The sequence below is a fragment of the Macaca fascicularis genome, chromosome 16 (assembly GCF_037993035.2).
Source record: "Macaca fascicularis isolate 582-1 chromosome 16, T2T-MFA8v1.1".
In the NCBI taxonomy this organism is placed as follows: domain Eukaryota; kingdom Metazoa; phylum Chordata; class Mammalia; order Primates; family Cercopithecidae; genus Macaca; species Macaca fascicularis.
This window is the reverse complement of record NC_088390.1, coordinates 63,012,931-64,072,500: the sequence shown is the minus strand read 5'-3', so window position 1 is coordinate 64,072,500 and position 1,059,570 is coordinate 63,012,931. Positions and strand designations below refer to the sequence as shown.

At 49.0% G+C, this 1,059,570-nt stretch overlaps 44 protein-coding genes, 9 long non-coding RNA genes, 2 other non-coding genes and 4 pseudogenes across 332 annotated transcripts in view; 26 read left to right on the top strand and 33 right to left on the bottom strand.

Annotated features, from left to right (window-relative positions):
- IFI35 (interferon induced protein 35) overlaps positions 1–768 on the bottom strand; it is a 10,365-nt gene extending 9,597 nt beyond the window's left edge. For all 3 annotated transcript variants that reach the window (XM_005584326.4, XM_074019745.1, XM_074019744.1), the window contains exon 1: positions 563–768. In XM_005584326.4, the coding sequence (XP_005584383.2) occupies positions 563–583 (21 nt within the window). In that variant the 5' untranslated portion in view covers positions 584–768. The remainder of the gene's footprint in view (positions 1–562) is intronic.
- Positions 769–4,125: 3,357 nt separating this feature from the next.
- RPL27 (ribosomal protein L27) lies at positions 4,126–9,214 on the bottom strand. Its single transcript, XM_045375939.1, has 5 exons — positions 9,182–9,214; positions 8,822–8,904; positions 7,244–7,413; positions 4,303–4,413; positions 4,126–4,214 (listed from the first exon to the last, which is right to left on the bottom strand). Exons 2-5 carry the CDS (start codon positions 8,900–8,902, stop codon positions 4,166–4,168), a joined length of 411 nt encoding a protein of 136 aa, XP_045231874.1. The 5' UTR covers positions 8,903–8,904; positions 9,182–9,214; the 3' UTR covers positions 4,126–4,165.
- On the bottom strand, positions 4,994–6,079 carry LOC141408825 (uncharacterized). Its single transcript, XR_012425900.1, has 2 exons — positions 5,818–6,079; positions 4,994–5,524 (listed from the first exon to the last, which is right to left on the bottom strand). It is a non-coding gene; the product is annotated as an uncharacterized lncRNA (long non-coding RNA).
- Positions 9,215–15,713: 6,499 nt separating the features above from the next.
- On the bottom strand, positions 15,714–30,003 carry RUNDC1 (RUN domain containing 1). Of its 2 annotated transcripts, none has more exons than XM_005584318.5 (5): positions 29,493–30,003; positions 22,298–22,456; positions 19,550–19,748; positions 18,352–18,471; positions 15,714–17,940 (listed from the first exon to the last, which is right to left on the bottom strand). In XM_005584318.5, exons 1-5 carry the CDS (start codon positions 29,988–29,990, stop codon positions 17,072–17,074), a joined length of 1,845 nt encoding a protein of 614 aa, XP_005584375.2. In that variant the 5' UTR covers positions 29,991–30,003; the 3' UTR covers positions 15,714–17,071. The 2 variants fall into 2 exon arrangements, with proteins under 2 accessions (XP_005584375.2, XP_005584377.2); XM_005584320.5 differs by having other exon boundaries at positions 15,714–17,937.
- A 60-nt stretch (positions 30,004–30,063) lies between these two features.
- PTGES3L (prostaglandin E synthase 3 like) lies at positions 30,064–39,340 on the top strand. The gene is made up of 7 exons (XM_005584322.4): positions 30,064–30,520; positions 30,915–31,028; positions 31,135–31,201; positions 31,311–31,409; positions 36,269–36,358; positions 37,696–37,749; positions 38,878–39,340. Exons 1-7 carry the CDS (start codon positions 30,384–30,386, stop codon positions 38,911–38,913), a joined length of 597 nt encoding a protein of 198 aa, XP_005584379.3. The 5' UTR covers positions 30,064–30,383; the 3' UTR covers positions 38,914–39,340.
- Positions 39,341–44,171: 4,831 nt separating this feature from the next.
- On the top strand, positions 44,172–59,173 carry AARSD1 (alanyl-tRNA synthetase domain containing 1). Of its 10 annotated transcripts, XM_074019739.1 has the most exons (13): positions 44,172–44,260; positions 44,406–44,534; positions 47,367–47,464; positions 48,623–48,782; positions 52,181–52,238; positions 52,505–52,661; positions 52,756–52,872; positions 53,106–53,236; positions 53,540–53,606; positions 53,797–53,888; positions 55,616–55,670; positions 57,486–57,580; positions 58,971–59,173. In XM_074019739.1, exons 4-13 carry the CDS (start codon positions 48,767–48,769, stop codon positions 59,104–59,106), a joined length of 924 nt encoding a protein of 307 aa, XP_073875840.1. In that variant the 5' UTR covers positions 44,172–44,260; positions 44,406–44,534; positions 47,367–47,464; positions 48,623–48,766; the 3' UTR covers positions 59,107–59,173. The 10 variants fall into 10 exon arrangements, 5 of the variants coding, with proteins under 5 accessions (XP_073875840.1, XP_005584373.3, XP_065388507.1 ...); XM_005584316.4 differs by lacking the exon at positions 47,367–47,464; XR_012425891.1 differs by lacking the exons at positions 47,367–47,464; positions 53,106–53,236.
- A 10,894-nt stretch (positions 59,174–70,067) lies between these two features.
- On the top strand, positions 70,068–70,195 carry LOC123569630 (small nucleolar RNA SNORA40). The gene has a single exon (XR_006693445.1). It is a non-coding gene; the product is annotated as a small nucleolar RNA SNORA40 (small nucleolar RNA).
- Positions 70,196–88,653: 18,458 nt separating this feature from the next.
- Positions 88,654–115,587, bottom strand: G6PC1 (glucose-6-phosphatase catalytic subunit 1). 3 transcript variants are annotated; one of them, XM_074019702.1, is made up of 5 exons: positions 115,290–115,587; positions 112,148–112,257; positions 108,914–109,019; positions 107,088–107,203; positions 88,654–89,086 (listed from the first exon to the last, which is right to left on the bottom strand). In XM_074019702.1, exons 1-5 carry the CDS (start codon positions 115,517–115,519, stop codon positions 88,974–88,976), a joined length of 675 nt encoding a protein of 224 aa, XP_073875803.1. In that variant the 5' UTR covers positions 115,520–115,587; the 3' UTR covers positions 88,654–88,973. The 3 variants fall into 3 exon arrangements, with proteins under 3 accessions (XP_073875803.1, XP_073875802.1, XP_005584372.3); XM_074019701.1 differs by lacking the exon at positions 88,654–89,086 and adding an exon at positions 103,467–105,893 and having other exon boundaries at positions 115,104–115,587; XM_005584315.4 differs by lacking the exon at positions 88,654–89,086 and adding an exon at positions 103,467–105,893.
- Positions 115,588–125,465: 9,878 nt separating this feature from the next.
- LOC123569577 (U6 spliceosomal RNA) lies at positions 125,466–125,572 on the top strand. Its single transcript, XR_006693399.1, has one exon. It is a non-coding gene; the product is annotated as a U6 spliceosomal RNA (small nuclear RNA).
- Positions 125,573–142,251: 16,679 nt separating this feature from the next.
- LOC135964338 (amine oxidase [copper-containing] 3-like) lies at positions 142,252–150,888 on the bottom strand. Of its 4 annotated transcripts, XM_005584300.5 has the most exons (6): positions 150,602–150,888; positions 150,192–150,322; positions 148,136–149,595; positions 144,324–144,609; positions 143,477–143,666; positions 142,252–142,897 (listed from the first exon to the last, which is right to left on the bottom strand). In XM_005584300.5, the coding sequence occupies exons 2-6, from the start codon at positions 150,287–150,289 to the stop codon at positions 142,622–142,624; spliced, it is 2,310 nt and encodes a 769-aa protein (XP_005584357.3). In that variant the 5' UTR covers positions 150,290–150,322; positions 150,602–150,888; the 3' UTR covers positions 142,252–142,621. The 4 variants fall into 4 exon arrangements, 3 of the variants coding, with proteins under 3 accessions (XP_005584357.3, XP_015294013.3, XP_065387693.1); XM_015438527.4 differs by lacking the exons at positions 150,192–150,322; positions 150,602–150,888 and having other exon boundaries at positions 148,136–149,869; XM_065531621.2 differs by lacking the exons at positions 150,192–150,322; positions 150,602–150,888 and having other exon boundaries at positions 143,477–143,606; positions 148,136–149,869.
- A 6,734-nt stretch (positions 150,889–157,622) lies between these two features.
- AOC3 (amine oxidase copper containing 3) lies at positions 157,623–164,537 on the bottom strand. 12 transcript variants are annotated; one of them, XM_074019699.1, is made up of 6 exons: positions 162,371–162,508; positions 161,607–161,746; positions 161,456–161,483; positions 161,026–161,311; positions 160,169–160,298; positions 157,623–159,470 (listed from the first exon to the last, which is right to left on the bottom strand). In XM_074019699.1, the coding sequence occupies exons 4-6, from the start codon at positions 161,280–161,282 to the stop codon at positions 159,195–159,197; spliced, it is 663 nt and encodes a 220-aa protein (XP_073875800.1). In that variant the 5' UTR covers positions 161,283–161,311; positions 161,456–161,483; positions 161,607–161,746; positions 162,371–162,508; the 3' UTR covers positions 157,623–159,194. The 12 variants fall into 12 exon arrangements, 6 of the variants coding, with proteins under 6 accessions (XP_073875800.1, XP_005584361.3, XP_073875799.1 ...); XR_012425883.1 differs by lacking the exons at positions 161,607–161,746; positions 162,371–162,508 and adding an exon at positions 162,806–164,537 and having other exon boundaries at positions 160,169–160,443; XR_012425882.1 differs by lacking the exons at positions 161,607–161,746; positions 162,371–162,508 and adding an exon at positions 162,806–164,537 and having other exon boundaries at positions 160,169–160,348.
- Positions 164,430–171,193, bottom strand: AOC2 (amine oxidase copper containing 2). 5 transcript variants are annotated; one of them, XM_065531618.1, is made up of 5 exons: positions 169,559–171,193; positions 166,368–166,653; positions 166,018–166,147; positions 164,641–164,715; positions 164,430–164,549 (listed from the first exon to the last, which is right to left on the bottom strand). In XM_065531618.1, exons 1-4 carry the CDS (start codon positions 171,144–171,146, stop codon positions 164,671–164,673), a joined length of 2,049 nt encoding a protein of 682 aa, XP_065387690.1. In that variant the 5' UTR covers positions 171,147–171,193; the 3' UTR covers positions 164,430–164,549; positions 164,641–164,670. The 5 variants fall into 5 exon arrangements, with proteins under 5 accessions (XP_065387690.1, XP_065387689.1, XP_005584363.1 ...); XM_065531617.2 differs by lacking the exon at positions 164,430–164,549 and having other exon boundaries at positions 164,550–164,715; XM_005584306.4 differs by lacking the exons at positions 164,430–164,549; positions 164,641–164,715 and adding an exon at positions 165,042–165,667.
- A 1,336-nt stretch (positions 171,194–172,529) lies between these two features.
- PSME3 (proteasome activator subunit 3) lies at positions 172,530–182,324 on the bottom strand. Of its 4 annotated transcripts, none has more exons than XM_045374783.3 (11): positions 182,069–182,324; positions 181,366–181,398; positions 181,179–181,241; positions 180,880–180,984; positions 178,366–178,414; positions 177,863–177,975; positions 177,264–177,332; positions 177,051–177,118; positions 176,897–176,951; positions 176,683–176,769; positions 172,530–174,274 (listed from the first exon to the last, which is right to left on the bottom strand). In XM_045374783.3, exons 1-11 carry the CDS (start codon positions 182,108–182,110, stop codon positions 174,194–174,196), a joined length of 765 nt encoding a protein of 254 aa, XP_045230718.1. In that variant the 5' UTR covers positions 182,111–182,324; the 3' UTR covers positions 172,530–174,193. The 4 variants fall into 4 exon arrangements, with proteins under 4 accessions (XP_045230718.1, XP_065387691.1, XP_045230719.1 ...); XM_065531619.2 differs by lacking the exon at positions 182,069–182,324 and adding an exon at positions 181,487–181,645; XM_045374784.3 differs by lacking the exon at positions 177,264–177,332.
- An 8,829-nt stretch (positions 182,325–191,153) lies between these two features.
- BECN1 (beclin 1) lies at positions 191,154–204,605 on the top strand. 4 transcript variants are annotated; one of them, XM_005584284.4, is made up of 12 exons: positions 191,154–191,313; positions 191,569–191,700; positions 194,912–194,979; positions 195,783–195,844; positions 196,515–196,605; positions 196,712–196,848; positions 196,977–197,171; positions 199,012–199,158; positions 200,394–200,543; positions 201,057–201,117; positions 202,955–203,097; positions 203,822–204,605. In XM_005584284.4, the coding sequence occupies exons 2-12, from the start codon at positions 191,571–191,573 to the stop codon at positions 203,988–203,990; spliced, it is 1,353 nt and encodes a 450-aa protein (XP_005584341.1). In that variant the 5' UTR covers positions 191,154–191,313; positions 191,569–191,570; the 3' UTR covers positions 203,991–204,605. The 4 variants fall into 4 exon arrangements, with proteins under 4 accessions (XP_005584341.1, XP_073875795.1, XP_073875796.1 ...); XM_074019694.1 differs by lacking the exons at positions 191,154–191,313; positions 191,569–191,700; positions 194,912–194,979; positions 195,783–195,844 and adding an exon at positions 199,294–199,395 and having other exon boundaries at positions 196,498–196,848; XM_074019695.1 differs by lacking the exons at positions 191,154–191,313; positions 191,569–191,700; positions 194,912–194,979; positions 195,783–195,844; positions 202,955–203,097 and adding an exon at positions 199,294–199,395 and having other exon boundaries at positions 196,498–196,848.
- Positions 204,606–205,148: 543 nt separating this feature from the next.
- CNTD1 (cyclin N-terminal domain containing 1) lies at positions 205,149–216,708 on the bottom strand. Of its 2 annotated transcripts, XM_005584286.5 has the most exons (7): positions 216,258–216,456; positions 211,335–211,410; positions 210,627–210,795; positions 209,177–209,339; positions 208,240–208,384; positions 207,192–207,288; positions 205,149–205,363 (listed from the first exon to the last, which is right to left on the bottom strand). In XM_005584286.5, the coding sequence occupies exons 1-7, from the start codon at positions 216,424–216,426 to the stop codon at positions 205,193–205,195; spliced, it is 990 nt and encodes a 329-aa protein (XP_005584343.1). In that variant the 5' UTR covers positions 216,427–216,456; the 3' UTR covers positions 205,149–205,192. The 2 variants fall into 2 exon arrangements, with proteins under 2 accessions (XP_005584343.1, XP_065387687.1); XM_065531615.2 differs by lacking the exons at positions 211,335–211,410; positions 216,258–216,456 and adding an exon at positions 216,663–216,708.
- An 80-nt stretch (positions 216,709–216,788) lies between these two features.
- Positions 216,789–217,848, top strand: COA3 (cytochrome c oxidase assembly factor 3). The gene is made up of 2 exons (XM_005584288.5): positions 216,789–217,025; positions 217,320–217,848. The coding sequence occupies exons 1-2, from the start codon at positions 216,812–216,814 to the stop codon at positions 217,424–217,426; spliced, it is 321 nt and encodes a 106-aa protein (XP_005584345.1). The 5' UTR covers positions 216,789–216,811; the 3' UTR covers positions 217,427–217,848.
- Positions 217,849–218,420: 572 nt separating this feature from the next.
- Positions 218,421–234,360, bottom strand: WNK4 (WNK lysine deficient protein kinase 4). 33 transcript variants are annotated; one of them, XM_045374787.2, is made up of 19 exons: positions 233,662–234,360; positions 232,055–232,227; positions 230,838–231,058; positions 230,415–230,572; positions 229,826–229,914; positions 229,528–229,744; positions 227,484–227,748; positions 227,133–227,254; positions 226,844–226,902; positions 226,625–226,742; positions 226,252–226,368; positions 221,445–221,582; positions 220,822–220,876; positions 220,112–220,719; positions 219,973–220,033; positions 219,461–219,869; positions 219,172–219,371; positions 218,916–219,041; positions 218,421–218,800 (listed from the first exon to the last, which is right to left on the bottom strand). In XM_045374787.2, the coding sequence occupies exons 1-19, from the start codon at positions 234,277–234,279 to the stop codon at positions 218,682–218,684; spliced, it is 3,873 nt and encodes a 1,290-aa protein (XP_045230722.2). In that variant the 5' UTR covers positions 234,280–234,360; the 3' UTR covers positions 218,421–218,681. The 33 variants fall into 33 exon arrangements, 23 of the variants coding, with proteins under 23 accessions (XP_045230722.2, XP_045230723.2, XP_005584354.3 ...); XM_045374788.2 differs by having other exon boundaries at positions 218,958–219,041; XM_005584297.4 differs by having other exon boundaries at positions 218,916–219,013.
- A 1,017-nt stretch (positions 234,361–235,377) lies between these two features.
- Positions 235,378–241,501, bottom strand: VPS25 (vacuolar protein sorting 25 homolog). The gene is made up of 6 exons (XM_005584270.3): positions 241,429–241,501; positions 241,079–241,224; positions 240,264–240,317; positions 239,522–239,610; positions 238,687–238,762; positions 235,378–236,018 (listed from the first exon to the last, which is right to left on the bottom strand). The coding sequence occupies exons 1-6, from the start codon at positions 241,479–241,481 to the stop codon at positions 235,906–235,908; spliced, it is 531 nt and encodes a 176-aa protein (XP_005584327.1). The 5' UTR covers positions 241,482–241,501; the 3' UTR covers positions 235,378–235,905.
- A 9,806-nt stretch (positions 241,502–251,307) lies between these two features.
- RAMP2 (receptor activity modifying protein 2) lies at positions 251,308–253,555 on the bottom strand. Of its 2 annotated transcripts, none has more exons than XM_045374800.3 (4): positions 253,334–253,555; positions 252,455–252,520; positions 251,884–251,992; positions 251,308–251,750 (listed from the first exon to the last, which is right to left on the bottom strand). In XM_045374800.3, exons 1-4 carry the CDS (start codon positions 253,551–253,553, stop codon positions 251,495–251,497), a joined length of 651 nt encoding a protein of 216 aa, XP_045230735.1. In that variant the 5' UTR covers positions 253,554–253,555; the 3' UTR covers positions 251,308–251,494. The 2 variants fall into 2 exon arrangements, with proteins under 2 accessions (XP_045230735.1, XP_045230736.1); XM_045374801.2 differs by lacking the exon at positions 253,334–253,555 and adding an exon at positions 252,988–253,119.
- On the top strand, positions 253,031–254,602 carry LOC135967712 (uncharacterized). Its single transcript, XR_010581890.2, has 3 exons — positions 253,031–253,466; positions 253,635–253,711; positions 254,465–254,602. It is a non-coding gene; the product is annotated as an uncharacterized lncRNA (long non-coding RNA).
- A 5,726-nt stretch (positions 254,603–260,328) lies between these two features.
- On the top strand, positions 260,329–261,565 carry LOC123569388 (non-histone chromosomal protein HMG-17 pseudogene; annotated as a pseudogene).
- Positions 261,566–269,272: 7,707 nt separating this feature from the next.
- On the top strand, positions 269,273–314,656 carry EZH1 (enhancer of zeste 1 polycomb repressive complex 2 subunit). Of its 5 annotated transcripts, none has more exons than XM_065531613.1 (21): positions 269,273–269,303; positions 283,006–283,096; positions 284,648–284,775; positions 285,860–285,961; positions 289,465–289,584; positions 290,983–291,103; positions 293,881–294,057; positions 295,135–295,237; positions 295,723–295,886; positions 296,273–296,364; positions 300,918–301,098; positions 301,834–302,030; positions 304,626–304,717; positions 305,667–305,707; positions 306,536–306,661; positions 308,770–308,948; positions 309,771–309,866; positions 310,267–310,348; positions 311,132–311,212; positions 311,970–312,054; positions 312,336–314,656. In XM_065531613.1, exons 3-21 carry the CDS (start codon positions 284,659–284,661, stop codon positions 312,394–312,396), a joined length of 2,217 nt encoding a protein of 738 aa, XP_065387685.1. In that variant the 5' UTR covers positions 269,273–269,303; positions 283,006–283,096; positions 284,648–284,658; the 3' UTR covers positions 312,397–314,656. The 5 variants fall into 5 exon arrangements, with proteins under 5 accessions (XP_065387685.1, XP_005584330.1, XP_005584331.1 ...); XM_005584273.4 differs by having other exon boundaries at positions 285,860–285,988; XM_005584274.4 differs by lacking the exon at positions 289,465–289,584 and having other exon boundaries at positions 285,860–285,988.
- Positions 314,657–314,933: 277 nt separating this feature from the next.
- CNTNAP1 (contactin associated protein 1) lies at positions 314,934–331,914 on the bottom strand. 2 transcript variants are annotated; one of them, XM_005584275.5, is made up of 24 exons: positions 331,538–331,914; positions 330,506–330,607; positions 330,199–330,392; positions 329,293–329,440; positions 328,999–329,202; positions 328,263–328,447; positions 327,356–327,499; positions 326,426–326,687; positions 325,800–325,949; positions 325,364–325,535; positions 324,785–324,891; positions 324,205–324,324; positions 323,472–323,675; positions 323,117–323,273; positions 322,899–323,026; positions 322,422–322,607; positions 321,688–321,909; positions 321,191–321,430; positions 319,096–319,449; positions 318,819–318,946; positions 317,597–317,690; positions 317,163–317,408; positions 317,011–317,058; positions 314,934–316,299 (listed from the first exon to the last, which is right to left on the bottom strand). In XM_005584275.5, the coding sequence occupies exons 1-24, from the start codon at positions 331,602–331,604 to the stop codon at positions 316,007–316,009; spliced, it is 4,155 nt and encodes a 1,384-aa protein (XP_005584332.2). In that variant the 5' UTR covers positions 331,605–331,914; the 3' UTR covers positions 314,934–316,006. The 2 variants fall into 2 exon arrangements, with proteins under 2 accessions (XP_005584332.2, XP_073875769.1); XM_074019668.1 differs by lacking the exons at positions 325,364–325,535; positions 328,263–328,447; positions 328,999–329,202; ... (2 more) ...; positions 330,506–330,607; positions 331,538–331,914 and having other exon boundaries at positions 327,356–327,412.
- Positions 331,915–332,286: 372 nt separating this feature from the next.
- Positions 332,287–334,805, bottom strand: LOC141408821 (uncharacterized). 2 transcript variants are annotated; one of them, XR_012425867.1, is made up of 2 exons: positions 334,094–334,805; positions 332,287–332,465 (listed from the first exon to the last, which is right to left on the bottom strand). It is a non-coding gene; the product is annotated as an uncharacterized lncRNA (long non-coding RNA). The 2 variants fall into 2 exon arrangements; XR_012425866.1 differs by having other exon boundaries at positions 334,028–334,164.
- CCR10 (C-C motif chemokine receptor 10) lies at positions 332,615–335,061 on the top strand. The gene is made up of 2 exons (XM_005584278.5): positions 332,615–332,658; positions 333,854–335,061. The coding sequence occupies exons 1-2, from the start codon at positions 332,635–332,637 to the stop codon at positions 334,916–334,918; spliced, it is 1,089 nt and encodes a 362-aa protein (XP_005584335.1). The 5' UTR covers positions 332,615–332,634; the 3' UTR covers positions 334,919–335,061.
- Positions 335,062–337,462: 2,401 nt separating this feature from the next.
- On the top strand, positions 337,463–346,202 carry PLEKHH3 (pleckstrin homology, MyTH4 and FERM domain containing H3). 14 transcript variants are annotated; one of them, XR_010581888.2, is made up of 13 exons: positions 337,463–338,055; positions 340,032–340,087; positions 340,428–340,507; positions 340,607–340,798; positions 340,885–341,042; positions 341,151–341,271; positions 342,053–342,359; positions 342,883–343,090; positions 343,318–343,445; positions 343,742–343,874; positions 344,041–344,474; positions 344,791–344,982; positions 345,811–346,202. XR_010581888.2 is itself a non-coding variant. In XM_045374805.3 (13 exons), exons 1-13 carry the CDS (start codon positions 337,894–337,896, stop codon positions 345,985–345,987), a joined length of 2,373 nt encoding a protein of 790 aa, XP_045230740.1. In that variant the 5' UTR covers positions 337,463–337,893; the 3' UTR covers positions 345,988–346,202. The 14 variants fall into 14 exon arrangements, 9 of the variants coding, with proteins under 9 accessions (XP_045230740.1, XP_045230738.1, XP_073875770.1 ...); XR_010581887.2 differs by having other exon boundaries at positions 343,318–343,454; XR_012425863.1 differs by having other exon boundaries at positions 342,883–343,172; positions 343,599–343,874.
- Positions 346,203–347,104: 902 nt separating this feature from the next.
- Positions 347,105–354,406, bottom strand: LOC101866203 (tubulin gamma-2 chain). 4 transcript variants are annotated; one of them, XM_005584265.4, is made up of 12 exons: positions 354,136–354,406; positions 353,742–353,854; positions 353,372–353,539; positions 352,990–353,058; positions 352,474–352,500; positions 350,676–350,755; positions 350,225–350,351; positions 348,544–348,630; positions 348,279–348,428; positions 347,865–348,017; positions 347,620–347,781; positions 347,105–347,500 (listed from the first exon to the last, which is right to left on the bottom strand). In XM_005584265.4, exons 1-12 carry the CDS (start codon positions 354,182–354,184, stop codon positions 347,303–347,305), a joined length of 1,383 nt encoding a protein of 460 aa, XP_005584322.1. In that variant the 5' UTR covers positions 354,185–354,406; the 3' UTR covers positions 347,105–347,302. The 4 variants fall into 4 exon arrangements, with proteins under 4 accessions (XP_005584322.1, XP_045230744.1, XP_073875779.1 ...); XM_045374809.2 differs by lacking the exon at positions 352,474–352,500; XM_074019678.1 differs by lacking the exons at positions 350,676–350,755; positions 352,474–352,500.
- A 10,863-nt stretch (positions 354,407–365,269) lies between these two features.
- On the bottom strand, positions 365,270–369,412 carry LOC102127193 (high mobility group protein B3 pseudogene; annotated as a pseudogene).
- A 28,957-nt stretch (positions 369,413–398,369) lies between these two features.
- TUBG1 (tubulin gamma 1) lies at positions 398,370–403,902 on the bottom strand. The gene is made up of 11 exons (XM_005584259.4): positions 403,799–403,902; positions 403,364–403,476; positions 402,994–403,161; positions 401,458–401,526; positions 401,095–401,174; positions 400,532–400,658; positions 399,877–399,963; positions 399,612–399,761; positions 399,198–399,350; positions 398,953–399,114; positions 398,370–398,764 (listed from the first exon to the last, which is right to left on the bottom strand). The coding sequence occupies exons 1-11, from the start codon at positions 403,845–403,847 to the stop codon at positions 398,567–398,569; spliced, it is 1,356 nt and encodes a 451-aa protein (XP_005584316.1). The 5' UTR covers positions 403,848–403,902; the 3' UTR covers positions 398,370–398,566.
- Positions 403,903–404,227: 325 nt separating this feature from the next.
- Positions 404,228–434,750, top strand: RETREG3 (reticulophagy regulator family member 3). Of its 5 annotated transcripts, XM_074019663.1 has the most exons (10): positions 404,228–404,506; positions 418,757–418,872; positions 421,123–421,229; positions 426,137–426,167; positions 427,109–427,235; positions 427,861–427,945; positions 429,058–429,195; positions 430,749–430,831; positions 431,463–431,595; positions 432,006–434,750. In XM_074019663.1, the coding sequence occupies exons 3-10, from the start codon at positions 421,175–421,177 to the stop codon at positions 432,461–432,463; spliced, it is 1,110 nt and encodes a 369-aa protein (XP_073875764.1). In that variant the 5' UTR covers positions 404,228–404,506; positions 418,757–418,872; positions 421,123–421,174; the 3' UTR covers positions 432,464–434,750. The 5 variants fall into 5 exon arrangements, with proteins under 5 accessions (XP_073875764.1, XP_045230745.1, XP_073875765.1 ...); XM_045374810.2 differs by lacking the exon at positions 418,757–418,872; XM_074019664.1 differs by lacking the exons at positions 418,757–418,872; positions 426,137–426,167.
- A 1,806-nt stretch (positions 434,751–436,556) lies between these two features.
- PSMC3IP (PSMC3 interacting protein) lies at positions 436,557–443,297 on the top strand. 2 transcript variants are annotated; one of them, XM_005584250.5, is made up of 8 exons: positions 436,557–436,612; positions 436,700–436,800; positions 436,959–437,048; positions 440,069–440,180; positions 440,666–440,811; positions 440,921–440,974; positions 441,120–441,179; positions 441,261–443,297. In XM_005584250.5, the coding sequence occupies exons 1-8, from the start codon at positions 436,579–436,581 to the stop codon at positions 441,315–441,317; spliced, it is 654 nt and encodes a 217-aa protein (XP_005584307.1). In that variant the 5' UTR covers positions 436,557–436,578; the 3' UTR covers positions 441,318–443,297. The 2 variants fall into 2 exon arrangements, with proteins under 2 accessions (XP_005584307.1, XP_015293994.1); XM_015438508.4 differs by lacking the exon at positions 440,069–440,180.
- Positions 441,570–447,045, bottom strand: MLX (MAX dimerization protein MLX). 4 transcript variants are annotated; one of them, XM_005584252.3, is made up of 8 exons: positions 446,819–447,045; positions 446,492–446,528; positions 445,925–446,014; positions 445,543–445,649; positions 445,184–445,283; positions 444,882–444,981; positions 444,301–444,502; positions 441,570–442,705 (listed from the first exon to the last, which is right to left on the bottom strand). In XM_005584252.3, exons 1-8 carry the CDS (start codon positions 447,020–447,022, stop codon positions 442,649–442,651), a joined length of 897 nt encoding a protein of 298 aa, XP_005584309.1. In that variant the 5' UTR covers positions 447,023–447,045; the 3' UTR covers positions 441,570–442,648. The 4 variants fall into 4 exon arrangements, with proteins under 4 accessions (XP_005584309.1, XP_005584310.1, XP_015293989.1 ...); XM_005584253.4 differs by having other exon boundaries at positions 446,981–447,045; XM_015438503.3 differs by lacking the exon at positions 445,925–446,014.
- An 814-nt stretch (positions 447,046–447,859) lies between these two features.
- On the bottom strand, positions 447,860–451,981 carry COASY (Coenzyme A synthase). 8 transcript variants are annotated; one of them, XM_074019659.1, is made up of 10 exons: positions 451,910–451,981; positions 450,812–451,775; positions 449,955–450,169; positions 449,568–449,699; positions 449,245–449,434; positions 449,096–449,160; positions 448,835–448,919; positions 448,569–448,666; positions 448,332–448,478; positions 447,860–448,231 (listed from the first exon to the last, which is right to left on the bottom strand). In XM_074019659.1, exons 2-10 carry the CDS (start codon positions 451,509–451,511, stop codon positions 448,169–448,171), a joined length of 1,695 nt encoding a protein of 564 aa, XP_073875760.1. In that variant the 5' UTR covers positions 451,512–451,775; positions 451,910–451,981; the 3' UTR covers positions 447,860–448,168. The 8 variants fall into 8 exon arrangements, 6 of the variants coding, with proteins under 6 accessions (XP_073875760.1, XP_065387679.1, XP_065387680.1 ...); XM_065531607.1 differs by having other exon boundaries at positions 450,812–451,522; XM_065531608.2 differs by lacking the exon at positions 451,910–451,981 and having other exon boundaries at positions 450,812–451,524; positions 451,646–451,857.
- A 4,921-nt stretch (positions 451,982–456,902) lies between these two features.
- Positions 456,903–461,793, bottom strand: HSD17B1 (hydroxysteroid 17-beta dehydrogenase 1). Of its 3 annotated transcripts, XM_045374814.3 has the most exons (7): positions 461,361–461,793; positions 458,899–459,002; positions 458,638–458,805; positions 458,313–458,492; positions 458,038–458,131; positions 457,514–457,691; positions 456,903–457,427 (listed from the first exon to the last, which is right to left on the bottom strand). In XM_045374814.3, exons 2-7 carry the CDS (start codon positions 458,993–458,995, stop codon positions 457,182–457,184), a joined length of 963 nt encoding a protein of 320 aa, XP_045230749.2. In that variant the 5' UTR covers positions 458,996–459,002; positions 461,361–461,793; the 3' UTR covers positions 456,903–457,181. The 3 variants fall into 3 exon arrangements, with proteins under 3 accessions (XP_045230749.2, XP_045230748.2, XP_015293988.2); XM_045374813.2 differs by lacking the exon at positions 461,361–461,793 and having other exon boundaries at positions 458,899–459,006; XM_015438502.3 differs by lacking the exons at positions 458,313–458,492; positions 461,361–461,793 and having other exon boundaries at positions 458,899–459,006.
- Positions 461,156–470,998, bottom strand: NAGLU (N-acetyl-alpha-glucosaminidase). 5 transcript variants are annotated; one of them, XM_074019657.1, is made up of 6 exons: positions 470,583–470,998; positions 469,698–469,845; positions 468,656–468,802; positions 468,423–468,508; positions 466,215–466,471; positions 461,156–462,145 (listed from the first exon to the last, which is right to left on the bottom strand). In XM_074019657.1, the coding sequence occupies exons 1-6, from the start codon at positions 470,969–470,971 to the stop codon at positions 461,967–461,969; spliced, it is 1,206 nt and encodes a 401-aa protein (XP_073875758.1). In that variant the 5' UTR covers positions 470,972–470,998; the 3' UTR covers positions 461,156–461,966. The 5 variants fall into 5 exon arrangements, with proteins under 5 accessions (XP_073875758.1, XP_005584302.3, XP_073875756.1 ...); XM_005584245.4 differs by lacking the exon at positions 461,156–462,145 and adding an exon at positions 462,313–463,739; XM_074019655.1 differs by lacking the exon at positions 461,156–462,145 and adding an exon at positions 462,313–463,739 and having other exon boundaries at positions 466,215–466,458.
- Positions 470,999–472,619: 1,621 nt separating this feature from the next.
- On the bottom strand, positions 472,620–473,461 carry LOC135967709 (protein tyrosine phosphatase type IVA 2 pseudogene; annotated as a pseudogene).
- Positions 473,462–478,599: 5,138 nt separating this feature from the next.
- On the bottom strand, positions 478,600–480,982 carry LOC141408820 (uncharacterized). The gene is made up of 2 exons (XR_012425861.1): positions 480,858–480,982; positions 478,600–480,149 (listed from the first exon to the last, which is right to left on the bottom strand). It is a non-coding gene; the product is annotated as an uncharacterized lncRNA (long non-coding RNA).
- A 3,448-nt stretch (positions 480,983–484,430) lies between these two features.
- Positions 484,431–548,173, bottom strand: ATP6V0A1 (ATPase H+ transporting V0 subunit a1). 20 transcript variants are annotated; one of them, XR_006693014.3, is made up of 24 exons: positions 548,113–548,173; positions 546,071–546,234; positions 540,298–540,376; positions 538,674–538,771; positions 535,866–535,994; positions 528,335–528,438; positions 527,942–528,068; positions 525,794–525,876; positions 523,085–523,178; positions 518,899–519,111; positions 516,602–516,752; positions 512,642–512,781; positions 511,932–512,086; positions 511,409–511,499; positions 507,703–507,821; positions 505,847–506,063; positions 505,466–505,573; positions 503,918–503,992; positions 498,954–499,061; positions 497,991–498,008; positions 493,057–493,174; positions 492,578–492,749; positions 486,164–486,257; positions 484,431–485,987 (listed from the first exon to the last, which is right to left on the bottom strand). XR_006693014.3 is itself a non-coding variant. In XM_045374815.3 (23 exons), the coding sequence occupies exons 2-23, from the start codon at positions 546,185–546,187 to the stop codon at positions 485,894–485,896; spliced, it is 2,610 nt and encodes an 869-aa protein (XP_045230750.2). In that variant the 5' UTR covers positions 546,188–546,234; positions 548,113–548,173; the 3' UTR covers positions 484,431–485,893. The 20 variants fall into 20 exon arrangements, 14 of the variants coding, with proteins under 14 accessions (XP_045230750.2, XP_045230752.2, XP_045230758.2 ...); XR_012425853.1 differs by lacking the exon at positions 497,991–498,008; XR_012425854.1 differs by lacking the exon at positions 503,918–503,992.
- Positions 548,174–548,267: 94 nt separating this feature from the next.
- LOC135967710 (uncharacterized) lies at positions 548,268–587,849 on the bottom strand. The gene is made up of 3 exons (XR_010581885.2): positions 586,379–587,849; positions 584,764–584,919; positions 548,268–548,389 (listed from the first exon to the last, which is right to left on the bottom strand). It is a non-coding gene; the product is annotated as an uncharacterized lncRNA (long non-coding RNA).
- On the top strand, positions 566,828–566,881 carry LOC123569601 (U7 small nuclear RNA; annotated as a pseudogene).
- On the top strand, positions 586,395–607,699 carry CAVIN1 (caveolae associated protein 1). Of its 2 annotated transcripts, none has more exons than XM_005584244.5 (2): positions 586,395–587,024; positions 604,842–607,699. In XM_005584244.5, the coding sequence occupies exons 1-2, from the start codon at positions 586,554–586,556 to the stop codon at positions 605,544–605,546; spliced, it is 1,176 nt and encodes a 391-aa protein (XP_005584301.4). In that variant the 5' UTR covers positions 586,395–586,553; the 3' UTR covers positions 605,547–607,699. The 2 variants fall into 2 exon arrangements, with proteins under 2 accessions (XP_005584301.4, XP_073875767.1); XM_074019666.1 differs by lacking the exon at positions 604,842–607,699 and adding an exon at positions 596,968–599,631.
- Positions 607,700–622,291: 14,592 nt separating this feature from the next.
- STAT3 (signal transducer and activator of transcription 3) lies at positions 622,292–709,850 on the top strand. Of its 16 annotated transcripts, none has more exons than XM_065531598.2 (24): positions 622,405–622,600; positions 672,365–672,493; positions 674,482–674,626; positions 675,843–675,941; positions 682,759–682,854; positions 683,357–683,438; positions 683,629–683,723; positions 683,900–684,051; positions 687,715–687,873; positions 687,999–688,091; positions 690,545–690,604; positions 691,962–691,991; positions 692,091–692,184; positions 692,281–692,328; positions 695,601–695,684; positions 696,757–696,855; positions 696,972–697,107; positions 698,824–698,876; positions 699,095–699,189; positions 699,306–699,445; positions 699,959–700,168; positions 705,647–705,689; positions 706,019–706,081; positions 707,384–709,850. In XM_065531598.2, exons 2-23 carry the CDS (start codon positions 672,366–672,368, stop codon positions 706,041–706,043), a joined length of 2,166 nt encoding a protein of 721 aa, XP_065387670.1. In that variant the 5' UTR covers positions 622,405–622,600; position 672,365; the 3' UTR covers positions 706,044–706,081; positions 707,384–709,850. The 16 variants fall into 16 exon arrangements, with proteins under 16 accessions (XP_073875747.1, XP_073875744.1, XP_073875745.1 ...); XM_005584238.5 differs by having other exon boundaries at positions 705,969–706,081; XM_065531597.2 differs by having other exon boundaries at positions 699,959–700,171.
- Positions 677,061–677,471, top strand: LOC141408819 (uncharacterized). Its single transcript, XR_012425852.1, has 2 exons — positions 677,061–677,187; positions 677,325–677,471. It is a non-coding gene; the product is annotated as an uncharacterized lncRNA (long non-coding RNA).
- Positions 709,851–711,226: 1,376 nt separating the features above from the next.
- Positions 711,227–736,204, bottom strand: LOC102120556 (signal transducer and activator of transcription 5A). Of its 2 annotated transcripts, XM_005584243.4 has the most exons (19): positions 736,102–736,204; positions 735,182–735,319; positions 734,699–734,855; positions 732,670–732,759; positions 728,547–728,721; positions 723,867–723,997; positions 723,486–723,637; positions 722,896–723,051; positions 722,311–722,490; positions 719,332–719,419; positions 719,109–719,231; positions 718,050–718,142; positions 717,356–717,562; positions 715,701–715,795; positions 715,484–715,614; positions 714,873–715,028; positions 714,109–714,160; positions 713,689–713,796; positions 711,227–712,663 (listed from the first exon to the last, which is right to left on the bottom strand). In XM_005584243.4, exons 2-19 carry the CDS (start codon positions 735,307–735,309, stop codon positions 712,501–712,503), a joined length of 2,385 nt encoding a protein of 794 aa, XP_005584300.3. In that variant the 5' UTR covers positions 735,310–735,319; positions 736,102–736,204; the 3' UTR covers positions 711,227–712,500. The 2 variants fall into 2 exon arrangements, with proteins under 2 accessions (XP_005584300.3, XP_073875749.1); XM_074019648.1 differs by lacking the exons at positions 711,227–712,663; positions 713,689–713,796; positions 714,109–714,160; ... (1 more) ...; positions 715,484–715,614; positions 715,701–715,795 and adding an exon at positions 716,840–717,068.
- Positions 735,954–827,434, top strand: STAT5B (signal transducer and activator of transcription 5B). 8 transcript variants are annotated; one of them, XM_074019650.1, is made up of 19 exons: positions 735,954–736,240; positions 794,013–794,150; positions 798,793–798,921; positions 801,578–801,667; positions 802,909–803,083; positions 806,488–806,618; positions 806,867–807,018; positions 807,453–807,608; positions 808,014–808,193; positions 808,878–808,965; positions 809,060–809,182; positions 810,567–810,659; positions 814,797–815,003; positions 816,456–816,550; positions 816,652–816,782; positions 819,110–819,280; positions 823,845–823,896; positions 824,202–824,309; positions 824,783–827,434. In XM_074019650.1, exons 4-19 carry the CDS (start codon positions 801,599–801,601, stop codon positions 824,907–824,909), a joined length of 2,058 nt encoding a protein of 685 aa, XP_073875751.1. In that variant the 5' UTR covers positions 735,954–736,240; positions 794,013–794,150; positions 798,793–798,921; positions 801,578–801,598; the 3' UTR covers positions 824,910–827,434. The 8 variants fall into 8 exon arrangements, with proteins under 8 accessions (XP_073875751.1, XP_045230772.1, XP_045230771.1 ...); XM_045374837.2 differs by having other exon boundaries at positions 798,765–798,921; XM_045374836.2 differs by lacking the exon at positions 735,954–736,240 and adding an exon at positions 736,349–736,914 and having other exon boundaries at positions 798,765–798,921.
- A 4,637-nt stretch (positions 827,435–832,071) lies between these two features.
- Positions 832,072–837,518, top strand: GHDC (GH3 domain containing). 6 transcript variants are annotated; one of them, XR_012425850.1, is made up of 10 exons: positions 832,072–832,192; positions 832,766–832,849; positions 833,023–833,294; positions 833,584–833,705; positions 833,850–834,351; positions 835,394–835,586; positions 835,701–835,772; positions 835,847–836,066; positions 836,179–836,424; positions 836,687–837,518. XR_012425850.1 is itself a non-coding variant. In XM_005584232.4 (10 exons), the coding sequence occupies exons 3-10, from the start codon at positions 833,036–833,038 to the stop codon at positions 836,903–836,905; spliced, it is 1,587 nt and encodes a 528-aa protein (XP_005584289.2). In that variant the 5' UTR covers positions 832,072–832,192; positions 832,766–832,849; positions 833,023–833,035; the 3' UTR covers positions 836,906–837,518. The 6 variants fall into 6 exon arrangements, 4 of the variants coding, with proteins under 4 accessions (XP_005584289.2, XP_015293985.2, XP_073875742.1 ...); XR_012425851.1 differs by having other exon boundaries at positions 832,072–832,544; XM_005584232.4 differs by having other exon boundaries at positions 835,847–835,980; positions 836,339–836,424.
- A 3,274-nt stretch (positions 837,519–840,792) lies between these two features.
- On the top strand, positions 840,793–842,187 carry HCRT (hypocretin neuropeptide precursor). The gene is made up of 2 exons (XM_005584231.5): positions 840,793–840,897; positions 841,721–842,187. Exons 1-2 carry the CDS (start codon positions 840,877–840,879, stop codon positions 842,093–842,095), a joined length of 396 nt encoding a protein of 131 aa, XP_005584288.1. The 5' UTR covers positions 840,793–840,876; the 3' UTR covers positions 842,096–842,187.
- A 2,754-nt stretch (positions 842,188–844,941) lies between these two features.
- KCNH4 (potassium voltage-gated channel subfamily H member 4) lies at positions 844,942–869,657 on the top strand. 25 transcript variants are annotated; one of them, XR_012425824.1, is made up of 17 exons: positions 844,942–845,334; positions 847,167–847,400; positions 847,714–847,860; positions 847,964–848,091; positions 849,879–850,122; positions 850,485–850,604; positions 854,210–854,417; positions 855,902–856,096; positions 856,525–856,724; positions 860,366–860,615; positions 861,218–861,462; positions 862,437–862,475; positions 862,646–862,998; positions 863,260–863,366; positions 864,276–864,349; positions 866,085–866,789; positions 869,432–869,657. XR_012425824.1 is itself a non-coding variant. In XM_074019581.1 (16 exons), exons 5-16 carry the CDS (start codon positions 850,054–850,056, stop codon positions 866,478–866,480), a joined length of 2,256 nt encoding a protein of 751 aa, XP_073875682.1. In that variant the 5' UTR covers positions 844,942–845,334; positions 847,167–847,400; positions 847,714–847,860; positions 847,964–848,091; positions 849,879–850,053; the 3' UTR covers positions 866,481–867,323. The 25 variants fall into 25 exon arrangements, 14 of the variants coding, with proteins under 14 accessions (XP_073875682.1, XP_073875679.1, XP_065388451.1 ...); XR_012425819.1 differs by having other exon boundaries at positions 850,447–850,604; XR_012425822.1 differs by having other exon boundaries at positions 850,447–850,604; positions 855,902–856,190; positions 860,385–860,615; positions 862,646–862,795.
- LOC102115955 (uncharacterized) lies at positions 869,627–872,069 on the bottom strand. The gene is made up of 3 exons (XR_010582145.2): positions 871,865–872,069; positions 871,460–871,571; positions 869,627–870,386 (listed from the first exon to the last, which is right to left on the bottom strand). It is a non-coding gene; the product is annotated as an uncharacterized lncRNA (long non-coding RNA).
- Positions 871,581–902,189, top strand: RAB5C (RAB5C, member RAS oncogene family). 3 transcript variants are annotated; one of them, XM_045374846.1, is made up of 7 exons: positions 871,581–871,677; positions 895,979–896,052; positions 896,930–897,183; positions 898,715–898,866; positions 899,132–899,254; positions 900,642–900,735; positions 901,270–902,189. In XM_045374846.1, the coding sequence occupies exons 3-7, from the start codon at positions 897,018–897,020 to the stop codon at positions 901,383–901,385; spliced, it is 651 nt and encodes a 216-aa protein (XP_045230781.1). In that variant the 5' UTR covers positions 871,581–871,677; positions 895,979–896,052; positions 896,930–897,017; the 3' UTR covers positions 901,386–902,189. The 3 variants fall into 3 exon arrangements, with proteins under 3 accessions (XP_045230781.1, XP_045230782.1, XP_005584285.1); XM_045374847.2 differs by lacking the exon at positions 895,979–896,052 and adding an exon at positions 893,915–894,082; XM_005584228.2 differs by lacking the exon at positions 895,979–896,052.
- LOC141408818 (uncharacterized) lies at positions 889,677–890,975 on the bottom strand. The gene is made up of 2 exons (XR_012425849.1): positions 890,868–890,975; positions 889,677–889,722 (listed from the first exon to the last, which is right to left on the bottom strand). It is a non-coding gene; the product is annotated as an uncharacterized lncRNA (long non-coding RNA).
- Positions 902,190–904,112: 1,923 nt separating the features above from the next.
- Positions 904,113–904,725, bottom strand: HSPB9 (heat shock protein family B (small) member 9). The gene is given in 2 exon segments (XM_005596051.5): positions 904,113–904,444; positions 904,446–904,725. Coding segments are annotated over 2 exon segments (462 nt in total). The 5' UTR covers positions 904,599–904,725; the 3' UTR covers positions 904,113–904,135.
- A 1,344-nt stretch (positions 904,726–906,069) lies between these two features.
- On the top strand, positions 906,070–915,230 carry KAT2A (lysine acetyltransferase 2A). 2 transcript variants are annotated; one of them, XM_005584227.4, is made up of 18 exons: positions 906,070–906,471; positions 906,608–906,731; positions 907,057–907,202; positions 907,307–907,396; positions 907,704–907,885; positions 907,986–908,177; positions 909,019–909,125; positions 909,331–909,441; positions 909,535–909,671; positions 909,753–909,961; positions 910,188–910,314; positions 911,479–911,589; positions 913,316–913,459; positions 913,748–913,862; positions 913,958–913,994; positions 914,075–914,138; positions 914,273–914,357; positions 914,515–915,230. In XM_005584227.4, the coding sequence occupies exons 1-18, from the start codon at positions 906,133–906,135 to the stop codon at positions 914,706–914,708; spliced, it is 2,514 nt and encodes an 837-aa protein (XP_005584284.2). In that variant the 5' UTR covers positions 906,070–906,132; the 3' UTR covers positions 914,709–915,230. The 2 variants fall into 2 exon arrangements, with proteins under 2 accessions (XP_005584284.2, XP_073875688.1); XM_074019587.1 differs by having other exon boundaries at positions 907,986–908,368.
- A 429-nt stretch (positions 915,231–915,659) lies between these two features.
- On the top strand, positions 915,660–927,080 carry DHX58 (DExH-box helicase 58). Of its 7 annotated transcripts, none has more exons than XR_012425845.1 (14): positions 915,660–915,748; positions 916,476–916,644; positions 916,874–917,075; positions 917,455–917,645; positions 919,025–919,141; positions 920,315–920,441; positions 920,614–920,805; positions 922,363–922,616; positions 923,198–923,347; positions 923,486–923,601; positions 924,564–924,754; positions 924,932–925,279; positions 926,087–926,183; positions 926,447–927,080. XR_012425845.1 is itself a non-coding variant. In XM_065532406.1 (13 exons), the coding sequence occupies exons 2-13, from the start codon at positions 916,477–916,479 to the stop codon at positions 926,630–926,632; spliced, it is 2,037 nt and encodes a 678-aa protein (XP_065388478.1). In that variant the 5' UTR covers positions 915,660–915,748; position 916,476; the 3' UTR covers positions 926,633–927,080. The 7 variants fall into 7 exon arrangements, 3 of the variants coding, with proteins under 3 accessions (XP_065388478.1, XP_073875733.1, XP_065388479.1); XR_012425842.1 differs by having other exon boundaries at positions 923,440–923,601; XR_012425843.1 differs by lacking the exon at positions 924,932–925,279.
- A 3,791-nt stretch (positions 927,081–930,871) lies between these two features.
- On the top strand, positions 930,872–998,589 carry LOC101866167 (uncharacterized protein C17orf113). Of its 31 annotated transcripts, none has more exons than XR_012425832.1 (10): positions 972,619–972,663; positions 979,256–979,987; positions 981,627–982,931; positions 984,916–985,064; positions 989,268–989,378; positions 992,085–992,250; positions 994,831–995,127; positions 995,663–995,859; positions 996,174–996,269; positions 996,766–998,589. XR_012425832.1 is itself a non-coding variant. In XM_074019598.1 (9 exons), the coding sequence occupies exons 2-9, from the start codon at positions 961,930–961,932 to the stop codon at positions 997,000–997,002; spliced, it is 1,500 nt and encodes a 499-aa protein (XP_073875699.1). In that variant the 5' UTR covers positions 930,872–930,936; positions 961,928–961,929; the 3' UTR covers positions 997,003–998,589. The 31 variants fall into 31 exon arrangements, 26 of the variants coding, with proteins under 26 accessions (XP_073875699.1, XP_065388459.1, XP_005584278.3 ...); XR_012425831.1 differs by having other exon boundaries at positions 996,174–996,284; XM_074019598.1 differs by lacking the exons at positions 972,619–972,663; positions 979,256–979,987; positions 981,627–982,931 and adding exons at positions 930,872–930,936; positions 961,928–962,179 and having other exon boundaries at positions 984,919–985,064.
- Positions 940,212–940,923, bottom strand: LOC135967847 (uncharacterized). Its single transcript, XR_010582147.2, has 2 exons — positions 940,859–940,923; positions 940,212–940,517 (listed from the first exon to the last, which is right to left on the bottom strand). It is a non-coding gene; the product is annotated as an uncharacterized lncRNA (long non-coding RNA).
- Positions 998,526–1,003,984, bottom strand: NKIRAS2 (NFKB inhibitor interacting Ras like 2). 6 transcript variants are annotated; one of them, XM_074019640.1, is made up of 4 exons: positions 1,003,716–1,003,984; positions 1,002,414–1,002,540; positions 1,001,446–1,001,687; positions 998,526–1,000,516 (listed from the first exon to the last, which is right to left on the bottom strand). In XM_074019640.1, the coding sequence occupies exons 2-4, from the start codon at positions 1,002,505–1,002,507 to the stop codon at positions 1,000,277–1,000,279; spliced, it is 576 nt and encodes a 191-aa protein (XP_073875741.1). In that variant the 5' UTR covers positions 1,002,508–1,002,540; positions 1,003,716–1,003,984; the 3' UTR covers positions 998,526–1,000,276. The 6 variants fall into 6 exon arrangements, with proteins under 6 accessions (XP_073875741.1, XP_073875740.1, XP_065388480.1 ...); XM_074019639.1 differs by having other exon boundaries at positions 1,002,414–1,002,521; XM_065532408.1 differs by having other exon boundaries at positions 1,003,811–1,003,984.
- Positions 1,003,985–1,004,081: 97 nt separating this feature from the next.
- Positions 1,004,082–1,048,646, top strand: DNAJC7 (DnaJ heat shock protein family (Hsp40) member C7). 46 transcript variants are annotated; one of them, XR_012425837.1, is made up of 16 exons: positions 1,006,651–1,006,746; positions 1,024,888–1,024,976; positions 1,028,211–1,028,335; positions 1,029,038–1,029,151; positions 1,030,508–1,030,582; positions 1,030,940–1,031,029; positions 1,035,378–1,035,496; positions 1,036,208–1,036,361; positions 1,036,864–1,037,028; positions 1,037,847–1,037,938; positions 1,038,063–1,038,162; positions 1,042,034–1,042,107; positions 1,043,139–1,043,285; positions 1,043,533–1,043,685; positions 1,047,794–1,047,856; positions 1,048,311–1,048,646. XR_012425837.1 is itself a non-coding variant. In XM_074019623.1 (15 exons), exons 3-15 carry the CDS (start codon positions 1,028,213–1,028,215, stop codon positions 1,048,346–1,048,348), a joined length of 1,407 nt encoding a protein of 468 aa, XP_073875724.1. In that variant the 5' UTR covers positions 1,004,082–1,004,224; positions 1,024,888–1,024,976; positions 1,028,211–1,028,212; the 3' UTR covers positions 1,048,349–1,048,646. The 46 variants fall into 46 exon arrangements, 38 of the variants coding, with proteins under 38 accessions (XP_073875724.1, XP_073875729.1, XP_065388476.1 ...); XR_012425839.1 differs by lacking the exon at positions 1,030,940–1,031,029 and adding an exon at positions 1,008,409–1,008,532; XR_012425835.1 differs by having other exon boundaries at positions 1,006,651–1,007,042.
- On the bottom strand, positions 1,047,377–1,058,793 carry CNP (2'',3''-cyclic nucleotide 3'' phosphodiesterase). 2 transcript variants are annotated; one of them, XM_005584219.5, is made up of 4 exons: positions 1,058,279–1,058,793; positions 1,056,967–1,057,639; positions 1,053,010–1,053,149; positions 1,047,377–1,051,586 (listed from the first exon to the last, which is right to left on the bottom strand). In XM_005584219.5, exons 2-4 carry the CDS (start codon positions 1,057,580–1,057,582, stop codon positions 1,051,137–1,051,139), a joined length of 1,206 nt encoding a protein of 401 aa, XP_005584276.2. In that variant the 5' UTR covers positions 1,057,583–1,057,639; positions 1,058,279–1,058,793; the 3' UTR covers positions 1,047,377–1,051,136. The 2 variants fall into 2 exon arrangements, with proteins under 2 accessions (XP_005584276.2, XP_005584275.2); XM_005584218.5 differs by having other exon boundaries at positions 1,058,704–1,058,793.
- Positions 1,058,794–1,059,570: the final 777 nt, after the last annotated feature.

Genomic DNA, 1,059,570 nt, shown 5'->3' with positions numbered 1-1,059,570 from the left:
AGTAGCTGGGACTACAGGCGCCCGCCACCGCGCCCGGCTAGTTTTTTGTATTTTTTAGTAGAGACGGGGTTTCACCGTGTTAGCCAGGATGGTCTCGATCTCCTGACCTCGTGATCCGCCCGTCTCGGCCTCCCAAAGTGCTGGGATTACAGGCTTGAGCCACCGCGCCCGGCCAATTTTTTGTATTTTAGTAGAGACGGAGTTTCACTGTATTGCCCAGGCCTCCCAAAGGGCTAGGATGACAGGCATGAGACACCACTCCTGGCCTAGAACAATTGTTATTTGGGTCACAGAACCCTTTGAGTATCTGATGGAAACTACGGATTCTCTCTCCAGAGAAGTGCACACACACAGGATTTAATGAGCTCCTCCTGTCTGAGGCAATAGGTTAGGGAACCGACTCCACAAGGCAGAGGCAATCCCAGCCCTGTGTTTCTCCCCAGCCCTTCAGCAGGCCTGAGATGGGCAGGGAGAGGCTTGGCTGCCAGGCCGATATCTGTGGGTTCCTAGACAAAGGATTGTTCCTGTTTCCCCAATTCCCAACTCCCTCCTCCTCACTTACGGCATTCAGCGGGGCTGACATGGGTCTCGGGTCTGTTTGGCAAGAGCTGAGGCCTCAGAGCTGGGCACACTGGCAGAATCCACCACAACTGAACTCTTGTTTGTACCCGTCCCCTCCAAGGGCTTTGGTCTCTCGCAGCCCCAGCAGGACCCGAACACCTCAGGAGGTTCTGCTCGCAGGCTGTTTGCTTCCACTTTCATTTCCGTGAAATCCCTGCCCTCTGGCGCTCACATGCTGCCCCCTGCCGAGGCCTCCCCATCCCTGGGAGGAGCCTTCTTGATCATCAAAGTCGACTTCACTCAGCCATGGTGCCTCAAGGAAAGCCACCTCACAGCAACTGCAAACTGGCCCCAGTCAACCATTCCCAGCAATCTCGGACAAGCGCATTGGTACACCCTGCTTTGTCAATGGATTATTTCCCTAGAGCCTAGAATAATGCTGGGCACATCAACATTGATAAAATAATTGTTGAATGAGCTGGGCGCGGTGGCTTACACCTGTAATCCCAGCACTCTGGGAGGCTCAGGCAGGCAGATCACCTGAGGTCAGGAGACCAGCCTGGCCAACATGGTGAAACCCCATCTTTACTAAAAAAATACAAAAATTAGCCGGGCATGGTGGTGCAGTCCTATAATCCCAGCTACTTGTGAGGCCGAGGCAGAATAGCTGGAACCCGGGAGGCAGAGGTTGCATTGAGCCGAGATAGTGCTGTTGCACTCCAACCTGGGTGACAAGAGTGAAACTCCACCTCAAAAAATAAAGTAATAATTGCTGAATGAACGAGAAACACAATCAGGACAGATAAAGCCCATAGTTCAAGTTCACAAAACTGCCAGGTGCAGTGGCTCACGCTTGTAATCCCAGCACTTTGGGAGGTCGAGGCGGGTGGATCATGAGACCACCCTGGCCACCATGGTGAAACCCCGTCTCTACTAAAATACAAAAAATTAGCCAGTCCAGATCACGCCATTGCACTCCAGCCTGGGCAACAGAGCGAGATTCCGACTAAAAAAAAAAAGTGCCAATCCCAGCAGCTGGGCCCACACGTGCCTATAGTTCTAGCAGGTTGAGGCAGGAGTTCAAGGCTTGAGCCCGGGAGTTCGAGGCCAGCCTGGGCAACCCAGTGAACCTTGTCTCTTAAAAAAAAAGAAGCCTGGGTGCGGTGGCTCATGCCTGTAATCCCAGCACTTTGGGAAGCTGAGGCGGGCGGATCACTTGAGGTCAGGAGTTGGAGACCAGCCTGACCAACACGGTGAAACGCTGTCTCTACTAAAAATACAAAAATTAGCTGGGCATGGTGGCACAGACCTGTAATCCCAGCTACTCGGGAGGCTGAAATGGGGGAATCGCTTGAACCTGGGAGGTGGAGGTTGCAGTGAGCTGAGATTGTGCCACTGTACTCCAGCTTGGTGACAGGGCAAGACTCTTGTCTCAAAAAAAAAAAAAAAAAAAAAAAAAATTCAGAAAACTGTTAAGAGTGCCCAGCACCGCCGGGCGCAGTGGCTTACTCCTGTAATTCCAGCACTTTGGAAGGCCGAGGTGGGCGGATCACGAGGTCAGGAGATCAAGACCATCCTGGCTAACACGGTGAAACGTCTCTACTAAAAAATAAAAATAAATAAAAAATAAAAAAAATTAGCCGGGCACAGTCGCAGGTGCCTGTAGTCCCAGCTACTCGGGAGGCTGAGGCAGGAGAATGGCGCGAACCCGGGAGGCGGAGCTTGCAGTGAGCTGAGATCGCGCCACTAAACTCCAGCCTAGGCCGCAGAGCCAGACTCCGTCTCAAAAAAAAAAAAAAAGACTGCCCAGCACCGAGAGCTATTATGTGGCCAACACCCTTGTGCTCTACGTGAATTAACTCTTCAAATCAATGCCATGAAGTTGGTTCTATTTTCTTGACTTTACAGATTGAGAAAATTGAGGCACAGAGCATTAGAAACATGCCCAAAGTCACAGGGCTAGGAATCGGAGAAGCATGGATCCAAACCTGGTAGGAACAGTATTTAAACTTTGGGTTTGACCCTGAGTAGGCAAGCTACTTAATAGGAGTCTGTCTCAACAGAGATGCCTTAATACTTAAGTGTGAGAAGATTCAAGTTAAAAAGCTTCCTGGCTGGATGTGGTGGCTCACACCTGTAATCCCAGCACTTTGGGAGGCTGAGGCGGGCAGATCATGAGATCAGGGAGTTCAATATCATTCTGGCCAACATAGTGAAACCCTGTCTCTTCTAAAAATTCAAAAATTAGCTGGGTGTGGTGGCACACTCCTGTAGTCCCAGTTACTTGGGAGGCTGAGGCAGGAGAATTGCTTGAACCCAGGGTGGGCAGAGGTTGCAGTAAGCCAAGATGGTGACCACCTCACCCCAGACTGGGTGGGTCAAAGAGCAAAACTCCCTCTCAAAAAAGTTTCCTAATAACCTAGCCCAAGGTTTATTCCAGTTACTCACCAATCCTACTTTGAGCCCCTTCCCGCCCCCCCGCCCCCTCCGGTTCCCAAGTGCAAGTGTGGTACCTAGCAGACTTGGCAAACTGGCCTGTTTGAATCTTGGTTCCCTCTAGTGACAGAACCAGTTCAGATGGAACACCTATTTCATCCATGCAACATGGCTAGCTGCAGTCCATTGTGAGGTAAAATGCCAGATCCTAAGAGCCACAGGTCTCCTGCACACACACAGTAGTGCACAGTAGCGGCACAGCCCAACGCCCAAGCCCCTTCCGTCACTTTCTTCAAGTCTCCGCCAGCCAGGCCATTTGAGGAGCGCTCCCTCGTCCTATTAAACAGCAGCTCTAGGCTTAGGGTTTCACCACTGGCATCCATCGTTACCACCAGGAGCGGTCCCCACCTCATCTGCACCAGTACCAGCGTCATCTGAAAACTTCCTAAAACTCAGACCTCCTGGATGGGTCTGAGGGCAGGATTTCAGCAATCTGTGGCTTAACAAACCATCCAGGTGATCTCTATCTGTGCTAAGGTTTGAGAATTTCAGGTTAGCAGTTCTCAATCAAAAATATGTGATCCCCACCACTCAGGGGCTTTTGGTTGTCACAAGGAGGGGCAGAGTGTAGCAGAGGTTCTCCTGGCACGTAATGGGTAGAAGCCAGGGAGGCTACACAATTCTTCACAGGGATTATCAAGCTAAGGACAGAGGCAGTGTAAACCTCACTAAGGCAGATTTAACATTTTCCCAGCCCCTCATCCATCACCCAGTGTCTTTTTTTGAGATGGAGTCTCGATGTCGCCAGACTGGAGTGTAGTGGTGCTATCTTGGCTCACGGCAACCTCCGCCTCCCAGGTTCAAGTGATTCTCCTGCCTCAGCCTCCCAAGTAGCTGGGACTACAGACCTGCACCACCACACCCAGCTGATTCTTGTATTTTTAGTAGGGATGGGGTTTCACCATGTTGGCCAGGATGGTCTCAAATCTCTTGACCTCCTGATCCGCCTGCCTCGGCCTCACACTGGGATTACAGGTGTGAGCCACCGTGCCCAGCCCATCCAGTGTTTCCTATTCAATAATGTTCTCCTTTTCAGTCTGGTAATACAAACAACATGCAGACACAGGCTTTCTTTCCTTTTTAATTTTTAATGACCAAAACAAAGCATCTAAAACCGCAGCTTCTGGAAGAACCACTTGTTCTTGCCTGTCTTGTATCTAGAAGGGAAAAAAAGAGAACATCAATGAGGAGAGGAATGGAAATAGTGAAACCATACTCCACCATTCACTACCAAAGCCTACTTACCTCTCTTCAAACTTGACCTTGGCCTCTCGTCGGGCCTTGCGTTTAAGAGCAGGATCTCTGAAGACATCTTTATTGACAACAGTTTTGTCCAAGGGGATATCCACAGAGTACCTGGGGACAAAGGTGGAGAGGCAAGATTAGCCCACATACTGCCAGAAGCCCCCACACAGCCCAAATCTTTGTGGGACACTAGGGAATCAGGGTCTGACTCCTTAGAAGCAACCATCAAAAGTCATATCCTGATGGCATTACCTGGAAATCCACACTTTTAACATTTATTGGATTCAAGCCAATAAAATGTAAAATGTAACGTTTCATTCTCAATTTCCCACTACTACTTTACTTTTATAGCTAAGAATCATCAAATTAGGCCTTATTGTTTTATTTTTTTTTTTGAGACGGAGTCTCACTGTTGCCCAGGCTGGAGTGCAGTGGTGCAATCTCAGCTCACTGCAAGCTCCACCTCCCGGGTTCACGCCATTCTCCTGCCTCAGCCTCCCAAGTAGCTGGGACTACAGGCGCACGACACCACGCCCGGCTAATTTTTTTATTTTTAGTAGAGACGAGGGTGTCACTGTGTTAGCCAGGACAGTCTTGATCTCCTACCTCGTGATCCGCCCGCCTCGGCCTCCCAAAGTGCTGGGATTACAGGCGTGAGCCACCGCGCCCGGCCAAATTAGGCCTTCTTGACTTTCATCATGACAGTCGGCTGACTTTCTATTTGAAACCATTCCTTATCGTTCAAGTTCTGCCAATGCAGTCACTCTCATGACAGCACAAAAACTAGCTGCCTCAACCCCACCACATCCCAGAACCCGAGAAACAGCTCTCTCTGCCCTTTTATTTTTTTGAGATGGAGCGAGCTCTGTCACCCAGGCTGGAGTGCAGTGGTGCAATCTTGGCTCATTGTAGCCTCCACCTCCCAAGCTCGAGTGATTCTCCCACCTCAGCCTCCGGAATAGCTGGGATTCCAGATGCCAGCCAGCATGCCCAGCTAATTGTTGTGTTTTTTAGTAGAGACGAGATTTCGTCATGTTGGCCAGGCTGGTCTCGAACTCCTGACCTCAAGTGATCCACCTGCCTCGGCCTCCGAAAGTGCTGGGACTACAGGCATGAGCCACGGTGCCAACCAAGAGTAAATGTGCAGTACCAGCAGCAAACTTTAAGGTGCATGCTGCTAGGTTCTGGCAATTACTGTTCGGGACTTTCTCAATTCTTGCACCTTTTTTTTTTTTTTTTTGAGACGGAGTCTCGCTCTGTCGCCCAGGCTGGAGTGCAGTGGCGCGATCTCGGCTCACTGCAAGCTCCGCCTCCCGGGTTCACGCCATTCTCCTGCCTCAGCCTCCCGAGTAGCTGGGACTACAGGCGCCCACAACCGCGCCTGGCTAATTTTTTGTATTTTTAGTAGAGACGGGGTTTCACCGTGGTCTCGATCTCCTGACCTTGTGATCCGCCCGCCTCGGCCTCCCAAAGTGCTGGGATTACAGGCGTGAGCCACCGCGCCCGGCCTTGCACCTCTTTTTGAAACGGACTTTTGCTCTGTCACCCAGGTTGGAGTGCAGTGGCATGATCTCGGCTCACTGCAAGCTCCACCTCCTGGGTTCACGTGTTAGCCAGCACAGTCTCTATCTCCTGACCTTGTGATCCACTCGCCTCGGCCTCACACCTCTTTTTGAGAGGGAGCTTCGCTCTCATTGCCCAGGCTGGAGTGCAATGGTGTGATCTTCGCTTACTGCAACCTCCGCCTCCCGGGTTCAAGCGATTCTCTAGCCTCAGCCTCCCCAGTAGCTGGGATTACAGGTATGTGCCACCACGGCCGGCTAATTTTGTATTTTTAGTAGAGACGGGGTTTCACCATGTTGTTCAGGCTGGTCTCAAACTCCTGATCTCAGATGATCCATCTGCCCCGGTCTCCCAAAGTGGTGGGATTATAGCTGTCAGCCATTGTGCCCGGCCTCTCATACTTCTTTTTTTTTGAGACGGAGTCTTGCTGAGTCGCCCAGGCTGGAGTGCAGTGGCCGGATCTCAGCTCACTGCAAGCTCCGCCTCCCAGGTTTACGCCATTCTCCTGACTCCGCCTCCCAAGTAGCTGGGACTACAGGCGCCCGCCACCTCGCCTGGCTAGTTTTTTGTATTTTTTAGTACAGACAGGGTTTCATCATGTTAGCCAGTATGGTCTTGATCTCCCGACCTCGTGGTCTGCCCGTCTCGGCCTCCTGAAGTGCTGGGATTACAGGCTGGAGCCACTGCGCCCAGCCATCGTACTTCTTAAAAAACACTTGTACTAGGCCAGGCGCGGTGGCTCACGCCTGTAATCCCAGCACTTTGGGAGGCCGAGGCGAGCGGATCATGAGGTCAGATCGGGATCATCCTGGCTAACACAGTGAAACCCCGTCTCTACTAAAAATACAAAAAATTAGCCGGGCGTGGTGGTGGGCGCCTGTAGTCCCAGCTACTCGGGAGGCTGAGGCAGGAGAATGGTGTGAACCTCGGAGGCGGAGCTTGCAGTCAGCCAAGATCGCACCATTGTACTCCAGCCTGGGCGACAGAGCGAGACTCCCTCTCAAAAAAACACTTGCACTAAGATAGTGTATGTCCCCAGACTAAAGGGCCCAACAGGTAAATAAAATTAACTGAGGGAGGCTTGCTTTCGCACATTCACAGACTTTTTGAAACCTATAGTATTTATCCTTGAGGGTGGAACAGTGGAAGACGGCAGATCAGACCTCATGGCTGTGTTTACTGTGGATGGAAAACAATCTTTACCTAACACTTAAAAGATGGATCAAAGGTAAAACTGGAAACCATGCCCACTTTATGAGTTGAAGAACAATTTGGAAACGATACTCCTTGCTGGTGCTGGAACGGCTGCAAGGTTTGTCTCCTTATTCAACAGAGCGGGGAGAAGAAATTTTAAAATTCTAGTTCTTGAAATGCTCACCTTGTGGGCATTAGGTGATTGTAGTTATAAACTTTCACAAAAGACTTGATCTTTGACCTCTTGGCGATCTTCTTCTTGCCCATGGCAGCTGTCACTTTGCGGGGGTAGCGGTCAATTCCAGCCACCAGAGCATGGCTGTAGGGGCGATCTGAGGTGCCATCATCAATGTTCTAAATGAATAAGAATTACATTTGTTATTCACTGAGGGCCTATTTAGGCCCTGTGTTAGAGGTAGGGCAGTGTCAAAAAAATATTTCCTCCCTCAGGTCTCCAAGACCCACCATTATAAAGAGAAAAATCACAGAAAGTTACGCGAAATGACCAAAGAGAAACAGAACAGTGTTTATTTCCACTAGGAAGCATCTGGAACGGCTTATTAGAGGTAAGAGATTTAAAAGTAGCAATAGTTAACATTTAAGTACTTGCTATATGCCAAGCACTGCTCACAAGACTTGGTAACTATTCACTTGCTCCACTGCTAGTAAAGCGTACAGCCAAGGCTAAGACACCAGAGCCTCATTCCAGAGCCCAGTCTCAGGAGATGGGAGAGGGGAATCCAGGGGTACTCCAGTGTCCCCACAACAGCAAAACGCAGTGGCGTATGTGGCCAGAGCCTAGGGAAATTTCTCAAGAAGCTACAAAAACATGGGTAGGAGGAAAACAGTGAGGGGCTACGTGACCTTTTTTTTTTTTTTTTTTTTTTTTTTTCTGAGACGGAGTCTCGCTCTGTCGCCCAGGCTGGAGTGCAGTGGCCAGATCTCAGCTCACTACAAGCTCCACCTCCCGGGTTCACGCCATTCTCCTGCCTCAGCCTCCCGAGTAGCTGGGACTACAGGCGCCCGCCACCTCGCCCGGCTAGTTTTTTGTATTTTTTAGTAGAGACGGGGTTTCACCGTGTTAGCCAGGATGGTCTCGATCTCCTGACCTCGTGATCCGCCCGTCTCGGCCTCCCAAAGTGCTGGGATTACAGGCTTGAGCCACCGCGCCCGGCCTACGTGACCTTTCTAAAAGCGATTTCCTCCTCTACTTACAGATTCCCTGCTGCAGCACTTCAGGTAAATAACAGAACACCTCTAAACCTTAGCAACAGGAGGGAACCCCCTATAGCTGGGGATGATGGCGCGCACCTGTAATCCCAGCTATTTGGAAGGCTGAGATGGGAGAATCGCTTGAGCCCAGGAAGTCGAGGCTGCAGTGATCGCGCCACTGCACTCCAACCTGGACAGAGATCCCGTCTCAAAAAAAAAGAAAAGGAATCCCCTATGATTACTTCAAGGACTGCACATGACAATACCTGAAAGGCAGTGGGAGCGCATAGCAAGTGTGCAATAAATGTCAGCCATTATTGCTATATATTTAAAGCCTCTGGTGGAGAAGGCATTATGCGTTAGGAGCCCAATTCAGCTCACATTTGCTTCTACTGTGCCTCTTCCTCTCTCAAAAGCTTTCCCACATTCACCCCGACCGTGCTCACTGGCTACTGCCCGAGAAGCGGGCCTTGAATTCCAAGCCTGCCTGCTCCACCGGAGCCAGCCTGGTCCCGGGATGCAAGGACGCAGAGTCCCGCGAGGCTGATACCTTCACGATGACGGCTTTGCGTCCAGAGTAGCGTCCAGCCAGGACAAGCACCACCTTCCCAGGTTTCATGAACTTGCCCATTTCTGCAGAAAGCAAGGAGAAAGGGCCACTTAAAAATCCATAAAGCCAAAGACGCCCAGAGCCGACTCCTGCCAGCAAGCCCAGGTCTTGGGCCGGAACTTCAGACTGTGTTCACTGTCGCCTTGGTCCAGGCCGCCCGCGGGCCCTGCTCGCAGGACAGGATCGGATACGTAGCCGCCAGAGACCTAAGGAAGGAACGCACCCGGCGGCCCCCGGACCCTCGACCCCCAAGCCGCGGATGGCGGCGGATTGAAAGAGTCAACCCAACCTTCCACTCACCGGCAGCAACCACTCAGGCCTACAGCAAAAAGGAAAGAAGAACACTTCCGCTAACCTTTCACCCCGGGGAGGAATGACCTCACTTCCTGTCCCTCGCTTCAGGCTTTGACACGCTACTTGTGTGGTGCTGAGTCTCGAGTTGCGGGCGGAAGAAGCTCATAAGGGGAACGCAGGGCCCGGCAGCTCATGTATTTGAATCAAGCTTTATTAGCAGCTCCAGCAGTAGACAAGAACAAAGGAGAGTCGTCCAGGCGGACTGAAGAGCTGGGAGAGCGTGTGCGCTTTGCGTTCTCTGGACTCAGCAGCTAGGCTTTGTTGTAGTTCCTTTCTCTGGCACTAGGAGGGGGACACAATCTGAAATTTACTTTTTCTCTTGGGAGACACAGGGAAAAAAATAGGGCATTTATTGGTGCCTGTCGGGGGCACGGTTAGCTAAAGAGGGAGGGACAAATATCAGACAAGGGTGGCTGGTCCGATGGTAGTGTGTTATCAGAACTTATCAACGTTAGGGTCACTAAAGTTGGTATACAACCCTCCACTGCTAAATTTGGTTTAAAAAAAAACAAGAAGGATATAAACCCCCAACAGTTACAGTCTAGTGGTGTCACTGACATTACCAACTAGAATAAGCATGAGGGAGGTAGAGGAGGAGGATGGCAGCTGCTTACCCTGTGCCAGGCCAGGTTAATCTATTTATGCACATCATCCGATTGGGTCATCATAACACTAAGAGATAGGTACTATTATTATCTCCATTCTAGAGTCGAGGAAACTGGCTTAGAGAGATTTGCCCAGTCTATAGTGGGTAAGCAGTGGAGCTGGGGCTCAGCCTCAAGCAATTCAACTCCTGAGCCCATACTGTTTACCATGTCACCCCTGAGCACCGATTCTCTCTCAGGCAAGATGTGAGCACTTTATATAAGCCAGCAGCCTGTTTAATCTGCACAACTCTGCATCTTAGGCATTCTCCTCCCATTTAGACATGAGGAAATTGCAATTCAGAGAGGATAAATTGCCTGTCTGAGGTTAATCCTATTCAGTGGCATAGACAGGATTCAAATCTAGGTCTGAATCTAGGTCTAGTTGGCTCTCAAACTGAATTATACTTCCCATCACTCACCAGAAGAGTGTTTTCAGATGGTACCTTATGTGCTTTCCGAGTTTAAGGGAAAGGGAAAGAGAAACTATCTCACAGTTTTTGCTTATCTGAACCTATAGGATTTGTCTTGGGCAAGACGTGGGAACAATCAGGATTTCATCAGTTCTCTTCTGAAGCTCTCCAGTGATACAATTTTCCCTGTATCCCTCAGGATCCCATTGCAATGGCTTTTGTTTTGTTTTGATTTTTTGAGAGACTGGGTCTCGCTCTGTCCTCCAGGCTGAAGTGTGTAGCACAATCATGGCTCACTGCAGCCTCAACTCCTGGGCTCATGATCCTCCCACCTCAGCCTCCTGAGTAGCTAGGACTTCAGGTGTGGGCCACCATGACCATGTAATTTAAAAAACCAATAACAAAGAACTTTTTCTTGTTTTGGTAGAGATGGGGACTCACTATATTGCCCAGGCTGGTCTCAAAAACTTGTGGGATCAAGTGATCCTCCTACCTGAGCCTCCCAAAGTGTTGGGATCACAGGCAAAGGCACTGTGCCCGGCCCCATTCCAATTTTTTTTTTTTTTTCAGACGGAGTCTCACTTTGTCACCCAGGCTGGAGTGCAGTGGCACGATCTCAGCTCACTGCAACCTCCACCTCCCAGGTTCAAGCGATTCTCCTGCCTCAGCCTCCTAAGTAGCTGGAACTATAGGCTCCCACCACCACACCCAGCTAATTTTTATATTTTTTGTAGAGATGGGGTTTCACCATGTTGGCCAGGCTGGTCTTGAACTCCTGGCCTCAAGTGATCCGCTTGCGTCAAACTCCCAAAGTGCTGGGATTACAGGCATGAACCACCACGCCTGGCCTCCAGTAGTTTTTAAAATGTCTTTTTCTTATATATTTCATTTTTTAAAGAGATGAGGTCTTGCTATGTTGCCGGGCTTGAATGCAGTGGCTATTGACAGGTGTGATGTAGCTTCAAACTCCTAGCCTCAAGCGATCCTCCCATTTCAGCTTGCCAAGTAGCTGGGACTAAGCCACCTTACCCTCCAAATCAAATTAGTAACTAAATCCTCTGAATTTTGTCTTGTCTTTTATTTTTGAGATGGAGTCTCACTTTGTCGCCCAGGCTGGAGTGCAGTGGCATGATCTTGGCTCACTGCAACATCAGCCTCCTGAGCTCCAGCAATTCTCCTGCCTCAACCTCCCAAGTAACTGGGACTACAGGGCACATGCCACCATGCCCAGCAATTTTGTATCGGCTAATTTTGCATCTTTAGTAGAGATGGGGTTTCACCATGTTGGCCAGGCTGGTCTCGAACTCCTGACTACCCACCTTGGCCTCCCAAAGTGCTGGGATTACAGGTGTGAGCCACCGTGCCCAGTCAGGATGCTTATTATTATATTACTATTATTATTATTTTTGAGACAGAGTCTCCCGCTTGTTCCCAGGCTGGAGTGCAGTGGCGCGATCTCGGCTCACTGCAACTTCGCCTCCCAGGTTCACACCATTCTCCTGCCTCAGCTTCCCAAGTAGCTGGGACTATAGGCGCCTGCCACCACGCCCGAGTAATTTTTTGTATTTTTTAGTAGAGACAGGGTTTCATGGTGTTAGCCAGGATGGTCTCCATCTGCTGACCTCATGATCCGCCCACCTCGACCTCCCAAAGTGTTGGGATTACAGGCGTAAGCCACCGTGCCCGGCCCCCAGGATGCTTATTAAGTGTCTCCAACCTTAGAGATGGTAATTCTGGTCTGGAGTGGAGCCATATGATCTATAGATCTTTTTTTTTTTTTTTTTTTGAGACGGAGTCTCGCTTTGTGGTCCAGGCTGGAGTGCAGTGGCCGGATCTCAGCTCACTGTAAGCTCCGCCTCCCGGGTTTACGCCATTCTCCTGCCTCAGCCTCCCGAGTAGCTGGGACTACAGGCACCCGCCACCTCGCCCGGCTAGTTTTTTGTATTTTTTAGTAGAGACGGGGTTTCACCGTGTTAGCCAGGATGGTCTCGATCTCCTGACCTCGTGATCCGCCCGTCTCGGCCTCCCAAAGTGCTGGGATTACAGGCTTGAGCCACCGCGCCCGGCCTGATCTATAGATCTTATTTTGAGCAACAGCTTTAAATAACTTTTTCTTGAGAAGTCCTTCACTTTTCTTGAAATCCATTGTTGGCTTATTCAATAGTGTGAACTTTCACTCCTTTCCTTCCTTGCCACCTTTCCTGCAGCATAAATTCCTGACTCCCCCACCCTTCATACCCCCTGGGCTGTTCCTTGTGTCTTTTTCTTCCTCTCCAAGTAGCCAGGCAAAATCCTATTCAAATTCTATCCATCCTTCAAGGTTATTCCAGAATTCTCCCAGGCAGAATTAATCTCTCCTTTCTCTGGGCTCTCTCAGCAATCCAATCTGTACTTACCTTTATTACAGAACATAATCTTAGTTTGGATATGAGTGGTTCTCATCTCAGTGTGCTTCCCAGAGCAGCAGCATCACCATTACCTAGGAACTTGTTAGAAACCAAATTCTCACGCCCCACCCCAAAACAACTGAATAAAAAACTCTGGGGATGGGACCCAGCAATTTATATATATATATATATATATATATATTTTGAGATGGAGTCTCACTCTCACCCAGGCTGGAGCGCAGTGGCACAATCTCGGCTCACTGCAAGCTCCGCCTCCCGGGTTTACGCCATTCTCCTGCCTCAGCCTCCCGAGTAGCTGGGACCACAGGCGCCCGCCACCATGCCCGGCTAATTTTTTGCATTTTTAGTAGAGATGGGGTTTCACTGTGTTAGCCAGGATGGTCTCGATCTCCTGACCTCGTGATCCGCCCACCTCGGCCTCCCAAAGTGCTGGGATTACAGGCGTGAGCCACCGCGCCCGGCCTAGCAATTTATTTATTTATTTATTTATTTATTTATTTATTTATTTATTTTTCTGAGACGGAGTCTCGCTCTGTCCCCGGGCTGGAGTGCAGTGGCCGGATCTCAGCTCACTGCAAGCTCCGCCTCACGGGTTTACGCCGTTCTCCTGCCTCAGCCTCCCGAGTAGCTGGGACTACAGGCGCTCGCCACGTCGCCCGGCTAGCTTTTTGTATTTTTTAGTAGAGACGGGGTTTCACCCTGTTAGCCAGGATGGTCTCGATCTCCTGACCTCGTGATCCGCCTGTCTCGGCCTCCCAAAGTGCTGGGATTACAGGCTTGAGCCACCGCGCCCGGCCAGCAATTTATATTTTAACAATTTTTCCAAATCTCCAATTGGTATGGTATCTCCTTTGCTCGACTGTGTTTGTTGAGGGCAGGGGGTAGATTTACTTACCTGTTTCTTTAGCATCTAGCCTGGGCAGGCAGTTGCTAAGTGATCAATAGTGAATGAATGATTGGAGAGCACCTTAAACAGCTTTAACAATACTTCGCAGATCATACTTGTACAACACACCCTACACTTCCCCTGCATACACATCCATGGCTCTTTACCCTTCCATTCTTGCGTATCCTTGGATATGGGTGGACTGGCCTGTCTCTCCTCCCTTGTCCTGTCTCACCCTAAACCAAGGACAGAGCTCTGTTCCCAGTAATGACAGATGATATCAGAACTTAGCAGATATCTGACTGCAGGGATGCTGATGGAATTGTTCGAATTGTCTCAGTTGATACACACATTTAGGTTTCAAGAACTTGGACATCAAAGTCATGGCTGCCTGCCTGTCTCCCTGCAGTATAGTCCTTTCGGAGCTGAAATTTCTGGCAATTGTGTGGAAAATACCTTCTCCTGCCCATAGTGAGGGTAGGAATGAAGGTGGCGGATAAAGGAGAAAGAGGAACCAAAATCTAGAAACATGATACAATGAAGTAACAAGATAGACTATGGGCTTTGGATTCAGGAAACTTGACTCCAAATCTCAGGAATTCCATCATCATGTAAATGGGGACAGAATATTTAACCTCTCTGCAGTTCAGTTTCCTCAGCTGTAAAGTGAGGATAATACTGTCCCACCTTGTAAGTAGTGAGAATTAAATTAGAATGAGACAAATGAAAATGCTTCCTGTAGGCCGGGCGCGGTGGCTCACGCCTGTAATCCCAGCACTTTGGGAGGCCGAGGTGGGCGGATCACAAGGTCAGGAGATCGAGACCACGGTGAAACCACGTCTCTACTAAAAATACAAAAAATTAGCCGGGCGCGGTGGCGGGCGCCTGTGGTCCCAGCTACTCAGGAGGCTGAGGCAGGAGAATGGCGTAAACCCAGGAGGCGGAGCTTGCAGTGAGCCGAGATCGCGCCACTGCACTCCAGCCTGGGCGACAGAGCGAGACTCCGTCTCGAAAAACAAAAAAAAAAAAAAAAAAAAAAAAAAAAAAAAGAAAATGCTTCCTGTAATGCTAGCATAAGGCCTTAATACAAGTTTTGTTTTTGTATTTGAAAAAGGCAATACTGGGGTGATCGCTGGGCTATGCCATATGGCTATACCAGTTACCACCCACCCTAACTGATATCCAGACAAGTGGATTTAAAAGTGCCAATCCTGGCCAGGTGCGGTGGCTCACACCTATAATCCCAGCACTTTGGGAGGCCAAGGTAGGTGGATCACCTGAGATCAGGAGTTCAAGACCAGACTGACAAATGTGGTGAAACCCCATCTCTATTAAAAATACAAAAGTTTGGGCCAGGCACAGTGGCTCATGCCTGTAATCCCAGTACTTTGGGAAGCTGAGGCGGGTGGATCATGAGGTCAGGGGTTCAAGACCAGCCTGACCAACATGGTGAAACCCCATCTCTACTAAAAATACAAAAATTAGCTGGGCGTGGTGGCGGGTGCCTGCAATCCCAGCTACTCAGGAGGCTGAGGCAGGAGAATTGCTTGAACCCGGGAGGCGGAGGTTGCAGTGAGCTGAGACTGCGCCATCGCACTCCAGCCTGGGGGACGGTGTGAGACTCCGTCTCAAAAAAACAAAACAAAAAACAAAAAACAAAAATTAGTCGGGCATGGTGGTGTGCGCCTGTAATCCCAGCTACTCAGAAGGCTGAGGGAGGAGAATTGCTTGAACTCAGGAGGCAGAGGTTGCAGTAAGCTGAGATCGCGCCATTGCACTCCAGCCTGGACAAGAGAGCGAGGCTCTGTCTCAAAACAAAAACAAAAACAAAAACAAAAACAGTGCCAATTCCAAAAGCAGCATGTGTGACATCTGTTGTGGGGAGGGACTATGGGCGTGGGCAGGAGGGGATGGTCATGCCAAGGGGACTTTTTAGTGAACTTTTTCAGGCAAAAAACCCCTACTACCACCACCAAAGGTGAGATGATCCATCGCAGAGGATAGAGGATATAGGCAGCTTTAAAAAAAATATTGATCTGGATCAGATGGGCTGATAAGGCCCAAACACTTACAAACCAAAGCTGCGGGTCTCTAAGGTCTTCAGAGAAGCTACAGGAAATACTACGATTTCATTAGCATCCACATAGGTATCATTTTCCACAACATTTTACAATTCTCTTGTTTCACAGGGAAGGTGTACTAATTATAATGAAGTATCAATAATGTATCTTAAATAAGTAACATGTTGCTGGAAAAAATTTAAGTTAAAATGCACTACATAATAGTGCAGAAACAAAGTGCAGGTGGCAATTTTAAGACATGAAAACAATGCTGAATTAGTAGTGTCTGGAGTGATCCATTTTGCCCATCTTTGGCCAGTCCTAGAGCAGCACTCACCACAAGCTGCATGACAAATGTGAACTAATGAGGCTAAAATACTGAAGACCAAATAGAACCACTCTACAGTCTATTTCACAATGAGATACTCCTCCCCCTGTTCTGGAAACAGTGATCTGCTGTAGTTCCTATCCTCCTGTGGCACCTATCTCCGCTGCAGTACCTATAACCAGATGTCCTCCATCATCCAGCCTCCAGGACAAGTGGTGCCCAGTGAGTCACAACCTGAGGAACAGCTGCTGGTTACCGATTTGTATTCCTGTACATACTCGACTTGGGTAGCCAGGATTTTCTCGTTTGTCTTGAATATATTTACTTCTAAAGACTGTGTTAGTCTTGTTGGGAGGTGAGCAGAGGAATGTTTACTTGCTAAAGAACATAATAACGAACACGGTTCTCACCCCTCATAAACAGAAAGCCCATTGTCTGTGCCGTGAGGACTACCTTGTCAGGAAGATTTTACTTCTTACCTCTACAAGAAAAAAGGCTCGTATTAAAATCAACCTGTGGTCACCACCCTTAGAAATGTTGTTTCAGATATTCCTATTCCTAGTCTTAGAGGCAGAAATGGAATATACAGTCTCCTCTGACCTTGGGGTCAGGAAGAAAAGGAAATCTATTCATAAAAGGAACTTAAATTCTGGCCTTGGCCTCTCAAACCTGCTTCAAGTGAAAGAAGATAGCTCAACTAACAGGAGCCTCAAGTTGAATGTCTTCTTTTTTTTGAGATGGAGTCTCCCTGTGTTGCCCAGACAGAGTGCAGTGGCATAATCTCGGCTCACTGCAACCCCCACCTCCTGGGCTCAAGCGACTCTCCGGTCTTAGCCTCCTGAGTAGCTGGGATTACAGGCGTGAGCCACCGCGCCCGGTCTGGTAGAACCTTCTTACCAAGAGGGTCTCTCCAGCACATCTTTCCGAGATGCTAAGTTGGTGGGGAAAACAGACTTTGCACTCATTTGGCCAACTGCCTGAGCAGGGTCTGGCAAAAAAGCCTTTAACCCCACCTTTGATTCCTTGCTCCTATGCTGGAAGACTAACACATCTATCTCTACTGAGCAAGGAGCTTGTCTGGGGTTAGGGCACTCTTATCAAAAGGCATCTTTGATGTTTTTGAGCTGGCGCACAGCCAGATCTACAGGGAGGCTAAACTTGAGGCTGCTGAGGCGACTGAGCAGGTTGAGGGCGCTCTCAAAGCCTGTGTGTGCCATGTAGCTCCAGGGCTGGTAGTGAGGCTCGATGAGTGACCCAGACTTGCAGATGAGGTTCACCCAGGACACCAGACGCTGCTCATTCAGTGCCATGCACACCAAGGCCTTCAATTCTGAGTCTGCACTGCGCTTAAAAGGGTCGTGCTCTGTCAGCACCATGTGGATCGCTGTCAGCAGGCTCTGTTTGGGGGTCACAACAGTGCCTCCCGTAACAGGAAGGGCAAAGGACTGGGAGAGCTTCCGGGCTGGGGATTCCACATAAGCACGGCCGTTCTTAGCATGGTAGTACTTTACAAAGAGCTCCCAGGGGTGCATGGCCTCAGGGGCCGAGGAGAAGGCTGGCAGCAAACAAGCAATAGGAGCCATAACAAGACTCATCCCTGGGGAGGAGGCATACAGTCCATGGGCCAGCAGGTCCCTTACAGCCACCGTCAGCTCCTTCCGCACAGCCATAGTCAGCTCATCCTTGCCTCCCAGAGAGAGGTCCTGGAGGTTGGCAGAGGTGATGACATGGTCGTGTGGCTGCTGCCTCAAGGCTAGCTGCTTCACTCTGTCCACTGACACCTCCAGCCTCTTTAGCAAGGGAGAGTAGTCTCGGTCAGCCTGGCCCCTCTGCCACAGGGTTGGAGGGATCTGGCCTGTGGCACAACCAAATTGGCTAACAGCAAAGATCTGGAGCACTGCCAGCGCTCGCCTCATCAGGTGCAGCCCTGTCTCCCGGACTTTCTTCACATCCTCCGCCTTTGCTGCTTAGAAAAGACAATGGTTCATTAGTGAGAGGCCATGACGGCACGGAGCTACACTCAACAAATCTCAGGCTGAGATCAGTCTGAGCCACATGCTGGGTCTCACATGAAGGCAAGAGCCACCCAGGATGTAGCTGGGCCTCCTTTTTTTGGTTAATAATAACTGTATTGAGATATAATTTACATACCATATGATTCACCCATTTAAGGTGTTTAATTCAGTGGTTTTTAGTATATTCAGAATTGTATAACTGTCACTGCAATCGATTTTAGAATATTTCATCCTCCCCAAAAGCAATTCCATACCATCAGCATTTCTCATTTCCCTCTTCTCCTCAGCATACCCAAGCCCTAGGCAACCACTCATCTACTTTCTGTCTCTAGAGATTTGCCAGTTCTGGAAATTACACTTACTTCTGCTGTCTCCTGGAGGCGGTCTGCTGCTGCCTGTTCTGCTGCAGCCATTTCCTGTCTTCCCACGGGCCTTGCACTCACAGTGTCCACTACCTGTCTGCAAGGGGCTTCCCACTTCATCTGGAATCAGAAATTATAGGAGAGACACTTATTTAGCTCTTTATGGCAGATCTTTATTTTATTTTATTTTTTTTTTTGAGACGGAGTCTCGCTCTGCCGCCCAGGCTGGAGTGCATGGCCAGATCTCAGCTCACTGCAAGCTCCGCCTCCCGGGTTCACGCCATTCTCCTGCCTCAGCCTCCCGAGTAGTTGGGACTACAGGCGCCCGCCACCGCGCCTGGCTAGTTTTTGTATTTTTTTTTAGTAGAGACGGGGTTTCACCGTGTTAGCCAGGATGGTCTCGATCTCCTGACCTCGTGATCCGCCCGTCTCGGCCTCCCAAAGTGCTGGGATTACAGGCTTGAGCCACCGCGCCCGGCCTATGGCAGATCTTTAAAGGAAAAATAATACTTAACGGTGCCTATTACAAACAAGAATTTCACAAAATCTTGTCCTATTTAATTGTGTAAAATGAGGACTGGCATACAGTAGTTGGCTCAATAAATATTTGCTAAGTGAATGAACCATGAATCATTTTATGGATGAGAAGAGTAAGACTAAAGAGGTTAGTAACATGCTCAACGACATAAAACCAATGAGTAGGAGAGTGGAGCTTTTAACTATCTGATTCTGAAACCCATGCTCTTTCTACGCTGCCAATGCTGTTTCCCCTACTAAGCCATCAAGCCTCTTAAACAGTACATCAAGAATTGGCACCTTTTGGCCGGGCGTGGTGGCTCATGCCTGTAGTCCCGGTACTTTGGGAGGCTGAGGTGGGCGGATCACTTGAGGTCGGGAGTACGAGACCAGCCTGGCCAACAGTCTCTACTCTCTTTAGTAGAGACTGAAACCCCGTCTCTACTAAGAATACAAAAATTAGCCAGGCGTGGTGGCGGGAGCCTGTAATCCAAGCTACTCGGGAGACTGAAGCGGGAGAATCGCTTGAATCTGGGAGGCGGAGGTTGCTGTGAGCCAAGATTGCGCCACTGCACTCCAGCCAGGGGAACAGAGCGAAACGTTGTCTCCAAAAAAAAAAAAAAAAACCCAGAATTGGCACCTTTTTACTAGTACTCAGAATATAATTATTATGACATCTAACCTTGGATGAAGTTGATGAACATCTCGAGGTCTCGGATCTGAGTTTTTAGTTGCTCAACCAACTGTTCTTTGACTCGGGCTGGGTTGACGATCTGAGCCACTGCTGCATCTACACGCTGACGAAGCTCTTCAGTGGACAGGGAACTGATGTCCTCATTCAGATTCATGTCCAGTTTCTTTATTAACTCATCTATGATCACCTATCAAGATCACAGGCAATGAGCACACCCTTTGGAAATTTTTAGGGAGAGGGTTAGGGAGGAGAATCTAAATATGTCTTCTGTCCTTAAATGGAAGTAAAAAAACAGACCTCTAAATTTGTGAAAGAAAATGACTTAACTACTGATTGATCAAGGTGAGGACACAGACTCTCTACTTTTAAAGTAAAAAGAACCCTTAGTTCTCTGATAAAAATGGATCCTCCCACTCACAGTAAATTTCTACCAGGCTAGTCAGATTTCACTCAGAAGAACAACAGTATGAAAAATCCAAAGTGGCTGATGATCCAACAAGCCTTATACTTAGTTGCTCTAAAGGCTTCATTCAAGGAGAATATACACTGATTTTTAAGAGACAGGGTCTTGCTCAGTCACCCACGCTAGGGTCCAGTAATGTGATCATAGCTCATTGTAACCTCAAACTCCTGCGCTCAAGCAATCCTTCTGCCTTGGTCTCCCCCATAGGTGGGACTATAGACACACGCTACCACCTGGTTAATCTTTCAATTTTTCGTAGAGACGGGGTCTTGTTATGTTGCCCAGGCTGGCCTCAAATTTCTGGCCTCAAGAGATCCTCCCACCTCAGCCTCCCAAAGTGCTGGGATTATAGGCATGAGCCACCACACCCAGCCGATTTTTCTTACTTTTATTCATTTATTTATTTTGAGATGGAGTCTCGCTCTGTCACCCAGGCTACAGTGCAGTGGTGCAATCTCGGCTCACTGCCAGCTCCACATCCCGGGTTCACGCCATTCTCCTGCCTCAGCCTCCCGAGTAGCTGGGACTATAGGCGCCCGCCACTACTCCCAGCTAATTTTTTGTATTTTAAGTAGAGACGGGGATTCACCATGTTGGCCAGGATGGTCTTGATGTCCTGACCTTGTGATATGCCCGCCTCGGCCTCCCAAAGTGCTGGGATTACAGGTGTAAGCTACTGTGCCTGGCCAATTTTTCTTAATTTCTAATCCTTCTTATCCCTTCTTGCTCTACTGTAGGCAACTAAAGAAAAATCTCTATAAAATATCAAGGTGCAAAATACCCTAGTGACATTATTAGGAACAATTTAAAATTCTGATAATAGGTTGGGTGCAGTGGCTCACATCTGTAATCCCAGCACTTTGGGAGGCCAAAGCGGGTGGATCATTTGAGGTCAGGAGCTCAAGACCATCCTGGCCAACATGGTGAAATCCCATCTCTACTAAAAATACAAAAGTTAGCCGGAAAGGGTGGCAGGCGCCTATAATCTCAGCTACTCGGGAGGCTGAGGCAGGAGAATCGTTTGAACCCTGGAGGCGGAGGTTGCAGTAAGCCAAGATCATGCCACTATACTACATCCTAGGTGACAAACTGAGACTTTGTCTCAAAAAAAAAAAAAAAATCTGACAACATAAACTCCGGACCAGCCAGAAAAACAGCCACAGCATAGGGGTAGAGAAACATGCAGGGGAGGTTGTAACTGTATCTCCACCAGCAGATTTACCTGTCTACCCAGGTCTTACATAAATAAATACAGTATTAAAACCAGTCTGGATTCCTGGCATGTTTATCAAAAGGTGGTCAGTAGTAGGAGAAAGCTAGATTACGGCCAGGCACGGTGGCTCATGCCTGTAATCCCAGCACTTTGGGAGGCCAAGGCGGGCGGATCACCTGAGGTTGGGAGTTCGAGACCATCCTGACCAACATGGAGAAATCCCGTCTCTACTAAAATTACAAAATTAGCCCAGCATGGTGGCGCATGCCTATAATCCCAGCTACTTGGGAGGCTGAGGCAGGAGAATTGCTTGAACCTGGGAGGCGGAGGTTGTGGTGAGCTGAGATGGCGCCATTGCAATCCAGCCTGGGCAACAAGAGCGAAACTCCATCTCAAAAACAAAAACAAAAACAAAAAAACCACAAAACAAAAAAGCTAGATTACATTGTATAATGGGCCCAAGTAGAATTTTTTAAGTGATCAAATGAAATTATTGTCATATTCTTATTTCTTTTTTTGAGACAGAGTCTTGCTCTGTCGCCCGGGCTGGAATGCAGTGGCCGGATCTCAGCTCACTGCAAGCTCCGCCTCCCGGGTTTACACCATTCTCCTGCCTCAGCCTCCGGAGTAGCTGGGACTACAGGCGCCCACCACCTCGCCCGGCTAGTTTTTTGTATTTTTAGTAGAGATGGGGTTTCACCGTGTTAGCCAGGATGGTCTCGATCTCCTGACCTCGTGATCCACCCGTCTCGGCCTCCCACAGTGCTGGGATTACAGGCTTGAGCCACCGCGCCCGGCCATATTCTTACTTCTATTATTAATTACAACCACCAAAAAGAAAGAGCTCAATTATTACATTACAAAACTTTGGAACCTGTGTTTTCCATGTATGAGCAAAGAATGGTTCCTTATAGTAGTAAAATTTCCCTTTGATTTGGGCCAGCAGAGGGATTCTCAGTAAGGCCAAAAGAGAACTGAGCTGAGAGATGATGCCCTGTGAATGCCGGAAGGGACAAGTTAACCTTGGGCAGTGGTGGAGGTGCCTCTGGGGTCTGCTCACCCGCTGTCTTTCCAACACCACAGACTGTGGCAGCGAGTCGTAACTGCCCTCTTGATAGGCAAACGTTTCCAGGTCATCTAGCTGGGTCTTGAGCTGCAGTATCAGTTCTTTCTGCTTCTCCCTTTGGGTTTCCAGACGCTCTTGTTTTTCCTGCTCACTCTAAGGCAAGAAAACAATTGGGTCTATTATGCAGGAAAAGGAAAACTCAGGGCACATTAACAATCTGCTCGAGCCAGTCATAACCAATAAAATATAAGATGTTTCCAATAACCCAAATGAAATACACAATTCATATGATAGATTCAAAAGTAAGAATAATTATTTCATCCTAGGCAATTTGTTAAATGGGTGTTTTCTTTAAGAAACTATCTGTCCCTCATTGGAAACAGGATGTGAATACAATGAGGCTTTTTGTTAAGACTGCCTTTTTTCCCTCCAAAGGTCTAGTTAGGGTAGAGACAACCTATCTCAGCTAAGATACCCTTCTAGGAATTAAGACATGCCATGCTCCACAGCCAGTTACCATAACACAACTCCTGATTACTCTGTGCAGCCAAATTTTGCAAAAGAATCTGGGGTAAGGGTGTGGAGAGAGGCTTTAAAACTCATAACCAGCTTTCCTAAGGTTCACCAAAGTCCCTTTGATGTACGATAGACCACTTCTGCAAAATCAAAAGAATCAAATGCACCAGGAGTGGTGTCTCACGCCTGTAATCGCAGCACTTTGGGAGGCCAAGGCAAAAGGATCACTTGAGCCCAGGAGTTCAAGACCACCCTGGGCAACATAGTGAGACTTCATCTCCACAAAAAAAATTTTAAAAATTAGCTGGGCATGGTGGTGCATGCCAATAGTCCCAGCTACTTAAGTGACTGAGGTGGGAGGATTGTTTAAGCCCAAGAGGTCAAGGCTTTGCAAGACCCTGTCTCGAAGAAAAAAAAAATTAGCCAGGCGTGGTGGCATGGTGGTCCCAGTCACACAAGAGGCTGGGACAAGATGATCGCTTGAGTCTAGGAGGTTGAGGCTGCAGTGAGCTTTGTTTTCACCACTACACTCCAGCCTGGGCAATAGGGTGAGACTCTGTCTCAAAAAAACAAAAACAAAAACAAAAGAGTAAAAGGCAAGTGCCTAAGGCAATGAAAGGCCGGCGCGGTGGCTCAAGCCTGTAATCCCAGCACTTTGGGAGGCCAAGACGGGCGGATCACGAGGTCAGGAGTTCGAGACCATCCTGGCTAACACGGTGAAACCCCGTCTCTACTAAAAAATACGAAAAACTAGCCGGGCGAGGTGGCGGGCGCCTGTAGTCCCGGCTACTCGGGAGGCTGAGGCAGGAGAATGGCGTAAAAACCCGGGAGGCGGAGCTTGCAGTGAGCTGAGATCCGGCCACTGCACTCCAGCCTGGGCGACACAGCGAGACTCCGTCTCAAAAAAAAAAAAAAAAAAAAAAAAAAAATCCAAAAGCCACATAATGGGGATGGGAAGGTAACAATGTTGTTTAAAAAAAGTATCTGTAAGTTTCGCTGACTAGTGACTCCTTATTTTAACTGTTGGCCACCAGTAGTTTCTGTATTTCAATTAATAAAAATGCTTCAGGCCGGGCGCGGTGGCTCAAGCCTGTCATCCCAGCACTTTGGGAGGCCGAGACGGGCAGATCACAAGGTCAGGAGATCGAGACCATCCTGGCTAACCCGGTGAAACCCCGTCTCTACTAAAAAATACAAAAAACTAGCCGGTCGAGGTGGTGGGCGCCTGTAGTCCCAGCTACTCCGGAGGCTGAGGCAGGAGAATGGCGTGAACCCGGGAGGCGGAGCTTGCAGTGAGCTGAAATCCGGCCACTGCACTCCAGCCTGGGTGACAGAGCGAGACTCCGTCTCAAAAAAAAAAAAAAAAAAAATGCTTCAGGGTAGTAAAGTCTTGTCAACTTATTCTCAAACACTGATTCTTCCTTGTCTTTCTTGAGTCTCAAAAACAAAAAGCAAAACTAGCAAATCATTTATAGGGGTAAGGCTGAGTCTTAAATTAGAAGTCTACAGGGTATTACATTTAACCTTAAAATGGTACTTACCAAGCCCTCAAGAAGTAAGTAATGAGAGAGAAGAAATGAAAAAAAAAAAAAAAGAAAAAGAAAACACCAAATTAACTTTTTAAGTATTTAAAATGCAATCCTCTTGCTTTAGCTTCGCTCAACATGAAAGCAAGCCTTTTCTCAGGACAGTCTCTGTGATCCTTTCAGAGTACAGTTGCATATTGTTAGAACCCTGTCCCCCTTCCCCATTTGGTGAAGGCCTAGTTCTCCTTTAAGAGGTTTCCCGATTTCCCCAGGCGTAACTAAACGTTTCCTCTAGAGTTTGTACACACTTCTAGTCTAGCTCATATCATATTATTTGTTTAGGATTCCGTCTCTTCTAGTCTATGAACTCCTCAAGGACAAAAGTTTTGACTTTGAACCACAAATGCCAGGCACAGTGTCTGGCACAAGATAAGCTTTCAACATGCATTTGTTGTATGTCACCGAATTGAATTAAGGAAAGTATGGCCGAACGCAGTGGCTCATGCCTGTAATCCCAGCACTTTGGGAGGCCAAAGCAGGCAGATCACCTGAGGTCAGGAGTTCGAGACCAGCCTGGCCAACATGGTGAAATCCCGTCTCTACAAAAACTAGCCCAGTGTGGTGGCACGTGCCTGTAATCCCAGCTATTTGGGAGGCTGAGGCAGGAGAATGGCTTGAACCTGGGGGGCGGAGGTTGGAAGGAGCCGAGACCATGCCATTGCACTTCAGCCTGGGTGTCACAGCAAGACTCTGCGTCCAAAAAAAAAAAAAAAAGTTAAAGAAAAGAATGACAAATTCCAAATAACGACCTCTGAGTGGAGAAAGTTGTCTAACCAGCCCAAGGAGAAAGAACTAGGGAAAAGTCTTTGTTTTTGTTCTCACTGTTTCCCAACTTTATGATGTCAGGGAAGAAAGAAATCAGCCATAAATTCTAATTACATTTTCTTTTTTTTTTTTTTTTTTTTTTTTTGAGACGGAGTCTCGCTCTGCCGCCCAGGCTGGAGTGCAGTGGCCGGATCTCAGCTCACTGCACGCTCCGCCTCCCGGGTTCACGCCATTCTCCTGCCTCAGCCTCCCGAGTAGTTGGGACTACAGGCGCCCGCCACCGCGCCCGGCTAGTTTTTTGTATTTTTTTAGTAGAGACGGGGTTTCACCGTGTTAGTCAGGATGGTCTCGATCTCCTGACCTCGTGATCCGCCCGTCTCGGCCTCCCAAAGTGCTGGGATTACAGGCTTGAGCCACCGCGCCCGGCTTCTAATTACATTTTCATGACCAAGTCTGTTGAACTCTGTCACTTGCCATGGTAGCTACAGTATGCTATTTGCTGGAGTGTGGGCAAACAAGAGAGAACAATGAGCTCTGGTGCAAGGCAGGAAATAACATACATCATTTCCAGTATGAAGTAAGATAAGAGAAAATATTGGTTTAAAATATCTGGGGTCAAGGTGGGTGGATCACTTGAGGTCAGGAGTTCGAGACCAGCCTGGCCAACATGGCAAAACCCTGTCTCTACACAAAATACAAAATTTTGCTAGGGATAGTGGCACATGCCTGCAGTCCCAGCTACTAGGGAGGCTGAGGCAGGAGAATAGCTTGAACCTACAAGGTAGAGGTTGTAGTGAACTGAGATGTGCTGCTGTACTCCAGCCTGGGTGACAGAGTCAGACTCTGTCTTAAAAAAAAAAAAAAAATTGGGGGGCCAGGTGTAGTGGCCAGCCTGGGCAACATAGGGAGATCCCCATCTCTACAAAAAAAAATTTTTTTTTTAATTAGCCAGTCATGGTAGTGTGCGCCTGTGGTCCCAGCTATTTGGGAGGCTGAGCTGGGAGGATGGATTGAGCCCAGGAGGTGGAGGATGCAGTGAGCTGTGATCATGCTGCTGCATACCAGCCTGGGCAAAAGAGTGGAAAATAAAAATCTAGGGCCAGGCGCAGCAGCTCATGCCTGTAATCCCAGCACTTCGGGAGGCCAAGTCAGACAGATTATGAGGTCAGGAGTTCGAGGCCAGGAGTTCGAGACCAGCCTGGCCAACATGGCAAAACCCTGTCTCTACTAAAAATACAAAAATTAACCAGGCGTGGTGATGGGTGCCTGTAGTCCCAGCTACTTGGGAGGCTGAGGCAGGAGAATCACTTGAACCCAGGAGGTGGAGGTTGCAGTGAGCCAAGATGGTGCCACTGCACTCCAGCCTGGGTGACAGAGTAAGACTCTGTCTCAAGGAAAAAAAAAATTTGGCTGGGTACAGTGGCTCATGCCTGTAATCCAGCACTTTGGGTGGCCAAGGTGGGTGGCTTGCTTGAGCCCAGGAGTTCAAGACCAGCCTGGGCAATATGGCAAAACCCCATCTCTACAAAAAAGTATAAAAAACTAGCGGAGCATGGTGGTGCTCACCTGTGGTCCCAGTTACTCGAGAGGCTGAGGTGGGATGATCTATTGAGCCTGGGAGTCAAGGCTGCAGTGAGCCCTGATCATGCCAGTGCACTCTAGCCTGGGCAACAGAGTGAGACCCTGTCTCAAAAAAAAAAAAAAAAAAAAGAGAGAAAAAAAGGTAAGTGGTAAGAAGTAAATCATTCAGTTCAATGATATCTCCTACTCTGGTCCTACCTGTTCACCTGTCAATGTAAACATACAAGATTACAACTTGTAGGTGAATTAAACACTACTTTTTTTTTTTTTTAAGGTGGTACAATGTTTGTTTTTCTTTTTGAGACACAGTCTTGCTCTGTCACTTAGGCTGGAGCATAGTGGTATGATCATAGCTCACAGCAGCCTCCAACTCCTGGGCTCAAGTGATCCTCCTCCAGCCTTTGCCTCCCCAAGTGTTGGGATTACAGTCATGAGCCACTGCACACGGTCTACCTTTTATTTTTTATTTTATTTTATTTTTTTTTGAGACAAGAGTTTCACTCTTGTTGCCCAGGCTGGAGTGCGATGGCGCAATCTTGGCTCATGGCAACCTCCGCCTCACAGGTTCAAGCCATTCTCCTGCCTCTGCCTCCCCAGTAGCTGGGATTACAGAAATGCACCATCACATCTGGCTAATCTTTTTTTTTTTTTTTTTGTATTTTTAGTAGAGACGGAGTTTCATCATGTTGGTCAGGCTGGTCTCGAACTCCTGACCTAAGGTGATCTGCCCGCCTCAGCCTCCCAAAGTGCTGGGATTACAGGCGTGAGCCACCACACCCAGCTAGTTTTTAATTTTTATGAGTATATAATATGTGTATATATTTATGGGGTACATGAGATATTGCTACAGGCATGCAATGTGTCATAATCACATCATGGAAAATGGGGGTGGCCTACTGTTCCTGAAGGTGAAAATGAACAGAGTTTCTTATCACGTAGAACCTTTGGTGCTGTCCACTCCTTTCTAGCCCTTAAATCTGGCAGTTTGAGGTGGGTGCTTCTTGCGTAAGGAACTGTAGGTACCTGGTCTCCGACACACATACTCACCAACCAAGAAGGGTGGAACAGTAAACACAGGATTGCACTGGAAACAGTTCAGATTAAAATAAACAGATCATTATCTGCTCGATAAATCTGCTTGGCTAAAACCAATGTAAGTAGGAAGAAAGCCACAAGTAGATTGTAGTTTGAAGAATAAAAAGGTGAAAAGGGACGGGGCATGGTGGCACACGTCTATAATCCCAGCACTTTGGTAGGCCAAGGAAGGCAGATCGTTTGAGCTCAGGAGTTCAAGACCAGCCTGGGCAACGTGGTGAAACCCTGTCTTAACAAAAAATAAAATTAACTGGGTGTGGTGGCACACACCTGTAGTACCAGATACTGGGCGGGCTGAGGCAGAAGGATTGCTTGAGCCCAGGCGGCAGAGGTTGCAGTAAGCCGAAATTGCGCCACTGCACTCTGGCCTAGGTGACAGAGTGAGATCCTGTCTCAAAAATAAACAAACAAATAAATAAAGTGAAAAGGCAGTGTACTTCAATACTTCCAATAAAGTCAGCACTTTGTGCACTTCCAGAGATGCAAAGCTTGTAAGGAAACGTTTACCTGGTGTCTTTTTTTTTTTTTTTTTTTTGAGACGGAGTCTCGCTCTGTCGCCCAGGCTGGAGTGCAGTGGCCGGATCTCAGCTCACTGCAAGCTCCGCCTCCCGGGTTTACGCCATTCTCCTGCCTCAGTCTCCCAAGTAGCTGGGACTACAGGCGCTCGCCAACTCACCTGGCTAGTTTTTTGTATTTTTTAGTAGAGACAGGGTTTCACCGTGTTAGCCAGGATGGTCTCGATCTCCTGACCTCGTGATCCACCCGTCTCAGCCTCCCAAAGTGCTGGGATTACAGGCTTGAGCCACCGCGCCCGGCCTACCTGGTGTCTTATACATAGTTTCACTACTTCTGGGGTAGGCACACTGAATCGATCTTGTCAGTTACCAGAGAACCTCATTCAGAATACCTAATGATTCAGCAGGATGGAGGAAGAGTTTAAACATTTCAACATTATAGCCTGCACGGTAACGCACGCCTGTAGTCCTGAGACTGAGGTGGGAGGATGGCTTGAGACCAGGAGTTCGAGACCAGCCTGGGCAACATACCAAGACTCCCCCCATGTCTTAAAAATTCCAACATAAGGAAATTTATATAATCAAGAGTTGTGTTTATTTCAGTTACTAAGAGACCCTGCTGTTAACCCAAACTCCCACCCAGAGAAGTGTAAAGACTGCCTAGATTTCAGGAAAGCAGGGACAGGGAGTTAAACCTAAATTTCCATGGATTCCAACTCACTGTCCTTTCCTTTGCCAATTTTCCCAATCCCCAGAGTCGGGGTCCTCTAGCAGTATAAGTGTTCAAGACTTAGATATGTGAGGTAAAGGTGAGTGGGCGCAGCACTGCTCTTGGCTGCTCTGCTACCCTCTCAACGACTCACTTCGCTCACCGCTCCTCTACCTCTCACGTCATCACGCACCGGCATCTCTCCACATCTTTCGTGCACACCGCTCACCCTCAGTTTCCCAGGCCTCTGTCCTCTTGCCCTTCAGCCGGCCCCGCACTCCAGTCTCCTGGTCTCCGACACACGTACTCACCAACCGAGTCGGGGAGGCTTCTCCCCTCATGCACCATAATCCGGGTCTGGATTGCCACCCACACGACGCCCCTATTCCCATATCCCTCGCGGCCCGGCTCCGACCACTCACCTGGTCCTCGCCCCGCAACCGTGGCCGGTCTCCTGGCAGCCCATCGCCCTCATCGCTGGCGGGGTCGCCAGGCCCTTCGTAACCTAGGACGTGAGGGCAGCCGCGGAAGGCGAAGTCTTCGAGCTCACGCAGAAGGCGCTGCTGCTCCGCCGGCGCCCCGCGCACCACCTGTCGCAGGCGGAACTGCACCTGCGCGAAGTGTGAGGACAGCGCCAGCAGTGCCGAGTCCAGCCGCCGCCGCTCTGCCCTCAGCCGCCGCAGCGTCCGGCCCGGCGAATCCGGCGGGGAGCCCGGGACCGCGCCAGGCTCCTCGGCCGCCGTCTCTTCGAAAAACGCAGTTGCTCCAGGCCCGGCCTCCGCCACCGCCCCCACCGGGGCCCAGCGCACCGCCTCGCACGGTGGCAGCGGCTCCTCTTCCTCCTCCTCTTCGTTTTTCGCTTTTGGCCCAACAGCCGCCACCACCGTTACCGGCTCTGCAGCCGCTTCGACAGCCGCCATCTTCCCGGAAACCCCGCAGCACGTCAGCCGCGCCCCCCCGCTGCTATGGCAACGGCGTGTTGGCCTGAACCCCAGAGGAGTGGTGGGCGGAGCCTGAAGTTCCGAAGTCCCCGAGGGTGCCCTTTCCCAGGGGATTTAATTCAGGACAATAATGTTTTATTGAGCACCTATTGTGAATCAGACACTGAGCACACAGCTTTGGAGAAACAGGTGAATGATACCGGGGAAAAGTCATTCCCTGCGTGTAGCGTCTAGGGCAGCCTTTGCCCTGGTTCCAGCAGATGGATTGTCTATTCCTAGTCTGTGCGTTTCTGAAGACCCCAGGGTGAAGGGCTGCAAGGATTAAGCTCTCCCAGAGTATCTCCAGAGTGCAGATCCCTTGGCTGCCAGGTCATGTTCTCTGTTCCTCTCAACTGTTTTCCCGACCATATAAGGGAAGGCAGCTGCTGGGGGCGTCCCCAGGATCTAAAGATAGCGGCCCCTGCCTGGAACTCTAAATGCCACCCTGGAGCGGGAACCGCAATGGCACGGTGAGTGTTTCCGGCTCCGGTGCTCCCCCTGGCCCTTTTCCCTGGAGATTCCCTGCTCCAGGTCTTCTGGGCGCTCCAGGTTCTGTGAGGCCCCATGGAAGCCCCAGACCCCTGGTCTCTGTAACTGTGGGGTGAAGGAAGGTGTGACCTGAATGTTCTCCCTGACCTCCTACTTTCCTAGTCTGGCACGTTCTATTCTTCCCAGGTTCACACTCACCACACCCACCCACTCCTGTCATTCCCTTCCCTTTCACCCCTTCTGTCTCATTTAGCTCCACTTTGAAAAAACTGTGGCATCAAACATCCCTGGGTAGTCTCCTGCTTCCATCTTTCGCAAATGCCCTCAGTCTTCCCTCTCCCACCCCTATGAAGCCCCAACTCAACTTCTCTTTAGGCAGCACGCCCGGACCCTGTGGTATGACAGGCCCAAGTATGTGTTCATGGAGTTTTGTGTTGAGGACAGCACCGATGTCCACGTGCTTATTGAGGATCACCGCATTGTGTTCAGGTAGTGGCCCTCCCCTCTGAGGGCCTGGCTTCCCGGGAACCTCCCTCTTCTCCTAATGTCCCCACACAGAGTATTCAGCATCTCCTCAGCTTCATTGTCTCCTCAGCTGCAAGAATGACGATGGAGTGGAGTTATACAATGAGATTGAGTTCTATGCCAAAGTGAACTCCAAGGTAAGGGTGAGATGGGACAGTAAGGTCTGGATGGAAACCGGGCTGCCCAGGGAAACTGGAGATTAATTCTAAACCCCAGACCCTAAGAATGAGGCTCTCTATCTGGCAGGACTCCCAGGATAAGCGCTCTTCCCGCTCTATTACTTGCTTTGTGAGGAAATGGAAGGAAAAGGTGGCCTGGCCCCGGCTTACCAAGGAGGATATCAAGGTAGGTGTATGGAAAGTGGCCTGCTCCTTCTCTCCATGCACCCAGGTTAGAGCTGGGATCGTCCTTGCCTCCTTTCCAGCCAACATTCAATCACTCACCAAGTCCTGCCTAATCTTTTTTTTCCCAACTGTATTAGTCTCTCTCATTTATTTTTATTTTATTTTTTTATTTTTGAGACAGAGTTTCACTCTTGTTGCCCAGGCTAGAGTGCAATGGCATGATCTCGGCTCACTACACTTCCACCTCCCAGGTTCAAGAGATTCTCCTGCCTCAGTCTCCCGAGTAGTTGTGATTACAGGCATGCGCCACCACACCCGGCTAATTTTCTATTTTTAGTAGAGACGGGGTTTCAACATGTTGGCCAGGCTGGTCTCAAACTCCTGACCAGTTGATCCGCCTGCCTCGGCCTCCCAAAGTGCTGGGATTACAGCCATGAGCCATGGCACCCGGCCTCGGCCAATTCTTGTTTTTTTATATTCCAGTCCCAGAAGTAGTTTCCACTGTAGAAATTAATTGATCAGCCGGGCGTGGTGGCTCAAGCCTGTAATCCCAGCACTTTGGGAGGCCGAGACAGGCGGATCATGAGGTCAGGAGATCGAGACCATCCTGGCGAACATGGTGAAACCCCGTCTCTACTAAAAAATACAAAAAAACTAGCCGGGCGAGGTGGCGGGCGCCTGTAGTCCCAGCTACTCCGGAGGCTGAGGCAGGAGAATGGTGTAAACCCGGGAGGCGGAGCTTGCAGTGAGCTGAGATCCGGCCACTGCACTCCAGCCTGGGCGACAGAGCCAGACTCCATCTCAAAAAAAAAAAAAAAAAAAAAAAAAAAAAGAAATTAATTGATCAGTGTTATTCTTTCTTTCTTTCTTTTTTTTTTTTTTTGAGATGGAGTTTTTCTCTTGTTGCCCAGGCTGGAATGCAATGGCACCATCTCAGCTCACTGCAACCTGCACTTCCCGGATTCAAGCAATTCTCCTTCCTCAACCTCCTGAGTAGCTGGGATTACAGGCGTGCGCCACCACATCCAGCTAATTTTTCGTATTTTTTTGAGGCAGAGTCTCCCTCTGTCACCCAGGCTAGAGTGCAGTGGCATGAACTCGGCTCACTGCAACCTCTGTCTCCTGGGTTCAAGTGATTCTCCTGCCTCAGCCTCCTGAGTAGCTAGGATTACAGGTGCCCGCCACCATGCCCAGCTAATTTTTGTAGTTTTAGTAGAGACAGGGTTTTGTCATGTTGGCCAGGCTGGTCTTGAACTCCTGACGTCAGGTGATCCGCCCGCCTCAGCCTCCCAAAGTGCTGGGATTACAAGCCTGAGCCACCGTGCCTGGCCATTTTTGTATTTTTAGTAGAGATGAGGTTTCGCCATGTTGACTAGGCTGGTCTGAAACTTCAGACCTCAGGTGATCCGCCTGCCTCAGCCTCCCATGGTGCTGGGATTACAGGCATGAGCCACCATACCTGCCCCTGATTAATCTTATTATTGCTATTAGTGGCTTATAACCAGGCTTTACTGACTCCTAAATATTAATGAATTCACTACTTAATTTCTTCCTAGTTCAAGCCTCATCCAACATACAGTGAGAAGTTTGTCGGGTATTTTCAGTCTCATTTTCAGTCCATCCTCTGCATTGCCCCCAGCATGGTCTGTCTAAAACACACATTTGACCCTGACACTCTCCCACTTAAGGCCCTCCAATGTATCCTCTTTAAAGGTTGAAAACTGACTGCCTGATAGCTGGATCTGGCTCTCAGATTTGTTTTAATCTTTTTTTTTTTTTTTTTTTTTTGAGATGGAGTCTCGCTCTGTCGCTCAGGCTGGAGTGCAGTGGCGTGATCTCGGCTCACTGCAAACTCTGCCTCCCAGGTTCACGCCATTCTCCTGCCTCAGCCTCCTGAGTAGCTGGGACTACGGGTGCCTGCCACCATGCCCAGCTAATTTTTTTGTATTTTTAGTAGAGATGGGTTTCACCGTGTTAGCCAGGATGATCTTGATCTCCTGACCTCGTGATCCACCCACCTCGGCCTCCCAAAGTGGTGGGATTACAGGCATGAGCCACCCTGCCTAGCCTGTTTTAATCTTTACATTGTCAAAAATTATTTTAAGGCTAGGTGTGGTAGCTTACACCTGTAATCCCAGCACTTTGGGAGGCGGAGGCAGGTGGATTGCTAGAGGTCAGGAGTTCGAGACCAGCCCAGACAACACAGTGAAACCCCATCTCTACTAAAAATACAAAAAATTAGCTGGGCATAGTGGTACACACCTGTAGTCCTAGCTATTCAGGAGGCTGAGGTAGGAGAATCACTTGAACCTGGGAAGTGGAGGTTGCAGTGAGCTGAGATCATGCCACTGCACTCCAGCCAGGGTGACAGAGCGAGACTTCATCTCAAAAAAAAAAAACTGGCCAGGCGTGGTGGCTCATGCCTATAATTCCAGCACTTTGGGAGGCCGAGGCGGATAGATCACGAGGTCAGGAGTTCAAGAGCAGCCTGGCCAACGTGGTGAAACCCCATCTCTACTAAAAATACAAAAATTAGCCGGGCATGATGGCGCGTGCCTGTAATCCCAGCTACTTGGGAGGCTGAGGCAGGAGAATCGCTTGAACCCAGGAGGCGGAGGTTGCAGTGAGCTGAGACTGCACTACTGCACTCCAGCCTGGCAACAGAGCAAGACTCCATCTCAAAAAAAAAAAAAAGAAAATATTTTGACTCATTACTGACGTTAAAAATTTTTTATTAGTTGCTAACATTTAAAAATGTGCATCTTGTAAAAATCCAGACTATAAGCTTCTGTTGAAAAATGGGAGACTGGGAGAGGTGGCTCACAATCCCAGCACTTTGGGAGGCTGAGGTGAGTGGATTGCTTTAGGTCAGGAGTTCAAGACCAGCCTGGCCAACATGGCGAAACCCCATCTTTACTAAAAATACAAAAAATTAGCCGGACGTGGTGGTGCAAGCCTGTAGTCCCAGCTACTCGAGAGGCTGAGGCGGGATAATTGCTTGAACCCAGGAGGCATAGGTTGCAGTGAACTGAGATCTCACCACCGCACTCCAGCCTGGGCAATAGAGTGAGACTCCGTTTCAAAAAAAAGGAAAAAAAAAAGGCGGGGGCCAGGTTCGGTGTCTCACGCCTGTAATCCCAGCACTTTGGAAGACCAAGGCGGGCAGATCACGAGGTCAGGAATTTGACACCAGCCTGGCCAACGTGGTGAAATCCCGTCTCTACTAAAAATACAAAAGTTAGCCAAGCATGGTAGCGCGTGCCTGTAATCCCAGCTACTCTGGAGGCTAATGCAGGAGAATTACTGGAACCCGGAAGGTGGAGGTTGCAGTGAATCGAGATCATGCCACTGCACTCCAACCTGGGGTTTCACCGTGTTGGCCAGGATAGTCTCAAACTCCTGATGTCAAGTGATCCACCTGCCTCGGCCTCCCAAAATGCTGGGATTACAGGTGTTAGTCACTGCACCTGACCAATAAATATCTTTTGAATGAAGAAGTGAATAACTTCTTCCCTGTATAAATGTGGAAACTTTGGAAAATGGACCTTGAAGGGTTGTCTCTGACTCCATGGAATGTAGCTTGTCTTTTTTCTTTTTTTTCATGACAGAGTTTTACTCTTGTTGCCCAGGCTGGAGTGCAGTGGTACGATCTCAGCTCACTGCAGCTTCCACCTGCTAGGTTCAAGTGATTCTCCTGCCTCAGCCTCCCAAGTAGCTGGCATTACAGGCATGTGCCACCATGCCCAACTAATTTTGTATTTTTAGTAGAGATGGGGTTTTACCATGTTGGCCAGGCTGGTCTTGAACTCCTGACCTCAGGTGATCCACCCACCCTGGCCCTGCAAAGTGCTGGGATTACAGGTGTGAACCACTGCGCCCGGCTGCAGCATGTCTGTCTTGTTGGTTGACTCCTATGTTGCTTTATGATACAATTATCTTTCTAGATGTATTGTCTCTTGAGTCAATTGGCTCCTGGAGGGTAGGAGTTCTTCTCCTTCTTTTTTTTTTTTTTTTTTAAAGACGGAGTCTTGCTCTGTCACCCAGACTGGAGTGCTATGGCGCGATCTCAGCTCACTACAACCTCCACCTCCCGGGTTCCAGCAATTCTCCTGCCTCAGCCTCCCGAGTAGCTGGGATTACAGGCACCCACTACCACACCCGGCTAATTTTTGCATTTTTAATAGGGAGATGGGGTTTCACCATGTTGGCCAGGCTGGTCTTGAACTCTTGACCTCATGATCCACCTGTCTCGGCCTCTCAGAGTGCTGGGATTACAGGCGTGAGCCACCATGCCCAGCCTTCTTCTTCTTTTTTTTTTTTGAGATGGAGTCTTGCTCTGTCACCCAGGCTGGAGTGCGGTGGCACGATCTTGGCTCACTGCAACCTCTGCTTCCCGGGTTCAAGTGATTCTCCTGCCTCAGCCTCCCAAGTAGCTGGGACTACAGACGCCCATCACTACGCCCGGCTAATTTTTGTACTTTTAGTAGAGACGGGGTTTCACTATATTGGCCAGGCTGGTATCGAACTCCTGACCTTGTGATCCTCCTGCCTTGGCCTTCCAAAGTGCTGAGATTATAGGCATGAGCCACCATGCCTGGCTGGAGGGTAGGACTTCTGAGATTTTCAGACCCTATCATGCCTAGCTTTGTGTGTAGATTAGCAGGTTCATGGTAAATCTTTGTGAATGATGATGATGACATGGGAACCTGAAGGGGGCTGGTCAAAGGGGTGCAGTTGGGAAGACTATGGACCTACCAACCCTCTTTTCCCCAAGTGTGCTCCCATGCATATGCTCACACTCTCCCACACACTCCTGCTCCTGCCCTCCGGGCCTGTGACTCTTGGCGCTTCTTCTTGCAGCCAGTGTGGCTGTCTGTGGACTTTGATAACTGGAGAGACTGGGAAGGGGATGAAGAGGTGGAGCTGGCTCAGGTGGAACATTATGCAGAGGTAAGAGAGAGTACCTGCTGTGTTCTGCTCACTTGATCATTCTTTGTGTTTCTCTGCACACACGTCTCTGGAGGATTGTCACTGGGGCCATGCAGAGATATGCAAGCTCTCTAGGCAGGTTACGCATTGATGCTGATGTTCTTTACCTATTTTGTACAATGTTTATTTAATAGGGATGAGAGGAAAGAATATTATTGAAATTATATACACATTGATTCACTTATTCAGTGTGGAGCCTGTATTCTGAAGAAGTTTGACAAAAGCTTTTTCCACTTTTCTGTAATTCTTGTTCTCCTATTTTCTCTCTCTGTGTGTGTGTGTGTGTGTGTGTGTGTGTGTGTGTGTGTGTGTGTGGTTTTCTGTCGCCCAGGCTGGAGTGCAATGGCACGATCTCAGCTCATTGCAACCTCTGCCTCTGGGTTCAAGCAATTTTGCCTCAGCCTCCTGAGTAGCTGGGATTACAGGTGCCCACCACCATGTCTGGCTAATTTTTGTGTTTTTTAAGTAGAGACCGAGTTTCACCGTGTTGGCCAGGCTGGTCTCGAACTCCTGACCTCAGGTGATCCACCTGCCTCAACCTCCCAAGTGATGGGATTACAGGCGAGAGCCACTGTGCCTGTCCTGTGTGTGTGGTTTTCTTTTCGAGACGGAGTCTTGCTCTGTCTCCCACGCAGGAGTGCAGTAGCTCTCTGCAACCTCCACTTCCCAGGTTCAAGCGATTCTTGTGCCTCGGCCACCTGAGTGGCTGGGATTACAGGCATGCGCCACCACCCCTGGCTAATTTTTTTTGTATTTTTGGTAGAGATGGGGTTTCGTCATGTTGGCCAGCCTGGTCTGGAACTCCTAGCCTCAGCCTCCTCTGTCTCAGCCTCCCAAAGTACTGAGATTACAAATGTGAGCCACCAAACCTGGCCTGTGCGCGCGCGCGCGCGCGTGCGTGTGTGTGTGTGTGTGTGTGTGTGTGTGTTCTTGAGCCAGACAACTTCGTGCGAAGTTAAAACTAGCAGTATAAAAATTCACATCATAAATCATTGGCTCCCAATAAATCACACACTGTATCGTTATATTATTTGGTTTCAGTTATAAAAACACTAGCCGATTCCAATCTTGTAAGGAGGATGGATTTGTAAGGAGGATGCTGTGTGTGTGTCTTTGTGTTTAAATTTTTTTAAGAAGGGGATCAATTTACTTTTCTCAAATTCATTCCAGTGATGTTTTAAAGATGGGAGCAGTTGCCTGACCGGTCTGGCTGCAGCCATTCTTCTATGGCCCATCAGTGTGCAGATTGTTCTTCCCTCACTCCCTCCTCCCTTATGGTTATTTTTTCTTCCCACTAGCTTTTGCAGAAGGTCAGCACCAAGAGACCTCCACCTGCCATGGATGATTTGGACGTAAGTAAAGCCTTCCCCTCAACCCTTCAGTTTCTTTGTAGCCTTTAAAATTAACCCACCAGAGAGCTCCTATCCCAGTTCCTAGCACACAGTAGTTCTCAGTGCCTGTTAACCAAATTTGAATTTGACTCAAGAGGGCTAATATTCTTTTTGGGGGGGCGTGGGGGAGGAGTTTCGCTCTGTTGCCCAGGCTGAAGTGCAGTGGCCTGATCTCAGCTCACTGCAACCTCTGCCTCTTGGGTTCAAGCGATTCTCCTGCCTCAGACTCCTGAGTAGCTGGGAATATAGGCGCCCGCCACCACGCCTGGCTAATTTTTGTATTTTTAGTAGAGACAGGGTTTTGCCATGTTGGCCAGACTGGTCTTGAACTCCTGACCTCAGGTGATCCACCCTCCTTGGCCTCCCAAAGTGCTGGTGTGAGCCACCGTGCCTGGCCCAAGAAGGCTAATATTCTTCTCCAGACTTTAGAAAACCCTAGCAAGACCCTCCTGCTTTCCATCTCCCCCGCTGTTTCTCCATCCTAGAGAAGACCTGGCCCTGCCGAGCATCTTTACAGCTGTAAGGAGCAATAGCATTAATTAAAATTCTGAAACTAGGGTGGGTGTGGTGGCTCACGCCTGTAATCCCAGCACTTTGGGAGGCCAAGGCAGGTGGATTGATTGTGCTCAGCAGTTTGAGACCAGCCTAGGCAATCGGGCAAAACCCTGTCTCTACCAAAAATACAAAAATTAGCCAGGCATGGTAGCGTATAACCCCAGCTACTCAAGAGGCTGAGGTGGGAGGATCACTTGAGACTGTGGGGTAGAGGTTGCAGTGAGCTGAGATCACACCACTGCACTGCAGCCTGGGTGATGAAGCAAGACCCTGTCTCAAAAAAAAAAAAAAAAAAAAAAAAAAAAAAAAAAAAAAATTCTGGAAACTATTGATGTAAGACAAAGTAGCATTGGTTTACTTAATATCCAAAGTAAGTTAAAACCTTCATATTAGCCTCCTAGGTTGGGTGGTTTAGGAAATCACAAAAAGAAACTTGGAGAGCAGGAGGGAGGGAGCAGTTTATTTGTTAACACAAATGTTCCTGCTTTGCAGGGTCTACAGGTGCTTTGTCTTTTTTTTTTTTTTTTCCTCTAGGATGATTCTGACAGTGTGGACGCAACAAGTAATTAACTTTCTACTACAGCAAAGCTGGGAAGGGAAGGCGGCTGTGGCTATTTTCCAGTTGTTCTGGAAAGCTAGCGCCTAGGCCTTTGTCAGCGCTTTGGCTGTGCACCAAGTTCCTCTGACACCTCTGAACTTTCCTAGAAGCTCTTTATTAAGGGTCGTCCTTCAAGCTTGTCTTCCTTCTAGGCACTTGACTATGGCCTCACATCAGATGCAGGGTCAGGGAGGGGTAGACTGGTAGGGCTTCGGATTTCTTACTGATTGGTTTATAATCTCTGTGTTTAGGCCACTTGATTATTTGAGTATGTGTGTGTATGTGGCAAAACAAAAGCCGAAGAAGAATGGAGATTATAGAAATCTCTATTATGTGCGCATATGGGGAAAGCAAAAAGCCAAAGAAGAAACAGATTATAATAAATCTCTAGGAACTGTTCTCTGTCTGTTTCCTTATTGTACTTACTCCTCCTGGTGGCAAGCCTCTTCTCCCTCTAGTAACCAAGCTAGGGTGGTTCCTCTTGCCCAAATTTGTGCTCTGATTTCTTACAGCTAATTCTGTCATCTCTAGAACCAGCCACTTCAGCTTCCTGCACACTCTAGAAATCTCTTTATACTTTTTTTTTTTCCCCCAAGATGGAGTCTTGCTCTGTTGCCCAGGCTGGAGTGCAGCGGCATGATCTCAGCTCACTGCAACCTCTGCCTTCCGGATTCAAGCAATTCTCCTGCCTCAGCCTCCCAAGTAGCTGGGACTACAGACGTGCACCACCAGACTCAGCTAATTTTTGTATTTTTCACCCGAGATGGGGTTTCACCATGTTGGCCAGGCTGGTCTTGAACTGCTAACCTCAAGTGATCCACCCACCTCAGCCTCCCAAAGTGCTAGGATTACATGTGTGAGCCACCACACCCGGCCCTCTTTATACTTTTAAAACTGATTGTTACTCTAGTTAATGTCTATGTTTATTTGTCCATTCAACAGCTATTCCATTTGTCCATAAATATTTTTTGAGTGCCTAATATGTACAACTGACTATAACTTAAACAAAATAAATGCATTGCCTACAGACTTTGCTCTTGAACTCATGGTAAACTATTAGGATTTACTTTAAAAGTAAACTTTATTTATTTATGTTTGAGATAAAGTCTTGCTTTCTTGCCCAGGCTGGAATACAGTGGTACATTCATTATTCACTGGAGCCTTGACATCCTGGGCTCAAGTAATCCTCCTGCCTCAGCCTCCTGGGTAGCTAGGACTACACCGCACCTGACTAAGTTAAAAAATATTTTTGTAGGCTGGGCACAGTGGCTCACGCTTGTAATCCCAGCACTTTGGGAGGCTGAGGTGGGTGGATCACCTGAGGTTGGGAGTTTGAGACCAGCCTGACCAACATGGAGAAACCCTGTCTCTACTAAAAATACAAAATTAGCCAGGCATGGTGGCTCATGCCTGTAATCCCAGCTGCTCCAGAGGCTGAGGCAGGAGAATGGCTTGAACCCGGGAGGCGGAGGTTGCTGTGAGCCGAGATCACGCCATTGCACTCCAGCCAGGGCAACAAGAGCGAAACTCCATCTCAAAAAAAAACCCCATATATATATTATATGTTTTATATATATAATATATGTTATATTATATATGTGTTATATATTATATAATATATATAACATAATATATAAAAACATGTTATATATTATATATAATATACAAAAAACATGTTATATATGATATATGTATATTTTTTGTAAAGATATAATCTTGCTATGTTGGCCAGGCTGCTCTCGAACTCCTGGCCTTAAGCCTCCTGCCTCAGTCTCCCAAAATGCTGGGATTATAGGCCTGAGCTACTATCCCTGACCCCATACTGCATTACAAATACTATAATACCTATAATTTATTTTATACTACATAGTTCTAAGGTATAACTATATAATATACAAAACAATATATAACATGGAACATAAACATATATAGTATGTATTATTTATATGCAGTATATTATTAAAACTTAATCATAATTAGCAAATGTGATGTGTGTGTCTGTGTGTGTACACAACTGGAATCATACCATCCGTATCTTGCACTGTGCCCTTTTTCATTTAATATATATGGGAGATCTTTACAACTCAGAACATATAGATCTAACTCATTTTTTTTTCATGGCTACATGGTATTCCATTGAATGTATTTTTCATAATTTCACAGGTTCCTTATTGAGGGACATGTAGGTTGTTAGTCTTTTACCATTTTAGGTCGTTAGTCTTTTACCATTTTCTTTCTTTTTCTTTTTTTTTTGAGACAAAGTCTCACTCTTGTCCCCCGCAGGCTGGAGTGCGATGGCGCGATCTTGGCTCACTGCAACCTCCGCATCCCGGGTTCAAACGATTCTCCTGTCTTGGTCCCCCTAGTAGCTGAGATTACAGGCGCCTGCCACCACGCCCGGCTAATTTTTGTATTTTTAGTAGAGACGGGGTTTTACCATGTTGGCCAGGCTGGTCTAGAACTCCTGATCCACCTGCCTTGGCCTCCCAAAGTGCTGGGATCACAGGCATGAGCCACCACGACCAACTTGAGGAACGGTCTTTTACCGTATTCAAACAATGTTGCCATCAACATTTAAAAATGTGGATCTTCAGGTATTTTTGCTAGCATATCTGTAGGGTACATTTCTAGAAGTAGAATTGCTAAGTCAAAGAGTAGATAAAATACATTTAAACATTTTGATAGCTGTTACCAAGTTGCTCTTTGATGAAATTGTACCAATTCTCACCCCTTGAACATTGAGTGTTCCATTCTCTAAAAGGTTTCAGATATTTGACAAGATACAAATTAGTACCTGGTTTAATTTGCTTTTTTTTTTTTTTTTTTGAGATGTAGTCTCCCTCTGTCAGCCAAGCTGGAGTGCAGTATGGTGATCTCAGCCAACAGCAACCTCTGCCTCCCAGGTTCAAGCGATTCTCCAGCTTCAGCCTCCTAAGTAGCTGGGATTACAGGCGCCCGCCACCACACTGAGCTAATTTTTGTATTTTTAGTAGATACAGGGTTTTGCCAAGTTGGCCAGGCTGCTATCGAACTTCTGGCCTCATCTGATCCAGGCACCTTGGCCTCCCAAACTGCCGGGATTACAGATGTGAGCCACTGTGTCCTGCCCAAACTATTTTTTTTTTAAATTAAATTAATTTTTTTTGAGACGGAGTCTCGCTGAATTCGCCAGGCTGGAGTGCAGTGGCGCGATTTTGGCTCACTGCAATCTCCCCCCTCTCGGGTTAAAGTGATTCTCTCGCCTCAGCCTCTCAAGTAGCTGGGATTATATAGGCACGTGCCACCACGCCTGGCTAATGTTTTTGTATTTTTAGTAGAGACGGTGTTTCACCATGTTGGCCAGGCTGGCCAAATTGTTTACTTTTTTTTTTTTTTTTTTGAGACGGAGTCTCGCTCTGTCACCCAGGCTGGAGTGCAGTGGCTCGATCTCCACTCAATGCAAGCTCCACCTCCCAGGTTCACGCCATGCTCCTGCCTCAGCCTCCCCAGTAGCTGGGACTACAGGCGCCCGCCACCATGCCCGCTATTTTTTTTGTATTTTTAGTAGAGACGGGATTTCACCATGTTAGCCAGGATGGTCTCAATCTCCTGACCTCGTGATCTGCCTGCCTCGGCCTCCCAAAGTGCTGAGATTACAGGCGTGAGCCACCGTGACCGGCCTTACTTTTTTTTTTTTTTTTTTAATTGAGACAGAGTCTTGCTCTGTCGCTCAGGCTGGAATGCAGTGGTGCAATCTCTGCTCACTGCAACCCCGCCTCCCGGTTCCAGCGATTCTCCCGCGTCAGCCTCGCGAGTATCTGGGATTACATGTGCCCGCCACCACGCCCGGCTAATTTTTGTATTTTTAGTAGAGACAGGGTTTTTTTTTTTTTTTTTTTTTTTTGAGACGGAGTCTCGCTCTGCTGCCCAGGCTGTAATGGAGTGGCACGATCTCAGCTCCCTGCAAGCTCCACCTCCCAGGTTCCCGCCATTCTCCTGCCTCAGCCTCCGGAGTAGCTGGGACTACAGGCACCCGCCACCACGCCTGGCTAATTTTTTGTATTTTTAGTAAAGACGGGGTTTCACCATGTTATTCAGGATAGTCTCGATCTCCTGGCCTCGTGATCCGCCTGCCTCGGCCTCCCAAAATGCTGGGATTACAGGCGTGAGCCAACGTTCCCAGCCAAGGGTTTCTTTTTTTTTTTTTTTTTTTTTTGAGACAGAGTTTTGCTCTTGTTGTCCAGGCTGGAGTGCAATGGCGTGATCTCGGCTCAACGTCACCTCTGCCTCCTGGGTTCAAGTGATTCTCCTGTCTTGGCTTCCCAAGTAGCTGGGATTACAGGCATGCACCACCACACCCGGCTAATTTTGTATTTTTAGTAGAGACAGGGTTTCTCCATGTTGGTCAGGCCGGTCTCGAACTCCCAACGTCAGGTGGCAGCCTTGGCCTCCCAAAGTGCTGGGATTACAGGCGTGAGCCACCATGCCCGGCCGAGAGGCAGGGTTTCGCTATGTTGGCCAGTCTAGTTTCGAACTCCAGGCCTGAGGTGATCCACCCGCCTCGACCTCCCAAAATGCAGGGATTACAGGCGTGAGCCACCTCCTCCAGCCCCTTGCTTTCTATTTCTACTGGGCAGCGCTGCTCAGTAACCATGCCAGTCCCGTACCCGCCTCTATGCAGCTGGGAATACTTACATCCCTGGGGCCCAAAGTGGCTCGCTAAACCACGTGCCTTGTCCGGGCCGCGTTTATTTTGTTTGTTTGTTTGTTTTTCTCCTCCTGGTCTTGTCCTTTGTAAAGCCTTAGAACAGTCGTTAAGCAACCCAGCAAATATGCAATTCGCGTTTTCAGTAAATTTATCCAAACCGCATTCCATTCTTTTTTTTTTTTTTTTTTGAGACGGAGTCTCGCTCTGTCGCCCAGGCTGGAGTGCAGTGGCCGGGTCTCAGCTCACTGCAAGCTCCGCCTCCCGGGTTCACGCCATTCTCCTGCCTCAGCCTCCGGAGTAGCTGGGACTACAGGCGCCCGCCACCTCGCCCGGCTAGTTTTTTGTATTTTTAGTAGAGACGGGGTTTCACCATGTTAGCCAGGATGGTCTCGATCTCCTGACCTTGTGATCCGCCCGTCTCGGCCTCCCAAAGTGCTGGGATTACAGGCTTGAGCCACTGCGCCCGGCCCGCATTCCATTCTTTACCCTCCTGCTTCTGCGCAGACACGCTCCCTTAATGACGTTTGTCCCACGTCGCTCTCCGTTCGCTCCCAGGCTTCCCTGCGCGTGCACCTCTCTCCGCGCCTGCAGGTATGGCGTTCCGGTGTCAGCGTGACAGCTATGCTCGAGAGGTACGGCGTCACGGGCGAGGCACTTAAGACTGCCCGGCCGGCAAGGCGGTTTGGGGAAGAGGGTGCCACGTGGAGGGATTCAGTCCCGGTGTGGAGAGTGCTGGGGCTGGGGGCGGGGCTTATTCTCTCATTCCTTTCCCTTCAGTTCACCACCACCGTGGTCTCCTGCCGTCCCGCGGAGCTGCAGACTGAAGGGAGCAACGGCAAGAAAGTGCTGAGCGGTTTCCACGTGGTGCTGGAAGACACACTGCTTTTCCCTGAGGGCGGGGGACAGGTACCAAGCCAATCTCTTCTCAGGAAGCCCCAAATTTCTTTGTGCTCAGGCAGGAAATGCTCTCCTGCCCCTTTTTTCTCAGCCATAATGAATTCAGATGAGCCTTAGCTTAATTCATTTTGTTATTCATTCAATAAGTATTTATCAGCAAATGCTTATCTAGACTTAACCTGTGCTAGATATTATTCCAGGCTGTAAGGATAACCGGTAAACAACACGGTGCCGTTATATACGTGGAATGTTGATTGAAGACAACTGTGTGTGCTAAGTATAAGTAATAAATAAAAACCAAGTAAAGGGAAAGAGAGTGATGGGTTACTTGTCTAGATGAAGGGTAATTTACTTCAGTAGAGGCCTAAACGAAGTGAGGGGGTGAGTCTTTGCAATTATCTAGTGGTGCTGGGGGAAGGGGGCGTATTCAGGCAGATAGGATAGCGGGTACAAAGGCCCCAAGGAAGGAATTAGCTTCGGGTGTTTGTTAGGGACTGAAAAAGATGTTCCTGAAGGAGTTCAGGTGAGATAGACGGGTTCCAGTAGTACAGCAGAGAGCATACTTATCAGTGCTGTGATGAGGACTAGGTACAGCATGAGCGCAAGTGGGGTACATTGTGAACATGGAAGAGGAGGATAATAACAACAAAGGTGGGCATTATGAGAAAGGCTTTTCTTTCTTTCTTTCTTTCTTTCTTTCTTTCTTTCTTTCTTTCTTTCTTTCTTTTTTTTTTGAGACAGAATCTCAAGCTGGAGCACAGTGGCATGATCTCGGCTCACTGCAGCCTCTGCCTCCTGGGTTCAAGTGATTCTCCTGCCTCAGCCTCCCGAGTAGCCTGACCAACATGATGAAACCTTGTCTGTACTAAAAATTAACCAGGCATACTGGCAGGTGCCTGTAGTCCCAGCTACTCGGGAGGCCGAGGCATGAGAATCACTTGAATAGGGAGACTGATGTTGCAGTGAGCTAAGATTGTGCCACTGCACTTCAGCGTGGGGGACAGAGCAAGACTGCGTCTCAAAAGAAAAAAAAAAAAAAGGTGTATTAAGGTGTGTGGGTTTCATTCAGGAAACTACAGTGTACCATGCAGGTTATTTTCTTTCTTTTTTATTTATTTATTTATTTATTTATTTATTTATTTTTTTTTTTTGAGACGGAGTCTGGCTCTGTCGCCCAGGCTGGAGTGCAGTGGCGCGATCTCGGCTCACTGCAAGCTCCGCCTCCCGGGTTCACGCCATTCTCCTGCCTCAGCCTTCCGAGTAGCTGGGACTACAGGCGCTCGCCACCTCGCCCGGCTAGTTTTTTGTATTTTTTTTTTTTAGTAGAGACGGGGTTTCACCGTGTTAGCCAGGATGGTCTCGATCTCCTGACCTCGTGATCCGCCCGTCTCGGCCTCCCAAAGTGCTGGGATTACAGGCTTGAGCCACCGCGCCCGGCCTTCTTTTTTATTTTTAAGAGACAGGATCTTACTATATCACCCAGGCTGGAGTGCAGTGGCCTGATCCTAGCTCGCTGCTGCCTGGAACTCCCAGACTCAAGCAATCCTCTTGTTTTAGCCTCTCCAGTAGTGGGGACTACAGGCGCACAACCAACATGCTTGGCTGATTTTTTGTAGATATGAGGTCTCGCTTTATTGCCCAGGCTTATCTTGAACTCCTGGCCTCAAACTGTCCTCCCACCTTGGCCTCCCAAAGTGCTGGGCCTACAGGTATGAGCCACTGCCCTAGCCTCCATGCAGGTTCTTTTTTTTTTTTTTTTTTTTTGAGACGGAGTCTCGCTGTGTTGCCCAGGCTGGAGTGCGGTGGCGCGATCTCGGCTCACTACAAACTCCACCTCCCGGGTTCACGCCATTCTCCCGCCTCAGCCTCTGAGTAGCTGGGACTACAGGCGCCTGCCACCATGCCTGGGTAGTTTTTTGTATTTTTAGTAGAGACGGGGTTTCACCATGTTAGCCAGGATGGTCTCGATCTCCTGACCTCGTGATCCACCCGCCTCGGCCTCCCAAAGTGCTGGGATTACAGGCTTTAGCCACCGCGCCCGGCCTACATGCAGGTTCTTAAGCAAATAAGTGACATGAGAGAACATGTTGAGCAGACTTGGTACTGAGAAAGTTCTAATTTCATGTCAGTCATTATTATGGTGATTTTCCCAATGTGAAGAGTTCCCTGATCTGCTGAAGGAAAACCTGTGACCTCAAGTATCCATAGAAGGTCTCATTTTAGGCAGCATTTCTTTCAGGAAGTCTTTTTTGATTCCCCAAGACGGTTAGGTCTCTTTCCTTTGAGGTTCTCTAACATCATATACTTTTTCATGTTATGGCATGTTATAGGTCATATTGCAAGTGTCTGTTTTCCAGCCTCTGTTCTCTAGACTCTTAAGTTCCATGAGGCACCATATCTTGTTTACATTGTATTCTGTGGCTGGCACAGTCTTTTATAAGCAGTTGGCACTTGAAACTGTTTTATTTATTTTTATTTATTTATTTTTTTTTGAGACGGAGTCTCGCTCTTGCCCAGGCTGGAGTGCAGTGGCCGAATATCAGCTCACTGCAAGCTCCACCTCCTGGGTTTACGCCATTCTCCTGCCTCAGCCTCCCGAGTAGCTGGGACTATAGGCGCCTGCCACCTCGCCCGGCTATTTTTTTGTATTTTTTAGTAGAGACGGGGTTTCATCGTGTTAGCCAGGATGGTCTCGATCTCCTGACCTCGTGATCCTCCCGTCTCGGCCTCCCAAAGTGCTGGGATTACAGGCTTGAGCCACCGCGCCCGGCCGAAACTGTTTTAAATGAACTTTTTTTTTTTTTTTTTTTTTTTTAAGACAGTGTCTTGCTCTGTTGCCAGGCTGGAGTGCAGCAGCGTGATTTCGGCTCACTGCAATCTCCGTCTGCCAGGTTCAAGCGATTCCCCTGCCTCAGTCTCCCAAGTAACTGGGACTACAGGTGCGCACCACCATGCCCGGTTAATTTTTTGTATTTTAGTAGAGATGGGGTTTCACCATGTTGGCCAGGATGGTCTGAATCTCCTGACCTTGTGACCTGCCTGCCTTGACCTTTCAAAGTACTGGGATTACAGGTGTGAGCCACTGCACTCGGCCCTTTTTTTTTTTTCTTTTAATGAGACAGTATCTCACTCTGTCACCCAGGCTGGAGTGCAGTGGCGCAATCATAGCACACCACAGCCTCAACCTTTTGGGCTCAAGTGATTCTCCCACCTCAGCCTCCCAAGTAGCAGGTAGTATCATGGCCAGCTCATTTTTTATTTTTCATAGAGGTGGGGTCTCACTATGTTGTCCAGTCTGATCTTAAGCGATACTCCTGCCTTGGCCTCACAAAGTGGTGGGATTACAGGAATAAGCCACCATGCCCAGACTAAATGAACATTTTTGAATCTAATTCTAGTAGCACTGCAAGAGGATGGAGTGGAGGGAGGGAGAAAAAATCAGGTCATTTTTTATTTTTTTATTTTTTAGTTTTTTGAGACGGAGTCTCGCTCTGTCGCCCAGGCTGGAGTGCAGTGGCACGTTCTTGGCTCACTGCAAGCTCCGCCTCCCAGGTTCACGCCATTCTCCTGCCTCAGCCTCCTGAGTAGCTGGGACTACAGGCGCCCGCCACCACGCCCAGCTAATTTTTTTGTATTTTTAGTAGAGACGGGGATTCACCGTGTAAGGCAGGATGGTCTCGATCTCCTGACCTCGTGATCTGCCCGCCTTGGCCTCCCAAAGTGCTGGGATTACAGGCGTGAGCCACCGCGCCTGGCCCAAATCGGATCATTTTAGAGACTACTAAAGAATCTAGACTAAGGCAATGAGAGTTGAGGATTAAGGTTCTTTGAGTTTTGCTAAAATTTTTGTTGCTATAGTTACAGTCTCTTTTTTAAATTCTGTTATTCTGAAGATCACAACACGTAGGTGTTTAGAATGAAAAGGACTGAGAATCCTCTCATGGAACAAAGTGGACTCATCTCATTTGGCATTGCTTTCTCCATCTCTCTTAGGGAGCCCAAATTCTGGGTCTGTCTCTCACCCTAGAGAGTCTTTGTACCTAGGAGTTAGGGTGAGCCCTGACTTGCCATTGATTATGTTTACTTATTTCCATCAGCCTGATGACCGTGGTACAATCAATGACATCTCTGTGCTGAGAGTGACTCGCCGCAGGGAGCAGGCTGATCATTTCACACAGACACCCCTGGATCCAGGAAGCCAGGTTCTGGTTCGGGTAGACTGGGAGCGGAGGTTTGACCACATGCAGCAGCATTCAGGTAAAGGCTGGGATGGGGGACATAACACCAGGGCAGTTGCCATGTATGGGGATGCCATGATGACTGAGATGTAGTTTGGGTTCTCTAGGAGTTAACCTTTTGGAAGAGACAGACTATTCGGAATCAGCTGTAATTCAGGAAGGATATGCTAAATATTATAACAGCAACATGAACAATTGAAGTAAAAAAAAGTATTAGAATAATTGCTGGATTTAGGTATTATCAGCTTCCCACTTGATATCTCCATCTGGGTGTCTCACAACCTTTCAAACTCAACATGTCCGAAATGAAACAAAAAGCCTTCCCCTCCCTCCCGGTCTTTCATTAGCATCCTGTGTGTTCATTGCCCTCCGTCCCGGTCTTTCATTAGCATCCTGTGTGTTCATTGCAGGGCATCAGGATACACCTAGTCACTCAAGTTCTGGAAGTCGTTCCAGATACCTCTTCAGGCGTAGACAGCCAGCCAGTCACTGAGTCCTGTTGGTTTCTTTTCTTTTTTTTTTTTTTGACAGAGTTTCACTCTGTCGCCCAGGCTGGAGTGCAGTGGCACAATCTCGGCTCACTGCAACCTTTGCCTCCTGGGTTCAAGCGATTCTCCTGCCTCAGCCTCCTGAGTAGCTGGGATTATAGGCACCCACCACCATGCCTGACTAATTTTGTATTTTTAGTAGAGATGGTGTTTCACCGTGTTGGTCGGGCTGGTCTTGAGCTCTTGACCTCAGATGATCCGCCTACCTCAGCCTCCCAAAGTGCTGGGATTACAGTTATGAGCTACCCTGCCCGGCCTGTTGGTTTGTTTTCTAAGTCTGTCCACTTCTTTCCATGGTCACTGTCATCCTAGTCCCAGTGCCTAACTGTCTTCACCCTGAACCTCTCTAACAGTTTCCTAATTGATTGCCTCACATTCACTCTGTCTCCACCCAAGTTCCGGCTACTTGGGAGGCTGAGGCAGGATAATTGCTTGAACCCTGGAGCCAGAGGTGGCAGTGAGCTGAGATGGCACCACTGCATGCCAGCCTGGGCAACAGAGCAAGACTCCATCTCAAAATAATAAATAAAATAATAATTTTTTTTTTTGAGACACAGTCTCGCTCTGTTGCCTAGGCTGGCGAGCAGTGGCACAGTCTTGGATCACTGCAATCTTCTTCTCCTGAGTTCAAGTGATTCTCCTGCCTCAGCCCCCTGAGTAGCTGGGATTATAGGTATGCACCACCACGTCTGGCTAATTTTTGTATTTTTAGTAGAGATGGGGGTTCACCATGTTGGCCAGGCTGGTCTTGAACTCCTGACCTTGTGATCTGCTCGCCTCGGCTTCCCAGAGTGCTGGGATTACAGGCATAAGCCACCGCACCCGTCATAAATAAATATAACTTGAAGTGGAAATGTAAACAAGAGAAATAAAAACAGGCTGAGCGCGGTAGCTCATGCCTGTAATCCCAGCACTTTGGGAGGCTGAGGTGGGCGGATCACCTGAGGTCAGGAGTTTGAGACCAACCTGACCAACATGGTGAAACCCCGACTCTACTAAAAATACAAAAATTAGCCAGGTGTGGTGGCGGGTGCCTGTAATCCCACCTACTTGGGAGGCTGAGGCAGGGGAATCGCTTGAACCCTGGAGGCAAAGTTTGCAGTGAGCCGAGATTACATCACTGCACTCCAGCCTGGGTGACAGAGTGAGACTCTCTAAAAAAAAAATAAATAAATAAAATAAATGAATAAAACCAAAAATAAATAAAAATGAATATGTAAAATGAAATAAATTTTATTTTATCTTATTTATTTGTTTGTTTATTTATTTTTTTGAGATGGAGTCTCACTTTGTTGCCCAGACTGGAATGCAGTGGCCCGATCTCGGCTCACTGCAAGCTCCGCCTCTGGGGTTCATGCCATTCTTCTGCCTCAGCCTCCCGAGTAACTGGGACTACAGGCGCCTGCCACCATGCCCGGCTAATTTTTTGTATTTTTGGTAGAGGCAGGGTTTTACCATGTTAGCCAGGATGGTCTGGATCTCCTGACGTTGTGATGCGCCTGCCTCGGCCTCCCAAAGTTCTGGGATTACAGGCGTGAGCCACCATGCCTGGCCTTTATTTTTTATTTTTATTTGTTTTTTTTGAGACAGTCTCACTTTGTTGCCCAGGCTGGAGTGCCATGGTGCAATCTCGGCTCACTGCAACCTCCACCCCTGGGATTCATGCCATTCTCCTGCCTCAGCCTCCTGAGTCGCTGGGATTACAGGTTCGTGCCACCACACCTGGCTAATTTTTGTATTTTTGGTAGAGATGGGATTTTACCATGTTGTTTCAGGCTGGTCTCAAACTTTTGACCTCGTGATCCACCTGCCTCGGCCTCCTAAAGTGCTGGGATTGCAGGAGTGAGCGACCGCGCCCAGCTGAAATAAATTTTAAAAAGTGAAAATATTATGTCACTCCTCTGCTTCAAGCTCTTCAGAGGCTTCCTGTAGGTCTTCATGTAAAGCCAAACTTTTTACCATGGCATACAAGCTGTATCTGGGTGGCTCTTGTCTACTGCTGTAGCCTCATCTGGTGCCCCTTCACCTCTTGCTGGCTACATCCTGGCTGTGCTTGTCATCTCTGGATTCCTTTGACATACCCTACTTCTTTCTTCCTGAAGGCCTTTAGCTGTCTTGTTCCCTCTTCCTTGATAGTCAGTTCCTCCTCTTTCTCCTTTTCTTCCTCCTCTTCCTCTTCTTTCTTCTCATCGTCACTCTTGTCAATCAGGGATGCTGCTGTATCTCTTATGTCAAGCCCTGTGCCTTGCATGTGGTAGGTACTTGTTGAATGGATGAATGCTGCATATTGGAACTTAAGTTCACTGGACACGGTGGCTCACACCTGTAATCCCAGCACTGTGGGAGGCCAAGGCGGGTGGATCACTTGAGGTCAAGAGTTCAAGACCAGCCTGGCCAACATGGTGAAACCCCGTCTCTACTAAAAGTAGAAAAATTAGCTGGGTGCGGTGATGCACATGTGTAATACCAGCTACTCAGGAGGCTGAGGCACGAGAATCGCTTGATCCTGGGAGGTGGAGGCTGCAGTGAGCCCCTGCACTCCAGCCTGGGCAACAAAATGGAACTGTCTGAAAAAAAAAAAAAAAAAAAAGAACTTAAGTTCACGTCCAGCCCCTTATAAGTTACATTGCCATGGCAAGTTATTTGATCTCTCTAGGCTTCAGTTTCCTCATCTGTGAAATGGTATCACAAGGCCTCTTGCAGAATTCTCATTGTGATTTTCAATAAAGTATCTAAAGTGTATTACCAAGTGCTTAGAAGGTTTTCAACAAGGATAATTTCTGTGCTTTTATCATTGTGGCTCTATTTTATCATTGTGAGAGTATGTGGACTTCTCACTTTTCTCCTGTTTCTTGCTCTCTTTGCTTAGGGCAGCATCTCATCACGGCAGTTGCTGACCATCTATTTAAGCTGAAGACAACATCATGGTGAGTGGCAGGCGTAAGACTAACTGTAGGCAGGCCCATCCCAGCACTGGGAGGGAGGCGGAGGTGGGAGAATTGCTTGAGCCAGGGAGATTAAGGCTGTGGTGAGCTGTGATTGCCACTAAATGGCAGCATGGGTGACAGAGCAAGCCTGTCTCAAAAAAAAAAAAGTGGTGATAGGGTATGCTTGTTCCAGTTTTTAGAGGAAAAGCTTTCAGCTTTTCTTGTTCGGTAAGATGTGTTATCTGTGGCCACTCTACTTCTGATAGGGAGTTAGGGAGATTTTGGAGTGCGATTGAGCTGGACACCCCCTCTATGACTACAGAGCAAGTAGCTGCCATTGAGCAGAGCGTCAATGAAAAAATCAGAGATCGGCTGCCTGTGAATGTCCGAGAATTGAGCCTGGACGATCCTGAGGTGGAGCAGGTAAGGGTAGAGCCAGAGGGGTGGCTTCTGCACAATGGTTCTCCAGGCGTTCCTCATCAGATTCAGACAGTCCCTCCGCTCTCCTTGAGTCCAGGTGAGAGGCCGGGGTTTGCCGGATGATCATGCTGGGCCCGTTCGTGTTGTTAGCATTAAGGGCGTTGATTCCAACATGTGCTGTGGGACCCATGTGAGCAATCTCAGTGACCTTCAGGTAAGTGAGGAAGGGCTGTGGAGTGGCTGAGAAGAGGGATTGGGGAGGGGGGATCACATGGGGCTGGAAGTGGGAGAGGGGGATAATTGAGGAGTCCTAAGTGAAATCTCCCCTTCACTGTTTCAGAGCTGAGGAAAAGCTAGGTTTCTCCTGCCTTAGGTTCTAGGATCTGCTGTGGTTTACGCACACGCCCGTGTGTGTGTGTGTGTGTGTTACCCCCTTGCCTCATGTAGGTCATTAAGATTCTGGGCACTGAGAAGGGGAAAAAGAACAAAACCAACCTGATATTTCTGGCTGGGAACCGGGTGCTGAAGTGGATGGAGAGAAGTCATGGAACTGAAAAAGCACTGACTGCTCTGCTTAAGTATGCGTCTTTCAGTACCTTCAGTTGCCTCCCATTGCTGAGATTTTGGACATAATCTCTTACCTCTGGGAGATAAGATGCAATCGTAAATGATAAAGTGCTTTGGATAGTCAATCAGAACCACGAAAAACAGTTAATTCCTTCGTGTATTTTCTCCCAGTTGCCTAAGAGACCTCCTCAGAATATCTCCTGGTCCCTGACTGCAGGGAGGCACCATAGCAAGAAGGAAGTTACTGATTTATGTCCCCAACATCAGAAACAACTGGGAAGCTGCGCAGGTTTCCACTGACCTTTCTCTTGCAGGTGTGGAGCAGAGGATCATGTGGAAGCAGTGAAAAAGCTCCAGAACTCCACCAAGATCCTGCAGAAGGTGATGTATTCCCTGGCGGGTAGAGAGGGCATGGGCCCTGCCTAGAATAGGCTCTGCAGACTTGGTCTTCTGCCGAAGCAAATGTGTAGTTTGTCAAAGTAGGAGTGAGGGAAGAATGAGGTGGAGGGAAGCTGATACTCTCTATTGTTATCCTTTCCATTTATCTACTGAGTTACCATATCCATTTCAGAATAACCTGAATCTGCTCAGAGACCTGGCTGTGCACATTGCCCATAGCCTCAGGAACAGCCCAGACTGGGGAGGTGTGGTCGTGTTACACAGGTGAGAAATTAGGAGCTGGAGACAAGGAATGGGGGCTGTGCTGGGCTTAGGGCTCAGTGTCTGCTCTATATGCAGTGTACGGTGGGAGGTGAATTGCTCACTGGTATTCTCTTTTTTTTTTTTTTTTTTTTTTTTTTGAGACGGAGTCTCACGCTGTTGCCCAGGCTGGAGTGCAGTGGCGCGATCTCGGCTCACTGCAAGCTCCGCCTGCCGGGTTCCCGCCATTCTCCTGCCTCAGCCTCCTGAGTAGCTGGGACTACAGGCGCCCGCCACCGCGCCCGGCCAATTTTTTGTATTTTTAGTAGAGACGGGGTTTCACTGTGGTCTCGATCTCCTGACCTTGTGATCCGCCCGCCTCGGCCTCCCAAAGTGCTGGGATTACAGGCTTGAGCCACCGCGCCCGGCATGCTCACTGGTATTCTCAAGGTTGGGTAGATCCTAAGAAATATGTTACTGGCCGGGCGCGGTGGCTCATGCCTGTAATCGCAGCACTTGGGAGGCTGAGGCGGGTGGATTACAAGGTCAGGAGTTTGAAACCAGTCTGGCCAGCATGGTGAAACCCCTTCTCTACTAAAAGTACAAAAATTAGCCAGGCATGGTGGTACATGCCTGTAGTCCCAGCTACTTGGGAGGCTGAGGCAGGAGAATCACTTGAACCCGGGAGGCAGAGGTTGTGGTGAGCGGAGATCACGCCACAGTACTCCAGCCTGGACCGACAGAGTGAGACTCCATCTCAAAAAAATAAAAAAAAAGAAATACGTTACCTACCAGGCCTCCTGGGTTTGATGTTAACATCTTTGCTGTAACTCTGTATCTTTTTTTTTTTTTTTAATTTTTTTTTTTGAGACAGTCTTGCTCTGTCACCCAGGCTGGAATGCAGTGGCCGGATCTCAGCTCACTGCAAGCTCCGCCTCCCAGGTTCACGCCATTCTCCTGCCTCAGCCTCCCGAGTAGCTGGGACTACAGGCGCCCACCACCTCGCCTGGCTAGTTTTTTTGTATTTTTTAGTAGAGACAGGGTTTCACCATGCTAGGCAGGATGGTCTCGATCTCCTGACCTCGTGATCCGCCTGCCTCAGCCTCCCAAAGTGCTGGGATTACAGGCTTGAGCCACTGCGCCCGGCCTGTTTTTTTGTTTTGTTTTGTTTTGTTTTTTGAGATGGAGTCTTACTGTGTCTGGAGTGCAGTGGCATGATCTCGGCTCACTGTACCCTGTGCCTCCCGGGTTCAAGCAGTTCTCGTGCTTCAGCCTTCTGAGTAGCTGGGATCACAGGCATGTGCCACCACACCAGGCTAACTTTTGTATTTTTAGTAGAGATGGGGTTTCCCCATGTTGGCCAGGTTGGTTCTGAACTCCTGACCTCAAGTGATCTGCCCACCTCGGCCTCCCAAAGTGCTGGCATTATAGGTGTGAGCCATTGCGTCCAGCCTGTATCTTTCTTTAGGACTGTCCCCTACTTACTTTACTCTCTAACAGATTTCTGCTTATCCTAGTGAATCCTATTTAAGGGAGATAGAGACAAACCTGGAGGTTGAATCCAAACTGCAGAGGCTGAGAAGGACAGCTTGCTGGCTCTCAGCCAGTACTGTCTCTTGGCTAAGGGATGTGGGACTTTATGTGTACAAATAGGCAGCAGCAAGGCCAGCTTCAGAAGGAGGGGCCAGGCTTCCTGCAGTTTCACAGCCACCACTCCAACCTGGGTCTCATGTCTGTGTCCTTTGTTTTAGGAAGGAGGGTGATTCAGAGTTCATGAATATCATTGCCAATGAGATTGGGTCAGAGGTAAGAGGAGCATGAGATTCTCTACCCCGGCCTGGATAGAGACCTAGGGAGACATAAGTGAGGGGCGCTAGTTTAGCTGAAGTCCCTCCACATGAATACATGAGGAGTAGGAAATAGCCATTCATTCAATACTGTTTTCTTAGCACTAGCTATGTGCCAAGCTCTGTTTTAGGTGTTGACCTAGATCTATGTTACTGCTCTTTCTAGGGCTGTATGTTTATCAGCTTCTGAGCTCCTTTCATCAGAGTTCTAGCTCCTCAGAGCCATTCAGGTTTATGTGTCCTGAGGATCCAATATTAGAAATACAGGAGTGGGCTGGTCATGGTGACTCATGCATGTAATCCCAGCACTTTGGGAGGTCAAGGTGGGTGGATCGCTTGAGGCCAGGAGACCAGCCTAGCCAATATGGTGAAACCCCATCTCTACTAAAAATATAAAAATCAGGCCAGGCATGGTGGTTCACGCCTGTAATCCCAGCACTTTGGGAGGCCAAGGTGGGTGGATTGAGCTCAGGAGTTTGAGGCCACCCTGGGCAACATGGTGAAACCCTATTTCTACTAAAATATAAAAATTTAGCCAGGTGTGGTGGCGTGCGCCTGTAATCCCAGCTACTCAGGAGGCTGAGGTACGAGAATCTCTTGAGCCCGGTAGGTGGAGGTTGCAGTGAGCTGAGATTGTGCCACAGCACTCTAGCTTGGGCTACAGCATGAGATTCTGTCTCAAAACAAAACAAAAATTTGCTGGGTGTGGTGGTGGGTGCCTGTAGACCCAGCTACTTGGGAGGTTGGGGCAGGAGAATTGCTTGAACCCAGGAGGCTGAGGTTGCAGTGAGCTGAGATTGCGCCACTGCACTCCAGCCTGGACAACACAGAATGTCTCAAAAAAAAAAAAAAAAAAAAAGTGAATACAGGAGTGGGCAAGCCCCTTTGAAAGCCATCCCCATCCATTTTCCTCTTCCTCTGGCTTATTCTTCCCACTCCTGATGGTCTCTAGCCTAGAGATTTCCAGGTCTGTCTTTTTATTCGTTTGTTTGTTTGTTTCAGAGACAGAGTCTTGCTCTGTCACCCAGGCTGGAGTGCAGTGGTGTGATTATGGCTCACTGCAGTCTTGAACTCCTGGGCTCAAGCAATCCTCCCACTTTAGCCTCCTGAGTAGTTGGGACTGCAAGCATGAGCCACCATGCTCCACTCTCTCTTTTGTATTTACTCCAAAACCCTTCTTTGGAATGCCTACTGTGGGTAAAGCATTGTGTATCTCTCTTTTCATAATTCTTCTGTATAGACAGAACTGATTCTCAAGGAGCTCATGTTCTAGTCTGGAGGACAAATGTGTGTGTTGACATTTATAATTTAGAATGATAGAGTGATGAATGCTAGAGGTGAAGGAGTATATTACCTGAAGGATAGGGAGGTTTCAGGGAAGGGGGCCTTGAAGACTGCTTAGAGGTCATCAGACAGACAAGGGGCAGACGCAGCCAGGCAGAGGGAAACCTGGTGGTTTAGGCAGCGGCAGGGAAAGGACGTATGGTAGGGAAAAGTTTGCGAGAGTGAAACCATGAAAGGCATTTTATGCTTAACCAGGAACAGCAGTCTTCTGCTGCCTTCTTAATGTTTCACCTAAGTTCCCGTAGTTGCTCTCAAAAAGTTTCTTGGCCCTGGTGGGCCAGTGTGGAGGGGGATTATCATTCATCAGGAGCGTCACTTGGTGGTTTAGGGGGAAATAATCTGTTCTTAAGATTGAAGAGGGTGCAGGGTTTAGGGGGGTTAACTCTACATCCTTAAGTATCAGGGCTTATCTCCTTGTCTTACCTCCTAGGAGACCCTCCTATTCTTAACTGTGGGCGATGAGAAAGGTGCTGGACTCTTCTTACTGGCAGGGCCACCTGCGTCTGTGGAGACCCTGGGGCCCAGGTAATCCTAGGTGGACTCTCGCACATGTAGTAGAGCCTGTATCCTACAGATACATTCCTTTACTGACTCAAAGGACCATCACATCTGCGATCTCATTTAATTACATCATGGGCATGTGAGGTGGGCTGAGCAGAGATAATTGTTACTACCGTCATTTCCAGTTTGACAGATGAGGGTCTTTTAGCTCCACATCTCACATGTATGTTTTTGTTTTTGTTTTTATGAAATGTGTTTGTTCTTGTTTTTTGAGATGGAGTCTCACTCTGTCACCCAGGCTGGAGTGCAGTGGCACGATCTCAGCTCACTGCAGCTACCACCTCCTGGGTTTAGGCAATTCTCCTGCCTCAGCCACTCAAGTAACTGGGATTACAGGTGCACACCACCACACCCGGCCAATTTTTTTGTATTTTTAGTACAGATAGAGTTTTACCATGTTGGCCAGTCTGGTCTCGAGCTCCTGACCTCAAGTGATCCTCCCGCCTTGGCCTTCCAAAGTGCTGGGATTACAGGTGCTCACCCTGCTCCCTAGAGATTAACATAATTTATCTAGCCCAATTCATAGACACTGATGTTGTTTTTAGTTATTCAGCCTTATGTGATCATGGTATATATATCTTCGTGCACATGTGCAAGTGTTTTTTTGAGACGAAGTTTCACTCTTGTTGCCTAGGCTGGAGTGCAATGGCACGATCTTGGCTCACTGCAACCTCTGCCTCCCGAGTTTAAGCAATTCTCCTGTCTCAGCTTCCCGAGTAGTTGGGATTACGGCGCATACCACCACACCCGGCTAATTTTTGTATTTTTGGTAAAGACGGGGTTTCATCCTATTGGTCAGGCTGGTCTTGAAGTCCTGACCTCAGGTAGTCCACCCGCCTTGGCCTCCCAAAGTGCTGGGATTACAGGTGTGAGCCACCGCCCCCAGCCTATGTGCAAGTGGTTTTTTTTTTTTTTTTTTTTTTTGGAGACGGAGTCTCGCTCTGTCGCCCCAGCTGGAGTGCAGTGGCCGGATCTCAGCTCACTGCAAGCTCCGCCTCCCGGGTTCACGCCATTCTCCTGCCTCAGTCTCCCGAGTAGCTGGGACTACAGGCGCCCACCACCTCGCCCGGCTAGTTTTTTGTATTTTTTAGTAGGGACGGGGTTTCACCGGATTAGCCAGGATGGTCTCAATCTCCTGACCCTGTGATCCGCCCATCTCGGCCTCCCAAAGTGCTGGGATTACAGGCTTGAGCCACCGCGCCCGGCCATGTGCAAGTGTTTTTAAGAAACATTCCTAGAAGTCATCTACTCTTCTTATCCCTCCCCCAGTCCCTGGAAAAAGATTCAGAGCTGCCCTTTTTTGTGTGTGTGACTTTTCCCTCAAAGTCTCCCTGACTATACCTCTGTTCCCCAGGGTGGCTGAGGTCCTGGAAGGCAAAGGAGCAGGGAAGAAAGGCCGTTTTCAGGGCAAGGCCACCAAGATGAGCCGGCGGACAGAGGTGCAGGCACTTCTCCAGGACTACATCACCACGCGGAGTACTAAGGAGTGAGGGCTTAGGGTACTCACCTCCTGTTTCCACAGGCATCTTTTGGTCAATAAAATAGTTTGACTCAGAATGGTTGTGATACCACTTGTATTTATGACTAATTCATGCCGTATACTCCAGTGTGCTTTCCTGGTTACTTTCTGTTTGTAAATAGATAATTTTCTAATTTAGTTCCTGCACTGTAATGTCTGGAAGGTGGTGGAATAATTTATACCAAACCTTGTGCTTTTGCACTCAGTTGGATAAGAAATGAACATCTGATCAGCTAAGTCCACTGCTTCCATATTTTTGTTATAATCCACAAAGATACATGGCTTTTTCCCGCCCCCACCGCCCCGCCCCGCCCCCTGAGAAGGACTCTTGCTCTGTTGCCCAAGCTGAATATAGTGGTGTGATCTCAGCTCACTGCAACCTCTGCCTCCCGGGTTCAAGGGATTCTCCTGCCTCAGCCTCCAGAGTAGCCAGGATTACAGGTATGTGCCATCATGCCTGGCTAATTTTTTTTTGGTTTCGTTTTTGTTTTTGTTTTTGTTTGAGATGGAATCTTGCTCTGTCACCAGTCTGGAGTGCGGTGGCGTGATCTCGGCTTACTGCAACCTCCACCTCCCGGGTTCAAGCGATTCTCCTGCCTCAGCCTCCCGAGTAGCTGGGGCTACAGGCTCGCACCACCATGCCCAACTAATTTTTGTATTTTTAGTAGAGATGGGGTTTCACTGTGTTGGCCAGGATGGTCTCCACCTCTTGACCTCGTGATCCGCCCACTTCGGCCTCCCAAAGTGCTGGGATTACAGGCATGAGCCACTGTGCCCGGCTGGCTTCGTAGCTTTCTTTCCATTTCTGTTGTCTACTTCAATCACAGTATCATTGTGGAATGTTGACAGCATTGTCACCTTCTTGGGGTCAGTGCTACAGCTGCAAGTGACACTGGCGAGTATTCTCAGGGCAAACAGGAAAAGGGTTAAAGTAAGAGATTTAGAGGGACGTGTAATGATGAAAAATATAACAGTTCTAAATTTGTATGCATCTAATAACAGTCTCAAAATACATAAAGCAGACATTGACAGATCTCAAAGAAATAGACAAATCTGTAATCAGGCCGGGGCGCGGTGGCTCAAGCCTGTAATCCCAGCACTTTGGGAGGCCGAGACGGGCGGATCACAAGGTCAGGAGATCGAGACCATCCTGGCTAACACGGTGAAACCCCGTCTCTACTAAAAAATACAAAAAAACTAGCCGGGCGAGGTGGCGGGCGCCTGTAGTCCCAGCTACTCGGGAGGCTGAGGCAGGAGAATGACGTGAACCCGGGAGGCGGAGCTTGCAGTGAGCTGAGATCCCGCCACTGCACTCCAGCCTGGGCGACAGAGCGAGACTTCGTCTCAAAAAAAAAAAAAAAAAAAAAAATCTGTAATCAATGGAAGACTTAAGCTCATCTTTCATCAGCAGTAGAGCAAATGGAAACATAGTATGTTTAGGAGCACAGGCTTTGAAGTTTCACAGACCTGGGTAGAAATACTGGATTTGCACATCTAGGAAAGGTGATAAAACAAAGATCCAGTTACAAATTTAGCTAGAACAAAGATGGTTAAGGCCTAGACAGGATGAAATAACAGAGGAGAAATACAAAAAATGACACCCAGGGGAGATAACCTGTGGCTCTGGCTGTGTTCAGCTATTTATTCTTCCAACTCTGAAAGGAACTTTTTTTTTTTTTTTGAGACAGTCTTGTTCTGTCACCTAGGCTGGAGTGCAGTGGCATGATTTTGGCTCACTGCAACCTCTGCTTCTTGGGTTCAAGCAATTCTTGTGCCTCAGCCACCCAAGTAGTTGGGATTACAGGTGTGTACCACCAAAAGTTTCCTTCAGTCCTGCCATTGAGTTACCCAATTTCTTTCTCCAGAATCAATCACTTAATTTTTTTTTTTTTTTTTTTTTTAGACACAGTTTCGCTCTTGTTGCCCAGGCTGGAGTGCAATGGTGTGGTCTTGACTCACCACAACCTCCACCTCCCGAGTTCAAGTGATTCTCCTGCCTCAGCCTCCTGAGTAGCTGGGATTACAGGCATGCGCCACCACGCGCAGCTAATTTTTGTATTTTTAGTAGAGACGGGGTTTCAGCATGATGGCCAGGCTGGTCTTGAACTCCTGACCTCAGGTGATCTGCCAGCCTCAGCCTCCCAAAGTGCTGTGATTACAGGCATGAGCCACGGTGCCTGGCCTTTTTTTTTTTTTTTTTTTGAGGCATAGTCTTACTCTTGCCCAGGCTGGAGTGCAGTGGCACAATCATGGCTCACTGCAGTCTCAACTTCCCCGGGAACAGGTGATCCTCCCATCTCAGCCCTCTGAGTAGCTGGGACTAGAGTTGCACACCACCACACCTGGCTAATTTTTTGTATTTTTTTTCTAGAGACAGTGCTTTGCCATGTTGCCCACACTAGTCTTGAACTCCTGGGTTCTAGCAATTTGTCCACCTTGGCCTCCCACTGTTGGGATTACAGGTGTGAGCCACAATGCCCAGCCTGTTATCAATTTCTCGTATATCCCTCTGGTAGTATTTTAAAAAATAAATGTATATAAATCTTCCCTCTTTTGAAACATAAATGGTAGCACACTGTGTACTCTTCTGCATCATGCTTTTCTCAGAGTGCCATGTTTTAGATAAAACTATAGTGTAAGACTCATGCTATACAAAATGGGTCCATTAGTGGGAGAAAGGGAAATATTTGCTTCACAGATGCTTCCTTACTTTTGTAGGACTCAGGCAGGATTCTCTTGAACAGAGACCCATGTGAATTTGTCTGTGTGTGTGAGATCTCTGTCCCTTTCTGTGTTTGTTTCTTTAGGGTGTGCCTTAGTCTGATCTGACTGCTATAATAAAATAACAAAATCTAGGTAGCTTATAAACAGCAACAATGTATTTCTCACAGTTGTGGAGGCTGGGAAGCTGGCAAATTCGGTGTCTGGTGTGAAGGTTCAAATACTGGTTCAGGGATAACCATCTTTTTGCTGTGTCCTCACATGGTACAAAGGGTAAGGGGTCTTTCTTGGACCTTTTTTTCTTTTTTTGAGACAGAGATGGAGTTTTACTCTTGTTGTCCAGGCTGGAGTGCAATGGCACAATCTCGGCTCACTGCAACCTCTGCCTCCCAGGTTCAAGTGATCCTCCTGCCTCAGCCTCCCGAGTAGCTGGGATTATGGGTGCCTGCCACCCCACCCAGCTAATTTTTTGTATTTTTAGTAGAGATGGGGTTTCACCATGTTGGCCAGGCTGGTCTCGAACTCCTGACCTCAGGTGATCCGCCCGCCTCAGCCTCCCAAAATGCTGGGATTACAGGCATGAGCCACTGCGCCCAGCCCTCTTGGGCCTCTTTTATAATGCACTAATTTCATTCATGAAGGCTCTGTTCCTGTGACCTAATCACCTCCCAAAGGGCCCACCTCCTAATGTCACTTAGGGGGTTAGGATTTCAACATGAATTTTTAGGCGTACACAAACATTCAGAACACAGCAGGTGCAACAAAAAGAACAATGACCTGGGAGGCCACTCTTACTCACCACCACTTAGGTGGGTTCTAGTCACTTAGACCTAGAACGACCATATAATTTTAATATCCAAAGTTAGGCAAACCTCATGCCAGAACAACAGTCATAAACTCAGACCGTGTTAAGGTAGCCTGGATGTCTGGTCTCCCTGCTGAGACTCCCTGAGCTTCAGTTTCTTGACCTGAAAATGGGGACATGAACCGGGTGTCCTAAGAAGGAAGAAACCTTGTGAAATAAGAAAAGGCATAAACACTTGAGCAAATTATGTGAAAATGGTAATTGGTTGTATAAAGAAAATAAAGCAGCAGTTTTTGAACTGGTGATGCCATTCTTTCCTGTCACTGGGGCCCTAATCCAATGCCCCAGGGAGAAGGGGAGAAGAACAGAGTATGTTCAGGGGAAGGGGTGGATTGTCTTTTATGAGGTTCATCAGGAAAAAAAATGAGTTCATTTATTGGAGTAATCGAGTTTTAGGCACACACACAGAGATTATATATTCTGGAATATTGCTATAACCCATTTTATGCACAGAAATAGTAAGGGGGACTCCTGGGCTTCTAAGGAAATTTTTTTAAGCACATACCCATAAATTGCTGAAGACAGCTGCTGTAGCTTCCACCAGTGTGACACATGTAGGTACCGGAACAGATGTTAGTATGAAAGATGAAAGGTATCAGGTGAAAGAAACCCAGAGCAGTAGACAGACTGAATTCAGGGCCAGGCACAGTGGCTCACGCCTGTAATCCCAGCATTTTGGGAGGCTGAGTCCAGTGGATCACCTGAAGTTGGGAGTTTGAGACCAGCCTGACCAACATGGAGAAACTCGCCTCTATTAAAAATATAAAAGGCGAAGGCCGGGCGCAGTGGCTCAAGCCTGTAATCCCAGCACTTTGGGAGGCCGAGATGGGCGGATCACGAGGTCAGGAGATCGAGACCATCCTGGCTAACACGGTGAAACCCCGTCTCTACTAAAAAATACAAAAAACTAGCCGGGCGCAGTGGCGGGCGCCTGTAGTCCCAGCTACTCAGGAGGCTGAGGCAGGAGAATGGCGTGAACCCGGGAGGCGGAGCTTGCAGTGAGCTGAGATCCGGCCACTGCACTCCAGCCTGGGCGGCAGAGCGAGACTCCGTCTAAAAAAAAAAAAAAAAAAAAAAAAAAAAAAAAAAAATATATATATATATATATATATATATATATATATATATATATATATAAAAGGCGAAATCCCAGCTACTCTGGAGGCTGAGGCAGGAGAATTGCTTGAACCCGGGAGGCAGAGGTTGCAGTGAGCCAAGATCACACCATTGCACTCCATCCAGCCTAGGCAACAAGAGCGAAGCTCCGTCTCAAAAAAAAAAAAAGAAGCCAAAAACCAACAACAACAACAACAACAAAAACACAGACTGAATTCAGGAAGGCATTGTGCCAGTGTCCTGTGCTCCACCCTGCCTTGGAGTCCTGAGTGGAAACCAGTGAGTTGGCCAAGCTATGCTAGAACGCCAGGTCTTTCCCTGAATGAGAACTTAAATAAACTCCAGGGCCCCACCTGGTACCAACGGGAAAACAGACAGTGTTTGCCCTAATGAAAAAAATCTTTTTCAGAAAGCGTCTGTGTCTCCCATTCCTTTCCTGAATTTGATCCAAACTATGACTAAAGTGTTCTCAACAGAGGGCAAGCAGGGATGTTTGGGAACGAGTGATGGAGGAATTTCCTTCTTTCTCTAGAAAGGTCTGTATCTTCTGTGCAAAATACTACAGGCAGAGTGCCAGGCTCCAAACTAAGGAACAAGCAGGACTTAGTTAACTGACCTGGAGTTGTGTCTGGAGCAGAAGAGGCTCTCACAGGGACAGCTTTCTCTCTCGCTGAGCGATAAACTCCCTGCAGAAGTGACCTGTGGCAGAGGCCTGTTAGTAAATATCCCTGTTTATTTTAAAACACCAACCTCAAAGCCAAAAGTTTGGAAGAGAGAGAGGGGTTGAGGAGTTGTTGGTCAAAGGATACACACTATTAGGAGGAATACGTTTTTTGATTTTTTTTTTTTTTTGTCTGCTTATGGGCTTGTTTGCTTTTTTTTGAGACAAGGTCTTACTCTGTTTCCTGGGCTGGAGTGTAGTGGAAATCTTATTTCATTGCAGCCTTGACTTTCCTGGGCTCAAGCGATCCTCCCACTTCAGCCTCCTGAGTAACTGGGACTACAGGTGCACACCACCACACCTGGCTACTTTTTTTCTACTTTTATGGAGAAAGGGTCTTGCCATGTTGCCCAGGCTGCTCTTGAATTCTTGAGCTCAAGTGATCTTCCTGCCTTGGCCTCCTGAAGTTCTCGGATTACAGGCCTGAGCCACCTTGGTTGGCCAAGATAGGAGAAATAAATTTAAGATAACTGTAGTACTACACAATGACTATAGGTGTTTAATAACAATATATTAGGCCAGGCGTGGTGGCTCATGCCTGTAATCCCAGCACTTTGAGAGGCTGAGGCGGGCGGATCACTTGAGGTCAGGAGTTCACGACCAACCTAGTCAACATGGTGAAACCCCATCTCTACTAAAAATACAAAAGTTAGCTGAGTGTGGTGGCACACACCTGTAGTCCCAGCTACTCGGGAGGCTGAGGCAGGAGAATCACTTGAACCCAGGAAGCAGAGGTTGTTGAGCCGAGATTGCGCCACTGCCCTCTAGCCTGGGCGACAGAGCAAGACTCAATCTCAAAAAAACAAAACCATCAAAAACTAATGTATTGCATTCTTGAAAACTGCAAAGACAGTAGTGTTTTCTTTCTTCGTTGTTGTTTTTTTTTTTTTTTGAGATGGAGTTTTGCTCTTGTCGCCCAGGCTGGGGTGCAGTGGTGTGATCTCAGCTCTTGGCAACTTCTCCTGGGTTCAAGCAATTCTCCTGCCTCAGCCTCCCAAGTAGTTGGGATCACAGTCACCCACCACCACGCCCAGCTAATTTTTGTATTTTTAGTAAAGACAGGGTTTCACCATGTTCACCAGACTGGTCTCGAACTCCCGACTTCAGGTGATCCACCCGCCTCAGCCTCCCAAAGTGTTGGGATTACATGCGTGAGCCACCACTCCCGCCCTAAGAGAGTAGATTTTAAGTGTTCTCACCACAATAAATGATAGGCATGTGAGGTAATGCATATGTTAATTAGCTAGATTGAGCCATCCCACAATATATACATATTTCAGAACTTCATGTACATGATAAATATATACAATTTTTTTTTTGTTTTGAGACATAGTCTCACTCTGTTGCCCAGGCTGGAGTGCAGTGGTGTGATCTCGGCTCACTGCAGCCTCCGCATCCCTTCAAGCGATTCTCCTGCCTCAGCCTATTGAGTAGATGGGATTACAGGCGCCCGCCACCACGCCCAGCTAATTTTTGTATTTTTAGTAGAGACGGGGTTTCAGCATGATGGCCAGGTTGGTCTTGAACTCCTGACCTCAGGTGATCCGCCCACCTTGGCCTCCCAAAGTGCTGGGATTACAGGCATGAGCCATCGTGCCTGGCCTACAATTTTATATGTATCAATTAAAATTAATTAATTATTTAAAAGGCCAAGTGTTTAAGAAAAGAAGGGAGGAATCAACATTTTCTTCTGTGAAAATTCAAGTTCTCCCTTTCATAATACATAACTTGTGTTGACTTGTGCATATGATACATAATCACAATTCATTTGTTTATATGACAGATGTTTATTGAGAGTGTAGTGTGTGCCAAGCATTGTACCCAGCACTGGGGCCACAATGGTGAGTAATCCGGCCGTGGTCCCTGTTACGGCATTTACAGCTGTGGAGAAGGAAGATAAGAAAGAAACAATCAAATACATGTAAAATTATAAATTCTGTTGAATCTGAGAGGAAGAGAGCAGGTAAACTAATAGAGAATAATGGGAGGAAGAGGGTAGGAGAGGGTAGTGGTGGTGTCAAAGGAAGCTGGGGGAGGATTTAAGTTTTCTCACAATTTCCAGCATCCAGGCCATCTGAAATAAAGCCAACATAGTTTAATAGACAACACAGTTTTTGTTTTTGTTTTTTGAGATGGAGTCTCGCTCTTTCACCCAACCTGGAGTGAAGCGGCACAATCTCAGCTCACTGCAACCTCTGCCTCCCGGGTTCAGTGATTCTCCTGGCTCAGCCTCCCAAGTAGCTAGGACTACAGGTGCATGCCACCACACCCAGCTGATTTTTTTGTATTTTTAGTAGAGACAGGGTTTCACTGTGTTAGCCAGGATGGTCTCAGTCTCCTGACCTCGGGATCCACCTGCCTCGGCCTCCCAAAGTGCTGGGATTACAGGCATGAGCCACTGCACTGGGCCGACAACACAGTTTTTAGACAAGTGTGAGACAAAGTAGCAAACGTAAGCCACCTTGGCCCATTTCTGCTTGCCAGCATAATTTTCCAAAGCTTCTAACTCTGTGGAGACCTGCAGCTCTCCAGAAAGATGCTTTGAAGACAACAAAACAGAACACACAGCCCCCACGTCTCTTGTCCTCTTGCCTGAGTCACTGCATTCCTTAAAAGATGAATGACCCCCAGCCTGGGCAACATGGTGAAACCTTGTCCCTACAAAAAAAATACAACAATTAGCTGGGTGTGATGGTGTGCACCTGTAGTCTCAGTCTCAGTTATTCGGAAGGCTGAGGTGAGAGGATCACCTGAACCTGGGAGGTTGAGGCTGCAGTGAGCCATGATTGTGCTACTGCATGCCAGCCTGGGTGATGGAGTGAGACCCTGTCTCAAAAAAAAAAAAAAAAAAAAAAAAAAAAAAAGGAATGGCCTTAATCCTTGACTTCTCCTACACATAAAATGACATCTGACGGGGTTAGTGATGATACCTCTGTGATCCAGGACCAGATGTACTCTGACACACAAACCTTGCTGTGATTCTGCTTTCATGTAATTCTGAGCAAGTCTGATGGGATTTTGCATATACAGAACCTCCACCCCTGTATATAAGCAGGGGTCTGAAACACTGGGCCAGAGCCTGCTCCTAGGCTAGAGGCCTCAATCTATAGTCCTTAGTAAGACATCTAAATAAAGTTAACTTTAATTCTTTAAAACCTTGATATTTTTCTTTACTTGACAAAAGTCTGCTGGTTTCCCTTCCAATCACATGGCCATGCCTAAGCATCCCTCTTTTTTTTTTTGAGACAGGGTATCCCTGTGTCACCCAGGCTGGAGTACAGTGTACAGTGGTGTGATCGTGGCTCACTGCAGCCTTGACCTCCTGGGCTCAAGCAATTCTCCCGCCTCAGCTGCCTGAGTAGTTGGGACTACAGGCATATGCCACCATATTTCCCTAATTTTTAAAATTTTTGTAGAGACAGGGGTCTCACTATGTTGCCCAAGCTGGTCTAGAACTGTGTTCAAGTAATCCTCCTGCTTCAGTCTCCCAAAGTGCTGAGATTATGGCCGGGTGTAGTGGTTCACACCTGTAATCCCAGCACTTTGGAAGGCTGAGGCAGGAGGATCGCTTGAGGTCAGGAGTTCAAGACCAGCCTGGCCAACATAGTGAAACCCCGTTTCTACTAAAAATACAAAAATTAGCTGGGCAAGGTGGTGTGCACCTGTAGTCCCAGCTACTCGAGAGGATGAGGCAGGAGAATCGTTTGAACCTGGGAGGTGGAGGTTGCAGTGAGCCAAGATAATGCCATTGCACTCCAGCCTGGGTGACAGAGTGAGACTCCATCTCAAACAAACAAACCCAAAGTGCTGAGATTACAGGCATGAGCCACTGCACCCGGCCTTCAGCCTTTTCTCTTTTTTTTTTTTTTTTTTTTGAGACAGAGTCTTGCTCTGTTGCCTAGGCTGGAGTGCAGTGATGCCATCTCGGCTCACAACTTCTGCCTCCCCGGTTCAAGCAATTCTCCTGCCTCAGCCTCCTGAGTAGTTGGGACTACAGGTGTGCACCACCATGCCCGGCTAACTTTTGTATTTTTAGTAGAGATGGGGTTTCACTATGTTGGCCAGGCTGGAATCGAACTCCTGACCTCGTGATCTGCCTGCCTTGGCCTCCCAAAGTGCTGAGATTGCAGGCGTGAGTCACTGCGCCCATCCTAGCCTTTTCTTTATAGAAATTCTAGAGCTGTGAATTGTCTGCCAGTCACAGAAGATGACGATTGTCTTGGGGTTACTGGATTCATCAATGAACGATACATATGTTGGGCACCTTTTATGTGGCAGTTACAAGGAAGCAAAGAATAAGACTGACATGAAACTTGCTTGTGTCACTTTACACTCCAGGAGCCTCTTCCACCACTGCTAAACCATTTATTCTGACCCCATGAGGCCAACTTTTCTTCCCCTTAGCAGAAAGTAAACCCTTTGTTAGACCTCAGCAGAAGATGGTGACCAAGGCATAACAGCCTGAAAGAGACCTCATGAAGACAAACAAGAAGATATTATTGATAAAATCTCTGTCAAGGCCAGGCGCAGTGGCTCATGCCTGTAAGATCCCCTGAGGTCAGGAGTTCAAGACTAGCCTGGTAAACATGGCGAAACCTCGTCTCTACTAAAAATACAAAATTTAGCTGGTGTGGTGTCGGGCGCCTATAATCTCAGCTACCTGGGAGGCTGAGGCTGAAGAATCGCTTGAACCCAGGAGTCGGAGGTTGCAGTGAGCCAAGATCATGCCACTGCACTCCTACTCTTGGGCAACAAGAGCGAAGCTCCATCTTGAAACGAAATGAAACAAAACAAAATAAAACAAAACACCTCTGTCAGTTGCAATTCTAAATAGTGAAAAGCCAACTTCAAACCACTGTATAATTTTTATTATTGTTCAGCATAATTTAATTATTGGTTGGCATTAAACCAACACTTATATAGTTCTCCCAGGCGTTGTTGTGAGCACATTACAAAAATTAACTCATTTAATCGTCATAACAACCCCCATGAAATAGGTCTTTTTTTATTTTTATGTTTATTTTTATTTTTTGAGACAGAGTCTCACTCTGTCGCCCAGGCTGGAGTGCTGTGGTGCGATCTCGGCTCACTGCAAGCTCCACCTCCCAGGTTCATGTCATTCTCCTGCCTCAGCCTCCCAAGTAGCTGGGACTACAGGCGCTCGCCACCATACCCGGCTAATTTTTTGTTTTTTAGTAGAGACAGGGTTTCACCGTGTTAGCCAGGATGGTCTCGATCTCCTGACCTCATGATCCACCCTCCTCAGCCTCCCAAAGAGATGAGATTACAGGCGTGAGCCACTGCACCCGGCCGAAATAGGTCTTAATGTCATCCCCATTTCACAACTGAGGATACTGAGACACCAAGAGGAGGAGTTTGCCTAAAGTCACTCAGTAAATGGAAGGGCACATCTTTGAACTAGGAACCTGGCTCCCGGGTCCACTCACCTAACCCCTGTGCACCATGGCCTCTCAGTAGTATGTCTAACGTACTTAAAAAGAGCACACACTGCACTTACATATATTTTTGTTTAACTTGTGGACAAAGACTTATGGATAGGTGCAAAAAATAAATCCTCTTTTGCAACCTAGAACTCATTGTTCAGTATGAGTTTTGATATATATAAGAAGGGATATTTTGATACCTGAGACAGTTAATTTATGGGAGTATTGATAGCCATAAAGTTTGGTTCCAGGCCAGGCACAGTGGCTCATGCCTGCAATCCCCACACTAGGTGTGAGTGTTGCTTTAAGCCAGGCGTTCAAGACCAGCCTGGGCAAGAAAGTAACACCTCATCTCCATAAAAATTTGAAAATTAGCTGGGTATCATGGCCTGTGCCTGTGGTTGCAGCTACTCAGGAAGCGGAGGCTAGGGGAAGAGGATTGAGCCCAGGAGTTGGAGGGTGCACTGACCTTTGATGGCACCACTGTACTCCAGCCTGGGTAACAAAGACAGAACCTGTCTCTTAATAATAATAATAATAAAGGTTGATTCTAGGACTGTAGAATAGATAAACAGCATGGGATATGAGCGAAATCCTCAGCTGTATTAATTTTGTATTCCAATTGCATGTTGACTTGATACATAAAATGGCTTTTTGTTTGAAAGGCTTTTATCTTGAGAACATGATGTCTGGAGTTAAAGGTATTGGCATATTCCACACATCTGTACTATTCTTGAGTGCGATCGCTTAGGAATGAATATGATTTGAACTCATTCATGTTTAGAGAGGGTGTCAAACTGAGAACCAGGCAGATCCACCTACACTAAAAATGACCTTAAATTGGTTGAAGAAATTAGATCCTGTGGCCAGGCACGGTGGCTCACGCCTGTAATCCCAGCACTTTGGGAGGCCAAGGTAGGCGGATCATGAAGTCAAGAGATCAAGACCATCCTGGCCAACATGTTGAAACCCCTTCTCTACTAAAAACACAAAAATTAGCTGGGTGTGGTGGGGCACGCCTGTAATCCCAGCTACTCGGGAAGCTGAGGCAGGAGAATCATTTGAACCCGGGAGGGGGAGGTTGCAATGAGCCAAGATCATGCCACTGCACTCCACCCTAGCAATAGAGCGAGACTCCATTAAAAAAAAAGAAATTAGATCCCAAAGATTCTTGGTGAATTTTGAAGTCTTCTTCAGTATATCCATATGAAAAGGAGATGACAGAAGCAAAATAAAAGAATTATGGGCTGACAGGACAACTGGATTAAAATAAGCATCCGTTTCACTAAAAAGGGCTAACTTGAAGATAAATATTTTGACTCCAGTTCTTTAGAGGATCTAAAGTGACCTTGATGGACAGTGGAAGAAATCACAACACAAATGGAATTCCCTGAATAAAAATTGATTGACTTAAAAAAAAGAGCGCACAAATAATTCATGACTGATAGCTGTTCTATTTTACAACGGCTAGATCTCTCAGGGTTAAATAAGTAATTTTAGGACTTGGGGCATTTAAGGATATTGAGGCTGTCTTGTGCTTTTGGTAAGGAAAAATAACCAAATAAGCAAGTTATAAATAGAAGTAAAAACTTCTATTGTAATGTTACCATGTAGTCTCTAATTTTACCTCTGTTCAGGCAGGTAGGCGTATTAAAATGCTGGAACTGAAAAGCTGGAGGTTTATTCTTTATGGGGTCTGAAAGCTATGCCCCAGTCCCCTATATATAATGCTAAGCCTGTTCGTCTCCCCCATTTTGTTACTCAGGGCTCGATCTCAATGGAGACAGTGTTACATGAGTTTCACTAACACTGCTAGAAAGTGTGTTTTTCCTGTTTTTGGAATCTCGGTGGGGGTGAACTGGGCATTTCCACTTGGCTTGGAAAAGGCTGAAAATCTGCCTTGGTGAAAAAGTTTAGCTGCATAATTTTTCTTTGTTTTATCATTGCCTCCTGTCACCAGCAAAATTAACCCATCCTGAAGTTTTGCATGAAAACAATTTTTAAATAATCAATTAAGAACATTAAACATTTCTTTTTTGACATGAGGTTTTGCTCTGTTACCCAGGCTAGAGTGCAGTGGCACAACATAGGTCACTGTAACCTTGAACTCCCATGCTCAATCTATCCTCCTGCCTCAGCCCCCCGGAGTAGCTGAAATTATAGGCTCACATCACTATGTCCAGCTAATTTAAAAAGTTTTTTTGTGGGATGAGGTCTCTCTCTGTTGCCCAGGCTGGCCTCAAACTCCTGGGTTCAAGTGATCCTCTCACCTCAGTTTCTCGAGTAGCCAGGACTGTAACTGGGCACCACCACACCTGGCTCTTTATTTACTTATTTAGAGGTAATAAAACAATTTTGAATTTCTTCTGCTCATGTAATTTTCTTCCTGCCCCAGACCAGAATCCTTTAGCAGTCTCAGTCTCAAAACCCAGGCACCATCCTTTGCAATTTAACAGCAGAGGGTGCTGTGAGCCTGTGGCTGCCAAGGCCTCTGCCAGAAGAAAAAGATGAAAGAGGCCCTCATTCAGCCAGCCTGGAAGTAGGCTTCTGGTTGTTCTGTTCCCATGTGGCTTCGGATGACTTGCCCATGCAATGTGGAGTATGGCGTTTCCCAAAACACAAGCAGGAAATCAAGGGACAAGCTGTGGCCTTCTGGAAATTATCATCTCTATTTTTGACGAGTTTCAGTTCTTCTCCAATTAAATTGATGCTTGATATTTTGTGCATTTAACTCCATCATTCTAGCCAAACTGGAGATTTATCTTTCTTTTTTTTTTTTTCTGAGACAGTCTTGCTCTGTTGCCTAGCCTGGAGTGCAGTGGCGCGATCTCGGTTCACTGCAACCTCTGCCTCGTGGGTTCAAGCGATTCTCAGCCTCCTGAGTAGATGGGATTACAGGCGTCCACCACCATGCCTGGCTAATTTTTGTATTTTTAGTAGAGACGGGGTTTCGCCATGTTGGCCAGGCTGGTCTCGAGCTCCTGACCTCAAGTGATCCAACTGCCTCTGCCCCCCAAAGTGCTGGGATTATAGGTATGAGGCACCATGCCTGGCTTTTTTTTTTTTTTGAGACAGGATCTTGCTCTGTCACCTAGGCTGGAGTGCAGTGGCATGATCTTGGCTCACTGTAACCTCTGCCTCCTGGGCTCATGTGATCCTCCATCAGCCTCCAGAGTAGCTGGGACCTCAGGGGCAAACCACCACGCCTGGCTAATTTTTTTTTTTTTTTTTTTTTTGAGACGGAGTCTCGCTCTTTCGCCCAGGCTGGAGTGCAGTGGTGCAATCTCAGCTCACCACAACCTCTGCCTCCCAGGTTCAAGTGATTCTCCTGCCTCAGCCTCCTGAGTAGCTGGGACTACAGGCACGCATCACCACGCCCGTGTAATTTTTTAATTTTTTGTATTTTTAGTAGAGATGAGGTTTCACCATATTGGCCAGGCTGGTCTGGAACTGCTGACCTTGTGACCTAGCTGCCTCAGACTCCCGAAGTGCTGAGATTACAGGCATGAGCCACTGCACCCGGCCTCAGTTTTCTTTTTTAAGCTGAGGTTTGAATGTTAAATCCAGGTTCTCTCTCAACTTTTCTCCATTTTTCCTGAAATTCCAGATCCTTAACTCATTCTCCCCCTCCCCCCAGCTAGTTGTCTTCCTACAGCCATTTCACCTCTTGATGGTTGACAGAAAGCAACAATGATGCTCTACATTTCTGGCTAGTTCAGTTATACTTTGCTCTAAGCAGATTTGCTTTATAAGAATCTAGATGTTCCCCCTGCCACCCAGGCTGGTTTCTGTGTGGTTTCTTAGCCACTGTAAGAGAGGCGTATAGGGATGCAGAGTGAGCTTGGGCAACATATGAGCAAAACTGGGCTGCAAAGTCTGGCTTCTGTTGGCATCAACAGTCGCCCGGGCTATAAACATTGACAAGATTTTTGACATGAATGAAACAGAGATACTGGTAGACACACGACAAACAAACAACATTTGATTTGATTCGATTTGTTGCATGAATTCCAGGAAAATAAGAGAACAATTCAAGAAAGAGGAACATATAGGATATAGGAAAGAGTGAAACTGACCGAGGACTGCAGATAAAGACATTGCAACATAACAGCTGCTTTATGTGATGATGAATGTTGAAGTCCTCAGTGCGCTGCAGGCATTAAAGTCTTGTCTTCTGGCCAGGCACAGCGGCTTACGCCTATAATCCCAGCACTTTGGGAGGCCGAGGCAGGTGGATCACGAGGTCAGGAGATCGAGACCATCCTGGCTAACACGGTGAAACCCTGTCTCTACTAAAAATACAAAAAATTAGCTGGGCGTGGTGGCTGGTGCCTGTAGTCCCAGCTACTTGGGAAGCTGAGGCAGGAGAATGGCGTGAACCCGGGAGGCGGAGACTGTAGTGAGCCGAGATCACGCCACTGCACTCCAGCCTGGGCTGGACTGAGACTCCATCTCAAAAAAAAAAAAAAAGAAAAGTCTTGTCTTCTAATGAAAAAATGGAAAGATGATTAGAAACCGCTAAAAAAAAGAAAAAAGAAAAAGATGCACTGTTCAAGAAAGTCATGATTGGATAATAAAGCAATCTATGATTTTTTTTTTTTTTTGGAGACACAATCTCCAATCTCCCTCCGTCGCTTAGGCTGGAGTACAATGGTGTGATCTCGGCTCACAGCAACCTCCACCTCCCGGGTTCAAGCGACTCTCCAGCCTCAGCCTCCCTAGTAGCTGAGATTACAGAGACCTGCAACCACGTCCAACTAATTTTTGTATTTTTAGTAGAGACGGGGTTTCACCATGTTGCTCAGGCCGGTCTCGAACTCCTGACCTCAGTGATCCACCCACCTCAGCTCCCAAAGTGTTGGGATTACAGGCATGAGCCACCGCACCCAGCCAGCAATCTATGATTTTGAAATGAATTTGAGAATTAATGAAGCAGGAGCAGTGCACTTCCTAAACCAACAAAGGCAAGCTGCCTGCAGTCAGGTAAGGCAAGGTTGGCAGGAGCAGTGGGATGGACAGATACTCTGATTTTATGTAAAATCTTTTTTTTTTGAGATGGAGTTTCACTCTTGTCGCCTAGACTGGAGTTTCACTCTTGTCGCCTAGACTGGTATGATCTTGGCTTACTGCAACCTATGCCTTCCGGGTTCAAGTGATTCTTCTGCCTCAGCCTCCCAAGTAGCTGGGATTATAGGTGCCCACCACCACGCCTGGCTAACTTTTGTATTTTTAGTAGGGATGGGGTTTCACCATGTTGGCCAGGCTGGTCTCGAACTCCTGACCTCAGGTGATCCACCCACCTTGGCCTCCCAGAGTGCTGGGATTACAGCCATGAGCCACTGTGCCTGGCCTGTACAATCATTTTGAATATAAAGAGGATCGTTGCTAACCACAATCATTTCTCCATGATGTGGTTCATTGTTTCTTTTTCCTTTGACTATCTTTTATAGGATACTTTTATGGGATATTTTCAGGCAATATATTCAAATTATTTACCAATTGCTGTGGCATGAGTATTGACTAATTTCAACAAATATATATCGAGTGCCTACCATGTGCCAGCAGATACATTAGTGAACAAAACAATTCCCTTCCTAGTAGAGCTTATGTTCTAGTGATGCAGACACTCAGAATAAAAACAGTAAACATAACAAGTGATACATTTTTTTTTTTTTTTTTTTGAAAGGGAGGCTCCCTCTATCACCCAGGCTGGATTACAGTGGTGCGATCTTGGCTCACTACAACCCCCGCCTCCCAGGTTCAAGTGATTCTGGTGCCTCAGCCCCGAGTAACTGGGATTATAGGCGTGTGTCACCACACCCAACTAATTTCCGTATTTTTAATACAAGGCAGGGGTTTCACCATGTTGGCCACACTGGTCTGGAACTCCTGACCTCAGGTAATCCGCCCACCTAGGCTTCCCAAAGTGCTGGGATTACAGGTGTGAGCCACCTTGCCCCACCATGATACATTATGTTAAAAAGTGATAAGTGCTAAGGGGGACGTAAAAGGAAACGTAGAAGCGAAGGGAAGGAGAATTGGGAATCCAGGAGGTAGGAGTGTGGAGAGGAGGGTAATAGGGTGGGTTGAAATTTTAAATAGGGTGGTCCTGGAAGATCTCATTAAGAAATAGAAATAGGCTGGGGTCAGTGGCTCATGCCTGTAATCCTAGCACTTTGGGAGGCTGAAGCTGATTGCTTGAGCCCAGAAGTTTGAGACCAGCCTGGGCAACACAGCGAAATCTCATCTCTAAAAAAAAATACAAAAAAAATTAGCCGGGTGTGGTGATGTGCACCTATAGTCCCAGGTACTCTGCAGGCTGAGATGGGAGGATCACTTGAGTCTAGCCTGCTGTGAACCGTGATTGCACCACTGCACTCTAGCCTGAGCAACAGTGAGACCCCAAAAAAATGGGTGAAATTCAAAACAAAAAAAAACTGCCAGGTGCAGTGGCTCACGCCTGTAATCTCAGCACTTTTGGGAGGTGGAGGTGGGCAGATCACCTGAGGTCAGGAGTTCAAGACCAGCCTGGCCAGCATGATGAAACTCCATCTCTACTAAAAATACAAAAAAATTAGCTGGGCTTGGTGGCGGGCACCTGTAATTCCAGTTACTCGGGAGGCTGAGGCAGGAGAATCGCTTGAACCTGGGAGGTGGAGGTTGCAGTGAACCAAGATTGTGCCATTACACTGCAGCCTGGGCAACAAGAGTGAAAACTCCATTGAAAGAAAGAGAAAGAAAGAGAGAAAGAAGAAAGAGAAAGAAAGAGAGAAAGAAGAGAAAGAAAGAAGGAAGGGAGGGAGTGAGGGAAGGAGGGAGGGAGGGAGGAGGAGGGGAGGGGAAGGGGAGAGGAGGGAAGGAGAAGGGGAAGGGAACTGAGAAATGAGCAGAGACTTGCCAGAGATGAGGGCATCACGCAAGCAGGTATCTGGGGGTAGAGCATTAGAGGGGTGGGCAGTGCCAAGGTCCTATGCCTGGAGTGTGCTTGGTCTGCACCAGGGACTGCAGGGGCTGGAGGGGCTGAGTGGGGGGGCTGCAGGGAAGAGTGGGAGGAGATGAAGTTAGACAGAAAGGGGTCTTGTGGGCCCCTGTAAGGTTACAACTCTTACTCTGAGTGAGATCCCACCCCATGAAGGGTTTTAAGCACAGGGCCAGTGTCTGACTTTTCTTTTTTTTTTTTGAGACAGAGTTTCGCTCTTGTTGCCCAGGCTGGAGTGCAATGGGGCAATCTCAGCTCACCACAACCTCCATTTCCCTGGTTCAAGCGATTCTCGTGCCTCAGCCTCCCGAGTGGCTGGGATTACAGACATGCACCACCACAGCCAGCTAATTTTGTATTTTTAGTAGAGATGGGGTTTCTCCATGTTGCTTAGATTGGTCTCGAACTCCCGATCTCAGGTGATCCACCTGCCTCGGCCTCCCAAAGTGCTGGGATTACAGGTGTTAGCCACCGCGCCAGGCCTCATTTTCAAGTAATCAGCATAGCTGTTGTGTTGAGAGACTGTACGGGGAGGTACAGGAGAGAGTAGAGGAGGTGTCTGTTTGGAGGCTGACACTGTAATTCTGGTGAGAGGAGATGGAGACTCAGATCTGGGGGAGGAGTGGGTTTTGGACATACTTTATGATCCGATGGAGGAGGGAGGGAAAGAGAGGAGTGAAGGATGCTCTGCTGGGGCTGGAACAGGTTGTGGGGGTACCTTGCTGGGCCCTTCATTGCTGTGGCAGCATTGGGGGGATGGGGAGGCTATAAGCAGACAGGAAGGGTCTCCAGGGATTATAAGGGTTTAGTCAACTTGAGCAATCAGCCTGTTCTACAGCCTCCTGCCCTGCAACCTGTTTTCCACTGAACCCTATGTGGAATGTGGTCCTCTTGTTTGTTGGAACCAGCTCCTGACAGACCCCAACTCACAGAGGAACCAGAGTGAACTTTCCTCACGACAGTGCTAGAGTCTGCACCCCAGCAGGAGTAACGGTTTCATTACCATCACATGTAACCTATGGGCTGGCATGATGCCTCACTGCATCTGGACAATTGGGACCCCTCCTCTATAAGTGGTCATGCACCCTCTCCCATTTCTATCACCCTGGAAAACCTTCCTGTCACTTTCCCTCAGGGAGACACTGCTTTCAAGAACACGCCCAGTGTCCTTCTTACTTGTGCTAAGTAAAACTCCTACTGATCAAAACCTGCGTTCTCCAAGCAGGCGCGGTGGCTCATGCCTGTAATCCTAGTATTGGGAAGCTGAAGCAGGTGGATCACCTGAGGTCAGGAGTTCAAGACCAGCCTGGGCAACATGGCAAAACCCCATCTCTATTAAAAATACAAAAATTAGCTGGGCATAGTGGTGGGCACCTGTAATCCCAGCTACTTGGGAGGCTGAGGCAGGAAAATCGCTTGAACCTGGGAGGCTGAGGTTGCAGTGAGCCGAGATCACGCCACTACACTCCAGCTTGGGCAACAGAGTGAGACTCTGTCTCAAAAAAAACCCCCACAACAAACAAAAAAACCCAAAAAACCCTGTGTTCTCATGGCAAGTCGTTTGTTACTTGCCAGGTGAACCAACCTCATTTTTTTCTGGTAACAGTGGCGGCAGCAGGGGCACTTGAGGCGCTCAGGCTGCCCGTGTGTGTGTTCTGGTGCTTCGGGACTGAGTGCAGCCCTGGATGTTGTGATTATAGCTCAGACTTTGCTTACTCATTTCTCTTAGAGGATGAGCCTAAAAATAGGCTTGAATCTTAAACCTTTTTTTTTTCTAATTAAAAAACTGGTTTTTTGACTGTTTAATTAGGCAGCAGAGGAGTCTTCTGATTTTTATGGGATGGTTGACTAAGTTTAACCACCCAGAAAGAAGTGTTCCTCATTAAGAAATATTCGGCTGGTCCGATGGTAGTGGGTCATCAGAACTTATTAACATTAGTGTCACTAAAGTTGGTATACAACCCCCCACTGCTCAATTTCACTGGATTAAGAAAAAAGAAACATTAGTTAAGAATAAAACAAAACATAGTTACCTACCAATTTTTTTTTTTTTTTTTTGCAATGGAGTCTTGCTCTGTCACCCAGGCTGGAGCGCAGTGGCACCATCTTGGTTCACTGCAACCTCCACCCCCCGGGTTCAAGTGATTTTCCTGCCTCAGCCTCCCGAGCAGCTGGGACTACAGGTGCATCCCACCACGCCTGGCTAATTTTTTTGTATTTTTAGTAGAAACGGGGTTTCACTGTGTTAGCCAGGATAGTCTCAATCGCATGACCTTGTGATCCACCCACCTCGGCCTCCCAAAGTGCTGGGATTACAGGCGTGAGCCACTGTGTCCAGCCAAAAATGTTTTTTTGTTTTTAAAGAAATGAAATTAGGGAAAGCATGAACTTTGGAGCCCACAGTTTTTACCGTGCCATTTTGATTGTAAGGGTGTTTTAACTCAGGTGACAAGGTGATATTTTCTCATAAATACATTTAAATCAGCATTCTACCAACACTGATGACTTTTACAACTGACCTTTTTTTTTTTTTTTTTTTTTTTTTTTTTGAGACGGAGTCTCACTCTGTGCAGTGGCCGGATCTCAGCTCACTGCAAGCTCCGCCTCCTGGGTTAACGCCATTCTCCTGCCTCAGCCTCCCGAGTAGCTGGGACTACAGGCGCCGCCACCTCGCCTGGCTATTTTTTGTATTTTTTAGTAGAGACGGGGTTTCACCGTGTTAACCAGGATGGTCTCGATCTCCTGACCTCGTGATCCGCCCATCTCGGCCTCCCAAAGTGCTGGGATTACAGGCTTGAGCCACCGTGCCCGGCCAACTTTTTTTTTTTTTTTTTTTTTGAGACAGAGCCTTGTTGTCCTGTGGCCCAGGCTGGAGTGCAGTAGTGCAATCAGAACTTATTGTAACCTCTAACTTCTGGGCTCAAGGAATTCTTCTGCCTCAGCCTCCCAAGTAGCTGGGATTATAGGTGCAAGCCACCACACCAGGCAATTGACTCTTAATATTTCTCACATTTTTTTTAGCCTTTAGAGAAATCTCTGATGTATCTGATGAAATTTTTGTCTGCAGTTCAGTAGCTCTTTCAGTTTCATATTGATTTTTGATACTCTCTTCAAGAGGCATTGATGGATCTAGAAAAAAAAAGGTTTTTCATACTCTCAGTACTTTTTTTTTTTTTTTTGAGATGGAATTTCACTCTTGTTGCCCAGGCTGGAGTGCAATGGTGTGATCTTGGCTCACTGCAACCTCTGCCTCCCAGGTTCAAGCGATTCTCCTGTCTCAACCTCCCGAGTAGCTGGGATTACAGGCGAGTGCCACCACGCCCGGCTAATTTTTGTATTTGTAGTAGAGACGGGGTTTCATCACATCAGTCAGGCTGGTCTTGAACTCCTGACCTCAGGTGATCCGCCCACCTCGGCCTCCCAAAGTGTTGGGATTACAGGCGTGAGCCACCACGCCCGGCCTACTTCTTTTTTCAAAACGTTAGCTTCAGTTATTTGTTTCTTTTGTATTTTTGTAGAGATGGAGTCTCTCTCTATTGCCCAGGCAGGTCTTGAACTCCTGGGCTCCAGTGATCCTCCTGCCTCAGCCTCCCAAAGTGCTGGGATTACACACGTGAGCCACTGCACCTTGACCCTCAGTTATTTCTGGATGATGAGATTGGCGTGATTTTTAGTTTCATCTTTATACTTTTCAGTAGTTTTCAACATTTCTGAATGAAATGGTCTTCTTTGTAATTCCTTTGTGTGATACTTTTCTAATGACAAAAAGCAAGATAAACAGCCAGGTATGGTGATGTGCACCTATGTAATCCCAGCTGCTCAGGAGGCTGTGGCAGGATTGCTCAAGCCCAGGAGTTCGAGAGCAGCCTGAGCATCACAGCAAGACTCTTGTCTCAATAAAAAAAAAAAGCTAAGTTAAAATACTCTCTCAGAGCCGGTGGCTCAAGCCTGTAATCCCAGCACTTTGGGAGGCCGAGACGGGCGGATCACAAGGTCAGGAGATCGAGACCATCCTGGCTAACACGGTGAAACCCCGTCTCTACTAAAAAATACAAAAAAAAAACTAGCCGGGCGAGGTGGCGGGCGCCTGTGGTCCCAGCTACTCCGGAGGCTGAGGCAGGAGAATGGCGTAAACCCGGGAGGCGGAGCTTGCAGTGAGCTGAGATCCGGCCACTGCACTCCAGCCTGGGCGACAGAGCCAGACGCAGTCTCAAAAAAAAAAAAAAAAAAAAACTCTCTCAGAGCAATAAAGACCTTAAACTTTCCAAATGTCAACCCAGTAAAACAACAACAAAGTTCCCTGAAACTCTCTCAGTTAGTTTTACTCCCGAAGCAGTCACTGTCTTGGAAGGATGACTGGCTCTCAGGAGGCTGCCTCAAATGATGCACGTGAAATTCATGTGGGCTTCCAATGTGTGTGTATCTGTGTTTGGGGGGTGTGTTTCCTGCTGTTTGTAACAGGAGGATAGTCTGGTCAACCAGAACAAGGAGACCAAGCCAACAGACATCACCATCAGCAAAGTGACGGTATAATGGCTGATGGCAAGGCAAATGAGGGCTAGGAAGGGAAATACAATTACAGTGAGGGTGAAGATTAAATCTCTATGCAGGAATATTGCAGATAAAATAAATGAAAACAATTATATCTTTTTTTTTCTTTTATAGAGATGGGGTTGCGATACATTACCCCGGCTGGTCTCGAACTCTGGGTCTCAAGCACTTCTCCCATCTTGCCTCCTAGTGTTGGGATTACAAGCATGAGCCACCAGGTCTGGCCTGAAAATATTTTATATTGAAAAAAAATTACAACGTAGAGTTCAATTGGAAACATTATTGTGAACCCAAAACCTTTAAGAGAAATATAATTTCCTGGCTCTCACCCTAAAATACAGTTCATTAACAGCCTTTTTTTTTTTTTTTTTGGAAATGGAGTCTCGCTCTGTTGCCAGGCTGGAGTGCAGTAGCTCAATCTTGGCTCACTGAACCTTCGCTTCCCAGGTTCAAGCGGTTCTACTCCCTCAGCCTCCTAAGTAGCTGCAATTATAGGCATCTGCCACCACACCTGGCTAATTTTTGTATTTTTAGTAGAGATGGGGTTTCACCATAATGGCCAAGCTGGTCTCGAACTCCTGACCTTATGATCCATCTGCCTCGGCCTCCCAAAAGTACCGGGATTACAGGCGTGAGCCACCGTGCCCCGGCCACATAATTTCTTTTCTTTTTGAGATGGAGTCTCTCTCTGTTGCCCAGGCTGGAGTGCAGTGGCACGATCTCAGCTCACTGCAACCTCCGCCTCCCGGGTTCAAGCAATTCTCCGGCCTCAGCCTCCTAAGTAGCTGGGATTACAGGCACACACCACCACACCCAGCTAATTTTTTGTATTTTTAGTAGATATGGGGTTTCACCATGTTGGCCAGGCTGGTCATGAACTCCTGACCTTAGGTGATCCACCTGCCTCAGCCTTCCAAAGTGTTGGGATTACAGGCTAAGCCACTGCACCTAGCCCATTAACAGCATTTCTTCCGCCAACCTCCCACTTTCATGCACCCATCAAAAGGAAATGAGACTTCTTAGGGGGTGGCTGATTCTGTGTCTTGGAACAAGGACAATTTAGAATGGGCCTAGAACACAAGGATTTTAGGCCAGCAATGGTAGAAGGATAAGGAAGCCACTGTCCAAATTGCAACAATTTGACATCAAAAAAGGAACATAGTAATTAACGTTTATTTACAACTGACAATTATGATTAAAATAAGTTCAGTGCGTGAAAGACCTCAAAACAAAAAAGTTGATATATGATTTTCTGATATATATGATTTTTCTCTGCTTTTATGATACCTGAAACATCATAAAAGGGATGGGGAGCTGGAGTGTCACAGGGGCTGAAGCAATGTATTGGTTAAGCCACCAATAGGGTGTGCGATCACCAACAAAAAGAAAAAGTCCTACACTGAAAGCCCATGGGGTTGAAGCAGGATTTGGTTCACCCTAGAACTTCTGAGAGTCAATCTGTATCTTGATAAACAGCAACAGGGCTTAGTCGTGAGTTCCCAGTAATTGGCTGCTCGGAGAGTTTGCTCCCCACCTCCTGGGGAGAACTTTCCTGGGAAGAGGCCAATGTTTCTATCTAAGCCTGTTCCGTCCTCTGAGTTTCCAACCTTCTAATTTCAAGTTGGGAGTGCCTACGAACATGTTTTTGTTGAGTCATTTGTGGAGCTCTAGAATTGTTGAACCTATCATTTGTTTTCCAAGTTAGGGGCAAACAGCAATACAGTGCTCATTTATTATTTAACCAAGATATCTGGAGGCCTCGTCATGTGTTAGGCCAGGGCTAGGCACAGGGGTTAAGTGCAAGGGTGAGCAGAGCAGGCATGGAGCTGCCCTCATGGGGCCTAGTTCAGTGGGGAAGATGGACATGATTCAAATAATCACAAAGTGACGTTTGGTAGAGAGCAAAGTAAAAGGGGTGCTTTGGCAGGCCCAGAAGAGGAACTTGATCATGACTCAGGGTGGGTGGGCAGGGAGGCTTCCTTGAGAAAGTGATATCAATGTGGAGGAGTGAATTATGTGAAGAGGCAGAAGAGTGCTCTAAGAAGGGGGATGTGTAAAAGCCCAAGCTCGGAGGAGGGCTGGAGTGTGCTGCATTGGCGGAACCAAGAGAACATTGGCTGTGCTTTGTGGAATGAGGTGAAGGTTGACCAGGTAAGGTGTGGTAGACAAGGTCCAGTTGAAGTAAGCTTTCAGAGGCTATATGAGCATTATTGAGATACAATTCACACAGCACAAAATTCATCCATTTAAAATGCACAATTTGGTAGCTGGTTGAGGTAGCTCATGCCTGTAATCCCAGCACTTTGGGAGGCAGAGACAGGTGGATCATTTGAGGTCAGGAGTTCAAGACCGCCTGGCCAACATGCTGAAACCCTGTCTCTACTAAAAATACAAACAATTAGCTGGGTATGGTGGCACACGCCTGTAATCCCAGCTACTCGGGAGGCTGAGGCAGGAGAGTCGCTTGAATCCAGGACGTGGAGGTTGCAGTGAGCTGAGACTGCACCACTGCACTCCAGCCTGGGTGACAGAGTGAGACTCCATCTCAAAAAAATAAAAATGAAAATAAAAGGCAGAGTGCAGTGACTCATGCCTGTAATCCCAGCACTTTGGGAGGCCAAGATGGGTAGATCACTTGAAGTCAGGAGTTTGAGACCAGCCTGGCCAACATTGTGAAACCCTGTCTCCACTAAAAACATAAAAATTAGCTGGGCGTGGTGGTGGGTGCATGTAATTCCAGCTACTCAGGAGGCTGAGGCAGGAGAATCGCTAGACCCTGGGATGCGGAGGCTGCAGTGAGCTGAGATCACGCCACTGCATTCCAGCCTGGGCAACAGAGTGAGACTCTGTCTCAAAAAAAAAAAAAATTGTATATATTTATCACGTACAACATGATGTTCTGAAATATGTATATATTGTGGGATGGCTCAATCTAGCTAATTAACATAACCTGGGAGGTGAAGTTGCAGTGAGCCAAGATCACACCATTGCACTCCAGCCTGGGGGACAAGAGCAAAACTACGTCCAAATGAACTGAACTGAACTGAAATGAAATGACGTATAATTCAGCTGGCCACGGTGGCTCATGTGTATAATCCCAGCACTTTGGGAAGCCAAGGTGGGAAGATTGCTTGAGGCCAGGAGTTTGAGATCAGCCTGGGCAACATAGTGCAACTTCATCTCTACGAAAAATTAAAAAGTTACCCAGGCATGGTGGTATGTACCTGTATTCTCAATACTGTGGAAGCTAGGTTGGGAGGATCTCTTGAGCCCAGGAGGTTGAGGCTGCAGTAAGCTATGACCATGCCACTGTGCTCCAGCCTGGGAGACACAGCGAGACTCCGTCTCAAAAAAAAAAAAAAAAAAAAAAAAAAAAGATCAAAAAAAAGAAAAAAATACAATTCATTGGTTTTTAGTATGTTCACAAAGTTGTACAATAACCACAGTCAATTTTAGAACATTTTCATCACCCTAAAAAAAACCCTGCAGCCTTCAGCAGTCACTCTCCATTTCCCCCAAACATCCAGCCTTAGGCAACCAATAATCTACTTTCTGTCTCTGGATTTGCCTACTCTGGACATTTCTATAAATGGAATTATATGGTATGCGATCTTTGTGCCTTGCTTCTTTCACTTAGTATAATGTTTCCAAGGTTCATCCACACTCTAGCATGTATTCGTACTTCATTACTTCCATGGCCAAATAATACTGCACTGTATGGCTAGGCTATATTTTGTTTATCATTAGTTGATGGACATTCAAGTTATTTCCGCTTTTTAACTATTATGAATAATCCTGCTCTGAATATTTGTGTACAATTTTTTTTTCCTTTTTAAAATATATACATTAATTAAAAAATGGAGATGGGTAGAAAATAAAAGACTAAAAAAAAAAAAAAAAAAAGGACAAAGATGCAAAAAGAAATGAGGCCGGACGTGGTGGCTCACTCCTATAATCCTAGTACTTTGGGAGGCCGAGGCAGATGGATTACTTGAGGTCAGTAGTTCAAGACCAGCCTGACCAACATGGTGAAACCCCTGTCTCTATTAAAAATATAAAAATTAGCCAAGTGTGGTGGTGTGTGCCTGTAATCCCAGCTACTCGGGAGGCTGAGGTAGAAGAATTGCTTGAACCTGGGAGGTGGAAGTTGCAGTGAGCCAAGATTGAGCCACTGCATTCTAGCCTGGGCAACAGAGCAAGACTCTGTCTTAAACAAAACAAAACAAAACAAAACAAAAAACAAATGAAAAAACACACAAAAAAGAAAAAAAATAAAGACAGGGTCTCACTACGTTGCTCAGGCTGGTCTTAAATTTCTGGATTCAAGCAATCCTATCTCTTCAGCCTCCCAAAGTGCTAGAATTACAGGTATGAGCCACAGCACCCAGCCAAGTTTTTCATAATAAAGATTTATATCCTAAGAACAGTGATAATCCATTAAAAAGTTTCAAGCAAGAATGTGGTATCAGAGTTTGGGTTTAAAACGATCACTCCCATCAGTGTTCTGGTGAATGGATATGAAAAAGGTGAGAGTGAATGCAGGGAGCAGTTATGAAAGCCATTGAGGCCAGGCGGGTGGCTCATGCCTATAATCCTAGCACTTTGGGAGGCCAAGGTGCGTGGATCACCTGTGGTCAGGAGTTCAAGACCAGCCTGGCCAACATGGTGAAATCCCATCTCTACTAAAAATATAAAAATTAGCTGGGCATGGTGGAACGGGCTGCCTGTAATCCCAGCTACTTGGGAGGCTGAGGCAGGAGAATCACTTGAATTTGGGAGGCGGAGGTTGCAGTGAGCCAACATCAGCCTGGGCGACAAGAGCAAAACTCTGTCTCAAAAACAAAAAAGAAGGCCATTGCAGGCCATTGCCATGGATGGTGGTGACTTTGATCTGGGATAGGCAGCAGTAGAAATGGCCAGAAATGGGAAATTTTAGAGATATTTAAGGGGTAAAATTAAGAGAATTTGATGGTAGAGGATGGATGAGAAGGAAGATAGCATGTGGGATGGATGGACTTAACCATTCATGAGGACACAGAATTCTAGAAATGACCCGGTTTGGGGTAAAATATTAAGAATCTAAACTGGGTGTGGTGGCTCACACCTGTAATCCTAGCAATTTGAGAGGCTGAGGCAAGAGGATCATTTGAATCCAGGTGTTCGAGACCAGCCTGGGCAACATAGAGAGACCTCGTCTTCACAAAAACATTTTCTTTTTTAAGAGGAGTTTCACCCTTGTTACCCAGGCTGGAGTGCAGTGCCACGATCTCAGCTCATTACAACCTTCGCCTCCCAGGTTCAAGCAATTCTCCTGCCTCAGCCTCCCAAATAGCTGAGATTACAGGTGCCTGCCAACGTGCCCCGCTAATTTTTTGTATTTTCAATACAAACAGGGTTTCACAATGTTGGCCAGGCTGGTTCTCAGACTCCTGACCTCAGGTGATCCACCCGTTTCGGTCTCCCAAAGTGCTGGGATTACAGGTGTAAACCACTGTTCCTGGCCTCTACAAAAAAATATTTTTTAATTAGCTTGGTGCGGTGGTGTGTGCCTGTGGTCCCAACTACTCAGGAGGCTGAGGTGGGAGAATCTCTTGAGCCTGGAAGGTCAAAGCTGCAGTGAACCATGATCATACCACTGCACTCCAGCCCTGGCAACAGTGTGAGACCCTGTCTGAAAACAAAAAACCCCAGGTAACAAAACCCAGGTGTGCATGTTTTGAGTTTGAGGCACCTGTGTGAAATTCAAGTCAAGAGGCTGAATGCGTAGTTGAATGTACAGCTCTAGAAAATGGTGATTGGTCTGGACAGGGAATATTACAAAAGGAAACACAACAAAGGCTGCAGTACCCTGGGGCCAGCATACTGGGAGCTACTACTACAATAGGCCTGAAGGATTACTGGAAGCCAGAGAGAGAGGACTCTGTGGAGAGGGTGTTCTAACAGGAGCTGTGGACTTCAGTAAGGAACACCACCAACGCTCAGTGACCCCTCAAGAATAAACTCCCTGCCTCACTCTGGTCTCTTGCTTGTGCCTCCCACTGGCAAAACCCATGTGGAAACCGAGGGAGAGCGAGCCTGCTGCAGTTCTCCAGGGCAGCCTGCAGGACACAGAGAGGGAGGCAGAACGGAGGGCAAACGGGAGATGCCCAGCGCACAGGAGATTTTTTTTCAAAACTGAAAAACAGATTCAGTATTTTCTCCCGCAGCCCCCCAGTGTAACCCCCAGGGACCCTCGTCCAGGTGCAGGGCACACCCTTGGTCACCCCAAATTCCCAGAGCTCCCAGGGTCCTCCTTCTCGGGGTCTCCACCTGGATGGTGGGGGTGGACGTCAGAGAAGGTCAGGGTGATGAGTGGAGAACGGCAAGTCTGGTGAGGGACTATTCCCTTGTGGGGAGTGGAAGCCGGGCTCCCGGTGAAGAGGAGCGGGACTTGGGGTGAAGCCGAGCGACAGCCCGGGAGGAGTGAGGATGGCAGGTGTGCTGGACATTCAGGGCTCGGCTGGACACTCACTCAGGCCCTCAGACTCCCAGCAGTGCGGGCCTCGGTGTGAGCCGCCCCTCTCCCTCTCGGAGGTAGAGCCCAGCGTGAGAGAGCTGGGGGTGCCCTCGCTAGGCCGGGCTGTGGGTGGGCAGCCATCAGCCCAGGATGGTTTGTGAAGTCTGAGGGCAGCGCTGGGTTGGCTGCAGCCTCCAGAGCAGCCAGTGTTGTCCCTGGGAACTTCGGACTCAGCTGCTTCTGGGCTGTCCCGAGCGACCCCAGGAGTGGGGCGTAGGTGACGCGGTGTCTAGTAAGCTTGAGCTGGATAGGCCACACTGCACGGCCTCAGAAGACAGACGACCGGCGGCGCCCTTGGCCCCCAGCGGCATTCCTGTGTTACCTGGCTTTCAGAATGGGGTAGCAGAGGGAAGCCGTGTCAGAAATGAGGCGCAGGAAAAACAGGTAATTCTTCCAAACTTACCGATGAAACTGCGTCTGGAGTTGGTGGGTTCATGGTCTCGCTGACTTCAAGAATGAAGCGCAGACACCTTCATGGTGAATGTCACAGCTCTTAAAGACGGACCCAAAGAGTGAGCAGTAGCAAGGTTTAACGTGATAGGAAGAGCAAAACAAAGCTTCCATAGCGTGGAGAGGTTACCCAACACAGTTACCTCCGCTGGTTGGTGGGAGGGCAGGTGGGCAGCTTTTATTCCCTTATTTGTCCCCGCCCATGTTCCATTTCTGTCCTATCAGAGTGCCCTTTTTTCAATCCTCCCCACAATTGGCTACTTTTAGGCTCCTGCTGATTGGTGCATTTTACAGAGTGCTGATTGGTACATTTTACAGAGTGCTGATTGGTGCATTTTACAATCCTCTTGCTAGCTACAGAGCACTGATTGGTGTGTTTTACAATCCTCTTGTAAGACAGAAAAGTTCTCCAAGGCTCCACTTGACCCAGGAAGTTCAGCTGGCTTCACCTCTGAAAACGGGAACTGGAGTGCACACGCGTGGAACCTGTAGGCCTGCCGCAGGAAGATCTTGTAGATGTTGGTGCACACCGTCTGGAGGCTGTTCACCTGCAAATCCAGAAAAAGGCTGTGACACTTCAGCCGCAAGACCCCAAAGAGTTCACAAGCGACACATGTTCCCCCCGGCCTTGAAGCCTTGGTTGAAGGTGAGACTGGCTCTGATGGAGGTCCGGGCATAGCTAGAGTAGTCGCTCGGCACTTCCAGGGTCGGGTGTCCAGCAGCAGGACGCACCAGGGGAACAGGCCGTGGGCCGGCAGCTAGACAAAGGCCACGCCACCCAGGGCCTCGTCTTCCACAGGGAAGTTTACCACCGTCTTCCACAATTTCACCACGCAGCCGTACTCAGGGACACCTAGGACCAGGGTCCTGAGGAAGTTTTTTGCGTGGGGGAGGTGAGGTGTCACCAACAAGAAGTCATCCACCAAACGTAGGAGCAGCCCGTCCCGCCGTATCCCGGCAAACAGCTTGTTCTCCATGTCACTGTAACACAGGCTGCAGAGCAGCGTGGACAGGATGGAGCCCTGCGGGATCCAGAGGGGATTTTTTTTTTTCCTTTTTTTTGAGACGGAGTTTCGCTGTTATTGCCCAGGCTGGAGTGCAATGGGCGATCTCAGCTCACTGCAATCTCTGCCTCCCAGGTTCAAGTGATTCTCCTGCCTCAGTCTCCCAAGTAGCTGGGATTACAGGCATGCGCCCCATACTTGGCTACTTTTTTGTACTTAGTAGAGACGGGGTTTCGCCATGTTGGTCAGGTTGGTTTCAAACCTCGTGACCTCAGGTGATCCAGCCTCCTCAGCCTCCCAAAGTGCTGGGATTACAGGCGTGAACCACCGTACCTGGCCTTTGTTTTTTTTTTTTTTTTTGAGACAGGGTCTCACTCTGATTGCCCAGACAGGGTTCAGATAATTCTCCTGCCACAGCCTCCTGAGTAGCTGGGACTACAGGCACGCACCACCATGCCTGGCTAATTTTTAGTATTTTTAGTAGAGACGGCGGTTTCACGTGTTGGCCAGGCTGGTCTCGAACTTCTGGACTCAAGCAATTTGCCCACCTCAGACTCCTAGAGTGCTGGGATTACAGGTGTGAACCATCGTGCCTGGCCACAGAGGGAAATTTAAATCTCAGATAGGACGTGAGGAAAAAAGGACCCGCACAGAGCCTTGAGGTCCTGGGACATGGAAAACCAGGGTGAAGGTTGTTGAAGGAGACAGAGGAGGCATGACCAGAGGGAAGAGAACACTGAGAATGTCCTAGAAGCCAAGTTAAGGTTGACTGCATTGTCAATTTTTCAGAAACAATTACACACACACACAGGTGCCATTTTCTTGCTGCTATCTATTTTATCTGCTAGAGCACAGAAGCTGGGAAAATGGAATTGCCTTTTGGGGGAGTCCTTCCTTCAAAAACAACCAGCCCCACCTAAGGCAAGAGTCCCCTCTATCTCAGCAATGTGGGTGCTCTTGGTGGCCCCACAAAAGAGCTTCCCCTAAGGCTCTCCCAGCAGTGTTACCTGGTGCCTGTGAACACAGGTTCCAGATGGAGGCAGATTGCCTGGGTGTTGGGCAAGTTACTTAACTTCTTAGTTTATGCACCTGGAAAATTGGAATAGAAATCATTGTGAGGATTAACCTAGGTGTCCCAGTGCCTGGGACATAGTAGTTGTTCAAATGTACTAGCTATTTTATGTATGTATGTATGTATGTATGTATGTATGTATTTGTTTATTTATTGAGACAGAGTCTCGCTCTGTTGTCCAGGCTAGAGAGCAGTGGCGCAATGTTGGCTCACTGCACCTCTGCCTCCTGAGTTCAAGTGATTCTCCTGCCTCAGGCTCCCAAGTAGCTGGGACCACAAGCACATGCCACCACGCCAGGCTAATTTTTGTATTTTTAGGAGAGACAAGGTTTAACCATGTTGGCTAGGTGGGTCTTGAACTCCTGACCTCAGGTGATCCATCTGCCTTGGCCTCCCAAAGTGCTGAGATTACAGGCGTGAGCCACCGCGCTCAGCCTGTACTAACTATTTAAATTCCAGAAATGCCTGGAATATGGTAGATACTTGATAAATACTTGTGAAATGAATGAATTGCTCCAGTTGAAAAATTATTAAATTAAAAGATGGACCCTGCTTACATAAGTGGTAATCATAAGGGATTTTATGAACAAATAATTTGAAACATTTAGAGTTTAAAGTTTCTTATTACAGTAATAAAATAAAGATGTTAACTTTGACAGTAATCTAAGTGTTCTGTTAATTGAATGATCAACTTGTTGGCTTTCAGAGAAGGAAGGAAATGTGTAGATTGGCACTAAGACATTCGAAGCCCCAGCAGGAATCTGAGGCTCAGCAGAGCCAAGGAGTCAAGGGTCTTCCGGAATGTTCCCCAGCAGGGATGGGCCACAGCTCCGGGGTGTGGACGAGTGGCAAGCAGGGCAGCTGAGCTTCAGTGAGCAAGGAGGTCTTTGAACCCACGGTGCAAGGTATTGAAACAGAAAATATTTAATTTGCCTCAGTTTATTGTTAATTTTTTGTTTTTCTTAAACTGAGGTTCATTTATAAAAGAACACATGTTATTGTGGCTATGTAAGAAAATGTCCTTGCTTTTGGGAGATACATGAAGTTATTTAGAAGTAAAGGCCATGATGACTGTAAATTTTGCTGAAATGAATGATCAAAAACCAAGAATATGTACATATATCTAGCGAGACAGTGATAGAGCAATGTGGCAACATGTGAATACTGTAGTTGGTGATTTACAAGAAGAATATACAGAAATTCATTGCTTTTTTTTTTTTTTTTTTTGAGACGGTGTCTCACTCTGTTGTCCAGACTGGAGTGCAGTGGGATGATCTTGGCTCACTGCAATCTCTGCCTCCCTGGTTCAAATGATTCTCCTGCCTCAGTCCCCCGAGTAGCTGGGATTACAGGTGTGTACCAGCACGCCTGGCTACTTTTTTGTATTTTAAGTAGAGATGGGTTTTACTGTGTTGCCCAGGCTGATTGCGAACCATTGCATTTTTTTAATTTGCTGTTTTTCAAAATAAAGAGTAGAAGGCTAGGTGTGGTGGCTCTTGCCTGTAATCCCAGCACTTTGGGAGGCCAAGGCGGGCAGATCATTTGAGGCCTGGAGTTCAAGACCAGCCTGGCCAACATGGTGAAACCCCATCTCTACTAAATATACAAAAATTAGCCAGGTGTGGTGGCAGGCGCCTGTAATTCCAGCTACTTGGGAGGCTGAAGCAGGAGGATCACTTGAACTCAGGAGGCAGAGGTTGCAGTGAGCCAAGATCCCACCACTGCACTCCACCCTGGGCAACAGAGCGAGACTCTGTCTCAAAAAAAAAAAAAAAAAGCCCAGTATGGTTGCACGTGCATGTGGTCCTAGCTACTTGGGAGGTTAAGGTGGCAGGATCCTTTGAGCCCAGGAGGTGGAGGCTGCAGTGAACCGTGATTGCGCCACTGCACTCCAGCCTGGGTGACACAATGAGATGCTGTTTCAATAAAATAAAAACCAAAAACAAAACCAAAAAATCTTTCAGTTCTGAAGCCGAGGATATCAAGGTCTGCAAGCATTCACAATCCTTAGAAGTCACCTAAAGATAATGGATAACCTGAATCTGAAAGGCACGGAAAGTTTATTTTTCTCTCTGCTGGGGACATTACTCTAAAGGTAGCTGAGCAAAGAGAATGCAACCTTTTTTATTATTTTTTGCCTCCCTATCTACTCTTCTTAACAAGTTTTCCTGATTGCTTGCCACTAGTAGGGTTTAAATTCTCCCGAAAACTATCTCAGTCTCAGATCCTCATCAGCTGACATTACAATCAAGCTAGCCTAAAAGGGCTCATCTCTGGCTACAGAAATAGTGCTTTTTCATCTTTATTTTTATTTTGTTTTGAAATTTTGCAATTCCTTCCCTCATGAAGGTTATGGAAGAATCAGAAAAAAAAGATGATGGTTAATATTATTTTATATCGTGGGAAACCTACTTAAACATTTGAAATGCTCAAACATGCTGCAATCTGCCTGGAGAACATTCTGGCAGTGGGTAACAAGAGCTATGAAACTTTTCAAACCTTTGACCCAGCAATACCAGTTTTGGGAATATACCCCAAGGAAATAACCCAAAAGGGAAAAAATGCAACTTGTTCAAAGATGTTGCTTTGCCGCTATTTATAAGAGTGAAGAATTGGAAATAATCCAAATACCAAATAAGGAAATGGCTCAGCAAATTATGGTATAGTGACATAAGGAAAACACCAGCAAATGATTTTAAATGACAGGAATGTAGCCTCTGCTGGCTCTGGGGAATGTGTAGATTAGATTAAGTGACAAACCCCAAAACAAAACACCAAATGGAAAGGTTACAACTATGAAAAATGTGTGTTGTGAAAAAAAGTTTAGAAGTGACTCTTGAGGAAAGGCAAACATAGTTTAGAGTCGGGTTTGGGTGCTTCTTCTGTAAAATTGCTTGTGAATTGCAGTATCTACTGCAGTATATGCCAGACCTGACCATTTCGATCCTAAACACAGCTATTTGAGTATATAAAGTAGACAGCAGTTACAAGGTAGATCAGACAGTGCATTTTCATTTTGCAGCAAAAAGTCTTCGTAGTTTTTTCCCTGTGCACAGGAAAATGTAAATGCTAGCATCAGAGTTTGGAGACTCTGAAGATTGCAGAACTGCAAAGACAGGCCGGGTACTAAAACCTTCCTGGAATCGATCCACTGTCTGCTGGAAGATCAATCTCTAGACATTGCTCAGGGCTCACCACAATGAACCAAGTGGAAGGGACCTACTTTTTCAAAGGAGAAAGAGGAAGAAATTAGATTTCAGAAGTCAAATAAATCAGAGATGCCAAAGAAACATTTACAGAAAAGTAACACTGACTCTTCAATTACTATTACAGAATCAGGCTGTAATGTAGACCTCATTTCTACAGAAGAAGACTCACACTTTTTTTTTCTTTTTTTTAAACATGAAACACAAGAATTCAGAATACGAAACTGAACAGTCAGAGAAACTAACAGGACATTGAATCAAGGAACTGTAAGAAATAGGAGGTGGATAGATATTTGCAGTAAGCTTTAGGGGCTATATAGTATTTTAAAAATAATACATCATGGGTATGAATTAGTATTTACCAACCGGGAAGCAAGGAAACACACAGTGGAATGAACTATTATTAAAGTTTACACATGATTTAAAGTTCACTTTGCTAATAAATTCTTACCTTAACATCCTCATTAGAGACGGGGCACGGTGGCTCACGCCTGTAATCCCAGCAATTTGGGAGGCCAAGGTGGGTGGATCACCTGAGGTTAGGAGTTCGAGATGAGCCTGGGCAACATGGTAAAACCCTCTCTCTACTAAAAATACAAAAATTAGCTGGGCAGGGTGGTGGGCACCTGTAATCCCAGCTACTTGGGAGGCTGAGGCAAGAGAATCGCTTCAACCCGGGAGGCAGAGGTTGCAGTGAACCAAGATGGTGCCATTGCACTCCAACCTGGGCAACAGAGTGAGACTCGGCTCAAAAAAACAAAACAAAACAAAAACAAAACAACCTCATCAGAAGGCTATTTGGCCTGGGATTTTTTTTTTTTCTTTCTCAACCTTAACTTGGACAGTAAGAAACAATTAAATTAGGATATTTTTCTTTTCTTTTTTTTTTTTTTTTTGAGACGGAGTCTCGCTCTGTCGCCCAGGCTGGAGTGCAGTGGCCAGATCTCAGCTCACTGCAAGCTCTGCCTCCCGGGTTTACGCCATTATCCTGCCTCAGCCTCCCGAGTAGCTGGGACTACAGGTGCCCGCCACCTCGCCCGGCTAGTTTTTTGTATTTTTTAGTAGAGACAGGGTTTCACCGGGTTACCCAGGATGGTCTCGATCTCCTGACCTCGTGATCCGCCCGTCGCGGCCTCCCAAAGTGCTGGGATTACAGGCTTGAGCCACTGTGCCCGGCTAGGATATTATTCATTAATAACAAACAAATTAAAATGGGAGTGTGTGCCAACAGTATTGGACATGAGTTTTACAGCAATGAGACAACAGAGAAGTATGTCATCTCTTCCACCTTCTCTGAAGAAGTCCAATCCAAGCTGAGAATCACTCAGCACCAGTGTTAGGCAGAGTTTGTCTTAACTATGTTCTTTGTTTGTTCATCTGAGAATGTGTTTTGTTTTACTCTTTCTTCTCCCTGGTGATTTAACAACAATATGAAGTACACCAGAGCCTTTTTTGGGGAGAGCAGTTTACCAAATTTACAATAGGTGGCTCTTTGCCAGCCCTGCCTATTTCCCCCTCACTCTTTGGCTAAGACTCTCAGTCTGACTCCACATTTTATCCTGTATTTAATGATGTGCACATCTGTGGGTACCTAGTAACATAGTCAGCTCAAGGTCTCTACAAGAGGCCTGGAGCCAAGAGTCATTTTACTTATGTGAACTCAGATGGGACAACTCCAGTTTTAAAGAGTAGACCTGATGGGAGGGAAAGATTTTGGAATTTAGAGTGACAAATCTACTTAAGACAGACCTGAGCCAGGTGCAGTAGCTCATGCCTGTAATCCCAGCAGTTTGGGAGGCTGAGGTGGGAGGATTGCTTGAGCCCAGGAGTTCAAGACCAGCTTGGACAACATAAGGAGACCTCATTTCTACAAATAAACACCAAAAACCTCCAAAATTAGCCGGGCATGGTGGCATGCACCTGTAGTCCCAGATACTCGGGAGGCTGAGGTGGGAGGATCACTTGAGCCTGGGAGGTTGAGGCTGCAGCGAGCCATGATCGGGCCACTGCACTCCAGCCTGGGTGAGAGTGAGACCGTGTCTCAACCAACAACAACAACAAAGTGGGTTGAGTTCAGCTATCTCCTAACTGGAGGATAAATTAACTCACCAGTTGATGAAGTCTTTACTTTTGGGATCATTTACCCTTTGGAAGTTCCTAGAAGCTGTGCAGAGTATCTTATCGCTGTGCAGAGCACAGGTGAAAAATGAGAAAGGGCATAGTTCTGGAGATAACAGTTGGCGGCCGCTGTAGCTAGTGAGCCTGCTGACAAAGCTCAGAGAGCCAGATCAAAGACCAAGGCTGCTGTGTCAGCTTCTCCCTGATGGACGCTAATACCCATCAGGAGTCAGGGCCTCACCTAAGGCTTCTCCACTGAGGAGCCCTTTGGAGGCTTTGGTGCAGGGGTGTCCATAGTGGTTTCACAGCAGTCTGTAAGGAGAGATGACGCCCCTGTCATTCCACTGCAGTCACTGTGTAGGGAACAAATCGACTGGCAGGAAAGACCTTGGCAGTTTAAAGATCTAAGTAAAGAAACAGATTTATGCCATCCCGCTTTTTTTTTTTTTTTTTTTTTTTGAGACGGAGTCTCACTCTATCGCCCAGGCTGGAGTACAGTGGTGCGATCTTGGCTCACTGCAAGCTCCGCCTCCCGGGTTTTATGCCATTCTCCTGCCTCAGCCTCCCGAGTAGCTGGGACTACAGTGCCTGCCACCACCATGCCTGGTTAATTTTTTCTATTTTTAGTAGAGATGGGGTTTCACCTTGTTAGCCAGGATGGTCTCGATCTCTTGACCTCATGATCCGCCTGCCTCGGCCTCCCAAAGTGCTGGGATTACAGGCGTGAGCCACTGCGCCCAGCTGCCACCCAGCTTATTAAATCAATTAAGCCAAATTACATCTCTCAAAAGGCTCATTTGAGTTAATGGCCAGGGTGGATCAAGCAGGGATCAGCGGCAGCATTGCCAATCAGCCGGGGTAGAAGATTAGAATGAAAGATGGAGTAGAAAAGATGACATTCGTGCCCTCAAAGGTGGCATGCCTCTGTCAAGAATCTCAAAACAGTTCACAATGGAGGGAAAGAAATTTGACTTTCATCCTTTTTTCCCACAAATTTATTTTTTCTTTTCTTTTCTTTCTTTCCTTTTTTTTTTTTTTTTTGCCACCCAGGCTGGAGTACAGTGCTGCAATCTCAGCTCACTGCAACCTGTGCCTCCTGGGCTGGAATACAGTGATACATTCTCAGCTCATTGCAGCCTGCGCCTCCCAGGTTCCAGTGATTCTCCTACCTCAGCCTCTCGAGTAGCTGGGATTACAAGCATGTGCTACCATGCCTGGCTAATTTTTGTATTTTTAGTAGAGGCTGGGTTTTGCCATGTTGGCCAGGCTGGTCTCGAATTCCTGACCTCAAGTGATCCACCCGCCTCGGCCTCCCAAAGTGTTGAGATTACAGGTGTGAACCACTGCGCCCAGCCCCAGTTTTCATTCTTTTTGCCTCTGGAGAGAGAGAAAGGAGCACAGAATAATAAAGGATTAGAATCCCCAGTTCTGTGATGGAGCAGCATGAGGCCATTCTAGTGTTGAAGCTGAGTTGAACTGTTCTGAGGGCAGTAACTATGGAATGAGAAGAGCAGAAGAAAGTGAGGAGGTGGCAGAAAGGAAAGTATTGAAAATTTGCTGGCTGGAAAACTAGCTTCTTGCTAAAAAAAACCCAAACTCCACAAACACACCCAGCTGTTCTGGTTGTAGTTAGTTATTACCCTTGTGTCCTGGGGAGACTTACAAAAGTAAAAGAAGAGAGAAACCCATAACATAATTAGGAGAAGGCCACTTCAAACACAATTATTCTAGCTTTGCCTTTAATTTGGTTAATAAGGCCTCAGTCTGGCTCAAATAATCTGACTGTACTGTTTACATATGTCTTTTACTTCTGTTTCAACAGCTGCACGTTGACACCGCAGCCCAAACATACGCAGGAGACTGGCAGAGAGGAGACTGCTCTTTGCTGAGAATAAAGAGACCTGTGAACATGTGAGTTATGTGACTTAGACGCACCACTTCACCTCTCTTGGCCTTCATTTCTATATTCATGAAATGAAAAAAATTTTTGGGTAGAATTTATAGTGAGCAACTTTCTTTTTTGAAATAGAGGCCAACTCAGGACAAATAAAAAATATTTATAGACTTCTTTCTTTTATTGAGAAGAGCAGCCCAGATGCAGCTTTATTTTTCTGTATTTATCTTTTTAGAGGCAGGGTGTTGCTCTGTCACCAGGCTGGAGTACAGTGGCACAATCATGGCTCACTGCAGCTTCACCCTCCCAGGCTCAAGCAGTCTTCCCACCTCTGCCTCCCGAGTAGCTAGGACTACAGGAGCACACCATAATGCCCGGTTAATTTTTTTTTTCTTTTCTTTTTTGAGACAGAGTCTCACTCTGTCATCAGGTTGGAGTGCAATGGCAAGATCTCAGCTCACTGCAACCTCCGCATCTCGAGTTCGAGCGATTCTTCTGCCTCAGCCTCCTGAGTAGCTGGGACTACAGGCGCGGGCCACCATGCCCAGCTAATTTTTATATTTTTAGTAGAGACAGGGTTTCACCATGTTGGCCAGGATGGTCTCGAACTCCTGACCTCAAGTGATCCTCCTGCCTCGTCCCCCAAAGTGCTGGAATTACAGGCATGAGCCACTGCACCCGGCCTAATTTTTATTAAAAAAAAATTTTTTTTGTAGAGATAGGGTCTTGTCATGTTGCACTCCTGGTCTTGAACTCCTGGCTTCAAGGAATCCTCCTGCCTGGGCCTCTTTCCAAAGTCCTAGGATTACAGGTATGAGCCACTACGTCCAGTCCAGATGTAGCTTTGTATTTTATTTATTTATTTATTTATTTGTTTGTTTGTTTTTGAGACAAACAAACAAGAGTCTCACTCTGTTGCCCAGGCTGGAGTGCAGTGGCGCATTCTCAGCTCACGGCAACCTCCCAGGTTCAAGCGATTCTCCTGCCTCATCGTCCCCAGTAGCTGGGACTACAGGCATGTGCCACTGTGCCTGGCTACTTTTTGTATTTTTAGTAGAGACGGGGTTTGACCATGTTGGCTAGGCTGGTCTCAAACTCCTGGCCTCAGGTGATCCACCCACCTCGGCCTCCCAAAGTGCTGGGATTACAGCTTTGAGCCACCACGCCCGGTTGGATGCAGCTTTTTAACCTTTCTCCCTGAAATTAGACTTTGAGCTTCGAATTGTCCATCACTGGATTAGAAAATCACTAGTTTTCCCTCTGATTAACGAAGGTCTTGGTTCCCTGATGGAAGTGATTTTTGTTGCCTGCTTCTTCATGCCACTTCTAGTCAATTATTTCCTTAACCACATAACCAGAAGGCTATCTAGCCAGAGTGTTTTCTATTATCGAGAAGACACTTGAAAAACTTTTGCATACAAATGGTATAGTCCTATCGTATTCACACAAACAGGCCTTACAGCCTAGTTCAGCAGTTACTGCAGAGTGAAGTCAATGAATATTAGTAATTCAGCAGCTAAAGTCATGATTTTCAGAAAACAAGTCAGCAAATTTTGACAAGTCGCAAACAATGAGTCAATTAATTACAGCTGGAATTTCAGATATGCAGACATGTCTGCAAATGAAATGTTCCTGGAACGCCTGTTGGACAAACAAAGACATTGGCAATGCAAATGGAGGAGTGCACTGAAAGTTCCTCACATAAAATCTGACCACCTGGCTGGGTGAGGTGGCTCACACCTGTAATCCCTGCACTTTGGGAGGCTAAGGCAAGAGGATTGCTTGAGCCCAGGAGTTGGAGACCAGCCTGGGCAACATAGTGAGACCTTGTCTCTACAAAAAAAAACAAAAACAAAAAACAACCAGATGTGGTGGTGCGTGCCTGTGGTTGCCAAACAGTGGAAACAAGCCAGTTACCCATCAACTAATTAACAAATATTTATTTATTTATCATTCATTCATTCATTCATTCAATCATTATTTGGAGACAGGCTTTTGCTCTGTTGCCTAGGTTGGAGTGCAGTGGCTTACTGCAGCCTCCATCTCCACCTCAAGCCATCCTTCCACCTCAGCCTCCTGAGTAGCTGAGACTACAGGCATGTGCCACCATGCCCAGCTAATCTTTTAGTATTTGTAGACACAGGTCTCCCTGTGTTGCCCAGGCTGGTTTTGAACTCCTAGGCTCAAGTAATCCTCCTGCCTCAGCCTCCCACAGTGCTGAGATTACAGATGTGAGCCACCATGCCTGGCCTGATAAACAGATAAATGTGGTATATTCATACAATGTGATATATTCATACAATGGAATATTACTTGTCCATAAAAAGAAATGGAGTACCAATACATGTTACAACACAGATAAACCTTGAAAACAGCTAAGTGAAAGAGGCTAGACACAAAAGGCCACATATTGTAGGAGTCTATTTATATGAAATGCCCCAAATAGGCAAATCTATGAGACAGAAAGTAGATTAGTGGTTGCCTAGGCTTGAGTGGGTTGGAGTAGAATGAAAACCACTGAATTATACACTTTAAATGAGTGAATTGTATGGTATTGTGAATTATATCTCAAGCTGTCATACAATTTTTTTTTTTTTTTTTTTTTTTTTTTGAGATGGAGTTTCACTCTTGTTGCCCAGGTTGGAGTGCAATGGTGCAATCTGGGCTCACCACAACCTCTGCCTCCCAGGTCCAAGCGATTCTCCTGCCTCAGCCTCCTGAGTAGCTGGGATTACAGGCATGTGTCACCCCGCCTGGCTAATTTTTTGTATTTTTAGTAGAGACGGGGTTTCACCATGTTGGCCAGGCTGGTCTTGAACTCCTGACCTCAGGTGATCCGCCTGCCTTGGCCTCCCAAAGTGCTGGGATTACAGGCATGAGCCACCGTGCCTGGCCTTGTTATACATTTTTTTAAAGGTGTTTTTTAAAGGTGTTACAATTTTGTTAAAAATCAAAAACATGGCTGGGTGCAGTGGCTCATGCCTGTTATCCCAGCACTTTGGGAGGCTAAGGCAGGAGGATGCTTGAGACCCCGTTTCTACAAAAAATAAACAAATTAGCCAGGCATGGTGGTATGCATCTGTAGTCCCAGCTATTCGGGAGGCTGAGACTGGAGGATCGTTTGAGCCCCACGAGTTGGAGGTTGCAGTGAGTTGAGATTGTGCCATTGTGCCCCCACGTGGGTGACAGAGTGAGACTCCATCTAGAATAGAATGACACTCCATCTAGAATGGAATGGAATGGAATGGAATGGAATGGAATGGAATGGAATAGAAATAGAATAGGAAGAGACTCCAGAACCACAAAAACCTAAGCCTTTGGTCTATGTGTGCTATGGCAGCACTGGTCCAGGCAGCAGAAGTTGGACTTCCTTAATGGGTCTATTTTCCTTGGGCATTAATAGAATTGCATTGTGTGTGTGTGTGTGTGTGTGTGTGTGTGTGTGTGTGTGTGTGTGTGTTTATATCATCCTCAAGCCTACCACCTGAAAACTGATACACTGCTAGAACATTCTACCAAATTATGCCATAACATGACATGGACCTTGCTTTAAAACTGTCATCAGTCACTTAAATTTGCCTCACAAACCATTTCTAAAGTGGACATAAATCTATAACTTGGGGAATAGATGAGTGATCAAATTGTTCTGTCTAATAAGCCAGCTATAGGCCGGGCACGGTGGCTCACGCCTGTATTTCCAGCACTTTGGGAGGCTGAGAGGGGTGGATCACGAGGTCAGGAGGTCGAGACCATCCTGGCTAACACGGTGAAACCCGTCTCTACTAAAAATACAAAAAACTAGCCGGGCATGGTGGTGGACGCCTGTAGTCCCAGCTACTCGGGAGGCTGAGGCAGGAGAATGGCGTGAACCTGGGAGGCAGAGCTTGCAGTGAGCTGAGATCGCGCCACTGCATTCCAGCCTGGGAGACGAGCGAGACTCCATCTCAAAATAAATAAATAAATAAATAAATAAAATAAGCCGGCTATATTACAAAATGATTATTTTGTATCTGGGATTACAGGCTTGAGCCACAGCACCCCGCCCAGACTGCCTGCTGCTGCTGCTTCTTTTTTTTTTTTTTCTGAGACAGGGTCTCACTCTGTCACCCAGGCTGGAGTGCAGTGGCATAATCTCGGCTCACTACAACCTTTGCCTCCTGAGCTCAGTGGATCCTCCCACCTCAGCCACCTGAGTAGTTGGGACCACAGGCATGCATCACCACGCTTGGCTAATGTTTTGTGTTTTTGGTAGAGATGGGGTCTCACCATGTTGCCCAGACTAGTCTCGAACTCCTGACCTCAGGCGATCTGCCACCTCAGCCTCCCAAAGTGCTGGGATTGCAGGTGTGAGCCACCATGCTCAGCCCAGACTGCCTGATCCTTAACCTATTTCCACCATTCTGGACAAGATGCCTAACCCCTCCAGACCTATTTGTAATATGAGGATAAATGACAGTAGCCAAATCACAGAGATGCTGGGAGAACCAAGCGAGTTAATTGTATAAACAAAGTACATAGAACAGAGTCTGGCATAAAGTTAGCACTCAATAAACTTTATCTGTTATGTTTCCTTATCAACCTCATAAACTTCAGGGAGTGGGGGCAGTATTTACTTTCTGGCAGACCTCTCTTATAAGGATCTTGGACTTGGTCCTTGGGAGCAAATAGATTATCAAGGATGGGGCTGTGCCTCAGCAGTAGGGTTCAGTTCAGACAGATCAAAACCATTTCTGGCCAAGTGCAGTGGCTCACGCTGGAATCCCAGCACTTTGGGAGGCTGAGGCAGGAGGATCACTTGAACCCAGGAGTTCAAGACCAGCCTGGGCAACATAGTGAGACCCACCATCTCTATTAAAAAAAAAAAAAAAAGACTATTTCTTTCTCCCTGGATGGGACCGTTTGATTCTGTGAGGGGCCTAGTTCCCACAATGCCCTCTAAGAGCCCAAATCCAGTAGGAGAATGCAATCTTCCCTGAATATACAGACTCCAGAGTTCTGATGTGAAATAGCAGATCTCACCCTCAGGAAATCCAGGGATACGGTGATGATTTGAGGTCTTTGGAGGTAGAACCCTGCACCCAGGATGAAATAATCTTAGCAGAGAAACCTGCAATAGCTCCCTTGAGCATTCCTTGGTGTTGTGACTGACTCTGTTTAGACTTTCTTGAACTATAACCCAAAATCTTGCTGACAGTGAGTTACTGGATGCCAGAGCTGGCCTAGTCTTGTGTTACTGCAACTTGTGTGCCCTGATTGCTTAGTTTGATAGTGACCCTGCCCATCTACTCTCAAGTTGCAATTTGATGCCATAGAGCAACTCATGCTGACTTGTGCTCTGGTAGCCAATGTTCAGTCTTGGCCAACTCTGAATCTTTCTGGTTCTTTGCTGATTTTGGGCCTTCGTTTATGTGCTCGACTCTGCCTTTGCCCCTGTAGATGCTTTATAAGTCTCCCTATCCCTAATGGGACTCTTGGTCAACTCAAGATAGAGCACTTTTCTTCTCCAAAGGGAAAATGCAGGCACAGAGAAACCAAATTATTCGTTTAGGGAAACAGAGCTAGAAATTTAGTTGGGCCAGAATTAGAAACTTCAGATCACATTGCATCTAAAATATAGTAATTAACAAGACTTCATTCTTAAATAAAATGTTGCTTTAATAAAATACTGCACATATATATTTTTCTTTTCAAAGATGTTATAAGCAGGATGGTTGTTTTGAATGATAATGTATTGTATACTATATAATTAGTAGCAAAAACAAGGACTTTCAAATAAATAGGCTTCAGCTTTTTTTTTTGGTGGGGGGCGGTGTGGGGAAGAAATACTCTGCAAATCAGCTGAGACTGAAAAACAGGCAAGGAGGGCCAGGCGCAGTGGCTCATGCCTGTAATCATAGCACCTTGGGAGGCCAAGGCAGATGGATCACTTGAGGTCAGGAGTTTGAGACCAGCCTGGCCAACATGATGAAATCTCATCTCTTCTAAAAATATAAAAATTAGCCTGGCATGGTGGTGCGCGCCGGTAGTCCTAGCTACTGAGGAGGCTGAGACATGAGAATTGCTTGAACCAGGAGGAAGAGGTTGCAGTGAGCCAAGATCGTGCCCCTGCACTCCAGCCTGGGTGATAGAGTAAGACTCCGTCTCAAAAGAAAAGAAAAGAAAAACAGGCAAGGATGGCTAGCTGGACATAGTGGCTTGCACCTGTAGTCCCAGCTATGCAGGAGGCTGTGGTATGGTGGGAGGATTGCTTGAGCCCAGGAATTCAAGAGCAGCCTGGGCAATGTAGTGAGACCCTGTCTCAAAAAAAAAAAAAAAAAAAAAAAGAGAAAGCGTTGACTTTTCCTTTAAGAATGTGCTCTTGGTGGGCTTGGGATAGAGAAAGGAGTCATATTTACCCTCTGGGAATCAAAAGAAACACTGGAGTGACCTCTGAGAGAGAAATCCTGGCCCTACCCTTGTCATTCTGCCCAAGATTTCAGAGCCTAATTGAAACATACAAAAGCACCACCAGAGTTGCCCTCTAGCCATCTGAAGATCCAGTGGGGTGGATGTGGAGCCAGTGGAAAAATCTGGAAAAAGCAGAGCTGGGGGTTATAAGGAGGATGATGTAATGTGATAGAGGAGATGTCAGCTATACCTGAATGTTCGGACCTAGTGCAATATCTGGGTCACTGCAGCCATTCAGAAATCCAAGGAAATACAAAGACCGTGTATGCACGGTAAAAAAATACTAGAAGCAGAATTACCCCACTAACCACCTATTAATTATACTCACGCTGGTCCCCCATTACTGAGAGTGCATTATTATATAATTAAAGCCATTTAGACATGGCTTGGCATAGCACTTGCATGATACGCTACATACTAAAAACTCCTCCTTATGTAGCCTTTTTTTCTTATCAGATTCAGAGCTCCTTTCTCCTTTTCTTGGTAAGGATGAACACAGGTAGAAAATTCTCAGTTAGGATCTCCAGCCTGGGCTTGTGATCTGACCCTACCTGGAAGTCTTACTTTTGTATATCTGACAGAAGAACAAGTAAGTCAGTCTTCAGGGGAAAATCCAGAACAACCCAACTTCTAGCATCAGGTCTTTCTCAATAGCTTTTCATTAGCTTTTCAAAAACGTCACCCAATATGATTAGGATTGTAAAAGAGGACCACCTGAGCCGACAGCACCTCCGGCCTCAAAATGGGCTGGCAGAAGACCATTCAAAGATAAAATGGGCTGTTCCAGTGGGAGTGAGCTCCCTACCTGTGAGAGTATTCAAGTAGAGAGAGGAGGACCTCCTAGCAGGAAACTTGCTTATGCTGGGAGGGTGTATGTGATATGGCACCTCCATCTGAGAGAGTCTACGCTGAGGGCAGGCTGGAGTCACACATAGGAATAAGCCAGGCGACCCTCCAATCTGCCATCTGTGATTTAATTTCACAATGGCAGAATGGATGGCATGTCACTTGCTCCAAATACCAGCACCCATTGCTTCAAATACTAGTCCCCCTCAATCCCTGGCACAGTTGTTGACTTGAAATACTGAAGACTCCACATCCCTTACAATGACTTCTTGTGTGGCTGGCCCAGGATCTGGGCGAGGCAGTAGGGGATGACACTGACGGATGCCAGGGGCACTACCGCACTCTTGCAGAAGGACAAGACGTAGAAGACCAGCTCGACTTGGGACGGGGGTTTCAAGGAGTCAAAGAGGTGCAGGAGGACGAGGGAGGCTACAATAGAGCTGAGGCGGAATGGGAGCCACTTGCCGAGTTTCCCCTTGCAGCTTTCCCTGTACATGCTGGAGTTGAGAGCCAGCCCCAGGCCAAAGAGGGTGCCCAGGTTCTTGAGGAGGCTGGCAAAGGGCGTGGTGTCAATGTGGACCCATTCTGGCCGCTCGCACCACCTCTGGGCTTTCTCCAGAGTCCATAGGAGGTCTACACCCAGTCCCTTGAGCAGCAGATAAAATCCGATGGCGAAGCTGAACAGGAAGAAGGTAATGAGAAAATATTTCTTGAGACTGGCATTATAGATGCTGTGGATGTGGCTGAAAGTTTCTGCAACAGCAATGCCTGAGTGGAAGAAAGAATTACTGTGAGAGATAGGAAGGATCTGGGACCTTTGCTAGAGGTGGGTTTGGAGCAGTGGGTGACATGCCATCCGTTCTGTGACTGTGGAATTAAATCACAGATGGCAGATTGGAGGGTCGCCTGGCTTATTCGCATGTGTGACTCCAGTCTGCCCTCAACATAGACTCTTTCAGATGGAGGTGCCATATCACGTACATTCTCCCCCCATACGCAAATTTCCTACCAGGAGGTCCTCCTATCTCTACTTGAGTACCCTTAGAGGTAGGGAGCTCACCCCCACTAGAACAGTCCATTTTATATTTGAATGGAATTGATTGCTGAATAGTTCTTCCTTGTCTGTGTGAAACTGGTCCCCCTCTAATACTGTCTATTTTCTCAGTTCTTTCTGCAGGAGTTAGTAAATGATGGATCTAGTCCCTCTGTCACACATTTGGACAGTTATTCTCTCTAACCTAAACATTCCCAGGTTTTTCATGTGATATGGCTTCCAGGTTCTTCCTCAAACATAGAACCCACTACTAAATGCTGTGTTACTTTTGTGATTACCATGAAACCATCATCTCCCTTGTTCTCAACATTCTTCTTTGAATGCTGCTGTGTTCTGTTCTTACAAATCTCCAGGGGAGAAATTCCACAGTTTTGTTAAGGTCTTATATGGTAGTGCCTCCCACAAAATCTTTCTTATGTTTAACCTAAATCTTGTCTTACCCTTGTTAACTGGATCTAAGAAAACACAGATATTCAAAACTCTGAACCTATAAAAGAGATCAACTGCAGTTATCTATTAGGTTTGCAAATGAATGTATTTAAATAAAGAGCTTTCCTAGGACACCGTGTTAATTTGTTAAATTTGGCAGATTCCCTGAAAAGTAAATTAGGGCCTGTTGAAGATCAGTAAGAAATAAAGATTGTAAAAAGCTCCGAGATTTCAAGCTAATTCAATTTGGTTAGTTAATTTGATGCATGGTAACTTCTACACAATTCATTCTATGGATCTGGGCACTCCTACAGAAATTAATCATTTCAACTTGCTCATTCTTGACTTTGAACCCACAGAAATGCTCACAGTACCGATTACACACAGGATGTGGCTGGAATGCTGGGATTTTGTCCTCGTTAGGGGGAGAAATGGAATGGGGTTGCGGGGAGGAGGAAGGGAGTCCGATCAGCCCATACCTGACAGGACTCCGGCAACAACTTGATGAGGAAAATGAGCAGCAAGGTAGATTCGTGACAGACAGACGTTCAGCTGCACAGCCCAGAATCCCAACCACAAAATGACATTCAAGCACCTGCAACGGAAGAGGCAACCGTAACAGAACACAGGTGCAGATCCTTCAGAAGAGAAAACAGCCCCGGCAGGAATGTTGGAGCCTAGCAAACTTAGGTGCTCTCAGTGGAATTTTTGTAAATTAAAGCCGGTACTCAAAAGCCCAAAGATGCCTGTTGGGGGCTGGGTGCAGTGGCTCTTACCTGTAATCCCAATACTTTGGGAGGCCAAGGTGAGAGGATCACTTGAGGCCAGGAGTTCAAGACCAGTTTAGGCAACATAGCAAGACCCCTGTATCTTTAAAAAAAAAATCAAAATTGACCAGGCACGGTGGCTCACGCTTGTAATCCCAGCACTTTGGGAGGCCGAGGTGGGTGGATCACTTGAGGTCAGGAGTTTGAGACCAGCCTGATCAACAGGTGAAACCCCTTCTCTACTTAAAAAAAAAAAAAAAAAAAAAAAAAAATTACAAAATTAGCCGGGTGTGGTGGTGCATGCCTATAATCCCAGCTACTTGAGAGGCTGAGGCAGGAGAATTGCTTGAACCCAGGAGGTGGAGGTTGCAGTGAACCGAGATCGCACCATTGCACTCTAGCCTGGGCAACAAGAGCGAAACTCCATCTCAAAAATAATAATAATAATAATAATAAGTAAGCCGGGCCTGGTGGCTCACGCCTGTAATCCTAACACTTTGGGAGGCTGAGGCGGGCGGATCACTAGGTCAGGAGTTTGAGACCAGCCTGGTCAATATGGTGAAACCCCATCTCTACTAAAAATACAAAAATTAGCCGGGTGTGGTGGCACGAGCCTGTAGTCCCAGCTACTCGAGAGGCTGAGGCAGAAGAATAGCTTGAACCCAGGAAGCAGAAGTTGCAGTGGGGCGAGATTGCGCCACTGCACTCCAGCCTAGGCGACAGAGCGAGACTCCGTCTCAAAAAAAAAAAAAAAAAAGAAAGATGCCTGTGGCAAGTGGTGAACCCTTGCATATATGAATTTTAACCTCCCTGTTTTATCTATTTGATAATTAAGGATTTGCATGGGCTGGCACCATGGCTCACGCCTGTAATCCCAATATTTTAGGAGGCTGAGGCAAGCCAATTGCTTGAGATCAAGACCAGCCTGAGCCTGGGCAATATTGCAGAACCCTGTCTCTACAAAAAGATATGAGAAATTAGCTGGGTGTGGTGTGTGGCCTGTGGTCCCAGCTACTCAGACGGCTGAGGTGGGAGGATCGCTTGAGCCTGGGAGGTAGAGGTTGCAGCGAGCCGTTACCGTTTCACTGCACTTCAGCCTGGATGACAGACGAGACCCCGTTTCAAAAACAAAAATAAAAAGGATTTGCACTGTGGCTGCACACCCGGAATTCTCTGTAATAAGAATATCTTCTGTTTCTCTGGTTAACCTGAGTGGGCGACTCTGTGGTTGGTACAGACATGGGTTTTTATTTAAGCCCTACTGCTACCTCACTACCTGATTTTTATAAGTCCCTTCGTGGTGTTGGGCCTTGTTTCCTTATCTGTAAAACAAGGGATTGCACTACTGGATCCCTTTCAGCCCAAACATTCCGTGACTCTGAGTTTCACCCTTATCCAAACTGCCACAACTCTTAATCAGTGCCTGCCCAGGTGTGGGAGTGGGCTAGGGGTATGTGAGGAAGAGCACGTGGTGTGTCAGCTACAGAGAGAGCCGCCTCCTGCCCTCCACCACCTACACCCCAGTGGTGACTTCTTACCGAAATCTGTAGGTCGGCTTTTTCTTTCCCCGAAAGATGGAAAGAGTAGATGTGACCATCACGTAGTATACACCTGCTGTACCCATGGCATGGCCAGAGGGGCTCCCTAAAGGGCAGGAAAGAGAATGAGTACAGGTGAAAAAGTCCTCATCTGGGAGACAGTGCATCATCTACCCAGCCATCCCCCTATCCACCCGTCTACCCATTCATACATCTGTTTACCCCCCATCCATCCACCCATCTTCCCATCTATTCGTTATCCATAAGTCATTTATTTAACAAATTTCCATCTACTATGCACCAAGCATTGTGCAAGGCTCTGGGAATACAATGGTGAGCAAAACCAGAGAGGATCCCTGCTCTTGCAGTTAAATGCAGTCTGGAGATTACACAAAGAATCAGTATACTGGGCGTACAATTACAAACTGATCTGCCCTCCACATCTTCTGTTCCTTCTCACCTTGCACACTCTTCTGGCTACACTGGCCTCATTGCTTTCCTTTAAACACACCAAGCACGTTCCCACCTCAGGGCTTTTGCATGGCTATCCTCTCTGGCCAGACAGCCCTTCATAGCTCTTCTGCCAGAAACTTACTCCCTCACATCCTTTAAGACTTGACTGAGATCTCACATTCTCAGTGAGTCCTACTCTGACCACGCTATCTAACCCCGCCTGCAACCGGTTCCGTTTTTTGTTTGTTTGTTTGTTTTTTAGAGATGGGGTCTTGCTCTGTCTCCTAGGCTGCAGTGCAGTGCCATGATCATAGCTCACTGCAGCCTTGACCTCCTGGACTCAAGCAATCCTCCTGCTTCAGCCCCTTGAGTAGTTGGGACCACAGGTGCACACCACCACACCCAGCAAATTTTTAAAATGTGTTTTGTTTGTTTGTTTGTTTGTTTGTTTGCCCAGGCTGGTTTTGAACACCTGGGCTCAAGCAATCCTCCCACCCTTGGCCTCCCAAAGTGTTGGGATTATAGGTGTGAACCACCATGCCCAGTCTGGTTCCCATCCCATTCTTAATTCCTCTACCCTGAGAGACAGAGGGTCCTGAGATGTGCCGCCCAGACCTCCCTCCTGAACTGCAGGACTTATTTCGTAGCTGTTGAGAGTGTGATGGCAGATGGCTCTCTGCTCTCAGCCTTCTCCGGGCATTGCCCTGGGCTAAACAGAGTCGCCTTGGTCAAGGTTACGCTCTCCCCGGGATCTGATTCCCTTGACCCAACTGGGGCCAACTCTGAGGAGCCATCCCCAGCTTCAGAGCTCCCTGTGGAGTTGGATGAGGCAGAATCACAACTGGACCTCTCCTTCTGCCCTGTTCTTGTTCCTTCCCTTCTACAAATATATTTCCTCAGAGTATCTAAACTCCTACATGTGAACCTCCATTTCAGCCTGCTTTCCAGGGAACCCCATAGATAAATAAAGGCTTTCTTTCCTCCCTCCCTCCCTCCCTTCCTCCATTCCTCCCTTCCTTTCTGCCTCTCTTCCTTCCTCCCTTCTTCTTCCCTGTAACTAATTATATACCTTGGATAATTCATTTGAACTTTTTTTTTTTTTTTTTTTTTGAGACAGAATCTTTCTCTGTTGCCCAGGCTGGAGTGCGGTGGCACGATTTTGGCTCACTGCAACCTCTGCCTCCCGGGTTGAAGTGATTCTCCTGCCACAGCCTCCTGAGTAGCTGGGATTACAGGTGCCTGCCACCACGCCCGGCTAAGTTTTTGTATTTTTTTTTTATTAGTGACGAGGTTTCACCATATTGGCCAGGCTGGTCTTGAACTCCTCACCTCAGGTGATCCACCGGCCTCAGCCTCCCAAAGTGCAAGGAATACAGGTGTGAGCCACCGTGCCTGGCCTATCCTACATATTAATAGTTTACTTTTTTCTTGAGATAGAGTCTCCTTCTGTACTCAGGCTGGAGGGCAGTGGCCCGATCTTGGTTCACTGCAACCTCTGCCTCCCAGGTTCAAGCAATTATCCTGCCTCAGCCTCCCAGGTAGCTGAGACTATAGGCATGTGCCATCACGCCCGATCAATTTTTTTTTTTTTTTTTTTTGAGACGGAGTCTCACTCTGTCGCCCAGGCTGGAGTGCAGTGGCGTGATCTCGGCTCACTGCAAGCTCCGCCTCCTGGGTTTACGCCATTCTCCTGCCTCAGCCCCCCGAGTAGCTGGGACTACAGGCGCCCGCCACCTCGCCTGGCTAGGTTTTTGTATTTTTTAGTAGAGACGAGTTTCACCGTGTTAGCCAGGATGGTCTCGATCTCCTGACCTCGTGATCCGCCCATCTCGGCCTCCCAAAGTGCTGGGATTACAGGCTTGAGCCACCGCGCCCGGCCCAATTTTTGCATTTTTAGTAGAGACAGGATTTTACAATGTTGGCCAGGCTGGTCTTGAACTCTCGACCTCAGGTGATCTACCCACCTTGGCCTCCGAAAGTGCTGGGATTACAGGCATGAACCACCACGCCTGGCCTAGTTTACTTATTTATTACAATTTTTGTATATTTCACCTCCTCTATTCAGATTTCAGCTCCACAAGGGCAGGGATCTTTGTGTCTGTGAGGTATCCCTAGCACATAGAACAGCGTAGAGCTCCCAGTAGGTGCTTGGTAAGTAACAGCTGAATGAGTGAATGCTCTGAGGTGAATGAATGGTCTGTGAGAGCGAATAACTAAGGGACCTTCCCTAGTTTTGGGGTCAGGAAAGGGTCTCTGAGGAAGGGATGCTAGTACCTTAGAGGGTACTAGTCTCAGAGGGCAGCTGAGACTTTAGGGCGAGGGAGGGGGCTTCCTATTACATACTGAAAATAAAATCTATCATTTGATTTGACAGTACCCATCTGGCTGTAACTAATAAAATGTAGGTACGCGAGGGATTGGACGGTCAGCTCAGGAGGGCACATCCAGTGGGCCGGGCCATTGGGGAGGACCCCCAGGAGCTCAGGCTTCTGCCCCCTCCTTTCTCAGGACACAGCGCTGCAGGGCAGTGACTCTCATGAGCCTTTGCCCGTGGGTGCCCATACCTCTCTGGACTCCACCCAGGTTCTGTAACAGGCAGATTTCCAATACTACTGTGCTATTCAGGAAAGCATTGCTGAAGTGAATTAATTTGTGCCAATTGAAGAGCATGACAAAAGTACAAAGGAATGGCTTTCCTCATGTGCCCTCAAGGTCAGTTTCATCCATAACAGATGAACGAGGTCCACCAGCTTCTATCTCTACAGGGGCTGGGATGCTTACCTGGTCCAGTCTCACAGGTGACAGGGAACTGCTTTATCAGGGGCACAGAAGTGTTGCCGTAGTAGTTGGTGTCCAAAACCCACCAGTATGGACGCTGTCCAAAGAGAATCCTATGGAGAAACAGAACGAGTTTCTGGGGTTACTGAATGAACGCTTTTGCCCAAAGCCCACACCTTCAAGAAGATTGTAGCTTGAGAAGGATTTCACATGTTGCCTCTAGAAGGGAGAACTGGGTGGCTGGGGAGAAGTGTGAGAGGGAGATGTTTCATGACACATCCTTATGTATGTAACTTCATTTTGAACTGTTCGTTTGAATGTATTTCCTTCCTTCCTTCCTTCCTTCCTTCCTTCCTTCCTTCCTTCCTTTCCTCTCTCTCTTTTTTTCTTTCTTTCTTTCCTTCCTTCCTTCCTTCTTTTTTTTTTTTTTTTGAGACAGGATCTGGCTCAGTAACCCAGTCTGGAGTGCAGTGGCGCAATCTCAGCTCATTGCAACCTCTACCTCCTGGGCTCCTCCCACCTCAGCCTCCTGAATAGCTGGGACTACAGGTGTGTGCCATCACACCTAGCTAGTTTTTGTATTTTTAGTAGAGATGGGGTTTCACCATGTTGCCCAGGCTGGTCTCCATCTCCTGAACTCAGGCAGTGCTCCCACCTTGGCCTCCCAAAGTACTGGGATTACAGGCATGAGCCACTGCGCCTGACTGTATGATCTATTTAAACACAAATAATGAAGCCCAAGATTCTGAACTCCGGGCAGGTGTGGTGGCTCACATCTGTAATCCCAGCACTTTGGGAGGCCGAGGAGGGCGGATCGCATGAGGTCAGGAGCTTCAGACCAGCCTGGCCAACATGGTGAAACACTGTTTCTACCAAAAAATATAAAGAATTAGCCAGGTGTGGTGGTGCGTGACTTTAATCCCAGCTACTCAGGAGGCTAAGGCAGGAGAATCACTTGAACCTGGGAGGCGGAGGTTGCAGTAAACCAAGATTATGCCACTGCACTACAGGCTGGGCGACAGAGCGAGACTCCATGTCAAAAAAAAAAAAAAAAAAAAAAAAAAAAAGATCCTGAAATCCATATAATGGCAGCTATGTGACTTTTTTTTTTTTTTTTTTTTTTAACCTCAAGCAGTATGTATCCTGGAAGAATGCATATGGAACTAGAGTTTGAAACTTGGACTTGCATGTACCATGGGTTCCCTCAGGCCTCAAGGAATCTTGCATTTCCTCTGACATCAGAGAATGTACTCCAGCCCCTAGGACGAGCTCCCCCAGGAAACATGGCCTGCATTTCCATCAGAATTGCTCTCTGTAAGGATGTATATAGCTTCGGAATCCTCTCTGCTTTGAAACAGAGTGTCTCAGACAAACCACTTCCCCTTTAAAAGCACTAGATGTATCTTTCACTGTGGAAATAGGTGTCAACTGTCAGTCAGGATGCCTTTTATCCCTTGTGACGGTGGAATAGTGATTTCTCACAGAAATCGGGGAGAGCCACTAACTCTGACCTCTACCAACCCAGAGAGATTGCATGGTTCTTCAATGGAGATCAGATGTTTGGAATAACACTTCATCTTCTTATTTTTTAGAATGATGTGGCTGGGTGTGGTGGCTCACGCCTGTAATCCTAGCACTTGGGGAGGCCAAGGCAGGCGAATCATGAGGTCAGGAGTTTGAGACCAGCCTGGTCAATATCGTGAAACCCTGTCTCTACTAAAAATACAAAAAAATTAGCCGGGCATGGTGGCGGGCGCCTGTAATCCCAGCTACTCAGGAGGCTGAGGCAGGAGACTCACTTGAACCCGAATGGCAGAGGTTGCAGTGAGCTGAGATCACGCCATTGCACTCCAGCCGGGTGATACTGCAAGACTCCGTCTCAAACAAATGAAAGAGAGAGAGAGAGAGGGAGGGAGGGAGGGAGAGAGAGAGAGAGAAAGGCAGAAAGAGAGAGAGAGAGAGAGAAAGACAGAGAGAGAGAAAGAAAAGAGAAGAGAAAAGAAAAGAAAAGAAAGAAAGAAGCCATAATGGGAGTGTTTATGTGGTAGAAAACTGGCAAATGCTAAACTCAGGGCTTTTTCCCCCCCACAAAGAGTCAGTTTATCAGCACTGGATGTAACATAGTTCTTAAGAGCATTGCTGCGGAAGCCAGCCTGCCTGCCTGGGCTTCCGTCCTGGCTCAGCATGTACTAACCTCGTTGGCCTAATCATTTAACTCAGCACCTTGGTCTCTGCATCTACTATTTCTGTAAATAGCAGTAACGACCTCACAGAAAAGCACATAGCACATGGCCTGGCATGTACTGTTTAGTAAATGTTAACCCTGATTATTATTAAGCTGCCAGAGATAACCTATTTGTAGATTATAAAACAGAAACTCAGATAATTGATATGACTTGCCAAGGACATGTAGTTGGTGGGTGGTAGAACGAGGGCTGGAGCCCGGTTCCCAGGGTGACTTTTCATTACCCCACAAAACAGGCTGTTGAATCATCTGTTTCCTTTTTTCATACAGCATACATCATCTTTTTTTTTTTTTGAGACAGGGTCTTACTCTGTTGCCCAGGCTGGAATGCAGTGGCACGATCTCAACTCACTGCAACCTCCTCCGCCTCTCACCTCAGCCGCCTGAGTAGCTGGGACTACAGGTGCACGCCACCACGCCCAGCTAATTTTCGTAATGTTTTTGTAGAGATGGAGTATCCTTGTGTTGCCCAGGCTGGTCTTGAACTCCTGAGTTCGCCCAGGAGCGATTCGCCCACCTCGGCATCCCAAAGTGCTGGGATTACAGGTGTGAGCCACCATGCCTGGCCCCATACATCTTTCTTTATGTTACCTCTTCTGCTTCACACTAAGAAAACTCTTTGCTCAAAGCCTATATAATTCAGACTTTTCACGAAATTCAACTGTCCTACCCTTTAACCCATATGAAATAGGCTTTCCTGTATTTTCAACTCACTGGTAGGATTTTTTTCTGTCTTCCCCCTTTATGTAGATGATCCAAAGTCAGAGAGAAGGGTTGGGAGGATGAGTAGCCCGTGGCTTCCTGAATAGCCTGGGGGAAAGCAACTTCTGATGGACAGATATTTCCAGAGCGAATGCCAGCCTCTTTTTCTTGCCGATCTCCTCTCTATATGGTTCTTACCACTTAAAGACGAGGTTGAGCCAGTCTCCAATCACCGCTACCCAGAGGAGTTTAATGCCCACAGCTTCCTGAAGATGGAACCAGATGGGGAAGAGGACGTAGAAGGCATTCCTGAGGTCTGCAATCACGGACACCAAGATGAACCAGTCCTGGGAGTCTTGGTAATTCACCTGGAGGTAGTGTGTTGACTGGATCCCAAAGTCATGGAGAACATTCATTCCTTCCTCCATCCTCGTTTCCCTTGGCACCTCAGCAGAGCCCTTGCAGTTATTCCAGGCTTGGTGGTGATTGCTCTGCTATCAGTCTGTGCCTTGCCCCTGTTTTATATGCCCTGTATCCAGTATTCAGGTCAACCCAGCCCTGATCTTTGGACTCAAAAACCACTTTTGTCTAAAATGTATTGATCAAAGGTGCATCACCAGTAGGTTGATGCGAACATGTTCAGGGTGATTTACGTAAAATAGAAAAACAGGCACACAAAAACAGCCTGATCGGCCATGTACTCAGCAGGGCCAATGATTAACTTTGGCATGCTTCTTGGCAGTGCAAGGGGCTGCCCTCCTGGTCCCCGAAACCAGGCCAGAGACACAGGACAGAGTCTACATCCACGATGATTCTTGCAAAGATGTCAGATTTTCTATGCCTGCAACTGTACTTATTTGGGGACAAAGAAAAATCTTGGTGCTCTAGCTGCTCAAGTTTTAAGTTCTTAATTTTAAAATTAGTAAGTTCTAGCTGGTTGTGGTGGCTCACATCTGTAATCTCAGCAATTTGGGAGGCTGAGGTGGGAGGATCCCTTGAAGCCAGGAGTTGGAGACCAGCCTGGGCAACAAAGCAAGACCCCCATCTCTACACAAACATTTAAAAAATTGTTTTGGTGTGTGTGGTGGTGTACTCTTGTAGTCCCAGCTATTCAGGAGGCTGAGGCAGGAGGATTGCTTGAGCCCAGGAACTGGAGGCTGCAGTGAGCTATTGTCCCACCACTGCACTCCAGCCTGGGCAATCGAGCAAGACCCCAATCTCTAAAAAAACAAAAGAAAAACAACAAATAAAATACAGTAACTTCTATTGTACTGGGGACTGTCATCTTGCTGGCCTTTCCTTAACTGTGTTAGAGTCTAGGGTCTGCCTCTGGTTTGGGAAATCAACCCCCTTCCTGGTATTGGCCTCATATCTCTTAGGATCATAAAGTAATCATTTTTTAATGCAGTGATTAGTTCATTTAACGATCTTAAAGTTACAGCCCTTGGTGGTGTTTTCTTTTTTAAAATTTCTCTCTTTTTTTTTTTTTGAGACAGGTTCTCACTCTGTCTCCCAGGCTGGAGTGCAGTGGCATAATCACGGCTCACTGCAGCCTCAACCTCTTGGGCTCATGTGATCCTCCTGCCTCAGCCTCCTGAATAGCTGGGACCACAGGCACACGCCATCATGCCTGGCTAATTTTTCTATCTTTTGTAGAGATGAGGTTTTTCCATGTTGCCCAGGCTGGTCTTCAATTCCTGAGCTCAAGCGATCTGCCAGTCTTGGCCTCCCAAAGCTCTGGGATTACAGGTGTGAACCACCATGCCTGGCCAAGTGTTTTAACTCATACGTTTAAGTAAAAGAATGAATGTATAGTCTTCCTGTGCAACAATATGATGACCATATGGTTCTAAATAAGAATACCAGCAAATTGGTAACTGGAGACTTAAAGACTTTGTTTGAAACTTTCAGTTATTTTTGAAAAAGGGCTTCTATGTTTTGAGCTTTCTTATATATATGTGTGTGTGTGTAGATACACAAAAGAAAGCTCAAGATACACTGTGTGTGTGTGTGTGTGTGTGTGTACTGTATATCAGCCTACAAATAGTAGAGAGACCAAAACCCTCCCACTGAGGTCACAGAGGACTATGAGAGGAACCAGGGAATGAATCAGGTAACGAATTCATGCATTTTTAAAAAATACAGCTATTTAATCATGCTTCATATCAATATTATTATTTAATTATTTATTTATTTTTGTAGAAACAGGGTCTCACTATGCTGCCCAGGCTGGTCTCAAATTCCTGGCTTCAAGTGATCTTCCCACCTCACCCTCGCAAAGTGTTGGCATTACAGGCATGAGCCACTGCCTCCAAATTCATGCATTTTTGAGGATAAGAGCCGGGGGAATAAAATGTTTAAAAACTTGCCTTAGGCCGGGCGCGGTGGCTCACGCCTGTAATCCCAGCACTTTGGGAGGCCGAGGCGGGCGGATCACAAGGTCAGGAGATCGAGACCACGGTGAAACCCCGTCTCTACTAAAAATACAAAAAATTAGCCGGGCGCGGTTGTGGGCGCCTGTAGTCCCAGCTACTCGGGAGGCTGAGGCAGGAGAATGGCATGAACCCGGGAGGCGGAGCTTGCAGTGAGCCGAGATCGCGCCACTGCACTCCAGCCTGGGCGACAGAGCGAGACTCCGTCTCAAAAAAAAAAAAAAAAAAAAAAAAACTTGCCTGAATTTCCCATCATTAAGTCCATATTGACATGTAAGGGGTAGCTGGGGACAGAGAAAAGAAACTCAGAGCTAATGAATCTGTGGCAAAGGTTGACAGCATTCCATGCTGGAAATGATTAAAACATCCTCCAGGAGGTATGACCTGGAGTCTCCTCCCCACCCCACCAAGGGCTCCCACCCAGCCCATGCTGACTCCAATTGCCCTTGACTGCATAGTTTCTGCTGGTCCAAGCAACCTTCTCCTGCCACGCCTAACCTTGGAGAGCAGGTAATGTGGTGGTAACTGTGGGTGGGTACAAAGTAAGCCCATGCGTGGTAGGCAGTGCTGGGGCATGGGGTATATGTGATCTGCACTGTCAGGGCTGCTGGGCCATAGGTAGGGAGCCTCCCTCTACCCAGATAAGCCTCTGTTGTGGAGTAATTATTGCAGTGACCTCTGGGATGAGAGTTTCTATGGTCTGAGGTGAGTCAAGGTGAGTCTAAAAAAATATACAAAGGCCACCGTCTGGGTCATGGCAGGGCAGCTAGGAGCCAGGGTCTCTGAGTCGGGAGGGGTTCTATCATCATGTGCTCAGCACATGGGGAGCAAATGGAGGGCCCTATTTTCTGAGAAGCCTCAGGGAGAATGCCCCTATAGATGAGGAGTTGATAAGTGATGGAGCTGACATCCCACTCTGGGCATCCAGGGGCAGTGGGAGTCTTCCTGGCCGTTGGCCACCAGGCAGGGGGACCCTCTAGATCAGAGCAACCTCATAGTCTTGACATGATGAGTTAGTCCTCACCTTTCCACCTGCCAGCCCCTTTCTGCTTCCTCCAGCATGTTTTTATCTGTGGGAAAACAGGCGAAGCCCCAGCTTGTTAGAAAACTGACTGCATCAAGACACTGTGGATTCTCAAAGGTCTTGTGGATATATGAGGTGAGTGGCTAGAAGTTTTGCTGAGAATCCACTTGTTTATCTGTTTATTTATTTGAGATGGGGTCTCACTCTGTTGCCCAGGCTGTAGTGCGGTGGCACCATCACAGCTCACTGCAGCCGCAATCTCCTGGGCTTAAGGTATCCTCTTGCCTCAGCCTCTGGGAAGCTGGGACTATAGGCCCACACCACCAAACCTGGCTAAGTTTTTATTTGTTGTGGAGATGGGGGGGTGGTCTCTGTATGTTGCCCAGACTGGTCTCGAACTCCTGGCCTCAGGTGATCCTCCTGCTTTGGCCTCCCAAAATGCTGGGATTACAGGTATGAGCAACAGCGCCCTGCAGAATCCACTCATTTAAAGAACCATCTCCAGAGAGGGGTTCCCGCCATCTCCCTCTAACTCCTGTTCTTTCCCCTTTTCAAGAAGTGCTCTAGTTTAATTCAACCAACGCTTCCTGAGCAAAGCACCGTGCCTGGCTCTCTGAGGAATTAAAAGTTAAAAGCCAGGCCGGGCATAGTGGCTCACACCTGTAATCCCAGCACTTTGGGAGGCCGAGGTGGGCAGATCACCTGAGGTCAGGAGTTCAAGACCAGCCTGGCCAATACGGTAAAACCCCATCTCTACTAAAAATACAAAAATTAGCTGGGTATGGTGGGGGGCACCTGTAGTCCTAGCTACTCGGGAGGCTGAAGCAGGAGAATCACTTAAACCCGGGAGGTGGAGGTGGCAGTGAGTGGAGATCCTGCCACTGCACTCCAGCCTCAGTGACAGAGCGAGACTGTCTCAAGAAAAAAAAAAAAAAGTTGCCGGGCGCGGTGGCTCAAGCCTGTAATCCCAGCACTTTGGGAGGCCGAGACGGGTGGATCACGAGGTCAGGAGATCGAGACCATCCTGGCTAACACAGTGAAACCCCATCTCTACTAAAAAATACAAAAAAAAAAAAAACTAGCCGGGCGAGGTGGCCGGCGCCTGTAGTCCCAGCTACTCAAGAGGCTGAGGCAGGAGAATGGTGTGAACCCAGGAGGCGGAGCTGGCAGTGAGCCAAGATCCAGCCACTGCTCTCCAGTCTGGGCGACAGAGCGAGACTCCATCTCAAAAAAAAAAAAAAAAAGTTAAATCCTAGCTCTCTTCCAGGACTTTGGTGGTCTAGTGGGACAGGGTGGCCTGACATTTACAAAACTATGTAAACTGGAGGATCCTTATGTAAGTGACAAGCTACAAGTCCGCCAAAAGTCACTGACATAAGGCAGATTGATTAATAGGAGAAAAGGAATGCAAATGTATGTAACATGTATACATGGGAGGCTTAAGAATGAAGCTCCAACTTCCCAGTGAGGTATGGAAGCTCATCCACCATCTTGAAGTTACAGAAAGAATGGGTGGCTTGGATTCTGTTAAAAACAGGTCATGGGAAGGGGGAGAAGAGGAATTCTATCGAAGGGCAGAGGGAGAATGATTGGATCGAGGAACAAAAATTAACTTGTAAATAGTTCTCCCTGGATTTTAAATGGTCCTCAGAGACAGTCATTATCTTGAAAAAGGGTCATGTTGAGACTCTTTTTATGGCTACATTTTTGGTCTTCTTTCCTGTAATGGATAATGGGATAAAGGAAAGAGGAGAAGAACAATTGTTCTTGTAAGTCAGTCCTATTTTCTTTTTTTTGAGACAGAGTATCACACTTGTTGCCCATACTGGAGTGCAATGGGATGATCTCAGCTCACTGCAACCTCCACCTCCTGGGTTCCACCGGTTCTTGTGCCTCATCCCCCCAAGTAGCTGGAATTATAGGCGTGTGTCACCAGGCTCAGCTAATTTTTGTATTTTTAGTAGAGATGGGGTTTTGCCATGTTGGCCAGGCTGGTTTTGAACTCCTGACCTCAGGTGATTAACCTGCCTTGGCCTCCCAAAGTGCTGGGATTACAAGTATGAGTCACCATGCCTGGCCAGTGCTATCTTTATAGGCAAAAGATAGGGGGGAAAAATCTCTTCCAGGCTCCCAGGGGTAAAAAAAACCTCTCAAGGGTTTTTTATTTAATATAGTCATGGCCTGGTGCGATGGCTCGCACCTATAAGCCCAGCACTTTGAGAGGCTGAGGTTGGCGGATCACTTGAGCTTAGGAATTTGAGACCAGCCTGGCCAACATGGTGAAACCCCATCTCTATAAAAAATACAATAATTGGCCAGGTGTAGTGGCTCACGCCTGTAATCCAAGCACTTTGGGAGGCTGAGGCGGTTGGATCACCTGAGGTCGAGTGTTCGAGACCAGCCTGACCAACATGGTGAAACTCCATCTCTACTAAAAATACAAAAATTAGCCGGGCGTGGTGGCACATGCCTGTAATCCCAGCTACTCAAGAGGCTGAGGCAGGAGAATCGCTTGAACCCAGGAGGTGGAAGTTGCAGTGAGCTGAGATCATATCACTGCACCCTAGCCTGGGCAACAGAACGAGACTCTGTCCCCCCACCCCAAAAAAAAAAATTAGCCCAGCGAGGTGGTGGGCACCTGTAATCCCGGTACTCGGGAGGCTGAGGTGGGAGGATCACTTGAACCTGGGAGGTACAGTGAGTCGTGATCATGCCACTGCACTCCTGCTGGGCAACAGAGCAAGACCCTGTCTCAAACAAACGAACAAAAAAAGTACTTATTATATTGGGAGTCATAGTTTGGGGTGACATATTTTGATTTCCTTTGTAGAAATATCAGTGAGTTCCCTATTATTTTGTCCTCAGTAGAGAAGGTTCGTTAATACCCTCTAGGGACATGGCCAGCCAAGTTGGGGAAGGAATGAGGATGGAAAGTCATTCGGACTCCTCTTTGGTAGGAACCCAAGCAAGCCGCTCCTTAGGCGTTTTCCCGACAGCTAGAAATCCAGAGGCTTTGGATCTTGAGAAGAACATGAAGGAAGGATGCCAGGAAGTACAGTCTGGTCGGCTGATAAATAAGTGCAGCTGGGCCCAGGGCCCTGGCAGCTTCTCCCAGGGCAAGGTTGACTCATTCACTCGAACAACTTTATTTGCAGACGAGAAAGCAAAGAGGGAAGAGGAGCTGTAACTTACCACACACCTCATCCAAAAATTGCATTTACTACCAAAAAGAAAGTCTGATTTTACCTGAAGCCGAATCTTCTATTCTAGGTGGGGGCTCTGGATTGTGTTGAGAGAGGAGCCACCTTTTCTTTACTCAGTTATCATCCTACGATGGGTCTTTTTTTTTTTTTTTTTTTTTGAGACAGGGTCTCACTCTGTTGCCCAGGCTGGAATGCAGTCGTCCCATCAATGCTCACTGCAGCCACTTGAGAACCTCCTGGGTCTCAAGTGATCCTCCGAGCTCAGTTTCCCCAGTACCTGGGACTATAGGCCCGTGCCACCACGCCCGGGGAATTTTTTGTATTTTTTGTAGAAACAGGGTCTGGCTTTGTTGCCTAGGCTGGTCTGTAACTCCTAGGCTCAAGTGTGCTCCTGTGTCAGCCTCCCAAAGTGTTGGGATTATAGGCATGAGCCCCTGGCCTAGAATGGGTGTTGTCTGCATTACTGTAGATGGGATTCAAAACCTAGCTCCGGTTCACAGTTTTGTCCGAGCAGCAGGGCTACAGCCCAAACTGCAAAATGTACAGTTTTATTTTTGTTTTTAATTACTTTTCTTTTGTATGCTTTTTTTTTTTTCCCCCTACCAAGTGATCAATGGAGGAAGTGTTTCACAGTAGACATGGGAAACTGGCCAGATCAACTGCTGTCACCATCTAAGTGAGTGACCCAGTTTATGTTTTAGAAAAACATGTTGAGAAAAACAGCTGGAGGGAGAGGTGGGTTAATCATTGTTCGCCAGTGCAAAGGGCTGGCTTCTCTCTGGCACAGTGAGAAAGTTCAGCTTCAGGACCTTGAACTGTGCATCTGTTGACCAGGTAGGGGAAGCATGGAGCGTGTCTCAGGATGGGTTGCACATTTTGTCCACAGAAGAAAACCTGAAGGCGTTTGCTGCATTGTAAACAGTTCAGAACTCCCCACTAGACACCTTCCTCCTGCCATCCCATGGCCTGCCTTCTTCCAAAATCAAATGAGTCACCAGAACCTTCATGGGAAGCACGAACTGCCCTTCCTCTTCTTCACCTCCCTCTTCCTTAGCCCCCTTCCCCAAAAGAAGCTGTTGTTCCCTCCAGGAAGTAACCTGTTTCCACGAACATTTAACTAGTTCCCTCACAAACAGATGGCAGACTTTTCTGTTTTGTTGTTGTTGTTTGTTTGTTTGAGACAGAGTCTTGCTCTGTTGCCCAGGCTGGAGTGCAGTGGCGTGATCTCAGCTCAATGCAACCTCCACCTCCCAGGCTCAAGAAATTCTCCTGCCTCAGCCTCCCAAGTAACTGAAATTACAGGCGCATGTCATCACGCCCGGCTGATTTTTTGGGTTTTTAGTAAAGACGGGGTTTCACCATGTTGGCCAGGCTGGTCTCAAACTTCTGACCTCAAGTGATCCACCTGCCTCAGCCTCCCAAAGTGCTGGGATTACAGGCTTGAGCCACCACGCCCAACCTCTTCTCCCATTCTTCATCAACCCTTTGCAGTGCCAAACCACCTTTGCAGTTAGAAAACATTTTTGCTGTCAAATTTCATCCATCCTGCCAGGAGTTAAACTTTGTTGATGGCGCACTACAGAGGCAGAGGCAAGGGAAGCAAACCTGCAAAAGTGTGGTCAGGACTATTTTTAAAAGGCTCCCCTTGGTCCTGGTCTGTATGCCAGAGGCAAAGAAGGGCTATTGAGGAGAGAAGGAAAGTGTGACTTGAGCTAAGCCCAAACCGCTGTCCCTCCTTGCTTCAATTCAAGGATTCTTTGGAAGAACTGAGACCGACTAAAGAAGGAGGGAAAGAAACCAAGTCATCAATTGCCCAGCTGTTGCTCAGCCTGGTTGTGGACGGGAGAGAGGTGGGGGTTGGTGGGTAGGAGGTGGGCAGGGGGCAGAAGGTGCTTCTTCCTTCTCCTTGGGAGACTCTCAGAAACACTCCCAAGCCTCCAGCAGGCAGCCCAGGAAACCGTAACCCCGCCATGGGCATCACTGGGTTTTAAAAATAAAATAAATAAAATTAAAGAGCTGTGCAACCTTGGCCAAGTCACTGGAGTCTCTGGGTTTTGCTTTTGTCAACTGTAAAATGAGACCCAGGGACCCTCACCCTCCTTTCAGCTTTGATATTCTAAGCAGTGGCAGTCCTTTGAACATAACTCCAACGAAGTGGTGCCTGGCTTTGAATTATCTAACAGAAGTAAATGATTAATGATTGTCAGAAGAAAAAGATAAACGTGGTCTATTTTAAAAATTATTATTTTTTTTTTGAGAGAGGGTCTCACTCTATTGCCCAGGCTTGAGTGCCATGGTGCGATCTCCTCTTGCTGCAACTTCCGACTCCTGGGTTCAAGCAACTCTCCTGCTTCAGCCTCCCGAGTAGTTAGGATTACAGGCACATGCCACCATGCCCGGCTAACTTTTTGCATTTTTAGTAGAGATGGGGTTTCACCACGTTGCCTGGCTTGTTCTCGAACTCCTGAGCTCAGATGATCCATCCACCTTGGCCTCCCAAAGTGCTGGGATTACAGGTGTGAGTCACCATGCCTGGCCTTTTTCTTTTTTGTTTTTTGAGATAGGGTCTCACTCTGTTGCCCAGGCTGGAGTGCAGGGGCACGATCTTGGCTCACTGGAACCTCCTCCTTCTGGGTTCAAGCGATTCTTGTGCCTCAGCCACTTGAGAGCTGGGACTACAGGCACATGCCACCATAGCCCGACTAATTTTTGCTTTTTTTTTTTTTAGTAAGGATGGGGTTTCACCATATTGGCCAGGCTGGTCTCGAACTCCCGACCTCAGGTGATCTACCTGCCTCGGCCCCCCAAAGTTCTGGGATTATAGGAGTGAGCCTAAAATATTTTCAAAAGTAATACACACTCACATTATTAAAAAGATTCAGAGTTCAAAAGAGTATTCCGTGAAGGTAGTCTTCCCCCTACTCCTGAATACCTTCTAAACACCAGGGCAGCCAGAACCCAGCCTGACCTGAGGGGCACCATGAGTCAGAGAAGCCCCCACAATTCTCTATGAAAGCTCCCCACACAGAACCTGTCGCAGTCCAGATTGGAGTCATCCCTTCTACCCGCTTTCATTCCCACGTTTTCTTGCCCCTGGCTCTGGCCATGCAGTCCTTTAATCAACTCTTTCTTTAAAAGCAGAGGAAATTCCATCCCAACCAAAATGCCAGTGTTGTACAGTCAGTTATTAGTTCTTCCCTCTTGCAGAACCAGCTGGGAAAGATAATTAGGAAATTAGTAGTCTTGGACCCTTTAACCCACACCTTACCCCCTCTGAGAGTTCTCAAATAAGGACCTTGACTCAGAGAAGGGAAGAGGTGAGGCCCAGAATTGTCATGAAAATAAACAGTGAGGCTCCTAGGTCCCCAGGCCTGGGGGTGGCTATAGAGCTATTCTGAGCTGTGAAAACACAGCAGTGCTCTACTAGCAAGTAAACAGCCGCCTGTCCCGCCAGCGCCTGTCTGCCTGGCAGTGCCTGATCTTTAGCCAGCAGGCCAGAGAGACAGGGAGAGCAGCAGGGAGAGTCTAGCGTGCCTCTCTTCTTTAGGGTGGAAAGGAACAGCAGTGTTTATTTTTAACATTTCATTCACTCCAGTGGTTGTGAAGTGGAGAGAGAGGCTAGCACCAGGGTCATGTAAGTCCAGGGGTTCTCTCCAACCTTGAATCCCAGAGAGCAGGATGCTTGTTGCTCCCTCCTCAATGCCTGGGGACTTCAGTGATCGCTGCAGCAGCACATATACTAAAATTGCAATGGTACAGGGAAGATTAGCGTGGGCCCTACACAAGGATGACATGGAAATTCGTGAAGCATTCCATACAGAAAAAATTAAATTAAAAATAAATATGAAAAATAAAGCTTGGACCAGCCTGGGTTACATGGCAAAACCCCATCTCTACAAAAAAAAAATAAACCCACAAAAATTAAACCCACAAAAAAACACCCACAAAAATTACCTGGGTGTAGTGGTATGTGCCTGTAGTCCCGGCTACTTGAGAGGCTGAGGCGGGAGCACCACGTGAGGCAGGAGGCGGAGGTTGCAATGAGCTGAGATCCCACCACTGCACTCCAGCCTGAGTGACAGAGTGAGACAAACAAACAAAAATAAAGCCTGGGGGCCAGGCGTGGTGGCTCGCGCCTCTAATCCTAGCAGTTTAGGGGGAGGCTGAGGAGGGGGAATCATGAGGTCAGGAGATGGGGACCATCCTGGCCAACATGGTGAAATCCCGTCTCTACTAAAAATACAAAAATTAGCTGGGAGTGGTGGCATGAACCTGTAGTCCCAGCTACTCGGGAGGCTGAGGCAGGATAATACCTTGAACCCAGGAGGTGGAGGTTGCAGTGAGCTGAGATCACACCACTGCACTCTAGCATGGGGACAGAGAGAGACTCTGTCTCAAATAAATAAATAAATAAATGATAGATAGATAGATAGATAGATAGATAGATAGATAGATAGATAGATAAAACCTGGGCACTTCGGGAGGCCGAGGCGGGCAGATCACGAGGTCAGGAGATTGAGACCATCTGGCTAACATGGTGAAACCTCGTCTCTACTAAAAATATAAAAATATTAGCCGGGTGTGGTGGTGGGTGCCTATAGTCGCAGCTACTTGGGAGGCGGAGGCAGGAGAATGGCGTGAACCCGGGAGGCAGAGCTTGCAGTGAGACGAGATCGTGCCACTGCACTCCAGCCTGGGCGACAGAGCAAGACTCTGTCTCAAAAAAAAAAAAAAAAAAGAAAAAAAAAAAGAAAAAAGAAAGCCTGGAGACTTCAGCCTCCTGTGCTCTCCTAGGAAGTCACCTGTGACCTCCTTATTGTCAAGTCAGCTGGTTGGCCTCTACTCATCTTTCTTCTTCCTTAATCATTTGGCCATGTCTGATACTTGACTGTCAACCACCTTGAAACCCTGTGTTCAGTGTTGCTCTGACAAAGTCTCCTCTCCTTTCTCTTCTTCCTCCTTCCTTAGCATGATGTTGGATCTTGGTTGGACACCACCCGGATGTCCCATACAGTCCTCACATCCTTAGGTTCCTTTCACACCTGTTCTTGCTCAGACTCCCCTGCTTTGCAAGTGAATCTCCTCCTCTCTGTCATCCTCTGGGCAGTGAGCCTGGCAACTTCAGAACCAACCTTGACAGCTCTTCATGCCCCATTTGCAGTCACTCATCAGGATCTGTCCAGATACTTTGTACTCGTGCTGCCCCTGGCCAACCCCATTGCCTAGACGTCCCCTAGTCCCTTCATTACCTGTGATCACCTCTCCTCTTCTTGCTTCCCACCCCAAGCCATCCTATAGAATACAGGCCAAGGAGTCTTCTTACAATACGGTTCTTCTCACTTGTCACCTGAGAACTATTCAGTGGCTCCCCATTGCCTACAGAATGAAGTTCAAACACAAGCTCACCCACATTGGACACCAGCTTATCTTTCTAGTTTTATGCCCTGCAGTCCCCCTTGATGGCCACACACCAGATATATTAGATAAGTTTGGATTTCCCAAACATGCCTTGGTTTTTCCAACTTTGCTTTTTCCTCTACCTGGAATATCATTTTCCCCATCTCTGTATGAACAGATTCTAACTACACCTCAAGGTCAAGCAAATAAAGCCTTCTCAACCCATTGACCTCCACCCCTCATTAGCTGCAAAAGATCTGTCTGATTTGAACTCCTATGTTGGGGCACTTACTGCATTCAGACCTTGCATTATAATGGTTTTGCTTGCATCTTAACCTGCTATCCTGAGCCCTGAGCGCCAAGAAAGCATTCCTTCCAGCCTCCAGAACTGAGCTCTGCTTACATGTCTGGTGCCCAGTATAGCAGATTGTTCACACGGCTGTGAAAATGCTCCCCTCCCTGACGTGTGCTCTTTTGCATTGTGACTTTTTTTTTTTTTTTTTTTTTTTGAGACGGAGTCTCGCTCTGCCGCCCAGGCTGGAGTGCAGTGGCCGGATCTCAGCTCACTGCAAGCTCCGCCTCCCGGGTTTACGCCATTCTCCCGCCTCAGCCTCCCGAGTAGCTGGGACTACAGGCGCCCACCACCTCGCCCGGCTAGTTTTTTGTAATTTTTAGTAGAGAATTAACATGGGGTTTCACCATGTTAGCCAGGATGGTCTCGATCTTCTGACCTCGTGATCCACCCGTCTCAGCCTCCCAAAGTGCTGGGATTACAGGCTTGAGCCACCGCACCCGGCCTGCATTGTGACTTTGCCTCTCTTCCCATCAAGATATAAAGTTTATGTCTTCATCCTTTGAATCTGGGCTTGATCTTGTGACTTGCCTTGGCTAATGGGACATTAACAAATGTGATATAAGTAGGCCAGGTGTAGTGGCCCACACCCATAATCCCAGCACTTTGGGAGGCTGAGGTGGGTGGATCACTTGAGGTCAGGAGTTCGAGACCAGCCTGGCCAACGTGGTGAAACCCCGTCTCTACTAAAAATATGAAAATTAGTCAGGCACAGTGGCGGGGACCTGCAGTCCCAGCTACTCAAGAGGCTGAGGGAGGAGAATTGCTTGAACCTGGGAGGTGGAGATTGCTGTGGGCTGAGATCGCACCACTGTACTCCAGCCTGGGTGACAGAGTGAGACTGTCTCAGAAAAACAAACAAACATCAAAAAGCAAATGTGTTCTAAGTAAAAGCTTGAAAAGCATTTGCTTGCTAGGGCTTACCCTCTTTGGGCTATGATTAGAACCCCAACTCACAAAGGGGAGAAGTCCGGGCAGCCTCCTGGAGACAGGTTACTACAACATGGGGCCTGCCAGCCACCCCCAGTCACCAGAGCTGAGAGTGAGGTCTTAGACCACCCAGCCCCAGTCCACATGGGTGATCCATGAAGCGATCCCAGGAGAATCTGGCAGAACTGCCCAACAGAGCCTGGGCCAGATTGCTGACCTACAGAATTGTGAGCAAGGTATTGGTTTGCTGTTTTAAGCCACTATGTTTTCGGGTGGTTTCTTTTTTTTTTGAGATAGAGTCTCGCTCTGTCGCCCAGGCTGGAGTGCAGTGGCACGATCTCGGCTCACTGCAAGCTCTGCCTCCCGGGTTCACACCATTCTCCCACCTCAGCCTCCCGAGTAGCTGGGACTACTGGTGCCCGCCACCATGCCCAGCTAATTTTTTTGTATTTTTAGGTAGAGACGGGGTTTCACCATGTTAGCCAGGAAGGTCTTGATCTCCTGACCTCGTGATCAGCCTGTCTCGGCCTCCCAAAGTGCTGGGATTACAGGCATGAGCCACCATGCCCGGATCCTTCTATTTTTTTTTTTTTTTTTTTTTGGAGACAGTGTTTTGCTCTGCTGCCCAGGCCAGAGTGCAGTGGTGCAATCTGTCATACCTCACTGCAGCCCTGAATTCCTGGGCTCAAGAGATCATCCTGCCTCAGCCTCCCAAGTAGCTAGGACTACAAGTGCTTGCTACCACACCTGGCTAACTTAACAACATTTTTTTTGGTAGAAACAGGGTCTCACTGTAGTGTCCAGGCTGATCTTGAACTCCTGGGCTCAAGGGATCCTCCTGCATCGGCCTCCCAAAGTATGACGATTACAGATGTGAGCCACTGTGATTTCCTTACACAGTCACAGAAACACCTTGTAGATGCTACTTAATAAAATATTAAATAATAGCTCACATTCACTGAGCATTTACTATAAGCCAGGGACTCGTTCTGAAAAATTACATGGATTTACTAATTTAATTTTCATAAAAATCCTGAGGTAGATTTTATTACTGTTCCCCTTTTACAAGTGAGGAAAGTGAAGTCTAGAGAAGTTAAATAACTTGTTCAAGGTCACATGTGTCACATGTGCTGGATCCAAACCCCAGGAACCTAGTTCCAGAAGCCACACTGTAAACCACTATACCGCATTGCCTCTGCTTACGCAGATTGAGGAGAACATTATTGATTTGCAGCCCCCAAAACACCCCTCTCCACCAACATGTCAAATTCTATATTATTTAGTGGTCCAATTTCTAGTCCATGATTTTTTTTTTTTTTTTTTTTTTGAGACGGAGTCTTGCTCGTCACCCAGGCTGGAGTGCAGTGGTGCAATCTCAGCTCACTGCAAACTCTGCCTCCCAGGTTCAAGCCATTCTCCTGCCTCAGCATCCCGAGTAGCTGGGACTAAAGGCGCCCGCCACCACGCCCAGCTCATTTTTTGTATTTTTAGTAGAGACAGGGTTTCACCATGTTAGCCAGGATGATCCCTTTTTTTTTTTGAGATGGCATTTTGCTCTTGTTGCCCAGGCTGGAGTGCAATGCCGCGACCTTGGCTCACTGCAACCTCCGCCTCGCGGGTTCAAGTGATTCTGCTGTCTCAGCCTCCCGAGTAGCTGGGATTACAGGCATGTGCCACCACGCCCGGTTAATTTTTTGTGTGTGTTTTTAGCAGAGATGGGGTTTCACCATGTTGTCCAGGCTGGTCTTGGCCTCCTGACCTCAGGTGATCCACCCGCCTCGGCCTCCCAAAGTGCTGGGATTATGGGTATGATCCACTGTGCCTGGCCTAGCCTGTGCTTCTAATCTTCCCACATCTTGCCCTCTCAGGTCTACCTCCAGGCTCTGGGCTACTCCCGGGCTGTTTCAGTGACAGCCCATTGTGGGGAATGGATTTATAGATCTGCCAGCAACCACCTGCCCAGAAACCCTTTGGCTCCATCTCCCCCTTCCTGCTACCTCTGCTGCGTTGCTGGTCCAGGCAGTGCAGGTCTCATCTGGAAAGCAAACGCCTGGGCTCAGCGCGCCACTGCTGCCCTTTAGCCCTGTGTCCTGTGATTTTTCACTTAGGATCTTTGGATGTCCTTAGATCTTCTCCTCTGAAGTAGTCCAATGAGAAAATGGATATGATGTGGCTTTTAAAGGGAAAAAACGACTCATATATAATAATGTTTACTGTTTATTCAAATTTCAAAGATGTATTTAAGCATCCACACATGGACACGACACCAAGCGGGGCACCAGGCCACCAAAGCCAGGTTCAGTGAGGGGAGTGAGGGGAGGACACACGTGGTCAAGGAACTAGAGTTCAGTGTGCGAACCTCCGTGGCAGAGTTCTGTCCAAAGTACTACGGGAGCAGAAAGAACAAAGTAAATAATATTCAGGGAAAGGTAGAGAGTGGGATTAGAGCTGGGTTTTAGAGGGTGAGTAAGCTGTCACTAGATGAAGAAGGAAGAGGAAAGAGGAAGGAAGCAGAGGAAGGAAGGGAGGGAGGAGTCAGAACACATGGGCAGAGGCTTAGTGGGTGGGAATGGGTTGTTCAAAGGAGGACGCACGTCTGGGGTGTAAGCATCAGGATGACTGCAGTGTAGGGCCTGAACCCAGGTATGTGAATGACCTAATATTCCCTGCAGAGAGTGAGAAGCTCTGCAGAGGGATATTGGCCAGGGAAAAACTATAGAGGGGGCCAGCCACAGTGACTCACACCTATAATCCCAGTGCTTTGGGAGGCCAAGGCAGGAAGATCCATTGAGCTCAAGGTTCAAGACCAGCCTGGGCAACATAAGGAGACTCTGTCTACACAAAATATTTAAAAATTAGCTGGGTATGGTGGTGCACACTTGTAATCCCAGCGACTCAGGAGGCTGAGGCAGGAGGATTGCTTGGGCCTGGGAAGTCGAGGCTGCAGTGAGCTGAGATCCGACCACAGCACTCCAGCCTGGGCGATAGAGCGAGACTCCGTCTCAAAAAAACAAAACAAAACAAAACAAAACAAAAAGCCAAAACTATATGAGAGGAGGGAAGGAGGTGAGGAATTTGCTGACATGGAGTCTCTGCTCTGAAAGTTAAACATAAAGTCCGTGGCTAGGCTGGTTGCATCAGAAGAGGCTGGTTGACATCTCCCAGGATACCTCAAGATGGTTTCTTGGTGAATTCACCCCAGTCCAAGGGATAAGCCTGAATCAGAAACCAGATTCCTCAGCTGACCAACAGGAATTGTCTTTCAGGGAGGTCTGTATTTACCAAAATTACACCTGAAGGTCAATCTGTTGATTTACTGTAACTGTCAAAGCAAAAGTAATTCTTATTAGAATGTCAATTAGTTCATTTACAAAAAGAGATGTAAGTGATGTGTCCATTTTCTTCCCATCACCATGATGTGGTGGGAAGCTGGCCTGTCGAGCTGGGCATCAGAACCAGCAGTTGGTCACAAGATAGCTTCAATAGGGCCTGGTGCCTCCATGTGCATGGCTAAAGTGCCTCTAGGATGGGAGGTGTACTGGCCCTGGCCGGGTCCTCTGCTCCAGATGTGGCTGATTGTCACTATCAGGGCAGGCTCTGTGATGCTCCCTTTCTGAGGGAGACAGGGTCTTCTCACTCTGTCACCCAGGCTGGAGTGCAGTGGCATGATCTTGGCTAACTGCAGCCTCTGCCTCCCTGGCTCAAATGATCCTCCCACCTCAGCTTTCCTAGTAACTGGGACCACAGGTGCATGTCACCATCCTGGCTAATTTTTTTTTTTTTGTATTTTTGTAGAGACAGGGTTTTGCTATGTTGCCAGGCTGGTCTCGAACTCCTGGATTCAAGTGATCTGCCTGCCTCAGCCTCCCAAAGTGCTGGAATTATAGGTGTGAGCCACTGTGCCCGGCCCCTTTCTGCACCTTCTGATGGACACATTCTTTATATCTTAGACTCTCCAGTAAGCTTCCTCCTGGGAGGCTTGAAACTGAACTACCGTCTCCAGAGTTCTCCCAATCTTGGCTATAGAGTAGAATCACCTGGGGAAATGTAAAAACCAGTCATGTCTGCGCTTTGCCCCCAGAGGCTCTGATCATATTAGGCTGAGGCGCAGTCCGGGTATGTTGAGTTTTACAAGCTTCCCAGGTGATTTCAATGCGCAGTCAAGGTCGAGAACCTTTGTGAAAAGCAGCTGTGCATATTTCTCCCCTTGTCGTTTGAGTGTTGACTTTGCTCTGAGAGGGTCACTTAATATGGATCCGGTGCCAAAGATTTCTCAAGCATCACCTTGTTTCATTCCTTTTTTATTTTTCTTACAGTATTCAGACCAGTCTGATACCTTGTTTAATTCTTCAAACAGGCCTTCCAGGCAGTGAAAAAGAGCCATGGCCCAGGGAGGGCCATGAGGTATAATTCTGCAAAGATCTGAATTCATTCCCAGCCCTACCTTTTACCAGCCAGGTGACTGTGGGCATGTTTCCTAATCTCTCTGAATTATAGTTTCTGCATCTGTGAAATGGGTATAATTAACATCTGCCTTTCAAGGTTGTTATGAGGATTAAGTGAAGCAAAGATGGAAATCATCTGGCCCAGAGTAGTCTGTCCTATACTGGCTTTTCCTTCTCAAGAGGAGAATTGGGAGTGACAGACATCACATTCCTTGGAGGTCCTCAAGAAAGGGAAAGTTCCCCATCATATTCTGACCCAGAGATGTAAAGTTAAGAGGCATAAGGGGCCGGGCACTGTGGCTCATGCCTGTATTCCTAGCACTTTGGGAGACCAAGGCAGATGGAATGCCTGAGCTCAGGAGTTTGAGACCAGCCTGGGCAACATGGCAAAACTCCGTCTCTACTAAAAGTACAAAAATTAACTGGGGATGGTGGTGTATGCCTGTAGTCCCAGCCACTTGGGAGGCTGAGGCTCGAGAATCTCTTAAGCCTGGGAAGCAGAGGTTGCAGTGAGCTGAGATTGTGGCACTGCACTCCAGCCTAGGGAACAGAGCAAGACTCTGTCTTAAAAAAAAAAAAAAAAAAAAAAAGCATATGAGACATGCAGTAGGGAGGTGTTTGAGACCTGGGCCCTACTGAGAATGCTACAACCTCTTTCCCTTCATATGATGAGGTCTCTGTAGCTATGAGGTCTCTGTAGCTGGGGCCAGATAGTCTGAGTGAAAAAGCAGCAGCCACTGCGAGGGAGATAAGCGGCAGATAGAGGGCCTGGGGCCAGCTCCCACTTCCAAGAACCATCAGGGAGGTTTTCTTGTTCCAGCAGCATCTCCCCTGGGCCAAGCCAGTCAGTGGGCCATGTCTGTCTGTCTGGGACCTGCTGTCTCCCCAGCTTTTTTTTTTTTTGAGATGGAATTTCATTCTTGTTGCCCAGGCTGGTGTACAATGGTGCAATCTTGGCTCACTGCATCCTCTGCCTCCTGGGTTCAAGTAATTCTCCTGCCTCAGCCTCCCAAGTAGCTGGGATTACAGGCGCCCACCACCATGCCCGGCTAATTTTTTTGTATTGTTAGTAGAGACAGGGTTTCATCATGTTGGCCAGGCTGGTCTCAAACTCCTGAGCTCAGGTGATCCACCCACGTCAGCCTCCCAAAGTGCTGGGATTACAGGTGTGAGCCACCATGCCTGGCCCCTAGTGGACAAATTCTACCACTGATGTCAAAGAAAATTAAACTGCAGCCTCGGCACTGCTGCAGGCAGCCCCGAATGTTTCCTCTTGAGCCTCCAGAGTTCATCTGCCCCAGACACTCTTTTGCCATCTGTCCAAGGAAGGCAAGAGGGTGATGGGGACACTTTTCTAGGCCAGAATATGGGGAGAGCCCGTGGACCTCAAAGTCTTATGTCTTTTTTTTTTTTTTTTTTTTTTTTTTTTTTTTTTTTTGAGACAAGGCCTCACTCTGTCACCCAGGCTGGGGTGCAGTGGTACAATAATAGCTCACTGCAGCCTCGAATTCCTGAGCTCGTCACTTGATCCTCCTACCTCAAGCTTCCCAAGTAGCTAGAACTATAAGTATGTGCCACCATGGTCGGCTAATTTTAAAAATTTTTTGTAGAGACAGAATCTCACTCTGTTGCTCAGGCTGACCTTGAACTCCTGGCCTCAAGCGATCCTCCTGCCCCAGCCTCCCAAAGTGTTGGGATTACAGGCATGAGTCACCCTGCCTGGCCAGGACCCCAGTGTCTTCAAGTAGTTCCTTTGATGCATAACAGATAGGCTGTGGATGGACTTTCAGTGTCAGAGAAATCTACCAAGGCCTAAAAATCTTTTGAGTGATTTAAATACATTATCATTTTCCAGATGAAGAAATGGGTTCAGATGCTTACTCATGGCCACAGAAACCGTAAGGATGAACCCAGATGACTCCCTGAGTCCCTTTTAGCTCTGAGCCGGTGAGTTGGCCATGTAAAAGCCATTGTCCAAAGCCAAGATCCAATTGAGTCATTCTTCCACTTGATAGCAAATTGGAACCAACCCAATTGCCCAACAGGGAATGATTTGTTTACTATCGACTTGATAGAGTACCTCTTATCCTTTAAAAACCATCCATTAACCAGGAGCAGTGGCTCATGCCTGTAATCCCAGCACTTTGAGAGGCTTAGGCGGGTGGATTACCCGAGGTCAGGAGGTCGAAACCAGCCTGGCCAACATGACGAAACCATGTCTCTACTAAAAATACAAAAATTAGCTGGGCATGATGGCGGGTGCCTGTAATCCTAGCTACTCAGGGAGGCTGAGGCAGGAGAATCGCTTGAACCCAGGAGGCGGAGTTTGCAGTGAGCCGAGATCACGCCACTGCACTCCAGCCTGGGCAACAGAGCAAGACTTCATCTCAAATTAAAAAAAAAAAAATCCATTTGAGTATTACATGACAACCTATAAAGATGCTTATGACTAATATTAAATGGAAAAAGTAGAATACAAAAGGGTATTTAGATTGTACTTACCTAACCAGGTAAACACATGAGTGCATAGAGAAAAGAACTGCAGTTTCACTTAGATGAATGACAACGGGATGTTGGAGGGGGATTTGGGTGTTTTTAAATTATTGTCACATTGTTTTTCACACAGCTTAAAGGTCTGGATCATCGCTGCTTACAGATAAAGTACACACTGCCTTGCATGGCCTCCAAGGCTCTGCTCACCCCAACCCCAATCAGCCTTTGCCATTCTGCCACCCTGACCCCATGCTCCAGCCATTGGGTATTCACAGAACCACGAGCCTTCATGCCTCTGTCACTGCCAGCACACTGTGTTCCACAGTCCACTGCTTGACTAAATTCAACTCGTTCACCACTTCAAATGTCACTCCCTGACTCCCAGTGAAAAAGATACAGAAGAAACTCACCGTATTACTTGACTTCAGGGAGGGACTAGAATCAGATGTGGGATGGAGACACAAACTCTTTTCTGAAATACAATTTTATTGGGCTATAAGTCACATACTGTATCATTCGCCCATTTAAAGTACATAATTCAGGCCAGGCGCAGTGGCTCACGACTGTAATCGCAGAACTTTGGGAGGTCGAGGCGGGTGGATCACCAGGTAAGGAGATTGAGAACATCCTGGCTAACATGGTGAAACCCCGTCTCTACTCAAAATACAAAAAATTAGCCGGGCGTGGTGGCGGGCGCCTGTAGTCCCAGTTACTCAGGAGGCCGAGGCAGGAGAATGGCGTGAACCCAGGAAGCAGAGCTTGCAGTGAGCCAAGATCGCGCCACTGCACTCCAGCCTGGGTGACAGAGCAAGACTCTGTCTCAAAATAAATAAATAAATAAATTAAATAAAGTATATAATTCAATGGTTTCCATGGTTTTCGGTACATTCACAGAATTGTGCAACCATCACCAGACACAAGTTCTTTTGTGTCTTTAGGATTTTGAGCATATTACTAACTGAAATAAATAAATGAATCCAATTAAACACACATAACTATCACCTCTTCTCTGAAGTCCTCCCAGACTCCCACTAGGAATAGATGGCTCCTCATTCTATGCTCCACTAGTCTGTCATAGCTCTTTTTTTTTTTTTAGACAGAGTTTCACTCTTGTTGCCCAGGCTGGAGTGCAATGGTACGATCTTGGCTCGTCACAACCTCCAACTCCTGGATTCAAGTGATTCTCTTGCCTCAGCCTCCCGAGTAGCTGGGATTACAGGCGTGCACCACCACGCCCAGCTAATTTTGTATTTTTAGTAGAGATGGGGTTTCTCCACATTGGTCAGGCTGGTCTTGCACTCCTGACCTCAGGTGATCTTCCCACCTCGGCCTCCCAAAGTGCTGGGATTACAGGCATGAGCCACTGCACCAAGCTCATAGCTCTTATCTCAGTATTTTTGTTTATTTTTTGTTTGTTTGTTTTTAGAGTCTCGCTCTGCCGCCCAGGCTGGAGTGCAGTGGTGTGATCTCAGCTCACTGCAACCTCTGCCTCCCAGGTTCAAGTGATTCTCCTGCCTCACCCTCCAAGTAGCTGAGACTACAGGCACGTGTCACCAATCCTGGATAATTTTTGTATTTTTAGTAGAGACAGAGTTTCACCATGTTGGCCAGGCTGGTCTCAAACTCCTGACCTCATGTGATCCACCAGCCTCGGCCTCCCAAAGCACCGAAATTATAGGCGTGAGCCAGTGCGCCCAGCCAGTGTTTTTGTTTATATAAAGACCTCTCCGCAGCCCAGACTCTGAGCTCTTTAAAGGCAAGAGCTTTTATGAAGAGAGTCATTTTTCTGTACCAATGCACATCTGGCATTCAGGAAGAGTCCCAGAAACGTCCGATGAGTGAATGAAGTTTCCTTTGCATTGTGTAGAGGGGGCTTGGTAGGAGAGGCCAGAGGATGATCCAGCCCTCCTCACTTTCATCTTCATCTCCACTCCAACTCCACCTTCCCCCTTCCTCATCTTGTTCCTTATCCTCTCCCCTCCCCATCACCAACCTCCCCCCTATTCCCTCTCCACCCCTCTCTCACTTCCATCCTACTCCATCCCCACCCCTAAATCCATTCCCATTTTGACCTCCATCCATCTTTATTTCTTGAATAGACCCAGTTTTCTGAAACGCAAAGACATATTGCTGGATTCTTAGAAATAGCAGTGGGAGCTCTGTGGGCTCAGAGACAGCCTCTTCCTCTGAGCATTCCTCCCTCCACCATGACATCACTATGAAGGCAATTTTATTTATCACAACAAATACTACTATAGAATTAACAGGAGCCCGACACATGGCAGGGGCTGGAAAATACTTGCTGAAATGAGTAAAGGACTTGTGAGTCTCTGGGGCAGCTGAATGAGACTGTTTCCGTCGCAGGACCCAGATGGTGAGGAGAAATGCCAGAGAAGCTGCAGACCCCCCGGCCACAGAGCCTGAGTGGAGCAGAGGTGGCCCACTGTCAGCCACAGGTCAAGTGTCAGGGTGGGGACAGGGCAGGCTCCACCAGGAGGCAGGGCCAGACCACAGGGCAAGGTGGAGATGAGTCTGTGGCATCCCTAGGAAGCTCACCAGACTCGCCCCAGAGCTTCTGACCCTTTGGATCTCTCTGGGCTGCATTCTTCAGGGTCACATTGCTTCTTTCTTGAAGGTGGAAGGAAATGTTCCCATCAGAGTTTTCCAACAGGCCATCTCGGGGACTTCTCCTGAGAACTCCTTGTGCACATACCCCTTCAGGGTGGCTTGGGTTGTGCCCTCAGACCCCAGTGGGGGGCCATATCTCATCCTCCTTGGTCAGCAGGTGAGCCACAGCAGCAGGCCCCCCACAGACCTCAGCCTTGGGCCACAGGTACCTTCTCCCAATTTCTGCATCTGGAGAAGCAACCTGCGGAGCAGCCAAAAGTGGCAGACCTGGCTCCCTGCAGCATTCATTTTCCAGGCAAGACAGAGCATTTCCACTATTATGACTCCCTTTTTATGCTTTGTTTTTGTTTTTCTTTTAAACGTGGTCTCACTCTGTTGCCCAGGCTGGAGTGCAGTGGTGCAATCATGGCTCACAGCAGCCTCGACCTTCTGGGGTCAAGTGATCCTCCCAATCCAGCCTCCAAATTTCTTTAAAGAAAAAAATGCAAGAAAGGCAAAACAAGATATTTGTCTGGGCTGAGAGGGTAAAGAGAAGCTCAATCTTTGAGCTGAGACACAAAATGGAAAGAAGAGGCAGCAGCAGCAGCAGTAGCAGTTCTGCCTTTCCAAACCTTCCCCATCTAAGCGCTTTCAAGATACGCTGAAAGTCACAAATCAAAGTGTGGTTCCCACGGCTTTGGTCCTTGTATGAAGGTCCCTTTGCCAGAACTTACTTCCTTTCCAGCCCACATGGTTAACCTGGGGGTCCAGGCAGTTCTCAAGGGAACCATAGGATTCCATGAGATGTGGGATCCCAGTTTATGATCTCTCTTCTGGTCACAAGCTGAATTGGACCCAAATCTGCGCCCTGAACTTCCCTCTTGCCAGATCCTGCCTAGTCAGTGCCCTCCCCTCGGGCTGGGTGGGCAGCCTGGGCTTCCTGCTGGGACAGGACCCCTTCTCTTCTTGATCTCACTCCCAGAAAAGACACTGACGGAGCAGAGGTGTGGACGCCACATACTGTGTAAGTTTCTCTTGCCTTGACACACCTGAGAAAGCTTGGTGTTTGAGCCCTACCTCCTCCCCACTTTACTCCCACCCCCAAATCCCCTCCTGGAAATAGTCCCGGTTCTTATTTATGCCTATCCAAAGTCCAAAGTCCACAGCCCATGAGGGGCAGCCCTGGTCAGGCTGGTCTTGAACTCCCAACCTCGTGATCTGCCCACTTTGGCCTCCCAAAGTGCTGGGATTACAGGTATGAGCCACTGTATCCGGCCACTCCTGGGGCTTTTTAGTGCCTACCCTCAGTGACATTCTGGTCACCTACGCTGGCTGCTGCAGAGTAACAGAGGCTACTGTCACCAGGGCCCTGGGACCAGATGACCCTTCACCTTTTTTATCCTTCCACCCACAAACCCCCGGGACTGCTGCTGACACTTGACCATCCTTCCCCCTCACAAACGCGTACTCCACATGGCCTGTGTAAATGGCAGGAACTTGTAACATCTGTCAGTGTAGGCAGATGACAAGATGACAGGAGGAACATTTTCTGATGACAATGAAAGGCAGAGAGACAAGATGAAGAAAACTGTTCAGAGACATAGGCCCCCGCAAGGAGATAACCAAGCATTGTCCTTCTTCAAACAAGACAGTCCCTGGCAGATCCAAGGCTAACCCAGCCCAGGGGCAGAAGAGGACACCAGAAGTAAGGAATGGAGGAAGGAACTACAAGACCTGAGGCAGCAGGGACGCTTGCACGGGACCTCTGCTAGAAACAGAGGGAATAGACTAGGCACAGCAGCTCACACCTGTAATCCCAGCACTTTGGGAGGCCGAGGCTGGAGGATCACTTGAGGTCAGGAGTTTGAGACCAGCCTGGCCAAATGGTGAAACCCTGTCTGTACCAAAAAATACAAAAATTAGCCCAGCATGGTGGCACACGCCTGTAGTCCCAGCTACTCGGGAGGCTGAGGCTGGAGAATTGCTTGAACCCGGGAGGTTGAAGTTGCAGTGAGCCGAGATCACGCCACTGAACTTCAGCCTGAGCGACAGAGAGAGACTCCATCTCAAACAAAAGCCAAAAAACAAAAACCGATAGGGAATAGAAGCTGAAGTAGCAGGAAGACCGGGAGGAGGAGGACTTTGTCAGCATGAGAGGGAACAGACAGAGAGAAGGACCTGCTGTCCAAGGCCCCAAACTGAGATGCACATCTACTGGGGAAAATGCTCTGGGGCTTTGGGAGAACAGTCTGGTCTCTAGAGGCTCCCTACTCACCTTTAAGACCCAGGGCAGGCCAGGCATGGTGGCTCACGCCTGTAATCCCAGCACTTTGGGAGGCCGAGGAGGGTGGATGACCTGAGGTCAGGAGTTCAAGACCAGCCTGGCCAACATGGAGAAACCCCATCTCTACTAAAAATACAAAAAAATTAGCCAAGCGTGGTGGCGGGCACCTCTAATCCCAGCTACTTGGGAGGTTGAGGCAGGAGAATCGCCTGAACCCAGGAGGCAGAGGTTGCAGTGAACTGAGGTTGTGCCATTCACTCCAGCCTGGGTGACAAGAGTGAGAATCTATCTAAAAAAAAAAAAAACAAAAACCAGGGCAGAGGAGCACTAAGGAGGCCCAAAAGAGCTTCCGAATGTCACCAAACTCTCACTTAAAAATGTTTAAAGTGGCAATTTTTTTTTTTTTTTTTTTTTTTGAGACTGAGTTTTGCTATTTTTGCCCAGGCTGGAGTGCAATGGCGCAATCTGGGCTCACTGCAACCTCTGCCTCTTGGGTTCAAGTGATTCTCCTGCCTTAGCCTCCCGAGTAGCTGGGATTACAGGCGCATGCCACCACACCCAGCTAATTTTGTATTTTTAGTAGAGATGGGGTTTCACCATATTGGCCAGGCTGGTCTCGATCTCCCAACCTCAGTTGATCTGCCTGCCTCAGCCTCTCAAAGTGCTGAGATTACAGGCGTGGGCCACTGTGCCTGGCCAAGGTGGCAAATTTTATGTTACATATATTTTATACAATTTTAAAAGAAGGAAAAAAGTAAGTCACTTTGGAGAACAATCTGGCAGTTTCCCAAAAGGTTAAACATAGAATTACCACATAACCTGGAAATTCTACTCCTAGGTACATACCCAAGAGAAGTGAAAACACACGTCCACACGAAAACTTGTGCATGAACGTTTATAGCAGCATTATCTATAATAACCAAAAAAGTGGAAACAACTCCAATATCCACCAATGGATGAATGGATAATCACAATGAGATACATTGATACAATGGGATATCATTTAGCCATAAAGAAGTGAGGCACTGACATACACTACAACATGGACGTATCTCACAAACATTACACTAAGTAAAAGAAGCCAATCACAGAAGACCACGTATTGTCTGAATCTTTTTTTTTTTTTTTTTTTTTTTGAGACGGAGTCTCGCTCTGTCACCCAGGCTGGAGTGCAGTGGCCGGATCTCAGCTCACTGCAAGCTCGGCCTCCCGGGTTTACGCCATTCTCCTGCCTCAGCCTCTCGAGTAGCTGGGACTACAGGCGCCTGCCACCTCGCCCGGCTAAGTTTTTGTATTTTTAGTAGAGACGGGGTTTCACTGTGTTAGCCAGGATGGTCTCGATCTCCTGACCTCGTGATCCGCCCATCTCGGCCTCCCAAAGTGCTGGGATTACAGGCTTGAGCCACCGCGCCGGGCCTTGTCTGAATCTTTTCATGCAAATGACCAGAATATAGGCAAACCCAGTGGGACAGACAGTAGGGAAGTGGTTATCTAGAGATGGAGAGGGACTGTGGGGAAATAGAAAGTGACTGCTAACACGTACAGGATTTCCTTCTGGGGTGATAAAAATGTTCTGGAATTAGTAGCAATGGTTGCAAAACTTTGTGGATATACTAAAACACATGAAACTGTGCTGGGCACAGTGGGTCATGCCTGTAATCCCAGCACTTTGGGAGGCTGAGGCAGGTGGATCACCTGAGGTCAGGAGTTTGAGACCAGCCTGGTCAACGTGGTGAAATCCCTTCTCTACTAAAAATACAAAAAAAAAAAAAAAATTAGCCAGGCATAGTGATGGGAGCCTCTAATCTCAGCTACTCAGGAGGCTGAGGCAGGAGAATCACTTGATCATTTGAACCAAGGAGGCGGAGGTTGCAGTGAGCCGAGAACGCGCCATTGCACTCCAGCCTGGGCAACAAGAGTGAAACTCTGTCTCAAAAGAAGAAAAAAAAACAAAAAACAAACAAACAAAACAAAACCAAAACTCATGAAATTGTATACTTTAAAGGGATGAATTTTATGGTATGTAAATTATGTCTCATTAAAAAAAACACACTGTTAAGAAAACCAGGAGTGGTCTAGGGAAATGCCCAGCCACGGCTCTAAGCTCCAGGAGGGGCCATGCCTCACCTCTCTGGTTGGGAACTCAGCACAGCTGGCATCAAAAGGCTGAGTGTCCCCTGTGTCAGGCATCACAGGGTCAGGAGGCTCCTGGCATAGAGGGGATTCGAGGCAGGGCAGTGGAAGAAAGAAGGTCCTGGCGCAGGGAAGAGGGGACCAGGCTGCCGGCCCAGTGCCCAGCTGCTCCCCGTCCCTCACACCCTGGCCCTGGAGCCCTTGGCCACATGCCCCATCCCAGGGACCGCCTAGTTGTGAGAGAAGCCCCCGTGGGAGAAGGCAGGGAGGTCGGGGGCACAGGCAGCAGCCTGGGGCAGGCAAGCCAGGGGGTTGACCTCACAGGCCTCAGCATCCTGGTCCCCTCGGAAGTGGATGGAGTCGGCAGAGTAGAAGGAGGGGTCTTCGTCAAAGTAGTTGTAGGGTCGGAGGAAGAAGCCCACGCCGTTCCCCACAGTCACCGTGTTAGGAATGTCCTCTGCATGTGGGATGTGCAGAAAACCAGCTGTCACCCAGGCCACCAAGTCCTAGCAGGGGAGAAGAAAGAGGGTCACGAGGTCTGGCTTTGCTGAGAATGTGCCCTGCCTCCCGCAGTGACCTTGCAGATAGGGAGTCAGCTCACCCACCTATATGTTCTTAGTTCCTCAGGAAAAATGTGAAGTCATAAAGTTTCTTTTCTTCTTCTTTTTTTGTTTTTGTTGAGACAGAGTCTCGCTCTGTTACCCAGGCTGGAGTGCAGTGGTGTGATCTCGACTCACTGCAATCACCACCTCCTGGGTTCAAGCCTTAGGCACCCGAATAGCTGGAATTACAGGCACGCGCCACCACACTCTGATCATTTTTGTATTTTTAGTAGAGATGGGGTTTCACCATGTTGACCAGGCTGGTCTCGAATTCCTGACCTCAAGAGACCCACCTGCTTCGGCCTCCTAAAGTGCTGGGTGGGATTATAGGCATGAGCCACTGCACCCGGCCGAAGTTTCATTCTTAGTGGGTTCTGAAGGTCCCTAAGGAATCTGGCTCCTGAGGCAGTGAAGTGGCTCATCTTGTCCCCCTGACTCCTCCCCTCTTCCCCAGCTGCCTGCTCACCACTCCATGCAACTGACCTGCCCTGCAATGGTCTCATTGTTGATGAAGTCAGTGAAGTCCACAGTGGGTGTCCAAGGGTCATTCAAATTGTAGATGCTGGTGCTACTGGGCTCCTCCTCCTTCCGCTGGGTTACCGCCAGCTGGTACCTACAGGAGTTTTTGATTAGACCGACAAGTTCATCAACCGTTCCACTGCCTGAGGCTGCACTGAAGAGTGAACAAACACAAGGGGGAAATGAGCCCCGAAGCCTTAGAGTATTGAGCCTCTATATCATCTCTGTCCAGTTCTCCTTGCCTCTGTCTCTCTCTCTCTCTCATCTGTAGACTTCCCGACTTGTCCGCTGTCCTGTACCTTAAACATCACTGGCCCAGCAGACTTCAGGTAGGATGTTGCTCATCCATCCATCTGGATCAGAGCATGATGTTGAGCCTGGGCCTTGGAATCACATATGGACATGGCCTCTTTCCCATCCTAGGTCAAGTTCAGTATCCCAAATACCTAGATTTTAGGGAATCCTCCCTCCGATCTGTGCTCCTATCTCACTGTTCTTTTCCTCCAACCTTTAATGTGAACATTTTAAACATACAGAAAAATTGGAAGAATTGTATGTGAACATCCACATACTCAAGTCTAGCGTCTACCACTAATATTTTCCTAGATTTGCTTCAATGCCTCATATCTCAGCATTCCTCCACCCACCCATTAGGCTTTGTTTTGAGTGGCTACAGATTGTGGCCACAGGAATGTATGTGTGTGTGTGTGTGTGTGTGTGTGTGTGTGTGTGTACCTGTGGGAGGTGGAACAGTGTGGAGCCCTTCATCCATTCTACCTGCCCCACTCCCTCCTGACCGCCAACCACTCACCTCCCCCAGCTGAAGCTTCTCTCCATGGAGCTGTTCTGGGGTAGCGGCTCCCCAGAAAAGCTGCGCACCTGGATGCGGTAGCCCCGGGGGTGACCCCACTTGTTGCTGTGGTTGCTGGCCAGGTACAGGTAGCGAGGGGTTGCACCTCCCATGGGGAAGGTGGCCTGCTCCTCCGTCTCCAGCAGCTTCCGGGTCACCTCCATCCTCTGCATCTGGTGCTCAGGGCTCCACGGCACAGCCATGGGGACAAAGGCCATATCCTCGGCCCAGACCCAGTTCTCTAGTCCTGCTCAGGGTGGGATGGGGGAGGGCCTGTCATGCAATTGCCTTGGCCCCTCTGGACTCTGCCTCCACCTGGCTTCAGAGTGGGGGCAAAAGAGCAGCCCAGAACTGAGTGTGCCCCTGCTTCTCTTCCCTCTCTACAAGATAACCCCAGTCCAGGGATTTGGAGGAGGTCTTTCTCTCTACTCTCTTCTCTGGTAATAATCCCAGATGCCTTGTGACTGGGCCTCCACCAATTGCCTCCCTCTGAAGGGCTGCATGGGAGGGTGTTTACCTGAGGTTGGAACAACCTTGTGGGCAATAGGCAGGGTGGCACTCCCTCTGACCTGAAGACTTCCCCTCACATGTGAAGCCCTGTGGCATTGCCAGGACTGCCTTATCATGAAAATAAGCCGCACATTGACTGAACCTGAAGGAGCTGTGTAGGCAGCATGCTGAGTGCCTTCTGTGTATTCATGCTTTCACTTTTCCAACAATCTCAAAAAGGAGGAACTATCATTGTCTCCATTTTACAGATGGGACAACTGAGGTTTAGAGCATTCAATAATGTACCTTGGTTGGTCAGCAAGGACACACGGTTAATATCATGGCAGTGCTGGGGACCTGGGTCTTAGTCTGGCCTTACACTGCCCACACATCAGCACATAGAGGAAGACAGCATAGAGAGACACCACAACACAAGAACAGCAGACGTGGGGACCAAGGGGAAGGAAAACCAACGCTGGGCCCGATGCTGCTGGGGCTTGGAGGTACCTTTCATGTTTGAAACTTGGCAGGGAGCAGGGAGCAGGGGTTAAGACACAATCTGTTTCCTGAACTTTTGGAGTCTGAATGATTTTATTTGAGTCCAACTAGGTCCCACATTAGGAGTCAAGTTAAGTGATCTGAGACAAGGAGCAATAAATCAAAACATGCTGGTAGTTCCCTCTGCACCTTCCAAAGACCAGGAGAGAGGAGAGACTGATTCAGCAAACCCTTAGTTTCCTTTTGTAGATTCACTGCCCCTAATCCATATCCCAGTGTTTCCACCCTTAGCTGACAATTGCAAACTAAGAGGTTTTTTTTTTTTTTCTTTTTTCTTTTTTTTTTTTTTGGACAGAGTTTTGCTCTTGTTGCCCAGGATGGAGTACAGTGGCATGATCTGGGCTCACTGCAACCTCTACCTCCCAGGTTCAAGTGATTCTCTTGCCTCAGCCTCCAGAATAGCTGGGATTACAGGCACACAACAGCATGCCCAGCTAATTTTTGTATTTTTAGTAGAGACGGGGTTTCTCCATGTTGGCTGGGCTGGTCTCAATCTCCTGACCTCAGGTGATCCACCCACCTCAGCCTCCCAAAGTGCTGGGATTACAGGCGTGAGCCACTGCGCCCAGCCACAGACTAAGAGTTCTTTATGGTCCACACACACAAGTAGGCTCCTGTGGCTAATCACAATAATACCTAGTATTTCTCAAGGGCCCGCTATGTGTCAGGCACTATTCCAAGTGTTTTAAAAGTTGTCCTCATTTAATACAGAGATAAAGATAGATGTGTGTGTATGGGTTGGTTGGAATATATGCTTGAATTTTCTAGCTAAGTCTACTGAGAGGGCCTAAAAGCAATGACATCCCAGTAATGATGAGCACACTTGGTGCCCAGATATTGGTTTCTAAATACCATTCTCCAATAAAGTGAACCTGATCTCCTTGCAGACAAGGTTGATTCCAGGGTAGGAGCAGGGGAAATGCCAGATGAAACATTTTTGGGTGCCAGAAAGTAAGGAAGGGCTCAAAAAAGCGTGGAGGTATGTGAAAAGGACATAGGAACTAATCTGAAGGACCTCCCAATGGCCAGAGTTGGAAAAATGTAAGGAACAAAGTAAATGATAGTACTCCGTTATAACCCTTAAAGTACAATAAAAAACCATGAGTCTATACAATTTGAATAAATAATTGAAAACAGAAATAAAAAGGAAGGACAACTCTTCTTTATGGAAAATTCCAATTAATAAATGTATAAGGAATAAGGAAAACTTTTAAGGATTAAGAAAATGTGGTATATCTACATGATGAAAAACTATTCAGCCTTAAAAGAAGAAAATCTCATTGCAACAACATGGATGAACCTAGGGGACATTATGTTAATTAAATAAGTCAGACACAGAAGGACAACACTATATGATCTCGCTTATATGTGGAATCTAAAAAAAGTTGAACTCATAGCAGTAGGAAGTAGAATGGTGGTTACCAGTGCCTTAAGGAGGCTGGAGTTGGGGAGATGTAGCTCAATGAATAAAAAATTTCAGAAGTTCAAGAGATCTATTGGACATGGTGGCTCATGCCTGTAATCCCAGCACTTTGGGAGGCTGAGGAGGGAGGATTGCTTGAGCCCAGAAGTTCAAGACCAGCCTTGGCAACATAGTGAGATCCCCATCTCTATTAAAAAAAACCAAAAAACAAAAAAACTTAAATTAGCTGAGCGTGGTGGCGTGTGCCCACAGTCCCAGATACTCAGGAGGCTGAATTGGGAGGATTGCTTGAGCTCAGTAAGTTGAGGCTGCAGTGAGCTATACCATTGCACTCCAGCCTGGTTGACAGAGTAAGACCCTGTTTCAAACAACAGCAGAAATCCCAAAGAGATCTATTGTACAACACGGTGACTATAGTTAATAACAATGTATTATATATTCTGGAAAATTGCTAAGAGTAGAGTTTAAGTGTTCTCACCACCAAAAAAATGATAAGGGCTGAGTATGGTGGTTTACACTTGTAATCCCAGCATTTTGGGAGATCGAAGTGAGAGGATCACATGAGCCCAGTTAGTTGGAGGTTGTAGTGAGCTATGATCACACTACCTCATTCCAGCCTGGGTGATAGAGACCCTGTCTCAAAAAAGAAAAAAGAAAAGAGATGAAAAAAAGAATGTAAACCACCTGAGAGCAACACTGTTGTTTCTTTTGTTAAACTGCATAGTGGGGTGCTTGGCACAAGTGTGCATTCATACATTTTTGTTGCTTGCTTGAAAAATGTTGTTATGTGAAAAAACAGAAGTTACAAAACATAGGTACATTATGATAACATTTGAGTATATAAATCTAAATACTTCGATCAGTATATCATATTTATACATAGTATACAATATAATAGATTCTATAATCACAGAGGTAATTTTTTTAACTATGGAAGACTTTTTTTTTGAGACAAAGTCTGGTTGTCATGCAGGATGGAGCGCAGTGGCTCGATCTCAGCTCACTGCAACCTCTTGACTCCCAGATTCAAGTGATTCTCTTGCCTCAGCCTCCTGAGTAGCTAGGATTACAGGTGTACCCATGCCCAGCTAATTTTTGTACTTTTGGTACACACAGGATTTCGCCATGTTGGCCAGGCTGGTTTTGAACTCCTGACCTCAAGTGATCTGCCCACCTCAGACTTCCAAAGTGCGGGGCTTATAGGTGTAAGCCACCATACCCAGCCCAAAGAAAACTTTTAAAGCTAGGCATGGAGACTTCAGCTCACCCCTCCGGCACCTTTGCCTCTGCCAGGATGCCTTACCTGCTACATCCAGGTCCACCTTGAAGTGGGCGCTGTGGGTGTGGGCCGTGCCCAGGGTGTGCTCTGAAACTTTGTTCCCATACCTCTGGGCAGCACCAAAGGGGAATGCTGAGCTGATGTAGCCGGTGGTGTGGAGTCTGACTTCTATGGCCCCATTAGGGTGGAAGACTGTATCCCACACATAGTCATAGTTGAGCATAGTAGACACAGATCTGACAACCAGCACCGTTTCTGCAAGGCCCCCAAAGTAGTGGGAGTAGAGATCTGAGTGGTGTCGCCGCAGGGGGAGGCCCTGGTTGTGTTCAAATACACAAAAGGCATCACGTATTGTCTTGGCGGCCTGGGACTCGAAAAGGAAGTGCCAGTCCACATAAGTGGCCAGGTAGGGGCAGTCCACCCCACGGGTCAGGGGCGTGGAGAAGTGGCCCAAGCCAAAGCTGCTATCTATGTACCGGCTTCGTAGAGCAGAAGGAGAATTGCCTCCATAGATGGCCAAGGCCTCCTGGACACTGACTTCATAGGCCACCCTCTCCCCTTGGAAGCGAACGTCAAAGATCCTTGGGCCGCTGAATGCTCCGAGGCCAAAGGAGAAAGTCCACAGTGAGGAAGCCACTCGCCTTCCCTGGACACTGAAGCGGGGGCCCTGGGGATGGAACTGCAGAGGGGGAGCTGGACCCGGGGGCACAGGGGACTTCAGGAACCAGGACCCACCTGTGCCATTGTCTGGGATCAGCACCACGTTCACAAGGCCGGCCTCAAACTGGGCCTCCAGCTGGGCCAGGCTGTCGTAGTAGCGGCCTTGATAGAACACCTTCTGGATGGTCCAGCGGGCAGGGTCCAGGGCCTTGTGGTTCACTAGCAGCTCCAAGCCCACGGGGTGCAGGAAGAACCCAGCCCCTGAGATGTTGTAGTAGAGGCCAAACCAAGTGGCCCGGTCCCCTGATTGCAGACCACGGGGAGCCGTGTTCATTGTCACCAGGTTCCGTTCCTGGTGCTTGTAGAAGCAACAGTGGTGGAGAAGCCCAGAAGCCTGGGGCAGCTCTCTGTCGAAGATCATCTGGTCTATGTCCAGGTACTCTCGGAATAGCACGGGGCGTCGGTGATAGGGCAGGGGGCCTCCATGACGCTCCACGGTCACGTCCCGCATATAGGAAGGGTGAGGCAGTGGCCCCACCACCAGCTCACTCACGTTGGGCTGGGGTTGCCTGCCAAAGAAGACGATGGCCAGTGCCTCCCGGGCAGGTGGGGGGCTCCCCCTGTCCAGGTGAGCCAGGGCTGCAGCCTTGGGAGGCAGCTGTAGCTCCACTGAGAAGACACAGTTGTCCGAGGGCTGGGCCTGGGCCGCATCCACCAGCCCTGGCCCCAGTCGCTGGGTCAGAAAGTGCATCACAGCTGTCAGCTCCTCTCGGCTCAGGTCTGCAAACAGCTGGCTCTGGCCAGGGTGTGTCCAAGGCTGGGCACTGGGAGATATGGAGGCGCAATGGGGAAGCTGGTTCAGCTTACATTCCCTCTCACCTCCTTTCTCACTCCCAGCCCCGCCTTCACCTATGCCTGTCACCAGAACACTAAACAGGGACAAAATAATGAAGACAGCCATAGCTGAAGCTCCTGGGTCGTCTTCAGGCTCTTGGTTCTGAATGCAGAATGCAAAATAGACAACGATAAACAGCCAGAGAGGACCTGGGTGCAGGATGTTTCTCTCCGCCTCTGAAGGTGCTGCCGGTCAAGAGGAATGATGGATATTGTGAAAAACCCCAAGGGCAGAGGGGTCGAGGGTGGAGCTAGAGGGAACTAGGAATCAGGCCGTGTTCAGGAGGTGGGGCAGAGTTAGGAACTTTGACTTTAAATGACCCACGTAAGCCTCTGTCCTCCTGTTCCAAATCAAACAACACACTCAGGGTCAGGGTCAACGAACCGAGTAGGCTCAGAGGTGCGTTTTGGAGATAAGAACTAGCAAGGCGCAAGAGGAAGTGGGGGTGACTGTCCTGTGGCTCTCCTTTCTCTTCCCTCCAGGTGGAACTTTTCTCCTGGCTGCAAGGCTGCAAGGGAAACTCACCTGGCCACGCCTCCACAGCCAGATTCCCTCCTTCCCTCCTCTAATTTTTGATGTCCTCCAGGTTCTGCCTCCCACCACTCTCTCCTGCCTCCATCCATCAGCCAGAATCCTAGCAGCAGCCTGAGGGAAGCCTGAGAGTAATGATGAGAAGGCAGTATTTAGTAGGGAGCTGGAGGGGCTGAAGGGCTGAGCCAGGTCAGCTGTGTGGAGGCCCCAAGCACCCTAAGTCACTGCAGGGGAGCGTGCAGGGTGCAGAACAAGCTAGAAGCTGCCTGGTTCATTGGGGTGGGGGTGAGGGTGGGGGCAGGAACCAGAGTATAACCAAGACCTTCAGGCCTCCCCTTGTACTGGACTGAGGGATAGGCCAGGGCAGAGGTCAGATGGGGCTGGCAAACTGGCTGTGGACTTACCTCACGCCTGAAAATCCTTTTCCAAAATGGTGCCGACACGGAGAGTGAAGCCGCCTCTGTCCTTCAGAGCCAATGGCTGAGCAGCTTCTTTTCCAGGTGACAAACATGTGGAAAGCCACTGTCATTTGGGCAGCCAGGTCCTGAGGGGAACTAGAAGAGACTGAGGGTTCCAGAAGGGGTTGTGCTTCCCTTGTGTACCTGGGGAAGAATCTTCTCCAACCTTCACACATCTAGGAAGACTTCTCAGGAAGAGATGTTCGAGCCAGCCTTGGAGATGATGCATTCACCTGGCAGAGAAGAAGAAGGATATTCCAGCACAGAAACCCGAAACAGCTCAGCACAAGCAGGGAACAGTCAAGGATCAGCCTATTTGGTGGGAGTTGGGGAGGAGGGGAGTAGGCAGAGGAGGTAAGATCATGAAGCCTTGTGTGGCACATGCTTTCAGCAAGGTAGTCATTGCAGGAGACAGTGAGACAGACATCTGGAAACCTAGAAGAGTTTAAGCAGATAAATCAACATCAGAAGGGTCAGGCTATCCAGAAATGTTTATGCCATCGGTTGTATTTTGATAAGGAAACTTGCCTGGTTTTCCTGCCTCTTGTTCTTTTATTTTACTTTATTTTTTTTTAAACAGTCTTGCTCCATTGCCCAGGCTGGAGTGCAATGGTACAATCTCTGTCTCCCGGGTTCAAGCAATTTTCCTGCCTCAGCCTGCAGAGTAACTGGGATTACAGGTGCATGCCACCACACCCGGCTAATTTTTGTATCTTCATTTCATTTCATTTCATTTATTTCATTTCATTTCATTTATTTCATTTCATTTCATTTCATTTTGAGATGGAGTCTTGCTCTGTCGCCCAGGCTGGAGTGCAGTGGCACAATCTCAGCTCACTGCAACCTCCACCTCCTGGGTTCAAGCGATTCTCCTGCCTCAGCCTCCCAAGTAGCTGGGATTACAGATGCACGTCACCATACCTGACTAATTTTTGTATTTTTAGTAGAGATGGAGTTTCACTATGTTGGCCAGGCTGGTCTTAAACTCCTGACCCCAAGTGATCCACCTGCCTCGGCCTCCCAAAGTGCTGGGATTACAGGCGTGAGCCACCGTGTCTGGCCTCTTGTTATTTAAAGCTGTAGAAGTAGTAGGGCTCATTTCAAGGCTGTAAGAAAAGTAGGGTTCCCCTTTCCTGCAGGATGGAATTTCAACATAATAACTCCCCCCTCTAGGCATGTGAGCCCTTCTTGTCCTCAGGGAAACCAAGAACCACATTTTCTCTTGCTGAGCTGGTTTTGATGCTCTGCAGAAGCTCTTCATGAAAAAACTGTTTTTAAAAAAAAGTTGGGTTTTTTGTTTTTCTGTTTCGTTTTGTTTAGTTTTTGAGACACGGTCTCGCTCTGTCTCCCAGGCTAGAGTGCATGGAGTGCAGTGGTGTCATCATATAGCTCACAGCAGCCTCAAATTCCTGGACTCAAGCAGTGTTCCCGCTGCAGCCTCCCTAAGCCCTTGGATTACTGATGACAGCTCCCTGGATCAACTCGGGAAGGAGAAAGGTTTTCTGAGAGATCCCCTACAGAGTGAGGGCAGGTCTTAGGGGAATTTTGTGGGATTCACAAGTAGGGAGTGTGTGTGTGTGTTAAGAGAAAGAATGGCTAGAGCCGACTCTCCCGCCCAGCAAGGCCTTAGGGAAGTGATAGCCTTAGAGGGGAACTCATGCCCAGGCCCCTCCTCTGTCTCCACCTTGGCAAGACTTGGCGAGGCAGTGGAAAGTGAGTTTAACAGCAGTGACTGTCCACTGAAGACTAGCTGACAGTCCCTGAAAGTCCCAGATTCCAGAGTCTTACCTAACCCTAAAGATGAGCACTCTCAACAAACATGCCTGGAGTTTAATTTCCTGCCAGCCGGGTAGCTGAGGGCACAGAGCTGGTTATCTAACATAAAAAAATAAGGCCAGGCATGGTGGCTCATGCTTGTAATCCCAGCACTTTGGGAGGCTGAGGCGGGTGGATCACCTGAGGTCGGGAGTTCAAGACCAGCCTGGCCAACATGGTGAAACTCCGTCTCTACTAAAAATACAAAAATTAACTGGGCGTGGTGGCCCACGTCTGTAATCCCAGCTACTTGGGAGGCTGAGGCACAAGAATTGCTTGAACCTGGGAGGCGGAGTTCGCAGTGAGGCAACATTGTGCCACTACACTCCAGCCTGGGTGACAGAGCTAGACTCTATCTCAGAAAAAAGGAGGAAAGAAAGAGAGAAAGGAGGGAAGGAAAGAAGGAAAGAAGGAAGGAAGGAAGGAAGGAAGGAAGGAAGGAAGGAAGGAAGGAAGGAAGGAAGGAAAAGGGAAGGAAAGGAAAGGAATGGAAAGGAAAGGAAAGGAGGGAAGAAAGGAGAGAGAGGGAGGGAGGAAAGGAAGGAAGAAAGAAGGAAGGAAGGAGGGAAGCAAGGAAGAAGGAAGGAAGGAAGGAGAAGGGCAGGGAAGGAAGGAAGAAAGAGAAAGAGAAAGAAAAGAAAGAAATAAAGAGAGAGGAAAGAAGAAAGAAAGGAAGGAAGGAAGGAAAGAAAGAAAAGAAAAAGAAAAGAAAGAAAGAAAAGAAAGGAGGGAGGGAGGGAGGAAGGAAGGAAAGAAAGAAAGAAGAAAGAAAGATGAAAGAAAAGAGAAAAGAAAGAAAGGAAGGTAAACGGGCATGGTGGCTCACGTCTGTAATCCCAGCACTTTGGGAGGGTGAGGTGGGAGGATTGCTTGAGCCCAGAAGTTCAGGATCAGCCTGGGCAACATTTTGTAGAGACCCACATCTGTATAAAAAAGTTAAAAAAAAAAAAAAAAAAAGAATTAGCTGCTGTAAGGCATGATCATGATGCCATTACACTTCAGCTTGGGCAACAGAGCAGGATGCTATCTCAGAAAAATAAACAAAAAGAAAAGTGACATTTAATAATTACGCCCAAATGTTGGGGAGTAAAACTCACACCCAATATTCCCATCAATGAGCAGTAACATGGAGATGAGGAACTAGAAAGCTTCTTGAAGTCAAGACAATGGAATTACTGTAACTAAGGCAGGAAAGGGTCATTGGAAACAGATTGTGAAGCAGAAATTTAAAGAAAATAAATACTGCATGTACTCACTGCAAGAAAAGTAAAGGTTAAGTGAAAAACAGAAGTTTTCTTCTACTGCAGGCAAGGCTATAGACAGGTCATGGTGACCTAGCCTGCAGAAATAGGCTCCAGACACCCCCGAACAAAGTTAAAAGAAGAAAAACAAATTTCTTTGCTGTCTTCCCTTTTTCTAACCCATTAATTATGACTATGTTTGCCAATACTTTTATTCAGTAAAATTTGTAAGTTTCTGTTTTACAAGTTATACCAAGTCAACAGTTATGCTATAGGTTACGTGACTTGTCACTGTATAGTTTACTGTCTTTGTCCTGTTTCTGTGTACTAGCCTATGTAAGCTAAACTCTGTCTTTGTTCAATGCTCAGCTTTTTAGATGTGAGTCCACTGAGCCAGTGCGCACCTAATAAACATCCTCCTGTATTCACCCATGCTAGTCTCTCTAGTCCTCTGTGTCCTGCAACAGTTGTGTGACCTTTAGGATAAAGGAAATAAAATCTAATGTCAAGGCCTAGCCACAAGGCAATCCATCCCAGCCAGGGAACTTGTGTCTGGGCCCTTTGGTAAGTTACAGTCAATAGTGAGGAAGGTACCTCCAGCTCTCGGCTAAGAACATGCCATTAAGATAACTAATGCTGGAGCTGAGCACAGTGGCTCACGCCTGTAATCCTAGCACTTTGGGAGGCCAAGATGGGCAGATCACTTGAGATCAAAAGTTCGAGAACAGCCTGGCCAACATGGTGAAACCCTGTCTCTACTAAAAATACAAAAATTAACTGGGCATGGTGGTGGGCACCTGTAATCGCAGCTACTCAGGAGGCTGAGGCAGGAGAATTGCTTGAACCTGGGAGGTGGAGATTGCAATGAGCCGAGATCACACCACTGCACTCCAGCCTGGGTAACAGAGCAAGACTGTCTCAAAAAAAAAAAAAAAAAAAAAAAAGGATGACTAAGGTTGACCAGGTGCAGCAGCTCACACCTGTAATCCCTTCATTTTGGGATGCCAAGACTTGAGGATCACATGAGCCCAGGAGTTCAAGACCAGCTTGGGCAATATAGAGAGACCTCATCTCTACAAAAAATTTTAAAAGAAAATTAGCCAGGCACATCCTAGCTACTTGGTAGGCTGAGGCAGAAGGATTGCTTGAGCCCAGGAGTTCAAGGCTGCAGTAAGCTATGGTTGTGCCACTGCACTCCAGCCTAAGGGACAGAGCAAGACCTTGTCACTAAAAAAAGAAAAAAACAGAGAAAAGATTTATTTTGGTTGAGCGTGGTACCTCATGCCTGTAATTCCAGCACTTTGTGAGGAAGAGACAGGAGAATGGCTTGAGCCCAGGAGTCCAAGACCACCCTGGGCAACATAGCCAGTCCTTATCTCTACAATAACTTTAAAAAATAAATATATATAGGCTGGTGTGGCGGTTCATACCTATAATCATAGCACTTTGAAAGGCCAAGGTGGGCAGATTCCTTAAGCTCAGGAGTTCAAGACCAGCCTGGGTAACATGGCAAAACCCTGTCTACCAAAAATATAAAAAATTAGCCGGATATAGTGGTGTATGCCTGTAGTCCCAGCTACTTGGGAGGCTGAGGTGGGAGGATCACTTGAGCCTACAGGGTGGAGGTTGCAGTGAGCCAAGATCGTACCTCTACACTCTAGCCTGGGCAACACAGTGAGAACCTGTCTCAAAAACAAAACAAAACACCAAAAACATATATGTAGAGAGAGATATTTGGCCAATGACAAATATTGACAGTTAAAGTAAGAAAGGCTGGCTGGGCATAGTGGCTTACACCTGTAATCCCATCACTTTGGGAGGCCAAGGTGAGAGGATCACTTGAGCCCAGGAGTTTGAGAGCAGGCAACATAGTGAGACATGGTCTCTACAAAAAAAAAAATTTTTTTTTGTAGACAAAGTTTCACTCTTGTTGCCTAGGCTGGAGTGCAGTGGTGCAATCTCGGCTCACTGCAACTTTCACCTCCCAGGTTCAACCGATTCTCCTGCCTCAGCCTCCAGAGTAGCTGGGATTACAGATGCCTGTCATCACACCCAGCTAATTTTTTGTATTTTTAGTAGAGATGGGGTTTCATCATATTGGACAGGCTACTCTTGAACTCCTGACCTCAGGTTATCCACCTGCCTTGGCCTCCCAAAGTGCTGGAATTATAGGCGTGAGCCACTGTGCCTGGCCTACAAAAAATTTTTAGAATTAGCCAGGCATAGTGGCACACGCCTGTAGTTCCAGCTACTCAGGAGGCTGAGGTAGGGGGATCGCTTGAGTCTGGGAGGTTGAGGCTGCAGTGAGCCATGGTGGTACCACTGCACTCCAGCCTGGGTGACAGAGCAACACCTTGTCTTAAGAGGAAAAAAAAGAAAAGAAGAAAGAGAAAGAAAGAGAGAGAGAGAGAGAGAAAGAAAAGAAAGAAAGAAAGAAAGAAAGAAAGAAAGAAAGAAAGAAAGAAAGAAAGAAAGAAAGAAAGAAAGAAAGAGAGAAGGGAAGGAAGGAAGGAAGGAAGGAAAGAAGGAAGGAAGGGAGGGAGGGCTGAGATCACCCAGGGAGGACTTCCAGAGAGAGGAGAAAGGAGGACCAAGGACAGAGCCCTAGAAAACGCAAGAGCTTGGGGATCCATGAGTAGATGAGGGGAGCAGAGGTCAAGGAGCCTGAGAAGACTGAGAAGAAACAAATATGGATGAAAAGGGGACAATGTTAGGGAGTCAAGATGGGAGAGAGTTCTGAGAAGAGACGACAGCTGGTGTTGTCAAATGCCACTGAGAGGTCCAGAAAGTAGGCGGCCAGGAGCTCCTATTGATTTTGTGTTTAGGAAGTAACTGGGGGCCAGGCGCTGTGGCTCACACCTGTAATCCCAGCACTTTGGGACGCCAAGGCGGGCGGATAACTTGAGGTCAGGAGATTGAGACCAGCCTGACCAACATGGAGAAACCTTGTCTCTACCAAGAATACAAAATTGGCTGGGCGTGGTGGCAGGTGCCTGTAATCCCAGCTACTCAGGAGGCTGAGACAGGAGAATTGCTTGAACCCAGGAGGTGGAAGTTGCAGTGAACCAAAAGTGCACCATTGCACTCCAGCCTAGGTGACAAATGTGAAACTCCATCTCAAAAAAATAAAAAAATAAAAAAATAAAAATAAAAGAAAGGAGAAGTTCAGGTCCTCAAGTTAAAGGGATTATGAAGCCTGCATCCACGCCTCATCAGGCCATAGCATCCACCTTTCTCCTGCATCTGTCCTGAGTCTGCCCTTCTCTCCGTCTCTCCCCGTCCTCCTTCACTCCTGCCTCTGCTCCTGGCCATATTATGAATTAATACGCCATTGCAGGCCCCCTGCTCCTTACTGAAGGCTTTCTCCCTGTTCTTTAGAGCCTCATTTCTCTCCAGCTCACTGACTCCTCCCCATCCACTGTTCCACTGACCTATGGCAGAACTTGGGCTTGGGGCAGAACAGACAGAAGGTAACAGAAGCTTCCATGATGCTGGAGCTCCTAGAACATATTCTGGTCTTTTTCTGGTCAGAAGCTGAGTGGCATCCAGAATGTGTTTCCTGCACTTTACCTCCTGCCCTGGCCTGGGCTTCTGGCAAGCATAAGTCCCCCCTCCAAGTCCCCCCTCCTCACTGCTTCTCAGTGCCCCTCACTGAGAGAGAAAGAGAAGGAGAGGGAAAGGGCCGGCATGGGGTGTGTGTCAGGGAATTAACCGAGGTTTAACATTTCCTCAAAAATGTACAAGCATGAGAAGGTAAAAGAAGTTACTAGAGGCCACACTTGCTTCTCTGGGTCTCAAGAAGTGGAGAAAATTTCATCCCTGGTCCTATTCCTTAACCCACTTTACCCTACCCCCAACCTGTTCTCCACCAAAAAAAAAAAAGTATCTGTAAAAAAAAAAGTCAGTTCCTGTTTGGGCCCATTTATTGTTTATTTTGAATAGGTAATACAGTCACATGGTTCCAAATTCAAAATGTACAAAAGGGTATAAGTGTTAAGACCCTTCCCTCCCCTGTCCTCAACCTCCTGGTTCCCCTCCCAAAAGTAATCAGCGTTATCCATTTATTCTGAATAGGTATACATAAGCAAATATGTATTTATATTCTCCTCCTTTCTGAAACACAAATGGGAAGTGCACTATACATATTTCCGTGGCTTGCCTTTTTCACTTGAAGATTATTACATATTAGTATATAAAGGCATACAATTATTTTTCAGCTGCATACTATTGTATTGTAAGGCTGTATCAGAACTGATTTAACCAATCCTTTAGGGAAAAAAGTTTCTGTTGTTTCTCATCTCTTGCTATTTCTTTGTCCTCATCCCCAATCCAGACCTCAGGAGGGACAGCAGTGACGGGTACGGAGCCCAAGCCTGGACCAGGCCAGGCCCCGCCCCACCCACACCAGGCCCCTCCCCCTTAGGCCAGACCCCCACCTCACCCAGGGCCCAGCTCATTTGCAATCCTGAATGTGATTGGACAGTCCCTCCTGGCTGGGTGGCCAGAGTTCTAGGGGCTTTGGCTCCTCATCTTTGATGCCCACGCTTGGTTTCCACTCCAGCCTCCCAAGCAGGTTGTTGCAGAATATAGAGCCCTGGTACAAAATACCCATTCTTCATTATCACTGCACCCACAAAATCGCTTGAAATGCTAACTTGAGCTGCTGCTGTCACGATGACCATCCTCCTCTAGAGAGCATGAGGCAGGCAGACACAAATGCACAGAGGCAGCTGTCCTGAAACACACCCAGCCCCAGGACAGGGGTAGGAGCAACTCCTACTCCCAATAAGCAACAGACGCAAGGGAACGACACACAGGGATTGGCCTCCAATTAGGGGTCCCATTGCATCTTTGAGACTTCCACAGGGCTGGAGAGGAGACTGAAGTTGATTGAGAAGTGCGGGCTGGGGGAGCACCAGGGGCTGGGGCACAGGGATATCCCCTCAGGATTCGGGAGAAATTGCAGGATAGAAGAGAAGGCAGGAACAGGACGAGGAGGAAGTAGGCGAGAGGAAGGAAGACAAGAAGGAAGAGACCTGGATGAGAGGGAACGTGAGCAGAAGCGTCCTTTCCAGCTCAGCTACGGACTTGCAGGACTGGCAACCCCACCCTGGGGTCTCCAGGGAATAACCCCCTTTTAGAGTCCTTAGAGATGGCCTGAAAAGATTTGGGAAAGCCAGAGAGCAAAAAAGGGAGCCGTCTAGGGAAGCCCTCAGCCATGGTTCCAGGCTGGGCCATGCCCTGGCCTCACTGGATGGGAACTCAGCACAGCTGGCATCAACAAAGCTGACTGTCCCCTGTGTCAGGCATCACAGGGTCAGGAGGCTCCTGGCATAGAGGGGATTCGAGGCAGGGCAGTGGAAGAAAGAAGGTCCTGGCGCAGGGAAGAGGGGACCAGGCTGCCGGCCCAGTGCCCAGCTGCTCCCCGTCCCTCACACCCTGGCCCTGGAGCCCTTGGCCACATGCCCCATCCCAGGGACCGCCTAGTTGTGAGAGAAGCCCCCGTGGGAGAAGGCAGGGAGGTCGGGGGCACAGGCAGCAGCCTGGGGCAGGCAAGCCAGGGGGTTGACCTCACAGGCCTCAGCATCCTGGTCCCCTCGGAAGTGGATGGAGTCGGCAGAGTAGAAGGAGGGGTCTTCGTCAAAGTAGTTGTAGGGTCGGAGGAAGAAGCCCACGCCGTTCCCCACAGTCACCGTGTTAGGAATGTCCTCTGCATGTGGGATGTGCAGAAAACCAGCTGTCACCCAGGCCACCAAGTCCTAGCAGGGGAGAAGAAAGAGGGTCACGAGGTCTGGCTTTGCTGAGGACATGCCCTGGTAGGGATTCAGCTCACCAGCCCAAGCATCATGAGTCTTTAAACATTTTTTCCTACTGGATAGAAGTCAAAGCATAAGTAGTCCATTTCATATTAGGAACGCCTGCCTCCCTGTCCCTGGCTTGCAGCCTCCATCTCCGACATTTCCCATCGTATCGCCCACTGCCTACCTACCCCCAGAGGGTGATACCCACAGGCTACTTCAGCTCCTCTTCTCCTAACTCTCCAAGAGTTCCCCACAACTGAGGGAAGAAGGGTGGAGGAGTGAGAACCAGCGCTTGGGAGGCAGAACTAGGCCAACACTGTGAAATTCAAGTCAGGAATGGGAGAAGCTTCAGATATAGGAGATGTCATTTTCGTTGGTAACTTCCATCCCTCCTGAGTCCTGGAGCCTAGAAAGGACTCAGTCCATGAAACTGGAACTAAGAGGGCTCTAAGATCTCAAGGACAGGCCCAGGGTCTCACTCAGCGTCTGAATACGGACACCCAGCTCAGAAAGGTTCCCTCAAAGGATAGTGATCAGACCTACTGAAGTGCAGAAGGCAGGAATCAGCACCACCCCTGAGAAGTGCAGGTGGTTTTCAGGGACCCTCCCAAGAGAAAGTAAGGCTCATCCTGTGCCCTCTGTCCCAGCCAGCTGACCTTTCCAGCAATGGTCTCATTGTTGATGAAGTCACTGAAATCCACAGTGGGGGCCCAAGGGTCATTCTGATTGAAAACGCTGCTGCTACTGGGCTCCTCCTCCTTCCGCTGGGTCACGGCCAGCTGGTACCTAGGGAGGCACTGGTCAGGCCTCCATGGCCATTGACCCCATCCTGCTGCCTGATTGTGACGAAAGGGAACTGAGTGCTCAGAGCTCAGCTTCCCCAACTGCATTGACACAACTGACTCGGCGCTACAGAATCCCCGACGACACCCTAAAGGGGGTCAAGTCCTCCTGTTTATCCCCAGCCATTTCACAGCACAACCCCTCTCCCATCCAAAACAAAAGAGAGTTCTCACTCCTGGGCTTTAGCCTCCAAGGGGAAAATGTGCCCATCATGGTTTCTTCGGATAACTAGAAAAACCTCTGGCCAGGCGTGGTGGCTCATGCCTGCAATCACAACACTTTGGGAGGCCAAGGCGGGTGGATCACGAGGTTAGGAGTTCGAGACCAGCCTGGCCAACATGGTGAAACCCTGTCTCTACTAAAAACACAAAAATTAGCCAGGTGTGGTGGCGTATGCCTATAATCCCAGCTACTGGGGAGGCTGAGGCAGGAGAATCGCTTGAAACTGGGAGGTGGAAGATGCAGTGAGATGGCGCCACTGCACTCCAGCCTGGGGGACAGAGCAAGACTCCATCTCAAAAAAAAAAAAAAAAGAAAAGAAAAGAAAAGAAAAGAAAAGAAAAATCTTCCTGAGAGATCTCTCCCCTCACATACAGGGTGAGCTGAGTGTCCGCCAACACTCCTTTCCCACTCTCACTGCCCCCCTCCTCTCTGACTGCCCACCACTCACCTCTCCCAGCTGAAGCCTCTCGCCATGGAGCTGTTTTGGGGCAGCGGCTCCCCAGCAAAGCTGAGCATCTGGATGCGGTAGCCCCGCGGGTGGCCCCACTTGTTGCTGTGGTTGCTGGCCAGGTACACGTAGCGAGGGGTGGTGCCTCCCACGAGGAAGGCGGCCTGCTCCTCTGTCTCCAGCAGCTTCCGGGTCACCTGCAGCCTCTGCAGCTGGTGCTCAGGGCTCCAGGGCACAGCCATGGGGACAAAGACCATATCCTCGGCCCAGACCCAGTTCTCCAGTCCTGCTCAGGGTGGGATGGGGGAGGGCCTGTCATGCAACCACCCTGGCCCCTCTGGACTCTGCCTCCACCTGGCTTCAGACTGGGGGCCAAAGAGCAGCCCAGAACTGAGTGTGCCCCTGCTTTTCTTCCCTCTCCCCAAGATACCTCCAATCCTTCAGCCAAAGCTGTGGACCTATAAATTAAAATATTTCATCAGGGATTTCATTCCATTTCACTCATTCATTCTTTCAACATTCATTAGCAGAGAGGACTGTGCTTGCCCCTGGGGATAGAGAGGAATGAACATCATCCTTACCCTCTCGCTTTCCACGCAGACAGGCAAACCACTGACTGGCCTGTCCTGTGGGAGGAGCATGGCCTAGGCAGCTTCCGGGCCACAGGAATACACTTGCAGGCAGGAAAAGGGGGCCCTTCCGGGCAACTTTTCAGCCTGGCCTTAAAGGATATTACCAGAAGAGATGACATGGAAGGACATTCTAAGCAGAGACAAAACATAAGCAAACAAGAGGATGCCTGACTATAACGTGTGAAGTGCGTGTCCACGGACATGGAGTATGTGGGTATAGTTGTGCAGAGCACGGCAAGGCAGGTTGGAGCTGCACTGTGAAAGAAAGAGTTTGGAGGGGCTTCTGCGGACAGGATCCCACAGGTGATGAGGAATGTGAGAGCTGAGTAAAAGGCAGGCTGGTGTGGATGGGAGGCCCTCTGGGTGCAGAATGGCTCTTGGATCTGAGAGCAACAAGAGCGGAAACAGCAGAAAGAGGGCTGGCACCTGCAGGGCATGGCAGTGTGACCCAGCGAGATACTGCAGGTGCAGAATAGAAAGAAAAAAAAAAAAAAAACACCTGGTGACTGACTCAATGTGGGGAAGGACAGTGAAAAGACAAAGATGAAGACTTCAAGCCATCATGTAGCCTTGGCTCTCTGTGACCAGACTCCAGGATCTATCCAGAATGCTCTACAGGCTCCATGTGACCCTCACATGGATTGTGAATTGTGACCAGAGAAAGAAGGAAAATCAGGGAGGAGGAGGGTCCACCTCCAAAGGAAATGTACAACCTGGAATGACGGACCTGCACACGCCAGGGACTTGGTAGAATGCAAAGAGATCCTCCAACACACCAGCACCACAGGCCAGGCACAGAAATGAGCTGACAAACAGAAGGCTGCTCCCAGCAGCGGAGCCCATATAAGTACAAGCGAGGGAAGAGGGCAATGGGAACCCTGTTAGCCCAGATCCTGCCTCCTCCCTGAGCTTGGCCATTTCCCAAGATCTTCTGATGAGGTCACGTGGAGGAAGGCTGCAGCTTTGCACCCAGCCAGTGAGCTAAGATCCAAATAAAACTCAGCTGCCAACTCTCTCCCATCTAGCAAAAAGGGAAGCACAAAAATCCACATCTTCCTTTATGGGATAATCTACACAAAACCCAAAGCAAATGGAAACAACTTTTCAGCCCTTCTTCCAGAAGCCTTCTCCCCACCAAAATGTTTTACCTCCTACATCCAGATCCACCTTGAAGTGGGCGCTGTGGGTATGGACCGTGCCCAGGGTGTGCTCTGCAACTTGGTTCCCGTACTTCCCGGTAGCACCAAAGAGGAATGCTGAGCTGATGTAGCCCGTGGCATAGAATCGGGTTTCTATGGCCCCACTGGGGTGGAAGACCATATCCCACACATAGTCATAGTTGAGCAAGGTGGACACAGATCTGACGACCAGCACCATTTCTGCAAGGCCCCCAAAGTAGTGGGAGTAGAGATCTGAGTGGTGCCGCCGCAGGGGGAGGCCCTGGTTGTGTTCAAATACACAAAAGGCATCACGTATTGTCTTGGGGGCCTGGGACTCCAAAAGGAAGTGCCAGTCCACGTAGGTGGCCAGGTAGGGGCAGTCCACCCCACGGGTCAGGGGCGTGGTGTACTTGCCCATGCCAAAGCCTCCATCCACATAGCGGGTCATCATTGCTGCTGGGGAATTTCCACCATAGACGGCCAAGGCTTCTTGGAGGCTGATCTCATAAACTAGTCTTTCTCCCTGGAAGCGAACGTCAAAGATCCTTGGGCCGCTGAATGCTCCGAGGCCAAAGGAGAAAGTCCACAGTGAGGAAGCCACTCGCCTTCCCTGGACACTGAAGCGGGGGCCCTGGGGATGGAATTGCAGAGGGGGAGCTGGACCCGGGGGCACAGGGGACTTCAGGGACCAGGACCCACCTGTGCCATTGTCTGGGATCAGCACCACATTCACAAGGCCGGCCTCAAACTGGGCCTCCAGCTGGGCCAGGCTGTCGTAGTAGCGGCCTTGATAGAACACCTTCTGGATGGTCCAACGGGCAGGGTCCAGGGCCTTGTGGTTCACTAGCAGCTCCAAGCCCACGGGGTGCAGGAAGAACCCAGCCCCTGAGATGTTGTAGTAGAGGCCAAACCAGGTGGCCCGGTCCCCTGATTGCAGACCACGGGGAGCCGTGGTCATTGTCACCAGGTTCCGTCCCCGGCGCTTGTAGAAGCAACAGTGGTGGAGAAGCCCAGAAGCCTGGGGCAGCTCTCTGTCGAAGATCATCTGGTCTATGTCCAGGTACTCTCGGAATAGCACGGGGCGTCGGTGATAGGGCAGGGGGCCTCCATGACGCTCCACGGTCACGTCCCGCATATAGGAAGGGTGAGGCAGTGGCCCCACCACCAGCTCACTCACGTTGGGCTGGGGTTGCCTGCCAAAGAAGACAATGGCCAGTGCCTCCCGGGCAGGTGGGGGGCTCCCCCTGTCCAGGTGAGCCAGGGCTGCAGCCTTGGGAGGCAGCTGTAGCTCCACTGAGAAGACACAGTTGTCCGAGGGCCGGGCCTGGGCTGCATCCACTAGCCCTGGCCCCAGTCGCTGGGTCAGAAAGTGCATCACAGCTGTCAGCTCCTCTCGGCTCAGGTCTGCAAACAGCTGGCTTTGGCCAGGGTGTGTCCAAGGCTGGGCACTGGGAGATATGGAGGCGCAATGGGGAAGCTGGCTGGGTTCACCCCCATCTCCACCCCTGCCCACCAGCAGGACACAAACCAAGGCAAAGATGGTGATGACAGCCAGAGTGAGGAGCACCAGGATGGTTTTCTGGTTCATTTTCCCATGAAGCGGGGCAGTGGATCCAACCAAAGGAGAGCAATGTATTCTCACGCCAGCACGACGGGGGCTCTGTTGGCTCCTGGACTGGGGGGGGGGGCTCCCGGACTCTGGCTGAGGTTCCCGGTAGTCAGATGCCTGGGACTAAGGGTGGGAAGGACACAGGAAGGCTGGGGCAAGGGGGCGGGGTGGCTGGGGTTGGAGGCGGGTCTGAGCAGCTGTGATTTCCACAGACCTTACATGGTTTTGTCTTCCAGGCTCCAAATCAGACTCCTTTCTGGGTCAGGGTTGGAGTTGGGGAGAGTTGGGGCTAGGGGGAAGGGGAAGGAAGATTTCAAGATAATGCAGCACCGGGAAGGAGTAGGATCTGCGCAGAGCAGCGTCTCTTCCCCTCAGCCCAGCTTCTTCCCCAACCCTGCACTTAGTCAGGGCCAGATGTTTTCCTGTAACTTCAAACTATTGTTCTCCTTTCAAAGACCCCCACCCCTGCCCCTTCAGCTTTCCAAACAAAATTCCTTGGCCAGGTCTATCTCCCTTGCCCTCTGTCCCCCACTGCTAATTTCCCTGGCCAGAGTCCTTAGTATGCTCCAGGGGACTCTAGCTACTTAAAAGGTCAAATAATAAATTCAAGTAAAATTCCTCTAATACTTTTTATTATAAATTACATATAACATCTGTTTTACAAAATTCTATCTACTCTTCCTTTTGAATGCACATGCATAAAAAGATGTCTGGTGTAATGTGAACACTACTTTTTTCTGAGTAGTAGGATTTGTGGTATTTTTGTTTGAATATTTTTAAATCATTTTTATAATTTAACATTTTAGAGATGAACAGGAAGTAAAAATTAACCAAAGGGACTAATGGGGTTTTCATGTGAGAGAAACATTGAAGGGTGGGGAATCTGGGGAGCAGGTGTGAAAAACACCAGGAACAGAAGTAGAAACAGGGAAAGGTACATGTGCCTAACCATCCCCCCCGCCACACCCTCAGGACTAGAAGCCTTGGTAAGAGAAAGGGGGTAAGTCCGGGACACAGGCTGCCAGGTCGGGGAGGCAGGCCACAGGATTGACGCTGCAGAGCCCAGCATCCTGGCCCTTCTCAAAGTAGACACTGCCAGGGGAGAAGATGGAGGGGTCCTCATCAAAGAAGTTATAGGGTCGGAGCAAGAAGCCAACTCTGTTCCCCAGAGTCACTGTGTTGGGGACGTCCTCGGCATGGGGAATGTGCAGGAAGCTGGCTGTGACCCAAGCCACCAGATCCTGCAGGAAGAGGGAGGAGCTGGAGGACTATGGAAGGAAGACCCAAAGAACCACCATTCAGCCACAATCCCAGCCTGCAGTCTCAGCCTGGCTTCCACTCTGCCTAGTCTCATGCCCATACAACACATGGCACAATCTATGTAAGCAGCTATGCGGGGAGAGGGGGAGCCAGTGTCCCAGAGCTAATCTCACTCCAGGAGGGATGACAAGTGTTGGTCATCAGAAAACTCCATGGCCTCTGAATCTGTGAACTGGAAATCGGCCATTCCCTCTAACCTCTGGCCAGAGGCTGGGCAGCCAATACACCATGCCCACAGGTGTCCCTTTCCTATGTCCCTAGGGCAACCAACCTCTCCTAAGAGGGTTTCATTGTTGATGAAGTCAGCAAAGGTGACTGTGGGAGTCCAGATGTCATTCTGGTGATAGATGCTACTGCTCTGTGATTCCTCCTCCTTTCTCTGGGTCACCACAAGCTGGTATCTGACCAGGAATCGTAAGAAGGTGGTGTTGGAAGATGTCAGGTGCCTTTCCTGGCCCAGAAGTCCCTTAGATCCGATTCTGTGTGAGACCATTTCCCACCATGTATCTAACTTGGGTTTGAGGGGAGGTACAGGTAGCCATGGGCAGGGAGTTTGTCTCCAAGGGCTGGGGTAGGTGAGGGGCAGTCCTTTCCTTCCACCCAGGCCAGGGCCCTCCTCACCTCCCCCAGCTGAGGGCCCTCTCCATGTCACTCTCCAGGGGTAAGTGTATGCCAAGGGGGCTGTGGATCTGGATTCGGTACCCGCGCTGGTGACCCCAGGCATTAGTCTGGTTGCTAGCCAGGTAGAGGTAACGGGGTAAGGGGCTTCCCAAGGAAAAAGCTGTCAGGTCCTCCTTTCCCAGGACCTGCCGAGTCAGCTGTGGGCGCTGTAGCCAGTGCTCCGGGTTCCAGGGGGCGGCCACAGGTTTAAACACCACGTCTTCAGCTACCACCCAGTTTTTCAGCCCTGCCAGGGGGAGGGAAGGGAGATGAGTTCCACACCAGGTAAGGTCTCTGGGCCAGGTCCCTGTCTTCCACATGATGTCCACTGCACTGGCGTGACAAAAGGCAGAGAGAGCATCAGAGCACACTGTGCTGGGAGCCAGGTTTGGGCAAGCGCAAGTTCCTGTGTTCTTCCAACTTGCCTTGTCCAATAGGGTAACCACTAGCCACACGTGGCTATGAAAATTAAAATTCAGGGCCAGCTGAGGTGGCTCACAGTTGCAATCCCAGCACTTTGGGAGGCTGAGGCGGGTGGATCACGTGAGCCCAGGAGTTTGAGACCAGCCTGTGCAACGTGGTGAAACCCTGACTCTATAAACAATAAAAAAATCAGCCAGGCATGGTGGCACATGCCTGTGGTCCCAGCTACTTGGGAAGCTGGGGTGGGAGGACTGCTTGAGCCCAGGAGGTTGTGGTTGCAGTGAGCTGAGGTCACACCACTGCACTCCAGCCTGGGCAACAGAGCAAGACCCTGTCTCAAAAAAAAAAAGAAAAAAAAATCAGTTCCTCAGTCACACTAGCCACATTTAAAGTGCCCAGTTACCATACATGGCTAGTGGCTACTGTTTAGAGCCACAACACAAGCACAGAACATTTCTATCACTGCAGAAAGTTCTATTAGCACTGGACTACCAAACAGTCCCTGGACCAATTTGCTTCTCTGATTCACTTTCTGAATCCCTACACTGGGCATGATTAAAGCTGTTCTATGGCTGTGCCCAGTAAACAGAAAAGCACATGCAGCTGACTGATGACATTCGTTTAACTATGAAAGGGATAATGATACTTGTCGTGGAGAAGCAAGTTGAAAAACTGACTCCGGAGCCAGGTGTGGCAGCTTGCAACTTGGGAGGCTGGTGGCAGGGTGGTGCAGATCCCTTGAGCCCAGGTGCTGGAGACCAGCTAGGGTAACAGAATGAAACACTGCCTTTTTAAAAAATAAAAAAAAATTTTTTTAAACTTAAAAAAACAAACAAATGCCAGGCATGGTAGCTCACAGCACTTTGGGAGGCCAAGGCGAGCGGCTCACTTGAGACTGGAGTTCAAGACGAGCCTGGCCAACATGGTGAATCCCCATCTCTACTTAAAAAGAAAAAAAAAAAAAAAAAACAGGTGTGGTGGTGTGCGCGTGTAATCCCCGCTACTCTGGAGGCCAAGACACAAGAATCACTTGAACTGAGACACAAGAATCGCTTGAACCTGGGAGGTGGAGGTTGCAATGAGCTGAGATTGCACCACTGCACTCCAGCCTGGGCAACAGAGTGAGACTCTGTCTCAAAAAAAAATAAAAAATTGGGTGTGGTAGTGTGTGCCTGTCATCCCAGCTACTCAGGAGGCTGAGGCAGGAGGATTGCTTGAGACCAGGAGGTTGGGGCTGCAGTAACCTGTGATTGCACTACTGCACTCCAGCCTGGGTGAGAGTGAGACTCTGCCTCCAAAAAAGAAAACCCAATCCCTTCCCATGGTCCCCTGCATACTCCTCCCAGCTCTGAGGCTTCACTTTCGATCTCAGCAAGGTGGGCAGTACTGTCAGTCTTTTTCAGAAGCGAGCACATTCATACCTTTGTCTGGGAGCTCCTTGGAATTCTACAGCATCCATAACCTGCATCGCCTAACTCAGCATTTGGTCATACACTTTCTGCAGGTCTGGACTGTTAGTTCCTTTCAACGAGACCTATATGAAGGCGCCTGGCACAGGAGGGACTGCACTGAAACTGGTGCCTCTGCAGCCATCCTGTGCGCTGGTGCCTGACACAGCCTCTCTGGCCCACAGCAGCAGCCCATGCTGCACATGCTAGGAGTCCAATAAATGTTACTTCCCAAAACAAGGCTCTTTAATGCCAAAGATGCTGAAAAAAACTTCCAATCAGAAGACAAGTCAAAATCCAAGTGTGTCAAAGAGTAATCTAGTTAAAAAATGATCATTTCAATCATGCTATTAGTCCTCCCTACCCTCCACGCCACTGCGAACACAAGTGCAAGGGCATGCACACAGACACACGCAGGCATGCACGTGCCATGTCTTTAGACTTGAGGATAAGAAAACATTTCACAAGAAATACTAGTTTATGTTGCATTATACCTGGGCAGTCATTTCCTATCCCATCTCCCGCCACCCTCTTTAGTTTCCCTTAAAATGGGGAGGGTCTGGTGAGTTTCTAATTTTCTTTGTGGATCTAAAAGTCTGTGAGTCTGTAAGTTCCTTTCTGTCCTTGACAAAGTCCGTCAGGAACAGCAAGTCCTCTGTGTGCTTTGAGCCCTTTGTGCTTGAGAAATCTCTTTCCATACTTGCAGCAAGCTGTGTGCCTGCCATGAGTCAACAGTGATGACAGGAATGGGATGACCCTCCTGACAAGGAGTGGCCCTATCATGGGGAGCAACCCCAGCTTTGGTACCCTCCCCTTCCCAAGCCCCAGGTCCACCCCGACCCTGAAGACTCTGAACAGACTGCTTCTGACCTCGGCTCAGGACCCTGCCCTCCCCACCCTCACTGACCCTCAGAATTAGCAAGAAGCAAAGTGTTCCAACTCCAGCCCCATTGGGCCAGTTCACCCACCCAGTGTCACTTGAGGCTCAGGCAATCATGCCCAGCCATTACATTTAAACTGATTTCACAATCACAGGAAGTCAGAGGGGCTAGGCAGGGGAACCCTTTTCACCTTTTGCCAGATACCCAGTAGCCCAGTACCAGACTGACTGCACTGAATATGCTTAAACAGTCCCTGTCCTGTTGCCACTAGAGCTGTGGTGCTGGAACACCCCGCTCTTGCCACTTATCTGAGCTTGACCTGGGAGATTCCCTTCCCTTCCCTTCCCTTCCCTCCACCCCACCTGACCCCACCCCCAAGCCCTCATCCCTTAGCACTCACCTGCCACATCCAGGTCCAGCTTGAAGTGGAAGGCATGTGTGTGCACCGTTCCCAGCACTCGTTCCCCCACACGGTTCCCAAAGAGGAGGCCCTCCTCTCCCCCTTTCAGGAAAGCTGTGTTGATATAACCCGTGGCATGGACCCGCCCTTCAAGTGCCCCGTTTGGGTACAACACAAAGTCCCAAATGTAGTCATAGTTGCCCACAGATGACACAGACCTGACCACAAGGGCTGAGCTGGCCAAACCACCATAGAAATGATTTTCAAGGTAATTGTGGTGCCTTCGGAGGGGCAGTCCCTGGGCTTCCTCAAATATACACACAGCCCCCGGAAGCAGCTGGACTGCCCCTTTGCCCACTAATATATGGATGTCCACCATCGTGGCTTGATAGGGGCAGTCCACTCCCCGCACCAAGCCTCGGCTGTTACGGCCAAGTCCAAAGCTGCTATCCAAATAGCGAGTCAGCATCGTCTTGGGTGAATCGGCACCATAGATAGACATACACTCCTGGACACTGACTTCATAGGCTACTCGCTCACCCTGGAACCGAACATCAAAAATCCTCAGGCCGCTGAATACCCCATGGCCAAAGGTAAATGACCAGAGGGAGGATACCACCAGGTTTCCCTGCACACTGTACTGGGAACCTTGGGGTGAGAACTGAAGAGGCGGAAGAGGACCTGGAGAGTTCCGAGACCTCAGGGATGAAGCTCCATTTGGTGGAGGTAGAGGAACTCTAACCACTTCCAACCGGCCAGACTTAAACTCCCGTTCCAACTGGCCCAAGTCTGCATAGTAGTGCCCAAGGTAGAAGACCCGCTGGACAGTCCAGTGGGCAGGGTCCAGGGCCCTGTGGTCCAGTAGTAGCTCCAGCCCCACGGGGTGAAGGAAAAGACCAACACCTGAGATGTTATGGTGGAGGGCCATCCAGGTAGCTCGGTCCCCCGAGCGCAAGCCCCGAGGGGTGGCATGCACAGCTGCCAAGGTAGAGCCATTGTAGTTGAAGGTGGAAGCCAGGAAGATGGGTGCCTTGGGTAGCTCCACCTCTTTCAGATGCCTCCACATCTGCGTAAACTCAGCTCTCAGCACCGGGCGACGGTGATAGGGCAGGGGCCCGCCGTGACGCTCCACAGTCACGTCCCGCATGTAGGAGGGGTGAGGCAGCGGCCCCACCACCAGCTCACTCACATTGGGCTGGGGTTGTCCACCAAAGAGGACGATGGCCAGTGCCTCTCGGGCAGGTGGGGGGCTCCCCCTGTCCAGGTGGGCCAGGGCTGCAGCCTTGGGGGGCAGCTGCAGCTCCACTGAGAAGATGCAGTTGTCGGAGGGCTGAGCCTGGGCTGCATCCACTAGCCCGGGCCCCAGCCGCTGGGTCAGAAAGCGCATCACAGCTGTTAGCTCCTCTCGGCTCAGGTCTGCAAATAGCTGGCTCTGGCCAGGGTGTGGCCAGGGCTGGGCCCTATGGGATACAGAGGGGCAGTGGGGAGGCTGGCTGGAACCACCTGGGCTGGTCAGCAAAACATAGGCCAGGGCAAAGATGGTAATGAGGGACAGTGCCAGGAACGCCAGGACTATCTTGAGATGCATAGTGGATGCTGAGAGCTGAAATCAGAGTTCTAACAGCCGCTCCTTCCAGTTACTGACATCAAGTCGGGGTTTATATTCACTAGGATGGAGAGGAATGGAGAAAACTCCACCCCATGGGTTGGGCAGGAAATTTCTGACCTTGATTTATGTAATTCTGTTCCAATTTTCTGTCCTGTGGTTTGGCCCAAGGCACTGCTTCCACATGCATAGCCTCTTCATTGCCCCTGAACTCCCACTGGTAGCAGTCAGTACCAACTACTGATTTTCACCATTTAGACCAGATGAAAGGGAATCTGGGTTAACAATGCTAACCTCCAGTTTCCACCCGGAATGGGTCTCAGGAAGAGTACAAACCTCAGATGCCCAATTAAGTTCTGCAGCCTGCATGCAAGCACTGAGCTGTCCATTTTCCTACCTCCTGGCAGGAACTGCATCCCAACAACTCCAGGATTCACTGCCATGTTCAGCAGTAAGCACTGAATTCTACCTGTTGCCTAATGCCAAGCCCTTGATTTGTAGTCAGGCCTTTTCCATCCAGTGGAGTGGCTGAGAGCCTGGGCTTAGTAATCAGGTTTGTCCACCAATCCCAGTTCCCTCAGCTGTGTAACCTTAGCAGAAATACTTATCCTGAGTCTCAGTGTCCTCATCTGTAACAAATAGATACAACTACCCTACAGATTCCTAAAGATTAAATGTGATCATGCACATTAGGTACTTAAGAGCCTGGCACAGGGGAGGCACTCACAAACCACTAGCTTTTGGTAGTCATCTCTGAAACAGAACAGAGCAGCTGCTCCTCCATTGTTCAAGACCTTAAACTCTTTTCACAGAGACAACGAGGGGATCATTGGAAATCAGAAGGCTACTTGCAAGGTGCAAGTTGAGGAAACTTTTATTTCAGAGGGAGATCGATTCCTAGGCAGCCCTCCAAGTAATCTGAAAACCAAAACTATGAGTCTCCTCAAGAAACTGAAGACATTATTCAGGGAGAATTAGTATAAGGTAAAGAAAATGATTGGGCAGGACATGCCTTGAACCAGGTCATTCCTTACACATGGAGCGATAGCAGCCTCTACTGGCAGCTCACGGTATCACTCAGGAAGAAGGAACTAGGATCTTCTGAAAGTAGGGAAAGAAGGCAGCTTAGGTCTGGGAAGAGCTAACTTTCCCATAATTCAGACTGAACACAAATAAAGCACCCACCCTAGCTCAGTAGGCAGAAGCCTCAGTCTTTCCACTATACTGGGGAAAAGATTCAGCTCAACTGGCATAAGGACACACAACAGGGTGGCCAGGTGTCCATGGAGGTGGGTGTCCGAGTGTGCACAAATGCAAGCATGAGTACGTCCCTAGCCACCAGAGCATTGCACCAGGGTCTGCGGCTTTAGAAAGAGGTCAAAGTACCTGTATTTTTAATAATTTCTTGACATGGTAAAAGAATTTTACATTACGATCCAAGGGTGGTAGGGTGAGGAGGAGGGGCAGTGGAACAATCCAACAAACAGAACGGGGAACTGAGAAACACATGGAGGGAAGGGGGAAGGGTTTTAGCTGGAAGGGATCTGGAGGGTGGGTGGGAGCACTGCCCAACTAAAATGCAGTTGGTTTGTTACTGAGTACTATTCGTGGGAAGACAGCATCCTGACTCCTTCTCTACAGAGTATCGGGAGTACAAATGATGCATCCCAGGTGGAAATATTATTGGGGGTTGGAAGACAGAGACAGGAAGAATAAGTCAGAAACAGACACTAAGAGTTACTGGCAGGCTGACTGCAGGTATCAACTCTCCAGCCATGGTAGAATAAAAGAGCTGGGGGCTGACGGGGATTAACACAAAAGTTGTTAACAGTTAAGTGGTATCTCTGGAAGATTCGAGAGACAGGAGGCAACTCTTCTACAGTTTTGACTTGCCCAGTGCATTTCCACATACACAAACGTGTATATGTATGTGTGTGCGTGCACATACACATACACACCAATGACTGCTTTCCCCAGAAGCCCAACACTATAAATAAGAGAAATATTTCCCAAAAGGAAAGCCCAACATGAGCAGCAGCGTCCAGACCTCATACTTGCAGACATCTTCACCCCAACTGACAACTGGCTGGGAAAAGGCAACCAGGAGTCAAGCTTTTGCAATAATGCCAAAAAGGGCTGAGTCAGAGAGGAATAGGCCTTCCCCAAGCCCTCTGCTTCTCATCTCTCTGTTCTCCACCAACTCACCCTGGGTACCAAGAGGCTACAGTATCAGGAGGAAGGACGGGCCCAGGACGTTTGTTTGGGTAGATGACAACTAAGACAACCATCACCTCCTGAAAGGTACATGACAGGGATTGTGGAGAGGGAGGGTATGTTAGCTAATGGAGTAGGAGTGTGTGTGTGCATGTCTGTATGGGTGTATACGTACATACACATACGTGCATGTGAAAACGCCCATTATAAAAACATCGGAAGGAGCTTGGGAATTGACTGAAGGCCTAACGTGTTTCTTGTCATGATCAAGATTCAAGGTGGGATGTACACAGATGCAAAGCCCGAAGTCATCACCAGGGCAACTGTGGAAGGATCCAATGCCCCACAGAGGAAAGAAACAGTAACCTCATGTGAGGAAGAGAAGTTCATCCCCCCACCACCCTAGTTCCTAAAAAACACCTAGCACTTTCCTTCCGGTTCCCTTCAGCTTTTAACCAACTAATTATCAAAAGGAAGAAAACATACAGCGCAAGACACAGGAGGGAGAGAGGAGGAGAGTGAAAACACAAGTATTTTTGTGCCAACATCCTGCACACACAAACCTGGAGTTCTCCAGAAATTACGACAGGTTGGGTGTGGGGTATTAGGGAAGGAAATAGAAGAGTTCCTGAGGCCTGAAAAAAGAGGTAAACACATCACAGAACTAGATGAGAGTTTCATTAGACTCTAACTAAAAACAGAGAGGTGTGATTACTATTTCCAGCCAGTTTCCCCATCACGATAGTCATGTAACAAACCAAGGCAATGTCGGTCTTGAGCCAGACTCACAGAGTCCCCTGGCCCTGGCCCTGGCCTCAGTACAGAGTCTCTGCATTGCTGCTCCGGGGCCGTTTGATCTTCTCGATATTTTTCAGGATCATGTCATGTAGAGTGACCTGGGAGAAGAAGGATCAGGGAAATCACATATCTGTACAACCCTTACCTCACCAAGAAAGTGACAGACCCCTCTACAAATCCCCAAGCAATCATCTGCATACAGTAAGCCCTTAATGTCACCAATAGGTTCTTAGTAACTGCGACTTTAAGCAGATGAGCAAATCAAGTACAGAAGGTCCTCAAATAACCTGGATTTAAATAACATCATTTTGTTACAATGTTAATTAAAAAAACTTGGTTTTGATATACATCATTTTTAAAGTCACAGTTTGTAAAAATCTATGGACAACATTAGGTGAGGACTTACTGTAATTTTTTTTTTTTTTTTTTTTTGAGACAGAGTCTTGCTCTGTCACCCAGGCTGGAGTGCAGCGGCACGATCTCGGTTCACTTCAAGCTTTGCCTCCCAGGTTCACTCCATTCTCCTGACTCAGCCTCCGAAGTAGCTGGGACTATAGGTGCCCGCCACCACGCCCAGCTAATTTTTTGTATTTTTAGTAGAGACGGGGTTTCACCGTGTTAGCCAGGATGGTCTCGATCTCCTGACCTCGTGAAATGCCCACCTCAGCCTCCCAAAGTGCTGGGATTACAGATGTGAGCTACTGTGCTCGGCCGACTTACTGTAATTTTAATCTCACTTGAGCCTGCATTCAGGGTGGCAGCACCACCTCTCTTATACTTCAACTGGGTGTAAATGGGTATTTCTGAGGCCCCAAGTGTCTAGTAGCAACTAACAGGTATTGTGCACTTAACATAGTAAGAATTGTACCAGGTTCTTCAATGTGTTATCTCACTTATTTTAAAATTGAATGAATTTTGTGAGTAGGTACTCTTCAGTTCTTTTCTTTTTTTTTTTTTTGAGACGGAGTTTCGCTCCTGTTGCCCAGGCTGGAGTGCAGTGGCACAATCCTGGCTCATTGCAACCTCCGCCTCTTAGATTCAAGCGATTCTCCTGCCTCAGCCTCCCAATTAGGTGGGATTACAGGGGTCCACCAACCATGCCCAGCTAATTTTTTGTATTTTCAGTAGAGATGGGGTTTCACCATGTTGGCCAGGCTGGTCTCAAACTCCTGACCTCATGTGATCTACCTGCCTCAGCCTCCCACAGTGCTGGCATTACAGGTGTGATCCACCACACCCGGCCTCTTCAGTCCCATTTTATTTTTTTAATTTTAATTTTTATTTGAGGCTGAGTTTCGTTCTTATTGCCCAGGCTGGAGTCCAGAGGCACAATCTCGGCTCACTGCAACCTCCGCCTCCCGGGTTCAAGCAATTCTCCTGCCTCAGCATCCCAAGTAGCTAGGATTACAGGCATGCGCCAATTTTTTTTTGTATTTTTAGTAAAGACAGGGTTTTTCCATGTTGGTCAGGCTGGTCTCGAACTCCTGACCTGAAGTGATATGTCCGCCTCGGCCTCCCAAAGTGCTGATATTACAGGCGTGAGCCACCACACCAGGCCTATTTTTATTTTTATTTTTTTTGAGACGGAGTTTCACTCTTGTTGCCCAGGCTGGAGTGCAATGGCACGCTCTTGGCTCACCGTAAACTCCACTTCCTGGGTTCAAGTGATTCTCCTGCCTCAGCCTCCCAAGTAGCTGGGATTACAGCCATGTGCCACCACGCCCAGCTAATTTTGTATTTTTAGTAGAGACAAGGTTTCACCATGTTGGTCAGGCTGGTCTCAAACTCCTGACCTCAGGTGATCCACCTGGCTTGGCCTCCTGAAGTGCTGGGATTACAGACATGAGCGACTGCACCCAGCCCAGTCCCATTTTATTTTTTTTTTTTATTTTATTTTTTTTTTTGAGACGGAGTCTCACGCTGTTGCCCAGGCTGGAGTGCAGTGGCGTGATCTCGGCTCACTGCAAGCTCCGCCTCCCGGGTTCCCGCCATTCTCCTGCCTCAGCCTCCTGAGTAGCTGGGACTACAGGCGCCCGCCACCGCGCCCGGCTAATTTTTTGTATTTTTAGTAGAGATGGGGTTTCACTGTGGTCTCGATCTCCTGACCTTGTGATCCGCCCGCCTCGGCCTCCCAAAGTGCTGGGATTACAGGCTTGAGCCACCGCGCCCGGCCCCAGTCCCATTTTAAAGAAGAAATTGAAGTTTGAGCTTAAACAATTTGCTCGAGATCACACAATACAGGTAGAGCCTGGTTGCAAACCTAAGTCTGTCTGACTCTAACACCGATATCTTAACCATACTGTACGGCACACCCCTCCTCTCAGGCAGAAAGAAGAGAGAAACCCCGCTAGAGGACTTCATGGTTCTCAACACTCAGTTGATGAACAGAATTTAGTCTACTAATTTTACCTCAGACCTTCATCTCAGCCCTTCAGAGAATTTCAAGAATACTCTCGACAGAACTAAGTGAAGCCACAGCAACTATACAAGGACTGAGGTTACTCACATATTGATTCCTCAGCTCTGATATGATGAGCCGAAGGCTGATATATTCTTTCTCATCAATCTCTGTCACGGTGCGGCGATAGTCCTCCTGCAAGGAGGGTAGAGGAAAAAGCTAGTCCCCAAGGCCCAACTGTTCCCAGATAGCTCCTTCCCAGTAACAGTCACTGTTCACTATCCTGCCACCTCCACCCTCAGGCCACAAACCACTTACTTACCACATGGGGATATTTAGCTATTTTAGAAACCAATTTGGCTCTTGTAATATAATATCTGAAAGGAGAGAGAAGAGGAGGAAGCTGCAGGAGACCCTTGATGGTGCCCACCACCTCATCAGCCCCCAATGCCTCGGCCAAGCCCAAGCAGCCCTACCTAGAAATCTGGTCCAGATAAGATGCAGCTTCACTCTCAACAGTTCTTAGCTCTGCAACTGTTTCCTCCTAAAACAAACAAACAACAGGTGCATCAAAAGCCACTTCCATGACATCCACAGCAGCCCCAAGGAGAAAGGAAAAAAAGCTAACGCAGGGGAGATGAGAGTATCTCCCAAGCCGCTCTTCCCAGTTCGTAATTCAAGTACATTACCTGAATGGACACCCCAAAGTTGTTTCCATCTTCTATCCTGGGAATCAGGAGCTGTACCCACATTTTGACCTGGAGGTCAAAACATATATGAGGACCTTTGCCTGAAGGCTGAAGCCATTAAGTACACAATTCAGACGGCTGGGGCCAGATGCCAGGAACACAGAAGCCAAAATACCTAGTCTGGCCAGGCACAGTGGCTCACACCGGTAATCCCAGCAATTTGGGAGCCTGAAGCGAGTGGATCACCTGAGGTCAGGAGTTCGAGACCAGCCTGGCTAGCCATGGCCAAAATGGTGAAACCCCATCTCTACTAAAAACACAACAAGTAGCCGGGTGTGTTAGCAGGCACCTGTAAACCCAGCTACTCAGGAGGCTGAGGCAGGAGAATCGCTTGAACCCAGGAGGCAGAGGTTGCAGTGAGCCGAGATGGCGCCACTGCACTCCAACCTGGGTGACGGAGCAAGACCCCATCTCAAAAAAAAAAAAAACCACAAAAAAATCTAGTCTGCCAATTCCCATACCACCCGTACATCCACTGTTTCTTGCACTTCACGGGGGGTACTTGGGGCCGGCCCATAGGTCACTAGCCTGTGCCTCACCGTGTTACATTTCTCAATCAACAGCCGGATCTCAGGTTTCACTTTCTCAATAATGTCCACCAGCTGCTGGTTGCTTTTCAGCATCCCATTGGGCATCACAAACACCTTGGTTCCTGGCAGAGATATGAAGGTCAAATGATCAGGGAAGAGGGAAGGACACAGCATCCCGTCTCTCTCTCATTTTTCCTATACCTATCAGATGCTATGACCTCTGCCTTTGTCACAATCCTACCAAGACACCACTATTAGAATCAACGAGAATGTGTGGAACAAAAGAACAACAGATGAGCATCTGAAACATGACAAAAGTCTTAAACCCTCTGTTTATTGGAAAACCAGGTTAAGAGCACTAAATAACAAGCATGTTTGGAGGAGCTGGGAATGCTACCTCTGGGAAGTGAGATCAGATCTTGCCTCCTGGTCGGGAGAACTAGATCCACCTGCTTCTCAGGGTTGCAAGTCAGGGGTGGGGTGAGGAGAGGTAAGGTAAGGGTGCCTCTTACCTTGGAAGGCTTCTTCACACTCATCCAACCTTCGCTTCTTATAAGTGGGCTAAGGATACAAAGAGGCAGGGATGAGCCTTCTTTTGACACCCACATGTCCATCACAAGATACCCTCCAAGCAAGTTTAATCCCTTCCTCAGCCTCATAGTTTGTGTTATTAATTTCTGCACAATTTCCTAAGTACACATAAAGCTTTAAGAAAAGGTTCTTGGGGCTGGGCGCGGTGGCTCAAGCCTGTAATCCCAGCACTTTGGGAGGCCGAGATGGGTGGATCACGAGGTCAGGAGATCGAGACCATCCTGGCTAACACGGTGAAACCCCGTCTCTACTACAAAATACAAAAAACTATCCGGGTGAGGTGGCGGGCGCCTGTAGTCTCAGCTACCCGGGAGGCTGAGGCAGGAGAATGGCGTAAACCCAGGAGGCGGAGCTTGCAGTGAGCTGAGATCCGGCTACTGCGCTCCAGCCTGGGCGACAGAGCGAGACTGTCTCAAAAAAACAAACAAACAAAAAAAAAAGGTTCTTGGGAGGCGAGGCGCGGTGGCTCATGCCTGTAATCCCAGCACTTTGGGAGGCCAAGGCACGTAGATTGCTTGAGCCCAGGAGCTCGAGACCAGCCTGGGCAACACAGGGAAACCCTGTCCCCACAAACAAATACAAAAACTAGCTGGACGTGATGGCACATGTGCCTGTAGTCCCAGCTACCTGGGAGGACGAGGTAGGAGGATCGCTTGAGTCGAGGAGTTTGAGGTTGCAGTGACCTGAGATTGTGCCACTGCACTCCAACCTGGGTGACAGAGTGAGACTCTGTCCCCCCTCAGAAAAAGAAAGAAAAGGTTCTTGCCACAAAGCAAATTATGCTGTAGTTGGGAAGACCAATCTTTCCAGAAATACAACATATTAAGTATTACAAGGAATAGGAAAAAAGAACCTATCAAAGCAGGGAAGATAATTAAGGGAATACGTACAAATCTTCTGGTTCCACAAAGGAACACATTATTCAGTCAACAACCATGCATTCAGCAATTGCTATGGACCAGGATCAACACTAGGTGCTGGGAATACAAAGATTAAGATAGTTCCTGCCGACCGACTACGGTGGCTCACGCCTGTAATCCCAGCACTTTGGGAGGCTGAGGCGGGTGGATCACCTGAGGTCAGGAGTTCGAGATCAGTCTGGACAACATGGTGAAACCCTGTCTCCACTAAAAATTTAAAAATTGGCTGGGCTTGGTGGCGCGCATCTGTAATCTCAGCTACATGGAGGCTGAGGTGGGAGAATCACTTGAAACCGGGAGGGGGAGGTTGCAGGAAGCTGAGATCGCGCAACTGCACCCCAGCCTAGGAAACAGAGTGAGACTGTCTCAAAAAAAAAAAAAAAAAAAAAAAAAGGTAGTTCTTGCCTTCCAGACGTACAAGTTCTGTCAATGAGGCGGTACTACAGACAACAATTCAGTATCATCAGTGTTATAGCAGCATGCGGACACATGACTGATAAGGACTAGCTGTTAAAGATGTACAGCAAAACAGCGATTGCAGTTACACAGCAAGAACTTCATATCCCATAACACTTATCAAGACACAGAAACAAAGTTAAGTCTTGTTCAGAACCATGGGAAAAACCAGGTAACCTGATGAAGCTAGTTCTCTCCTTTTTTTTTTTTTGAGACAGAGTCTCGCTCTGTTGCCCAGGCTGGAGTGCAGTGTCATTATCTCGGCTCACTATAAGCTCCGCCTCCTGGGTTCATGCCACTCTCCTGCCTCAGCCTCCCGAGTAGCTGGGACTACAGGCGCCCACAACCACGCCCAGCTAATTTTTTGTATTTTTAGTAGAGATGGGGTTTCACCATGTTAGCAAGGATGGTCTCCATCTCCTGACCTCGTGATCCAACCACCTGAGTCTCCCAAAGTGCTGGGATTACAGGTGTGAGCCACCGCGCCTGGCCAAAGCTAGTTCTCTTTTATTTGAAACTCACTCTAACACTGAGAGTAGCATTAGCACATTCACTTCACATCGTAAATGAAACTCAGGGTCTAAAAGGAATATACCGGAGGCCTCGTGCAGTGACTCATGCCTGTAATCCCAGCATTTTGGGAGGCTGAGGCGGGTGGATTACTTGAGCTCAGTGGTTTGAGACCAGCCTCGGCAACATGGTGAAACCCTGTCTCTACAAAAAATACAAAAATCAGCTGGGCATGGTGGCACACTCCTGTAGTATCAGCTACTTGGCGGGCTGAGGAGGGAGGGTCACTTAAGTTTGGGAGGTCCAGGCTGCAGTGAGCAGTGCTCACGCCACTACACTCCAGCTTGGGCAAAAAAAAGTGACGCCCTTTCTCAAAAATAAATAAATAAATAAGAAATAAAACAACTATACTAGAGTCATCATGTCTGTAACAGTCCTAGTTCCCAGATCCAAATCCCACTGTTGCCTCTGTACATCTTAAACTGACAAGGAAACAGAGGACAGAGGACCTACTGCTCAAGAACACAAAGATAAATATAGGACACTTACACCATCCAGTCCATCATGGCTATTGGTGAGAAGAATGGGGTCAGGGACTGGGAGATTCATGTCAGAGTGGATCTGAGTTAGGTCATGGATGTTTAAGATTGGTTCCTGAAAGACACCCACCCCAAAACATTAATCTTTTCAAGCTGAACAAAGAAGTATTTGATTGAAGAGCAAGAAATGAAAGCGCTTTTACAGTTTAAAAAAATAAAAAGAAGAATCAACACACAATTAGTTCCAGTTGACAGTAATACCAGGGCCAAAAAAATAGGGGAATTTGAGGAAAGAAAAGGGTCTCTCACCTTCAGAAAACTATCAAGTTCTAACAACTTCTTTGGGAAAAAATTTGCCACCAAGTCTTCTGCCTAAGGAGGAGGGAAAATACAGCTGAATTAATATCTGTGGGAAGGTCTCTCTCTCTCTCTCTACAGATATCTCCTCTTTGGGAAACTCTCAACCAACACTCATTTTTCTATTTATTTCACTCACCTCACTTGTGATGCGTTCCCTGAAAGAATCAACCTAAAATTAACAAAGAGAGCAATTCAGTACCTGGGGACAGAGGTAAGAGCAGGATAGAGAATCCCAAATCCAACTGTCTTTCCCTCACCTTGTAACTGTAATAAGAAGCTGAGAGGCCCCCAGACTGCAAATACTTTATTTTTTTGAGGATCCATTTTTCCATCTCAGGAGAAGAAAGCAGGGCTTTGAGGGCAGCACCTGCCTGTCTCCTCTCTCCTCTCCCCTCCCTCCCTCCTGTGTCTGAAGCTGTCTGAATTTGATAAGCAGACAAAAGACAGGTAGTTAGGAAAGATGTGAGCTCACAAACGTGCCAACCCCCACCCAGACCTGGCCTATGATACCAGGCAGGCCAGCCACCAAGGGCAGGGGCAGTGTCCAGGGACGTTGTTGGGCTGGGGGATTTCCAGCTGTCACTGGCCTAAAGCCCTGAGTCCAACACGTGTCCGCGGAGGTGTCCCCGGGACTCTCCATCATCAGACGCGGTACAGAAAGCCATCCTATATTTTCCCCTCCCGCGAAGCCGACCCCGGGAGTTGGGGGCTGGGCTGAGTTGAGCGGAAGCTCAGAGCTGGTATCCCCAGGGAGACAAAGACGACATGGGGAGTAGGAAGCCAGTCAGACTGCTGGGGGATCAAAGCGAGGGGCAAAAAGGCCGGACCGGTGCCGCTACCTTGAGCTTCACTTCCTGATCCACCTTCAGCAACGAGGCCATGGCCGGGCCGGGCCGTGTCCGATCCGCTGGACACCGGAGGCGCTGTGGACTCCAGGGAGGGGGCCGGAGGGACCTGAGAAATCTCGGCTGACCTCGGGACCCGGCCGCCCTCGCTGGCTCACTCACTGCTCGCTTGCTCCCTCCCTCCGTGCCGTCCGCCCGCCCGCCGGCAGCCTGCTGCCTGGTCGCTCTCTCGCTCGCCCTCCCGGCTTTCGCCGCTCACGCCGGAAACTGCGTCACAGCCAATCGCCGAGACTCCTGCGAGGCTGTGCACGTGCGCTGCGCAGCCGCGATGAGACTCGGGTTTGGATGCTCCTCCCGTTGGGTAGGGGTGAAGTAAAAAGGAGAGCTGTGGGGAATGGTGCGCTGAAAACTGAGCCTCCGAAAGACTCGGAAACGGTGCGACCCTCTCTGTTGGCCCGGAACTCGCCTTCACCGAAGGGACCTCAGTCGCTGCAGTCCCGGGGACAGCGCCGTCGCGCCCCAGTGACGTAGGCTCGGGGAAGTCGGGGACCCGGGTACTGGGTTCGGGGTGTAGTCCCTGATTCCCGCTGCCTCTGCCCGTTTGCCAGGCTCAAGTGTTTAGGCTAGAGCGAAAAACACAAGTGCGGTTGTACCAAGCTTTCCTGGTACATTTCCCTGCCAACTGACTGTCGTAAGCTTCCGGACCTCAAAGATCAACTACCTAATGGGCAAATTGATGCCCAGAGTAGGGCAAGACTTGTCCAAGGCGTTTCCAGTACATCCTGAGCCAGGACCCAGATCTCCTAACTTCTATGGCAGTGCTGTATCTATTTGCCTAATGGAAGCTTAAGACTATACCTCTTCATACACCCATTCATTCGATCTCTCTCTCGACATTGGATATTTCATTCAATAAAATGGGCCAGGGCACTGTCTCAGATTCTAGAAATATGTGAGTTACATATGTAGGTTGAAATCTTCTAGTAGCCACAATTAAAAAGTAAAAGAAACAAGTGAAAATTTTAGTCATATATTTAACCCAATTTATCCAAGTCCTTCAACATGTAATCAACATTAAAAAATCGAGATCTTATGCATTCTTTTCTCATACCAAGTCTTCAAAATCCAGTGCATATTTTACACTTAACTGCACATCTCAATAAGAAAATAACACATTTACAGTACAGTGCTCAGTAGCCACATGTGGCTGCTGGCTTCTGTATTGAACAGCACAGCTCTGGGAAATCAAAGGCAAACAAGATTCAAGGTTGCTGGTCCCATGGGGCATAATATTGGAAAAACACCAGAAAGTAAACTGACAAAGTAACTGCAAAATTTGATAAATATTAGGAAACAAGTGGATGACATAGAAAATACCAGAGATCTATTTTAGATCGAATGGCCAAGGAAGGCCTCTGAACAAGAGACAAGCTGCGATCTAAAGGACATAAAGGGGTTAGCATGGAAAGAGTGAGAAGAGCCTTGAGACGTATAAGTGCAGCAAATGCTCTAGGGAAGGAAAGAGACTGTCTTGAAGACAAAGACTGGTGAGCTGGGGGTGAGGAGGGTTGTTAGTAAACAATCTAGATTAAGTGCAAAAAGAGGTCATCAGATTTATATTTTGGGGTCGCTCTTGCTGTTGAACATTTATCCTAGACTGGCCTCTCTACTAAGTGCTAGGAGAATGAAGGGAATACACAATTAAATGGAGTAAAGCACAAAAGACTGACTATGGCCTTTGGAATCAGACCTGTGCCTCAAATCCCACCTCAGCTCCTTACTAACTGGAATCTTGGGCAAATTATTGAAATCCTGAGTCAATTCCCTCATCTGTAAAATGGAATTTTAATAATTAGTAATAAATAATAGTATGTAATATTGTAGTGTTGTGAATATTGGAAATAATATATGTAAAACAATTAGCACAGTGCTTAGATACAAAATAAATAGTAGCCACTGTCAGATAAGTAACTGATCTGTTAACGCTTAGCATGAAGAGGTTAGTCCTTAAATTACAGTAATTATTTTCATTCCTGCTTTCAAGCTCAAAGTACTTTTCAGCTTATAGAAGGCCACATATAACATAGCTCATACTATCCATCTTGCTCATAAACATCTAACAGTTTTCCCCCTTTCACCTCTGTTTTCTGTTAACACATTTCCCCGGGAACTGTTGAGATCCGATTTGAAACTTCAGGAATTATTTCCCACATTAACTCCATCCTATTTTAAGTATGCCACTATTCTGTATTTCTTTCAGAATTTATAACATAAACTGGAAAACTTAATATGTTTGTGTCTGTTAAAATATGCTTTGTTCTCAAATAATTATGTTTTGTCTCCTTCAAGTAGGTTATAAGACAGATACACATTCTCTTTATTTCCCTTCCTCCTCCCCATCCAAGTGTTTTATATAATACTCTATTCATTCATTTGTTTATTCAGTGAACAACTGGAGGGTACCACTACATTTAACAATAACTATTCATTTCTGGGTGCTTACAAGTCACATGTGATCACTGATGACTGGTCTAATTTTAAATTCATGTCCCGAAATCTCATATGAGTGCACAACACTGCCTGAGCTCCTACTACATGCTCCTGACGAGTTTGCTCTCCCCCTCCCAATGACTGTCATACTTTCTCATCTCCCTGAACCTCCAGTATTCCTTCTCTCCCACCTCCAACTTAGGTCTGGGCTCATTCTTTATTGAGAAAACAGAAGCAAATGAGAACTTCCTCATCATCTCACCACCAAATCTGCCAATCTGCAAAATACTTTCTGCCTTTCCTCTTTCATTGAAGGAAACATACCTGTTCCCATCTCTTCCTTTTGTTCCTTGGATTCCATCCCCTTTCACTTTCTCAATGTCTGTGCCCATGATTAGCCCCTCGTTTTCCTACATCACATTTCTCCTCTGCTGGGTCATTTCCAGACATGACCAATATCCCCTATCTTGAGTAAACTCCCCCCGCCAAATCCAGGTTCCTCTGTAGCTATTACTCCCTTTCTGTGCTCTCTTTCCTGGCAAGACTTCTTGAATTATTTATTGTCTCTTACTCTACTTCCTCATGCCCCCTTTACTCCAGTCCACTCTAATCAGACTTCTCAACCCCACTTTCTCAATGATACAATTTTTGTTAGGTTACCAGTGACTTCCATGTTGACAGTACCAGTGGTCGGTCACCTCTCATCTTATTTGAACCTCTCAGTAGTACTCAACATCTTAGCCACTCCCCTTCTTAAAATACACACAGCAACCTGTTCTGATCTTTCTCCAGCCTCAACAGTGATTCCCCATTTCCTTTGCTGGCTCTTCCTCCTCTGCTCCACTTCTTAATGGTGGCATGCTTCAGGAGACTTATGTCGTTTATTCTCTACTTACACTTTCTCCCTAAGAGGATCGATGCATGTTCATAGCTTTAAGTATCATCTGTATGCGGCTGGGCACAGTGGCTCATGCCTGTAATCCCAGCACTTTGGGAGGCCAAGGCAGGCAGATCACCTGAGGTCGGGAGTTCGAGACTAGCCTGAACATGGAGAAACCCCGTTTCTACTAAAAATACAAAATTAGCCGGCACGATGGCACATGCCTTGTAATCCCAGCTACTCGGGAGGCTGAGGCAGGAGAATCACTTGAACCTGGAAGGTGGAGGTTGTAGTAAGCAAAGATCGCGCCATGCACTCCAGCCTGGGCAACAAGAGCGAAACTCTGTCTCAAAAAAACAAAAAAAATCATCTGTATGCTGATTTGAGGGCCCCAGGTTCGTATCTCCCATCTGACATCTTCACTGAGTTCCAACCATCTATTTGATGTTTCTACTTGGAAACCTAATGAGCATATCAAACTTAACATGGCCAAACCAGAATTTTTGATTCTCCCACACACCTGTTATTTTCCTATTCTTCTCCATCTCAGTAATTGACATAACTGTTCACCCAGTTGTTCAAACCAAAAACCTAACAGTCAATCTTGATTCCTCTCTTTCCCTCATGTTTCCACATTCAATCCATCAGCAGGTCCTGTCAGCTTTCCCTGTATAATGCATCCTGTATGAGTGTGCTTTCCTCCATCTCTTGTTAGCCTGGCCAAAGCCACTGTCATCCTTTGCTAGGACTATTACAATAGGCTCCTATCTGGTCTCTCCATTTCCACTCTTGCCACCCCCTACCAACTGTCACATTCTATTCTTCACTCAGCACCAAAATTTATCATTGATTGATTGATTGACTGAGACAGGATCTTGCTATGTTGCCCAAGGTGGTCTCGAACTCTTGGGCTCAAGGGATCCTCCCGCCTCAGCCTCCTGAGGAGCTGGGATTACAGGTGCACACTAGGCCAGCTCAAAATAATTTTTTAATATATCAACCACAGACATGGTAGCATCTACTCAAGCTGAATATCTATACCTAGGGAAGACAGGGAGAGAGAGAGAGAGATCCCAGAAACCTCAATTCTAGGGACCCACCCAAGAGAAATGCATAAATATATTCACCAAAAGACATGAACAAGAATGTTCACAGCGACGCTATTGACAATAGACCCAACTGGAAACTACCCGGATGCCTCTTAACAGCAAGACAGATATCTGTATTTTAATATAGTCACACAATGGAATACTACAAAGTATTGAGAATGTATGAACTACAACTACACAAGGTGGGTGAATCTCATGATAAGCAAAATAAAACAGAAACAAAAGAGTATGTCATGTATGATTCCATTTACATGAAATTCAAAAAACAGTCAAAACTCAATCTAGGGTGTCAGAATTGATGATATTGTTTGTCCTTAGGGTGGGCATCAACTAGAAGGAGGCATGGGAGAGGGAGTTGGGTGTTAGTTACATTGACGTGTTCATTTTGTAAAAATTCATTGAAAATACACATACGATTTATGTCCTTTCCCCTATATATTCTATCCCCCAGTAAATAGTTTCTTTTTAAGTCACCCAGTCATGTCTCTTCCCTACTTATCACCCTCAGTGGTTTCCAGATAACACAGGCCTTCCTGAATCCCCCAGTTGAAGTAGCTCCTCCCACCCTGCCCCCACTTACTCTCTATCACATCACCCTTTCACCTACTGTATTAGCTTTCCAGGGCTGCTGTAGCAAAGTACCACAAAGTGGATGGCTTAGAACCAGAAAAAATATATTGTCTCAGAGTTCTGGATGCTAGAAGTCCAAAATTAAGGTATCAGCGGGACCATGTTCCTTCTAAGGGAGCCAGAGAAGAATCCGTTCCAGACCTCTTTCCTGGCTTCTGGCAGCCTCAGGTCTTCCTTGGCTTAGAGGTCACCCTGTGTCTCTTTACATCATCTTCCTTCAGACACAGTACGTGTCTGTCTCTGTGTCCAGATTGCCCCTATTTATAAGGACGCAGTCATATTGGTCTAGGGCTAACATTAATGACCTCATCTGCAACGATCCTATTTCCAAAAAAGGTCACATTCCCATGTGTTAGTCCCAGATGTTAGGACTTCAACATCTTCTGGGGCCACCACTCAACCCATAGCATGTGCCATTATTTGAAATTATCTTATTAACTTGGTTACATGTTTATTGTCAAATTCTCCCCTCTAGAATATAAACTATCAGAGCAGTTCACCAGTATATCCTCTCAGACCTAGAATAGGGACTGGCACATAATAGATCCTCAATAAACATCTGTTGAATCGATGACTGAGGATATGTTGTGGATTATTCACTAATCCCTCAAGCACTACATACACTGACTACATATACTTCCCAAGTGGGAGGGCACACAGAGCATTCACTATGTAACAGTCATTGCCCTGTGTTCCACTTGTATCAGCTCATTTATCACACTACCCTTTATGATATTTACTATTGTATACTATTATTCTCATTTTGTAAATAAGAAAACAAAGCACAGAACAGTTAAATGAATTGCACAAGGTCACATGGCTAGTGGATGGTAAAGAACCAGGTGGTCTCAACTTCCAAATCTTCAGTTGTGACACTATACGCCCTACCTCTCTAGAAGCCCGTTACTTCTCTATGCTTTTCTGAGAAGGTGTTAGGGACAGCCAAGCAGGAAGAAACGCAGGATGATGAAGCAGCCATACCAGGACTAGGGGAGAATTCTTTGGGGATGATTCCAGTCACCTCTCCTAAAGGGGCTTTCATGCTGAAAGAGCCAAGAAGAAGAAGGATTGTAAACACTATCCCTAGTCACAAAACCAGGAGAAAAATCAATCTAGTTCCACATATCACATCCAATACCAACTATAAGAAGACCACATACATTTAAAAGAAAAGAAAGACACTTCTGGAAGTGGGAATAACTTTCTAAGCAATATAAGTCATCAAGAAAAATAAGCAGATTTGACTTGAAAATTTATAACTTTCTGAACATCGGGAAAATACGTTAAAGCATTTCATGAAAAATTGCTACAAATACTGAGAAAAATACTAAGAATTCAATACCTAAATAATGAAAGAATGCAAACATAATTCATAAAAAAGTAACTACTGCTTGAGCCTGGGAAGCAGAGGTTCCAGTGAGCTGAGATTGCACCACTGCACTCCAGCCTGGGTGACAGAGTGAGACGGTGTCTCTTTAAAAAAAAAAAAAAAGGCATGGTGGCTCACGCCTGTAATCCCAGCACTTTGGGAGGCCGAGGCGGGCAGATCATGAGGTCAGGAGATGGAGACCATCCTGGCTAACACGGTGAAACCATCTCCACTAAAAATACAAAAAATTAGCCGGGCGTAGTGGCGGGTGCCTGTAATCCAGCTACTCGGGAGGCTGAGGCAGGAGAATGGCGTGAACCCGGGAGGCAGAGGTTGCAGTGAGCCGAGATTGCACCACTGCACTCCAGCCTGGGGGACAGAGCGAGACTCCATCTCAAAAAAAAAAAAAAGGTAACTACAATAAGCAAATACATAGCAAAAAGTTCAGCCTTATCACCAATGAATGATGCTAATTAAAATAACAAGGAAGTGCCATTTTTTGCTTTTGTTCCCCAAATATATGATACCCAATACTGGCCAAGGCAATATGAAAACAGGCTTCCTCATACATTATTGGAGGCAGAATATAATTATGTACAAGCACTTTGGAAAATGATTCCCAATGTTAAAGAAGAGACATTAAATAGCCGACAGAGTCTTAATTCTGTAATCCCAGTTATGAGTCTCTATCATAAGTAAGTAGTCAGCTCTTCATTGCAGCATTATTGTAATCACCCAAAGGGGAAGTAGAATTTCCAGCAGTAAAAAAAAAAAATACACTAAGGTAGTACATTTAGTGTAGTGTAATGTAGCCATGATAACTACAATAACTGTGTAGCAATATAGAAAAATGTTAAATTTAAAAAGCAGAAACCTGGGCAACAAAGTGAGATCCTATCTCCTTTTTTTTTTTTTTTTGAGATGGAGTCTCACTCTGTCACCCAGGCCGGAGTGCAGTGTGAGACCCCATCTCTACAAAAAATTTAAAAATTAGCTGGGCGTGGTAGCGATCACCTGTGGTCCCTGCTACGCCAGAGGTTGAAGCAAGAGGATTGCTTGAGCCAGGAAGTCAAATCTGCAGTGAACCATGTTTGTTCATTCCGCTTCACTCCAGCCTGGGTAACAGAGTAAGACACTGTCTCAAAATAAAAATAAAATAGACAATACTACATACAATTTTGGGTTAAGCAGTGGTTTCTCTTACACCAAAAGCATAAGCCTTGGACTTTATTGAAATGAAAAACTTTTGGCCAGGCACATTGGCTCACACCTGTAATCTCAGCACTTTGGGAGGTCACAGTGGCGGGGTTGCAAGGGGAGACAGGAAATGTTCTAAAATTGGATTATGGTGATAGTTGTGCAACTCTGTAAATGTACTAAAAATCATTGAACTGTACATTTAAAAAGTGTGAGTCTTACGGTATGTAAATTATACCCCATAAAGTTGTTTTTAAAAATGAAGTAAGTCCCTCTGCTCAAGACCCAGCCATCTCATCTCATTCAAAGTGAGAGCCAGAGCTTTATATTCCCTGTAAAAGCCTAGGTGGTAGACAGCTCAACACCCTTACCTCTCTCACCCCCTTACCTCCCTCACCCCATTTTCTGTATCTCTTTTCCTTGCCCATCTTCTAGCCACACCAGTCTCTGCTAATCCCTGAACAGGCACCCTCTGTGCTCTTGCTGTTCCCTTGGCCTAGAATGCTCTTCCTTTAGATGTAGGCAAGAATTCGTTCCTCACCTTCTTCAAGTCTTTATTTGAATAACACTTTCTTTTTTTGTGATTTTATTTTATTTTATTTTATTTTGCGTGTGTGTGGTTGTTTTGAGATGGAGTCTCCTTCTGTCACCCAGGCTGGAGTGCAGTGGCGTGATCTTGACTCACTACAACCTCCACCTCCAGGGGTCAAGCAATTCTCCTACCTCAGCCTCCTGAGTAGCTGGGATTACAGGAGCACGCCACCATGCTCAGCTAATTTTTGTATTTTTAGTACAGACAGGATTTCACCATATTGGCCAGGCTGGTCTCGAATTCCTGACCTTGTGATCCACCCACCTTGGCCTCCCAAAGTGCTGGAATTACAGGCGTGAGCCACCATGCCCAGCCTTTTGTTGTTGTTGTTGTTTTGAGATGGAGCCTTGCCCTGTGGCCCAGGCTTTAGTGCAGTGGCCCAATCTCGGCTCACCGCAACCTCTACCTCCAAGGTGCAAACGATTCTCCTGCCTCAGCCTCCCGAGTAGCTGGGATTATAGGCGCGCACCACCACGCCCGGGGAATTTTTGTATTTTTAGTAGAGATGGGGTTTCACTGTGTTGGCCAGGTTGGTCTCGAACTCCTGACCTCACGTGATCCGCCCTCCTCGGCCTCCCAAAGAGCTGGGATTACAGGCGTGAGCCACCGCGCCCGCCTCTCCCTGAATTTAGAGAATAGCGGAGCCTCCCCATTCTCTGCGTAATTGGCGCCTACGCTTCCCGTGGTAACCTTGGTCGTCCGCTGAAGCCCGCTGCTTTTCCCAGCCTGGCCTCTGGGGGTCGCTGCCGGGCCCGTGAGCCTGTGGACCAGGAGCTCGTGCTGCCGTCGTGGCGTCACGTCCGGTCTCGGGCGGAAGTTTTCCGCCGGCGGACCGGGAAGTCGCTGAAGACAGAGCGATGGCAGTTCTGGAGGCCTCGCTCTGGGACCGACCCGAGGCCACAGTGCCCCCGCGGTAGACCGGACTTGGGTGACGGGCTCCGGGCTCCCGAGGTGAAGAGCATCGGGGCTGAGGTGGGACCTTAGAAGGGAGTTTGAGAACCCTCACGGCTCTTATTGGAGTCCCTTCCCTGACCCTGGGTTCTGAACTATCCTTGCTCAGGCTGCCCCGGAAGCAGGTCCGCCCCGTTATCATACCATTCCTAGAGGGAACGGCGCAGACTGGGAGTTCCCTCCTTTTACTGTCGTCACCAAGGCATGTAGTAACCCCGGGCCGGAGGTTCAAGGGCGTCGCTTCTCCATAATATTGCCTCTTTTCCACCGCCGCAGGGATGGAAGGGTCTAAGACGTCCAACAACAGCACCATGCAGGTGAGCTTCGTGTGCCAGCGCTGCAGCCAGCCCCTGAAACTGGACACGAGTTTCAAGATCCTGGACCGTGTCACCATCCAGGAACTCACAGGTCAGCGAGACCCTTGGAAAGAGGGTGGTCAAGAATGTGGAAGGTGGGCAGCTTTGGTGATATAATTCTTATGGTGGCTGTGTAGTCTGCCATAAACTCATCGTGTGAACCTAGGAAAGTCACTTCATCTCTCTGGCTCCCTGTTTTCTCCTCGGGAACATAAAGCATTCTGACACTGTGGGCTTCTGAGAGCATTCTGACCGACCAGGAGCGATGGCTCACGCCTGTAATCCCAGCATTTTGGGAGACCGAGGTGGGCAGATCACCTGAGGTCAGGAGTTCGAGACCAGCCTGGCTAACATGGCGAAACCCCGTCTCTCCTAAAAATACAAAAATTAGCCGGGCGTGGTGGCACGCGCCTGTAGTCCCAGCTACTCGGGATGTTGAGGCAGGAGAATCGCTTGGACCCGGGAAGTGGAGGTTGCAGTGAGCTGAGATCGCACCACTGCACTCCAGCCTGGGCAACAGAGCGAGGCTCTGTCTCAAAAAAAGAGCTTTCCGTAGCAAAAGAAGGGTCCTTATTTTCTCCTCCTGCTGTTTCAGAGAAAAGGAATATGTATGTATAATAATAAATGATGTTTGTTGAGGACTTACTATATAGTATTACCAAGTGCATTACACATGTTACTTCATTTAGTCCCTGTAACAACCCCTATGGGGTACACCATCATTACATCATTTTTCAGATGAAGAATTGAGGCACAGTGAGATTAAGTGACTCACCTGAGGTCCAACAGCTGGTAAATGGAGTAGAGTCTTAAAGTCTGAAGAATTTGCTGGACATGATGGCTCATGCCTGTAATTTCAGTGCTTTGGGAGGCTGAGGTGGGAGGATCGCTTGAGCTCAGGAGTTCTAAGACCAATCTGAGCAACCTAGCAGAGATCTTGTCTCTACTAAAAAAAAAAAAAAAAAAAGCTGAGTGTGATGAGTGGTAGAGGCTGAGGCAGGAGGATCACTTGAGCCCAGGAGGTCAAAGCTGCAGTGAGCTATGATCATGCCACTGCACTGCAGCTTGGGCAACAGAGCAAGACCCTGTGTCAATAAATAAATAAATAAATAAATAAATAAGGCCAGGAGTGGTGGTTCACACTTGTACTCCCAGCACTATGGGAGGCTGAGGCAGGTGGATCACTTGAGCAGGAATTCGAGACTAGCCTGGGCAACACAGTAAGACCCTGTCTCTATAATTAAAAAAATAAAAAACCTCAAAACCCCGCAAAGTCGGAAGAATTCAGATTAAGTCAGACAGTAAAAGAGAAGACTGAATAGGCAGCTTAGATAAACTTATGGGCCTGGAGTCAGCCTGCTTGGGTTTAAATCCTGGCTGTCATTTACTAGCTGAACGACTTTTTGCATGTTACTTCTTTTCTCCAAGCCTTGGTTTCTGATTTGTCTGTAAAATGTTGAACTGCCTCATAACGAATTTGTAAAGTTCAAATATGACAAACCACAGAAACACTTAGGAATATGCTGGGCAAATAGCATTCAATAAATGTTAGCTGCTATTATTACCTGGTTTCTTTTTTTTTTTGAGGGGAAATTAGCTCTTTTTTTTTTTTTTTTTTTTTTTTTTAAGATGGAGTCTTGCTCTGTTGCCAGGCTGGAGTGCAGTGGCACAATCTCAGCTCACTGCAACCTCTGTCAGCCTCCCGAGTAGCTGGGACTACAGGCACACACCACCACGCCCAGCTAATTTTTGTATTTTTAGTAGAGACAGGGTTTCACTGTGTTGGCCAGGATGGTCTCGATCTCTTGACCTTGTGATCTGCCCGCCTCAGCCTCCCAAAGTGCTGGGATTACAGGCGTGAGCCACCGCGCCCGGCCGAAATTAACTCGTTTAATAACAGTTTTTGACTTTTTATTATGGAAAATTTCAGACCTATATAGTCAAGAGAATAGCATAGCCTGCCTTGTATTCATCACCCAGCTTCAACAATCAGCCATATTCTCACATTCTTATGTTATCTACACCTCCACTCACCTCCCATCCCCTGCTCAATTATTATGTTTTTCACATCTTTTTAGAAAGGTAAATTGTCGTGCCTTGAAATATATGAATCTTAGCTATGCATTTTTGACAAATGGATACACTCATGTAATCTGGATCACTGCAATTTAGCAATGTTTCATCTTCCCAGAAAGTTTCCTTATGTTCCCTCCTTGCTATTCTGGGGGAAACAGATGTTTACTTTTGTGATGGAAAATTTCAGAGTATATCATGAACCCCTGTGTACCCATCACCTAGTTGCAACAATTATCAACACATATTTCATCAAGCTTTATCCACAACCCCATCCATTCCTTTCCACCCTGAATTGTTTTGAAGCAAATCCCAAGCATAAATACTGTAAATATTTCTGTATTTTTGACAGGTAAGGATTCTTAAATGATACTGGCCGGGCACAGTGGCTCAGCCTGTAATCCCAGCACTTTGGATAGCCAAGACGGGTGGATCATGAGGTCAGGAGATCAAAACCTGGCTAACATGGTGAAACCTTGTCTCTACTAAAATACAGAAAATTAGCTGGGTGTGGTGGTGCGTGCCTGTAGTCCCAGCTACTCGGGAGACTGAGACAGAGGAATCACTCGAACCCGGGAGGCAGAGATTGCAGTGAGCCGAGATCGCGCCACTGCACTCCAGCCTGGTGACAGAGCGAGACTCCATCTCAAAATAATAATAATAATCATGACACCCTTATGCCTTAAAAAAGTGAACATTTCCTTCATCTGATTTAATGGGGGTGAGGAGGACCACAGATTCTTTCTGGTATAAATGGTACTTTAAGAAAAATTAGGCCGGGCGCGGTGGCTCAAGCCTGTAATCCCAGCACTTTGGGAGGCCGAGACGGGCGGATCACGAGGTCGGGAGATCGAGACCATCCTGGCTAACATGGTGAAACCCCATCTCTACTAAAAAATACAAAAAACTAGCCGGGCGAGGTGGCGGGCGCCTGTAGTCCCAGCTACTGGGGAGGCTGAGGCAGGAGAATGGCGTAAACCCGGGAGGCGGAGCTTGCAGTGAGCTGAGATCCGGCCACTGCACTTCAGCCTGGGCGGCAGAGCGAGACTCTGTCTCAAAAAAAAAAAAAAAAAAAGAAAAATTGGAGGTGAGGGTGGTGATGAGAATATTTCAGACTCTTTTCCCATACTTTCAGATGCCCTCCTGCTTTGATAAGACTGTGTCTGACCCAATATTTTCCTTGCCCTTAGCTCCATTACTTACCACAGCCCAGGCGAAACCAGGAGAGACCCAGGAGGAAGAGACTAACTCAGGAGAGGTAATAGAAGTGCCGTCTCCCCTATCTTCCTCACGTAGCAAACATTCCAAATGGGAGATATGATATGAAAACACAGGAATGCAGGCTTGGTTTCTGCAGGCTACTTGGCACTTCTAGAGCCCCCAGACTTTTGGGGTCTCTGGGTAAGGAGACATTCTACATGGTCAGGCTGTTGTGCACTATTGGAGGTACAGATCTGCACCTGAGGTCACAGGGTTACTGAGTGAGCCATTTTAAAATGTTAGAAAGGGCTCTTTACTTGAAGCAGAATTACAAATTATTGTCAGTTGGAGATGGGATGGTCTGTGTGTCCAGGTCGTTCCAGAGCGTTGATTTGCATCTGTTGTTCTAGCTAGTTGTTAATATCTGCTCGTCTGCATTCTCAAAAGCATCCTGGTTAGGACAGCGAATTGTATGATTACCCTGGACAGAAAGAATTGTCAGTGTTAGAGAACATGTCATTTTAAGTTGTGATAATATCAGTGATCCTGTGGAGCATCTGTGGAGCAACATCCTGTGAGATAGTGTTGAATACACACCTGAGATTTCTTCTCAAGTAGCAAGGGAGCTGGAGTATTTATTTACCCGCTGCTGCCAGTCACTGGGAGAGTGCTGATGTCAGGTTTAGTGGAGGTCATTAATACCTCCACTGCTTTGATAATACCCATTTTTTAAGTCTCTGTGGTTTATCAAGTCTTGTGGTTATCAATGAAGACTAAAGCCATATAGTTCTGAGGGTGTTTGGGAGACGAACTCTACCTCTAAGCTGCCAGAATTCTAATGCCCTCTTATTTCTTTCCCAGGAGCCATTTATCGAAACTCCTCGCCAGGATGGTGTCTCTCGCAGATTCATCCCCCCAGCCAGGTGCCTACTACTTCTCAGCCCCCATTCCTTGCCAAAGACTAGTAGAATTTTAATTAAATCCAGGAATTGAGACCTGGAGCCAGGTGATGGAGATGCATCATCACCTAGCCTTTTGGCCCTTTCAGCAAAGATGTATTCCCCTATACCTGGCCCGTCACCTTCCAGTATGGATTTTTTCCTGTAGCCATTCACACAGTGGGAAAGGGTAGTAGCTTTAATGATGAAGTATTGAAAAAAATTGAGGGAGTGATTGACTAATCACCAAGAGATGGGCTCTTGAGAAGTTTCAGAATAGCAAATGTCGTTAGATGTTTGGGTCTTTAGTTCTCATTGCTGCAGGTAAAGAGGTTGCTGGCAAGGGGTGTAATGTTTTTTTAAATGGCCTTTCCTGGTTCTCCGTTCTTTTCCACTGTAGACATATCAATTTTTTATGCTCCCTTTCCCTCCTTAGTCCATCAAGGCCAACCTTCGTGCTGAGTGTCTCTGTGGAAGACCAGCATGGCCTTCCTTTGGGAGAGAGGTACCCTTGGGAGGTCAGTTGGGCTAGGAGTGGGTATGTGCCCTGAGGCCCCTCAGCTGGTGCTTGAGAGTCTCTGCCACTGGCATTGCAGTAGGTGGAGGAAGCCTCTCTGTTCCCTCATGTGGCCCGTGGGCGGGGGGCTGTCTGCAGGATGATGTCCACAGAAAGTGCCAACAGCTTCACTCTGATTGGGGAGGCATCTGATGGCGGCACCATGGAGAACCTCAGCCGAAGACTGAAGGCAAGTCGGCCCCATTCCAGTGGCAAGCAGTAGGTCTGGCTGGGAGAGTGGGTAATTGAGCAGGAAGCATGGGGGAGGCTCTACCCTGACTCTCCCACACTTCCAGGTCACTGGAGACCTTTTTGACATCATGTCGGGCCAGACAGATGTGGATCACCCACTCTGTGAGGAATGCACAGATACTCTTTTAGACCAGCTGGACACTCAGCTCAACGTCACTGAAAATGAGTGTCAGAACTACAAGTGAGTGTCTCCAGAGCCACGGCTCAGAGCTGTTACTGCTCTGAGACTACTTGGTGCTTACCCAAGAGCCCTACTCCTCTCAGGCAAATGGAGCTCTAGTAAGTATAGTCTTCCTGTGTCTTTGGCAGACGCTGTTTGGAGATCTTAGAGCAAATGAATGAGGATGACAGTGAACAGCTACAGATGGAGCTAAAGGAGCTAGCACTAGAGGAGGAGAGGCTGATCCAGGAGCTGGAAGACGTGGAAAAGAACCGCAAGATAGTGGCAGAAAATCTCGAGAAGGTCCAGGCTGAGGCTGAGAGACTGGATCAGGAGGAAGCTCAGTGAGTGCTCACCCTGTTCTATCTTCTCACACTCGAGGCTCCAGGAGAGGAAATGACTTCCAGCTGAATGTGTCTAATTAGTCTGTAAACTCTAGTCAGCTGTCAGTCATCAGCATGCCTGCCCCAGATCCTGCATATTGCTTCCATGCCCTGTTTCTAGAGGTTTGCTGGGAGAGTTACCTATGAAGAGTCGGCATGATTAATGAAAAAAGGACGTTGGTTAAATAGAGAGTGCAGAAACCAGAGCTCCAGTCTTGGCTCTGTCCTGTAGGGAATGGGCTTATTTGAATGAATCAGCCACTTTCTAGCCATCCTTGTCTGAAAAGATGAGCTAATTAGTCTACGTTTTTCCCTCCAAGCTTAAAAATTTCACGGAGGCCAGGTGTGGTGGCTCACATCTGTAATTCCAGCACTTTGGGAAGCCAAGGCAGGAGGATCACTTAAGGCCAGGATTTAAGACCGTCTGGGGCAACATAGTGAGACCCCATGTCTACAGAAATAAAAATTTTTTAAAAAACTAGGCTGCTGTGGTAAACCTGTAGTCCTAGCAACTACTCAGGAGGCTGGAGTGAAGAATAACTTGAGCCCAGGAGTTCGAGGTTACAGTGTGCTGTGATCACACCACTGCACTCCAGCTTGGGCAACAGAATTGAGACCCTGTCTCAAAAAATAAAAACATTATGGATGTCCTTGACCTGAGAGAACCTTCTGTCTAGTGGAGGAGACACAGTGTCCATACTAACTAAAGTTGTGAAAATGAAGGACAGAGAAAAGTCCAGTTTTTTCACACAGTATAACAAGTTTCACTGGAAGTGGGGTATAGTAACTATTTAAAGGACAGTAAGTGTATAGAAGTGAAACTTTAGAAAGCAAATTATGGCCAGTTCACGGAAGAAGCCACTATTTTGTTTGTTTTGTTTTGTTTTGTTTTGTTTTTAGAAACAGCCTTACTCTATCATCCAGGCTGGAGTGCTGTGGTGCAGTCATGACTCACTGCAGCCTCGACTTCCTACACTCAAGCAATCCTCCCACCTCAGCCTCCCAAGTAGCTGGAACTACGGGCGTGCAACACCATACCTGGCTAATTTTTAAATTTTTTATAGAGATGGGGTTTCCCCATGTTGCCCAGGCTGGTCTTGAACTCTTGAGCTCAAGTGATCCACCTGCCTCAGCCTCCCAAAGTGCTGGGATTACAGGCATGAGCCACCATGCCCAGCGGGAAAAAGCCACTTTTTTTTTTTTTTTTTCTTTTTGACAGAGTCTCACTCTGTTGCCTAGGCTGGAGTGCAGTGGTGTGATCTCAGCTGTCTGCAACCTCCGCCTCCTGGGTTGAAGCAATTCTCCCACCTCAGCCTCCCAGGTAGCTGGGACTACAGGCATGCGCCACCATGACTGGCTAATTTTTGTATTTTTAGTACAGACGGGGTTTCACCACGTTGGCCAGGCTGCTCTCGAACTCCTGACCTCAAGTGATCCACCCTTCTTGGCCTCCCACAGCGCTGGGATTATAGGTGTGAGCCACCGTACCCGGCCCCAAGAAGCCACTCCTAACCCATTCACCTCACTTCTGAAAAAGATCAGAAATAAAGAGATTTTTTGCCCTGGTTTGGGAGAATTCTTTTTTCCTCCACCTTTTTGCATATGGGCAGAAGGAATATTTCTGTTCCTTCCAGGCAAAACAGCTAGGACATACATGTTCCTCAGAATGGGATCTATGCCAAATATAAAAGATGCTAGAGCTAGAAGTAACTATGATCACTAAAGAATCGTTCATAGTGTGGTGAGAGAGAAACTAGCCCCCAAACTAACAGCCTTCAATGTCCCCCTTGGCTGCTCACAGGTATCAGAGAGAATACAGCGAATTTAAACGGCAACAGCTGGAGCTGGATGATGAGCTGAAGAGTGTGGAAAACCAGATGCGTTATGCACAGATTCAGCTGGATAAGCTGAAGAAAACCAATGTCTTTAATGCAACCTTCCACATCTGGTAATGAGAGCTGGGGGATGAGGAGCACCACACATACCTGGACCTTAGCTGTTGACCACTAAGCCTGGGTGCCCACTTCCCACAAAAGAGGGACTGTAGTTGATCTTCACTCAGCTAGGTTTCTTTCATTCGTAGTGATGGGATAGGCACAGTAGGGATTGGAATGCTAGAGCTTGGTGACATCCACCCTTCTAAAGAAAGGAAAAGGCCTGAGCTCTTCAGCCACTTAAAAACCTGGTAAGCTGCCTGGTGCTGATTTCTTATCCCCCGGATGTTTGATGTTTCATCAATTTAATAACTGTTGAGCATCTACTCTGCAATAGGCACTGTGCTGAGTGCTAAGAAGGCAACAGCAAAACAGTGTGCAGTCAACCTTCTAGTTGCATATCATCTGGTGGAAGGGATGGATAAATAACAAGCAGTTGTAATACAGTGTGATGATGGTAAACCCAGAGTGCTGTGGGGAACACATAAGGGCACTTGATCCAGTTTGGGGAGGCCACATGGAGAGTTTCCCCATAGGAGACTTATGTTTAAACTGAGAGGTAAAGTAGAAGCCTACAGAGAGGGCGTTGTTCCTAGCAGAGAGAACATCATGTGCAAAGCAATGGGAAAGAGGGAGTGGTGAATTCAGAGAACAGAAAGGAGCTTATTGTGACTGAAGATTGAGTGTAAAGGGGAGAGTGACCGGATATGAAACTGGAGAGTTACCAGTTCCTGAAGGATCTCGTAGGCCTCATGAAGAGGTTTGGACTTGATCCAAAAGGCAGAGAAGACACTGAAGCATTTTGGCTAGGGAAGTGACATAATTACACTCGTATTTGTGAACGATGGCTTTACCTGCACCATGGGGAATGACGTGGGGTAAAGGGGTGGAATCGTTGGAAAGGATACTTGTCAGTAGGAATCTAAAGGAAAAGAGTAGTAGCATTGGATTTGGAGAAAAGTGGACAGATAAGAGAGTTAGCAGGTAGAATCAGGAGAGGTTGGCAGTTTTGTGGGGAAGGAGCTGAGGAGCATTCAGAGATAGCACCCAGGTTTCTGCTTTGGCATCTGAGCAACAGGGAAAAAGTTGATGACTCAAGTTTTGGACATGTATTTAAAGTGCCAAGTAGTACAGCTCGCATATATGGACTTGAAGATAGATTGAAGCTAGGTTTGGGGTGAGAGTGGGAAATCTCAAAAGTTTTAAGTAATCCCTGTATTTCCCTCACCCTTTCTGCCTTCCTCTGTAGGCACAGTGGACAGTTTGGCACAATCAATAACTTCAGGCTGGGCCGCCTGCCCAGTGTTCCCGTAGAATGGAATGAGATTAATGCTGCTTGGGGCCAGACTGTGTTGCTGCTCCATGCTCTGGCCAATAAGATGGGTCTGAAATTTCAGAGGTAGGAAGTGTAGCCCTTTCTTGGGGAGTGGTGTGTCTTTGATATAATTTGTATCTCTAACCTGGTACTGCTCTCCACCATGCCAGGAGCCCTTGCTGCCCACAGACTGGGAGTTTTCTGTGGCTGGAAAGCCGTCAGTGCCTTGTTTTCCCCTCACCACAGGGCTCTCTCCGCTGATCACAGTCACTGAGTGCATGACCATAGCGTAGTTCCCAGCCTACAGTCCCCAGAGCCTTAGCGTTCCTCAGGATATTTTCAGTTTGTGTTTCTTAAATTTAAACTACAATGTAACATTTGTTCATGGAAGGCCCCCTGGCAATTATATAATAAATGTAGTTTGTTTATTAAACAAAATATTTTAAACGTGGATCCAGTGGGGAGGTGGGAGAGGTAGTTGAGCATAATAAAAGAAGCCCTTGGCTAGAATGAAGAGTGAAATCTTTGGGTTATAACTTCCCAATAATCACTTTAGGAGGAGTCCTATATCCATCTCTGTTTGTATCTCTGTTTTAGATATCGACTTGTTCCTTACGGAAACCATTCATATCTGGAGTCTCTGACAGACAAATCTAAGGTACTCTGTGAAGCTCCATTTTCACTGAAATACAGAGTTCTTATATCTCTTAACAAAATGGACGGTTTGCTTTGATATTGGCATTCAATTTATTTTTTAGACCTAGATATCATTGAAGAGCCAGTGTATTGTTCAATATCTTGTCTAGTTCAGGTTTAGTTTTGGGGGGCTTGTAGATGAAAATTAGGTTTTGACAGTCTGTTGAGAAGGGATATGGGCAGGTCAGAGGAGGATGTGTGCACTAGGATAGGAAAAGAATCACCATGACATAGATGTTTATAGCTTGGCTATCACCAGAAGTGGTTTAGATTTTGGATTTTTTTTCAGATTTTGGGATATTTGCATATAGATACTAAGATATCTTGGGAATGGGACCCAAGTCTAAACACAAAATTCATTTATGTTTCTTTTTTTGAGACGTAGTCTTGCTCTGTTGCCCAGGCTGGAGTGCAGTGGCATGATTTTGGCTCACTGCCTTCCAGGTTCAAGTTACTCTCCTGCCTCAGCCTCCCGAGTAGCTGGGATTATAGGCGCCCACCACCACACCCAGCTGATTTTTGTATTTTAGTAGAGGCGGGGTTTCACCATGTTGGACCAGGCTGGTCTCGAGCTCCTGACCTCAGGTGGTATACCCGCCTCGGCCTCCCAAAGTTCTAGGATTACAGGCGTGAGCCACCGCGCCTGGCCTCTATGTTTTATATATACCTGATACATGTAGTCTGAAGGTAATTTCATACAATATTGTAAATAATTTTGTGCATGAAACAAAGCTTGTATACATTGAATCATCAGAAAGCAAAGGTGTCAGGTATGGAATTTCCACTTGTGGCATCATATCAATGGTCAAAAAGTTTCAGGTTTTGTAGCATTTTTTATTATTTTTATTTATTTTTTATTTTACTTTTTTTTTTTTTTTGAGACAAAATCTCGCTCTGTCACGCAGGCTGGAGTGCAATGGCGTGATCTCGGCTCACTGCAAGCTCTGCCTCGCAGGTTCACTCCATTCTCCTGCCTCAGCCTCCTCTCCTCCTGAGTAGCTGGGATTACAGGCACCCACCACAATGCCTGGCTAATTTTTTGTATTTTTAGTAGAGACGGGGTTTCACAATGGATGCTCTCGATCTCCTGACCTCGGCCTCCCAAAGTGCTGGGATTACAGGTGTGAGCCACCGCGCCCAACCTATTTTTATTTATTTTTCTTTTTGTGGTTTTTTTTGTTTGTTTGTTTTTGGTTTTTTGTTTTTGTTTTTGAGATGGAGTTTTGCTCTTGTTGCCCAGGCTGAAGTGCAATGACATGATCTCGGCTCACTGCAACCTCCGCCTCCTGGGTTCAAGTGATTCCCCTGCCTCAGTCTCCTGAGTAGCTGGGATTACAGGCATGCACCACCACACCCGGCTAATTAGGTATTTTTAGTAGAGACGGGGTTTCTCCATGTTGGTCAGGCTAATCTCAAACTTCCAACCTCAGGTGATCCACCTGCCTTGGCCTCCCAAAGTGCTGGGATTACAGGCGTGAGCCACCACGCCTGGTCTATTTATTTATTTTTCTTTTCCCATCTACTCTTCCTGGAAAGGTTTTGTAGCATTTTGGATTTTTGGATTCAGGAAGCTCAACCTATGGTACATTTTCATTGATGGTGAAACAGTTCTAAGTGCATTGTTATTTGCCCAAGGTTATTGTAGTTGTTCAAATCTATGGAAGATAGAGTCCAGCTACAATACAAGTTTCCAGTGGGATACAGAGAGAACATGACTTGAGAGATTGATAGGATTGGGAACAATCTCTAGAAGCCTGTCTTGGTGCCAGACCCATAGCCAGTTTTCTCTTCTTGGGCAGGAGCTGCCGTTATACTGTTCTGGGGGGTTGCGGTTTTTCTGGGACAACAAGTTTGACCATGCAATGGTGGCTTTCCTGGACTGTGTGCAGCAGTTCAAAGAAGAGGTTGAGAAAGGCGAGACACGTTTTTGTCTTCCCTACAGGTCAGTATAGCGCAATGCTGAGTCAACCTGTATAGGACCAAATTGAACAGAATTGAAGCAGCAGTAAGAATGGAGGCAAAACAGTATAAATGGTGGGAAAGCAAAAATATGGCACAGAATCACATGACATTGATGGGCAGAGACTGACCCAGTACTGCAAGCAGGACAGAATGTGACCACCTAGTCCTTGGAGTAGAAGAATGTGGCCTTAGATGGTTTAGGGGGTTTTATTGGCATAGAGCTCAAGCCTCCTCTCCAGTTTCAAGAAGGTGTTTCCCTGAAGTCCTTGGAAATACACAGGAATGCTAGTTTTGATTTTTTTAGGATCCCAGTGATGGATGGAAACTCTAGGTTTTACCTAGAGTACGGCTGCTTCTATCACCCCAAAAAAGCTTTTTTTTCTACTGCCTCCTTTCTCCCCTGCCAAGTTCAGGGATGCCTAGGAAAACAGCAAGAAGTACCGTAACCCTCACTCACCTCTACTCCAGGCTTCTCTTCTCTTTAAGTGTGTGTCCTGTCCCTTTACTCTGCAATGACAATGAGGCTCTTGTGACAGTCTTCTTGATTTTTTGGCTTTCAAGCAAATCCAAAATACACTACCGTTCCTTACCAAGTGTTCTTTAATAGATAAAATGACGTGAATGGTCCCATGATCAAGTCCCTGCCCTGAACTGACTTAACTCAGATCTCAGTTACTAATGAGTTCTGCTGTGTCCATCTGCAGGATGGATGTGGAGAAAGGCAAGATTGAAGACACAGGAGGCAGCGGCGGCTCCTATTCCATCAAAACCCAGTTTAACTCTGAGGAGCAGTGGACAAAAGCTCTCAAGTTCATGCTGACGAATCTTAAGTGGGGTCTTGCGTGGGTATCCTCACAATTTTATAACAAATGACTTTTTTCCTTAGGGGGAGGTTTGCCTTAAAGGCTTTTAATTTTGTTTTGTTTGCAAACATGTTTTAAATTAAATTCGGGTAATATTAAACAGTACATGTTTACAATACCAAAAAGAAAAAATCCACAAAAGCCACTTTATTTTAAAATATCATATGACAGATAGTTTCCAGAGCTACAACATGCCAGGTATAGCTGCCAACCATTGTCACAGTTTTGACTCTTAACCCCATGAACTCCTTTCCCTTTCTTCTCTGAAAAAAACTAATTTAAATTTGCTTTTTTTTTTAACTGAGTTGAATTGAGATTAATGTGTTTTCACTGGATTTGTATCTCTCTCAACTTCCCGCACTTAACAGTATGAAATAGAAACTCGTCTTTACTGAGACGAGGATATGTTTGAGATGCACAGTTGGATAATGTGGGAAAATGACATCTAAGCTTTACCTGGTCACCATGTGATGTGCAGATGCTTGAAATGTAACACTTCTCACTCGGTTCTCATACTGAATGCCGACTGCTCTGTGTTAGAGATATGAAATGGTGTTTGATACTGTTTGAGACATTATGGAGAGATTTAATTATTTGTAATAAAAGATTTGCTGCAGTCTGAAAACTGCCCAGGGGCGCACTGTTGGGTTTTTCTTTAAAATAGAGTACTTTGTATTCTGGAAGAATTGAATTCTAATGCAGATATGTGGAAATTCTGTTGAAACATGTTCAGAGTTAGTTTTAGTTTTAAAAAAAGACTCTAGTAAAAATAGATAACTGTTGAGGAAGCCCTGTTTGTGTAGATCTGAATAACAGAACAGAGATGTTAAACTAATTTTAAGGGGAAATAAAGGCTACCTCCTTGATGCTTAGTCAAAGTCACCCAGATAGTCTGTATTTGAGCCCCTGATTAATACTGATCTCCATGCCTGATGTTCCTCTTAATGAAATTAAAAGTATAAATATCTTGTTAAACAAAAATGAAACAACTGTCTCCACTTAGCTTTTTAACATTTTCAGGCTGATATAACAAAAAGGGCATGCTCGTCCACCTTAACTCTCTCTGATAAAGAAAAAATAAGCATGAAATTGGCATACAAAATACAGTTCAAAAGAGACTTGGAACTTCTGTACCCTTAGTATGAAAGTAAACAGAGGGAGGCATGAGTGCAGTGACGGAAGGCTGTTTATATTTGGTGGATTCAGCCTCCCTCATGTGTTAGAGGAAGCAACAGTCTTCAGAGCTCTGGCTGCCAGGTGGGGAGGAATAGACTGCTGTCTCCCCGGAGTGTTGGCTCCCACGCTGTGAGTCAGGATTGCATAAGAGAACTCAGCAATGCTTGCCAAGGCAATACCAGTGATGCTCTGCAAATGCCCCACAACCTTCAGAAATAGAGACAGATTTCTTATTACTAAAAAATCTCAACATGTTTTAGTGCACAAACACACACATTACTTGGGATGTTCTCTCAAGGCAATTGTAAATTCAAATTTCTGAAATCCAGATTCCAGTGTTTGCCAATGGCCAAATTATATTAGGATACCTTTTCCCTGATAATGTTAGCATGGAAACTTTCTGCTAGACATTTCCCTCTGCTGGAGATAAGTTTTGTGAAATATAAGAATGATATTTGGGCCTTGACATTTTCATTAATTGAGAAGATATAATTGTTGGACTTTGTTTTGTTTTGAAACAGGGTCTCACTCTGTTGCCCAGGCTGCCAGGCTGCAATGCAGTGGTGTGATTTTAGGCTCATTGCAACCTCCACCTCCTGGACTTAAGTGATCCTCCCACTTCAGCCTCCGGAGTAGCTGGGACTACAGGCGCAAGCCACCATGTCCAGCTACTTTTGTTTATTTTTGTAGAGATGAGGTCTCACGGTGTTGCCCAGGCTGGTCTCCAGCTTGTGGGCTCAAACAGTCCTGCCTTGGCCTCCCAAAATGTTGGAGTTACAGGCGTAAGCCACCCTCTTTTTTTTTTTTTTCCTGTTTTTTTTTTGTTGTTTTGTTTTGTTTGTTTGTTTGAGACAGGGTTTCACTGTCGCCCAGGCTAGAGTACAGTGGCACAATCATGGCTCACTGCAGCCTACAACTCCTGGGCTCAAGTGATCCTCCCATCTCAGCCAAGTAGTCCACGTAGTTGGGACTACAGACATGTACCACCACGCCCAGCTAATTTCTTTCTTTTTTTTTTTTTTTTTTGTCCCGAGATGGAGTCTCACTCTATCTCCCAGGCTGGAGTGCAGTGGCACAATCTTGGCTCACTGCAACCTCTACCTTCCAGGCTCAAGCGATCCTTCTACCTTGGCCTCCTGAGTAGCTGGGACCACAGGTGTGTGCCACCATACCCAGCTAATTTTTTTTTTTAATTTTTGGTAGAGACAGGGTTTCGCCATGTTGCCCAGGCTGGTCTCCAACTCCTGAGCTCAGGTGATCCACCTGCCTCGGCCTCCCAAAGTGCTGGGATTACAGGTGTGAGCCACTGCACCCAGCTATGACTAATTTTTAATTTTTGTAGAGACAAGGTCTTTCTATGTTGACCAGGCTGGTCTTGAACTCCTGGGCTCAAACAGTCCTCCCGCCTTGGCCTTCCAAAATCTTGGGATTACAGGCGTGAGCCACCATGCCCAGCCTGGACTTTTTTTTTTTTTTTTTTTTTGAGACGGAGTCTGGCTCTGTCGCCCAGGCTAGAGTGCAGTGGCCGGATCTCAGCTCACTGCAAGCTCCGCCTCCTGGGTTCACGCCATTCTCCTGCCTCAGCCTCCCGAGTAGCTGGGACTACAGGCGCCCGCCACCTCGCCCAGCTAATTTTTTGTATTTTTTTAGTAGAGACGGGGTTTCACTGTGTTAGCCAGGATGGTCTCGATCTCCTGACCTCGTGATCCGCCCATCTCGGCCTCCCAAAGTGCTGGAATTACAGGCTTGAGCCACTGCGCCCGGCCCAGCCTGGACTTTTAACATAATAGCAGGTTATCATTATAGAGAGAAATGAACAAGCTGAACTTGGGCCTCCATTTCCAGATTTATAAAAGGAAAACAAGGAAACATTTCAGCCCTATCCTAGATTTTTCCCTCTCAAATCTTGCACACTAATCCTAATCCTGGGTCTTGGCACTTCTGTAGGTTGTCTTCTGTTTTCCTTTAACTGATGGGTGAAATGCTTCCTGTTAAATGAATTCTCACCATGCTGGTCCTGCTCAGTGGTGCATACCTGGCTCCAACACTCATGGTTTTGGATGAAAGCACTTGCTGCAATGATTCCTACTGCCAACAGCATGAAGTCTTCCTTCACTGAAATAAACTTTTCCCTGAGTGATTAAAACCACATTAATTTTAAAGCTAGAATGGAACTTGATCTTCCAAATCATAGAGTCATGGAACTTTATGAATTATTTGTGTCAATCATCTTGGATTTTTTAGACATGGAAGGAAATGGTCAAGTAATAGCTCATTTACCTGCTCTCCCATTCTCCCCCAACTTAACTGGGATTAACATGAGCCTTATGTCTGAATGGTTTATAGGCCTTTTGTAGTTCTATTTGTCTCCCTAATGGTTGGTTGTAACTGTGAGGCTTTTAAACAGCCTGTTTTTACAGTGATCAAACACTTTTGTCCAAGTTGCAACCCTGTTACTGTTTTTTCTTTTTTTTTTTTCTTTTTTTTTTAGATGGAGTCTTGCTCTGTCACCCAGGCTGGAGTGCAGTGGCGCGATCTCGGCTCACTGCAAGCTCCGCCTCCCAGGTTCACACCATTCTCCTGCCTCAACCTCCCGAGTATCTGGGACTACAGGCGCCCACCATGCCCGGCTAATTTTTGGTATTTTTAGTGGAGACAGGTTTCACTGTGTTAGCCAGGATGGTCTCAATCTCCTGACCTTGTGATCCGCCCGCCTTGGCCTCCCAAAGTGCTGGGATTATAGGCATGAGCCACTGTGCCGGCGACTTTTTTTTTCTAAGTGACTGACCAAAGCAGTCCAGTAACCTTGAGTTATGTGCAGCTATAAAGAAAAAACTAGGAAAGAAAATATGTTAATTACTTAAAGTAATTTAAATTTAAAAGTAAAAGCCTTTAGGGTTTTCCTGACCGTGCTCAGTCCTCTGCATCCAAACAACATATTGGAAGCTAATGAGAACCAGGTAGCCTGAGTAGGTTATCCAGGACTGGATGCCATGCTAGGCTAATTCCATTCCCCAAGTTCTTATGGTCTGTCTCCCCTTCCCTGTTCCTGGAAGGAGCCTACCTTATAGGAGTTGTCTTACCCTTGCAGCTGACTGGGAGTGGAGTTCTCAATTGAAGCCCTCAACAGGCTCTCATATATGGGTTCATGCAGAAGATAGACCAAGTCGAGCAGTGTCAGACAGGTTCCATGCAGCCTCATGGCTGGAACCAAACAGCCATTGTATCCTAGATGGAGTATGGGAATGATAGGGATAATTTATAATCCTGTCTTCTCTGATCATAACCACAGTTGTGACATAAAGCTGTTGAGGTGCTAATGTGCTTCCTGGTTGCTATGTTCTGCAAGAAACCTGTTTAGCTGGAGATCAGTTTTGAAGGACAAAAGTAAAGGTAGAGAAACCTCCATCTGTAGTATATGTACAATTAGCATGTAGTTGTCCCTCTCTTACCTTATGCTTCTCTATAAAGTCAACTCTTTGATCCTGCAATAAGAGTGCCTAGTAAGTCCAAACAGAAACCAGTTGCTAAGACACTCTGAGCTTCTTTCCCTGACAAGTGCCAGAGGGAACACCTTTTTCAGTCATCCAGAGACACCATCAAGCTTCCTACTGTTCCTCATTGGCAGGTTCTGCCCACTGCTCCCAAATTCCTGTGCACAATTTTTTTTTTTTGAAAAGGAATCCTCTCTGTCACTCAGGCTGGAGTGCAGTGGCACGATCTTGGCTCACTGCAACCTATACTTCCCAGGTTCAAGCAATTCTTGTGCCTCAGCCTCCCAATTAGCTGAGATTACAGGTGCCCATCACCACACCCAGCTAATTTTTGTATTTTTAGTAGAGATGGGGTCTCACTATGTTGGCCAGGCTGGTCTTGAACTCCTGGCTTCAAGTGATCCACCTGCCTCAGCCTCCCAAAGTGCTAGGATTATAGGCATGAGCCATGCCCGCCTCCCCTTGCACATTTTGTATTGTTTTCTATGGAAGTCTCCAACCCATATTCCCTAACACAGTAAGATACCTAAAACCTCTAGGAGCATCTCCACATATGCCAGGGGAGTGGGCAGATTAATTTGGAAGTTCAGGGACTTCAAAACATCAAGCTCTGACTCCAGCAGTTCTTCTTTAGTGTGTAGATAGCCTAGAGCCTGGAGGAAATTCAAGACTGTAATGTTGCTGATTATCTGAGCAAAGAAAAGAGAAGGAAAGAAGAATGTTAGGATAAAGGCCATACATCTTGGCAGAGTGCACAAAGCCCTTCATAATCCAGCCCATTCCTTCATCTCAGTCTTGTCTCATGGTAATTCCCCCTCATATTCTGCTTGTCATTCAGAATTACTTGCAGTTTCCAAAGCCACCATGCTGTCCCTCTCCAAGCCACTACACAGGCTGTTTTCTATACCTGGATCTCCCTTCTTTTCCTCCCTAATTCCTCTCCCTCTTCTCTTGGGATCCTCCCATTTCCCATCCACCCCATTTCAAGAAGTCATTCAAGGCTGATGAGGTACATTTATAGCCCTCTATTTATATTAATCGGAGCTTTTTTTTCACACTATTTGTATGTGTCTTTTCCCATTACATAATAGATTCCTTGTTAGCACAGACAATATTGTTTACTGTTGTAGCCATGGCACCTAGTGCAGCATCTGGCCATAGAAGGAACTCAGTATTTGTTGAATGAATGATATTTTACTGTGTAGGCATTGGGTAGTGATGTGGAAACATTTTTTTCCCCTTGTAAATGTAATAGTTTGCCTTTACTGCTGATAGGTATGCTGGCAATTCAGGCACCTTATGTAAACTGCCCTTGAGTCCAAGGGGAGGAAAGGTGACCAGTATGAATGATGGCATCTGTCCTAATTATACTTTGGGAACAGAACTTCAGGCTATTTAATACCTGCCTCTGTGTGAGTGAGAGGGGGAGAAAGAGTGAGCATGTGTGTGTGTGTGTGTAGGAGGTATGCTTAGGAAGCATAATTACACTCTGGAATTTCCACGAGTTGTATCACCTAACCTAGGAGTAGGTTTCTCACAGCTACCTAGTTTTTTTTGTTGTTGGTTTTTTTGAGACAGTCGTTCTGTTGCCCAGGCTGGAGTACAATGGCACGACCTCAGCTCACTGCAACCTCTGCCTCCCGACTTCAAGCAATTCTCCTGCCTCAGCCTCCTGAGGAGCTGGAATTACAGGTGTACACCACCACACCTGGCTAAGTTTTGTATTTTAGTAGAGATGGGGTTTCACTGTGTTGGCCAGGCTGGTCTTGAACTCCTGCTCTCAGGTGATCCACCTGCCTCAGCCTCCCAAAGTGCTGGGATTACAGGCATGAGCCACTGTGCCTGGCCGTTGTTTTTACTTTGTAATTTATTTATTTTCTTCTTGTCACTGAGTTGAAGCTCATCACAGCCCCCTTTGTATAAAAGCCGGTTTCTTCCTTACACTCAGGTGCCCATGAGCAACTCCAGCTCCTTACTTTGTTTTGGAAGGAAAGTTTGCTGGCCAACTGAACACATGACACAAGACGGAGAGTAAACTTGTTGACAAGCTGCTGTTTCAGAGCCCTCCAATTCTGAGACTCTCTCTTATCTCTTGGCTGGATTGTGGCTTGCCTGCAGATGTTCTCTGCCTGTTTTACCATAAACCTATAAGGAAGGGAAGGAGAGTAAACAATCCACACTGAAACTAAAGGGAGTTTAATTTGCTGGCTAAGAAATTTACATTTGAGGCTGAGCATGGTGGCTCGCACCTGTAATCCCAGCACTTCGGGAGGCCGAGGCAGGCGGATCACTTGAGCCCAGGAGTTCAAGACCACCCTGGGCAACATGGCAAAAACCCGTCTCTACCAAAAATAAATAAATAAATAAATTAGCCAAGTGCCAAGTGTGGAGGCACATGCCTGTAGTCCCAGCTACTCAGTAAGCTGAGGTGGGAGGACCACTTGAGCCCAGGAGGTCAAGGCTGTAATGAGCCGAGATCCCACCATTGCACTCCAGCCTGGGTAACAGAGCAAGACCCTGTCTCAAAACAACAATAACAACAAAGAAATTTATATTTGCAAGTTAGAGAGGGTGTAAAACCAGGTCTCAGGGTAAGGGGCAACTACTTGTACTTTCTTAAAGATGTAGGTACATTAGCCACTCTGAGAGGTGCCGCTCACAAAGGCGTTACAGCAGGGCTTTACCTTTCTAGGATTTCTACAGCCTGGTAGCTCACAGATTTCTCCAGACACCATTGTTCAGACAGGAGAAAAACAAACTCTGCCAAAACAGGAAAAAAGAGCCTAATTCACAAGATGCAACCAAAACCACTCTGTGAACTCTTGGCGTTGTGTAAAAGCCATGATGGGGCCAAGGGAAGAGGGTCAGGAGGTGAGAAAGATGACACTAAAACAACCAAAGCTGAGCTTAGTTTCCTTTGCTGCCAATAGGCAGATCAGAGGCATGAAAAGGAGGCTGACTGAGTGCCAAAGACAAGGGTTTACCAAGCCCCCTCAGTGACCCTTGAGCCTTCCTGTGGGTTTCAGCTGATAAAAGGCTTGGCCGGTTACACACAAACATACCAGCTGGTCTAGGTGACCTCTACACCATGCTGGGAACCTCCAGCTTCAAGGAAGATTCTTGGATGGATAAAAACCCTAACTGCTATATTCTGTTTTCTGTGGAATGTTGGCAGGAACAGAAAGATCCCTCCTGGAGCTTCGATATTCTTTATGACACTGTTTGTTTAGTAACCACCCTCTGGAGAACTCCCATTGCTTTACAAACACAAGTCACGTTACAGCTGGACACCATCTCTCCACCACCAGTTTGTTGGGTAAATCTGGTGGCTGAGCCTCTCCCCAGGAGCAAGTGTGTTACTGTGAAGTGGCTTGTTTTTGAAGAAACATCCCCTAAATTGGGGAACATAGCCCAATTTAGGGGGAGGGAGTCATTGGGAAGGTGGGAAGGGTGAGATACCTTGGCAAGATTTTAGCCTGCCTCTGTTTCTCTTTGCAAGAACAGCTCCAGATAGAATTATATTTATCTTGCAACATCATTAGAGGGTGGAAACAAAGGTAAATATCAGTTCTCAACAAAGAAAGCTCCTACAGACCGAAGACCTTTTAGCATTGATCAGTAGAGAATTACACATTTAGGGCCGGGCGCGGTGGCTCAAGCCTGTAATCCCAGCACTTTGGGAGGCCGAGACAGGCGGATCACGAGGTCAGGAGATCGAGACCATCCTGGCTAACACGGTGAAACCCCGTCTCTACTAAAAAATACAAAAAACTAGCCGGGCGAGGTGGCGGGCGCCTGTAGTCCCAGCTACTCGGGAGGCTGAGGCAGGAGAATGGTGTAAACCTGGGAGGCGGAGCTTGCAGTGAGCTGAGATCCGGCCACTGCACTCCAGCGTGGGTGACAGAGCGAGACTCCGTCTCAAAAAACAAAAAACAAACAAACAAAAAAAGAGAATTACACATTTAGTCAAATAATCATATGTCTTCAGAGAAAATTTAACTTTCTTAGAAAATGAAGTCAAGCTTACACAAGACAGTTTAACAATCTACTCAGCACACATTACACACAGACGTACAAAACCTCATCGTTACAGAGGCTACGGTTTGGCTAGCAATGTCTAATGCAGAGCAGAATTAGTTTAAGCAATTCAGCAAAATACCCTAGAACATGTAATTGTGTCTCTTATTAGTCATTTTATTTGCTTGACTTTAGGCTTTATTTCTTAGTTTTGTTCTTTGTGTGTGTGTGCAGTTGTTGAGTTTTGGTTTGGTTTTGCTCTGAATTATCTAGGCATTTGTTTCTGTTTTCCATTTTAATTTGCCAAGGAAACTGAGCTTGGATTAGGTGGAATGGATGAGGGTTACACCTTTCCCTTGCTATTGGCCCCACCTCCTCAATAACAAGCATAGTCAGATCTGCTATTAACTAAAAGACCCTCCCCTTTTAACCTCTTAGGGTAGGGCTCCACCTCTCTCTTTTCCATCACTGTTGAATTTTTTTAAACAAATAAATAAATAATAAATAGACGGGATATTGCTACATTGCCCAGGCTGGTCTCAAACTCCTGGGCTCAAGCAGTCCTCCTGTCTCAGCCTCACTGTTGAATTACTTGAAAGCCTGGCTTACACACCTACTGCTTCCACTTCATCATTCACTCCCTAATTTTCTATATGTTGGCTTCTACCTTTCCTAACTTGCTGAAATGATTCTCAGAGGACAGTAAATATGTCCAAATTGTTAAATATCATGGCTTTTTGCAATCTTTAGTTCTGTTGATATCCCTAAAGCATCTGAAACTTCTGACCATCATCCTTTTCAGTCTCCTCTTGACTTCCAAAAGTCCCTTGGTTCTATTCCTATCTCCTCCTTTTATTTCCTTCACAAGTCTTCTTACTCCAATTCCCTGAACAAAAAGTGTTTTCCCAAGGAACTGTCCTTGACCTGCTTTTCTTTTCTCCTTCTAGGAGCTCATCCTCTGCCACAGTTTCAACAGTATCATTGTGAAGGTAACTTGAAAACCTTGATCTCCATTTCTGACCTCTCTTCTAACATATATATATGTGTGTGTGTGTGTGTGTATGTGTGTGTGTGTATATATATATATATATATATATTTTTTTTTTTTTTTTGAGACAAGGTCTCACTCTATTACCCAGGCTGGAGTGCAATGGCATAATCTCAGCTCACTGCAACCTCTGCCTCCCATGTTCCAGCCATTCCCCTCTGCCTCAGCCTCCTGAGTAGCTGGGATTACAGTTGCCTGCTACCACGCTAGGCTAATTTTTGCATTTTTAGTAGAGATGGGGTTTCACCATGTTGGCCAGGCTTCAAAGCTATTATTATCTTTCCCAAACAAAAGTCACTTTTCCTCCTGCTTTATTTGTGTAGTGTGTCTGTGTGTTTCTTTTTTTTTTTTTTTTTGAGACAGAGTCTTGCTCTGTCACCTAGGCTGGAGTGCAGTGGCACAATCTTGGCTCACTGCAACCTCCGCCTTCCAGGTTCAAGCAATTCCCCTGCCTCAGCCTCCCGAGTAGCTGGGACTACAGGCACCTGCCACCACACCCAGCTAATTTTTGTATTTTTAATAGAGACGGGGTTTCCCTATGTTGGCCAGGCTGGTCTCGAACTCCTGACCTTGTGATCCACCCACCTCGGCCTCTCAAAGTGTTGGGAATACAGGCGTGAGCCACCGTGCCCGGCTGTGTCTGTGTGTTTCTTTTAGTGACCACTATACTTCTAGTCTTCTAGGCTCAACCGTTTAGCATAGTCACCTTTTTCTCCTTCACTTCCTAAATGTATCCACAGCAGAACCCTAGACTTTGCCTCTGGAATGTTTTTAATACACCCTCCCTTGTTATTCCCTCTACCCTATCACCTAACCTGGTGACATTGACTCTACCTGTCTGCCTACCTCCCATCTCCCTCTGGTTTAATCCATCCTTTACCTCCCTTACATCACTGCCAAAATAATGCTTACTAAGGGAGGGTTACCGTCATATCCCTTATTTAAAAACCTTCAATGTGTTCTTGGTTTTCTACTAAACCAAGGATAAACTCTTCCCCTTGGCATTCAAACTTCCACATGGAATGTCTCCAAACTACCTTTCCGGTCTTAATTTCAACTCTCTTCCACATGCACTGGCTGACATGGACTGCACTGTACCCACATGCACCCTAAGCACCCCATTTCCATAGCGTTACTCATGCTACCTCTTTTTGGTAGAAATGCTGTCTCCTTCCTCCCCCTTCACCAAACCAATGTCCTCCTTCCTTCAAGGTCTGCCTGAATGTCCCGATGCCTGGGCCATCCCCTGAATTCTTCCTATTACCATATCGCTCCTCTCAACCCCCATAAACGCTTGTTTTATCTCTCTCTGACATCACTTATCTAATCATAGTACCTAGTCATTGCATATTTGTTCTAATATCTCCCCCAACGTGCACATGGTTTGAAGGCAAGACCTCTATCTCTATTTCTTTTTTTTTTTTTTTTTTTTTTGAGACGGAGTCTCGCTCTGTCGCCCGGGCTGGAGTGCAGTGGCTGGATCTCGGCTCACTGCAAGCTCCGCCTCCCAGGTTCCCGCCATTCTCCTGCCTCAGCCTCCCGAGTAGCTGGGACGACAGGCGCCCGCCACCTCGCCCGGCTAGTTTTTTGTATTTTTTAGTAGAGACTGGGTTTCACCGTGTTAGCCAGGATGGTCTCGATCTCCTGACCTAGTGATCCGCCTTTCTCGGCCTCCCAAAGTGCTGGGATTACAGGCTTGAGCTACCGCGCCCAGCCTTTTTTTTCTTTTGAGACGGAGTCTCGCTCTGTCGCCCAGGCTGGAGTGCAGTGGCACTCTAAGCTCACTGCAAGCTCCGCCTCCTGGGTTCACACCATTCTTCTGCCTCAGCCTCCCTAGTAGCTGGGACTACAGGTGCCCGCCACCACACCCAGCTAATTTTTTTGTACTTTTAGTAGAGATGGGGTTTCACCGTGTTAGCCACGATGGTCTCGATCTCCTGACCTTGTGATCCACGCGTCTCAGCCTCCCAAAGTGCTGGAATTACAGGCGTGAGCCACCACGCCCGGCCTTTTTTTTTTTTTTTTTTTGAGACGGAGTGTTGCTCTTGTCGCCTAGGCTGGAGTGCAATGGCACGATTTCAGCTCACTGCAACTTCCGCCTTCTGGGTTCAAACGATTCTCCTGTCTCAGCCTCCCAGGTAGCTGGGATTACAGGTGTGCGCCTGTAATCCCACCTGGCTAATTTTTGTATTTTTAGTAGAGACGGGATTTCACTATGTCAGGCTGGTCTCGAACTCCTGACCTCAGGTGATCCTCCCACCTCAGCCTCCCAAAGTGCTGGGATTACAAGTGTAAGCCACCATGCCTGGCCCTCTATTTCCTTTCTAGCCAAGCGGTCCCACTCATAAGTACTCCATACATGTCAAAGAAATCAAGGGGAGGGCACTGGTGAGTCTTGTCCATCAGTATACCCCCAGCACCCCACAGAGAAGGTTAGCAAACATTCGCTGAATGAATAAAATCAACGGAATCTCAAGGTCGTGCCTGAAAGATAAAAGCCCCAGTCTCCCAAGAACCCAGCTCCCCGGCCCTGCAGCCGCACCCACGATCCGGGGCTCCCTGAAGCTGCCCAACCGCCCCGAAGCCTCCTGCACTGCTTGCTCATTCTGCTGGGCCAAGTGAAGCAGGGTGTCTTCGATCGTCTCTGTGGCGACAACTCCAAACTGAAAGTCAACGAGGGAGGCCGATCTTGGCCTCATGGGTCCGTCCATATTCACGAGCCTCTTGGGGCACCTGGACGGGCTCACTGGATCCACATACCGACCCCCTTAGCTCCTCTCTAGTCTTCTGCCACACCCTGGATTCCTCGCCCCTTCCAATGAGTGTGTCGTCGCCTCAAGTCTGAGGGAAACCCAATTACCACCACAGCCTGGAACCCTCCACAGCTTTTTCCCACCCCAACGGCCGCGGACTCCTCAGCCAATCAGAAAGCACGTCCGCTTCTCACCTCCCGCATCCATCCCGTGTGCCCGGGAACCGCGGTTCAGCCTAGCAAAGGGCACGCGGACTACATCTCCCAGAGTCCACTGCAGTGGCCCAGGACTACTGTTCCCAGCGAGCCCCGCGCGGTGGCAACGCGAAGAGAGGAGCGGCAACATGGCGGCTTCGGGAGCTGGTGACCCTCTGGATGCTAAGCGTGGAGAGGCCCCTTTCGCTCAGCGTATCGACCCGACGCGGGAGAAGCTGACATCCGAGCAACTGTATTCCATGCGGCGGGCGCAGCTTGCCCAGTGGCAGAAGGTCCTACCGCAGCGGCGGACCCGGAACATCGTGACCGGCCTAGGCATCGGGGCCCTGGTGTTAGCTATTTGTATCCGTCCTTGTTGTAGACTCAAGGGGACCGCATATAGGGGAAGGGGAACAGAATGTGCAAGAGGGCTGAACCACCCGTTTAATTTTGGGGTAAAATGGGGTTAGTACTTTGTTATTCGTAAGGTACTCTTTTATTTTGATTTATTAATAACGGAGTTGGGGTTCAGGGCTTAGAAACAGCAGCGGTGGGAAGCCGGAATCACTGATTTGGGAAGGTAACAAGCGTGGTAGAGCAAATCTAGGAAAGGGGAATGTGCATAGTCCGTGTGGTTTCCTGAACCTACCTCCCCAGATGGTTACACTATCTACTCGATCTCCCAGGAGCGTTTCCTAGATGAGCTAGAAGACGAGGCCAAAGCTGCCCGAGCTCGAGCTCTGGCGAGGGCATCAGGATCCTAATCTGGATGGGTATTGATCATGTCCAACCTGCTGGAGCCCCTTCACATGGTGGATGATGCCCCATGACCCTGTAGAAATTGAATCCTGCTCACAACATTGTTGGCCTTCTTACTAACCTTGGGCCATGATTGATCCCAAGAAACCAGGGACTTAAGCATTTGGCTACTGTCAAAAGAACAGAACTTTGCCTACTGCACACTTGCTGTGTACAATGACTGAGCCCTTTCTTGTAGTTTGTTTCCTTGAGAGATGTGCGTGCGACTGTGGCTTTTCCCAATGTTTCTGACTTTGTGGTTTACCCCCTTCACCTTCCAGGGATGCGATTGTTATGAGGTTAGGCGTGGCAGCTCTGTACAGTGTTTGAGCCTAAAGTGGTATAGATAGGGTCAAATTGAGATAATAAACTGAGTCATTCTCCTGGAGTCAAGTGAGTATGGAGGCTGAGAGGCAGTATATGGCACTTCATGCTGGAAAGCTTCACAAGCAGTAGCTGCAGTGGTGGCATTGCCCCAGGGAGCTGTAAATGTTTAACTAGAATTACTTTTTCCATGAGATCTTTCCACCTGATTTAAGGGAGAGATCACTGGGTGGTTTGAGACTGAACCCACGTCTTAGGGGAAGGAAGGTCACTCTTCTGTCCTCTACCCACAAGAACATACTGTAACTCTACTGCTTTTCCCATCCCCAGAGGGAGAGGGAGAGAGAGAGAGGTGGATGAAGGGTGAAAGACAAGCAGTCTTCATTCTTTTAACTTTCCCTTGTACCTGCCTGTACAGGTCTAGGGTGGGGTCTAGAGGGGATCCTAACTTAGTCAAGTGGATCACTGACCTTGCAGTTTCCTCATTAACTGATGGTAGGAAGCCAGAGGGCTGGGGAGCTTCCACTGCTGCCTCCCACTGCGAAAAGAAAAGTCCCTTTAAAATCCTCCCCTACCTCACCCCACAAGGCTTTGCTCCCCAATTCCTAAGGCATGGCATATGGATTCACGGCATCCTTGTTTCCAGCATTTTTATTGGTTGCTGCTAATGTGGTGTGAGCATATCACCTACACTCTCCCAGCTGGGAGTGGGCCCCTCTAGAAGCATCTGGGCTTGGGCGGGATTGCTTAGTGGTTGACTCTTGGCAGGGGAGAGGGGCTAGAGATGAAGATGGTAGGCTGCAGGACTAACACCTCCACACAGCAAACAGTTCACATATGTTTGGCTCTTCACTATAATGGAGCTGCACTCTCCATGCCCTCCGGCCTTCTACCCCTTCAGTGCTGGGATCTTCCTTGCTCAGTTGTGTTGGTCAGAAAAGCATCAGATTCTGAGAACACAAGCTCCATGGTGGGCCCTGGTGTGGGGGAGATACATGGCTTCTGTTCTGAATTCACTGGAGGGAAAAGAAAAAGTGATGAAGAAACCTCCAAGGTGGGAGGATGGCGAAGCTGCAGCCAGGTACCATTCCCTGATTCCCTGGGCTCCCCCTCCCTTGGGCCCGCCCTCACCATCCTGCCAACATCCCCGGCGAATGTCACCCCCTTGCTTGCCCGCTGCTCCTGGGAGCCGGTGCTGCTGCCACTCAGGGAGTTCCTTCGCATGATGCCTGGGAGCAGGATGGGGGAGGGAGAGCACTAAGTGAGGAAAGGGGAGGTGGGGAGAGGGGGTCTATTCCCCTGGGGCAGACCCCCAGGACCTGGAAAAAAACAGTAGACAGGAAGGGGTCTCAGGGAAAAGATGAAAGCTGGGTGACTGCAGTCTCACCAGGGCCTGGGGGCTCAGAGCGCTGTAGGCTGTTGCGGCGGGAGGTGGGGAAGCTGCCCTTGGAGAGGCGGCGCTGGCGGCTGGACAGCATAGCAGCTGGGGCCACAATACCCGGTGGGGGCTGCTTCCCCAGCCGGCTGTACAAATCTTCAATTTCTTTTTTCTGTAGTGTCTGTAGTGTTTCCACCTCTGACAAGTGCCTGAGGATGCACGGAGGGCATGAAAGGGCTAGCCACACACCATGCTCTCCCAGGTTCACCTCTCGCTCCTCCATCCTCCCTAGACTCACTTCTGCCGAAGACTCTGCAGCTCAGCCCAGAACTCCTCATCTTCCCCACTGCTTTCTGACTCCTCGCTGCTCAGACACAGGCTGTTGTAGGAGTAGTTCATCCACACTGGGCTGGGATGGCTCAGGGGTGGGGGGCTGCCCCCAACTGGGGGTTCCTTCCCATCATCTCCTTCCTCCTCAACTCCAGCCCCCAGACCCTCAGCTGCACGGTCGCTCTCAGCCAGAGCTTCCCTGGTCTCTGGCCCGGCTCCAGCACTGTCCTCTGTGTCTGAGCTCTCTGAAGTAAGCTGAGGGGTTGAAGGTTTCGGAGAACCGGAGAGAGTGGGGGATGTTGGCTGCAGGGGAAGAGGCTCAGCTGGTTCCTTGGATGAAGTCACTTGGAAACGCCCAACAAGCTGCGGCTTTCCCTCTGTAGGGCGACGAGGAAGAAGGCATGAGGAAAGGAGAGCAGTGACAGGAGAGACAATGAGTAGGGATAACGGCAGGGGAAGGTCAGTGGTCAGAGGCCTCACCTTCAGAGATGGGCGCCAGCCTGGCTTCCCCTGGGAGAGGCCGAGCAGGAGGTGGCGAGGCCTAGAAAGTGTGGGGCCATGAGAAGGGAAGAGTGCAGAGTGGAGTCTCCCTAATCATCCCTCTTGGTTTTCTACTCACCTCATTCTCCACCTCAGCTGTGTGGGGTGAAGGACTCTCCTGGCCACCAGGAGCAAGGGGAGGGGGAAGCGGCAGGCTAGGGAGGGGACTAGGAGGGGCTGGAGGAGATTGGGAAAGGAGCCCGGGCGAGGGGGACAGCAGGGACTGGGCCACAGTCATCACAGCCAGTGAGAATGCACTAGCCAGAGAGAGGAGAGGGGCTGCTGTGGTGGAGGGGAGGGAAGGAGTGGAGGGGCATGGAGGAAAGAAAGGGGGACTAAGAGTGACCTGAGAACAAGTGGGAGAGAATGTAGGTGGAGAAGTCATGGGGAGAGAACTCCGGGGAAACTGAGAGAGTGGGACTGGAAACTCAGGTGTGCTGGAGGAGAATGGAAGTGGAGAGCTGGTGGGGTGTGGAGAGGGATTTGAGGAGACCTGGGAAGAAATGGGGGAGAATGGGGAAGGGCTAGGATGACATGGGGGAGAAGCGATGGGGAAGATGGGACCTGGGAAAATGGGGGTTCCAGGGGAAAATGGGTTTCCAGGAGACAAAGGAGTTCCAGGAGAAGATGAGGTGGAGAAGGCTGCCCAGCTCCTGTGCTCCAGGGAGTTGCTGCTCTGGAGCTCTGCTAGGAAGGAGGGTATGTTGAGACCACGGTCCCACATGCCCTGTGCCCTTCCCAGGAGCAACCCCAAGGGTTGGGATGAGCAAGGACAGAATCAGTACATACCATTGGATGGGTCTGGGAGAGGGATGGGCAGGGCAGGTAATGGTGCTGGCTCCTCCTGAGGCAGAGAAAGGAGTCCACCGTCACAGTGGGGAAGAGCAGTCTGAGATGGAAGGTGTCAGACTGGGGTTCCTAAGCTAGGACCCATAAACCTCTAGGAGTCTACATGAGTTTCAAGGGATTCAGAAGCATATGTGCTGAAATGTATAGAGGTAAAAGGGCATGATGTCTGCAACTCACTGTCAAGTGGTTCCGAAAAATATAGTATGTATGCACACATACAGAGGGGAGAGGAAGAGAGATGATGATGCTAAGGTGGCAAAACACTAACAATTGGCAAATCTGGGCAAAGGGTATACAGGGGTTCTTTATACAATTCTTGCAACTTCTCTCCACAAGTCTGAAATTATTTCAAAATAATGAGTTAAAAGAAAAGTATGTATTGAACAAGTTTTCCAGAACAAGAGGCGATGGCTTTCATCATATTCTCAAATGGGGTAAGAGCCACTGTTTTAGGGTCCCAGAGATGAAGAGGAGTGAGATCCAAGGGGACCGCTGAAGGCAGAGAATAATGAACCCTGGAGCAGAGAGTCCATTTCCCCTGGAAGTGTCCAGAGGGGTCTGACCTGGGGGCTTAGGGTGTCTTCAGCAGCCTCCATGGGGCCAGTGTCTCTCTTCAACAGGGTCTCCACTCGCTGGATAATCTCCCGAATCCGTCTGAGAAATCCATCTCGCTCCGAGGGCAGAATGAACTCGTTATACACCTGGCGAGGGTCAATAGGATGGGGAGGGAGAGCTTGTTATCTCTCTCATCCCTCTCCCCCTGCTTCTCATCTTTAAAAATCAGGCCAGGTATGGTGGCTCACGCCTGTAATCCTAGCACTTTGGGAGGCCGAGGCGGGCAGATCACCTGAGGTCAGGAGTTCAAGACTAGCCTGGCCAACATAGTGATACCCCATCTCTACTAAAATACAAAAATTAGCCGGGCATGATGTTGGGGCCTGTAATACCAGCTACTCAGGTGGCTGAGATGGGAGAATCACCTGAACCTGGGAAACGGTGGTTGCAGTGAGCCAAGATCGCACCACCACACTCCAGCCTGGCGACTGAGCAAGACTCCCGTGTCAAAAAAAATAAAAATAAAAAATCCACCCTTCACACTACTGCTTCTGCCAACCACCAACCTAAAACAAGTAAATGCCTATTGTGTTCCAGGCACTGTGTGGTGTAAGGAGAAATAAGCCTAGAAGGAAAGGTGCTAACATTCATAGGATGCATATATATGCCAGCTGCTTTGCATATATTATCACATTTAACACCACTAACTTCCTGGGGCCCATATTAATATCACTGTGGTAGAATTAAGATAACCAATGCTCAAAGAGGTTAAGTTCCGTCTGCCTAAGGCCACCGGATTTAAACCCACATCTACCTAAAGCCAGAGCCTGAGTTATCTTCACTGCTGCCTCACATGCTTTTGGACACAATTTCTGCCCCATAGGGTTTATAAAGTATAACACACAGGCCCACATACACCCATCCCACAAAGTTAAGTCAAAATAAGGCAATCAATGGCAAATGTCATATTCAAATCCATGAATACCTATTGAGCACCTACTATGCGCAGGCATTGTGCTGGGTACTGTGGGAATACAGGGGAGCATGAAACAAGGTCCTAGTCTTAACAAAGCCCAAAACTTAGTGGAGGAGATACATAAATACATAATTAAACCTACTGCAAGGCAGCCTGTAATAGGTAAGGCACTTACAAGTGAGATATAGATAGAAATGCTGTTCCAGGGTTGCGGGTGTGGGGGGGTGGAAAGGCAGAGTTGTTTAATGGGTATAGAGTTTCAGATTTGCAAGGAAAGAAAACCCCTGGAGATCTGTTTCACAGCAATGTGAATATACTTAACATTGCTGAACTGCACACTTAAAAATGGTTACGGTGGTCAATTTTACATTTATGTTTTTTAATCACAATTTTTAAAAATGCTATTCCAAAGGCAGAATACCACACTGGGGATGGGGGGAAGCTGGGACACTTTCACAGAGTAAGTCTTTGGAGCTGAACATTGACAGATGAGAAAAGCAACCTCTATTGAGGACCTACCATGTGTGGACACTTCTACATTACATTGTATCACATCAGAACATCTTTGCAAAACAAATATTATCATCTGCATTTTACTTATATGCAACTGAAGTTTACAGAGGTTAAGAAACTTGCCCAAGTTCATTGGATTAGTAAATAACAGAGCTGAAGTTTGAACTTAGGTATTATATGAAAGCGATCCCTTCCTCCATTCCAGGCTGTTCACCAGCAAGAGAAGAGCAGTCTAGGCAGAGAGAACAGTGTAGTAGCTTTGAAGCATGCAAGGCATGGTACATTATTATTATTATTTTTATTTATTTATTTATTTATTGAGACTGAGCCTTGCTCTATTACCCAGGCTGGAATGCAGTGGCATGATCTCGGCTCACTGCAACCTCACCTCCTGGGTTCAAGATATTCTTCTGCGTCAGCCTCTCGAGTAGCTGGGACTACAGGCGCCTGCCACCACACCCAGCTAATTTCTATATTTTTAGTAGAGACAGGGCTTCATTATGTTGGCCAGGCTGGTCTCGAACCTCAAGTGATCCACCTGCCTTGGCCTCCCAAAAGTGTTGGGATTACAAGCATGAGCCACAACGCTGGCCTATTCAATCTTTTTTTCTTTCTTTTTTCTTTTCTTTTTTCTTTTTTTTTTTTTTTTTTGAGACAGAGTTTCACTGTTGTTGCCCAGGCTGGAGTGCAATGGTGTGATCTCGGCTCACCGCAACCTTCACCTCCCGGGTTCAAGTGATTCTCCTGCCTCAGCCTTATGAGTAGCTGGGATTACAGGCGTAAGCCACCACGCCTGGCATGGCCTGTTCTTAAAATAGTGAGGACTCAAGTGTAGCTGAGTGTGCTGTGAATTTTAAAGGCTTTGGAATTTGAACCTTACTCTACAATCACAAGTAGCCACTAAATAATTTCGGGTGAAAATCAGCAGATCAGATCCAAGTCTCAGGAGAACCCTGCTGCAGAGGAGTGGAGGGAGGACTGGGTAAGGAGAGAAAAGAGGGCAAAGGACTCTGGATGCATGGGGTGGGGTCACTTTGGCTGTGCAGAATCAGAGGGGGCTTGAAAGCCCAATACAGAAGGCTCTAAGAGTGAGAGCCCCTGAAGCAGGTGGAGGCAGAGGCAGGAAGGCACCCAACCTCTCCAGAGGCCTGTTTTGAAACCTGTGTGGCTGGAGGGAAGACTCTGAAAGGGTCAAGTGGTTTGATGGAAGGTGATGAGCCTTGTGTGCCAGGTGATATTGTGTCTTTGTCCTGGACACAAGGTGAATGACATGATGGAGGAGATGCTTTAGAGAGGGCTCCTAATACCTGGCGTTTCTCCCTTTCCTTTCCCTCCTTCACCCCAGGGGCTGGCATCCACCACCTCCACTCCACTGAAACTGGTCTCCCACAAAGATCTCCTAACAAAAGGCAGTGTGGTCTTGCCTGAGGATTCACCCTATGCCACCTCCTTGAAACTCTCTCCTCACTCAGTTTTGACTAACTTCCTCCTACCTCTGTGGCTTCATCTCTGTGTCCTTCCATGACCTACCCTGCCGCTTCCCACTCCAGAACTGGTGGTATGCGCTGAAACACACTCTGCAACCCTCTGTGTCTCTGGCTTTGCAGGCTCATCTCCCTTCACTCTCAACTCTGTACTGACCACTCCTCCATCCACCTCTCTCCAGCCCTGCCTGACCCATATCCCTCAGCTATGGAGGATCTTGTCTTGGCTGTCCCTTCTTCACTCAAGCTCATCATGACCTCTTAAAAAATTCTTTCATTTCTAACTTCCTCTCTCCTTTGGTCACCTACTCTCCTACTCTCCTTTGGTGGCCTACAAGTTGTCCTTGACATCCCTTCTCCCTAACTCCCTATCATATCAACTCAGCAAATATTTATTGAGCATCTACTATGTACTATGTTCTGTACTACGTCAATAGGTTACTGGATTACAGAGTAACTTATTTTCCCGAAACAACCCTCAGATTCACCCTTTCTCCTCTTCCCTCCCATAAGCTACTCTCTCCTTTGTCCACAGGTGGTTTCCTGGGTCTACCTCCCAGGTATTTTCCCTCCCTTCCCCTAACCCCCTTCCATATCCTATGGCAGATGGTCTTCACAAAGCCTACTGTCACCATGTTACACTCTGCCTTTTTTTTATTTTTATTTTTATTTTTTGAGACAAAGTTCACTCTGTCTCCCAGGCTGGAGTGCAGTGGCATGATCACAGCTCACTGCAGCCTTGACCTCCCAGGCTCAAGTGATCCTCCCACCTCAGCCTCCCAGGTAGTTGGGATGACAGGCATGTGCCACCACACATGGCAAATTTTTAAAATTTTTTGTATAGATAGGGTCTCATTATATTTCCCAGGGTGGTCTTGAACTCCTGGGTTCAAGCAATCCTCCTACTTCATCCTCCCAGAGTGCTGCGATTACAGGTGTGAGCCACTGGAACCAGCCCACTCTGCCTATTTATTTATTTTTAGACAGAATCTCACTCTTGTCACCCAGGCTGGAGTACAATGGCGCGATCTCGGCTCAATGCAACCTCCGCCTCCCGGGTTCAAGCAATTCTCCTGCTTTAGCCTCCTGAGCAGCTGGGACTACAGGCATACGAGACCAGGCCCGGCTAATTTTTCTATTTTTTAGTAGAGACGGGGTTTCACCATGTTGGCCAAGCTGGTCTTGAACTCCTGACCTTGGGTGATCCGCCCACCTCAGCTTCCCAAAGTGCTGAGATTACAGGCGTGAGCCACTGCACCTGGCCTCTGCCTAACTCTTAACATTGTCTATTTTATAATCTGGACCCACTTTACCTACCCAGCTTCACTCCCCGCAACTCTCCTGTAGGAATCTTTACTTCTAATGATAGTGATTCCCTCATGAAGCCCTCCCAGCTCCATATTCCAAGTCACTCTCTACTTGGAATGCCTTTGTTTATGCTGTCCCTGCATAGGGACACCCTTCACAGCCTTTCCACCCTTCACGGCCTTTCTGGCCCATCTGCCAAGGTCCTGGGTAAGCCCATTGCCCCTGCTGCCCAGTCCATCCTTCACCTACAGCCACAGTATTGCACGTCTACCAGGCACTTACACATAGCACTTGTGTGTACCCGGTCAATGTGAGTCTCAAATTCCTCCAGCTGAGAAGCCAAACCTCACTGGATAAACAGAAATCTCCCCCCAAAACAAGGGCTGAGACGTCTTCAGTGTCACTGTGCTAAGTGTCAACCAGAGATTTAAAAACCCTTGCTGTCGGATCAGTGGGTTTCAGCCCCAGTGGACATCCGGAAGGAGACTCTTGTTCCAGATCCAAATACTCTGTCCTCATCTCTCTCCCCCTCACCATGGCAGCTGCAATCTCTTCCGGGCTGTCCCCATCCAGATCAAATCGGAAGGTCACCATCTTGCTGTTATGGGTCTGTAGCTGGCACTCAACCACTCTGTCATTCTGGTCTGAGACCTTCAGATTCAAAGTCAGCAGAGGGGAGGAAGTCAAGCCCTCTGTCATCATGCTGTGTCTCCACCCTAACCCAGCCAAGTGACAGCAGCCACAATGGACTTGGAGATAAGTAGATCCCACCCCTAAAGTCTGGTCGCCTCTTGAGTACCAGTCACACACTGCTTCTCCCCTTTTCTGGGTGACGCCCCCGGCTTTCCCCTGACACTCCCCTCCTGGCCCTGTAGGTTACTCCCTATCTCCTGTACTCCATCCTTACACTAGTGACCCGCAGCCGGGATCGGGGTCTGCGCCGGAGATTCCTCCCTGGGGGTCTCCTCATTTGTCCCATCCCTTCTCCCACATCGCTAAGGCCTGAAGCTGCATCTGAGGCATAGCTGGTAAAGAGAAAGGAGACAGAATGACTGTCAGAGCAGACATTGAGACCCCAGTGTCCCAAGTGTCTCACCCTGGCACCCCAACTTGTACTAGAACATACCTGTCCCCAGGGGAAAAGTCACTTCCAGGGCCAGAACGTGGAATGGATAGGGCAAAAGCCTGAAACAGGATAAGGGTTCATGAGGTTAGGGGAAGATAACTGTTGCAATCTAGGGAGATGGTGTCAAGGATGCTGGAAGGATATTAGGGAGATAGAATTAGGGAAAAGGAGGACAAGAATGGTAGATTTCCAGGGACATAGGGCTGGATCATGAGATTGGGTTTCACAAGGAGGGAGATAGGTCATAGGCTTGGAATGGCTGGGAGTCCCCCATGCAACCCCCTCTCACCGAGGGCAGGCAGAGATGGGACTCAGCTGGGCTAGATGGCACCCCCCCAGGGGGCTGAAGGGCAGGGTCTGAGGCATCCAGGAAGCCGGAGGAGCTGAGGTAGCCATCAGTCTCGCAATCCGCTGGTTGGGGAGGGAGGGGATCAAAAAAAGGGGAAATGAAAGGGAATAGTGGCAGAGGAGGGGGCTGCCTAAGCAAGGAGGGGCCTGGAGCTGTGGGAGAGTTCCTTCCTGGAGGGAGCTTCATGGCTAGAGGTGGAAGGCAGGGTGACTGCGGCGGGGGTGAATTTCTGGGTTTGGGGCAGAGTCCAAGGTGTTCTGGGACCTATGTCTCAAGATCAGGGTGACTTACAGGTGGTAGATGAGTAGCTGGCGTGGCGGAAAAGGAAGGGCTGGTGCTGGTCTGCCTCTGGCTCCTCAGGTTCAGGGGGGAAAGCACTGGGGGGACCGGGAGCCATGGGCACAGTTGCTGGTGGAGGTCCTGGCTCTGGTGGGAGTGCCTCCAATTCCCTTGCTTTACGCAGCTTCTCACGCTTTCGCTGGATGGCGGCAACCCGTTCACGTACTGCACGGGCCACTGGCTGGTAATCGGCTTCACAGACCAAGCCCAGAGCTACCTGGAGTTGGGGTGGGGGATGAGGAACACAGCTTGGGACCCCCTCTCAAAGATCCATCAGGACACCTTCTTGGGAACTCCGGGATATGGGAGGAAGGAAACCAACACTTACTGATGACCCACTATGTCTGCTAACTGGCAGCTCCTTACATTATCATCATTAGATCCTCCAAACAACCTTGTGGGATAAACCTTACCATTCCATTTTAGAGATTAATGAATTGACCAGTTCATAGTTATACAGTAAGTCAGTGGTTTCCAATGGGAAGAAGAGATGTTTGGCAATATCTAGAGACATTTTTAGTTGCCACAACTCAAAGGTAGATGCTACTGAATCTAGTGAGTAGAAGCCAGGGGTTCTTCTCAATATCCTACAATGTACAGGGCAGTCCCTAAAACAAAGATGCCAACAGTACCAAGGCCAAGAATCCCTTGTCAGCAATGGATCAAGATTGGATCTCCATGATATGGAGACCTGCTCTAAATTTCTAACACATTCTCAGGTTCTTGTCCCACCGTAGGTGGTCTCCACCCTTGCAACAGTCATGTCTGTATTAAGAATCCCATACTCAGCCGGGCACGGTGGTTCACACCTGTAATCCCAGCAATTTGGGAGGCCAAGACAGGTGGATCACTTGAGGTCAGGAGTTCGAGACCAGCCTGGCCAACATGGTGAAACCCCGTCTCTACTAAAAAATACAAAAATTAGCTGGGCATTGTGGCTCGTGCCTGTAATCCCCGCTATTGGGGAGGCTAAGGCAGGAGAACTGCTTGAACCCAGGAGGCGAAGGTTGCAATGAGCTGAGATAGTGCCACTGCACTCCAGCCTGGATGACAGAGTGAGACTCCATTATTCCCCAAAAAGAATCTCATACTCCCTTCAGGACTTCCTAAGCCAGTCCCCAGGCGTCTGCCCTTGCATCTTATGCCTCTCCCCTTCTACCAGCTTCCATTCATCACCTCCTCTTTCCTTTTAGCCACAAGCTTTGCTGAGTGAGTAAAGGAGGTGGGGAAGGGTAACCTGATTTAAAATCTGAACCACCTCAGTTTCAATCCAGCTCTTCCACTTACCTACTTGGGGCACTGGACAAGGTATTCAACCTCTCTAAATTTCCATTTCCTTATCAACAAGTTGAGATAAAACTGCCCCCTATGCAGGATGGGTAGCAAAGATCAAATGCATGTGAAAGTGCTTTAAGCCATGTACAGATGTGGGCTATTAATGAGCTCTTACTATGTGCCAAGCACTGCCAGGGATAGAAGAATCAATAAACACAGTCTCTGCCCTCAGGGAGTTTATAGTCTAGTGGAGAAGAAAGATAGGAACTTATTCAGGTCTAAGACAGGACCGATAGTGGGGAGTGATGTAACAGAGAACTTGCTGAAGTGGAAAGAAGCATTTAAGTTTGACTCCAGAGGGGATGGCTTCCCGAAATCGTTGGTTCTGATCATATTGGAAGAAAAAGAAAAAGAACAAGGGGGAGGGAGGAAAGAAGGAAAAGATAAATTGGCAAGAAGGGCATTCCAGGAAGAACAGATCAGCTGGAGGTAAAGCAGGGATGCTGGAGGACCCAGGGCTCCCTCTGTAAAGGAAAACTGGGTGTGGGTGCAGGTAAGTTAGGGCTGGAGAGGTAGGGAGACGCTGCAGGAGATTCTGAGAGGAGTAAGGTGCCCCGCCCCCATCGCTGCCACGCCGCCTGCGCCCCATCCCTGTTGCACTATCTCCTCGGGTCAATGCCCTTTACACGTCCACTGGCAGCACAGTCTGTCCTCCGCTCACCATCTCCTGTGCCACCTCCTCGGCCGCGTCCCGGCCCAGTTGGAACAGGAACTCGATAGCCTGGTTGTCCCGTGGGCGCCCCCCACGCCGCGCGTCCTCCATGCGCAACCAGAGCTTGAGGCCCGGCTTCTCGCCGTCGTCCTCCTCCGCTAGTTCCACATGCACACCGCGCTCCTCGCGGAAGAAGGCGTGGGCCAGGAGGTCCTGGATGGTGAACCTGAGGGTGACGCGAGGGGTTAGCCTAGCCCGCCGCGGCCCGCGGCCCTACTCTACCCATGCTCTGCCCTTTCACCCCCACCTCTCGTTCTTATCCGTGCGGATGCAGCCTTCAATGATCTCCTTCACCTCGGGTATCTTCACCTTGTAGAAGCTGTTCGGCTTTCTGCCCTGGGGGAAGGGGTTGCATGACACCTCCGGTCCTTTGATCCCCAGCTCTCGGCTTGACACCCCCCCACCCCTTACTCCACTCCCGCCTTAGGCAGCTACGCGTGCAGTTGCAAAAGCCTGACTGCCACTGGAAGATGTGATTTCAAATCTCACTCCCCGCCAAGTATTTACAGTGTGACCTTGAACAAGTCTCCCGCTGTTTGTTCATCTGTAAATCGCAGGGTGGAACATTTGCCCCGCTCACCTCACAGGGCAGCTGGAAGGATTGGATGAGAGATGGGATGCGAAATCATTTGTGAACTCTTGGGAGCACCACACATATTATTCTAAATAGCGTGTACTGGAGGGGGTGCATGTGCATTCAATATCCTGTGTTCCCCAAGGCGACTCTGTCTAGCCTGTTTTCGTGCAGGCAAAAGGCACTGACTGCGGGCTGGCCGGGGCAGGAAAATGGGAAGTGGCCCTGGAATTGCCTTTCCCGCCAGTCCCATCCCTCTCACCGAAGTGACCTTGCGGTAGATTTGCGCGGCATTCTGGCACTCGGAGTACGGGTACTCAGAGGTGGCCATCTCCAGCATGCACATGCCGAACGCGTACACGTCCACGGCCTCATCGTACTTTTCCTCGTACATCTCGGGGGCCATGAATTCCGGGGTCCCTGTAGGGTCAACAGCAAGGATCAGGTTGCTGGGCACTCTGGCCTTGTCCTTCCCATTGGGCTAGGTAGCCCCAGGCAACCCTGCCAGTGCAAGTGACCCCGGCCCACAGTGGGGTTGAGGAGGGATGCCATAGGTCTCCTCAGCTCCCCTGTCATCTGGTAGTTTCGTGGACCTTGAAGGCCCTTGCTGAGGGGAGGGAGTACCTAGGTTCTCTTCTGAGGTGGGGGAGGAAGGAATGGCATGGACCCTCCTGGAGAGACGCACCGATGACACTCTTGGCAAAGGAGGCGCGCTTGAGCGTGGCCAGGCCCAGGTCCCCGATTTTGACGGAGCCAGTAGGGCCCGTGATAAAGACATTGTCGCACTTGAGATCCCGGTGCAGGATGGGAGGAACCCGGGAGTGTAGGAAATGAAGTCCCCGCAGGATTTGGCGGCTCCAGCGCTGAAGGACTCGCGGCTTCATCTCCCGGAACCGCCTCAGGTACCTGGGGGAGGGCACATAGCAAGGGTCCTGGTGGGGGACACGGCCAATGGGGAGGAGTCCCCTCACTGGGAAGTTCCCCCCTGCAGCACCCTGCTGCCGCCTCCGCATCTTCTGCCAGCATTCTCCTAGTCTATGTCTGCCTGGCCACAGGGAGAAACTGAGTCAGGGGGTGTGGTGGATAGACATGACGTTACCAAACGGGTTGGGAAGTAAATTGATAGGGCCGCAGCCAAGGTGCTATGGAAGCGCAGGAAGGGATGACCAACTGCCCCAAGCATGAGGGAGGGCTTCGGAGAGGAAATACTTTTGTGTTGCATCTTGAATGATGAGTAGGAGCTCAAAGGTGAAAGGGGGAAGGGATGGAGACTTCCCAGGCAGACAGGACACTATGCTCAAAGGCACGGAAAAAGCCAGTGACAAGGCAGGGTGGGACGAGGTGCCAGGAATTTGGTGTGATTGGAACTTAGGCTAAAAATGAGGCTGTATCCCAAGGCGTCTGTGAACAGGTGAGCCTGTGTGGGCTTTATTCCAAGGCCATGGGAAACTTTGAAGGGGTTTTAAGGAGGGGAGTGACAGTTCAGATTTTCGACTGGGAAAGATCCTCCAGGCTGCAGGAAGATAGGATCGCTTAGAGGGTGGCAGAATTTGGGAAGGCCCTTCAGGAGGCTGCTGCAGGGCTCCAGATCAGCGAGATGGCATTGAGGTGGTGGCATGGATGAAGCAGTGAAAGCCAGGTGGGGAGAGGTTAAGGAAAGACTTGGGGACAGACTGATGAGGGGGCAGAGTGGAGAGAGGGGAGTCTGGGGAGACACCCAAGTTTTTGACTGGAGTGCTGGGTGGACATTGCCACTCACCGAGGCAAAGGCTGGGTGAGAGGGAGATGATGAACCTGGTTTTACACCTGGATATTAGAGAGTTTGAGGAACCTGGGAGTTCAGGAAGCAGTGGGCACACATCCCAGTCTCCCTCTCCCCACCCACTCATGCGCAGAGCTCACGTCTTAAGTGTGCCCGAGGTCATGAGTTCGGTGACCAACACGATGCAAACCTGGCCCCTCAGCACTGACTTCCACGAATCGTAGAAGCGGACGATGTTGGGGTGCTGCAGCCCCTTGAGCATCTCCACCTCCTCTGAGAAGCGCTGCCGCTCAGCTCTAGATAGTTTCCGAGTCTGTGGGATGGGGGACGGGTGTCATGTCAGGCCCAGGACCCCCACAGAAAGGAACACCTGGAGTGGGGTTGGGGGAAGAAGTAAGGGTTGGAGCCCACAGATGGGGTGGGATTAGTGGGATCACTCGCCCAGTGGGCTGCAGACCCTGAACTCTCCAACAGTCCCCCACGTAAGCTGATCCAAGGACACACCCAACCTGGGCCTGGGGCAGCCCCCTAGACCCCCTGCTGGACACAAGCTCCTTTATGCAGCCTGGTCCCGGAGTCCTGAGCTCAATAGTGCCTTTGTGGCTGCCCAGGCCGGCCATGGGGCGGGAGGGGGCACCCGGGGGCTGGCAGTGAGCAGGCAGCAGGCGGGCAGCAGGAGACCGCGGGCAGGGAATTGGGGCCGGCAAGGGGGTTGGCCCCAGAAACTGGGAACTGCTAGATCCAGACAGAAGGCAGGAGGGATATGGAGGTTGGTACTGAGAAGGAAAGAAAAGATCCAGAACTAGGTGCCAAGAGGCCGCCCACCCCCATAGTTGTCCCGCCCCGGCTCCTCTCCCTCCCCTCACCCCCCAGTTTGGCTGCCTCTCCTGGCCTGGCCCAGAGCCTGGGGCGCGGCACTGGCAGGCGCAAGGGGCGAGCCCTGTGCCAGGACTGGAGAGGGACCCTTCCCCTAGGCTCTGTCCCCCAATCTGAATCCGAAGCTTCGGGCCCCAAGTTGACTGGGTTCTCCTAACCCATATGTAGCATGGGAGCGATGGGAGGAAGGTCTTCCTAAAGCCCATGGGCTTAGTGCCTTTAGATATGGGAGGGAAGGGAGAGCACAGGTAGGCAGTGGGATGAGGAGCAGAACTGGACTCACTCCAGAGCTGGAGCTCCCTATGTCCCCCTCCTCGCAGCTGTGAAGTCCAGAAGTCTGACTGCTCCAGAAGGGACTAGGGGGCCCCATTCTGCCACAACTGCCCTAAATCTTTTAGAGTTGGAGAGGACCCTTGCCCAGCTCCTGGCTTCCCACATCCCAGCCTCCTGGTCTGCAAACAGGTGGGGACGGGGAGGAGTGAGGGGATCAAGAGGACCAGGGTCATAACTGAGGATCTCAGGACTTAGGGGAGAGGAAGGGATTGTGGGTACCCACCAGCAGGAAACTGACCTGAACTGGATCCCCTGCCCAACTTCCCATCCTATCTTCCACCTCTCAGGGTTGAGTATGGAGACTTTAAAGTGAGAATGTTCATACCCATGGAGGAGTCACCAGACACCACCTGCCTCAGTCTCTCCTTCTGCAGCCCAGAGTCAGCCAGATCATTCAGGGCAAAGACAGCAGAGGTGTCTATAGACATTTGGAAAAATATATCCTTCCCTTGACGCTGTCTTCCCCACCCTCTGTCTCTCATCCTAAGACCTCCAGAGTCCCATCCCAAGGTGCCACCGAGGGGGCTCCCAGCCGCACCTGCAGCTCACACCAGGCCACCTCCACTGTGGTGTCGGTGTCTAGCCCTCGATACACCGTCTTGAAGGAGCCACGTCCAATCTCGATGTCAAACTTGAGGTATCGGCCATCGGGGGACGTTGCCACAGCCTGGGTCTCCATGTCCTCCTTTTCTTCCTGCTCCCGCCGCCGCTCTAGGGCCACAGCTTCAGGGACCCTCAGCGGCTCCCTGGACCCCGGGTCCACTGCAGAGTCCGGAAGCTTGGGACGCGCGGAGTCTTCTGCAGCCTTCACAGGGGCTCCCTTGGTCCACGTGCCCTCGGAGGTTTCTTTGGAGCTAGGCGGTGGGCTCCTTGCGGGGCCAGGACCAGAGGAGTCCGGAGGATCGGGGGGTTCCGGAGCGGGTGAGGGTGGCAGGGACCAAGAGCTCAGCAGCCCCAAGTCGACTGAGCTACGGCGGCTGACACGAGAAGAGCGCGGCCGAGGCTCAGCCTTCCCGGAGAAGCGGCGCGCTCGGCGAGGAGGGGGCCCGAGGCGGGGCTGCCCCGCGGTGGCAAGAGGCGGCGGGGGCCGCAGCGCCAGGTCGGCCTCAGTCTGGGACATGGGGACGGTGGCCTCCGTGGCCGGGGGTGCCAACATGAGGAAGAGCAAGGCGCCGAAGGGTAGAAAACCAGACGGCCGGAGACGAGGCGGTCTGACAGGCAGACCCGCTGGGCGCGCAGAGCTCCGGCTGAGCGGCTGGGGGCCCAGCCCCCGGCTCGGCCGGCCCCGCCCCTGACCCCGCCCCGCCCCTGACCCCGCCCCGCGGCCCGCCCTTGCCCCCCACGGCCGCCCCTCCGAGCCCGCGAGCAGCCCCTAACCTTAGTCGCCGCCCCGCCCAGCCGCGTCCCCCTGTTTCCCGAGCCCCCGGCCGCAGTCTCACTCTGAGGCCAGAACTGAGTGGGAGACCGCGGTGCGTCCTCCCAAACTAAGAGTGCACAAACCTGTTTGTGCGCGGGGGAGTGCAGGAGAGGAAGACACTCGGATCCTAGTGGGGGATTACTTAGGGGCAGGCTACCACCGGCCTGCACACCCCAGATAAGGCAGCACCACCCCCTCCTAACTGTCCGGAGTAGCCCCCAGGCCGAACATACAGAAAGGACAGTGGAAAGGTCTGACGTTGTTGTCCCTCTGGTCTGCATAGGGAATGGGTGTGTGCTCCCCAGGATAAGTCCCTCCCCCAAACTGCCCGGTCATCCATCCCCTCCAGGCCACCTTGGCCGCAGCCTAGTCCTGGCCAGAGTGGCTGTTTTTGCAATGTGGGCTCTCCTTCCTCCCTTTCTGTTTGCCAAAGTCTCCAATAAACCAAAGTCCACATCCGGCTTACCCCCTCAGCTCCCCCTGGCCACAGTTACCCCACCCAGACCAGATGGATGGAGGGAGGGGCTTCAGAGTAGTTCAGGACTTCCATGGGGGAGACGGTGAGGGAAGGGGGAGCCCTTAAGTGACTCCAATTCAGAGAGAAAGCAGTCTGTCCCCAAGCTGTGTTCCATCAGCACTCCTCCACACAGCCCACCCAGCAGATGTAAAACCACAGGCTCACTGGAGCCCGCAGAGCCCTGGAGGACCTTTTCTTCTACAAAAGTCTTAAGCTTTCTTTTCTCTCCCCTCTCCCAGGCTGGGATTTACTCAGGTGGCACCACTTCACAGCCCTCCCCATCCCCATTCCAGTACTGCAGTAATTTAAGAGGCAGGCAGTGGGAGTTGAGATTTTAATATCATAAATCGGTGTCGAGCCACACCTCTCACTGCCAGGCCCGTGGGCCTCCTATCTTCATATTGCCTGGAAGGCTGCCTGCAGCCAGGGCTTCCCCCATCCCCTGGGAAGGATCCAGCACCAGCCTGAGAAGGGAGGCAACAGCAGCTAAAGGGGTGGGAGGAGGAGGAGACAGAAGCATGTGCTGCAGGTGCATGTGTGTATGTACTTACATGTGTGAACACATATAAAGTATCAGGTTTATAGACCCTGGCTCAAGGACAGTCTAGGATGGAAAGGAGGTAGGGCAACAAGAAGCACATCTTTCCTCCCTGGTGCTTCAGCCTCACCCTATCCAAGGACAGACATATGGGGTATGAGAAACCCATCCCCAGGTCCCAGCCTTCAGGACTGGAGCCCTTTTGAGTCTGGTGGAGTCACAGATCCAGTCTTTGGGGGACACTGGGTCTGTCTCCTTTTGAAAGCCCTGGAAAGGTGGGAGGTAAGAAGTAAAGGGAGACAGGTCCCTGCTAGAAGAACTTGACGCCTCGGCCATCGCTGACGGTGATGATCTCGGCCTTGTGTTCCTGCTGTAGGGCCTGCAGAGCCCGCAGTAGAGTGGCCTCATCCAGCCCATGGAACTCTGAACAGGGAGAGATGGGCAGTCAGAGACAATCAGCTCCTGGGGCCCAAGGCCTCTGAGGAGAGTGGTCTGGCTGGAAGCTGAGACCTCCCAGAGGCAGGGTATGCATATGCCATCTATCTATACTGCTGCAGCTGCTACCCACACTTCCCAGGCACTCCTTAGTATTAAGGGGTGGAAGAAAGCCTGAATCAGCATGAAATGAGTTTGTGCTTATTTCCCCCTTCCTGGTTCTCCTCTCAGACTCAACCTCCCCCACACCTCCCATTTGTGTCTGATGCTCAAGAATGACACTATCTGCTTTAGGGCCACAAAGGGGCCGTGAAAATCAGGCCTAGGGAGATCGGAGCCATTGTCACTAGACACTGACCCTAGAGGATCTATCCTAACACAAAGAATATAGCCACTACTCCTGGCCAGGAGACTGTTAAACTCTAGCACTGATATCTGCCCTTTTTCTAGTTAAAAGCTGGGAGCACAGGCCAGGGGCGGTGGCTGACGCCTGTAATCCCAGAACTTTGGGAAGCTGAGGCGGGGTGGGGGGTCAGGGGTTGAGATCAGGAGTTCTAGACCAGCCTGGCCAACATGGAGAAACCCTGTCTCTACTAAAAATACAAAAAATTAGCCGGGCATGGTGGTAGTCACCTGTAATCCCAGCTGCTCAGGAGGCTGAGGCAGGAGAATCACTTGAACCCAGGAAGTGGAGGTTGCAGTGAGCCAAGATCGCGCAACTGCACTCCAGCCTGGGCGACAGAGCAAGACTCCGTCTCAAAAAAAAAAAAAAAAAAAATTGGGAGCCAATGGCTAGCTGAGTATGTGGAGATATGGTAAGATACTGCAGGGAGATGTGGGAGGCAGCACACAAGCCCTGACAGGCTTGCTTACCTCACCCCCTGCGGGGGCTCAGCTAAGTCAGGGAACTTGCTTTCTGAGGAAGCCTCCAACTTTGCCCAGCCTGAGTAGTGGGCTGGGCAAGGCTACAGTGCTGAAATCATGGGGTGATGGTGGGAGTAGCAAGCAGAGACCTGCAGGGCAGGAAGGGGAACAGCGAAGAGCTGTAAACTCTGCTAGGACAACCAGGGCCTGGCAGAAAGGGGAGACATCCCCTGTGATCCCAGCTAAGATCGAAACTTGTGGTGATCCAGAGGATCAGAATATGGAGTCAGAGAAAAAGAACAAGAGTGTTTACGCTATGTAAAAATCAAACACTATACAAAATCCTTGCCTGGCCAGAAACCAAATTATTTAAATGGGCTGGGGGTGTTGCCCAATCTCTTCAGCTGACACCCACAAATCTTGAGTCCTCTATAAGAATAAAAGGTGGAAGAGAGCCTGAGTCAGCAAGGAATGAGATTTCAAGCTTAATCCCCTGCCCTTGTTCCTCATTCAGCATCTATAGCAGATGCTGAATGAAGAAAGTTTATTTATAATACTTTATTATTATTATTATTTTCTGAGATGGAGTCTCACTCTGTCATCCAGGCTGGAGTGCAGTGGTACGATCTCGGCTCACTGCAACCTCTGCCTTCGGGTTCAAGTGATCCTCCTGCTGCAGCGTCCCAAGTAGCTTGGATTACAAGCATGTACCACCATGCCCGGCTAATTTTTGTATTTTTAGTAGAGACGGGGTTTCACTATGTTGGCCAGGCTGGTCTGGAACTCCTGACCTCAGGTGATCCACCCGCCTCAGCCTCCCAAAGTGCTGGGATTACAGGCGTGAGCCACTGCGCCCAGCCTACTGTTATTCTTTAAGATAGGGTCTCTCTCTGTTGCCCAGGCTGGAGTGCAGTGGTGTGATCATAGCTCACTGCAGCCTTGACCTCCTGGGCTCAAGCAATCCTCCCACCTAACCCTTCTGAGTAGCTGAGACTACTGGTGCACACCACCACGCCCAGCTGATTTTTAAATTTTTTGTAGAGAAAGGATCTCCATATGCTGCCCAGGCTAGTCTCAAACTCCTGGTCTCAAGAAATCCTCCTGCCTTAGCCTCCCAAAGTGCTAGGATTACAGGCATGAGCCACTGTGCCCAGCTGAAAAGTGAAATTCTTAACTTTTCATGGGTCATAGATGCCCTCGGAAATCTTATAATATCTATCCCTAGAAAAATGCACATGCATCCACAAAAATAAAATTTGGGATTTTTTGCATGTGAATTCAGGTGGCTTATGGAATCCTCGGATGTGGGTTAAGAACTTAGAATTGCTTGAACCTAGGAGGCGGAGGTTGCAGTGAGCAGAGACTGTGCCACTGCACTCCAGTCTGGGTGACAGAGTGACTCTGTCTCAAAAAGAAAAAAAAAAAACAAACCGGCGGGGCACGGCTCACGCCTCTAATCCCAGCACTTTGGGAGGCCAAGGCAGGCGGATCAAGAGGTTAGGAGTTCAAGACCAACCTGGCCAACATGATGAAACCCCATCTCTATTAAAAATACAAAAAATTAGCCAGGCGTGGCGGCGTGCACCTGTAATCCCAGCTACTCGGGAAGCTAAGGCAGGAGAATCGCTTGAACCCAGGAGGCGGAGGTTGCAGTGAGTCAAGATTGCACCATTGCACTGCAGCCTGGGTGACAGAGCAAGACTCCATATCAGAAAAAACAAAAACAAAAACAAAAACAAAACAAAACAACAACAAAAAAAATGAACTGTGGGTGGGAAGGGAAAGGCATTACCCTCATCCTCTGTGTCTTCCCCGTTAGTTAGTTCATACAGGGTAAAGACGGAGTTGTTCTGGCCACTCCTGGAAACCTGTGAACACAGAGAATGAGGAGTGAATTAGAACCAAGAATCTCCTGGGAGACAGTAAATTCATCAGCTCCACCCCTCTGATCCAGGAATGATACCTATTCCCAAACCAAGACTCACTGTCACCTCTGCAGAGTGGCCTAAAAACCATAAACCCTACAAGTGCTATATTTACATGTGTACACACTCATTTGGAACCACTAAACCACAGGTCTTCACGTGTCTGAGGAGTGACCTCGACCTCTCATTCTGGTTGTTTTCCTGTTCAAGAATGGATGCTGTGTATTTGTTATATTTAGAATGTTGATGCTTCTTACCCTCTTCTCTTCCTTGGGAATGTTTGGGGCTGGTGGTTTAGGAGGAAGGGTATTCTGTCCCCACACCCACACTGGTTCAGAATATCTCATTCATGTTGTGGACAGTCCCATAAGGGTGAAGTGGGGGAGGGGCCCCAGGTTTTTTCCCTTCCTTTCCCCATTTATCTCCTGTGGCCAGAGGCTCCAGCCAACAATAGCACTCAGGGTTCCCAGTTCTGCATTCTCCAAATATGGCCTCACATAGCCCCTGGCCTCCTACAGGCAAAGAAAGGGAGGTCCTACACAGCCAAAGGCATTGAGTCACTGAAAGAGGTTTGCCTGGAAGGCCTACACTTCCTCTTTCTGCCCCCTTCCCATTTTGCTCAGTCTGGATCTGGGGACACCAGGTATCTAATATCCTTTGCCATGGGTCACTGTTGAACACTTGGCAGCAGGATGATCTCACCCACTGATAGATGAGTTTCCCCCATTCTTCTGGCCTCCGCCACATGATCAGGAAGCTAGACTTGCTCTTATCCAACCACTCGAGGTTCCCTGTAAAACAGATACTTATGAAAGCATAACCAGGCGCAGTGGCTTACACCAGTAATCCCAGCACTTCGGGAGGCCAAGGCGGGAGAATCACTTGAGCCCAGAGGTTTGAGACTAACCTGGGCAACATAACGAGACCCTGTCTCTACAGAAAATACAAAAAATTAGTCAGGTGTGTGGTGACATGCCTGTGGTCTCAGCTACTCAGGATCACCTGAGCCCAGGAAGTCAAGGCTGCAGTAAGATATGACTGAGCCACTGCACTCCAGCCTGGGTGACAGAGTGAGACTCTATCTCCCCCCAGCAAAAAAAAGCATCATGACCTAAAAAGAAACAAAGAGGCAAATAAAATACCCAGATGGGACACAGTAGAAGAGACTCAGCTTTCAGAGAGATTCAATATTTATTTTACTATTATTATCTACAAGGTACTCATCCTTCTTCCACTGCTCTTCAGGTTTAGGGCACAGAGATTTCAATTTTGTATACAAAGAAGAAGAAAGGACTTGGGAATTGGGCTGCCTACTTTACAGAAGACTCTGGCCTTCGAGCCAGGAGAGAGAAAAAGTTATTAAAGGGAAAAAGAGTTATCCTAATTTGCCCTCAGGAAAATCCAACTAGGAAGAAAAATAAGGAATCTGGGGAACTGAACCCACCTTTCTTCCTCAGTTCCTCTAATACAATCTGGATCGACTCCACAGGAAGCTTTCCTGGTTTAAGGTTAAGGGAATGGCATACACATGAGTTGGGTAGGATAAAAATTCTCAGAGCCAGTCCCATGTTGAGAAACACCTGCCCCTTCCTCTCCCACACACATATGTGTGCAATTTCCCAACATGATATGAATTGTCATTTCCTGGATATTCAAAGGAGGAAGGTAAAGAGAAACTCTTCCAATTAAAAGGAGCTTTATGTGATTGTGCCACTGCATTCCAGCCTGAGCAAGAGAGCAAGACCCTGTCTCCAAAAAAAAAAAAAAAAAAAAAAACAGCTTTAGAAAATGAAAGGTACTGTCATTCCTCACCCTCTGTCTGTTGCCTTCCTTCAGCCTTTCTCCACAGATATTTTAGGGATGAATCAGGCAGCAAAACCAAATGACCCTTACTTCCTGGCAGGAGAGGGGCAGAGAAAATAATTAAAGGTAGTTACCCAAATCTGGGCCTCACACAGAAAAGGATGGAAGATACAGTCAAAAAGGTTTAGGTTAAAAAGCTTGGAACTTGGCTTCGGGGCAGAAATTCTAATGACATCTGAGCAGTCATCACTGCCAAGAACAAGAGGGTCTGGTACTGCATTTGGGGGGTAAAATGTCAGCTACACATTTTCACTCCTTAAGCCCAGTTTGGGTAGGAATTTGCCTACCATGGGTAAAGGGGAGCTGGTGGGCGTGGGGGGGTAGGGGGCGTCTGGGCATGTGGGAAGGCGCAGAAGTACATCAGTTTGGGCTGTGGAAGAGCCTGAGGGAGGATACGCTGTAGCTTGACGTTGTTGAAGAGCGGGCTCTCCTGAGCTTCCATCACCGTCATGCTGGACTGTTTGTGCAGGCGGCAGAAGGACAGGACCAGCGAGCACCAGGCGGCCAGCTGCTTCTGCCGAGTGTCCACATTCGGTTGTAACCTGCCGGGTGAAGGGAGTGGGGCGCAGAATTAGAGGGCGAGAGGCAGCACTTGCCCGGGACGCGTTTCGGGAAGAAAGTAAGGGACTGAGGGGGTTGGCGGCCGGGTCTTTTCTCCCCCTCCCCATTTGAAGCATCAGGGCTGAGCCCACGGTCCAGGGGAGGGGAGGGAGGCACAGCGGGGCTTCTTGGGGTCTGAGCCTCACGTAAAGAAGGGTGGGAAGCGATACTGCCACGGCCACTCGAAACTCATCGCCATCGTAGTAGCCCAGGAAACCCGGAAGCTACCGGCTAAGGACTTCCGGCCTTCGCTTCCGCGCGTCCGGGCAGAAAGCAATGCAGAAAGGTTCCGGACGTCTTTCTGGAAAGAGGAAGATCTGCAGGAGGAGTCCTCGTCATCAGCCAGTCCTTCGCTGTTATCCTAAAAAGCCGTATCTTTTGGAGCAGGAAGAGTCCTGGGAAGTCTTCTGGTTCAACCCCAGAGAAAGGTCATGGCTTCCCCAAAGCAGCGAATTTTTGTTGCTGAAGTAGGACGGCAAATAGAGGCCAGATCTCCAGATCCTAGCCTACCTTTGTTTCCTCTATACTAGACTTCTTTTAATATTAACATTTCTGTGAATTACCATTTGATTTGATCAACTCACAATTACCCAAGCTCCTCAATTCCAGTGTCCTTTGTTTTATTTTTAATTAATTATTTATCTATTTATTTATCTTTTAGACAAGGTCTCCGTTTGTTGCCCAGGCTGGAGTACTGTGGCACAATAACAGCTCACTGCAGCCTCTACCTCCCAAGCTGTGGCGATTGTCCGGCTTCAGCCTCCTGAGTAGCTGGGACTACAGGTGCACACCACTGCACCCAGTTATTAAATAAATATTGTTGTTGTTGTTTTGGTAGAGACGGGGGCCTCTCTCTGTTGCCCAGGCTCGTGTCAAACTCATGGGCTCAAGTGATCCTCCTGCCTCGGCCTCCCAAAGTTCTGGGACTACAGACGTGAGTTAATGCTCCCAGAAACCAGGCTAATATTTTCTAGAGATGGGCACTCACTATGTTGGCCCAGGTTGGTCTCAAACTCCTGGGCTCAAGCAATCTCCAGACCTCAGCCTCCCAAAGGGATAACAGGTGACCAACCTGGCCCTCCAATTTCCTTTGACTTCACCATTCCTCAGGCAGCACCCATGGGAGCACACTTTGTAGCTTGAATCACTAGAGACAGCTCTACTTCCATAATGCAGAGCTGCAGTCTTTGACCACAGCCGCCTATCTCTCACCTCTGCCATGACCTTGCCTTTCTTGTCTCAAGACTTAGGACCCGTTTTGGTTTTATCTGACTCCTTACCCAGCCTAAACTACTCAGTTCTGTCCCCTTACCTACCTACCTACAGGTCAGTTCCCAAACCAATGATCGTTGTTCCATGTCCCCCACCTCTTTTTTTCACTCCTGGTCTCTGGAGTATTGCTGGAAGAAAAATAACCAGAGTATGTTTGCCAAGCCCCAGATTCCCTGACTAGCCTCACTGCCAGGCTCTAAGGGCAGCTCCGTGATCCTTTGTCTTTTATTGACTCCCTGTCACCCTCAAGATAACTATTCAAACTTTTCCACGTTCATCAAGCCACTCCACCTGTCCCCATCTCTCTGCTCTCTGCGAAATGCCTTTCCTTCCTGCTTTGTGAGATTGAGGCTATGCATGTGAACCCTTTAAGTTTTCCCTCTGTCTGTCTCTATACTTGATTCATCACTCAAAAATTGCTCTCCACTTTTACTCCTTCCTTTTTTTTTTTTTTTTTTTTTTTTTGAGACGGAGTCTAAAACTATTGCTGGCCTGGAGTGCAGTGGCTTGATCTCGGCTCACTGCAACCTCTGCCTCCCTGGTTCAAGTGATTCTCCTGCTTCAGCCTCCCGAGTAGCTGGGATTACAAGCATAAGCCACTACGCCCAGCTAATTTTTTTATTTTTAGTAGAGACGGGGTTTCACCATGTTGGTCAGGCTGGTCTCAAACTCCTGACCTCAAGTGATCTGCCCACCTCGGCCTCCCAAAGTACTGGGATTATAGGCATGAGCCACTGCACCCAGCCTACTCCCTCCTTTTGGACTCAGAAGAAGTGTTGCACCCTTTGGCATATGTTCTTGCCTCCCCTTTTCAACTTCCTCCAGGACTTCTCTATCATCTTCCTTCTCTCCCTTGCCCTTAGCTCCTCTCCCGTATACTATAAACATGTGCAGGTCTTCCTTAATTAAAAATATTTAATCCCTGGGCCAGGCGCGGTGGCTCACGCTTATAATCTCAGCACTTTGGGAGGCCGAAGCAGGTGCATCACACGAGGTCAGGAGTTGTTCAAGACCAGCCTGGCCAACATGGTGAAACCCCATCTCTACTAAAAAATACAAAAAATTAGCTGGGCATGGTGGTGGACACCTGTAATCCCAGGTACTTGGGAGGCAGAGGCAGGAGAATCACTTGAACCCGGGAGGCAGAGGTTGCAATGAGCTGAGATCGCGCCATTGCACTCCAGCCTGGGCAACAAGAGCGAAACTCCATCTCAAAAATAATAATAATATTTACATCCCTTGGCATCATAGCAAGACTCCATCTCTACAAAAAATTTTAGAAATTACCCAGGCATTGTGACACATGCCTGTAGTCCCAACACTTTGGGATGCTGAGACAGGAGGATTGCTTGACCCCAGGAGTTTGAGGCTGCAGTGTGGTGTGATCGCACCACTGCACTCCAGCCTGGATGACAGAGCAAGACCCTTTCTCTTAAAGAAAAAAAAAAAAAAAAGTATAGGCCGGGCATGGTGGCTCACACCTGTAATCCCAGCACTTTGGGAAGCTGAGGCGGGCAGATCAGTTGAGATCAGGAGTTCAAGAGCAGCCTGGGCAACATGGTGAAACCCTGTCTTTACTAAAAGTACAAAAATTAGCTGGATGTGGTGGTGCACACACCTGTAATCCCAGCTATAGAGAAGGCTGAGGCACAAGAATTGCTTGAACCCAGGAGGTAGAGGTTGCAGTGAGCCTAGATCACACCACTACACTCCAGCCTGGGAGACAGAACCAGACTCTGTGTCAAAAAAATAAATAAATAAAAAAGTACAAACCTTGACCTTGCCATCTCAATTTTCTGTCTGATTTCCAACCTTTCCCTCACCCAAATCCTTCATGTGCGCAGTTCCTATGACCTTAGTCTCTGAGTAAAAGAAAACAAAAGAAACAAAAGGCCAGCTGCAGTGGCTCATGCCTGTAATCCCAGCACTGTGGGAGGCTGAGGTGGGTGAACCACTTGAGGTCAGGGGTTGAAGACCAGCCTGGCCAACATGGTGAAACCTTGTGTCTACTAAAAATACAAAAAATTAGCCGGGCATGGTGGTGCACGCCTGTAACCCCAGCTACTCAGGAGGCTCAGGCCAGAGAATTGCTGGAACCCGGGAGGCTGAGGTTACAGTGAGCTTAGATCACGCCACTGCACTCCAGCCTGGGCGACAGAGCGAGACTGTACCTCAAAAAAACAAAAAAGAAATTAAAAAAAAAAGGTAAAAACACTATGCACTGTACTTGGTCCACAGAATGACCAACAAATGTTTGTTAAATGAATGAATGAATGAACTATTCAGTTGATAATACCTTCTCAAAGCTCACTATTTCCTTTGCCTTTATGGCACTCCTTTTTCTTGAGATTGAGTTTTGTTCTTATTGCCCAGGCTAGAGTACAATGGCATGATCTTGGCTCACTGCAACCTCCGCCTCCCGGGTTCAAGCAATTATCCTGCCTCAGCCTCCCGAGTAGCTGGGATTACAGGCATGCGCCATCACACCCAGCTAATTTTATATTTTTAGTAGAGACAGGGTTTCTCCATGTTGGTCAGGCTGGTCTCAAACTCCCAACCTCAGGTGATCCTCCTGCCTTGGCCACTGGCCTGGCCTTTTTTTTTTTTTTTTTTTTTTTTTTTTGAGATGGAGTCTCGCTCTGTCGCCCAAGCTGGAGTGCAGTGGTGTGATTTCAGCTCACTGCAACCTCTGCCTCCCGGGTTCAAGCAATTCTCCCTGTCTCAGCCTCCTGAGTAGCTGAGATTACAGGCACCGCCACCAGGCCCGGCTAATTTTTTTTTTTTTTTTTTCTTTGAGACAGAATCTTACCCTGTCGCCCAGGTGCCCAGGTTAGAGTGCGGTGGCACGATCTCGGGCTCACTGCTAGCTCCACCTCCTGGGTTCACACCATTCTCCTGCCTCAGCTTCCCGAGTAGCTGGGACTATAGACGCCCACCACCAAGCCTGGCTAATTTTGTATTTTTAGTAGAGACGGGGTTTCACCCTGTTAGCCAGGATGGTCTCGATTTCCTGACCTCGTGATCTGCCCGCCTCGGCCTCCCAAAGTGCTGGAATTACAGGCATGAGCCACCACGGCTGGCCTTTGACACTCTTTTATTCTTGTTCTGCTATTACGTCTCTGATCTTCCGTCCATCACTTATTTATTTATTTATTTATTTATTTATTTATTTTTGAGATGGAGTCTTGCTCTGTCACCCAGGCTGGAGTGCAGTGGTGCAATCTTGGCTCACTGCAACTTCTGCCTCCTGGATTCAAGCAATCCTCCTGCCTCAGCCTCTCCAGTAGCTGGGACTACAGGTGCGTGCCACCACGCCTGGCTAATTTTTTGTATTTTTGGTGGAGAGGAGGTTTCACCGTGTTAACCAGGATGGTCTCGATCTCCTGACCTCGTGATCCGCCTGCCTCGACCTCCCAAAGTGCTGAGATTACAGACATGACCCCAACGTGCCCAGCCTATATATTTGTTTTTTGAGACAGCATCTTACTCTGTTGCCCAGGCTGGAGAGTGCAGTGGTATGATCTTGGTTCACTGTAGCCCGATCTCCCAGGCTCAAGCGATCTTCTCATCTCAGCCTTTTGAGTAGCTGGGACTACAGGCATGCACCACCACACCCGGCTAACTTTTAAAATTTTTATAGAGATGAGTTTTTGCCATGTTGCCCAGGCTGGTCTCGAACACCTAAGCTCAAGCAATCCTCCTGCCTCAGCCTCCTAGTGCTGGGATTACAGGCATAAACCACTACGCCCAGCCCTTTTCTCATTATTTAAGTGTGATGTTTCCTAAGAGTGTAATCTCAGCCGCCTTCTTTTCTTTCCTTTTTTTTTTTTTTTTTTTTTTTTTGAGACAAACTCTCGCTCTGTGTCCCAGGCTGCGCGATCTTGGCTCACTGCAACCTCTGCCTCCAGGATTCAAGCAATTCTCTTGCCTCAGCCTCTGTAGAAACTGGGATTACAGGCTTACACCAGCACACCTGACCAGTTTTTGTATTTTTGGTAGAGATAGGGTTTCATCATGTTGGCCAGGCTAGTCTTGAACTCCCGACCTCAGGTGATCTGTGCATGCCTTGGCTTCCCAAAGTGCTGAGATTACAGGCGTGAGCCACTGCTCCCGACTAACCTTCCTCTTTTCAATGAACTATTCTGTCTTAGAGTTCTCATCCATCTAATGCCTTTACAGCTCACTTCTGTGCAGACTCCCACACCTGTATTTCCAGACCCAACCTCTTTCCACTCCCATCACCCCCATTTCTAACTCTTTATGGAACATAACAGCTTGTTCCACTATTACCTTATAATTGTACGTGCTTTTCTTCAGGACAATTCCTCCTCCTCAATGGTTCTTTTCTATTATTACTGCCATCATTGTCCTAGTAACTCAAGTCCAAAGCCTGAGTCACCCCTAACCTCTCTCCTTCCTCAGCCCTGGCCTCTCCCTCCTGTTTTATCCAAGTCCTGCTAATTTCCTCCCTAGGGGAGAGAGTAGAAAGGGAGGTGAATTAGGAAATTATTGCAATAATCTAAGCTTGAGAAAATGACATGGAGCAAAGGAGTGTTGAATGGGGAAGTGGAAAATATTCCCTAAAATATTTTGAATTTTTACCTGAAATAAAGGTTTGCTTTATTTCCATGAATGTATCTGTCTTCCCTAAAGGTATATCTACTCCCTTCATGGCATGTATTTGCCTTCATGCATTTTATTAATATACATCAAGGGTCTGTTGGTATTTTATTTTCGTATTTTTATTTTTTTTAGAGACAGTGTTGCCCGTGGTGGAGTGCAGTGGCCCAATCATACCTCACCGTAACCTTGAACTCCTGATCCTCTCCACTCAGCCTCCCAAGTAGCGGGAACTACAGACATGTGCCACTACACCCAACTGAGTTCTTGTTTGTTTGTTCGTTTGTTTTTGAGACGGAGTCTCACTCTGTTGCCCAGGTTGGAGTGTAGTGGCGTGATCTTGGCTCATTGCAACCTCCGCATCCCAGGTTCAAGTGATTCTCCTGCCTCAGCCTCCTAAGTAGCTGAGACTATAGGCACATACTACCACACCCAGCTATTTTTTTGTTGTTGTTGTTGAGACGGGGTCTCACTCTGTCGCCAGGTTGGAGTGCAGTGGCGCAACTGCAACCTCTGACTCCTGGGTTCAAGCGATTCTCCTGCCTCAGTCTCCTGAGTAGCTGGGACTACAGGCGCGTGCCACCACACCCGGCTAATTTTTTGTATTTTTAGTAGAGGCGGAGTTTCACCATGTTAGCCAGGATGGTCTGAATCCCCTGACCTCATGGATCCACCAGACTCGGCCTCCTAAAGTGCTGGGATTACAAGCGTGAGCCACTGCACCAGCCTTTTTTTTTTTTTTTTTGAGACGGAGTTTTGCTCTGTTGCCCAGGCTGGAGTGCAGTGTTGCGATCTCGGCTCACTGCAGCCTCTGCCTCCCAGGTTCAAGCAATTCTCCTGCCTTAGCCTCCAGAGTAGCTGAGATTACAGGCATGCACCACCACGCCCGGCTAGTTTTTGTATTTTTAGTAGAGTCGGGGTTTCACCATGTTGGCCAGGCTGGTCTCGAAGCCCTGAGCTTAGGTGATCCGCCTGCCTCAGCCTCCCAAAGTACCGGGATTACAGGCGTGAGCCACCGTGCCTGGCCTAATTTTTGTATTTTTAGTAGAGATGGGGTTTCAGGCTGGGCGCGGTGGCTCACACCTGTAATCCCAGCACTTTGGGAGGCCGAGGCAGGCAGATCACCTAAGCTCAGGAGTTTGAGACCAGCCTCGTCAACTCAACATGGTGAAACCCCATCTCTACTCCAAATATGACAATTAGCTGGGCATGGTGGTACATGCCTGTAGCGCTAGCTACTTGGGAGGCTGAGTCACAAGAATCACTTGAACCAGGGAGGCAGAGGTTGCGGTGAGACAAAATTGTACCACTGTACTTTGGCCTGGGTGACAGAACGATGCTCTGTCTCAAAAAAAGAAAAAAAAAAAAGATGGTGCTTCACCAGGTTGGTCTCAAATTCCTGACCTCAAGTGATCCACCCACTTCAACCTCCCAAAGTGCTGGGATTACAGGCATGAGCCACCTCGCCCTGCCTGTGTTTTGTTTTTTTTGTAGAGACATGGTCTCACTATGCTACTCTGACTAGTCTTGAACTCCTGGCCTCAGGTGATCCTCCCACCTCAGCCTCCCAAAGCACTGGGATTACAGGTATGAGCCACCATACCTGGCCTCTCCCTCCCGTTTTTAATCCTATCCTCTGCTTTATAATTATTTTCCATTTCCCCATTCAGCACTCCTTTGCTCCATGTCCTCATTTTCTCAGGTCTGGATTATTGCAATAATTTCCTAATTCACCTCCCTTTCTACTCTTTCCCCTAGGAGAACGTACTCCAACTATGACCTAGTCATCTACCAACTCTGCAGTCACCCTCCTGTGATCACGTCCCTTGTGATCTTCTCAGCCAGATGTGATCCCTTTTTCCCTCGAACTCAGATAACATTTGGTTTGTATCCCTAGCATGATTCTCATTACATTTTTTTGTTTGTTTGTTAATGTGTATACATGTCAACTTTCTCACTAGATGAAAGCCACTGAGGGCAGGAAACCAGACTCTATCTAACCTATCTTTCCAACATAATATACCACACAGTGTCTTTTTTTTTTTTGAGACGATGTCTCACTGTCGCCCAGGCTGGAGTGCAGTGGCATGATCTTGGCTCACCGCAACCTCTGCCACCTGGGTTCAAGTGATTCTCCTGCCTCAGCCTCCAGAGTAGCTGGGATTACGGGTGCCTGCCACTGCAACTGGCCAAGTTTTGTATTTTTAGTAGAGATTAGGGTTCACTGTCTTGGTCAGGTTGGTCTTGAACTCCTGACCTCGTGATCCACCCGCCTCAGCCTCCCAAAGTGCTGGGATTACAAGCGTGAGCCACTGCGCACACAATGTCTTATACCAGCAGGTCTTTGATGTACATTAATAAAATGCATGAAGGCAAATACATGCCACAAAGGGAGTAGATACCTTTAGGGAAGACAGATGCATTCATAGAAATAAAGCAAACCTGTATTTCAGGTGAAAACTCAAAATATATATACTTTTTTTTTTTTTTGAGACGGAATCTCACTCCATCACCCAGGCTGGAGTGCAGTGGTGCGATCTCAGCCCACTGCAACCTCTGCCTCCCAGGTTGAAGCGATTCTCCTATCTCAGCCTCCTAAGTAGCTGGGACTACAGGCACACGCCCCAACACCCGGCTAATTTTTATATATGTTGTAGAGACGGGTTTCACCATATTGGTTAAGCTGGTTTCGAATTCCTGACTTCAGGTGATCCACCAGCCTCGGTCTCCCTAAGTGCTGGGATTACAGGTGTGAGCCACTGCGCCCAGTCAGAAAACTCAAAATATTTTTAGGGAACATATGTGTGCCTAGAAAAACAGATGTGCCCTGAGAGATGTGTGTCTCAGAGAATGAATAGGCATGTTCCAGGAAGCATACAAGTATATATGGAAAAGGCAGGATGCCCCAAGAAATGGACATGCATGTACTCAAGGAGGCAGATATTTCAACAAGAAGGAAAGTCCCTGAAGAGGCTCAGGGTGGGCTGGGCACAGTGGCTCACGCCTGTAATCCCAGCACTTTGGGAGGCTGAGGCAGGTGGATCACGAGGTCAGGAGATCGAGACCATCCTGGCTGACATGGTGAAACCCCGTCTCCACTAAAAATACAAAAAAATTAGCTGGGCGTGGTGGCGGGCGCCTGTAGTCCCAGCTACTCAGGAGGCTGAGGCAGGAGAATGGCGTGAACCCGGGAGGCAGAGCTTGCAGTGAGCCAAGATTGCGCCACTGCACTCCAGCCTGGGCAACAGAGTGAGACTCCATCTCAAAAAAAAAAAAAAAAAAAAAAAATTAGCTGGGCATGGTGGCACACGCCTGTGGTCCCAGCTACTTGGAAGTCTGAGGTGGGAGGATCCTTGAGCCCAGGAGGTCGAGGCTGCAGTGAGCCATGTTTGTGCCACTGCACTCCAGCCTGGGTGACAGAGTGAGACTTTGTTTCAAAAAACAAACACACAAGGAACTGTTTGCTGTGGAGATGGCGGTTTTCTGACCCCAGGGTCCAGTGCTCCTCAGCCTTGAGCTTCTTCCAGATCACATAGGTCTCCTGATTGCTGGCTTTAGCGGACACCAGGGGGCAGTGTGTTGCTAGGCTGTAGGCCACACCCAGTCCAGGACAATGTAGGATGAGGGCAAGGGAGGTGGAGGGGGGTTGTGAACCTAGTAAAGGAAGCCCCCACTGCTTTCTCCCACATTTGTGAGGTCCTTAGGAATGGATTCCTGTTGCTCAGTCAGGGTTCCTCTTCCCAGGCCCTGGGAGTAAACTGAGGCATGAAGAAGGGGAATAGTCAGGGCTCCTGGGCAGCCTCCTGCTCCTCTTGCAGGAGTCACAAGCACAGATTTTTCCTTTGCCCCTTCCCCCACACCTCCTCAGTTGCAGGCCCCCAGCTGCTGTCCAGACCGGAAGGGAGTCTCTTCCTGCTTGTTTCCTGGAGCTGAGTTTGGATAAGGACAGGAAAGGCCCGCCTGGGAGGAAAGAATATAGGGGTGTGACCTTCATGGAGGCAGGGAGCAGGGGGGCAGGTGAAATGAACAGAACAATGGGCCATCCAGATTTTTCCAGTTCTACTACCCAGAGCTGAGGGCCTATGGGAGTGGCAGGGAAGGACACAGGTTCCACTGAAATGGGAAGAAGGACATTGTACAAAAAAAGTTTTATTTTGAAGATTACAGAACTTGTGCCATTACCCCACCCGGCTTCCATTCCCAGCAATCCAGGGATCTGTGGTGGGGAAGAGAGTGAGAAAAGGGAGTAAGAGGGGAGGAGGGAGGCCTGGTTGGTGTGGGGAAGTGGAGTAAGGTGGTTATAGAGAAGCTCGTGGCTCCCTAGGCCTGGGCCTCACTGTCTTTACTCCTCCATACTACAAGAGTGATAAGGAAGGGGATGAGGCAGATGGGGGCTATGATCATGGCCAGGAGTACATCCTCTGGGGGGTCAGAGAAGGTGGGCTGCACCAGGGAGCAGTTGGCAAAGTGGATCTGGTGAGTCTCAAAGATGATCCTCTCTGCCAAGGGATTGGGGAAGCCCAGGTCAAACAACTCCGCAAAGTGCTCCAGGCATTCTCGCAGGGTGCTGTAAGGCCTAGGGGCAGAAGAGGACTTGAGTGAGGGAGGGGGTGGGCCCAGGGAGAAGAGTGCCCCACACTCACTCAAGGTCTACCTGCAATGAGCAGGCCCACCCCCTGGCCTGAGCCACCCTCCAGCACTGCCCCTACCTGCTAATCATGGCCCAGTCGCACCAATCCTTTTCGATAGAATCCATTTGATCCTTATAATGATTCCAGCAACATTGGACAGCTGTCTCATAGTTCTTCACCGTCACCCCTGTAGGTACAGATGCTGAACAATGACCACACCCCTGCCCCTCCCTCCAAACCCTCCTGCCCAGGTGCTTGCAAGGTGAACTGCCTGTCTTCAAACGTGGGAACCCTTCAGAAAGTTTCCCTAGCAAGACATTCTGGCGGAGGACAGAGTCCCAGCTCAGGAATCATGTAATGACTTCCATGTGCTAAGCACTTTCCATCCCAGCCTGATAAGAACTTCCACGTACACCTTTTCCTGGGGTCTTCTAGCCCACTTGTGAGGTGGGCAGCTCAGAGCCGCGCAGGGGCCGACCTGCACGTGAGAGGACAGGGAGAAAGACTGCAAGGAACCCCAAGAGAGAACAGAGGGGAGTTTAGTGGGGCATCAGCTGGGGTGGGGCAGGCCTTGTGGGAAAGGGACCCTCCCCACTGAACTTGCTGTCGTCCTTGCCCTCGGCCACCCTTCCACACCCCGGGTACCCACCTTCTGACCCCGTTGTGCCTGTGGTGGGAAGAGGCTGAGCCAGGGCCTCATGGGGCTTCAGGACAGCTGTGGGAAGAAACGGGAGAGGAGGGTAGCATAGCGGGGACCCAGGTAGTGGAGCCTGCGACGGGGTTGGGGGACTGAGACCCTCCGTAAACAGGGCTACCTTGGAAGAAAAGGAGGAATAATCTAGCCCCCACGGACGCCTCAGTGCCGGGGAGGGAGGGGCTGGCACCAGCTCCTAGTCACTCACACCCAGGCCCAAAGCCCCCTCACCTCTGGCCAGCTCCTGTCCTCCGAAGCCCTCTCCGCAGGGCCGGGGCCGGCACCCCAGCTTTCCCCGGGTGGGAAGCAGCTCGTGCTGCGCCCTCCCCGAGGTGGGGTCAGGGACCGTCCGAAGGCCAGTGCTGCTCGGTCCGTCGGTCCGCACCCGGACCCCGGGCCCGTTCCGGCCTCGGCCATCCAGCCCCTCTCCCCTCTCCCCTCCGGGGCCTCCCGCGCCTCCCTCCCGGGCCTCGGGGCGCCGCGCTCACCGCCCAGCAGGAGGAGGAGGCGGAGCGCTGCCGGCCGCCCGGCGCGGGTCCTAGGGAGCCGCGGGCCGCCGGCGCGCTCCACCCGGAGCCAGGCCATCGTGCAGCTAGGAGGCGAGGAGCGGCGGCTGCGCTGAGCCGGGCCCGGGTGTGGGGGCGCCTATATCCCCAGCCCAAGCTGCAGGAAGCCGCGCCGCTTCCTCGGAGGGGCTGGGACGGCGGCGGCCACGTGGGGGGCGGGGGCGACGCCCGGGGCCAGAGGCTGGAGGGGGAGTAGCTGCCGCACCCGCGCCTGGCGCCCGCGGCTCCCTCCGCTTCGCCGGCGTTGGCCCACCCTCTCGTAGCTCACCCCGCGAGGCTGGACAGCTCCCGGAACCCCGGAACCGGGATCTATTTCGGGGGCTCGGCTGCGTGGCGCCCAGGACTCTCCAGGGTCTCCCAGGATCGCTCCCTGGATTCAAGTCGCGCTCTCTCTCTTTCGGGTCTGTAGGGGTCGGCAAGCTGCTCTCCCAGACCTGGAGAACAGGGAGGAGGCTGGGAGCTCCAGCGGCCTCTCGACGCCGCTGCATCTAAAGGGCTGTCTTGGGTTGTGGGGCAAGGGGCGCCTGGAGCTGAGCCGGGCAGCTCAGGGTTCCTTATCCTATCCCTAGGAACACCCGCTGATGTCAGCCCACCAGCCAAAACCAGGGAGGAGAAGCGGGAGCCGGCCCTCCGGAGTCGGGAAAAGGTCTGCGGAGTGGGGTAGAGGGGAAAACAAAGTCCAAATACCCTCCCTTCAGATACCTCCTGGGGCCTAGACCCCACAAACCTGTTGTGGGGGGGACAAAATACGATGGCTACGTTCCCAGGAAGAAGGTGCCACAGTTCTTCAGGACCACGGTTGGGAGAAAGAAGGGAGGGGTTTTAGAACCTTCAGTGTGCCACTTCATGTGCCTGGTGAGTGTATCACCATTTTACAGACCAAGAAACTAAAGCTCAGGGCCAACAGCCCGGGATTTGAATTCAGAGGCTCTGGGTTCTAATTCTGCCTTCCTACTCCCCAGATATAGGGCCTTGAATGACACATTTACCTTTAGGACTTCTCGTGTAAAATAGGGACATTCGCTTCCTCACCAAACAGTGACGATGGCAGCTGTGAAAGGGCACTGCACTCGCTAAATGCTAGTTTCCTTTCCTCTTTTCCTAAGTGACTTATCTAAGGTCACACCGTTAAGGAAGCAGCAAGGCTGAGCCTGGGCCTCCAGGGGCCCTGACTTTGGCCACACCACAGTTGCCTCTTGTGTCCTGGGCCAGAGGTTCATTACTCTGAGGCAGCTGAGGAACCCAAGAGCTGGTTTGGCCATGATGTTCAAGTCCCAGACACAGCTGTCAGCACCAAACTTTCCTAAATTACTCCCAGACACTGACCTTTGGACTCAGCTGCTGCTGTTGTCCCAGTTTACTGCCCACCACAAATTATCTGTCATGATCTCTCTTGAAGTCTTCATCTCAGGATCTCAAGCTCTTGGATCATGGGCACAGATAACCTGTTGTCCTCCTCTATGGTCAAGAGGCTGCTTTTGCAAGGAATCCAGTGGGAGAGAGTCAATGGCCTGCTTGACGTGAACTCCAAAGTCCTCCTGGTAAGGATCATTTCTATAATGATTCAGAAAGGAGCCAGGCAGTCTCCAAGACGTTTCAGGCTGGGACCAAATCTAGTCCTTCCTGCCTGCCTAGGATTGCTCCTTTCAAGAAGGAAACATGGTAGATTTCTGGGTGATAAGATGGGAGGAGGGAGCAAGGAGGTGCAGAAAGCAAAACAAGCCATTTTCACTGGGTTGGGGCCAGAAGCACATGAGCCCACTATGGGTTAGGACTGGGGTTGGGGTCAAGATTAAAGGGGACAAAAGCAAATGTTAGATTTAAAATAGAGCCTGGGCATCATAGTGAAGCCTTGTCTCTACAAAAAAAAAATAATAATAATTTTAAATTAGCCTGGCATAGTGATATGCACCTGTAGTCCCAGCTACTCGGGAGGCTGAGGCAGGAGGATCACTTGAGCCCCAGAGGTCGAGGCTGCAGAGAGCTGTGATTGTGCCCTGTCTCAAAAAAAAAAAAAAAAAAAAAAAAAAAAAGGACAATATGGCATAATGATAATGGATAATGATAATGGATAAAATTTAAAAATGATGGGGATTCTGAAGGTAGGTTCTGCCTCTGTCTTACCGCAAGTAACTTGGGCAGGTTATTTCACATCTCTGGAGCTCAAGATTTTCATATGTAAAATGGCCTTTAGATCAAAAAAGAAAATATAGGTAACTTGGTAGGAAGTTCCTATTTTATTTTTATCTTACTTTTTAGGAGTAGAGGCTCACTCTGTTGCCCACACTGGAGTGCAGTGGAAGAATCATGGCACGCTGCAGTCTTGAGCTTCTGGGCTCAAGAGATCCTCCTGCTTCAGTCTCCCAAGTAGCTAGGACAACAGGCTTATTTTTTGTAGATATGGGGTCTTGCTTTGTTGCCGAGGCTGCTCTCGAACTCCTGGCTTCAAGCGATCTTCCTGCCTCAGTCTCCTAAAGTATTGGGATTCCAGGCATGAGCCACCGCACCTGGCCCTCAGGAAGTTTTATTTTTAGACTAGGATTGGGGTTAAGTTTGCATCATGATGTTGAGACCTCCGAAGGAGAGCTTATTATAGTCATTTCTGAGCTCGGGTGTCCAAACTGTCTAGTTGGAGAATCTGGGAATTTTCTCTCGTTTTGATTTTCCTCTTCCACTTTTCCGTGCCAGTTGGATGTTTGAATGTTTTTATTGACCTCTGAGAGCATCCTGGTAACTGAGGGTTTACTTTGGGGGTCTTTGGAGATGAATAGGGACAGGAGACCTCACCTTTCTTTTCCATGTAGCCATAGGGGATAGTCCCACGATCTGATGATCTGTAGCAATGGGTGGAGGAAGGGCTGTATAAGAAACAGAAGCTGGTTTTGTCATGGGAAGTCCCCTGTTTTCCACTGCTGAGGGCCCTCACCTTCCCTTTCTAAGCCCCTTTCTGTTTTTGCTATTAAAAAATACACTTTTTAAATCGCAAGTAATATATAAGTATATACTAGTTGCAAAATATATAACCCAGAAAACTTTGTGTCCCCACTCCTATCTCATTTCCCACATATTTTGGATTTTTTTTAAAGAAAAGCATAAATGGGATTTTATACTCCTATTGTTCAGTGACTTTTTTTTTTTCTTGAGATGGAGTCTCGCTCTGTTGCCCAGACTGGAGTGCAGTAGTGCAATCTCGGCTCACTGCAAACTTCACTTCCCAGGTTAGGTCATTCTCCTGCCTTAGCCTCCTGAGCAGCTGGGATTACAGGTGCACGCCACCACATCCAGCTAATTTTTGTGTTTTAGTAGAGACAGGGTTTCACCAGGTTGACCAGGTTTGTCTTGAACTCCTGACCTCAAGGGATCCACTTGTCTTGGCCTCCTAAAATGCTGGGATTACAGGCATAAGCCACTGTTCCCAGCCTCAGTGACTTTTAAAAAACGTAACACTCTTGCTGGGTACTCAGCTCATGCCTGTAGTCCCAGTTACTTGGGAGCCTGAAGCAGGAACTTGAGCCCAGGAATTGGAGACTAACCTGGGTAATATAGCGAGACTCTGTCTAAAATAATAATAGTAATAATAATAAAGAAGCCAGGCACAGTGTCTCACACCTGTAAACCCAACACTTTGGGAGACCAAGGCAGTAGGATCACTTGAAGTCAGGAGTTCGAGACCAGCCTGAGCAACATGGCAAGACCCTGTCTCTACAAAAAATAAAAATAAATTAGCCAGACTTGGTGGCACATGCCTGTAGTCCCAGCTACACAGCAAGCTGAGACAGGAGGATTCCTTGAGCCCAGAATTTCAAGGCTGCAGTGAGCCATGATCATGCCACTGCACTCCAGCATGGGCTACAGAGTGAGACCTTGTCTCCAAATAGAAAAAGAAGAAAGAAAGGAAGGGAAGGGGAAGAGGAAGGGAAAGAGGAAAAAGGAATGAAAGGAAGGAAGACTTAGTAACATGTCTTGGATATCTTTCCATGATACTACATATGTATGTATGCCTCTTTCTTTTTAACTGTACGTAGTATTGCCTTTAGTCTTTTTTCCCCCTTATGTCCAGTGAAATCTAGGGTATTTATTTATTTATTTATTTATTTTTGAGATGGAGTCTTGCTCTGTTGCCCAGGCTGGAGTGCAGTGGTGTGATCTCAGCTCACTGTAACCTCCGCCTCCCAGGTTCAAGCAGTTCTCCTGCCTTAGCCTCCTAAGTAGCTGGGATTACAGATGCCCCCTACAAGGCCCAGCTAATTTTTGTTTTTTTACTGGAGACAGGGTTTCACCATGTTGGCCAGGTTTATCTCAAACTCCTGACCTCAAGTGATCTGCCCACCTTGGCCTCCCAAAATTCTGGGATTACAGGCATGAGCCACCATTCCTGGCCTAGAAATCTAGTTTGTTTGTTTTTTGTTGTTGTTTGTTTTTGAGACAGAGTTTCGCTTTTGTTGCCCAAGCTGGAGTGCAATGGTGCTATCTCAACTCACTGCAACCTGATTCAAGTGATTGAATCTCCCGGGTTCAAGTGATTCTCCTGCCTCAGCCTCCCAAGTAGCTGGGACTACAGGTGCCCACCACTATGCCTGGCTAATTTTTGTACTTTTAGCAGAGACAGGGTTTCACCATGTTGGTCAGGTTGGTCTCCAACTCCTGACCTCAGGTGATCTACCTGCCTCGGCCTTCCAAAGTGCTGGGATTACAGGCGTGAGCTACCGCACCCAGCCGTAAATCTAGTTTTTAAGTTTCTTACACATTTCCTTATTCTTCTGCCCCTCACCACCTAGGGCTTGGAGAGAGAGGGATCTGGTTCTCATTCAGCTGGATATTGTCCTGAGACTTCTGGCCCCGGTGTAGGTTAATTCCTCATGAGCAGGAATCCTACTACTGTCCTACTGCCACTTCCCTTCTTGTTACAGGCCAAGGGTCATCCTGCCTGGAGCAGGGCAAAAGGTGACTTACCCCTTGGGAAGAGTGGCATCTTTAATCTTCAACCTCCACCCCTACCACACACACAAATCCAGAGCCACCCACGAGGAAGTAAAAAGTGCTAGGGCCTTCTACACCTTGAAATTATATGTGGAGCATCCTGCAATAAGCATCTCTATGGCGCACAGTCATTCACACCTGCTGGCCTCTCCCCCAGCTGTCTGCAAAATGAAGAGCAGAGCACAAGAGAAGATGTGAGAAAGAGTCAGGGTCGGGGAAGCCAGAAGTCCTGGCTGGCAGGGGCTGATCCTTCCTAACTAGAGACAGGAGACAGACTTCTTGAGAGGGCAGGGAGACAGCAGGGAGAAGTGGAGGAGCCATAGCCAGGGAGCCAGCTAAGGAAGGGAAGACAAAGGAATGGTGACACAACTACTCCATCTCTCCCTAGCCTCCTCATCTCCAGAATGATGGCACACCTGGGAGGGGCCTGACTACCTTTCAGGGGGAAAAGTAGTCATTGGGCTGGGTGCGGTGGCTCATGCCTGTCATCCCAGCACTTTGGGAGGCCAAGGCAAGCGGATCACCTGAGGGCAGGAGTTTGAGACCAGCCAGACAAACATGGTGAAACCCCGTCTTTACTAAAAATACAAAAAATTCTCTGGGCATGGTGGTGTCTGCCTGTAATCCAGCTACTCGGGAGGCTGAGGCAGGAGAATCGCTTGAACCCGAAAGGCAGAGGTTGCAATGAGCTGAGATTGTGCCACTGCACTCCAGCCTGGGCAACAAGAGTGAAACTCTGTCTGAAGGAAAAAAAAAAAAAAAAACCATTGGAGAAGACGGGGTCCTTCCAGAGAAATTGATCAAGTCATATTACTCATCAACTGCTGGGGACCTAACAGTCACTACCATTTATTAAGCACTTACTCTAGGCTGCATAGTGTGTCTACTGACACATGTGCTGAAAGCTTTGTATGTATGTCTTAAAGCCACACCACTATAACATCAGAATTATCTTCTCCATGTGTGAAATGGGGAAACAGGAGGAGAAAGTTTACAGTCCCAGAGCTAGTAATTGGCAGAGCCAGGATTTAAACCCAGGATAGCTTGATGCTAAAGTTCATGTCTTAGCCATTATGATTTATCACCTCCTCTCACTCCACATCAGAATACCAATTTCTTACTGGATCTGGAAAGGAGGAGAGAAGGATGGAGAGTTTCTTCCAGGACCAAATTGACTCCTCCACAAATAGGAAGATCCCCAGAGTGTGTGCACACACCCTCCTCCTCCTTCCTTCTCCAACCCTGGCTGGACAATGACATCACATGGTGGAGGCTGTTTTTTAAGAAGAACCCAGGCCAGATTTACAAGAATGATGCTCAGGCAGCGTGACTGTCAAGGACCGTGGCCAAGTAACCCATAGCACACACCCAGCAGTGCTGAGAACACAGCTAGTCCCTTAGCACCTGGGGCTGACTCATGGCTGCTGTAGGACCCAATGCCAGATGCCAGGATTGCTTTCTCCCTCCATTCATTAGGATTGTCCTGTGAAACCCTCCCCAGGAACACTTCTACCCCATCCTGGCACACCAGGAGCCTGGATACTGCATAACACAGGTTACTCATGTTTGTTTACCAAGCCTTGAAGATGACAGGCAATATGCTGTTATGCTCAATGCATCATACAAATTGTTTTATTTAAAACTGAACTATTAAATTAAGTATCATAGCAACTCACTTTACAGACAAGGAAACTGAGGCTCAAAGGTTAAATAAGGGTCAGGCATGGTGGCTCACTCCTGTAATCCCAGCAGTTTGGGAGACTGAGGTGGGAGGAGGATTGCTTAAGCCTGGGAGTTTGAGACCAGCCTAGGCAATATAGGGAGACCCCATCTCTACAAAAAATTATCTGGGCCTGGTGGTGTGTGCCTGTAGTCCCGGCTACTTGAGAGCCTGAGGTGGGAGGATTGTTTGAGCCCAGAAGTTGAGGCTTCAGTGAGCCACGATCATGCCATTGTACTCCAGCCTGGGCAGCAGAGCAAAACCCTGTATTAAAAACGAACAAACAGGCCGTGCGCGGTGGCTCACGCCTGTAATCCCAACACTTTGGGAGGGCAAGGCAGGTGGATCACCTGAGATCAGGAGTTGAAGACCAGCCTGGCCAACCTGGTGAAACCCCATCTCTACTGAAAATACAAAAATTAGCTGGGCGTGGTGGCACATGCCTGTAATCCCAGCTACTTGGGAGGCTGAGGCAGGAGAATCGCTTGAACCTGGGAGGTGGAGGTTGCAGTGAGCCAAGATAGTGCCACTGCACTCCAGACTGGGCGACAGAGCGAGACTCGGTCTCAAAAAAAAAAAAAAAAGAAGTTGGAGTAGTGTGAAGAAGAAGAGGTGAGAACAACCCCCAGACTGACCAAAGCCCGCGTGCCTGCCGTTGCATCCTGCGTCCAGCGCCTACATCCCGCCACCATCGCTGCCACCACCATGCCCAAGACAAAGCCTGAAGGGGATGCTAAAGGTGATAAAGCCAAGGTGAAGGACAAATCACAGAGAAGATCTGCGAGGTTGTCTACTAAACTTGCTCCTCCAAAGCCACAGCCCAAGCCTAAAAAGGCCCCTGCAAAGAAGGGAGAGAAGGTACCCAAAGGGAAAAAGGGAAAAGGTGATGTTGACAAGGAGGGGAATAACCCTGCAGAAAATGGAGATACCAAAACAGACCAGGCACAGAGCGCTGAAGGTGCTGGAAATGCCAAGTGAAGTGTGTGCATTGTTGATAACTGTGTACTTCTGGTGACTGTACAATTTGAAATACTATTTTTTATCAAGTTTTTAAAAAATGCAGAATTTTGTTTTACTTTTTTTTTTTTAAGCTATGTTGCTAGCACACATAACACTTCATTGTTGTTTTTTGGGGAAGGGGCATATGTCACTAATAGAATGTCTCCACAGCTGGATTGATGTGGGGAAAACACATTTCCCTTCTGGTTTTGAAAGATTTCCTCTTGGCTCTCAGGAGGAGGGATTCCCTGACTTTGACACACATGGCCACCTTGGCACAAAAGCCTTGTGCTATGGAAAAACAAATTCATTTTTATGTCCTTTTCTCCCTTTCCATCCTTCAGCATAGACTTAACTCCCTTAAGCCCAGACATCTGTTGGGACCTGACCTCTAGTCATTGGTTACCAGAGTGTCAGGCAATCTGGACTTTCCAGTGATGCCACTGAGATGGCACTTGTCAAAAGAGCAGTGGTTCCATTTCTAGATTGTGGATCTTCAGATAAATTCTGCCATTTTCATTTCACTTCCTGAAAGTCAGGTTTGGCCTATGAAAAGTTGTTAAACAACATGCTAAATGTGAAATATCAATCCTTACTCTAAACTTTCCCTGTTCAGAGCATCAGATGAAGATTTCATTGGGTTTTATAGTGGCTTTCTGATTTTTGGTAGTCCATTGAAGGAGAAGGTAGTTTGAAAGTTGTTGTATACTGTTAACGATTGTCTGCCCATGTCCTGCCTGAAACGCCATGATTGTTTATGGAAAGTATCTTTAATAAAACTGGATACAGCTTAAAAAAAAATAAGTCAACTTGCTAGAGAGAATCGAATAGGAAAGAAAGAGGAAGATTGGCTAGAAGGGCAACCCCACAGGGCCCCTCAGGGCACAGAGGTCTTTCCTCACTCAGTACTGCCCCTCTCCTGATTATGCTTACTTTGTCTATAGACAGTACCTTTTCACATTCTTTCCTGCAAGACACATTAACACATTAGATGGACAATGAAAAAAAAATACAGGCCGGGTGCAGTGGCTCATGCCTGTAATCCCAGCACTTTGGGAGGCTGAGGCGGGCGGATCACAAGGTCAGGAGATCGAGACCATCCTGGTGAACACAGCGAAACCCCGTTTCTACTAAAAATACAAAAAATTAGCCAGGTGTGGTGGTGGGTGCCTGTAATCCCAGCTACTTGAGAGGCTGAGGCAGGAGAATGGTGTGAACCCGGGAGGCAGAGGTTGCAGTGAGCCAAGATCATGCCACTGCACTCCAGCCTGGGTGACAGAGCCAGACTTTGTCTCAAAAAAAAAAAAAAGAAAGAAAAAAATGCATTATTTTCTGGATCATAAACAAGGATCCAACATATGTTAAGCAAACATGACACTAATAACACATGTGTGTTTAACGTGTGATGCCTGTAATGTGAGCATAATATTACAAAAGGCAATATTTTCCTCATCTGTAAAATGGGGGTGATAATAATATCTGTAAGTTACAAAGTATAAAGCACTTAAAGCACAACTCGGCCCATAGTTAATACTACATTATTCTTATTACTGCCTTAGTGCTTAAGAGCACACACTTTGGAGTCAAGTAGACCTGGGTTTGCATCCCAGTTCCATTGCTTATTTGGTTGTATCAGACTTTGTGTGACAGGGCACAGTAGCTTACGCTTGTAATCCCAGCACTTTGAGAGGCTGAAACAGGCAAATCACCTGAGGTAAGGAGTTCAACACCAGCCTGGCCAACGTGGTGAAACCCCGTCTCTACTGAAAATACAAAAAATTAGCCAGGTGTAGTGGTGCACACCTGTAATCCCAGCTACTTGGTAGGCTGAGGCAGAAGAATTGCCTGAATCTGGGAGACAGAGGTTGTGGTGAGCTGAGATCGCACCACTACACTCCAGCTTGCGCGACACAGCGAGACTTCGTCACAAAAAAAAAAAAAGACTTTGTGCAAGTTACTGAACTCCTCTGAGCTTGTCATCTTATCTACAAAATGGGATCACTAGCATGTATCTCGCTGAGTGGTACAGATGAACTATGTAAAGCATTTGGCCCAATGCCTGGCACTACTAAGCATGCGATAAATGGAAGTTACTATCATAATGTGTAACACATATAATTATGACAATTATATTTCCAAGATATTCTGGGATCTTTACAGTTTCATAATTTTGCTCTTTTTACCATACAACACTCCTTTTATTGAAACAAATATAGACTTTGGAGTCAGACAGCCTAGTCTGGATTTGAATTCCAGCTCTCCTTCTTACCAGCCTGGGGCTATGGAGAATGTTGTCAATTTCCCTGAGCCTCAGTGTTCTTCTCTGTAAAATGTGTATAATACCTGACTCCCAGGCATTTTGCCAGGATTACATGGGATTCCTACCCAGTGCAATGTCTAGTGATAATATAAATGCTAAAAGCAACTTGTTAAATGTATAAATAAATGTGATTTATTTTTGCTCCTTTACATACAGTATCATGGATATAATTTGTAGATGTGTGTACTGTGAATACAGTGGCCACTTCTCTTGCTCCCAAAGTGTCTCTGTAGCCTGGTGTTTCATCCTAGCCACAGAAGGGTTCAAAAGGCCATAGCATCACCAGTGTGGGACCCTGCTGATAGGGAAGAGAGAAGGGGAAGTCACAGAACCAAGGGAAACTCCCTTTTCCTGTCTGGCTAGGATTTGTTTGTCTTCTACACAGGCTGTATGTTCCCTGTTGATGTGGGGGTCTGTCAAGTGTCCAGCTTTGATTGGCATCTCCAGTACAGAGGAAGTAAGGAGCTCCTTAACTTTCAGGAGGTGTTTTCCTCTGGACTTGCAGACTGGAGTCCCAAACACATTTTCTTTCTGGCACCACTGGTGAGAGCAGAAAGCAATGGAGAAAATCCAGAATCATGATGTCAGAGCTAAAAGACCTCAGAGAAGGGAGGCGGTATAGTGGAGTGGTTCAGAGCATTGATTGGGGCGGTCAGAATAACTGAGCCCAAATCCTGGCCATACCACTTACCAGCTGGATGACCTCTCTAAACCCTCAGCTATAAAGTGGGGATAAGAATATTGCTGATTCATATGAAATCAGATGATTTGTATAAAGCTCTCAGGACAGTGTCAGGCACAGAGTAAATACTCAGTATTTGAAAGCTGTTACCATTTTCTCTTGTTCTGCCATTTCATTTTCACAGTTGAGGACCCTAATGGCCAGAAAGAAAGCACAGCTCATTAGCTGTCCACCCGATCAGAGCTAGTTCCCAGGCAGGGCTGTGCCAAAGGCACGTCCTTAGGGATCAAGACCCTGCATTAACTGTGCTGACAGCAAGAACCAGCAGCCTCATGCTAGCTGTGGGGTTGGAGCCTTGAGGGTATGTGCAAATCAAGGCATGACTTCCACCCAAATGAGTGCCCAAAAGAGAAAGTTCCTTCCTGCTGGAATTATTTATTTTGTGATTAACAAAGACTGTGGAAGCCCTTTCTGATATTTTGGCTTAGAGGCTCAGAGTTTAAACTTGTAACAGCCACGGACAAGGGTTTATTATGGGCCTGTTCTTACTTGCTGAATTGAATTCATTATTATGATGCCTAAGCAACTAGGGGTCAGGAGCTAAGTACCTAAGGCAGACAGCTAGGATTTTGCGATCAGAGGACAAAGTGTCCGGGAGTGGAGAGGCTTCAAAAACTGAGCCCTGTTTCCAGGCTCTGTAATGTCCAGACCTCAACTTGCTTTGGAGCCGACTTCACCTCTAAGTATTCAGGGAGGGGTCTGGCACTTCAACAGGCCCCACCAAGTCCTGGGCAGCAGCCCCAGTTTCTGGTGACCTTCGTGCAACTTTTGGGTTGTGCTTTGCTTTGTTTTCTTGTTTGTTTCTTCGTGGCAGGGTGGCCTTTCCCTGCTTCTGGGTGGGAACTGAGGGGAGGGAGGATGGTTTGCTCCCATCTCCACAGCTGTGTTTACACTTCCCTGTCAGGGACTGTCTGGGGCCCAGCCTTTCCTCAGTCTGCTGTGTCCCTTCTGAAAATTGCTATTTGATATCTCTGTGGGCATTACAAGGGAGGGGCACAACAGGCCAAGGGGTCACTGTCCGAAGGGGGCTGAGGTTGGAAGGCAAGAATACTAGTGCAGAGAGCTCTGTTTGAATTCTGAGAAGCATCATCTCCTTCCCTTTCTACCAGTGGCCTGAGGACCAGCAGGGGACGAAAGTACACTTAGAACTCCCAGAAGGACTAGAGCATGTGACATGTCATTTCTAATCACGGGCTTGAACACAATCTTGCTTTGTGATGGGGATGTGAGTATACAGAGCAGAACAGTCTTCCCTAAGGCTTCGCCGGGCCCAGTGGTCAAAGATGTAGCATGTTAAAGCCAAGAAGATTATGCTAAAATATAAGCAAATTAAAAAGGATTTAAGAAAATGGTCAAGTAAATAATTCTCTTCTTCTCCAGGGAGCAAGTTGAGCTGGTATTAATCAGTATACTAGGGTTGCTGGACTCTGGGCCAAGCCCAGGAGAATAGCTGCCAAGGCAAATCAGGCATCAGGTTTCAAAAATTAAACACATAATTTTATTTTTCTGCAATAGGGAACTTTCAGGAAAAGAACCAGCCCTATTAGGCTACTCAGCACACTTTGTCCAGTTTCTTTCAGCCCCAGAGGCCTCCAATTTAAAGCAAGATGAGCAACTGGAAGCCAGGAGTGACACAGTTATTCCCTTCTCCCATTAACTGCCTGGGGGTGGGGCTGGAAGGAGTGGGGCAGGGGTGATTATACTGTTTTTCAAAGGTCCAGTTGCTGACCACTTGCCAGAAGTTTTTCTACGAATTTACAGGACAAAGACCTGAAGGGTTGCAAAAGAAAAAGAATTATAGAGGAAGAGCTAGCTAAAGTTTGGCTGATAATGTCTCAGGAATTGTCAGCTAAGAAAGGGTCTGGTCTCAGGAAAAACTCTCCCATCACAATAAGTAGGAACCAACTGGCAAACAAATTTTCCTCCAAGAACCTCACGCTTATTGGTGATGTGGAAAGTTGTTTTTATTATTATTGTTGTTATTACTATTGAGACAGGTTCTCATTCTGTTGCCCAAGCTGGAGTGCAGTGGTGCAATCACGGCTCACTGCAGTATTGACTTCCCAGGTTCAGGCAAAGGGAACTTAGGTTAGGCTGTAGATCAGATTCTGATCTACAGCTTTGGCATAAATCCCTTCAACTTCCTTTCCACCTCAAAATATTTTTGTAACCATACTTTGTTGTGTCAAAATGTCTTTGTATCTACTCTCTTGTTATGTGGCATCCTCTCCTAAGGCAGTGTTGTCCACTTCTGTGGCTTCAGTTACCATCAATATGTTGATGGTTTCCAGATCTCTCACTAATCTCTCTCCTGACATTCAGATCTTCTGAACAGCTCTCCTTAGCTAAAGCCACAGTCTTTCTCCCAACAATTATTAATGTTGTGCAGTGCCTCTCAAACTTCACTACACATTGTAATCACCTGGATGCTTTAAAAACTCTTGAAGCTCAGGCCATACCCTGGATCAATTAATCAGATTTTTGGGTGTGGGAGGTAGGCATCAGTAGTTATTAAAGCTCCTTGGCCTGGCGCGGTGGCTCACGCCTGTAATCCCAGCACTTTGGGCAGGTGGATCACCTGAGGTCGGGAGTTCAAGACCAGCCTAACCAACATGGAGAAACCTCGTCTCTACTAAAAATACAAAATTAGCCAGGCATGGTGGCGCATGCCTGTAATCCCAGCTACTCGGGCAGGCTGAGGCAGGAGAATTACTTGAACCCGGGAGGCGGAGGTTGCGTGCGGTAAACTGAGATCGCGCCATTGCACTCCAGCCTGGGCAACAAGAGTGAAACTCCATCTCAAAAAATAAAAGCTCCTCAAGCTCCCCAAGTGTGAGCCAAGTTTCAGAACCACTTATCTAGAAGGCAGCGGGAATAGAAAAGAATGCCAGTGTAAATTGCAAGTATAAAGGAATATTTTCCTTGATTTGGTAGTTAAATGGATAGGGGCAAGGGAAAAACAGCAAAGTCGAAGTTTTTATATGAAGAAAAGAACACTAAATCTGGATGGAATCCAGCAACCTGAGTTTAAGACCTGACAGAATTATTCATCTGTGTAAGGCAAGTCTTTTAACTCCTTTATGCCAGAATAACCTGATGTATAACCTGAAGTTGCTCTACATAATTCTTAGAGTTTTTATGAAGATTACTTGAAAAAATGAACATTACAAGCTTTTCTAATAAAACACTTTGAGACAAAATCAAAATCAAGATGGTATTATTTTGCATTTTAATTTTTAATTTTAAAAATTTATATTTTGAAATAATTTCAGATTTACTAGAGTTGCAAATATGGTAGAGTTCCTATATGTCCATCAAACTTCCTCAATTACAATGATTAAAACCAGGAATAAGATTGATAAAATACTATGAACTAAAATAGAGATTTTATTCTAATTTCATCAAATTATCTCACTGGTGTTCTTTTTCTGGACCAGGATTCAATCCAGGATCACACATTACATTTAGTTGTCATATCTCCTCAGTCTACCAATCTGAGATGGTTCCTCACCCCTTGTCTTTTTTTTTTTTTTTTTTTTTTTTTTTTTTTTTTTTTTTTTTTTGAGACGGAGTCTCCCTGTGTCTCCCAGGCTGGAGTGCAGTGGCGTGATCTCGGCTCACTGCAAGCTCCGCCTCCCGGGTTCACGCCATTCTCCTGCCTCAGCCTCCCAAGTAGCTGAGACTACAGGCGCCCGCCACCACGCCCGGCTAGTTTTTTTTTTTTTTTGTATTTTTAGTAGAGACGGGGTTTCACCATGTTAGCCAGGATAGTCTCGATCTCCTGACCTCGTGATCCACCCGCCTCGGCCTCCCAAAGTGCTGGGATTACAGGCTTGAGCCACCGCGCCCGGCCCACCCCTTGTCTTTCATGATCTTGACACTTGGAGATACTGGCCAGTTATTCTGTAGATTGTCTCTCATTTTGGATTTGTCTGATGTTTCCTCATAATTCAATTCAGTTTATGCAGGCTGGGCATGGTGGCTTATGCCTGTAATCCCAGCACTTTGGGAGGCCGAGGTGGGTGGATCACCTGAGTCAGGAGTTCGAGACCAGTCTGGACAACATGATGAAATCCCATCTCTACTAAAAATACAAAATTTGCCGGGTGTAGTGGTGCATGCCTGTAAATCCAGCTACTTGGGAGGCTAAGGCGGGAGAATCGCTTGAATCCAGGAGGCAGAGGTTGCAGTGAGCCGAGATTGCACCATTGCACTCCAGCCTAGGCAACAAGAGCGAAATTCCATCTCAAAACAAACAAACAAACAAAATACAAAAAAAATCAGTTTACGCGTATTTGTCAAGAATGCCACAGAAGTGATTTTGTGCGCTTCTCATCGCATCATGTTGAGAGGCACTTGGTAATACCTCTCAGCGGGGGGCAATGGCTCATGCCTGTAATCCCAGCACTTTGGGAAATCAAGGTGGGAGAACGGCTTGAACCCTGGAGTTCAAGATCAGCCTGGGCAACACAGCAAGACCCTGTCTCCTTAAAAAGAAGAGGGAGGCTGGGAGTGGTGGCTCATGCTGGCAATCTCAGCACTTTGGGATGCCAAGGCAGGCAGATCACCTGAGGTCAGGAGTTTGACAGCAGCCTGGCCAATACAGTGAAACCCCATCTCTACTAAAAATACAAAAATTAGCCAGGCGTGGTGGCACGAGCCTGTATTCCCGGCTACTCGGGAGGCTGAGGCGGGAGAATTGCTTGAGCCCAGGAGGCAGAGGTTGAAGTGAGCCTGAGGTGGGAGAATTGCTTGAGCCCCGGAGGCAGAGGTTGTAGTGAGCCGAGATCTCGCTACTGCACTCCAGCCTTCTGTCACGCCCCACCCCTACTCCCGCAAAAAAAAAAAAAGGAGAAGAAAACAATACCTCTCATGACTACTGATGTTAACTTTGATCACTTTGTTAAGGTGGTGTCTGCCAGATTCTTATCTGTAAATTTGCTATTTTTTACCTTTGTAACTAGTAGGTGTCTTGTGGGGATTTATTTTGATACAAGGCTACAATTTTGATTCCAAGTGACTAGAAGAACTATGGACAGAAATAGGGAGATTAGACATAAATAAAGGGCTTAGAGCCCATAGACCGGTGTCTGGGGAACTGGTAGGGGTGAAGCATCGGTATGAAGGTGCTCTGGGTTGGCTTCAAATGCTGAAGTGAGATGTGGCTTGCAACCAGCGCGTGAGGATGGCGCATCCGCTGAATAGGGTCTTCAGGAAAATATTAGTGGCTCTGCGAAGGTTTCCCCAGAGCCCTTGCCCTCCCCTGCCAGCGCCGCTTTGGAAGCCGTCGGGGCGGCTGCACCCGTCAGGACTCCTCAGTGCGGGTTTTTGGCGGCAAATGACCAACGTGCGACCGCGCGATACGGGTGGGTCAATGCGCACGCGCCGAAAGGAGGCGCGGGGCGGGACGCGGCGCAGGGGTGGGGCCGCAGCGCGCATGCGTCCTAGCGGCGGGTCCCTGCGGCTCGGGATGGAGGGTGAGTGAGTAAACAAGCCTGGGCCGAGCGGTGGGGCCGGGCCTCCTCCCCTCGCCGCCCTGGGCCTGAGGGAGGGAGAGGCGGAGGGATCAGGGAATTGGAAGGAATTCGAGGGACACACTGCCTCTCTGGCCGGGGGTAGCAGGCGCCCCTTCTCATTCCGAGGGCTAGGGGAATGGGGGCGACGGGGCGAGGGAGCCCCAGGCGAGGACAGCGTCTGGGACTACGAGGGCTGTGTGCCCGGGAGGAGGAGCGGCGGGGGCGGGCTCGGGGACGGGGAATCCCGTTGGACGGCGGGGTGGGACGATGGGCGGGAGCCCCAGCGCCCAAAGGGCGCGGGTGGGCGGTGGCACCTGCGGGGGCCTTTAGCGAGGTGGACTCTGGGGACCTGGAGCTGTGCTTGGGTGGGGGCTAGAGACCGGGGCTGATCTTGCGATGGCTTTCGGGGCTGTTGAGGAGGGGGTAGCAGTAAAAACAGGGCCGGGACTAGGGTGAGGTGAGTGAGTCAGGCTCCCAAGGCACAAAGTGTAAAGGAATACTGACTCAGGGTCGTGCAAATGCAGTGAGCGCCTCCTCACGTGCGTCCTGGGTGCCTCGGTCCCCTCGCCTGGGCCTGGCCCTGAGCAAGAATCTCCTTCACTCCAGACTTTTGGTCTCACGCCAATGATCGCTCACCCCCACCATTCTCCCGAGGATCAAATGATATAAATAAAAGTGCCTCGAAGCAAAGACAAGGTGTTGTATTTGGGACATGCCTGTTAGGAAATGTGGGACAAACTTTTATTTCAATAAAAAGTGACTACTGAGGAATTGTTTCTTGAGCAGGGAAGGGAAGGGATGCCTGAAGGATGTTAGTGCCCCCAGGGAATGTGAAGGAATATGGAGGGTGAAATGTAGGGTTGTAAATGGTGTAGCCCAGGCCGATAGGAACCTGACGCTTGGCAGGGGAGGATGTCAAAGAGCTCAGGCAGACTAGCAATTAGGGGTGTGCAAGGATGGCATTGAAAACGTGGGTCTCCTCCGCGTTTGCTGCCATGCTGCCGTTGAATAGAAAAATTCCCACACTCAGTGTTTTTTAAGTTTAGGAAGCTGATATTGAAGGAGGTTTCTAGCCTGAGAGGTGCTAACCCTATTAGAGGTTTCTGTGAAAGCTTGTCTATTTTAAGTCTCGGAATCCCCAGATATGCCATTGATAAAAGAGATTACTTACATAGGAGAGAGTGTGTGTTAGGAGATAAGTACTTTAGGCTGGGCTCGGTAGCTCACATCTGAAATCCCAGCGTTCGGGAGGCCCAGGCAGGAGAATAGCTTGAGCCCAGGAGTTTGGGATCAGCCCAGGCAACAATAGTGAGACCTCATCTCTACAAACAAACAAACAAACAAACAAACAAAAAAACTAGCCAGGTGTGGTGGGCTTCTTCTATAGTCCCAGCTCCCAGCTACTTGGGAGGCTGAAGCAGGAGTATTGCTTGAGACTGGGAGGTCAAGGTTACAGTGAGCTCTGATCCCGCCACTGCACTCCAGTCTGGGTGACAGCGCGTGAGACCCTGTCTCAAGGAAAAAAAAAAAAAATGGGCGCAGTGGCTCATGCCTGTAATCCCAGCACTTTGGGAGGTTGAGGTGGATGGATCATTTGAGCCCAGGAGTTTGAGACCAGCCTGGGCAACATGGTGAAACTCCATCTCTACTAAAAATACAAAAATTAACCAGGTGTGGTGGCACACGCCTGTAGTCCCAGCTACTCGGGAGGGCTGAGGCATTAGAATCGCTTGAACCTGGGAAGTGGCAGTGAGCCGAGATGGCGCCACTGCACACCAGCCTGGGTAACAGAGTGAGACTCTGTCTCAAAAAAACAAAAAAGAGGCCAGGCACAGTGGCTCAGGCCTGTAATCCCAGCGCTTTGGGAGGCCGAAGCAGGCGGATCAGTTGAGGTTAGGAGTTCGAGAGCAGCCTGGGCAACATGACGAAACTCCTTCTCTACAAAAAAATATAAGAATTAGCTGAGTGTGCTGGTGGGTGCCTGTAATCCCAGCTATTCAGGGGGCTGAGGCACAAGAATTGCTTGAACCCGGGAGGTGGAGGTTGCAGTGAGCCAACATTGCACCACTGCACTCCAGCATGGGTGACAGAGAAAGATTCTGTCTCAAAAAAAAAAAAAAAAGGGAGAGAGAAGTATTTAAAAATGCACATACATAATAGGAGAAAGGACCATTTATAAAACTGTAATAATGCTATCATTGTCAAGGTTTATGCTTAGTGTTGTGTATCACAAACATAATGAGTCAACTCCAAAGGCAGGGATGTATGTTTTATTCAATGATGTACCCCAAACACCTAAAACAGTAACACATAGTAGACACTACTATTAAGTATAATAGTAGGTGCTCAACATATATTTGTGGAATAAATTGTGGGGAAATTTCTGGCACTGGGAGTCAGGTGATCTGGATGCTAGTGTTGTCAGTAACTGGCAGAGTACTTGTATGTCAATCGTGGAACTTGATGCTAAGGCCCAGCTTAAAATTCCTTAAAGTGTAAATGACTTCTTCATTAGTGCCCTCTGAAACAGCACTAGAGGCCGGGCTTGATGGCTCACACCTATAATCCCAGCACTTTGGGAGGATGAGGCTGGTGGATCACCTGAGGTCGGGAGTTCAAAACCAGCCTGGCCAATATATGGTGAAACCCCATCTCTAAAATACAAAAAATTAGTCAGGCATGGTAGCGGACACCTATAATCCTAGCTCTTGGGAGACTGAGGTGGGAGAATCGCTTGAACTCGGGAGTGGGAGGTTGCAGTGAGATCACGCCACTGCACTCCAGCCTGGACACAAAAGAGTGAGACTCCGTCTCAGGGAAAAAAAAAAAAAAAGAGACAACACTAGAATGAGGCTGGAACTAAAAATGAAATTTTACTCCCAAGGAGACATTTGGGAGAAGGGAAAGATGAGAAAAATGTGGTCGGGCTTGTTACTTATATATTTGCCTTTGAATTATACCTTCAAACAACCGATTTCAGTCTAGACATGTGGCTCACGCCTGTAATCCCCGTACTTTGGGAGGCTAAGGTGGGCAGATCACTTGAGTTCAGGAGTTTGAGACCAGCTTGGGCAACATGACAAAACTCTGTCTCTACAAAAACATTACAAAAATTAGCTGGGCCTAGTGGTGTGGGCCTGTAGTCTCAGCTACTCAGGAGGCTGAGTAGGGAGGATTGGTTGAACCCGGGAGGCAGAGGTTGCAAGCCACTGCATTCCAGTCTGGGCAACAGAGCAAGACGCTGTCTCAAAATCAAAACAAAATAAGAAACCGATTCAGAATATTAATTTTGTCTATTTTTAATTCCTAGGATCTGAAACCTGGCTTCCTTACTCTATAGGCAACAGTTCCTTCCCTTTGATTTGCTCTTTATATGAAACATGTAACAATTCATGTCATTAAGTATGTCTTTTTCTGGTCTTGGACTAAGTTTAAAAAGTTTCACTTTGGGTCCCCCACACTGTGGCTCACGCCTATAATCCCATCTCTTTGGGAGGAGGCCGAGGGATTGATCACTTGAAGCCAGGAGTTTGGGACCAGCCTGTCCAACACAGTGAAACCCCATTTCTACAATTAGCTGGGCCTGGTGGCACACACCTGTCATCCCAGCTACTTGGGAGGCTGAGGAACGAGAATCCCTTGAACCTGGGAGGCGGAGGTTGCAGTGAGCGGAGATGGCGTCACTGTACTCTAGCCTGGGCGACAGAGGGAGACCCTGTCTCAAAAAAAAAGTTTCCACTTTGTTCACTAGTAGCATCCCAGAAAAGATTTGAGGTAGCAACACTAAAAACACACTAATTCCATTTCTACATAGAATAAAATAAAGAGAAAAGGGAGAACAATGTGTGGAGAAAAGTGAAGATAATTAGATAAGTTGGGATTGAGGGGAAGGGTTAAAAGTTAAAAAAAAGAAAAATTGTGCTTCTCCATTCTGGAAAGTCCCTCGCTTTTCGTTTGTTTGTTTTCTGTCCAAACTGTGTACATATTAGATTCTTTCCTACTCTTTAGTCTATCGGTCAGTCATCAGTTGGGACTTGAGTACACTACACCCTAAAGTCATGAGTTACTTAATGGGTAGTTGGAGTTCAGTATCTTTAGTGTGTTTTATTCTCTAACTCACCTACCCTACTAATTTGATTCAAAATAGATGAAAAAGTCTTATTTTTATTGGACGGTATGAGCAGTCACTAAATGCAGTACAGTATTAAACTTTGGGCTGACATAGTACAGAACCAGTCAAGATAGTGCTCTGACCTGTTAGGAGATTTCTTTTACTCTTCCAAGTCAGCGTTCTGGCTGGGCACAGTGGCTCACATCTGTAATCTCAACACTTTGGGAGGCTGAGGCAGGGGGATTGCTTCAAGTCAGGAGTTCAAGGCCTGCCCGGGAAACACCATAAGATCTTGTAGGCTGAGGCCAGGCGCAGTGGCTCACGCTTGTAATCCCAGCACTTTGGGAGGCCGAGGCAGGTGGATCACAAGGTCAGGAGATCGAGACCACGGTGAAACCCTGTCTCTACTAAAAATACAAAAATTAGCAGGGGCAGAGGTTGCAGAGAGCCGTTATTGCACCAATGCACTCCAGCCTGGTGACAGAGTGAGACTCTGTCTCAAAAACAAACAAAGAGAAATAGGCCGGGCACGGTGGCTCACGCCTGTAATCCCAGCACTTTGGGAGGCGGAGATGGGTGGATCATGAGGTCAGGAGATCGAGACCATCCTGGCTAACACGGTGAAACCCCGTCTCTACTAAAAATACAAAAAAATTAGCTGGGCGTGGTGGCGGGCGCCTGTAGTCCCAGCTACTCTGGAGGCTGAGGCGGGAGAATCGAGTGAACCCAAGAGGCGGAGCTTGCAGTGAGCCAAGATCGTGCCACTGCAATCCAGCCTGGGCAGCAGAGCGAGGTTCCGTCTCAAATAAATAAATAAATAAAAATAAAAAAATAAAAATCTATAGTGCCATCTGCCTCCAAAGTCTTACTTAGCCTTGCTGGTTAATAAAATTATTATTTAAGAGAAAGGAGCAAAGACACTGAATTTGCCCCTAAGACAAAGAAGCTATTTCTGCAAAGGGACACCTTATGTAAATGAAAAAATTTAATAGTTTGGAACTTTTGTATTCTGATCTCAGTCTCTCTAAGTTTAAGAACATTGTTCCTTAAATTTTTTTTTTTTTTTTTTTTTGAGACGGAGTCTCACTTTGTCACCCAGGCTGGAGTGCAGTGGAGCCATCTCAGCTCACTGCAAGCTCTGTCTCCTGGGTTCACGCCATTCTTCTGCCTCAGCCTCCTGAGTAGCTGGGACTACAGGCACCCATCACCATGCCCAGCTAATTTTTTATATTTTTAGTAGAGACGGGGTTTCACCATGTTAACCAGGATGGTCTCAATCTCCTGACCTCGTGATCTGCCTTCCTCAGCCTCCCAAAGTGCTGGGATTACAGTCATGAGCCACGGTGCCCTGCTGTTCCTTAAATTTTTTATTGCCATACAATTTCAGTAATGTTTTCCCATTTCCACCTAGTGACAGACTACATTCTGGTTTTAGCCTTTGCAGCAAATTGAGATCCAGCTTTCTGGGGAAAGATTTCCACATTTTTATAGCCTTCTTTTCCTGTAGAGATATGACACGTAAATAAAGTGGTTCGTATTTCCAATGATTAATCTTTTTAAAAAGTAAACTGTTACTTTTTAGAATAGTTTGTTTTTTAAGAAAGAAAAAAAAAAAGAATAGTTTGTTTGTTTTTGGTTTGTTCGAAACAGGATCTCACTCTGTCACCCAGGCTGGAGTGCAGTGGCGCAGTCACAGCTTGCTTCTGCAGCCTTGATTGTGCGGCCTCAATCTGTCTTCTTACCCCAGCCTCCCTGGTAGCTGGGACTAGAAGCACACGCCGCCATGCCCAACTAATTTTTGTTTTTTTTTGTTTTTTGTTTTTTTTTTGTAGAGATAGGATCTCACCATGTTGTTCAGGCTGGTCTCGAACAACGGGGCCCAAGAGATCCACCTGCCTCAGCCTCCGAAAGTGTTGGGATTTCAGGCACGAGTCACCACGCCTGCCCTAGAATAGTTTTAGATTTATTTTTAAAATTGTAGGCTGGGCACGGTGGCTCACGCCTGTAATCCCAGCACTTTGGGAGGCTGAGGCGGGTGGATCACCTGAGGTCAGGAGTTCAAGACCAGCCTAGGTAACATGGCGAAACCCCGTCTCTACTAAAAATGCAAAAATTAGCTTGGCACTGTGGCATGTGCCTGTAATCCCAGCTACTTGGAAGGCTGAGGCAGGGGAATCGCTTGAGCCCAGAAGGTGGAGGTTGCAGTGAGCCGAGATTGTGCCATTACACTCCAGCCTGGGCGACAGAGTGAGACTCTGTCTCAAAAAAAAAAAAAAAAAAATTATAAAGCTAGTGTAGGGAGTTCCTGTAAATCCACATCCAGTTTCCGCTATTAATAACATCTTATATTAGTATACATGTAACATTTGTTACAGCTAATGAGCCACTATTGATTATATTATTATACTTATTCATTCCAAATTTACTTGAGTTAAAAAAAAAAAAAAACAGGTGGAATTGCCTGCAGATTTTTAATAGTAAATGTCTAGAAAATACTGACTTGACCAAGACTTATTTTTTTAAGTCAGCTTTATTAAGGTAAAAATTTACATACAATAAATCCACCAACTTTATATAGTTCAGTGAGTTTTCATAAAAGTATATAGTCATGTAACTATCACCACCACTGAAGTCTAGGACATTTCATCATCCCAGGAAAGCTCCCTTGTGTTCCTTCCTATTTAATCTCTTACCCCACCTCAGCCCCTGGCAACCAGTGATCTGCTTTCTGTCACTAGATTTGCCCTTTCTAGATTTATTCTAGTAGAATACTTTTTTTTTTTTTAATAGAGACAGGGTCTCCCTATGTTGCCCAGGCTGGTCTCGAACTCCTGGGCTCAAGGGATCCTCATGCCTCAGCCTCCCAAAGTGTTGGGATTACAGATGTGAAGCCACGGCAACTGGCCAGTAGAACATCTTAAGTGGAATCATGTGCAGTTACTTGTGTCTTATTTTTTTCACTTAGCATAGTGCTTTTATTTTATTTTATTAGTATTAGTATTGAGACAGATTATTAGTATTATTAGTATTACTATTATTAGCATTAGTATTAGTATTATTAGTATTATTATTGAGACAGAGTCTCGCTCTGTTACCCAGGCTGGAGCACAGTGGCACGTTGTCAGATCACTGCAGTCTCCACCTCCCTGCAATCTCTTCCCCACTAGGTTCAAGTGATTCTCCTGCCTCAGCCTCCAAGCAGCTGTGATTACAGGTGCACGCCACCATGCCCGGCTAATTTTTGAATTTTTGTAGAGATGGGGCTTGACCATGTTAGCCAGGCTGGTCTCGAACTCCTGACCTCAAGTGATCTGCCTGCCTCGGCCTCCCAAAGTGCTGGGATTACAGGCGTGAGCCACTGCGCTCGACCAGCATAGTCTTTTAATGGTTTTGAGATGTGGTGTGAATGTATAGAAACTATTCATGGCTTTTTATTGCTGAGTAGTATTCTATTGTGTGTGTGTGTGTGTGTGTGTGTGTGTATACATATATCTAAGAAAGATGAGAGGCTGGGCGCCGTGGCTCAGGCCTGTAATCCCAGCACTTTGGGAGGCTGAGATGGGTGGATCACCTGAGGTCAGAAGTTCGAGACCAGCCTGGCCAACATGGTGAAACCTCGTCTCTACTTAAAATACAAAAAATTAGCTGGGTGTGGTGGTACGCACCTGTAATCCCACGTACTCAGGAGGCTGAGCCAGGAGAATCGCTTGAACCCGGGAGGTGGAGGTTGCATTGAGCTGAGATTGCACCATTGCACTCCCCAGACTGGGGGATAAGAGCGAGACTTCATCTCAAAAAAAAAAAAAAAAAAAAAAGATGAGAATACTGTTTGAAACAGACAGATATGATTAAAGTAAACACCTGAAACACAGCGATAGGACGAGTTTTCACAGCAGCTGGACCCTAACTAACAATTATCATATCAAAGTTAAAAAAAAGTGAACAAATAAAAAACTTAGCATTTACTAGAACAGGCAGATTTGGCGAGATGGATTCATTCATGTTGGGCAAAGGAATTTTTTTTATAGATAAATATATATGTACACACACACACGCACACACAACATTTTGCATCCATTAGCAAATCCATTGATATGTGTGTTGTTTTCACTTTTGGCTATTATAAATAAATATGAACATTTGTGTACAGATCTTTGTGGGGACATACGTTTTCAATTCTCTTGGATAAATAATTAGAAATTGTATGCCAGGTTCTGTGGTAAGTATATATTCAGCTTTAGTTTTGAAAAACTGGCAAACTGTCTTCCACAGTGGCTATACCACTTTGAATTCCTACCAGCAGCGTATGAGGATTCCAGTTGCTTCACGTCCTTACCAACAAGTGGTATTATCAGTCTTTTTTTATTTTAGCCATGGTAATGGTGTTTAATAGTATCTCATTGTAATTTTCATCTGCATTTCCCTAATGACTAATGATATGGAGCAACTTTTTGTGTGCTCATTTGCCATTCCTGTATCTTTTCTGGTGAAATAACTGTTCAAATTTCTACTCACTATTTTTTTTGTTTTTGAAATGGAGTCTTGCTCTGTGTCCCAGGCTAGAGTGCAGTGGCACGATTTCAGCTCACTGCAACCTCCACCTCCTGGGTTTAAGCAATTCTCCTCCTCAGCTTCCTGAGTAGCTGGGATTGCAGACACACGCCACCACGCCTGGCTAATTTTTGTATTTTTAGTAGAGACAGGGTTTCACAGTGTTGGTCAGGCTGGTCTCGAACTCTTGACCTTGTAATCTACCTGCCTCGGCCTCCCAAAGTGCTGGGATTAGAGATGTGAGCCACTGCATCTGGCCTTCTACTCACTTTTTATCGGTGATTTATCTTATTATTGAGCTATAGGACTTGCTTATATAAATAATTATTTTTTAATTTCTTGATCAAAACAGCATATGTTTTGGAGTTTATCTTCAATGTGTAGATGAACATAACGAAAGGCTCTTAAGTACTAGCTAAGTACCTAACTGGAATATAAGTGCTGTTTTGCATGTGTAAGTAACTAAAGAATAGATCTAGTAGAAATATAAAGTATTTTTTGTGTGCCACTCCCGTTGCCCAACATGAATGAATCCATCTCTCCAAATCTGCCTGTTCTAGTGAATGCTAAGTTTTTTATTTGTTCACTTTTTTTTAACTTTGATAGGATAATTGTTGGTTAGGGTCCAGCTGCTGTGAAAACTCATCTTATGGCTGTGTTTCAGGTGTTTATTTTAATCATATCTGTCTGTTTCAAACAGTATTCTCATCTTTCTTAGACACTTTGTGAGGACTGACCAACTGCCAAATAAACTTTTAGAGACATTGAAGACCCATTGAAAAGCCACGTAAGATAAATATTCGCTTATGGACACATGAGAGTCAAATATCACTCTAATTGTAAAAGGAGGAAGTGTGGCTTACTTTATATTGTAATTCGTTAAATCTTAATGGCATTTTCATGTATATGTGTGTATTCCTCTGGCCAAATAAAACAGTTGAGTAAAATTAGAAATGGTGCCATTAATTATTGGATTATGATGATATATTTACTGTCATCTCTTGACAGACTATAGGAGATCACATTTTAGCTATAGCTCTTTTCTTTAATTAAAAACAAATGTATTCTTTATTTTTTTATGAGACAGAGTCTCACTCTGTCACCCAAGCTGGAGTTGGCAAGATCTTGGCTCAATGAAGTGAGTCCCTGCTTCCCAGGTTCAAGCAATTCTCTTGCCTCAGCCTCCCAAGTAGGTGTGTGCCAACATGGCTCGCTAAATTTTGTATTTTTAGTAGAGTCAGGGTTTCACCATGTTGGCCAGGCTGGTCTCGAACTCCTGGCCTCAAGTGATCCACCCGCCTCAGCCTCTCAAAGTGTTGGGATTATAGGCGTGAGCCACTGCAGCCAGCCAGACAAGACAGCAGCTGTAGATTATGTTCCATTCCGTTACTTAATCTTCTTTTTTCTTTTCTTTCCCTCCCTGCCTTTCTGTTTCCCTCCCTCCCTCCCTCCCTCCCTTCTTCCTTTCTTCTTTTCTTTTCTCTTCTTTTTTTGAGACCAAGTCTCACTCTGTCACCCAGGCTGGAGTGCAGTGGCACGATCTCAGCTCTTTGCAACCTCTGCCTCCCAGGTTCAAGTGATTCTCCTGCTTCAGCCTCCCAAGTAGCTGGAATTACAGGCATCCACCATCACACCTGGCTAATTTTTGTACATTTAGTAGAGACGGTGTTTCACCATGTTGGCCAGGCTGGTTTCGAACTCCTGACCTCATGTGATCCGCCTACCTCGGCCTCCCAAAGTGCTGGGATTACAGGTGTGAGCCACTGCACCCGGCCCTTCCTTCTTTCTTTCCTTACTTTTTTTTTTTTTTTTGACAAGGCCTCACTCTGTCACCCAGGCTGGAGTATAGTGGCACGATCATGGCTCACTGCAGCCTCTATCTCCCCATGCTCAGGTGATTCTCCCAACTCAGCCTCCTGAGTAGCTGGGACTGACTGCAGGCACAGGCTACCAAGCCCGGGTAATTTTTGTAATTTTTTTTGTAGAGACTGGGTTTTGGCATGTTGCCCCAGCTGGAAATCTTCATTTTCAAATACATGGAGAAACCTAAGCTCACTATTTCAAAAAGCAAAATAGGAAAAAAGGAAAATGAATGCCAAAAAGGAACGGAAGAGGGATTGCAATTTAAAACCATTGTTTTGGCCGGGCGCGGTGGCTCATGCCTGTAATACCAGCACTTTGGGAGGCTGAGGCGGGCGAATCACTTGAGGCCAGGAGTTTCAGATCACGCTGGCCAACATGGTGAAACCTTGTGTCTACTAAAAATACAAAAATTGGCCGGGCATGGTGATGTAATGTCAGCTACTCAGGAGACTGAGGCACGAGAATCGTTTGAACCTGGGAAGTGGAGGCTGCAGTGAACTGAGATCGTGCCACTATACTCCAGCTTGGGTGACACAGCGAGACTCCGTCTCAAAAAAAAAAAATCCATGTGCGTGAGATATTATAATCATGAGCTTATTGTGGTATATGTGTGGTAATGGGTTAAATTTTGCTGTTTTCTTGTCCATGCTGATGACTTTTTTGTCTTTTTTTTGAGATGGAGTCTCACTCTGTCACCAGGCTGGAGTGCAGTGGCGCTGTCTCGGTTCACTGCAACCTCCACCTCCTGGGTTCAATCAATTCTCCTGCCTCAGCCTCCCAAGTAACTGGGAATACAGGCACCCGCCACCAGGCCTAGCTAATTTTTTGTATTTTCAGTAGAGACGAGATTTCACTATGCTGGCCAGGCTGGTCTCAATCTCTTGACCTCGTGATCCGCCTGCCTCAACCTTCCAAAGTGCTGAGATTACAGATGTCAGCCGCCCGGCCTTTTTTTTTTTTTTTTTTTTTGAGATGGAGTCTCGCTCTGTCACCCAGGCTGGAGTGCACTGGTTCTATCTCAGCGCACCGTAAGCTCCACCTCCCGGGTTCACACCTTTCTCCTGCCTCAGCCTCCCCAGTAGCTGGGACCACAGGCGTCTGCCACCATGCCGGGCTAATTTTTTGTAGTTTTAGAAGAGACGGGGTTTCACCATGTTAGCCAGGATGGTCTGGATCTCCTGACCTCGTGATCTGCCCGCCTTGGCCTCCCAAAGTGCTGGCTGAGATGACAGGCATGAGCACCCAGATTTTTTTTTTTTTTTTTTTTGAGACAGTTTTGCTCTTGTTGCCCAAGCTGAAGTACAGTGGCGCAATCTCGGCTCACTGCAACCTCCGCCTCCCAGGTTCAAGTGATTCTCCTGCCTCAGCCTTCCAAGTAGCTGGGACTACAGGCATGCACCACCACACCTGGCTAATTTCTTCTTTTTTTTTTTTTGAGACAGAATCTCGCTCTGTCACCCAGGCTGGAGAGCAGTGGCATGATCTCAGCTCACTCTAGCCTCTGCCTCCCAGGTTCAAGTGATTCTCTTGCCTCAGCCTCCCAAGTAGCTGGGATTACAAACATGCACCACCATGCCCAGCTAATTTTTGTATTTTTAGCAGAGACGGGGTTTCATCATGTTGGCCCGGCTGGTCTTGAACTCCTGACCTCAGATGATCCACCTGCCTTGGCCTCCCAAAGTGCTGCGATTCCAGGTGTGAGCCACCGTGCCTCTACTAAATTTTTGTATTTAGTAGAGACAGGGTTTCACAATGTTGGTCAGGATGGTCTCGAACTCCTGACCTCAGGTGATCCACCCGCCTTGGCCTCCGAAAGTGTTGGGATTACAGGCGTGAGCCACCGCGCCCACACGATTTCTTTTTTTTTTTTGGAGATACAGACTATTGTTCTGTTGCCCAGGCTGGATTTCAGTGGCACAATCATAGCTCACTTTAGTCTTGAACTCCTGGGCTCATGTGATTCTCCTACCTCAGCTGGGACTACAAGCATCTGCCACTATAGCCAGTTTATTTTCTATTAATGTATTTATTTATTTGTTTTTTGAGAACGAGTTTCGCTCTCGTTGCCCAGGCTGGAGTGCAATGGTGCAATCTTGGCTCATCACAACTTCTGCCTCCCGGGTTCAAGCAATTCTCCTGCCTCAGCCTCCAGAGTAGCTGGGATTACAGGCATGCACCACCACGCCCGGCTAATTTTGTATTTTTAGTAGAGACAGGGTTTCTCCGTGTTGGTCAGGCCGGTCTCGAACTCCCAACCTCAGGTGATCCACCCGCCTCAGCCTTTCTTAGAGTCCCAAAGTGTTGGAATTATAGGCACGAGCTGTTGCACGTGGCCTGATCATTTCTTTTTGTTTTTCTTTTTTTTGAGACAGAGTCTCACTCTGTTGCGCAGGCTGGAGTACAGGGGCGCAATCTCAGTAGCTCACTCTAGCCTTGATCTCCTGGGCTCAAGTGATCCTCCCGCCTAAGCTTCTTGAGTAGCCCAAACTACAGGCACGCACCACCATGCCCAGATGATGTTTTTTATTTTTAATAGAGATGAGGTCTCACTATGTTACCCAGGCTTGTATCAAACTCCTGAGCTCAGGCTATCCTCTTAGCTTGGCCTCCCAAAGTGCTGGGATTACAGATGTAAGCCACTGCACCCAGCCTCTTTTCCTTTAAACAATGACAAAAACAATAGCAAAAGAAAACTTTGAAAAATAGAGAGAGGATCTGACCGTGTTGGCCAAGCTAATCTCAAACTCCTGGCATCTTAGCAACCCTCCCACCTCGGCCTCCCAAAGCCAGGCATGATGGTGGGCGTCTGTAATCCCAGCTACTCAGGAGGCTGAGGCAGGAGAATGGCGTAAACCCGGGAGGCGGAGCTTGCAGTGAGCTGAGATCCGGCCACTGCACTTCAGCCTGGGTGACAGAGTGAGACTCAGTCTCAAAAAAAAAAGAAAAATATAATTTAATAAAGTAAAGGGCCTCTTCCCAAATGGCATCAAGTATTATAGAGACCTGTCTTAGACATACAAAAATAGTAGGAGAAACCTTGAAGTCTTCCTGATTCTGGGGGAAAATCCTACCGAGGGTTTCAGGGTCTAACTTGCCGCACTAACTTAATAGAACCACTGTCTGTTCTCTTTTGAAAAGCTGGACATCTGTTCTGCTGTTGTGTCTTGCCATTCTCCTGAAGAACAGAGGCACACCGTAATACCCAACACTTCCCCTTGCATTCTATGAGGTAGGTAAAGTATATTATAATACATACTTCTTTAAAACGTTGAACCTTAATTCAAATACCAAAAAAGGGAGGATTTGCATTGCTATTTCCATATGTCTTGCTGCTGACTTGGAGATGAGATTATACTGCTGTCATATCCTACTTTTACTGCTAGGCATGTGGTAGATTTAGACAATTTGGCAGTATGGTTTTGTAACATAGGTGGGTCTTTCCATGAAACCCTTGGATGCAAACTTGGTTCTTGCTGACCACTTCTCTTACTCAAAGTAAAGAGAAGACTTACATATCTTGAAGTAATCCAAGTTCCTAGTAACTGTGGGAGAACTTCTTGAGTGGTAAATTAAAAACAAGATACCACAGGAGGACAGAGGCTAAGCTTTTTGGTAATTGGACCAGAAATTGCTAATGTGAAATGTTGTTGTTTTTTTGTTTTTGTTTTTGTTTTCGTTTTTGCTTTGAGATGAAGTCTTGCTCTGTTGCCCAGGCTGGAGTGCAGTGGTACGATCTCGGCTCACTGCAACCTCTGCCTCCCAGGTTCAAGCCATTCTCCTGCCTCAGCCTCCTGAGTAGCTGGGATTACAGGCGTGTGCCACCACACCCGGCTAATTTTTGTATTTTTAGTAGAGACAGGGTTTCAGCATGTTGGCCAGGCTGGTCTTGAACTCCTGACCTTGTGATCCACCCGCCTTGGCCTCCCAAAGTGCTGGGATTACAGGCATGAACCACCACACCAGGCCATTTTTTTTGCGGGGGGATGGAGTCTTACTTTGTCACCCAGGCTGGAGTGCAGTTGCGCGATCTTGGCTCACTGCAACTTCTGCCTCCCAGGTTCAAGCCATTCTCGTGTCTCAGCTTCCCACGTAGCTGGGATTACAGGCACAAGCCACCATGCCTGGCTAATTTTTTTGTTGTTGTTTTGTTTTGTTTTGTTTTGTATTTTTAGTAGAGATGGGGTTTCGCTATGTTAGCCAGGCTGGTCTCGAACTCCTGACCTCAGAAGATCTGCCCACCTTGGCCTCCCAAAGTGCTGGGATTACAGGCATGAGCCACCATGCCTGGACTTGTTTTTTGTTTTTTTGTTTTGTTTTGTTTTGCTTTTTGAGACAAGGTCTCTCACTGTCACCCAGGCTGAAGTGCAGTGGCGTGGTCACGGCTCACTGCAGCCTTGACCTCCTGGGCTCAAGCAGTCCTCCCACATCAGCCTCCTGCGTAGCTGGGACTACAGGCACTCGCCAGCACACCTGGCTAATTTTTGTATTTTCTGTTTCACCATGTTGCCCAAGGTGATCTCAAATGCCTGGGCTCAAGTAGTGCTCCCACCTCGGCCTCCTAAAGTGTTGGGATTACAGGCATGAGCCACTGCCTCTTTTTTTTAAATTGAAACTTTTTGTTGAACTCACACATTTGGGTTCTTTAAATTTATGTTTTTATGAGTAAATTTAATGGGAATGAAAGCATAATTGATTTTTTTTTTTTTTTTTTTTTTTTGTATTTGAGGAGTGCTTCATTTCCAGGCGATGAAATGCTAATTCTCATCTCTGTCTCTCTTAGATTACAGCAAGATGGAAATACCAAATCCCCCTACCTCCAAATGTATCACTTACTGGAAAAGAAAAGTGAAATCTGAATATATGCGACTTCGACAACTTAAACGGCTTCAGGCAAATATGGGTGCAAAGGTAAAAAAATAATTCCCAAGTGAAAGTTTATGTATTTCAATATACTGATCCAATGTAAAGGGGTTGGAATTTTTTTTTAACTTTCGTTTTGAAATCTTAACAGGGCCAGGCGCAGTGGCTCACACCTGTAATCTCAGCACTTTGGGAGGCTGAGGCAGGTGGATCACCTGAGGTCAGGACTTCGAGACCAGCCTGTCCTACCTGATGAAACCCCATCTCTACTAAAAGTACAAAAATTAGCCAGGCGTGGTGTCGTGCGCCTGTAATCCCAGCTACTCGGGAGACTGAGGCAGGAGAATTGCTTGAACCCAGGAGGTGGAGGTTGCAGTGAGCCGAGATGGTGCCACTGCACTCCTGCCTGGGTGACAGAGCAAGACTCCATCTCAAAAAAAAAAAAAAAACAAAAGGCCAGGCACGGTGACTCATGCCTATAATTCCAGCACTTTGGGAGGCTGTCGGGCAGATCACTTGAGGCCAGGAGTTTGAAACCAGCCTGGCCAACATGGTGAAACACCGTCTCTACCGAAAATACAAAAATTAGCCAGGTGTGGTGGTCTGTGCCTATAATCTCAGCTACTTGAGAGGCCGAGGTAGGAGAATCGCTTGAACCTAGGAGGCGGAGGTTGTGGTGAGCTGAGATCACACTACTACAATCCAGCCTGGGCGACAACAGAGCAAGACTCCCTCTCAAAAAAAAATAATGTATTTATTAATCAGTTAAGTAACAATGTATCTTTTTTTTTTTTTTTTTTTTTTTTTTTTGAGATGGAGTCTCGCTCTGTCGCCCAGGCTGGAGTGCAGTGGCCGGATCTCAGCTCACTGCAAGCTCCGCCTCCTGGGTTTACACCATTCTCCTGCCTCAGCTTCCTGAGTAGCTGGGACTACAGGTGCCCACCACCTCGCCCGGCTAGTTTTTTGTATTTTTTAGTAGAGACAGGGTTTCACTGGGTTAGCCAGGATGGTCTCGACCTCCTGACCTCGTGATCCGCCTGTCTCGGCCTCCCAAAGTGCTGGGATTACAGGCTTGCGCCACCGCATCCGGCCTAGTAACAATATATCTTAATCTTTTCCATGGCTTTGCTAGGCTTTGTATGTGGCAAATTTTGCAAAGGTTCAAGAAAAAACCCAGATCCTCAATGAAGAATGGAAGAAGCTTCGTGTCCAACCTGTTCAGTCGATGAAGCCTGTGAGTGGACACCCTTTTCTCAAAAAGGTACTTTTGGGAGTTTAAGCTCAGTCTTCCTCTCTTCCTTGGGCTTAAAGCTTTTTCCTATATTTGTGACTTTTTAGAGAGTGAATAAGTAAGACAAGGTATAGTGGCTCACACAAGTATTCCCAGCTATTTGGGAGGCTGAGGTGGGAAGATCGCTTGAGGTGAGGAATTTGAGACCAGCCTGGGCAACATAGACTGTGTCTCTAAAATTTTTTTAAGAAAATTAGCGAGACGTGGTGGTGCACACCTGTAGTCCCAGCTACTTGGGAGGCTGACGTGGAAGGATTGCTTGAGCCCAGAAGTTCAAGGCTGAAATAAACTATGATTTCACCACAACACTCCAGTCTGGGTGACAGAGAAAGACCCTATGTCTAAAAAAACAAAAAGGAAAGAAAGGAAATAAATAAATAAATAAGGTTAAGGTTAATAGATACAGTTATTTTAGTCAATTTTGAATTATTAAGATAGTAAATCTGTAGCTTCAAGAATAATCTTGGGGGCCGGGCACAGTGGCTCACACCTGTAATCTCAGCACTTTGGGAGGCTGAGGGAGATGGATCCACTTGAGGCCAGCAGTTCAAGACCAACCTGGCCAACATAGCAAAACACCGTCTCTACTAAAAATACAAAAGTTAACTGAGTGTGGTGGTGCATGCCTATAATCCCAGCTATTTGGGAGGCTGAGGCCTGAGAACCTCTTGAACCTAGGAGGCAGAAGTTGCAGTGAGCCAAGATCACGCCACTGCACTCCAGCCTGGGTGAAAGACTGAGACTGTCTCTCAAAAAAAAAAAAAAATAATAAATAAATAAAAGAATGTTCTAGTTAAGAAACTTTGGCAGGACGCGGTGGCTCACCCTGTAATCCCAGCACTTTGGGAGGCCAAGGCGGGTGGATCACCTGAGGTCAGGCGTTTGAGACCAGGCTGGCCAACCTGGTGAAACCCCATCTCTACTAATAGTACAAAAAAATTAGCCAGGCATCGTGGCGCACTTCTGTAATCCTAGCTACTAGGGATGCTGAGGCAGGAGAATCGCTGGAACCTGGGAGGTGGAGGTTGCAGTGAGCTGAGATGGCACCATCGCACTCCAGCCTGGGCAACAAGAGCAAAACACCATCTCCAAAAAAAAGAAACTTTATGAAAATAAATTATTATAATTATTATTATTTAGAGAGAAGATCTCACTGTGTCACCCAGACTGGAGTGCAGTGTCATTATCATAGCTCACTGTAACCTCCAACACCTGGGAAATAGATAATATTTTTCAAATATAAAAAGTAAATATTATCCAGGCATGGTAGTATATGCCTATAATCCCAGCTACTTGGGAGGCTGAGGTGGGAGAATCACTTGAACCCAAGAGTTCAAAGCTGCAGTGAGCTATGATCTCCAGCCTGGGTGACAGAGTGAGACTCTGTCTCTTAAAAAAAAAGAAAGCAGAAGCCGGGCACAGTGGCTCACGCCTGTAAACCCAGCACTTTGAGAGGCTGAGGCGGATGGATCACCTGAGGTCAGGAGTTCAAGACCAGCCTGGCCAACATGGTGAAACCTTGTCTCTACTAAAAATATAAAAATTAGCTGAGCATGGTAGTGTGCACCTGTAATCCCAGCTACTTGGGAGGCTGAGACAGAATTGCTTGTACCCGGGAGGTGGAGGTTGCAGTGAGCCAAGATTGTGCCACTGGGCAACAGAGTGAGACCCTACCTCAAAACAAAAAATAAAAAGTAGATGGTGTATTGAGAGCAAATATCTTTCCTGAATCAGAATGTTACTATAATTTCTATACCACTTTGCTTCTCCATGTACTATCCCTGTCACCTATGCAGCTAAGTTGATGTCCACTGTCTTAAAGTTTAGGTCTTCAGAAAACTTCCTCATCTCTCAGGACTTTCAGAGGCTCTTTATTGTTATGTACGACCCAAGTAGATGAACAGTTTGAGTTGGAGTAAACATCAGTTGAGTATGGGAAGTACTATGCTGAACTCTGTAGAGGACACAAAGGTGAAGAAGAGTCCCTGCTTTTGGCCGGGTGTAGTGGCTCACACCTGTAATCCCAGAACTTTGGGAGGCCAAGTCAGGATGATTGCTTGAGTCCAGGAGTTGAAGACCAACGTGGGCAATATTTAGTGAGACCCTGTCTCTACAAAAATAAATAAATAAAATTAGCTGGCTAACTGGATGTAGTAGCACATGCCTGTGATCCCAGCTGCTTGGGAGGCTGAGGTTGGAGAATGGCTTTAGCTTGGGAGGCAGAGGCTGCAGTGAGCTGTGATTGCACAACTGCTCTCAGCCTGGGCAACAGAGTGAGATCCTGTCTCAAAAAAAAAAAAAAAGAGTTTCTGCTTTTCACAGGTTTGCAGTCTATGGATTCCTTTTGCAAGATGATGTTATAAAACTCTCAATTTATTAATTTGTTTAAAAAATTTTTTTTTGTTTGAGATGGAGTCTCGCTCTGTCACCATGCTGGAGTGCAATGACGTGATCTTGGCTCACTGCAACCTCCACCTCCCGGGTTCAAGCGATTCTCCTGCCTCAGCCTCCCGAGTAGCTGGGACTACAGGCATGTGCCACCACGCCCAGCTAATTTTTTTTTTTTTTTTGAGACGAAGTCTCGCTCTGTCGCCCAGGCTGGAGTGCAGTGGTGCGATCTCCACTCACTGCCAGCTCCGCCTCCCGGGTTCACGCCATTCTCCTGCCTCAGCCTCCCGAGTAGCTGGGACTACAGGCACCCGCCACCATGCCCGGCTAATTTCTTTTTGTATTTTTAGTAGAGACGGGGTTTCACTGTGTTAGCCAGGATGGTCTCAATCTCCTGACCTCGTGATCCGCCCGTCTCAGCCTCCCAAAGTGCTGGGATTACAGGCGTGAGCCACCGCGCCCAGACTAATTTTTGTATTTTTAGTAGGGACTGGGTTTCACCATGTTGGCCAGGATAGTCTTAATCTCCTGACCTCGTGATCCACCTGCCTCGGTCTCCCAAAGTGCTAGGATTACAGGCATGAGCCACCATGCCTGGCCAAATTTTTTATAATTTTAAATGCCATCTGAATATTCTTAGTTTAATTTATTAGTTTGTAAGAACTAGAGGCTACTAAGATCATTTTTTTCTTTTTTTTTTTTTTTTCTTGAGATAGAGTCTCGCTCTGTCACCCAGGCTGGAGTGTAGTGGCTCACTCAACCTCCGCCTCCCAGGTTCAGGTGATTCTCATGCTTCAGCCTCCCAAATAGCTGGGATTACAGGCATGTACCACCATGCTCAGCTAATTTTTGCATTATGTTTTTGTAGAGATGGGGTTTCACCATGTTGGCCTGGCTGGTCTCGAACTGACTTCAAGTGATCCGCCTGTCTTGGCCTCCTGAAATGCTGGGATTACTGGCATGAGCCACTATGCCCGGCCAATTTTAGAAGGAAATTACATTTCTTTCTTGGGTTATATGCCCGTCTTTCCCTCTCCATGTCATTGCTTATATTTCAGTGTACCATAGAGAGCATTTTCCCGGGATTTGCAAGCCAACATATGTTAATGAGGTCACTGAACACAGTTGCATTGGTTCCCATCATGTATTCCTGGTCCCCTCTCCAGCAGAACTTTATGGTATGTATTGAAAGCACTGGGGTGGTTATTTAAACTGTATGATTATCTTATGTTGATATGCCAGAGCTCCTCTTAGGGTAAAGATTGTCTAACACTTAACAAAGCTAGGACATGCAGGGCAGAACAAGGTAATTAACTTATTCTAAACAATATATATTGCAAGTTATTCTAACTTGTCAGATTTTATGCTCTCTCATGTGTGCTTTGGAATTGATGCTGGTTCTTTTTTAAATGAATAAGATTGGGCAAGACTTTAATTTTCTCTTAGTACCTTGGCCCAATATTATGCACAGTTAAATGCAGTCTAAATCAGACTCTTGAGGCTTGAGCAGGTTGTCTGCTCCCTGTTGATGGAGTAATCCTTTCTGAATTCTCTAAATGCAAGATGCTACAAAAACAGCTGAGACAACAGACGTGCACACAGTCCTTTCATCTGGGCCTTTGTGCTGACTCCTATTAGGATTATTTGTGGTTTTGATAATCATTCCTCTCTAAATACTGCCATTGCTTATCATCTGCCTGGTGACAGATAGCCGTACTACTGGTTGGAATGAGGTCGAGGTTTATAGAAGGGAATCATCTCTTAGAATAAAACTTCAGAATAATTTTACTTGCTACTTGGGGATTTCAGAATGACTGTATTCTCTGCTGAGCACCTCACTCCCCCCAAATTATTTACTATTGTTTACTGCCAAAAAATATCCATAGCCTAGGCTGCAGTTGACTTTAGGTTCCCATTGAGTGTGACTGGCATGAGTTGTAATCATAATTTTTTTTTATTATTGGAGAATCTTAGTCCATTTTATAAAATACTCATGTCTTATGGTTACCCAGTTTATTTTGTAGTTAAATTGCACATCATAATCTTAGAAGCCTTCATTTTTATTTATCCGTCTATCTCTCTACTTATGAAAACAATTAGCAACTTTTTTTTTTTTTGAGATGGAGTCTAACTCTGTTGCCAGGCTGGAGTACAGTGGCATGATCTCAGCTTACTGCAACCTCCGCCTCCCAGGTTCAAACGATTCTCTTGCCTCAGCCTCCCTAGTAGCTGAGACTACAGGCGCACTCCACCATGCCCAGCTAATTTTTTGTATTTTAGTAGAGACAGGGTTTCACCATGTTGGCCAGAATGGTCTCAATCTCCTGACCTCGTGATCCGCCTGCCTCAGCCTCCCAAAGTGCTGGGATTACAGGCATGAGCCACCACGCTTGGCCCCATTTGAGGTTTTTCTGGCAAAACAAAATGGCCAGTGTTTAAAATGCAGGAAACTCTGGGACAAAGGCATTTTTCAGGAGACTCAAGCAGCAAACAAAGTTCAGCAAAGATTCCACTAAATAGGAAAGAGGAGATGCATGATGGCTTCATGGAATGAATCACATCTGGTTTGATTTCAGGTAGAAGATGAGACGGTTTTGTGCAATATTCCCTACATGGGAGATGAAGTGAAAGAAGAAGATGAGACTTTTATTGAGGAGCTGATCAATAACTATGATGGGAAAGTCCATGGTGAAGAAGGTAGCGGTACTGAACTCTTTGGGAGAAAATTTTGTTAGAATCAGGCCTCTTATTTGGTACCTCATCATCTCGCCATCTTGCTTTTATCTTCTGCCCCATGGGGCACACACTGAAGAATATTTCAATGTCATCACATGACTGGGAGTTAATTTTTTTTTTTTTTGAGACGGAGTTTTACTTTAGTTGCCGAGGCTGGAGTGCAGTGGCGCAATCTCGGCTCACTGCAATCTCTGCTTCCTGGTTTCAAGCAATTCTCCTGCCTCAGCCTCCCAAGCAGCTGGGACTACAGGTGTCTGCCACCACGCCCAGCTAATTTTTGTATTTTTAGTAGAGATGGGTTTTCACCATGTTGGTCAGGCTGGTCTCGTACTCCTGACCTCAGGTGATCCACCCACCTCGGCCTCCCAAAGTGCTGGGATCACAGGCATGAGCCACCATGCCTGGCCCAATTTTTTTTTTTTTTTTTTTATTTTTATTTTATTTTATTTTATTTTTTTTTTGAGACGGAGTCTCGCTCTGTCGCCCAGGCTGGAGTGCAGTGGCCGGATCTCAGCTCACTGCAAGCTCCGCCTCCCGGGTTCACGCCATTCTCCGGCCTCAGCCTCCTGAGTAGCTGGGACTACAGGCGCCCGCCACCTCGCCCGGCTAGTTTTTTGTATTTCTTAATAGAGACAGGGTTTCACCGTGTTAGCCAGGATGGTTTCGATCTCCTGACCTCGTGATCCGCCCGTCTCGGCCTCCCAAAGTGCTGGGATTACAGGCTTGAGCCACCGCGCCCGGCCTATTTTTATTTTTTTTAGAGACAGGGTCTTACTCGGTCACCCAGGCTGGAATGCAGTGGCACAATCATAGCTTATTGTAGTCTCGACCTCCTGGGCTTAAGTGATTTTTCTGCTTCAGCCTCCTGGGGGGCTGGGACTACAGGTGCACTCCACCACATCTGGCTTTTTTTTTTTTTTTTTTTTTTTTTTTGAGACAGAGTCTTGCTCTGTCACCCAAGCTGGAGTGCAGTGGTGCAGTCTCGGCTCACTGCAAGCTCTGCCTCCCAGGTTCACGCCATTCTCCTGCCTCAGCCTCCTGAGGTAACTGGGACTACAGGCCCCCACCACCACGCCCGGCTAATTTTTTGTATTTTTAGTAGAGACGGGGTTTCACCTTGTGAACCAGAATGGTCTCTATCTCCTGACCTCATGATCCACCCACCTCGGCCTCCCAAAGTGATGGGATTACAGGCGTGAGCCACCACACCCGGCCCTGGCTTATTTTTAAAATTTTTTTGTAGAGATAGAGTCTCACCACATTGCCCGGGCCGGTCTTAAACTCCTGGCCTCAAGTAATCCTCCCACATTGGCCTCCCAAAGTTCTGAGATTATAAGAGTGAGCCAACATGCCTGGTCCAAAATACCCTAGTTCTTTCTTTCTTTCTTTCTTCTTTCCTTCCTTTCCTTCCTTTCCTTCCTTTCCTTCCTTTCCTTCCTTTCCTTCCTTTCTTTCTTTCTTTCTTTCTTTCTTTCTTTCTTTCTTTCTTTCTCTTTCTTTCTTTCTTTCTTTCTCTTTTTCTTTCTTTCTTTCCCTAGTTATTTCTGATTCAAGCAGCAGAAACAGAAATAAAAATTATTTAAAGTACCCTCGTTAAATTTTAAAAGGAGTTGGGACATAAAAGGATTATGTAGTAATCAGTGGCTGGAGAGAAAGTTTATTGTATAAATAAGTTTAATCTTAGGACTTAGTTTTCCATAAGTACATCCAAGATCATTTTGTTCTTTATTTCTCTTTCTCTGAGAATGGCAGTGAGCCTCTCTGCCATACTTCTTTGATCCAGGCATCCCCTAGATGGTTTTAATAATCTGAATTTCCTAAAAGCAATTGTTTGGATTTAGTCATAATTCTAGAAAAGTCTGTCCATGTGTAAGAAATGGAAAGAGGAGAGGCTCCCCATCAATTTGTAAACCAACAGCCCCACCTGCTCTTTCGACAATTGTAGGCACTGTTGTGATGCTGTTGAACTACATTATTTGTCCACAGTGCCTCCTAGTGTTCAAAGACCTCCTAAATTGTAGTACATCTCCATAAAGTACAATTTTAGGAAAAATTGCTGTATTTTGATTTAGAGACGTCATTACTGACTCATCAGCAGCAAAGCCAAAAGAATTTTCATTTTTTTATTTTTTCTCTGCCCTACCGGAGATTGTTTGGACAAACTTTCGTGAGATTTTGAACCAGAATCAGAGTTGACTTGTGACTGAGGAAGTGAAGTTCTTCAGTAAGAATAAAGCCTATGGCTGGGCATGGTGGGTCACACCTGTAATCCCAGCACTTTGGGAGGCCGAGGCAGGTGGATCACCTGAGGTTAGGAGTTCACGACCAGCCTGACATGGAGAAACCCCGTCTGTACTAAAATACAAAATTAGCCGGGGTGGTAGCACGTGCCTGTAATCCCAGATGCTCGCGAGGATGAGGCAGGAGAGTCACATGAACCCAGGAGGTGGAGGTTGCAGTGAGCTGAGATCGCCCCTCCAGCCTAGGCAACAAGAGCAAAACTCTGTCTTAAAAAAAAAAAAAAAAGAATAAAGCCTATAGCTGTATTCCTACTCTAGCCAGCTGCCTACTGCATGTGTAGTAGCCAGTCAAATGATTGTAATTTCCAGATCTCCCATGTGAAAATGTACACAATGTGACTTATCTGGGCCTCTGGAGTGAGCACAAGAAAACCTGCCTAGGGGGACTAATGGAATGTGAAGTCACCACTGCTCATCCTTCGAATCCTCATGTTTCAGAGATGATCCCTGGATCCGTCCTGATTAGTGATGCTGTTTTTCTGGAGTTGGTCGATGCCCTGAATCAATACTCAGATGAGGAGGAGGATGGGCACAATGACACCTCAGATGGAAAGCAGGATGACAGCAAAGAAGATCTGCCAGTAACAAGAAAGAGAAAGCGACATGCTATTGAAGGTACATAGCACTGGCTCCCTTATTCCGTTTTTAAAGTGACAGGGATAGGGAAGAAGGAAGAACTGGAAAGGTTTGTGGCCTATTAAAGGCTATTGGTGCTTCTCATTGGTTCAGTTAAAAGGAGAACATGATCATTAACTGATAGCTTCAGGTAGCTGTGACTTAGGTGAAGAAGAAAGTAGAAGAACTGACAGAATAATAATTGCTATTCATTTCTAATTATATGTGTTATGTGAAATTGGGATCATGCCAATTTATGTATATGTATATATCAAATTGTATATCCCTTTTTATTTAATCTTATGAGTACTTTTCCATGTCACTGTTTACTTAATTTAAAATTTAATACCTTAATTATATTATATGTTATGTAATTATACACTATGTCCAAGGACATAGTGTATTCTCTTTTATTATATCATAATTATAGTATCAGTCTAGTTCTTCAGCATCCACTTTATGATAGGATTCTTCTGTGTTCAGGTCTCTCCATGAACACTCTTTTCACCTCCAAATTTTTATTTTTATTTTAAAAATCTATTATTTATTATTTTTTTGAGACAGAGTCTTGCTCTGTCACCCAAGGTGGAGTACAGTGGCGCAATCTCGGCTCACGGCAGCCTCCGCCATCCTGGTTCAAGTGATTATTGTGTGTCAGCCTTCCAGGTAGCTGGGACTACAGGCCTATGCCACCATACCTGGCTAAGTTTTGTATTTTTAGTAGAGTTGAGGTTTCACCATGTTGGCCAGGCTGGTCTCAAACTCCTGGCCTCAAGTGATCTGCCCCCTTGTACTGCCCTTCCCAAAGTACTGACTGGGATTACAGGCGTGAGCCACCTCACATCCAGATTCTAACTGGGACGGTGGATTTTGTGGTTAGTATGTAGACTACTCTAACTTCCTTATTTACTGGTAGCCTATATCAGATAAGTTCAGATAGCACTGATGTTTATGTATCTCCAAACAATCAGTGGTTAGGTAACAAAGCAGCTCTAATCAAAATGCTGCACAGATCGCACAGATTTGTTTGCATGTTCTGATAATCGCACTCAGGAGCTTTTTGTATTTTCAATTCAGGCAACAAAAAGAGTTCCAAGAAACAGTTCCCAAATGACATGATCTTCAGTGCAATTGCCTCAATGTTCCCTGAGAATGGTGTCCCAGATGACATGAAGGAGAGGTAGGGAAAGTTGTCCCACTTAGGCCGTATACAGAGTGCTCGGGACAAAACCTTTATTCCCTTCTAATTTTTGGTTTTAAAAAGCTTTGTTTATGGTAAAGGCATTATGATTTGCCTGTACTTGGATTATTTTTGCTTACTCAATTACCTCTGAATGCCCCCCTTACTATATTAAGGGTCTTCGTATACTGGCTTTTGAGTGGGTCTGGGCAGAGAACTTTTACTCTGCCATTTTTCTGGAGAGTTGCTCCAGCACCATCTTATCAAATCCTTCCCTCCCCTTACTTTCCAACATTTGCCCAACCCAGCATAATTACAATGGTGTACCCACTTTAGTTATCTACCATTCTCTTATCAACTAGACCTATAAAAAACACCCATCCTCCCCTGGCAGACCGTAGGTGGGCTACTGTCAGTACCCAATCTGTATTTCCTCAGTGGAGGCGGTCCCTTGGAGGAACTCTTATCTCTCTTTTCTTAAATAGGTATCGAGAGCTAACAGAGATGTCAGACCCCAATGCACTTCCCCCTCAGTGCACACCCAACATCGATGGCCCCAATGCCAAGTCTGTGCAGCGGGAGCAATCTCTGCACTCCTTCCACACACTTTTTTGCCGGCGCTGCTTTAAATACGACTGCTTCCTTCACCGTGAGTGGGGCTACTCTGTTTGAAATGCTCTCCTCTCTTCCATCCCCAGCCACTATTTCCTTCTCTTTGTTCTGGTTTCTCGTCTAGAGTTCCTGGCTTCTGTTCTGACGTTTTACAAAGGGCCAGTTCTATTTTGCCTCGTTCAATTATAGTGCAACATGCTCTGCATGATCGGGACAGGCTTGCCAGCAATATATCTGTCCCTCAGGACCTCCTAGCTTTGAAAGCATTGTGTTGGCGTCAGAAATGACTGAATTCTGTGCACCCTGATAGTAGCTGTTTATATCGAATTCTAACTCCTACAATAGCTCTCTAATTCAATTTTGTTTTTCCTCATCTTGTCAAGTGGATAGACCACTGGCAACAAGACAGTTTTTGTTTTCCAGCTTTTCATGCCACCCCTAATGTATATAAACGCAAGAATAAAGAAATCAAGATTGAACCAGAACCATGTGGCACAGACTGCTTCCTTTTGCTGGTATGTTCTTAAGCTGTTCTGGCATTATTAACTTCATTGAAGATTGAGCAGGAAATGGTCCTCAGGCTTTCTGCCTCTGGGAACACAAGCCACGTGAGCCAGTACGTAGCACTCTGGGGGTCATATAGCACAAATAAAACATGGTTTTTGCTCTTAAGGAGCTCCCCAGTTACTGTGGGACCGCTCTTAAGGAACTCCCCAGACATGGTAGGGCTATAAAGTTAGTCTGATGGAGTGCAGATTCAAAAATCATTAAAGGCTTGCCTGCGCTAAATATCATCTGCTTAGATTTCAGAGCCTAAAACTGTATTGTTAGAATTGGAGCAAAGTGTGTGCCGGGGGGGTGCGTACGCTCTCTAGTTTCTTTGCTATCTTCTTATAAACACATATAACTATGAGACAGATAGCACGAGATGATGCTGATGTCTTGTTGTGATTGATCAGATGGACCCTTCCCCGATGGACAGACCTTATGAAGCAGCATAAATAACCTGGCATATTGGGGAGGCAATATACTGAGAGCTAGAAGGAAATAGATCAATTGGACTTGCCAAAGACAGTTTGGCTTTTTACACAATAGGATGAGCCTAGGCGATGAGTAAAATACCTTGATAAAATTTCTGCCACCTATTAAAATTATATAGCCAGCCAAGTGCTTTTGGAACTATCTTTAGTGGGATAATAGACAGAAAGATGGTAGAGAATGCTGTTGGGCACACATGTGGAAAATGGGCCGTACAGTAAAAGCAAAAGAATAGATGTTATTGGGTTTATTTTTTTCCTAATGTGTATTGACTCCTTCCTATGTGCCAAGTACCATAGTAGGCCCTTAACATACCTTGTCTTATTCTCATCCTGTAACAGTGTCATGAGGTAGAGGAAACTATGGATTACAGAAGTTATATATTTTGCCTAAAGTTTGTTGATAAGTCAGTGGTATGGCAGTGATGAAATTCAAGCCAGGGTCTAACTCCACATGTCATGCGTTTAAAATTACTCCATGTTTTTCAGCCAGGTGTGGTAGTACACGCCTGTAATTCCAGCACTTTGGGAGGCGGAAGAGGGTGGATCACTTCAGGTCAGGAGTTTGAGACCAGCCTGGTCAACATAGTAAAACCCTGTCTCTACTAAAAATACAAAATTAGCCAGGTGTGGTGACACATGCCTGTAGTCCCAGTTACTTGGGAGGCTGAGATAGGAGAATTGCTTTAACCCAGGAGGTGGAGGCTGCAGTGAGCCGAGATCATGCCACTGCACTCCAGCCTGGGTGAGATGGTGAGATTCCATCTCAAAAAATAATAATAATAAAATGAAATTACTCCATGCTTTAAAAAAATATATACCGTGTTATGTCAACATACCTGCATTTATATAAGTCAAAAGGGCATTGCCCTTCTCACGGGAGTCACCCTGATACCCTGTACATGTATTACAAAGATGCTGCCAATGCCTGAAATGTATGCATGTTTAACTTACAGAGATATGTACGCACAGTTTTTCTTTTATTGCGTTTTAGGTTTGAGTTCATATTAAATATAATGCTGGACTATTTTCCCCCAACTGTTTATTAAGAACATTTTCAATCATGCAGAGTTGAAATATACCTTCTTCCTGGATTTGATAACATTTTTTTCTATATCTCCTTTCTCCATATATTTGTGTATGTATATCTTTTGCTGAACCATTTGACAATAAGTTGCAGACATTGTGATGCTCATTTGGTCAATGTTTCAGCATAAAGACATTCTCTTACATAACCACATTATTACACCTAGGACAATTAACAAAAATTGTATAATATCCTCTACTACCGGCCGGGCGCGGTGGCTCAAGCCTGTAATCCCAGCACTTTGGGAGGCCGAGACGGGCGGATCACAAGGTCAGGAGATCGAGACCATCCTGGCTAACATGGTGAAACCCCGTCTCTACTAAAAAATACAAAAAACTAGCCGGGCGAGGTGGCGGGCGCCTGTAGTCCCAGCTACTCGGGAGGCTGAGGCAGGAGAATGGCGTGAACCCGGGAGGCGGAGCTTGCAGTGAGCTGAGATCCGGCCACTGCACTCCAGCCTGGGCGGCAGAGCGAGACTCTGTCTCAAAAAAAAAAAAAAAAAAAAAAAAAAAAAAAAAAAATCCTCTACTACCCATTCTATTACATATTTCAGCTGTACTAAGAATAGCTATTTTTGTGTTTTGTTTGTTTCCAAACCAGGATTATCCAGTCAGGCATCATATTTGGTTATTATGTTTTTTGTTTTTTGGTTTTTTTTTTTTTTGAGACAAGAGTTTCGTTCTTGTTGCCCAGGCTGGAGTGCAATGGTGCAATCTCGGCTCACTGCAACCTCTGCCTCCCGGGTTCAAATGATTCTTCTGCCTCAGCCTCCCAAGTAGCTGGGATTACAAGCATGCGCCACCATACCCAGCTAATTTTTGTGTTTTTAGTAGAGACAGGGTTTCTCCATGTTGGTCAGGCTGGTCTTGAACTCCCGACCTCAGGTGATCAGCCTGCCTGGCCTCCCAAAGTGCTGGGATTACAGGTGTAATAAGGCCTCCAGCCTTATTATGTCTTTTTACTCGTTTTTAATGTCAAATAATTCTATCACTTTTTAAATCTTTTTAAAAGTTCCAGGCTGGTTGTCTTGTAGGATGACCCACACCCTGGATTCATCTGTTGTTTTTTCACAGTGTCATTTCTTTGTTCTTCTGTCTTCTTTTCCTTATAACCTAGAAATTAGGTCTGGAAACTTGATTTTATTTATGTTAAAATGTTTGACCATTATATTAAAATGGTGGCTCATGCCTGTAATCCCAGCAATTTGGGGGGCTGAGGCAGGTGGATAACTTGAGCCCAGGAGTTCGAGACCAGCCTGGGCAACATGGCAAAACCCCATCTCTACAAAAAATACAAAAATTAGCTGGGCTTGGTGGTGTGCGCCTATAATCCCAGCTACTTGGGAGGCTGAGGTGGGAGGATCACTTGAGCCTAGAAGGTCAAGACTGCAGTGAGCTGAGATCATGCTACTGTACTTACTTGCCTGGGTGACAGAGCAAGACTCTGTCTAAAAAAAAAAGAAAAGAAAAAAATATATATATGTTTAAAATAGTATAAGTGATACTGTATACTTCACACACACCATAGGCACATAATATCAGGCTCAGTTAATTTCAAAACTTCTCTTTTGGAATTTCCTTTAGGCCCTACTGTATATGATTCCAAATTCCAAATATCCTCAATGATGGTTAACCTTTTTTTTTTTTTCATTTTATTACTCAAAAAAGCTTCATTTTTAAATTGAGTTTTCTGACTCTGTGCCTTCAACACTTTCACAACAATTTTCTGCTCCTCCATAAGGAGCTCACACTTGCTCCTGTACCAATACATTCAGCACACACGGATACACCACAGGCCCTGCTGACGTGCTTTTTTGTTTTGGACAATCTCATAGGAACCTTAGGTCTCATAGCACAACCCCCCGAAGTCTGCTGGGCACACTCCACATGCAGATTTCAATGCTTTCCCAACCCTCTTGGTATAAAGGTAATCAGTTCTATTACCAGGGGCTCAGGAGAGCCTAGTTTTGTTAAAGGCTGTATTGTAGAAAAGCCTACATGTATGTCAAATGCTGGACCATTCTGAGTGCCTCTAGACAATGTCCCTGGAAGATAAACCTTTATTTTGTAGAAATAGATTTAGTTTTCAGAAACAGCTAGGAAGTCTTTGAAAACCAAGTCTGATGAGAATATATTGATGATCTAGCTGAGTGATAATTACTTCATTTTTTTAAAAAGGGGGTGATAGCTGTAAAATAATGAAACAATGTTCTTCTGAGTTTCATACACAGATTTGGGAGGAAGTTTCAAAATTAAGTAGTAAGATTGTACAGATTAAGCATTACACATTTTATTAAGGAAACAGAGAAAGTGTGGTAGAATGGAAAGAATAGTGGCCTAGGGAGACAAGGAGCACTGATTCCTATACCCCTCTGGAACTATTAGCTGCATACTCTCAAGCTAGTTTTTTCCGCTCTCTGAATCTCATTTCTTCATCCTTAGGAGAATGTGTTCTCAAATTCCAAACAACTAACACGCAAGTTAATTTTAGATACAACTCACAGGAAAATTGAAGACACAGATGCATAGATTATATCTTTTTTAAGATTATAGGACATTAGCTGGCATGGGGGCATGTGCGTGTGGGCCTAGTTACTTGGGAGGCTGAGGCAAGGGAATCACTTGAGCCCAGGAATTCGAGGCTGCAGTGAGCCATGAACAGGCCACTGCACTCCAGCCTGGGCAACAGAGAGAGACCTTGTCTCACACACACACAAAAAAAGATTATAGGACAACTCTTTTGTGAAAAAATATGTTTTTAAGTTTTGTTAATCAGCTCTCTCATTGTTACGTGATCATACTTATTATATAGTACAGAGAAAGAGAAAAGACACTATTACTGTATTTAAGCACAGATGTTGTAAAAATGAAGGTTTGTGGTGATGAGATCAACATGGTGACTCTGGGCCTGTTCCTGTTTCCTGTCTGTAATGTGTCCACTGCAGGAAGGAGCAAAGGAATATGCCATGCTCCACAACCCCCGCTCCAAGTGCTCTGGTCGTCGCCGGAGAAGGCACCACATGGTCAGTGCTTCCTGCTCCAACGCCTCAGCCTCTGCTGTGGCTGAGACTAAAGAAGGAGACAGTGACAGGGACACAGGCAATGACTGGGCCTCCAGTTCTTCTGGTACGATGAACAGAAAATGAAGACTTTTTCTTTCCATGCAAGGACTCTGGTAAACCCAGGATCACTGCCTGACACTTAACTTTACTACCTCTTAAAAATTATAAATTCTTTCTACAAGTTTTGTAAACAGTAAAGATGGGGAATATTTTCTTTTCTTTCTTTTTTTTTTTTTTTTTTTTTGAGACAGTCTCTCGCTCTGTCGCCCAGGCTAGAGTGCAGTGGCACTATCTTGGCTCGCTGCAACCTCCACCTCCCAGGTTCAAGTGATTCTCCTGCCTCAGCCTCCCAAGTAGCTGAGATTACGGGCGCCTGCCACCACACCTGGCTAATTTTTATATTTTTAGTAGAGACGGGGTTTCGCCATGTTGGCCAGGCTGTTCTTGAACTCCTGACCTCAGGTAATCCTCCTGCCTCGGCCTCCTAAAGTGCTGGGATTACAGGCGTGAGCCACCCCGCCTGGCTAATTTTTGTATTTTTAGGAGAGACAGGGTTTCGCCATGTTGCCCAGGCTGGTCTTGAACTCCTGAGCTCAAGGAATCCACCCATCTCAGCCTCCCAAAATGCGGGGATTACAGGCGTGAGCCACCATGCCTGGCCTAAAGATAGGGAATATTTTCATTCCTAACTATTATACTACCTTTTAAAGCAAAATGAAGTACTTCTGAGTTTGTGACAAACTACTGATGACAACTGCATTGTACCTTCTTCTGATTCTGTTATTTCTTCCCTTCTCAGAGGCTAACTCTCGCTGTCAGACTCCCACAAAACAGAAGGCCAGTCCAGCCCCACCTCAGCTCTGTGTAGTGGAAGCACCCTCGGAGCCTGTGGAATGGACTGGGGCTGAAGAATCTCTTTTTCGAGTCTTCCATGGCACCTATTTCAACAACTTCTGTTCAATAGCCAGGCTTCTAGGGACTAAGACGTGCAAGCAGGTACCATCTGAAAGCAGCAGAACAAATGGGCCCCTCCTTTCACGTGTTGCTGTGTCCAGCCCTTTGCCATCTTATTAGGCTGTGTGTCTGGAGAGAAGTTGTCTTAAGTTCAGTCCCTGATGAGCCTGTGCATCTGTGAGTTTCCCAAACATGGTCCTTCTGCAAGTGCCAGGCCTAATGATGTTTGGGGACCCGCCTCCTCCTTGCTGAATGCTCATTTCTGTCTGGCCTCTATTTAATGCTTCTGGGTCCTGTACTCTTTTATTTCTTTTTTTTGGCTCCGGTCTCCTTTCTAAATGTGTACCCCTTTCTTAGAAGGGACTCCCAGGTCTTTCTGTGGCTCTTTTAGCGCACATACTGCTGCAGCTGCCGCTCCCTCCACCACTCCTCCAGCCTCCTCAGTCATTTTATTCTCCACATTTTCTATCACTAGATTCTCTTCATTTTGTCTTTGAGACAGGGTTTCGCTCTGTCACCCAGGCTGGAGTGCAGTGGCATGATCATAGCTCACTGCAACCTCTGCCTCCTGGGTTCAAGCAATCCTCTCCCCTTAGCCAACCAAGTAGCAGGGACTACAGGTGCAGGCCACTATGCCCAGCTAATTTGGTTTTTTGTTGTTGTTGTTGTTGTTGTTTTTTGAGACAGAATCTCGCTCTGTTGCCCAGGTGGGAGTGCAGTGGCATAATCTTGGCTTACTGCAACTTCCGCCTCCCAAGTTCAAGTGATTCTTCTGCCTCATCCTCCCAAGTAGCTGAGATTACAGGTGTCTACCACCACAACCAGCTAATTTTTTTGTTGTTGTTTTATTTTTTTGAGACGGAGTCTCGGTCTGTTGCCCAGGCTGGAGTGCAATGGCGCGATCTCAGCTCACTGCAGCCTCCGCCTCCCAGGTTCAAGTGATTCTCCTGCCACAGCCTCCCAAGTAGCTGTGATTATAGGCATGCACCACCACGCCCAGCTAATTTTGTATTTTTAGTAGAGACGGGGTTTCACCATGTTGGCCAGGCTACTCTCAAGTTCCTGACCTCAGGTGATCCACCCGCCTCGGCCTCCCAAAGTGCGGGGATTACAGGCGTAAGCCAACGTGCTTGGCCATTTTTGTATTTTTTTTAGTAGAGATGGGGTTTCACCATGTTGGCCAGGCTGGTCTCAGACTCCTGACTTCACGTGATCGACCCACCTCAGCCTCCCAAGCCCAGCTAATTCTTAAATTTTTTGTAGAGGTGGGGTTTCACCATGTTGCCCAGGCTGATCTTGAACTTAGGCTCAAGCCATCCACCTGCCTCAGCCTTCCAAAGTGCTGGAATTAAGATGCGAGCCACCACTAGATTTTGGCCATCACTGGATTTTCTAATTATCACCCCCAATAGCTAGGCCTGGACCTCACCCTTCTCACTCATACCATCACGAGAAACATAGTTGACAGCAGCCACTGATGCTCCGGATACAGGAAAAGACCACAGTGAGAAGACAGACTGAAGAACAGGGACAGGGAGGCAGGTGTCAGGGCCAGCATGTCCAATAGGAAAGGAACCCCAGTGCTTTGGCTTCCTAGCTTCTGAGAGGAGACTCTGTGGCCTCTACTTCATGTTTCCTGTACTGAGAACAATTAATAGAACCATGGACTGGGCGAGGTGGCTCACACCTAGAATTCCAGTGCTTTGGGAAGCCATGGTGGGAGGATCGCTTGAAGCCAGGATTTCAGGACCAGTGTGGGCAACAAAGTGAGACCCTGTCTCTACAAAACAAAACAAAACAAAAAGCCATGCACCTGTAGTCCTAGTACTCAGGAGGCTGAGGTGGGAAGATGGCTTGAGCCCAGGAGTTCTAGACTACAGTGAGCTATGATGGCACCACTGCACTCTAACCTGGCCAAGAGTGTGAGACCCTCTCTCTAAAAAAAAAAAAAAAAAAGAACCATAAGCTGAAGTGCCCTTTGCTTTCATTTTGGAGCTCATACCTATTTCCCTGAGTCACAGGTTCTCAATGTAACCATCTATGGATTTGTATGCAAAAATATTCTTGTCTGTATTTTCCTGAGAATATTTACAGTTTTCAAAGATCCCCCCAAAGGGCCAATAGCCCCAACAAAGAAAAGGAAAAACTAAAAACCAGTGCTTTAAGAGAAAAAACGCATCCTATTGAAATGGCCAAAGCTCTGGCATATTTGTACCAACAGAGGGAGCTAATATTTAGCCCACTGAAACCATTCCTGTTCTGTCCTGTCCTGCCTTACACTCAGTTACACAAGGCACAGAGTTACCCTTCCTAAAAAGAAGATACTATTGGTCACAATCAGCCCGCTCTTCTACCCGTGGCTTGGTAGAAAGAGTAGGTGACAGCTTCTGGCCAGGGGTGTGTTACTGTGCTCAGTATTTCTCCTTTCCTGAGTCAGGATAAATAATTAGGAATGAACTTCAGAGCCAGTGACCCAATCTCCCAATGGCACTCTGTCTCTCCCTGACTGACAAGAGGCTCAGTCAGCCTCTTGTTCTGAGGGTTCCTCAGAACCCTCCCAAGACCAGCACCCAGTTGGGCCACTTACCTGACCCCCTTGCTCGAGGAGTGACAGGCCCTGTTGGATTTCTCTTCCAGGTCTTTCAGTTTGCAGTCAAAGAATCACTTATCCTGAAGCTGCCAACAGATGAGCTCATGAACCCCTCACAGAAGAAGAAAAGAAAGCACAGGCAAGGGTTGGACAAAGTGTTTTGTTTTACAGCCAGGCTGTTCCCTGTGCTCTGACCTCCCCTTGGAGTTCCCATCTGCCTCCCTCTTTAGCAACCACACAGGCTGTGTAAGCCCATCAGCTTGGCATCACATGACTGAGAGCCAGCCTCCTGAGTGCTCCCCAAGGGTCTGTGCCTTGGATCAGCCCTCTGCTTGTCCCCAGGTGCTGTGGACCATGACATAACTGGCTGTTTTTCTGTTTAAGCTCCTGGCCAATAGGACATGAGCTGGCTTCATGGCTCCACTCCGAAGCCATTTCTCCTTGTTGGTTTAGTTACCACCTTACCCATTTCTCAACTCTGACCAGAGTTTATTTATTTGTTTGGTTTGTGTTGTTTTTCTGAGTTACATAATAACACTGTCTTCTAGCTAGCCTTTACTTAGGTTAGAAGTTTTTTTAAAAAAATTGTGTACCCTGGCTCTGTTCCCTAATGACTATCACCTATCAGAGGAAGGAGCTGACACCACTTCTAGATACAGAAGGAAATCCCTGTGACTCCTCCCTTTCAGTTCTTTGGGAGAAGATTCCTGAAAGGCCTTCCCACCTCCCCATCTTGAAACTCCCCCATATCTCCACCTCCACAAAGACAAAGGGAGAGATGGGGAGACAAACAATAGCTCTATAATAGACCGATAGGCTTGGGCTTTCTTTTGTTTCTGTGTTGTGTTCTTTTATGTTATTTGGTCTTTTGGGAGGGGTGTGTTTAAGTTTAAATCTTGTAGCACAGGCCAGCTGGATTTAGGCTGGACTCTTGCTTCTGTGTACCAAAGTCGTCTTGTTGAGGGGTTTGGGAAGATACTCCCCAGTCATCAAACACAGTCCCTCAGAGCAAGTCACGTTGTCATTTACCTGCATTTACAGAGCTCCCTAGAGCCGTGACTGAGACTTATTCTTCCTGTCTTTTTCAGATTGTGGGCTGCACACTGCAGGAAGATTCAGCTGAAGAAAGGTAAGTTCTACCAGGGCATTCTTCAGCAGTTCAGTTGGAGGCTTCACCCTATGGTCATCACCCTACCCCACAGCTGCACTTGTTGACCCTGTGCCACTTCCGCAGATTGCAGAATTCTCTGCAGCAACTGAGAACAGCTCAGCCTCTCACTGCAACTGAGAAGACCTCTTAGGAGGTAGCATTAGGGGCCTTGTGATCGGTGATTTTTCTTTTTTTTTGAGATGGAGCCTTGCTGTGTCACCCAGGCTGGAGTGCAGTGGCACAATCTCGGCTCACTGCAACCTCCGCCTCCCAGGTTCAAGCAATTCTCCTGCCTCAGCTTCCCGAGTAGCTGGGATTACAGGCATGTACCACCACTCCCGGCTAATTTTTGTATTTTTAGTAGAGATGGGGTTTCACCATGTTGGCCCGGCTGGTCTCAAACTCCTGACCTCAAATGATCCACCTGCCTTGGCCTCGCAAAGTGCTGGGATTACAGGCATGAGCCACTGTGCCTGGCCAGTCTGTGACTTTTCTAGTGTGCCATTTGCTAGGTTCCAGACCTCATTTAATGTTTAGAATAGCTTCCCTATCACCTATCAAAGGAAGAAGCTGACACCACTTCTAGATACTTCTCTGTAGCATCTCCACATCCTCCCCACAAAGCAGACCACCCCATTGCAGGTTATGAATAACAGTCATCCCTGTCTTCTCACTTCAGGTGCTAAATGTGTGTCCAAGAAGATTGTTAGGACCAGCCTCCTCTGAATCAGGGCAGCTGGACACTTGGGAGGGAAGATAGCTGGAGCGTACGGTCACAGCAGCGTCTTCCTCTGTTCTCTCTCCTAGATAACTCTTCCACACAAGTGTACAACTACCAACCCTGTGACCACCCAGACCGCCCCTGTGACAGCACCTGCCCCTGCATCATGACTCAGAATTTCTGTGAGAAGTTCTGCCAGTGCAACCCAGACTGTAAGTGTGCTGCGTCTTCCCTATAGTCTACCAAAACAGTCGGCACCAGTGTGCCCTAGGCTTGCCCCATTCCTGTGCCCTTTACTACTTATGAGCCTTCTGATAGTCTCTTTGCTGTGTTTTAGGGATTCTACAAATGAAATAAGTGCATGAGATCTGCAAGAGTCATTTCTGGAAAACGTTTAGGTTCATGATTGTAAAAGCAGAAATCAGATACCTTCCCAACTTTGTCTTCTAGGGGAGAATTAAGAAATGAGGGGGGCCAGCAGGCACAGCCACTCACGCCTGTAATCCCAGCATTTTGGGTGGGCAGATCACCTGAGGTCAGGAGTTCAACACTAGCCTGGCCAACATGGCAAAACCCCATCTCTACTAAAAATAAAAAAAATTAGGCCAGGCGTGGTGGCTCTTGCCTATAATCCCAGCACTTTGGGCGGGCAGATCACTTGAGGTCAGGAGTCAAGACCAGCCTGGCCAACATGGCAAAACCCCATCTCTACTAAAAATACAAAAATTAGCCAGACATGGTGGTGCATGCCTGTAGTCCCAGCTACTTGGGAGGCTGAGGCACAAGAATCGCTTGAACCCAGGGGGCAGAGGCTGCAGTGAGCCAAGATTGTGCCACTGCACTCCAGCCTGGGCAACAGGACGAGACTCTGTCTCAAAAAGAAAAGAAATGTGAGATTCTTTTTTTTTTTAAGTTACAGCCCCAGTTTCCCTTTTCTGGATACTGTTTAAATTTTTTTTTAATTCAGATATATTCTGTTTGTGATTCTGTGTATGTCTATTTTCATTTAATAGCTGGAGTTTTAATATCAGGTAGAAGACGGGGCCTGGATGTCAGCAGAGACATCCGGGTACTTATCTTTCACTTCTTATCCCACTATGCCCTTCCCAACTCAAAGCTGAGCAGTTTGATGGCAGTCCCCAGAGCTTGCAGAACTTGGTGCCCAGGCGGTTTTGCTGGAGGAAATACCTCCTAACCCATAGCAGATAGTGATCTTAGCCGCAGCAGAGAAGTGGTTGTGCTGGGTTGGGCAGTGGGTGGAGAAGGATGGCACAGAACGGATGCATTCTGTTCTCAAAATGATACTTGTTTTGATGGTGACATTTTACCAGTGAAAAGCACTGATTTCATTTTCTCTGGGGTACTCTCCACCTCAGCGGGAGGGAGAAGTTTGTTGGGGAAATCTCTAGGGGACACTTATTATTATACCTGCTTTTTTCTTATTATTATACCTGCTTTTTTTAATTTTTTTTATTTTTTATTTTATTTATTTTTTTGTTGTTGTTGTTGAGACGGAGTCTCGCTCTGTCGCCCGGGCTGGAGTGCAGTGGCCGGATCTCAGCTCACTGCAAGCTCCGCCTCCCGGGTTTACGCCATTCTCCTGCCTCAGCCTCCCGTGTAGCTGGGACTACAGGCGCCCGCCACCTCGCCCGGCTAATTTTTTGTATTTTTAGTAGAGACGGGGTTTCACCGTGTTAGCCAGGATGGTCTTGATCTCCTGACCTCGTGATCCGCCCGTCTCGGCCTCCCAAAGTGCTAGGATTACAGGCTTGAGCCACCGCGCCCGGCCTTTTTTTATTTTTTTAATTTTTTTGAGACAGGATCTCAGCTCTGTTGCTCAGGATGGAGAGCAGTGGCACAATTATGGCTCACTGCAGCCTCAACCTCCCTGGCTCAAGCAATTCATCCCCCCACATCCGTCAAGGCTGGGACTGCAGTCAGGTGCCATTACACCTGGCTATTTTTTAAAAATTTTTTGTGGAGACAGAGTCTCCCTATGTTGCCCAGCCTGGTCTTGAACTCCTGGGCTCAGGTGATTCTCCTGCCTTGGCCTCCCAAAGTGCTGGGATTACAGGCATGAGCCACCATGCCTGACCATACCTGCTTTTTTTACTCAAAGGCATGAATGTTTGAAGCACTCGGTTTTCTATGGACAAAACTTGTGTATTTGATTATTGGGAAGGGAGCTTCCTCTTATTTTGCCAAACATCCTTGAACACAAAAAAATTACTCCTTTGCTGTCCCTTGAGTCAACCACAAGCCCCAGTATTAGCGTATTAGCTTATTTCCCTTCTAAGACTTACCTGTTTTCCCTTCCCAGGTCAGAATCGTTTCCCTGGCTGTCGCTGTAAGACTCAGTGCAATACCAAGCAATGTCCTTGCTATCTGGCAGTGCGAGAATGTGACCCTGACCTGTGTCTCACCTGTGGGGCCTCAGAGCACTGGGACTGCAAGGTGGTTTCCTGTAAAAACTGCAGCATCCAGCGTGGCCTCAAGAAGGTGAGGCCTTTCCTTAGGACCCCACACGAGATAAAATGGAGGAGGAAGGAAGGAATGGTCCCAAGCATTCTCTTTCCACTGGTTCTTTTGAGGCTTTATATGTGAAAGTGCTTGATAAATCCTAAAAGACACATATTTACTGAATTAATAAAGGCTTCAGTCCCAGTAGGGTTTAGAAAAGTGGTTCCTGGCCAGGTGAGGTGGCTCACACCTGTAATCCCAGCACTTTGGGAGGCCAAGGCTGGCGATTCATGAGGTCAAGAGTTTGAGAACAGCCTGGCCAACATGGTGAAACCCTGTCTCTACTAAAAATATAAAAATTAGCCAGGCATGGTGGTGCACACCTGTAATCTCAGCTACTTAGAAGGCTGAGGTAGGAGAATCGCTTGAACCCAGAAGGTAGAGGTTGCAGTGAGCCGAGATCACCTCACTGCACTCCAGCCTGGGACAGAGCAAGATTCCATCTCCAAAAGAGAAAGAAAAGTGGTTCCTTGAACTGGCCAGACAAAAAGGAGCTGAGAGGTGTATGCACCTTTGGTGACGTCTATGTTTACCTCACACATCGCAGTGAATTCCTCCAGACTAAGGCCCAGGAGGGCTCCATGGATAGGGGAAGAGATATCCTATTTCCATTCATCACCACTTCCCATTTTCTTTTCTCCCCCAAGCAGAACAGAATGGCTTAGACCTTTTTCTGCTTTCAGATCCTCTTAACAGTTACTGGTTCTTTCCACCCCACCCCCACCACACACGTGCACATCCAGCACACACCCCCTACTCATGCACACCCTGTAGTCTGAGACTTGGCCCCCTCTTCCCCAGCACCTGCTGCTGGCCCCCTCGGATGTGGCTGGATGGGGCACCTTCATAAAGGAGTCTGTGCAGAAGAATGAATTCATTTCTGAATACTGTGGTGAGGTGAGTGCTATAGTTTTGGCCCACATTCTTACTCGGGGGAGACTGATGAGAAACTCTGATTTTCTGTGGGCCAGGCTTCTTTGAATTAATCTCTAAATAACTCAGCTGTGTTCTCACATGGCCTCTTGGGGAGATCCCACAGAACCGTTTGCAGTACTGAAACCACTGTTCAACTCTTTGGCAACTCCAGACACGAGATGAGGGGCTGTCTTCAGCCTTCAAACTAGTTGGCCTGGGTGGGAATTGGAACAGCATAACTTGAGCTTGCTCTCTTATGATTCGCATCGTGATACTCAGTAAGCACCCATGTGAGATACCACCCAGCCCTTTCTGGGGACAGGATACCGTGCCCTGAGCAGGCAGCCTGATACTCCTATTTGTTATTTGTCTATCTCTCTAGCTCATTTCTCAGGACGAGGCTGATCGTCGCGGAAAGGTCTATGACAAATACATGTCCAGCTTCCTCTTCAACCTCAATAATGGTATGAAGTCTCTTTGTCTTGTTCCAAGGTAGTCTTTTTTTTTTTTTTTCCTTTTTTTTGAGACGGAGTCTTGCTCTGTTGCCCGGGCTGAAGTGCAGTGGCACGATCTTGGCTCACTGCAGCCTCTGCCTCCTGGGTTCAAGTGATTCTCCTGCCTCAGCCTCCTGAGTAGCTGGGACTATAAGCACCCACCACCATGCCCAGCTAATTTTTTGTATTTTTAGTAGAGACTGGATTTCACCATGTTGGCCAGGCTGGTATCGAACTCCTGGCCTCAAGTGATCCACCAGCCTTGGCCTGCCAAAGTGCTGGGATTACAGGAGTGAGCCACTGCGCCCAGCCCCAAGGTGGTCTTTCTACCAGATCGTCCTTGCTGTAGTCCAAGTGTAGATCAGCTCCAAATCTTCCAGCAGATGCACAGAGCAAGGGGGCAGGATCATACTTGGGGATCCCACAGGCCACAGTGCCCTTGCTTTGGAAGAACCTCCATTTCTGGGTTCTGTTCGTAATAGGAGCACTGAGCGCCTTTACCTGAGAAATCTTCCTGCCCGGTAGATGAGAAGATCCATAATTCAAAGAGTGAGGACCCAAAAGGAGAGCTCCCACACAAGGCTGAATTCTGAGGCTGCATGCTTTCCTCTGCTTCTGTTAGCACACTGGGCTTCAAAATTCCCATCAGACTAAAGTGTTTGTTACTATTTAATTGATTTTAAATTCAGGCTGAGAAGCTGTGGAGTTGCCAGCGTGCTCATGGTTTTCCTTGATTTACTTTACTTTATACAGATTTTGTAGTGGATGCTACTCGGAAAGGAAACAAAATTCGATTTGCAAATCATTCAGTGAATCCCAACTGTTATGCCAAAGGTGAGTCCCAGTGACCTGGGAGGTGGGGCGGGCGATGGATGCCTCTTTAATGTGATTTCCATCCGTTGTTGAACCTCTTCCATAGCTGAGCTATTTTTTGTCCAAAGATAATCATGATTAATGTCTGGGATCATTTTAGGCCCCTCTCAATCTTAGTTTTATAATCTGCTTTTTTCAGCGAATACATTATAAACACTTTCCCACAAACATGATTTAACCAGCCTGAGCAACATAGTGAGACCCACCTCACCAAATAATAATAGGCTGGGTGCAGTGGCTCACGCTTGTAATCCCAGCACTTTGGGAGGCCGAGGCAGGTGGATGACTTGAGGCCAGGAGTTCAAGACCAGCCTAGCCAACATGGTGAAACCCCATCTCTACTAAAAATACAAAAATCAGCTGGGCGTGGTGGTATGCACCTGTAGTCCCAGCTACTCAGGTGGCTGAGGCACAAGAATCACTTAACCCTGGAGGCGGAGGTTGCAGTGAGCCAAGAGGTTGCCGTGGCACTCCAGCCTGGGCAACAGAACAAGACTCTGTCTCAAAAAAAAAAAAAAACCCACTAATAATAATAAAGATAATTTTTCTGCCATAATAACAGATCTAAAAGCATAGAGGCAACTACCGTATTGACTACTTCGTAATTCCATTTGATTCATGTTTTCACTGGGAATTTGGAGAAAATCAACCCAGAAGCCTACTGGTTATTGATTTGGAGTTGGGTAGGAACCTAGCCTTGGGTTTATCCTGCTTGCAGTGGTCATGGTGAATGGAGACCATCGGATTGGGATCTTTGCCAAGAGGGCAATTCAAGCTGGCGAAGAGCTCTTCTTTGATTACAGGTGAGGTGCCAGTAATGGTCCTTGGGTTGTGGCCCCGGAACTGGAAAGAGAGGCGTTGGAATAGATTTGGAGGCTCAGGGAGGGTAATGGGGATGGAGGAGAGTCTTCCGGTGAACAAGGCTGTGTCCCTTGTTCTGATATCTGGTGCCTTGCCTCAGAAGTGGGACCATTGTAAACAGCCGTTAAGGAGTGGGAGGGGAAGTGAAACGGAAGGGGACTCCGCCTTTTCAATCACAAAAGTCATGAGAGTAACCTGGTTCCTCCTCCCTGCTCTGGGACAGGTACAGCCAAGCTGATGCTCTCAAGTACGTGGGGATCGAGAGGGAGACCGACGTGCTTTAGCCCTCCCAGGCCCCATGGCAGCATTTATGGTAGCGGCACTGTCTTGGCTTTCATGCTCACACCACTGCTGCTCGAGTCTCCTGCACTGTGTCTCCCACACTGAGAAACCCCCCACCCACTCCCTCTGTAGTGAGGCCTCTGCCATGTCAAGTGGGCACAAAACTGTCTCAATGAGAGGGGAGACAGAGGCAGCTAGGGCTTGGTCTCCCAGGAGAGAGTTGCAGAAATGGGAGACTTTCTCTGGCCTCAGAGGAAGTGAGCACAGGCTGGAGTAGATGACTTATATGTGATTTCGTGTCGGCTCCCCAGGTTGTGGGCCTCAGGAATCAACTTAGGCAGTTCCCCACAAGCACTAGCCTGTAATTGTAGCTTTCCCCATCAGGCGTCCCTATGTCATTGGGGTGCAGGCAAACCTCTGTGATCCGAAGACCTGGAGAGGACAGGCTAAGTGAAGCGTGGTCCCTGGACCCTACAAGTGGTCTGGGTTAGAGGCAGGCCTGGCAGGCAGCACAGACTGAACTCAGAGGTAGACGGGTCACCTTACTACCTCCTCCCTTGTGGCAGGGCTCAAACTGAAAGAGTGTGGGTTCTAAATACAGGCATTTGAGGCTTGGGGAAGGAAAGCTATGCCATCCTTCCTTGGCCAGAGAGGGAGAACCAGCCAGATGATAGTAGTTAAACTGCTATGCTTGGGCCCAGGAGGCTTTGAGAAAGCCTTCTCTGTGTACTCTGGAGATAGACGGAGAAGTGTTTTCAGATTCCTGGGAGCAGACGCCAGTGCCCAGCTCTCCAAAGTTCTGGCTTAGCAGCTGCAGGCAGGCATTATGCTGCTATTGAAGAAGCATTAGGGGTGTGCCTGGCAGGTGTGAGCACCCTGGCTCGCTGGATTTGTAGGTGTTTTCAGGCCTTCCATTCCCCATAGAGGCAAGGCCCAACGGCCAGTGTTGCTTATCTCTTCAGGGTAGGCAGGCATAGGCCTGGACTAGAGAGGAGAAAGATTGGTGTAATCTGCTTTCCTGTCTGTAGTGCCTGCTGTTTGGAAAGGGTGAGTTGGAATATGTGTTCCAAGTTGGGTGAGGGGCTAAATTGCACGTGTTTAGGCTGGCATCCCGTGTGCAGGGCATACTGGTGGAGGGTATGTGAAGTGGGAGAAGAAGCAGGTAGACCACCTGTTCCAGGCTGTGGTGCCACCCTCTCTGGGATTCATGCAGAGCAAAGCACTTTAACCATTTATTTTAGAAGGTCTATAGATTGGGGTAGAGTTTGGGCTAAGGTCTCTAGGGTCCCTGCCCAAATCCCACTCCTGAGGGAGGGGGAAGAAGAGAGAGCGGGAGATTCTCTTCCAGTCCTGTCTCATCTCCTGGGAGAGGCAGAGGAGCGAGCTTCACACAGAATTTCATGTGAATGGGGCCAGCAAGAGCTGCCCTGTGTCCATGGCAGGTGTGCCAGGCTGGCTGGGAACAAGGAATAGTGTGCTGGGTAGAAAGGGCGTGGGCGGGTGTAGATTGGCCTGGGAGTGTTATAGTAGGGAGCAGGCTTCTTCCTTCTTTCTGAGACTCGCAGCCCCCACTTCTTCCCACTCCACTGGTTGTCCCATGAAGGAAGAAGTGGGGTTCCCCCTGACCCAGCTGCCTCTTAGGGTTTGGTGTGAGACATGCACACACACTCACACGCTCTCACTCACCACACTGGAGGGCACACATGCATCCCGCACTCAGCAAATCCTGACAGAAAGCTCTTCCCACCCAAATAGGCCAGGCCCCAGCATGATCCTGAAATCTGCATCTGCCGTGGTTTGTATTCATTGTGCATATCAGGGATACCCTCAAGCTGGACTGTGGGCTCCAAATTACTCATAGAGGAGAAAACCGGAGAAAGATGAAGAGGAGGAGTTAGGTCTGTTTGAAATGCCAGGGGCTGGCCATGAGGAATAGGTGAAAAAAAACTTTTCACCAGCCTTTGAGAGACTAGACTGACCCTACCCTTCCCTCAGTGAGCAGAATCACTGTGGTCAGTCTCCTTCTGTCCCAGCTTCAGTTCATGAATACTCCTGTTCCTCCAGTTTCCCGTCCTTTGTCCCTGCTGTCCCCCACTTTTAAAGATGGGTCTCAACCCCTCCCCACCACGTCATGATGGATGGGGCAAGGTGGTGGGGACTGGGGGAGCCTGGTATACATGCGGCTTCATTGCCAATAAATTTCACGCACTTTAAAAGTCCTGTGGCTTGTGACCTCTTATCTGAATAAAGTGTTAGAATCCATTTTGGCAAGCTGTGTACTGTGTGCTTTGGGGCTGGAAGGATCCAGGGATGGGGTCCAGGAGCAGGTCGGGCCAAAGCATCAGCATTCTGATCCCCACTTACCCACTGAGGTCTGGCAAAGGGGGAGATGGGGGGTCCGGCAAGAGCCAGTCAAGCCCCTGGAAGGTGATGCAAGGATTCTGAGAGCTCCTTCTAGAAATTCCTGAGCCCTCAGGTTAGTTCCCTTAAAATCATCCCACTTATCCCCTAACCACGACGCCAGCTACCACACACAGACTGGGGCTCTGCCACTCTGCTTTATTGGAACGGCTCCGTGTCTGAGAGCACAGCAGGCTCAACCCTGCTTCAGAGTGGAGGCCGGACCAGGCTGGTGAGTGACCAGCAGGACTCATGAGACTTCCAACACAGGAGAGGCAAACTACGGACTGTGGGCACAGCACAGCACAGGACAGCACGGCCAATTGAGCTTTTCTTTTATATATAAACAAATACTTTAAAAATTCGAATAATATATAGAGTTTCTCTAGAGAGAGACTTTGCAACAAAAATTACATATAAAGAATATGACCTCCTGGGTAAATGAAGCAGCATCTCTGAGCGGAGGAAAGAGGGCTCCTCATGCACTGGAGGGGGCGAAGCCTTTGGACAGGCACCAAGGCCGTTGCATATCTTGGAAAAGGGTGGAGGAGTAGAGGGCTGGCTAATCAGGGTATCTGCATTATTTTCTCTACGTTGCAGGATTTTTATGGCTTTGGCTAAAGCAAGTGAAGCAGCGGAGGTACTAAGGTGCTAAACTGAGGCCTCTTGGTCTCTGTGTAAAAACCAAAGGAGGGGGGCAGGGGACAGCCATCAAGCCCTCTCGAGCCCCCAGCTGAGTGGAAGCAGATGGAAGATCTTCTTCAGGGCAGGGGGGAGGCTGGGGGATAGGGTTTAGCAGCCTCCTCCCCCCATACCCTCTGCAGCCCTGCACTCCCACACATCTGTCCCTGCTGATAGTGTCTATTGGAAGGGAGGCAGTTAATCTCCCCTACACTGTTGTTAATCCCTGACAGCAGCTGGGACAGAGATGGCAGGAAAGACCTATGTCAACCCCACGAGACTTCTTTGGGACAAACAGCCAGGAGCCTGGGGAAACAGGGATGAGCAGGGCATTGGTTTAGGCAGTGAGGCTCGGCCACTCCCTTGGGTCCCATCTATAGCTCTGCCCACCAAACTTGGCGGGGGCATGGGGGTATCCTCTAGATGAGCAGAGCCAGCTAAGAGAAGCCAAATGTCCCTGATCGGGTGGGGGAGAGGCAGGACTCGGGGAATTTCAGAGGAGTTGTAATTGGTCCCAGAAGCCCTTCTGACTTATTCAGACCTGGACTCCTCCAGGATCTGGGGTAGGTTCTGATCCCGAGGGCCAGGGGCTGGGGCTGGGGCTGGGGCTGGGGCTGGGGCTGAGGCTGGAGCCTGGGTGGGAGCTGGTGTAGGGGTGGGCGCCTGGGCAGGGCCTGAAGTGGGTAGGGGAGGTTTGCTGCCAGGATGGTACTCGTGGGCAGCTTTGGGCTCGTTGGTATGGTAGGAGCCCTTGTAGCGATGATTTTGCAGATAGAAGAGCACCAACATTCCCACCAGCCCCAGCAGCAGAAAGGCCACCAAAACTGAAAGGAAGAAAAGGGACAATTCAGATCTTTGGGATTTCACCTATATACACACTGACGCACACACACGCGCATGCACACATGCACCAATATTCCCACCGGCCCCAGCAGCAGAAAGGCCAACAAAACCGAAAGGAAGAAAAGGGACAATTCAGGGCAGATCTTTGGGATCTCACCTGTATACACACACACACACACACTTTGGGATTTCACCTGTATACACACACACACACTCTTTGGGATTTCACCTGTATACACACACACACACACACACATACTTACTTTTGGCCAAAAGCATAATATATGACACTCAGCTAGCTGTTCGACCACACTAAGCTCATCTCAAGTGTCTGGCAGGTTTGAATTCCTGGCTTACCCCCTGCCACCTTCTGTTTCTAATACTCTTTTTCCACATCCCTGGTAGTTACCCCAATTTCTCATCTCTCTAGGTGTTACTGTATCCCCATTTTCCCATCCCTTAGCTATAGCCCCATTTTAATATTTTATTTAAAAATCTGTAGCATCCTCAACATTTAAAAATCTCTGCCCAGTTATATGGCACCTTCAGAATAGCCTGTCTTATCATCCTTTGTGCCATCATGCGTCTAGTGCCTTTGCCATCCTGCAGCCTTGGGGATCAGGGGCAGGGAAAGGATGCTGACAGTCAGAGGGTAGTCTTGGGAGGTCAGCTTAGTGATCAGTGCTACTCACAGCCTAAAAGTATGGCAACCCATCCTTCATCATGGTAGTACGGGAAGTCTGGAGAGGAGAAACCACCAGTTAGGAGATGCCTCCTCCATGTTAAGAATCATTTCCCTTTCCTGGCATCCCTCCCTTCCATCCTCTGTGTCCTGGGAATGTACCTGGGGGCAGATACCAGGGATCAAGCTCAGGTGGCACCTCTGAAACAAGACGTGGCATAGCTCCGCAATTAGATTCGGACAGTTCTCCCTGAACTCGAAGGGCTTCAGCTAGCTCAGCAGTCATGGGTCGAGGGGTTCGGAAGTGGGTCTTAAGGGGAGCCACATTGTTGAATCGAACACCAGACAGGCAGCCCGAGAAACCTGGGGTGTTGTAGCGCTGGATCTCCGGGTCAATGACTCCTGTCTCTGAGAGAGAGGCAGGCCCAGAAAGAGGGACTTGGACCCAAAGGCCCTGCCACTCTCACTGTCCACAGGTTTCCCACTCATCTTTCCCACCGCCCTCATAGCCATTCCCACGGCCTTCAGTTTCCTTGAGGATCCAGGAACATATCCCACAGCTCCTTGCCTAAAACGCGTCCGCACCTGCAGCTTACCCATCACACGCCCTAGATACAAGGCCTTGGGTGAGTCCAACTGGCTGTCCACCAACAGCGAGAACTTCTGCTCTGTCAGTGGGAAGTAGTCCACCTGAGGTGGGGAGTGGGAGGGTGATGAGGGAGCGGGGACCACAAGCAGATGCCTGTGGGCTGGACTGGAGCTGTGTGGACCCTGGGAATATACTTGGGGGCAGATACTGGAGATCTCTCATTCTGTCCAAACTGGCGGTGCCAGCTGGGTGAGTCCTAGCTCAGTCTGAAGTGGGCAACTCCTGGGCCTAGATGTAGGATTTGGTATATATATATATTTATTTTTTTATTTTTTTATTTTATTCATTAAATATTTTGTGAAGACAATGTCTTGCTATGTTGCTCAGGTTGGTCTCAAACTCCTGGCCTCAAGCAATCCTCCCACTTCAGCCTCCCAAAGTGTTGGGATTACAGGTGTGAGCCACTGCACCTGGCCTATATATTTTTTAAAAACCTGGTTTTGAGCCCCATCTTTGCAGCTTACCAGCAGTTTGACTTTTGGTAAACTACTTTACTTTCCTTTTTTTTTTTTTTGAGATGGAGTCTCACTCTGTCCCCTAGGCCTGGAGTGCAGTGGCACGATCTCAGCTCACTGCAACCTCCGCCTCCCAGGTTCAAGCAATTTTCCTGCCTCAGCCTCCTGAGTAGCTGAAACCACTTTACTTTCTGAGGCTGTTTACTGATTTGTAAAACACTTAAATAAGAATGCCTACTGTCTGGCTGGGCGTGGTGGCTCATGCCTATAATCTCAGCACTTTGGGAGGCCGAGGCAGGTGGATCATCTGAAGTCGGGTGTTTGAAACCAGCCTGACCAACATGGAGAAACACTGTCTCTACTAAAAATACAAAATTAGCTGGGGCATTGTGGCGCATGCCTGTAATCTCAGCTGCGCAGGAGGCTGGGGCAGGAGAATCGCTTGAACCTGGGAGGCAGAGGTTGCAGTGAGCCGAGATCACACCATTACACTCCAGCCTGGGCAACAAGAGCAAAACTCCATCTCAAAAAAAAAAAAAAAATGCCTGTTGTCCTCTTGGAGCTATTGTGAGGGTTACATGAGGTGACACACATGAAAATCCTCTATACATTCAAATGTGATCTACAAATGTTGAGTATTTGATGTTTTCCTGGATGCCACAACCGAGATCATGAGGTTATGATCTGAACTGGCTCACCTCCCTCTATGCATACCTGGATGAAGAGGTTCCGGTAAACACGGGTGATGTTGACACTGTGGGGCTGGCCGTCGGTCACTGGGCGGGTGGTTAGCTGGTACACGTAGGGGCTGGTGCCCAGCTGATAGCGTAGCTGAAGGGTCCCTGTGGGGTGCAGAGAAGAAATTCAGGGTCTCATCTCCCATGACCCCTATCTTCTAACAGCACATAGTCCTTGTATTTGTGAATCAATAGGAGAATTAGGGGCACCTGGGTGAAGCTGGAGTGGGGTGAGAGAGCCCCGGAGAGCTTACCATCATCCTTGATGAGCACAGCCATGTAGTCACGAACAAAGGAACTGACGTAGAGCAGGACAGCGGGGGCAGAGCTGGTGCTGAAGCTGAAGGAGACTTCCTCTCCCGTAACATTGTAGACAGGCCCACGGTAACCGGGCACAGGCCGACCAGGCCGGGGGTAGTCAGGCAGGCGGTACCCGGGGCCATGGTAGCCAGGCACATAGCCCGGAGTATCATAGCCCGGGATGTAGCCAGGCTCATAGCCTGGCACCGGCCGGCTCAGCATGTGGGAGAACTCCCTGGCTGCAGAGCGCAGCGCTGACTGTAGGTTGTAGCGCATCCAGGTGCCCGGCTCAAAGAAACCACCAATATCTGCAGGTAGAAGCAGGGAAGTCAGGGCCCCACACTGCTCGCTCCCCAATTCAGAGGTTTTATGTCATCCATACACACATCCTGAGACTTCAGTTTCTGCCACCCTCACAACCCTCCATTTACTTTTAGGTTCCTTTGAGCCCCTCTGTCACAGAACAGACTCTTACAGCCATGGGAAACTTGAGATCATCTGATCCAACCCCTGCATTTTACAACTGGGGAAACAGGCTCAGAGATGAGGAGTGACTTGCTTAAATATACACAGTAACACCGGGCACAGTGGCTCACGCCTGTAATCCCAGCACTTTGGGAGGCCGAGGCAGGCAGATCATCTGAGGTCAGGAGTTCGAGAACAGCCTGACCAACGTGGCAAAACCCCATCTCTACTAAAAATACAAAACTTAGCTAGGTGTAGTAGTGCATGCCTGTAATCCCTGCTACTATAGGAAGGCCAAGGCAGGAGAATTGCTTGAACCCAGGGGGCAGAGGTTGCAGTGAGCCAAGATCGTGCCACTGCATGCCAGCCTGGGTGACAGAGTGAGACTCTGTCTCACAAAAAAAAAAAAAAAAGACACACAGTAAGGGGACAGCCAAGATCAGAATGGGGATATCCTGACCCCATGTAGTATATGTGCCACTACTCACACTTCCAAACCAGCACCAGAAATCTGTTGGTCCTTAAATCTTGTATCTCCCTAGTCCCCCACACTCCTCCCACCAGTAACCCATCTGCCCATACATCCTCCCTATAGGTCAGCCTTAGGGAGGATGCAGTCTTGCTATGTGTGTAGAATCTTGCTATGGGGAATGTCAAGGCTCACCTTAACCAAGAACCAAGTCATTGACGTGTTTTAGGAATGCAGCAATTATCAAATACATTTACAAGAGAGTTCGCCTATGTTACCATGGTGATGGTGGGAAGGTGGGGAAGCAATTTGCTTTTTTTTTTTTTTTGTAGACGCAGTCCTTGCTGCGTCCGCCAGGCTGGAGTGCAGTGGCACGATCATAGCTCACTGCAGCCTTGACCTAGGTGCAAGTGATCCTCCCACTTCAGCCTCCCGAGTAGCTAGGCCTAAGTGTGCACCACCATGCCCAGCTAATTAAGAAATTTCTTTTTTGGCTGGGCGCGGTGGCTCAAACCTGTAATCCCAGCACTTTGGGAGGCTGAGGCAGGCGGATCACAAGGTCAAGAGTTCGAGACCAGCCTGGCCAATGTGGTGAAAGCCCATCTCCACTAAAAATACAAAAATTAGCCATGCATAGTGGTGCACACCTGTAGTCCCAGCTACTCGGGAGGCTAAAGCAAAGGAATCGCTTGAACCAGGTGGAGGTTGCAGTGAGCCGGGTTCACGCCACTGCACTCCAGCCTGGGTGACAGAGTGAGATTCCATCTCAGAAAAAAAAAAAGAATTTTTTTTTGTAGAGACAGGGTCTTGCCACGTTGCCCAGGCTGGTCTCGAACTCCTAGCCTCAAGCAGTCCTCCCACCTTGGGCTCCCAAAGCATGCTTGGTGATTTTTATCTGTTTTTGCACCAGCTATCTGTACTATCCCTTCCTTGTCCATGCCTTTGGAGTCACCCATCATCTTCAACTGCCTGACTCCCCAAACTCAGAGCTCAGGAATCCAGGGACAACTCTAATTTTCCATGATGTGGGCTTTACATGCTATTTCCTTCCCTGCCCTCCCTACATCCCATTACACCCTATGGCTTCCTGTTGCCCCGTAACCAGCAGCACTGACCGTGGTTGCAGTATGGCCCATCAAAAGCCGTGAGGTCACAGTCACATGTGTAGTAGCTATAGCGCTCCACGCAGCGGCCTCCATGGAAACAGGGGAGCCGGGGGTGGGCACAGTGGCCTGTACAGTTGGGTGAGGTTCCCTCAGAGGCATTGGCACGGCCCTCCAGGTTCAGAGTCACTCCATTCAGACGCATGGCCCTCAAGCAACCCACAAAGGGGCGTCTCTTAAGCTCTGCAGATCCTGGAAAGGGTAGGCAACAGGTCAAGAAATGGAGGCAGAGCCAGAGACAGGAGTAAGTATTGTAGTTGGAAAGGGAGCCAAGGGGGCTGGAAGAATAGAATAGAATACAAAGGCCTGGAGGGACAAGTGAGACCCTGGCTTGCTCTGAAGCAGAGAGGACTGGCACCTAAGACAGAGGCTCCTGGAAACAAGGCAAGCGGCCTTGGAGGGTGGGAAGGTAAAGGAGGCTTCAGACTTGCCTCTGGGTTGCTGCTCACCCACATAGAGGGGCTGGTCATACTCCATCCAGATGTAGGTCTGCAGTGGCATAGGCCGCAGAACCCAGGGCCGGTGATCCACTCGGAGCCGGGCCTGCTTCACGTTGATTTCAGCCCGGACCAGGTGCCACTCGTCATCGTTGAACTCAAAGTCGTCTGAGTGTACTGTGAGATTCTCATCCCCATTCCCCACATCAAAGGCGAAGACCACATCCCGGGATGCTGGACAGTGTCATGCAGGGTGGGGGAGAAAAGGACTCAGACCTACAAGATCCTTCATGGATTCCTTGTCTAATACAACCTCTTTACCTCACCTCTTTGGAGCTTCTTGAATATCCCTCCAATTTATCTGTAGCTTACAATGAAACTTACCAACTGCTTAAAACCTCATACCCTTCGTCTCTCCCCACATCACAGATCCCTGAAACCAGCTTCCCAGCCTCACCTCCCAGGCTAGAAGCATGGCTAATCAGCGGTGAGAGGGACTCGAAGGTCTAGCTTCCTTATGTACAAGGAAGGGACTTAAGGCCAAGAGAGGCCAAGTGAGTGCCTAGGGTCACCTGAGCAGCCATCAAGACCGAGTGAGGGCTAGAACCCAGGGTATCTCAACCCTTCCCATGCTGCCTGTCAAAAGGGCATCTGCCGTTGGCTCCAACCGCAGCCTGCACCTGCCCATGTCTCCCCAGACAGCACTTTCATCTACCCCGAGGCCCTCCCACAGTCTGCCTGCTCACTGTTGAGTTCCACCCGCACATAAGGTCGGCGCCACTGGCAGTAAGGGCCCCCCATATTCTCTAGGAAGACTCCCGAGGGAGCAGAGGTCCTGAAGTAGAAGGAGACATCCAGGCTGTGGTTGGCACGGATTGGGGGGAAGCGTAGTGCAGCCCCAGTGTGGAAGGAAATGGTGTTCCAGGAATTTCCTACAAAAGCAGATGGAGGAGGGTCTCGTCAGGGAGATTGGAGGGTGGAAGAGGAAGAGAACCTGGGGTTGGGGGCAGGGGAAGTTGGGCAAAGGGGGAGAGTTTGAGGTGATGGAGGAGAGACTAAGGAGTGGAATGAAAGAGCAGCGAGGTGCAGAGTGGCAATGAGATCACAGCAGGAGCTGGGGGTCGGGCACCCCAGCTAGAGACCCCCAGTGACTCATGCAGCCTAGCTTTTGGAAACTGGAGAGTCAGCTCTGGGAGGGCACACAAAAGGCGATTGCCACTCACGATCGCCATAACAGCGCAAAGGCCTCAGGAAGAACTGGGCCTCGGAAGTGGAGCGGTTCGTATCCCCTATCACCACCTGAGTGACAGGCAGATGGTCCACAAAGGTCAGCAGTCCCTTGTCAGTTCTCCTGTGGGGGCAGGTTTCCATGGCTCAGACCCAGCCACTCAGCTCCCCCGCCCGCCGGAGTCCTAAAAACCCTGTCTCTTTGCCCGCTCACCACTGGGGCTGGTCGGCATCACAGTTGCAGTACAAGGCAGGGTCCACACAGCTCCGGTCCAGACCACAGGCACAGCGCTGGATCCCAGGCTGGGAGCCTCCCCAGTAGAAGTGCTGCTCCTCATTTCGGCCAATCCAAAAGCTGTAGGGGTAGCCTCCTGGGGAAGAGGTGCAGGCAGCTTCCAGGCCCTGTCCCTCCGTTAGCCTCTGGGCTCCTCTCACCCTTCCAACCAGCCCAGACCCCTCCTTGAATCTTCCAACCCAAAGCCCCAGCTAGCTCTCTGGCTTCCTTCTCCCAGGCCCCCACTGGTGTCTCCTCCAGTTCCGCCACCTCCCTCCCTGACCCCAGCCCTAACCTGCAGTGTTGAGCAGCCGGGAATTGTAGCAGGAGAACTCGATCCACTGTTCACAATGCTGGGAAGCATTGGCAAGGGCACTGACTTCCTCCCAGGATGCATTCCAGTACTGGATAGCCCCCAGGAATGGCCGCTCCATGCTGGAACCTGTCACTCGAGTTGTCCACAGTCTGTCATGTCGCACAACTGTCCACGCTCGGTTCTCTGGGAGACAAGAGGGGACAGAGCTTTGGCTGGAGTTGGGCATTCTCTACCCATCTCCCTGCCCACCTTCACCACTGCTGCTGCAACTCAGAGCCACTGAACGTGGCCAGCAGCTCCATTGCACCTCTGCCCTGGGCACTCTGCATTGTAGGCTGGAAATGAGATAGCTGGAATGGGTAAGGAAGCTGGAATTTACTTTTTTTTTTTTTTTTGAGACGGAGTCTCACTCTGTTGCCCAGGATGAAGTCCAATGGTGCTATCTTAGCTCACTGCAACCTCCACCTCCCAAGTTCAAGTAATTCTCCTGCCTCAGCCTCCCGAGCAGCTTCCCAAAGTGCTGGGAGTACAGGGTGAGCCACTGCACCTGGCGTGGGATTTATTTTTAAGGCTAGGTTACAAATTCCTCAGTATCCCCTTACCCTCTGTCCTCCTTTACCCCACCTGTTTAGTCTAACTGCCCCCACCACCACCACCACCACTCTATCCTTCCCGGTTCCCTCCTCACCCACCACCCATCAGAAACACTTACCTCGGATATCACAGTACACTACAAATGGCTTCAGGGGGCCACTGCCATCAGGATCAATAGTGAAGTTTCCAGAAGTTTTCCCACTGAGCCGATAAGCCTCACAGGATTCCTTATACAAAGCTGGCAGATAGTAAGGTGAGACAAAGGCAGTTAGAGAGTTAGAGGGCTGGCCGGGTGCAGTGGCTCAGGTCTGTAATCCCAGCACTTTGGGAGGCCGAGGTGATGGATCACCTAAGGTCAGGAGTTCGGGACCAGCCTGGCCAACATGGTGAAACCCCATCTCTACTAAAAATACAAAAATTAGCTAGGCGTGGTGGTGTGCACCTGTAGTCCCAGCTACTTGGGAGGCTGAAGTAGGAGAATCGCTTGAACCTCAGAGGCAGAGGTTTCAGTGAGCCCAGATGGCACCACTGCACTCCATCCTGGGCAACAGAGTGAGACTCTGTCTCAAAAAACCAAAAACAAAAAGAGAGAGGGCTGGAAGGGCCATCCTCACCATCTCTAGCAGCCTCATGATCCCCAGCAACCTTCTCCTGACCTCCCTTGTCCCTGACTCTCCCCCATACTGCATCTGGCTTACGTGTGTGGCAGGTCTCTCCCTTATAGCCCGTGAGTTCGCAGTAGCAGATGAAGTCATCCCAAGACTGGTAGCAGCGTCCATCATGCTCACACATGTTAGGGCTGCACCTAGGGAAGGGGTCAGGACCAAGGGAAAGAGCCTTACTGGGAGCTGGAGAGGGGGTCTGATCCTTGCAAGCTTCACTCCCAGCTCCTTGAAGCCCCAGAACCCAGCGAGACACACCCCGCCTAGCCAGCCGGGTGTAAGCCCAGATGCAGGGGCACTAGGCAGTCCTCGGGGCTCAAGTACTACTGTTCCCCCTTCCTGAAAACAGCAAAACATGCCTTATTCTACCCCCATCTTCCCCCCCGCACAAAAAACCCCTCTAGGACCAAAAACAGATGTGTCATTTCCATCCTGAGCGTGTATCACCTTAAGGGAGGAAATCAGAGGTAAAAGATCAAAGAATAATCATCCCCAAGCAGGGGACTAAGGAGCAGAGACAAGGAGAAGGGAGACTATTGAGAAAGGCCATTCCTACTGGGAGACCAGGGAAGAGGGCTTTGGAGGGGTCACCTCTTGTTAGGGGCTCCTGGGTACCTATCAGTGATGCCACATGTATCAAAAAGGACCTCAGCATAGAATCCAAGCCGCCGGAACTCCACCAGAGTCAGGTTGACCAGCTGACCATCCACCTTGAGCAGCTCCATGCAGCCATGGAATGCCGTCTGGTTGGAGTGGCAGTCCCATCGACTGGCTGGCTTGGGACAACCTGGAGCAACCACCCCGTGAGACCCTCTCCAGGGGAGACCCCAAAGACCCTCCCCCAGGGAGATGCCAAGAGGGTGCCAGACATAAAGGAAGAAAGGGGACTAGACCCAAAGTGTAGATGGCAATGACCTTCTACTCCCCAAGGCCCCAGAGAGGAAAGAGGGCTTGCTCCCTCCAAAATTCTCCATATGGCCCCATCTGGGTGGACTTAGATGGAGCCTTCCCACCCAGAAACAGAGATCTGGTCAGGTTGGCCCTCACTTACCCCCAAAGAAATATGAGGTCCCTGTCCGGATCAGCAGTGGGTATGACACCCTGACCTCTGCCCCCTCCACATCATCAATGCTGATGACTGCATGGTTTTCCTGTGCCACAAAATTCACCTCGTGCCAAAAGCCATCGTTCAGTCGGTACCCTGGACAAGAATGGATGATAGTGTGGGTGGAGGCAAGCAGCAACTAGGCTAGAAGAATGTCCTGAGTGGGGAAGCAGCCCCACTGTGTCCCAGGAGCAGCCTGTGTGCCCCTGTTATTACACTTCTCACACCCAGTGGAGACCTCTCTGAATGCCTCTTCATTATCCATGACCCAGCAACTGCCACAGAGTCTGCACAGTTATAAATGAGTAACGATCTCCAGGGGCCCTCTGGAACTGGAGAATACCAGGACTCCCAGGCTTCCCCCTTCTCCAAGAATCCTTAGTCCCTCAGATCCGCCTCCTCACTGCCTCCAGCCACTCCCATCTTTTCCCAGTACCCTGGGGCTTCCTGCCCTGCGCCCTTCACTCCCTCTCCCCTCACCAGAATGTAAAGGCCTCAGTCCAGGCCTACAACTTTCTCGGGCTCCTCTACCCTTCTTTTCTCTGCTTGTGCCTCCCCCGAAACGCCCTCACCAGCAGCGAACTGAAGCTTCTTTCGGCCGCTCTGCGCGATGGACACGTTGACCTGCCCTTCGCTGAGTGTCAGCTCCACGTGGCCCAGCCCGTCCCCCAGACGAGAGAAAAGGAGAAGCCCGGTGAGGTCCCAGGTGCGGAAGCGAAATGAGACTGCCAGACGGCCGCGGCGTGGGAAACCGGGCACTTGAACGAAGTTGTGAGGGCCTCCGAAGTTGATAGGGTGCGGTACCGGGTCCAGGCAACGAAACGCCACCTTACCCTAGGGGCACAAGCGAAGACGCATCAACACCCGTGAGCCGCCTCTGCCTCAGCTGGGATTCGGTTTTCACACTGGTCTAAGACCCTGGTCACCGCCCTCCTTCGGTGTTGGCGGGGGTGAGATCTCCAACCAGGACATGACCCCATCCCCTCCAAGCTCGTCCATCTGTGGAGGGGGCCCCAACCCAGTCAGCCCTCGGAACTCTGCTCGCTTGCTCTCGCTGATCTCCACCGTCTGCTAGGCAACCGCTTCTCTCCTTCCAGTATCGAGAGGCAATTTCGGGCCACAGACCAGGCTCCTGCCAGCTTCCCGACAAAGCTCCAGAGTCGGAGAGGGGTGAGGGGGGCATATCAAAGAAACCATCGATTCAAGTCCCTACTCAGTCACTGTGCAGCTGCACGACCCCTGGTCAAGCCACCCCCTGTCTCTGCGCCTTACGCTCCCATCTGTGAACCAAGGTGATTGGACCCGACCACGGCTTCTTAACGAGGGGCCTGCGTGGCTCGTGCACCTCAAGTGAGACCCGCTCTCCTCCCAACTTGAGCATTTGGCTGGGGACTGAGGGATCCTCCGCTTTTATCTGATGTTCAATATCTCTTCCCGCTCCACCTCTTTGCTTTCCACGAGGCTTTGGTATCCTGTCCTCCCAGACCCCCCTGCCCACTGGCCTCGAAGGTGATCCGGGAATGGCGCCGCACAGCCAGGTCTGCGATGTTGACGCGATTGAAGATTACGTTTTCTATGCAGCCGCGGAAGTTATGCCGATAGGCTAGATTCTTCCGCGCGGCGCCCACCAGTCCTCCGATGAACATCTGCGGGAGAGGTGGGAATGAGGCCCCTTAGGCACAGGAGCGCGCCTGCCTTTCTCGCGCATCCCCGCCGTATGCGTTCCCAAACGCCAGGTGGGGCTTTGTAAAAGATTTGAAACACACATTTCCCCAGCGTCGGTACTAAAGCTTGCTAGGCCTTTCAAGGCTCGAGTTCAAGCTCTGACTCCAACACAAATCTGCTGCACGCCCTTGGGCAAGTCAATTAGCCTGCCTGGGATTCTTATCTGCAGATGGGGTCAGGGTCTTTAACAACTCCACAAAGTTGTGGGAGGATCCAAGGGACAATTTTCCTACCTTGCCTAGTCCCCAAAATCTGGATTTCCAAACCCCACCTCATTAGTTCTGAAATGGTGCCTGGAAGTCTGCATGCTAACACCAACACCCACAAAAAAAAAAAAAAAAAAAAAAAAACGGTCTTTTTCTGGTGAGCGGCAAGTTTGCCAAGGGCTGCTAGGATATTCAGGAATTGGAATACGAGGTCTTTAAAAAATAATCTTTTTTTTTTAAATAGAGGTAGGATGTCACTGTGTTGCCCTGGTGGGTCTTGAACACCTGGCCTCAAGCAATCCTCCCACCTCAGCTTCCCAAAGTGCTGGGATTACAGGCATGAGCCACCACCCACAGCCTGAATGTGAGGTCTTACCTCTGAGAGACAGAGAAAGAGAGAGAGAGAGAGAGACCGACCTGCACTCACTCATCCAGCATCCTGCCCCTACCACGAAATAGCACCTCCCTAGTCTCTTACCTCAGTGTCCAGGTTCAGCCTCTCGAAGTCTCCATTGAGAATAAAGCGCTGCACATAGCCGTCCAGGGTGAAATTTACGTCGCGGCCAAATCGGTCCACCCGCACGTAGTGCCAGTGCTGGTCATTGAGGACTCCGCCAGCGCTCACGGTGGTGTGACCTGGTCTTGGCTGGATGGGACTGCTGCCTGAGGGTGGGGCAGGACAGAGTAAGACCTCAAGCCAGGAGAACTCCTTGGAGTCCAAGCTCCTAGGCAGAGCAGCAGCCTGTAACAAAGCCCAGGGCAAGCAGGGAGAGTGGGCTAATAGATAAACAGCCATTGGTGAGTGTGTGACAGGGTAAGCCATTTAGCCTGGCTTCCTGTCTGTGAAAGTGGGAACACATGAGCTGCTTCTATTTCATCGCGCGGGTGTTATGAAAAGCTAATGAGATACAGTGTGTGTGTATGTGTGTGTGTGTGTGTGTGTGTGTGTGTACAAGGAAGGAACTGAGGCTCGGAAGTGCCCCATCCGAGGTCACATCTCTGGGTAGTGGTAGAGCTGAGACTGGAATCCAGTTCTCACTCCGACTCCAGTGTTTTGCTAGCACCAAATACTACAAGAAAGGCGTAGTTTGGTCCAGGCCTTAGAGAAGTGGAAGACCAGGCGTGAGCGCGGCTGCGCGGAGGAGGTGCTGCGAGGAGGGCGGTGAGAGAACTTCAGGGGTTGACCCCTCATCGCACCCGGCCGCCGAGCTCACCCAGGCTCATGTGCAGCAGCAGGTGTGCCCCCTCCAGCTCGATCGTCACGTAGTCGCCCTGGGCGCCCTCGGCGTGCAGCAGAAGCCCGTCCTTCTCCTCGGTCTTGAAGCTGAAGGCGAACACGTCCCACAGGCTTCGGCTGACCCCTCGTGGGAAGCGGTATGAGATGGCATCGTCACCGTCGAAATAGAGTATGTCGGACTCTGCGCAAAGGAGCAAAGGACCGTAGATGGGCCGGGGACTGGGGAGGCTGTCTGTCTCCCGGGCCCCCTCCGCGCTCTCTGCATGCTTACTGTATGGGCAGCCGTAGAGGCCGAGCCTCAAGCCGATCTTGCCGCGTGGGTTCCACGCCAGGGGCACGATGCGGATGTAGCGCGCGGTGAAGTGGTAGTGCAGGTCATGGCGCACCAACGCAGACTCGTTCACGTTACCAAAGAAGGTCTGAGGAGGTGGGAGAGAGTAGTAACCACGTTCCACCCTCTACTTATTTTTTTATTTTATTTTTTGAGACAGAGTCTCCCTCTGTCGCCCAGGCTGGAGTGCAGTGGTGCGATCTCAGCTCACTGCAACCTCTGCCTCCCGGGTTCAAACAATTCTCTGCCTCAGCCTCCCGAGTAGCTAGGATTACAGGCGTCCACCACTACGCCCGGCTAATTTTTTTTTTTCCCCGTAGAGACGGGGTTTCACCATGTTGGCCAGGCTGGTCTTGAACTCCTGACCTAGTGATCCACCTGCCTTGGCCTCCCAAAATGCCAGGATTACAGGCGGGAGCCACTGCACCCGGACCCCCTCTGCTTCTTTCTCCATAGCCTTCCAGCCCACAACTTTCACACCCAGCCAATCTCGACTTCTGGAAAGTAAATACTCTTTGGTCTCCCCTGCTAGGCGGCTTTGCCTGGTCAGTTTCCATAAAGTGTCCTCTCACACCATCCTATTATTTCCTCAGACCTGAAATCAAATGTCACCTCCTTAGGAAGCTCTCCCAGATTTTACCCTAAAGTGTGTTAAACCCTGTGAACCGAGTGTTTCGTGCACGTCCTAAGTTGACAGCCCCTCTGGACAGAGTCCCTGGAGTGGAGTCACTGCTCCTCGTCCATGCCCTCACCACCACCCCCTCCATTTTCCCAGAGGCTGGTGCCCCTCCAGAGCCTGGAGCACAGGAAGCTCCCCAACTGTTACCGCCTTGGTGCCCAGAGTACCGAGTTGTGCCCTCGCTGGTAGAACGGTGTCCAGCTGTCCACTCGGTCGCCATAGAGCAGCATGTAACGTGTGACCCAGTCCCAAGAATTAAAGGAGCCTTGTGTCGCCACGGCCCGGATCCGGTGCTTCTTCATTAAGTCTATCTGGAGCCAGGGATTCGGATCCCCAATCCGTGGTGACCACCCGCTTATGCCTATAGAAGAGACAAGAGCTTTAACCGGCTATCCTTCTCCCCGAAGCCCTCCAGAGACCCCTACCCTGCCGCGGTGCGCTGCCAGTTCACAGCTGATGTTCCGCGGAGCTCACCGTGCAGCCTGGCGAATCGCGGGGCCGTAAGGAGACTGTAGTAGGAGGAGGCGCCCAGGGAGCGTGCATAGAGGGGACCCACCAGCTCCTCGTCGCAGCCGTCTAGGGTAGGGAAACCGACATGTTAGCGCTAACACCTCCCAGGCCCTTCCAAAGGCCCGCCCACTTAGCCACCGAAGCTTCTCTTCTCTGCCCCCAGCCACCACCCCCAGAGGCACGCCCAGCTCTACCTTAAAGCCATCTATTCAATCCTGGCTGCAGCAACAGCTGCATGCTCAGAGGAGGCTGCCTTCTCCTTCTAGGGAAACCCCTAGGCTACACCTATAGGCCCAAGGCCAGACCCTCCCTAGCTAGCCCAATACCTGCCCTGGTTTAGTACTTCCCCAAACTCAATCCTAAACCTCAGCATCTTCCAGAACCTAAGTCAGCCCAAGACACCAATCCAGCTCCAACCCTAGCCTCAATCCCACTCGGCCCCCAAAACTTGCACCATCCCCAAATACAGGCCTTGTACCCAACCTCAGCCAGTCCTAGCACCATCACCAGCTCCATGTCCAGCCTTAGCACCAGTCAGGGGCACCAGCTCCTGCTTGGATCCCAGCCACAAAACCCAGCCCCAGCCACAAACCCCAGCCCTAGCCACAAACCCCACTCCTTGGCCAGCTCCAAAGTCCAGCCTCAAGCCCTGGAAAAACCTTAATCCTAGTCTCGGTCACCAGTATACACTTATCCCCCAGCCCTAGCCTCAAACCCAGGCACCAGCTCCTGCTTGGATCCCATCCCCAAATCCCTGCCCGGCTGACTTCATCCTCGCCCCGGAGCCCAGCCCCAGCCCCCGGGCGCGCGCGGCAGCCTCAGAGCTGCAATGCGGAGCGCGGGGGAGAGGCAGGAAAAGAGGAAAAGATGAGAGCCAGCGGGCGCGCGCCGGCCGGGAAGGACCCGCGACCACCCAGCCGCAATGCGGTGCGGGGCCGCCCTGCAGGCTCTGGACACCTGGGCCCAACCCCACCTGCCTCCAAGCCCAACACTCACAGTAGCCCCAGCCCTCGGCTTCTGAGACCGCGGCGAGCAGGATGCAGAAGAGCCGGAGACGCATCATGCAGGGCTGACGGTCCCGGCAGCCGCCTCCCTGTGAACGGCTCCGGCTATGGCTCGAGTTCTGGCTTGGGCTCCAAGCTCTTCTCCTGGGGTTTGCAGCAGACGGCTCTCTCCTCCTTACCGACCCCTCCCTCCCTCTTTCCTTTCGCCCCCAAGCGCGCTCTCTCTCTTCTCTCTTCTCTTCTCTCTCTCTCTCTCTCTCTCTCTCTCTCTCTCTCTCTCTCTCTCTCTCTCGCTGTCGTTCCTGGTCCTCCGCTCTCTCTTCTCCTTTCCACCCTCTCTCCTCTCACCTCCCCCCTTCCCCAGCCTCTGTCTCCTGGCACGCGCCGGTTTCCCGGACCCCGCGCAAGCGCGTGCCTCAGCCCTGCTGCGAAAGGGCGGGGGTAGAGAGCCTCTAGCCACCGAGAAAACCCCAAGTAACCCGAGGCTGCCCGGGACTAGGGCCACAGGGGTGAGGATAGGGAACCTAGGGCCAGAAGCATCCTGAAAATTTCAAGAAAAGGGAGGTGGTGGCGGGGGCGGGGTGCCTGGCAATGGAATGAAGGGTAAGTAAACATTTCTGAAGGCAAATTAAGCTCTAGGAGTGGTGCTGGGCACTATGAATTTAGGATTTTTGCTTTACTCCACTTTGCAGATGAAAAACCTCAGGCTCAGAGAGGTCAAGAAACTGAGTCAATATCATACAGCAAACGATTATATTCTGAAGCCCATTCTTTCTTCACTGACAGAGTAAAGACAGTAAATTATTTTTTTCTTTCTTTCATTCTTTTTTCTTTCCTTCCTTTTCTTTCTTTCTTCCTTTCTTTCTTCCTTCCTTCCTTTCTTCCTTTCTTCTTTCTTTTTTTTTCATAAAATCCAGATCCTGCACAAGAGAGTAAAGTCTTTTGGAGGATGTGGAATGGGAAAGTGACCCCCTAGACCCTAATCCCCACCTCCCTCTCGGCCCCTCTCCCCGCCTCTTCCTTCCTGTCCCTCTAGTAGTTTAACTTCTACCCCCTGTGGCTATACCTCAGAAACCTGTGTAGCCAGAGATGGGAACGGAGGCCACAGAGCAGGTGGGAGTGGGGGCAGGGAGGGGGAGAAGGGTTACAGAGAGGGAGGAAACAGGGAAGGAATGGGATTCTCCACCTGGCAATAGGCCTCTGCCATCCTATGGCTTATTGGGGATTCTTGGCACTATCTCAGACTAGGAGTCCTCCAGATAAATGGGCTGGTGGTGTGAGGCTGGGGTTGTGGGACGGGGACTAGGGCTGAGGGGAAAGGCAGGTTGAACCTAGAGGTCCAGGGTCCCACCTGGGCCCTGAAAACCTGAGTCCCAACCCCGGAGACCCCCTTGGCATGAGTGGTTCAGTGTGCTGGTATTGGAGGTAGAGGGAAGGTGGGTAGGGAAGGGAAAGAAGACAAACAGAAACCCACCCCAGACCGAGGTTGGAGTGCAGGGCTCAGGTCTGAGAAAAAGCCTGCATATGGGCATTATTCCAGGAGAGGGCGCTGCAAAGGGAACTGAAGCTCTAGGATTTATTAATAATACAACTCTGGGCTGGGTCCGGTAGCTCAGGCCTGTAATCCCAGGACTTTGGGAGGCCGAGGTGGGTGGATCACCTGAGGCCAGGAGTTCAAGACCAGCCTGGCCAACATGGTGAAACCCCATCTCTACTAAAAATACAAAAATTAGCTGGGCGTGGTGGTGGGCGTCTGTAGTGGGGCGTCTGTAGTCCCACCTACTCGGGAGGCTGAGGCAGGAGAATCGCTTGAACCTGGGAGGCAGAGATTGCAGTGAATCGAGATTGTGCCACTGCAATCCAGCCTGGGCGACAGAGCAAGGCTCTGTCTCCAAAAATAATAATAATAAATATAACAATAATACAAACTCTGTATTATGGTCTTTGGAGAACACAAGTTCTCCCCAGCCATTATCTTCCGTATTGCCATCTTCACAGCAAATCTTGAGAGGTCGGCTGGTCAGGATTTATAATCTCAACATTACATGTTAGGTAACTGAGGTCTAGAAAGAGCAAGTGACTTGCTCAAGGTCACCCAGAAAGCTGGAAGCAGAGATAGGAGGAGTGCAAGAGAAGCCTAGGCCTGCTGAAGGTGTGCTAGGAAGAGTCTGGAGAAGAGCTTATGTCTCTCCGTGTACTGTTACATCTGACCACACAGGAGCTCTCAGCTTGGAAGGCATGTGTGGGCAGGGGAGTGGTGTGGTCAGATGTGTCTCATAAGATCCCGCCTCTCATTTGACCCTCCCAGGTCTCCTGGGGCCATTACTCTGGGGATGAAGAGGAGGCATACTCGGCTGAGCCGCTGCCAGAGCTTTGCTACAAGGCCGATGTCCAGGCCTTCAGCCGGGCCTTCCAACCCAGTGTCTCCCTGACCGTGGCTGCGCTGGGTCTGGCCGGCAATGGCCTGGTCCTGGCCACCCACCTAGCAGCCCGGCGTGCAGCGCGCTCGCCCACCTCCGCCCACCTGCTCCAGCTGGCCCTGGCCGACCTCTTGCTGGCCCTGACTCTGCCCTTCGCGGCAGCAGGGGCTCTTCAGGGCTGGAGTCTGGGAAGTGCCACCTGCCGCACCATCTCTGGCCTCTACTCGGCCTCCTTCCACGCCGGCTTCCTCTTCCTGGCCTGTATCAGCGCCGACCGCTACGTGGCCATAGCGCGAGCGCTCCCAGCAGGGCCGCGGCCCTCCACTCCCGGCCGCGCACACTTGGTCTCTGTCATTGTGTGGCTGCTGTCGCTGCTCCTGGCGCTGCCTGCGCTCCTCTTCAGCCGGGACGGGCAGCGGGAAGGCCAACGACGCTGTCGTCTCATTTTCCCCGAGGGCCTCACGCAGACGGTGAAGGGGGCGAGCGCCGTGGCGCAGGTGGCCCTGGGCTTCGCGCTGCCGCTGGGCGTCATGGTAGCCTGCTACGCGCTCCTGGGCCGCACGCTGCTGGCCGCCAGGGGGCCCGAGCGCCGGCGTGCGCTGCGCGTCGTGGTGGCTCTGGTGGCGGCCTTCGTGGTGCTGCAGCTGCCCTACAGCCTCGCCCTGCTGCTGGATACGGCCGATCTACTGGCTGCGCGCGAGCGGAGCTGCCCTGCCAGCAAACGCAAGGATGTCGCACTGCTGGTGACCAGCGGCTTGGCCCTCGCCCGCTGCGGCCTCAATCCAGTGCTCTACGCCTTCCTGGGTCTGCGCTTCCGCCAGGACCTGCGGAGGCTGCTACGGGGTGGGGGATGCCCCTCAGGGCCTCATCGCCGCCGCGGCTGCCCCCGCCGGCCCCGCCTTTCTTCCTGCTCAGCTCCCACGGAGACCCACAGTCTCTCCTGGGACAACTAGGGCTGCGAATCTAGAGGAGGGGGCAGGCTGAGGGTCGTGGGAAAGGGGAGTAGGTGGGGGGACACTGAGAAAGAGAGAGGGATCTAAAGGGACTACCTCTGTGCCTTGCCACATTAAATCGATAACATGGAAATTAGATGCAACCCAACAACTGTTACTATTTTTGAGTCACCGACTTGGAAGTGATTTGTGGCAGGGCAGAGCCGGTGGGTTAACATCCCGCCCCTGCCCGCCCCTCAACCCCAGCGCTTGGCTCTCTGAGTGGAAGACGCTTACGGCCTGGGTGGGGGTGGGGGGCTGCTGAGTCTGCTAAAGCTCTAGCCACTGACACTCCCTCCACCGTCACCCGGCCTCAGCCAACAGAGGTGAGGTGGGAAAGCTGCCAGGCAAGGAGGGGCGCGGGTTCCTCTTGCAATACCGTAAAGCAGAGCTTTCTAACAACTAGAGCGCTCTCCAGTAATGGCTGCCTTAGCAAATACGGAGTTCCCGCTATTGGAATGTTCAGACTGTCGTGGACGCTGTGGGCCTTTGCGTGGTGTGGGGGGAGGGGGGAGAGGGGCAAGAGATTCCCGTTTTGGGTGGGCATTTGGATTACATTACCACTTTACAATCCCTTCCTAGTGTCTGATGGAAGGAAAATGAAAAAACTAATTTTAAAAGTTGAGTTGAAGTTTTTCACCTTGAAGAAAAACCTAGGAGGGATTGCAATCTGCAAATTTCCGGAGTAGTTATCATGGGTGTGGTGGGGGTGAGGGATACTTGCTGTTCTCCATCTTCTCTGGGGACTGGGTCAGAGGAAATGCACTGAGCTGGCCGGAAAGAGAGAGGTTGGATATGGGAAAAAACTTCTCTGCAGGCAAGGGCCTGGGATCCAGACCGGGGAGATGGTTGTGGTATCTCTATTCCTAGGAAATCTCTCAGTACAGGCCACTCTCATCTGGAGAGAGGCCACAGCCGAGATGGCCTCTAAACCCGCTCGCATTGATTCCTGGTCTTTGTTTTACACAATCAAAACGGGCAGGATGGTGTTCACGTGCGACAGTTCTCGCGGTTTAATACCGGTCAGCAAAGCTGTACCCACCACTCCAGCCTGGAGTCTAGGGTCGAGAAGGGCGGGGCGTGGCGAGGAGGTCTCAAGGGAGGCGCTGGCCCGACGGCCCCGCCCGTCCCGCCCTGCCCCGCCCCTTCCCGCCCATCCCAGCCCAGCCCGGGCTAGCAGTCCTTCTCAGAGCCGCCGGCAGCAGCTGCGAAAAGAGGTCCCCTACGGCCTCTAGGGACCAGGATCCAGGGAAGACCCGGAGACGGCGCCGATCCTCAAAGGGTCCCCCATGCCAGCCACTGGGGACCGACCTGGAACCCCCCATCAGAGATCTCGGGAATCGCCGCTGAGTCAGCAACACGCGCGCGCGCCCGCGAAGGCCGCGGCCCCGCCCCGGCCGCCTAACGCCTGGGTTAACCCCTTCCTACACAGAACAGCAGGATATTCGCCCTAAGAGGCCTCCACTCTGTTCCGAGACCACAGAATTCCTTAGAATCTCAAGCCACTCTCCCCAGCTGAGTTCGGTGAGCTGTGAGCTCTATATTCGATTTTATTTCTGGCCTAGGTCTGCGCCTTCCCAGAGTGCCTGCCTCAACTGCTTCACCTCAAAAAGGAGATGAGGCCAAGTGCAGTGGCTCACACCTGTAATCCCAGCACTTTGGAAAGCCAAGCTGGGAGGATCGCTTGAGCCCAGGAGTTCGAGACCAGCCTAGGCAACATAGTGAGGCTCCATTTCTACAAAAAATAAATTTAAAAAATTAGCCAGGCATAGTGGTGTGCACCTGTAGTCCCAGCTCCTGGAGAGGCTGAGGTGGGAGGATCCCTTGAGCCCAGGAGTTCGAGGCTGTAGTAAACTATGATGGCTGTACCGCACCCCAGCCTGGGCGAAACAGCGAGACCCTGTGTGGAAGAAAAAAAAAAAAAAAAAAAGGACAGGGGAGAGCTGAATCAGACCCAGAAACTCGAGAAACTGGACTCCTCCCCAGACGTGGAGGGCCACCTCCAGAGCTACATCCTCTTAGTAGCCAAGGCGTTTCCCTTTCTCAGGGACCCTGAGACGAGACAGGGGTTCAGAGAGCGACAGTTGGGTTTTCCTCTGTCCTGTACCAAAGCTCCTCCCAGGGATTTTAATTTGTTGGTTGGTGAGCCAAGAGTTAAACCAAGGGCCTGAAGGCGGGCTTCCGTGACGTCACTAGCACCCCGCGTCTGACCTCAGAGACTAGGGCGTGGCTAACATCTTCTCGTCCCCTCCCTCCCTGTTTCCCCGCCCCTCCCTGCTGTCACCCAGCCAGGGGCACATGATGCAACCCACCGGGGTTTCAGCCGTCTGATTGGTAGCCGCGCCCGGCGCCAGGCACAGGGATTGGACAGAGGAGGCTGTGACGAAACCTGGACCCTGCCTAGTAAAGAAGGGAGGAGAGAAAGAAGAGAGAAGGGGGGGCCCCCGGGAGGGAGGGGGCTGGGGGGGCGGGGTCCCAGCTCTGTGCTCGCGCCCCCAGCGCGCCAGTCCCGGGGCTGCAGGGAGCGCAGCGCGCGCGGCCCGGGCCCCGGCCACCGGACGCCCTACCGGACACGACCCTCCCTGGAGCTTGGACAACTGCCCACCTCGGACGCTGCACCGGACACTGCCCCCCACAGGGCTGGACACTCCAACGGACACTACTTCCCAGCTCCGGACATTGCTCCCTCCTCTCCCGGGGCCCTGGACGCTTTTCCCCCTCCCCCCTCCGGGGGCCCAGACACTGAGCCCCCCTCAGCGTCTGGCTAGCGTCCCCTTGCACCCCAGCCCAGGACACTGCCTCCTCCCTGTGCTCTTCTCCCTCCTGCTCCTCCCACCTCATCTTTCCCCTGCTCGGGTCGGAGCCCCGCCAGTTCCTCCGACCCCCTGCTGCTCGGCCGCGGCTGCCCGCGCCCCCATCCCCGGCTCCTCGCCCGGATGCCTCTCCCCGGGGGACTGTGGTGGCTTCTCTGCTGCCGTCGAGGCTTCACTCTTCTGCACCGGGACTACGGGGACGGCGAGCTTAGCGGGGACGGGGACGAGGACGAGGACGAGGAAACCTTTGAGCTACGGACCCCGAGTCCAGCGGGCGGCGGGAGGGTAAGTCCCGGGGGTTCGGAACCTCGTCTCAATCACTCTGTCTGTAACCGGCCGTGGAACTCGCTCCAGCCTCCAGCCACACGCTGCGCGCTTGGCGAACTAGGGACGTAGGGGAGGTTTTTGCCTGGGGGCCAAAGCCCCCGGGAGCTCTCGGAGCAGCAGCCCTACTCGGGATGTGCCTGTGGGCCTCCCGCCGCAGGCTGGGCGCTGTCCACCTGCTGGGGGCCCTGAGGCAGGGGAGGCGTCACGCGTGGCCCGACCTGGCCCTGCCTCTCCCTTCCCCGCTGGGCCCGCGTCCCATCCCGTCTCCTTCCGCCTCCGCCAGCGCCGAGGAATGTGGCGAGGCCGGCTGGGCGGCTCGAACGCCTGGGTCCCCCTCCGCTCCCAGTTCGCAAGCGCTGAGGCCAGATGCGAGAGCTCCCGTTGCGGAGACCTGGGCGAGGGGGAGAAGTCATCCCAGGATTGGGGTCTGTGGCGGGGACCCCACGGAGAAGGAGGTGGGGGCTCTTTGAGGACCCCTCCTCATTACCCTGCCACTCAGGACAGAACTCTCGGCTTTCCCGGGTGAGGCTCCTGGGAAACCCCTGAGGGAATGGATGGTGAAGGACACTGGGCTGCTGCCTGATTTTGTCGAATCTCCCGTGGGGAAACGGAGGCACGATTGGTGTGGGAGACCTCCATCCCCTGACGTCTCCTCCCCCATCCCCCCTGCACACTGGCGGCCAGACTCCCGTGTGCTGTGGCCCAGGTCAGGCTCCCATCCCCCGCGCAGGGGTCCCCAGCAGGCCCAGTGGCTCGGTGCCCGGGTGGGGCGGGCTGCGCCGCCGGGGCCGGCGCCAGCACCTGGCGGAGGCGGAGGGTGGATAAATATAGAGGGGGGGAGGGAGGGAAGCAGGGCACTGCGATTAGGGGAGTTAGCCTAAGAGGGTGGTCAGTACCTGCCACATGTGGTGTGGCTGATAGCCCCACTCAGACCTTCCAGAAAATAGGTAGAGGTTCACATAGAAAAGGCGCAGGACCCAGGCGTCCCCAAGCTTCCCGCTTGGGCAGGGTCGGCTTTACCAGGCCATTGCCTCCCTCATGCTCCACCTCAACTCCCCCTTTCCCGGAGCCTGGGGACAGGTGTCCCTGGCCCCCTCCCCCACCTCCCCCTCTTGGCTCTAGCAGTCTGGGAGCAATATGAGGATGGCACGGTTCCCCGCCTGGCTGGCCTCCGGGTTGGGTTTGTGGCCTCTCTCAGACCCCAGTCTACAGTTGAAGTTCCAGGACAGGGGGAAGGGAGGGGGAGGGGGAGGGCAAAACCCTGAACTACACCTGCCTCCAGAGGGTGTGCCATTCCTCAGTCTGGCCGGCCCTTCCTAAGCCCCAGAAAAGGGGCAGGGTCTCTGCTCACGGTTGAGTCTCAGGAGAGTCTATGGGAGAATGTAAGACGCTTTTGGAGAAAGCCCTATACTGAAAGGGCCCCCTGCCCTTCATTCACCTCTGTGCCTACCACCTGTCCTGCCTTGGCCAGGGAGGCAGTGTGGGAGAAGGGAAAACGAGGAGGAGAGGGTGTCTTGGAGCCTGGCAGAGCGAGCTAACCTCTCCTTTTTCGAAGATGGGAAAACTAAGGCCCAGAGATGGAAAGAGACTTGCCCAAGGTTCCACAGTGAGTTAGTGGTGGAGCGGGAATTGGAACCCGGGTCTCCTGACTCTCTGCCCAGTGCTCTTTCCACCCGACCCTACCCTTGATTGTATCTTCAAAGGGTGACTGAGAGGAGCCTTGGCTCCTTAGCTCCTGCTGTTCTGGAGAGCTTGTCCTGTTGCGATAGGCGGGAGGGGCAAGCCCAGCGGCTCCAGCGCGCTCCACCCCAGTCACGACCCCACTCTGTGATTCCTTCCTCAATCCCCTGAGCAGCCCTGTCCTGAGGGCAGAAGGCACGAACCTTGCGCAGGAAGGGCTTTGACCCTAAGGGCTTCCCCGCCTGTCTCCCCAGGGTCCCCTGGAAGTGACACTGACTCAGCCGGTGAGGAGCGGGCCTGTCTCCAACAGGTGAGCTACGCCCCTACGTCCCATAGTCTCGGGACCCCAGCCTGTTCCCGGGACCCCCATCCTCACTGTCTCCTCTAGCGGTTGCGCAATAAGGGAGAGGCCCTACGCCGGACGCTGTGGTTTGGCTGGGGTCCCGGGGGGAGGTCCGACTGGGGGCGCGGGGAGAAAGAGGGGGGTCGGGGCTATTTCTGGTGCGAGGTCAGAATGGCCCAGCGGTTCCCACAGCCTGGGGGAGGGGTGCCCAGCTTGGGAGCAGACACCCTTGCGGTCTGGGGAGCCCCTACAGAGGAGCCCCCTAGAGGCAGAGTGGAGGCCCAACCCTCCCTCCCCTCTGGCCCAGGCTGCAGAGCTGGGAGGAAACTTGGAGCCTCATCCCGGAGAAAGGGCTGCCGGAGGACGACCCAGACATCGTTGTGAAAGGTAGAGACCCCCCTCAGTGCACTCTGGAGGTCCCCAATCCCAACCCTCCAGAGACTATGTGTCCTACTGATGTTCCTTCCCTCCCTCTCCTGCCCCCAGGTTGGCTGTACCGGGAGCCCCGCGGAGGAGGGGCGCGGCCCTGGCTGCCCCCGCGCCGAGCCTGGTTTGTGCTCACGCGAGACTCCTTGGATCAGTTCAGCAGTAGCGGGAAGGGGGCGCGGCGTCTCGGGAGCCTCGTGCTCACCAGCCTGTGCTCGGTGACTGGCCCAGAGCGCAGGCGTAAGGAGACAGGTGAGACCTCCTGGGGACTCTCTTACCTTCCTGGGCAGGGGCCCCAGCAGACCCTAATGGCCCTCTCCGGCCTCTCTTTTCCCCAGGTCTGTGGTCAGTGACTGTGTCTGGTCGGAAACACAGTGTCAGCCTCTGCTCCCCACGCCAGGCAGAGGCTGAGCGCTGGGGGGTGGCATTGCGGGAAGTGATTGCCTCCAAGGCACCCCTGGAGACCCCCACCCAGCTACTGCTCAGGGACATACAGGTAAGAGAGGACACCAGGGAGAGCCAGGAGAGTGGTGGACCCCAAAGCTTTCTCAGCTTGTGAGGAATTCCCTTCCTCATCAAGGTGACCCTCTCCCTGTTCCCCTAGGAAAGTTGCGGGGACCCAGAGGCAGTTGCCCTCATTTACCTCCGGAACCCGATTCTGAGACACACTAGTGGAGCCCTGTACGCCCCGCTCCTGCCCCTGCCCTACGGAGTCAGCGCCCCAGGTGAGTGGTCCCATGGCCCAAGTCCCCTGGATGGGATGGGGTGGATCAGAGGTAAGAATCTGAATCCCTTAACTGGCAGGGACCTAAGCATCCTTTAGGGGCCTGCCAGTTCCTCACTTTTCAAAGGATTAAGGTGAAACTGGAAGCTGGCCAGGGTGGAGGGGAGGAAGCCAGCACCCACAAAAGGGTCCTCTTTGACCACCTTCTCTATGGCTTTCATTCTGACTACTGATTTTCCTTCAGGAGTTTGTACATTCTCCTATTTTTTCATTATACTCTTGAGACCATGCCATATTACCTTTACAAGTGGTATAAAAGCTACCACTTTTGTAGAACGTGCTGGCCTCATCCAATTGTACTTCTCCCTAAATGGTTTAGTGACTGGCCCAGGTCCTAAAGTTAGAGGATTAAAGGGTGCTGGGAGAGGAACCCGGGTTTTCTGACTCCTAGTCCATCCTGTTTTCTGACCTATGGTGGTGAGCCTCAGTATCGAGTTACAGAATCTGGGGTGTGAATCTACAGCCCTTCAGCCGTCCCTCTCCCCAAGTCCAAATCCAGGCTTAGTGGGATTGGGAAGGGGATTCCTGGGAGGCAGAGGTTAAGAGTCTGGCTTCGTGGGACCACTGCTTTCCCTTCACTCTTCCTGTCGTTCGTACCCTCCTCTCCCTGCCACCCCATCCCCTTATATTCCCTCTGACTTTCCCCTGGTTCATACCTTCCTCCCAGGGCGCAGCTCTGTGTTCCCTTTCCAAACCGTCCCTCCGCCCCCACCCTCCCACAGGTCCGGGCTATGCACCCCTGCGCGAGGAGGCGGTGCGGCTGTTCTTGGCGCTGCAGGCGCTGGAGGGGGCGCGGCGCCCCGGGCCCTTGATGCAGGGTGTGCTCCAAACCTGCCGGGACTTGCCCGCGCTCCGGGATGAACTCTTCCTGCAGCTGGCTAAGCAGACCTCGGGCCCTGCAGGCCCCCCCGGGCTCCCGGCTACCCAAGACCCTGCGACCCTGCGGTACTGGCAACTCCTCACCTGCATGAGCTGCACCTTCCGGCCTGGGGGAGCTGTGCGGGGGCACCTCCTGGGGCACTTGGAGAGGTGAGAGGGGCGGGGCGGGGGTTACGGCCTAGGCGAGGTGCTACCGGGCTGGGAGAGAACGAAGGGTCTTTTGCAAAAGGCTTGGTAGGTAAAGAACCCAGTAATATATACAGTGCCTTTGTGGAAGACACAAGATCCTATCTCAGTTGTGAGCGGATGAATTACAATAAAACGCCCCCCTTGGGCTGAGGAATTATGAAAAGGCTGCTTTTCCTCGAGCTGATGCAGGCCAGCGCCAGGGCTTAGGAAAATGTAGTAAAGTGGCTGGATTTCGATTTCAGGTCGAAGGAAAATCACGCAGACTTTCGGAAGTGGTGGGAGCAGTTGGGAGAAAGCTGCCAGGGGACTTGAAAAGTAATTCAGCTCCATGCAAAGCACTGGGGATAGATTTAGAAGAGCCTTCAAAAACTTAAGTTGGGGCGGGGAGGAAATCGGCTAGATAAAATAAACTATAAGAGAAGAAGGCAAGAGGGAGGGGAAGAAAAGCCCTTGGAGTATTGATCCTTGGGTTCCTCCCAACCAGGACCGAGCAGGCACTCCCGGACTCGGAATTGGCGGAATATGCGCGCTTCATCCGGAAAGCGCTGGGCCGGACGCGCGGCCGAGAGCTGGTGCCCTCGCTGGCGGAGATTTCCGCGCTGAGCCAACGGCAGGAGCTGCTGTGTACCGTGCACTGTCCGGGGGCTGGTGCCTGTACTGTGGCCATCGACTCCCACACCACGGCGGGGGAGGTGAGGCCAGAGAAAGGCCCCATGACCTCCAACCCACCCTGCCAGCTTCTCACGCTTGTCTCACCCGCTTCCTGGACCCTAGGTTTGCCCCGAGTCTCAGATTATTTTGGTAAGGGAGGGAGTGGTGGTGACAGGACTAAGAGACCCCTTCTAATTGAATCAACCCCTCCCAGAATCCTGGCAAGACCCCTGAGTGGTCTGACTTTCCCCTCACTCTCCTCTTCTAGGTGGCTCGAGAGCTGGTGGGGCGGCTGGGCTTGGCCCGCAGCCGCAACGCATTCGCACTGTACGAGCAGCGAGGGACCCAGGAGCGAGCCCTGGCTGGGGGGACCCTCGTGGCCGACGTGCTCACCAGGTTTGAGAAGTAAATGTCCAGCCCCAGCCCTGCTCTCTATTAGCCCGTCCACTTCTCAGCTGAGGTCAGTCGCTAAGCGGACATTATCCAGCGCTTGCCCCTGGCCCTGCGCTGTGGTGTTCGCTGGTTTACAGACGGACCTGCCTGCCGCAGGTTTGCAGTCCGACTCCAGCCTCACATCCGCGGTGGGCTCCGCCCAGGCCCCGCCCCAAACATATGGACCCGCCCCCACCCCGAGCTGCCCTAGCTGTGCGGTCAGGCTTCTCCCTAGTGCGGCGTCCGCTCCTCTTCTGCAGCTTGGCCGCGGAGGAAGCTGGGTTGGAGGACTCGCCCGACTCCGGGTGGAGACTATGTCTGCGTCTTCACGGACCTCTGCACCCTGAGGGGCTGTCCCCAGACGGTCACGAACTGCCTTTCCTCTTTGAGCAGGTGAGGCTCTCCGGCGTTCACGCCTCCAAACAGACCCCCAAGCCTGAACCCCTGGTTTTCGGGCCATCTCATTACTATGGCAGCCCCGCGGAAGGCTTGACTGGAACCTAGACCTCCTCAGATTCCGAGAGGCGTTTTCGCCTGACGCCGGGTGCCTCCCCTGCAGGCTCACGCTCTGCTGCTGCGGGGCCGGCCGCCCCCACCCGACGACACGCTGCGCGCCCTGGCGGCGCTGCGCCTGCAGAGCCTGCACCGGGACTTCTCCCCGCGGGTGCCCCTGCCCCGCCTGGACCGCCTGCTCCCGCCCCCGGCCCCGCCGCGCGAAGACCCGCCCCGCCCGACCCCCAGGCCGCCCCCCTCCGCTGCCCTGCTGGCCGGGGCCCTCTGGAGCCCGGGCCTGGCCAAGAGGCGGGCGGAGCGGGCACGGCGCGGCGGGGCCGGCCGCATGGCGGGAAGCATGGCCCGCGAGGGAGGAGGCGGCGCCGGCACGGCAGCTGCAGTGCTGGGCGGCTGGAAGCGGCTGCGGGGCATGGGCCGAGCTGAGGCCATGGCCGCCTACCTGGCCCTGGCGGCGCAGTGTCCGGGGTTCGGCGCTGCTCGGTATGACGTTCTGGAGCTGAGCACGGTGAGGGGGAGAAGGGAGAAGGGGACTCTGGCGGCCCAAGCACCACACCTTTGCCCCAGAGCCACAGGTCCCACGGAGGGTCACGTCATTCCCCACATCCAGAACAGCCCACCTCAAACCCCAGGAGTCACCAGCCCTTGGGCCCTCACATCCCTGGAGCCTTAGCCCCCTCCACACACGTGCTGTGAATCAGGGGGATCAGGAAACTCCTGCTCACAGACACCCATCTCCCCCTACCAAAAATAACGCTGGACTCCTCCTTCCACCCTGACTCTGCCCCTGTGTCTGCAGGAGCCTGGTGGGGGTGCTCCACAGAAGCTATGCCTGGGCTTGGGAGCCAAGGCCATGTCTCTCTCCCGGCCGGGGGAGACAGAGCCCATCCACAGTGTCAGCTATGGCCATGTGGCCGCCTGCCAGCTAATGGGCCCCCACACTCTGGCCTTGAGGGTGGGAGAGAGCCAGCTCCTCCTGCAGAGCCCCCAGGTGAGTGGGAAGAGGAGTTGTGGGAGGAGGAGAGAAGGGAAGGGATGTCAGGAAACATTTTCGGAACACCAAGCATGGGCCAGGTAGAGTTCTAAGCACTGGGGATCCAGCAGTGATCACAGACAAGCTGAAGGAGCTTACACTAGAGTGGGGGAGTCAGACAATAAACAAGGAATCCCAGGCTATGAAGACAGTGAGAAATGCTACAAAGGAAAGAATGATGTGACAGGAAGTCAGAGAAGGGTTCTCAAAAACGGTGCCATTTAAGCTAGCCAGGGAAGACCTGGGGGAACAGCATTCCAGGTGGAAAGAATTGCAAGGCGGCCAGGTGCAGTGGCTTGTGCCTGTAATCCCAGCACTTTGGAAGGCCGGGGCAGGCGGATGACGAGGTCAGGAGGTCAAGACCATCCTGACCAACATGGTGAAACCCTGTCTCTACTAAAAATACAAAAATTAGCTGCGGGTGGTGGCGCACACCTGTAGTCTCAGCTACTCGGGAGGCTGAGGTAGAAGAATTGATTGAACCCGGGAGGCAGAGGTTGCAGTGAGCCGAGGCACTCCAGCCTGGCAACAGAGCAAGACTCCATCTCAACACCAACACCACCAAAAAAAAAAAAAAAAAAAAAGAATGTTAGAAGAGCAGAAAGAACCAAGTATGACTGGCACATAGAAATGAAGGAGACAGTGATGATAAGGAAGAAAAGGTTGCAGGGCCATAGCACGTAGGACCGTGGTGGGGAAACTGGAGCCCTAGAGCCTGGAGAAAGGATGAGAAAAAGAAGAGAACCTGGCAGCGCTTGTTGCACACTGACCTCTGCCCTCTCTTAGGTGGAAGAGATCATGCAGCTGGTGAATGCCTACTTGGCCAACCCCTCCCCCGAGAGGCCCTGCAGCAGCTCTTCTCGTCCATGCCAAGACCTGCCAGACACCTCCCCTCCCAGCCAGCACCCGGGCCTGGACGAGCCCCAGGGACAGTCTGGCTGCTTGGGGCAGCTGCAGGACTGAGCCTGCCAAGAGGTCACGACTTCCCTCCTGCCTCCAGCCTGGGCCAGGACTGCTCCGAGATTTGAGGGAAACATGGACCCTTTTGGCCCTGCAGGGACAGGGCACATCCCACACCCAAGGGCTACAATGGGTGTGGGCAATTTTCTAGTTTGTTTCTTAATTTATTTGTAGAAGAGAAGCAAAAAAAAAAAAAAAAAGTTTCTTATTTACACAAACCCTTCCTGTGGGAGTGTTATTCAGTGGGGCAAGTTAGAACCCCATAATGCAGAGCCCCGCCTCTGGGGACGCCCACACCCTGGGCTTTTACCAGGCTCTGGGGGAAGTCTGGACACCACAGCGCTTCACCCGCCTCCTCCTTGACCTTCCAGACTTAACCTCCTCCTGGCCATTATGCTGCCACAGGCTTGTGGGTGGAGCAGGCAAACAGGCCTCATTGGAAGCTGGCAGTTACTCACCCTCCCTTCTTCATTGAGTGGCATACGGATGGCCTCCTGGAATCCCTGAGGCTGGAGGGCAATGAATCATCAGATCTGGCACTGCCCATTTCTTACACTGGTGTCCAGTTCTGGGCCCATCATTAGTGTGCCTAATGCTTTGGGCCTAGAATGGAGAGAAGCTTGGGGCAGATAACAAACCCATGAATTTCTCTGGCACAGAAAAGTAACTCAGGATGTGCTCAGCCCTACTCTTGAATTCTGTTTCTACTAATCAGGTTAGGTTGAACTGGATTGAGTTCCTGGAACTCTCATGGCCCTGGGCACTGGGAATCTGGAGTCTCGGCTCTTCTGGCCTGCTCGTAATGTAGCGTGCCCTCCTTCGGTAGACCCCACCTCCTCTGCCTTGAGTGGAAGAGGTTGGGGCAACATTGACCCTCACTGGGGCAAACCTTAGGCACTGAGGAGACAGCAAACCTCAGTAAAGCTCTGTAATCTTGAGACAAGGGCTGACTCTAGTAAAACAGCTTAGTTCAAGGTGAGGGATGCCAGTGGAAACAGTGAACACACTAAGATTTGGACTTAGTGGTAAGACGTTGGAGGACGTGAAAGCCACCCTACTGTCAGAGGCCTAGAAACTGGACCCCTTCACCACCCCCTGTATTCACAGATCAAGCCCTGGCTATACTGACAACCAAGCTTTATTACTTTATTAAAGCTGAACAAGCATATCAAGAGTTAGGGCATGGAAGGGAGGAAGCAGGAGGAAGCTCATGGGCTGGAGATGAACCAAGAAGGGTTGTCCATGAGGTGAAGTTGGGTCAGAGGGAGCAGGCATGGTTGAGGCTGTGCTTCCCATCCAGGAGTAGTGGGGAGGGAAATCACTGCTCCTGGGTGCCCCAGGAAATGTAGTCTGGCTGGGTGGCTGCATGGTACTCATCAATGAGCTCCTGAACAACCTCCCTAGACCTGTCCATCTCATCAAAGTTGTCCTTGAACATGTCCTCCTTACGGAACTGCTCAAGGAAGGCATCCCGCTTCCGCAGCTTGTCAAACTGCTGGCAGGAACTTTCAAAGAGCTGAAAGAGATGACAATCTCCAAAATGCGAGCCAGGGGGTTAGGAGTGAACTTGGGGAAGATGATGAAGGTAGCCAGTGGAACAGACTCTTCCTGAGAAGAACAGAAACCTAGACTCACCGAGGAGATGCTGGTGTGGTTGGCCATCATGAGCCCACTGACCCGGTGGGCCGAGGGCAGGTAGGGAGACTTCCTCGATAGGGCCACTTGGATGCTGGCGGGGCCCCACGGGATGAAGTTGGCCAACTTCCGTTCCCGAATCCTCTGAAGGCTCTTGTGGACCTGGGGTGGGCACACGAGCAGTGGAGGTGGCCTCTCCTCTACCCCTGCGGGTCCAGGGTGCGGGATGAAGGGGCCTCCCCTACCTGGGTGGGGTCCACCTCTCCCTGGATGATGTTGAGGATGGCAATGTAGCAGTGGTTGGTCTGGCGGTCTCGGCCTGTGGACACCATCACGTTCTTGGGCTGCAGCAGCCGCCTCATCACATCCAGGACCGTGGTCTTCCTCACGCTGGCCACCTGATGGGACAGTGAGACAGGAACCCGGCCGGCGCTCAGGGCAGAGTCCCCCTTTGGCTTCTCCTTGGCAGAAGCCAAAGGCAGAGGGAGGGTAGAGCGCAAGTCAGCAAGAAAGTCGCCTGCTCTGTGCTAGTCCCTGAGCACAGTGCCTCGGGGCCCGCAAAGGGCAGCTCCTGGGGCAGTGGGGAAGACAGAAAGGCTAGGGCAGGGCCTGCTGGGCCCAGGGCCGGCCTGGCCTGGGACACTGAAGGCTGCTCTTACTGATTGGTCCGTAGTGAGCGGTGTGTAGCCGGTCATGAGGAAGTGGAGCCGTGGGGTGGGAATGAGCGAGGCGATGAGGCCGATGAGGTCATTGTTCATGTAGCCGGGGTAGCGCAGGGTGGTGGTGCTGGCCGACATGATGGTGGACACCTGGGGACAGGCGTGCCATGTCATGGGCCTCGGCCTGGGTGGGACTTTCCTTCCCCAGATGACCCTCCAGCAAGGAGGGCTTCCAGTCCAAAGGAGTCCAGGAGTGGGGGCCCACCAGCTGGTTGATCTGGGAGAAGGACGGGTTCTGGATGTGCAGGCGGTCTGTGGCAATCCGGTTCAGGGCTGTGTTGTCCAGCACCACCTACGGGGACAGAAGAGGGTCACAGCATCTTGAGGATAAAATGGGCATAGAAATAAGATATTGGCTTAGCCCCTGCTGAACTCCAAAGCCAAGAAGTAGGTTTGTTAGTTTAAAAAAAAGTACTGCTGGACGTGGTGGCTCATGCCTGTAATCCCTGCCGTTTGGGAGGCCAATGTGGGAGGATCACTTGAGGCCGGGAGTTGGACACCAGCCTAAGCAACACAGCAAGATGCCGTCTCTGTAAAAAATATACATAAAAAATAACAGAAAGAAAAGTACTGTTTCTGGGGCATCATGAGATACTCTCAGACTACGCAGGGCAGTAAACAAACCCGTGAGTACCCACATGTGCCATACACTGTGCTTGGCTCTGACCACAGAGAGGAACAGGCACCATCTTTCCCTTCATTAGGCCTACAGTCTCGTGGAGGGAGGCACACTAAATATAAAACAAAAAAGTATAGTTAACTCCCTGAAATACAAAGTAATCTGATCTTGACTGAGTAGTCAGGAAAGGTTTTGCTAAGAAAGTTTTCCTTGAGCTGAGAGTACAAGCATGAGTGGGCATGAAGTAGGCAAAGGTGGGGTACATGGTGGTGGGGGGAAGGTATATTCACTTCGTTGAGAGTTTTGCTGCCTAAAAGGATTCTAAGAAACTTAGAGGTCAGGACCTTATTTCCTAATTTGGCCCACAGGTATGGCTTTGTTGGTCCTCTGTTCTGTGTGTATAGGGGCTGGGGAAGGGTGGGGTGAATGAGACTCACTGGCCTGAGGAGACAGACCAAAGTCCTTTACTCTTTTTTTTTTTTTTTTTTTTAAACACAAGGTCTTGTTCTGTTGCCCCAAGCTTGAGTGCAGTGGTGTGATCATGGCTCACTGCAGCCTTGACTTTCTGAGAAATCCCCCAACCTCAGCCTCCCGAGTAGCCAGGACTATAGGCACACACCACCATGCCCGGCTAATTTTTTTTTTATGTTATTTTTTGAGGCAGAGTCTCACTTTGTCACCCAGGCTGGAGTGCAATGGTGTGATCTTGGCTCACCGCAACCTTTGCCTCTGGGTTCAAGCGATTCTCCTGCCTCAGCCTCCAAGTAACTGGGACTACAGGCACATGCTACCAGGACCAGCTATTTTTTTTTTTTTTTTGAGACGGAGTCTCACTCTATCACCCAGGCTGGAGTACAATGGTGCAATCTCAGCTCACTGCAACCTCTACCTGCAGGGTTCAAGCAACTCTCCTGCCTCAGCCTCCTGAGTAGCTGGGACTAGATAGCTGGGACTACAGGCGTATGCCACCATGCCTGGCTAATTTTTTTAGTAGAGACGGGGTTTCTTCATGTTGGTCAGGCTGATCTCGAACTCCCAACCATAGGTGATCTGCCCACCTCAGTCTCCCAAAGTGCTGGGATTACAGGTGTGAGCCACCGCGCCCAGCCCTAATTTTTGTATTTTCTGTGGAGATAGGGTTTCACATGTTGCCCAGGCTAGTATTAAACTCCTGAGCTCAAGCAATCCATCTGCCTTGGCCTCCCAAAGTGCTAGAATTACAGGCATGAGCCACCACACCCAGCCCCTCAACTCTTTCTTTGCTCACCACACAGTCTGCGTTCTGCGTCAGCCTCTTGAGTGTCAGGAGTGAATTGTACGGCTGAACCACCACGTCACTCATCTCGTCCTGGTAGGGAAACACTGAATAAGTCTGCACCAGCTTCTTGGGGTACCTGAGAGAAAAGAGGGTGGTGGCATAGTGAACTGGAAGGACCCCCCATCACTGCCCATCTGTGCCATTTTGTACAAAAGGGGTGAGGGCAGAACTGAGTCTTCAAAGCCAAAAAGGATAAACCTGAAAGCTTCAAACTCTGTAGATCCCCTCCCCTCCATAGGTAAGCCCCCACCCCCCAAAATAGCTTCCAACATGGTCCTTGGGTGGGTCTGTCCCTATGACTCAAAAGGGGTAGTGGCAGACTTTCTAGCTCAAGAGAAAAAAAGCAATGACATTATCCAGGGAACCAGGGTTAATGCCCTCTCCCCGAACACAGGCTTGCCTGTCATTCAGTCGCTCCAGGAGGTAGGAGCCCAGGCCAGAACCTGTACCCCCAGCGATGGAGTGACACAGCACGAAGCCCTGTGTGTATACAGGAATAAACAGACTCAGTTTCTCCTGCCACACTCTCACAACACAATTCTGATACCAGATGGGTGGGGTTTTACCACACACATCAGGTAAGCAGCCAATTCTACAGTAGATGCCAGCTGGGTATCCACTAATTCACTTGAATTCTGGACTACCTACAGACTGTCCCTGACTTAGGATGGTTTAATTTAAGATGTTTTGGCTTTATGATGGGTTTATCAGGATGTAATCCCATCTTAAATCAAGAAGCATCTGAATTACAACGGTTCAATTTACAATTTTTCAACTTCATGATGGGCTAATTGGGTTATAACCTGACACATTTCTACTTACAATATTTTCAATTTTTTTTTCTTTTTTTGAGACGGAGTCTTGCTCTGTCACCCAGGCTGTAGTGCCCAATCTTGGCTCACTGCAACCTTTGCTTCCTAGGTTCAAGCCATTCTCCTGCCTCAGCCTGTTAAGTAGCTGGGACTATGGGCATGCACCACCATGCCTGGCTAATTTTTGTATTTTTAGTAGATATGGGGTTTCACCATTTTGGTCAGGCTGGCCTTGAACTCCTGACCTCAATTGATCTACCCGCCTCGGCCTCCCAAAGTGCTGGGATTACAGGCATGAGCTACCGCGCCCAGCCTGAAATTTGTTTTGGTTTTAGAGACAGGATCTCACTCAGTCCCCCAGACTGCAGTGTAGTGGTGTGATCATAGCTCACTGCAGCCTTGAATTCCTGGGCTCAAGGCATCTTCCTATCTCAACCTCCAAGTAGCTAGGACTACAGGCAGCACCATGCCTGGATGATGTTTGTATTTTTTGCAGAGATGGGGTTTCACCATGTTGCCCAGGTCCTGGGCTCAGGTGATCCACCCGCTTCAGCCTCCCAAAGTGCTGGGATTACAGGCATGAGCCACTGTGCCTAGTCAATATTTTCAATTTGTGATGTCCTGATAAACCCACTGTAAGTTGAGAAGTATCCGTACCTAAAGATAGCATCGGATCCCACAGAGTGAAGGCTCAGTCCCACAAGACTCTCCCACTTCCAATGCCAATACAAGCTTCAGGTTGTTTTATCTGTGCCTCTGACCAACCGGCTATAAATTGGGGTTCTCAGGACTGCTCCTTGGGTTCAATTAATTTGTTAGAGTAGCTCGCAGAACTCAAGGAGACACCCACTTACGTTTACCCGTTTGTTATAAAGGATATTTTAAAGGATACAAATAAACAGCCAGATGAAGAGATACCGAGGGGAAGCTCTGGAAGGTTCCGGCGCACAGGAGCTGCTGCCCTGTGGTGCTGGGTTTGCAGCCTCCCGGCCTGTGGATGTGTTCTTGTTCACCTTCCTGGAAGCCCCCGAACTCAGTCCTTTTGGATTTTTATGGAGGCTTCATTACACAGGCATGACTGATTAAATCATTGACAATTGGTGCTCTACTCAATCTTCATCCCTCTCCCTTCCCCAGAGGTGAGGGATGGGCCTGTAAATTCCAACCCTCAGAGCACCAGGTTTGTTCCCCTGGCAACCAACACCCCATCCAGTGGCTATCTGGGACTTTCCAAAAAATCGCCTCTTTAACATAAGCTCAGGTTTGGTTGAAATGCACTTGTTCCTCCTTAGTACAGCGGTTAGTAAAATTAACTAATTAAAATAAAATGAAAGATTAATCTAAAAGAAAGGGGCTTGTTATAAATAACAAAAGACTGTCTTTCACCTTTATCACTCTGGAGCTGTTCTGGAGCTGTTTCAGAAACCAAGGACGAAAGGTCAAATATTGTAACAAAACATACTCTTATTGCTCTAGTCCCTTAGGAAATTACATGGGTTATAAGAGTTGTAAGCCAGGAACACATCGCGCCCAGCATGGGGAGAGACGGAGAGGCAGTCTCCAAGGATCTGGGGGAAGACTTCGGCATGGCTCATTCCCCATTCCCAAAACGCCCATGTCTCAAAGCTTCCTCTTACGCATCCAGGCTGAGGCTCCTTGGGAAGGTTTGGAGCTGGAGAAGCTGAGTGACTCATGCCTAAGGGGCCAGTGCCATTCAGATTTATGACTTCCTTAAGAACAAAGATTATATTTTATTCACCTCAATATCCCACATCTGATGCTCCATAAATGGGTTTTGAATTGAATTGCTCCCCTCACATCACCTATCCAGGCCACCTCCTGACGTTTCCCCAGCACTCTTCAGCCTCCCTGCCCATTCCTTCCCCCACTCCATAACTTCACCTCTAAACTGTCACTTCCATCTGCTTCTCGGTCTATGATATCAAAGATGTCTTCATGAATTTTCTCACCCTGTATAGAGACATGGAAAGGGAGGGTCAGGCCAAAGGTTCCAGAGCGCATCTTTTCTCAGTACAGCACTGTCTACCCTGGAATACTGTTGCCACCCTGAAGCAAAGCCTAGGCTGTAGCCCTCAACCCAGAAGTGCTACTATTGCAAATGATTTGCACAAAATTTGCATAAACCTCTCCCTGGCTGTCCCTCTTGTTTGGGGAATCCTTTTGTCTCTTATTTTCTGGCAGTCTGGTCAAATTCCTAGTAGCTTGAGCCTCCCTTGCCTCTGGATGGGACTATCAAAGGTCTCTGGAATAGTCGCCCGGACACCTGGGAGAATCCACTGGCCCAGTTGTTGCCAGCTCCTCCTCCATGCTCCGACAGGTAGATGTTCTCTGGGTTGTAGAGCTTGGCATAGGGGGAGTTGAGGATGGAGTGGATCACCCGGGGCTCCAGGTCCAGCAGCACGGCCCGGGGGATGTAGTGCTCATCGTCTGCCTGTCAAGGGGAGTCCAGGAGGGGGCCCAATCAGCTAGGGTGGCCCAAGTCCTAAGTCCTCCCAACTCTGGCTCCCTCCAGCCCTCCCTCCTCAAGCCAGCCGCCTGGCCCCACTGCCCAGCAGGGTTCCCAGTACCAGGCCACTCCCTTCCCTTCTGGCCCCTCGGGCCATTGCCGCCCTTGGCCAAGTCGCTGGGGGCACCTGGTAGAAAAAGACGTCCTTGCGGTCAGTGCCTTCGGTGGCGAACTCCTCCACGATGCCCTCGGGGCTGATACCATGCTCAGCGCACAGCTGTTTCCAGAACTCGAACCCAACTGGGGGAGGGGGGAGATGCCCGGGTCTGCTGGAGCCTTAAGGCCTGAGGAGCCCAGTTTTAGTCTCAGAGGCCGACACGATCAGAGGGTGGACCCAAGATGCCTGGGTCTGGTGGCTGCCCCAGTCCCGGGCTGGGAGCGCAGCTCTCGGTCTGGGTTATCCAGAGCAGCAGGCTAGGGGGTTCATGGAAGGGGAAGGGGGACTGGTGGAAGCCAGGCACTTGGGTGGGACCCAAAGGGGCAGAACCAGAGACCGGTGGGGGCGGCGCTCGCTTGCTCACTCTGGTTGCCGCACTGGCCCAGCTGCAGGGTGATGATCTCCCGGGGCATCGCTCTTCAGACGTGGGCGCCCCAGCCCCGGCCTGGCGAGAGTCACGGCTGAGACGAATGCCTGGCAGCCAGGCGCGCAGGACGTGGGGAGCGCGCGCTCTCTTCGCCTCTTGACGCGGATGCTCGGTCTGCGCGTGTGCAGCGCAGGCCTCTCCTCGGCCGGTGGGCCGTGGAGCCCAACCTGGGCATCATTTTCTTCCTCAGCAGTCGCAGCTGGAATTCGGCACAAGCGCACAGTCAGGCCACGCCTGCTCCTGCCCACCGCTCCGCGCCTGCGCAGTGAGACTTGTTAGGGGTGGCAGGGTCGGAACATGGATGTGTGGGGGAGGGGAGGGGAGCGGAGGGGAGGGGAGGGGAGACGCGGGAAGGGGAAGGGAGGGGAGACGCGGGAAGGGGAAGGGAGGGGAGGGTAGGGGCGAAGCGACCAGGTGGACGTGCTTGTCCACGTGTAAGGAGTCACCTACCTATATTGGTAGGTGAGGACTCTGCCAGCTTTGCTAGGTCCAAGGGCTAGAAGCCAGCTTTTCTTCGTTTAAATTTCTATGTTTCAATGGTGTTACAATACATACACATGTATGTTACCTTTTCATTTTTTATTTTTTAGAAGTGTCTCGCTCTGTCGCCCAGGCTGGAGTGCAGTGGTAAGATCATAGCTCACTGTAGCCTCGAACTTCTGGCTTAAGTGATCCTCCCACTTCAGCCTCCCGAGTAGCTGGGACTACAGGCGTGTGCTACCACGCCCAGGTAATTTTTAAATTTTTAAAATGTATTTTTATAAAGATGAGGATCTCACCGTGTTGCCCAGGATGGTCTTGAACTCCTGACCTCAATCAATCCTCCTACCTCGGCCTCCCAAAATGCTGGAATTACAGGCATGAGCCACCACTCCTGGCCAAAATTTACCACTGTAACCATTTGTAATTACTGCATACAGTTCTGTGGCATCAAGTACACTCACATTGCTCTGTAACCGTCACCACCATTCTTTTCTAGAACTTTCTCATCTTCCCAAACTGAAACTCTATAGCGATTAAACAGTAACTTCCCCTTGACTACTCTAGGCACCTGATATGAGTAGAATTATACAGTATTTGTCTTTTTGGGTCTGGCTGCTTTCACTTAATATCTTCAAGATCCTTCCATTTTGTAGCATGTGTCAGAATTTCCTTCCGTTTTACAACTGAATAATATTACGTTGTATAGATGTACCACATTTTGCATAACCATTCATCCCTCCATGGACATTTGGGTTGCTTCCACCCTTTGGCTGTTGTGAATGTTGCTGCTTTGAATGTGAGTGTACAGATATCTGTTCGAGTCTCTGCTTTCAATTATTTTGGATATACACCCACAGATAGAATTGCTGGATCCTATGGTAATTCTGTTTAATGTTCTGAGGAATCGCCATATGATTTTCCATGGTAGCTGCAGCGATTTTATATTCCCACCAGCGATGCACAAGGGTTCAATTATATAGGAGGCTATTGGTTTGCACTGAGCTCCTGTGCTAGGCCCAACAGACCAAACCAAAATGGAGTCACTCATGCTAAAGTTCCATGTCACTAAGCAACACTAAGTTGTTTATCAAACCTTCAGAGGAATCAGGAGAGAGAAGGAACAGCCAAAACCCCAAACAGGCCAGTTTTAGCCGGCATGATACGGAAGTCCTTTCTTCTTTAACCTTTACAAGACAAGTAACTTTGAAATGACCAATCTACTTTTTTTTCTTCTGTTTCTATTTTTCTCTGCCCTTTTTCATCCATAAAACTAACCTGTGCTTGACTCATCTGAATACTCATTCTATTTATTTTATGGAATGAAATGTAGCCTGATTCTAGAATCACAAACACTGTCAATGCCACTTAAGGTCTTTTTTTTTTTTGAGACAAAGTCTCACTCTGTTGCCCAGGTTGGAGTGCAGTGGCACGATCTCGGCTTACTACAACCTCTGCCTCTCTCAGGTTCAAGCAATTCTCCTGGCTCAGCCTCACTAGTAGCTGAGATTACAGGGGTACACCACCACATCTGGCCAATTTTTTTGTATTTTTGGTAGAGACAGGGGTTTCATCATGTTGCCCAGACTGGTCTTGAACCCCTGAGCTCAGGTAATGTACCTGCCTCAGCCTCCCAAAGTGCTGGGATTATAGGCGTGAGCCACCATGCTCAGCCAAGTTAAAATTTTTTTTTTTTTTTTTTTTTTTTGAGACAGAGTTTCGCTCTTGTTGCCCAGGCTGGAGTGCAATGGCGCGATCTCGACTCACCGCAGGCTCCACCTCCCGGGTTCAAGCCATTCTTCTGCCTCAGCCTCCCAAGTAGCTGGGATTACAGGCATGTGCCATCACGCCCAGCTAATTTTGTATTTTTAGTAGAGATGGGGTTTCTCCATGTTGGTCGACCTCAGGTGATCTGCCTGTCTTGGTCTCCCAAAGTGCTAGGATTACAGGCGTGAGCCACCATGCCCAGCCTTTTTTTTTTTTTTTTTTTGAGATGTAGTCTCACTCTGTAGCCCAGGCTGGAGTGCAATGGCTTGATCTCAGCTCAGTGCAACCTCTGCCTCCTGGGTTCAAGCAATTCTTCTGCTTCAGCCTCCCAAGTACCTGGGATTATAGGCACGCTTCACCATACTCTGCTAATTTTTGTATTTTTAGTAGAGACGGGGTTTCACCATATTGGCCAGGCTGGTCTCAAACTCCTGACCTTGTGATCTGCCCACCTTGGCCTTCCAAAATGTTGGGATTACAGGCGTGAGCCACTGCACCCGGCCTCTGAGACTTTTTATGCAGCCTTGACATCCTGGGCTCAAGCGATCTTTCCACCTTAGCCTCCTGAGTAGCTGGGGCCACAGGCACCGGCCACCATGCCAGCTATTTTTTTTTTTTTTTTTTTTTTGGAGACAGAGACTCTTTCTGTTGCCCAGGCTGGAGTGCAGTGGCATGATTTTGGCTCACTGCAACCTCCGCCTTCCATGTTCAAGTGATTATCTCGCCTCAGCCTCTCGAGTAACTGGGATTACAGGCATGAGCCAACACACCCGGCTAATTTTTGTATTTTTAATAGAGATGGGGTTTCACCATGTTGGCCTGGCTGGTCTTGAACTCCTGACCTCAGGTGATCCACCTGCCTTGGCCTCCCATAGTGCTGGGATTACAGGTGTGAACCACCACACCCGGCCTTTACAGTGACTTTTCTACATTCCACCAGGCTGGCTGTTCCCTCAGGAATAACCTCCTGTGTGTCTGAATCGTATATACCCATCTGTGACTAGAATAGTGAACTGTGAGTCCTACATCACCCAAACATGCTCTTTCACTCTGCATACTGCCCCTAAATTAGTCACTCTCAGAATCCATTTTAGTAAATCTTCCTCAGGAAGCTGATAATACTGATCTACGAACTGGAACAATTCCTCCACACTCTACTCTCTGGTTTCAATAGTTACTTGGTTCCTTCACACGGACTACCTTCTTGGTAACCACAGGTCTCAGAAGTACTTTCTGTTGTCCCTGCATAATTTTCTTCTTTGTGGGTGACTCTGAGGCTAGTGGCCTGAGCTCAGCCAGACTCACATCTGTGCTTGGTCCAGCCTCAATTCCTAACCCAGCACCCTCTTTTACTTTCATTTTAGCCATTATAGATAACAATAATCAAGGGACTGAATATTTCACATTTTTCTTACTAGTTTGTATTTTCTTATGCATTCAATGAACCAATTCCTGGGGAGTTGGATCCATCTCTAAATTCCACTGGTAAGTTTTACCTTTAGTAACTGATCTCAGCAGAGTTGTGGCTTCACACCATGGTGACCACATGGTCACCCAGGAATCGAAGACCTCTTCCCCCACCCTTTTATCATTTTTCTTCCCAAACCACTTGTTTATATGAGTCAGGGTCATTCTGCAAATCCCACTTCACTGACACCAATTTTTTTTTTTTTTTTTTTTTGAGACGGAGTCTCGCTCTGTCGCCCAGGCTGGATCTCAGCTCACTGCAAGTTCCGCCTCCCGGGTTCACGCCATTCTCCTGCCTCAGCCTCCCGAGTAGCTGGGACTACAGGCGCCCACCACCTCGCCCGGCTAGTTTTTTGTATTTTTTTTTAGTAGAGACGGGGTTTCACCGTGTTAGCCAGGATGGTCTCGATCTCCTGACCTCGTGATCCACCCGTCTCGGCCTCCCAAAGTGCTGGGATTACAGGCGTGAGCCACCGCGCCCGGCCGACACCAATTGTTTAGAGAAAACTCTCTAACCATTTCCTCTACTCCCACACCACAGCAATCATCCACACAGAAGATTTCTGTGACCATACACATGGGGCTTTTTTCCCCACCCAGCACTGGACACCAGCTGGGTGTCCTTTAATTCAGTTCCAACACCATCTACCCAGAGATAGTGTCAGATCTCATAGGTTGAGGGCTTAGTCCCCAAGACTTCCTCCCTGCCCCGTACCAATCCCAAGTCTGGGCCTCCAGAACTTCGGACCAGCAGGCTTCAAGCTGGGGTTCTCATGACCCCCTCTTTGGGTCCAATTAATTTGTGGGAGCAGCTCACAGAACTTGGGAAAACACTGACAATTACTGGTTTATTAGAAACCATATGCAGGCCTGGTGTAGTGGCTCATGCCTATAATCCCAGCTCTTTGCGAGGCCGAGGCAAGTGGATCGTTTGAGGTTAGGACTTCGAAACCAGCCTGGGCAACATGGTGAAACCATCTCTACTTAAAAAAAAAAAATTAGCCAGGCATTTTTGATGGGTGCCTGTAATCCCAGCTACAAGGAAGGCTAAGGCAATGAGACTCGCTTGAACCTTGGAGGCGGAGGTTGCAGTGAGCCGAGATGGCCCACCACTGCACTCCAGCCTGGGTGAAAGACCAAGACTCCGTCCAAAAAAAAAAAAAAAAAAAGCCCGTAGATTGCAAAGGATACAGATGAAGAGACACGGAAGGTGAGGTTTGAGGGCAGGGCTGTGGAGCTTCCATGCCCTCTGTGGGCACTCCACCCTCCAGGAACCTCCAGGTGTTCAGGCATCTGGAAGCTTCACTAAACCCTGTCCTCTAGGGTTTTCATGGAAGCTTTATGGGAGGATCTTAAGGCCCACAGGCAGAAAGGCCCAGGAATGTTAGAGTGAAAGGAGGGCAGGAGGTGGTCAGACACTGCCCCTGAGGGCTAACACACCCAATATTATAACAAAAGACTAACAAGGACAATGGGAGTCCTGAGCTGTGGATGAAAACCAATATGTATCATAACACCATACCATCTTTTTAAAAAAAAAAATAGAGACAGAGGTCTTGCTGTGTTGCCCAGGCTCATCTCGGACTCCTGGGCTCCCTGGGCACAGTGGCATAACCAGTAATCCCAGCACTTTGGGAGGCCGAGACGGGAGAATCATTTAAGGCCAGGAGTTTGAGACCTGCCTGGGCAATATAGTGAGGCCTCATCTCTGTAAAAAAAAAAAATTTTTTTTTTTTTTTTTTTGAGACGGAGTCTCGCCCTGTACCCCAGGCTGGAGTGCAGTGGCCCAGTCTCAGCTCACTGCAAGCTCCACCTCCTGGTTTCACCCATTCTCCTGCCTCAGCCTCCCAAGTAGCTGGGACTACAGGCGCCCGACATCACGCCTGGCTAATTTTTTGTATTTTTAGTACAGGTGGGGTTTCACTGTGTTAGTCATGATGGTCTTGATCTCCTGACCTCGCGATCCGCCCACCTTGGCCTCCCAAAGTGCTGGAATTACAGGCATGAGCCACCTCGCCGGGCCAAAAAAAAAATTTTTTTTTAATTAGCCAAGTGTGGTGCCGGTGCCTGTAGCCCCACCCAGCTCCTTGGGAGGCGGAGGTTGCAGTGAGCAGAGATCCCGCTGCCACTGCACTCCAGCCTGGGCAAGAGCAAGAGGCCTTGTCTCAAGAAAACAAAAACAAAAACTCCTGGGCTCAAGCGATCCTCCCTCCTCAGCCTCCCAAAGTGCTGGGGTTACAGGTGGGAGTCACTGCGCCCGGTCCATACTTTCGTTTCCTTTATGTTTTGCACGTTTTGTACTTTGTTAGAGAAAACATCCCCTATCCCCGTGTCATACAGTTATCTTTACGTTTTCTTCCCAAAGCTCTATAGTAGCGTTGCTTGTTCCCTGTAGGGCTCTAGTTCATCTGGAATTTATTTGGAGGCCTGCAGTCAGATAGGATCTACTTTATCTTTTCCATATGGATGGCCAATTGTCTCCAAACCAATTACTGAAGAGGTGGTGCAGCCTCCCCCACCCCCTGGGGCGTTCCAAGTCTGCGCTGGGAAGACCGTTGCGTCGGTCTGTCCGTCTGTCCTCGCCTGGCGGGCTTTCTCTGGGAACCGCTGCAGAGGCGCTGGGGAAAGCACCACAGCCAAGAGTCATGCTCAGACGAGAGATTTTGTTTTCTCCATTCTCTCTCTCTCTCTCCCTCTTTTTTAAAAAAAAAAAAAAAAAAAAAAAAAACTCGGCCGCTTTCCAGTCCCCAGAATCCTCTGGGCTTCTTGAGAAGTCTCTGGCTCGCCCCACGCCCGCCCTCTACCCGGCCTCGGCTCAGTTTCCCTCCCCGCACCCCGCCGGGCCTCCCAGCTTCCTCCAGCTCCGGCCAGGAGGATCTCCAGAGTCCCCCAAGAGGACCCAGTAATCTCGTCCTTTCAGGGAAGGGGGTTCATTGCTCCCTCTGAAGTTGAAGGGCGGGGTCGGAGCTCCTTCGTTAGCCTTGAGGCTCCCTTCCCCCGACAGAACCACTCCTTAGGGGCTGGCTGGCTTCAGAGGCTTCTCCCAGTCGGCCCAGGTGAAGCGCATGGCTTCAAGAGATGAGAATAAACTGGCCCCCGGCCACGTGAGTCTGGTAGGGCTTTAACGTAGTAAGCTAAAGCCGGGCGCGGTGGCGCCATCTGTAGTCCCAGGTACTTGGGAGGCCCAGGATTGGTTGAGCAGAGGAGTTTGAGCCCAGTCTGGGCAACATAGCGAGACCCCCATCTCTAAAAATAATAATTAGCCGGGTGTGGTGGCTCACGCCTATAATCCGAGCACTTTGAGAGGCCGAGGCGGGCGGATCACTTGAGGTTGAGAGTTCGAGACCAGCCTGGCCAATATAGTGAAATGCCGTCTCTACTAAAAATACAAAAATGATCCGAGTGGTGGCACATGCCTATAGTTACAGCTACTTGGGAGGCTGAGTCAGGAGAATCGCTTGAACCTGGGAGGCAGAGGTTGCAGTGAGCCGAGATCTCGCCACTGCACTCCAGCCTGAGCGACAGAGTAAGACTCTCAAAAAAAATAAAATAGGCCAGGTGCGGTGGCTGACGCCTGTAATTCCAGCACTTTGGGACGCCGAGGCAAATGGATCACCTGAGGTCATGAGTTTGAGACCAGCCTGGCCAATGTGATGAAACCCCATCTCTACTAAAAATACAAAAATTAGCCAGACATGGTGATGGTCGCCTGTAATCCCAGCTACTTGACAGGATGAGACAGGAGAATCGCTTGAACCCGGGAGGCAGAGGTTGCAGTGAGCCAAGACCGTGCCATTGCAGTCCAGCCTGGGCAACAAGAGTGAAACTCCGTCTCAAAAAATAAAGTAATTAATTAAATAAAATAAAACAATAATAACAATGATAATTAGTTCATACACTCGGGAAACCAGGAAATTAAATTTTTTTCTTTTCTTGTGATTCATAACAGTGCCTTACTCAACATACAGTCTCCCAGAAGTTGAAGGATGAGTTTTTAAGTCTCCCAAAAGTTGGAAAACTTTCTTCAAATCCCAGGTTGTAGGCAAGAAGGTTAGAAAATGTGAATTTGGCCGAGTGCGGTGGCTCACGCCTGTAATCCCAGCACTCTGGGAGGCCGAGGCAAGTGGATCACCTGAGGTTGGGAGTTCAAGACCAGCCTGACCAACATGGAGAAACCCCATCTGTACTAAAAATACAGAAAATTAGCTGGGCATGGTGGCACATGCCTGTAATCCCAGCTACTTGGGAGGCTGAGGAAGGAGAAGTGCTTGAACCTGGGAGGCGAAGGTTGCGGTGAGCTGAGAGATTGTGACATCACGCTCTAGCCTGGGCAACAAGAGTGAAACTCCATCTCAAATTAAAAAAAAAAAAAAACGGAAAATGTGAATCTGAGTTGGAGGAGTTGCACGGCACAGTTGCTCTCAGAAGCCATCTCTAACACACAGGAGGTGCCTCTCTTCCTACTCTTATAGAAATAGGTTGGAAATTGAAATGTACTCACAGATCTGACCGTAGGTCTCCCAGTCATTAGCAGGGTATGCTTTCCATTTCTCCTGAGAACTGACCAGTTGATGTGGGTTACATGCGATGATGCACGAGCACCTAGCACAGTGACTGACTCATAGTAAGCACTTAACAAATATTAACCACTATTATTATTATCACTAGATGCAATCAGAACTGAGGTATAGCTTGGCTGCTGCTGCAGGCGAAAGTTTATTTTTTTAATTTTTATTTTATTTTTTTGAGACAAGATCTTGCTCTGTCATCTAGGCTGGAGTACACTGGCAAAATCATGGCTGACTGCAGTCTCGACCTCCTGAGTCCTGGGCTCAATTGATCCTCCCACCTCAACCTCATGAGAACCTGGGACTACAGACACATACCACCACATTGGCTAATTTTTATGTGTTTGTTTGTTTTTGAGACAGAGTCTCACTCTGTCGCCCAGGCTGGAGTGCAGTGGCACGATCTCAGCTTACTGCAACGCCCCCATCTGGGGTTCAAGCAATTTTCCCACCTCAGCCTCTCAAATAGCTGGAATTACAGGCAGCAGCCCCCATGCCCGGCTAATTTGTATTTTTAGTAGAGACAAAGTTTCACCATGTTGGCCAGGCTGGTCTCAATCTCCTGACCTCAGGTGATCCTCCTGCCTTGGCCTCCCAAAGTGCTGGGATTACAGGCATGAGCCACTTCACCTGGCCATTTTTTTTTTTTTTTTTTTTTTCTGTAGAGACAGGAGTTGCCCAGGCTGGTCTTGAACACCCAAGTACTTATGATCCCACAGATTCAGTTTAAGATCAAACTTTCATGAGGTTGAGCTTCTGCTCAGATTCATGGTCCTTCTCATAGGTTTCACATTCAGGGCCTCAAGGTCATTTACCCATGGCTTGATTGTTGAATGTTGACTTTAATTTGCTTGGCTCCAAGTTCTCTGGTCCAGGTTGTGATAATGCAGTGGGATGTGCTGTTCCTTAGTCTGAGGCCTTGGTCTGCCTCTGATAATAAATGTAGCATTTGTAAACTAACAAGTTTGTTAAATGTCCAGAGCCTTTCTTGGACATCCCAGGTGGAATAAAACATGTTTTGGAATGCACTTTCATTTCTGACCTTTCCTGAATGCCCAGCCTCCAGTATGTCAGGAGCACAGGTATCTTGTCGAGGTGAGGAGGCAGAGGTATGAGGTGGGCAAATGAGGCTGTGGCAGGGACTGGGAAGAAGAGCAGCTAATTAGAACTGCTTTTAGTCATGAGACTGGAATCTTATGACCCCAGGGAGTTTAACTTTCGAAATAAAGAAAAGGGGGCCAGGCGCGGTGGCTCACGTCTGTAATCCCAGCACTTTGGGAGGCCGAGGCGGACAGATTGCCTGAGGTAAGGAGTTCGAGACCAGTCTGGCCAACATGGTGAAACCCCTTTATATTTTTATTTAAAAATAAATAAAAAAAATAAAAAATAGCCAGACATGGTGGCATCCGCCTGTAATCCCAGCTACTCAGGAGGCTGAGGCAGGGGAATTGTTTGAACCAAGGAGGTGGAGGTTGCAGTGAGCCAAGATTGTGCCACTGCACTCCAGCCCGGGCACAGAGCAAGACTCTGTCTCAAAAACAAAACAAAATAAAACAAAACAAGAAAAGGAAAAATTAAAACAATGAAGGCAAAGAGCCGACGCTCTTTGTGTGAAGGGAGTTGTACTAAATTCATATTTTAGTTGTGAAATAGAACAAAATGGGCTGTTTCTGTATTGTTTTCTCAAGGAATAGGAAAAAGAAAATAAACCTAAAAGTAATCCTGTTTGTAGATCATTTGATTATTCTTTTTTTTATTATGCATCTGTACTATGCTGGCACACTGGTATTTTTTTCTTGATAGATTTTTTTTTTTTGAGACGGAGTCTTGCTGTCACAGGCTGGAGTGCAGTCGTGTGATCTCGGCTCACTGCAAGCTCCGCCCCCTGGGTTCATGCCATTCTCCTGCCTCAGCCTCCCGAGTAGCTGGGACTACAGGCGCCCGCCAGCACGCCCGGCTAATTTTTTGTATTTTTAGTAGAGACGGGGTTTCACCATGTTAGCCAGGATGGTCTCCATCTCCTGACCTCATGATCCACCTGCCTCGGCCTCCCAAAGTGTTGGGATTACAGGCGTGAGCCACCGCGCCTGGCCCCTTTTCTTGATAGATTTATTTGCCATATCTTTTTTTTTTCTTTCCAACTCTTATTCTAGGTTCAGTGGGTACATGTGCAAGTTTGCACACTTGTTTTGTTTTGTTTTGTTTTGAGACGGAGTCTCACTCTGTCGCCCAGGCTGGAGTGCAGTGGCCAGATCTCAGCTCACTGCAAGCTCCGCCTCCCAGGTTCACGCCATTCTCCTGCCTCAGCCTCCCGAGTAGCTGGGACTACAGGCACCCGCCGCCTCGCCCGGCTAGTTTTTTGTATTTTTTAGTAGAGACGGGGTTTCACCGGGTTAGCCAGGATGGTCTCGATCTCCTGACCTCGTGATCCGCCCCTCTCGGCCTCCCAAAGTGCTGGGATTACAGGCCTGAGCCACCGCGCCCGGCTGTTTTGTTTTGTTTTGTTTTGTTTTGTTTTGTTTTGTTTGGAGACGGAGTTTTGCTCTTGTTGCCCAGGCTGGAGTGCAATGGTGCGATCTCGGTTCACTGCAACCTCTGCCTTCCGGGTTCAAGCGATTCTCCTGCCTCGGCCTCCAGAGTAGCTGAGACTACAGGCATGCGCCACCATGCCCAGTTAATTTTGTATCTCTAGTAGAGACAGCGTTTCTCCATGTTGGCCAGGCTGGTCTCAAACTCCTGACCTCAGGTGATCCACCTGCCTCGGCCTCCTAAAGTGCTGGGATTATAGGTGTGAGCCACCACGCCTGGCCTTGCATACTGTTTTAAGCTCGGAAAATAGAGATAGCAAACCAAAGTCATATGGTTTTGTGAAGGAGATAAACATACCAAAAAGTCAGCACCTAGTGTAGAATAGGGAACTCCTCATCTTCATCTTCCTCTTCTACCTTTTTCCGGGCGACTTTAGCAGGACCCTTTGTGCCATCAGACTTTCCTTTCGACTTGTAGACAGCAAAATCCTTCTCATACTTTTCCTTCAGCTTTGCCGCCTGAGTGATATAAGGCTGCTTTTCACTGTCATTTAAGTTCTTCCACATCTCACCCAGCTTTTTTGCCACGTCTCCAATAGAGATGCTGAGGTTTGTGGATTTGATGTTGGGGCAGAATTCTGAACAGAACAGGAAGAATCCAGATGGTGGCCTTTTGGGAGCATTAGGATCCTTCTTCTTCTTGCCTCCCTTAGCTGGTCCATAATCCTTCATTTCCCGATCATAGCGCACTTTATCCGCCTTTGCCTGTTCATCAAATTTAGATTTCTCTTTCTCGGACATTGTCTTCCACCTCTCAGAGCACTTCTTGGAAAATTCTGCAAAATTGACAGGGACCTTTGGGTTTTTCTTCTTATGTTCTTCTCTTCACGTCTACACAAAGAAGGCATAATCAGACATCTTGCCCTTTGGTTTCTTGGGGTCACCTTTAGCCATCCTGACTGTATTGTTCACTAGTCTTGTTCTTCAAATATTACAGCCAATCATGCCACACTTGCCTGTGATCTCTCCAAACATAAAACCACATTCACACCTCAATGGCCACCAAATCATTCAGCACTTAACTGTGAGCGGTTTGAAGCTACCAGTTTGAGCACTAGTGACTTATTTTTTCCCCCCAGGCTTTGGATAGCTCTAGGGATCTCAACAGGGGTGGAGGAACCAGCTCACCTTTGGCATAGTAACAAAATGTGGCCAATTGAGGTTTCGCATAAATCACAGCAGCATTGTTCACTAGTGCCAGAGTCATCTCTGTGGGGTTACAAATTAGGCTGTGGTTCTGGGTTGGTTTTTTTTTTTTTTTTTTTTTGAGACGGAGTCTCTCTGTGTCCCCCAGGCTGGAGTGCAGTGGCGCGATCTCGGCTCACTGCAAGCTCTGCCTCCCGGGTTCACGCCATTCTCCTGCCTCAGCCTTCCGAGTAGCTGGGACTACAGGGGCCCGCCACCACACCCAGCTAATTTTTTGTATTTTTAGTAGAGACGGGGTTTCACCGTGTTAGCCAGGATGGTCTCGATTTCCTGACCTTGTGATCTGGCTGCCTCGGCCTCCCAAAGTGCTGGGATTACAGGCGTGAGCCACCGCGCCCAGCCAAAAAGATTGGTTTTATAGACAGAAAAGGACTGAGGAAAGCAGGAACAGAGAACAAAAAGTGGATTGGTTGTTTCAAAGTGATTTCCTTACAGGATTAAAACAGAGGGGACATCATTATCATGGCAACGGGTAAACTGAGCCCTTTGGATTGGTTGCTGTGAATCTCGTGGTGTTTTTTTTTTTTAAATTATTTAATTAAAAATTTTTTTTGGCCGGGCGCGGTGGCTCAAGCCTGTAATCCCAGTACTTTGGGAGGCCGAGGCGGGTGGATCACGAAGTCAGGAGATCGAGACCATCCTGGCTAACATGGTGAAACCCCGTCTCTACTAAAAATACAAAAAACTAGCCGGGCGTGGTGGCGGGCGCCTGTAGTCCCAGCTACTCGGAGGCTGAGGCAGGAGAATGGCGTAAACCCGGGAGGCGGAGCTTGCAGTGAGCCGAGATCGTGCCACTGCATTCCAGCCTGGGCGACAGAGCGAGACTCCGCCTCAAAAAAAAAAAAAAAAAAAAAAAATTTTTTTTGAGACAGAGTCTTACTCTACCATCCAGGCTGGCATGCTATGGCATGATCTTGGCTCACTGCAACCTCCACTTCCCAGGTTCAAGCGATTCTCCTGCCTCAGCCTCCCGAGAAGCTGGGATTACCGGAACACACCACCATGCCAAGGTAATTTTTGTATTTTTAGTAGAGACCGGGTTTTACCATGTTGGCCAGGCTGGTCTCAAACTCCTGACCTCAAGTAATGCTCCTGCCTTGGCCTCCCAAAATGCTGGGATTACAGGTATGAGCCACTATGCCTGGCCATTTTTTTTTCTTTGAGATGGAGTGTCACTCTTGTTGCCCAAGCTGGCACAGTGCAGTGGTGCGATCTCGGCTCACTACAACCTCTGCCTCCCGGGTTCAAGTGATTCTCCTGCCTCAGCCTCCCAAGTAGCTAGGATTACAGGCATGTGCCACCACACCCAGCCTAAAGTACCTTGTTCTGTCTCCATATGACTCTGTTTCCCTGCAGCCTCAGATGCCAACTCATTTCTTCTTTGGAGCTTTCTGCCGCCTAGGCTCTTGCAGTATTCTTCTCTATGGCTGTGCCTTTAGCTGCAAAAAAAAAAAAAAAAAAAAAAAAAAAGACTCCAAGTCAAATAGCTTAAATCATAGGAAAAATATATCTCACATTTGAAGAGCTTCAGGGCTGATTAATTTGAAGGCTCAGCAGTGTCATCAGGGACTTGGGTACTTTCCACCTTTTTTTTTTTTTGAGACAGGGTCTCACTCTATAACCCAGGCTGGAGTACAGTGGCATGATTTTGGCCCACCACAACCTCGACCTCTGGACTCAAATGATCCTCCTGCCTCAGCCTCCCAAAGTGCTGGGACTACAGGCATGCGCCACCATGCTCAGCTAATTTTTTTGGGTTTTTTTGGTAGAGACAGGGTTTCACCATGTCACCCAGGCTAGTCTTGAACTTCTCGGATCAAGCAATCTGCCTGCCTTGGCCTCCCAAAGTGCTGGGATTACATGCATGAGCTGCTGCTCCCAGCTACCATCCACCGTTCTGGTCTACCACCCTGAAGACGATGGCTTGTTGTAAAGGTGCTCTCTGCACTGTTCAAGGATGACTGTAGCAGTGTGTGATGGTTAATTGGGTGTACTACTTGACTGGGCTAAGGGATGCCCAGATAACTGGTAAAACATTATTTCTGGCTGTGTCTGTGAGGATGTTTCTGGAAGGGATTTTCATTTGAGCTGATGAACTGAGTGAAGCAGATGACTCTCCTAGTATGGGTAGGCATCACTCAATCCATTAAAGGCCTGAATAGAACAAAAGGATGGAGCAAGGGTGAACTCACTCTCTCTGCTTGCGCTGAGACACCCATTTCCTCCTACCCTCAGACTTGGGCTTCCGGACTCAGAGTGGGACCCACATCATTGGCCCTCGGCTGATTACCCGGCGTTTGGACTCAGACAGAATTACACACTGGCTTTCCAGGTTCTCCAGCTCGCAGAGAGCATATCATGGGGCTTCCTGGCCTCCATAACCACATAAGCCAATTCCTATAAATCTCCTCATATATAAATATCTATCTGTATATCTATATCTAGAACCTACTGGTTCTGTTTCTCTGGAAAACCCTAATACAAGTCATTCCAATGCTATATCCCAACATGAAAATATGCAGCTAGCGAGTGTGTCTCTTCCCGTATGTCTCTTTATTTTTAACCAATGAGGAGACCTTCCCCAGAAGCCCCCAGAAGTCTTTCCTCACATCTCACTGGCCTGAATTGCATCTTATGTCCCTTCCTAAATCAGTCCCTGGCAGGGAAATTGTGATAACAAGATTGGCTTGGATTAATCAGGACTCATTGCTGAACCACTTGGAGGAAGGGTGGAATGCAAAACGAAATCAAGGTTTGTCCCAAATGAAGGGGTAGGCAATGAAACCATACTGACACACGCCAGGTTTCCTTCTGCTTTTTTTGCTTGCTCCTTCATTTTTCTTTGCCATTCACTATCAGGTTCTAGTCTAGTCCTCTTCCAATCTAGGATGTTCCCACACCACGTATTCTCCCTGTAAGACCCTATTCATGCTCTTAAATACAATTTACAGGAGGCCATTGCTTTAGACTAGCTTCCTGTCCTAGGCCCTAGCAATTCAGACCAAACCAGAATAGAGTCACTCATGCTAGATGTTACATAATCAAACTGAGCTCTGAAACATGCCTATGGAAAAAAAAAGAAGAAAAGAAAAGCCGGGTGTGGTGGCTCTCGCCTGTAATCCCAGCACGTTGGGAAGCTGAAGCGGGTGGATCACTTGAGATCAGGAGTTCGAGACCAGCCTAACCAACATTGAGAAACCCCTGTCTCTACTAAAAATACAAAATTAGCCAGGCATGGTGGCGCATGCCTGTAGTCCCAGTTACTCAGGAGGCTGAGGCAGGAGAATCACTTGAACCCGGGAAGCAGATGTTGCAGTGAGCTGAAATCGCTCCATTGCACTCCAGGCTGGGCAACAGGAGCAAAACTCTGTCTCAAAAGAAAGAAAAGAAAAAGGTACTTTAAATTCAAGGGCCCAGGCACGGTGGCTCATGCCTGTAATCCCAGCATTTTGAGAGGCCTAAGTGGATGGACTATTTAAGGTCAGGAGTTTGAGACCAGCCTGGCCAACATGGTGAAACCCCATCTCTACTAAAAACATAAAAATTAGTCAGGCGTGGTGGTGCACACCTGTAATCCCAGCTACTTAGGAGGCTGAGGGAGGAGAATCGCTTGAGGCTGGGAGGCAGAGGTTGCAGTGAGCTGAGTGAATGGCACTTGCACTCCAGACTGGGCAACAGAGTGAGACTCTGTCTCAAAAAAAAAAAAAAAATTCATGGGACCATGTGAAACTTTGGAGAGACTAGTGGCCCTGGGCCATGGAGTAAAAACTAGATTGCAAAAGGTTACTTATTCTTTCTGTATTTTTGAATTTTTAATTTAATTTTGCTAATCTCTGTATCATTCCAATTTTAGTATATATGCTGCTGAAACAATCACTGTTTATCCTTATACACAGTTGGCACAAATGGATGTTTGAGAAATCATAAAATTGAGATGTGTGGAAGATAAAGACGTGGTCAGTAAGTATACCTTTTTTTTTTTTTTTTTTAAAGAGGGTTCAGGATCTCGCTCTGTCGCCCAGGCTGGAGTATAGTGGTGTAATCACCATGCACTGGAGCTGCAACCTCTCAGGCTTGAGCAATCCTCCCACCTCAGCCTACCAAATAGCTGGAACTGTAGGCACATGCTGCCATGCTCAGCTAGTGAAAAAAAGTTTTTTTGATGCAGATATTGCAAAATATTGCTTATAATTATCAATTTTTTTTTTTTTTTTTTTGAGACGGAGTCTGGCTCTGTCGCCCAGGCTGGAGTGCAGTGGCCGGATCTCAGCTCACTGCAAGCTCCGCCTCCCAGGTTTACGCCATTCTCCTGCCTCAGCCTCCTGAGTAGCTGGGACTACAGGTGCCCGCCATGTCGCCCGGCTACTTTTTTGTATTTTTTTTTAGTAGAGACGGGATTTCAACGTGTTAGCCAGGATGGTCTCGATCTCCTGACCTCGTGATCCGCCCATCTCGGCCTCCCAAAGTGCTGGGATTACAGGCTTGAGCCACCGCGCCCGGCCAATTATCAATATTTTAAAAAGACAGAAATTGCTGGGTGTGATGGCTCACACCTGTAATCCCAGCACTTTGGGAGGCCGAGGTGAGAGGATCACTTGAGCCCAGGAGTTTGAGACCAGCTTGGGCAACATACAGACCCCCTCTCTCTACAAAAAAATAAAAATAAAAAAAATTAGCCGGGCGTGGTGGCACATGCCTATAGTTCCAACATTTTGCGAGGCTAAGGCAGGCGGATTGCTTGAGCCCAGGAGTTTGAAGTTACAGTGAGCTATGATCATGCCATTGCACTCTAACCTGAGCAACAGAGTGAGACCTTGTCTCTAAAAAAATAAATAAATAAAAATAAAAAAATTTAAATACAGAAGTTATTAGGCCCACTTCAAGATCTCATTATTGAATGCATTAATAAAGGGCACAAAATAAAAGAAAATATATAACTATGTCAAAAATTATTCATGCAACTTAAAAATATTGTAACAACATATTGTATGTAATTGGTTCCTGTGGTAATTCTATGTGTATCATTTTATGTATTCAAAAAACATCGACCGGGCGCAGTGGCCCATGCCTGTAATCCCAGCACTTTGGAAGGCTGAGGCAGGCAGATCATCTGAGGTCAGGAGTTCGAGACCAGCCTTGCCAACATGGTATTTTTGTACTAAAAATACAAAAAATTTAGCTGGGCATGGTGGCGGGCACTTGTAATCCCAGCTACTTGGGAGGCAGAGGCAGGAGGATTGCTTGAACCGGGAAGGTGGAGGTTGCAGTGAACCTAGATCGCACCACTGCACTCCAGCCTGGGTGACAGAGCGAGACTCCGCCTCAAAAAACAAAAAACAAAATAAAAAAACCCTCACCAGACTGCTGAGGGAATCCACAGTTTAAAAAGGTTAGGAACCCTTACTCCAAGAGAAAAGAGAGAAAGGGAGACTAGTAGTGTCGGCACTTAGAAGAAAAGAGGCTAACATGTTAAAATACTGAAAGGGCAGAGAGGGGATTTTGAGAGCCAAGGTCCCTGAGGAGGCTGAACTGCTGGGATGCAGGGCTCAGGTGGAGGGATTAACTACAGGAAGGAAACCTTTCCTACAATAAAAGAGAGGAAAGGATAAGAGTGGATAAAAATAAATGTTTCAGTGGGGTGGGAGTTGGGGGCAGGATGTTGAGGGGGCTTCTGCCTGATGGCTTCTATTTTCACCTACAAGTAGGAGTGAAGTTATCTGTCGAGAGTGACAATGAGAAGGGAGGAGGATAAAGGTAGGAAACAGAAAGGGCTGACAAGGACAGCTCAGAAGAACTCCCAGCCCAGGAGTGGAGGAGGTGGGGCGGCCAGAGACCCCCAGGTTGTCATGGCAACCATCTGCTTGGGTGTGCACTGGCTCCATCAGTGCTCAGCTGCCAAGTGTGGGATAAGAGGGCAGAAAGTCAGCTGGAGCCAGGGCTGGGGTTCTCCCAGAAGGATGAGGTGAGGATCAGGGGAATGGAGGAGGGATGGATCAGCATATCCAGGCTGCAGGAAGAAGAATGTGAAGCTAGAATGGGGCTGAAAGCTGAGGAGGGTGAATCAGTGCAGGGAAGAAGAATGAGACCAAGGGAATGAGAAACTGGAGATGCAGGAAGTGATGAACCATGAATGAACCACTGAAGTTTTTTTCGTTTGTTTGTTTGTTTGTTTGTTTGTTTTTTAAGAAGGAATCTTGCTCTGTTGCCCCAGCTGGAGTGCAATGGCATGATCTCAGCTCACTGCAACCTCCGCCTCTTGGGTTCTAGCGATTCTCCTGTCTCAGCGTCCAGAGTAGCTGGGACTACAGGCACGCGCCATCACGCCTGGCTAATTTTTGTATTTTAGTAGAGACGGGGTTTCACCATGTTGGTCAGGCTGGTCTCGAATTCCTGACCTCAAGTGATCCATCTGCTTTGGCCTCCCAAAGTGCTAGGATTACAGCCACCACACCTGGCTAGAGCCAGTGAAGTTTAAGGTTAAGGAATAGCTCATGGATGGCAAGTGCTGGGCTCTGGCCATTGTGTGGGCAACTGAAATAGAGAAGAGGTAAAGGGTGTTGGTAAAGGGGAACTGCCAGTCTGGCCAAGACCATCCAGATGGACATATTAGGTTGATGCAAAAGTAACTGTGCTTTTTGCCATTAAGGTAATGGCGGCCAGGCACGGCAGCTCATGTCTGTATTCCTAGCACTTTGGGAGGCCGAGGTGGGCAGATCACCTGAGGTCAGGGGTTTGAAACCAGCCCGGCCAGCAAACATGGTGAAACCCGTCTCTACTTAAAAATACAAAAATTAGCCAGTTGTGGCAGTGGGCACCTGTACTTCCAGCTACTCAGGAGGCTTAGGCAGGAGAATCACCTGAACCTGGGAGGAAGAGGTTACAGTGAGCCAAGATAGAGCCATAGCACTCTAGCCTGGGCGGCAGAGTGAGACTCCATCTCAAAAAATAAATAAATAAATAATAAAAAAATAGGCCAGGTGCGGTGGCTCACACCTGTAATTCCAGCACTTTGGGAGGCCGAGGCAGGTGGATCACAAGGTCAGGCATTGGAGACCAGCCTGGCCAACATAGTGAAACCCCATCTCTACTAAAAATACAAAAAATTAGCCAGACCGTGGTGGCAGGCGCCTGTAATCCCAGCTACTTGGGAGGCTGAGGTGGGAGAATTGCTTGAACCTAGGAGGCAAGGGTTGCAGTGAACTGAGATCGCGCCACTGCACCATAGCCCAGGCAACAGTGCAAGACTCTGTCTCAAAAAATAAATAAAATAAAATAAAAGTAATGGCAAAAACTGCAACTACTTTTGCACCAACCTAATAAAAGTCACCTGAAATGAGAGTGAGGCCCAATGTGGAGAGGAAGGTCTTCCGGGAATATGGAGGAGTGATTTGGAAGTAGTTAGATCATTGGAACAATAGTAGATAGAGGCTAGGTGCAGTGGCTCAAGCCTGTAATCCCAGCACTTTGGGAGGCCAAGGCAGGAGGATCACTTGAAGTCAGGGGTTCGAGACCAACCTAGCCAACATAGTGAAATCCTGTTTCTATTAAAAATACAAAAATCAGGCAGATGTGGTGGTATGCATCTGTAATCCCAGCTACTTGGGAGACTGAGGCAGGAGAATCGCTTGAACCTGGGAGGTGGAGGTTGCAGGGAGCCGAGATTGTGCCACCGCACTCCAGACTGGCAACAGAGCGAGACTCCGTCTCAAAAAGGAAGAAAGTTAAAAGAAAACAAAAAACAAAAAAAACTCTAACCTTTATAAAAGAGGCTACAGCCTAGGTAACACAATGAGACCCCCATCTCTTAAAAAAAAACTAAAAATTAGATGAACATGGTGTTGTGTGCTTGTACTTCTAGCTACTCCAAAGGCTGAGGTGGGAGGATTGCTGGAGCCCAGGAATTTGAGGCTGCAGTGAACTATGATCATACCATTGCACTCCAGCCTGGGTGACAGAAAAAAAAAAAAAGTATAGTTGTTTCCAGCCCAGGAAGGTGTTCCCCTCCCATATCCCACCCCAACCAGAAGGTATTTGCAAACCCACAGAGGTCTGTGGTTTTATCACAATGCCGTAGGTGGGTGATATTGGCATTTGGTATCTAGAGATTAGAGAGGCTAAACACTCTGTGATGCACAGGAGAGCCCCACACACTGATGAATTGTCCTACGCAAAATGCCAGTCATGCATCTCATACATTTTATGGATAAGCAGACTGAGGCTTACAGAGCTGAGGTATGTGCCTAATTTGGGAGCTTCTGTAGCATTGAAATTATATATATTTAAGAGATAGGGTCACTGCAGTGAGATGAGATCATCCCACCACACTGCAGCCTGGGCAACAGAGCGAGACCTTGTCTTGGGCACGGTGGCTCACACCTCTAATCCCAGGCCAAAGTGGGAGGATTGCTTGAGGCCAGGAGGTCGAGGCTGCAGTCTTTGCACCACTGCACACCAGCCTAGGTGACAAAGCAAGACTGTTTCAGAGAGAGAGAGAGAGAGACAGAGACAGAGAGAGAAAGAGAGAGACAGAGAGAGAGAGAGAAAGAGAGAGAGACTCGCTCTGTTGCCCAGGCTGGCCTCCAATTCCTGGACTCATGCAATCTTCCTGCCTCAGTCTTCCAAGTAGTTAGGACTACAAATGTGTGCTACCATGCACGGCTTAAGATTTTGTGTCTAGCTGGGCGCGGTGGCTCAGGCCTGTAATCCCAGCACTTTGGGAGGCCGAGACCAGCGGATCACGAGGTCAGGAGATCGAGACCATGCTGGCTAAGATGGTGAAACCCCGTCTCTACTAAAAAAATACAAAAATTAGCCGGGCGCAGTGGTGGGCGCCTGTAGTCCCAGCTACACAGGAGGCTGAGGCAGGAGAATGGCGTGAACCCGGGAGGCAGAGCTTGCAGTGAGTGGACGTCGCCACTGCACTCCAGCCTGGGCGGCAGAACGAGACTCCGTCTCAAAAAAAAAAAAAAAAAAAAAGATTTTGTGTCTATATCTGATGTCCCTGTGGCACTGTTGAGCAGTAAGTCTCACCCTTTCGCCCTAGTTACCGCCCAGTGATTGGTCTGTGTTTGCCAATGAGATGTAAGCAGAAGTCGTGGAGCAGGGCTCCTGGGTAAACTTTCTCAAAAGGGCAAGTGAACCATTGACTCTGCTCCTTCCTTCCTTCCTTCCTTCCTTCCTTCCTTCCTTCCTTCCTTCCTTCCTTCCTTCCTTCCTTCCTTCCTTCCTTCTTCCTTCCTTCCTTCCTTCTTCCTTCCTTCCTTCCTTCCTTCCTTCTTCCTTCCTTCCTTCCTTCCTTCTTCCTTTCTTCCTTCCTTCCTTCCTCCCTCCCTCCCTCCCTCCCTCCCTCCTTTCCTCCTTCTCTCCCTTCCTCCCTTCCTCCCTTCCTCCCTCTCTCTCTCCCTTCCTTCCTTTCTTCTTCCTCTCTCTCTTTCTCTCTTTTCCTCCCTAACCTCCTTTTTTTTTTTTTTTTTTTTTTTAATGGGGTCTCACTCTGTTACCCAGGTTGGAGTACTGTGGCATGATCTCGGCTCATTGCAGCCTCAACCTCCTGGGCTCAGGTGATCCTCCCACCTCAGCCTCCCAAGTAGCTGGGAGTACCGGTGCGTGCCTCCCAGCTAATTTTTGTGTTTTTTTCTGTACTGACTGGGTTTCACCACATTGCCCAGGCTGGTCTCTCGCCTCAGTCTCCCAAAGTGCTGGGATTCCAGGTGTGAGCCACTATGCCCAATCTCTGCTCCCTTCTTTCTGCTCGGAACTTGGTTCCACAGCCATCATGTGCCTATGAACACAAAACCCACATGGTAGTGATGGTGGAGCAGAAAGAAAGAAAGACCGCATGTTCTTGCTGACTTTCTAAGAAGTGGCCCAGACCTGGACTGCCCACCTCTGGATTTAACAAATGAGAAAAACAAACTAATATTTGTTTAAGCTACTGTTAATTGGTTGTTCTGTTGAATGCATTTCTACCTGATAGAGTCATAGGGCCAGTTAGTAACCCAGGTTTTGACTCTCACAATCTAATATGCTTTCCTTGGCCGCAGTGGATCTCCAAGTGTGGTCCCCAGACAGGCAACATCAGTATCACAGAGAAACTTGTTAGAAATGCAGAATATCATATGCCACCCCAGACCTTCTAAGTCAGAAACCCTGGGGGTGGTTTAACAAGCCCTCCCAGTGATTCTCATGCACCTAAAGTGTGAGAACCACCGTTCTATAGCCATGCTCTTCACTGTGTGGTTCCGGAAAACCTGGGAGCTTGCTTAAAATATACCATCTTGGCCAGGTGCAGTGACTCACACCTGTAATCCCAGCACTTTGGGAGGCTGAGATGAGCAGATCGCTTGAGCCCAGGAGTTTGGGACCAGCCTGGGCAATATGGGGAGACCCTCATCTCTACCAAAAAACAACAACAACAAAAATCAGCCAGGTGTGTTGGTGCACATCTGTAGTCCCAGCTACTCAGAGGCTGAGGTGGAAGGACCCCTTGAACCCAGAGGCTGAGACTGCAGTGAGTCACGATAGCGCCACTGCACTCTAGCCTGGGGACAAAGCCAGACCCTGTCTCAAAAAAAGGAAGAGCAAGGCCAGGTGCAGTGGCTCAAGCCTATAATCCCAGCACTTTGGGAGGCCAAGTCTGATCGCTTGAGCCCAGGAATTCAAGACCAGCCTGGGCAACATGGAGAAATCCTACAAAAAATACAAAAATACAAAAAATACAAAAATTAACTGGGCATCTTGGCACACACCTGTGGTCCCAGTTACTGGGGAGGCTGAGATGGGAGGATCGCTTGAGCCTGGGAGGTGGAGATTGTGGTGAGCCAAGATCAAGTCACTGCACCCCAGCCTGGGTGACAGAGAGAGATCCTGTCTCCATTTTTAAAAAAAGGAAAAGAAAAACATACCATCTCACGTCCCACTACATGCAGACCTACTGGATCTAAATCTGCCTTTTTAGGAGGTTCCTGGGTTATTTGTACACGTATTCAAGTTTAAGAAGCACTGCTCTACAATATGCTTAATTGAGTCCTTTTCTTTCTTTTATTGAAGAGCACAGAAAAGATACATAACTGATCAGATTGAAGTTACATGTTCAGGATTCATCTATGCACTTCATAAAACAAAATCTAAACATATTAAAATTAAAAAGACATAATCCACAATTGAATTTTCAAACTTTTAATTATGGACATCTAAAAACATATTTAAAAAGTAGCAAGAATAATATAATTAAACCCTACATACCTCACAATTGCTTTTGTTTTATTTTTATTTATTGATTTTTTTGAGACAGAGTCTTGCTCTGTCACCCAGGCTGCAGTGCAGTCACCCAGGCTGGAGTGCAGTGGTGCCATCTTGGCTTGCTGCAACCTCTGCCTCCCGGGTTCAAGTGATTTTCCTGCCTCAGCCTCCCAAGTAGCTGGGATTACAGGTGCGCACCACCACGCCCAGCTAATTTTTGTATTTTAGTAGAGACGAAGTTTCACCATGTTGGCCAGGCTGGTCTCAAACTCCTGACCTCAGGTGATCTGCCCACCTTGGCCTCCCAAAGTGCTGGGATTATAGCCATGAACCACCATGCCTGGCCCACAATTGCTTTTAAATGGAAAACTTATTCCAAACATGAATTTGAGGCTGGGCAAGGTGGCTCACACCTGTAATCCCAGCACTTTAGGAGGCCAAGGTGGGAAGATTACTTGAGACCAGGAGTTCAAAACCAGCCTGGCCAACATGGTGAAATCCTGTCTCTATTAAAAATACAAAAATTAGCTGGGGATAGTGGTGCATACCTCTAATCCTAGGGAGGCCAAGGCATGAGAATTATGTGATCCTGGGAGGCAGAGGTTGCAGTGGGCCAAGATTGCGTCACTGCGCTCCAGCCTGGATGACAGAGTGAGACAAAAAGAAAGAAGAAGGAAGGAAGGAAGGAAGGAAGGAAGGAAGGAAGGAAGGAAGGAAGGACGGAAGGAAGGAAGGAAGGAAGGAAAGAAGGAAGGAAAGAAGGAAGGAAGGAAGGAAGGAAGGAAGGAAGGAAGGAAGGAAGGAGCCAGACTGGGCACTCCAGCCTGGGCAACATAGCAAGACCCCATCTAAATTTTTTGAAGTATTTAACTTACAGAAATGTAGCTATTAGAAGAATAGGGGTATTTCTGTCATTTTCTTTTCTTTGTTTTTTCTTTTCTGTCTTTTTTTTTTTTTTTTTTTTTTTGAGATGGAGTCTTGCTCTGTCACCAGACTGGAGTGCAGTGGCACGATCTCAGCTCACTGCAACCTCCACCTCCCGGGTTCAAGCAATTCTCCTACCTCAGCCTCCCAAGTAGCTGGGACTATAGGCGTCCGCCACCACGCCCAGCTAATTTTTGTATTTTTAGTAGAGATGGGGTTTCACCATGTTGGCCAGGATGGTCTTGATCTCTTGACCTTGTGATCTCCCTGCCTCAGCCTCCCGAAGTGCTGGGATTATAGGCGTGAGCCACCACGCCCAGCCATTTCTGTCATTTTCATTACCTTTTGTGCATCATGGAGGTTCTGTCTGTTTGTCTTGTTGCTACAGTGCATCATGATGTTGATTTATTAGAGCTACAGTGACGACATGCTAGACCTAAGCAGGACCTGGAGCTCATTGCTTAAGTAGGCTTCCCAGGCTTTCCTGCACAGAGTTCACATAGAAAATGAAGATGTTGTCCAACACCCCAAGAAAAGGGAAGGGAAGAAGCAGCTTGCTGCAGGATGCGTTGCCTGCAGGCTCCAGCCAGCGCTGAAGGGTCCTGATCCAGCACACCTATGGCCTGTTATAGCCACACGAGTCTATTTTAACTTACCATATCGTGAATGAGGAAGCTCAGGCGGAAGGCTGAAGTGGGTGGATCACTTGAACTCAGGAGGCATAGGTTGCAGTGAGCTAAGATCTTGTCGCTGCACTCCAGCCTGGGTGACAGAGTGAGACCCTGTCTCAAAAGAAAAGAAAAGAAAAGAAAAGAAAAGATCCTGCTCTTCCAGCCATTTGTGCTTCTCTGCTTTCACAAATACTTTTTTTTTTTTTTTTTTGAGATGGAGTTTTGCTCTTGTCACCCAGGCTGGAGTGCAATGGCGTGATCTCGGCTCACTGCAGCCTCCACCTTCTGGGTTCAAGCAATTCTCCTGCTCAGCCTCCTGAGTAACTGAGATTACAGGCGCCCACAACCATGCCTGGCTAATTTTTGTATTTTTAGTAAAGATGGGGGTTTCACCATGTTGGCCAGGCTGGTCTTGAACTCCTGATCTGAGGTGATCCACCCACCTCAGCCTCTCAAAGTGCTGGGATTACAGGCTTGAGCCACCATGCCTGACCAAAACTTAAAATGTTTTTTTTTTTTTTTTTTTTTGAGACGGAGTCTCGCTCTGTCACCCAGGCTGGAGTGCGGTGGCCGGATCTCTGCTCAGTGCAAGCTCCGCTTCCCGAGTTTACGCCATTCTCCTGGCTCAGCCTCCCGAGTAGCTGGGACTACAGGCGCTCGCCACCTCGCCCGGCTAGTTTTTTGTACTTTTTAGTTTTCACCGTGTTAGCCAGGATGGTCTCGATCTCCTGACCTCGTGATCCACCCGTCTCGGCCTCCCAAAGTGCTGGGATTACAGGCTTGAGCCACCGCGCCCGGCCAAAATGTTTTAAAAAAATTAAATAGAGTTGGGTCTTGATATGTTGCCCAGGCTGGTCTTGAATGCCTAGCCTCAAGCGATCCTCCCGTGTTGGCCTCCCAAAGTGCTGGGATTACACGCGTGAGCCACTATCCCCAGCCTGAAATATTTTCTAATATGGTAAAATATATTTCTTACATAAAGTTTTAATATGTTATCATATTTTGTAAATTGATCTTTTTAAGTATCCGGGATTAAGTTATTATTCCTTTATTCCTACAGCTTCCATTATTTATTTTATTATTATTATTTTTTGAGATGGAGTCTCGCTCTTGTCGCCCAGGCTGGAGTGCAATAGTGCAGTCTTGGCTCACTGCAACCTCCGCCTCCCGGGTTTAAGCGATTCTCCTGCCTTAGCCTCCAGAGCAGGTAGGATTGCAGGTGCCTGCCACCATGCCTGGCTTATTTTTGTATTTTTAGTAGAGACAGGGTTTTGCCATGTTGGCCAGCCTGGTCTTGAACTCCTGACCTCAGGTGATCTGCCCACCTCAACCTCCCAAAGTGCTGGGATTACAGGCGTGAGCCATCATGCCCAGTCTGCTTCCATTATTTTTATATGTATGTTGAGAATTTTAGTCCATTTGGATTTAATTGATATTTATTTATTTATTTATTTATTTATTTATTTATTTATTTTTGTAGAAACAGAGTCTCTCTGTTGCCCAGACTGGAGTGTAGTGGCATGATCATAGCTCACTGCAACCTCGAACTCCTGGGGCTGAAGCAATCCTGTTGCCTTAGCCTCCAAGTAGTAGGTAGGACTACAGGTTAATAACACAGTGCCAGGCAAATTTTTAAATTAAAAACTATTTAGCATATTGTTATTAGGCATTAACATTTGACATGATTTTTAGTTTCCTGCTATAATTATGTTTGTTAAATCAACACTGTAGGCTGGGCGCGGTGGCTCACGCTTGTAATCCCAGCACTTTGGGCGGCCGAGGCAGGCAGATCACGAGGTCAGGAGATGGAGACCATCCTGGCTAACACGGTGAAACCCTGTCTCTACTAAAAATACAAAAGATTAGCTGGGCGTGGTGGTGGGCACCTGTAGTCCCAGCTACTGGGGAGGCTGAGGCAGGAGAATGGCGTGAATCTGGGAGGCGGAGCTTGCAGTGAACCACGATCGCGCCGCTGCACTCCAGCCTGGGCGACAGAGCGAGACTCCGTCTCAAAAAAAAAAAAAAAAAAGTCAACACTGTAAAGTTATCAGAATGGTAATTTCACACTCTAGTTGAAGACAGGAGGCTGGGTTCAGTGGCACATATGTATAACCCCAGGACTTTGGGAGGCTGAGGTGGGAGGAACCCTTGGGGCCAGGAGTTTGAAACCAGCCTGGGCAACATAGGAAGACCCTATCTCTACCAAAAAATAAAAATAAAATAAAAACCACACATGGTGGCTCCTGTCTGTGGTTCCAAATATTTCCAGGAGTTCAAGGCTGCAGTGGGCTATGATCATGCCACTGCGCTCCAGCCTGGGTGACACAGTGAGGCCCAATCTCTAAAAGGATACAGAAAAAAAAAGAGAGAGAAGATAATCACTTTTTAAGGATATTTTAAGTCCTTAACACTTTGCACTAATGACAAGTGTTTCGTTTGCTTGTTTTGGAGCTCTTGTTTTCTGATCCCTGGCTGGCCTGCCCCTCTGGCTTCTTTCTTTTCTTTTTTTTTTTTTTTTTTGAGACGGAGTCTTGCTCTGTCACCCAGGCTGGAGTGCAGTGGCCGGATCTCAGCACACTGCAAGCTCCGCCTCCCGGGTTTACGCCATTCTCCTGCCTCAGCCTCCCGAGTAGCTGGGACTACAGGCGCCCGCCACCTCGCCCGGCTAGTTTTTTTTTTTGTATTTTTTTAGTAGAGACGGGGTTTCACCATGTTAGCCAGGATGGTCTCGATCTCCTGACCTCGTGATCCTCCCGTCTCGGCCTCCCAAAGTGCTGGGATTACAGGCGTGAGCCACCGCGCCCGGCCTCCTGTTTTTTTTTTTTGGTGGGGGGAACAGGGTCTCAGCTGGAATGCTATGGTCCGATTTATAACTCACTGCAGCCTTGACCTCCTGGACTCAGGCGATCCTCCCACCTCAGCCTCCTAAGTAGCTGGGACTACAGGTATATGCCACCATGCCTGGCTAATTTTTTTTATTTTTTTTTTTAGACAGAGTCTCACTCTGTTGCCCAGGCTGGAGTGCAGTGGTGCAATCTTGGCTCACTGCAACCTACACCTCCTAGGTTCAAGTGATTCTCCTGCCTCAGCCTCCCAAGTACTAGGATTACAGGCATGCACCAATGTGTCCAGCTAATTTTTGTATTTTTAGTAGAGACAGCGGTGGCTCAAGCCTGTAATCCCAGCACTTTGGGAGGCTGAGACGGGCGGATCACAAGGTCAGGAGATCGAGACCATCCTGGCTAACACGGTGAAACCCCGTCTCTACTAAAAAAATACAAAAAGCTAGCCGGGCGAGGTGGCGGGCGCCTGTAGTCCCAGCTACTCGGGAGGCTGAGGCAGGAGAATGGCGTGAACCTGGGAGGCGGAGCTTGCAGTGAGCTGAGATCCGGCCACTGCACTCCAGCCCGGGTGACAGAGCGAGACTCCGTCTCAAAAAAAAAAAAAAAAAGAGACAGCATTTTACCATGTTGGCCAGGCTTGCCTCGAACTTCTGACCTCAAGTGATCTGCCTGCCTCAGCCTCCCAAAGTGCTGGGACTACAGGCGTGAGCCACCGCACTGTGTCATGTGGCTAACTTTTATATATATATATATATATATATGTTTGGTTTTTTTTAGAGACAGGGTCTTGCTATGTTGCCCAGTTAGTCTTCAACTCCTGGGGTCAAGTGATCCTCCTGCCTCAGCTTCCCAAAGTACTGGGATTGTAGGTGTGAGCCACTGTGCCCAGCCTAAACACAAAAGGTTTAACACGAATCATTATATTTATACAAGCCTAATGGAATGAGGGCCGGGCATGGTGGCTCATGGCTGTAATCCCAATATTTGTGAGGCCAAGGCAGGAGGAACACTTGAAGCCAGGAGTTCTAGACCAGACTGGGCAACATAGCAAGACCCTGTCTCTATAAAGAAATAAATATTGGCCTTTTAGGAATTCATAACTCTGTTTCTTTCACTAGTTAAGGATTTAAATAGTATTAGCTGGTGCTTCAATTATTTGTAAGCCACAGTTAGCACACTTTAGTTCAATAGCATCTCAGGGTGAATATTGAGTCCCTGCCAGTAACAGATCAATAACATTTTATTTCTGATTTTGTTTGAAAGAAAACCTTATGATGGGTCGGGCACAGTGGCTTATGCCTGTAATCCCATCACTCTGGGAGGCCAAAGTGGGTGAATTGCTTGAATCTAGAAGTTCGAGACCAGCCTGGGCACCATAGTGAAACCCCATCTCTATGTTAACAAAAAAAAATTGATTTTTAAAAGGAAACCTTAGGCCAGGCAGAGTGGCTCACACCTGTAATCCCAGCACTTTGGGAGACCAAGGCAGGTGGATCACCTGAGGTCAGGAGTTCGAGACCAGCCTAACCAACATGGTGAAACCCCATCTCTAGTAAAAATACAAAATTAGCTGAGCATGGTGGTGCATGCCTGTAATCCCAGCTACTTGGGAGGCTGAGGCAGGATAATCGCTTGAACCTGGGAAGTGGAGGTTGCAGTGAGCTGAGATCGCACCACTGTACTCCAGCCTGGACAACAAGAACGAAACTCCGTCTCAAAAAAAAAAAAAAGGAAACCGTATGATGATTTCATTTCATATGTGTCTGGGTTTGCTTTTTCTCCCCCAGATGATGTGTTTGTTTCATCAGTTGGTTAAGCATATGTATGGCACAAGTATATGTGATATGTTTCTTTCCTTTGTATTGGAAAATAATTAATTTTACCAAGTATTATTTATGTTCCCAAGTGATTGTTAGAATTGAGTAATGCAAAAGACTGATAATAGGAATCTGGCTTCTATTCAACTTGAAAAAGAGGTATTGGTGCCAATGGTAAACTCCTTATCTGCACTAGCAGAGAGCTGGTATTGTACACATTTCCCTGAAACAGAATATCTAAATGGACTCTGTGTCCTTTTGAATGTATCACAATCTTAGAATAACAGACTCCTCTAGAAGCCCAACCCCTTATTTTACAAACCCCTAACCCCCATCAGACACAGGTGTTCCCCTTCCAGTTTTTCTCTCCTACCTTGTCCAGCCTCCATTATAGCCCTAATCACACAGTAACATGATGAGTTATTTACATTAACACATAAACAATGGAATGAGCAATTCTTCAGCCATACTATATCTTGCTCATCTTTGTTGTCTTCAGCACTTAGCACAATGCCTGGAACTTACTACCTACTCAATAAGTATTTGTTGAGCAACAGAATGATGAAACTGACAGAAACCAGGGACAGGAAGTGACCTGCCCAAGATCACAAATCTAGTAACAACATTCTGAGAGATAGGTTATGATAACATTTTAATTACATTGCATTGCTTGGAAACACATAGCAAGAGGCCAGAACAGAGCTGGATCTTGGAATAAAGTTTTGATGACAGGTTATTGACAGAATTAAAATTCATGACTGGGCACAGTGGCTCACACCTGTAATTCCAGCACTTTGGGAGGCCAAGGCAGGAGGATTGCTCGAACCCAGGAGTTTCAGACCAGCTTGGGTAGCATAGAGAGACCCTGTCTCTACAAAAAAGAAAAAAATTAGACAGGCGTGGTGGTGTGCACCTGTAGTCCCAGTTACTTGGGAGGCTAAGGTGGGAGGCTTGAGTCTGGGAGGTTGAGGCTGCAGTGAGCCATGATCCTGCTACTGCCTTCCAGCCTGGATGACAGAGTGAGAACTTTTCTCAAAAAAAAAAAAAAAAGGAGAAATTCATGTGACAGTTCACAGCATCAAGAGTTGACTCTGTCAGCCGGGCACAGTGGCTCACACCTGTAATCCCAGCACTTTGTGAGGCTGAAGCAGGTTGATCACCTGAGGTCAGGAGTTCATGACCAGCCTGGCCAACATGGTGAAACCTTATCTACTAAAAATACAAAATTAGCAAGGCATGGTGATGCACGTCTATAATCCCAGCTACTAGGGAGGCTGAGGCAGGAAATTCGCTTGAACCTGAGGTTGCGGTGAGCAGAGATCACGCCACTGCACTCCAGCCTGGGCGACAGAGAAAGACTCCATCTCAAAAGAAGAAAAAAAGAGTTGACTCTTTCGTCTATCTTCAGAGTTTTATTTTTTTAATTCCTTAGTTTTGTTTTTCTTGCTAATGCTGTACCTTAGGAATGGTGGGTCCATGTTTACAGACAGGTGAAGCCACCTTGGTTGTTTTTCCCATGGCGTGATCTCTGTTCACTGCATCCTCTGCCTCCCAGGTTCAAGCGAATTACCACCTCAGTGGTGGCTGCAGACTTTGAGAAGGTCAAAGTGACCTAGGAAATGTAATCTGGCCAGTGGCCGGGTGGCAATTGTCACTGAGCTCAGCAGAGTCTTCCCTGAAGACTTTCCAGAAAATCTCTGCTCCAGGAGGCCTCAAGATGCTGACTCTGGCTCTTCTACTGACAGCTGGAGTGTGTGTGTGTGTGTGTGTGTGTGTGTGTGTGTGTGTGTGAGAGAGAGAGAGAGAGAGAGAGAGAAAGACAAGAAGGGAGAAGGAGGAATACAGAACAGAAAAGACATGGCCTAGCAGACCTAGGGGAATTTTGTTTGTTTGTTTGTTTGAGACAGAGTCATGCTCTGTCGCCCAGGCTGGAGTGCAGTGGCTTGATCTTGGCTCACTGCAACTTCCCTCTCCTGGGTTCAACTGATCCTCTCGCCTCAGCCTCCCAAGTAGCTGGGATTACAAATGCACACAACCATGCCCAGCTTTTTTTTTTTTTTTTCAAGATGGAGTCTTGCTGTGTTGCCCAGGCTAGAGTGCAGTGGTGCCATCTCGGCTCACTGCAACCTCCGCCTCCCTAGCTGGGATTACAGGCTCCTGCCACCATGCCTGGCTAATTTTTGTATTTTTAATAGAGACTGAGTTTCACCATGTTGGCCAGACTGGCCTTGAACTCCTAACCTCAAGTGAACCACCAGCCTTGGCCTTCCAAAGTGCTTGGATTACAGGTGTGAGCCACCATGCCCAGCGGGAAGTCTTTTTTACCCACTGTTCCAAAGTGTCAAAGTGAGCACTAGTGTCACCTGGATGGCCACAGGGAAAGGTATGTAAGGTCTGCCCTAGACCCATAAGTGGGAGTGTCTGGGTGTGAGTGAAGGGCGGGCCTGTATCAGTCTCAGAGAGGAGTTCTGCCTTGATTGGTCATGATGAGCCTGCTGCCTGTGACAACAGCAACTGGCTGGACTCTCTCGCTCTCTCTCTCTCTCTCTCTCTGTCTTTCTCTCTTTCTCTCTCTCTCTCTTTCTTTTCTCTTTTTTTGAGACACAGTCTCGCTCTGTGCCCAGGCTGGAGTGTAGTGGCGTGATCTTGGCTCACTGCAACCTCCACCTCCCAGGTTCAAGTGATTCTCCTGCCTCAGCCTCCCTAGCAGCTGGGATTACAGGTGTGCACCACCACACTCAGCTAATTTTTGTATCTTTAGTAGAGACGGGATTTCGCCATGTTGGCCAGGCTGCTCTCGAACTCCTGACCTCAGGTGATCTGCCTGCCTTGGCCTCCCAAAGTGCTGGGATTATAGGCATGAGTCACCATGCCTGGCCAAAGTGTCTTCATTTCTTACCATCAGGAATTGTGAGCATTAAGTTGGGATCCCAAGGATAGACTTGATGAGTGGAGAACATCTTGAAATTGTTTGCAAATCTATGTGTCCATTTCTTTTTGGGAAATGTCCATAGCAGATTCTCAAACAGATCTATGAACGAACAAAAGTTAAGAACTTTTGGTGTAGGGCAAAAGAGAAGGAGCATGTGCATTTATAGCGGCGTTGTGGTTCACATAGCAGGAACACCAGTGATTGGAGTCTGGCAGTGTACTCATGCTCATTTTGATGGCCTAGGGCCTATGGATTAACAGCCGCTACATCACCAGATAACAGTAGTTACCTGAGGCATGTTCACAAGTATCTCTGTGGGCTAGAGATAGTAGTCTGGAACCTGCTGAGTGAGCTGGTGGCAACTGTAAAGAAGTCAGAGAAATCAGTACTGTGTGGGCCAAGCCCAGTGGCTCACACCTGTAATCCCAGCACTTTGGGAGGCAGAAGCGGACAGATCACTTGAGTTTCAGAGTTTGAGACCTGTCTGGGCAGCATGACGAAACCCCGTCTCTACTAAAAATCCAAAATTAGACAGGCATGGTGGCAGGTGCCTATAATCCTAGCTACTCAGGAGGCTGAGGCAGGATAATTGCTTGTACCTGGGAAGCAGAGGTTACAGTGAGCCTAGATCACACCACTGCACTCCAGCCTGGATGACACAGCAAGACTCTGTCTTAAATAAATAAATTAATTAATTAATTAAATTAAATTAAACAAATAAAATAAAATAAAATAAAAAATTAGCCAGGCATGGTGGCATGTGCCTCTAGTCTCAGCTACTTGGGAGTCTGAGGTGGGAGGATGGCTTAAGACTGGGAGGCGGAGGTTGAAGTGAGCAGTGATCATGCCACTGCACTTCAACCTGGGCAACAGAGTGAGACCCTGTCTCAAAAAAAAAAAAAAATACTATGCACATAAATACTATGCATCCAAAGGAACATAGCCAGTAGGAATAGAGCAGTCACTGTTGGGAGGTCGCTAAACACAATTTGTTGTCAGAGGAAACAGAGAGTATTAGGTTATTCTCAGGCCAGATTCAATTTATGCCTCACAATGAGGGCCGAGTCACAAGGATTTCCAAGGAACCACACTAGACTTCAGTTTAAGGTTGTCTCCTGGCTCAGGGTAGGTGACCCTCTTGAGCCATATTGCCTATGATTGTGTCTTAGAAGCAGAAGTAGTAACCTGGCCTTCTTTAGCGCCTTGACCTAAACTCCATTCTGTCCATCTCTACTTCATCCTTTCTGGGTACCCTGGGGACCTAGTACCTTTCTGTACCATCCCTGTGGCCAGTGTTATCTGTGATTCATTTCCATCCTTGGGGCCCAGGCTGATGGGGTACTCTTTTTTTTTTTTTTTTTTTTTGAGACTGAGTCTTGCTCTGTCGCCCAGGCTGGAGTGCAGTGGCGCGATCTTGGCTCACTGCAACCTCCGCCTCCTGGGTTCAAGCGATTTTCCTGCCTCAGCCTCCCGAGTAGCTGGAATTATAGGCGCATACCACCATGCCCGGCTAATTTTTGTATTCTTTTCTCTTTTTTTTTCTCTTTTGAGACAGAGTCTTGCTCTGTCGCCCAGGCTGGAGTGCAGTGGCGCGATCTCGGCTCACTGCAAGCTCTCCCGGGTTCATGCCATTCTCCTGCCTCAGCCTCCGGAGTAGCTGGGACTACAGATGTCTGCCACCACGCCTGGCTAATTTTTTGTATTTTTAGTAGAGATGGGATTTCACCATGTTAGCCAGGATGATCTCGATCTCCTGACCTCGTGATCCGCCTGCCTCGGCCTCCCAAAGTGCTGGGATTACAGGTGTGAGCCCGCAGGCCCGGCCTAATTTTTGTATTCTTAGTAGAGACGGGGTTTTGCCACGTTGGCCGGGCTGGTCTGGAACTCCTGACCTCAGATGATCCACCCACCTCAGCCTCCCAAAGTGCTGGGATTACAGGCGTGAGCAACTGCCCCCGGGTATTCTTTATAGAGCCATTTCCAGAACTTGAAATCTATGTGGGCACCACAGAAAATTTCAGGGAGCAAATTTCTTTAGGTTCAGAAATCCTAAAGAAGGATGAGATATAGAGGGAATGGGAATTCTCAGGGAGTACTGTGTGTCAGGGGAACGAAGACGGACAACCTTCAAGTCTTTGGGTGAGATTTAGGGCTGTTTGGTTCAGCATTTGCCTCATTAGCCCAGTTGTAGGTTGAAGATCACCGAGGACCTCTCTCAGCTCCTCACCACCTCCTTCTGGCTGTCTCTTGACCATGGCTGTGCTCCTGTTCATTGCAAAGTTGTCTTAGAGGAACACATCCAGTTGGCAAATTTTATTCTGTGGGTGACCTTCCAGCTGTGCCAGTTCTGACCACACCCTTTTCCCGACTGACTTTGCAGGTCAGGCCTTGGAACTGCCATACCTTCCGCTGATAATCTGTTTTACACAGCTGTCTGCAGATCCAGTTCATGACTCATGACTATTATTTGATCTGGCAGGATGTAGAATACTTGTAGTCACCAGTTTGTTTCCATTCAGGTGCTAATGGCATCTTGTATAATGTGTCCATTGGGAAAATTTCCAAAGGATCAAATATCAGAAATTCAGCTACATCAAGCCATTTGGTTTCTGATACTATAAGCTATTTGGTATAAGGATCTTGGAATGGGCCAGGCCTGGTGGCTCTCACCTGTAATCCTGGTACTTTGGGAGGCTGAGATGGGCAGATCACTTGAACTCAGCAGTTCGAGACCAGCCTGGGCAACATGGAGAAACCCTGTCTCTACAAAAAATACCAAAATATTAGCCAGGTGTGGTGGTGCATGCCTATAGTCCCAGCTACTTGGAAGGCTGAGGGAGGAGAATTGCTTGAGCCCAGAAGGTCAAGGCTACAGTGAGTCGTGATCATGCCACTGCACTTCAGCCTGGGTGACAAAGCAAGACCCTGTGTCAAAAAAAAAAAAAAAAAAAAAAAAGAATCTTGGGATATCTTATGTTATGCAGGAATTTTAATAAGTTAATTTATAGTTGGAGAAATTACTTCTTTTTCCCCGTTTTCCACCTCCTCTCTGAGAACAGTCTAGGATTAACATCTCAATATTCCTGATCCAATGTGGTCAACTCATTAATTTGTCATGGGGTGTGCTTTTATTTGATTATGTGGCAAGTCTCTTAATGTCTTCTCGTTAATGAAAAGAGGAGGACTAAAAGTTATGGCCTTGACATCATTTTTTCATTTGTTCACAAATGTATTTTGAACAGCTACAATGTGCAGGGCCTGTGGTAGATAACAGGGAAATAGAGATAAAGACACCGTCCCAGCCCATAAGACACTGTCCCACCTCAGCCCCCCAAGTAACTAGGTACAGGTGTGTGCCACCACACCCAGCTAATTTTTTTATTTTTTGTAGAGACAGAGTTTCACCATGTTGCCCAGGCCGTTCTCAAACTCCTGGGCTCAAGCAATCCTACTGCCTCGGCCTCCCGAAGTGCTGGGATTACAGGTGTGAGCCACTGTGCCTAGCTGGACAAGTTATATTTTGCAACATTTTGTTTTGAATTTGAAAAAACAAATGAAAGCATATGATTATATGCAAAAATTACGTTTATGTTCAGCAGTCCATCCCTAGCATTTCAAGTATTTACTCATCCCTTTAAGAGTTTCATTGAGGCCAGGTGTGGTGGCAGCCACCTGTAGTCCTAGCTACTCCGGAGGCTGAGGCAGGAGGATTATACTTGATCCCAGTAAATTTTTTTTTTTGAGACAAAGTCTCACTCTTGTTGGCCAAGCCCAGAGTGCAATGGAGCGATCTTGGCTCACTGCAACCTCTGTCTCCTGGGTTCAAGTGATTCTCCTGCCTCAGCCTCCCAAATAGCTGGGATTACAGGTGCCTACCACCATGCCTGGCTAATTTTTGTCTTTTTAGTAGAGACAGGGTTTCACCATGTTGGCCAAGCTGGTCTCGAACTCCTGAAGTCAGGTAATCCGCCCACCTTGGCTTCCCAAAGTGCTGGGATTACAGGCTGAGCCCAGGAATTTAAGACCATACTGAGCTATGATCATGCCACTGCACTCCAGCCTGGGTGACAGTGTGAGACCTTGTCTCCTGAAAAACAAACAAACAAAACAAGACAAACAAACATAAAAACAAAAAAACAAGACTTTTGTTGAAATACTTTACATCCATTTATATTGCATATAATGTATACATTGTATATTATAAATATATATTTTATACTTGTACACTAATTAATATAGAAAGTTCATTTAGAATGTTGACTTTTCTTGTTGGTCATGGTATGAAAAATATTTAACTTGTTTCTTTGCTTGATATTCTTTTGTAGTTCTAAACTTGAATCAAATATATCCACCTTTTTTTTTTTTTTTGAGATAGGATCTCCGTCTGTTGCCCAGGCTGGAGTGCAGGGGCTCAGTCATAGTTCACTGTAGCCTTAAACTTCTGGGTTCAAGCAATCCTCCTTGCTCCAGCCTCCTGAGTAGTTAGGAATACAGGCACCTGCCACCAGGCCTGGCTTATTTTTGTGGAGACAGGGTCTCGCTATGTTGCCCAGGCTGGTCTCAAACTCCTGATCTCAAGTGATCCTCCCGACTTGGCCTCCCAAAATGCTGGGATTACAGGCATGAGTACCCAGCCTCCACCTGTTTTTGAAATAACCCTAAACCCTCATGTCTCCCATAGTTTTCAGAAAGACAGTAAAAGTGTCTGAAATAAGAATGTACTGATCTCCACCACCAAGCAGTTAGATTTCTCCTTCTGTTCTGTTATCATCATCTCTGCTTTTCATATCTACCTTATTGTCATTTACCATCTGTGACCACTTTACCTCTAGCTTCTTTTCCTGTTTACTCTTCCACTTATTTACACTTAAAATATACTTCTTTCTGATTATAAAAGTAATACATATTCATTATAGACCATTTGGAAAATAGAGAAAACAAAAAGAAAGGCCAGGTGCAGTGGCTCATGCCTTAATCCCAGCAATTTGTGAGGCCAAAGCAAATGGATCACTTGAGGCCAGGAGTTTGAGATCGACCTGGGCAATATAGTGAGACCCCATTTCTAGAAAAATATATAAAATTTAAATTAGCCAGGTATGGTGGCACCACCTGTAGTCCCAGGTACTTGGCACACTGAGGTGGGAGGATTGCTTGAACACAGGAGTTCAAGGTTAACATGAACTATGATTGTACCACTGTACTCCAGCCTGAGTGACAGAACAAGACTGTCTCTAAACAACAACACCCCCAGAAATCACTGAATGTTTTTTTCACTTAAAAAGGTGCCAATTTACTAAATGGTGCCGATTTACATTTTAAGCCAGCTTCAGACAAAGTATCCTAAAACACAGATTTTTATTTGGTTTTTTTTTTTTTTTTTTTTTTTGAGACGGAGTCTCGCTCTGTCGCCCAGGCTGGAGTGCAGTGGCGCGATCTCGGCTCACTGCAAGCTCCGCCTCCCGGGTTCACGCCATTCTCCTGCCTCAGCCTCCCGAGTAGCTGGGACTACAGGCGCCCACAACCGCGCCCGGCTAATTTTTTGTATTTTTAGTAGAGACGGGGTTTCACCATGGTCTCGATCTCCTGACCTTGTGATCCGCCCGCCTTGGCCTCCCAAAGTGCTGGCTGGGATTACAGGCGTGAGCCACCGCGCCTGGCCTTTTTTTTTTTTTGAAACGAGGTCTTGCTCTGTCACTCAGGCTGGAGTACAGTGGTATGATCTCAGCACACTGCAACCTCTACCTCCTGGGTTCAAGTGATCCTCCCACCTCAGCCCCCCAAGTAGCTGCGACCACAGGTGCACACCACCATGCCCTGCTAATTTTTAAATATTTTCTAGAGACGGGGTTTTGCTATGTTGCCCAGGCTGTTCTCAAACTTCTGGGCTCAAGCAATTTCACTGCCTCGGCCTCCCAAAGTGCTGGGATTACAGGTGTGAGCCACTGCACTGGCCCTAAAACACAGATTTCATCATGTCCCTTCTCACTTAAGAACCTGCAACTGGCCGGGTGCGGTGGCTCACGCCTGTAATCCAAGCACTTTGGGAGGCCGAGGCAGGTGGATCACGAGGTCAGGAGATCGAGACCACCCTGGCTAACACGGTGAAACCCCGTCTCTACTAAAAACACAAAAATTAGCCAGGTGCGGTGGCGGGTGCCTGTAGTCCCAGCTACACGGGAGGCTGAGGCAGGAGAATGGCATGAACCCGGGAGGCAGAGCTTGCAGTGAGTGGAGATAGCGCCACTGCACTCCAGCCTGGGCGACAGAGAGAGACTCTGTCTCAAAAAAAAAAAAAGAACCTGTAACTGAGCCCAGGCCCAGAGGCTTATGCCTGTAATGCCAGCACTTTGGGAAGCTGGGGCAAGAGGATCTCTTGAGGCCAAGAGTTCGAGACCAACCTGGGCAACATAGGGAGACCTTGTCTCTACAAATAATTTAAAAAATTAGCCAGGCATGGTGGCGCGCACCAGTGGTCCCAGCTACTTGGGAGGCAGAGGCAGGAAGGTAGCTTCAGCCAAGGCTGAAGTGAGCCATGATTGTGTCACCCATACTGTAGCCTGGGCAACAGAGACCCTGTCTCAAAAATAAAACACAAAAGGCCGGGCACGGTAGCTCATGCCTGTAATCCTAGCACTTTGGAAGGTCGAGGCAGGTGGATCACCTGAGGTCAGGAGTTCAAGACCAGCCTGACTAATATGGCAAAACCCTGTCTCTACTGAAAATACAAAAATTAGCTGAGTGTGGTAGCGTGCGCCTGTAGTCCCAGCTAATTGGGAGGCTGAGACAAGAGAATTGCTTGAACCTGGGAGGCGAAGGTTGCAGTGAACCGAGATCGTGCCACTGCACTCCAGCCTGGGTGACAGGGCGAGACTCTGTCTTGAATAAATAAATAAATACCCCCAAAACAAACTTTAATTCAGGTTGTATCACCTTGGAGCACTTCTTAGTGGCTGTGGAGGAAAGAGTGTATTGATTTGGCGCCAGAGGACACAAGGTCTAGTGTCTTTTATGTACCAGCTGTGCGATGTTGGACAAATTACTTAACCTCCCTGAACTGATTTCCTATGATGATAAATGACGAAAAAAACCTCCCTCAAAAAACTCAGATAATGAATGCATGTGCAAGTGCATCGTGCAGGGTAAAACACTATTCAAATGGTAACAATGCTATGTCACCCCTCTAGTAAAAGTGGGAACCCCTTTAGTAGGGTGAATTGTGAAGCTTAGTGCTGGGCAACTCAATCTCCGTTTTTAATAAATGCTTGCTTAATTCATGAACAAATATCTATCAGGCCTTAATTCACCCCTGATTATTTATATGTACTGCTTTGCAATTTTCTAATCATTCTCCGTGGTGGTCTTTCATTTAGGGTGACCAACTGTCCTGGTTTTCCTAAGTCTAAGGGAATGTGGGGATTTCTGGGGAGGCGGGGGTGTGGTTCTTATTTTATTTCTTTAATTTTTTGTCCCCATCATGGAATGTTTTTTGTTTTTTTTGGAGTGGCCAGGGTCTCACTCTCTTGCCCAGGCTGGAGAACAGTAGCATGATCACAGCTCACTGTCACCTTTACCTCCTGGGTCAAGCGATCCTCCCACCTCAGCTTGTGGAGCAGCAGGGACCACAGGTACGCACCACCATGCCTGGCTAATTTAAAAACTTTTTTTTCTTTTTTTTTGAGATGGAGTTTCGCTCTGTTGCCCGCTCTGCACTCTGGCTGGAGTGCAGTGGCACAATCTCGGCTCGCTGCAACCTCTGCCTCCAGGGTTCAAGCAATCCTCCTGACTCAGCCTCCCAAGTAGCTGGGATTAAAGGCCTGCCACCACACCTGGCTAATTTTTGTATATTTCATAGAGACAGGGTTTCACCATGTTGGTCAGGCTGGTCTGGAACTCCTGACCTCAAGTGATTCACCTGCCTCGGCCTCTCAAAGTGCAGGGATTACAGACGTGAGCCACCGCACCTGGCCAAATTTAATTAAATATTTTAATAAGTGATGTATTAGTAATTCAGAATATCAATTTCAAATATTTCTGTTACCTTCCGAGGGCAGCCCCTTCCCTGCTTGAGATACCTGAGAAGGAATGGAAAGGGAGCAAGTGCTGGGATCGGGCATTACTTGGGGGTGGGTTGTATGTTGGATTTCAATGGACTCTCCACTGAGGAGCCCATTTTCTAGGGAGATCTAGAATATTTGCAACTGGCAGAGAGCAGGATAAGGCTTAATGGACTGACCCACCACTCTTTGTCCAGTGCCTCTGCTCGCCACGTGTTCCCCACCCACCGCGTGTGCTTGCCACCTCTTCACGTCTCACTTTCCAAAGTTACAGCTTCTAAGTTTCAGATTCATTTACACAGTTCTATTTTTGCCTATGTGCTTCCTGATATAGTTCTCCGTGTCATGCATGTTTGAGGGTCCCTGGGGTCACATCCCACTGAAGTCTAGGAACATTAGCTTTAAACAGCTAATTTTCTCATATTTAGTTGCAGAGAAGTTCCTGTTCCAGGCTTGAGCACTGGCCCGCCTCCAGGCTTTCTCTGTTTCTGCAGCAGTCCTTGTCTCTCAGCGGGGACAGTCTCTTCTGTGGCTTACAGTCTCTCCCACCACAGGGACTTTTCACTACCAGCACCACCTGCTGTCCTGATTCCCAGAGGCCTCCCTCCCTTTCCACCTGGCCTCTGAGCTGCCCTCTAGTTGACACACTTTGGGGTTTGCAGGCTGGCCAAGAACAGGGAGGGGCTGCCCTGGTTTGGGGTGATGGGTGATCTGGAAATAGCCTTGGGGGAGGGATCTGGTTCTGAAGTTAGCACTGAAGGCTTTGTCTGTGCTGGTAATGCCTGATACTTAGCCACCAGGAAAAGGAGGTGACTTTGCAGCTCCATTTCTCCCCCACAGGGCATGTATTCACCCCTCTGGGTTGGTGGCTGTAGTACTAACCACACATAACTTTTATTCTAGACTACCTGGTGTTTTCTCCTGCTCAGGGCTTTACATGCTACTTTACTGGATCCTCCAAAGGAGGGCCTGGGGGTTGCTTATGGCCTGGAGGTGGGCCAGGTGGCCACTCACATACAGCAGCCTCAGTACTTGTGCCAGTTTGTGATCCCCCACTCAGCACCAGCACTCGTGCAGATGCCTGGCACAACTTATGCAAGGTTGGTCTTCAAGGGAAGGGGAAGGAAAGGAGAACTGAGGCAAGGAAACTAGTGGTACAGAAGTAGGAGGAGGAGCTGAGAAAGGACCAGGTGCACACTGGTTTTCACTGAAGTCATCTTCCTTCCTTTTGGGAGAATAGGCAGCTGGTTCACACCAACCAGGCTGGCTCTCCCTGAGTCAGCCCCCTGAAGACACTGGCAACTGATAGTGACAGGCTGGTTGTCTTGGCTGTGATGTTAACAGGCTCATGGCCTCTCTGCCACCCCTCAGCCTAGGGCCTGGCTTCTGATGGCTTGTTCTCTGCCCATCAGTCCTGAAAGGGTCCCCTCTGTTCATAGGGGTCTGGCCTGTATATTCTCTCTGTTCACATGTAGAACTTTATGAAAGATAAACAGGTTCATACTTACCTGGCAGGGGGGATAACTATGAAAGATAAACAGGTTCATAGAAGGAAAATTATATTCCCAGGCCAATAGTGAGCAAGTACAGTTGTCTCTTGGTACCCACAGGGCATTGGTTCCAGGACACCCAAGAATGCCAAAATCTGCAGATGCTTAATTAAATAAAATGTTTTAGAAAAAATAAAATATGGCCATGGCTCATGCTTATAATCCCAGCACTTTGGGAGGCCGAGGTGGGTGGATCATTTGAAGCCAAGAGTTCGAGACCAGCCTGGCCAACATAGAGAAACCTCTTATCTATAAAAAATACAAAAATTAGCTGGGCATGGCGGCGCATGTGTGTATCCCAGCTACTAGAGAGGCTGAGGCACAAGAATTTCTTGACCTGGGAGGAATAGGTTGCAGTGAGCCGAGATGGCGCCACTGCACTGCACTGCACTGGGCAACAGAGTGAGACTGTCTCAAAAAAATCAGAAAGAAGAAACTATATAAAATGGTATAGAATTTACACATAACCTATGCACATCCTCCTGTATAGTATTTTAAATCATCTCTAGATTACTTGTAGTACCTGATACAAGGTAAATGCTTGTAAATCATTGTTATACTGTATTGTTTTTATTTCTACTTTTATTGCTATTATTTATTATTTTTTTTTTGAGACAGTTTTGCTCTGTTGCCCAGGCTAGAGTGCAGTGGCGTGATCTTGGGTCACTGCAAGCTCCGCCTTCTGTGTTCACGCCATTCTCCTGCCTCAGCCTCCCGAGTAGCTGGGACTACAGGCGCCTGCCTCCACGCCCGGCTCATTTTTTATTTTTTTGAGACGGAGTCTCACTCTGTCTCCCAGGCTGGAGCACAGTGGCACGATCTCAGCTTACTGCAAGCTCCGCCTCCTGGGTTCACACCCAGCAGCTAGGACTACAGGCGCCCCCCACCACGCCCAGCTAATTTTTTTGTATTTTTAGTAGAGATGGGGTTTCACCATGTTAGCCAGGATGGTCTTGATCTCCTGACCTCGTGATCCACCCGCCTCAGCCTCCCAAAGTGCTGGGATTACAGGCGTGAACCACCGCATCCGGCCTTATTACCGTATTTTAAAAATTAGTATCTACCACTTCATAGGGTTGTTGTGAGGATTCAGCAAAATAATGTACTTCTCACAGCATATGTGTGCATGTTAGCTGTCACTACGATATATCTTTATGGTGTATAAGAGCCTAATGGGGTCCTGACAATCTACTATGCTCTCAGGATAAAACCTGCTTTGCCCTTTTTATCCTGAAGATTTAGGTGGTGTGTGCCTGTGATCCCAGCTACTTAGGAGGCTGAGACAGGAAGGATCGCCTGAGCTAGGGAGGTCGAGGATGCAGTGAGCCGTGATTATGCCACTGTATTCCAGCCTGGGTGACAGAGTGACAGCAAGACCCTGTCTCAAAAAAAACAAAAAAACAAAAAAAAAAACCCAATCCTGGAGACTTAGGCCCCTATGTATTTACTACCTCCCTGCAATCTTCCACCAGAAGTAGAAGGCACCGGCCATTTAAATTACTGGCGACCACTTGAGAAGAGAATTATGGTGCCTTAGCTATGGAACCACTTATGATCCTGCTTACAGTCTAGGCTTTAGATTTGGTCTATTGACTTGACGTTGCTAGACTCCAACTGCCTGAAACGAGCAGCTCTCCTGGACTGCTTGCTAGAAACTTAGAGGTATTAGGTTGGATTCCATTGCTTGTTCATGGCCTAGTGGCAGGGGTGGTGGCCTTGAGCCTGAGGTTGTGGTTAAAAAGACACTCTGAGGTGGAAACATGAAGCTGGTGGAATATTCACCTGATACGGTGAGGGTGGGAGGGAAAAGGGACCCAGAAAGGGTCAGACAGAGAACAAAGTAATATCTGTGGGCCTTTTTACCCTGGAAAGGAATTTCAGGTGGGTCAAACCCCACCAGTGTTCTCCAAAACTAGGCAGAAGAAAAACCTAGGGGAAGCTGTTGGTTCAGAATTGAAGATGCTGGAAGTGGGCGAGGACCCTGTCAGAGTGATGGAGAAAGAACAGGCATCCCCCCACCCCCGGCATCTCCAGAACCCAAAGGCTTTAAAGGGACCAGTGACTTGATTTATATCCAGTGCTTTATTAAAGATAAATAGTCTTATAAGAGGAGAAGTAAATGTGTTCACAGGCCAACAGAGAGTGCATGTTTATGAGAAAGAGATACGTGAGGTCCCTGATCTGTGCTCTGAAGGAGTAGTCAGTCAGGCAGGGCCTGGGCCAACCAGTAAGGCAGATAAGGGTCCCTGTCCTCGGGGACTCACTGCTCCTGGGTGCCCCAGGAGATGTAGTCTGGCCGTGTGGCCGCATGGTACTCATCGATGAGCTGCTGCACAATCTCCCTGGATGTGTCCATCTCATCAAAGTTGTCCTTGAACATGTCCTCCTTGCGGAACTGCTCCAGGAAGGCCTCCCGCTTCCGCAGCTTGTCATACTGGCGACAGGTTCTCTCGAAGAGCTTGGGGTGTGCAGAAAACAGGGGTTACAAAGAACTTAAAAGAATACTATGGCCCAGAAAGACAGGGAACCAAGGCTGGGCCATGCCTACAGCAAAAAAGCTAGAAGCAGGGCCAGCAGATGCAGAGACGTGAGGTATAGTCAGGAAACTGATTCAGGGAAAAAAAAGATGCAAACTGTGAGACTCACCGAGGAGATGCTGGTGTGGTTGGCCATCATGAGCCCACTGACCCGGTGGGCCGAGGGCAGGTAGGGAGACTTCCTCGACAGGGCCACTTGGATGCTGGCGGGGCCCCACGGGATGAAGTTGGCCAACTTCCGTTCCCGAATCCTCTGCAGGCTCTTGTGGACCTGGGGTGGGCACACGAGCAGTGGAGGTGGCCTCTCCTCTACCCCTGCGGGTCCAGGGTGCGGGATGAAGGGGCCTCCCCTACCTGGGTGGGGTCCACCTCTCCCTGGATGATGTTGAGGATGGCGATGTAGCAGTGGTTGGTCTGGCGGTCTCGGCCTGTGGACACCATCACGTTCTTGGGCTGCAGCAGCCGCCTCATCACATCCAGGACCGTGGTCTTCCTCACGCTGGCCACCTGATGGGACAGTGAGACAGGAACCCGGCCGGCGCTCAGGGCAGAGTCTCCCTTTGGCTTCTCCTTGGCAGAAACCAAAGGCAGAGGGAGGGTAGAGAGCAAGTCAGCAAGAAAGTCGCCTGCTCTGTGCTAGTCCCTGAGCACAGTGCCTCGGGGCCCGCAAAGGGCAGCTCCTGGGGCAGTGGGGAAGACAGAAAGGCTAGGGCAGGGCCTGCTGGGCCCAGGGCCGGCCTGGCCTGGGACACTGAAGGCTGCTCTTACTGACTGGTCCGTAGTGAGCGGGGTGTAGCCAGTCATGAGGAAGTGGAGCCGTGGGGTGGGAATGAGCGAGGCGATGAGGCCGATGAGGTCATTGTTCATGTAGCCGGGGTAGCGCAGGGTGGTGGTGCTGGCCGACATGATGGTGGACACCTGGGGACAGGGGTGCCATGTCGTGGGCCTCGGCCACAATGGGACCTCCCTTCCCCAGATGACCATAAAACAAGGAGGGCTTCTAGTCCAAAGGAGTCTGGGAATGGGAGCCCACCAGCTGGTTGATCTGGGAGAAGGACGGGTTCTGGATGTGCAGGCGGTCTGTGGCAATCCGGTTCAGGGCTGTGTTGTCTAGCACCACCTGTGGGGACAGAAGAGGGTCACAGATCAATGGGGATAGGAAAAACAGAAGCTCTGCCTGACCCTAGGCTCTGAAGCTTAATTTCCCTTGAGTTTTATGGCCAGAAAGATCCACTGAAAAGGGATTTGCACTGACCTAGGGCAAAAGAGGGCTCAAAATGGATTTTTAAATTTTTCTTTTCATCTTATTTAAACGTTCTTTTTTTTTCTTTTTTCTTTTTGAGACAGCATTTCACTTTGTCACCCAGGCTGGAGTGCAGTCAGTGGCACGATCTCTGTTCAGTGCAGCCTCTGCCTCTGAGGTTCAAGTGATCCTTCTGCATGTACCACCACTCCCGACTAATTTTTGTATTTTTAGTAGAGATGGAGTTTCACCATGTTGCCCAGGCTGGTCTTGAACTCCTAGACTCAAGTGATCCAACTACCTTGGCCTCCCAAAGTGCTGGGATTATAGCCATGAGCCACTGCACCTGGCTAAAATGGATTTTTTTAAATACATGAAAATGATTTAATAGACTTGAGTGGGTATGGGGTGTTGGGAGTTGGGAGAGGTAGAATCCAGGACTCACCACACAATCTGCGTTCTGCGTCAGCCTCTTGAGTGTGAGGAGTGAATTGTAAGGCTGAACCACCACATCGCTCATCTCGTCCTGGTTGGGAAACACTGAGTATGTCTGCACCAGCTTCTTAGGATACCTGGTGGCGGTTGGGGAAAGGATCAGGGCAACAGACTGAAGGCGTTGTGAACATGGTGCTCCCTAACAACTGTCCAGAAGCAGCTAAATCTTGATGGCGAACTGGGGTGGGGTCAGATCAGTAGAGAAGGGAGCCTCGGCTTTTGGAAGTCTGTAACCCTACAGGGGGAAAGGCAGAGATATCTCAGACTCTGGGCTTCCAAATCCACACCTGGCCACACTCCCTCGACTTTCATCCAGGGCTCAGGTTCCAGGTTCCAGTTCCCGCTACTGGGAGTGTGATGGGGTTCTCAGTCATTGTAACTTCATTTTCCTCTCTATAGGAGGGAATAGAACTCTTTCCTGTTCCAGCAAATATGAAGTTATATCTGCTGGGTCCACTAGTCATTTAGGAAGCCAAGTTAGAAACCTTTCCTAATCCCCAGACACAAACTTACCTGTCATTCAGCCGTTCTAAGAGGTAGGAGCCCAGTCCAGAGCCTGTCCCCCCAGCAATGGAGTGACACAGCACAAAGCCCTGCATGGGGAAGCGGCAGTCAGTATCCAGGTATCTAGTGGCAAGATGTCAAACTAGACCCATCTCATAATTTTTCAGGACTCCCATTTTCCCAAGCCCTTGCTTCCCCTCCAGTCCCCTCACTTATATAGCTTAGGCGACTGCCTTGTTTCCAGCAAGGCCTGATAGCTTCTGTACAGTGCAAAGGGTACATGAGTGGGTCTCGTTCCTAACAGGTCGCTTCTAGAGGGTGCTGCTAAGCCTTGCCTATGTCGGCTCCTACCAGCATTCCTGGGACACTTACCTCTAGACTATCACTACCATCTGCCTCCCGGTCTATGATGTCAAAAATGTCCTCGTGGATCTTTTCTCCCTGTACAGACATAGGGGAGGGTCAGAGTGGGACAGAACCACGGGAGGACTCCGACCTCAGAAAAGCCACCCTCAATTCTCCTTATAGCACCCAGGAGTCCTTTTATGGAGTACAGCTGCCTGCTTTTTATCTACATTGAGAGGCGGTACGGTGCAGTGGTTACAAGAAAGCACTCTACACCCAGACTACCTGGGTTCATACATTAGCTCTATTTTTTTTTTTTTTTTTTTTTTTTTTGAGATGGAGTCTCTCTCTGTCTCCCAGACTGGAGTGCAGTGACCTGATCTTGGCTCACAGCAACCTCCACCTCCCGGGTTCAAGTGATTCTCCTGCCTCAGTCTCCCCAGGAGCTGGGATTACAGACACGTGCTATTTTCTGTATTTTTAGTAGAATCAGAGTTTCACTATGTTGGCTAGGCTGGTCTTGAACTCCTAACCTCAGGTGATCTGCCCGCCTTGGCTTCCCAAAGTGCTAGGATTACAGGCATGAACCACTGTGCCCGGCCCATTAACTCTACTTCTATGTAGCTCTGGGCAGCTTATTTAATTGCTCTATGCCTCAGTTTCCTCATCTGTACAATGAAGGTAATAATACAGGTCCATATACCCTTATCTAACAGTGTTGGGGCCAGTTATATTTTGGAATTCAAAATATTTCAGATTTTAGAAAGTTATTACAGTATATATAATATATATTAAATAAAATTCCAGTGGGAGTCAGAAGCACGTTAATCACACATATTAGTATTTCTGTAATAAAAGGCATCAGTAATGACAATAAGTTGGATAGAAAGTATGGGGCCGGTGCGGTGGCTGAGGCCTGTAATCCCAGCACTTTGGGAGGCCGAGGCAGGCGGATCACGAGGTCAGGAGATCAAGACCATCCTGGCTAACACGGTGAAACCCCATCTCTACTAAAAATACAAAAATTAGCCAGGCATGATGGCAAGCGCCTGTAATCCCAGTTACTCGAGAGGCTGAGGCAGGAGAATCGCTTGAACCCCGGTGGCAGAGGTTGCAGTGAGCCAAGATCATGCTACTGCACTCCAGCCTGGGCAACAGAGTGAGACTCCGTCTCAAAAAATGATAATAATAAATAAATAAAAAAGAAACCGCCTGTCTTCATTGAGATTTGTTTTTGCTGCTGAACTAGTTATGAAATGTCCTTTGGTTTCATGGCTTTCTGGATCCTGGAAAGGCACATAAGGGACTGTGGACCTGTAGTACTTACTTCTAGGGTGGTTGGGAGATTTAGAAAAATTAATATATGTAAAGCACTTAGAATGGCCTGGCACACTGCATTAGCTAGCATAGGCGCTTGACAATATTACATGGTCCACTCCCTGCAGCCACGTCTCTCCCTCCAGCATTCATACATCCCTGATCTGGTTTCCTCTCTCCCTGGGACGTCATAGGGCCTGTCCCTACCCAGGGAGTTGTGGGCCCTGTCAGGGAATAGGAAACGACCTGGGAGAATCCACTGGCCCAGTTGTTGCCAGCTCCTCCTCCATGCTCCGACAGGTAGATGTTCTCTGGGTTGTAGAGCTTGGCATAGGGGGAGTTGAGGATGGAGTGGATCACCCGGGGCTCCAGGTCCAGCAGCACGGCCCGGGGGATGTAGTGCTCATCGTCTGCCTGTCAAGGGGAGTCCAGGAGGGGGCCCAATCAGCTAGGGTGGCCCAAGTCCTAAGTCCTCCCAACTCTGGCTCCCTCCAGCCCTCCCTCCTCAAGCCAGCCGCCTGGCCCCACTGCCCAGCAGGGTTCCCAGTACCAGGCCACTCCCTTCCCTTCTGGCCCCTCGGGCCATTGCCGCCCTTGGCCAAGTCGCTGGGGGCACCTGGTAGAAAAAGACGTCCTTGCGGTCAGTGCCTTCGGTGGCGAACTCCTCCACGATGCCCTCGGGGCTGATACCATGCTCAGCGCACAGCTGTTTCCAGAACTCGAACCCAACTGGGGGGGAAGGGGCAGGCAGGGGAGAAAGAAGATATCTAGTTCCGGGCAGGTTCCAGTCAGGAGCGGAGGGACTGGGCGCCTGCGTCCAGGAATAAGAAGTCAAGCCGTAGGACTCTCCCGTGTCTGAGGAAAGGACTGTACGCCAGGGACAGGGCAGGGGAGGGCCCCTCGGGGCTGGGCAAGTGGACACTGGGTCAGGGATGTCTCGCCTTTCAGAGAACTACGATTCTGGCAAGGACAGATGGAGTCCAGGATCCTACAGCGAGATCACATTGACCCTAAGGAACCTGGCTAGCTGAGGGGCCGGAGTTTCGCTCACTCTGATTGCCGCACTGGCCCAACTGTAGGGTGATGATTTCCCTCGGCATCGCTCCTCAGGCACCGGCGTTGCAGCCGCTCCCGCCCGCAACGCCGCCGCACGCCAGCCCGCTCGCCGCAAGACGCAGGCGCGAAACAACAAGCTCCACCCACGACCTTCATCCGCTCCAATGAGAACCGAGTTCTGGCAATGAATGGCATGTCTTTAAGCACTGGCCTTCATTCATGCAGATTGCGCGTGCGCGGCTTCTGATCGGGCTCTGAGCCGACAGATCAGGTTCCGCGCCTCAACGATGGCGGGGTACTTTGACTCGGCGTCCTCCCTCCCCTCTGGGTAGACGCCCGCTTGGGCCTGCGCGCAAGCGCGCTGTGGTGCGAAGCGGCCTCCCACGCCGAATCGCGCATCTGCGCAGTTGCTGTTATTGTGACTGTCGGGCCACGGCCCCGGATGTTGTGGCTGCCGGGGGGAGATGGCGGAGGCCGAAGGGGTGGCGGCGACCCCAGGCCCGGCTTCGGGGTCGACTTTCAGGGGCCGCCGAGATGTGTCAGGCTCCTGGGAGCGGGACCAGCAGGTTGAGGCGGCGCAGCGGGCCCTGGTCGAGGTGCTGGGGCCTTACGAGCCTCTGCTGAGTCGGGTGCAGGCAGCCCTGGTGTGGGAGCGGCCAGCCAGGAGCGCCCTGTGGTGCCTGGGGCTGAACGCGGCTTTCTGGTGAGAGAACTGGACCCTCGGAAACCCTCCGAGTCCCGAATTCGTCGGTTCCTCTAGGGCTGTACTCGCCTGCCCTGTTTTCTTCGCTGCACTGGCTCCTTCCTGTACCTGCCTAATTTTGCCTCACCTCTTTCCACTCCATCTCGCCTGCAGGCTTGGGCACCCCAGTTCTTCCCAGGGCCGTCCACCCGTCTTCTCTGCCTTACCGGTGCCCGCACCTCCGCCGTGCACATCTGGCGGGAGCTTCTGGTAACATCTTGAGCCGCTCAAGAGTGAGCTAGGGCGCCTCTTTTGAGCCCGGGAAAGCTGCGTCCCTTTAAAGCCATCACTTCCTTTCTCTTGTCTGCTCAAGTGCAAGTTCTAGATTGTTTCCAGAGGTTTTAGTAGTTGTTGTTGGAGTACAGGCGTGAAGTCTTGCAAAGGTATCCATAGGTGTGATTTTAAAACAAGCTTGAGCGATTCGCATGAATTAGCATGTTGTATATCTAGGAAGGAAGTTTATGAAGTCTGAGCGTCAGTGTGAGCCCCCAAAGCTGAAAATTGAAAGAAAAGTACAAGCTTTTAAAGAACAGTTAGGAAATGACGGAGATTTCACCCGTTTCAAAGCCACCTGTGATTGTAACTCCTCCCTGTTCCAAGGAATTAGAGAGGCATCCTTAGCCATTGTTTATAGGCAAAGAAATTGAGGATGTCCAATAGTGTGTGTGTGTTCCTGAGCTGGAAAAGTGGCACTATAAATATGCTTTATCTGTGTGTGTCATGCTCTGTGAAAATGGAACTGCTACTTCTCTCAGTTGTCATCACCTAAAGCGGACCTAGGACTTCATAGGAGCTAGCAACCATAGTTTTGGATTTATTCGTAATGGAAGAGGTTCCAAGGGAACTGACTTCTAGGGGGCCTTCTGCAGCTGAATGGATTAAGACTGTTCTGGATAAGCCTGAAACAAAATATGTGTGTTTTTTAAATGTGTTTTTGCTAAAAATAGCTTCCCCTTAAAATTGGTTTTAAAATCAAAACATTATCCTTTATCTGAAAGATTTTCAGTGAGCTGAAGCAGAACAAATAATTCCAAGTTCATTGACCTGAAGACAGTGTTCAGCTATTATGCTAATCCTCTCCCAGTTTGAAAGAGACCCAGTTAAATGTGTCACAGTAGTCTCTGGCATTTGTGGCTTCCAGAGCCATTAGCATACTCGATGGTAAACTTTTCCTACTACTTCATTTATTCTTGGTAGTGCTTTTTCCCTTTTTTTTTTTTTAGACAGAGTTTCGCTCTTATTGCCCAGGCTGGAGTGCAATGGCGCGATCTCGGCTCACTGCAACCTCCGCCTCCAGGATTCAAGCATTTCTCCTGCCTCAGCCCCCCAAGTAGCTGGGATTATAGGCATGAGCCACCAAAACCGGCTAATTTTGCATTTTTTAGTAGAGATGGGGTTTCTCCATGTTGGTCAGGCTGGTCTTGAACTCCCGACGTCAGGTGATCTGCCTGCCTCGGCCTCCCAGAGTGTTGGGATTGCAGGCGTGAGCCACTTCACCCCGCTTTTTTTTTTTTTTTTTTTTTTTTGAGACAAGGTCTTGCTCTATCACCCAGGCTGGGGTGCAATGGTATGATCTCGGCTCATTGCAACTTCCACATCTGGGCTCAAGCAATCCTCCCACCTCAGCCTCCACAGTAGCTGGGCAGAGGTGCACATCACCATGCTTGGCTAATTTTTAAAATTTTTTGTAGAGACAGAGTCTCACTATATTGTGCAGGCTGGTCTCGAACTCCTAGGCTCTGGTGATCCTCCCGCCTTAGCCTCCCAAAGTGCTGGGATTATAGGCATACACCACCGTGCCCAGCCAAGTGCTTCTTCCTTGACCCCTAGGGACTGATTCCCATTGCCCTCTGTAGAAATCTTCACTATAGCACCTCACTGAAGAGTGTTTCATCCAGTCAAAACATTTCCCACAGTGGTTTCGGTCTCTCTAGCAAGAAGGCTGGGCCTCATCAAACCAATTTGTATCAAAGTATGACTGCCTGATGAAAAAAGACACTTTATCAGGGTTTACTTATTTTTGTTTTGAGAAAGTTTCGCTCTTGTTGCCCAGGCTGGAGTGCAATGGCATGATCTCAGCTCACTGCAACCTCCCCCTCCCGAGTTCAAGGGATTCTCCTGCCTCAGCCTCCTGAGCAGCTGGGATTACAGGCATGCACCACCAATGCCTGGCTAATTTTTGTATTTTTTTTGTAGAGACAGAGTTTTGCCAGGTTGCCCAGGCTCATCTCAAACTCCTGAGTTCAAAGCAATCCGCCTGCCTCAGCCTCCCAATGTGCTGGGATTACAGGTGTGAGCCACTGCACTGTACCAGGCCTTAAATGGAATTTTTTTTTTTTTTTTGAGGCGGAGTCTGGCTCTGTCGCCCAGGCTGGAGTGCAGTGGCCGGATCTCAGCTCACCGCAAGCTCCGCCTCCCGGGTTTATGCCATTCTCCTGCCTCAGCCTCCGGAGTAGCTGGGACCACAGGCACCCGCCACCTCACCCGGCTAGTTTTTTGTATTTCTTAGTAGAGATGGGGTTTCACAGTGTTAGCCAGGATGGTCTCAATTTCCTGACCTCGTGATCCGCCCGTCTCGGCCTCCCAAAGTGCTGGGATTACAGGCTTGAGCCACCGCGCCCGGCCCTTAAATGGATTTTTAAACCAAAGATTTATTAATGCAAATGAATTGGTAGCATGTATGCTGTTCTTTTTGAGGAGGGGCCCGTTTTTTTTTTTTTTTTTTTTTTTTGAGACAGAGTCTCCCTCTGTCGCCCAGGCTGAAGTGTAGTGGCGCCATCTGTGCTCACTGCAAGCTCCGCCTCCCAGGTTCACGCCATTCTACTGACTCAGCCTCCCGAGTAACTGGGATTACAGGCACGTGCCACCACACCTGGCTAATTTTGTGTTTGTTTTTTTTTTTTGAGATGGAGTCTTGCTCTGTCGCCCAGGCTGGAGTGCAGTGGCCGGATCTCAGCTCACTGCAAGCTCCGCCTCCCGGGTTTATGCCATTCTCCTGCCTCAGCCTCCCTAGTAGCCGGGACTACAGGCGCCTGCCACCTCACCTGGCTAGTTTTTTGTATTTTTTTAGTAGAGACCGGGTTTCACCGTGTTAGCCAGGATGGTCTCGATCTCCTGGCCTCGTGATCTGCCTGTCTCAGCCTCCCAAGGTGAATTTTTTGTATTTTTTAGTAGAGATGGGGTTTCACCGTGTTAGCCAGGATGGTCTCGATCTCCTGACCTCGTGATCCGCAAGGAGGGGACCTTTCATCTGCCCCTTGTCCAAGAGAGGTTTCTGAAGCAGAATGTGAGGTTGAGGTCTGCACATAAGGAGCTGCTGTGACTGGGATATATCTAGATGTTACAGCTAGCTTTAATTTGCGGGCCTCTACCAGTGTTTACTTAAGCTTATGAATATGCTATGTTTAGAGGCTCACTTCATACTCCTTTTGTACTCTGGGTCTCTTAAAACATTGCTGTGATTGGTTTTTTATCTTTGGCATTTCCTAGTAGCTTGTCTGCTGTGTATCCAGAACACAGTTACTCTTGTTACAGTCCCATTACATTTCAAGAAGGTGTGGGAGAGAGACAACAAAGTGAGGATGTGACTTTTTTTTTTTTTTTTTTTTTAAGACGGAGTCTTGCTCTGTCGCCCAGGCTGGAGTGCAGTGGCGTGATCTTGGCTCACTGCAAGCTCCAGTTCCCAGGTTCACACCATTCTACTGCCTCAGCCTCCCAAGTAGCTGAGACTACAGGGGCCCACCACCATACCCGGCTAATTTTTTGTATTTTTTAGTAGAGACTGGGTTTCACTGTGTTAGCCAGAATAGTCTCGATCTCCTGACCACCGCGCCCAGCCTTTTTTTTTTTTTTTTTGAGATGGAGTCTCCTCTGTCGCCCAGGCTGGAATGCAATGGCGTGATCTTGGCTCACTGCAATTTCCGCCTCCTAGATTCAAGCGATTCTCCCACCGTAGCCTGCCGAGTAGCTGGGATTATAGGCACCCGCCATCATGCCTAGCTAATTTTTGTATTTTTGTAGAGACGGAGTTTCACCATGTTGGCCAGGCTGGTCTTGAACTCCTGACCTCAGGTGATCCACCCACCTCGGTCTCCCAAAGTGCTGGGATTACAGCTATGAGCCACTGTTTCTGGCCGAGGATGTGACTCTTGAGACTAAAAGAACAGTTGGGTATGCCATTTCTGGAGAGGACTCCTACCTATGAAAGGTACAGATACTGTTAAGTCCCCAGAAACTTGAATAGTCTGGCATTGGAGTTCACAAAATTGTTTGGGGAAATGAGCTTCCTTGGTAGGTAATTAGAGATTTAAAATGAAATTTGGGCTTCACATTCTAGTAGTGTCATATTGAGTATGAGGGCTGACATTTCACTTAGGAATGTTGAAGAGTGTTCAGTTAACAAACATTTTAAATGTTTAAGAAAGGGAGGAGGATCATTAGCTCAAGTCAGAAAAATCAAATCTGAAATATTTAGTTTCTCTTTTATTATTTGTATTGAATAATGGGATAAAAATGGCATATCATTAACTGAGATTTTTGTGCATTTTGAGGTATTAGAATATTGGATAGGAGTACAAAAAAAAATCAGAATTCAGGTAGGTAGCTCTTAATTTTCAGTGTTTTGTATACTCAGTCATATTTTGCTGTACCTGTGAATATGCCTTCTTACATCTTAAAAAAAAAAAAGATGGAGATAGATGTAGATACTTTGTCACTATAGTATTCCAAGGTTTTCACACCTTTTTTTTTTCAGGTACCAGAGAATTTATGGTGGCCATATCAGAGATCATCCAGCCTAGAGTACTTCTGGTCACTGATCTGTTATTATCTCTAGGATAATAATAGAAATGTCAGGCCGTTCCTTCCAATTGCTTGTGTTTTCATTAGCCTCAACCTCATCTGTGAATGAGTGATTTGGGGGAAGAATATGAGAGTCAGCAAGCATGTATCCTGACAGGATCAGAAAAGAACAGGTTTGGGTAACTTTTTGGTTTGACTCGTACTCTGAGATCAGAGGAGGGTAAATGAACCCTGGAAATGTGTGAACTCCAAGCTCCCTCTCCCACCTAACATGAAGACATAGTTCAAGGAGGCCTACGTAACTGCTGAGCTCTTTCCCAGTTGTTTTTTTTTTGTTTTTGTTTTGTTTTTGCTGGGGAAGAGGGGGTTGTGGGGGGGACAGGGTCTCGCTCTGTTGCCCAGGCTGGAGTGCAGTGGCACAATCATAGCTCACTGTAGCCTCTACCTCCTGGGCTCCAGCAGTCCTCCTGCCTCAGTCTTCCAAGTAGCTGGGACTAGAGGCACATGCCACTGGGCCTAGCCTATTTAAAAAACTTTGTAGAGACACAATCTCAATATGTTGCCCAGGCTGGTCTCAATGTGCTCAGCTCTAACAGCCCTCCCAGCTTGGCCTCCTAAAGTGCTAGGATTATAGGCATGACCCACTGCACCTTGACTGCTTTGTGGTTGTTTTTTTTTTTTTTTTTTTGAGACGGAGTCTCGCTCTGCCGCCCAGGCTGGAGTGCAGTGGCCGGATCTCAGCTCACTGCAAGCTCCGCCTCCCGGGTTCATGCCATTCTCCTGCCTCAGCCTCCCGAGTAGCTGGGACTACAGGCGCCCACCACCTCGCCCGGCTAGTTTTTTGTATTTTTTTTAGTAGAGACGGGGTTTCACCGTGTTAGCCAGGATGGTCTCGATCTCCTGACCTCGTGATCCGCCCGTCTCGGCCTCCCAAAGTGCTGGGATTACAGGCTTGAGCCACCGCGCCCGGCCTGCTTTGTGGTTTTTAACAATCTGTGAATCTACATAGTCTTTGAATTAGGGATATTGTTTTAGAGCAATCCACAAGCTGAGTCCCAAGTAGAGATATCTGTTGGGATCTGCTTTTTGCAGTCACTAGTCTCAGTTAACCATACTCTATTTCTAGGAGGTTATTATAGAATTTGTTATTTCACAAATGAAATGTAAAAATTGTCTCCTTCCCCCCAAAAAAAAATTTTTTAAAAAATGACCCAAAGAAGTGATTAAGGATATACAGCAATTCTGAGTTAGAAGGTTAGGATTTGAGTAAAAAATAATAGAAACAAGAAATGGAAGATGGGGGGCCCATTTAAGTAGAGATATTTGTTCTGTTAAAAAAAAAAATCTACACATCAGATTTCTAATGAAATCTGTTGAGCAAATGTTCCTGATGATAGTCTTTGCAGGGTTCTTGTCTTCGTGAGCCAAGAAGACTCCCAAGGATGCCTTGGTTTACTTCGCCTCTCTTTGCCTTTAGTTTTTATCTGCCCTAATTGTAAGGTTGAGTGCTTTCTCTCCACTATTAGCAGCTAGCTGGTTTCATTTCTGTTTTTTTTTTTGCAAGCAACAACTGTCACTGCATGATACAGGTTGGGTTAATTTTTCCTTTGAATTTACTGGTGACTTGGGCTCATTAACCAGGCAGTCACAAGTGCTGTACAGTAACAGGCTTTCTGTCCCTGTAGAATGGGATGCTTTGTTTTGAAGTGCCCTTGAGACAAGCTTAATCTGTAATAACAAAGGAACCTGGAAGTCGTGTCTTTGAAAATAGACATGTGGTCATTATTTATTATTATAGCAAACTTTAATTTACTGGTACTAATAGTGAGGCTCCATGGTGTACTTAACCACAAAAGTTTATGTTTGGTTCTGGAATTTCTCACGATGTTTCTGGACACCAGTTGCTATTCCAGGGATATTTTATTATTATTTTTATTATTACTATTATTTTTGAAACAGAGTCTCGCTCTGTTGCCCAGGCTGGAGTGCAGTGGTGCAATCTCGGCTCACTGCAAGCTCCGCCTCCCAGGTTCACGCCATTCTCCTGCCTCAGCCTCCCCAGCAGCTGGGACTACAGGTGCCCACCACCATGCCCAGCTAATTTTTTGATTATTTATTTATTTATTTGCATTTTTAGTAGAGACAGGGTTTCACTGTGTTAGCCAGGATGGTCTCGATCTCCTGACCTCGTGATCAGCCTGCCTTGGCCTCCCAAAGTGCTGGGATTACAGGCGTGAGCCACCGTGCCCGGCCTATTCATTTAATTGGATTTTAGTCCCTGACAAAGTGGAGGGACAGTTCACAAAAGGGGGAAAAACAAATCAATGGATATATAAAATTTCACTCTCACAAATAATAATTCAAATATATGTAAATGGCAATTATTTACTAATTTCTATCTTAAGTTTTTTTTTTGGTGGGGGACAGGATCTCACTGTTGCCCAGGCTAGAGAGCAGTGGTGTGATCATGGCTCACTGCAACCTCAACCTCCTGGGCTCAAGCCATCCTCCCACCTCAGCCTCTCAGGTAGTGGGGACTACAGGTGTGTGTCACCACACCTGGCTAATTGTTTTGTATTTTTCATAGAGACAGGGTTTCACCATGTTGCCCAGGCTGGTCTTGAACTGGGCTCCAGCAGTTCACCCACCTTGGCCTCCCAAAGTGCTGGGATTACAGGTATGAGCCGCCACACCTGGCCTTAAGTATTTTTAATGATCATATTTAATTCTGGGAAAAATATGGAAAAATTATGGCTGATAGGAACATAAATTGGACAGCCTTTTTTTTTTTTTTTTTTTTTTTTTTGAGACGGAGTCTTGCTCTGTCCCCCAGGCTGGAGTGCAGTGGTGCGATCGTGGCTCACTGCAAGCTCTACCTCCCAGGTTCATGCCATTCTCCTGCCTCAGCCTCCTGAGTAGCTGGGACTACAGAAACCCGCCCAGCTAACTTTTTTGTGTGTTTTTAGTAGAGACGGGGTTTCACCGTGTTAACCAGGATGGTCTCGATCTCCTGACCTTGTGATCTGTCCGTCTTGGCCTCCCAAAGTGCTGGGATTACAGGTGTGAGCCACCGTGCCAGGCCCCTGGACAGCCCTTCTAGCAGGTAGTTTGGTAACATATTTTAAGCCACTGAAGAAGCTTTTCCAGGGCTGGGGGAAATGGAGAAGGAATACTAATGGGTATGGGTTTCTTTTGGAGTGATGAAAATGTTTTAAAATTACATAATGCTATTAGTTGTACAGCGCTGTGATTTTTTTTTTTCATCTCTGCTGCTGGCAGATGAATTGAAAGGGAATTTTATCGTATACAAACCATTATCTCAATAAAGCTATTTTCTTACCTTTTTTTTTTTGAAACGGAGTCTCACTCCGTGGCCCAGACTGGAGTGCAGTGGTGTGATCTTGGCTCACTGTAACCTCTGCTTCTGAGATTCAAGCAGTTCTCCTGCCTCAGCCTCCTGAGTAGCTGGGACTACTGGTGTGCACCACCATGCCTGGCTAATTTTTGTATTTTTAGTAGAGACAGAGTTTCACCATATTGGCCAGGGTGGTCTTGAACTCTTGACCTCAAGTGACCCACCTGCCTCATCCTCCCAGAGTGCTGGGATTATAGATGTGAGCTACCATGCCGGACCAATAAAGCTATTTGTTTAAAATAGTTAATGCCTTTGACACAGTAACATGCTCAATGATGTACAGTTCAGCTTTTCTTTATTACATCAAAAATGGGAAACTTTTGGCCGGGCGCCAAAAGTTTTGTGAGCCTGAGATTACAGGCTCACACCTGTAATCTCAGCACTTTGGGAGGCTGAGGCAGGCGGGTCACCTGAGGTCGGGAATTCAAGACCAGCCTGACCAACATGGAGAAACCCCATTTCTACTAAAAATGCAAAATGCAAAATTAGCCGGGTGTGGTGGCACATGCCTGTAATCCCAGCTACCTCGGGAGGTTGAGGCAGGAGAATTGCTTGAACCCCAGAGGCGGAAGTTGTGGTGACCCGAGATCGCGCCACTGCACTCCAGCCTGGGCAACAACAGTGAGACTCCGTCTCAAAAAAGAAAACCAATTGGAAACGTCTTAGTTTATTTTTGTTTATTTTATTTTATTATTTTTTTTTGAGATGGAGTCTCCCTCTGTCTGTCGCCCAGGCTGCAGTGCAGTGGCATGATTTTGGCTCACTGCAGGCTCCACCTCCCGGGTTCACGCTGTTCTCCTGCCTCAGCCTCCGGAGTAGCTAGGACTACAGGCGCCCGCCACCATTTCTGGCTAATTTTTTGTATTTTTAGTAGAGACGGGGTTTCACCATGTTAGCCAGGATGGTCTCGATGTCCTGACCTCATGATTCGCCTGCTTCAGCCTCCCAAAGTGCTGGGATTACAGGCGTGAGCCACAGTCTTAGTTTATTTTTTATTTTATTTGAGATGGAGTCTTGCTCTGTTGCCCAGGCTGGAGTGCAATGGCATGATCTCAGCTCACTGCACCCTCCGCCTCCCGGGTTCAGGCGATTCTCCTGCCTCAGCCTCCCGAGTAGCTGGGACTACAGGCACTTGCCACCATGCCTAGCTAATTTTTGTATTTTTAGGTAGAGATGGGGTTTCACCATGTTGGCCAGGCTGGTCTTGAACTGCTGATGTCAAGTGATCTACCTGCTGCAGCCTCCCAAAGTGCTGGAATTACAGGCTTGAGCCACCATGCCTGGCCCATTCATTGTTTTTTTTGAGACAAGGTTTCACTGTTGTCACCCACGCTAGATTGCAGTAGTGTGATCATGACTCACCGTACCCTGGGACTCCTGAGCTCAAGCGATCATTCCACCTCATGGCTGAGACCGCAGGAGTTCATCACCACACCAGGCTAATTGTCTGTGTATTATGTGAAAAAGTTTTAAAACCATAGTGTTTTTATGTGTGAATTTTTAAATGAAGAGAATAGCCTGTTTTCACATTTTTTAGACTACATATGTAGATAATGAATTATTTTTTAAATGTTTTATTATGGAAAGGTTAAAACATGTGTAAGTAAACAGAATAATATTGTGTGCCACCATGTACATACTATTATTTTTTTCAATTCATGGCCAATTTTGTGTCCTCCATACCCCAGTATGGAAGACACAATTTTTTTTTTTTTTTTTTTTTTTTAGACGGAGTCTGGCTCTGTCCCCCAAGCTGGAGTGCAGCGGCCGAATCTCAACTCACTGCAAGCTCCGCCTCCCGGGTTCACGCCATTCTCCTGCCTCAGCCTCCCGAGTAGCTGGGACTATACGCCCGCCACCTCACCCGGCTAGTTTTTTGTATTTTTTTTAGTAGAGACGGGGTTTCACCGTGTTAGCCAGGATAGTCTCGATCTCCTGACCCAGTGATCCGCCCGTCTCGGCCTCCCAAAGTGCTGGGATTACAGGCTTGAGCCACCGCGCCCGGCCATGTGTGTCGTATCATTTAATGTAGGTATTTCAGTATATTTTTCTGAAAAAGAGACTTCAAGAAACATCTGCCATCATTATCACATGCAAAAAATTAATGATTCTAGTCAGTGTTCACATTTCCAATTTTCTTATAAATGTCATAAATGATACTTCTTTTTTTCTTTTTTGAGACAGGGTCTTGCTCTGTCTCCCAAGCTGGAGTGCAATGGCACAATCAGAGCTCACTGCAACCTCAACCTTCTGGCTCTAGCAATCCTCCCACCTCAGCTTCCCAAGTAACTGGGACTACAAGCATGCACCACTACACCTAGCTAATGTTTTTCTTTTCAGTAGAGATGAGGTCTTGCTATGTTGCCCAAGCTGGTTTCAAACTCTTCAACTCAAGTGATCCTCCTGCCTCAGCCTCCCGAAGTATTGGGATTACAGGCTTTAGGTACCACACCTGGCCTGTTGTGTGTGGTTTCGGTTTTTGGTTTTTTTTTTAAACTTTTTTTTCCCCACAAACCAATTTGTTAGTGTTTAGGTGGCTTTTTCTGTTTTGCTTTTTTGTTTTTTGAGATAGGGTCTTGCCGTGTCACCCAGGCTGGAGTACAGTGGCACGATAACGGCTTGCTGCAACTTTAGTTTCCCAGACTCAAGCTATCATCCCACCTCAGCCTGCTGAGTAGCTGGGATTACAGGAGCCCGCCACTATGCCCAGCTAATTTTTGTATTTTTAGTAGAGATGGGATTTTGCCATGTTGGCCACGCTGGTCTTAAACTCCTGACCTCAGGTAATCCACCTGGTTTGTTTGTTTATTTTTGAGACGGAGTGTCGCTCTTGTTGCCCAGGCATGTGCCACCACACCTGGCTAATTTTTTTGTATTTTTAGTAGAGACAGGGTTTCACCATGTTGGCCAGGCTGGTCTGGAACTCTTGACCTCAGGTGATCCACTTGCCTTGGCTTCCCAAAGTGCTGGGATTACAAGCGTGAGCCACCATGCCTGTCCCTGTACTTTTTTTTTTTTTTTGATAAACATGAATTCATGTTAGTTGTATAATTTTTTTTTTGAGACGGAGCCTCGCTCTGTCACCCAGGCTGGAATGCAATGGCAGAATCTTAGCTCACCGTAACCTCCGCCTCCTGGGTTCAAGCGATTCTCCTGCCTCAGCCTCCCAGAGTGGGATTACAGGCATAGACTACCACGCCCGGCTAATTTTGTATTTTTAATAGACATGGGGTTTCTCCATGTTGGCTAGGCTGGTCTCGAACTCCCGATCTCAGGTGATCCACCCGCTTCGGCCTCCCAGAGTGCTGGGATTATAGGCATAAGCCACTGTGCCCAGTTGACAATGCTATTTCAATCTTTCCACCCCACCACCTAAAGGATACTGTGACTATATATAAGATTAAAAAATAAAAGCAGCTTAACAGAAATAAGCCTCTAGAGTTGCCTCAGGCCATTGATTTCTCTAAAGCCAGTGCATCATCCCAACAAACAAGCACATTTAACAAGGCCAAGAAGAAGGGCTCTAGGGTTTCTTGCTCCCCAGTGCTGCTGCTTCCCTTCCCCAGCAGCAGCACTTTGGCATCGCTGTTTTCTCCAGAGTACTTGAAAGGGCTCTCTAGGGAGGCTTGCCAGACTGTCAGCAATTTCCCCTTCCCAGAGCACGATGACTAACACAAATAGAAACTAGGGTAGGGAAAGGATATTAAGCTCTCCTAAGAAGGTTGGTTTTCCAGAGGTGGCAATAAAAACAAATATCCCTTATAGTAAACCAGTAAACATTAAAAAAAAAAAAAAAAGTTTCTCTAAGACCTGGACTATTTAAATAGCTTGTTACAGCCCTTACCTTCCGTTCTTGTAAGCTATGCTTCAACTCAATTCAGCATACCTTTGAGTACCTGTTACATGCCAAGGCCTTGTGGTAAGAAGCCCAGTTACAGAAAAAAGTAAGACACAAACTTTACTCTCAAGTAAATTCATGTGTGTTTGTGTTCACGATGTAACATGACAGGTAATAATAACAAACAGGAAGATATCTAAGCTGTGATTTGCAAGATAAATGGTAAGAAAATGGGGCCGAAAAGTATGGTAAGAGAGAGAAGACATTCAGATAGGGAGAACACCAATCTAATAAGATACTTAAGGAATTGCAAGTAATTTGATAAAACTGAAATATAAAAAACAAAGGGAGGGAATCAATGTGGGGAGAGAGGCGGAAGCCAGATCATGAAGGCCCTTTTATGACAGGAGGTAGTGGGATTTCATCCTGCAGATGAAGATAAGCCAATAGTTTCATAAAGGGTATTATTTTCTGGGTCTTGAAGGCTAAAATTGTGAGCATCTTCCATAACAAGATTAATCCTTATCCATAAGTCAGTTTTAGTCCCAGATTTATCTTTTTTTGGAATAAGCCATAATAAGAACTTCAGAGAAAGAAGAGTTTTTTTGTGTGGTATAAAATAACATTTCTTGACCAGGCACAGTGGCTCATGCCTGTAATGCCAGCACTTTGGGAGGCCAAGGTAGGCGAATCACGAGGTCAGGAGTTCAAGACTAGCCTGGCCAACATGGTGAAATCCCATCTCTACTAAAAATATACAAATTAACTGGGCGTCGTGTTGCACGCCTGTAATCCCGGCTACTTGGGAGGCTGAGTCAAGAGAATTGATTGAACCCAGGAGGCAGAGGTTGCAGTGAGCCAAGGTCACACCACTACACTCCAGCCTGGGTGACTGAGTGAGACTCTGTCTCAAAACAACAACAACAACAAAAAAATTATACAAGTAACGTGAATTCACATTTATTGAAAAAAAAAGTAGAGGACCAGGCACAATGGCTCACACCTGTAATCCCAACACTTTGGGAGGCCAAGACGGGTGGATCGCCTGAGGTCAGGAGTTTGAGACCAGCCTGGCCAACATGGTGAAACCGTGTCTCTACTAAAAATACAAAAAAATTCGCCAGGCATGGTGTCACATGCCTGTAATCCCAGCTACTTGGGAGGTTGAGGCAGGAGAATCACTTGAACGTGGGAGGCAGAGGTTGTAGTGAGCTGAGATAGTGCCACTGCATTACAGCCTATGTCACAAGAGCAAGACTGTCTGAAGGGGAATCAAAAAAAAGGGCCAGGGGTGCAATGGCTCATGCCTGTAATCCCAACACTTTGGGAGGCCAAGGTAGGATCACGAGGTTAGGGAGTTCGAGACCAGCCTAGCCAATATATTGTCTCAAAAAATTCCATCTCCAAAAAAAAGTACAAAAGGCCAGGTGCAGTGGCTCACGCCTGTAATCCAGCTCTTTGGGAGGCTGAGGCGGGCGAATCACAAGGTCAAGAGATCAAGACCATCCTGGCCGACGTGGTGAAACCCATCTCTACTAAAAAAAAATTAGCTGGGCATGGTGGTGTGTGCCTGTAGTCCCAGCTGCTCGGGAGGCTGAGGCAGGAGAATCGCTTGAAACCAAAAGGTGGAGGTTGCAGTGAGCCGAGATCATGCCACTGCACTCCAGCCTGGGCAACAAGAGCAAAACTCCCATCTCAAAAAAAAAAAAAAAAAAAAAGGTACAAGAATATCTAGAGACAAAATGTGAAGTTCCTCAGCCAATCCCCCGTGTATGTATGTATATTCAAGTGTACAGCCGGATAAATTTATTTATTTATTTATTTATTTATTTTGAGACGGAGTCTTGCTCTGTCGCCCGGGCTGGAGTGCAGTGGCGCAATCTCAGCTCACTGCAGGCTCCGCCTCCCGGGTTCATGCCATTCTCCTGCCTCAGCCTCCCGTGTAGCTGAGACTACAGGCGCCCGCCACCAGGCCCAGCTAATTTTTTTATTTTTTGTAGCTTTAGTAGAGACAGGATTTCACCGTGTTAGCCAGGATGTTCTTGATCTCCTGACCTCGTGATCCACCCGCCTCGGCCTCTCAAAGTGCTGGGATTACAGGCGTGAACCACCGCGCCTGGCCTTTTGTTTTGAAATGGAGTCTTGCTTTGTCTGCCAGCCTGGAGTGCAGTGGCGCGATCTCGGCTCCCTGCAACCTCCGCCTTCCATGTTCAAGTGATTCTCCTGCCTCAGCCTCCCGAGTAGCTGGGACTACAGGCACGCCACCGCACCAGGGTAATTTTTGTATTTTTAGTAGAGACGGGGTTTTGCCATGTTGTCCAGGCTGGTCTCGAATTCCTAATCTCAGGTGATCTGCCCACTTTGGCCTCCCAAAGTGCTGGAATTACAGGCTTCAGCCACCATGCCTAGTCTTTTTTTTTTTTTTTTTTTTTTTTTTGAGACGGAGTCTCGCTCTGTAGCCCAGGCTGGAGTGCAGTGGCCGGATCTCAGCTCACTGCAAGCTCCGCTTCCCGGGTTCACGCCATTCTCCGGCCTCAGCCTCCCAAGTAGCCGGGACTACAGGCGCTGCCACCTCGCCCGGCTATTTTTTGTATTTCTTAGTAGAGACGGGGTTTCACCATGTTAGCCAGGATGGTCTCGATCTCCTGACCTCGTGATCCGCCTGTCTCGGCCTCCCAAAGTGCTGGGATTACAGGCTTGAGCCACCGCGCCCGGCCTTCCTAGTCTTTTCAGAATACTATGAAATGCTATTTATATTCTGTTCTAATATATACATGATTTTCATCCAATATTTGTGTTTTTGAGACAGGAATCTCACTCTGTTACTCAGGCTGGAGTGCAGTGGCGCCATCTCCGCTCACTGCAACCTCTGCCTCCCAGGCTAGGGATTCTTGTGCCTCAGTCCCCCAAGTAACTGGGACCGCAAGCGCACTACCATGCTCAGCTCATTTTTTGTATTTTTTTTTAGAGATGGTGTTTCGCCATGTTGTTGAGGCTTGTCTCGAACTCCTGAGCTCAAGCAATCTGGCTGCCTCAGCCTCCCAAAGTGCTGGTATTACAGGCGTGAGCCACCGCACCTGGCCAGGGCTCTACAGTTCATGTTCACATCATGTGTTACGTAGGGGGAAAAAAGGGAAAAAATTAAGACCCAGAGTGTAACATTTATGCTATCTGTACTAATCTGTGTTTCTGAATTTCCTCATTTAGTATTAAACCAAAATGTATCTGAAAAAAATAACTACCTTAACATCTAAAAGAAAAAATTCCTTAGTATCATTAGATGTGTTTTCAATGTTAGATTTCTCAGACTGTTCAAACTTTTTTTATGGTTGATTCCTTCAAATAAGAACTAGCTTTTCCTTTATCTTACTGATGTGATGCCTTACACTTATTCATTTTTTTGTATGTTAAACCGCCCTTGCAGTCTTGGGATAAATCTCATTTGGTCATGGTGTATAATACTTTTAACATGCTGCTGAATTTAACTTGCTAGTATTTTATTGAAGATTTTTACATCTATATTCATAAGGAATATTGGTCTACAGTTTTATGGTGTCTTTGGTATCAGGATAATGCTGGCCTCACAAAATAAATCAAGAAGTGCTTCCTTTTTTGTTTTTTTGGAAGAGTTTGAGAAGCATTTGTGTTAATTCTGGAGAACTCGCTTTTATTTATTATTTATTTATTTATTTATTTATTTTGAGACCGAGTCTCACTCTGTTGCCCAGCCTGGAGTGCAGTGGTGGGATCTTGGCTCGCTGCAACCTCTGCCTCCTGGGTTCAAGCAGTTCTTATGCTTCAGCCGCCCAGGTAGTTGGGATTACAGGCATGCCTCAGCCTCCCAGGTAGCTGAGATTACAGGTGCACATCACCACACCTGGCTGATTTTTGTATTTTTAGTAGATACGGAGTTTCACCATGTTGGCAGGCTGGCCTCGAGCTCCCGAACTCAGGTGATCCACCTGTCTCAGCCTCCCAAAGTGCTGGGATTACAGGCTTGAGCCACTGCGCCTGGCCAGAACCTGCTTTTAAATATAGCTTTCATGCCAACTTTCTATGTGACCTTAATCAAATATTTTTCAGGCCTCAGTTCCTTTATCTGTAAAAAGATATGTAATTGAATTAAATGCTCTTGAGTGCCTCTCTATCAGTTTGTTGCCCTACACTAGGGTCCAATTTGATAGAAAGATGTTGGCTTTCATTATAACAACTTGTTATCAAGGATGAATTTCTCCGTGAAATTAATAGAGGTACAGACTGGAAAGCTGAAGGAGCTTTAAGAAGTTATTTGATTTAGTCTTCTGTCTTTACAGCAGCAAATTATCCTCTCTGCCCCATAGGTACAGTAGTTAAGGTCCAGAAGGTTTAAATGATTTACCCAAAGTATATAACTAGTTAAGTGTCAGAACAAAAAAAGCTAGACCTCAGGTCTGTTTACCACAGAGCCCATAGTACACACGTGGCCTTTTCTGAAATTAGCTTAACTAGATAAATGATCTTTCTTCTGTTTTTCTTCCTCTGTAGGTTCTTTGCCCTGACATCCCTTCGTCTTGTGTTTTTACTTGCATTTGGCTTGATGATCATTGTGTGTATTGATCAATGGAAGAACAAAATCTGGCCTGAAATAAAAGGTGAGTTTGGTAGCATTTAGAACAGTCTGAACTGAAGATGGCCTTTCCTATAATTTGTACCTTTAGTATTAGGGGTTTATGAGGAGGTGTATGGAGCTGGGGACTGTCTTTCGAAGTCTGAATCATTTGCTTTAGGAGGCACTTGAAGGACTTGTGCCCCAATTATGGTTCCTTGGAGCTGGGTTCTGCCCTTCCCATTGTTACTAAGCACAGGTAGTCTGTACTCACCACCTGACATATTTTTGCCAACATAATGGCCTGAGGAATAAGTAGTCCTCAAATTAAAAATAATAATTATCATTATTGGACACTGCATCTTTATTGAGGCAGTACTAATTTACCTCTCAGGAATTTCTTTTAAATTGCTCATTTGCAAAACACTAGGATAGCCAATTGTGACTTATAGAAAGTACCATGATGGCCGGGCGCAGTGGCTCACGCCTGTAATCCCTGTACTTTGGGAGGCCCAGGCGGGTGGATCACCTGAGGTCAGGAGTTTGAGCCCAGCCTGGCCAACATGATGAAACCCTGTCTCTAATAAAAATAGAAAAAATTAGCTGAGTGTGGTGGCGCAGACTTGTAATCCTAGCTACTCAGGAAGCTGAGGCAGGAGAATAGCTTGAACCCGGGAGGCGGAGGTTGCAGTGAGCCAAGATCATGCCACTGCACTCAGCCATGGCGACAAGAGCAAAATTCAGTCTCAAAAAAGACAGAGAGAGAGAGAGAGAGAGAGAGAGAGAACCATGACATGTAGTGTTTTTAAAAAGCTAATACATACATAAACATGAAAAATTAAGTGACAGTTATAGACCAGTACGACAGATTTCACAGGGCAGTATGTAATTGGTATACTTGTCATATATTTTGTCCCTAGCTTGAGAGTGGAACAAAGCAAAAGATTTGAACAGATCGAGAAAAAAGTGTTTCTAGAGAGTCCAGTGACTTGATTAGTCTGAGGAACCAGAAGTTGCAAAGCATTTCCTGACATCAGAGAATTGATCATATGGCCAGGATAAAGGTTCATTAAAGGGAGTGCTAGGAAATAAAACTGAAAGTATGTTGGGATTAGGTTTTTTGTTTGTTTTGTTTCTTTTCTTTTTTTTGAGACGGAGTCTCGCTCTGTTGGCCAGGCTGGGGTGCAGTGGCATGATCTCGGCTCACTGCAACCTCTGCCTCCCAGGTTCAAGCAGTCCTCCTGCCTCAGCCCCACCAGTAGCTGGGATTACAGGCATGTGCCACCTTGCCTGGCTAATTTTTGTATTTTTGGTAGAGACGGGGTTTCACCATGTTGGCCAGGCTGGTCTCGAACTTCTGACCTCAGGTGATCCACCCACCTCGGCCTCCCAAAGTGCTAGGATTACAGGCGCGAGGCACTGCGCCTGGCCCATTCTTTTTTTGTTTTTTTTTTTTGAGATGGAGTCTCGCTCTGTCACCCAGGCTGGAGTGGCCGGATCTCAGCTCACTGCAAGCTCCGCCTCCCGGGTTTACGCCATTCTCCTGCCTCAGGCTCCCGAGTAGCTGGGACTACAGGCGCCCGCCACCTCGCCCGGCTAGTTTTTTGTATTTTTAGTAGAGACGGGGTTTCACCATGTTAGCCAGGATGGTCTCGATCTCCTGACCTTGTGATCCGCCCGTCTCGGCCTCCCAAAGTGCTGGGATTACAGGCTTGAGCCACCGCGCCCGGCCAATGTAGCCATTCTTTTTTTTTTGAGACAGAGTCTTGGTCTGTCACCCAGGCTGGAGTGCAGTGGCACAATCATGGCTCACTGTAGCCTCAACCTCCTGGGCTCAAGCAATTCTCCCACCTTAGCCACCTGAGCAGCTGGGACTATAGGCACTTGCCACCATGTCCAGCTAATTTTTGTATTTTTTCTATAGACGGGGTTTTGCCATGTTGTCCAGGCTGGTCGCAAACTCCTGGACTCAAGTGATTCACTCACCTCAGCCTCCCAAAGTGCTGGATTACAGGTGTAAGCTACCGCACCCAACCGACTTTTTTATTTATCTTTTTTGGTTTATTTATTTGTTTATTTTTTATTTTTGAGACAGAGTTTCGCTCTTGTTGCCTGGGCTGGAATGCAATGGCACAGTCTCGGCTCACCACAACCTCCACTTCCTGGGTTCAAGCGATTCTCCTGCCTCAGCCTCCCAAGTAGCTGGGATTATAGGTGTGCACCACCACGCCCAGCTAATTTTGTATTTTTAATAGAGTTGGGGTTTCTCCATGTTGGTCAGGCTGGTCTTGAACTCCCAACCTCAGATGATCCACCCTCCTCGACCTCCCAAAGTACTGGGATTACAGACATGAGCCACCGTACCCAGCCCTATTCTTATTTTTTAACAAACTAGGTCTCACTGTGTTGTCCAGGTTTTGGAGTGCAGTGGTGTGATCATAGCTCACTGCAGCCTCAAATCCCTGGGCTTAAGTGATCCTCCCACCTCAGTCTCCCAATTAGCTGGGACTACAGGTGCATACCACCACACCCAGCTAAGTAAAAAAAAAAAAAAGTTTTTTTGAGAGAGTCTGGCTTTGTTGCACGGGCTGGAGTGCAGTGGCATGATATTGGCTCGCTGCAACCTCTGCCTCCCAGGTTCAGATGATTCTCCTGCCTCAGTCTCCTGATGACAGGTGTGCACCACTACGCCCAGCTAATTTTTCTGGTATTTTTGGTAGAAATGGGGTTTCGCCATGTTGGCCAGGCTGGTCTCGAACTCTTGACCTCAAGTGATCCACCTGCCTTGGCCTCCCAAAATGCTGGGATTACAGGCATGAGCCACCACGCCTGGCCAATAGTAAAGGTTAATTAGTAGCATTTTTAGGACCACATGGAAGGAGGAAAAGTGGAACAGGATGACCTGTTAGGAGACTGTGGCAGTGTCTTCGTGAGAAGTAGAGAGGCCTCAGTGAATACAAATGATGGATGGTTTGGATCGCTGTGAGGAAGGAAGATACATCAAAACATAAATAGCTGGGGCCAGGTGCAGTGGATCATGCCTGTGATCTGAGCACTTTGGGAGGCCGAGGCAGGAGAATTGCTTGGGCCCAGGAGTTTGAGACTTGCCTGGGCAACATGGCGAAACCTTGTCTCTACAAAAAATTAAAAAATTAGCCAGGCATGGTGGCGTGTACCTGTGGTCCCCAACTACTTGGGAGGCTGAAGTGGGAAGATCCCTTGAGCCCTGGTGGTTGAGGCTGCAGTGAGCCATGATCGCACCGCTGTACTCCAGCCTAGATAATAGGGCGACACCTGTCTCAAAAAATAACAATTATAATATATGTATAATAAAAGACATAAATGGATGGGGGTTAAAGCTAAGAGAGTGGCAGAATGGCATTACAGTTAGCAGATAAAGGCAAAGGCAGACACAAAAGTTGGTTTGAAGGGGTGAGAGAGGAAAACTGATGTAGATTTTATGTTAATTTTGAAGTGTTGGCAAGATATTCAAACCAGAGTATACAGGTTTTAAATACATGCCCATCATATTTTATAGAGACTTCAAGGAATTGTGTAGTTCATCTGCCTATCTAATGGCTGGTGAATATCAAAAGACTTACACATTATTCAGGTAGATAATGGGTCTCCCTCCCTTTTTTTTTTTTTTTTGGTTAAAGACAGGTTCTCACTATGTTGCCCAGGATGGGCTTGAACTCCTGGGCTCAAGTGATCCTCCTGCCTCAGCCCCCCAAGGAGGCAGAACTATAAGTGAGCATCACTATACCCAGCTCTGGGTCTCTTTTTAAAGAGAACAGGCAGGCTGGGTGTGGTGGCTCACACCTGTAATGCCAGCACTTTTGGGAGGCTGTGGTGGGTGGATCACCTGAAGTCAGGGGTTCAAGACCAGCCTGGCCAACATGGCAAAAACCCATCTCTACTAAAAACACAAAAATTAGCTGGGCATGGTGGTGGGCGCCTGTAATCCCAGCTACTTGGGAGGCTGAGGCAGGAGAATCGCTTGAACCCTGGAAGCGGAGGTTGCAGTGAGCCAGGATCGTGCCACTGTACTCCAGCCTGGGCGACAGAGTGAGACTCTGTCTCAAAAAAATAAAATAAAGAGAACAGGTATTTTTCAGCTGGGTGCGGTAGCTCACGCCTGTGATCACGGCACTTTGGGAGGTACAGGAGTTCGAGAGCAGCCTGGCCAACATGGTGAAACCCCATCTCTACTGAAAATACAAAAATTAGCCAGGTGTGGTGGCGTGCACCTGTAGTCCCGGTTACTCAGGAGGCTGAGTGAGCTGAGATCATGCCACTGCACTCCAGCCTGGGCTACAGAGCAAGACCCTGTCTCCAAAAAAAAAAAAAAAAACACACGGTGAATCCCCGTCTCTACTAAAAATACAAAAAATTAGCCGGGCGTTGTGGCGGGCACCTGTAGTCCCAGCTACTCAGGAGGCTGAGGCAGGAGAATGGCGTGAACCTGGGAGGTGGAGCTTGCAGTGAGCCGAGATCACGCCACTGCACTCCAGGCTGGGTGACAGACCAAGACTCTGTCTCAAAAAAGATAAAAAAATAACAGGCAGATTTCTAGGGTTGGAGTTGTTACAACATACCTTGTGTAGCCTGGCACAGATTGATGTGTATGGGCATCCCAGACACACTAAAGGGGTGAGATGGACCATTTTTCTTGTACACCTTGGCTTTCAGCTGAGGTCATTAGAAGGGGGCTTAAATAGTCCATTTGGACCTCCCTTCCTTCCCCTCGAAAAATGAGTAGGCGTAAGTGATTATTCCCTTGTCTGCAGCTCCCTAACTCTGGCAGTATAACACAGTGTCTCCTTTTTTATCAGCTATTACTGTTTTCTTTTCCCCAACCTATTAAAACTTGAGCTGTCAGACCAACAGCCTAACATTGTCATGTTTAGTTTTCCCTACCAACTAATGCTGGTGTTTGTTTTAATATTGTAGTGCCAAGACCCGACGCATTAGACAATGAGAGGTATGGAACACTAATTAAATCCCTTTTTGTTGCTCTGATTCATTCTCTTGTAATATTCTGGTTACATGTTGTTAACCCCATGTTTTGGACACACAGTGTAAGCTGAGAACCTAGGCTGTTCCAAATGATCATTTTAACACATCCTAAACTTCAGGCAGCAATATGTTGAGATGCCTGTGTCCTCTGATCTTTACAAGAGAAGTTTCTGAAAAAGAAGCATTACAGTGCCCCATAACGTGACATGCCAGGGAGTCAGCTGCATTGTTCAGTCCCAGTGAGAAAACTTAAAGGCAGCTAACTTCATTTGTCTCCTGGCTTTTATACCAGGTCATTTAGTGTTTTCTGTGACCTCTGGCTATTTAAAGTTCCCGGTCAGAAAACACATTGGTTCCTGGCATCAGCAAGTCAAAGCCAAAGATTCCTCTTGTGTCTTACAGCTCCTGCTTTCATTTCTCAGTTCATCCACTCCATTTGTTTGATCCAAGGAATTTTCTCTGCTATAGTTGATTTTGGTTTTGCTTTATTTATTTTCTCTCTGAAGGGCACATCCACCATTTCCTCCCCCTTAGCAGCAGTGGTATCAGTCAGACTGTGCTCACTTTTATCCCTGGATTGCAATCACAGGGAATTGGAATGGTCTGAGTGCAAGGAAGAAGATGTTTCTGAGCACAAAGGGCCTTGGAGCTGGGGGCAGGTTTACACACGTGTATTGGGCTGCTTGCTCATAGGGTGGAGTTGTCAGAACAAGTCTGTCCTCCTTGTACCTAAATTCAGGTTTCAACCTGGTGAGCCAAGAAGAAAGCCATGCTTCACCTCCAAAGCACCTGGGCCTAGTCACTCCCCAAACGCCATTTAAACCTGGAAGCACTGGCTGCCTGCACAGCAAGATGGGGGGACCCTCAACACCCTCCTTTCACAGCTCCCCCTTCTCTCTCCCATAGCTGGGGCTTTGTGCACCCTCGGTTGCTCAGCGTGCCCGAGCTCTGCCACCATGTAGCTGAAGTCTGGGTTAGTGGGACCATTTTCATAAGGAATGTTTTGCTTTTCAAAAAGCAAAACCCAGGCAAGGTAAGACTCTTCCCTTTTTCACTTTCATCTCTGGCCTCTCAGTTCAGTTCATGCTAAACTGAAACAGCTCCTTTACTACATGTCTTCATTCAAGAAAGTAAAGACTATGATGTTTATAGAGACAAAAGGAAGCTATAGGAAAGGCCTTCTGATCAGCCATTAGGACTAAGACAGGAGCTTGGTGACTGCTCATTTGGTGTGGTTGCCACTTAGATGAGGCCATTTTCTTGCTTCAGGATGGGAAAGAAAGCTTTCTTGTGTGCATTCTGTGTCATATTAAGTATGTGATACGTTGTTGTGTTTTTTGGGTTTTGTGTGTGTGTTTCTGTTGACTTAAAAAACCACCACCAACGCTGCTTTCAGAGAGAATTTTTGGCTAAGTCCTATTCAAACAATTTCTTGGCATGAAGGGTGCAGCCCTATGGGGTTAGCCATATAAAAAGTTTGAATAGAAGGGGACATGCTCCTTTTCTTCCCAAACAGAATCACCACTGGATGCAACAGTGGCTACACATCCATGCTTGACTTACAGAGTCTTTCAATCATATCTCTACCCTAACCCTCCACACCCACCCCAAACCCCTGCAGTGTGGCAGAAACTTAATACTGTTTCTTGATTCCCCAGTTCTGCTTGCTGAGCTGTGGGATACTGACCTTTTTGGCTGTCTTGGGCCGCTATGTCCCTGGGCTTCTGCTCTCCTACTTCATGCGTAAGTATGGAATATACCTCCCCTATGAACTGTGCCCTGCTCATAGCTTTCCAACTATGGCTAACTCTAGGTCTGAGGAGAGGACATTTATATTTCAGTTCTCTAGGATATGACCTTTGCATTTTTTCATGACCTGTTTAGTGTCGTCATGAAAATATCCTTCTTACCTTTAGCAGGCTCTCCACATACAAAGTTCATTTCTTACCAAGTCAGAAATTGTTAGGTCGGGTGCGGTGGCTCGCGCCTGTAATCTCAGCACTTTGGGAGACCGAGGTGGGCAGATCACGATGTCAGGAGATCGAGACCATCCTGGCTAACACGGTGAAACCCTGTGTCTACTAAAAATACAAAAAAAAAAAATTAGCTGGGTGTGGTGGTGGGCACCTGTAGTCCCAGCTACTCAGGAGGCTGAGGCAGGAGAATGGCGTGAACCCGGGAGGCAGAGCTTGCAGTGAACCGAGATGACGCCACTGCACTCCAGCCTGGGCGACAGAGTGAGACTCCGTCTCAAAAAAACCAAAAAATTGATGAGGGTTCACTAACATGTATTGTATTACCAATTATAAAGGACTGCCTGTCCCTATTTTAGGAGAGAATTTTTAGAGCCAGGGTATTGTCAGCAGAACATAACTCTTAGGGATTTCTCTACTAGGTTCTATTTATGCCAGAGTACTTTTTTCCCACTTGGAGCATAGTTTTGTAAATTTAGTTACTTCCTGTTGGCATGTACTCAGCTTGCTTGGGGCTGGAAGAACTAAGTACTTACACCTGTGACTTTTGTATATCAAAACCTCCCATGATTTGTTGTGTAATTTTTAGGCATTGTTACCATTTATGGCTCAGTGACACCCATTGCCAGGTTCTGCCCTTGGACTGTCAGCAGCATACTATGCTGTGCATAGCCCCGCACTAGGCTCTGTGGGTAGATATAGAAGTCCCTGCCCTCAAAAACTTCATGCGTAGGGGAGACTGGTGAAGATGACCAGCAGACTTGGGCAGATCTGTTCCACACTTTGTGTCCAAGCCCTGAGGACCAATAGCAGCGCTACAGTTAGAAATGTTTTTTGCAGCCCTTTCTCCATTTTGTCACTGTTTCCCATGCCTCCTCACAGTTGTCAGTGTCATGATGTGGCCCCTTGCTGTGTACCACCGACTGTGGGATCGAGCATATGTGCGGCTGAAGCCAGCTCTGCAGCGGCTGGACTTCAGTGTCCGTGGCTATATGATGTCCAAGCAGAGAGAGAGACAATGTAAGTGTCATGGTGTCATTCTTTCCACTTAGGCAATTTGGGGCAAGAAGGAGAAGCCCATAGGTCTGACATACTGGGTGGGTCCTCAAAAGTGGAAGTTGGGGGTAGGTGGTAGGGGTGAGGATTGGTAGGTAAAAATGATATTCTGCTCTAGGGAAACCTATGCAGGCTTGCCAGTTTTTATCATTTGGAATCCTAGGCTCCTGTTTTAAACCTATCTGATAAAAGCTCTTTCAAGTTGAATAAAAGCTAGACAGTGAAGATAAATTCCTAGTATTTGTGCTTTTTTTTTTTTTTTTTGAGACAGGGTCTCATTCTGTTGTCCAGGGTGGAGTGCAGTGGCATGATCATGGCTCACTGCAGCCTTGACCTCCCAGGCTCAAGTGATCCTTCTACCTCAGCCCCGCCAAACCCTTCAGTAGCTGGGACTCCAGGCATGTATCACCACATCTGGCTGATTTTTATATTTTTTTGTAGAGATGGGTTCTCGTTATGTTGCCCAGGCTGATCCTGAACTCCTGGGCTCAGGTGATCCTCCTGCCTGGGCGTTCCAAAGTGTTGGGATTACAGATGTGAGCCACCACGCTCAGCCCAGAGCAGATCCTTTCAACTCCTAAGCCTGGTCTCTTTTCACTACTGAAAGCTGCCTCCCAAAGGTGATTAAAAACTGCTACCTCAGAGGTTGTAAGTGTACCAGCCTGAGATCCATGCAACACATTAATGATGGTAGTACAGACTTTTCCCTCCCTTGTGTGGTCTTGTCAGGTTTTGTGTTTTATGGAATCCTGGCCTTCAAAGAGCCCTGCACTTGGTCACCAAGGCCCAAGTCCCCTTGGGGCAGCCAGTTGAATAATACCAGTCCTCAGAAGTCTGATTTAACAAGGTGTGCATCTCCTTTTGCCCTCTCTCTGATCGTGTCCACTTAACACCTTGACATTAGGTCTGCCTTTAGCCATCCAAAGAGTTGTTGACAAAGCCTGGTATTTGATCATCTGACCAGAATAGAAATGTGTGCCAGGCCGGGCGCAGTGGTTCACGCTTATAATCCCAGCACTTTGGGAGGCTGAGGTAGGCGGATCACCTGAGGTCAGGAGTTCAAGACCAGCTTTACCAATATGATGAAACCCTGTCTCTCCTAAAAATGTAAATATTAGTTGGGTGTGGTGGTGAGCACCTGTAATCTCAGCTACCCAGGAGGCTGAGACAGGAGAATCGCTTGAACCCAAGAGGCAGAGGTTGCAGTGAGCTGAGATCGCGCCATTGCACTCTAGCCTGGGCAACAAGAGCAAAACTCCATCTCAAAAAAAAATAAAAAAAAACTGTGTAGGGCCTGGTGGAGAGGATGTTGGAAGCTGAGATATTTTCTGCTATGTTATCAACTCACCTTGCCATTTAGGTTCAGCAGCTCAGCCTTCTGTTATTATTATATAGGCTTAGAGCCAGATTCAGAGAGGCTCTTTGTTTTATTTTCTGATTTTATGCCTTTAAAGTCCAAAGGGGTTTTTACGCTGGTGGGAAGGTATCAAGCAAGGCTTTGTGCTCTTCCCGCACAGTACGCCGCAGAGCTCTCCACCCAGAACGAGCCATGGACAACCACAGTGACAGTGAAGAGGAGCTTGCTGCCTTCTGTCCTCAGGTATCTTGAGTGTGGGAGCTGCTTCACTGTCCAGTTTTCTTTAGCTCCCTTTCAACCATCTGACAGCTCACATTTAGGCCATAGCCAGGTTTGAGGCCTTGCACTCCCCTTGTTCCCAAGACCAGTAACAAGGAGAGAAGTGAGACTTTGTTCCTAGATCTCAATTTTTTAAAAAAATCATATCATTCCTCTAATCAACCTAGATCTCAATTACGGCCTGATGCCCAGCACCACTCTTCCATATCTCTTTTTACCCTGTCATTATGGAAGAACTTCTGGAGTTAGTATGATCATCTTTTAAACAGTCCATTTCACCCTTGGGTCTGTGCAGTATGTGTATCCTCCTGCCACTTTGAAAAGTTATCTCTGGATCAGTTATTCGCCTTAAAGTAAGTAGGTAATTGACTCCCCCAGGACTGCTTTTCTTCCTGTGCTTAAGTGGTTATAAATGAGTGTTTTCTTTGGGAGAGCAGCCTAAAAGGGGTCAAGATTTTGAAGTTACCATCTATCCCTGGTTACATTGATGGCCTTCAGATAACTAATGCTTGCTGATTAGTAAAGCTGTACTTGGGGACTACACCTGGTTCCTGATGGCATTATCTCAGGTTTGTTGGTCTTTTCTTTTCCTAAGCTGGACGATTCTACTGTTGCCAGGGAATTGGCCATCACAGACTCTGAGCACTCAGATGCTGAAGTCTCCTGTACAGACAATGGCACATTCAATCTTTCAAGGGGCCAAACACCTCTAACGGAAGGTTCTGAAGGTGAGGGGACCTTTGACCTCAGTTGATAATGGCTCTGTTGCCTCTTAGCTTCCCTGAACAGAGGGGATACTGGTGCCTGCTCCTCTCCTGTTTTCTGAGCTATGGATCAGGTGGCAGAGCAGCCTGAGGGCTGTGGCTACAGCCAGGATGGCACTGCTGCCCTTCTCGAAGCCTTTAGTCCCTTAGTAGCCTCAGGCACTAGCCTCACAGGGGGCGTAGAAGAAGAGAGGGGGAATTGTGTGGCCCGTAGAGATCACAGACATCTATAAGTGGAGGGGAAAGTTACACCAGTCCCATGGGTTTATTTCACCTCTGAGAAAGCCAGGGTGGGAAAAATCTGGTCATGTGGGGATGCGGCACAGGAGGGCCAGGTAGGTGCCATGACTCAACACACTTCTGTATTCTACCAGACCTAGATGGTCACAGTGATCCAGAGGAATCCTTTGCAAGAGACCTTCCAGACTTCCCTTCCATTAATGTGGATCCTGCTGGCCTAGATGATGAGGACGACACTAGCATTGGCATGCCCAGCTTGATGTACCGTTCCCCGCCAGGGGCTGAGGAGCCCCAGGCCCCACCTGCCAGCCGGGACGAGGCTGCGCTGCCAGAGCTCCTGCTTGGTGCTCTGCCTGTAGGATCCAACCTCACCAGCAACCTTGCCAGCCTGGTCTCCCAGAGTATGATTCAGCTGGCCTTGTCAGGGGCCTCCCAACCAGGCCCTTCTGGCGCACCTGCCCAGAGAGCAACAAGAGGCTTCCTCCGGTCCCCCAGTTCAGACCTGGACACTGATGCTGAGGGGGATGACTTTGAACTTCTGGACCAGTCGGAGCTGAATCAGCTGGACCCTGCCAGTTCTAGGAGCCACTGAGGCAGAGACTCCTTTTGGGAGTCACTGTGGTTTAGGTTTTTTTTCTCCCCATCCCACTTAAGGTGATGGGGCAAGAGAAGAACTCAGCTCCCCTCCCCTGAATTATATTTGTATGCTGCGTGGCCTGGCTGATGTTCAGAGGCCTGCTTAGAGAGGACACTCACTCCCCTCCCACGAGCTGGATGCCCATTTCTGAGCTCAGCCACTGAAGTGAGAGTGTGCTCCCCCAAGGGAGGCTTCTCTCCATCAGGATGGTACTTTGGGGGGAACAAAGTAGTCAGGGATATTGGTTCCCCTTTGAGGAGGTGCTGTTGTTTGCTTTTAGGTATGAGTGCTCAGGGGCCCTCATGGAAAGAGCCCATGCCTGCCTTCCTCCCTTCATCGCCTCCCTAGAGCCCCGAAAGTCAGGCAGCAGCTGGAGTAGTTACATTGTCATCATCTTTTTTTGGAGACAGTTTTGCTCTGTTGCCCAGGCTGCAGTGCAGTGGTGTGATCTTGGCTTACTGCGACCTCTGGCTCCCAGGTTCAAGAGGTTCTCTTGCCTCAGCCTCCTGAGTAGTGGGATTACAGGTGCCCACCACTATGCCCGGCTAATTTTTTTTGATAGTAGAAATAGGGTTTCACCATGTTGGCCAGGCTGGTCTCCAACTCCTGACCTCAAGTGATCCACCTGCCTTGGCCTCCCAAAGTGCTGGGATTAGTCATCTTCTCTTGTTAAACCAGGATTTGATTTCTTTCTTTTTTTTTTTTTTTGAGACAGAGTCTGGCTCTGTCGCCCAGGCTGGAGTGCAGTGGCATGATCTCGGCTCACTGTAACCTCCGCCTCCCGGGTCAAGCGATTCTCCTGCCTCAGCCTCCTCAGTAGCTGAGATTACAGGCATGTACCACCATGCCTGGCTAATTTTTTTTTTGTTTTCAGTAGAGACAGGGTTTCACCATGTTGGCCAGGCTGGTCTAGAACTCCTGACCGCAAATGATCAGCCTACCTTAGCCACCCAAAGTGTTGGGATTATAGGTGTGAGCCACTGTGTCCAGCGTGATTTTTTTTTTTTTTTTTTAAAGTAAACTTGTCCTTTGGTTTTGCAGAACAGGCCTGCTTCCTCTCTAGCCCATCCTCATTTCTTGGGGCCTGAACCCCAGTGCTCCAAAGCATTGCTTGTGAAATTTAAGAAATGTGAATATGATGTGGGGATGGGCCTCTTCTACATTACCTTGGCCCAGGGGGATCAGCTGGCTGGGAGGATTAGTGAGCACCTCTGTATTTTGAGGTCTCATTGAGTCTTCTGGAGCTGTGTGGTTAATCTTTGGTTTCTGATAACCCCTGGGTCCATTTGGCCATCAGCCTCAGCAGTGAGCAAAGCAATACTGTACTCATTTCTATGTTCCTGTTCCTTCCTCTGCTTCTCCTTTGGAGAAGCAATAATTCCATGGGGGGATGATACAGTAGCACTTTACAAATGGCTCCATGTCATTCATCCCAGGGGCCACACATAATCTCTTGCACCACCTATTCTTCCTGTTCAGCTCCTTTACAGCTTTTATTCCTAACTTGGTGGGGCCTCCTTTAAGGATGAGCCAATGGTAAGAATGTGGCTGTAGTCAGCAGAGACCCCTCTGAGGGGTATCTGTTCTGCACCCCTAGTGAAATCATGTGAGACAGAAACCTAAACATGGTAATTGATTCTAAACCTGTGCCAGTCTATAGCCTCTGCCTCCCCAATCAGAGCTCAAGCCAAACTCTCCTGTCCTCTTTCCTTCTGCATTAACCCTTTGCTGATCCTCAGGGGCCACTCCCCCAACACCCCTGTACTTGGGTGAGGGATGTTGGACAGAGCCTGTTTTCATGTACTGCAGGTGGGGGTGTGCTGACATGTTTGCTCTTGGTTGATGGAGAAGGTACAGAGGCCAGGGAGTGAAAATGGTTGACAGTAAGAAGGGGGAAGAGTTAGGTGTCTCATAGTCACAGTGGGGTGGTCAGGGGTAATGGCATCTCCCCACTTTAGGGTTCTCAAACAGACTTTGGACACTTCTCAAGTTCAGATGTTTTACAGGTGAGCTCTGATGTGGAAAGACAGGAGGTATGGGGAAGGAGGGGGATTTCGTGTGTTTGCATGAGTGTGTGTTTCAGGCCTTGGGAGTTGGCAAGAGGGAGGGAAGGAAGGAGAGTAAAATCTTCGGAAGGTGTTTCTTGTATCTGGGGGAATCCTACTCTGAATCTCCATAGTCTCCACTGTGAACTGAGGAGGGGAGGGGTGTGCTGAGGAATAAATCTTGTATGAGAACAATCTTTAAGAGACTGATGCTGAGTGGTGTCCTACCCTTGATAGGTCTTCTTTTGTAAATATGAGTTCTGATTAATTTGAAGTGATAGCCTTAAAAGAGGAAGCCCAGGTATGAGGGACCCACCAGCCCACCCCTATTTTTCCTTTGTGATGGCCAGAACATCACCATCGTATGAGGCTACTTTCCTTCCTGTGAGAGCCCCACCATCAGCATAACTGGCACTCTTGGCTAGTATTTAGCCTGTATTTCCTTCATTTCTAATTTTTTTTTTTTTTTTTTTTTGAGACGGAGTCTCCGTCTGTTGCCCAGGCTGGAGTGCAGTGGCGATCTCCTCTCACTGCAAGCTCCACCTCCTGAGTTCACGCCATTCTCCTGCCTCAGCCTCCCAAGTAGCTGGGACTACAGGCGCCTGCCACCACACCCGGCTAATTTTTTGTATTTTTAGTAGAGACGGGGTTTCACCATGTTAGCCAGGATGGTCTCGATCTCCTGACCTCGTGATGGGCCCAACTTGGCCTCCCAAAGTGATGGGATTACAGGTGTGAGCCACCGCGCTCGGCGCCTTCATTTCTAATTCTTAATATTGTCTCCTAAACGTGCAGAGACAAGCACACGTTTTAAAGGCTAAGGAGGCTGTAGGTAGCAGAAGGCTTTAAAAAGTAGCACCTTGCTCCTCCACTGGATCGTTTGAGCTGAAGGGACAGCTGCTCTTTGGCTTTCAGCTGACCTCAGAAACTAGAAATATTTATTTCAGGCTCTGTCCCATTGGCCACTGTGGTCAGGGGTGGAAAGCACCTGCCAGGTGTTGCCCTGAGATTGACTGGGCTAACAAACTTTTCCACAAGCTTTGTGGTTGAACAGTAGCCCCCTCCTAACCCTATCTTTCCTTGGCGTCCAAACTACAGCAGGTGTCGAGTGCCCCCTGGGTGCGAAGCTCGGTATTAGGCAAATAAGGGTGGTTGCTCTCCAAGGCGCTTAGTTGTCCCCTTCCTACTTTTTTGTTTGAGACTGCGTCTCACTCTGTCGCCAGGCTGCAGTGGCGTGCTCATGGTGGCTCACAGCAGCCTCGATCTCCGGGGCTCTGGTGACCGTCCCACCTCAGCCTCCAGAGTAGCAGGGACCACAGGAGCGCGCCACCACGCCTAACTTTTTGTACTTTATTTGCAGAGATGGGGTTTCACGTTGCCTAGGCTGGTCTCGAATTCGTGTGCTCAAACGATCCGCCCGCCTCAGTCTCCCAAAGTGATAGGATTACAGGCGTGACATGCCACAGTGCCCGACCAAGGCGCTTAGCTTTCACAACCACTTGTGTTGTTTTCACAACCACTTTCCTATCACTATCTACTCTTCCTATTTTACAAATAACAAAACTAACCGACAAAAGAGCGCTGGACCGTGGGATCAGGGCACGTCCCTGTGGGGTAACCTTGAGCTGGTCGCTTGCCCAGCGCGGCAGCTGATGTCTGAAGTGTCTTCCAGTCCCAACACTCGACCTAACTCAAGGTCACCAGTGCTCAGCTGCGGCTGGAACTGGATCTCGAAAATTGAAGGCCTTCTCTGCTACAGCCTTCGTTCCCGGGGGCAGAAAGAGGAAGCTGCTCAGCTGTGGGCACGCCGGCGCCTTCGCAGAGGCCCTGGGCTCGAGGTCCGGCCCGGATGCGCAAGTTCCGGCCTGAAATGAACTATGGGGTCCGGGAGGGGTCGCCTTGTTCCTCCGGAAGGCTTCCCCTTCAGCCAATCACCGTTCGAGGTCCGCCCCCCGTCCCCGGAAGGAGCCGTCGCCCCGAGCAACTACAACGTCCGGCTTTCTGAGTTGGGTGGCGGGAAAGGCGATGAGTAAATGCCGGGCAGAAGCTGCGGCGGGAGGTAACGGCGGCTTGGGCGCGGGGAAGACCCGGGAGGGCAGTGGGTGAGGAGGTCGGTTGAGTGGTCCCCTCCCCTTTTTCTCCGTAGCCGCCGGGATCCTCCTGAGGTACCTGCAGGAGCAGAACCGGCCCTACAGCGCCCAGGATGTGTTCGGGAACCTGCAGCGGGAACACGGACTGGGCAAGGCGGTGAGGACCCTCTCCCGGGATTCCCTCTCCGTCGGACTCCCTGGAATCAGACTGGGGTCGTGCCCTTTGGAGCCTTGGGCGTTTTCCACATCACTGGCAGAATTTCCCCAGAACCAGGCCCAGACTCCTCTGATTGCCCCTCCTCTCTCCTCTGCCAGGTGGTGGTGAAGACGCTGGAGCAGCTGGCACAACAAGGCAAGATCAAAGAGAAGATGTACGGCAAGCAGAAAATCTATTTTGCGGATCAGGTGAGGAGAACCTGCGCCAATTGTCACCTATGAGAGCCCGACAACGGGTGAAACTACTGCTAGTGTGAACTCTTTTGGGGAGAGGCCCCCCACGGAAAACTCGCCTGTCTTAGGCCACCATCCTTAAATCAAGGTGTGCACTCCTCTTGTTAGGATCCCAACTTCACGAGGTTTCCAAATTTACAATATGATGGATGATAGTAGATCCTGTATTGTTGCTACCAAGATCCATATCTGCTTCAAAGCTCTTATTTCTTATCATCCAGATTGGCAACACCCTCTGACAAATGATGTTCGTCCTGCCTCCATCCGCTTCTCTAAACACACATATCAAATTTATATTCTCCAGCCCAGACCTCCAGCTGGAATCTGTCAGGCATTAATATCAGAGTCAAAATTGCCACAGTAGAATGCCTCATCTTCCCCCCACCCCGCACTGGTTTCTTTCTAACATTCTTCTCCCTAATGGAATTACTCTTCACGCAAACCAGAAACTTGGGAGCAATTCTTGACTTCCATTACTAGTCAACCGTCAAGTCCGGCTGATTTTTCCGTTGTCTGTTTTTTTATTTTTTATTTTATTTTTATAGAGATGGGTCTTGCTATGCTGCCCAGGTTGATTTGAACTCTTGGGCCCAAGTGATCCTCCTGTCTTGGCTTCCCAAAGTGCTGGGATGACAGGCGTGAGCCACAGAGCCTGGCTGATTTTTCCATTCTTGAATCCACTCTCCTTTCCATCTGCCATGGCTGCTCTAGTTCACGCCCTCTTCATCTGTTGCAACATCCTCCTAACAGATCTTGGCTTTTCAAACATATCTTAAACATAGCAGTCAGAATGATCTGTCTAAATAGATCTGGTCATGCACCTTCCCTATTTGAAACTCTTCAGTGGCTCTCTAGTGCTGCAAAAAACATGTAAAAGGCACCGGAAGACACCCCAGCCAGCCTCTGGCCTCACCAATCCTCATCCTTTTTCTATCCACGAACACTAGATAATTCTGATGTGTTTTACTGCTCTGTCCTTCGCATGTTGTCTTCCTTGTACCTGCTTCTCTTGCTGGCCAACTCTTACTTTCCTTTAGGATTTCACTTAGACATCACCTTCTCCAGAAATCTTCCTTGAATGCCCTGAGCTAATTGATTCCTTTTCAGGCCCTTACCTCTTTTTGTTGTTGTTGTTTTTTGTTGTTGTCATTGTTGAGACAGAGTCTCGCTCTGTCGCCCAGGCTGGAGTGCAGTGGCGCTATCTCGGCTCACTGCAAGCTCCACCTCCGGGTTCACGCCATTCTCCTGCCTCAGCCTTCTGAGTAGCTGGGACTACAGGCACCTGCCACCACACCTAATTTTTGTTTTGTTTTGTTTTGTTTCTGTATTTTTAGTAGAGATGGGGTTTCACCGTGTTAGCCAGGATGGTCTCCATCTCCTGACCTTGTGATCCACCTGCCTCAGCCTCTCAAAGTGCTGGGATTACAGGCGTGAGCCACCGCACCCGGCCCTGGCCCTTATCTGTTTTAAGGCATGCTGTATTACAATTATTTTTACTTGTCTCCTTTATTCAACTGAAGTTCCTCTAGGGCAGATCTCATTTCTCAATTCATTTTTATCTGATCAGCACCTCCGCAGTATCTGACATCCAGCAGATACTATTCGTTAAACTGAACCAAACCACTTTCAAGGCCAACTTTCCTAAAACAGGCTGTGTTGTGTTACTCATCTAAAGAAAATTCTCTAAAGGAGGGTTTGGCAAACGTTTTCTGTAAATGGCCAGACAGTATTTTTAGGATTTGTGGGCCATATGTATCTCTTGTCATGGCTGGCTGTACAATTGCCACAACTATTCACCTCTGCCACTGTAGAGCCGAAGCGGCTGTAGACTATGTAAATGAATGGGTAGGGCTGTTTCAATAAAACTTTGTTTTCAAAAACATGCATCTGGCAGGATTTGGCTTGCTGGCCGTAGTTTGCTGGCCTCTGCCCTATAGGTTCACCTTGCCCAAGTGTAGAGTCCAGACCGCACTGGTTGGCATACTTTTTCAACCTGCTCCCCATCACCAACTGATGTGACCTCCCCCACCCCCACACTGATCCCCAATGCAGTTATTTTCTAGCAGTGGCCCCTCATGAGAGGAGCTCCTCAGACTTACTGGAATCCGTTATCTACATGGATCCCAAGGCCTAGCACAGTGGCTCATGCATGTAATCCCAGCACTTTGGGAGGCCGAGGCGGATGGATCACTTGAGCCCAGGAGTTTGAGACCAGCCTGGGCAACATGGTGAAACCCCTTCTCTACTAAAAATATAAAATTTAGCTGCGCTTGGTAGTACACGCCTATAATCCCAGCTACTCAGGAGGCTGAGGCATGAGAATCGCTTGAAGCCGGGATGCGGAGGTTGCTGTCAGCCAAGATTGCACCGCTGCACTCTGACCTGGGCGACAGTGAGAGAAAGAAAGGAAAAGAGGGAAGGAGGAAGAGAGAGAGAGGGAGAGACAGAGAGAGGAGAAAGGAAGGAAGAAAGAAGGGAGGGAGGAGAAAAGGAAGGAGGGAGAGAGAGAAAGGAAGATGGAAAGAAGAATGGGAAGGCAGGACAGGAAAGAAGGAGAAAAGAAGTCCATCCATCCCATCCATCATGCTTCTTCAACTGTCCAGTTTCTATCTATTATGGAAACCCATGATCTAGGTTTCCCCACCTTGGGAACAATGTTACTTAGCTGCTTCAGCCCAGGTAGTGGTTTTATCACCGAATGGGAAGATTTCTGTCCTAATCAGTATCGTGTCAACCTGGTAGCTGCTTAAGGACAGGCATTAGATTTCAGGTTTTCTTTCCTACCTTTTTAGTGGGGTCGCTCCTTAACTGAAAACGATTTCTCAAAAGTACTCTCCCACTATTTCTGCAGACCCTCTGGAGAGTTTGGGGTGTGGCTGGTTCCTGAGCATATCTAAATGGTGCCTTCCCAGGTGTGTGTTCTCATCTTTGTGCCTCACAACAGTTTGCTTGTATTTTCCCTCTTTGTCTGGTAGGACCAGTTTGACATGGTGAGTGATGCTGACCTTCAAGGCCTAGATGGCAAAATCGTGGCCCTCACTGCTAAGGTGCAGAGCTTGCAGCAGAGCTGCCGCTACATGGAGGCTGGTAGGACTGGGTAGCTCCTCAAAAGTGCCCATAGGCTTAGGTTCATTCTAGAGGTCGGGAATTACTAAATGAATGGTTCAATGACTGCAGCATCTTGTTGCAGCTAAGACCCCTTTGCTGGGCTCCCTTAGGCATAAAACGAAATGTAGGATAACTAATGGCTTTTGTGTACCAACAAATGGACAAGATATGCATTTGCTCTCCCTGCCACAATTATCAGTACACTGTCCTCACATTTCCCTTTATTCTTGCTTCTTTAACTGGCTACGCCTAAGTGTTCAACCTCACACCCATGCTACTTGTAGATGGAGGAGGAAAGAAAATTAGAAGAATAAACTAATAATCCTGTAAGGCTTAGTTTCCTGAGCTTTTCCATATGAGATGATAGATCCAGAGCAAGGTTGAACACCTCAGGGAGCACCCACTGGGAAAGACAGAACTCCTTCCTCAGGGGTAGCAAGTGACCCCAGGGGCTGTGGTTTCAGAGCTCAAGGAATTATCTAGTGCCCTGACCACACCAGAGATGCAGAAAGAAATCCAGGAGTTAAAGAAGGAATGTGCTGGCTACAGCGAGAGACTGAAGAACATTAAAGCAGCTACCAATCATGTGACTCCAGAAGAGAAAGAGCAGGTGAGCTGGAGGCTGGAGGACCGCTGTGCAGGTCCAGAGTGAATATAAAGGCTGAGCCCAGAGGGCTGCTGTGGTTCTGAGGAGTTAGAGGAACTTGCTTTCCTTCTAGGTATACAGAGAGAGGCAGAAGTACTGTAAGGAGTGGAGGAAGAGGAAGAGGATGGTAAGTGTGTGGGAGCTCTTGAGACAGGCCCTAGAAGTGCTTTTGAAAATGGCAGGCACCAGATCAACTGCCACCCAGTATCATAAACTGACAGGTAGTGCCCAGTGCTGCCCATCTGAAAACGGGTGGTTTTATTTCTTGTCAGGCTACAGAGCTGTCTGATGCAATACTTGAAGGATACCCCAAGAGCAAGAAGCAGTTCTTTGTAAGTGGTACTCTCTTCCTTCTTTGCTTCCCTGTGGTCTTATCCTGGTGACATCTCATTCACTTCTCTCCCTGCCCACAGGAGGAAGTTGGGATAGAGACGGATGAAGATTACAATGTCACACTCCCAGACCCCTGAGGGGCCCGCAGTCGGGAGTGGTGGGGACTGCAGGATGTCAGAAGAGTGAGATGTCCTGGACTGGCTACCTTGTTTTTGGTTGGCTTTTGTTGTTGTTCCTGCTGCTTTTCACCTTTAAGCAAAGCAGTCAGGAGACGGGCATAAACCAGAGCACTGGGTGGAGGATGAGGGCTGCTGGCTGGGGTAGACCCAGCTCATTTCATTGTCTAAATTGCAGTAGCTTGAGGTTAACATTCAGACTTGGAACAATGCTAAAGGAAAGCATTTGGCAACATTTATTGTAATTTAATTTGATATAAAAATATTTAATTTCCTCTGGATAGTCAAACCTGCCAGATACCAAACCTGAGGAAGGCAGACGTGAACCTGGAGAACTAAGGCAGAGAGAGGTTGCTATAAAATGAGCATTTGGAGGGCCCACAGCTTCACTCAGGACCTACTGGGCTTGTGTACCCCAGGAGACCTTTCGAGTATCTTTTGTACTCTTTCACCCCACCCCCAAGTCCTAGGAGAAACGCAGGCAACACTGAGACATGGGAGAGGCCAAGATATGCTAGACAGAAAGGCTGGGGGTGATTTTGAGGCCCACTTAATATTTCAAAATTGTAACCGTAGCAAAATTCCATTGGTATTTAGGAAAATAAAAAATTTCCAGTATGTACTGCTGTATTACACCTGCCTCTGCAGCATCACAGCCTGTGGGAACCAGGAGGGCTTCCCTTACCACCCAGAGCAGAGGAGGAAGGTGATGGATTATGAAGCGAGGGGAGGAACCTGGTGGCTCCTCCCTAAGATGGCCAGAAAGCCCTTGGCCTCACCTGGGACTGACCAGGCAGCCCTAGTCTAGGCACAAGGTGCCCTTTCACCCTTCGTGGCGGTGGGAATATTTCCTCTTACTCTTTTTCTCCCATACAGCTACTGCCAAAATGCCCAAATGTGGTCCAAATGTTGCCCAAGAGACCAAAACAGAGAAAAAAGTTTCCAAATCTGTGTAGATTATAAGTAGAAATCTGAGGCTTGAAGAAAGGGCTGAGAGGGCACGAGCTCTTTGGGGTGTCCAGAGCAGACACCCATCCCAAGGACTTCCATGGAGTGGGGGATAGGCTGGTTAGGTCTAGTTTTATCGTCAATATAATAAATTAATCAGAAGCTTTCACAAAACACCGCAGCTCCACTGAAGATAAAATGGGGCTGGGAAAACCAAACACCAAGTAGAAACCAGCTGAGCAGTGTGAGGTGTTGTAGTCCAATCTCACGGGCCCAGCAGTTCAGTGGCCAAGTAGAGATTCAAGGGCCTCTTGTTGGCTGTTCTGCAGGTTTCCAAGAACTGGTCAGTAAAGCTGGTTTTTCAATTGGTGCAGGACGCCAATCACAATCTCCCGCAGGGTCTGGCGAGGGCAGCAGAGGAAGAAATAGACAATGCCCAGGTCAGTGCAGAGTAGTTTCAAAGATGCCCGCCTAGATGAGCCACATATTTTAGAAAAGTGCATTAAAAATAGCCCCTGGGGGCCAGGTGTGGTGGCTAATGCCTATAATCCCAGCACTTTGGGAGGCCAAGGCGGGTGGATCACCTGAGGTTCAAGACCAGCCTGGCCAACACAGTGAAACCCCGTGTCTACTAAAAATACAAAAATTAGGTATGGTGGCGCATGCCTGTAATTCCAGCTATTCAAGAGGCTGAGGTACGAGAATTGCCTGAACCCAGGAGGTGGAGGTTGCAGTGATCTGAGATCATACCACTGCACTCCAGCCTCGGTGACAGAGTGAGACTCTGTCTCAAAAAAAAAAAAAAGGCCCCCAGGAAGTACTGATGTCTGTCTGCAGTTTACTTGAGGTGCTCCTGAAGCAGGATGGAGACATGAAAATACAGTAAAATGTTTTGGTAAAATTTAGGTACTGGGTATACGAGTGTTCACTGTGAAGTCCTCTTAACATTGCAATATGTTTAATGTGTTTCACAATAAAACTGTTGGGAAACGAGGCCGGGCACAGTGGCTCATGCCTATAATCCCAGCACTTGTGGGAGGCCAAGGAGGGTGGATCACAAGGTCAGGAGATCGAGACCATCCTGCCTAACATGTTGAAACCCTGTCTCTACTAAAAATTAGCTGGGTGAGGTGGTGCACACCTGTAGTCCCAGCTACTCGGGAGGCTGAGGCAGGAGAATGGCGTGAACCCAGGAGGCAGAGGTTGCAGTGAGCCGAGACTGTGCCACAAACAAGAAATCTCAGACACGCCGGGCGCGGTGGCTCACGCCTGTAATCCCAGCACTTTGGGAGGCCGAGGCAGGTGGATCACAAGGTCAGGAGATCGAGACCACCGTGAAACCCCGTCTCTACTAAAAATACAAAAAAAAAAATTAGCCGGGCGCGGTTGTGGGCGCCTGTAGTCCCAGCTACTCGGGAGGCTGAGGCAGGAGAATGGCGTGAACCCGGGAGGCGGAGCTTGCAGTGAGCCGAGATCGTGCCACTGCACTCCAGCCTGGGCGACAGAGCGAGATTCCGTCTCAAAAAAAAAAAAAAGAAATCTCAGACACAAGTTTAAAGCCTCAGAAAAAGCAACCAGACTTCCATTAGAAGACTTAGTGCAATACCATTAGGACATCTCCACTATAAATACATTTCTAAAAAGCTCTTGGGGCAACTACTTGAGTGGGCCTGGAGGTAGGGTCCCAGAATTTCCGTTTCCAATTCTGCTGCAGATGCCTGGGGCTTCCATACAGGTGCAGCGATAACATAGGCTAGAAGAAAGGCAAGAGCTGGACTTGACATTGAGCTCACATCACACTTGCCAAATGAAACCATAACATGAAGATGTGGGTTAGACAGCAAAGAAACGGGGAAATACCAGGGCCCTGAAAGCTGTAGAAATATCCTTAAGATCTAAAAGGAGCTGCCATGCTTTTCTCAACAGCTGATGGCTTGGGCCACTTTGCTTGATGGTAGAGAAAACCGCAGGCCCTGTGCCCATTGTTGCTCCATACCTGAGGCTTACAGTGCTCCTCAATCCAGCTGAAGACACAGGCTGACAGCTCCTGGAAGCTAGCTACCGAGATGGAGGCATTGAAGGACTGGAACAGGGAATCCATGATGCCTTGAAACACGTTGAACTTGACCTGGTCAGAGACCTGGTCCTCCCCTTCATGGGGGTTGTCCTGGTGTGCCTTCACAATCTGCTCATAGTTCCTAAAAGCATGCAGGCCAGGGCTGAGGTGCTGCAGCAGCTCCGCCCACCCAAGAAAAATGATGGGACTACCCTGTGTGCTCCCAGGAATGGCATCCCCAGAGAGCTTCTGGGTGGGGTGCAGTATCAGGGAAATACTGCTTCCAGGCCAGGAAATGGCCCTCTCTCTCCAACCTTCCTTACATTAATCCAACAGACATTTCCTGAGTGTCTGCCATGTGTAAGGACAGTTGGGGATACACAGTCCTGCTTCTACTGGCTAGCTCAGGAACTGAGAGTATTACCTGTACTGTAGTAACTGATGTAGCCTTTGAACAAGGGAGGGTGTGCAATGAAGTTCCCTCAGAAGCTCTGGTTCCCCCCATTCAGCACCCCTCTTACACTTTCATGATCTTTAGGGCCGTGACATCCTTGCGTAACGTGGACACCTCCTCCTCCTGCTTTTTCTTCTCCTTGTGCAAAAACTGAATGTAGTCAATGGCTAGGGTAGGGGCAGGAAAAGAGGGTAGGTACAGAAGTATTCTCAAACAGGAAGATAAGGCTGACTTTGTTCCCCTTCCCCTAGACCCCAACTATCCCATGGCAATCACCACACCAAGGCCGAGCCATGGGTGGGTAGGAGGCGCTGGCTTCTTCACAGCCCCTCTTGACTCCAGCCCCTCCAGTGCTTTCCCTAGCCATACTCTTTTGTAGAACGATGGCTTTGCTGAGCTTTTGGGAGCCAATGGAGAAGTCCTGCTGCTGGCAAGTGGGGACGATGGTCTGAAGGTCATCATAGCCTCTCTGTGGAGACAGCAGGGGAAATGGGGTTTTTAACCCTGAGAGATTAAAGCAAACTGGCACAAAGTTCTTTCGTGATACCAAGTTCTATGCTCACAAACACAACGGGTTGGGAAGGCTGCAATGGAAGTGTTCGTGCCTGGGACTACACTATCTGCCCACCCCTAGGGTGCCTGGGACTGTCTGAGAGGGTCAGGGCACAGGGAAGCTGAACTATGCAGGGCCCTCCTACACTGGCTGAGGCACAGGCCTCCCTGGTCACCTTGATGGCGTCCCTCCTCTTCTGCTCAGCCTGAGTGTGTGCTCGCCGCCGCCGGTCTTTGTAGGACTCCTTGTAGGCCTCCTGGTGGTAATCACTGTCCTCGTCATCTACGCTCAGAGATGGGGGCAGGGAGAGGTCATCTTGGGGCCCAGTGGGGTCCAGCTAGCCCACCTTTCCCCATCTGGGAAGAACCTGGTGTCCAGAGAAGGCAGATGGACAGAGAACCTAATGTTCCAGATGAGGTGAAAGATGGTGAGACCCTGTGTCTGATACTTGGGCTCCAGCACCCCTGTGTGGATGGCTGGGGCTTCCCTGTCTAGGAAAGGTTCTACAATTATGACGTGTCTGAGCCCCTCGAGGTGGGGGGGATGTAACTGCCTACCTGTGTTGGGGACAGAAGAGGCACTGGTGGAACCGATGCTATTAGCTCTGGACACTACATTCCCCTTGCGGGTGCTTTCTACAAAAAGCCCTGGAAAAGAGAGGCCCCAATCACTAAGGGGCAGGGTGGGGAACACTGCCAGACCCTCAGACACCTGTAGGACACAATGGCTTTCTTAAATGCTGACCTCTTCCCTTCAACCCAAAGCCAACTATACTGGGCCCCCCACTTCCAGCCAGACTACGCTGCAGCGCTCTGCTCCCTAGTGTCTACACTGCTCCATAGGCCTGCATGATACCCCCTGGCTCACAAACGGGCATCTGGACGTGACAGAGTGTGAGTGATCAGCTGCCATTAGTTCCACCACTTCCCTGTTCCAGAACAGAGGGAACTAGGTGTCACCCTCAGTTGTTTTCTGCCCTCGTCCTTCAGCTCCTGCTGTCTCAAGCCAGGAACTCTGCTCAGGGACAGTGGACTGTGCTCAGGCGTGGTTGGCAACACCACAAGAATTCTAGAGAGCCTGGGCGGGAGTGTACCTCTAGAGCTTAAGATGGGGGAGCTACTCACCGGGGTCCAGGCTGTTGTCGCTGTAGGCATACTCCACCTGCGGCACAGAGCACGGGAGGAGCCCGTCAGACCTCCGCCCCTGGTGGGGGCGACACTTTCACTGCAGGCACACACAGCGCGCCCCGCATTCCGGGAAGGCACCTCTGTCACCCTGCGCGCTCGCGCACACACAGCCCGGGGTGCGCGGGCACCTTAATGATTCCCCCGAGACTTGGCACGGGCTAGGCCGTGCGAGCGCCTCCCCCGTGTATGATCTCTTCCGCCCCTACTCCACCCCAGTCCCCTGTTCCCCCGACTCGCGCGCACACGCCTCGTTTGTCTCCCCACCTTGGCACACGCGGGGTGAGAGCTGTCTTCTCTGCAGCCCCGGGGCCCGGAGAGCATGGGGGACTTTGGGGACAGGAGAGAAGCCCCTCGTCTTCCGGCCCCCCTACGTGCACGAGCCCGACCCGCCCTCCCCTCGCTGGCGTGCGCGCCCACGGGGCTTGCCTTGACCCAAGGGTCCTCGGGAGAGGCGCCCGGCTCAGTCATCTTGGACCCACCGGACCGGAAACGAGCCGGCAGGCGGGCCCCCTGCGGCGAGGAAACGGGTGGTGTGCCCACGTGACCCACGCCCGCCAATCCGCGACCGAGAGGTTGGGCAGGGCGAGAGCATCGCGCATGCGCGGCCCAAAGATGTCTCCCGGACTCCAGCTGTCAAAGCCCGGCGCTCGGCCTGGCGCCAGCCGCCTTCGGGACTGCTCCCCGTCGTGCCTGCCCTCTCTGGGTTAGGCATTGGAATGGCGGCGACATGAAGCGCGTTTTGTAAGATGGAGTACCTGCAATTGGCTTGTCAGCATACCGCCGCAGGTAGTGTGTGCATGCGCACTGTCCGACCGGCTGGCTCCACACGTTACCCTGCGGGCGGTCTCCCCGCGCTCCCCGGACTTGCACTGCAGCGGGTGTGTCAGGAGCCGGGCAGAGAAGCTCCGCAGCCACACTGTCCGACCCCACCAGGCTGCAAGCTCTGTGAGGGCAGAGGCCCCGCCTGGCGCGTGGAAGGCTGATCTTCCAACACCCAGCCCAGTGTCTGGCAGGATGCATGTGGAATGAACCCTTGCAAAGAACCCGCTAGCTAGGTTATGCGGCCTCTCAGATTAAAAAAACAAAAACAAAAAAACACGGCAGTACCTAGAAAGTCTACACCTTACTCAGAAGCACACAGCTGCTCAGTGGGAGGGCCAAGGCTCGCCTAAAGGCCATCCGGCCATCCTCTTAACCACTGCATTGCCCAGGCTTCCAGCTCAGGCCTGGGCCCTGCACTTGTGGCTTAAGGATCTCAAAGAGACTTAGAGGCATTGGAGCAGGAAGTAGACACCATCCAGGCAATACCTGGGAACATTCACCTTTAATTCTGTTACAGGTTCCAGTATTTGCGCTGGCCCTAGTCAGCTGTGGGTAAGAGTCACCCATGGGCAAGAGTGGGGAGGGGCCTGCTCATCCATGAACCACATCCTCAGTGTTGGCCAAATACCAGTGTTGGGTAGGCTTCCTGAGTCCACCAGGCCTGGCCATGTCCTACACAGCATAGCTTAGACCTCTGGGCCTGAACCAGGATACGCATCAAGGCCCCCATTTCTCCTCACCACGGGGTCGCTTGTCAGCTCCAGGGGCCAGTCTGGCCCCACTGAGAACTTCTCAGTCAAGGGCCTGGTGAGTCTTGGGAATGCGCTTCTGCAGGAGGGCCCAGGCTTTCTCCACCTTCAGACAGGCCGGAATGTTGGCAGGAAGAGAGGGCAGGGTCAGGCAGCATCCACTGGAGACTCCTTCCCCACAACCCAGCCTTGCCCTGGGCACCAACCTGGCGTTGGGTGATATGCGGCTCCCACAAGGTGCTGAGCACCACGTGGCTCTGTTCCACAAGCTGCTGCCCGCTCATCTGGCTCTGCAGCCGGCTTTGAGCTGCAGCTTCACTCAGGCCATCCCTCTCCACAATGCGTCTTACAGCCTGGGCACAGACGAGACATTTGTCAGGAAGAATTCCAGCTCACAGGATAGGATCTGCAGTAGGGATGGCGTGGGGGTGGGGCTGAGATACCTCAGTCTCAGGGATGACAACAGTCCACACCTCATGGACCAGGTTCTGCCAGCCGGCTTCAAGCAGCACAGCCGCATCAATCACGCACACACGCTTTCCTGTGGGGAGAGCCCAGTCACCGCCAGCAGTGCTGACGCTCTCCCAGGCAAAGCACACGCAACACAGTCCCAGGGTGAGCAGACAGTCCCACATGGGGCAGGGAAGCTCCCGGGGGAAGAATCAGCTTAACTGTCCCCTTGGCTGCTCCTATCCTCCCTCCTACTCACCCTCAGTCACAGCCCGATCCATCTCCTCTCGGGCCAGCTTTGCGATAATTGGCCACATAATGTCCGTGAGTATCTTCAGCTGCTTCTGGGGAGGGGAACAGAGGGCAGAGGTTACCTTCTCTAGAAGATGCCAGCCCGAGCAAGGTGGTGTTGAGAACAGATCAGTGGAATCGGCATTCTGGGCCAGACCAGAGAGGTCCACCAGACCCTGACCCCTGGGTCTAGTAGCGGCTTAGGAGCCCTTAGGAAACTGTTGTTTACCTTGTTCCCAAACACCCGGCTGCCTAGGACCTTCCTGTTGATGATGCCATCTTTATGGAGAATATCTGGACAACAGAGATAGACAACTGAGCACAGACGCCTGGCTAGCTCCTCACTCCAGGCCACTTCCAGCCTTCCCCAGTTATTACCTGTTCCAAAGGCCTCCACCACAGGCTGGTAGGCAGGGCCACCTGGGGCATAGGCCCGATGACCCAGGTGGTCACTGTCAATGACAAACGCCCCCAGGCCCTTCAGCCGCTGAGCTATTGAGCTCTTCCCAGAGCCACTGATGCCAGTCAGCCCAATTACATAGAGACACGTTGGGAGCTCTGGCCTTTCCTGGGGGGTAGGTGAAAGGGAACCCACAGTTACTGGGGCCCTCAGCCTCATGCCTGGGGCTGAGCCCCTCAGCTTCTACTCTTCAGCATTGCCAGCACACCCAAGCAGGAGGGAAGGAGGGAGAGAAGCTTACATATGGAGGCCGAAGCAGGTTTCCCAGCATTCGCTGGCGGAAGCTGGAGGAGCTGACTTTGTCCTCTTCATTCTCTGTATGTTTGACGTCCTTCAGCAGCTGGATCTGGTACAAGGCAAGCTCCTCCAGGTTCTGGGGTAAAGAGGAAAGGGTGAAAAGAGGGAAGGAGTGAGAGGAAGCCCCTGACATCCAACCTGCCCCCCATCCTCCCCTTCCTCCCCAGGCTCCTCCTCCAACTCAGCGGGCAAACAGAACCAGTTCCTCCTTGCTTCTTCCCACCACCCTAAGCCCCCACTTCTCTGGGGCCATGGTACTTCCAACAGTCCCCTCAAAATGGCCTTCCCCGTCCCCCATCCACTCCCCCTGCCAGTCTCCCTCAGGGGTTACATTCTCAAGGCGGAAGCGGTTGACGGCCATGCCCCCACGATAGGTCTCCTCGCTGACCACCAGGAACTCCAGGGAGGGGTCAGAGCCAGCGGGCCCATAGGGGTCCAGCAGGGGGATGATATCAAAAGTCAAGGAAGGCTTGATGTCCACCAGGAACTCACTCAGATGTTCCACGCGTTCTGTGTAAGGTTGGAGCAGCTCAGGGAGCAACTTGCCTAGGGAAGGAGCCCAGAAGAACAGTGAGATCTTTTTACTGGGAAGGAAAGTATGGGCCAGTTTGGGGAAAAGTGTCCCTAAGTACAGTATCTCCAGAGGGGGGTGGCAGAAAGGGTTCAGCTGGTAAGGCCTATGGTGATGGTGAGGGGAGCATGAAGGTGAAGAAACAGGCAAGCACAATAGTCACTCCAGGGGCTGGCATGTGTCCAGAAAATAAGCCACCAGGAAACCACTCCAGAGAATGAGCAGTGCCAGAGGGCATCAGAGGCAGATGGAAAATTCCAAGACCCATGCCATACTTGAGTTTCCTCCTCCTGTCTGTGGCACTGCTACCTGCAGCTCACTCACCCATTCATTCCCAGTGTTTCGTTAGGGTGTATCTCCTGGAATACTTGCTAAAGTGCAGATCCCTTTGCTTCACATTTAGGGTATTCTGATTGAGTGGTGATTGGACCACATGCTGAGAAAGCTGTTTATTTGACAAAATGTCCTTAGCACCAACTGAGTGTCAACCACTGTGACATTTGGGAAGGGTGGGAAGTAGTGAATGGCCCTACCCTTCCTCGATCTCGGCATAAGGGTCTGGAATGGGGAGATACGGGGATCCTCCACTGCCCTAGTCCAGGGTCCCTGTCACTCACTCTTCAACAGATCTTTGTCTGCTACTCCCACCACAAGCTGCTCCTGGGCCAGGATGCACGCGATACTGAGCAACACCTTGTGGGCGTTGTGCAGGCGGTCAAACGTGCCACCGACAGCCCCACGGTAGTAGCCACGCACCGGCTGCTTTGGAGACCTGGCCACGGGGGAAGCTGGCCTGATCGTGGAGGGTAAGGGGACATCCAGGGGCTCCACGGGCACCTCTCCTATCCCATAATCGGGGTATAGCAGCACCGAGGCCAGTCGTGGACAACAGCTGTAACAGCTGGTGGCGTATCGCACTAGCTGCTCCTTGACCGGGTTGTACTGGCTGCCATCCAGGGTCTGGAAGTCTGTCAACACGACCTCTGGCGGGTGGGCGAGATTCTGGACTGAGGTGGGCAGGGGAGGGAGAAAGGTGCTCTTGGTTCGGATATTGGTCAGTAGGATTCTGACATCCAGGTGCCTGTGGATGTCGGCGCCAGCATAGAGGTGGGTGATGAAATCAAGAACCTCAAACGTGGCCTGCACGGGGCCGGACTGGGGCTGAGCCGGGCCCTCCAGGCTCATGCCAGGCTGCAGGTGTACATAGAGTGTGTGATTCACCAGCCTGGCCGCCGAGGTCAGGATGGGGGCCAGGCGAGGGGCCAGGGAGGCCAGCGGCGTCGTGAGCACCAGGAGACCCGACCGGAATACGGCCATGCTGCCCAGGCCTGCGGACAGTCAGGGAGACGAGGCGACGGTGACGGAAGGGCCTGCGGCCAAGGCAGAGGCCTGCACAGGACCTTGGACCCCAGAGGAGACCTGGAGCAGGGACGGGGTTTCAATGCTGATCGAGAGGAGCCGGGGGAGGGGACGAGGCCTGGCAGACGGCGCCTCGGGGCTGTGCTCTAAGCCTTGGTGTCCTCATTTCTCAGACGGAGCGGTGACTTCGCTGAACTGAGTCGAAATCCTGGGAGGGGGAAACTGTACAGGAACCCTTGTTACAGGGCTGGGGATCCAAAAATCCTGGGCCCTCTTGCTAAGCTGCACCAGTCTCCAAAGAATCGAAGAGGGACGCTAAAGGGGGACGCTCAAGCTCACGTCGGTCCCCTACTCACTGAAACCTCAAGGCTTTGGTTCCACTTGCACCACCGCGGAGGCTTCCCTGGCGGCAACCCGGAAACACTAACAGAAACCGCAACTTGGAACTACGGAAAACGAGGACGGTCAAACGTCTCGACTTCGCTTCATCGCGAGATTCTCGCGAGACTTCAAGTGGCGTGGGACGCGTCCTGCTGATGGGGCGGGGCCTATCTCGAAGGCTCTGGAAGTGGGTGAAGCGTCAGTCGCGATATGATCTCCGCCGGGACTGGGCGGAGAAAGTCAAGGCAGGATTCAAAGCCCACTTCACAGATTCCCTTCTGGCCTAATGAGGAGAGATTAGCTTCAGCCAGGTCACCTAAGAGGCATCGCAAAGCCAGAACTAACACCCAGATTTCCTACGTTCCAGGGACGGAGGTGGGGATCACAGGGTTGCGCTGTGTCAGCCCTCCTAGTACCCTCTCAGTCCGAGGATCCTCACGTGGGAGGCTATTGGACAGGCCCAATTTCCTGTCTCTCGTTTGCTTCCACCTTCTGCCCTTCCATCCTGGGACAGCCCTTTGCTAGATACTGCATGAGGTTCTTGCACTTTCCAGCCCCTAAAACTGTGAAACTGTGAGCAAAATAAACTTTGATTCTTTACAAATTATCCAGTCTGTGGTTTTCCGATTTAGCCAGCACAAAACGGGCTAAGACACTTGGATTTTACTGAAATGGGAAGCCATAGAAGGTGTTCTGAGCAAACACAGGAACAGACTTTTTTTTTCTTTCTTCTTTCTTTCTTTCTCTTTTTTTCTTTCTCTTTTTTTTTTTTTTTGTTTGAGACGGAGTCTTGCTCTGTTGCCCAGGCTGGAGTGCAGTGGCGCGATCTAGGCTCACTGCAAGCCCCACCTCCCGGGTTCACGCCATTCTCCTGCCTCAGCCTCCCAAGTAGCTGCGACTACAGGCGCCCGCCACCACGCCCGGCTAATTTTTTTTGTATTTTAAGTAGAGACGGGGTTTCACCGTGTTAGCCAGGATGGTCTCCATCTCCTGACCTCGTGATCCGGCCGCCTCAGCCTCCCAAAGTGCTGGGATTACAGGCGTGAGCCACTGTGCCCGGCCAAGTCTCACTTTTTTTTACCCATGCTGGAGTGCAGTGGAGAAATCTCAGCTCACTGCAACCTCCGTCTCCCGGGTTCAAGCGATTCTCCTGCCTCAGCCTCCCGAGTAGCTGGAATTGCAGGCACAAACTACCATGCCCAGCTAAGTTTTGTATATTTAATAGAGACAGGGTTTCTCCATGTTGGCCAGGCTGGTCTCGAACTCCTGCCCTCAAGTGATTCACCAGCCTTGGGCTCCCAAAGTGCTGGGATTACAGGCGTAGCCACCACACCCGGCCTCTTTCTTTTTTTTTTTTTTTTTTTTTTTTTGAGACGGAGTCTCGCTCTCTCGCCCAGGCTGGAGTGCAGTGGCCGGATCTCAGCTCACTGCAAGCTCTGCCTCCCGGGTTTACGCCATTCTCCGGCCTCAACCTCCCGAGTAGCTGGGACGACAGGCGCCCGCCACCTCGCCCGGCTAGTTTTTTGCATTTTTTAGTAGAGACGGGGTTTCACCGTGTTAGCCAGGATGGTCTCGATCTCCTGACCTCGTGATCCACCCGTCTCGGCCTCCCAAAGTGCTGGGATTACAGGCTTGAGCCACCGCGCCCGGCCCCTCTTTCTTTTTTTGAGACAGGGTCTCCCTCTATTGCCCAGGCTGGAGTGCAGTGGGTGTGCCCACAGTTTACTGTGGCCTCGACCTCCTGGGCTCAAACAGTCTTCCCACCTCAGCCTCCCAAGTAGCTGGGACTACAGATATATGTCACCACATCCAAATAATTTTATTTTTTTGTAGAGACCGGGTCTCACTTTGTTGCCCAGGCTCCCTTTTTTATTTTAATTTTTTTCATTTTATTATTATTATTCTGAGGTGGAGTTTCACTCTTGTTGCCCAGGCTAGAGTGCAATGGCACAATCTCCACTCACTGCAGCCTACACCTCCCAGGTTCAAGCAATTCTCCTGCTTCAGCAGCCTGAGTAGCTGGGATTACAGGCACGTGCCACCACACCTGGCTAACTTTTGGGTTTTTAGTAGAAACAGAGTTTCGCCATGTTGGCCAGGCTGGTCTTGAACTCCTGACCTCAGGTGATCCACCCACGTCAGCCTTCCATAGTGCTGGGATTACAGGCGTGAGCCACCATGCCCAGCCAATTTTTATGTATTTGAGACAAAGTCTCTGTTACCCAGGCTGAAGTGCAGTGTCCCAATCTTGGCTCACTGCAGCCTCCACCTCCCTAATTCAAGCGATTCTCCTTTGTCAGCCTCCGGAGCAGCTGGGATTACAGGCATCCACCACCATGCCTGGCTAATTTTTGTATTTTTAGTAGACACAGGGTTTCATCTGGTTAGTCTCAAACTCCTGACCTCAAGCAATAACGTCCGCCTCAGCCTCACAAAGTGCTGCAATTATAGGCATGAGCCATCACGCCCAGCCCTATCATTTTAAAAGATCATTTTAAATGCACTGTGGTAATTTTACTGCTGATGGGCAAGAGTGGAATCAAGAAAACTAGCTAGGAGGCTACAGCTGTAATTCTAGGGAGAGATGACACCGTGCAATCCGGAATAGGGTGATTTCGGAATATGGTTTGATGAGTAAAGCTAGAGCTGTCAGTATTTGCTGATGAATTGGTTGAAAGGTGAGAGAGACTGGAGGCAAGGACTACTCCAGGGTTTTTAAAACGAGTATTGGGAAAAAAGGAGTGGTCACATAGTAAAGTAGAGAAGACTGGGGAAGGAGCCAGTAGGAGGACTGGAAATCTGGAATTGGGGTTTGGACACATTAAGTTCATTGCATCAGGTGGAGATGTTGTATTGAGTAGGCAGTTGGGGATACAGACCTGGAGTCTGTGGGAGACAGTAGGGTTTCTTTGGTGGGGGGTCATCGGCATCTAAGTGCTCTATTCGAAGTCATGGGACGCACAAAATTATTAACAATGTGTGGCCGGGCGTGGTGGCTCATGCCTGTAATCCCAGCACTTTGGGAGGCCGAGGCAGGTGGATCACGAGGTCAGGAGATCGAGACCATCCTGGCTAACATGGTGAAACCCCGTCTCTACTAAAAATACAAAAAAAATTAGCTGGGCGTGGTGGCGGGCGCCTGTAGTCCCAGCTACTCGGGAGGCTGAGGCAGGAGAATCACTTGAACCTGGGAGGCAGAGCTTGCAGTGAGCGGAGATTGCGCCACTGCACTCCAGCCTGGGCGACAGAGCGAGACTGTCTCAAGAAAAAAAAAAACAACCAATGTGAATATTCACAAGTTTGAAAAAAAAGTATGAATGTATGGAAGAGGGGGGTCACACTTTACCTCTTATTATCCCACCCCCAGGGGTGACCTTGTGAGCCACACCACACAGGTACACACATGCACCCATACGTACACACACTGTCACAGAGGGGCAAAGGGGGTTAGTGAGAGCGGGACTCAGAGCAGATCTCAGGCCTCAGAAACCCATGCCACCTGGGCCCCCTCCCTGTGGCCTTCCTGGATGCTGCAGGGATAGCAGATCTGTCTGGGTCAGCAGGGCAAGAAGACCGGCAGGAGAGGGTGGCTGGGAGGCCTCTTCCTCCAAGAGCAGAGGCAGCACATCATCCAACAGGCAGAGAAGACCCTCATCCGGAGGTGGGGGCAGGTCAGGGTGGAGAGCCTGCCTTCTTCCCCCAGTGCCCCACACAAAGCTCCAAGAACTCCAGCAAGTTCCTGTCTGTTTCCACTTCCCAGATTTTCTGTGGTCATGTCCCTGCCCACTCCAAAGGGCTATCACCCTCACTCTTCTCTCCCTCTCAGACCCAGCTGAATCCCTCCCTCAGTACCGTCCCCTCCTGGGGCACTCCTGCCCTCTTCCTCTGCTGCATCCCCACCTAGCCTCTTACTTGTTCACTCCTCCCCCGCACCAGACCTCCACAGAAGTTCAGAGAGTTTCTCTACAACCCTACTGCCCCTATCAATGACTCCTGTCCCCACTGGGACTCTCCACTGGGCTCAGGAACGACAGGCCATTGTAGCAAAGTAGCCAGTCCTGTAGCCCCAGCTGGAACTCCTGGTGAGGCAGCTTCCCAGATGGTGGGGATCTCTCAGTCTTCTGGGGCAGAGCAGGGTGAGTGGGGCTGTCTCCCTTTGATTCATTTAACCCTCTTTCTTCTTTACACATTTGCAAAATGTGACAGTAGTCATATTACTATTCGTTCTAATAACAGTCCTTGTTGGCTATTAAGACCTCTATACCAGCACTTTCAGGCGTTATCTCCACCATTACTAAAACCCATTAGATAGGCATTATTATACCCATTTTACAGATGAGAAAGACTCAGAGGGCCGGATGGGGTGGCTCATGCCTGTATGCCCAGCACTTTGAGAGGCTGAGGCGGGCGGATCACATAAGGTCAAGAGTTTGAGACCAGGCTGACCAACATGGAGAAACCCCATCTCCACTGAAAATACAAAATTAGCCGGGCATGGTGGTGCATGCCTATAATCCCAGCTGAGGCAGGAGACTCACTTGAACCCGGGAAGCGGAGATTGTGGTGAGCCGAGATCACCCCATTGCACTCCAGCCTGGGCAACAAGAGCAAAACTCTGTCTCAGGAAAAAAAAAAAAAAAGAAAGACTCAGAGAAAGTAAGGAACTTGCCTGAGGTCTCATGGCTAATGGGGTCCAGGTCATAACCTGACTCTACTCCAACCCAAGTGCCACCTAACTCCTCCTGCAGATGCCCATTGGGTATCCAGAGACTGTGTCTGGGCTTAACGTGGACTTGAGGCGTGATCCTGGGCTGCTTCTTTCTGGACTTCGGTTTCTGAGTTGCTCGGTTGGTTGGTTGATTTGATTAACTGACGGGTCTCACTCTGTCGCCCAGGCTGGAGTGCAGTGGCCCCATCATGCTCACTGCACCCTCCAACTCCTGGGCTCAAGGAATGGTGCCACTGTGCTGATTTTTAAGTTTTTTATTTTTGTAGAGATGGGGGTCTCACTATGTTGCTCTGGCTGGTCTCCAACTCCAGGGCTTGAGCAATCCTCCTGTCTCCGTCTCCCAAAGCGCTGGTATTACAGGCGACAGCCATTGCGCCTAGCTGCGCTGGTAAAACTGGCTAACGCGATCTATCTTAGCCACCCACAGCCGCCGCCACCACCACCGCCGCCCCGTCCCCAGGGACCACACAGACCCAGAGGACAAAGAAGGGCGAGGGAGACAGCGGCTGAGGAAGCCTTTACTGCGGGGCGGCTGGAGGATCGCCGAGCTCAGGGTCCCCCACCTCACTGGGCCCGGCCCCGGCCCCAGGCCCGGCCCCAGCCTCGGCCTCTGCCGGATCGTCGCCGAACACGTGCCGGTGCATGGCGGCCACGTAGTTGGAGCCGCTGGGGTCGTCCAGCCGCATCCGCAGCAAGGGCAAGAAGCGCTCGGTGGTGAAGTAGCGCAGGGTCGGCTTCGGGGCGCGTAAAGCGGTGAGGAAGACCTGCGGCAGCGGAAGGAGCGCTCTGGCCACCAATGCGCGCCGGGAGACGCACCGCCCCGGCTCCCGGAGTCCAGCCCCGCGCTCACCTCCGTCACCTCTTCAGGGTTCTGCGCCGCCTCGCGAAAGACCTGCTTGCTGTGGGCGAGGTATTGGTAGAAGCGGTGGAAGGTGTGGATGTCCGTGCGGTCCAGCACCTCGTCTGGGCTGCCCAACACCTTCTCCATGAAGGCGGTGTGCACTGGGCCGCACTCGATCAGGCTCAAGCTGCCGGCCCGAGAGCAACGAGTGGGCGGGGGCGGACGCGAGCCAGGCACCAGTCCCAGCCCCAACTCCAGCCCCAGCCCCGACCACGTCCCGGGCCCCGCACCGCTGCGCTGCGCAGTGAGGCAGAAAGGGTGCTGGTGATAACCAGAACATTTGAAACGCGGGTTCCTGCTGGAGCAGCCCTCCCAAATCCATCTGAGGCTACGCAGGAGCCCTGGCACACAGCAAAAGTGAGCCGGGCAGGGAGGGCCAGGGAGATCGCCCCAGAGCAGCTCCCGCATGACGGGGTGCTCGGGGTCTCTAGGTCAGAGTTCAGAGGGTTGGGGAGACGGAGGTGTTGACTCACTGGACCCCAAAGGGCAGCAGCAGAACTGCCAGACTCTCGCATAAGCCTTCGAGCGCGAACTTGCTGGCGCAGTAAACGTCATTGAAGGGTAGCCCTTAGGTGGGGAGACGAGGTTCCTGAGGCCCAGGGGCCAGGGGGTCATACCCGGGAAGGCGGTGCCCCTCCAAGCTGACTGTACCCCTACCCCTACCCCCCTACCCTCCCACCGGAGCCTGCTTTCAAGGCTCAGCTCCCCACACAATCTGGAGCTGCGGAGGCCAGTACCTACCACTCACCCATCAATCCTCCCACGCTCCCGGTCACCAACACGCGTCCCGAACCGCGCCGCTTCATGTCTGGCAGGAAGGCCTGCAGCACCCGCACCGTCCCCAACACGTTCACGTCCAGCACAGAGGCCACAGCGTCCTCCCCCACCGCCTCCAGCGGCCCCAGTAGGCCCAGGCCTGCGTTACACACTGCAGGACAGAGGCCCGACCAGCCTGCCTCAGCATCACCCTCAGCACAGCCTGTCCCCTAGTGCTCCCTGGGCCTCGGGACATGTTGGGTTGAAGGCAGGGTGGAGAAAGCTCCTAGGAGCCCATGTGTTTCTGGAAGGCTCACCCAGCACATCCACACGGCCCTCAGTCACGCGTTCCCGGGCAGCGGCCACGGATTTTGAGTCCCTTACGTCCAGCTGCAACGTCTCTAGGGATCCCAGAGGGCATCCCCGGGCCCGGGCCGCCTCCCACAGCCGGCCCTGTGTTTTCAGGTCCCTCAATGTGGCATATACTGGAGGTTTTGGGAGAGAAGGAAGATCTGACTTGTTTTCTGGCCTCCAGGGGCTCCTCCCTTCTCTCCCTCCCTGTCCCTACCTATCTATACCTTTGAAGCTCTGGGATGGGTCTGAAGCCAGACGTACCGCCAAGTGCAGGCCGATGCCCGAGGAGCAGCCGGTGATGAGCACCACGGTGCGGGCCATGGTGAGACTGTGGGGAGAGGCTGGGGCTCTGGGCTGGATATCACCTGCTTCGCCCCGCCCCGCCCGCAGGCCCCCACCCCTTGTTGTGTCTCCCACGCAATCTCAAGGATAAGCCCTCCTGCGGGTCCCTGGCCCGATCTCCCCACCCTGTTCTGAGCCAAAACAGACATGAGCCCACTGCTTAGAACACCAAACTGTCCTGGTTGCTGGTCAGAGGGAGGGGAGGTGTGGGTTCCCACGTGGGCACAGAGTAGCCCCCGGGGAAGATTCCCCTGGGTATGCCTCTGTGCCACCGGAGCAATTATAGTGACCACAGTTTGCTGCAGAGGCTGTGAAAGTAAAGGCGCTGGGAGGTGGGAGATGATTGTATATGTGTTGGTTTTGTCCACAGTTCCTAGCTCATAACTCACATGACCATGGTTAGTCTTTCATTGTAATGTTGGGGCACCTCAGGCCTCAAAAAACAGCCTCTCCTCTCTCTGACCTTCTCCTGTCCTCTTTTCAGCTGCCCAAGGCAGGACTCTAATCTGATTGTGGTTGTAGGATCCTCATTCCAGAGTGGGTCCTTGCCCCATACCCTGGAGAAAGGAATGCTGCACAAAGGCCCAAAGAATCTGGACCAGCCTTGCTAGGCTTAGATCAGACCCTTTTTGCCCAGTCACATTATCACAGTTGTCCATGCTTCAATCATGGACAGCCAATGGAGTTCTCCATAAAAGGCCCAAAGGACAGGGTTAGGGGAGCTTCTGAGAGCTCAACACGTGGAGGCTGACAGAAGGTGAAGAACTCATCCATGTGCCCAGAGGGTGACGTAACCCAAACTCTACAGAGATAGAAGCTCCTTGGCCGGGCGCGGTGGCTCACGCCTGTAATCCCAGCACTTTGGAAGGCCGAGGCGGGCGGATCACAAGGTCAGGAGATCGAGACCATGGTGAAACCCCGTCTCTACTAAAAATAGAAAAAAATTAGCCAGGCGCAGTGGCGGGCGCCTGTAGTCCCAGCTACTCGGGAGGCTGAGGCCGGAGAATGGCGTGAACCCGGGAGGCGGAGCTTGCAGTGAGCCGAGATTGCGCCACTGCACTCCAGCCTGGGCGACAGAGCAAGACTCCGTCTCAAAAAAAAAAAAATTAAAATTAAAAAAAAAAAAAAAAAAAAAAGAAGCTCCTGCTCTGGACCCTTCCAGACCACCCTGTCTGTATCTTGTTTTTTTTTTTTTTTGAGACGGAGTCTCGCTCTGTTGCCCGGGCTGGAGTGCAGTGGTCGGATCTCAGCTCACTGCAAGCTCCGCCTCCCAGGTTTACTCCATTCTCCTGCCTCAGCCTCCCAAGTAGCTGGGACTACTCGCCCCGCTAGTTTTTTGGGGTTTTTTTTTTTTTTTTTTTGAGACGGAGTCTCGCTCTGTCGCCCAGGCTGGAGTGCAGTGGCCTGATCTCAGCTCACTGCAAGCTCCACCTCCTGGGTTTACGACATTCTCCTGCCTCAGCCTCCCGAGTAGCTGGGACTACAGGCGCCCGCCACCTCGCCTGGCTAGTTTTATTTTTTGTATTTTTTTTAGTAGAGACAGGGTTTCACCGTGTTAGCCAGGCTGGTCTTGATCCCCTGACCTCGTGATCCACCCGTCTCGGTCTCCCAAAGTGCTGGGATTACAGGCTTGAGCCACCACGCCCAGCCAGTTTTTTGTATTTTTTAGTAGAGACAGGGTTTCACCGAGTTAGCCAGGATGGTCTCAATCTCCTAACCTCGTGATCCACCCATCTTGGCCTCCCAAAGTGCTGGGATTACAGGCTTGAGCCACCGCGCCCAGCCTGTCGGTATCTCTTCATCAGGCTATTTATTTCTAACCTTTAAAATATCCTTCGAGGCTGGGCACAGTGGCTCATGCCTGTAATCCCAGCACTTTGGGAAACTGAGGTAGGGGGATTGCTGGAGCCCAGGAGTTCAAGACCAGCCAGGGCAAGAGTGAGACCCGGTCTCTACAAAAAATATTTAAAAATTAGCTGGGTGTGGTGGTGTGTGCCTGGAGTCCCAGCTTACTTGGTGGGGGATCAAGGCTGTAGTGAGCCAAGATCGTGCCACTGCACTCCAGCCTGGATGACAGAGCCAGACCCTGCCACTATACTCACTCTGGGTGACACAGTGAGACCCTGTCTCAAAAAAAAATGAAGAGAGAAAAAAATTTTCCTTGTAATAAAGCAGTAAATAAGGGTTTCCCTGTGTTTGGGTCACTAGAGCAAATGAGTTGACTCCATAGAGGGGAAGGGGGTCTCAGGAACTCCAACTTGAAGCCAGTCAGTCAGAAGTTCTCGGGACCAGGACTTGTGACCTGTGGGAAGGAGGGTGTAGTCTCATGAGTCTGTGCCCTCACCCTGTGGTATCTGACGCCGTCTCTGGTTGATTACATTGGAACTGAACTTGAGGAAACCCAGCTGCTCTTCACTGCTTGCCGCGTGGGAAAAATTCTCCAAATATTTGGTGACAGAAGTCTCCTGTGTTGGTGACTGTTGTTGTGGCATGACAGCTAAGGAAAACACTGTTTGAAAAAAGGTTTTCCTGGCCAGGAGCAGTGGCTCATGCCTGTAATCCCAGCTCTTTTTAAGAGGCTGAGGCGGGCTGATGATGAGGTCAGGAGTTCGAGATCTGCCTGGCTGATAATTAGCCCGGCGTGGTGGCACACGTCTGTAGTCCCAGCTACTCCGGAGGCTGAGGCAGAAGAATTGTTTGAACCCAGGCGGCGGAGGCTGCACTGAGCCAAGATGGCGACACTGCACTTCAGCCTGGGCATCAGAGAGAGACTGTCTCTAAAAAAAAAAAAAAAAAGAGGTTTTCCTTCAACAGGAGGCATTCTCCTTTCAAAGGAGAGGGGTTAGTATTAAAAACAGGGATGTGATCCAGCACTATGGCTCACTCCTCTAATCCCAGTACTTAGGGAGGCCAAGGCAGGAAGGCAGGTGGATCACTTGAGGTCAGGAGATCAAGACCAGCCTGGCCAACATGGTAAAACCCCGTCTCTACTAAAAATATAAAAATTAGCCGGGAGTGGTGGTGTAAGCTTGTAGACACAAAAGAATCGCTTGAAACCAGGAGGTAGAGTTTGCAGTGAGCAAAGATTGTGCCATTGTACTCCAGCCTGGGCAAAGAGCAAGACTCCATCTAAAACAAAACAAAACAAAACAAAAAAACAAACAAAAACAGGGATGTGAGGCAAGGGATGGGAGAACAGGTCCCACCCCAGGGTCATGCTATAGCCCTGAGTCCTCCCAATCATGGCAGAGTCCTCCCAATCATTCTCATTCTGACAGACCCAGGGGACTCATCAGTTTAAGTGGAAAGAAAACAGTACTTTAATCCCACACTTTGGGTGGTGGTGGAGGGCAGTTCATTTCCCTCCAGTTGCCCCAGGCCACACCCCACCAGCAGGCCATGGGGCCTCCTCCCAGGCCTGGGTTATCCTGTGATGCTTGTCCAGCTCCAGGCCCTGGAACCTGCCCCGGCTTGGAGTTAGTGGAAAACAAGGCCCAGGGGTGGCGAATCTATCACCAAGAGCCAGCCACCCAGCGGGGGTAATATTTGAGGAAGATCTTCTTGGCCAGGTCCACAGTGTCTCCTCGTGGCTGGCTGGGGTACCTCTGCTTGCTGAGGACGAAGGCCTGCTCCAGTTGGAAGACATTTTTGTCAAACTGGTGCTGTTGGAAAGGGATGCCCTGGGCCACACTGTCAGCCAGCGCCTCCAGGAAGAGCCGCCAGCGAGGGGTGTAGTAGTTGGCCACCAGCCCCGCCAGCTGCTTGTTGGCGTAGTCCAGGATGTTGCCTTCTGGCCCCCACAGGGTCAGCTGGTAGCGGCTGTTCTGCTCATAGAAATCGGCCTCGGCCTCACTGACGGCCGCTGCTCGGGCCTGCTCCAGCCAGCTGCCCAGCAAGAAGCGGCTGTCACTTGCCAGCAGCTCGTCCAGCGCCGGCAGCAGCTCATAGGCCAGGACGCCTCCAGCCCTCAACAGGGAAGTCAGCTCCTTGCTCAGGTAGGCACTCCTTGCCTCCTCATAGTACAAGCTGACCAGCTCCTGCACCGCCTGCCGAGTGAGGTCCAGCAGGTCATAGCGGAAGGCAGGGCTGGCGGCCAGGGAGGGAGCAGATGTGAGCAGCAGCCGCCAGGCCTCAAACACACTGGATCGGTTGTACCAGACGCTGGTATTCATCTGTAGGGACGGCCGCCTGACCAGCGGGCTGCGATTGTGGCCCCTGCAGGCCTCCCCGGAGCAGTTGTACACACTCCGGAGCAGTAGTCTCCACGCTGCCCCTGTGTCCGGGTGGGAGACCCCATACCGCTGGGCAGCAAAGTTGGTCACCCAGGCTGCCAAATCTGGCACTGGGTCCTTTCGCCAGCCCAGCTCAGCCATGAGGGAATAGACCACTTCGTTCTGGCTGATGCCCTCGGGGGCCATGCCCGTGCCTACCATGGTGGAGTTGGGGAAGAGGCGGGCAGCTTCTGGGCCTCCGTTCACGGCCTCCAGGGCTCCAAACAGACCATGGTTTCCCCCAAAGTTGTGCAGCATGCACCAGATGAAGGGCTGGCCCTGGAAGGAGGCGGTGCGGGTGTACACAGGCTGGCTCTCAGCAAACAGGTCCAGAACCAGGAGGCGGCCACGAGGCACAGCCCCCAGCACAGCCCCAATCTGGGCGGGCCCCCAGAACTGGGGCTGGTGCTGGAAGAGCCAGCCTTGAAGCAGCCACACAGCCTCAGTATCCACTGTGGTCAGGAGGTGGGGGGAACAGAGAAGAGGAGTGATGAGACAGAGGGGCCAGGGAATGTTCACCCCACTCTACGGATGACTCTCTCTATCCCAGGGCATGGCTTCCCGTGACCCCCACCAGCGGGACACTCTGTCGCACATACGCTGCCCCGTCCTTATCGCTTCCTTCTGGAAACTCCAGCACAGGGTTCAGCAGCTTGGGGGTACATGAGAGTTACCCAGAGGGCTCCTTAAAACATGGAGCTTCCTGGCCGGGCGCGGTGGCTCACGCCTGTAATCCCAGCACTTTGGGAGGCCGAGGCAGGTGGATCATGAGGTCAGGAGATCGAGACCATCCTGGCTAACATGGTGAAACCCCGTCTCTACTAAAAAATACAAAAAAATTAGCCAGGCATGGTGGCGGGCGCCTGTAGTCCCACCTACTTGGGAGGCTGAGGCAGGAGAATGGCGTGAACCCGGGAGGCGGAGCTTGCAGTGAGCTGAGATCACACCACTGAACTCCAGCCTGGGCGACAGAGAGAGACTCGATCTCAAAAAAAAAAAAGGCGGGGTGCGGTGGCTCAAGCCTGTAATCCCAGCACTTTGGGAGGCCGAGACGGGCGGATCACGAGGTCACAAGATCAAGACCATCCTGGCTAACACGGTGAAACCCCGTCTCTACTAAAAAATACAAAAAACTAGCCGGGCGAGGTGGCGGGCGCCTGTAGTCCCAGCTACTCGGGAGGCTGAGGCAGGAGAATGGCGCAAACCTGGGAGGCGGAGCTTGCAGTGAGCTGAGATCCGGCCACTGCACTCCAGCCTGGGCGACAAGAGCGAGACTCCATCTCAAAAAAAAAAAAAACAAACAAACAAAAAACAAACAAAAAACGTGGGGCTTCCTGGCTGGGTGGGGTGGCCCACACCTATAATCCCAGCACTCTGAGTGGCCGAGGAGGGTGGATCACTTGAGCCCAGGAGTTCCAGTCCTGCCCGGCCAATGTGGGGAAACCCTGTCTATACTAAAAATACAAAAGTTAGCCTAGGGTAATGGCAGGTGCCTATAATCCCAGCTACTGGGGAGGCAGAGGCACAAGAATCACTTGAACCCATGAGGCAGAAGTTGTAGTGAGCCGAGATTGTGTCACTGCACTCCAGTCTGGGTGACAGAGTAAGACTCTATCTCAAAAACAAAATCAAGGCCAGGCACAGTAGTCCCAGGCACGCCTGTAATCCCAGGCACGCCTGTAATCCCAGTACTTTGGGACGCCGAGGTGGGTGGATCACCTGAGGTCAGGAATTTGAGACCAGCCTGGCCACCATGGTGAAACCCTGTCTCTACTAAAAATACAAAAATTGGCCAGGCGAGGTGGCTCACACCTATAATCCCAGCATTTTGGGAGGCTGAAGTGGGCGGATCATTTGAGGTCAGGAGTTCAAGACCAGGTTGTCCTACATAGTGTAACCCTGTCTCTACTAAAATACAAAAATTAGCCAGGCGTGGTGGGGGCCACCTGTAATCTCAGCTACTCAGGAGGCTGAGGCAGGAGAATCGCTTGAACTCAGGAGGCAGAGGTTGCAGTGAACTGAGATCATGCCACTGCACTCCAGCCTGGGTGACAGAGTGAGACTCTGTCTCAAAACAAACCAACAAAAATTGCCGGGCGTGGTGGTGCGTGCCTGTAGTCCCAACTACTCGGGAGACTGAGGCAGGAGAATCACTTGAACCTAGGAGATGAAGGTTGCAGTGAGACGAGATTGTGCCACTGCACTCCAACCTGGGCAACAGAGTAAGACTCTGTCTCAAAAAAAAAAAAAAAAAAAGTAGCTTCTGCTTCAGAATTTGCTATCTCACAGCTCAGGGTGCTGCTGCTGCTGGTTTGGGCCACATCAGAGCAGTGCTGCTCAAGAAAGGCTAAGCTGATCTGTTCTCTTCCTGGCCAACAGAGACGCCTCTCCACCAAGTCATTCCTGACTTGGGCGCCCTCCCCTCCACTCCTCGTAAGTGGCAGGAAGGAGCCCTGGCTTCACGGTTTTGTAGCAGGATGGGCACTTAGTGCCTTTAGGCGCATCCACTCACCTCCTGCCTGCAGTGCCTACCTCAGCAACCACACAGAGACCAAACAAAGTCCTTGTTCATCGCTAGCCCTTAGTGGCCTTCGCGCTGGGCGAGGCGTTACTCTACCTATGAGGTATTCCCTGTTTACAGGGAAAACAAATGAGACACTGGCAATGAGGTCAGAAGTCATAAGTCACACAGCCAGGAAATAGGAGCGCCAGGTATGACCCAGGTTGTCAGCCTCCAGAGCTCACCTCTCAACCACAGTGGGATTCACTGAGACGACGCATGTGTACAAGTGCTTGGTAAACTGTAAAGTGCTGTGTGCTATGGCGAGGCATTATTCCAGTCCCTCTGCCTACCCCTGTTGACATCTGCTACTCCCTTCTACTCCCTTCTTTACTCCCTTCTTTACTCCCTCCCCCAGGCACTGTACCTGCAATCATGGCCTCATAGACGGCCGTGGTGGCTGCGGCAAGGTAGGAGGGCGCTGAGGAGGGTGGCTGCATCTCGTTGAAAGTGTCGGCCCCATAGATGTGGTCTGTGCCAAACTCTTTGACCAGCTCTCGCAGGAAGAGGCTCCCGATGACGGGGAACATGGGGTCTTCCGGAGCCAGAAGGAAGGAGCAGGAGTAGGAACAGTTGAAGTGTCCCCAACTGCCCATCTTCGTGACATTGACCTGAGGGAACACCCTAGTGGGAAGCAAAAGCTCAGACATTTCATGGAAGCCACCATAGTGTACATCATGGCCCACAGCCCCTCAGCAGCCTCGCCAACTTCTCTACAGCTCCCGGGGCACATCCCGGTTTCTCTCGCCCCTATGGCTTGTACAGGCTGTGCTCTCTGCCTAGAGTCGTTTCCTCTCCTTCCCTGGCCACCTTCGCTGAAAAACTTTCACTATCTGTCCCCTTCCTATGGCCAGAAACAAGCAACACTCCTCTTTCTTTCTTTCTTCCTTCCTTCCTTCCTTTCTCTCTCTCTCTCTTCTCTCTCTCTCTTTTTTAATTACACTTTTAGTTCCAGGATACATGTGCAGAACATGCAGGTTTGTTGCATAGGTATACTTGTGCCATGGTGGTTTGCTGCACCCATCAACCTGTCATCTGGGTTTTCAGCCCCGCATGCATTAAGTATTTGCCCTAATGCTAGCTCTCCCCTTGACCCCCACCCCCCGACAGGCCCCGGTGTGTGATGTTCCCCTCCGTGTCCATGTGTTCTCATTGTGCAACTCCCATTATGAGTAAGAACATGAGGCGTTTAATATTCTTTTTTTTTTTTTTTTGAGATAGAGTCTCACTCTGTCGCCCAGGCTGGAGTGAAGTGGCATGATCTTGGCTCACTGTAATCTCCGCCCCTGGCTTCAAGAGATTCCCCTGCCTCAGCCTACCGAGTAGCTGGGATTACAGGAGCCCACCAGCACGCCTGGCTAATTTTTGTACTTTTAGTAGAGATGGGGTTTCGTCATGTTGGCCAGGCTGGTCTTGAACTCCTGACCTCAGGTGATCCACCCGCCTTAGCCTCCCAAAATGCTAGGATTATAGGCATGAGCCATGGCGTCTAAGCAACACTTGTTTTTCAAGGCTGGGCTCTGCCCTGAGCCCTTCCTGCCCCTCTCTCCTGGCAGAGGAGAAGGGAACCCACATATATTCCTGTCCTTGTCACCGCATTGTATCCTTCAGCCAACGTATCTCCCCTATCAGGGGTAAGGCCTCGGGCATGTTTCTTGCCGCCTCCTAGGACCCAGCACAGAGCCAGGTCTGGCAGCTGCAGAGAGCTGGACCAAGTTTATTGAATGAATAAGTTTCCTGCCACCTGGTGATGGGGGCAAAGAGGCAGGCAGGGAGGCCACGGGCATACATGAAGTCCTGTGAGAGTGTGGGAGCCAGACACTAGCAGGTGCAAAGGAGGACATGGGGGGGCACTAGCAAGTCTTCCTGAAGGAGGGGAGGTCTCAGGTGGGCCTTGAAGACTTTCCCCAACCACATGTGAGAGGATGGCTGGGAAGCACAGAGGAGCAGGAGAGGAGGGACTGGAACACCCCTGCTGCCACTCGTAAGGGCTGCCATTTGCTAGCACTCTGTGCAAAGTCACAGATAGATCAAGAGATAATTACAAACCCTACAGCCAAGTGGGTAGAGATTCCATTTTACAAGTAAGGAAACTGAGGCACAGAGCAGTCATGTCATCTGCCCGAAGTCACACAGCTAGTTAGTAGCAGAGTCAGAAAGCAAACACAGGCCTACATCCAGAGCTTAAGTTTGTTTGTTTGTTTGTTTGAAACAGAGTTTCGCTCTTGTTGCCCAGGCTGGAGTGCAATGGTGAGATTTTGATTCACTGCAATGTCTGTCTCCCGGGTTTAAGCAATTCTCCTGCCTCAGCCTCCTGAGTACATGGGATTATAGGCGCATGCCACCATGCCCAGCTAATTTTTATATTTTTAGTAGCGACGCGGTTTCACCACGTTGGTCAGGCTGGTCTCGAACTCCTGACCTCAGGTGATCTGCCCAATTCGGCCTCCCAAAGTGCTGGGATTACAGGTGTAAGCCACTGCGCCCAGCCCAAAGCTTAAGTTTTTAAGTCATGTTCTAGACGGGAATAAAATTCCCTCTCTGAGCTAAGTGGAGGAGGTGAGCGGCACCTTACCTGGTGACAGCCTCGGGAACATGCCCCGCGAATGCAGGTAGCACTGGGGTCATGCCAAAGGAGCGCATCCGGTCCAGGACCCGGTGCTGGAGGAACAGAAGGAAGGGTGGTGAGCATGGCCACTGCTGTCCTATGGGGAGGCCCTCATCTCCCAGGACACACGGAGCCCCCCCGCCTCAGTTAAGAGCCCCAGGGCCAGCCCAATACCACCCTTCTCTTTTCCATCCTTTTACCTGCAGGTAAAGCTGCTTGATGTGCCAGGAGGGGGGCAGGGGGCCATCCCAGGTGTGCAGGTTGCCCATTCGCCCCCAGGCCAGGAAGGCAGGACCAGTAAAGAACTCATTGATCTCTGTCTGGGTCAGGCCCAAGGCCAGGTACACCTGAGGAGGAAGGGCCCACACATAGATATATATTCGTCTTCATTCATTCATTCATTCATTCAACAACCATTCACTCATTGCTTCTTTGTGCTGGGCGCTAGGGCTACTGAGACAAAATCTGACCCCTGCTATCAGGGAGCCCACAGCCCAGAGGAAAGAGACCTGTGAATAGGTGAGTTCACTGGGACACCTTTGTCGCATGGGTGAGGAGACGGGGCACAAAGGGGCTTTCCCCAAGAGGAAGGCCTTAGAAAGCTTCATGAGCAAGGGTGCCAGACAGAAGGGCAGGGCAGCTGTGTGAAGAGCTTAAACAGCGCCTGGAGCAGCCGGCGCAGCACAGAGGCTTCCAGGGAGGCAGATCTAGAGCTGACCATGAGTTGGATCCAAGGGACCAGGTGATTGGCCGCATAGGGGAGATGGGGGAAGGAGCCCCACTCCTCAAACTGGAAGCCTCAGTTTTGTTTTTTTGACAGAGTCTCGCTCTGTTGCCCAGGCTGGAGTGCAGTGGCACGATCTCGGCTCACTGCGACCTCCACCTCCCGGGTAGCGAGTCCCCTGCCTCAGGCTCCCAAGTAGCTGGGACTACAGGTGTGTGCCACCACACCAGGCTAATTTTTTGTATTTTAGTAGAGACAGGGTTTCACCATGTTGGCCAGGATGGTCTCGATCTCCTGACCTCGTGATCCGCCCGCCTCGGCCTCCCAAAGTGCTGGGATCACAGGCGTGAGCCACCGCGCCCAGCCAGAAGCCTCAGTTTTCAGGAGGCCAGAGCCATTGTGCATGCTGAAAGCACTTCTAGAGAGAGACACTGCGCCCATGCTGGGGGGCGGGTGAAAACACCTAGGGTGGCTCCCGCCATAGGCAGGAGGGTGGGGAGGGGACAGTGGGCACGCACCCTCTGCCAGATGGCCTCCTGGCCGCTCCAGGCCAGTGCCAGGTTGATGCCATTCAGCGCCATCCAGTCTATCTCTCGCTCCCAGCGGGCCCAGTCCCACCACACGAAGGAGTAGCTTTGCGTGCACACATTCTGGTAATAGCGGTACCTGCGGGCAGTGTCATGAGCGGGGGCGCATCCCACCCTGCAGGGTCCACAGCCCTGGAACAAATCCCCCATCCCCCACCTAGAGGAGAGGGGAGGGGCTCCAAACAATGCCCTTCTGCTTCACACTGGGACCCACCCCAGGTGGAGCTATGACCAGGTACCTGGGCTGGGCTTCTGAGGCACTCGCCCCCTGTACTCCCCCAGGGCCCTCTAGCCTGGCGGGTATTTGGGTGGCATATTCCACTTTCATGCCACCCTGCCAGAGCCCCTCCTCTGCACGGTGTTTTCCTGGAACGGGGAATCCCTGCCCCCACAGTCTGACAGATGGGCGGGGGACAGTTGTGTGGACACATCACTCCACAGTGTGGCAGGCGCTGGAACACAGGCCTGTGTGGGAGGATGGGGGCGTCCTTCCTCAGTCCGCAGGTTCAAGGAGAGGGTGGGGGAGGAACGGAAGAAAATTCATTCATCACCAATTGTGCACCACAAATTCTACGCCCATCATCGTGCAAATCCTCACAATAACACTGCACGGTAGGCGTCTTGTTTTCGTTTTTCAGGTGGGCCAGCCGAGGCTCTGAAAAGCAGAGTGGCTGGCTCAAGGCCACACAGCTACTGGAAGCGGCGCAGCTGGGCCTTCCGGCCAGCGCTCCCCGTTCAGCCTCCCGATTTGGGTGGCAGCGGCTCAGGGAAGGGGTGAGCGCCTCGGGCGGACGCGGGGAAGCTGCGGGGCGGTACCTGTTGGGCGTGGCCTCGGTCAGCTCCCCCGGCACAGCGGGCAGTGGCCGCGGCAGGCGCAGCTGAGAGCCGGACCAGGCCACGTGGCAGCCGCAGAAGTCGCGCAGGTAGCGGTGCAACCCCGCAGCGGCCGCCACGCCCGTGGAGCCGCGCACCCGCACGCGCGCCGCGCCGCCGCCGCCCAGGCTGTAGGTGTCCAAGCCCGGCTTGGTAGCCAGGGCGCGCTCCACCGACACCGAGAAGTCGGCCGCCGGGCCAGGCCCCAGCAGCCGGGCCACGAGCGCCCGCACGGCCGCCGCCTCCCGGGCCTCGTCGTCTGCCGCGCCCCCGGCTCTGGCCAGGAGAAGGACCCCCACCGCCGCGGCCACCGCCACCGCCACCGCCACCATGGTCTCAGCCCGGCGGGTCCCGCTACTGCCAGGGGGCGGGGCGGCCCGCGTCCAATCAGCTGCCGGCCTCCGGCCACGTGGACCCGAAGGCCAAACCCGGGCTCAGGGCCAGGAGTCGTGGCTTCCGGGTCCCAGGACACTCCCTTGGGGGCGTCTCGTGACCGCATGCGGTGGGGAGGGCGTGACCCTGGCTCCAGGGCCGGAGGGGACCCGCTGGCCCTCACAGAGCACTGTATCAGGCACTGCCATAGCTACTGCCCTACTGATGAACGAGAAGACGGTCCCTACCGTCCGTGTCAGGGGGTTGACCTAGAAATCAAATACTTACAGAAATAAGGATTTCCATCATAGTTGTGATGCTGCGAAGAAGTGCAAGGGTAAGACTTCCAAAGGAAGTGACTTTTAACCTGAAACTCAGAGATGAATAGGAATTGACTAGAAGAGGGAAAGGAAGAGCCTTCCAGAGAGAAGAAATGCATTTATGAAGGCCCTGGGAAGGCAGAGAGCTTGCAGATTTGAGGAACAGGCTAGGAGGTTCGAGGAGGGATGGGGCCATGTGAGCCCAGGCCGGCCGTGGGGCAGGGCTGGCGGACACGTTAAAGGCTGTCCATTGGCAGCAGCAGCAACATGACAGGAACTGTCATTTTGTCAGAAGTTTCCAACCAGAGCGACTCCATCTTGAACAGGGGCTGCATAAAATGAGACAGAGACCTGCTGGGCTGAATTCCTGGGAGGTTAGGCCTTCCTCCTCACAGGATGAGACAGGAGGCCAGCACAAGGTAAAAGGTCATAAGCCCCCGCTGATAAAATGGAATGCAGCAAAGAAACCGGTCAAAACCTGCCAAAAGCAAGACAATCAGGAAGGTGACCTCTGGTCGTCCTTGCTGCTCATTATACGCTAATTATAATGCATTAGCATGCTAAAGACACTCCCAGCAGCACCAGGCGGTTTACAAATGCCATGGCAACGTCCAGAAGTTACCCTATATGGTCTAAGTAGTGGAGGAACCCTCAGTTGGGGAGGAATCCCCACCCCTCTTCTGGAAAACTTATTACTAACCCACCCCTTGTTTATCATATAATCAAGAAATAACCATAAAAATAGCCAACCTTAGGCCAGGAGCGGTGGCTTATGCCTGTAATCCCAGCACTCTGGGAGGCTGAGGCTTGCAGATCACCTGAAGTCAGGGGTTTGAGACCAGCCTAGCCAACATATAGTGAAAACCCAACTGTACTAAAAATACAAAAGTTAGCCAGACATGGTGGCACACTCCTGTGGTCCCCGCTACTTGGGAAGCTGAGGCAGGAGAATCGCTTGAATGCTGGAGGTGCAGGTTGCAGTGAGCCAAGATTGCACCATTGCATTCCAGCCTGGATGACAGAGCAAGACTCCATCTCAAAAAAGAAAAAAGAAAAAAGGTTGAAAGAGGCCTGGAATCAGATGCCGACTTTAGATACTAGGAAAGTATGATTTTTTTTTTTTTTTTTTTTTTTAATCTCAGCTCACAGGAACCTCAGCCACCCAGGTTCAAGCCATTCTCCTATCTCAGTTTCCTGAGTAGCTGGGATTACAGGCACATGCCACCACACCTGGCTAACCTTTGTAGGGATGGGGTTTCGCCATGTTGTCCAGGCTGGTCTTGAACTCTTTTTTTTTTTTTTTTCTTAAACATTTTATTCATTTTATAGAGAGATTTCTCTTTCGTTTGCTTTTGTTCCAATCATTAGGAGAGTGGTTGAGGAGTACTGAATCCATCACTACTTTGATGACACAGGTAAGATTCCAGATTCACATTTCCAGGTACCAAGAGTTCCCTCTAAATGCCACAATCAAGTCAGCCTTCTTTTACATTTCTCTCTACTGAACACAGCAATGCCCATTGGTATTTCTGAAGTGTAATTGCATCTTAGGTCGGTATTTCTCCAAGTAAAGCAGCTGTTTGGAATGGAACACTCCCCTTCTTTTTTGTCTTATAAACTGAACTGCATCTTCGTACTTCATTCCACATTCAATCAAAGCAAGTGCAACCAGCACAGGTGCCCCTTCCCAATCCCGCAACACAATGCACTGCAACAGAGCAACCTGGCTCTTCACGAAATTTGGTTTTTAACAGGTTTAACCAATCATCTACTATCTGATTAGGGGGTGGAGCTCCATCATCCAATGGCCAATCTAGAACGTGGATTCCTTCTTTTTCAACTGGAGCTTTATCATAGGTAGCATCACAAACTTGAACCAAAGTCATCACTCCATACTTCTTAAGTTCCTCTGTGAACTTGTTGAGAGTAGCATTGGTTGGGTTGTGAGTTATCAGAAAATACATGTTCTCATAGGAGATCTCCACAGGGGCTGGACAGTTCATTATGGCAAATAAAAAGTGTGAGCGTGCGTGTGTGATGGGGAAAGTGGAAAAAAAAATTCAATCTTGAAATGTTTCACAGCAGAAAACATTAAAAAGACCACTAAAGGCCGGGCGCGGTGGCTCACGCCTGTAATCCCAGCACTTTGGGAGGCCGAGGCGGGCGGATCACAAGGTCAGGAGATCGAGACCACGGTGAAACCCCGTCTTTACTAAAAATACAAAAAATTAGCCGGGCGCGGTTGTGGGCGCCTGTAGTCCCAGCTACTCGGGAGGCTGAGGCAGGAGAATGGCGTGAACCCGGGAGGCGGAGCTTGCAGTGAGCCGAGATCGCGCCACTGCACTCCAGCCTGGGCGACAGAGCGAGACTCTGTCTCAAAAAAAAAAAAAAAACCACTAAAATACCTATTATCAATCTGTTTTCTCTCTTCAACTTGGTTATTCCTTATGAAGCTTCTCTCTTCAGGATAAGCAAATTATTTAGAATCCACTTGAATCCAAATTCAATTTGGGCCTCAATTTCTGCAGATGGATACCTTCAGTCTCCAAAAAAATCCAACTACATACAAAACTTAAGCAGCCTTTACTACATTTAGGCACTAGTGACACAAGTTAAAAGTGTAGGTTGGCCAGGCGAGGTGGCTCACGCCTGTAATCCCAGCACTTTGGGAGGCCGAGATGGGCCGATCACGAGGTCAGGGGATCGAGATCATCCTGGCTAACACAGTGAAACCCTGTCTCTACAAAAAATACAAAAAAATTAGCCGGGTGTGGCGGCGGACACCTGTAGTGCCAGCTACTTGGGAGGCTGAGGCAGAAGAATGGGGTGAACCTGGGAGGCGGAGCTTGCAGTGAGCCGAGATCGCGCCACTGCACTCCAGCCTGGGCAACTGAGCGAGACTCAGTATCAAAAAAAAAAAAAAAAAAAAAAAAAAAGTGTAGGTCACTTTCCACTTGTTTACTTGATGCTGAATTTTATTGGAGTCATTAAAAGAAATATGCTTGCGGCCGGGCGCGGTGGCTCAAGCCTGTAATCCCAGCACTTTGGGAGGCCGAGGCGGGTGGATCACGAGGTCAGGAGATCGAGACTATCCTGGCTAACATGGTGAAACCCCGTCTCTACTAAAAATACAAAAAACTAGCCGGGCGTGGTGGCGGGCGCCTGTAGTCTCAGCTACTTGGGAGGCTGAGGCGGGAGAATGGCGTGAACCCGGGAGGCGGAGCTTGCAGTGAGCCGAGATCACGCCACTGCACTCCAGCCTGGGAGACACAGCGAGACTCCGTCTCAAAAAAAAAAAAAAAATATGCTTGCAATTAAAAAAAAAAAGCCAACTATTTCTGAGGCCAGTCTCAGTGTCCAGGAGTCTTCAAGGCAATGTTAATTATGGCACATAGAACTTCCAAGCTAACTTGTCAGCGAAAACGCTGTGCTGAGCCTGGCAGAAGTCTGCCCTCACCCTCAGAATCGCCATAAATGTGCAACGTATATTCCAACGAAACACGCTGGCGAGCTGGGGGCTGGGCATTGAAGTCCGGCGGCGGCGGGAGCGAGGAGGTGCTTCTCTCCTCAGTCACCTCGGCGGCAGCGGCGGTAGCGGTGGCGGCAGCGGCGGTAGCGGTGGCGGCGGCGACGACTCCCCACTCAGCCTCGGCGCGCGACACTCGGCCCGGCCTGGCGGCGGCGGCGCGTCTCAAGTCTTCTTGCTGCTGCTGCTGCGTCCGCCGCTGCGTCTCCTGCTGCCGCCATCGCCCCCGCTGCTGCCGCTGCCCTGTGGCGTCGCCTCGCGCGGTGTCCGGCCGCTGGTGCCGCTCCCTCGAACTCTTGATCTTAAGTGATCCATCTACCTCATCCTCCCAAAGTGCTGGGATTACTTCTAAATTCTCCAGACGAGTTTTGCCTCCAGATTGCCTGTTTGATGGCTAACAGGTGTCTTTGCTCCTTGGATTGCTCCTTATCTAAATTGCTCAGATAAGAACTTTTTGTCTCCGGGGCCTGTTCAATGGTCACCGGGTGATTTTCGCTCTCTCAGCTTTCTTAAGGTCTAGATTGGGACCCCTTTCCAGTAACAATTTCACAGATTGGGAAACAGAGCCAGAGACAGGAAGTGACTTGGGCAAGATCACTAACTAGTAAGGAAAGCAGCTCTGGGCTAAAACTGGAACTCCTGACTCCCAGAGCAGGGTTCTTGCTGCTCTTCCCCAGGCAATGCAACTTGTTAGGCTTCCTATCTGATCAGGGAGGGCTTGAGTAAAGCTGCTCTGGGGCTGGGAGTGGCCGACTCTCTAGAAGGACTGCACTTGATGTGTTAGATGGGGTGGCCCACTCCTGTAATCACAGCACTTATGGAGGTGGAGGCAGGTGGAGCTCTTAAGTCCAGGAGTTTGAGACCAGCCTGGGTAACATGGAGAAACCCTGTCTCTACAAAAATCTTCTGGGCACAGAGGCCTGTGTTTGTGGTCCCAGCTAGCTCCTCAGAGGCTGAGACAGGAGGATGGCTTGAGCCCAGGGGTTTGAAGCTGCAGTGAGCCATGATCACACCACTGCACTCCAGACCAGGCAACAGAGAGAAATCCTGACTCATAAAAGAAAGTCTAGCCCATCGTAGTGGCCCCTGATCCTAGGAGGTTGAGGCAGGTGGATTAGAGTCTAGGAGTCCAAGACCTGCCTGGGTAACATAACATGGCAAAACCCCTTCTGTACAAAAAATACAAAGATTAGCCCAGCATGGTGGCATGCACCTGTGGTCTCAGCTACAGGTTGGGAGAATAGGTTCGTTTGAGCCTGGGAGGTCGAGGCTGCAGTGAATCCAGATGGCACCACAGCACTCCAGGCCAGGGACTGAGCAAGGTAACACATTATCATCTATTTATTTAAGACTCTGTAGCCGGGCGCGGTGGCTCAAGCCTGTAATCCCAGCACTTTGGGAGGCCGAGACGGGCGGATCACAAGGTCAGGAGATCGAGACCATCCTGGCTAACATGGTGAAACCCCGTCTTTACTAAAAATACAAAAAACTAGCCGGGCGAGGTGGCGGGCGCCTGTAGTCCCAGCTACTTGGGAGGCTGAGGCAGGAGAATGGCGTAAACCCGGGAGGCAGAGCTTGCAGTGAGCTGAGATCCGGCCACTGCACTCCAGCCTGGGCGACAGAGCGAGACTCTGTCTCAAAAAAAAAAAAAAAAAAAGACTCTGTAAACAGTGGTTGTGGGAGGGAGGGGGAGATTCAGGGACACTGTGGGTGAAAGACATCATTATAATAGGGTCTTTAGTACTGTTTGATCCTTTTTTTTTTTTCTTTTTTTTCTTTTTTTGAGATGGAGTCTCCCTCTGTCGCCCAGGCTGGAGTGCAGTGGCGCCATCTCCTGTCTCAGCATCCCAACATCCCAACTAGCTGGAACTACTGGCATGTCTTGGGATGGGAGGAGGGTTCTCAAAAAAAAAGAACTTACCAACAACAGTATAGGTTTGGAAAAGGAAAGTTTATTAGAAAGGAAGAACGCTGCAGCCGAGTGCAGCGGTGCCTCCGCGGGAGGACTGAGTGTGCTGCGGTGGATTTTCCTTAGGAGCATGTGTGGACCTTAAGGTGGGAACTTAGGGTTGTAAACTGAGCTTCAGCACGGCATAGAATGTACAGAAATTTTAGGTTGTGAAGGCAGAGCCCTCAGGAATGAGATTGGTGCCTTTGTAAGGGAGGCCAGAGAGAAAGCCCTACCCGCTTCTATCATGTGAAACCACAGTGAGAAGGCACAGCTTATTAAGCAGGGAGTGAGCCCTCACCAAACACTGAATCTATAAGCACCTTCATCTTGGACTTTCCAGCCTGCAGAAGTGTGAGAAATAAGTGTTTGTTGTGTGTGTGTGTGTGTGTGTGTGTATATATATATATAAATATATAGACATTTTAGTTACTTATAAAAGTTGAAAGAGGCTTGGAATCAGATGCCAATTTTAAATACTAGGGAAGTTTTTTTTGTTTTTTCTTTTGAGACAGAGTCTCCCTCTGTCGCCCAGGCTGGAGTGCAGTGGCCTGATCTCAGCTCACTGCAACCTCCACCTCCTGGTTCAAGCAGTTCTCCTGTCTCAGCCTCCTGAGTAGCTGGGATTACAGGTGTGCACCATCATGCCCGGCTAATTTTTGTAGGGACTGTGTTTCATCATGTTGGCGAGGCTGATCTCTAACTGTTGACCTCAAGTGATCCACCTGCCTTGGCCTCCCAAAGTGCTAGGATTACAGGTGTGAGCCACCATGCCTGGCCTTGATTACTTTCAAATTCCCCACACAAGGAGTTTTGCCTCCAGATTGCCTATTTGATGGTCAACAGGTGTCTTTGCTCCTTGGATTGCTCCTTATCTAAATTGCTCAGATAAGAACTTTTTGTCTGGAGGGGGTGTGATTTTTGCTGTCTTCACCTTTCTTTGAGTCTGGATTGGGACCCCTTTCCAGTAACAATTTTACAGATTGGGAAACAGAGCCAGAGACAGGAAGTGACTTGGGCAAGATCACTAACTAGTAAGGAAAGCAGCTCTGGGCTAGAACTGGAACTCCTGACTCCCAGAGCAGGGTTCTTGCTGCTCTTCCCCAGGCAATGCAACTTGTCAGGCTTCCTATCTGATCAGGGAGAGCTTGAGAAAGGCTGCGGGGCTGGGAGTGGCCGACTCTCTAGAAGGACTGCACTAGGTGTGCCAGATGTGGTGACTCACACCTGTAATCACAGCACTGAGGGAGGCTGAGGCAGGTGGACCACTTGAGTCCAGGAGTTTGAGACCAGCCTGGATAACATGGAGAAACCCCGTCTCTACAAAACTTGGGCACAGAGGCCTGTGTTTGTGGTCCCAGCTAGCTCCTCAGGAGGCTGAGAGAGGAGGATGGCTTGAGCCCAGGGGTTTAAGGCTGCAGTGAGCCACAATCACACCACTGCAACTCCAGGCCAGGCCAGGCAACAAAGCAAGACCCTGACTTTAAAATTGAAAAAAAAAAAAAAGTCTAGCCCATTGCGGTGGCCCTTGATCCTAGGAGGTTGAGGCAGGTGGATCACTTGAGTCTAGGAGTCCAAGACCAGCTTGGGCAACATGGCAAAACACCTTCTCTACAAAAAGTACAAAGATTAGCCTGGCATGGTGGCATGCACCTGCAGTCTCGGCTACTGGGGAGGTTGAGAGGGGAGGATCGCTTGAACCTGGGAGGTCGAGGCTGCAGTGAGCCCAGATGGCACCACAGCACTCCAGGTCAGGCAACAGAACGACAGAGTAAGATAACACATTATCATCTGTTTGTTTGCTTGTTTTTTTTTTTTTTTTTTTTTTTAATTTTAAGGCTCTGTAAACAGTGGTTGTGGGAGGGAGGGGGAGATTCACATTTTGAGTGAAAGCCTTTTTTTTGTTTTTGTTTTTTGATAATAGGGCCTTTAGTACTGTTCGATCCTCTTTTTTTTTTTTTTTTGAAATGGAGTCTGGCTCTGTCCCCCATGGTTGGAGTGCAGTGGCGCCATCTCCTGTCTCAGCCTCCAGACTAGCTGGGAATACTGGCATGCACCACCACGCCTGACTAATTTTTGTATTTTTAGTATAGATGGGGTTTCACCAGGCTGGTCTTGAACTCCTGACCTCAGGTGATCCACCCGCCTCAGCCTCCCAAAGTGCTGGTATTACAGGCATGAGCCACTGCGCCTGGCCTGATCTTTTACTATGTGACACAACTCATTACTTTTCCAGTAGTGTGTGTGAAGCAAGTTGGCTGGGTTCTCTGCATGCTCTCCAGCCCATCTCATCTTTTGCTCCTGGCTAGCCTACCCCTCTGCTCATGCGCTCCAGAATACCCCAGGATTGCTTAGGCTCTGCCCATCTAATCCAGTTGCCTGCCTATCACACAGCCCAGCTCAGATCCCAGCCCACCTTGCCAAAGGAGGAATGAGTCCTTCCCTATCTGGCCACCAGAGAGCAGCCCACACCTAGGACATGCCTTGGGTAGGCTGAGGCATTGAGGGGGCAGGCCACTTTGATCTGAAACACTGAGGCTGCCAGCTGGCTTTGAGGTCCAATGCCCCCTCTACCCAAGGTTCCTGGGGCAGAAAGAAGTGCAGTCTGGTGATAGACTTGTCACCTATCTCTACAAAGCTTGGGACTCCCCAGGCCAAGGATGCCAAGGCCACCCTCTCCAACACTGGTTTTAGGACCTCAAGATGAGGGGCATTTCCTGGACAGGAGCACAGACTCATCAGACACACGTCTGGGGTCCTTGGGGTTCCACAAAAAAGGGATCAGGGTAAAGGGCACATCTCTTAAAAACAGGAGAGGCCGGGAGCGGTGGCTCGCGCCTGTAATCCCAGCATTTTGGGAGGCCGAGGTGGGCGGATCATGAGGTCAGGAGATCGAGACCATCCTGGCTAACACAGTGAAACCCCTTCTCTGCTAAAAATACAAAAAATTAGCCGGGTGTGGTAGCGGGCGCATGTAGTCCCAGCTACTCGGCAGGCTGAGGCAGGAGAATGGTGTGAACCCGGGAGGCGGAGATTGTGGTGAGCTGAGATCACACCACTGCACTCCAGCCTGGGTGACAGAGCAAGACTCCGTCTCAAACAAACAAACAAACAAACAAACAAAAAACAGAAGGAAATGGCCAGGCGCGGTGGCTCATGCCTGTAATCCCAGCACTTTGGGAAGCCGAGATGGGTGGATCACTTGAGGTCAGGAGTTACAGACCAGCCTGGCCAACATGGCAAAACACCATCTCTACTAAAAATACAAGAAATTAGCCGGGTGTGGTGGTGGGCGCCTGTAGTCCCAGCAACTTGGTAGCCCGAGGCAGGAGAATCGCTTGAACCTGGAAGGCAGAGGTTGCAGTGAGTCAAGATCGCCCCATTGGACTCCAGCCTAGGCAACAAAAAGCAAAACTCCATCTCGAACAAAACAAAACAAAACAAAAACAAAAAAACCCCAGGAACAAATGGATGCAGCTATCCTGTTCCCCACCCCCTACCACAGGGCTTTGGGACTTCCTGCACACTCCACAGCTCAATCTTGGTCAACCCATCTTCAGCTGGAAGCAGCCCAAGGCCACTGGATTCTGAGAACTCAGTCTAGCCAAGGACTCACTGGCCCTGCTTCCTCACAGTTCATCAGAGAGGCATGGGAGGAATTTCTTCCCAAGGAAGCCCTAGGCCACTCCCATTTTATTCAGATTATATGCCATAAAATTTGCCAGTGTAAGGCTGGGCCCGGTGGCTCACGCCTGTAATCCCAGCACTTTGGAAGGCCAAGGCAGGCAGATCATATGAGGTCAGGAGTTCGAGACCAGCCTGGCCAACATAGTGAAACCTCGTCTCTACTAAAAATACAAAAATTAGGGCGTGGTGCTGCATGCCAATAATCCCAGCTACTCAGGAGGCTGAGGCAGGAGAACCACTTGAACCTGGGAGGTGGAGGTTGCAGTGAGTGAAGATGGTACCACTGCACTCCAGCCTGGGCAACAAGAGTGAAACTCCATCTCAGAAAAAAAAAAAAAAAATTAGCGGGGTGTGGTGGTGCGCACCTGTAATCCTGGGTAATCAGGAGGCTGAGGTGGGAGAATCCTTTGAAACTGGGAGGTGGAGGTTGCAGTGAGTCAAGATCATGCCACTGTACTCCAGCCTGGGCAACAGAGCAAGACTCTATCTAAAAAAAAAAAAAAAAAAAAAATTTACCAATGTAAAGTGTACAATTCAATGGGTTTTAGTATATTCACATAATTGTGCAGCCATCAGCAGCCTAACTTTACATTTTCATCATTCAAAAAGAAACTCCATACTCCTTAGGAGTCACTCCCCACTGTAACTCTCTCCCCAGCCCCATCCGGCATCCAGTCCTGGCATCCACCAAATCTGTGTCTATGGGTTTGTCTATTCTAGACATTCCAGATACACGGAATCATACATTGTTGGTCTTCTGTGGCTGGTTTTTGAGGTCCATTCATGTTGTAGCATTTATCAGTATCTCATTCCTGTTAATTGTAGAACAATATCCATCATGCCCCTCCTACCTTTTATTGATCCATTTATCAGCTGGTGGACATTGGGCTGTTTCCATTTTGGGGCTATTATGAATAATGCTGCCATGAACATTTGTGTGCAAGTTTTTGTGGGTATGATTTCGTTTTTCTTGGGTAGATAAGAAAGTGGAATTGCTGGGTCTTAGGTTAATTCTGTTTAATGTATTTTTTTGAGTGAGAGTCTCACTCTGTCATCTGGGCTGGAGCGCAGTGGCGTGATCTTGGCTCACTGCAATCTCTGCCACCTGGGTTCAAGAGATTCTCCTGCTTCAGCCTCCTGAATAGCTGGGATTACAGGCATCTGCCACCGCACCCGGCTAATTTTTGTATTTTTAGTAGAGACGGGGTTTCGCCATCTTGGCCAGGCTGGTCTTGAACTCCTGACCTCATGATCCACCCACCTGGGCTTCCCACAGTGCTGGGATTACAGGCATGAGCCACTGTGCCCGGCCAATTCTGTTTAATATTTTGAGGAACTGCCAGACTGCTTTCCAAAGCAGCTGCACCATTTTACATTCCCACCAGCAGTGAATTGGGGTTCCAATTTCTCCTTGTAATTTTCTTTTTTTTTTTTTTTTGAGACGGAGTCTTGCTGTGTCATCCAGACTTGAGTGCAGTGGCCGGATCTCAGCTCACTGCAAGCTCCGCCTCCCAGGTTTACGCCATTCTCCTGCCTCAGCCTCCCGAGTAGCTGGCACTACAGGCGCCCGCCACCATGCCCGGATAATTATTTATATTTTTAGTAGAGATGGGGTTTCACCGTGTTAGCCAGGATGGTCTCAATCTGCTGACCTCGTGATCCGACTGCCTCAGCCTCCCAAAGTGTTGGGATTACAGGCGTGAGCCACCGCGCCTGGCCCAACACCTGTATTTTTCTTATTGCCTTTTGTGGGTGTGATGTGGTATCTCCTTGTGGTTTTCATTTGCATTTCTGTAATGACTAATGGTGTTGAACATCTTTTCATGGCTTTATTGGCCATTCATATAGCTTACTTGGAGAAATGCCTATTCAAACCCTTTGCCTATTTAAAAAAACTGAGTTGTTTTTATTATTGGGTGTAAGAGTTACTTATATATTCTAGATACAAGTCCCTTATCAGATAAATGATCTACAAATATTTTCTTCTATCAGGGTTGTCTTTTCAGTTTCTAGATTCTAACCTTTGAAGCACAAACGTTTTTTTCTTTGGAGATAGAGTTTCACTCTTGTCATCCAGGCTGGAGTGCAGTGGCATGACCTTGGCTCACTGCAACCTCTGAATCCCGGGTTCAAGCAATTCTCCTGCCTCAGCCTCCCAAGTTGCTGGAATTACAGGCATGCACCACCACACTTGGCTAATTGTTTGTATTTGTAGTAGAGACAGGGTTTCTTCATGTTGGCCAGGCTGGTCTCGAACTCCTGACCTCAGGTGATCCACCTGCCTTGTCCTCCCAAAGTGCTGGGATTACAGGTGTGAGCCACCATGCCCGGCGAAGCACAAAAGCTTTAAATTTTGCTGAAGCCTAACTTATCTATGTATTTTTTATTTTTTATTTTTTATTTATTTATTTATTTATTTTTTTTTTTTGAGACGGAGTCTCGCTGTGTCGCCCAGGCTGGAGTGCAGTGGCGCGATCTCGGCTCACTGCAAGCTCCGCCTCCCGGGTTCACGCCATTCTCCCGCCTCAGCCTCCGAGTAGCTGGGACTACAGGCGCCCGCCACCACGCCCGGCTAGTTTTTTGTATTTTTAGTAGAGACGGGGTTTCACCATGTTAGCCAGGATGGTCTCGATCTCCTGACCTCGTGATCCACCCGCCTCGGCCTCCCAAAGTGCTGGGATTACAGGCTTGAGCCACCGCGCCCGGCCAATATTTTTTATTTTTTATCACTCGTGCTTTGGGTGTCATATCTAGAAATCACTGGCTAACTCAAGGTTAGGAAGATGTACTCCTATGGTTTCCCCTAAGAGTTTTATAGTTTTCACTTACATTTTAGGTCGGGAATCCACTTTGAGTTAATTTTTGCATATGGTGGGGGTAGTGGCCCAAATTTGTTCCTCTGCATGTGGAAACCCCATTGTACCAGTGTCATTTGTTGAAAAAGACAGATCTTTCCTCAGTGAATTATCTTGACCCCTTTATCAAAAATCAAGTGACCATAAATGTTAGGATTTATTCCTGGACTCTCAATTCGAATTCACTGATTCCAAATATCTATTCTTATGAGGCCTTCCCTTCCCACCGAGCAGAAGCTGAGAGCTCCCTGACCAGAGTTTCCACTGGAGACCTTATATTTGAGGAGCTGGGTGGGGTGGGCCCCTCAGGGCCGACTCCAGGGACAGGTAGCACTGTTAGGGAGGAGGAAGGGCTTCAGGCTAGGCTGGAACATGGAACGAACAGGGGCTGTAGGGGGTTGCGGCCCTTTCACCTGTCTGGGGGCAGTGCTGGTCAGCCTGCCCAGGTCACATTCCTGGGCAGCCCCTGCCCTGGAGGCCCCTGGAGGGAGGAGCGACGAGGGAGGGCACCGAGAATGCAGTGCCTCACTAGGCAGTGGGGAGGGGGCCTACTGCCCAGCCTGCCACCCTGGACGGTCTGCCTGCATTCCGTCCTGCTGCCTGCCAATCCCAGCACCTCACATTCCCCAGCTGCCCTGAGGAATCTGTGTGGAGCCTCCACTTACACTAAGGCCAAGGGTGTCAGGGCTCAAAATAGCCATGCCACTGGGCCCTGGAGGGCACACTTGGAGAACAGGGAGAGACAGGTGGGGAGATACCCAGTGCCCCTCTGCCCCCATGCTGTCTGGATGTGCAACGCGTGAAGGGGAGATGAAGATGGGCCGCCCAGTCCCCTCCTCCCATAGGTAGTATCTGCAGAGCTGACTTGAATCCTGTGAGTGGGAAGGTGCCTGGGAAACTTGGAACAAGGTGAGAATTTCCCAAACCAACTGCCCAGCCAGGCCCACTGCAGCTATGGCCTTTGACACAAGGAAAAGCAGCAACGCTGGAGGAGGGAGGCAAAGGTTGGGGGTCTAAAGGGGCTCAAGACGGCTGAGCCTGCAGCGACACAGGGGCTGTGGGCACAGTGACAGGCAGCTTCTCTGGGGGAGTCAAACATACTTTATTCAACATAGGAATGTCTCAACAGGAGGGCCTTGGGCAGGGTTCTCTGAACTATGCTTCAAACCCCACTGGAAACAGAGCAAAGATCATCACAAAAACCTGGGACACCAGGGCAGGGGGCTGCACAAGGTCGGGTCAGGTCACAGTGGACAAGCACACAGGGGCCCCGCCCAGGGCCAGCCCAGCCTGAGAGAGGGGATGAGGGCTCCAGGCAGCTCACTCAGAAAAGCAAGGGTGGGAGGAGGACACCAGCCTGGCCCACTCAGGGAATTCTTTCTACCACTGAAAGCAGTGGGGATTAACTTAGCTGGGGCTGCCACACCAGCACATGATTACAAGGTTCGGGGTGACGGGGAGGAAGCCCCTTGGCAGGGCTGTGCAGCCCTCACAGCCACATGCACGGCAGCCCTGCCAGTGGCTTCCAAACAGCAAACCATCAGTGACACTGACCTTCCCTGCCCAGGACACCCCTCCTGAGACCTGGGGCCAGTGTGGTGAGGAGGGGGCACTGGGGGGCAGAGCTAGACAGGCTGCAGGCAGAACCAAGAAGACCTCAGTCCCACACTGAAGCCATCATGATTGCGGGTGGGGAAGATCTCAGGGTCTCCACCAGGGAAGAGCATCAGTCTGCACCCTTGGCCTGAGGGTGCGCTTGTGGGCAGGGCCCATGCAAGGCCTGAGAAGAAGCCAACCCCGGGGGAGGGAAGCCCTGTGCACTGCGGAGCAGCCAAGGCCTCTGTTCCAAGCACTCCCGGCTGTGCTATGTAGTGCAGGACAAGAACGGGGAGAGAGGAGAGGGGGGAGCGCAGGGTGGGGTCAGGGAGATAGATATCCTATGACCCCTGGGGGTGACAGGGAGAAGCCACTCATGATGGCCTAGTTGGGGCCAGCTGAATACCTAACAAGCACGAGAGGGGGGTGGGCAAAGGACGCAAATATCACCTTCCTGGACCCACCCCTGCTAACCCAAGAGTGGGACATGTTACCAGTGTCCCCTTCTAGGGGAGAAGCCGTATTGCTTCCCCCCACTACTCCTGCTAGAAACTATAGCGGCGGATGCAGGGAACTCAAAGTCTAGATATGAATGTCATGGGTGCTCCTTCCATCTACAATGCACGGGGAAGATGAAAGGACTTTGGGATGGCGTGGGAATGCAGACTGGCTCACCACCAGGAGGCGGGAAGGGCTGTCTGGATGGAGGGAAGCTAAGAAGGCAAGGTTGGTGCCCAGTGGGTATGAGTGACCACAAGAAAATCACTACACTACACACAAAGCTAGGGTGATGGGAGGCCCAGGGAGGACTATTCTATCTAAATGACTCACAGACGGGTGCCACGAATGCGCTGGTGCCCACAGATCACAACCACAGGCAGAGAAGCACAGCTGATCACTGTGGAGGGAGGTGGGGAGGGCAGCATGGGGCACATGGCCCTCACAGGGGCTCACTCTTCAAACTTCCCTTCCCGAATATGCTCAAAGGAGAAGGGTAGGAACTTGAAACCGGTCCCGCTGTAGAATTTATTCTGGAACTCAACCCTGGAGAAAGAGAAGAAGAACGCTATCATTCAATAGAAACTTTGTGAAACTTTTTGGGACTTCACAGTTGGGCCAGAAAGATGCCCCGTGCCCACCTCGCCCCAAGCCTCCCTTCCCCAGGGGAGCTGGAGAAAGCCCAGAGTGCAGAGATCCCACTTTTAAGGCCTGGGACTCGCCTCAGCAAGAGTTTGATGTACGGAGGAAGGGACGTGCCCTCAGTTCCCAGTCTTGCTCTGTCCTGCCGAGCAGTGTGTGTTTATGCACAGCTCTCTGTACAGAGGCATGTGTAAAAAAAGTTCAGTTAGCTTGAGCCTAACATCGTTAATGAAGGAGTGGCCCCCAACGCCCCCTCCTGGCAGGGGATCACACAGCCCACCTCTAAGGGAAGCCCCCTCCAGGGACCCTGGGCAAGCACCTCTGTTTGCTTGTTATTTTTCCTGGGGGGAGCTAGAAGGGCGAGCTTGGAGTGAATGTTGAAGGCTTTCCATTTAAGGAAGGAAATTCCCAGGAAAGAGGGGGAGTTAGGAGGGGAAGTCTTCTCAAAGCAATGGCAAAAATATTCTCCAACCACAAAAACATCTCAGAAAGAATTCTTCTCTTGGGGAGTAAAAAAATAGCCTGAGCTCCCTTCCCAGCAGTTCAACAGCCATGCCTGATAGTCTCTGTGGGGCTCTTGCACTCTCAGGGAGGGCAGGAGGAAGACTGTCCCATAAGCAGAGCTGGGCTGCTTGGCTGTGCTTCCTCCTACAAACTCACCCTGGACAGCTGCCCAGCAACCAAACCACACCAAATAAGGGCAGAAAAATGCATGATTCAGAGAATAAAAAGGCCAAGGAGAGCTGCCCTGAGGAATAGTTTCCACATGGTGCTGTGTGACCCTGGAGGCACTGGAGCCCCTGTAAGAACAGGCAGGGGTGCGGCTGTGGCAGGCTCCAGGTGACAGGTCATGTGCAGGGTGAGGGCTTTGAGGAGCTTTAAAGCTTCAGGAACCCTCGAGTTCCCTAACTCAGTCTTTACAAACAGCTTCCTCCCTCCAAGCCAAGAAGCAGGAATTAAGAGAACAGGGGCTGGGAGGTGGCTGGGGACCAAAGGTTACAGACAGTTTGCCAGTGGCATTGGGAGCTCCTCAGAGGCCCTTCACTGGGGTGCAGGCTGAGGAACACCCCCTTGGAGAAGACACAACAGAATTTTCTGAGTGGGAGTAAAAGCAGTCGGCTTTCTCCCACATATCCCCACATTCCACAGGGGTGGGTCAAGGTTTTCCAGGAAAAACAGGACTCAGGAGGGGGAGGACACAGAGCTTCCAACTGACGTTAGCTCAGGGTTCCTGCCAGAGCAATTCCAAACCAGGCCCTGGATTCACCCATGTCCCAACACCACACCAAAACTACTTCTCCAAGTTCCAGTTACTGAGACCACCTCTGAGAGAATGCAGTGGGGCCTAGCGGTAGGTTCCTGCTTCTCACCCACTTGTGTTAGGTTTGAATTCTTCATATTGAATAGACTGTGTTCCCATGTGGCAAGGGTTATTTCAGAACAGCTGAAAAGAGATTTGTATGTCCCCTTTTCATTCAACAATACATAGCCAGAGAGTGCACAAGTCACCTGAGGGTCCCAGGCCATTACCTAGGAGTGAATGTCAGCCTTGGTAGGGTATGCTGACCCCCAAATCCAGTGAGATGTCCAGAACTCTGACCCCGCCCCCTGCCTGGCTAATCACAAAACCATTCTAATCTCCAAACTGGTCAAATGCAGCAGCAGCTTTGTTTTCAGATGCCTGTGGGGGCACCACCCTTTTCTTGGCACCCCTCCAGTCACCTTATCTACCCATGGGGCCCAGCGAGGAGGAAGAGGGATATATGCCTGGGAGGGGCACATCAATTGTACTGTGTGAGCAGACAGGTGGCCTCCCCGACATACTGCCCAATACTGCCCCTCCCACCAGCTGCTGCTTTAGAGACTTAGAGTGGCCAGAACTGGGACATCTCGGGTCTATCTTGAGGTCAGCCTGATTTTACCTCCTTCCCTGGCCACCCTCACCCCAACCACCAAACACAAAGCTGGAAAGCAATTTCCCTGCCAGTCTCCCCACCCTCTCCTGTTGAACTGGGGAAAGGTGTGCTTCTTGAGAAAGTACAAACATGAAGTTCCCTGGGGCAAGGAGGGCCCCATCTGCCATCCTAGGTTCTTCCTTCTTTTTGGGCCTCTCCACTGCTCTGCTCAGGGAGACTCCAAGGTCTCGCCATGCCCCAAGCCACTGAAATGCACCTCTAGAATTCAACAGCTGTGAGGAGAGCCTCAGGAAACCAGATGAGTGTCTCTATCATCTCTTCCAGCTCCAGCACTTGGCAAAGGCCACCGGGTGACTCAGAGGGATTAACTGGGACCAAAAGACATCATTCCTGCCACGTAACAGGAACTCTTGTTTCCTCGAGTGGGTGAAGGAGGAAGGAGTCTTGGGGCCACTTCCCTTTCCTGGTGGGGGTTGTGACTGAGGGCAGGCAGTGTGGAAATACAATTCTGGGCTGACCTGTTTATCTAGCCCATTCTGCCACTCTCTGTGCAGTTCAGGGCCTAGAACACACATCCGTCTGATAGCCCGAATATCAGGGCAATGAGGGCGGCCTGGAACTACATTTTAAGAGTTCTGAGTTCTCCTGGGCAGCCATTCCCTCAACTGCTCCATGCTGTCATGCCGTGGCAACACTGCATTCCTATCAAGGAGTTGGTCCCTGATTCTGTCCCTTTAATCGCCACCCAATCTGTGAGTATACAGGTGGGTGTACATCTATGTGTATGTGGAATTCGCTAGGTAAGGAGAAACCAGGTTCCTTGGAAGGTAGGCCCTGGGGCAACAGTTCTGCATACAAATCAGTTTGATGTTTACAGTGATAACTACAATCAAATCCCTGTCTCATGCCTTCTCTGAAGAAGAAAAGACGTCTAATTACGGTAGGTAAGAAGCCAAGCACCCTTCATGTGGCAGGAGGGAGGAAAAGAGAGAGAAACTTGGGAGACAGAATTAGCTGCTTAATACCTTAACCTGCTCACGGTTTTCAAACACATCACCCCCCTTCCTATGACGCTGCATGAATCTCACACTAGTGGTTTATATGTTATCGAATCAAATGTTTTTCTCATTGTCCCCACTGAAGAGACCCAGAGCTTGTATAATGGGGCAGCCCTTGAATCAGGAAACAGCAGGCACAAAGTGGGAAATATGAAGATGCCTAGGCTGGATGCCAGGAAGAATAGCAGCACCATCCCTACAGCTGGTTCAGCAGCCCCAGAGACTCCACCTGGCTCCACCCTGGTAAGAGGGCCACAGCTCAGAACGCCTCCTGCAGTCCTGGGCCACAGGGAAGATCCAGGCATCCTGGACGCACAGCTGCATTTTGCCAGGAGGGGGCGCACAACCACCAACTTCATTCACTCCTGTTTCAGTGGTGGGGGAGGCGCCCCACTCATGTCGCAGGGACAGCCCTCCAAAGACGAGATTCTGGAAGCTGCACAAAGGAGGTCTGCACTGTTTATTCCTCTCCTACCCAATACTCCTATTGCCAAAATACATACGACATATACGGGGAGGCTGTTCCTTGCAAACAGCACCTGAGGGCATTCTGATGGTATTCCTCTGCCTCCTGTGGGGTCTCCTCTCATTCTGGACAGGTTAAAAGCAGTTTCTTTATGGGGGACCCCAGGCAGACACCCTCTCTCCAGGGCATCCCACTTTTTTTTTTTTTTGAGACGGAGTCTTGGTCTGTCACCCAGACTGGAGTGCAGTGGTGCAACCTCGGCTCACTGCAACCTCCATCTCCTGGGTTCAAGCAATTCTCCTGCCTCAGCCTCCCAAGTAGCTGGGAATACAGGCACCCACCACCACGCCCAGCATTTTTAGTAGAGATGGGGTTTCCCCATGTTGGCCAGGCTGGTCTCGAACTCCTGATCTCAGGTGATCCGCCTGCCTTGGCCTCCCCAAATGCTGGGATTACAGGTGTGAGCCACGGTACCCAGCAAGGGCATCCCACTTTTAAGCAGAGCAGCCGCGACCCATCCTGGAGCACCTGCTTTTTGCTGTGGCAGCACCTGGTGTGTGCATTACTTCCTACTTGCTCACAGTAACCTTGGTAGTGAATGTTCTGCTCAAGTCCCCTCCCTGCTGTGACAGAGCTGGAATTCCAACCCAGGTCGCCCGATTGGGAAGCCTGCTGTCCTGTCACTCATCACTTCAGTTCAGGGGGACATGGGAAGACACGGGGAGGCCACAGGTGAGCCTGAGGAGGAAGCAATCCTCTGGCAACAAAACCAGGCTCAGGCCCAGGCGACCTTGCTCTGCAGCAGTGCTCGGCTCCCGCCCTGCCCAGGGAGGAGATGACTGGCTACCCACGTGGGCTAGAATCAAGGTGAGGTGGTCACTGTTCCCTCAAATCCAGGGCTCAAGGGACAGGAGTGAAAAGAAAAGGAAGGAGACCAAGGGGCAAGAAAAAGTGAATCCTCAGAGGTTTCTCGTGCACCGAGGAGGGCTGAGGAAGTGTGCTTGGCGGAGGGGGGGTCGGCTGATAAGCTGAGAATACGGGGGCCAGCCAGATGAGCTGGGTGGGGAGGAGGGAGGCCAGACAGAAGAGAGCCAGGCCAGAGGAAGCTACGTCTACTGACACAGCAGGGTTTCTGAAGAAGAGTGCACCCCAGCCACGTCTTGCCCTTCCACGCCTCACCCTCCGCCCGTCATTCAGAAAAACCCACAGCTGAATCTTTGAGGAGGCTCGCGGTCACCCAGCCATGAGAAAATCAAAGATAAAGGGGAGTGGGGAAGGAGTTTCTCAGGTTCAGATGCTGGATTTTCTTCAGGTTTGGAGAACGAAGAGAACATTCATAGTCTTCTTCTGGCCTTGGGCTCATGAACACAGAGCATCCCATCCAGGGGCCTCCAAGGCACACCAGTGAGTCAGACCCCTATGCTCGTAAAACAGGAGGAGTGTGTGAGTGCTTCTCTGGGGAGAGGGGCCAGAACTTCCAGAGACACTGGGGTTTTGAGACCCCAAAAAAGAGAATCACAACATAAAGGAGGAAATAGAGACAAAGAAGTGGAGTCTGAGGTGGAACCGCCACAGAAAATACAGACTGCCCCAGTTTTTAGTATAAGCATGTCCCATGCACATTTGGGAAATACTCATACTGAAAAAATTATTTGTTGTTTATGTGAAATACACACTGTATTTTTTTTTTTTTTTTTTTTTTTTTTGAGACAGAGTCTTGCTTTGTTGCCCAGGCTGGAATGCAGTGGCAGAATCTTGGCTCACTGCAATCTCCACCTCCTGGGTTTAAGCAATTTTCCTGCCTCAGCCTCCCACGTAGTTGGGATTACAGGCATGTGCTACCACACCTGGTTAATTTTTGCATTTTTAGTAGAGATGGGGTTTCACCATATTGGCCAGGCTGGTTTCGAATTCCTTACCTCCTCCTGACCTCGAATCACCTCCTGAGGCAAGTGATTCACCTGCCTTAGCCTCCCAAAGTGCTGGGATTACAGGCGTGACCCACCACACCCCGCCACACTGTGTTTTTATGTGCTAAATCTGGCAACCCTGGTTTGAGGTGGTCACAGCACAGACTACACCCCCTCTCTCCCAGTCCCAGAGGCTGAACTCATGCTTTCTCCACACAGAGCCATTAGGAGTCCATTAAAGAAAACAAACAGAACCACCCCAAACCTGCCCTTCTGAAGAAGCTTCGTGAGTGTACCAACCTTCACCCTATAGAACCAGGAATCCCCCCAGCCTACAATGGAGCTGCCAAGGGTCCAACTCAAAGACCCCTGGCACAATGACAGAACAACGAGGGCAAAGCTGGGGTGCAGTGTGCTCTAGCCTTTCCTGCACTTAGCATCCATTCCAGAGCTGCTTCCACTGTTCTGAAGACAGAAGAGTTACACACCAGAGAGAAAACCAGAAACCCTACGACCCCAGCAGCCCCTCTAAGCCAAAATCAGGAGCACTGGGGACAGCTAAAGGCAGGGAGCGGGACCTGACACCACTCACCAGGGACCTCTCCCTAGAGTCTAGGGAAGGCTGAGTTGTGCTTTTCTTTTTTTTTTTTTTTTTTTTTGAGACGGAGTCTCGCTGTGTCTCCCAGGCTGGAGTGCAGAGGCGTGATCTCAGCTCACTGCAAGCTCCGCCTCCCGGGTTCACGCCATTCTCCCGCCTCAGCCTCCCAAGTAGCTGGGACTACAGGCGCCGCCACCACGCCCGGCTAGTTTTTTGTATTTTTAGTAGAGACGGGGTTTCACCGTGTTAGCCAGGATAGTCTCGATCTCCTGACCTCGTGATCCACCCGCCTCGGCCTCCCAAAGTGCTGGGATTACAGGCTTGAGCCACCGTGCCCGGCGGGAAGGCTGAGTTGTGCTTTTCTGTGATCATTTTCTGAAACTCAGTGGCAAAGCTGGTGCTGGGGTGTCCTGAGGTAAAGCTAGTGCAGGGCCAGCTCATGTTTCCTGCACAGACTTGCAGGGCTGTGTTGGGAGAAAAGCTGCCCTCTCACCGCAGCTAAGGACACATCCACCCCCATGCCCGCCCTGCCCCACTGCCCCTCACCAGTGTAAGCGCAGTGCATGGAGAAAGGCTGAGAGGCCCTCCATGATCAGGAGGATGGCCACGGTCAGGGTGGCAAAGGCAGCGAAGATGAAGAAGAGCGCCAAACCTCCTGCCAGGCTCTTCACGCTCAGGCCGATGTGGATCACCATGGTCCAAAGCACCTCAGACAGCTCTGGGGAATGGGAGACACAAAATCCAGTGCAGTTTGGCAAGAGGTAGCTGTAGGCACGAATTTTGCTCTGCCATTCCCCCACTAGGGTTCCCTGGACCCTGGCTTCCCACTGCCTTAGTGGGACCACCATGCAGAGCTAACCTGGCAAAAGTGCCGAGCCTCCTGTCTGTACTCATTCTCCTTGCGTTCAGGAACCTGAATAATTCCAGAACCTTCATGTAATTTCCATTCTACTTAAGCTCCCCAGCTGAGAGTACGACCACAGAGGGGGAAACTAGAGTTCCGGAGCCCGGAGAGGGGTACTCACGCGCATGAGCAAGGCTGAGGGCCCAGAGCCGCAAGTAGGAGGCAGTGTTGGAGATGCAGCCCAGGCAGTACTCAATGGTGTGGATGGCCTGGTGGACCATGGTGTCCCCAAAGTCAAACTGTCGTGGGAGGAAACCAGAGAGAAAACATAAGGCTAGGAGGGGAATGTGCAGGCATTCTGAGTTGTGGCTACCTGGCGCTTTGAACCTGGGCCAGGGCAGGGGACTGCACTTCCCATGGTTGGCACCTCAACTTTGGAGCGGCCAGAAGCACCCAGTGTTGAACTCAGGTGGTGATTTTGGCAATGCCTTCCCCAAAAATCCTGCCTGGCTTAGCCCTCACCTGGGACACCTCCATTCCCCTCAATACACTACATTTTCATTAACTACATCTTAGTAAGATTCTTCTTGACACATTTGTTTTTCTCCCTCTGGGGCTCTGTGCTCAAGAGGGGAGCGTGTGCTGAGTTGAGACACTGTTGGGAAAGTGACTGTCTGAGTCTGGGACCCTAAGGACCTGCAGGAGGGCAGGAAGGGATTTTCCCCAGACTGCGCTTCAAGAGATGGGCTCTCAATCTGGACACTGTCCTGAGAAGACTAGGCCTCTACAGCCACTTTACTTATTCTTTTTACAGCCTTTAGGGAGCAAGATAACCTTCTTTTTCTTTTGTGACGTCTAAAGAGATTACATGGTGAATTTTTTTTCCCTACATGATTTCACCACCATGTACAGGGAAATCCTAACGGAGTGTACGAATTTCCACATGGGTTAAGGCCAAACAGCACATCTCCAGTTTGTTTGTTTTCATTTTCCTCAAGCTCCCTTTGTCCCAGTTTTCCTTTCAATACCAAGAATTATTTCCAGAATAAAGGAATGGGCTGGAATAAGCTCTTGGGAGTGCACTTTCAGGATTGCTCCAAGCACAGTCAGGGGTGAACGTGGGCTTTTGAATTTGGTATATTCTGGAAGCCCCAGGTACTTTCCCTGGGCCTCTCACTCTGTCAGGCTGACCAAAGACCAGGAGGCACTCCCTTACGGGGCTTCCCCCACAGAGCACAGACCACAATCCTCTGAGCTTTCAGACACTCCTGAGGGCTCAGTGGCCTCCCCATCGGCCCCTGCCCTCAGATCAGGGTCTATTTTTCGCAGCAGTTCCTTTAAAAACCCACGTGATTCCACTCCCAAAGGACACCAGAAATGCCTTGGGAAATCACTGAGAACATGGGGATGGGAGAAAGTGGCTCGGCTGGTAAAGCCACAACAGCCCAGGCCACAGGGGTGCAGCCAGTGTGGAGGGGGCTGGCTCCACCATGCCATCTCTGGGCAAACGTCTGCTTTTCCCTCACCTCTATCGACACCTAGTCTATTTCTGGGCTTTTCTTCCAGAACAGGCTCTTCAAGTGTCCTTACTTACCCTGAAAACTAGGGTAATCCTAGTTCCCTGAGTTTCCTAAATCGTAACACCGTGGTTAAGAGCCCTCTCCTACCACTGCTGGTTGCTGCCACAGGGCCCGCATCGAAAGGAAGAAGTCCATGGCTCCCAGGAGTGCTGATCTCTACTCCTATGGGCCAGGGGGGCAGTGACCACTGGGCTCCCTTACAGCCAACCCTTCTGTGTTTTCATTCCACCTCAAGTTTCTCCCACTGAAAAAAGTGCAGGACAGGAGAGAAGCCTCGCTTCCAGGCCTTACCCTTGCCTTCTCTCCTTCATTCCCAGCTTCCTGCAGGCATTCTCAGGAGAGGCAAGGACTGGGTGAGAAATCCAGCCTAGCACTATGAGTCTGCCACTCAGCACACACCCAGTATCAATCAGCCATGACCGACCATGAATCGCTGCAGAGTCAATGTCCACATCCTCTGCCTCAGTTTCCTCTCTGCCCAGCCAGTCGTCACCCTACTGCACCCTGGCTTCCACTTTCACTCCTCCACAAAATGCCTCTACTTAGCAAGGTCACCCTGACCTCCCAGTTGTTACATCCTTTTTTTTTTTTTTTTGAGATAGAGTTTCACTGTTCACCCAGGCTGGAGTGCAGTGGCGTGATCTCAGCTCATTGCAACCTCTGCCTCCCGGGTTCAAGCAATTCTCCTGCCTCAGCCTCCTTAGTAGCTGAGATTATAGGCGCACACCACCACACCCGGCTGATTTTTGTACTTTCAGTAGAGATGGGGTTTCACCATGTCGGCCAGGCTGGTCTTGAACTCCCGACCTCAGGTGATCCACCCACCTTGGCCTCCCAAAGTGCTGGGACTACAGGCGTGAGCTACCGCACCCGGCCCAGTTGTTAAAGCTAACAGACGTTCTGTGTCCTTGTCCATGCTCTTGCAGTGTCTGTCACTATGGCCTCTTCCTCCTTCTTGAAATACCTGCCTCCCCTTGGTTTTCCTCCTACCTCTCCGGACAGTTCTTTTTAGTCTCTATCGAGGTTTTTTTTTTTTTTTTTTCCTTTTTTGAAACCGGAGTGCAGTGGCATGATCTCAGCTCACTGCAACCTCTGCCTCCCAGGAGAATCAAGTGATTCTCCTCCCTCAGCCTCCCAAGTAGCTGGGATTACAGGCGTGAGCCACCGTGCCTGGCCTTGGGACCTATAGCTTTCACTTCTTTAATATCTCATATTGGTTCCTTCCTTTCCAACTCGTCCTACAAACACCTTACTTCACTTCAGGCTTTCTGTTCTGTCCTGAATGACATCAAATGATGTGTCCATGCCTCCTGACCTTGCCCCTCCCCAACCCAATATACCCTACAACATGGTCACTGGGGGTATTTCCTCAATGCACCATGGCTATGTCACCACCAGCTTCACCACCGTCTCTTGGATGGCTCCTTGTTGTCCAAATGAGGCAAAAACTACTATGGCTGGTTTCTGCCAACCTCCAGTCTCACCTGTCCCCAGTTCCCCGCCCCTGCCTCTGCTCCAGCCGAGCTGAATACTTGCTAGTCCCCAACATGTGATGGGCCTGCAGGTCTTTTGCCTGTGAAGCTGCATATGCTGGTGGTCTGCATCGCTCCTCTACAGGGCCTCCTGCTTGACCAGAGTAAGATAACTTCCTTAGGGAGTCCTTCCAGGGTCTCCTTTTCCACCCTCACCCCAGTGTTCATCAGCTGCCCTCTTTCTGTGCTCCCATAGCATCTGGGGCACACTTCTATCACAGCACCTGTCATCCAGACTGTCTCCCCACTTTGGGAGGTCTTTGAAGGCAAGCACTATGTTCTTCTCTGTTTCTGTAGCACTATACATAGTGCTGGACGCATGGAGGGTGAGTGAATGCATGGATGGGTGGGATGAATGCACCTGGTGAGGAGACAGTGGGGAGAGGTGCCACTGACCCTTGCTGAGTGGTCACGGCCTTTGAAGATTTCCCAGACAACCAAGTGGCCTGGCTCTGGTGTGCAGCTGGACTGAGTCCCCACTAGGGAGAGGTACTAATGCTTCCACTGGGCTGGAGCAAGGGCCTGCATGGGACAAATACATTTTCACAGCCAAGCAAAATAGGGAAGTTCCAGAAGTAGGCTGAACTTTTTTTTTAGGAATCTGTTTTGTTTGAAATCATTAGATAAATGTCATGGGTATCTAAATTTGGCTATAGAGAACCAGACTGTGTATGTGCCTGATAAAAATAAAATGTTTAGACTACTTGGGTAGCCAAGGGTAGCTGAATCCCTGAGTGAGCTGGGTGGCCAGGGATTGGGGGCTGAATTAGAGTCTATCTTGTTGGATGTCCAGCCTCCTGGGATATGGCTACAAATGAGAACACTGGTGCACAATAGCTGGTCAGACCATTCCGACAATGTGGGTGCATGGCTAGGAAGACATTTAAAAAGCAGTGTTGTTGGAGGCAGTGAGCCTGGGAAAAGGTTGGGCTCCTCACTAACATGGAGCACACCCCACCCATCCCTGCCAGGTAGCTCAGCCAGGGACTGCACAGATGAGCAGTCCAGGAATACAGACACTCTTTGATGCCAGCAAAGGAGCCTCTCTAGGCTTCAGGAAGACCAGGCCCTGCCTGTGTTTACATAGAACAGCAAAGGCTTTCCCATTCCCATCCCACTGCCCTCCTAGAGAGGACCAGAAAGTCAGGAAGGGAAGGGTACAGTTTGTGGGTCTAGGCATTTTAGAGAGAAGTGCTGGGGGAAGATGCAAACAGTGCAGCAAGGCCTTTTAAAAACCCAATTTAAAGAGTGTACGTTGCTAAGTAAATTACTGCTGAGCCAGAGGGCCTTCTACTCGAGATGTGGCCTGAACAGTTAGTCAACTTGCTTTCCAGTGTCTGTTATTCTCTGTTATTCTCTATGTGTGGCTGATATAGTATTAACTCCTTTCACCCAGATGGATTATTTCCTTTGGGATGCATCTGGAAGGCAAAGCCTCCTTTTGAAAGCTGTCTCCCTCTCACCTGGGTCACATGGAGGTAGAGCTGACCCCGAGAAGGGTCCACCACTTCTAAGTTGAAGCATCATCAAGCTGAGGAGGGCAGCAGGAAGAGGCTGGCTCAGACAGGGAGGAAGGGTAAGCTTTGCTCACAAGCACTTGGAGGAGCAGGGAGGAAACGGCTACTTCCAGTGGCTGGGAGTAGAACCACCACAACATCACAGGAGAGGAAGGCAGAGGCCAATGGGACTTAACCCCCAAGAGGAGTCACTTCAAGAATGCCAGTGCAGACATTACTTGTAGCTCCTTTCAAAGCCATTCTCCGAGGCATTAGATCAGCAAAGTCAATGAAACAAAGACAGAGGTGACCGAATGAGATGTAGTTAATGGAGATGAGCTTTTTAGAACACAGGTTCACGAACTGGTTAGAAATGGCCAGTGAAATGCAGGATGCACAGGAGTCATGTGTGTGGCCCCAGGGTGTGGCAGGGTCAGCAGAGTGATTACAAGGATGGGAAGAGAGAAGCCCAGATAAACACGAAGGCAACGCCAACTTTCATCTTACCACTTCGTCCTCGGTAGGCTTGAAAACACAAATTTACACTTAGTGGGGAGCCACGCCACACACAAGGTCACAAGTTAGGAGCACAAGGCTACTGAATGCTTCTTGGGGAGGATTGTTCATGTTAAATGGGCTAGCACGTTGGAGGCAGGCCTCCTCAGCATACACACAAAGCGAAATCAGCAGGAATTTAGAGCATTAAGATAGGTACTTTTTAAAAGCATCCCCAGGCCTTGTGATTTCTTTTTTAAAAAAGCATATATAGTGAAAGTGGTCAGACAGACTGAAAAGTCCAACTTGGGTCCTCAACTCCTATTTTATTTGATTTAAAAAGAACATAATGAGCAGATGAGATTTAATAGTTCAGTTCAGAGGCTTTGTGCTACAAGGGGTCAGGCAAGGAGAGTGGGCTTGGAGGTGCTATCTTAAGGAAAAGTCTAGTTTGGCCTAATTCTCTCTCTTCCTGTAAAAAGTAGGCAAATGACACCAAAAAGGCTCAAACAAAATATCTGCAGCAAGAACACATCAGTGGTATAGGACTTCAAAAGTACCAGTGATTATAGCTGGTGAGTAATGCAAATGGAATGATCCTTGGAAGGGTCAATGGATGAAGAAGCTGTGCTTAGTGACCTGTGTTTCAGGTCGTAAGAGTTGGGATGCTGAAGCCTGCTCTGCCTCAGGCGAGAGAGCAGTCAGTAATGGAGACCTGCGTGCAGAGCACTGCAGGCAAAATCTGGAATTCAAGACAGGAACAAAACTGCTGCAGGCTCTGGGGGCAACAGCTGGAGCTTAGGGCAGGGTCCACTGGAAAAAGCTGTGGTGTCCTAAGAGGTCCAGAAGGCAGGCTGAGTATTAATTAGTATTTTTATTTTTCAAGGAGAAGACTGGAGTGAGGCCTCTTAGGGTACACAAGACTAGGGCTGACCCGAGGTGGAAGGAGAGGAAGCCCACACCACGGGATCTTACCTCATCTGCGTCCTCTGAGTGGGTGGAGAGCTGGTCATGCTGAATAATCTCAGCATCCTCCTCTGTCGGTCCGTTGCCCACCCTGATCCCACCAAAGTTGAGAGTTCCCTACACAGATGAACAGAAAGAGTAGAATTTGCCTGGGCTTTAACATGACATTCTGTGAGGTGGGAAGGGCGATGGTTAGTAACACAAACCTCAGAAAAGCATATAGTCTAACAACAAAAACAAAACCCACTGACTGAACAGCTAAGTAAAATCAAACAACTGTTCCACCCCAACCACCACCTTCCCCAGCCCCAGACCAACCTACAGTTATCACCTTACCCTGCTTCAGAGGCAATATGCAGTTCTGTCTACTGTGCCAAGAGGCACCAGCCTCACCTGGGTCAACGCTAATTGAGAATCCTGCTTGAATGAAAACCTTAATAGGAACAGATTCTCATTACAAGTACAGCTCTATCTGTAAAGCCTGCAAGGGCCTAAGCTTTTCTGGCACTAACAATTAGACTTTCTAAGAGGAAGAGGGGCCAAATGACATGGTGATTGTACACTAGTCTGATAAGCTTTTAACAGGAGCCCAAGAATTCCAGCAACCTCTTCCAGAAATGTACCATGTCTCTGCCCAGGAACAAAGAACTTCCAAGGTCAGAGAAGGAAAAAAAGGCTTAATGTATATTCACTTGTGGCTAGAGAGTGCTGAGCTTAAAAAGATGAGGAGGGGGCTCCTTTTCTTCAGCGGAAGGCTCTGGAATGTTAAAATAATTCTTCAACAGGCATGCGGGCAGACGCTGACGGGGCATTTGCTTCTTCTGAATTCACGGGCACAGTCTTTGGTAGGGTCTCCAAAAGTACAATTTTAAAGTCAACTTGATTTGAAAAAACTTGAGTTTTTCCAAACCCAAAGCTAAAAAGACTCTTTGGGAACAAAAACCAGGCAGAAATGAGTTAAGTCTCACAGACCCCAATTAGTGCTAACCTGCCACAGCATGAAAAGGAATTTAAACAACAGCCCCAGATTCACTTCATATGGTTTCTGTCCAGAGGGCCAAACAAGGCAAGAGCTCAAGGGCGGCTCTCCAGCAACCTGGCCTTCAGGCAGCAGCACAAGCAGTGTACAGGCGGCCTGCGCAGCTGCCCTGTGCTCCTCATCCTCAGCTCTACCTCCTGGTGTGCATTTCTTTTTTTTTTTTTTTTTTTTTAGACGGAGTCTCGCTCTGCCACCCAGGCTGGAGTGCAGTGGCCGGATCTCAGCTCACTGCAAGCTCCGCCTCCCGGGTTCACGCCATTCTCCTGCCTCAGCCTCCCAAGTAGCTGGGACTACAGGCGCCCGCCACCTCGCCCGGCTGGTTTTTTGTATTTTTTAGTAGAGACGGGGTTTCACCGTGTCAGCCAGGATGGCTGGTGTGCATTTCTTGCCACAGCTCTTGTCACAGTTTAATGCCCAGCTCAGACCTAAGTGTTTGCACAAATCCTCCCTCCTACTCTAGCAGTGGTCCTTAACATGCTGGTCAGAGAACTAGCTGCGTTAGAATCACCCCAAAAGCTGCATTTTAAATAGAAATTCTCAAATACTCCTCCCAGAAATTGTAAATTTAGTAGTTCTGGGGTGGGGCCGAATAAATCTGTATTTACAAAATATGTTCCCAAGTACAAATTGTATAATCATTGTGAAGGGTTTATCAAAATTTTAAATGCATGAACCCTTTGAGATTCAGCAATCCCACTGCTGGAACATCTAGGCTTGTAAAACTTTGGCAAGGTATATGGACAAGGGGCTGGGCGTGGTGGCTCATGCCTGTAATCCTAGCATTTTGAGAGGCTGAGTCAGGCAGATAACCTGAGGTCAAAAGTTCATGACCAGCCTGGCCAACACGGCGAAACATGGTCTCTACTAAAAATACAAAAATTAGTTGGGCGTGCAGGTAGGGGTCTGTAATCCCAGCTACTCTGCAGGCTGAGGCAGGAGAGTCGCGGAAACCCAGGAGGTGGTGGTTGCAGTGAGCTGAGATCGCGCCACTGCACTCCATCTTGGGCAACAGAGCGAGACTGTGTCTCAAACAAACAAAAAAAAGACACATGGACAAGGATGTTCCCTGCATTGCTGTTTGTGATAGCAAAGAATTGGGAGCAACCAACACATCCATCAAAGAGAGGACTTTGGCATATCCAGTGGAATATCCTATGGAAAGCTAGGCAACCATAAAAAAGAGCGATAGTCAGCCAGGCACGGTGGCTCACACCTGTAATCCCAGCACTTTGGGAGGCCACGGCGGGCAGATCACAAGGTCAGGAGATCGAGACCAGCCTGGCCAACATGGTGAAACCCCGTCTCTACTAAAAATTCAAAAATTAGGCCAGGCGCGGAGGCTCACGCCTGTAATCCCAGCACTTTGGGAGGCTGAGGCAGGTGGATCACGAGGTCAGGAGTTCAAGACCAGCCTGGCCAACATGGTGAAACCCGTCTCTACTAAAAATACAAAAATTGGCCAGGTGAGGTGGCAGGTGCCTGTAATCCCAGCTACTCGGGAAGTTGAGGCAGGAGAATTGCTTGAACCGGGGTGGCAGAGGTTGCAGTGAGCCGAGATCGTGCCACTGCACTCTTAGCGTGGGCAACAGGGCAGGACTCTACCTCAAAACAAAACAAAACAAAACAAAAATTAGCCAGGCGTGGTGGTGCATGCCTGTAATCCTAGCTACTCAGGAGGCTGAGGCAGGAGAACTGCTTGAACCCAGGAGGTGGAGGTTGCAGTGAGGTGAGATTGCGCCATTGCACTCCAGCCTGAGTGACAGAGCGAGACTTCATCTCAGAAAAAAAAAAAAAAAAGTGATTATCACTATGAAACAATCTTCAAGATACACTAACTTTTAAAAAACATAATAAATCGAGAGGCAGAAGAGTGCCACAGTTTAAAACACAATTCCTCATGTGTCTTTCTCTACATGCATAGAGCACACACACACCTATCAATAGAAGACAGGCAGATATCTGTCAGAGGCAAGGCCCCTACCTGTTGACAATGCCCCTTGAAGAGGAGGACTACAGTGGGGGCAGGTGGTTTTCTTCTTAGCACTATAGGCATTCTCTAGCCAAGTGCACATATTCCTTTATTTTTTTATGTCAGTAGGGGATTGTCAGGACCATGAAATTATGGGCCACTTTTATTTCTTCTTCCACTTATTTGTTTTAATACCCTAAGAAACAAATTCAGAGTCTACCAGATGACTCTGAAGTGCAGTCAGACTTGTGGGCCACCAGAGCCTGGATACCTCCAGATCATGCACATATTCCACCTGGCAACCCTCAGAAGGTGGACTGAAAATGCAACAAAGGGCACCGGAGGGGACTCCTGCATATCCCAGGCTGGGTTATAGGATACAGGAGGAAGGCTTCAAGGTCCAAGGCTCCCAAAGTAGAAAGCCATTTCTGAAGCTTTCTCCAACTAGCAAATAAACTGAGGGGCAGATAGGTTAAATTTCCCAGCCAGACACTAACAAGGATCTCTTCAGAACACAGGAATGAGAGTTACAGGAAGGGGGATGAAAGACACATGTCAGCAGAAAAAAGGAAAGAAAAATTAAACTGTGATATATCACTCACAGACAACCAAGGGGACAAAGCACAGAACAAAATCAGATCACTGTTCATATCCTCAGCCCTCTGGGGCCAAAAATCCAGAGGCTTTCTTGTAGAATGATCATCCTGATGCCTTCAGGCTGCTCTCCAGGAACAGATGTTTGGCTAAAGAACCAGTGGGGTAAGAAGACCCTGTGAATGGGCTGGTTTCCAGACAGGGGACTTTTAACTTAGAATTTGTCACAGAAGAGGTTGCCAGACTTAAATGCATTAAGATCTTGTCAGAAGCATATCTTATATATGCTAAGACCAGCAGAAAGAAGAGTATGTGTTAAGGACATCGACAATAGGTAGTATGTGTTCTAAAGGTTTTTAAAATTTCTCACAGGGAAGTCCCTACTTGAAAATGTATTTTAAGCAGCAAAATTAAAATTTTTTCTGACCCAAAATGTCAGCCCTTTTAGACTAGTTCCAGAAGGATGACCATAAGAAGTTTTCCAAGTTTAAAATAATCAGAAATACTTAATGAAGGAAATGGTTATCCATCTAAATCTTTCATTTTATTTAAAGAAGTATATACTTCTAGCACATAGAAGTAATGGGTAATCACTACTGGTGAGACTTTTACAATCTTATAGATTCATTCATAACTTAGAATATATTGGGCTAATATATTTGTGCATTGTAAGACTTAGGTTAAAAGATGTTTTTGAGGACAAATATTCAAAGTGCTGTTACTGAATCTTGAATTAGTATCAGAAGAGGAAAGGATCAAGACAGATCACTTTGGTTATGACACCAGATGACAGTAAACACAACATATCGGAGAGTGGAGGTCTCACTGGAACAGTTGAGGACATGTGAGGTCTTCTGAGTCTCTCACAAAACACTAAACATGTATAAACTTTCACTTTTAAAAAAGAAGTTAAGTTACTACTAAAAAAGATCAAATGTCCAAGCATCACTCTAAAGTAGAACTCTAAAGTGCAGGGAAATCAATTCAAGAATCAGAGATATTCTTGCTTCCATGCTGAAAAATCATCCAATACATGGTCACAAAATGCAGACATGAAAGTGGGTGAGTCCAAGAGCTGCCATCTTGGATTAAGATGATGGGACTCAGTGAGGGTACAACAGCCACTTTGTTACTATGGACATGCCTGTACTTACATATTTGAATAGAAACTTAGTAGACCAATACTAAAGATGATGCCAGAATCTATCCCTAAGAGGTGGAACTTCTGTTATCATCTCAGTGAGTAACAAGGACATATTTCCCAAGAGCACACATGTCCCATGCTCTCAATTTAATTAAAAAGAATTCTGCTGCACTGTTTGCCACCTCTTTAAATGAAATGTGATGGTTTGTTGGTTTTCATTCACTCACTGTTGCAGCCGCTGCTGCCTCTAGTCCCTGTTGGCTCGGGTTTGGGCTGACTGGGGCCTCCACAGGTTGCCCTTCCTGATAGTGAATGGAAGAAAAGAAGAAGGGGAGAGAAAACAAAAGAGGGAGGGAGTGAAGGGGGAGACGAATGGAGGGTACATGGAAGGATGAAGATGGTCAGAAAAGGGAGAAGGAGGGTCTTGTAACTCAGCTGCTCTCCAACAGGCGTCATCATCTAACAGCCGTTTAAGAGTCATGCAACAAGATCGTTTGGGTTTTCTCAGGCAGTGTAAAGAAAGTGCTATTGGATACCCAGAAATTACACATGATACTGAACATCTAGCAAATTTAACTGTGTGTGTGTGTGTGTGTGTGTGTGTGTGTGTAGAATTCATATATACACAGACATTAAGTAAACATATATACATATGCTGCTTTTTTAAAAAGAAAAAAAATCAACGTGCTTTAAACCAAACCTTTTTCCCGGATGTTTTGGTCAGTGAAAGTATCACAGTCTCATTTGAAAGGAAAATGTCTCAATGTCAGTCCTGTGGTTGCTCAGGCAAACCACATGAGTGAGTTCACCCGTCTGCAGCTCTTGCAGCCTTGCTTGGCTTTGGTTGATGCTACATCTAGACAGGCACAGGCCTACATTTTCCTGAGTGCAGTGTGAGCAAAGCATGACCAGAAAAGGTAAATATTTGTGACTTTTCTCTACCCCAGCTACTCAAAGCTGAATCCAGATGTCTTGAGCAGCAGAAACGTTTCTCTGACCTGGCAGGCCCGGTGCTCGTGCTGGGACATAACATAAATGCGTTTTGTTTGGTTGGTTTTTTTTGTTTTTGAGACAGAGTCTCACTCTGTCCCCATGCTGGAATACAGTGGCACAATCTCGGCTGACTGCAACCTCCGCCTCCCAGGTTCAAGTGATCCTTCCACCTCAGCCTCCCAAGTAGCTGGGACTACAGGCTCGCACCAGCACGCCTGGCTAATTTTTGTATTTTTAGTAAAGACAGTGTTTCACCATGTTGGCCAGGCTGGTCTCGAGCTCCTGACCTCAAGTGATCCACCCACCTCGGCCTCCCAAAGTGCTAAAAGTGCTGGGATCACAGCCGTGAGGCACCGCACCTGGCCACAAATGCGTTGTAAGAGTATACAGATTTGTGGCTGGGCACAGTGGCTCACACCTGTAATCCCAGCACTTTGGGAGGCTGAGGTGGGCGGATCACAAGGTCAGGAGTTCGAAACCAGCCTGGCTAAAATGGTGAAACCCTGTCTCTGCTAAAAATACAAAAATTAGCCAGGTGTGGTGGTGTACACCTGTAATCCCAGCTACACAGGAGGCTGAGGCAAGAGAACTGCTTGAACCTGGGAGGTGGAGGTTGTAGTGAGCCGAGATCGTACCAATGCACCCCAGCCTGGGCGACAGAGCGAGACTCCGTATTAAAAAAAAAAAAAAAAAAAAAAGAGTATACAGATATACAGATTTGTGCATAATTATCTTGAACAAAAGAAAAGTCTAGTAACTTTTAGCAATAAAAATACACCTACCAAATGCTTTCTCCTCAGATACTGACGGCGAAGGACCAGTGGTTTAAACAGCAGCATCCAAGGTACACACAGTAGCGCAACCACTACCAGGAAACACTGAATTCCTTTCTGCAGAGTAAGAAGAAGGACAAGGTACATCATATAAAAGTCTACTGATCACATATGCAGTTTCCAAGTCTGGCACAAATTTGCCCCAACAGTACTTTCTTACTAATCTATGAATAACACTATCCAGTTTCACAAAATAATTAGCACATTTTGTGGCAAAGCTCTAGAATTGTCCCATAGAAAGGCAGTTATAAATTTTTTAGGGTCAGAGAAACATCTGGCTTCCTGATCAAGGATAATCATCTCAGATAGCCCGCCTCTGGGTTGACGTACCTGTCCAGAATACAACATTGAATAACCAGACTCTGGGTAGGAAAAGAGGAACATGTTTATGAAATGGATCAGAAGGCTTGGTGCATTCTCAGATGTATGAGCATCATAGGCCGTCCACTTGTAAAAAATAAGGATAACCAAATAGCCAAACAAAGAGGTCATGAAGATTATTTCAGGAATAAATCCAAAGTAGATATTCAGGGGCTTCTTGAAATAGCTAAAAAAGAGAGAGAAAAAAATGTTAAGGGTAAATGGGCCTAGGGCCACTCCTACACTGAATGGCGTATTCACTAGATTTTTCTATTTAATACCCCCTGAACTCCGTCTTTATCACTTTAAGCAGCAGCAACCAGAAGCTGGAGGCAACAGAGACAATGCAGGATTAACTATCACCGTCAAACTTCTGAACCTTGGTTTTGTTTTGCTGTTGCTTTTTCTTCTTTTTTGAGACAGGGTCTCACTCTGCCACCCAGCCCAGAGTACAGTGGTGTAATCTTGGCTCACTGCAGTCTCAACCTCCCTAGGCTTAGGTGATCCTCTTATCTCAGCCTCCCGAGTAGCTGGGACTACAGGCATGCGCCACCACACCCAGCTAATTTTTACATTTTTTATAGAGATGGGGTTTTGCCATGTTGCCCAGACTGGTCTCAAACTCCTGACCTCTGGTGATCTGCCCACCTTGGCCTCCCAAAGTGCAGGATGACAGATGTGAGCCATTGTGCCAGGCCTCAAACTTCTGAACCTTGAACGGCTGCAATACCATCCCCACGATTCTCTCCATGAGAAAGAGAACAGAAAAATCTAGTACATTTTGAGACCATAGTTCATAACTTTTTTTTTTTTGTAGAGATGGGGTCTCTTGTCGTGTTACCCAGGCTTGTCTTGAACTCCTGGGCTCAAGCGATCCACCTGCCTTAGCCTCCCAAAGTGCTGGCATTACAGGTGTGAGCCGCCACGCCCAGTTCACAGTTAATAATTTTATGAGTTGCACATCAAGGAAAAAAAGAGAGCTCACTTACTTTGATGAAAATTGCTCAAGTTTTTTTCAAGGATCTTTACTGGAACAGCAAATTGTTAAAAGACTAATATTAAGCCTCATTGAAGACCATGAAAAAAAAATTTCTTTTTTTTTTTGAGATGGAGTCTTGCTTTGTCACCCAGGGTGGAGTGCAGTGGTGTTATCTTGGTTCACTGCAACCTCTGCCTCCTGGGTTCAAGCAATTCTCCTGCCTCAGCCACCAGAGTAGCTGGGATTACAGGTGCCTGCCACCACACCCGGCTAATTTTTTGTGTTTTTAGTAGAGATGGAATTTCACCATGTTGGCCAGGCTGGTCTCGAACTCCTGACCTCAAGTGATCTGCCCGCCTCATCTTCCCAAAGTGCTGGTATTACAAGTGTAAGCCACTGCACCTGGCCCGGCCATGAAGACTTTTTTTTTGAGGCAGAATCTTGCTCTGTCGCCCAGGCTGGAGTGCAGTGGTGCCATCTTGGTTCACTGCAACCTCTGCCTCCCAGGTTCAAGCAATTCTCCTGCCTCAGCCTCCCGAGTAGCTGGGATTACAGGCACGTGCCACCACACCCAGCTGATTTTTGTATTTTTAGTAGAGACGGGGTTTCACCATGTTGGTCAGACTGGTGACCTCAGGTGATCCACCCGCCTTGGCCTCCCAAAGTACTGGGATTACAGGCATGATCCAGCGTGCCTGGCCAGACCATTAAATTTTTAGAAAAGCACTTCTATAATGTAGAATGAGGTTCTGAGTTATTAATCCCTCCCCAAAGATGTCATGGTTTCTTTAGGCAAAAGCATTCTCTAAACTATGCACATTCTTATGACAGAAGTGGAACAACTCACATATGGTTGAACAGGCTCAGGCTGACTCCAAACAGCATATGGATGATACCAAGGATAACAGACATCTTCATCTTAAAGGAGTTCAAGAAGGTCAGTTTATTGGTAGCAATGTTCCAGATCTGTCATAACCCAAGAAAACAAATAGGTATTATAAAGAATTCTCAAAGGGAAAAATATTCCTTTGTTTAAAAAACAATTTTTATTTATTTATTTATTTATTTATTTGGAGACAGAGTCTCGCTCTGTTGCCCAGGCTGGAGTAAAGTGGCGCAATCTCGGCTCACTACAAGCTCCGCCTCCCAGGTTAAAGTGATTCTGCTGCCTCAACCTCCCGAGTAGCTAGGACTACAGGCGCCCGCCACCACACCCAGCTATTTTTTTGTATTTTTAGTAGAGATGGGGTTTCACCGTGTTAGCCAGGATGGTCTCCATCTCCTGACCTGCCTCCGCCTCCCAAAGTGCTGGGATTACAGGCGTGAGCCACTGCGCCCGGTCAACAATTTTTATTTATTAGTCAATATTATTTATTTATTTATTTATTTATTTTGTTTTGTTTTTGTTTTTGTTTTTGTTTTGAGACGGAGTCTCGCTTTGTCGCCCAGGCTGGAGTGCAGTGGTGCGATCTCGGCTCACTGCAAGCTCCGCCTCCTGGGTTTACGCCATTCTCCTGCCTCAGCCTCCTGAGTAGCTGGGACTACAGGCGCCCGCCACCGCGCCCGGCTAATTTTTTGTATTTTTAGTAGAGACGGGGTTTCACGGTGGTCTCGATCTCCTGACCTTGTGATCTGCCCGCCTCGGCCTCCCAAAGTGCTGGGATTACAGGCGTGAGCCACCGCGCCCGGCCGTCAATATTATTTATTATGGAAAATTCTAAACAGATACTTAAGCAGACAGGACGGTATAACAAACCCCCATGCACCTATCACTCTGCTTCAACAAATTTTTTTTTAACCTTGCTTTTGAGGCGAATGCTTCAAAAATTAATATCACCTTATGGACTCGTGAAACAAGATTACTGCCACTCACTCATCTCCATATTACTATAAAGTCAAGTCCAGATATCATGTCATTTTACCCATAAATATTTCAGTGTGGATGTCTAAAAGGAAAAGACTTATCTATTTATTTATTTATTGAGATGGAATTTCGCTCTTTTTGCCCAGGATGGAGTGCAGTGTTCACGATCTCGGCTCACTGCAAACTTCCACCTCCCAATTTCAAGCAATTCTCCTGCCTCAGCCTCCCAGGTAGCTGGGATTACAGGCACAGGCCACCACGCCCAGTTAATTTTGTATTTTTAGTACAGATGGGGTTTCACCATGTTGGCCAGGCTGGTCTCAAACTCCTGATCTCAGGTCTGGCCTGAGGCCTGCCTCGGCCTCCCAAATTGCTTGGATTACAGGCTTGAGTCATTGCGCCTGTCTAGTAAGGCTTTTTTGTTTTTTTTTGAGATGAACTCTTGCTCTGTCGCCCAGGCTGGAGGGCAGTGGCAAAATCTCGGCCCACTGAGAGGTGGGGTTTTCACCATGTTAGCCAGGAAGGTCTCGATCTCCTGACCTCATGATCCGCCGGCCTTGGTTTCCCAAATTGCTGGGATTACAGGCGTGAGCCACTGCACCCGGCCGGGACTTATTTTTAAAACATGACCACAACATTGTCATCATACTTAAATGCACTAATGATGATTTCTTTTTTTTTTTTTTTTCTTTGAGATGGAGTCTTGCTCTGTCACCCAGGCTGGAGTGTAGTGGCGTGATCTTGGCTCACTGCAACCTCTGCCTCCTGGGTTGAAGCAATTCTCTGCCTCAGCTTGCTGAGTAGCTGGGATTCCAGGTGCTCGCCAACATGCCCGGCTAATTTTTTTTGTATTTTTAGTAGAGACGGGGTCTCACCATCTTGGCCAGGCAGGTCTTAAACTCCTGACCTCATGATCCGCCTGCCTCGGCCTCCCAAAGTGCTGGGATTACAGGCATGAGCCACTGTGCCCAGTCAACAATGATTCTTTAATATCATGAAATATATAGTCAATATTCAAATTTCTCTGATTGTGTCCAAACCTTTTTTGTTTTTTTTAAATTCATTTATTCAAAGCAAGATCTAATAAGGTCTATACATTTTTTTTTTTTTGAGACAGGGTCTCATTGTTACCCAGGCCAGAGTGCAGTGGTGCGATCTCAGCTCCCTGCAACCTCTGCCTCCCAGGTTCAAGTTATTCTCCTGCCTCAGCCTCCCGAGTGGCTAGGCCTACAGGCGTGCACCAACACACCCGGTCAATTTTTATACTTTACAGAGATGGGGTTTCGCTATGTTGCCTGGGTTGATCTGGAATTCCTGAAGTCATCTGCCTGCCTCAGCCTCCCAAAGTGCTGGGATTACAGGCATAAGCCACCGCGCCCGGCCTATACATTATGATTGTAGATATATCTCTTGAGTCTCTAAATTATAGGTTCTCCTTCCATCTTTCCTTTTTTATTCCTTACAAAATATTTTTTGAAGAAATTGCATCGTTTATCTTATATATTTTCCCACAGTCTATGTTTTGCTGATTGTAGCCCTGTGGTGTTGTCATTCCATCTATTTTTTTTGCCAGGGAGTCTTGTTATATCCCCCAGGCTGGAGTGCAGTGGCACGATCTGGGCTCACTGCAACCTCCTCCTCCCAGGTGCAAGCAAATCTCCTGCCTCAGCCTCCTGTAGCTAGGACTACAGGTGCATGCCACCACGCCCAGCTAATTTCTGTATTTTTAGTAGAGATGGGGTTTCACCATGTTGACCAGGCTGGTCTTGAACTCCTGACCTCAAGTGATCCACCCGACTCTGTGTCCCAAAGTGCTGGGATTACAGGCATGAGCCACCTTGCCCAGCCTGTATTATTTTTCTCTTTTCCTCAGCAGCCAGATGCCCTGTGTTATATTCTTGCCACCACTCCATTTTTACAGCACACAATAAAAAAGATTTGATCATACTTAATTTGCCTAAGCATTTGAAACAAAAATTAATTCTGGGATGTTTGTGTAAGTTTGTAAAAATAAGAATGCAAGTCTAAAATCCACAGGAAAAATATATTTCTGCTTTGTTAAAATATCTGCTAAAAATAAAAAACCAAACTAAGTAAGCAGAAATAAATTAAGAAATGGGAAGCAGTCTTGAAAATCAATCTTCCCAGAGTTTATATTATTAACCAACTCGGAAATAAGCAGTGCCAGGGAGAGGTATGTGGCTCCTCAAGGCACTTGGGTCTCTTATGGCTTAGAAGTCCTCCAAATACATACATCAAGGTTTCCCAAAAATATGTCAATGAAAACCCACATAACTATTTTTGTTTGTTTGTTTGTTTTGAGACGGAGTCTTGCTCTGTCACACAGGCTGCAGTACAGCTTGCTCACTGCAACCTCCGCCTCCCAGGTTCAGGAGATTCTCCTGCCTCAGTCTCCTGGGTAGCTGGGACTACAGGCACACGCCACCACGTCCGGCTAATATTTGTATTTTTAGTAGAGACAGGGTTTCACCACGTTGGCCAGGCTGGTCTCGAACTCCTGACTTCAGGTGATCCAACCTCCTCGGCCTCCCAAAGTGCTGGGATTACAGGCATGAGCCACCATGCCCAGCGAAAGCCCACATAACTATTTATCTTCACTTTAATTCTCTTGCTTCCAGGTTACCGTTAAAAAATTTGAGGTTAGTATATAGGAAGGAAGTCCTCTTACTGGATCAATGCCAAAAGGGTATGGTCCACCGAACACTCCAGGGAGGGCTGGGTTTAGCTGTAGAACAGGGTTCCCCCGAAGCGTCTCTTCACTACCATGACAGGAAAAAAGTCACATTTATTTTTGAACAAGAGAGGGAAACAACAAGGGTCCAGAAACTGACCCCAAAATAAACTGCTATAGCTATCTTGTCTTTTCAATAAAATGGGAGGGGAAAAAATAAAGAGGAGAGACTAGCAGCTGAGATTGAAGGATCCAAAATGACAAAAAGAAAAATTAAACACACAAACACACAATCAAGTAGGGAACTAGTAGGAATTTTTTAGTTTCCAAAAAAAATCATTTCTAGTCTTAGTTCCTGCATACTTGCTGAACAAATCACAAAGCACCTCACGGTGTGAAACATGAATGAGGAGACACTGTCACTACTTCCTAAAGAAGTGTCAGTTTACCACTTGTCTTAAAAATCAGGGCTGAACATGAAATGAATAAGCTTTGAATTTTAGCTTCTTCTGCAACTTACGTCCAATTATAAGTAAACATCGGCCGTACACTCCAGGATGACCCAAAGATATTAAGGGACTTGGAAAAGCAATCATTGTAGATGAGGCCAGTGTACATGGAGAACACACCCATCAATAAAATAATGTATCGACCACTGAACACAGTGCTAAACATCTGGGAACCAGAAGAAAGAAGTAATGAGAATGTACTCACTGCAGCTCACATTGTGATAATGTTATTCAGAATACCTGCCCCTTTCTCTGGTGCTACTTTACCCCATCCTGATTCAGAGAGCTTGAAGTAAAAACCAAAATACAATGCTAATGAGACAGTTACTTTCACAGGATGTGGCCTCTATTTTTTTATTAGGTTGGTACAAAAGTTATTGCGGTTTTGGCCATTTCTTTTGGCGGCCAAAACCGCAACAACTTTTGCACCAACCTAAATAATTTTTATTTTTTAGAGATAGGGTCTCACTATGTTGCCTAGGCTGGTCTCGAATTCCTAGGCTCAAGTGATTCTCCTGCCTCAGCCTCCAAGTAGCTGGGACTACAGGCACACACTATCACTTCCAGCTAGCACATGTCCTCTTTGGTGTGAAAATGAACATAACTTCTCTACTTCCTTTTGATAAATTCATGGATAAAAGACTTCCACATCATGACTTTCATAATGAATGCTTGGGAAATTACAAAATTTCAGTTCAATCAGATGTAACATAAACAATACCTCATTCTCATTCTTCTGGGAAAGGATCCGGCTCTCCCTCAGTACCATCCACACAGCAAAAAGGGTCATTAAAATGCCGTGACCAAAGTCTCCAAACATCACAGCAAATAGAAAAGGGAACGTGATAATAGTATATGGAGCTATAAAGAAACCAAAAAAAGAAAAATACAAAGTACATTAAACCATAGCAATTCCACAAATACCACATTCTTTTCCAACTCTGACCTCAAGTGATCCACCTGCCTCAGCCTCCCCAAGTGTTGGGATTACAGGCGTGAGCCACCATGCTCAGCCTTCCACACTCTTTTTTTTTTTTTTTTTTTTGAGACGGAGTCTCGCTCTGTCGCCCAGGCTGGAGTGCAGTGGCTGGATCTCAGCTCACTGCAAGCTCCACCTCCCGGGTTTACACCATTCTTCTGCCTCAGCCTCCCGAGTAGCTGGGACTACAGGCGCCCGCCACCTCGCCCAGCTAGTTTTTTGTATTTTTTTAGTAGAGACGGGGTTTCACCGTGTTAGCCAGGATGGTCTCGATCTCCTGACCTTGTGATCCGCCTGTCTCGGCCTCCCAAAGTGCTGGGATTACAGGTGTGAGCCACCGCGCCCGGCAGCCTTCCACACTCTTAAGATCAATATAAGGTGACTTATTCCCCAGCTGCCAGACAGATAGGACTCTCAGAGAAAATCTTTCATGGCAGAATCAACACACCTTCTCAAAGTAGCTAATGAAATTTGAGCTACTGATAACTTTTTCTAAAGAGAGATGGGGTCTTGCTCTGCCACCCGGGCTGGAGTGCAGTGGTGCCATCACAGCTCACTGCAGCCTGCAACCCCTGGACTCAAGTTATCCTCCCACCTCAGCCGCCCAAACAGTTGGAACTACAAGTATAAGCCACCATGCCCAGTCAATTTTTTTTTTTAATTACTGATAGAGGATTTTTTTTTTTAGATGGAATCTCACTATTTTGCCCAAGCTAGTGCTGAACTCCTGGCCTTGAGCGATCCTTCCACCTCAGCCTCCTGAGTATCCGAGATTACAGACATGAGGCACTGTGCCTGGCAGCTCTGATAATATTTTAAACAAAGAAGAACAGAGGAAACGAAGGTGTAACCCTGACAACATTGGTTTGTTCTTTGATTCTCTTGTAACTCGTGGGACCCCGCTCCCAGGGCAGGCCAGCTGTCTTCTCTTTGTGCAGCAACTATGTCCCAGTGGTATAAAGCTACATATCAGATAATGGACAGACGGAGAAAGTCCAGAGCAAAGCAGTTCTTGCATATGGCTCCAACTGAAAATGAATCCGCACACTCTTGATTTAACTCTCCAAATATAGGAGAACTCTCCAAATATAGGAGAAATCTGTGTTGTGTCTAAAATGGCCAATACTTGCTACATTTTTTCTGTCTAACCTTGGAACAAGGAAGCCAAAAAAAAAAAAAAAAAAAAAAAAAAAGCCATTTAAAAATATCAGACATCTTAGGAGAAACATTTTGCTTAAAGCAGTTAAAGCAGTTCCTGCAAATGATTTGCTAGAGAAGTCCAGGTGTTTTAGGGCTGTGAGGGCACATGAAAGAATCCAGTCTCATGAACTTTTCTTTTTTTGGAGACAGAGTCTCACTCTGTCACTCAGGCTGGAGTGCAGTGGCACAATTTTGGCTCACTGTAACTTCTGTCTCTTGGGTTCAAGCAATTCTACTGTCTCAGCCTCCTGAGTAGCTGAGATTACAGGCATTCACCACCAGGCCGGGCTAATTTTTTTGTATTTTTAGTAGAGATAGGGTGTCACCTGTTGGCCAACACCTCAAGTGATCCTCCCACCTTGTCCTCCCAAAGTGCTGGGATTACAGGCATGAACCACCACATCCAGTCAATGAACTTTTTTTTTTTTTTTTTTCTGAGACGGAGTTTCACTCTTGTTGCCCAGGCTGGAGTGCAATAACGCAATATTGGTTCACAGCAACCTCTGCCTCCCAGGTTCAAGTGATTCTCCTGCCTCAGTCTCCTGAGTAGCTGAGATTACAGGCATGAGCCACCATGCTGGCTGATTTTGTATTTTTAGTAGAGATGGGGTTTCTCCATGTTGGTCAGGCTGGTCTTGAACTCCCGACTTCAGGTGATCCACCCGCCTCAGCCTCCCAAAGTGCTGGGATTACAGGTGTGAGCCACCACACCCAGCCCAGCCAATGAACTCTTAAAGGAACGCTACCTGACAGTAAACCTGCTCCTTACATCAAATGGGCACTTTTTTTTTTTTTTGAGACAGTCTTGCTCTGTCACCCAAGCTGGAGTGCAGCAGCATGATGTCGGTTCACTGCAACCTCTGCCTCCTGGGTTCAAGTGATTCTCATGCCTCAGTCTCCCAAGTAGCTGGGACTACAGGTGCGTGCCACCACGTCCAGCTAATTTTTGTATTTTTAGCGGAGGCGGGGTTTCACCATGTTGGCCAGGCTGGTCTCAAACTCCTGACCTCATGTGATCCACATGCCTCAGCCTCCCAAAGTGCTGGGATTACAGGTGTGAGCCACCATGCCCTGCCAGAATGAGCACCTCTGCAAAGGAAGTACACAAGAGCTGAGGTGTCAACATGTTTATTTATTTTTTAATAGAGATGGGGTCTCATTATATTGCCCAGGCTGATGTTGAAATCCTGGGCTCAAGCAATCCTCCTATCTCGGCCTCTAAAAGTGCTAGGATTGGCTGGGTGCAGTGGCTCATGCCTGTAATCCCAGCACTTTGGGAGGCCAAGGCGGGCAGATAACGAGGTCAGGAGATCGAGACCATCCTAGCTAACATGGTGAAACCCCGCCTCTACTAAAAATACAAAAAAATGGCTAGGCGCAGTGGCTCACGCCTGTAATCCCAGCACTTTGGAAGGCAGAGGCAGGCGGATCACCTGAGGTCAGGTGTTCGATATAAGCCTGGGCAACATGGTAAAATTCCATCTCAACAAAAATACAAAATTAGCTGGGAGTGGTGGCACATGCCTGTAATCCCAGCTACTCGGAAGGCTAAGGGAGGAGAACTGCTTGCACCTGGGAGGCAGAGGCTGCGGTGAGCTGAGATTGTGCCATTGCACTCCAGCCTGGGCAACAAGAGTAAATCTCCATCTCACCGAAAAAAAAAAAAATTAGCCGGGCATGGTGGCAGGTGCCTGTAGTCCCAGCAACTCAGGAGGCTGAGGCAGGAGAATGGCGAGAACCTGGGAGGTGAAGCTTGCAGTGAGCCAAGATCGTGCCACTGCACTCCAGCCTGGGCGACAGAGCGAGACTCTGTCTCAAAAAAAAAAAAAAATAAAACAAAAATTTTAAAAGAAGTGCTAGGATTAACATCTTAATTTTAATTCAGTTGTTCAACAGCATTTAAAGTGAGGTGTTAGAAGAAACAACTAACAAAAAGGCCAGGCATAGTGGGTCACACCTGTAATCCCAGCACTTTGGGAGGCTGAAGTAGGAGGCATGCTTGAGCCCAGGAGTCCCAGACTAGCTTGGGCAACATAACAAAACCCCATCTCTAAAAAAATTAAAAATTATCAGCCTGGGCAACATAGCGAAACCCATCTCTAAAAAAATTTTAAAAATTAGCCAGGCATGGTGACACATGCCTGTAGTCTCAGCTACTCCAGAGGTTCAGGCACAAGAATCACTTGAGCCCAGGGGGTTGAGGCTGCTGTGAGCCGTGATTGCACCACTGCACCACAGCCTGGGCAACAGAATGAGACCCAGTCTCAAAAAAACAATCATAAAATAAAAAATTAGCCAGGTGTGGTGGTGTGTGCCTGTGGTCCTACCTATGCAGGAGGCTGAGTTGGGAGGATCTCTTGAGGCCAGGAGTTTGAGGCTGCAGTGAACTACAATCGTGCTGCTGTACTCCAGCCTGGGTGACAGAGGGAGACCCTGTCTCAAAACAAACCAAACAAACAAACAAAAAACTCCAGAGTAAAAAGATAACAAGCTTTCTTTTACCTGGATTTATCTCTCGGTAAGTTCCAATTCCATAAGCGTCTACTATGTTCTGAAAGCCATAGGTAAACTTGTTGGTTTTGTTATAGGTTGGGGGAGTCTGGTTTGTCTGCATCCTGTTCAAAATGGAAGGTACAGTGGAACCACTGTGTTCCTGAAAAACATGAGCACATTTATCAAAATTAGCTTATCCTCCTAATTGTGGTGGTGGTGGTTACACAGGTGTGTATTTCTCAAAACTCATCAAATGATACACATAAAAATATGTATTTTCTTTTATGTAAATTACATCACAAAAAAACTAATGGAAAAAAAATAAAACTAGATTATCTTTCCCAGCCTTTGGGAAAACTGGGACAAGGTATAACATTTATAATGGAAGATTTCTATTAGATCCTGTGAAATACATCCTCAATGTGAAAAAAATTTAACTTTAAAATATGTCACCGGGCCGGGCGCGGTGGCTCAAGCCTGTAATCCCAGCACTTTGGGAGGCCGAGACGGGCGGATCACAAGGTCAGGAGATCGAGACCATCCTGGCTAACACGGTGAAACCCCGTCTCTACTAAAAAATACAAAAACCTAGCCGGGCGAGGTGGCGGGCGTCTGTAGTCCCAGCTACTCGGGAGGCTGAGGCAGGAGAATGGCGTGAACCCGGGAGGCGGAGCTTGCAGTGAGCTGAGATCCGGCCACTGCACTCCAGTCTGGGCGACAAAGCGAGACTCTGTCTCAACAAAAACAAAAAAAAAACAAAAAATATGTCACCAAAGAAAATGTAGAACTGCCTCCGTATCTGCCTTTTTATGAAAGTTGTTCTCCCCCTTTCATGGAGAAAGCAAAGTATGTTCTCTGGCTCTCCTTCTTCACTAGGTTCTCTTAACTTCCTGATCCCTTGCAGTCTGATTGAGCATGCTTATGCAAAGTGACTGGCTCCTGACCAAAGAGCTTCTCTCCCAAATGCACGCCCCTGACATTGGAGATCTTTGGTGAAAATCTTTCTTCCTTAGGAGTTCTCCTCCTGCTCGCTAACCATTCCTTTTCTCTCTTTGCTGGTTGTTTCTGCTCTGCCTACCTGATAGCATTGCAGGCCCCCAACCTTTTTTTTCTCTCTATGACCTCCCTCTTGGAGGTCTCATTGCCTTCCATTCTCATGACTCCCATCTTCCTTAGCTTTGTCCCCTTGACTGCTTGACATTTCCACAAGGACCTCAATGTGACTGGAACTGAACTTACCATCTCTCCCCAATCAATAAGCTTCTCTTGCTGAACATTTACTTCCATCATTGGAACCCTAATTCTTCTGGTCACTCAGCTTTGATGCCTCAAAAAGATGTTTAAATCTTTCTCCTTGTATTTCTCTTGCACCTTGCTAGGAACCAGGTATCCCAACTGATTTTTCCTGCAGAACATCTCACAATTCGTCATTTTTTTTTCCCATTTTCAAGTCCTACCTGGGGATTCTTATCATTTACTACTCTATGTCTACAATAACCTCCTAACTGAACCCGTACCTACAGAATCTCTTCACCCTTCAATCCAACCTAGATACTATCAGCAGATTACTCTTTTAAAACTGCTTTGAGCCAGAAGCAGTGGCTCACACCTGTAATTCCTGTACTTTGGGAGGCTGAGGCGGGTCGATCACCTGAGGTCAGGAGTTTGAACCAGCCTGGCCAACATGATGAAACCCCGTCTCAACTAAAAATACAAAAAGTTAGTTGGGTGTGGTGGCGCGTGCCTGTAATCCCAGCTACTCAGGAGGCTGAGGCAGGAGAATCACTTGAACCAGGGAGGTGGAGGTTGCAGTGAGCTGTGATCGTGCCACTGCACTCCAGCCTGGGCAACGAGAGCAAAACTCCTTCTCCCAAAAAAAAAAAAAAAAAACTCCGAAGGTGAAATGTCATAAAAATGACGTTAATGCTACTATTTATTTTATCTTTTGAGACAGAATCTCATTCTGTTGCCCAGGATGGAGTGCAGTGGTGCCATCTCGGCTCACCGCAAACTCTGCCTCCCAGATTCACTCCATTCTCCTGCCTCAGCCTCCCAAGTAGCTGGGACTACAGGCACCCACCACCACGCCTAGCTAATTTTTTGTATTTTTAGTAGAGACAGGGTTTCACTGTGTTAGCCAGGATGGTCTTGATCTCTTGACCTCGTGATCTGCCCGCCTCGGCCTCCCAAAGTGCTGGGGTTACAGGCATGAGCCACCGTGCCCGGCCAAAAATGACGTTAATGTTACTATTGATGGGAACCTCTCTTCCTGGCCACGAGCTGCGTTGCTAGCTTTGGGGACTCACCGTGCCCCTTCTGAGTGCAAACTGGATGGAGTCAAGGTCGGTGACAGGGCACCAGACCTCTGCAATCAAGCATTTCTGAGTCACGTCTATGTTGCACAGGTTCAGGGTGTGGTAGATGGCCTTCATCTTCCGCACTTTGATGAACCAGACACGGATGTTCTTAGCAGCCGCCTGCAGAACCCTCTGGCGGTGATCCTCCGTTTGATTTAGAACCTTTGGGGAGAAAAGGAACAAGCGAGGGATCCTTTTAACACCAGATTTAGATCTCAGGATATGAATGGCAAAGAGGCACAGCTTTCTGAAAAGAATTGCCAGGGAATTGTCTTTTTCTTCCTCTGGCTAGAATAGTTTCTTTTTTCCCAATTACAAGAAATTAGAGTTCTAGTTACTAACATTCACTTTTATTTAGCTTCAACCTGAAAAGAAAACTGAGAAAACTGTTTTTTCGCTTTTCTATATATGTTCAATCCTACCACCAGTCCAAGGCATAACAAATGTAGGTCACTACATTTAACTTGGCTCATTAAAGAGCAACAACTTTCTATGTGGGGACTGTAACTCAGACTTGAAGAAGTAGGCATCACAAGCCCAAGAGCTGATAAATGAACAAATCCACACAGAACCCCCTGCACATGGGTCAGCAACAGGAAAGGGCGGAAAGAGGCGGTGCTGAATACCACCACCTGCCTACGCTGGAAACATGGGCCAGGAGACGCCGCGGGATCAGGAGCACCTGTGATCTTTACAGGGGGCTTGGACTGCCACAGACCACTGCCATCATGAGGGCAGCTAAGGTGTTACCTTTATGTCAGGCTTCTCAGAGGAAAAAATGGTTCAGTGTTGATCCTTTCGAAACCAGTACAGATTTCCCTCAGAGGAATCACTGTGCCAAGACTAGGGTGGGAGGAAGGTACAGGAACATTTTACATTCCATTGGCGTAATACCAAATATTTAAGTTTTTTTTTTTTTTGAGACGGAGTCTCGCTCTGTGGCCCAGGCTGGAATGCAGTGGCGTGGTCTTGGCTCACTGCAACCTCCGCCTCCCGGGTTCAAGTGATTCTCTTGCCTCAGCCTCGCAAGTAGCTGAGATTACAGGCGCACGCCACCACGCATGGCTAATTTTTGTATTTTTAGTAGAGACGGGGTTTCACCATGTTGGTCAGGCTGGTCTCGAACTCCTGACATCATGATCCACTTGCCTCGGCCTCCCAAAGTGTTGGGATTACAGGCGTGAGCCAACACGTCCAGCCCATATTTCAGTTTTTAATAGCAGAAGTGTAGCTAAGCCTGCTGCTTCCAATTGGAAGAAATTAGGCAAGCAACCCAAAGCACAAGTCTCCACCATAGATAATTCTTCAAGTGAGTTCAGAACAAAGCAGTAATTACTCCCTGAAAAACTGTCTTGGGCAGAGGAAGGTGACCTCCATAAAGAGGTTTGTTTTGTTTTGTTTTTAAAAGCAAAGCCATGGCATGCTAGGGAAATACATCACTTGAAGATAGCTACTTTCTTTCCTTCTGGTTGTGGACTATTTCACAATTACTCTTACTCACTCCTGTAATCCCAGCACTTTGGGAGGCCAAGGCAGGAGGACTGCTTGAGGTCAGGAGTTCCAGACCACTTTGGGCAACATAGTGAGAACCTATCTCCACAAAAACATACCAAAAAATAATTAGCTGGGCATGACAGCAAGCACCTGTAGTCCTAGCTACTTGGGAGGCTGAGACAGATTGCTTGAGCCTAGTCGGTCAAGGCTGCAGTGAGCCAAGACTGTGCCACTGCATTCCAGCCTGGGTGATAGAGTGAGATCTGTCTTTAAAACAAAACAGAACAAACAAACAAAAAAACCTTTTTCTAGAAGGATGCTAAAGAAACTAGCAAACAATGTTCTATTTGCCTTTCTCTTTCCTCATCCCACTCCTTGGTATTCAATCCCTTTTAAACTTCCAGTTCCTACAGCTAGATTTTTAAAAAATCAAATTTTGGTCAGTTATAATGTCTACCGCACATGCTCTTTACATCTACCCATAGGACTGGAAGAAGATTAAGACAGCCTTAGAACCCAGAATGTACTAATATAGCCTATCACTCACCAGCAGTTCTAAAACTCTCTCTCTGGTTAAACAGGTAAGTGTATCTCAAAGGAGCCAGCAACAGTTCAGATTGGTGGGTCATACATGATGGAGGTCACTGAGAGTTGAAATGGAAGTTACAGGCTGGGCATGGTGGCTCATACCTGTAATCCCAGCACTTTGGGAGGCTGAGGCAGGCAGATCACCTGAGGTCAGGAGTTCAAGACCAGCCTGGCCAACATGGCAAAACCCCGTCTCTACTAAAAATACAAAAATTAGCCAGGTGTGGTGGCGGGCGCCTGTAATCCCAGCTACTTGGGAGGTTGAGGCAGGAGAATCGCTTGAACCCGGGAGGCAGAGGTTGCAGTGAACCAAGATCGCGTCACTGCACTCTAGCCTGGGAGACAGAGCAAGACTCTGTCTCCAAAAAAAAAAAAAAAATGGAAGTTACAACGTATCTCTAACAATTCTGCCACTGCCAAAAGGAACTGCCTTTGGGATTAAGCATGTTTATTAATATTCTAAGGGGGTAATCATCACTTTCATTCTTTCAAAGGGAACAAAGCCCCACTTACCAGTCTTTCCTTCCATGTACACATAGTTCACAACTCCTCCCTCAGAGCTCTGTGGTAACTGTAGTGTGCATAAACCACACTTACTGCAATTTGGCAAAACTCCAACACAGTCTCTTCTTGGGTACAAAAGTCACACCAGGGCTTTTTGGCTAGACTGTGTGGTTAAGATCAAAGGTGACCGCAGGGATGCATGCCGAGCTACTGGGACTGGCTGCCTCAGGAGGGTGTGTGGGAGAGGGCAGAACTGACTTCTCATATATTTTTAGATTGTTTGATATATATTTTTCTTAACTAAGCATACTTTTAAAAAATTATTATTATAAAAACTATCAGCCGGGCGTGGTGGCTCATGCCTGTAATCCAGCACTTTGGGAGGCCAAGGCAGGCAGATCATGTGGTTAGGAGATCAAGACCATCCTGGCTAACACGGTGAAATCCCGTCTCTACTAAAAAATACAAAAATTAGCCGGGCGTGTGGCGGGCGCCTGTGGTCCCAGCTACTCAGGAGGCTGAGGCAGGAGAATGGCATGAACCCAGGAGGCGGAGCTTGCAGTGAGCTGAGATCGTGCCACTGCACTCCAGCCTGGGCAACAGAGTGAGACTCTGTCTCAAAAAAACAAAAAACAAACAAAAAAAACTATCTCAGACTTGGCTTGGCACAATGGCTCACGCCTGTAATCCCAGCACCTTGGGAGGCTGAGGCAGGTGGATCACTTGAGGTCAGGAGTTCAAGACCAGCCTGGCCAATATGGTAAAACCCCATCCCTACTACAAATACAAAAATTAGGCCAGGCACAGTGATTCACGCTTATAATCCCAGCACTTTGGGAGGCCGAGGTGGGAGGATCACTTGAGGTCAGGAGTTTGAGACCAGCCTGGCCAACATGGTGAAACCCTGTCTCTACTAAAAATACAAAAATTAGCCAGGTTTAGTGGCACATGCTTGTAATTCCAGCTACTTGGGAGGATGAGGCAGGAGAATCGCTTGAACCTGGGAGGCAGAGGTTGCAGTGAGCCAAGATCACGCCATTGCACTCCAGCCTGGGCAAAAGAGCAAGACTCCGTCTCAAAAAAAATAAACGAAAATACAAAAATTAGTTAGGCATGATGGCACATGCCTGTAATCCCAGCTACTCAGGAGGCTAAGGCAGGAGGATCACTTGAGCCTAGGAGGCAAAGGTTGCAGTGAGCTGAGATAGCGCCATGGCACTTCAGCCTGGGTGACAGAGTGAGACTCTGTCTCAAAAAAAAAAAAAAAAATCTCAGAGTCATGAGGTGGAGAGGAATTGAATATGCTAGGCAACAACGAATCTAGATGCTTAGCATTCCTGTCTCGTTTGAGGAGGGCTAATGCTATTTTTAACCATCATTTCCTGACACTTTCTCAGCTCCCAGAAGGACATATTACTCATGGACATTTCTTTTTTTGGTATCCTGGTTTGCTACAGGTGCCTTGTAGACCATTAGCATTTCAAGGAAGGAGGATGGTCTTGTATTCCAGTATTTCACAAAAACAAATTCCTTCCAGCCTTCTGCATACCATTTGGAGATCATCAATTCTAGTATTCACTCCGGAAGCCATTTCCTTCCTCTCCTGTGGTGTCTCAGGACAGGGATAGAGTGAGGCTCGGAACCTGGAATGTAGGAACATCGAAGTTTCTTAACTTATCTAATTTAAATAATCTCAGAAAGTAATCCTAATGTACCAGAAGGACCAAAACAGGATTAGGTCAGACCAATGTATTAAGTCAATACTATTTTTCTTTTTTTTTTTTGAGATGGAGTTTTGCTGTATCACCCAGGCTGGAGTGAAGTGGCACAATCTCAGCTCACTGCAACCTCTGCCCCTGGGTTCCAGCAGTTCTCCTGCCTCAGCCTCCCGAGTACCTGGGATTATAGGCACCTGCCACCACACCTGGCTAATTTTTGTATTTTTACTAGAGATGGGGTTTCACCACATTGGCCAGGCTGGTCTCGAACTCCTGACCTTAGGCGATCCACCCACCTCAGCCTCCCAAAGTGCTGGGATTACAGGCATGAGCCACCGCGTCCAGCCTAAGTCAACACTATGTGAAATGACCTGCAGACGAAGCAATTATAACATCTGAACTATCTTGACATTCTCTGTAGCTATGAAATTCCCTTGAGATTAAAAAAAAAAAAAAAAAAGTAAAGCAAATTATATTGTAAATTAACGGAGTAAGATGGCATGGAAAAAATTCTGTCCCTAGGCCAGGCGCAGTGGCTCACGCCTGTAATCCCAGCACTTTGGAAGGCTGAGGCAGGTGGATTGCTTGATTCTAGAAGTTCAAGACAAGCCTGAGCAACACGATGAAACCTCGTCTCCACAAAAAATACAAAAATTAGTTGGGCACAGTGGCACATGCCTGTAGTCCCAGCTACTCACAAGGTTGAGGTGGGAGAATCAACTGAGCTCAGGAAGTCAAGGCTATAGTGAGCTGTGATCACGCCACTGCACTTTAGCCTGGGCAATGGAGTGAGACCCTGCCTCAAAAAAAAAAAAAAAAAAAAGGCCAGGAACAGTGGCTTATGCCTGTAACACCAGCACTCTGAGAGCTGAGGTGGGCAGATCGCTTGACATGAGGAGTTTGAGACCAGCCTGGCCAACATGGCGAAACCCCATCTCTACTAAAAAAAACAAAAATTAGCCAGGCGTGGTGGCGCACATCTGTAGTCCCAGCTACTTGGGAGGCTAAGGCAGGAGAAATCGCCTAAACCCTGGAGGTGAAGGTTGCAGTGGGCTGTAATTGTGCCACTGCACTCCAGCCTGGATGGCAGCTCGAGACTCCATCTCAAAAAAAAAATCTGTCCCTAAGGCAGAATTTCAGAAAATTGAAGGACATAACATCTATGCTAAGTACGGAGACTCACTGTCCCAGAATAATATGGCATTTATAAACCATGAGTCCTTAAGAATTATTTTTCCGGCCGGGCGTGGTGGCTCAAGCCTGTAATCCCAGCACTTTGGGAGGCCGAGACGGGTGGATCACGAGGTCAGGAGATCGAGACCATCCTGGCTAACACGGTGAAACCCGTCTCTACTAAAAAAATACAAAAAACTAGCCGGGCGAGGTGGCGGGCGCCTGTAGTCCCAGCTACTCGGGAGGCTGAGGCAGGAGAATGGCGTGAACCCGGGAGGCGGAGCTTGCAGTGAGCTGAGATCCGGCCACTGCACTCCAGCCTGGGCGACAGAACGAGACTCCATCTCAAAAAAAAAAAAAAAAAAAAAAAAAAAAAAAGAATTATTTTTCCCCAAGTTAAGGAAATTGTGGTTCTTTTTTTCAGTTTTTAGTTTTTTATAGACATGGGGCCTCACTAAGTTGGCCAGGCTGGTCTTCAAATCCTGGGGTCAAGCAATCCTCCTGCCTCGGCCTCCTAAAGTGTTGGGATTACAGGCATGAGCCATTGTATCTGGCCACAACTGTGGTTCTGATGGTATTTTTTTAAATGAATTTAGGGCCGCGTGCAGTGGTTCACACCTGTAATCCCAGCACTTTGGGAGGCCGAGGTGGGTGGATCACCTGAGGTCAGGAGTTTGAGACCAGCCTGGCCAACATGGTGAAACCCCTTCTCTACTAAAATACAACAAAAAATTTGCTGGGCGTGGTGGCAGGTGCCTGTAATCTCAACTACTCGGGAGGCTGGAGAATCACTTGAACCTGGGTGGCAGAAGTTGCAGTGCACCGAGATCACACCATTGCACTCCAGCCTGGGCATGGGGTGAGACTCGGTCAGGAAAAAAAAAAAGGAAAAAGAATTTAGTGGCTCACACCTCTAATCCCAGCACTTTGGGAGGTTGAGATGGGCAGATCCCTTGAGTCCAGGAGTTCCAGGCCAGCCTGAGCAACATGGCAAAACCCTGTCTCTACAAAGAACACAAAAAATTAGCCAGGTATGGTGGGCACACGCCTGTAGTCCCAGCTACCCTAGAGGCTGAGGCAGGAGAATCCCCTGAGCCCAGGCAGTCAAGGCTGCAGTGAGTGTGATCATACCACTGCACTCCAGCCTGGGTGACAGAGTGAGATCCCCCATCTGAACAACAAAAATAAAAATAAAAATGAATTCAGGTTATTTTGAATTGATTAAAATAGCCCCTAACATTATTAAAAGATAAATTCACTGTGTCGAGGTAGACTAAAAAGGATTTGTATTTCACTATTCCGAACTTTAAGACTCAACATTTGGGCAGCATGGCTGTGCCCTCCTGGTAGAGGCATGCCTCTCTTACCCTTCACAGATTTTCTTGACTCTGTTTTTCAGCTGATCGCCTTGGAAGAAAATGATAAACACAGACTTGTGCACGTAGTCACCCTAGGCCCCAGAATAAAAAAACAAGAGTTCAGACTTCTGTATCTGGATGAAAATCTCTTAAATAACCAACTTTTTTGGTGATGTAAGAACAACAGGCATTCTTTAAGGACATGGCAATCCCACACTTTAACCACTGCCCTCACTCCATTTCCTAAGCTTCACTACAAGAACATCTACCCTATAATCTCTAATTCACAAAAATCTTTCTCTATTTGTTTTTTTGACTCAACCAGGAGCTTGAAGCTAAAATGATGCTCCTCTTAGCACTGTTTAGACTTATTTACCAATTCAACTTTAAATCTTATATTGCCTGAATGATAAAAGTATAGGAGAGAAAAGAGAAGGAAGCCATTTCTGTCTGTTCTGGGACTTAGAAATTCTTAGATAAAAGGGGCTGAATAACTATAAGGAACTGAGTCCCTGGGAAGAATGCTGATGTAGAATCCCACAATTCAAGCTAATCTGGACTTTATGGGGCAGGGAGGAAGGTAATCCATTCCAAATACCAAATTTATACCTGAAGTAAGATGCAAGGACTGGAAGGAAAGATCAGAAAAAAAGGTATATGGCATGTTAACCAGGATTGTCTCTGATTGTCGGCATATTCTCATAGTCATACACAGCACGTACAGCTTTTATAATAACAAACAAAACTTCAGAAGGATAAAAGGAGATAAGGAGTGAAGAAAATTAGGCTCAAGGGTCTGAAATCTCTAAATTCTCTAGACTAAACTAGAACCTATTCTTTGTGCGGCCTGATCTGTTATAGATATCCAGGGTCCCCATTTTTGGATTTGTTGATAAAATAACCTTTCTGTTGCCAAGAGGAAACCTGACTGAATATTCCTGAGAAAAGTTCCTCATTAGTGTGACTGCAGATTACAATGTTTCCACAACTCGAAGGCCTTTGGCAAGATTGTGAAACTATACCCCTAAGCCGGGGGTTCAGAAGTGTCACCACACTCTTTCATAGCATGGAGGATGAAAGCCCTGCAGCTGCACAGCCCACCTAATCTGAGAAATCTCATAGTTCAATCTCTCTTCTTAGGTAAAGACACTAATTTAAGAAATTCACAAGATAATTCAAAACAGAAAAACTAACTTCAGGTTTCTAAATAACACTCGTACAAAAGCAAAGTAAAATTTTTGCAGTACATTTATCTTTACCTGTACTCCCTGAAATCAGGACTCACCACACCTAAATGCAGGTTTAGATGATAAACTCTGTCCCATTATGGCAAATGCCAAGATGTTAAACTGTTTCTACTTCCTGAAGTACTGGGTGGGGAAGATCATCCTATTTTGTGCGATATCTATAAACTAAGTTTCTAATCCTTCCAACAAACAAACAAAAAAACTTTACCAAGTAAAATTTCATCAGCTTATTAAGACCACAGTTTAGGAAATCTCTCCTTCTCTTTTTATACATGAATATTACCAAATTTGGGGCTGGGCAGGGTGACTCACGCCCATAATCCCAACACTTTGACAGGCCAAGGCAGGCGGATCACTTGAGATCAGAAGTTCAAGATCAGCCTGGGCAACATGGTAAAACAGTCTCTACTGAAAATACAGAAAAAATCAGCCAGGCATCATGGCGCACGCCTGTAATCCCCAGCTATTTGGGAGGCTGAGGCAGGAGAATTGCTTGAACCCAGGAAGCGGAGGTTGTGGTGAGCCAAGATCGCGCCACTGCACTCCAGCCTGGAAAACAGAGTGAGACTCTGCCTCAAAAAAAAAAAACAAACCAAATTTGGAACCAGATATCTTGCTTTAAAGTTAATTTTCACAAAAGACAAATAAGTGAAAATAAAAATTTCTAATCAGAATAACATCTACATAGGTAAACCTGAAAATATGTATATGTCATGTATACATCACACATTCCTACGTATCTATGACAGCAATTAACTTAGAGGAAGTACTTCAAATTCTCCAATTAGAGCAGAGATAAAGATAATGGCTCCTCTGTGGAAGAGCTGGATTCAGGTGGCCCCATGCTACGTGACTGCTCTGGGCTCCCTTTACAAGACCTACTCCACAGGATGCAATCTCCTTGTCTTACAGTCACAGGATCCTCCAGGGGGTTCTCGATTTCAGCCTGTCGCAGGAACACATTTCCCCGGCATACCCGCCAAAGCATGCGCTCAAAAGTAGGGATACGCTCCCGGTTAATGACACCAGCCACGAAGCTGTGGGGAGAAGAGGCAGATTGGAAACCTATTCCACGTCATGGGATGGAAGGTTTTAAGACAAGTCTTGTTCCCATCCTCACCTATGAACCCAGCAGAGAGCTGACAGAGCAACTCAGGCATGAATCCAGAGCTGTAGGACTATCTCAACAGGCTCAGAGGAGGGCATATCCTGGTAGCAAGTGAATCCCCAGTCTCATTGCTCTTCTGAACAGCAGAGATGAACATGGCCCCACTGAATACAGAAAGGTTGACATGGCACTTACCCAAGTCTTAAAGGCGTGCCTCTTCCCATCTCACTTGGCTCCAAGAGGGATGAGGACTCTTCCAACAGGTCTGGATCCGCCATCTGCTGATGATGCAATTCAGCCTGAATTCACAAATCAATTAATATCTAATGAAAATAGTTAGTGGCATGCAGGGAACGAGGAACCAGGAGACAGGTTCAGAAAATAAGGATGAAAAAGAAAACAAACCACCAAAAGACAAGATACACCCATAAAAAGACAAGAAGAATAGGGGACGAAAACCAATAAAACAAATGTGAGGTAAAGAAAGCATAATTGCCCCAGTAAAGCATCTGGGGAAATGGTTTTAGAAATAAGGAATAAAAGAAAAAAAATTAAGTGATGGTGACATGTATAAATCTGTTACTTGGTGGAAGCCATTTTCTCTCCTATGTTTCCCTGAATTAACCATGAAGGTGCCAGGAAATACCTCTGCGTGTAGACAGGAAGCTAAAATCTCTCTCCCTTCTGTGCAATAATGAAGACGCTCTGCAGATACTCTCAACATTTAATTTCTGGGCAGCTACAAACTAGAATTTTCCCTGTGTGAGAATGTGAAAGATAGAGGCTCTCTTTCCAAGGAAGAAGCAAGGCACTGCCATTGTCTTTGAATACTGTGTAGTCTGGAGAAAGACAGAAGGGGCAGCTCCAGATATCTACGTTTCCAGCCCCTTTAAAATTCAGAACATGAGAACTTTCAGCATGGTCACTTACAGAATGCTCCAAGCCATGGGATTTAAAGAGTATTTATGTCTTCGAAAGGATAAGAAGCACAATAGCTGGGCAAGCCTGTAAAAACACATCTGAATGTCCCATTTTCTGACTAGGAATCTTCTAAATAAGTTCACATAGGCTTTACAGTTGTAGGATTCTTGAGAACACAGCTCAAGAATCAAGTAAAGTGAAGGAAAAGCAACTGATAATAAACCAAACTAGAGCTCATGGGCTGGTGTAATTGGTAAGATTTAAAATGACTTCCACCATGACAGTTTATACAATGAAATGAAGAAGGATCTTCCCACACACGGGTCTACGTTTCCTAGCCTCTCTCTACCCAACTCATCCTACCACCCTTTACTCCCATCAGAAAGGAGAAGCTGCTCCAAAAAACAAAACAAAACAAAACAAAAACCAGTCCAATCATCTTCTCCTTTGCCTCATCGCCCCAACTCTAATATCCAGGCAATACTTGTTTGACCAAAAACTAGGAGTAAACCAGAACAATCACCCTCTTCAAAAGCACAATAAGACAAAAAGTCAGAAGAGTTTTTCTCTATCATTTTCATTCCAAATTTCAATTTGATTCTACCCGTCAGCCACACTCTTTTTTTTTTTTTTTTTTTTTGAGACGGAGTCTCACGCTGTTGCCCAGGCTGGAGTGCAGTGGCACGATCTCGGCTCACTGCAAGCTCCGCCTCCTGGGTTCACGCCATTCTCCTGCCTCAGCCTCCTGAGTAGCTGGGACTACAGGCGCCCGCCACCGCGCCCGGCTAATTTTTTGTATTTTTAGTAGAGATGGGGTTTCACTGTGGTCTCGATCTCCTGACCTTGTGATCCGCCCGCCTCGGCCTCCCAAAGTGCTGGGATTACAGGCTTGAGCCACCGCGCCCGGCCAGCCACACTCTTAAAAAGCAGCACAGGGACCATCAGTTGATAAAGTCACGGGATCATAAACATAGCAAAAAGAGGGGAAAAACTGTGTATAAATTAGATGGTAAGTCTGAAGGCCTAAAAAATTGAAAGCAATCATTTTGGGAAGTAAGGATCAACACCAGAAGTGCAGAGAAATACTGTCATGAGATTGGAAAAGTTTAAGATGAAATCATGGAGACACTGGTTACCACTTGCTGTTACATGGAAGTTGAGGGGGTTCTTTCAGTTTCTACTTGCAATCAAGTCAGCTGACTGCAGGCAACTTGTTTTCAGGATCCCGATGATTACAACATTTCAATTTGTTCTTGATTTATCCCTTGGCAAAAACCAGTGAGCCTGACTGCTACTCACAAGACTCCATCCTACTCGCCTGGATGTCTCACAAGACATGGTTTAAGTCAACCCTAAATATCAGACTCAATGCAAACACATGTGCTCTAAAGTGGACAACCGATGGAAAAGCAAACAGTACTTAGCAACTAGACCACTTCAAAGACTCTATCTAGGACTCTCTGAGAATAAAAACAACAAAATTAAAATTCAACAGAAACTTGCAATAATATTTGAATTGCTAATTTCACCATTTCATACTTAAGAATTCTGTCTTAGAGAGAAAAGTTACAAATTTTTAAATAAAATTGTGCCTGGTGAGAAACTAGGAAGACTAGAACCACCCACTAACAGAAGGCCTTTAAAGCAATATCTAAAACCACGTGGCTGAGAGTATCTAAATCTTAGAGCAGGGGTGTCTGATCTTTCGGCTTCCCTGGGCCACACTGGAAGAAGAACTGTCTTGGCCCACACATAAAATACACTAACACTAATGATAACTAATGAGCTAAAAAAATAAAAATAAAAAATTGCAAAAAAATCTCAAAATGTTTTGAGAGTTTACGAATCTGTGTTGGGCCACATTCAAAGCTGTCCTGGGCCACATGAGGCCTGAGGGCCATGGGCTGGACAAGCTTGTCTTGAGGGTATCTGGGTCCTCTAATAACAACACTGTAAATATCCCTCTACATTACTTGCTATGCCCTCTGGTTTCTCCATTCAGATACTGAAAAACATGCCTTACAAAAAGGAAGTAGGAGAACTTCAGTTCTGTTTCTACAGCAATTAAGTATAAATAGCACATCCAGTTCAAGCTATGTCAATTACCAAGAACAAACAATTATTGCCATCTACATCAAGAAAAAAATTTTATTTCATTACTTAAGGTATTCACCCAGGCCCCAAAGGAAATGGCAGATGGGAAAAAAAATAAAGAAAGCAGATGGATGGAAAACTGAGAAGGAAAGGAAAGCAGGGATCTGCATGCCATTAACCATTACTTTTCCAGTCTTCTTTACGTTCTCATATGTTATGGTGCTTATGGTAAAAGATGCAGAGAAATCTCTCCAGCTCTTACAGTTCTTCATAAGCAAGAAGACTGAGAAAAGGATAATCATTAACAAGTCATTTTAAATGCCCTAGATAAGAAATGACTAAGTCAAATTTGTAATCATCTTTAATCATAAGACTATTCAATATGTTTATTTTTCCCCTTACACACACCTTGCCAATCATAACTCCTATGCCTAAATATAGAATCATTTTCTGATTTAGCCATTTCTGCTAACTCATTACTGTGAATTATTGATTGTAGTCACCAAATTATAAAAAATAAAGGTTTAAAACTGGTAGTGTTTTAGGCCCTTTGCAAATATTATAATTTCAGACATAGAAGAAAATCTCATTAAAAATCCTAAGTTTCCAACATTTGAGGGTCCCAAGTGTCCTATCTTTTGCATTATTTGAAGTGCACTCGCATGTGCAGATGCAAAGTTGTGGCAGTGACACCTGAGCCTCCTGCTAGGCAGCAGCAGGGCAAGGTCTATGGAAAGGAACCTGGCTGAGGCTGTGAGTGAGCGCAAGAACAGGCAAGGCAGAGAGGTTCCTGCCAGGAGACTTCTTGCAATGCAGTGAGGCTGCTAGGAATGAAAGGGGAATTGATGACAAAAGCAGCATGAGAACCTCTCATAGCCACGGCCTTGTGCTCTAAGTACTTCCAGAGATTAAAAAAAAAAAAAGTTTTGAATAAAATAGGAGGGGGAGGCTGGGTGCGGTGGCTCACATCTGTAATCCCAGCACTTTGGGAGGACGAGGTGGTTAGATCACGAGGTCAGGAGTTCAAGACCAGCCTGGCCAATATGGTGAAACGCCCGTCTCTACTAAAACTACAAAAATTAGCTGGGCATGGTGGTGCACACCTATAGTCACAGCTGCTTGGGAGGCTGAGGCAGGAGAATCGCTTGAACCCGGGAGGCGGGGGTTGCAGTGAGCCAAGATCGCGCCATTGCACTCCAGCCTGGGTGACAGAGCAAGACTCTGTCTCGAAAAAAAAAAAAAGGAGCGGGAAAACAGCCCAGCATGAATAAGGCACAAAGATCATGAAGACTTAGAGTCTGTCTTCTCAAAATAGGCATTTAGTGTTTAGACTTATTATTCACAAAATAAAATTCCTAAATCCATAAATTATGATTTAAAGTATCATTTTTCCAAGTGGTTCCTCTTATTTTCATTTTTACTAAGTTCTTTTCATTAGAAAATTAATAGTTTAAATAATTATTTCCCTTAAGGGAATCCATCTATCAGTCTTTATTCGGAATTTCTCCAAAAATGAACCATAATGGGAAGCTGGCTCTCATTCTTAAACTTAGGAGGTCTTGAAAGACATTTTCATATGAGATAGCAATATCTCAGCAGTAAACTAAAGAGTATATCAAAAGGGAAAAAAATGGGGACAGGGAAGGTGAAAGAATTAAGCTCCAAATAATGCTAGAAAGTAGCTGAGCTCTGACTATAAGGCCAGGTTTACATCAGATCTGTGGTTAGCAGCTTGGACATGTTTAGCAAAGCGCACATCTGTGAGCATATGAAAGCGTCATGTTCTGGGGTGCTTCTTAATATGACCGAATGATACATGCCTTGAACACGTCTTACTCATCTTGTGTCTCACAATGAGTAGGTGCTCATTACATGTTCAGTGAATTAGTGAACAAAAATATAATGTCTGGACAGTGAGCATACTGGAATTGCAGGTTCATTAAAAACACATGGCTTAAGTGGCGATGCTTATTGCAAAAGACCTTAAACACTTAAGAGTTAATCACACTGTCCCACACCCTCTAACGTGATGTCATTAGGGACTGGCAAAAGAAGTTACCACTAGACTCAAAATTCTCGACTCCATGAGCAAGCTAAATAAATATTAATACCTTCTGATTCTTGAAAGGACCAGGAAATTAAATTCATATGAGTTTTTCCCCTTTCCTTTGCCCCAGCAGATCCTTTTAATTAAATGGCTTCTCTGAGTCAAATCCTTAAATTAGTGAGGAATGTATCACATCCTCAGCAGACTTTCTCTAGCCCAGCTGTTTTCAAACTAGCATGCCTCAGGATCACCTGGTAAATACAGACTGCTAGGCCTAACTCCCAGAGTTTCTGATTCAGTAGGTCTAGGGTGGAGACTGATAATTCATACTTCTGACAAGATTACAGGTGAGTCTGCTGCTGTTGTTTGAAGAACTCCTGCTCCAACCTAGAGAATTATGGATATTTAATCTCCCCTCAAAAGATAAAAATTTCTGAGATGAGGCAGTTAAAAACAAATTTTTTTTTTTTTTGAGATGGAGTCTTGCTCTGTCGCCCAGGCTGGAATGCAGTGGCATGATCTCAGCTCACTATAACCTCTGCCTCCTGGGTTCAAGCGATTCTCCTGCCTCAGCCTCATGAGTAGCTGGGATTATAGGCTCCCGCCACCATGCCTGGCTAATTTTTGTATTTTTAGTAGAAACAGGGTTTCATCATGTTAGTCAGGCTGGTCTTGAACTCCTGACCTCCTGATCCACCTGTTCAGCGTCCCAAAGTGTTGGGATTACAGGCGTGAGCCACCAAGCCCAGTCTAAAAACAATAAAAAAAAAAATAAAAACTATAGATATAAATTTAAACTACAACTGAGAACACAGCAGATGCTAACTAAAATGGGCCCCTACCAGGTGCAGTGGCTCACACCTGTAATCTCAGCACTTTGGGAGACAGAGGTGGATGGATCACTTGAGGCTAGGAGTTCGAGACCAGCCTGGTCAACATGGTGAAACCCTGTCTCTACTGAAAATACAAAAATTAGCTGGGGGTGGTGGTAAGCACCTGTAATCCCAGCTACTCGGGAGGCTGAGGCAGGAGAATCGCTTGAGCTTGGGAGGTGGAGGTTGCAGTGAGCTGAGATCACACCATTGTACTCCAGCCTGGGCTACACAGTGAGACTCTGTCTCAAAAAAAAGGGCCTCTAAATTTAAAAGCTTTGCCAAGTTTTCTTGTTGAGCAAAGGAATTAAAGAACTTTATGAGAAGGCACATTGAACAGTGACTGTAACAATCCCTAAAGTGTCTAATATCATCAATCTGGTGGCAAAAACACCTGTCAAGAAGACAGTTACTGTACTTCAGGCCATCAGAAAAACCACATCCAAGTTGAAAGCTAAGACTCCTCCCCAGGCTGAATTAGGAGAAAGGAGCCTTCTGCAAGCCTTGCTCCAGATCCTTTCCATGGGGTCACCTCAGCACATTGTCACCTGGACTAAGTCACCTACATTTTTTTTTGAGACAGTCTTGCTCTGTCCCCCAGGCTGGAGTAAAGTAGCTTAATCTCGGCTCACCGCAACCTCTGCCTCCTGGGCTCAAGCAATCCCCTCACCTCAGCCTCCTGAGTAGCTAGAACTACAGGTGTGCACCACGACGCCTGCCTAATTTTTGCATTTTTTGTAGAGATGGGGTTTCACCACGTTGCCCAGGCTGATCTCGAACTCCTGGGCTCAAGTGATCTGCCCGCTTCACCCTCCCAAAGTACTGGGATTACAGGTATGAGCCACCATGCCCAACTGAGTCACCTACATTTTTTTTTTTTTTTTTTTTGAGATAAGAGTCTCGCTTTGTCACCCAGGCTGGAGTACAGTGGAGCGATCTCAGCTCATTGCAACAACCACCTCCCGGGTTCAAACGATATTCCTGCCTCAGCCTCCCGAGTAGCTGGGATTACAGGCGCCCACCACCTCACCTGGCTAGTTTTTGTATTTTTAGTAAAGACCAGGTTTCACCATGTTGGCCAGGCTGGTCTCGAACTCCTGACCTCAGGTGACCCACCTGCCTCGGCCTCCCAAAGTGCAGGGATTATAGGCATGAGCCACCATGCCCGGCCTCACCTACATATTTAACCCAAGAACTTATTAACATGTTTCCCTTTAAGGTAATGCATCTAAGTTTACGTGATAACCCAAAAGTTTCAAACAAGCATCCTACCAATATTTTCCACACAATACATACAATGAAAAACTCTTGAAAAATTAGTGTGATGTGTGCTATCTGAAGTACTGAAAAATGTGCTCGAAGGTTTATAAGCAAACATAGAGAATAAAATAAAAATTTGATGGCAAAAGGTTTGGTGATTAAACCTTTGTTATAATTTTGTCTACAACCAAATGTTTGTTTCTTCAGCTTTGACCTTAAGCATATACTTACCTTATAAGTATAAATATAATGTAGAAATTTATACTAACTACATTTATACAACTACTTCAGGGTTCCTTTCCTCATCTTGAGATGAAAAATTGAAGAAAATGTGAAAAAATGCAAAACCATGGCTGGTTGTGTACTGCATGAAAAATGGAACATAATCTCACATTTCTTTAACTAAAACAGGGTGCAAAAATGGCATTGCTTCCAAAATAGCAAATTAAAATAATTACTGGAATAAAAATATGGCCCACTTGTGTGAGTGTAATATCAGCTGCTCAAATACTAAAAGAAACAATAGTCTGACCTCATCAAAAAATTGCTGAGTTTTGCGAAGTATAAATTTTAATTCAGTCAGTTCCAGGAAGTTTCTCTTCAGAGCTTCCTGGTTTGTGTTGATTTCCTTCAGTTCATTTTCAATCTTCTCAAAATTGGCCTAGAAGAAAAAAGAAAATAGATTAGGCTAAGCTCAATATGTTTGCTCTGAAAGACAATAAATGAATTCATCCCACATAACTGTCGCCAAGCTGATAGTTCAAAGAGATCTTGGACTTGCCTAGCAAATACTGTGATTTTACTAGAGCAATTTTCTTTTCTTTTTTTTTTTTTTTTTGAGACGGAGTCTCGCTCTGTCGCCCGGGCTGGAGTGCAGTGGCCGGATCTCAGCTTACTGCAAGCTCCGCCTCCCGGGTTTACGCCATTCTCCTGCCTCAGCCTCCCGAATAGCTGGGACTACAGGCGCCCGCCACCTCGTCCGGCTAGTTTTTTGTATTTTTTTTTAGTAGAGACGGGGTTTCACCGTGTTAGCCAGGATGGTCTCGATCTCCTGACCTCGTGATCCGCCCGCCTTGGCCTCCCAGAGTGCTGGGATTACAGGCTTGAGCCACCGCGCCCGGCCAACAAGCAATTTTCTTTATGGAAATTTTTTTGCTTAAGATAATCTTTCCTGAACCGAGGCGGGTGGATCACTTGAGGTCAGGAGTTCGAGAGCAGCCTGACCAAAATGGTGAAACCACGCCTCTACTACAAATACAAAATTAGCTAAGCAAGTTGGCGCATGCCTGTAGTCCCAGCTACTTGGGAGGCTGAGGCAGGAGAATCACTTGAACCCGGGAGGCGGAGGTTGCAGTAAGCCAAGATCACACCACTGTTCTTCAGCCTGGGCAACAAGAGCAAAACTCCACCTCATAAACAAATAAATAAATAAATAAATAAATAAATAATCTTTCCTGGCCAGGCACGGTGGCTTACGCCTGCAATCCCAGCACTTAGGGAGTCTGAGGCGGGTGGCTCATCTGAGGTCAGATTTCAAGACCAGCCTGGCCAACATGACGAAACCCCGTCTCTACTAAAAATACAAAAAAATTAGCTGGGCGCAGTGGTGCATGCCTGTAATCCCAGCTACTTGGGAGGCTGAGGCAGGAGAATGGCTTGAACCCGGCAGGCGGAGGTTGCAATGAGCCAAGATTGCACCACTGCACTCCAGCCTGGGTGAGAGAGCAAGACTCTCTCTGAAAAAAAAAAAAAAAATAGTATTTCCTTTCTAAGTCACTGTGGAAGTAAAAAAAAAAATAGCCTTTCTTTGTTTACAGATTCTATTGTATACTTGGTAACTTTCTCAGGAGATTTCAGATGGATAAAATAATTACTGAGAGTCTACTGGCTGCCCATTTAGTCTGCAAGAATAACCAACTAGTAGATAGGCCAGGTATGGTAGCTCACACCTGTAATCCCAGTACTTTGGGAAGCTGAGGCAGGCAGATTGCTTGAGGTTAGGTGTTCGAGATCAAGCTGGCCAACATGGGAAAATCCCATCTCTACAAAAAATACAAAAAAATTAGCCAGGCATGTTGGCACACAGCTATCGTCTCAGCTACTCTGGAGGCTGAGGCACTAGAACTGATTGAGCCTGGGAGGCAGGAGTTGCAGTGAGCCAAGATGGGGTCACTGTACTCCAGCCTGGGTGACAGCTGTGTCTCAAAAATAAATAAAATAAAATAAAATAAAATAAAATAGTAGATAAATCAACTTACTCCAATAAGGTTTCGATAAACCAATAGACATTTACTTAGTGGCATATAATACTGTTTCAGTGCTGTTTGTCACCATAAAAGAGGGGATAAAGAGGGGATTCACATGGTCTGGCCATAAAAAAAGAATAAAATCATGTCATTTGCAGCAACATGGATAGAACTGGAGGTCATTATGTTAAGCAAAATAAACAGGGCGCGGACAAATAACACAAGTTTTCACTCATACGTGAGAGCTAAAAAACTTGATCCCGGCCGGGCGCGGTGGCTCAAGCCTGTAATCCCAGCACTTTGGGGGGCCGAGACGGGCGGATCACGAGGTCAGGAGATCGAGACCATCCTGGCTAACACGGTGAAACCCCGTCTCTACTAAAAAATACAAAAAACTAGCCGGGCGCGGTGGCGGGCGCCTGTAGTCCCAACTACTCAGGAGGCTGAGGCAGGAGAATGGCGTGAACCCGGGAGGCGGAGCTTGCAGTGAGCTGAGATCCGGCCACTGCACTCCAGCCTGGGCGGCAGAGCGAGACTCCGTCTCAAAAAAAAAAACAAAAAAAAACAAAAAAAAACTTGATCCCATAGAGGTAGAGAGTGGAATGATAGATACCAGAGGCTATGAAGGGTGTGTGGGTTTGTGGGGGGATGAAGAGAGATTGGTTAATGTAGACCAACATACAGTTAGATAGAAGGCATAAGTTCTAATGCTCAATAGCAGAGTAGGGTGCCTATAGTTAACAGCAATGTACAGTACATACTTCAAAATAGCTAGAAGAGAAGAATTGAAATGTTCCCAACACATAGAAATGGTAAATACTCAAGGTGATGGATACTCCAAATACCCTGACTTGATCATTACACATTCTATGTATATACCAAAATATCACATGTACACCATAAATGTGTACAAATACTATCTATCAATAAAAAAGCGAAGGGGAAACTCACTTCAATCCCACCTACAAGAAACAATCAGTAGATAATGCTGTCAAAGTTAGCAAGAATTACTTTACTCTCTATCTGCTCAGGAAAGTAATTTCTGCATTTAAGTAGAAAGAAACTTTTCTGGTTTTCTGAGAAGAACTGTTTACCTCTAAGTCAATCATGTCCCGGGGGAAGGGAACCTCTGGGTTTTCACCGGTGTCCAAAATCAGAATGTTAGCTTTTCTTATCTCTTTCTCAACAAATCCTAAAATGACAAAATCAAAACATTCATGCCTACCTACACATGCTCAAAATTGCCATTATTTAAGGAAAAGAATTAGCATCTAAAGCCTGACTACAAAAAGTTTTATCCAAGAAAGATACTTTTTATATATATATATTCGTTTAATATAAAAGAAGCACCTTTTTTCTCCACATCCCTCTTTCTCCAACCTCACATTCTCTGAAGCTACTCCAAAGGGTGGTCATCCCACAACTGCCTTCTTTCTTTCTTCAGGTCTTAACACTGGCCTTCAAGGCCGCACCTCTCCTCCCAACGCGAATGCCACTCCAAAGTATGACAGTTCTGGTTATAGATACTATTGGCAAAGCAGAGTTATGGAAGAAGAGTACAATACAATAGAATATTTGACACTTAACACACTAGTGAGACAACTCCAGATCTAAAGGGGTTCATTAAATTTGAAAACAATCAGGTCGGTTTTAAGCATAAAAAATAAAAATGAGGCCGGGCGCGGTGGCTCAAGCCTGTAATCCCAGCACTTTGGGAGGCCGAGACGGGCGGATCACGACGTCAGGAGTTCGAGACCATCCTGGCTAACACGGTGAAACCCCGTCTCTACTAAAAAATACAAAAAACTAGCCGGGCAAGGTGGTGGGCGCCTGTAGTCCCAGCTACTCGGGAGGCTGAGGCAGGAGAATGGCGTAAAAACCCGGGAGGCGGAGCTTGCAATGAGCTGAGATCCGGCCACTGCACTCCAGCCTGGGCGACACAGCAAGACTCCATCTCAAAAAAATAAATAAATAAAATAAAATAAAATAAAATAAAATAAAATAAAAATGAAAAAGCAGAACAGGTAATAAGGACCCAAAATACCAGAAGAGAAAAGTGTTTCAAGTGACAACTACAACTGTTTTTTAGAGTGGGGACCAATTCACTTATCAGCTAAGCACAAGTTGGCTTAGTAGAGTGGCAAGATCATGGATTTTTGAGTCAGACAGAACAACCTGGCTTCAAATACTGATTCCATCATAACTGTTTACGTTCCAGGGCAAGTCACTAAGCCTCTCTGATCTTTAGTTTCCTCAATCATTAAATAAGGTAATACCCATCTTGAAGGAATGTTGTGGGGGAATGAATAATGTATGTGAGCAAGCTAGCCCTCAATGGAACTTAAATAAATGTTAGTTTCCTCCCTCTTAAATAGCTCAAATTAAAAGGTGGCTCTGCTGACAAAAACTGATGGTGTGCTGGGTCCTATTTCTCAAAATTCTATAATGTAGTTTTGTTTTTGAAATCTCACAAAAAAAATAACCAGTTTTCAGCTTGCAGCATGTTATTTCAAACAAGGTTTCCGTTAAGCACTACTTAGCCCAAAGACCACAAAATCTACTCGTATACCAGAAATTCACCTCAGCATCTTAACTGCAAGATTTTTCCTTTTTCTTTTCTCTTATAGCATTTTCTTCCTCTATTAAGAGGACTAATGTCATTAATCTAAGACAAATGATTCATTAAAAGAAAATTACACAAGACCAAAGTGCACATACGAAGCTTTCGATCCATTTCTTCACATCTTCTAACTTCATTCACAAATTTCCGTTGGAAAACATTCACATCTGGATTTAACTGAAAAATAAAAACACAATACCAAACATTGAAATATTGTATCTATTTCTTCTGTTTCTCAAGCAACACATTCTGCAAAGTGAAAAACTAATTTTGTGTAAATGCATGATGCAACACTAATCAAAATTGTCTACTGGTCCGAAAAACTGCTTTACGGCCAGTCACACCAGCTAAGGATAAAAACTTCCTCCTTCGTTGCTGCAACATTACTGGAATGGAGGTAAATTAGGTAAAACACAATGGTACAAAATGTTCTGCCTAGACCAAAAGTCTCAGTGAGCTTCCTTCCCACCACCTAAAATTTGGGCAATGAATATCACAGAAACTCTGTTTTCCTTCTCTCTTTCTTTCCAAGCAGAAGAGGAACTTCTCTTGTTTTTCTGTCCCAAGGCCCTCACCTTCTCAGTGACAGGCTTTAGTTTTTTCACTCATACCATAAGTAATTTTCTTTTTCTTTTCTTTTCTTTTTTTTTTTTTGAGACAGAGTCTTGCTCTGTCACCAGGCTGGAGTGCAGTGGTGCAATCTCAGCTCACTGAAACCTCTGCCTCCCAGGTTCACGCGATTCTCCTGCCTCAGCCTCCTGAGTAGCTGGGATTACAGGTACACGCCACCATGCCCGGCTAATTTTTTTGCATTTTTAGTAGAGACAGGGTTTCATCATGTTGGCCAGGATGGTCTCGAACTCCTGATCTCAGGTGATCCACCCGTCTCGGCCTCCCAAAGTGCTGGGATTCATGCATGAGCCACCACGTCTGGCACCATAAGTAATTTTCAAAGCAATATGACAGATGTTCAGGAATATACAAATAAAAACAAAACAAGTACCTACTCACTAAAAAGCTAGCAACCGGCCGGGCGCGGTGGCTCAAGCCTGTAATCCCAGCACTTTGGGAGGCCGAGGCGGGTGGATCACGAGGTCAGGAGATCGAGACTATCCTGGCTAACATGGTGAAACCCCGTCTCTACTAAAAATATAAAAAACTAGCCGGGCGTGGTGGCGGGCGCCTGTAGTCTCAGCTACTTGGGAGGCTGAGGCGGGAGAATGGCGTGAACCCGGGAGGCGGAGCTTGCAGTGAGCCGAGATCACGCCACTGCACTCCAGCCTGGGAGACACAGCGAGACTCCGTCTCAAAAAAAAAAAAAAAAAAAAAAAAGCTAGCAACCTGGCCAGTCACAGTGGCTCACACTTGTAATCCCAGCATTTTGGGAGGCCAAGGTGGGCGAATCACCTGAGGTCAGGAGTTCAAGTTCAAGACCAGCCTTGCCAACATGGCGAAACCCCATCTCTACTAAAAATACAAAATTAGCTGGGCATGGTAGCGCACACCTGTAATCTCAGCTACTCGGGAGGCCGAGGCAAGAGCATCGCTTGAACCTGGGAGGCAGAGGTTGCAGTGAGCCAAGATCATGCCATTGCACTCCAGCCTGGGTGACAGAGTGAGACTCTTGTCTCAAAAAAATAAATAGGCTGGACGTGGTGGCTCATGCCTATAATCCTACCACTTTGGGAGGCCGAGGCAGGAGAATTACCTGAGCTCAGGAGTTCAAGACCAGCCTGGGCAACATGGTGAAACCCTGTCTCTACTAAAAATACAAAAAATTAGCCGGGCGTAGTGGTACATGCCTGTAATCCCAGCGACTCAGGAGGCTGAGGTACAAGAATCAATTGAACCTGGGAGGTGGAGGTTGCAGTGAGCCAAGATTGTGCCATTGCACTCCAGCCTGGGCAACAGAGCAAGACTCTGTCTCAAAAAATAATAATAATAAATTAATTAAATTAAATAAAAAGCTTGCAATCTAATAGAGAAGGTGAACCCAACCAATAAAATAGCATGTGATAAATTCCATAAAATTAACACAAAGAAAAAACTATATTTACTCAACATTTATGAAGCACCAAATATGTGTCAGATACTGAACTAGGCACTGGGGAAAATACAAAGAATAAGCTATGTCCTAGCTTTGAAAAGTTGAACAACACAATTTATTAGCTTAATCATGTATATGTGTATATATATTATATGCATACACACATAGAAACATACAAACACATTGGCCGGGCACAGTGGCTCATGTTTGTAATCCCAGCACTTTGGGAGACCGAGGCGGGCAGATCATGAGGTCAGGAGTTCGAGACCAGCCTGGGCAACACAGGGAAACCCTGTCTCTACTGAAAATACAAAAAAATTAGCTGGGCGTGGTGGCGGGCACCTGTAATCCCAGCTACTCGGGAGGCTGAGACAGGAGAATCGCTTTAACCTGGGAGGCGGAGGTTGCAATGAGCTGAGATCGCGACACTGCACTCCAACCTGGGTGACAGAGTTAGACTCGGTCTCAAAAAAAAAAAAAAAAATACAAACACACAACACATACATATCCATGCATTCAACAGTTCTCTCTTCAAGAACTCAATATATTAATATTAGAGGAATCGAAGGCAAAAATTTTTATTAGCGATTAAGATTAATAAGCTATGTCCCGGTCTTCAGCTCTATAGAAGAGACAGATGCAAACCAATTATTACAATTTGTTGTGATAAATGCTATTAAAAAGGAAGTAAAAGATTTGGAAAACTGTTGGCAGTTTCTTACAAAGTTAAACATACACCTACCCAACCCATGACTGAGCATGCCACTACTCAGTTCCCGTTGACCTTTGAACAATGTGGGTTTGAACTCTGCTGGTCCACTAATACACAGATTTTCTTCCACCTCCGCCAGCCTGAGACAGTAAGACCAACCCCTCCCTTTCCTCCTCCTCAGCCTCCCTCAATATAAAGACAATAAGGATGAAGAGCTTCATAATGATCTACTTCCAGTAAACACTGTTTATCTTCCATATGATTTTCTTAACAGTATTTTTTCTCTAGCTTACTTTATTCTAAGAATACAGTGTACAATACATATAACATACAAAATATGTATTAATCGACTGTTTATGAAATTGGTAGGGCTTCTGGTCAAAAGCAGGCTATCAATAATTAAGTTTTGCGGAAGTCAAAGTTGTATGCAGATTTTTGATTACATGGGGAGATCAGCACCCCTAACCCCTGCATTTTCAAGGGTCAACTGGGTTTGCTTAAGAAAAATCAAAACCTGTAAGTTAAAAAAAAAGACTTTTACAATAATGTTTACTTCAGCTTTAATCATAATAGCCCCAAATGAGTAATGACAAAAGAAAGGATGAAAACATTGTGCTGTATTCATACAATGAACTACTTACTGTTCGGCAATTTTAAAAAATGAACTACAGATACTTGCAAGAAACAGAGGTTGAGTAAAAGAAGTCAGACATTAGAGTTTGCAATTATGAGTCATTTACATATAATTCAAGAACAGGGAAAACTAATCCTATGACGACAGCAATCAAAACAGGTTACCTATTAAGGGTAGCAACTAGCAGTAGACACAGATACTTTTCTGGACTGATGAAAATGTTCAGGCTGGGCCTGGTGGCTCATGCCTGTAATCCTAGCATTTTGGGAGGCCGAGCAGGGGTGGATCACCTGAGGTCAGGAGTTTGAGACCAGCCTGGGCAACATGGTGAAACCTTATCTCTACTAAAATTAAAAAAAAAAAAAAATTAGCCGGGCGTGGTGGCGTGTGCCTGTAGTCGCAGCTACACAGGAGGCTGAAGCAGAATTGCTTGAACCCAGGAGGCGGAGGTTGCAGTGAGCCGAGATCGCACCACTACACTCCAGCCTGGGCAACAGAGCGAGATTCCGTCTCCAAAAGAAAAAAAAGTTCCATATCCTGATTGGGGTGCTGCTTACAGAGGTGTATAAAGTTATCAATTCAGCAAATTGTACTCTTAAGATGTGTACATTTCAGCCAGGCACAGTGGCTCACACCAGTAATCCTAGGACTTTGGGAGGCTGAGGCAGGAGGATCGCTTGAGTCCAGGAGTTCAAGACAAACCTGGGCAACATGGCGAGACCCTATCTCTATTTTTTTTCTTAATGTTAAAAAAAATTAACAGAACTAGAAGAAACTGAAATATCTGTTGGCCAGGTGTGGTGGCTCATGCCTGTAATCCCAGCACTTTGGGAGGTTAAGGCAGGTGGATCACCTGAGGTCAGGCATTCGAGACCAGCCTGGCCAACGTGGTGAAACCCCGTCTCTACTAAAAATACAAAAATTAGCTGGGCATGGTGGTGCATGCCTGTAGTCCCAGCTACTCGGGAGGCTGAGGCAGGAGAATTGCTTGAACCCAGGAGGCAGAGGTTGCAATGAGCTGAGATTGCATCACTGCACTCCAGCCTGGGCGACAGAGCGGACTCTGTCTCAAAAAGAAAATCAACAACAACAACAACAACAACAACAACAAAAAACACACATAGGAGAAATAAAAGCAAAAAAAGTAACTGTACGGGTTACCTCTGGGAAGAAAGAGACACTGGAGGTTTCAATTATACATGGAATGTTTCCCTCTTAAGTAGATAGTAGAAACACAGGTGGTCATTATAATATTCCCCCCACCTCTTTTTTTTTTTTTTTTTTTGAGACAGAGTCATGCTGTCACCCAGGCTGGAGTGCAGTGGCATAATCACAGCTCACTAAGCCTCGACCTCCCGGGCTTCAGTGATCCTCCCAAGTAGCTGTAGCTGAGACCACAGGCATGTGCCAGCACACCCAGCTAGGTTTTTTTTTTTTTTTTTTGGCAGAGACAGGATCTCCCTAGGTTGCCCAGGCTGGTCTCCAATTCCTGGGCTCAAGTGATCCTCCTGCCTTGGCTTCTCAAAATGCTGGCATTTCAGGTGTGAGCCATTGCACCTGGCCCCATCTCGTTTTTCTTTATGACTAAAGTACAGCATAAGCAAAAGGAAAGAAGGCTGAATAGAGCCAATAGATGTTAAGAAGGGGGACAACATAGGACCAGATGAAGAACTGCAAATTAAGGATGATAAGTTTTTTGCTGCTGTTGTTTTTTGAGATGCAGTCTCACTCTGTCGCCCAGGCTGGAGTGCAGTGGCGCAATCTCAGCTCACTGCAACCTCTGCCTCTCAGGTTCAGGCGATTCTCCTGCCTCAGCCTCCCAACTAGCTAGGATCACAGGCCTGTGCCATCATGCTAAATTTATTTAGTAGAGACGGGGTTTCACCATGTTGGCCAGACTGGTCTCAAACTCCTGACCTCACGATCTGCCCACCTCAGCCTCCCAAAGTGCTAGGATTACAGGCGTGAGCCACTGCACCCAGCCTAGATTGTCCATATTCTTTAGATAGCTTCTCCAAGTGCCCAGTATAATATTCCAAAATAATGAATATTCAATATATGCTTATTTATATACTACATATCTATAGCTGGATACCTCAAATTTTGTTTTTTTAAAAGGTACTACTATATGGAAAAACTGCAATATATTTTTTAAATACCTTGCTATTGGTGTTAAAGAGCCCAAAACCAAAGTGAAAGCCTTGGTCAGGTTAGTTTGGTAACCTCTCCCTGCATCCCAATTACCTGGAGAATGCTTAGGATTGTTCTGAAAGTAAGAGCTAGCAAAAGCATGGAAGGATTGGCACAAAACATTCTCACCTTTAGAAAGACAACTCAAAATGTGGATTCTGCCAATAGGAAGCCAGTGCTATAATGTTATTTTTGCAAATAAAAAAACAAAACATTCATCATAAGACATCTGACCACGATAACAACAGAGTTCAGCAGTAATCAAGTCACAGCCCCACAACTACTTACGTCACGAAACTGAACCTTTCCAAGTTCTCCTAATTCACTGACACAACAATAAGCAGCTTCTGACTGTAGAAAAAGCTGGGCCAGTGTCATTTCTTCACTCCGGAAAAGCTCCCCCATGGTGGCAGAAGGTACCAGTCAAGTGGGTACCTGGATTTCTCTCCAATCTGAAGCAAAGAGAAATGACATAACTTTGGAAATTACCACAAGGGCTAAGAGCAAATGACACCCCACTAAGGTTCTTGCATTTACATTTCTTCCACCCCATGAGGACAGGTCAACAACTGTTTTGACACCCTATCTAGAAAGATGGAAAGGAGAAATTGCAAGGGCAGTTCCTGAATCCTGTCCCACAGAGTGCCAGATGAAAAGTCACTTCCGTTCCAGTCAACATCAGGATCAAATGACAACATTTTGGGCAACTCAACATATAAGAATGTATCCAGATTAAAGACAGGAACTGAGAACCTCAAACAACTCTTTAAATACCCAGGACACAATATTGAGGCAGTGACTTTCACACTGTTCAATCTGTTTTTGCTAGTGCAGGAAACAAACAGAAGAGGCCTTGATTACCTCTCATAAAGATGTCTGCCTTGTAACTATCCTTCTCCCTTCTACTGACAATGCGCATTTCTAAAAGCCCAAAGTTCTGGCACTATCCTAAAGCTATGGCTACACTAAAGGGGTTAATCTTCCAGATTCCTCAGAAAATAGTGTTTCCCCCTTAGGAATTCAAACAAATAACTATTATCTGGCAAAAGCAACCAGCTTGCATATTAAGCTCAATTTCAAATCAAGCATGACAGGAACACACTGGTAATGACAAAGCAGTTTTATCAAGCCACAAAGAATAAGCCTTCTACCTCTGCAGCTTTCTGTTTCTCATCCCTACCTTCAAGATTAATCACATTCTTCCATCTGTCAAATCTCATGAGCCAATAAAGGTTTCGTTTTAGGGCTGTCTTACTGTAGCCGGGTATGAGACAACTGGCGCTATCAGTGGTCCTGAAACTGCAATTATTTATTCTCTATCAGCTAATGTTTAAGGCACAGCCTGTCCAGTATCCAAACTCAGAAAAATGTACAGTATTTTTAGTGTCATAAGGGCATCTATGTTGAGTACTGATAGATGAGTCTGACATCAAAGGAAGATGTACTCTTCTAGAAGGCTGGGAGACATTTTGAGAAATCGGAACGAACAAACCTTTGTGCATGTGATGTTCAAGACAGTAACACACGCTCAGACATAAGCAAGGACTTCTCAAGAGAATATGTAGGTTAACGTTAAGATTCTGTACATCTGAATCATCCAAATCAGCTGTTACAGGCACCACCCTTCAACAAAAAGAGATTCTACAACCTCTAAACACATAAAATGAGGCCTGATCAGCAGAGTTCTGGGACTGTGGATAATGATAAGCCTCCAATGAGTCGCCTCCCTCCTCCTGCTCTTTAAAGATCACAGGTCTCCCAACAGTATCTCTATAGCAATGGAGGCTAACAGAAAACTAATTAGGCCAAAGTAGTCTGGACGATCACAAAACAAAATATGAAGAAACAGCAATTCTGCAAAAGATGAGTCCAACTACAGCGCCCCTGCGCCCTGCCTCGAAGAATCTCACTCCTGTCATCCGGTCCTCGCCTCCTCCCACGGTATTCACCTGCTTCATTTCCTGTCTACCCAATGAGCAGGAATTCTCTGGACCCAGGCACATCTACTTCGGGATGGGAAAAAAGGAGAGGAAAACCCCCAAACTGAGAGACCCTTTAAGAAGCCCCCTAAATTCTTCTGCCTATCCAATAACCTCCCGTTCCTCCGCCCACCCCTTGAAGCAGGGAAGGGATTCGGGGCTTCCAAAGGGCAGTGAGCCTCCGGTTCCTCAGGACAGAAGAGGTGCCCAAGGAGGAGGCGAACCCCCATTTTATCTCGAAGACTTAAGATCCCTGCCAATTCCTTTGACAATCAAGGGGGCTCTTAGAAGGATTTCCTACGTCCATCGAGGGCCGCTCCCTGTTGCACTAAACCTACAGCCCCAACTCACCTCCAACCGCCGCCACAGCAGCCGCCACAGCAACCGCCGCAGCCAAGCCCGCAGCCTCCGCGGCTCCGGGAGCAGCGCTTCGACGTCAGTGCGTCCGCAAAGCCCCGCCCCTGCGCCGCCGCCGGCCCCCGCCCCCGCCCCCGCCCCCGCAATGACCTCATTCCAGTTGGCCAATGGGGCGCGGCCTTGTCTGGGCTGCAGCGGTGCGAAGTCACGGGGATCGCAGGCGAGACTCGGCAAGCTGACGCCATCTTGGCCCTTGTGCTGTGTCTCCAGGCTGCGGAGGGTTAGTAGGAGGGGCTGGAGTTGCAGGTGCTCGAGGCCTTAAGTTCCTGAGCCTCCCTGAATCCTTTTTCCTTACCCCTTATACTGAGGCAAGGTTGTCTTTTCTCTTTCTTTTTTTTCTTTTCTTTTTTTTTTGATGAAGTCTCACTGTGTTGCCCAAGCTGGAGTGCAGTGGCGTGATCTCGGCTCACTGCAACTTCCACCTCCTGGGTTGAAGCGATTCTCCTTCCTCAGCCTGCCAAGTAGCTGGGACTACAGGCACGCACCACCATGCCCGGCTAATTTTTGTATTTTTTTTTAGTAGAGACGGGATTTCACCATGTTGGCCAGGCTGGTCTCGAACTCCATACCTCGTGATCCACCCACCTCCGCCTCCCAAAGTGTTGGGATTACAAGCGTGAGCCACCACGCCCGGATTTATTTTTTATTTATTTATTTATTTTTAAGATGGTCTGTTTCCCAGGCTGGAATGCAATGGTGCATTCTCGGCTCACTGCAGTCTCCGCCTCCCGGGTTCAGGCGATTCTCCTGCCTCAGCCTCCCTAGTAGCTGAGATTACAGGCGCGTGCCACGCCGCCCAGCAATTTTTGTATTTTTAGTAGAGATGGGGTTTCGCCATGTTGCCCAGGCTGGTCTCGAACTCCTAGCCTCAAGTAATCCACCCGCCTCGGCCTCCCAAAGTGCTGGGATTACAGGTGTGAGCCACCGCGCCCGGCCCTCTCTTTATTTTTCATATCGAAAGAATGAATTCACACATACACACCCAAATAATTAATGTCTTCTCTATTTTCATATCCAAAGAATTCACACACACACACACCACCCTTTCCCTTTCCCCTTATTTTACAGATGAGAACATTTAAGCCCCAGACCGGGGAGAGGCTAGCTTTAGATCCTGTAGTGGAGTATTTAATGGGGTCTCATTCGCATAAGTATGGAAAACCTGTCTTTAAATGGTACATGGTTCATGCCTTCCAGCAACTTCCCCGGGTCTATTTTTCTCCATTTAACAGGAAAAACCTCATCAGACCATATGTTGTGAAAGTACATTTCAGTCTTGTTTGGTAGATTCATGTGGGCTCATTTGACCACTTAAGAGTTTTCAATTCCTCAAATTTATTTTAAAAACATTTTTTATGGCTTGTACTCTTGTAAATTAAATATCGAAAAACGTTTTTAAACTCTAAAATGATACCTGTTATTTTTTAAATGCCATTATCAAATATCGATACTGATTCCCTTTTCTTGCCTTTTTAAGGAAGAGTGGGATCTCAGGTCATTTGTGATAACCAGAATCGTTTATGATAACCAGAATCAGGAAAAACTCAGAAAACCGGTTATTCAGTCTCCCTGGGTGGTGGAACCCTATTGAAATTCAAGTGTGATGAGGGAGATATTCCAGATAAAAACTTGTTGCTGATAATTTTGTCAACCTGAAAAAAAAAAATAATCAAACCTGCTTTACCAACCTAAACAAAATAATAAGGGGGCAAAAATGGATGTTCTATTTGAATTTATTGTCTCATTGTGAACGAAGATATAAATTGACTTTGATACAATCTTAAGACACAGAGTCTTAGAGAGAGCCATACCCTACTTCTCCCTGCTGCCTAGCTGTCAACTCTTCTGGCAAGACAGATAGGCACCCACATTTGAAAGCCTGCCAAGTTAGAGAAAACTATTACACAATGTCATTTCCTTCCTCTGAGAGTTAAAAAAAAAATTAACCTCAGTCAGCTGCTTGCTAACCACAAATTTTTCACACTCCACTTTTAAGACAGCCTTTCCTCTGGACTTACTTCAATTCCCTTGAACTCTTTTCATAGCTTCTTTGAAAGAATATTGTTTCAGAACTCTTTTTCTGTTTGCTTCCACCTCCTGCCATCAATCCTTCCTTGGTGTTCTATTTATTTTCCCTCCATGCTCTCTTCCTTGATGGTCTTGCCTGTTGTCAAGCTTAAACGTTTATGTGTAGAACTCCTATCTGTTTTTCCACCTGACTCCATTCTTCAAGACTCAGAAATGGAATTTCATACTGCCTGCTGGATAGTGCCTTTTAGGCAGCAGATGCTTGCTGAGGGCCTACTATGTGCCAGAGAGGGGTGCTAGGTGCTGGGGACAGAAAATGAAACAGACGTGCTTCTTATCCTAGAAGAGCTCATGGTTCAGTGAGAAATAAACTTCCCAAATGGCAAGAGAGAGAGGAGTCCAATGATTAATACTTGCTATGTGCCAGGCACTTTTCTACATGCTTGGTAAATACGAACTCATTTAATCCTCACAACAACACTAGGAGGCAGTTACTATTATTATCCCCATTTAACAGATGATATGGTAAAACTGAGGCATATGTCCAATAAGATCAAATTTTAAAATGCTGTTGACCACACCTACAGCCCTAGAAGACATGAGCAATTCCATATGAGGCTTGGCCGGTGACACAGTTCTGAGTATCTAAACCAAGCTATTCTCTAGCATTTGTGAAAATGGCTAAAAAACAATTAAAGCCAGGTGTGGTGGCTCACGCCTGTAATCCCAACACTTTGGAAGGCTGAGGCAGGTGGATTACCTGAGGTCGGGAGTTCAAGACCAGCCTGGCCAACATGGTGAAACCCTGTCTCTACTGAAAATACAAAAAATTAGCTGGGCATGGTGGTGCATGCCTGTAATCCCAGCTGCTCAGGAGGCTAAAGCAGGAGAATCACTTGCACCCCGGAGGGGGAGGTTGCAGTGGCTGAGATCGTGCCATTGCCCTCCAGCATAGGCAATAAGAGCAAAACTCAGTCTCAAAAAAAAAAAAAAAAAAATTATAAAGATTAGTTCTTCACTACCACAAAAAGAATAGAACAGAGGTAGGGCTCTAACTGATAGAGTCTCAAAAAGTTATGACAATTGTTGCTGTAGTGAAATGATTAAATGTGGTTTTTTTATGTTTAATTTTTAGTTTGGGGGCCGGGCGCGGTGGCTCAAGCCTGTAATCCCAGCACTTTGGGAGGCCGAGACGGGCGGATCATGAGGTCAGGAGTTCGAGACCATCCTGGCTAACACGGTGAAACCCCGTCTCTACTAAAAAATACAAAAAACTAGCCGGGCGAGGTGGTGGGCGCCTGTAGTCCCGGCTACCCGGGAGGCTGAGGCAGGAGAATGGCGTAAAAACCCGGGAGGCGGAGCTTGCAGTGAGCTGAGATCCGGCCACTGCACTCCACCCTGGGCGACATAGCCAGACTCCGTCTCAAAAAAAAAAAAAAAAAAAAAAAAAAAAAAAAAAAAAAAAATTTTTAGTTTGAATTCATGTCAACTGTCCAAATTTCCACCAGTAAAGAATCAGCTAGCTCATGTTAGCTTATCCCACTTAGATGGGATAGAGGATAATGGGGCCTAGAGGAGAGTTTTAACGTTAAGCCCAGTGTTTTGAAATACATATCTGCTCCAATGTCTTCTCCATAGGCTTCCAGTATTCGTTTCCTAAGGCCGCCATACAAATAACCACAACCTGGGTAACTTTTAAAACAACAGAAATCAGACCAGCCATGGTGACTCATGCCTGTAATCCTAGCACTTTGGGAGACCGAGGCGAGCCTATCACCTGAAGTCAGGAGTTCAAGGCTAGCCTGGCCAACATGGGGAAACCCCATCTCTACTAAAAATACAAAAATTAGCAGGACGTGGTGGTGGGCGCCTGTAGTCACAGCTACTTGGGAGGCTAAGGCAAGAGAGTCACTTGAAACCAGGGGGCAGAGGCCGCAGTGAGCCAAGATTGCACCACTTCACTCCAGCCTGGACGAAAAAGCAAAACTTTGTCTCAAAAAAACAAAAAACAACAGAAATTGGCCACATGTGGTGGCTCACTCCTGTTATCCCAGCACTTTGGGAGGCCAAGGCAGAAGGATGTCTTGAGCCCAGGAGTTTGAGACCAGCCTGGACAGCACAGCAAGACCCCTGTCTGTAAAAACTATATATAAAAAATTAGCTGGGCGTGGTGGCACGTGCCTGTAGACCCAGCTACTCAGGAGGCTGAAGTGGGAGGATGGCTTGAGCCTGAGCCAGGGAGGTTGATGCTGCAGCGAGCTGTGATTGAGCCACTGCATTCCGGCCTGGGTGACACAGTGAGACTCTGTCTCAAAAAAACAAAAACACAGAAATTTATTCTCTCACAGTGGAGGCTAGACGTCTGAAATCAAGGTGTCTGCAGAGCATAATATCTCCAAAGGCTCTGGGAAAGAATCCTTTCTTCCCTCTTCCTGGCTTCTGGTGGTTGCCAGAAATCCTTGGTGTTCCTTGGCTTATAGATGCAATCATCTCAATTGCTGCCTCCATCTTCACATGGTATTCGTTCTTCTTTATGTCTCTCTCTCTCTCTCTTTTTTTTTTTTTTTTTTTGTTTGAGATAGAGTCTTGCTCGTCACCCAGATGAGTGCAGTGGTGCAATCTCAGCTCACTGCAACCTCCATCTCCCAGGTTCAAGCAATTCTCCTGCCTCAGTCTCCTGAGTAGCTGGGATTACAGGTGTACACCACCATGCCCAACTAATTTTTGTATTTTCAGTAGAGACGGGACTTTGCCATACTGCTCAGTTTGGTCTCAAACTCCTGGCTTCAAGTGATCCCCCCGCCTCAGCCTCCCAAAGTGCTGGGATTACAGGAGTGAGCCACTGCACCTGGCCTCCTGTATGTGTCTCTGTCTGTAGGCAAATTCTCTTCCTCTCATAGGGACACCAGCCATTAACTTAGGGCACCACTTAATCCAGTATGATCCCATCTTAACCTGATTACATCTGCAAATATCCTATTTCCAAATAAGGCCACCTTCACAGGTTCCCCGTTATACATGAATTTTTTTTTTTTTTTTTTGAGACGGAGTGTCACTCTGTCATCCAGACTGGAGTGCAGTGGCGCAATCTCGTCTCACTGCAACCTCTGCCTCCCAGGTCCAGGCAATTCTGCCTCAGCCTCCCAAGTAGCTGGGATTACAGGGCCTGCCATCACACCCAGCTAATTTTTTTGTATTTTAAGTAGAGATAGGATTTTTTTGTTTTTTTGTTTTTTGTTTTTTTTGATACAGAGTCTCTGTAACCCAGGCTGGAGTGCAGTGGTGCCATCTCGGCTCACTGCAACCTCCTCTTCCCGGGTTCAAGTGATTCTCCTGCCTCAGCCTCCCAAGTAGCTGGAATTACAGGCATGCACCACCACGCCCAGCTAATTTTTGTATTTTTAGTAGAGACAGAGTTTTACCATGTTGGCCAGGCTGGTCTCAAACTCCTGACCTCAGGTGATCCACCCACCTTGGCCTCCCAAAGTGCTGGGATTACAGGTGTGAGCCACCGCACCTGGCAGTAGAGACAGGGTTTCACCATGTTGGCCAGGCTGGTCTCGAACGCCTGACCTCAAGTGATTTGCCCTCCTTGGCCTCCCAAAGTCCTAGGATTACAGGCGTAAGCCACCACACCTGGCATATATTTTCCTTTTTGCAACCAAAAATCCATTTTTAAAAGTTTTCTTTTTATGTGAAAATGGATTCTGATTCTTAAACTGTTCTACCAAGAATCTGATTTGAGCATTCATTGAGAGAATTCTCCTACTACAACCTTTAGGTGACCTGTTGATTAGCAGTTTGTTTCCATAGAAGTAGTCCCTTTTACAGCTTCACTCTGAGTTCCTTAAAATACTTCTGCTTTTACTTTCAAAGCCTGTGAGTGTTTAAGATAAAGGCCTTTTGGTAAAAAGTAAAAACCTAATAGATTTTGAGACTTCCTCTGAAGCTCTGCTAATGATTGCATGGACAAGGAGATATAAATGAGCCTAAGGCATGTGACATTTTATGCAATCCTCATGACGCCTGTGACAGACACATGAGGCAGTGAGCCTCTTAAGTTGTGGAAGTTAAGAATGCTATGCAAAGAGGCTTTTTAAGGAAACTAAATTTGGAAAACATGAGAAATCTTGGGATGGGAACGAGGGAAAGGGCTGAGTGACACAAGGCCGAGAAACGTCTGCGACGTTAGACCTGAAATATTTGTCCAGGAAAGTGAGAAACTAGTTGGAGATTTCTGAAGTGGAAAATCTGTCAAATGTTTCTATATTGGGTTTCTAGTGACTTCAAGAAAGAAAGGGAGACGTGGAATGAATACATTGGAAAATTCTAATAGAAAAATCTAGTTGATTCAATGGTCAAAGGAGAGATCTAACTTTCAGTAGTACATAAAGCTCCAAGAGAAGGGACCCTGCGTATCTCACTTATTGTATTCTCACTGCCTATTTTGGTACCTGGTATTCAGTATATACTTAGTAAACTTTTCTTTTCTTCTTTTAAGATATGGGGTCTTGCTCTGTCACCCAGGCTGGAGTGCAGGGGCGCAATCTTGGCTCACCATAACCTCCACCTCCCGAGTAGCTGGGATTAGAGGTGCACACCACTACACCTGGCTAATTTTTGTATTTTTAGTAGAGACAGGGTTTCATCGTGTTGGCCAGGCTGGTCTCAAACTCCTGACCTCAGGCGATTTGCCTGCCTCTGCCTCCCAAAGTGCTGGGATTACAGGCATGAGCCATGGCACCCAACCCATTTCTTTTTTTCTAAAAAGACTCTCTTGCTATGTTGCCCAGGCTGGAGTGCAATGGTGCAATCATGACTCCCTGCAGCCTTCAGCTTCCAGGCTGAAGCAGTCCTCCCGCCTCAGCCTCTGGAGTAGCTGGGACCACAGTCACACACCACCAAACCAGACTAATTTTTTGATTCTTCATGGAGACAATGTCTCCCTATGTTGCACAGGCTGCACTCAAACACCTGGACTCAAATGATCCTCCCTGCTCAGTCCCTTGAAGTACTGAGATTACAGATGTGATCCACTGGACCTGGCCTGAAATGAGATTCTTGAAAACAGCATATTATTGTCCGGGCACAGTGACTTACGCCTGTAATCTCAGCACTTTGGAAGGCCGAGGCGGGTGGATCACCTGAAGTCAGGGATTTGAGACCAGCCTGGCCAACATGGCAAAATCCCGTCTCTACTAAAAATACAAAAATTAGCCGGGCATGGTGATGCGTGCCTGTAATCCCAGCTACTAGGGGGGCTGAGACAGGAGGATCGCTTGAACCTGGGAGGCGGAGGTTGCAGTGAGCCGAGATCGTGCCACTGCATTCTAGCCTGGGCAACAGAGCAAGGCTCCGTCTCAAAAAAAAAAAAAAAAAAAAGAAAGAAAGAAAGAAAAGAAAACAGCATATTGTTGTGTCATATTTTTAATCCAGTGTCAATGTCTGCTTATTTATTTATTTTTATTTATTTATTTATTTATTTATTTATTGAGACAGAGTTTCGCTCTTGTTGCCCAGGCTGGAGTGCAATGGTGCAATCTCGGCTCACATCAACCTCCGCCTCCTGGGTTCAAGCAATTCTCCTGCCTCAGCCGCCCAAGTAGCTGGGATTACAGTTGCCCACCACCACACCCCGCTAATTTTTTTGTATTTTTAGTAGAGACGGGGTTTCACCATGTTGATGAGGCTGGTCTCAAACTCTTGACCTCAAGTAATCTGCCTGCCTTGGCCTCCCAGAGTGCTGGGATTACAGGTGTGAGCCACCGTGCTTGGCCAAAGTCTGCTTTTTAATTTCTGCACTTTGTTTACATTTAATGTAATTATTGATATGTTAAGGCTTAAACGCCAAGTGTGGTAGCTCATGCCTGTAACCCCGGCACTTTGAGAGGCTGAGGCAGAAGGATCATTTGAGCCCAGGAGTTTGAGACCAGTCTGGGCAACATAGCAAGATCAAAAAAATTTTTTTTTTTTTTTTTTTTTTTTTGAGACTGAGTCTGGCTCTGTCGCCCAGGCTGGAGTGCAGTGGCTGGATCTCAGCTCACTGCAAGCTCCGCCTCCCGGGTTTACGCCATTCTCCTGCCTCAGCCTCCGGAGTAGCTGGGACCACAGGCGCCCGCCACCTCGCCCGGCTAGTTTTTTGTATTTTTTAGTAGAGACGGGGTTTCACCGTGTTAGCCAGGATGGTCTCGATCTCCTGACCTTGTGATCTGCCCGTCTCAGCCTCCCAAAGTGCTGGGATTACAGGCTTGAGCCACCGTGCCCGGCTTTAAAAAAATTTTTTTAACTAGCCAGGAGTGGTGGCATGTGCGCCTGTAGTCCCAACTACTTGGGAAGTTGAGGTGGGAGGATCACTTGAGCCCAGGAATTCCGAAGCTATAGCAAGCTACGATCATGCCACTGGCACTCTAGCCTTGAAGCAAGACTCCATTGCTAAAAAAGTAAGCATGTAAATAAATAAAAGGCTTAAGTCTGCAGTTTCATTTTTTGTTTTCTGCTTGTTCCTCTTGTTGTCTCTGTGTTTTATTTTTTCTGGCTTACTGTGGGTTACCTGTACCTTTTTTTATTAATCCCATTTTAATTTTCCTATAGTGTTTTTGAGTGTATCTCTTTGTATAGATTTTTTAAGTGGTTGTAATGGGTTTCATATTATACATATATAAATTATCACAGTCAAATGGTGTCTCATTTTTATCAGCTTAAGTATAAAACTCTTACCTCTGTTTCAGTCTTTTTACTTTCCCATTTAAGACATAATTGTCTTAAATAGTTCCTAAACCACATTGGGCAATGTTATACAGTCTATTTCAACCATCAAACATAATTGAGAAAACTCAAGAGGAGAAGTGTTATAGACTGAATTGTGTCTTCCCAAATTCATAGGTTGAACCCTTCACCCCTACTGTGACTGTACATTGGAGACAGGGCCTTTAAAGATGTAATTAAGATTAAATGAGGGCTGGGCGCAGTGGCTCACGCCTGTAATCCCATCACTTTGGGAGGCCATGATGGGCAGATCATTTGAGGTCAGGAGTTCGAGACTAGCCTGACCAACATGGTGAAACCCTGTCTCCACTAAAAACACAAAAAAATTAGCCAGGAGTGGTGGCACACACCTGTAATCCCAGCTCTTTGGGAGGCTGAGGCAGGACAATTGTTTGAACCTGGGAGACGGAGGTTGCAGTGATCTGAGATCGTACCACTGCATTCCAGCCTGGGCAACAGAGTGAGACCCTCATCTCAAAAATAAATAAATAAAGACTAAATGAGGCCATAAGTGTGGGACACTAATCCAACAGGACTGGTGTCCTTTTTTGTGGGGGGGACGGAGTCTCGCTCTGTTGCCCAGGCTGGAGTGCAGCGGCGCAATCTCAGCTTACTGCAACCTCCACCTTCCGGATTCAAGTGATTCTCCTGCTTCAGCCTCCTGCGTAGCTGAGATTACAGGCGTGTGCCACCACACCCAGCTAATTTTTTTTGTTGTCGTTTTCTGTTTTAGTAGAGACAAAGGTTTCAACATGTTGACCAAGCTGGTCTCAAACTCCTGACCTCAAGTGATCCTCTCACCTCGGCCTCCCAAAGTGCTGGGATTACAGGTGTGAGCCACCGAGCCCAGCTGGTGTCCTTTTTTTTTTTTTTTTTTGAGATGGAGTTTCACTCTTGTTGCCCTGGCTGGAGTGCGATGGCATAATCTCGGCTCACCGCAACCTCCGTCTCCCGGGTTCAAGTAGTTCTCCTACCTCAGCCTCCTGAGTAGCTGGGATTACAGGCATGTGCCACCACGCCTGGCTAATTTTGTTTTTTCAGTAGAGACGGGGTTTCTCCGTGTTGGCTGGTCTCAAACCCCCGACCTTAGGTGATCCGCCTGCCTTGGCCTCCCAAAGTGCTGGATTACAGGGGTGAGCCACCGCACCTGGCCCAGTGTCCTTTTAAGAAGAGGAAAAGGCACCAGGAGTAGTCACACACAGACAAAAGGCCAGGGGAGGACACAGCAAGAAGGTGGCCAGCTACAGGCCAAGAAAATAGGCCTCAGGAAAAACCAAATCTACCAACACCTTGGTCTTAGACTTCCAGCCTCCGGAACGGTGAGAAAATAAATACTGTTGGCCAAGTTACCCAGTCTGCGGTATTTTGTTATGGAAGCCCTAGCTGACTAATACAAGAAGGAAAGCATATTGTAATTACTCATATATTTGCTTTCCATGTCCTTTTTTCAACCTTGATGTTCCAAGGTCCTTTCTTTTTTTTTTTTTTTTTTTTGAGACGGAGTCCTGCTCTGTCGCCCAGGCTGGAGTGCAGTGGCCCGATCTCGGCTCACTGCAAGCTCCACCTCCCGGGTTCACGCCATTCTCCTGCCTCAGCCTCCTGAGTAGCTGAGATTACAGGCGCCCGCCATCACGCCTGGCTAGTTTTTTGTATTTTTAGTAGAGACGGGGTTTCACTGTGTGAGCCAGGATGGGATGGTCTCAATGTCCTGACCTCGTGATCCGCCCACCTCGGCCTCCCGAAGTGCTGGGATTACAGGTGTGAGCCACCGCGCCTGGCCGGGGTCCCTTCCTTTATCATTTCCCTTTCTTTCTTTTCAAGAACTTCCTTTAGCTTTTCTTTTTTTTTTTTTTTTTTTGAGATGAAGTCTTGCCCTGTCATGAAGGCTGGATTGCAGTGGGTGTGATCTCTGCTCACTGCAACCTCTACCTCCCAGGTTCAACTGATTCTCCTGCCTCAGACTCCAGAGTAGCTGGAACTATAGTCATGTGCCACCATGCCTGGCAAATTTTTGTATTTTTAGTAGAGACTGGGTTTTGCCACATCGGCCAGGCTGGTCTCAAACTCCTGGTTTCAAGTGATCCGCCGCCTCGTTTTCCCAAAGTGATGGGATTACAGGAGTGAGTCTCTGCACCTGGCCCCCTTTTAGCCATTTTTTAAAAGGGTAGATCTACAGATGACAAATTCTCTTAGTTTTTCTTCATCTGAAAATATGTTGATTTCTCTTTCGTTTTTGATAGTTTTTTCTTCGAGCATTTGAAAAACGTTGTGCCACTTCCTTCTGCCCTTTTTTAGTTTTTGATGAGAAATCTACTGTGGTTCAATCTGTTTTTACTTTGTGGGAAGGATGTTTTTCTCTTACTGCTGTCGATATTTTTTCTTTGTTTTTTTTTTTTTTTTTTTTTGAGACGGAGTCTCGCTCTGCCGCCCAGGCTGGAGTGCAGTGGCCAGATCTCGGCTCACTACAAGCTCTGCCTCCCGGGTTCACGCCATTCTCCTGCCTCAGCCTCCTGAGTAGCTGGGACTACAGGCGCCCGCCACCTCGCCCGGCTAGTTTTTTGTATTTTTTAGTAGAGACGGGGTTTCACCGTGTCAGCCAGGATGGTCTCGATCTCCTGACCTCGTGATCCGCCCGTCTCGGCCTCCCAAAGTGCTGGGATTACAGGCTTGAGCCACCGCGCCCGGCCGATATTTTTTCTTTGTTATTAGTTTTCAGGAGTTAGATTATTACGTGTCTTGGCATAGATTTCTTTGAGCTTATGTTTGTGGTTTCTCAGCTTCTTGAACTTGTAGTTTTACGTCTCTTGTCAAATTTGAGAAATTTTCTGCCATTATTTCTTTAAATAAGTTTTTGGTCTTACATTCTTACTCCTTCTAGGACTCTGACGACATAATTTTCTTTTTTTTTTTTTCTTTTTTTTTTTTGAGGCAGAGTTTTGCTCTGCTGCCCAGGCTGGAATGCAGTGACACAATCTCGGCTCACTGCAACTTCCGCCTTCTGCCTCCCAGGGTCAAGCGATTCTCCTGCCTCAGCCTCCTGAGTAGCTGAGATTACAGGCGCCTGCCGTCATGCCCGGCTAATTTTTGTATTTTAGTAGAGACGGGATTTGGCCATGTTGCCCAGACTGTTCTGGAACTCCTGAGCTCAAAGCAATCTGACTACCTCAGTCTCCCAAAGAGCTGGGATTATAGGCATGAGCCACCGCACCTGGACTGAAATAGTCTTTAATATTAAAATTAAATTTTGGCCGGACACGGTGGCTCACGCCTGTAATCCCAGCACTTTGGGAGGCCGAGACGGGCGGATCATCAGGTCAGGAGATCGAGACCATCCTGGCTAACACGGTGAAACCCCGTCTCTACTAAAAATACAAAAAAAATTAGCCGGGCGTGGTGGCGGGCGCCTGTAGTCCCAGCTACTCGGGAGGCTGAGGCAGAAGAATGACGTGAATCCGGGAGGCGGAGCTTAAAGTGAGCCGAGATCGCGTCACTGCACTCCAGCCTGGGCGACAGAGACTCCATCTCAAAAAAAAAAAAAAATTGGCCGGGCGCGGTGGCTCAAGCCTGTAATCCCAGCACTTTGGGAGGCCGAGACGGGCGGATCACGAGGTCAGGAGATCGAGACCATCCTGGCTAACACGGTGAAACCCCGTCTCTACTACAAAATACAAAAAAACTAGCCGGGCGAGGTGGCGGGCGCCTGTAGTCCCAGCTACTCGGGAGGCTGAGGCAGGAGAATGGCGTGAACCCGGGAGGCGGAGCTTGCAGTGAGCTGAGATCCGGCCACTGCACTCCAGCCTGGGCGACAGAGCGAGACTCCGTCTCAAAAAATAAAATAAAATTAAATTAAATTAAATTAAATTAAATTAAATTAAATTTCATAAAAAGGAATGGGCCAGGCGCGGTGGCTCATGCCTGTAATCCCAGCACTTTGGGAGGCCGAGACGGGCGGATCACGAGGTCAGGAGATCGAGACCATCCTGGCTGACACGGTGAAACCCCGTCTCTACTAAAAAATACAAAAAATTAGCCGGGCATGGTGGTGGGTGTCTGTAGTCCCAGCTAGTCGGGAGGCTGAGGCAGGAGAATCGCATGAACCTGGGAGGTGGAGCTTGCATTGAGCCAAGATCACACCACTGCACTCCAGCCTGGGCGACAGAGCGAGACTCCGTCTCAAAAAGAAAAAAAAGGAATGAAAGTATGACACGTGCTACAACATGGATGAAACTTGGAAACATGCTAAGTGAAATAAGCCAGATTGTAAAAGGACAAATATTGTATTATTCCACTTAAGTGAAATATCTAGACTAAACTAGGCAAATTTATAGAGACAGAAAGTAGATTACAGGTAACCAGGGGCTAGGAGAAAGGGGGAATGGAGAATTGCTTAATGGGAACAGAGTTTCTCTTTTATTTTGGAAATAAATAGTGGTGATAGTTATGCACATTGTCAGTGTAATTAATGCCACTGAATTGTACATTAAAAAATGGTTAAGGCTGGGCATGGTGTCTCACACCTGTAATCCCAGCACTTTGGGAGGCTAAGGTAGGTGGATCACCTGAGATCAGGAGTTCAAGCACTATCTGGCCAACATGCTGAAACCCCATCTCTATTAAAAATACAAAAATTAGCTGGGTGTGATGGTGGGTGCCTGTAATCCCAGCTACTCGGGAGGCTGCGGCAGAAGAATTGCTTGAACCCAAGAGGTGGAGGTTGTAGTAAACCAAGATCATGCCACTGCACTCCAGCCTGGGCAACAGAGCAAGACTCCATCTCAAAAAAAAAAAAAAAAGGTTAAAATGGGGGCCAGGCACAGTGGCTCACTTCTACAATCCCAGAACTTTAGGAGGCTGAGGCGGAAGAATAGATTGAGGCCTGAAGTTCAAAAGTAGCCTGGGCAACAGAGCAAGGCCCCATCTCTATATTTAAAATATATATATAGGCCAGGTGCGGTGGCTCACGCCTGCAATCCCAGCACTTTGGAAGGCCGAGGCGGGAGGATCACAAGGTCAGGAGATCGAGACCATCCTGGCTAACACAGTGAAACCCTGTCTCTACTAAAAATACAAAACAATTAGCCAGGCGTGGTGGCAGGTGCCTGTAGTCCCAGCTACTTGGGAGGCTGAGGCAGGAGAATGGTGTGAATCTGGGAGGCAGAACTTGCAGTGAGCCGAGATCGCGCCACTGCACTCCAGCCTGGGCAACAAAGCGAGACTCTGTCTCAAAAATACATAAATAAATAAATAAATAAATTATATATATATATGGCTGGGCACGGTGGCTCACGCCTGTAATCCCAGCACTTTGGGAGGCCAAGGCAGGAGGATCACGAGGTCAAGAGATCGAGACCATCCTGGCCAACATGGTAAAACCCTGTCTCTACTGAAAATTCAAAAATTAGCTGGGCATAGTGGTATGCGCCTATAGTCCTAGCTACTTGGGAGGCTGAGGCAGGAGAATTGCTTGAACCCGGGAGGCAGAGGTTGCAGTGAGCCGAGATCGCGCAACTGCACTCCAGCCTGGCAACAGAGCAAGACTCCGTCTCAAAAAATATATATATATATATATGTACACACACACACACACACGTATGTATATATATATGTATATAAAAAATGGTTAAAATGGCAACTTTCATATTTTACCACAATTTAAAAAATTAACATGATATACCACAACCATTGAATTGCACTCTTTGAGTGAATTGTGTGGTATATGAATTATATATCAATAACCTGTTTTGTTTTTGAGACAGAGTCTTGCTCTGTTGCCCAGGCTGAAGTACAATGGCACGATCTCAGCTCACTGCAACCTCTGCCTCCCGGGTTCAAGTGATACTCCTGCCTTAGCCTCCTGAGTAGCTGAGATTATAGGCATGCACCACCATGGCCCGCTAATATTTGTTTTTTGTTTTGTTTTGTTTTGGAGATGGAGTCTCACTCTGTCACCCATGCAGGAGTGCAGTGGCATGATCTTAACTCACTACAACCTCCGCCTCCTGTGTTCAAGCGATTCTCCTGCCTCAGCCTCCCGAGTAGCTGGGACTATAGGCTTCCGCCACCACACCAGGCTAATTTTTTGTATTTTTAGTGGAGATGGGGTTTCACTGTGTTAGCCAGGATGGTCTCAGTCTCCTGACCTCGTGATCCGCCCGCCTCGGCCTCCCAAAGTGTTGGGATTAAAGGCGTGAGCCACCACCCCAGGCCAATAATATTCGTATTTTTATTAGAGGAGGGATTTCGCCATGTTGGCCAGGGTGGCCTCGAATGCCTGACCTCCTCAATAATCTGTTTTCTTAAAAAGATTCATGGTGAAAATATGGAGAAATTGGAACCCCCATTCACTACTGGTGAAGATGTAAAATGGGGTAACTACTTTGGAAAATAATCTGGCAATTTCTTGAAAGGCTTATCATAGAGTTACCATATAATCCAACAATTCCACTCCTAGGTATACACCCAAGAGAAAAAAAAACTAAATGTCCATAGAAAATGTGTACACAAATGTTCATAACAGCATTATACACAATAGCCCAAAATTGGAAACAACCCAGATGTTCAACAATGGATGAATGGATAAATAAAATGTAGTATATCCATACAATGAAATGTTATTCAGCAATAAAAAGGGATGAAGTAATGATACATGTTACAACATAGATAAACCTTGAAAACATACTAAGTGAAAGAAGTCAGTCAAAAAAGACCACATATATGATAGCATTTATATGATATGTCTAGAGTAGACAAATCTATAGAGGCAAAAAGTGGATTATTAATGCCTAGGGCTGGGGTGATGGAGAGAATGGAACGTGATGGCTAAAGGGTTTCTTGGCTAGACACAGTGGCTCACACCTGTAATCTCAGCATTCTGGGAGGCTGAGGCAGGAGGATGTCTCAAGCCCAGGAGTTCAAGACTAGCCTGGACAACATAGTGACACCCAGTCTCAACAAAAAAGAATAAATATTGTTTTAAAGAAAAAATAATAGGCCGGGCGCGGTGGCTCAAGCCTGTAATCCCAGCACTTTGGGAGGCCGAGACGGGCGGATCACGAGGTCAGGAGATCGAGACCATCCTGGCTGACACAGTGAAACCCCGTCTCTACTAAAAAATACAAAAAAACTAGCCGGGCGAGGTGGCGGGCGCCTGTAGTCCCAGCTACTCGGGAGGCTGAGGCAGGAGAATGGCGTGAACCCGGGAGGTGGAGCTTGCAGTGAGCCAAGATCACGCCACTGCACTCCAGCCTGGGCGGCAGAGCGAGACTCTGTCTCAAAATAAATAAATAAATAAATAAATAAATAAATAAATAAATAAAAAATAATAAAGTCAAAAAAGTGAAAAAAATAATAAAAGGGTACGGGGTTTCTTTTCAGGGTGATTTTTTTAAAGTTCTGAATTTTTTTTTTTTTTTTTTTTTTTAAACAGGGTCTCACTCTGTGTCACCCAGGCTGGCTTGCAGTGGCATCATCACAGCTCACTACAGCCTTGACTTCCAGGGTTCAAGCGAGCCTCCCACCTCAGCCTCCCAAGTAGCTGGGACTACAGGTACTGGAACTCCCGAGTAGCTGGGACTATAGTTTATGCACAGAATTTGAGCCTCCCTCTCTGTGGCTCTTATTTTGATAGGATTTCCTCCCATTATTGCCACCTGCTGGGGTTGCCCTGAACAATTCAAGCTAGTAAGACTGCCGGGTTTGGGTTTTTGTTGTTTTGTTTTTGTTGTTGTTGTTGTTTTCAGAGATAAGATCTCCCGCACAGTGGTTCACACCTGTAATCCCAGCACTTTGGGAGGCTGAAATGGGTGGATCACCTGAGGTCAGGAGTTCAAGACCAGCCTGGGCAACATGGTGAAACCCCGTCTCTACTAAAAACACACAAAAATTAGCCGGGCATGGTGGCAGGTGCTTGTAGTCCCAGCTACTCGGGAGACTGAGGCAGGAGAATCACTTGAACCTGGGAGGCAGAGGTTGCTGTGAGCTGAGATCACACCACTGTACTCCAGCCTGAGCAACAGAGTGAAACTCTGTCTCCAAAAAAAAAAAAAAAAAAAAAAAGAGAAAGAGATGAGGTCTTACTGTGTTGCCTAAGTTGGAATACAGTGGGTATTCACAGGCACAATCTTAGTGCTCTACAGCCTTGAACTCCTGGGCTCAGGGTTTCCTCCCACCTCAGCCTTCTGAGTAGGTGGGACTACAGGCACACACCACTACCCCCAGCTTTGTTTTAACCGCTCACTTTGCAGACTTTGGACTTCCCTTAGACTAAAAGCTGTAAAACACGGGAAACCCATTCAGTCCTCTTCTCTTCCAGGTATCCACCTCTGTGCAGTATATTCCTCCTGTTGTTTGCTTGCTAATGACTTCAGGTAGTTTTTGTTTGTTTGTTCTTTAATATTTTGCTCTGAGTATATCATTCCTGTTTACAGAAGACTTGGTGTGATGGGAATTGCTCAGCCATGATTGGAAATGGAACTTCCTCCTGTGTTTTTTGACATATTCCCATCATTTTGCTAGGGTGTTGGGGGTGGCAGGGGATGGGAGGGACTTCCTTAATTTCCATCACAACAGGATATTTCAAGCTTACCTTATAATTTCCCTGTTCCAGCCCTAAAGTCATCCATTTCTCTAAGAAGCTGTTTCTTTGTTGTGAGGAATAACATTTAGAAACCAAGATCTTGGTACCAAGCCTGCTCATTGTTACATTGTGTTAGTGCTTCTAAGCCTTTAACACACAGAGGCTGAACCTCTAGCTCTATCTCTATAGCTGTATATGAAATTATGGGTTTATACTGATGCCTCTAGCTCCAGTTCCACCCATCTAAGACTCCTTTGTATTCCCTAATTCGTATCTAAATCTACTTTTTTCCTACAGTGAGAACTCTAGCTTCCACCTTCTTTTATATATCATTTGCTTAATTCTATAATATGCTCAACATAGTTTCTTAATTACTATTCCCATACCACTTCTGCTTCAGTACAGTTTTGGTGTTCATTTGTAACATGAGTTAATTTCTGTTTTCATTCAGTTTAGGGTCTCCTCCAAATTTGGTGATTTCATGTATTGAATTTATCATTTTATTTCCATATATTCTATTTTCAGGCCAGGCATGGTAGCTCACACCTGTAATCCTAGTGATTTGGGAGGCTGGGTCAGGAAGATCACTTGAGCTCAAGATTTTGAGACCAGCCTGGGACACATAGTTCCTGTTTCTGCAAAAGAAAAAAAAAGAAAGAAAAGGAAAAAAATGCATATATATGTTCTATTTTCAAAACTGATGAATCTTTTATTGTAATTATTGAGATATAATTCATATACCATACAACTCACCCATTTAGAGCATACAAGTCAACAATTTTTAATACTCACAGAATTGTGCAACCATAGCCGCAATTAATTTTAGAACTTTCCACTCAGGCACAGTGGCTCATGCCTGTAATCCCAGAACTTTGGGAGGCCAGCTTGGGCAGATCACCGGAGGTCAGGAGTTCAAGACCAGCCTGGCAAACATGGTGAAACCCCATCTCTACAAAAATACAAAAATTAGCAGGGCATGAAGGTAGTTGCCTGTAATCCCACCTACTCAGGAGGCTGAGGCAGGAGAATCGCTTGAACCGGAGAGGTGGAGGTTGTAGTGAGCCGAGATCACGCCATTACACTCCAGCCTGGGTGACAGAGTGGGACTCCGTCTCAAAAAAGAAAAAGAAAAAAGAAAAGAAACCTCAGTAGAGGAGGAAAAACTGTAAAAAAAAAAAAAAAAGAAAAGAAAAGAAAAGAAAAGAAAAAGAATTTTGTGAATAGAAATTGAAAATTTGGAAATGAAAATTTCAGACTAAAAATTAAAATGTCAAATAAATCAAGTATTACAGCTCTTTGAGAATCTGTTTAGCAGGTTTTCACCAGAAAACTCTCTAAAAAAAATTTTTTTTTTAAATAAGCTGGGCATAGTGGCTCATACTTGTAATCCCAACAGTTGGGGAGGCCAAGGCAGGAGGATTGCTTGAGCCCAGGAATTTGAGACCAGCCTGGGAGATCCTGTCTCTACAAAAATAAATAAATAAATAAATAAATAAATAAATAAATAAAACCCACAAAAAAATTAGTGAGGTAAGGTGGCATATACTTTTAGTCCTACCTAATTGGGAGGCTGAGGTGGGAGGATTTCTGAGCACAGGAGGTTGAGGCTGCAGTAAGCCATGTTCATATCACAGCATTCTAACCTGGGCAACAGAGTGAGACTTTGTCTCAAAAAAATAAATAAGGGCTGGGCACAGTGGCTGTAGTCCCAGCACTTTGGGAGGCCAAGGAGGGCAGATCACTTGAGGTCAGGAGTTCAAGACCAGTCTGGCCAACATGGTGAAACCCCATCTCTACTAAAAATACAAAAATTAGCTGGGCATGGTGGTGTACGCCTGTAATCCCAGCTACTCGGGAGGCTGAGGCAAGAGAATTGCTTGAACCCAGGAGGCAGAGGTTGCAGTTAGCCGAGATTGTGCCACTGCACTCCAGCCTGGGCGACAGAGTGAGACTCCGTCTCAAATAAATAAATAAATAAGGCCGGGTGAAGTGGTTCACGTCTGTAATCCCAGCACTTTGGGAGCCCGAGGCAGGAGGATCACTTGGGCCCAGAGGTTTTATTTATTGTGTTAATTTAATTTAATTTAATGTATTTATTTTTGCAATGGAGTCTCCTCTGTTGCCCAGGCTGGAGTGCACTGGCGCCATCTAGGCTCACTATAACCTTTGCCTCTCAGGCTCAAATGATTTGTTGCCTCACCCTTCTGAGCAGCTGGGACTGCAGGTGTGCACCGCCACACTTGGCTAATTTTTGTGTTTTTAGTAGAGACAGGGTTTTGCCAGTGTTGCTCAGGCTGGTCTCAAACTCTTGGCCTTAAGTCATCTGCCCACCTCAGCCTCCCAAAATGCTGGGATTACAGGCTTGAGCCACAGCACCCAGCCTGAGGCCAGAGGTTCTAGATCAGCCTGAGCAACATAGCAAAACCCCGTCTCTACCAAAATAAATATATATACACACACACATATATGCATATGTGTATGTGCTAAATATATAAATATATATATTTAGCCAGGGGAGGTGGCGCTTGCCTATAATCCCAGCTACTTGGAAGACCAAGGTGGGAGAATCACTTGAAACTAGGATACAGAGGTTGTAGTGAGCCGAGATCGTGTCTCTACACTCTAGCCTGGGCAACAAAGCAAGACTCTATCTCAAAAAAAAAAAAAAGATGGCCGGGCGCGGTGGCTCAAGCCTGTAATCCCAGCACTTTGGGAGGCCGAGACGGGCGGATCACGAGGTCAGGAGTTCGAGACCATCCTGGCTAACACGGTGAAACCCCGTCTCTACTAAAAAATACAAAAAACTAGCCGGGCGAGGTGGCGGGCGCCTGTAGTCCCGGCTACTCGGGAGGCTGAGGCAGGAGAATGGCGTAAAAACCCGGGAGGCAGAGCTTGCAGTGAGCTGAGATCTGGCCACTGCACTCTAGCCTGGGCGACACAGCGAGACTCCGTCGCAAAAAAAAAAAAAAAAAAAAAAAAAAAAAAAAGATAACCTGACACTGGAAAATCTGGCAGATACCACCTTAACCTAATGATCAAGGCTAACATCACTAGTAATGGGGAAATCAAAATTGTGTACCACCTGACAGGATGCAATGAGAGCACAGCGTCCCTTTCATGCTATTCCTGCCAAAGATAATACATATCCTAAATCTAATCAGGAGGAAACATCAGACAAGACCAAATTGAGCAACATTTTGCAGATTAACTGTCCTATGATCGTCAAAAGTGTCAAGGTTATGAAAGCCAAAGAAAGAATGAGGAACTATTTCCCTGACGGAAGGAGACTAAAGCAATGCAGTAACTGCTAAGCATTGCGTCTAATTGGATCATTTATGCATAAAATACATTATTGGGATAAATGGTGAAATTTTATCAGCTGCTGAGGATTGATTTCCTGATATTGATTATTGTATTATGGTTCCGAAATGTATGTTGTCTATGTGGTTATGTATGTGCGTTTGGAGAAAATACACACTAAATATTTGGGGGTGATAAAACTTGTCAGGTTGTCAACTTGCTTGCAAATAGTTCATGAAGAAATAATATTTTTGTGCTTTAAAAAACAATTCTGGGCTGAGATCGGTGGCTCACGCCTGTAATGACAGCACTTTGGGAGGCCAAGGCGGGCGGATTGCTTGAGCTCAGGAGTTCACGACCAGCCTGGGCAACACAGTGAAACCCTGTCACTACTAAAATACAAAAAAATTAGCCAGATGTGGCAGCATGCACCCGTAATCCCAGCTACTCAGGAGGCTGAGGCAGGAGAATTGCTCGAACCCGGGAGGCAGAGGTTGCACTCCAGCCTGGGCGACAGAGCAAGACTCCATCTCAAGAAAAAAAAAAAAAAAAAAAAAAAAAACCTCTGTAAATTTAAAATAATTTAAGCATTTTAAAAGTGAATTTTTTGGCTGGGCGCAGTGCTTCATGCCTGTAATCCTAGCACTTTGGGAGGCCAAGGTGGGCAGATCACCTGAGGTCAGGAGTTCGAGACCAGCCGCCTAGCCAACATGATAAAACCCTATTGCTACTAAATATACAAAAAGTAGCTGGGCGTGGTGGCGGGTGCCTATAATCCCAGCTACTCAGGAGGCTGAGGCAGGAGAATTGCTTGAATCCGGGAGGCAGAGGTTGCAGTGAGCTGAGATTGTGCCACTTCACTCCAGCCTGGGTGAAAGAGCGAAACTCCATCTCAAAAAATAAATAAACAACAAAACAATGAAAGTGAATTGTTTTTCCGGATAGCCACTTCAATTTTGATTACTCTTATCCTGGAGCTGCTAAACATTGATTGATATATTTTATATCCATTTGTATTGGATATAATTTGCTTGTTTGGGAATTCTTCTTCTACTTCTTAACTTCTTAGCATTTATTTCCTCAATGAGATTTTTTTTTTTTGAGACGGAGTCTCACTCAGTCGCCCAGGCTGGAGTGCAGTGGCACGATCTTGGCTCACTGCAATCTCCGTCTCCCGGGTTCAAGCAATTATCCTGCCTCAGCCTCCCAAGTAGCTGGGATTATAGGCGTGCACCACCGCGCCTGGCTACTTTTTGTGTTTTTAGTAGAGACGGGGTTTCGCCATGTTGGCCAGGCTGGTCTCAAACTCCTGACCTCAAGCAATCCACCTGCCTCGGCCTCCCAGAGTGCTGGGATTACAGGCGTGACTCACTGCACCTGGCCTTTTTTTTGAAACAGAGTCTCACTCTGTCACTCAGGCTAGAGTGCAGTGGCATGATCTTGGCTTACTGCAACCTCTGCCTCCCAGGTTCAAGCAACCGTTTCCTGCCTCAGCCTCCTGAGTAGCTGGGATTACAGGCGTGCTCCACCATGCCCAGCTAATTTTTGTATTTTTAATGGAGACGGGATTTCGCCATGTTGTCCAGGCTGGTCTCAAACTCCTGACCTCAAATGATCTGCCTGCCTCGGCCTCCCAAAGTGCTGGGATTACAGGCATGAGTGACCACGCGCAGCCCTTATTGAGATTTTTAAACATCCAAAGAATACAGATTATGCTTTTGCTTCTCTTGTATTAATATTCCTTTGTGGTCTCAAGTAGCCACTCTTAGCCACTTGTAAACACTAAAGGGTTTGGAGCATATGAATAATCTGAATAGCTCAGTTGCCTCTTTCAATTTAAGACCATGGAAAAGCCGTTTAAATCATCTCTCTTAAGTCATATGATGGTTCCATGGACTACATCTGTGCTGATTGTTCTTTCATACCAATCAGAGGCCCCTGGGATTCATAGGAATACATGTCTCCATGGAAAAATGAGTCACTCCACCAGCGCACAGCTGGACTCTCACACTCAGAGCCCAGTAGAAATGTGGAAATCTAAGTGGAGCACAAGGAATCTGTATCTGAACAAGAGTTTATACTCTTCCTGTTCTGTTAGGTTGTGAAATGGAAACACCGTTTCCTGGGAAAAGGGCCAGATTCCACAAATGAAATGGTTTTGCTTTAATATGCACAGCTGCAAAACACTTACTGCGTTTACTGAGAGTGGCTCGTTTGAAAGATCTGGTCTTGGTTCCAACTGGAAAGTTGAAAGGAAGGGGCTCTTCTCTTGTGCAACAAAATGGGTTTAACAGAAACAGTCTCTTTGAACAGCAGTTCTCAATTGGTTCAAGTGAGAGAAAGGGAAAAGGGTCATGCACATTATTTACCACACATCGTGTATCAAACATTTTGATATGTCCCTTTACAGATGTCAACACATTTCATCCTCAAAACAACCTTAGTATTTTTTATTATGGGAAACTTCAGGTGAGGTGTGGTGGCTCATATCTGTAATCCCAGCACTCTGGGAGGCTGAGGCTGGCAGATCACTTGAGGTCAGGAGTTGGAGACCAGCCTGGCCAACATGGTGAAACCCTGTCTCTAATAAAAATACAAAAATTAGCCGGGTGTGGTGGTGGGCACCTGTAATCCTAGCTACTCGGGAGGCTGTGGCAGGAGAATCGCTTGAACCCAGGTGTCGGAGGTTGCAGTGAGCTAAGATCATGCCACTGCACTCCAGCCTGGGAGACAGAGTAAGACCCTGTCTCAAAAAATCAAGGCAAGGCAAAGGCAAAGGCAAAGGCAGGGCAGTAGTATTGGCATATAACCTAATGCACATCCTCCCATATACTTTAAATCATCTCTAGCTTAGGCCTAATACAATGACCACACATCACTTCATTTTTGTGGATTCAACACAGTATTTGGCAAATTCATATTTTGCTTTTTGGAACTTTGTGGAAATTTTTTTTCCTAATAATTTCTATCCACAGTTAGTTGAATCCATGGGTGTGAAACCTAAGGATACAGAAGGTAGACTGGATAACGAATCCCTATGTACATATCACCCAGCTTCAACCATAATCATAACAAATAGTCCAGCTTGTTTCATTTGTATCCCATCTTCTTCCGCCAGAATTATTGTGAATCAAATCTTAGATGTGATATCATATCATCTGTAAATACTTCAGTATATATCTCAAAAATGTACGAATTTTTAAAAAACATAACCACAATGCTGCTATCATACTTAAATTTTTTTTTTTTTTTTTTTGAGATAGGGTCTCACTCTGTCACCCAGGCTGGAGTGCAGTGGCACAAGCCCAGCTCACTGCAGCCTCAACCTCCCAGGCTCAAGCCATTCTCCCGCCTCAGAAAAAAAAAAAAAAAAAGATTAATGAGTGGGTTGAGTTGTTACTTTGATATTATAATAATTATAGAGTTCCCCATCAATTTTCTGCCTAATAATTTTAGCGGGCATTAATGATCATTAGCTCATTTTTTCACTAGAGGCCACAAAATAGTGACATTCTAAATCCATCATTCCTTCTTTATTCATGAGCTGAAATTGTTATATAAATAAGCGCTGTCCTTCACCCAGCCACTATTTGGTTACACAGAGGTACAATTCAAACAGAAAAGGTAAAATTTTTTTTTTTTTTTGAACAGAGTTTCACTCTTGTCCACCAGCCTAGAGTGCAATGGCACAATCTTGGCTCACTGCAACCTCTGCCTCCCAGGCTCAAGCGATTCTACTGCCTCAGCCTCCTGAGTGGCTGGGATTACAGGCGTGCACAAGCATGCCCAGCTAATTTTGGTATTTTTAGTAGAGACGGGGTTTCACCATGTTGGCCAGGCTGGTCTTGAACTTCTGACCTCAAGTGATCCACTCGCCTCGGCCTCCCAAAGCGTTAGGATTACAGGCATGAGCTACTTCACCTGGCCAGAAAAGGTAGGATTAATAATGCTTCATTGTTTCCCTTTATTTGCCAATTTTTTCTTTTTCTTTTTTTTTGAGACAGAGTCTCACTTTGTTGCCCAGAGTGCAGTGGTGTGATCTCGGCTCACTGCAACCTCTACCTCCTGGGTTCAAGCAATTCTCCTGCCTCAGCCTTCAGAGTAGCTTGGGACTACAGGCATGCACCACCACACCCGGATAATTTTGGGGTTTTTTATTTTTTATTTTTAGTGGAGACGGGGTTTCATCATGTTGGTCAGGCTGTTCTTGAACTCCTGACCTCAAATGATCTGCCTGCCTCGGCCTCCCAAAGTGCTGGGATTACAGGCATGAACCACTGTGCTCAGCCAAAATTGTAATATTTTAGACTCCTCCTTCTCCTTCAGTGTCTACATGTACTCATTCACCAAGCCCTAATGGTTTTCATGCTATAGTGCTCACCCATCAGTCCTCTCTCTGTGCCCTGTATTGCTGTAGTTCAAATGATCATCTTCCCCTGCTGGGACTATTGCAGTAGTCTCCTGTTAGATCTCCTTTTTTCTAGTCCCAGCCCCTTCCAAACTATCATTTACATTTTTTCAAATCAATTTTCATTCTAAAATGCAGTATGAATTGGAAGGAAAAGGTTGGAGACACAGAGACAAATTAGGAAAGTACAGTAACAGTGCAGCCATCAGCTGGTAACAGGATCAGAGGGACAGTCACAGGAATGGGAATTACAGGGGAGTGATAATGAAGGAAGGAAGGCAGGACTTGGGATTTCTTTTTTTGTTGTTGTTGTTTTTTTGTTTTTGTTTTTTGTTTTTTTTTTTTTGAGACGGAGTCTCGCTCTGTCGCCCAGGCTGGAGTGCAGTGGCGCGATCTCGGCTCACTGCAAGCTCCGCCTCCTGGGTTTACGCCATTCTCCTGCCTCAGCCTCCTGAGTAGCTGGGACTACAGGCGCCCGCCACCGCGCCCGGCTAATTTTTTGTATTTTTAGTAGAGACGGGGTTTCACCGTGGTCTCGATCTCCTGACCTTGTGATCCGCCCGCCTCGGCCTCCCAAAGTGCTGGGATTACAGGCGTGAGCCACCGCGCCCGGCTAGGACTTGGGATTTCATTTGCTTTAGTAGGTGAGAGAAAGAGAGGAGATAAATATAATTCTAAGGTTGGAGTCTCTGGTGATTGATAGGATGATCCCACCATCAACAGAAATAAACCAAGAAGCATTCTAGTTTTTGAGGAAAGACATTTGGTTTAGGCCGGGCACAGTGGCTCATGCCTGTAATCCCAGTACTTTGGGAGGCTGAGGTGGATGGACCATGAGGTCGGGAGTTTGAGACCAGCCTGACGAACATGGTGAAACCCCGTCTCTACTAAAAACACAAAAATTAGCTGGACATGGTGGTGCGCACCTGTAATCCCAGCTACTCGGGAGGCTGAAGCAGGAGAGTTGCTTGGACGCAGGAGGCAGAGGTTGCAGTGAGCCGAGATGGTGCCACTGTACTCCAGCCTGGGCGACAGAGCAAGACTCTATCTTAAAAAAAAAAAAAAAAAAAAAAAAACTAGCCGGGCGAGGTGGCGGGCGCCTGTAGTCCCAGCTACTCGGGAGGCTGAGGCAGGAGAATGGCGTGAACCCGGGAGGCGGAGCTTGCAGTGAGCTGAGATCCGGCCACCGCACTCCAGCCTGGGTGACAGAGCGAGACTCCGTCTCAAAAAAAAAAAAAAAAAATTAGCCAGTTGTGACCGGTAGTCCAAGCTACTTGGGAGGCTGGGGAAGGAGGATGGCTAGAGACCAGTAGTTTGAGGTTGCAGTGAGCCATGATTGTGCCACTGCACACCAGCTTGGGCAACAGGGCAACAGAGAGACTGTCTCTAAAAAAAACCAAAAAAAATGGAAACAACTCAAACATCCATCAACTGATGAATGGATAAACATCGTGGGCATATTTATACAATGGAATATAACCATAAAGAGGAATGAAGTATTGGTAAATGCTACAACATAGATCAACCTTGAAAACACGCTAAGTAAAAGCCAGACACAAAAGGCTACAAATTGTATGATTCCATTCATATGAAGTGTTTAGAACAGCAAACTCTATAGAGACTTAAAACTTATTGGTTGCTAGGGGACAGGGGAAGAGAGGAGTGGGGAGTGACAGCTAATGGGTGTGGGGTAACAGTGGTGAATTTCACCTAAGCCCTGTGCTCTTGGAAAACATCCAAGGTTAAAGGAGTCCCCCATGTTTTTGTTTACTGCCAAGAACCACCCTTCCCCATGTGACTCACAGATGCCCCCCATTGTTTACCTATGACAGGGATAGACATAGAACTTCAAATTCTTATTCTTTGCCTCATGAATGACCAGCTAAACTGGTTTTCCCAACACTGATGACAATGAACAAAATGCTCATTAAACACATTTTGTTGGTTCAGCGAGGTGGCTCACGCCTGTAATCTTAGCACTTTGGGAGGCCAAGGTGGGCAGATCACCTGAGGTCAGGAGTTCAAGGCCAGCCTGGCCAACATGGTGAAACCCGTTTCTACAAAAATATAAAAATTAGCTGGGCGTGATGGTATGTGCCTGTAATCCCAGCTACTCAGGAGGTTGAGGTGGGAGAATCACTTGAACCCGGGAGGCGGAGGTTGCAGTGAGCCGAGATCGTGCCATTGCACTCCAGCCTGGGTGACAGAGCGAAACTCCGTCTCAAAAAAAAAATGGCCGGGCGTGGTGGCTCAAGCCTGTAATCCCAGCACTTTGGGAGGCTGAGGCGGGCGGATCACCTGACGTCGGGACTTCAAGACCAGACTGACCAACATGGAGAAACCCTGTCTCTACTAAAAATACAAAAAATTAGCCAGGCGTGGTGGCGCATTCCTATAATCCCAGCTACTTGGGAGGCTGAGGCAGGATAATCTCTTAAACCTGGGAGGCGGAGGTTGCTGTGAGCCAAGATCGTGCCATCGCACTCCTACCTGGGCAACAAGAGGGAAACTCCGAAACTCCTCCGTTTCCAAAACAAACAACAACACATGTTGTTTAAGCTTTTCTTCTTCCTCCAGGCCCTGAACTCTGGCCCAGAGCCAGCACACAATCCCTCCTGAGAATAGCCTGACCTCAGGGTAAAACATTCTCTGATCTATTCTCTCATCAGGCCACTTTCCTCCTATTCTCTACACCCCACCCCGTTCTTTCTAGCTTTGTTTACTCCTCTCTGTAATAGGAAAAAGGTCTAGCCCTTAAGACATTTGCAGACCTTATGGGCAGATCCTTCTCCCTATTGCAATTGACTCCCTCCCCTTATTGCAACAATCTCTTTCCCCTCCTTGCAAACATTCTTTAGAATAAAGTCTCCCCCCTTTTTGGGGGCTGATGAAAGTTGATTCTTTGCACAACTTTGTGAATATGGTAAAATCTATCCAGTTGTATGCTTTAGGTGAATTGTGTGGTATGTTAATTCTACCTCAATAAAGTTCTATTGTTTAACCTCTGAAAGTAGTATTAAAAGCTTTTTTTCCCCCCAAATATACGGGTTTATGCTTGTAATCCCAACACTTTGGGAAGCCAGGCCTAGGAGTTTGTAGACCAGCCTGGGAAACAGCAGAGATCCCTTCTCTACGACAATTTTTTAAAATTAGCTGGGTACAGTGGCTCACGACTGTAACCCCAGCATTTTGGAAGGCTGAGGCGGACGGATTGCTTGAGCTCAGGAGTTCGAGACCAGCCTGGAGAACATAGTGAGACCGTGTCTCTACAAAAATACAAAAATAAGTCAGGTGTGGTGGTGCATGCCTGTAGTCCCAGCTACTTGGGGGGCTGAGGTGGTAGGATTGTTTGAGCCTGGGAGGTTGAGGTTGCAGTAAGCTGTGATCTGCCACTGCACTCCAGCCTGGGCAACAGAACAAGACCCTGTTTCAATAAAAATAAATAAATAAATAAATAAATAAATAAATAAATAAATAAAGCTATTTTTTTTTTTTTGAGACGGAGTCTCGCTCTGTCGCCCAGGCTGGAGTGCAGTGGCCGGATCTCAGCTCACTGCAAGCTCCGCCTCCCGGGTTTAAGCCATTCTCCTGCCTCCGCCTCCCGAGTAGCTGGGACTACAGGTGCCCGCCACCTCGCCCGGCTAGTTTTTTGTTTGTTTGTTTGTTTGTTTTATTTTTTTAATTTTATTATTATACTTTGAGTTCTACGGTACATGTGCATAACGTGCAGGTTTGTTACATATGTATACTTGTGCCATGTTGGTGTGCTGCAACCATCAACTCGTCAGCACCCATCAACTCGTCATTTACATCAGGTATAACTCCCAATGCAATCCCTCCCCCCTCCCCCCTCCCCATGATAGGCCCCGGTGTGTGATGTTCCCCTTCCCGAGTCCAAGTGATCTCATTGTTCAGTTCCCACCTATGAGTGAGAACATGCGGTGTTTGGTTTTGTGTTCTTGTGATAGTTTGCTAAGAATGATGGTTTCCAGCTGCATCCATGTCCCTACAAAGGACACAAACTCATGCTTTTTTATGGCTGCATAGTATTCCATGGTGTATATGTGCCAGTCTGTCACTGATGGACATTTGGGTTGATTCCAAGTCTTTGCTATTGTGAATAGTGCCGCAATAAACATACGTGTGCATGTGTCTTTATAGCAGCATAATTTATAATCCTTTGGGTATATACCCAGTAATGGGATGGCTGGGTCATATGGTACATCTAGTTCTAGATCCTTGAGGACTCACCATACTGTTTTCCATAATGGTTGAACTAGTTTACAATCCCACCAACAGTGTAAAAGTGTTCCTGTTTCTCCACATCCTCTCCAGCACCTGTTGTTTCCTGACTTTTTTTTTTTTTTTTTTTGAGACGGAGTCTCGCTCTGTCGCCCAGGCTGGAGTGCAGTTGCCGGATCTCAGCTCACTGCAAGCTCCGCCTCCCAGGTTCACGCCATTCTCCTGCCTCAGCCTCCCGAGTAGCTGGGACTACAGGCGCCCGCCACCTCGCCCGGCTAGTTTTTTTTATTTTTTAGTAGAGACGGGGTTTCACCATGTTAGCCAGGATAGTCTCGATCTCCTGACCTCGTGATCCACCCGTCTCGGCCTCCCAAAGTGCTGGGATTACAGGCTTGAGCCACGGCGCCCGGCCGTTTCCTGACTTTTTAATGATCGCCATTCTAATTGGTGTGAGATGGTATCTCATTGTGGTTTTGATTTGCATTTCTCTGATGGCCAGTGATGATGAGCATTTTTTCATGTGTCTGTTGGCTGTATGAATGTCTTCTTTTGAGAAATGTCTACAAATTTACAAGAAAAAAACAAACAACCCCATCAAAAAGTGGGCAAAGGATATGAACAGACATTTTTTTGTATTTTTTAGTAGAGACGGGGTTTCACCGGGTTAGCCAGGATGGTCTCTATCTCCTGACCTCGTGATCCGCCCGTCTCGGCCTCCCAAAGTGCTGGGATTACAGGCTTGAGCCACCGCGCCCGGCCAATAAAGCTATTTTAAAAAAGAAAATGAAAGGAAGAAAAAATAAGCTAGCAAATGGGACAATAAATAAATAAAAATAGTACAGTGTCCAAGGCTAAGAGGGAAGAATTTCAAAGGTAAATTGGTCAGCAGTGCTAAATCACAGAGTTCAAAGAAAATTAGAAAAGGAAGCCAGGTGTGGTGGCTCATGCCTGTAATCCCAGCAGTTTGGAGGCAAAGACAGGAGCTTAGGAGTTTGAGACCAGCCTGGGCAACAACATAAAAAAAATAAGAAAGAAAGAAAAGAAAAGGATAAATAATTGGTGGAATCTAGGGTGTCTTAGTTTTGCTTTTTTTTTTTTTTGAGACAGGTTCTCACTCTCTCACCCAGGCTGGAGTGCAGTGGTGCAATCTTGGCTCACTGCAACCTCTGTCCCCTGGGCTCAAGCAATCCTCCCACCTCAGCCTCCCGGGTTGCTGGGACCACAGAAACACACTACCATGCCTGGCTAATTTTTGTATTTTTAGTAGAGACAGGGTTTTACCACTTTGCCCAGGCTCTTAAAACAATATGTATTTTGCTTTATTTTCTGCAGCCCCCTTCTCCTGTTTTTTTTATATTTTCTGTTTGTTAGCCTGATTCACTGCTCTTCTGAAACTAAAATTCCCACTCCACAGCAAAAGTGCTGGTTGTGTCCTTTGGATGGTTTCTAGCACCAAACTATGCATAAATTAGCACTTAATAAATAATTTTGACTGTTTTGTGGTTCAGGGAAGTTACCCTATATATTAATATTTGAAGGCAAAGAAAGGAAGGATTTTGAGGAAGAGAAATATACGAATATTATAGGCATTTTTCATATACATGTATCAGAGAGACAAGAATAGTGCCTATAAAGCTGGCCAAAAAAAAAATCACTGTTGTTTGTGGCAGCTGTGAGCCAGCTGCTGAGGGCTAGCCTCCCATGTGAGATGGTTGCCTCAATGTGAAGATACGTCATTTGTCCCAACTGTTTATTATTAACAAAACACACATCTCCCCGGGATCTCTCCCAGCATCGATCCAAAACTGAACAGAGCGTAATTACATATTACACCCTTTGTTGGATCTCCCTAAATGCAAACTGATAAGAACCATGATAAGAGGAGATGAGCAGTGCTCGGCTATTCCCCAGTGCCCTTTCACGACGCAAGATACTGGGTTTGGGAGGAGGTCCTTTCCCCCTCCTTTGTACCTATCCTCACCTGTGAACCCTTCCCCATTCCTCCTGAGAGTAGTGACTGCTTTCCCTATGCTGGGGGGGAGCTTTCAGCTGCGTCAGAAACTATGCACCTGGCCGGGTGCAGTGGTTCACACCTGTAATCCCAGCACTTTGGGAGGCTGAGGTGAATAGATCACTTGAGCCCAGGAGTTCAAGAGTGGCCTGGGAAACATGGCAAAATCCCATCTCTACGAAAAAATAGCCAGGTGTAGTGGCATGCAGCTGTAGTCCCAACCACATGGGAGGCTGATAGGAGGCTCACCTGAGCTCAGGAAGTCGAGGCTGCAGCAAGTCGAGATCGCACCACTGCACTCAGGCCTGGGCAACAGAATGAGACCTTGTCTTTTTTTAAAAAAAAAAAAAAGGCCAGGCGCAGTGGCTGACGCCTGTAATCCCAGCACTTTGGGAGGCCGAGGCGGGTGGATCACCAGGTCAGGAGATCAAGACCATCCTGGCTAACACAGTGAAACCCCGTCTCTACTAAAAATAGAAAAAAATTAGCCAGGCGTGGTGGCGGGTGCCCGTAGTCCCAGCTACTCGGGAGGCTGAGGCAGGAGAATGGGTGAACCCGGGAGGCGGAGGTTGCGGTGAGCAGAGATCGCGCCACTGCACTCCAGCCTGGGTGACAGAGCGAGACTCCATCTCAAAAAAAAAAAAGGCTAAGGGTGGCCGGGCGTGGTGGCTCATGCCTGTAATCCCAGCACTTTGGGAGGCTGAGGCGGGTGGATCACCTGAGATCAGGTGTTTGACACCAGCCTGGCCAACATCGTGAAACCCCAACTCTACTCAAAATACAAAAATTAGCTGGGCGTGGTACTGTGCGCCTGTAATCCCAGCCACTTAGGAGGCCGAGGCAGGAGAATCACTTGAACCCGGGAGGTGGAGGTTGCAGTGAGCTGAGATCGCACCACTGCACTCCAGCCTGGTGACAGAGCAACACTCCACCTCAAAAAAAAAAAAAAAAAAAAAAAAAAAGGCCAAGTGCAGTGGCTCACGCCTATAATCCCAATACTTGGGAGGCTGAGGCAAGCGGATCATCTGAGGTCAGGAGTTCAAGACCAGCCATGGCCAACATGGCGAAATCCCATCTCTACAAAAATTAGCCAGATGTGGTGGCAGGTGCTTGTGGTCCCAGGTACTTGGGAAGCTGAGGGAGAAGAATCACTTGAATCTGGGAGGCAGAGGTTGCAGTGAGTTGAGATGGCGCCACTGTACTCCAGCCTGGGCAACAGTGAAACTCTGTCTCCAAAAAAAAAAAAAAAAAAAAAGGACTAGACTTGATTTATCCTCATTAAAGTCCCTAGCCCAGTAACAGGCCGGTGTTAAGTAGTCATGTTTTATTGAACAAGTGGATGGATGGAAGAATACAATAGAGCACCCTGTGAGATTCTAGCTGCTGACATGTTGCATCCTAGTGTCCTTTTTCTGGGCCAAAGGGGTTGTTTGCTTTGACCTCACTATCCCTTTTATGGATTCTGTCTCAGTGGCTGAAAGCACACAATGAAACAGTGTGCCTTTCAGCAAGCAAATAGAGTGAGCAATGGAAAATGCAAACCAACAACCCTGAATGCAGGCAATGGCATGCTGAATGCAGTTACCAATGAAGAGAAACTGCTTATTTTCACTGGAATGGAGTGAAATGCTCTGGAAAGGACTGCTCTGCTCCAGATTGGGGCATCTGTGCTGCTAGAGCTAGTACACCGAGCCCCAGCATGCCACCTGTTGGACTTAGTTGGCATTTAGTAAGAAAAGGAATGTGAGAGAAACTTGTTGATGCAGATTTTTCTCCAACATAGGCATGCAGGGGTAGGGCCCTTTTACAGAAATCATCCGTTAAGGAGGCGTTAAATGAGTCAGAGATGTATTCACTGGACTACCTCTGGGACATAACTAGACTCATCCACAAATTCTGACATTCCTGTTTGAAGAAGTGGTATAGAAATACTTTCCTGATAAGGCTGGGCACTATGGCCCATTCCTGTAATCCCAGCACTTCAGGAGGCCAAGACGGGAGGATCACTTGAGCCCAGGAGTTCAAGAGCAGCCTAGGCAACATGGCAAAACCCCATGGCTGGGACTCTGTCTCTACAAGAAATTTAAAAATTAGCCAGGCGTGGTGGTGTGTACTTGTGGTCCCAGCTACTCTGGAGGCTGAGTTGGGAGGATTGCTTGAGTCTAGGAGTTCGAGGCTGCAGTAAGCCCTGATTGAGCCACTGCACTCCAGCCTGGGCAACAGAGCAAGATCCTGCCTCAAAAGCAAAAAACAAAAACAAAAAAATCCCACTTGTCTTCAGCAACTCCTCCCCCATGAGATTTAAATTGTAATCTGTAAGTGTTCATTGATAGGGAACTGGTTAAACAAATATAGTAGACCCATATATTGGAAAACAAGGCAGTTCTACATGTATTGATATGGAACTATCCATAAAACATATTAATAACTGAAAACAGGAAAGTGCTGAATATATATATGTATATATATGATATATATGATCATATATGCAGAAATAGTCTATAGAAGATTCTGCAAGAGAATAGTAATAATAGGCCGGGCATGGTGGCTCACACCTGTAACCCCAGCACTTTGGGAGGCCAAGGTGCGTGGCTCATCTGAGGTCAGGAGTTCGAGACCAGCCTGGCCAACATGGTAAAACTCCGTCTCTACTAAAAATACAAAAATTAGCTGGGTGTGGTGGCACATGCCTGTAATCTCAGCTACTTGGGAGGCCGAGGCAGGAGAATTGCTTGAATCCAGGAGGCAGAGGTTGCAGTGAGCCGAGATGGTGCCACTGCACTCTAGCCTGGGCAACAAGAGCACAATGTCACCTCAAAAAATAAAAATAAAAAAAAAGAGAGAGAGAATAGTAATAATTGATGTATCCTGGAAAAGAAACTAGTTGCTGGGATAGAGATAAAACTTCTTAGAGACCAGGCGTAGTGGCTCATGCCTCTAATCCCAGCACCTTGGGTGGCCGAGGTGGGTAGATCACCTGATGTCAGGAGTTCAAGACCAGGCTGGCCAACCTGATGAAACCCTGTCTCTACTAAAAATATTTAAAAAATCAGCTGGGCGTGGTGGCACATGCCTGTAATCCCAGCTACTTGGGAGGCTGGGGCAGGAAAATCACTTGAACCCGGGAAGCAGAGGTTGCAATGAGCCGAGATTGTGCCATTGCACTCTAGCCTGGATGACAGAGCGAGATTCCATCTCAAAAAAAAAAAAAAAAGTATATATAATAATAATAATAATCTAAGGACCTTATGGGACATTTAAGAAATGAAGGGCCTATAAGGTTCTCTACTTTAAGGTTCTCCTCTTTTTTCCAAAAACTTTTTCAATCCTTAGTAGAAGGAATTTAAATTACTATAATACATTTCTCCTAAATTCTAAAATAAGTTGGTAATCTGCCAGTTCTAGCAGTTATATGTGTATATATGATCTTATATACCAGCTTCATTCTACTTGAACCTCAAACGAGAAAGCCATTTGTTTGTGAGAAAACAGTTATTGAAGTGTTAGGGTACCTGGTGTGGTGGCACACCTGTAGTCCAAGCTACTCAAGAGGGTGAGGTGGCAGGATCACTTGAGCCCAGGAGGTCAAGACTGCAGTGAGCTGTGATTGTGCCACTGCACTCAGCCGACGTGACAGAGCGAGACTTTGTCTCAAAAAAAAAAAAGTTGGAGAAAACAAAGCCGAAGTGGCTCGCGCCTGTATTCCTAGCATTTTGGGAGGCCAAGGCAGGTGGACCCTTGAGCCTAGGTGTTTGAGACCAGCATGGGCAACATGGTGAAACCCTATTTCTACAAAAAATACAAAAATTAGCCGGGTGTGGTGGTGTGCGCCTATAGTCACAGTTATTCAGGAGGCTGAGGTGGGAGGATCACCTGAACCAGGGAGGTCGAGGCTGCAGGGTCAACAGAGTGAGACCCTGTCTCAAAAAAGAAAAAGAAAAAGAAAAAGAAAGGTGGGGCACAGTGGCTCACACCTGTAATCCCAGCACTTTGGGAGGGGAAGGTGGGTGGATCACGAGATCAAGAGATTGAGACCATCCTGCCCAACACGGTGAAACTCCATCTCTCCTAAAAATACAAAAAAAAATGGCCGGGCGCGGTGGCTCTCGCCTGTAATCCCAGCACTCTGGGAGGTCAAGGCAGGTGGATCGTCTGAGGTCAGGAGTTTGAGAACAGCCTGGCCAACGTGGCGAAACCCTGTCTCTACTAAAAATACAAAAATTAGCCAGGTGTGGTGGCGCATGCCTGTAGTCCCAGCTACTCAGGAGGATGAGGAAGGAGAATCGCTTGAACCCAGAAGGTAGAGGTTGCAGTGAGCCAAGATCATGCCATTGCACTCCAGCTTGGGTGACAGAGCGAGACTCCATCTCAAAACAAACAAACAAACAAACAAAAATTAGCTGGGTGTGGTGGCGGGCCCCTGTAGTCCCAGGTACTAAGGAGGCTGAGGCAGGAGAATCACTTGAACCCGGGAGGCGGAGTTTGCAGTCAGCCAAGATCGCGCCACTACACTCCAGCCTGGTGAGAGAGCAAGACTTCGTCTCAAAATGAAAAAAAGGAAAAAAGAGGTTACCAGTAACCATGTATCTTGCCTTTCTAGTAGAAACAGTACTTCAGGATAAACTGATAAACAGCCCTATTTGATGGCTCCATTTTCTGTGAGAATTTCAGCTAACAAATATGGTGGTGTAAACCCTTAAAAAACCCTAAAATGTTGTTAGGGCACTAACCCAGTCCCTGCACTGCGGGGCTCCTTTCTGAGTTGGTGGGTTCTCTGTCTGGATTGAGGAGGCCCCGGGTCCCCATAGACCAGTTTTTCACTCTTCCTAATGATAGTGGATACCAGACTAGAAGTGACCTTTTGCCAGGACCATCATCCAGCCAGCTGGGGAAACCCGAGTGTGGTTTCCTAAGCAGGGAAAAGGGTTGCCGCTTTTCTGTGGGAAAGGGAGCTGGGGCCCCTCCAGAGACTCACAGCACCAGTGCTGTGCTATACAGCAAAATGGGGGAGGATGGGCAGCCTCCCTATTTCTGCACTTCTGCACTAAGAACCCTCCTTGGGCCTGCTCAGATTGCCTGCTCCCTTGTACCCAGCATGGATGAAAATACGCTTTGGTTAATCCTCCGAAACAGCACGTAGGGAGTGGCCATGGGTGCCTGTCTCCCTGCCCCAGTGGAAGGCTTAGAGTACTAAGGTGGAAAGAGCATGAAAGCAGGAGTCCAGACCTGGGTTCAAGTGCCAATGCCAACACTAACCTGCAAGTGATCTCTGGCAAGCCACCTGTCCTCTGCAGATGTCGAATGAAGGGGTGGGATTTGATGGTCTCTCCGATGGCTTAATGTTAGTCCCCAGAATCTTGAAAGAGGAATGGACTCCTAGATCCTGCTCACTGAGATTGGTGTCAGCTGCCTCTGAGGGAGGGTGGGAGGGGGAACAAAGGGAAAGGTGATTTTTAGAGAGGTGAGAGGTGGGTTTTTTGGGTTTTTGTTTTTGTTTTTGCTTTTTTGAGACAGAGTCTCACTCTGTCGCCCAGGCTGGAGTGCAGTGGCTCATTGCAACCTCCACCCCCTGGGTTCAAGAGATTCTCCTGCCTCAGTCTCCCGAGTAGCTGGGATTACAGGCATGTGCCACCATGCCTGGCTAATTTTGTATTTTTAGTAGAGATGGGGTTTCTCCATGTTGGTCAGGCTGAGGTCCAACTCCCGACCTCAGGTGATCCGCCCACCTCGGCCTCCCAAAATGCAGGGATTACAGGCATGAGCCACTGTGCCCGGCCTAATTTTTTTTTTTTTTTTTTTAATAGAGACGGGGTTTCACCGTCTTGGCCAGGCTGGTCTTGAACTCCTGACCTCGTGATCCACCCGCCTGGGCTTCCCAAAGTGCTGGGATTACAGGCATGAGCCACTGCGCCCGCCTAAGAGAGATGGGCTTTTAAAAAGGACTTTACACCAGGCGCGGGGACTCCCAGCACTTTGGGAGGCTAAAGCCAGCAGATCACTTGAGCTCAGGAGTTCGAGACCAGCCTGGGCAAAATAGTGTAGACCCCGTCTCTAAAAAAATAAAAATAGAAAAAAATTAGTTGGGTGTGGTGGCACGCTCCTGCAGTCTCATCTACTCAGGAGGCTGAAGTGGGAGGATTACTTGAGCCCAGGAGGTCGAGGCTGCAGTGAACCGTGATCGGACCTGCACTCCAGCCTGGGTGACAGAGTGAGACCCTGTCTCAAAAAGGGGAGTTGGGAGGTGTGCTTTACTTTCCATGTGATTGCCCATTTTAATTCTACTCTATTAGGACAATTCTAAAAGGAACTTCGAGGAGCTTAGCAGCCCTTTACCACCACCGTGACCCCAAGTACTTCTCTCTTCCTTCCCTCCCACAAACAACCCCTTAAGCTTACCCCTGGATTAGTAACCTGGTTGGGGTTGGTGATGAGGAAATCCGAGAGGCCTCTTAAAAAAGATTGTAAAGGGCAAGGGTCCTTTTGCGCTCAAAAACTAGGCAAAGGCAAATACAAGATTTTGCCTATAATTTCAGAATCTTCTGGTCCACCCGACTCCCAGATCTTGAGGATTTTCGGATGAGCAATTCAAGTGAGAGGGAAACAGAGATCAACACTCTTAGAACCTGATTCCCTTCCTCAGATCACATTCCTCCGCCCGTCCCGCTCCCGCCGCCAGCGCCAGCGGAGGCCCTAGTCTCCGGCTCCAACTATTCCAACCATCCCGGGAAGGGTGGGGCGCTCGGCTCTTGGGTCCCCCTCCGCCGCCCCCCTTCGTCGATCTCCCCTTCTGCCCCGTCCCTCCCCTTCTGGGGTGGGGCCAGCCAATGAGCGATCAGACTACGGAGTTTGGCCGGGGAGCCGGGGAGCTCACCGATCCCCCGCCCGGCAGTTCTGGCCGCTGTCCCGGTGCGCACGGACGTGGCTCGAGTTTCCTCTGCTCTCGGCTCTCGCCCGCTTGCTCTCCCCCCTTCCGCTCCTGCTTCTCTCCTGGTCTCCCGCTCCAGCTCCAGCTCCACCCGGCGGGCCACGCACGGCTCCGGGTAGCCATGGAGGACCCCACGCTCTACATTGTCGAGCGGCCGCTTCCCGGGTACCCCGACGCCGAGGCCCCGGAGCTTTCCTCCGCTGGGGCGCAGGCGGCGGAGGAGCCGTCGGGGGCCGTCTCAGAAGAGCTGATCAAGTCGGACCAGGTGAACGGCGTCCTGGTGCTGAGCCTCCTGGACAAAATCATCGGGGCCGTAGACCAGATCCAGCTAACCCAAGCACAGCTGGAGGAGCGACAGGCGGAGATGGAGGGCGCCGTGCAGAGCATCCAGGGCGAGCTGAGCAAGCTAGGCAAGGCGCACGCCACCACGAGCAATACGGTGAGCAAGCTGCTGGAGAAGGTGCGCAAGGTCAGCGTCAACGTGAAGACCGTGCGCGGCAGCCTGGAGCGCCAGGCGGGGCAGATCAAGAAGCTGGAGGTCAACGAGGCTGAGCTGCTGCGGCGCCGCAACTTTAAAGTCATGATCTACCAGGTGAGCCCACGGAGCGGACGGCGCCCAGAGCTCCCGCGCCCGGCCCGCGTCTCCGGCCTGGGATTTGGGGTGGGGAGACTTGCCCGTGGCGCGGCTCCCCTCCCAGCCTGGTCCGGGCGCCCGGGAGATCCACCCTCCTTCCGGCGAGCGCGACTGGGGTGGGGTGGGGTGGGATGGGGTGGAGGGAGCGGCGAACTCCTGGGGCGCGTAGAGGGGCGCGCTCTGCACCTCGCACCTCCCCACTCAGGTCCTTCCCTCTGGTCCCAGACTTGTAGCAGAACCGAATTAGCGGGTGGACTTGAGGACGCTGCCTCCCGCAGACTGCTCCCTCCCTAATTGGTTCTGTCAAACTTCTTCCTACTTGGGGGAAGTTTCTAGGAAAGTCAGGGGTCCCCGGCGATCGTTGGGGTCCGCTGTAAGCGGACACTGGCTGCGGGGCCCGGGCCTGGGGCCTCCGCGCCTGCGGGCCTGATATAGCGGGTGATTCAGGGCTCAGGCACGCACCAGAGGGAGCTGTGCCAAGCGGGGGACGCGACCGCCAACCTCCTCCCCCGACCCTGCGCCCCCGCGACCCCGCATCGGCCTCGGCGGCCCACCCCTGTCCCTTCGCTGCGCTCTGCTCCTGGCCTCCAGGCATTTTCAGGCCCTTGAGGACACCCTCACCCGCGGCTCGCGGGCACCCTGGGCCTCCTGGGAGCGGGCGGGGCTGGGCGGGGAAGAGTGGGCGTCAGGAGTGCAAGGGGGGCTGGTGGAGTGGGTGGACAGCCTCTGCGGGGTCCGGCGGTCTGGGCGCAGTCTGGGCGCGGTGAATCACCCCGCATGCCTGCGGGGGCGGGGGCCAGGCGCAGCCGCGCAGCGGGCTGGAGGAGGCTGGCGCCCCCACACCCCCGGCTCCGCCTGGAACCACTTGTTGCTTTCTTTGCACCTCTCCCCATTCCTCCCACTTGGATAAAAATGTAACTTTTGGATCATAACCCCCAATAAACCTAGGAGTCTCGGGTTTCTATGCTGCTCCTCTCCACGCCGCCTCCGCAGTGCCATCGTGGATAATATCTTGGGCTGGGCGGGAAGGGCTCCAGCCTGGCTCCTCCCTGCCTCCCAAAGGCCTGCTGATGCTCGTAACCCCAGTGAGGTGGGATCGTGCGGGGCGGGGAGGTTAGTCTATGCTCCGCTCTCCCCTTCCTTTCCCTGCCGAAGGGAATGGAAAGAAAGGGAAGGCTGGATTTCTCACACCCTCCAAGTTATAAGACCCCCTTTCCGGGAGTTGTGGCTCTGCTGACTGCTCTGGGGCCTGGTCGAGCCGGTTCTGAGTGACCATCTGGGGTGAGATGAGGGGGTCCTTGGCTTGGTCTCCCCAGGAGGAGCTAAGATAGATGCAGATCCGGACAAGTATCTGGGAAGAGTAGAGACAGAAAGGTGGGTCAGCCGGTACCTATCTGAGGTGGTGAGACAGAGGCAGAAATGGCACTTGTCCCCCTCCCCACCCTTACACCGATGACTGACTCCTCCCAGGAGGCATATACGTGGCTTTTAAAAAGCTTTACTTCCCGGCGGGGCGCGGTGGCTCAAGCCTGTAATCCCAGCACTTTGGGAGGCCGAGACGGGCGGATCACGAGGTCAGAAGATCGAGACCATCCTGGCTAACACGGTGAAACCCCGTCTCTACTAAAAAATACAAAAAACTAGCAGGGCGAGGTGGCGGGTGCCTGTAGTCCCAGCTACTCGGGAGGCTGAGCCAGGAGAATGGCGTAAACCCAGGAGGCGGAGCTTGCAGTGAGCTGAGATCGCGCCACTGCACTCCAGCCTGGGCAACAGAGCCAGACTCCGTCTCAAAAAAAAAAAAAAAAAAAAAAAAAAAAAAGGCTTTACTTCCCCTACTTAAGCACTATTTGGATAGAAAATGTTTGCCCAGAGCTATTTCCACTTAGTCTAACTGCTTGGAGGAAGCAGGATGAGAGGGGGGGCTTTTGATGTTTTTTAAGAGACCTGCTTAGTACTGGGGACATTGAGAGGAGGGGAACAAGACAGGGGTCTGGGACAGCAAGCCAGCTCTATATTTCCTCCAGAGCCTGGTGTGGCCGAGGGCCACCATGAAGAGCTCGAGGGGTGACCCGTCTCACTAACTGTCCCAGACCATAGAACCTGGGAAAGGTCTTGGCCTCAAGGTAAACTTCCCTATGCCAAAGATGGAGATTCTGAGAGAAGAAGGAAAGGTATGGAGGGAGAAAGACTTCTCTGCAGAGGCCGGTGGCATCCCTTTGTTCCACCCTCTCCAGCAATCTGAAGGGATATGTCTATATTTTAGGGGGTGGGAGGGAATGTGTTCTAATCACAGGTGACTTCAAATGCATCTGCACTAAACCAAGGCCAGTGGGGGACAGAGAATTGAGGTAGTAAGAGTAGCTCAAATGGAGTCCCAAACCCACAGAGGGAATAACTAAGAACTAAAATGGCCCCAACCTGGGGAGGACTTCAGAAGTAAGGAAAAGATTCCAGCAAATGGGGTGAGGCTTGGGAAAGCAGAACTTCCCTGAGCTGCAGAGCAGATGTTCCAGGTGAGGACGATGGAGTGGGGACCCAGCTGCTGTAGGAAAGCAGAGGCTGCTCCTGCTCCTCCCCGAGGTCTGCAGGCCTGAGAAGGGAAGGAGGTAAAAATAGCTCTGTGCCTTGGCAGGCCTATTAGGGAAGATTGGGGGCAGCAGCATTTATGGTAAAGTCCGGCTGAAGGGGGAGGATGCTTGGGTGGCCAGGCAAAGAGACAGAAATTTGGAGAAAGGTTCCTGGGATGGTGTGAATTCTCTGGGGGAGCCATGGGGGAAGGAATGCTGTATTCCCCACTTCAGGGATGGGAGTTGATGATATGGCAGTAGGGGCAGGGCAGAGGAGAACACCAAGGATGGGAAGTCTCCAGTTGTAGGATCCAGACATCTGGCCTTCCATACCCTATTCCTGGGGAGAAAAGGAGGGAATCCCTTGTATGACCCCACCCCATATTCAGGGAACTTCTAGACTTAATGATTTCACAGCTTAAGTTTGCATTTGAACACACACACATACACACACACAAGAAATTCAGCACCTCCCACCCCAAGATACCACAGCCCTCATCTTAAACTCACTTCTGAGTCATCACTGCCCTTCTCTGGCATTTCCTTCCCTGTCTCCCAAACAAAATCTAGCAGTTTGACATCGCATCCTATCAGACGACACTTAGCTAGCAACAGTTAGTGAATGAGAGAAGTGAATTCTTCTAGTTATAGGAGTTAGTGGGCTGAGGGCTGCAGGAGGATCAGGCCAGATTGTGAATATAGAGGCAGGTGCTCCAAAATACCATGCAGAGGCCGGGCGAAGTGGCTCATGCCTGCAATCCCAGCACTTTGGGAGGCCGAGGCAGGTGGATCACTTGAGGTCAGGAGTTGGAGACCAGCCTGGCCAACATGGTGAAACCCCTGTCTACTAAAAATTAGCCGGGCATGGTGGTGAGGACCTGTAATCCTGGTTACTCGGAAGGCTGAGGCAGAAGAATGACTTGAACCCAGGAGGCAGAGGTTGCAGTGAGCCGAGATCGTGTTACTGCACTCCAGGCTGGGCTACACAGTGAGACTCCATCTCAATAATAATAATAATAATAATTAATGAATAAAATAAAATACCATGCAGATGAGTGGAGCTATTATCATTAAAGAGCCAATTCTTCCAGGCAACAATTTGTTTTTTGGGGTTTTTTTGTTTTGTTTTTCAGACAAGGTCTCACTCTGTTCCCCAAGCTGGAGTGCAGTGACACAGTCATATCTTACTGCAGTCTTGAACTCTTGGGCTCAAGTGATCCTCCTGGTTCAGCCTCCCGATTAGCTAGGACTACAGGTGCCCAACACCATGCTCGGCAAATTGTTTTTTTTTTTCATATTTGTAGAGTCCGGGGTCTCACTTAGTTGCCCAGGCTGATCTCAAACTCCTGGGTTCAAACAGTTCTCCTGCCTGGGCCTCCCAAAGTGCTGGGACTACAGGCATGAACTACCACGTGCATCCAGTTTGCTTATTTTTAAATTTAAAAAGGCTTTATTTTTAATTATGGATACATAATAGTTGTACATATTTTTGGAGTACATGTGATATTCTGAGACAAGCATGCAATGTATCATGATCAAATCAGGGTAATTAGAATATCCGTCATATCAAGCATTTATCATTTCCTTGTGTTAGGAACATCCCAATTCCACTCCTTTAATTATTTGGAAATATGCAATAATTTCTGTTAACTATATTACCCTATTATGCTACTGAACATTTGATCTTATTCCTTCTATCTAACTGTATTGTTGTACCCATTAACCATCCCCTCCAGGCAACAATTTGCAGAGTAGAGCTCTTTTAGATCCCAAAAGTGGGGATAAAATGGAAATACAGGGCCGGGCGCGGTGGCTCATGCCTGTAATCCCAGCATTTTGGGAGGCCGAGGCGGGCGAATCACCTGAGGTGGGGAGTTAGAGACCAGCCTTACCAACATGGAGAAACCCCGTCTCTACTAAAAATACAAAATTAGCTGGGCGTGGTGGCACATGCCTGTAATCTTGGGAGGCTGAGGCAGGAGAATTGTTTGAACCTGGGAGGCAGAGGTTGCAGTGAGCTGAGATCGCGCCACTGCACTCCAGCCTGGGCAACAGAGCAAGACTCTGTCTCAAAAAATAGTATAGTATAGTAAATACATAAACCAATAATACAGTGATTTATTATCGATATCAAGTATTATGTACTGTGTATAATTGTATGGGCTAGACTTTTATACAACTGGTAGTGCAGCAGGTTTGTTTACACCAGTAATCACTATAAACACTTGAGAAATTCATTTCACTAACAGATTATGATGGCTACAATGTCAGGCTAGAGTGCAGTGGTACGATCGTGGCTCACTGCAACCCCTCTGCCTCCCAGGTTCAAACAATTGTTCTTCTTCAGCCTTCCAAGCAGCTGGGATTTACAGGTGTGTGCCATCATGCCTAGCTGATATTTTTGCATTTTTAATAGAGACAGGGTTTCACCATGTTGGCCAGGCTGGTCTCGAACTCTTGGCCTCAAGCAATCCACCCGCCTTGGCCTCCCAAAGTGCTGAGATTACAGGCATGAGCCACCGCAACCAGCGTCCATTACAATCTTATGGGACCACGGTTGTGTATGCCGTCCATTGACTGAAACGTCATTATGCGGCTCATGATTATAACTGTGTTCTGGAGCAGTTTTGAGGAGGCAAAGTCAGTGACTTACATATGGACCAGCAGCAACAGACCATCAGACCTGCTCCAAGTGCTTGGGGATAAGGGCCAGGAAGCATTTAAGAGATTAGGTGTCTCGTGGGCATTGAAGGGGAGGGCACCAGGGCTGGAAGGAGAGCCTGATGGCTTCTCCTCCCCAAATCTCAACCCATCCTGTACCTCTTTCCTGGATTCAATGCAAATTAGGGCTACCTTGCTCCAGAAGAACCCCAAACCTTTGTCCAAAAATATTCTCAACCCAGGGCTTTAGTCCCTTTCATCCCTAAAACCCAGCGGCCATGGAGAGTATGCATACTACATCCTTCCTCCCAAACTCAGTTTGGGTTGTTTTTCCTGGTCACTGGGTCCAAAGCAGGGAGGGTATTTTTAGGGGTGTTCCCAAGACCAAAGGAAATCATACTATCCCTGGGATCCTCCCTCCTTTTTTTTTTTTTTTTTTTTTTTTGAGAAAGGGTCTTAGCTCAGTAGCCCAGGCTGGAGTGGTGCTATCGTAGCTCACGGCAGCCTCAAACTCCTAGGCTCAAGCAATCCTCCCATCTCACCATCTCAGCCTCCTGAATAGCTGAATCTACATGCCCAGCTAATTTTTAAATTTTTTCTTTTTTTTTTTTTCAGACAGAGTCTTGCTCTGTCACCCAGGCTAGAGTGCAGTAGCATGATCTCGGCTCACTGCAAGCTCCACCTCCTGGATTCAAGCAATTTTCATGCCTCACCATCCTAAGTAGCTGGGATTACAGGCGTGCACCCCCATACCTGGCTAATTTTTGTATTTTTAGCAGAGACGGGATTTCACCATGTTGGCCAGGCTGGTCTCGAACTCCTGACCTCAGGTGATCCACCTGCCTCAGCCTCCCAAAGTGCTGGAATTACAGGCCTGAGTCACCATGCCCAGCCTAAATTTTTTTTCTAGAGGGTCCCCACTATTGCCCAGGCTGGTCTTGAATTCCTGGGCCCAAGTGATACTCCTGCCTCGGCCACCCAAAGTGCTGGGGTTATAGGCGTGAGCCACCCGGCCTTTTTATTTTTATTTTTCATATTGTAAAGGTCAAAGTCAAAAGCATGAAGAGACAACAAAGAGTGGGCAACTGATAGCAAGAGGGGAGGGGATATTGTTGCTAAGCAACTAACCTCAGAAGTAGGAGTGGCTTGGGCCTTTTTTTTTTTTGGAAATATAACATTGTGAATCATCATTCTGTCATTATAAATTTTTTAAATTTTTCTTTTCTTTGTTTTTTTTTTTTTTTTTTGGTTTTTGTTTTGTTTTGTTTTTCCGAGACAGGGTCTTGCTCTGTTGCCCAGGCTGGAATGCAGTGGCAGCTATCATGGCTCACTGCAGCCCCTGCCTTCCAGGCTCAAGCATTCCTCCTGCCTCAGGCCCCCAAGTAGCTAGGACTACAGATGTGCACCACCATACCCAGCTAATTTTTGTATTTTTTGGTGGAGATGGGGTTTCTCCACGTTGCCCAGGGTCTCCAGTTCCTGGGCTCAAGCAATCCGTCTGCCTCGGCCTCCCAAAGTGCTAGGATTACAGGCGTGAGCCACTGTACCTGGCCTCATTATCCATTTCTTGAGCTAGAGGACACTGTGATCAACTTCATCTCCTTCATTTTGTGGTTTAGGAAGCTGAGGCCCAGAGAGGGGAAGTCACTAGCCTATTGTCACTCAAGTGATTGGGAGTCAAACTGGAGCCAGAACCCAGGTGTACCTTCCGCTACACTGACTGCTCCCCACCCCCTCCTTCCGTTCTGAGCTCTGTGGCAGAAAGCTGGGTGAAGACTAGCCCTGACTAACCTAGGGGTAGCTGTGGCTCCGCCACCTGCTGAGGGAGTTAGTTGCACAGTCCTGGCGCTGGGGCAGCTTTGCGTGTGCATGGGTGTGTGTGTGCGTGTGCGGTGTTGGCTATGAGTGGCCATTAGCTGCTTAGCCTTGTGAGTGCTGAAGTAGACGCAATGTGTAGTCACCTGGCCTGGTGATGGTGGGAGGGGAGGGATGTACGGGAGGGGAGGGGTGTAGGGAAGGAGTGGAGCTCCTGGTTGGCCGTGGTGTGCCCTGGCAGGGACTCCACACCTGCCTAGGAGAGGGACATGTTGGTTCCCTTTCTCTTCAGCCTCTCTGCCACTGCCACCTCCTCCTTGTACCCTGCAGGGCAGGTTGGGACCTGCTGCTTTGTTTTTTTGAGACTACGGGCTTTGTTGAGTACTGCTATCAGGCTTTGTCGAATACTGCTATCGCCTGAGTCTAATAGTGCCCCCCAAGTGTCCCTCTCTCCTGGCTTCTGATTGCTCGAAGCAAGAAGCCTATTGTCTTTGGCAACTAAGCCCCTCAGGAGAGAGAGTTAGGGGCTGCTGCAGAGGTCCCGGGGACATAGGCTCACCTGTCATAAAAATAGCTTGGTTTTGCCGGGCACAGTGATGTGTGCCTGTAGTCCCAGCTACTCAATAGGTTGAGGCAGGAGGATCGCTTGAGACTAGGAACTTGAGGCCAGGTTGGGCAGCATAGAGAGATCCTATCTTAAAAAAAAAAAAAAATAGAGCTTGGTTTTGGATCCTGATTTCCCTGTGCATTTTAGTGTATAATATCTTAAGTGATAGCAAAAGGGAGGAGTGGTGAGAAAGACAGAAGGTCGGGACATGGCCAAAGGGAAATTGCCAGGATGTCCTTCTTCCATGCCTATCCCTCTCCTCATTTGGGGTAGCATCCTGTGTCCACCTTACCCCAGGGAAGAATGAAAACAGATTAAGCTGGGCACACTGGCTCATGCCTGTAATCCCAGCACTTTGGGAGGCTGGGGTGGATGGACCACTTGAGGTCAGGAGTTCAAGACCAGCCTGATCAACATAGCGAAACTCCATCTCTACCAAAAATACAAAAAAAAATTAGCTGGGTGTGGTGGCACACACTTGTAATCCCAGCTACTCGGGAGGCTGAGGCAGGAGAATCACTTGAACCCAGGAGGCGGAGGTTGCGGTGAGCCAAGATCACACCACTGCACTCCACAGTCTGGGTGACAGAGCAAGACTCCGTCTAAAACACAACAACAACAACAAAACTGGGATTGGCAGAGTCTGACTCTGAAGACAGTGAAGTCGTGTGCCTTCATATTTACTCATCTGAGCCTCCCCAGTTATAATCCAACAAATGGCCTCTTAGAAAACTCCTTATCCACCTCTAGCAGCCTCCATAGCCTTCCTATGATTATGGCTGGGGAGGGGTTGAAGGTGGAAGCCCAAGAATGCGACTAGGGAATATTGTAGAGGGAGGAAGGGAGGGGTTCAATTGAAGCTGTTTGTTAATTCATGGGCTTGGGTTTGCCCCACCCCTTTTGGCCCCAGGGCCCTCTTTCTTTTTTTTTTTTTCCCTTTTTGAGACAGAGTCTTGCTCTGTCGCCCAAAATGTGAAGAGCTGGACCTCAGCTCACTGCAACCTCCACCTCCCTGGTTCAAATGATTCTCCTGCCTCAGCCTCCCAAGTAGCTGAGATTACAGGTGTGTGGCACCGGCCCCACTAACAGTGTTTTTTGCAGAGACCTGGGCCATGTTGCTCAGGCTGGTCTTGAACTCCTGGGCTCAAGGGATCCACCCACCTTGGCCTCCAAAGTGCTGGGATTACAGGGATTACAGGCGTGAGCCACCATGCCCAGCTCCCAGGGCCCTCTTGATGCAGCATTTAAAATGAGTTTCTAGGCCAGGCATGGTGGCTCACGCCTGTAATCCCAGCACTTTGGGAACCCAAGGAGGGCAGATCACTTGAGGTCAGGAGTTCAAGACCAGCCTGGCCAACATGGTGAAACCCTGTCTCTGCTAAAAATTCAAAATATTAGCTGGGCATGGTGGCACGCACCTGTAATCCCAGCTACTCGGGAGGCTGAGGCAGGGGAATCACTGAAGCCAGGAGGCAGAGGTTGTAGTGAACCGAGATCAGAGATGACGCCACTGCACTACAGTTTAGCAGCCTGGGTGATAAAGAAAGACTCCATCTCAAAATAAAATAAAATAAAATAGGCCAAGTGCAGTGGTTCCTGCCTGTAATCCCAGCACTTTGGGAGACCGAGACAAGAGGATCACTTGAGGCCAGGAGTTCAAGAAGAGCCTGGCCAACAGAGTGAAACCCGGTCTCTACTAAAAATACAAAATTAGCCGGGCGTGGTAGCATGCACCTGTAATCCCAGCTATTCGGGAGGCTGAGGCAGGAGAATTACTTGAACCTGGGAGTCGGAGGTTGCAGTGAGCCAAGATCGTGCACTGCACTCCAGCCTGGGCAACAGAATGAGACTCTGTCTCAAAAAAATAAAATAAAATAGTTTCTAGCCTGGGCAACGTAGCGAGACCTTGTCTCTACCAAAAAAAGAAAAAAGAAAAAAAAAAGATTAGCTGGGTTTGATGGTATACACCTGTAGTCCTGGATATTTGGCAGGCCGAGGTAAGAGGATTGCTTGAGCCCAGGAGTTGGAGGCTGCGGTGAGCTATGATTGTGCACTGCACTCCAGCCTGGGCAACAGAGCAAGACCCCATTTCTTTAAAAAAAAAAAAAAAAAGTGGTTTATTTCTATCCTAATATATTGTGCTTCCCTCCCTACTCACCAGCCCCTACTCTGCATGCCACCAAGGCCCATTTTTCTCAACTCCTTTCACACCCACCCCAAGCCCCATTTAAACCCCTTTTCCTCATCTTAGCCCAAGAAGAAGCTGAATGCACCCTCTGACCCGGCCACAGCCAAGATCGTGCCTTTTGACCTGCCTGAGACTGAACCCTTTGACCTGAAGCCTGAGACAGTGCCTGAGCTCCCACCCTTTGACCAGATGCCTAGGGCACTGCCGTATTACCCAGAGCCTGGTCCCCGGCCCACCCCAGAGGAGCCGACGACAGCCGGTGGGAGTGTTTAGGGTCTCCGGGGTCCCGTTCTGTGGGCGTGGGGTCTCTCTCCAATCCACTGTCAGCCCACAGCCTGGTGGTGATCGCTGCCAGGAGAGCTGCCATCCCCAGCCACTGCCCACTGTGGACGGGTGCCGGGTACTGTGAGAACACTGGCGTTATGCAGAGTTCAGGCGAATGGGGTGTATACAGTGGGGGGTGGGAGGGGAAGGGAAGGGGCTTCCCCACTTCTTGGTTTCTGTTTTTAATAGTAAATGCTCCCCTACACTTAAGCTGCACCCGAAGGCTGCCCAGCATGAAGGCGTATGACTTCTGGTTCCGCCTTCCCCCTGCTGCCTCCTCCTCAAGGACAACCCAGCTTGGCCCAAAGCCTCTTTGGAGACAGCCGTCCTGAGGCCCAGGCCTGGGGTCTGTTCTGTGCCCTCTCCACCCGCTCCCTGCAGCTGAGGAAAACATTTACACGTATTTTTTCCAGTTTCTTTTAGAAAATGCTTTGCAAAGAGATCGCTTGTGTTTGCCAGATCCTGCCTTGGGTGGGGTGCCCAAAAGCTGCTAACTCACAGAGGCCAGGAGGGGGACATTCTAGCTGGCTCTGGCTCAGGTCCTCTGGCTTTTCCTATAGCTCAGTGTTTCTCAACTTAAAAAAAAATTTTTTTTAGAGATGGGGTCTCACTATGTTGCCCAGGCTGGTTCCGAATTCCTGGGCTCAAGTGATCCTCCCGACTCAGCTTCCCAAAGTGCTGGGATTATAGGTGTGAGCTGCCTCACCCAGTCAGTTTCTGTTGTTGTTGGTTGTTGTTGTTTTCATAATCACCCCCCTGTTAGTTTTGTTTTTTTTTTTTTTTTTTTTTTTTTTTTTTTTTGAGACAGAGTCTCGCTCCGTGGCCCAGGCTGGAGTGCAGTGGCGCCATCTCAGCTCACTGCAAGCTCCGCCTCTGGGGTTCACGGCATTGCCCTGCCTCAGCCTCCCGAGTAGCTGGGACTACAGGCACCCGCCACCAAGCCCGGCTAATTTTTTATATTTTTAGTAGAGACGGGGTTTCACCGTGTTAGCCAGGATGGTCTCGATCTCCTGACCTCGTGATCCGCCCACCTCGGCCTCCCAAAGTGCTAGGACTACAGGCGTGAGCCACTGTGCCTGGCCTTTTTTTTTTTTTTTTTTTTTTTTTGAGACATAGTCCTACTCTGTCACCCAGGTTGGAGTGCAGTGGAATGATCTCGGCTCACTACAACCTCTACCTCCTGGGTTCAAGTGATTCTCCTGCCTCAGCCTCCCAAGTAGCTGGGATTACAGGCATGCACCACCACACCCAGCTAGCTTTTGTCTTTTTTGGTAGAGACAGGGTTTCAAACTCCTGACCTCAGGTGATCTGCCCACATTGGCCTCCCAAAATGCTGGGATTACAGGTGTGAGCCACTGTGCCTGGCCCTTTTAGATTTTTTTTTTCTTTTTTCTTTTTTGAGACAAAGTCTTGCTCTGTCGCCAGGCTGCAGTGCAGTGGCACGATCTCACCTCAATGCAGTCTCTGCCTCCCTGGTTCAGCCTCCCGAGTAGCTGGGATTACAGGCTTGTGCCACCACACTCAGCTAATTTTTGTATTTTTAGTAGAGATGTAGAGATGGGGTTTCACCATGTTGGCCAGGATGATCTTGATCTCCTGACCTCGTGATATGCCCACCTCAGCCTCCCAAAGTGGTGGGTTACAGGCGTAAGCCACCACACTTGGCCCCTTTTAGATATTTTTAACCAAGCTGTTCATCTCCCTCATGAAATGTTAAAACAATAGATACACTGTATATCCCTTTATGTACTGTGGCTCTTGGGAGTGGCACAAACCATTGTGATATCTAAGTCCCCTCCCAATCTCCAAGAATCAATTTTCACCGTTTTGGAGGCAGTTTCACCCCTGCCAAGAATGCATGCTAGAGCAGAAGGGAGGGACACTTCTGCCCTTGGAGTCTCTCATCTCCTTGTCTTAGCAACCTCCAGCAGAGGTCCTGGGTTTTAAAGACGTTCTCTCCCCTTCACCCCTCCCCTCCTCTGCACCCTCTTCTAACATACGCTCTAAGCAGATCCTGGGTCTCTGAATTACCTCTCCGGTCTCCTCCAGCCATTCCCAGGCAGTGGTTGGGGACCTAGAGCTGGTCAGCTGGAAGTCAAGAGAGCCTCCTACCCAGACCCATGTGGCATCTGTCCCTTTTCCCTAACAAATATGAAGTGCCTGGCCAAGGGCCAGATGCATGATAGGTGCTCAATGACATTATAATCTTATAAAAATCTTCCTAAGCCATAGTGCAAGTTTAGACAGCAGGGTTGGCGGGTGGAGTGGAAGAGGCTGGGAGCCTCCCTGTGGCTCCTCTATGTCCATCCAGGATTGAGGAGCTGTGCATGCTTGGCAAAGGGCAGGGGGAGTCGTGCATGCTTTTGTTCAGACCTGGTCATTAAAGGTAACTCTGGAAACCAAGCCTGTTGGGAGTGGTGGTTTTGTTTAATAAAAACGGGAAACAGAACAAGCAGAGCCGTCCCTCCTTGCCATCCCCTGAGATCCTTCCTTTGGCTTAGGAGCTCTGCCAGGGAAGTAGGGGTGGGACAAGGGTGGCTGGCCTGTGTGCCTAGGGTGGAAGGAGATGATTTTGCATTGTGTTTGTGATGGTTTTTACCAGCAGGCAGATGGGTGGGACCAAGACAGCACTCCAAGGCTGTGAGTCATGGGGGAAACCTGGCTTGGAGTGGAGGGGAAAAGCTAATGGTGGAATACCCTTTCCAGACCAGCCTATTGGGCATCATCCCAGGATTCAGCTCAAGTTGTTTCGTCTTCTGTCCCCTGACCTTCTACCAAGAAGGCAGCTCCTGGCCAGGCGCAGTCGCTCATGCCTGTAATCCCAGCACTTTGGGAGGCCAAGGCCAGTGGATCACAAGGTCAGGAGATCGAGACCATCCTGGCCAACATGGTGAAACCCTGTCTCTACTAAAAAAAAAAAAAAAAAAATACAAAAAATTAGCCAAGTGTGGTTGCGGACGACTGTAGTCCCAGCTACTCAGGAGGCTGAGGCAGGAGAATGGCGTGAACCCGGGAGGCGGAGCTTGCAGTGAGCCGAGATCGCGCCACTGCACTCTAGCCTGGGCAACAGAGTGAGACTCTGTCTCAAAAAAAAAAAAAAGAAAGAAAGAAGGCAACTCCTATCGTGTAAGCCATCACTCCAGGAGAAGCCTACAATGAATGGGGTTAGAGCCCCCAGATTCCTTACTGGTCTGGAGAGATTTCTAAATCCAAGAAGAAACCTCCCCTTGGCCAGGCCCAGTGGCTCATGCCAGAAATCTCAGCACTTTGGGAGGCCAAGGCAAGGGGATCACTTGAGCCCAGGAGTTCGAGACCAAACTGGGCAACACAGTGAGACTCTGCCTCTACAAAAACTACAAAAATTAGCTGGGCATGTTGGTGTGCACCTGTAGTTCCAGCTACTTGGGAGGCTGAGGTAGGAGGATCACTAGAGCCTAGCAGGTTGAGGCTGTAGTGAGCTGTAATCATGCCACTGCACTTCAGCCTGGTTGACAGAACAAGACCCCATCTCAAAACAAACAAACAAAAACACAAAAATGACCAGGCGCGGTGGCTCATGCCTGTAATCCCAGCACTTTGGGAGGACAAAGCGGGCAGATCACTTGAGGTCAGGAGTTCGAGGTCAGCCTGGCCAATATGGTGAACCCTGTTTCTACCAAAAAATACAAAAACTAGCCGGGTGTGGTGGCGCATGCCTGTAATCCCAGCTACTCGGGAGGCTGAGGCAGGCAAATCGCTTGAACCCAGGAGGCAGAGGTTGCAGTGAGCTGAGATCACGCCACCGCACTCCAACCTGGGTGACAGAGTGAGACCATGTCTCAAAAAAAAAAAAAAAAAAAAAGGCCGGCATGGTGGCTCACACTTGTAATCCCAGCACTTTGGGAGGCCAAGGAGGGCGGATCACATGAGGTTGAGAGTTCAAGACCAGCCTGACCAATATGGAGAAACCCCATCTCTACTAAAAATACAAAATTAGTCAGGTGTGGTGGCACATGCCTGTAATCTCAGCTATTTGGGAGGCTGAGGCAGGAGAATTGCTTGAACCCAGGAGGCAGAGGTTGCGGTGAGCCAAGATCACGCCATTGCACTCCAGCCTGGGGAACAAGAGCAAAACTCCGTCTCAAAAAAAAAAAAAAAAAAACACTAAAAAAGCAAAAACCTCTTCTCACTAGGACTGCTCTCTTATGTTGTAGTTTGAGACCTTTCATGGAGCACTAGGAAGATGGCACTGGCTGTAAGAAGCCTGCAGCTCTCTCCCCAGTCCCATTCACTTCCAAGTTCAGCTGGCAAAGACCTTTATCTGGGAAGCCAGGGGCCAGGAAAACCAGCCAGCTCAGCCTTTAGGGGTAGGGGTGGAGCAGGCAGCAGGGGTAGGGGAGAAGTGGGGGATGCTGGGGGTGGGGCAGAGAGACAAAGTGGATTTGTTTTCCAGCAGCTGGGGCTGTTTCCTGACTATTCCCTGCCTGTCACCCTTAATCCCTCCCTAGCCTATTCACATTGTCTGAGTTTAGTGAAAGGAGGGGCTCTCCTCCACCCTTTGGTGGAGCGTGGGTGGGTTTTTAGTCTGGGAGGTTATGAAGGAAAGATCAGAGCTGAATATTTTTATATATAATATATATAATATATATATAAATAATCAGCTCTGATCTTTATATATATATATATATATATATATATAAAAATACACACACACACACACACACACACACACACTGGGGCTGCAGGTAAATTCTGGGTGGAGATGGATGAAGAAGGTTTAGATTCTAAAATGATACACACTCCAGTAGCAGGCAGGGTAAGGGTGATTGTAGGAGCCCCAAAGTGAATGACTGGAAATCAGAGGGAATGCAAAGAGAGGTTAGACTCTTCTACACTCAGAACAAGGAAAACACCCTTCAATGCCTCAGTGAATAAGAGGCAGAGGGATAAACAAAATGCCCTAGTGATCTGCACTAAGCCGCCTATGGCAGGGGGAGACTACAAGTCCCAGCATGCCCTGTGCCCAGGTCACCTTGCCTGCTGGGAGGTGTAGTTGGGTAACAGAGCTGGAGGTGGCTTGGTGCCCAGCAGATCTGGTGCCCAAATGAGAGAAGAGGTGGAGCCAGCATTCCCTCTTTGTCCCTGCTAATGCTATTGACAAGAAGGGAAGGAAGTTGGGAGAGGGTGTTCCTAGTTTTCAGTATAAACCAGGAAACTCGGGGGGGATGTTGACAGGAGGGAAGAGGAAAGAGGTTGGGGGCTGGGGAAGGAATTTCTGTAGCAGGTGGTGCAGAGATACCGAGTGGCCTATATAGGGGCGGGAGGGGGTGTGTGTCTATGAGAGGACTCAGTTTATGTTGCCTCATTTTCTCAGGGGACAGAAATTTTCTTACAATTCTGGGAAATGGTCTTCCGAAAACCCTTTAGAAACGCAACTGTCTCTCATTTCTTCATTTGAAGTCCCTAAAGGGAGTCTGGGCCAAAGAGGAGATCCTATTGTTGATCTTGGTCTCCCTTTCCCTTTCGGTGCTCAGCCTCCCCTGTTTTCTGATGGGGGTGGAGGTTGGGGAGGGAGTGATCCAGAGATTCTGAAATGTTGGCCAGAGTCAAGATCTTGGAAAATCTTCCCAGAATGGAAAGCAGTTCTGGTACTAAGTCCTCCAAGAAGACAGAAAATCTAAGAACTGGCTCTGAGCTCCAGGGTCATGGAGAATCTGAGACCACTCATCCTACTCCTAGACCTCTGAGCTCAGGCTTTGTGTGGGGGGCAGGGGGTGGGGAAAGCAAGAATTGAAAAGTAATCTCTCTTCCATCCCAAGGTAGGGAAGTCACAACCAGAAGAAATGTCCAGACTGGGGAGAAAACATGTCCTTGGCTCCCAGCCAGCTTCTTCCTCTTTCCAACATCAGTTTCTAAATGTGAGGGAGGGGGAGAAAGACCACTGGTGGAGCCAAACAGTATGAAGGAGTCAAGGAAGGTGGAGGTAGGGGAGGGTGGACCACAGTTCTCCATCTCTCAGGCTGCTTCTGAAATAGCTTGAGGCTAGGTGCAGTGGCTCATGCCTGTAATCCCAGCACTTTGGGAGGCCAAGGCGGGTGGATTATTTGAGGTCAGGAGTTCGAGACCAGCCTGACCAACATGGTGAAACCCCATCTCTACTAAAAAATACAAAAAAATTAGCCAGGTAGCCGGGCACGGTGGCTCAAGCCTGTAATCCCAGCACTTTGGGAGGCTGAGACGGGCGGATCACAAGGTCAGGAGATCGAGACCATCCTGGCTAACACGGTGAAACCCCGTCTCTACTAAAAAATACAAAAAAAAACTAGCCGGGCGAGGTGGCGGGCGCCTGTGGTCCCAGCTACTCCGGAGGCTGAGGCAGGAGAATGGCGTAAACCCTGGAGGCGGAGCTTGCAGTGAGCTGAGATCCGGCCACTGCACTCCAGCCTGGGCGACAGAGCCACACTCAGTCTCAAAAAAAAAAAAAAAAAAAAAAAAATTAGCCAGGTGTGGTGGCGCATGCCTGCAGTCCCAGCTACTCAGGAAACTGAGGCAGGAGAATTGCTTGAACCTGGGAGGCAAAGGTTGCAGTGAGCCGAGATCGCGCCACTGCACTTCAGCCTGGGCCACAAAGTGAGACTCCATCTCAAAAAAAAAAAAAAAAAATGAAATAGCTTGAGTCTGGAAAATGCACTCCCTTTACTTTACCTGCTCGGGTGGGTAGGTTTAGCTGTGGGCTCAAACCCCTACCGGCTTTCAACCTAAACAGATAATCCCACCACTTGCTTTTCCGCCTGGCTCGGGCAGTGTGCGATTTGCGGCACCAGAGGGCGCTCGCCCATTTCCAAAGTCTCCCGAGGGCCGCAGTGGTTTAACATCATCTGCGGGTGGACGGGGCACAGGACAGGGTTGGACAACTACAGAGATTTTAGCCCAAGTGCAATTATTACGCAGCCCATCTCCGACCCGAAGCTCGGTCCCCTGCTCGCGCGGTCTGTATAGTCACCATTCGTTCAACACACATGTATTTTTTAGAGAATGGCGGCGCGAGGTTGGGCATGGTGGCTCACACCTGTAATCCCAGAACTTTGGGAGGCTGAGGCGGGCGGATCACCTGAGGTCGGGAGTTCGAGACCAGCCTGACCAACATGACGAAACCCCATCTCTACTAAAGATACAGAATTCAGCCGGGCATGGTGGCGGGCGCCTGTAATCCCAGCTACTCGGGAGGCTGAGGCAGGAGAATTGCTTGAACCTGGGAGGCAGAGATTGCGGTGAGCCAAGATCGTGCCACTGCACTCCAGCCTGGGAAACAGAGCGAGACTCCGTCTAAAAAAAAAAAAGAGAGAGAGAGAGAGAGAGAGAATGGCCACAGGGGGTTGGGGTGCCGGAGATGGGGGCTGTGTTGCCCAGGCTGGTCTCGAACTCCTGGATTCAAGCGATCCTCCTGCCTCCGTCTCCCAAAGCGCTAATGTTACATGGGTGAGCCTACACACATGTATTGAGCGCCCGCCAGTTTCCTGCGGACTACGCGTGTCCCGTGCTCCCCTCTCTCCAGGATCGCCACCACCCAGACTCAGGCTCGCTCACGTCTCCCTCCTCCCACCCCTCTCATGTCCCTTCTCCTCTTCCCTTAGGATGAAGTTAAGCTGCCGGCCAAAGTGAGCATCAGCAAATCGCTGAAAGAGTCGGAGGCGCTGCCAGAGAAGGAGGGCGAGGAGCTGGGCGAGGGCGATCGGCCCGAGGAGGAGGCAGCAGCCCTGGAGCTGTCATCGGACGAGGCGGTGGAGGTTGAGGAGGTTATCGAGGAGTCGCGCGCTGAGCGCATCAAGCGCAGTGGCCTGCGGCGCGTGGACGACTTCAAGAAGGCCTTCTCCAAGGAGAAGATGGAGAAGACCAAGGTGCGTACCCGCGAGAACCTGGAGAAGACGCGCCTCAAGACCAAAGAAAACCTGGAGAAGACGCGGCACACCCTGGAGAAGCGCATGAACAAGCTGGGCACGCGCCTGGTGCCCGCCGAGCGGCGCGAGAAGCTGAAGACGTCGCGGGACAAGCTGCGCAAATCCTTCACGCCCGACCACGTGGTGTACGCGCGCTCCAAGACCGCGGTCTACAAGGTGCCGCCCTTCACCTTCCACGTCAAGAAGATCCGCGAGGGCCAGGTGGAGGTGCTCAAGGCCACCGAGATGGTGGAGGTGGGCGCCGACGACGACGACGAGGGCGGCGCGGAGCGCGGGGAGGCCGGCGACCTGCGGCGCGGGAGCAGCCCCGACGCGCACGCGCTGCTGGAGATCACCGAGGAGTCCGACGCCGTGCTGGTGGACAAGAGCGACAGCGACTGAGCCGCCCCCGCCGCCACCCACCCCATTCCTCGCTCCTTCCGAACTTCCTCTGTCGCATTCTCTCTCGGCCCCGAACTGGCTGATATTTTTCTAAATTGAAAACACGGCCCCGCCCCAACACCTCCAGGATCTCCCCTCCCAGTCTTAGAGCTGTTAGGACCCGATGGGGAGGCAGCCCCCGCAGTGGACAGCCCCCGCTTGGACACAGTCCGGGTGGAATGGGAAGGGAATGGGCGATCCCTGTCCTGGTTATCCAAGCCGGGATCTCAGAGGAAATTGCAGTGATTCCACAGTTAGGCCCCTCTGGGGAGGCTGCCTTCCCCTCAGCCTCTCCTCACACCACCCACCCAGCTGCTGTCATTCCGCTCACTGAGCTCTTCATTCTCACCCTGACCCTGGGGGACTCAAAGCCAAAACTGCCCAAAGAGAAAAGATTGAATCCTAAAGGGGATCCTTGCCCCCATGGGAGGCCCCCTACTGGAAGGATGTGAAAGCAGCTTTGGGGTGAAACTGAGGCAGTGGGGAAGAGAGCAGAATGAGACCTCACCCTGGCTGGAGATCCAGCACAGGCTGTATCTGCAGAGGGACCCAGAGGAACGCTGGAGCCAAGAGAAGCCCTGGAAAGGAGGGGTGGGGAACGACATGTGAGGGATGGCACACTGATGTGTTTATGCACCTGTACACAGGAGCACATGGCCATGGCTTTGGAAAGGAGAATGGGAAAATAGGAGAAGGTTGGCCAGGCTCGGTGGCTCATGCGTGTAACCCCAGCACTTTGGGAGGCCCAGGTGGGCAGATCACCTGAGGTCGGGAGTTCGAGACCAGCCTGGCCAACATGGCAAAAACCCATCTCTACTAAAATTACAAAAATTAGCCCGGGATGGTGGCGTATACCTGTAATCCCAGCTACTTTGGAGGCTGAGGTGGGGAGAATTGCTTGAACCTGGGAGGTGGAGGTTTCTGTGAGCCAAGATCGCGCCACCGCACTCCAGCCTGGGTGACAGAGTGAGACTCTATCTCAACAAAACAAAAAAAAAAGGAAACTAGGAGAAGGTGGAAATGGGTGAAGAGGGAAGTCCCCTCACTAGCTGCATGAGAAGTCCATCTTACTGTGGTTCTCCATGGGCAGCAGGACCATTTTTCAGAATCAAGAGGGAGGACAGTGTGAGAAGGCGGTGATCCAAAGAGGACAAAGAGGTCAGCCCCACCCGATCCCTCAAATGGGCTCTCGGAGGCGCCCCCAGGGGCAGCCCATTTCTCAAAGTCCAGAAAATTAGGGTCCCAGAAGGGGGCAGCAGCAGGCTGGGAATTAGGAGGGAGAGCAAGGTGCTGGCCCTGCCACCAAGTTCACTCCTGGTTCACTCCTGCCAGTTTCTTCTCAAGCTCCTTCCCTAGCTGGGCATGGTGGCACGTGCCTGTGGTCCCAGCGACTCGGGAGGCTGAGGAGGGAGGATCGCCAGAGCCCAGGAGTTTGAGGCTGCAGTGAGCTCTAATGGTGCCTCTGCACTTCATCCTAGGCAACAGAGCAAGACGCTGTTTAAAAAAGAAAAAAATCCTTCCCTAGAGCTAGAATCCTAAAGCTGCAGAGCTAGCCAAGGCCTCACTGGTTTCCTTGTCCTTGGGGTGCCTTTCCTGAATCTTTGGGGGTGAAGGGAGTATTGCTCCCAGTCCAGAGGCCTGATTCTGTTCAGACCAGGTTCTCAAGACAGGAGTCCCTTTGTTCCTCCCCATTAAACGGGGTTTGTCAGAAGCAAGAACAGCCCCTCTCCCCAGTCACAGCCTGAAGGGAGGCCCCGAGGGCTTCCTCCTTCCCCCACCTGCTCCTTACCTTCTCTGCCCTGCTTTTTAGAACTGCAGCTCACTGTTTTAAGGGATTGGGGGAGGGAGCCTGGGGACACAAACCTTTTATACAATACAAAGCTTTGCTTTTTTTTTTTTCTTTTTTCCTTTCTTTTCCTTTTTGGTTGTCTTCTCTGAATGGTTGAAGACCCCTCTGCTGAGGGAGGCTGGGGATTGTGGGACAAGGTCCCTTGGTGCTGATGGCCTGAAGGGGCTTGAGCTGTGGGCAGATGCAGTTTTCTGTGGGCTTGGGGAACCTCTCATGTTGCTGTGTCCTGGTGAGCAGCCCGACCAATAAACCTGCTTTTCTAAAAGGATCTGTGTTCAATTGTGTTCTCTGAAGGCAGTTACATAGGGTTACAGAAGGCAGGAGGGAAGGAGGGAGAAAGGGAGGAAGAACTGTTGGTATAAACTTGTCTCACTTGCCTGGGGTGGGGGAAGGCCAGGGAGATAATAATAATTGCCAATTTATTGAGCCCTTACTCTCTGCCAGGAACTGTTCTGAGCACTTTGGTATGCAATTGCTCATTTAATGTCATAACAACCCCACTAGGCAGAGCCTATCATCATTCCCAGTCTAGATATGAGGAAACAGTGACTTGTCTAAGGTGCCATAGCTGGGAAGCAGTGGCACTGGGATTCAAAGGCAACTGGATCCTCAATCTGTTTCATGGTTATAACCCTGTGTCTATACAGGTCTGTAACCCTGTGTCCCCCCCCACCCCCCATCCCCCATCCCCCATCCACTTCCCTGTAGTCAGGACATTAGCCTTCCAGACACACCCGGTTACTGTACTCAGCCTGAGCTTCCCACACACATACCCTTTGGAATCATAGGCCTGGAGGAAGCAGCCTAGGGGAGGGGAAAATCAAAGGCTCTCAGAGGGCTGAATATCGGTAAAGAAAGTGCATGACATATCCCAGTTGTATATACTTTTCTTTTTCTTTTTTTTTTTTTTTTTTTGAGACAGAGTCTTGTTATGTTACCCGGGCTGTAGTGCAGCGGCGTGATCTCCGCTCACTGTAACCTCTGCCTCCTGGGTTCAAGTGATTCTCCTGCCTCAGCCTCCTGATTAGCTAGGATTAGAGGCATGTGCCACTGCGCCCAACTAATTTTTCTATGTTTAGTAGAGATGGGGTTTCATCATGTTGGGCAGGCTGGTCTTGAACGCCTGACCTCAAGGGATCTACCTGCCTTGGCCTCCCAAAGTGCTGGGATTACAGGTGTGAGCCACCATGCCTGGGGCAAATTTCATATGTTGGAAACCCCACATTCATATGTTGATGAGAATTGGAAGTGGGGCCTTTTCAAGGTAATTAGCATTAGATAAGGTCACCAGGGTGGGGCTCCCATGATGAGACCAGTGACTTTATAAGATGAAGAAGAGGACGGGGCAAGGTGGCTCATGCCTGTAATCCCAGCACTTTGGGAGGCCCAGGCAGGTGGATCACCTGAGGTCAGGAGTTCAAGACCAGCTCGGCCAACATGGTGAAACGCCATCTGTACTAAAAATAAAAATATTAGCCAGGCATGGTGGCAGGTTCCTGTAATCCCAACTACTCAGGAGGCTGAGGTGAGAGAATAGCTTGAACCCAGGATGGGGAGATTGTGGTGAGCCGAGATCACGCCATTGCACTCCAGCCTGGGTGACAAAGTGAGACTCTGTCTCAAAATGATGATAATAATAATAATCAGATTCTTCCCATGTGGTGGCAAAAGTGACCATAAATAGCAGCAGGCTTATGGACTAACAGGTGAGTAACCCCAGTAAAGAGAGGTTCTTTCCAGATTTGTCCAGCCAGAATCTCAGCTGTCATACCCTGACAGGTCACATGTCCAAATCACTGTGGCTCTGACCAAACACAGGTCATGTGATCACTTATAGAACCCACATGAAATGTGGAATTAAGAGGGGTATTCATCAGGGCTCTTCAGAGAGACAACCAATAGGATGGATGGACAGGTAGATACAGAAGAGGGAATTGAATGAGGGAATTGGCTCATTTGATTATGTAGGCTAAGAAGTCCCATGGCGAGCCATCTGCAAGCTGGAGACCCTGGGATGCCTGAGCTTGGCTCAGTCTAAGTCTGAAAGCCTCAGACTCAGGGAAGCTGACGGTGTAACTCTTAGCCTGGGGCCAAAGGCCTGAGAACCCATGAGGCCACTGGTGTAAGTGCTAGAGTCCAAAGGCCAGAGAGGCTGGAGTTCTAATGTCCATGGCAGGAGAAGAGGAGAGTATCTCAGCTCCAGGAGAGAGACCAGCTCAGCTATTTCTCTGTGTTTTGTTCTATGGTGGGTTAGGGGGAGCTGATTGGGTGGTGCCTGCCCACACTGAGGACAGATCTTCCACACTTCCTTCCTTCACACTCGCATGGTAATCTCTTCTGGAAACACCTCATAGGTATTCCTTAATCTAGTCAAGTTGAGACCTAAACTTAACAATCACAAGTGAAAAAGGGCTGTTTTCTCCAAGGAAAATAGGGATGTAGTTATCAATAGAAAAGGGAGGCTGGGTGCAGTGGCTCCTGCCTGTAATCTCAGCACTTTTGGAGGCTGCGGCAAGAGGATAGCTTGAGCCCATGACTTCGAGACCAGCATGGGCAATATAATAAGACCCTTTCTCCACAAAAAATACAAAAATTAGCCAGGCAGGATATTGTGTTCCTGTAGTCCCCGTTATTCAGGAGGCTGAGGTGGGAGGATTGCTTGAGTCCAGAAGTTGCAGGCTGCAGTGAGCTATGACCCAAACCATTGCACTGAGTCTGGATGACAAAGCAATACTCTACCTCTATTTTTTTATTATTTTATTTTAGACAGAGTCTTACTCTCACCAAGGGTGGTGCAGTATTGCAATCTTGGCTCACTGTGACCTCCGTCTCCCAGGTTCAAGCGATTCTCCTGCCTTAGCCTCCGAGTAGCTGGGATTACAGGTGCCCGCCACCATCTCCAGATAATTTTTGTATTTTTAGTAGAAACAGCGTTTCGCCATGTTGGCCAGGCTGGTTTCGAACCCCTGACCTGAAATGATCCACCAACCTGGGCCTCCCAAAGTGCTGGAATTACAGGCATGAGTCACTGTGCCTGGCCTATTTATTTATTTATTTTTTAAGGATGGAGAATAAAGAGAGAGAAACATGGTCAGACAAAACAACAGATGGTCTTTCCAAGTGATCTGTTTGTGATTCTGTGCCAGGAGCTGAGAGACTAAAAAGACAGCCAGATCTAGTCCTTGATATTAAAGGGTTTGCAATCACTGGGAGAGGCAGCTGTTCAAAATAGCTCAAAGTGGCCTGGCATGGTGGCTCACACCTGTAATCCCAGCACTGTGGGAGGCTGAGGAGGGAGGATTGTTTGAGTCCACGAGTTTGAGACAACCGTGGGCAACACAGCAAGACCCCATCTCTACAGAAATTTTTAAATAAATAAATACTATTAGGTTGGTGCAAAAGTAATTGTGGGTTTTGCCATTACTTTGATAAAGACCGCATTTACCTTTGCACCAACCTAATAGTATCCAGAAAGATCTTCAAGGTATCAAACAAATACATCATAAGTAAATACAAGCTCAAAGACAAGACTTAATGTAAGAGAAGTAAAGCAAAGTGCAATGACAATACCCTGGAGAGAGGTTAATCCCGCTTGGGGAATATGGGAAAACTTAAAGGAGGAAGGTGGCTTTTAAGCTGTGATTCTAAACATGGGTAGGATTTCAATAGATACTGTTGGAGGCCAGAGGCAGCATTTTAGTTGATATTTGCATCCCCAGAGCCTAAAAGTGTCTCAAACACAATTATATTGGTTTATGTTACCTAGTGGAAGAGTAGAAAGAGTAGGCATCAGGGGATTTCCAGGCACTTCTGCAAAGGCAGTGCTCCCTAAAGTGCTGATAGGAATGGAACTCAGCTCTAAGGGCTCACAGGCTCTGTACCTCTCTATTTCAACATTCCAAATTCCTGACAGAGAGACTCTGAGTAAGCTAGTTCACACTAGTGTTGGCCCTGAGTTTCATAATCAATGCCCGCCGGGCACGGTGGCTCAGGCCTGTAATCCCAGCACTTTGGGAGGCCAAGGCAGGTGGATCAGGAAGTCAGGAGTTCAAGACCAGCCTGGCCAAGATGGTGAAACCCGGTCTCTACTAAAAATAAAAAAATTAGTCAGGCGTGGTGATGAGCGCCTATAATCCCAGCTACTCGGGAGGCTGAGGCAGAGAATTGCTCCGACCTGGGAGGCAGAGGTTGCAGTGAACCGAGATCGTGCTACCACACTCCAGCCTGGCAGAATGAGACTCTGTCTCAAAATAAATAAATGAACAACAAACAAAACATAAATAACCAAAGGCCAAGAGGACAGGATCATATAATACCGATGTGGCCGAGGGGCCCATTTCAGTGTCTGATTGCAGGGAGGAGGGGCAACTCCCAGGAAAAGAGGATCTGTGAGCTAGGCAGGTACACAATACATGTGAATGAAATGCAAGCAGTGATACAGGACAGGGAAGTTGCTCAGGCAAAACGAACATCGTGAAAGCAGAAAGGCATAGGGGCTGAAGACTTGATTAATAATTATAGAATTACGGTGTGAGGCTGGACATGGTGGCTCAAGCCTGTAACCCCAGCACTTTGGGAGGCTGAGGCAGGTGGATCACCTGAGGTTGGGAGTTCAAGACTAGCTGACCAACATGGAGAAACCCCATCTCTACTAAAAATACAAAATTAGACGGGCGTGGTGGCACATGCCTATAATCCCGGCTACTCGCGAGGCTGAGGCAGGCTGAGGCAGGAGAAACCCCCAGGAGGCGGAGGTTGCGGTAGCCAAGATTGCATCATTGTACTCCAGCCTGGGCAACAAGAGCGAAATTCTAGCTAAAAAAAAAAAAAGAAAAAAAAAGATTTTTGGTATGCTATAACTAAAAGAGCTCTTGTGTGTGTGTGTGTGTGACAGAGTGACGGAGTTTTGCTCTTGTTACCCAGGCTGGAGTCCAATGGCACAATCTCAGCTCACCGCAACCTCCGCCTCCTGGGTTCAAGCAATTCTCCTGCCTCAGCCTCCCGAGTAGCTGGGATTACAGGCGCAAACCAGCATGCCCATCTAATTTTGTATTTTTAGTAGAGATGGGGTTTCTTCATGTTGGTCGGGTTGGTCTTGAACTCCTGACCTCAGGATTCGCCTGCCTGGTCTTTTTTTTTTTTTTTTTTTGAGATAAGTCTCACTCTGTTGCCTAGGCTGGAGTGCAGTGGCACTATCTCAGCCAACGCAGTGGCTCCCGCCTGTAATCCCAGCACTTTGGGAGGCCAAGGTGGGTAGATCACCTGAGGTCAGGAGTTCGAGACCAGCCTTACCAACATGAAGAAACCCCCTCTCCACTAAAAATACAAAATTAGCCAGGCATGGGCCCGGTGCATACCTGTAATCACAGCTATTCAGGAGGCTGAGGCAGGAGAATTGCTTGAACCCAGGAGGTGGAGGTTGTGGTGAGCCGAGATTGTGCCATTGCACTCCAGCCTGGGCAACAAGAGCAAAATTCCATCTCAAAAAAAAAAAAAAAAAAGAAAAAAGAAAAAAGATCTGGTACAGTGAAATTTTCTGTGGCTGGAATTTAGAATTGCAGGCCAACAGACACATACACAGACTGAACATTTTCAGCAGCAGCGTCAAGTCAAGTCATGACAGGGGAAAAGCACAACTTTTCCACAAACTCCCTCTGCTGAGGTTCCTGGAACTGCTGTTCCTGAGGTGTGGTTGTTCAAGTCTACTGGAATTTATGAGAAGTCTCAGTTTCTCTCCAACAAGTCCCTCCTCCCCCTTTGCTTTTTGTATAAGATAATAATGCCTAATATGTATTGAGGAGATGCAATATGTCAGATGCTGTATTAAATGCTTAGCAGGTTGTCTCATTTAATCTTCACAACTACCTATGAGGCAGGCTCTTTCATATTCTCTATTTTTTTTTTTTTTTAGACAGTGTTTCGCTCTTGTTGCCCAGGCTGGAGTGCAAGGGCATGCTCTCGGCTCACCACAACCTCCACCTCCCAGGTTCAAGCCATTCTCCTGCTTCGGCCTCCTGAGAAGCTGAGATTACAGGCGCCCACCACCACGGGCTAATTTTTTGTATTTTTAATAGAGACAGGGTTTCACCATGTTGGCCAGGCTGATCTTGAACTCCTGACTTCAGGTTGATCAGCCTGTCTCGCCCTCCCAAAGTGCTGGGATTACAGGCATGCACCACCACACCCAGCTAATTTTGTGTTTTTAGTAGAGACAGGGTTTCTCCATGTTGGTCAGGCTGGTCTTGAACTCCCGACCTCAGGTGATTCACCTGCCTCGGCCTCCTAAAGTGCTGGGATTACAGGTGTGAGCCACCACACCTGGCTTAGGACCTGACTCTTATCTGCTATGCTGCATGGTCAGCTGGAGAGTATCTTCCAACAAAAAACACTTTAATGCAAATTCACTGAAATCAGAATTGTGTTCTCTATTTGCAGATGAGGATGCTGAGGTTCAGAGAGGTTAAGGAGCTAGCCCAAGGTTGCACAGCTTCTGTGTCAGAGCCAGGATGTCTTGTCTCAGATCCCCTCAGCTTTCAATTTAATGCAATTGCTTCTATCAACTGCTGTGATGGTCAAGGGAGGAGAGAACGTGTAGGAAGGAAGAGGAGGATAACAGCTGTAGATTCAACACGAAGTTAAGTAAAATGACTAAAAAGATATCGACGTTTGGGAGGCCGAGGCGGGCAGATCACGAGGTCAGGAGATGGAGACAATCCTGGCTTGTTAGCGGTGAAACCCCATCTCTACCAAAAATACAACAAACAAACAAACAAACAAACAAACAAAAAACTAGCTGGACGTGGTGGCAGGTGCCTGTAGTACCAGCTACTTGGGAGGCTGAGGCAGGAGAATGGCGTGAACCTGGGAGGCGGAGCTTGCAGTGAGCAGAGATCGCGCCATTGCATTCCAGCCTGGGCAAAAGAGTGAGACTCCGTCTCAAAAAAGAAAAAAAAGATATCAATGTTGATGAGGAGCTCCCTGCTAGCCTTCAAGAGTTCTGTCCTAGGAACAAGAGAGGGGAGAAACCACCCTGATGGAGCAAGTGGGGATGAGGACATGGGGCAATGAATGTGAAGTGATGGGGGTAACTTGAGGAAATAGCAAGGTCAGTATGGGAGAGAGGAAGGATCTTCAAGTCAGAAAGAAGGGAACAAGTGGAGAAGGTCAGGAAGGAGAAGAGAATTGAGAACACTCAAAGAGGGGAGAGGTGGGATCAAGAGCACTTCCATGCATTCATTATTTATTGAGCATCTATTATGTGAGCATGTTGACTGGGGAGTCAAGGGAGCCTGGAACGGAGAAGACACCTCTTCCTGGAACTAACAGTATAATGAGAGAGACAGATAAGAAACCCTGCAAACAGAGCTGGGTGTGGCGGCACACAGCTGTCATCCCAGCTACTAGGGGAGGGTGAGGCTGGAGGATGCCTGGAGCCCAGGGGTTCAAAGCCGCAATGAGCTATGATCACATCACTGCACACTCGCCTGGGTGACAGAGAAAGGTGCCAAATCCTGTCTCTACTAAAAATAGAAAAATTAGCCAGGGGTGATGGTGCACACCTGTAGTCCCAGCTATTTGGGAGGTTGAGGTGGAAGGATCGCTTAAGCCTGGTAGGAAGAGGTTGCAGTGAGCTGAGATCATGCCACTGCACTCCAGCCTGGGTGAGACCCTGTCTCAAATAAAATAAAATAAAATAAAATAAAATAAGGCTGGGCGCAATGGCTCATGCCTATAATCTCAGCACTTTGGGAGGTCAAGGCAGGCAGATCACCTGAGGTCAGAAGTTCGAGACCAGCCTGGCCAATATGGTGAAACCCCGTCTCTACTAAAAACACAAAACTTAGTCGGGTGTGGTAGTGGCCACCTGTAATCCCAGCTACTCGGGAGGCTGATGCAGAAGAATCACTTGAACCTGGGAAACAGGTTGCAGTGAGCCAAGATCTCACCACTTCACTCTAGCCTGGGTTACAGAGCAAGACTCTGTCTCTAAATAAATAAATAAATAAATAAAAATAAATAAAAAAGAACTATGATGAATTCCACAGGAAACAGGATATAGAAATAGGGAGTAACAGGCTATAAATAACCTTAGATAAGAGTGGTTAGACAAGGCCTGTTGGAGTAACAAGGAAACAGCCACGCCAAAGCCGGGGAAGGAAAAGGAACAGCATATGCAAAGGTTCTGAGCTGGGAAGTGGACTGGCTGGAATTTAATGGGCTGCAGAGAAGCAGGTGGGGTAGGCAGGGCCTTGAAGGAGATGAGATAAAGGAGAACTGTATCCAAAGCCCCATGAGAATTGACTGGAAGAACAGAAGGACATGGTATGAATGATGTGTTAAGCGATATAGGAAAAAAACATAGCCTTGAAAACATTGAGTGGGAGGCTGGGCGCAGTGGCTCACATCTGTAATCCCAGCACTTTGGGAGGCCAAGGTGGGTGGATCACAAGGTCAGGAGTTTGAGACCAGCCTGCCCAACATGGTGAAACCCTGTCTCTATTAAAGATACAAAAAATTAGCAGGGTGTGGTGGTGCGGGCCTGTAATCCCAGCTACCTGGGAGGCTGAGGCAGGAGAATCGCTCGAACCTGGGAGGCAGAGGTTGCCACTGCACTCCAGCCTGGGCGACAGAGCGAGACTCTGTCTCCAAAAAAGGTCTTGAATAATGATATCAGCATTAACAAACACAGAGTGTTGACTATGTACTAGCCACCGTTCTAAGCATGTAATTCATGTAACACATCTGTGAACTCATTTAATCTTTACAAGAACCCCATGAGGCAAATACTGTGACTTTACAGATGCAGAAAATGAGACTTACCTAAGGCTAAGTCACTTCCCCAAGAACACAGAGCTGGTAAATGGCAGAGCCAGGATTCAAATTCAAGTATAGCATGTCTAATTTGAGAGCTTGAGTATCTGTTTTTCCTTAATGATAACTATATTTGTGTCCAAACTTCTCATTAACCCTGTGAGAACTCCTTCACCTCTTCCCTGAAGGAATTAGCAGTAAAACCCAAAGTCAAGAGGAAAGCATGGCAAGAAAGAGAACCTGGGGGATGGTAAGTGGGTGACAAGTCACTGCGGTGACCAAAGGGAGTAAGGGGCAACTTGTGAGGGTAATGAGATCTTCATGGGGTTCAGCAACAGAAAGGCTCACCCAGAGCTGCCCAAACCCCCCTCACTAATATCACAGTGGAGAACAGGTCTGCGCAACACAAACCCCTCGGGCCTTCTCTCTGCCAAAACACCTCAGGCATCGTTATGCAGGGATGCCTCTTTCCTTCAGTTTCAACAGTCCTCCCCACTCAGTATTTTTTTTTTTTTTTTTTTTTTGAGACGGAGTCTCACTCTGTAGCCCAGGCTGGAGTGCAGTGGCCGGATCTCAGCTCACTGCAAGCTCCGCCTCCCGGGTTCACGTCATTCTCCGGCCTCAGCCTCCCAGGTAGCTGGGACTACAGGCGCCCGCCACCACGCCCGGCTAGTTTTTTTTTTTTTGTATTTCTTAGTAGAGACGGGGTTTCACCGTGTTAGCCAGGATGGTCTCGATCTCCTGACCTCGTGATCCACCCGTCTTGGCCTCCCAAAGTGCTGGGATTACAGGCTTGAGCCACCGCGCCCGGCCCCACTCAGTATTTTTTTTTTTCTTTTTCTGTTTTGTTGTTGTTGTTGTTCGTTTGCTTGTTTGTTATGAGACGGAGTCTCACTCTGTCGCCCAGCCTGGAGTGCAGTGGCGCAATCTGGGCTCACTGCAAGCTCCTCCTCCCGGGTTCACGCCATTCTCCTGCCTCAGCCTCCTAAGTAGCTGGGACTACAGGCACCCGCCACCACGCTGGGCTAATTTTTTTGTATTTTTTCAGTAGACATGGGGTTTCACCGTGTTAGCCAGGATGGTCTCGATCTCCTGGCCTCATGATTCACCCGCCTCAGCCTCCCAAAGTGTTGGGATTACGGGCGTGAGCCACCGCGCCCGGCCCTTTTTTTGTTTTTTGAGAGCAAGTCTCGCCCTGTTGCTCAGGCTGGAGTGATCCGCCTGCCTCAGCCTCCCAAAGTGCTAGGATTACAGGATGAGCCACCACGCCGGGCCTCAAGACTTATTTATTAATATTTAATTAATTCAGTCTTAGGTGAGCTCTAGGCTAGATGATAGATGCTGAGATTATGAAGACAGGCCTGAAGGGGTTCAAGTTTCCAGGAACCCACAGGTTAGGGGAAGGTGTTTGTTAGCATGTGGCCAGAGAGTCAGCCAGACCTGATTTTCATTCTGAGTTCCCACACAGTTTCTAGCTGTGAGACCAGTCTCGAGCCAGTCTTTCACTTTCTAAGTCTTCGTTTCGTCAGTTGTAAAATAAGAATTATAATATTACCCACCTCACTGGGTTCTGGTGAGGATCAAATGAGATAATATATGTAAAATGCTTAGCATAGTTCCTGGAACATAGTAGTGATTACTTAATCAATGTTAATTATTGTTTATTTTTCAGGAAGTAGGCCAATACATGGATTTATTAGAGTTCAAGGTAGAGAATATATTCTAGATGGGGAAACAACCTGCTGAGGGAGTCTGGTAGGAGATTAACTTTGCCAGTAAGAATAGAGGGAAGCCTAGAGGAGGTGATGTTGCAACAGGGCTTTGAAGAATGAGTAAGAGTTCTCAGGTAGGGACTGAGGAAAGGGAAGAGATTACAGGTGGAAGGAAGACTATCCACAGAGGCATGAAGTTGCAGAAGGTGTAGATATGTTTGGAAGAAGGTAGCACATTTAATAGGGTTTGTAGGACTAGGTTAGAAAAGGGAGGATTCAGATCAGCCTTTGTAGAAATTTTTTTTTTTTGAGGCAGAGTCTCACTGTATTGCCTAGTCTGGATTGCAATGGCGCAATCTTAGCTCACTGCAACCTCTATCTCCTGGGTTCAGGAGATTCTTCTGCCTCAGTCTCCTGAGTACCTGGGATTACAGGTGCCCACAACCACGCTTGGCTAATTTTTGTAATTTTAGTAGAGACAGACTTTCAACATGTTGGTCAGGCTGATCTTGAACTCCTGACCTCAGGTGATCCACCCACTTCGGCCTCTCAAAGTGCTGAGATTACAGGTGTGAGCCACTGCACCAGGCCTGTAGGATTTTATGATTCAAATCAAGAGGCAGAAAGAAGGAACATCAATTGAGCTCCTACCACATGCATGGCACTGAATTATAGTGCTTTTTTCTTTTCTTTTCTTTTTTTTTTTTTTGAGACAGAGTCTCACTTTGTCGCCCAGGCTGGAGCACAATAGTGTGATCTCGGCTCACTGCAACCTCCGCCTCCCGGGTTCAAGTGATTCTCCTGCCTTAGCCTCCCAAGTAGCTGGGATTACAGGCACCTGCCATTAAGCCCAGCTAATTTTTTTGTATTTTTAGTAGACATGGGGTTTCATCATGTTGGCCAGGCTGGTCTTGAACTCCTGACCTCAGGATTTGCCTGTCTCGGCCTCCCAAAGTGTTGGGATTACAGGCATGAGCCAACGCACCCAGCCATGGCACTGAATTAAATGATCAGCTTTTTTTGTTGTTATTTGTTTTTGAGACCAGGTTGGTCTTGTTCTGTTGCTCAGACTATAGTACAGTAGAACGATCATAGCTCACTGTAACTTCGAACTTCCTTCTGAGTTCAAGTGATCCTCCTACCTCAGCCTCCAGAATAGCTGGGACTACAGGCATGCCACCACTACGCCCGGCTAATTTTATGTAAAGTTGGTGTTTTGCCATGTTGCCCAGGCTGATCTTGAACTCCTGGCCACAAATGATCCTCCTGCCTCGGTCTCCCAAAGCTCTAGGATTACAGGCATGAGCCACTGTGCCTGGCTAGCATTTTTAAAATTTAACGTGGATTGGCCGGACACAGTGGCTCACGTCTGTAATCCCAGCACTTTGGGAGGCCGAGGTGGGCAGATCACTTGAGGTCAGGAGTTCAAGACCAGCCTGGCCAACATAGTAAAACCCCGTCTCTACTAAAAATGCAAAAATTAGCTGGGCATGGTGGTGGGCACCTGTAGTCCCAGCTACTTGGGAAGCTGAGGCGGGAGAATTGCTTGAACCCGGGAGACGGAGGTTGCAGTGACGCAAGATCATACCATTGCACTCCAGCCTAGGCGACAAGAGGAAACTCTGTCTCAAAAAAAAAAAAAAAAATTAACTTGGATTTTATCTTGCCGGTAAGAGCGAACCATAGAGATTTTTAAACTGTGACATGATTGAATTTTTTTTTTTTTTTTTTTTTTTGAGCCAGAGTCTTGCTCTATCACCCAGGTTGGAGTGCAGTGGAGGGATCTGGGCTCACAGCCTCCTGAGTAGCTGGGACTACAGGTGCGTGCCACCATGGCTGGCTAATTTTTGCTTTTGTTTTGTTTTGTTTTGAGATGGAGTTTCGCTCTTGTTGCCCAGGCTGGAATGCAATGGCGCGATCTCGGCTCACTGCAACCTTCACCTCCTGGGTTCAAGCGATTCTCTTGCCTCAGCCTTCCAAGTAGCAGGGATTATAGGTGCAAGCCACCATGACTAGCTAATTTTTGTATTTTTAGTAAAGATAGGGTTTCATCATATTAGTCAGGCTGGTCTCGAACTCCTGACCTCAGGTGATCTGCCCGTCTCAGCTTCCTAAAGTGTTGGGATTATAGGCGTGAGCCACAGTGCCCAGCCTAATTTTTGTATTTTTAGTAGAGACGGGGTTTCACTGTGTTGGCCAGGCTGGTCTCGAACTCCTGATCTTGTGATCCGCCCGACTTGGCCTGAATATATATTTATTTATTTATTTAATTTTTAGGATGATGTCTCTGGCAGCCAGTGGAAGAATAGGATAGAGTAAGGAGAGAATTATCAGGTGATTAAGGCAGAGGCCCAAGGGACAGAAACTGCAGCATTTAGCCAAGAGGAATTTGGCGGGACATGGAGAAAGGCCAGTGTCTGGGTTGAAGAGAATTTTTGCAGGTCAAACCGATAGTCTCAGAGGTAGATTTTATGTGTTACTGGTGGGGAGGCCAATGAGGGAAACAGAGGCCAGCTCCTGAGAAGTCAGGGCAGGGTTTGAATGAATGGAACAAAGCTATGGGACATAAAGCCCCAAAACCTGGTATATTTCTTAATATCTCTGTGATCTTGAAAATGTCATATTATGTTTGCTTTAGTTTTCTATCAGCGGATAATATGGCCTCTCCTATCTGCTACTCATGATTGTGAGAAAGAAACGAGGCAGGGAGTGTATAAGGTGTGTAAGTGCTTTGTAAGCAGTAAATCACTAAACAAGTCCTAGACCCTGTGTTATCAGGGAGGAAGTTAATGGCATGGGATAGCGCAGTTACAAGAGAATATAGGTGGAGATGAGGGATATCTGTCCTGTGGTGTAGATAAACAGTCTAATCAATACACACACACTCTACAGGTTAAATACAGCAATTTCCACATTGGGCTGTGTCTACCAGAGGGCAATAGGAGGTTCTCAATTCCCAGCACCAGTGACCCTATGAATTGCCCTGTAGGTGCCTCTGTCCCTCGTTGGATATGAGGTGGTATGAATGGTCTGAATCTGTAGACGTTAGACGGGTTTCAGGTATCTGGAGAACCATGTGAGTGAAAGCTTGTGCTGTTTCTGGGGCTAGAATCTAGTCTCCTTCAAACACTCAGAAGGATCTGTGACTCCCTTCAAAGGTTAAGAGTCATTGATTTTTCTCACTACAAATTAATAAGAATAGCTATCCCTGGGGAGAAGGAATGATGGGGGTAGGGAAAGATTTTCATTTAAAATTTTTTACCTTTCTGAACGGTCTGCATTTTCTAAACAGGAACATGTATTAGTTTCATTGAAAAAAAAAATGTCAGGGGTTATCTGAGCAGTGAGATAATGGGTCCTTTATAGATTTTTGTCTTTATACCGGTTCGTATTAAACAAACACAAATATTAATAACATATTTTTAAAGACCCTAAAAAAATAAAAATTAAAAACCCTGATAGTATCAGCACATACACAGAAATCACTCCATTATGCAAAGTTCATCCTCTATTATGAAAGGCAAAATGTCTACATTTCCTATGAACCACTGGCTTCAATTCAGCAAAACTTGCATACCAAGTAGGCAAGGTGGAAACGAAAAAGGCGGAACATTTCATGTATTTCAATTCAGACGCATAAAAATGTCAAGCCCTACACGTATCAACTTTCGTATACACCGTCTTCTGCATTCGCCTGTACCGGCCAATGGGCTAGCTGGTCGGAGTTTGATGCTTGAAGTGATGGAACGGAGGACGGGGTTAAATCTACTATTTCTCCCCACGCACTCTAGTATTTACTCTATTTCCACGTCATGTTTCCGGGTGTGTGTGTCCCTGCTCACGCAGAAACTGAAGTTCAAAGCAGGCGGAGTCACTCATGTTCTTTTTGTTGTCCCCAGAACCCAATTCAGGTGTTGGGTCCCCAGAGGATCTGGAGATACCTGGGGACTGTCTAACTGGCTGATTCCCACGTGGTAAGAGGCTCTCAATCTCGCCACCACGTGGTGCCAAGGGCCGGGAAAAGGGAGAGCGGACAGGAGGGAGCTGTATCAGGGGCATTTAAAGTGCCTTGACGTCACGCACTGCCAGGAACTCAGCTGAGTTTTCAGCAGGACATTCCGGTCATCTTCCCTCCCTCCCCCCGGGCTTCTGTGCCCAAGTCCTCGGCTCTTCCCTCGCTGTGGCGGAGGGAGGAGCACCGAACTGTCGGAACAGCCAGCACAGGGCCGTATCAGTCTTCTCTTGGCTCCGCCCTTTCTCCTAGCTGCTCTCTTCATTGGTCAGTGGGCGGGGCTTTGTCGGTACCGCACACGCACTGGGACCTCTGGGTGGCCGAGCGAAATGGCCGTTCATGAATTATGCATGACGGCGTGCCTCGGCCAGGCTGGGGCTGGGCGGGGATTGGCTGAAGGGGCTGTAATTCAGCGGTTTCCGGAGCTGCGGCGGCGTAGACCGGGAGGGGGAGCCGGGGGTTCCGACGTAGCAGCCGAGGGAACAAGCCCCAACCGGATCCTGGACAGGCACCCCGGCTCGGCGCTGTCTCTCCCCCTCGGCTCGGATAAGCCCTCCGGCCTGAGGGAGCCCCGTCGCCCGCCCCCGGCGCACGCGCAGCCCCGGCCTCTCGGCCTCTGCTGGAGAAACAGGTGAAGGGGGTGCAGGGTGGGGCCGTCGGGGAGGCCTGGGGACCTGGGGGCGCCGCCGCGGTTGGGGGCCTCTGGGACCTTGGGGATTTTGTGATGGACGCTGCAGTGGGGCGGGGAGAGATGAGGAGACGCGGAGGGTCGCCCTGAGGGAAGACTCTTCGGGATGACAGGAGCGGGCCTCGGAAGGGACTCGGGGCGCTGGAGGGAAGTTTCGTTCTTCGGAGAAACAGTGAGAACGCGCCCGAGGGGGCACCGTGGGGCGAGGGCGCACTCGGCTGCGGCGGCAGGAGTGAGGGACAGTCCCCCGATTTCCTGCTCCCTGGAGCCCTGGGGACGTTCCGGCCGCCGGAGCGACTGTCACGCCGGCGGGGATCACCGGCGCGGGTGGGGGTCGGAAAGCGCCTCCTCCCCGCCTGGCCGGCGGCTCCCTCTGAGCCACTTCCTCCGCTTGCCCTGTTCCCGCTCCTTCAGGAGCCAGCTGTGCCCTTCTGGAGGCAGGAATAGGTGTGTCTGTCCCCTGCAGCCTCACGGGCTGGCTGGTCGCGGGTAGGCTTTATTGCATAAGAATCAAGTTTCCTGTAGGGAAATTGACAGACCGGTACTCTTTCTAAATTCCCTTCCATCTTTTTCTAGGTTAAACTATGCTCCCCTCACGCCCCCGCCATGTAAAAAAGAGGGGAAAAAAAGACAAAATCCCCGTCAACCCGTCAAGCCAGCTCTAGAGAGATAAATAAATCTCTTGGCAATGTTCTTTTCCAAATACCTGGTAAAGTCGGCCAGAAGATAAATAATTGAGCCATTGCGTTTACTGGATTGTGGTGTTGCTTAATTGCATAGGACGGAATGAACCAATCGAGAGTGGGAGTTCTGTGTCTCAGAGCCAAGATCTTGGGTAAATGCAGAGGAGAGGGAAACAAAGACAGGCTGGCCTTGACAAAACCATGTGTGCTAAGTTTACCTGCATTTAGGGGGGTGTGGTTGCACTGAAGTTAACAAGATTCAAACCGTCGCCCAAGTTGGTATTTCCATGTTTGATACACATCACCCTGTGCCATATCAGGTCGTTGTAAGTGTGGTGACAAAATCAGTGGTTAGTCATTGTTTTTTGTTAAAAATGTGTATAGTGTGTACCTGCTGGTCTTACTGTATGTGCAACTAAAGGTTTACGTAGTCTGTGCATGGGTTGTAAATTTTTGGCTGGCTGTGCTGATAAAGCATTGGGCTTGAATAAAGCAAAGCAGAAAATCATCTCAATCTTTTATATGTGGATTTAGACTGTGCTATGACTTGATTCAGCCAGTTTTCTATTTTATTTTATATTAAATATGTCTGTGTTCTCTGAGTCAGCACATTTATTTCCTTATTACATGTTCCAGACGGGAGTGCTAGCCCAGTTTTTGTTCAGTTTGCACAGTGGGATGGGGAAACAAGTCTGGAATTAAAAAAAAAAAATGTTTTAGAGGTTGGAGCCTTGATTTTAGTCTCTGTATTAGCACATCCATCACAAAGAACCATTAGTAAATTCATGAATCTTTTGTTTTTTATGTAGTTCATTTGGGAAGAATAATCACTTAAAAATATCCACAGTGCCAGGCATGGTGGTGCACACCTCTGATCCCAGTTACTTGAAAGCTGAGGCCGGAGGATTCCTTGAGTCCAGGAGTTGAGTCTGGTCTGGGCAACATGGTGAGAGGCCAGGAATTGGGTCTAGAGTCTAGTCTAGGCAACATAATGAGAACCCGTCTCTAAGAAAGAAAGGAAAGGAAAGGAGGAAGAAAGGAAAGAAAAAGAAATACCCACAGCACAGTTATGAATTGACCCACAAAGGACTTGTGAGGTAGGTAGTTCACATAACAATTACTCTAATATTGTAGATAAGAAAATTGAGGCCAAAGGATCAAGACACTTGCCCAAGGCGGCAGAGTGCCATAGTGGTGGAATTTGTGCCGCCTTCTGTATATTTTGTGAAAAGTATCAGTGAAATTCTTTTTTTTTTTTTTTTTTTGAGACGGAGTCTTGCTCTGTTGCCTAGGCTGGAGTGCAGTGGCGCAATCTTGGCTCACTGTAACCTCTGCCTCCTGGGTTCAAGTGATTCTCCTGCCTCAGCCTCCCAAGTAGCTGGGACTACAGTTGCGCACCACCACGCCCGGCTAATTTTTGTATTTTTAGTAGAGACCAGGGTTTTACCATATTGGCTAGGCTGGTCTTGAACTCCTGACCTCGTGAGCCGCCCACCTCCGTCTCCCGAAGTGCTAGGATTACAGGTGTGAGCCACCGCACCCAGTATCAGTGAAATTCTAACATATATCTGAACAGTAAAATACCACCAACAGGCTGAAAGACTTTATGGGAGGTAAATATTCAATAAACACGTGAAAAAAGAAATACAAATGGAGCTTGCTTAGATTATTTTTCTACCTAATTGCTATGTCTAACTTGGGAAGTGAGGAACTGTTTTTGGTCAGCATAATTTACCATCAGAATTCAGCTATTTACTAATGAAAAGAAACACTAATCGCGGTTTATTTTAGATTAAGGACAGTCATGACCTAAATGTCATTTAAACCAGAGTGCATTGTGGCTTGATCAGTGGTCATTTCTGTCTCTAGAAAGTTGCTTTAACCACCCTGCCTCTACGTGTCTCTTGACATTCAGATGTGAGATGGCGTAGAGGTGGTGACCAACTTTCCAGACACCTTTTTAGCTTATGGTTTTCTTAGGTGATGTGCAAATCAATAAATATATACTTTTTTTTTTTTTTGAGTTGGAGTTGCACTCTGTCACCCAGGCTGGAGTGCAGTGGTATGATCTTGGCTCGCTGTAACCTCTTTCTCCCAGGTTCAAGTGATTCTTGCACCTCAGCCTCCTGAATAGCTGGGATTACAGGTGCCCGCCACTACGCCCAGCTAGCTTACTTTTTGTATTTTTAATAGAGATGGGGTTTCACTATGTTGACTAGGCTGGTCTCAAACTTCTGACCTCAAGAGATCTGCCCACCTCAGCCTCCCAAAGTGCTGGGATTACAGGCATGAGCCACCTTGCCTGGCCAACAAATATATACCTTTTGCAACGTTGTCAGAGTTGCTATGAAGAATAAGTTGTATCTTGTTCACAGAAATTTCAATCTACTTGGGGAGTTGATAAATGTTTTAACCATCCAGTGTAAAATCTTGTCAGCAAAGAGATGGTGAGACTTTACTGTTGTGCTAACAAGGTAGCTGTTCTACATAAAAGAATATACAGTACAGATGTAGAACATTTCTGTTATCATAGCATGTTCTATTGGACAGTGCTACTGCTGAATGCTGCAGGTCTTCAGAGAAAGGATAGGTTATGAGGCCTGGAGTTGTCTAGAAAGTCTTTTTGCCAAAGGAGTGATTTCAACTGGGTCCCAAATAATGGGTGGAATTTGATAGGTGTAAATAATTTGTGGTGGTTTATGCCTGTAATCCCAGCACTTTGGGAGGCTGAGGCAGGAGGATTGCTTGAGCCCAGGAGTTTGAGACCAGCTTGGGCAACATGGTGAAACCTCCTCTCCACTAAAAATTAAAAAAATAAGCCAGGCCTGGTGGCGTGGGCCTGTAGTCCCAGCTACTGGTGAGACTAAGGTGGGAGGATCACCCGAGCCCGGGTGGTTGAGGCTGCAGTGAGCTGTGATCCCGCTGCCACACTCTAGCCTGGGCTACAGAGTAAGACCCTAGCTCCAAAAAAAAAAAAAAAAAAAAAAAAAGATTCCTGGTAGCCCAGTAGACTAGGAGAGTAAGTAGGGGAGAAGTGATTACTTATAAAAGACATTGAATACAAGACCAAGGAATTTCAGTTCTGTTCTTTTGTAGGGGAAGCTTTTAAAACTTTGGAGGCAAAGCACTGATCTTTAATCATAGAGTGCCTACTATGTGTCAGGCACAGACCTGATTGCCTGATGCTAGTTAATTTGTACAAAGTAAATCAGTGCATATGCCCTCTGCCCTAGGGAAGTTATTAACTGGAGTCCGACATTGTACAAAGGTAAGTGTCCTGATTAATTTGATTTGGTACTTTGGGTGAAAAAAGCATAGTGTGCTTAAGTGCAGAAGTGTTTTTTGAGGATTTTTGATTGTAGCTGGGATTACAGGCCCACGCCACCAGGCCTGGCTTAGTTTTTAAATTTTTAGTGGAGAGGGGGTTTCACCATGTTGCCCAAGCTGGTCTCAAACTCCTGGACTCAAGCAATCCTCAGCCTCCCAAAGTGCTGGGATTACAGGCATAAGCCACTCATATTTTATGTATTTTGCATTTAAAAATTTCACCATAACTTTTGGGTCATTTATAAAAACCACTGAAAGAGTACTTGAGGGACATACCCAAATCCTGAAGGACTTCTGGTGTTCTGGAGCAGCCTCAGTGAGATCCAGGAGGATGACATTGCTGGGATGGCCCAGACCTTATTGATTATGGTGGAAAGAATTAATATTGTGGTTATATACTCTTTGTTAGACACCTTGGCTTACAAGATGTAAGCGTAAAGTGTAGTGCACTTTAGTCAGTATGGCCACATGGTCCTTTGGTGGTAAATTGTTTGAGGTGCCTCCAGTTTTTTGTTTTTTTTTTTGAGATGGAGTCTCGCTCTGTCGCCCAGGCTGGAGTGCAGTGGCCGGATCTCAGCTCACTGCAAGCTCTGCCTCCCGGGTTTACGCCATTCTCCTGCCTCAGCCTCCCGAGTAGCTGGGACTACAGGCGCCCACCACCTCGCCCGGCTAGTTTTTTTGTATTTTTTAGTAGAGACGGGGTTTCACCACGTTAGCCAGGATAGTCACGATCTCCTGACCTCCTCATCTGCCTGTTTCGGCCTCCCAAAGTGCTGGGATTAGTGTCTCCAGTTTTTAAAAGGGATAGCATATCGGGCCAGGAGCAGTGGCTCATGCCTATAATCCCAGCACTTTGGAAGGCCGAGGCAAGAGGATTGCTTGAGCCTAGGAGTTCGAGACCAGCCTGGGCAACATAGCGAGATCACTTTGTTTCTTTTAAAAAAAAAAAAAAAAAGAGCAAAAACAGGCCGGGCATGGTGGCTGACGCCTGGAGTCCTAGCACTTTGTGAGGCAGAGGTGAGCGGATCACTAGAGGTCAGGAGTTTGAGACCAGCCTGGCCAACGTAGTGAAACCCCGTCTCTACTAAAAATACAAAAATTAGCCAGGTGTGGTGGCTCACGCCTGTAGTCCCAGCTACTCTGGAGGCTGAGCCAGGAGCATTGCTTGAACCTGGGAGGTGGAGGCTGCAGTGAGCTGAGATCCTGCCACTGCACTCCAGCCTGGGCGACAGAGTGAGACATTCTATCTGACAGTGCTACACTGAATGCTACATGTCTTCAGAGGAAGGAGAGGTTATGAGGCCTGGGAATAACATATGGAAGAATGAATTTCTATTGTGGTCAGTTCTCATTTGTCATGTTAGGATTACCGCAACTCTTTAATTCAGATCAGCAAACATATTGAGAGTCAGGTATTGCATCAGGCATGATCCAAGGATAATGAAACATTGTCCGTTTTCATGAAACTGGAGATGTTGCAGGGACCAAAGTGTGTCTTGTGCCAGTATGGAAGTAGGACAGGGGAGACGACAGGGCAGTGAGTGGTTCAAGACTCAGGCTCTGAAGTCAAACAGATCTGGGACTGAATCCTGGATCTGCCACTTCCTAGTAAGAACCTGAGCCTCTGTTTTCTTATCTGTAAAAGAGGATGATAACAGTACTTATCTTGTAGGTACTGTTTTTTTTTTTTTTTTTTTTTTTTTGAGGCAGAGTCTCGCTCTGTCGCCCAGGCTGGAGTGCAGTGGCCGGATCTCTGCAAGCTCCGCCTCCCGGGTTCACGCCATTCTCCTGCCTCAGCCTCCCGAGTAGCTGGGACCACAGGCGCCCGCCATCTCGCCCGGCTAGTTTTTTGTATTTTTTTTTAGTAGAGACGGGGTTTCACCGTGTTAGCCAGGATGGTCTCGATCTCCTGACCTCGTGATCCGCCCGTCTCGGCCTCCCAAAGTACTGGGATTACAGGCTTGAGCCACCGCGCCCGGCCTTTTTTTTTTTTTTTTTTTTGAGACGGAGTCTCGCTCTGTCGCCCAGGCTGGAGTGCAGTGGCCGGATTTCAGCTCACTGCAAGCTCTGCCTCCCGGGTTTACGCCATTCTCCTGCCTCAGCCTCCCGAGTAGCTGGGACTACAGGCGCCCACCACCTCGCCCGGCTAGTTTTTTGTATTTTTAAGTAGAGACAGGGTTTCACCGTTTTAGCCAGGATGGGCTCGGTCTCCTGACCTCCTAATCCGCCCATCTCGGCCTCCCAAAGTGCTGGGATGACAGGCTTGAGCCACCGCACCCGGCCATCTTGTAGGTACTGTTGATGATTCAGTACGATAATGTGGATAAAATGCTTAGCATAGTGCCTGGCACATAAGAGCTCTGTAAATCTTAAGTTCTTATTAAATATCCAAGAAAAGAGATTAATTCTCTTCAGGAGTGAGAGAAAGTCATCATTATTGAGGGGCTTTATCAGATGGGAAAACCTGAATAGGGTTTTGTAGGATGAATAGGAACTCTTTCCACAAAGTTGCTTTATAAATAGTTGCATTCAAGGCTGAAGGAACATGAGTGTGCAGAGGCTTCAAACAGCCTTGTGTCGGCCGGGCGTGGTGGCTCATGCCTGAAATCCCAGCACTTTGGGAGGCTGAGGCAGGCGGATCACGAGGTCAGGAGATTGAGACCATCCTGGCTAACACGGTGAAACCTCGTCTCTACTGAAAAATACAAAAAAATTAGCCAGGCGTGGCGCGGGCCCGCCTGTAGTCCCAGCTACTCAGGAGGCTGAGAATGGCGTGAACCCAGGAGGCGGAGCTTGCAGTGAGCCGAGATCACGCCACTGCACTCCAGCCTGGGCGACAGAGCGAGACTCCATCTCAAAAAAAACAAAACAAAACAAAAAAAACAGCCTTGTGTGTTTAGGGAGCTATAAGTAGAAGTTCTTAATTTAGGAGAACCAAACCAAAGGGGAAAGGAGGCCAAGGAACCACAGTTCTTATCCCTTTTCTGTTAATAATTGGGTTTAAATGTCATTAAGTTATTTTGTCCTTTTTTGAAAAGTAATAACATGCTATCATAAAAAAATAAAGACTTGAAGAAATATAAAATGTGTGTTTTACATGTATCCTGTTAATTGGCTTGGTTTTATTCTCCAGATTTTTTGCAGCCCTTTCTGTTTACCAGGTTATCTTGGACATATCTATTCCAAATTCCTTTTAACAGCCCAGCAAAAGAATATTAAGGAAGGTAAATCTGCCCCTACAAGACAATAATGTTTGGATGATCTGGCTTTCCTTCCTGCTACCCCCAGCCTTGAGAATAAATGACCTTGCTCATCACTGACCTTTTACCTGACCTTCGAATTTTTAACTGCATCAGCCAAAGAACTTATATTTTTAGTCTTCCTAAGGTGATTGCTATTGTAGTTTTGAAACACTTGGTTGTTATGTTTGAGGGTTTCATGGTCCAGAATTACCATAGCAGTTAAAAGAGTAGACCATCAGGTCAGACCTCTTGGGCTTTAATCCCAGCTCTGCCTTCTCTTAGACCTTGGGCCTATTGCTTTCACTTCTCTGGGTTTCAGTTTCTCTATCCACAATTGTGGAAAGGAGGTTCACTTGTAGAGTACTTGAGAGGATGAAGCAAGATGATGCATATCAAGTACTTTGCATAGTGCCGGGCAGATAGGTAACGTTCAAGTGCTAATAGTTACTGTTATTACTATTTATTTTTTGAGACAGGATGTCACTCTGTCATCTCGGCTGGAGTGCAGTGGCGAGATCACAGCTCATTGCAGCCTTGACCTCCCAGGCTCAAGTGATCTTCCTGCCTCAGCCTCCGGGGTAGCTGGGGATACAGGCGTGTGCTACCACCCTCAGCTAATTTTTAAATTTTTATTTATTTATTTATTTTGAGACAGAATCTCGCTCTGTCGCCCAGGCTGGAGTGCAGTGGCGTGATCTCACTCACTGCAAGCCCTGCCTCTCGGGTTCATGCCATTCTCCTGCCTCAGCCTCCCGAGTAGCTGGGACTACAGGCGCCCACCACCATGCTTGGCTAATTTTTTTTGTATTTTTAGTAGATATGGGTTTCACCGTGTTAGCCAGGATGGTCTCCATCTCCTGACCTGCCTCCGCCTCCCAAAGTGCTGGGATTACAGGCATGAGCCACCACGCCCAGCCTAATTTTTTAATTTTTTTGAGTCAGGATCTCGTCATGTTGCCCAGGCTGAATTACTCTTATTAAAAACTATAGTATCAGTCCGGGTGCGGTGGCTCATGCCTGTAATCCCAGCACTTTGGGAGGCTGAGGCGGGTGGATCACCTTATATCAGGAGTTCAAGACCAGCCTGCCCAACAGAGTGAGACACCGTCTCTACTAAGAAATATAAAAATTAGCCAGTTATGGTGGTGGGCACCTGTAATCCCAGCTACTCGGGAGACTGAGGTAGGATAATCGCTTGAACCTGGGAGGCAGAGGTTGCAGTGAGCCGAGATCATGCCACTACACTCCAGCCTGGGTAACAGAGTGAGACTCTGTCTCAAAACAAAAAACAAAATGCATAATTAGGGTGGTAATGCTGATACATAGGGGCAGGTGGAATAAAACATAATTAGGAGACTGGGCACAGTGGCTCATGCCTGTAATTCCAGCTCTTTGGGAGGCCGAGGTGGGTGGATCACCTGAGGTCAGGAGTTCAAGACCAGCCTGCCCAACATAGTGAGACCCCGTCTCTACTAAAAATATAAAATTTAGTCGGTTGTGGTGGCAGACGCCTGTAGTCCCAGTCACTCGGGAGGCTGAGACAGGAGAATCGCTTTTGAACCCAGCAGATGGGGGTTGCAGTGAGCTGAGATCACACCACTGCACTCCAACCTGGGCGACACAGCGAGGTTCTGTGTCAAAAACAGAAAACGAAAAACAAAAAACTGTCATATCAAAAACTAAAATAAAATTGTAATATCTGTTAGATATTACAAAGTCAGGCAAATTATGATCCATGGCAGCCACTAATGACCCAAAGGAGAGAAAGAATAATTGGCAGATTATTAACCTAATGGGAAAAAAACTGAATGAATAGAGATGGTGGATTTACATTCTGTTAGATGAAATTGAGGCTGTCATATAAAAGGAATAGGTAAGGCAAAGTGTTTCCTGTTTACACAAATGCCCTTTTGATAAATCTCTGTATCGTCCATAGTCCATGATTACCTCTCACTTATTTTAAGTAATATTTAACACATTAAAAATGGATTACCACCCAAGGAATTGCTCCTGCACAGAAAGTGCAGGTAGTATTGAAGATATGAGGGGAAGAGGAATGATTAGAGTTGGCTGTGTCTCAGGAAGAAGCCAACAGGAGGAACCTTATTTTGAGTCAGGTAAGGAAGGTAGGAGTGAGGTGGCATCCCAAGTGGCCGGATATGAAGCTGGGAGCTGATTGCTGCACATTACTCAGCTGAATTAAATGTGCCCTCACATCTGTGTGTGTGTGTACATGCAAATGTACGTGTGTATGAGGTAGTTGGAGGGGTAGACCTTTATATTCCTGTCCTGTAACTTTCCTTTGCAAACTAATCTATATTCAGAATAGTGTTGCAGTTAAGAACCACCCAGCTTGTCCATGAAACAGGTCCTCTCACCCTATCTCCCCAGTTTTAGAGAAGGCAGGAAAGAAAAGGCAGTGCTTTTCTTTTGTCCTGGCTGTATGCGGCGGGGCAGGAAGAAGCCAGCAGAGCTTGAAAGAGAAAGTAAACCTTCTGGGAAATAAACGGCTTGGCTTCCCTACTGTGGAGGAGGAGTGCAAATTATTAGGGGGATGTTTGGGTAGTTTTTGTAGAAGCCATTTCTGAAAACTGATTTGGATTAGCGAAGGTAAACCCAATTTAGGAAAACCCTGCCCAATCTGGTGTCAGCCACCTGTTTCCCGCTTTGTTTGACTGATGTGATTAGTTTGTGGTATTCTGACCTCTCATTCTTATTATGAGAGTTGGAAGATTTGGGTGTGAACTTGAGCACCTGCTTCAGTGAAAGCTTCCTAAAATGCATGTTTTTCACATTTTTTTCTCATCTTCATTTTGTTTTGCTTTTTAGCAAACACTTTTTCTGAGAGAATCTAAAAGCATTAGACTTTTCTTGTTTTCCCCTTCTCCTCCCACAATGTAATCTTGCAAACCCAGTGTTAGCTGTGTAATTGTCTCTCCCATGAACCAAACAAAGTGCAATGTCGCATTGAGTTAGCATTAAAATAGTTGGCCTTTGAATTTTTTTCTACTTGTGATTTAGACATAATAAAACTTCATCTCAGACTGACTTTCTTTGACAAATCAGTTTTGCATTTGGGCCTCTTTTCATCAGTATATTTAGGGAAAGCACATTTATTGAAACATTAACCAAAATAAAACATAATTAGGAGGCTGGGAGTGATGGCTCACGCCTGTAATCCCAGCACTTTGGGAGGCCAAGGCGTGTGGATCACTTGAGGTCAGGAGTTCAAGACCAGTCTTGCCAACATGGTGAAATCCTGTCTCTGCTGAAAATACAAAAAACTAGCTGGGTGTGGTGACACGTACCTGTAATCCCAGCTATTCTGGAGGCTAAAGCACGAGAATCGCTTGAATCTGGGAGGCAGAGGTTGCAGTGAGTCGAGATCTTGCCACTGCACTCCAGCCTGGGCAACAGAGATTCCGTCTCAAACAACCAACCAAAAAACAAAAACAAGCATAATTAGGGTCGTAATGCTTATACATAGGGGCAGGTGGAATAATTGAAGCATTCTGGAGCCAGAAATAATCAATTGATTAAGAATAATCTCACCGGGTGCGGTGGCTCACGCCTGTAATCCCAGTACTTTGGAAGGCTGAGGCGGGTGGATCACCTGAGGTCAGGAGTTCGAGACCAGCCTGACCAAGCTAGTGAAACCCCATTTCTACTAAAAATACAAAAATTAGCCAGGGGTGGTGGCGGGTGCCTGTAATCCCAGCTACTTGGGAGTCCAAGGCAGGAGAATCACTTGAACCCGGGAGGCGGAGGTTGCAGTGAGCCGAGATTGTGCCATTGCACTCCAGCCTGGGAAATGAGCGAAACTCTGTCTCAAAAAAAAAAAAAAAAAAGAAAAAAGGAATAATTAATACTCATTCTTAATCCCATGTGTTGTTTTCCATTTCTGTTCTAATGAATAAATGAGTGGATTGCGTGTGGCTAGAGGCATATGAGACACTTGAGGGTCATAATTACGGTATTGAAGAGTCCTAGTTCATAGAACCACCTGAAATTTCTGGTTCTCAAATGTACAGGATTTTGACAGTAGGGGAGGTTGTGTGTATGATGGGTACAGGAGGTGTATGGGAATCTCTGTACTTTCTACTCAATTTTGCTGTGAACCTAAAACTGCTCTAAAAAAGAAAGTTTATTGTCCGGGCATGGTGGATCACGCCTGTAATCCCAGCACTTTGTGAGGCCAAGGCAGGCGGATCACGAGGTCAGGAGATGGAGACCATCCTGGCTAACACGGTGAAACCCCGTCTCTACTAAAAATACAAGAAATTAGCTGGGCGTGGTGGCAGGCACCTGTAGTCCCAGCTACTTGGGAGGCCGAGGCAGGAGAATGGTGTGAACCCAGGAGGTGGAGCTTGGCAGTGAGCTAAAATCGCGCTATTGCACTCCAGCGTGGGCTACAGAGCAAGACTCCATCTCAAAAAAAAAAAAAAAAAAAAAAAAAAAAAAAAAAATTCCTGTTTCTGTAGAAATATCCCAGGTCAGCAGTGCCCCATAGATTCCATGGATGGTTACCCTAAGTTTTCCAATGGGAGTACATACCTCTATACCCAGTGAGAATATTTTCTGAGTAATGGGAATGAGACTGGAGACGGAGGGTAGAGAAGATCCATACAGTCTTTGGGTTAAACTTTTTCCCCTTTGCCTAGGAAAGATTAATGCTAATCTTAGCCACAGATTTGTAGTAAGAATGTATCAGTTTTGTCATTCAGTTCTAGACTCCAGTTTTGTTTATTGTAATACCAATATTTTAGAGTACATTTTCAAATGAATCAGTACAAAAGATGTGTAGTAAGTGGAAAATTAGTCTGCACCTTATCCTTGGAACTCTTTCCCAGGGGCAGCTAGTTACCTACTATTTATTTTTCCTGAGTTACTTCGTGTGTATGCATGCAAACATGTTATTCTCTGGGTGTTTTCTTCCTTCCATAGATAGCAGCAAATACACCAAACTGTATTTTGCTTTTTGTCACTTTATCTTAGAGAATACTTAATGCGAATACATGTATATATACCTCATGTTTAAAAAGTCTACATAATAAAATTAGCCAGGCGTGGTAGTGTGTGCCTGTGATCCCAGCTACTCAGGAGGCTGAGGTGGAAGAATCACTTGAACCCTGGAGGCGGAGGTTGCATTGAGCTGAGATCATACCACTGCACTCCAGCCTGGGCGACAGAGCAAGATTCTGTCTAAAAAAAAAAACACCCAAAAAACTACATAGTAGTATTCTAGGCTATGGGTATCATAAATTTGATTTCCTAATGATAGGCATAGATGATTTGCCTGGGTGGCAAATTAAGAGTTGGCTGTGTCTCAGGAAGAAGCCAACAGGAACCTTATTTTAAGTCAGGTTCCAAAGACAGAAACATTGTTGCAGTGAATATTCTGACATTTGTTTTTGCGCTTATATGAATAAATCTGTACACGTATATTTTTAATGTTTTAATCATAATGTGTATACTATTTGGAAATGTGGCTTTTTAGTTAACAGAGTGCATGTTTTACCCCATTGCACTTAAACAGTAACCTGGGGACAATTAAATGAATCTGTCACTTGGACAGGCAGGAATTGTACCCCCCACAAATCCAGAAACCCCCCCATTTTTTTTTTTTTTTTTTTGAGACAGAGTCTCACTGCAAGCTCGGCCTCCTGAGTTCATGCCATTCTCCTGCCTCAGCCTCCCGAGTAGCTGGGACTACAGGCGCCCATCACAACGCCCGGCTAATTTGTTGTATTTTTAGTAGAGGCGGGGTTTCACTGTGTTAGCCAGGATGGTCTCCACCTCCTGACCTTGTGATCCGCCCAACTTGGCCTCCCAAAGTGCTGGAATTACAGGTGTGAGCGAGCCACCGCGCCCGGCCGGTTTTTTTTTTTTTTTGAGATGGAGTCTTGCTCTGTTGCCAGGTTGGAGTGCAACGGCGTGATCTCCACTCACTACAACTACCGCCTCCCGTTTCAAGTGATTCTCCTGCCTCAACCTGCTGAGTAGCTGGGACTACAGACGTGTGCCACCACGCACAGCTAATTTTTGTATTTTTGGTAGAGATGGGGTTTCACCATGTTGGCCAGGGTGGTCTCGATCTCTTGACCTTGTGATCCACCCACCTCAGCCTCCCAAAGTGCTGGGATTATAGGTGTGAGCCACCGTGCCCAGCCAAATCCCCAATTTTTTTAAAGCTCACCTTATTGATATGAACCCCCTTTCCCAAGGACAGCTGGTTACCTATTATTTTTTCAGAGTTGCTTTGTATGTATACATGCAAACATAGATACATATACCTTTAATGCCAGGACCAGGCCCATGAATCTCAATTACTGCATTACCAAGACACAAAAAACTTTTGCTAAACTCCATTGCTCCTTTGGCAAGTGGAGGAGGGATATTTGTTTTTTGATATTGTTCTCATGGATGGGTTGCTTATTGGTGCTTCTATTTGAGTTGTCTATAGCAACAGTGTTTCCTCCCACCCTCCCTCCCTCTCTCTCCCTTCCTTCCTTCCTTTGATATGGAGTCTTGCCATATTGGCCAGGCTGGTATCAAATACCAGGCCTCATGCAATCTTCCCTCCTTGGCCTCCTTGCTGGGATTACAGGGGTGAGCCACTCGGCCCAGCCTATAGCAGCAATTTTCAGTGTAGTCCATAGACTCCTGGGGGTCCTAGATCAAAACTATTTTCATAATATAGTTATTTGTGTTTTTGACTGCTGCCAGTAAATCAAATAACACTGATTTCACTTAGGATTGTCCATGATGAAACAGTAAACAATGTTAATTTCATGATTCTCCACCCTTGAGGACTCCCTGATATTCTGTAATGAGAAGTATCACAGTGGTAAGGAAAAGCGTGTGTGAACTAAGTTGTGATGTCATATTGGATGCTTTTTCCATGAAACACCATTCTTTCTTGAAAGAATGAGACTGGGCGTGGTGGCTCACGCCTGTAATCCCAGCATTTTGGGAGGCCGAGGCAGGCGGATCACCAGGTCAGGAGTTCAAGACCAGCCTGGCCAACATGGTGAAACCCCATCTCTACTAAAATACAAAAATTAGCCGGGTGTGGCGGCTAGTCCCTGTAATCCCAGCTACTCAGGAGACTGAGGCAGGGGAATTGCTGGAACCTGGGAGGTGGAGGTTGCAGTGAGCCAAGATCATGCCACTGCACTCCAGCCTAGGTGACAGAGTGAGACTCTGTCTCAAAAAAAAAGAAAGAATGACTGATAAAACAACTGAGATATTGGCAGATATTTTCTCAAAAATGAAAGAAGGGAAGTTGTCTGTTCAGGGAAAGCAACTGACAGTATTTGTTACCAATGATAAAATTTGAGCTTTAGAGTAAAAATCAGAATTTGAGAAAACTTGTATCCACCACTGTGAGTCTGACAGTTTTATTATATTAATGAATATAGTTTTTGATGTTGACAAATATAGTGTAAATGAAATGCACCAACATTTGGAAGGTCTGCATATCTCTGAAACAGTGTTTTCCACATGACCGGTGCATGATGTTACAGAATCATGCATGTAATCCCAGCACTTTGGGAGGCTGAAGCGGGCCGAGTGCTTGAGCCCAGGAGTTTGATACCAACCTGGGCGACATGGCGAAACCCCGTCTCTACAAAAAACACAAAAAATTAGCCGGGTGTGGTGGTGCTCACCTGTAGTCCCAGCTACCTAGGAGGCTAGGTAGGAGGATCACCTGAGCCTGGGAAGTTGAGGCTGCAGTGAGCCAAAATCATGCTGCTGCACTCCAGCCTTGGTGACAGAGTGAGATTCTGTCTCAAAAAAAAAAAAAAAAAAAAAAAAGATTCCTCCATTTTTCAACTAGTGTATCTATGTGAAGTCAAATTTTCCTCATGTATTCAACCAAAGCAACATATTACAACAGATTGAATGCAAAAACAGTTATGAGAATCCAGCTGTCTTCTATTAAGCCAGACATTTGAGAGATTTCCTAAATTTTGAACAATGCTACTCTTTCCACTAACTGTTTTTTGTTTTGAAAAAGAGTTACTTTTTCTTTTGAAGACAGAATCTCTCTGTTGCCCATGCTGGAGTTCAGTATTGCGATCTCAACTCCCTGCAACCTCTGCCTCCCAGGTTCAAGTGATTCTCCTGCCTCAGCCTCCTGAGTATGAAAAATTAACCTTTCTTCTTCTTTTTTTCTTTTTTTTTTTTTTTTGAGACGGAGTCTCGCTCTGTTGCCCAGGCTGGAGTGCAGTGGCGCGACCTCAGGGCATCCTCCACCTCCCGGGTTCAAGTGAGTCTCCTGCCTCAGCCTCCTAAGTAACAGGGATTACAGGCGTGAGCCACCGTGCCCGGCCAAAAATAGTTACCTTTCATAAAAATGTTATTTATGTTAGTATGCAGTAAGTTTACATTTTTAATGAATTGATGAATATTTTTAAAATTTCTCATTTTTGGCCAGGCACTGTGGCTCACACTGGTAATCCCAGCCCTTTGAGAGGCTGAGGCAGGAGGATCGCTTGAGGCCAGGAGTTCAAGACTAGCCTCAGCAATATAAGGAGACCCCATCTCTATAAAAATACAAAAGTTAGCCAGTTATGGTGGCATGTGCTTATAGTCCCAGCTACTCGGGAGGCTGAAGATTGTTTTGAGCCTCGGAGGTTGAGGCTGCAGTGAGCTGTGATGATGCCACTGCACTCCAGCCTGGGTCACAAGAGTGTGATCCTATCTCAAAACAAACAAAGAGAAAACCCCTCAATTTTAATGTCTAATACATATAATTTCTAATAGATAACTTCTAATAGATGTAACCTTTGTAAACAAAAGCTTTTTGGAGTCCTCAGTATTTAAAGGTGTAAAGGGGTCCTGAGGCCAGAGGCAGTGGCCCCTGCCTGGAATCTCAGCACTTTGGGAGGTTGAGGACCACTTGAAGGCAGGAGTTTCAGACCAGCCTGGACCACATAGTGAGACCCCATTTCTCTTTAAAAAAAAAAAATTAAAAAATTTTTTCATTTTTTTATATTTCGTTTTACAAAACAATATTTTTATTTTTTATTATTTCTTTTTTTTTTTTTTTTTTCAAGACGGAGTCTTGCTCTGTCTCCTAGGCTGGAGTGCAGTGGCACGATCTTGGCTCACTGCCACCTCTGCCTCCCAGGTTCAAGCAATTCTCCTGCCTCAGCCTCCCGAGTAGCTGGGATTACAGGCGCCCGCCACCACACCTGGATAATTTTTGCATTTTTAGTAGAGACATGGTTTTACCATGTTGGCCAGGCTGGTCTTGAACTCCTGACCTCGTGATCTGCCTGCCTCGGCCTCCCAAAGTGCTGGGATTACAGGCGTGAGCCATTGCGCCCAGCTCTATTATTTCTTTTCTTTTCTTTTTTTTTTTTTTGAGGTGGAGTTTCATTCTTGTTGCCTGGGCTGGAGTGCAATGGCGCGATCTCGGCTCACCATAACCTCTGCCTCCCTAATTCAAGCGATTTTCTTGCTTCAGCCTCCTGAGTAGCTGGGATTACAGTCATGCACCACCACACCAGTCTAGTTTTGTATTTTTAGTAGAGATGGGGGTTTCTCCATGTTGGTCAGGCTGGTCTCAAACTCCCAACCTCAGGTGATCCACCTGCCTCGGCCTCCCAAAGTTCTGGGATTACAGGTGTGAGCCACCTCGCCCGGCCTGCTTATTATTTCTTTTGAACTTAAAAAATAATAATTAAAGGGACCCTGAGAGCAAAGAGTTTGAGAAAGGTTGATCTAAAGGTTTTAACGTAAGAATCCCTGGGTTATTTGCTTAAAAAGAAGAAAGAATCTATGGATCTTCTGCCTGAGAGAGTCTGATTTAGTTTATCTGGGGTCATCCTCACAGGCATAGCAGATATTCTGATTCAGATGGTCCTTGGTCCTTAGTTTGAGAAACATGGCTTTACAAGGACCATAGAATATAAAGTCTTCTTTGGATTAGTGAAGTCATGTCCACAGGGTTTAGAAAATGTTTTTGTAGGCCGGGCGTGGTGGCTCACGCCTGTAATCCCAGCACTTTGGGAGGCCAAGGCGGGCGGATCACTAGGTCAGGAGTTCAAGACCAGCTTGGCCAATATGGTGAAACCCTGTCTCTACTAAAAATACAAAAATTAGCTGGGCGTGGTGGCCCATGCCTGTAATCCCAGCTACTTGGGAGGCTGAGGCAGCAGAATCACTTGAACCCAGGAAGCAGAGGCTGCAGTGAGCCGAGATTGTGCCACGGTTCTCTCCAGCCTGCGTGACAGAGTGAGACTCAGTCTCAAAAAAAAAAAAAAAAAAAAGAAAATGTTTTTGTTTTAGAGATAAAGGTAAGTGGAAGAGTAGTCATGTAGTGAATAAGGGAAAATGCTTTAGAGATTTCTTTTTATTCTGTTTGCTCTTCTTGGTATGCATGTACCTGAATATTAAGGATATTTTATGACTAAAGAGTCATGACATTACCAGATTAATGTTGAGTTTTGTTTTAAGGTACTTTCTGACTGCTTGGGTTAATTTCTACAGACGATTCTGGTAAAAAATAGCCTTTAAATTTTATAAGTGTTGATTTATTTCAGATGTCTTAATAAAGTTAACTTCCAGTTATTACATGTAACGTATATAAACTCTCATTTTCCTTTATTCTCATAATTGTTTGCATAACAAATTCTAAGGGAAATTTGCTTGGCAGAGATCACATAGCAGAGATGAGATTTAAAAACAGGTGATTTGGCTGCTAGCCTGTGAGTTTGAAGACTCCAAGTTTGCATCCATGTGTAGTCACTTAACATTTCTGTCCTTATCTGTAAATGGGAATAACACCTACTTGATAGGGTTGTTACATTATCTTGGCCACCTAAAGGTTCTCTTTGGCTGAATGATTGACTGGAAAACGTAATGTGAATTCATGCTTCAGACTAGGTTCTTTTTTTTTTTTTTTCTTTTTTTTTTTGAGATGGAGTTTCACTTTTACTGCCCAGACTGGAGTGAAGTGGCACTGCAACCTCTGCCTCCCAGATTCAAGCGATTCTCCTGCCTCAGCCTCCTGAGTAGCTGGGATTACAGGCATGCACCACCATGCCTGGCTAATTTTTTTGTATTTTTAGTAGAGATGGGGTTTCGTTGTGTTGGTCAGGCTGGTTTCAAACTCCTGACCTCAGGTGATCCGCCCGTCTCAGCCTCCCAAAGTGCTGGGATTACAGGCGTGAGCCACCATGCCTGGCCCAGACTACGTTCTATATGGGTGTGCTTTTTAGAATTTAGACCGTGATCTATCCCCAACACAAACTGGATAGTGTTTCTTTCTAAATTCTCTCTAAGTGTGTATTCTCTTTTTTTCCTAGGCACTGCCACCACTTCACTTACATTGTGGGATTATAATTTTCATGAGTAGTGGAATTTTCTTAACCTTCTTTTTTTTTTTTTTGAGACGGAGTCTCGCTCTGTCACCCAGGCTGGAGTGCTGTGGCCGGATCTCAGCTCACTGCAAGCTCCGCCTCCCGGGTTCACGCCATTCTCCTGCCTCAGCCTCCTGAGTAGCTGGGACTACAGGCGCCCGCCACCTCACCCGGCTAGTTTTTTTGTATTTTTTAGTAGAGACAGGGTTTCACCGTGTTAGCCAGGATGGTCTCGATCTCCTGACCTCGTGATCCGCCCGTCTCGGCCTCCCAAAGTGCTGGGATTACAGGCTTGAGCCACCGCGCCTGGCCAGAATTTTCTTAACCTTCTCTTGTGTGGGAGCTAATGGACGAAATGAGATATTCTCTGAAGAGTGGTTACATCATGCAAAACTATGATGTGTAATGAGGTCGCTTAGTTTTCTAAGTATATTGTACATTTTGATAAGATTTTCATAGAAAAGCTTGTCTCCTTGGGGAGATCACTCATCTTCCATCTTGACTATTATTTAAACTTTATGGGTCAGATTTATCTTTTTAAAAACTGAACCATAAAGCTCAATTAATATATTTTAAAAATTAATAGACTTTATTATTTTTATTTTATTTTATTTTTGAGATGGAGTCTAGCTCTGTCACCCAGGCTGAGTGCAGTGGTGTGATCTTGGCTCACTGCAACCTCCACCTCCTGTGTTCAAGTGATTCTCCTGCCTCAGCCTCCCAAGTAGCTGGATTACAGGCACCCGCCACAACGCCTGGCTAGTTTTTGTAGTTTTAGTAGAGACGGGGTTTTATGTTAGCCAGGCTGGTCTCGAACTCTTGACCTCAAGTGATTCGCCCACCACTCCCAAAGTGCTGTGATTATAGGCGTGAGCCACCGCGCCCAGCCTAGACTTTATATTTTAGAGCAGTGTTAGTTTTATAGAAAAATTATGTGGAAAGTACAGAGAGTTTCCATATACCCCTTACTCTCTCCCACAACTTCTGTTATTAACATCTTACATTAGTGTAGTACATCCCTTAAAACTGATGAGCCAACTTGATACATTATTATTAACCAAATTCCTGAGTTTATTTTATTTCTATTTTTATTTTATTATTATTTTTTAGAGGTAGGGTCTCACAGTGTTGCACAGGCCAGAATGCAGTGGCGTCATCATAACTTGCTATAGCCTCAAACTCCTGGACTCAAGCAATCCTCCTGCCTCAGTCTCCCAAAGTGTTGGAATTACAAGTGTGAGCCACTCTGGCCTAAAGTCCATAGTTTGCATTACATTTCACTCTGTTGAGCATTCTATGGATTTTGACAAATGTGTGATGATGTATATCTGCCAGTACACAATTATATAAAATAGTTTCACTGCTCTAGAAACCCCTGTGCTCTCACCCGCCTCTGCTGAACCACTGGCAACCACTGATCTTTTATACTATCTCCACAGTTTTATCTTTTCCAGAATATTATATAGTTGGATGTACAGTGTGTAGCTTTTTCAGATTGGCTTCTTTCACTAAATGATATGCATTTCAGGTTTCTTCATGTCTTTTGTGGCTTGATAGGTTGTTTCTTTTCATTGGTGAGTAATACTCTATTGTATGGATATACCACATGTTGTTCATCAAACATTCACCTGAAGACATTTTGGTTGCTTCCAAGTTTGAGCGGTTATGAATAAAGCTGCTATAAACATTCCAGTGCAGGACTTTTCACCTCGTCTGGATAAATATCAAGGAGTGCAATTACTAGATCATATGGTAAGAGTGTGTTTAGTTTTGTAGGAAACTACCAAACTATATTCAAAGTGACTGTACCATTTTACATTCCCATCAGCAATGAATGAAAGTTCCTGTTGGCCGGGCGCGGTGGCTCAAGCCTGTAATCCCAGCACTTTGGGAGGCGGAGACGGGTGGATCATGAGGTCAGGAGATCGAGACCATCCTCGCTAACCTGGTGAAACCCTGTCTCTACTAAAAAAATACGAAAAACTAGCCGGGCGAGGTGGCGGGCGCCTGTAGTCCCAGCTACTCGGGAGGCTGAGGCAGGAGAATGGCGTGAACCCCAGAGGCAGAGCTTGCAGTGAGCTGAGATCCGGCCACTGCACTCCAGCCTGGGTGACAGAGCGAGACTCCGTCTCAAAAAAAAAAAAAAAAAAAAAAAAGTTCCTGTTACTCCACATCTTCACCAGCATTTAGTGGTATCAGTGTTTTGGATTTTAGCCATTTTAATGGGTATATAGGGGTATACATATTAAAATTGGGTTTTTTTGGAGACGGAGTTTCGCAGTTTCGCTCTTGTTGCCCAGGCTGGAGTGCAATGGTGTGGGTTTCTGTTTCTTTTTTTTTTTTGAGATAAGGTTTCCCTCTTTCTCCCAGGCTGGAGTGCAGTGGCATGTTCAGAGCTTACAGCAGCCTTTGTCTCCCAGGCTCAAGTGATCCTTCCACCTCAGCCCCACCCCAAATAGCTGGGACTACAGGCATGTGCTACCACATCTGGCTAATTTTTTGTATTTTTTTCTGTTTTTTTTTGAGATGGAGTCTTGCTCTGTTGTCCAAGCTGGAGTGCAGTGGCATGATCTTGGCTCACTGCAACCTCCACCTCCCGGGTTCAAGCAATTCTCCTGCCTCAGCCTCCCGAGTAGCTGGGATTGCAGGCATGTGCCACTACACTCAGCTAATTTTTGTATTCTTAGTAGGGACAGGGTTTCACCATGTTGGCCAGGCTGGTCTCGAACTCTTGACCTTGTGATCCGCCTGCTTCAGCCTCCCAAAGTGCTGGGATTATAGACATGTGCCACTATGGCCAGCCAAAGTTGTTGTAATCTGTAATTTCCAAATGGCATTTGATATTGAGCATCTTTTCACATGCATGTTTGCCATCTGTATATCCTCTATAGTGAGGTGCTTATTCAGATCTTTTGCCTAGTTGTTTTTTTTTTTTTTTGGAGATAGAATCTCGATCTGTCGCCCAGGCTGGAGTGCAGTGGTGTGATCTCGGCTTACTGCAACCTCCCCGCCTCACAGGTTCAAGCGATTCTTCTGCCTCAGCCTCCTGAGTAGCTGGGACTACAGGTGAGCACCACCACACCCAGCTAATTTTTTGTATTTTTAGTAGAGTTTCACCATGTTGCCCAGGCTGGTCAGGCAATTTGCCTGCCTTGGCCTCAGAGACTGCTGGTATTACAGGCATGAACCACCATGCTTGGCCTAGATCTTTTGCCTAGTTTAAAAAAAAAATTAGGCTGGGCATGATGGCTTACGCCTGTAATCCTAGACTTTGGGAGACTGAGGTGGGCGGATCATCTGAGGTCAGGAGTTCAAGACCAACCTGGCCAATATGATAAAACCCTGTCTCTACTAAAAATACAAAAAATTAGCTGGGCGTGGTGGTGCACACCTGTAATCCCAGCTACTAGGGGGGCTGAGGCAGGAGAATTGCTTGAACCTGGGAGGCGGAGGTTGCAGTAAGCCAAGACTGTGCCACTGCACTTCAGCCTGGGTGACAGAGCAAGACTCCATCTCAAAAAAAAAAAAAAAAATTATTTATGGCTGGGCACAGTGACTCATATCTGTAATCCCAGCATTTTGGGTGGCCCAGGCAGTAAGATCCCTTGAGTTCAGGGGTTCAAGACCAGCCTGGGCAACATAGTGAAACCCAGTCTCATTTTTTTTTTTTGAGACGGAGTTTTGCTCTGTCGCCCAGGCTGGAGTACAGTGGCGTGATCTTGGCTCGCTGCAGCCTCTACCTCCCAGGTTCAAGTGATTCTCCTGCCTCAGCCTCCCAAGTAGCTGGGATTACAGGTGCACACCACCATGTTTGGCTAATTGTTTTGTATTTTAGTAGAGACTGGGTTTCACCGTGTTACCCAGGCTGATCTTAAACTCCTGAGCTCAGGCTGTCTACCTGCCTTGGCCTTCCAAACTGTTAGGATTACAGGCGTGAGCCACCGTGTCTGGCCTCAATTTTTTTTTTTTTTTTTTTTGAGACGGAGTCTCGCTCTGTCGCCAGGGCTGGAGCGCAGTGGCCGGATCTCAGCTCACTGCAAGCTCCGCCTCCCGGGTTTACGCCATTCTCCTGCCTCAGCCTCCTGTGTAGCTGGGACTACAGGCGCCCGCCACCTCGCCTGGCTAGTTTTTTGTATTTTTTTAGTAGAGACGGGGTTTCACCGTGTTAGCCAGGATGGTCTCGATCTCCTGACCTCGTGATCCACCCGTCTCGGCCTCCCAAAGTGCTGGGATTACAGGCTTGAGCCACCGCGCCCGGCCTTTTTTTTTTTTTTGAGACAGAGTTTTGCTCCTGTTGCCCAGACTGGAGTGCAGTGGCACAATCTCTGCTCACCACAACCTCCGCCTCCGGGTTCAAGTGATTCTCCTGCCTCAGCCTCCCGAGTAGCTGGGATTACAGGCATGTGCCATCACACCTGGCTAATTTTGTATTTTTAGTAGAGACGGGGTTTCTGCATGTTGGTCAGGTTGGTCTCAAACTCTCAACCTCAGGTGATCCACCCGCCTTAGCCTCCCAAGGTGCTGGGATTATAGGCTTGAGCCACCGTATGCCACCTATTTTGGCTTTTATTATGAAGATGCTTTAGCCACTGTGATGACTACCAAGTGTGGCCCTGCAGCCCAGCCACTCTGGGCTCCCAGCTCCTGCATCCTGCTGCAGACTTGACATCTTCCCTTAGGTAACTTGTAGTTGTCTCCTGTCTATCTTGCCCAAAATATAACTCTTAAAACTTTTCTCTCCACAAGTTTGTGCCTCTCTCCCTGTCTGACTTCCCCATCTAAATAAATGGTAGACCACCATCTGCTCCTTTTTGCAAGCCAGAAATCTAGGAATCATCCTTAAATCCCCTGTTCTGTCTTATCTCTGCTTTCATTCAAAGCCTTAGCAAGTCTTGTTGGTTCTACCTCTAAAGTTTTCTCAAATACTGTTACTTGACTCATTCTGACTTCTGTTTCTGCTCTATGTTAGGCTAGATGCCCTGAAAACTCTTTTGTACAAAACACCTAGAAATGCTGGATAAACTGGGCTTTTAAGAAAAACAGGGAGGCCCGGTGCGGTGGCTCACGCCTGTAATTCCAGAATTTTGGGAGGCCGAGGTGGGCGGATCACCTGAGGTCAGGAATTTGAGACCAGTCTGGCCAATACATAGTGAAGCCCCGCCTCTATAAAAAAATAAAAATTATCTGGGTGTGGTGGTAGGTGATACACGCTTGAACTTGGGAGGCGGAGGTTGCAGTGAGCTGAGATCGCGCCACTGCGCTCCCGCCTGGGCGACAGAGCAAGATTCTGTCTCTCAAGAAAAAAAAAAAAACACAAAAAACAAAAAAAGAAAAACAGGGAAAGGCCGGGCGCGGTGGCTCAAGCCTGTAATCCCAGCACTTTGGGAGGCCGAGATGGGCGGATCACGAGGTCAGGAGATCGAGACCATCCTGGCTAACATGGTGAAACCCCGTCTCTACTAAAAAATACAAAAAAAAAAAAAAAAAAACTAGCCGGGCGCGGTGGCGGGCGCCTGTAGTCCCAGCTACTCCGGAGGCTGAGGCAGGAGAATGGCGTGAACCCGGGAGGCGGAGCTTGCAGTGAGCTGAGATCCGGCCACTGCACTCCAGCCTGGGCGGCAGAGCAGACTCCATCTCAAAAAAAAAAAAAAAAAAAGAAAGAAAAACAGGGAAATCTTCAGAAGCAAAAACCAAACATAATCTCACCAAAGAAATGAGAAGATGGCTGGGCGTGGTGGCTCACGCCTATAATCCCAGCACTTTGGGAGGCCGAGGCTGGCAGATCACCCAAGGTCAGGAATTTGAGAACAGCCTGGCCAATATGGTGAAACCCTGTCTCTGCTAAATTACAAAAATTAGCTGGGCATGGTGGCAGGCACCTGTAATCCCAGCTACTTGGGAGCCTGAGGCAGGAGAATTGCTTGAACCCAGGAGGCGGGGCTTGCAGTGAGCTGAGCCGAGATAGTGCCACTGTACTCTAGCCTGGGCAACAGAGCAAGACTCTGTCCAAAGGAAAAAAAAAAAAAGGCCCAGTGTGGTGGCTCTTGCCTGTAATCCCAGCACTTTGGGAGGCCAAGGTGGGTGGATCACTTGAGGCCAGCTGAACATGGCGAAACCCCATCTCTACTAAAAATACTAAAGTTAGCTGGGCATGGTGGTGGGCGCCTGTAATTCCAGCTACTCAGGAGGCTGAGGCAGGGGAATCGCTTGAACCAAGTGGTGGAGGTTACAGTGAGCCGAGATCGCGCCCCACACTCTAGTCTGTGTGACTGAGCAAGACTGTGTCTCAAAAAACAAAACAAAACAAAAACAACAAAAAACCAACACATGGCCAAGGTGCAGTGACTTACATCTGTATAATCCCAATGTTTTGGGAGGTTAAGGCAGGAGGATCGCTTGAGTCCAGGAATTTGAGACCAGCCTGGGCAACATAGTGAGACCTCATCACTAAAAAAAAAATTTTTTTTTTCTTTGAGACGGAGTCTCACTCTGTCGCCCGGGCTGGAGTGCAGTGGCATGATCTCGGCTCACTGCAAGCTCCGCCTCCTGGGTTCACGCCATTCTCCTGCCTCAGCCTCCCTAGTAGCTGGGACTACAGGTGCCTGCCACCACGCCTGGCTAATTTTTTGTATTTTTAGTAGAGACGGGGTTTCACTGTGTTAGCCAGGATGGTCTCAATCTCCTGACCTCGTTATCCGCCCGCCTCGTCCTCCCAAGGTGCTGGGATTACAGGCGTGAGCCACCGCGCCGGCCAAAACAATTTTTTTTTAATTAGCTGGGTTTGGGCATGTACCTGTAGTCCTAGTTACTCAGGAGGCTGAGGTGGGAGGATCACTTAGGCCCAGGAATTTGATAGTTTGAGGTTATGGTGAGCAATGATCCTGCCACTGCACTCCAGCCTGGGCCACAGAGTGAGACCCTGTCTGTTAGAAACAAAACAAAACAAAAAAAATGAAACCAAATTAAAAACAACAACAACAACAACAAAGCTGCTTTTTGTTATTGAGTTGTAGCCCAAGTTCTTGAGGATAAAACATTGAAAAGCAGGCAGTAGATTTGCTATTTAAAGAGATTTACTTGCAGCACTATTCACAATAGAAAAGACACAGAATCAACCTACATGCCCATCAGTGACAGACTGGATAAAGAAAATGTGGTACATACACTGTGGAATACTATGCAGCCATAAAATACAATGAGATCATGTTTTTGTTGTTGTTGTTTGTTTGTTTTTGAGATGGAGTCTTGCCCTATTGCCCAGGTTGGAATGCAGGTGGTGCGATTTCAACTCACTGCAACCTCTGCCTCCCAGGTTCAAGCAACTCTCTGCCACAGCCTCCTGAGTAGCTGGGATTACAGGTGCCCTCCACCATACCTGGCTAATGTTTGTATTTTTAGTAGAGACGGGGTTTCACCGTGTCGGGCAGGCTGGTCTTGAACTCCTGACCTTGTGATCCACCTGCCTCGGCCTTCCAAAGTGCTGGGATTTACTGGTGTGAGCCACCGCACCCGGCTGAGATCATGTTTTTGCAGGAACATGGATGGAGCTGGAGGCTATTATCCTTAGCAAAGTAACGTAGGAACAGAAAATCAAAGACCGTATGTTCTCACTTAATAAGTGGGAGCTAAATGATAAGGACTTATGAACACAAAGAAGGAAACAACAGATACTGGGGTCTACGTGAGATTAGAGAGTGGGAGGAGGGAGAGGAACAGAACAGATAACTATTGTATATTGGGCTTAATACCTAGGTGATGAAATAAGCTATACAACAAACCCCTCTGACACAAGTTTACCTATATAATAAACCTGCACATGTAACCCCAAACCTAAAATAAAAGTAAAAAACAGACAAACAAAAAAATAGGCTGATCGCAATGGGAGACCGAGGCAGGCAGAGCACTTGAGGCCAGGAATTTGAGATCAACCTGGCTAACATGGAGAAACCCTGTCTCTACTAAAAATTCAAAAATTAGCCAGGTGTGGTGGCGCATGCCTGCAGTCCCAGCTACCAGGGAGGCTGAGGCGGGAGAATTGCTTGAACTCAGGAAGCAGAGGTTGCAGTGAGCTGAGATTGCACCACTGCATTCCAGCCTGGGCGACAGGGCGAGACCTTGTCTCCAAAAAAAAAAAAAACAAAAACAAAAACAAAAAAACCCTGTCACTTTGGGAATATCTCAAACCTACTCATCCAAGTGGTTGTATGATTTTAGTATCTGCATATCAATATTTAGTGTGATCTACTTTCTTAGATTCTCAGATACTACCAATGGGCACATGTCGTGAAATAATCTCTTTTAGAGGACAACAGAGTGCTAAAGTCTCATTATTGCAGTTTAAGAAAAACAATTCTGCAACAGTTTATAGGAAATGCCTTTTGTTTAATTTTTTTTTTTCCTTTGAGGGTTAGATTTTTATTTTTATGTTTTTAGACATGGGGTCTTCGTATGTTACCCAGGCTGACCTCGAATTCCTGGGCTCAAGTGATCTTCCTGCTTCAGCCTCCTGAGTAGCTGAGACTACAGACGTGCACTGCTGCCCCGGCTGGAAGTTTAGATTTTAATTTAAACTCTTCTATTGGGAAACTTTGTATGTTTGCTTTACCACTCACATTTGCATGCATTATTGTACCTATTGTCTCCTACTTAAGGAAGGGCAGTTTATGCTGCTATATGAAGTTAATTAGCCTCTTATGGTACTTCAGTTTTTTCTGTGCTAAAAGTGTGTTCCAGATTTTTGAAAAACGTATTGAATTTTCATTCATTTATTCAAATATTTGAGCATTCTGTAGTTGCTGGGGAAATAGCAGTGAACTGAAGAATGTCTTTGTTCTTATGGGGCTTAAGTTCCTAGCTGATCATAGTGGAAGGAGATACATGAAAAAAGAAACATATGAACAGTGGAGGGTAATGAGTACTGTAAAGGAGAATTCAGCAGGGGAGATGTTGCTGTTTTAGATAGAGGGGTGTCAAGGGACATTGTGCAGAGACCTGAACGAAGTGAGGGAGCAAGCCATGGAGATATCTAGGGAAAGAGCCTATTGGTGGAGAGGAGTCCTAGGGCAGAAATGGGCAAGGTGTTTTCCAGGAGCAGAGAGAGGACAGCTGTGAGCAAGGGGAGAGCTGTAGGGAAGGAGGCAAAGAGAGGCATCTGGGGCAAAATGGATTGCCTGGTGGGCCGTGGTAGGACTTTGGATTTTTTCCTGAGTGGGTTTTGAGCAGGAGAATGAAATAATCTGACTCTGTTTTTTTTTTTTTTTTTTTTTTTTTTTAGACAAAATCTTGCTCTGTCGCCGAGGCTGAAGTGCAGTGGTGCAGTCTTGGCTCATTGTAACAAATACCTCCTGGGTTCAAGCTATTCTCCTGCCTCAGCCTCCCGAGTAGCTGGGATTACAGGCTGGTCACCATGCCTGGTGAATTTTTGTTTTTATTTTTATTTTATTTTTTATTTATTTTTATGTTTTTTGAGATGGAGTCTTGCTGTGTCACTCAGGCTAGAGTGCAGTGGTGCGATCTCAGCTCACTGCAACCTCCGCCTCCTCGGTTCAAGCGACCTCTCCTGCCTCAGCCTCCTGAGTAGGTGGGATTACAGGTGCCCGCCACTACACCCGGCTAATTTTTGTATTTTTAATAGAAACGGAATTTCACCTTGTTGGCCAGGCTGGTCTCAAACCCCTGACCTCAAGTTATCTGCCTGCCTCGGCCTCCCAAAGTGCTGGGATGGCAGGTTTGAGCCACTGTGCCAGCCAGGACTATTATTTTGAAAGGATCTGCAATGTGGAGAATAGAAAGTAGAGGAACAAGGATGAAAGCATCCAGGCCAGTTAGCCTAGTCCAGCTGTCTAGGTAAGAGATGCTGGTGGTCTAGATTAAGGTTGCACCAGTGGGAGGTTGTGAGAAGGGCTCACCTTCCTTTTTTTTGAGACATTATCTCACTGTTGCCCAGGCTGGAGTGCAGTGGTCCTGTCTCAGCTCACCGCAACCTCCGCCTCCTGGGCTCAAGCGATACCCCCACCTCGGCCTCCCAAGTAGCTGGGATGGCAGGCTTGCGCCACCATACCCAGCTAATTTTTGTGTATTTTGTAGAGACAGGGTTTTGCCATGTTGCCTAGGCTGGTCTCAAACTCCTGAGCTCAAGTGATCCACCCGCCTCAGCCTCCTAAAGTGCTGGGATTATAGGCCTGAGCCATTATGCCTGGTCACTTCCAGATATATTTTGAAGATAGAACCAACCGGATTTGTTAATGGATTAGGTGTGGCAGGAGGAAGGGAAGGAGGAGGGGGAGGAAGAGAGAGAGAGACTGGAGTTGAAGTTAAGGCTTATTTCAAGGTTTTTAGCCTAAGCATGTGCAGGAATGGAGTTGTCACTTGCTAGAATGGGGAGATTGGAGGAGAAGCCGGCTGGGCGAGGTTTTTAGTGAGGGGGTTGGCTTTGGATACATTAAGTTTGACATGCATTTTACATATCCAGGTGAAGATATTGAAGAGGCCGTTGGCTATAGGTGTCTGATGTTCATATTAGCGGATGGGGCTAGAGATGTAAATTTGAGAATTGTCAGTGTATAGACATTGTTTTGAAAGAAAGTGAGGCTGAATAATTTAGAAAGTGAGTGCAGGGAGAAAAGAAGTTTACTATTAAAATAGCTTTAACAGGCCGGGCATGGTGGCTCATGCCTGTAATCCCAGCACTTTGGGAGACTGAGGTGGGCAGATCTCAAGGTCAGGAGTTCGAGACCAGCCTGGCCAATATGGTGAAATTCCGTCTCTACTAAAAATACAAAAATTAGGCAGGCATTGTGGCGGGCACCTGTAGTCCCAGCTACTTGGGAGGTTGAGGCAGGAGAATCACTTGAACCCAGAAGGTGGAGGTTGCAGTGAGCCAAGATCACGCCACTGTACTCCAGCCTGGGTGACAGAGCAAGACTCCGTCTCAAAAAAAAAACCAAAAAACAAAAAACTTTAACAGCAAAGCCTTTTCCTTTAAAATTATGAATATTTTTCTTATGGAAATTGGACTCTTTCATTATGAAGTCTACATTCAATCACTATGTTAGTAAAAATGTTCTAGTCGCTGAATGCAATAGACCAGCTCAGACTTAGTGGCCTAAAGCAGCAATCATTTGACTATGTTAAAAGATGCCATGGGCAGGAATTTAGATATGTACAGCAGGGATGGTTGTCTTTGTAATGTCTGAGGCCTCAGCTGAGAAGACTCAAAGGGCTGGAGGCAATAATCATCTGGAATTTTCTTCACTCCTATATCTGATGTCTGGGCTGTGATGATTCAAAGGCTGATTTCAGCTGAGACTGTAGACCACGTGCCTACTTGTGGCCTCCTTCTGCCTTGGGTTTCTCACAGAATGTGGCTCATTCTGGAGAATGAGCCTTCCAATGAAATCAGTTGGAAATGACATCTCGCTACTTTCAGCATACTCTATTGGTTGGAGCAGTTATGGACTTAGCTAGATTGAAAGGAAGGGAACAAAGACCCCCTCCTCTCAGAGGGTGGGGCGTAATGAGAGAATTTAGGGCCATGTTATTCAACCACCACAAATGCCTTCTGAATTTGAGGTTCTGCCTCAAAAGTTCATAGTTCGTTTGACTGAACGACTTCTATATATCCAAGCATCGTCAGCCCCAGGTATATTGTTCCATGTAAGTGACCAGGACCACCTTAGTATCTCGTATAGGGAAAGTGACCTGAATAAATTTGAGAAAAGAATCTTCCTTCTCTCCAGTAAGTATTGAGGTAAGCATTGAGCTGTTATAGATTTATGACTTTGAGACTCAGAAATTTAAATTCTTGGCCAGGCTCAGTGACTCACGCCTGTAATACAAACACTTCGGGAGGCCAAGGCAGGCAGATCACTTGAGACCAACCTGGCCAAAATGGTGAAACTGTATCTCTACAAAAATATAAAAATTAGCCAGGTATGGTGGCGGGCACCTGTAATCCAGCTACTTGGGAGGCTGAGGCAGGAGAATGGCTTACGTTCTCTTTATCTGCTTTATTTCAGTTGCCTCTCTTAGATGAATGTTAATGACTTACATAACATTTTAGATCAGTGGATATTTTTGTGATTCTTCTATTTGGGCTTTGGCCAAAGATAACAGTACCCACAGGTTTTTTCCAGCTACTTGCCCTTCTCCCTTCAGTGGCCCTCGAGCCTGGAAAATCTGACATGACAATGTGCTTGCTCAACCTACCACTGTTTCTTTTTTGAAAAGTTTGGCAGCCTGTTTGACTCCTATGAAGGTGAATTCCTCAGCATTCACAATTTATTAGAAAAATACTTTGCTTCTCTCCAAACTTGAAATTCAAGACAACCAAACCTATAGGCTAGAGCTGATCGTTCAGGATGCATTTGTCATGTTGATGCCATGCTTTTCAGCAGCGTGGCCATCATCTGTTCAGTAGAGATTTCTGTAATGAGAGGTGGTGTTTATGTGTGTGTTTATTCGGTGTCTTAAGTTAGCCTGTGGGAAGTTCTAAATCAGGGTGGTACGTGGTTGCCAGCAGAGAGCTGCTCCTCAAATGAAGGAGGTAGAATCAAAGCCGATAGGAAAGAGCCTCAGATGCATATGTATATGTACTGTGGGCATTCAGAGTGAAAGCAGTCATGGGACTAGGGGTGGAGTTAGGGAGAGCCTGTCTAACAGACACAGGAAAGGGACGGATAATGCCACCCAGAGGAAAAAGCATTTTAGGCAAGAACAAACATGAAAAAGGAACAAAGTCTGTGGGTGGTGGGCAAGGAGGAGATAAGTTGACTTGAAGGAAGACAGCACTTATGAAAGTCACCTGGAGGCTGGGTACCATGGCTCATGCCTATAATCCCAGCACTTTGGGAGGCTGAGGTAGGAGGACAACTTGAGCCCGGGAGTTCGAGACCATCCTGGGCAACATGGTGACACTGAGTCTCTACCAAAAAAAAAAAAAGAGAAAAAAAAAAGAAAATTATTCAGACATGGTGGCATGTGCCTGTAGTCCCAGTTACTCAGGAGGCTGAGATGGGAGGATTGCTTGAGCCCAGGAGGTTGAGGCTGCAGTGAGCTGTGATCGTACTATTGCACTGCAGCCTGGGTAACAGAGCAAGACCCTGTTTCAAAAGAAGAAAGTCATCTGTAGGCTGGAGAGAGGAACTGGAAGGGGCTAAAGTTGGCTGAGTAGTTAGAGAGCCTGAGACAAGGGTAAAGATTTTGCATTGGACAATGAGATGTTAGTGTGTGTTTTTGAGCTGGGGAGTGCTGTGATTTTACTCTTATTGAAAAGTCACTGAAGGATTATTCTTGAATCAGTGATTCTTGATCATTCTTGAATTTTTCAAACAGCAAAACTGAAAGAGTTGGCCTATTGCTCAGAATATTTCCTAACTGGGTGCAGTGTCTTCACTTGGGAGAACCTGGCTACACAGTTTAGTTGTAATTCACTCCAGTGGTTCATTCATTCAATACCTATTTTTTCAGCATGTATTATGAGCCAGACACTATGCTGGATGCCAGGGTTCGGGATAGGACACACCAGTGAGCAAAAGCCAAGACTCTTCTTGTCTTCATGGGGCTTTCAGTCCAGCATAGTGGTTAGGAGTCCAAGTTAAGGAGTCACAATACTTGGGTGCAAGTCATGGTGATGGTGATAGAAGGAAGGCGTTTGTGAGGGCCAGTGGCAGGCAGGAGCTTGGTGTTTTTGAGGACCTGAAGAAGAAGCAGAGTGCCAGGAACTTAGCCACCAGCTGGTACCAGCCATACAAGAGGGGCAGAGCCAGCCAGGACATCGGTCATGCTAGTAATGAGTACAAACACTCACATGCTGCATGCTAGTGGGCTCCTAAGTGCTATGTGTACATTAGCTCGATGAATTTGTGCAGCAACCCTGTGAGGTAAGCACTGTTTTCTCTCCTTTCTACAGATGAGGAAATTAAGGCACAAAGAGGATAAAATAACTGGCACTAGCTACACGCTAAGTGATCTAAGTGGTGGAACCAGAATTCAAATCCATGCTATTCTGCCTTAAGAGAACAAATCCTGTTTTTTAGCCTAAGAACAGAGTAGTCATCAGGGGAGTTTTAAGTAGGGGAGTGGCAAGATCAAGTTTGTGTCTTGAAAAGGTCATTCTACACAGTATGGAAAATGGCCTGGAGGGAAGCACACAGACGTTGGGAGACAGTTAACAGCTCTTGCTGTGCTGTGGCCCCCTATGCATTTTGGCTCTGATGTTTCTGCCTGATTTTTCTCTTGCTTCTGCCTCTTTTCCTGAGGGGATGGCAGGTTTTACCAGTCAGCTGGAGGACAAACCCTGAACCCTTCTTGGTTAAATATCTACTTTATTTTACTACAGCACTTATTCTTGGGTTGCTGCAGCTGTAATGTCTTGAGGGAATCGAGCCTGATAGTAATTTATAGACCAAACAGTTTTTAGAGACCATGTGGCCCGATTGCCCTCTCAGTGTTGGCACTCCTGCCATGAAATTTACCATGCTGAGCATGTGACCTCCATTTGAATGCCAAATGCCACAGGAACCTGGGAGGTTGTCACTTACTCCTCCCTTTCTCTGAGTCACCTTTGCCCTTCAATCAGTCACCCAGTCCCGTCACATGTAGCTCTTTTTTTTTTTTTTTGAGACGGAGTCTCGCTCTGTCGTCCAGGCTGGAGTGCAGTGGCCGGATCTCAGCTCACTGCAAGCTCCGCCTCCCAGGTTTACACCATTCTCCTGCCTCAGCCTCCCGAGTAGCTGGGACTACAGGCGCCCGCCACCACGCCTGGCTAGTTTTTTTGTATTTTTTTTAGTAGAGACGGGGTTTCACTGTGTTAGCCAGGATGGTCTCGATCTCCTGACCTTGTGATCCGCCCGTCTCGGCCTCCCAAAGTGCTGGGATTACAGGCTTGAGCCACCGCGCCCGGCCCCTAGCTCTTTAATGTCACAGAATATGGATGTCTGCCTCAAAACACTTCTAATGCTGCTACCTAAATTGGGCGGCCATCACCTCCCACCAGGATTATCGCAGCCTGAGGGATCTTTTTGAAATGGAAATCAAACTATCACTGTTTAAAGCATTTCAAAGACTTACCCCATTGCCCTTGGAAGAAAGTTCAGATATCTTGACAGGAGAGCCTTCTCCAGCCTCCTCTCCTGCTGTGGTCTCCTTGTTCTACAGTGTACCGCTTCATTAGAACCCTGGAGATTATTATTTGCTAGTTCTGGGCTAAAACTGGCATCTGGCTTTGCAGAGCTCCTCAGGTGATTCTAAGGTGTATTCAGAGTTGAGCCCTGATCTCTGCTCTGATTTCGAGGTTCTTGTTATATTTATTTATGATCATGAATAAATGTATTATTATTCCTTGGCCTCATATTAGCATCATCTGAGGAGTTTTTTTTTTTTTTTTTTTTTTTTTTTTTGAGACGGAGTCTCGCTCTGTCTCCCAGGCTGGAGTGCAGTGGCGCGATCTCGGCTCACTGCAAGCTCCGCCTCCCGGGTTCACGCCATTCTCCTGCCTCAGCCTCCCGAGTAGCTGGGACTACAGGCGCCCACAACCGCGCCCGGCTAATTTTTTGTATTTTTAGTAGAGACGGGGTTTCACCGTGGTCTTGATCTCCTGACCTTGTGATCCGCCCGCCTCGGCCTCCCAAAGTGCTGGGATTACAGGCTTGAGCCACCGCGCCCGGCCCCTAGCTCTTTAATGTCACAGAATATGGATGTCTGCCTCAAAACACTTCTAATGCTGCTACCTAAGTTGGGCGGCCATCACCTCCCACCAGGATTATCGCAGCCTGAGGGATCTTTTTGAAATGGAAATCAAACTATCACTGTTTAAAGCATTTCAAAGACTTACCCCATTGCCCTTGGAAGAAAGTTCAGATATCTTGACAGGAGAGCCTTCTCCAGCCTCCTCTCCTGCTGTGGTCTCCTTGTTCTACAGTGTACCGCTTCATTAGAACCCTGGAGATTATTATTTGCTAGTTCTGGGCTAAAACTGGCATCTGGCTTTGCAGAGCTCCTCAGGTGATTCTAAGGTGTATTCAGAGTTGAGCCCTGATCTCTGCTCTGATTTCGAGGTTCTTGTTATATTTATTTATGATCATGAATAAATGTATTATTATTCCTTGGCCTCATATTAGCATCATCTGAGGAGTTTTTTTTTTTTTTCTTTTGACAAGAGTTTTGCTCTTGTTGCCCAGGCTGGAGTGCAATGGCGCAATCTCAGCTCACTGTAACCTCCACCTCCCGGGTTCACGAGATTCTCCTGCCTCAGCCTTCCAAGTAGCTGGAATTACAGGCATCCACCACCATGCTCAGCTAATTTTTAAATATTTTTTTAGTAGAGATGGGGTTTCACCATGTTGGCCAGGCTAGTCTTGAACTCCTGACCTCAGGTGATCCACCTGCCTAGGTCTAGGAGTGCTGGGATTACAGGCGTGAGCCACCGTGCCCAGCAGTAGCTTTTAAAATTTGAAACCTGGTCCCACTCTCAGAGGTTCCAATTTGGCACTGGTTTGGTTCCCAAGCATCTTTCTTGCTGTATATATTTTTTAGTATCAGCCAGCATGGAGACCTCTGTAGACAGAAGCAATTACTTCACGGGGAAGAATTTGGAAGAAGATATTATGAGGAGACAGGTTCTAGTCCTAGAGTGATTTATCCTTTCTTGTACAGATTTCCAGGTATTTGAGGGGCCACTCTTCTGTAATTCATGTTTTTCTCTCCTAACCTCACTCCTGCTGCCTGCATCTTCTTGCTGGGCAAAATGTTCAAGGTCTTCAACTCCTCACACCCTGGTTGCTCCTCCCTGGATGTGTTTGGTTTTTTTAGTGTTCCATTTCAATTTTGATACACGGAATTAGAATAGCATCCAGATGTGGGTCTGTTATAGCTAGACTACTAGATCCTTCAAAATCCAAGTACTAGTATGTCTATTAAAATACCATAAGATCACATTGGCTAGTTACAGTGTTTGGTTTGTGGGTTACTTAAAAATCAACTAATGTTCCCTTTTTTTTTTTAAATTTTTTTTGAGACAGAGTTTCGCTCTTATTGCCTAGGCTAGAATGCAGTGATGCAATCTTGGCTCACTGCAACCTCTGCCTCCCAGGGTCAAGCAATTCTCCTGCCTTAGCCTCCTGAGTAGCTGGGATTACATGCATGTGCCACCATGGCCGGCTAATTTTGTATTTTTAGTAGAGATAGGGTTTCTCCATGTTGGCCAGGCTGGTCTCAAACTCCCGACCTCAGGTGATCTGCCTGCCTCAGCCTCCTAAAGTGCTGGGATTACAGGCGTGAGCCACTGCGCCTGGCCAAAATTCCCACTTTCTAATACTTCTGTAGTAGCTGGATATGGTGGCTCACATCTATAATCCCAGCACTTTGGGAGGCTGAGGCAGGCAGATCACCTGAGGTCGGGAGGCTGAGGCTGGAGGATCGCTTGAGACTAGGAGTTCGAGACCAGCCTGGGCAAGATGGCAAGATGCCATCTGTAATTTAAAAAAAAGAAAAAACAAGACTCCTGTAGTGGTGAAGAACAGACATTCTGAAAACAGACTGCGTTAGGATTCTAGCTCCATGCCTTTACTACCACTACCTGTGTTGTGACTTTGGATAAATCACTTAAAATTCTGTGCCTCAGTTTCTCCTCTGTAAAGTGGGATAAAAATAGTATCTGTCTGAGAGGGTTGTTACAAGTATGAAATGAGCAAATAAATATGTCAAGTGTTTAAAACAGCACCTGGCCTCTGGTAAAAAGTGCTATATAAATTTTAGCTATAATCATTACTTATTTCTTTAACCAAGGTTCTTATTTTTCATCTTTTTCTTTTGTTTTGAATATCACTTAGTGTTTTCACCTTTTACTCTCTTAGGACCTAGAGCCATCCTAGGTGAAATATGCATGGAGATATTTGATCAGGTCACCACCCAGCTCTCCTGACCTCCCTTCTCTCCTTAAATTAACATGCCAAACCACAGGATCACTAACTCCTTCCCTCCAGATATGATAAGAGTGTGCATTGAAATGCATGTATTTTACTTAGCAGGGAAAGCTGATTGGTGATTATCACACTTAACCCCTAGTGAATTGGATGGATTAACCTGCTTTCCAGGGCATTGAGGAAATGGGTTAAGATAAGAAATGTCTGGCCAGTGCGATGGCTCACGCCTGTAATCCCAGCACTTTGGGAGGCCGAGGCAGACAGATCACGAGGTCAGGAGATCGAGACCATCCTGGCTAACACGGTGAAACTCCGTCTCTACTAAAAATACAAAAAAAAATTAGCCGGACGTGGTAGCAGGCGCCTGTAGTCCCAGCTACTCGGGAGGCTGAGGCAGGAGAATGGCGTGAACCCGGGAGGCAGAGCTTGCAGTGAGCTGAGATCATGCCACTGCATTCCAGCCTGGGCAACAGAGCAAGACTCCATCTCAAAAAAAAAAAAAAAAGAAAAGAAAAGAAGTGTCCATGAAAGGGAGACCCTGGGGGAAAGGAACAATAACTGCAGCTCTGAGGATCTGGCACCAGCAGCACCAGCAGCACCAGCACCAGCACCAGCACCAGCACGGAGGGATGCTGTACAGCCATTATTGATTTTAACTTTACAAACGGTTCTTCAAAGGAGGGAGAGTTCCCTTTTTACTGAAGAGAAATCCCATTTGGTAGTCAAATACCATTCCCAAAGACAAATAGCTGATAAATGGCAGGCAGGGTTTTGCACCCAGGCCCATCCAGCCCCCTGTCTCCAGTGTCCTTTCCCTTATATCACACTGATACAGAGGAGTGTGTCTGGTTGGGGAAGTGGAAGTGTTCCCAAGTGGGGAGGTCATCTGATGCACAAATTTGGTCTGTTTTATGGGTTTTTTAGTTTTAGTTTTTGTTTTTGTAGAGCTCAGACCTGTTCTTAGGCAGCTTTAACAATCAACTGTGCACTTAGTAATTGACAAATCATGTTTTTTACTTTCAATTTAGAGGGAATTAGATTTGTTAAGCTCTTGCTCCTTCTTTAGAGATGGGGTTTAGTTCTGTCACCCAGGCTGGAGTGCAGTGGTATGATCACAGCTCACTGCAGCCTCAATCTGCTGGGCTCAAGTGATCCTCCCGCCTCAGCCTCCATGGGACTGCTGGGACTGCAGGCATGGGCCACCATGCCAGGCTAATTTTTTATTTTAATTTTAATTAAATTAAATTAAATTAATTAATTAATTTATTTTGAGACTGAGTCTCACTCTGTTGCCCAAGCTGGAGTGCAATGGCACGATCTCGGCTCACTGCAACCTCTGCCTCCCGGGTTCAAGTGATTCTCCTGTCTTGCCCTCCCGAGTTGCTGGGACTACAGGCGCATGCCACCACAGCTGGCTGATTTTTTAAAATTTTTATTTTTAGTAGAGACGGGGTTTCACCGTGTTAGCCAGGATGGTCTCGATCTCCTGACCTCATGATCCGCCCGCCTTGGCCTCCCAAAGTGCTAGGATTACAAGCCTGAGACACTGTGCCCAGCGCCAGGCTAATTTTTAAAAAACTTTTTGTAGAGGCAAGGTCTCACTGTGTTGCCCAGGCTGGTCTTGAACTCCTGAGCTCAAGTGATCCCTTTTCCACCTTGGCCTCTCAAAGTGCTAGGATTATAGGCATGAGCCACCATGCCTGGACTTTACTTTTTTCATGTATTCAAATTTTATCATATTAGTAGGGAACTATAATTCAAGTTTTCTTATAGCTTGGTGTTCATTTTTACAAGCTTGATCTTCATTGGTTTTTAACTTTAAAGCAAATCCTGTTATGTGTAATTGAACATTACAGTAATTATAGTAATTTGTTTCAGATTGGGCACTCAAGTGTTAATATTTTGTCTCTTTAGGAAATCAAAACTAGATTTATATATAGACTTTTTATTGCAAGTATCTAGTCTTAAATCTTATAAAGGTACTATTTGGACTTAAAACTATGAAGTTGGCCGGGCGCGGTGGCTCAAGCCTGTAATCCCAGCACTTTGGGAGGCCGAGACGGGTGGATCACGAGGTCAGGAGATCGAGACCATCCTGGCTAACACGGTGAAACCCCATCTCTACTAAAAAATACAAAAAAACTAGCCGGGCGAGGTGGCGGGCGTCTGTGGTCCCAGCTACTCGGGAGGCTGAGGCAGGAGAATGACGTAAACCCGGGAGGCGGAGCTTGCAGTGAGCTGAGATCCGGCCACTGCACTCCAGCCTGGGCGACAGAGCCAGACTCAGTCTCAAAAAAAAAAAAAAAAAAAAAAAAAAACCATGAAGTTATGTGCTTACTGTATAAGTGTACTTATTTTGAGTTATCTTTTTTTTTTTTTTTTTTTTTTGAGACTGAGTCTGGCTCTGTCGCCCAGGCTGGAGTGCAGTGGTCGGATCTCAGCTCACTGCAAGCTCCGCCTCCCGGGTTTACGTCATTCTCCTGCCTCAGCCTCCCGAGTAGCTGGGACCACAGACGCCCGCCACTTCGCCCGGCTAGTTTTTTTGTATTTTTTAGTAGAGATGGGGTTTCACCGTGTTAGCCAGGATGGTCTCGATCTCCTGACCTCGTGATCCGCCCGTCTCGGCCTCCCAAAGTGCTGGGATTACAGGCTTGAGCCACCGCGCCCGGCCCTGAGTTATCTTTTAAACTTGAAATTCCATTCTTAATGTCCAGAGTAATTATGAATGGTTAAATTATGAATGACTCTTAATAGTTTAAAGCTACAGTATTTATTTATTTAATTTATTTATTTTTTGAGATGGAGTTTCCCTCTTGTCGCCCAGGCTAGAGTGCAGTAGCACCATCTCGGCTCACTGCAACCTCTGCCTCGTGGGGTCAACTGATTCTCCTGCCTCAGCCTCTCAAGTAGCTGGGATTACAGGTGTATATTACCATGTCCAGCTAATTTTTATATTTTTAGTAGAGACAGGCTTTTGCCATGTTGGCCTGGTTGGTCTCGAACTCCTGACCTCAGGTGACCTACCATCCTCGGCCTCCCAAGGATTACAAGCGTGAGCCACCGCACCTGGCCTACAATACTTAAATGTGGATTCTCTGTCATCCATTATGCTGTTTATCCTGTGGTGAAAATTTTATGAAGATTGAATGTTTTTTCTCTAGCATGAATTGCTTTCTCTTACTTTTCTCATTTTTTTCCTTCCAATTCTACTTGCAGATACTTCAGATTATTTTTAGAACATGGTATGGTGAGAACAAATAAATTGGGGTTTGCAAATCTAAATAAATTATGTGGCCCTCAGTGGGATTAGCAGGATTGTATTGAAAACACCAGCAGAAACAAAATAGTTCTTTTGTGTACTTTAAATAAAAATTTATTTTCAGGCCAGGCGCAGTGGCTCAAACCTGTAATCCCAGCACTTTGGGAGGCTGAGGCAGGCAGATCACCTGAGGTCAGGAGTTTGAGACCAGCCTGGCCAACATGGTGAAGCCCCGTCTCCACTAAAAATACAAAAATTAGCCGGGTATGGTGGCGCACACCTGTAATCCCAGCTACTCCAGAGGCTGAGGCATGAGAATCACTTGAACTTAGGAGATGGAGGTTGCAGTGAGCTGAGATCATGCCACTGCACTCTAGCCTGGGCAACAGAGTGAGATTCTGTCTCAAACAACAACAACAACAACAAAATATCTCTTTTCAGGCCAGGTACCGTGGCTCACACCTGTAATCCCAGCACTTTGGGAGGCCATAACAGAAGGTTCACTTGAGACCAGGAGTTTGAGACCAGCTTGGGCAACATAACGAGACCTCCTCTCTATTTGAACAAACACACACAATACTCTTTTCATAGAAAAATGTTTACTACACAATAAACTTTAGAAGAATACGAAGCTGTATTAATGCTATTACTCCAATGTAAAAAAAATACACACACACATATTCTGAAATAGATTCAAAGGAATTACATAAACATGTCAATTTTTTTTTCTTTTTTTTTTTTTTCGGAGACAGGGTCTCGCTCTGTCACCCAGGCTGGAGTACAGTGGTGCAATCACAGCTCACTGCAGCCTTGACTTCTTGGCCTCAAGTGATCCTCCCCCGTCAGCCTCCCAAAGTGCTGGGATCACAGGCCACCACACCTGGCAACATGTCAGTTTTTATTCTGGATAGTGGGACAGTGGGGTATGGATGTTTTTATCTTTTATTTTCTTTTTTATATTTTTCTAAATTTTCCACAGTGAACATTATTTTATAATCTTTCAAACATACCTCTTAAAAGGACTGGTTCCTATAGAATTCAGTGCAAGAAATCTTCTGTATTACTTTATACTTTGGTTGCCTTGATCACTGGGCCTTTCCTGGTAGCAAAGAAGAGGTTAGTGTAGGCAGCAGAGAAAACACAGGTATACTCTTATTTAAAATGCATGTCTTTATAATAAAAGTATAGGTGGTACCCAGAGGAAAATCTTGTGACACATTGCAAAGTGGAACAGAAATTATCTTTAGATCACTTTCTGTTCTGGATTATTGTATGAGCCTGATTTTCATCTCTCTTTCCACCTTCCCTCACCCTAGTTGTAAATTCGCTAGTGCATGGATGTGAAGTACAAGTCTTAATTTTAAAAAGTTTTATGAAGCTGTGTAGTAAATCCCTTTTGTAAGTGGTCTTGACTGCGTTTCTCAATATATCTTTTGGTTTCATTAGATTCAGGTATATAAATGAGAACTGTAACTTTGGACAGATTTTTTCAGTCATCTTTACAGTAATAAGTTCCCCATTAGACAATAGTTGTTTGTTTTATGACTTGCTGTTGGTAGGTTATCCCCAAGGGGCTGAGAAATTCCTGTTTTGAAAAGTCCAAAAAGTTTGATGACTTGCTGTTTCATTTTTTTCTTTTCAGTTATAGAAAACAGGATTACACCCACCTTGACTTTGTACAGTAACATCTACTATCTGCTGACTTAACCCGAGTAAATGCTTTGAATTGAGTCCCATATAATGTCCTAAGGCAGCCTATATGGAGTAATGAATTGTCTTCTCCCCTATGTCTTCCTACCCAGAATGGTACTTAGCACTCAAGTTGTTACTCAAATATCTTTTGTGTGTTCTGGGTCTCAGTGAAGTAGTTATTAAATCACAGGCTTGGGGAGAACATTTATTCTATGGCATTGAATGAAATGTTGCCCAATTCTAGACCTTCTAATAAAATGTTTTTTAAAACCCACAGGCTTAGAATTATTCCATAGATATGAAGTAATGTAGTTAGAACTTAGTGGAGTGCTTTAGATTAACTTGTAATTTGAAAAACCAAAATTGAAATTGTGAAATAACATGGGCTCTTTGAGGTCTTTTCCAGTAAAACAGTTACAGTAAAGCTGGTTGGCAGTAATTTTCCTAGACACTTTGGCTGGTCGTCTCCTGTGACTGCTGTTAATTAAATATGGTTTGTAGCTAAGCAGCCTATAAGGAGAAGACTGTGGAAGTATTTGCATATTCTCTCCTTGAAAATACTACCTGGTCTTTGGCTTTAAGTTATACTTTTTTTTTCCCCATGTGGAATAGCTATTAAAGTATTACCTACGGTGATTAGACTAAGAAGTAAAACATAAAATCAGTCATTCTTTTTTTTTTTTTTTTTTTTTTGAGACAGAGTCTCTCTCTTTTGCCCAGGCTGGAGTGCAATGGCACGATCTCAGCTTACTGCAACTTCTGCCTCCCAGGTTCAAACGATTCTCCTGCCTCAGCCTCCTGAGTAGCTGAGACTACAGGCGCCCACCACCACACCCGGCTGATTTTTGAATTTTTAGTAGAGACGGGGTTTCACTATATTGGCCAGGCTGGTCTCAAACTCCTGACCTTGTGATCTGCCCACCTCGGCCTCCCAAAGTGCTCGGATTATAGGTGTTAGCCACCGTGCCCAGCCTGGTGCTTTAATTTTATGGAAAAAACTACTAGCTGGTTTCTGTTTTAAGAAATAACAGGCCCGGGGCGATGGCTTAGGTTTGTAATCCCAGCAGTTTGGGAGGCCAATGCGGGCAGATCACAAGGTCAGGAGTTCGAGACCATCCTGGCCAACATAGTGAAACCCCATCTCTGCCAAAAATACAACAATTAGCTGAGTGTGGTGGTGCATGTCTGTAGTCCCAGCTACTCGGGAGGCTGAGGCAGGAGAATCGCTTGAACCTGGGAGGTGGGGGCTGCAGTGAGCCGAGATAGTGCCACTGCACTCCAGCCCAGGCGACAGTATGAGACTTCATCTCAAGGAAAAAAAAAAAAAAAAAAAAGCCCGGCGCAGTGGCTCACGCCTGTAATCCCAGTACTTTGGGAGGCCGAGGCGGGTGGATCACGAGGTCAGGAGATTGAGACCATCCTGGCTAACACGGTGAAACCCCGTCTCTACTAAAAATACAAAAAAAATATTAGTCGGGTGTGGCGGCGGGCGCCTGTAGTCCCAGCTACTTGGGAGGCTGAGGCAAGAGAATGGCATGAACCCGGGAGGCGGAGCTTACAGTGAGCCGAGATCGCACCACTGCACTCCAGCCTGGGCGACTGAGCGACACTCCGTCTCAAAAAAAAAAAAAGAAAGAAATAACAATTATTGTACTACTTACTAGCCCTCCTCTGTCCCCAGCTAAAAATAAGAACAGCAACAACCAAAAAATCCTTAGTTATGTACTGGAAATGAATCAGATAATTTTCAGTAACTTACACGTTTTTGGGATATGTTAGTTTGAAAATGCAAATATTCATGCCTGACCCCAGTGTTAATCTGTGAGGGAGCAGGTATAGTGGAATGCTGTGTTATGGTTTAACTTGGATCTTTAGGGAGTAGACTGTGATGCCTCTGCATTTGTATCCAAGACAAATAATTAAATAATCTATTTTTGGCTGGACATGATGCCTCATGCCTGCAGTCCCAGCACTTTGGGAGGCTGAGGTGGGAGGATCGCTTGAGGTCAGGAGTTCAGGATCCGTCTGGGCAACAAAGTGAGACCTTGTCTTTACAAAAACTACAAAAAATTTGCTGAACACTGCGGCTTGTGCCCCTAGTCCTGGCTACTCAGGTCCCTGAGTTAGGAGGATTGCTTGAGCCCAGGAGTTGGAGGTTACAGTGATCTGTATTTGCCACTGCACTCTAACCTGGGTAACAGAGAGAGACCCTGTCTCAAAAAATAAAGTCTGTTTTTAAAATTAATTTTAAACACTGGAGTTTATTTTTTTTTTTTTTGAGACAGAGTCTCGCTCTGTCGCCCAGGCTGGAGTACAGTGGCCAGATCTCAGCTCACTGCAAGCTCCGCCTCCCGGGTTCACGCCATTCTCCGGCCTCAGCCTCCCGAGTAGCTGGGACTATAGGCGCCTGCCACCTCGCCCGGCTAGTTTTTTGTATTTTTTTAGTAGAGACGGGGTTTCACCGTGTTAGCCAGGATGGTCTCGATCTCCTGACCTCGTGATCCACCTGTCTCGGCCTCCCAAAGTGCTGGGATTACAGGCTTGAGCCACCGCGCCCGGCCTAAACACTGGAGTTTATTACAAAAAGCAGATGGTTCTTTTTTTAAATCTTTTTTTTTTTTTTTTTTTTTTTTTTTTTTAGGAGAACCACCCCTTTTTGGCTACATTGTCTAGGGTAGCAGTGTTCAATAAAAATAAGATCCAAGTCACATATGTAATGTTAAGTTTTCTTTTCTTTCTTTTTTTTTGTTTTTTGTTTTTTGTCTTTTGGAGTCTCACTCTGTTGCCCAGGCTGGAGTGCAGTGGCACGATTTCGGCCCATTGCAACCTCTGCCTCCCGGATTCAAGTAATTCTCCTGCCTCAGCCTCCCAAGTAGCTGGGACTACAGGCATGCGCCACCATACCCAGCTAATTTTTGTATTTTTAGTAGAGATGGAGCTTTGCCATGTTGGCCAGTCTGGTCTCAAACTCATGACCTCGGGTGAGCCACATGCCTTGGCCTCCCTAAGTGCTGGGATTACAGGCATGAACCACCACTCCCTGCCAATGTTAAGTTTTCTTTTTTTTTTTTGAGACGGAGTCTCGCTCTGTGGCCCAGGCTGGAGTGCAGTGGCCAGATCTCAGCTCACTGCAAGCTCCGCCTCCCGGGTTCCCGCCATTCTCCTGCCTCAGCCTCCCGAGTAGCTGGGACTACAGGCGCCGCCACCGCGCCCGGCTAGTTTTTTGTATTTCTTAGTAGAGACGGGGTTTCACCGTGTTAGCCAGGATGGTCTCGATCTCCTGACCTCGTGATCCACCCATCTCCACCTCCCAAAGTGCTGGGATTACAGGCTTGAGCCACCGCGCCCGGCCTAATGTTAAGTTTTCTAGTAGCCACATTAAAAGAAATAAAAAGAAATCAGTGAAGTTAATTTTAATAATATATTTTATTTAACGCAGTATATCTAAAATATTATCATTTCAACACGAACAAGATACTTTACATTCTTTTGTTTTTCAGTACATCCTCAGAATCCAGTGTGTATTTTATATTGATAGCATATTTCAGTTTGAAGCAGCCACATTTCAAGTGCTCAGTAACTACATGTGGCTAGTGACTCCATACTGGACTCTGTAGGTTTAGAGTTTCAGGTTTCAGTAAATTTGTATGCAATAGAATCTTCATAAATTGGCGTATTATGCAGATTTCTTTGTATGCACATCAGTTCTTGCATAGCATAAGTCAGTTCATGATGCTTTTAGTCTATGAGGCAGATTTTTTTTTTTTGAGACAAAGTCTCGCTCTGTCACCCGGGCTGGAGTGCAGAGGCGCAGTCTTGGCTCACTGCAACCTCCATGTGAGGCAGATTTTAACTTGGCCCTAATGCAAATATTGTAAGAGAGATCTAATGGCCTTTGATTTTTTTACAGAGGGCAATCAATACATGCCACGGTTACAATGCTTCAGCATATAGCGTGCACGTCAGCCACTGCTTTTACTCCAGCTAGTGCTTAGTGTACCTGTACCACTGCCCAGGTAGCATTTGTCCTGTGGCAGGTGAATCTTAGGGTGGAAGATGGCAAGTAATATTGCTTTTAAAATTATTATTATTTTTTGAGATGGAGTGTCGCTCTGTTGCCTGGGCTAGAGTGCAGTGGTACAATCTTGGCTCACTACAACCTCCACCTCCCAGGTTCAAGTGATTCTCCTGCCTCAGCCTTCTGAGCAGCTGGGATTACAGGCGGCCACCACAATGCCCGGCTAATTTTTATATTTTTAGTAGAGATGGGGTTTCACTATGTTGGCCAGGCTGGTCTCGAACTCCTGACCTCGTGATCTACCCACCTCAGCCTCCCAAAGTTCTGGGATTACAGGTGTGAGCCACCTTGCCCGGCCTACATTTTAAAATTAATTAATTATAAGCAGGGTCTCACTGTTTTGGCCAGACTGGTCTTGAACTGATAAGAGTTCTGAACTCTTATCAATTCGAGACCAGCCTAGGCAACATGGTGAAACCCTGTCTCTACTAAAAATATTAAAAAAATTAGCAGGGTGTGGTGGTGCATGCCTATAATCCCAGCTACTTGGGAGGCTGAGGCAGGACAATTGCTTGAACTAGGGAGATGGGGGTTGCAGTGAGTTGAGATTGCACCACTGCACTCCAGCCTAGGCAACAGAGTGAGACTCCATCTCAAAAAAAAAAAAAAAAGTAACATTGTTGGAATATTTAGTTAATTTATAGAAGCATATTGGCCTAATTGGGGCAAATACCTTATTCTGACATTCTATTTTTTGTTTTTTTTTTGCTTTACTGAGTTTTTTCGCCAGTGGAATTTAAGCCTTTGATACATGAGGAGGGAAAATACCTTGGATCCGTGCTGCACATGTAAAGTACACAGGAGATTTAGAAAACTTCGTAGCAAAAAGAGTGTAAAGTATCTCAATAATTTTTGTGGGCTGGACACGGTGGCTCAAGCCTATACTCTCAGCACATTGGGAAGCTGAGATGCATGAGTCTAGGAGTTCGAGACCAGCCTAGGCAACATAATGGGACCCCCGTATCTACAAAAATAATTAACCAGATGTGGTGTGCATCTGTAGTCCCAGTTACTTGAGACGCTGAAGTGGGAGGATCGTTTGAGCCGGGAAGTTGAGGCTACAGTGAGCTGTGATTGAGCCACTGCACTCCGGCCTGGGTGACAGAGTGCCTGTCTCCAAAAAATAATAATAATAATAATAAGTTTTGTATGATCATATGTTGAAATAACATTTTGGATATATTAAACGAAATAAAATACATTATTAAAATTAATTTCACCTGTTTCTTTTAACTTTTTAAATATGGCTACCAGAAAATTTAAAATGCATATGTGGCTTGTCTTCTATTTCTGTTGGATGCTGCTGCCTTAGATTATTAATTATTCAGTGTAAAGACTGCTGGTAGGTACTTCCTGCACTTCCCTGAATATGTGCTTGAGAGCTCCACCAGCCGTCTTCACAGTAGCAAAAGGGGTATTTTGAGTCTGTCCACCAAAGAGGGAGGGAGAAGTTCAGCCCTCTCAGGTTCTGTTAGAAAACCTGATCCCAGGCTGGGCCCGGTGGCTCACGCCTGTAATCCCAGCACTTTGGGAGGCTGAGGTGGGCAGATCACGAGGTCAGGAGATCAAGACCATCCAGGCTAACATGGTGAAACCCCGTCTCTACTAAAAAAAATACAAAAACTTAATCGGGCGAGGTGGCGGGCGCCTGTAGTCCCAGCTACTCAGGAGGCTGAGGCAGGAGAATGGCGTGAACGTGGGAGGCGGAGCTTGCAGTGAGCCGAGATCCCGCCACTGCCCTACAGCCTGGCCCCCACTGCCCTCCAGCCTGGGTGACAGACACTGTCTCAAAAAACAAAAAAACAAAAAAACAAAAACCTGATCCCAAGCCAGGCGTGGTGGCTCACGCTTGTAATCCCAGCACTTTGGGAGGTCGAGGCAGGAGGATTGCTTAAGCCCAGGAGTTCGAGACCAGTCTGGGCAACGTAGCGAGACTCCCAGCTTCTTGGGAGGCTGAGGTAGGAGGATTGCCTGAGCCCAGGAGTTAGAGGTTGCAGGAGTTAGAGGTTCCATGATTGCACCTTTCATTCCATTACATTTGCTGCCTTGAGAACAGAAGACCTGTTGGTTTTGTTGCCAGTTTGCTCAGTCATTTTTATGAAAGAGCCAGTGCTAACTAGGTACTTCTTCGTGCCTTCTCTGAGAGTCAAGAACTCTAGTGTGTTTGCGTGTGTTCAGTCTCTCATTAAATGTTCTCACTATCCCAGAGAACCATCTCATTGGACCTTGGTCTGTATATACCTTCATCTTAGGCTCTGACTTGTAATTATTTTTAGAACAATTTTTTTTTTCTTTTTTTTTGAGACAGAGTTTTGCTCTTGTTGCCTAGGCTGGAATGCAGTGGTGCGATCTCAGCTCACCTCAATCTCCGCCTCCCGGGTTCAAGCAATTCTCCTGCCTCAGCCTCTGGAGTAGCTGTGATTACAGGCATGTGCCACCATGCCCAGCTAATTTTGTATTTTTAGTAGAGACAGGGTTTCTCCGAGTTGGTCAGGCTGGTCTCGAACTCCCGACCTTAGGTGATCTGCCTGCCTCGGCCTCCCAAAGTGCTGGGATTACAGGCTTAAGCCACTGCCCCTGGCCTAATTTTAGAACTTCTTAAAATGACTTGGCCTCTATTGATATTTCCATGACCCATACTATTCAGAAAGAGGATTATAGGTGATTAGCTGGCTGGGTTTCTCATACCAGAGCATTTCACTGGGGTGTTCCTGAACCTGGGACAATTTTTATGCCTGGCATTTTTCTTTCCTTCTCTGTTATCCCAGACTAAGCAATTTTTTAAATAGTTACTATTTGTTGAGTAGGAGAATCTCAGGCAGATCTTTCTAGATCCTCATTTATACTTTTAAACCTGTAGTCCTGGAATTAGCTCTCTGTCCCCCCACCCCAAACATCCACTTTCTACATTTTGGCCACAGTACAGGTTTACTGTGTATAACTAAAAGGGCTGTGGAGTAGAAAGAAAGGAACTGACATTTGTTGGGCATCTGTTGTGTGCCGTGCACTGAGCTGGATGCTGTAGGAATATCTCAATACCCCTGAGGAGTGGGAAATATTATCTCTATTTTATAGATAAGGGAATAGAAATCTGGGAGTTTAGTAATTTTTAAATTTCACACACCTCTGGTAGATAATGGATTATAGAACCTGGCATAATAGCCACTTGTCATCCCAGTGTAAAAGAGATGTGTGGTGGGCCGGGCGCAGTGGCTCAAGCCTGTAATCCCAGCACTTTGGGAGGCTGAGACGGGCGGATCACAAGGTCAGGAGATCGAGACCATCCTGGCTAACACGGTGAAACCCCTACTAAAAATATACAAAAAACTAGCCGGGCGTGGTGGTGGGCAACTGTAGTCCCAGCTACCCGGAGGCTGAGGCAGGAGAATGGTGTGAACCTGGGAGGCGGAGCTTGCAGTGAGCTGAGATCCAGCCACGCGCACTCCAACCTGGGCGACAGAGCGAGACTCTGTCTCAAAAAAAAAAAGAAATGTGTGGCCAGATGCGGTGGCTCACATATGTAATCCCAGCACTTTGGGAAGCCGAGGCAGGAGGATGACTTGAGCCCAGGAGTTCAAGACCAGCCTGGGCATGTTTTGTTTGTCTCACAAAACATGTTGTAAAAAACGAGTGTGGCATGGTGGTATGTGCCTATAGTCCCAGCTCCTCGGGATGCTGAGGTGGGAGGATCTCTTGAGCCCACGATCATGCCATTGCACTCTAGCCTGGGCCACAGAGCAAGACTCTGTCTTTAAAAAATAAGAGAAAAAAAAAGCTGTGATTATCCCAAGATGGAGATTGTGAATGTGTTTGTATTGTTCTAAACTGGGAGAAACAGGCTGGGTGTGTTGGCTCATGCCTGTAATCTCAGCACTTTGGGAGGCCAAGGTGGGAGATCACTTGAGTCCAGGAGTTCAAGGCCAGCCTGGGCAACATGGTGAAGACCCCATCTCTATTTTTTAAAAATAAACTGGGAGAAAGAAGCAGGGTCCTCCCCAGAACATCTTTATTCCTAGTCACAGACCTGACACCTGTGTTGGGCAATGGCTACTTCTAGATTATTTACCCCTACTGGGACTTGTGGTGACCATATGCACACTTTGGTTTACAGTTGGGACCCCTGATTTTAGCAGGATGGCCCAATGGAATCAGCTACAGCAGCTTGACACACGGTACCTGGAGCAGCTCCATCAGCTCTACAGTGACAGCTTCCCAATGGAGTTGCGGCAGTTTCTGGCCCCTTGGATTGAGAGTCAAGATTGGTAAGTCCTTAAGAGACTCTCCAAATTGTTAGGTTTCAGTTTGAGTCAAGAGACATGAACTCTTAATGTCATGCTTTGCTGTTTAATTAAAAAATTTACGGGTACAGGTGATGGGGAAAATGAGATCAGGAGATAAAGTGGCACCCTTTGGTCTTGTAAAGCATTTTTTATATTAGAAGGGCATGTGGGCAACTGTCTTTGACACATTGAAACTGCCTGTATGGTGGTAGATGTCTTGAAGGTTGATTTGGACCTCATTTACTTGGGCAGATCCTCTGTATATTCTGATAATCCAGCGATGTGGTAGACATATTTTTTCTTTGAATGTGAGTTCTGTCATAGCTAGAACTTTGGGTTGATACTTGTAATTCCCCTTTAGTTAAAGGAAGGAGCCACAGGAGTGTATTAGTCTGTTCTCAGCTTGCTGTAAAGAAATACCTGAGATTGGGTAATTTATAAGAAAAGAGGTTTAATTGGCTCATAGTTCTGCAGGCTGTATAGGAAGCATAGCAGCATCCACCGCCAGGGAGGCCTCAGCAAGCTTCCAATCATGGCGGAAGGCAGAGTGGGAGCAGGCAGGTCACATGGCCAGAGCAAGAGCAAGAGAGCAAGGGGGAGGCGCCACACACTTTTAAACGATCAGATCGCACAAGAACTCACTGTCTCGAGGACAGTATCGACAGGGATGGTGCTAAACCATTCATGAGAATCCCACCCCCATGATCCAGTCACCCTCCACCAGGCCCCACCTCCAACAGTGGGGGTTACATTTCAGTATGAGATTCGGGCAGGGATGTAGATCCAAACTAGATCACAGGATAAGGGAAATGGATTCCATTCATAGAGGAGATAATGGCACAGAAGTCCAGCAACTATTTATTTCCTTCACTTTAATATGCTCAGGCTCACCTACTGATTTTGGTTTAATTCAGGCCAGTGTTAATATGACCTGGTTTTTCCAGAATGCATATCCTGATTTGGTGAAGGGCCAGGAGGTGATTCCCAGATGCTGGAGATAGGCCATCCCAGCCTGGGATTACTTATTTGTACTAATAAATCTGACCAGAGTTAATTGAGAATTTAAAGCAAAACAGCATAGCTGTCTACTTTGCTCAAGTATTTTACAAATACAGATTATGAGAGTGGATAATAATATCTGGGATAATTGTTTTTTTGTTTTGTTGTGGGTTTTTGGTTTTTTTTTTTGAAACAGAGTCTGGCTCTAGCCTAGGCAGGAGTGCAGTGGCGCAATTTCAGCTCACTGCAACCTCTGTCTCGGGTTCAAGCGATTCTCCTGCGTCAGCCTCCCAAGTAGCTGGGATTACAGGTGCTCACCACCACACCCAGCTAATTTTTGATTTTTAGTAGAGACAGGGTTTCACCATGTTGGCTTGTTTGGTCTGGAACTCCTGACCTCAGGTGATCCGCCCCCCTCGGCCTCCCAAAGTGTTGGGATTACAGGCGTGAGCCACCGTGCCTGGCCTGAAATAATTATTAATAATTATTAAATTGATGGCATTTGATTGCTGAGCAAGAAGAATCTAAAATGATGAATGGGTTATAGCGTCAGGTTTGCTTTATTTTTTTTTTTTCCTCTTTCTTTTTTTTTTTTTTTTTGAGACGGAGTCTCGCTCTGTCACCCAGGCTGGAGTGCAGTGGCCGGATCTCAGCTCACTGCAAGCTCCGCCTCCCGGGTTCACGCCATTCTCCAGCCTCAGCCTCCCGAGTAGCTGGGACTACAGGCGCCCGCCGCCTCGCCCGGCTAGTTTTTTTTTGTATTTCTTAATAGAGACGGGGTTTCACCGTGTTAGCCAGGATGGTCTCGATCTCCTGACCTCGTGATCCGCCCGTCTCGGCCTCCCAAAGTGCTGGGATTACAGGTTTGAGCCACCGCGCCCCGCCTTTTTCCTCTTTCTTGATGGTGATTTCTGTGTTTGTGTGTATGTGTCGGCTTCAGAGCCATTCTTTATCATTCTTCCTTTTCCTAGGGCATATGCGGCCAGCAAAGAATCACATGCCACTTTGGTGTTTCATAATCTCCTGGGCGAGATTGACCAGCAGTATAGCCGCTTCCTGCAAGAATCGAATGTTCTCTATCAGCACAATCTACGAAGAATCAAGCAGTTTCTTCAGGTATGATGAGAAACTGAGGACAAGGAGAAACAGGACCCGTAGAGTCGGGTGTTAGCGTTCTTTCCTGGAAGCATTTCTTTTCTCATTTGGCTAAATAACGAGAATCTTATCTTGTATTTTCAATTACAGGAGAAGTAATTAGTCCTTTCTCAAAGCTCTGTATACTTACCCGTGAGCATCATTACCTGAGAATCACTTCTTTTGTCATAGTTGAAGTAATAAAGTGATTGTTTTGTTTTTTTTTTTTTTGAGATGGAGTCTCGCTCTGTCGCCCAGGCTGGAGTGCAGTGGCATGATCTCGGCTCACCGCCAGCTCCACCTCCCGGGTTCACGCTATTCTCCTGCTTCAGCCTCCCAAGTAGCTGGGACTACAGGCGCCCGCCACCATGCCTGGTTAATTTTTTGTATTTTTAGTAGAGACGGGGTTTCATCATGTTAGCCAGGATGATCTCGATCTCCTGATCTCGTGATCCACCCGCCTCGGCCTCCCAAAGTGCTGGAATTACAGGCATGAGCTACCATGCCTGATCATAAAGTGATTGTTACATTAATCATACATGTTAGCATGTTAACCGGGTCCACTGATAGGAAGATGACTCTCACTGTTACATGTTAAAGGTTTGACCGTAATGGGATACTTCTTGAATAAGTCAGTTGCTTCCCTGCAAGAGCAGGATAGCATACTGTGTAAAGACTCAGACAAGGCCAGGCATGGTGGCTCACGCCTGTAATCCCAACACCTTAGGAGGTTGAGGTGGGAGGATTGCTTGAGCCCGGGAGTTTGAGACCAGCCTGGGCAGCATAACGAGACACCATCTCTACAGAATTTTGTTTTCAAAAACTAGCCAGTTGTGGTGGCATGTACCTGTAGTCTTAACTACTCAGAAGGCTGAGGTGAGAAAATCACTTGAGCCTGGGAGGTCGAAGCTGCAGTAAGCTGTGATTGCGCCACTGCACTCCAGCCTGGTGGACAGAGTGAGACCCAGTCTCAAAAAAAAAAAGACTCAGGCTAGTGTGCCTTCTGTTACAGAAATAGTAACGACCTCCCCTTTGCCCACCCACAGAGAGCCTTCACCCAGGCTCTGAAGCCTTTGTTCTGTTCTTTCCTAGAGTAAATGCTTTCCTTGATGAATACATTAGTTTTAAGGTGCCGCAGTTCAGTCCACATCTCCATGGTCTGCTACTGATTTTCATTCTCTTTCTCTCCTACTTACAGAGCAGGTATCTTGAGAAGCCAATGGAGATTGCCCGGATTGTGGCCCGGTGCCTGTGGGAAGAGTCACGCCTCCTACAGACTGCAGCCACTGCGGCCCAGGTGAGACCTGAGACAAAACAAATCCCTGGTCTGGGAGGAATGGAAAATCAAACAACTTTATAATGAGATAAATTATTAGATCTACTAAAAGAGAAAGAAAATAAATTAAATAGATCAATAATCATAAAAATACATCGAAAAACTCTTTTTTTTTTTTTTTTTTTTTTTTTTTTTGAGACGGAGTCTCGCTCTGTCACCCAGGCTGGAGTGCAGTGGCCGGATCTCAGCTCACTGCAAGCTCCGCCTCCCGGGTTCACGCCATTCTCCTGCCTCAGCCTCCCGAGTAGCTGGGACTACAGGCGCCCGCCACCTCGCCCGGCTAGTTTTTTGTATTTTTTAGTAGAGACGGGGTTTCACCGTGTTAGCCAGGCTGGTCTCGATCTCCCGACCTCGTGATCCGCCCATCTCGGCCTCCCAAAGTGCTGGGATTACAGGCTTGAGCCACCGCGCCCGGCCGTGAAAAACTCTTAAAAAAAAGAAAGTTCCACCCCCCAAAATACATTGAAAAAACTCTAAAAAAAGAAAGTTCCACCAAAAGAATCCAACAGACCTAATGGTTTGACAAACTTTTTTTTTTTTTTTTTTTTTTTTTGAGAAGGAGTTTTGCTCCTGTTACCCAGGCTAGAGTGCAATGGCGCGATCTCGGCTCTCCACCTCCAGGGTTCAAGTGATTCTCCTGCCTCAGTCTCCCGAGTAGCTGGGATTATAGGCACGCGCCACCACACCTGGCTAATTTTGTATTTTTAGTAGAGACGGGGTTTCTCCATGTTGGAGACCTCCCGACCTCAGGTGATCCGCCCACCTCGGCCTCCCAAAGTGCTGAGATTACAGGCGTGAGCCACTGTGCCCGGCCTGTTCTGACAAACTTTCATAGTACAGATTATTCCAATATCATTCAAACTTTTCCAAAGTATAGGAAAACAAGAGATGTTTCCAGCTTATTTTATGAGGCTGGAAAAATCCTCATATCAAAACCTAAAAAACAGCCAGGAGTAGTGGCTCACACCTGTAATCCCAGCACTTTGGGAGGCTGAGACAGGCAGATTGCTGAGCCTCAGAAGTTCAAGACCAGCTGGGGCAACATAGCGAGAACTCATCTCTATTTTTTTCTTTTTTTTTTTGAGACAGAGTCTTGCTCTGTCGCCCAGGCTGGAGTGCGGTGGCGCCATCTTGGCTCACTGCAACCTCCACCTCCCAGGTTCAAGTTGATTCTCTTGCCTCAGCCTCCCGAGTAGCTGGACTACAGGTGTGTGCCACCACGCCTGGCTAATTTTTTGTATTTTTTTTAGTAGAGACGAAGTTTCACCTTGTTAGGCAGGATGGTCTTGATCTCCTGACCTCATGATCCATCTGCTGCGGCCTCCCAAAGTGCTGGGATTACAGGTGTGAGCCACCACGCCTGGCTTAATTAAGCATGATGCACAGTAGTGAAACACTATTCTCAGTAAAACTGCAAAAGATAAGGATGTCTTTTACTCTTGATACTTTTCTGAAGGATCCAGCCTATCCCAAAAAAAAAAAAAAAAGAAATGAGGGTACAAATATTGGAAAGCAAGGGACAGAATTCTTATTATTTACAGATAGACAGGTCTTCCTAGAAGATCCAAGAGAAACAAAACTAACAATAACAATTAGAACTAGCAAGGTTTAGAAAGGCCATTGTATACGAGATAAATATTTTCAGAATCTGCAGTTCCTGTATACAGTGGCATTAGTAACCTATTAGAAGATGTAATGAAAGTAAAGATCTGGGCCAGGCAATGGTGTCTCACACCTGTAATCCCAGCACTTTGGGAGGCCATGGTGGGTGGATCCACGAGGTCAAGAGATTGAGACCATCCTGGCCGACGTGGTGAAACCCCATCTCTACTAAAAATACAAAAATTAGCTGGGCATGGTGGTACGCGCCTGTAGTCCCAGCTACTCAGGAAGCTGAGGCAGGAGAATCGCTTGAACCTGGGAGACAGAGGTTGCAGTGAGCTGAGATTGTGCCACTGCACTCCAGCCTGGGCGACAGAGCAAGACTGTCTGAAAAAAAAAAAAAAAAAAGAAAGCAAAGATCTGATTCATAATAGTAAAATGAAATGTATGCAATTTGCATATACTATTGGTATATATGGGAAAATATCTGGAAACATATATACTAAATCATTAAAGTAGTTGGTCATAGGAGACTTTTTTACTTTCTGTGAAGGGTTTTACTTTCTTTAATATCCTATAATCAGGGACATTTTTTCTTTTTCTCCCTGACCCCCTGCTTTTTAAAAAATTGTGGTGAAATACACATAACATTACATTTCAAATTTACCATTGTAACCTTTTGTTTTTTGAGACAGTCTCACTCTGTCACCCAGGCTGTAGTGCAGCGGTGTGATCACAGCTCACTGCAGCCTCAACCACCTGGACCCTTGTGATCCTCCTGCCTCCTGCCTCAGCCTTATGAGTAGCTGGGACTACAGGCATATGCCACCATGCCCAACTAATTTTTTTTTTTGGTAGAGGTGGGCTCTTGCTGTGTTTCCCAGGCTGGTGTTGAACTCCTGGGCTCATCAACTGATGAGAGAGAGCTCTCCAGGCAGAAAGAAGATCATGTTCAAAGACAGAAACAGAAACATGTATTCTTGGGAGAAGTATAGAAAGTTCGGCATCTGATTGGGTCGGGAAGATGAGTTAGTCAAGGCCACGTGATGATGTTTTAATTAGTCATGCCAAGCAGTGGGGCTCTGGAAGAGCAGTTTACCACAAGGAGCCAACTGCTTTGATATGAACCCACAGCCCTGCCACTTGCTCTGTAACAATTTTTACTCTCTCTGTTCCTCCAGTGGGAGTGATAATTATACCTTCTTCATAGAATTCATACATGTGGCCGGGCGCGGTGGCTCAAGCCTGTAATCCCAGCACTTTGGGAGGCCGAGACGGGCAGATCACGAGGTCAGGAGATCGAGACCATCCTGGCTAACACCGTGAAACCCCGTCTTTACTAAAAATACAAAAAACTAGCCGGGCGAGGTGGCGGGCGCCTGTAGTCCCAGCTACTCCGGAGGCTGAGGCAGGAGAATGGCGTAAACCCGGGAGGCGGAGCTTGCAGTGAGCTGAGATCCGGCCACTGCACTCCAGCCCGGGCTACAGAGCAAGACTCCGTCTCAAAAAAAAAAAAAGAATTCATACATGTAAAATGCTTAGAACAGTATCTGACACATAAATGCAAAACAATTTAACTGCTTTCTGCTGCTGCTGATATCACTATCATCACCCTCACCATTACTGTAGGAAATGGGGACCCAGTGAAGAATGTTTTGTATTTTTGGTAGAGATGGGGTTTCACCATGTTGACCAGGCTGGTCTCGAACTCCTGACCTCAGGTGATCCGTCCACCTCGGCCTCCCAAAGTGCTGGGATCACAGGCATGAGCCACTGTGCCCGGCCCCAGTGAGGAATTTTAAGCAGAAAACTGATATGCTCAGGTGTGAGTGAGGTGGTAGATAACATTTACTGTGCAGTGCCCTTTAGCCCAAGAGGTTAGCACACAGGCACTTGCCCAGGCAGCACTAGGATTTTCTGTTACGGAAAACCTTTGTATTTTATCCTGCTCCACAATATAAAAATATGTGGTTTAAGTCAATTTGGATAGAGACTCCAACTTACCATGGGAGGTAGGAAAGCCAAAGGTATCCCAAGGATGTTTTCAATTGGATGGATTAGGGGTCTGCAAACTGTGACCGTGGCCCAAATCCAGCCTGCTGCTGTTTTGTAAATGAGGTTTTTTCAGAACCCAGCCACACTCGGTTATTTATGCATTATCTGTGGCTGCTTTTGTGCTGCAGTGGCAGGGCTATTTGTGGCAGGGACTATATGACCCAGGAAGCCAAAAATATTTACCTTCTGTCCCTTAGAGAAAAAGTTTGCAACCCCTGATATGAAGCTGTAAGTTGGATATTTGTGGCCTCAACCCAGGCCTCACTGCTATTTTTTCTGTTTATGATATCTGGCATGCTCTTAAGTGTCTAGAATGGGTTAAAGATAGAAGAATGGATGTACCCTGCTACCAGGGGCTGTCAGGCTAGTCGGGATTATAAGTACACAAACACTCAAAGTGAGAAAAACTCAGAAGAGGATGTGTGTCATTTTGTCTAAGGAAGTTGAATAAGATTTTGCAGGAGGCCGGGCGCGGTGGCTCAAGCCTGTAATCCCAGCACTTTGGGAGGCCGAGATGGGCGGATCACGAGGTCGGGAGTTCGAGACCATCCTGGCTAACACGGTGAAACCCCGTCTCTACTAAAAAAATACAAAAAACTAGCCGGGCGAGGTGGCGGGCGCCTGTAGTCCCAGCTACTCGGGAGGCTGAGGCAGGAGAATGGCATAAACCCGGGAGGCGGAGCTTGCAGTGAGCTGAGATCCAGCCACTACACTCCAGCCCGGGCGACAGAGCGAGACTCCGTCTCAAAAAAAAAAAAAAAAAAAAAAAAAAAGATTTTGCAGGAAAGGAAACATTTGAACTGAATTTGAAGGTGAGTGAGTTCAGGTGTGTTTGGGCTAAAGCCCAGGCCAGGCTGAGTGGATAGCGGGTGGGGAGGGAGTGTGGAAACACATTGCATGCAGGAAAGAGTGGGGAGTTTGGGGCGACCGAAGCACAGGGAGGGAAAGTTTAAGTTATCAATTGTGTGAAACAGCTTTCTGTGTTGGCCTGAGATGTTTACAGCTGGAAGCAGTGGGGAGCCAGTGAAGTTTTTTATAAAGGTATTAGAGGTGGGTTTCTGTGGGTGATCATTAATCACATGTTTTCCCCCTTTAAGTGTAGTCCTACTTGAGAAATAGACATGGGAGTGGAATGAAGATTAAAACATCAGCTGTATAGGTAAAACTAGAATGGAAAGTGTGGCTTGAGCTGGTAACCATAGGGGCTTTCCGAAGCCTGTGCCCTGAGTTAGATCTTGGTGTGGGGAGAGCCTGGGTGTGCAGAGCAGCACCCTCACGCCACCCCAGCCATCCATATGGAGCTTCAGCCGCCATAGACCAATACTCACTGAAGGCAGAGGGATAGGCCTCTAGACCTGCTTCTAGCAACCAGGCTGCTGCTCTTGCTTGTGGTGGGCCCTAGTAAGGCAAGAGTGAGAGGAGGGAGGCACCAGCTTGGTGCTGGGTTCTTTGAAGATCTGTGTGTGCACAGAGTCTTTCTCTCCATCTTACCAATCAGGTGAGTCACTGTCACTGTGGGAAGTAGTAGGGGTAGGGGCATGGGTCACCTTCCCAAAACTTCTAAGAAGTTTGTATTCTATGGGCTTGGATAGGGACCATGGGAAAGGAAGAGAATGGTTGCCCATAAAACTGGCTCTAGTGCAGCCTCAAACTTCTGGACGTAAGTGATCCTCCCACCTCAGCCTCCCAAGTAGCTAGTACGTATATGCCACCACGCCCAGCTAATTTAAAAAAATTTTTTTTTTTTTTTTTTGATTGAGATGGGGTCTCTCTCTATGTTCTCTGGGCTGATCTCAAACTCCCAGCCTCAAGTGATCCTCCTGCCTTGGTTCCCAAAGTGCTGGGATTATAGGTGGGAGCCACCATGCCCAGCCCAAACCTGTAATTTTTTTTTTTTTTTGAGATGGAGTTTCACTCTTGTTGCCCAGGCTGGAGTGCAGTGGCGCAGTCTTGGCTCAACACAACTTCCACCTCCCAGGTTCAAGCGATTCTCCTGCCTCAGCCTCCCGAGTAGCTGGGATTACAGGCACGCGCCACCACGCTCAGCTAACTTTGTATTTTTAGTAGAGACGGGGTTTCTCCATGTTGGTCAGGCTGGTCTCAAACTCCAAACCTCAGGTAATCCGCCCGCCTTGGCCTCCCAAAGTGCTGGGATTACAGGCATGAGCCACTGCACCGGGCACAAACCTGTAATTTTTTTTTTTTTTTTTGAGGCGGAGTCTCACTCTGTCGCCCAGGCTGGAGTGCGGTGGCCGATCTCGGCTCACTGCAAGCTCCGCCTCCCAGGTTCACGCCATTCTCCTGCCTCAGCCTCCGCAGTAGTTGGGACTACAGGCGCCCGCCACCTCGCCCGGCTAATTTTTTTGTATTTTTAGTAGAGACGGGGTTTCACTGTGTTAGCCAGGATGGTCTTGATCCCCTGACCTCGTGATCCGCCCGCCTCGGCCTCCCAAAGTTCAGGGATTACAGGCGTGAGCCACCGCGCCCGGCCACAAACCTGTAATTTTTAAGTTTCATATGCTATTTTTTTTTATTTCTTTAATTAATTAATTCATTCATTCATTCGAGATGGGGCCTTACTATGTTGACTAGGCTAGTTTTGAATTCCTGGCCTCAAACAGTCCTCCCACTTCAGCCTTCCCAAGTGCTGAGATTATAGGTATGAGCTGCTACATCTGGCCTTCTTTCTTCTTTTTCTTTTTCCGTGTGCTATTTGACCTTTTCCAAGGTACCAGCCTCCCCTTCTCCCTGAGATATCTTTTGATATGGAATTTCATCCCTAGGGCAGGACTTTTTTTTATTATCCCTCAGAAATATACTGGACACCATGTTTAAGTAGACATCCAACATCTGCTGTCATAAATTGTTGTGAATTTTTTGGCATGCTTGCCCATAAGCTTTTCGAAGGCATAGAGCATATCTTAGCTGAACATGTGGTCTCTTAGTGCAGTTCATAGAGGGGGTTTATGGTATGACCTATGTAGTGTCACCTGTATAGTGACAGCACCACTGCCTCTGTTTCCCTTCCTCTCATGATGGCAGCGGCATCTCAAGCCAAATATGGGGTATTCCTCTCCCCATATTTCTGTGTTCACATGTGCATTGACCTCCTTTTTGGCAGCAAGGGGGCCAGGCCAACCACCCCACAGCAGCTGTGGTGACGGAGAAGCAGCAGATGCTGGAGCAGCACCTTCAGGATGTCCGGAAGAGAGTACAGGTGATGCAAGTTACAAGCCTTGGGCAGGGAGCTTTTATTAATTTTTTTTTTTTTTTTTTTGAGACAAGGTCTTGCTTTGCTGCTCAGGCTGGGCTGCAGTGGCATGATCACAGCTCACTGCAGCCTTGACCTCTCAGGCCCAAGCAGTTCTCTTACCTCATCCTCCCAAGTAACCAGGACCGCAGGCGTGCACCACCACGCCCAGCTAATTTAAAACAAAATTTTGTAGAGATGGGGGTCTCCCTGTGTTGCCCAGGCTGATCTCAAACTCCTGGGCTCAAGTGATCCTCCCAACTCAGTCTCTCAAAGTGCTAGGATTACAGGCGTGAGCCACTGCGCCTGGCCACCAGGGAGCCTTCTCTTGGGGATACTGCCTGCAAGTCCTCCATGTATCTTTTTTGAGGTTTTGGCTTCATTTGAATTCTCCTCCGATACGTTATTTTTTCTGTTCCCAAGGAAATCTTTTTTTACTTCTGTTTTTTTGTTTACTTATTTTAAACAGGATCTAGAACAGAAAATGAAAGTGGTAGAGAATCTCCAGGATGACTTTGATTTCAACTATAAAACCCTCAAGAGTCAAGGAGGCAAGTGAATATTAGAGACGTTAAAATCTCTAGAAAGTGAGTTTGTGTTGTTGAGTTGAAAGAGTCATTTGTCTTAACTCTTAGATCTTAAGGCGGTCGGGGCGCAAGGGAGTTACGGGTGCTCAAAGGAGCCTGGTCATTAAGGACAGGAGTATTCCCTCAGGTCAAGGAGTTTTTCCTTCCTCCGCAGACATGCAAGATCTGAATGGAAACAACCAGTCAGTGACCAGGCAGAAGATGCAGCAGCTGGAACAGATGCTCACTGCGCTGGACCAGATGCGGAGAGTAAGGGCATCGGTCGGACCACTTCCCCTGTGTGTCTCGCTCACTTGCGGGATTTCAGCATCTTGTGGCAGAACTTGCTTGGTTTCTAAGAAGTTCCTGCTCTGGAGTTGACTAAAGAATGTGGTTAGAGACTGTCTGAGGAAATGTTTTCTGACTTTGTTTTGGTTTCCAACCAGAGCATCGTGAGTGAGCTGGCGGGGCTTTTGTCAGCGATGGAGTACGTGCAGAAAACTCTCACAGACGAGGAGCTGGCTGACTGGAAGAGGCGGCAACAGATTGCCTGCATTGGAGGTCCACCCAACATCTGCCTAGATCGGCTAGAAAACTGGTAAAGGATGAAAGAAGCTTTTCCTTTCTTTCTCGAAAGCTAGATTGAATTCTGATCTTAACTGCAGGCCCACAGAATTGGTACTCTATCTCCAACGTGGGGACTTTTCCATATTCAAATTTAACCCAATAATTAAAGTTTTTATTTTATTTCGGCTGGGCGGAGGCCAAGATGGGCGGATCACTTGAGGTCAGGTGTTGGAGACCAGCCTGGCTAACATGGTGAAAACCCATTTCTGCTAAAAACATAAAAATTAGCCGGGCATGGTGGTGCATGCCTGTAGTCCCAGCTACTCTGGGCAGCTGAGGCAGGAGAATCACTTGAACCTGGGATATGGAGGTTGCAGTGAGCCGAGATCGCACTACCGGATGCCAACCAGCCTGGGTGACACAGTGAGACTCCATCTCAAAAAAATAAAAATAAAATAAAGTTTTTACTTTATTTGGAGAAACTTTGTTTAAAAAAATGTATTTATATTATTATATTTTAAGTATATTTTACTTGATTCAATTAAGGCTTTTGGTTTAACTGTATTTAACAGATAAACAAAACTTTTAATTTTAGTTATTTTAGTAATCTAAAACAACGCATGCCCTTTTTAAGGGGAAAAATCCAAATACAGAAAATTAATCAAGTGAAGAAAAAAAATTTTTTTTTTTTTTTTGAGATGGAGTCTCGCTCTGTTGCCCAGGCTGGAGTGCAGTGGCGCGATCTCCCCTCACTGTAAGCTCCGCCTCCCAGGTTCACGCCATTCTCCTGCCTCAGCCTACCAAGTAGCTGGGACTACAGGCGCCCGCCACTATGCCCGGCTAATTTTTGTATTTTTAGTAGAGACAGGGTTTCACTGTGTTGGCCAGGATAGTCTCAATCTCCTGATCCGCCCGTCTCGGCCTCCCAAAGTGCTGGGATTACAGGCGTGAACCACCGCACCTGGCCGAAGAAAAGATTTTTAAATTAAATCATCAGCAGTACTGGTAGTTAAAATTTTAGTTGACGCGCAGTCTAGACATCTGTCATTATGTATATACACATAAAGACAGAAATTTATACAGTTTATATTAGCAGGATCATTTTTTTTTCTTTTTTTGGAGTCAGGGTCTCACTGTGTTACCCAGTCTAGAGTACAGTGATGCAATCATGGCTCACTGGAGCCTTGACCTCCTGGGCTCAAGCAATCTTCCCACCTTTGCCTTCTGAGTAGCTGGGACTACAGGTGTGCATCACCACACCTGGCTAATTCTTAAATTTTTTATAGAGACAGGGTCTTACTTTGTTGCCTGGACTGGTCTCAAACTCCTGGGCTCAAGGGATCATCCCACTTTGGCCTCTCAGAAGCGCTGGAATTATAGATGTGAGCTGCTGTGCCCAGCCCAGGATCTTTATATGCTTTTCTGTAATCTGCACTTTTACCTTCATCCAGTAAATCTTACTGCACACCCTTCATGTGCAAGGCCCTATAGTGAGCATGTTGCACCAGCTTGCCCTAGGAGACACTTGAGATACAGAGCCTGAACTGGAAATTTAGGGCAACTCTACATGAGAATGCCTGTCTATTCATATCCTCACTAACCCCGAGTGTTGTTAATTTACTGAAAGCAGTTTTACATGCTTCCTGACCAGGGAACGAAGAAGCTTAAGTTCTGGGAATGGGAGGATAGAAGTGCCAGAAAAGAGTTAGGGAGTTCAGAAATCCCTGCAGCAGTCCTTCTCCCTCTCCTTTCACTTTCTGTCTTTCTAGTCTTTTGGTTTATTACACTAGTGATAAACCATCAAAGAATGATGGAATGATGCTAAACTTCTCTATTCTTTTTTTTTTTTTTTTTTTTTTTGAGACTAGAGTCTCACTTTGTCACCCAGGTTAGAGTGCAGTGACACGATCATGGCTTGCTGCAACCTTCTCCTCCCAGGTTCAAGCCATTCTTAGCCACAGCCTTCCAAGTAGCCAGGATTACAGGCCCATGCCACCATGCCTGGCTATTTTTTTGTGTTTTAGTACAGATGGGGTTTCACCATGTTGGCCAGGCTGGTCTCAAACTCCTGGTCTCAAGCGATCCACCTGCCTCGGCCTCTCAAATTTCTGGGATTACAGGTGTGACCCACTGTGCCTGGCCTAATATTCTTTATTCCTGGAGATAGATTTAATGAGCTTTTTCTTACTCTCTATTCACTTATTCCTTGTGCGTGTTATCAATGTCTTGAAACATAATGTTGTGTCCTTTGATCAGTTGAAGGCTGACATTGAAAAGGTTTATGGGGATTGGGTGTCGTGGCTCACGCCTATAAATCCCAGTGCTTTGGGAGGCAGAATCAGGAGGATTGCTTGAACCCAGGAGTTTGAGACCAGCCTGGGCAACAAAGTGAGGTCCCATTCCTACAAAAATTTAAAAAACTAGACATGTGCCATTACACTTCAGCCTGGGTGACAAGAGTGAGACTCCATCTCCAAAAACTAAACAGGCATGGTGGCACACACCTGTAGTTCTAGCTACTCAGGAAGCCGAGGTAGGAGGATCACTCGTGTCCAGGAGTTGGAGGAGGCAGTGAGCTATGATCATGCCATTACACTGCACTGGGCCACAGAGTGGGACCCTGCCTCAAAAAAAAAAAAAGAAAGAAAATAAAGGGCTCAGTAGTTCAAGCCCTTCTCTTCATGAGAGGGGAAGCTAAGGCCCATGATGGTGAAGGGCCTGGCAAAACTTGCACAGATAGTGTGTGACAGAACAGAGCTGGCTCAAATCCATCTTTGTGAGCTGTCTGTGTTCATAGACAAGTTAGGATGAATAAGGTAAGTGCTAAATTTCATATTTCATGTTCTGCATATCTGGGCTCAGATGCTTGTCATTTTCCAATGATAACTCCATCAATGCCTCCTAGTGGTATAAATTTTAATACTTTTATGCCCAGGCCCCTCTTAGAGATTTGAGATTTTAGGAAGGAACTAGTAATAAAAGATAAAATAAATTATTTTCTGGCCAGGCGCAGTGGCTCACACCTCTAATCCCAGCACTTCAGGATATTGAGGCAGGTGGATCACCTGAGGTCAGGAGTTCAAGACCAACCTGGCCAACATGGCAAAATCCCATCTCTACTAAAAATATAAAAATTAGCCAGGAGTGGTGGTGGGTGCCTGTAATCCTAGCTACTTGGGAGACTGAGGCAGGAGAATCACTTGAACCTGGGAGGCGGAGGTTGCAGTGAGCTGAGATTACACCACTGCACTCCAGCCTAGGCAACAGAGTGAGACTCTGTCTCAAATAAATAAATAAATAAATAGGCCAGGCACAGTGGCTTACACCTGTAATCCCTCAGGAGGCTCAGGCAGGAGAATCGCTTGAACCCGGGAGGTGGAGGTTACAGTGAGCTGAGATTGCACGACTGCGCTCCAGCTCAAAAAATAAGTAAACAAATAATAACAAATTATTTATTTATTTATTTTCAGCATCCACCCAACGTGGTGAATAATTCCTCTTTTCTTAATGTCACTGAACTGTAAACTTAAGATAAAAAATTGTAAATTTCATGCTATGTATATTTCACCACAATTAAAAATATTCCTTGTTCTTATTGTAGAGGTCTCCATGTCTCCAGTATTTCCTGCCCCTTCTCCATCTCACCTATATACATTCACTTTGGTAATTAACACCTTTCTTAATTTATTGGCAGGATAACGTCATTAGCAGAATCTCAACTTCAGACCCGTCAACAAATTAAGAAACTGGAGGAGTTGCAGCAAAAAGTGTCCTACAAAGGGGACCCCATTGTACAGCACCGGCCGATGCTGGAGGAGAGAATCGTGGAGCTGTTCAGAAACTTAATGAAAAGGTAACTTAGCATCCTTGTCCCTTTCCCTCATCTAAAAAACACCTAAAGACTCATGTGGTAGAGTGAGAGGCGGGCTGACTTCCAGTCGCGGCCGTGGCGTGTGAGCCCATCTTCTCTTTCCTCAGTGCCTTTGTAGTGGAGCGGCAGCCCTGCATGCCCATGCATCCCGACCGGCCCCTTGTCATCAAGACCGGCGTCCAGTTCACTACCAAAGTCAGGTAGGCCACGCCACTCCTGTTTCCAGTAGCGATTTTACTGAGGGACACCATTAGGGTAGAGTTGGTGGCCAGGGTCATTCTTTCCAGGTGTGGTGTCACAGGCAGTACACTGTTGTGCATATGAAATTTGTTTCCATACTAGCTGCTTGCTCTCTGATTCTGATGTCAAAAGCAAAAGAGCAGTCATCTTTTCGAAGGTACCTGGGCATATTCCTATGATTGCAGACCTGGAGTCTCAGACCACAGCTTCTCCTTCTGCCCAAGGGACAAAATAATGTCATCTATTTTCTGTTCTTTGAGGCTATGCTTCCCTGTGGATTTTAAGGGAAAGAGTAAGGCTTAGTGATGGGGAAGCTGAGAGGCCCCAGGGCAGGTGGGTGGTGGGCCTGTAGGGTGAGGTGTTACTTTCACACTCAAGTCAGAACAGGTGTGCTGGCGTTTTGACCTTCTGCAGCGAAATTTCCCTCCTCAGAAACTTAGTATGGTGTTGGGTTTCAGGATTAATAGAACAAAATGCCAGCATGTGTTCCTGTAATATTTTTCTTTTTTTTTTTTTTTTTTTTTTTTGAGACGGAGTCTCGCTCTGTCGCCCAGGCTGGAGTGCAGTGGCGCTATCTCGGCTCACTGCAAGCTCCGCCTCCCGGGTTTACGCCATTCTCCTGCCTCAGCCTCCCGAGTAGCTGGGACTACAGGCGCCCGCCACCTCGCCCGGCTAATTTTTTTGTATTTTTAGTAGAGACGGGGTTTCATTGTGTTAGCCAGGATGGTCTCGATCTCCTGACCTCGTGATCCGCCCGTCTCGGCCTCCCAAAGTGCTGGGATTACAGGCTTGAGCCACCACGCCCGGCCAAATATTTTTCATTATATGGCTTTGATTGTCCTTTTGCGAATCTCTCACAGCTTTAAGTTGTTAGTTCTCAGGCGTTTTCTCAGTACCTTTGGCTTGAAGGGACGATATTCATCCTTTGTTTTTAAGACAGGGTCTCACTCTCACCCAGGCTGGTGTGCAGTGGTGTGATCTCAGTTCACTGCAGCCTCCACCTCCCAGGTTCAAGTGATTCTTGTGCCTCGGCCTCCTGAGTAGCTGGGACTAGAGGTGCTTGCCACTATACCCAGCTAATTTTTTTTTTTTTTTTTGAGACAGTCTCACTCTGTCGGCCAGGTTGGAGTGCAGTGGTGTGAACTGGACTCACTGCAACCTCCACCTCCCGAGTTCTAGTGATTCTCCTGCCTCAGTCTCCCTGAGTAGCTGGACTAGCACACTCCACCATGCCTGGCTGATTTTTGTATTTTTAGTAGAGACGGGGTTTCTCCATATTGTCCGGGCTGGTCTCAAACTCCTGACCTCAGGTGATCCACCCGCCCCAGCCTCCAAAAGTACTGGGATTATAGTTGTGAGCCACCATGCTTGGCCTATTTTTTTTTTTTTTTTTTTTTTCGAGATGGAGTCTTGCTCTATCACCGAGGCTAGAGTGTAGAGGCTCACTGCAACCTCCGCCTCCCAGGTTCAAGTGATTCTCCTGCCTCAGCCTCCCAAGTAGCTGGGATTACAGGTACCTGCCACCACGCCTGGCTGATTTTTATACTTTTAGTAGAGATGGGGTTTCACCATCTTGGCCAGGTGGGTCTTGAACTCCTGACCTTGTGATCCACCCGCCTTGGCCTCCCAAAGTGCTAGGATTACAGGTATGAACCACCGTGCCCGGCCCTATTTTAATTTTTTTAAAGAGAGAGATGGGGGCCGGGCGCGGTGGCTCTCGCTTATAATCCCAGCACTTTGGGAGGTTGAGGTGGGTGGATCACCTGAGGTTGGGAGTTCGAGACCAGCCTGGCCAACACGGAGAAACCCTGTCTCTACTAAAAATACAAAATTAGCTGGATGTGGTGGCACGCTCCTGTAATTCCAGCTACTTGGGAGGCTGAGGCAGGAGAATCACTTGAACCCAGGAGGCAGAGGTTGTGGTGAATGGAGATTGTGCCACTGCACTGCAGCCCGGGTAACAAGAGTGAAACTCCGTCTCAAAAAAAAAAAAAAGGAAAAAAAGAGAGATCGGGAGAGAGAGGATCTCACTCTGTCACCCAGGCTGGAGTGCAGTGGCATGATCATAAGTCACTGTAGCCTTGAACTCCTGGGCACAAGTGATCCTCTTGCCTCAGCCTCCTGAGTAACTGCTACTACAGGTACATGATACCACACCCCGCTAATTTTTACATTTTTTATAGAGGTGGGCTCTCGCTTTGTTGCCCAGACTGTTATGGAACTCCTGGGCTCAAGTGATCCTCCCAGCTTTGCCTCCCACAGTGCTGAGATTGTAGATGTGAGTCTATAATTACAGACAGCTTGGCCTATTTACCTATTAGAAATGAAGAATTAGGAATTTTACATTTCTTTAAGAAAAGTTATGGAAGAGTCTACTGACTTTTTTTTCATTGGATTTTTTCTTTTTAAATAGGTTGCTGGTCAAATTCCCTGAGTTAAATTATCAACTTAAAATTAAAGTGTGCATTGACAAGTAAGTACTTCTATCTTAGCTCTTTTTTTCAAATGAGGAATGGAAAAATGAGTACTTTGACAGACATCATTTGAACTAGAGACTCTGTCTTTATTCAGAGATCTTCATTTTGTGTACAAAAGTTTTCAAAAGGCTTGGGGTGCATTGTCATTTGTGTGCCTGAACAAAGCCACAAAGCTGGGGGTACAGATTTGATTTATGGTTGCTATTGTGACTACCAGTCCCTCTTTTTCTTTATTTAGTTTTTTACTTGTACATGTCATTCATGCATGTTATATATAAGACTGAGATTATGTGTTAATTAATGACTAGGATACATTCTGCAAAATGTATCGTTAGGCAATTTTGTTGTGCAACCATTGTAGAGTATATAGTCCTTACACAAACCTGGGTGGCAGAGCCTACTGCCCACCTATGCTATGTAGCAGAGCCTGCTGGTCATAGGCTGCAAACCTGTACAGTATGTTACTGTGCTGAATACCAGGCAATTGTAACACATCTCAATGAAGAAGGAATTTTTCAGCTCCATTATAATCTTATGGGACCACCTTCATATATGCAGTTTGTTGTTGACTGAAACGTTGTTATATATTCTTTCCATACATAGCATGTGGAAAGAATAGATCTCTTTTTTTTTAATTGTTCCGCACTTTACCATATATTGGAATACTCAAAATTTCATAATACCTTTCAGGATGTAAAATACACATACCCTTTGAAGACATTAGAAAGAGAAAATGTGGCCGGGCACGGTGGCTCACGCCTGTAATCCCAGCACTTTGGGAGGCTGAGGCGGGCAGATCACCTGAGCTCGAGAGTTCGAGACCAGCCTGACCAACATAGAGAAACCTTGTCTCTACTAAAAATACAAAATTAGCCGGGTGTGGTGGCGCATGCCTGTAATCCCAGCTACTCGGGAGGCTGAGGCAGGAGAATCGCTTGAACTCAGGAAGTGGAGGTTGCGGTGAGCCGAGATCACGCCATGCACTCCAGCCTGGGCAACAAGAGCAAAACTCTGTCTCAAAAAAAAAAAAAGAAAGAAAAGAGAAAATGCATACTTATTTTTAGTTGATATAATTATCTGGAAATTTCATGAGAATGCACTGGAAAATAATGAAATCAGGGAGTTGATGAAGGTGATAGGTTTAATAAGTACATATGCAATATGAAACATAGGTTCCCCCCCTTCCTATGGGGAGGCAACCAACTGTGCCTACTACACAAAGGTGTTACGTTTTTTAAAGAAATGCCCAGGAGCACAGAGGTTTTTTCATGAGAGTAAATAACAGGTGGTCAAAGTAGGCTTTTTGAAGAAACACGGAGCCTGTTTTATTAACAATGGTCTGTGTTCTTACAGAGACTCTGGGGATGTTGCAGCTCTCAGAGGGTAAGTTCAGCCTAGAGGCTTCCTTTTGTTCCATTTAACCTAACTTCATCCTTTGGCTACTCGGTCGCCTACATAGTTGATTGTTCTCCTGTGATTCAGATCCCGGAAATTTAACATTCTGGGCACAAACACCAAAGTGATGAACATGGAAGAGTCCAACAACGGCAGCCTCTCTGCAGAATTCAAACACTTGGTATGTGGGAGGAGCTCGCCTTCACAAAGGGCCTCTGGCTGAGGGAGTGGGCTGGGGAGAGCCTCACAGGACACCTGGCTTTTTCTTTTCTTACAGACCCTGAGGGAGCAGAGATGTGGGAATGGGGGCCGAGCCAATTGTGATGTAAGTTTTGTTGGGGATGAAAGACAACTGGGGTGTTTTCCTTGAGGGAGAAAGGGGTAAAGATCCTTCTTAATCCCCAGAATTAGAAACATCAACCTGTTCTTTCAGCTGTAGTTATTCCAGAAAGTCCGAGCAGGCCAGAGTGACATGAACAGAAGTTCCATGTGCCATGGAAGCTCTCTGGCTTGGAACATTTCCATGAATGTCTGGGAGTTGGCTCCTCCTTAAGGAGAAGTGGAAAGTCCCTAGCTGAGTTGTTCTCCACACCCATGTGTTATAAAGTAGCTTTCCACCTTGCCTGGGGCTTTCCAAATTCCCCATCCAGCTCCTGCGGCTGACCCTGCTTGGCTCCGTTTTTAGTGCCCTGTTTTTCTCTCCCACTGAGGTGGGATAGGGGGTGTAAAATCAACAGATCTGAGTTAAACTTTAAAATAAATGACCACCTTGTGTTAGCTTGCTTAGGAAAAGAGTAAATAAAATAAAACAAACAAAAACCCATCTTGTTTTTTATCCCCCTTATTTTCTGCTTTTCATTGATTCAGATTATTGGCTTCTTATTGTCAAGAATAAACTTTTAAAAAACAAACAAACAAAAAAAGGTAAATGTGACTGAAAGCTAGTTTTTAATCATTTTTTAAAATTGTGATGTCCTGTTCTTTTTCTCACATTTGTCCCCTGAACAATTCTTCCTCTTTAAAATGTAGCAGTTCTAACTGGGCATGCTGGCTCACACCTGTAATCCCAGCAGCACTTTGGGAGGCCGAGGCAGGCAGATCACTTGAGGTCAGGAGTTTGAGACCAGCCTGGCCAACATGGTTAAACCCCGGCTCAACTAAAGATACAAAAATTAGCTGGGTACGGTGGTGCGCACCTGTAGTCCCAGCTACCAGGGAGACTGAGGCACAAGAATGACTTGAACCCAGGAGGTGGAGGTTGCAGTGAGCCGAGATTTTGCCACTGCGCTCTAGCCTGGGCAACAGAGTGAAACTCTGTCTCTAAAATAAAATAAAATGAAATAAAATAAGATAGCAGTCCTTTTAAAAAATGTGGAATTTTACTTGACAGTAGAGTGAAGTAACCTGTATGCAATGATACAGGAAAATGTACATGACATGTTTAGAAAAAGCAAAATGTAAAATAATTTGAATAGTATATTAGTATATGTGTTTTAAAAATACACTAAACTCTCATGTGTATTCATATGTATATTAAGAAATTCTGGAGGAATATACACCCAGCAGTGCTATGTATTAGTGCTGCTGTTTGTGTCCATGGCTATTCTAGACTGTCTCTGTGATATTTGCATTTTAAACTGAATATATTACTTTTATAATTAGAAAAAGAGTATTAAAAATGAATTAGAATTCAATTTCTTTTTTCTTTGTTTTTTGAGTCGGAGTCTTAGTCTGTTGCCTAGGCTGGAGTGCAGTGGTATGATCTCAGCTCACTGCAACCTCCGCCTCCTGGGTTCAAGCAGTTCTCCTGCCTTAGCTTCCCGAATAGCTGGGACTACAGGCACGCGCCACCATGCCCAGCTAATTTTTGCATTTTTAGTAGAGACAGGGTTTCACTATATTGGCCAGACTGGTCTTGAACTCCTGACCTCATGATCCACCCATCTCGGCCTCTGAAAGTGCTGGGATTACAGGCATGAGCCACTGTGCCCCGCCTAGAATTCAATTTCTGAGAATTCATTGACAGCTCTTCTTTAAAATAAGGTTGCTGTACTGATGTAAGACATTATTATAGTCAGTTTGGAAAACAATTTGGCAGTATAAAAATGAACATACCCTGTAAACCAACAGTGCCATTCCCAGGATTTAATAGCAGAGAAATATTTGCATATATGTCCCAGGAGACATGTATAAAGTGGAAATCAGCCTGATTCTAAGCTCTAAATGCAACCCAAATAAATACCCATCAACATTAGAATGAATACATAATTTGTGGTGTAGACACAATGGAATACTACGCAGCTGTGAAAAGGAATACATTGCAGATACACATAACCATGTGGCTTCATTTCACATCAAGTGAAAAGTGAATCACAAAAGAATTCATTGGAGTCCATATGTGTAAGGTTCACAAACGTCCCAAACTAAACAATACCTACATTGCTTAGATAAACAAATATGGTAAACCTGTTAAAAAAAAAAAAAAAAAAAAAGGCTAGGAAATGATAAACCCAAAAGACAAATAGCAGTTATTTCTGAGGGAGGAGGGAGGGGGATGGGGTTGGGGAAGGGCACCCAGAGAATTTCAGGAGTGGTGGACTTTTCCTGAAATTGAATGGTGGGTTCACATTGTTTTGTTATTCTTTGTGCCTTACGTATTTTACAAATAACCGATTGGATCTATATAATAATATAATACAAAATGAGTAAGGGATTAGGTTGAGGATGATAGCATTGGAGTTTCTTGGTGTTGAAGAGATTAAGTGCCAAGCAAGTTGTGTCCCTGGCACTTTGTCTGTGACCACATGGTGACTTAACACTTCTTGGTGTGGTGAGGCTTGGCATGTCCCTTTTCTTGGCTGTGACTGTTAGTACTGAATGCCATTCTCTCTGAGGAAAAGCATCCTTCTCTATCTATCTGTCTGTCTGTCTGTCTATCTATCTATCTATCTATCTATCTATTTCTATCTATCTATCTATCTATCTATCTATCTATCTATCTATTTATTTATTTAGACAGAGTCTCGCTCTGTCACCCAGGCTGGAGTTCAGTGGCGCGATCTCGGCTCACTGCAACCTCTGCCTCCTGGGTTCAAGCGGTTCTCCTGCCTCAGCCTCCTGAGTAGCTGGGACTACAGGTGCCCGCCACCACGCCCAGCTAATCACCAAATTATTGGCCAGGATGGTCTCAAACTCCTGACCATTTGATCCGCCTACCTCGGCCTCCCAAAGTGCTGGGATTATAGGCATGAGCCACCACGCCCAGCCTTTTATTTTTATATATATTTTTTTAAGACAGGGTCTCACTCTGTTGCCCCAGTTAGAGTGGAGTGGTACAATCATAGCTCACTGCAGCTTCCATTTCCTAGGCTCAAGCCATCCTCCCACCTGAGCCTCTCGAGTAACTGAGGCTATAGGTGTACACCACCACACCCGGCTAATTTTTGTATTTTTTGCAGAGATGGAGTTTTGCTGTGCTGCTTAGGCTGGTCGAACTCCTGGGCTCAAGCAATCCTCCTGCCTTGGCCTCCCAAAGTGCTGGGATTACAGGCATGAGCCACCACAGCTGGCCTAAGAGTGTCCTTCTTGTTACTGCAGGCTTCCCTGATTGTGACTGAGGAGCTGCACCTGATCACCTTTGAGACAGAGGTATATCACCAAGGCCTCAAGATTGACCTAGAGGTGAGTTCTGCAGCAGAATTGGTGAGAGGCTACATGCAGAGGTGACTCAGGACAAAATCTTCCACTGGTATTTTTATAAGAGAAGGTGGAATGATTACTGTTTGCTTAACACTGCATTTATTTTTGCTTACTTTTCTCAAAAAAAAAATCCTTGGCATCGCATCTGAGAATAAAGTCTTGCTTGAGTGCTTAGAAGATGTGTGTATACTCAGCTTTCAGCAAACTTGATATGAAAATTTCTATTTAGAAATTGATTGGCTGGGCGTGGTGGCTCACCCCTGTAATCCCAGCACTTTGGGAGGCCAAGGCAGGCGGATCACAAGGTTAGGAGTTCGAGACCATCCTGGCCAACATGACGAAACCCCATCTCTACTAAAAATACAAAAATTAACTGGGCGTGGTGGCGTGTGCCTATAACCCAGCTACTCGGGAGGCTGAGGCAGGAGCATCACTTGAACCCGGGAGGCTGAGGTTGCAGTGAGCCGAGATTGTGCCATTGCACTCCAGCCTGGGCGACAGAGTAAGACTCCGTCTCAAAAAATAGAAAAAAAAAAAAAAAAAGAAATTGATTAGAGCTGATTTTATAAAGTTTGGGCATAAGAGTCTTAGCAGCCATTGTGTTTAGTGTACAGAAAATTGTGGCGATGACATTCTCTTTTCATAACTTTCTTGATTTTTAAGTTAAGATAGACCTAGAAAAGCGGGAATCCTGGTCTTTGATTCCTGAGACCTCCCTGTTTCACGTGAAGATACAGCTTCAAGCCTTGGAAAATGCCTCCAAGGTCTTAAAAATGGGGAATCTGTGGACTGTGAGTCAAGCTTTGAGCAAGTCAGGTTTTACAAGGGACCGGTATGTTCCAACAGCAGCCCGAGTTGTGTGGCCACGCTGGGCATTTTTTCCACTCTGAGTGCTGACTGAGCTGACTCACTCACACTCCTCGCCTAGAGTTGGCAGCAGGTGTGGTTTATGGCATGTCCTTTCATTCTGAGCCCCGTGAAATACGGGCAAAGAGATTTCCGAGTCTGTGAGAGCCCCTCTGCCTCCCCAGCTCAGTCCCCACTTCCTCCGCAGACCCACTCCTTGCCAGTTGTGGTGATCTCCAACATCTGTCAGATGCCAAATGCCTGGGCATCCATCCTGTGGTACAACATGCTGACCAACAACCCCAAGGTTAGTACCCCCTCCTTTTAGTTGGTACCCCGGGATCTCTTGCGATGTATGGGTACCTAGTACAGACAATGAGCACCATCCCTCATCTAAACAAGCAAATGTGTTCTTTCCAATAGAACGTAAACTTTTTTACCAAGCCCCCAATCGGAACCTGGGATCAAGTGGCCGAGGTCCTGAGCTGGCAGTTCTCCTCCACCACCAAGCGAGGACTGAGCATCGAGCAGCTGACTACACTGGCGGAGAAACTCTTGGGTCTGCGTTTAACCCCTTCTCCCTCCCGCCTGCCCAGAAAAGGGATCCGGCCCACAGGGCTGTTCATTTGGGTCATGTCTACTGAGCGTTAGGCCATGTTTCTTTCCTGAGCAAGGTGCTGTGCTGGTGCCAGGAAACAGGGGCTCCATCCAGTTGGGGAGTTGGGGTGCAGAGACAGTTTGCAGTTTTCAGTCGAGATGATCATTTTTGAGGTGGGAGGTGGATTTCTTTTCTCCTGGTTGCTGTCTCATTCACCCACTCCAACTAACCTTAGAAGATCTTTTAAATGTGGCCGGGCGCGGTGGCTCAAGCCTGTAATCCCAGCACTTTGGGAGGCCGAGACGGGCGGATCACGAGGTCAGGAGATCGAGACCATCCTGGCTAACACGGTGAAACCCCGTCTCTGCTAAAAAATACAAAAAACTAGCCGGGCGCGGTGGCGGGCGCCTGTAAGTCCCAACTACTTGGGAGGCTGAGGCAGGAGAATGGCGTGAACCCGGGAGGCGGAGCTTGCAGTGAGCTGAGATCCGGCCACTGCACTCCAGCCTGGGCGGCAGAGCCAGACTCTGTCTCAAAAAAAAAAAAAAAAAAAAAAAAAAAGAAGATCTTTTAAATGTGTGTTGGAAGGTGGCGCTAAAGGCTTGACATTCCCTGTCTATTTCTTTAATAAACTACAAGCTAGGTTTTTTTTGTTTTTTTTTTTTTTTTTTTTGAGAGACAAGTCTCGCTCTGTTGCCCAGGCTGGAGTGCAGTGGTGCGATCTCGGCCCACTGCGACCTCTGCCTCCCCTGGGTTCAAGCAATTCTCCTGCCTCAGCCTCCCAAGTAGCTGAGACTACAGGCGCCCACCACCACGCCAAGCTAATTTCTGTATTTTTAGTAGAGATGGGGTTTTACCATGTTGGCCAGGATGATCTCCATCTCTTCACCTCGTGATCCGCCCACCTCGGCCTCCCAAATTGCTGGGATTACAGGTGTGAGCCGCCATGCCTGGCCTAGGCTAGGTTTTTAAAAAATAATTAGTGGAGGCCGGGCATGGTGGCTCACGCCTGTAATCCCAGCACTTTGGGAGGCCAAGGTGGGTGGATCATGAGGTCAGGAGATCAAGACCATCCTGGCTAACACAGTGAAACCCCGTCTCTACTAAAAATACAAAAAATTAGCCAGGCGTGGTGGCGAGTGCCTGTAGTCCCAGCTACTCAGGAGGCTGAGGCAGGAAAATGGCGAGAACCCGAGAAGTGGAGCTTGCAGTGAGCCGAGATTGCACCACTGCACTCCAGGGTGGGCGACAGAGCGAGATTCCGTCTCAAAAAAAAAAAAAAAAGAATTAGTGGAATATTTTATGTGCTACCTGGGCTAGAAGTAGCTTTGTCCTAATAAAGCTGTTGCCACCAAATACACCTGTCTGACACCTGATGTCAGCTTGTTAGTGCTGCTGCTGGTCCCCAGCCCGCCACCCGAGGCTGGGAAGAGCAGGGGGACTTGTTACATCACCCCCTATCCGTGCTGGGCTACCCAACAACAAAAGTGGGTCAAATGATGGGGTAGTGTTTGTCCTCGTGTGTGCACACACACAACGGTGGCCACGTTCAAAGATGTGAAAGCCAATGATTTTGTGGCCCATTGTGGGACCAATGTGTGTGTGTTCTGCTTTAAGAAATAACCTCTTGACCCCAAACGGAAAATGTACTAGTTGATTCTTTTTCTTTTCCTTCAGGACCTGGCGTGAATTATTCAGGGTGTCAGATCACATGGGCTAAATTTTGCAAAGTAAGCAATCTTGTAAAATTCTCGTGGGAATGGGAATGCCTACCTGCACGGCTGTCGTGGAGGGCTCTGGCTTGAAGGCCCTGAACTCTTGGTCCAGCAGCCAGTAGGACCTGCCTGAGGGTAGATGGGCCTGAGGAGTTGGGTGGTGCACTGTGCCCCTAGGAAGGGAAAGGCTGGGATGGCAGCAGACTTGGCTTTCCCATTACTCTTTTCTGCAGGAAAACATGGCTGGCAAGGGCTTCTCCTTCTGGGTCTGGCTGGACAATATCATTGACCTTGTGAAAAAGTACATCCTGGCCCTTTGGAATGAAGGGTAGGTTGGACAGAGTGTGCACAGATGTAACCAAGTCCCCTGCTCTCAGCAAGCCAGTGGCAGGGGATGGATGCCCTGTTAGCAGTAACAACACTGTTCCTCCTCCTTGGCTCCAGGTACATCATGGGCTTTATCAGTAAGGAGCGGGAGCGGGCCATCTTGAGCACCAAGCCTCCAGGCACCTTTCTGCTAAGATTCAGTGAAAGCAGCAAAGAAGGCGGCGTCACTTTCACTTGGGTGGAGAAGGACATCAGTGGTAAGGGAGGCTCCCACCCACCCCACCTGCTGGCGGCTGCTGAGGCCTCATCACCGCTGCTAGTTCCAAGCACCTACTGCCCCCTTGTGGTGGAGATGGCCCCGACTCCCTGCCTCACTCAGACTCGCAAAACACATTTGGGTGACTTCTAAATCCTTCTAGCTGAAGGATTGATTTGTCTTTGTTTTGCTTGCTCCAGTGACTATTTGTTGAGAAATTTGCAATTTAAGTTGTATTCTTCATCCCTTTTTCTACTTAGTCCTGTTAATATATCTTACACAAGTAGTTACATTCAAGTTTATTTTCTATGACCCAACTGGTAGCCTCTTCTAAATTAGAAGCCAGCCTGAACATTTCCACCGTGCCAGGCCACTCACTGAACAGGGTGTTCAGGGTCTCAACACTAGGGTGGCTTAAGTTTTTTCCCCTTCGAGGAAAGAAAAAATGGGCAGTTTTCTCTGAGATGACCTAGCTGTAGGTTCCATGATCTTTCCTTCCCATGTCCCGTGACAGGTAAGACCCAGATCCAGTCCGTGGAACCATACACCAAGCAGCAGTTGAACAACATGTCATTTGCTGAAATCATCATGGGCTATAAGATCATGGATGCTACCAATATTCTGGTGTCTCCGCTGGTCTATCTCTACCCTGACATTCCCAAGGAGGAGGCATTCGGAAAGTATTGTCGGCCAGAGAGCCAGGAGCATCCTGAAGCTGACCCAGGTAGTTGTTGATTTTCCATGTTCCTGGCATTTAATTTTTGGGAAAAGTTAGAAATTTGGGGATCCTTGGAGGATAGATAGGCAAATGCCTGAATAACCTGGGGGATCATTATTTCTCCTTATGGGAAAGAACTGTAGTGAGTGCTTTTGTTGGGGTGACCGATGGGATTTGAGAGGAGAATCAGAATCAGTTAGACTAGTGCAGTTCCTGCTCCACAGAGAGTGCATGAGTCTAAAGAGGGGATACAGCTTGGACAACAAAAAATACAAAAAAATTACCCGGTGTGGTGGCACGCATCTGTAGTCATAGCTGCTTGGGAGGCTGAGGTGGGAGGATCACCTGAGCCGAGGAGTTCAAGGCTGTAGTGAGCGGTGATCGTGCCACTGCACTCCAGCCTGGCTGATAGAGTGAGACACTGTGTCAAAAAATACAAATAAAGAGGGGATTAATACACATACGTCCCCCGAAACATGCCAAAAACACGAGAAGGGAAAGTGAGGGCAGTTAACGGATGCTCAGCTGGCACAGTGCTTCTTAGTCGATGCCAGAAGGTTTGAGGCCCAGATTTCAGCCCAGCCTATGGCTTTTTGCCTGTCACTGAACCATGTCAGTGTGCCAGGTGGTCTGAAGAAAGGGTTTCTGGAGGAAATTATTATTAGCCGCATGGGAGTATGGTTTACACCAGAGTAGAAGAGCTGGGAGCATCATGTTTGAAGGGGAAGACAGTGACTGGGTGGAGGGGCAAGGGATTGGTATTTAGAATGTGCAACTATTGAAAATAAGGTATTTTTTAATGTGTAAGAGGATATGTATTTATATGTTACATATAAATTATTTTAGCTGGGCACAGTGGCTCATGCCTGTAGTCCTAGCACTTTGGGAGGCCCAGGTGGGAGGATCACTTGAGCCTGGGAGTTTGAGACCAGCCTAGACAACATAGTGAGACCCTATCTAAACAAAAAAAAAATTTTTTTTTAATTAGCCAGGTGTGGTGGTTTGTGCCTGTAGTCCTAACTACTTGGGAGGCCGAGGTGGGAGGATTGGTGCTTGAGCCTAGGAGGTTGAGGCTGCAGTGAGCCGTGATTACACCACTGCACTCCAGCCTGGGTGACAGAGCAAGACCTTGTCTCGCCAAAAAAAAAAAAAAAAAAAAAACCCAGAAATTAAAAACACTGTTTTACATTAAACCTGTAATCTCGGCCGGGCGCGGTGGCTCAAGCCTGTAATCCCAGCACTTTGGGAGGCCGAGACGGGTGGATCACGAGGTCAGGAGATTGAGACCATCCTGGATAACACGGTGAAACCCCGTCTCTACTAAGAAATATAAAAAACTAGCCGGGCGAGGTGGCGGGCGCCTGTAGTCCCAGCTACTCGGGAGGCTGAGGCCGGAGAATGGCGTGAACCCGGGAGGTGGAGCTTGCAGTGAGCTGAGATCCGGCCACTGCACTCCAGCCTGGGCTACAGAGCGAGACTCCGTCTCAAAAAAAAAAAAAAAAACAAAAACCTGTAATCTCAGCTGGGCATGGGGGTTCAAAACACCTGTAGTCCTAGCACTTTGGGAGTCTGAAGCAGGAGGATTGCTTGAGGCCAGGAGCTCAAGACCAGCCTGGCAACATAGCAAGACCCCACCACACACACACACACATACACACACACAGAAAGAAAAAAAAAACCGTAATCTCTGGAGCTGTCCTCAGTGTGGGGAGGCGGCCCTGAGTTCCCATTCAGCACTTGCTGTTTTGACTCTCTGGGTTCTGTGTGCAGGTCCTGATGGGGAGTCTCTGATTTGCCATTCTTTGTTTTATTTAACTTTCTATAATCATAAAGCCAATGATGGACTCTTTTTTTTTTTTTTTGAGACAGAGTTTGACTCTGTTGCCCAGGCTAGAGTGCAGTGGCGCGATCTCTGCTCACTGCAAGCTCCGCCTCCTGGGTTCACGCCATTCTCCTGCCTCAGCCTCCCTAGTAGCTGGGACTACCGGTGCCCCCCACCGCGCCCAGCTAATTTTTATATTTTTAGTAGAGAAGGGGTTTCGCCATGTTGGCCAGGCTGGTCTTGAACTCCTGACCTCAGGTGATCCACCTGCTTCAGCCTCCCAAAGTGCTGGGATTATAGGCATGAGCCACTGTGCCTGGCCTAATGATGGACTCTTATAATGTGATCCTTTAGGGTTGGTGCCTTGCCCCAGTTGCTGTTGAAAAAACTGTTTTTGTCCAAATGGCATACACACAGAAACCTGCAAACTTCCCCCCCACTTTTTCCTAGGAATTCCTTCCAAGGGATTTCTTGGGATGGGGCAGAATGGGGCTTGGAAGAGGGAGTTCCAGCTAATTGACTGTTGCCTTTCTCCTTTGCTGGGGTCCTGAGTCTTGTTCCCGCTGTAGGAGTTGCTCACTTCCTGTCTGCCGCCTATCTCTCTTTCCACGTGTGCTTCAGTTGGGAGATCTGTTTATCAGCCCCTGCCACACGGCTCTTTGTTCCTTTTGCAGAGGACATTGGGGTCCCACGGCTGGTCCTTTTGACTCATTTTGCTTTCACAGTCTCACCTCCCAGTCTGAGGCTGCATCCTCCATTACCATCGCCCTTCCTGTGGGCTGGGAGGCCAGGTCCTTTCCTGCCCAGCAATGTCAGCCTTTCCTCAGGGGCCAAGGCACTCATCAGGAGAAAGGAACTAATTACTTGAGTAATTTGCCTGCCTTGCTGAGAGGAGTATGCCCTGAGGGACTCCGTGTGAGTGTAGTGACGGATGTGGCGGTGTCCCTGTGTTATTATAAAATGGGTGCCTTCAGGAAGATGAGCATGTGACCATTTCCTCTCTATTTCCATCGTAAGAGTATTATGGTATGAGAGTCTCAAGGTTAGATTATCGTCCCAAGACTCTTCTCTCTTCCTTCTCTACTGGAAGCCCACACAGCATTTCCTTATGGCTTGAGGGAGAGTTTCGGAGCCTCTCACAAATTAGATAAAGTATGTTTACAGCCTTGTACACAGCCACACATGAAGCCATTTTTCTCCGCTTTTTTTTTTTGTTTTCTGAGACTGAGTCTCACTCTATCGCCCAGGCTGGAGTGCAGTGGCGTGATCTGGGTTCATCGCAACCTCTGCCTCCCGGGTTCAAGAGATTCTCATGCCTCAGCCTCCTGAGTAGCTGGGATTACAGACATGTGCCACCATGCCTGGCTGATTTTTGGATTTTTAGTAGAGGCAGGGCTTCACCTGTTGGCCAGGCTGGTCTCGAACTCCTGACCTCAAGTGACCTTCCCTCCTGGGCCTCCCAAAGTGCTGGGATTATAGGGGTTAGCCACGGTGCCCGGGCTTGTTTTTGTTTTTGTTTTGTTTTAACAGCCTCACTCTGTCTCCCAGGCTGGAGTGCAGTGGTGCTATCTCACCTTACTGTAACCTCTGCCTCCCAGGTTCCAGTGATTCTCCTGCCTCAGCCTCCCAAGTAGCTGGGATTACAGACATGCCACCACGCCCAACTACTTTTTGTATTTTTATTAAAGACAGGGTTTCGCCATGTTGGCAAGGCTGATCTTGAACTCCTGGCCTCAGGTGATCCACCTGCCTCAGCCTCCCAAAGTGCAGGGATTACAGACGTTAGCCACTGTGCCCGGCCTCAGCTATCTTGATTGCTGGAAAATTAAATCCTTTTCTGTCTAGGGTGTCAGCTCCCTAAGGGCTGGGCCAAAACGGTTGCATTTATAAGACACTGGAGCCCAGCCTCAGTAGCTCCTTTGAATTCTGCACTGAATTGATCAGTTTCTTGGCCCAAAGTAAACTCAGATGGCGGCCCAAGAGCCACTCTGCAGTGCCCTCTTTCACATGGTCATCATGCTTTCTGATCCCTCAGGTTCTCTCTAAGCCTCATGTTTTATGACTGTGCTGTTCTTAGCCCACCCCACCCTGCCCCATGCCTTCTCAATGGTTTGTTCATCTGAATTCCCCAGATTTCATGTCAGTATCTCCAAGGTTCCTTGACCTCTTGGTGTAAGCATTCAGCATCTAAAATTCATTTTATTCCCATCATTGCATTTCTAACTGTAGAACAAGAATTGTAAATGACAAAGCTCATAGAAAATTGGAACCTTTTCTTCCCCCTCCCTCTTATTTTATACATAAAAGAGAACATGGGCTGGGCGTTGTGGCCAAGGCTGGGACATGATAGCTCATACCTGTAATCCTAGCACTTTGGTAGGCTGAGGTGGACGGATCACTTGAGGTCAGGAGTTTGAGACCAGCATGGCCAACATGGAGAAACCTCGTCTCTACTAAAAATACAATAATTAAGCCGGGCGTGGTGGCTCATGCCTGTAATCCCAGCACTTTGGGAGGGTGAGGCGGACGGATCACCTGAGGTCAGGAGTTCAAGACCAGCCTGGTCAACATGGTGAAACCTCATCTTTACCAAAATTACAAAAAAAAAAAAAAAAAATTAGCCAGGCATGGTGGCGGATGCCTGTAATCCCAGCTACTCAAAAGGCTGATGAAGGAGAATCACTTGAACCCTGGAGGCAGAGGTTGTAGAGAGCCGAGATGGCGCTACTGCACTCCAGCCTGGGTGACAGAGCAAGACTCCGTCTCAAAAAAAAACAAAAATTAGCCGGACATGGTGGTGCCACCTGTAGTCCCAGCTGCTTGGGAGCCTAAGGCAGGAGAATGGCTTTGACCCGGGAGCAGGAGGTTGCGGTGAGCTGAGATTGTGCCACTGCACTTGAGCCTGGGCAACAGAGTGAGACTCTGTCTCAAAACAACAACAACAACAACAACAAAAGAGAGACCATGCCTTGCTCCAGGTCTCTTAGCTATTGAAGATGTACCTGGACCCAGGTCTCCGGTCTAGTTGAAGCAATTGTACTGCCCTACAAAGTCATATTCTCTTTGGTGCTTCCTGATTGATGTATTTATCCAACTAGGAAGTTACTTATGCCCTCATCCAAAAATGTGGTAGAGGCCAGATTAGTGCTGGTGGGAATAGGAGATATAACCTTTGGCTTTGGAACCACAAGCATTAGCAGTCTCCATGTTCTTTAAAGACTCGGTGATGTTGGTACACCAGGCAAAGACTACGCAGGCTTGGTTCCTGCATTCAGAGAAGTTATCTAAGAGATATGACCAGGCTAGAATAGAATCCTTAGACTACATGGAGGCTGTTAAACTTTTACATAATCTAGGGAAAGAATGGACACAAGGTTGGCATTAGTCTAGGCTCAGGTGGGAAAAGGTTATGCTGAAAAGCCTCTGCAGCTCAGGACAGCTTTGTGCAAAGAACTGAGGTTCAAAGCTGCTAGTGCCTAGGACATCAAATAGTATAGATGAGGGCGGGCAACGCTGAGGGGCGGATGGAGCTTTCCAGACAATCTTGGCATGAGGATGGAGTGAGTTTCAAATCAGTCCAGCTGAGGCAGATGGCTTCCTCCGGCTCTGCTTACTGAATGCGAAGTCACAGTCAGTAAGAAAACTGGTTTTCTTCTTCCCAGGCGCCGCCCCATACCTGAAGACCAAGTTTATCTGTGTGACACCGTAAGTGGCTTCCTTTCCCAATTTTGCCTTCATTTCTAATATCCTCAGTTATCCCTGGGAGTAGGACACTGGGTGAGAGTTAATCTGCCGAGGGTCGGAAGCCCCTGGGCTATGTTTAGTACTCACAGTGACCTTGTGTGTTTAAAGAGCTTGAGCTTTTATTTTTCTGTTGGAGACCAGAGTTTGATGGCTTGTGTGTGTGTGTTTTGTTCTTTTTTTTTTTCCATTGTGTCTTGTCAACCCCCCGTTTCCCCTCCTGCTGCCCCCCATTTCCTACAGAACGACCTGCAGCAATACCATTGACCTGCCGATGTCCCCCCGCACTTTAGATTCATTGATGCAGTTTGGAAATAATGGTGAAGGTGCTGAACCCTCAGCAGGAGGGCAGTTTGGTGAGTATTTGGTTGACAGACTTTGTCCCTGTAAGGGAAGTTGGTCCCCTTTGTATGATGCTCTCACATGTACAACACACCGAGAGCTGGTCACTCAGAATGGTAGGAGGTTCTAGAGCATTGCTTTCCAAAAGAAATGGTATGAATGCCACGTGCGGGTATAAATCTAGCAGCCACACTGGAAATAGACGAAGTTAATTTTTACAGTGTATTTTATTTAACCCAGTAAATCCAACATACTGTCAATTTAACATTTCAGGCCAGGCTTGGTGGCTCACGCCTGTAATCCCAGCACTTTGGGAGGCCAAGGCAGGCGGATCATGAGGTCAGGAGATCGAGACCACGGTGAAACCCTGTCTCTACTAAAAATACAAAAAATTAGCCAGGCGCGGTCGCGGGCGCCTGTAATGCCAGCTACTTGGGAGGCTGAGGCAGGAGAATGGCGTGAACCCTGGAGGCAGAGCTTGCAGTGAGCTGAGATCACGCCACTGTACTCCAACCTGGGTGACAGCGAGACTCCCTCTCAAAAAAAAAAAAAAAATTTAACATTTCAGAAAAAGTTGAGGCTGGGTGGGTGGCTCACGCTTGTAATCCCAGCACTTTGGGCGGCTGAGGCGGGTGGATGACTTGAGGTCAGGAGTTCAAGCCTAGCCTGGCCAACATGGTGAAACCCCATATCTACTAAAAATACAAAAATTAGCTGGACGTGGTGGCGCATGCCTGTAATCCCAGCTACTCGGGAGGCTGAGGTAGGAGGATTGCTTGAGCCTGGGAGGTGGAGGTTGCAGTGAGCTGAGATCGTGCCACCGCACTCCAGCCTGAGTGACAGAGTGAGATTCTGTTTCAAAACAACAAAACTAAACTAAAAGAAAAGAAAAAGTTGAGACCTTTTTTTTACTCTTTTTTTCATACTAAGTCTTTAAAATCCGGTGGGCTTTTGACAGCCACAGCACAGCCCAGTTTGGACAAACCAAATCTCCAATGCTTGGTGGCCACGTGTGTCTTGGGGCTCCTGAATTAAACAGTAGATCAAGGGCAGAAGATCTAAGGACAGCCTTAGATCTTCTGTAAACATGGAGATCTGGGAATTGGTTAAGGGAGGAAGGAGAAAGGGCCCTTCCAGAGGCAGGGTCCTCTAGGGAGGAGAGTAAATCTGGCTTTTCTGACCATCCCTGGGCCCTAAGGGACAGGAGATTGGATAGCAGTTGTAGCCTGGGTCCTATCCTCTGAAGGGCTGGGGGCGTGGCCTGCCAGTTGCAGAGGGTGGACAACTGAACTAGTTTTCCCTGTCTGTCCCTCCAGAGTCCCTCACCTTTGACATGGAGTTGACCTCGGAGTGTGCTACCTCCCCGATGTGAGGAGCTGAGAACGGAAGCTGCAAAAGATACGACTGAGGCGCCTACCTGTGTTCCGCCACCCCTCACACAGCCAAACCCCAGATCATCTGAAACTACTAACTTTGTGGTTCCAGATTTTTTTTAATCTCCTACTTCTGCTATCTTTGAGCAATCTGGGCACTTTTAAAAATAAGAGAAATGAGTGAATGTGGGTGATCTGCTTTTATCTAAATGCAAATAAGGATGTGTTCTCTGAGACCCGTGATGGGGGGATGTGGCGGGGGGTGGCTAGAGGGAGAAAAAGGAAATGTCTTGTGTTGTTTTGTTCCCCTGCCCTCCTTTCTCAGCAGCTTTTTGTTATTGTTGTTGTTGTTCTTAGACAAGTGCCTCCTGGTGCCCGCGGCATCCTTCTGCCTGTTTCTGTAAGCAAATGCCACAGGCCACCTGTAGCTACATACTCCTGGCATTGCACTTTTTAACCTTGCTGACATCCAAATAGAAGATAGGACTATCTGAGCCCTAGGTTTCTTTTTAAATTAAGAAATAAGAACAATTAAAGGGCAAAAAACACTGTTTCAGCATAGCCTTTCTGTATTTAAGAAACTTCAGCAGCCGGCCGCAGGGACTCACGCCTGTAATCCCAGCACTTTGGGAGGCCGAGGTGGGTGGATCATGAGGTTAGGAGATCAAGACTGTCCTGGCTAACACGGTGAAACCCCATCTCTACTAACAGTACAAAAAATTAGCCGGGCGTGGTGGTGGGTGCCTGTAGTCCCAGCTACTCGGGAGGCTGAGGCAGGAGAATGGCATGAACCCAAGAGGCGGAGGTTGCAGTGAGCCAAAATCACACCACTGCACTCCAACTCAGGCAACAGTGTGAGACTCCATCTCAAAAAAAAAAGAAAAGAAAAAGAAACTTCAGTTAACAGCCTCCTTGGTGCTTTAAGCATTCAGCTTCCTTCAGGTTGATAATTTATATAACCCCTGAAACAGGCTTCAGGTCAAACCCTTAAAAGACGTCTGAAGCTGCAGCCTGGCCTTTGATGTTGAAATAGGAAGGTTTAAGGAGAATCTAAGCATTTTAGACTTTTTTTTATAAATAGACTTCTATTTTCCTTTGTAATGTATTGGTCTTTTAGTGGGTAAGGCTGGGCAGAGGGTGCTTACAACCTTGACTCCCTTTCTCCCTGGACTTGATCTGCTGTTTCAGAGGCTAGGTTGTTTCTGTGGGTGCCTTATCAGGGCTGGGATACTTCTGATTTGGGCTTCCTTCTTGCCCCACCCTCCCGACCCCAGTTCCCCTGACCCTGCTAGTGGCATGTCTCCTCCCATGTCTGAAGGTCCCTCGTCCTGTTTGTTTTAGGAATCCTGGTCTCAGGACCTCATGGAAGAAGAGGGGGAGAAAGTTACCAGTTGGATATGATGCAGACTATGGGGCCCCAGCGACGTGTCTGGTTGAGCTCAGGGAATATGGTTCTTAGCCCAGTTTCTTGGTGATTTCCAGCGGTCAGTTCAGGCAGGGCAAAGGCTTACTGATAAACTTGAGTCTGCCCTCGTATGAGGGTTATAGCTGGCCTCCCTCTGAGGCTGGTGACTCTTCCCTGCTGGGGCCCCACAGGTGAGACAGAACAGGTAGAGGGCCTCCCTGTCTGCCCGCCTTGGCCAGCTAGCTTGCCTCTCCTGTGCGTATGGGAACACCTAGCACGTGCTGGGTGGGCTGCCTCTGACCCAGAGGCATGGCCGAATTTGGCGACTCAAAACCACCTTGCCTCAGCTGATCAGAGTTTCTGTGGAATTCTGATTGTTAGATCAAATTAGCTGGTCTCTGAATTAAGTGGGAGAGGACCTTCTCTAAGATGAACCGGGTTCGCCCCAGTCCTCCTGCCTGGAGACAGTTGATGTGTCTTGCAGAGCTCTCGCTTCTCCAGCAACACTCTTCAGTACATAATAAGCTTAACTGATAAACAGAGAGAATATTTAGGAAGGTGAGTCTTGGGCTTACCATTGGGTTTAAATCATAGGGACCTCGGGAAAGGGTTCGGGCTTCTCTGGAGCAGATATTATGAAGTTCATGGCCTTAGGTAGCATGTGTATCTGGTCTTAACTCTGATTGTAGCAAAAGTTCTGAGAGGAGCTGAGCCTTGTTCTGGCCCCTTAAAGAACAGGGTCCTCAGGCCCTGCCCGCTTCCTGTCCACTGCCCTCCTGCCCGTCCCCAGCCCAGCTGAGGGAATCCCGTGGGTTGCTTACCTACCTATAAGGTGGTTTATAAGCTGCTGTCCTGGCCACTGCATTCAAATTCCAATGTGTACTTCATAGTGTAAAAATTTATATTATTGTGGGGTTTTTTGTCTTTTTTTTTTTTTTTTTTTTTTTTTGGTATATTGCTGTATCTACTTTAACTTCCAGAAATAAACGTTATATAGGAACCGTCTGATAGCATGGCAGCTCTGTCTGGCTGGTGGAGGCTTCCTTTTCCCCTGCCTAAGTTCTGAGGAGGCCTCACACACAGGCGGGGCCTGGGATGGGGGCCGGAAAGGGTCTTGAGAGGAGGTGGTTGCCTTAGTCCCCAACCCCATCCCCTTATGTTAGCCACCAGCCCGGAGGTAAGGGGTGCCTGGAGGAGCAGGAGGTCAATAGTCCAACGGCAGAAAGGTGTAAGAGTGGAGGCCTCCCTCCCCAACCCCCTCCTACCCCCTAGAGCGGCCTCGTCCTGTCTGGAGTCAGATAAGCCACCTAAGCGGGGTTGGGGGTTAGATACTCCCACTGCACCAAGGCTTCCCCTTCCACAGTTGGCTCCTTTATCACTTTGCCTTCAGTTCACCGAGTGGGGACAACAGGCAGACACCCGGTGGTGGCTGCAGGGCCTCCAGGCAGCCAGCGGTGATAATGCAGGGAAAGGCGCTCTGATCTCAGCTACACGGGCACCCACAGGGCTTCTCCCCACCCCTACACATGCCCCAGCGCCCTGGAGACGCGCCTGGGAGCTAGGAGCTAGCGCCTTCCCTTGCAGAGATGGAGCAGATTAGCCCGGTGGGGCGGTGGCACCTGCCCTTCCCCTCCCCTCCTCCCTTCTCCCACCCCCGCCTGCCCCCTGCTCTGGGCCCCCTGCGCCTCCCTCCTGGGGCCCACGAGCCGCCCCCCTCCCTTACTTGAGCTCTGAGCTCAGAAGGAACCTGCCCGCAAACCTGGCTCCCAGCCCCGCCCGGGGAGTGCGTGTTCCTGCGCCCAAGGGCCCCAGCGACAGCAGAGACTGGCCGCAGCCAGCGGCGCGGGGGTCCAGCCGGGGCGAGCCAGTCCCCCTCCTGCACCCCCGCCTCACACAGTCGCCGGCAGCCAGCTGAAAACAACGCAGCCGCGTGGTGCCACCTGCTGGTCTCTGGGAAGGAGGAGGATGGGACGCTGTGGCTCTGGGACTGCCCCTGGCCTGGAGGGTTGAGAAGTATCTTGGCCCCGGGCCCTCAGCCGCCAGCTTCGAGGCTGCTGGGAGCAGCAGCTGCTAAGGAGAGGCCTGGGTCAGAGTTCTGCCCACCCGTGCCCATCTCCATCTTTTCCCCAAACCTCGAGTCCCCTGCATTTTAGGGAATCTGTGCCCCTTAAACTGGCCCCTTACCCCTCTGAGAAGCATTGACAGTATTCCAGGGGTGGCCAGCACCCTGAAAACCACAGCAAAGCGGGCAGAGTTAAAATTTAAGACTAAAAATGACAGCGTCAGGCATGCACGGGGGAAGGAACAGAACAACCCAGCTCCAGGGGTTCCCATCACCCAGGGAGGCCACCAACGCCCCAACCAGGAGCCATAGCAGCAAATTTATGAAAAAAATATTTTATTCCAAAACACTGTTTACACAAATGTGTAGTCTTTGTACAAAGTACAAAAGAATCCCTCTTCTCATCCCCACCTCCCTTTAGAGAAGTTTAAACCTTGGGCTCCCAATCTTCCATGGTCAGCTGCCCCTGGCTGCGAGTCCTACAGCCTCAGAGGGAGGAGCGTGTGTGGTTGGGAGCAAGGCCTTCCCAGATCACAGCCAGTTACGCAACATCGCAAGGCCTGCTCCTGGCCCCACCTCCCAGCGGAGTCAAACCAAATCAGCTTTTACCCCTCACTCCAGATTCCACAGACACGCAGCACATGGCTATTTGCAGCTTGTCTTTCACTGCAGTTTTTTTTTTTCCAGGAGGCAAGAGGACCAACCCTCCAAGTCCCGGGGCCCCTGTCCACCCACCATATATCCTAGACCCAATCTTTTCTTCCTCTTCATAGACAAAGTTACGAACAGAGAGGCAAGGTAAGAAGGCTGGGGCCTCAAGGAGGGGAGAGAATATATATCCCGCGGAACGTGGGCAACAGCATCATAGACTTGAATGAAGCCCAAGGCCAAGCAGCCAAGCAAGGACTAATTCAGAGCAGCTCAGAAACCCTCACTCAAACCAGCGGCCCTGCTGTGCTAAGGACATGGCCAGGCCCAGACGCGCTCTCCGAGGGTTCACAGAGAGTCTGGAGTCCACATTTACTCAAGTATAAAATACTACTCAAAAATGAACCCCAGCCTCCTTCCTGAGATGAATCAGTTACATCAACACATGAGGACAGATGCATTTACATAGACACACACACGCGCACACATGCACACGCACATGCGCGCGCACACACACACACACACACCCCCGCCCCGTGTCTTAGGAGGGCAAAGCTTCTCACTCCGGAGTGAAACTTAAGCTTAGAAACGTTACCCGTCTCCCCTCCCCTTCTGAATCATCTCATTCAAATAGCTGCTGAGCAGATGAAGGGCACAGAAGGAATAGGTTTGACTGCACTGAGTGCCTGCAGTGACAGAGGCTCAGTGTCTACCACGACAGAGACGGACTCGGCGCGCTCTTGGATGCCATGATCTGAAAAGAGGCCACCACTGCTGCAGCTACATCCCAGGACTGCACAGGGGAGGCAGGCGTAGCTCATGCACAAGGACACACACGCACATGCATGCCTGCAAAGGTGTCGGTGTACACAGCCATACTAAGCTCACAACACGAACGCTTCACATTGAATATTGTTTCCAAAAAGAAGCGTGGGATTCAAACATTCATGAGAGGGAGCCTCTGGCAGAGGTGAAAAGACCGGCAGGGGGCGAGAGGCGGGAGTCAAGACTGTCCATCGGTCGGCGTAAGAGTTCCTCCACGTGCCTGGCCACATCCATGGTCTCATCCAGGTCGAATTCTCCATCCTGGTCAAGGACAGGGTCAGGGCTGGTAAAGAGAGGGGGATGTCAGAGGGAGCTGGCATTTCTCACAGCCTCAGGCTCCCTGGGGACAGCCTCCAGCCTGCTCTCCACTCAAACTCGTCTCATGAGAACAGGACCAGTTCTGGCTGGATGCCCCCACCCCACCCTGAGCTGGGTAGCAGTCAGCCCACTGGCTTCTGCAGACCCCCACTCTCTTCCCATCTCTTGCTAACTCACTGAATAATCTTAGGGAATTCATTTCCCCTCTCCCTGTCCTCATCTGTAAAACCAGGTGACTGACACAGTGGGCTCTGCCCACCTGCAATTATGCTCAGCTGCGTGGTAGGCACCGCCCCGTTCACTGAGCACCTAGAACGGCTGAGCCTTTTCACTGAGCACCTAGAACGGCTGAGCCTACTGAGCACATGACTCCAATGTTTACAGCCACCTGGAGAGTGGGTATTGACCCCATTTTATAGACGAGGAAACAAGGCCATGTCAGGAAGCTTGCTCTGGGCCACCTGGCTGGGAGGTGGTGGACTCCGGATTGGAACCTGGGATCTTCAGTGGTCCCACTGGAAGGTGGTACCTCCCAGACATCCAGCCCTGGCCATCCACAGTGAAGAAGGGAATTAATTCTCTACCTTGTTCCCACCAGACTCTTAAGAACAACCACCCCATTCATAGCTACCCTGTATCAAGCCCTTCCAAGCCCCTCCCTGTGGAAATGCTTCACCCACAGTGTCTCATTTTAATGCTCCTCCCGTTCTCATGAGGAAAGCATTCTTGCCTCCGTTTTACACGTAAGGAAACTTGAGCTTCAGAGAGGCTCAATCATTTTCCCAAGATTGCACAGTTGGTACTAGAGTGAGGACTGGACCCTGCTATGTCTAGCTTCAAAATGCTCCGTCTTCCTGGCTGATCTCACTCCTCCTGGACCGGGGCTTAACCAGAGCTCTGGATTCCTTTGCCCACCAGCCCTCCAGGGGTCCAGCCTGGGGCCAAGCCCCCAGTTCTTCCCCTGCGGACCCCCATGAGAACGCCACCTACTTCTGTGGGTACATGTTATAGTGAGCCTGGGGGCACACAGCTGGGGAGGGGGCCTGGTCCATGTACGTGGCGCTGCCGCTCCCGGCATCTGCAGATGCGTTCACAAACCTGCAGAAGGAAGAGAACAGCTTCAGCCGCCAGGGAGGCCGGGACAGCTGACAGGGAGGGGACCGAGGGGCATGTCTGTCTTTCTCGGGGTGTAGAAGGACAAAGTGCCCACTTGGCCCTGGAGCTCCAGCTACAGGAGTGGGCACTCGGGTACTGGCACGGCGTGACCAAGCCCAGGTCCCTCCCCAGGGCTGAGACAGGTTTCCTGGGGGAGCAGAAAGCTGGGCCCAGGATCAGGGTGGGAGGCAGGAGGCAGGGTCTGGGGAAGGAGGAAAGAGGCAGAAGGAGGGCCAGAGCCACCTGGCCACTTACTCAGGGACCACTTGCTTGATCTGTGGCTTCACGTATCCATCAACGGCTTTAGCTGCCAAGGGGAGAACCGCAGTGAGAACCAAAGTCTCTGGGAACTCCCAAGTGGGGTAGAAGTCCATGCCCCATGCAGTCTCCCTCCTGCCCACATCACCTTGTGGTCTCAGCTGGGATGAGCGTTCCCAAGGGCCCCCAGTAAACACCAGCTGATGAATCCTGCCTGAGGGTCACTGAGACCCCTGGCTTGAATCCCATCCCTTCTCCTGGTTCCTTTTCTGGCCATTTGCTTTCCCTTTCCCTGCCCCCACCCGTCAAAGAAAGAGAATGAACAAGCAAACCCAACCAATGGATTTGGGGCAGCTGGAAGAAAAGAGACTTCTCCCTTTTGCTGCCTGCACTCCACTCGGGGGAAGGTTTGTGAGCAGGGTGTGGAGACAGCAGCTGGTGAGGTGGGGAGCAGAGCACTATCTGTGGGCTCGAATGATCCCGGCCACTCCCTACAGCACTGCCACCCTTTCCTCCGAGTGTGCAGAAGTGAGAATCCATGCAGCTTTCACTTTGCAGAGAAGAGAGCTGGGACAGGTTTGTTGTTCCCTCTCGTTTGTGAGCCCTGAAGTCCTCTCCGTCACCCCATGGGCCAAAACCCACAGGGGACATGGCCCCTGGGCTCCTCCTGGGGAGTCCCCACGGCGCAGCCCAAGGCTTTGTCTATGGGCTGGGGAAGAGCCCGGGGGAGTCAGCCGGCAGGGTCCTGGGGCAGTACCCACCCAGCACTGGAGTGTAGTACTTGGAGAAGACCTCATCCTTGGGGCGGTCAGGAAACACATAGATGAGATAGCTCAGGTCCCCCAGCCGGTCAGCCAGGGACCTGATGGAGAAATCCCGTGTGGTGAATGGTTTCAGGTTCCACAGGTTGCGTTCCGCTGTGAAAAGAACAACCTCATTCCCATAATCCACCAGCAAGCAGGAGGAGGACCAAGGTTGTGGGGCTTTAAGGCAGGCTTGCAAGAGAAATATGGGCTTTTATATACGAGCTTGCGCTGCAACCCCAGCCTGTACGGAAGAAAGCCGATGCAGGATGTTCTACTCAGCAAACCAGATGAGCAGATACCAACAAGGCTGGGTTGTGGCAGAGCGGGGAGAGCTGAAACTGCAGGAGAACTCGCCCAACCGTCCTGGAGTCTATGGGGCTGGGGACTTCAGGTTCTCCAGAATGGAAAACGATAGAAAGGGAATTTCCAAGCCACAGCCCTCTCATACTAAGCTTCCCACTGGGTACCTTCTAAGGACACAAGCCCGATGCGGAGGGCGGGGGGAGGGGGCAAGGGAACAGGAGACTGGGCCTTGGGGCTGGAGTGTGGGCAAAGCGGGCACTCACGGGAGTCAAACTTCCAGGCAATGGTGATACCCCCAATTTCTGAGTCACTAAAGCGCAACAAGAAGGTCCCATCGGGCTTGTTGATGAGCAGGTCGTGGGCCTGTTGCTTATTCACAAAACCTAGAATGGCCCTGGGTGCATGGAGCATTGAGCGTCACCACTGGGCCACAGCCACAGTCCCTCTGTGCCCACTGACCCTGTGGCCCCCGTTCCTTACCCATCATTCCAGTGGGGCTTGTGGTGCTTCTTCAACACCTCCATCACCCCGTCAAACCACTGCCAGAAGGTGTAGTTCCAGCCCGGCAAGTTCTCCTGAGGGCCCAGGAACCCCCGAGTCAGGGCTGGTGCCCCAGGTCACAGGTAGCCCACGAAAGTCAGGGCCCTCCTGCTCCCACCCAGCCCTCTCCCAGTTCTTCACCCCTGCTTGCCACCACACTCCAGCAGACCATAAAGTGACACAGCCCCCAACTTGTACCCTAGGGACCCAGAGAGGAAACTTGCTTCTAAGACACTAGGGTCCAAGACTAGCCCATGGGTGGGAGTAAGAGGTGTAGAAAATACTCCAGGCTGCCCGGGCGCGGTGGCTCAAGCCTGTAATCCCACCACTTTGGGAGGCTGAGACGGGCGGATCACGAGGTCAGGAGATCACGACCATCCTGGCTAACACGGTGAAACCTCGTCTCTACTAAAAAAATACAAAAAAAAAAAAAAAAAAAAAACTAGCCAGGCGAGGTGGCGGGCGCCTGTAGTCCCAGCTACTCGGGAGGCTGAGGCAGGAGAATGGCGTGAACCCGGGAGGTGGAGCTTGCAGTGAGCTGAGATCCAGCCGCCGCACTCCAGCCTGGGTGACAGAGCGAGACTCGTCTCAAAAAAAAAAAAAAAAAAAGAAAAGAAAATAATCCGGCCGGGCGCGGTGGCTCAAGCCTGTAATCCCAGCACTTTGGGAGGCCGAGGCGGGCGGATCACAAGGTCAGGAGATCGAGACCACAGTGAAACCCCGTCTCTACTAAAAATACAAAAAATTAGCCGGGCGCGGTGGCGGGCGCCTGTAGTCCCAGCTACTCAGGAGGCTGAGGCAGGAGAATGGCGGGAACCCGGGAGGCGGAGCTTGCAGTGAGCCGAGATCGCACCACTGCACTCCAGCCTGGGCAACAGCGTGAGACTCCGTCTCAAAAAAAAAAAAAAAAAAAAAAAAAGAAAATAATCCAGGCTGGATGGGGCCTCCAAAGTCATCCCCTCATTTTATAGGTGGGGAAACTGAGGCACAGAGAATGGATGGGTCTTCAAAAATTAGTGAGGAAAGAGGCAGAAGCAGGGCCAGAGCCATAGGCGTGGTGGCTCACGCCTGTAATCCCAGCACTTTGGGAGGCCAAGGTGGGCGGATCACCTGAGGTCAGGAGTTCGAGACCAGTCTGGCCAACATGGTGAAACCCCGTCTCTACTAAAAATACAAAAATTAGCCCAGCATAGTGGTGGACGCCTATAATTCCAGCTACTCAGGAGGCTGAGGCACAAGAAGCACTTGAATCCAGAAGGCAGAGGTTGCAGTAAGCACTCCAGCCTGGGTGACAGAGTGAGACTCTGTCTGTGAAAAAAAAAGAGAAAATTAGCAAACACATCTAGGCCCAGAACCCAAGGATCCCGACTCCCAGCCCTGGGGCCCTCCGTCATCTCACTCTGGCTTCATCACTGAGCACAATTCCTATAGCCCCTGCCTGCATTTCCTGAGGCTAGGGGCCCCCATCTCTCCTGGTTGTAGGAGAGGGTAGTTGGGGGTGGAGAGTGGGGTGCTAGACCAGGCAGTAACCTGTGAGGCAGAGGAGCGACAGACCCCCGTAGGCCCTGGTGGACGGCTGGTGGCCGGGCCCCTACCCTGTTGAACTGGGACCAGGACACGGACAGGCCGCTGTAGTCCTCCAGGTGGCTGCTGCTGTTGTTGAACAGTTTCTGCGCCAGGAACACAAGGTTCTCCTTGGTCAGGCCCCGGTTGCTCTGCACTTCGGCCTTGAATTTCATGTTGAGCGCCTCACACAGCTGTGGCCACAGCACTTTGTCAGGCACGGCAAATGGCACCCTGCCCTGAGAGGGAGAGAAGAGAGGGGAAAAGGTAGATTAAGGGAGTTGGAAATGTTCACACACACACGAGATACACAGACACTAAGAGACAGGGGAGACTGAGACAGATCCAGAAAGGTGACACAAATGCAAGGGTAAGAAATGCGGTGGCTTTTATACACTAGCTTGCGCTGCAACCCCAGCCTGCAGGGAAGAAAGCTGATGCAGGGGGTGGGGGCACAGAGGACAGACAGCAAGGACCCAAGCCATCTGCCAAAGGAGGATCCCAGACCAGGATCCAAAGACCAAACTCACAGACCTCACAGACCCCAGTCCAGGAACTTGGAACCCAGACAGAGTACCAAGGCCATGGCCGAAGGCAGGCGCCCAGCACCCCAGCCCTTCTGGCCTCACCTCACCTCTGGGCTGGCCCTGGGGTGGGGCTGACCCCAGGCAAGTCCTAGGGCCCGGGGGGTGGGGGGGCTGGGGTAGGGCTCCCACGGGAACTCACCGGCTCAGCAAAGGCGTTGTCCCACAGCACGGTGGCCGTGGCATTGTGGTCCTGGCTGCCATGGACGATGACGACCACAGGTAGAGAGAGAGTCTACAGGAGTCAGAGGAACCCAAGTTGATGGGGCGTGACCACCATGTGCCCTCTGCTTAAGCAATGTGCTCCATCTTTTTTTTTAATGCTTTTTTTTTTTTTTTTTATCCATTGTTTCACTCTTGTTGCCCAGGCTGGAGTGCAATGGTGCAGTCTCGGCTCACCACAACCTCTGCCTCCCAGGTTCAAGCGATTCTCCTGCCTCAGCTTCTCATGTAGCTGGGATTACAGGCATGCGTCACCACACCTGGCTAATTTTGTATCTTTAGTACAGACAGGGTTTTTCCATGTTGGTCTGGCTGGTCTTAAACCCCCGACCTCAGGTGATCCACCTGCCTTGGCATCCCAAAGTGCTGGGATTACAGGCATGAGCCACCACGTGTGGCCGCAATCCACTTTATTTTTTCTTGAGACAGGGTGTCGCTCTGTCATCCAGACTGGAGGGCAATGGTGCAATCACAGCTCACTGCAGCCTTGACCTCCTGGGCTCAAGGGATCCTCCTGCCTCAGCCTCCAGAATAGCTGGAACTATAGGTGCATGCCACCATGCCTGACTTTTTTTTTTTTTTTTTTTTTTTTTTGTAGATACAGGTTCTCACTATGCTGCCCAGGCTAATCTTGAACTCCTGGACTCAAGCAATCCTCCCTCTTCTGCCTCCCAAAATGCTGGAATTACAGGTGAGAGCCACCACACCTGGTCCCAACCCACTTTCCTCACCCACAGTTCCAAACACAAACCCCTCCCAACAAAACGTAGGCACAAGCAAACAAACAAAAACTACAACCAATTCTTCTTAGGCCATTGCCTAAATTGTCTGGGTTAGTCCCAGATTATAACCTAGCAAACAGGTACCCACAGAGTCAAAGCAGGCTGTCCGGTGGCAATGCAGCCAGGAGTCCCAAGGCAGGCCCCTCCACCTCCTGGGTGAACTGCAGCAGTTGGGGCAGGAGGGCTGGGGGCCTCACCTTCACTTGGAACACAAGCTCATTGCTGCCAACACTGAACTGAGACTCAAACAGGACTGTGAACTTCTCCTCTGTCACGGACTCTGCACCCCGCCGGTCAGCACGCTTGATCCTCTTCAGTGACTGCAGGGTGGGAGGTGACAGGGGAACAGGGAGACTGCGGCTGCTTACAAGGACTCGGCTCTGGGCAGACCTGCCCTCTGAGGGTGGGCCCTGTCCTCACCATGTTCCTGAAGTGGGCGCTGAGGGTGCCCGTGGCTTGGTGGTACTCCATCACGCAGCAGTTGTTCAGGATCTCACCACTGCACTCGCTGCAATGGAGAGGGGAGTCCCAGCTCTACACAGGCCCCAGGCCAGGAGCATGGTCCTGTCCACACCTTGGGCTGGGGTCTTCACTCAGTTCAGCCCTGCCCCCATCCCCCAAGAGTGTTTCTTGGCATCTTTCTGGGTTGACTTCTCCATCAACCTGGTGCCCAGCACCCAAGGCAAGGTCTCCAATGGTGAGGTCTGGATCTATTATTAGAAATTCCTCAGATACAAAGATTGATGTGAGGGGCTTTGGGGACTTCCAGTAGCTTCTAATGCACTTAAGATAAAAACCACAACCACAGTCTATGAGTATCCTTATGTTTAACACCTACCCACCTCCCTGGCCTCACTGAACTCCTCTCCCCTCACTCAGGACACGCAAGCCCCATTGGCCCTGGCTGTCTGCTGAACATGCCAGGCTTGGACATTGGCCCTTGCTCTTCCTGTCACCCCAAACACTCTTAGCCTTCTCCTCCTTCAGGTCTCAGCCCAGATAGCTCCCCAGAAAGGCCTTCCTGGACCACTTATCTGGTGAAGCTTACCAGGCTGACCTTCCCTCACCCCCGCCTTTAACACATCTCCAATGCTAGCAGATTGCTCTTTCTTCTCTTTTTGGAGACAGAGCTTTGCTCTTTTTGCCCGGGCTGGAGTGCAATGGTGCAATCTCGGCTCACTGCAACCTCCACCTCCCAGGTTCAAGTGATTCTACTGCCTCAGCCTCCCAAATAGCTGGGATTACAGGCACGTGCAACCACACCTGGCTAATTTTTGTATTTTTAGTTGAGATTGGGTTTTGCCACGTTACCCACGCTGGTTTCGAACTCCTGACCTCAAATGATCCTCCCACCTTGGCCTCCCAAAGTGCTGGGATTACAGGCGTGAGCCACCGCGCCCAGCCTAGATTGCTCTGTCTTAACTTCTTTTCCACTGTCTTGTCATTGGGTTGGCCCTGCCTGATCTTTTAAAGTGTATTTTCATCAGTCTCCCCAGCTGCAGTGCAAGCTCAAAGGCAGTGAGATCATTTGTCTTCATCTTCACCCCAGATCACATGGTAGGAAATCAGTAAAGTTTTTTTGTTTTTGTTTTTTTGTTTTGTTTTGAGACAGAGTCTTGCTCTTGTTGCCCAGGCTGGAGTGCAATGGTACGATCTTGGCTCACTGCAACCTCCACTTCCTGGGTTCGAGCAATTCTCCTACCTCAGCCTCCCAAGTAGCTAGGATTACAGGCGTCCACCACCACGCTGGGCTAATTTTTATATTTTTAGTAGAGACGGGGTTTCACCATGTTGGTCAGGCAGGTTATGAACTCCTGACCTCATGATCTGCCCGCCTCGGCCTCCCAAAGTGCTGGAATTACAGGCATGAGCCACTGTGCCCGGCCTTCTTTTTTTTGAAACAGAGCCTCGCTTTGTCGCTCAGGCTGGAGTGCAGTGGCACAATCTTGGCTCATTGCCACCTCTGCCTCCTGGGTTCAAGTGATTTTCTTGCCTCAGAGTAGTTGGTAGTTGGGACTAGAGGTCCAAGTAGCTGGAGCTACAGGTGTATGTCACCAAGCCCGGCTAATTTTTGTATTTTAGTAGAGACAGGGTTCACCATGTCTAGTTGGCCAGGCTGGTCTCGAACTCCAGGCCTCAAGTGATCTACCCGCCTCCACTTCCCAAAGTGCTGGGATTATAGGCGTGAGTCACCTCGCCCAGCCTCAGTAAACATTTTTAACTGGATGACAGGGGATGGGGCCATGTCTTCCACATCACTCATTCACTCACTCATTCATTCACCCCCTGCATATGTTGTGGGTGGCCTGCCCTGACACTGGACACTACCTCCCCACTCTGCCACACACAGCCTCTCTGTACTCTTCCCTCAGGACGCGGCACATGGGCTCTGCCTGAAAGTCCTCTCTCTCTGCTACTTCCCTCCCTATCACTAGCTACCTCTAATTCCACCAGGAGCCTAAGACTGTCATTTCTTTACTCCTGCATCAAGACCCCCTTTCTCAGTGCCCTACACGTCCCCCTGCCACATGGCTACACCATCAGGCATTTCCCAGCATCTGTTGCCTGCTCTGCTGGTCAAGGCGCTGAGCAAGGAGACAGCCCAATTCTGTTGGGATCACAGTTTCGTCCTCGGTGCGTAGCACAGGTTCTAGAACACAGCTGCAACACCATACTTTGTGTGATTTTCTTCGAGACAGGGTCTCACTCTGTTGCCCAGGCTAGAATGCCATGGCGCAATCATACCTCACTGTAGTATCAAATTCCCAGGCTCAAGCGATCCTACCACCTCAGCCTCCTGAACAGCTGGGACTACAGGTGCGTGCACCACCATGCCCAGCTAATTTTAAAATTTTTTGTAGAGATAAGGGTCTCCCTGTGTTGTCCAATTCAAACTTTTGGGCTCAAGTGATCCTCCCACCTTGGCCTCCCAAAGTGCTGGGATTACAGGGGTGAGCCACCGCATCTAGACTAGCACCATGCTTGTTGCAGGAACCGGGATGGTCTCTGAGTAGGAGGAGGGCAGTGTACCATCTGTCCAGATTTAATGATGGTTTGACATGATTGAATTTACAATGGTGTGAAGCAACACACTTTCAGGAGAAAGTGGTATAACAGTCTCTCACAATGCTGGGCAGTGGCAGTGAGCCTCAGCTCTCTGGCAGCCACGCCATCCCCAGGGTAAAGAACTGATACTCGGCTGGGCGTGGTGGCTCACGCCTGTCAACGCAGCACTTTGGGAGGCTGAGATGGGAAGACTGCATGAGTCCAGGAGTTCGAGACCAGCCTGGGCAACATGGTAAACTAGGGGACAAGACATGGCTGGATGCAAGGACAAAGAGAGGGGGTGCAGGTCCCCCACACCTAAGTCTGGGCAGGGGAAGGGAGAGGCACAATTACTTGCGGGTGTTCTCGTTCTTGAGCAGAGACTTGGCCTGCTGCTCACTGATGATGGTGGCCTTCACCTGGGGCGGGTTCATGTGCACGTTCAGCTTCCCGCCCACCAGCAGGCGCACAGTGGCTGCAAACTTGGTCTGGGTCTTCAGGACCTGAGGAGGCTGCTTCTCAATGATGAATGTGCTGCAGGGGACACAGGGACAGACGTACGATGAGGGGTTGGCGCAGGGGAAAGGGCTCTCAGTCCTCCTGTGGTGGGGGTGGGTCTGCCTCCCGCGGGGCTCAGGAGGTGAAAAGCACGGGCACAGCCTCTGTTCCTGGGGAAGCCATGAGATTCCAGGGAAAGGATGGAAAGGGGAGTGACATAACACAGCAGCTGGCATGGGCTGCGGCCCAAGGGCATCTCTTGCAGTGTCCACAGGAGAAACCGGGCAAGGGCGGCACCCAGCAGCCACAGCAACTGGAGACGGAGTGGGGAGGGATGACAGGCACAAAGCGAATCTGCTGGTCTGGAAGGCACCTGCGGCCCCCCACACGCAGTCTGGAGCTGCCCCAAGCTCCTGGGCATGGCCAACAGGCAGCAGTCACCTGGTCACCAGGGCTGAGATGATGTCCGTGATGGTGGCGTTGACCTCAGCCAGCATCTTCTCCACTGGGCCAGGGATGGGCAGCTGCTGGCAGAGGTGCTCAGCCCTGCGGATCTGCTGCCGGTTCTGCCAGATGATCTCAGCCAACTTCTCACACCTGCACGGGAGCCCCAAGGCCAACAGGAGGACAATGGCTTCTTCGCACAGACGCCAGGCCCCAAGACACAGTTCCCCCTCCCGCAGGAAGGCTCTGTGCTTTCACCACACCTCCCACCCATGGGAAGAGCAGAGCTCCCTGCCTCCCAGAATTAGAAATGTACACAGGAGGGGCGACCCTGACTAGGCCCAAACAGCCCGAGCATCACCCCACACCCCCGAGCTCTCTCCCACCCCCAGGACAGCAGCCCCCTTCCTGGGGGAGGTGCACAGGATGGGGGACCAAAGTCTGATTCAGGAACCAGGCCCCCTGGAGAAACTAGAGCTGTCCCAGGATGGAGGGGGCCTGCTGCAGGAGCCAGCACAGGAGGCAGAAGCAGCCAGGGTCCCCACCAGCCCCCCCTGCCCTGCCCTCTGGCCGCCCCACACCATTACCAGGACTGTAGCACGTCCAGGCTGCCCTCGGGGGGCCCGCCGTTCCCCGCCAGCTGCTGCCGCCGCTTCCACTGGATCAGCTCGTCATCTAGGATGATGGTCTGCTGCTTCCGCAGCAGCTGCAGGGTCTTCTGGTGCTTCTCGGCCAGCTCCTGAGGGAAGGGAGGACAGCAGCCCCTTCTGGGCTCCCAGAGAACACTGCGGGGCCTCGCTGGGAAATGGCAGGGCAGGTCCGAGCTGCTCTGCCTCGCATGGCCCCCAGGAAAAAATGCTTCCTGCCTCCCCAGGTTCTGCTCTCATCTGGGTCCTAACCCTCCCTTGGGTCGCCAGAGACTGACTTCATGGCACCCACGCCCAGGAGAAGGCCAGGACCCCACTCACCACGCGGTACTGCTGCAGCGTCTGTGCCTCGCGCTGCAGCCACGTCTCCAGGGACACCTGCTTCTGCCGGAGGGCCGTCTCCCGGCTCAGACGCTCCTGGGGGCTCAGCTGGGCCAGTGGGCCAAACTGAGCTAGAGGAAGGGATAGGAAACCATGACTATCACCTCCCAGTGTCCAACAGGAGGCCCAGGGAAGCGCACTCACCCGTTCTGGAGCGAGACCCTCCCAGGCTCAGATACTGCATCAAGGGCAAGTCGGAGTTCCTGACAGACAGCGGGGGCAAGATGAATGGGCGCCTCAGGAGGTGCCTCTGGGCCCTGCTCCCTGGCCTCCTGACTCTGAGCGTCCCCTCTGGGGGCACACGGGTGCTGGGGCAGCTGGGGAAGAGGCCCGCCTGTCTCCTGCCTGCCTGCCACACAGAGCTGCCAGCCCTCTTCTCACAGCCCGGCATGGGTCTAGGCTGTCTGGGGTGCAAGTGTGCCCTTGACTGTGGGTGAACCTGGGCAAATCACTTTCCTTTCTGTGCTTCGGCTCCCCCACGTGTAAAACAGGAGAATCTCAGTACCTGCCTCAGTGGGGCGCTTGAAGATTAAATACATGAGGACATGGAAGATGCCAGAAAGCTTCCTGGCATGGGTGAGCTCTGTGTGAGGTTCGTCCTTCTTGGTTAATGGGGAACAGGACAGAGAGAAGAGGTGACAAGACAAGCAGTTGCTCGGCCCCATCCCTCCCGCAGCAAGGCCTCCTCAGGGGCCCCCGGCCCCGGCCACTCTGTCTCGTTCCTGAGCACAGCAGTCCGCCCTCAGGGGAGGATGAGATTCTCGAGGGGCCGGAAGGGGCCCGGCATGTTTGTCCAGGTTGGCTCACTGTGAGCCCAGCCGACCAACCAGGGGAGACAGACAGACAGACAGCAGAGGAGAGCATGTCCAGGGCCACTGGGGATGCAGAGCCACCAAGATTCTCTCAGGAAAGGGAGGCCGGAGGGAGGTGGCTTTTCTCCACACCATCTGTGAGGAGTCATTGATGGTGGGACAGGGAGTAAGTCAGGCCTCACTACCTTTTAAAAAGTATCCATTGGCCGGGCGCGGTGGCTCACGCCTGTAATCCCAGCACTTTGGGAAGCCGAGACAGGCGGATCACGAGGTCAGGAGATCGAGACCATCCTGGCTAACACGGTGAAACCCCGTCTCTACTAAAAAATACAACAAAGTAGCCGGGTGAGGTGGCGGGCGCCTGTAGTCCCAGCTACTCGGGAGGCTGAGGCAGGAGAATGGTGTAAACCTGGGAGGCGGAGCTTGCAGTGAGCTGAGATCCGGCCACTGCACCCCAGCCTGGGCGGCAGAGCAAGACTCCGTCTCAAAAAAAAAAAAAAAAAAAGTATCCATCATGGGGCCGGGAGCGGTGGCTCACGCCTGTAATCCCAGCACTTTGGGAGGCCGAGGCGGGCAGATCACGAGGTCAGGAGATTGAGACCATCCTGGCTAACATGGTGAAACCCCGTCTCTACTAAAAATACAAAAAATTACCCGGTGTGGTGGCGGGCACCTGTAGCCCCAGCTACTAGGGAGGCTGAGGCAGGAGAATGGTGTGAACCCGGGAGGTGGAGCTTGCAGTGAGCTGAGATCGGGCCACTGCACTCCAGCCTGGGCGACACAAGCGAGACTCTGTCTCAAAAAAAAAAAGTATCCATCATGTGGCCAGGTGTGGTGGCTCAAGCATGTAATCCCAGCACTTTGGGAGGCTGAGGCAGGCGATCACTTGAGGTCAAGAGTTCGAGACCAGCCTGGCCAACATGGCAAGACCCTGTCTCTACTAAAAATACAAAAATTAGCTGGGCATGGTGGCACATGCCTGTAATCCCAACTACTTAGGAGGCCCAGGCAGGAGAATTGCTTGAACCTGGGGGGTAAAGGTTGCAGTGAGCCGAGAGCACCACTGCATTCCAGCCAAGGAGAAGCAAGACTGCATCTCAAAAAAAAAAAAAAAACAAAAAGTATCCATTATGAAATATGTAAGACACAGGGAACATGGAACACAGGAGCACCTGTGTATCAATAACCCAGCCTAAGAAACTAGACATGTCCACAGTTACAGCCACCACCAGCAGGCCCACCCCACCCTCCCAACAACAGCCCCTCTCCACCACCCTGGGACTATTAATCCCTTCCCATCTCCTTCTCAACAGCCCAGCGTCCTTGCTTGAGCTGAGTCAGAAGATGCATCGCATGTCTCAGTCGAGCTCCTGGCTGGCCCCTGAGGGTCATGTCACCCTGACCCCAGCCCTGCCCCATGGGATGCACAAGCTGGGACAGACAAAAGCAACTCTATGTAGCCACGAACAGCCCAGAGCTAGAACTCAGAAATATGGCTCCAATCTCACTGCAGGTATCGAGCAGGAAGAGGATCATCCAGGCACGGACAGATCCGAGGCGTCTGCACGGCTACCACGGGAATCCTGCCCAGCCACAGGGAGGGTGGTGGTGATCCCAACACCTGGGCCCAGCCTTCCTATGCAAAGGACCCACTTAGGTCTCTCCTGGAAATTTGCAGAAGCTTTTGGGAAGGAGGCCAGGGAGACAGGAAGCAATTTCCCTACTCCACTGGAGGTAGCTGAGCCTTCCCTGGCAAAAGCGGATCAACAGTCTGTGTTTCTGCTGAGTGAACTTGACAAATGGGACTGAGAAGACACTGCATGATGGATCCAAACCTAATCCACCACCACACACAGGAAGCAGAAAAGTCAGGCACGGGATCAGAAATACTGTCGCCAGTCTAAGGACTTGGGTAGGAATAACAGCCCCAAATCTTCCGTTTCCATTCTCAGAAGGAGCTGCCCTTCTTCTGGGGTCAGTCTGGGATAGATTCAGATGAGCGGAAGTTCTCTTAGAATTATCCTGCCAGGGCTGGGCGCGGTGGCTCACGCCTGTAATCCCAGCACTTTGGGAGGCTGAGGCGGGCGGATCACGAGGTCAGGAGATCAAGACCATCCTGGCTAACACGGTGAAACCCCGTCTCTACAAAAAATGCAAAAGATTAGCTGGGCGTGGCAGCAGGCGCCTGCAGTCCCAGCTACTTGGGAGGCTGAGGCAGGAGAATAGCATGAACCCGGGAGGCGGAGCTTGCAGTGAGCCCAGATCACGCCACTGCACTCCAGCCTGGGCGACTGAGTGAGACTCCGTCTCAAAAAAAAAAAAAAAAAAAGAATTATCCTGCCAGTATTGGCTGGGCTCAGTGGCTCATGCCTATAATCCTAGCACTTTGGGAGGCTGAGGCGGGCAGATCGCTTGAGGCCAGAGGTTGAGACCAGCCTGGCCAACATGGCAAAACCCCACATCTACTAAAACTACAAAACAACAACAACAACAACAACAAAATTAGCCAGGCGTGGTAGTACATATCTGTAGTCCTAGTTACTCAGGAGGGTGAAGCATGAGAAGAGTTTGAACGTGAGAGGCAGAGGTCGCAGTGAGCTGAGATCATGCCACTGCACTCCAGCGTGGGCAATAATAAATAAATAAATAAATAAATAAATAAATAAATAAATATTTAGAATTATCCTGCAAGTATTTACATAATAGCTACAACATTCAGGCACTGAGCTGGTCTCAGTATACAAAAAGCACTGACAGTGCAGGGTTAGGAAGAGAGCTTAAATAGTTACAATAGAATTCTAAAAAAATTAGCCGGGCATGGTGGCCTGCACCTGTAGTCCCAGCTACTTGGGAAACTGAGGCATGAGAATTGCTTGAACCTGGGAGGCAGAGGCTGCAGTGAGCCGAAATCGTGCCACTGTGCTCCAGCCTGGGTGACAGAGCAAGACTGTCTCAAAAAAAAAAAAAAAAAAGAAAAGAAAAGAAGAAAGGTCTAAAATCAATGACTTAAGGTCTACCTTAAGAAACCAGATTAAAAAGAGTAAAGGAAAAAGCAGTTTGATGCCCCTTGTTCTCACTAAGAAGGGGTGGTACATTTCTGGGGTCAGTCTGGAATGGGACATATTAATAGATGGACCACGTCCCATGACTCCTCAAATTGTACCTGGGGTTAATTCCTTCCAAGTTAATTTGATTTTTTTATTTCCCTATATTTTTATCATGGGAGCCATTGGCAAACTATGGACCTAGGACACAGGAGAATTTTCTACTGTCACCTCTTCTCCCAGGCCCACATCCTATCCGTGAGGCTCAAGAAGGCCCACTCTGGAAGTTCCACTTCTCCCAGCCCGGTTCAACCAGAAGACTTCCAATCCAAGTCCTCCCTCTGGTTAGGGAGCACTGTTCATATTTACCTATTTATGTAGATATTTACAGAATATATACCATTAAGGAGAGAATATTGGTTAATAAAGTATAAGAATTTTACGATATATCTCTAGCTGAGATCCAGTTCTGTAACTTACAGACAACCTAGGCCAAGTTACTTGTTCTCTTTGAACCTCATTTTTACCAAAGGAAGGATAACACAACTGTTCACCTCATAGGATTGTTGAAAGGGTTGAATTAAATAATGTGTGCCAAGTGTGACCCACGGCAGGGGCTCAGTCACCGGGAGCCATTGCTTCTACCAGGCTTTGGGCAAAGTGCTGAGGAGATGGACACTGACCAAGCCCTACACTCCAGGAGCCCATAGAATGTTCCTCACGCCCACCCTCAGGATGCACACTGTGCCTCCACCGCGCCTCACCTTGGATCCTCAGGCTCTCCTGGTACTGGATGATGAAGTATTCCTGAGTCTGCTGCAGCTTCTTCAGCTCATTCTCTGTGTCCTGCGTGACCAGTCGCAGCTCCTCAAATGTCTGGTTGATCTGAAGGTGTTTCTGGGACATGGCGTCAACCAGCATCCCAGCCGGAGAACTGCACTGGAGACAGACGGAGTGGAAATAACTCGGGGAAAAGAGGATGGGAGGAAACACCAATACTACAGACTCCAAACCCCAAACTAGGGCAAGAAGGGAGGGTCATTTGCATCAGAAGGAGTCATTTGCCAGAATTGGGATAGAAAAGGGAAAGACGGAGGAGAAACAGGTGACTTGGCAGATAACAGCAGATAACGGCACCTTCAAAGTACAAATGTCTATGTCACAGCTGCCTCCACCAGAGTATCCAAACAGGGGCCATCTAATTTCCCTCCCAGGGACTAGAACTCAACACGTCCCAGGTGTCACCTGGGTTTTCCCACTAATGATGATGACCCCTCGCTCTACATTTATTTGCTGACCCAATGCCGTGGACTGCAGTAGATCCTAGGGACACAGGGAAGAACAGGGCTCTGTAAACACATGTCATCTCACTTAAGACCCCCTTGTGATCAAAGGAAGAGGAAAGAGGCCGAACCTCTCACAGGCATCCTGGAGACCCCGAAATGAAGTTAGGGGAGAGGCATCAACAAGCTCTCCCTGGATCCAGCCATTCCTTCAGCACATTCAGGAGAATCGCTTGAACCCAGGAGTGGGAGGTTGCAGTGAGTCGAGATTGCACCACTGCACTCCAGCCTGGGCAACACAGCGAGACTCCGTCTCACACACACACACACACACACACACACACACACACACAAATAGAGAGAGTGGGGTAGAAACCAGGTCACAAAGGAAGGGAGCTCATGGCTGAAGGCGACCAAGTCCTCAGAGCCTTTCCAATGAACTGTTCTCAGAATAAAATCCAAACCCCTTCCCATGGTGTCTGCTGGCCATAGCCCTGCCTACCTCCATCTCCAGCTCCCTGGGAATGTGTGTTTTCTGTTCTGCTCCTTGAACACACAGGCATGTTCCTGCCCTGGGGCCCTTGCACTTATTGTTCCAACAGTCTGGAACATTCTGGTATCAGATCCTCCTGAGGCAAAGCACTTTAACTGGTACCGTTGCAGAGGGGTCATCTCTGATGAGCCAATTCACAGTAATGCTGCTCCTGTCTGAAAGTGTGTTGTTCTTGTGTTTGCTTACGTGTTTCTGTCTGTCTCCCTGCACAAGGTTGTGAGGTTCCCAAGGGCTAGGACCTTGTCTTTCCTGTGTGCTACAGAATCCACAAGGCCTAGAACACCAGCAGTGTTCAGGAACAGCTTTATGGCTGGAGGAAGGAATGAGCTGCCAGACCATGACAACACCAGCACCGTGGACATGGATTTGTCAATGAGGCTGAAGTCATTTTTAGGTTTGCATGTAGCTCTGTGATGGCAACAGGTCACGGACATGGGGTCTGTGCTGGAAGACCCTTTGTGACCTGGTTTCTAACCCCTCTCTTTTTTTTTTTTTTTTTTTGAAACAGAGTCTCGCTCTGTTGCCCAGGCTGGAGTGCAGTGGTGCAATCTTGGCTCACTGCAACATCCCCCTCCTGGGTTCAAGCGATTCTCCTGCCTCAGCCTCCCAAGTAGCTAGGACTATAGGCGCCCGCCACCATGCCTAGCTCATTTTTGTATTTTTTAGTAGAGACCAGGTTTCACCATGTTGGCCAGGCTGGTCTTGAACTTCTGACCTCAGGTGATCCGCCTGCCTCAGCCTCCCAAAGTGCTGGGATTACAGGCGTGAGCCACCGCGCCTGGGTGTCTCTATCTATTTTTATCCATGGCAACCCCCCACTTGGTTCCTTCTCCCCAGTTACACTGACCAGTTACAAGTCTTCCAACGTGATAAGAAGATTCACGCCCTTCTGCTCTCACAGCTGCTGTCTTTTCACTAGAAAATTCATCCCTCCTCTCCTGCCTTTCTCCACTGTAGTTCAGACATGCCTGTCCTCAGGACGCTCCCCTGCCAGCCTGCCCCGATCTGAGTTGGGTGCTTTTTCCACGTAGGCCCGCTTAGCACTCAGCTCATCTCTAGAGAATCCATCGCTGCCAGAATTCCTTCCAGGCAGGAACCAGGGCTTTATGTGTTTCTCTGATGATAGCCCAGCATCAGATGTACAGTAAGACCTCAGTAAATGTCTGCTGAGTAAATCCTGAAATCGTGTCCACAACAATAAATAAATAATAGGCCGGGCACAGTGGCTCATGCCTGTAATCCCAGCACTTCCGGAGGCCGAGGCAGGTGGATCACTTGAAGTCAGGAATTCGAGACCAGCCTGGCCAACAGGGTGAAACCCTGTCTCTACTAAAAATACAAAAAGTAGCCGGGCATGGTGGTGGGTCCCTGTAATCCTAACTACTCCGGAGACTGAGGCATGAGAATCTCTTGAACCCAAGGGGCGGAGGTTGCAGTGAGCCGAGATCACACCACTGCTCTCCAGCCTGGATGATAGAGTAAGACTCAGTCTCAAAAATAAACAAACAAATAAATAAATAAATAAATAAATAATATGACCTTTGCTCTGGTCACTGTTCTAAGATTTCTAACTGTTACGTCATGTTGTGAAATTCCTTTTGCTCTATTGCAGATAGTAGAGCACTGTGCCATTGTCCGTGTAGATGCCCAGTGCTCTTATTATTTCAGAACTGCGGAGATGCGTCCCCGTTACCCCTCCCAGGGCCTCACTTCTCTGAGCCTGCCTGTGTTAGTTCTTCTGACATGGATAGGTAGGATTGCTATCTCCATTTTACAAGAGTAGGAACAGGCCGGGCATGGTGGCTTACACCTGTAATCTCAGCACTTTGGGAGGCTGAGGCGGGTGGATCACGAGGTCAGGAGTTCAAGGCCAGCCTGGCCAACATGGTGAAATCTTGTCTCTACTAAAAGTACAAAAAAAATTAGCTGGGCATGGTGGTGGGCACCTGTAATCCCAGCTACTCGGGAGGCTGAGGCAAGATAATTGCTTGAACTTGGGAGGCGGAGGTTGCAGTGAGCAGAGATCGTGTCACTGCACTCCAGCCTAGGCAACAGAGCAAGACTCCGTCTCAGGGGAAAAAAAAACAGTAGGGGCCGAGCACAGTGGCTCACACCTGTAATCCCACTACTTTGGGAGGCCAAGGCGGGTGGATCACGAGGTCAGGAGATCGAAACCATCCTGGCTAACACAGTGAAACCCCATGTCTACTAACAATACAAAAAATTAACTGGGCATGGTGGTGGGCGCCTGTAGCCCCAGCTACTCGGGAGGCTGAGGCAGAAGAATGGCATGAACCTGGAAGGCGGAGCTTGCAGTGAGCCGAGATCCAGCCTGGGTGACAGAGCAAGACTCTGTGTCAAAAAGACAAAGGAAAGACGAAAGAAAGAAAGAAAGAAAGAAAGAAAGAAAGAAAGAAAGAAAGAAAGAAAGAAAGAAAGAAAGAAAGAAAGAAAGAAAGAAAGAAAGAAAGAAAGAAAGAAAGAAAGAAAGAAAGAAAGAAAGAAAGAAAGAAAGAAGGAAGGAAGGAAGGAAGGAAGGAAGGAAGGAAGGAAGGAAGGAAGGAAGGAAGGAAGGAAGGAAGGAAGGAAGGAAGGAAGGAAGGAAGGGAAGGAAGGAAGGAAGGAAGGAAGGAAGGAAGGAAGGAAGGAGAGAGAGAGAGAGAAAGAAAGAAAGAAAGAAAGAAAGAAAAGAAAAGAAGGAAAGAAAAGAAGGAAAGAAAGAAGGAAAGAAAGAAGGAAAGAAAGAAAGAAAGAAGGAAAGAAAGAGAAAGAGAGAGAGACAGAGAAAGAAAGACAGTAGGAACAGAAGCTCAGAGAGATTAAGCAACTTGCTCAAGTCACACAGCTAGTTAAGTGGTAGAGCCAGGGACTGGACCTAGGGGGTCACTCCACCCTGGCGTGCAATGCTGCCACCTCTCACACTTGCCCACGTCCCTCATCTTCTTGGTGCTCTCCTCGTGCTGCTGTTTTCTATAAACACAGTTGTTTCTGGAGAGAAAGGCATATGGAAGGACTTCTCAACACCCCTCCCCATCCCCAAGGGACACTCACATTGTTGGCTTCTCGGACGAGCCTCTGTTCATTGTACAGAATGTGCCGGATGCAGCGGACCAGCTCCATGGGGCAGCGGTCATACGTGTTCTGAAAGAATCCAACAGCAGCCTCCAGCAGCCAACCTCTGCTCCAGCCATGCCAGTCCCATGCCATGCCCAGCCCTTCCTCTCCTTCAGCCTCTGCCTCAGCTTTTCCCAGAAAGCCTCCCAGACACCTCTATCTTTCTGTTCCTCATCCTCATCTTCCCCTCCAACATCTTCATATCTGGTTTGGAGTGAATTAAAAACCCACAGTTTATGAAGCACTTTCCCCTTTTTTTTTTTTTTTTTTTTTTTTTTGAGACGGAGTTTTGCTCTTGTTGCCCAGGCTAAAGGTGCAATGGTGTGATCTCAGTCCACCGCAACCTCTGCCTCCTGGGTTCAAGCGATTCTCCTGCCTCAGCCTCCCAAGTAGCTGGGATTACAAGCATGCACCACCATGCCAGATAATTTTGTATTTTAGTAGAGGCGGGGTTTCTCCACATTGGTCAGGCTGAACTCCCGACCTCAGGTGGCCCACCTGCCTCGGCCTCCCAAAGTGCTGGGATTACAGGCGTGAGCCACCGCGCCTGGTCTTATGAAGCACTTTCAATGTACCATCTCTTTTGACTCTAACACAGGGGTCCCCAACCCCTGGGCCATGGACTGGTACAGGTCCGTGGCCTGTTAGGAACTAGACCACACAGCAGGAGGTGAGTGGCAGTGAGCAAACAAATGACGCTTCATCTGATTTACAGCTGCTCCCTATTGCTCGCATTACAGCCTTAACTCCACTTCCTGTCAGATCAGCAGTGGCACTGGATTCCCATAGGAATGCTAACCCTATCGTGAACTGCGCGTGCGAGGGATCTAGGTTATGCACTTCTTATGAGAATCTAATGCCTGATGATCTGTCACTGTCTCCCACCACCCCCAGATGGGACTGTCTAGTTGCAGGAAAACAAGCTCAGGGCTCCCACTGATCCTACATTGTGGTAAGTTGTATAATTATTTCATTACATAATACAATGTAATAATAATAGAAATAAAGTGCACAATAAATGTAATGCCCTTGAATCATCCCAAAACCACCTCCCTGCCCAATCCCGGTCCATGGAAAAATTGTCTTCCATGAAACCGGTCTCTGGTGCCAAAAAGTGGTGGGGGACCACTGCATTAACAGCATGGAAACCCTAGGACATAAGCAGAAACTATAATCCCCATTTCGCAGATGAGAAAACTGATACTGAGAGACATTATGTACTTGTCCAGATGCAACCAAGTGAGAAAGCAGATGACTCCAGACTCAGGACATCTGATGCCAAGGTCAAGGTACTTCCCACCACCCTGCCCCTGGCCTCCTATGTTGGTTCCCCTCAGGTTTCTCCTGTTTTTCCCTCCTCTGGGATGAACCTGTATTTCCCTGGCACCCCGCTGTCTGTATTGAAGGGCTCTCTAGGAAACTTAAGTGAGTTCCCATAAATGCTTGACTGTGATCACTACCCACACCCCTTTCCTGCTTCCACAAAAACTCCCTCTCTTCCTCCACACCCCTACTCCTCAAGTAAAGAAGAAGCTACATCTTATTTCTAAACCCTCAATTCAAAGCCCTTGTGTCCAGCTCTTGTCTCTGGGACAGCTCCTCTCTCACCTTGAAAAAAGCCCAAGAGGGAGGTCTGGTTGCCTCATTTCTAGAGTGCTGGTCTTCCCTTCTCCAACCCAGGAATCCTGACTCAGTCTCCCTCCATCCCTTCTGCTGCTTCCACAAGGCCAGTTCACCCATCTCCCTCTGTTGGCAACAAACACCTCCCATCCTTGCTTTGCAATATGCTAAAGAAATCTGACAGGTCTAATTTAGAAAGAGGGGGTGGGGGAAATCAAAGAAAACTTCCCAATAAGTTTGTGGTCACATGGTGAGTCAGTGGCCAGGCCAGGAAAAAACCCAGGGGTTCTGATGCTGGAACAAGATGATGCTGCCTCCCCGTAGGTGGCCCAGAGCCCACACCCACCTGGAGCTGCGTGGCGTAGTGCCCCAGCTTGATCTTCAGTAAAAACCCATCTTCCCCGACCTGGTGCTCCGCCTTCTTCTGCAGCTCCTGCACCAGGCCCTCCAGGAGCTGGGTGGCTTGGGCTCTGTCCTGGGGATTGTCCAAGTCAATGGCATCCCTTGGGGCGGGGCAGGAGAGAAAAATCTACTGTGGCACCTCCTTGGGCAAGGAGGTCAGAGACCCAGAATAAAGTGGAGACCCCAGGCTCATGACCGAGGGCACTCCAGGGCCCACAAGACTTGTTCCCAGCAGCTCCACAGACATCCGAGTCTAAAACCATTCTCTGTCCTCCCAGGCTTCCCCTTTCACAGGGACACCACCCCTTCCGCACAGAGAAGGACAGGCAGGACCAGAGTCACACCAAACCACCATGAGTAGAACTAGAGGCCAAAGGGCCTGGATGGTAGGGACCCTCTGAGGAGGGGCAGGGCGGGACGTGCCTACCATGGCTGGCTCTCAATCCACTGGGCCAAGTAGTGCCGGACCTCGATGGGGAAGTGCTGGCCGTACAGCACCTGCATCTGGCGCAGCGCATCTCCCTGCAGCTGCTGGGCCTGGATCCAGCCTGCCATGGCCGTTCACCTAGGGCGAGCCGAGCGCTGAAGTGCTCTCCTCTCCAGAGGCCAAGGAACCGGGCCTGCCCCTGGCCCTGCCATGCCTACCTATCCCTGGACCGCGGTCAGGCCAGGCCCCTCCCTTCCCACAGACAGCTTTCTTGTTCGGGAACAGAGATGGAGGGCAGCCCATCCCCTCCAACGAGGAACCCGTTGAAGGGGAGGAGAAGGTGCTCTGCAGAAGCAGGTGCCCTCCCCGTCTTCCTCTCCCCTTGCCCCACCGGAGCTTCCCCAGTGGGGGGTACGGCTAGAAAATGAAAGAGAAACTTGAAGGCGGGAGGCCCACAGGCCCTCTGGAGAGGGCTGCAAGGATCCCCCCAGCCTGCCTCGGGCCCAGTTTCTGGGAAGGGGAGATATTCCAACCCAAAGTTAGGCCAGCGCCGACAGCTCCCACTCGAAGGCTAGGGCTTTTCGGGCACGTGGCTGGGGCTGTTCAGGAGAGAGGGCTGGGGACTTGGGCGCTCCCCTTTTCAGCTGCTCCCCCAGTTGTGCACTAGTGTCTCCCCGGGTCCAGCCCGACAGTGCTCCCTCTACGATGCGTGCCAGGACAGCGCCCTCCCTGGCCACTGCCCTTCATCCCCGACCCCTGTCCCTCCTCCCTTGTCTGCGCTGTGCCAACTCCCTCGCGGTGCCCGGGACTGATCCCCGCGCTGCGCCCGGCCGTCGGGCTCCGGGTGTCGGAGGTGCCGGGGCGGCAGTCGAGTGTCCCCTCTCCGCGCGCCGCCCAGGACGCGCCACCGGGCCACCCACCTGGTGGGGCCGCGCCGTCTGGCAGCCGGGCCGGCTCTGCGCCCCGCGGCTCTCGCTCCCGGTCGGGGCTCCTTGCGGCGGCGGCAGCGGCGGCTGTTACTACAGGAAGGAGCGGAGAGCAGCGATTTCCTCCTCAAAGGTCAGCTGCCTGCGATAGACCATACACAGCGCGCGAGCCCGCGCCAGCACCCCTCCCAGCCCCGCTCGCTCCCTCCCTGCCTCCGCCCTCGGTCGCCGGCTCCCCTGCGAGTGCGCAACAGCGGCTGCCGTTCCGGCGGGCTGCAAGGCGGGGCGGCGCCGGGCGTGGGGGCTGCCCCGACGGCGGGGTCCCCCGGGAGTCCCAGCCGGCCCTCGGCTGCGGCTCCGAGGGAGCGTCCCGGAACCGGGGCGGGTCAGAATAGCCGGGGGAATGTGGTTGGTAGGGGGCGCTGGGAAATCCCGGGCTCTGGAAATCCCAAACCTGGGCCTCAGTTTTCTCATCCGCAAAAAGGGAGGAGGGAAGGGTGGACCAATTGGCGATGCCTTCCAGCTCTGACGAGTGTCATCTTTTGAGCCCCTAGATTAAAAAACAAATGTGTGGGGTGTGTGCGTACACGCGCGTGTGAGCGCGTGTGTGTCTTGGGGGCCACAGGTTTTGTGACCTCAGAGGCAAAACTGTAGGGAGGGGAAGGACTGGGGATTCTAGAGAAGCCCACCACCGCAGCACCTCCCTCCTTCTTTTACTCCCGCCATCTAAACTCAACCCTGACGGAGGAACTGGAAAGAACCTTGGCAGTCATGTGTTTCAGCCCTCCCCCTCTCCATAATTTGCAGGTAAGAAGTGGAAGTCCAGAGAGGGGAAGGGGCTTGCCCAGGGCCACCCAGGGCCACACAGTGGGCGCGTGACCTCACCAGCCGACTGTGATCCATAAACTAGCTAAAGCCCCCGTTCACCCAGCCTAGTTATTTATGAGGCTGGTTCTACCTTCAGAAAAGTCCAGGAAGGGACCGTCTTGAGTCCTCCCAGCTTCGAAACTGCCTACAGGCCTTGCCACAGCAGTGAACATCCTGTCTACAGCCTCAGTCCCCCTCTCCAAGGGGCCCCTTCCCACGAGGCCCAAGGGGTTTGGTAAGGTCGGGCTGGACGCCTTCCATCCCCTTTGCCCAGCTTCCCTCTCCTCTGGGCCTCCCCTCTGCCTGGCAGCGGGTTGGCAGCACCAGAGGAGGGGCCAGCCCAGCTGCCCACTCACAGCACAGCTGAGCCAAGACTTCATGTCCTGGGCTGGGGGTGGGGGGCGGGTGCATCTCATTTGCCTCCCTCCCCATCTGCTTCTCAGAGCTGCCCTTTTCTCTCCATTCCCACTCTCCCTTCTTGCCCCTTACTACCTCTCCCGGTTTCATTCTTTTAACTTCAGAGGAAAAAAAAAGAACTTTAAAGCTGCAGAAGCCAAAATGTCTGGGTTCTCCCCACCTTCCCTGTGTGGTCACAGTGTCTTCGTTGGCAGGATCACGAGGAAAGGAATTGAAAACTCTAAGGGGGTGCATGGAGGATGTAGGGAAGCCTTGCTTCCCAGATACTCTGCAGGGGGCCCCAGGGAGGAGGAAGTATAGCCCCTCTCCTCTCCTTTCCCACTCTGAGCAATGGATTTGGCAGGGGAGGGTCAGACACAGAGCTAGGGGGTCACCTGGAATGAAAGCCAAGTGCCACAGCTGGAAATGACCATAAAGATGATTTACAAGTGGAAAAACAAAGGCCAGAGGGGGGAAGTGACTTCGCCACTGTCATGCAGCCTGTTGGTGGCTGGATACAAACCCATTGCCACATTTGGGTGGGTCCCACTTGGCACCTGTGCCCTCCAGCAGTTCCCTTCAGGCAGGTGTGGAAGTCAGTTGATGGGAGCAGATTCCTCAGGTTTTCAAGTCCTCTCGGCCAGGTCTGGAGGGCAGAGGGCCACCCTTGCCATGCACTGACATCTGGGCACCTGACGGGGTGGGGGTGCCTGCTTAAGTGAGGGGGTCCTGCCTGCTCTCTTCCAGGCAGCCGCCTCTCTAGACTCCTCCTCCAGGGCCTGCAGAGGCCTGTTGCTCCAGCAGGCAGCCCTACCCACCAAACATCTGTCTTGGTTGGGCTGGGCTTGGCTTTAGTGTGGGTAGTCCTAGGTCCTAAAAAGCTAGCATTGAGATGCCAGAGAACAGAACGGGAAGGATGGGCCTAAAAGGGTGTATGGCTGTGTTTTCAGAGCCCTCCTATGCCACCCACCCCCTGACCCTGTGCCCAGTGGCTGTGCCCTTGTTTGACAGTCTCCTCATTTGGTCTCTGACTATAAGGCCCCAAATATCTGTGTCTTTCATTGCATATTTCCCCCTCTGGCAATTTTTTTTTTTTTTTTTTTTTTTTGAGATAGAGTTTTACTCTTGTTGCCCAGGCTGGAGTGCAATGGCTCGATCTCGGCTCACAGCAACCTCAGCCTCCCAGGTTCAAGTGATTCTCCTGCCTCAGCCTCCCGAGTAGCTGGGATTACAGGCATATGCCACCGCTCCTGGCTAATTTTGTATTTTTAATTTTGTATTTTTAGTAGAGGCAGGGTATCTCCATGTTGGTCAGGCTGGTCTTGAACTCCCAACCTCAGGTGACCCGCCCGCCTCGGCCTCCCAAAGTGCTGGGATTACAGACATCAGCTACTGCGCCCAGCCCCTCCTCTGGCTTTTATTCTCTCTGTGTCTCTCCCTGTCTCATTAGGTCTCCATCTGGTTCTCTGATTCTGTCCAAGTTTCTCTCCATTTCTTTGTGCCTGTTCTCCCTTTGAGATGCAGTGGGGAGGAGGAGGAGCTGCGGAACTTTCCCAGGATGGGCAAGGGGCACCCAAGGGAGTAGAGGGAAGGGTGTCAGAGTTGGGTTAGGGGAAGAGGTGACTGTAGTCGTGGCTCGAGATAACACAACTACCTGAAAATGTCAAATTTGGGGTTTCTTTTTGCTTTCAGTCCCCTGGTTTGGCCTCTGCGATTTCCCACCACAAAGTACCCTGGTGGTTCTGGGGAACCAGACTGTGGAGGAGAAAACTGAGGCCACGGGATGGGGGTTCAGGAAGATCAGAAACTGTCGAGGGTCTTACTGAGCTGGGGTCCGAGGCTGGCCTCCTTGCCCCTAATTGCTCTTTACCCCCAAATCCAAGTCACAGCATTAGATGGGGAGTGAGGAAGGATTTTAGAAATCTTACAGAAATATATTCCCCAGGCTGGGTGCAGTGGCTCACTCCTATAATCCCAGCGCTTTGGGAGGCCAAGGTGGGAGGATCACTTGAGGCCAGGAGTTTGAGACCAGTCTGACCAACATGGTGAAACCTCGTCTCTACTAAAGATATAAAACAATTAGCTGAGCGTGGTGTCACGCACCTGTAATCCCAGCTACTTGGGAGGCCGAGGCACAAGAATCTCTTGAACCCGGGAGGCGGAGGTTGCAGTGAGCTGAGATTGCGCCCCTGCACTCCAGCTTGGGCAACAGAGTGAGACTCCGTCTCAAAAAAAAGAAAAGAAAAAAGAAAAAAAAAAAAAAGAAATATATTCTCCAAAAGAAGACCTCCTATATTTTATTAGGAATAATAATAGTCTGCAGCCTAGGCTGCAGTTGGCACACTATATTCGTATCCTGAACTACATTGAGGCGCATTTGTGTACAAACATGGTTGTGCTCTTCAACTCAATGGATCCTTTCAATAACCTTGAAGGCAGTCAGAGCCAGAATCACACCCTTTGATTAGTCCATGAAAGAAACCTGCCCAAAGCTGTTTGGCCAGTAAGTGCACATATGGCACCAGGATCCAAGTTGCCGGGCCTTGTTAGCAGGGTCTCAGTATAACCTTTCTAGGGTTCCCCAAGCCCGGCACACACCAGGAGAGTGAAGAGGCCTCCCTGGGCTGGGCTAGCCCACCACTGTTCTGTGGTGTGGAGCATAGCACCTCCATTCTCACCCAGCCTACACCTCTGCTCTATTGAGTGGGACAGTGTGCTCTGTGCACACTTACATGAAGGTGGGTTTGAGTTTATGGATTAAGAGAATTATCCCAAAGGGCCAGGCGCGGTGGCTCACGCCTGTAGTCCCAGCGCTTTGGGAGGCTGAGGCAGGTGCATCACCTGAGGTCAGGAGTTCAAGACCAGCCTGGCCAACATGGTGAAACCCCTTCTGTACTAAAAATCCAAAAATTAGCTGGGCGTGGTGGCGCATGCCTGTAATCCCAGCTACTTGGGAGGCTGAGGCAAGAGAATCGCTCGAACCAGGAAGGTGGAGGTTGCAGTTAGCTGAGATTGCGCCATTGCACTCCAGCCTGGACAACAAGAGTGAAACTCCATCTCAAAAAAGAAAAAGAGAGAATTATCCCAGGTCCCCTTTCTACCTTGCCCTTGGCGATCAGGTCTGCCCATGCCCCTACCCTGGGGAGAACAGACTGAGGTCACCTTGACCTGACCTTCCTTGGGGGTGGAGGGAGGTGTACAGAGATGCCTTTGTTTCCTGTGCTCCAAGTGCCTTCTTCAAGGAGAGTTCCTGTTACATGGGAGCCAGAGGGGAGGTGGGGTGGGGGTGAACAGCCTTCCCAAGAAAGCTGGAGGCTTTCTAGGAAGTATCTCTTTGCCCTGCGGCAGAGGGGGAGAAGCCCTGGAGCACTTAAACATCCGCTTCACCCCCACCTTGCCTCTGCTTGGACAGTCTACCTGCACGCCAGCCCCTCCGGAGAAGGCTTCTAGAAGTGGGGCCATGGGCCCATGCTCAGAGTACGCCCCACCTCTGAGGCCAGGCCCTGGGACCTCCCTGTAGAAATGCCACCCCTGTTCTTGTCCATGAAGACAGAGCAGGACCTAGGGAGGGTGTGTGTTTATATGAACAGGGTGAGGAATTCTTGCACATTTGGGGGAAGGGAAGGAGCTGCTGGAGTTCGGGTGAAGCCCGTTCCTGCAGCTGTCCCCTATCCACCACTCTTCAGGGAAGTCGCCTTACAATGAAGTCACCAAGAGAACACAGGCCATCCTGCCTGAGGCATAGTGACTGTCCTCTGTTTCTGGGAATAGCGTGAGGGGAAGGGTGTGGGGCTGGACAGGGTGGGTAGGAGGGGAGTCCTGCCTCCTCTGCCCAGCTGCCCAGCCTGCCTGCCTGGGGGAGAGGCTTGTAGGCCGGTTTCTTTCTGGACAAAGAGAAGAGGATGCAGAGTCTGTGCCAGGTTCACATTTCCCAGCCAGTCAGGTGGGCAGGAGGAGCCCACTCTTTGCAGCCCCCTCATCGCAGGGCCAGGCCCAGGATCCTGGAGAGACGAGAGAGGGCACACAGAGCCAGGCAGCTGAGTGGAATTGGCAGTGTCCTGGACGGCCCTGGGTCAAACCTGGCTTCTCATCCTCATCCATGATGACTATCAGGCCTGTCTTCCCGCTGAGCTAGTTTCTCCTCCTTACAGCCCAACAAGAAATCTTTTGTGCCTCGGCCGGCCCAGGACCCGATCTCAAGCCCTCTGAGGGTTGTGTGCGAGGGGGCTGAGCATCTTCCACGACACCTCCCAGTACACTGCCACTTTCCTTTGTTATGACTGGAAGGGATTCCTTTCTGTACAGTCTGTTTCTCATTGTTTCTTCGTTTCTTTAGTCTCAGATCTACCCACATCTTCCTTGCTCCAAGCCTCAAAAAAGTGCTTCAGCCAGGCCGTTCCCCTTACACTGGCCTCTCAACTCTAAGCACTAGCCCCTTTCATTCCATCTACCTGGAATGTCATTCCTCCCTTGGCCACCTGGTAAAATTGGCCTCATCTTTCCTAGGGTTAGTGTGGCCTAGAGGAAAACACAAAGGCTTTGGAGTCATAAGGTCCTGGTGCAGACCCTGGCTCTGCTGTAGGATCTTGAATGAGTGAGTCTGCCTCTTGGATCTAAGCGTCCTCCACTTGTAAAGAAATAGCAAGACCCACTGCCGGGATTTCTGTTAAGACCCAGTCACAGGCCGGGCGCAGTGGCTCATGCCTGTAATCTTAGCACTTTGGGAGGCTGAGGCGGGTGGATCACCTGAGGTCAGGAATTTGAGGCCAGCCTGACCAACCTGGCGCAGACTCTGCATGGTGAAACCTTGTATCTACTAAAAATAAAAAAATTAGCCAGGTGTGGTGGCAGATGCCTGTAATCCCAGCTACTTGGGAGGCTGAGGCAGAAGAATCACTTGAACCTGGGAGGCGGAGGTGGCAGTGAACTGAGATCGCACCACCGCACTGCAGCCTGGGTGACAGAGTGAGACTCTGTCTAAAAAAAAAAAAGAGTCAGTGCCTGGTGCATTGTGGGTGCTCAGAGGCCTTGGCCAGTAGAGCTGGGTGTTTTCTCCTCTGCCCTTCAATCCCACCTGTATTACAGGCCCCTTCTTATGGCCCTAACACACTGCCTAAAGGGCTATGTCCCACTGCTTGTCCACAATAGAGGCTTCATAGATATTTGTTGGATTAATGAAGGCCCCTAAAACAGCACAGAACTTCCGGAGCTCTGACAGTTCAGGGCAGCCCCCTGTTCACTGACCACCCCCACCATGGTTCCCAGAAGGCTCCCCTCCGGCTGCCCTGGCCTCTGCCTGCTCTGGTCCCACTGACCTGCTTTTCCACCCGCAGTGGCGGCAGCAGCCTCATCTTTGCCTGGTGCTGGGCTGAATTTTGAGTTCTTAACCTGCCCAGCAAGCCAGCAAGATACTGGCTGCAGTGGCACTCTGCTCCCTCCTCTGTGTCTGCCCCACCCTCCCTGGATAATGCTGCATCTCCCCAGGACTCTGGGTGGAGAGGGCCCAGTGACCCTGTCCCAAGAGGCGGGGTCGGGGATCCTTGGCCTTTCCAGAGAGCCAACCCTTTAGCCTTTAGCTCTGACTGGAAGGGAGCCCAGATCGGTGAGACACACAGGAGCAAGACTGAGAGCGGGTGTGTGAGACACTCCAGGTGGCGAGTCCTCCATGCATCTGCACATCCATCGCTCCTGCCCTCTCCCCTCCCCTCCATGTGACAAAGTACCGGCTCTCTCCTGGCCCAGCACACTGGCTGGGATTGGGCTGAGGGAAAGAAAGACAGAAAATACTTTTTTATCAAGTGCCAGGCACAGTGCTTAGTTGCCTTCACAAATACTCTCCTTTTTCCTTTAAAAAAACTGTCCATTTTCCTAATGTTTTAATAGGGAGCATCTGCACATGGGGTATGTATTTTGTAACAAAAGATTCAAAAGGGTATGTGGTGAAAAGTTAGTCTCTGCCCTTTCCTGTCCCCCAGGGCCTTTCTGGAGGGGCAACAACAGTTGCTAGGGTATTTTGTGCATTTAAATGCACAGAAGGATTCTGTGCATTTAAAACAGATATTACACTTTACCTCCGCACTATGACTTACACATGATGGGAAACTGAGGTCTTCAGAGACATTAAGTACCTAGACCAAAGTCACACAGCTAGTAAGTTAGCAGAGCTGGGATTTAGAACCAGATCTAACTTCTCACCACCAATTCTCTGGCAGAAGTAAGCAGGGGCACTGACAGAGCCCTCCAAAACTGCAGAGCCCGTTCCAAACCAAGGCCATGCCATTCTGAGGCCTTGGAGATCTGGTGGCCCCACCTTCTTATCTGTTGAGTGTCCTATATCGTATCCACATGGCTCCAGGGTCCTGTACTGACCTATCCCCCTATGGAAGGATTCATCTCCATAGGGAAAAAGGGATGTTCCCACAGTGCCCTTTCTTAGCAAATGTGTGGCCAGTGGTCGCCCAGGGTCAGCCTGACTCCTGGGATGCAGGAGGGAAGCCACAATAACAAAGGTCTCTGGTTTCTGGCCGCAGGGGATCATGGTTGTGGCTTCAATGATGTTCCCAGAAAATGACCTCGTGATCTCTGAGGCAGGAGTGAGGGAAGATGTGAAGTAGGGGAGCTGTCTGCTCTGAGAGCCATGTGTTCATCCATGAGAGAGAGAGGGGAGGAGGCTGCGGGCAGTCCTGGATGAGAGCAGGGGCATGCATGGACAAGAGCTGCGGACTAGACCCCCAGGCTCTTCCCCCAAGCCTCTCTCCTGGCTCAGGCCAGTGCACTAAGGGATGAGGCCCTCCAGTGGACATTGCTGCATCTCCAGGTACCTCCTTGGGTCATTCCCTCTGGGTTGGACTGTGGGGTCTTTCAGGATCCTAGCTTCCTGTTCAATTTCTTTCTTTCTGTCATGTCTTAAGTCTGGTGTCCCCTCAACTTAAGGGAATATGTTCCCGAGGCCTAGAAGAAGAGGGTCTCACCCCATCAGAACTGTCAAGCAGAGAAGCAGGTGTCAGGCCTTCCCGTCCCAGGATGACAACATTCTGTTTTGCTGAGGTAGTCACCCAGAACGTTCTGTCCTTGGCATCTGTGCACACACCCAGCCAGGTCTAGCTCAGCCAGGTCTAGCTTGGTGCCGGTGACCATCAGTCAGAGATGTGCCTAGAGATGGAAGAATCAAGAGGCATTCCCACCCACCCTTCAGGACATTTTTTTTTTTTTTTTTTTTCTCTGAGATGGAGTTTCGCTCTTATTGCCCAGGCTGGAGTGCAATGGTGCAATCTTGGCTCACCGCAACCTCCGTCTCCCAGGTTCAAGTGATTCTCCTGCCTCAGCCTCCCAAGTAGCTCGGATTACAGGCATGTAATCCTGTAACGGCACCACCATGCCCAGCTAATTTTGTATTTTTAGTAGAGACGGTTTCTCCATGTTGGTTGGTCTCGAACTCCTGATCTCAGGTGATCCACCCTCCTCAGCCTCCTACAGTGCTGGGATTACAGGTGTGAACCACCGTGCCTGGTCCCCTTCAGGACATTTAAACAAACCAGCTGGCTTGAGTCCTAGACCTTGGCGGGTCTTGAGAAGAGGAGTATTCATCTTAGCTGCTACTAAACACCACAGTAATAGTTAACCACTATATAGTGCTTTACAGGGAAGCACCTTACGTGTAGTAAACACTTACTTCTCGCAACCCGATGAGGTAGGTACTATCTCTATCACCACATTACAAACAAGAAGATAGAGGAAAACACACTCAAGATTACCTGGCTCAAGGAATTGACAGAGTCTGGTTTGAGAACCTGTACTTTTTTTTTTTTTTTTTTTGAGACAGGTCTCACACTGTCTGTCGCCCTGGTTGGAGAGCAGTGGCACAATCATGGCTCATTACAGCTTCAGGCTGGGCACAGTGGCCCACAAATGTAATTCCAGCACTTTGGGAGGCTGAGGGGGGACGGCTGCTTGAGCCATGAGTTCTGGAACAGCCCAGGCAATATAGTGAGACCGTGTCTTTACAAATCTTTTTTTTTTTTTTTTTTTTTGAGATGGAGTCTCACTCTGTCGCCCCAGGCTGGAGTGCAGTTGCGTAATCTCGGCTCACTGCAACCTCCGCCTCTCGGGTTCCAGCAATTCTCCTGCCTCAGCCTCCTGAGTAGCTGGAACTACAGACGCATGCCACCACGTCCAGCTAATTTTTGTATTTTTAGTAGAGACGGGGTTTCACCATATTGGCCAGGCTGGTCTTGAACACCTCCCAAAGTGCTGGGACTATAGGCGTGAGCCACCGCGCCCAGCCTACAATAATTTAAAAAAATTATCTGGGAGTAGTGGTGCACATCTGTGGTCCCAGCTACTCATGAGGCTGAGGCAGGAGGATTGCTGAGTCCAGGAGGTTGCGGTGAGCTGTGATTGTGCCACCACACTGAGACTTTTTTTGTGAGACTCTGTCTCCAAAAAAAAAAAAAATAACAATAATCACACCCTTGACCTTCCGGGCTCAAGTGATCCTCCCACCTTAGCCTCCTCAATAGCTGGGACCACAGGTGTGTGTCACCACACTGGGCTAGACCCTGTACTCTTAATGACTGCATAGTCCTTGTAGCCTCCATTTCCATTCCTAGAGCATAAGATTTGTACCAAAAATATTTATTGAGTGTCTGTTCTGGGCTTGAACATGAGTAGGGGGATTTAAAAGTGAATAAGATACTGTGTCTGCCCTTGGGGATAGAGACAGAAACATGAAAACATGAAATTGTCCTTCAACACAAGAAGTGCTGTAATAGAGGCATGAACAACGCAGTGGGAAACAAGGAGGGAGGTCATGCTGCCTGAAGCAAATGTCACGGAATTGCAGGCATCAAGAAGGCAGGACATTCCAGGCAGAGGGAACAGCATGGTGCAGGGATGAAAGCTCACAAGAAAGAGAAACATGCGCCAGGTGCGGAGGCTGACGCCTGTAATCCCAGCACTTTGGGAAGCTGAGGCGGGCAGATCACAAGGTCAGGAGTTCAAGACCAGCCTGGCCAACATGGTGAAACCCCTAAAAAAATACAAAAATTAGCCGGATGTGGTGGCATGCGCCTGTAATCCTAGCTACTCAGGAGGCTGAGGCAGGAGAATCACTTGAACTTGGGAGGCGGAGGTTGCCGTGAGCTGAGACCTCACCATTGCACTCCAGCCTTGGGCAACAGAGAGCGACTCCGTCTCAAAAAAAGAAAGAAAAGGAAAGAAAAAAGAAATACGGAGAACATGGAGCGCCTGAGTGTCAAAACATCATGCATGGGCAGTGACTGTCAGGGAGGTTGCCAGAGAGCTAGGGGTTAGTTGGCCCATCCATCCTGCTTCCTGCTTCCTTCTCCGGCCTCCAAGCTCCCTGAACCTACTCTGTGCAAAGCACTGTGCCAGGTGTTGGCCCAGAGTGTGGGACTGGAGCAGTGGCCTGGGTAGGGGACAAGGGTTTTTTGACCAGCTGGAGACCTTTGTCGTTGGTGTCATTCTGGAGGTGAAGAAAAAGCCGCTGGAAAGAGCTGCCCAGGGAGGACTATGGGAGAACTTGCAACTCTGGGCCATCTCTGGACATGAACATTTTGCATACATACAGGGGAGCTGTGTGCGTCTGAGTGGGGCCAGGAGGGGTCCTTCTCTCTCTTTTGGCCCATGCAGCTGGGCTTCTGGAGCTTTCCTATGTCTTGCTTTAGTGCTAGTCCTTGGAGGGTTGCCAGGGAAACCGCTGGCCAGCTCCGGGAGAGAGACGAAGCAGAGGGGAGGACAGTGGGTGACTCAGCCTGGCTTCCCACACACCACAACCCCTTACCCAGCACCTGGAAAGGATCTGGGGGACCCCCTTCCCCTGGATCCTACAGGTGACCCTGTTTATTCTTTCTTCTCTAGAGAGAGCAGTCCCTCCCGCAGCTCTGACTGGTGGGAGCCAGCCAGATTTCCCCAGGAAGGGAACCGGCCCCAGGCGCCCCGTACCCTGTAGGTTCACCCTGGAACACTGACAGGTGCATTCGGCCTGAGTGAATGTGAACTCCTGCCGTGCCCATGCAGGCGGCAGGAGCCCTGGCTGAGACGCCCTCCCGGGGGCAAACCCAGGATAATTATTGATCGGGGCCGCTGTGGACTTCTGACCTCGGCCTGGGAGGGAGAGGACCCGGAACGCGGGCCTGGGCTCCCAGGGAGGGAGGTGGGCGGGCCGCGGAGGGGGCCAATCAACACGACCACGATAGTGCGCCCTAGCCCTGCCAGTGGTGGTCGACTCAACCCAAACAAAGCAGCATGTGCTGGCGGTGCGGGGTCGGCTAGGGAGCCGAGCCGGGAAGACACCCCACCGTCGCAGAAAGGGGGTGTGCGCGGCGCCGACACCGCCCCGCCGAGCGCGCCGCCACCTCGGGTGCGCCGAGGGGGTCCGGGTCCCTCAGGAGCGGCCGCAGAGGGGGCGCGAGAGACCAAGAGCGACCGAGGGCTGGCGAGCGCGCGCCGGGCGGAACCAGGAAGCGGGGCGCGCTCCGGACTGCCAGCGGCGCGCGTACCCGGGCCTCCGCGCGCGAGCGGCGCGCGCGCCCCCGCGGGCCCCGGCGGGAGGAGAGTCGGCGGCCGGAGCCGTCACCCCGGGCGGGGACCCAGCGCAGGCGACTCCGCGCGGCGGCCCGGCCGAGGGAGGGAGCGAGCGAGCGGGCGGGCGGGCAAGCCAGACAGCGGGGCCGGAGCAGCCGCGGGCGCCCGAGGGGCCGAGCGAGGTAGGCGCTGCGGGGCGAGCCCGGGGCCCGGGGCCGGGGGAGCCAGGCCGGGGAGCCAGCCCGGGCGGGGCCCGCTCTCCAGCCGCTCAGCCACCCGTCAGGGCCGCGCCGCCGCCATCGCTCCCGGGCCGCGGTGGCTGCGCGCTGGGCGAGGGGCGCGCGCGGGGAGAGGGGGTCCGGGCTGGCTGCCGGGGAGCCTGGGGGCAATGCGGGGCGCGCTAGGGGGACGTGCGAACGCCGCGGCGCGTTGGGGGGCGTGCGCTTTAAAGGCTGCGTGCGCGTGTGTCCGAGTGGGTGTGTGGGGACCCCGCGCCGACCTCCTAGGAGCTCAGGGGGCTGCTGTCAGCCGCCTCACACTTTCACGTTGCAATTCCGAATAGCCCCAGCCGTCTTCCTTGCTTTAACTTCTTTTTTTCAAAAGAGGTGCCCGGGACTCCGGGGATGGGATGAGCCTGCGGGGGTGCTTGGTGCGGTGGGGGGTATTAGCAAAGCTTCAAGAAACAGGGCCTTATAAGGAGTCAAGACAACAAATACGAACGTTTCGATAAGACTCTGGGGGGCGGGATCCCACATCAGGACCCGCCAGGCCTGGGCTCGTTCGTGTGGCCGTGGGATGCAGTGTGCTTTTTCTTTCTAGTCAGGAATAAAGGGTTAAAAGTGCTCCTGGTGTCGGCGGTAGATATGGAGAGTCGGAAGGGGAGTTGTTGTATCACAAAAGCTGGTCTGAGGCTAAAGGAATCTGGCAAGATGGTCGGGGTGATCAAAGAGGAAAGAACTCACACGGAGCAAGAGGCGGTTGCAAACACTTGTAGCCAGCAGTGATGGAAAAGGCAAAGAAGAAAAACAAGTGCCAGCTTTTAGGAAGACGGGATTAATGAAAACCACAAGAATTTTAAAGGCTAAAAGAGATACCGATTCTCTCTTTCCCAAAGAGCCAGAGTCAGTTCTTTTCTTCTTGGTCCCTGTGATCCCGCCATAGCTTGTATCAAATAAATGGTGCCAAAAGTGGGTCAAAGAATGTTAGAGCTGGAAAGGAACCCAGCGATGATGCCACATTCTTGTATTGTACAAATGAGGAAACTGAGGCCCAGATAGGTGGAGTAAGTGACCTGTTTGGGTGACATGGCTGTTTGTTGAGTATCCAGGAAACTTCAAGGACTGAGATTCGTGCTCTTCCCAAAGCACCATGCAGTATATAGATCTTTGCCTAGATACAATTCCATACATTTTCTCTGCAGTGTCCTCAGGGAATGCCCTTTGAAAGGGCCAGCGTGACACCGAATATCATGCTTGGGCTTATGTCATTTTTTTCAGTCTTCAAGTGGTGTTTATGATCTGCTTGGATCTTAGGTTTCCAAAGCTGTTGGATAGCTGCCTGGGCCATAATAAGCTTTCAGCTGTTGGGTCTACATTATTTCAGATAATTTTGTTATCGTTCAATTAAGGTAATAGAACTGTGCCTCTCTCCCCAACATTCTGTTATTGTCCATTTGCTTATGTTATATTGCGTTATGTTCATTGCCTGTCAGTTCCTACGTGAGGATGTATTTTATTGAGTGTGCCTTTCTTGTTTTAAAATTTCATTTTGTGACACTGTAAATATTGGAGTGGTTCTGATCATTTCAAATGAGGAGAATCTTATTGATTGATTTTATTTTAAGGCTTCGGGTTGTTTTGTTTATTCATTTGGGTACCAGTTTCCATCTCATGGAAGATCATAGTTGTTGGAATGGACAGGGCTAAATGAGAGAAGGGGCTGTAGATTTAAAGAAAAACTTCCTATGTGACAATTTGTGTTATCTGTTACATTTAATTCAAACAACACCACGCCTTGGGTCAGGTAAGTGTGTTATCTAGGAGATGACTTGTTTGCTACTGTAGCCTCTGGAAGATGAAATTTCAAGCTCCAGATTGAGACACAGGGAAGGAATGGAGATTTTTTTTGTTGTTGTAAAGCAAACCATCAGAAAAAAAAAGTTGATTTCTATCACCAGCAGTTTGGTTATTGCATAACTTGAAGCTAAACTCTGCACAAAATCTTTGCTGTATACCCAACTAAATAAACTATCCCACCTTCTCATCAGTTCTCACCTTTTCAGTGCTTGCATTTTTTTTGCCCACAGGTTGTTAATATGGATTGTGTTAAGAAATTTAAGGTGTGTACTTCCTAGTATGTATGATAGTAGGAGAAAAATGTGCTATCATCGTTTGGAGTGTTACAACATAAATATTTTGGTCAACACTTCCTATCCTGCTCTGACTTTTCATCTCATCTCCATTTTCTTCCTCTCTTGATTGTTTTTATGTCATTTACATATGTAAAAGCCACATCAAGACTAAAGTTGCCGCTTATTACTTTTTGATACTTAAGTCGAGTTTTTTCACATCATAGTATTGTTAGTATTCAAATTGTAATTTTTGTTAGGCTTATATATTATGAATCCATTTGTTGTGGTTTATTTGGCTTGTTGTTATGTAGGTAGGTGACACAGTAGTCTTATGGTAAAAGGAAGACGTTATAGATAGGTAAATAACATGCTCAAGATTAGATGCAGGTTACAGGTGGAATCGAAGGAAGACTAACTATTTTCGTGCCCTACAAACATGTCTGTATCTCATAAAGTTATTCACAGATTTCTGGACATTCTATCTGTGACACATTTTTTCCCTTTCTGTTAAGAGTGTAGATTACTGCATTATTCCTACAAAAGGAAGCAAAATAACCCTGGTTTGTATGATTTTTCTGATAATTTGAAACTTATACTTTTAAAAAGCTATCTGGCAATTCCAGGTTACTGGACTCTTCAGAAGAATATCCTTTTATTTTGATACTATGACGTATCAAAGTATCAAAATACTTTAACTGTGCAACTTAATAAAAATAATGCTTCAAAGTTAGCTCCACACTATTGCTGTCCTCAAACGTGTGGTATTTAAAGGAAGAAAATGTTTTTAATTCTGCGCTTTGTGAATAGAACTCTTCTAAAATCAGAAGTGTTTTTTTTCCCCTGCAATGTTGGAAAAACAACAGTTTTATGCTTGTTTCTGGGAATAAGAAAGTCAAACTTAACAATCTAGTTTCCATTGATCAGACAGTTTTTGTACTCAAATTTAAGTTGTAAGCATCAGAGTGATAAACATTTTTTAAAACTGTATTCACTCTTAATTATAGTGGCCTTATTTGAAGTAAAATCTTGACATTGGGTGTTTTATTAATGATGATCCTCTGCTACTGAAAAGCCTATGTCAGTTTGGAGAAGATTTTGCACGTCTATAAATCTATGCCGTTTTTACTAATCAAAAGAGAAGAGTAATTTACAGGTGTTAGATTTTTAGTTGGTTGAATGAGACCCTCACTTTTGATGGTTTCAGAGTTGAAATGACGATTTATTACTTTTGTTAGTTTGGGTCACACCCTTCACTTCCTTGGAAGGTATCTTTGAGGTTTGGTTTCCTTTTTTTTAAATGGTAATATTGGGGTGGGGGTGCTTCCTGTTTGTATTTTCAAAATTAGGTCCACATGTTAACCTTCTTGTAGTGTCACATTTTTATTTTAAACTTATACAGACAAACATCAGATGCCATGTGGTTTGTCTCTGACCCTTTGCGCTACTTCATGACAGCTTTACTGAGTGAAGCCTGAATACCCAATCGGGAAGGCAAGATGTTCTTGTCTTTTCCCAACTCTCTTTAAAGTTTAACAGCCTTAGAACAGCAACAAAAGCACAATTAACAGAAAAATGGAGGTGCTGCTATCTGTTTCCTCGCAGGTACTTGGAAAATGTACAGCACTAAGATAGAGTTGAAACATGTTATGTAGAGCCTTGAATGTCGGTGCTTAAAAGAGGAGTTGCCCTGGGTTTACATGATACAGAACCCCATGGTTTATATTAAGTAGTAATGATAGCCATTTTTCTGGACTCGCCTAAAAGCCATACACAGTGTCATGGAAAAGAGTTAAGAACGAGGCGAAATTTAGGGTATGGTAGTAGAGCCGAGGAGGAATCACCTTCAGCCTTAAAACTCTTCCCTGACTCTCCTGGATAACTTATGTGGTAGGTCACTTTTTTTTTTTTTTTTTGAGACGGAGTCTCGCTCTGTTGCCCAGGCTGGAGTACAGTGGTCAGATCTCAGCTCACTGCAAGCTCCGCCTCCTGGGTTTACGCCATTCTCCTGCCTCAGCCTCCCGAGTAGCTGGGACTACAGGCGCCCGCCACCTCGCCCGGCTAGTTTTTTGTATTTTTTAGTAGAGACGGGGTTTCACCGTGTTAGCCAGGATGGTCTCGATCTTCTGACCTCGTGATCCACCCGTCTCGGCCTCCCAAAGTGCTGGGATTACAGGCTTGAGCCACCACGCCCAGCCATGGTAGGTCACTTTTAATATAAATGTTGCAGGATGAGTTAAGTGGAACCTTGAGAAATATGTGTAGATTGTTTCAATGATTAAAGCAAGTGTTCTTTTCCTGGCCTTTAACTCGCTTTATTCTAAGAAGTGTAATGACTAAATAGACTCCTAATTGAATTGACATTCAGATGTGTTTGCAGTTCAGGGGGAGTTTACCTCTTCTAAATTTTCATTTGGATCACATTACTAAAAACAGTATTGCATTAGCATGGTGCATAATTATGTAGAATTCAATTTGCAAATGAAGTTAATACTTGGAGTATCTTGACTTCCTATTCCCCTGCTGCCCCAATATTCAAGAAAGGAGAAGTTATAATTTGTCACATACAAGATAGTTTCTTCTTTAGGTTTATTCTTAATAACTATGTCCATTTTCACATGGATGACACCATTGAGATGATGAATACTTGTATTGATTAATAAGGAACATTCATCTTTTTCTACCTGCTTTTGGAAGCTAGCTTGCAAAATCTACTACAACATTCACTCTTCATGTATTCTTCTATTACCTTTAGTACCCTGAATAACCTTTTTAAAAATTTTTGCACCTTTCTATTATGAAGAGAAATAGCTTCATATTCTATGCTAGTTTTTTGAGGTGCTTGTGCTGACTCATTTTTTAAATTATACTAAGATACAGAGCATGGTTTGAGAGCAGTAATGAGATTCTCAGAAAATATGAAAACTTTCCTTTCTGACTAGTTAGAGAAAGGTTGGGGAAGACAAGGGGAAATACATCAGTGAGCCAATCAATTATTGTTATTTGTTGGGATTAATTTGGTGACTAATACGTTTAATGCCCATCAGGCTACTAAATGTGAATTTGGCTTTACCCTGTAATGATAACAGGACAAACCCAACAACTTTCTAACATTGCTTGTTTTCCCCTGGTAGGGGATTTCTTTGCATATGGGAAATCAGGCCGAAGTTGCCAGTAACAGCCACATCCATGATTTGTATTAAAAATAAGTATTCATCATTCTGGGCTAGAGCTCTGCTTACCACGGCTCACCTGGGAAAATATTCTGATTATGTATCTAATCATTATGATGCCATCTTTCAAGAGGTGAGCAGACAATGAACAACTCCTTCAAATTATGTTCAAAACCCAGAGTTTGAGAAAATGTTCCAATGCCTTCAAGTATGAAAATAATAAAAATATTACTTAATGCTTACCGTTCACTGACAGCGTGCTGGGCAGGCATTGTTTTCGGTTCTGGCCGTGTGTTAACTCGTGATTCTCAGAGGAGTGGGTATTATTCCCAGATGGAAGATGAAGAAATGGCCACAGAGAAGTTAAGTAATTTGTCCAAGGTCACATTACTGGTCTTGGCAGGGCTGATTCCAGAGGCTGCATCCCTAACCTAGTGTACAGCAAAGGCGAGCCGGCCACTGCCGCTTTGTTATAAGGCATTTTGTTTCTTTGAGGCTTATATTTCTTTGTGTTCCCAAATGGAGTCTTGTTGGTTTTTGAATAGAAAATATTTTTATATGTTTAGGATTTTTTTAATGTTGATGAAGATGGTGATAAATATTTTTCCAATTAAGGTATATAATTCTGGTGGAAATTATATTAAAGCAGAGAAAGTCTTAATTTTTATTATAAGTTGTCTTTCGTTCTTCTTCCCCTAGCATTACCATATACATCATAGAAGAAGAGCTATAAGCTGTCTCCTTGGCCTCTGTTTACAAACAAAAGGATCATTTGTGCCAGTGTAGTGGGTTTGTGTTGACATACACATCTGTACTGAGAACTCAACAATCCTACTCATTTTATTTACAACTTTATTTTGAGGGGATTTCTGGTCCGATTCTTGTTGCATTAAAGCTTTTTAGAGCTATTAGTCATGATTTCTGAGATAGATTTAAGAATTTTACTTATTTGGGGTAATTTTTTATTATTATTATGTTTTGAGATGGAGCCTCGCTTTGTCACCCAGGCTGGACAACCTCTGTCTCCTGGGTTCAAGAGATTCTCCTGCCTCAGCCTCCCAAGTAGCTAGGACTACAGGCGTGTGCCACCATGCCCAGATAATTTTTGTATTTTTAGTAGAGACAGGGTTTTGCCATGTTGGCCAGGCTGGTCTTGAACTCCTGACCTCAGATCCTCCTGCCTCGGCCTTCCAAAGTGCTGGGACTACAGGTGTGAGTCACTGCGCTCGGCCTATTTGGGCTAATTTTTAAGACAACTGAACTATTTTATGTTTAGAGCTCTGCAAAGGCCATTAGAAAATAGTCTCAGAATTTTTTTTTTTTTTTTTCCATTTATGATGGTTACTTTCTCTCAGCACTTTTCCTTGGGAGTGGATTGTGAAGTTAAGTCTTGGAGACAGAATTCACAACCCTAAAGTGTAGTGCTTTAACTTGGGGAGATCAAGTCACAGACAAGAAGAACTTCAGTTCGCTGTGCAGAGAGTATAAACTTGTTCAAATAAACAGAGGATGTTAGCTTCCAGGATTGTCAACTGTCACCTTTGACCAAGGTTGAATTTTCTTTGAATGTTGACAGAAGTTACAATGTCAGTGGAAAAAGCTTAATGTGAGGTATCTATAACTCAGAATTTCCTTATGTTTGTGTCAGTGAGATCCTACAATTAAAGCTGTTTCTTTTTTTCTGTGTCTGATGAGTTTTAAAAGCCTTCACTGGGGTTTTCCAGCCTTTAGGTGAGAGTAAGTTAAAAAGTTTGTGAAAAACTATTTTTTTGTTGTCTAAAATTCAGAGCCTAGGTCGGGCCCAGTGGCTCACGCCTGTAATCCTGACACTTTGGGAGGCCAAGGTGGGCGGATTACTTGAGGTCAGGAGTTGGAAACCAGCCTGGCCAACATAGTGAAACCCCATATCTACTAAAAATACAAAAATTAGCCGGGTGTGGTGGCGCACGCCTGTAATCCCAGCTACTCAGGAGGCTGAGGCAGAAGAATCACTTGAACCCAGGAGGCAGAGGTTACAGTGAGCTGAGATCGCGCTACTGCTCTCCAGCCTGGGAGACAGAGCAAGACTCCATCTCAAAAAAATAAATAAAATAAATAATTTCAGAACCTATAGCTGGTGGCAAGTCACTGTTTTTGGAGGAGTGGGATTTTGAAAAAATCTAACCTGGGCTAAATGTTAAGCTACATTAATACATGTCATTGTAGCCTGTATAAAAAGATACCTGAACATTTAATCTGTTAAAGTACTAAAAATTGGTTCATCAGTTTTGTAATACAGCATTCATTCTACAGTATATTTAAATAGGTAAAATGTTCTGTTAGAAATAATGCTAATTCTTTTTTTTTTGTTTAGTGTTTCTAAAAATCTTTTGGCCATCTTTTAGATTTACGAAAAGTAGCAAATTAGAGATCTACAGAAATCTACAGCTCTTTAAAAATGAAACAGTTTACCCTGTGAATTTGTTTTCAGGATTTGTGATCTGTTTCTGATGCCAGAAAGGTGAGACTCCTATCTCATTTCTGATAGAAAGTGAGGGAAAGCTATGTGTAGTGAGAACTGGATACTAGATTCTTATCCCAAAAGGTATGGAAGGTTTAATATGTAAGGATACCATGTAAATAGTCCCTCTTTTTGTATTTTCCTTTGGTTATTGTTATATAACTATAGTCGTGTGTCACTTAATGATACATGGTGACAAAGTTCTAAGAAATGCATTAGGTGATTTTGTCATTGTGGTACCATAATAGAGTGTACTTACACAAACCTAGATGGTAAACCCTACTCCACACCTAGGCTGTATGATAAAGCCTATTGCTCCTAGACTACAAACCCATATAACATGTTACTGTATTGAGTACTGTAGGCAATTGTAACACAAGGGTAAGTATTTGTGTATCTAAACATATCTAAATATAGAAAAGGTACAGTAAAAACATGGCATAAAGGATAAAAAATGGTACATCTGTATAGGGTACTTACCAGAAACAGAGCTTGCAGGACTGGAAGTTGCTCTGGGCAACTCAGTGGGTGAATGGTGAGTGAATGTGAAGGCCTAGGACATTACTGTACATTACTGTACATTTTAAAAATATGTCTGGTTAGGCTACACTAAATGTATCTTGAAAATTGTTTCTTCAATAATAAATTAACCTTAGCCTACTGTAATACTTTTACTTTGTACACTTTTTACTTTTTTTTTTTTTTTTTTTTTTTGAGATAGAGTCTTGCTCTTGTCGCACAGGCTGGAGTGCAGTGGCGCTTCTGACCTCAGGTGATCCACCCACCTCGACCTCCCAAAGTGCTTGGATTATAGATGTGAGCCACCGTGCCCGGCCAGCTGTTTACTCTTTTTTTTGAGATGGAGTCTCGCTCTGTTGCCCAGGCAGGAGTGCAGTGGTGCGATCTCGGCTCACTCCAAGTTCTGCCTCTCGGGTTCACAGCATTCTCCTGCCTCAGCCTCCAGAGTAGCTGGGACTACAGGTGCCCGCCACCACACCTGGCTAATTTCTTTTTGTATTTTTAGTAGAGACGGGGTTTCACCGTGTTAGCCAGGATGGTCTCCATCTCCTGACCTCGTGATCCGCCCGCCTCGGCCTCCCAAAGTGCTGGGATTACAGGCTTGAGCCACCGCGCCCGGCCAACTCTTTGCTTTTTTATACTTTTAAATTCTTTTGTGATAACACTTAGCTTAACACATAAACATGTACGGCTGTACAACAGTATTTTCTTTCTTTATGTTTTTATTCTTTATCTCTTTTTAAACAAATTTTAATTTTTCAAAACTTCACAAACTTTTTCTTAGAAGTGAAGACATGAACACACACATTAGTTTAGGCCTGCACAGGGTCAGCGTCATCGGTATCACTGTCTTGCACCTCCACATCTTGTTCCACTGAAAGGTCTTCAGGGGCAGTAACACATATGGAGCTGTCATCTCCTATGATAACAATGCCTCCTGAGGACCTGCCTGAGGCTGTTTTACAGTTAACTTTTTTGTTTTAGTAAGTAGAAGGAGTACACTCTAAAATAATGATAAAAAGTATAGAAAATACATAAACCAGTAACATAGGCATTTATTATCATTATCAAGTATTATGTACTGCATGTAATTGTATGTGCTAGACTTTCACATGACTGGCAGTGCAGTGGGTTTGTTTACACCAGCATTGCCACAAACGTGAGTCATGCGTTGCATTACAACATTATGATGGCTACAGCGTCACTAGAGGATAGGAATTTTTCAGCTACATTTTATTATCTTTTGGGACCACAGTCATATATGTGGTCTGTCATTGACTGAAACGTCATTATGTGGTACCTGACTACATATATGGAAACCCTGAGTGTAGTCATGTTTTACAAATGGGGTCATCTTGCTGTGAGTTCAGGTGTCAACTAAAAATACTAATTTCATTTTAATGTATGAAGAGATTGGCCTTTCTCCTCATGTTGAAGGTATCAAAACAAAATAGAAAATATTTGGCTTCCTGAGTGGCATGGCTACAATTCACATGCTGAGTTGGTGATGAAGCAACATCCCTTGACTTTGCAATACCAGAAAAATGCATATAATTAAAAAAAAAAAAAAGAGACAGGGGTCTTGCTGCGTCTCCCAGGAGATCCCTCCCACCTCCACCTCAACCTCCCACAGTATTGGGATTACAGGAATGAGTCACTGCACCGGGCCAAAAAGCATATAATTTTAAGGGAAGGAGTTCTTTTTTTTCTTTTTTAAGATAGTGTCTTGCTCTGTTGCCCAGGATGAGTAAAGTGTGCCAGGAATGGGTCCTTAAATAAGAAAACTTATTACTTTAGACACACATTTAAAATTTTGTCCAAAATGTGATATTCTCAAAATGTATGGTTTTGAATTTTATTTAGTATTTTAATTTATTATTATTATTTTTTAAAGAGTGGGGTCTCACTATGTTGCCCAGGCTGGTCTCAAAGTCCTGAGCTCAAGTGTTCCTCCCACCTCAGCCTCCAGAGTAGATGGGACTGCAGGTGTGAGCCAGTGAGCCTGGCTAGTTTTGAATTTTTGTTACCCAAAATGAAGAGGTCTAGTTTGCACAGAACTTAACATTACATTCCAGCTTTGTTGGTAAATTTGAACAGGATATAAGTGGCTTTAATAAATAATAAAAGAAGATATATCTTCTTATAGATATACATACATCTTTTTATATGTATACATAAATATTTAAAACTTCTTTATGCCAAAAAATGCCAGAAACCAAAGCTAAGTGACAAAATAAGAAAAATATTTCTAACATATATGACAAAGCATTGTGGGTAAATATTTGTAATATATAAGTAATCTATATAAGTAGTAATAGAAAATGAACAAAAGAAAAACTACAGATAGCCAATAATCATGTGAAACAGTATTCGCCCATACTAGAAATCAAGAAATGCAAATAAAAATGACAAGTTTTTTCAGTTAACAGATTTATGAAGACTAAAAATATTGAAAAATAAGGGCAGTGTTGCTTGGGAATGTGATACTTTCATGCTCATTGGTTGAAATGTAAATTGGTGCTCTTTTTGGAGGGCAGTTTGATACATGTATTGAGAGTCTTAAGAGTGCATACTCAGGCCGGGCATGGGAGCTCACGCCTGTATTCCCACCACTTTGGGAAGCTGAGGCAGGCAGATCACGAGGTCAGGAGTTCAAGACTATCCTGGCCAACATGGTGAAACCCCATCTCTCCTAAAAATACAAAAATTAGCTGGGCATGGTGGCGCGTGCCTATAATCCCAGCTACTCGGGAGCCTGAGGTTGTCAGAGGTTGAGGGAGTCAGAGGTTGCAGTGAGCCGAGATCGCATCACTGCACTCCAGCCTGGTGACAGAGTGAAACTCCGTCTCAAAAAAAAAAAAAGTACATACCCTTTGACTTAGCAGTTTCATTTAGATGAATTTCATTCTAGGACATCTGAAATACGTTTAAAGATTTGTACAAAAGGACAAATCTTAGGCCGGGCGCGGTGGCTCAAGCCTGTAATCCCAGCACTTTGGGAGGCCGAGACGGGTGGATGACGAGGTCAGGAGATCGAAACCATCCTGGCTAACTCGGTGAAACCCCGTCTCTACTAAAAAATACAAAAAAAAAAAACAACAAAAAAAACTAGCCAGGCGAGGTGGCGGGCGCCTATAGTCCCAGCTACTTGGGAGGCTGAGGCAGGAGAATGGTGTGAACCCGGGAGGCGGAGCTTGCAGTGAGCCGAGATCCGGCCACTGCACTCCAGCCTGGGCGACAGAGCAAGACTCCGTCTCAAAAAAAAAAAAAAAAAAAAGGACAAATCTTAAAATAGCAATAAATTGGAAAAATCTTGCTGTTTCCATTAGAGGTTTAATAAAGTAAATCATTTATTACACCTGTGTATAGCTATCCAATGGAATACTGTCCAGCTATTTAAATTATGTTATAAACCAATATTTAATGACCTACACAGAATTCACTGTGTATTACTAAAAATGAAATTACAAACAATCATATACAGTTGTGCCTGGAAAAAAGAACAGGTGCTGAAAAAAGATTTCTTCCGGGTCGTGGAGTTCCCTGTGTGTGCGCACATGCACGTGCTTTGTAGTATCTTTCCATTTTTCTTTTTTTTTTTTTTTTTTTTTTTTTTGAGACGGAGTCTCGCTGTGTCGCCCAGGCTGGGGTGCAGTGGCGCGATCTCGGCTCACTGCAAGCTCCGCCTCCTGGGTTCACGCCATTCTCCTGCCTCAGCCTCCGAGTAGCTGGGACTACAGGCGCCCGCCACCACGCCCGGCTAGTTTTTTGTATTTTTAGTAGAGACGGGGTTTCACCATGTTAGCCAGGGATGGTCTCGATCTCCTGACCTCATGATCCACCCGCCTCGGCCTCCCAAAGTGCTGGGATTACAGGCTTGAGCCACCGCGCCCGGCCTCCATTTTTCTATAATAAACAGATTATGGCTGGGCACAGTGGCTCATGCCTATATTTCCAGCACTTTGGGGGGCTGAGGTGGGAGGATCACTTGAGTCCAGGAATTCAAGATCAGCTTGGGCAACATAGCAAGACCCTATCTCTACAGAAAATGTAAAAGTTAGCTGGGCGTGGTGGCACATGCCTGTGGTCTCAGCTACTTGGGAAAATGAGGTAGGAGGATCAGCTGAGCCTGGGAGTTCGAGGCTACAGTGAGCTGTGATCGAGCCAGTGCATTCATCCTGGGTGACAGAGCGAGACCTTGTCTCAAAAACAACAAACAAAACAAAAGACCAGATGGTAATACAGGGAATCCTTTTGTAATCAGGAAAAAAAGGTTATCTTTAAAATGACTGTGTGTGTTGATTTGTCTTAGAATGTAGAATTTGTTTTTTGTTTTCAGTGTTTTCTTTTTAGAAGCAGAAAAAGGAGTTTGTGATGTTTTTGTTAATTATTTGGTGTAGTATCCTGTTCTTTGACATCTTTTGTCGAATTATATTAAAATCATCATAATTTCATTTAACATTTTTAGAGTTAAAATGATTTGAAATTCAGGACTGTGTTATTTCCTATGCTTGGTGGTAGCCTGTATATTTTTACACAGAAGTGTATGGAGAATTCTATTGTTTTATAATATAATAAATTGTTAGGGAGACTAAAGGATTGCTTGAACCTGGGAAGTGGAGGCTGCAGTGAGCTATAATGGTGCCACTGTACTCCCAAGCTCGGGCAACCCTGTCTCTTTTTAAAAAAAAAAAAAAAGGCCAGGCGCGGTGGCTCAAGCCTGTAATCCCAGCACTTTGGGACGCCGAGACGGGCGGATCATGAGGTCAGGAGATCGAGACCATCCTGGCTAACACGGTGAAACCCCGTCTCTACTAAAAAATACAAAAAACTAGCCGGGCGAAGTGGCGGGTGCTTGTAGTCCCAGCTACTCGGGAGGCTGAGGCAGGAGAATGGCGTGAACCCGAGAGGAGGAGCTTGCAGTGAGCTGAGATCCGGCCACTGCACTCCAGCCTGGGTGACAGAGCAAGACTCCGTCTCAAAAAAAAATAAAAAAAAAAAAAAAAAGCCGGGCGCGGTGGCTCACGCCTGTAATCCTAGCACTTTGGAAGGCCGAGGCGGGCGGATCACAAGGTCAGGAGATCGAGACCACGGTGAAACCCCGTCTCTACTAAAAATACAAAAAATTAGCCGGGCGTGGTAGTGGGCGCCTGTAGTCCCAGCTACTCAGGAGGCTGAGGCAGGAGAATGGCGTGAACCTGGGGGGCGGAGCTTGCAGTTAGCCGAGATTGAGCCACTGCACCCCAGCCTGGGGGACAGAGCAAGACTCTGTCTCAAAAAAAAAAAAAAAAAAAAAAAAAAAAAACTGTTGTTTTTGGTTTTATATATATATAGATGCTCTGCTAAGCTATTCATTTCATATTGAAGATGTTTTGAAAAAAATGGTCGAGTTTATTTTAACCTTGAACTTTGTATTATTTCAATATATTTTCTGCATTGGCTTTTCCCCTTCATCGTGGTACCTATGAAGGCTGCTAGGCTATTTTCTTATAACTCCATTAGTCACACTTAATGAATTCTCTAAATGTTTATTATGGTACTCATTTGGGAATATCTGGTAAAGGAAATCTCTAGTGAAAGATATTTTCTCTTGGGTATAAGTCATTGCTAATACCAGAGATTTATGTTCTGCCTTAATTAAATTTACATTAAATAGTTTCTTTGTAACTAGAATTAGTGTTTAAAAGAATTTTCCTGTATGGACAACATAGCAAAACCTCATCTCTACAAACAAGAAAAATATTAGCACGGGATGCTGGTGTACGCCTATAGTCCAGCTACTCAGGAGGCTGAGGTCAGAGGACTGCTTGAGCCTGGGAGGTGGAGGCTGCACTGAGCTGTGATTGCTCCTCTGTACTGTAGCCTGGGTGACAGAGAAAGACCCTGTCTCAAAATAAAAATAAAAGAATTTTAACACTTTACGGAGTTTAAAGAAGAGGAATGAAAGTAAATTATGAGTTGATATTTTAAGAGAATTTAAATGAAATTACAACCTTAAAAATAGACATTTTTGAGCCCAGTAGACTTACTTATTTCATGTAAAATTTAAGTAAAAATCTATTTTAGGCCAGGTGAGATGGCTCACACCTGTAATCCTAGCACTTTGGGAGGCCGAGGGGGAAGGATTGCTTGAGGCCAGGAGTTCGAGACTAGCCTGGACAACATAATGAGATCCCATCTTTATTTTTATATTAAAAAAATATCTGGCTGGGCATGGTGGCCTATGCCTTTAATCCCAGCACTTGGGAAGGCTGAGGTGGGCTGATTGTTTGAGCCCGGAGGTTCAAAAGTAGCCTGGGCGACATGGTGAAACCTCATCTCTATAAAAATACAAAAATTAGCTGGACGTGTTGGTGCGTGCCTGTAGTCCCAGCTACTGGGGAGCCTGAGGTGGGAGGATGACTTGAGCCCAGGAGGCAGAGGTTACAGTGAGCTGAGATTGCACCGCTGCACTCTAGCCTGGATGACAGAGTGAGACCCTGTCTCAAAAATAAATAAATAGGCCGGGCACGGTGGCTCATGCCTGTAATCCCAGCACTTTGGGAGGCTGAGGCGGGCGGATCATGAGGTCAGGAGATTGAGACCATCCTGGCTAACACGGTGAAACCCTGTCTCTAGGCCGGGCGCGGTGGCTCAAGCCTGTAATCCCAGCACTTTGGGAGGCCGAGGCGGGTGGATCACGAGGTCAGGAGATCGAGACTATCCTGGCTAACATGGTGAAACCCCGTCTCTACTAAAAATACAAAAAACTAGCCGGGCGTGGTGGCGGGCGCCTGTAGTCTCAGCTACTTGGGAGGCTGAGGCGGGAGAATGGCGTGAACCCGGGAGGCGGAGCTTGCAGTGAGCCGAGATCACGCCGCTGCACTCCAGCCTGGGAGACACAGCGAGACTCCGTCTCAAAAAAAAAAAAAAAAAAAAAAAAAGAAACCCTGTCTCTAATAAAAATGCAAAAAATTAGCCGGGCATGGTGGCAGGCGCCTGTAGTCCCGGCTACTTGGGAGGCTGAGGCAGGAGGCTGAGGCAGGAGAATGGCGTGAACCCGGGAGGCAGAGCTTGCAGTGAGCCAAGATCAGGCCACTGCACTCCAACCTGGGCGACAGAGCAACACTCTGTCTCAAAAAATAAATAAAATAAATAAATAAATAAATAAATAAATAAAAATAAAAAATAAAAGATCTATCTTAACTTGGATTGTGCCTTGTAATTTATTATAGTGAAATTGCTATATTGGCCGGGCGCGGTGGCTCAAGCCTGTAATCCCAGCACTTTGGGAGGCCGAGACGGGCGGATCACGAGGTCAGGAGATCGAGACCATCCTGGCTAACACGGTGAAACCCCGTCTCTACTAAAAATACTAAAAACTAGCCGGGCGAGGTGGCGGGCGCCTGTAGTCCCAGCTACTCGGGAGGCTGAGGCAGGAGAATGGTGTAAACCTGGGAGGCGGAGCTTGCAGTGAGCTGAGATCCGGCCACTGTACTCCAACCTGGACGGCAGAGCAAGACTCCGTCTCAAAAAAAAAAAAAAAAAAAAAAAAAAAAAAAAAAAAAAAATTTCTATAACAGAATTTTATTTTAAGCCAGTTTGGGGAATACCGAAACATTTTTAAAAATCACATAGTACTTTTTAGTGCTTTTAAAACCTAAATCCATAAAGTAGTTAATTAAAATGCAGGAAGTTAATAAGTGTTTTTCTGTATTAAAGATAAAACTATAAACATATATTGTTCAATATGCCTACATAAATAAATCATTCTTTTCTTTTTGGTTCTTTTTTGCTTATCACCTCTTACCTCCTCTGCTTCCTAAAAACGTGATAATGTCATTTAATTCAAAATTATGTTTTCTGGCCATACATGGTGGGTTACGCCTGTAATCCTAGCACTTTGGGAGGCCGAGGTGGACAGACCACTTGAGTCAGGAGGTCCAGACCAGCCTGGCCCACTTGGTGAAATCCTGTCTCTACTAAAAATACAAAAATTAGCCAGGCGTGGCGGCATATGTCTGTAGTCTTAGCTATTCAGGAGGCCGAGGCAGAAGAATCACTTGAACACAGGAGGCAGAGGTTGCAGTAAGCTGAGATTGCACCACTGCACTCCAGCCTCAGCAACAGAATGAGACTCCGTCTCAAAAAAAAAAAAGTGAGACTTACAAACTAGAACTAGGAAACTAAGCAAGAATTGTGCAGAGTATGTAGAATATTTATGTTATAGACCAGCACTGTTCAATACAAATATAATGTGAGCTCCGATTGTAATTTTCTTAGTCTGTATCACAATAAAAAGTAAAAATAAACATAAAATTAATTTTAACAATATACTTAATATATAAAAATTGTCATTTCAACATGTGATCAATATAAAAATTGTTGATCAATGAGGTATTTTGGGCCAGTTTGGGGAGCCAAGGCAGGAGGATCACTTGAGTCCCCGAGTTTGAGACCAGCCTGGGCAACATAGTGAGATCCAGTCTCTAGCACAAAAAAAAAAAAAAAAAAAAAAAACCACAAAGCGGGGCATGGTGATGTGCACCTGTAGTCCCAGCTACTTGGGAGGCCAAAGTGGGAGGATCACTTGAGCCGAGGAGGTTAAGGCTGCAGTGAGTCATGTTTGTGCCACTGTATTCCAGCCTGGGCAACAGAGTGAGACCCTGTCTCAAAAAAAAAAAAAAAAAAAAAACCAAAAAACCACAAAAACACAGAGATATTTTACGTTCCTTTTTTTGTATGAATGCTTCAAAATCTGATGTGTATCTTACACTTATAAAATCTCTCAATTTAGCCACCAAATTTCCACCAGAAATGCAAGAACTGTGTTCAGATTTCATAAAACTTTTAGTTGATTGAGATTCACATACTCAGGGTGTTCCAAACATACTGAAAGGTTTTCCAAGTATTGAATTGAACACCAGTTTCCAGGTTTACATTTAAGTTAATTAAAATGAGATGAAATTTGCAATTCAGTTCCCCACTCACACTAGCTGCATTTCAAGTGCTTAGGTAGCACATGCTGCTAGAGGCTACCATAATAGTGTGGTTATAGGCCTTCTAACGAAGGGAAATGAAATATAGGCTGTCTCCTGTTTTATAACATCTGGCTTACAATCAACAAATACAAATAGGGTCGCTTGGTGTAGCAAACCACCATGGCACATGTTTACCTGTGTAACAAATCTGCACATCCTGCACATGTATCCTGGAACTTAAAGCAAAACAAATAGGGTCTCTTGCCCTGTGGGAAGTGAAGCCACTGCTCTGTAGGGAACAAAAGTGTCTCTCTCTCTCTCTCTTTTTTTTTTTTTTTTGAGACAGAATCTCACTCTTTTGCCAAGTAAAGTGGCATGATCTTGGCTCATCACAGCCTCCCTCACCAGGTTCAAGTGATTCTCCTGCCTCAGCCTCCCAAGTAGCTGGGATTACAGGTGCCCGCCACCATGCCCAGCTAATTTTTGTATTTTTAGTAGATATGGGGTTTCACTCTGTTGGCCAGGCTGGTCTCAAACTCCTGACCTCAGGTGATCCACCCACCTCGGCCTTCCAAACTGCTAGGATTACAGGTGTGAGCCACCGTGCCCAGCACATAAGTATCTCTTACCCAAAGAAAGTGATGCCCTTAAAGCTTCTTACCAGACCACCACCCCCAAGACACAGCCAGACATCCATAGATGCACCCTCTTGTTTGAAAACTGCTGCACCCTTGCATGACTGAAGCATTACCCACGTCCTTGGAGCTCCTGCTTTCAGAGGACCTCTCATTTCTTGGGAGTAGAAAAGCCCTCTCTGGCGAGGTGCAGTGGCTCACGCCTGTAATCCCAACACTTTGGGAGGCCAAGGTGGGAGGATCGCTTGAGCCCAAGAGTTTCAAGTCAACCTGGGCAACATAGTGAGATCCCATCTCTGAAAACAAAATTCTAAATAAAAATAAGCAGGCCACCCTGTTTTAGGTATAACTCAACTGTCAAATCACTTTTAGGCAGGGTGTTTTGTTTTTTTTGTTTTGTTTCAGAGTGTTGTTTTACTTTATTTTTGAAACTGAGTTTGTCTAGAAAAGGATCATATTCACCTTTTGGTCTTAGCTACTCTTCCTTTTTATGAAATACATCAAGTTGATGCTTAAAATTGGGGCTCTAGTTACAGGTGAAATTTTTCCTTTCAGAAGAGAGTTTCCCCCAGAGTTGCTGTAGTCTTAGGAGATACTTAAGGGAGGGGAATCATTTTTAGTTTCCCTTAGGTGAGGCGGCAGCCTCCCTAAACTGCCAAGTTCCCACCATGACTGGTAACGCCACTGTGTGAGGAATACTGAACAAACGGAGCTTCAGAAAGGAGATTTGTAGAGAGATTCTGGAATCTAGGTAATGCCACTTCCTACTTAGTTTATCTTAATTTTTTTTTTTTTTTTTGATATGGAATCTCGCTCTGTCGCCCAGGCTGGAGTACAATGGTATGATCTCGGATCACTGCAACCCCTGTCTCGCGGGTTCAAGTGATTCTCGTGCCTCAGCCTCCCAATAGCTGGGATTACAGGCATGTGCCACCACGCCCAGCTAATTTTTTTTTTTTTTTTTTTGAGATGGAGTCTGGCTCTATTGCCCAGGCTGGAGTGCAGTGGCGGGATCTCAGCTCACTGCAAGCTCCGCCTCCCGGGTTTACGCCATTCTCCTGCCTCAGCCTCCTGAGTAGCTGGGACTACAGGCGCCTGCCACCTCGCCCAGCTAGTTTTTTGTATTTTTTAGTAGAGACGGGGTTTCACGGTGTTAGCCAGGATGGTCTCGATTTCCTGAGCTCGTGATCTGCCCGTCTCGGCCTCCCAAAGTGCTGGAATTACAGGCGTGAGCCACCACGCCTGGCCTAATTTTTGTATTTTTAATGCAGACGGGATTTCGCCATGTTCGTCAGGCTGGTCTCAAACTCCTGACCTCAGGTCATCCTTCAGCCTTGGCCTCCCAAAGTTCTGAGATGACAGGCATGAGCTACCATGCCCAGCCTTAATGGTCTTTTTAAAGGATACCTGATTTCAGAAGGAACCTTTGAAGAAATGGCTAGAACTTTTGTGTTTCTTTGGATATGCCTGGCATCTAAGCCAAATTAGTTGACCTTTTAATGTTAAATAAAATATTCAATAACTTTTACTAACGGGTGGGCTTTAGGGACCCCTTTATTTTACTGTGTTGCCAAAAGTAGGTTCATTATAACATTGAAAACATTCTGATGTAATTTATTGAATGTAAAATTAATTATTCCTCAATAAATTTGAGGATGATTTCCATAAAGGGAGACAAATTCCTTTCTTCCAAATATACTATGACAACCTGTTTTGAAATATTTAAAATATGTCCCTAAAGATGAAAATTAAAGAGCAGACATGAAGTTGTTATGCTCTAAGGAGTCATTCTTTTGATTTAAAATTCATTATAATTCTCTGGTTGTCTAGTGGTTAGGATTCAGCACTCTCACAAAATTCATTATATCGATTCTACAAAAGTATATTGTGTTGAATTAAGAAACACATGGACATTTTTAAGTATTTCAAAATATTTTTGTTATACCTAGGTTTTCACTGTGATGGTATTTGCCGTTTTAGTAGAATTTGACCTATATTTTATTCTATGGGAAAAAGAAGAAAGTAAACATTGGCTAGCCATCTGCCACTCTGTACTGCTATTTGTTTGTGGTCCCATTGGGAATTTTTAACTCCATGCTGTATAGTTTTAGTGCTTTGTGAAGATTGAATCTGCAAATCATCTTTGAAAAATAGAGGATTTGATTTGATTGTGGCAAGCATGAAACTTATCCTCTAAATAAAACTGTACATCCTGGACCAAAGCTGGAATAATGCCACACTGAAATGATCTTAACTGTGGAATCCTTGATTGGACCCCATTTGTTTTGCACATACAATAGCTCCATAAAGATGATCGGCTTTCAGCAGAGATGAACAGATGTTCTGATTTTATCAGAAATTGCTTTTGCAACTCCAAGACTTCACAAAAGCCAGTAATCCCCCTGTTAGTCTGACGTTGTGGAGATGCTTTTACAACTTTTTTCCAGATACTGGTTTAAATGCACAGACTTTGTTATTGACCTGTAAGATTCAGTTGTCAGGTGGTATCTGTTTTCCCCCGATAGAAATAAAGGGAAGAAGATTAAAAACAAAAACTAGAAAGTATAGCAGGGGTGCAATTATTTATTTAAAGTATTTAATATTACATACCAGAATCTAAGTTCCATAAAGCATGTCTTTTGTTCACTGCTGCATTCTTAGTACCTAGAACAGAGCCTGACATGTAATAGTTACTCAATAAGTATCTGTTAAATAAGTATGGTAGTCCTGCCTTATCCCCATGGGATGCCTGAAACCTCAGATAATACTGAACCCTATATATATATATATATATTGTTTTTTCCTATACATATATAATTATGATAAAGTTTAATTTATAAATTAGGCACAGTAAGAGATTAAGAATGCTAATAAAATAGAACAAGTATTACAATATACTGTGACAACAGGTATGTGAATGTAGTCTATCTTTTTTTTTTTTTTTTTGAGACAGAGTCTCGCTCTGTCTCCCAGGCTGGAGTGCAGTGGCGCAATCTGGGCTCACTACAAGCTCCGCCTCCCGGGTTCATGCCATTCTCCTGCCTCAGCCTCCCGAGTAGCTGGGACTACAGGCGCCCACCACCACGCCCGGCTAATTTTTTGTATTTTGTTTAGTAGAGACGGGGTTTCACCGGGTTAGCCAGGATGGTCTCGATCTCCTAACCTTGTGATCCGCCCACCTCAGCCTCCCAAAGTGCTGGGATTACAGGCATGAGCCACCGCGCCTAGCCGAATGTAGTCTGTCTTAAAATACTGTATCTTACTATGCTGTACTGTGGTTAACAGAAACCATAGAAAACAAAATCTCAGATAAGGAAAGACTACTGTATTCCCCTTTAATCTCAATATAGCAGGTGTGTCCAGAGAGCTTCAACCTTCAGAAGGACTGAACGTGTGCCTTTTACTGTGGAAGAAAGAAAAGAGAGGGGGCTGGGTGCAGTGGCTCATGCCTATGATCCCAGTACTTTGGGAGGCTGAGGCAGGAGGATCACTTGAGCCAATGAGTTAGAGACCAGCCTGGGCTGCAGAGTGAGACCCTATCTCAAAAAAAGTTGGGGGGATGGGGGAGAAGAGAGAGGGGACAGCAAATATCTCTTTGTTTCCTTTGGATTTCAGAATTAAAGATGGAAAAAAATGTGAGTTTATTAGGCAAGAACTTTGTTTTAACCCCATTTTAAAGATTGTGGAGATATATATATATCATAACATTTACCATTTTTAACCTTTTTTTTTTTTGAGATGGAGTCTCGCTGTGTCACCCAGGCTGGAGTGCAGTGGCATTAGCTCATTGCAACCCCAACTTCCTGGATTCAAGTGATTCTTCTGCCTCAGCCTCCTGAGTAGCTGGGATTACAGGTGTGCGCCACCATGCCTGGCTAATTTTGGTATTTTTAATAGAGGTGGGGTTTCACCATGTTGACCAGGGTGGTCTGGAACTCCTGACCTTAGGTGAACCGCCCGCCTCGGCCTCCCAAAATGCTGGGATTACAGGCGTGAGCCACTGCACCTGGCCATTTCACTATTTTAAAGTACAGTTCAGTGGCATTAAGCACATTCACATTGTTGTGTGACCGTCAGCACCTGGTCCATCTCCAGAATTTTTTCATCCTAAACTAAAATCCTGTATTTATTAAACAGTAATGAGAATAAAACTCTCCATTTGCCCCTCCCTGCAGGCTCTGACAACCACCATTCATTCTTTCTGTCTCTATGATGGTTTGACTACTCCAGGCATCTCATATCAGTGGAATCATACACTGTCTGCCCCTTTGTGTTCATTCCTTTTTTTCAATATGATCCTTTTGCTTGGAGACTTCACAGTTTTCCTTTCCTTTGATTGTTTGGTTTTTGCTTTGTACCTAGACCTGGGCAGTGATGCATATGCAACAAGTATGCAAAGACAAGTTAATTCAGCAGCTTGTTGCATACCACTAGGGGGTTATTAAAGCTTTGAAAATGTGATTCCTCATCTGTATGTCTGTGGCTTATCTACTTCAAGTCTTGCTGATAAACCTGCACTGACAGTAATAGCAAAGATTAGTCTTTCTCCATGTTTCATAAAACAAATTGTTCTCATTCTTACAGCCTGATTATGAACTGGAAAATTACAGGTACATTATTGTAATTGTTTATACAGACAATGAGACATACTCTCCACAGGGGACCTCAGCTGCAGGGAAGGTTCTGATTGCGTGTCATTAAGAAGTGACAGTTATGAAACTTTTTTTTTTTTTTTAAGACGGAGTCTTGCTCCGTCACCAGGCTGGAGTGTAGTGGCGCGATCTTGGCTCACTGCAACCTCTGCCTCCTGGGTTCAAGCAATTCTCCTGCCTCAGCCTCCGGAGTAGCTGGGACTACAGGCGCATGTCACCACGCCCAGCTAATTTTTGTATTTTTTGTAGAGACGGGGTTTCACCATGTTGGGCAGGATGGTCTCAATCTCCTGACCTCGTGATCCGCCTGCCTCAGCCTCCCAAAGTGTTGGGATTACAGACGTGAACCACCACACTGGCCTTCTTCTTTTTTGTTTTTCATTTTTAAAAATTTTCTATTCTCATTACATCTTCCTTTCTTCCTACTTTTCCTTCCCTTCCCTTCCAGTTTGTCCCTCCCTCCCTCTCTCTCTTTCTTCCTTTTTTCTTTCTTTTTCATTCTCATTTTTCTGAGTAGTTGCTAAAGACACAGCCTGACCTGAGGGGTCCAAATATAGGTGAAACAATCATAGCTCTCTAGCAGTTCACCTGGAGGGAGAGAGCAAAAGAGAGTAAGAGAACCAAAATGAAGGGGAAATATTCTTAATTTTTTTTTTTAAGGACAGAAACTAACTCGTTGAGGAAAAAGAGAAATATACTGGGAGTTCTGATTAGTAGGAACAAAGAGAAAGAGGAGAGCTTTGAAGAATTATTTGAAAAGTAATCTATGGAATTTAGCTTTAAAGCAGGATCTTAGGCTGTAGACTATTTTATTATTATTTTTTTTTTAAGAGAGAGAGTGCAGTGGTGCAATCATAGCTCACTGTAGCCTCACACTCCTGGGCTCAAGCCATCCTCCCACCTTAGCCTTCTGAGTAGCTAGGACTACAGGTACATACCACCACGACTGGCTACTTTTTAATTTTTGTTTTGTAGAGATGAAGTCTTGCTGTGTTGCCCAAGCTGGTCTTGAACTCCTGGCCTCAAGTGATCCTCCTGCCTCAACCTCCCAAAGTGCTGGGATGTTGTGGACTCCTTTAGAGCCTCTTGAAATAGAGTTAGTGAAGTGATTTTCTGTCACTGTATCTGTGCTCATTTACACTGGGCAGATCACTTCTGCTTGACTTCATAGTTTCAACCTGTAACATGAAGGGTCAACAGGTAGTTCAGAACCATCAGAGTTTAGGCCGAAGCCCATAGAATAGGAAAGTTATTTTTAAAATTTATTTTTCGGCCGGGCGCGGTGGCTCAAGCCTGTAATCCCAGCACTTTGGGACGCCGAGACGGGCGGATCATGAGGTCAGGAGATCGAGACCATCCTGGCTAACACGGTGAAACCCCGTCTCTACTAAAAAATACAAAAAACTATCCGGGCGAAGTGGCGGGTGCCTGTAGTCCCAGCTACTCGGGAGGCTGAGGCAGGAGAATGGCGTGAACCCGAGAGGAGGAGCTTGCAGTGAGCTGAGATCCGGCCACTGCACTCCAGCCTGGGGGACAGAGCAAGACTCCGTCTCAAAAAAATAAATAAATAAATAAAATAAAATAACCGGCCGGGCGCGGTGGCTCAAGCCTGTAATCCCAGCACTTTGGGAGGCCGAGACGGGTGGATCACGAGGTCAGGAGATCGAGACCATCCTGGTGAACACAGTGAAACCCCGTCTCTACTAAAACCACAAAAAACTAGCCGGGCGTGGTGGCGGGCGCCTGTAGTCCCAGCTACTCGGGAGGCTGAGGCAGGAGAATGGCGTGAACCCGGGAGGCGGAGCTTGCAGTGAGCTGAGATCAGGCCACTGCACTCCAGCCTGGGCGACAGAGCGAGACTCCGTCTCAAAAAAATAAATAAATAAATAAATAAATAAATAAATAAAATAAAATTTATTTTTACAATGTCTACAAATGCAGGTGTTAAAGTGCCAGAGACGGAAGTATTGACAACGAGAAATTATCTAAAACCAGGCCAGGCGCGGTGACTCACACCTGTGATCCCAGCACTTTGGGAGGCAAAGGTGGGAGGATCACTTGAGGCCAGGAGTCAGAGGCTGCAGTGAGTCGTGTTCATGCCACTGCTCTCCAGTCTGGGCCACAGAACAAGACCCTGTCTCCAAAAATAATAATCATCATCCAAAACCAAGACCGGCTCTTATTGGAAAGGTGGAAATGGTTGTGATGGAATTCAGCAACACCCATACCTTGATATTTCTGACTTTCAGGATGTTAGGAGACTCTTTCAGTCCTTCCTGTTTAAATATGAATAGATATGTATTGCCATTATTGCCCTGCCTCTACTTCTCCCAAATTTAGATTGCTAGTATTTATGTAAGTTTACTAGTCACAAATAGATTCTTGCATTTCCCATTTCTTGTCATAGGGCCCTCTTTCAGTTCAATATGCTTTTATTGGCACTTACTTTGGTTTTCTTTACAGCAGCAGCTGCTAATTAGTGACAGCTTTTGAGCAAGCAGCTTGTCATTTTTGGCAGAGATAGGGGACATCCATAGCAAGTCAGGACTATATTTTCATTTGCTAAATTTACTTTGCTACATGAAAATACATCTTGGATAAAAATTAGTCTGTAGTCAAAGGTGGCTGTGTTTACTGAATTATCTTCCTAAGTTGGCATTCTTATCCTATAGTTGAAGAACTCACAGAGATGAAAAAAAAAGAAGAAAGAGGTTCAGTGTCTATCAGACTGATGCCATAAGTCCTGAGTCATCCTTCTAACATTAATCTACATTCTGGGTATAGAACCTCATCATCTTGTTTTGGCACAATCATAAATCTTTCTGGATTGTAGTTAGTGGCATACATGGTAACTGAAGGAGTGAATTGTTGACAAATGTGCTTTTCATTTATACTCAGCTTCTTTCTTGAGATATAATTAAAAGAAAGGTTAGTTTGCTTAGAGAAGATGCTTTCTTTGGAATTTCAGCTCATCTTAGCATCATCATATTTCATGTAATTCTTCTCTTTGAAATTGCTGCAATAAAGTGTTAGCTCTATTTTACAAACTTGTCACGATGTTTACGAGGGTGGCACAACTTGCTATTATGTTTACCTTGATTAGCACCAATGATGAGTCAAAATCTCCGTCATAGTTTCTATAAAGTGTGATTCACTCCCATTATTCCTGTAATAAGGATTCAAGTTAATGACCTCCACAGTGTTAAAAATATCCTGAAGGAAATAACTGACCTACCATCCATTTCCCCCATTTAGGTCCTTTTTGTAACATGGAGGTCTATAAAAATTGTATTCCATACACAATTACTGAATACCAACCATGTGTGTGAAGTACTATATTAGGGAAATCAAAATGAATCAGAGAGACATGGTCCTCGCTCCTGGATGGCTTACAGTCTATTAGTTGGCCAGCAGATAACTTAGTTGTTTGGTTCTTATGCCCAGAGTGTAGGGTAAATTCTAATTCTAAAGGAGGAAAACATCCCATCTTTTAAAAATAGGATGATCAAAATGATCAAAGACATTGGATACTAACATTGTATTGATTCTATTTCTAGCTAAAGGTGTTAAAGATTGTTTGAGGCACCTTTCCTAGGCTTATGGAACTGCCAGGCGTCCTTGTCCCAAATTTCCCCTTGACATATCGCACAGCACTGTTAAATTCAGATGTTGCCTTCTGTATCAGAGTTTCTTTGTCTTGATGGCATAGCTTGGAGAACCCAGATGATCTCCTAGCATTCAACTCATATTTAATGTACATCAATAGTAACATAGTTATTTGTATATTTTCTTTTCTTCTTTTTTTTTTGAGACAGAGCCCAGGCTGGAGTGCAGTGGCACAATCTCGGCTCACTGTAACCTCCACCTCCTGGGTTCAAGCCATTCTCCTGCCTCAGCTACCCCAGTAACTGGGATTACAGGCATGCACCACCATGCCCAGCTAATTTTTTGTATTTTTAGTAGAGATGGGGTTTCATCATGTTGGCCAGGCGTGTCTCGAACTCCTGACCTTATGATTCGCCCGCCTTGGCCTCCCAAAGTGCTGGGATTACAGGTGTGAGCCACTGTGCCCAATCTATTTGTATATTTTCATTTTAACATGTATTAATTATAGTAGGAATTTATCATATATACCTTGTCTCCAACCCAGTGCACAGTAGCATCAGGGAAGTTGCTGTTTAGTTATTGGTATCATGTGAACAGGTATCCAGATGGCAGCTAACTTCAGTATCCTTTGTTATCCTGTCTTACACACTGGAATGTTTTACAAGTTGCTTTCTCATTTCTATTAATGATATTGCCCCCTGTATGCAAAATGTTTTCTGCCGTTAGAAAGCCTGAGTTTCAGATGTTCTATGATAAATATTGGTGATGGATAATAATGTAACTAGTGGAAACCCATTAAGGAATTTGCGAACTAGTTTAACAAAGTTAACAATTCAGCTTCTTATAGGAAATGTTGCATTGCTAATTCTGACCACAAGTGGTCAGGATCTAGGTTTTGGCCTTATGGGAAAGTTACCCACGCCCAGGACAGTTCTCGTTATTCTCCTCCCACTCACTTTTACAATCTAAAGCTTTTGGCTAATTTCTGATTGATTTAAAAGAATGAAGGTGAACCCCCACCCCCCAAATATGGCGTCCTTTGGTTGTGTTTGGAGGTTTGTCTTCTTGTTGCTTACCCTGAGGGGAGTCTCATTTAAAGCCTTGTTTTTGGATTGTCAAATAATCTTTTTGTATCCATTTGTGAATTGCATTTTGTGATAATTTATTTTGTGGCACATGCTATAAACGAATCTTAAACTGCAAGTATCTCTGTCAGGAAAAACTCATTTGACTAGGTGATGATTTTTTTTTTTTTTTTTAAACAGAACTTCACTCTGTCACCCAGGCTGGAGTGCAGTGGCGCAATCTCCACTCACTGCAACCTCCGCCTCCTGGGTTCAAGTGATTCTCCTGCCTCAGCCTCCCAAGTAGCTGGGACTACAGGTGCCTGCCACCACACCTGGCTAATTTTTTGTATTTTTAGTAGAGATGGCGTTTCACCGTGCTAGCCAGGATGGTCTCGATCTCCTGACCTCGCGATCTGCCCGCCTCAGCCTCCCAAAGTGCTAGGATTACAGGCATGAGCCACCGCGCCCAGCCTGGTGATGATTTTCAATAATTAAAGCACTGTGGTTCACAGCCTGAGCTCCGAAGGTGGACAAAACTCCTTGAATATTTATTACTACTACTGTTACTATAATTCTATTACTACTGCTACTAGTACTTTATTTTTCTTATTTCCCATGCTTTGCTGTTATTTAAGGTTTGGTGATTAAATATAGGAAGGGCTTGGAAATGAAGTCATTTATTTTGTTTCCAACACAAAACAGTTTCTAGTGTGGGTGTGTGGGTAGCTTAATTTAACATAACAAACTAATACGTTTTTCCTTGAACTCCATACTATCTTCATTTCAAACTAGGTATTCTCAGAGTGGGGTTAAAATACTCTCCATCATCAAAGCCCAAACTTTTTAGAAGATCTTGCTTGTCTCACAAAAACCCTGGTATCTCTGTTGCCACCACAACCTGAAACTAACGAGTTAGAAACCACACAGAGCCCACGACATTCGGTAGGAGCCCGTAACATTTTCTCGCAAGTTTTATGTAGATAGTTAAGCCCGGAACTGATCTGGTTGAGAAAACGTTTAAAATCATCATTTTCCCTTCCTTCTCCTACACTTTTATACTCAGAAGGGCCTAATTTTGCTCCTCTAGGAAGATTGAATGCATAGGCTTTCATGTAGTTTAAAACTCTCTTAATTTAAAGAAGTCTGGGTTTGGCGCAGTGGCTCATGCCTCTCATCCCAGCACTTCGGAAGGCCTAGGTGGGTGGAGCGCTTGAGTTCAGGAGTTCGAGACCAGCCTGGGCAACATAATGAAGCCCCCTTTCTACCAAAAACACAAAAAATTAGCCAGGCATAGTGGCACACACCTGTGGTCCCAGCTACTCAGGAGACTACAAGAGGATTGCTAGAGCCTGGGAGGCGGAGGTTGCAGCGAGCTGAGATCACGCCACTGCACTCCAGCCTGGGTGACAGGGTGAGACCCTATCTCAAAAAAAAAAAAAAAAAAATTATATTTTCTATTCTCTTCCCCTTTTTGTTATGTGTTTTGCAGTCTTTTCTCCATGTCTAATCTAAGAAACTTATATATTCATTGTATAATGCCTACTGGTTGTCAGCATTGAACCCTGCCTGTGCCCTAGCATGTTGTACAATGACTGACTTGACTTTATTGTGAGAATAAGAAAGTTCAAAATTTATTCGTTTTTTATCAGTCGACTAGGGACCTTATCTGTTGTTGCATTTATTATCTCTAAAATATTATCTTCTTTTTCTTTTTCTTTTTTGAAATGGAATCTCGCTCTGTTGCCCAGGCTGGAGTGCAGTGGCGCATTCTTGGCTCACTGCTACCTCCATCTCCCAGGTTCAAGCAATTCTCCTGCCTCAGCCTCCCGAGTAGCTGGGATTACAGTCGCGTGCCACCACATCCAACTAATTTCGTGTATTTTTGGTAGAGACGGGATTTCACCATGCTGGCCAGGATGGTCTCAAACTCCTGACCTCAAGTGATCCACCAGCCTTGGCCTCCCAAAGTGCTGGGATTACAGGCCTGAGCCACCACACCCGGCCTACCGTCTTATTTTTAGATGGAGACTTCTGGACATTGGTATAAAATCTAGATGGTTCCAGTCCTGACCTTTTCCTCATGTTTAATCTCACCTTCCTAACACTTCCACCACTGTTGAAAAGGTATAGCTCCATATGATCTTACTGCCCTTCATTCAGTCAAGCGAGACACTGACATTGCATAGATTCTGGGTCTCACATTTGCTTTGTTTTTATCTGGAGCTTTACTGGAAACTAAATGCTATTGCGTACTAGCTGCAGAAGCAGGAGGGGAAGTTGGCAAGAATTCGCTGCTTTCTGTTTGGTCTGTCTGAGGCAGCTGACCTTTTGGAAGGAAATCGCTGCTCTTTGCTTCTTCCGGTAACAGTGCTGCCTATGAAAGAACACATACACAGAAGGGCTCTGCCGTTATCCTGGCTGATGCCTTGCAGCATTAGCTGTTAGTTGAGGTGGGAGCCTTTCAGTGCATCTGTTGTGTGCTGTAGGAGCATGCACTCAAGTTCCTACACCGTGCTAAGTTGTGTGTAGATCCACTATTAGAGGTATAGTGAGAGACAGTCTGTTACCAGAAAAAGTAGTTTACTTTAGCAAAAGTAATTGCATTTTATTTATCCCCACTATGAGTGCTGTAGTAAATATGGACAATTATTTTGTGCACAATTTCAGTTCATCTTAATGTTAAATGTCCTGGTAATTGCTTTTTGTACCTGGATATCTGCTGTTGTTTGTTGTTTTTTTTCCCCTAGCAGGACAAACATTTCGATTTGCCAAGACATAAGCTCTTATTTAAGATCTTCTCAGAATTAGAATAAGGTTCTTTTTTTTTTTTTTTTTTACGACAAGATCTCACAGTGTCACCCAGGCTGGAGTGCGGCACAATCACGGCTCACAGCAGCCTCAAACTCCTGGGCTTAAGCAATTCTCCTGCCTGTCTCCTGAGTAGCTAGAACTACAGGCATGTACCACCACACGGGGCTAATTTTTAAATTTTTTTAGAGATGGAGTCTCACTATGTTGCCTAGGCTTGTCTCAAACTCCTGGCCTAATCAATCTTCCCATCTCGGCCTCCCAGAGTGTTGGGTTTACAGGCATGAGCCACTGTGCCTGGCCCAGAATTAGCTGCTTCTTTCATACTTTTTTTTTTAGAGACAGAGTCTGGCTCTGTCGTCCATCTGGCATGCAGTGGTGCAATCATAGCTCACTGCAGCTGCTAACTCCTGGGCTCAAGTGATTCTCCCCTCATCCTCCCAAGTAACTAAGACTACAGGTGTGTGCCACCATATGCTACTACTTTTTGTTTTGCTTTCTTTGTAAAGACAGAGCCTTGATATGTTGCCCAAGCTGGTCTTGAACTCCTGAGCTCAGGTGATCCCCTGTCTCGGCCTCCCAAAGTGCTGGGATTACAGGTGTGAGCCACTACACCTGGCCAATGTTTAGTTTCTTAACAAACCTGCTACTCGTTGGATCCACTTTTTATGCAGGACTTGTTTTACTTAAACACGGGTAGTTGGACACCCCACAACTTGGGATTATTTTCAGAAAGCTATAATTAGGTTTCATATCACCCAGTAAGCAAACAAGGAAACTAACCGGCTGATGAGGCATTTCTCTCTTAAAAGAGATTTCAGTTTTGTATTGCTTTAATTAAAACATACTCAGTTCAGTTTTTATTTTATTTTAAGTGACATATTCAAGTTATGTCTAAGTAAAAATGAAACAGATTTTAGTTCATGGCAAATTAAGAGAACACAGCTACCTGGAAAATGGGGCGAACTGCCATGTCCTTCTGCGTTTAGTTTTGGTTTGGTGGATAGGTATGCTTTTCTAAGGTATTATTGGTCTCTTCCCTAGATTTGCTGTTGATGGCAGAGATGGTTGGGTGAAGGTTTGTGTTGATGTACATAGAAGACGTAGAGATTAGTACAGAGAGAAACATCTCAGGGCCTCCTTAGCAAGATTGCCCTGCAGTGCTGCTATTCTTGGAAACTGGTCTGATCTGTCCCACTTTCCTGGGGTAATGAAGAATCCAGGGGGAATGCAAACCCTGTGTTGGTTTTAGGTATAGGTTGTCACAAAATAAATTGATATCAACAAAACAGGAAGATATCCCCCCAGTTCTGTTGGCCTTTGAGTAGGAGCAAAGTTAGGAACCAACAGCTGAGGTTTCCTGTGATCTGCTCTTGTAACGATAGCTTTCTAGAGTTGAATTGTTGAATTTCTTGAATTGTTTTCTTGAACTGTCAAGGGCCTTCACATAAACCAATTGTGTTCAGGTATGTGATTAGAGGTAAGAGATGTGTTTGTTTGTGTTTAGAAATGGGGTCTCGCGGCCGGGCGCGGTGGCTCACGCCTGTAATCCCAGCACTTTGGGAGGCCGAGGCGGGCGGATCACAAGGTTAGGAGATCGAGACCACGGTGAAACCCCGTCTCTACTAAAAATACAAAAAATTAGCCGGGCGCGGTTGTGGGCACCTGTAGTCCCAGCTACTCGGGAGGCTGAGGCAGGAGAATGGCGTGAACCCGGGAGGCGGAGCTTGCAGTGAGCCGAGATCGCGCCACTGCACTCCAGCCTGGGCTGGGCGACAGAGCGAGACTCCGTCTCAAAAAAAAAAAAAAAAAAAAAAAAAAAAGAAATGGGGTCTCGCTTTGTGGCTCAGGCTTGAGCACAGCGGCGTGATCATAGCTCACTGCATGCAGCCTTGACCTCCTGGGAGCGCTCCTGTCCCAGCCTCCTGAGTAGCTTGGACTGCAGAAGTGAGTCACCATGCCCAGCTAGAAAGTTTTTTATTTTAAAGAAATTCTGGTACTGTTGTGAGTGGATTTCTGTGTATTTCGTCATGTTTACAGTTGGTACAAGTTTGCTTAATCATACCAAAGATGAAAGAGAGCCACTAATATATATAAATATATGTCAGAATTACAAATTAATCTATTATTAACAGCCTTAAATCACTACTTGGAAACACATTTAAGGCACTATATATTTGAAAGTGAAATAATTGCATTTCTTTTAAATTTTTTTTATAATTCTGAATTTTTACCGTTTTCATGTTCTACTTAAATCAAGGCTGCCCAGGTAAGACAGTGTTATAACCTGGATATTATCATGGCCAACATGGCGAATCCCCATCTCTATTAAAAATAAAAAAATTAGGGCTGGGCACAGTGGCTCACGCCTGTAATCCCAGCACTTTGGGAGGCCGAGGTGGGCAGATCACCTGAGGTCAGGAGTTTGAAACCAGCCTTGCCAACATTGTGAAAACCTTTCTCTATTAAAAATACAAAAAATATGGCTGGGCGCGGTGGCTCACGCCTGTAATCCCAGCACTTTGGGAGGCCGAGGCGGGCGGATTACAAGGTCAGGAGATCAAGACCATCCTGGTTAACACGGTAAAACCCCGTCTCTACTAAAAATACAAAAAATTAGCCAGGGGTGGTGGCACACGCCTGTAGTCCCAGCTACTCAGGAGGCTGAAGCAGGAGAATGGCCTGAACCTGGGAGGCGGAGTTTGCAGTGAGCCAAGATCAGGCCACTGCACTCCAGGCTGGGCGATAGAGTGAGACTCCATCTCAAAAAAAAAAAAAAAAAAAAAAAAAAAAAAGCCAGGCATGGTGGCGGGCACCTGTAATCCCAGCTACTCGGGAGGCTGAGGCAGGAGAATCGCTTGAACCTGGGGGGCGGAGGTTGCAGTGAGCCGAGATCGCGCCACTGCACTCCAGCCTGGGCACCAAGAGCAAAACTCCGTCTCAAAAAAAATAATAAAAATAGGCCGGGCGCGGTGGCTCAAGCCTGTAGTCCCAGCACTTTGGGAGGCCAAGACGGGCGGATCACGAGGTCAGGAGATCAAGACCATCCTGGCTAACCTGGTGAAACCCCGTCTCTACTAAAAAATACAAAAAACTAGCCGGGCGAAGTGGCGCGTGCCTGTAGTCCCAGCTACTCAGGAGACTGAGGCAGGAGAATGGTGTGAACCCGGGAGGCGGAGCTTGCAGTGAGCGGAGATGGCGCCACTGCACTCCAGCCTGGGGGACAGAGCGAGACTCCGTCTCAAAAAAAATAAATAAATTAAAAAATAAATAAATAAATAATTAGCTGGGCATTGGTGGCAGGTGCCTATGGTCCCAGCCGCTCAGGAGGCTGAGACAAGAGAATTGCTTGAATGCGAGTGGTGGGGGTTGCAGTGAGCCAAGATCGTGCCACTGCACTTTAACCCAGTTGAAAGAGCAAGACTGTGTCTCAAAAAAATAAATCAAATCAAAATTTAAAAATGCATCTACATGGTTTTATATTTCAACATAGTTTTTACATTTAATTTAACTGGTTGCACCATATCCCGTTAGATTAATATGTTATAGTCTAATCATCCCCCTATTCTGGACATTTTGGTTATTTCTGGTTTCTCCCAATGGTATATATCCCTGGGAATGGGCCTAAATCAAGGCACTCGTCAAAGAAAATTTTGCTAGGTAGAAATTAATATTGTAATTCTCAATGGTAAGAGGGAGGCCATGAACTTTAATGGGGAAAATATTGGTAACATATAGATTTATTAATAAATTGCCTGTTTTGTTTGTTTTTAACTTTCAAATAAGAGGAAAGGGATTATATTTCATTTAAGTAGTATAGAAACGGTATTGTAGTAGCTGAGGGGTTTTTTTCCTGAACTAAAAGATTTGAATTGTCCAAGAGACACATTCTAGGATGAGTTGATCTTGAATTACAGTACAAATATAAACCTTCACTAGAAATTCTGAGGCTGGCTGGGTGCGGTGGCTCACACTTGTCATCCTAGCACTTTGGGAGGCCGAGGTAAGAGGATCGCTTGAGCCCAGGAGTTCATGACCAGCCTGGGCAACATAGCAAGACCCCATCTCTTAAAAAAAAAATTAGCCAGGCATGGAGGCACATACCTGTGGTCCCAGCTACTCAGGAGGCTAAGGGAGGAGGATCACCTGAACCCAGGAGGTTGAGACTGCAGTGAGCAGCGATTATGCTATAGCACTCCAGCCTGAGCGACAGAGTGAGACTATGTTTCAAAAAAAAAAAAAATTCCGAAGCTAACATAGGACTACATGCCAGCTTCAAATCATTTCTTATTTTTCCATAATGGAGATGGTCATTATTTTTGGGCTACAGCAAGTGCTTTTAGTCATCTGGAAAGTGATACAGATGTAGCTTCTTCCCAAAGGGATGGCTGAAGTTGCTGGCTGGATTTGGACATGGAGATAATGATAACACACATACACTGTGGGCCACCATGGCATGAGAGAGCCCAGCTTGCATGCTGGTAGCCTACAAGCTGCAGCACAATGCCTCAGAAGTCCAGATTTTTATTTACCACCAGGGACAGTTTCACAGTGAGAGTCAAACCTCTGCTCTCATTGCTTTGTTTTTCTTTTTTGGAATTTTTGCCCTTAATTTTGATTTTGAAAAAATTGTAAATGACTGAAAAGTGGAAAGAATAGAACAATGAGTACTCACATATACTTCACCTAGGTTGAGCCAGTGTTCACAGTTGTTAGATTTACTTTCCCACACTCCCCACCACTGTCACTCTTCCGTTTCTCCTTCCAAAGTTAAGTTGTAGACGTCATGACCATTTACCCTCAAATACTTGACATTGTATCTACTCTGAGCAAGGGCATTCTCCTACACAACCTCAATGGCATTGTCACAAGAAATTCAGCAGTGATATAACAACATCTAATATATAATGATATAATGGACTTTAGAGCTGTGGGTGTTTTTGTTTGTTTTGAAACAGAGTCTCACTCAGTTGCCCAGCCTGGAGTGCAAGTGGCGCAATCTCAGCTCACTACAACTTCCGCCTCCCGGGTTCAGGAGATTCTTGTGCCTCAGCCTTCCAAGTAGCTGCAACTACAGGCGTGCGCCACCACGCCCAACTGATTTTTGTATTTTTAGTAGAGACAGGGTTTCACCATGTTGGCCAGGCTGGTCTTGAACGCTTGACCTCGAGTGATCCGCCGGCCTTGGCTTCCCAGAGTGCTGGGATTACAGGTAGGAGCCACCGCGTCCAGTCGTGTTTTTGTTTTTGAATTACGCTCTTGGTGGTTGTGTCTCTGCAGTCTCCTTTAACCTAGAACAGTTCCACCTGTTTTGGGTGGGCGTGGGATCATTGATGAGAGTCTCACAATTTGGATTTGTCTGATTGTTTCTTCATGATTTAGTTTGTGTATTCTTTTCAGCAAATCATATCTGGAGGCACATAATGTCAGTTTATCCCATGATTGGGGATGTTTGATCACTCGGTTAAGGTATTGTCCTCCAGATTTATCCACGGAAATGCCTCTTTTCCCCTTTGTGAATAATAAGTAATATGTGAGTAGTACTTTGAGACTAAATGTTCTTCCCCAACAACTGTCACCTAATGGTTTTAGCAGCTGTGATGATCCTTGTCTGAGTCTACTCTCTTTATTTTTGAGATTGTGCATTTTTGGCCAAGACTTTATATCCTATATTTAGATGAGAGTTTTAAATATATGGTAACCTGCTGATTGAAACTTGATTTTTATATTTAGTAAGTAGGTCCTTTTTCTACCTTCTCCTTTCTTCCTTCCCTTACCCTTTTCCTCTCCTCCGTTCTCTGTTCTTCCCATTATAATATGCAATGATTTGGCTGTGACAAAGATTAATGACTGATTGTCTTCCCAGAATATTATCGTCTCTATGTTGCCTGGGCACATTTTTCCTTGTTTGTTTCTTTGTGAGCCAAATGCTTTTATTCTTTCTGTTCTCTTCCCATCTGTTTAATAATATGATTTTTTAAAAAAGAGAATTGGCTTCCTGATTGCATATAAGGTAGTATTTAGAAAAAAAAAAAATTAAAGAGCAGATGGCTCTGGTATTGACCTACTTCTAAATGTGATAGCCTTCTTACTTGATATTAGTCCCATTTTAATATGAATGAAGTCTTGATCCTTTATTGCTGCTATTGAATATTTTTTCTGTCCTTCAAAATCCCTATACGAGGCTGGGCATGATGGCTCACGCCTGTAATCCCAGCACTTTGGGAGGCCGAGGTGGGTGGATCACTTGAGGTCAGGAGTTCAAGACCAGCCTGGCCAACATGGTGAAATCCTGCCTCTACTAAAACTCCAAAAATTAGCCAGACACAGTGGCACATGCCTGTAATCCCAGCTGCTCGGGAGGCTGAGACAGGAGAATCACTTGAACCCGGGAGGGAGGCAGAGGTTGCAGTGACCTGAGATTGTGCCACTGAACTCCAGCCTGGGTGACACAGTGAGACTCTGTCTCAAAAAAAAAAAAATAAGAAAAGTACATAGAAAATGGCAGGCCACCTTAAGTCCTCAACATGCATGCAGCCTGGTGCAGTGGTACAAGTAAGTGCAGGTTCTCAGGTAGGTCCAGCCCAGATAGTACCCCTTAGTAGTATGGGACCGACCTGGAGCAAGTGGTTCACCTCTTTTTTAAAAATAGCTTTACTGAGATATAATCATGTACTACAAAATTCACCCTTTGAAGTATATGCTCAGAGTTATACAATTATCACCACTGTCTAATTCCAGAACATTTTCATCATCCCCTCAAAAAGCCCATACCCTTTAGCAATCATTCCCCATTTCTCCCTCCCCTCAGCCCTTGGCAACCACCAATTTATTTTCTGTCTCTATGGATTTGCCTATTCCGGATATTTCATAAAAATGGAATTTACAGTATGTTCCCTTGCATGCCTTTCACTTTACATAGTGATTTCAAGGTCATCCACACTGTAGCATGCGTCAGTACTTCATTCCTTTTTAACGTCTACATAATATTCTATCTTATTCATTGTATTTATCCATTCCTATCCATATTATCTGTTTATCCTTTGGTGGACATTTGAGTTGTTTCCACTTTGGGGTGATTATGAGGTGATTATGAATAATGCAGCTGTGAACATTTGTGTATCTGTTTTTTGTTTTTTTGTTTTGTTTTGTTTTTGAGACAGAGTCTTGCTCTGCTCGCTCTGTCCTCCAGGCTAGAGTGCAGTGGCACAGATCTTGGCTCACTACAACCTCCGCCTCTCGGATTCAAGTAATTCCCCTGCCTCAGCCTCCCAAATAACTAGGATTACAGGCACCCGCCACTGTGCCCGGCTCATTTTAAAAAACATTTTTAGTAGAGATGGTGTTTTGCCATGTTGGTCAGGCTGGTCTCGAACTCCTGACCTCAGGATGCACTCGCCTCAGTCTCCCAAAGGGCTGAGATTACAGGCATGAGCCACTGCGCCCGGCCTGTATACCCACTTTTTGGGGACACATGTTTTCAGTTCTCTTAGGCATATACCTAGGAGTGGAACTACTGGAAATGTGGTAACTGTATGTTTACCCTTTTGTAGAATTGCCAGATAGTTTTCGAAAACTGTTTCACCACGATACAATTCTACTTAATCTTGATGACCCTCAATTTCCTCATCTATAACATGGGGATAACAATAGTGCCTACGTCTGAGGGATTTAGGATTAAGAGTAGATTCATAAAAGCACTTGTTATAAGTAATATAGGAAGTGCTTAGCTAGCTCTTAAATCTGGATGGGGGATAATAATAACACTGATAACTGTTATTTATTTCTCATCCTATTTCTGAAGTTTATTTTTATTTATTAGATGAATTGGAATGTTTGTTGCTAATAATTCATAAAGCAGTATAATAAATGAAAACTTCAAATTTCATTAGTTGTTTTTTGTACTTTAATTAGTAAAAGTCAGATATGTCCTTGGAAGGAATAGGTAAAGGCATGGCTCCCTGCTGGCTTAGCCTTCTCTGTTCAAGAACATATTGGAAGGAATGGATAGTTTTCTTCTCTTTTTTTTTTTTTTTTTTTGAGACAGAGTCTTGCTCTGTCGCCAGCCTGGAGTGCAGTGGCATGATCTCAGCTCACTGCAACCTCTGCCTCCTGGGTTCAAGCGATTCTTCTGCCTCAGCCTCCTGAGTAGCTGGGACTATAGGAGCATGGCACCACGCCCAGCTAATTTTTGTATTTTTAGTAGAGATAGGTTTTCACCATTTTGGCTAGGATGGTCTCCATCTCTTGACCTCGTGATCCACCCACCTCGGCCTCCCAAAGTGCTGGGATTACAGGCATGAGCCACTGCACCCGGCCTCTTCTTCTTCTTCTTCTTTTTTTTTAAGAGTTTAGGCTGGGCAACATGGTGAAACCCCGTCTCTACTAAAAATACAAAAAATTAGCCAGGCGTGGTGGCGGGTGCCTGTATTCCCAGCTACTCTGGAGGCTGAGGCAGGAGAATGGCGTGAACCTGGGAGGCAGAGCTTGCAGTGAGCCGAGACCAAGCCACTGCACTCCAACCTGGGAGACAGAGCAAGACTCCGTCTAAAAAAAAAAAAAAAAAAAAGAAATAGGAATACCATCTTTTAAAAGGGCCCGGTACGGCTGGGTGCGGTGGCTCATGCCTGTAATTCCAGCACTTAGGGAGGCTGAGGCGGGTGGATCACAAGGTCAGGAGTTCAAGACCAGCCTGGCCAACATGGTAAAACCCCGTCTCTACTAAAAATACAAAATTAGGCAGGCATGGTGGTGGGCACCTCTAATCCCAGCTACTGAGGAGGCTGAGGCAGATAATTGCTTGAACCTGGGAGGCAGAGGTTGCAGTGAGCCGAGATGGCACCACTGCATTCTAGTCTGGGCAACAGAGCGAGACTCTGCCTCAAAAAAAAAAAAAAAAAAAAAGGGCCAGGCACAATGGCCCATGCCTGTAATCCCAGCACTTTGGGGGAGGCTGACTTGGGAGGATCACTTGAGTGAGGAGTTTGAGACTGGCCTGGGCACCATAGTAAGACCTTGTCTCTACAAAAAAAAAAAAAAAATTTTTTTCTTTAATTAGCCAGGTGTGATGGCATGTGCCCACAGTCCCAGCTACTTGGGTGGCTGGGGTAGGATTATCCCTCAAGCCCAGGAGTTTGAGGCTGCGGTGAACCATGATCACACCACTGCGTGATGGAGTAAGACCCTGTCTCGGATGGATGGATGGATGGATGGATGGATGGATGGATGGATGGATGGATGGATGGATGGAAACGTTTATACTGGAGATACTGGTTAAAGAGAAGGATAGCAAGAGCTATTTGTGGAGGATTGATTTTTGGAAAGTTTGTTAAATTGAGTTAAAATTAGAGATGGGAGAGAGAAGCTGGTTTTGTAAGTTTAAGGCAACAGTAAGAACAGTAGTGAGTACTTACAGAGCACCTGCTCTTAGCCAGACACTGTTTTAGGTATGTACATAAAACTAATTCATTCTTACAGCAGCCTCCTAAGGGGCATAAGTGTTATTATTCCCATTGTACAAACAAGAAAACTGAGGCACAGAGAGACTTAACGGGCTGTCTTTGACAGAACCATGTTTAGGTGAGTTCAGCATTATCTCTAAAAGTTTAACCCCAGTTTAGAGACTTTGGCCCTGGGATGGGGAGGTAGGATGGAGAATCGGAATTATAAAATGCTTTAAATTATACACATGAATCCAGCAGACCAAATCTGCTAGATTCATATTATTCATATTATTATATTCATATTGTTCATAATATTATTCATATTAATCCCCTACTGCCACCCCACGCTAGAATTCACTTGCTGAGTTGGCAGATACACAGTGGGCCTTCTAATGTCATACACTACTCTCTACTGCAGTTGAGCTAGGGCAAGACCTTGGTCACAGTGTTCTGGAAGTCCTCAGAGAGAGTGATGTTTTTCTTTGTTATAGTTTATATTTTACTTTTAGAAAGGAAAAGCATCTGGGCCGGGCGCGGTGGCTCAAGCCTGTAATCCCAGCACTTTGGGAGGCCGAGACGGGCGGATCACGAGGTCAGGAGATCGAGACCATCCTGGCTAACACGGTGAAACCCCGTCTCTAATAAAAAATACAAAAAAAAAAAAACTAGCCGGGCGAGGTGGCGGGTGCCTGTAGTCCCAGCTACTCGGGAGGCTGAGGCAGGAGAATGGCATGAACCCAGGAGGCGGAGCTTGCAGTGAGCCGAGATCTGGCCATTGCACTCCAGCCTGGGCGACACAGCAAGACTCCGTCTCAAAAAAAAAAAAAAAAAAAAGAAAGGAAAAGCATCTGAGAAAAGATATTTATGACTGAGACAAAATTACTCCAAATCCCACTCACTTATATCATTTATTTATGTGGTGGACATTCATTTTTATGGTTTTTCAGTAAGCCTGTAACATTCTGAGCTATTAGACTTTGAAACTTTTATTAACAAGTGCCTGAGGGCCCGAATGATTTCTTTGGCTCTCCAAGCCCATGGGTATATCCAGATATATAAGGTTGAGGTAGGTGCCTTATGCCTTCAGAAAGTACCGTGTTCTGCATCCAAGGCTGTTTTAGGTTGTTCTGAAATGCTTGTGAACACAGAGTGCAACTCATTCGAGCTCAAATAGTTCTTATCTTCGGCCTAAAAATAAGATTGTGAATCCATTTCCCAGTCTTTAGAGAATCCCCTGTGATGGTTTACCAAAGAACAAACCACTTCCCTTGTCTGAACATCACGCACTGAAATTGGAGCTACCCGTAAATAAGCAGAAGAGGGCGGGTCCTGAGGACAGAGGTACAGTCCTTGTGGATGCAGAGTAGCGTTCGATGGCTGGCTGAATGCCAGTTAGAAGAATGAATGTCGGTTAGATGAATGCCACTCATGTCAGGCATGTGGACATAGCCTGATAAGGGGGTGAAGTGTTCTGACATGTATGAAGAAAAATACTACTTAGCGGCCAGGCATGGTGGCTCATGCCTGTAATCCCAGCACTTTGGGAGGTCAGGCAGGTCACCTGAGGTCAGTAGTTCAAGACCAGCCTGGCCAACATGGTGAAACCCCATCTGTACTAAAAAAAAAATTAGCCAGGCAGCTGGGCGCGGTGGCTCACGCCTGTAATCCCAGCACTTTGGGAGGCAAAGGTGGGCGGATCATGAAATCAGGAGATCGAGACCACGGTGAAACCCCATCTCTACTAAAAATACAAAAAATTAGCCGGTGTGGTGGCGGTCACCTGTAGTCCCAGCTACTCGGGAGGCTGAGGCAGGAGAATGGCGTGAACCCGGGAGGTGGAGCTTGCAGTGAGCCGAGATCACACCACTGTACTCCAGCCTGGGTGACAGAGCGAGACTCCGTCTCAAAAAAAAAAATTCGCCAGGCATGGTGGCGGGCGCCTGTAGTCCCAGCTAGTCAGGAGGCTGAGGCAGGAGAATCACTTGAACTCGGAAGGCGGAGGCCACAGTGAGCTGAGATCACGCTACTGCACTCCAGCCTAGGCGACAGAGTGAGACTCCGTCTCAAAAAACAAACAAACAAACAACCACTACATAGCTTCTAGGTGTTATTCACATAACTGGGAAAACAGTTGGGTTTTTCCTAAACTGGGTATTTAGAATTTTATGATAGTCTCAGTAAGTCATCTCATATTTCACATATAGATAATTTTCAGTTTAACAGTAAAATAAAAATGACTGTACTAGTTAGTGTACTTTTATTTTATACTTTTGAGTAGCAGTGAGCAGAATCTACTCTCCAACTCTATCAAAGCACTTATGTGTAGTGAAACTATATTGTATTTATCAAAATAAGGTGATTGCCACTTGGTATTTACCAGCTATTGTCCTTCAAATGGCATGCTATTTTAGAAAATAATTATTATGGCATGTTCACAACTAGAATCGTAAAAATATTCTGACAAATTCTAAGAGCTCAGCGTTCTACTCTTTAATGAAAACTAAGAAATAATCTAAAATTTAAGGCAAAATAGAGTGACATTTTTTAATACCCCTACATGTATGGTATATCACCACAGTATTTCTTTCCTAAAACAGTAATAGGCTCCTAAATATGCTTGACCAGCAGGGCATGTTAAATATTTGTTTATGTATTCGCTCCACAAGTATTTTTTGAACACTTTTCATGGGCAAGCCACCATACTAGACACTGGGGACACAGTCATGAATAAGATGTGCTCCAGGCTGAGCGTGGTGGCTCATGCCTGTAATCCCAGCACTTTGGGAGGCCGAAGAGGGCAGATCATGAGGTCAGGAGGTCAAGACCATCCTGGCCAACATGGTGAAACCCCATCTCTACTAAAAATACAAAACTTAGCTGGGTGTGGCAGTGTGTGCCTGTAGTCCCAGCTACTCAGATGGCTGAGGCAGGAGAATCGCTTAAACCCAGGAGGCAAACGCTGCATTGAGCTGAGATTGCTGCACTCCAGCCTGGGCGACAAAGCGAGACTCCGACTGAAAACATAATAGTAATAATAATAATAAATTAAATAATTGATTATTTAAATGGAAATCTGTTTTCATGCCTTGGTATTTCATACTGGTATATTGTTGTATTATAACTTTGAAAAGAGCCGATCAAATTGTATGTATACATTTATTTATGCAACAAAAAAATTATGCTTATGTGCCAGGTACTGTTCTAGACCCAGGAGAAAGCACGGTGAACAAAACAAAGTCATTGTGTTCATGGTGATTTCACCCTGGTGGGAAGTGAGTAAGCAAATATATGATCAATATCAGGAATTGCTAAATGATAAGAAGAAAAATAAAGTAGATTAAGAGGATAGAGAGTGACCAGAATGCCATTTTATTTGAGTGGGCTGGGAAGGAGTCTCTGGGGAGATAAGTTTTCATAGCTTTCCTTCTTTTGTCTCTTGAGTCATTTCACCTAATGAATGTAGATGCAAGAGAATGTTTGTATCTGTTGGTATCACTCATATATTCATTGAGAGCTATGGTGAGGTCCTACTTCTTATTCTTTACTACTTAGGAAGATTAACACCTGAATTCTTCTCTTCATTCTTTTATCAGTCTTCCATATACTTAAGTGCCTAAGCACCTTCATTCATCCATCCCTTAAATAATTTTTTTTCTTGAGACAAAATCTGGCTCTGTCGCCCAGGCTGGAGTGCAGTGACGTAATCTTGGCTCGCTGCCACCTCTGCCTCCCAGGTTCAAGCGATTCTTCTGCCTCAGCCTCCTGAGTAGCTAGGACTACAGACACATGCCACCACAGCTGGCTAATTGTTTTGTATTTTTAGTAGAGACGGGGTTTTGCCATGTTGGCCAGGCAGGACCCGAACTCCTGACCTCAGGTGATCTGCCCACCTCAGCCTCCCGAAGTGCTGGAATTACAAGCGTGAGCCACCATGCCTGGCCATCCGTTCCTTATCGTTCATCCAAAAATCATGATTTGGTATCTGTTCTAGTTTTCCAAAATCTTGTGACATGATTTATTTGATTAAAAAATACATTGTGCAGTTAAGTGACTTCCAGTGTTTAATTATAAAGTGGAATTGCTTCTGGAGAGAGCTGTTTTTCCTAAGTGTTTTGGTGAACTCACAGCCACTGAAATTTGATGTCTTGGGTCAGATTGGGTCTTACAGTGATCCCAGCCTTAATGCCTAAAAGCCCTAAATAAAATTATACACTTCTCAAGTGTTCTATAGCATTGCACAAGTCTGAAATAGATGACTGGCACTCCCCTACACCTCATCGTTGGCTAACTGACTTGTCCCATAAATAGCTCAGTGTTATGTGATCAGACAACTACAACTAACAGAAGAGATTTTTGCTTCCTAACACACTTGTGCAGTCTCTGGTAGTAAACAAAATCCAAGTCCAAGTCACCAGCCCCTAACTGTAACCTAGTTCTTAGGAGAGTTGTGCAAATCAGTAGCCAAATCATGTGGGATGGAACTCAAGATAACCCTGCCTTATACCAAACTCTACATTCTGGAAAACAGTGTTAGAGCAAGATTCATTTTCAGTCCTTATAGTTACTTGAAGTCCCTTCCCAGTCTACCCGAATGTTTCTGCCCTAATCTGGTCAAACCCAAAGAGTGTCTGCCAAATGAGTTAAAAATTGTCAGGCGAGTCTGAGGGGGCATCATGGTAGTTTTATAAAGCCTTTTTTTTTTTTTTTTTTTTAAATCAAGAGCATGTTAAAAAAAGAAACTACTGGCTGGGGCAGTGACTCAGCCTGTAATCCCAGCACTTTGGGAGGCCGAGGTGGGCGGATCAGAAGGTCAGGAGATCAAGACCATCCTGGCTAACACACTGAAACCCCGCCTCCACTAAAAATAGAAAAAATTAGCCGGGTGAGGTGGCGGGCACCTGTAGTCCCAGCTACTCAGGAGGCTGAGACAGGAGAATGGCGTGAACCCGGGAGGCGGAGCTTGCAGTGAGCCGAGATCATGCCACTGCACTCCAGCCTGGGCGACAGTGCGAGACTCCGTCTCAGAAAAAAAAAATAAGGAGACTACCTGCTATTGGAGCATAATGGTTCATATTTCTAACTCTTAGGTGGAATGTATTGTTTTTGTGTCTGAAAGATTTGTAAATGCTATAATTTAACAGAACATTGCTTCATAAATTCCTTAGCAGTAACTCAGGAGGTGAACCTTGGGGCATTTTTTCCAGATAAATCTGTGCTCTGTGTGTGCAAAGCATTGCTGCTTAGGTAACCAGTGATAATGAATAGAGTTCAATCCACGCTTTAGATGCTTTTACTTTTCTTTTACTGGGCTTTTTCAAAACGACATATGTTTGTTATATTTCTGAAGTCAAAATAACAAAACTAAAACAAGTGATTAAAAAAAAAAATCTCTCAGCTGGGCGCAGTGGCTCACACCTGTAATCCCAGCCCTTTGGGAGGCTGAGGTGGATCACTTGAGGTCAGGAGTTCGAGACTGTCCTGGCCAGCCTGGTGAAACCCCATCTCTACTAAAAATACAAAAATTAGCTGGGTGTGGTGGTGGGTACCTGTAATCTCAGCTACTTGGGAGGCTGAGGCAGTAGAATTGCTTGAACCTGGGAGGCGGAGGTTGCAGTGAGCCAAGATCGTGCCACTGCCCTCCAGCCTGGGCGACAGAGCAAGACTCTGTCTCAAAAAAAAAAAAAACTCTCTGTTAATTATTTATTACTGTTGAAATGCTGCTTACCATGGCTGACAATTTTGAACAAAAGTAAAGAATATGTCTACGATGTCAAAGTTAGCAATTCTTTCCCTAATACTCCTTTTGTACTTTTGCTTATAAGACCTTAGTGCGTTTCATAGTCAGAGCTTCATAGACCCAACTGTGTATCTTTCCATGACCAGGCCGAGTGTCTACATTTTGAAAACATTTTAAAGTTAAAATCAAGAATACTGTCTTCAGTCTATCAAAAGGGCTAAAAACATTTACTTTGGCTGAGCATGGTGGCTCATGCTTGTAATCCCAGCACTTTAGGAGGCTGAGGTGGGAGGATCACTTAAGGTCAGGAGTTCAAGACCAGCCCGACCAACACAGTGAAGCCCCATCTCTACTAAAAATACAAAAACTAACCGAGCATGGTAATGCATGCCTATAATCCCAGCTACTCAGGAGGCTGAGACAGGAGAATCGCTTGAAGTGGGGTGGGGACGCGGAGGTTGTAGTGAGCCAAGATTGTGCCACTGCACTCCAGCCTGGGCGGCAGAGCAAGACTGTCTCAAAAAATTAAAAATAAAAATAAATAATAAAATAAAAACATTTACCTTGGTAACTATGTGAATATTTACTCTGGTGGATGTAAGGGGAAAATAAAGAAAAAACACCGAAAGCACTGATTGTTTGTTCAACAGATTGTAAACCATGGCTGTGTGGATACAAGCTCAGCAGCTCCAAGGAGAAGCCCTTCATCAGATGCAAGCGTTGTACGGCCAGCATTTTCCCATTGAGGTGCGGCATTATTTATCCCAGTGGATTGAAAGCCAAGCCTGGTAGGTGAACAAGGATGTTTGCATCATATTTTGTGAAACACAAGAATATTGGAGTTTGGTTAGAAAGATGTCATGATGGCAACTTTCTTTTTTTTTTTTTTTTTTTTTGAGACGGAGTCTAGCTCTGTCGCCCAGACTGGAGTGCAGGGGCGCGATCTCGGCTCACTGCAAGCTCCGCCTCCCGGGTTCACGCCATTCTCCTGCCTCAGCCTCCGGAGTAGCTGGGACTACAGGCGCCCGCCACCACGCCCGGCTAATTTCTTTTTGTATTTTTAGTAGAGACGGGGTTTCACCGTGTTAGCCAGGATGGTCTCGATCTCCTGACCTCGTGATCCGCCCGCCTCGGCCTCCCAAAGTGCTGGGATTACAGGCTTGAGCCACCGCGCCCGGCCAATGGCAACTTTCAAAGTTGTATTTTTAAACATTTTTAAATGTGATCCATAAAAAGGTATTTTTAAAAAATTTTGTTTTTATACATGAAAAGTATTTAACCCCATCTTAGATTGAGGGGATGGAATAACTCTTGGGATTTTTAAAATAGGATTTGTTCCCTTTAATAGTAAATACTGTCTAAAAGCATTAGAATATTACTGCTAATAAAAAGCAGCCAACAAATATGTTTCGAGTGCCCATAGGATGCCTAGCAGTGTCCTAAGTAATAGAATTTGTATGAAAAAAATTAAAGCCCAACCTTGTGTTGTAATCCCAACACTTTGGGAGGCCAAGGCAGGTGTATTGCTTGAGCCCAGGAGTTCAAGGAAGGCCTGAGCAACATATCAAAACCCTGTCTTTGTACAAAATACAAAAATTAGCCAGGTGTGGTGGTGTGCACCTGTAGTACTAGCTACTCGGGAGGCTGAGGTGGGAGGGTCGCTTGAGCCTGCGAGGCAGAGGTTGCCGTAACTTATGATCACACCAGTGCACTCCAGCCTAAGCAACAGAGCAAGACCCTGTCTCAAAACAAACAAACAAACAAACAAAATTAAAGCCCTCATCTCCAAATAATTCAGTGTTTCACTGGACGTGGTGGTGCACATCTGTAATCCCAGCTACCCAGGATGCTGAGATGGGAGGATTGCTTGACCCCAGCAGTTTGAGGCCAGCCTAGGCAACATAGCGAGATCCTATGTCAAAAAAATAATAATAATTTGTGTTTAATGGGGCAGATAGGTGTGAATATGCATATAATTTAATTATAATTTATTTCTTATAGTTTATTTTATTAAATGTAAATTATTTTACATTTCTTAATAAATTTACATCTAACAAAAAACTAAAAATAATTTAACAGTGGAGACATTGGTGTTTTTAATTTATATGTATTTTATATATACACATAAAGACTAAAAGAAAATTAGGTGGGTATTGTGGCTCATGCCTGTAATCCCAGCACTTTGGGAGGCCGAGGCAGGCAGATCACTTGAGGCCAGGAGTTCTGAGACAAGCCTGGCCAACACGGCAAAATTCCGTCTCTACTGAAAATACAGAAAATTAGCTGGGCGTGGTGACGGGTGTCTGTAATCCCAGCTACTCCACACGGAGGCTAAAGCACGAGAATTGCTTGAACCCAGGAGGCAGAGGTTGCAGTGAGCCGAGATCACACCACTGTACTCCAGCCTGGGCAACAGAGTGAGATTGCCTTTTTAAAAAAAAAACAAAAAACAAAAAACACTAAACGAAAATATACCCAAATGTTAACACTAATTACATTCTGGTGGTAGATTTGAGAAGCATTTTAATTTTTCTTTATTTTCCAGATTACTGATTACATACTTGGGGAAGGGGAGAGTTGTTTTAAATTTCTTTTAGAATTAGTACAGTGCAGTCGACTAACAGCACAGGTTTTTAATTAGTATCATTATTACACACCAGGCAGCAGGATGTACACTGCTCAGGGTCTGGGAGCTTGCTGCTTAGTTACAGTCTGTCAGTCGATCTGGCATATTCATTTGATACTTCAAGCCTCACCATCTTAGCCAGGGGTCCTCTTTTACAGTCCCTCAGAGAAGCCAGCTTTGATGCTGCTATTTGCAGAGGGCCGTATACCTACCTATCAGTAATGTTGCCTTAGAATAATCGCAATGAGTGTTAGTAGCAAATTTCCGTTCAGAAACTAAAGATCACCAAAGAAAGGCAATTTTCTAGGCAATTAAAAAAATCTCAGCTTCATGTAATTAAGTGAGGGGAAAAAATGAGTTAAATATGAGAATGTCAGCTGTACCTTGTTTAGTGCTTTCCCCTCCCTTTTCATTTTCTCTCCTGTTTTCCTGATTTGGAGGATTTAGAAAAACATGAGTAGTAAGTTTCTGTTAATTTCAGATTTCACTTAGCAGAGTTCCCGTTTGGTGTTCTCACTGAATGAATTAAAAGACTTGTGTTGATATGAAGGAAAACTTGAAATTTTTTTAGCTTTGGTTTTCTTAAGAATATAAAGATTTTAATGAAGAATCTTCAATTCTTCTTTTTTTTTTTTTTTTTGAGACGGAGTCTCCCTCTGTCACCAGGCTGCAGTGGCTTGATTTCGGCTCACTGCAACCTCCGCCTCCCGGGTTCAAGCTTTCTAAGTAGCTGGGATTACAGGTGCCTGCCACCACACCGGGCTAATTTTTGTATTTTTAATAGAGACAGGGTTTCACCATATTGACCAGGCTGGTCTCTTAACTCCTGACCTTGTGATCTGCCCACTTCGGCCTCCCAAAGTGCTGGGATTACAAGTGTGAGCCCCCGGGCCCAGCCAAATCTTCAATTCTTTATGTTTAAGCCATCTAAGCAAGTCTTTTTTTAACAGAGAATTAAGGTTTCAAGTAAAGAACCAATACGTGACTTCTATGAGTTTTGCTTAAAGACTGGATCCTCTCGAGTGGGTTCCTGGCCAGGTGTGGTGGCTCATGCCTATAATCCCAGCACTTTGGGAGGCTGAGGCGGGTGGATCACTTGAGATCAGGAGTTTGAGACCTAGTCAACATGGTAAAGTCCCATCTTTGTTAAAAATATAAAAATTAGCCGGGCATGGTGGTGCACGCCTGTAATTCCAGCTACTTGGGAGGCTGAGACAGGAGAATCACTTGAACCCAGGAGGCGGAGGTTGCAGTGAACTGAGATCGTGCTACTGCATCCTAGCCTAGGCGACAGAGTGAGACTTCATCTCAAAAAAAAGAGTGGGTTTCCAGACCAGGGGCATTGTTGCCAGTTGAAACAGAGGTACAGGCTGCCCTCATTCCTTCCAGCCTTTCATTTAATACATATTCTATTTAATACATAGGGCACACATATTTAAAATCTGACTTGATTTAACTGCCTTCTCAAGGTGCAGATTAGGGTGTACTATTTGATGGAGTATGGTATCACTGCTTTGTTTTGTTTTGTTTTGTTTTTGTAGAGACAGAGTCTTGCTCAGTTGCCCAGGCTGGAGTGCAGTGGCACGATCTTGGCTCACTGCAGCCTCCACCTCCCGGGTTCAAGCAGTTCTCCTGCCTCAGCCTCCCAAGTAGCTGGGACTACAGGCACAAGCTGCTATGCCCGGCTAATTTCTTTTGTATTTTAGTAGAGACGGGGTTTCACCATGTTGCTCAGGCTGGTCTCCAACTCCTGAGCTCAGGTAATCAGCCCATCTCAGCCTCCCAAAGTGCTAGGATTACAGGCGTGAGCCACCAGACCGGGCCGGTATCACTGTTTTGATACACCTGTTGGTGCCTTTTTTTGAAATTAGTTGCTATCTTCAGGGACTTAGGGATGGCAGAGCCTTTTAGCTACCACTATCTTGTTTGGCTGCAGACCCAGTCAGCAGTTATTGAATGTTATTTCAGTCTGACAGCTGTTTGGTTTCTTCAGTGACTAAGTAATTTGGTACTTCCCAGTGTCAATTGTTGCCCAAGTTGTAGAAAGAAAGAAAGAAAGAAAAAAGGAAAGAAAGAAAAGAGGGAGGGAGACCATCCGAATCCCTGTCATCAGTTTAATAGCTCGAAATCAATGCAGAGTCTGTAGCATGGTTTCCTTTGTTTACCGGAGAAGTTGGCATTGCCTTCAGGTCCTGGGTCTGCAACTAGTGATATGTCTGACTCGTATAAATGCTTGTAGGCACTGTCTGCCTGAATGTCTCATTTCCAGGGCTTCTTAGAAGTAGCAATAGCTTCTTTCACCTATCTCTACCTAAGAAACCTGCAGATACCAAACTCCTCGAGGCTGGAAAGGACATGTAGAAGAGTCTTGGCCTTGTGCCTCCTTTCCACCCGTGAGGGGTAACTATAAATAGGAAATTATCCAAGTCCTTATTTCCTTCAGAGCACACAGAACCCTTTCCTTTTCCTTGCATTTCTCGGAGCAAATAGCATAAGCACCAAGCACATCATTGAGAGAAAGGAGGAAGGGCAGCACATTGTTAAAAAAAATTTTTTTTTAAAAAGAATGAAAGCTACAGTATAATCCAACTATTTAGTAAATTACAAATAGATTAATGTAGGCATTGAGTCCATTTCTGTTGGGCTGTTTCTTAAAATTTGCAGTGAGTGCTAAAAAAATCACTTTAGTTGAAGAAAAAGTGGGATGTGTTGAGGCTGCATTTATACAGGCTCATGTGCATGTATGTATACAGATTATGTAATTTTTTTCCCCTAGGGACTCAATAGATCTTGATAATCCACAGGAGAACATTAAGGCCACCCAGCTCCTGGAGGGCCTGGTGCAGGAGCTGCAGAAGAAGGCGGAGCACCAGGTCGGGGAAGATGGGTTTTTACTGAAGATCAAGCTGGGGCACTACGCCACGCAGCTCCAGGTGGGTGTGGGCTCTGGGGTCACACTTAATTATCTTGCCTCAGGGGTCTTCTTCCTGTAGAGACTTTCTTTCTCTCCTTCAGTCCAGCATTGTTGAGTTATATGTACATGCATAAGGTTCTTGTCGTTTGGTTTTGGTCTTTTTTTTTTTTTCACTTTTTATTTGAGAATAATTTCAAACTTCCAGAAAGTTACAAGAATCATACAAAGATTCCCCACATATACCCATATTCACCTATTGTTGACTTTTATGTTGTCATATACTCCTCGCTGTCTCTACACACACACGTTTTTCAGTCACTGGAGAGTAAGTTGCATACCTTGTATCCCTACACCAGTAAGTACCTCTGTGCATTTTCTTTTTTTTATTTTTATTTATTTATGTATTTATTTTTGAGACGGAGTCTTGCTCTGTCACCCAGGCTGGAGTGCAGTGGAGCGATCTCAGCTCACTGCAACCTCCGCCTCCTGGGTTCAAGCAATTCTCCTGCCTTAGCCTACCAAGTGGCTGGGATTACAGGCGCCCGCCACCATGCCTGGTAATTTTTTTTTTTTTTTTTTTTTTTTTGTATTTTTAGTAGAGACAGGGTTTTGCCATGTTGGCCACGATGGTCTTGAACTCCTGACCTCAGGTGATCCACACCTCAGCCTCCCTACGTGTTGGGATTATAGGCATGTGCCACCATGCCCGGTCCCTCTGTGCATTGTCTTTTTTTTTTTTTTGAGGTGGAGTTTCACTCTTGTTGCCCAGGCTGGAGTGCAGTGGCGTAGTCTTGACTCACCGCAACCTCCGCCTCCCGGGTTGAAGTGATTCTCCTGCCTCAGCCTCCTGAGTAGCTGGGACTACAGGTGCACGCCACCACACCCATCTAATTTTTGTATTTTTAGTAGAGATGGGGTTTCTCCATGTTGGTCAGGCTGGTTTTGAACTCCCGACCTCAGGTGATCCGCCTGCCTTGGCCTCCCAAAGTGCTGGGATTACAGGCGTGAGCCACTTTGCCTGGCCCCTCTGTGCATTTTCTAAGAATGAACCTTGTCTTGTGTGGTTATAATACACTGATCAACTCCACTAAATTTAGCATTGATATAATACTTTTAGGTACTCTTCTGGCAAACATGTCCTTTAGGGTATTTTCCCGCTGCAGCCAAGAATCCAGTCCAAGACCACATACTGCATCTAGTCATCATGCCTCTTTAATCTCCTTTAATCTGGAACCGTTTTGCAACCTTACTTTGTCTTTCATTGCATTGACATTTTAAAATAATTAATGTAGGCTGGGTGCAGTGGCTCACACCTGTAATCCCAGCACTTTGGGTGGCCGAGGCAGGCGAATCATCTGAGGTCAGGAGTTCAAGACCAGCCTGACCAACATGGTGAAACCCCGTCTCTACTAAAAATACAGAAATTAACTGGGTGCGGTGGTGGACACCTGTAATCTCAGCTACTCAGGAGGCTGAGGCAGAAGAATCGCTTAAACCTGGGAGGCGGAGGTTGCAGTGAGCCGAGACTGTGCCATTGCACTCCAGCCTGGGTGACAAGAGCGAAATTCCAGCTCAAAAAATAATAATAATAATTCATGTACCCCCTGCTTTTTAAAGATAAAATGTTCCTCATTTGGAGTTTGTCTGATGTTTCCTCATGATTACGTTAACGTTGCACATCTCCGAGCCGACTTTTAAATATAGTTGACTGTCCCACGTCCGTGGGTTCTGCATCCTCCGATTCCACCAACTGCAGCTCAGAAATAGGAAAAGAAAAAAAGTAACAATACAACGATTTAAAAAATACAAACAAAGATATGACAGAACAGCTATTTATATAGCATTTCCTTTGTGTTAGATAGTATAAGCAATCTATAGGTGGTTTAAAGTGTATGGGAGGATTGCATGGGTTCTATGCAAAATGATGCCATTTTATATAAGGAACTTGAGCATCTGCAGATTTTGGTATCCAAGAGGGTCCTGGAACCAGCCCCCACAGATACCAAGGGACAACTGTAGGTGACGCCGTGTCCTTCTCGGGTATCACATCCAGACGGGCAGTGTCCCTCGTCCCCTCATTGGTGGTAGTAGTTTTGATTGCCCAGTTGAGGGTGGTGTCCAGTGTCTCCTCTGGCGAGGCTTTTAAAACTTATTTATTCCATTTTTAAGAATGTTCCCCAGATACTTTAGGCAAATTAAGATGCAAAAAATAAAACAGCACTTTGGGAGGCCAAGGCCGGTGGATACCTGAGGTCAGGAGTTTGAGACCAGCCTGGCCAACATGGTGAAACCCCATCTCTACTAAAAAGACAAAACTTAGCCAGGCATGGTGTCGGGCGCCTGTAATCCCAGCTACTCGGAAGGCTAAGGCAGGAGAATCGCTTGAACCCGGGAGGTAGATGTTGCAGTGGGCCGAGGCTGTGCCACTGCACTCCAGCCTGGGCAACAGAGTGAGACTCAGTCTCAAAAAAAAAAAAGGAAAAAAGAAGTAAAACAGTCTTACCTTTTCACTGTAATTGGGTTTCCATGATGTGCCTTCTTATTCCTGTTGGTGTTGGAGGAACAGTGTCTCCTGTGATTCACGAGGTCCCTCAGGAGGCTCCCCATCCTGAGGCATGGTTAGGGCCCATAGTGTGGAATGGCACAAATTGATGTCTGCTGTTGGATTCTTTCAGAACACGTATGACCGCTGCCCCATGGAGCTGGTCCGCTGCATCCGCCATATATTGTACAATGAGCAGAGATTGGTCCGAGAAGCCAACAATGTGAGTGTCCCATATGTGTGGGGAGGGCAGTCGGGAAGTCTCTTCTTACCCACCTCCCTCTGGACCCACCTTTGTCAAGGTGACTCAGGGTGCACTACTGGTGTCTCTTTAAAGAGAGCATCGTCCTAAGGGGCACAAAAGAAATAGGAGATGTGACTGACTGCAGCCCAGCACTTTGGCAGGCTGAGGCAGGCAGATTGCCTGAGCCCAGGAGTTCGAGAGCACCCTGGGTAACATAGTGAAACCTTGGCTCTACCAAAAATACAAAAAAAAAAAAATTAGCTGGGCACGGTGGTACATGCCTGTAGCCCTGACTGTTCGGAAAGCTGAAGTGGGAAGATCCCTTGAGCCCAGGGGGTAAAGGCTGCAGTGAGCCATGATCGCACCCCTGCACTCATGGGTGATGGAATGAGACCGTGTCTCAAAAAAAAGACAAAAAGAAAAGAAATAGAAGATATGGTCTTTGATCTTAACTGATTTATAACCTTGATGAGATTGCAACCACAAAACAATATGAACAAGTGCAAAGTAATTTAACCTCAACTGAGTAATTTTTTAGTAAAGGCGTGCTCATATTCAGGTGAGAACACTTAGGAAAGACTTTTCCCTAGCCCTGAATCAGGTGTGGAAGGAGTGGTCTGACCAGGTCACTTACAGGGCTGGGTCCACAGAGACCTTGTTTATGCCTCCCCCATCACTTCATCCTGGGGTCTCCAGGATGCCTGTGAGAGGTCTGGCCTCTTCCATGGTGGAAGCAAATGATTGCATCATGAGAATATCTTGAGTGAGGACACAGATGATGTGTATTCACACGGCCCTGCTCCCCATGGCTTCCCTAATGCTTAATGCTGTCCTTGCATTGGGTCAATGAGTGGAAGAGGAATCACTCCACCTCCTCATTAGTAGGAAAACCCACGTGACACTGGAACAGGTTATGTTCTAGTCTCTCCAAAGGTAATTCAATGGACCCCGTTTAGGATACTCTGGTGGAGGTCAGATCTGAAATGGAAGCTTCTCCCATGCTTTGTGATCTGAACCGTGATCTGTCCGCTCCCCTGTTTCTCACTTTTCCCACTGCACCCTGTGTCTCACAGATGACGTTTGCTATTCCTCCCGACTCAAAATTTACCTTTTGGGGTCTTAGCCCAGTTGCAGGATCTGGCATAGGCTTTTCATGGGGATTAAGGCCTCAGGCTTCCTCCCATTCCGACCACCTTGCACTGCCCCCGATCTGTTCCCAGGGTAGTTCTCCAGCTGGAAGCCTTGCTGACGCCATGTCCCAGAAACACCTCCAGATCAATCAGACGTTTGAGGAGCTGCGACTGGTCACGCAGGACACAGAGAATGAGCTGAAGAAGCTGCAGCAGACTCAGGAGTACTTCATCATCCAGTACCAGGAGAGCCTGAGGATCCAAGGTGAGGCGCAGTGGAGGCACAGTGTGCATCCTGAGGGTGGGCATGGGGACTGGAAAGCAGCTCCAGTGGGGTTGGGAGAAAGCCCATTTTCCATTCGGAGGCAGCAACCTTTCTCTGAGTAGCAGGGATTTATTTGCATTGAAGACAGTACTGAGAGGATGAGATTTAGGAAGGGGAGATGGCAGGGCGCCTGCCCTTGAGTGCGTGTCTCACTCAGGTCCCCACATCCAGGAAGCTTCTGAGCTGCCACAGAAGACATTTCCTCTTTTGAGAAGGAGCTCACAGTCTAAACAAACACTAGCAGGCAATACTTTTGTATATAGTAGACATATTATAAGTTGAGCGTTACTGAAATGATAAATAGAAATTATATAATTACATGTTTAAAAAATTTTCTGGCTGGGCACAGTGGTTCACGCCTGTAATCCCAGCACTTTGGGAGGGTGAGGCGGGTGGATCACCTGAGGTCAGGAGTTCGAGACCAGCCTGGCCAACATGGTGAAACCCCATCTCTACTAAAAATACAAAATTAGCTGGGCATGGTGGTGCATGCATGTAATCCCAGCTACTTGGGAGGCTGAGGCACGAGAATCTCTTGAACCTGGGAGGCGGAGGTTGCAGTGAGCGACGATATCACCATTGCACTCCAGCCTGGGTAAAAAGAGCAGAACTCTGTCTCAAAAAAAAAAAAAAAAATTATAAGCTGGGAGTGGTTTTGCACACCTGCAATCCTGGTGCTTTGGGAGGCCAAGGCAGGAGGATCACTTGAGGCCAGTAGTTTCAGACTAGCTTAAGCAACATAGTAAGACCCTATCTCTAAGGAGGAAAAGAAACCTTTCTAAGCAGGGACGTGTAAGTACTAAGGACCCGTATTTGTAGTAACTGATTTCTAATGTTCTGTGCAGTTATTCACAAAGGTCTTCCTGGAGCAGAGTACACTTAACGCTCCTTAGGTAGCCCTTATGGACAAAGCTCCCTTAGCCTGGTATAAATCCTGCTTAGTACTTAGAGCACAAAGAGCTTCAGTTTGTGGTGAGGCTGTGGAGCCCCACCAGCGCCCCCTCTTGACTCTGTAGCAATTTGGCAGTTTGAGCTTTAATAGTTTCCTCTCTATGCTTCCATGCCCAGCTCAGTCTCAGAGAAGCTTTGGCTCAACCACCCAGCCCCTCCAAACACACACACACACAGCACACATATACACCACACACACCACATACCACACACACAGACACACACAGCACACACACACCCCATACACAGACACACAGCACACACACACCACACACACACAGAGCACACTCACACTCCACAGACACACAGCATACACACACACTCACCACACATAGCACACACACACACCACGCACACACACAGCACACACACACATAGCACATGCTCCTCTAATTCCATGTATGTAGGTTCCATCTTATGTCTATAGTGATATTATTTATTTACTCTTTCTCTTCTCCACTGGAACATAAATCTTGAAGAAGGGACTATATCTTTTATCTCTGTACCCTGAGGCCAGCACAATGCCTGAAACATAAGAGTTATTGAGTAAAGGTTGAAAGGATGATTCTAGCATGTCTTCCTTTTATCTGAACCCATCCTAGACTGGCCCCAGAAGAAGGGCAGCTCCTTCTGAGAATGGAAACAGAAGATTTGGGGCTGTTATTCCTACCCAAGTCCTTAGACTGGCGACAGTATTTCTGATCCCGTGCCTGACTTTTCTGCTTCCTGTGTGTGGTGGTGGATTAGGTTTGGATCCATCATGCAGTGTCTTCTCAGTCCCATTTGTCAAGTTCACTCAGCAGAAACACAGACTGTTGATCCACTTTTACCAGGGAAGGCTCAGCTACCTCCAGTGGAGTAGGGAAATTGCTTCCTGTCTCCCTGGTCTCCTTCCCAAAAGCTTCTGCAAATTTCCAGGAGAGACCTAATTGGGTCCCTTGCATAGGAAGGCTGGGCCCAGGTGTTGGGATCACCACCACCCTCCCTGTGGCTGGGCAGGATTCCCGAGGTAGCCGTGCAGACGCCTCGGATCTGTCCGTGCCTGGATGATCCTCTTCCTGCTCGATACCTGCAGTGAGATTGGAGCCATATTTCTGAGTTCTAGCTCTGGGCTGTTCGTGGCTACATAGAGTTGCTTTTGTCTGTCCCAGCTTGTGCATCCCATGGGGCAGGGCTGGGGTCAGGGTGACATGACCCTCAGGGGCCAGCCAGGAGTACTGAGACATGCTGATGCGCGCATCTTCTGACTCAGCTCAAGCAAGGACGCTGGGCTGTTGAGAAGGAGATGGGAAGGGATTAATAGTCCCAGGGTGGTGGAGAGGGGCTGTTGTTGGGAGGGTGGGGTGGGTCTGCTAGTTGTGGCTGTAACTGTGGACATGTCTAGTTTCTTAGGCTGGGTTATTGATACACAGGTGCTCCTGTGTTCCATGTTCCCTGTGTCTTACCTATTTCATAGTAATTTTTAAAAGGTAGTGAGGCCTGACTTACTCCCTGTCCCACCATCGATGACTCCTCACAGATGGTGTGGAGAAAAGCCACCTCCCTCTGGCCTCCCTTTCCTGAGAGAATATTGGTGGCTCTGCATCCCCAGTGGCCCTGGACGTGCTCTCCTCTGCTGTCTGTCTGTCTGTCTCCCCTGGTTGGTCGGCTGGGCTCACAGTGAGCCAACCTGGACAAACATGCTGGGCCCCTTCCGCCCCTCGAGAATCTCATCCTCCCCTGAGGGGGGACTGCTGTGCTCAGGGACGAGACAGAGCGGCCGGGGCCGGGGGCCCCTGAGGAGGCCTTGCTGCGGGAGGGATGGGGCCGAGCAACTGCTTGTCTTGTCACCTCTTCTCTCTGTCCTGTTCCCCATTAACCAAGAAGGACGAACCTCACACAGAGCTCACCCATGCCAGGAAGCTTTCTGGCATCTTCCATGTCCTCATGTATTTAATCTTCAAGCGCCCCACTGAGGCAGGTGCCAAGAATCTCCTGTTTTACATGTGGAGAAGCCAAGGCACAGAAAGGAAAGTGATTTGCCCAGGTTCACCCTGGGCATGGGCACACTTGCACCCCAGACAGCCTAGACCCATGCCGGGCTGTGAGAAGAGGGCTGGCAGCTCTGTGCGGCAGGTGGGCAGCAGACAGGCGGGCCTCTTCCCCAGCTGCCCCAGCACCCGTGTGCCCCCAGAGGGGACGCTCAGAGTCAGGAGGCCAGGGAGCAGGGCCCAGAGGCACCTCCTGAGGCGCCCATTCATCTTGCCCCCGCTGTCTGTCAGGAACTCCGACTTGCCCTTGATGCAGTATCTGAGCCTGGGAGGGTCTCGCTCCAGAACGGGTGAGTGCGCTTCCTTGGGCCTCCTGTTGGACACTGGGAGGTGACGGTCATGGTTTCCTATCCCTTCCTCTAGCTCAGTTTGGCCCGCTGGCCCAGCTGAGCCCCCAGGAGCGTCTGAGCCGGGAGACGGCCCTCCAGCAGAAGCAGGTGTCCCTGGAGGCGTGGCTGCAGCGCGAGGCACAGACGCTGCAGCAGTACCGCGTGGTGAGTGGGGTCCTGGCCTTCTCCTGGGCGTGGGTGCCATGAAGTCAGTCTCTGGTGACCTGAGGGAGGGCTGGGGCCCGGATGAGAGCAGAACCTGGGAGGGCAGGAGGCATATTTTTCTGGGAGCCATGCAAGGCAGAGCAGCTTGGGGAGAGGAAATGGCCTGGGCCCTGCTCTGCCATTTCCCAGTGAGGCCCCGCAGTGTTCTCTGGGAGCCCAGAAGGGGCTGCTGTCCTCCCTTCCCTCAGGAGCTGGCCGAGAAGCACCAGAAGACCCTGCAGCTGCTGCGGAAGCAGCAGACCATCATCCTAGATGACGAGCTGATCCAGTGGAAGCGGCGGCAGCAGCTGGCCGGGAACGGCGGGCCCCCCGAGGGCAGCCTGGACGTGCTACAGTCCTGGTAATGGTGTGGGGCGGCCAGAGGGCAGGGCAGGAGGGGCTGGTGGGGACCCTGGCTGCTTCTGCCTCCTGTGCTGGCTCCTGCAGCAGGCCCCCTCCATCCTGGGACAGCTCTAGTTTCTCCAGGGGGCCTGGTTCCTGAATCAGACTTTGGTCCCCCATCCTGTGCACCTCCCCCAGGAAGGGGGCTGCTGTCCTGGGGGTGGGAGAGAGCTCGGGGGTGTGGGGTGATGCTCGGGCTGTTTGGGCCTAGTCAGGGTCGCCCCTCCTGTGTACATTTCTAATTCTGGGAGGCAGGGAGCTCTGCTCTTCCCATGGGTGGGAGGTGTGGTGAAAGCACAGAGCCTTCCTGCGGGAGGGGGAGCTGTGTCTTGGGGCCTGGTGTCTGTGCGAAGAAGCCATTGTCCTCCTGTTGGCCTTGGGGCTCCCGTGCAGGTGTGAGAAGTTGGCCGAGATCATCTGGCAGAACCGGCAGCAGATCCGTAGGGCTGAGCACCTCTGCCAGCAGCTGCCCATCCCTGGCCCAGTGGAGGAGATGCTGGCTGAGGTCAACGCCACCATCACGGACATCATCTCAGCCCTGGTGACCAGGTGACTGCTGCCTGTTGGCCATGCCCAGGAGCTTGGGGCAGCTCCAGACTGCGTGTGGGGGGCCGCAGGTGCCTTCCAGACCAGCAGATTCGCTTTGTGCCTGTCATCCCTCCCCACTCCGTCTCCAGTTGCTGTGGCTGCTGGGTGCCGCCCTTGCCCGGTTTCTCCTGTGGACACTGCAAGAGATGCCCTTGGGCCGCAGCCCATGCCAGCTGCTGTGTTATGTCACTCCCCTCTCCATCCTTTCCCTGGACTCTCATGGCTTCCCCAGGAACAGAGGCTGTGCCCGTGCTTTTCACCTCCTGAGCCCCGCGGGAGGCAGACCCACCCCCACCACAGGAGGACTGAGAGCCCTTTCCCCTGCGCCAACCCCTCATCGTACGTCTGTCCCTGTGTCCCCTGCAGCACATTCATCATTGAGAAGCAGCCTCCTCAGGTCCTGAAGACCCAGACCAAGTTTGCAGCCACCGTGCGCCTGCTGGTGGGCGGGAAGCTGAACGTGCACATGAACCCGCCCCAGGTGAAGGCCACCATCATCAGTGAGCAGCAGGCCAAGTCTCTGCTCAAGAACGAGAACACCCGCAAGTAATTGTGCAGCTTCTTCTCATTCCCTGCTACTTGTCTCGTGTCCTGGCAACAGGAAAAACAAGAATTCTGCCTCCTGTGTCAGATCCCTGTTTGCCCTTCTGGCCTCTTCTGGGCATCAGCAAAGGAATATAAGGAAGTTCTTGGGTCTGGCGCAGTGGCTCACGCCTGTAATCCCAGCACTTTAGGAGGCTGAGGCAGACAGATCACCTGAGGTCAGGAGTTCAAGACCAGCCTGACCAACATGGTGAAACCCCATCTCTACTAAAAATACAAAAAATTAGTCGGGCATGGTGGTGGGCGCCTGTAGTCCCAGCTACTCGAGAGACTAAGGCAGGAGAATCCCTTGAACCTGGGAGGCAGAGATTGCAGTGAGCCGAGATCACACCATTGTACTCCAGCCTGGGAAACAAGAGCAAAACTCTGTCTCAAAAAAAAAAAAAAGAAAAGAAAAGAAAAGTTCTCCTAGGAACTGTTTTCTGTGAAGATAGTTTGATCTTGTTTCATTTTGTAGAGATACGTCCGAGAACCTTACATGTATATGTTATGTAGCTAACATTTCCTCTAAATGACGTACATTTTTAGCAAACTTCTCTATTTCCTGCTACCCCAAATTATATTATTGACTCCGCATGTCCTGAGACCCTGGCATGGGTTTGGAGCTGGTCTCTCTCTGATTTGCAGTGATTACAGTGGCGAGATCTTGAACAACTGCTGTGTCATGGAGTACCACCAAGCCACAGGCACTCTTAGTGCCCACTTCAGGAATATGGTGAGGGTGGAAGAAGAGGAAGAATGAATTTTTCCCTGTTCTTTGAGGAGAACAACTTTCATCTGATGTTTCATCTTGTATTTCTCCTTTGCAGTCCCTGAAACGAATTAAGAGATCAGACCGTCGTGGGGCAGAGTCAGTGACAGAAGAAAAATTTACAATCCTGTTTGAATCCCAGTTTAGTGTTGGTGGAAATGAGCTGGTTTTTCAAGTCAAGGTAAAGCCTTCCCTAAGCTCTGCGTGTGCATGTGCGTGCGTGCGCGCGTGTGTGTGTATGTGGTGTACTTTATGTTACAAAATAAATTTTTTTTTATCACATAGCATCTTCTTTTTGACTATTGGTAAACTGAAAACAGACCGACCTCACCCTGAGAACTATATCACTTAGATTCTCTTAAGATATGAACAAAGCCTGAGCACAGTGGCTCATGCCTGTAATCCCAGCACTTTGGAAGGCTGAGGCAGGCAGGTCACTTGAGGTCAGGAGTTCAAGACCAGCCTGGCTAACACAGTGAAACCCCATCTCTACTAAATAGTACAAAAATTAGCCAGGCTTGGTGGCACATGCCTGTAATCCCAGCTACTCAGGAAAATCACTTCAACCTGGGAGGCTGAGGTTGCAATGAACCGAGATTGTGCCACTGCACTCCAGCCTGGGCAAAAGAGTGAGACCCTGTCTTTAAAAAAAAAAAAAAAAAAGACACGAACAAACAAGGCCCAGTGCAGTGGCTCACATCTGTAATCCTAACACTTTGGGAGGCCAAGGCAGGAGTTTTGCTTGAGTTCAGGAATTCCAGACCAGCCTGGGCAACATAGTGAGACCCCATCTCGACAAAAATAAATAAATAAATAAATAAATAAATAAAATAAAAAATAGGCCAGGCATGGTGGCTCAAACCTGTAATCCCAGCACTTTGGGAGGCTGAGGCGGGTGGATCACGAGGTCAGGGGTTTGAGACCAGCCTGGCCAACATGGTGAAACCCCGTCTCTACAAAAAATACAAAAATAGCTGGGTGTGGTGGTATGTGCCTGTAATCCTAGCTACTGTGGAGGCTGAGGCAGGAGAATCACTTGAACCTGGGAAGCAGAGGTTGCAGTGAGCCTAGATTGCGCCATTGCACTCCAACCTGGGTGACAGAGCAAGACTCCGTCTCAAAAAAATAAAAATAAAAAATAAAACATGAACAAACAATAATGAACTGAACTAGCTGGAGAGAGAGACTACAAAATGGATTATGAGAAGCATTACTCGGGATGAATTTGAGTAAAAATTGTGGTAAGTTTTAAATTTGTTATTTGTATTTTTTCCCAGAAATGTCTCCAATAGTCTCTTTTCTCTCTCCTGTTCTCCATGTAACTTTGAGAAACTTTATCCTTCAGAAATATCTAAGCAACATTGCTTGTAAAATATTTAAAATTTCTAAGATTGTGCCAGTGTGAAAAGTCATATTATTCCTGGGGCCATTTAGATTCTGTGTGTGAGAGGAACATTAACTGAAACTTGGAAAATAAAAGCGTTGTGATAATAAGAAAAAAAAAAGCAGGGAAGGAGAAGAACTTGAGGCTCGTGGGCGCTCAGCCTTCTCTTGTGTCTTTTTAGACCCTGTCCCTGCCAGTGGTGGTGATCGTTCATGGCAGCCAGGACAACAATGCAACGGCCACCGTTCTCTGGGACAATGCTTTTGCAGAGCCTGTGAGTGGATTCCTCGGGCATGTGGGTCCCCAAATCAATGCCAGTGTCATGAGTCTCATTCACGTATTATCCCTTTAAAAAGCATAGGAAAAGGCCGGGCACAGTGACTCACACCTGTAATCCCAACACTTTGGGAGGCCGAGGTGGGTGGATCACCTGAGATCAGGAGTTCGAGACCAGCCTGGCCGACATGGCAAAACCCTATTTCTATTAAAAAATACCAAAAAATTAGCTGGGTGTCATGGCACACACCTGTAATCCCAGCTACTTGGGAGGCTGAGGCACAAGAATCACTTGAACCCGAGCAGCAGAGATTTCAGTGAACCAAGATCACACCACTGTACTCCAGCCTGGGTGACAGAGCAAGACTCCATCTCAATTAAACAACCCAAAAAAAAAAAAAAAAAGGATAGGAAAAAAGACACTGTTTTCTTTAGTGGGAGGCAGAATAGAAAGAATGGGGAAAGTGGAAAGAACATGGGCTTGACGTCGGGCCAGGGTTTGAACTGAGACTCCACCATTTCCTCACTCCATGAACACACGGGCAGTTCACTTTACCTCTCTGAGCCTGAGCTTCCAGCAGGTGTCTGCAGCACAGGGATACTCTTGCTCCACAGCATTGTTAGGAAGATTAAATTAGATAACATAGAAAATGCTTGCCACATAGTCAGTACCCAGTCAATATTATTTTGAATCCTTGGGTGAAACTATGAATGGGATTTGGGACTCCCAGTTTCACTCCAGAGGTTAGATCTCTCGAGAGGCTTACTTTAGCATAGAAGTTGCTTCATATCCTCTTCCTTTCAATAAATGAAGATGCTATTAAATGTCTTTTCCAAATTTTAGTTTCTGTGATTCATTCCAGGTCTCATGAAGAATGAGATGCTTTGTATCAAGGAAGATATAATTTGGTGGATTTATGCCCCCAAATGTTACCTGAATCCCGCTAGCCTGCTGCTCGATGAGCATTTTAAAGATCTCATAGGCTGGGTGCAGTGGCTCACACCTGTAATCCTAGCACTCCAGGAGGCCAAGGCGGACAGATCCCTTGAGCTCCAGACTAGCCTAGGCAACATGGCAAAATCCAGTCTCTACAAAAAATACCAAAAAATTACCCGGGCATGGTACACCAGCCTGTCGTCCCAGCTACTTGGGGGCTGAGGCCAGGAGGATCTTGAGCCCAGGAGGTCTAGGCTGCAGTGAGCCAAGATTGCGCCACTGTACTCCAGCCTGGGTGACAAAGCAACACCCTGTCTCAAAGAAAAAAATTTTTTAGTAGACAAAGGTCATTTGTTACATGTTTCCAGTAGAGATTAGCCCGTAAAAGCATGATAAAAGGGTTATCATTTGGGACATAAGAGTATGTCCTTCTGTAAGTATATCCAACAAACCTTGATTATGTTTTGTTTTGTGGCCATTAGAATATAGGATTTGACTGTTAGTTCAGCAGCTCGTTTACAAAACAGCATGGATAGCATGGGGTACCTTCCAGTTGTGTGTAAAGAAGGTGAAATGGAACCTTCTGGCTCATGTGGAGAGGCTTAACGTTTCCAACAGTCCTCTTTAGAGAAAAAGTATTTTACTGCAAAGGTGAGATTTTTAAAAGATATTCTACCATGCTTCACTTACAGACTCTGAATTAGAAGCTCCTGTTTGAAACTATCTGTCTGCCTCTTGTCCTAATAAGCCTACTGGATAAGATTGTTACATCTCTCATTTCCTTCCCTGCCTGTCCACATATCTCACTCTCTGTGTACCTTTGGCATCTCCTGCACCATGTAATTACTGAAGTATCCTGTCTAAATAAATAAACATTTTTGACATTCTCAATTATGTTAATGACTACTTACATCTTATGCTATTTTTTTTTAAATTTTTTGAGACAGAGTCTTGCTCTGTCACCCAGGCTGGAGTACAGTGGCATTATCTCAGCTCACTGCAGCTTCTGCCTTCTGGGTTCAAGCAACTCTCCTGCCTCGGCCTCCTGAGAAGCTGGGATTACAGGTGCATGCCACCACGCCCAGTTAGTTTTATGTTTTCAGTAGAGCCCAGGTCTCACCATGTTGGCCAGGCTGGTCTTGAATTCTTGACCTCAAGTGATCCACCCACCTGAGCCTCTCAAAGTGCCGGGATTACAGGCGTGAGCCACTGCACCCAGCTGACCTTATGTTAAAATAAAGACTTGCAGCTGGGCACGGTGGCTCACACCTGTAATCCCAGCACTTTGGGAGGCCAAGGCGGGTGGATCATTTGAGGTCAGGAATTTGAGACTAGCTTGGCCAACATGGTGAGACTCTCATCTCTACTAAAAATACAAAAATTATCTGGGCATGGTGATGCGTGCCTGTAATCTCACCTACTCGGGAGGCTGAGGCAGGAGAATCGCTTGAACCCGGGAGGCAGAGGTTGTAGTGACCCGAGATGGTGCCACTGCACTCCAGCCTGGGCAACACAGTGAGACTCCATCTCAAAAAACTAAAAAATAAAAAATAAAGACTTGTGGCCAGGCACAGTGGTTTACGCCTGCAATCCCAGCAGTTTGGGAGGCCAAGGCAAGTGGATCTCTTGAACCCAGGAATTCGAGGCCAGCCTTGTCAACATGGCAAAACCCTGTCTCTACAAAAAACACAAAAATTAGCCAGGCATGGTGGTACACGCCTGTAGTCCCAGCTGTTGGGGAGGCTGAAGTAGGAAAATTGCTTGAGCCGAGGAGGCAGAGGTTGCAATGAGCCAAGATTGGGCCACTGCACTCCAGCCTGGATGACAGAGCGAGATCTTACCTAAAAAATAATATAAAATACTTGTGGAAATTGATTCCTCAGATGTATTTGCCTATGTGTCCTATGGGTCAAATAACATAAGAACATTGCATCATTGTTAGTTAATAGCTAAAGATGAGGCTATAACACTGATGCCCATCTATGGGGGTCTGGTGAAATTTCTTTATGTGCTGATATGAGGTCTCCCAGATAGAGGATTAAGTGAAAAGAGGAAAATGCAGAACATGTGAATTTTGTGCTACCATTTATGAAGAAAAGGAAAAAGTATATGTCATTGCTGGCATGCATAGAATATCTTTGGTGGGATACACAAGAAACTGTGTTAGCTGCCTTTAAAGAAAAGAACTGGCCGGGCGCGGTGGCTCAAGCCTGTAATCCCAGCACTTTGGGAGGCCGAGACGGGCGGATCACGAGGTCAGGAGATCGAGACCATCCTGGCTAACACGGTGAAACCCCATCTCTACTAAAAAATACAAAAAACTAGCCGGGCGAGGTGGCGGGCGCCTGTAGTCCCAGCTACTCGGGAGGCTGAGGCAGGAGAATGGCGTGAACCCGGGAGGCGGAGCTTGCAGTGAGCTGAGATCCGGCCACTGTACTCCAGCCTGGGCGGCAGAGCGAGACTCTGTCTCAAAAAAAAAAAAAAAAAAAAGAAAAGAACTGGGTTGCTGGGGGACAGGGATAGGGAGTGACTTCACTGTATAGCCATCTATGCTTTTTGAATTTTAAATAATGTGAAAATGACCTATTGAAAAAAAGGTTTATAACAAAATAAAATGGAATAGTATGGTCGAACGGGTTGAAAAGCAGTTTATTAAAAGTTAATGTTCTAACCTATTTCTCAATAAATCCATCCAACTCAAAATTTCCACTCTTCCATACCAAGTTGTTTTACTTTGAGCTAGAGTTCTTGGCAGAAGGAGTTGAGGGCAAGGATTCCACTTGTGTACACACATGCCGACATGTGTACACACATACGCACATACTCCCTCTGTTTGTACCTAGAGAACCAGTCTTTCAGATTTCTAAATTCCCAAGGTGTTTACAATCTAAAAGCCGGACCTTGGTTATGTTTTGGTTTGTGGCTGTTAGAACAAAGGATTTGACTGTTAGTTCAGCAGCTCATTTACAAAACAACATGGATAGCATGGGTTACCTTCTAGTTGTGTGTAAAGAAGGTGAAACGGAACCTTCTGAATTTCACAGAACTATGTACCCCGGCAGAGTCCGAATTTATCCTCAGGCCCTGCAAGACAAATGTTTGTGACCACTCCCAGCCAACAGTGTTTTTCTTTTGTGGCTTGAGGGAATAAATCATGCAACTGTTTTCTCATCAGATTCTGGCCTCTCTCCCTCTCAGGGCAGGGTGCCATTTGCCGTGCCTGACAAAGTGCTGTGGCCACAGCTGTGTGAGGCGCTCAACATGAAATTCAAGGCCGAAGTGCAGAGCAACCGGGGCCTGACCAAGGAGAACCTTGTGTTCCTGGCGCAGAAACTGTTCAACAACAGCAGCAGCCACCTGGAGGACTACAGCGGCCTGTCCGTGTCCTGGTCCCAGTTCAACAGGGTAGGGGCCCGGCCACCAGCAGCTGTTAGATCTGTCCCTCCCAACTAGACATTCTCAGGAGTCTCCCTGCCCTGGGCCCTTATTCTTCATGTCTGTAATAAAATGTACCAAAAGTAATAGAAGCTTCTGACTAGATGGACAACTTGAGAGTTACCCAGGTCACATGTAGAAAACGTCTACAGTTAATGCATTTTCTTCCTTTGTAAAGGAAATAGAGCAAAGCAGACGTTAACATAGCTCATGAGAAGCAAAGCTTTTGAGGGGATGCGAACTCCGGGCCTCTCTCCCCTTCACTCTTTTGTGTTCCCCATGTATAATGCCAGATCAGGCTCCTATGGGACCCTCAACCCACGCAAAGGGATGCTGATGAAAGAAACTTCTCCTCTAGCATCTGCTAATTCAGATGTTACTTTGATTTTATTTTTATTTATTTATTTATTTTTGAGACAGAGTTTCACTCTTGTTGCCCAGGCTGGACTACAATGGCACAATCTCGGCTCACCACAGCCTCCGCCTCCTGGGTTCAAGTGATTCTCCTGCCTCAGCCTCCCAAGTAGCTGGGATTACAGGCACGCGCCACCACACATGGCTAATTTTGTATTTTTAGTAGAGACGGGGTTTCTCCATGTTGGTCAGGCTGGTCTCAAACTCCCGACCTCAGGTGATCTGCCTGCCTCAGCCTCCCAAAGTGCTGGGATTACAGGCATGAGTCACTGCACCCACCCTATTTATTTTTGTTTATTTATTTATTTTTGAGATGGTGTCTCGCTCTGTCACAAGGAGTGCAGTGGTGCGGTCTCGACTCACTGCAACCTCCGTCTCCCAGATTCAAGCAATTCTGCCTCAGCCTCCTGAGTAGCTAGGATTACAGGCACCCGCTACCATGTCCAGCTAATTTTTGTGTTTTTAGTAGAGACAGGGTTTCACTATGTTGGCCAGGCTGGTCTCAAAACTCCTGACCTCAAGTGATCTGCCTACCTCGGCCTCCCAAAGTGCTGGGATTACATGCATGAGCCACCACGCCCAGCGTCACTTTGATTTTAATTTAACTTTTGTTTCTTTTCCTGCCCGCCCCCACCCCCAAGGTATTTTAAATGTCTTTAATTTGGAGCCTAACAATGTGCATTTCTCAGAAGCTCCCTGGTGACACTGATGCTGCTGGTCACAGACCACACATCAAAACTAGCAAGGGACGGGTCAGCCCAGCCCCAGGTGAAAGTGTCTGTAGCAGGACCCCACTGGGTGCTGGTAACTGCAGTGTGGTATTTTCCCCTTCTTGCCTCTTTTCTTCTCCATGGGACCATTAGGTAAAACTCAGGTAGGTGGGGATGTTTGTACACCTCTGACAAGGGTAGATGTTTGTTTCCCATTTAATTTTTCCAATTAAATATATGTATAATATTCCAAGTGTTACTCTTGTTTTCTTGTGTTTACTGTTGTATCTCCAACCAGGAGAATTTACCAGGACGGAATTACACTTTCTGGCAGTGGTTTGACGGTGTGATGGAAGTGTTAAAAAAACATCTCAAGCCTCATTGGAATGATGGGTGAGAATCATTATTTCTTAAGGCACCAACAGAGTCTGAAGGTCTTCTTTCTGGCATCATAAGTCACACTCTGCTTCTGTCCTTTGTCCTTGGTGATCCAGGGCCATTTTGGGGTTTGTAAACAAGCAACAGGCCCATGACCTACTCATTAACAAGCCAGATGGGACCTTCCTGCTGAGATTCAGTGACTCAGAAATTGGCGGCATCACCATTGCTTGGAAGTTTGATTCTCGTGAGTGCCCCTCCCTTATGTCCAAAGTTTGCTGCTTTCGTTACAAAATTATTTTAACAAATAATTTAGTGGGTACTTACTATTTGTTGGGGTCAGTTCTAATTATGGGAAACACAAATGTATAGCCATGACATACTTTTAATAAGGCAGCCTATGAAAAATACTAATATGGGAAACACAGTTACTAATTTGGTTATGCATGAAAGTATATGGCAACATGGTTATACATGAAAGTTAAACCATGACATGGCTACCTATGATACAAGAGTCTGTGCAGAATCTCAGTTGCTTCCCTCTTAAAATGTTTGCCTTATTGTATTACTCTGCATAAAGCTTATTTCAGTGAAGAATTACTTGGATGATTTGGAGTTCTTACAGTAGTAAAAATATTCCTTTTAACATACGGATATTGTCATCAATCATTCTACCCAAGATGTTAGTTCTTTTCTTTTTTTGAAACAGGGTCTCACTCTTTTGCCTGGGCAGGAGTGCAGCGGCACAAACATGGCTCACTGCAGCCTCGACCTCCTGGCCTCAAGCAATCCTCCTGCCTCAGCCTCCTGATTAGCTGGGACCACACACATGCACCACCACACCCATCTAATTTTTAAATTGTTTGTATGTTGCCCAGGCTGGTCTCGAACTCCTGGGCTCAAACAATCCTCTGCTTCGGCCTCCCAAAGTATTGGGATTACGGGCGTGAGCCACTGCACCAGGGCATCAAGAATGTTAGTTCTCACCTCTGACCCTCACAATAAGGGTAGCTTGCTAGTTCGTTTTCTGTGAATTAAAGTTTTTATTAACTTTTGGCTAGGTGCGGTGGCTCATGCCTGTAATCCCAGCACTTTGGGAGCCTCAGGCAGGAGGATCTCTTGAGGCCATGAGTTTAAGACCAGCCTGGACAACATAGCAAGCCCCTGTCTCTAAGTAAATAAATAAATAAGTTAATTAGCTGGGCATGGTGGTGCTCATGGTGTGCGCCTGTAGTCCCAACTACTCTGGAGGGTGAGGCGAGATGATCACTTGACCCCAGGAGTTCAAGGTTACAGTGAGTCATGATCACATTACTGTACTCCAGCCTGGGCAACAGAGTAAGACCCCGTCTCATAAACAAACAAACAAAAAGGCTGGGCATGGTGGCTCACGTCTGTAATCCCAGCACTTTGGGAGGCCAGGGCGGGCGAATCATGAGGTCAGGAGATTGAGACCATCCTGGCTAACACGGTGAAACCCCATCTCTACTAAAAATACAAAAAAATTAGCCAGGTGTGGTGGTGGGCACCTGTAGTCCCAGCTACTTGGGAAGCTGAGGCAGGAGAATGGCATGAACCCAGAAGGCAGAGCTTGCAGTGAGCCGAAATGGTGCCACTGCACTCTAGCCCGGGCGACAGAGCGAGACTAAATCTCAAAAAAAAAAAAAAAAAAAAAATCACTTTTAATAGCTCTTATGCTTTCTCTGGTTGTGGGCATGCTTCCTAGCTCTTATATATCTTTGTATAGGGAATCAGGGATCGGGGGTCAGTAAGAACTGTTTCTTCTACTGAGGACTGGAATACTGTTTGAACTTGAAACGTCTGAGATTATTGGATCTCTTGGGAAGTGATTGGTGTATTACCTGCTTATCTACCCATGGCTTTTTATTTTTATTTTTTGAGATGGAGTCTCTGTCACCCAGGCTGGAGTGCAGTGTCATGATCTCAGCTCACTGCAATCTCCACCTCCCAGCCTCAAGCCATCCTCCCGCCTCAGCATGGTACCTGGGACTACGGATGAGCGCCACCACAATTGGCTGATTTTTGTATTTTTAGTGGAGACGGGGTTTCATCATGTTGGCCAGGCTGGTCTCAAACTCCTAACCTCAGGTGATCCACCTGTCCAGGCCTCCAAAAGTGTGAGATTACAGATGTGAGCCACCATGCCTGGCCCCTACCCATGGCTTTTAAAAATATTTCAGGCCGGGCCAACATAGTGAAACTCCGTCTCTACTAAAAATACAAAATTAGCTGGGTGTGGTGGCACGTGCCTGTAATCCCAACTACTTGGGAGGCTAAGGCAGGAGAATTGCCTGAACCAGGGAGTCGGAGGTTGCAGTGAGCCAAGATCACACCACTGCACTCCAGCCTGGTAACAGAGCAAGACTCCATCTCAAAATAAGTAAATAAATAAATGAATAAAAATACTTCACCTGTAACCCATGGTTATTTTTAAATGGAGATTTCTATTGGAGCCATTATAATGGCAAGTTTGAATTTATAGTATGTTTGGGTTTTAAGATTTCCTATTCAGAAATCATGTTTAGAATGTGATTGTTCTGTTTATTGATCTAGAGGAAAGAATGTTTTGGAATCTGATGCCTTTTACCACCAGAGACTTCTCCATTCGGTCCCTAGCCGACCGCTTGGGAGACTTGAATTACCTTATCTACGTGTTTCCTGATCGGCCGAAAGATGAAGTATACTCCAAATACTACACACCAGTTCCCTGCGAGTCTGCTACTGGTAACAGTGTTCGCATTCTGATTTGATTTTGTTTGTGTGTGTGCGCGTGCCTGTGTGCGTGCGTGCGTGTGTGTGTGTGTGTGTGTGTTATCTCTCTTGCATGAAAACCCACACAATTACCATTCAGTGAGAGCAGTTTGAGCATTTTCCAGGGCAGATGTAAACCCTGGGCTGGATTCTTACAGTCGTACAGAAAACACATCTGCCACTAATCCCAAATACCAAATTGAAGAAAACATTCTTTTTAATACAAACTTAGATCAAACAAAATTAGAGAGGTAAAATTTTGTTTTTCATGCCAGAGATAGTTTTATTGCTTTCTGAGTTTAGAAGTATTACATATTTATTATAAAATTTTCAGAAGACGCATAAAGGCATGAAAAAGAAAACAGGCCAGGTACGGTGGGTCATGCCTGTAATCCCAGCACTTTGGGAGACCAAGGCAGGCAGATCATTTGAGGTCAGGAGTTCCAGACCAGCCTGGCCAACATGGTGAAACCTCATTTCTATAAAAAATACAAAAATTAGGTGTGGTGGCGGGTACCTGTAATCGCAGCTACTCGGGAGGCTGAGGCATGAGAATCACTTGAACCCGGAGAGTGGAGATCGCAGTGAGCTGAGACTGTGCCACTGCACTCCAGCCTGGGCAATAGAGTGAGACTCAGGATCAAAAAAAAAAAAAAAAGAAAGAAAGTCAGGCGTGGTGGTTCACTCCTATAATCCCAGCACTTTGGGAGGCTGAACCCAGGAGGTGGAGGTTACAGTGAGCTGAGATCGTGCTGTTGCACTCCAGGCTAGGCAACAAGAGTGAAACTCCGTCTCAAAAACAAAAACAAAAAAACAGATACCACACAACATCTCTCATCTAGAGATTAACCTCTATGGATGATTTAGTGACTATTCTTGCACTCTCTAAACAGGTATGTATTATACATTGCATCACCTGATGTTTGAAGTTCCTGTTTGGAGGTTAAATCTAGCAGGAGAATGAAGACCATAAACAAGGAAACATATATTCAGGCCAGGCACAGTGGCTCATGCCTGTAATCCCAGCCTTTTGGGAGGCTGAGGCAGGTAGATCACCCAAGGTCAGGAGTTTGAAACCAGCCTGGCCAATGTGGTGAAACCCCATCTCTACTAAAAATACGAAAAGTAGCTGGGTGTGGTGGCGGGTGCCTGTAATTCCAGCTACTTGGGAGGCTGAGGCAGGAGAATCACTTGAACCAGGGAGGGGGAGGTTGCAGTGAGCCGAGATTATGCCACTGCACTCCAGCTTGGGCAACAGAGTGAGACTCTGTCTCAAAAACAAACAAACAAAACACAAATGTATTCATTTAGTGATGGGCGCTCTGAAGACAAAGCAAGGTAGAGGGATAGAGAAGTGGCAGGGAGGAGAATGGAGGTGTTATTTTACTAGAGTGGTCAAAGGGGGTTTCTCTGAGAACATGTTTTTTTTGTTTTTGTTTTTGTTTTTGAGACAGGGTCTCACTTTGTTGCCCAGGCTGGAGTACATTGCTCACTGCAGTCTCCAACTGCTAGGCTCAAGGGATCCCCCCACCTGAGCCTCCCACATAGTTGGGACTACAGGCATGCACCACCAATCCTGGTTAATTATTTTATTTTTATAGATCTGGGGTCTTGCTATGTTTCCCAGACTGGTCTCAAATTCCTGGGCTCAAGCAGTGCTCCTTCCTTAGTCCCCCAAGTTTCTGGGATTATAGGCGTGAGTCTGTACCCAGCCAGGATGTGATATTTGAATAGTCATAAATGAAGTGAGGAAGCTAGCCATACAAAGATCTAGAGAAAAAACATTCTATGCCAAGAGAACAAGTACAAAAATCCTGGGTTGAGAATGGGCATGTCTGGAAAGCCTCAGGAGGGCCAGGGAGGCTGGAGCCTATTCAGCAGGGAAGATAAGTGGTAAGAGCTGAGGTCAGAGCACTCCAGCCTTGGAGTTCAGGGTAAAAGGTTGGGGTTTGGACCATACTATATATAATTTTTTGTGACTTTTTATTTTTTTCACTTGGAAATATATCCTAGGTAGCTGGGCATGGTGGCTTACGCCTGTAATCCCAGCACTTTGGGAGGCCGAGGCAGGCAGATCACTTGAGGTCAGGAGTTCGAGACTAGCCTGACCAACATGGTGAAACCTCGTCTCTACTAAAAAAAAATACAAAAATTAGCCGGGTGTGGTGGCAGACACCCGTAATCCCACTACTCAGGAGGCTGAGGCAAGAGAATCGCTTGAACCCGGGAGGCGGAGGTTGCAGTGAGCCGAGATCACGCCACTGCACTCTAGCCTGGGAACAGAGCAAGACTGCCGCAAAAAATATATATATCCTGTGTAGAGTTGCAGCTCAGTAAATGTAATCTTCCAACATCATTTTGATGATTGCCTACAGTCCCATTGTATTATGGTGAGTTACATGTTCGTTATTTAAGATGCTTATAATTTGGGCCTGGGCACAGTGTCTCATGCCTGTAATTCCAGCACTTTAGTAGGCCAAGGAAGGAGGATTGCTTGAGCCTAGGAGTTTGAGACCAGCCTGGGCAACATAGTGAGACTCCATATCTACAAAAATGAAAGTGAGCTGCGCTTGGTGGCACATGCCTGTAGTCCCAGCTACTCAGAAGGCAGAGGCTGGAGGATTGGTTGAGCCCAGGAATTAGAGGCTGCAATGAGCTATGATTGTGCCATTGTACTGTAGCATATATGACAGAGTAAGATCCTGTTTCAGAAAAAAAAAGTCCTATTTCTGGCAGCATTTCTTTGGTTTTTAGCTTCTTAGCCAATCTATAAAATTCTCTACACACTGTAAAGCACAAAAAAAACATGAGGTATTATGAAAAGGTCGCTCCTGACACTGGAAGCCCTGGAAGAAGAAGATTAGGGTAACAAGCAATTGGTGAACCCTGCAGCATTTCACCCTCTTGGGCTACTTAAATGACAAGCTCTTTGTCCTGTAATCATAGTGGGATCGTCCTTGCCTAGTATAATTAACATTGTACTGATTCCTGTATTCACATACCCAGAAACAAGACTTCATTCTCCCATGTCAGATATCACATTCTTACTCCCTGCTTACCTGGATTTCCATAGTCAGCCTTCTGAAAAGGTAACTGGTCGACCAGATCATGTGCAGGTTTATCTGCTCATCTGCCACATCCCAGTGGGGATTCTGTGGGAAGCAAAGGACACATCGCATTCTTGGCACCAACATCACTCACTGGGACTAGTGACATCAAAGTACCCCAAATGCGGAAGCACCAGGCGTGAAGAAGCGTGCACGTGCTGGGAAAAGTAGCCTTCCCTTCCCTGAAAGACTAGACACTCAGAGTTAGAGGAACCTCAGACATCATCAGGTCAGATCAGTGGCCCTCCAGTGCCTAGGCCTTTCCATAGGATCCCTGACCAGTGCATATGCACCTTCTGCTTGAAAACCTCCAATGATGGTCAGGCACCGTGGCTCACACCTGTAATCCCAGCACTTTGGGAGGCCAAAACGGTGGATCACTTGAGGTCAGGGGTTTGAGACCTGACCAACATGAAGAAACCCTATCTCTACCAAAAATACAAAAATTAGCTGGGCTTGGTGTCACGCACCTGTAATCCCAGCCACTCGGGAGATTGAAGCACAAGAATCGCTTGAACCCAGGAGGTGGAGGTTGCAGTGAGCTGAGATCGCACCACTGCACTCCAGCATGGGCAACAGAGCGAGACTCTGTCAAAAAAGAAAAAAAAGAAAACCTCCAGTGACAAGGAAATCAGTCCTTCCTAAGATAAATCATTTCTTTTCTGGGCAGTTCTACTTAGAACATTCTTCCCTACATGGCTGAACATTTGTCCTCTTAGGACCTGCCCCTCCTGGTCCTGATTTTATCCCCTGGGTCAGGTAGAGCAAATCCTGTCTCTCTGCTGCATCTTGGACTTTAAGCTTTTCAAGGTATTTTTTTTTAATTAGTATGCAATTAGTGCTTGACTTAGATTTGTATTGAAGTACATAGTTTCCGTGGTTTGAAGAATTTATTGAAACATCCAAGCCAATTTGGAAGACATCTTGAATTTCAGCTTTAGTGCTGACCTTCTCCTTTACCAGGTCTTCCTAACAGATTGAAATATTAAATGCTTGGCCAAGTGCAGTGGCTCACGCCTGTAATCCCAGCACTTTGCGGGGCCAAGGTGGGCAGATCACTTGAGATCAGGAGTTAGAAAACAGCCTGGGTAGCATGGTGGAACCCCGTCTCTACTAAAAATACAAATATTAGCCAAAGTGTGGTGGTGCATCTGTAATCCAGCTACTCAGGAGGCTGAGGCATGAGAATCATTTGAACCTGGGAGGCAGAGGCTGCAGTGAACCGAGATTGCACCACTGTACTCCAGCCTGGATGACAGAGTGAGACTGTTTCAAAAAACAAAACAAAAAAGAAATATTAAGGGCTTGTGTCATATCCTTAGATAAGTTAGGTGGTTGTGTTCTGTCCTAAGAAAAGATGTGATTCATAAGGAAGATCACATTTTTATTTCACTTGAGCACTTTGATTCACCACGTTCTCCCCTTGGCAGCTAAAGCCGTTGATGGATACGTGAAGCCACAGATCAAGCAAGTGGTCCCTGAGTAAGTGGCCAGGTGGCTCTGGCCCTCCTTCTGCCTCTTTCCTCCTTCCCCAGACCCTGCCTCCCACCCTGATCCTGGGCCCAGCTTTCTGCTCCCCCAGGAAACCTGTCTCAGCCCTGGGGAGGGACCTGGGCTTGGTCACGCTGTGCCAGTACCCGAGTGCCCACTCCTGTAGCTGGAGCTCCAGGGCCAAGTGGGCACTTTGTCCTTCTACACCCCGAGAAAGACAGACATGCCCCTCGGTCCCCTCCCCATCAGCTGCCCCGGCCTCCCTGGCGGCTGAAGCTGTTCTCTTCCTTCTGCAGGTTTGTGAACGCATCTGCAGATGCCGGGAGCGGCAGCGCCACGTACATGGACCAGGCCCCCTCCCCAGCTGTGTGCCCCCAGGCTCACTATAACATGTACCCACAGAAGTAGGTGGCGTTCTTGTTGGGGTCCACAGGGGAAGAACTGGGGGCTTGGCCCCAGGCTGGACCCCTGGAGGGCTGGTGGGCAAAGGAATCCAGAGCTCCTCTAGATCTGAGACCAGGCAGCCCTGGCCCGGGCTCTGGCCTTTGGGAGGGAGAGATTTGACCAGAAGTGATTGGTGGTTTAGAGTTGGGTTGGGCAAATGTCATCTGTTCCCCTCTCTCAAAATGGAGATTTTTCTTGCTCTAAGGACTGAGTGGAGTTGTGCTGTGTCTGGACAGCCGTTGTGAGAGGTAACTGGGGAGGGCATTTCAGTCTGAGTTGCTGTGTAGCCAGCTGTTCGAATGGTCATTCTTTTCCCATGATGCCCCAGGCTGAGGGCATAGGCTGGCTCAGACTGCTCCCCTGGTGGCCTGTGGAGCTTGGGGTGGTCTCTCACAGCCTTTCCCCCTCCCTTCATCCCTCTTTCCCTCCCAAGCCCTGATTCAGTCCTTGACACCGATGGGGATTTCGATCTGGAGGACACAATGGACGTGGCACGGCGTGTGGAGGAGCTCCTGGGCCGGCCAATGGACAGTCAGTGGATCCCACACGCACAGTCGTGACCCCGCGACCTCTCCGTCTTCAGCTTCTTCATCCTCACCAGAGGAATCACTCTTGTGGATGTTTTAATTCCATGAATCGCTTCTCTTTGGAAACAATACTCATAATGTGAAGTGTTAATACTAGTTGTGACCTTAGTGTTTCTGTGCATGGTGGCACCAGCAAAGGGAGTGCGAGTATGTGTTTGTGTGTGTGCGTGCGTGTGTGTGTGTTTGCACATTATGGTGTTTCTCCCTCTCACTGTCCAAGAGTTTAGTTGTAGCAAAGAGGCCACAGACAGAGGCTCTGGTGGTTTTTACTTTGTGCAAAAAGGCAGTGAGTTTCGTGAAGCCTGGAAGTTGGCCATGTGTCTTAAGAGTGGCTGGACTTTGACATGTGGTTGTTTGAGTAAGAGACGGACAAAGGGAGGAGAAAGCACGTGTGCTCCAGTGAGTCTTCGTCACTCTGTCTGCCAAGCAATTGATATATAACCGTGATTGTCTCTGCTTTTCTTCTGAAATGTAGATAACTGCTTTTTGACAAAGAGAGCCTTCCCTCTCCCCCACCCCTGTGTTCTTGGGTAGGAATGGGAAAGGGGGCAACCTACAAAGATTGTTGGGGCAAGGGAAGTCACAGGCTTTCGGATGGGCGGTGGCTTTTCACATAACACTTAGCTCATCTTAACATTCTCTCCTTGTGCTTTCTCCCCTCCTGCCTGCCCGCACCCTGGAATTGCCACTCAGTTCCTCTGGGTGTGCACACATGTTTGGAGAAATAGAGGAGAGAAAAGAGGGCCATGTAACTGAGAGCTTACAGTGCCAACGCCGTTTGTGTTCTGGCCAGAGTGGAGCACACAGCCCTGACTCCTGGGCGCTGAGACTGTTGCCTGGTTACCCAGGAAGGTGCTGTTCCGGCTGCCCAGCCTTTCTCTGAGCCAGCGGATGCACAGTCGGAGGTGTTCTTCAGGCTTATTAATAATGCTTTTTGCAAATGTTGAATCATGTTTCTGTTTCTAAGTTGGATCTTTTTTGTTTTCCCCTTCCCACCATAATTTGACATCAAAATTCTCTCTTGTGCATTGGGCCCTGGGTCATTCGAACCCAGGTCACCTCATTCCCATTCTCTGTTCACACCTGATGTCTTGAAGAGTAGGTGGCAGCAGTGTGGGCTGAACCTAGGCCAGCTTGCTCAGCGGGTCACCCTGCTGTGGGGTCCTGGCGGGTGTTGGTAACGTGAGGAAATGCAGTCAGCAGGTTTGCTGGGGAGTTTGATGAAAGTATAAAAACAAAACAAAACAAAAGCCTCGGTATAATTTTGTTCCACGACTTCTTCTGTAGCTTTACACCAGAAGGAAGGAATGGGCTACAGCAGGCAGTGGGGGAAGCGGGGGTGAGCAGGTGTATTAAAATAGCTTACGGGTAAGGCCTAAAAGGTCACCCCTCGGCCCCCTCTCCAAAAGAAGGGCATGAGCACCCCCAGGAGAGGATGGCCCCAAAAACCTTATTTTTATACATGAGAGTAAATAAACAGATATTTTTTTTACAAAAATAACTTCTGAATTTATCAGTGTTTTACTGTTAAAGAAAAATATTCCTCTATAGTAAATTATTTATTGGAAGATGACTTTTTTAAAGCTGCCGTTTGCCTTGGCTTGGTTTCATACACTGATTTATTTTTCTATGCCAGGCAGTAGAGTCTCTCTGCCTTTGAGGAGCAGGCTACCCACATCCCACTCAGTCCCTCCCTACCCCTCAAGATTTGATGAAAATTCCAACCATGAGGATGGGCGCATTGGGGAAAGGTGAGAAGGAGAGCCTGCCTATTCAGGGACCTAGGCTCAAAGAGCCCCTCCCTGCCCGTCACCCAGAGATGCTTCACCAACACCTGCCTCTGAGACCTCGCTGTCTGTTCCAGCAACCCTGGTGGGGGGTCAGACTTGATACACTTTCAGGTTGGGAGTGGACCCACCCCAGGGCCTGCTGAGGACAGAGCAGCCAGGCCGTCCCGGGCCGCTTCGAGCTCACTTTGCAGTTGGCACTGGGTTGGGGAGGAAGAGAGCTGATGAGTGTGGCTTCCCTGAGCGTGGGGTTCCCCTGCTTGTCCAGTTCCAGTTGTGAGCTGTCCTCGGTGTTACTGAGGCTGTGCCTGGAGAGTAGAGATTTTTGATGAAAGGTGTGCTCGCTCTCTGCGTTCTATCTTCTCTCTCCTCCCTGTTCCTGCAAATCACAAGAAAAGGTAGTGGTGTGTCTTGACCCCATCAGCCTCTCACCCACTCCCAGACACACAAGTCCTCAAAGGTTTCAGCTCCGTGTGTGGGATGTGCAGGGTTTTTCTAGGGGGTAGGGAGAGACCAAAATGAATATAACTTAAAATGAAAGTATACTTTTTATAATTTTTCTTTTTAAAACTTTGTGAAATTATTTCAGATACATATTTTAGTGTCAAGGCAGATTAGTTATTTAGCCACCCAAAAAAAGTATTGTGTACAATTTGGGGCAGTCACAAAGTTGTGTATTTTATGTTACAATAAAGGCTTCCTCTGAAGGGATGGTATTGAGTCCTGTTTTTACTTTTTTCTGTCACGTGCCAAGGGAGGGCAGCTTGAACACAGGGATAAGTTTCAAATCATCAGCGTGACTCTGAAAAAGGGAACTGGTTGGGTGGTTGGGAGTTGGCAGCCTCAGAGGGCACGTCATTAGCTCTGATGGCAGATGGGGCCTTTCATACCTTCCTGCTCATGTGATGTTTTGAAAATTAGAATGATGGTCTCATCTTCTTGCCTCCTGACTCCAGAAAGCTTGTCCTTTTTTCTTTTCTCTCTTTTTTCCAGCTGCCACACAGGCTGGAGTGCAGTAGCGTGATCTTGGCTCACTGCAAGCTCCGCCTCCTGGCTTCACACCATTCTCCTGCCTCAGCCTCCCGAGTAGCTGGAACTACAAGCGCCCGCCACCACGCCTGGCTAATTTTTTTGTATTTTTTAGTAGAGACGAGGTTTCACCGTGTTAACCAGGATGGTCTCGATCTCCTGACCTTGTGATCCACCCACCTCGGCCTCCTGAAGTGCTGGGATTACAGATGTGAGCCACTGCGCCCAGCCGAAAGCTTGTCCTTGAGATTCAGCACATTTAGAGTATCTGACCCTGAGTTCAGCATTGTGTGTGGGATGAGAAATGGTTCCTTCCCGGCAGAGGCTCACAGTTGGAGAAAGGCAGCTACCACAACTGATTATGCTAGCGTATCAGTTCCTGCTGCAATCAAGGCATCCCAAAGTCATGCAAAAGAACATGCAGGAAGGACACTGCGCAACTCGAAGTTTTTTTGTTTTGTTTTGTTTTGTTTTGTTTTGTTTTAATTGAGCAGCTGGGATTACAGGCGCCACCACTCCTGGCTAATTTTTGTGTTTTCAGCAGAGATGGGGTTTCACCATGTTGACCAGGCTGGTCTCAAACTCACGACCTCAGGTGATCTACCCGCTTTGGCCTCCCAAAATGCTGGGATTACAGGCGTAAACCACCATGCCCAGCCTGGAGCTGACTCTTAAGGAACAAATAGAGCCGGGCACAGTGCCTCACGCCTGTAATCCCAGCATTTCGGGAGGCCGAGGTGGGTGGATCACCTGAGGTCATGAGTTCGAGACCAGCCTAGCCAACATGGTGAAACCCCGTCTCTACTAAAAATACAAAAAAATTAGCCGGGTGTGGTGGCACGCACCTGTAATCCCAGCTACTCAGGAGGCTGAGGCAGGAGAATCGCTTGAACCCGGGAGGCAGAGATTGCACTGAGCCAAGATCGCGCCATTGCCCTCCAGCCTGGGCGACAGAGCAAGACTCTTGTCTCAAAAAAAAAGACCCAGCCATTTCACTTGTATGTATCTACATAAGAACAATGAGAACATATATATACAGAAACACTGATAAATGTTCATAACAGCATCATGCGTAATAGCCAAAGGGCAGAAACAAACAACCCAAATGCCCATCAACTGATGAATAAACAAAATGTATTATGGTATATCTGTACAATGGAATGTACAGCCATAAAAAGGAGTGAAGTGCTGACACACAGGACTACATGGATGAACCTTGACAACATCATGCTAGATGAAAGAAACCAGGCCGGGCACAGTGGCTCACGGCTGGGATTTCAGCACTTTGGGAGGCTGAGGCGAGGGATCACTGGAGTGCAGCAGTTCAAGACCAGCCTGGACAACACAGTGAAACCCCATCTCTACAAAAAGATACAAAAAGTAGCTGGACGTGGTGGTGCACCCCTGTAGTCCCACCTACTCAGGAGGCTGAGGTGGGAGGATCACTGTAGCTGTGGTCATGCTACTGCACTCCAGCCTGGGTGACAGAGCGAGGAAAAAGAAAAGTCAAGTACAAAAGACCACATATTATATGATGCCATTTATAGGAAATGTCTAGGATAGGCAAATCTATGGAGACAAAGTAAATTTGAGGTTGCCTAGAGGCTGGGAAGGAGTTTGGAGGTAATAGTGAAAGGATACAGGGTTTGGGTTTTTTGGGGGGTTTTGTTTGTTTGTTTTTCTTGAGACAGAGTCTCACTCTGTCTCCCAGGCTGGAGTGCAGTGGCGCCATCTCGGCTCACTACAATCTCCACCTCCCAGTTTCAAGCGATTCTCCTGCCTCAGCCTCCCAAGTAGCTGGGATTATAGGTGCCCGCCACCACGCCCAACTAATTTTTGTATTTTTAGTAGAGACAGAGTTTTGCCATGTTGGCCAGGCTGGTCTTGAACTCCTGACCTCAGGTGATTCACCTGCTTCGGCCTCCCAAAGTTCTGGGATTATAGGTGTGAGCCACCACGCCCAGCCCATGTTTGGGGTATTTTATTTTATTTTATTTATTTAACAAATTGGGCAGTCTCCCGAGGCAGAGTAGGCTCAGAGAGACTCCGCAGGGTTTATTTTTGAGGTAATGAAAATGTTATAAAATTGTCTCTGGTGTTGGTTGCACATATCTCTGGATCTACTAGATCTTGAATTGTACACTAACTGGGTGATTTGTATGGTATGTGAATTATATCTAATAAAGTTGTTTTTGGGCCAGGCCTAGTGCCTCACATCTGTAATTCCAGCACTTCGGAAGGCTAAGGTAGGAGGACTGCTGAGACCGGGAGTTCCCGACCAGTCTGGGCAACATAGTGAGACCCCCTGTCTCTACAAAAAAAATTTTTTTAATTAGCTGGGTGTGGTGGCACATGCCTGTAGTCCTGGCCACTCAGAGGCTAGGGTGGGAGGATCACTTGATCCCAGGAATTCAAGGTTGCAATGAGCTGTGACCAGGTCACTGAACTCCAGCCTGGACAACAGAGGGAGACCCTGTCTCTAAATAAATAATAAAAGCAAATGCAAGATCTCAGCAAGAAGAAACGTAAAAGTGAGGTGAGTGAGCCAGAGAGTGAGAACACACCTGTTGAAAGAAGCTCAGCTCTGAAGAGAAGAGAGGTATTCAGCAAGTAGTAGCTCTCTTCTCAAAGTTATCCAGGGCCAAGTGAGGGGAGGAAGGGAGTGGTTTTAGTGTTTTGAGAACCTAGGTCAAGAACACACTAGCCTGGGCAACATGGGGAGGTCCTATCTCAACAAAAAATAAAATTAGCTGAGTGTAGTGGTGCGTGCCTGTAGTTCCAGCCCCTTGGGAGGCTGAGACAGGAGGATGGCTTGAGCCCAGGAGGTTGAGGTTGCAGTGAGCTATGATCACACCACTGCACTCCAGCCTAGGCAACAGAGCAAGACCCTGTCTCAAAAACAAAACACAGGCCGGGCGCGGTGGCTCACACCTGTAGTCCCGGCACTTTGGGAGGCCAAGGCGGGTGGATCACGAGATCAGGAGATTGAGAGACCATCCTGGCTAACGTGGTGAAGCCCCGTCTCTACTAAAAATACAAAAAAATTAGCCGGGCGTGGTGGTGGGCACCTGTAGTCCCAACTACTCAGGAGGCTGAGGCAGGAGAATGGTGTGAACCCAGGAGGCGGAGCTTGCAGTGAGCTGACCGAGTTTGCACCACTGCACTCCAGCCTCGGTGACATAGCAAGACTCCGTCTCAAAAAAAAAAAAAAAAAAAAAGTTTGTAATTTTCCTTGGGGAGAAGGCAATAAGGCTAACACAGATGGTCACCCAATAACCAGGTAAAGTTAAGATAAACTATATGTGACTGGCTGGGTGCAGTGGCTCACGCCTGTAATCCCAGCACTCTGGGAGGCCGAGGCAGGTGGATCACTTGAAGTCAGGAGTTTGAGACCAGCCTGGCCAACATGGTGAAACCCCGTCTCTACTAAAAATACAAAAGATTAGCTGGGTGTGGTGATGCACACCTGTAATCCCAGCTACTCGGGAGGCTGAGGCAGGAGAATTGCTTGAATCTGGGAGGTGGAGGTTGCAGTGAGCTGAGATCGTGCCATTGAACTCCAGCCTGGGCAACGAGCAAAACTCTGCAAAAAAAAAAAAAGTTTGTAATTTTCCTTGGGATAAAGCCAGTAAGCTAACGCAGATGGTCACCCAATAACCACATAAAGTTAAGATAAACTGTAAGTGACTGGCTGGGCATGGTGGCTCACACCTGTAATCCCAGCACTTTGGGAGGCTGAGGAGGGTGGATCACATGAGGTCAAGAGTTTGAGACCAGCCTGGCCAACATGGTGAAACCCCGTCTCTACTAAAAATACAAAAATTAGCCAGGCGTGGTGGCACCTCTGCCTCCCGGTTCAAGCGATTCTCCTGCCTCAGTCTCCCAAGTAGCTGAGATTACAGACATGTGCCACCACTTCTGGCTAATTTTGTATTTTTAGTAGAGATGGGGTTTCACCATGTTAGTCAGGCTGGTGTCAAACTCCTGACCTCAGATGATCCACCCATCTCGGCCTCCCAAAGTGCTGGGATTACAGGCGTGAGCCACCGTGCCCAGCCGCGTTGGGGTTTTAAGAGTTCTCAAGCTTGAGCCTGCTTGAAGGTAAAGTTTGCCCCTCTCTCAGCTCAAGTGACTTAATGTCGCTCTTTCCCACACACACCTTTCTGTTCCTTCACCTGCAGGACCATGCTAGTCTGGCCCTAACTCCCCGAACTGCCAACTTGGGCTAGCACCTGACCAGCAGTCCCGTAGGCAACCTGCCCCTTTAAGAGCACCCCCCTCCTCCAGCTCCTCCTTCAGGCCTGGCGGCCGGATTTCCCAGTTGGGACCCAGCCCTTTAAAGCCATCGCTCCTTCTTCCTGGCCGGATGTGTGCTGAGACCCAGAGTCACCCAGGGGTCTCCGTCACGTGCCGGGAGTAGGCAGAAGTGGGCTGTGACAGGTGCATGTGGGCATAGACTCCACAGCCCGGGGCTCAGGAGGGACAAGGAGCTGGGACAGGGTGGATCCCAAGAGAAAGCAAAGCCGCTCGGGAGTGGGCAAGAGATGTCGTTACGCAGCTGCTGTGGCCCAATCAACCCTGTGTCAAACCCTTCCTGTGCCTTCCCTTCCGGTGCCTTCTTGTTTTTCTTTTTCTTTTTTTTCTTTCTTTCTTTTTTTTTTTTTTTTTCATTTGTTTGTTTTTTAGACAAGGTCTTACTCTGTTGCCCAAGCTGGAGTGCAGTGGCATGATCTCAGCTCACTGCAGCCCTGACCTCCTGGGCTCAAGGGATCCTCCCATCTCAGCCTCCCAGGTAGCTGCAACTATGGGTGTGCCACCATGCTGGGCTAGTTTTTCAGTTTTTTGTAGAGATGGAGTCTCCCTATGTTGCTCAGGCTGGTTGTGAACTCCTGGGCTCAAGTGATTCTCCTGCCTCAGCCTCCCAAAGTGCTGGGATTACAGGTGTGAGCCACCTCGCCCGGCCCATCCCTACCTTCTGAAAGAGGCATTCTTATTCTTACTCCCATTTTGCAGATCAGGAAATGGAGCTCAGTGCAGCCCGCTAAGTTGCTCAGGGCCCTACAGCTAACAAGCGGCAGAAGCAGGATCTGAACTCAGGTCAGTGGGACTCCAAAGCTTTGATAGTCTCTCCTCTGCATCACCTGTCCCACAGGGCCCGGCCTTCTTCCAAAACTTCGTTTTTCCTTGGTTTTCCTGTATGCAGTAGAGTGTCGGGGGAGAAATGGGTAATTGCCGCATGCCCCCATATCTGGGTTCCTTCCTCCTCCCAGGAGCTGCTTAGAGATGCTGCTGTGGCCACTCCTGCTGCTGCTGCTGCTGCTGCTGCCAACATTGGCCTTGCTCATGCAGCAGCGGTCCCAGGATGCCAGGCTGTCCTGGCTTGCTGGCCTCCAGCACCGAGTGGCATGGGGGGCCCTGGTCTGGGCAGCCACCTGGCAGCGATGGAGGCTGGAGCAGAGCACGCTCCACGTGCACGAGAGCCAGCAGCAGGCCCTGAGGTGGTGTCTACAGGGAGCCCAGCGCCCCCACTGTTCCTTCACAGGTGTGTTTCCCAGGGTTTGGGGAGGTGACCCAAAGAGAAAGAAATCCCACAAGACCATGAGATTCCAGAGCCTGAAGGCCCCCATACCTCCTCCACTGCCACCCGAGTGGCCTGACACAGGGACCCAGGACTGGCTCTCTCGTCCAAGATGAATTTCCCATGCTGGGTCCTTACAGCCCCTCTTCCCCAGGCCTATTCTCAGTTCCTCCCTCAAGGGTCTCACCAGTCTTGCCTGAAACTCTTGGGAAACTGGCTTCCTGAGGCGTTTCTGTTGTCACTGGGGCTATAGACATAAGCACCTTCCGGAATCATCTCCCTCTGACCAAGGCCAGCCAGACCCAGGAGGAAGAGAGTGGAAAGCAGCCACTGCCCCCGACCTCTAACCAGGACCTGGGGGAGGCCTCTCTGCAGGTAATCTAGGATGGCCAGAGCCCAGTCCCACCAGAGACCTCTGACTTGCAACCAAACCCTCCCATCATGGTGGGCAAAGAACCCTCAAATGGGGGCTCTGGGTCTGGTTCTGACACCAGACCAACACTCTCTTTCCTCCTCCAGGCCACCGTGCTGGGTCTGGTAGCCCTAAACAAGGCCTACCCAGAAGTGCTGGCTCAGGGAGGCACTGCCCGCCTGACCCTTACATCCCCTTGGCCCCAACCCCTGCCTTGGCCTGGGAATACCCTGGACCGGGTGGGCACCCGTGGAACCAAGGACCCTAGGGCCCTGCTGCTGGACGCACTGAGGTCCCCAGGGCTGAGGGCACTGGAGGCTGGGACGGCGGTCGAACTCCTGGATGTTTTCTTGGGTCTGGAGGCTGACGGTGAAGAGCTGGCTGGGGCGATAGCTGCCGGGAACCCTGGAGCACCTCTCCCTGAACGGGCAGCTGAGCTGCGGGAGGCCCTAGAGCAGGGGCCCCGCGGACTGGCCCTTCGGCTCTGGCCAAAGCTGCAGGTGGTGGTGACTCTGGATGCAGGAGGCCAGGCCGAGGCTGTGGCTGCCCTCGGGGCCTTGTGGTGCCAAGGACTAGCTTTCTTCTCTCCTGCTTATGCTGCCTCGGGAGGTCAGTGGGACTCAAGGGCAGTGAGGTGGGGGCAAGGGTCAGAGGTCACATGGCTAACAGCCATGCATTGGGCCCTACATAATCATCTCATTTAATCCTCCCCAACAAGCTGCATGCTAGGGACAGCAGCCTCCTTTCACAAGTGAAGAAATTCAGGCTTACCTAGGTTAAGAGTCTTGTAGCTGGGCGCAGTGGCTTACGCCTGTAATCCGGCACTTTGCGAGGCCAAGGCGGATGGATCACTTGAGGTCAGGAGTTCCAGACCAGCCTGGCCAACATTGTGAAACCCCATCTCTACTAAAAATACAAAAACTAGCGGGGTGTGGTGGTGCATGCCTATAATCCCAGCTACCTGGGAGGCTGAGGCGGGAGAATTGCTTGAACCTGGGAGGCAGAAGTTGTAGTGAGCTGAGATCGCGCCATTGCACTCCAGCCTGGATGACAGAGCAAGACCCTGTGTCAAAAAAAAAAAAAAAAAAAAAAGGCCGGGGCAGTGGCTCACACATATAATACCAGCACTTTGGAAGGCTGAGGCGTGTGGATCATCTGAACTTAGGAATTCGAGACCAGCTTGGCCAATGTGGTGAAACCCTGTCTCTACTAAAAATACAAAAATTAGCCAGGTGTGGTAGCTGGCGCCTGTAATCCCAGCTACTCAGGAGGCTCAGGCAGGAGAACACTTGAACCCAGGACTCACTGAATCACTGAGGCGAGATCGCACCACTGCGCTCCAGCCTGGGTGACAGAGCGAGACTCTGTCTCAAAAAAAAAAAAAAGAGAGAAAAAAAGAGTCTTGCACAAATTCATGTGACACCAGGATTCACTCCCAGGTCTGCCCCCTCCAGGACCACAGCACTCTGCCTCTTTCCAGTGAGGGCCTAAGAGGCAGCCTGCTGAGCCTAGGAGAGCCAGGAAGGATGCGGTGAAGGGCAGCAGGAGGATCGGGTGCTCAGAGGATCAGGCCTGGGGTCCAGAAGGGGCTACTGCCTGGCAGAAAGCAATGGCACCAGCAGACACTGAGGAGGCTGCTTTGCTTCCACAGGGGTACTGGGCCTAAACTTACAGCCAGAGCAACCCTATGGACTCTACCTACTGCCCCCCGGGGCCCCCTTTATCGAGCTGCTCCCAGTCAAGGAAGGCACCCAGGAGGAAGCTGCCTCCACCCTCCTTTTGACCGAGGCCCAGCAGGGCAAGGAGTATGAGCTGGTGCTGACGGACCACGCCAGCCTCACCAGGTGATCAGCTGCACAGTCCCTGCTACCTGGGGCCCTATGGGACCATGCTGGGGACCTGGCGCATGAATTCAGAAGCCCTTGGGCCCGACCTCACTCCCACTTGCACCCCACCAGGTGCCGCCTGGGTGATGTGGTACGAGTGGTTGGTGTCTACAATCAGTGCCCGGTCGTCAGGTTCATCTACAGGTAGGTGACCCCGGGGAGCTAAAGGGCCATCCTTGTGTCCTGGGCTCCACTGCCTCTCCCTTCCTCCTCTTCAGGCTGGGCCAAACCCTGAGTGTGCGAGGGGAAGATATTGGCGAGGACCTGTTCTCTGAGGCCCTGGGCCGGGCAGTGGGGCAGTGGCCCGGGGCCAAGCTGCTGGACCACGGCTGTGTGGAGAGCAGCATTCTGGGTGAGCTTCCCCACTGGCTCCTGCCTACCATCCTTGGGCTACCCTTCAACTTCTACCTCCTCTGCCAGGGGACTGCTAGGAAAGAGGTAACACTCAGCCTCCTTTACCACTCCTACAAAAGTCCTTCTCTGCATCTAACTCTCATCCATCCTGCTGCAGTCTCTACCCATTTTCTTTCCTGATCTGTCTCCTATTTAGGATCAAACTCTAGGTTCCTCTCCATTTATCCCACTCCCCACCAGGAAACTCTTTTTTCCCTAAAACCTCAGAGTGGGGAAGAACAGATGGGGCAGAGGACACTAGACTTGGCAGTTGCCCATTCACTGGAAGTATGTGTGCACATGGGGTCTGTTCACAGATTCTTCTGCGGGCTCTGCTCCCCACTACGAGGTGTTTGTGGCGCTGAGGGGGCTGAGGAATCTGTCGGAGGAAAATCGAGACAAGGTAAAGGAGACGAAGACAGGGTCTGACTGTAGAGCCCTTCACTCTGCACACTCCCAGGGTGGGTGGAGATCAGGGCTGATGGGGAGGAGAGCGGCAGCAGAGGGGAAGCTCCCTGGGGCTCTGGGAGGGGAGCGCTGAGTCCCACAGACACACACCTGTCCACGCAAAACTTCTAAACACATGTAGCCTGGACACAGCCACACATGCCTCATGTGCACACTCATGGTCACGCACCAGCTCACTCACGCTGTTCTGTTCCCAGCTGGACCACTGCCTTCAGGAAGCCTCTCCCCGTTACAAGTCCCTGCGGTTCTGGGGCAGCGTGGGCCCTGCCAGAGTCCACCTGGTGGGGCAAGGGGCCTTCCGAGCACTCCGGGCAGCCCTCGCTGCCTGCCCCTCCTCCCCGTTCCCGCCTGCGATGCCCCGGGTCCTCCGGCACAGGCACCTGGCCCAGTGCCTGCAGGAGAGGGTGGTGTCCTGAGTCAAGGCCTGCCCCACCACCCAGCTTCCCCCAGAGGCCACCTTGCTCCTCCCTCTGGGACCTCTCTGGATGGGGAGTCCTTGGCCAGGGTCTCTGACTCTGTGTCACCTGACATTTGCCCATGAGAGCCGCTGGGCCTTAGGGAGGCCTTGGCCCAGCTGACCAGTTCTAAGGTATGGGCCTCTGGGGTTAGTAGACGCCAGCAGTGCCTGCCCGTGTCCCTGTGTCCAGGCATGGAGGACACTGCTAGAGAGTTACCATGCACACCAATGGTTTCCTGTATCACAGCCCAAGGGGGGTTCTCTGGCAGCCACAGCTGTGTGCTCAGTCAGTGCACTGGGCAAGCTGGAAGTGTCGGGGGGTTAATGTCTCCAGGAGCAACCCTGAGTCAATAAGGAGCAGGACCTCAGCTTCACTGTCCTTGAGCAGGACAATTCTGAAGTGTATTCTACATAAACTCTCAGAGGATGCCCAGCAGGATGGCGTCCCAGTTGCTCACAGCAGTAACCCACTCATTCATGTACTTCCTGCAGGGGCTCCTCCCTTCCCTCTCTTCCCCACTCCCCACTTGGGCTTCCTGGGATGGCTCCCAAATAAACCTCTTGCACCCAGATTCTTGCCTCAGAGTCTGCTTTGGGGAAACTGGGGAGTGGACCCCGGCCCAGCCATTCCTTCACTGAGCTCCAGGACTTTCCCCCAACATTCTGGTCTGGGCCTGGCGAGGCTGCATGTGCACACAGGAGCCTTTGGGGACTCCTAGCACATCCCAGGCCAGCACCCACAAACCACTTCTGCGGTGGGGAAGGGACAGCTATTTTTCACATCGTAAGGCGTCGTCCCAGGAAGCAACCCCAGAGACCATCTGGGTTCACTGTTCCATACCAATGAGGAAACGCAGCCTCCACAAGGTTGTAGAGGCTAAAATAAAAGAAAAAAAGAAACTGGGCTAGGTTTTGGCTTCCTTCCCTCCCACTGCCCGGGCTGAGTTTTTAAGGTTTTCCATCTTGGAGGCTGGTGGGAGGGGCAGACCAAGACCTTGCAGCTCCTCCTAAGTAGAGGCAGCACCAGTTCCAGATGCCTTTGAATGACTTCTCCATTCCATGTCCTACATCCAGGGCCTCGCTGCATACCCACCCGGCCCCCACCCCAGCCTGTCACTCCATCCTATTAAAATCTTCCCATGAAGCTGGGCACAGTGGCATGGGCCTGTAGTCCCAGCTACTCAAGAGGCTGAGGTGGAAGGATGGCTCATGCTCAGGAGTTCAAGACCAGCCTGGGCAACACAGCGAGACCATCTCGAAAAAAAAAAAAAAAATTCCTCCCATGGTAGCCCCCATCACCCACAGGATTCAGACCAATCAGCTTGGCCTATTAGACCCTTTGACCTTGGCCCTCACCTACATGTCCAGCTGCCTCTCTCCCCTTGCTGGAAAGAAGGCCTGGACTAAGGACCACACCTCACCTCCCATCTAAGGGTTGTTAAGCACTGTCAACTCCAGGATTTTGCTCAAGTGGTCCCTTCTATGTAATGCCCTCCATCCCGCTGCCCCTGATGTAAACTAGCTTTCATGCAAGGCCTTTGAGGACCCCCTACCAGGCCCACCCCAGGCAGAGTGACTGGCTCAACTTTGCTCACGTGGGCAGAAGTCCTCTCCTTCACCGAACTATCCTTATGCCTGAACTGCCTCCCACCTAGAATGATGAGCTCCTTGGAAACTGGGCCAGGTCCTGTGCACAGTTGCCCCCATGCCCAGTGCCTGGTGTAGCACAGAGCAGGAGCTCAATAAAGAGGTTGTAGGCCAGGCACCATGGCTCACACCTGTAATCCCAGCACTTTGGGAGGCCGAGGCAGTCAGATCACCTGAGGTCAGCAGTTCGAGACCAGCCTGGCCAACATGGTGAAACCCTGTTTCTACTAAAAATACAAAAAAATAGCTGGACATGGTGACGTGAACCTGTAATCCCAGCTACTTGGGAGGCTGAGGCAGGAGAATCGCTTGAACCCAGGAGGTGGAGGTTGCAGTGAGCCAATGTGCCTTTGCACACTAACTTGGGCAACAGGAGTGAAATTCTGTCTTCAAAAAAAAAAAAAAAAAAAAAAAAGAGGTTGTGAATAAGAGAAGCTTAGACCTGGAGATGACATGTGTTCTTCACTGCATGGTGGCTCACTCCGTGGTGACTGTAGAGTGGGACTACATCCCTCCCCTCCAGGTAGCCTGAGCCAGGGAGAAAGCTGGGGAGGTAGAAGCTTTCTATCAGCTTCTGGTAGAAACCGAGTTTGGTCAGGCACAGTAGCTCACAGCTGTCATCCCAGCACTTTGGGAGGCCAAAGGGGGAGGATGGTTTGAGCTAGGGATTTGAGACCAGCCTGGGAGACCCAGTCTCTACAAACAAATTTAAATATTAGCCAGGGATGGTGGCACGCATTTGTGGTCCCAGCTGCTTGTGTAGCTGTGGTGAGAGCACTGCTTGAGCCCTGGCATTCGGTGCTGCAGTGAGCAACGGTTGTCCCACTGCACTCCAGCCTGGGCAACAAAGTCAAACTTTGTCAAGAAAGAAAATAAAGAGAGAAGGCCAGGCGTGGTGGCTCATGCCTATAATCCCAGCACTTTGGGTGGCTGAGGCAGGCGGATCACCTGAGGTCGGGAGTTCAAGACCAGCCCGACCAACATGGAGAAACTCCGTCTCTATTAAAAATACAAAATTAGCCGGGCATGGTGGCGCATACCTGTAATCCTAGCTACTCAGGAGACTGAGGCATGGGAATCACTTGAACCCTGGAGGTGGAGGTTGCAGTGAGTCGAGATTGCGCCATTGCACTCCAGCCTGGGCAACAAGAGCGAAACTCTGTCTCAAAAAAAAAAAAAGAAAGAAAGAGGGAGAGAGTGAGAGAGAGAAAGAAAGAAATGCGAGAAGGAAGGAAGGAAGGAAGGAAAAAAAAAAAAAGAGGATGGATGCGGTGGCTCACACCTGTAATCCCAACACTTTGGGAGACCGAAGTGGGTGAATCACTTGAGACCACCCTGGCCAACATGGTGAAACCCCATCTCTATTAAAAATACAAAAATTAGCTGGTTGTGGTGGTGTGCACCTGTAATTCTAGCTATTCGGGAGGCTGAGGCAGGAGAATCACTTGAACCCAAGGCAGAGGTTGCAGTGAGCCAAGATGATCATACCACTGCACTCCAGCCTGAGCGACAAGACCAAAATTTAGTCACACACACACACACACACACACACACACACACACAGAGAGAGAGAGAGAGAGAGAGAAGGAAGAGAAATTGGGCTTAGTTTTAGCTTCTTACCTCCTACTGCCTAGGCTGGGTTTTCAAGGTTTTCCATATCAGAGGCTAGTGGAAGGGGCAGAAGGGGAGAAGAAAGCTAGGGGGAGGGGGGCAGCTAAGGAACCTTTCCATGAAGGAAGAAGGTCCTGGAGCCTAACAGTCCCCAGGGGCAGTGACAAGAAGCAGGGGAGGGAGAGGACTGCTGCTGGCTGCTCCACCCCCTACACACAGAATGTGGGGTCTTGCGCATCTGCCTCTCTCCTGCCCCTAATTAGTAGCTGCCTCCCTCCATATTGTCCCAGGCCAGCGCCTCTTTTGTGCTCCCAGATGCCTGGGTGCAAGGTGGCCTCATTAGTGCCCGGAGACCGCCCCATCTCCAGGGAGCAGGCGGACAGACAAGGGGGTGATTAGGGGCACAGTGATCCAACCCTGGCCTCTGAATGCAGCAGCGGCCATTCCTTGGGCCCAGCCTGGAGACGGCCCCCCTGCAGGAGGCTAATCTTAGACTTGCCTTTGTCTGGCCCGGGTGTGGACGCAAGTGCCTGTCAATTCCCTGCCACCTCAGAGCACTATAAACCCAGACCCCTGGCAGAGGGTCACAATCGACAGCCTCAAGGTTCCTGGCTTTTTGAACCACCGCAGACATCTCCTTTCCCGGCTGCCCCACCCTGAGCACCAGATACCATGAACCTTCCTTCCACAAAGGTAAAGACCCAGGGACGGAGGGGCGATTCACCAACCCAGAGAAGCAAAACTAGCGCTTGCTCAGAGGGCTGGAAGAAAGGCCGAGGGTGTCTCCACTCTTGGTCTTTTCCTGGGTGTGCTCTGAGGCAGGAGCACCTGCCTTGGCTCACACTGGGTTGGGTGCTGTTTTGCTAAGAGCCTGTGTTTGCTGAGCTCTTACTATGTGTCAGGTGCTCTGTTTGCTCTTTTTTCTGTCAGCTCTTTTCATCCTCCCAGCAGCCCTGCAGAGTAGGAATTATTTCTAGTATACCTAGTTTACAGGTAAGGGAGCTGTGCCCTCCGAAAGGGCAGGAAACTGGTTCAAAGCCACGGAGTTCAGTTACTCCAGAAAGGGGGCAGGGAGATGGGACAGCATTCTGGAGTCTTGCTAGCTCCTGATTTCCACGTGTTTCCCTGCTGTGGAGAGGAGGTGGCGGGCACTCAGTAGGGCCCGGTGTTCCCCAAGTTTACAACTTCTTCTGCAGACAGACACGCCTGTTTTCAGGTGGAGTGGTAAGTGCCCTAGTGGGGGCACAGTGGCCTAAGTCTCCAGAGGAGAGGGGGATTCATTCTGCCCAGGGGATCTCAAAAGACCTCCTGGAGGCGATGCTCTGCTGGATCTTGAAGGAGGAGCAAGTAAAGTAGCCCGATACCAGCAAGGGCGCAAATCTAGGAGAACTAAGTGACAGCCAGAGAGAAGTGCAGGCCCGGAGGGGGCACGGAGCCAGCGGGGTAGGTCCTGGGCGTGGGAGCTTGTGGCGGGCGCCGAGGGAAAACCCCTAGCGCCCTGTCTCCGTTTCCCTAGGTCTGCTGGGCCGCCGTGACGCTACTGCTGCTGCTGCTGCTGCTGCCGCCCGCGCTGCTGTCGCCCGGAGCGGCTGCACAGCCCCTGCCCGACTGCTGTCGTCAAAAGACGTGTTCCTGCCGCCTCTACGAGCTGCTGCATGGCGCGGGCAATCATGCGGCCGGCATCCTCACGCTGGGCAAGCGGCGATCCGGGCCCCCTGGCCTCCAGGGTCGGCTGCAGCGCCTCCTGCAGGCCAGCGGCAACCACGCCGCGGGCATCCTGACCATGGGCCGCCGCGCAGGCGCAGAGCCAGCGCCTCGCCCCTGCCTCGGGCGCCACTGTCCCGCTGCGGCCGCCACATCCGTCGCGCCCGGGGGACAGTCCGGGATCTGAGTCTTTCTTCGGGCCCTGTCCTGGCCCAGGCCTCTGCCCTCTGCCCACCCAGCGTCAGCCCCCAGAAAAACGGCAATAAAGACGAGTCTCCATTCGTGTGACTGGTCTCTGTTCCTGTGCGGTCGCGTCCTGCCCTTATGGGGCGGCAGAGCATCTTGCGGAGGGCGGGAGGGCCTGGAAGCCCGGCTCTGAGGCACCAGCCTTGGCTTTTGCGTGGCTGAATCGAAAACACTCTTGGTTGGGGAGCTCCCAGTGCAAGGCCCTGGGGCACAGAGATAACTGCACAGGTGCATGCTTGGATCGGGGCATGCGGGACCCCCACGATGCTCTGCTAGGCATTCTGTAGCGGGGACTTCATCCAGAGATGCGGAAGGGGAAGGAGAGCGAGAAAGGTTGCAACCGGTCGGTTGCAGCGCTCACGCCTGTAATACCAGCATTTTGGGATGCCAAAGCAGGAGGATCGCTTGAAGCAAGGAGTTCGAGACGAGCCTAGGCAACATAGTGAGTGAGACATCTCTTCAAAAAGTTTTTTTAATTAGCGGGGTATGGTGGGCGAGAGAATCGCTTGAGCCCAGGAGTTTGAGTCTGAGCCATGATTGGGCCACTGCGCTCCAGCCTGGGCGACAGAACGAGACATTGTCCAAAAAAGAAAAGAAAAGAAAAAGAAAAGCAGAAAGGAAAGGAAAGGAAAGGAAGGCAAGCTGCATACAGGAGCAGAATCCAGCTAGGAAGGGGTGGGAGTCAATCCTGCTGAAAAGACAGGGAATATGAACTTCAACAATGAGTCATCCAGAATGGTTGCATCATGGGGTATAGGGTGTGGGGAGTGGAGAGGCTCAGGAAGCAACACGGTTACAGTCAGTGCAGCCCAGCTCCAAAGGCTCTCACAAATCATCAGGCTTTGCACTTTATCTTGTAGGTAACAGAGGCATAGGACATTCTTAAGCAGGAGCAGGACAAGATTTTACTGCAACTCCAGTCAAAGACACCTGTTACTGGTGTTTCCAAAATCCATATATTGAAGTCCTTACCCGTGGCACTTCAGAATGTGGCTGTATTTGGAAATAAGGTCCTTCCAGATGCAATTAGCTAAGATGAGGTCATACTAGAGTGGGGTAGGACCTCTAATCCACTGTGACTGGCGTCCCTATAAAAAAGGAAATTTGAACACAGAAACGCACACAGGGAGAACCTATGTGAACATGAAGGTAAAGATTGGCTCCTACAAGCCAAGAAACACCAAAGATTGCCAGCACCCGCCCCCACTTCCTCCAGAAGATAGGGGAGAGGCATGCAACAGATTCTCCCTCACAGCCTTCAGAAGGAACCAACGCTGCCTTCACCTGACCTTGCTTGGACTTCTAGCATCCAGAACTGTGAGACAATAGGTTTCTGTTGTTTGAGCCACCCACTTTGTGGTACTTTGTTATGGCATTCCTAGGAAACTAATAAAACATCCAAAAGTAGAGACACAGGCTGAGCTTGGTGGTTCATGCGTGTGATCCCAGCACTTTGGGAGGCTGAGGTGGGCGGATCACTTGAGGTCAGGAGTTCAAGACCAGCCTGGCCAACATGGCAAAACCCCATCTCTACTAAAAATACAAAAATTAGCCGGGCATTGAAATGCACGCCTGTGATCCCAGCTACTAGGGAGGCTGAAGCAGGAGAATTGCTTGAACCCAGGAGGCAGAGGTTACAGTGAGCTGAGATCATGCCACTGCACTCCCACTTGGGCGACAGAGCAAGACTCCATCTCAAAAACAGCAAGAACAACAATAACAACAACAAAAGTAGAACACAGAAAAATGCAGCCCTTCTTAGCAATCTAACATCCCAGATAATACCTAGCTCAGAGGGTGGGGAGAATTTAGCCTGCCCTCCTTGCCCATTGGGGTTCCCACGTTCACTGGCTTCAGCTGTTTTGTCGTGGGAAGCAGCCAGCCTCAGCCACAGAACTCAGCTGCCTCAATTTTCTGCATAGGTAGTGAGAAAGTCCTGTGTCTAGTCTCACTTTGGTCCCTCTTGCTGCTGTACCGGTTCCATCCTGGAGAAATCAGAGATCAAAGTTCACCTGTGCACCCTTGGAGATTTGCAAACCGACTCTGCCCACCTCAAAACTATCTTTTTCAGAGGTAGTTTCTCCCAAACTTGCCTCCAGCCTCTCTTCCAGTTGAAGGGCAGCAGAGAGGAGGATTAAGACAGTAGGAAGAGGGAAAACAGGGAGGCAACTGCTCTCCAAGGCACTTATTTTGTCCCAACGACATGCATTACGGTATTACATTCTCACGGTAACTGCATCAGGTAAGAATTATCAGCTCCATTTTACAGATGAGGAAAGTGGGGCTTGGAGAGGCTATCAAACGATTAGTGGCTAGAGCTGGAACTCTACCTGGTGGACTCCAAAGCTCTTTTCATTCCACCATGCTGTGTGCTCAGTAGGCAGAGTTCGCCAGGGTGTCTTGGGAAAACTGAGGAAGGAGGCAAGAGTTGGTGGTGCTTTCTAGAGTTGGGGTTTCAAGCCTTCTCATCATCCGTTCTCTACCAGCAAACTAGCCTCTTAACCCTTGCTATCTCACACTGGAGCTACTGGCCTGGGGGTGCTGCGAAATATCTCAACTCCAGCAGGCGGCACTGTGAACCAGACACCAGCCCAGCGTGGACGGTGCGCGGGAAAACCCGCGAGGTGGAGCCACAGGGAGCAGCCAGGGAACCACGTGTGGGGGCGTGGCCACCCTGGAAGAGGGCGAGTCTGTTATGCAAGACCCGCCCATCATTTCAGGCCTCCCCTCCCGGTGGGCGTGCCCCGAATTCTCTCCCCGAGAGACACGCGTGGGCCGCTCCCCTCTGGGAGGAGGGCTGCCCAGAGGGGTGCAGGTGTCGCTAGCGGCCCCTCCCCGTGTGGGGCCACGTGGCGGGTGCGGGCCGAACCCGAGGGGAAGAACCTGGCCCGTGGGGAGGTTGGGGGGGACCGAAGCGGCGCTGAGCGGAGCCGAGAGCTACGGGGTTCGGAGCAGAGGCGGCCACAGCGGCAGCGGCAGTAAGAGGGAGGGGAGGAGGCAGGCGGGCGCATGGGGCGCCCCGGCCCCTCCGGCAGCGTGCCCCCTCCGGCCCGGCCGCGCTGAAAGCTACCCAGCGGCGCGCCTTGAACCCACGCCCCGGGGCCATGCCGGTCATGAAGGGGTTGCTGGCCCCGCAAAACACCTTCCTGGACACCATCGCCACCCGTTTTGACGGAACGCGTGAGTGGGACGGAGGTCGGGGCTTGGGGTTCAAGCTGGGGGCCAAGTCTCCTCGAGGCCGTCTCGGGTCTCCTGGACGTGGTGAGACCCGAGGCTAGAGGAAAGAATGGAGTTAAGGGTCTAGGAACTCCCAAAGCCGCGATGCAGGAACAGGGCGGGGAGTGCCCTGCGAGGGGAGGAGGGGAAAGGGCCGAGAGCACGGGGTCCAAGGTTAGGGGGTGTGACTAGAGGCAGAAGAGGCTCTTTGTGCGGCAGAGCGGAGGAGGGGCCTTGGGAGCCGCCCACTCTCGGGCAGAGCTGTGCTGGGGGCGTGTATGGGGGTATCCGAGACACAGAAGTGGGACAAAGTGGCCGGGCGTTCTGGGGACTCCAGCTCCCACTACCTCCAGAAAAAAAGGAGAAAAGATCAGACTTCAGCAGGACCTAGTTTGGATTGACGTAGCGCGCCCCCAAATCGTGGGGCGTCAGTGTCTAAGGTGGGTGAGGCAGGAGGAGGGGAGCGGTCTGTGCGATGGTAGGAACTCCCGGCTCGCCCTACGCAGCTTGGGTTTCAGGTTCAGCACCTTGGACAGCCGCATCACTCCTTCCCCACCTCTTCTCCCGCCATTCCCTCTTCCCACTCTGGAGCCCAGAGATTCCCCGTCCTCACCTCCCCCAACCCTGCCATTCCCTCGGGAACCCTGGCCGGGATCTGGAGGGTGAGGGAGCGGTACCCGAGGGCGGAAACTGAGCCGCGGGGCCCTACCCGCTTCCCCCCCCCCTTGTTTCCATAGCGCCCATCACCGGGGCAACAGGCCCTGGGATGGAAGAAGGAGGCAGTGCCCAGAGCCCAGTGCCTCCCAGGCACCTTCAGTGTCCCCATTAGCCTCCCTGCCCCCAGACAGTCATCCCTCCTAGAGTACCAGGACTGGTTGTGTCACAGGCCCCATCTCTTAGCTGAGTCTCTGTCCCTGAATGGCCCACAGGAGACCCCTGGCCTCCCCCGCATTGGAGCTGGAGGAAGACAGCTCGGGTTCTGCTGCTGGAGGGTGCTGGAGCTATATGCTCAATGCCCTTTCCCGTTAGACTTTGAGCACTGGGGCAGATCCCCTGAAAGCAGCTACAAGAATGCTAAAAAGTGGACCTTTCCTGGAAGGCAGGGAAAGAGGACACCACTCATCACTGTCTGCCCCCACACTAAGGAGATCTGTGAGTTTGGATAATCTCTGCCTTTTGGTTTCCTATCAATAAAATGGGTGTGGTGTCATCAGAAACTCTGCCCTGCTTACTCTATAATAGGAAGAAAGCCGAGCGAATGTGGGGGAACAATTTCACCTTCTCAGAGTAGCACTTACTATGTGCTAGGACTTGTTCTCCCCAAGTTAGCTCATGTAACTCTGACAACGACCATGTGAGGAAGGCCTATGATACCCAACTTTGCAAATAAGGAAAGCTCAGGCACAGAAGAGGTCATCAACTTGCCCAAAGTCACACAGTCAGTAAGTGGCAGTGGAGGGTTGCAGGAGCCCAGGCTCTTACTCACCATGCTATGCTGCCTTCTACAGTGACTGCTCACCAGTTGGAAGGCAGGGGGGTGGATGGCATGACCTCCTGGGGTCCTTCTCCAACTCCCCATTAGACCCTGCTTAAGTCCTGTCTTAAGTTCTTGTCTCTTTGCTCTACCTTCTCCTATTCTCAATTCAGAAAATCCCAAAGTGGGGTCGGGAGCAACATGGAGACCTGGGAAGCTTCTGGCTCTGTGACTTCTAACCCCAACTTAAGGGAGGTGCTGTCCACCTGGAAGATAGCTCGCCTCCCAGCCTTGACCTGACCTTGACCTCTTCTTCCCACAGACAGCAACTTCCTGCTAGCCAACGCACAGGGCCCACGGGGCTTTCCCATCGTCTACTGCTCTGACGGCTTCTGCGAGCTCACGGGCTACGGTCGCACTGAAGTCATGCAGAAGACCTGCAGCTGCCGTTTCCTCTATGGCCCAGAGACCAGCGAGCCAGCCCTGCAGCGTCTGCACAAAGCCCTGGAGGGCCACCAGGAGCACCGCACTGAAATCTGCTTCTACCGCAAGGATGGTGAGGGGGCCCACCCCACCCTGCAGCCCTGCCTAGACCTCTAGCCTTATCCAGAGGGCACTGGGCACCGTAGGAGTCTGAGTGCTTGTCCCTACACTGCCACAAGCTGACTGTGACGGCGCATCTCCCTGACCTCTCTGGTCCTGGGTTCCCCTATCTGAAAGATGAAGGAGACGCCTGACAGAATCTCTGAGGTTCCTTTCGGCTCTTGCTTTGCCAAGCTCTTAACTATGTATAGGAGGATGAGGGGGATGAGGAGAAAGGCATGCCACGGGGCTGCCCATGCTCCTCCCTCCTCTCTCCATGCCTACAGGCTCGGCCTTTTGGTGCCTCCTGGACATGATGCCCATCAAGAATGAGATGGGGGAGGTCGTGCTGTTCCTCTTTTCCTTCAAGGATATCACTCAGAGTGGAAGCCCAGGACTTGGCCCCCAAGGAGGCCGCAGGGACAGTAATCATGGTAACGGCAAGTCTGGATGGGCAGTGTGAATGGTCAGAAGCCCTCGCCCACCCAGCCGCATGGGATGTGCCCCAACATATCTCTGCACCTTTCTTCCCAACAGAAAACTCCCTTGGTAGAAGGGGAGCCACCTGGAAATTTCGGTCTGCCAGAAGACGGAGCCGTACTGTCCTACACCGACTGACCGGCCACTTTGGCCGCCGGGGCCAGGGAGGCATGAAGGCCAATAATGTGAGTCCCACCCCCAACCCAACATCTCCCAAGTCCTCCAGCCTTGATTCTGAGGCACCCCTGCCACTGTCTCCCTGCTTCCCTGTTTGTCTGGTGTCCCTCCTTGGCTTGCTCCTCTGCCCACCCATTTCCCATACACTACTCTCTGCTCCATCCTATATCCTCCCCTCACATCCTTCTATCCTTCACTCCCTCACTCCCTTAGGTGATTGACATTACTTTGCTCTGATGATGTCACATTGCTCCAGCAGCAATGACCTCACCTGCCCGGGGATGATAGGGTTATACCATGGGTGGTGAAATCGCAAGCTGCTATAGTTCTAGGGAGAAAGCCCTCATTGCAGGTCTGGCATCTAGACCTGTGTACCACCTCTTAGGATCCTGACCAAGCCAGGGGATTGAGTCCCCAACCCTCTGTTAGGGATACAGGGAATGCGGTGGACTATGCCAGCCTCTGCTCCCTGCTGGGATATGCCCAGCCCCCACTGGGCCCCCAGAATCCAAGAGGAACTTAAGGGAGAAGTTTGTGATCCCTCAAACTAGGGCATGTGCTGATTTGTCATAGTCTTCTTCTCAAGTAGGATGAGTGTTGGGCCAGGCACAGTGGCTCATGCTTGTAATCCCAGCACTTTGGGAGGCCAGGGCAGGAGGATTGCTTGAGGCCAGGAGTTCTAGACCAGCCTGGACAACATAGTGAGACCCCTTCTCTAAAAAAAAAAAAAAATTAAAAATTATCTGGAGGCCAGGCACAGTGGCTGACGCCTGTAATCCCAGCACTTTGGGAGCCTGAGGCAGTCAGATCACCTGAGGTCAGGAGTTCAAGACCAGCCTGACCAACATGGAGAAACCCCATCTCTACTAAAAATACAAAGTTAGTCGGGTGTGGTGGCACATGCCTGTAATCCCAGCTACTCGGAAGGCTGAGGCAGGAGAATCACTTGGACCCGGGAGCCAGAGGTTGCGGTGAGCCGAGATCACGCCATTGCACTCCAGCCTGGGCAACAAGAGTGAAACTGTCTCAAAAAAAAAAAAAGTATCTGGGTATGGTAGTGCATGCCTGTGGCTCCAGCTACTCTGGAGCCTGAGGCAGGAGGATCGCTTGAGCCCAGGAGTTTAAGGCTGCAGTAAGTTATGGTGGTACCACTGCACTCCAGCCTGGGCACAGAGGGAGACCTTGTCTCTAAACTTAAAAAGTTTAAAATCAAGTTGGGTGAGTGTCAAGCCTTATAAATACCCCTGACAAGCCATGATTGGTTCAAACAGGGGCCTCGGGCCGTGCACAGTGGCTCATGCCTGTAATCCTAGCACTTTGGGAGGCTGAGGTGGGTGGATCACCTGAGATCAGGAGTTTGAGACCAGCCTGGCCAACATGGCGAAAACCCGTCTCTACTAAAAATACAAAAAGTAGTCAGGTGTGGTGGCATGCTCCTGTAGTCCCAGCTATTCAGGAGGCTGTGGCAGGAGAATTGCTTGAACCCGGGAGGCAGAGGTTGCAGTGAGCCGAGATTGCGCCACTGTACTCCAACCTGGGCAAAGAGCAAGACCCCATCTCAGAAAAAAAAAAAAAAGAAAGAAAGGAGGGGGGCCTGGGAAGTACTTGGCAGGAGAAGAGAATGTCAGGTGTCAGCCTCTGTGCCCCTCTCCTGGCCTTCTATCTCCTTTCATTCATGGTCGAAAGTGCCTTTGCAGTGTCCACCTGTCCCTTTCCCCATCCCCTGCCTTTCCCACCCTCCATCTTGGCTCCTCTTTCCCTCAAGTGTCCCCAATCGCCACCCCTCTCCCCTTAGAACGTGTTTGAGCCAAAGCCATCAGTGCCCGAGTACAAGGTGGCCTCCGTGGGGGGGTCTCGCTGCCTCCTCCTCCACTACAGCGTCCCCAAGGCCATCTGGGACGGCCTTATCCTCCTTGCTACCTTCTACGTTGCGGTCACCGTCCCCTACAACGTCTGTTTCTCGGGTGACGATGACACCCCCATCACTTCGCGACACACCCTTGTCAGCGACATCGCCGTGGAGATGCTCTTCATCCTGGGTCAGAGCCTCTGCCTCACCCACCCTGGCGGGTTGGCTGGGGGAATCCACTTGGCCAAGCCTCACCCACTCCTGGGGCCTGCATGACCCAGGCATTCAGAGCCCCTCCCTTCCTGCATCTTTAAGTCCCAATGGCCTATGTGTCCTGCTTCCTGCAGCCTTCAGCCTTATGACCTGTCTTCCCTAAGGACCAGCCAGAAGCCCAATCTATCTCTCCATGCCTGCCTCCTCCTCCAGTCTGGGTCTCCAAAGCTTGTTCCCAGCTTTTTTTGGTTTCTTGATCCCTTGGCCAAGGCCCCCCAGTAATAGCCTCTTGCACCCCCAGATATCATCCTGAACTTCCGCACCACCTATGTGTCCCAGTCTGGCCAGGTAATCTCTGCTCCTCGTTCCATTGGCCTCCACTACCTGGCCACCTGGTTCTTCGTCGATCTTATTGCTGCTCTGCCCTTTGATCTGCTTTACGTCTTCAACATCACCGTGGTGAGTGACCTCCATCCCACCATCCAGTCCAACCTCCCAACTTCAGCACAGCATCTTCCAGGAAGGGACTGATCCCAAACCCAGATATGCCCCTTCCCATCAATCCATCTGCAGATATTTATCAGGCACCTGCTCTGGGCATAGCCGTGCGCTAGGTACCGGGAGGATCCCGGAGGGTCTATGATCCTGGGGAGCTCAGCTCACAATCTTTGAGGGAAGCTGAGACAAATGAAAAGCTAACTATGGCTACCAAGGCGGCATTGGTCTGATGCCAAATGAGTGGTACTTTTCACTTTTTTATTTAACAAACAACTGATGAGCATTTAGCTGTCTGCAAAGCACTGTGTGGGGCATGGCCACTGTGGGGAAAGGGAACAAGGATTCAGCCTCTAAACAACTAAACTGGTGAGGGGGCAGGAATACTGCAGAGCACAGCAGGGACAGAAGAGGTGAATGGGGGTGGAAGATGGGGCCCGGGTATGCTACTGAGGGTTTGGGCTGACCTTGGAGTTCCAGGCTGGAACATGAGTGTGTGTTAAAGTGATCTGAAGTCTGGCCAGCACCTGGGAAGCAAAAGCGTACTTGCTGGGCAGAGGCTGGAGGGGTCTGGGAAGGTTTCCTGAGGGAGGCGGGAGTATAGCTAGACCTTAAAGGGTGAGTAGGATTTAGCTGGCAGGAGATGAGGACAGCAAGCATTTGGGGGAGCATAGTAAACCCAGACAAGAAGGTAGAGGCTGTGGGTGAATTCAGAGGCAAAGAATGCCAGGACCTGAGTCCTCACAGATCCCTGGGGACACTCTAGAGGTACCCTGAGTGGTCATCTGTAGCCCCAGCCAGCAGATAGTAGGTCTTCTCAAGTCCAGGGTGGGGCAGTGCTACCCTGTGTCCCCAGGCCCCCTTGGGTGTGGGGCGGGGAAGTGGGGAGCAGTTTCCTTGTGTGCTCTCTCCCTGCACTCAGCTATAGCAGGAAACCACCTACACGCAGCCGAATTTAACTAGCCGCCAACGGGCTGTGGGCCTCCTCTCCTGGCGGTGCACACGTGTGTGCGCGCTCCCACACACGTGCATGTGTGTACGTCTGCCTCGAGGCTCTGACCACTCTGAGAAGATCTCCCCACCCCTCCCCAGGAGTGCGCCCACCCCTCTATGCCCACTAGGCACCATCAGCTGGGGGGTGGGAGACTGCAGAGAGCCCCCTGCCCCTCCTCTCAGGTCCCTTTGGGAGCACGTTACAGTTCACTACATTCTTGCACACACATCATCACATGGGAGCCCCACAGGGACCCTTCAGGGCAGATCCTTATCCTTTTTCAGAGGTAGGTGCAGAGGCTCAGAGAGGTTCAGTGACTTGCTGAAGGTCACATAGCTAGCAGGGGCAGGCAGGAGATTAGAACCAGGTCTCTCCACCCTGGGCAACAGGTGAAACCCTGTCTCTACTAAAACACAAAAAATTAGCCGGATGTGGTGGCGTGTACCTGTAGTCCCAGCCACTCGGGAGGCTGAGGCATAAGAATCACTTGAGTCCCAGAGGCAGAGGTTGCAGTGAGCCCAGATAGCTCTACTGCACTCTAGCTTGGCCGGACATAGTGGATCACGCCTGTAATCCCAGCACTTTGGGAGGCCGAGGCGGGCGGATTACGAGGTCAGGAGATTGAGACCATCCTGGCTAACACGGTGAAGCCCCGTCTCCACTAAAAATACAAAAAGTTAGCCGGGCGTGGTGGTGGGTGCCTGTAGTCCCAGCCACTCAGGAGGCTGAGGCAGGAGAATGGCGTGAACCCAGGAGGCGGAACTTGCAGTGAGCCGAGATCGCGCCGCTGGACTCTAGCCTGGGCGACAGAGACTCCGTCTCAAAAAAAAAAAAAAAAAAAGAAAGAAAGAATCAGTTCTCTAAACTTCCAGTCTAGTATTTTTTCCAACATACCACCTTGCTTCCCAGGTAACCAGGGCCCCTGAGTGGATGGTCTGATGAGATGAGGAATACCACTGGGGGCCAGAGAGAGGTAGGACAGAGACAGAAGATGAGCAGGCACTGGCAGAGCTGCAGACTTGAAGGAGCCAGGCCTGGATATTCTAGTCCAAGGAGAATGAGAGGAGTATCCCCAAGAGAGTGGGGCCCAAGGGCAGTTGACTGAGGGAAGCCCTGAAGAACTCAAGCTTGCAGTCAAGTGCTCTGGGAGCTGGGGGTAGGCATTAAAACCTGGCGAGGGTCCATGTGGAGGAATCAGAGCCACCTCCTTTCCAGTTCCTTCACCTAAAATTAGAGAAAAATTGCACGAGATGGTACAGAAGCAGTGTAGGACCAGGGCTATGGGAATTGTTCCTGGAGGCCCAGGAAGGGGCAGTGAGGGGCTTTCATTCCAGGTTCCCCAGGCACCGCCCCAGAGCTTCCAGTCCTAGCTGCCATGCTGCTCCCACCCAGAAGATAAGCCCTCCCCATCTCCAAGATTGAAGGGCTGATCAATATTGATAACCACAATGCAGATGGTACTTGGGGTAATATTAGTGAATATGGGACACTTACTAGGTACCATTATGTCCGTCAACCCCTAGCACAGCCCAGGCTCCCTCAGTCCCTGCTCTCCTGCCCCCTCAACTCTTCTGCTTGACTCTTCATCTGCAGCTGATCCGCAAGAGGAAGTGTCCATAAACCTCCCCCAGCCCTCAAGTCCTTGCCTGTCCCCACTCCACTATGCTTCTCCATGTCTTGAAGGGTGGTCCCCATCACAATTGCTGCCGTCGCTACTGGGGCTCTGCAGAGACCATTGCCTATTCCCTGACTCTGACCAGGGCTGGCTCCCCTACCATCTCCCAGTGCTTAGTGGCCCTAGAGCACAAGGTGGACTGTGGTGTCAATTAGCCCAGATGCCCACCCTGAGTGCCAGCTCTATCATGTCTTTGGTCTGTGACCTTGAACAAGTCATTAGCCTCTCTGAGCCTTAGTTCATTCATCTGCAAATTGGGAATGATGATGATAATTGAACTAAAGGTATAATTGTGTGTGTGTGTGTGTGTGTGTGTGTGTATTGTTAAATAAGGATTACAAATGCTTAGCACAGTGCCTGGCTAAGCACATAGAATGTACTTACTAAGGCCAGGCACAGTGGCTCACCCTTGTAATCCCAGCACTTTGGGAGGCCAAGGAGGGTGGATCACGGGGTCAGGAGATCGAGACCATCCTGGCCAACGTAGTGAAACCCCATCTCTACTAAAAATACAAAAATTAGCTGGGGAGGGAGGCTGAGGCAGCCTTGAATTGCTTGAACCCGGGAGACAGAGGTTGCAGTGAGCTGAAATGGCGCCACTGCACTCCAGCCTGGCTACAGAGTGAGACTCTGTCTCAAAAAAAAAAAAAGAGAGAGAGAAAGAAAGAAAAAGAAAAGAAAAAAAAAGGAAAATAATTACTAAGCGTTAGCCACTGTTTGTTTTATTGTTATTATTCCCTTCCTGCTGCATTCCCTGGCCACTTTCTCAGGACGGCACCGATGTCTTTCCTGTTGCAGCCTCCGCTGGCTCCAGGGTGTCTGGTGGGAAGGCCCTGGGAGGGGACTGAGGGCTCGGAGGAGGTATGCCTACTGACAGCCTCCCCCGCCACCCTCCCGCAGACCTCACTGGTGCACCTGCTGAAGACAGTGCGGCTGCTGCGGCTGCTGCGGCTGCTGCAGAAGCTGGAGCGGTACTCTCAGTGCAGTGCTGTGGTGCTCACGCTGCTCATGTCGGTCTTTGCGCTCCTTGCCCACTGGATGGCCTGCATCTGGTACGTCATCGGGCGCCGGGAGATGGAGGCCAATGACCCGCTGCTCTGGGACATTGGTGAGCCACCGACCCCAGACTTTCACAGACCACCTGTCCACCTGTCCCATCCCCAAGCTGATGCCTCCACCAGTACCCACACCCCTCACCCCACATTCCTCTATCCATCCAACAAACATGCGTTGAGCTATTTCTGGATCAAGCATGGGGATATTGATTTGCAGACAAGGGCTCCGTTTTGGGGGGCTGGTGGGGGGAACTCACAGCTTAGCAGGGAAGCAAGACCAGTGATCATGATCAAAGTACAATGCAGGAAACACTGATGGTGGAGGGGTGTGTTTCAGGCAGAAGGAGCAGCACGTGAAAAGTCCCTGAAAGAGCCTGGCATCTTTGCCCCCATTAATCCCTCCTTCTCCAGGCTTCATAGCCATGGGCCAGGAGACAGCCCCAGGCCCTTGCAATCCCTCTGAAAGGCCTGTCAGATCCTGGGCATGGTCCCTGACACCTCCCGCTCCTTCACTCCACACCTAGCCCACCACATCAATACCACCTCTCAAATGTCCCTTGAATCTGACCTTTTCTCTCCATCCTGTCTTCCCCTTCCAAGTCCACTCCACCTCCCTTTCTCACCCAGTCCTGTGCAATAGCCTCCCTGCTGATCTCCCAACCCCCTTCTCGTCCCTCCCACAACCACTCTTCTCACCCCAGCCAAATGGGTTCTAGGATTCAACGTTGACCTGCCACACTCCTGCTGGGATTCCTTCAGTGGCTTCCCACTGCCCTCCAAATGAAGTCCACACTCAGTGCACACCCTGGGCAGCCCTGTGCCCCCTCTCTCCCACCTGCCTTCCCGTTCTCCCATGCTCCCTGCGTCGCAGTCACACCAGCCTCTCCCCTGGACCCAGGACGTACTGCTTTCTCACGCTGGGCCTGGAACCTGTTGTTTTCCTCTCTGGCATCCTCCCTCTTTTGTCTTCCCTCTCCACCTAGATGGATTTTCTGTTCCCTGCCTCACTTGGAACCAATGTTCCTTTGGTTCCATGTGTCTCAATCAAAATGCCCCGTCCTAAGGAGCATGCCTTCCAGGCACCATGTCCAGAACCCCCCAACTGCCAGTGGGTTGGCTTTCCCTAACCTATTGGGATTCCTAACACACCCTATACAATACTTTCCTTCCAGGAGCTCACCCCCTACCTGTAATGATTTATGTCATGTCTCTTTTCCCTCCAGGCTATAGGTTCCACCAGGGCAGGGAGAGTGTTTGGCTGGGTCAATTCCCCAACACTTTGTATACAGCAGGTGCACAATAAACTATTAGTAAGTTTCAGGAGCCTTTGAACAGTCAGCAGTATAGTGAGTTGGCGGCCTTGGACTGCAACTGTAACCAGTGCACCATGGGGAGGCACAGGCCCAGACCGTTCCCCACAGTTCCTGTGCCAACCTGTGCATAAATACTTGCCGAAGGTCAAGCACAGGTGGCTCAGGGAACCCTGGTTCTCCACCGCTGGCACAGCCAGGGCTCCCTGCATCCGTCCACCCTGCAGGCTGGTTGCACGAGCTGGGCAAGCGTCTGGAGGTGCCCTACGTCAATGGCTCAGTGGGCGGCCCATCGCGGCGCAGCGCCTACATTGCGGCACTGTACTTCACTCTAAGCAGCCTTACCAGCGTAGGCTTTGGCAACGTGTGTGCCAACACCGACGCCGAGAAGATCTTCTCCATCTGCACGATGCTCATAGGCGGTGAGGCCAGACCTGCCACGCCTCAGTGGGGCCCTGCGAAGCCCAGCGTGCACGGGGAAACTGAGGCCCAGAGAGGGCAAGGCATCTGCTCGAGGTGTCTACCCAAGTCCAGACAGTCACGCATTCATTCATGGACGTTTCCTGAGTGCCCACTATGTGCTGGCCCTGGGGATGCCACAACCAGGCGTGGCCTCTTGCAAAAGGGATGGGAAACCCAGGTTCATGACCTAATGATGGGGAGGCCTGAGAGGAGCATGGGGTGTTACCCATCTCTGGACCACTCCCTATTCCCCATCCCTAGTCTAGTGCCTGGCACCTAGTAGGCACACAGGAGCCCACTGGCTCTTGGCCAGGACAGGGTGGGTTTGGAAGCTGGGGAGGTGGCCAGAGGGTGGCCGGTCCTGACCAGCCGGCTGTTGCTGCTCTAGCCCTGATGCACGCTGTGGTGTTCGGGAACGTGACAGCCATCATCCAGCGCATGTACTCGCGCCGCTCGCTCTACCACAGCCGCATGAAGGACCTCAAGGACTTCATCAGTGTGCACCGCCTGCCGCGGCCGCTCAAGCAGCGCATGCTCGAATACTTCCAGACCACGTGGGCCGTCAACAGCGGCATCGACGCCAACGAGGTAGTGCGCAGGGTCTCCCGTCTTACCCTCACCCTCCGCGTGGCCCTGCAGTGGCGTGGGGAAGGGGTCGCTGCCCCTCTGGCTTAAAATGGAGGCAGGCCGAGTGTGGCGGCTCACACCTGTAATCCCAGCATTTTGGGAGGCTGAGGCGGGTGGGTCACTTGAGGTCAGGAGTTGAAGACCAGCCTGGGCAACAGGGTGAAACCCTGTCTGCTAAAAATATGAAAATTAATCAGCTGTGGTGGTGCACACCTGTAATCCCAGCTACTCGGGAGGCTGAGGCACGAGAATCACTTGAACCAGGGAGGCAGAGGCTGCAGTGAGCCAAGATCATGCCAGTGCACTCCAGCCTGGGTGACAGAGCTAGACTCTGTCTCAAAAAAATAAAATAAAATAAAATGGAGGCGCCGGGCGCGGTGGCTCACGCCTGCAATTCCAGCACTTTGGGAGGCCGAGGCGGGCGGATCACAAGGTCAGGAAATCGAGGCCATCCTGGCTAACACGGTGAAACCGTCTCTACTAAAAATACAAAAAATTAGCCGGGCATGGCGGCATGTACCTGTAGTCCCAGCTACTCAGGAGGCTGAGGCAGAAGAATGGCGTGACCCCGGGAGGCGGAGCTTGCAGTAAACCGAGATTGCACCACTGCACTCCAGTTTGGGCGACAGAGTGAGACTCTGTCTAAAAATATATATATATAAATAAAAAATAGCCAGGCGCGGTGGCTCATGCCCGTAATCCCAGCACTTTGGGAGGCCGAGGTGGGTGGATCACGAGGTCAAGAGATCGAGACCATCCTGGCTAACACGGTGAAACCGCGTCTCTACTAAAAATGCAAAAAATCAGCCGGGCATGGTGGCGGGAGCCTGTAGTCCCGGCTACTCGGGAGGCTGAGCCAGGAGAATGACGTGAACCCGGGAGGCGGAGCTTGCAGTGAGCCAAGATCCGGCCTGGGCGATAGAGCGAGACTCCGTCTCAAAAATAATAATAATAATAATAATAATAATAATAATAATAATAATAATAAATAAAAGTAAAAATAAAAAATAAATAAATAAAATAAAATGGAGGCAAACAGGGCCCCGGGAGTGAGGTATTGTTCACAAGGGCACACACTCACCCAAAATACAAATTCTTGTTTCTTTTTTTTTTTTCTTTTTTCGAGAAGGAGTCTTGCTCTGTTGCCCAGGCTGGAGTGCAGTGGCGTGATCTCGGCTCACTGCAACCTCTGCCTCCCAGGTTCAAGGAATTCTCCTTCCTCAGCTTCCTGAGAATCTGGGACTACAGGCGCATGCCACCACACTCGGCTGATTTTTGTATTTTTAGTAGATATGGGGTTTCACCATGTTGGTCAGGCTTGTCTTGAGCCCTTGACGTCTTGATACACCTGCTTCAGCCTCCCAATTTGCTGGGATTACAGGCGTGCACCACCACAGCCGGCCAAATTCTTGTTTCTTTGCACTTGAATATGGGAGTGAAAGAGCTCAGGGCCCAGCTGATGCCACTCTCCCTTCTGCCAACATTTCCTGAGTGCCTGCTTTGGGCCAGCCTTGGTGCTGGGCACAGGGAGCTTAGAGATGATGACACTCAGCCCTGGCCCTCAGGGAGACCCAGAATGGTGAGGGAGGCAGACAGATGAACAGAGTGCGGCGGTGAATGGGGCTGTAAAGGAGGGATGTTGGTGACGTTGGGTCCTCGTCGTGCCTGGGCGGGGAGGAGTCAAGGAAGGTGGCACAGAAGAAGGGACATCACAGAGAACAAGAAGGAAATCAGCCTGCTATAGGAAGGCCATCCCTGGTAGAAAGGGTCATAGGGACACAGGTCCAGAAGTGATGGCACAAAAGAGCAGAGTGGGTGCTTTAGGAAACTGAAAGCGGCTCCGTAAGCCTGCAGGAACAGGCATGTGAGTGCTGCAGAGGGAGAAGGCAGGGCAGGAGGGCACGACATGGGCTGGGAGGCAGCAGGCCCAGCTCAGGGATGGCCTGGAATTTAGATTTTATCCTGCATAATGTTTACACTGGGGAGTGGTGTGGGGATCTCAGAGGGAATGGATTGGTGAGGTATCTCTGAGAATGGGATCTGTGGGATGTAGTGATCTCCTGCTGGTTGCAGAAGAGCTCAGAGTGACTCCCAGGTTTCTGGCTTAGGCCAAGGGTGGGGATGGAGGCATAACAGGAGGAAGATGGGCTTTGGGATGAAGGTGAGAGTCCCGGGTCAGACCAGGAGGAGGGTATGGTGCCTGGGGGAGGTCCAGAGGGAGGTTGCCCAGTAGGTAGATGGGAATCAGCTCTTGGCTGGGTGCAGTGCTCATGCCTGTAATCCCAGCACTTTGGAAGGCTGAGGTAGGCAGATCATCTGAGGCTGGGAGTTTGAGACCAGCCTGGCCAACACTGTGAAACCCTGTCTCTACTAAAAATACAAAATTAGCTGGACGTGGTGGTGCACACTTGTAATCCCACCTACTCAGAAGACTGAGGCAGGAGAATCACTTGAATCTGGGAGGCCGAGGTTGCAGTGAGCTGAGATCATGCCATTGCACTCCAGCCTGGGTAACAGAGCGAGACTCTGCCTCAAAAAAAAAGAAAAGGCCGGGCGCGGTGGCTCACGCCTGTAATCCCAGCACTTTGGGAGGCCGAGATGGGCAGATCATGAGGTCAGGAGATCAAGACCATCCTGGCTAACACGGTGAAACCCCGTCTCTACTAAAAAAAAATACAAAAAAACTAGCCGGGCGAGGTGGCGGGCGCCTGTAGTCCCAGCTACTCCGGAGGCTGAGGCAGGAGAATGGCATAAACCCGGGAGGCGGAGCTTGCAGTGAGCCGAGATCCGGCCACTGCACTCCAGCCTGGGTGACAAAGCAAGACTCCGTCTCAAAAAAAAAAAAAAAAGAAAGAAAGAAAGAAAAAAAAAAGAAATCAGGTCTGGACTCAGAGTTAGGGCTCAGGACAATCAGGTAGTGGGGAAGCCATGGGGCCAGTTGCCATGATGCAGGAAGAGTGTGGAAAGTGAGAGTCTGGGGTGTTGGCTGAGGAAGAGGAGCCTGGGAGGAAATGAGGAAGTGAGCAGTGGGAGAGGTGGGAGGAACTGGAAGGAAGCCCCTCACGGGAGCCCAGTGGGGCTGAGGGGAGAGTTCAACAAGCCAGGGTGGCCAAGGGGCTCCATATGAGGATGTGAACATGGAATGTGGCCCTAAGAGGTCATTGGTAGTGCCCAAGGTCTAATAACAACTCTGCATTTTACAGACTGAGATACAAACTGGAATCTTGAGGCCCAATGAGCGGAAATGGGTTGCCCAAGGTCCACAGGGACTTAGCAGCCAAGCTGACTCCTGGTCTCCTGACTCCCAGTTGAAGGCTGACCCCCAAGAGACAGCTCCTGAATGATGGGGTTAAGTGACCAGCATGTAGCCATAGCGGGGAACTGATGGGAGAAGAGCTGGTCTCTGCCCCTGAAATTGGGTTTTGAGGTTCACGCAGCAAGCAAAATTGACGTTAGACACAGAGGTTATACTGAAGGTCTAGAATGGGTGACTTCAAAGCAAGGGCAAGAGGAATTCTCTCTTTGAAGACAGCTCAGCACATTTGTAGACTCAAGTAGTAGCTGCAGGGGGATGGCCAGAATGACCTATGCCCCTTATGCAGTTACTGCGTGACTTCCCAGACGAGCTGAGAGCTGACATTGCTATGCACCTGAATCGGGAGATCTTGCAGCTGCCGCTGTTCGGGGCAGCCAGCAGGGGCTGCCTGCGGGCCCTATCGCTGCACATCAAGACCTCGTTCTGCGCTCCGGGCGAGTACCTGTTGCGCCGTGGGGATGCCCTGCAGGCACACTACTATGTCTGCTCCGGCTCACTTGAGGTGCTCCGAGACAACATGGTGCTGGCCATCCTGGGTAAGGACCCCGTCACCCCTGATTACCTACCCTGGAACCACCCCCCACTCCCCGCTGCCGAGGACTTGGGAATGGCCAGGATTCTAGGGAATGGGATACTCCTTGTGGATACCTACAGTTCCTGCTGAGGAATACTCTCTCGGTCCCTTCACCCTATGGCCATCCCCTTTTGACAATTCCCCTCTGATTATTCCCTAATCCCCTTAGGCATCCCTCAACCCATCAACCCCTCCCAGTGACTGTCCCCCAGCTCAACTGATCCTTTCCCACTGTTCCACTTCCCAACCCCATTGACCCTAAACTCCAGTCACTTTTACCCTCTAACTGACCTGATCCCTCCGGCCATTGTGATTTTTATCACCCAATTACATCGATCATTCCTGTGGCCCTACTCACTCCCACTGACTGTCTCCCAACCTCACCAGTCATTCTCCACTGACCTTTTCCCAATTCCATTGGTTATTTCCACCAGTTCCATTGACTGGCCCACCATCAACCGTCCTTCAAACACACTGACCACCCCTCAAATCCACTGAGCACCTCCAGCTGATATCCTTTTGTTCCCACTGCCCCAGCTGACTGTCCCCATCCCTTACCTACAGGGAAGGGGGACCTGATTGGAGCAGATATCCCTGAGCCGGGGCAGGAGGCTGGGTTGGGAGCAGACCCAAGCTTCGTGCTGAAGACCAGTGCTGATGTGAAAGCTCTGACCTACTGTGGCCTGCAGCAGCTGAGCAGCCAAGGGCTGGCTGAGGTCCTGAGGCTCTATCCTGAGTATGGGGCTGCCTTCCGGGCTGGCCTGCCCCGGGACCTCACCTTCAACCTGCGCCAGGGCTCTGACACCAGTGTATGTACACCCTGATGGCCGCCATCCTTCCAGAGTCCTTTCCTCCAAAGCAGACCTCCCCAGCCTGAGAGTCCCATGAGCCTCCCTCCACCCTAAAAACATCATGCCTGAAGCCCAGGCACCCTACTCCATTGCCCCTTACCTGCTTCATACCTTCCAACCCTGCTGACACTACACTGGCCATCACCCAGGCCCCTGGCCGTCTCTCATCACCTTCTACTCCCAACTCTACTGCCCCATCTCCACTGACCACCCCTCAGCCTCACTCCAGACTCCTGACTCCTTCAAAGGACCCTCCCTTTGTTTCTTTGTGTGTGTGTGTGTGTGTGTGTGTGTGTGTGTGACAGTCTCGCTCTGTCACCCAGCCTGGAGTGCAGTGGCGTGATCTTGGCTCACTGCAACCTCCGCCTCCTGGGTTCAAGTGATTCTCCTGCCTCAGTCTCCCAAGTAGCTGGGATTACAGGTGTGCACACCATGCCTGACTAATTTTTGTATTTTTAGTAGAGACAGGGTTTCGCCATGTTGGCCAGGCTGGTCTCAAACTCCTGACCTCAGGTGATCTGCCCACCTCACCCTCCCAAAGTGCTGGGATTACAGGCGTAAGCCACCATGCCCAGCCACGACCCTGCCTTGAGAAACAACCACCTCATGTGCTCCTCTTTCAAGCCCCTCTCTGGACAGGGCATCATCGCCTGGGACTTCCCCTTCTTCTCTCACCAAATGTCTCCTGAGTCCACTGTGTTTTAGGCTCTGGGCCAGGCCTGTACATTACACTTTGGGCCTTGGTCTTTTGCTGCTTTTCAGTCTCACTTTGCTATGCAGTGTTTGTTTGAGTTAGAGTTGTAGTTTCTGACTCTGCTCCACAAAAGACCCCACATTCTCAACCCCATAACACTGTTGGGTGGGACAGGGAGGGGCTGCGCTCTGGCCGTGGGGAGGCGGGAGTCGGCTTGAACTCTCCTATGTCCCCACAGGGCCTCAGCCGCTTTTCCCGATCCCCTCGCCTCTCCCAGGTAACACCCACTTCCTGGGTGGGGTTGAATTGCCCTGGGGAGAGGGTGAGATGGGGAGCAGCGTCCTCCTTTCCATGGATGGGGAGCTGCATCCGCCGGTGAAGGCTCTTACTTAATGAAGGGGTCTGTGGTCACTGTCGTGCGACATCAGCTGCCCCCTCTGCCCGCAGCCCCGCTCAGAAAGCCTCGGCTCCTCCTCAGACAAGACGCTGCCATCCATCACAGAGGCCGAGAGTGGCACGGAGCCTGGGGGTGGTCCCAGGCCCCGACGGCCCCTCCTGCTGCCCAACCTCAGTCCAGCACGGCCTCGGGGCTCCCTGGTCAGCCTTTTGGGCGAGGAGCTGCCCCCATTCTCAGCCCTTGTCTCCTCTCCTTCCTTATCCCCGTCCCTGTCCCCTGCCCTGGCTGGCCAGGGCCACAGCGCCTCCCCTCACAGCCCCCCCAGGTGCTCTGCTGCCTGGAAGCCCCCTCAGCTTCTCATTCCCCCACTGGGAACCTTTGGACCTCCGGACCTCAGTCCCCGGTGAGATGCTAGCCTCCTCTCCCTTCCCCAAACCCCTACTGGCTTCCAGAACCTTCTCTGGGCTCTATCCAAACAGTGCTTCATCCTGTCTCTGCCCGTGTGCCCACCGCACCCTTCCAACCACAGCCTGCAACCCCAACCCACTTTGACCGCCGCTCTTGCTCCGCCCCCTGGCACTGCTGCCCCCAGTTCCCCTCTGTCTGCTCTGCTCTGGCCCTTACCCTCACCCCATGGTGCTGATGAGCGCTACCCTGTCCCCAGGATAGTGGATGGCATTGAGGACTCTGGCAGCACAGCTGAGGCCCCTTCATTCCGGTTCAGCAGGAGGCCTGAGCCACCAAGGCCCCGCTCCCAGGTGCCCCCTACAGGTAAGGGCCAACAGTGGACTTCAACCCCATCATCCATCTGCCCATCCACCTGTCCATCCATCCCATATGTAGTAGGGGCCTACCACGTACCAGGTGCCATACTGGGAATACAGAGATAAAACAGACCTGGCCCATGCTCTTGGAGTGAGTCTAGCAGGGAGACACCTCTGTACACAGATAAACAATTCCAGATGCTAAATACCATGACAGACAAGAACTGGACTCTGGTAGAAGAGGAAGGTGCCCACTGGACTTCCTTCTAGAGGAGGGGATGCTTGGGTTGCTGCTTAAAGGGTGGGATCTTGAAGGATGGAGCAAAACGGTTATTGAGCTGGGCATGGTGGCTCATGCCTGTAATCCTAGCACTTTGGGAGGCTGATGAGGGTGGATCACCTGAGGTCAGGAGTTCGAGACCAGCCTGGCCAATATGGCGAAACCCCATCTCTACTGAAAATACAAAAATTAGTCAGGTGTGGTGGTGCACACCTGTAATCCCAGTTCCTCGGAAGGCTGAGGCAGGAGAATCACTTGAACCTGGGAGACAGAGGTTGCAGTGAGCTGACAGCACACCACTGCACTCCACCCTGGGCAACAGAGTGAGACTCCATCTCAGACAAAAAAAAAAAAAAAACAAAAAACAGCTTTTGAAAGGCATGAAAACCAGAGGATGTTGTGTTTAGACACCACAGAGAAGCTCCGTACCAAGACAGGGCGAGGCGCGGGATGAGACTGGAGAGTTACACAGGGGCCTCAAAACCAGGCTAAGGAGTTTAGGTTTCCCATCTCACAGACCCTAGAGCTTTTTCTCCCCCTGCTCTTCGCCTGCCCAATGACAGGAGGGTTCCAGCCCAAGTTATAGGCTCAGGTATTAATGCTCCATGAACTCACCTGCATCCCTTCACCCTGCAGGGACCAGGCCCAGCCCAGAATCGGCCAGTGAGGCTGAGGAGGTGAAGGAGAAGGTTTGCCGGCTGAACCAGGAGGTGGGTTGGGGTTGGCTCTGAGATGCGCCTGATATAACAGCATTTCAGGCCCGACGCAGTGGCTCACTTGAGGTCAGGAGTTTGGGACCAGCCTGGCCAACATGATGAAACCCTGTCTCTACTAAAAATACAAAAATTAGCCAGATGCCTGTAGTCCCAGCTACTTGGGAGGCTGAGGCAGGAGAATCGCTTGAACCTGGGAAGCGGAGGTTGCAGTGAACCAAAATCGCGCCATTGCACTCCAGCCTGGGCGACAGGGCAAGACTCTGTCTCAGAAAAAAAAAAAAAATTCATGCTAGCTAGATGACCTTGGGCAAGTCCCACAGCTGCTCTGAACTTAAACTTCCTCATCGAAAATGGGGAAATAGTAATATGTGCTTCCCAGAGTTTTGAGGATGCAATGAGAGTGTAAATGTGCCTGGTCCAGTCCCTGGCATGTCGTAGGCACTCGGTACCAGTTGGTTCCCTTCCTCCCCGACTGGCTCAGGTTTCCCAGCCTGATAAGAGGATCTCTTCTCCCTCCACCACTGTGGGACTCTCTCTTGCCCAGGCCCCACCTCTTTCCCTTACCCCAGCAGTGGGGAATGAGTGTAAGCAGATGCAGGGGCAGGGGACAGGGAGGCTGAGAGGCCTTCAGGCCTGGGGGACCTGGATCTAGACGTCTGAATCCTGTCCAGGAAGAACCTAGATCCTATATGCTGAGGCGCAGCCTCTGCCTCCTCCCCAAGGGATCTCAGAGTTGTCACCACAGAGCAACCAGGCCCAGCCCCTGGGAACTGGCTTTCCCTGTGTTCTGATAAACATGGGGCATCCCAGAGGGGCGGCGCCTGGGCTGGTTCAGGCCCTGGGGCCTGGGCGGGGCTGGTGCTTGTTCAGCAAGCTTGAGGGCAAGTCCACTCAAGGCCTCGGGCATCCTTCAGTTCTAGGCCAGTGGTTCCCAAACAAGTATCTATCAGAACTACCTGATAGGCCGGGTGGGGTGGCTCACGCCTGTAATCCCAGCACTTTGGGAGGTTGAGGTGGTTGGATCACGAGGTCAGGAGATCGAGACCATCCTGGCTAACACGGTGAAACCCCGTTTCTACTAAAAATACAAAAAATTAGCCGGGCGAGGTGGCACATGCCTATAGTCCCAGCGACTCAGGAGGCTGAGGCAGGAGAATCGCTTGAACCTGGGAGGCGGAGGTTGCAGTGAGCCGAGATCGTGCCACTGCACTCCAGCCTGGGCAACAGAGTGAACCTCCATCTCAAAAAAAAAAGAAAAGAAAAGAAAAAAAAAGAACTACCTGACAACCTATTGAGTGCAGATTTCTGGGCCTCTTAGGATTGGGAATGTCTGGGGTGGGGCCCAGAAATGTGCATTTTAAAAAGTTGATTCTATACTCACTGAAGTTTGAAAAGCACAGATAGAGACCCTTGAGCCTGCGATAGGATCAGCTGAGAATAAGGTTGTCACTTCACAGATGTGTGGCCTCTTTGAGCACATTTTTCCACATCTTGGGAAAGCTCGCGCATGTGTGTGTGTAGGGGAAGAATACAATATCTGCTGCCCCAAATCCTTTCTGGAAAGAGACTGGGGCATTTTCCATCTGGGCAAAAATAACCCTCATCCTGCCTTTCTCCCAGGGTGGCCATGAGCAGAAAGTGACTGTGAAGGAGCTTTGTAAACTGGAGAGGGGGGTGCACCTGGTTATTACCGTGGCGCCTGTGAAACAACTCGATGTGTTTTCAACAGATCTCTCGTCTCAATCAGGAGGTGTCTCAGCTTAGCCGGGAGCTGCGGCACATCATGGCCCTGCTGCAGGCCAGGCTGGGTCCACCAGGCCACCCAGCAGGCTCCGCTTGGACCCCAGACCCTCCTTGTCCACAGCTGAGGCCACCAGGCCTCTCTCCTTGTGCGTCCAGACCATCACCCAGCCTCCAGGATACTACGCTTGCTGAAGTTCACTGCCCAGCCAGTGTGGGGACCATGGAGACAGGGACTGCGCCCCTGGACTTGAGACCTTCCATATTGCCCCCCTACCCCTCAGAGCCTGACCCTCTGGGACCCTCTCCAGTGCCAGAGGCCTCACCCCCAACCCCAAGCCTCATGAGGCACAGTTTCCAGTCCAGGTCAGACACGTTCCACTGACCCTGGCCCAGGGCCCAGGCCTGTCTGGGGTGGGCATTGCCACTCACCACTCAGGGAGGACCTGGGCCCCTTGGCTTCCTGCCTTGGGGTCAGCAGCCACCAGCTGGCCTGGTTGGCTCTGGATTTCTGGACTTTTTAACCAAGCGTGGTTACCTCCGACGCTATTCCCTTTTCCAAGCCTTCCCCAACTTCCCCCTCTGTGAGGGGAGCCACCTGAGGGCTGTCGAACCCAGCAGGCATGAGATGAACCGCAGTGCCCATTGGGCTGGGCAGATGAGATCCTACTTTCTCCCCAGGACCTGGAGGCAGGTAGAGATGGGGGAGCAGAGGGGATGGGCAAGGGACCCAGCTCCAGCCTAGGACATGAAGGCAAGACCAGGCAGGATCTTAGCGTCTATAGCAAGAGACAGGTTGCAGGATTTTGCCTGAAGATAGCTTAGTGATATTGTGAGGTCTTCTGTCTCAGCCCCTGGGTCTCTGCTGAAGACCTTAAGAGCAATGTTACCTAGAGAGGGGTAGGTTTGAGATGCTGCTTGGAATTTGAGCAACCCACGATTTCTTAGGCCGCCCACCATGAGCCCAGGCTGGAGAGGCTCACCTCATCCCACAGCCCACACAGGAAACAAACGGATAGCTCCAGATATGTGCTCTTTGGCTCTCACAGCATTATTTTCAAAATATGAGCTAGTTCCAATATTAAAAATGAGATAGGGCCGGGTGCGGTGGCTCACGCCTATAATCCTAGCACTTTGGGTGGCTGAGGTGGGCGGATCACCTGAGGTCGGGAGTTCAAGACCAGCCTGACCAACATGCAGAAACCCCATCTCTACTAAAAATACAAAATTAGCTGGGCGTGGTAGTGCACGCCTGTAATCCCAGCTACTCGGGAGGCTGAGGCAGGAGAATCACTTGAACCCAGGAGGCGGAGGTTGCAGTGAGCCAAGATTGCACCACTGCACTCCAGCCTGGGCGACAGAGCGAGACTCTGTCTCAAAAAAAAAAAAAAAAGAGGTTATACAGGACTACAGATATTCCAGTTTCTCTTAAAAAAAGTAGCACTGGGCACAGTGGCTCATGCCTGTAATCCCTGTCCTTTGGGAGGCCGAGGTGGGAGGATCGCCTGAGCCCATGAGTTTGAGATCTGCCTTAGCAACATAATGAGACCCGATCTCTATAAAGAGATACATATATATATATGTTTGTTTTTTTTTTTCAGACGGAGTCTCGCTCTGTCGCCCAGGCTGGAGTGCAGTGGCACAATCTCAGCTTACTTCAAGCTCCGCCTCCCGGGTTCATGCCATTCTCCTTCCTCAGCCTCCCAAGTAGCTGGGACTACAGGCGCCCGCCACCACACCCGGCTAATTTTTTGTATTTTTAGTAGAGACGGGGTTTCACTGTGTTAACCAGGATGGTCTCGACCTCCTGACCTCATGATCCGCCCACCTCAGCCTCCCAAAGTGCTGGGATTACAAGTGTGAGCCACCATGCCCAGCCTAAAAAAGTATTTTTAAAATTAGCCAGGTGTAGGCTCAGCGTGGTGGCTCATGCCTGTAATCCCCGCACTTTTGGGAGGCCAAGGCGGGCAGATCACCTGAGGTCGGGAGTTTGAGACCAGCCTGGCCAACATGCAGAAACCCCGTCTCTACTAAAAATATAAAAATTAGCTGGGCATGGTGGTGCATGTCTGTAATCCCAGCTACTCGGGAGGCTGAGACAGGAGAATCCCTTGAACCCAGGAGGCGGAGGTTGCAGTGAGCCGAGATCGTGCCATTGCACTCAAGTCTGGGCAACAAGAGTGAAACTCCGCCTCAAAAATAAATAAATAAATAAATAAAAGCCAGGTGTAGTGGTGAGTGCCTGTGGTTCCAGCTACTCCAGAAGCTGAGGTGGGGGGATGACTTGAACCCACGAGTTCAAGACCAGCGTGGGGAACATAGCAAGACACCCCCCTCCACCCATCTCTATAAAAATAAAAAGATTAGCCAGGTGTAGTGGTGTGTGCCTATGATCCCAGCTACTCTGGAGGCTGAGGTGGGAGGATCACCTGAGCCCAGGAGGTTGAAGCTGCAGTGAGCAGTGATCACACCACTGCACTCCAGCCTGGGTGACAGAGTGAGACCCTGTCTCAAACAAACAAACAAAAAAACCTCAGGACATCTGGCTACCATGGGCCAACATTCCATCTGGCAATAATTGGCAATCAGCTGGGGCTGGGTGGCCACTGTCCTCTTTACATGGGATCTGCTCTGCACTCTGCTTCGCTGTCACACGTTTCTTGATCATCTCCTGACACCCGGCTAGCTTCCCTTGTTTGAAATTTTTGTCTGGTCTCTGTGGGTATTTGAGTTCCCAAAACTTGAGTGTCCATCAGAACTACCTGAGATCCTATTAAAATGCAGATTCTGCCAGGCGCGGAGGCTCAAAAAAATAAAAAAATAAAAAGCAGATTGCTGGGCCTCACCCAATTTGGAATGTCAGGGGTGGAGCCCAAGGGTTGAGTGTGCAACCCGTGCCTTACCTAACAGTGTGTTCCCAGGTCCCTGTGCCCAACAGGTGCTTTTTGGGCCCAGTAATGTCTGCTTCTTTTTTTTTTTTTTTTTTTTGAGGCGGAGTCTCGCTCTGTCGCCCAGGCTGGAGTGCAGTGGCGCGATCTCGGCTCACTGCAAGCTCCGCCTCCCGGGTTCCCGCCATTCTCCTGCCTCAGCCTCCCGAGTAGCTGGGACTACAGGCGCCGCCACCACGCCCGGCTAATTTTTTTTTTTGTATTTTTAGTGGAGACGGGGTTTCATTGTGTTAGCCAGGATGGTCTCGATCTCCTGACCTCGTGATCCGCCCGTCTTGGCCTCCCAAAGTGCTGGGACTACAGGCTTGAGCCACCGCGCCCGGCCGTAATGTCTGCTTCTACTCCTAGGCGTGGGTCTGTCACCATCTGTGTTTCTGTCTCTCCGCAGGCTGTCTCTCAAGGTGGTCTCTTGTGCTGCTAGCAACTCAAAAATCCCAACAGCACTCCCTATCCTTCCCCTGACCCCAGACCGCTGCCAAGCCTGTTCTCCCCCATTACAACATGGTCTCACTCAGGGCCTGGACTGCTCCAAAACTCACCCAGGTCTCCAGCTCTCCTCTACCACCCACCACCCTGGGCTCACTTTTGGATAGGAAATAAACTCTTTATTTTTGTAGTTGTTGGCTCTGGGTGTTTCTGGGGGTTAGTCTGAGAGCCCCAGGGCTTTGGAGGAGCCAACACAGCAATCATTCCCCACCCTCACCCCCGCTGCACCCCAGAGCCCTGTTGCTATCTTTAGGAAGGGCAGAGGCACCAGCCAATCTACTTGGCACCACATTCACACCACCAGGGGCCCCAGGGATGAGGGAAAAACTTAATTAGTCACTATGGGCCTATTATACCCGCTTCTCTCCCCTGCACACCAGTCACAGCCATATACACACACAGTATGTGGAAAGGATAGAGTCCTGACTTTGGCCCACCTCCCGCCTTGGAAAGGTGGGCCCAGGGGACTACCCATCCCTCCCATATAAGGAACTGTTCAAGAGCTGGGTATGGCAAGGGGGCTGGGGGAAGAGCTTGTCACCAGCCAGAACCTGCTAGGAATCCCTCTCTGCCCCATCCCCTCTGTCCTCCCAACAAGCCCTCTCTTCCCTCTTCCTTTTCACTTCTTATGATCACTGGCGTGGAAGGGGGTCTTGTGTGTTACGGACGTAAGAAAGAGACGCGCTGGTGACTAGATGGAACTAGATGTGGGCACAGTTTTGTGGCAGGTTGTCCAAGGCAGGTAAATTCTCCAGCTGAGGCTCCAAGATATGCCTGGTGTTGGCCAGTGTTAGAGGCACAATGGCCACAGCTGTCCCCGGTGAGCTTTGATTCCACACAGGTTTTCAGTAGTGTCCCTGGAGGGTGAGATGCAAAAGAAGAGGAGGTACTGGTCTGTGTTGAGAGGTAAGGGTGGGAGGAATCAGGAGCGGGCCCCATCCATATTGAGACGAGTAGAAGAAACAAATATTCCTGATCCATATGGGGGGGTGCAGAGTGGGGGTGGTTCCAGTCTTTATTTGCGGATGGAGAGGGCCCAGGCAGAGAGTGTCCAGCTCTGTATTCCGTGTCAGAGAGAAGAGCTGACCCTGACTGGGAGCAGGGGAAGGCAGAGGCAGAGATGGTCTTTGTGCCGGCCCCCTGCACCAAGTAGGAGGTGGTGGCAGAAGCTCTCCGTTTGATCTCACCCAGCATCCTGTAAAGAACCCTTCCTACAGCGCTTTCATCGCCTTCCCCATCACAGACGCCCCCAGCAATCGGGCTTCCCAAGCTGACTTGGCCGGAAAGTGCAGACAGGGGCTTCTCCAGATCGGCAAGTTCAAAGGACTGAGGCCTAGCATGCATATTCATTCGCACCATGTTTCTTCTTTCCCAATTCTGCACACATAGTCCTCTGCCTTCTTCCAACGCTCCACCACCCGCCTTCCCTCGGGGCGTCCGGAACCGGCGGTGACCGGGTGGCAGGCTTGGCCTTAAAAAGTTCCCGGCCATAGGCTGGGCGCAGTGGCTCAGGCCTGTAATCTCAGCACTTTGAGAGGCCGAAGAGGGCGGATCACCTGAGGTCAGGAGTTCGAGACTAGCCTGGCCAACATGGTGAAACCCCGTCTCTACTAAAAATACAAAAATTAGCCGGGCGTGGTGGTGCGTGCCTGTAATCCCAGCTACTCGGGAGGCTGAGGCAGGAGAATTGCTTGAACCCGGGAGTCGGAGGTTGCAGTGAGCCGAGATCGCGCCACTGCAATCCAGCCTGGGCGACAGAGTGAGACTCCGTCTCAAAAAAAATAAAAAGTTCCCGGCCGGGATCGGCCTTGTAGTCAGCCGGCTCCAGCCTAAGCCCAAGTCCCAGGCAGCCACGGACTCCTCCCATCGCCACGAACTACAAGTCCCGCCATCCCTCGCGCGCGCCCTCCCGCCACTCCCGCGTTCCTACCGGCGCCGCTGGGTAGGTCGGCCAAGAGTGCCTCCCATTGGTTTCTCCGCCCTGTCAATCACCTGGGAGTATTGAGGGGCGGGGCGGAGGTAGAGATCCGGATCCGGAGCGGCTGAAAGACGGAAGTGGAGGCCGGAGCCTGGGACACCGCCGGGGGGGAGAGAAGCAGAGCCCGTCCGAGCCCCGGCCCCAAGTAACGCCGCCGCCCCGGAGCCGCCGTGAGTATGCCTGTCCCAGGACCTGGTGTCTCGCCTGCGTTGAAGCATCTCCAGGGCAGCCCTTCCTCCCGCCCAGCCCCAGTTTAGGGGGATACTGACCCCTCCCCCGACCCGTAGCCCCCTCTTGAGGGGTTCCCCAGGCGTCGGGCCGCAGGAGATGGGGAGCTTCTTTCCTTAGCTTACCTACCTTTCGTGAGCCTTAAGGAAACCGCTATGACTGTCCTCTGGCCTGTCTATTCCAGTTGTGGGAGAGAGGTGCCTAAGTTCCGCTCCCCCTGCTCCCAGAATCGGAGGATCTTTGCCAGGTGTGAAGGAACCTGTCCCTCTTCTCTTTTAGAAGTGACGGAGAGTGCTGTCTGTCGCCGTTTTCCTTCCTGCTGTCCCACAAAACCAGTTGTCCCCTCCAGCCCTAGAGGAATATCTCGATTTCCTTTGGGGGAGGGGGTCGTCTGGGTGAGACCGTTCCACACGCACTGAAGTGTGTTGGCGCTCCCGCAACTCCTTACTTCCTCTCTTTCCTCAAGCCAGAGAACCAACCAGGACCTCAGCAGAGTTTAAAGTTTGGGTCACTTACTGGCAATGAGCTGTTTTCTTGCTTTGCCCCTTCTGTCTCCCAGCCCCTGTTCTCTAGTTATGTTGTTCTCTGAGTGTCTCTCTCTTCCTGACTCTGAAGAATTTAGCTGAGGTTTGCTCAATTCCAGCTATAAATCACAGATCAGGGTGGATGTGCCCATTCATTATCTTCTTTCCCCTCCCCCCATGCTCCAGGCTCAGCTCTGTCCTCCCAGAGCACGTGAGTGGTTTCCAAGCCGCTTCAAAGGGACTGCTTCTTTTGGGACTGCTGTCCGTGTGTCTATAGGGAGGAGAATAAGACCCAAAATGAGGAGTCTGGAATTGAAGGGCTATCTCTTTCTCACTCCCAAACACACACACACACCCCACGCTGAGCAACAGGTCCATGGCACGCCAGGGTCTGTCTCCAGTCCCTTCTGGGCTTGGACTTATTACTGAGGACTAAGTCAAGATCACAATGGCAGTTCAGGATTTTTAACTGTAGCCCAAGGAATTCCCATACATGCCAGAAAGTGCAGGTTCCCTCAAGCATATTGACTATGATCCTTGTCTGTTGCTTGGGGCTTTGGTGTGTGAAATAGCTGCTGTCTCAGACCAAGCTTTGTTATGTGGCCAAAGTACAGGCCGGAGACTGTGCCTTAATGAGGAGTAGCCTGGCTCTGAGGCCATGACCGATCCTTGCTATCTACAGTGAAGGAAGGGACAGAAAACCATGCAGTTTGTGGGAACTTCTGTAGCACTTCAGTGTTCTGGGCTACCTTTACCACCCTTGCGTGCCACTTGAAAGTGCTGTCTTTTGACCTTGAGGTGTGTTTGAGTGCTTCTGGACAGCGGCTAGTGTCTGATTCCTACATTCTTTTGAGTAGACCTAGGATGTACTTATTTCACTTTTTTGTTTGTTTATTTTCGAGATGGAGTCTTGCTCTATCCTCCAGGCTAGAGGAGTGCAGTGGCGTGATCCCGGCTCACTGCAACCTCTGCCTCCTGGGTTCAAGTGATTCTCCTGCCTCAGCCTCCCAAGTGTCTGGGATTAACAGGCATCCACCACCACGCCCTACTAATTTTTGTATTTTTAGTAGAGAAGGCGTGTCACCATGTTGGCCAGGCTGGTCTCGAACTCCTGACTTCAGGTGATCCACCCGCCTCAGCCCCCCAAAGTGCTGGGATTACAGGTGTGAGTCACTGTGTGCGGCCTACTTACTTCACTTTTTATTGGACAACAGAAGAAGCCTTCGTTATTAGGGTCAACAGCTGGATCACAAGCTCTGTATCTGTGTGGGTTCCTTTGGGGCTCATTGGAGACTTCTTCAGCCAATCTAGTTTCTCTGATCTGGTCAGCCTGGGTATCCGAGCGGCAGGGCCAGAGAGGCCTGACTGCTCACTGGCCATTGGTCTCTGACCAGACTTAGGTCTTCAGGAGTAGAACGTAGTTTGTCACTCTTCATGAGTGCTGGGATGAGGCCGACCAGGCTTCTGAGGAGATCTTCTTTCCTTTATCTGGACATGGTCTCCCAGCTCTGACTCTGAAACGAATTTTTTTTTTTTTTAAGACAGAGCTTTGTTTGTCGCCCAGGCTGGAGTGCAGTGGCGCAGTCTTGGCTCACTGCAGCCTCCGCCTCCTGAGATCAAGGGATTCTCCTGCCTCAGCCTCCTAAGTAGCTGGGATTATAGGCATGTGCCACCATGCCCAGCTAATTTTTGTATTTTTAGTAGCAGCAGGGTTTCACCATGTTGGTCAGGCTGGTCTGGAACTCCTGACCTCAGGTGATCCACCCACCTCAGCCTCCCAAAGTGCTAGGATTACAGGTGTGAGCCACCACACCCGACCTGAAATGACTTTTGAAGGGGAAGCTCTGCCATTTAGAGAGACGAGGAAGGCCTCAGTGCTTTGGGTCGTTATGCAGCCACTTCTGGCATCCAGAAATTATAGAGTCCAAGGAGAGGTCTCACTCTGCCTAGCAGAAAGAGCGATGGCTCCATGTGCGCCAGAAACCCTTCCTTTCTGATGCTGTTCCTCTCCTGCCCTCTTGCCTCTCACAATTAGTGGACTGTTAAACTGTAGAGGGGCTGTAACACTAAGTTTTTAAAAATCATTTTAAAGTTGCAAAGTTCATACATATTCCTCATAGGTGCCCTGGGAAATACTGGGATTTGTTTCCCCACTTTGTTTTTAATTTTTATTATTACTTTTTTTTTTTTTTTGAGTAAGATAAGGCAAATATGTGTCCCTGCTTTAGAGGGGATGCAGAAGGAACTTAAGTAGTTTGCCTGAGATCATACATTTAGAAAGTGGTAGAGCTAGGGCTTGGATTTGGGGTCAGATGTGGCCTGATCTTCTAACAGTGGGCCCTTCTTCCGCCTGGTTTGTTTGTTAAATGAATGAACATGCAGGGTGAGCGCGCCGTGGCACAAGGGCAGACTCTTAACCCTTTAGCCCTCCTCATCACTGGCGCTCCTCTGTTTTCGTTTTCTTCACCAACCTCTACCCAACCTCCTGTCTTCTCTCTTGACCCCCTTCTCCTCTGCCTGTGAGGACCAAGACAGTTAAAAGTCCCAAGTCAGTACTCTTCAGGGCCTGAGAGTTTGCTGACATCTACGTGTCATTAATTTTTTGGGGAACCTGAAAGTCTTAATGGCTAGAAAATGAAAGTCAAAGCGAGTGAACTCAGGGGTCCCACTGGGCAGGGTTAAGGGGGAAGCAGCAGAGCGGGCCTCTGGTTAGTCCTCTGTTTCCCCTGTGCTGCTGCCTGCTGCTTACAAGTGGGAAGAATGCAGCTTGCCACCAGGAGCTCCTGTCACTAGAATTTACATGGAAACAGAGCAAGATCACACATTTAAATTCAGCCCCACCAAGCAAGTACTTCTCAGACCTTCTACTTTTTTTTTTTTTTTTTTGAGGCGGAGTCTCGCTCTGTCGCCAGGCTGGAGTGCAGTGGCGCAATCTTGGCTCACTGCAAGCTCCGCCTCCCAGGTTCATGCCGTTCTCCTGCCTCAGCCTCCCCAGTAGCTGGGACTACAGGTGTCCGCCACCATTCTCGGCTAATTTTTTTGTATTTTTAGTAGAGATGGAGTTTCACCATGTTAGCCAGGATGGTCTCGATCTCCTGACCTTGTGATCCGCCCGCCTCGGCCTCCCAAAGTGCTGGGATTACAGGTGTGAGCCACTGCACCCAGCCAGACCTTCTGCTTCTAGCCCTTGCCCAGTAAACAGGCCGTGTGGTCAGGTGGAAGGCACTAGAACTTCAGAGGCAATTGGACCTGAGTTCTAATCCTGATTTCCCCACTTACCAGTTGTGTGACCTTGGGCTTGTTACTTGACCTCACTGAGCCTATGTTTCTTCTGGTAAAATGGCGACGCTAAATACCTTGCAGAATTAGAAACAAAGAAAGGAGCTAGTCGAGTGCTGGCACAGACTAGATCCCCACAAAACAGCAGTTACCTCTGATTGGTAGGTAAGGGTTTGAAGGTTCTTTTTTTTTTTTTTTTTTTTTTGAGACAGTCTCATTCTGTCGCCCAGGCTCACTGCAACCTCTGCCTCCTAGGTTCGAGTGATTCTCCTGCCTCCTAGGTTCGAGTGATTCTCCTGCCTCAGCCTCCTGAGTAGCTGGGATTACAGGCACCCGCCATCATGCCTGGCTGATTTTTTTTTGTATTTTTGTAGAGACGGGGTTTGACCACGTCGACTAGGCTGGTCTCAAACTCCTGACCTCAGGTGAGGTGATCTGCCTGCCTCATTGGCCTCCCAAAGTGCTGGGATTAGAAGCATGAGCCACCGTGCTTGGCCAATTTTTTTTTTTTTTTTTGAGACGGAGTTTCACTCTTGTCTCCCAGGCTGGAGTGCAATGGTGCAATCTTGGCTCACTGCAACCTCTACCTCCTGGGCTCCAGCGATTCTCCTGCCTCAGCCTCCTGAGTAGCTGGGATTACAGGCGTGTGCCACCATGCCAGGCTAATTTTGGTATTTTTAGTAGAGACAGGGTTTCTCCATGTTGGCCAGGCTGGTCTTGAATTCCTGACCTCAGGTAATTGTGCCTAGCCCTCAACACTGATTCTGATTCAACATGTGTACCAAATGTATGCTGAGGCAGGACACAGCAACTCATGCCTGTAATCCCAGCAGTTCGGGAGGATCACTTGATCCCAGGAGTTCAAGACCAGCCTGGGGGCCAGGGGTGGTGGATCACGCCTATAATCCTAGCACTTTGGAAGACTGAGGCAGGCAAATCACCTGAAGTCAGGAGTTCGAGACCAACCTGGCCAACATGGTGAAACCCCATTTCTACTAAAAATACCAAAATTAGTCAGGCGTGGTGGCACATGCCCGTAATCCCAGCTACTCAGGAGGCTGAGGCAGGAACCTGGGAGGCACTTGAACATGGGAAGCGGATGTTGCAGTGAGCTGAGACTGCACCACTGCACTCCAGCCTAGGCAACAGACCAAGACTCTACCTCAAAAAAAAAAAGAAAGAAAGAAAGGAAAAAGACCAGCCTGGGCAGCATAATGAGACCCCATCTCTAAAACGAAAACAAAATGTTTGCTGGGATGCCTTGTACGTTGCTTGATGGTTTCACAAATTGTCTCATTTCGTAGACATTGAACAGAATTGATGTGAGTTGTATTCCAATTTTACAGAAGAGAATGCTGTGCCACTTCAGTCTTACTCAGTTGTAAGTGTTTTAATATTAAAACAGTCCTGGAACTATTATAGATTGGAATGCAAAGTTTGCATGAATTGAAGCTAACACAGGAAACTTTCATTAATTAATTAATTTATTTATTTATTTTTGAGACAGGACCTCTCTCACCCAGGCTGGAATGCAGTGGTATGATCACGGCTTACTTCGGCCTTGACCTCCTGGTGCCAAGTGATCCTCCCACCTCAGCCTCCTGAGTAGCTGGGACTATAGGCATGTACCACCATGCCCGGCTAGTTTTTGTATTTTTAGGAGAGACAGGGTTTTGCCATGTTGCCCAGGCTGGTCTCAGAATTCCTGGGCTCAAGTGATCCTCCTACTTTGGCCTCCCAAAGTGCTGGGATTATACATCAGCCACTGCGCCCAGCCAAAGACAGCATTTTGGTTGTAGCCAGCTGCTTTGGGTTCGACTCCCAGATTCCTGGGAGTTTCCTCTCCCCTGACTTGAGGGAAGGGTACATATGCTGGGGCTGTTTGAGAAGCACTGCTTTAGGTAGAATTTATAAACTGGGATGTGCCAAAATCCAGGTAATCGTGCTTTCAGCAATCTTGGCAGAGGAGAATTGGAATGTTTTTGGAGTCCTCTGCATTAATAGCTTGGTATTGTAAGAGATTAGTTTTCCAAGTAAATAGCCCCATCCTCTATGTATAAGAACAGTAATACAAATAAAAGCTAAACTTTTATTTTTGCCATGTGCCAGGCACTCTTCTGAGCCCTAAGTATGTATTGACTCCTCTAATCCTCCGACAACCCCAGGAGGTAGGTTCCGTGTTTAATCCCCATGTTAGAGCTGGGGGCTATATAGTAATGGCAGAGAAAGGGTGTGCTCTTATCACTATTCAATACAGCTTCTCCTTGACCCATCTCCGGGCTAAATGCCTACTGTTCACTTTGCCTAGAAGGCGCTTCTCCACCTCACGTGCCTGGAAACTGCGTCTCCCTACTTTTCTCTGGAAGCTCAGTTTGAATGCCACTTCCTCTGTGAAGCCTTGTCTTGCCCCAAATGGACTGAGGGCTTGTCTCCTACATGAGCTGTCTTCTCAACTGCTATCTCATTGTTCCTTATCTGCCTCATTCTGTGGTGGGTGAGCCCTTTAGGGGCACAGATCGGGTCCTGTTTGAGTATTTAGGACCTGGCATGGCATTCAGCATAGTAGGCCCCCTACTGAATTTGTTAAAGGAGAGGGCAGACATTCAAACCTGTCCTTAAAGCAACATCAAACACCTGCCTACCTCTTTTTTCTTTTTTTTTTTTTGAGATGGAGTCTTGCCCTCTCACCCAGGCTGGAGTGGTGCAGTGGTACAAATCTTGCTCACTGTAACCTCCGCCTCCCAGATTCAAGTGATTCTCCTGCTTCAGCCTCCCTAGTAGCTGGGATTACAGGTGTGCACCACCATGCCTGTCTAGTTTTGTATTTTTAGTAGAGACGGGTTTCACCATGTCGGTCAGGCTGATCTCAAACTCCTGACCTCATGGTCTGCCCGCTTTGGCCTCCCAAAGTGCTGGGATTATAGGCATGAGCCACTGTGCCCAGCCTCGCCCACTTCTTTTTTTTTTTTTTTTTTTTTTTTTTGAGACAGAGTTTTGCTCTTGTTGCCCATGCTGGAGTGCAATGGCGCAATCTCAGCTCACTGCAACCTCCGCCTCCCAAGTTAAAGAAATTCTCCTGCCTCAGCCTCCCAAGTAGCTGGGATTACAGGCATGTGACACCACAGCTGGCTAATTTTTTGTATTTTTAGTAGAGATGGGGTTGCTCCATGTTGGTCAGGCTGATCTCAAACTCCTGACCTCAGGTGATCCACCCGCTTCGGCCTCCCAAAGTGCTGGGATTACAGACGTGAGCCACCGTGCCCGTCCCTCACTGACTTCTTTTAACACACACTTCCCTTCCTTTCTTCACACACTTTGGATGTCATGAACCTAGGATTCAAACTTAACATCCATCTGATCCCAAAGCTTGAGCCATATCTTTGGTCCATCTCCCAGAACGTTGCTCATAGACAAATGGGAGAGCAAACAGGTCAGTAGAATCAATGTTACAGTAGAGACGATGGGAAGCAGGTCACAAACTCAATTTCCAGAAGTTAAGACTCTCCAAATCTCCATTTCTGGTGAAGGGTTTAATGGGACAATGAGGGCGCGGCCTGACGAGCCACAGTCCTGCTGACTGGCTTCTGCTGTGTGTGTATCTGATGGCAGGACAAAACGACTGTGCTTCTACAGTTGTGTGTGGTGAGGCAGCCCCGACCCCAGACCAGTACTTAGCAAGGATCAGTGGAAGCGAATTTCACTCTGCCTGTAGATGCTATTCTGCATGTCTGCACAAGGCTCGTTCCTGAATGAAGGTGGCTTAAGAAAGTGGTGGCAGCAGCTGCTCAGACCAGTGCTATGAGCAGCCCTCACATGTGTATTCCACAGATGGGGTCTTTAACATTCCCTGGTTCTGTGCCTGCAGTACTTGGATATCCTCTGCTCGCCTTGAGGCTGGTCTTTTTTTTTTTTTTTTTTTTTTTGCTTTTGAGATGGAGTCTCGCTCTGTTGCCAGGCTGGAGTGTGGTGACGCCATCTTGGCTCACTGCAACCTCCGCCTCCTGGGTTCAAGTGATTCTCCTGCCTCAGCCTCCCGAGTAGCTGGGACTACAGGTATGCGCCACCATACCCAGCTAATGTTTATATTTTTAGTAGAGACAGGGTTTCACCATGTTGGCCAGGATGGTCTTGATCTCTTGACCTGTGGTCCGCCTGCCTTGGCCTCCCAAAGTGCTGGGATTACAGGCGTGAGCCACTGTGCCCGGCCGATTTTTAATTTTTTTGTAGAGATGGGGTCTCCCTATGTTGCCGAGGCTTAATAAACTTAGTCTTTCTGAATAGTTTTAGAAAAGTTATGAAGCTAGTACAGGGAGTTTTCTCAATCCCCCACACCTAGTTTTCCCTGTTATTAACATCTTATGTTAGTACATAGTTTACATTAAAGTCCATCCTTTATTCAGATTTCCTTAGATTTTTACCTGATGTCCTTTTCTGTTGCAGGATCCCATGTTGCCTGTATTCATTGTCTCCTTAGGCTCCTCTTGGCTGTGCTGGTTTCTCAGACTTTTCTTGTTTTTGATGACCTTGACAGTTTTGAGGAGTGCTGGGCAAGCATCTAAAGAGATCTCTGCCAGGCACGGTGACTCACGCCTATAATCTCAGCACTGTGGGAGGCTGAGGTGGGTGGATCATTTGAAGTCAGGAGTTCGAGACCAGCCTGGCCAACATGGTGAAGCCTCATCTCTATTAAAAATACAAAAATTAGCCAGGCGTGGTGGCGCGCACCTGTAGTCTCAGCTACTCAGGAGGCTGAGGCACAAGAATCGCTTGAACCAGGAGGTGGAGGTTGCAGTGAGCCAAGATCGTGCCACTGTACTCCAGCTTGGGCTGGAGACAGAACGAGACTCTGTCTCAAGAAAAATAATAAAAAATAAAAGAGAATCTCTTCTCATCTGGGATTTGTCTAGTATTTTTCTCTTTTTGACAGAGTCTTGCTCTGTCACCCAGGCTGGAGTACAATGGTGCAATCTCGGCTCAAGCCATTCTCCCACCTCAGCCTCCCAAGTAGCTGGGACTACAGAAATGCACCACCACGCCTGGCTAATTTTTGTAGAGACAGGGTTTCACCATGATGTCCAGGCTGGTCTCAGACTCCTGAGCTCAAGCGATCTCACCTTGGCTTCTCAAAGTGGTGGGATTACATGCCTGAGCTACTGCGCCTGGCTGTGTCCAGTGTTTTTCTCATAATTAGACTGTGCCGAGTTTTGGGAAGGAGGACCAGTGAGGTAAAGTGCTATTTTCATCACGTCGTGCCAAGGGTACCTACAATCCACAAGCCTTTCCATGACCGATGTCAACCATGGTCACTTGACTGAGGTGATGTGCATGAGGCTTCTCTGTAAAGTTCTCCCCGTCCCCTTTCCATGCTGCACCCTTTGGAAGAAAGTCACTATGTGTAGCCCACACCTAAGGAACAGGGACTTGGGTTCATGTTCCCCTTGTTGAGGGTGGAGTAGCTACATGAGTTACTAAATTCATTTTTCTTTTTTCTTTTTTTTTTTTTTTGAGATGGAGTCTCACTGTATCACTCAGGCTGGAGTGCAGTGGTGCGATCTTGGCTCACTGCAAGTTCCACCTCCTGGGTTCACACCGTTCTCCTGCCTCAGCCTCCCAAGTAGCTGGGTCTACAGTTGCACACCACCACACCTGGCTAATTTTTTTGTATTTTTGTAGTAGAGACAGGGTTTCACCATGTTAGCCAGGATGGTCTTGAGCTCCTGACCTCATGATCCACCCGTCTCGGCCTCCCAAAGTGCTGGGATGACAGGCATGAGCCACCGCGCCCAGCTGAATTATTAAATTCTTCTATACAAGAGACTTGTCTATTTTCCCGCATTTATTTCTATTTATTTATTTATTATTTGGAGATAGAGTTTTGCTCTTGTCGCCCAGGCTGGAGTGCAATGGCGTGATCTTGGCTAACTGCAACTTCCACCTCCTGGGTTCAAGCGATTCTCCTGCCTCCGCCTCCCGAGTAGCTGGAATTACAGGCACATGCCACCACGCCCGGCTAATTTTTGAATTATTAGTAGAGATGAGGTTTCACCCTGTTGGCCAGGGTGGTCTCGACCTCCAGGCCTCAGGTGATCCACCTGCCTTGGCCTCCCAAAGTGCTGGGATTACAGGCGTGAGCCACCGTGCCCAGCCTATTCTCCCCCATTTATTTGTTCAATTATTTAATATTCGTATGGACTCCAGGATATTTATTTTACACTTCGGTTTCTTTTTGTTTTTTTCTTTTTTTTTTTTTGAGACGGAGTCTTACTATTGGCAGGCTGGAGTGCAGTGGCACAATCTCGGCTCACTGCAACCTCTGCCTCCTGGATTCAAGCAATTCTGCCTCAGCCTCCTGAGTAGCTGGGACTACAGGTGCGTGCCACCATGCCTGACTAAATTTTGTATTTTCAGTAGAGACGGGGTTTCACCATGTTGGCCAGGATGGTCTCGATCTCTTGATCTCGTGATCCACCTGCCTTGACCTTCCAAAGTGCTGGGATTACAGGGGTGAGCCACTGCGCCCGGCCTACACTTTGGTTTATAGTCCAGTGATAAGGCCAGGCGCAGTGGCTCATGCTCATATTCCCAGCGCTTGGGGAGGCCAAGATGGGCCGATCACCTGAGACCTAGAATTTGAGACCAGCCTAGTCAACATGGTGATACCCAATCTCTACTAAAAATACAAAAATTAGCCAGGTGTGATGGTGCATGCTTGTAATCCTAGCTACTCAGGAGGCTGAGGCAAGAGAATCGTTTGAATCAGGGAGGTGAAGGTTGCAGTGAGTGGAGATCTACCACTGCACCCCAGTCTGGGTAACAGAGTGAGACTTTGTCTCAAAAATAAATAAATAAATAAATAATCCAATGTTAGTTTTAGTGCCCAAAATGTTTCAGCTTTGCCCATTGGTTGCTCTTTTAGCCTCCTTTGACCTACCCAGTCATTGTGAGGATTTTTGTTTTTGTTTTTTGATTACTTCTTTACTTTTTGGCACTGCCAGATTTTGGGAGACAGACTCACTGTGTCCCCCAGACTGGAGTGCAGTGGCACAATCTTGGCTCACTGCAGCCTCTGCCTCCCAGATTCATGCAATTCTTGTGCCTCAACCTCCTGAGTAGCTAGGATTACAGGTGCACACTACCACACCTGGCTACTTTTTGTATTTTTAGTAGAGACGAGGTTTCACCATGTTGGCCAGGCTGGTCTCGAACTCCTGACCTCAAGTGATCCACTTGCCTCGGCCATTACAGGCATGAGCCACTGCGCCGGGCCCCAGGCTTACTTTGTGTATTTTGTGCCAGAGTCGTAGATTGAGCTGGCTCTCCAAGACCACTGCCTTTTTAGCAAATGTTTTCTCTCAGGTATATTGACATAGAGTGATGTGGATGCCTTGAGCTATTTCTTCTCTTGATGGTTAGTCATAGTTACTGAAGACTCTGGAGTTGGGAAATGTAGAGGTGGACCTGGGAAATCTACCCTGTGAAAATCAACTGTAGTCCTGGGAGTTAATCCCCATAGCTGGCTGTTGTCCTTCTACTCACCCATTTATACTTCTCTTACCCCTGCCTGATGCTATGACTGATCCAAAAAATGGTCAGATTTGGTCTTTCCTTTGGAATTTACTATGGAGTTGGGAAGATGAGGTATGTGTATATAATCATTCTCTATTTCAAATGCTAAGTTCTCCAGCCAAACCCTCGTGGACTCTGGGTCTGGTAAGAGATTCCACATGGTCCAGGCCAGTCATTGTCTTTCGCTGCCCTCCCAAAATGGACTGCCCCCTTGGGAGGGTTTGTGGCTATTGGCTGGCTCAGGGTAGGCTGTCACTTTGTGCCGTGATCCTGAATCATTGAATAGCTGAAATCCTTCCGTTGTACTGTCATCTCTCTGAAAATGTGTAACTTGAGCCCTGCTGGAAACACTAACTTGGAATCTTAACAGGAGTTGGTTTACAAGCCTCTTGCCTTCAGGCCGGGCGCGGTGGCTCAAGCCTGTAATCCCAGCACTTTGGGAGGCCGAGACGGGCAGATCACGAGGTCAGGAGATCGAGACCATCCTGGCTAACACGGTGAAACCCCGTCTCTACTAAAAATACAAAAAAACTAGCCGGGCAAGGTGGCGGGCGCCTGTAGTCCCAGCTACTCGGGAGGCTGAGGCAGGAGAATGGCGTGAACCCGGGAGGTGGAGCTTGCAGTGAGCTGAGATCCGGCCACTGCACTCCAGCCTGGGTGACAGAGCGAGACTCCGTCTCAAAAAAAAAAAAAAAAAAAAGCCTCTTGCCTTCTATTCATAACTCCATGTGTGTCCCCTTCAGGTGGCTGTTAGAGGCATCCCAGGCATGGAGGAGGGCGTGGGTGGCCTCCCTAACCCTGGCTGCTCTCCTAGACATCAAATTGCTCTCTGAGCTGCTCAGACAGCATGGTGATTAATGACGCCAGTTTCCAAACCTCTAGTGTTTGCAGCCTGGTTTTTAAAAGGAACTCTGCTTTCTTTGTCAGCTGCTCTATTCCTGTCCCCTCCCCCTCTCCACAACTGAACTGCTTCTTCCCTTTCCTGAAAGAGGCTTTGAGATGGAAGGAAGGGCATTTGGGCTTTAAGATGCTTTGTGCGCTGGGCGTGGTGGCTCATGCCTGTAATCCCAGTACTTTGGGAGGCCAAGGCGGGGGGATTGCTTGAGCACAGGAGTTTGAGATCAGCCTGGGCAACATGATGAAACCCCATCTCTACCAAAAGAAACCCAAGATGCTTTGTGTTATAGGACTTTTTTTATTTTTATTTTTTTAAAGAGGTTATGGTTTGCCTGGTTGGGGCCTTCACCCCTTGCAGATTTATTGGATAGTGATGGTTTCTCCCCTCCATTTTTGTGGTTTTGGGAGCGAGTCTCCAGAGGATGCAAGATTGGGGTTGTTGACAGGACACTGAGTATCTTCCAGGAAACTGGGGAAAGATGTCCTCTTCAGCATTCTCTGCAAATGAGAGGTGCTGAAGAATGGAGTCCCGGGAAACTGGAGGTAAGAGGAAAGAGTGAATGTTGTCTGAAAGATGAAGTGAGGAGTGCGCCTCCTTCACAGGGAAGTGAAGGAGCAGGGGCTTCCCTGCTGCAGAACATGTACTGAATGCTTCCCCAGGCCAGGCCCTTTGCTAAGAGTCTCACATGCATCATCTTCCTGGCAGCCCTGGAGACAGGTGGTACTGGTCTCTCCATTTTACATGTGAGGAAATGGGTTCAGTGACAACACCAGGCCACCCTAAGTGGTGCCTCTAGAACTTGAACTGAAGTTTGTCTGACTCCAGCACTTGTGCTCTTAAGCCCTGTACATTAGGGATGGAGGAAGTCCTCCCTGGGGAAGTGAGGCAGCTCCTCAGCTGCTCTGTGGCTCTGTTAGGGGACCTGAGCCGTCTGGCAGATGAATGCGGATTTAAGCGCTCAACTTCCCTAGTTCACTTGCCAAGTGTAAGCAGGCTGTACCTCTCACATGCGCAGTTCACCGTATCTGTGCTCACCTACTATGTGTCAAGTTTGCTGTTATGTGCTGTTAACACAAAGGAAACCCAGTGTCCAGCCTTTGAGAATTTTGTAATGTGGTCATTTTCTTTTTTTTTTCTTTTTTGAGACGGAGTCTCGCTCTGTCGCCCAGGCTGGAGTGCAGTGGCGCCATCTCAACTCACTGCAAGCTCCGCCTCCCGGGTTCAGGCCATTCTCTTGCCTCAGCTTCCCAAGTAGCTGGGACTACAGGCGCCCGCCACCGCGCCCGGCTAATTTTTTGTATTTTTAGTAGAGACGGAGTTTCACCATGTTAGCCAGGATGGTCTTGATCTCCTGACCTCATGATCCGCCTGCCTCGGCCTCCCAAAGTGCTGGGATTACAGGCGTGAGCCGCCACGCCCGGCCGGAATGTGGTCATTTTCATCTGCAACAGTGCCTTTAATTTCTCTTGCTTTCTCACTCACAACCCTCAGTCCCCCAAGTTCTTCAGCCCCTTGCCACCTACACTAGTCTTACGAACATTTGGGGCCATGGAAGCAGAAGTGTGAGTCACTCATTGAATCTTGTTTAGACCTATTCATTGCTTGATTTCTTCACTGAGCACCACTCTACAGTTTGTTCAGCAAAAATTAAGAAAGATGCCAGACACAGTGGCTCATGCCTGTAATCGCAGCACTTTGGGAGGCTGAAGCAGGTCGATCACTTGAGCCCAGGAGTCTGAAACCAGCCTAGGCAACATGGCAAAACCCCATCTCTACAAAACATAGAAAAATTAGCTGGGCATGGTGGCATGCGCCTGTAGTCCTAGCTACTCAGGAGGCTGAGGTAGGAGGATTGCTTGAGCCCAGGAAGTCAAGGTAGCGGTAAGCTATGATTACGTCATTGCACTCTAGCCTGGGCAGCAGAGCAAGACCCTGTCTCAAAAATGTATGTAGAAAAAGAGCTGGGTGCGGTGCCTCATGCCTGTAATCCCAGCACTTTGGGAGGCTGAGGCAGGTGGATCACCTGAGGTTAGGAGTTCGAGATCAGCCCGGCCAACATGGTGAAAGCTCATCTCTACTAAAAATACAGAATTACAAGCCGGGCATGGTGGTGCACGCCTAGAATCACAGCTACTCAGGAGGCTGAAGCACGAGAATCGCTTGAACCCGGGAAGTGGAGGTTGTAGTGAGCCCAGATCATGCCACTGCACTCTAGCCTGGGCGACAGAGCAAGACTCCATCTCAAAAAAAATATATATATATATATATGTGTGTGTGTGTGTGTGTGTGTGTGTGTGTATGTATGCGTATACATATGTATATATGTGTGTATATATACATATGTATATGTGTGTGTGTGTATATATATGTATAGTCTAAAATATTGTTCTTTGGTGCCCAGGCTTCTGAGAATAGCCATCGTCCCTCAGGTCTCCCACCGAGAACTTTGACTTTTTTCTTGTTGGTTGCACAGCCTCTGACCATGGTGGGTGTGGTGTCTGAACACGAGGCATTTGGCTTGCTGGTTCTCTTTTCCCCTACTTTCCTCTCAAACATGACCTCTGCTTTCTGTTTAGGAGCTGAAGGCAAAACAAAGGGGCAGTGATTTAAACTGACTTTCTTTTATTTTCTGTTATTGGTAAGGATGGGAAGGGTTTTGGAGAGGTGTCCACTGGTGTGAATGGCTGGATGAACAGGTGCTGCTTCTGATCCTGACTTTCAACAGAGGTTTTTGGAGTCTTTCTGGGCCTAGGGCAGCAGCGGAAGTGGCAGCTGTCCTGGCTGGTGCTTCTGACCCCTGCAGAGCCCCTTTGGAGACGGGGGGAAGACGGGCCCTGCATTGATGAGATTCCAGTGAAAAATATCCTAGCTAAATAGTAACTGCCTGAGCAAATGAAATACAGGATAGTTGTGAGGACTGTGGATCAACAGGAATTCTACATCTATCTATCCTGACTGGCTTCCATTTGACTCATGCCCCATTCCAGGACAGCGGCAGGGTAGGCTGGGGCCAGAAGAACCTTTGCCTTGTATGGCACTCTTCCTAGCATCCCGCCTGGCATTGGCAGGTAAAGAACTGACTGGTGGCCTGTGAGCCACCATACAGCCACGTTGTCATCCCCATCAAGCCCTGTGGCTGGGACATGTGTGTGGATCTGGGCTGCAGAAAGATTCCAAGTTGAGCTTTTGCTTGAGACTTGAGAGAGCAGCCTTAGACAGGGGTAGAGAATCTGGCACAGCCCGGATCACAAGGTCAGGAAATCGAGACCATCCTGGCTAACATGGTGAAACCCCGTCTCTACTAAAAAATTAGCCGAATGTGGTAGAATGTGTATGTAGTCCTAGCTCCTCGGGAGGCTAGGAGAATTCAGGAGAATTGCCTGAACCTGGGAGCCAGAGGTTGCAGTGAGCCGAGATCGCGCCACTGCACTCCAGCCTGGGCGACAGAGCGAGACTCCGTCTCAAAAAAAAAAAAAAGAATCTGCCACAACCTTGCTGACTGAGGTGTGCTGTTAGAGACTGGGCCCTCTGAGGGAGAACAGTCTCTCAGGAATGTCAGCATTAGGGTCTGTCCCCCCGGTGCCTTTTGGAATCGGTAGGCTGGCCAGTAGGCTGGCCGGTAGGCTGGCCCGCAGCCTTGCCTGGTGCAACTGCAGGCAGTGCCCTGTCTGTGGGCCTTCCTTGCTACCTGTCTCCTCTGTTGGCCAGCAGAGCCAACGACTGAGAGTCGTTGAGCCGCCCATGAAGCCTGGGGCCCTTCTGTGGACAGCACTGGCCGACCACACTGACCAAGCTGCACCAGCAGATCCATGGAGATGTCCTCCCACCCCAATAGTCTTCCTCCCTGTGAGTGCAGAAAGAGGGAGTGGCTGCTGGAGGTTTCCATCCAGCCCTGACTGCTCCTCTCTGAGCCTGTCCAGAGAACCCATCTGTCATTGAGAGCTGGGAAGACAGCCAGGGATCAGGGAAGGATTTCATGGTGTTCTGCTGGGGTAGAGTTCTGGAAAGCTAAGGGTCTGTCCCTCAGGGGTGTCTTCCACCTGACTGAGCTTGGCATCTGTCCTGAGTGATACAACAAGACTTCCCACACAAGGGAAAGGGCTGCAGGAGCCAGCTGTGCTCTGTCCTGGCTGACTTCGGCAAAGTTCCAGGCGCAGCCTGCACAGTGTTTATTAAAGATGACTTGGTAATGTGTATCCAGGCTTGAAGCCTCTTGATGCCTCTGCACACTGGCCCCTTTCGCAGGTATTGGTGGAGTTGGTGGTTGCACTTGGGGCTCTGGTGGACCCCATCAGGGCCTGATTGTGGTGTGGAAGTCTAGGCACTAAGCCCCAGAAATCTTATTGAAAAAAGAATGAAATGAAACCAATCCCAGTTAAGGAAGGTGGGGGTGCTTTCCCCGTGGTAGGGGACCCAGCTCACCTTGAGTGCCCCTCTGGGATGATTTACTTCCCTTTCCCCTGGAAAAAGGGTCATCTTCCTGTAGCTGTTTAAAGGCAGCACCTCCCTCCCTACTGCTGCCTCCCCCAAGTCCCCTAGGTTTAAGAGCTGGACCTCCTGAAGGTGGGAGGTGGAGCCCACCCTGTTCCAACACCCCCCATCAGAATTCGGCTAGATCTCACCTTGGTCTCTTAAGCTTCTGGCTTCCAGGGCCGGGGCCAAGCTTCCCCCGTTAGACTCTTAGGTAAGACACAGGCCCTGTGTGAAGCAGTTCCATAGTCCTGGTCATACAGAGGACACCCCTCTCTTTGATTCCTTCCTGTAACCCCTAAACCCCCTTTCCTCTGCAGATACACTCTGGACTGATTGGTGAGTGCAGAATATCATAGTGTTATAACCTCTTTCTCCCCATCGAAAAGACATAAATATCAGTTTCTCTTTATTATCATGACGCTTTAAACCACTCGAAAATCCTTTAGCCCACAGTTAAGCCCAAACACTAAGTATATCCTTAATATAGATGCAGGAATCTTATTTTTTTTATGAGGAATCCCATTGTCTTACACCTTATTTGTGTTTAACATTTGGGTATCTTTGTTCTCCTTTGGTCTTTTCCAATTCAGGTATCATCTTCTTGTTTTTTTTTTTTTTTTTTTTTTTTTTCCTGAGACGGAGTTTTACTCTTGTCCCCAAGGCTGAAGTGTGATGGTGTGATCTCAGCTCACTGCAACCTCTGCCTCCCGGGTTCAAGCAATTCTCCTGACTCAGCCTCCCGAGTAGCTGAGATTATAGGCACACGCCACCACACCCAGCTTATTTTTGTATTTTTAGTAGAGATGAGGTTTCACCATGTTGGCCAGGCTGGTCTTGAACTCCCAACCTCAGGTGATCCACCTGCCTCGGCCTCCCAAAGTGCTGGGATTACGGGCGGGAGTCACCACGCCTGGCCTGTCTTGTCTTTTTCTTTTGAGACAGAGTTTTACTCTTGTCCCCCAGGCTGGAGTGCAATGGCATGATCTCGGCTCACTGCAACCTCCGCCTCCCAGGTTCAAGCGATTCTCTTGCCTCAGCCTCCCGAGTAGCTGGGATTACAGGTATGCGCCACCACGCCCAGCTAATTTTTGTATTTTTAGTAGAGATGGGGTTTCACCATGTTGGCCAGGATGGTCTCGATCTCTTGACCTGGTTATCCGCCCGCCTCGGCCTCCCAAAGTGCTGTGATTATAGGCGTGAGCCACCGCGTCCGGCCCTTGATTGTCTTTAATATTATTTTCTTCATACTAAAGAGGCAGAAAATATTTTATATACAGAGGAGCTAGATTGCATTCGTATCGTTTCCAAGCTTTAATTTTTCATGATTATATGCAAAATTCTATAGCAGCAGCATTTTTTTACCTTTTTATTGACATGTGACTTATATATAATAGTTTACAAATTGTAAATATACCTCAATGGGTTTTTACATTTGTACACACTCAGGTATTTACCTCTCAAATCAAGATATAAAACTCTTCCGTCCAGCAGTGTGCTTTTTTTTTTCTTTCTTTTTTTTTGAGATGGAGTCTTGCTCTGTTGTCCAGGCTGGAGTGTGATGGTGCAATAGCTCACCACAACCTCTGCCTCCCGGGTTCAAGTGATTCTCCTGCCTCAGCCTCCCAAGTAGCTGGGATTACAGGTGCCAGCCACCAAGCCCGGCTAATTTTTGTATTTTTAGTAGAGTTGGGGTTTCACCAGGTTGGACAGCCTGCTCTCCAACTCCTGACCACAGGTGATCCACCCACCTCAGCCTCCCAGAGTGCTGGAATTACAGGCGTGAGCCACCACGTCTGGTGGCAGTGTGCTTTTTTTAGTGTGATAGAAACTCATTTTCCCTAACTAAAAGCTACATGTTTTTAAAGCATGCATAGGTCGCAGTCCCTGTTATTTTTAGTAACAGGGGTTAAGATAATGACATTGTTCATATTCTGGGGTTTTTCTTTCTATCTCTAATAGGAGAGCCTTGCTTGAGTTATGAGTCTTGGGCAGCCTTGGGTTCTGCCACCAACTGGCTGTGTGACACCAGGCAGGTCACTTCCCCTCACCTTCATTTTTTTTCTCTAATTGTCAACAATAGGATGGGGTCTTTAAGGCCCTTTTGGGCTCTGACTGCCAATTCTAGCCTCTAGGGTAATAAACCTGCCACTTGTTGAAAGCTCACCTTCAGCCTGATACTGTGGTGCATTGTTTCACTTGATCTGAACTACCCCATGCCGTTAGTATTAAAGAATGCCAACTTTTAGATAAGGAACTGAAGCTGATAATGATCACTTGTGTGACTTGGCCAATGTCACACGGCTAATAAACGGTGGAGCTGAGCTTGAACCAAACCCGGCTCAGCCTCCCAAGTCCTAACCTGCTAGCCACGCTGGGGAAGGTGTGTGGGTACCTCGTGTGGCTCGTGGCTGGCGTTGCTTCAGATTCTTCTTTCCTCTGGGTCTGCAACCAGCTAGAAGCCTGGATAGTCCTGCTGTGAGTCTGGCCTCTGTTTCTGTGTGCCGGCAGTGGCTTTCCCCTTTGAGGAAGAGCTGTGTTCTTGAGCCTACAGGTAAATCATCTCCCCAACTAACCGGAGCCTCAAACATTTGCACAACCTTGGCTCCAGTTGGCTTTTAAATCAAATGTCTTCCACTTTAGCCTTTGAACTGAGTTTCCTCTCCTCCTGTGTCCCTTGCTCCCTTTAACAACTCCTTTCTGCTGTCGTTTTGTTTTGTTTTGTTTTGTTTTGTTGCTGGACTCTTGTTTAAATATTCAGGAATGCCTTGTTCCAGGATAAAACGTAGCTGAAGAGTCACTGGTCAGAAGCACCTCCAGGGGACCCTGGGCGGGGTCACTTGTTCTCAGGCCGCCCTGCTAACCTTGAGTGAGCTAGTCTCTACACCCTGCACTCCCTGGTCAACAGTCTGATTGGTTTCCCTAATCAGCTTGCTCTCCAGGCTGTGCCAGGACTCTCAGCTGGAGGAAGTCTCTAAAGCAAACAGGAAGCACAAGAGACACTCATCAGCTTTAATTGCTCACCCTTTTACCAGGAAGGACAAAACATACGAAGTGGCCGACTTCGTGGATTAGAGGAGAGAAAGGTGAAACTTTTGGAGGGAGGCTAGCGGGAGCAATTGCAGCAGCATCTGGTGTCTTGGAGAAGGCTCCAGTTGCTGAGTGAAGCTGAAGACCCCTCCCACATTCATAGTCTTACACGTGCACACTTAGGGGTTGTGCACAGCGCTGATCGGGGGTGCCTTTCTGTCTCTTGGATTTCTCCCTCCTTCCTATATCAACCATAGCTCTCGTGCTTCGATCAACTGCTTAAAATCACTCTGGGAACTTATTTTTAAAATATTGATTTCTGGACTCCACCTCTAGAGATTCTAATTCAGTTGGTCAGGGTATTTCTAAAGGCCCTAGGTGATTCTGGTGAAAAAGAGTTTGACTGGAGGCTGAAGTAGAAGGATTGCTTGAACCTGGGAGGTCAAGGCTGCAGTGAACCGTGATTGCACTACTGCTCTAGCCTGGGCAACAGTGAGACTATCTCAAACAACAGCAAAAAACAAACAAACAAAAAAATTACAGGTGGCTCACACCTGTAATCCCAGCACTTTTGGAGGTTGAGGCATGCGGATCACTTGAGGCCAGGAGTTTGATACCAGCCTGGCCAACGTGGTGAAATCCCGCCTCTACAAAAAGTACACAAAAATTTAGCCGGGTGTCATGGCATATGCCTATAGTTCCAGCTACTCCTAGAAGCTGAGGCATTAGAATCACTTGAGCCTGGGTGGCAGAGGTTGCAGTGAGCAGAGATCGCCAGTCTGGGTGACAGAGCTAGATTCTACTCAAAAAAATAAAATAAAATAGAAAAAATTTGAGACCCACTGACCTGTAGTGTCCAGAGCTGAGGGAACCCCAGAGCAGGGAAGAACAGTGCCCCATTTTTCTTTCTCTTTCTCTCCCACCCTTGGCCCAGAAGTGCCTGTGCATGGGGCTGGAGTGTTTAGGAGCTTAGATCCCTTCTGCCCTCTCATGTGCATTGTATTAATAGGAGAATAGTGTGACTCCAAGTCCTTATACATTTTCTCCCCTTTGCTGTGGAAGACATGAGGTTGGGACTGGTGCTTGTTCTTAGTGGCCTCTGAACAAGCCAGGGTTTTGATTTGGATGGTGAGTCCACAGCAAGGAGAATCTTTCTCCCTACATCTGAAGCTCCAGCACTGCCATCGTACTCGTGAAAAAAAGTCAACTTTTTTTTTTTGAGACAGAGTCTCAGTCTTTTGCCCCAAGCTGGAGTGCAATGGCGTGATCTCGGCTCACTGCAGTTTGTTTCCTGAGTTCAGGCAATTCTTGTGCCTCAGCCTCCCAAGTAGCTGGGATTACAGGCGTGTACCACAAAGTCAGCTAATTAAAAAAAATCAACTTTGACTGTAACTTTAGCTCTTACGGAGAATTCGATTTTTGTCTCAAGACTTTGAAAACTGTGTCAGTTTTGGTTATAATTCCATCACCTGACTGCACAAGTGGATAATTTTTGCCAGGGGTTCAAGAGGAAAGATTCTCAGTCAGACGCCCATCCCTGGGAGGTAGGACAGCTCACTGAATGCATTCACCTTACTACCTACCATGTCTTCAGTTTCTCAGGCTTGAGGGGAGAGGGTATAATGCTTCCTCGGGCTCTCAGTCTGCCCTTCACCTGGCTTAGACACCCTCATTACCTCCATGTGCCTTTCCTAGCAAAATTGGCTTCCTTGGGCTTTGTTGACTGCAAAGGTTGGACACCACTGCTCATGTGATCACCAAGCAGGGCCGGGAAAACTACGAGGCAACAGACCATAAAAAGTGCTGTGTGTGCCTGCTCAGGTATCTCTGGAAGGCAGTATCAGTGACCAGGCAGAACATGTCACCAGCTAGTTTATGCCAGGGAGAGCCTGAGTTCAATGGGATGGCCAGAGTCTGTTCACCAATAGTCTTGGAGAAAGTGTTAGAAATAACCATGTCAGTACTCTTAGCTACTGTTTACTCAACATGATGTGTGTGAGACACCTGGCAAACACTGCCATTAACCCTGGTGTGCCCCATGTTAGTAATGAGAACACTGAGGCTCAGCTCAGGTGGCTTCTACAAAGTGATTCAGAAGTGGCAGGAGATAGTCACACCCGTGGTGCGGAAAGCCATCGTCTGTGCTCACTCTCTCTGTGCCAGATGCTCCAGCCCTGGCTTTGCTTTAGTGGCACCTGCAGATGCTGGGCCCTGCTCCAAACCTTCATGGGAATCTTGAGGGGCTGGCTGCACAGATGACTTCAATGTACAGGCACCGTTGAGAGCCACTGCAGGAGAGTTTTTTGTCTCCCCTTCTGGCTTGTTTTTAAAAATCACATTCTGTCCCTCTAACCCTGTGGTTTGGTAGTGACAAGACTTAGATCTGTTACCTCTATTTTTCTCAACCTGTAGGTGCTGGTTACTCCCCATCCCGGTACCCTCAGCACCAGCTGCTTTGGTTTTTCTGGAATCAGAAACTTGGTTTTCTATTACCATCTCCCAGGTCATTCATACCTCCTCCTCTAGTGCCCCAGCCACAGACTGTTGCTCAGCCAAGACTCTGTGTCACGTGGATTCATGGTAATAACCAACTTGTAATTCCACTGTGGTTTTCCCTCTGTCGCTGTCGTCCTGCCTGGCTCGGGGCGGCTCCTCCCACTGTTGAGGACGCTCAGAAACTGCAAGATTACTGTGACTGTTGCTAAAGCCAGCTAGAGCTAGACCTTCCTGGACCAGCAAAGCTGCTGCCACAAAAAGAGAGTCTCATTCACCTAGCAGCCCTAAACCAAACATAGGGCAGGCACTGCCTCCACTCTTCTTCCACAGCAGGGAGGATGGCATCGTGTCTGTGGTGGGGCTGGGGGTTCTGTCACCTGTAGGCTCGGTGACCATGAGCAGGACATTTAATATATGAATGTTAATTTATCTATCTGAAAAATGGAGGTTGTTGTAAAGCTTGAAGGAGATAATGGTTGTGCAATTGGGAAGTGAGGCGGGAGGTTGCGTGAGGCCAGGAGTTGGAGACCAGCCTGGGCAACAGAGTGAGACTCCGTCTCTGCCAAAAAAAAAAAAAAAAAGAAAATGTTAATTAGCTGGGTGTGGTGGTGTATACCTGTTGGGAGGCTGAGGCAGTAGGATCTTGGAAGCTGCAGTGAGCTGTGGTCACACCACAGGTTGCCTCACAGGTTGCCAGCCTGGGCAGCACAGTGAGACCCTGTTTCTTTAAAAAATAAAAAAATTATTTCCTTCAGTCAGCACTCTTTGAGTTCCTAGTATGCACATAGGCACTGTGAGGAGGGCATCTCTAAGAAGTAGAAAGCGCAGACCTTGTCTCTTCATTGACTGGGGTGAAATGAGAAAGTATCTTAAGGCTGGGCGCGGTGGCTCGTGTCTGTAATCCCAGGACTTTGGGAGGCAGAGGCGGGCGGATCACAAGGTCAGGAGATCGAGACCACAGTGGCAACACAGTGAAACCCTGTCTCTACTAAAATTACAAAAAATAGCCGGGTGTGGTGGCGGGCGCCTGTAGTCCCAGCTACTCGGGAGGCTGAGGCAGGAGAATGGCGTGAATCCGGGAGGCAGAGTTTGCAGTGAGCAGATATTGCGCCACTGCACTCCAGCCTGGGCGACAGAGCGAAACTCCAGCTCAAAAAAACAAAACAAAACAAAAAAGCTTCTTAAACTATGAAATATTGAAATGGCATAACTTTGAAATATTTACATGGTATTTCTGGTTGCTAATTGAGACCCACCACCCCGTACTTCCTTCCTTGTACTTTTGGGGAAGAGGTGGGCCCCATTTCAAACCTCTTTTCCTTTGGTTCTGTCCAGAAAGGAAACTGTTGTTTCTGGCTAGTGAATCATTCTTCCTGAAGCTCACTTTTTAAATGAGTTGCTGGGAGAACTTGGATGTGGAAAACGATTTGAGGTTGAACAAAACAAGCCCTTTGCTGTCAGCTTCTTGCATGAGTGTGCACCATTTGCTTCCCACAGACACCTCCTGTTCATCCACATTGCTGTCCCTTGACTCTGAGGGAATGTACTTCCCTTGCTCAGGGACAGATCACGGCTCTCCCTGGGATCTTAGACTCCATTATGCAAAGGGAAGCCTAATAAAAACCTTTTCTTTCCAACCCAGGTTCAAACGCTGAACGGTGTTCAGTATTTAATACCTACTCACAGGACCTGTTTGTAAAATATTCTGTATATATCCTGATGTCTGTTAACATCAGATGTATATGTCTGATGAAGACATCCACTTATGTCTTCTAGAGGCTTCTAGAGATAGGCTCCTCATGTGTCTTTGCAATTCCAAAACTTACCAAAAACAAAAACCTGAGCCTCTGAAGCTGTCGCCAACCAAGTGATTCAGATGTCGGGGCTGGAACACCAGTTGTTGGGGGTGCAGGACTTGGTCTCTGCCCTCCCTCACCTCCTGCCTCTTCTTTCTCTCCATCACCCCATCTCTGCCAGTAGAGAATGGAACTGAGGTCTCTATTGAAAAAGGGAAAGTTGGTAGCTGTGCTGACTGCGGCAGAGCTCTGACTTCGGTGTGTGTTTCTGTGTGTGTGTGTTTCGGTGTGTGTTTTGGTGTGTTTCTGTGTGTGTTTTGGGGTGTGTTTGTGTGTTTCTCTATGTGTTTGCTTTGTGTGTGTTTCGGTATGGGTTTGTTTCTGTGTGTTTTGTTTTTTAATGGGCGCGAGACTTTGGCCCATCAAAAATGAGAGAACTAGGGAAGAAGGCTCAGGATGAGAGAGTGAAACATTGCTTTGATTCTGGTGCACAGAGGAGCACAGTCCAGCCTTACACTGAAAGTCGGTCAGTCCTTCTGAAGGTGGCAGGAGAAAAATGGCTATGTTAATAACAACTTGTGCTGGCCAGGCCATGGTCCCTGAATGCCCAGCCCACAAGGTTGTCCAAGCACCTTTTCTGAGGAGCTTTCTACCAGGACCCCCTGGGCCCCTGTCTGCCTTACCATTGTGGTCCTGGCTACCAGACTGGAACTTCATTGTTGACCTAAATCCTAGTATCTTCCTAAGCTTTTTTTTTTTTTTTTTTAATTTTGCCGCAAAAGCCTGTTGACTTAACTGTCACCAGGCTGTCACACATTCATTCGTCACCTGTGTGTGTTTATTTTTAAGTGAATGTACATATTTGGGACCCAGAAGTCAATGTGTTTGCTCAGAACCATGAGGCTGAAGTTGGGAGACCATTCTCCTCTTTACGGCTCAGATGGTGGTAGAGCCGGTAGACGTCTAATGTAGCCCAGTGAGGCCTCCTGACCTCTAGTGGGGAGGGCAGGGAGGTGAGGTGAGGGGAAGCAGTCAGCTAGGTCTTAGTGAGGCCAGAGGGAAAGATCTGTAATTTAAGGACACACTGGGCAACGGCCTCTGAACTAACCCAGTACTTCTCATTTCTCCCCTACAGTTGGAGGTCCCCCTCCCCACTAAGTGCCTCTCTGCATAGCACCGGTCCCCACCCGCACACTCTCTGGACCTCTACAGCTGGACGGGCAATGGCGGGTCGGGGAGGCGCAGCACGACCCAATGGACCAGCCGCTGGGAACAAGATCTGTCAGTTTAAACTGGTTCTGCTGGGGGAGTCTGCGGTGGGCAAATCCAGCCTCGTCCTCCGCTTTGTCAAGGGACAGTTTCACGAGTACCAGGAGAGCACAATCGGAGGTGAGTGGGCACGAGGGAGTTGGGGAGGGGCCTCAGGGTTGCCAAAGAAATGCTTTGACCTTGAAGAGATGGGAAGCTGCCTGCCTGCATTAGAGACTAAATGCGTCTGTGGTGGCAGCTGCACTTCCTCACCTGGGCTCTGGAATCGAGCCCAGCACCTGGTGTCTATGCCAGAGTCCCCTGAAGCATTGCTAGTAAGCATTCGCTGGAATGGAAAGCCAGCTTCCCATCCTGTTTCTGCCCCTTCCTGATTTGTGTGGCCTTGGCTGAGGCCCTTTCACTGCCCCGGCCTCATGGAGGGAGAGGCTGGCTCTGGATCTTCGAGGCCCCTTCTTACTATAACGGGTGGTCCACGTGCCCTGGCCTTTCCCACTTCCAGAAGGAGGAGCAGCCTGGTGAGTCAGAGCTGGGTGATAGGTGGGCGTTTCTGAAGCTGACTTTCTGGAGCTCACAGCCTGTTGTTGATTCTCCAGTGGTCAGCATTTAGGATGTGAGTGAGGGTCTGGCCTCAGCTTCTTGCCTCCATGGCTAGCACACACGTCAAGAGGCAGGGGCCAATGCTGGCGTTGGCCTTGAGTCATCCTTTCTCTACTCTCTTGGTTGGTAGGAGGTTTCCAGGCAGCTGGAAACAAAATGGGCCGTGTCAGCAGTCTCCCTGCTGCCTCCTCAGCATTTGGGTCAGGAGCTGGAGAGGGGAAGTGAGGCAGTGCCCCAGGTCCCTCAGTACGCTGGGGGAGGGCAGACCAGGAAAGCAGCCTTCCACACACGGCTGTCTGGGGTCCTCTGCTGGGTCCAAGGGCAAAGGGGCCTTTCGCTGTCTGTTCCAGCTCTGGACTCCTCCTTTGAAGTATGTGTACAGGCACCCTGCCTTCCCCTGTCTAAGGAGTCACCTCTTAGTGACTGAAGGTCGGGTCACAGGGTGGCCATACAGGAACGGGTCTGGGTCAGAGCTAGGGGCGGTGGCTAGCTGGAATGCCTGGAGGTGGCAGGGGTGGTTGGGAAGGCGGCCACCCAGCCTCAGCCTGGTGGTGGAACAGTGTGTACTTCCCCAGCATAGCTAAGTGTGTGAGAATGTCCTCAGGAAACCCAAGGTCAGTGACACCCCTGGGCTGGAGCAAACTGAGGGGTGGAGAGGTCCCCAGCTGGTCTGTTCTCTGAGTGGCGGGAGGAGGAGGTCTGAGGGCGCTCACCTTTCTGTGCTTGGAGTCAGGCTTCCCCTAGACTTCCCCTCTGCTGCCCCTGCTGCATTCCTCTTCCGAGCGTGGTCCTGAGACAACCCAGTGCATGCAGGCCTCCCTTCTGCCCTCGCCTAGGCTGGGTCTGCAAAGCCTGTGCAGACCCCATCCCCCAGACACGTACATAAAATCCAAACTCCACCCCTGCTCAGGCCTGCTTTGGCTCCTGGGTTGAGGGTTCTCTGTGCCCATCTCAGTGGTGGGCTTCTGCGTGCCAGAGCCTAGAAGCAGCAGCGGGATTGTGTGGGGTGGCTTCCAACTCACCCTTGCCCCTGAACACTCCTTCTCTCTTACAGCGGCCTTCCTCACACAGACTGTCTGCCTGGATGACACAACAGTCAAGTTTGAGATCTGGGACACAGCTGGACAGGAGCGGTATCACAGCCTGGCCCCCATGTACTATCGGGGGGCTCAGGCTGCCATCGTGGTCTATGACATCACCAACACAGTAAAGATTTCCCCTTGCCTCTTCCTCTTCCCTTCATCTTCTCAGAGTCCCAGGGATTGGGTTATCAAAGCCCCGATTTCAGGCCGCTTAACCCTCTGTTCCTGGGTGGCGGGTGGGCAGATTTCCTGTTTGGGGACATTACGTCAGAATCTTTAGGTGGCAGTGTCTTAGATAATTTGGCTGTGCCAACTTGAAAGTCTCTAGTGGGTGGCCCTGGGCAGAATGCCTTCTCTGTCCCTTCGACATTCTGTCCCTGTCTCCTCAGGATACATTTGCACGGGCCAAGAACTGGGTGAAGGAGCTACAGAGGCAGGCCAGCCCCAACATCGTCATTGCACTCGCGGGTAACAAGGCAGACCTGGCCAGCAAGAGAGCCGTGGAATTCCAGGTGAGGAGATGACAGACGTGGGGGAAGGAGTGGAGCAAGCAGCTCCTCCGCCCTCGTCGAGGTTGCTCAGGGGCTTTGAGAAGGGCTGAGCTAGGAGGCAGCGGGGAAGCTTCCATCTGCTGAGCCTCTCGTGCCTCAGGCATGGGCCTAACATGGCTCCTGTCTGTAATCCCAGTGCCTTGGGAGGCTGGAGTGGGAGGATCACTTGAGGCCAGGAGTTGGAGACCAGCCTAGGCGACATAGTAAGACTCTGTCTCTACAAAAGATTTGAAAATTAGTTGGGCTTGGTGGCACGCACCTGTAGTCTCAGCTGCTCGGGAGGCTGAGGCAGGAGGATTGCTGGATTCCAGGAGTTTAAGACTGCAGTGATGGCGCTACTGAACTCCAGCCTGAGCAAGAGTGAGGCCCCATCTCTTAAAAAAATAAAAACAGCCAGATGTGGTGGCATACGCCTATAATCCCAACACTCTGCAGGCTGAGGTGGGAGCATCACTTGAGCTTGGGAGTTCGAGACCAGCATGGGCAATGTGGCAAAACCCTGTGTCTAAAAAAAATACAAAAGTTAGCTAGGCATGGTGGTGTGCTACTCAGGAGGCTGAGGTGGGAAGGATCACTGGAGGCCAGGAGATTTGAAGCTGCAGTGAGCAGTGATTGTGCCACTGCACTCCAGCCTGGGCAACAGAGTGAGATCCTGTCTCAAAAAAAAAAAAAAGAGAGAAAGCGTGGGCCTAAAGGGAATTACCTGTCACCTGTCTCTCCCTGGTTCTCTTTCTTTGGTGGTAGGGGTATTGTAGATATGGATCACTAGCCTGCTGCTTATCTTTTCTTGTAAGTTGACTTTTTAATTAAACTTACTGAAAAAGAAATGTCTCTGCTAACCCTAGAAACTCAACTTTTCTTCTAATTTCCCCAGTTTCTTGTCCTTCCAGAAATATGCACGTGTCTTTTAATCCCTTTTTTTACATTGATGGCAGTGTGCTATACATACTGTATATGGTCATTTTTTACCAATCCCTAATAATAGCAAAAGACTGAAAACAGTGCTGCAGTAGACATCCACATACTTTTGTGCTTTTGTGCAAACATGTAAGTGTATTTGTAGGTTAACTTTCTAGAAGTATTTCCTAGCCTAGTGATTTTGAAGAGCAAGAAGGCAGGGTGGACCTAGGGAAACCTGGGTAAGACATCTGCCAGTGATTGTGAGCTGAGAGGTGCTATACATGAGCGGGGAAACCCAGATCAGGGCAGCCTTAGGCCTGAAAAACCCCTGTGTGTGTCCAGCTGATCTCTATTATGATAAAGCCCTCGAACAGGGAAGGTTTGTATCCTGGGCCCTGGCCCCTGCCAACATTTCCCTCTCACCCTGTCTCACCTCCATCCAAACCAGGAAGCACAAGCCTATGCAGATGACAACAGTTTGCTGTTCATGGAGACATCAGCAAAGACTGCAATGAACGTGAACGAAATCTTCATGGCAATAGGTCAGTTGCTTCTCCTCCCCTCCTCTCTCTGCCACACCAAGGGCATATCACCTGTCTGCTGGTCTAGAGTGGGCCTGTGGGGTCCCTTCATCACTTTTAACCTTCTGATAAAATTGTTTTCGTCTTCACCTGACTCCCAGATGTAGATGTCGGTTGTTCACCCGAGAAGTTCCTGAAGCCTGGGCCAGAGTCTCAACATTTCACTCTCTGAGCCTTAGCCTGCCATCCATTTCAGAGCCTGCCTTCACTACCCCTACCCACTGCCTAGGAGTTTTTAGCTCATTTGGCTCTGGAATCTTCCTTCCTGGGTTGCAGATCCTGGCTCTACCACTCATTAGCTCTGTGGCCTTGGGCAAGTTATTTAACCTTTCTTTGCCACAGTTTCCTGAAAACACTCAGAATGCGCCTGACCCATAGAAGCCCTCAATATGTGAGTTATCACTGATTGGGTGTAAAGGCCAGAATCTACTCCAGTGGAACAGAGAGAGTTACTGGGGTAACCCCCACAAATGCACTTTTCACCCTCCCAAACAGCTAAGAAGCTTCCCAAGAACGAGCCCCAGAATGCAACTGGTGCTCCAGGCCGAAACCGAGGTGTGGACCTCCAGGAGAACAACCCAGCCAGCCGGAGCCAGTGCTGCAGCAACTGAGCCCCCCTTGCCTGCCCGCTGCCCCCACCTCCTCCACCTGAACGACCCGACTGGAATCCACTCTAACCAATCGCACTTAACGACTGGGGCCACCACTGGGGGGGCAGGGGGAGGGGTCCACCATGATTTCTCCATATAATTTTGATCATAGGCCAGAGTGAGTTATTCCACCTGCACCTTTCTGTACAAATACTAATTCAATTTTAAGTCTTAAGTCACTTTTTTAATATATATGATCTTCTGCTCTTCCCACTTCCTCCCCTTTCTACTGCTCTCCCATTTTCCCTTGCTGGGAGTAGCCACGTGCTCTTGTCCCCCCACCCTTGTATATGGGGACAGTGGGGTCAGAGCAGCTACCCTTTCTTTCCCTCCTGCGGAACAGCAGACCCAGCAAGAGCATCCACATCCTCACCTTGTTCGGAGTGGTCTTGGGTTTGGGCGGGGGGGCAGACCTTGGGAAGGGGCTTAGGAAGGGAGAGGCAGCTCTTCCTTCAGCTGGCTCTCATCAGGCTGCAGTCCCCCTCCCCGCCCCCACCTCCCTGCTGGGAAACCACAGCATTATCACAGCATTATTGTGACAGCCACGAACCCATTGCCCACAACCCTTCCACCCTTGGTCACCCCGACCTCTGGCTCTGAGCCCTGTTCTGACCAAATCACGATGATGAGTATTTGGGGGTGGGTGGGTAAGGGGGGGAGTGGGAGGGGACGGAACCAACTTTTCTGTATTTTGTATTGTATGTTTTCTTCAACATGTAACCAATCAGTATCTTGTCAATATAGTCAGCCGATCGATCGACCTCACACCTGTCTTCCTTGTCTTTCTCTGGCAGTTTATCAGACAGTGCCCTCTGTAGTTGAAATTGATTTAAAATGAACCACTGAATCTTGTTAAACAAAATCTTCCCCTCTAATATGAGGGGATGCTGGCGGTCATGGTAACCAAGAGAAAGAGGCTCTTACTGTTAGCAGCTCCGATGAGGTGGCTGACCTGGGCTGACCACGTTTGAAGTTTCAGGGCCTGTATTCACTTCTCCACCACTCCCTTCCCTTCCCCCACCTACCAGATCATACTGGGGTGACATGCAGTCTGTATTTGATGATCATTAGTCTCTGAAACACCAGAAACAACCTCTTTCGGTTTTTTTGGTTGGTCTTTACCAGTGAGAAGGTCTGGATCCTCTCTTTCTGAAGAGGAAGGAATCCCAACAGCCCCTGGAACGCTGGACTGGTCTTTTTTTTTTTTTTTTTTTTTTTTGAGATGGAGTCTCGCTCTGCCGCCCAGGCTGGAGTGCAGTGGCCAGATCTCAGCTCACTGCAAGCTCCGCCTCCCGGGTTCATGCCATTCTCCTGCCTCAGCCTCCCGAGTAGCTGGGACTACAGGCGCCCGCCACCTCGCCCGGCTAGTTTTTTGTATTTTTTAGTAGAGACGGAGTTTCACCGGGTTAGCCAGGATGGTCTCGATCTCCTGACCTCATGATCCGCCCGTCTCGGCCTCCCAAAGTGCTGGGATTACAGGCTTGAGCCACCGCGCCCGGCCTGGACTGGTCTTAAGGCCAAGACTGCAGCCCCTGGCTTTCCTCACCACCTCTGTCCACAGCACCCCACACCACATCCAAGTTGCCCCAACGCAGCTCTCTACTGGTTCTGGAATCAGGTCTGGGCACTTAGCTCTCTGCTGCTCCCTGTCAGAGCTGCTGCTCAGCTAGGACCACACTCCCCTCTAATTTCTCCCAGGGCCATAGAGGCCTGATTCCTTTTTTTTTTTTTTTTTTTTTTTGAGACAGAGTCTCTGTTACCCAGGCTGGAGTGCAGTGGTGTGATCTCAACTCACTGCAGCCTCTACCTCCCGAGTTGAAGCGATTCTTCTGCTTTGGCCTCCCAAGTATTACAGGCACCTGCTACTATGCCCTGCTAATTTTTGTATTTTTAGTAGAGACGGGGTTTCACCATGTTGGCCAGGTTGGTCTCGAACTCCCGTCAAGTGATCCACCCGCCTTGGCCTCCCAAAGTGCTGGGATTACAGGCATGAGCCACCACAGGCGGCCTTTTTTTTTTTTTTTTTTTTTTTTTTTAGACAGCCTCACTCTGTGGCCCAGGCTGGAGTGCAGTGGCAGGATCTTGGCTCACTGCAACCTCCCTCTGCCTCCCAGGTTCAAACGATTCTCTTGCTCAGCCTCCCGAGTAGCTGGGATTACAGGCGCACACCACCACACCTAATTTTTTTTTTTTTTTTTTTTTTGAGACGGAGTATCGCTCTGTCACCCAGGCTGGAGTGCAGTGGCCAGATCTCAGCTCACTACAAGCTCCGCCTCCCGGGTTTACGCCATTCTCCTGCCTCAGCCTCCCGAGTAGCTGGGACTACAGGCGCCCGCCACCTCGCCCGGCTGGTTTTTTGTACTTTTTAGTAGAGACGGGGTTTCACCGGGTTAGCCAGGATGGTCTCGATCTCCTGACCTCGTGATCCGCCCGTCTCGGCCTCCCAAAGTGCTGGGATTACAGGCTTGAGCCACCGCGCCCGGCCCACACCTAATTTTTGTGTTTTTAGTAGAGATGGGGTTTCACCATGTTGGCCAGGCTGGTCTCGAATTCGTGGCCTCAAGTGATCTGCCCGAAGAGGCTTGATTCTTGGTGGACCACCACCTTGGGGGCGCCTTTCCTGCCTCCTGTGCCTCCAGTCCCTCTACCTCTGACCCCCATCCCCAGGAAAGACAACGGACACCAAGGCTGCCGCACATCGGATCGTTTGTTTACTGGGTCAGGTTGGAAGCCTTAGAGCCAAGGCTGAGTCTCCAGGACGGTCCTGTATGGGCTTCAGAGAGAGCCAGCGCCACACACTGGCCTCTGACCCATAGCTGCCTGGAGGGGATCGGGCAGCACGTTATGGCGGTAGGATTCAGGTTGGACGGGAGCACCTTCTGTGACATGCGGTAACTGACCCTTTCCGGGTCACTGCCGTCCAGTTGCCGCTGTCCGGTCACCATCAGCCATTGGCCGTCCACCTGCACCACCAGCTCCTCCGGGGCGAAGCCGTAGGCATCCATCTTCATTTGGAAACCCGTCTGTGGCATGATCATTGTCCTCCTGCGCTGGCGGACTCTCCCTGAGCAGCCGCACCGGCATTGTGGCTACCTGGTTCCGTTCAGCGAGGCCCACGCTGGGACACCGGGATGCCACCCGGCTCTCGGAGAAGGTGTTACCGATCGGCTGCATCCGAGTCAGCAACTAACTGCTGTCCAAGGGCGCGAGGCTCCGAGCGCAGAGCTAGGCGCGCGGACGCCCGGAGAGGGGCGTCCCGTGGCCTAGCCGAGATCAGCTCCGCTCGCTCGGTTCCCTTCGCTTCTGCAAACGCAGGCGAAGTTCGGAATCAGTCACGCCCATCTTACCTCCAAGAGCCAGACTGTCACCGCCCTGGCGCGCCCGCAGCTACTCTCATCCTAGACCCTGACCCTTTCTCCGCCCTTCCCCACCTTCGTTAATGGGCCCCGAGGAGGCCGCAGCTGTGAAGGAACTGGATCCTCGACCAGGCCAGACCCGAGGGAGCCGGACCGCGGTGCAGCCAACAGCAGATTGATCCCCCAGCTGGAAGGGGGCTGTCTTGCCTTCTAAGGACCAGGCCTGGGGCAAGGATTGTTCCCAGACAGAGTCAGGGGAGGGCGGTCTTTCTGGGTCATCCACCCTACCTCTCCCTGACCACCCACAACCCCACGCGGACACGCGAGACGAGGAGGCGGACTGGTCTCTCCGGCTGCATTAATTCATCCGCCCCCCGGGGTCTCCTGTGATGCAGGCTGTGGTCTGGGTTCGGGCCACAAAGATGAAGATGCAGTCGGGGCTTTAGGAGAGCGGCTCCCAGTGCGCAGAGAAAGGCTTAGCCCTCCCCTGCCTCACCCTCCACAGTAGCCTTCTTGGTGACCATCGTAACCACAGCTATGCCTCTGGTGCTGTTAATTGATTTTTTTTTTTTTTTTTTTTTTAAGAGTCAGGGTCTTATGTTGCCCAGGTTAATCTCGAACTCCTGGGCTCAAGCGATCCTCCCATCTCGACCTCCCAAAGTGCTAGGATTACAGGCGTGAGCCACCTCGTCCGGTCTATAAACTTTATTTTTTATTTTTTTGTAGAGATGGGGGTCTCCCTATGTTGCCCAGCCTGGTCTCGAACTCCTAGGCTCAAGCGATTCTCCTGCGTGAGCCAGCCACCCGGCCTGATAAACTCCCTTTTGTTGAGTGATACTATTAAATACATACAGAAAAGCGCACGAAAAGGTGCAGGTGAATGTCAGGAGGAGAACACACCCAAGTCACCACCACACTGCTGCAGAACTGTTGTTACGTCTCATCTTTACCGCAGCTGCAATTCCATGTCCGGAGCCGCGTGGGGCAGGGCCTGTGCGCGAGTTGGGGGAGGGGGTTAAGTGGGAGAGAGGCGCAGGAAAGAGGCAGACCCCACGATTGTCCCCAAGACTCCTTGTCCCCAAGAGGACAGCCATCGTGACTCTCCCGGACACCATTAAAAGAGATTACAAGTGAAGAGGGGTCAATGTGGGGCCTTCGCTCAGGCCTCACTTGGCTGTCAGGGGCCAAGAGACCAGACAGAAAAGTCTGGAAGCTGGAGGCAGTGGGGGAAGGCGCTGGAAGACTACAACTCCCGTCACGCGCCGCGCAGCGACGCCTGCGCACTGAACGCCGGTTGCCCATGCGGCCCTAGGGCTGGGAGCGCGGCGCCGCTCTCCGCTGCGGGGGAGGCCATGGCGGAACCTTCCCAGGCCCCGACCCCGGCCCCAGCTGCGCAGCCCCGGCCCCTTCAGTCCCCAGCCCCTGCCCCAACTCCGACTCCTGCACCCAGCCCGGCTTCAGCCCCGACTCCGACTCCCACCCCGGCACCAGCCCCTGCCCCAGCTGCAGCCCCAGCCGGCAGCACAGGGACTGGGGGGCCCGGGGTAGGAAGTGGGGGGGCCGGGAGCGGGGGGGATCCGGCTCGACCTGGCCTGAGCCAGCAGCAGCGCGCTAGCCAGAGGAAGGCGCAAGTCCGGGGGTTGCCGCGCGCCAAGAAGCTTGAGAAGCTAGGGGTCTTCTCGGCTTGCAAGGTGGGGGCGGGGCCTGGGGTGAAGGGGCGGGGCTTGGGGCATCCCTGGGCTCGGGTGGGAGTGGGGTCAAAGCTCAGGCTGCGGAGCGGCTCTTGCCCCAGAGGTATAGATCATTGACTGATCCTTCCGCCTCCAGGCCAATGAAACCTGTAAGTGTAATGGCTGGAAAAACCCCAAGCCCCCCACTGCACCCCGCATGGATCTGCAGCAGCCAGCTGCCAACCTGAGTGAGCTGTGCCGCAGTTGTGAGCATCCCTTGGGTAAGGCAGGCAGCGCCCTTGGAGCTGGGGGCAGCTGCTTGGACAGGGTGACAAGTGCCACAAAGCCTCATCTCTGAAAAATCAAAGATGCCTCGAAGGAGGGATTGGGTTGGGGGGTGTGTATGCACCAAGGGAGGGGAAAGGAAATCTCTCAGCCCAGAACAGGCCCAGGCAACCCAATGGCTGTTATCGCAGCAGTCAGTCTCACTATTGGTCACACTGGTTGGAGGGACGGAGTGTGCATCTTGGTTGGCTGTGAAGAGGGTCAAGAAGCCTTGTTGATTTCTTCTATCAATTTTTCCCAACTCTGCCATCTGTCTTGCAGCTGACCACGTATCTCACTTGGAGAATGTGTCAGAGGATGAAATAAACCGGCTGCTGGGGATGGTGGTGGATGTGGAGAATCTCTTCATGTCTGTTCACAAGGAGGAGGACACAGACACCAAGCAGGTCTATTTCTACCTCTTCAAGGTGAGCTTCTACTGAAGGAGGGTGTGAATGAAGGAGGTGGGGTCTTGAGGGGTTGTCTGCAGCTCTGCCCCGCTCCCCTCTATGCCCCTTCCTCTTCTCTCTAGCTCCTGCGGAAGTGCATCCTGCAGATGACCCGGCCCGTGGTGGAGGGGTCCCTGGGCAGCCCTCCGTTTGAGAAACCTAATATTGAGCAGGTGGGATAGGGAAATTGGAGATAGCGGAGAGGAGAATTGGGGACAGCTTGGAGGAGTGGGGAGCCTGTGTTCTCCATCCTCCTCAAGCTGAGAACAGTGGGGAGGTTCAGAGAAGGGAGGGTGTTTTGTGCTAACCTCAGGGTGGGCATGGTGGTAGGGAGGGGGCAGAGCTTTTCTATAGAGAGCACCCGAGAGAGAGAGGAGAACCTTGTCCCTGGCCTCAGGGAGCCTCTTCCTTTGTCTAAGAAGGCCCTGCAGGCTGCTCACATCTCATTCCTGGTTTTGTTCCCCACCCACCCCTTCTCAGGGTGTGCTGAACTTTGTGCAGTACAAGTTTAGTCACCTGGCTCCCCGGGAGCGGCAGACGATGTTCGAGCTCTCAAAGATGTTCTTGCTCTGCCTTAACTACTGGAAGCTTGAGACACCTGCCCAGTTTCGGCAGAGGTCTCAGGCTGAAGATGTGGCTACCTACAAGGTCAATTACACCAGGTAGGCCCAGCCAGGGGCAGCTTAGGGGGAGGCTGGCAGGCCCAGCCTGGGTTCAGTGGTTTCCGCCCTCACCTGTCTCCCCCTCAACTCCCTACTCCAGATGGCTCTGTTACTGCCACGTGCCCCAGAGCTGTGATAGTCTCCCCCGCTACGAAACCACTCATGTCTTTGGGCGAAGCCTTCTCCGGTCCATTTTCACCGTTACCCGCCGGCAGCTGCTGGAAAAGTTCCGAGTGGAGAAGGACAAATTGGTGCCCGAGAAGAGGACCCTCATCCTCACTCACTTCCCCAAGTAAGGCTCCTTCTGGCCTATCAGGATTTGGCCCCAAGTTCACATCCTCCCTGTTGTCCCCTTTTTTCCAGGAAGGCTTCCTGGATTGGTCCCTCCTCTCCCTCCATGGGCCTTCTGGGATCTGGGCGTCTACCTGGCAGACTTGCCCATGGCCCAGAAGCAACTTGCTAGTACTAGTCTGGGGATGGCAGGTACATAGCCCAAGCTAACGCTGCCCCCACCCCACCCTACGCCCCGGTAGATGTTACTAATTGTTTCCCATGGGGGCCTGGACACAGCCTCAGACTCCTTCCCTGCACAGCTCTCCAAGAAATCAGAGCTTATGCTTGAAGTGAAACCAATTTCTACTCCTGTTCTGGTCTTTTCTGTACAATTTTCTTCTGTTCGGCCACACCTTTTAAAATCTGGGTCATAACTCCCCTGTTCAAAAAACCCTCACTGACGAATCCTGGCTCTCTAGTGCCCTCCGCCATCAGGTGGGAACAAGAGATGGCAAGGTGGGGTGGAGTCTGAGCCCATTGTGATACTGAGGGCAGTGAGGGGATTCAGGGTGACAAGGTGCCCTCCCTGGCCACACAGCACAGGATGACATCAGCTCAGACCTGTCTCCCTGTGCTACACAGCATGGTGAAACTGAGCTTCTTTGATCTCTGTCCTGGATGTGTCCTGTTGTCTTACCTTCAATTGGAGGCTCCCAGAAGACAGGGGCTGTCCCCTCTTTCAGGTCCCCAGTTCCCTAAGAGCAGGGTCTGCTCTGACCAGCCTCCAGTCCCTCTGCCGCCTGGCCCAGGCTGCACCCTTGGAGAACAGAGTTGTGGGACAGACTGTGTCCTCCCTACAGATTCCTGTCCATGCTGGAGGAGGAGATCTATGGGGCAAACTCTCCAATCTGGGAGTCAGGCTTCACCATGCCACCCTCAGAGGGGACACAGCTGGTACCCCGGCCAGGTATGTGCCATGGTATGCTCTGTAGGGTGTCTGGCCTGCCTGGCTGAGCTAAGCCTCCTGGGTGGAAGAGGGCTCAGCTGGGCCAGAGGCCCTGGATCCCACTGAGGGACCTGTCACCAGCTTCAGCCCTCCCGTCCCTGACTTCTCTCTCTCTCTGTCTCAGCTTCAGTCCCCCTGTCCCTGACCTCTCTCTCTCTCTCCTCAGCTTCGGTCAGTGCAGCAGTTGTTCCCAGCACCCCCATCTTCAGCCCCAGCATGGGCGGAGGCAGCAACAGCTCCCTGAGTCTGGATTCTGCAGGGGCCGAGCCTATGCCAGGTAGATACTTGATCCCTGACCTCTGACCATCATTCACTCCTTCCCAAACCTTTTTTTACTGATCCTGACCAACCTTGCCTGCCTCCGCAATAGGCGAGAAGAGGAAGCTCCCGGAGAACCTGACCCTGGAGGATGCCAAGAGGCTCCGTGTGATGGGCGACATCCCCATGGAGCTAGTCAATGAGGTCATGCTGACCATCACTGACCCTGCTGCCATGCTGGGGCCTGAGGTGGGCAGCCCGACCTGCTGACCAGTTGGGGGACCCCCACCAACCTGAAACCCCAGCTCACCGCCCCTCTTCTGTGCCCAGACGAGCCTGCTTTCGGCCAATGCGGCCCGGGATGAGACAGCCCGCCTGGAGGAGCGCCGTGGCATCATTGAGTTCCACGTCATCGGCAACTCGGTGACGCCCAAGGCCAACCGGCGGGTGTTGCTCTGGCTCGTGGGGCTGCAGAATGTCTTTTCCCACCAGCTGCCACGCATGCCTAAGGAGTATATCGCCCGCCTCGTCTTTGACCCGTGCGTCCCCCAGAGAGCCCCTCCCCCAGGGCAGGACCCCCGGGTCCCTTCCTCCTCGGCCTCTTGACTCCTCAAAATTGGAGATCCCCTGCTCCCCACTTCTGAAGTTCAACCTTTGAGCATTCTTATTTCTCACTGCCCAACCCTGACTACAGTTCAGACTTCCAGGGCTCTGGGGACCTGAAGGAAACAGGCAGGGGCTGTGACGTGCCCACCTCTCTCTTAGGAAGCACAAGACTCTGGCCTTGATCAAGGATGGGCGGGTCATCGGTGGCATCTGCTTCCGCATGTTTCCCACCCAGGGCTTCACGGAGATTGTCTTCTGTGCTGTCACCTCGAATGAGCAGGTCAAGGTGAGTGCCGCTCCCCAGCCCACGGCTCGCTCCGGAGTTTGGGCCAGCTCGGAGCAGCGGGAGGTGTGGGATGCAGCAGCCCCTTGCTCTTCTCTTAGTGGCCCGTTCCTCACATCCCCACAAGGTGGCAGCCGTACTTTGATAACTGTGGATTAGGAAACCACCTGTTCACAGACAGAGCCCAAGAAGCGGCCACGCTTTGGTGACCTGTGGACTAGGATTTTCTTCATCACAAGAACATTTACATACATGGGGGAATTAATTACTTTAATTTTTATTTTTTATTTATTTTTTGAAACAGGGTCTCTCTCAGCCAGGCCGGAGTGCAGAGGCATGATCAGGGCTCACTGCAGCCTTGACCTCCCAGGCTCAAGTGATTCTCGTGCCTTGGCTTCCCAAGTAGCTGGGACTACAGGCATGCGCCATTACATCTGGCTAACTTTTGTGTTTTAGTAGAGACAGGGTTTTACCATGTTGCCCAGGCTAGTCTCCAACTCCTGACCTCAAGTGATTCACCTGCCTCGGCCTCCCAAAGTGCTGGGATTACAGGTGTGAGCCATGGTGACCAGCCGAACTAACCGTTATTACAGTAGTCCTATGCTGATAGCCTTGGCTTCTGTCCTTTGTTACAACAGACCCCCTCGTAGGGTCGCTGGCTCTGTGTGTCACATACCTCAGATCTGCGTGGCGCATCGTTGGCCCTGATGTGTGGGAGCCATTGCTCCTGCTCAGGCCTCTGGTGACTCCCTCTCCCTCCTCTCCCAACTCTGAGGCCCAGGGACTGAGAATTGCTGGCCTGTGTTGGGTTTGGACCCGGCCCTGCCACGGCTGGCAGCCTGACCTTGAACGCATTTCCTAACATAGCTGAGTTTCAGTTTTCTCTTTTCTAAAATAGAGGTGGTACTACTCGCCTCTGGGGTTGAGAATCGGTCTGTAAAACAGGAAGCACTGCACCTGGCCCAGAGTGAGCTTAGAAAGCCTCTACCTTTCACTTTCTCCCATAAACTCCCCTCCCTCTGTCAGCTGCCTTTCTTTCTCTTTGCCTGGATGCTCTCCCTTTCCCCACCTCCTTTCCAATCCACCCGCTCCACTCTGGGCTCTGAGACCTCTCCAGCACCAGGCCCATCCTCAGCTCCTGGTGAGTCCTGCTCCCCTCCCCCACAGGGTTATGGGACCCACCTGATGAACCACCTGAAGGAGTATCATATCAAGCACAACATTCTCTACTTCCTCACCTACGCGGACGAGTACGCCATCGGCTACTTCAAAAAGCAGGTGACCCGTAGCCTTATCCCACACTGGTCCTTTGCCTGAAGCCTGGGGTCATTCTGTCCAGCCCCTCTGTTGATGGAGTAGGAGTCCCTTTATGTCCCCTACTTCACCTGACACCTGCCAGGAAAGTCTCCATGCCTATCTTCTTTCCTCTGCTGCCACTGCCCCAGGGGAGAATGGGGGCCTATGGGGCCAGTAGAGCAGGCTGGAGGAACTGGGGGGCCAGTAGAGCAGGCTGGAGGAATTGGGGGGCCAGTAGAGCAGCCTGGAGGAACTGGGGGACCAGTAGAGAAGGCCGGAGGAACTGGGGGCCAGTAGAGCAGGCTGGAGGAACTGGGGGGCCAGTAGAGCAGGCTGGAGGAACTGGGGGGCCAGTAGAGCAGGCCGGAGGAACTGGGGGGCCGGTAGAGCAGGCCGGAGGAACTGGGGGGCCGGTAGAGCAGGCCGGAGGAACTGGGGGGCCGGTAGAGCAGCCTGGAGGAACTGGGGGACCAGTAGAGCAGCCTGGAGGAACTGGGGGGGCCAGTAGAGCAGGCTGGAGGAACTGGGGGGCCAGTAGAGCAGGCTGGAAGAACTGGGGGGCCAGTAGAGAAGGCCAGAGGAACTGGGGAGCCAGAGCAGGCTGGAAGAACTGGGGGGGCCAGTAGAGCAGGCTGGAGGAACTGGGGGGCCAGTAGAGAAGGCCAGAGGAACTGGGGAGTCAGAGCAGGCTGGAGGAACTGGGGGGCCAGTAGAGCAGCCTGGAGGAACTGGGGGGCCAGTAGAGCAGGCTGGAGGAACTGGGGGGCCAGTAGAGAAGGCCGGAGGAACTGGGGAGCCAGTAGAGCAGGCCGGAGGAACTGGGGGGCCAGTAGAGCAGGCCGGAGGAACTGGGGGGCCAGTAGAGCAGGCCGGAGGAACTGGGGGGCCAGTAGAGCAGCCTGGAGGAACTGGGGGGCCAGTAGAGCAGCCTGGAGGAACTGGGGGGCCAGTAGAGCAGCCTGGAGGAACTGGGGGGGCCAGTAGAGAAGGCCGGAGGAACTGGGGGCCAGTAGAGCAGGCTGGAGGAACTGGGGGGCCAGTAGAGCAGGCTGGAGGAATTGGGGGGCCAGTAGAGCAGGCTGGAGGAACTGGGGGGCCAGTAGAGAAGGCCAGAGGAACTGGGGAGTCAGAGCAGGCCGGAGGAACTGGGGGGCCAGTAGAGCAGCCTGGAGGAACTGGGGGGCCAGTAGAGCAGGCTGGAGGAACTGGGGGGCCAGTAGAGAAGGCCGGAGGAACTGGGGGCCAGTAGAGCAGGCTGGAGGAACTGGGGGGCCAGTAGAGTGGCCTGGAGGAACTGGGGGGCCAGTAGAGCAGCCTGGAGGAACTGGGGGGACCAGTAGAGCAAGCTGGAGGAACTGGGGGGCCAGTAGAGCAAGCTGGAGGAACTGGGGGGCCAGTAGAGAAGGCCAGAGGAACTGGGGAGCCAGTAGAGCAGGCTGGAGGAACTGGGGGGCCAGTAGAGCAGCCTGGAGGAACTGGGGGGCCAGTAGAGCAGCCTGAAGGAACTGGGGGGCTCTTCGGGATGAGTCAGGAGTGGGCAGCTGACCTGGGACCTTTCCAGGGACAGTTCAAACCCTCAGTGCCCCAGGAGGAGGTTCAGGAGCAGGAGGTGTCACATGGCACGTGCCACCCCTCTGGTGCTCCCAGGGGAGGGACTACAGAAGTTGGGAAATATGGATGGACTGGGTCATGACCATCCACCCCCCAGGGTTTCTCCAAGGACATCAAGGTGCCCAAAAGCCGATACCTGGGCTACATCAAGGACTACGAGGGAGCGACACTGATGGAGTGTGAGCTGAATCCCCGCATCCCCTACACAGAGCTGTCCCACATCATCAAGAAGCAGAAAGAGGTGGTGTGCGCACGTGCGCATCTGTGGGAGTTTTCATGAATGTGCATGCGGAGGGCGAGCGCACGTGTGTAGACCTGTACTACGTGTACATGCGTGTATGTGTGTGAGTGAGGAGGGGACAGGCCAGGATCTTGGTTCTTGCTCTGCTCCCTTGGGGAAGGTATGAAGGGAGGTGCTGGATTAGGTGGCATTGCATCTGGGTGGGTGCAGCTGGTGGCTCTGACTGTGGCCCTGGGAGGGGTTGTTGCTGGGGCTGGAGCTGGCCCCTTAGACCCTTCCTTCCCTCAGATCATCAAGAAGCTGATTGAGCGCAAACAGGCCCAGATCCGCAAGGTCTACCCGGGGCTCAGCTGCTTCAAGGAGGGAGTGAGGCAGATCCCTGTGGAGAGTGTCCCTGGCATTCGTAAGCAGAGGTCTCGGTTGCGGGGTAGTGGGGGCACGCTGCTTGGGATGCGGATCGGCATTCTTAGAGACATTCTCCCACTTCCCACTTTGCAGGAGAGACGGGCTGGAAGCCATTGGGGAAGGAGAAGGGGTGAGTGTTTTGTCAAAGGAGCCAGGTTGGGGGCGGGGCAGAGGGACTCGGAGCCTCAGACTTGGTGTGTCTCGCCCCAGGAAGGAGCTGAAGGACCCCGACCAGCTCTACACAACCCTCAAAAACCTGCTGGCCCAAATCAAGGTGGGGAGACCAGGTTGCCTTTCCGGGGCCCCTGCACCAATGGCTGTGGCCTCTTGATGCAGTGTGAGGTGGGTGGCGTTCTCGGGCTGGCGTGGGTGCAGCAGGGCTGTCCCCAGCTCGGCTCTTCTCTCCAGTCGCACCCCAGTGCCTGGCCCTTCATGGAGCCTGTGAAGAAGTCGGAGGCCCCTGACTACTACGAGGTCATCCGCTTCCCCATTGGTGAGGACCCTCCATTCCATCTCCTTCCCCCCTCTTCCATCCCCATACCTGCTCCTGCCCTCACTGCGCCCTGCAGCCCCATGGGGCCCACCCCGGTGGACAGCCCTGCCGTGGTCCTCAGCCTCTTAAAGCTGTGCTCCGCCTCCTGCTGCCCCAGACCTGAAGACCATGACTGAGCGGCTGCGAAGCCGCTACTATGTGACCCGGAAGCTCTTTGTGGCCGACCTGCAGCGGGTCATCGCCAACTGCCGTGAGTACAACCCCCCGGACAGCGAGTACTGCCGCTGCGCCAGCGCCCTGGAGAAGTTCTTCTACTTCAAGCTCAAGGAAGGAGGGCTCATTGACAAGTAGGCCCAGCTTTGGGCCACAGCCCTGACCTTGAATGTCTCCACCTCGGATTCTGATCTGATCCTTAGGGGATGCCCTGGCCCCACGGACCCAACTCAGCTTGAGACACTCTAGCCAAGGGCCCTCCGGCCCCTGATCCTGCATCCCTTTCTGGACCTTCAGGCACCCCCAAGCCTGCAGCTCTGTCCCAGCCTTCACTGTGTGTGAGAGGTTTCCTGGGTTGGGGCCCAGTCCCTCTAGAGTGGCTGGTGGGACGGGATGAACCTTGCCCAGCCGTGGTGGCCCCCAGACCTGGTCCCTAACAGCTTTGGAGGCTTGGATTCCCAGGTGGCTATTTCCCTGAGGACCAGGACTGCTCATTTTAGCTTGAGTGATGGCTTCAGGGATTGGAAGTTCAGTCCAAACTGGAGGGGGCCATGCCTTGTCCGGTACTGTACTGTCAGTCTCCCCCGGGGTGGGGATATGGGGACCATTCATTCCCTGGCATTAATCCCTTAGAGGGAACAATAAAGCTTTTTATTTCTCTGTGTGATTGTTTCTTTGGTATAGTCCCAGCCTTAGCAGGCTCACCTTGGCCCCCCAGGGACCTCTTGCAAACTGGAGGCTGCTCTCCCCAGCAAGCCTCAGACCTGGTCCTGTGCTACACTTGCCCCCTGCGCAGCCCAGGTCTCACCTGCTCTAGTCGGGCAGACCTACCTGGCTGCAGCCCCCCACCTCTTCCCTCCTCCAGGCTGCTCCTGATCCAGATGCCAGGGCAGCAGGGGTCAGAACCTCCTGACTTAACCTTAACTTGGGTGGACGTGGTTACAACTGACCGCAAAAGGGCCAAAGCATAGAGGATCCCGTAGCAGTGAAAGAGTGCTTCCCTGTTAGCACACATGGGGCTTTTTCTCGGGCAGGGATGGGAGATTCCTAAATCGGCTCAGCTGGCTCCTCCCCTCAGTTTCAGTTTCCATTTCCGATTTCTGCTGTCTGCGCTGAGCACAGCGGCACCAGGCTGAGCTAAACAGGGCCGCCCTGGGCAGGCCTACCTGGTGGTGCAGGTGAGACCTGGGCTGGGCAGGGGGCAGGTGTAGCCTGTGTTACTCCCACCCCCACCTTTTGGCCAGAGCAGTCTCCTGAAGGGTTTTGAGGGTGTCCTCCCCCACCTCCCTCAAGTGTGGTGGAGTCCTGGGCAAAGGGAGGTCTCTGTACCGACCAGTCTGGCCAGGAGTTGGGATGAATGGAGGGGCCAGTGGGTCTGAGTCCCCGGCCATTCCCAGAATGGAGCTGTGGCCCTACCAATGGGAGGTGATCATGCCTGCCACGGCGCTGGCGCAGCGGCAGTACTCGTCCCGGAGTTTGTACTCGCGGCAGTTGGCGATGACTGTTAGCACAAACGGTTCTTTTTTATTGGTTCTTTTTCCCGGGGCGGGGATGGGAGATTCCTAAGTCGGCTCAGCTGGCTCCTTCCCTCAGTTTCAGTTTCCATTTCGGGTCTCTGAGCTGAGCACAGTAGCACTAGGCTGAATTAAGTGGGACTGCCCTGGGCAGACCTACCGACTAGAGCAGGTGAGACCTGGGCTGGGCAGGGGGCAGGTGTAGCCTGTGTTACTCCCGCCTCCCGCTTTTGGGCAGAGCAGAGTCCTGATGGGTTCTGAGGGAGTCCTGCCCCACCTCCTTCAAGTGGGGTGGAGTCCTGGGCAAAGGGAGGTCTCTGCACGAACTGGTCTGGCCAGGAGTTGGGAGGGGTGGAGGGGCCGGTGGGTCTGAGTCCCCTGCTATTCCCAGAATGGAGCTGCGGCCCTACCAGTGGGAGGTGATCATGCCTGCCCTGGAGGGCAAAAATATCATCATCTGGCTGCCCACGGGGGCTGGGAAGACCCGGGCGGCTGCTTATGTGGCCAAGCGGCACCTAGAGACTGTGGATGGCGCCAAGGTGGTTGTATTGGTCAACAGGGTGAGTGGTCTGTCCCTGCCCCACTCCCCCACCACCAAGCAGGGTCTCAGCTCTTCAGGCATCTCTCAGTCCCCGCCAGAACTCCAAAGCTGCTGTGGCCATCCCTAAGCTCACCTGTCTTTCCACCCCGGCTCAGTACCCAGCCATGCCCTGCGGGTCACCTTACCTCCCCCGCACTTCCCTGGCCCCAGATTCAGCTTTCTCTTCCCAGCTCATTCTCCATCTCCAGGTGCACCTGGTGACCCAGCACGGTGAAGAGTTCAGGCGCATGCTGGATGGACGCTGGACCGTGACAACACTGAGTGGGGACATGGGGCCACGTGCTGGCTTTGGCCACCTGGCCCGGTGCCATGACCTGCTCATCTGCACAGCAGAGCTTCTGCAGATGGCACTGACCAGCCCCGAGGAGGAGGAGCACGTGGAGCTCACTGGTGAGGGCCATGGCCAGGAGGAAAAGGATATGCATCTGGGGTACTTCCATCAACCCCAGGGCACCCACTGGAATCAAGGTGTTGGGAGTTTTTGTGGGAGTGGAGGGTTGCCTGTTCACAAAACCCCAGCAGACACTCTAGTAGAAACAGGCCGGGCTATAGTATAGGATCTTAGACAAGTCCCTTCCCCAGCTGAGCCTCGGTTTACTAATCTGTGAAATGGAGAGAAATCATCCCTGCCTGGCTCTCCATCCTGGGACACAGCTGCAAGTCGGGAAGGGAAGAAGGAATTCTTAGACTATTGTGGGGACTACCTGAAAGCTGATGGGAGGAAGGGCTTTGCAAACACAGGTCACAGCCTTCCTCCCTGTGCCCTCAGCCTTCTCCCTGATCGTGGTGGATGAGTGCCACCACACGCACAAGGACACTGTCTACAACGTCATCATGAGCCGGTACCTAGAACTTAAACTCCAGAGGGCACGGCCCCTACCCCAGGTGCTGGGTCTCACAGCCTCCCCAGGCACTGGCGGGGCCTCCAAGCTCGATGGGGCCATCGACCACGTCCTGCAGGTCAGCCTGGCCCCTGTGGGCCTCCCACTGCCAGACCCACCAGGGACTTCCCTCCCTCCCTCCCTCCCTGCCTGCCTGCCTGCCCTGCCACTACCCCATCCCCACCAGTCCTACCAGGCTCTCCATGGCAGTGTCTGGCCCCTTCCTCGCCTAAGATCCAGCCTCCAATGGTTTCTTATGGCACAAAGAATTAACTCCCAACTCTACTATGGTTTACAAAGTTCCACATGATCTATCTCTCCACCTCATTTCCTGCGCCCTCCCTGTTGTAGCTCATCCTACAGCTACACTGGCCTGCCTTCTGCATCTTGAACATGCAGGGCTTGTTCCCATCTCGTGACCTTTGCACTTACCGTTTCTTTTGCCTGGAATGCCCTTCCCTTTGAACTTTACCTGCTGCTTCCTCCTTGTCATTCATTGAACAGCTTAATGCCAGCTCTTGAAAGTCCTCCCTGATCACCCCCTCTGCTCTCCGTCATGTCATCCAGTGCTATCCTCTTCAGAGCTTGTTAACGTGCTCTGCAAGGTTCTATTCTTTTTTTTTTTTTTTTTGGAACAGAGTCTCACTCTATCGCCCAGGCTAGAGGGCAGTGGCATGATCTTGGCTCCTTGTAACCTCCGCCTCCCAGGTTTAAGTGATTCTCCTGCCTCAGCCTCCCGAGTAGCTGGGATTACAGGCGCATACTACTATGCCCAACTAATTTTTTGTATTTTTAGTAGAGATGAGGTTTCACCATGTTGGCCATGCTAGTCTCAAACTCCTGACCTCGTGATTCTCCCATCTCGGCCTCCCAAAGTGCTGGGATTACAGGCATGAGCCACCATGCCCAGCCTCTTTTTTTTTTTTTTTCTTGAGACCGAGTCTCACTTTGTCAGCCAGGTTGGAGTGCAGTGGCACGATCTTGGCTCACTGCAACCTCCACCTCCCGAGTTCAAGTGATTCTTCTGTCTCAGCCTCCTGAGTAGCTGGGACTACAGACGTGTGCCAGCATGCTTGGCTAATTTTTGTACTTTTAGTAGAGATGAGGTTTCACCATGTTGGCCAGGCTGGTCTCAAACTCCTCACCTCAGGTGATCCGCCCGCCTTGGCCTCCCAAAGTGCTGGGATTATAGGCGTGAGCCACCGCACCTGGCCGGTTCTATTATTATTTACTGGTTTATTATCTGTCTCTCCAACTCCAATCTGAGTTCCTTTGTATCCCCAGTGCCTAGAACAAGACTGGCAGAGAGAGGGCGAGCAATATTTGAGTAGACGAATGCCCACACCCGCAATGGCCCACACTGTCCTGTCCTCAGCTGGGATCCATCCTGCCCCAAAGGTTTGCCCATTGTCCCCACAGACCCTCCCTTTCCAGTAAAGTCCTCTCTGTTGCCCCCAGCTCTGTGCCAACTTGGACACGTGGTGCATCATGTCACCCCAGAACTATCGCCCCCGGCTGCAGGAGCACAGCCAACAGCCTTGCAAACAGTACAACCTCTGCCACAGGCGCAGCCAGGTATGTAGGGGCAGGGACACGGTGAGAGCGGGAGCTGGTGTCAAGTTAGGACACCTAGGCTTGGGCCCTGACTCCGCCCTCACAGGCTCTGTGACTTCAGGTCACTTGCTATGTATCTGAGCCTCAATTTCTCCTTTCTGTGAAATGGGGCAGATACAGCCCATGCCCACAGCCTGCTCTTTGGATTGACTCAGAAGGCACCGCCGGTGTCTGTCACAGCACTGACATGCTGGGGAGTGCTCTAGAAACCAGAGAGCAGGGATACTTTGTGCTGAGGCTCTACTGAGCCCTCTCCAGTATGGACACGGCCTGGTGTCTGCTATGACTGGACTGGACAAGGACTAGGTGTCAGGTCCATAACTACACCAAATGTTACATTTGGGGTCAGGTTTGAGCCCACACCGTGGTCTGGAGGGAGGGAGTGAGGGAGCAGATAGCTGAAAGAACACTTGGGGGGCCATAGGCAGGTGAAATGTAGTTTTATTCAGCAGCTCTCTCAGCAGCAGCTCTCTCACACTGTCCACCTTTATCTGGGCTGTGTGCTCTGGCTCTGTGGCTCCTGCTGCCCCCACACCTGCAGCTGCACTCCCTGGCCTGCAAGGCCAGCTCTGTCAGGGTCAGCAGCTTAACTCTTTCCCTCTGGGCACAAGCTGGTTCCCGGCTCCCCACTGCCCACCTTCAAGGCGACCGGCCCTCCCTTACAGGAATTAGTAGCATTATTCTCTCTCTGGGCATGCCAGCGTGCCCTGCCGTGCCGAGCTGAACCGAGCCCCATGCACAGCGTCAGCAGGGCAGTTATACCTTCTACTGACAGTAGAGTCCAGTATGAACTTACACAAACAGGTTACATAGCAAGTGGAGTATGTGCCTGCCCCCTAAACTCGCTGAGTCACTCTGGCCCGGATGTCCGCCTCAGCCTATTCCTTGACCAAGGCACATCCATGTACCTTACACTAGGCATCACCGTGCCCAGGCCAAAGGGTAAGAGCACATCGTGGGTGAGACAGGGCAGGACTCCTTCACACTCCAGCCGGCCTCCCTCTGGAGCTCATCCCTCAGCTTAGACAGATGGCTGAGGCAGTCGCAGCGTGCTACACGCCGGGGTCAGCACCCCCACTGGGTGCCCATCCTCCAGTGTGTATGGGAATCCCCTCCAACTCTCTTCTTGCCCAGGATCCGTTTGGGGACTTGCTGAAGAAGCTCATGGACCAAGTCCACGACCACCTGGAGATGCCTGAGTTGAGCCGGAACTTTGGGACGCAGATGTATGAGCAGCAGGTGGTGAAGCTGAGCGAGGCTGGTGAGAGGGACAGCCCCTCAGGCGGAGGCGAAGATGCTGGAGGAGTCAGGGGCGGGGCCTGCCTGGGCGGAGGCCTAGCCACTCCAGGGGCGGAGTCTGAGTGGGAGGGCCCTATGGGGCGGGACAGGGGCGGGGCTGTGGGCCGCTCAGACACTATGCCCTCTGCCCGCAGCGGCTTTGGCCGGGCTCCAGGAGCAGCGGGTGTACGCACTTCACCTGAGGCGCTACAATGACGCGCTGCTCATCCATGACACCGTCCGCGCCGTGGATGCCCTGGCTGCGCTGCAGGATTTCTATCACAGGGAGCACGTCACTAAAACCCAGATCCTGTGTGCCGAGCGCCGGCTGCTGGCCCTGTTCGATGGTGAGGGGCAGGAGGGGGATTCCGGCCCGGGGGTGATGGGACCTGGATGCGAGGTCAGAGGCCAGGGCACAGGGGACAAGGTCAGGTGGGAAGGTGCCCGCGAGGATACTGGTGGAGACCCTATTTTTCTAACCAAAATCCAAGGCCATGGGTAGGACTGATTTGTTTCCTCGTTTGTGAAGGTTTTTGCATAGTTGTTAAAATTAATTCACATTGTTGACTTTTTTTTTTTAAACAGTCGGGGTCTTGCTCTATTGCCCAGGCTAGAGGACAGTTGTGCAATCACAGCTCACTGCAACCTCGACTTAATGGGCTCAAGTAATTCTCACCCTTCAGCCTCCCAAGTAGTTAGGACTATAGGTGGGCACCACCACTCCCAGCTAATTAAAAATTTTTTTTTTGTAGAGGCGGAGTCTCACTTTGTTGCCCAGGCTGGTCTAACTCCTGGGCTCAAGTGATCCTCCTGCCTCTGCCTCCCAAAGTGCTGGGATTACGGTGTGAGCCACTGCGCCTGGCCCAGATTTTTTAAAAACATTAGTTAGGAGTGGTTCCTTTAGACTGGGAGAGTGAGGCTGAAAGTCAGAGGGTGAAATTTAAGGTTGCAAATCTCAGCACAGGCTGGGGCTCAAGAGATCTGGGTAGCAGAGGTCAGAGTGAAAAGCTCAAGGGTCATCCTGGTCACTGGGAAGAAGAGGGTTCTAGTCTGAGGTTCTGTACTGTGTGACCCTGGTGTGAGGCTGGCCTTGAGAGTGGGCTTGGTAGGAGGCATCCTTTTTGTTTGTTTGTTTGTTTGTTTGAGAAGGAGTCTTGCTCTGTTGCCCAGGCTGGAGTGCAATGGCACTATCCCAGCTCACTACAACCTCCCCCTCCTGGGTTCAAGCGATTCTCCTGCCCTAGCCACCGGAGTAGCTGGGATTACAGGTGTGCATCACCATGCCCAGCTAATTTTTAGTAGAGACAGGGTTTCACCATATTGGTCAGGCTGGTCTCGAACTCCTGACCTAGGTGATCCGCTCACCTCACCCTCCCAAAGGGCTGGGATTACAGGCGTGAGCCAATGCACCTGGCCAGGGCATCCTTAAATGTATTCTTGGTGCTGCTGTGGGGGAGTTGAGCAGGAGCTCCATCCTTCCACCACCCCCACCTTCTGCATTCCTGCAGTCCTATTCCTGTGAGAACCTCCTCCGCCAGTGCCCTCCCCACTCCAAGATCTGAATCCTCTGCCTCTGTCTGGGGCTTTTCTTTCTTTCTCCCTTCTTTCTTTCTTCTTTCTTTCTTTCTTTCTTTCTTTCTTTCTTTCTTTCTTTCTTTCTTTCTTTCTTTCTTTCTTTCTTTTCTCTCTTTCTCTCTCTCTTTCTCTCTTTCTTCTTCTTTTTTTTTTTCAGACAGTCTCACTCTGTTACACAGTACACAGTCTGGAGTGCAGTGATGCAATCATAGCTCTTTTCAGCCTTGACCTCCTGGGCTCAAGCAATCCTTCTGCCCTCAGCCTCCCAAGTGTCTCGGACTACAGACATGTGCCACTACACCCGGCTAACATTTTGGGGTTTTCAACAGGCCATAAGAATGTGCTGGCCCACCTGGCAACTCATGGCCCAGAGAATCCAAAACTGGAGATGCTGGAAAAGATCCTGCAAAGGCAGTTCAGGAGCTCTGACAGCCCCCGGGGTATCATCTTCACCCGCACCCGCCAGAGCGCACACTCCCTCCTGCTCTGGCTTCAGCAGCAGCCGGGCCTGCAGACTGTGGACATTCGGGCCCAGCTACTGATTGGGGCTGGGAACAGCAGCCAGAGCACCCACATGACCCAGGTGTGGGCTTCGGGGAAAGATGCTGGCACTGCGGGGGGGATTCCATAGGAGAGAAGTGTGGGGAACAGGGTCTTTGGCACAGAGGGGTGGAGGCAGGGAGAACTGGTGGAAAGAGAAGGTTGACTGTCCCCAGGCAGAGGGGCAAGGAGCTAGGGGAGAGAGGCAGACACTGACATCCCCAGTGCTGAAGCCTCTCCCAGTCTGGGGGTCCCTGGGTGCAGAAGGGTGGGCATAGGGGTCTGTAGGTCTGTAGGGAAAGAGGTGGGTGATGTAGTTCCTCAGGGCAGAGGATCAGGTCTGGGGTCCCTTGCAGGAGAAGGCTATGGCTTGGGAGTTTTTCCTAGACTAGAGGGGTAGGGAGCCTTAGGAGTCCCTAGGGAAGACAGGGGTTGGACAGTTATCTGGGAAGATGGGCAAGATCCTGGGGGTACCTGGGGATAAAGATGGGATTCAAGTACTCCAGGGAGATGGACCAAGATTAGGAGTGAGGGCTGAATCAGGAGAGACTACTCTGGCAGGTGGAGTCAGCCTGAGCCACCTCATGTACCAGCCTCTTTTTCCTCCCTGCCCTTCCCCTGCAGAGGGACCAGCAAGAAGTAATCCGGAAGTTCCGAGATGGAACCCTGAACCTTCTGGTGGCCACGAGCGTGGCAGAGGAGGGGCTGGACATCCCGCAGTGCAACGTGGTGGTGCGCTATGGGCTCCTGACCAATGAAATCTCCATGGTCCAGGTACTCACACAATTCCTTCCACTTGGGCACCCTTATAGGATCCTGTGTGGGGCCCCAGCCCCACTCAGGACACCCCTTGTCTCCCTTCCCAGGCCAGGGGCCGTGCCCGGGCCGATCAGAGTGTGTACTCGTTTGTAGCAACTGAGGGTAGCCGGGAGCTGAAGCGGGAGCTGATCAACGAGGCGCTGGAGATGCTGATGGAGCAGGCAGTGGCTGCTGTGCAGAAGATGGACCAGGCCGAGTACCAGGCCAAGGTCTGCAGGCGGCCTGCATGCCCTGTGGGAGGGATGGGGAGGAGACAGCCCCTCCCTGGCAGGTTTCTGACTGCACACATATGTCCCCCTGTCCCCTCTATATCTCAGGGCTAACTTTGCCCACCTAGGGAAGGTTTGGATAGAGGCCAGGGGTGGGGCTGCCAGGGAAGGCAGTACCTGGACTCCAGAAGGCCTTAGGAGCAGGCCTTGTCCAAGGCTTTTTATTTATCCTTGCCATGAGATACTTTATGTATCTGGAAGAGCTGCATTACAGCCCTCCTGGAACCAGGCAGAGGGGACAAGATAAGTCCACGTGCAGAAGATAAGCCCAGAACTAGGACTTATATCATTGGTTTCCCTGAGGCAGGGCCACCACCATCCTGCCTTGTCCAGGGTGCTCCCTGTTGTCCCAGCATAATTGTTAATGATGCCCCATGACAGATTCACAGAAGCAGCTTTACCCAAAATCCTTCAAGATTGAGCAGGAAAACTTATCCCTCCCACTGTTGCCTCCCACTACCCACACTGTTGTTCTCCACAGCTGCTTTTTTTTCCCCGAGACGGAGTCTCACTCTGTCACCCAGGCTGGAGTGCAGTGGCACAATCTCCGCCTCCTGGGCTCAAGCAATTCTCCTGCTTCAGCCTCCTGAGTAGCTGGGATTACAGGTGTGCACCACCATGCCCGGCTAATTTTTGTCTTTTTGGTAGAGATGGGGTTTCGCCATGTTGCCCAGGCTGGTCTCGAACTCCTGACCTTGTGATCCACCCTCCTTGGCCTCCCAAAATGCTGGGATTACAGGCATGAGTCACTGCACCCAGCAATAGAGCTTCTTTTAAGCTCCAGGGAGGGTTAAGGAAAGTCTCTTCCTGGTACAAATTATCTTAGGTCTTTGGGACCCCTTTGTCCCCCAAGGAACGTTCTCTTAGGCCCCAGTCATGCCTGGTGTCCCCTCCCACCCCAGATCCAGGATCTGCAGCAGGCAGCCCTGACCAAGCGGGCGGCCCAGGCAGCCCAGCGGGAGAGCCAGAGGCGGCAGTTCCCAGTGGAGCACGTGCAGCTACTCTGCATCAACTGCATGGTGGCTGTGGGCCATGGCAGCGACCTACGGAAGGTGGAGGGCACCCATCATGTCAACGTGAACCCCAACTTCTCGTGAGACCTGTGGAAGGGGCTATCGGGATGGGGGCGTGGGATGGGGGACTGGGAATCCTTCCCATCCAGACAGTGCTTTGAAGCTTTGGAAAGCTAAAGAGCATTATAGCAAGTACTTATTCTGCATTTTCACAATAATCTGGTTAGACAGGTTTTATCCCTGTCTCCATTTTACAGGCAAGGAAATAGAGGCTCAGAGAGGCTACGTGACTTGCCCAAGTTCCCACAGCCACTATCTGGTTGAGCAAGAACTGGAATTCAGGATACTAAGTGTCAAAAGACCACACACTGACCCTCTGGTCCTACCTACTCCGAGGATATCAAGAGAGCTTGGCCATCCCTGAGCCATCCCCCATCCTCTGTCTCCTAGACAGTAACCTTCCCCCATCCTCCATCCATTCATTATGTCACCCTCTGTGTTCCAGGCCACTGTGCCAAGGATCTTCACACAGGTTTTCTCAATTGAGGAGGTCGCATTTTAGCTAGGTCTCAATGGGTCTGGTTTGAATTTGAGCGAATGAGAAGGTAACCACGGAGGGCCGGGCGCGGTGGCTCACGCCTGTAATTCCAACACTTTGGGAGGCCGAGGTGGGTGGATCACTTGAGGTTAGGAGTTCAAGACCAGTCTGGCCAACATGGTGAAACCCCTTCTCTACTAAAAAAAAAAATACAAAAATTAGCTGGGCCTGATGGCCCATGCTTGTAATCCCAGCTACTTGGGTAGCTGAGGCACGAGAATCGCTTGAACCCAGGAGGCAAGCCAAGATTGCACTACTGCACTCCAGCCTGGGCAATAGAGTGAGACTCTGCCCTTAAAAAAAAAAAAAAAAAAAAAAAAAAAAAAAAAGGTGCCAGTTGACCTGAATGGAAGGGAGTGTGAATAATGAGATTTAGAAAGAGACAGAGTAGCCCATGGAAGATCTTAAAGGTCAGGTGGGTAAGTGTAGCCTTTATCCAGGAGGTTCCTCTTAGGAATCTTGGATAGATTTTAAGGAACAGAGTGTCAGGGCAGATTTATATTTTTAGATCACTCTAGCAGTTGGTGGAAGGATGGCTTGGGATTGGGAGTAAGAATGGAGGCAGAGAGACCTATTAGGAGACTGTGAGACCAGGTAACCAATGCTGAGGCTTGAACCTGGGCACAAGAGAACATGCGATGGAGGCCACACAGGTAGAACTCACTGAAGACTGGATTTCCTGGCCTGGGAAGTCTGTGCCTCTTGACCAGCAGGAAGGCCCAAGGTCCAGGCAGAGGCTTGGCCGGCAGGAGGGCATGAGATCTGGGGCTGAGGAGGGTCAATGAGGGCTGTAGCCACTCCCCTTCCTCTCCAGGATCTACTATAACGTCTCCAGGGATCCTGTGGTCATCAACAAAGTCTTCAAGGACTGGAAACCTGGGGGTGTCATCAGCTGCAGGAACTGTGGGGAGGTAAGAGCTTGGGCCATGTCCCAGGCCCCAGAGTCCTCAGCCCCAGTCTTCAGAGGCCCTCAGGGAGCCCTCACTAGGACACAGGAGACAGTCCCACCCCATGGCCTCCAGTCTGAAGAGGGAGGTACAGCCCCTGCCTAAGGGAGCCCATAGTCTGTGACATCTCAGGTGGGAGGAAAGGCCCTGTATTCAGGGAATTCCAACTTGAGAGAAGCCCAGTCTGAGGCCAGAGACCCAGACCCTACACTGTCTGTCACCTCCAGATCTGGGGACTGCAGATGATCTACAAGTCAGTGAAGCTGCCAGCGCTGAAAGTCCGCAGCATGCTGCTGGAGACCCCTCAAGGGCGGATCCAGGCCAAAAAGTGGTCCCGCGTGCCCTTCTCCGTGCCTGACTTTGACTTCCTGCAGCATTGTGCCCAGAACCTTTCGGACCTCTCCCTGGACTGAGCACCTCGTTGCTGCAGTACCCAGTTCGGGCTGTAGGGGGCGGGAGAGTCCGCAGCAGCCGTCATCTTTCCCGGGACACAGCCTGGTCCAGGCCCCTCCTTCCTGAATCGCCAGCTGTGGGCATCAGGCCCACCAGCCACAGAGGAGTCCTGGGCACCCTGGCTTAGGCTCCCACAACGGGGAAACAACTGGAGGGCCAGAGCTCAGCCCAGACCTACCCTGCACACACATAGACACTTTCATATGCACTGGATGGAGTTAGGGAAACTGAGGCAAAATAATTTGCCATACTGTACTCAGAATCACGACATTCCTTCCCTACCAAGGCCACTTCTATTTTTTGAGGCTCCTCAAAAAAGTAAATGAAAAAATGGGATAGAAAATGCATGGTATCTTAATTTTGTTGAAATACAATTGGTAGAAAATAAACTGCGTGTATAGTGTGCAATTGGGTACTTTTTTTTATTTTATTTTATTTTTTTTGAGACGGAGTCTCGCTCTGTCACCCAGGCTGGAGTGCAGTGGCCGGATCTCAGCTCACTGCAAGCTCCGCCTCCCGGGTTCACGCCATTCTCCTGCCTCAGCCTCCCGAGTAGCTGGGACTACAGGCGCCCGCCACCTCGCCCGGCTAGTTTTTTGTATTTTTTAGTAGAGACGGGGTTTCACCGTGTTAACCAGGATGGTCTCGATCTCCTGACCTTGTGATCCGCCCGTCTCGGCCTCCCAAAGTGCTGGGATTACAGGCTTGAGCCACCGCGCCCGGCCTGGGTACTTTTTTTTTTTTTTTTTTTTTTGAGCCTGAGTTTCACTATTGTTGCCCAGCCTGGAGTACAGTCGCACGATCTTGGCTCCCTGCAACCTCTACCTCCTGAGTTCAAGTGATTCTCCTGCCTCAGCCTCCCAAGTAACTGAGATTACAGGTGCCCACCACCATGCCCAGCTAATTTTTTGTATTTTTAGTAGAGATGGGGTTTTACCATGTTGGCCAGGTTGGTCTCAAACTCCTGACCTCACGCGATCTCCCTGCCTCAGCCTCCCAAAGTGCTGAGATTACAAGCATGAGTTACCATGCCTGGCCTGGATACGTTTTAACATGCATATCCTCCACAATCAAGATAATGAACATAGCCATCACCTTCAAAATGTCCTGTTTCTTCCAGTGGAATTTTCTTTTTTTTTTTTTGAGACGGAGTCTAGCTCTGTTGCCCAGGCTGGAGTGCAATGGCCGGATCTCAGCTCACTGCAAGCCCCGCCTCCCGGGTTCACGCCATTCTCCTGCCTCAGCCTCCCGAGTAGCTGGGAGTACAGGCGCCCGCCACCTCGCCCGGCTAATTTTTTTTGTATTTTAGTAGAGACGGGGTTTCACCGTGTTAGCCAGCATGGTCTCGATCTCCTGAACTCGTGATCCGCCCGTCTCGGCCTCCCAAAGTGCTGGGATTACAGGCTTGAGCCACCGTGCCCGGCCTCCAGTGGAATTTTCAAAGAACAACAAAAGTTTCCTGGTGCCCCAGTGCAATCCATACCTCTGGCTCTTCCCCATAAAATGACCTGCTTTGTGGTAATTTTTAGTGTTAAAAGTGTTTGGTTTTTTTGAGACAGTCTCACTCTGTCGCCCAGGCTGGAGTGCAGTGGCGAGATCTCAGCTCACTACAACCTCTGCCTTTGGGGCTCAAGTGATCCTCCTGCCTCAGCCTCTCAAGTAGCTGGGACTACAGGTGCCCACCACCATGCCTGGCTAATTTTTGTATTTTTGGTAGAGACAGGGTTTCACCACATTGCCCAACAGGCTGGTCTCAAACTCCTGAGCTCAGGTGATCCACCCACCTTGGCCTCTTAAAGTGCTGGGATTACATGCATGAGCCACTGGGCCCGGCCTTGTGTTTTTTTGTTTTTGTTCTTATTTTGTTTTTGAGACGGGGACTCGCTCTGTTCCTGCTGGAGTGCCATAGTGCAATCATGGCTCACTTCAGCCTCGGCCTCCCAGGCTCAAGAAATCCCCCCACTTCAACCTCCCTGGTACCTTGGACTACAGATGTACCACACCTAATTTTGGGGGGTTAGAGAGGCAGTGTACAGACAAGGTCTCACTATGTTGCTTAGGCTGGTCTCCAACTCCTGGGCTCAGGTGATCCTCCCAAAGTGCTGGGATCACAGGCATGAGCCACTGTGCCTGACCTAGTGTTAAAAGTTTTAGGCCAGGCGCGGTGGCCCATGATTCCAGCACTTTGGGAGACTGAGGCAGGCAGATCACCTGAGGTCAGGAGTTTGAGACCAGCCTGGCCATTACAGTGAAAGCCCATCTCTACTAAAAATTACAAAAATTAGCCTCGGCCGGGCGCGGTGGCTCAAGCCTGTAATCCCAGCACTTTGGGAGGCCGAGACGGGCGGATCACGAGGTCAGGAGATCGAGACCATCCTGGCTAACATGGTGAAACCCCGTCTCTACTAAAAAATACAAAAAACTAGCCGGGCGAGGTGGCGGGCGCCTGTAGTCCCAGCTACTGGGGAGGCTGAGGCAGGAGAATGGCGTAAACCCGGGAGGCGGAGCTTGCAGTGAGCTGAGATCCGGCCACTGCACTCCAGCCTGGGCGGCAGAGCGAGACTCCGTCTCCAAAAAAAAAAAAAAAAAAAAAAAAAAAAAAATTAGCCTCGCGTAGTGGTGGGCCCCTGTAATCCCAGCTACTCAGGAAGCTCAGGCAGGAGACTCGCTTGAACCTGGGAGACGGAGTTTGCAGTGAGCCGAGGTCGTGCCACTGCACTCCAACCTGGGTGACAGAGTAAGACTCCGTCTCAAAAAAAAAAAAGTTTTAAACACTCCTTTTTAATAGCTCTCCTAAGCCTTATTCATAAAGAGTATCAACAGTCTAAACTTGAGGCCCATCAAGAGTGTGAGGGATTCCTGCTCCCCCTACCCCATAATAGCTTCCAACCCCAATGTTCCCCTCTCTACCGTCACTTAACCCTCAGGTCATCTCCCCTAGGCTGGGGAGAGGCTGAGATCCAGGATTTGAGGGGTGGGCTCAGGTAGGCATAGGGGTGGGGAAAATTACAAAGGCCTAAATTTTCTGTTCTCATTTTAACAAGAAAGAAAAAGAAAGGCAAGATCTAGGTTGCTTCATCAGGGAAAGGGCTATTTCTGTAGTAAAAGGCCCAGCAGGCAGGAGGCACCTTCAAGAGGAAGGGAGGGGGACAGGGCAGAGATTGGAGAGCAGGATGGCAGTCCTTCCTGCCGTCTACCCTCCTTCCCTCCTGCTACATCCTTGGTTCTGTCCCCAGGTGGATGCGAAATGCACCCTCTCTTCTCCTAGCATTTTCTTTTTTCTGTAGGCCTCTTGTCTGAGGGAGGGCTGAAATTCCAGCTCCAGTCTTTTTGGCTACCATCTCCCATAGACAGTGTACCCCTCTTTCCCAAGGCCCCCTTCCTCCTCCTCTCCGAGTGTCCTTGGCCCTGGATGCAGGAGTCTCCTTCCTCCTCCCTCCTGTCCCATCTCCAGCTGCCTCCCCCCCGGGGAGAGTTGCTCCTCCGCTCCCCACTTTGCCTTCAGTTAGTATACTGCCTGCCAGCAACGTGCCTTTTACAGGTCAATAAAATTAGCGACAGGGGGCAGAGGGAGGGGGCAGGGGCTCAGGGGTGCTAAGCTCAACGGCCTTGAATGTGGCTAGACTCACGGAGTCAGGACGCCTGTCATTCCAGGGCTAAACAGTGACAGCTGGGGGACCTGGGCTGGCGCTGGGGGCGGAGGAGGGGCTGTGTGGCAGGGAGAGAGATGGGCTGAGGATAAAGATGGTCTGGGTGCCTAATGGCCCCCTCAGCGGCCTAAGCCCCTACACAGCTGAGCCCTGGAGAGGGCACCCTACCTTTAGAGGCGTGTCCCGTCTCACACCCACCCTGCCAGGCCCGAAGAGCTCAGATGGAAGGGGACTCAGGCCAGGAGAGGTTTCTGAGCTTTCTTCTTCGTGTGAGGGGTCTTTATATGAAGTCACCGGCTCCAGGGCATCTGGGCAAGGCTGTCTGAAGCCGGGGATTTCCACCCATCCCCCGCACCCCCCCGGAGTCCTAACTTCCCAGCCTTCAGAACTCGAGCTCCGGGTCCTCCCTGTGGCCCAGATGCTTCCCCGGGGCGTCCCACCTGAATGAGCCCGCGCACCCCACCGGCGGGGCCTCGAGGAGGGGCCGGCCTGGCTCCCCCTCCCAGCCCCGCCCCTGCCCCGCCGGGCCCCGCCCCTCCCGGCCAGCCCGACACGCAGCGTTCCCAGCCAGGCGAGAGCAGGTGGCCGCGGCGGGCTCCGTCTCTGCCCCGCAGGTAAGACGGCGACGCGGGCTGGTCCACACCGAGGACCTCGAGGGCAGCGCGGGAGAACGAGGCAGCCCCTTCCACCTGTCCGGTCCTCTCGCCTCAAAATTGGGGGACCCCAAGGGACAGTGAGGATATCCCTATCTCGGCTCTGCGCGCCGACGTTGGGCATCTGCTGGGCGGGACTGAACTCTGGGGCAGTTAGAGGGTCCTGGCTCGTTATCCCTGATACCAGGCGGGCTCCAAAGGATGGATAAGAAAGAGCCGGGCATTAGACACCCAGCTTTCTGGGTGTCTAGGTTGGGGATGGTGACGACCGGGCTCCGGAGTAAGGAACCTCGTTGACTGAGAGTGCGCCATGCCTCATCCAAGGGCAGCCTCTTCCCCACCATAGAGGGTGATGGCTTGACCCAAACGGCTTCTGTTCTGTGGGCTAATGAGGTAAGAGCCGCCGCATAGCCGAGCTGGGGCCTGGGTTTTCTAATGAGCCCCAAGGCATCTGCATCATTTATTTACATCTGGGTACAGGGGAGTGAGCGGGGGATTACCCCATGGCCTAGGGAACCCAGAAAGTCTGGGTACTCAGTAGATCTTTTCTGTGTCTGTGTCACAGACCTAGCTGGGGAAGATGATCGCAGATGTTGCCTTATTGTAGACAGGAGAGCATTTGCACCCTCCGTGTTGAGATTTGAGCTGTAGGAAAGGGGTCCTGCCTCCCAGGACCTCGAGGAAGGCTTCCTGGAAGAGGAGGACCTGGGCTGACAGCTTGAATGTGATGCTCAGAGCTCTGAGCCTCTAAGGAGAGGCAGCCTTTGGGTCTTGGTGCTGGGTTGAGGTAGAGCAGAGGACCCTGGGTTGTAGAACAAAGGGAAGTCAGGACATTGCCGTCTGGGTCCAGCTAGGACCCTGGGGACCTTCCTGAGATCATCATAAGCCTTTGGACAGACACGGGTGACAATGGGGGGAGGGGGGCTTCCTTGTCTGTCTACATTCCCCATTCCATTGCCTTATTCCACCACACAAACCATCAGAGGCAGAAGGTCATTCTCATATCTGACCTTCATCCCTTCTGGGTCCGTGCCAGCTTCTTGCTTCTGGGAGGCCATGTGCTCTAGTGGAAAGAGTAGGGGCTTTGCGGTCAGTTAGAGCTGAGTTCTAACACCTCTACCTACTGCGTGACCTTGAACGAGTTTCTTAACCTCTTTGAGTTCACTTCCTCACCTGTAAAATGGGGATAATAGTAGAACCCACCTCATAGGGTGGCTGCAAGGATTAAATGAGGGTACACATGTAGAGCGCTTAGTACAGTGCCTGGCGCCTGGCGAGCGCTCAGAAAGTACAAGTGTCCCCTCATGTGTCGGACAGCAAAGCCGATCTGCAGGGGTGAGGGCAAGCAGGGGAGGGGGGAGTGGAAGGGTTTTTTTTTTTTGTTTTTGTTTTTTTTTAAGCTAAGCTTGGCTAGAATGAGTGCCATTTACTGCATGCCCCCCGACCAGCCCCTTCCCCCTGCTGGCTCCTGGATCTCTGGACCTATCTGGGCTGCCCAAGGCCCCTCACCTCCTCCTCTTTTAGTCACCTTGTTTGTGTTGGCTTGTGTCTCTGTAGGGGGGAGACAGTCCCCCCTCCCCCCCCCAAGGAAGGGACCAGTGCTAGCAGGAGCTCACTTGGGCCTGTGCCTCAGTGGAACAAGCTCTGGCTTGGAGATCCAACCTGAAAAAAATGCCCTCTTGTCATCACAACTCTGCCCTCCCCACCTCCAGAAATCCACAAGTTGGGATCAATCCGCACTAAATTTTTCCAGGAAGAAAAACAATACAAGTGACTGAAAGTCCTGTTTGGGGATTGTCCAAGCTGTCCTCCAATGGAAGAAGGGCTTCAGGCCCTGGCCTGATCTCTAGGCTGCCAGGGAAGGCTGAGTTCAGTAGCACCCTTAAACCTGGGCAAGGGAGGGAGTGCCCATGCCCTAAGCTGGGGGCTTTCAAAGGCTCCACTCTGGCCCTCCTGCTGCCAGTCCTCTCCCTGTGGGATGAGGCATCAGCAGGGCCGAGGGGATAAGACTGTGAGTCCCCTCCAAGACCACATTCTCCATACCTGTGACTCTGGAGGTCCCTGCCCAGATGGTCACCATCTGGCTCCCAGCCCATGCCATCCTCTTCCCTGGGTCTGTCCGCCTCAGGATAGGTTATGTCAATAGTGTGTGCACCCCTAGGGACAGTGAAGGGACTCTATTTGCAGGGGCTGTGGATGGAGCTAGGACAGGAGGCTGGGTGTCCTTATACATGCACGAGAGTCCTTTGTGGTGCAGACAGGACCTGGCAGCAGGGAGTGGGTGGCCAGGGTGCGAGTGGAGCTGTCTCCTCTGCACAGAGCCGTTCTGATGCGTAAAGCTCAGGAGGCAGACAAATCCAAATTTGCATCTGGTCCTCCAGGTTGTTAGTGAAGGTGTATTTGTCAGGGTGAGAGGTTAGAACATATTTCACAGTTTGCTGGTTTGATTTATAACTTTTAAACATTTAGACATATGTCTGTGGGTCGCCATTTATCCCCTTGCCCCAGGCCCTGTGAGTGTTCCAGGTGGGCCTGGCTGGGCCTGTGACTTCAGCTGCCATTTGGTTAATTCCTTCCCCACTCTCCCTGTCCCCCAGTAGAACAGCACCCCCATAAAACCGGGCTTAGAACATGCTTACCTGGACCAGGAAGGAGTTTCAAGGTGAAATGAAGATTGTCAGTTGTCACCAACAAGCAGTTCCCCCGTGGGCCTCCTGACCTCATTATCCACCACAAAACTGGGACAATTTTTTTTAAATGTCCTGTGATACTTGAGAGAGAAGGGCTGGGGAGGAGAGATTACTTCTCTCCTGTGTGTGATGAGGGTGTGGGTCACTGGACCCCAGGAGCAAGGAGGGAACTAAATGGGGCCACAGAAGCAGGCGGGATGGAAGCTAGCCTGGGGGAAATCCAGGGTTGGACCCCACCATCCCTCCAGCTGCCCTTCTCAGAGGGAGCTGCGCCTGCAGCAAAGGAGGGACCATGTGTCTATCATGTGGGTTCTCCCATGAGTTTGGAGTTTGGGCTTGGGACAGGGGAGAGTGTGGGGTCAGCTGGCCAGGCGGTGGGGGTCATCCCCAGCGGGAATGAATGGCACTCTGGTGTTGACTGTAGTCGAGTGCCCTGTGGCACCTGGACACACCGTCTGTTCAGAAGAGAGGCACGAAACCTTTGTTGTGGCTGTCTCTGCTCACTCATCGCTTCCGACTGGGCTATTTGAGGAACAGCCTGCCACCTTGGCCTCATTAGCATCGTGAGGCTCTTAATGGAACTGGACACACACACATGTACACACACTCACAAACTCACTCAGGTACACATGCCCGCCTGCACTAACTCCCAGAGGTCTGTGTAGAGGATTGAGCGCTCCTAAATCCCACCCCAGGTGCAATCTGGGGTGTGGCCACCCTTGCAGACCCACCCTGACACACACGGCTTGTGACACCCACACCCCCAGTCACACTTTCACTGTCCCTTATTGGTGACTTTTCACTCACCTTGGGTGACCTGCTGGCTCCAGTGGCCAAGGGTTGGCTTACTAGAGGGTGGCTGGGGGCCAGACGCCGGCAGCAGTTGGTTCAGCTTTGGGAACAGGAGGCAGCAGCATTGCCCTGGTGAGGCCACCCCCCAGTGGGGCTCGACCCCCCAGCACTTTGGCTCCCCCACATCTCCCAGGAGAGTGTCTCTGGATCCTGAGGCCGTCTGTTCTTGTGTAGTTCTCGTGAGCCTTTCTGCTTCCGCCTATGAGTGTGTCTGGCCCTGAGCCTCCTGCGTGCCCGCCATCTCTGTCCTTTCCCCTCTCCTGACACTGTCCTTTGCTATCGCTGTCTCTCCTCTCCACCCGTCAGCTCTTTTTCTGTGTGTCTTTCTCTCTTTGTCTTTTCTTCTTCCTTTTTCTCTGCCTCCTCTGTCTACCCCTTCTCTCTCTGTCCCTCTTTCTCACACTCCCACTCTTAGTGTCTGACTGCGTGGCTATCTCTCTGGGTGGGACTTGCTGTATCTTCACCTCTCTCTATCTCTGCCTGTCAGTCTGGACGTGTATCCCTCTGACTTTCCGCCTCAGTCTCTTGAGGAGTTTCAGGAAAAGGACAGCCAAGAGTCCTAAAAGAAGGTGACAGCCAGGCATAGTGGCTCACGCCTGTAATACCAGCACTTTGGGAGGCTGAGGTGGGTGGATCACCTGAGGTCAGAAGTTCGAAACCAGCCTGGCCAACATGGTGAACCCCCGTCTCTACTAAAAATACAAAATTAGCCGGGCATGGTGGCACATGCCTGTAATCTCAACCACTTGGGAGGTTGAGGTGGGAGAATCGTTTGTACCTGGGAGGCAGAGGTTGCAGCAAGCCAAAATTGCACCATTGCACTCCAGCCTGGGCAACAAATGTGAAACTCCATCTCAAAAAAAAAAGAAGGTGATAATGCCTCCCAGGGGACCACGATCACTTCTGGGCCCCTCCACTGCCAGGCAAGGAGGCAAGAAAGGGAATATCATGTCCTAAGGAGAGTGGATGGGTCGGGAGCAGTGGCTCACACCTGTAATCCCAGCACTTTGGGAGGCCAAGGTGGATGGATTGCTTGAGGTCAGGAGTTAGAAATCAGCCTGGCCAACATGGTAAAACCTCATCTCTGCTAAAAAAGTACAAAAAATTAGCCTGGCATGGTGATGGGTGCCTATAATCCCAGGTACTTGGGAGGCTGAGGCAGGAGAATTACCTGAGCCTGGGAGGTGCAGGTTGCAGTGAGCCGAGATCATGCCACTGCACTCCAGTCTGGATGACAGAGTGAGACCCTCTCTCTCAAAAAAAAAAAAAAAAAAAAGAGCTGATGGCTCATCCCCTCCAGCTCCTCTGTTGAGAACTCTGAGGTTTCAGCTCCAGACTGAAACATTCTTCAGCGATGAGGCCCGGGGTCATAGGCCTGGGAGCAGGGCTGGGGGTCCAGAGCCATCTGGGAGATAAGGGATAGAGCCCCTTGTCTGTCTGGTTGACCTGATTGACCTTGAACTGAGGGAAGGGCGCTGGGACTTGGAGTCTCCCTCAGAAGAGGCGTTGACCAGAGTGGGGCTGAATCGACACTTTTCTTTCTCCTGGAAGGAGCCAAGCTCAGCCCACCCACCCCAGGCCCCAGCTTCCTGCTCCAAACCACGACTGTGTTCCCCACCCTGTTCCAAATATTTCTGCCAACTGCCCCAGGCCAAGGGGCCTGTTTAAACAGCCTCCCTGCCCTCTCCTGGCCTCCCCACCTCTGTGGCCTCCCTATCACTCTCACTCCCACGGCTTCTCGGCTTCTCGCACAGGAGCCACTGTGTTGGCTGTTTGTTTATTTGACTAAGATTTCCTTGGGTGGAGCAAGGACTGACTCCACAGGTCCTTCGTCTCACCTTAGATGCCCAGGCAAGAGGCCAGACCCAGCTTCGGCCTTGCTCCCCTGCCCTGTCCAGCCTTCCCAGGACCCACCCGCCGGTCCCCGATGTCTCTCCTACATCCCAAGCCCCAGACTTCTCTCCCGTTCTGATTTCAGCTCTGCTCAGCCTCACATGTGATGCCATCTGATCCCCTCCTCGGCCCCCAAGTTGAGTGCTGTGGTCCTGGAGGGCAGGATGGGGATGGGACACTCCCCCACCCCCTGCTGAGAGGAGAGAAACTGCCAGGAAAAGGCATTGGGAACAGGAACCCTTGGGTTTTCTAGGGGTTCCTAAAGAGGGACACATGGGGTGTGATCTTTGGAATGTGGGAGGAGCCTACCTACTCTCCCTGTTGGCAGAGGCTTGAGCCAGTCTTCCAGTGAGACTTCAGAAGAGGAAGAATTCTCAAATGGGCTCCGGTCCCCTGCAAGAATCCATCTCCAGAACAATCTCCCTGGGACCCCAAGGGGCCTCCTATCCCCTGATTTTATACAGAACTTTGCAGTATACAGAACTGCCTCATCCCATCCTATGAGCACCTGCGGAGATCAAAATTCTTTTTTTTTTTTTTTTTGACATGAGTCTCGCTTGCTCTGTTGCCCAGGCTGGAGTGCAGTGGCGCAATCTCAGCTCACTGCAACCTCCCCTTCCCAGGTTCACAAGATTCTCATGCCTCAGTCTCCTGAGTAGCTAGGATTAGAGGCACGCGCCACCACACCTAGCTAATTTTCTGTATTTTTGGTAGAGACAGGGTTTCGCCATGTTGTCCAGGCTGGTCTCAAACTCCTGAGCTCAGGAGATCCACCCACCTCGGCCTCCCAAAATGCTAAGATGACCGGCATGAGCCTCTGTGCCTGGCCGAGATCAAAGTTCTTTTTGTAGATGATGAAAGCTCATAGAGCAAAGGAACTTTCTCAGAGTCAATCTTCTAGCAGAACCTGGACTTGAACCTGGGTCTCCTCACCCCTCACAGCCAGGGCTCTTCGCCGGACCTTGCTGGAGCTGCTCTTTTGACTGAAAGAGTCACAGGCTGCAGTCACCCCTGACTGTTGCTGAATCTCCCCCTCACCCAAATCTCCTCTACCTTCACACACCAAGACTCCTGGCCCGTGTCTCCGACTGGGAGGTGAATGTAGGGGCAGGTAGCATTCTTGTGACCTTATTCTGAAATTTGCTGTCCTAGTTAGCAGCTTCCTGAGGGAAGAGGGACACAAGAAGCTTTTAGAGATGGTTTCAACCTTCTGGGTGCTAATTGGGAATGAGACTCTCCCTAGGTTGAGACTGGGGACAGCTATTCTGGGTCTGCAAGATGAGGTGTGGGGGTGGAGAGGCCAGAGGGGGGATCAGGAAGTTTCCCCAAATAGCCTGGCCTGAAGCCACATGTGGGAGCCAAGCCCCAAGGAGGTGGCCCAGATGAAGGGGTGGAAGGGGAGCTGTCCAGTTGGCACATGGGCCTGACCCTTGGGAAGCTGGCCATAGGGCAAAAATCAGGAGCAGGACTGGTTTTGTCTCCTCTTTTCTTTTAAGTTTGAGATGAAGTCTTGCTCTGCCACCCAGGCTGGAGTGCAATGGCGTGATAATAGCTCACCGCAGCCTCCGCCTCCCAGGCCCAAGCAATCCTCCCACCCCAGCCTTCAGCCCAGAGCCTCACGAATTGCTGGGACTATAGGCACACACCTGGATAATTTTGTTACAAGTTTTGTAGAGACAGGGGTCTCCCTCTGTTGCCCAGATTGGTCTCAAACTCCCGGGCTCAAGCGATCCTCCTGCCTCAGCCTCCCAAAGTGCTAAGATTACAGGCTCATGCCTGTAATGCCACCATGCGGCCAGTCTTCTCTTTGTTCTCCCACTGAAATGGGCTTCCCTGGAACTTGATGTCATGAGTAAGTGGGTGTGTCTCTACCCTGTCCCAGCCCCTACCCCCAAGCCCCAGCCTACTGTCCTAGCTCTCACCCCAGTGACACTGATTTACTCATTAATTTAACCAATATTTGTTGAGCACCTACTATGTGTTATACTTGCTAGCCTCTGCCCTGGGAATTCAGGGAGTAACAAGACAGGGTTCCAGGAGGGAACAAGATGGGTTCTCAAGAGGGAATAAGAGGCCGGGTGTGGTGGCTCACATCTGTAATCCCAGCACTTTGGGAGACCAAGGCGGGCGGGTCACTTGGGGTCAGGAGTTCGAGACCAGCCTGGCCAACATGGTGAAACCCTGTCACTAACTAAAAATACAAAAATTAGCCAGGCGTGTTGGTGCATGCCTATAATCCCAGCTACTCGGGAGGCTGAGGCAGGAGAATCGCTTGAACCCAGAAGGCGGAGATTGCAGTGAGCCGAGATCATGCAATTGCACTCCAGCCTGGGCAACAGAGCGAGACTCCCTCTCAAAAAAAAAAAAAAAGGGAATAAGAGGAAATGGGAAGGAAGGAAATCTACCCTAGAGAGAGCGATGCAGGAAGGCGTCTCTCCGAGGTGATAGTTAAATATCAGCCATGAGGCCGGGCGCGGTGGCTCAAGCCTGTAATCCCAGCACTTTGGGAGGCCGAGACGGGCGGATCACGAGGTCAGGAGATCGAGACCATCCTGGCGAACACGGTGAAACCCCGTCTCTACTAAAAAAATACAAAAAACTAGCCGGGCGAGGTGGCGGGCGCCTGTAGTCCCAGTTACACAGGAGGCTGAGGCAGGAGAATGGTGTAAACCCGGGAGGCGGAGCTTGCAGTGAGCTGAGATCCAGCCACTGCGCTCCAGCCCCGGCGACAGAGCGAGACTCCGTCTCAAAAAAAAAAAAAAAAAAAAAAAAATTCAGCCATGAGAAGGAGGAGGGAGAGGTCAGAAGGAAAAGAGCACTCAAGGCAGAGAGAGCAGGCTTTGAGAAAGCTCCCAAGTGAGGGGTAGCTCGCTGTGCTCCAGGGACAGAAAGAGCCCAGTGTGGCTAGAAGGTGGGGAGTCATAGGAAACAGATCGGAGGGGCACAGGATATTTTAACCACTATGGATATTTTGACCCTAAGGATGTTTTGAATGCAAACATTTTAAACCAAAACATACCAACACTGAAAATGTTTTAAGAAGGTGTTCTCCAACTTGAACTCTATTTATCCAACTTAATTCTTTGATCAGAGTTTTGTTTTTTCCACGTGGTACGGTTAAACAAATGTCCATGTTTTTCATTCCATTGTAATTTTACCGAAACTGTTTTCATCGGCATCAATTCCGTGTACATTTTGCTGCTGAGATTGGAGGCACCCATCAGTGTGGGGGCTGCAAGCTCTTGACACAAGAGCTTGTGTGATTGACTGGGTAACCGCATCCCATTTTGGAAGATTTAAATTAAAACCAAAAAAAAGATTCATGGTCAAGATTTGATTCTTTTGTGCATTTTAGTCGATAATGAGTTTTCTTATATCCAGTTCTAGCCATCCTCAGTGTTACTTCTACCTGTAATATTTTTAGGTGGAGAGTTGTATTTATATCTCAGTTAATCTGTGGGAGGGATCAGGTGGAAGGGGTGGACTGCGAGAGAAGGGCCTGGGGAAGAGGAATGGCCCGGATCTTCCAGGCTGGGGCAAGCATTCTCCTAAAGCAAAGGGTGAAGCTTTTGGAGCTTTTATCCCGGAGCATGATGTGATCAGATTTGCCTTTATTTTTATTTATTTATTTATTTATTTATTTATTTATTGACTGAGAGGGTCTTATTGTGTCCCCCAGGCTGGAGTGCGGTGGTGTGATCATGGCTCACTGCAGCCTCGACCTCCCAGGTTCAAGCTATCCTCCCACCTCAGCCTCCCGAGTAGCTGGGACTATAGGCATGCACCACCATACCCGGCTAATTTTTGTATTTTTTGTAGAGATGGAGTCTTGCCATGTTGCCCAGGCTGGAGAGCTGCCCTTTTAATAGTCTCCCTCTGGCTGTGTGAAGATGGGACTGGGAGGGAGAGGAAGTGGGGAAGTAGAGGCAGGGAGGCCAGTGAGGAGGCTGTTCTGCCCATCCAGGTGGTAAAGAGAAGTGAACTGGGCCAGGCGTGGTGACGTGTGTGCCTGTAGTCACAGTGCGTTCAGAGGCCAAGGCGGGAGGATCGCTGGAGGCCAGGAGGTCAAGGGTGCAGTGAGCTGTGATCACACCACTGCACTCCAGCCTGGGCGACGGGTTACAGAGAGAGTATGGGGTTAAAAAAGGGCAGGGTAATCTCTGTCCCGCTCCCCAGGATCCCGCCACAGCCCTCCCCCAACACCCAGAATGCCCTCGCTGCCGTTCCCACATTCTTAGCTCCCTGCTCCTAGTATCTGAGGCAGCTTGGAGCCCTTCCCCACAACACCCAGGCTGTGGCCACTCGGAGTTTGCACAGAGTTGAGACCAAGAACTGGGGTGTTTCCGTTGGGGGTTTCTCCTTCTTTGCACTGAGGGAGAGTCGGGGATGCCCTGCTGAGGTAAAGGTCGGGGATGGAAGGGATGGGAATGGCCCTGGGATCCACCTACCTCGAGTCCCGCGGCTGGAGCCGCCCAGGCAGCCGCAGACCTGGCGGTGAAACAGACCCAGACACAGGGCGCTTGTCTGACCGTGCTCCGCCCTCAGGGTGTGACACTGGGCAGGGGGACAAAGGGGCCTCTGTCAGTGTGGGGCACTGCGCCCACCCGGGCCAGGCCAGGCGCCTGAGGAGGGAGGGAGGTGACCTGGGGGTGCTGGAAGAGAGAAGGTTGAAGGCAGACAGACCCCGGGTTTGAGTGCCATCTGGGCAAGTCTCTTCCTCTCCGGATCCTCAGTCTCCTCAGCTGTAAAGTGGAAATCTCAGTCCCAACCTCCCAGACCTGGCATCAGCAGGACCGACCTTGTTGATTGACTGACTACACTTGTGTTATTTAGCAAACACATGTAATGATTACCACGTGCCTGGTTGCTAAACACTTTACAAATATTGACTCAGGTAATCCCCATAACGACCCTCTAAGAGTGTCGATTAAAAAAAAATTAACCATTTAAGGAATTAAAGTTAGTTTTATTTAGAAGTCTTACAGAGGACTATAGCACAAGGCCTACAGCCCTAAAACAGTTTTGTCAGACTGTTTTAAATCAGTGTTTTAGCTTATAGTTTATATGTAGGTAGTGGAGGTTCAGTATGTGCAAAATGACATCAAAATTTGGCTACAAGAGTATATTGGTTATAGATTACGGAGGCGTAATCATTAACTCTGTCAGACATTATTTTATGTGCAAGAAAAGGCAAGGACTACAGTCATTTTATTTTTATGGAGACGGGGGTCTTACTGTGTTCCCCTGGTTGGTCTTAAGCTCCTGGCCTCAAGTGAACTTTCTGCCTGGGATTCCCAAAGTGCTGGGATTTACAGGCATGAACCACTGTGCCTGGCTAGGACTGGGGCCATTGATCTTTTAAGGAATATAGTGATTCAGGCAAGAGATGGGGGGCGGTGGGAGGTGCTGTGTTTTATCTTGTTTTGTCTTTAAAACTCTTTTCAGAGAGCTGCAGATAAGCACAGAGTCAGGGACTTTGTGAAATTATCCTGGTAAGCAGAAATGAGCAAATGACTTCTGATGTTTGCTACTTTGTGTCACAAGTTTTTTCTTTTGGTCATAAATCAGCTGCCTGGTTGTATTTAAAAGACAAATGCTGATTGTGTCAGGTAACTAGGAAGGCTTTTTTCAGGAAGATTGATTGTTTTCAGTTGTACTTGTAAGAAATGAGCGCCCGTGTGTGTTGGCGGACACCTGTAATCCCAGCTACTTGGGAGGCTGAGGCAGGAGAATTGCTTGAACCTGGGAGGCAGAGTTTGCAGTGATCCGAGATCACACCATTGCACTCCAGCCTGGGCGATGGAACAAGACTCTGTTTCAAAAAAATAAGAGACTTTAAAAGTTATATGAATGCAAAAATTTTAATTCTTTTAAAGTTCAGTTTTTTAAAGTAATCAAAAACTTAATAAAGACAACACAAGATTTTCTTGGTAAAATGTAAAATCTTTGTTTTTTGGGCCAGTTACCAGAAAACAAAGACCTCCTGTAGTGTGACTGATTTTTTTTTTTTTTTTTTTTTTTTTTTGAGACGGAGTCTTGCTGTGTCGCCCAGGCTGGAGTGCAGTGGCTGGATCTCAGCTCATTGCAAGCTCCGCCTCCCGGGTTTTTACGCCATTCTCCTGCCTCAGCCTCCCGAGTAGCTGGGACTACAGGCGCCCACCACCTCGCCCGGCTAGTTTTTTTTTGTATTTTTTAGTAGAGACGGGGTTTCACCGTGTTAGCCAGGATGGTCTTAAACTCCTGACGTCGTGATCCGCCCGTCTCGGCCTCCCAAAGTGCTGGGATCACAGGCTTGAGCCACCGCGCCCGGCCATGTGACTGATTTTTTAAAACATTTTGTTATGGCCAGGCACAGTGGCTCATGCCTGTAATCCCAACACTTTGGGAGGCCGTGGTGAATGGATCTCAAGGTCAGGAGATCGAGACCATCCTGGCTAACATGGTGAAACCCTGTCTCTACCAAAACTACAAAAAATTAGCGGGGCATGTTGGTTGGCTCCTGTCATCCCAGCTACTCGGGAGGCTGAGGCAGGAGAATGACATGAACCCGGGAGGCAGAGCTTGCAGTGAGCTGAGATTGCACCACTGCACTCCAGCCTGGGTGACAGAGCGAGACTCCGTCTCAAAAAAAAAAAAAGCCAACATTTTGTCATGAGTCAGGAGCTTTGTGAAATTATGCTGGCAAGCAAAAATGAACAGGCATGGTTTCTTACATTTGCCACTTTGTCTCTCAAGAGGTACTGTTTTTTGTTTTTTTTTTTTGGTTTTTTTTTTTTTTTGAGAAGGAGTTTCATTCTATTGCCCATGTTGGAGTTCAATGATGCAATCTTGCCTCACTGCAACCTCCGGCTCCCGGGTTCAAGCGATTCTCCTGCCTCAGCCTCCCAAATAGCTGGGATTACAGGCATGCACCACCATCCTGGCTAAATTTTGTATTTATAGTAGAGACGGGGCTTCACCATGTTGAACAGGCTGGTCTTTTTTTTTTTTTTTTTTTTTTTTGAGACGGAGTCTCGCTCTGCCGCCCAGGTTGGAGTACAGTGGCCGGATCTCAGCTCACTGCAAGCTCCGCCTCCCAGGTTTACGGCATTCTCCTGCCTCAGTCTCCCGAGTAGCTGGGACTACAGGCGCCCGCCACCTCGCCCGGCTAGTTTTTTGTATTTTTAGTAGAGACGAGGTTTCACCGTGTTAACCAGGATGGTCTCGATCTCCTGACCTCGTGATTCGCCCGTCTCGGCCTCCCAAAGTGGTGGGATTACAGGCTTGAGCCACCGCGCCCGGCCAACAGGCTGGTCTTGAACTCTTGACCTCAGGTGATCTACCAGCCTCGGCCTCCCAAAGTGCGGGGATTACAGGTGTGACCACTGCACCTGGTCTTGCCTGGCTAATTTTTGTATTTCTTGTAGAGACAGGGTCTCACTATGTTGCCCAGGCTGGTCTCAAACTCCTAGACTCAACCAATCCTCCTGCCTCAGCCTCCCAGAGTGCTGGGATGATAGGCATGAACTGCCACACCGGCTGATACCTGGTTCTTTAGCGGGGATGGAGAGGGTGTCCTGGAGCACCTTTGCCTGGGGGAACATAATTGTACTCTCTCTCCCGTCCCAGGGCTGGCCGTTAGGGCAAGGCCAAGAGAGCAGTGGGTGGGAGAGAAGCCAGATGCCACAAGAGGAATCCTGGGACCAGAGGCTCAGGTCAGGGGGTGGAGCAGGGATCTAGAGGAGCCAGTCACCACCCTGCCACTTTTGACCCAGTTGTGGGAGCAGGGGAGGCTGGAAGAGATTTGGTATTCCTTCAATAGAAGGTTGGTATTCCATCAGAATCTCTGGAAAGAGGTCGGGCCTGGTGGCTCACGCCTGTAATCCCAGCACTTTGGAAGGCCGAGGAGAGCAGATCACTGAGGTCAGGAGTTCGAGACCAGCCTGGTCAACGTTGTGAAATCCCTACTCACTAAAAAATATAAAAATTAGCTGGGTATGGTGGCAGGCACCTGTAATCCCAGCTACTTGGGAGGCTGAGGCAGGAGAATCACTTGAACCCAGGAGGTGAAGGTTTCAGTGAGCTAAGATTACATTACTGGATTCCAGCCTGGGTGACAGAGTCAGACCCCATATCAAAAAAATTTTTTAAAATCCCTGGAGAGGAGCTTGGACATCAGAATCTTCCAAGGCTGCTCAGGTGATTCTTGTGAGTGGTTGTGGCTAAAAACTCTCAGGCAGGCCTGTCCCTCAGGTCAGCCAGGTCTGACAGAGCCCCTTCAGAGGGGCCCCTCCAAGTACTGGTCTTCTGCAAGCCCTCGTCTGTTGTGGGAAGTCAGGGACCCCCAACGGAGGGACCGGCTGAAGCCGCGGCAGAAGAACATAAATTGTGAAGGTTTCATGGACATTCATTAGTTCTTCAAATTAATACTTTTATAATTTCTTACACCTGTGTTTACTGTACTCTCTGAATATAAATTGTGAAGATTTCATGGACACTTATCACTTCCCCAGTCAATACCCTTGTGTTTTCCTATGCCTGTCTTTACTTTAATCTCTTAATCCCGTCATCTTCTTCGTAAACTGAGGAGGATGAATGTCGCCTCAGGACCCTGGGATTGTATCAACTGCACAAATTGTTTGTAGAGCATGTGTGTTTGAACAATATGAAATCTGGGCATCTTTAAAAAAAAAAGGAGGCCAGGCGCAGTGGCTCATGCCTGTAATCCCAGCACTTTGGGAGGCCAAGACGGGTGGATCACGAGGTCAGGAGATGGAGACCATCCTGGCTAACATGGTGAAACCCCGTCTCTACTAAAATACAAAAAAAATGGCCGGGCGTGGTGGCAGGCACCTGTAGTCCCAGCTACTCGGGAGGCTGAGGCAGGAGAATGGTGTGAACCCGGGAGGCGGAGCTTGCAGTGAGCCAAGATCACACCACTGCACTCCAGCCTGGGCGACAGAGCCAGACTCCGTCTCAAAAAAAAAAAAAAAAGGAGAGAACAGGATAATAGCGATGTTCAGGGAACAAGAGAGGTAACTTTGAACTGGCCGCCCGTGAGCCGGACGGGACAGAGCGATATTTCTCCTCTTCTTGTCCATCCTGATTCATGTGTTTATCTGCTTATTGTCTATGCCCATTCTTCTTCCCCCAACCCAGATTTGCAAGTTCCATGAGGGCCCCTTGGACTTTCATTCACTGCTAGATCCCAGGGTACAGAATGGATGGCCTGGCATGTAGTAGGTGTTCAGTAAATGTTTATTGAGTGAATTTATTGAGCCTCTATTCTGTGCCAGACACAAAGGGAGACACTATCCCTCTATCACCTCTTGGTTTTCCCAACAACCCCATGAGGTATATATTACCGGGTCCATTTTATAGATCAGAGAGATAAGGACTTTGCCCAAGGTCTGATGGCTCCTGTAGCTCAGGCCCTGTCCTCCACCCTGCCCTGCCTTCCAGCCAAGGCCTCTGAGCGGCCCTGCTGCAGGAAGCTGCTTGGAAGCTGCACCAGTGGGCCTGGGGGGCGCAGGACATGTTGACACAGCCTGTCCTCAGGGCGTTTCTTGGAACCTCTCAGCTGGTTTTGAAAGGCCTCCTTCTTCATGGCCTGCAACGGCTGTGTGCCTCCAGCCACCAGACTGATTTGAGAGGAGGACTTTGATGTGGTCAGCAGCTGCTCCCTGGCCAACAAGGTGGACCATGGATACCCCACCGTCTCCCTCAGCCAATGGACTTGGAGGCTCTCCCTTCCCCACCCCAGGTGACCCTGGAATCTTGGAGTCATCCCCAGTCTGCCTCCATCCTTGTGAGGTTAGGATAGGTTAGGATTAGTTTCTCATATTGAGGAGGAGAAGAGGACTCCAAGGCCTGAGTCAGTGGGCTGGGGTGGGAGGATCCTGCTGGACAAACTAAATAAAAGCTTCAGGAAATGAAGGGAGGCTCAGGGAGACTTACAGATCTTAATTTCCTCAGGATTGAACCTGGCTGGTAGTCAGGGCCTTTCCTTCCCAACACTTTCTGAATGCAGCTCTTTAAAGTAAGAGGAAAGGTGGCCAAGGTCCTCATGAGGACCCCTGGATCCTCAGGCTTTCCCTTCCCTTCCATGGGGCAGTATAAGTCTGTCCTCCCAGGAAGCTGACTGCCTTCTAGAATGCCGCGATTGTAGCTAATATTCTGGAGAGGGGGCCACCCCTGCTGTTGGGCACCCCAATTTCCAGCCTCCTTTCTTATAGCTCTGGCCTCTCCTATACACCCCAGGTAGCTCTGCCAAGCTAGGTGAGGAGGTTGAAATAATTTCCGTTGTGTTGGCAACAAATACAAGCTGAATAGAGCTCTGGGCTGGGAAAAATTGGGGGCTGCCTGGCAGCCTTGGGAGGCAAGATGATGGGCAGGAGGGGAGCCTGGACATGGGGATGGGCACCCTGGGTTGGGAGAGTGAATCATTGGTGAGGTCTTTGGCATTCTACCCAAGCCTGTTTGTCTTTTTTTTTTTTTTTTTTTGCTCCATTAGATTCCAGTGCACAGCTGTGAGGAAGTTCTTTCTGTGGTCTTATCACCATCCCTCCTGCTGTAACTAATGACATCATCCCTCACATTGCAATGGGCTTTTACTGTTTCTAGGGCATTTTCCTTCTTTCTTTTTTGGGGGGTGATGGGGGAAGACAGTCTTGCTCTTTCACCCAGGCTGGAGTGCAGTATCACAATCATAGCTCACTGGGGTCTTCAACTCCTGGGCCCAAACGATCCTCCTGCCCCAACCTCCTGAGTAGCTGGGACTAAAGGCATACACCACCATGCTCAACTAATTTGGTTTTTTTTTTTTTTTTTGTAAAGATAGAGTCTCAAACTCCTGGCCTCAAGTGATCCTCCTGCCTCAGCCTCCCAAAGTGCTGGGATTACAGGCATGAGCCAGTGTGCCTGGTCAGTTACGTTATTTTATTTTTTATTTATTTTGATTCAGAGTCTCACTCACCCAGGTTGGAGTGCAGTGGCATGATCATGGCTCACTGCAGCCTCAATCTCCCGCCTCAGTCTTCCCCTGTAGTTGGGATTATAGGCATGCACCACCATGCCCAGCTAATTTTTGATCATATATATGTATATTTTTGGTTTTGTTTTTTGGTTTTTTTTGTGTGTGTGTGTGTGTGTGTTTTGTGAGACGGGGTTTTGCCATGTTTCTCAGGCTGGTCTCGAACTCCTGGGCTCAAGCAATCCACCCACCTGGTCCTTCCAAGGTGCCGAGATCACAGGCATGAGCCACCGCGCCTGGCTAGTATATTCTATGTTATCTAATTTAATCTTCTCGCACATCAGCCTTGAGTCAGGGGAGTTATTATTAGGCATTGTTGTTACCATTATCTCCATTTTACAGATAAGGAAACTAAGATGTGGAGAGAAGGGACAAGTTCCCAGTCACACGGTTAGTGGTGGAGTTGCAACATAAACAGTAAACACGTTTGCCTAACTTCAAGTTACTCCAGTTCCCCGCAGTCCCTCCAAATCACACCCGCAGACACACATGCTCACCTCTCTCCCCAACCTCCTCCCGCTTCCATCTTACCACAACCCCGAGGCCACCCCCAGAGAGATCATCCTGTCCATGCCCCTGCCTGTGCCCCAGTGCAGTGGAGCCTCCACGTGGCCTGTATCTGGAGCTCATCTGGTCATGGTCCAGGAGAAGGTGACAGTGGGGAAAGTTGGGGGAGTCAAGGGTGTCAGCTGCTGCTGCTGCTTTTTGAGCAAAGACTTTGAAAGTTTAATGTGATAATCTCATCCTGATTACTGAAAACTGAGGACCTTGGGCTTGTCCAAGAATCCATTACCAACCTCACATGAGGAGCAGGGAGGTTGCACTGGGTTCCTCACCTTCCTGCTCCCCCAATCCCCAAGCATACTGGGAAGGATCTGAATCTTGGTTGATTTTTTTTTTTTTTTTCTTAATGGAAAGAAGGTGTTTCTGGATCATGGTAGAGATTCAAGGCTTCCTACCTCAGGACCTGGACCAGGAGACCCCAGCCCTTTTCTTTTACATCTGGGAATTTAATATCCTAAAAAGTGCGGCTGGTTAGTAGGTTGTGAGGCCAGTCAGAAGGCGTAGAAAATCAGCTCAGCCGGGAATCCCCGGCCCTCACATCCCCCACCCCAATACACCTCCAGGGAAACTGAGGCCTGTTACTGTTGTCTCCACATCATCTCTGCCCAGAAGCAAACCAATTAGCACCGCGTCTGGTTCTATGTTCCCAGCGCCTGTCTCATTATTTGGGGATTTATGTCCTGGTCACTGTGAAGGACAACTGTCCCGGTTTCCATCGGGGGAGCCTGGCCGGCGCTGGAGCCCAGCAGTGGCAGGAGGTGGTGCCGTCCTGCTTGGGGCAGGATGGAGATTTGATTTCAGGGGGATTTACAACCAGTGGGGAGCCGCCCTGGGCACATGGTGGCTCTGGGCTATTTTAAGAGGCAAAACGTTGGGGGAGGGGTCACAGTGGACTTGTTCAAGTGACTAGAGAGTCTGCCCTTTCAGTGGGAGCAGAAAGGACCCATGATGAGTGGGGTGGGGCAGGCCTACCCACTGTTGGGGCCTCTCCCACCCTCCTAAAGCCCAGAAGCCCAGAATGACGCCACCCGTCCTAGCCCCAGTCTGGGCTGTGGGCTGAGCAGGGAAGCTGCTGGCTGGGCCGGGGTCTCCGCTCCTTGCCTGAGCCCCTTTGCTGCAGGCTTTGCTTCAGCTGGGGACCCTTAGTGTTATTATTATGAACAATTCTTTTAACCACTTCTTATCTTTATAGTAGAAATTGTATTTATCGAACATTTGGGAAAGGCCCCAGGAGCAAGAAATAGGCACAGCCTTAAATCCAGGCCCATCAGCTCCTGTTCTGTGTGGGCCTCTTCCAAGCTGTGTAATGTTGAGGGTTGCGTAAGTCCCTTCACGTCTCTGAGCCTCAGTGTCCCTCTCTCTAAAGCCGGGACCAGCAACACCTAATTAATGATGCCCTATTATTAGTTGGGCACATGTTACATGGGGTACTTTGCAGGCATGATGTCACGTCATCCTCTACACTGTTACCTATTAATTGCCCTGTTTTAGAGATAAGGAAACTGAAGCTCAGAGAGAGGAAGTAACTTGCCTGAACTCACACAGCCAGAGCAAGGTGCCCGATGCATTTCTCTTTGCACCTACAGTGAGAGTCGTTTCATTCCTCAAATCCAGAAATATGTCTTGGTTACTTTCTGTGTGCCAGGCACTGTTCTAGGGCTGAAGAGTCATCCACAGACAAAACAGAGGAAGAGGAGACAGTGGATGAGACTGGCCAGTAGTGAGAGCTGGAATGGTCAAACTGGAGACTCAGAGGCTTTATTTAGACTAAGCATCATTTTCTGGAGTGGGGAGGGCAACATTTAAGGGGCCTGAATCCCTCACTGAGCAAGTGGAAGGTGGACCAGGGAGGGCCAGCACCACCTGGCACCCCCAGCTTGCCATGAGCAGGAAGAATTTTTCCATTTGTTCTTCCTCTTCACCCCAACTTGGTAGGAAAAAAGTTACTGGGCATATTGGGATAAGGCCTTTAGAGGCACCATGGTGTAAAGGAAAGAGACAGCCTAGACTTTGGAGTCATCCAATGGGGTTCAAATCCACTCTGCCCTTTCCAGCTGTGTGACCTTGGGCAGGTAAGTTAACTTCTCAGAGCCTCCCCCTCTTTTTTAATTTAATTTTATTTATTTTTTTGAGACAGAGTCTCGCTTTGTAGCCCAGGCTGGAGTGCAGTGGTGTGATCTTGGCTCACTGCAAGCTCCGCCTCCCAGGTTCACATCATTCTCCTGCCTCAGCCTCCTGAGTAGCTGGGACTACAGGCGCCCACCACCATGCCCGGCTAATTTTTTGTATTTTTAGTAGAGACGGGGTTTCACTGTGTTAGCCAGGATGGTCTCGATCTCCTGACCTCGTGATCCACCCGCCTCATCCTCCCAAAGTGCTGGGATTATAGGCATGAGCCACCGCCTCCGGCCAGAGCCTCCCCCTCTTTATCTTCAAAATCAGGAGAATAGTAGCGACCTTTCAGGATTAGTGGGGGACGAAATGAGTGGGAAAGGGCACGGGAAGGATCTGGCACACAGAAGGCCCACAATAGACGGCAGTGTTTTGCCTGCCTGAGGGGTTGGAGTTTAGGGGTGTGTTATTCCTGGGTATCTAGGTGAAGCCACGTCTTTGTGGGTGGCACTAAGCTGGCACCTGTGGTCCTGCTGAATGATCTCAACAGCCTGAGCAGAATGGGAGAGCCAGCAAGCCCAAACATACGGTCTGGGCCTCCCAGTGCAGGAAACCACCACTCACTCGGGGGCTGGGATAGGGAGGCTGAACTCACCAGTGCATCATGTGAAAATAGACCTGGGGGTTTCAAGGACCCTCAGTTCTATGTGGAGCTAGTTCAAGGCTGAAGAAAAGCTGAGGGACGGGCGGCATTCACAGAGGAGGGCAGAGATTGGGGGATGTTGTGCTGTCCCTTTTTCTGTTCTAAGGAGGATACCAAAAGCCTAAAAGAGTTTAGAGGAATGTAAACTCTTGGGATAACCAAACACCCGGAAACCATTTATTCAGCATTTTTAATTAAGTGGTTTAGATCAGGTCAGTTGGTCACCATGCAAGGTAGCAGGCAAAGGAAATGAATGAAGGCCCAGAATTACCCTGGGGGAGGAGCCCTCAGTATAGTCGGGTAACCAAAGCAGGGTTTGGGAGAGACAGTTTAATTAATACAGTGTGATAAGGGCAGTGTTAGGGTCTCATTAAAGGTGCCCTGGGAGCACATACAAGGGGGAGGCACATATTCAAAGGCTTCCTGGAGGAGGTGGCCATGTCAGGGGAAGAATAGCGGTGGCAAATGGGTCTCTTTAGCTGGGAGAAGAGCCCCTTTAGGAAGAAGCTGCCTGCTGTGTTTCTCTGGCTGTGGAAGGTGGAGTGCACGTTTTCTGTGTTACCAGGCAGCAGATCTAGGACCAGTATGCAAGCATTATAGGGAAACAGGTTCCAACCCCCCATTTTAATGAACGTTAGCATATGGAATGGGCCATCTTGTTAGGCAGTGATCTCCCCGTCACTGGCATGTTCAAGCAGAGGCCAGAGGATACCTTGTCAAAGCTGCTACAAAAGGGACAGGATGACCTCTAAGATCCCTTCCAAGTCTGAACAACTGCAGTTCTCCACGGACAGCCACAGGATGTGGACTGTGATGGAGAGCAGTGTGACTAGATTAAGTAGAGGATGCGTGTGCTGTGGGATAGTGAGGTACACATGGTGTACCATGATTGTCCTCCCCACCTTGGATTTACTTTTTAAAAACATCTTTGGCCAGGCGCGGTGGCTCATGCCTGTAATCCCAGCACTTTGGGAGGCTGAGGTGGGTGGATATTGAGGTCAGGAGATCAAGACCATCCTGGCCAACATGGTGAAACCCCGTCTCTACTAAAAATACAAAAATTAGCCTAGCCTGGTGGCATGCGCCTATAGTCCCAGCTACTTGGGAGACTGAGGCAGGAATATCGCTTGAACCTGGGAGACAGAGGTTGCAGTGAGCTGAGATTGCACCACTGCACTCCAGCCCAGGTGATACAGCGAGACTCCGTCTCAAAAAAAAAAAAAAAAAAATCCTTAATAACTGTTTTATTGAAATATTGCATACCATACAATTTCCCCATTTAAAATGTACAATTTAATATGACTTTACCTTAAAAATGGAAATGCATTTATTATTCATTCAACAACTATTTATTGAGCATTTATTAGGCATGCAATAAGCTTTGCACTGGTGTTGTGGATAGCTGGGAAATAAAGGTCCTGCCCTCATGGGGGAGACAGGTCAGGATCCAAACAAAACAATTACAACCGGGGAGATACACTAAGAGGGTGGTAAACTGGGTCTGAGACAAGGAGTGAGGAAGCTGGGAAAAGGGGGTCCTGGGGAGGTAACATTTGAGCTGGGGCCTGAGTGACAAGGAGATATCTCTGTGAATGTCAGAAGGATGTTCCCAGCTGAGGGGGCAGCAAGGGCAAGGCCCAAGGCAGTGGTGAGTTGGTGGATGGGTGGACCAGGAAGTGCTGGGAGACTTGGTGGCACCGTGGATGAGGCGTCCCTGAGGCTCCCACCATGGGGCCTCCTCTCTGCATGGCCTGGTCCCCAGGAGGCTTGCCCCAGTGCCAGGCAGGTGAGCGGTACCACCACTTCTTCTTTGGCTGCAAGAGCCCTCTCTGTCCACTTTCCTTGGCTCTTTCTTGCTCTGTTATTGCTTCTCCAATAACAGAATGGTGACAGTGCTCTTGGAGGTCATGTCACCAGCCCCTGCCTCCTGCTCTCTCTGGTTGGCTCCATGCCCCTGTGTGTGCCTACTGTGTGCTGGACCCTGTGCTCCGATCCCCTGGGAGGAATCAGAAAGGACTCTCAGCCACACACACTGGTGGAGTCTCCCCAGCAGGCTCTGGCTGTCTCCCCTGACCTCCAGAGACAGTGCCTTGGAGCAGCCTGGAGTCTCCCATTTGGTGCCCACTTCCTGTGTGACTTTGGACCAGTTACTTAAGGTCCACAATCTTTTTTTATGCTATTTATTTATTTATTTATTTTGAGACGAAGTTTCACTTTTCTTGCCCAGGCTGGAGTGCAGTGGGGTGATTTTGGCTCACTGCAACCTCCACTTCCCAGGTTCAAGCGATTCTCCCACCTCAGCCTCCTGAGTAGCTGGGATTACAGGCATGCCACTACCCCCGGCTAATTTTTGTATTTCTAGTAGAGTCAGGGTTTCACCATGTTGGCCACGCTGGTCTCGAACTCCTGACCTCAAGTGATCCGCCCGCCTCGACCTCCCAAAGTGCTGGGATTACAGGCGTGAGCCATTGCGCCCACCTAGGTCCCCAGTCTTTCATTTCCTGGTCTGTAAAATGGGGAACTGCACCGCTCTGGGCAGAGTGATTCTGAGGTTTGAATGTGATCCCCCTGGCACCCAGCAGGTGGTCCATGAATGTCAACTTCCTCCCACTCCCTGAGTTTCCTCCCAAAAGAGGGGCCAGCTTGCCGGAGGGGCGGAAGGGGGTGCTGGCAGGGGGTAGGGGAAGGCAGCCAGTTTGGGGTCCCCTTCCCTGAGCTCTGGGATCCCTGGGGAGCCTTCAGGTACGCTGGGCCTGGTCAGCCAGGGGTGGGCGGGATACTCACCCGTGGGCCCAGCTCTTCAGCCAGGAGGGCCTCTGAATCTCCCCTCTCTTCCTCTCACCCGGGGAGCCCCACCGCTGAGCCCCTCTCCCGCCAAGGCTCTCCTGGGCTGGCCGGGGCGGCGCGGCTCCTGGCACCTGCTCCCGTCGGGCCGCCCGGGGGCGGGCTCGGAGACGCGGCGGCTGTCCCGGGACGCGCGGGGCCGGGAGCTGCGACTCAGGACCGCCCCGGGTGGCCGCGAGAGGCTGGACGCAGCCGGGTTTGTCCGGAGCGCTCTCCAGGTAGGCGCGGGCGCGGGACTCGGGCCCTCACTCCCCGCCGCCCATCACGGACCCACGCGCTGTGGGGGCAGAGCCGGCGGGAGGGGGCCCGCCGCGTGCTCAGCGCGTAGGTGGCTCTGCAGGGCTGGGGGCAGCGGCGGGGACCCTGCTCGCCTGGTGACCGGGAGAGAACCGCAACTTAACCGGAAACTGAGGTTGCGAGGAGGACAGCAAGGGTGATGGCAGGAAGGACTTCCAGCTCCCATTAGGGGGAGGGAGGGAGAGAGGGTGAGACTTCCCCTCTACTTCCACCCACCCTAAGGAGGGACCATTCTCCGGAGACAGGGGGCTCGACCAAATAACCCACCGACTTTCCTTAAGAAGTTTAGAGAATCCAAAAGTTGATCCACCCCTATCAATACTGAGATGGAATAGAAGGGAAGGGGCGGGGGAGGGAAGAGCAACAATGATCTTTTGCTGGGTGCAAAGAGTTCCTGTTCCCCCACCCTCCATCTCATTCACAGTCATTGGAGGCCTTCCTGTCCCGCCCCTTCCTGCCCCCAACGTGCAGAAGGTCTCATATTCAGCAAGGGGTATAGGGGGAGCCCCTGGCCAGAGCACTCTGCCCCCACCCACAACTCAAGAACAGTCCCAGGAGCTCCCAACTCTCAACCCTCCTCCTTCTGGCTTCCAGGACTCAGGCCCCTGCCCTGACTTGGACGTGGTGACTAGTGGGAGGCAGGGAGTGGGGTTTGAGGGAGCTCCCCTTCTGGGTCCTATGGGATTGGGCAGGGAGAGCAGGCAGGAGATAAACCCCGGCTGTGCCAGGATCCTGAGCCCCGGTGCTCCTAGGAGGCGGCATGTGGCAGGTGGGTCTCCTCTGCCTGCTGAGTGTGATCAGGGCAACAGGTCAGATTTCCTGGGATTTGCCTGGCAGCAGAGGCAAGGACAGGGGGTACGGAGACAACCACCCCACCTTAGAGGCAGTTGCTCTGTGTTGCCACTGTGGACCCTGCAAGGAGAGATGCAGGTTAGACAGCAAGAAGGACTTCCTTCCTGAGGGGAGGGGTCTTTGGGGGAGTCTCAGTGGCCAGCAGAGCCAGCCCCTGTCTTTGGGGGTGTCAGGAGGACTGAGGCCCTCTGGAGGATGCAGACAACTGGGGGTGAGGACAGAGCAGACCAGGGAGGGGAGGCAGTGGGGGACAGTGACCTCACCTCTGGACCATCCTGCTCCTTCACCTCCTGTGCCCTCTCTCCCTTCTTTGGAGCTGGAGTGTTGGCTTTCAGCAGCTCACTCCTGAAATCCCCAGCACCCAGAAGTCCCCAGGGGAAGGTGACAGGCTTCCTCTGTCACCACTTCAGATGGGAAGACAGACATGGCTGCCTTGGGTGTGTCCAGCGGAACTCCTCACCTGGCACCTAGACCAGCTATTGCCTAGCCCCCGGGCCTCCTGTTCTGGCAAAGCAGGGTTGTATGTGCTGGGGGCTGGCACAGGTCACTCGACTCCTCTGGATCCTCTGAGGGGATCTCAGGGTGTGGCCCTGGGTGACCCCAGCTCCCTGGCCCCATGGAATAGGTGGGATGGGTGCCACTCTGTGGTGGCCACACCACTAAAGAGGGCTGTTTCCCCTTCCTCTCTTTCAGCGCTGGGAGAGGGCAGTGGGGAGGTGGCAGGGTGGAGAAGCCAAAATGCTCAGTGATGGCCCCTCAGGGACACTCAGTGGCTACCCAGGCCCAGGAGGGCTTGCAGTCTGCTAGGACAGGAACAGATGAGGTTTCTCTTCCTCCAGGTGCTTCTCTCTGCAGCTGGGCTGGTGGGGAGGGCCAGGATCCCACACTCCTGCCTGTGACCCCATGAATGAGATGGGGGCTGCCAGGGTCCTCACCCCCTGCCCTTGCCTCATAGAATGGAGGAGACCTTTCCCTACCTACTTGCCTCTCTTTGTGATGCTGAGCCTCAGTTGCCTCATGTGTCAAACCTCGCAGGATTGTTCTGAGGATTCACGTAGGCGTTCTTTCTGTTGTGTCCCAGGGGTAACAGGCGTTTGCCACCAGGCGCACCCACCCTGCCTTTCTCCCAGGCTAAGGCAGAATCATATACCTTGACCTCCACTGCCTTCCACCTAAGCAGCAGCTGCTCTGTGTGGCCACTGCAATTCAGCCTGCAAAGGACCTAGGTGCCCAATCCCCTCTCTTACTTATTTTATTTTATTTTTTATTTTTTTTGATATGGAGTCTCGCTCTGTCGCACAGGCTGGAGTGCGGTGGCGCAATCTCGGCTGACTGCAACCTCCGCCTCCTGGGTTCAAGTGATTTTTTTGCCTCAGCCTTCCGAGTAGCTGGGATCACAAGCACCTGCCACCACACCCAGCTAATTTTTGTAGCTTTAGGAGAGATGGGGTTTTGCTGTGTTTGCCAGGCTGGTCTCAAACTCCTGACCTCAGGTGATCCACCTGCCTCGGCCTCCCAAAGTGCTGGGATTACAGGCATGAGCCACTGCATCCAGCCTATTATTTTTCACTTATTTATTTGTTTTTTTTTTGAGACAGAGTCTCACTCTGTCGCTGGGGCGGGAGTGCAGTGGCGCGATCTCAGCTCACTGCAACCGCCGCCTCCCGGGTTCAAGCAATTCTCTCGCCTCAGCCTCCCAAGTAGTTGGGATTACAGGTGCTCGTGACCACGCCGGCTAATTTTTGTATCTTTAGTAGAGATGGGGTTTCACCATGTTGGCGAGGCTGGTCTGGAACTCCCAACCTCAGGTGATCCACCCACTTTGGCCTCCCAAAGTGCTGGGATTACAGGCATGAGCCACCGTGCCTGGCCCCCTCTCTTTAAAGACAGGAAACCAAAGCCCAGCGAGGCAGGGTCTGGCCCAAGTTTGGCTGGCCAGCCAGCCTGGCCTGGTCTGGGAAGTAGGCTGGGGAGGTGGGAAGGTGGCTGTTGGCTGACATGGAGGAAAATGCCAGAGGGTAACTGGGCTTGTTAAGGGTTTGAGGAGGGAGCCTGTCATGCTCTGCCAAAGGCTGGGGACAGGCCTCGAAACTTCCTCTCCGAATACCTCTATAGGAGAAGCAGGCTTTTCTGGAGGACTCCTTTCCCAGGCTGCAGCAGAAACAACCGTCTGCTGCCTGTTTTCTGGCCTCCACAGTCCCCTTCATTGAGCCCTCTCTGGATGGACAGCCAGGGAATCTCATCACCTCATGGTGGCCAAGGACCCCATGGAAACCCAGGGACCTCATATGCACTTGTCACTCAGCCAGAAGTGGTGGAGATGGGACCCCAGAGCCCTGCCTGAGTGCTCCCCCCACCCCACCCCTCAGCTCCACATTGACAGACACACAGGCAGACAGGCAGACAGACAGACAGAACCTGGGCTACACAGCTCTCCAGTGCAGGTGGTGTGAGCCTGCCTCCAAATGGGTGGCTCCCTCCCAGGGCCCAACCCCTGCCCTCTCTGCAGCAGCCTCAGCCCATCTCTCAGGGAAGACAGGGAACAGAGGGAGATTTAGCCAGCTTCCTATAGAAATCCCAGAGAGACAGACAGACAGATGGGTACATACACGCTCTTTTTCTCTGCTTTCCCCTTGTCCTTCCTCCCCACCTCTTTGACTCTTTCTACCCAGGGTGTAGCCCCTCTCTGCCAGGCACTGGGCCTGATAGGGGCTGCACAGCCCTGTCCCTCCCCAAAGCCCTTCTCTCAATCTGTGGCCCCCTCCCTAACCATCAGTTCAGGTCAGGGCTTGGCAGGCTTTAAGGAGAGGTGGGATGGGGCAGTGGGTAGGGACTTGGGCTTTGAGTCAGACAAGTATAGGTCTAGGTCCAGCTACAGAACCTCCCAAAGCCTGTTCTCTAATCTATGCGCTGGGATAACAGGTTAATAATAGTGCTCATCTCATGGAAATGTGAAGTTTAAGAGAGATCCTGCCTGGGCATGGTGGTACATACCAGTAATCCCAGCTACTTGGGAGGCTGGGGCAGGAGGTTCACTTGAGCCCTATGAGTTTGAGGCCAGCCTGGAGCCTGGGCAACACAGTCAAACCCCATCCCCTCGCAAAAAGAAAAAAGACCCTTTTTGTCAAGCACCTGGCCCACAGTAAGCCCTCAATAAATGGGGTTGTTACTTCATAAAGAAGAGGTGACGTAAGCAGCTGGGAGGTGAAGAAAAAGACAGGGAAGCCTCTATAATCAGCTCTTGCATCATCTTTCCATTTGCTTTGAAGCAAGTCCACTGCCCTGCTCTGGGACTCAGTTTCCCCATCTGCTTAAGGCAGCATGTGGACTAGGCCCTGTCCAAGTGTAGGTCCTGCTAGGGTGGGTCATGCTGGCTCTGAGTAGGGGCCAGGGTTGGGGATGTTGAGCTGTCGATGCTCAGGGCAGGGTTAGGCAGACCTGTGTGCTCCCATCACTGCCCACCTCTCCACACTTTATGACCGGGCTCCCCTAGCTTAGCTGGGGCAGGGTGGCTCCTAAGGGGACAGCTGGGAAGGCTGGGTCAGGCGGGGCAGGCTGCGGCAGGCCCAGGAGCCTGGCTGGGGGGAACACAATTAGCCTGGAATCCAGGCGGCCCCGTGAGCCCAGAGGCTATATATCACAGAGGTTTAATCAGCTGCGTGGCAGATATTTGCCCTCTTGGGCCATGTCCCCAGCCCGCCTGTCATAAATTGCACGGAGATTTCAAAATACCCTTGTCCCCATGCTGGCGGGGCAGGGAGCTCTCCTTGGCATGGCCAGGAAAATCTCATTCCTCTGAAGCCTCCACCCAGGGAATGGGACCTCTCCCCCGACCAACACTTGCACCTAAGACCTCCTTCCTGCCTCCTCCTGCTGGGAGGGTTGGGGAGGACATGGAGAGGCAGGGGAGTCACTGTGATGACCTCCATCTAGAGGTGAGAAGGTGCAAAATATTAGTGGGGGGCTCCATGCAGCAATGGGGGCCCTCTCACAATGGCAGTGACCTCCAGTGTGCCCTCTGTGGGAAGAGCTGTACCCTGGACCCGTGGTGTGGCTCCAGGAGACAGCTGCATTGATTCTGGAGTGTAGGGGCTGGGGTCTGTCCTGCCCAGAGGGTACTGAGTCTTCACCTACCTTCCCACTGGATGTTTGCTGCGCCACCTGGAGGCTATCTCTGGGACTGCTGCCCAGCCACAACACGTAGCGGCAGGGTTTGGAACCTCAAATCACCAAGCATTTATGACCACACCAGGGTCAGATCTATGGCACGTTAATTTGCTAGGGCTCCCATAACAAAGTGCCACAGGCTGGGTGGCACTTAAACAATAGAAGTTTATTGTCTCAGTTCTGGATCCTCAAAGTCCAAGATCAATATGTGTCAGCAAGGCTGGGTGTGGTGGATCATACCTGTGATCCCAGCACTTTAGGAGCCCGAGGCTGGAGGATCTATTGAGCCCAAGTGTTTGAGGTAACAGTGAGCTATGATCACACCGCTCCACTTCAGCCTGGGCGACAGAGCAAGACCCTGCCTTTTTTTTTTTCTGAGGCAGAGTCTCGCTCTGTCACCCAGGCTGGAGTGCAGTGGCACGATCTCGGCTCACTGCAACCTCCACCTCCCAGGTTCAAGCAATTCTCTTGCCTCAGCCTCCCGAGTACCTGGGTTTACAGGCGCCCACCACCGTGCCTGGCTAATTTTTTTGTATTTTTAGTGGAGACAGGGTTTCACCATGTTGGCCAGGCTGGTCTTGAACTCCTGACCTTGTGATCCACCCGCCTCGGCCTCCCAAAGTGCTGGGATTACAGGCATGAGCCACTGCACCTCATCAATTTCACCTTTTTATAAGGACACCAGTCATGTACATTGGTTTAGGGGCCCACCCTATACCAGTCTGGCCTCATCTTAATAGCATCTGCAACGACCCTATTTCCAAATACGGTCGTATTCTGAAGTACTGGAGATTAGGATGTCAACATATTGAATTTTGGGGGACACATCTCAACCCGTATCACATAGTCTCAGATGTTCAGTGACAGTCTCATTTCATGGTCTGGGCACAACGACACCCACACCATGGCACAGCTACACTGTGACATGCACACAGTGTAAGTGACACAGATTCACCCTAACAAACAATGGGGTAACAGAGACATTTGTAGTGACCCAGGTACTTCATGACAGACACACAGGGTGACAGACTTCACTCACAAGCTGTAAGAGACGGACACACTATGTATTAATAACAGCTGATTGGCCAGGCACCGGTGGCTCACACCTGTAATCCCAGCACTTTGGGAGGCCGAGGTGGGCGCACCACGAAGTCAAGAGATTGAGACCATCCTGGCCAACATTGTGAAACCCCGTCTCCACTAAAAATTCAAAAATTAGCCAGGTGTGGTGGCGCGTGCCTGTAGTCTCAGCTACTCAGGAGGCTGAGGTAGGAGAATCACTTACACCCGGGAGGCGGAGGTTGTAGTGAGCCGAGATCGCGCCACAGTACTCCAGCCTGGGTGACAGTGTGAGATTCTGTCTCAAAAAAAAGAAAAAAAAGAAAAAAAAAGGAAGCCCCGGCCGGGCGCGGTGGCTCAAGCCTGTAATCCCAGCACTTTGGGAGGCCGAGACAGGCGGATCACGAGGTCAGGAGATAGAGACCATCCAGGCTAACACGGTGAAACCCCGTCTCTACTAAAAAATACAAAAAACTACCCGGGCGAGGTGGCGGGTGCCTGTAGTCCCAGCTACTCGGGAAGCTGAGGCAGGAGAATGGCACCCGGGAGACAGAGCTTGCAGTGAGCTGAGATCCGGCCACTGCACTCCAGCCTGGGCGACAGAGCGAGACTCTGTCTCAAAAAAATAAAAAATAAAAAATAAAAAAAAAAAGGAAGCCCCCATCTGAAGCAGAGGCAGGAAGCGTGTGCGAAGATTTCCGAGAGAAGGCAAAATTCACGGAGCAGCCCCAGAATAGAAATCGTTAGAGGCGGACAAGTTAGGCAGGGCAAGTTTCAGAGAAGTGACTTGGAAAGGAAAGACTGTCTATGGGAGATGGGGACCTGGACTTGAGGGTCCAGGAGAGAGAGAGAGAAAAAGTGTGTGCGCGTGTGTGTGCGTGTGTGTGTGTGTGTGTGTGTGTCTGCGCGCACGTTGGGGGCAGGGCGAAGGCGGGCGGGGGCCGGGGGGGGCTGTGTTTAGCAGACCGAGGCAGCAGAGCTCAGGTCTCTACCGAAACCACCAACTGTTGCCTTGGCCTCAGTAGCCAAGACAGCAGGGGGCATCTGGAGCCACGTGGAGCAGGGGTTGGGATGGCTTCACACACTGTCACCATTTGTGAATGTCACCCTGCTGGGTGCAGGGCAAAGGAAGGTTGTGTTTTTGGCTGGTGGTTGCTGTGTCTCCAGTAAGCACCACGTGCCTGGCTGTCACAGGATTGCCAGCGCTTGCTGTGGAGCTGAGAACAGGACTCTCGCTTCCTCAAATGTGACTCAGCTGGCCTTGCCGCTGCCTCTCCCTCAGTGCCCACCTTTCCTTCAAGACCCCAGTCCCCCTCTCTGAGTTATGTTCTGCAGCCATGTTCTGAATCCCCAGGTGTCTTGGCCTCCCCGTGTGTAGACATGTTGGACACCCTTCCAAAAAGTCCCAAGTTTTTGTTGTTGTTGTTGTTTGTTTCTGAACCGGAGTTTCGCTCTTGTTGTGCAGGCTGGAGTGCAATGACGCCCGATCTTGGCTCACTGCAACCTCCACCTCCGGGGTTCAAATGATTCTCCTGCATAAGTCTCCTGAGTAGCTGGGACTACAGGCATGTGCCAACACGCCCAGCTAATTATGTACTTTTAGTAGAGACGGGTTTCACCATGTTGGTCAGGCTGGTCTGGAACTCTTGACCTCAGGTGATTCACCCACCTCAGCCTCCCAAAGTGCTGGGATTACAGGCGTGAGCCACCTCCAAGAGTCCCAAGTTTTAATGCTGCTTTGCTTGAAATAGACTCCCTTATGCAACCTTCCACCATCCTCGGGCTGGGGCACTATAGAGGGATACAGAGGACACAGAGCTCTGCGTCTCCCGGTCTTGAGCCCCTCCTGCTCCCTCTAAGTATTCACAACCATTTGGCGTTCATTCATCTCCCTCTCCATCCACTCAGGTATGAAGCGGCCACTGAGCCCACCCCCACCGGCTGAGAAGGAGCCGCCTGTATCTGGAGCTGCTGAGTGCCCCCCTCGGCCCCCAGAACCACCTAAGCCCAAGCGAGAAAGAAAGCGGCCATCGTACACGCTCTGTGATGTCTGCAACATCCAGCTGAACTCGGCGGCCCAGGCCCAGGTGCACTGTGGGGGGCGGGCCCACCAGAGGCGGCTTCGGCAGCTCAGCTTGGGGAAGAGCCCCTCAGGGCCAGGTCAGTGTGGAGGAGCGCTGCTCCCACAAATTTGGTTTGGGGAGGATCTCTATCTGGGCCCCTCTGAGGGGCTCTGCGTCTGTGGCCTCCCTCCATGGGGGTCTTTGTGTCTGCGGTGCCCTCAGTGAGGTCTTAGGGTCTGAAGCCCCCCAATGCCAGTAAGTTTTATTCTGCATCTGGACAGCCCTTCTGTCGGACCTCTCGGAGTCTGTGGGTCCTTAGGCCGCCTCTTGGGTCTTTGTTTCTGGGGATTCTCCCTGTGGGATCTTTTGGGATCAGGACTCCTAAGCAGCCCTTCTCTAGCCTGGAGCCTCCTGGTAGCCACAGGCTTTCAGACAAGGGCCTCATCTGCGGGGTGGGGGTCCCAGGCTCCAGCTCAGGTCTGTGGTCTCTGAAGGCCAAGGTCAGCAAGGTACACAGCACTCCAACCCAGGGACAAGGGGGAGGCCCCTCTTCCTTTGGATTCCCTGCCAGGATTTCTGCTTCTCCCTAGCTGGGGTGACTTTGCAGAGGTTTGGCTATGAGCTTGGAAGGGGCAGCTGGCTGCAAGGCAGATTTCTGGGGGAAATGGGTGAATGCCTCCATGAGGGTGATTCTAGCTGACAGGTGCACAGGGGCCATAGGGAAAGTAAGAACCGGCCAGGCTGCTGTTGGCAGAGCAAACAGATTCACATCCAGGCCCAGTGTAGGGAGGTGGGAAAGGTGGGAACTTACCCCTGGCTCCTGGGGGAGGCCAACAGAAACCTACCTTGCAGCCCAGGTTGGCAGGTTTGCTGGAGGCTACACTCTGACCTCAGACACCCTCTTGAGGGCTGTCTTCTCTTTTGGTGATATTCATGGGGCACCTACTGTGTCTCTCGCTCCACACACACACACTCCTGTAGGCCGGAGACAAGTAAGATCCAATCTCTCTGCTTACCACCCTCCCCAAGATTGAGTGGGTCTTTTGGGTGGAGACAGAGGTGAAAAGAGATGAGGGTTGTGGTTGCCACATGGGACACACCCTCAGGGCACAAAGGCAAAACTGCAGTCCCTGGGGACACCAGGAAAGTCTCGTGAAGGAAGAGGAGGCTGAGCCTCCGAACATGGATGACGGGAGTAGGGGTATTACAGGCAGAGGTCACGGCATAAGCAAAGCCAGGATGCTCTGGTGACTGGGACCAGCTTCTCCCCACCCAAGCATTTCAGGCTGGACACCAAAGGCATGACTCTGAGCAAGAGAGTATCTGACTGATGGGTGTTTCTAGAGCGTATGTGTCTGTCTGGATTCGAAAGTCACTCATTGGCTGGTCATGGTGGCTCATCCCTCTAATCCTAGCACTTTGAGGGGCTGAGGCAAGTGGATTACTTAAGGCCAGGAGTTTGAGACCAGCCTGGCCAACATTTCTACTAAAAATACAAAAATTAGCCGGGTATGGTGGCACACACCTGTAGTCCCAGCTACTTGGGAGGCTGAGGCAGACGAATCACTTGAACCCAAGAGGTGGAGGTTGCAGTGAGCCGAGATTGTGGCACTGTACTCCAGCCTGGGCAACAGAGCAAGACCCTGTCTCAAAAAAAAAAAAAAAAGAAAAGAAAAAAAAGTAACTCATTAATTCACCAAATATATATTGACCACCTACTAGGTGTAATCTGCTTTTGGGAGATTCACATTTTTAAAAGACATCATATCTTCCTGTCAGGGAAAAGCTATCTAAATAACTACACATGCAGATGAGTTTGTTCCAAAATAATAACAGGCTTCCTAGAGGTGGATTCAGGGTGCCTCAATAAGTCAGAGGAGGGTCCAGGTGCAGTGGCTCATGCCTGTAATCCCAACACTTTGGGAGCCCAAAGTGGGCAGATTGCCTGAGTTCAGGTGTTCAAGACCAACCTGGGCAACATGGCAAAACCTCATCTACTAAAAAAAACAAAATATTAGCCTGCTGTGATGGTGGGTACTTGTAGTCCCCGCTATTCAGGAGGCTGAGGCACAAGAATTGCTTGAGCCCAGGAGGTGGAGGTTGCAGTGAGCTGAGATCGCACCATTGCACTCCAGCCTGGGCAACAGAGGGAGACCCTGTCTCAAAAAAAAAAAAAAAAAAGAAGTCAGAGGAGGGAGAGGTAAATTGACACAGGAAGTGACATTGATGGTGGCTACTGGAGACAAAGAGAGGATCCCAGGCAGGGAAGCAGCTGGAGCAAAGGCACTGAGGGCTGCAAGCCCATGGCCAACATGGTGAAACCCCATCTCTACTAAAAATACAAAAATTAGCCAGGCGTGGTTGTGGGGTACCTGTAGTCCCAGCTACTCGGGAGGCTGAAGCAAGAGAATCACTTGAACCTGGGAGGCAGACATTGCAGTGAGCTGAGATCATGCCACTGCACTCTAGCCTGGGTGATAGAGACTCCATCACAAAAAAGAATAAAAAAAAGATGCCAGCAACTGCCCCTGAGGTAGGGGGCAGGGTGAGGGGAAGCATGTTGGGACCCTCAGCTGCCCTGGATGCCTCTTCCAGCTCTGCCCAGGTGGGGACTAGGCCGGTGTGCCCCTCTCCACAGAGCAGAGTCCTTAGGGTGGAGCTCCCGGGCGGAGGCTCCCTGGGGAAAATGCAGAGAGCCACAGCCATTCCAGGGAGGCCGAGGCTAAGTGTGGGCAGTGTTGAATGTGCTGCCTTGGTCCTAGGCACTCAGTGTCCGGGGCGCCATGCCAGATTGAGACACGAGGTCTCAGGCCTGTGGCAGCCAGGAGGGGCACTTTTCCGTGGGAGCTGTCACTTTGATTAGGGGCCTGCAGGGCTGGAGGCTTCCACAGTGACAGGCAGTCACAGGCAGTAAGGCAGGGACCCTCTCCTGCTCACATCCCCCGAGGCCATCTGTGGGAGGGAGCCTGGGGGTGGTTCTCCCCTCTCTGAGCCTCCTCGCCAAGGTCTCAGTCAGAGGCCTCCTTCTTCAGCAGCATCTGGCTCCTGGAATTCTCACTCCCAGCTCTGAGTGAGCCCTGAATACCTTGGAGGGGCACAGGAGGAGGAAGCAGCAGGAACCCACACTTCATCTCCCTCCTCCAAGCACTGCCCTGACTTACCCTGCCCACCCCCCATCTGTCTCCTACCCAAGAGACCCTTTCATTCTTCTTTTTTTTTTTGAGACTGAGTCTCACTCTGTCGCCCAGGCTGGAGTGCAGTGGTGGGATCCCAGCTCATTGCAACCTCCACTTCCCAGGTTCAAGCAATTCTCCTGCCTCAGCCTCTCTAGTAGCTGGGATTACAGGCACCTGCCACCATACCCGGCTAATATTGTGTTTTTAGTAGAGACGGAGTTTCACTATATTAGCCAGGCTGGTCTCAAACTCCCAACCTCAGGTGATCCGCCTGCCTCGGCCTCCCAAAGTGCTGGGATTACAGGCCTGAGCCACTGTGCCTGGCCTCTTTCATTCTTCAGGAATGCATCTTGAGCCTTCTTTCACCCCCCTTGCCTCTCCTCCCAATGGTGGTGTGGTACAGGGACCTTCCCCAGAAGAAGGCTGAACTCCATGACCCTAAGGACCATCACACACAGACACACACACACCCCTAAATAACTTTAAGTGATTATCTGACATCTGCAAAGAGACAGAGGTTTGCTGTCCCCTCGCACTAACCTCTGATACAGATGTTGAGCCAGCACAGGGCATCGGGGGACAGCTGGGCAAGAAGCAACGACCTAACCCCAGCCCCACACAGAGGATCTGCTTAGGAGCTGAACAAAGCACTTGCACCTGCAGCATGGCATTCCCTCCTCACCCAGCCACCCTAGGCACAGATGATGACATTCAGTCTCACTTTATAAACTGGGAGAGTGGGGTTCAGGGAGATTAAGTAACACCCAAGGCCACACAGTTGGGTTTGGGTCTTAGGTTTCAGACTCTATTTTGTTTTGTTTTGTTTATTGAGACATCTTGTTCTGTTGCTCAGGCTGGAGTGCCTGGCACAATCGTAGCTCACTGCATCCTCCACCTCCTGGGCTCAAGCAGTCCTCCCTCGGCCTTCTAAGTAGCTGGGACTACAGGCATGCACCACCATGCCTGGCTAAATTTTTTGTTATTTTTAAAAATTTTTGTAGAGACAGGGTGTATTAGTCCATTTTCACGCTGCTGATAAAGACATACCAGCGACTGGACCATTTACAAAAGAAAGGGTTTTAATGGTCTCACAGTTCCATATGGCTGGGGAGGCCTCACAGTCATGATGGAGGGTGAAAGGCACGTATCACATGGTGGCAGACAAGAGAAGAATGACAGCCAAGTGAAAGGGGTTTCCCCTAATTAACCCATCAGATCTCATGAGACTTACTCAGTACCACGAGAACGGTATGGGGGAAACTGCCCCCATTATTCAATCATCTCCCACTGGATCCCTCCCACAACACGAAGGAATTATGGGAGCTACAATTCAAGATGAGATTTGGATGGGGACACAGCCAAACCATATCACAAGGTCTCGCTATGTTGCCCAGGCTGGTCTCAAACTCTTGGCCCCAAGCAATCCTCCCACCTCAGCCTCCCAAAGTGCTGGGATTACAGGCGTGAGCTACTGCACCCAGCCCCAGGTTTCTGACTCTAAATTCTATCTCACACTCTTATCTGACGCCCTCCTGAGGAGAACAGAATATATTAGGAGCAACTGAGCCATGTTTGAGAGCGGGGAGGAGTATGACCCAGAGGGCAGGCTGTCCCAGCAGATGATTCCACAAATGCTCGGGACCTATGGCCACTCCTGTGCCCTGTCCCTTGGTGTGCTCAACTGAAGAATGGGAAGATGCCAGCCATCTGGCTAGGGACGGAGAGAGTAGCTTCTTAAAGCCAACCAGCCCCTCCCTTGTCTCTTGGTAGAAAGAACCCAGTCATCCAATTCAGAGTGGGCCTGCCCCATGGCATCCATTGCAACATGACACAGGAGGGGACAGGAGGGCATTTCTGAAATGACTTAAGCTCTGGCTTGCTGAAATGACCAGAAGAACCTTAGTCAGGGACTGCACGGTAGACAGTATGGGGGGCAGGAAAGCAGAGATCGAGTCAGACTATAATGGATTTCAGGGCCAAGATGGCTGCAGCTATAACACATGTCCCTGTGCCTTCCAGCGGGAGAGGGGTAGTGGTCAGAGTGGCAGGCCAAAGCTAGGCTCCCCTATTCTGCGCCCTCAGACCTCCCCTAGCTCCTGTTCGAATCGGTCCCTCCATCCCCTCTCCAAGTCTTTGACTGCAGAAGCCTCTGGCTGCATCCTGGGCCCCAGAGATCAAAGACCTTGAGCTCAAGTCATGCCTGAGTCACTGGCTTGATGAGCTTCTCACCCCCACTCCCTGCAGATGGATTAATTTCAGTCCCATCAGGAGGCCCCGGAAGCCCTCCAGCCTGTCCCCCATCCTTCAGTATCTCCCTGGGTTGCCGTTTCCTCCCCAGTCACGGCCTCCCACACACATACTGAGGCCTTTGGGTGCATGCTGCAAAGAAACGGTGCTCCCCCAAGGCCACTGAGAAGTTCTTCTTGCAGTCTGACCTGCCTCTGCCTCCTGCTGCTATTCTCGCTTGGTGGCAGGTGACAGAAGTGCCCCACACTCTTCCTGAATGTCATCATATCCCCCTCCCCCAGGTGTGATCCTGACCATTGGTATCCCCCTCCCCCAGGACCACCAGGAAAAGCAAGGCTGTCTGGGTAGAGAATTAGGGGGCTTAGCTCAGATCCCTGCCCTGGAAGAAGACAAAGATTCTGTCTGTCTCTGGGTGGGTTAATTAGCTCTGGGTTTGAGTTTCCTTCCTCTCCCCACACAAACAACTCCTCCCTGCAGAGCCCCTTCCTAACAAACCTGTTTTCAGGAGCTGCTGCAGCCAACCCCTCCCAAATCTTCTTTGTGGTTCGAGTGTTGGCTGCTCCAGAGATTACAGGTTATTGTCTGGTGGAGACAGGATGCTGAGGGGGTGGGGGGCTAGCATTGGAACCTGGGTTTGGAATGCAGGACTGGATCCAGCTGTGGGCTGGCTGCCTCCTTCCCCCACTCCACCCCCTCCCAGCCACCAGGTGCTCAGGTCAGTAAAGAGCCAGCTTTTAGGAAGAAGAGGGAGAGGAAGGAGTGAATGGAGGGGAGAAGGACCGGGCTGGGGGATTTGGGGTGGGCAGGGGAGGGGTGTCAGGAGTTCTAGTGGATCAGGCCGGGTGCTGTGGCTCACACCTGTAATCCTAACACTTTGGGAGGCCAAGGCAGGTGGATCATTTGAGGTCAGGAGTTCGAGATCACCCTAGCCAACATGATGAAACCTCTCTACTAAAAATACAAAAGTTAGCTGGGCGTGGTGGCAGGCACCTGTAATCCCAGCTACTCTGGAGGTTGAGGCAGGAGAATCGCTTGAACCTGGGAGGCAGAGGTTACAGTGAGCCTAGATCTTGCCACTGCACTCCAGCCTGGATGACAGAGCGAAATTCTGTTTCAAAAAAAAAGAAGTTCCAGTGGATCAGATGAACTCCCTCCTCTCCTTCCTGGCATTGCCCAGGTAACAGATCCAGGGGTCCAGGTGGTAGACTAACAGTGGCAAGACACCTGGATCCCCATTCCCCAACCCCCACATGGCCAATGCTCTTTGATAAAGTGGCAACACCTCTCTGATGCTCAGTTTCCTCTTCAGCAACAGCAGTTAAACATAAGGGGATGGTGAGGAGAGGATGAGTGAGGCTGGGCAGAAGAACGGGCTCCTGCAGCAAGTCCTGAGGCAAGAGGACGGCAAGAGCCATCCAGCAGGCAGAGCAGGGCCAGCAGCTCCTCCTTCCCTGGAGGTCCCTGTGGACAAAGTCAGCCCTTCCAACCCTTTGCTTCAGTGTAAGAGGCCCCAGGCAAGGGAATCCTCCGGGAGTGGGGGCTGAGGGATGCTCCCTGATACCCTCCCCCAGTTCTTGGTCTGCACATTTGCCCCCATACTTCTCCCCTGGGGGATAAGCATGCCCTGTTCTTTCTACCTGCGGTTGGGATGGGGGAAACCAGAGAATGGGCAGCTCCTTCCTGGCAAAGAGAGACAGGGCCCTGGAACGACGCTGCTTTCCAGGCAGAACCAGGAGTCCCTCCCTCGCGCCCTCCCCTCCTGTCCCTCACATCCCCCCCTTCCCTCTGTCACTCTGGCTGGGTTTCATTTGCTCCTCGTTCTGCGCTCTGCGGTGTCTCCAAAGGCAGAGAATGCTCTTGGGTGAGTGCTGAGGACACCTGGGCTGGGAAGTGGGGAGAGGGCTTAGGTGAGGGTGGTCCTCTCCCCTCTCCCCAGCCCAATCCTTTCCGGCTATAGTTGGCCCCCAAAAGTTGTCTGTCAGAGACACCAGTAGCCAGTTACTCTCAACCCTTTTCCCAGGTTCAGGGCTGGGCAGGGAAGCCCCCACTCTGGCCGAGAACAAAGGTGAAAGGAGGGGCAGGAATGGTGGGGAGCTGGAGGTCCACCCTGCAGGAAACAGGGGTGCTGGACATCTGGGCAGATGCCTGTTCAGGAGCTCGTGTCAAAGGTTCTGTGTATCAGACCTCACCTTTAACCGCCTCTGAGGGGCCAGGGGAGCAGGAGACGTCCGAGGGGAGTGAAGAGGGAGCTGTTACTGCAGCAGAGAAAGAGAGAGAAGCAGACAGAGGGAGATGGAAATCAGGGTGCCTCCTCCCTGAGATCCGGCCACTGCACTGGGGTCCACACCAGTGCCCCCCTCCCCGTCTTTATCCATGGTCTGCCAGCTCACCTCTCCACACAGAGGGTTGCCTGGCCTTTTTTGAGGGAGACAGCCATCACCCATCAAAGGCTGTTTGGGGGAACCCTTTCATTGGGGGCAAAGGGCTGGAGGCAGTGGGACTGGGGGCAGAGTTTCTGTTGTGACTGGGCTTTGGAGTCTTCCTCCAGCTTAGGGGAGTCTGCACATCCTGAGTGCTAGATGACCCAGAAGTGGCTCAGGGACTCTGGAGAATGTGGGGAGGAAGCCCCTGGCCACGGTGGGAGTGGGCATGCAGTATGTCTTGGCTCAACCTCTCACTCCCCACTTTGGCTCTCTCTCCCTGGACTCCCATATTCTTCGCAGAGTTTGGGTTTTATCCATGATAGAAATGGCAGTGTGATTATTTGAGATGTGCTGTGTGCAGGCATGTGCCTCTGGGAGGACCCTATCGTCTGCCCCATGACTTAGGGGTAGGGGGGTGGGAGAAGGAGTGGGAGAGAGACTCTGTTTGGAGATATGCTCTTTTAAGTCCAATGCATTTAATTTTGTAAGGGGAGTGTGTGTGCACACCGGTCTCTGCATCTGCATATGGCTCTTTGTGTACATGCATCTATCTTTGTGAAGGTGTGTGCTGCTGTGTGCCCATTGCTGTCCTTGGTGTATATCTGCATTTGTAGGGGTCTGCACATTCATGTGCATCTGTCTCTCTGGGTATATGTATACACAGGTATGTCTGTTGCTTGTGCCCATCTGTGTATGCATGCATGCTCTTGTGTGGCCAGTGTGCCTGCCTTTGCCTCCCGGCCAGCATGGGTATCTGTGTATCTTGGCATCAGTACCACCTCCATATGTATATGCATCTCATGTGTAGATGGAATACATGGTCTAACTGTGGGGGGAAGTATGTATGTATGTGCCTTGATGTCTATACCTGCCACTATCCATGGGTGATATGGGCCTCAGGTTGTGTGTCTCTGTGCTCGTGTGTGTGTCTGTCTGTCTGTCTTTTCCCATTATGGCAAAATAGCAGGATGTGGCTTTCCCAGATCTTGTCCCTTGGTGGCAGCCAGGGTGATGTTATTTCATAAGATTTCTGCTCTGTGCCCTGCCCCAGCCTCGGTTGGACCTTTGGGGGCAGCCTCTTCTCCTGTACTCGGTCTGGCTTGCTCATACCTCTGACCACACCCCACCCTCTTGAGGCAGTTGGCTAATGAGCCATGGCTGCTCCAAGACACTTAGGTGGCTGTTCTGCAGCAAAATGCTATCCAAGAAGACCTACCCCCAACCTGACCCTTTTGGGGTGCAGAATTCTTGACCTGAGGGCTGTGTGGTGCCATTCGGGGGCAGCTGTGGGGGCTGTGGCTCCCTTCATTTGAGTGTAGCCAGGAGTCAGGCGGCCACACGTGTGTGTGCATGTGACTCGCGCACCATCCCAGCAGCCCTGGGGCTGGGGTTCACAGTGAATGTCAGAGGCAGACGGTGGATGGCACAGAGCAGTGCTGCATGGAGGATGCTGGGGCGGAGGAGTTCCCAGCAGCCACTGGTAGGGCTGAGACCTCAAATCAACATGCACCCTAGGCCTTTTGCAGAAGAGCAGTGTACCCAATTGTGAGGGGACTGGAAGGCATTTCTGGGTGACTTGGTGCTGTCTGGAAGGGAGACTGGGTCATTCTCTTGACATTCCCTTGACCCACAGCAGCAGTCCAGCCCCCTCTCTGAATGGCCTCCACACCCAGCACCGCATTTGGTCTTCAGACCCATTTCTGTCCTGTCCTAGCCTCCTCCCCGGGTTGTAATTCCCGCTTTACAGATGAGAAACAGGCTCATAGCTAAGTGTCCTGTCCAAGGCCTCAGAGTTAAATATAACTGGAGCTCCATCCCAGGCCTCTGGACTCCACATCTCCACGTCTGGGAGGGTTGGGGTGCCACAACAGCACATTCCTCCTGCAGGGAACCTCCTCAATTCACCTCTCAGGGTAACGCAGACAGGGATGAGGGTCGGCTGTGTATCAGAGTTCTAGAAAAAGGTCACTCCAACCTCCCTCCCTCTTCCCCACTCTGTCAACCCCACTGCAAATAACTCACTAGGCTAAAACAATGAGCTTCCCAGTTCCAACTCCTCCGAAGGAGGCTCCCCATCAGGTGGGAAGGTCCAAATCCCCAGCATTCCCCTAGAGCCATCCAGCATCAGGCACTGCCCCCACCCACCCCAATTCTTCATGAACCTGCAGCGACCTGTCAACTTCCAGAGGAGATCTTTGCTCTGCCATCCCACGGCCTGGAGTGCCCTTCCCCTAGTAATAGTTCACCTACCCAGAATGCTGCGAACCCTAATTGACCCTCCCTGCAGACCTTCAGCTGATCGCCCGCTCCTTGGTGATCCCAAAGCACTTGCTTCTAAACTCTCAGAGCACTTTGCAGCCTCCACGGCGCTCTACCTGTCTGTCTCTTACGGCTGTGAGCCCCTCGAGGAACCCCGGATACATGCGCGGACCGAATGAACCCCGGCACCGCGCTGCTTGCGGTCTAGCCTCAGTGGCTCCTGCTGCGGCGCGTGCGGCGGCAGGGGCCGAGGGGTGGGGCCGGGGCCGGGCTGAGCGAGCTGGGCGGGAGGCGCGGCAGGTGGGCGCGGCCAGGTGAGCCCGGGGACGCCGCCCGCCCTGCCCGCGACCCCGGCCGGCGCCGGCTGCTGGCGCCTCTTCGCCCCCGTTGCCGCTAGTGGCTGCTGTCGCTCCGTGGAGCCCAAGGAGACCGCGGCCAGAGCGTCCACCGCCCAAGATGGTGGTTCCTGTGTCTCCGTGAGTGCTAGCGGACGGGGCGGGGGCGCCGGTCCGGGCTGGGCGCCCCCTCTCGGAGCGGGCGGGACGGGCGGGCGGAGGCTCGGTGCCTTTGCGGGGCCCACCGAGGGCTCTGTCACCACGCGCCCCCCAGAGGAAGTTCCCCAGCCCTCCCCGTCCCAGCCCCCGGGAGGATGGGTGAGACGGGGTGCAGGGGAGCCCCTTCTCACCAGGGCTGCCAGAGCAGGGGGCGCCCGGCCGTACTCTGCTGAGAGCTGGACTCCTGTTAGTGGGGTCCCAAAGCAACGGGTCCCCAGGAGCCCGGGGAGGAGGCTCGGGACCCACATCCTGGGGCCACATGAGTACTGTTTGAGGCTTACATGCCGAGGGGCCCTTGTCAAGTTGTTCCTGCTCCCATCAGGCTGGTCAGGGTGTGGAAAGAGGTGAGAGGAGACCTGGGTCTGCAACAAGTGTGCCCCCCTGGTCAGCCTTGGTCACAACTGGACCCATGGAGTTTTGTTTACCCCTCACTCCACCCAGCCTGGTTCCTTGAGGTTGAGGTGGGGAGAATGTTAATGGAATTTGACCTGTTTAGAGCAGCTCTGTCCAATAGAACTTTCTGGGATGATGGAAATGTGCTGTCCAATGCAATAGCCACTAGCCACATTGGCTACTAAGCACTTGAAAAGTGCCTGGTGTGAGCTGAACGCTAATGTTTTATTTAATTCTAAGTAATTTAAACAGCTGCATTTACAACAGCTGCAGTGGCCAGTGGCTGCTCTGTTGGACAGAGCCGTTTTAGAATCTCCATCTTTCTGGGCTCTACCTACCTGCCCTTTTGTTCTGCAGAATGGGCAGGATAGGCAGCTTCGAGGTACATGGAAAGGATCTGACAAACTTCCAGAAGGGCATTACCTTGCTCTTGCACCCCTCTGCCCCCGTTCTAAGATCCTGTGTGTAGTGGGCTAGGCAAGGTCATAGAATCACAGGATCTTGGGAGGAAAGAATGTCAAAGGTAGCTGTTTTAATCACCCAACAGGTGCCCAAGGGCTGGCTCCACTTCCCTCTCTGCCTGGGCACCTGCTCTTTCTTATTCACTGCCCAATTGTGTGGTGCACTTGCTAGGTGTCAGGCACTGTACCTGTCTCTGGATTCAGACATGAAGAAGTTAGTTACCTTTCCTGCCCTCAGGGAATGTGCATGAGAAGGAGGGTGGAGAGAGGATGAAGCAAGAGAACTACACAGATAGAAGCAGAGATTTGTAATCTGTGGAGCATGCAATGGAGAGAATAAACAGGGAGCAATGACAAAAAAGAAGGGACTTCCTGGGAATCGATGGTTAAGCTAAGGCCAAAGGGGAAATGAAACAGGCCAGCTAAAGCATTGGGAGGGCAGCTGGGAACATTCTGGAAGAAGGGACAGCATGGGCAAAGGACCCGAGGGATGGGAACCTGGCACTCTGGATGAACCCAGAGAGAAGGGTGGTGTTACTAGAAAGGAAGGGAGACACAAGTGGCCACCAGAGAGGTCAGTAACCCTGGGCATTTGGCAGACCTCAAAGGAATTCTGGCACTGGCCTTAGAGGAGTGGGTGGTTGTGGAAGGGTCTAAAGCAATATATATATAAATTTTTGAGATGAAGTCTTGCTCTGTCTCCCAGGCTGGCATGATCTCGGCTCACTAAAGTGGTATATTTTTTAAAGCTCCCCTCTGGTTAAGAGAGGTTAAGAGTAGAAACCCAGCATGCAATCAGGAAGCAACTGCATTCGTCCAGGCAAAAGATAAAGGTGGCCTGGACAAGGCCGCCAGGCAGTGGTGTGGAGAGAAGGGACAAGTTAGAAGTGGATTTTGGAGGGAGAATCAACAGGACCTGTGGATGGAGCGGGTTCTGGATGTGGAAGAGAGCAGGGATTGAAGGGCAGGTTTCTGGCCAAGGCACCTAGGAAGAAGGATGGATTTCATTTCCTGAGACAAAGATGACTGGGAGAGGGGCATATTTGCTTTTGTTTTTGTTTTTAGAGACAGGGTCTTGCTGTGTCACCCAGGATGGCTGGAGTGCAGTGATGTGATCACAGCTCACTGCAGTCTCAAACTCTCGGGCTCAAGTAATCCTCCTGCCTCAGCTTCCTGCGTAGCTGGGGCTACAGGTATATGCCACCATGCCCAGCTAATTTTTTTTCTTTTTTCTTTTCTTTTTTTTTTTGGTAAAGACAGGGTCTCCCTATGTTGCCCAGGCTGGTCTCAAACTCATGGGCTCAAGCAGTCCTCCTGCCTCAGCCTCCCAAAAATGCTAGGATTATAGGTGTGAGCCACCACATCGAGCCAAAAGTAGCATATTTGTAAGGACAGATCAAGAGTTCTGTCTAGACAGGCCAGGAAGGTAGCTGGATGGAGTGGTGTGGTGCCCAGGCTGAGGCAGGAGAATCGCTTGAACCGGGGAGGCAGAGGTTGCAGTGAGCTGAGATTGCGCCACTGCATTCCAGCCTGGGCGACAGGGTGAGACTCTGTCTGGGAAAAAAAAAAAAAGAAGTCCCAAGGAAGAGGGCCAATGAGTTTTACTTGCATCTGGCAGTCTTTCCTTACACCGAACCAGCTGGTCCTGGAACTCTCCTCATCTGCCCTTGCTTTACCCACCTACTATGTGCTGGTTCCACACAGGGCACTGGTATACGTGTTAAGTGGACAAAGACAGTTACTGCAGTCTCAGAGCTTAAGATCGTCTAATTGGTCCAGGCACCTGTAATCCGAGCACTTTGGGAGGCTGAGATGGGCAAATCATTGAGGTCGGGAGTTTGAGACCAGCCTGGCCAATACGGTGAAACCCCGTCTCTACTAAAAATTTAAAAAAAATTAGCCGGGGCTGGGCGCGGTGGCTCACGCCTGTAATCCCAGCACTTTGGGAGGCCAAAGCAGGCAGATCACGAGGTCAGGAGATCGAGACCATCCTGGGTAACCCGGTGAAACCCTGTCTCTACTAAAAATACAAAAAATTAGCCGGGTGTGGTGACGGGCGCCTGTAGTCCCAGCTACTTGGGAGGCTGAGGCAGGAGAATGGCGTGAACCTAGGAGGCGGAGTTTGCAGTGAGCTGAGATCACGCCACTGCACTCCAGCCTGGGCGACAGAGCAAGACTCCGTCTCAAAAAAAAAAAAAAAAGCTGGGTGCGGTGGCACGTGCCTATAATCCCAGTTACTTGGGAGGCTGAGGCAAGATAATTGCTTGAACCCAGGAGTTGGAGGTTGCAGTGAGCTGAGATTGCACCACTGCACTCTAGCCTGGGTGACAAAGTGAAACTCCATCTCAAAAAAAAAAAAAAAAAGAGAGAAAAAAGATCATCTAATTGACAATCTCAGAAACGAGTTCTTTCAGGTGGCCAAAATGAATCCATTCATTCCTTTTTAATGTGTTGGCATTGTTTTCTATTTTTATTTTATTTTATTTTATTTTTATTTATTTATGTATTTTTTTTTTTTTGGAGACGGAGTCTCGCTCTGTCGCCCAGGCTGGAGTGCAGTGGCCGGATCTCAGCTTACTGCAAGCTCCGCCTCCCGGGTCTACGCCATTCTCCTGCCTCAGCCTCCCGAGTAGCTGGGACTACAGGCGCCCGCCACCTCGCCCGGCTAGTTTTTTGTATTTTTTAGTAGAGACGGGGTTTCACTGTGTTAGCCAGGATGGTCTCGATCTCCTGACCTCGTGATCCACCCGTCTCGGCCTCCCAAAGTGCTGGGATTACAGGCTTGAGCCACCGCGCCCGGCCTATTTTTATTTTATTTTTAAATTTTTATTTATTTATCTTTTGGAGATGGGGTATTGCTGTGTTGCCCAGGCTAGTCTTGAACTCCTGAGCTCAAGTGATCCACCTGCCTTGGCCTCCCATATTTTTATTTTTATTTTAAAATTTTATCTATTTATTTAATTTGAGACAGCGTCTCACAATGTTGCCCAGGCTGTAGTGCAGTGGCATGATCATAGCTCATGATAGCCTTGAACTCCTAGGCTCAAGTGATCTTCCCTCCTGAGTAGCTGGGACTACAGGCATATACCACCATGCCCCGCTAATTTTTTAAAAACATTTTATTTGTAAAGACAGGGTCTCCTTATGTTGCCCAGGCTGGTCTGGAACTCCTGGGCTCAAAAGATCCTCCCACCTCGGCTTCCCAAAGTGCTGGGATTACAGTGTGAGCCACCATGCCTGGCCCTTTCATTCTTTTAAACAACCAACTTTTACTGAGAGGTATCTGTGTGCCCAGCCCCAGACAGGGACTTAGAGATATGAAAATGAACAAACATGGTCTTGGCTTCTATGAACTCAGTGCGGAGATATATAGAGAATCCCTGTATTCACCATATTGTGTCATGAAGACTCGTGCATAGGGAGCTGTGGGGAACCAGAGGATGGCTGCCAGCCCAGGTTGTAGAGATCAGCATGGCAGAAGGGATACCTGAGCTGCCCTCAGGCAATGAGTGGGAATTAGTAAGAAAAGAGGAGGGAGAGGGAATTCTAGGCTCAGAGGATGAAGACAGGGACAAAGTAACAGCTTGGTGTCCACTGGGAATGCAAGCCTTCAGAATTGATTGGGCAGACAGGAGTGGCGGGAGGCTCTATTAACAGAAGCATTCAGAGCCTGGGGAGGGCCTTGTTGGCTTGTGGTGAGGTGTGTAGACTTAGGCAGTGGGATATCAGTAAAGAGGTGGAAGCCAGAGAGTGACACAGTTGGATCTGTGTGTGAGCTTGCTGTCTCTGACTGCTGGGTGAGGGATGAGTCTGGGGGAAATGACCATGCAGAGACCGAGGCAGCTGCAATGATCCAGGTGATACCGTGAGGGCCTGAACTGGACCAAGGCTAGGCAGCTGAAGGGAGAGAGATGGTACAGACCAGGGTCTCAGTACAGCCTTTGGGGTCAGGAGGACATGGGTTCTGATTCAGCCTCAGCGACTTACTGCTTATGAAACCTGAAGCAAGCCAGTTAAAGTCATTGACCTCAGTTTTCTCCTCTCCAAAAGGATAATGTCTCAGCCACGGAGAGTCGTCTGGGTCTGCCCTGGATCATTGTAAAGCACTTAGCACAGGGCCTCAATTCACATCCCAGAAATGGTAGTTACAGTTAAGCATGAAGAGGAGAACACAGGTTGGATAAATAATTAAAAGGTAGAGTTAAGGCCGGGCGTGGTGGCTCACGCCTGTAATCCCAGCGAGATCACGCCAGCCACTGCACTCCAGCCTGGGTGACAGAGCGGGACTCTGTCTCAAAAAAAAAAAAAAAAAAAGGTAGACTTGGCAGGTTTTGGCCAATGGCTGGACATGGCTTTTCAATCCTGAACTGCTCATCCTGGCCTTGTGTCTGGGGAGGTGGCAGAGTGAGGGAGGTAGAGGCAGCCGGCTACCTGCCTTCAGTCTGGGGCCCCAGGTCTGGGCTACCTGTCCCAGAACCACAGTACTAGTGGGTGTGGGTGTGAGTTTGTGTGCACCTGTGTGTGTAAGGAAGGCAGCTTTAGAGAAAGCACATCTTCCTGTGGCTTGGCAAGAATCAGCTTTGCGCTGATTTCTCTTTTTTTTTTTTTTGAGATCGAGTTTTGCTCTTGTTGTCCAAGCTGGAGTGCAATGGCGTGATCTCAGCTTACTGCAACCTCTGCCTTCCGGGTTCAAGCGATTCTCCTGCCTTAGCCTCCCAAGTAGCTGGGATTACAGGCATACGCCACCATGCCAGCTAATTTTGTATTTTTAGGAGAGATGGAGTTTCTCCATGTTGGTCAGGCTGGTCTCGAACTCCTGACCTCAGGTGACCCGCCTGCCTCGGCCTCCCAAAGTGCTGGGCTTACAGGCATGAGCCACTGCACCCGGCCATCCTTTTTTTTTTTTCTTTTTTTTTGAGACAGGGTCTAGCTCTGTCACCTAGTCTGGAGTGCAGTGGCGCCATCACGGCTCACTGCAACCTCTGCCTCCCAGGCTGAAGCAATCCTGCCTTAACCTCCCCAATAGCTGGGACTATAGGCATGCACCACCATGCCTGGCTAATTTTTTTTTTTTTTTTTTTTTAGAGATGGGGTTTTGCCATGTTGCCCAGGCTGGTCTTGAACTCCTGGGCTCAAGTGAGCCACCTCCCAAAGTGCTGGGATTACAGGAGTGAGCCACCATGCCTGGCTTGATTTCCTTCTGATGAAGTAGATGACTATGGGCTGAAGGGCACAGTCATCTTTTGGGCTAGGAGTTGAGAGTTCTGAGTTTTAGTCCTGTTTCACTATGAATTCCTCATGGGCCCTGAGAACCACTGTCTGTCTCCAGACTGAGTTTCCCCCTTATAAAATGCAGTTGCCCAGGTGATGCCAGTCTTTCCAGTTCTGAGATGCTTCAGCAGTCAAAGCGAATCAGTGCCTTGTCCTGGGTGGAAAGAGACCCCGGGAGAGGGCTGGGGTCCCCACACCTCCCCGCTTTGGATAACACTCTAGGGCCCTTTGCATGACTCCATCCACTGCCCAGAGCCCCTGCCCCATTGAGCCCCTCCACCCCTCAGCTGGGAGGACTCTGTGGGCAGCATGGAGCCTACCACGCCACCCTAAACTGCCCCTACCATGACAGACCCCTAACACCTCTCCCTTGTCTGTTTCATCTCCAGTCTCCCACCCACGGAGCAGGAATAAACTCTTCAGGCTGAGATGGATGGGCCCTGTTAGCCTGGCGGGCTGCCCCCATCCCGCCTCCCCATCAACTCCTCTTGTCAAGGGAGGTGCCTCTGTGTGGGGGGGAGGCAGGGGGGCAAGAGCATTCAGGTGGGGGTTGGGAGTTCCTTGCTCAGAGAGCAAGAATGGTGCCCCCAGGGAAGAAACCAGCGGGAGAGGCCTCCAACTCCAACAAGAAGTGTAAGCGTTACTTCAACGAGCACTGGAAAGAGGAGTTTACCTGGCTGGACTTTGACTATGAGCGGAAGCTGATGTTCTGCCTCGAGTGCCGCCAGGCCCTGGTACGGAACAAGCATGGCAAAGCCGAAAATGCCTTCACTGTGGGCACTGACAACTTCCAGCGCCACGCCCTGCTGCGCCACGTGACCTCAGGAGCCCACCGCCAGGCTCTGGCTGTCAACCAGGGCCAGCCCCCTTTTGAGGGCCAGGCTGAGGGCGGAGAGGCCTGCCCAGGCCTGACTACGACCCCCGCCTCCAGGAGCGTCAAGGTGGAGGTAGACCCGGCCAAAGTGGCTGTGCTGACTACCGTGTACTGCATGGCAAAGGAGGATGTGCCCGACGACCGCTGCTCTGCCCTGCTCGAGCTGCAGAGGTTCAACCTGTGCCAGGCACTGCTGGGCACAGAGCATGGCGATTACTACAGTCCCAGGAGGGTGAAGGACATGCAGGTGGGTGACAGCCAGAAGTATGGGGGAAGGGCTTGGGAAGGGAGGACACTGAGCCACCTGGGAACAGCCCCAGCATGCCAGGCCCTTGGGGAGCAGCTAGGGCATTTCATTCATATCTTCTTCCTTCAGAACCTTCCCTGAGGGCCTACTGTGTGCCTGGTGCTGGGCTAGCTGCAGGGATACAACAGTGAAGAGGCCAGACCAGGCCTTGTCTTTAGTGGGAACAGGGGCACTCTTCTCACTAGCTAAATCAGATGTTGCAAACCGGTGGTCTGGAGGCTTGATTGACCCACAGATGTATTTAATTTTTTTTTTTTTCTGAGGAGTCTCGCTCTGTCACCCAGGCTGGAGAGCAGTGGCGCGATCTCAGCTCACTGCAACCTCTGCCTTCCTGTCTCAAGTGATTCTCCTGCCTCAGCCTCCCTATTAGCTAGGATTACAGGCATGTGCCACCACACCCAGCTAATTTTTGTATTTTTAGTAGAGACAGGGTATCACCATGTTGGCCAGGCCAGTTTTGAACTCCTGACCTCAGGTGATCCGCCCACCTCAGCCTCCCAAAGTGATGGTATTATAGGTGTGAGCAACCGTGCCTGGCCTCTGTTTTTTTTTTTTTTTTTAAACATAGAGATGGGGTCACACTATGTTGCCCAGGCTGGTCTTGAACTCCTGGCCTCAAGCAATCCTCCTGCCTTGGCCCCCCAAAGTGCTGGAATGGAAATGGAAATGACTTCTGACTTAGTTTTCTTTTGGGGCTGTTTTCTGTGCCGAGCCTGTTTAATTAGTTTTCGTAGTGTTTTTGAAAAACTCGAATTTGTTTCAACTTTAAAAAAACTCAGGATATAAATATAAAAATCTATATTTGTGACTATATTGAAAAGCAAGGTCCCCATGCTCTCACAGCAGGATGTGCTGGAGTTGGAGAGCAGGGCATTCCCTCTGGCTTATCCCTGGCCTTCTCTAAGCTCAGTATCACTCACATGGCCCCTGGAGACATGCAGATTGCAGCTCTGTCCTAGGTACTAACTGTGTGAGTCCTGTGGGCTGGGTTGGAGGTGGGGGAGTTGGATCTCATCCTACAGAGATGACAAATAGAGAAACAGCATACAGCTGGGACCCAGGGTAACTGGGAGTTGGGAGTGAGTGTGCCTATCAGTTAATCACTGAGCTGGACAGTGGAGGGAGACCCCCAGGAATAGGGCAGACTACGATGATGCTATAGAAAAACACAGTGAAAAAATTAGCTTTCCTAGAGCTCTTTATGGTTCATAAAGTGCTTTCACCACAACAAAAGTTGACATTTATAATTTACAACAATGCTTTGAGAAGATTTGGGGCTGGTATTAGCTGACAGCAGGTATAAGAGCTTAGAAAACTAGACCGGGTGTGGTGGGAAGCCAGGGTGGCAGGACTGTTCTTAGAGACGTCAGGAGCTGTAGAGGTGAGAAAACTGAGGCTCAGAGAGGTGAAGTGACTGGCCGAAGGTAGCACAGCCAGTAAGTGGCAAAGCAAGGATTAGTCCCTAAGTCTGTGTGACCTCAAGGCCGGGGCTCTTTCCACCACCCCGCACTGCCTGCCTCCGCCTCTCAGGACAAGCCTAACTCAGTCCTCCCTCCCTTTCTCTTCCTGGCTGTCCCAGGTGGCCATTGCCAGTGTCTTGCACACAGAGGCCTGCCAGCGCCTGAAGGCATCCCCATATGTGGGGCTGGTGTTGGACGAGACCAGAGACTGGCCGGAGTCACACAGCCTGGCCCTGTTTGCCACTTCGGTGTCCCCCTGTGATGGCCAGCCTGCCACCACCTTCCTGGGCAGTGTGGAGCTACAGGAGGGCGAGGCCACTGCTGGCCAGCTCTTGGACATCCTGCAGGCTTTCGGCGTATCTGCACCCAAGCTGGCCTGGCTCAGCTCAAGCCTCCCCAGTGAGCGCCTGGGGAGTGTGGGCCCACAGCTCCGGGCCACTTGCCCACTGCTGGCAGAGCTGCACTGCCTCCCTGGCCGCACAGATCCTGAGCCCCCCGCCTACTTGGGTCAATATGAGAGCATATTGGACGCCCTATTCCGCCTCCATGGTGGTCCTAGTTCCCACTTGGTCCCTGAGCTCCGGGCAGCACTGGACCTTGCAGCTATTGACTTGGCAGGGCCTCGGCCAGTGCCCTGGGCCTCCCTGCTGCCTGTCGTGGAAGCAGTGGCAGAGGCCTGGCCTGGCCTGGTGCCCACCCTGGAGGCTGCAGCCCTTGCCTCACCTGTGGCGGGGTCACTGGCCCTGGCCCTGCGCCAGTTCACCTTCGTGGCCTTCACCCACCTGCTGCTGGATGCCCTGCCCTCTGTGCAGAAGCTCTCCCTTGTCCTGCAGGCAGAAGAGCCGGACATGGCCTTGCTGCAGCCCCTGGTGATGGCGGCTGCGGCCTCCCTCCAAGCTCAGCGCGGCTCAGGTGGGGCCCGCCTCCAGGGCTTCCTGCAGGAACTGGCATCCACGGACCCTGACACCAGCAGCGGGCGCTGCACCTACCGCGGCGTGGAGCTGCTCGGTTACTCAGAGGCTGCGGTCCGGGGCTTGGAGTGGCTCCGGGGGTCCTTTCTGGACTCCATGCGGAAGGGCCTACAGGACTCCTACCCCGGGCCTTCGCTGGACGCCGTGGCCGCCTTCGCGGCGATCTTCGACCCCCGCCGCTACCCTCAGGCGCCAGAGGAGCTGGGCGCGCATGGCGAGGGGGCGCTGCGGGTTCTGCTGCGCGGCTTTGCGCCTGCCGTGGTGCGCCAGCGGGCACTAGGGGACTTCGCGCTGTTTAAGCGCGTGGTGTTCAGCCTTGGGCGGCTCGGCCCGCGGGCCCTGTGCACTCAGCTGGCATGCGCGCACTCGGAGCTGCACGACCTCTTCCCCGACTTCGCTGCCCTAGCCGCCTTGGCTTTGGCGCTGCCCTTTGGCGCTGGCCTGCTGGACAAGGTCGGCCGCAGCCGGGAGCTGCGGTGGTGGGGGCAGAGCGGGGTCGGGGAAGGCCGGGGGGGCCACGTGGTGAAGATCGCAGTGGATGGGCCCCCGCTGCACGAGTTTGACTTTGGGTTGGCTGTGGAGTTCTTAGAGAGTGGATGGGGAGAGGGCTTCCTGGGGTCGCAGCTCACCTGAGGGTGGCCTCCTTCTCTCGGCCCAGCCAGCCTGGGGCCCTTAGGGCCAACCTAGACTTGACCATGCTGCACCCAAGATGATCTGCTGACTGTGGCCTCCCAGGGGCCTGAGGCCACCCACCCACCCTTCTGGAGCTTCCCACCAACCCCACCCTGTAGGCTGTGGAGGAAGGGACTGGTTCAAGAGGGGCCTGGGTGGGTGGGCAGAGATGCTAGGATCTGGGGCACCCTAAATCATTCCTGGCCTTTACACAGTTAGATGAGGAGGAGTAGCTCACCCTTTTTCCTTCTGGATTCAGCCCAAGTTTGGGCTCCCCCCAGAAATATGGGAGTTCTTGGCTTGGGGGAGGAAGACTAGGTCTTGGGAATTGAGGGCTGAGGGAACGGACACTGGTCCTTGGCTGTTTCTTTCTTTTTCTTTCTTTCTTTTTTTTTTTTTTGAGATGGAGTCTTGCTCTGTCATCCAGGCTGGAGTGCACTGGCACAATCTAGGCTCACTGCAACCTCTGCCTCCTGGGTTCAAGCAATTCGCCTGCCTCAGCCTCCCGAGTAGCTGGGATTACAGGCGCCCGCCACCACACCGGGCTAATTTTTATATTTTTAGTAGAGACAGGGTTCCACCATGTTGGCCAGGCTGGTCTCGAACTCCTCACCTCAAGCGATCCACCTGCCTCGGCCTCCCAAAATGCTGGGATTACAGGCGTGAGCCACCGCGCCCTGCCCTTGGCTGTTTCTTAGTCCCACTCCCGGCAGTGTCTCTTCTCTTCAGCTGTGACTGGGGAGTAGATGACCGTGCTTGTTTCTGACACACAGCACAGTGTCCTCTCTGTACCCAAGCTGGTGGTTCAAGGGCCAGTGGTTCCGGGGAGACAGTGTTTCCCTTCCTCCCCTCCTCACCAGTGGGCTGCCTCAGGCCTTTTCTGTGTATAACTGTGTATATAGACATAAAACCTACAAATGTGAAATAAACCTATGCTATCTTTCATAGTGTTACCACACAAACATCTAAAAGGACTACTTTTGGTTTTGCAATGACAGGGTCCAAAAATGCCCCAGATGGGCTGGATTTATTTATTTTTTCTAATTTTTTATTCCTCAAAGTCCAGTTGCTCTCCAAGTTCCTACCCCTCCCCTGCCCTTGCCTCAGACCTTTAAGACCAAAGACTGCAAATCCACAGTGCTGTACCTGCCGCCTCCGAGGACTGGCCTCAAGGCCCAACCCAGGGACGCTGGCTTATTTGCCTCCTGGGGGAAGCAGTTTAGACCTCACCAGAGCTGGGGAACGCATCCCTTCAGAGCCCATGGGTTTCCCATTCCCTCCTGTCAGCCCTGGCTGTGAAAGCCTGGGGATCTGGAGGGAGGGAGGATAGTTAAAGAGTGACAGGGGCGAGAGCTAGCCTGTTCCTAATACCCCTGGGTTTGAGTTTAATTTGCAATAAAATGGAATCCCAGCACATCATGCAGTCTCCATGGTGGTGTGTGACAGGGGCCTGCCCAGACCCCTCTGTCCCTCTCTTGGCTGGGCTGCCCTGGGGTTCAGTATGCTGCCTCAGTAGGGGCGGGAGGGTCATCCCTCTGGGCTGGGAGCCTCCAACTGTAGAGTCCCTGCCTCTGCTTCCCCAGCTGTGGGAAGGAAGGGCACAGGGAAGGAGGCTGTAATCACCCTGGGTCTGGCTGGTGCCACTCTGTGAAGAGAGATACAGGTTTCTACCCAGCTCCACACCCAGGGAGCCCATCCGCCTCTTGTTCTGGCTACGGAGGTAGGAGAGAGCCCATTTCAGACCGTGCCCTTCTTCCTCCTGCAGCAGGCCCGGCCTCCAGCGCCCCCAGCCCCCTGCTGGCCTCCCTGCCCCTGCCCACCCGGCCTCTGCAGCCCCCGCTGGACTTCAAGCACTTGCTCGCCTTCCACTTCAATGGCGCTGCCCCGCTCAGTCTCTTCCCCAACTTCAGCACGGTATGGGCTGGGCTGGCGGGTGGGGGCATGCACCCAAGCTTGTGGGTGGGCATGGAAGTTGGGTTCAGGGGCCAGCTCTCAGCAGCTGGGTCTAACCAGGAGCTTGTTCTCCAACCGCCCTCAGAGGGGATAGGTGCTCCCCAAATAGAAACCCCTATTTGGGACCCTAGGAGAGGGCCCCGCTCTCTCCTAGGCTGGGGAACAAGACGGTGTCAGCCCTCTCCCCACCCCCACCATCATAGCTGCTGGGCCTGCAAGAGCCTGTAGCCTGTGCATTCCACTTGAGCTTCTGTGTAGGCGCTCCTGTGGATGACGTGTGTGTGTGTGTGTAACTGACCTGTGCCTTTGTGTTGTAGTTTCTGTAGGTCTTGTATGTTATATGTGGATGTGAGTTTGTGTGTTGGTGTTCAGCGTGTGTTTGTAAACAACTCTTTGTGTGTGGGTAATTTTATGTAATTAAGGTATTTGCCTGTGTAATCTGAGGGTTTGTTGTGTCCTTGTGTCTTTTAAGTGTGTGTTTGGCGTGTATCTGCCCTCTAAGCATATGTTTTTGTGTGGTTTGGGTGATTGTGAGTTTACCTGTGGTCATGTGCCCTTTGTGTGCATGAGTGTGAATTGTTCTGCTTGTCTGAGCATTTGTAACTGCCTGAAGCTTTTGTGCTGTGTATGTGTCCTGGTCTGTACATTTCCTTGTACGTGTGTGTGCATAACAAGTGTAGTATGGGCCAGGTGCAGTGGCTCAAGCCTGTAATCCCAGCACTTTGGGAGGCCGAGACGGGCAGATCATGAGGTCAGGAGATCGAGACCATCCTGGCTAACACGGTGAAACCCCGTCTCTACTAAAAAATACAAAAAAACTAGCCGGGTGAGGTGGCGGGCGCCTGTAGTCCCAGCTACTCGGGAGGCTGGGGCAGGAGAATGGCGTAAACCCGGGAGGCGGAGCTTGCAGTGAGCCGAGATCCGGCCACTGCACTCCAGTCTGGGCGACAGAGCGAGACTCCGTCTCAGAAAAAAAAAAAAAAAACAAGTGTAGTATGAATTTTAATTCACTATATAAGGGATCAGCAACCATCTCCATTTTTTTTAAATTTGGAAAAATCAAATGAAATCATGGGTGTGGCATGCCCCATCCTGAGCAGATGGTGGCAAACTCCACCTTAGTCACACTTAGGAATCCCTTCCTCCCACCCTCCAGGGTTAGACAGAGGTCCTAAGGAGTCTGAGGCATTTGGGAGGTGGTCCTCTGGTCTCAAGTCCCTGTTGTCGCTTGCTGACAGGCTCACTGTTGAAAGGCATGGTTCCAATTGCAGGGGACCCCTGCAGGCCATTCTCCTCTGAGGTCCTGTCCCCTGAGCCCCTTGCTGGCACTGGGTGCTGTGAGAATTTGAACCTCTTTCTGTTCTCAGGGAAGTTTCTGCACCCATGTGCTTCTCTCTAAGCTCTGTTTTCTTTTCTTGGGAAGGTTTGGAAAGTTCCTTTTTTATTTTATTTTATTTTTATATAAGCAGAGATGAGGTCTCACTATATTACCCAGGCTGGTCTCAAACTCCTGAGCTCAAGGGATCCTCCCACCTCAGCCTCCCAAAGTGTTGAGATTACAGGTGTGAGCCACCGTGCCCAGCCTGGAAGGTTCTTGACAAGTTCAGACAATTGCATTTGGCCCAACCTCCTGAGAAAAGGGAACATCAAGCCTTAATTCTATAGAAGAAAATAATGATTTAAAATAAGGAAAAAGAAGCCAGGTGTGGTGGCTCACACCTGTAATCCCAGCACTTAGGGAGACTGAGGTGGGCTGATCACCTGAGGTCAGGAATTTGAGACTAGCCTGGCCAACAGAGATGGCAAAACCCCATCTCTACTAAAAATACAAAAATTAGCCAAGCATGGTGGCAGGTGCCAGTAATCCCAGCTAGTTGGGAGGCTGAGGCAGGAAAATCGCCTGAACCTGGGAGTGGAGGTTGCAGTGAGCCAAGATCGTGCCATTGTACTCCAGCTGGGGTGACAAGAGTGTCTCCATCTCAGGAAAAAAAAAAAAAAAGAGATAGTGAAACCCCATCTGTACTAAAAATACAAAAATTAGCTGAGCATGGTGGCAGGCACCTGTAATCTCAGCTACTCAGGAGGCTGAGGCAGGAGAATCGCTTGAACTCAGGAGGCGGAGGTTGCAAGATCTTGGCTCTGCCATTGCACTCCAGCCTGGGTGACAAGAAGGAGACTCCATCTCAAAATAAATAAATAAATAAAAAAGTAGTAAGGAAAAGAAAAAAAATCCAAATTAATATTCCAAAGAAACAATCCTCCTCCTTAGGGAACCTTAGGCCTCCACTTGCTGCTCCCTGCCTCCTACTGGCCCCCCACCTCCCCTGGCTGTGGCTCTCACTCTCTCAAGAGAGGTCGTCATGGCTGGGCACGGTGGCTCACATCTGTAATTCCAGCACGTTGGGAGGCCAAGGCAGGCAGATCATTTTGAGGGTAGGAGTTTGAGACCAGCCTGGCCAACATGGTGGAACCCCATCTCTACTAAAAATACAAAAATTAGCCAGACGTCGTGGTGGGTGCCTGTAATCCCAGCTACTCAGGAGGCTGAGGCAGGAGAATCACTTGAACCGGAGAGGTGGAAGTTGCAGTGAGCTGAGATCATGCCACTGCACTCCAGCCTGGTTGACAGAGCAGTACTCCATCTTAGGGGAAAAAAAAAAAAAGAGGTCATCAGCAGCCTCAGGCTCTGTGACAGTGGCAGAGCTGATGAGATAGGACTTATCTTCCCCCAGCCCACAGGTCCAGGCATGAAGCCTGGGTGATGGGAGAGGAAATTCCAGCAGAAGGGTTCTTTGTCTTTTCCCTGCCTCTCCTTGTTTACAACTCTCTGTCCCAATAGTTGTGATTATTGCAAAGGAGAAAAAAAAAAAAAATGACCTAAGGGGCACCAAGAGATGCCAAGGCGATCACCAGAACGTGGTTCTATGTCCCAGTATCATGCAGGGCACTCTGACCATTCCCCTGCTTCCAAGCAGAAGCCCAGGCTGACAGATAAAGACAGCCAGGGAAGAGGCTGTTTCTTTTTCTTTTCTTTTTTTTCTTTTCTGTTTTCTTTTCCCTCCCCTCCCCCCCTTCCCTTCCCTTCTTTTTTTTTTTTTTTTTTTTTTTTGAGACAGAGTCTCACTCTGTCACCCAGGCTGGAGTGCAGTGGCCGGATCTCAGCTCACTGCAAGCTCCGCCTCCCTGGTTCACGCCATTCTCCTGCCTGAGCCTCCCGAATAGCTGGGACTACAGGCGCCCGCCACCTCGCCCAGCTAGTTTTTTATATTTTTTAGTAGAGACAAGGTTTCACCGTGTTAGCCAGGATGGTCTCGATCTCCTGACCTCGTGATCCGCCTGTCTCAGCCTCCCAAAGTGCTGGGATTACAGGCTTTAGCCACTGCGCCCAGCCTTTTTTTTTTTTTTTTTTTGAGGCAGAGTCTCACTCTGTTACCCAGGCTAGAGTGCAATGGCACAGTCTCAGCTCACTGCAACCTCTGCCTCTCTGGTTCAAGCCTCCTGCCTCAGCCTCCTGAGTAGCTGAGACTACAGCCACGCGCCACCACGCCCGGCCAATTTTTGTATTTTTAGTAGAGAAGGGGTTTCACTTGGCCAGGCTGGTCTCGAACTCCTGACCTCAGGTTATTCACCCATCTTGGCCTCCCAAAGTGCTGGGATTACAAGCGTGAGCCACCACACCCAGCCAGCTGTTTCTTTTTCTTTTTTCTTTCTTTCTTTCTTTTTTTTTTTTTTTTTGAGACAAAGTTTTGCTCTTGTTGCCCAGGCTGGAGGTGCTCTCGGCTCACCGCAACCTCCATCTCCCCGGTTCAAGCAATTCTCCTGCCTCAGCCTCCCAAGTAGCTGGGATTACAGGCACACGCCATCACACCTGGCTAATTTTGTATTTTTTTTAGTGGAGACCGGGTTTCTCCATGTTGGTCAGGCTGGTCTTGAACTCCCAACCCGAGGTGATCTGCCTGCCTCGGGCTCTCAAAGTGCTGGGATTACAGGCGTGAGCCACCGCAGCTGGCCCAGGTGTTTCTTTTTCCAACATCCACAGGATGTAAAAGCTCTTCCTAGAAGCTGACGACGGCCCACTTCAGTCATCTTTAGTTTTGTGCTGCCCCCAATCCCTGCTTCCCAAGCCAACCCCAGAGTTATTATGCCCTCCCACTCCCTTCACAGATGGACCCGGTCCAGAAAGCTGTCATCAGCCACACGTTTGGGGTCCCCTCCCCTCTGAAGAAGAAACTCTTCATTTCCTGTAACATCTGTCACCTAAGGTTCAACTCAGCGGTGAGACAAAGTAGTGAAAGCAGGTCTGGGGAGGGGGCTGGGCAGGGAGAGGGCTGGAGGCTGGGCTTTCAGGGTCCTTCTGGGAGGAATACCAGTGGCAAAGGGGCTGTGGTCTGTATTTTCAATCCCTGGCTGCAGAAGAGGCACTCTTGGTCCTTTAACCATCGCACCCTCTCCTCTCTCTAGATTCTTCTGCCCCTTCCCCTTCTGCCCACCTATAGCCCAGTGGGATTCCATTTCCTTCCCCCCAGGCCTCCCTCCTGTGTTCTGGATCCTTCTGCAAGAGAGCAGACTGCCCTTCCTCCACTCCGGGTCCCAGGGGACCATCTCATCAGCTCCTGATCTGAGTTTACAGAATGTGATCATGCCCATCACCTTAAATAATAGTTCTCATGATACGTCTGTGAGAGGGGTGGAGGCAGGATTTTTGTGTGTTTGTGTGTTTGTTTGTTTTTTTTTTTGAAGACAAAGTCTCACTCTGTCACCCAGGCAGGAGTGCAGTGGCGTAATCTTGACTCAGTGTAACCTCCACCTCCAGGGTTCAAGTGATTCTTGTGCCTCGGCTTAGTAGCTGGGATTACAGGGATGTGCTACCACACCTGGCTAATTTTTTTGTATTTTTGGCAGAGACAGGGTTTCACCATGTTGCCCAGGCTGGTCTCGAACTCCTGGGCTCAAGTGATCCACCCACTTCGACCTCCCAAAATGCTGGGATTACAGGTATGAGCCACCGCGCCTGGCCTAGAGACGCTATTATAATCCCTGATTTTCAGATGAGGAAAGTGAGCCTTAGAGAGGTTAAGTGACTTGCCTAAGACCACACAGCTGGTTAGTAGCAAAGCTGGGATATGAACCCAGGCCTGGCTGACCCCAAGGTCTATGACTCTACTACAGCCTACCCCTTTCTACTACATCCTACCCTTAGGTAGAGGAGGAACCTCATTCTGGCCTCGCAGGGAAGGTCTACCTCCTGTCAGGCAATCTGGGGTTTCAGTTGGATGTCAGCAGAACTGCTGTGGTGTCGCATCCAGGGAAGGGCTGTGGGAGCCTGTCTTTCCCACGTTTCGAGGAGGTGGGCCAGGGAGCAGCAAGTGAGGACCCTTGGAGGGAGGATACTGACAGACCAGATTTGGGGATTCCCTTCAGGGCTTCTGGTTCCATGAGTCCTGCAAGAGATGGAGGAGAGGCTGGGCGTGGTGGGTCACGCCTTTACAGCACTTTGCGAGGCCGAGGTGGGTGGATCACTTGAGGTCAGCAGTTAGAGACCAGCCTGGCCAACATGGTGAAACCCATCTCTACTAAAATAAAGAAAAAAAAAAAAATCAGCCAGTTGTGGTGGTGGGTGCCTGTAATCCCAGCCACTCGGGAAGCTGAGGCAGGAGAATCACTTGAACCCAGGAGGCAGAGGTTGCAGTGAGCTGAGATTGCTCCCACAGCACTCCAGCCTGGGTGACAAAGCGAGATTCCGTCTCAAAAAAAAAAAGATGGAGGAGAGAATTTGTTCCAAGAGAGGAACCATGGCTTCTTCCTGGCAAATAGCAAATGCTCAGTAATGACTTGTTGAACAAGTGAACAAAGGGATGAATGTTCTGGGGTACATATGCCCCAAAGTGTGGGGATTGCTCTGCTTTCTCCATTTGTGCATTGATACACTCAATAACTAACATTCATTGAGCACCTACTCTATGGACTCAGCCCTTGTAATTCATGTTCCCATGTAATTCTGACAACCCATGAGGTCAGTACTTTTTTTTTTTTGAGACGGAGGCTCACTCTTCGCCCAGGCTGGAGTGCAGTGGCTTGATCTTGGCTCACTGCAAGCTCCGCCTTCTGGGTTCGCACCATTCTCCTGCCTCAGCCTCCCGAGTAACTGGGACCACAGGCGCGCGCCACCACGCCCAGCTAATTTTTTGTATTTTTAGTAGAGATGGGTTTTCACCGTGTTAGCCAGGATGGTCTTGATCTCCTGACCTCATGATCCGCCCGCCTCTGCCTCCCAAAGTGCTGGGACTACAGGCGTGAGCCACTGTGCCTGGCCGAGGTCAGTATTGTCGTCACAGAGTTTATGGATGAGGAGACTCAGGCTCAGAGAGATGATGTTACTTGCCTAAAGATGTAGTTAGTGGCCGGGCCTGGTGGCTCACGCCTGTAATCCCAGCACTTTGGGAGGCTAAGGCGGGTGGATCATGAAGTCAGGAAATTGAAACCATCCTGGCTAATAAGGTGAAACCCCATCTCTACTAAAAACACAAAAAATTAGTCTGGTGCGGTGGCACGCACCTGTAATCCCAGCTACCCAGGAAGCTGAGACAGGAGAATCGTTTGAACCCAGGAGGCGGAGGTTGCAGTGAGCTGAGATGGCACCACTGCACTCCAGCCTGGGCGACAGAGTGAGACTCTGCCTCAAAAAAAAAAAAAAAAAAAAAATCAGAAAGCAAAAACAACAGCAAAAACAGATGTAGTTAGTAAGTGGCTGAGTCAGATCTGAAGCCAGAGGCTGCCTGCCTTGGAGCTCATGTGCGAGAACACATTCCGTAAACCTCAGAGCCACATGTACTATGGTGATGATGATGACAAGGACAAGGACTTGCCCTTTGTGTGCCTGAGCCCTGCCTCCCTTGGACCTGTCCCCTGCTGGGCTCCAGTTCATGAATGGGGCATGTGGACTCAGCCAGTGAATGGTGACCTCTTGCCTCCCCTCCCCAGAACCAGGCCGAGGCACATTATAAAGGCCACAAACACGCCAGAAAACTCAAGGCTGTCGAGGCTGCCAAGAGCAAGCAGAGGCCACACACCCCGGCCCAGGATGGGGCTGTAGTGTCCCCAATCCCAACGCTGGCCAGTGGAGCCCCTGGAGAGCAACAGAGTAAAGGTCAGTCCTGAGCTCTTCTCTTTCCCAAATCTCCACTCCAAATCTGGTTTCTGACAAGGGGTTGAGAGATTTCTGCTGCTTCTTTTTGCTTGTGTTGGAGTATTCCATACAGACAGGCAAAGGTACACAAGTGTACCACTCCATGAATTTTCCTAAGCTGAACACGTACCCAGATCAGGAAACACGTTACCAGCACCTCAGAAGCTTGTCTTGCACCTCTTCCCGGTCATTACCCTGAAGTATTCATTTCCAAGGACTGCCTCCACAAATGACTACATTTGTGAAGTTAGGCATGGTGGCTCACACCTTGTGATGGTTAACACTTTGGGAGGCTGAGGCAGGAGGATTGCTTGAAGCCTGGAGTTTGAGACCAGTCTGGGTAACACGGTGTGACCCTGTCTCTACAAAAAAATTTATTTGCCAGGCATGATGATACACACCTGTAGTCCCAGCTGCTCAAGAGGCTGAAGCAGGAGGATCTGCTTAAGCCCAGGAGGTCGAGGCTGCAGTGAACTATGGTCATGCCACTGCACTCTAGCCTGGGTGACAGAGCAAAACCTTGTCTCTAACCTCCCCCGTCCACCCAAAAAAAAAAAGAGACTCCAATCTGGGTGGCTGGAAACAACAGAAATGTATTTTCCCACAGCTCGGAGGCCAGAAGTCTGAAATCAAGGTGTTGACAGGGTTGGTTTCTTCTTGGGGGCTCAGAGGAGAAAGTGTCCCATGCTTCTCTTCTGGCCTTTGGTGGTCGCGGGCATTCCTTGGCACTCCTTGGCTTATAGACGCATCACTCCAATCTCCTCCTCCATCTCCACATTCTCCCTTGTGTGTCTCTGTGTCTCCACAAGCTCTTCTTATAAGGGTACCAGTCACTAGATTAGTCCCACCCAAACCCAGCATGACCTCATCTTCAGTAGTTTTATCTGCAAAGACCCTGTTTCCAAATAAGGTCACATTCTGAGGTTCCAGATAGACATGAATTTTGGGGGAGACACTATTCAACCGACTGCAGCCCCTCTAATGTTAAATACGATCCTGACTTCTCAGCATACATCAGTTTTACCTGTTTTTGGTGAATCATAGAGTATGTAGGGTTTTTTGTATCTGTTTTGTTTCGTGTTTTTTTGTTTTTTGAGAGAGAATCTCGCTCTGTCTCCCAGGCTAGAGCACAGTGGTGCAATCTTGGCTCACTGCAACCTCTGCTTCCCAGGTTCAAGCCATTCTCCTGCCTCAGCCTCCCAAGTAGCTGGGACTACAGGCACCCGCTACCACGTCCAGCTAATTTTTTTAATTTTTAGTATAGACAGGGTTTCACCATATTGGCCAGGCTGGTCTCTAACTCCTGACATTGTGATCCACCTGCCTTGGCCTCCCAAAGTGCTGGGATTACAGGTGTGAGCCACCCCACCCGGCCTGTATCTGGGTTTTATTCATCTCTCACAAACATTCATCAACATTCATTGTATCTGTAAGATTCATCCATGTTTTTGTGTGTAGCTGTAGTTTGTTCTTTTTCATTGCTGTGTAGTACTCCATTGCAGATCATACCACTACTTTTTTTTTAATTTGAATTTTTAAAAACTTTTTTTTTTTTTTTTTTTTGAGACAGGGTCTGGCTCTGTCACCCAGGCTAGAGTGCAGTGGTGTGATCTAGGCTCATCCACCTCCCTGGCTCTCAAGTGATCCTCCTCCCTCAGCCTCCCAAGTAGCCAGAACTATAGGCATGTGCCACCATGCCTGGCTAATTTTTGTATTTTTAGTACAGATGGTGTTTCACTGTGTTGCCCAGGCTGATCTTGAACACCTGGACTCAAGTCATCTGCCCACTTTGGCCTCCCAAAGTGCTGGGATTACAGGTGTGAGCCACTGCATCTGGCCCCTACCACTTTTTTTGTTTTGTTTTGTTTGTTTTATTTTTTTTTGAGATGGAGTTTCACTCTGTCGCCTAGGCTGGAGTGCAGTGGCGTGATCTTGGCTCACTGCAACCTCTGCCTTCCGGGTTCAAGTGATTCTCCTGCCTCAGCCTTCTGAGTAGCTGGGACTACAGGCATGTGCCACCACGTCTGGCTAATTCTGTATTTTTAGTAGAGATAGGGTTTCACCATGTTGGCCAGGCCAGTCTCGAACTCCTGACCTTAGATGATCCACCTGCCTCGGCCTCCCAAGGTGCTGGGATTACAGATATCAGCCACCGTATCCAGCCCGTACCACTATTTTTTAAAAATCTGCTCTCCTGTTGGTGGACATGTGGGTAGTTTCAGTTTTATGATATTATGAATAGTGTTCTCTGAACATTCTAGTACATCTTTTTTGGTGATCTCTGCCTATTTAAGTTAGTAAATAAGAATATGAGGGCTGTGAGGGCTTTCTGAGACCACTGTGTCCAACTTAAGTGATTTCCGATGGGGAAACTGAGGCCCAAGTCTGCCCAGTGAGTTGGTAGAAAAGTGGGGCCTGGAATTCAGTGCTGGTCATCCACCAGAGGCCCTCCAGGTCACCTCCATGGTCAGAGCTGAAGATCGTGGTCTCCAGCGTCATATTGGGACTCACACTCTGCCCCCATGCCTTCCATCTCCACAGCAGTTCCTGCAGTCCCACCTCTTGGGTCTCCACTCCAGCCACCACCAACTCCGGACCCTACATCCAGGGAGCCAGCCCACGAAGAGCTCTTGGATGCTGCCTCCTCCTCGTCCTCTTCTTCCTCCTGCCCACCTTGCTCCCCAGAGCCTGGGAGAGAGGCACCAGGGCCTGAGCCAGCGGCAGCTGCCGTGGGAAGCAGCGTGAGTGGGGAAGGCAGGCGTGAGAAGGGGCACCTCTACTGTCCCACGTGTAAGGTGACAGTGAACTCGGCCTCCCAGCTTCAGGCTCACAACACAGGTCAGTGGTCCCCAGGAGCTGGAGCCTGGGGAAAGGGTGGGGCAGAAGCTGAGCCTCACCAGATGAGGGTAGGCTTGAGTTCCTGCGTGCTTCGCTCAAGGGTTGGGTGGCAGAGGCGTTGTGCTCGCGTATTATTGAGCGGGTGTTTCTGGGTCCTCCCATTACTCCTTGGGGAGGAGAATTGGGAACAGAAGTCTGAGGCAGCAAGAACTGAGGGTCGCTAAATCTCTGAAGGGTCACTCCACAGGAGACAGGAGACACCTCCCTCTCTCCTTAGATCACACCTAGAAGGAAGGGACTGAGATCAAAGCAAAGGGGAAGCCAGCCATTTGTAGTGCAGGGAGGCCTTCCATTGGAGGGGCTGGCATGAAAGGACAGAAGCTGGGAGGGGAAACCACGTGTGGCTGGAAGGCCATGTGCGCATAGAGCTGCTGCGAGGCTTACAGGGAGAGCCAAACTGCGTGAGTGTGGAGGGGTCTCTGCAGCCCCTGCAACCCCTTCCTGCTGCCGAGAGACTGCCTTCTTCCCTCTCCAGGAGCCAAGCACCGGTGGATGACGGAGGGTCAGCGAGCGGCTCCCCGGAGGAGCCGGGGCCGCCCGGTGTCCAGGGGAGGCGCCGGACACAAGGCCAAGAGAGTGACAGGGGGCAGGGGCGGCCGGCAGGGGCCCAGCCCTGCTTTCCACTGTGCTCTCTGTCAGCTCCAGGTCAATTCAGAGACCCAACTCAAGCAGGTGGGAGAAGTGAGGCTGGGACTGGGGTTGGAGCCAGGGGAGGGGGTGAGGGGCAGGGCAGGAGAGGGAAGGATCCTGAAGAGGGCAGGCAGGGCAGAGCAGAGCGGGCTGGAGGAGCGAGGCCAGCAGGCCAACTGAGGGCAAAGGCCAAGACTCACCTTCCCTTCCCAGAGCCTACCCCAGGGTGAGGACCCAGTCTGTGTGCTTTGGATGTACGAGCTGTGGGTAGAGGAAGGGGGAGAGAGTCGAGGATGATGGTCTTGGGGTCCTTGGGCTTTGTCATCTTGTTCCCAGTCTGTCTGTCTGTCCATTAGCACATGAGCAGCAGGAGGCACAAAGACCGCCTGGCCGGGAAGCCCCCCAAGCCCTCCAGCCAGCACAGCAAGCTGCAGAAGCACGCAGCGCTGGCTGTGAGTATCCTCAAGGTATCTGTCTCCAGGCAACAGAGCTGGGACTGGGTCAGGAGGGGAGAGGGTGGGCTGGGAGGGCCAGATGGGGGATGTGGTGGGGCAGGAGAGAGACCACCCTGCACTGAGGCTGCTGGGCGGTGAGAGAGCTGGGGCTGGGAACTGGGATCTGCCCAGAGGAATTTCCGCGGAGGTGGGCTGGGGTAGTCATCTTAGGGGCAAGAGCGAGGGGTGGGCGTGCATCTCCTAGAGACCATCTCTATCCCGTAAATCCTCCTCCCTTCTCCCATCCTGAGACTTTCCTCCCTCTGGACAGGAAGACAGGTGGCGGAGAAAGCCCTTCGGAATGAATGTTTGGGGGTGGGAAGGGAGGAGGATTTAGGTTTGGAACTCTAAAAGGCACATTTTCCCTGCAGCAAAAAGCTTGAGGATGGGCCCCAGGGAGGGGGTGCGGTTTTCTGGGGTGGAGACTGTGTCCATTCCTTTCTTTTCTGTGTAGTCTAAACTGGCCTTGCAGAAGCAACTCACCAAGACGCTGGCAGCCCGCTTCCTGCCCAGCCCGCTCCCCACCGCAGCCACTGCCATCTGTGCCCTGCCAGGGCCCCTGGCCCTCCGCCCTGCCCCTACAGCAGCCACTACCCTCTTCCCAGCTCCAATCCTGGGCCCAGCTCTGTTTCGCACCCCAGCAGGAGCTGTCCGCCCTGCCACAGGACCTATCGTTCTTGCCCCTTATTAGCCCTCATGGGGAGGCCAGAGCTGATTTCCCAATAGCCACTCCTTGTCTCCTACTGTCCCGAGACACCTTGGGTTCCTACAAGCCACAGAGACTGTGAACAGCTTCAGGGGTCCTGCCCAATCCAGAAAGAACTGGGCTAGTTTCAAGGGCAGCTCCCTTCCAAGGACTGTCCCCACCCTCCTTTCCCAGGCCTTCCAGGGTTAGTCCTAGGCTTCCCTGCATTTCCCACCCTGAGACCCCAAAGATCTATGCAAAATCTCAGCCCCAGCCACGTGGTGCTCTCACTTTCCTCCACCCAAGACCTACACCAGGCCCCACATGGCCAGCCTCCAGGAATCTTAGCTTCTACAAGCCATCCTCTCCTAGCCGGGGAGCAACTCTCTGACCTCCAGTCCTAGGCTCTGGGGCTTCACTGGAGATAGAGATGGGGTCTTTAGCTGGAGCAGGCTCAAGGCTATCAGGACAAGGTGACCATAGGAGTGTGACAGAGGACCACGGAGGAGAAAGGGGGACCCAGAAGTCCTTCGATCAGCAGTGCTAAGGTGGGGCAGAGCCAAGGAAGTGGTGGGGCTGGTTCTGAAAGCTTTTGGGGGCTTCATCTGCTCTGAAGGGGTGGGACTGAGAGAAGGTGATGTTCTGGTTGGGCCCAGGGTTTTGTTTGTTTTAATCTTAGTCTTCTGGGCATTCATGGGCCCAGACATTTTTTCTTTTTCCAGAGTTGCATTCTGTTGCCCAGGTTAGAGTGCAGTGGTACGATCCTGGCTCACTGCAGCCTCTGCCTCCCTGGTTCAAGTGATACTTGCCGGCCGGGCGCGGTGGCTCAAGCCTGTAATCCCAGCACTTTGGGAGGCCGAGACGGGCGGATCACAAGGTCAGGAGATCGAGACCAGCCTGGCTAATACGGTGAAACCCCGTCTCTACTAAAAAATACAAAAAAAACTAGCCGGGTGAGGTGGCGGGCGCCTGTAGTCCCAGCTACTCGGGAGGCTGAGGCAGGAGAATGGCGTAAACCCGGGAGGCGGAGCTTGCAGTGAGCTGAGATGCGGCCACTGCACTCCAGCCTGGGCGACAGAGTGACACTCCGTCTCAAAAAAAAAAAAAAAAAAAAAAAAGTGATACTTGCCGATGAGCCCAGTCTTAATATTGAGGGGGTAACTCATTCCTCAGCAGCTCTTGTTAGCCTTCCTCTGACTTCCTGAACCCCAGCTCTTGGAGGGCGGGTGTGGGTCTCCCTCAGACTATGGACTCAGCTAATACCGAATACCCCCAGGGCTCCCAAAGGAAGAGCTTTCCCTTCTCTCAACCAGCCCCTGCCACTGTGAAGCTGAGTATTGGGAGGCAGTCTCACACGCACTTACAAGACCCATTTCATGCTGTCAACATCAGTGTCACAAGCTCCCTCCCACTGCAGCACTGCCCCCTCTGCACCCCACAATATGGGACCTTGCCAGTATCCCCCTGTATCTTTTTTTTTAAGACATTTCCAATGGGAGAACCAGAAAAAGGGGGGAGGGGAGGGAAACTTTTTGATAACAATTGTGGTTTTATTGTGTCCAATGAATGCATCAATAAATGAACTTGAAGCCCAAGCCTATGTGTGTCCTAATTCCACTCGCCCAGCCCTGGGCACCTGCCCCACTCACCTCTGGCTTTGAGAAGGGGCGTGTGTCGGTGGTTGCCTGGCTGCAGTGTCTCACCTAGGCTAGGTGTGCACCTTAGAAGCACAAAGCAGGCACAGGAAGTAGTGGGTAATAAGCTCACTTTGCAGGCCACTGGGTACGTGCCCACCCTCCTGAGCCCCGAAAGAGGACCTGTCTGCTCCTGAGAGGCTGCTACGTGTTTGCCTTGTTCTGTTCAGGCATCTGAGGTACGAAGGAGGGGCCAGAGGAGCACCTTGTCCAGCCTTCACCATGGCAGCGGGCATATAAATATAAATACAGGTAACTTATAAATAGAAGTCCAGCTCTGAGTTGAAAACCACAGGCAGGATGAAGAGCAGCCTCCAAGGGCGAGGCTGGAGGGCTGGGCACAGAGCGGCCACTCTGGCGACTGACAGCAGGTAGTGCACTCCTGCCCCCTGGTGGCTGGAGGGAGCGGCAGATCCCAGCCTTCAGGGCTGGTCGGCATAGCACCTTGAAGAGGGAGAAGCCATTGGCTTTACAAAATCAGAGAACTGGAAAGGATCTAGATCATCTGAGCAACTCTGGTCATCTTACAGATAAGAAACTAACACCCAGAGAGGGGAAAGGTCTTGCTGGGTCACAAAGTGGGGTGGCAACTCATAGACCAGTTACTCTATTCCACCTCAACCAATGAGGCCCATCTGCTCCCTGAGCAGGAAGAGGAAGTTAAACTATTGGTGGGGGTGGGGAATTTTTTTTTTCTTGAGATGGAGTCTTGCTCTGTTGACCAGGCTGGGGTGCAGTGGCGCGATCTCAGCTCACTGCAGCCTCCACCTTCTGAGTTCAAGCCATTTTCCTGCCATAGCCTCCCAGAGTAGCTGGGATTACAGGCATGTGCCACCATGCCCGGTTAACTTTTATATTTTTGGCAGAGATGGGGTTTCACAATGTTGGCCAGGCTGGTCGTGAACTCCTGACCACAAGTGATCCACCGGCCTTGGCCTCCCAAAGTGCTGGGATTACAGGCATGAGTCACTGAGCCCAGCCAGGGGTGGGGGATTTAAAACAGAAAACTATACTCCCAGGAGGCTAGCTTCTTCCAGCCAAGAGGAGGACAGGAGAAAGGTCAGGGTGAGGGATGAGGAGACACGTAACACCAGTATAGGAGCATATGTGCGTGCACACACACACAGGCACAACTAAACGCATACACACAATACCCGGACACCCTTTTTCTGGTGTCCAGGCTGGTGCCATAAGTGTGTGTGTGTCACTGATGGGAAGCCCAGAGGGTGGGACCCCTAACTATAATAGGAACCAGACCCGAGAAGGGACACTGCTGCGTGGTGACTCTGCTTCCTGTTTGGGGCAGCTGGAAAGGACGGTGACCCACTGCCCCAGGAGACAGTGGAGCAGAGCCTATAAAAGCTGGGGTGGGGAGTAGGCTGTGAGGGCTGAGGAAGGGGATGTCAACCAAGAGTATTTGCACTTCCTGGAGGTGAGAGGGAGCAAAGTGGCTGGGGCCTGGCCTACTGGGGAGCTCTGTGGCTGAGCGGGAAAGGCAGCTTTCCCTCTACTTTGCCCTCAACCCATCTACCAGAGCCCCAGATGCTGAAATGGGGCTAGGATTATAAAGGAGGAACGGCAGCTCTTCAGCCATCCAAGGAGCCACTGCCCTTGTTCTTCCGGCTGAGGGGGAAGGCAGACTTGCTCTGGGGTTGCGTCATCTTGCTGGCCAGGTAGACGAAGGGCTCCAGGAGGGAGCGCCGGTCCGCCACTGACACCTCCCACAGCTTCACCTTCTCTGACTTGGCCCAATGCTGAGCCACATCTGGGTCTACACGCCGCTGCTCCTGTAAGTCACACTTGTTGCCAAGGACCACGATGGTGACCTGGGGAAGAGGAACACAGCATAGGCCTGTGAATGTACCATAAACCCAGGAATGGACATGGGGGCTGGCAACCACCTAGGAGTTCTATGAGAGGAAAGCTAAATGGCTGATGTTTCGTCTCTTTCTAGATTCCATACCATTCATTGTGGGAAAGGAGATGGTTGCTTTTTCTTCTCTTTCCTCTGTTCAAATTCTGGCCTCCATCTAGCCCTCCTTTTAGTTCTATCACCAGCCCTGCATTGCCCATACATGCTCATTACTAGCCGTCAGTTTCTGGCTCAACACCTCACGAGGAAGCACTCCCAGAACTCTGCAGCTTAGAGCGGGATTCTGGAGAACAGAGGGCCTTCATGGCCAGATGCAGTGGCTCATGCCTGTAATCCCAACGCTTTGAGAGGATGAGGCAGGTGGACTGCTTGAGTTCAGGAGTTCGAGAACAGCCTGAGCAACATGAGAAAACCCCATCTCTAGTAAAAATACAAAACTGAGCCAGGCGTGGTGGCGTGCACCTGTAGTCCTAGCTACTCATGGGGCTGAGGCAGGAGGACCACCCAAGCCTTGGGAGGTTAAGGCTGCAGTGAGTTGTGATCATGCCACTGCACTGGGTGAGCTGTGATCATGCCAGCCTGGGTGGCAGAGTGAGACCCTGTCTCAAAAAAAAAAAAAAAAAAAAGAAGGGCTTTCGTAGCTAAAAGCACAGAACTATCAGAAGAACAACTAGTGGGGGCTTCATACATTAAGTCGGGTCAGGGACCCCTTAAGCCACAAAGAGGCCTCTTTGGCTGAGCAGACTCAACATGCAGCCACCCCACTTCTAGCTCCTAACTCACCTTGGAGTGAAGAATGGAGCCATGCCAGGCTTCCCAAACCAGCCCACTGCCCAAACTCTCTGATCACTGAGGCTCCCACCAGAAGCCTATGCCACACACCTCCTTCTTGTCCTTGGATTTGTCAATCTCCTTCTTGAGCAGCTCCACACGCTGAAAAGACTCTCTGCTATCTGTGCTGTAGACCAGGACGTAGCCATCAGTGCAAGAGAAGCAGTGTCGGGGCAGTTCGGCCCCATCTCGGAGCCCCCGGGTGTCGTAGAAACGCACCTGCTCTCGCACCCCTCGGTCTGTCTCAATGGAGCCCACGTAGATGTCTTCCTGCGTCTCGATCATCTCTGAACCTGGTATAAAATGAGAAAACTGTCTGAAGTGGAGAGGGAGATGGGAAATGTGAGTTATGAGAACAGCTTAAGGCTGACCAGATGGGGAGAAAGGAATGTAGGGGGCTGAGGAGGCCAGAGAATTGACAGCCTGGCAGGACTGAAATGATTTGGGTTTAGGGGAACTAACATTAATTTCTTTTTTTTTTTGAGACGGACTTTTGCTCTTGTTGCCCAGGCTGGAGTGCAATGGTGCGATCTCGGCTCACCGCAACCTACACCTCCCGGGTTCAAGTGATTCTCCTCTCTCAGCCTCCTGAATAGCTGGGATTACAGGCATGCACCACCACGCCCGGCTGATTTTGTATTTTTAAGTAGAGACAGGGTTTCTCCAAGTTGTTCAGGCTGGTCTTGAACTCCCGACCTGAGGTGATCCGCCCACCTCAGCCTCCCAAAGTGCTGGGATTACGGGTGTGATCCACCACGCCCAGCCAATGGACATTAATTTTATGCTAATTCCATGCTAAGCACAAGTGTGATATGACAGCTTCTCCTTCCTATCTTGGACACAGGGCTTTCTCCCTCCGATTTTGTTCAGTGTTGTAGAGCTGATTTGTTGCAATGTAAGTTTTATTCTTCCAGGGCAAAAACCACCAGGAGCAGCTTTTAGCCTGTGTGTGTTGTGATCAAGCCTATTCCGTATTCTTCAACTTTTCCCACTGTTCCTCCCCCTCCAATAATACTCACCCACCACGTGGTTCCCATACAGAAGCTGCTCCAGGATTGAAGTTTTGCCCACAGACGCCTGGCCACACACGACCACCTTGCAGCTCTTCCCCATGCTTAGTTTTCAACCTTGAAGAACAGAAGCACGCTGGGTGAGGTGAGGAAAGAAAGCATCAACACAGAGGGCAGTTACTAGCAGATGTTTTCTGGTGGACAAAAACCAAAACCAAAAAAATAGAAGGCAGAACTTCCATAACTGAGAGCCCAAGTTCTAAACTGAATGTATAGTTCCAGGGTTTCAGCACCATCCCAATGCTAGTCAGAGGAAACCGATGTCTCTATGTTCACTACTGGACGGTGAGCTGTTATTTTATTCGTCTTTGTTATCCCCAGTTCCTAGCCAGTACCTGTCCCAGGGCAGGTGCTTGGAAATGCTGCCATAAAGGGAGAGGAGAGTCACTGGCCACTGGCCAGGTTCCCTTCTGTGCACAAGATGTAGAGAGGACCAATTAGTGAAGGGAACTCAGCCCAGCTTCCTCTCTAATCATGACCCCATGGCGAATTAAGCAGGAATAGTATTTTGTGTGGCTGTCTGAAGCCATCTGCTCCCTGGGGGGACTGAGCAAATAAAAAGGATAATCTAGGGCAGGGCACGGTGGCTCACGCCAGCACTTCGGGAGGCTGAGGTGGGCGGATCACAAAGTCAGGAGTTTGAGAACAGACTGGCCAACATAGTGAAACCTCGTCTCTACTAAAAATACAAAAAATTAGCCAGGCGTGGTGGCGGGTGCCTGTAATCCCAGCTACTTGAGAGGCTGAGGCAGGAGAATCGCTTGAACCCGGGAGCCGGAGGTTGCAGTGAGCCAAGATTGTGCCACTGCACTTCAACCTGGGCAACAGAGCGAGACTCCGTCTCAAAAAAAAAAAAAAAAAAAAAAGACAATCTGCTTTCCTGTACGACTCATCTGGACAACAATCAATTCCCTCTAAACGCCAGTCAAGTATATGGCTAAAATGAACATAAGAGAGAAAGAGTGAAGAAACCTAAGGAAAAAAAAGGCTTCAGAAAGGAGATACTTTTTGCTGCCCTTGGGCTGACAGACACAAAAGGGAAAGCTCATAGAAACCCTAAGAGGTCCCAGACAGGTATCTCCCCGAAGGCAAACTTCCAAACACAAGCCCCCCCGCCCCCGCCCCAAGAGCTCCAGACAAAGATCCCCCCACAGAGAGCAGAAATAGATCACTCCCAAAGACTGTCCCAAACAGAAACCTCTCCAGGGGAAGCTCCTGACACAGACCCCCTCTCCATATACTGAGACCTACAATAAAAGACACCATAAGAGTGGGCCAGAGGGGCCTCCGCCACAGATTTTCCCACGGGGGAGCCCCCAGATGAATGAGAGGCAGAGACCAGCCACCTAAAGCGGCCCGGGGGCGGAGGCCGATCCTAGCGCCGGACGAGCCTCGCCTCCCAGCTCCGTACCTCCCGGGGGCCCCGCAGCACCAAGCCAGGCCCTTGGAGCGCGCGGGGACCAGGGGAGGGGCAGCGCCGCCGCACAGGATTGTCTTCCTCCCGGGTCGGTGTAGGCTCTGCCGGGCCCCGCCCCCGCCGCCTGCCCTCTCCCCAGCTTCCGTCAGACAAGACGAATTCCGGCAGCGGAGAACGGGTGCGGACCGCGCAGCTCCCCCAGAGGTCGGCGGGGGAATGACGGCCACGACCTGGCCTGGGTGTGTGTGGGAACCCAAGGTTCTAGACTCCCTGGACGCGGGCCGCTGGTTGTCCTGGTGTCTCTCTCTGAGGCCCAAATGTTCTCCCTCTAAAGGCGATCAGGGTACAGTAACTCTTCGTTTACTCAATCATTCATCCGTCGAATGTTTTCTGAGCATCTTCTCTGTCTGTGCCATGTGCAGGGCCATATACTGAGAGAAAGTGGACGAGTTAGATACGGTGGCTGCCCATCAGAACTCACGGTCTAGAGAAGCTAGATGTCTAACAATTACTGAGGTGCTGTGGGGCACAGCAAAATGGCATTTAACTTTGAGTCAGCAGACACTGAAGAGCTTGGGGGAAAGGGTGTCCTAGGGTGGAGGAAACATGGCTACAAGTCATGGCATTTTCTGGAACTATGAGAACTTGGGTTCAATATTGGTGGTAGAAAGGACCTAAATACTGGTACTCAAATTAAATCATTAAAAAAAAATAAAAGAAACAGATAATCAAAGGCTTTGTGTGGTAGGCCAAAGAGATCAAACTGATGGCAATGGAAAGCCATTGCCAATGAAGTGACATGATCAGTCCCTGAGGAAGGTCACTCTGGCAGAAGAGGCAAGACTGGACAGAGATGAAATTAGGGACCGATTAGGAGACTATTGCTGTATTCCAAGTTTTTTTTTTTTTTTTTCTGTTGCTTTGTTGTTGCCGTTTTTTGTTTTTAGGGACAGGGTCTTACTCTTTTCTCCATGCTGGAGTACACTGGTGTGCTCATAGCTCACTGTAGCCTCTAACTCCTGTGCTCAAGTGATCCTCCTGCCTCAGCCTCCCAAGTAGCTAGGACTACAGATGCATGCCACCATGCCCAGCCTATTCCAAGATTTAAAAATATGATGAGCGCCTGAATCGGGATGGAAAAACGGAGATGGATTTGGGAAATATTTGGTAAGAGAATCAACAAAACTGAGCAACAAATTGGAAGCCAAGAGTGAGGATGGTTTAATCCATTTAACAAGATATGGAATTTAGGAAAGATAATAATTACATCCAGCATTTGTTTTTTCTGTTGTTCAGGTGTAGGTAGACAATGAAAAGTTAAATTTAAATATGGTAAGCTTTGGGGATTTGTGAAACATACAAGAGATATCCAGTAGATAGTTGGATATGCAGCTGTGGAAGCTGAAGAAAGGTCTAGGTTGAAGATATGTAGAGTTGAGAGTCATCAACAGATGGAAGTAAAGCTGTGGGAATAAATGAGTTGCCTTAGAACATAAAGTGGGAAGATGGTGAGACAGGTTGGCTAGCATTAGACTGGACTATGAGCCACTGACAGGCAGGGCAGGTGGTCTGTAAGTCTTGTGCCCTCACAACCTAGCACAAAGTAGGCGTTTTGGAAAGGGCTATTGAGTGATTGGCTCAACGAATGACCCCTCCTTTCCAACCTAGTAAGCTTGTCCTATCCCTCCCTACTCAGTGGTCGCTGTGGTTTCAGTTCCCTCCACACTGGGTAGGAGCATTGGCACATGCTGTTTTCCTGGAAGAAACAGGTAAATCCTTTTAAAAATTCCTTTGCCCTCTTCTCATTTTAGCTACTCTTAGCTTTACATTGTAAAGCTACTCCTAATACTCCTCCAATTTAACCCCAGAAAGCTCCAATTCAATTCAGCTCCACAAATAGTGGCTTGGGTGAGGGAATAACAAGACAATTAAACTGTGCCCTTGTCCCCTGTGAGTTCTCAATCCAGACCGCATTCGGCAAGACAAGCGTGAAGAGTAGAGAGTTTATATAAGAGGTAGGAGTAATGGGGACACAAGAGCAGGGACCTCACCCAGCGAGCTTCCTTATAAACTCCAGGGCAGGGTCTGGGGCGCCATGTGTCAGCTTTCCTAGGCTTAATGCTGAGATGGCACTCCCAGGCGGCTGACATGAAAGCAGCCTCGTAAAAGGGTCAGCGTCATTAGGGTGATGAACCGGTTGGTGTTTGGAGATCCGGAGTGGATGAAAGGCGCAGGGTGAAGACGCCCTGCGTTCCCCTGGCTTGATTGGGTAGGGCTTCCAGAGAACGATGAAAGCTGGGGGAACTGGGCTCAAAGTGGCTCTTGCCTTTCCCGGGAAGAAGCTGTGAACACACTCCAAGGTCGGAAAGGTAGCAGTGGGGACTCTTTCCCTACAGTCTTGGGTCACCTGGTCCCCACCCAACCCAGACTCCACGGAGCCTTTAAGGAAGACTCTCTAGGATTGGAAGTTGCTATGGCAACGAGGCTCTTGGAATACTGAAACCAATCAAGCCCTAGAGAGGCTACCACCCGTACACCTCCCTTCCCATCCACGGGTAAAGTGGCGCCGCCTACGCACAGGCACAGTCCCTGGGCTCCCGCCCCGGCGCGGAGACCACCCTGGACATCCGGGGACGGGAGGCCGCTCTGGCCCCAAGCGGAGCCTCTCTCTGGTAGACGAGCCCGAGGGAGCCCTTCTGGGCGCGGCGCCGCTGAGCTGCTCTATGCTCCAACCGGAAGTGCTCTTCACCGCCGGCCTCCCACCCAGCTCTCTGGTCCCGGCGGTAAGATGGCGGCTGCCGCGGAGTGCGATGTGGTAATGGCGGCGACCGAGCCAGAGCTGCTCGACGACGAAGAGGCGAAGAGGTAACCGGGTAGCAGGGTAGTAGAGGAGGCAAGCTGCAGCTCCGTGGCTCAGGGAAACCCGTTCCTGCCATGATGCAGCCCCCAGCTGTTGAGGCGATGCCCCGCCCTACGCAAACACCCCCCCCCAATCTGAGATCAAGGCCGGATGGACCCCCTGAAGGGGCGCTCTTGGGGGTCGGCCTTCCTCTCCCGCTTCCGCCTGGCGAAGGAGCTGAGGCATGGCCTTCTTCTCCAGCTGAGAGGACGATCGTCCTCATAGGAGAGCCCGAGTTTCGGAGGGCAATTTCGGAGGTCTGGTGCGGGGGGGGGGGGCGGCGCGGCGTCGATGACGACTTCCTTACATCGCCCCTGACTCCCTCCTTCTCGTTAACTTCTGTGCATTGTTGCCTGTCTGCACTTTCCATCTCTAAAACCTTTGCTCTCCTCACCCCGTTTTCCTTTTCGATCACTAGTCTGGGTTCGAGGTGATTGTGTGTCTCCATAATTGACCTGGTTGCCCCCGGTTATCCCAGAAGTCAAAGATGATAGAGAAAAAGGGAAGAGCGAGGGGCTTATCTCGTGTTCTCTGTGTCAGACTCCTCTTCCCCTATCCTTCCCGGGTGATCTTTATCCTTCCCAGCACTGTTCTTTCTTAAGTTAAGCACCAAGGAAGAGGGCAACTGCTTGGGCGCTGTTGGCACTCCGAAGCAGCCGCAGTGGTTCGAGACTGCCAGTCGGACTAGCCAAGGGAGCTGCTGAGTGAGTGGTTTTCGAGAACGCTCTAGATTCTGGCAACAGTTAGGCCAGATTATTGGAAATGGGGTTGGGACAGAGTTGTGGGTAGTCATACGTGTTCTAATACTAAAGCAGAATTGACAAGAAGGTTCTAGAAGTTTGGAGCCCTTTCCTTATCAGCTGCAGGTTAATCTGACCCTTTTGTTCAAGATGCCTACAGTGCCCTCAGTCTTATTCCCACATACTTTATATTTTCATGCCAAGCCCGTTATGTCTTCAGGCTGGGTAATTTGAGGTGGTGATGTAGAATTAGTTCATGAGATCTGAAATCAGGATTCTGAGATTTTTACTATCTGATGAGTTAGAAATATAAGAACGGAGGCCATGAATGGTTATCAAGCTTGAAGGTTGTTACCACAGCCAGTGTCTCAAGTTCCTGATCTGTTGGGAGCTGGGGAGCCTGACAAAGTGTAATAGGTCCCTGGGATATCAGAGAAGCCAGGACACCAGAGTCCAGTCTCTGTTCTTAATTTTGAGCTTTCATGTTGTTCCTGCTTCTTTCTAGATATTTAAAGTTAAGCATCATCAACCCTTATACATCATTAAAGAGCTGCAATGGGAAACAAAATTTCTCCCAGTGCAGACAGAGCTTAATTAATTGTAGAGAGTTACTTGGATTTGGAAAGAGTTCAGTGTTTCTTTATATTATAAATAGGGATTTGGCCATAGGTAATTTATTTATTTATTTATTTTTAATTTTTTGAGACGGAGTCTCGCTCTGTCACCCAGGCTGGAGTGTGGTGGCATGATCTCAGCTCACTGCAAGCTCCGCCTCCTGGGTTCACACCATTCTCCTGCCTCAGCCTCCCCAGTAGCTGGGACTACAGGTGCCCACCATGCCCGGCTAATTTTTTTTTTTAATTTTTTTAAATTTATTTTTATTTTTAGTAGAGACGAGGTTTCACCGTGTTAGCCAGGATGGTCTCCATCTCCTGACCTCGTGATCCTCCTGCCTCGGCCTCCCAAAATGCTGGGATTACAGGCGTGAGCCACTGCACCAGGCTGGCCATAGGTAATTTAAAAAATTCATCCTACTCATTGTCAGTCTCTGATGTAGAGTGTCCCTATTTTGGACTTCATTTCAAAACCTCCTATCTAAAGCAAATACATTTCTTCAATCACAGCCTTAGAGGATATTCTATCATAAAATTGGAGTAAATGAACCTGAAGACGCATAATAAAATAGGTTATGCTGTAATGTGACCACATCACACAAAACATGGTATTTTATAGCAGTACAACAAAATAAGGTAAACTACCTTATTACTTAAGTAGCCTGTAATCCCAGCACTTTGGGAGGCCGAGGCAGGTGGGTCAGCTGGGGTCAGGCGTTTGAGACCAGCGTGGCCAATGTGGCAGAACCCTGTCTCTATTAAAAATACAAAAATTAGCTGGGCGTGATGGCACGCACATGTAATCCCAGTTACACAGGAGGCTGAGGCAGGAGAATTGCTTGAACTCAAGAGGTGGAGGTTGCAGTGAACTGAGATCGTGCCATTGCACTCCAGCCTGGGTGACAGAGTGAGATTCTATCTCAGGAAAAAAAGTCGTTGATTGCAGAATGCAAATTATTTTATCTGTCACTGAGAAAATATAACTATAAATTAAACATGACAACATGCATTATCCCTGTAGTTCAAATAGTGAGAGAAAAAAATTAATTAAAAAAGGAAAAAGGCTGGGTGTGGTGGCTCACACCTGTAATCCCAGCACTTTGGGAGGCCAAGGCAGGTGGATCACCTGAGGTCAGGAGTTCGAAACCAGCGTGACTAATACGGTGAAATCCTGTCTCTACTAAAAATACAAAAAGTAGCCGGGCGTGGTGACGCACACCTGTAATCCCAGCTAGTCGGGAGGCTGAGGTGGGAGAATTGATTGAACCTAGGAGGTGGAGGTTGCGGTGAGGGGAGATTATGCCATTGCACTCCAGCCTTGGCAACAAGAGCAAAACTCCATCTCAAAAAAAAAAAAGTTAAATTAAAAAAAGAAAAAAATGCATTCTTATCAGACTTTTATGTTTCTCATATATAGCACTCTTTTCGACAGAATTAAACATGTTTATTATATACCACTTTTGTGCACAAGTCAAAAGGAAAATAAGGCTGGGCGCGGTGGCTCACGCCTATAATCTCAGCATTTTTGGAGGCTGAGGTGGGCGGATCATGAGGTCTGGAGTTCAAGACCAGCCTGGCCGACATGGCGAAACCCCATCTCTACTAAAAATACAAAAAATAGCTGGGCGTGGTGGTGGGCGCTTGTAATCCCAGCTAATCGGGAGACTGAGGCAGGAGAGTCTCTTGAACCCGCCGGGAGGCGGAGGTTGCAGTGAGCCAAGGTCACACCACTGCACTCCAGCCTGGGCCATGCAGCAAGACTCTGTCTCAAAAAAAAAAAAAAAAAGTTAAATAAACAAAAAAATCAGTTTAACTTTTTGCCATATCAGACATCCTTAGAAGAATAAACATTGGCCAGGCGTGGTGGCTCACGCCTGTAATCCCAGCACTTGGGGAGGCCGAAGCAGGCTGATCACCTGAGGTCGGGAGTTCGAGACCAGCCTGACCAACACGGAGAAACCCCATCTCTACTAAAAATAGAAAAAAAAAAAATAGCCACACGTGGTGGCGCATGCCTGTAGCCCCAGCTACTCGGAGGCTGAGGCAGGAGAATCACTTGAGCCCGGTAGGTGGAAGTTGTGGTGAGCCGAGATCACTCCATTCTCTCCAGCCTGGGCAACAAGAGCGAAACTCTGTCTCAAAAAAAAAAAAAAAAAAAGAATAAACATTAGGCTCTGTTAGTATGAAAAAACCTTGTTTATGTATGATTTTTCCAGTGCTGAAAATGGGATGGAGATTTAGAAGCTTTGGAGGGAGGTGGTTTTATGTTTTTCATGTTTCCTGGATTCCTCTTGTGTGGCCATAGCAGAGGGCAGTGATAGGGGCATCCCTTACAAATGCCCTTTTACTGTCTGGCTGTCTGGCCTGGTTAGAGTTCTTTGGCCAAGTTCCTGCCTCTGTTGTTATGGTCCCACTACCAGTTCTTTTAGAGATACAAGTGTTAATGGGTCTCGGGTTGTTTTTGTGAGGTCCAGCAAGGAATCCTTCCTTCCTTACGTCTTGGCTTAAGACATGTCCTGCTGCTGCTAAGTTGTCACAGTCCCACGGGGAGGGGGCAAAATGAGAGGCGCTCTTAAGACGTTGGACTTCACGATTGCAGCATTTTAAATGGCTACATGTTTTATTTCCTTAGCTTTAGTGTTTCTAGAGAGAAAAGAGATATATTTCAATTTTTTTGCATGTCACTCTGACAAAGTTCTGTTTCCCTTATTTTAGCCAAGAAGCTAAAATAAGGCTAGGCTTAGTGGCTCATGCCTGTAATCCTAGCACTTTATGAGGTCAAGATGAGAGGATTGCTTGAGCCGAGTAGTTTGAGACCAGCCTGGGCAACATAGTGAGACTTAGTCGCTACAGAAACATTTAAGGTTGGGTGCGGTGGCTCACGCCTGTAATTCCAGCACTTTGGGAGGCTGAGGCCAGTGGATTGCTTGAGGCCAGGAGTTCGAGACCAACCTGGGCAACATGGTGAAATCCCCCCATCTCTCTAAAAAAAAATACAAAAATTAGCAGGGTGTGATGGTGCATACCTGTAGGCCCTGCTACTTGGGAGGCTGAGGTGAAAGTATCACCTGAGATGGGGGAGGTCGAGGCTGTGGTGAGTTGTGATCACACCACTGCACTCCATCCTGGGTGACAGAGTGAAACCCTGTCTCAAAAAAAAAAAAAAAAAAAAAGGGTTGGGGCTAAAATAAAAGATGTATTAGTTGGCACTCCAGAAGAGATCAGGATTCTATGCATGAAGATTATTTCTCTTTGCTCACCAAAACAGGCAAAGCTCTTTATGAGCCAGACGGTTCAACTTCAGATGTTTCACATTTCAACTAACTTAAGCTTTATGTTTTCCTGTGAAGTTGCTGACTGCTTTACCTAATATGGGAATACCTGTCTTGAGTTAAGTATCTCTCATGATTATCTCCTGGGCTGGGAAACAGCTTGATCTCTATAGGGAGTCTTTCTTATGGTAAACTTGAGGGATTTCAAATTGTTTTTCTTTCTTTCTTCTTTTTTTTTTTTGACGGAGTCTTGCTCTGTTGCCAGGCTGGAGTGCAGTGGTGTGATCTCAGCTCACTGCAACCTCCGCCTCCCAGGTTCAAGCGATTCTCCTGCCTCAGCCTCCTGACTAGCTAGGACTATAGGCACATGCTACCATGCCCAGCTAATTTTTATATTTTTAGTAGAGACGGAGTTTCACTGTGTTGGCCAGGATGTTCTCGATCTCTTAACCTCATGATCCGCCTGCCTTGTCTTCCCAAAGTGCTGGGATTACAGGCGTGAGCCACTGCACCCGACCTCAAATTGTTTTTCAAAGAGAAAACACTTATGTGTCTCAACATATACCTAATGTGACTGGACAACAAGATCTAAAAGAATCAAGGGATCCGTAGACTTAAGAGTCAGGACATCCTGGCCGGGCGCGGTGGCTCAAGCCTGTAATCCCAGCACTTTGGGAGGCCGAGACGGGCGGATCACGAGGTCAGGAGATCGAGACCATCCTGGCTGACACGGTGAAACCCCGTCTCTACTTTAAAAATACAAAAAACTAGCCGGGCAAGGTGGCGGCGCCTGTAGTCCCAGCTACTCGGGAGGCTGAGGCAGGAGAATGGCGTGAACCCGGGAGGCGGAGCTTGCAGTGAGCTGAGATCCGGCCACTGCACTCCAGCCTGGGCGGCAGAGCGAGACTCCATCTCAAAAAAAAAAAAAAAAGAGTCAGGACATCCTTACCTGATTCCTTGAGCTGATAAGCTTAACTTCTCTGTATGTTTTCCTGATGGGCACAAATAAGAGCAATTATTAGGCGCTTACTACCTAGGTATTGTAAACCCTTTGCTGTTAGGATTTTGCCTTTTATTTCTTTATTCACATTGTTAATGGGGACAACTGAACTCTGAATTCATGTCCCTGGTTTGCTGTAGTTGCTGTTTGTTTGCTGCAAGCTTTGCATGGTGTTTTTAAGTTTGTGGCCTTACTTAACTGAAGAGCTTGTGGGCATGCCTCCCCTGCTTTCTTCCTTACCCGGTTTTAAATTCTTAGGAATGTGTCCTTCTAATCTTCCTCTTGAAGTTTCAGAGCAAGCACCTAGACATTTCAGTAAGCCTCCAAACTGAGTGGGAATTTATCTTTGACCTGGATCCCAAATCAGTGAGAAACATTTTTTTCCTTTTGCTATGCACTAAGTGTAGTCAGACATGAAGAAATGGGAGATGGGAGGAGAAATGGGTCCTGGTTAAGAAAGAGATAAACCTAGGAATACAGAATTCTCAATACCGGCAAATTAATTGAACTCTGATACTAACAAGTTGCAAAGTAGATAATCATAATTGGAGCAAAGGTAGAGTACAGAGAAAGGTTCTCTCTTACTGCTTTAATTCAGATCCACATATTAACTAGTGCCAGAGAAACAAGAATTTTGAGAAAATATAGGGCCAAGTGAGTGGCAGTTGCCTTAGAGTCCAGTCCACTCCCAACAACCAGAACTCTGATTGGCTGAAAGCCCAGCCTTATTGTACATTCCAGCCAATCAGGGATTAGTTTAGTCTTTGAAGTTTGTATTTTAAAGGTTTTGAAAAGCTGAGTACTGGGCACTTGAGTTTTCCTTCTTCAGGACTTTAGAAGATTGGAGAACAGTGGTCAGCAGTTGCCTAGTTGCCTTGTGGTCTGATGCAGAGTCCCACTGAGACCCATTTCTCCCTTATTGCACTAGTCTTTGGTCCCCTTTCTCCAGCGCTGAGTGATGTGGAAGTTACTTAGAGGTCGTTCCAGGTATTCTTTTAAACTTTCAGAAGTAAGAACAAAATTCAAGGTGCAGTTACAACAACTTTTATTGGAGTGACACTGTTTTTTCTTCTCCCGTTAGGATCAAAATGGCAATTCCTATGTTTTACCCTCACCATTGATAAGAATATGAGTGGTTGAGGCTTTTGAGAATGGTAATAGGAGGAATATATGACTCTCAGGTCTTATTCTGAGACCTGAAATTCTGTTGGCATGTGACTTACAATTTGTGTGGGGAGGCGAGATTGTCAGATAAGCAGTGTTAACCATCTCTCGTGATTGTAATATTACTTTTGGAGAGAGTATGAGGGGCAAGCAGGACCTTCACTTGTTTTTGGAGTTTCTGTCCTGAGAGTTCTTCCTTGGACAGTTTGCCCTGAGACAGTTAACCACCTGTTGAATTAAGGAACCAAGACAACTTTGAGAAGTAAAATACTAGTTGACAATCCAGGCTCCTCCCCACCCTAGTTCCCATCTCCACCCCACCCCACTCCACCCAAAAAGACTCATGAAGCAGCCTTTATATATATAATATATATATATATATATATATATTTTTTTTTTTTTTTTGAGACAGAGTTTCACTCTTGTTGCCCAGGCTGGAGTGCAGTGGCGCAATCTCGGCTCCCTGTAGCCTCCGCCTTCAAGGTTCAAGCAATTCTCCTGAGTCAGCTTCCCGAGTAGCTGGGATTACAGGCATGCACAACCACAGCCAGCTAATTTTGTTTTTTGTTTTTTTTGTAGAGACGGGGTTTCTCCATGTTGGTCAGTCTGGTCTCGAACTCCCAACCTCAGATGATCTGCCTGCCTTGGCCTCCCAAAGTGCTGAGATTACAGGCGTGAGCCACTGCAGCACCCGGCCTAGGAAGTAGCTCGCTCCTTCCTTCCTTCCTTCCTTCCTCCCTTCCTCCCTCCCTCCCTCCCTCCCTCCCTTCCTTCCTTCCTTCCTCACTCCCTCCCTTTCTTCCTTCCCTTTCTTTTTTTTTTTTGTTTTTTTTTGTTTTTTTGTGATGGAGTCTCGCTCTGTTGCCAGGCTGGAGTGTGCAATGGCACGATCTCGGCTCACTGCAATCTCCGCCTCCTGGGTTCAAGTGATCCTCTTGCCTCAGCTTCCTGAGTAACTGGGACTACAGTTGCATGCCACCACGCCCAGCTAATTTTTTGTATTTTTAGTAGAGACGGGTTTCACCATGTTGGCCAGGATGATCTTGATCTCATGACCTCAGGATCTGCCTGCCTCGGCCTCCCAAATTGCTGGGATTACAGGCGTGAGCCACCGCACCAAGCCAAAGCAGCCTTTTCCTTAATTGTAGTTCCTCAGTTTTAAATTTTTGATGGGTGCTGGTGTTCCTATAGTGGGAGATGTCACAGAATAGGGAACCAAGGGATGGAAAATGGTGGGTTTGGGGATATGTTATGAAAGCAAGCCTCTGGCTAATGCTGAAAAGCATTATCCTTGTATCCTCAGAATGGTTTCAGAGAAGCATGTTTCTCAGAGGTAGCTTCATTATTGGGTCTCCTCTCCCCAGGGATAAGTGAAGGTTAGGTAGATGTAATAGATGGTGACACCTCTCATTTAAGGATATAAAATAAATTTAAAACACTGTTGAGACAAACATTTCCAAGTGAATATCTTTCTGCTTGCAGTGATGGGATTTCTGTAGGGCTTGAATTGGTTGCTTGCTTTTTCTTCCTTACTGAATACAGCGTAGCCAGCTGCACAGCCAGGCACAGCTTGCTGCCTGGTGTCTGTCCCTGCCTGAACAGTAGGGAGTGCTGCTGCTTTGTGTAGACAGTCTGCGACTCCTCTGGTGCATTTTGAATCCCCTCTGACTCTGTTAAGGCTTGAATGTCCACCCAGAGGACAATTTGAACTGGTGTGTTAAGGAATTTTATTCATCTTTTACCTTCTCTCTTTTTTAGCGGGGAGGTGTAGAGGGTTGTTCCAGTTGTGCTTTAAAGTGAAAACTATCTATTCTGTAGGAAATTGGGTAAAGAAAGCTGAGTAGCAGATAGCTTTGCTAAAAAGTAGCAGTTGGATAGCGCTCACCTTCTGTTTTTTTCTGAATGAAGCACCTAGCATAAGTACCTTGCAATATTTGTAGAATTATTCCAAGTCATGTATCTGTGGCCAGGCGCGATGGCTCACGCCTTTAATCCCAACACTTTGGAAGGCTGAGATGGGCGGATCACTTGAGGTCAGGAGTTTGAAGACCAAAGTGGCCAACATGGCAAGACCTCATCTCTACTAAAAAATACAAAAATTAGCCAGGCATGGTGGTGGGGCCCTGTAATCCCAGCTACTCAGGAGGCTGAGGCAGGAGAATCCCTTGAGCCTGGGAGGCCGAGGTTGCAGTGAACTGAGATCACACCACTGCACTTCAGCCTAGGTGACAAGAGTGAGAGTGAGAGTCTATCTCAAAAAATGTATATCTATGTATATATCTATACCTGTGACTTCCGCTTATCTATGTGAAATTTATATTGACATTTCACTCCTAGAATAGTTGATTTTTTTTTTTTTTTTTTTTTTTTGAGATGGAGTCTTACTCTGTTGCCCAGGCTGGATTGCAGTGGCACAATCTAGGCTCACTGCAACCTCCGTCTCCTGGGTTCAAGTAGTAATTCTCCTGCCTCAGCCTCCCTAGTAGCTGGGATTACAGGCACCGCTATCATGCCTGGCTATTTTTATATTTTTGTGGAGGCTGGGGTTTCACCATGTTGCCCAGGCTGGTCTTGAACTCCTGACCTCAGGTGATCCACCCGCCTTGGTCTCCCAAAGTGCTGGGATTACGGACGTGAGCCACCTTGCCCAGCCTTTTTTTTTTTTTTTTTTTTTTTTGAGACGGAGTCTTGCTCTGTTGCCCAGGCTGGAGTGCAGTGGCGCGATCTCGGCTCACTGCAAGCTCCACCTCCCGGGTTCACGCCATTCTCCTGCCTCAGCCTCCCGAGTAGCTGGGACTGCAGGCGCCCACCACACCACCGCGCCCGGCTAATTTTTTGTATTTTTAGTAGAGACGGGGTTTCACTGTGGTCTCGATCTCCTGACCTTGTGATCAGCCCTCCTCGGCCTCCCAAAGTGCTGGGATTACAGGCGTGAGCCACCGCGCCCAGCCCTTTTTTTTTTTTTTAAAGAAACTTTTTGCTGGGCGCGGTGGCTCACGCCTGTAATCCCAACATTTTGGGAGGCCGAGGTGGGTGGATCACCTGAGGTTGGTAGTTCGAGACCAGCCTGACCAACATGGAGAAACCCCATATCTACTAAAAATACAAAATTAGCCAGGTGTGGTGGCACATGCCTGTAATCCCAGCTACTCGGGAGGCTGAGGCAGGAGAATCACTTGAACCCGGGAGTCAGAGGTTGCATTGAGCCGAGATCACGCCATTGCACTCCAGCCTGGGCAACAGGAGCAAAACTCCGTCTCAAAACCAAAAAAAAGCAGTTTTTTTCTGGCCAGGTGTGGTGGCACATGCCTGTAATCTTAGCACTTTGGGAGGCTGAGGCGGTGGATCGCCTGAGCTCAAGAATTTGAGACCAGCCTGGGCAACATAGTGAAACCCCATCTCTACTAAAATACAAAAAATTAGCCAGGCATGGTGGCGCGTGCCTGTAGTCCCAGCTACTAAGCAGGCTGAGGCATGAGAATCGCTTGAACCTGGGAGGTGAAGGTTGCAGTGAGCCGAGATCCCACCACTGCACTCCGGGCTGGACAATAGAATGAGACTGTCTCCAAAAAAAAGAAACTAAATGACTTGCTTTTGGTAAGATAGACTAGAAGTTAGGCTCCTGGGCTCCTTTTACTTTATTCTGTCATGAAGGTCAGGGAGAGTGCAACATGAAACAGGCCCTGTGACATGCCATTAGGGACAAGAGGTCTCCGACCGTGGGAAGGAGGAAAGAATTTCTACTCTGACTGGCCAAGATCCCGTGAATTCTGAAGGGTGGAGGGCATTTCTAGATCAGCAGGCAACTAGTAAATTTGACTGAGTAAAATAAATGGGGCATCACAATCATAGACTAAGGCGACATTTGGGGAGTAGTAAATATAAGAGGAATGCATAAGGGGCATTGACTCATTCGCAGTATAAAGTATTATTATTAATAACTTAAAGGAAAAGAAAAGTATATTTTTCTTTTCTTTTTTTTTTTTTTTTTTTGAGACAGAGTCTCGCTCTGTTGCCCAGGCTGGAGTGCAGTGGCGATCTCAGTTCACTGCAAGCTCCAGCTCCTAGGTTCACGCTATTCTCCTGCCTCAGCCTCCTGAGTAGCTGGGACTGGAACTACAGGTGCCTGCCACCATGCCTGGCTAATTTTTTTTTTGTACTTTTAGTAGAGATGCGGTTTCATCGTGTTAACCAGGATGGTCGTGATCTCCTGACCTTGTGATCCACCTGCCTCAGCGTCCCAGGTAGCTGGGATTACAGGTGCGCGCCACCACGCCAGGCTAATTTTTGTATTTTTAGTAGAGATGGAGTTTCACTGTATTGGTCAGGCTGGTCTTGAACTCCTGACCTTGTGATCCGTCTGCCTCAGACTCCCAAAGTGCTGGGATTACAGGCGTGAGCCACCACATCCTGCCAAGATAGGTATCTTTTTCTAAAAAATTTCTCAGTGCCAATAAAATACTCTCCAAAATCAAAGGCCACTAAACACTCCTCTGCTTTGCCAAAATAAATCATTTTATCTTCAGTTGTAATTTCAACAAAACTGAATTTTTTTTCTTCCACTTCAGGAATAACAGAATACATCAAGAAAATGAAAACAAAACCTTATTTAGGCTGCTGCGCCTGTTTTGATTTAAGCTATTATTAATGCTTTTGGAAGAGCTTAACTTTATTAAAAATATTATTCTAGCCAAATACTTGAAATAAAAGCAGTGTGGCAGCCATGTTCAGTGGCTCGTGTCTGTAATTCCAGCACTTTGGGAGGCTGAGGCTGGAGGATTGCTTGAGCCCAGGAATTTCAGACCAGACTGGGCAATGAAGTGAAATCTCATCTTGACAAAAAAATAAAAAATTTAGCCAGGCACGGTGGTGTGTTCCTATAGTCCCAGGTACGCAGGAGGCTGAGGCAGAAGGGTTGCTTGAGCCCAGGAGGTCGAGCTGCAGCAAACCGTGTTCACCCCACTGTACTGCAGCCTGGGTGACAGAGTGAGACCCTGTCTTTAAAAAAAAAACAAAACCAGGCCGGGCACAGTGGCTCACGCCTGTAATCCCAGCACTTTGGGAGGCCGAGGCGAGTGGATCACGAGTTCAGGAGATCGAGACCATCCTGGCTAACATGATGAAACCCCATCTCTACTAAAAATACAAAAAAATCAGCCGGTCATGGTGGTGGGCACTTGTAGTCCCAGCTACTCAGGAGGCTGAGGCAGGAGAATGGCATGAACCTGGGAGGCAGAGCTTGCAGTGAGCTGAGATCGCACCACTGCACTCCAGCCTGGGTGACAGTCAGACTCTGTCTCAAAAAATAAACAAAATAAAAATAAATAAATAAATAAGCTCTTTTCTCAAAAAAAAAAAAAAATTGTCCGGGCGTGGTAGCATGTGCCTGTAATCCCAGCTACTTGGGAGGCTGAGGTGGGAGAATTGCTTGAACCCGGGAGGTGGAGGTTGCAGTGAGCTGAGATTGCGCCACTGCACTCCAGCCTGGGTGACAGAGCGAGACTTTGTCTCAAAAAAAAAAAAAAGAAAAAATCAAACCACAGTGTGGTGTGCTTTTTGTCATACAAAATTGGAATCCACATTTCCTAGGTTACAAATGTTGCAGAATAATGAAACCATGCTAGTCTGTTTTTCATGCAGTGAGGTGGAATACATTTTAAAATGATGAAGAATCTCATCCCTGTTTTAATAATCTGCAAATATGTGATGTCAAGCAATTCCAGAGAGAACCCAGCCATGTTAATGACATTTTTAAAACTACCACACAATTAATTCTGCATTAGTGGAGGCTGACTAAAGTTTCCGATTGCTTCTTTAATTGTTAAAAGTTAGACTAGTTGGCCCAACACAGAGATCTTGCTTAAGTGTTCAACTTGGAAGTACTTAGAGAGAAAATGGAAATTTTTATAGGGCACCTAATTTGGGGCATGTTGCAATGTCAACTACGATGTTTTAATGTGTTTTTAATTCAATTGAGCTGTAAATGTGCAAAGTTGGCTAACAATCGTAAGCCCAAGTTGTCTGATGTAATCACATGATGCTGAGCCCTGCTAAGACCTGTGTGATATCAAATGATTCCCTTGGCAGTGTTTGTTGGAGTAATTAGTGTCAGCAATGAATGAATACTGAATTCAGAGAGAGATAATGTAACTGCATGTGTAAAGGATATACAGATTTTAACCAACATTTATTGTAGAAGAGCAAGTTTTCAAAGTTGCAGTTTTCTTACTGGTGGGTGGTTTTGTTTTTTTGAGACAGAGTCTTGCCCTGTCACTCAGGCTAGAGCGCAGTGGTACAATCACAGCTCATTGCAGCCTCAACCTCCTGGGCTCAAGCAATCCTCCCATCTTAGCCTCCCAAGTAGCTGGGACTACAGACATGCACCACCATGCCCAGCTAATTTTTAAATTTTTGTAGAGACAGAGTCTCCCTGTGTTTTCCAGGCTGTTCTCAAACTCCTGCGCTCAAGCAGTCTTCCTGTCTTTGTCTCCCAAAGTGCTGGGATTACAGGCGTGAGACATTGTGCCCAGCAAGGTTATTTTTGAAAAACAAAGACATACATTTTAAAATAGCAAAGGAGACCACGAATGAGATGTCTTCTCTGAAGGCCAGGCCGTCCAGTGCTGATCCTGTTGTGGGAGATCCTCCACGCATCCAAAGAGGACAGATTTTTTTGGAAAACCTTTCAGTAGCTGTTTGCACACAACTGTATTACTGTCAATTAAAATGAAAAGACTGGGTTGGTGGAGGTGGAGTCCTTCCCAGCATCTCTTGGTGAATCAGAGCTGTGAAGCTTATTCTGCTTAGAAGTTGATGCAAGGGGCCGGGCGCGGTGGCTCACGCCTGTAATCTCAGCACTTTGGGAGGCCGAGACGGGTGGATCATGAGGTCAGGAGATCGAGACCATCCTGGCTAACACGGTGAAACCCCGTCTCTACTAAAAAATGCAAAAAAACTAGCCGGGCGCGTTGGCGGGCGCCTGTAGTCCCAGCTACTCGGGAGGCTAAGGCAGGAGAATGGTGTAAACCCGGGAGGCGGAGCTCGCAGTGAGCTGAGATCCGGCCACTGCACTCCAGCCTGGGCGACAGAGCGAGACTCCGTCTCAAAAAAAAAAAAAAAAAAAAAGAAGTTGATGCAAGGATTTGGTGGGAGAACTGGATAAATTAGTTTTAATCTAAAAGCCTTGATACTAACAGGATGTAGGGGAAAATATAAACTTCTAGGACTTAGGAGACCTGTGCAGCCATCTTGGGTGCCTCACTAGCTCTTCCTCTGTTGAAGGATAGGTGAAATTATTGCCATAACCACCTCAGAAGTCCATTTGAAAATCTTAGGCTGGGTGTAGTGGCTCACGCCTGTAATCCCAGCACTTTGGGAGGCGGAGGCGGGCGGATCACGAGGTCAGGAGATCGAGACCATCCTGGCTAACATGGTGAAACCCAGTCTCTACTAAAAATACAAAAAATTAGCCAGGCGCACTGGCAAGCACCTGTAATCCCAGCTACTCGGGAAGCTGAGGCAGGAGAATCGCTTGAACCAGGAGGCGGAGGTTGCAGTGAGCCGAGATTGCGCCACTGCACTCCAGCCTGGGCGACAGAGCGAGACTCCATCTCAAAAAAAAAAAAAAAAGAAAAGAAAATCTTGGCTAGGCGTGGTGGCTGACGCCTATAATCCTAGCACTTTGAGAGGCCTAGGCAGGCAGATAATTTGCAGTCAGGAGTTTGAGACCAGTCTGGCCAACGTGATGAAACCCATCTCTACTAAAAATATAAAAATTAGCTGGGCATGGTGGCACATGCCTGTAATCCCAGCTACTTAGGAGGCTAAGGTGAGAGAGCACTTGAACCCAGGAGGCAGAGGCTGCAGTGAGCCGAGTTCATGCTACTGCACTCCAGCCTGGGCCAAAGAGCGAGACTCCATCAAAAAAAAAAAAAAAAAATTCAAAATCTTCATTGGAAATGCTTTGAAAATCTGAAACAACACTACAAATATATTGTAGTTGTTAATAGTACCATCAGATCAGTTATGGCCAAATCTATATTTTGCTGTGGTATTATATTTAGGAGTTTAATCTGAATTTAATTTTATAGCCACAGAAAATAATCTGTAGTTTAGTGCATTGGGAATCCTTTTTTTTTTTCTTTTTTTTTTTTTAATTGGTCTAGGTGAAGCCAGTTAATCCTAATTCTTCTTTTCTCAGTACTGGTGTGTTTCAGTAGGTACATGTTATAACCTCACTTGCTTATCAGATGAATTGACCCTGGCAGTGAGTGAGTGGCAGATGCCACCACCAGACTGCCCTCAATTCCAGTGTTAACCTGCTCTTCTTCTTTTCCAGTCCCACGCCTTTGACATCTCATCCTTCAGTCCCTTTGCTGTAAAGGCAACTTGAACAAGCTTCAGCCCTTTCTCAGACTTCCAGGGCAGGACTTGAATGGATTTTACCCTGGAATTGTTCCTGATGCAGCCTTGTTCAGTTCTTGCTGCTGCCATGCTGGATTCCAAAGATCCACTCTTTCCTCGACTGGTCTCACAGGGTCAGGCCCATTGATTAAAGCTTGTTGTGTATTTGGTCGGGAGGTTCAAAATGAAGGAGGGGCTCCAGTCCACTTTGGGCATTGGACCTGGAGGCAAAAAATCAGCGTTCAGTCTAAAAGCACTAAGTGCCCATTGTTTAGGCAGCTGTTAATCAGCCACGTTTCTATGAAAATAAGTCCTTTTCATGAGGCAATTGTGTGGGAATAGCTAATTCTGGCCTGATGCTGTGCAGTGTGAGGTTAAAAACATGGCAACTTGTCACAACACAATTCTTCTTGTTCTTTTTGCTGTGGGCTGACTCTACATTACTTGCTTTGTTTGCTCTAGAATGGAATCTACTCACCATTTACTAAAATGAAATGCATTTCTTTGGGGAGGCAAAGTCCAGTTCACTAGGTCTTGCATCTTAAAGAGAAAGGAGCCCTGCTTCCTCTTTGACTAATTGTTAGGAATGTCGTTTAGCTTATTTAAATACCGATTTTGGTTCTGGGGTTAAATATTATATGCCGGGGGTCTTAGTTTAAACAAATTTATACGTATCGTCTATGTCTTACATATATTGTCCATGTCTTATTCCTCGTAGTACAGATTGATTTTCAAAATAGTTAGCAGTAAGTGGAGGCAAGCATTAGAGAGAAAGCTTGGCATAGTAGAAAGTGCACAAGCTTTGTATTCTGACAAATGTGGGTAACGTCCTGACCTGACCTCAGGCAAGTTATTTAACCCCCAGGCCTTATTTCCTCCTTTGAAAAATGGGAATAATGATGTTCACCAGACTCTGTTTTATAGAGGATGATGTATGGAAAGTACCTGGCCTCAGTAATTATTAGTAACCATCCACCAAAATAATCCTTTGCATTTTTTCTAGAAGCTAGTCCTGAACTCCCCGACCTCCATAGGGGTAGTGTTTTAGGAAAGAGGAGGCTAGGGGCACCTTTCAGCAGCCCTGTACATTATTTCACTTTTGATTAACAGGCTTTATACTGCTGACAGTGTCTCCCCAGGTACCTAGATGTCTTGGTTTTCCTCAGAGATTTGCATATTCTTAGCCACTAGCCAACTGAAGAAGAGGCTAGATCTCTGATAGAGTTTGGGCCTAATGTCTTATTTTGGAATTTGCTACTCCATTTCTTCACAGCAGTTTGACTAATCGAAATCCAGTTTAAGCAAGTCCTTTGTTTGAATCCCTTAGCATGTCTGCTGTTAAAGGATAGGCTCCTCAGAGTTTTTATAAGCACTTTGCTTAATTTAGAGTTACAGGGTGGTGTATACTGTGTAGTAGGATTTCAGTTGGTCCTTTAAAGAAAGAATTGGGGGATCTTTCTTGAAGATTTTTAATAGCAGATGGCCTCTTTTCAGCATCGTGATAGTTGGTATAAACAGTTACTCAAGCAGATTTATATCCATCACATTTCAAATCTGTCAGCATTTATAGGTCATTCCCATTTTCCTTCTCCTTTCTTCTAGCAGCCTTTTCATATTAGTAGGGCTTGCCAGGACAGTGATGGAGAAGAATGGAGAGGGAGGATCACCTCAATAAAAGGAGGGCAGCTTTGCTAGTTTGTAGTTTAAAATACGTAAGTAAATCACAAATCTCCCTAATGCAGATAACCATAGACTCAAGCTGTAAATTGCTATACCATCGCCAGGGTTTAAGAACTAGGACTTTTGCCCCCACGTCAGGCAACTCTGAACTAGGTTCTTTTTTGCACGTGAAAAACAGGAAAAGAAAGATGCTTTCTTTCCCGTTGAAACAGGATCATAACAAAAATGATCAGGTACTTAGTTAATGTTGCAGTAATCATTTCAGTAAAGAATTATCTTTATCACTTGAGAGTGGAGTGATTTTGAGTATCTTGATAGAGGTTAAAACATTGTTGGTCATGTCTGATTTGATTCTAGGTACTTGCTCAGGAATCTAATTCCCCAATTATATAACATTGTTCCTTTAAGAAAGTGTACTTTGTCTAATGGCATAGTTACAAAAAATAGATCTTAGAGGTAGGGAAAAAATTCTGCTATAACCCAGTTGTTGAATATATAAGGTACTGGAGAGAGTGCAAAGGGGGCAGCAAGTACCCACATAGATGTGATGGGAGGAGGGAACACGAGTAGATGGGTGTTCCTTATAGTATGGCACTGGCAGCCTATACCTCATATATCCCTGTCATCGATGGTCTTAGTCTCTGCTGTCACTCAACTCTGTTCCTGTCTTAAACACCAACATGCTATGCTTTTAACTCTTTTGCCACCTGCCTTTGCTCTGCTTGTTCTTTCAGTGACAAATGCATGAGCCACTTTTCAGGAGATGAAATTATTAAAACTCTTGAGGATATGACCTATTTCACATTGAGAAATAAGTTGCCCCTGAATGGAGTAACCTTTTTCCTGTAAGTTTGCAAAAGAGGCAGCAGTTGTGACACTGTGGAAGGAGAAAGAAAAATTCCTTGCCCTGAGGGAATGTCTACATTTGTCTGTCCTGCGGGAGGATGGCTATAGGCAGAAATAGTGAGGTGAGGCAAGAACGCAAGAGGGGTTTTCTTGATTTACTTTGAATGTATCTGACTGACAAAAAGGAGCATCTGAAGAACTTGGATTCTTTCATTGGCACCTCCTTTTGGTCCGTTGGCCTATTGAACAAATCTATAAATTCCTTCAAGTATCACACTAACTTTCAGCTCAATGTGCTGCGGGCTCTAGACCAAAGATTGCTCCTAGAAGATTACAGAGGTTATTCCCTTTGTACAGTAACATAATTCTTTTTCTCTTTCATTTTCAGGGAAGCAGAGACTTTCAAGGAACAAGGAAATGCATACTATGCCAAGAAAGATTACAATGAAGCTTATAATTATTATACAAAAGCCATAGGTGAGAAAGACTTGATACTTATGCTAGAAAACATTTACTTGCCAAATATTATTAAAAGTAGCTGCCAGTCGTGGTGGCTCACGCCTGTAATCCCAGCACTTTGGGAGGCCGAAGCAGGCAGATAGATCACTTTAGATCAGGAGTTTGAGACCAGTCTGACCAACATGATGAAACCCTGTCTCTACTAAAAATACAAAAATTAACTGGGCCTGGTGGCGGGCACCTGTAATCCCAGCTACTTGGGAGGCTGAGGCAGGAGAATTGCCCAAACTTGGGAGGTGGAGGTTGCAGTGAGCCAAGACTGTGCCACTGCACTCCAGCCTGGGCAACAAAGCAAGACTTCATCTCAAAAAGATTAAAAAAATAGGCCAGACACAGTGGCTCACGCCTATAATCCCAGCACTTTGGGAGGCCAAGGTGGGGCGAATCACCAAAAGTCAGGAGTTCGAGACCAGCCTGGCTAACATGGTGAAATCCCATCTCTACAAAATACAAAAATTAGCTGGGCGTGGTGGCGCATGCCTGTAATCCCAGCTATTAGGGAGGCTGAGGCAGGAGAATTGCTTGAACCCGGGAAGGTGGAGGTTGCAGTGAGCCAAGATTGCGCCATTGCACTCCAGCCTGGGGGACGACCAAAGAACTCCATCTCAAAAATTAAAAAATAAAAAAAGTAGCTTCTCTCTGAGAAGTAGCCTTTTGCCTAATGGGTTGATAACTATTACTGTATGAACTCCTTCAGGCTTGATTTCATGAATGGGCCGGACGTGGTGACTCACGCCTATAATCCCAGTATTTTGGGAGGCCGAGGCTGTCGGATCACCTGAGATCAGTTCTTCTCCCCTAATTTGCTTACCCCAACTCAACATGCGCATTTCTTTTCAGCCTGGTGAACATGGTGAAACCCCGTCTCTACTAAAAATACAAAAATTAGCTAGGTGTGGCGGGCGCTTGTAATCCCAGCTACTAGGGAGGCTGGGGCAGGAGAATTGCTTGAACCTTGGAGGCAGAAGCTGTAGTGAGCTGAGATCATGCCACTGCACTCCAGCGTGGGCAACGAGAGCGAATCTCCATCTCAAAAAAAAAAAAAATCTCATGAATGATAACTTTTTTTCTTTTTCTTTTTAACTCTTTAAATTTTTAAAATAGAGACAGGGTCTTACCGTGTTGCCCCGGGTGGTCTCAAACTCCTGGACTCAAGCGATCCTCCTGCCTTGGCCTCCCAAAGTGCTGGAATTACAGGCATGAGCCACCACACCCAGATGTGATAACTTCTAACTGGGGTGGGTAGTTTTTCTTTTGACAAATTAAAGGCAATTCCAGAAACAATGTTATGGCAAAACAGTACCCACCTAAATGCATTTCAGCCATTGCCAATTCATTTACTACCTCAGAAAATGGCCTTTGTACAAAAAAGAAGTCTTAGTTATCTCCATGTTTAATTTGCCAGCATATTTTAATCCCATGTCAGCATTCTTCTCACCTAATTTGCTTACCCAAACTCAACACGCACATTTCATTTTAATGTCTCATTATACAAAACACAGTTCATTAAGATTAATAAGCTGCCTCTCCCCTCAAAAGATAATCACTGCGCTTTAAAGCTGTACTTTGTTTTGTTTTAAAACTGATTTTATCATTGCTGCTGTCCATTTGCACAAGCAGTCAGAAATTTGGATGTAGACTTTTATTTATTTTGGGGACAGTGTCATTGTCACCCAGGCTGGAGTGTAGTGGCACAATCTCGGCTCACTGCCAGCTTCATCTCCTAGTTTCAAGTGATTTTCATGCCTTAGCCACCTGAGTAGCTGGAATTATAGGTGTTTGCCACTATGCTCGGCTAATTTTTTTGTATTTTAGCAGAGATAGCGTTTTGCCATGTTGGCCAGGCTGATCTCAAACTCCTGACCCCAAGTGATCTGCCCACCTCGGCCTCCCAAAGTGCTGAGATTATAGGTGTGAGCCACCGTGCTGGCTGTGGCATTCTGAAGAGTGTGTCAGGGCTGGGTGCAGTGGCTCACTCCTGTAATCCCAGCCCTTTGGGAGACTGAGGTAGGTGGATCACTTGAGGCCAGGAGTTCAAGACCAGCCTGGCCAACATGACAAAACCCCATCTCAACAAAAAATACAAAAAAAGCTGGATGTGGTGGCGTGTGTCTGTGGTCCCAGCTACTCAGGAGGCTGAGGTAGGAAGATGTCTTGAGCCTAGGAGGCGGAGGATGCAGTGAGCAGAGATCATGCCACTGTACTCCAGCATGGTCAACAGAGCCAGACTGTGCCTCAAATAATAAATAAAAATACAAAAATTAGCCAGGTGTGGTGGCGCATGCCTGTAATCCCAGCTGCTTGGCTACTTGGCACGCTAAGGCACGAGAATCACTTGAACCCAGGAGGCAGAGGTTATAGTAAGCCGAGATAGCACCACAGCACTCTAGTCTGTGCAACCGAGTGAGACCCTATCTCCACGAAGAAAATAGAGTTTATCAGCATTACAGATAGATTCCCTTAACATTTGTTGGAGGGAGATGGCCTCTAAGTTTTTTGTTTTTTTGTTTGTTTGAGACAGGGTCTTCCTCTGTTGCCCAGGCTGGAGTGCAGTGGTGTGCTCTTGGATCACTGCAACCTCCACCTCCCAGATGCAAGCAGTTCTCATGCTTCAGCCTCCTGAGTAGCTGAAATTACAGGTGCCCGCCACCTCGCCCAGCTATTTTTTTTTTTTTTTGTATTTTAGTACAGATGGGTTGTGCCATGTTGACTAGGCTGGTCTCGAACTCCTGACCTCAAGTGGTCCGCCCTTCTTGGCCTCCCAAAGTGTTGGGATTATGGGCATGAGCCACTGCGCCCAGCCCCCTCTAAGTTTTCAAAGCAGGAACCTGTTCTAAACTTTGTTTTTTTTTGTTGTTTTGTTTTTTTTTGTTTTTTTTTTTTTTTGAGACGGAGTCTCACGCTGTTGCCCAGGCTGGAGTGCAGTGGCGCGATCTCGGCTCACTGCAAGCTCCGCCTCCCGGGTTCCCGCCATTCTCCTGCCTCAGCCTCCTGAGTAGCTGGGACTACAGGCGCCCGCCACCGCGCCCGGCTAATTTTTTGTATTTTTAGTAGAGACGGGGTTTCACTGTGGTCTCGATCTCCTGACCTTGTGATCCGCCCGCCTCGGCCTCCCAAAGTGCTGGGATTACAGGCTTGAGCCACCGCGCCCGGCCTAAACTTTGTTTTACCATTCTTCTGCCTTTCCTGTAGATATGTGTCCTAAAAATGCTAGCTATTATGGTAATCGAGCAGCCACCTTGATGATGCTTGGAAGGTTCCGGGAAGCTCTTGGAGATGCACAACAGTCAGTGAGGTTGGATGACAGTTTTGTCCGGGTATGTATGTAATGGGGCTGTTTGGGGAAGGCTGGGTTGCTACAGCTGAGTTTCTCTAGCCCAGTGTTTCTCAACCCTGACACTACTGACATTTGGGACCAGATTATTCTTTGTTGTGGGGGACTATACTGTGCACTGTGGGTTGTTCAGCGTCATCTCTGACTTTTAATCACTGGGTATGAGTAGCATCCCCTCTGCGCAATTGTAACAACCAAAAATGTCTCCTAACATTGCCAAATGTCCCCTGGAGGTCAAATTGCCCAGGTTGGGAACTGCTGTAGTCATTTTCGTTCTGTATTAGTTTTGTTTGTTTGTTTTTGTTTTTGAGATGGAGTCTCGCTCTGTCGCCCAGGCTGGAGTGCAATGGCGTGATCTCAGCTCACTGCTACTTCAGTCTGCCAGGTTCAAGCAATTCTCCTGCCTCAGCCTCCAGAGTAGCTGGGACCACAGGCATATGCCACCACACCTGGCTAATTTTTGTATTTTTAGTAGAGATGGAGTTTCACCATGTTGGCCAGGCTGGTCTCGAACTCCTGACCTCGAGTGATCCACATGCCTCAGCCTCCCAAAGTGCTGGGATTACAGGTGTGAGCCACTGCGCCCAGCCTCTGTATTTTTTTCGTGTGGGTGTTTGTTGCTGCTGTTGATTTCTTTCCACTTGGCCAATCATCCTGCTTTTCTTCCCTCTTGGTATTCTTCTAGGGACATCTACGAGAGGGCAAGTGCCATCTCTCTCTAGGAAATGCCATGGCAGCATGTCGCAGCTTCCAGAGAGCCCTAGAACTGGATCATAAAAATGCTCAGGCACAACAAGAGGTACGGGTCTGATGCTGTTTCTATCAAAAGAAGCAGTATGGTATATTTGGGAGGAGTGGCTACTTGAAAGTCAGAACTGAGGTCTGGTCTCACTTCTGCCATCAGCACACCTGAGTGACTTTAGGCGAGCTTCATAGTGTCTCTAAGTCTCAGCTTCCTAATCTGTAAAATGAGTTTTGAATATGATTGACAGCTTTTAAAAATCTGTGAAAATTGAAGCGTTTCTGAGATGGCTGGGGAATAGGCAAATACTTTCAGGGACTGATTTGAGTGAGGTTAAAGAATTTAAGAGTTTGGGACTTCAAGAGTTTGGAACTTAGTGAGACCCTGTCTCCACAAAAAAAATTTTTTAATTAGCCAGGCCTGGTGCCATGCACCTGTGATCCCAGCCACTCAGGAGGCTCAAGTGGGAGGATTGCTTGTGCTCAGAAGGTTGAAGCTGAGCCATGATCGCACCACTGCACTGTAGCCTAGGCAACAGAGCAAGAACCTGTCTCAAAAAAAATAAAAATAAAAAAGAATTTGAGTAAATTCAAGCCCTGATGAAATTGGTAGCAGCTAAAACATGTTTTAATTACATCTCCATATACAGTATGTGTCGCTTAATGACAGGCATACATTTCGTTAGGTGATTTTGTCACTGTGTAGACACCATAAAGTATACTTACACAAACCTGGGTGGCGTAGCCTGCCACACACCTAGGCTATATGGCAGTAGCTTCTGGACTACAAACCTTTATAGCGTGAATATTATAGGCAGCTATAACACAGTGGTATTTGTGTAAACAGAAAAGGTACAGTAAAAATACGGTATTATAATCTTACAGGAGCACTGCCATATATATAGTTCATTGTTGACCAGAGCATATGACTGTATATACAGTTTACCCTAGATGCATTTCAGTGAGAATCTCAAAACGTATACTCAATACCTGGCAATGCATTGCCTTTATTTTAGGTATATCAAGCATGATACTTGTGTTCCTGACTTGAAGTTCAAACTGAGGGTGAAGTTTGGGTCTAGCCCTTCTGTTAAGGAGTCTTGACTGTATCTTCATCAGTTTGGTTTGTGAAATGTCTGTGGTTCTGATTTTCTTGAAAGAAAATCTTCTAGAGACATCTATGAGAGGGCAAGTGCCACCTCTCTCTAGGGAATGCCATGGCAGCCTGTCACAGTTGCCAGAGAGCCCTAGAACTGGATCATATAAGTGGCCACTCAAAACAGGAGGTATGAGTCTGACCCTGCAGTGTGGTATATTTACTCAATTCAAATTCATCAACGCCTTGTTAATTTTTTTGTGGTGGTTTAATCTACAGCTTCATTAAAACTTTCCTATGTCTGATTTTCTGGTGTAGTTCAAGAATGCTAATGCAGTCATGGAATATGAGAAAATAGCAGAAACAGATTTTGAGAAGCGAGATTTTCGGAAGGTACAGTACAACCATGAGATAATCTCGTCTGCCCTTTGTCACAAAATTCCCATTCGTGTGTGTGTATGATAATTAAGAGGAGTAGTATGGCACAAAAGATCTAGAATAGTAAATTATCACTTAAATTAGGCTTCTTAGTTTTCCTCTTAAAAATGTTTTGTGCTAAGGTACTTATTAATTATATTTGGCCCTATAATGAAAGGTAAAATAAGTGTGCCACTTGAGTTTGTTTCTATTGTTGATGTAGAGCACTGGCCAATGGTGTACTACTTAATAAAGGGAAAGCCAGCTGGAATTAAATATTAGGTTTGGATAATCTTTTTTTTTTTTGAGACCTAGTCTCACTCTGTCGCCCAGGCTGGAGCACAGTGGCCAACTGCAAATCTCCACCTCCCGGATTCAAGCGATTCAAGTGATTCTCCTGTCTCAGCCACCTTGGGATTACAGGTGCATGCAACCACACCCGGCTAATTTTTGTAGTTTTTTTTTTTTTTTTTTTTTTTTTTTTTGAGATGGAGTTTCGCTCTGTCTCCCAGGCTGGAGTGCAGTGGTGTAATCTTGGCTCACTGCAACCTCCACATCCCAAGTTCAAGCAATTCTCCTGCCTCGACCTCCTGAGTAGCTGGGATTATAGGCACGCGCCACCATGCCCAGCTAATTTTTGTATTTTTAGTAGAGACAGGGTTTCACCATGTTGGTCAGACTGGTCTCAAACTCCTGACCTCCTGATCTGCCCGCCTCAGCTCCCAGAGTGCTGGGATTACAGGCGTGAGCCACCACGCCTGGCCTTTTTTTTTTTTTTTTTTTTGTAAGTGGAGACAGAGTTTTACCATGTTGGCCAGGCTGGTCTCAAACTCCTGAGCTCAACTGATCCTCTGGCCTCAGCCTCCCACAGTGCTGGATTACAGGTGTGAGCTACCACACCTGGCCCTGGATAATCCATTTTTATTTGAAGAATAAGAGCTGGCTTTAACTTCTGCTTTTAAATCAGAAATAAGGAGCTGGGCAATGCCATGCCTATAGCCCAGCTACTTGGGAGGCTGAGGCAGTAGGATTGCTTGAGGCCAGGAGTTCTGGGCTATAGTGCACGATGCTGATTGGGTGTCTACACTAAGTTTGGCATAAATATGGTGACCTCCTGGGACCAGGGAACCACCAGGTTGCTTACAGAGGGTTGAGCTGCCCCAGGTTGGAAACAAAGCAAATTAGAACTCCCATACTGATCAGTAGTGGGACTGAGCCTGTGGAAAAACCCCTGCACTCCTGCCTGGGCAACATAATGAAGCCTTGTCTCTTAAAAAAAAAAAAAAAGAACAAAAATGGGAGAGGCCCCTTTTACATTTTTGAATAGTGTGCTTAACCTGTTGTCCCCTCCTTTTTGGCATTAGACTGTCTTTAGATGTTAGACTGTGCAGTAGTTCTTGAAAATTTACATGTCAAAGGGGTAGACATCTGAAATGTGAGAAAGGTATAAAAGTTCTAGATACCTTTCTTTCTCTCTTTTTTTTTAGATGGAGTTTCGCTCTTGTTGCCCAGGCTGGAGTGCAGTGGCGCGATCTTGGCTCACTGCAACCTCTGCCTCCCAGGTTCAAGCGATTCTCCTGCCTCGGTCTCCCGAGTAGCTGGGATTACAGGCGTGCACCACCATGCCCGGCTAATTTTGTATTTTTTTAGTAGAGATGGGGTTTCTCCATGTTGGTCAGGCTGGTCTCGTACTCCCAACCTCAGGTGATCCACCCGCCTTGGCCTCCCAAAGTGCTGGGATTACAGGCGTGAGCCACTGCGCCTGGCCAAAAGTTCTAGGTATCTTTCTAGACCTCGCAGTTATTATACTTTACCTGTATAACTCCTTTCTTCTTTAGATGGTGCTTGGATACAGTTTTCACTTGAGTTTCTAAAAGGGAGGTAGATAACCCCCAAAAGGTTAATAACCACTGATCAGGAGAGATTTTCTGCATCACTTAAGTTTGTGACTACTGTCCAAAGAATAAAGTTGTCACTTCATATGTGGGAATTTGCTCAGTGCTTTTTGGAGCATGTGCTCAGTAAATGTTTGATAAGCGGGTACATTAAGAATCATTCACATTCACTGATGGTCTTTTATTTGGTAATGTATATATCTGATTAGCTTCTGCACAGTCCCAGCAGTAACTTATTAGCATCCCTCTTCTGTCCATTGGTTTTAATAACCACAGTTGTCTTTGTAGTGTAATTCGTAAGTTTGTTTTGTTTGGCGTGTGTGTGTTTGGAAAGCAGTTCTGCCTACTGTCACGTTTTCTGAGGTTTACATAGGCAAAAGCTTTGTCTTGAGAGGCAGTCTTTTGGGTTTCTTTTCTCTCTTGCCTACTCTGGAGCCAGAATCCTGAGTTTGTGACAGAATCCTCTGTTTGTGACATCCCAGCCCCCCCTACTGTAGCTCATGGTGATGTCACAAATGAAGAATTATGATCCTGGCAGGGGAAACAGATGAACTTGGAAGAAACAAAAGATCTTCTTTGCCTGCAGCTGTCCCTAGTCATGGGGAGGTGGGGGTGGGAAGTGAGGCGCTGATGAGCCCCATGATGAGCAGGACCAGCTCTGCACAAAACGGGGTCCTTGTGAAGGCAGCGGGGTGTGGCTGCTGACATTTTGACTGACTTCTTTCTGCCCCCTCATTCCTTTTCCATCTGAGGGGGGCAGGACAGTTAGCCCAACTCTACCTGTGTAATGCTTAAGTTTTCATATTGTCCTTAGAACTTTCAGGACATGTCGAGCGTGGTGGCTCATGTCTGTAATCCCAGCACTTTGGGAGGCCAAGGCGGGCGGATCACCTGAGGTCGGGAGTACGAGACCAGCCTGACCAACATGGAGAAATCCTATCTTTACTAAAAATACAAAAAATTAGCCAGGCATGGTGGTGCATGTCTATAATCCCAGCTACTCCGGGGGCGAAGGCAGGGAAATTGCTTGAATCCGGGAGGCAGAGGTTGCAGTGAGCCGAGATCATGCCATTGCACTGCAGCCTGGGCAACAAGAACAAAACTCCGTCTCAAAAAAAAAAAAAAAAAAACTTTCAGGACAGTAACCTGTGCCACTGAAGGAGAGGCATTCCTGTCACTGCTCTGTGACACTGCAGAAAGTCTTCTCAGTGAACAGCTGGTAAGCTGGTAGTGTTTACTGACTTGCTCATATTTTAAATTTCAGATTTAGAATCGGTGCTATTCATGGTTCAAAAACTAGGAAGTATTGCCAGGTGCAGTGGCTCATACCTGTAATCCCAGCACTTTGTGAGGCCAAGGCAGGAGGATCACTTGAGGCCAGGAGTTTGAGACCAGCCTGGGCAACTTACTGAGACCCTGTCTCTACAGATAGTTTTAAAAATTAGCTGAGTGTGGTGACGTGTGCCTGCAGTCCAAACTACTCGTGAGGCTGAGGCAGGAGAATCACTGGAGCCTGGAAGGTCTAGGCTGCAGTGAGCCATGATTGTGCCACTAATACTCCAGCCTGAACAGCAGAGCAAGACCCCATCTCAAAAACAAAAACAAACAAAAGTTAGAAAGTATGAAAAATATTCAGTGATTAGTGTCCCCTCAAACTTGTCCTCTCTTTGCCCAGTTCTCACTCCCCTAAGCTAACCACTGTTCTTATGTCTTCTATTTGCTTCTGTAGTTTTGTTGTACATATATAAAATAAAGATCCTGGATTTTCTACCTTTACCTTGCATGAAAGATGTATGCTTTTTGGCAGTTCTGCACCTTTAAAAAAAAATTACTGAATAGGTCTTGGAACTCTTTCCATATTAGTACATGAAGAGCTTCTTTATTTTATTTTAGAACTACATAGTATTCCATTATATGAATGTCCACATTATCTAACCAGTCTCCTGTTGATGGAATTTGAATTTTTCTGCTTGTAAGTTTTCAGAGTTTATCTCTTCTTGATCCCCATGGCCAGATTCTTAGAGGGAATAGGTGTCCTTTAACTCCACATTTCTCCTTTGGTTCATTTATTCTTGGAGTGAGTGTGATTCAGCAAGGCTCTCCCAGGAATAAATAGCAACTAAACCAAAACTGAAAGCTCAGAGGACAAACTAGTAAAAAGATGCTTTATGAGGCTGAAAGAGTAAATTAATCCCCACCTTTTTGTGTGTGTGAGAGCTACTTGGCTTGTGGTTTGTATAGTGGCATGCTGGGAATAGTAATCTGATATAGCCTGTTTAGAGCCATTTAAAATAACTATTTTAAGGCTGGGTGTGATGGCTCATGCCTGTAATCCCAGCACTTTGGGAGGCCGAGGAGGGCAGATCACAAGGTCAGGAGATCAAGACCATCCTGGTTAACATGGTGAAACCCTGTCTTTACTAAAAATACAAAAAAAAAATCAGCTCGGCACGGTGGCGGGCGCCTGTAGTCCCAGCTGCTCAGGAGGCTGAGGCAGGAGAATGGTGTGAACCCGGGAAGCGGAGATTGCAGTGAGCCGAGATCGTGCCACTGCACTCCAGCCTGGGCAACAGAGCGAGACTGTGTCTCAAAAAAAAAAGTTATAATATTGCCTATTTCACAAATTGTTGTTGTGAGGATTAAATGGGTTCATATACAAAGTCACCCAATAAATGTTCACCATCATTATCCTCTGGAATCTTTGCTCTCCTCATTTCAGTGCGTTTATTTAGTGAATTAGGTATGTTTTTAAACTTTGATATTACTTAACAGTGGACCCAAAGACTTCTTTGAGCTTTGAGTCTGTTTCCTGTGACTAAACTGAAGATGTTTCTGGAGTCCCTGATGAAGAGCCTTATTTGTTTTCTTCCCCACAGGTTGTTTTCTGCATGGACCGTGCCCTAGAATTTGCCCCTGCCTGCCATCGCTTCAAAATCCTCAAGGCAGAATGTTTAGCAATGCTGGGTCGTTATCCAGAAGCACAGTCTGTGGCTAGGTATGCAGTCAGGCCAGTTGGGCATTAAAATGCCGGATACCATTGGTCTGATGGTGTCCGGCAGCTTCACCACAGGATATGGTCCCCAGAGCAGGCCAGCTAGGGCTGATGAGACCCTCTTAAGACTTAAAGTCAAAGATTAGACCAGCTTTGAAAACCCATAGGGTATACAGGAGTATAATAGTATAGCAGGTACTATCTACGAAAGAACAGATTGTGTTACGTGAGTTTTTTGTAGTTTTTGTTTGTTTGTTTAAGGTAGTCTTTTCCTTCTACTCCACTGGTTAGCAAACTTTCTGCAAAGGGCCAGATTTTAGCCTTTGCAGGCCACAGTGTCTCTGTTGCAACTAACTCAACTCTGCCATTGCAGTGCAAAGGCTGTCCTAGATAATAGATGAACCAATAGATGTGGCTGTTTCAATAGAGTTTTATTTACAAAAACCAGTGGCAGAAAGGATTTGGCCCTGTGGGCTGTAGTTTGCCAAACCCTGTTCTAGTTTAATGAGGATTGTAAGACACAAGATGTGTTTTAAAGATAATTATAGGTGGTTTATTTGGGGAAAGTTTGGGAACAGTTCTTGGGAATCTGTCTACCTTTGGATATTCTGAATGCCAGACACATGGTCAAGGAAAAAAAACTGGCCACAAATGGTAGTAATGGTGGGGACATTCTAAAGCACAGCTCAATGTGCCCTTTTCTGACTATTGCAGTGACATTCTACGAATGGATTCTACCAATGCAGATGCTCTATATGTACGAGGTCTTTGCCTTTATTATGAAGATTGTATTGAGAAGGCAGTTCAGTTTTTCGTACAGGCTCTCAGGATGGCTCCTGACCATGAGAAAGCCTGCATTGCCTGCAGAGTAAGTTCTAGTCACCAGACCTAACTGGGAAAGAAAGCTTCCTTTTGGGACCTTTAAGATGGCTAGAGGGGAAGGTTTTAGAATCACAGGGAATGTCATAGCCTTTCCTCCTGCTTTGCAAGCATGCTTGGTCTTTATTAGAAATGGTTTTAGGACTACTTTTATCTACCTAAAGGTAAATTTGATCATATAGGGTCAGATGCCTTTAATATCTAAGAAGGTTTTGTTTTGTTTTTCCCCTCAGTGAAGATAGATAGTAATACTTGCCCTGGGAAGTGGAGGCAGACCCAGTAACATAGGTCTTTTTGGTGACTCTTGGTTTCTCCTGTCCAGTCTGTAGAAAGCTCAAATGAGCAACAGATAGCCCAGATTGGGGGTTGGCGGGGCTCTGTGATGCTAAACTACCATAAGCCAAGAACTTGAAAATAGACTCTGGCTTCTCTGTGCAGTGGTCTGAGGCTTTGTGGATATGAACCGATCTTCCCCGTGCTTTTTTCTGTAGAATGCCAAAGCACTCAAAGCAAAGAAAGAAGATGGGAATAAAGCATTTAAGGAAGGAAATTACAAACTAGCATATGAACTGTACACAGAAGCCCTGGGGATAGACCCCAACAATATAAAAACAAATGCTAAACTCTACTGTAATCGGGGTACGGTTAATTCCAAGGTAAGCTCTTGATCTACATCTTGGGGCCTATAGATATATTTTTAAGGGACATCAAAGGGTCTTGGGAAATCTGCCCAATGAAGGTGAGCAAGATGAAAGAGGAAAAGTTGTTATGGTTAATAGCTTGTTGGGAACTCCCTTCCAAGAGGCAAGCTTTTGTCATCTCCATGGAATTTGAGGGCAGTTGGACAATTTGCAAGGATATTCTCACCTGTTCTTTAAGGTCCCTTTCCTCCAGTAAGAGAATGGCTAGGGGCTGTGGGATAATCTTAAGCAGCTACTGTTGCTTTTTTGTTGTTGTTTTGCTTATGCAAGTGATCATTTATTTTTTAGGAGTGATTTGGAGGAAGAGTATGAGGCAAGCTTGTTGTTTTTCTCCAGTGTAACTGATGGTCACCATGCACGGTTGAAAATGGCCTGAGTGCTTTTGTGGCCCTCCACAACATGAGAAACAAAAAGTAGACTCCTTGCCCTTGCAGAATTCTAGCAGTTAAAAATCAGAGTGATTTCTGATCCCTCTAGGTGGCCTCTGGAACAAAGGAGGGCAGGAAGCAGCCTGCTATGTCCATGTTTTCATTGGGCACTAACATGGTGTGGTAAAGGTAGTTTATCCTTGAAGACAAATGTGCCTGTCTTGTATCATATACAAGAGAAATCAGTTTTGAAGTTGCTATCCATAGCCCTGGTGTCAAAGAACTAGAACTTAATATGACATTTAGGGGGCCAGCATGACTGATCGTTTTGAAGCTATGCTCACAGCTTCTGAGCTCCCTCAGTCACCAAAGATGTGAAGTATGATTGCTCTCTCTCTCCTGAAGCTTAGGAAACTAGATGATGCAATAGAAGACTGCACAAATGCAGTGAAGCTTGATGACACTTACATAAAAGCCTACTTGAGAAGAGCTCAGTGGTAAGTGCCTCTGGTGGGTGGGGGGAAGAGGGAGTTGCCACTGGCCTCAGGGGAATTGCCTTGTGGATGACGAAGCAGACCCAGAGATGTTGTGAGGTCATTTGGTCCTTCCCCCTGCCTCTAGGTGGGATTGTTCCAGCCCTAGACTATCTTTATAGACCTCCAGCGGAGGAGATTGCACAAGCTCCCTCAGTCTCCCATGCCTGTGTCTAACGCCCCTCACGGTCAGTAAGTTTCCTCTGATGCCTGACCCAAATGCCTTTTGTTAAAGTTTAAATCCATTTCCTTTGGATATTTTATTTTGTGTTGTACACTTATGCTCTAACTTGGCACAGTGCTTGACACATAGGTGCTCACTGAGTAAATGTTTTGTTGAATGAATGTATGGTGCTTGGAAGAGAAAGTAACTCTTAGAGACAGTTGAGAGTTGTATTTCATCCTGTTTATTCTGGGTGAGGGAAGACAGTCTTAGAGTTGGAAGAGAGGTAATCCGCCTCAGCCTCCCAGGATAAAGGAACTTCCTTTTGAAATACCCTGGATGGCTACTCTCTGCTTGAATGTTTTGAGTGGAGGGCACTCTGTGTCTGACAGGGTGATTATAAGCCAAGATGTGCCTACCTGTAATGCTCAGATTTGCCCCAGAGTCAGGGTGCTCCCTGGCATAGTTGCTCCTCTTACTCTTAGACCCGCCGGCTGATTTTCTCCAGATAGGAACAGGGCTAGGAGAAACCTTTCTGAGAAATCCACCTCTTCTGATTTCAGATGATTCTCTAGGTGGAGAAGAACTTCCCATCTTTAAAGTTCTTAAAGAAGACGTATTTGTTGTATACTAATCCTCCAGCACCTGCTCCACTCCTTATTATAAAATGTCACATCCAAAGAACAGATGCTGTCATTGATGCCTGATGAGCCAGTAGTTTAAGCTTCCTTGGCTCATCAGTGGTACAGAATATCTCATGGACTACCTCCCACTTAGTTTTCTCAAAATTATCTCAATTAAAATAGGAAAACTGCTGCTGTGTGTGATGCTTTTTTTTTTTAAAGTGAATTTCTAAGTCGATGACTAAGTCTGTCCAACAGAAACATACATGGAATTATAACTTCTGAGACTGTCAGTCATTCCAATCTTTGCAAACCACTGGCACACAGAAGCAGAAGCTTTGGAAGACAAAAAGAGCACCCTTTGATTCAGCCAAAGACTGACTTTAACAGATGCAAAATGCTATATACATGAAGGTGTTTACTGCAATTTTATCTATAATAGCAAAAAGAAAAAAAAAAGGCACGGGGAGAATCACCTACATGTCCAGTGGGAAGGGGGTGGTTAGATACTTGATACTGTGTCGACTTAAGGGAATGCTCTGTATATGGAATGCCAGGGGATGGAAAGAGAAGAGAAAAATCATTTTGTTTTGTTTTTTTGGGGATGGAGTCTCACTATGTCGCTCAGGCTGGAGTGCAGTGGCATCATCTTGGCTCACTGCAACCTCCACCTCCTGAGTTCAAGCGAGTTTCCTGCTTCAGCCTCCGAAGTAGCTGGGATTACCGGCACATGCCACCACACCCAGCTAATTTTTGTATTTTTAGTGGAGATGGTGTTTCATCGTGTTGGCCAGGCTGTTCTCAAACTCCTGATTGCAAGTGATCTGCCTGTCTTGGCCTCCCAAAATTCTGGAATTACAGGCAGGCATGAGCCACCATGCCCGGCCCCCTTTTTTTTTTTTTTTTTTTTTTTTTTAAAGCAAGCTCCCAGCCAACACCATAGAAAATTCTTGATTTCTTGAAGGATAATTGGATGGAGGATTATTTTCTTCTTTGTTTATGTACAAGAAACAAAAATAAGGAATTGCTTTGATCAGACAACTTCTTATCTTTGTGGTAGAAACAGAACTGCCCTTCTTGGAGTGGCTCTGCCTCTGAGATCACTACAGGGGAGACAGCATACCCCGTTCAGCTGGCTGAGTATTTGGCAACAATCTCCTGAAGCAGCTGGAATTGACAAGAAGTACTGGAGATTAGCTCGGGCCAAACTCTTACCTCTGGCCTGACCACTGCTGCAGTGTGCCTCAACTTACCCCTAAAGTTGGGGAGATGCCACCCGCACATCTTTGCTACACATGCCATCATGAACTAGAGTTCACCCTTCCTCCCTAAAGCCCTATTTACTTTTCTACTTCAACTTTAAAACAAAATTAAAATGTTGAGGATATCCCTGAATTTTAAAAAGCATGAAGTAAAAATGCAAATTAGTATAGTTTGTTTAATACATTACATATAGACCTAAAGAAAGTTCATCAGGGTTAATCGTTTGTCACCTCATTCTATACCCAGGGCTATCAACTATCAGTTTTCCTTTTTTTTTTTTTAAAATTCAGGATCCAGCTCTGTCACCCAGTCTGGAGTACAGTATCAAAGTATCAATTTTCTCTTACTTCAAATTATATTACATTTTATTCTGTAAATTGATTCTGAACTCCTAATGTAATATTTATGTCCTGTGTTTGCAGGCCATTGGTTTTTTTAAAGTCATAAATCAAAATGGTACCAGAAAATCAAATATGCCAAAGATATTGGGCCTCTCTTTTGCCAGCCACATTGGTAGCACTCTGCTGCCCTGGCCTCCAAGCTGGTGGGGATCTGTGATATTTGTGAAGATGGGCTTGTGCCGGGCGCGGTGGCTCACGCCTGTAATCCCAGCACTTTGGGAGGCCAAGGCAGGCAGATCACGAGGTCCGGAGTTCGAGACCAGCCTGGCCAACATGGTGAAACCCCATCTCTACTAAAAATACCAAAAATTAGCTGGGCATGGTGGCACACGCCTGAAATCCCAGCTACTCAGGAGGCTGAGGCAGGATAATCACTTGAACCCTGGAGGTGGAGGTTGCAGTGAGTGGAGATCGTGCCATTGCACTCCAGCCTGGGTAACAGAGCAAGACTCCGTCTCAAAAAAAAAGAGAGAGAGAAAGAAACGGCTTGGGTGGTAGCAGCGTAAGAAACTGAATCTCTGTTGTTCAGCAGCTAGCTGTACTGCATGATCACTTTCCCTTCCCCAGCTGACAGTGGCTGTCTCTGGAACTCCTACCACAGCCTTTAATTGGTAGGCCAGCCTTGGTGCCAGTGATTTTATCTGGGCATGGAAAATGCCACTTGCTTCTGTGGAAGAGACACTTAAAAGATCTGGCAGTTGGCCAGGCACGGTGGTTCACATCTGTAATCCCAACACTCTGGGAGGCCGAGGCAGGCAGATCACAAGGTCTACTAAAAAAAATACAAAAAATTAGCCGGGCATGGTGGCGGGTGCCTGTAGTCCCAGCTTTCGGGAGGCTGAGGCAGGAGAATGGCATGAACCTGGGAGGCGAAGCTTGCAGTGAGCTGAGATCGCACCACTGCACTCCAGCCTGAGTGACAGAGCAAGACTCCATCTCAACAACAACAAAAAAGATCTGGCAATCATCCTATCAAGCTTGATTCCTCCAATCTTGGGCCAAGGGCCCTTCCTTTCTTTTGTGCTACCGAAATAAAAGCTAACCTGTGTTTAGAATTCCCTTTTCTGTCTCGTTCACCTGCGTCTCTCATTGATTGGTGTTAGTGGAGGGATTTGCCAGCAGCCACCATGTTGAACTTGATCCTTTTAGTGACTCACTAATCCCACTTCTACTCTGGATTGTAGCTAGTCCTGCATGTTTATGGCACTATAGGTTTCAAAGCTCTTTCATACCCATTTATTCACTTGATAATTTTTCTCTTGTGTGTTTCAACCCAAAGTAATCAAGTAGATCCCTTCACATTGCCTTTTCTAAGGCAGTCCAGTACCTTTTAGGTGGCTCTGTGTCAGAAGAACTTTTTCCTCTTGATTACTTTCTGCTCAAAGCTGAACATCACTTTGCTCGTGGGTGCAAGTGCCATGCGGCCTCTGTTTCCTCGAGGACTTGATAGCTAATTTTCTCTCACTGCTAGATTAAGGGCTCCTGTTTCAGAAGCATCTTACCAAAAGTGTGTGTCTCTTGCTTGAGCCATGCCTCTTGCCTTAGAGTGATCCTGAGAACCATTGCTGTTTATGTCTGAGTGCTATATTGCCTTGTATTTCCTTCTCAGTTACATGGACACAGAACAGTATGAAGAAGCAGTACGAGACTATGAAAAAGTGTATCAGACGGAGAAAACAAAAGGTAAGTTTAAAAGCATTTGTTTTTCAGGGAGCTGTGTGGAATTCTTTGTAGGCCATAAATCTGTACACAAGGTAGTTTGATTCAGGTATAAGGGGATGTACCTAGAACTTATTTGATCACCAGCCAGAAAGAAGTGAACAAAGGATGGGCGCGGTGGCTCACGCCTGTAATCCCAGCACTTTGGGAGGCTGAGGCGGGCGGATCACCTGAGATCAGGAGTTTGAGACGAGCCTGGCCAACATGGCGAAACCTCGTCTCTACTAAAAATACAAAAATTAGTGGGTATGGTGGTATACGCCTGTAATCCCAGCCACTCAGGAGGCTGCGGCACGAGAATTCTTTGAACCCGGGAGGCGGAGGTTGCAGTGAGCTAAGATTGCTTGACTGTACTCCAGCCTGGGCGACAGAGCGAGACTTCATCTCAAAAACAAAAAGAAAAAAATAGTGAACAGAGATCCTGGGTTGGGGCACGAGGCACCTATTTTCTGGTTCCAGATCCTCCCTGTTGTTTTCATTTCCTTTTTTGTGTGGTGAGGCTAAAGTGAGGAACCTAAGTCTAGGTAGATTTTCTTTTTTCTTTTTTTTTTTTAAGACAAGAGTCCAGCTCTGTCACCCAGGCTGGAGTGCAATGGCGTGATCATAGCTAACTACTACAACTTTTGCCTCCCAGGTTCAAACAATTCTCCTGCCTCAGCCTCTCGAATAACTGGGATTACAGGCACATGGCACCACGCCCGGCTAATTTTTTGTATTTTTAGTAGGGATGGGGTTTCACCATGTTGGACAGGCTAGTCTCAAACTCCTGACTTCGGGTGATCCGCCCATCTCGGCCTCCCAGAGTGCTGGGATTACAGGCATGAGCCACTGTGCCTGGCCGAGTAGATTTTTTTTTTCTAATCTCCAGAAGAAAGCGCTGTAAAAGTCCCTGGCATGGTTAACAAGGCCTGTAACTCCCAGGCAGCTGGGCTGAGACCTGGTGAGGGAAACAGCAGAGTCAGGTTTGTCCCCTGATGCCAGATGTCTTCCTCTAGAACACAAACAGCTCCTAAAAAATGCACAGCTGGAACTGAAGAAGAGTAAGAGGAAAGATTACTACAAGATTCTGGGAGTGGACAAGAATGCCTCTGAGGACGAGATCAAGAAAGCTTATCGGAAACGGGCCTTGATGCACCATCCAGGTAGAGTAGGTGGGGGCAGTGGGCTCAGTGGGAAGAACCTGCAGGGCAGGCCAACTGCCAGACTTGGTCCAGAGGTGACACCTCGGAGAGGTTCTTCACCTGAGAATAAGGTGTTGCAGATTTGTGTACCCTCCAAATTTTGGGAAATGCCAAATTCCAAAATCAGACATAAAGTGGTTTTTCTCTTAAATTTTGTTTTCTTGAAACTTTGATTTCCTCTGAGTTGTTATTTTACTCCCCACTTTAGATCGGCATAGTGGAGCCAGTGCTGAGGTTCAGAAGGAGGAGGAGAAGAAGTTCAAGGAAGTTGGAGAGGCCTTTACTATCCTCTCTGATCCCAAGAAAAAGACTCGCTATGACAGTGGACAGGACCTAGATGAGGAGGGCATGAATATGGGTGGTGAGTTGGCTGGGGCAGCCTGGGGTGAATTTGACAGCCGTAGAATGTTAGAATTTTTTCCAAAGATGCTCCAGAGGGAGAGTCTGTTTGGGCCAAATCTGATCCCTGGTCCAAACAGTAATAGACATGGAGTCAAACAAATGCAGTCAAGTGTGGCAGGTTCACAGTGTGCAGTGAGCTCTGAGGAGGCGAGCACACTAGCAAGGGAAGGCTTGGAAGTGCAGAAAAGCATGGCCCCATGGCTCATGCCTATAATCCCAGCACTTTGGGAGGCCGAGGCGAGCAGATCACTTGAGAACAGGAGTTCAAGACCAGCCTGACCAACATGGTGAAACCCTGTCTCTACTAAAAATACAAAAATTAGGCCGGGTGTGGTGGCTCATGCCTGTAATCCTACCACTTTGGGAGGCCAAAGCAGGTGGATCACCAGAGGTCAGGAGTTTGAGTCCAGCCTGGCCAACATGGTGAAACTTCGTCTCTACTAAAACACAAAAATTAGCCAGGTGTGGGGGCAGGTGCCTGTAATCCCAGCTACTTGGGAAGCCGAGGCATGAGAATCACTTGAACCCTGGAGGCAGGGGTTGCAGTCAGCTGAGATCGTGCCACTGTGCTCCAGCCTAAACGACAGAGCAAGATTTTGTCTCAATTTAAAAAAATAAGAAAGAAAGAAAAAAGAAAAATTAGCCAGGTGTGGTGGCGCATGCCTGTAATCCCAGCTACTTGAGTCTGGGAGGTGGAGGTTGCAGTGAGCCAAGATAGCGCCACTGCATTCCAGCATGGGCAACAGAGCGAGACTCCATCCCTCCCCCCCCAAAAAGCAAAGCATGGTCCCTTTGGGGATCTGCAGGGGGTTCGGTCTAGGAAAATAAAGGGATAGGGTGCTAGAGGCAAGTGGTGGTGGAAGGCCAGCAAGTAGCTGGATCAGAGCTCAGCGGCCATGAGGGCTGTATGTGGTAAGGAATATGGGCATTTTCCTATTATCTGGAAGTTCTTCTTTACCCACTGCAAAGTGTATGCTGACATTTATGTGTGTCATACATTCCTATAAACACTCACAGATTTTAATTTCCCAAAAGACTTAGCATGATATAAAGCACAGCTATTGTCAATCTTGTTGCTCACTGTGGGCTGTCAGAGATAAGAAGCCCTGACCTGTGAGCCAGGCACGGTGGCTCACACCTGTAATCCCAGCATTTTGGGAGGCCAAGGTGGGCGGATCACCTGAGCTCAGGAGTTCGAGACCACCCTGGGCAACATATAAAATACAAAAAAAATTGTACTCTCTTCTAAAATACAAAAAATTAGCTGAGCATGGTGGCGCATGCCTGTGGTCCAAGCTACTCAGGAAACTGAGGCACAAAAATCTCTTGAGCCCAGGAGGCAGAGGTTGCAGTGAGCCGAGATTGCGCCACTGTGCTCCAGCTTGGGCTACAGAGTGAGACTCCATCTCAAAAATTAATTAATTAATTCAGTCAGGCAGTCTTCACTATAAGTTGTCTGCCCAAAAATTTGCTGGGCATGGTGGCTCACGCCTGTAATCCCAGCACTTTGGAAGAACAAGGCAGGCAGATCACAAGGTCAAGACCAACCTGCCCAACATGGTGAAACCCCATCTCTACTAAAAAAAATTAGCTGGGCATGGTGTCGCACGCCTGTAGTCCTAGTTACTCGGGAGGCTGAGGCAGGAGAATCGCTTGAACCCGGGAGGTGGAGGCTACAGTGAGCCGAGATTGCGCCATTGCACTCCAGCCTGGCAACAGAGCAAGACTCGTCTCAAAAAAGAGAGGCCCTGATCTGTGAACGGTGCACAGACCTACCATCTCTTCCACTAAGAAAATCTCGGTTCACTGCAACCTTTGCCTCCCGGGTTCAAGCAGTTCTTCTGCCTCAGCCTCCTGAGTAGATGGGATTACAGACACCCACCCCCATGCCTAGCTAATTTTTGTATTTTTAGTAGAGACGGGGTTTCACCATGTTGGCCAGGCTGGTCTTGAACTCCTGACCACAAGTGATCTGCTGGCCTTGGCCTCCCAAAGTGCTGGGATTACAGGCGTGAGCCACTGTGCCTGGCCTTCTATTGCAATTTATTTATTTGTTTATTTTTTTTATGTTTTTGAGACAGGGTCTCACTCTGTCGCCCAGGCTGGAGTGCAGTGGTGCAATATCAGCTCACAGCAATCTCCACCTCCCGGGTTCAAGAAATTCTCCTACCTCAGCCTCCTGAGTAGCTGGGATTACAGGCACCTGCCACCACACCCGGCTAATTTTTATATTTTTAGTAGAGACAGGGTTTCACCACATTGGCCAGGCTGGTCTCAAACTCCTGACCTCATGTGATCCGCCCACCTTGGCCTCCCAAAGTGTTGGGATGACAGGTGTGAGCCACCGCACCCAGCCAGAATTTAAAATAAAAATGATGGTACTATACAGATAATACTGAGTCCTCTCCAGTTCAGTGTGGGGGGATTTGTGTTTAATAAACCTAGGTTCACCATAATAAACATGTTCCTCTGCCCAGCAGTTAAGAAGAGCTATAAGCAGTCAAAAGCTAGTGAAGAGTTTTTGTTTTGTTTTGAGACGGAGTCTCGCTCTGTTGCACGGGCTGGAGTGCAGTGGCACGATCTCGGCTCACTGCAAGCTCTGCTTCCTAGGTTCACGCCATTCTCCTGCTTCAGCCTCCTGAGTAGCTGGGACTATAGGCGCCCGCCACCACGCCTGGCTAATTTTTGGGGTTTTAGTAGAGACAGGGTTTCACTTTGTTAGCCAGGATGATCTCGATCTCCTGACTTCGTGATCCGCCCGCCTTGGACTTCCAAAGTGTTGGGATTACAGGTGTGAGCCACCGCGCCCGGCCGTGAGGAGTTTTAAGTAGGGGCACTGTGGACCAGATTTTGGCTCTGGAAATATATTTGTGATAGAGGTGAGGAGGTGGTGGTTGGAGGGAGTAAGGAGGATGGAGATGGAAGGAAGACAAAAGGTAGGAAAGGATTGGAGGGCACAGTCGGGAGTTAGTGGTAGACTCAGCAGGAGTTGGTTGCTATTCAGATGTGTTGGGGAGAGTGACAGCCATAGCTGACTCTTGGGGTCATTCACTAAGCAGGGGAGGCCCAGGAAGATACGCAGATGCAAGCAGAGAAACTCACTCTGGGCACAAGGTGGCTGTGGGATCACCTGGTGGGGATCAGTCCTTCTGTGTAGCTTGGGAAGTCAGTCAGGGATGGGGCCATCAGACATGCTGTGGCCTCGCAAAAGTGCAGTCAGTCAGGCAGGAGTTGGATTTTCCAGTTCTGCTGCTTTCGCTGCCATGTGATCATGGGCAAGTTCCTTGAACTACCTACACATGTTTTGTTGAGTATTAGTTGGGAATGATACTTACCCTGACAAATCATTACTAGGATTAACTAATGTAATGTATGCAAAGTACCCAGTACCTTGCACCTAGTAGGTGTTTTTGTTGGTTTGTTGTTGTTGTTATTGAAACAAGGTCTCGCTCTGTCACCCAGGCTGGGGTGCAGTGTTGTGATCATAGCTTACTGCAGCCTCGAACTCCTGGGCTCAAGCAATCCTCCCACCTCAGACTCCCAAAGCGCTGGGATTGTAAGTGTGAGCCACCATGCCCAGCTAATAAACCATAGCTTTTTTTCTAGCCTAGAGTCTACAGAGTAAAAGACATGGTATCAAATACGGTAAATCCTAGATCTTGTTCTTATATTTATTTTTGGTAACATTTAAGTGACACATTTTATCCTTTTTAGTAGCCGCTCCAGCATTATAGGGAGACAGAGTATGGGGAAAGTCTTGTGTAAGTGCAAATGGCATTCCATTTGTTGAGAAAACAGCCCAGCGAAGCACGCTGAAGCGGAAAAAGCTTTCCTTTGGGGCAGCACTTGGAAGGAGAAGGGAACATGTTCTAGGAGTGGGATCAGGTAGCATGTTTTGCACGGGGTGGGGCAGGTTGGCTCACCTGCAGTCTGAAGTGTTGGGAAAGGAGGGAGTGAGACTCTCCAGGAAAGCTTTGGAGATCTGTTCTCAGTGTCATCAGTTCTCTTCAAACATTTCTAATTTTTCACCTTTTCTTCCCTTCCATGTTACTTGCCTTGCTCTACAGATTTTGATCCAAACAATATCTTCAAGGCTTTCTTCGGCGGTCCTGGAGGCTTCAGCTTTGAAGGTAGGTGGGCCTGCTGTTGCTGGGAGTTCCCAGATCACAGGCCAACACACTCACTGCCACTTCGGCACCTCTTCGGGAGTCAGCGGGGCCATGAGAGGGGGCGGCTGAGTTCTCATCTAGCATGGCATCTATCTGTTGCTAAGGATGAAGACAGGAAGGCACCCCTTGCCTTGGGACCTTTAGCCACTGCATCTCTGCAGGGTCAGGGGGCATCTCTGACTGCCTACTGCCGAGGCTTCTCTACAAGAGCAAAGGTGTTTAGAAGCTGCCTACGTATAATATGGTCACCTGCTCCTTCTTGCACCCCAAAACAGCCTGAGCTGTTTGATACCCATAGAGTTTCTGTCTGTGTCTGAGTTTGAAGCAGCCCTTGAAAACTTTTCCATAATCAGAGCAAAGTGATCTTCCCTAGAAAATCCAGAGCCAACTACCAAGCCCTTCTTTTCTCTTTCAGCATCTGGTCCAGGGAGTTTCTTTTTTCAATTTGGCTAATGAAGGGCAACCACCCAGAACCCAGAAAATGCAGATTCACTCAGTTTAATCTTGAATGTGGAAACAGTTCACCTCCTCCCTTCATCACGTCTCCATGTACTTAGAGCAGTTTCGTTTTCTCAGTTGGATGCCCTGTGTCTCTGTGAGTGGGGTGGAGCAAAGAGAACCAATGCCGAAGACCGCGGGCAGGGGAGGGAGGCGGGGGTGGACAGGGAGGCAGCTTGTGAATTTTTGTTTTACTGTTTAACTTTATTAAAAAAGAAAAAAAAAAAGAAGAGAATAAAATGTTTTGACCCTTTCTGGCCCTTTGCTCTGGCATCTGCTTTGTCTCCATAGTCTGTGAGCCAGAGCTGAGCCCGACCTGGACTTGGGGTGCAGCAAGCTGCCACAGGTAGGCTGTGAGCACCGAGCCTAGTGGCAGGTGGGGCACTCTGCCTCTCCCAGACCTGTCCCACATGTGAGTGCTAGGCAGGCCCTGGCTGTGCCGCTGGGCCCAGCCTGACATCAGTCACGAAGAAGCGAGTTCAGAAAGCATGCTCACCTTACAGTGGGGCCCCAGAAATCACTAGAAGCTGTGTGCGTCCAAAGCTCAGGTGGGTACTGACCTAGACAGGGCAGTTTACTTACAAAGGCTCTCTCAGTTCCTGTTGCAGTGTGGGTTCGAGGGAGATGGTAGACAGAGATAAAACCCTGCCTCTTGACCCCCAGACCTGTTTGAAGTGGGACGGGTGGCTCCAGAGCTCTGGTCTGGCCACTCACTATTTTTAGCAAAAGCCCCTGGCCTTCTCTGCTCCCTTTCTGCGTGGAGGAGACACGCTGCTCACGGATGCAGCGGCATGCACCATGCTGTCCTGTCAAGCATGGTGTTCAATGTGAGTAGCCTTCCCAGGAGCTCCAGACAGAGACTTGAAGCTCTAGCTGAAGCTCAGAGATGGCCAGGGACAGGCCTTGACCTAGAAAGGTAACTTAGGATTTCTCTTCATCTGAGCTCCTGCCCCTTTCTTTCAAGTCTTCCCCGGCTGGTGCCTTAGCCATGGTGAAATGATGCCTGAGTCAGGCCTGGGAAGTTTCCCTTGTGGCTGACTAGACCTCTGATGGCCTGGAAGGGAATCAAATGTTAGGTCTTCCCTGGTGCTTGAAGTTGCAGTGACCTACAGGTGGCCTTCCCTAGAGAACTGGGAGAAACCCATACCAGGAGCTTCAGGTCTTACTGAGATCTTTCTGATCCAGTGGGGTGGGGACACCTGTGGGCCTGGTGCCCTGGTTAATGGGGGATGAGAGGCTTTTGTGCTCCATGTCCCTCATACCCAGCCAACCCCCACCTTCTGTATGAGTCTGAGGCCAGCCTCTGCTTTCTGCCTCCTCATGAAAGCCAACACTGTTCAGCTGCCCAACCTCACCACAGCTGTGCCCGGCCAGCAGAGGGGAGACAGGACCGATGGCCCCAAGCTGTGGGACAAAGCCAGTCCTAATACACCCAGCCCTAGGGAAGACTGAGCTGGGCACAGAAGGGTAAGAGAGACTGCACACAGCTAGGATTAACATGATTTATTTCATTATCAGTCTTACAAGTTGCTGAGGTTGGGCAAAGTCAGGATAGTAACTTAAATCCAAAGTACTTTTGTTGAGTGACAACCTGATTAGCAAGGCCCTGTTACTGAACAGAGGGCAGTGGAGGGCACCCCAGGAACCACAGCACATAGACCAGTGTTAGAAACCCCTTCCCAGAAGCAACCGGTGGGACTTGGCCCTTACCAGCCAGGGGTCTACTCCATTGGCTCTTGGTGCCCACCAGCCCCCGTTAGAGGAGGCCCAGAGGCCTCCAGAGGCACCATGGAGGCAAAATGGGCTGGGTAGAGAGCAGGACTGGAGCTTCCTCACCAGGGTGCTGCCTCTGGCCTCGATCTCCCCATCTACACAGCGGAGTCACGCCACTGGAAAGGACGGCCAGTCCAGCCCCTTCCTGGAGTGAGGCCCCCAGCCAGCGGGGATGTGGTGGCTGCTTAACTGTTCTGCTTTCTTCCCTAGTTATCAAACTGTTACCTAGTTATGGTGTGCAGGGGAGGGGCAGGGACTTAGGACCAAAGGTGGGAGGTAAGCTCCTTTTTCTACCCTGGTAAATAGCCCCAGCCTTCTTGGGGCTATGCTGATTAAGAAATGGGATCACTCAGGAGGATGGCTTAAGCCCAGGAGTTTGAGGCTGCAGTGAGCCATGATCGCACCACTGCACTCCAGCTTGGGAGACAGCAGGACCCTGTCTCTAAAAACAAAGAAAAAAGACAAGGAGATGGAATTAAAGCCCAGAGGTCCTCCCTTTCTCAAAGCCACCACTAGTTCTCTGTGACCATGGAAAACTACCCTCAGCCCCATTGCCTTTTGCCTCTGGTCAGTGGGTTTTGCGGGGTTCTGAGTTGTCTCCCCACTCGCCCAGCTCTGGGCAGAGCAGCTGGGCTGGGCTGGGGCTGAGCTAACTAGAACCTGGAAGCAGGGCTCGGGGTTCTGGCTGTGGCCCCATTCCTGGCTTGGTCCAGCCTCGTTAGCTTTGGTCCAGGTTCCTGAATGGTGCCTCCCCGCCCACCTTGTGTTGGGAGTGTGAGCATTAGAGGGGAAGAGGGCGGACAGGAAGGGAGGGTCAGTTATTTTACAAGTTTTTAAAAAGCTATAGGTAAGTTAACTTTGAGTAAAAAAAAAAAAAAAAAAAAAAAAATCACAAAACAAGGATCAAGCAGAGGGCACGTTTCCCTCTCCTCCCCTTCCCTTCTAGGGGCATACGTGGTGGTGAGAACACTCATATGATGGTGCAGGACGGCAAGGCGCCCCCCTTCCGGCTGCCTTGCGTGGACACGGGTTTGCCTTTTCCGTAGTACCCCGTGAAGATGGCCCTGACCTCCATGTTCTTGGCCAGGTTCAGCATCCAGCGCCCATTGCCCAAGGAATAGAGCTTGCCCCGGCTTAGCTCGCCCACCTCCTCGCCTCGGCTGCCCCCCTTCTCCTGCCGCAGAATCTCTAAGAGGTCAAGGCCCGTCTGCACGGCCTCTACGTCAGCTGCGCAGCCAAGGGTGATATGGGCGCGGCTCCCCCGCGGCAGGTTGTCAGTGGGTGACAGCTTGTCCACATCACTCGGCCACAACTGCAGCTGCTGCTCACTCAACTCCACCCGGGCCCCAGTCGTCTTGGGTGTCACAAAGAGGGCAGAGATGGTCAGTGTGAAGGCCTTGGAGTAAGATTTCTTTACCACCTGGGGAGAGTGAGAAAGAGGGGCCCAAGCTAGAGATGGTGGGCTCTTGAGGAACAGCTGACCCAGGGAGGGTCCCTCCTGGAGGAGAGGAGGGGAAGTCTAACAGAAGTGAGCACAGCTGAGCAGGGGTCAGGTATAGGCCCAGCATCCACTAACACCTGTGGCACGCACCTTCCCCAGGCGCTCCAGGCTCAAGTGAGAAACTCGAAGGCACTCAGACAGGGCCACATGGGGAGAGCCGGACTTCTTGAGGGAGCCCAGCTCCCTGCACACTTGCTTCCGGCCTCAGCAGGCTGGCTGACCTCTCGGTGCCTTGGCTTCATCACCCGTAAAACAGGGAGAACCAGAGCCTACTTCAGAGTTAATGTGGTTATGGGAGTGACTAGGTGAAGAGCCCACAAGGGTGTCCGCGCACACAGCAGCTGCCACTGTTGGCACTGCTCAGCTTCCCCTGGGACCCAGGCAGCGCCCTGGAGGGCAGGGTGAGGTCAGACTTGCCCTTGATGGAAACCTGCTCTTACACTTTGGTTCCCATCTGGTAAGTCTGCTTCTATCTGATTCTTTGAGAAAGCCCATCCCATCTCAGCATAAAAGCTTTTCTATTTTTGCTCATGATCCCTTGTCCCAACAGTGTCTGGCATGAAATGGGTACTTAATAAATGCTAAATGAAGGCATGGTTAGGGATGGCAGCTCAGCTGTTACATATTCATTCCACTATGCTAGGGTGTTGGAACCACAGGGGTCAACGAAACCTAAAAACGCCCTCAGGGAGCTTCCATTTGGGAGGACACTCCAGTGAACAGACAAACGGTTGTGCTAATAACCTAGGCAGAGAAGTGGGAGAGTGGACTTGGGGGTGGACACTTGGAGGCTGGAGACTGTGTGGATCTGGGCGACATGCCTGGCATTCAGGGATCACTGTCAGTGGCGGTGTGGGTGTAAGGTGCCAGCTGTGTGGTGCAGAAAGGTCTCATACCCATTAGCCAATAAGCTTCACTATCGTATGAAACTTCCTCACTCTGGGGCCAGGCCAGACCTCAGACCTGGGGACCTCAGTGCACCAGGCTCCCTGGTGGTGAGGGACTCCTAGTCTTTGGAAGGTAAAACAGGCTCAGAGAGGCCAGAGCAGGAGCCCACTGTGGACCAGCATTCTCCATGAATCTGCAGAAGGCGGAGGTGCTTGGGGGCAGGCGAATGCACAGGCTGGCGATACTGCCAGGGCAGGCTCCTTAGAACCTGCGGCTGAGGTCTATGCAACTCTGCCTGGGGACAGGGGAGCTAGGAGGAAGAGATGCCATTTTTCTTGAGCTGCCATCTGGTTTTGGTCCCTGCCTGGCCAGTACCCATCTCCAGAAGATGCCGCAGCCCCTTCTCCCGCCCGCAACCTCCCACCTCCCCCATGTGTCCCTGGGGAAGACTCACATCTTGTTGAGCATAATCCTCCGCCCCGGGAGCCTTCCCGTAGTCACAAAACTTGGTTGTGCAGTGCAGCACGCCTGGGGGTCTCTTTCCAAAGTAGGTGACCAAGTCCATCTTCTCCCTGGGCTCATCCCCAGGGACAACTGCCAGGAGAAAAAGGGTGCAGTCAGGGCAGGGGAGCAGGGGCATACCATCACCCGCCACCAGGACCACAGAGGCCCAGCGCAAAACACTCGGACGCTAAGCATCACCTCTCCAGCAACCCACTACAGTTCATTCGTTAGGTGGTCAAACTAATGGCAACTTTAGAGCAATAAAAAGTTAAAATTCTCAGGCCGGGTGCGGTGGCTCACACCTGTAATCCCAGCACTTTGGGAGGCCGAGGTGGGCGGATCATGAGGTCAGGAGTTCAAGACCAGCCTGGCCAAGATGGTGAAACCCTGTCTACTAAAAATACAAAGAAATTAGCCGGGTGTGGTGGTGGGTGCCTGTAATCCCAGCTACTCGGGAGGCTGAGGTAGAGAACTGCTTGAACCCAGGAGGCAGAGGATGCAGCGAGCCGAGATTGTGCCACTGCACTCCAGCCTGGGTGACAGCAAGACTACGTCTCAAAAAAAAAAAAGAAAGTTAAAATTCTCTGTCTTTACATTGTATAGATCTTTCCATCTCTTCCCCAAACTCTAAGGCATTTGTAACAGAGGCAGGCAGTACAGGCCAAGGGAATCTAAGATTTACTAGCACCACATCTCAAAGGGGAAGCAAGTCATGGGAAGTGGGGTGGAAAGAAAACAGAGGGCTGGGAACAATGTGGTACAGTGGAAACAGCCAGAACACAGTGAACATCTCAGCCCTGCCGCGTACCAGCCATCGGCCTGGGGCAAGTGACCAACCCTATCTATCAATCCAGCATAACCGTTAGGGTGACCATACACCCCAGTGTTCCCAGGACCACCAGGGAACTATCAGTAGTGACCCATTTCACTCAGGGGCCCATCTGGACAGTCACAATGTCACCATCAGTTTAATACACACCTTGCAGGCCGGTTTGGGGGATGAGAGCCTATGGGGGCCCTCCTGGTACAGGAAGGGACTTGGGCTATAATGGGGTGACATTATGGGGCTGGAAGACACAAAGGGGAGTGGATTATCTGTGATTTTCATTTCCAGACTCCACACCTGTGGCTGTCTTTGGAGTCACTCGCTTTTTCCTGTTACATTCTGAATTGAGTCCCCGTGAGGATGTCTTGCCCTCTCTAGAGGGGAGGAAGGCCTCTCCTGAGAGCAGCCTTGCTGGTCTATTACATTTCTCCTGCTGTAACCCTGGGCAGAAAAAGATTCCAGTTTTCCTTCACAAATAAAATAGGCTGGACATGGTGGCTAGCGCCTGTAATCCTGGCAACTTGGGAGGCCGAGGTGGGTGGATCACTTGAGGTCAGGCGTTTGAGACCAGCCTGGCCAACATGGTGAAACCCTGTCTCTACTAAAAATTTATAAATTAGCGAGGCATGGTGGCGGGTGCCTGTAATCCTAGGTACTTGGGTGGCTGAGGCAGGAGAACTGCTTGAACCCGGGAGATGGAGGTTGCAGTAAGCTGAATTGCCCCACTGCACTCCAGCCTGGGCAGCCGAATGAGACTGTCTCAAAATAAATTAAAAAATAAAAATAGGCTGGGCGTGGTGGCTCACACTTGTAATCCCAGCACTTTGCAAGGCCAAGCGGGGTGGAACACAAGGTCAGGAGTTCAAAACCAGCCTGGTCAAGAGATAGTAGAAAACCTGTCTCTACTAAAAATACAAAAAATAAAAATAAAAATTAGCCAGGCATGGTGGCAGGTGCCTGTATTGCCAGCTACTTAGGAGGCTGAGGCACAGAACTGCTTGAACCCAGGAGGCAGAGGTTGCAGTGAGCCAAGATCATGCCACTGCACTCCAGCCTGGGCGAGAGAGAGAGATTCCGTCTCATAAATAAATAAATATTAAAAGCAACTTTGAGCAGTAGTCACTCCAGGGCAAAGCCACCAGCTCACAGGTACAGGGCTTGCTCCTGGCCAATGTCACTGCAAGCACCACAGTTCACTGCAGAGTTCAAGTTTAGGAGCTGAGGAGAAAAAAGTTCTCTGAGAACCCATACTGGCACAAATTCCCTGCTTCTGTGCAATATACACAATGTCAACAAACCAGAGTGGGGCTATTTCAGGTATGAAGATCATGTAAAATTGGGGGTGGCTGGGCGCAGTGGCTCATGCCTGTAATCCCAGCACTTTGGGAGGCTGAGGCAAGCAGATCACCTGAGGTCAGGAGTTCGAGACCAGCCTGGCCAACACTGTGAAACCCCATCTCTACTAAAAATACAAAAATTAGCTGGATGTGAGGCCGGGCGCGGTGGCTCAAGCCTGTAATCCCAGCACTTTGGGAGGCCGAGATGGGCGGATCATGAGGTCAGGAGATTGAGACCATCCTGGCTAACACAGTGAAACCCCATCTCTACTAAAAAATACAAAAAAAAAAAAAAAAAAAAAACTAGCCGGGCGCAGTGGCTCAAGCCTGTAATCCCAGCACTTTGGGAGGCCGAGACGGGCGGATCACAAGGTCAGGAGATCGAGACCATCCTGGCTAACACGGTGAAACCCCGTCTCTACTAAAAAATGCAAAAAAACTAGCTGGGCGGGTTGGCGGGCGCCTGTAGTCCCAGCTACTCAGGAGGCTGAGGTAGGAGAATGGCGTGAACCTGGGAGGCGGAGCTTGCAGTGAGCTGAGATCCGGCCACTGCACCCCAGCCTGGGCGACAGAGCAAGACTCTGTCTCAAAAAAAAAAAAAAAACAAACCAAAAAAAAACTAGCCAGGCGAGGTGGCGGGCACCTGTAGTCCCAGCTACTCGGGAGGCTGAGGCAGGAGAATGGCGTAAACCCGGGAGGCGGAGCTTGCAGTGAGCTGAGATCTGGCCACTGCACTCCAGCCTGGGCAGCAGAGCGAGACTCCGTCTCAAAAAAAAAAAAAAAAAATTAGCTGGATGTGGTGGCATACACCTGTAGTCCTAGCTACTGGGGAGGCTGAAACAGGAGAATTGCTTGAACCTGGGAGGCAGAGGTTGCAGTGAGCTGAGATAGTGCCACTGCACTCCAGCCTGGGCGACAGAGGGAGACTCTGTGTCAAAATAAATAAATAAATAAATACAATTGGGGGCAACCAGAAATGGCCTAAAGGCATATAGATGGATTAGTGGGTGACATTTCTCCAACAGGTCACTGCAGGAGAGCCACCAGGACCCCTCTTTATCCCAAACTTACCATTGGAGCAAAAAGCCCATGCCAAGAGAGAACCCGGCTAGAGTAGCCAGAGTCCAGGGTTCAAGCCCGTAAACCCCACATCCCTCCTGGGCCCGTGTTTTTCCATCTGAAAACAGGTTTTGGCCTAAGTGTGTGTCCTCTGGAGCTGTAAGATGCCACAAACCCATGAGTAAATCAAGTAGCCCAAGGCCTGAGAACCATCCCCAGTGAAGCCACAATAGTCCTAGTTTTAATTTTTTTGCAGCTTACAATTTCATGTCATTATTATTATTTTGGAACATTATTCTGCTGCTAAAAATGAGTTGGAGAACACTGGGCTTGATTCCCCCTCTAAGGTTACATTAGAAGAGGACGTATTTCCTGTTACTACAGTTTTTCCGACCTCCAAGACGGGACGGTGGTCTACATTCAACCTGGGAGAAGGGTGTCAGAGAGAAGAGGGCTAGAAGGAAAGGTGTAGTAGGAAGAAAGGAGCTCTGGGAAGCCCCCATGTTCCCAATGTGCTGCCAACTCCCCAAGGCTACCACTGGGACACACTGCTTGCCCCTGCCCGCTCTGAGGTGAGCCTTTCTCTGCCTCCTGCTGCTTCGTGCCCCACCCTATGGTCCTATGCCCACAGCGCCCTGTGCCCAGCAAGGTAGGCTTATGAATAAGGCCCCACCCTGCCACCTACATTGTCGCAGCTCCTTCTTGAAGGCCTTGTGGTTCCCCAGCTCTTCCAGGAAGACCTGGCCGGCTTTGCGGAGGATCTCGGAGCTCTTCTTGGACAGGAACCAGCCGAAGTAGAGCGGCAGGAAGTCCTTCTCCAGCCCAGGCTTCAGCTTCTTCAGGTCATCAGCCGACAGCTGCCACTGGTTCTTCTCCTTGAGCTGGGCACAGTCCAGCCGCCACGCCGTCTTGGGCTCCACCAGCACCACCTGGTACTGGTACTGGTCGGCCATTTCAAAGAGCTGCTCCAGCCGTTCCCGCTCGTGGTTGGTGTCATCTAGCACAAGAATTCTGATATCCCGGCGGCGGCAGTAGGCAGCCAGGTCCTCATCGAGCCGCTTGTACTCCTCGGAGAAGGCTCCTCGAGCGCCGGGGGTGATCTTGTAAGCGTCGGCCGACACCATCTTGGTGCCATCACGGTACTTGTCCACGATGGCCCGTGCCAGCGTGGACTTGCCGCTTCCTGGCAGGCCGCGCAAGATAAAGAGCGTCTTGCACTCTTGCAGCGTGGCCACCGTCTCCTCATCCTGAAGGAAGGGAAACTGCAGCTCAGGCTTGTCCTTGGCCCCTGAGGATGACATCTTGCGGAAGAAGATCTTGGGCAGGAATGTGTGGCTTTTTCGGGAGAAGCCTCTGTTCTGTGTAAGGAGGGGAAGAGATGTCAGCCCAGGTCATTCGCGGGCTCCCCGCCGGCCTTACCCCTAGTCCCTAGACTGGGTGTGGGTGCCTTCCGAAGCAGGGCAGTGCTGGACCTTCTGTCCCTTTCGGTCCGGGAGCACCTTTCCGCTTCTGGTCGTGGAGGAGGAAGAGGGAAGCTTGTCTGAAGCTCTCCTAAGCGTGCGCTTTCCCCATTGCTGCCACCTCGGAAAGGAAAACGTGCTGGAGGCATGCAGGGCGTGCCAGGAGCCTGCGGTTCTGGGACTGGCCTCACTCTTATATGCTTGGCACCTACTAAGGACGTCCTCTTTGGAGGTGGGGGTCTCTGTGTCTGGGCCAAGCCACAGCTGCCACGGCTGAGTGCACAGAGAAGGGTGGGGAGTGGAGAAGGGTTACCCCAAGACTGCCTCCCTTCCCCCAACAATGGCCGCAAGAGATAATACTCTCTTGTCTGGCATGCGGGGACAATGGTCCCACAGAAGGGCTGGTGGGGGGCAGGGCAGGAGAGCACTGGACAAAGGCCCTCTTTCACCGAGCCTGCCACCTCCTCCTCTACCCTCTCCCGGCCCCCACAAAGTCGTGGTCTTTGTGCCTGTCCAGGACAAGGCAGCACAGGGCACCTGCAATCAGGATCCAGCTCTGCCCGCCGCTGTGCTGTGTGTCTGAACCGCCTCTCGGAGCCACTTGTTTTCCTATCTTCTAGAAGCCACAAGAGAGGGCAGCTTTTACCGTAAAGGGTCCCCTCCTCCGAACTGGCTCCGCCTCCCGCGCGCACCCGGGCGCGGGGCAGCGGTTCCGCGTGATGAGACGGTCCCGAGTCCCCTCTTGAGGAACGCTACCGTTTCCCTCTCCAGCGGCCTCTCCGGCACTCCGAACCCCCCGCCCAGCTTCTTCCAGACCTCAGGGCTGCCCTGAGTACCAAGACAACTGGAAGTCGAGCCCGGAGCCCCGGGTCCTCGTTTGCAAGACGCTTCCTGCCGAGGGGCCCCGACACTCGTTTCCTGCCCCGGTGCTACCCCGTGCCCGGCCCCGCCTGGCCTCTCACCATGATGAGGAGGGGCGCCGCCGTCGCCGCCTCTGTCGGCACCAGCGCTCCGGGGCCGCCCGCCTGCGCGGAGGGACACGGGAGTCCAGCGGTGGCACGACCCGAGCCCGGCCGCTTTACATAGCCCGGGGGCGGAGCGGGCACCCGGGCGGGCCGGGGCGGGCCGTCCCCTCTGCGCGCAGGCGCTGCGAACCGAAACCCGAAACTCCCGCCGCGCGCGGGAACCCCGGCCCGGCCCCGCCCCCTGCGCGCGCCCGCCGCGCCACGCGCACCCACTCACTGCGCCTGCGAGCTGGACGGCCGCTACCTTTTTCTGTGTGTCGAGGGGTAACTCAGTCGCCCTCCCCGGTCCCGTGGATTAGCAGGAAGTGAGTGAAGCAGGGTCGTGCAAGGTTGGATCCTATCTTTAATTTTTGATATTTTATTCATCATGGACTTTTGCATTAATTAAAAACTTTTTTTTAAACCACATTGGATTAAAGTATTATGCAATTTGCTGGCATCCCGGTAAACTCTGCATCTGAAATGCCTCACTGACCTCGTCCGGTCCCTGTGCCAGCCGAAAGTCAGTCTCAGCCCCGACCTTTCCTTCTAGAAGTTGTGGAGACAGACCAGGATGGCAATGGCCAAAGGGACAGATGAGTAACGGAGTGAAATCCTAACATCCTCTGAGGCCAGATGCTCAGCTGCCACCACCTCTGTGAAACCACTGAGAGCTCCGTTGGATTTTTGAGTTTCTTGTACCAAGTGCTGTGCTAAGCACTCAGTCCTCGCAGCAACCCCTGAGGCAGGTGTCCCATTGTTCAGAGAAGCCAGCTTGGCGAGCCTGATTTACCTGATTGTGCCACCCAGAGTTGTCAGAGGTGG

Coding starts and splice junctions, on each gene's coding strand:
- KCNH4 (XM_045374841.3), top strand. CDS start 845,259: ATGCCGGTCATGAAGGGGTTGCTGGCCCCGCAAAACACCTTCCTGGAC. Junction 856,191..856,524: donor GGGCAAGGCATCTGCTCGAG/GTGTCTACCCAA, acceptor TTGCTGCTCTAG/CCCTGATGCACGCTGTGGTG. Junction 860,616..861,217: donor CATGGTGCTGGCCATCCTGG/GTAAGGACCCCG, acceptor CCTTACCTACAG/GGAAGGGGGACCTGATTGGA.
- RETREG3 (XM_045374810.2), top strand. CDS start 404,268: ATGGCGGAGGCCGAAGGGGTGGCGGCGACCCCAGGCCCGGCTTCGGGG. Junction 426,168..427,108: donor GACGCATTAGACAATGAGAG/GTATGGAACACT, acceptor TCTCTCCCATAG/CTGGGGCTTTGTGCACCCTC. Junction 431,596..432,005: donor TCTAACGGAAGGTTCTGAAG/GTGAGGGGACCT, acceptor GTATTCTACCAG/ACCTAGATGGTCACAGTGAT.
- RAMP2 (XM_045374800.3), bottom strand. CDS start 253,553: ATGCAGCGGCGTCGAGAGGCCGCTGGAGCTCCCAGCCTCCTCCCTGTT. Junction 252,521..253,333: donor GAGCTGTCCAGCCTCGCGGG/GTGAGCTACGAG, acceptor TTCTTCCCACAG/CTGTCCTGAAGCCCCATGAG. Junction 251,751..251,883: donor GACTGGGCCATGATTAGCAG/GTAGGGGCAGTG, acceptor TTCTGCCCCTAG/GCCTTACAGCACCCTGCGAG.
- CNTNAP1 (XM_005584275.5), bottom strand. CDS start 331,604: ATGATGCGTCTCCGGCTCTTCTGCATCCTGCTCGCCGCGGTCTCAGAA. Junction 324,325..324,784: donor GGGAGAGACCTGCCACACAC/GTAAGCCAGATG, acceptor ACTATCTGCCAG/CTTTGTATAAGGAATCCTGT. Junction 321,431..321,687: donor TGACCAGCCCCTCTATGTGG/GTGAGCAGCAAC, acceptor TACCCTTTCCAG/GATCTGCAGAGCTTAAGAGA.
- AARSD1 (XM_005584316.4), top strand. CDS start 44,222: ATGGCGTTCCGGTGTCAGCGTGACAGCTATGCTCGAGAG. Junction 44,261..44,405: donor GTGACAGCTATGCTCGAGAG/GTACGGCGTCAC, acceptor CTTTCCCTTCAG/TTCACCACCACCGTGGTCTC. Junction 55,671..57,485: donor CCAATGAGATTGGGTCAGAG/GTAAGAGGAGCA, acceptor CTTACCTCCTAG/GAGACCCTCCTATTCTTAAC.
- ATP6V0A1 (XM_045374815.3), bottom strand. CDS start 546,187: ATGGGGGAGCTTTTCCGGAGTGAAGAAATGACACTGGCCCAGCTTTTT. Junction 528,069..528,334: donor GGCACGCCTTTAAGACTTGG/GTAAGTGCCATG, acceptor TTCTCCCCACAG/CTTCGTGGCTGGTGTCATTA. Junction 516,753..518,898: donor TTGCACTCAGAAGGGGCACG/GTGAGTCCCCAA, acceptor CATGTTTTTCAG/GAACACAGTGGTTCCACTGT.
- COA3 (XM_005584288.5), top strand. CDS start 216,812: ATGGCGGCTTCGGGAGCTGGTGACCCTCTGGATGCTAAGCGTGGAGAG. Junction 217,026..217,319: donor GGCCCTGGTGTTAGCTATTT/GTATCCGTCCTT, acceptor CTACCTCCCCAG/ATGGTTACACTATCTACTCG.
- PSMC3IP (XM_005584250.5), top strand. CDS start 436,579: ATGAGTAAATGCCGGGCAGAAGCTGCGGCGGGAG. Junction 440,181..440,665: donor CTGCCGCTACATGGAGGCTG/GTAGGACTGGGT, acceptor CTGTGGTTTCAG/AGCTCAAGGAATTATCTAGT. Junction 440,812..440,920: donor CTCCAGAAGAGAAAGAGCAG/GTGAGCTGGAGG, acceptor CTTTCCTTCTAG/GTATACAGAGAGAGGCAGAA.
- RPL27 (XM_045375939.1), bottom strand. CDS start 8,902: ATGGGCAAGTTCATGAAACCTGGGAAGGTGGTGCTTGTCCTGGCTGGA. Junction 7,414..8,821: donor GCAAAGCCGTCATCGTGAAG/GTATCAGCCTCG, acceptor TTATTCATTTAG/AACATTGATGATGGCACCTC. Junction 4,215..4,302: donor AAGGTCAAGTTTGAAGAGAG/GTAAGTAGGCTT, acceptor TTTCCCTTCTAG/ATACAAGACAGGCAAGAACA.
- CAVIN1 (XM_005584244.5), top strand. CDS start 586,554: ATGGAGGACCCCACGCTCTACATTGTCGAGCGGCCGCTTCCCGGGTAC. Junction 587,025..604,841: donor TTAAAGTCATGATCTACCAG/GTGAGCCCACGG, acceptor CTCTTCCCTTAG/GATGAAGTTAAGCTGCCGGC.
- LOC101866167 (XM_074019589.1), top strand. CDS start 979,445: ATGGTGCCCCCAGGGAAGAAACCAGCGGGAGAGGCCTCCAACTCCAAC. Junction 979,988..981,626: donor GGAGGGTGAAGGACATGCAG/GTGGGTGACAGC, acceptor TGGCTGTCCCAG/GTGGCCATTGCCAGTGTCTT.
- LOC101866203 (XM_005584265.4), bottom strand. CDS start 354,184: ATGCCCCGGGAGATCATCACCCTGCAGCTGGGCCAGTGCGGCAACCAG. Junction 352,501..352,989: donor ATGGAAGTGACAGTTTAGAG/GTGAAGTTATGG, acceptor TTTCTGAAACAG/CTCCAGAACAGCTCCAGAGT. Junction 348,018..348,278: donor CGCTCACTACGGACCAATCA/GTAAGAGCAGCC, acceptor CTGTCCCATCAG/GTGGCCAGCGTGAGGAAGAC.
- NAGLU (XM_005584245.4), bottom strand. CDS start 470,971: ATGGTGGCGGTGGCGGTGGCGGTGGCCGCGGCGGTGGGGGTCCTTCTC. Junction 468,803..469,697: donor AGGAGGCCATCTGGCAGAGG/GTGCGTGCCCAC, acceptor CTTCCTCCTCAG/GTGTACCTGGCCTTGGGCCT. Junction 468,509..468,655: donor TCAAGCAGCTTTACCTGCAG/GTAAAAGGATGG, acceptor CTGTTCCTCCAG/CACCGGGTCCTGGACCGGAT.
- TUBG1 (XM_005584259.4), bottom strand. CDS start 403,847: ATGCCGAGGGAAATCATCACCCTACAGTTGGGCCAGTGCGGCAATCAG. Junction 400,659..401,094: donor TTAGAACGGCTGAATGACAG/GTAAGTTTGTGT, acceptor AACCGCCACCAG/GTATCCTAAGAAGCTGGTGC. Junction 399,115..399,197: donor GAGAGGTGGACCCCACCCAG/GTAGGGGAGGCC, acceptor TGCCCACCCCAG/GTCCACAAGAGCCTGCAGAG.
- AOC3 (XM_005584302.5), bottom strand. CDS start 164,405: ATGAACCAGAAAACCATCCTGGTGCTCCTCACTCTGGCTGTCATCACC. Junction 161,312..162,805: donor GGTGGATCTGGATGTAGGAG/GTAAAACATTTT, acceptor CACCCTGAGCAG/GACTGGAGAACTGGGTCTGG. Junction 160,299..161,025: donor AGAGGCTTCAGCTGGGAGAG/GTGAGTGGTGGG, acceptor GTGCCTCCCTAG/GTACCAGCTGGCCGTGACCC.
- AOC2 (XM_005584306.4), bottom strand. CDS start 171,146: ATGCATCTCAAGATAGTCCTGGCGTTCCTGGCACTGTCCCTCATTACC. Junction 166,654..169,558: donor GCTGGACCTGGATGTGGCAG/GTGAGTGCTAAG, acceptor TCCCCCTGGCAG/GGCTGAAAAACTGGGTGGTA. Junction 165,668..166,017: donor ATGAAACCCTCTTAGGAGAG/GTTGGTTGCCCT, acceptor CTCTTCCTGCAG/GATCTGGTGGCTTGGGTCAC.
- EZH1 (XM_005584273.4), top strand. CDS start 284,659: ATGGAAATACCAAATCCCCCTACCTCCAAATGTATCACTTACTGGAAA. Junction 285,989..289,464: donor GACACCCTTTTCTCAAAAAG/GTACTTTTGGGA, acceptor CTTATATTTCAG/TGTACCATAGAGAGCATTTT. Junction 309,867..310,266: donor TTTCTGAATACTGTGGTGAG/GTGAGTGCTATA, acceptor CTATCTCTCTAG/CTCATTTCTCAGGACGAGGC.
- NKIRAS2 (XM_074019640.1), bottom strand. CDS start 1,002,507: ATGGGGAAGAGCTGCAAGGTGGTCGTGTGTGGCCAGGCGTCTGTGGGC. Junction 1,001,688..1,002,413: donor GTATGGGAACCACGTGGTGG/GTGAGTATTATT, acceptor ATTTTATACCAG/GTTCAGAGATGATCGAGACG. Junction 1,000,517..1,001,445: donor AATCCAAGGACAAGAAGGAG/GTGTGTGGCATA, acceptor CCTCTTCCCCAG/GTCACCATCGTGGTCCTTGG.
- RUNDC1 (XM_005584318.5), bottom strand. CDS start 29,990: ATGGCGGCTGTCGAAGCGGCTGCAGAGCCGGTAACGGTGGTGGCGGCT. Junction 22,457..29,492: donor GGTTGCGGGGCGAGGACCAG/GTGAGTGGTCGG, acceptor TTCTTGCCTTAG/AGTGAGCAGGAAAAACAAGA. Junction 17,941..18,351: donor GCCTCCAGGAGACAGCAGAA/GTAAGTGTAATT, acceptor GTCTTTTCTAAG/CAGCAAAGGCGGAGGATGTG.
- LOC102120556 (XM_005584243.4), bottom strand. CDS start 735,309: ATGGCAGGCTGGATCCAGGCCCAGCAGCTGCAGGGAGATGCGCTGCGC. Junction 719,420..722,310: donor AAGAACGAGAACACCCGCAA/GTAATTGTGCCT, acceptor TCTCCATTGCAG/CGAGTGCAGTGGTGAGATCC. Junction 714,161..714,872: donor GTACTACACTCCAGTGCTGG/GTGGGTACTGCC, acceptor TCCCCTTGGCAG/CTAAAGCCGTTGATGGATAC.
- COASY (XM_065531608.2), bottom strand. CDS start 451,719: ATGAGGACACCAAGGCTTAGAGCACAGCCCCGAGGCGCCGTCTGCCAG. Junction 450,170..450,811: donor AGACAAAGATCTGTTGAAGA/GTGAGTGACAGG, acceptor CTCCTTCCCTAG/GCAAGTTGCTCCCTGAGCTG. Junction 448,479..448,568: donor TTGTCATCCCTGAGACTGAG/GTATCTCAGCCC, acceptor GTCTGTGCCCAG/GCTGTAAGACGCATTGTGGA.
- VPS25 (XM_005584270.3), bottom strand. CDS start 241,481: ATGGCGATGAGTTTCGAGTGGCCGTGGCAGTATCGCTTCCCACCCTTC. Junction 240,318..241,078: donor CAACAACGTCAAGCTACAGC/GTATCCTCCCTC, acceptor ACCTTAAACCAG/GAAAGCTTCCTGTGGAGTCG. Junction 239,611..240,263: donor AGAGGAACTGAGGAAGAAAG/GTGGGTTCAGTT, acceptor TCTGTTTTACAG/GGAACCTCGAGTGGTTGGAT.
- DNAJC7 (XM_065532390.2), top strand. CDS start 1,006,816: ATGATGCAGCCCCCAGCTGTTGAGGCGATGCCCCGCCCTACGCAAACA. Junction 1,031,030..1,035,377: donor CAGCCACCTTGGGATTACAG/GTGCATGCAACC, acceptor TCTTCCCCACAG/GTTGTTTTCTGCATGGACCG. Junction 1,035,497..1,036,207: donor GAAGCACAGTCTGTGGCTAG/GTATGCAGTCAG, acceptor TGACTATTGCAG/TGACATTCTACGAATGGATT.
- MLX (XM_005584252.3), bottom strand. CDS start 447,022: ATGACTGAGCCGGGCGCCTCTCCCGAGGACCCTTGGGTCAAGGCAAGC. Junction 446,529..446,818: donor CTCACCCCGCGTGTGCCAAG/GTGGGGAGACAA, acceptor TCTGTGCCGCAG/GTGGAGTATGCCTACAGCGA. Junction 446,015..446,491: donor CGACAACAGCCTGGACCCCG/GTGAGTAGCTCC, acceptor TCTCTTTTCCAG/GGCTTTTTGTAGAAAGCACC.
- KAT2A (XM_005584227.4), top strand. CDS start 906,133: ATGGCGGAACCTTCCCAGGCCCCGACCCCGGCCCCAGCTGCGCAGCCC. Junction 909,962..910,187: donor GCCCGCCTCGTCTTTGACCC/GTGCGTCCCCCA, acceptor CCTCTCTCTTAG/GAAGCACAAGACTCTGGCCT. Junction 910,315..911,478: donor CCTCGAATGAGCAGGTCAAG/GTGAGTGCCGCT, acceptor CCTCCCCCACAG/GGTTATGGGACCCACCTGAT.
- PTGES3L (XM_005584322.4), top strand. CDS start 30,384: ATGTTCTCTGTTCCTCTCAACTGTTTTCCCGACCATATAAGGGAAGGC. Junction 31,202..31,310: donor ATGCCAAAGTGAACTCCAAG/GTAAGGGTGAGA, acceptor TCTATCTGGCAG/GACTCCCAGGATAAGCGCTC. Junction 36,359..37,695: donor AGGTGGAACATTATGCAGAG/GTAAGAGAGAGT, acceptor TCTTCCCACTAG/CTTTTGCAGAAGGTCAGCAC.
- RAB5C (XM_005584228.2), top strand. CDS start 897,018: ATGGCGGGTCGGGGAGGCGCAGCACGACCCAATGGACCAGCCGCTGGG. Junction 898,867..899,131: donor TCTATGACATCACCAACACA/GTAAAGATTTCC, acceptor CTGTCTCCTCAG/GATACATTTGCACGGGCCAA. Junction 900,736..901,269: donor CGAAATCTTCATGGCAATAG/GTCAGTTGCTTC, acceptor CCTCCCAAACAG/CTAAGAAGCTTCCCAAGAAC.
- HSD17B1 (XM_045374814.3), bottom strand. CDS start 458,995: ATGGCCCGCACCGTGGTGCTCATCACCGGCTGCTCCTCGGGCATCGGC. Junction 458,806..458,898: donor CCCATCCCAGAGCTTCAAAG/GTATAGATAGGT, acceptor CAAAACCTCCAG/TATATGCCACATTGAGGGAC. Junction 457,692..458,037: donor CTGCTGCCCTTTGGGGTCCA/GTGAGTCAACAC, acceptor TCGGGCCGGCAG/CTTGAGCCTGATCGAGTGCG.
- STAT3 (XM_045374830.3), top strand. CDS start 622,299: ATGGCCGTTCATGAATTATGCATGACGGCGTGCCTCGGCCAGGCTGGG. Junction 695,685..696,756: donor GCCTCAAGATTGACCTAGAG/GTGAGTTCTGCA, acceptor CTTCCTCCGCAG/ACCCACTCCTTGCCAGTTGT. Junction 698,877..699,094: donor CATGGGCTAAATTTTGCAAA/GTAAGCAATCTT, acceptor TCTTTTCTGCAG/GAAAACATGGCTGGCAAGGG.
- STAT5B (XM_045374837.2), top strand. CDS start 794,023: ATGGCTGTGTGGATACAAGCTCAGCAGCTCCAAGGAGAAGCCCTTCAT. Junction 806,619..806,866: donor CGCTGCAGCAGTACCGCGTG/GTGAGTGGGGTC, acceptor CCCTTCCCTCAG/GAGCTGGCCGAGAAGCACCA. Junction 808,966..809,059: donor GTGCCCACTTCAGGAATATG/GTGAGGGTGGAA, acceptor TCTCCTTTGCAG/TCCCTGAAACGAATTAAGAG.
- CNTD1 (XM_005584286.5), bottom strand. CDS start 216,426: ATGGACGGACCCATGAGGCCAAGATCGGCCTCCCTCGTTGACTTTCAG. Junction 209,340..210,626: donor AACTTTCCTTCCAAAACAAA/GTAAGGAGCTGG, acceptor TTCTTTGCTCAG/ATAATCAGCAACATTACAGT. Junction 207,289..208,239: donor ACTCCCAGTCAGCTGCAAGG/GTAAGACAACTC, acceptor TTAATCACTCAG/GGAAAAGTTTATTTCAGTGA.
- CCR10 (XM_005584278.5), top strand. CDS start 332,635: ATGGGAACGGAGGCCACAGAGCAG. Junction 332,659..333,853: donor GAACGGAGGCCACAGAGCAG/GTGGGAGTGGGG, acceptor TGACCCTCCCAG/GTCTCCTGGGGCCATTACTC.
- WNK4 (XM_005584292.4), bottom strand. CDS start 234,279: ATGTTGGCACCCCCGGCCACGGAGGCCACCGTCCCCATGTCCCAGACT. Junction 229,745..229,825: donor CGCACGGATAAGAACGAGAG/GTGGGGGTGAAA, acceptor CGTCACCCTCAG/GTTCACCATCCAGGACCTCC. Junction 220,720..220,821: donor TCTCCCAGACCCATCCAATG/GTATGTACTGAT, acceptor CCTCCTTCCTAG/CAGAGCTCCAGAGCAGCAAC.
- BECN1 (XM_005584284.4), top strand. CDS start 191,571: ATGGAAGGGTCTAAGACGTCCAACAACAGCACCATGCAGGTGAGCTTC. Junction 191,701..194,911: donor CACCATCCAGGAACTCACAG/GTCAGCGAGACC, acceptor CCTTGCCCTTAG/CTCCATTACTTACCACAGCC. Junction 203,098..203,821: donor CGTTTTTGTCTTCCCTACAG/GTCAGTATAGCG, acceptor GTCCATCTGCAG/GATGGATGTGGAGAAAGGCA.
- HCRT (XM_005584231.5), top strand. CDS start 840,877: ATGAACCTTCCTTCCACAAAG. Junction 840,898..841,720: donor TGAACCTTCCTTCCACAAAG/GTAAAGACCCAG, acceptor CCGTTTCCCTAG/GTCTGCTGGGCCGCCGTGAC.
- CNP (XM_005584218.5), bottom strand. Junction 1,053,150..1,056,966: donor CAAGAAGGAGCTGCGACAAT/GTAGGTGGCAGG, acceptor TTCTCCTGGCAG/TTGTCCCTGGGGATGAGCCC. Junction 1,051,587..1,053,009: donor AGGATTATGCTCAACAAGAT/GTGAGTCTTCCC, acceptor CACTCTCCCCAG/GTGGTAAAGAAATCTTACTC.
- PLEKHH3 (XM_074019669.1), top strand. CDS start 337,894: ATGCCTCTCCCCGGGGGACTGTGGTGGCTTCTCTGCTGCCGTCGAGGC. Junction 340,799..340,884: donor GCGCAGGCGTAAGGAGACAG/GTGAGACCTCCT, acceptor TCTTTTCCCCAG/GTCTGTGGTCAGTGACTGTG. Junction 341,272..342,052: donor CTACGGAGTCAGCGCCCCAG/GTGAGTGGTCCC, acceptor ACCCTCCCACAG/GTCCGGGCTATGCACCCCTG.
- PSME3 (XM_065531619.2), bottom strand. CDS start 181,561: ATGGAAAAATGGATCCTCAAAAAAATAAAGTATTTGCAGTCTGGGGGC. Junction 181,399..181,486: donor CTTCTTATTACAGTTACAAG/GTGAGGGAAAGA, acceptor TGTTAATTTTAG/GTTGATTCTTTCAGGGAACG. Junction 177,119..177,263: donor ACTTTGGGGTGTCCATTCAG/GTAATGTACTTG, acceptor TGTTTGTTTTAG/GAGGAAACAGTTGCAGAGCT.
- DHX58 (XM_065532406.1), top strand. CDS start 916,477: ATGGAGCTGCGGCCCTACCAGTGGGAGGTGATCATGCCTGCCCTGGAG. Junction 923,602..924,563: donor AGGCCGAGTACCAGGCCAAG/GTCTGCAGGCGG, acceptor CTCCCACCCCAG/ATCCAGGATCTGCAGCAGGC. Junction 926,184..926,446: donor GCTGCAGGAACTGTGGGGAG/GTAAGAGCTTGG, acceptor TGTCACCTCCAG/ATCTGGGGACTGCAGATGAT.
- LOC135964338 (XM_015438527.4), bottom strand. CDS start 149,732: ATGGCTGTCTTCATTATTTTGTCCCTGTTTAGTGTTCTGGTGACAGGC. Junction 144,610..148,135: donor GGTGGACCTGGATGTAGCAG/GTAAGGCATCCT, acceptor CACCCTGAGCAG/GACTAGAGAACTGGGTCTGG. Junction 142,898..143,476: donor ATGAGACCATTGCAGGGCAG/GTCAGTTGCATG, acceptor CTCCCCTGCTAG/GACTTGGTGGCCTGGGTGAC.
- G6PC1 (XM_005584315.4), bottom strand. CDS start 115,519: ATGGAGGAAGGAATGAATGTTCTCCATGACTTTGGGATCCAGTCAACA. Junction 112,258..115,289: donor CTCAACCTCGTCTTTAAGTG/GTAAGAACCATA, acceptor GTTTCTCCATAG/GATTCTCTTTGGACAGCGTC. Junction 105,894..107,087: donor TGTTGCCGGAGTCCTGTCAG/GTATGGGCTGAT, acceptor TCTTCCACTCAG/GCATTGCTGTTGCAGAAACT.
- GHDC (XM_005584232.4), top strand. CDS start 833,036: ATGCTGCTGTGGCCACTCCTGCTGCTGCTGCTGCTGCTGCTGCCAACA. Junction 835,773..835,846: donor GTCGTCAGGTTCATCTACAG/GTAGGTGACCCC, acceptor CCTCCTCTTCAG/GCTGGGCCAAACCCTGAGTG. Junction 836,425..836,686: donor CGGAGGAAAATCGAGACAAG/GTAAAGGAGACG, acceptor TTCTGTTCCCAG/CTGGACCACTGCCTTCAGGA.